The sequence below is a fragment of the Mauremys reevesii genome, linkage group 16 (assembly GCF_016161935.1).
Source record: "Mauremys reevesii isolate NIE-2019 linkage group 16, ASM1616193v1, whole genome shotgun sequence".
Classification (NCBI taxonomy): Eukaryota; Metazoa; Chordata; order Testudines; family Geoemydidae; genus Mauremys; species Mauremys reevesii.
In genome coordinates, this window is record NC_052638.1 from 3,808,891 (window position 1) to 4,911,934 (window position 1,103,044).

Consider the following 1,103,044-nt stretch of genomic DNA (forward strand, 5'->3'; position numbering starts at 1 on the left):
CATCATGCCCCCCATACCACTGTCCACCCCCCTCTGCCCCCCGAGAGCCACGGTCAGGAACTGGGGCCCAGAGTAGGGACGTGGCTCCTGGGGTCGGAGTGCGGACAGGATAAGGGGGCCAAGGCTGGAGCCAGAGCTGCGACTGGGCTGGGAGCTATGGGCCGAGTCCAGGGCCATGGCTGGAGGTGGGGCCGGAGCAGAGCTGGGGGCAGAGCAGGGTTGGGTGGAGCTCTCTGCACCTCCCCTGTGGGGGCTGGCCTGGACCTACCACACCCTTCTGAATGTTACTCTGCAAGTGCACCCCCCAGGGCGCCCCACACAGTTTGGGGCCACTGGTGTGGTCTCAGACGCTATGACTGGTCAGTTCTGACACTTACATCCCTTCCCCGGCAAGCATTCGACAGTAGGAAGGACACCACCGCCACGTCGGTTCTCTTGCCGTTCAGCCCAAGGTGCTTTTGCTTCGTTTGATCCCATCACTACAGCTGTATCCAGGGCTTTTGCACTCACGGTGCAGGGGAAGAACATCCACTTCTCTCCAGCTGAAGCTGCCCCCTTCCAAAGGAGACAGAATTCTGCTACACGGATGTTGCGCGGGGGATTATTGCTGGATTAGTCTTTGCCCTCTGAGAGCGAGATTTCAACACTGGGCTGCAGTTCCAAAGGGTTTTATACCAGTCCCTCTCCAGCCACAGCGTCGGATCCAAGACAAGCAAGTGCGTATTTGGAGGATTGGGAGGGGGAAGAGCTGTTACAGATGCTGCAGGCGAACGTTTACATCCACAGCACTCTGTCTTCATGGGCCTGGGGTCTCCTTGCACCCCAAACAATGTTCATGAAACCAGCTTAGGGTTAGTAACTGGAACGAACTTCCATTCATACAAAACCAAAAATAATTCTTAATTGCTCACCTCAGGGTGGACTGATTTAAATTAAAGCCTTTATAATCACCGCAGAGAAAACCTTGCTGTGAATTCTCGATCTGAATTGTGTTTGGCATTTGTACTTCAGCAGGGGCAGCTCTAGGCATGTTGCCGCCCCCAAGCACAGCAGACAGGCTGCCTCCGGCGGCTTGCCTGAGGGAGGTCCACCGAAGCTGCGGGACCAGCGGATCCTCTGCAGGCAGGCCACTGAAGGCAACCTGCCTGCCGCCCTCGTGGCGACCAGCAGAGCACCCCCGTGGCTTGCCGCCCCAGGCACGTGCTTGGCTTGCTGGTGCCTGGAGCCGCCCCTGTACTTCAGTCATTTCCATAAAGAAAGGTTAACTGTCCTTGGCTGGGAAACATCACAGCTGTGGGAAGCCAGCCCCCCAGCCCTGCCCCTTCCGCGCTCCCGGCCACCGGCCCAGCCCTGCCCCAGGCCAGCCCCCCAGCCCTCCCCCTCAGCACCCCCGGCCCCCGGCCCCGCCCTGCCCCAGGCCAGCCCCCAGCCCCACCCCTCAGCACCCCGGCCACCGGCCCGTCCTGCCCCAGGCCAGCCCCAGCCTTGCCCCTCAGCACCCCGGCCACCGGCCCGTCCTGCCCCAGGCCAGCCCCCAGCCCCACCCCTCAGCACCCCGGCCCCGTCCTGCCCCAGGCCAGCCCCCAGCCCTGCCCCTCAGCACCCCGGCCCCGTCCTGCTGCAGGCCAGCCCCAGCCCTGCCCCTCAGCACCCCGGCCCCGTCCTGCCCCAGGCCAGCCCCAGCCCTGCCCTATCAGCACCCCGGCCCCGGCCCCGTCCGGCCCCCGGCCAGCCCCCCAGCCCTGCCCCCTCAGCACCCCCGGCCACCGGCCCCGTCCTGCCCCAGGCCAGCCCCCAGCCCCACCCCCTCAGCACCCCGGCCCCGTCCTGCCCCAGGCCAGCCCCAGCCCCACCCCTCAGCACCCCGCCCCGTCCTGCCCCAGGCCAGCCCCCCCAGCCCTACACCCTCAGCACCCCGGCCACCGTCCTGCCCCAGGCCAGCCCCACAGCCCTGCCCCTTCGCCCCGGCCACCGGCCCGTCCTGCCCCAGGCCAGCCCCAGCCCCGCCCCTCAGCACCCCGGCCACCGGCCCGTCCTGCCCAGGCCAGCCCCCAGCCCCGCCCCTTCGCGCCCCGGTCCCATCGTGCCCCAGGCCAGCCCCAGCCCTGCACCCTCAGCACCCCGGCCACTGGCCCAGTCCTGCCCCAGGCCAGCCCCAGCCCAGCACCCCGGCCCCGGCCCCGTCCTGCCCCAGGCCAGCCCTGCCCCTTCTGCGCCCCGGCCACCGGCCCGTCCTGCCCCAGGCCAGCCCCAGCCCCGCCCCTCAGCACCCCTGGCCACCGGCCCGTCCTGCCCCAGGCCAGCCCCCCAAGCCCCGCCCCTTCTGTGCCCCCGGCCACCGGCCCAGTCCTGCCCCAGCCCCCGCCCCAGAGCGCCGGGAAGGGAAGGCAGGCAGCAGGCGAACCCGCCTCCCCAGCCCCAGCCGGAGCACTGGAGCCGCAGCCGCAGGGAGCGGTGGTAAGCAGGGGGCGGGGGCGGCACCTGGCTGTTTGGGGAGACACAACCTCCCCCAGCCTATGTGACCCACTGCACATGATCACAATGTTGATTTTCAACTAAATATAATCTGGACACGAAATGTGCTGCTTTGTTTGTTTGCTAACCAGGATACGTCCTTCCTCGGATACTAAATCCTTTCACCTGGCACCAGCCAGACAAGACAACAAGTAGCCAAACGTTTAACATCGAACAGCCAGCGACACCTCACCGACGGACACCCACGTGGCCGCTGTCTGCACGCACGTGTCACCCAGCAGGGAGCTCGTACTGGAACGGTCCCTCTTCAGCTGGGCATCTCAGGGGAACGGTGACAATTTTCTGCTTCTGCTCCGCAATTAGATTCATAAATAGGGTGACCAGATGTCCTGTTTCTACAGGGACAGGCCTGTATTCCAGCCCTCCTGCAGGTGGGCCGACTTTTTCTTAAAAAAGGGTAAAGTGTCTCCCCCTCATCAGCACTGGTGGGTTCTGCTGCTGGCCAGGTCCCTGCTCACCAGCTGCCCACCCACCAATAGTGAGTGGGGGGCGTCCAGTGCTCGACGATGGGGACGGATGCGCAAGGCTGGTGGCAGGGTGAGATGCAGCACGCAGTGCTGGCCACTCCCTTTGCTGGTTTGTCAAGCACAGCTCCTGCCAGGGCCGACGAGGAAAGGAAGCTGGTACAAATTACCAGGGTCTGGCGGTGTGGAAGGGGTCCCGGGGCCTGGCTTCGTCAGCCCTGTTTAGCCGGTCCGCCCTTGCGGGGGGGGGAGGGGGGCCTGAAAAATTGTTTTCACCAGGGCCCAAACCCGCTCTAGGTGGCCCTAGCTCCCGCTGGGTGCCAGCTCTTGGCAAGCAGGGCCCTGCCCCCCGTCCGATTTCCGGCCCGTGCTGGCTGTGTGCTGTGAGCTGCGGCAGCTGGTGAGTGTGGGCTGGTGGCAATCGATTACGTGTCACCTCTGCTGCCCACCCGTCGGCCTTTTACGTGCTCCCCCTCTTGCTGTCCCCTCACTGCTTTGCCCTTTGTCCCCTCCCCTCCAGCCTGCTGCTCTGCCATATCCCCCCCGGTGGGGCGTGTCCCGCTCCCCGCGCTGTGCGGAGAACCAGCCCCTGGTCGGGGTGCTCAGCTCACCAGCAGCCTGGCCGGCCGGCTCCTTCCTGCCCCCACTGCCTCTGGCTGGGCCGGTGCCCCGGGAAAACCCAAGTCCCTCCGGCGTGGGGCACTGGCCAGGAGGAGCCAGGCCCCGCATGTGCCAAAGCCCCGCACAGCGCTGGTCCGGGGCAGCCTCTCCGCCCCCAGCTCAGCTCTGGAGTAGGCGGGGGGGGGGGGTGCAGGTGAAAGCAATTTCTGGCCTGTTCATGCCCTGAACCTGCAGGCTCCATAGCAGCCCTCTGGGCAAGGGCTTAGCACCCTCTTCACCCCTCTCCCCCACCCGCCCTAGGTCCTGCCCCCCAGGGAGCACGGGGCTGCTCTGTCCCCTAGGCACCCTCCCCTGCTGAGCCACCTCTGGGCCAGGTTCACTGGAGCCCCTGCAGTCCGGTTCCCTGGGCCCTGGTGCACAATGCAGCCTGGGGGCTTAACCCCTTCCTGCCCGCGCTGTAGCCAGCGGCGGCTGGGTTATGTCGGTGGCCAGCAGCAGCCTGGAGGTGTTAGCTGCCTTTGCACACTGCAGGCAGGAAAGGACAAGCTCCTTCCAGCCACGCTGAGGGGAGAGAAGAGATGAGCTCTGTAAAGACACAGGCCAGGTCATCCCTCTCCTCTGCCCCCGCTCCCGTGGCTGGAAGCAGCTCCCGTCCCTTCCCTCCTGCACAGTGCTGAAAGGCTGCTGCTGGCCACATTCTGGTGTGAACCCTGGCAGAAATCTGGGGGGGGCGGGGGGCATGTGACCCTGCGTTATGCCCCACATGTTGCCTCAGGAAGATGCAGCACCAGGTACCAGGAGAGGCAGGTCCGTCCCAGGGGCCAAGCCAGGCATGGAGGGTGGAGAGCTCTGGGCAGGGAGGGTCCGGTAGGTTGGTCACCTCCCCTGAGTGAGAGAGGTGTATGGGAGTGTGTGTGTTGGGGGGAGGAGGGGTGGGGGGTGTGTTTGTGTGTCCCTGTGTGATCCCTAAAGCCTTAAAGATAAGAAGGTAAATAAAAAGAATCCAACTACGCAGTATTTCTTTTTAACAGAGGCTCAGTCAACTTGGTGGTAATTTGAATGTGTGTACTGCACAGTTCTGACTGGCTGCCAGTGAACTGGCTTGAATACGAGTAATTTTACCAGGTGTCCTGTATGCACCATAGGGAAATATGGTCACCCTAGCTTGGTCTCAGTTTAATAATGTCCGCCTGGTCCAGAAGTTAAGGTCATTCGGTACGTGCTCTAATTGCATCTGTCCGGGAACTGTGCCCGGAAGGTAAATCGCCCCAGTGGGACACTCTAATAGTAATAGCGTCCGACCGGTGATGGGAAGTTTAGTTGACTCAGTTCTCACTTTAATAGTATCCGGCAACTGTGACTGGACGCTACGTTGTCCCTGTACACGCTCGAATAGTGTCTGGAAAATTCCCACGGTGCTTGTTTGGTTCTACAGCAGAGAGGGGCTGGGGGAGCTGGTGGAGACTAGGGGAAGGGTGGTGGGGATGGGGGCATTGAGAATGGGGTGCCTGGCAGGGATTGGGGGGGGTCTGGACCTGGTGTTCCCTGCTCTGGCATGGCAAGCTGGAGCTGTGACAGGAGATGGAGGCAGCAGTGCGCATTGTGCTACATCTCCCACAATGCACTTCTCTCCCCCCCGCCCAGCTTTCCATTGCCCGAGCAGCCTCAAAACCGGGTTACTGACCATGCGGCCTGGCCAGGGATTTCCCCAGCCCCACCACAGGCTCTGCCGTGCTTGTAGTGGGGGGTTGGGCTGGAGGAGAAGATGGGGGAGACCCGGGGAATTGCCTGGAGGCGGGCGTGAGATGGGAGACAAAGGTGCCACTCCTGTGTTCCCAGAATACTGGACAGCCTGTTCCTGCTAGGAACAGTGTGGGCCCGACCCCACCAGCATGTAAGCAGCCCCCGTGCTGGGGTTGCCAACTTTCTAATCGCACAAAACTGAACACTCTTGCCCTGCCCTCTCCAAGCCCCACCGCTGCCCCTTCTCCAAGGCCACGCCCCGTCTCCAAGGCCACGCCCCTTCCACACACACCCCCCCCCGTCGCTGGCTCTCCCCCACCCTCACTCCCTTGCTCATTTTCACCAGGCTGGGGCAGGGGGTTGGGGTGCAGGAGGGGGGTGAGGGCTCCAGCTGGGGGTGCAGGCTCTGGGGTGGGACCAGAAATGAGGGGTTCAGGGTGTGTCAGGGCTGGTGGTTGGGGTGTGGGGGCTGTGGGGTCAAGTTTGGATGCGGGAGGGAGCTCAGGACTGGGACAGAGGGTTGGGGTGCAGGAGGAGGTGAGGGGTTCAGGCTCTGGGCAGCACTTACCTCAGGGGGCTCCCTGGAAGCTGTGACATGTCCCTCAGCTCCTAGGCAGAGGCACGGCCAAGTGGCTCTGTGCGCTGCCTCCACCTGCAGCTCCCACTGGTCGCACCTCTGCCTAGCAGCTGAGGGACCGGTTGCAGCTTCCAGGGCGCCACGCGGAGCCAGGAAGGGAGCCTGGCAGCCCTGCCAACTGGACATTTAATGGCCCGGTTAGTAGTGCTGACCAGAGCCACCAGGGTCCCTTTTCAAGTGGGCGTTTTGGTCCAAAACCAGACACCTGGTAACCCTACCCATGCCCCAACCTAGAGATGGCTGCAGCTCTTTGCCAATCATGGCATCTATAAACAGCCCCCACTATCCCACCTCAGAGGCAGCCGCATCTCAGCCTTGGGTGAGAGATCCCTCTATAAATACACCCAAGGCGGCTGCATCTCAATGCTGGGCAAGGGATAAACAGCACCTGTGCCTCACCCAGAGGCAGCTACAGCTCAGTGCCAGTTGAGGGATCCCCATTGTAGGGTGGGGAGAGAGAGAGCTGGGAGCTTGTGAATTAAAGTTAAGCTGTGGATTAAAATGGATGTTTACACGTTCACTGTCAATAGATCAGAGGGTCTCAAACTTATTTGATCGTGCCCCCTTCTTGGTCTGTAGTCCTTTAACGCCCCTCCCTTGGCTCTTGCCACACAAGTACCTCTACTGCGACGCAGCTCGGCTTCTCGCGCCCCCCCGAATACATTCTGTGCCTCCCCTGGGGGCACAGACCCAGTTTTGAGAACCTCTGCAATATATGACTGTGGCAAAGGTATTGCTAGCATTGCTAAACCGCACCCCGAAAAGCAACAGAAACTGGGTATGTGAGAACACAAGCCGAAAGATTAGCCCAGGGACATCCTGACCTAACACCAGGGAAGGGGATGTTTTGCCTGCGATACCTGGAGCACGACACAAGGGGACGTAACAAGCCGATGTCAGGAATTGTGTGAGATGGAGCGTAAGGCGTTTGTCTCAGTCTGTACATGTGGGTGTACCTCGCCTTCACCCTTTGGGTGGCCCAGGGGCCAGCAGAAATTCCTGCTGCTGAGTGGCACTTGTGCTAGTGTGCCCGTAACCCCGGAGCCAAGGCGCTAGTTCTGGGCCTCGAGGGCAATAAGCCTGGCCAAGTGCCTTTATCACCACACCGAGTCTGGGCTAGCGAGGTCGGCTGCTCACCTACCTGCGCAGGGCTGGGCCAGCCTACAGAGAGAACACACGCACCTAGCAACACTCAGAATCCCACAGGCTGGCAACGGCGTGAGCGGAGCACTGTGGTGAGGACTCGGCTGGGGGCGTTGCTGAATCACAGACTAACTGAAGCTTTCGCCATTATAAGATCCGCTCCCTTGGCCATTGTTTCAGGATATTTGGGTTTCTGGGTAATTGGCTCCTGCCTGGTCTGGAGGAAATCTCCACAGAGAACAGGGCTCATTCGTGGCTTTACCACAAGGCCTGACCGCGGGCAGCGTGTTATGCTGCTCTTAGAGAACCCCTGAAAGTCATTTGTTGTGAGTTCCCTCCAAGGCACAGTGGACTTCCCTCATTGTGCTGATGCAGCAGTTATGGCAGCCAGCTCACTAGGGGAATAGAGTCAAAGCTCTGCCCCCTCCCCAATCAATCGCACCCATGTGCATGGGGTGGGGCACTGGAACCCCCCCCTCAGGTAGCTCTCCTCCCCACACTAGTACCTGTCATGTGTGTAGCCTGTACAAAAGGACACCTTGTTAACAAGTTTTGTGTGTGAGGTGGATGAAGATGGGGTAGGTATGGTGCTGCCGTATGTGCCATAGATGGTGATATGAATGCCTCGTGGAGTGTTAGCAACAGCCACGTAAGGGTGACAGGGAATACTGGACACTTTCCTTTTACTATGCTTGGAGCATGTCATAAGGCAACTTTAACTGCTGATCAACTGAGTTTGTGTTCATATGCACACTCCACAGATAACATAAGAGTGGTGGGCAGGCAACATAGTGAGAGCAGAGTAGCCCCTATTCCCCTCATTCCCGATTGAGGAGTTGGATTGATCTCAGCTCATCTGTTTCTCAAGTTGAATCTAGAAGCGCTGCTTGGGCTGGGTGACAGTGGAAACCAACTAGGCCACTTTGTTCAGTAAGCCCAACTGGCCAGGGGGTGGGGTGGGAGAGGAGTGAACTTGCCCCATTCCAGAAGAGGCACATTGCAGGGGTGCCTAGTAATAAGTTGTGCCCTGCATGACCCAGCCAAGCCCCAAGATACCATACCCATGTTCAGTGCCTGTTCCCCACCTCCACCCACACTGCTGCTGCTAAGAGCAGTTTTCTGTGTAAAGATCCTTTTGTTTTTGGACCTTCTTGGCTGCTTTTTCAGACCTTTCATCAACAGTTTCCAAATTGGCCATGGACTTGGGGTGCCTCTTTGTCCCTCTCTCGAGGTACCATGGGGGCTGGGTTTTTCAGAAGTGCTGAGTGGCCTCCGACTCCAATTAATGTCAATGGAAGAGGTAGGTGCTCAGCACCTTTGAAGAGTCAGGCCCATGGTAGCTCAAGTTGGAGAATCACCCACTGGAGGCATTCAAAAACTCAGCTGCTCTAGCGCTGAACCATTTGGGTTTTTTTAAATCCAAAATCTCAATTTTTACTATTTGGATAAAGTGCTGTAGGTAGTTTTGTTTAGTGTTAACTTTATGACAATGCTTCCTAAGAACAACTTGACTTGTGAGCCTAGATGGACTGTTTGGAATTTCTGTTAGCAAATTACAATGAAGGTGTTACACTTATTCAGAGAAACATGGGTACACGCTATCTGTAGTTTTATTGTAACAGAGAGAACAGGCTGCATAAAGGCCTAAATGACTAGACAGTGGCAAACGGCTTGCCTAGCAAGGTGAAGAGCAGAGCTGGAAGCACACAGAAGCTTAGAACCACAGCACAAAAAAGTCATTCCCTAACCAGATGCACACTGAGAATCAGAGAGAAGCGAAGGCTTTGGGCAAGTGGCTTCAGTAACTCCCATGCAGGAGGATGTGTACATCACCACTGCCATTAAAGTGCAATTGACTTCTCTTTACTTGAGACAGACTAGAATCCTCCTTTACTCCTTTTCTTCTGGCTACAGCGGTGGCAGCTTAGGGGGATGGAACAATGGTAGGAAGGAACTACAGAAGTGACAGCTGCCTATCGATCAGCAAAAAGCCCTCTAGGGACTAAAATAGGAAAGATGCCCATGGACAGTTAGCAATGGGACCACTTAGTCTGGGAGTGAGTGGGAAGAAAAGAACACACATGGGGCTCAGAGGTGGCAGCAGTATCTTGCACGTGTCTACCTCACGTATGTTCATGTTCAGGCCTCTGCCTTCAGCAACGGAGAACTCCATGCTGCCAGACACCACAGAAACACTTCATTGGTGTGTTTGCTTTAAGGCCTGCAGATCTCTTACAACCAATTTCCATTCAAACTGTTCCAGTTAGTTTTTAAAATCAGTGAAGGGGGATGGAGGGGTGGGAGAAGAGAAGGAAGAGAATGATGGAAACCCAGCTCGTTGGTTAAAAGATGACATACGCTGTGGAAGAAGAAACAAAGTGGGGAGGGGCTCAGCCTTAAGAGTTGGCTTCAGCTGACAAACACTGGAAAGCTGGAACTGATCCATATGGGTTCAGTTGGGTGCAGGAGAGTCTATTTAGGATTAAATATCAAAGTACGGTGGAGTTGCATCATAGGTGCATAACTTACGCAATTTTAACTATATGCACTCGGCAAAACAAGAGAAAATAATTTAAATACTGTACTTGTAGTGCGGGCAACTACGCCTGCCATTCTACTCAATGAGCGTTTGACTATATGTGATTTTCACCTTATGTGCTGACTCCAGAACCTAACCCCCGCGTAAGATGCGACTCCCCTGTAGTCCACTTCCACTCTGAAGAGTGCCTGTGGAAGAAGAGACATCATGGGGTTCCATGTTTATTGATCAGTTGCCAAGAGACAACTCTGAGTTTACAAGGAGAGAGGTGGTCTTTTTTTGTGTTTTAGATGACTGGGATCTTTCCTTCCTGCATATGACCAGGAGTGCTGACAGTTCTGTTAAGTATACCCTCCTGACACAACCCCCTTGCTTTCAGGAGGTTACGCAGATATAACTAAGTTTCAAACCCATGGCCAATTAGGTCTGTTGATGCACAACAAGGAATTGAAGCCAGCTTTCTCTCTCAGCTCCGGACGGATAGCAGGAATGTAAGATACCTAACAGCTAAGGCTGGTTGTCACACTAGTAGCAGGGATAGGAGAGTACACACCACAATCAGGTCAGGCGAAAGAAGTGGCCATTTTTCAGAGCAGAATCTTAGCGTGGGAAGAATCACCCTACTTCTGTGCGAATGGCACTCGGGGAGGCATGAGAGGGAGAGAACGAAGCAAGCCATGTTTCCAAACACGATTAAAGCGAGAAATGACAACCCCAGAGAGGCACTGATCTCTCTCACACGCCCTAAAAGCACCACTAGTTTTTCTGAACAGAGATGGGATTCCTGATTAGAAACAATTGTACAGGCTTTGATATCAGGAGTTCTCTAAAGCTTTTCAGTTTTTCTTGTTCAGAAGCAAATTCAGATCCTCTGTGTCATTTCTACAATCGTTAAAGACAAAATCAACCCCAGAAGCGGCATTCAGAGGCTTAGATTGCAATTGTGTAATAAGTATCCCTCATGCATGTGCTCCCTGAAAAGTGCTCTCTCCTTTCATGCTTCTGCTGCTGTAAAGGTGAAACAAGCCATCAGCTGTAGCACTCTGACAGGCAAGGAAGAAGCAATCAAAATACATTGGTGATGCAAGTTTACACAGGCAGAGGATTGATTATTTGGGATCTCAAGCTGGTTTTCTAGGTCATTTGATCAAAAGCTGTTTTTCAACCAAGACCTGTATGGCATGTTCACTCTCCCTCCACCTACCAAGCTGGAGGAGCAGCATGGGCAGAGGGTATAATAGGCCAGGGGAGGCTCAACCTCTCCTAGTGCAGCTGCTGCCGTCAGACCCTGGTTGCAGGTGGTGTGGTGGAAATTTGTAATATTATGCACCGTGCAGGTTCCCGAGCAGCTGAGATGGTATGTGCTACTCAGCTTCCTGGGTTCCTTACTAATCTCCCTGGACTCCAAGAAGAGTCCTGATGAACCTGGGAAGCTGAATAACACATACCTCCTCAGTGGCCCCATAGCCTGCATGGTGCATATCAAAAGCTCAGGTTCTTCTTCCAGAAGAGAGAAGAGAAGGGCTTTTGAATGTTCCCACAGGGCGGCCTGGAGTCTGCGGAGGGGAGGCGCGGCTGCGGTGGCTCAGGTGTAGTGGCACAAACTGCACTACCTGCGCTAGCCCAGGGCTCCTCCAAGCAGGTTGGGTGGGAGGCTCAGGGCTCCGGCCAGGGATGGGGGAGCGGAAGGGGCGGAGCCAGGGCCTAGCCTCCCTGAACTGGGGCTCCACCTGCCACCCATGAGGAGCAGACCCCAAAACTCATTTACATACAGCGTTTTCAGTGGCCCTCCTCGAATGACGTGAGTAAAGCAAGTGGCCGTGCTGTACAGCTAGACAGTAGAGCTGTGCTGGTCCCACAGCTCCAGCTGTCGCTCTACCCCCACCAGTGTAGAAGGACAGGGTCCCCTGTTGACATGAATGCAGTGACGCGTTACTTGATCTCCTTTCAGAGTGGGAGGACGGGGTCTTGATCCTGTTCCAGCTCATTTAAAAACAGTAACTGAACTATGTTATGAAGCCTTCTCCCCTCCCAAGTAAGAGATGGGCACAGAGATGCCACTCAGCGCCCAGTCCTCTTGGTCAGAGTTCTATCATTCTACATGCACTAGTTGTGCCAAGATGTTTAAAGCCTGACGGGTGCCTGTGTAGGGGAGAGGGTGCATAATGCGAGAAGCTACTTCTGAAGAGAGGAGCAGGAAGCAGTGACATCCCTGTCGGAAAGGGCAGGTGGCTTTGGCTATGATGTGTTGATGCCGCTAGCTGCAGCCTTGTACACGAACTACATTAAATGACAGAATCAAGTGCTGTGGTTGAAAGTAAATATTCTGCTTGCCCCAACCCCCCCAAATGCACTTCCCCTTCCTCTTGATTCAGAAAGTCCAAAGACCGTTGAAGGGAAGGCCGTCTGCTCCACTGTGTTTACTTGCTGACTTGGTGTATTGCATGAGCTAGGTAACCCACGTTACCAGATGTGACCCCTGCCATGGAGATCCGACCATCTTTTGTCATGTATATGGAGAACTCTTTGGTTAGTCGCTCCACCTGAGGGGAAAACACAAAACAAAGTTCTTAGTTCCACAGGGTCCAAACATCACCGGACCGAAGGGCTGCTTTAGCAGCTTGCCAGGGCCTCAAGGCACAACCAGTTTGCCTAAAATGAGGTGTAGCCCAGGGGAGACTGAATCTCAGCATGCAGTGCTCCATCCTGATTCTAGCAGTAGATAGGTAGAGACTCAGCACTGCATGCTGGGAATTGTAGTTTATGAGATAAGGTGGCTTCCCCAGGTCACAGCACAGATCTCTGAGCTGCACTCGGCCTGCGGACTGCTCTTTGGTCAGCCCTGAAGCCCACTCACTAGCACGGTGGCACATAAAAGCACTAAAATCCTCAGCCAAGAGTCACATGACTTCAGCTGCACTTTAATGCCACCTTTTAAAGAGCAACACGATTGTTCCATTTTACAGCTGAGAGCAGGGCTTTGGAGCTGTGCTCCGGCTCCGCTCCAGCTCCAGGCAAAAACCTGCAGCTCCATTGCTCTGGAGCTGCTCCGCGCTCCAGCTCCGGGCTCTGCTCCAAAGCCCTGGTGAGAGCTAGTTTAGCTTTTAATCACTACCACTGAAGGGTGTCGTGCGAGCACGAAAACATTTTGACGAGAGAACAGAGACTTTGGGGAAGAAGGACAGTCCTCTTTTCATAAGGACCTCTCATGTCAGGAGTATGTTTTAGCCCATCCAAGGCTTCCAAAGAAAATGGCAAAGATTCTTAAAAACAAACATTGAAGATCAGGAGACAGAAAGGAGTTTGAGAGATGTTAATGGGCTAACAGTGCCTGAAAAGTTAGCGTCTCCTGACTGATCTGCCAGTCTAAGGGCACGTCTACCCTTAAAATGCTGCACTGGTGCAGCTGTAGCGCTTTAAAGAGGACACTCTATGCTGATGGGAGACGCTCTGCTGTCAGCGTAGTTAATCCACCTCCTCGAGAGACAGAGGGAGAAGGTGTCTGCACAGGGGGTTAGGCTGGTATAACTAGAGCCCTGAGCAGATACACAATTTGTACCTGCATCTGATCTGCAACCATGGTCTGCAGATACACCTAGAGCCCAGCAACTCTGGGTAACGACGTCACTCAGCAGCGTGGATTTTTCACACCCCGAGTGTGAGTTATACCAATATAGGTCTGTTAGTGCAGACCAGACCCAAGTCCAAGATACTCGCTCACACGTCCTTTGCCCCTCATCAGCAGGATTGAGAGCGTTTTCCAAATTTCTAACAGGAAGCTGAACCCAGGATCTGGCAGGCAGCTCAACAGAAAACCTTGTTTGTAAACTATTTAAGTTATCAATAGTCTAGCATCCCAGACCATGGGCATGCACAGATAGATGTGCTCGCCTACTCCGTGGGCACCTTTACATCTACATGTTTATATTCCAGCAGTGACTTAGTTTCACTTTCATTGTTAATCATTGTAGTTCAGCAGTTCTCAAACTTTTGTACTGGTGACCCCTTTCACATAGCAAGCCTCTGAGTGCAACCCCCCATAAATATTTTAAAAAAGGGTTTTTAATTTGTAATACCATTATAAATGCTGGATACAAAGTGGGGTTTGGGGTGGAGGCTGACAGCTCGTGACCCCCCCATGTAATAACCTCGCGACCCCCTAAGGGGTCCCAACCCCCAGTTTGGGGACCCCTGTTGTAGCTGGTTTTTAGATTGTTGCATTTGACAGAGCCCTGTTCTGAGAACATGGCAAGAGGGAGCTTACTGAGCTTAGGGATGGCCTCTGCTTACTAGGCCCTGCTGCAGCATAGAGTGCCACAGTGGGGTTGGACTGGATGACTGAGGTCATTTCCAACCAGACATTTTTAGGATTCTATGTTTTGCCTCAGACCTCTGCATCTCATGTGAAATCGCGTGTTACTGGAACAGGTGGCTATTCATGGTACCTTTACGATAGTAGGCTAGTCTGAAGGGATAGACGACAGTTGCAAAAGGGGGTATCCTAAGACTGATGTTGAGTGCATACAAGATTCTCTATGTCTGCACAGAGGAGGAGGAAGCTTACATAAGAACGGCCGTACTGGGTCAGACCAAAGGTCCATCTAGCCCAGTATCTGTCTACCGACAGTGGCCAATGCCAGGTGCCCCCAGAGGAGTGAAGATCTCTCTCCTGCCATCCATCTCCATCCCAGTCCCCTTTTAGTTTGGACACCATTCCTCCCATAGCTCTCACAGCCTCCTTTAAGGAGTTCCACCATGTGAGTTGACTGAAGAAAGACCTTTTATTTGTTTTTTTTTTGCCTGCCTAGCCTTTCTCATTTGACCCCTAAGGAGTTCTATTATTTGATAAGTAAATAACTTTTATTTATTCACTTTCTCAACATCACTCATGATTTTTATATTTCCCTATCATATCCCCCCCTTGAATCTCTTCTTTTTTCCAAGCTGAAGAGCCCTCTTTAATCTTCCTTTCATCGTATGGACTCTCTAACCCCCTAAATCATTTTCTTCTCTTTTATCTTTTTGGAGTGAGAGACACATCTGTACACAGTATTCGAGATGTGGGCGTACCATGGATTTATATAAGGGCAATAATATATTCTCAGTCTCTCAGTCTTATTCTCTATCCCCTTTTTAATGATTCCTAAGCTTTTTTGTAAGGAATGAAGTTCCTCAGCTCCACCAGTGTCTTAACTGGCTTCATATTCGTGACTTCCTATTTGGAAATACAACCATGAGTGACATGGGCTTAAACTGCAGCAAAGGTGGTTTTGGTTGGACATTAGGAAAAACTTCCTGTCAGGATAGTTAAGCACTGGAATAAATTGCCCAGGGAGGTTGTGGAATCTCCATCATTGGGGATTTTTAAGAACAGGTTGGACAAACACCTGTCAGGGATGGTCTAGATAAAACTCAGTCCTTCCTTGAGTGCAGTGGACTGGACTAGACGACCTCTCAAGGTCCCTTCCAATTCTATATTTTCCCTAGTGCAGCCAGTAGCAACCCAGAAGGGACCATCTTCTTTTTCAATGAGAGAACAAGCTGCTCCTTCAAGGCAATGCACTGAGCAGACCAGCATGGAGCCAGCAGGAGTCACACACACAAAGCAACCCAACAGGACTGGAATTTCTCCTGTGAACTGCCTTAGGAAAACCTGCTTAGGTCCCACTGGGATTCTCCCAAGGAGGCTACATGAAAGTCAGGTACATCTAATCAGTTAAATTTCACACTGACCTCAGGCATACTTAGAAAGAAAAAGCCAATGCTAAAGTGGGAAATTTTGTCATCAGCTCCCCACCTTCCCAAGAATAGCATGTGTTCCATGAGCCCAGCCTGCCATGGATATCCATGTGCTTCCAGTTTCCCCCAGTCCAGGGGAATGGTTTTTCCGGCAGATTGGGGAGAATCACACTCACCTGTTCAGGTTTCAGCCCCGTGTAACAGAACATGCCGATCTGGTCAGTGATGTGTTGCCAGTTGTGGGAGGAGCCTTCTTTCTTGAGGTTGGCCACCAGCTGGTTGCGCATGTCAATGATCCGGTCAGCCATCCCCTTCACCTCTTCCAGCCTGCAGGAGCAGCAACAGAAAGGAGATGCCTGGACATCAGATTCAGACAACGGTGAGGCAGGACAACAATAGAGACTAGCACGCAGTCGACTACCCAAAGGAAACACCTCTAAAGCTTCCCTCTTCACAATTCACACCGGGAACCCACCTGCAATGCCAAAGTGAAGTTAAGCACTGCTGCTTTCAACTGGTTGCACACACAGTCAGTGGAGAGTGCGACAGGCAAAAGGTCACGCTGGTGGCTTCAGTTAGAGGCAGAGCAAGCCTAGTGTTTTAGTTCAGTGTGGGAAGTTGAGTCCACACTGCTTTAGGAGCTGCCTCTCTCTCCTGTGATCAGAAGAGGGGGGCTCTTTACTAACCCAGTGGGTGCAATATGGACTCCAGTTCAGAGGGGACCAAGGTGAGATCACCATACTCACAGGATTCCCCATTGCAGAGGGTTGATTGTTAAGCACACTCAAGCCATGGACTTTAAATATCAAGGGGCTCATCAAGAACAGAAATATTTCTGATGCCATCCAGAACAACGTTCAATTCTATAGACCTTACTGCGTGTGCGTGTGTATTCCAGTTATCCAAATACCATTTATACGAGAATCCTAATTAGCCAAATCAACAGTGTCATCTCCATGCAGCCCTATGCCAATTAATCACCCGCTGATTAACAAACATTAAGGCTGCGGGCACCGCGATTTGGAAGGATTTCCAGATGAACAGAAGCGTGGGTATGGTCAATTACCTCCCCTGAGGTGGTCGTGCCAGGAAGCAGTGATGCTGGTCTCCAAGGGTGGAGGAGAGAAAGAGGGAAGGAAAGCAGAGAGGGAGGGGGCATAGCTACAGGGGTCTGGAACCTCCTTGGTGTGCTCTAGCGCTTCCTGGCTATGACAGCCTTAGGGCAGGTAGCCAGCTGTACCCCTCGCTATTTGTACTGCACTTGTGGAGCCTGGGGATGTTAGTGCTGGAGCAACACCAAGGAGGCTCCAGTCTCCTGCAGCTGCTCTCCCTCTCCTTCCTTCTTTCCTTCCCCTTCTCTCTCCTCTACCCCCAGGGACTGCCATCACTGCTCCCTGGTACTGACAGCCAAACCTCACAATTCCATTTATCCCAACATTCTGGGTCTCCCCCAGGCAATTCAGTTAAACACAATTCTACTGTATTCCGAGGGTGACACCCACTACTCCCCAAAAGCAACCCATCCAGGATATGGCTCTGCTGGGGCTCGGATCTGTGCATGTCTGTTCCAGGCATAAGCACCGTGCTAAAGATGTGTCTGCCAAAAGGAGGCAGCTATCAGAGTGCCCAGCGGGGTGAGGGCTAGAGGACACAGCCTTCCCCTTTTGTTCTGCCAAGTCAGCTGCCTGCAGGGACCCTGAACTCTAGCAACAGATCAATAGGACTAGGAAAGCAGTGCATGGGTACATCAGAACATGCGATCAGGTTACCGTCCTCAGCTGTACTCAGAGGGGAGCAGAGCTCAAAACAAAACACCATTTCATTTCCCCATGGAAGATGTATTAAAAAGTCCTGCAATGCATTAGTGAGACCCTTTAATGCCCCAGCATTGAGCTGCTAGGCACAGACTGCAGCCTTCAGGCTGGGAAACCCGAACAGTTCCATTTACAGCTGAATCTGTCCAGTTAAAATGACAGTGAGGAAAACTGCACATTCCAGTCTGAATTTCCACCAGATGATGCCATGCAGGCTGGTATGTGGTTACCCAAGAGGATCAGGCCACCTGTTCAAACAGCCCTGCTAGGTTCTACATTTGGAGCAGCAGGAAGTCAGCATAGTCAGAGGAAGGGGAGTATGCTGTATTTAAAGGGACTCCCCTCCTGGAAGAGCTGGACCTTACACTGACCTCTTTCCTGCAGCTCTAGGTAAAGAGGTGTAAGTAGCTTTTCTGTCTCTTGCTCGCTAGCAGCTTGGTGCCAGAGCTCCATGGCACTGTTACTGCAACAGAGGAGACCCACGCAGGGAAGCACCTTGACCAGAGTATTTGCCTAGGAGTCCTGAGGGGCAGTGTTCAGTCAGAGTTACATAAGAACATAAGAAAGGCCGTACCGGGTCAGACCAAAGGTCCATCTAGCCCAGTATCTGTCTGCCGACAGTGACTAATGCCAGGTGCCCCAGAGGGAGTGAATCTAACAGGCAATGATCAAGTGATCTCTCTCCTGCCATCCATCTCCACCCTCTGACGAACAGAGGCTAGGGACACCATTCTTACCCATTCTGGCTAATAGCTATTTATGGACTTAACCACCATGAATTTATCCAGTCCCCTTTTAAACATTGTTATAGTCCTAGCCTTCACAACCTCCTCAGGCAAGGAGTTCCACAAGTTGACTGTGCGCTGCGTGAAGAAGAACTTCCTTTTATTTGTTTTAAACCTGCTGCCCATTAATTTCATTTGGTGACCCCTAGTTCTTGTATTATGGGAATAAGTAAATAACTTTTCCTTACCCACTTTCTCAACATCACTCATGATTTTATATACCTCTATCATGTCCCCCCAAGTTACATTTCTCTTGGATGACAGTCACCGAACAGGCATGGTGGGGAGACTGTGCCCTGTTTAGAAGCTTCCCTCAAAGGTAAGCCTCTTGAATTTCCCCCTCCTTTGGCTGACGACGCCCCATTGGGGCTGACGGGATGGGTCACCCTGAGGTACCTGCCACTGGGCTTTCACTCCTTTGTGCTCTCTAGCTACAATGGAAAAGCTTGTTTAGCCTGACTTGTTCAGGCTTTTGTCCTGCATCATTCCTATGCAGCACCTTTGCTTCTAGTCTGCTCGTGATGGGAAACAGGCTTCTGAAGGCGAGTCGCCTTACCATTCCTTCCGCAGGTCAGGACTCATCAGGATGGTGGAGGCAATACGAGCTCCATTGATGGGTGGGTTTGAATACATGGGGCGGATCAGGATCTTCAGCTGGGATTCCACCCGCTTGGCCTCATCCACATCCTTGCAGATCACCGAGAAGGCACCCACACGCTCCCCTGAAACACAATCCAAGTCCGATCATACCCGTCCTACCACAAGAGACAATGTATGTTGTAGGCCTCCAGCATTTGGATTAGGCCTGCCCTGGGACACCACAGCAGTCCCCAGTTGCAGAGGAGACAGCACAGGTAGAGTAGCATGAGCTTCCCCAGTACCCAGATCTGACCAGATCTCCCTTCTGTGCCAAAGGGGAGTGCCTAGGAGGTGAAAGGACATGGATCTGGTGGGCATTCACCAGAAGGTAGGGATTTCTGGTCACTAATGGTGCAGGTGGCTTTCACATCGGCAACCTGGAAGTGAAGGTGCCATATCTCATCATTAACCCTCTGAGCATCTTCCTTTCCCACTGCTTACCGTAAAGGCCCATGTTCTTGGCATAGGACTGAGACAGAACAATATTAATGCCTTGCTCAATAAAATGACGCACAGCCCAGGAGTCTCGGGTTATGTCCCCACTGGCAAAGCCCTGGTACGCCATGTCAAAGAATGTGAAGAGATTCCTTTTCTGCAAGGAAAAACAAAGATTCAATCACTCACCCTTCTAATGGCTGAATGTCCAGGGTCACCTATGAGCCACAGGAATTAGGTCAGTAGCGTTACTAGAGATTTATGCAGGGCCTCCCCCATGTGTTACTGCACCAGCTGTGGGCCATTTCCACAACCACCAGGGCTCCTGGCTACTAAAGGGCAGCATGAAGTGGCACACAGTCACATATTATGTAGCACATACCAGTGCATTTCATTTGTATTCCAGGTGTGTACACACTAATCTTTGAACTAAATACTTTGAGAACTGTATGTCTGAAGGGAAGATTCATCATGCTAGTCAGGTTGGCTGGCATCCTCCTGTCCCCCATAACTTCCTCTGTCCAATGGCCAAGATCGCACAAACATTTAGCTGGGTTTAGTTTTTTTAGTCTTCTGTCCCCTTCCACGACAAACATATTAATGCCCATTGGAGAACCATTGCTCTAGCTGGACACTGACCAGCCCTCACTCCTACCAATTCTAGCTGCACTTTCCTTCCCACAGGGAATATAGTCAAAAATCTGCAGTATTCCCAGGCATTTCTTATTTCCATCCATCACTGGGTTGAGAAGGAAGGTAGTTTTAGCATAACAATGCTGGAGCTCCTACAATGTTCCAGGTTCAAGAAATCAAATGAGTTTCAGCAGAATAATTATCGGGGCCTTAGATAACAGAGATTTCCATAGAATGCCGAGTGTTTGACCTTTGAGTATGTGCTAGGAATTCTGCTTCTCCACCAGTCCAATACACTTGGGCTCCCCATTACTTTAGACAGGTAAGGTTGCCATCCAAACTGACAAGGGACAAATGGGCCAGTGCTCAACAGAGACCAAAGACTACACAGCAAGTCTAGGAACATGGCATCATTTCATCAGTAGTATCAACACAGATATGACATACACCATCCCATCCCTCACCTTCACCACAGCAGCCAGCTCCTTCCATTGCTCTGGTCGGGGGTCCACACCAGTGGGGTTGTGAGCACAGGCGTGGAAGAGAACGACACTCTGCTCGGGAATTTTCTAAAGAAGATGTTACAGAGAGTGACATGAGACAAGCGATGTTTAAAGCAATGTTTCTTCTTCAGTTGCCTATAACTAAGCCACAGGGCAAGCAATGAGTTAGAAGGCACAGCAATATCAGAAATGAGGAGTAAGAGGCGAGCAGCAGTAAATCAGTTTGTGCTCAAGAGTGTGATGAGTTTTGTAGCGTCTTTAGAGAAGTGGTTCTCAATCAGGGTATGCATACACCTGCGAGTACGCAGAGTCTTCCAGGGGGTACATCAACTCATCTAGATATTTATCTTGTGTTACAGCAGGCTACAGAAAAAGCACTAATTAAGTCAGCACAAACTAAAAATTTCATATTTTATACTAAAATTTCATACAATTTTTTTTCTGCTCTGTATACTATACACTGAAATGTAAGTACAATATTTATATTCCGATTTTATAATTATATGGCAAAAGTGAAAAAGTTGGCAATTTTTCACACTAAGTGTACTGTGACACTTGTATTTTTGTCTGATTGTGTAAGCAAGTAGTTTTTAACTGAAGTGAAACTTGGGGTACACAAGACAAAGCAGACTCCTGAAAGGAGTACAGCAGCCTGGAAAGGTTAAGAACTGCTGCTTTAGAGGTTCCAATGACTACTAGAAATTGCAACTACAGGATGAGGGAGCTGCTCAGTGGTCTGAAATTCAGGCTCAGCCTAGAAGCTAAGTAAGTAGGGTCATGAGACTACAAACACTACCTTCCCCCTCTGCTCCCATCCCAACAGTCAACTCACAGAAATGTCATCCAAGGCTCCAGCAAAGTCAAAGCCGCAGGTCTTGGGATCATAGTAGCGATAGGCATGCAGCTGCATGCCAGCATCCCTGAAAATGGGGGTGTGGTTGCCCCAGGATGGTTTGGGCAGGTACACGTCATGGCTGTACTTGAAGAATCGTTGCTATGGCAGACAGAGAGAGCAAGAGAAAGTCAGTCTCCCAGCAATAAGGAGTTTAATCAATGCATGAGCTTCAGCCACAGATGTCCCCTCTCCTCCCATCACCATTTACCAGGGACTTACCAAGAAATTGCCTCCAACTCTTAGAGACCCAGTCCCAGAAATCGTCTGCACGGTGACATACTATAAGGAAAAGGGATGCAAATGTGTAAGATGCCAACCTATCACACAAAATATGGACCATGTTAAAGTGCACGAACATCTTGTTAGTGTGCATGAGCCACACAGAAGAAACACTGATGTTACAGGTCTATTCTTAACTCATCAATACCTAAATCCAGTACAAGACAGCAAGCTAATTCCCCAGGCCTGAGACGTTAAAACAATGTCTCATGGATCTTTTACTCTATTTCAAATGGTAACTTACAATACAACCTGAGATTAAAAATTAGCTAAACAGCAAGACATGGCTCTACATTAGTTGAAATACTGTCTCATAATAGGACTGGGAGCCAGGAATTGCTGAGCTCCACCTCCAGTTCTAACACTGGCTTCTTTGTGCCCTTGGACAAGGTCGCCTCCCCTCTTAAGTGAGTTTTTCAGAAGTGCTCAGAGTTGCCTTCAATGGCAGCAGTTAGGCCAATGCCATGCTAGCCCGGAACACTGGGTTCTATTCCAGCTGGCTGACCATGGGCAAGTCACAAAGGCTTTGTTGTCTCAGTTCCCTCCTCTAAAACAAGGACAATGATATTGAGCTCCTTCGTAAAGCACTTTGAGACGTACTGAGGCAAAGCACTACAAGAGCCAGAGGTATTATCTGTTGCTCTTTAAACACTCTGGACGTGGTTATGGAATTCTTTTGCTGACAGGTACAAAGCTTACAGGGTAGAACAGCCCTACTTGTACAGTGTTTTAGTTCAGACTTCCGCCTAGCTCTTTACCCGGCCACTCTTGATAACCTCATTGGTGTCACCCAGTGCCAGCTCAGCTGATGCCTTATTGAACTCCGCCAGCCCTGCAATGGGTAAGTACTCCTTGTCCATCTTCTTAGCAGCTATCTGGGCCTCCGCCTAAGAAAGGAACACACATGTTCAGTTGCTGCAAACGTTCTACAGGCTCCCCAAGGCTCTGCCAGAGGTAATACATATTAATGTTTCCTTCGCTTAGCACTCATTATGATGGTAAGGTACCATCCAAGAAGATAAACTGTCCATCAACAAGTTTAGGCTTGAAATTAGGTCAAGGTTTCTAACCATTAGAGCAGTGAAGTTCTGGAACAGCCTTCCAAGAGGAGCAATGGGGCCAAAAACCTAACTGTCTTCAAGACTGAGCTCTGCAAGTTAATGGAGGGGATGGTGTGATGAGACTGCCTACAATGGCAGGTAGCCAATCTGTGACTGCTAGCAGCCAATATCGCCAATGGCCAGTGATGGGGCACTAGATGGGGAGAGCTCAGTGTTAGTATAGAGAATTCTTTCCCAGGTGTCTGCCTAGTGGGTCTTGCCCACATGCTCAGGGTCTAACTGATCGCCATATTTGGGGTCAGGAAGGAATTTTCCCTTGGGTCAGATTGGCAGATACCCTGGAGGTTTTCACCTTCCTCTGCAATGTGGGGCACACGTCACTTGCAGGTTTAAACTACTGCAAATGGCGGAGTCTCTGTAACTTGAAATCTTTAAACCATGATTTGAGGATGTCAGTAACTCAGCCAGAGATTAGGGGTCTATTTCAGGAGTGGGTGGGTGAGGTTTTGTGGCCTGCAATGTGCAGGAGGTCAGATTAGATGATCATGATGGTGCCTTCTGAGCTTAAAGTCTATGAACTCCAGCTCGGCAGAGTTATTTCCCAGAGAGGAGGGCTCCATTCAAAGTCAAAGCCATCTATGGCAACCTGTCAGCAGAAATATTTATTGATATTGCTTTAAAAGCAAAGTTTGCAGATAATGCTTCGTGTCAGCCTAAGTCTCTTAACCCAGCATTGCTGCTTGTGAGCAACTGGTGGCCCAGTGAGTACTACTGAGCCAGGTAGCCAGAAACTAGAGGAAATGGTCCCTTCCAGGCTCATTAGCAGTAAGAGCTGCACCAGAGACAATCCTCCGCTTAATCTGAAAACATTCTGCAGAAAGTGAGAGCTACCATTTATAGGCGAGAAATGTCTGGGCCTGGAAATATACCCCAAGCTAGATCAGGGCTGAGGGCCAAGCGATTTGTGCTGGCTCAGATACAGACCTTAGCTGCACTGGCAAAGTTACCGAAACGTTCAAGACACTTTTCAAACCAGCTGGAGCTGCAGCATAGACAAGGCTCTGACAAATGATGTTGTTCAACCTGCTTTTAAGTAGTTTAACCAAACAAGTTATAAAAATGGTTCTGGCTGCCTCAGCCTTGTCTGCACTGAGGCTCCAACAGGTTTTAAAATTGGTTTAGTTAACTTGGTTTAGATATGAGAGTGGTTCCCCAGCACAGGCAAGGCCTCAGGAGTTCAGTTACAAATCTGAATGTTCACATGCTACACAGGTCAGATAGTAGCAGCAAGAACAATGGATTTCAACCACATTCTCCTTAGCACATTCGTCCCACCTACTGCAACCAACAAAGACACCTGTATTGTGTCCAGAGCCTATTAACAGTAGGAATGGGGAGGAGCATTTGGGAGGGGAACATACCAGTAGACCCAGAACAGAGGGTCAGTCATTGCCAAGGCTCAGATGCCGGGAGAAAATTTCCCTCAGAGAGGCTGATTTCAATAAGTTTGACAATACAGACCTGTGTCCAATTTCCCTGTCCAGAATTTCAGACTGGATTAGAGAGAAGGCAGTAAGACTCAGCGGAATTTCTGAGACTGCCCCTTATTAGATTAGTGCCAGCTCTTTCTCACCGACACGGCGTGGTTTAGGGAAGTGCTCTTTGCATTAGTCTTGTTTATTTAAAAAAAATAATCTTAAAAGTTTAAGAGCTCCACGCAGCATGATCCCCAAGGGGGAGCACGGAGCCCAATCTGACATGGGAGTCGGAGGCAAGATTGGTTATTTACTTCAACGGGAGCAGGATTTGGTCCTAGAGAAATACTTTAGTTCTTCCTTCAGATGTCAGTCAACTTGATCCAACAGAGTCGTCTTCCAGACCACCCTAGTGCTGGCAATAGGAACTCACACTAACCCCATTCGCCATGTGTTTGATTAGAGGCACAGTCTTTCCTATGGATCAATCACCGAGACCCTCTTTACCCCATAGACTCCTAGCAATAGTACTTCATATCACACGATGCTTGGATTTTACCCCCAGAGCAGCTGGTGCTAGGCTTACTTTGCGGACACTGTTCAGGACATATGGCTTCCCGTTATCGTCCCGGTATGCCCCAACACCCAGGTTCATCTTCTTAGCGTTGGTGTCTCGTTTAAAGGCTTCAGTCACCCCCAAAATAGGATCAGGGGGTCCCATCTCCACATGAGACCACCAGGAGCTGCAAAAGGAATATAAGTGGGAGGATTAGGGTTATGAACAGAAGGAAATGGTCCATGGCCTAATCCTGTTTGTTATATCCTGGCCTATGGACTCAACGGTGGCAGGATCTCTTTGGAACTGGTATCCAATGGCTCAAACTGAAGTACTGTATCTACAGAACCAACAAGCCATAGCTTCCCTCTCTCTCTCCAGAGACTAACCCTATTCCCACTGCGGCATGTTTATAAGAGAGACTGAGCACGCTAGCTTCTCAGTTAAGCCAATATCAAATAACTGGGAGAGCCCTCATCACCAAACCTGCTCTGTGCCTTATCTTAAAAGGTTTTCTCCTCACTCAGTGGCAGAAGGGTGTTATTGTGACAGCACAGTGCCAGTCCCACTCCCATACTTGGAAGAAATCAAGGTGGGATTTTCAAAGGGGACTGCAGAAGCAGTCAAAAAAGTGAACATAATGTTGGGAATCATTAAGAGAGAGAGAGAGAGAGAGAGATAGATAGATAACAGGACAGAAAATATCATTGTTTCTATATAAATCCATGGTACGCCCACATCTTGAATACTGCATGCCGACATGGTCACTCCATCTCAAAAAACGATATATTGGAATTGGAAAAGTTCAACAAAAGGGCAACAAAAATGATTAGGGGTATGGAATGGCTTGATCCTTATGAGGAGAGGTTAATAAGACTGGGACTTTTCAGCTTGGAAAAGAGACAACTAAGGGAGGATAAGAACATAAGCACAGCTGTACCGGGTCAGACCAAAGGTCCATCTAGCCCAGTATCTGTCTGCCGACAGCGGCCAATACCAGGTGCCCCATAGGGAGTGAATCTAACAGGCAATGATCAAGTGATCTCTCTCCTGCCATCCATCTCCATCCTCTGACAAACAGAGATTAGGGACACCATTCCTTACCCATCCTGGCTAACAGCCATTAATGGACTTAACCTCCATGAATTTATCCAGTTCTCTTTTAAACGCTATTATAGTCCTAACCTTCACAGCCTCCTCAGGCAAGGAGTTCCACAAGTTGACTGTGCGCTGCGTGAAGAACTTACTTTTATTTGTTTTAAACCTGCTGCCATTAATTTCATTTTGTGACACCCTAGTTCTTGTATTATGGGAATAAGTAAATAACTTTTCCCTACCCACATTCTCCACATCACTCATGATTTTATATACCTCTATCATATCCCCCCTTATAGTCTCCTCTTTTCCAAGCTGAAGAGTCCTAGCTTCTTTAATCTCTCCTCATATGGGACCCGTTCCAAACCCCTAATCATTTTAGTTGCCCTTTTTTGAACCTTTTCTAGTGCCAGTATATCTTTTTTGAGGTGAGGAGACCACATCTGTACACAGTATTCGAGATGTGGGCGTACCATCGATTTATATAAGGGCAATAAGATATTCTCAGTCTCTCAGTCTTATTCTCTATCCCCTTTTTAATGATTCCTAACATGCTGTTTGCTTTTTTGACCGCCTCTGCACACTGCGTGGACATCTTCAGAGAACTATCCACGATGACTCCAAGGTCTTTTTCCTGACTTCTTGTAGCTAAATTAGCCCCCATCATATTGTATGTATAGTTGGGGTTATTTTTTCCAATATGCATTACTTTACATTTATCCACATTAAATTTCATTTGCCATTTTGTTGCCCAATCACTTAGTTTTGTGAGATCTTTTTGAAGTTCTTCACAGTCTGCTTTGGTCTTAACTATCTTGAGCAGTTTAGTATCATCTGCAAACTTTGCCATCTCACTGTTTACCCCTTTCTCCAGATCATTTATGAATAAGTTGAATAGGATTGGTCCGAGGACTGACCCTTGGGGAACACCACTAGTTACCCTCTCCATTCTGAGAATTTACCATTCATTCCTACCCTTTGTTCCCTGTCTTTTAACCAGTTCTCAATCCATGAAAGGACCTTCCCTTTTATAGCATGACAGCTAAGTACACTATGTCCACTGGATGCCCCTTGTCCACATGTTTGTTGACCTCTTCAAAAGAGCTCTAATAGATTAGTAAGACATGATTTCCCTTTACTGAACCCATGTTGACTATTGCTCAACAGTTTATGTTTTTCTATGTGTCTGACAATTTTATTCTTAACTATTGTTTCGACTAATTTGCCCAGTACTGATGTTAGACTTACTGGTCTGTAATTGCCAGGATCACCTCTAGAGCCCTTTTTAAATATTGGTGTTACATTAGCTAACTTCTAGTCGTTGGGTACAGAAGCTGATTTAAAGGACAGGTTACAAACCTTAGTTAATAGTTCCGCAACTTCACATTTGAGTTCTTTTAGAACTCTCGGGTGAATGCCATCTGGTCCCGGTGACTTGTTAATGTTGAGTTTATCAATTAATTCCAAAACCTCCTCTAGTGACACTTCAATCTGTGACAGTTCCTCAGATTTGTCACCTACAACAGCCGGCTCAGGTTTGGGAATCTCCTTAACATCCTCAGCCGTGAAGACTGAAGCAAAGAATCCATTTAGTTTCTTCGCAATGACTTTATCGTCTTTAAGCGCTCCTTTTGTATCTTGATCATCAAGGGGCCCCACTGGTTGTTTACTGATGTACTTAAAAAACATTTTATTACCACCATTGGAGTTTTTGGCTAGCCGTTCTTCAAACTCCTCTTTGGCTTTTCTTATTACATTCTTGCATTTAATTTGCCAATGTTTATGCTCCTTTCTATTTGCCTCATTAGGATTTGACTTCCACTTTTTAAAGGAAGTCTTTTTATCTCTCACTGCTTCTTTTACATGGTTGTTAAGCCACGGTGGCTCTTTTTTTAGTTCTTTTACTGTGTGTCTTAATTTGGGGTATACATTGAAGTTGGGCCTTTATTATGGTGTCTTTAAAAAGCGCCCATGCAGCTTGCAGGGATTTCACTTTAGTCACTGTACTTTTTAACTTCTGTCTAACTAACCCCCTCATTTTTGCATAGTTCCCCCTTTTGAAATTAAATGCCACAGTGTTGGGCTGTTGAGATGTTCTTCCCACCACAGGGATGTTGAATGCTATTGTATTATGGTCACTATTTCCAAGCGGTCCTGCTATAGTTACCTCTTGGACCAGCTCCTGCGCTCCACTCAGGATTAAATCTAGAGTTGCCTCTCCCCTTGTGGGTTCCTGTACAGCTGCTCCATGAAGCAGTCATTTAAAGTATCAAGAAATTTTATCTCTGCATTTTGTCCTGAAGTGAAATGTTCCCAGTCAATATGGGGATAATTGAAAACCCCCACTATTATTGAGTTCTTAATTTTGATAGCCTCTCGAATTTCCCTTAGCATTTCATCATCACTATTACTGTCTGGTCAGGTGGTCGATAATAGTTCCCTAATGTTATATTCTTATTAGAGCATGACATATCTATCCATAGAGATTCTATGGAACATGTGGATTCGCTTAAGATTTTTACTTCACTTGATTCTACATTTTCTTTCACATATAGTGCCACTCCCCCCCGCACAACCTGTTCTGTCCTTCTGATATATTTTGTACCCTGGAATGATTGTGTCCCATTGATTGCTCTCAGTCCACCAGGTTTCTGTGATGCCTGTTATATCAATATCCTCCTTTATCACAAGGCACTCTAGTTCACCCAGCTTATTATTTAGACTTCTGGCATTTGTATACAAGCACTTTAAAAACTTGTCCCTGTTTATTTGTCTGCCCTCTTCTGATGTATCAGATTCTTTTTTATGTGAATGTTTATCATCTGATCTGGCCCTTACATTATCCTCTTCCATCCTCTGCTCCTGACTATAACTTGGATATTCTCTATCATTAGACTCTCCCCTAAGAGAAGTCTCTGTCCGATCCACATGCTCCTCTGCAGTATCGGCTTCCCCCCCCCCCCCCAATCTCCTAGTTTAAAAACTGCTCTACAACCTTTTTAAATGTTTAGTGCCAGCAGTCTGGTTCCACTTCAGTTTAGGTGGAGCCCATCTCTCCTGTATAGGCTCCCCCCATCCCAAAAGTTTCCCGAGTTCCTAACAAATGTAACCCCCTCCTCTCTACACCATCGTCTCATCCACTCATTGAGACTCTGAAGCTCTGCCTGCCTACCCGGCCCTGCGCGTGGAACTGGGAGCATTTCTGAGAATGCCACCATAGAGGTCCTGGATTTCAGTCTCTTTCCTAGCAGCCTAAATTTGGCCTCCAGGACATCTCTCCTACCCTTCCCTATGTCATTGGTACCTACAGGTACCACAACCACCGCCTCCTCCCCAGCACTACACATAAGTCTGTCTAGATGCCTCGAGAGATCCGCAACCTTCGCACGAGGATATGATAAAGATCTATAAAATCATGACAAGTTTGGAGAAAGTAAATAAGGAAGTGTTATTTACTCCTTCTCATAACACAAGAGTTAGGAGTCACCAAATGAAATTAATAGACGGCAGGATTAAAACAAACAAAAGAAAGTATTTCTTCACACAGTGCACTGTCAACCTGTGGAACTCTTTGCCAGAGGATGTTGTGAAGGCCAAGACTATAAATGGATAAGTTTAACAATGGCTATTAGCCAGGATGGGCAGGGATGCAAAACCATGCTCCGAAATGTCCCTAGCCTCTGTTTGCCAGGAGCTGGGAATGGGCGCCAGGGGATGGATCACTTGATTACCTGCTCTGTCCATTCCCTCTGAAGCACCTGGCATTGGGCAATGTCAGAGGATAGGATACACTGGGCTAGATGGTTTGACCCAGTATGGCCATTCTTATGTAAGGGAGTTTGAAACTTTAGCAAGAGTTGGGTGCAAACTGTGACACCATCTCAAGGTAAGCTGCAATGACCCTCTGCTCAGGCACAGTGCAGGCAGATATGGCTTAAGCGCCGCTGCACTGATGTCAAGCGTCCTCTGAGGGAAAAGCCAGCCTCTCTGTTACAACTAAAAGGATTCTGTATGAATGCAGCATTGCACTTCACCAGGGCATTTCCAAGCCAGCTAGTTGGTGCAGGATTATTGCGTGACCTGGATGCCTCAACAAGTGACAATTTCAGTCTAGACTCTAAATTCAAGCTGTCTCTCTCTCGATTAAGCTACATGCACAAGTAAAGACGATCCTCAGCCTCTCCCCTCCAGACCAAGAACTTTTATGGTGGCAGAGGCTATAACAGACAAAAACCACAGTTGCATTGTTTACGCTGCCCTAGATACATCTTTAGCACTGTTCTGTGATGGCAGGGTCTTCAGGCAGGGACCATTCCTACTTCTTACACAGTGCCTAGCATACAAACTGGGAAAAGCCCTAATATGTCTTAGGAATATTTCAGAGTAGCAGCCATGTTAGTCTGTCTCCGCAAAAAGCACAAGAGTACTTGTGGCACCTTAGAGACTAACACATTTATTTCAGCATAAGCTTTCGTGGGCTAGAGCCCACTTCTTCGGCTGCATGGAATGGAACATATATTGAGGGGATCTAGATACACACACAGAGAGCATGAAAAGGTGGGAGTTGTCTTACCAACTCTGAGAGGCCAATTAAGTAAGGGGAAAAAAAAGAAAAAGCTTTTGAAGCGATACTCAAGATAGCTCAGTACAGTTTGATAAGACGTGTATATTAGGAATATTGTGTAAAGTAAAACAACGACAGAGATGAGTCACAGCTTCAAAGGCATTAAGACAGCCCTCAGCTAGTGGGAGAATTCATCTAGCTGGCTCCATCCCAGCTAAGCCTGGGATCAAGAGGAGACGTAACCCCTTAAAGGTCCTAGAAGTGAGGGGGGAGAGCTGGGGGCAAGGGTGTGAGTTGAGATAGGCTGGCCAGGATGCATCACTGAAAAGGCTGATAGTGTCAAAGACAGAGGGACCAGGCTGTTTCCCCCAACTCAGAGATGGGGACTAAGCCTAACCCACCTGGGCTATCAATAACAACACTAAGATTAGGGAAGGGAGTATGGGTGCAGGCCTGTTATTTTAAATGAACTTCTCTAAGCATTGTGTACCTTTTGGGGAAAAGAAAGGGTCATGCTTTATTTTGAAGACACTGTTCCTGTATCACTGCAAACATATGCTGTCACAGGCTCCCGAAGGGAAACCCTGGCAGGGTCCGAGCACCCCAGTTAGACCAACTGAATTAGTCATGGTTCATATATAGGGGCTGGAACCCAGGTCCTGATTTGAGAGAGGGCAAACTGGAGAAGGCCTGATCCCTGAGAAGGGACAGGGGTGCAGCGAGCACAGAGTCAAAATCCTGATCACAGCTGAACGAACAGTGAAGTGGGCTCTAGCCCACGAAGGCTTATGCTCAAATTTGTTAATCTCTAAGGTGCCACAAGGACCCCTCGTTCTTTTTGCTGATACAGACTAACACGGCTACCACTGAAACCTGATCACAGCTGCTGGACATTACTGTAATGTAAGGGTTTGGCTACACCTGCGAGTTACAGCACAAGAAAGGAGTCTTGGGCGCACTAGCTCACTCCTCGTCCACACTGGCAAGGCACGTAGGGCGCGCTGACTCTGCGGCTGCAGCGCTGCTGGTTCTCCACCTCAGCAAGAGGAATAACGTTTGCTGCGCCTTGGCTACAGCGCCCGGGTGTCACTGTGAATGAGGTGTTGCGTTACTGCGCTCTGATTGGCCTCCGGACACATCCCATAATCCTCTTAAGTCAAGTGGCCACTCTTGTCATTGTTTTGAACTCCTGTAGGAATGCGGAAATGCCCTTTCAAAGCTCCGTTTCTGACAGCCGGCATGGAAGCCGTTACTGTGGAATGCTGCGTGTGAAAGAAAGAAGTGGGCGGGCGGGGTTTGGTCTGCTGTCTGAAATTACAAGACAGCATGCTCTCAGCCCCCCCAAACCCCACTCTCCCCCCCCCACACGTACACACTCCCTGTCACACTCCACCCCCCCCCCCCATTTGAAAAGCACATTGCAGTCACTTGCATACTGGGATAGCTGCCCATAATGCACCACTCCCAATGCCGCTGCAAGTGCCGCAAATGTGGCCACACCAGTGCGCAAGCAGCTGTCAGTGTGGACAGACTGCAGCGTTTTCCCTGCTGCGCTCTCCGAAGATGGGTTTAACTCACAGCGCTGTACATCTGCAAGTGTAGCCATGCCCTAAGTGTTTGAATAAAGAGTTCAGACTCCCAGAATAAGCACAGACCATGTGAATTTAGAAACACCTCTGAACTCAGTACCATTACATTTAGCCCACAGAACTGCTTTGACTGGGTGTGGTATGCAAAAATTCACATTCCATTGTGGAGAACTGAAGCTTTTTACAGCATTGAATTTCAAATGTGTTACACCACCTTCACGGTCCTGAATGACATAAAAGGCACTGACACACACTCACTTATCTTGCACCTGACCAGGGAGAAGTAGTCAGTTTGCTGGCACAATCCCTTTTGTCCAGTGAATTATGATTTCAGGGTTTGATGGTCCAATCCTGCCCTCTACACCCAAGCACGAGTTCTGTTTTCTTTCAGTGGGAGCTTTGCTCCCCAAAGAGTGCAGAATGAGTGCCTCGGAGAGCCCCCAGGGCTATTTTTTCTAGTGACCTGCTTTTATCTGTCCTACTGTCACTCCAAGGAAGAGGGAAAGCCCTCTTAATGTCAAGGACACAGACAGACTATAAAAAGAAACCTTGTTATTTCTGTTGGGCCACAGCTAATGCACAGCTGCACTCAAAGTCTGCAGGCGGTAGAAGTGACACAGAGAATGAGGCCTGGAATTTTTAACCTGCACCCTCAATTTGATGAGCAGGTATAGTTTTAATGAGGGTCCCCATCATGAACAGCAGGACCATTAAGGAAAATACCTGATGCAGCTCTGAGCCATATGTATCTTCACCCCCTACCCTAGGATCAAGCGGTTTGGGAAGTTTCCGAAAGAATGTGACAAATGACAGGAAATTACCAATGAGAGGCAGTGAGGTCATGGATAGGGTGCTGCAGGGGACTCAAGAAGTCTGGGTTCTTTTCTTGCTCTGCCACTGACCTATGATACATCGGGACAGTCACGTCTCCTCTGTGCCTCCATTTCCTATCCCACCATTTGTCTTGTCTATTTAGATTGCAAGGTTTGGAGACAGGGACTTTTACTGTGTGTGTATATAGCACCTAACATGATGAAACCCCATCTCAGTTGGGCCCTCTGGCCATTACTATAATATAAATAGTTGCCTAGACAGTCTACTTTTACGTGGCACTCATCACCATCATAATTCCCGAAAAAAGTCCATTTCTCTATTGCTCCTGGGAGGAGCATCTTGAAAGGATGTAAAGATGTGTGTCAGCACAAGCCTTAGGGTCCGTAATTGGTTTTAAAATGAACAATATTTTTGTTTTGGAATTTATGGACAGTTGATTATAGAAGCCGTTTATATTTTAAGTGCAGTATCAGCTGAGGGAGGAGAAGGAATCAATCACATGTTTTGGATATTCATCCTCAGTTCATCTGCTTTGAAGGTGCGTATGAGCAGCCAGAGCTTTTAAAGCTACTTTAAGTTAAGTAGAATATTGTTGTGTGTTCCTTCAGAAGTCACTGTCTCTGCAAATAACTGGTAACTGCCCTGAACATGGTTTGTGGTGTTTCCATGTTACAAGAGAGCCATAAAAAGATCATCTGTACACTAGTGAACCTCCTGCAACACACACACCCTACCAATTTTTTAGGTACTTAGATTGAGCTGCAAAAGTGAAGGTTACAAAGGTCCTGCAAAAGTAATTACATTTGAGATGGTGAAAGTCCTTTGTATTTTTACAGCGTCTTTCATTCAAGCATCTTAAAGTGCTTTATGTATTAAGGTCCCATACTTGGAAACGCTGAAGCAGGTCAGCTACATGAGTAGTCCCATTTAGTTCACTAAGAACTGCTTAGTGCCTGATCCTGCAGACTAACCCTCAACACTCCTGTGAGTTAATTACTTTCATTCCAAGCCTGTTTTCACTAGCTCCAGGTTAGCTTTAGGGCTGATGATTTTCATGTCATCCTCAGCCAAGAAATGAGTTTTGGGGTGAAGGCTGATGAAAGTTTCTTCTACTGTTTATTGTTTATTGAATTTGGAAGGAGGGATATGATTCAGCTATTTAAAAAGAGAAATGAGTTATTTAAATGCAAAAGAAAAAGAAAAAAAAGAAAAGAATCCCCCCCAAAACAAACCCAACTAACTGGCAGTTTCCTTTGAGTTCAGATTTTGCTTTTATCAAGGAGAAATGTCTGCTTTGCTTTCATGGCTGAAAACAGAAGTGAAATATGTAATTTTCACTGTCAGTTTCAGTGCACATCATGTGCTGTTATCTAGCCAACTTTGGATAGCCCCACATTTAAAAACAAACCCACCTACAGGGAGTTTTTGAACTCATCCCCAAGAGGGGTCCAAGGCTCAAGATATCAGCAATCTCCTCTACTTTTGTGGTAACTCACATCTAATATGTCATCTATGCACTGCACCATGTCAAGTTTCCAAAAGTTAAGAAAAGACTATGTTAGACATGCATCAAGGTAGAAATTTAAAATTGCTCAACACCTCAACCTCCGTTCCAGCACTAGCTGCATTTCTATTAATCCTTAAGTGCCTTGGAATCCTTTAAGATGAAAGCAGATATCAGATGTTACAAGTTCTTAAGAAATTGTGAATACCACCAGAGATGCAAACTGAAAAGTGAAAAGAGTTGTCTTCAGTCACCAGACTGTCTCTAACATAAGCATCTTCTCCGAGCCACAGCAGCCTCAGGAGTGGAGTTTGCTGACAGAGTCAGCAAAGCCTGGGTTCAGAAAATACATTTCCATTTGGGTACTTAAAGATACAGAAACTCACAGAAGTCTCTCTTTAAGAGGGCCATTCCCCATATCTGAAGAGAGTCCTGTGAATATACAGCTACATCGAGCAATACAAACATCTAGACTACACTCAGTTGCATAATCCTTGTCAATAAGAACCCCAAACAGGGTAGGCGGAACAAAGGTCACCCTACTTCAGCAACCAACTGCGATTAAAACGTTCACCTGTTCAGCTGCCACTGGTCCCCAGTGGCTACAACAAGCCTTTCAGCCACTGAACCTGAAGAATTCATTCCTTCAATCAGCTGCAGCAAGCGCTTCTCCTGTCAGGGATATTTTAATAACTAGCTAAAGTCAAGATGTAATAAATAAATTGAATGTCTGATGCAGTTATTCTGCATGTTAAGTCAATTTTATATTTCAGGGCCATTTGTTTTGTACCTCTCAATCTATACACCAGTTTTAGAGATGCTATACCTCGCTAATAATAACTGTAACATAATCAAATGCCATTTGAAAGTAGTGAAAGGAGGGAAACCAAAGACTGCTAATCCCTACCTGACATCACTAATAGCTTTGATAAGGAGAGTTGCATAAAACAAACAACGTTTGCAGTACGAAACCTCAATGGCCTTCTGGTCATGGCAGCTTGTAACTAGTTAATAAATTAACAGGGAGAAAGGGGCATATCTGACATCTGTGGATCTTAATTTTTCAAATGGCATCTGGCACATCCAGCTCATTCCAAGAGGAAAAGACTTTTTAATAGCTAGCCACATGGATAACAAAGAGAATATTAAAAAGCAGAGCTCAGTATAACCACCCTCCCCATTATATTTCACCTCTCCATGTCCCTTCAGCTTAGTTTATAGTCTAGTTAATTAGAGGCCTGCTCTACTGCATGCAATACCTGCACACAAGAGCAGCATAAAATGCTAATTTCTCTCTTCAGGAAATGCTGTTTTTGACACTCTTCCTCAAGCCCTATCAGGGATGATACTATACAAATAGTAGTATGCAGTACAACACTAATGTTTCTTGTGCGTCCTTGAAGAGCCCAGTGAGGAAGTTTTGCTTTGCCACACTGACAAGAGCCCCAGAACACCAAGCAGTGACCAGAAAATGAAGATTCCTTGAGAGCAGTGATTCCCCTCCCAAGGTCTGAGTGTGCTGTCTCTTAACTGCTTTGAGTCCAAGCTTCTGGTGCTCCAGGATGATCAAGTGCCCAGCTCAGTGACCCCCCACTTGGCAGCACAAAATACCATCATTAGATCAAGTATCAGGGGGTAGCCATGTTAATCTGTATCCACAAAAACAAGGAGTCCGGTGGCACCTTAAAGTCTAGCAGATTTATTTGGGCAACCCACGAAAGCTTATGCCCAAATAAATCTGTTAGTCTTTAAGGTGCCACCGGACTCATCCTTGTTTTCATCATTAGATCAGCGTACACTTTTATTTTAAGTGACAATCTGAAGAATTTCAGACTCTTGAAAGAGATCTGGTTACATCTCATATCCTTACTACGTGTCTATTTCCTAAGAGGAGGTGTTGTCTAGTGAAATCACAGAACAGGGACCGCTCAGTTTCTTAGCCTGACTCACTGTCTATTGGGCAATTCATTTACCCTGTCTGCCTCAGTTTCCTTACCATTTACACATATAGTTAATGGGACAACCTTTTTTTAAAGTCACTTCTGTCTATGGTGACCAGACATCCCGTTTTTAAAGGGACAGTCCTGTATTTAAGCCCTCCTGCAGGTGTCCCAACTTTTTCTTAAAAAACAGGAAAATTCTGTCCCCTCGCCCCTCCCCCCCTCAGTACTGGTGGGTCCTGCTGCTGGGGGTGGGTGTGCAAGGCTGGTGGCAGGGCGAAGATGCAGCACACTGGGACAGACGCTCCCCCGGCAGGTCCTTCAGAACAGCTGTGTGCCGGCTCTTGGCCAGCAGGGCCCCCCCTCTGACCCATTTCTGGCCGACACTGGCTGTGCGCTGTGAACTGTGGTGGCTGGTGAGTGCTGGGAGGTGCCAGACGGTGGCTGGTTACGTGTTGCCTCTGCTGCCCATCCATTGGCCCTATATGGGCTCTCCCTCTTGCTGTCCTCTCCCTGCTTTGCCCCCTCTCCCCACATTCCCACTGCTTCTCCATATCTCCCCGCCCCTCCGCCCCATTATGTTTCACTCCCATTGCTGTGCGGAGAACCAGCCACTGGTTGGAGCTCTGAGCTCACCAACAGCCTGGCCAGCAGGTTCCTTCCTTCTCCCACTGCCTCTGGCTGGGCTGGGGCCCTGGGAAAGCCCCAACCGCTCCACCTGGGCACTGGCCAGGAGGAGCCAAGCCCTGCATGTGCCAAAGCCCGACACAGTGCTGGCACAGGGAAGCCTCTGACCCTCAGCTAAGTTCTGGAGTTGGTGGGCGGGGGAGAGAGGGGGAAGGAGGAAGAAGCAATTTCCAGCCTGTTCATGTCCTGACCCTGCAGGCTCCACAGCAGCCCTCCAGGAAGGAGCTTAGCACTCTCTTCACACACAACCCGCTCCTGGATCTTGCCCTCAAGGAGCATGGGGCTGCGCTGTTCCCTAGGCACCCTCCCCTGCTGAGCCACCTCTGGGCCAGGTTCACTGGAGCCCCTGCAGTCCGGTTCCCTGGGCCCTGGTGCACAATGCATCCTTAGGGCTTAACCGCTTCCTGCCTGCGCTGTAGCCAGAGGCGGCTGGGTTATGTTGGTAGCCAGCAGCAGCCTGGAGGTATTAGCTGCCTTTCTACACTGTGCGGGAAGGAAGGGACAAGCTGCTTCCAGCCACGCTGAGGGGAGAGAAGAGATGAGCTCTGTAAAGACACAGGCCAGGCTTCCACCCCGCCCCCCCCGCACAGCTGGAAACAGCTCCCATCCCATCCCTCCTGCATAGTGCTAAAAGGATGCTGCTGGCCACATTCTGTTGTGAACCTTGGCAGAAATCTGAGGAGGGGGGCATGTGACACCGTGTGACCCTCCACCCCACATTGCCTCAGGAAGACAAGGTGCCAGGTAGCAGGAGGGACAGATCCATCCCCAAGGCCCAGCCAGGCATGGAAAGCGGAGAGTGCCGGGTAAGTCGGTGACCCCCTCGGTGTGAGAGAGGTGTACAGGAATGTGTGTGTCACCTCTCCCCGTGTGTGCATGGCGGGTGGGGGGGGGTGTCCGTGTGAACCCTAAAGCCTTAAAGATAAGAAGGTAAATGAAAAGACAACTATGCATGATTTCTTTTTAACTGGGGCTCAGTCAACTTGGTGTTAATTTGAATGTGCACCGCACAGCTCTGACGGATTGCCATTGAACTCGCTTGAATATGAGTGATTTTACCAGTGCCCCGTATTCAGCACAGGGAAATCTGGTCACCCTGCTTCTGTCTGAACTTCCCTCTAGTCTTGTTCACGTAACACCTAAGAGTCACTGTAGCTGCGATGAGACACAGAAATGACCCCATTTGGCCCCCCCGCTGGCTGTGCTCTGTACAGCTGACACCGCTCCGCCCAGGTCGGTTTCACCATCCCCCCCCCAATGGAGCGGCTACTTTCACACGCGTCAGGCAGGGGCGAGCGCAGCTCCAGGCAGGCTCAGGGCCGGTTCTAACTCGCTGTAAGCGCCGCTGCCAGGGTGACCCGGTCGGCAGGGGAGGCGGCGATCAGAGCCCTGGACTCAGCGGCTCCGGCCCGTGTCCGGGCTCCCAGCGCTGCCCGCGGGGGTGTCTGTGCCGGGGGGGGGGGCAGGGTCACGGCCTGGCGGGGCCGCCCGGGCACCGGGCCCGGCAGTGGGGGGGGGGATGCGGCCCCTCCGCCCTCTAAAGCCGCCCCTCAAGGGCACGCGCGCAAGCACCGGCAGCTCGCGGCAGCCAATCACCGCGGCGGACGAGCACCACGCCCCCATCGCCTGAGCCAACCCGAGATACCGCTTCCGACTCGGTCATCACCGGCCCTGCCGGCTCCGTCCGATACGGGCAGCGCCGAGGGACACGCTCCCTCGTCACGCGAAACAATCATGGGGGAGGGGAACACTTCAGTGTGACCGGCCGGGCTGACCCCAGCACCCCGCCGAGAGCAGACACCCCCCAGCGCTCACCGCCCCCCAACCCGGCGCGCGGCCCTGCCCGCCGGGGGGGGGGGGGTTCGCGCTCACGAGCTGCAGGGTGTGAGGCGGGCCTGTTCCTTCCCGCGGCAGCGCTGAGCGACCCCGGCCCCGCTCGGCCCCCGGCCTGTCCGCCCCGGGCCCCCGTTACCTGGCTCTGGCCGCGGCGGGGGCCAGGCAGAGGTGGCGCTGGGCCGCGGCGGAGAGCAGGCGCCGGGCGGGCTGCAGCAGGGCCATGGCTGCGGCGGGAGCTGACGCGGACTGAGCGCTGCCGCCGGGGGAGCGGATTCCAGCGTCCTCCGCGGCAATGTGCTGCCTGGGCTGTACTGAGCATGCTCAGTCCATCTGCCGGCGCCGCCGCCCCACGCCGCCCTGAAGAGAGGCCTCGCGCGGCCCGCGGAGAGGTGCAGGGCGAGCCCCCGCGCACGCGAGCGCCCTCGGAGGGCCAGGCGGGCTGTCTGCAGGCTGTCCCCGCCCGGCTGCGGCTGGGTCCTAGCTCCCTCTTCTTCGGGCGGGCGGAGTGGCGGCTCCGGGCACGTCGGTGCCTCGCGCAGGGCAGGCGCTAGGTTTTTGCCGCCCTAAGCAAAAAACATTTTGGCTGCCCCCTATCCCAGCCCTGGGATCCTCGCTGCAAGCCCCTGCTACCCCAGGCCTGGGCTCCCCCCCTACCCACACCCCCTGCTGCCCCAGCCCTGGGCCCCCCCACACCTCCTGCTACCCCAGCCCCGGGCTCCCCCCTACTGCCCACCATTGCCCCCCCCACACCTCCTGCTACCCCAGGCCTGGGCTCCCCTACCCACCCTCCTGCTGCCCCAGCGCTGGGCTCCTCCCCACCACCATTGCCCCCACCTCCTGCTGCCCCAGCCCCGGGCTCCCCTACTGCCCACCATTGCCCCCACCCCTCCGGCTACCCCCGCCCCGGGCCCCCCCCTACTGCCCACCCTGGCCCCCCCCCCCCCTCCTGCTACCCCAGGCCTGGGCTCCCCCCCTACCCACACCCCCTGCTGCCCCAGCGCTGGGCTCCCCCTCCCCACCACCATTGCCCCCACACCTCCGGCTGCCCCAGCCCCAGGCTCCCCCCTACTGCCCACCATTGCCCCCCCACACCTCCTGCTGCCCCACCCCTGGGCTCCCCCCAACCCTCCTTCTGCCACAGCCCTGGGTCACTGGTAACTCGCTCCCAGGGCGGGTCATTCTGCAGGAATTTGGGATGTGCACAGAACACAGACAGGATTGGTTCCCATATGGTTACAGAGCTGCAGTAAAGTGGAACAATTTTCAGCTTGTGTGATTGGAGGATATCTGGATGCATATTATAAGACTGTCCTCCATAAATGAGGAAAAGTTGAGGTGCCTTTATTATTCTTTTGTTCCACTCTTTCTTTCTATGGGGAATTTGCCAATGCAATATCACTGTCTTCCTTTTAAACAAACAAAAAAGGCAATGGCTGTTGAAAATAGCAATTCCAGTCCTAATAACCACTGGGAAGCATTTCTTGCTCAATTTTATCCTACTTTTTCTACAGCAAGTTACAGTGGATCAGTATATTTGATTTGGGAGAAATGAAGTAAGAGTTGCCCAAACTGAGCTTGAGCACTCCTGAATTCTGAGGTGTTCAAATCTGGAAGGCAGGTACTGGGGGAGGGGGCCTGTGGCTCCACAGGGGAGCACAGCAGCATGTATGCAGTCTGAGTGGCACGGTAAGGGGGCTGGGGGGTTGGAGAAGGGGTAGAGGGTTCCGGGGGGGCAGTCAAGGGACAGGGAGCAGGGGGGGGGTTGGATGGGGCAGAGGTTCAGGGGGGCAGTCAGGGACAGGGAGCAGGGGGGGTTGGATGGGGCAGGGGTTCGGGGGCAGTCAGGGGCAGGGAGAAGGGGGTTAGAGGGGTACGGGGTTGGGGGAGGCCATCAGGGGACAGGCAGCGGTTGGATAGGCATCCCAGGGGGTTGTCAGGGGACAGGTAGTAGATAGGGTCCTAGGGGGGAAGTTGGGGACAAGGAGAAGGGAGAACTTAGATAGGGGGTGGGGTCCCAAGGAGAAGTTAGGGGCAGGGGTCCCAGGAAGGGGCAATCAGGGGACAAGGACAAGTGGCGCTTAGCTAGGGGGTGGGGTCCTGGGGGGCAGCTAGGGGCAGGGGTCCCAGGAGGAGGTGATCAGGGGGACAGGGAGCAGGGGGGGTTGGATGGGTTGGGGTTTCTGTGGGGGGCAATCGGAGGGAGTGGATGGTGGCAGGCTGGGGCTACCCTCCCTCCCCGTGGAGTGTCCTGTTTTTTGAATGTTAAAATATGGTATCCCCCTACCATTCACAGTGCAACTCTCCACTCACAGCACGCTGCGGCATGAGGTCCCCCCCTTCCTTTCTAGTTGGTGGTGGCCAAGGGAATGCTGGGAAATGTAGTTCTTTCCCTGCTCCAGGGCTGGGTCTATAGGCAGGGAGCTAACCAAGGAACTACAGCTCCCAGAGCCCCCTGTTGGTTCTCAGCTCCCATGCTGGATCCCTGCTGCCCCACAAATGGGCTGCCCCAAGCAGGTGCTTGCTTTGCTGGTGCCTTAGAGCAGGTTTATTGCTCTCAGGGGGCCACTACCCGGTTTAAATAATCCCTAGTGTGTTAGAAGCGCTGTGCAGACACCAGTTCGTTAATCCTCCCAGTGGGGCTGGAGGCGGGCCCGTATCACCTGCCCCCAGATGGGGCAGCATGACCTAGCGATAATGCACTGGGCTGAGGCTCAGGAGACCTGCGTTCCCCACCCAGCTCTGCCACTGGCTTCAGCCCACAGCCTCAGGGGCTTCAGGGCCAAAGAAAGATTTCAATGGAAATGGTGTCTGAATACTATTGAGGATCTGCCCCCCCCCACAGTGTGCCTCAGTTTCGTCATGTGTAAAATGAGGATAATAATATTTACCTCCCTCTGTAAAGCACTTTGCTGTCTGTTGATGAAATGTGCTACGCAAGACTAGGTATTATTACAACAGGTGAGTAAAGTGAAAACAAGCAAGAGAGTGATGTTTCCAAGGCCAGGCTGCCTAAGCATTCAGTAGCAACACAATTTCCTAACAAAGCCACTATAGATTATTAAAACCAATAGCATTTGCACTGATCCCCTTTACTGTCCACTGTTTGTGTAAACTGTTCACTTTTTGCACTTCGGTGGCCTTGAACAACAAAACGAGACTAGCCAGTTTCATGTTGTGCACAGCAAGCGTCTAATTACTTCACTGCCTGCTTCTCCCATGCTAGCAAAACGCATGCCTGGCATGTAAAACTCAGCCTGGTGACGTTTGGATCCATACACCCTTCTCTTGGCTTGTTGTCTCTTTGTGCATTGGAATGTGAGGTCTGTTGTCTGCAGTGCATGAAGCTATACCCTGTATCACAGAATCTCAGGGCTGGAAGGGACCTCAGGAGGTATCTATTCCAACCCCCTGCTCAAAGCAGGACCAATTCCTAGACAGATTTTTGCTCCAGATCCCTAAATGGCCCCCTCAAGGATTGAACTCACAACCCTGGGTTTAGCAGGCCAATCTCTTGTGTATTTGTCTTGTTTAGTGTAGGTTGTAGTCTGTTAGGCAGAGTAATGTGATTTACCTTTGGGCCTGTAAATCCTTACTTGTGAGAAATCTTTACTCATGCAAGTAATTCATGGAACTACTTGAATGCACAAGACCTTTCACATAAATATGGACCTTTGCTGTAGCTTGCAGTGCCTCGAGTGAGCTTTATGTAGTGGGGAATAAGAGGATCAATGGAGCAGCAATACCCCAGACCACACTCAGTCCCACTCCCATTCCAACTCCCTACATCTCCTGCATGCTTTAGCACAGACAGCTCACACAGAACAGTTACACAGTTGCTGTGTGGGGCCCCAGGAGCCAGTCTCCATTGCTCGTACAGCAGATCTGCATCCGTTCCATGGCCTGGGAGCCACCACACCCACAGAGGAGGGTGTGGATTTGTCACTTGGTTCATGCAGCTGGTAGGGTGACAGTCGTGGAACATATCTGTGTCTCCTGATGAATTTCTGTTTTGTATCATTAATAGACATTTTGCACTTCAATTGCTTTGAATAGGGTGACCATATTTCCCTATGCTGAATACGGGAGACCTGGTAAAATTATTCATATTCAAGCGAGTTCAATGACAACCTGTCAGAACTGTGCAGTACAAACATTCAAATTAACACCAAGTTGACTGAGCCGCTGTTAAAAAGAAATACTGCGTAGTTGGATTCTTTTTATTTACCTTCTTATCTTTAAGGCTTTAGGGATCACATGAGAAAACACCCCCCCACACACACACACACCCCTCTCTCACACAGGGGAGGTGACTGACCTACCCAACCCTCCTGATGCTCTCTGCCCTCCATGCCAGGCTAGGCCCCCAGGATGGACCCACCTCTCCTGGTACCACCTCTTCCTGAGGCAATACATGGCGGGTCATGCAGGGTCACATCCCCCCGGATTTCTGCCAGGGTTCACACCAGAATGTGGCCGGCAGCAGCCTTTCAGCACTGTGCAGGAGGGAAGGGACGGGAGCTGCTTCCAGCCGCTGGGGGAGGGGAGAGGGCCAGGTGACCTGGCCTGTGTTTTTGCAGAGCTCATCTCTTTCCTTCCCCCCTCAGCGTGGCTGGAAGCAGCTTGTCCTTTCCTGCCTGCAGTGTGCAAAGGCAGCTAACACCTCCAGGCTGCTGCTGGCCACTGACATAACCCAGCCACCGCTGGCTACAGCGCGGGCAGGAAGGGGTTAAGCCCCCAGGCTGCATTGTGCACCAGGGCCCAGGGAACCGGACTGCAGGGGCTCCAGTGAACCTGGCCCAGAGGTGGCTCAGCAGGGGAGGGTGCCTAGGGGACAGAGCAGCCCCGTGCTCCCTGGGGGGCAGGACCTAGGGCGGGTGGGGGAGAGGGGTGAAGAGGGTGCTAAGCCCTTGCCCAGAGGGCTGCTATGGAGCCTGCAGGTTCAGGGAATGAACAGGCCAGAAATTGCTTTCACCTGCACCCCCCCCCCCCGCCTACTCCAGAGCTGAGCTGGGGGCGGAGAGGCTGCCCTGTGCCCGCGCTGTGCGGGGCTTTGGCACATGCGGGGCCTGGCTCCTCCTGGCCAGTGCCCCACGCCGGAGGGACTTGGGTTTTCCCGGGGCACCGGCCCAGCCAGAGGCAGTGGGGGCAGGAAGGAGCCGGCCGGCCAGGCTGCTGGTGAGCTGAGCACCCCGACCAGGGGCTGGTTCTCCACACAGCGCGGGGAGCGGGACACGCCCCACCGGGGGGGATATGCAGGAGCAGCAGGCTGGAGGGGAGGGGACAAAGGGCAAAGCAGTGAGGGGACAGCAAGAGGGGGAGCACGTAAAAGGCCGATGAGTGGGCAGCAGAGACAACACACGATCAGCCACTGATTGGCACCTGCCAGCACTCACCAGCCACGCAGCTCACAGCGTGCAGCCAGCACAGGCAGGAAGGGGGGGGGGGCAGGGCCCTGCTGGCCAAGAGCTGGCATGCACCAGGGGTTGTGCTGACAGACCAGCAGGGGGAGCGGCCGGCCCCATGCACTGCATCTTTGCCCCGCCACCAGCCTTGCACACCCACCCCATCGTCAACCACTGGATGCCCCCAGCACCACTGGTGGGCGGGCTGCCGGCGAGCAGGGATACGGCCAGCAGCAGAACCTGACAGTGCTGATGACAGAAAATATGGAACAATTTGCCTGTGAAGAAAAAGGCGGGACACCTGCAGGAGGGCTTAAATACGGGACTGACCCCTTTAAAAACAGGATGTCTGGTCACGCTAGCTTTGAACAACAAAGTGAGACAGGCCAGTTTGGTTTTGTTTACAGCGAGCGTCTAATTACTTTCATTGCCTGTGTCTCCTGCGCTAGCAAAAGGCACATGTGGGTTGTCAAACTCTGCAGGGTGATGAATGGATTTAAACATCCTCCTTCTCTTGGATTGTTGTCCCTTTATGCACTGGAATGTGATGTCTGTTTTCTTCAGGGGAATTATAGACCAATCAGCCTAACTTCAATACCAGGAGGAAAGATACTGGAACAAATTATTAAACAATCAACTTGTAAGCACCCAGAGGATTCTAGAACTATAAGGAATAGCCGGCATGGATTTGTCAAAAACAAATCATGTCAAACCAACCTAATTTCTTTCATTGACAGGGATTAGTGGATAGGTGAGAAGCAGTAGATGTAATATAACAGTGGTTTGAGCATTGGCCTGCTACCCCCAGCTTGTGAGTTCAATCATTTAGGGGTATGAGGCAAAAAATCTGTCTGGGGATTGGTCCTGCCCTGAGCAGGGGGTTGGACTAGATGACCTACTGAGGTCCCTTCCAACTCTGATATTCTATGATTTTAATAAAGCTTTTGACACAATCCAACATGACAATCTGAATGTGGTCTAGATGAAATTACTCTAAGGTGGGTGCACAACTGGTTGAAAATCCATCCTCAAAGAGTAGTTATCAATTGTTTGCTGTCAAACTGGAGGGTGTATCTATGGGGGTCCTGCAGGGGTCAGTCCTGGGTCCGATACTAATCAATATTTCCATTAATGACATGGATATTGGGGTGGAGAGTGTACTTACAAAATCTGTGAATGACAACAAACTGGGAGGGGTTGCAAGCACTTTGGAGTAAAGGATTAGAATTCAAAACGACCGTGACAAATTAGAGAACTGGGCTGAAATCAACAAGATGAAAATTACTTAATGTAGTACTTTGCACTTGTCTTAAGGAAGAAAAGTCAAACTCACAACTACAAAATGGGGAATAACTAGCCATGTGGTAGTACTGCTGAAAAAGATCTGGGGTGTTATAGTGGAACACAAATTGAATAGGACAACAATGTGATGCAGTTGCAAAAAAAAGGCTAATATCATTCTGAGGGGGTATTAATGGGACTGTTGTACATAAGATGTGGGAAGTAATTGTCCCAATCTTCTCAGCACTGGTGTGGCCATAGCTGGAGTACTGTGTCCAGTTCTGGGTGCCACACTGTAGGAAAGATGTGGACAAATCGGAGGAAGTCCAGAGGAGAGCAAGAAAAATGATTAAAAGTTTGGAAAAAATGTGACCTATATGGAAGGGTTAAAAAAAACTGGGAGTGTTTAGTCTTGAGAAAAGAAGACAGGGAGGGGTGGGGGCCTGATAACGGTCTTCAGATATGGTAAGGGTTGTTATAAAGAGGCTGCTGATCAATGGTTCTCTGTGTCCACTGAAGGTAGGGCAAGAAGTGATTGGTTTAACCTACAGCAAGGGAGATTTAGGTTAGAGATTAGGGAAGAGTTTCTAACTCTAAGGGTAAAGTTCTGGAATAGGTTTCCAAAGGAGGTTGTGGAGCCCCATCATTAGAGGTTTTTAAGAACAGGCTGGACAAACACCTGTCAGGGACGGCCTAGGTTTACTTGGTCCTGCCTCAGCGCAGGGGGCTGGACTGGTTGACTTCTTGACATCCCTTCCAGCCCTACATTTCTGGGATTCTCTGATTTATGATTGTAACCTGCATTGTGGAGTGGAAACCCTGGTTCTCATCTGCTCATATTTTGTGCTGGGAGCCTGTCTGACCTGGTCTGCGCCTAGCCCGGTTGTGATATATGACGAGGCCCGAGAAGGAGGAGCTTCACCTTATGGAGAGAACACACAAGACGAGTGACCCCTGTGTCAGCCAAGGACTATTGGCTCACTAATGACTCTGATCTGCTAGTCCATCCCCTCTGAAACAAGGGGAGCTGTGCACATGAATCCAGCATGACTGGAGAATGGGAAGCAGAACAAGGTATTACAGACTGCTCTTAAAAGAGACAAGCTCTCTGGGCAAGCGAAGCCAGCCAGCACCAGAAAAAGAGACAGCTGGAGAAGGAGGAGGGCTGGGCCAGGAGGCAGAGAGACTCCACCTTCCCCAAGGACACCGACCAAAAGCCCAAGGACTCCCAGGAGTGGTGAGGACAGTGAGGAGGGGATTGCATTCAGTTGTTTGTTGTTTTGCCTAGATTTGTATCTCTCCCAAACTGCCTATGAGTAAGCTGTATGCATGTTTTAGAAGTTCCTCTGCAAAGCCCATGTTCCTTACTGAACTGTCCCATGTCCCTGAAGAGTTGAGCTATAAAGCAGAGAGCCCCCAAGGGTGGGCCTCAGGGGCAGGGAGGTTCAGCACAAATTTCAGGCCCTAGAGCGGCTGGATTGTGGCACCCCCATCCCAAAGAGGGCAGCCAGCCAGTCTGTATCTCTGGAGTCAACCTGAGAATCCAGAACAAGTGAAAAGGTCTAGATGCTGCCAGCAACTTCAGCCCCCTGTCCACCCTGTCCACCCACCTACCACTGACATTCGTGTTTTCCGATTCTGATTAGTTTTGAGTGGGAGTTTGGAGGGGGAGGTGGAAGGGGGAGGCACCGTGTCCCCTGTGCTCCCCAGGTAAGAACACCAAGCGAGGCCGAGACAGCAGCAGCCAGCAGCCATGAGCCAAGCAGCAGAGGACACACTGAGGATGAGAGCATGCAGCAGCTGTGGTATGTACTTGGTCCTAGCGGGGGACCCAGAACAGTACTATATATGCATGAGGTGTCGCCTAATAGAGCTGTTGGAGGAAAAGATCCAGGGCCTAGAGCTGCAGGTAGAAACCCTGATAGAGAATAGAAGGGGGTTTGAGAGGCTGATGGAGCAATGGCAAGCAGTAACTGAAGGGGAACGCCCAGGGGCACAGGGGGGAGCAGGGGCTGAGGCCAAGGAAGGGGGACCACCAGAGGAGGAAGATGGGCGGTGGAAGCATGTGACCGTGAGAAGCAGGCCAAGGAAAAGGAGAGCCAGTGAGGGGGAAATTGAGCTAAGGAACAGGTTTGAAGGTTTGGAGAATGAGGAAGGGTTCTGCAAGTGGTAGCTGACAGTGGGAGGCCTAAGAAAAAGAGGCGAGCGGCCAGTCCCATAGAAAAAGGGGAGGAGTCAATGGAAGTAGCACCAAGTTTGGGCCCAGGGAGGATACAGGATGGCTTAAGGGGAACCACAAGGGATGATAGGAATGGAAGGAGCTTGCAACCAGGGGGAATGGGGGATAGGTTAGAGGACCGTGCTGTCCCCAGGCGAAGGCAGGTCTACGTGATTGGGGATTCCATACTGCGAAGGTTGGACAGGCCTGTGACCAGGGCCGATCCGGAGAACAGAAGGGTGTGCTGTCTACCGGGTGCTAAAATACGGGATGTGGACCTGAGGTTGAAAAGGATCCTAAGAGGAGCGGGTAAGAACCCTTTGATCATCCTTCATGTAGGAACGAATGACACGGCTAGATTCTCGCTAGAGAGGATCAAGGGAGACTATGCCAGGTTGGGTAAGACGCTCAAGGAAATTGAGGCTCAGGTGATCTTCAGTGGGATTCTACCTGTCCCTAGGGAAGGGCGCCAAAGGGGTGAGAGGATCGTGACGATTAATAGTTGGCTGAGGGAGTGGTGTTACAAGGAGGGCTTTGGGATGTATGGGCACTGGGAGGCTTTTGGGGACAGACAACTGTTCTCAAGGGATGGGCTCCACCTAAGTAGGGAAGGAAGTAGACTTCTAGGAGGGAGGCTGGCTCATCTGATTAAAAGAGCTTTAAACTAGACACTGGGGGGAGACGGTCGGGAGAGGTCCTAGTGCTCTCCACGCCAAATTTTCACATTGGGAGTGAGGACAACAAGATAACAACAGATATAGCCAGAGGGGGGCGGTTACGTGTAAGGAAGAGGGAGGGGACAGATACTAGATCTACAAGTCATACTGGAAGTACTGTGTCCCTACGGAGTTGGGTGAAAAGAGTGAGAGGAGCCCAACAGGAAAAATTAGGATGTTTGTTCACCAATGCGAGAAGCTTAGGTAACAAAATGGAGGAACTGGAGCTCCTGGTCCGGGAATTGAAACCGGATATCGTAGGAATAACAGAAACATGGTGGAACGGTAGCCATGACTGGAGTACAGGTATGGAAGGTTATGTGCTGTTTAGGAAAGACCGATGCAAAGGTAAAGGTGGGGGAGCAGCACTGTATATCAATAATGAGGTGAAATGTAATGAGATAACTAGCACTGCAATGGACAACACAGAGTCTGTTTGGGCAATGGTCACATTGGGGAAGAAAACTACCAGAGCCTCACCCGGGATAGTGATTGGGGTGTGCTATAGACCGCCAGGATCTAGCTTAGAGATGGATAGAGAGCTCTTTAATGTTTTTAAGGAGGTAAACACTAATAGGAACTGCTTGATCATGGGGGACTTTAACTTCCCGGATATAGATTGGGAAACAAATGCTAGTAATAATAATAGGGCTCAGCTTTTCCTAGACGTGATAGCTAATGAATTCCTTCAAGTGGTTGCTGAACCGACGAGGGGGGATGCCATTTTAGATTTGATTTTGGTGAGTAACGAGGACCTTGTTGAGGACATTGTTGTAGGGGACAACCTTGGCTCGAGTGATCATGAGCTAATTCGTTTCCAAATAAATGGGAGGATAATCAATAGTGCATCTGAGACTAGGGTGTATGATTTCAAAAGGGCTAATTTTACTAAATTAAGGCGACTAGTTAGGGAAGTGGACTGGGCTAACATATTTAGGGATCTAAGGGCAGATGACGCCTGGGGTTACTTCAGGTTGAAGTTGCAGGAGTTGTCAGAGGCATGTATCCCGAGAAGGGGGAAACGGCTCGTAGGTAGCAGTTTTAGACCGAGCTGGATGAGCAAGCGTCTTAGAGGGGTCATTAAGAAAAAACAGAAAGCGTACCAGGAGTGGAAAATGGGAGGGATCAGCAAAGAAACCTACCTTATTGAGGTCAGAGGGTGCAGGGAAGCTGTGAGAAAGGCAAAGCGACGAGTGGAGATGGACCTAGCGAAGGGGATTAAAACCAATAGCAAACGGTTTTTTAGCCATATAAATAGGAAGAAAACCAAGAAAGAAGAAGTGGGACCGCTTAAAACTTTAAACGGAGTGGAGATTAGGGATAATCTTGGAATGGCACAATATCTGAACGAATACTTTGCCTCGGTCTTTAATGAGGCTAATGAAGGGCTAAGGAATAGTGATAGAGAGACCGATGGGAATGAAGATATGGGGGTAGACATTACGGTATCTGAGGTAGAAGCCAAACTTGAACAGCTTAACGGAAGTAAATCGGGGGGCCCGGATAATCTTCATCCTAGAATATTAAGGGAATTGGCGAGGGATATTGCTAGCCCGTTAGCGATAATCTTTAATAAATCCCTAAATTCGGGGATTGTACCGACTGACTGGAGATTAGCTAATGTAGTTCCTATATTCAAGAAGGGGAAAAAAAGTGACCCGGGGAATTATAGGCCTGTTAGTCTAACATCTGTAGTATGCAAAGTCATGGAAAAAATCTTAAAAGAGAGAGTGGTTCCGGAGCATGAGGCCGATGGCAACTGGGATAGATTACAGCATGGATTTACGAAAGGTAGATCGTGCCAAACCAACCTGATCTCCTTCTTTGAGAAAGTAACAGATTTTTTAGACAAGGGAAATGCGGTGGATCTAATATATCTGGATTTCAGTAAGGCGTTTGATACGGTACCGCATGAAGAATTACTGGTTAAATTGGAAAAGATGGGGATCGAAATGAAAATCCAGAGGTGGATAAGGAGCTGGTTAAAGGAGACTGCCGCGGGTAGTATTGAAGGGGGAACTGTCCGGTTGGAGGGGGGTTACCAGTGGAGTTCCTCAAGGCTCGGTTTTGGGTCCGATTTTATTCAATCTATTTATTGCTGACCTGGGAACCAAGAGTAGGAGTGGGCTGATAAAGTTTGCGGATGACACCAAGTTGGGGGGTATTGCCAATTCGGAAGAGGATCGGGATATTCTCCAGGGAGATTTAGATGACCTTGTAAACTGGAGTATTAGTAACAGGATGAAATTCAATAGTGAGAAGTGTAAGGTTATGCATTTAGGGATGTCTAACAAGAACTTTAGTTATAAGCTGGGGACGCACCAGTTGGAAGTAACGGAGGAGGAGAAGGACCTAGGAGTCCTGGTTGATCGCAGGATGACTATGAGTAGGCAATGTGATGTGGCCGTTAAAAAGCTAATGCGGTCTTGGGTTGCATTAGGCGAGGTATTTCTAGTAGGGATAAGGAGGTGCTAGTCCCGTTATATAAGGCGTTAGTGAGACCTCATTTGGAGTATTGTGTGCAGTTTTGGTCTCCCATGTTTAAGAAGGATGAATTCAAACTAGAACGGGTACAAAGAAGGGCCACTAGAATGATCCGAGGAATGGAAGGCCTTTCGTATGAAAGGAGACTTGAGGAGCTCGGTTTGTTTTCCTTAACCAAAAGAAGGATAAGAGGAGATATGATTACACTCTTTAAATATATCAGAGGGATAAATACCAGGAAGGAGAAGAATTATTTCAGCTCAGTGCTAATGTGGAAACGTGAACAAACGGATATAAACTTTCAGTCAGGAAATACAGGCTTGAAATTAGACGAAGGTTACTAACCATCAGGGAGTGCAATACTGGAACAGCCTACCGAGGGAAACAGTGGGGGCGAAGGACCTCCATGACTTTAAGATTAAGCTAGATAAGTTTATGGAGGGGATGGTATGATAGGATAACGGGCTTAGTCAATAGGTCAATTAAGTGCCACACTGGTAAATAGTACAATGGGTCAATGGTATGATATAACCTTTTCCAGAGGGTTTGGCTGGAGAGTCTTGCCCGCATGCTCGGGGTTCAGCTGACCGCCATATTTGGGGTCGGGAAGGAATTTTCCTCCAGGGAAGATTGGCAATGGCCCTGGAGGTTTTTCGCCTTCCTCCGAAGCATGGGGCAGGGGTCGCTTGCTAAGGAGTGGGTGGATCGGCTTATGTGGCCTGCATCTTGCAGGAGGTCAGACTAGATGATCATAATGGTCCCTTCTGATCTTGAATTCTATGATTCTATGATTCTATGATTCTATGAAATGAAATATAAATACAGCCTCCCCAGGAAGGCCTGAGACCTTCCGCCATGCACGGCCCTCCCAGCCCGAGCCACCCAGGCAAGGTGCAAGGAGGGGACTGTACTTTTCCCCATGGCGAGTGGTCCCCGGGTGTCTTCCATCCCTCCCGCAGCCCAGCGCAGCAGCCGCACTCTGGCTGTGCCCATGCAAGTGAATGGGTCGCCAGCCACGCCTCCTTTCTTTCCCTCCCCAGCCCAGGGTGGAGGCAGTGCTCACCCCAAGAATCTGTCCTTGCAAAGCAGCATGGTGGGAAGCTGGCACTGCCTCTGCCTGTGTTCTACCTGTTCCAGGCTTCACTCTGTGAGACTATAGTCGCTTTACTGCACTCTGCTCTCCCTAGTTATCTGAGCACACCTGACCCCTCTCTGCCCTGCCTCAGTACCCCATTCCTCTATCACTTTCTTTCACGTCATCTCTGTGCATGGAAAGCTCTCCCTGAGCAGCACCCAGGGGTGGCTCCAGGCACCAGTGCAGCAAGCACGTGCCTGGGGTGGCAAGCCTGGGTGGGGGGGCATTTCTGCGGGAGGTCCGCCAGTCCTACAACTTTGTATTTAGCTTGGGTATTTAGTAACCTCTCTGACCCCATCTGCAAAATAGAGATAATCAGTCCCACCTTTGTAAAATGCTTTGAGATCCTGTGATGGGATCCCTGGGTACAATCTAGAACTGTGGGACTGCTGTGCCCCCTTAATTCTCCTCCCTGGACTGTCTCTTACAACGCTGTGCTAGTGACAAACAGCAAAACCCTTCCAGGTGCTGTGATCACTCAGCCAGCAACAGGCAGGGACACACCCAGCAAAGTTGCATGAATGCTCTATAAGCCACTCATGAATTATACAGAGAAATACACCAGCAAGGTCCCCAGGCCCCAGCCTTGCACCCCAGAAATGTATTGTCTTACACTGCCCTAGGCCTTCTCTTGAACAGTGCAAGCTCATTAATTAGTTTAAAAGGAAAGTGGACATGCGCCATCCTTTGTAACCGGAGCAGATTCCCCATGCACTTCAGACAAACTCACTGGTAAGGATAAAATGTTAAAATAAGTTTATTAATGACAGAGAGAGATTTTGCCAAGAATGACCTTGAGCATATCACTGCAGACTACGTGGCTCTGGGAAGAAGGATAAAGGAGTTTGAGGCGCAAGTGGTGTTCTCGTCTATCCTCCCTGTGGCAGGAAAAGGCCAGGGTAGAGACCGTCGAATCGTGGAAATCAACGAATGGCTACGCAGATGGTGTCGGAGAGAAGGGTTTGGATTCTTTGACCATGGGATGGTCTTCCAAGAAGAAGGATTGCTAGGCAGAGACGGGCTCCACATCACGAAGAGAGGGAAGAGCATCTTTGCAAGCAGGCTGGCTAACCTAGTGAGGAGGGCTTTAAACTAGGTTCACCGGGGGAAGGAGACCAAAGCCCCGAGGTAAGTGGGGAAGTGGGATTCCGGGAGGAAGCACAAGCAGGAGATTACAAGAGGGGAGGACTCCTGTCTCAGACCGAGAAAGCGGGACAATCAGCGAGTTATCTTACATGCCTATACACAAATGCAAGAAGCCTGGGGAACAAGCAGGGAGAACTAGAAGTCCTGGCACAGTCAAGGAATTATGATGTAATTGGAATAACAGAGACTTGGTGGGATAACTCACATGATTGGAGTACTGCCATGGATGGATATAAACTGTTCAGGAAGGACAGGCAGGGCAGAAAAGGTGGGGGAGTTGCATTGTATGTAAGAGAGCAGTATGACTGCTCAGAGCTCCAGTATGAAACTGCAGAAAAACCTGAGAGTCTCTGGATTAAATTTAGAAGTATGAACAACAAGGGTAATGTCGTGGTGGGAGTCTGCTATAGACCACCAGACCAGGGGGATGAGGTGGACGAGGCTTTCTTCCAGCAACTAACAGAAGTTGCTAGATCACAGGCCCTGGTTCTTATGGGTGACTTTAATCACCCCGATATCTGCTGGGAGAGCAATACAGCAGTGCACAGACAATCCAGGAAGTTTCTGGAAAGTGTAAGGGACAATTTCCTGGTGCAAGTGCTGGAGGAACCAACTAGGGGAAAAGCTCTTCTTGACCTGCTGCTCACAAACAGGGAAGAAATAGTAGAGGAAGCAATAGTGGATGGGAACCTGGGAGGCAGTGACCATGAGATGGTCGAGTTCAGGATCCTGACACAAGGAAGAAAGGAGAGCAGTAGAACAGAGACCCTGGACTTCAGAAAAGCAGACTTCGACTCCCTCAGGGAACTGATGGGCAAGGTCCCCTGGGAGAATAACATGATGGGGAAAGGAGTCGAGGAAAACTGGCTGTATTTTAAAAAATCCTTATTGAGGTTGCAGGAACAAACCATCCCGATGTGTAGGAAGAAAAGTAAATATGGCAGGCGACCAGCTTGGCTTAACAGTGAAATCCTTGCTCGTCTTAAACACAAAAAAACAGCTTACAAGAAGTGGAAGATTGGACAAATAACCAGGGAGGAGTATGTAAAAGCAACAAAGAATCCTGTGGCACCTTATAGACTAACAGACGTTCTGCAGCATGAGCTTTCGTGGGTGAATACCCACTTCTTCAGATGCAAGACCCACTTGCATCTGAAGAAGTGGGTATTCACCCACGAAAGCTCATGCTGCAGAACGTCTGTTAGTCTATAAGGTGCCACAGGATTCTTTGTTGCTTTTACAGATCCAGACTAACACGGCTACCCCTCTGATACAGGGAGGAGTATAAAAGTATTGCTCAGGCATGCAGATGTGAAATTAGGAAGGCCAAATCACACTTGGAGTTGCAGCTAGCCGGAGATGTTAGGAGTAACAAGAAGGGTTTCTTCAGGTATATTAGCAACAAGAAGAAAGTCAAGGAAAGTGTGGGCCCCTTGCTGAATGAGGGAGGGAACCTAGTGACGGAGGATGTGGAGAAAGCTAGTGTACTCAATGCTTTTTTTGCCTCTGTCTTCACAGACAAGGTCAGCTCCCAGACAGCTGCACTCTGCAGCACGGTATGGGGAGGAGGTGACCAGCTCTCTGTGGAGAAAGAAGTAGTTCGGGACTATTTAGAAAAGCTGGACGAGCACAAGTCCATGGGGCTGGATGCACTGCATCCGAGCGTGCTAAAGGAGTTGGCCGATGAGATTGCAGAGCCATTGGCCATTATCTTTGAAAAATCATGGCGATCGGGGGAGGTCCCGGATGACTGGAAAAAAGCTAATGTAGTGCCCATCTTTAAAAAGGAAGAAGGAAGATCCAGGGAACTACAGGCCAGTCAGTCTCACCTCAGTCCCTGGAAAAATCATGGAACAGGTCCTCAAGGAATCAATTCTGAACCACTTAAAGGAGGGGAAAGTGATCAGGAACAGTCAGCATGGATTCACCAAGGGTAAGTCGTGCCTGACTAACCTAATTGCCTTCTATGATGAGATAACCAGCTCTGTGGATGAGGGGAAAGCAGTGGATGTGCTATTTCTGGACTTTAGCAAAGCTTTTGAAACAGTCTCCCACAGTATTCTTGCCAGCAAGTTAAAGAAGTATGGGCTGGATGAATGGATGGTGAGGTGGATAGAAAACTGGCTAGATGGTCGGGCTCAACGGGTAGTGATCAATGGTTCCATGTCTAGTTGGCAGCCGGTATCAAGTGGAGTGCCCCAAGGGTCGGTGCTGGGGCCGGTTTTGTTCAATATCTTCATTAACGATCTGGAGGATGATGTGGACTGCACCCTTAGCAAGTTTGCAGATGACACTAAACTGGGAGGAGTGGTTGATACGCTGGAGGGTAGGGATAGGATACAGAAGGACCTAGACAAATTAGAGGATTGGGCCAAAAGAAATCTGATGAGGTTCAACAAGGACAAGTGCAGAGGCCTGCACTTAGGACGGAAGAATCCCATGCACTGCTACAGACTAGGGACCGAATGGCTGGGCAGCAGTTCTGCAGAAAAGGACCTAGGGGTTACGGTGGACGAAAAGCTGAATATGAGTCAACAGTGTGCCCTTGTTGCCAAGAAGGCTAATGGCATTTTGGGTTGTTTAAGTAGGGGCATTTCCAGCAGATCGAGGGATGTGATCATTCCCCTCTATTCAGCACTGGGGAGGCCTCATTTGGAGTACTGTGTCCAGTTTTGGGCCCCACACTACAAGAAGGATGTGGATAAATTGGAGACAGTCCAGCGGAGGGCAACAAAAATGATTAGGGGGCTGGAGCACATGGCTTATGAGGAGAAGCTGAGGGAACTGGGATTGTTTAGTCTGCAGAAGAGAAGAATGAGGGGGGATTTGATAGCTGCTTTCAACTACCTGAAAGGGGGTTCCAAAGAGGATGGATCTAGACTGTTCTCAGTGGTAGAAGATGACAGAACAAGGAGTAATGGTCTCAAGTTGCAGAGGGGGAGGTTTAGCTTGGACATTAGGAAAAACTTTTTCACTAGTAGGGTGGTGAAGAACTGGAATGGGTTCCCTAGGGAGGTGGTGGAATCTCCTTCCTTAGAGGTTTTTAAGGTCAGGCTTGACAAAGCCCTGGCTGGGATGATTTAGTTGGGTTTGGTCCTGCTTTGAGCAGGGGGTTGGACTAGATACCTCCTGAGGTCCCTTCCAACCCTGAGATTCTATGATTCTATGAAATGATTAGAAGTGTTGGGCACAGAGGTCAAAGCTGGCTACATAAGAAATAAAAATAGAATCTCAGTCTAAATTCAAACTTGAACAGACTGAGCAAGATTTGAATCAAGCAGGTTTTCTCCCCCCACTGGATGTTCCAGGCAGTTGACAGTTCTTAATACACAGGCTGAATTCCCTTCTCAGCCTGGGCCAATCTCCCTAGTTCAAAGTCTTTGTCCTCCAAACCATCTTTCAGGTGCTGAGATGTGGGAGGGGAGAGGACAAGTGGTGAGGTCATTGACCCTCATTTATACTTTTCTCCAGGAGTTAGAAAGATCCTTGCTGTGACGTGGGAGTTAGGTAGCCCCGTTGTGTATGTGCCCACTCTGAAGAGTCTCTGGGAGAGCAGATTCTTCTTGATGGGCCATCAACACACGTCTGACAGGTCTGGATGTCAATCTGTCTTGTCAATGTTAGTTGCTCCTTTGGTGCCAGTGAAGGGCTAGTTGTGGGCGTTTCCCACTTACCACATATTTCAGTAACAAACCTATAGCAATACTCCTAACTTCGCATACACTAATAGTACCCACAATTCTACAGGGTAGCAATGTTCCACAGATCAAGACTTTTTACATGATACCTCACAAGGTACAATACGTACCATAATCATATGTAAGAGTGTGTGGCCATCCCTCCCTGTCAATCTCTGAGGGAGGCCACGCCGCCTCACTGGCATGCACCTGTGAGGGTGATGTAAAAGGGGGAATTAGCTGCTCCCAGTGTTCAGGCTGGGCACAGCAGTAGAGAAGTCAGTGATCCATGGCCCTCAGCCAGGGTTAGGTAGGGGTCTACCCCTCAGTATGGCTGAGGTCCTCTTTGGGCTCCAGCAGCAAATGGGATGACTCCAGCCCATCTGAGCTGCAGGGCCAGCCTTTTATACTTCCTCTTCCTGTCCGACCCCTCTGCTTCCAGGCCAATGGCTCTCAAACTTTTGTACTGGTGACCCCTTTCACACAGCAAGCCTCTGAGTGCGACCTCCCCCCTTATAAATTATAAACACTTTTTTATATATTTAACACCATTATAAATGCTGGAGGCAAAGCGGGATTTGGGGTGAAGGCTGACAGCTCACGACCCCCTGAGGGGTCCCGCCCCCCAATTTGAGAACCCCTGTTCCAGAGGGCAGAGCATGGCCTTCCTGGCTCCGCCCAACAGGCGTCGGGTTATGGCCCCTCTCTGTCAATCTCAGAGGGAGGCCACACCTCCTTGCTGCATCATATCCCCGTAGTGAATATGGGGGTACCAGGGTGCTACTTTGAGGTACAGAGTCTCACAGACCCTCACATGAAAGAAGCTATGGAAGTGATTTATTAGGATGATGGTTCAGCTGAATCAGAAGTTTCCATGCAGCAGCCCTGCTAGATTCTGGTGTTTTACTCTTGAACCACTAGGTGGGGCTACATTTCTACCAGTATTTCAACCACAGCAACCAGAACTCACAGGAGATGGGGAAGTAGAAATAATTATTCTGGAGAAGTCAGAGCAGGTCTGGGGTGTCTGAAATCACAAACAGCAATGAAGTCCCTGTGAGCGGAAAATTGAAAATCTTCCCCTACATAATTCACTATCTGAATTCATGAGGAGTGATGAAGAAAGCAACACTGAGAGGTTATGAGTAAGGTTATGATTTTATCAGGGAGGTCGTGGAATTCACGGAATCTGTGACTTCCAGCCACCTCTGTGACTTCAGCCTGCGGTGACCGGGAGCTGCAGGGTCCGCCGGGACGGCGGGGACCCCCGGAGCTGCTGGGATGGGGGAAACCCCGAGCTCCTGGCTGCCCCGGGCGGCAGGTAACCCTGCATATCCCGGCCGCCAGGGGTGGCAAGGGAACCTCTGAGCTCCTGGGAGCCCTGGGCAGCAGGGAGCCCTGCAGCCCCCAGCTGCAGGCAGCTCCTAGCTGCTGCACAGCTGCAGGCTTCAAGTGGGGTGGGAACCCACAGATCCCCATTTTGTCAGGGATATTTTTTAGTAAGAGTCACGGACAGGTCACGGCTTCCGTGAATTTTTCTTTTCTGCCCATGACCTGACAAAAATACCCCAGGCAAAATGTTACCCTTAGTTATGAGACAACCTCGTGGCTCCTGTCTGTCTTACCTGAGACATCAAGCAAAACAGTATAACAATGGGACATACACACCATCCCATATATATGGTACGTCACCTCTGAGCATGCTATATCCCAATGGACTCTGGATTCCTAGGGTCTATCTCCACTCCAATACAACCATCAAGCAGTACACCCATTACAACACAGCTATCATTTTGGAACACAATGATCCATGTTTGAAACACCGTTTAGGAGACTGGTCCTGTCCACAACTGTAGCATGGTTTGACTCCACAGGATGGAGCTATGATTTAAACTCTTGCACCATGGCCCCAACACGACTGGTTTCCAGTGCAGATAGGCCCTTTGCAAAAGGGAGGGTGGATTAGAAGATTGAAAACCTATAAACGTCTAGCCTCTGTCCACACTGCAAGTCTACCCACATGTCTATGACACTATCTGACCTGGTTATAGCAATCCTGGGGGAATTGTATCCACTCAGCAGCTTGTCTGAGCTGTGCTTGTGCACCCCCAAAGTACGGTTTGTATCAGTGCTTTCTGGGAGAATCCAGACAACTATCTCATAGCGCCTCAGTAGGGGATATAGCGTTCAGTAAACATGCACAGGAAGCAGCCCCAGCAGCACGAGGCAACATACTTGGGAGGGACGTCCTACTGCACAGAAAGCTGGGAGGACAGAAGCATGGCTATGAGGTTGCATCTGAACCAGGTACAGAGACACAGCTCTGGTTTGCCGGGCAAGTCAGATGCCTCCTGAAATGCAACAGATCACAGATTTGGGTAAATACACAGATTTTAAAGAGAAAACCCAGGAATTTGGTGGACACCTGAGAAAGTCATCATGGACCCCTTTGGGGCTGGCAACCCCGGTTTAAGAACCTCTACCATCCTGTGCAGACACATGACAGGACATAAGTTGGTGCCTCTTGCAATGGAACAAGTAGCTTGCTCCAGCTGTTTGGAACTGCTACCCTCAAAGCCTCCCCCGCCCAACTCAATGTTGGCTCTAGGCGTTTTCAAATGAATTAGACCAGGATAAGTGAGGGGCGTAGTGTTTCCTTTGAACTGGATAAAAGTGACCATGAATATAGCGGTGCCAAGCCATGGCCATAGCTATACAATGTGGCAGACCAGTGTTCCTGCCTTTTCTCAAGAAGACATGAGTACCGTCCTCCTAAAGATCAGATACGGCCTCATCCTGGATTGGGCCTGAGTTCTGGGGGAGCTCTCAGATTTTCAGCCTTTCTTACCTGCAGTGGCTATAGCGAGCGGGCAGGGTAATCACTGGAGGGGCTATACTGAGAATACTCCTCCAGGGCAAACTGCAAAGAACAGGGCAGACGATCCCCCAAACTGGTAGTTTAGTCTAATAATTAGACTCACCAAGCCAGTAATCAAACAGCTCCTGTAATACCACCATCCTTTGGCTCCCACCCTGACAGCCAAGTCTGATCTAGTGAGTGTTACTGAAAACCTTATTCACCATACATAAAGTTCTACCAAATCCCAAGAAATCAGAAACATTGCTCACCAGGTCAATGAATATTTCAGATCTTCATAGAATCTCAGGGTTGGAAGGGACCTCAGGAGGTATCTAGTCCAACCCCCTGCTCAAAGCAGGACCAATCCCCAGAGAGATTTTTGCCCTAGATCCCTAAATGGCCCCCTCAAGGATTGAGCTCACAACTCTGGGTCTAGCAGGCCAATGCTCAAACCACTGAGCTATCCCTCCCCCCTAGCTGAGAGCCTGACCAACTAGTTGAGTACCCAAATACACACTTACAGCCAATCCTTATTAACTACAGCTAAGATATAACAGTAGGGATCTATTATCGACCACCTGACCAGGACAGTAATAGTGATGATGAAATGCTAAGGGAAATTAGAGAGGCTATCAAAATTAAGAACCCAATAATAGTGGGGGATTTCAATTATCCCCATATTGACTGGGAACATTTCACTTCAGGACGAAATGCAGAGATAAAATTTCTCGATACTTTAAATGACTGCTTCATGGAGCAGCTGGTACGGGAACCCACAAGGGGAGAGGCGACTCTAGATTTAATCCTGAGTGGAGCGCAGGAGCTGGTCCAAGAGATAACTATAGCAGGACCGCTTGGAAATAGCGACCATAATACAATAGCATTCAACATCCCTGTGGTGGGAAGAACATCTCAACTGCCCAACACTGTGGCCTTTAATTTCAAAAGGGGGAACTATACAAAAATGAGGGGGTTAGTTAGACAAAAGTTAAAAGGTACAGTGACTAAAGTGAAATCCCTGCAAGTTGCTTGGGCCCTTTTTAAAGACACCATAATAGAGGCCCAACTTCAATGTATACCCCAAATTAAGAAAAACAATAAAAGAACTAAAAAAGAGCCACCGTGGCTTAACAACCATGTAAAAGAAGCAGTGAGGGATAAAAAGACTTCCTTTAAAAAGTGGAAGTCAAATCCCAGTGAGGCAAATAGAAAGGAGCACAAACACTGCCAACTTAAGTGCAAGAGTGTAATAAGAAAAACCAAAGAGGAGTTTGAAGAACGGCTAGCCAAAAACTCCAAAGGTAATAACAAAATGTTTTTTAAGTACATCAGAAGCAGGAAGCCTGCTAAACAACCAGTGGGGCCCCTTGACGATGAAAATACAAAAGGAGCGCTTAAAGATGATAAAGTCATTGCAGAGAAACTAAATGGATTCTTCGCTTCAGTCTTCACGGCTGAGGATGTTAGGGAGATTCCCAAACTGAGCCGGCTTTTGTAGGTGACAAATCAGAGGAACTGTCTCAGATTGAAGTGTCACTAGAGGAGGTTTTGGAATTAATTGATAAACTCAACATTAACAAGTCACCGGGACCAGATGGCATTCACCCGAGAGTTCTGAAAGAACTCAAATGTGAAGTTGCGGAACTATTAACTAAGGTTTGTAACCTGTCCTTTAAATCGGCTTCGGTACCCAATGACTGGAAGTTAGCTAATGTAACACCAATATTTAAAAAGGGCTCTAGGGGTGATCCTGGCAATTACAGACCGGTAAGTCTAACGTCGGTACCGGGCAAATTAGTTGAAACAATAGTAAAGAATAAAATTGTCAGACACATAGAAAAACATAAACTCTTGAGCAATAGTCAACATGGTTTCTGTAAAGGGAAATCGTGTCTTACTAATCTATTAGAGTTCTTTGAAGGGGTCAACAAACATGTGGACAGGGGAGATCCGGTGGATATAGTGTACTTAGATTTCCAGAAAGCCTTTGACAAGGTCCCTCACCAAAGGTTCTTACGTAAATTAAGCTGTCATGGGATAAAAGGAAAGGTCCTTTCATGGATTGAGAACTGGTTAAAGGACAGGGAACAAAGGGTAGGAATTAATGGTAAATTCTCAGAATGGAGAGGGGTAACTAGTGGTGTTCCCCAAGGGTCAGTCCTGGGACCAATCCTATTCAATTTATTCATAAATGATCTGGAGCAAGGGGTAAACAGTGAGGTGGCAAAGTTTGCAGATGATACTAAACTACTCAAGATAGTTAAGACCAAAGCAGATTGTGAAGAACTTCAAAAAGATCTCACAAAACTAAGTGATTGGGCAACAAAATGGCAAATGAAATTTAATGTGGATAAATGTAAAGTAATGCACATTGGAAAAAATAACCCCAACTATACATACAACATGATGGGGGCTAATTTAGCTACAACGAGTCAGGAAAATATCTTGGAGTTATCGTGATAGTTCTTTGAAGATGTCCACGCAGTGTGCAGAGGCGGTCAAAAAAGCAAACAGGATGTTAGGAATCATTAAAAAGGGGATAGAGAATAAGACTGAGAATATATTATTGCCCTTATATAAATCCATGGTACGCCCACATCTCGAATACTGTGTACAGATGTGGTCTCCTCACCTCAAAAAAGATATTCTAGCACTAGAAAAGGTTCAGAAAAGAGCAACTAAAATGATTAGGGGTTTAGAGAGGGTCCCATATGAGGAAAGATTAAAGAGGCTAGGACTCTTCAGTTTGGAAAAGAGAAGACTAAGGGGGGATAAGATAGAGGTATATAAAATCATGAGTGATGTTGAGAAAGTGGATAAGGAAAAGTTATTTACTTATTCCCATAATACAAGAACTAGGGGTCACCAAATGAAATTAATAGGCAGCAGGTTTAAAACAAATAAAAGGAAGTTCTTCTTCACGCAGCGCACAGTCAACTTGTGGAACTCCTTACCTGAGGAGGTTGTGAAGGCTAGGACTATAACAATGTTTAAAAGGGGACTGGATAAATTCATGGTGGCTAAGTCCATAAATGGCTATTAGCCAGGATGGGTAAGAATGGTGTCCCTAGCCTCTGTTCGTCAGAGGATGGAGATGGATGGCAGGAGAGAGATCACTTGATCATTGCCTGTTAGGTTCACTCCCTCAGGGGCACCTGGCATTGGCCACTGTCGGTAGACAGATACTGGGCTAGATGGACCTTTGGTCTGACCCGGTACGGCCTTTCTTATGTTCTTATGTTATGTTCTTATGTTCTTATTTATTAATACAAAAGAAAAGAAAGAGAGTTGCTGTGGTCAAAAATCATTGTACATACAGCTGTGAATAGAGTTCTTAGGGCAGTTTAATAGAGAAAATGGTGAGGTTGCTGATTTGTAAAAACCCTTCTAGAATTAATTTAAAAGGTTACAATGCATTAGGCAGTCCAAGTGAAGAGTTTGTTCAAACTCGCCCTGAAACTAGAAGGGACAATCCAGAGCAGATCTGGAGACCTCAGTCTTAGGGGTTTAGACTTTTCCTGTCAAAGTTTAAGCAGCTCTGGGGTAGCAAGAATCAGGGCCACAACTTTCTTTATAGCTGAAAGTTGTCAGCCTCTTGTCAGCAGATGAACACAGCAGGCGCTCTTTGGATGAGGAACAGGCAAAGCGCACTGTTGCTTTGAAGCTAATCTGTTTCCTAGGCATACACTGGTAACTAGTTGCATTTGTTACCATGAGGCAATGAACTCTTCAAACAGTTCACAGGTAGTCTACTACAAATTGCAAAGAGAAATGAAGTCAATAATATTATTACACCACAAATTCCATCTAAATGTTAATATCCCCCTTTGATCTCTGAACCAATAGAATAAAGTAGTGAAACATTGTAGACAGGAACAGAAGTTTAGCATCTACAAGCTAGTTGGATCACATTGTTAAACTTCTAACAAGATACAGGTAAACACAGACAAATACAATTAGTATCTGCTCCTTAATTCTCTAACAATATAGGCATGCGTTCCAAGGACTCTGCTCTATTTAACATGGCTTTGCTAATTGTCTATAAGGAATGGCCCTGTTTACCATTTCAACACTCTTCTAATATGTTCTTAAGGGTTGTTTTCAGGTCAGGCAGCCTGATGGTTGCATAACCCTCCCTGGCTCAGTGTCACAGCAGTGTGCTCTAAGTTTACATGTTAAGAACACTTCTTACCGGTGGCATTTTTCTGGTAACCCAGAGCTAAGTGCTGGACCACTGTTTGAGTGCCCCCAAACAGGTACACACTGGTGGCAAATGCAGCATCACTGCTCACCTGTATGGCAGGTAAGGCCCTGTCCCACTGTAGATTGGCCCTGCCAGGACCAGGAGTAATCTGCATAGTTGCCATGAATTTGTGGCCCATGTTCCTGAGCCCTAGGCCTTATCACAGAGCCTCCCTACACAGTTGCAGAAGGACTGAGGAATGGCCCCATTGTGAATCTGGGCATGGCCAGAGTCAGGGCAGAAAAGTTCTGCTCCCGCTCAGCCTGCAGCATTTCAAGAGTGCAGGTCTGTGCGGTGTCCAGGCTGAGCAGAGCCTGTGGATCTGAGCCATTTTCAAATGCCAGAGTCTTTCTGACCCCAGAAGTGCCCCCCACAGCTCCTGCCTCCCAGACCCAGGTTCATTTCTGTTTATTTTTTAAGGCTCGTGGATCTCCTCTGTGCTAGCCCCTGATGCTTTCGTTTGCTTGTAACCTTTAAGCTGAGCCCCCAAGAAAGCTGTTTTGGTGCTTACATTTTGTAATTGTTTCTTTTAAGATCAAGCAAAACCCCAAGTTCCAAATGTATTTTTTCCCTTTTTGCTTTTAATAGAATTTACCTTTTTTAAGAACAGGATTTGGATTTTTGTGTCCTAAGAGGTTTGTGTGTGTTGTTTGATTAGCTGCTAGCCATAGCTAATTTCCTTTGTTTTCTTTCTCAGCGCTTCCCCGGGGGGCTTGAGGGTACCCCACAGGGAGGAATTCCCAAATGCTCCTTCCTGGGTTCAAAGGATTTTTTTTGGCATTTGGGTGGTGGCAGCATTTACCAAACCAAGGTCAGAGAGAAGCTTTAACCTTGGGAGTGGCCAGTATTAATTCTGAAAATCCTTGAGGGCCCCCACCTTCTGCACTTGGCATGACAGTGGGGATTCAGCCTTGACAAGGTCTGACACCAGTACCTGTCTTCTGGGCAGGCAGGCAGGCTTCATTGTGCTTTCTGCCATTCGTTAACCCTTTTCTGCCCATATGCGGTTTGTATGCTCCATCACAATACAGTATCTCCTCCATGAATTCAGAGCTCTTATTCAATGAGTTAAACTTACTCTAATTCGCTCCTTAGGAAGTGTTCCAGAAAGTAAAATGTACCAGGAACTGTGAACAGTTTGAGAAGCTCTTTACAGCTCTCCCTGCTGCTACATACATTCCATTTCTTTCAAACAATTCAAGAGTCATCTGCACTGCGATCAGTCAGAACTTACAGGATATCAAACAATGTCTGACTTTGAAGATTCATTTGAAAACCTCTCAGAAGAATCTCAGACTGGGAATGAGAAAGCAAATGACTTGCCCTGGGGCTGAAGTTTTTTGGAAGAATCCTTTTGGAAACTATTCTATTTCAACAGGCTAGTGATTAATCATCAGTCTGTTCCATTCCTGCACATGTGAGTCCTGCTAAGAACAGAAAATTCCCAGCTATATCCAGAGTTCAGTGGCTCTATCACAGAGGCATTTGGGACAAAATTCTACCCTCATATAACTCTACTAAAGCCAAAAGATTTACATCAAGGATGAATCTGCCCTGTACTCTACTTTTTGGGATTTTGACACATTGTTGGTGCATTTGTTCCCACAGTTCCTAATGATTCAATTAGTCGCAGCATAGATTGCTAACATCCTACCATTAAGAGAAACTCACCAGATGTTCTCTGTCAGATTCAGTCCTAATCACTTGTCTCATATCTGACATCAGAGAACTCCTATGAGCAAAAGAATCTGCAACCGCAGCCGTACCTCCAGCTATCTGGGGAGCTTATATCAACCTATTCTGTGTTCTGTATTCAAAAGGCCTTGGTGAGATGAAAAAGGACAGCTGCTCTAACAAAAAATAATTAGATGTTATTACTTATAATTAGGAGGGAAAATAGGAAACTCTTTGCCTTAAAGCAGTATCATACCTCCAGTGCTTTAAAGGGTCAGCGTCAATGAATGTTACACCCAGAATGGAGGTTTGGGGGTTTGAAAAAAAAGGATGGTATAAAATCTATTATTAAGAGAAATATTTTTATGGTCAGATTTCAATGCAAACTGTTTTGTGGGGCTCTACGCTTTCCATGTGGAAAGAAAAATCACATCATGTCATTCAGAATGGCTTTTATTTTAGATTAAGGGAGGCTAGAATGAACACCAGTAAAATGTCATAGAATTGGGAGGGACCTCAGGAGATCATTTAGTCCAACCCCCTGCTCAAAGCAGGATCAAGCCCCAAATCCCTAAATGGCCCCCTCAAGGATTGAGCTCACAACCCTGGGTTTAGCAGGCCAATGCTCAAACCACTAAGCTATCCCTCACCCTATGTGCTTGATAGAGCCCAGTGTGTGTGTCTCCTCTGTGACAAGAAGCATCGACTCTGCCTCAGAATGGCAGCTGCCTCTGCAGAGAGTGGACTCCGAGAAATGGGAAGGGTGCAACATAACAGAAATACATCTTCAGCATGATGATGGGCTAGACTGCACCCTCAGCAAGTTCGTGGATGACACTAAACTTGGGGGGAGTGGTAGATACACTGGAGGGTAGGGATAGAGTCCAGAGTGACCTAGACAAATTAGAGGCATCTACAGGAGAATGGTTATAGTGCATGCAGCTGTTGTGATTCTCTTTCTCATAGACTCAGAGAAGATTAGGGTTGGAAGAGACTTCAGAAGGTCACCTAGTCCCTGCTCAAAACAGGACCAACACCAACTAAATCATCCCAGCCAGGGCTTGTCAAGCGGGCCTTAAAAACCTCTCAGGAAGGAGATTCCACCACCTCCCTAGGTAACCCATTCCAGTGCTTCACCACCCTCCTAGAGAAATAGTGTTTCCTAGTAGCCAACCTAGACCTCCCCCATTGCAACTTGAGACCATTGCTCCTTGTTCTGTCATCTGCCATCACTGAGAAGAGCCAAGCTCCATCCTCTTTGGAACCTCCTTTCAGGTAATTGAAAGCAGCTCTCAAATCCCCCCTCACTCTTCTCTTCTGCAGATTAAACAAGCCCAGTTCCCTCAGCCTGTCCTCATAAGTCATGTGCTCCAGCCCCCTGATCATTTTTGTTGCCCTCCGCTGGACTCTCTCAAATTTTTCCACATCCTTTCTGTAGTGAGGGGACCAAAACTGGACGCAGTACTCCAGGTGTGGCCTCACCAGTGCCGAATAGAGGGGAATGATCACATCCCTCAATCTGCTGGCAATGCTCCTACTAATGCAGCTCAATATGCCGTTAGCCTTCTTGGCAACAAGGGCACACTGCTGCCTGTAGTGTTCACGCCCAGTCACATTAAATTGGTGGATGAGACTCAGAAAGTGAAACTGACCAGCCTTGAGTGACAGTTCACTGTAAACAAAGATATGATGGTCTAGAACAGGGGTGGCCAACCTGTGGCTCCGGAGCCACACGCGGCTCTTCAGAAGTTAATATGCGGCTCCTTGTACAGGCACCGACTCCAGGGCTGGAGCTACAGGCACCAACTTTCCAATGTGCTGGGGGGTGCTCAGTGCTCAACCCCTGGCTCTGCCCCAGGCCCTGCCCCCACTGCACCCCTTCCCGCCCCCCCCCCCCGAGCCTGCCGTGCCCTCGCTCCTCCCCCCCCCAGCCTCCTGCACATCACGAAATAGCTGATTGGGAGGTGCTGATTGGCTGGGCTGCCGGTGGGTGGGAGGTGCTGGGATGAGGGGGAGCTGATGGAGGGCTGCTGATGTATTTGGCAATGTACATTGGTAAATTCTGGGTCCTTCTCAGGCTCAGGCTGGCCACCCCTGGTCTAGCAGTTAGAGTCCTGGCCCTGAGTCATGGCACTGCATTGCCCTGTGACCTTGAGCAAGTCACTTCACTTTTGTTTCCCTGCCCATCCTTTGGATGTTATGACTGTAAGCTCATTGGGATGGGGTCTGTGTCTTAATATCATCGTGATGGAGTGTATCACAGGCCACCAGGACCTGCCCACAAAACCCAACTACCAGAATGAGAGCAGAGTATTACAGCCCACAGTTCTGTGCCGTGGGCAGAGAACAGCATGAACCAATGTGCACCAATGGCCGAGGCCCCCCCAGCGGCAGGGAAGTGGTGAAGTGAGATATCCCCAGATAATCCTGGCAAGCTGGTACAGTACACAGTGGGGTCCTGATCCTGGTGCTACTGTATTACTAATGAATAATAATAAAGTAAACCACATTGTTAACATTCTTTCTGTGCTACAACCATTGTAGCTGTAGTTGTTCTACTCAAGACTAGAATAAACCTGCCTTTACTGGAACTCCTCCAGCTTTATACCAGTGTAGCTGAGAGCAGAATTCAGCCAATTGTACTGAACCGGGCAGTCTCCCTTTTTAAAGGTAGGGTACGATGCTTGGCTATAATTACATTGCAGGCTGTTGTGTTATCATGCCTGTGCATAGGTGCCGACTTCTGCTCCCGCCAGTGGGTGCTTAACCCCCCTCTGCCCCCGGCCCCGCCCACACTCCACCCCTTCGCCCAAGTCTGCACCCTGCCCTGCCTCTTCTCACCCCTGCTCCGCCTCCACCCCGCCCCCATTCCACCCTCTTCCCCACGTCCCACCCCCACCCCACCTCCTCCCTTGAGCGTGCTGTGTCCCTGCTCCTCCCTTTCCTTCCCGGAAAGTGCTGGCAGAAGTGCTGGGAGGGAGGGGGAAGAGCAGGAACACGGCAAGCTCAAGGGAGGAGGTGGGGGGAGCTTGGCTGCCAGTGGGTGCGGAGCACCTGCTAATTTTTCCCTGTGGGTGCTCCAGCCCTGGAGCACCCACGCAGTCAGCACCTATGTGCCTGTGTATGGACTGGCAAGAGCTATGCCCCACTCCTTGGCACCACATATGCGTCAGCAGGATTATATGTAACTGATCCTGCAACTAAAACAACTACCTAGTACTTTTGTCTGTATTGCTTTTATTGTAAATAGGGGAAAACTCAAACAAAAGGATTAAAAAGAGAGAGAGAAAATTAGCTTTATGAAGCATAAGAAAAGTCCCTGGAGTCCCCTCTGCCATGTGACAGAATTAGCAAACAGCAAAGCTTTACTTAGATTCACGGGTCACGGATTTAAGGCTACAAGGGACCACTGTGATCATTCTAGTCTGACCTCCTGCATGGCACGGGCTGTACAACCTCACCCAGTAATTCCTGGCGGAGCTATAGCAGATGCTTTAGAAGGGACACAGTCTTGATTTAAAGACTAAAGATGGAGAATCCATCACATCCCGTGGTGAGCTGTTCCAATTGTTCACCATTAACATGTGTTGCCTTAATACATACACATTTAAAAAATATTATTTTATGATAATCTCATTATTTTTTTGCCTGACTCTTATGGCTCAGTCCTACAATCCCTTATTCATATGAGTAGCCCTAACTCAGGCGAGTTTGTGTCATTGATTCCAGTGGAACTACTTGTGAGAGTGAGGGTTTGCCGTCCGGGGTAGTAGTATTTGTAGAGTGTTTCCTACAAATTGTAAGTCCAAAGGCTTTGTAGAGTAGAGTTACAGTGATAAATAATTGTAACAGGAGAGCGAAATGCGCCGGGGCAAGGGAGAGGAGATCTGAATTCTAATCTGCTCTGTCTACCTACATAACTCTGTGCCTCCCCATAACCAAGGTAGCGTCTAAGCACCTCTCAAGGCTATTTAAAAACGGAAATAGCAATTACAATCTCGCTCTCTTTCTTCCCAGCCTATAGGCAGGGGCATCATTTGCATGGAGCCAGGGGACAGTTCCTACTCCCGACCTTGGTTTGCCTCCCAGCTTTTCATAGGCCTACATGCTCCACGCCCCCATGAATTTGCCTGTTACAATAGAATCACACACAATGTTCTATCCAATGACATAATCCCCCCCACGCCCATCCCAGGAATTTTTCTGAAATGATGGCCTTAGCTGTAGGACAAATAGCTGGAGTGGGTTAGACTATGGGTATTTTGCCCCGGGTCCTGAACTGAATGGGCAGCCTGACGGGATGTTTGGGGATAGAGGTGTTACAATCTAAGCATTCAGTCAGACCCCCCCCCCCCAAAATAATTTGATTTTAGAAATTATTACATTTGGGTTCTTTTTATTTGCGTTCATAGGGGGTTACAATGTCAAGCTATTCTGTACAATGATGAGGGATAGAAATTTACTTTACAACTAAAAAATGAGTCTTGAGAAAAACCACCAAGTATTACAAGCATTGCCAGCACTGGTACTGTTATAGTCCAGGAGCAACAGCAGCCAAACAGGTGTAGGATTGATGTGACTGTCTGTAAACGCTACCAAGGCTTGTGGTGGACTCTCCACCATGGGACATTTTTAAATCAAGGTAGGATGTTTTTCTAATAGAGATACTTTAGTTCAATCAGGAATTAATTCAGGGAAGTCCTATGGCTTGGGTTATGCTGGAGGTCAGACAAGATGATTGTAACAGTCTGTTCTGGCTTTATAATTTATGAATCATCCAGTAGATGCTTGACTGACCACAGACCTGGTGTTGGAGAAATGACCCTCTATGGAAACAGAAACAGGTTTTTCCCTTTTAGATTTGCTCACAAGCCCAACAGCATTATTTTGTCAGTTGCTTTAATGGATACCCAAGGATTCCCCAGTGCAAAGGAATCCATAGGTGGCAGAGTTGAGATATCAAGTGCCACACACCTTTTTCCTGAGGAAGGGGGTGTATCATGGGAGGGGAGGGACTGTGGCTGAAGGACTGTTGGCACAACCACTTGGGGGCCCACTGCAGCTGGAAGCAAGTCAGAGAAAACCTAAAGCATAAAAGGTGAGGGATGAATTCTGAAGCCAACATGTTCAGCCCTGGCTGCTGTAATGGTAACTGGGCCTACAAATGTACCATCATTGTGAGTTCAACTGGGGGGAAGTGGAGACACGTTCATAAAATGTCACAATAACCTACAAAAATAATGTTAGTGGGAAAAGAGGCAAGAGGGGGCCCGACTGAATTAGTCCAAACAAAAAGGCCTCCTGATATAACTCAAGGCCTGTGTTATAATCGTGCCTTGTAAACAAGAGCAGTACGGGTCCAGAAACTGATGAACCAAAATTGGGGTGCTGGAAATCAGGCCTGTTGGTGGACAAAATAATGACAGGATGGGCTATTCCACCTACCACTTCCCTTTGGGATCCTTAAGAAAAGAGACTTTAGGAGGAAAATTGGCAAAGGCAGGTGCTGGCTGATTGAGGGAAAGAACAGTAAAAGAGGGAGTTTCACCATCCTGGCTGCCACTGTCTGCTAGTCCCCCGGATCCACCATGACACCACTGTGCTTTCATCATCCTGATCCTAAGAGATGTCCTGAGCAGACCGGGCCAGAGAGAGAGAGACCCAGAAAACATCACCATCTCCACCGGCTCTGGTTAAATCCCTAACAGCAGCTGGGATGTGAGACTATGCTGTCCACACACCCCTCCACCCCACCTGATATACCTCACCTCACGTGTACCCTATTGCTTCCTCACCTCATTTCTTTTATTTTTCCCCCATCCCTCTCCTTTTTGCAGAAAAGTTTAATAAGAGTCTGGCTTGGCTGGCCAAAACTGTATCTTTGGCAACACTACTATAAGCCTGTGACCAGAAGGCAGCTCAAAGAACTGCCCCAAATAGCCTGATACTGGTACGAATTTGCCAGGTCTCAGAGTGGCTAATCAGACCATGTGCTGGCTGGACCTGTTTTTTTCCAGCAGTGAAATTACAAGTGAGAGTCAGCACCTGAGATAGAAGCTGCATTTTCTCTCATTGCTGTTCTTTTCTCTTCCCTGTTGTGTGGGCTGTCCTGAATCTAAGGACAGTGCCCCTGACTCTGACTATTAGGCTATATTGCCCTGAGAGGAGGCGCAATCTGTTGGACTTGGCCTCAAGGCCACAACACCCCCCACCCCGGGGTGATGGAGTATGACAACTGATGGAGAATGTGGACAATGACTGGGACCTGCTAAAATGCCCAAAGGAGAGAAGACCGACAGCAGGACACCTCTTTTTCTTTCATTGGTCCGTCGAGCTGGGCTAGGATGGAGACAGACAAGGTTCTAAAGTGGCTCCTGGAGAGTCAGCAACAGCAAGTGATGCAAGAACACCAGCACCAGACCCAGCTGCCACAGCAGGTGACCTCACAGCAGCAGCAGGTGATGCGAGAGCTGGTCGCCCAACACCAGACACAGCAGGATTACTTGATCCAGCAGATGGTGCTACTACAGCGGCCGAGTGGATCACTCTTTCCCACTCCAGCGGGGTCAGAGGCCAGGAACACCTGGACTGGCCTCCCAGTGGGGCTTATGAAGATGGGGCCCATTGATGACATTCTTTGTGACATTCGAGTGGGTCGCCCGCCACCAGCGCCTGGTGGTTGTTGGAGCACTGGGCTACACTTCTGGTGGAGCTTATCCGGTCTTCTTACTGGAACCTAGACCCCCAGGAGGCCTTGGATTATGGGAAAGTGCAGACAGCCATCTTAGACCAGACTGGCATCAGTCCGGAGACATAGTGCTGATGCTTCTGCTGGGACTGATACCCACCCCGGTCCAGACCGAGGGCAGTAGCCCAGAGTGGGACTACTGCTGGTGATGGCTGGAACCGGAGAAGCAGACCAGAGTCCAAGTGGCTGAGATGGTGGCCCAAGAACATTTTATCCAGATCCTCCCCAGTGGAGGGAAGAAATAGATGCAGCGACACCAGCCAGTGACTCTTGCCAAGGCCGTCACGCTGATAGAGGATTAGTTGGCTGACAAAGGGTCGGAGCTGTGACCCTGTAAGCCAGAAGGCCCAGACAGCTAAGGCAGACAGGCCAAACGGGACCCCTGCCAAGCTGGGAGATCCGGAATGACCACGTCTACCACGTGATTAAAGACCCACAGACCTAGGAAGACTTCAGACAGTTGCTAGTCCCACAGAGGTTGTTGCGGGAACACTTGCATCTAGCCCACTTGAAGACCTTCAGCGGCTGGCGTGAAGGTTCTTTTGGCTGGGTATACACCACAAAGTTAAGGAGTACCGTGCCTCCTGCCCTGAGTGCCAATGAGCCGGCCCAAAGGGAATACCAAAGACACCCCTAATCCTGCTCCCCATGGTCAGAGTGCCCTTTGAATGCAATGGCACGGACCTCGTGGGACCATTGGAGAAAAGCAGGGCAGGACATCCTCATGGTTGTCAACTCTGTGACTCAGTATCCTGAGGTTGTCTCCTTACATCCAGCCACATCGCCTCATTGGTCATGAAGATCTTTGCCAGGGTTGGAATACCATGGGAAATAGTGATAGACTAGTGCACCAATGTGTCATGGCTAATGGCTGAGTTATGTTGCCTATTGAATATTCTGGCCCTCAGAACCTCGGTGTACCGTGCCCAGATGGATGGGCTGGTTGAGAGTTCAACAGGACCCTGAAGGGGAATGCTACGCAAATTCATGGGGGATGACCCGTGACACTAGGGCACACTGTTACCAGCCCTGTTGTTAGCAGTGTGGGAAGTCCCCCAAGCATCCACAGGCTTCTCCCCCTTCAAGTTCCTCAATGTGAGGCAGCCCGGGGCATCCTTGACCTCCTAAGGGAGAACTAGGAGAAACAAGAAACCCAGGTTATGGGGGTCAGACCACTTACATATTACAACTGCATGAACGGCTCCGAACGCATGAGACCGTCGCTCAGGAGAACCAACTTCAGATGCAATGTACACAAGAGTGTCAGTACAACAGAGGGGACGAGATATGTAACTTTGAGCATGAAGACCAGGTCTTACTCTGGTTACCCTCCAAGGAGTCTGAACTACTAGCTAAGTGGTAGGGTCCCTTTGAGGTGGCATGGCAGGCAGGGCCCGTGGATTATGCAATCTGGTTGCCCAGGCAGCGAAACATATCATGTGAACCTCCTAAAATCCTGGAAGGCCAATGAAGGCCTCCTGATTGCCCTTTGCCCTCTGAAACCAGCATTGGGGCCTCTAGTCAAGGGACATCTGGATATGAGGGTGATGTACATGGCCATGAGAGGGGCGTGCTGGCTGGTGAATCACTCTTCTACATACTGCTTAAAGCAGTGGAATGCAGGAGGTAGTTGCTACCTGCTGCAGGTGGCCATGTGTACACAACAGGGACCACGTTGCTCCCAGTCCATGGCATGGAATCGACATGTTTTGCCATTTGGTTTGTCAAGACCTCAGACATAGGGGAACATTTCAGCTTCTCACCGTGCCAGACAGCTGCTCTCTCTGCTCCCATTGCGGCAGTGTCACCTTCTGCAGCTTTACATCTTTACATCTCAGGCCATTCAGAGATTCCAGGTCCAGAAGGGACCACTGTGACCTCCTGATTAACACAGGCCAGAGACTGCCCCTGTATTGATTCTGGTTTGAACTAGAGCAGATCTTTTAGAAAACACCAATCTTGATTTAAACATTGCCAGTGATGGAGAATCCACCCCTGGTAAATTGTTCCAGTGCTTAAGTGCCCTCACTGTTAAAATTTACACCAGGGGTCTCAAACTCAATTTGCCTTGGGGCCAGTGCCAGTCCTCAACTCCTCCCAGTGGGCCCATAATGTCCCTGAAGATATTGTTCAGAAAAGAAAACGTTTATATTGTATTATTTCAAATTTCTTAGAAATAATAAAACTGTCATACAACTTTATATGGTTCTTCACCTGCCAGAGAGTTGTTAGTGTTTGCCAGACACCTGGCAATGCTTCCGTTCTGTCAGTTTGCTGATGTTTGGCCTCCGTGACTGAGCAGTTGAAACCTTCAGGATTGCAGCAAGGTGTGCACCGGATAATTGTGTTCGGTATTTTGACTTGTTTATAGTCGTTGTGGGAAATAAGTGATGCTGCCTCCATGGCTGACTCTGCCTGGCAACTAATGATGCTGCCTCCAACGCTGCCTCTGCTCAGCAACTAGTAATGGTATCTCTGTCCCTCTCCCCCAGCCAATGGGAGCTATGGGAGGCGGTGCCTGCAGCAGACATTGCCGGCAGCGTGTCTGCCTGAGTCTCTCCTCCCCGGGCCACAGTGGGGAGGTTCTCGGGGCCGCAGGTGGCCCTGGGCCAGGAGTTTGAGACCCCTATTTTCAGTCTGAATTTGTCCCATGCAGGTAAGTATGCCCAGTGGTCTGTGATGGGATGTTAGATGAGGTGGGATCTGAGTTACTATAGAGAATTCTTTCCTGGGTGCTGGCTGGTGAGTCTTGCCCACATGCTCAGGGTTTAGCTGATCGCCATATTTGGGGTCAGGAAGGAATTTTCCTCCAGGGCAGATTGGCAGAGGCCTTGGAGGTTTTTTGCCTTCCTCTGCAGCATGGGGCATGGGTCACTTGCTGGAGGATTCTCCAGGGCCGCCCAGAGGGGGGAGGCAAAGGGGGCAATTTGCCCCGGGCCCCGCAGGGGCCCCCAAGAGAACAGCGAGGGCTCCCGCCTCCGCCCCTCTCCTGGAGCCTCGGCGTATCAAACGCCGAGTCTCTGCCGGGGCCCCTGAGCCCCGCCCCGCTCAGAGCCGCGTCATCAGGGGGCGGGGCTGGGAGCTCCGGGCTGAGCTCGGCTCCCTCCGCTCGGCGTGGAGCTCCCAGCCCTGCCCCCTCCCCACGTGGCTCTGAGCGGACGGAGCTCAGGCCCCGCCGGCCGACGCTGCGGCTGTTCGCTGAGACTCCGGGTGAGGAGGAGCCGGGGGTAAGAGGTTGGGGGCGGGGCAGGAAGCGGGGCCGGCGCAGCGGTGGCGGGGCCTTCCGTTCGGGACCCGCCGTTGCGAAGACCCACGGCGGGACCCCACCGCCGAATTACCGCCGAGACCGGGCTGCACTTCAGCGGCGGGTCCCGCTTCGACGGTAATTCGGCGGCGGGGGGCTCCCACCGCGGGTCTTCGGGGCACTTCCGTGGCGGGTCCCGGAACGGAAGGGCCCCCCGCCGCCGAAGACCCCGGGCCCCCGGAATCCTCTGGGCGGCCCTGGGATTCTCTGCAGCTTGAGGTCTTCAAACCACAATTTGAGGACTTCAATAACTCAGACATAGCTTAGGGGTTTGTTACAGGGGTGGGTGGGTGAGATTCTGTGGCCTGCATTGTGCAGGAGGTCAGACTAGATGATCATAATGGTCCCTTCTGACCTTAGAGTCTATGAGTCTAACTTTCAGCAGTTGGAGCTTGCATTGCACCCTCCCCAGGGAATCTGAGGAGGTGACAGGCGTTCTCTCTCAGCCTACTGCAGGTAACTTCTTCCAGTGGCTAAATCTACATGGAAGAAATCCCAGTCACCAATCTTCAGTTCAAAGGACTCACCTAGCCAGGGGCATGCACAAAGGGGGGCACTGGGTGGTGGGGGCACAGCAGGTGCCCCTCCAAACACAGTGACACGTCAGCTCCTGCACGTGTCGCTGCACCTATCTGTCTGCAAAGAGGGGGCCTAAATTGCCCCCTCTCTCTTTGTGGTGCTCCATGTTTCCAGATTGCGGGCAAGTGCTCTTAGGGGATGCTATGTGTCTCGTTACTGAAGGGTCAGTTAAATCAGCCAGTGAAACCCAGGATTCTGAGCTTTATCGATCACTTTGGCACTGCAGGGGCAGCCACGTGGTGCTGACTAAGGCCCTAGTCCTGCAAATACTGAAGCATGAGCCTAAGCATCTGCAGCACTTGGGCCACGCAAAATTGGTTCAGTATAAAACCTGGACTCCATGTCTAGCTGGCAGCCGGTTTCAAGCGGAGTGTCCCAAGCGTCGGTCCTGGGGCCGGTTTTGTTCAATATCGTCATTAATGATCTGGAGGATGGTGTGGACTGCACCCTCAGCAAGTTTGCAGATGACACTAAACGGGGAGGAGTGGTAGATACGCTGGAGAATAGGGATAGATATAGAGGGACCTTGTAACAGGGCGGTACTCACCCCTGCCGCGCCTCCTGCTGGTTGGGCTCAGATTGTCCCTCAGTTCTGCCCTGGAGCGCCCTCGGCAGGCTGGTGACCCGCCCGTTCGCAGGCCCCGGCGTCCCTCCCTGGACCCAGTGCCCCCTTTCTATAATTGGGTCTCCCCCTCCCAGGGGAACCCCACGCTACTATCCCCACTTTGCCTCAGTAGTGGCCACTGACAGTCATGGTCTAGCCCCACACCCTGGGGCAGACTGCAGTATCAGCCCACTCATCGCAGGCAATAGGGAGTTTGGACCTGCTGCTTCGTCCTACCCCTGGGCTGCCCTCTGCAACCCCCAGTACCTTTGGCCCTTTGCTAGGCCACAGCCTGGGGCTTTCCAGGCTGGAGCTTCCCGAGCTCCTCAGCCTGGTCCCAGCCCTGCTTCACTCAGGTATCTATTCTCAAGCCCTAAGCAGCCAGGCCCATCTCTCTCTATGGCCAGAGAGAGACTCTCTGGGCTCTGGCTTCCCTGCTTCTTATAAGGCCCTGTTCCTCAGTTTGGGGCGTGGCCCCCAGCTGCAGCCACTTTCCCCATCAGCCCAGCCTCCAGCCGCAGCTCTCAAGTGCTGCCAGGCTGCTTTTTCAAAGCCCTCCGGGCAGGAGCAGGGTCCACCCTGCTACAGGGCGCGCTCTGTCTGCTGGGGCTGCCCTGCTGGCTGGAGTGCCCCCCCTTCTCTGGCTGCCTTGCTGGCTGGAGCCCCTTCTCCGTTCCTGGGCTGCTGCTGCTGGCTGGAGTGCTTCTTCCCAGGACTGCTACTGCTACAACTGCTGCTGAGCAAGTGAGTGAGGGGTGGGGGGGGGCCTTGCTGGCCAGCCCCCACTCCCCCACCTCTGGAGGGAGAAGCCAGGACCCCACCACCACCACCACTACAGCTACCACCTGTGGGGGGTCCTTCCTGCCTAGCCACCGGGGCTGCTGGAGGAGGAGAGGCTGCTGCTGCTGCTGGAGTTGTGTTTGTCCCGGGGAGCTGCTGGAGCCTGGAGGAGGACTGAGAAGACCACCGGCTGCTGGGAAGTGCACAGGAATCTGAAGACCACTGTGGAGGGGGCCTTAAAAACTGAGTAACTTTTTGACTGTGCTCTAGTGGTGGGGGTTTAGACTGTGTTTGTGGGGACACGGGGGTGTGGCGTGGAGCCTGCCCCCTGGTCCATCTGTGTCCCCCCCCAACCCCCACCACCACCGCTGCCCCCTCCACCACCCCTGCAGTCCCTTACCATCTGCCTCAGTTCCTGCCTCTGGGACTCAGCTGCTCGCCTGGCCTGCCACGCCCTATTGCCACCGTTTGGGCCTCCAGCGGCAGCCAGCTAGCCATTGACTGTGCACAAGTGCTTGTGGGTGCACGCACCCCCCCTTCCCCTGGACTGACCCCTTCCCCTCTGCAACAGGCCCCCTAGCCTTGCCCCTTGTTGCCTGCTCCGTTTGCCCCTTGTGGCCCCCCCTCCCCCGGCACCCAGCTTCAGTTTGTTTGCCTGTCCCGCCCATCTCCCTTTGCAGCTTTGTTTGTCCGGCCCCGGCCCTGAAGCCAGCCCCTTGGTCCCTCTGCCCCACCCCCAGCCTGGTTGCTCCTCCTCCGCGGCCCCGTGCCCTGATTAGCCCCTCCTCGTGCGCCCATAGTCCCATCAGTGCGCTTGTGCCTCTCCTGTTTAAGTTGCCCTCCTGCACTGCACCCCCATTGCTCTTGTTTCCCCGCCTCCCTTAGTGCAGCTAGAGGAGCCGGATTTTGCTCCTGTGTCGGTACCTGACCCCCAAGTCCTTGATAGTCCCGTATCTGCCCCCTCTATTATTGGCACCATCCTCCCTGCCCACAGTCTAGCAGGGAGGAGTAGGTGACCTGTCCCTTATCCCCACCCCCTTTCTCCGGTGTCTGCCCTCCCTCCCCATTCAGCATGGCGGGAGGTGCGGCGGGTGGGATTCCCGGGACGACGTCTGTCCCCCCTGCCTCGCCTGCTCCCCCCAAACGCCTCCCGGTCTCGACCTCAACCGCCGCTGCCGGACCTCCTGCCACCGCTACCGCTGAGGCGCCGGCAGCGGCGACCGATGGGGTGCCCTCTGCTGCTGCCACGTCCCTCGCCCCTTCCGCCTCTGGGGGAACCCCCCCAGCCGGCGGAAAGGGCCAGGGCAAAAAGAAGGGGAAGGGCCCCGCTAGAAAGACTAAGCCCTCCATGGCGGGGCCTGCCACCGCTGCTGCGGCCCCGCCACCGGCCGCGGCGTCCCTCCCCGCTGTTCCCTCCACCAGCTCTGCGGGTGCCCCTCCCTCGGCCCCCAGAGCGTACGCCCAGGTGGCGGCGGCCCCCCCGCCCGCCGCTACGTCATCTTCCCCGACCGCCGCCTCCGCTACCATCTACAGCGGCCGAGGCCCCTTCCCCACCTTGACCCGGAAGCACGGCATCCGTTGCCTCCTGGTGCCCGCCTCGCCCCACGTGGAGACCTACGTGCGGGCGTTGGCGAGGGTGGTGGGGCCCACGGCCATTGTGGCGGCCTCCAAAATGTACGGCAAGGTGGTCTTCTTCCTTGCCTCGGAGGCCGCCGCCCAGGAGGCGGTGGAGAAGGGCCTGGCGGTGGGGGGCGTGTTCGTCCCCCTGGAGCCGCTGGAGGACCTGGGGGTCCGTGTCGTCCTGACCTCCGTCCCTCCCTTCCTGCCCAATGCCGCCCTGTTACCCGCCCTCTCGACCCTGGGGAAGCCCATTTCCATTGTGAGCCCTCTCCCCTTGGGCTGCAAGGACCCCGCCCTCCGTCACGTCCTCTCGTTCCGCCGGCAGGTGCAGCTTCAGCTGCCGCCGGCGCACGTGCGGAGAGGCGCTCGAGGTCCTTCCTGGTCCCCTTTCAGGGGCCCAGTACCGGTGCACTACTCCACGGGGAGGCCCGGTGCTACCTCTGCCGGGCGACGGGCACGTCCGGAGGACTGCCCTTTGGCCCGGCTCGGAGGAGCTCGGGACCCCGAGCCCGGCACAGCACCGGCCCTGTCATCGCCGGGCGCCCTGGCTGCCCGGTACCCAGAGCCGCCTCCTCCTCCTCAGCCCATCACTGCTCCCGCCGGGCCTCAGGGGTACGCCTCCAGGGCGCCCTGATGAGCGGGAGAGCCCCGCCTCCGCTACCTGCACTCTGGCGGGGCCTGTGGAGGAGGGTGCGGCAGGGATACTGCCGGGCGTGGGAGAGGGCTCTCCCCAGGGGGACCCATCCCTCTCTCCTGTTGTTCCACCAGTGCCTCTCCCAGCCCCCAAACCATCTTCCTTGCCCCCTGACCCAATCCCTGTTGACCAGCCCGCAGGCGATGCCATGGAGGGCTGGACCCGGGTGGAAGGTAAGCGGGGTAAGCGGAAGGCTCGGGCTCAACTCGTGCCATCTGCCGTGGAAGCCCCCCGTAAGACCAGGAAGGGGGCTGCAGGCACCGAGCCTTCCGCCATGCCCACGGGGATACCCCATCTGCCGATGACGGCTAGGGAAGACGTGGCAGCACCGGAGGGTACCACCATCCCTCCTCCGCAGTCCCTCCCTGCGGAGGCCCCCGATGGAGCCCCTCCTGTTCCCTTGCCTCCTGTGCCCCCCGCAATACCCGAGGTGAGCGTCGCCTCGGGCGCAAGCGGGGAGGACTCTGGGATGGTGGGTGGTGAGCTCCCCTCCATCTTTGCAGAGATCGAGGCCCTGGGTCTGACCCCGGTCACCCCGGGGGAGGACGACCCTCTGCCGACGGGCCTTGATCTGGCTGACCTCACCCCAGCTTCCCCTTCCCGTGCTCCACCAACACTCCAGCTGCGTCTGCTCCGCCTCCGGGGTCCCCTGGACACCTCGACCTGCCCGGCTGCGGATGGCACCCGCTGCTGGCCGCCGAGCCTGTTGAGGTGACGGCCGGTGCCTCGTGGCAGGAGATGGGCTACTGGGGTGTCCTCGGTGGTGCGGAGCAATCGGGTTCCTTCCCGGTGGGGCCCCTGAGGGTTCCACATCTCCCGTGCCGGGCTGCTCTGCCTGCCGTTGAGCCTGAGCCCGGTGTCACTGGGGACCCCTCCCGACCCCACCAACTCCCGTAACTGGCCGCGAGGAGCCACTTACTGAAGGCACGGCACCTGATGCCCAGGGTCCCGTCTCCCTCTCCCCGCCCCTGCTCCTGACCCCAGCCCTGCCCCCTCCACCTCCCGTGATGTTATTGCCGCCCCTGGAGCTGTCTCCTTCCCTTTCCAGGAGGATGACTCCCAGGGAGCGGCCTTTGAGGTCCACAGTCCCGACCCACTAGGGGCTGCAATCTTCCCTCCGCCGCCCCCCACTGACCCGGGTCCGCCTGCTTGCCCGTCCCAGTAGGCCACGGGGCTGCGCCAGGGGCTCCATCCCCCCATACGCTGCGAGAGGAATTGCGGGACTTCTTGGAGGACGTCCGGGGCTCCCGCAACCAGGTCGTGCTTGCTCTCCAGCGCGGGGGGGACTTCCACCGGATCCTCCTGGCCTGGGCCCCTCAGGGGAGGGCAAGGGGACCGGGAAGCAGAATGTCGCGGCTTACCACCGGGCGCGCGGCTTCCGTGACTCCCTGCTCGCCTTCGGGGTGGGCCACGGTTTGCTGCGTGGCCCAACGGGGGCCGTGAGCGCCCCTGCTGCCGTGGATCCCCCCCAGCCCTCCTCATGGCAGTCATCACCTTTGCCACACTAAACGCCCGGAGCTGTAGGGTGGGTTTCGCAGGAGCCAGGTGCTCTCCTTCCTTCGGGAGGGTACTCCGTGGTTTTCCTGCAGGAGACCCACACGGATCCGCCGCCAGCTAACTGGCGGCTGGAGTGGGGACGGGGTCTACTTCAGCCATCTCACCACCCATCAGGCTGGAGTGGCTACCCTGTTCTCCCCCGACCTACGGCCAGAGGTGCTGGGGGTCGCCGAGGCTGTGCCGGGCCGCCTGCTGCACCTCCGGGTCCGCATGGCGGGGCTTGTGGTCAACCTCATCAACATCTATGCCCCGGCATTTGCCCCGGAGCGGCTGCAGTTCTATCGGCAGGCGTCCGCCTTCCTCGGCTCCCTGGATCCTCGCGAGTGCCTGGTCCTGGGCGGGGACTTTAACACCGTCCTCGAGGCGGGACCGCTCGGGGACCGAGCAGAGCCCGGCCGCCGCGGACGTCCTCAGGGAGATCGTCGCCCATCACTCCCTGGTGGACGTCTGGCGCGACCACCACCCGGACGACGCCTCCACGTACACCTATGTCCGGGTGGGAGCCCATCGGTCGTGCCACTCCCGGTTGGACCGTATCTATCTGTCCCGGTTCCATCTCTCACGGGCCCAGTCCTCCGGCATCCGGCCGGCCCCTTTTTCGGACCACCACCTCGTCACCGTGACGGCCTCTCTCTGCGCGGAGAGGCCGGGGCCGGCCTATTGGCACTTCAACAACAGCTTGCTGGAGGATGGGGGCTTCGTGGCGTCCTTCCGGGAGTTCTGGCTGGCCTGGCGAGGGCAGCGGCGCGCCTTTCCCTCGGCGCGGCGGTGGTGGGACGTGGGGAAGGTGCGCGCCCGGCTCTTCTGCCGTGACTACACCCGGGGCGCCAGCCGACGGAGGGATGCGGCGATAGGGCAGTTGGAGCGGGAGGTCTTAGAGCTGGAGAGGCGTCTGGCCGCCAGCCCCGAGGATCCATCCCTTTGCGGAGCGTGCCGGGAGAAGCGGGAGGAGCTCCGGGTCCTCGAAGACCATCGGGCCCGGGGCGCCTTTGTTCGATCCCGCATCCGCCTCCTTCGGGAGATGGATCGCGGCTCCCGCTTCTTCTACGCCCTGGAGAAACGGAGGGGGGCCAAGAAGCACGTCACCTGCCTCCTGGCGGAGGACGGCTCCCCCCTCACGGATCCGGCGGAGATGTGCGAGAGGGCCCGGACCTTCTACGCACGCCTTTTCTCCCCGGACCCGACCGATCCTGCCGCTTGCAAAGTGCTCTGGGACGGACTCCCGATGGTCAGCGCGGGCGACCGGGACCGGCTAGAGCTGCCTCTCACTCTGGCCGAGTTCTCGGAAGCCCTCCGTCGCATGCCCACCAATAAATCCCCGGGCATGGACGGGCTGACCGTGGAGTTCTACCGCGTGTTCTGGGACGTCCTCGGCCCAGACCTAGTCACCGTCTGGGCCGAGTCCTTGCGGAGCGGGGTCCTCCCTCTCTCGTGCAGGCGAGCCGTGCTCGCCTTATTGCCGAAGAGGGGGGACCTCCGCGATTTACGGAATTGGCGTCCCATCTCGCTCCTCAGTACGGACTATAAAATTGTTGCGAAGGCCATTTCGATTCGGCTAGGGTCCGTGCTGGAGGACGTGATCCACCCAGACCAGACCTACACCGTCCCGGGCCGTACCATCTTCGATAACCTGTATCTGGTCCGGGATCTCTTGGAGCTTGGGTGCAGGGATGGTCTGTCGTTCGCCCTCCTGTCCCTGGATCAGGAGAAGGCGTTCGACAGGGTGGACCACGGGTATCTCCTGGGCACTCTGCAGGCGTTAGGCTTCGGACCCCAGTTTGTGGGCTTTCTCCAGGTGCTGTACGCTCGCAGAGTGTCTGGTCAGGCTCAACTGGACCCTGACCGAGCCGGTCAGCCGGGCGGGAGTGCGGCAGGGGTGCCCCTCTCGGGCCAGCTGTACGCCCTGGCGATTGAGCCCTTCCTCTGTCTCCTCCGCAGGAGGTTGACGGGTTGGTGCTTCGGGAGCCGGAGCTGCGGCTGGTCCTGTCGGCGTACGCCGACGATGTGCTCCTCGTGGTCCAGGACCCGGGCGACTTGGCGCGGGTGGAGGCCTGCCAAGCCGTGTACTCGGCGGCCTCCTCCGCCCGGGTCAACTGGGTCAAGAGCTCTGGCCTGGTGGTCGGGGCCGGGTGGCTGGCGAGCTCCTCCCACCGCGCTTCAGGCCATCCGGTGGAGCGCGGGTCCGCTGCTCTATCTCGGCGTTTACCTTTCTGCCACGCATCCCTCTCCGCCGGAGAACTGGCAAGGTTTGCTGGGCAGGGTGGCGGAGCGGCTCCGGAAATGGACAGGACTCCTCCGGTGCCTTTCCTCCGAGGAGGGCACTGGTGCTCAATCAACTGGTCCTGTCCATGCTCTGGTACCGGCTCAACACCCTGGTCCCGGCCCCGGTGTTCCTGACCGACCGGAGGGTGGTGCTGGAGTTCTGTTGGCCAGGACTGCACTGGGTCCCTGCAGGGGTACTCCACCTGCCCCTGGAGGAGGGAGGGCAGGGCCTGAAGTGCCTCCGCACTCAGGTCCACGTCTTCCGCCTCCAGGCACTGCAGAGGCTCCTGTATGGTGCGGGTAGTCCGGCATGGAGAGCCCTGGCGCACGCCTTCCTGCGCCCGCTCGAGGGCTCCGATACGACCGGCAGCTCCTTTATCTCGACCCGAGAGGCCTTCCGCGAGACCTCTCCGGGCTGCCGGTCTTCTACCAGGACCTCCTCCGGACCTGGAAGCTGTTCTCTGCGACCAGGTCCGTGGCGGCCACCGAGGGGCAGACCTCCTCGCGGAGCCCCTGCTACACAACCTCAGCTCCGTGTGCAGGTGGCGGAGTCCCCGCGGTGCGCCAGAGGTTGGTCCTGGCAGAAGCCACCAGGGTCGGAGACCTCCTGGACTACGACCGGGAGACTGGCTGGATCCCTGACGCCGCTCGGCGGATGGGGCTCTCCAGACCTTGTACTCCCGGCGCGTACTACAGGAGGTGGAGGCCGCTTGCCGCCCGCTGCTCGGGCTTACCTCGACCGGGTCCTGCGTGAGGGCACGCCCGCCCACCCCACCCGAGCCCTCCGGACCTCTTCGCCGGGCCCCTGCCCGTGGACCCGACCGCCCCGCCTTCTCCGCCAGCCGGCTGCACGATCTGCAGCCGGTCCGCTTTCAAACCGCGCCAAGGAAACAACTCTACGCGCTCGTGCTCCATACCGTTCACTTCCTCACCTCGTGTCCCGCCCGACACCAAGTGGCGGGACCTCTGCCACCTGTGGAGGGTGAGGAGCCCCGTGGGCCAGCCTGTACTCCACCCTGGTCCCGAGGCCCGCCGGGATATCAGCTGGCGGCTCCTTCACGGGCCGTGAGCACGGGCGTGTACTTGGCGCGGTTCACCCCTGTCCCGGACACCTGCCCCTTCTGCGGCGTGAGGAGACCCTGGCGCATGTTTACCTAGAGTGCGCCAGGTTGCAGCCCCTATACCGGCTCCTCACTAATATCCTCTTGCGTTTCTGGTTGCACTTTTCCCACCTCCTTATCCATGCACTCCCTATCCGTGGCCCCACAAAGTCGCGGGACCTCCTGGTCAACCTCCTCCTCGCCCTGGCTAAAAAGGCCATCCACGCGACCAGGGAGAGGAGGTTGGCCGACGGAGACTCCTGCGACTGTGGGGCTTGTTTCCGGTCCCTTGTCCGCTCACGTCTCCGGGCGGAGTTCCTCTGGGCGGCGTCCGCTGGCTCCCTTGACGCCTTCGAGGAGCAGTGGGCGCTGTCCGGGGTTCTCTGCTCGGTGTCCCCATCAGGCTCCCTCCTTCTGGCCCTTTGACCTCACTCCTGCCCCTGTTCTTTTATTAGTTGTCCCCCGCACTTAGTGGGTTTCCGTGGCCCTGTGGATCCTCCCCTTAGGCTGGGGGGGGATCCGTTAGCATGGGGCGGGCTTCCGCCCGCCCCCTCTCCCGGATAACCCAATAGTACAGACCTAGACAAATTAGAGGATTGGGCCAACAGAACTCTGAATAGGTTCAGCAAGGACAAGTGCAGAGTCCTGCACTTAGGACGGAAGAATCCCATGCACTGTTACAGACTAGGGACCGAATGGCTAGGAAGCAGTTCTGCAGAAAAGGACCTAGGGCTTATAGTGGATGAGAATCTGGATATGAGTCAACAGTGTGCCCTTGTTGCCAAGAAGGCTAACGGCATTTTGGGCTGTATAAGTAGGGGCATTGCCAGCAGATTGAGGGACATGATCATTCCCCCCTGTTCGATATTGGTAAGGCCTCATCTGGAGTATTGTGTCCAGTTTTGGGCCCCACTCTACAAGAAGGATGTGGAAAAATTGGAAAGAGTCCAGCGGAGGGCAACAAAACTGATTAGGGGGCTGGAGCACATGACTTCTGAGCAGAGGCTGAGGGAACTGGGATTGTTTAGTCTGCAGAAGAGAAGAATGAGGGGGGATTTGATAGCTGCTTTCAACTACCTGAAAGGGGGTTCCAGAGAGGATGGATCTAGACTGTTCTCAGTGGTAGAAGATGACAGAACAAGGAGTAATGGTCTCAAGTTGCAGAGGGGGAGGTTTAGGTTGGACATTAGGAAAAACTTTTTCACTAGTAGGGTGGTGAAGCCCTGGAATGGGTTACCTAGGGAGGTGGTGGAATCTCCTTCCTTAGAGGTTTTTAAGGTCAGGCTTGACAAAGCCCTGGCTGGGATGATTTAGTTGGGTTTGGTCCTGCTTTGAGCAGGGGGTGGGACTAGATACCTCCTGAGGTCCCTTCCAACCCTGAGATTCTATGATTCTATGACTCAGTCCTTCAGGGAAGAGCTCTTCTTTTGTCAGCCCAAAGTTCAGGACAAGAAGCTAAGGAGTTATTCCCAGGATGTTACTGGGGACTAGTACAGAAACAGGGCCAGTTTGCATTGGATGTAGTCTCCGTGGGTACATGTACAGAGCAAAAAAATCCCACGTCAGCGAGTCTGAACTTGGGTCTACCGACTTGGACTTGCTTTACAGCCTTAAAAATAGCCGTGTAGTGGTTCCTGCTCAGGCTGGAGCTTGGGGTCCGAAGCGAGGGAGGGGGTAGTTTTCAGAGCTTGGGCTCCAGCACTGTAGCATGAGCCCTGCAAACCTGTCTGTAGACCTGGGCTCTGAGACTTGCTGCTGCAGTGTAGACGTACCCTATATGGGGAGAGATGGAACAGTAAAGCTAAGCTGCTGCCTCTGCAGTCCCAGCTGGGCAGGGTCTAATGCAGGAGGACAATTTCCATTTACTTCTGGCCCCTAGACTGAAAGCACTCTGCAGCCAGGGCTGCCCTCCCCGTGGCCTTCTGAAATGCCAAGCACACTGGGGGTACTTAACAAGCAACGTTGAGCCAATGAGTCACTCCAGTTGGCACCATTATGCAGGACGCTGGGCCATTCTGTCAGCACTGGGTGTTAAAAGATGGATCCTACGATCCACTCTAGTCACTCATGGGGCTGTAGGAGCCAGGGGCGGCTCTAGAAAGTAGGCTGCCCCAAGCAGCGCGGCGCGCTGCGCTGCCCTTCCCCGGTCCCGCGGCGGGTCCCCTCTTCCCGCGGCTCCGGTTGAGCTCCCGCCGGCATGCCTGCGGCAGGTCCACCGGACCCCGGAAAGAGCGGACCTGCCGCAGTCATGCCTGCGGGAGCTCAACCGGAGCCGCGGGAAGACGGGACCCGCCGCAGTCCTGCCTGCGGCAGGTCCGCTCGTTCCGGGCTCCGGTGGACCTGTCGCAGGCATGCCGGCGGGAGCTCAACCGGAGCCAAATGCCGCCCCCCCGGGAAACGGCCGCCCCAAGCGCCTGCTTGGCGCGCTGGGGTCTAGAGCCGCCCCTGGTAGGAGCAGCCAATGGGAGCAGGAGGAGAGTTCTCAAGCAGAATATTTCACAAAATCTCTAGCACAGAGGCAAGGTAGAAAGAGCTGTGAGATACAATGACCAGCCGTGTTAGCAGGTGGGATTCCAATCTAATGAAACCATCTAATGACGATCTCATTTCTAGAGCACCTTTGATCCAGGAGGGTCCCAACGTATTCGTGGCCACACTCTCCCTTGGTGTAAATGGGTAAAACTCCACTGATGTCAATGGAGCTATGTACTTACACCACAGAAAACTCATTTAAACGATAGACGCATTTTTCCCAACCGCTGAAATGCAGCCACCTCTCGGGTGGATTCGGGCAATATTTGAATAGCACAGGGCACCAGCTTTAGAATAATACATGATGTTTAAACTACTGGGGCAGTTAAGGTAGATGGCCCGTCACACACAGTGGGAATTCAGGCAGGAGCCTAGGGCTAACACATTAGAAATACAGGGATCCAATACGATAAAGTGAGTCTATCAAATACACATCACTGGACAGACAGAGTCGCTGTCTCACCATAAACATCCAATGTTTAAAGTAAATGACACCATCCCAATCTGCCATTCCAGAAGCAGGAAACTAGCTGCCGAGTTTAGGTTCCTGGTGCACCTCGCCTAAGAGCTCACAGAGCATTGGCTGTAACACACCTCGAGGAGGGGAAGTTTCTACCTACCCCTGGAATGGTGATTGCCGTATCCCCTGATGCATGCCGGGTTATGCCGGTTATTGATGTTTCTCCTTTTGTAAGATTTTGTATTTGAGGCCTGTGATGGGGTGTTTCCCTCACACAAGGCAGAGCAGGTTAAATTAACCTGAAAGGCTGCACCTGGGGGAAAGCAAGGGCTTGAGAGGCTGATTGATGAGGGAGCCCAGCTGAGAAGGAACAGGGAGGTCGGGGGGAGGGCTGACATCAAGTCAGGAAGTTCACAGCAGAAATGGGGTTGGGTTGGGAAGTGGTGGGCAGGGTCGGCTTTAGGCCTATTCCACCAATTCCCCTGAATCGGGGCCCATGCCCAGTGAAAATCCCTTCCCTGGCTAGAGGCGCCTTTTTAATTTTTTTCTCACCCGGCAGTGCTCCAGGTCTTTGGCAGCACTTCGGCGGCGGGTCCTTCGCTCGCTCCGGGTCTTCAGCTGCACTTTGGTGTCAGGTCCTTCAGTGCCGCTGAAGACCTGGAGCGAGTGAAGGACCCGTCGCTGAAGTGCTGCCAAAGACTCAGAGCGCCGCCCGGTGAGTACAAGCCCCATGTGGTTTTTTTATGTTTTTTTTTTTTTAGTCATCCCTGCTGGGGCCCCGTCGAAACTGTTCGAATTGGGCCCCGCACTTCCTAAAGCCGGCCTTGGTGGTGGGGGCCATAAGCTGTAGGAAGGGCCCAGGGAAAGCAGCTGGGTCTGGAAGGAGGCAGATCACAGTTGCTAGACAGGGTCTCTGGGCTGGAACCTAGAGTAGAGAGTGGGCCTAGGTTCCTCTACCAGCATCTAGGATGGGGTGGGCACATTTTTTGGGCAGAGGGCCACATCTGGGTGGGGAAATTGTATGCAGGGCTGGGGCAGGGGGTTGGGGTGTGGGAGGGAGTGTGGGGTGTGGTGTGCAGGAAGCGGCTCCGGGCACGGGTTGGGGGCAGTGTTGGGGTGTGGGGTGGGGCAGAGGGCTCTGGTATGGGGGTTGGGGTGCAGGAGGGGTGTGGCAGGGGCTCAGGGCAGGGGTGGGGTGTGGGATGTATGAGGGGGCTCAGGAATGGAGTTGGGTGCAGGAGGGGTGTAGGGGTGTGGCAGGGGGCTCAGGGCAGGGGGTTGGGGAACAGGAGGGAGCTCAAGGCAGGGGGAGGGGTGTGGGATGGATGAGGGGCTCAGGAAGGGGTTGTGGTGCAGGAGGGGTGTGGCAGGGGCTCAAGGCAGGGGTGGGGGTACAGGAGGGGTGTGGGGTGTGGTAGGGGGTTGGGGTGCAGGAGGGAGCTCAGGGCAGAGGGAGGGGTGTGGGATGTATGAGGGGGCTCAGGGCAGGGGATTGGGGTGCAGGAGGGGTGTGGCAGGGGCTCAGGGCAGGGGTGGGGTGTGGGATGTAGGGGGCTCAGGGAATGGAGTTGGGTGCAGGAGGGGTGTAGGGGTGTGGCAGGGGGCTCAGGGCAGGGGGTTGGGGTACAGGAGGGAGCTCAGGGCAGGGGGTGTGGTGTGGGAGGTATGAGGGGGCTCAGGGAAGGGGGTTGTGGTGCAGGAGGGTGTGGCAGGGGCTCAAGGCAGGGGTGGGGGTACAGGAGGGGTGTGGGGTGTGGTAGGGGGTTGGGGTGCAGGAGGGAGCTCAGGGCAGAGGGAGGGGTGTGGGATGTATGAGGGGGCTCAGGGCAGGGGTTGGGGTGCAGGAGGAGCTCAAGGCAGGGGTGGGGTGTGGGATGTATGGAGGGGGCTCAGGAAGGGGGTTGGGGTGCAGGAGGGGGCATGGTGCAGGCAGTGGGCTCAGGGAAGGGGGTTGGGGTGTGGCAGGGGCTGGGGTACAGGAGGGTGTGGCAGGGGCTGGGGTGCAGGAGGGGTGCGTGGTGCAGGCCGTGGGCTCAGGGAAGGGGTTGGGGTGTGGCAGGAGCTCAGGGCAGGGGTTGGGGTACAGGAGGGATGTGGGGGTGTGGCAGGAGGTTGGAGTGCAGGAGGGAGCTCAGGGCAGGGGGCTGGGGTGCAGGAGGGGTGTGGCAGGGGGTTGGGGTGCAGGAGGGGTGCGTGGTGCAGGCAGTGGGCTCAGGGAAGGGGGTTGGGGTGTGGCAGGGGGCTGGGGTGCAGGAGGGGTGTGGGTTGGGGTGCAGGAGGGGGGCATGGTGCAGGCAGTGGGCTTAGGACAGGGAGGTGGGGGTGGGGTGCAGGAAGAGTTTGGGCTCTGGGGTGGCAGCAGGGCCAGGGCAGGCTCCCTGCCTGCCTGCCCTGGCCCTGCGCTGCTCCAGGAAGCGCTGCAGCCCCTGGGGAAGGGGGGCGGGGGGCTCTGTGTGTGCCGCCCTTGCTGTCCTTCCAGGTACCTCCCCGGAAGCTCCCATTGGCCGCAGTTCCCGGTTCCTGGCCAATGGGAGCTGTGGGGGGTGGGGCCTGGAGGCAAGGGCAACACATGGAATCCTCTGGCCCCCTGCCCAGGGGCTGCTGCTGAGAGCAGCGCGGGGCCCACGGTGCCACGGGAGTGGCCATCCTGCAGGCTGGATCCAAAGCCCTGAGGGGCCGGATCTGGCCCACAGGCTGTGGTTTGCCCACTCCTGATCTAGGAGAAGTGGCACCGACTGGGGAGGGGAACAGAAGACTGCCTGGGACGATTGCCCAACAGGACTTGGTTACCCTGAAAGGGGAGGACTAGAGTAATTTGGTTAGAGGGCCAAGCCCAGGGGCGGCTCTAGACATTTCGCCGCCCCAAGCAGGGCGGCACACTGTGGTGGTGGTGGGGGGCTCTGCCAGTCGCCGGTCCCGCAGATCCGGTGGACCTCCCGCAGGTCCCGCGGCTCCACCGAAGCCGTGTGGGACCAGCGGACCCTCCGCAAGCACGCCTGCAGGAGGTCCACCGGAGCCGCCTGCTGCCCTCCCGGCAACTGGCAGAGCGCCCCTCGCGGCATGCCGCCCCAAGCACGCATTTGGCGTGCTGGGCTCTGGAGCCGCCCCTGGCCAAGCCATGAAGAGAGGGTGCCCTGAGCTGCAGAGAGAAAGAGGCAGCAGGGTGCACAAATAAATAGCAGAAAGTGGTGTTGCTCCTGGGAGGTGCTAATCCTCATAATAGCCAGGAGGAGGCACCATAGTGCACCCCATGACAAGGCCATATTTACAGGGGAGTCGCATCTTATGCAGAGGTTAGGTTCTGAAGTCAGCGCGTAAAGCAGGGGTTCTCAAACTTGGGGTTGGGGCCCCTCAGGGGGTCATGAGGTTATTATGTGGGGGATCGTGAGCTGTCAGCCTCCAGCATTTATAATGGTGTTATAAATTAAAAACACTTTTTTATATATTTAAGGGGGGGTGGGAAATCACACTTAGAGGCTTGCTATGTGAAAGAGGTCACCAGTACAAAAGTTCAAGACCCACTGCCGTAAGGCGAAAATCGTGTATAGTCAAACAGTCATTGAGTGGAATGGCGGGCGGAATCGCCTGCACTACAGGTACAATATGTAAATTGCTATTGTTCTCTTTTTTGTTTTGTTTTGCCAAGTGTGTATAGTTAAAATCGCATAAGTTAAATGCACTTATGATGCGACTCCACTGTAATTCATAACTTTTTTGACATCCACTGGAAAACAAAGTGGAGAGGAATACACATGTTTTTTAAGACAATTTCCCTTCCATTGTTCTGTTCCCTTGAACCTGGTACATACCTGGTGAAATGCATCCCCCGGCATAACTGCATCTGCACTAGGGCTTTTATTGGTGTAGAAATGTTATTAAAAACCCCATTACAATTCCAGCAAAGTTTCCAGTAGACCTTCCTGTAGTTTCTCGATGACATCGTGGCGAGTATGCTCGTCTTACAACTTAAAGGATGTTATTTCTAGGCTACAGCTACACTAGAGAATTTACAGTGGTGGAGCTGCACTGCTGTAAGCTAATGTAACCGCTCTAAGCTGATGGGAGAGAGCTCTCCCTTCAGCTTCAAGACTCCCGCCCTGTGAGCAGTGCTAGTTATGTCGCCAGGAGAAGCTCTCCCACCAGCATAGTGTTGTCTACCCTGGTGCTTAGGTTGGTGTAACTTATGTTGCGTTTTCACACCCCTGAGTGACTTAAGTTATACTGCAGTAAGGGCTAGTGTGGACACAGCCTTGCTGTCAGTTCACTAAGGGCAAAGAGAATCAAGGTGGGATCTTTCTCATGCATCATCACCAGTAAAAATGTTCCTAAGCCCAAATTAAACCCCCTAATACCTGTGCAACCCTGTTGTCTTCAGATCAGGTCCGCAGTTACATTCGTGTAATCACCCTGCCACCCCTGGGTTTGCACAGGTGTCCATGATTAGAACTTCGAACAGTTCAATTGATGGTGCACATGGGAGAATAGACGACGCAGCTCACGCCCTGCCATGTCAACACAGTGCCGAGCTAGCACCAGGAACAAGATGAGAGCTTATTTTTATCTGCTAACTCAAGCAGATATACTGGAGAGAAAACCACTCGGGCCCCAGTTTTGCCTTGCCTTGCCTTGCCCCTTGAGTTCTCTCCGATATCTTTGCTAAGTGAGTGTCAGATGCTACCAAATCACAGTTGTAGGGCTAAATTCTCTGCAGGCATATTACTACTGACCTCAGGGGAGTTAGCAGCAGATAATTTGCCCCCTGGTGTTATGCCCCCCTCAGACAGGTATAAGTGATGATAAACATGCAAGGAGCAAATCTGAGTAAGAAATGATTCTTGCATAGCTTCTTTTCAAACTAGAACCAGAGTTTTAAGACACTGGCAGTGGGACAAGCCAGCCCCATGGCTGCTGCAGGACCACAGAAACACTGACCAGCCTTCAACCCTGATCATGAATCTGAATTTTGGATGGCAAAAAGTAACAAAATATCCCCATATGGAGTGAGATTTTCAGAATTTCAAGGGCTCAGCATTACAGCCAGTGAGATTTTTTTTGCACTGAAGCTCTTTTGAGGGAAGATTAGGGTTTTAACTAAATTATTTTTTAATTAAAATTATCTGCTTTCCACAGGGAAATTCTAATTCTCACCCTCTCCGCCCTCCATTGAAAAACTGAATACCCAAATACTGAAATACTTTAATTCAGAATTGCTCCTGTGGTGCCTCGTGGGAGTTGTAGTTTCAGAGCCTCATGCTTCCATTCTCTTTTATGGGCTGGTCGCTCTGGTCAGACTACATTTCCCATGATGCAGCAAATCCAGCAATTGCCATGATGTACTACCTATCCTCACCAAGAGAGGAGATGGTGATGCATCATGGGAGAGGTAGTCTGACCAGGGAGCCCAGCCTATAAATGAGAATGGGATCACAAGGCATCTGAACTACAACTCCCGCTATGCACCACAACATCACTTTTTTTTGTGTGCAAACACTCCACCTCTTTCCCCTCCCGCTCCAAAACCCCCAACCACCACCACTTTCCAAACAGTTCTACTCAGTCCCCAGCACCTTCTATTCCTGTGACTCTTCAGGAGAGATTTTCAACTGAGTCCAGCACCCAGTGTGCTGAGCACTTAGGCACCAGCTGGATTTTTCCAAATTGGGAGCTGAGCTCTTTTGAAAACCTAGTGTTTATTTGCTTGCAGATGTGGCCTTCATCGTCCCAGAGAAAAGAGATCCAAGCACAGGCTGTCAGCCCCGGTAGCAGTTCTTAAGTTTATTTGTAAACTGTTCTTTGGTAAACAATAAGACAGAACTTGAAAAGAACAAAACAAAACAAAAAAAAAGAGACAGAAAAATTATTCACTCCAGATTCAGGAATGCACAGGAAACAAACTATGCCAACGCAAGAGACACAGGCTGTACCCAGGAAGAGAACTGGACTATCACCCTACTGAATACTTAGCCTAAATCACAGAGCCATTGGTGGATGGGGTCATGCATCACTGCCCCTCTCGCTACTGTTGGCAAAGATTCTGTGACCTGGGTCACAAGCAGATCAGCAGGCCTAGTGGGGGGAGGGGGGTTGGAGTTGTTTGGTCAGGGACCCACCCAGTTGCTCTCCCTCCTCACCTGCTCACACTTGCCCTCTCTAGTCATCTTTGTGGAAGGTGGCAGGGTGGGGGAGGTGTTGGAGGAGTGGGGGTGGTGCCTCTTTACATGGGGGGCTCGTTGCAGAGTATAATTTCCAGTTCCTTGCGGTATAGCTTCCCCCCGTCGGAGAGGTTCATGATGCTCTTTCTGTAGTTGGTGAGCTGCTGGATGTTCATTTCCTGGCAGATGGTAACAGAAAGGAATGTGAGATAGAATGGCTGCATACACAGGACTAGATTTCAATGGTGTGTCATGAGATGAGCTGGCCCTTTGAAGTGGGGTTCAAGGACCTCCCAGATAGGGTTGCTGACTTGGAATGTCTGATTCTTAAATATTACCACCAGCAATGCCAGAACCTCCCCTGCCCCACCCATCCCAAGGCCCTGCCCCTCCACCATCACTTGCTGCTTTTCCTCTCCCACCCCCTCCAGCCTGGGTCAGGAGAGACTCGCCCACAGAGCTGGGGGTGGGAGCTGCAGCTGCCCAACATAGGCAGGAGGCAGCCACAACCGAGTCGGGGGGGCTGGAGTGGGTGAAGACCCGGCACCTCCCCATCTGCAGCAACCACAGTTTGGGTGTCCGGTCAGTAGATCTGACTGGACACTGTCTGGTCCCCTTTTTGACTGGACTTTCCAGTTGAAAACCAGGCACTGTAGGCTGGTAGCAAAGCATGCTGGGAAGAGAGGCAGTATAAAGGTTGCTTGTGGCAGTTCCCCCTAGTGAGGGGAAAAAAAGAGGAGAGTTGGATCTCTCCATGGGAGGAAGCTTGGATGTGGGGAGACCTTGAGAAGGAGGGAGCAGAACCCCTCATAGGAGACCCTTGGGCGGAGGGCTAATGCGATTCGGCCAGCAAGGGGAAATGGACAGCAGCTGTGTCTGAAGGCAAGAGGTGAGCTGCTTTATTCCTGAGTGGGGCCAGGCCCAGAGACTCGAACTCGGCCGTGGTATGCGGCTGCAGCACCACTGAGAGCAGTGCAGTTTCTCCAGCGTAAATCAGGCCCAGTCTCTGCATTTGGCCTACAGACTTGCTTACTCTTTCCTTAAGTACCTCTTGGACTCTGCAAAACATCCGGAGCAGCTGGTCGTACTCTGGCTAGAATGACCCTCACCCCTGCACAGAGAGTCAGAAGCACCGAACTCTTAGAATGAAGCAGATGTGGGACTTCAGTGGAGCACAGGCCTCTGCATGGAGGCAAACTCTGTGCATTGAGCGGCTTGCAGGTAAACACCCATTTCCTGACTTGGCAATGGCCATATTCACCACTGCACAGTGCAATGGTTTCTTGGCTGGGTCATCTGCAGGGATTGGACCTGGAACCTGTGGATCTAGAACCATGAGCCTCTGCTATCTAAGCTTAATAATAATAAACCTGCTCACTGGCAGCAGCAGCTTCCTTTGTGCCACTCTGATTGAGCAGCACCTTGCACTGCTGCAAAGGGTCAAGCAAGTGCAGGGCAACAGTGATTCAAGCGCCTGGCCTCCTCTGTTCCTGCATTCCTCAGGGCAGACATTGCTAGCACTGCGCAGGCTTCTTCACAGCCACCTGATCGGGTGCTGAGCAAACCCCCGATGCCCAGCACTAGCACTCTGGCCCACCTTCTGCACCAGGGCCGGTGCAAGGATGTTTTGTGCCCTAGGCGAAACTTCCACCTTGTGCCCCTGCCCTGAGGCGCCCCCCCCACGGCAGCTCCCCACCCCCCACCCCCCGCCCTGAGGCACCCCCCCACCCCAGTTCACGCCTGCTCCGCCTCCTCCCCGAGCACGCCGTCGCTGCTTCACTTCTCCCACCTCCCAGGCTTGCGGCGCCTAAGCTGATTGGCGTTGCGAGCCTGGGAGGCGGGAGAAGTGAAGCAGCCATGGCGTGTTCGGGGAGGAGGCGGGGCAGAGGTGAGCTGGGGCGTGGAGTTCCCCTGCGTGCCGCCCCACTTACTTGCTGCAGGCGGCCCTCCCCGTGCTCCCCTGCCCCAGTTCCCTCCGCCTAAATGCCAGCGGCGACCGGGGCGGCCGAAGATCTGTCCGCTTCAGTCGCTGCCGAAGAAAATGGCGCCCCCCAAATGCCAGTGCCCTAGGCGACCGCCTAGGTTGCCTAAATGGTTGCACCGGCCCTGTTCTGCACCCTGCAGGATTGAACCCTAAATGACAATACCAGCTAGGACTCCAGCATGTTAACCTTTGGGCCAGATACTCCAGTGCAGCTTCTGTGCACCACGCGGGTCTGCAGCCAGCTGGCTCCAAGAGGAGTTCCCCATGCTTGCTGCAGGTATAAAGGATGACCCTGTGATGCACTGATCCATGCTACGGCACTGCCCTGCACTTCATCCACACAAGACACAGATTAGTCGCGGAGGATGCAACAGCTGCTATGGCAGACCTAGGGAGCAAAGCTGCTCCAGTGGATTTGCCCGTTGACTTTAACAGGAGCAGCCCTTAGGTTTGTCTCCATCTGTTTACCCACAAGAAACTCACCTTCTTGTTCTTCTCATAGAGGTCTTTCAAAAGGGCATCCAGCTCATTCTCATCAATGAAGCCACTCCCATCCTGGGTAGCAAGAGCAGGAGAATACACACACGTTAGTGGCCACTTCATCCAACCCAGGGGGCCCTGCAATCATCTCCCTGCCTCTGCTCCCTAGGACCACAGTGGCCCTGCTGTCAATCACCAGACCTGCCATTCCCCTGGATCACTCTCAGGTTTGGGGGCCTGTAAGCTACAGGAAACCCAACACAGCAGCACTCTCTTTAGCCCAGAGGGCAGCAGTGGGGAGCTGGTTTCACTTTTGACTGTGTTCATAATGTGATGATGCCACCATCGCAGACACTGCCACTCTCACTGGGGTAAGGCCCTGAGTTAAAGCCCATTGCAGGCACCAGAAAGGCTTTGAGTATATGGCCTGGACCAGAGCCCACTGGCACGACTCCATTGAAATCAAGGGTGTTACACTAGTATAAGTGACAGGGGAATCCTGCCCTATATACTGGCTGGTGCCAGCTCTACTCGCTATAAAGGCCTGCAGCAACAGTGGTCCAGAAAAGCAGGATTTCATTCTCCATTATTATTCTGTCTCTAAATCCACATATTCCCTGTGTTCAGATCCCTGCATTCACAGAGACTTTAAAATGTGCTCTTCTGTCCTCTGCGGGCACAACTCCCCTGCTCACATTGAAACAAGAGTCCTCCACACCCCTTCCATGAGCAGAGCGGTTGGCTACGTGCTGTGGGCCAGAGCCCCAGCTAGCATCAATTAGCATAATTATGCTGCAACTCAATGGAGCCCTGGGGATTTATACCAGCAGAGGCTCTGGCTAGAGGGTCTTTTATTCTGGGCTGGTTTTATGACAGTGAATGGGAGAAAATGCCAAAATGCCTTTCCCAGTCGCAGCAGCTAGAGAGACTAGGGGAAATAAAGTGCTAGGAAGAGTTCTTCCTGCACCAAGCTCATGGGATTTCAGATCCCCTTGTGCTTCCCCTTCTCCCCCACCCCATCCACGCAAGCCTCTTACCTTGTCATAAAATGCAAAGATAGCGTTGAATTCCTCGGTGGCTAGTTTCATTCCCTGGACAATGACAGGAAGAATAAAGAAGTGAGCCATGCACACAGGGAGGGATGAGGGGGAAACAATCAAATGGGGAAAAAGGGAGCCATCTTTCTTTACCTGAAATTTAAGTAGGAAGTTCTCCTGCACAGGTAAGAGTCTGCAGAGAGATTGTGAAAGGGTAAATAGGGAGCTGAGAGGAGACACTCACTCGGCACATGTGGCCACGGCACGGGGGGATCGGCCTCAGCTCTCTACACAGATGCTGCCCTGGAGAGATCAGCCTTGCCTGCTCGTCTGTGGATGTACTGCACTCAAGCTAGTTAGTGGAGCCCCGTGAAGATGGGCCTAGTCTCACCAACCGGCTTCTGAAGGGAGGCCTCCCTGTTTTGCCACTCCGCCCGCTCAGGAAGGGCATGGTCCTCCACTCAGGGAGCCCGGGGTTAAAAGCTGTTGAGATTGATCGGATGGTCACAGACCAGACTCCCGTGGATGTTTGTCTGCACCCTGAGTCAGGCCAGATGGGGAATAGCAGTGAGGTGCATTGGCAGAACTGGGCAGGAAGCAGTTTGTTTGTACTACAGGCTGCAGCTACTGGTGATTAATCTCCAGTCATGGCAGTGGGGGGGCAATGCTGTTCTTTTACAGAGGCCATAAGGCCAACGGCATCAGCCCGCCTGGAATGCTTTTCCCACAGTATCTCGTCCACCCCTGGTGCTGATTCCTCTGTGGCACTAGTGTGAGTGAGAAGTAACTCCAGGGAGCTCCATTGGTGCAATGGGAAGGGAGTCTGGCTCCTGGGCTACCCGCAGCAGGGCGTTTCGAATGGCTTTGAGGCAGGACTGGAGTGGCTTGCTGAACAAGTTCAGAGGATACCTGGCTGCATGCAGCTGGAGCTGTCAGTCAGCAAGGGGGAAGATGGATTTGATTGCGGGGAGGGTCCATAGTTTTCTTTGGCTCTTGCAGGGGAAGGGTAAGCAGCCCAAGTAGCAAGCAGTGCAAGAGGACCCTTACCGGGACATCTCCGACAGGCCCAGCTTCCCGTCCCCATTCATATCGAACATCCGCAGCTGATGGGACACAAGCCACAGTCTGTTAGTGACCGGCTCTTCCCTCCACCAACGTCCCCAGTTGGGATTGCATCTAAGCCTTTGGCAAAGCAGGGGGTCAGCTGACACCTTGCCAGCTTTCTACTGGGGGTAGGGAAAAGGGGCCTGTTAAATTCAGAGTCATGGAGGTAGGGTTTCCAGGTGTCTGGTTTTCGACTGGAAAGTTCAGTCAAAAAGGGAACCTGGCAGTGTCCGGTCACCTGCAGTAACTCGACTCCGCCAATGCAGGATGGGAAGTGCAGCAGCTGTGGCTGGAGCCTGGAGGAGTTGCTCTCTGCTCAGCTGCTCATGGAGAGGTGGCTGGCTGGCTCTCAGCCATCTCCAGCAGACAGATTGGTGTGTGGGGGGGAATCCTGCCAGTCCCTGCCTGCCCTGCTCTTCCCACCCTGGCCTCTTGCTCCAGGGACTGACCCCCACCCCCTCCATGCCCCACATGGGCAGGCAGGCACTGCGTCCGCTCCTCCCAGCCCAGCTCTGCAGGCGGTAGGTGAGTCCCAGGAGTGGGGGGGGGAGCAACGGGGGGAGGAGCAAGCGGGAAGCAGGGCCTAGGGGTGAGGCCTTGGGGGAAGGGGCAGGGGTGGGGCTGGGTGCCCGGTTTTCAGCAGTTAGAAAGTTGGCAACCCCAGGAGGAGGGCAGGTCTGGTCCAGGGTGTGTTATGGGGAAAGCTCTCGGCAGCCAGATAAGCTTGAGTTTATAGCTACGTGAACTGTAGGGAGAAAAGTTTGAGCCAAACTGTTCCCTAGTGTAACTGTAATGGGCAACCCCCAGGGATAGATTGGGCCTGTTACGTGTGTGTCTGCATTTTACACTTAGTAAAGCCTGGGACAGGTTTAACAATACCAAGCTCTTACATAGCACTTTTAATCAGTGGAGCTCAAAGCAATTTAAACAGGAGGCCACTATCATTATCCCCATTATACAGACAGCAAAACTGAGGCACAAGAGGGGAAGGGACTTGCCCAGGGTCACCTAGCAGATCAGTGTCAGAGCTGGGACAAGGCCCCAGGTCTCCACACTTCCAGTCTAGTGCACTCTTCATTAGGACAAACGGAGAGAGGTGAAACAACTGTACTTTCCACATCACAGGCCACTAGCCAGATTCTGTTGGGAATCTCAGCAGAGAGGCCAAGGAATTGCTGGAGGCCTAGACACCGAACTCCCCTTTCGTGCTAAGAGTGGACCTGTTGGGGCAGTGGGGGAAGCCTGCCCTGCTGCCAACCATTCTGTGGTTAGACACAGGCCTCCGTTCCCCAGGGCTAGCACCAGAGAACTTTGCACTGGCCCCAGCCTGCCCTTTCCTGTGACTGAAAGGCCCAGCCCAGGGGTGTGCTGCTCATGCTCCTACAACAGAATGGGCTCGAGTTTCTGAGCCAGATTTCTTACTGCCCCAGGGACTCAGGGCAGGGAGTGCTGCAGAACAACTGCACCCGTCCTCTGTGCACCATTGCTGTTAGACAGAGCAGCACTCCTGACCGGCTCGGGGAGTCCCATCACTCCTTTGGCTGGAAGATGGTAGCGGTGACCTTGGGGAGGCTCAGGGTCCTGAGACAGAAATAGAATTGCCCCAGCCCAAGCAGAAGATAAAATTCATCCCAGTGCTACTCTGCTACGGGCGCCACAAGCTCTTTGGGGCATGTGTGTGTCCGACGCATAGCACAACGGGGGCCTGAGCAGGCCTCTCAGTGCTACCACAACCCCTGTAATAGAGAACACCTAGCCAGGCCAGGAGTTGCACTGCAGCACATGGGCTCAGTCACATTCCCCACGTTGGCTAATGGAGCTGCTCTCACTGCACCAGCTGAAGAGGAGGAGGGGGTGGGGAGAGATGTTTACTCAGACCAGGCGGGGGATGCGGGAGTATCTCTGATTTTAGCAGTGGAGGGAGGAGCTTCATGCAGACTGACTCCTCGGCCCCACAACTTCTTTGAGCTGGTTGCTTCTCTGCTGCAGCTGCTTCCTCAGGAAGCAGAATGGGCTCTGAATGGAGGGAGCTGGGTCAGCTGCCGTAGGGGAGGCAGCAGCAGCAGTACACCCCCCACCCCTGAGATTGGTCTCACTTACTATGGTCTGTGTATATTCTTGCAGCTTTGTCTCATCGTAGGGCTTGTTCGCTTTCTTTAACAGGTCTGACAGGAACCCCTGCGACAGGAGAGGACCACGTAAGCTTCGTCATGGTTACAGACCCTGGCTTACCAAGACAGAACTCCACCTGCGTTGCTGTGGTAAAAACATGCCCCTTGTTTTTCTTCACTGGGGAAAAAGGCACATTCACTGCTGGGCAGTCTAGGAATGGTGCTGAGACGCGTCACTCCAGTCCTGTCCAGTCAAGGGCACAATGCAAGAGCACGTCTGAAAATGTTAGTGTGGGAGCTTCAAGGGGACGCAGTGGTCAGTGGCTAGTACCTTGGCACCCCCATCGCTGTGCCAGTCTCAAAGCAGCACAGTGCTTGGCACAAATTCCACTCGGACTAAACCTGGGGAATGAGGGCTTAGAGTGGAGTGCCTGCTCCTTACATGCTCCATAGGAAGTAGCGTCTCCTCTTGCCTCTTGGGGCCAGATTTAGCCCCAGTGTACAGCGACATCAGTGGGGCTGGACCCATTTCCACTGGGGTTGAATTTGTCTGTAGGTTTGTTAGTGTAATCCGCAGTGAGCATTTCTCTCACAGCATCACTCAGGAGATTAGGCATTTCTCACTCTGAATCACCCCCAACAGACCCTTCTTAAAAGAGCTCTAAATTCCTTCCAGAATGGGAATTGCTTGATCCCCGCTTCATTCTATGTGCCTTGAGAAATACCCCAACCCAAAGGTAAATTGCACCACAGCTCTGACCGACTCCAGTGCAGCCCTGCTGATGTGCACCAGCTGAGGAGCTGGCTCAAAACGTTCTGCTGGCTCTTCACCCTCTGAAAGGTACATGGCACCCAGCCAAGGGGACTGGCCCAATGATGGGCCCAGTCTCTCACAAGGTTTTTGAGATCAGGAGCACTTGAGCAACCCATCGAGTAAGGCAAAGCTAGGAGGAAGGGGCAGCTTCCAGCATTGTACACATCTAATATCCTAAGATGCACAGAGAGTGACCTGCCATTTCACCGGAACAGCTGGTGTTAGTAGGCTCGGTTCTGTATGGTGCAGAGAGCCCTCAACACTCCTGGACGCTGATGGCAACTGACGTTGCTCAGCACTTTACAGGAACAGCCCATAGTTACGAAGGGAATGAAGCTTTCTTGAAATGAGGCCACTGGCTCTGCAGAAGCCAGTAGGTCACAGTAAGTGGAATTTTAAGATCAATATGTTAACACAGGCAGTCTGCAAACAGTCTTATAATGTGGGGCAATATAGACAATACACAGTGAAACCTGCCTTCAGCCACCATCCACAGGGCAAAGCAGAAAGCAGTTGCCTACCTAGGAGCAATGGCTTTCTAAAGACTACACCAAACTGCCATGGAAACTTTGGGGTTCCTTTACAGAGGTGACTTAAGACAATGCAATGCCATCATGGAGTGAGTCCTTAGTGCAGATTCTACTGCTTGCATTTGTGCAACCCCATTGGCATTCAGTGGAATTGCAGTGAAGTAACTGGGCAGGATTTGACCCTGGGTGTGTTTGGTGAGCTTTATTTCTAGCTGTTTCTGGACAGTTGCAGACCTCTGGTCGTTATCAGCTCATCTCCCCAAGCTATTCTAATGTAGGACATTCAGTAAGAGCCTCCCATCTGCCTGAATGCTGCACAGCCCCTAGTGCTGGGTATCCAGAGCCCAGCTCTGCTTATGCCAGAGTCAATGACAGTTTTCCCATTTGACTTCAATGGCAGCAGGAGCAGGCGCTCTACTGTGAAGTACAATGCAGGCTGAAGTGATCAGGAGCTGCAAAGGGACCGTGTAAGCTATCAAGCCTAGCTTCTTACAGGCTGAGTGATCATAAGCTAGACACGAGCTGCAGCCATGCACACGCTGCTTTCCTTAGAGACTGACTCGAGAGAGAGGTATGGTAGAGAATGCCACCCTAGAATAGCCCCACCAACAGCACAGCCCTTTAAAGTCATATCTCCAAGACACTCTTCAGTCATCCCCCACCTTGAGTTCATTGGCTTCTATATACCCACTGCGGTCTGTGTCATATTTCCGCCAGGCCTGCAATGGAAATGCCACATGTTAGTACAAGTGATTCTCCTACTGAAAAAAGTAATAGATTTTGGATAGTGAGACAGTGATAGCTCTTTGATCTAGAAGACAAAGGTATGGATGCGATCTAATGGCTAGAAGCTGAAGCTAGACCAATTCAGGCTAGAAATCAGGAGAAAATTTAATCCTTAGGGTAATTAACCATTGGAACAACTTACATAGGGACATGATGGATTCTCCATCACTTGAAGGCTTTAAATCTAGAATGGATGTCTTTCTAAAAGATCTACTATAGGTCAAACAGAAGTTATGGGCTCGATGCAGAAATTACTTGGTGAGTTCTAGGGCCTGTGTTATACAGGTCAGACTAGATGGTCATAATGGTCCCTTCTGGCCGTAGCAGCTTCATGACATTCTCGTTGGGAATCCACTGATTTTACTGGGAACTGCATCCACTTAACACTGGGGCTGGATCTGGCCTGAGGTACATATGTACACAGCAGTAAATGGACTGGGACTACCCGTCAGCTTTTCCTTTTTAGGTAGCCCCTCTCGTGGCACTGGGAATGGGAATAACTAACGCTACCATGGCAACAGACCTACAACGCATGAGGTCCATTCTCCCAGTGATTTGTGTGTTGTCTCAGCATTGGCGCATCCATCTCAACTACAATCAGAACTACCCCACAACCACCTGCCCCAAATGCAAACGAAACCCAACCTGTTGAGGCGTTTGGCTCAGTGAGCATGAACCTGTTCTGTAGCTGTGGAGGAGACAGGCTGTTACCCATAAACAACGGAGGTGGCAAAGGGGGAGGGAAGGGCAGTAGAAATGTGCATTTTGCCCCACACTTGCTTAGCATTTATTGTAAGTTTCTCTCTGTCTCGGGTCTATCTCATCCTTTCCCATGACAGCTGAGTCCCCAGGCGAAGTCAGGCCCTATGGAGCAGGAGCCTGTTTACAGTCTCTCTCTGTCTCAGATATTCATGTGGACCTAACAAATCAAAAGACATTTATCTGTTCAGAGTTGGTTGATCAAAGTATTTTCTTTCTTCCTGTGAAGACTCTACATTGTCTCCCCCACACGGTGTGTCAGAAGAGGTCTTCCTAAGTGCTATTCTACTGCCTCCTGTAGCTTTCCATCACCATCTGGCACAGGGAGAGCACAGCTCCTCATTGGTCTCTGGAGTTTTCTGAAGCTTCATCTCTCAGGGGACGGGTTTGTGTCATGAGGGGAATTGGTTTAGCAGAGCTGGGTGCACTCAGGGAAAAACAGTGTCAAGAGTTCATGCTCATTATTATACTCGCTATTGGTGGAGTGGGCTGAATTTAATATTTAATGGCATGTGCTTATTAAGCAATAACTCCACTTGTCTATTAAATGGCAACAGGTAGGCTCCTGTTTCATCGAACAGCATCACATTTGCATATTGTTCTCATTTTCCAATAATTGTTTTAAACTCTTGCAGTGTTGCTGTGCATTGCTAAACAGCTGCTACACTTCACTAGCTGCTGAAACCTTTCATGTACATATAATATTTATGAAGAACTTTGGAATCTGTCAGACAGAGATGCCATATCACTTTATAATTTGAGAGGGTCTTTTATCCTATCCTCTTAAAGAGCGTTTAAATATTAACTACTTACGCCCCAAAAATGTCCCTCTGAAGTAGATAAGGGAGATAAAGGTCATTTTACCCTCCTCCAAAATGCTGCCACTTCTGTGTGGAACACGACTGCTGTTTGATGGCACAAAGTAACACTACATAGTTTAGGACTGAAAGTGAAGAAAAGACCATCCAAATAATACTGGGAGTGAAATTTAGGGAGGCAGAATATAAATATCTAACCTGCAATTTGGGCAAGACACAGGAGCTAACTTCCTTACTGTTCTGAGAAGTGCCACAGACAGCACCTCCAAGAGCACAGCACCCACTGACAGATATGCCTATAGACACTAATCACCTCCTGCAGCCCAGATCTATCTCCCGGCTAGTCCCTTCCTCTTCAAATTCTTGAAAGAGGCTAAATAACTGATGTAAAGCACCTGGAAATTTAGAACATTCTCTTGCAACGTGAATTTCGGCAGCACAACACAAGGGAAGTCCTCCTCCCCTTCCACAAGGGAACATCCCACTAATGAGCAGCACCAGGGTGTCAAGTCCAGATTCCTGGCTAGGCCTTGGGAGTGATCAAAGAAGAGAGCTCCTGCCCAAAAACTCCCTCCCAGGTTTTCCAGTGTGACCTGGGCCAGGCCTTTGGAGATTAGGGAGTGTTCATGGATGCCATTGTTGTGCAGGTGTGAAGATCCTGGCTTGAAGCTGAGCCTTAGTCACTGGGACTTGGGGGTTAGAAACCAGCCAACCTGTCACTCTGGGAAGAGGGAGCAGAGATGTTCCCACAGTCCACTTTGTGCTTGTCATAAACTAGCTGACTAGCTCAGGGACTTGCAGAGTACCTGTCCCCTTAACAAAGTGCATTATGACACCAGAATTATGGTGCAGGCTCTGTGGCAGACCCTGGCTGTCCGTACAGACCCTGGCTCAATATGGCCCCAATCCTGAACTGCTTAATACAAGCAACAAAAAGGACAAAACTACTGTGTGGATGTGTAGGGCTAAATGCTGCTCCCACTGAAGTCTGTGGCAAAACGTCCCTGGACTTTAATGGCATTACAGTTTGGCTTGTTGTGTCCATAGCTATAGCTTGCCTTCAGTGGGAGGATAGAATTGCAACTGGCATGTAGCTATTTCTTTTCCAGGTAAAAACATTCAGAGGAAGCCAGCATGGCTGCTGGACAGAGAAACCACTCACCTAGAGAGTGTGGCCAGGCTGTATTCATTAGGAATAGCTTGTTAGTCAATGAATTTCCCCTGGTAATAGTTCAAGTATATTCCCCCTGCCCTGCCTGCCTGCCTCATGCTCCCACCATCCCCAACCTCCTAACATGCAGGAGAAACATTCTACCTAACTGGTCAGAATTAAATTACAGGCCGAATTCCTTATTCAGCCCTTGATGTCAGTGGAAATTTAGCCTAAAAATGGCTTCTGGAACTGGTTTGGTTAGAATAATAATAATAATAAAAATCTCTGCTCACCTCCATGAATTCAGAGCTGGAGCCAACGTGCTGTCTGAAACACAACAGGAAGTTCTCCTCTGTGGGCAGGATCTGAGCCAGCTGGAGGGTGGGGGAGACAGCAAAGTGATCAGTGAGTAGAAGGCAAGTCACACAACACACAGAGAATCCTTGGCCCATCCAACTGGTGCGTGTAGACGGTGACACAATAGGATTGTGTTTCCTTTCTTACTGCATCTTTGTAATTTTTGCTGCTGTCACAGGCCACTGCCATTTTGCGAGGGAGAATCAATGCAGCATGTTGCAGAGGAGACACATACATTGTGCTCTCTCTCTCTCATTGCAAATTTACTTTTGCTCTTAATTGTTTTGCTTAACCTAAAATAAGTCATTGAGACTGAAATAATATGGTTGCTCTTTGCACATGGAAAGAACATAACAAGTCCCATCTCCATTGTTTGCAATAATTCCCTAGAAAAAGGAATTATGTTTCAGATCTTCTATCTGTTTTGTCCTCTTCCTGATGAAACACATTAGCAGAGTGCATGTTACATTCCTCTCTAATGGCTAGGCCACTAGGCAATAACAGCCTACTGCCGCTACCAGCTAACACAGTGAAACCACTAGCCCCAGTGACTGAGATCTGTGCTTTTGTGTGAAGATCCTGGCCTTGAATTCTGCTGATAGCTATGAATGAGGTTTGTTACACTGTAATTCAACAGACTTGCTCCATGTGTTAATAAGGGAGTTTGAAAGTATTGTGGCTCTTTTTTACTTCCTTGTTTGGTGCACCAGCATCCTTGCTGAGGCTGAGCCCAGCTCTCGGAGTCGGGCTAGGCGGTTAAGTGCTGCCGCAGAACTAACCGGGGGAGGCCAGTCACACTAAACACTTTGTTCTACCTAAAGCTTTTGTAAAAGTGGCTGTGTGACACTTTAATTTTTGATGATCAAGAAAAGGAGGATTTAAAAGTGGGGCAAAAAAAGTCCTTACGTGTACTATTGACACCACCTAGGACAATTGAATGCAAAAGAATCCTAAAGAAATTCAGTTTCATCGACCCTGTTTACACTTTGAGCTTTTTTCCATTTGGGTGGGAAAACAAGCTAGACAAGTTCACATGTGGCTCCTAGTCAGTTTCAGGCAGAAACTGGGTTTCAAGCACAGGACGGACAAAAAACTCTTTAGTGACATTTTTTAAAGGAAAACCCATGAAAACATTAGCAAGGGGGTTGGGAACTTTTTAATATTTGAAGATCAAGGCAGCTAGGACCAAAGAGAATTGTTCCAAAGAAGATTAACAATTTGAAAAGGCCATAGATAAAACAGACCTAAACTTTGTGAGGTCCCTCTGTTTTTCCAATCAGTCAGTTCTCCTTGTCTGCCTGCCTTTCAGTGCCCTTTTCACAGCTGTCTTTTTAACTTTGAGTCATTTCTCTCAAGATAGTGTCAGTGTCTTAATTAAAGGGCTGGACAACTTTTAATAAGGCCTGTGCAAGCGAGCAGCTGGACAGAAGATTCTTCGGAAGCTCAGGTTGGCAGGATCCTTCTTTTTATTAGGAAAATAATAAAGTGGAGCTTCCTGGTAAATTGAGAGAGCAGGCAGCAGACCGGCAGGAGACAGAGTGACTGGCTTCCTTGATTTTTTCATGCAGTGGTAACAGCTGAAAGGAACCATGTCCTAGCCACTGAGAACATCCTGGCTATATAGCTGGCTTTGTCATGACAGCAACTCACCAGAGCAATTTCATTCCCTCTGCAGGTGTGGCCAAATTTAGACCTGGTGTCACTCCAGTGACTTCAACAAGGTGGAGTTTGGCCTGACGAGTTCCCAGATACTATAAAGCTGGCAGGACGTAGACTGGGGAGCAAAAGATCGTATAGCCCCCGCTGCCCATTGTATATACAGTATCCCTGCTCCCCAGTCAGAGTCCTCCCCTCGGAAAGAGAAATGAAGTCCGGCTCTGCGAACCAACAGTGGATTCATGCACATCCCACCCATTATGGATGTGACTGGCTTCAGCTGAATTGCTGCCATCCTAAGCCCTGCTCAGCTTCTGCTGTGCCCATGACACACTGTGCGAAGCATGTTGGGATATGACGGAGTCAGGCCAATTACATATTACTGCTCCCTCTGCCTGTGCTGGCTGAAATGCAGGGCCCAGGCCGGGGGCCTGACTCATGCTGAGTAGCATTTTGGTCCATGAGTAGTTAATGGGACTAGTCAGTCTCAGTCAGGCTAGCAGGATCAGTCCTGACACAACAGTGCCTCCTTGCCAGTCACAGGGGGGAAGCGGGTGGCAGTTCAAAATGAGGGTGTACACACGCACAAGGGTGGGGAAAGGGATGAGGACGGGGAGTCAGAATCACTGATGGCAAAGGGGGGAAAGGGAATGGGAGGAGAGGCAGAGATCAGAGGGCAGAGACCGAAATACACGGTCTGGGAGCTAGTGCCTCATGACTCACAGGCAGGGAGGGCAGAGTACAGAAAAGCTAATCCACCTCTGGGGAAGGAGCCAGCCGGATCTGCTGCCCTTATCTTACAGGGACATCCCTTCCTTGGTACCTAGCCTCCTACGCACAGGGATTTGCCAGCATCGTCACAACGTGTGGACCACATCAGAACAGGGAGCGTCTCTCTACCACTATCCTCTCTCCCGTCCACCACTGTGTGCACCTAGCTTCCCTGCTGGCGACTGAACAGCTGCCCTGGGCCAACCACAGAAACTACTTATGTAGCCAAAGTACTTGGGGCAGTCGTGGGATTCGAATCCAGGACCTACCGAGCTGAAAGCAGAAAGTAAGTGGGGGGCTGGCCCTCCCACTATTAAAAGAAAGGGGAAGGGCCAAAGAGCAATCAGGATCGTGAGATTGTCAGTCCACAGGGCCAATGGGGAGAGGCCAACACTCCAAGTCAGCCCCATTGACAGGGCAGGCGAGCCAATGAGGGAGTGAGGAGCCTGGGGTCCTGTCCTCCCTGTGAGGTGCAGCTGCCTGGGTCACAGTAGGGCAGAGCTAAGGAGAGCAGCAGCATGGAGTCAGAGGTGGGCTGGAGCTGGTGCAGTGCAGACCAGCCGTGCCGACGGGAGCCAGGGCTGAGCTGGGATGGCAGGCATCCCTCATGCCACGAGTAACACCAGAGAAGAGAGTGGTGAGCAGCTGGGGAGAGCAAGGGGCTCTGGGGAGAGGGCCCAGCGCAGGCCCGGAGCCAGCTGTGTGGGGTGTCCCTGGGCCCATGGGCGGCGGGGTGTGTGTGTCCTTGTTCCTTTAACCTTTTCTATTTTCCCTCATTTTTCTTACAGTTGCTGTTTAGTAAATTGTATTTGGTTTAAGCTGTAAGTAATGATCAGTGGGCCAGGGACGGGGCTGGTGCAGAGAGAGCCCCCTATCCCTTGGCCTAAGCGACCACAACAAGACTGGGGTTAAACCTCCCAGGAATCCTGGGCCCAGCTCTATTGGGGTTAACAAGCACTCTGCCACATAGGAGCATGGAAGAAGTGTCCTCAAGGTGAGGCAGGAAGTGGGAGCGAGGACTCAGGTCCTTTCTGTGATTCCACTGGGGTAGTGCAGAAACCAGGAAAGTTCCCCACAATAGTGGGACCATTCCCCCGTTTGCAATGAGCTGCCACCACTGGAGCTAAAGAAGTAAGCATTAGCAGACTCGTACACCTCTTATGGGATGCAGTGTGGCCTAGCAGACAGAGCACTGAACTGGGAACCAGGAGACCTTGGTTATATTCCCAGCTCTGTCACTGGTCTGGTGGGTGCCATTGTGCAAGTCACTTTGCTGCCCTGTGCCTCAGTTTCCCCATCTGTCAAATGGGGATTATGATGATTAGTGTAAGAACCTGCTATTCTGTATATCAGCCATTAGAGGGCAACAGATTGAGATTCCTCACTACCCAGAGTGCAGATCACACTTACCTGGGCAGGCAATATTAGTGCTGAATGGAAACACGGAGAAGCCAAATCCTCGTGACCAGCCAGCTCCCCACTGGTCACCATGAAGTGCTCTGCAGACCGTAGTCTGGGACTACTGCCTCATTAAAACAATATGCCCCACAGTTCTCTCTCATATTGCAACAATCATGCAAAATAGATACAACTTTGATACCTCATCCCAGGTATGATTTTATACCACTGTCCCTGAAAAATCTGCTTCATCTTTGACCTGACAGTTGATGTAAGAGTTTATAGCCCTTCTCAAATCTTATTCTAGCTACGTCATTTTTATTGTTCCTATCAATGTCTAATCCTTTCCTACATCCCACTAAACTCTTGGATTTAATCATTTCCTGCAGCAGTGAGAACCAGGCCTCCTGGGTTCAGTTCTTGTCACTCCAACAAAGCAGAAATAGAAATGGTCCAGGAAAAGGCAGCAGAAATGATTAGAAGCCTGTAGAGACTATATGAAGATAAATTAAAAAGATTAAGATGCTTTCCTTTAGAGAGGAGATGAATGAGAGGGATATAAAATCATTATTGGGAGAGAGGAGGGTTCCCATTTGCTCAATCCCATAACATGGGCGCAAAGGGGCAGCCGATGACATGTAAATTAACAACTTCTACAGCTGATAAAGGGAAATTCTGTTTTATGCAGTGCATAGTTAGCCAGTGGAACTCACTGCCACAATATGTTAGTGGGATAGAAGGAGGAATTAAACATGTATATGAATAGTGAGAACATCAGCAGCAGTTACACTAGCTGGGATAACAATCCATAATGAGCATCAGCTCATGCTTCAGGACACGAGGCAACCACATTAGCTGCCAGGGGCTCAGAAGATGTTTCTCCCATGGCTATTGGATTGTACTGTTGTCCATGTGGTAGGGAACCAAGGATGCATTTTCAAAGGTGCCTAAAGGAACCAGGTGCTCAGATCCCATGGAAATCCAGTGGGATCTGGACACTGGACTCCCTGAGGCTGCTTTGACAATGCAGCCTAATGCAGCATGCGGCAGGATTCCCACTCCCCACTTCTGGAGTGCAAGAGGATCCATGTGTCCATGCTAGGATCTAATCCCCCAACATAGGTGGGCCATCCTGGTCCCAATGAAGCCAATGACAAGTCACCCACTGACGCCAGTGGGGCCAGGATTCCCCCTGAGCATAGTAGTATCGATGAGAGCAGCTTGTGGGAGCGATGCTGGCGCTAGCACCACTCACCTCTGCCATTTCAATTCTGCCATCTGCATTCTTGTCATACTTCTGCATGAACTCCTTCATCTTCTCTGCAAAGTTACCGTTCTTGGAGTCCTGTGAACAAAGCGAGAAGGTTTGTCCCTCTTGACCTCCAGCACGGCCTCTGTGCCCACCGGCTCCTCCCGTTCTGTGACTGTGCCTGGTCAGTGCACTGGCTTCGAGCCATGAAAGGATGAGAGAGAACAGCAAATGGGAAGGATGCTGCTTGGATGTCGAACAGGCCAGTACATCAGAGAGGAGCCCCTTTCCCTCTTAACCCAAGGCAGGAGAGCCAATGGAATATCCAACCTCAGCGCACTAGGGTTAAATTACACTAGTGTCACGTTGCACTAGGCTCTGTGCACACGCACAAAGAGACAGGCCCTGCCCGGAAGAGTTTACAGTCTAACTAGACAAGAAGAATTAGTCTCATTCCCAGCTAAGAAACTGAGGCACAGTGAGATTGAGGGAGACTCAGGGAGGCAAGGGCAGAGCTAGGAGGTGAATCAGATTTTCTGCATCTGAGGCCAGTGCCTTAACCCCAAGAGGACTCCCGTCTAGTCCAAGAGAGCAGACCGGCAGTTGGCAGGGGACACTCATCTAAATGAGTCTGAGGTGAGTAACAACCCGGCCTCACATCAAACCAGGAAAGGGAGTTGCCCATGTGTCCCTGGCCAGCTAACGCCGGCTTTACAGATTACTCTGCAAAGGCTGCAAACCTTAGTAGTGAGTGTAACACGCACTGTCCAGAGCAGTCCTGTTAATGCCATTGGGGCTCCTTTGGGTGGGGAGAGGTTGCAGGAGCAGGATCTAGTAATATAACTTGTGCTAAGGTGACTCTGTCTAAAGCTTCTATTGATGTGTTACACCTCAAGGCTCCAATGTTAACTCAGCGTTGCTAACTCTCGTGATTTATCATGAAGCTCACACTATTTGGTGTTTTCTCTTCAAGCCCCAGCTCCTGGAGTCATGTGATTATAGGAGACTTGCATCTTGCATTTTAAAAAAAGTAGGATTTGAGCACTTGGGTCTGTGGAGAAAAGCTGGAAAATGTGACCCCCCTAAAGGCTCCAACAACAAATATAAAGACCCCAGAGCTCTTATTTTTGTGATTGGGAGGGGTGGGGGGGTGGAGATTGGCCTGTGATTTTTGCAGGGAGGCATTTGGCAATGTTGTTAATGACTCAGAAATGGCAAAGCAGATTTTGCAGAAACTTTCCTAAACAAACATCACCTTGGGGCTGAGACCAAGCCTGGAGGGCCAGATACTGGAGACACTTATGACATGGACAAGCAGAATATTGTGTGTACCGGGGAAAAAGACAATCAAACTACCCACATCCAGCTCTACTCAGCTTGCAAGTCACAGCAGCTGGAAAACAATAACCAGCCTTTCCCCAAGCAGCAGATAGGAGTCTAATGGTCACCCTCTTTTCAGCACCCTCTTCCTTAGTTGGCTTGTCATTTACTCACTGAAAACAAGATCACGAGGTATGAGGCTTTGTTGCTAGAGTGTCTCAGCCATTAGAAGAGACCGAATTAGATACTAAACAACTGCTCAGCAGCAGTTAAGAAGTTGATGTGCAGAGGAAGTCCAGTCGAGTGGTTACGGGAGGGGGAACTAGGTGCTAGTGCTCCTGAATACTGTTCCTGATTCAGCCACGGACTTGCTTCATGGCCTTAAGCAAGTCTCTTCACCTTCCTTGTGCCTCAGTTTCCCTATTGTTAAAATGGGGCTAATAATATTCTCTCCTAGGATTGCTGTCTGGCTTAATTGATTTCCATACACACAGTGGCTGGAGATCCTCAAATGCCAGGTGCTATTAAATTTGTGTTGACTTTTGTTTGGGGCCAGTTCTTCCATCTGTGAATAATCTGATGGGTGGGTCCCTCTTTAAAGCAGCACGGGCTTGCCATGCCTTCTTACCTTCTGGCCTTTGCACAGCCGAAGCAGTAGAAAAGGCCACCTGGGCTAAACCTGGTTAGGTGAGGGGTTTTCACTGGCCAGCAGGGGGCAGTGTGGTGACTGGGGCTGAGCAGCATTTGGTCAGCCGGGGATGGGCAATGGATCTGCTAAGGAACAGGCTCATGCACACAGTATGTGTCTGGGCTCAGGGCCGCCCCGAGGATTCAGGGGGCCTGGGGCAAAGCAATTTCAGGGGCCCCTTCCATAAAAATAAGTTGCCCTGTCTGGGCTCACGCCACGTCAAATGGCTTGGCCGGAGTGAGCAAACCTTGGCTGATGGGGAGGGGCTGCCCTCTCCGCGCTCCCCTGTAAAGGGAGCACAGCCCCAGGAGGCAAGAACAATCCAACAGCAGCCCGGTTATGCCACAGCCCCTCCGAGGCAGTGAGGCCCTGCTCTGCAAGGCTGTTTGGAAGCAGAGGAGATCGTGTTTCCAGTGATTCCATCATTTATGCTGTCAGCTCCGTCTGCAGCCTTGCATATGCTCCAATGAATATTGCACAGACATCCGCCGGCAGGCTGCCAGGCTCCGTGCCACCTGTGCCAGCCTGATGATCACGGGGCGGCGGGCGAGCCTAGTTCAGTCTCACAGTGGTGTGAGAAGGGTGCTGAGCTGCAGGGAAAGCTCGTCTCTGGCTTGGCTTGGCCAGAGAGAGGGCTCCATGACCCAGAATATGAGGGTGATACTGGGGAGGAGGGGAGTAGAAAATCAGAAGAATAAATGAGGCTCTTTGGGGATCCAACCCCGCCTTCCCAAAACCCACCCCTGGATGTTAGGGCTAGAATAAAGGTTTCATAAGGAAGGAGATCAGAGCTGGCTTGACGGCAGGGCTCTGTGCTGTCATGCAGGACAAGTGGCTTCAGCGTCCAGTCGGGACTAGCAGGGACTGGGCTCGGGCTGCAGAGTTGGTAGCTAGGGTCTGAAAGTAGCAAATCACCTGAGTTGCTCAGCAGTGGCTCTCTCAGCTGACTGAGGCCTGAATGGCTTTCAGCCTGGTCCTTAGCCAGCGAGGACTGGCGACTGAACCCACCCCAGACGTTTCAAAATCACAAGTCGGCCCCCTCCAAAATCATGAGTTTTTGGGAAAAATAACCCATTAGGGGTGCTTTTTATTTGCCTACTGATATCGGAACCTTCAGGTTGTCCTCGGGTCACGTTCTCTAGCTGAGGGCTAGAAACGTATTTGTATTGACCATTTTAAAGCTGTTCTTTACTAACCAGAAGTAGCTGGGACCTGAATTCCCAACATCAACTGCAATACGGCATTGCCAGCTGCTGGGGCCTTAACATCAGTCGTGATGCAGAAGAGTGAGTGACCACCCTGCTCCTTGCAGCACAGCACCTGTAGCTCTATGCTGGGCTAGTGGGGTCAAAAGTGACCTAGAGGGGAGTACCCCACCTACTGAACCTTTCACACACACACCTTCCTGTAGCTGGGGCTTTGGGGCTGCAAAAGAGTCTCATGTAATCACTTGACTCCAGTAGCTGGGGCTTTAAGTAAAACATCAAATATGGCAACACAGACAGTGCAGCCTACAAATGCATATTTACAACAGATGTTTCCAGTGTTTACAGAGAGGCCATAGGCTTTTTAAACCCAACTGTGAGCCATGTAATAATGTGAACATGTGGGGGAAATATCCTAACTTCTCAGGACATGGAAATGGTAAGGCACAGACTGATTCCTAGCCAAATCCTGCTGACTCTGAAGAGTCAGGACCAATCATCATCAAGGCCTGGTCTACACTACGAGTTTATCTCAAATTTAGCAGCATTAAACCGAATTAACCCTGCACCTGTCCACACAACGAAGCCCTTTATTTCGATATAAAGGGCTCTTAATATCGATATCTGAGGGGAGCAGCGCTGAAATCGGTATTGCCATTTCGAATTAGGGTTAGTGTGGCAGCAATTCAATGGTATTGGCCTCCGGGAGCTATCCCACAGTGCACCATTGTGTCTGCTCTGGACAGCAATCTGAACTCGGATGCACTGGCCAGGTAGACAGGAAAAGCCCCACGAACTTTTGAATTTCATTTCCTGTTTGCCCAGCATGGAGGGCTGATCAGCACAGGTGACCATGCAGCCCCAGAATCAAAAAAGAGCTCCAGCATGGTCCGTACGGGCAATACTGAATCTGATCTCTGTATGGGGAGATGAATCTGTTCTATCAGAACTCCATTCCAATAGACGAAATGCCAAAACATTTGAAAAAATTTCCAAAGCTATGATGGACAGAACCCACAACAGGGACTCAACACAGTGCTGCGTGAAACTTAAGGAGCTGAGACAAGCCTACCAGAAAGCCAAAGAATCAAATGGATGCTCACGGAGGGGGGGGCGACTGACGACTGTAGCTATCCCACAGTTCCCGCACTCTCCGAAAACCATTTGAATTCTGGACTGAGCTCCCAAAGCCTGAAGGGTCAAAAACATTGTCACGGGTGGTTCAGGGTATATGTCATCACACACACACCACACCCCCTGTGAAAGCAAAGGGAAAAAAATCCTCTCTCGCCTTTTTTCAATGTCACCGTATGTCTACTGGATGCTGCTGGCAGATGCGGTGCTGCAGCGCTACACAGCAGCATCCCCTTCCCTTCCCTTGCCTTGCGGACGGCAGACGGTACAATAGGACTGGTATCCGTCATCGTCGTCCCGTGAGTGCTCCTGGCTGGCCTCGGTGAGGTCGGCCAGGGGCGCCTGGGCAAAAATGGGAATGACTCCAGGTCACTCTCTTCTTTAAGCTTTGTCTAATGGAGATTCACTCCTGCCTGGCATATCATAGCAGCTGGAGGCTGCCCTCCCCTCCCCCCTTTGATCTCTGCTTGCAGAGGCAATAAAGTCAGTGTTGTTTCTTATTCATGCATTCTTTATTACTTCATCCCACAAATGGGGGGATAACTGCCACGGTAGCCCAGGAGGGGTTGGGGAGGAGGGAAGCAATGGGTGGAGTTGTTGCAGGGGCACCCCCTAGAATGGCATGCAGCTCATCATTTCTGCAGGATGTTGGGCTCTGACCCAGAGTGGCTATTTGCCTCTCTGGTTCTTTAATAGGCTTGCCTGATATTCTAGGCAGGACTGACTCTCCATTAGACAAAACATAAAGAAGAGAATGACCTGGGGAGTCATTCCCATTTTTGTCCATGAGCCCCTGACCAACCTCACCGAGGCCAGCCAGGAGCACCCATGACAGCAGCAGATGGTACAGTGTGACTGGTAACCGTCATTGTCAACTTGCAAAGCAGCAGATGGTACAGTAGGGCTGGTAACCGTCTTTGCTAACTTGTAAAGGCAAGAGGATGCTGCTGTGTAGCGCTGCAGTACCGTGTCTGTTAGCAACATCCAGTAGACATACGGTGACAGTGAAAAAAGGCTAAACGGGCTCCATGGTTGCCATGCTATGGCGTCTGCCCGGGCTTTCACGGAGGGAGGATTGACTGACAACATTTACCCATAACCACCTGTGACAAATTTTTGGCCCCATCAGGCATTGGGATCTCAACCCAGAATTCCAATGGGCGGGGGAGACTGCGGGAACTATGGGATAGCTACCCACAGTGCAATGCTCCGGAAGTCGATGCTAGCCTCAGTACATGGACGCACACCGCCGAATGAATGTGCTTAGTGTGGCCGCGTGCACTCGACTTTATACAATCTGTTTCCAAAAACCGGTTTCTGTAAAATCGGAATAATCCCGTAGTGTAGACATACCCCAGGAGGTGTAGCTTGGCACCCACACTGGGATTTTAGGTACCCGAGAAGTGGGCCTGAGACAGAGCGTTCAGAACCAGACTGTTCCAATGTCCAGAGCTGTTTGGAGCCAGGACTGGGACACCACACCAATCTCGAGTCAGTCCTAAGCCCCTGAGTCCTTTTGAAGTTTGCTTTTCACTCCTGGGCATGGCCCCTAAAACTTGCGGGTGACGGGCACAGATTCCAGCTCCCTGAGAAGGGCTCTTCATTGCAACCCTCACAGGGAATGAGGCAACACTGGGCTGTGCGGGAGACTCAGGTCAGGAGAAGAACAGGGAAGGAGGGAAGAAAGAGGAGGAGGAAGAACAGCAGGAAGAGGAAAGGAAATGTGTTTTTCTTACCACTCCAGCCCCCTTTCTAGCACTTTCCAGCTCCTGGAAGAAGTTTTCCAGTTCCTTGCCTTCAATGTAGCCATTTCCTGCAAGGAAAACAAACATATGGTTAATAGTGGTGGAGCCAGGGAGGGGGTTAAGGCAGTGCCAGATTAAGGCCTGTGCGGAGAGGCCCAGCTCCTGGAGTCCTGTGATTACACCAGAATTTAAACATTCAGAAAAAAACCAAAATGAATTTCTAGCCTTTGTGGTTGGGAAAAAAAGCTTGAAAACATTGCCCAAGTGTAACCAATGCAGTGATGTCTGCCTGAGTCTGCAGAGAGCCTGCAACAATTGCTTGGAGAGGGAAACTGCCCCTTGTTTCTCAATAGGGGGCTAACTCCAAGACCTTCTGCTCCAGGGCGACCCACCAAACCCGGCCGGTCAGAGGACTGGGTGTAACAGGAGGAGTCGAGTGCAGCTGGCCTGGCCCATGTATCTAAGTGGTTTCACCTGGCTGCCGAAGTATGTCCTGAATTTCACCACAGCCTATGCTGCTGCTCATGGGGGAGACAACAGGGCAGGCTCCATACTGCTTCTCTTGCCTCTCTGGGAGTGGAGGCCCCCCCACCTCCACTCCCAGCTGGGGCTGGGCCAGGGCACAGGGTTCTGGGGATAGAGCCAAGAGGGGTCTATGGTCCCAGATTGCCTTATCCATCCCCAGTCCATCTAACAGGAGGAGCTCGTGTGTCTATGGAGTTCCCTTGCCACAGGCAGGAAGGAGGCTCTGTCCCCTACACTCAGCTCGGGAGCCAGTAACTCAGCCGGGGCAGGGAGTGGGCTCAGGAGAGAGCAGCACAGATTCAGGCAGTGTCTTCCCTGGATTTCCCTCTGGACTATTCACTCCTGCGAGGGCACAGACTGGCGCAGCTGGGGCTCGAACCTTCCAAACGAGGCCCAGAACTCGGGCCAAAGGGCCTGGGCTTGTATCAGGAGAGAACAGGCTATGGGCCCACGGCAGGTCGGAAGCGTGAGGCTGTTGCAGCCAGGCTCTTCCCCCATCATTGGAAGACAGGGAGAGCCCTGCTGGGTTGGGCCGAAATCAGACCAACAGACACAGCCTCTGCTAACTGAAAGCATCACATCTGGCGCAGCTCCAGGCCAGGGCCGGCGCTTCCATTAGGCGACCCTAGGCAGTCGCCTAGGGCGCCAGGATTCGGGGGTGGCATTTTGTGTGCTCCCCACGGGGCGCACGGGAGCTTCCAGTTCCGCTCCCGTTGCGCCGCTGAAGAAGGACCTTCTGCCGACGTGCTGCCGAAAACAGCGGCAGGCAGTTGAGCAGCTCAATGACCGCCGCTGTCGCCTGCGGCATTTCGGTGGAGGGTCCTTCTTTGGCGGCGCGATGGGAGTGGAACCGGAAGCTCCCGCGCGCCCCATGGGGAGCGCACAAAATGCCGCCCCCCGAATTCTGCCTAGGGCGCCAGAAACTCTGGTGCTGCTCCTGCTCCAGGCAACACTTTGTTCCCACGCATGCCTCTGTCTAACCCTCACCCTGCCTCATTCCATCCCCTCCTGCCCATCACCCCCACCCCCGCTGACAGCTAAAGCCCTGCCACAGCCCGGCCCCCTGCCCAGTGTCACAGCTTTGCATCTGACCGCAGGGTTAGAAGGGACCGCAAGGGTCCTCTCGTTCAGGGATTCTCAATCCGTGGGGAGCTGGGCTCCCTTCCCTGCCGCAGTCACTGCAACCTCTGGCTCCCAGCGCCACCCAGCCGTGGCCCAGCCACCATGAGCTAGGTCACAACTCCACTCACACAAATGTGGTCCAGTCAGGGGGCGGGGCCAAACCGGAGTGGTGCTGCACCCCTGAGGTTGCACCATCTGGAGCAGAGAGCCAAGCCCACAGCTGCTGTAGGAGCCACCACTGTGGGGTGAGGCCGGCAGGACCCAGTCCCCTGGGAGGCAGGATCTGACCAAAACCACCCCAAGGCCTCCACCCCCAGACTATTTACTGGGCCATGACAGGCCATAAACACTTGCAAAGGTTGAGACCCCTGGGCTAGTCTGACCCCCTGCCAAGATGCAGGATTTCTTGGGGGTCTAAACCACCCAAGACAGATGGCTCCAGCCTCCTTTGAAAATCGCCAGGGGAGGAGATTCCACAACCCCTCTAGGCATCTGTCCCATTGTCCTTCTGTTCTTACAGATACAAAGTTTTTCCTGAGATTTAATCTAAATCTGCTACGCTGTAGATTGAACCCATCCCCCCTTGTCCCGCTCTCTGGGGCAAGAGGGAACAACGTTTCTCCATCTTTGTTATAGCAGCCTTTCAAGTATTTGAAGACAGCTATCATGTCCTTCCTTAATCTCCCCTTTTCCAAACCAAACCTACCCTGTTCCTTCAGCCTTTGCTCATATGACTTGCATTCCAGCCCTTCGAGCATCTTTGTCGCTCACCTCTGGATCCTTTCCAGTTTCTCCACATCCTTTCTATGCATTGGTGACCAAAACTGGACACACTACTCCAGCTGAGGCCTAACCAGCACCAAGTAGAGCGGTACTGTCACGCCCATGCTATGCCTCTGTTCATGCAACCAAAATTGCAATTGCTTTTTTTGCCGCAGTATCACATTGCTGACTCATGTTGAGTCACCACAACTCCCAGATCCTTCTCAGCAGTGCTGCTGCCAAGCCAGTTATGCCCATTTCACAAAACCTGGTCGCCTTGCTGAGCTGCAAACCCACATCAAGGGAAGCAAAGATTAGTACGGCACCTTGTGAAATGCAGCACAGGTTCTTCTCCAGCGCTGCTTAGCCCCCGTCTTTCTGCCCCCATCTGTGGCATGTCTGCCCTTCACTAGGCCAGGAAGCAGGACTCCTGCACTAGCTTCCAAATAGGAGTATGTAGTGTCATAGCTGCCTTATGCAAGGCCCAGATCACTGACTTGGAATGACCAGGGCCTTCGATCCCACCCTGTCTGTTTGGGGTCTGGGTGAGTGGCTCAGGTGCCATCTCCATTTAACATTTACAGGAAGATCGGGAATAATGTGCCTGGTGGCTTGGAGTCTGTCTGATTTCTCAAGCAAGAGGGAGGAGCTGGCCGCAGCTAGCATGGTAGCCGGTAACTCGTGAATAACCCTTCCCGTTCCCGGGGGAGATAATCCCGAGGACTAAACCTCAGTACCTGGAATTTACAGTGACCTTGTGACTTGGAGGAAACCAAATCAAAGTCATTTGCCCACGTGAGACACTCTGCACCTGAAAGGAGCACCCTGGAACTCCCTATTCACCACTGTGATATGAATATGATGTGTTTGTACAAAGGATGCCTTGTGAAGTCTCATTTTGTAAGTCTTGATTTGTTGAACAATAATATCCTGTTGGATTATGTTGCTATCACTGTGTGCAAAGCTCTGAGGTATTGCTTTATGTGTTACTGAAATGTGCTGGGAGGTTGGGAACACCCACAGCCAGCCTTTCAGTCACAACAAAGGAGTAGCCATCAATAGCCAGACGGTCGTTAATGGCCCATCAGCGCACAGTCCACTAGCCCAGAGGCTTCTCAGAGAAGGCAGGTACACAATGGAGACCGCCTGATCCACAAGTCACAGCAAGGACCTTCCTGGCAGCTGGAAGAAGGTATAAAATGAGACACTGACATAATCACTTGGCCTCTTCCCTGCCCCCACCCAACTCAACACCTGGAAGAAGGTCTGGAGGACAAAGACTTCAGGAACTGTAACCTGCTTGTACCCTCTGTCAGGGTGAAAAAAGCTGTTTCATTCAATTCCTGCTTAGACTAAACATTTAGGATTTAGAATGTGTGTTACCTTTTAATTTTCTTAAGGTAACGATCTCTGACTTTATGCCTCCCACTAACAATCACTTCAAATCTCTCTCTCTGTCATTAACAAACTTATTTTAATGTTGCCCTTACCAGCGAGTCTGTCTGAAGTGCTTGGGGAAGCCGCTCATGTTACAAAGGCTGGCGCCGGCCCACTTTCCTTTGGTGAAGTGGCGAACTAGATAATGAACTTACACTGGCCAGGCTCCTGACCAGTGCAAATTGCTACAGTTCTGGGGTGCAAGACTGGGGAGCTGGGGGGGATTGGCTGGAGCCTCCCCATTGACGGGTCATGAGTGGCTGGGAGATCATTCATGCAACTCAGTTGGGTGTGTCCCTGCCAGTGGATGGCTGTGTGAGTGCAGGGCCTGTCAGTATCACAGTGTGAGAGACAGCCCAGGGTGGTGGCTTTGGAGGACTCAGCGAGTCCACAGTCCAGGATGCACCTCGGGGACCCCGCCACAGCATGTGATCTCACACAGAGATTCACTAGGTGCCATCCAGCAGAGCAAGACCTAGTCTGCCAGCCTCCCAGGTTAGCCTGTCTGGGCCAGCTACAGCAGCCAAAGCCTTTCCAGAAGCTCAGACCTATAGCCCTAAGCAGGCCTGTGGGCTGTTGTAACCTGCAGCAGTGGGCCAGTCTGTCTTTCTATGGTACTTATATGGCCCCCAATACCATAGTATCTGAGCACCTCACAGTCCATTACCATATTTATCCACATAACACCCTGGGAGGCAGGGAAATGCTATTATCCTATTTTACAAATGGAGCTAAGTGACTTGCACAAGGTCACATGGGAAGTCTGTGGCACAGCACTAGGTCTCCTATGTACTACGCTTCTGCTCTAAGCGCTGAACTATCCGTCCCCCGTACTGAGCGTAACAGGTGGCTGGTGTGTGATGTGATTAGTGTCAAGTTATGATGGAATCCAGTGGATTTGGAACCTCCTCCTCATGTTTGAAAGAATCCCTCCTCTCTCTCCTGGTCTCCAAGCGCTCTTACATTGGGTCGATCTGGGGCCTATGTAGCTTTGTTCCAACCCTGGCTCTGTAGTTAATAGTCTGGCAGCATTTCCATTATAAACTCTCATTTCAGGGGCGTACAGCTCAGCCCCAGCTGCTCGGTCTGGGCTGTGACTTGCTGCACAGGGTGTCAGCCCATCCCCCTACTTCTCTCTTCTTACCAAGACTATGTCTCCACTACCGCAGTAAGTCGACCTACGTCATGCCACCCCAGACACGTGAATAACACAGCGGGAGTCGACGTAGCTTAGGTCGACTTACTGCGGTGTCTACACTACGCTGAGTCGACGGGAGATGCTCTCCCATCGACTTACCTTGCTCCTCTCGTTTGGGGTGGAGTACCAGGGTCGACCGGAGAGCGATCTGCGGTTGATTTGGTGGGTCTTCACTAGACCCACTAAATCAACTCCCAGTGTGTCAGTCGCCAGCGTGTCGATCCGGCTGTAGTGTAGACATGGCCTAAGAGCGTTAACCACGGCCCTTTTTGAAATTGCAGGCGAGAGGGGGAAAAGAAAGATGGGTCCGATTCTGATCCTTCTTAGAAGTCAGGCTACAAAAATGGCTTTGTTAAAAAGAAGAAATGTGGTAAGTGAGTCTCCCACAACTTGATCAGATCATTGCTTATATTCTGAGATTAGACATCAGTCAATGCACGAATAGTAAAAGAAAATCAGCCACTGACTATGCAGCAACTTGTCTTAAAAACGCTTTCATTTGCCTTCTGGTTGTGCATAATGACACCTTATATTGCTCCTTCCTGATGCCTCGAAAGATTGCTGAACCAGAGGAATGATTTCAATCACCACTAAAATGCGGCCACTTCAGGTGTGGAATGTGGCAGTCTGTAGCCATTTTACAATCCATTAAATACAAACCCGAGATATGAAAACAAAGAACCCTCCAGCAACAAGCCCCTCTACAATGGAAACTGGCCCGGCAGAAGGAAACGTAACCAAAATCTCCACAACCCGACTCCCAAGAAGAGGCCAAACATCACTCAGGAAGATGGAGTTTGCAGCATGACCCAAAGGCCAGGCTAGGACTGCTTCAGACACAGGAGGGAGGGAATTCCTAAGTCAATACATGCTCATGGAAAATGCACTGTCAGAAGCACCCTCTTTTCAACTGCTTGGTCACGTCCAATGTTCACAACTGCTGCAGCAGCCTGGCAAAGTGCTAGAGGCCTCCCTCAACTGCTAATAATCCCTAGCTCTGATCTGGCACTGTCCTGCTGTAGCTCCCAAAGCACCTACAAAGGAGGTTAGAATCATTATCCCACGGGGGATGGGGAAACTGAAGCACAGAGAGGGGAAATGACTTGCCTAAGGTCACCCAGCAAGCCAGTGGCAGAGCTGGATAGACCGGAGGTCTCCTGAGTCCCAGTCCAGTGTTCCATCCATTAGATCACCCTGCCTTTGAGATCCCACACTTCGTGGGTCATCACCAACATCTTGCACTCCACTCAGAAACCAACAAGCAGCCACTGCTGATCATGGATGGGTGGGTCTTGCTCACACGCTCAGGGTCTAACTGATGGCCACATGTAGGGTCAGGAAGGAGTTTTCCCTGGGTCAGATTGGCAGTAACCGTGGGGGTTTTCACCTTCCTCTGCAGTGTGTGGGTGCAGGTCACTTGCCAGGATTATGTGGGTGTATCTCACGTAAGCAGTTCTCTGCCCTCCTAGGGGCCTTCTGTTCTCTGCCTGTGGCACATCATAGTCTAGTCTCCTGGGGGCCGTAACACCTTGGTCTCCTTTCGTTGTGTCAGTGGGCCAGTGGCCTGTGCTATACAGGGGTCAGACTGGATGATCTGGTGCTCCCTTCTGGTCTGGAACTCTATAACGGCAAGTACTCCACCTAGCAAGCTGACGGCTGCGTTCTGCATCAGCTTCCACGTGGCGTTAAGGTGGCCATGTAGAGCGTCCACCCTAGAGGCTATAAAGATGTGGATTAGTTTAGGGAGGCAGGATGCAAGTCCCCAAACTGGAATTTGTCCAGCACACTGAGACCCTCATCCCTGCCATGATGCTCGGTCCTTGCCCCTTGCCATCTCATCTGAATGCTGAATACTGACTCGGGTGTTATCAAGCCACAGGCTGGAATGGCCCCATACAACCGCCTGGGTAAATGGCCCTAAACACCATTTGGAATCTTTGCAACTGATGAAGAGAACATCTATGGATGGAAAAAGCTGCCTTAATCCATATTTATCCAACCTCCAGAAATGGCTCAGGAATCTTTCTCATGAAAGAGTCACAACAACCTCTCACCTGGGATATTGAATAGCCTGTATCCTGATGCTCTACATTACAATAATTCTTTGTTAGGAATGGAAGGGTGGGGAGGGAGATAAGATAGGATGCCAGGGTTGAAGCCTAGAGTTACAGGAAGCTTGGCTCAGGTTTGCCAAAAGATTCTTAAAACTGGGCCAAGATTCCAACAACCCTGGGCTGGTGTTAAGTTTTTGGGCGGCAACCATGTCCGATCCTCTGGATTCACTTGTTTTTAATCCCAACTGAGGCAAAACCTTGCTCATTATTCCTCCTCAAGAGGTACCAATGAGAGCTAATGCCTGGAAGTTGAAGCTAGACCAATTCAGACTGGAACAAAGTTGTACGATTTACCAGTGAAGTAACTAATCATGGGAGCAATGTACTGAGGGCCGTGGTGTCCTGTGGGACCTTGGGGAAGGCCCTTAGGCTCTCTGTGCAATGGGGATAATAATGCTTCCCTGCCTGACACAGGTGTTGTGACGATAAAGACATTAAAGATTGCATTGGGCAGCTCAAGGCATGTCACAAAGTGTTATACAGGGAATAGGCATTGTAGCGAGGCGGTGGGATACCCCACAACCCCGCTGAGGGACGAACCACCCCTAACACCAAGGTGGTTGGAGCCACTGGGTCCTGCGCCTGCCCCTCAGAGGTCACAGTGCCGACCTGGAAGTATAAAAGCTCACCGGCAGAGCTCAGTGGAGAACCAGCCGCCGGAGAGACCGGACGTCTGCGACCGAGCTCCCTCTTGGGACAGCAGCAGGCCCCGGCCGGCCGGAGGTTGCATCGGGCCAGCCGAGCCTACCCCTCGCTCGTTACCCCGAGGAGCCGAGCCTGCCCCATGCCAACTACCCCAAGGAGGAGCCGAGCCTGCCCCTTTCCAGCTACCCCGAGGAGGAGCCGAGCCTGCCCCATGCCAACTACCCCGAGGAGGAGCCGAGCCTGCCCCGTGCCAGCTACCCCGAGGAGCAGCTGAGTCTACCCGTTGCTACCTACCCGGAGGAGCTGATGCTGCTCGAGACCGCCGGCGACGCTAGCCCGACCCAGGTACCCTACGAGGGGGAGAGTGGAAGTAGCCCGGGGGCAGCTGACCCCAGTCTGGCTGCAGCACTGCCAGAGTCGATGTCAGTGTGTTGCGGCCAGGATCCCCGCTGACAGCAGCGCGTCTTTGCCGCTGCCAGGGCCCCGGGCTGGGACGCAGTGGAGAGGGAGGGCCTGCGTCCCCCCCGCCACCCACTCCTTGGGTGACAGGCTCCCCCTTGTCCTGGCCTGGAGAGGCTAGGGCTATTGGACTATTGACTCAGCCCCTGCTTAAGGGCCCGAGTCCCTGATTGTTTGCTTGCTGCCCCGCCCTGACCTAGGGCCTGGGCTGCTTTTGAACTATTGACTCAGCCCCTGGTTAAAGGTCTGAGCCCCTAACCGTGTGCTTGCCGCCCCACACTGCCGCAGAGCCCGGACTGGGGTTGAGAGCAAACAGAAGCCTGTGGCCAGCCAGAGAGAATCCAGTTCTGGGAGTTGCTGTCTGACAGAGAGGAGGGAGAGACTGGGGAGCAGTGTAGCCATTCCGCTCAGAGCTTGCTGTCTGCAGCACCTCCTGCTGGTCTCCTTGCACCCCAGACCTGCCTCTTCGCTAGCTCTCCCTCCTTCACAGCTGTCTCTGGGGCAGAATGCAGGGGGTGTCTGCAGAGACAAAAGTGCCCTCGACCTTGGAAGGCAGGGGAGGGGGAGATCAGACAGTGGCTGCAGCTAACTACAAGCTCTCACTGTTTGAATGTAAAGAACACCACACTCCCTGCATGATGTTCTCTTGCTGGATATGACCAAGCTGCAGCTCTCCCCCAGGCAAGTCAGCCCAGCTGCCCACCCAGTGCATGCTGCCCAGCTGCAGGTGAGACCTCCGAGGTGTGCTTGTCCTCCTCGCAGGGCCGGTGCAACCATTTAGTAGGGCGCTAGGATTTGGGGGGCGCCATTTTCTTTGGCAGTGACCGCGGTGACCGGATCTTCGGCCGCCCCGGTCGCCGCCGGCATTTAGGTGGAGGGAGCCGGGGCAGGGAGTGGGGAGGGCCTGCAGTAAGTAGGGGCGGCAGGGGAACTCCCCACCTCAGCTCACGCCTGCCCCGCCTCCTCCCCGAGCACGCCGTGGCTGCTTCACTTCTCCCGCCTCCCAGGTTTGCGGCGCCAATCAGTTTAGGTGCCGCAAGCCTGGGAGGTGGGAGAAGTGAAGCAGCGATGGCGTGCTCGGGGTGCTTGTGCTTATGCGTGGAGCAGGGGTGAGCTGGGGTAGGGGGGTGCCTCAGGGTGGGGGGGTGGGGAGCTGCCGCAAGGGGGGCACCTCAGGGCGGAGGGGGGGAGCTGCCGCGGGGGGCGGCGCCTCAGGGCAGGGGCACGGGGGGCTCAAGGTGGAATTTCGCCTAGGGCACGAAACATCCTTGCACCGGCCCTGCCTCCTCGGAATTATAGCCCAGGCTCCCAGAGTGAGCGGTGGAAGGAGCCAAATGCAGCGACTCATCCAGTCTATTCCCATTCCCTAGGCCACTGTAAGGTAGCAGAGGGCTACAGAAACCCAAAAAAACCCTTTGGCTGGCTGGGATGGTTGGGTCTTGCCTCCAGATGGTGTGATGTGGGGGGGGGGGGTCGGGTCTTGCCCCTGGGGAGTGGATTTGGCGACCAAGCCTGCCCTGTGCAAACCCTGCAGCAGCAGCTCCTGTCCCACAGGACTGGGCACAGCTTCCTGCACCGGCCCGTTGGCTCCCGCCAGTGTCACATGACACACGTGTCCACCCTTGCTGGCCCTAGCGCTGCCAGATCACCTGCCCCAAGCTGGGCTGTGGTGGGCCAAATAAAATGACCTGCCAGGCTGGATGCAGCCCCTGTGCCGCCAATTTCCCACCCCTGCCCTAGGGTGTCCAGCGTTAGCGTTTATAATGCGGTAGCACCCAACAGCCACAGCCTGTGCTAGGGCCTGTACAAATCTACCATAAATTACAGCCCAGGCCCTACAAGGCTTCCATTGCCTGGTCGCTATCTCCGTCCTCACATGGCAGCTCTTGGCTGAACACCTGGCATTGTCTGATCGGCGGGAAGGGGTTTGTGGGACTTACCTACTGCAAAGACTAGGGCCAAGGAGTGAGAAGGGATGTGACTGAGGGATTCAGTTACAAACGGCACAGTGAGAAGTGACCAGTTCCTTCTTTCTCCCATAATGAGAATGGTGGGGGTCGGCAGCTGGAAATGCTTCTCCCTATAGGGTGGAGTTCACGGCTGCGGAAGGCCATTGCGTCAGACGCTATGGCTGGAACTTACCAAGATGATTTTATAAAGAACATCTGCAGGTATTGCAAGCAAAGATAAACCAGTCTCATGGCTCAGGGGCTGGGCATACACTGATTGCTGCTATGGTCAGGAGGAATAATGTCCTCATCCCTCAATCTCCCACAAACTGTACAGGCATCCCTGTGCATCACTGGGAGTTCTTATCTCCCTCTGAGTTCTCTGGCACTGACTGCTTTTGGAAGAAGGTTATTGATGGGCCAGCGGGCTGGTGCCCCAGTGCTTTGTGACATGCTGCAGTAACAGAGACTCACTTGTTAAAATTCCCAAGGAGATCAATAGCTCCTCGTGATAATGGCTGAATTTCCTTAGTTATAGAAAAACAGCCCATACGTTCTTTAGCTAACAGCACAACGTGGTGTTTAGGCTGTGCCAATTTTCTGTAAATATAGACATTCAGTATCTAGCACTAGAACTCTTTGTTTACTTTCTTTTTTTTTATTTTTTTCGTAAAAAGTGAGAGACCGTTTTTACACAATGCATAATTAGCCTGTGGAACTCACTGCTACAAGATATCACTGAGCCAAGAGCTTACCAGGATTCAGAAAGGACTCGGACATTTATATGGCTAGTGAGAACATCTACACTTAGATTAACTAGGAATATACATGCACCAACTCCAGAATAGGGAAGGGCTAGAAGCCTGCGTTGCTTCTGGGGCTAAACCAACACCTCATGGAGGAGTTAATCAGAAACTTCCCTTGAGGGCTGGTCATTAACAAATGTCCACTGGTGGGTCCTGCTATGGCCTCTATTATCTGAGCACCTCACAATGTGAACCAGAGTTGTCCTGGCAGCTTCCCTGGGAGGTAGGGAAGTGCTATTGCCCTCATCTGCCAGATGGGGAAGTGAGGCACAGAGACAGACTAAGGCCCTTCTTCAGGGTCACAGAGGGACCCCCAGCAGAGCAAGGAATCGGACCTGGGTGTGTCCGAGTCGCAGGGATCATTGCTGTTGTGCATGGGGTGGCTGGCACTGCCGCGGCCCCTGCAGGAACTAGCTCGTGGGGCTAGAGGACATCCGTCTCCATGACTGTCATGCTGGCACCTTTCATCCACACAGTGTTCCACTGGACGGCACCCACTAACTCCTTCGGTATCCTCTTGGAGCAATGGATGTTGCCCTGGATTCTCTGCTTGCTGTCTCCTTGTAGATCCCTTGTTTTGCTCCCAGGACCTGCGTCCCCCTTCTCCTTTTGTTTTTCACTAGCTCCTGTGTTCTTGTGACCTCTTTGTTTCCAGGGGCAGAGCCCCACCACACACCGATCAGAAAGGCTGGTACCCTGCACCCGCACATACATCCAAGCAGTGTTCCACTAGCTCCCTTCTTCTCAGGAGAGCGGGCGCTGTCTGGGGGTCTCCGCTTGGTGCCTCGCATTGATGCTCTTCTGTTGTACCCTTGACCCATCTCTGCACTGGTCATTTGTCCCATTAGTTGATCTCTGGGTTTTTCCGGCTCTTCCCCACTCCGAAGTGGGTGGCCCTCCCTCTACTGGAAATCAAAGAGCCCGGAGCCTTTCGCTAGCACTGAAAAGTACTTTGAAAATGCCAGTCCCTTGCTGATCTCCGTTTGGCCACTTGGCTCTGGGCCCTCAATACACAGGGCTGCTCGAGTGGTTTCCTGGAAAGGGCCCCCTCTCTTTGCTGCCCTCCCAGGAAGGGTGCAGGCAAGCCATTGCCAGTCGAGCCTCACGCAGCTTGTGCAGCAGCCTTTCCCCAGTCGCTGGGCAGCCAGGTTGGAAGGGTCAGTGCACAGAGTATGGCTGATGCTTTGGCCCGGGAAGGAGCTGCCGTCTGGCCTGCAAACCATTTACTGGCCTTCTACGCTGCTTCACACTTAAAGCTGGGGTTCCTATGGTAACAGTGCCTTCTCGCTCCCTTAATGAATCCATGCCCAATTAGTTTCCGTTCGGTCTCCCTTCCTTCCTCTCTCTAACTCCAGTGCATCTCTCTGCCATCGCTTTCTAATTGCCAGCTGAAAGGCTCCTGTGCTCGGGCGTTCTCATGCGCAGCAGCGCAAGCGGGGTGAGGCTTCAGCAAAGATTTAATCAAGCGACCGTGGGGCTGCGGCGCTCAGCCAGGAATCCGGGGAGCAGCGATCACTATCGCCTGCCTGCAGCGCCTGCCCCCTTCCTATCCAAGTCGCTACATAAATAGCTGTGCTGCTGACACCCCCTCCGCGCCCCTCCCCCAGCCAGCAGCTGGGCGTGTGAGTGCACCGGGCCCCTAGGAACAGTGAGCAGTGGGATTGTGTCTGCGCTTTCCCAGCACGGTGACTAATGAGGCTTGTCCTGCAGCCATGCCCGGAATGACACACACGTACCAGGCTGGTTTGCGTTGCACAGGGCTGTGCTGGGGCTGGAAGGAGCGCGGACAGATCTGAGCGTCTCTACCCATGCCCTGCCGAGAAGAGGAAGCTGTGACCATATCTTCTCTCGGCTGCACCAAAGGGAAGCCCTGGAGAAGGAAACACCCAGAGGCAAGAGCTAGGGAGACACCTGCTTATCTCCTCCCAACCCCTCACCTTCTTCCTGAAGGTACCGGGCAAATTAGTTGAAACAATAGTAAAGAATAAAATTGTCAGACACATAGAAAAACATAAACTCTTGAGCAATAGTCAACATGGTTTCTGTAAAGGGAAATCGTGTCTTACTAATCTATTAGAGTTCTTTGAAGGGATCAACAAACATGTGGACAAGGGGGATCCGGTGGACATAGTGTACTTAGATTTCCAGAAAGCCTTTGATAAGGTCCCTCACCAAAGGCTCTTACGTAAATTAAGCTGTCATGGGATAAAAGGAAAGGTCCTTTCATGGATTGAGAATTGGTTAAAGGACAGGGAACAAAGGGTAGGAATTAATGGTAAATTCTCAGAATGGAGAGGGGTAACTAGTGGTGTTCCCCAAGGGTCAGTCCTGGGACCAATCCTATTCAATTTATTCATAAATGATCTGGAGAAAGGGGTAAATAGTGAGGTGGCAAAGTTTGCAGATGATACTAAACTACTCAAGATAGTTAAGACCAAAGCAGATTGTGAAGAACTTCAAAAAGATCTCACAAAACTAAGTGATTGGGCAACAAAATGGCAAATGAAATTTAATGTGGATAAATGTAAAGTAATGCACATGGGAAAAAATAACCCCAACTATACATACAACATGATGGGGGCTAATTTAGCTACAACGAGTCAGGAAAAAGATCTTGGAGTTATCGTGGATAGTTCTCTGAAGATGTCCACGCAGTGTGCAGAGGCGGTCAAAAAAGTAAACAGGATGTTAGGAATCATTAAAAAGGGGATAGAGAATAAGACTGAGAATATATTATTGCCCTTATATAAATCCATGGTACGCCCACATCTCGAATACTGTGTACAGATGTGGTCTCCTCACCTCAAAAAAGATATTCTAGCACTAGAAAAGGTTCAGAAAAGAGCAACTAAAATGATTAGGGGTTTAGAGAGGGTCCCCTACGAGGAAAGATTAAAGAGGCTAGGACTCTTCAGTTTGGAAAAGAGAAGACTAAGGGGGGACATGATAGAGGTATATAAAATCATGAGTGATGTTGAGAAAGTGGATAAGGAAAAGTTATTTACTTATTCCCATAATACAAGAACTAGGGGTCACCAAATGAAATTAATAGGCAGCAGGTTTAAAACAAATAAAAGGAAGTTCTTCTTCACGCAGCGCACAGTCAACTTGTGGAACTCCTTACCTGAGGAGGTTGTGAAGGCTAGGACTATAACAATGTTTAAAAGGGGACTGGATAAATTCATGGTGGCTAAGTCCATAAATGGCTATTAGCCAGGATGGGTAAGGAATGGTGTCCCTAGCCTCTGTTCGTCAGAGGATGGAGATGGATGGCAGGAGAGAGATCACTTGATCATTGCCTGTTAGATTCACTCCCTCTGGGGCACCTGGCACTGGCCACTGTCGGCAGACACATACTGGGCTAGATGGACCTTTGGTCTGACCCGGTACGGCCTTTCTTATGTTCTTATGTTATGTTCTTAATTGTTTGGGAATGATTGACTCCTTCGGGTATGTCCGGTTCTGGGCTCGGGCTGGGGCTGTTGGATTGTGATGTAGATGTTCAGGCTGGGACTGAACTCTGCAATGGCAATCGAACAGCCCCTGAGCCCGCGCCCCGCGAGCCCAAGCCTGCTGGCATGGGCCAGCCGTGGGTGTCTAGCTGCAGTGCAGACAGACCCTAAGACTATTAGGGCTTGTAGTCTGTGCCGTGTGTTACTGGAAAGGTCATCTTTCATGCATGCTAAAGTACCAGGTTAGAGTGCTTCCATTCCTGCCTCTCAGAGACCCCAGGGCACTGGGCTAGGCAATTGCTCACCCTGTCGGCTGGTTCCTGTATGTGGGTTTCCATTGTCACCCACCCTTGACCAACAAGAAGCTGGTGGATTTGTCATCATTATGTAAAATCTGTCTAGGTACTTCTATGGGCCACAGCATCTCTGTTTCTGGATTGAGCCTCACAACACCGCCCACCCCATGTTCCCATTTTACAGATGGGAAACTGAGCCACAGAGCGATGCCGTGACCTCCCAAAGATCACACGGGAAATTTGTGGCACCACTAGGACGATAACCTGAGCCCCAGGCCAGTGCTTTAACCAGGACACCATTCGTCATCCTCTTTAGCAATAAAAAATGCAGAGGAGCCCCAAGCACCTTTCAGTTCAGTTAAAGAGCAGCAATTCGTTCACCAACTTGAAAAGAAAAACAAGAAAAGCTCCAAGTCACTGGATTCTCTTTTGCCATGGCCACGTCAGAGCTCTCAGCAAAGCAGGTGGATCTTACTCTCCCACTACTGCACTGTAAATGACCCACAGCCCAGTGTCAGATCGCGTCAGATGTTTCACCCATAGGGTTATTTAGTTGTTCCCCATGGACAGACATGGTAGTTCAGATTCTGCTCTTCATGGACCTCAACTAAGTGGCACAGTCCAGAATTTTGGTCTCCTTGCTAGAGTACGTATTTGGCCCCCATTACAGCATCTGAGCCCCACAGTCCCTCATGTGAGGTAGGGCTCTGCTATTATCTGCATTTTACAGAGAGGAAACTGAGGCACAGAGACACTAGATGAATTTCCTACGGTCACACAAGGAGTCTGTGGCAGAGCAGACAATTGAACTCTGTTCTCTAGCTACTTCCATAACCCCTGGGCCAACCTCCATTTCCTGTGCATCCCTCCGTCTGTGTCACCACAGAGCCAAGAATTGCATGCAGTGCACTGCAAGCCTGGGGAGTCGATCTGGTTTTAGTGACTACATTTTGCACTGTGAGTTCTGTACCCAGCTAGTTCACATTCCTGCAGGATTCAGCTATCCACAGTGACTGTCAAAGGTGAGAGTGGCTGACAAGTGGACTCATGCTGGCGGCAGCCAGGCACAGAGCTTTACGGCCTGTTTATTTGGAGTGAGAAGAACCTTGCCCTGGTATCTATGCCCAGTGAGAAGAGAGGCGGGAGAGCTTGGTGGAGATAGCTGTGGCTATTTATTTCAGAGCCATCACTTTGAGTCCACCCAGTTCTGACATCAGATGAGTTTCATCTAACCTGACCGACTATAGATCACAGACCTCCAACACCCGCACACTAAACCCAGCCCTGGAAATGAGACCAAAGTAAATGAGATGTTCGAGCTTCAGCAGTTAGCTGCTGCACTGTCCCACTGCCCTGGCCTCTGCTTAGGAGCCCAGACAGAGGAGAGGTAGATGGTTATTGACACTGTCCCACAGTGTTCTGAGGTCTGAGTGGGCATAGCCAGAGGGGCAGCAGATTTATCCACAGTCACTGGCTCTCAGCTGGGTCCCAAGAAGCCCGGTGCTTCAGTGCGGCCGTTCTTTTCCATATCAGCTGAGACAGCCTTCAAGCCAGTGAGCACAAAATAGAAGTGAATGAATGAATAGACATAGGAGCGGCAGTGACATTCACAAGGATAGACACAGCCAGCATAATCAACCCTGCTGCACTTGGGAGCGCAATGGTCAGTGATTTATTGGTGAATGTCCTCAGCAGGCAATGGTCCAGACCAGGGCTACAGGCTGAGCGAAATGAATGTGCTGCAATGTATTTATAGGTGGTTGTCACACCAAGAGGAAGGGGGTGGAAGTTGGGGGAAAATACACCTCTATCCCCGATATCACGCCACCTGCTATAACACGGATTCGGATATAACGCGGTAAAGCATCCCTCGGGGGGAGGGGGGGCTGTGCACTCCGGCGGATCAAAGCAAGTTCGATATCACGTGGTTTCATCTATAACGCGGTAAGATTTTTGGCTCCCGAGGACAGCGTTGTATCGGGGTAGAGGTGTACATTTCCCAGCTAGGAAATTCCCTTCATGAAAAAAATCTGTACAGCTGAGCAGCAGCCATGGACAAAAACCATTGAGCACACCCTCTTGGAACCTCACGATCACGGCAGGCTAGAACTCTGATGCTCCTATCACCGACAGCACAGGCACCTGCTATTAGAGCCCAATGAAAATCCCCTCTAAGCATAAGTAATGTAGGGTTGATGGCACACAACTGAGCAGTTCTGATTGCTGCCAGTAGAAGGCAGTCATGCACATATAAACCAGTTCATTACAACAGCTTTATGGGAAATGTAGGATGGTCCAGTGATCATGGCGCCAGCCTGGGACTCCACAGAGCCTGGTCCAATGCCTTGCTCTGTCATAGACTTCTTGTGTGACCTTGGTCAAGTCACTTAGTCTCCTGTGCCTCAGCTTCCCATCCATAAAATAGGGTGACTAGTACTTCCCTGTGGGACTGGGGTGCTGTGAGGATAAATACACTGTGAGGTACTCAGATACTAGAGTAACAGGGCCATGTGAGTCCCTGAAATACCGGAAGCTTCTTTCTCTAAAGCTTCTGGTGCTGTGGACAGAACCCAATGGGCCAGTGGTCTTTTGGGTGATGGCAGTTTCTAAGTTGATCTGTTCCCTTGTTTCAATAGTTTGAGCGATGGCTGCTTGGGAGTCGAGGGGTGCACAGGACAATGGCTGTCAATGGCTTTCCCCTTGTGTCTGAGCCGCAGGGAGCCCAGCCAAGCCTGGCTCACATCTTTTTAAAATGCTGATTTTTATACAATTTTCCCCTTTGTTGGCAAGAAGCGAGCGTGGCTCTTTCCAGCTCTGGCTGGGCTCTTTGATGCGATAGTAATGGGCTGAACAGTCCTTGTTAAACAGCCTCTTTGCAAACATAAAGGATTTAGCTGCTGCTTTTCTGTGGGTCTCACTGCAGCTGTCTACACTAGGGACGTTTCCCCTTCCAGTCGCCCCACCATTGCAGTCACTGGGGAAGTCCAGCATGCTAGCGATGATGGGAGCCTTCGTACCACCGTGCTGGCTAATCCTGCCCAGAGCAAGTAGAGATGGCACGGTGGGTAAAATGCCAGAGGCCATCTACACTAGCTGCCCTTTGTTGCAACAGACTCACTGTTTGCAGAGTTAGCAGAGGCGGCTCCAGGCCCCAGCAAGCCAAGCGCGTGCCTGGGACGGCAAGCCGCAGGGGGCGCTCTGCCGGCGCCACGAGGGCGGCAGGTAGGCTGCCTTCAGCGGCTTGCCTGCGGAGGGTCCGCTTGTCCTGCTTGCCGTGCTTGGGGCGGCAAAATGCCTAGAGCCGCCCCTGAGAGTTAGCAAGGGTGGGAAATGCGAAGGCTCTAGTGTAGACATGGCCTGTACATGAATTAATGGCTGGATCAATTTATCCTCAGCTCAGCGGGCCAGGTGCAGCACCTCTGACTTCACTGGCCACCTTATGCTGTCCGTCTCCACAGCCGTGTTTCTGGCAGCAGCTTGTGCTGCTCCTCTGACCCACTTCTGGCCAGCATGACAGACCCGTATCTATGCTGCTGCTGTCCTGCCTCTCAGCTGGAGAAGAGCTGTGGTTGGGTGGCTGTACCTCATGCTCTGCCTAATCGTGTTTTGTACCCGTCAACAGCACTGAGTTGGGTGGACGGTGCCTGGCTTTTCATGTCCTGGGGACCTCCTGTCCTGGCTAATGTCCCAGATATATTGGCAGGCAGAGGAGTGTCCCCTAACCTCTCTGAGCAAAGCATGGCAGGCTCAGTGTTCTCTGCTCCCTGGCTCCTCAGCCCCAGGGAAACAAGGACCAGATTTTCACAAGAGCTCTGCACCCAATGGACACCCCGTGAAAATCCAGGTCAGGCCCACCAGGATGCTATTCCTTCCTTTGCTGGAGGGAAAGGGAAGGCAGGGGGCAGAGGGGCTGGGGCACTTATCTCTCTCTCCCTTTTCTTGCAAGCTCCTGTCGAATTTGAATCAATCCGGCAGACGGGGTTTAACCGAACACTCACCACAGGACGGCTGCGTCCAGCTACATGCCCATGGACACATCCCTTTTCCTGTACACACCACAGGGCTGCACACCCAGAAGGAAAACCAGCTCCCCCCAGTTCAGCGTAGGATTCATGTAGCGATAGCCCCAGTCTTCCAACATGGAGATGGCAGCTCCAGCTCTTACTGCTAGATGCTTTGAGGCAGCTACATTTTAAACAGAATTTTTGTCTGTCAACAAATAATCACTTGCTGGTTATCTTACGGGGCGGGGGGGGGGGCAGTAAAACCACACGGGACAGTGCCTCAGCAGTCAGGATACCGGAGCTTCCAAGTTATTGGGCATGATGCAGGACTCGCTGGGCAAGGTTCTCCGACCAGTGACGCTGCGCGTTAGGGTCCATTCTGGCCTTCACGTCCATGAAGGGACCCAGGCACCACTGCCTCTTAGTAACCCTCCGAACTGGCAAAGAAAGCAGAGGGTGGGGAGGCTGTAACTGATGGAGAAAGCCAGCAGGGGAAAAACACAGTCCCCATTAGCCAGGTCTTATCTCAAGGCTTAATTCTTCTAAACTAAACTTCCCCAGTGTCGGGTTCAGCCCGGCCCCGTGAGCCGTGAGCATGACCCTACCCTGGCACTGCTCAGACTCCTCCTCCAGCACCTGCCCACTGAGCTCAACTTAACCCTTTGCTCACCAGGAAGTGACCACATTTTGGCCAGTGCTGTCAGTGCCGTGCCTGGCTATCACGGAGAGGAAGCAGGGATGCTACATGGTGTGTCCTTTGCCCTTGGAGTCTGCAGTAGGACTCTAGGGCAGGCACACTGGGAATGGGTTGTAGCCCTCTGTAATGGAGCACCGCGCCCTCCCGCCCCATTTGGTGCACCCCGCAGCATATGGGACCAGCAGCAGGCAGCAGGGGGGGCAGCGGCCGGGCGCAGCGCGGGCGGGGGCTGGGGGGGGGGCTGGGGGGCTCGCGGCTTGGCCCCCGGCTGCCTGCGGCGCGCTGCCGGACCGGGGGCGGCCGGAGCGGCGCTGCGCGCGCGCGCGGCGCGCCCCGGCGGTCCGCGCTTCCAGCTCCCCCGCGGCGCTGCGCGGCCCGCGCGCGCAGGTCGCCCCCCGCCGGGCCCTGACCTGCCGCAGGCATGCCGGGGGAGCCAAGAGCCAAATGCCGCCTCCCCCCCAGCCGCGGAAGAGGGGAGGGGGGACGCGCCGGGGGGGGGAGGGGCGCGCGCGGCGCAGCGCTGCTTGGGGCAGCCTACTTTGTAGAGCCGCCCCTGGCAGCAGGGCAACTGGCCACACCTCCACGGTAAACTGCCTGGCATTGTGCCTCCGAGCACTTGAGTACTGGGGAGACTCCTGCCCGGCAATGGGGCCAAAACCCCTCCCTCTGCCCTCTCTTGACACTAGCACGTCCAGGCAGCCCCAGGCAAGGCTGGGGGTTTCCAGTTCGAGGGAACTTAATTTAGGTAAAAACACACACAAGCTGCTTTTCAAGGTAAGAGGAAATCATAGAATCATAGAATCTCAGGGTTGGAAGGGACCTCAGGAGGGATCTAGTCCAACCCCCTGCTCAAAGCAGGACCAAACCCAACTAAATCATCCCAGCCAGGGCTTTGTCAAGCCTGACCTTAAAAACCTCTAAGGAAGGAGATTCCACCACCTCCCTAGGTAACCCATTCCAGTGCTTCACCACCCTCCTAGTGAAAAAGTTTTTCCTAATGTCCAACCTAAACCTCCCCCACTGCAACTTGAGACCATTACTCCTTGTTCTGTCATCTGCTACCACTGAGAACAGTCTAGATCCATCCTCTTTGGAACCCCCTTTCAGGTAGTTGAAAGCAGCTATCAAATCCCCCCTCATTCTTCTCTTCTGCAGGCTAAACAATCCCAGTTCCCTCAGCCTCTCCTCATAAGTCATGTGCTCCAGCCCCCTAATCATTTTTGTTGCCCTCCGCTGGACTCTCTCCAATTTATCCACATCCTTCTTGTAGTGTGGGGCCCAAAACTGGACACAGTACTCCAAATGAGGCCTCCCCAGTGCTGAATAGAGGGGAATGATCACATCCCTCGATCTGCTGGAAATGCCCCTACTTATACAACCCAAAATGCCATTAGCCTTCTTGGCAACAAGGGCACACTGTTGACTCATATTCAGCTTTTCGTCCACCCTAACCCCTAGGTCCTTTTCTGCAGAACTGCTGCCCAGCCATTCGGTCCCTAGTCTGTAGCAGTGCATGGGATTCTTCCGTCCTAAGTGCAGGACTCTGCACTTGTCCTTGTTGAACCTCATCATATTTCTTTTGGCCCAATCCTCTAATTTGTCTAGGTCCCTCTGTATCCTATCCCTACCCTCCAGCGTATCAACCACTCCTCCCAGTTTAGTGTCATCTGCAAACTTGCTGAGGGTGCAGTCCACACCATCCTCCAGATCGTTAATGAAGATATTGAACAAAACCGGCCCCAGCACCGACCCTTGGGGCACCCCACTTGATACCGGCTGCCAACTAGACATGGAACCATTGATCACTACCCGTTGAGCCCGAAATGGGACAGTCTCCCAGGAGCAAGGAATCTGCCAGCTCCCAGAGGTGTCCTGGCCTTTCCATGCCAGTGTGCTGCCTGCCTAAGCCAGTATTTCAGAGGGGTGAGGACCCGGGAGGCTGCAGGGTTGCTCCTAACAGACTGGGCTCTTGTACCAGAGTTGGGCAGGCTACCAAGGCTCCTTCTCAGACTGCGACACCGGAGATGTGTCTCCCATAAGATCCTTTAACGCCCTGCCAGGAATCACACCTTGCTAGGCTCACAACTATGTTACACACGGCACCACCTAGTGTCTGAACAATACAACACCGTGTAGCATTCCATTGCATCCTGCGCAAGACAAGAGCTCCATGAATAAAGAGCTGCCAAGCAGGAACCATTTGCAGTGCTCACCATTTATTGGTCCAAGAAAACCTATGAGCAATGCTGGATACTGGCATATTACCATATTAACTACCGATGTACAGATAGCTCTTCTGCAGCAATCTTCCAGCCCTGGGAAAGGTGAATGGGAGCCTCATTCGGCCCCAGGGCCGCCCAGAGGATTCAGGGGGCCTGGGGCAAAGCAATTTTGGGAGCCCCTTCCATAAAAAAAAAGTTACAATACTCTAGAATACTATATTCTTGTGGGGGGCCCCGTGGGGCCCGGGGCAAATTGCCCCACTTCCCCCCCCCCACCCCGGGTGGCCCTGTTTGGCCCCAGGGCAGTGCAGGCCTGTTCTAAAGCCCACTGGACCCATTGGAAAGAATCCTGTTGGCTTCACGGGATTTGACTCAGTCCGTGCATGAGTAACTAACTGAAGTCAGGTTTCAGTGGCAGCCGTGTTAGTCTGTATCAGCAAAAACAACGAGGAGTCCGGTGGCACCTTAGAGACTAGCACGTCTATTTGGGCATAAGTTTTCGTGGGCTAAATCTTGTATCTTCCAAAGGAGAAATGGAGGCCTAGGAGCAGAGGAGTTTGTAGCTGATGTTGAGACCTGGGAAATCAGAAAGAGCGAGATGGGGACTGAGTAGAAGAGGCAAGAGACACAGGCAGAGGAAGAAAGCGTGGGAGAGAGAAAAGCCAACTAGAAATTGACACATCTGTAAGACATAAGGAGTGAATGAGGGGAAAGGATGAAATGACAGAGAGAGAGAAAACTCAAAGAAGACCAGCGAGCTGGATTTTGCTTGGCGCTAATGCGCCTCATGTTTTAATTGCATTTCCCTGGCCATTAGACTCAATCCCTTGGCTGCCTCTAGCCTGAAAATCTTCAACTCCGCTGGGGCTGAGAAATCATTTTAACTGGGTGCAGAAGTAAACAAGGTGCATCGACCTGCCAGACACCCGTGCTGCGTGCTGACCTGTCGGGTAACCTCTGCCATTCTCATTTGCAAGTACGGCCCCCTCCAAGGGCCCAACAGATGGGTTAATATTTTCATTTGTATGTGCTGCCACTGTCAAGGAGAGAAATGACCGAAATACAGCAGCTCTGCACTCCAGTGGTGCACTGAGCATGCTTCCCTTGGGGCCTACTGTGTGGCAGATGGCAGAGACAGCACATTTCCCAAATCCCTCGGTAGAACCCCCAGACCCTGCCATACAGGGTGAAATCTCTGGCCTGTGTGCTGCAGGAGGGCAGGCTGGACTGGCACAACAGTCCCCTCTGGTCTTTGGGTCTTTGAGACTTAGTGGGGAAAATCCTTACTAATGTAAATTAAGACAGTTTCAGTCCCAGCTGTACCCCTTGCAGGGCCGGCTTTAGGAAGTGCGGGGCCCAATTCAAACATTTTTGGCGGGGCCCCGGCAGGGATGACTTAAAAAAAAACACATGTAAAAAAGCCTTTCATTTCTTAGCAACCGGTTCCCTATAAAAAGTTCGGATTTAAGGGATGTGCCACAGTATGTATTTTTTGTAGCAATAGTGTTACCATACGGCCGTATTTTCCTCCCGGATGATGATTTAAGAACCAAAAAGCCTGAAATGTCCGGGAAAATACGGATGTATGTTAACCCGACCTAAAGTTCTTTTTTAAAAAGCTGGGCCTGAACTAGAACTGAGCTCCGCTTCACATGTGTGGGCCCCCCCCCACTCCCTGGGGGTGTGCTAGGGTGACCAGATGTCCCAATTTTATAGGGACAGTCCCGATTTTTGGGTCTTTTTCTTACCTAGGATCCTATTACCCCCCGCCCCCTGTCCCGGTTTTTCACACTTGCTGTCTGGTCACTCTAGGGTGTGCACAGGTGTGGGTCCCAGCTGCTCCCTGCCCCCCCCATTGAAGCAGGTGTGCAGGGTTACTGCCCTGGGAACTGCAGGGCACCAGTGGACATGGGGCTGGCTGGAGGCAGGGCAGGGGCTGACTGGAGGTAGGGTCTGGCTGCAGGCAGGGCAAGGGGTGTGGGGCTGGCTGGAGACAGGGGTGTGTGGGGTGGGCTGGCTGGCTTCAGGCAGGGCCGCAGGGGGGTGCGGCAGGGGTTGGCAGGGCTGGAGACAGAGAAGTGCGGGACTGGCTGGCTTCAGGCAGGGGGGTGCGGCAGGGGTTGGCTGGAGACAGGGCAGGGGGTATGGCAGGGGCTGGTGCGGGCAGGGCAGGGGGTGCGGCAGGGGCTGGCTGGAGATGGGCTGGCTGCGGGCAGGGGGTGCGGGGCTGGCTGGAGACAGGGGCTGGCTGTGGGCAGGGGGTGTGGGGCTGGCTGCGGGCAGGGGGTGCGGGTACAGGGGGTACAGCCCACCCTGTACAGTGAATGCCCCCTCCTTCCTCCCCCACCGTGGTAGTAGCAGCGGTCCGGGGCTCGGGGGCTATTTAAAGGGCCCGGGGCTCCCCTGCTTCCACCTAAATAGCCGAGGGAGCCCTGGGGAAGTGGTGCGGCTTCGGCGGCTATTTAAAGGACTGGGGTGGCAGAGGCAGCTGAAGCCCCGGCCCTTTAAATAGCCCCCGGAGCCCCCCGCTACCCCAGGGCTCCCTCGGCTATTTAAAGAGCCCGGGGCTCCCCTGCTTCTACTGCGCTGGCCCTTTAAATAGCTGAGGGAGCCCTGGGGAAGCAGTGGGGCTCCGGGGGGTATTTAAAGGGCTGGGGCGGTAGAAGCAACGGGAGCCCCAGACTTTTTAAATAGCCCCCAGAGCCCCGCAGCCCTACCCCAGGGCTCCAGCGTGGGGCTCTGGTGGCAATTTAAAGGGCCTGAGGCTCCAGTCCCTGCTGGGAGTCCCAGGCCCTTTAAATTGCCCCCTGGGGAAGCTGGGCCACCTCGGTACGGCTCCCTGGCTCTTGCCGGTACGGTGCACTGGGGCTTGGGCGCGGGGCCCCCTTGGGGCGGGGCCTGATTCAGGGGAATTGGTTGAATTGGCCTAAAGCCGGCCCTGACTCCTTGCTTCTGATGTTGAGGAGGAAAGTGGGTGAGGGGATGCTGCTGCGGTGGGAACTGGAGTTGTTAAAGCCCAGCCTCTTGCAGCATTCAGGGCGCTGGTTGGAAAAGTGATTGACCAGAAATGACTTTGTGACATTCCACATTGAATCTCTCAGCGAATGCTGATCACATCTGTTCAGTTTATAAATCAAAAGAAGGCAGAGGAGGGCAAATCCTGTTCTTGGTGGCAGTGGTGTAAATCCAAATCAAACCACTAGTTTCAGTGACGTTACTCCAAGTTTATACTGATGTAACTAGGAACAGAATTTGCCATGATTTTTCTCATACCCGGCGGCACGGAAACCTCCAGCTGGGTTCTCTCTGCCTCTTCCGTCACTGCTGATAATAAAGTTTCTGCAGCCAGAACTCAGCTCACGGTTTTGGACCAGAATCGAGTTGGTACTGTTAGATGTTAACGAGAACCCAGGGTCTCTCCCCTAGCTGCAGGGACTGCCAGTGCAAAGAGCTCCGCGGTTATTTTAGCTCAACCAGCAATGATTCTTTGAATTGCTTTGCACTCAACATCCAGCATATTTTTCCCGACTGTCTGATTTTAAAATAATCACAAGTGCTTTCAAACTGAGATAGAAACTAATGTGGGCAGATTTTGAAAGCAAATGAACCCAAGCCACTACCTTCTGTAAATGCTTCGCAAGCTCACTTTTGCTGTTTGTTTACCCAGGCTTGTTGGGTTGTGGAGTGAGAGGCTAGTGTTTCTTAAGCAGGTGGCTTTGTTTAATTGGTCTCTGCAATGCCCTGAAGGGAGAGATGATAATCAGGAGAGGTTTCCTTCACAGGTGTTGGTGAGATGAAGGGTGGAGAAGGGAGGGGGAAGAGAAGGGCCCCAAGGACAAGGCTGAAAACAAAAAATGATGATTAGGCTGAACAAAGCTTGAGCTACAGATGGAAAGAGATGGAGATAAAGGTGGCTGGGACACTCCCATGGAATCTTTGTTCTATCCTTGGCTCTTACTTAATTCCTATTTCACTGCTGCCACTGACTCCTCTCCCTTGTTCCTGGGCTTGCTGTTCACCTTGGTTCTTGCTACAGGATTTTAAACCTTCTTGTATTTTCCCTTCCCCAGTTTATGACCCCAAGTGCCTAGAGGCTCCCTGGACTCACAAGCAAAGACCCCTCCACGATCATTCCCTAGTGCCTCTTCCCCCCTAGACTCAGCTTCACCTTCTCACCCCAGCTTTACCAAGCTGCGGAGTTTCTGCTGGAGATGGGCTAAACTGGGATCATCTGGAGTCCCTCCAGATTCAGGGGTGTTTCAATTTGGAGCTTTGCTTCGGGCGCTTCTCGCCTTCTGCTCTAATTGCTGTCAAAGTGTGATGCAATGGCAAGGACATGGCTAATGCTAAGCTAGCATGACAATGATAATTGGCAGCCATGCCAAATAAGTGCCCCCCGGTCTCCTGGGAAGTCCTCTGCTCTCCTGCCCTATCCATATGTACTGATTCACTCAAAAATTGCAGTTTACACATCAACACCCTGTTTACTCAGACTGTGTGTGTTATTAGATGTTCCAGATGTATCAGGACTGATGTCTTAACCCCTCCACAAATACAAGGCTCCCCACCAGTCTGTTCCAATTAGCAAATACTTCTAGAGATGAAAGCTCTACAAGGAGATTTCTGAGGAGAGTTTAAGTAGCTGAGCACCAGGTCATTGCATCTTGGTGACCTGCACACCCATCACACTGATGCTGTGCATGGAACTCCCTGCCTTTTGCTAGTGTTCCAGCTTATTCCTGCGGGAATCCGAGTCTTTCTCCCGCTTCACGGCTGCTGTTTCCTTCTGATGGAAGCTACAGATCCATGTCCCAGGAAAGCCCTTCAGCACCTTTAGCCTGTGAGGTGGGGAGGCTTGAAACTAATAAGTTGTTTATTTATTGTAAACACTCAGGCAGCCTGTACATCAGTGCTCCCGCTCCCCTGTGAATGAATGTCCTGGAGTCCTGGAAACTTAAGATTCCTCCTGCTCTGTATGGGGAATTCCATTAAATAAATTATATAATGGAATTCCCACCAAGGACATTCCTTTTGTGCAGGATGGGTGGGATGTCAAGGTTTCAGGAGCAGGTAAATGGACAGATTACAAGGGTCTGCAAGTGGCTATGATTCAGCGCTGGCTTACCTGGCTAACTACCCCTTGATAGCAGTTGTCAGTGACAGAGAAGCTGGGCACTTTGAAATACCAGCTGTATAGAGACCCTTCTGCACAGCCAAGCTCACTCTCTGTTTCAAGAGGGACACGGAGAGGAAGTAAGGGGATCAGACATGCACAGGGGGTTTCCTTCTGCTCCACCAAAGCCGTGCTCACATTAGGACAGATTTAAAGCCAATTTTCATTTTCAGGTTGCATTGGTATCTCTGGGCTCAGATGGCTTCAAAACCAGATGGCAAGTGAAGTTTTTGCAGTTTTGACCCAACAGCTGACTGAAAGGACACAACAGACACCCCTAAACCTTCACCTAGGAGATGGTGCTGGCTGTCATGCCTGCAGACAGCTCACCCCATTCTAGCATACCCCTACCTGCTCAGCCATCCGCTCAGCGTAGCTTGCTACCAGAGTAACCATCCACATTCCATCCCCTCTGCTACCGCACAGAGGACAAAAGCTACAGAACTGACCAAAGATCTGGACTCTTCACATAGAGATTTAAGACTCGGCTCAAATTCAAGCCAGGTGCAAACAGGTACAACACCACTGACTTCAGCTAAATTATGCTGGGTTACCCCAGGTTTAATTTCAGTCTAAGTGTCACTTTTATTCCTCATCAGATCTGGACCCTGCTGAACATCAAACAGAACCAGCGGAAGGAGGATTACTGGGCTGCCTGACCTGGAATACAGAACAGCACCACAAGGGATTGGAGTTAAGATCGGGGGAGTCCAGCAAGCAAGAACTATTGGGGCAACAAAGCAAAATACTAGCCAGCTCCATATTTTAAAAGGCAGCTGCGTGGTTCCCACAAGGGCACAGTCTTGGCACAAGCAAATCCAGACCCAGCACGTTACAGTGATAGGAGTTCATCCTGTGCAGCTTAGGATGCTGGCGGCAGTGTCATGCCAAACAGAGCAGACGGGCCGGGAGACGACTAGGTGCAATGCCTAGTGCCCGGGTCTCCTAGCTGGAGCTGTGTCCATTGAAAAAGTTTCCTCCAATTAATAACAATAAAAAGCCCCTTAAAATGTGCAGTTAGGAAAAGTTTTTTTACAGATGTCCCACTAGAACAATATACATTTCCAAAGCCCAAATGCAACAGCTCTGACTCTAGCAACAGCACACAGGGATGGATTTTTATCAAATATTTAAGGGTTGTTTTAAAAATCCTCTTAAAAGTATCTGAGATTTAAAAGAAGTTTTGGGGGTGAGGTTCTTACTGACCATCAGAATCGTAATGTTTCCAGATGTCCAGGAACTGGGATGCTGTGAGCTCAGCCAGGTGCAGGTAAGGGGTCTGCTGCTTCACCGCCATGGTCAGCTGCCAGGGCAACCCTCAGTGCTGCTCTCTGCCTCCTCTTCAGCTCCAGTGATCTCGCCACCAATATCTCCAGCCTCTCTCTGCTCCGCCTTTATATAAACCCTCCGGAGCTTGCACAGGGCCCTGGCAGCCACGAGGGGGCGCACAGTCTCTGAGAACCTAAGCTCTAGCCAGAAAAAGGAAGGGAATGCAAGAGAGAAATGGGCAGCGATGGGGGGTGTGGAGCATAAGGGGGTGAGAAGCTGAAGGGAGGAGCTGAGTTTCCAGGATTTCGCTAACATCCGGGGGTTTCTGCATAGCAGGAGCCAACCGATCTAGTTAAAAGGGTCCAGTTGTCTCTCTGGGATAGCATGGTACCCTCCCTATTAAAGTGGATCTGGGTGCTCCAGAGTGAACTGGCCGGCAGCGCTTGCTGTGCTCTGGGATGAGACAGACCAGTTGGACCCATTGTAACCGAGTCCAGAGCAAACTGGGCTGAGCTCAAAGACTTTCAAGACTCCTCTGGGTTGAGGCACCCAAGCCCCGGGACAGGACCTGGGTAAGAGGATTCAGTGCTGCTCTGTCTTGGTCCAGCTGGGTAGTAAGGAGACATAGTTATCCGGAGGCTGATCGGTGGTCACTGTGAACTGGGCTGGGAGGTCTCCAGCCAGCTCCACCACCCCAAACTGGTCCTCGTTGGCCTCTGTATTGTCAGTCGCAGCAGAAAAACCAAGGCCTGGGAAGGCCAGGGAGACTGAAGTCCCCTCTAACCCTCGGAGGCTGGTGTGATCTGGAATGCTGCCCCCCCACACACACCCCCCAGCTCTCCAACCAGTCCTTCCCCAGGGTTTGTGGCTGTGCTACCCCGTATCTGCAACAGGCCTTCCTTACAAAGCAGCCCTTCTAGAGCGCGGGTCCAGCTCCTGGTGGGATCACTGGGGGATTGCTGCTGCCTCTTCCCCGATGGGCCTGGTCACTGGGGAGGGGATGCGGGGCTCTGAGGCTGTCAGTCCAGAACCTTACACAGGCACTGGCCATTGACAATTAAAAGAGAGACTCAAACTGGCCCAGCTGCTGTGCTGTGTAACAAATGACAGGATCAGAGAGTGGCGCTCAATAGCACTGAGACCGTGTGATCCACGCTGAGCAGGCCAGGCCAGGCCAGAGTGAGGGATGTAGCTTCATTCCTGGCCCATCCTCACAGAAGGATCTTGCTGTAACAAATCAGACTGAGCATGCCTTGGGAAATATCACTGTCCGCTGTTGTGAGGCCCGGACTCTCTGGTCTCTTGCTCTCCAACCCAGTGGGACCAGAAGGGCTGGGAGGTGGAAGCGTGATCAGCTTCCCAGTGGCCGGGTTACTGTCACGGCCTGCTAGAGAAATATCTGCCTGCTGATCATGAGCAACATTAACTGAGCTCTAAATAATAATACCACCAGCTCTTCTACAGAACTTTTCAGCCATGGATCTCAAAGCAAGGAAGGAGAGAAGCATCATTATCCTCATTTGACAGATGGGGAAACTGAGGCACAGAATGGTGAAATGACTTGTCCAAGGTCAACCAGCAGGCCACTGGTCTTATCTAATATAGAGGCCAATATGGTTATTGTTCCTATAAATGCCTGATCCTCTGTACTGCCTCATTATTTCCCTGTTCAAACAGGCGCTGATCCTGCAAACATTTAGGCATGTGTTTGACTGTAAGCACGTGAATACTTTCATTGACGTCAATGGGGGCTACTCACATGAGTAAAGTTAACCGTGCATGTAACTGTTTGCAGAAGCAGGGAGCTACTCCCTGCAGCTAGACCCCTGCACCCAAAAAAGAGCCCTGTTGAAGTCTCCACGCAGGCTCACAGGTCTGTCTGCATAGAGCAGCTTGCAGGGCCTATGGAGTAGTTCGGATGATGTAAGCCAGCAGGCTATAGGAGTACAGTGGAGTCTTTATTCAAGCAGCTCTCAGAAATATACGACTCTCTGCTATCTTGAAAATGTCCTCTCCTTGCTCTCCCTTCCAAAATTTCCCATGGGTGTCTTTGCATTTAGCAATGTTTGCTTTTTTTCAATTAGCATTAAATCCTAATAAAATCTTAGGGTCTGATTCTCCTCTCCCACCAGTGTAAATGAGAAATAGACTCTATGAAATCAGTGCAGCTAAATTGATATGAATGAGAGGAAGGAGCAGACCTCTAAAGACCAGAGCCAATGGGAGTTAGTTGCCTAAATACTTTTGAGGATCTGGGCCTAAATCTTTGAGATCTTCTTTGTAAGACATTTTCATGCAAGGAAAACAATACAAAGATTATATACAGAAGTTGGGGTCAGTAGCAAATTATGCATGAGATCTTCTTCCCCCCCACCAAGATCCAGTAACATCAAGTCAGCGACACCATGAGAGGACCCAACCACATCAGCCACACCATTAAGGGCTCATTCATCTGCACATCTACTAATGTGATATATGCCATCACGTGCCAGCAATGCCCCTCTGCCATGTACATTGGCCAAACCGGACAGTCCCTATGTAAAAGAATAAATGGACACAAATCGGACATCAGGAATTGTAACATACAAAAGCCAGTGGGAGAACACTTCAATCTCCCTGGACAGCCTATGACAGATTTTAAAGTCACTATTCTTGAACAAAAAAACTTCAGAAACAGACTTCAAAGAGAAACAGCAGAAGGAAAATTCATTTGCAAATTTAACACCATTAATTTGGGCTTGAATAGGGACTGGGAGTGGCTGGCTCATTACACAAGCAGCTTTGCCTCTCCTGGAATTGACACCTCCTAATCTATTATTGGGAGTGGACCACATCCACCCTGATCGAATTGGCCCTGTCAACAGTGGTTCTCCACTTGTGAGGTAACTCCCTTCTCCTCATGTGTCAGTACATAATGCCTGCAGCTGTAGCTTTCACTCCATGCATCTGAAGAAATGGGGTTTTTACCCAAGAAAGCTCATGCCCAAATAAATCTGTTAATCTTTAAAGTGCCACCGGACTCCTTGTTGATCAAGTCAGATTATTGGTGGATTTTTTTTCTGCTTCCTGTCAGTTTCAGAATTATAGGAAGATTTCCAGACCCAAACAAACAGCTGAAACCTGAGGTTTGTCACTTGCTCTGACAAAACGTGCCTCAGGGAAGAAATGTTGCCATGGATACAGGAACCCAGAACCAAAGAGGAGGTTTGTCCAAAGTAAGTGGTTAATTAAAAATTAAAGGACTATAGAAAAGTTCATACAGGCACAGAACAGAAAACTAATCACTGGCAAACAGATGCTAAGAAGTTATCTACATAGAATTTATTATCACAAGATGTCGAGGACTTCACGCTACATGCAATGGCGGTTTGGATTTTGGCAAGGATGGGGCTAGAACTCCTTTTCCTTCCTCCAAGGAGCACAAGCAGTGATTGGTTGCAGGGGCGGTATTTTGGCCGCCCCAAGCACGGCAGGCAGGCTGCCTTCGGCAGCTTGCCTGCGGGAGGTCCGCCGAAGCCGCGGGACCAGCGGACCCTCCGCAGGCAAGCCGCCGAAGGCAACCTGCCTGCCGCCCTTGCAGCGACCAGCAGAGCGCCCCCGCGGCTTGCCGCCCCAAGCATGCGCTTGGCTTGCTGGTGCCTGGAGCTGCACCTGATTGGTTGACCCAAAGGAGAACGTCTATTAGTGCTATCAGGGTTGTAAGCCACACCTGAGCTGTGCTACGTCTGTCCTTAGAAGACAGTGATGTGCACACCCAAACTGGCCCGTCTGCTACAATATTTGTATTTAAAGTTTAGGTTGGGGTTGGGGAGGAGAATAAAAGGCAAAGAAGTAGTGAGAGATTAATTCAGTTTAGGGAAAAACAAAATCAGGACCGTCCAGGTTGGATATTAGGAAACACTATTTCACTAGGCAGGTGGTGAAGCACTGGAATGGGTTCCCTAGGGAGGTGGTGGAATCTCCTTCCTTAGAGGTTTTTAAGGTCAGGCTTGACAAAGCCCTGGCTGGGATGATTTAGTTGAGGATTGGTCCTGCTTTGAGCAGGGGGTGGGACTAGATGACCTCCTGAGGTCCCTTCCAACCTGAGGCCTAGTACAGAGCAGCCTGGGTTGTCCTGGCCATTTGCCCAGTGGTTCTGTTTAGCCAAACAGCACCATGTGGCCCACGCACAGCAAGTAGGAGACAGTAAAATGCTGCCCTGCAACCAGCCTAGATGGGTGGTGGTCTTGTGTACAGGAGAGGACACATACTGCACGGGCCAGTGAGTTACACATGCCCTGACTCAAGATGGGATCTTTTCACCCTCTTATGCTGGTTTTACATCAATTTAAATTTCACAGGCATCTGCTTTCCCTCCTGTGATGATTACAGGGCAAGCTGTGCTCTAGACCCTTTTACAGTCTCTCCAAGTGCACCCCACAGATGCCAGGCGTCACCTTTGCCCAGGGCCGGCCTTACATGTGGGTGATATGAGCAACTGGTCAGGGGGGCACCATGGTCACTCCACTGCCCCCCCAAGCCAGCCCAAGACCCCTTTAATCCCCAAGCTCTGGGTCTGGAGTCAGGGAGATGCTCCTACTGTGTGCCAGGCTCCCGCTGCTAGTCCCGGCCAGGATGGGGAGGGACAGCACTTCCTCTTCCCCTGCACAGGCCTCCCACCTCCGGGAACTCCCCCTCCAGCTGCAGGAAGCTCTGCACCTCACCCCCGCTTCCTGCCCCCATTGCTCCCCAGTCGTGGGGGGAGGGGTCACTGTACGGGGAGCTGCCCCATCCCTGTTCGCCCAGGGCACCATTTTCCCTAAGGCCAGCCCTGCCTTCTTCCCTCTCTGGGTGGAGTCCCAGATCCCACCAGAGTCTCTGAGCTTCATGGCCCCTGTTTACTACCTGAGATAAAGGAAGGAAGTTGTCTCTGGGAGCCTGTGATCGGTGGCTGATTAAAGTAACTCAGAACAGCTCCTTAAAAGCCAAGTATTATTTATTCACCCATAGGTACGTAGCATTCAGAGAAGTGAGTTAACACAACAAAAGTCTGTATGCATCTGGTCTCACCCAGACTTTCTCCTTTACAGGTTTTGGCAAGCTCTGCTTAACCCAGATACCCCTAGTCCTGGGCTAGGAGAGACAGGCAGTTTTTGCAGAGTTCTCTGCCTCTTGCTGTGTCTCGCCTGAGCAGCTGCTGCCCACTCACCCTGTCCTTCCTCTCTAGCCAGGGGTTTTTGATCCTGGGCTCGGACCAATGAAGAATAAACCTGCAAGCCTGACTGCAGCCAGGAAGATGGGCATTTCCTAATTAACAGTGCCCTCATTGTTCCTTTAAGTCCTGTTGGTATTTTCCTTTTAGTTATCTCTCTCAGTCATTGTTTCAGTTCCTGCTTAGTTCTCCCTAACATCATCCTTTGATTTGATTCCATGTCGTCAGACAAAATAATCTTAAGCAGGTAAACTGAGGCACGCATGCTATTAATAAAAAATACATTCACTACAGCTACAAATGTACATTCCCAGCAGTGTGTGCTGTGTGAGCTCTGGTTCCCCCTGGTACTGCTGCCACAGTCATGCCTCAGTTCTGATAACAAATGAGACCTGCTCTGGGATAGTGCCAAGGTGGGTGGCACATGGTTTCCTAATACCATTTGGTAAGGTGTGTTCATAAGGCGGGGAGGGACGTGTGTACAAGATGAGTAGAGTGAACAGGTGGGCTAACTAACTTGTTTCTGTTAGGCTGTGTTCTGTGCTGCAGCACACGTTCCATAATGCTCAGTTCCCCATGGAGCGCCCATCCTTGCCACAGGAAGCAGCACAGATGTGATACGTTGTTTCTACCAGCTCTCATCACTGTGAGGTGCAATTATAACCCACACCCACCCAGCATGGTGCTGTGTCTATTCCACTGCGTTCTGTCCAGGTTCCTATACCGCACTCATCTCACTACACCACTGCGCCGCATATAGTGGTTGATGAGCTTACTACAGCCGTAGCAAGTAGAGCCGAGTCTCTTAGATCAGGCAGTAGTAGCTCATGTTTTAAGATTCAGAGGTCCCAGGTGTGATCCCTGCAGCTCCTGGGCACCTTTCCCTCCCCTGGGTGCAGCGTTACACAATGGAAGAGTCCTTAGTTTAATGAAGGCACAAGTGTTGGATTCTAATTCCCATCAGATTGGCTGCAGTTGAGGACTGGAGTGCTTTAGCACAATGCCTATCAGTGTGCACTACTGCCGGGCTCGGGTCTGTGACTTCCACCTTCCCCAAGAACCATGTGTGACAAAGTGGGGTTTTCCCTCTTGTTATGTTGTACGTGAGTTTTACTGGTTTGGATGAGTGCGGTGTGTGCCTCGGTTTCCCTGTGTGCTGCACCAAAGCCGTGGTGGTGGGAATATGGGCGTGTGAGAACCAGGAGGGAGATGACACTGCCAGGGAAGCCAAAGACCAGAGGAGGGGCAATGGGCATGTTGGAGGCCAGGCGGCTGGATCCTGTCTGGGACTTGGATGGGGGCTGTTCAGGGGCACTAGGCCCTGGGTCCCCCCAAGTGGACTTTGCTGAAAGTTCCTGATTTCTGTGCTAGCAAACTGTTCTATGCTATGTTCACGGCTGACTGCGAAGCTGGGGTGCAGGGCCCGCTGCGGGATGTGCACGGTGAGAACAGGGGTGCTGAACGCTCTGAGGTCAGACCCAGGAAGGTCACAGCCAAGGAGGCTTTTTGCCCTGGACAGCATGCCCTGATGGGAGTCACGCTACACCTGAGTCCTGGCTGGCTTCATACCGAGCAGTTCCAGAGCATTGGACCTGTCACTCTGTGACACCATGAAATAAAAAAAACCTGTCACCATAGCCAGGCCTGAGTCTCATTTATGCTAAGGACTCTCTCCCCTGCTCTGGCTGTGCCAAAGGGCCTTAAAGTGGGTGCACAATGGTATAAAGGGGTCTTAGAGTAACGGAGAATCAGACCAAATTAGATACCATTAACTCTGGCTTGAATAGAGACTGGGAATGGCTGAGTCATTACACTACTTGAATCTATTTCCTTATGATAATTATCCTTACACCTCTGTCAACTGTCTGTAATTGACCATCTTGATTATCACTACAAAAGGTTTTTTTCCTGCTGATAACAGGTCATCTTAATTAATGAGCCTCTTAGAGCTGGTATGGCATCTTCTCTGTATGTATATTATAGATACTCTTCTTATATGTTCCATTCTATCCATTCGATGAAGTGGGCTGTAGCCCACGAAAGCTTATGCTCAAATACATTTGTTAGTCTCTAAGGTGCCACAAGTACTCCTGTTCTTTTTACAGATACAGACTAACACGGCTGCTACCTGAGAATCAGACCCTTTATCTTCGGAGGGTATCTGCTTAGCACTGACTTGTGCCTGCCCCTGTGGAGTCCTGCGGCATGGAGGATCTCAAGTTGTGCCCATTTAAGTGTGTGGGGAAGGCTTCATTTCCCCGTCTCCGGGGTTTCTCTTTTCTTGTTCCCGCCGTCTGCCCTTTTCTGGGAACCTGAGCCTGCTTCTTTTCCCTGTGTGTCTTCATCTTCCAGGAGAGAATGCTTCCATAATCCAGGAGTGGAAACTCACAGCATTCTCTCTCGGAGTTGACCTCAGTAGCAGCCTCCCCAGCTCACATACATACAGCACAGTATTGGCCAATGAGAGGTCAGGGCTGTGAGAGTGAAGATTGATCCTCTAAGTACCAACCCCATCATGTGGCTGATTTGTGAAGCCGCTGGATGCCAGTCACCATCAGCCCTGGGGCCATTTCAGCTGCTGGGGGCCAGACCCTTCAGTAAAGCTTTGCCCCGGTTTTCGTGGCTCACTGCAAGGAGAGCACCTCTACACCCTCTGAACTGCTTTGAAAAGAGGTTATTGCTGCACATTAGTTGTCAGAGAGTTTCCAGAGCTTATCTCTAGCACAAGACAAGTGGGTCATTCGTGGGAACAGAGACCTCCTGAAGGGGAACTGAAACCAAGAGGGAGGAGGATATAGCTCCAGCTTGAGGGGTTGAGTCAGCACACACTGGGGGATCAATGATCTCAGTGCTGTCACTCTGCTGTAGGGAATCCTGCGGCTGGGATGAGGAGGATGGGGAGGTCAGCACTTGCAGGGGGAGGTGGAACTGGGCTGAAAAAATTAGATCAACCACTTATCATCTTTTCTAAAATCAGCCTTTGGGATCTTTTGCTTCTCTATTTACACGGGAAGCTCATTGGGGCAAGGACCCACTTCGTGTTCTGTGTCTGTACAAAGCCTAGCACAGTGGGGTCCTGGACCGGGACTAGGACTTATAGGCACTGACACGATACAAGTAAATAATAGTAATAATGTTTATGTGGCCCACTCAGCGTGGCGTTCTGTCCTCCTCTAGTGGTGGCTCCCCCATCTCAAATCACCTTCCATGGCCATCGCCTTTCTGTCTCTGTGCTTTGGGGTTGAGGCAATAGCCCAAGACTACAAGGCAGGAGATCCAGAGTCTAACACCGCTTGTACCACTGACTGTGTGACTTTGGACCTCAGTTTCCCCATTTGAAAACCAGGAATTATTCTACTCCTTTGTGAAGTGCTCTGAGCTCTTGCTGCTAGCAAAGAGCAAGGTTTACAGGCAGCCCATCTAGCTAAGTCAGAAATTACTGTGGAGTGGGAGGGACATAGTTTCTCACAGGCCCTGGGATCACATTGTCCTTTTATACAGGAGTGGCAGGGAAGGGAAGGGTCACCATTCTCTAGAACATCCAATGTCAGCCACTGCCTGAGGCCAAACAAAATGGCTCAAAGATCTGGGGCTAAACTTCCCACTCCTGCAAGTGGGTGCAGCTCCATTGGTTTCAATGGAGTTGTACTTGCATGAATTTAGTCTCTGATCAGGCCATGAGTACCCTGCTTCTGGGAACCAGTCACCTCGGTCCCTTCTCTGGTGCTTGGGATCCAGAGTACAGTGCCACAGCCATGGCTCCTAGGTCCCCAAGTCTCACTCCAACACATCAGCTGAGCAGCCATCATATCTGCCATCAGCTCTCAACTCAGACACGCCAGGGGCCCAGTGAGTGAACACGGAGTTGCTCTAAAACACCAAGGGCAGGTAGCAAATTTAGGGCCAAATCCTGAGATCCTTCTTCATTGTCTACTCCCTGCTTCCTTGGGCAAGATGCTTTTTGCGGGCAGGGAGAGTTTTGCCTGTATGCAAGCTGAATAAGGATCTGAAGGATTTGGCTCAAGGAATTTACTTGCACAATGCAATATTTTAAATTAAAAAATCGAACTACAAAATAGCAATCCTGGGCCAGAGTCTGTTCTCAGCGATACCTGAGTAATTGCTCAGAGTGGATTTAAGCACAGATGGTCAAAACTGCCAGTGTCTTAAACCTACTGCTGGATGGTGTAATTACTGCAGGTGCTCATCTCTGCACAGTCACCTCGCAGGGTTCCATGTCCACTAATTAGCCACAGTCAACATGGTTGATTCCGAAGACAAGACCACTGTCTGTTTTAATACCGGGCCTTTATTTCCCCTCCCTGACAGCAAAACACCAGTCACTTGCAAGATCGCATTTCCGGGGGGATGGAGGGAGACCTCTCAACTGAGCTGGAGGTTGGTAGAACAGGAGAGAGAAAGCTGCAGGCAATTGCTCCTGAATTCATCTGGGTTTACTAATTGGCAGGACTTCCATTCAGATACCTGGGGCTGGTCTTTTTGCTCAGCAGAAACTGAGCCTGATTCCTCCTACCCATCCTCCACCATCTCGTTTCTTCTTCTGGCTCTTTTTAAACTTGATTTTGACTTGTTAAAAAGGTCAGGCCTGACTAGGGTGACCAGATGTCCCTATTTTATAGGGACAGTCCCGATTTTTGGGTCTTTTTCTTATACAGTCTCCTATTACCCGCCACCCCGTCCCGATTTTTCACACTTGCTGTCTGGTCACCCTAGGCCTGACTGCTGTTTGTAGCAGCGAAGATGCTGGCCTTCTGCTTACAAGGCCTAGAATGCTGCAGCTCACTTCTGAGGGCTCAGGCTGGTTTCCATGGAAACAGATGCAGAGTTGCTGGGCACTGCCAGGTATCCAATGGATAGTGAGGAACCGAACTGCTCAACGATATAATGCGACATGACAGGGAGAGGAAAACCAGCTAGATCTAATCTTATTCCAGAACGGCATGTGCATGCCTTTGTGTGCAGGTACAGACATAGCTGTCGCCATATCTGAGGGAGAATGGTGCGGTGTAAGTGTATAGCATCATGCGTTTGGGATTGCTTGTAATAACGTGCTACTAATTTACTTCGTTGCAATGGTGCACTTGTTCTGTAAGGTTCAGGAAGGCAACCAGCATGTGTGAATTCCTCCTCATCCCAGGGTCAGTATCTGTGGGACAGTGGAGCTCGCCTCATGAAGGCAATTTGGGGTTTATGAAAAAACCTGTGCTGCTGATGCTGTTTTTAGGGCCCTCAGCCGTGAGGGACAAGACTGGCTCAGCAGAGTTGGCAGCCTATTCCTCCCTGAGAGCTATCCAGGAAAGCAGAGAGTACTGGGAAATGTAGTCCCCTGGGCAGCCATGACCATAGTTGTAGCCTGGGGCACAGCATGTTCGGACTTAAAGGGCCTCTATAAAGCACATTCCAGGAGCTCCAGGAGAGATGTAGGAGGAGTGGGTCATGCTGAGAGGCAGTTCTGGAAGTAAGCCTTTTTTGGTTTTGATTTCTGTTTTTTTTTTTTTTTTTAAATTTGGTTTTGTGTTTTATTGTGTGTAGGCTTTGAGGGAGGGTCTCCGCCAATTTAATCGAATGGGGAATACAGCCCCTGGCAGGGAAAGGAGAATATTGGTGCCTGTGTAAAAGATCTCCACACAGTAGCTAAGTCATGGGCGAGTCAGTCCTGAGTTACGCAAGAAGTCAGACTAGCTGATCTGATGAGCCTGTTTGGCCTTAAAAATCAAACAATGAAACCATGCTGTGTCTGGTGTATTCTCTGTGTGCTACTACCTTCAAATAACACTCCTCTAGAAATGTTTGAGATTTATTTTTTAAATAACTTTGTATCCCTCCGCCTGCAAAGTCAGTCTGCAAAAGGCCCCAGTTCAGCAAAGTACTTAAGCATGTGTCTAGCTTTAAGCGTGTGAGATCAAGCTATAGATCCCAAAGTGTATCTTCTATGTAGCTAAATTAAATTAACTTAGTTCAGCTCACCACTTTTACTTACTTCTCTTCGCTCTGAGCTCTGTTGTGTCACCTCTTTGTAGTTTCATGGATTCATCCTTGCAATGAAGTATTTAAATTCTTCATCTGTATTAAATCCTTCCCGCAAAGAATGAGAGAGCTTTAAAAATAAAATTCAAATGCAGATTTCTGGTATAGAGAAATTAGAGAAGGACGTCAATAATTTTGAAAGCAGCACGTGTGTCCTGTTACTGAGATGGGTGATTGAAATTCCATTTTAAAAAGGTTTTTCCGTTTATTTTTATGGTAAAAAAAAAAAGCCTCAATAGCTATTCTCGTGTAAGAGAGAGTGTCTGAGAAATGAAACCTTGCCAGATATAAGGGGCCAATCTCATCATCAGTTTGTTTGTTTTGTTTTATCTTTTTCCTGCTAACAATGGGGATGTCTAATGGTGTGATCTGGCCCATGTTGTTATCGGGGTCCTCTGTCATAATCACTTCCATTCAAGACAGTCATGATGGCATAGGGATAGGATTATCCATAATGTCAGTGGGGTAAAGGCAGCAGCAGTTGACCACCTAGGGGAGGAAAATCCAGCTTTCATGAAAGTTTTCTGTGTAATGATGAACAGGTAAAGTTAAATGGCAGGCATACATGATGGGCCAGGCTTGCTCCTGGGATGATGGACCCCCAGCAGTGGTAAGTCTGGGTCTAGACCTGACCTCAAAGTGGCAGGACTGCCCACTGGGAGGGGATGAGACCCAGCTGCTCAGGAGCTGTGCTGATTGAGTAGCCACCAGGCAGCATCTATCCTATTGCCATATTACCAAGCCCAAGCATTAAAAAATGACGAGTCAGGCTTCCAAATCAGGAGATTGGCTTAAAGACCATTAGATTAAAAAACAAACAAACAACAAACGTCAAGTTCTTTTTGTCTTCAGTTTTCTGGCTTTAGGGTGAACTCACTTCATGTTTTCAAGCTTTCCTTAGAAAGCATAAGGGCTGGAAACTTACTTTTATTTGAATGTAATCTATTGATTTCAGCAGCTGAGGCTTTGAAAAAACACCAAATACTGCGAGACTCACGATAAAATCTTAAGTTGGCAACACTGCATCCACCAGCAGGGCTCCAAGAGCCCCAGATTTGACTTCTTTAAAGCTGCCTTCACCCAACAGAATCTTGGGCATTTGTCTTTCATCTTCTGTTCAAACCCTCACTTGGTCCACACTTGCGCATAGGGTCCTGGTGTTGGGATATATATATAAACATATATACACACACACACATTGTGATTCATATATCCATGTAATATGTTATAGGTCATTGAGGCCTGGTATGAATGACACATGCTTGACATGAGTCCATGCGTTGCAAGTTGACAACCGAAGCAGAAACTTAAGGTCAAGGACTATTAGAACTATTTGTGCAAAAACAATCTCGTTATGTTCCGAGAAAAATACAGAAAATCCATCAGAAAAGTAACCACCACCAGCTGGACTGATGTAAAATGGTATAAGAATTGGAGGAAATGGCACACCTGTGATCATGGCGGCCCACCCAGGATTGTCTCTTTGGAACTGTGTGGATAGAAGGCCTAGTAAACAAAGGCAAAGAACGTGACAGAATGGACTATAAACAGTTGCCTATGATTGCTGCAAATTGGAGTCATTTATTGATCCAGAGTTCCGTGTGAATATAAATGTGGTTTTCACTGGCTCCCCGCATCTTATGATTGGAAGGAATCTTGACTGGCCATTGGGACCAATCTGACCTTTGGACTCTGGTATAGTATGTTTGGGGTGTGAGTGTGGAGTAAGTAAGGTTTGTTTAATTAATAAAGAGCATTGAAAGTATTATATACCAATACTGTGTCTGGTATTTGGTTGCTCCCCATCCTGTAGGGAAACTTCTACTGCAGGTCTAACATTGGCATGTGCAGGTCACAAAAATCCACCCACAGTGTGACCTGCTTCAAGTCATAATTCAACATTGCTAGCAGTCTCTGGTGATTCTGTCCCCAAAGTGCTTGGAAATGTTAAAATCTATTATCCACCCTTTTGGGGTGGGACATACCAGCTGTGTAACCAAAAGCAGCAATATGCACACCATTTTAGGACTGGAAGTGAAGAGTATATCCAATTACGTACAAATACAGAGGGTATTTAGCTAACCAGAATGTACTTACCAAATTGGAATTTGGCTAGGACATACACACTAACGTGCAAAAATTCGCAGGTGATCTGCAAAGAACATACAGGCTTAAGACCTCCTCTTACATCTTATCTGCAAGACCACGCCTCCAATGTCCCTTAGCATCATCCTCTCACTGACTCCAGCTGACAAATAGGGAACACTATCTTTTCAGTCACCAACACAATGATGGTTTGCTTGGATGTTTCCTCTCTCAGTACTGATCTGGCCTGACCCTGATTAATTTACAAAATCTGACAAGATCTCAGCCTTAGCTGCTATGGCTGCATGCTAGCTACATCTAACTGAACGTATGATCTCCAGTCTCAGTCAGATACTTGTATTTACATAATATTTATTTAATAAATATTAAGTACTATTACTTGGACATAGAGCACTTGTCTCCTATCTTGTGCCCTGAAACTGACAATTGTTAACATACTGTTCTACTCTGAATAGTGAGTAAGTAAAAATTACACGTTCTTTCTCAGCAGAACTTCTTTCAAGTCAGTCACATCTACTGACTTTAGTGACCAATTCTTTTTAACTGCTTTTCACTCCTGGTAGCCCTGCAGAACTGACACAGTTATGGGAAAGGGAGCAGGCATTGTCTGCTCTTTGGATGTCACTTGCAGAACTGGTTACTGAGACTCAATCAGCGACCCCTCTGCAATCCAATGTCATTGAGGGACCTAGTGTTAACGTTCATGGGATTGTACTGGAGTTGCTGAGATGGTAACTTGGCCTGCAGAACATTTATTATTGATTATGCATGAGAAGAAAAGAAGCTAGTTTGTCTCTCAGATCCTATGAGTCAAGCCAAAAAGAGAACAGTGAGAGTACACTCCTAAGAGATATTTGTCCAACTTGTTCTTAAAAACCTCCAGTGACAGGGATTCCACAACCTCCCTTGGAAGCCTGTTCCAGAGCTTAACCACCCCTAGAGTTAGAAAGATTTTCCTAGTATCTGCTGCAGATTAAGCTCATCACACCTTCTTTGGAGATGGAGAACAATTAGTCACCATCCTAACATATTTTAAGACTGTTATTGGGTCCCCCCCCGCCCCAGTCTTTTGCCAAGACTAAACAAGCCCAGTATTTTAACCTTTCCTCACAGGTCAGGTTTTCTAGACCTTTTATCGTTTTTGTTGCTCTCCTCTGAACTTTCTGCAGTTTGTCCACGTCTTTCCTAAACTATGGTGGCCAGAACTGGCCGCAGTACTACAGTTGGGGACTCAGCAGTGCAGAGTAGAATGGGACAATTGCCTCCTGTGTCTTACATACGATACGCCTGTTAATATGCCCCTTAATATTAGCCTTTTTCACCACTGCATCATATTGTTGACTTGTATTCTATTTGATCCACCATAACCCTGCCTCTTTTCCAGCAGTACTACAGCCTAGCCAGTTATTCCTCATTTTGTAGTTGTGCATTAGATTTTTTCCCCCTTCCACAACTGAAGTATTTTGCACTTGTCTCTGCTGAATTTCATCTTGCAGGTTTCAGAATAATTCTGTAATTTGTCAAGGTCATTTTGAAATCTAATCTAATGGGGATGATGATCATAGAATATTAGAGTTGGAAGAGACCTCAGGAGGTATCTAGTCCAATCCTCTGCTCAAAGCAGGACCAAACCCAACTAAATCATCCCAGCCAGGACCTTAAAAACCTCTAAAGATGGAGATTACACCAGCTTCTTGGCAACAAGGGCACACTGGCTCATATCCAGCATGATCCAATTTTGTAAACAGTCAAGATCTGTGGGTCAGAAGTGCTAAAGTATTATAAAAGAAGTCCCAAGCACCACATCTAATCTCAAAGAGCAAAGAGCATATGGAAATTAGCAATCGAATAAAGAGCTCCCATCTTGGACAGCCAGATGATGCAGACTAAGAGAGGAAATGCAAATCACATTTTGAATGCACGGAAAATCATTTTCAATATTGTTGTAAGATTAGCTTTAATCTGTATAATAAGCACTACTGTTTGCTCCAGACAGATCTCATTTTCAGTCTCATCTATTTGATGTATTTAGGGCCTGATCTCCAGCCCATGGGAGTCTCTCCGTTGACTTCCACTGGCTTTGGCTGAGGTCCTTATAGGGCATCAATCATTGCAATAGCTGGGGCACTAAGAGGAGCTAGCTGCGCTCTGGGGCTGAATTGAGTCCTCAGGCTTTAGCGTAGTGTAGAGGACTAAGGGGGCAGGGGGTTGACGGAGTCATCGCAGGAGTGTGCTTTCATGTATTGTTAATGGGGAGGCAGGTGCACGCATCAGTAGAGGACTCTGTGTGTGTCTGTGCCTGTTTGCTGAGCACAGAGCAGTGTAAACAAGGGGTGGAAACTCAATTATGTGCTGTAGTCTGTGTTACAGAGAGGCGCGTGGCTGGCTTCACAGTTCGGTCCCCTCCAGTTTCAGCTGGCCCTGCCTTCTGTCAGTGGAAGCTGTAAACCTGGATATGCATTTGCTGAGCAGGGCGCAGAGGGAGCTGGCTCTTGCCAAGGAGAAGATTATTCTAACAAACTTCAAAGCAATGTTTATGGTCCTGATCATCTAAAGCATAGGACCAGAGATCAAGTGAAATGTCTAAAAGCAAATGGTAGGAAGGGGACCCCACCAACTACCCTCCCCCAACATACCCTGATGCACATTAAACTTTGGAGTGCAGGAGATGTGAATGGCTCTGTACCCGCCACCTGACAATGGCAGAGATGGTGGCTTTGAGATGGGAGGTTTTGAAGCATCTGTGGTCTCCCCCATCGTCCCAACAAAGAATGTGCCCAGTTTAGCAGAGACTGTATTGGTATGCAGCATCTCCTTGGGGTTGGCTTTCTCCTGGCTGTCGTAGTTCATCACTGCTTTGTTGGTGGTCAGGGAAGCCATAGAGGTCGTCATGCCTGGCCATAATGATCTCTGGAACAATGCTCCTCACTGCAGCGGGAGAGGGAGGAAGCTGACTGAAAGATAGGGTCAAGGAGAGCATGAGTTGGGAGTGACTCCAAGAACAAAACTCTGATAGACTCTAAAGGCACAGGACACCCCAGTGTTTTGTATTCTAAGGTTGGTTCATCCTCTTCTTCTGACACCCTTGCAGCTTTCCTACCTGTGTGGGGGAATGGGCTAGCCAAGTAGCACTGTGGTTACCATGTTCAGTCTCACTGCCTGAGATGAAATGCTTCAAATCACTCTGCTTGTGGCTGTAGCAATGTCGAGACTCACCGGTGCGGTGCCTCCTGCTGGTTGTTCAGGAATTAGCTCTTTTCCAGCCTCACAGCACCCTCTGCTGGCCAGTGGCTCACCTGCCTCAGGCCCCCATGTCCCTCCCGGACCTCAATGTCCCTTTACCTCAGGGTTCTGCCCCAGCAGTACCCCACCACACTCTGGGTCTCCCCTCCCAGGGGAACCCCCAACCCTCTATCCCCACCTTGCCTCAGTGGCTACTGCCAGTCATCATCTATCCCCTGTTCACTGGGGCAGACTGCAGTGTAGTGGCCACTCATCATTGGCAAGGGGGGCTTGGACCTGCTGCCTTTCCCTGCAGCCCCGTACCGCTCTAGGCCTTCCTATCAGGCCACAGCCTGGGAGGTCACCAGGCTGGAGCTCCCCAGCACTGCTCTGTCCACGGTACCTTTTGCTCCTTCAGGTAGCTAGGTCCATCTTTCTCCAAAGCTAGAGAGAGACTGCCTTGCCTCTGGCCCTGCAGCCCTTTTATAGGGCCCAGCCTGGCCCTGATTGGCTGCCTCTCAGCCTTTTCTGATTGGCTCTCAGCCCCAGCCCTCTCCAAGGCTGGCTTTTAACCCTTGCTGCGCCAGAGTGGGGTACCTGCTCCACTGCTGTGGCCATGCTAGGAGAAGTATTGATGTGGTGTTTCATTCAGCCCTTGTCTTCCTTGGCTAAGGAATGTCACCGGGAGGCATGGCTTCATGGAGGAGTGACCGCACTTCCTGTGTGAGATCACAAAAGTGCCTCTTGGTCCTTGACACAAAATGCTTCACCTCAACCAGGTGTTTGGCTGTTGGACTCTGTGTGGGTCATTAGGACCCATCCTCCTCGCAAAAGCTTTGTGAGGGGTCAGTAATTGCTGCTTGTTAAGCACGAGATCTTCAGAGGGAAGCTCTTAAAAGGGGAAAGTATAAATCAAAACTCCCTCAATCTCTGACTTGTTAGGAAATGATTTACAACCTGTTCCTCCTGTTGCTCCAGTGGAGCCAGTCAGGGATGACTGTGGCCCTCTGGCAGGACCCTGGAACCCTGCGTAGAGGTACAGAGCCGTGCTGCTGACTAATCCTGGCAGCTGCACTAGTGGGGTTCTATTAGCACCAAATCAGAAATGTTTAGATCCTTGTTCCCTCTCAGAGATGGGTCCTGGAGGAGAAGTCCTAGGAACGGTCAGGTTTGGGCAGAGTTTATTATTGAAGTTAACAATAAAGACAAACCCTAGTGATAGGGTAAGTCTGGGGAATGCCCAGTGTGTGAATATCCAGTGTTAGGAGCAGGCTGGGAATGCTGCCCACTTATGGTCCCTCCGTACTCCTAACTTTGTCTGAATTACCCCACTAACAGCCTGTGCATCTCACCCACTGCATCTGCTCCCAGGGTCGGGAGCATGTGATGCTCTGCAGTGGTCTCATGAGAGGGACCTGACAATATGCAGGACACACCCTCTTGGATGAAGTCCAGGTAGCCCAGCTCCTGCGCACTTGCACTCTTTCTAGGCAGGCTGAGCAGATCTCTGTTGTGTACGCGTCTGACATGCAAGGAAATCTCACTCCAATCGTGCATGGGAGGGAAGAGCGCAGACAGGCAGTTCTGCCCGTGTGCTGCTGCTGATTCCTCCATAACATAAGGGTTCAGCAGTGTTCACCTTTCAGAGTGGAAGGCAGACCTCCAGGGTGGACTCCTTCAATCCAGAGCCGCACTAATCACAGCCTGCACAATTGACACATTCACTCCTGCCCTCGTCAATCCCCCAACCATCTGTCTGCCAGCGGGGCTACTGTGATGGCAAAGCTGGCATGTTGCTCCTACAGCAGCAGTGCTTCCGAGGGGCCTCCGCATATTTGGGGCCCCCACCCTCCAGGTCCCAGCCAGGGCCGGCTCTAGGTTTTTTGCTGCCCAAGCTCCGAGAGCGCAACTGCCCAAGCAAAAAAAAAAAGAATGGCCAGAATGCTTGAGCCGGTCCTGGTCGCAGCAGGAATCATTGCTGGTTTATTCACCTCCTCCTCAATTACATACTGTAACTGGTTAAAATCTTGTGTCACGTAGTTGTTATTCACTGCACCTCAGGTCGTGGACAGGGCTCCCTTGCTGGTCCCTATGGCCATCCCCAGGGAGGAGTGCTGTGAAGGGGCTGATGGAGGATGGGTAATTGTACCTTAGGGCAATCTCTGTATCATGCAACTACTAGGACTGCTTTGCTCCAGGGATGCCCCTACTTTACAACACACAGGGTTGCACGGGCAAACTTGCCAGCAGCCCGGGGGGGGGACGGGGGACTAATTTGCATCCACCCATCTTAAATAGAAGCACAGGCTTGGAGTATTTGCTAGCATTTGGATCATGTTTGATAGATGGAGAGAAACTGCTGGATAGTTGAGTTCACCTCTGCCGTGCATACTAGAAACTACTTTCAAATGCCTCAAGTAAGGGGCTTCCACTGCTTGCTTTGGGAGGCTGTTCTGCAGTGGGAAAACCTTGCCAAAGAAAGAGCATTTGGTTCTGGCTTGGGTTTCTGGCACCACCGGGTAGCTCACCAACGTAGGTTACTTTATTATCACCCAGCAGTTACATGGCAAGGGTGACTCTGGAGCACACCTTGGGACTCCAGGGGCTGTGCTTCAGGCAACCCTGATCTAGTCTGGGGGAGCTGACAGAACCGATGGCTGGGTCCCTCACTCATTTTCTGTGGGCAGTAAGACATGGTCAATGGCCACTGGGGAACGTCCAACACAAACCTCTAACCATCTTTAAATTTGGTTCAGCAGAAATTGTTCAGGCCCCCACAACCTCATCTAGCCTATGGCTCCAGCTGGCTTTAAAATCTTTCCAGCTGAATGTTTAGACAGGGCTGTAATGTTTTATATTTTACTGCACCCAGCAAAATGAGGTGATGATCCTGGTTAGGATACCTGCGTGCTAAAGTAATAGAAACAAAGAATTAACCCTTCATATCCAATCTTGTTGATCAACAAGCCAATACCCTCACCAGGCCGGCTAGCCCAGGCTTAAAGCACCCTCAAGCCACCTTAGAGATTCTTCTGTGTGGATGGAAGTGGGCTTAGGAGCAACACACATAGGGGAGTTTTGCCACTGACTTCAATGGATCCAGGATTTCAGCCTTGATCTCTTGTATTTGTAAAATATTTGTGTGAATGGAGTGACTGTGAGAAATAGAGGCCATCTTTCTATCCTGAAAGCTAGAACATCAGAGAGCATTGGCACAGGCTCCTCCAGCCTGTTTTGCTAACATGCCTCCACCTTGACTTGGAAGAACTACTTCTAGAGGTCAGAGAACAGCTCAGTCTTCGTGGTTCATTCAATTCCTGGCCCTCCTGCAGAGACAACCAATGATAATACTGATGAGAATGGACCATATATGAATGGTGGGGGGCGGTCCTTTTCTTGTACACATCTGTCTGCTAGGAAATGTACCAACAGACCACCAAATATGTAACGCAGAGGTCATTCAAAAGGCATCAGATGGTAACTAATTTCCTACTCCTTGCCTAGGCTGAAACACATGCGCTACTGACATTTACAGTATGAACAATGAGAATAGCCAGAGGAGCTGGATTAAGCTGATGATATGTGAGGTCTTCAGATGTGTTTGTCTAGCACTTCGGATCTCTTCGGTGTTGCTGCCATCAAATAATAACTCGGTGATTTGCATAATTACTCAACTAGGAAAGCCGAGAAGCAGAGTTCCCTCCGTTGCAGATTCCCTGCTCTGGCCTGTGTTATACAGGAGTTCGGATTAGATCACTTGCCTGTTCTGATCTACAAAGCTATTAATCCATTTCCATACCGCAGCACTGTGGCATTTTTTCAAGTCTCTAAAGATTGTTTTAGGGTTTTTTACACCAAAACATCATCCCAGGCCTGTGAGGTCATAGCCGGAAATCCACACTTATGATTATACCACAGCTTTGAAATAAACCTTTTTTCACCAGCTCACAGTGGGATTTTTGCTATTCCTATTAACGTACATTTAGAAATCGGTAATATTATAGTGAGACTGGATGGCTCAGGAGTTTGGCCTAGTGCAATCCAGGACTTTCACCTCTGGTTTTGCAGTTCAGACCTAGCTCACTCATATTGCTCATTGATTGGGAACATCTGGGGACTATTGGGTGCTTCTCTAGCATACAACTGATCTCTCTTACTGGAAGACAGGCTTAGCAGTGGATTGATAAACTACTGATTCATAACAAAAGATGGCTTCTCTTAGACCCCACTTCAATGAGGTAGAATCATAGAATCATAGAATATCAGGGTTGGAAGGGACCTCAGGACGTATCTAGTCCAACCCCCTGCTCAAAGCAGGACCAATCCCTGACTAAATCAAGGTACTTAAGCACACTACTAACTTTAAACATGTGAGTAGTTCCAGTGACTTCAGCCAGACTACTCACATATTTAAATACCTCGCTAGATCTAACCAGAGATGAGGCACATTGGCAGAGAACCATATGAGGGAAGCTTGTTCTGCTGATGCCTGTGTTGTATCTGTCTTGTGGAGAGAGTCCTTCAGTGTCCACAGCTGTCAAGTCAGTTCTTTGACAGTATCATCCTGCTTTCAATTAGCAAAATTGAGAGATTTCTGGAAGTCAGTGTTGCGGTTAATCAGAGACTCTTCAAAAGTAGGAGATTGTTCTGTTAATATTCCTTAATGACTATTCCTGTTGTTCCAAATGTCTGAAATACATTTAATAGCTATTGGCTGGATGGCTGTGCAGTAGAGTGTGTGGCCAATATAGGCTGAAATTCATTCCAGAACAAGGCACACAAGTCAGATGGAGACAATGCTAAACTGTACTGCTGTGTCTCTTAGCAAGATTTTTTAAAAAACATATCCGTGTAGGGAACAAACTTCATTCAGATTTGGATTCTGCTTTTTGCAGCTTTAAAGGACAACGTGAGGAGGCTTCCATAAAGAGCTGCTCCACACTCCAGCAAATTCTAAACCATTGGCAAATAGGGCTTTGAATGCTGATGTAGCATTGCATATCCTGTGGTAGGATGTTAACTCAATCACTACATTGTTTGGTTTTTTTCCTCTCCTATTGACAAGCAGTATTTGTCTATACAATAGATGCTTTTTCCTATATAATTGCTCAACTCCTGTTGCTTGATTCACTCACTGGTGGCCCAGTCCATCACAACTATGTCCATGGCAATGAATTGTGGATTATTGTGAATTGTGGAAATACTGGATTATTACATCAGCATATAACCTGAGCAAAGGTTTAAGGCATTTACAACAGGAAATTTATATTTATCTAGAAAGACTTTGCCAAGGAACAATAATGAAATGAAAAAGAGAGTACATATCCAGTAAGATGGATGGAGTTTTGATAATCCTATCTTGGAATTTTCCTAGGTATGCCGTGAACTCTCTAAACAGGCAAAGTGGCATCAGAGATCCCAGCCAAAGACCTCGAAGTGTTTTCCATATGTTAATGAATGAATCTCCACAGTTCCTCTGCTAGTTAAGCATGTTCCATATTTTACACATGAGTAGGGAAACTGAGTCACAACGAGCCTATGTACCCTGCAAAAGGGCACACAAGACAAACCTGAGAACAGAATCTATATTGCCAAATTCCCTGTCCTGTGCCCTAATCACTAGACTTTGCACTTTATCCTATCCAGATTTTGTGCATATATATATATATATATATATAAAGCACACATGCAGGCAAAAAGGCAGCAGACAGCTATGGATATTACTTCCCCATCCCCAGTATTTGCAGGAGCCTGGGCTGGGTCTGAAGTGAAGACCGTGTGGTCGACTAAGGAGGATAGTGTGTAGTTTCAGGGGGAAAGACTTTCCTTATAAGCAGGAGGCAGTAACTTTCATTCAGTATGTAATATCCGGAGTCAAACTCCTCTCTGACTTCAAGGGAGTCACAGCAAGGTTCATCCTTCACCCTCTCTCACTTTGTTGGAACTATCCTTGGTGCTGACTGGACTAATGCTCACGAACCAGTGAGAAGTTATTATTGGGGGTGCCCAGCTTGTGACACTTCGTGCCTGGCTCCCAGAAGGCCTGAGAATTCACAGCTTTGCGAGGGGACTGCAGTTACTGAGCACTTTGAAAGTCAGGACAGGAAGTCTCAAGCAGGGCCCTGAAAATTAGTGGCCAATCCTGGAAAACTTTGGCCTAAGGGTCACTGAATTCTACCCTTTGTTTGGAACTGAGGGACTCAGTGGTCTGTGCAAGTGTTAAGTAGCCGTGTTAGTCTGTATTTGTAAAAGCGACAGAGAGTCCTGTGGCACCTTATAGACTAACAGACGTATTGGAGCATGAGCTTTCGTGGGTGAATACCCACTTCCTCGGATGCATTCACCCACGAAAGCTCATGCTCCAATACGTCTGTTAGTCTATAAGGTGCCACAGGACTCTTTGTCGCTTTGTGCAAGTGTTGTGACAACATGGGTTAAAACAAGTAACCCAGTGCCCTATATACTGCTGGTCCCCAACAATGCCCACCTAATAATAGCATCACTTTAGATTAAACCATGGAGTCAGCTGAAATCCCAATCCCCTGTCACTAACTGGAGAAACACATCTGATACAAAACACAGGATTGTCAACGATGACAGATCTTTTGTGGTTTGAAAACACACATGCTCCTAGTCCAGCTGAAAGCAAATCTGTCTAAAATCCAATCCAATACAGATAAACTGTTCAGTTTCAGAAAGGACTGTACCAGCAAATGTCTTTTTCTCATTTGCAATGTATCTCTCGTTCTCTATATAATAATCCAAGGATTTTTGCCTTTCCAAGATCCCATATCTTCTGGCCTATAATGTGTGTGTATAACATTTCCCAAGGTCATCTGCACATTGCAGATGACCAGCTCCCTCTTTAATAATAAGGTGTTTACTTCTATGGATCCTGTGCCTGACATTTACTGAGTCCCTGGTGGGAAGAAAAAGAGAAAATAAGGGTTGTCTGTTACTGGAAACTGATGCAATCTTCCGAGGGTTGCCAACTTTCTACTCGCATAAAACCGAACACCCTTGCCCCACCCCTGCCCCACCCCTCCTCTGAGGCCCCTTCTTTGAGGCCCCATTCTGTTCACTCCATTCCCCCCTCCCTCTGTCGCTTACTCTCCCCACCCTCACGCTTATTTTCACCAGGGTGGCTCCAGGGGTTGGGGTGAGGGAGGGGGTGAGGGCTCTGGCTGGGGGTGTGGGCTCTGGGAGCAGGCAGAAATGAGGAGTTCAGGGTGTGGGAGGGGGCTCTGGGCTGAGATAGTGGGTTAAGATGCAGGAGGGGGTGAGGGCTCCAGCTGGGGGGGGGCGAGCTCCGGGGTGGGGCCAGGGATGATGGGTTTGGGGTGCAGGAGAGGACTCTGGTCTGGGGGATGGAGCTGAGGCATTCAGAGTATGGGGTGGGGCCAGAAATGAGGGGTTCAGGGTGCGGGAGAGGGTTATGGGCTAGGACTGATGGGGTTTGGAGGTGCAGGGTGGTGAGGACTTCAGCTGGGGGTGCGCAGACTCTGGGGTGGGGTTCAGGATGAGGGGTTTGGGGTGTGGGAGGGTGCTCTGGGCTGGGGCTGAGAAGTTTGTAGGGCAGGAGGGGGATCAGAGCAGGGGGCAGGGGGCATGGGAGGGGGTTGAGGGCTCCAGCTGCGGGTGCGGGCTCGGGCATGGGGCGGGGGCTGGAGATGAGGGGTTTGGGGTGCAGGAGGGTGCTCCGGTTGGGGCTGAGGGGTTTGGAGTCGGGGGGAGGGCTCCAGGCTGGGACAGGGAGTTGGGGGTCAGGGGTCAGGCTCCGGCTGGGGGTGCGGGCTCTGGGGTGGGGCTGGGGATGAGGGGTTTGGGGTACAGGAGGGTGCTCCAGGCTAGGGCTGGGGGGTTCGGAGGGTGGGAGGGGGATCAGGGTGGGGGCAGGGGGTTGGGGCATGGGGAGAGGGTGAGGGGTGCAGGCTGTGGACAGCGCTTACCTCAAGCAGCTCCCGGAAGCAGCAGCATGTCCCCCCTCCGGCGCCTGTGCATCCCCTGTTTCACAGAGCCCCTGACCTGTCATCGTCTGCACCGGTCAGCTCCTCTTTTAGGTTCACTGCAAACTTTGTGTGTATGTGGAAGGCCCAGCATCAGTGGGCCGCACAGCCTGCAGATGCCGTTGCTACCTCTGGCAGGAAGTCAAGGAAATGCATCTCTGCTTCTCTCTGCTCTTCCCAGCTGCAGCCCCAGAGCAGGAGGGGCAGGTCCGGGACACTGCCAGAGGCTCTAGAGCAGTGGGCTCCAAGTTGATGGAGGGGATGGGATGATGGGACAGCCTAATTCTGGCCATTAATTGGTCTTTGATTATCAGCAGGTAAGTATGCCCAGTGGCCTGTGATGGGATGTTAGATGGGTTGGGATCTGAGTTACTATAGAGAATTCTTTCATGGGTGTCTGGCTGGTGAGTCTTGCCCACATGCTCAGGGTTTAACTGATCGCCATATTTGGGGTCGGGAAGGAATTTTCCTCCAGGGCAGATTGGCAGAGGCCCTGGAGGTTTTTCGCCTTCCTCTGCAGCGTGGGGCACGGGTCACTTGCTGGAGGATTCTCTGCAGCTTGAGGTCTTCAAACCACAATTTGAGGACTTCAGTAACTCAGACATAGGTTAGAGGTTTGTTACAGGAGTGGGTGGGTGAGATTCTGTGGCCTGCGCTGTGCAGGGGGTCAGACTAGATGATCATAGTGGTCCCTTCTGACCTTAAGTCTATGAAAAAAACCCAAAAACCTTTCTATGCCCAAGATCACTTTTTGAATCTAGAGGCAACCCAGGATCTACCCCGCCCCTTCCCTGAGGCCCTGCCCCTTCCCCAAGTCCCCACCCCACTCACTCCATCCCCCCTCTTCCATTGCTTGCTCTCTCCCACCCTCTCTCACTTTCACCGGGGTGGGATGCGAGAGGGGGTATGGGCTCTGGGGTGGAGCCTGCACCCCAAACCCCCTCCTGCATGCCACCCCCTGCCCCATCCCAGAGCCCCCTCCTGCACCCAAAGTCCCGCCCAGAGCTTGCATCCCTCACCCCCTCCTGCACCACAGCCCACTAGATTCAGCCCGGAGCCCCCTCCCGGGGCTGGGGCAAGGGGTTGGGGTGTGGCAGAGGTGCAAAATGGGTGTGGGCTCCCACTGGGAGGCACTTACCTCAGGCGGCGGTGCCTCCATGCCTGCCCCATGCCGCTCCCAGAAGCTGCTGGCACATCCCTGTGGCCCCTGGGGCGGGGGCATGTTGCTCTGCGTGCTGCCCCTCCCCACAGGCACCGCCCCCTCAGCTCCCATTGGCTGCAGGCAGGAGCGGTGTTCACAGACCCCCCACAGGGACGTGCCGGCCGCTTCCGGGAGCGGCGCAGGGCCAGGGCAGGCAGGGAGCCTGCCTTAGCCCCGCTGTGCCACTGGACTTCTAGCGGCCAGAGACTGCGATCGACTGGCAGAGGATCGCGATCTACCAGTTGGTGACCACTGCTCTAGATCTTTGCAGAAAGTTTACACACAAACATACAGACATTGTAATGCAGATTGCATCTAGCAAGTTCATACACACACAAACGTAGGGCTGCCTGCCTGACAGAATAATAGCAGCCTGCAAATTTGCATAGATTTTCACATATTTACATAAACTCAGGCACCAGCCATCAGAAGCATTTGTCTTCCTGTTTAAAATGTGACTGTGGCAAAGCCCACAGTGAGCGTGGCATGTGTTCATTGGGAGCCTGCAGAGTCTGGGAGGTGCCTGGTGATCCACAAGTCCGGGGCGCTTGAACAGCTCTGGAACAGTCCCTGGGAGGACCCCTTTAGCGTGTCAGCACCTTCGGGTCACACTCTCTCTTTTGATACAGTCTCCCACAGTATTCTTGCCAGCAAGTTAAAGAAGTCTGGGCTGCATGAATGGACGGTAAGGTGGATAGAAAACTGGCTAGATGGTCGGGCTCAACGGGTAGTGATCAATGGTTCCATGTCTGGTTGGCAGCCGGTATCAAGTGGAGTGCCCCAAGGGTCGGTGCTGGGGCCGGTTTTATTCAATATCTTCATTAATGATCTGGAGCATGGTGTGGACTGCACCCTTAGCAAGTTTGCAGATGACACTAAACTGGGAGGAGTGGTTGATACGCTGGAGGGTAGGGATAGGATACAGAGGGACCTAGACAAATTAGAGGATTGGGCCAAAAGAAATATGATGAGGTTCAACAAGGACAAGTGCAGAGTCCTGCACTTAGGACGGAAGAATCCCATGCACTGCTACAGACTAGGGACCGAATGGCTGGGCAGCAGTTCTGCAGAAAAGGACCTAGGGGTTACGGTGGATGAAAAGCTGAATATGAGTCAACAATGTGCCCTTGTTGCCAAGAAGGCTAATGGCATTTTGGGTTGTATAAGTAGGGGCATTTCCAGCAGATTGAGGGATGTGATCATTCCCCTCTATTCAGCACTGGTGAGGCCTCATTTGGAGTACTGTGTCCAGTTTTGGGCCCCACACTACAAGAAGGATGTGGATAAATTGGAGAGAGTCCAGCGGAGGGCAACAAAAATGATTAGGGGGCTGGAGCACATGACTTATGAGGAGAGGCTGAGGGAACTGGGATTGTTTAGTCTGCAGAAGAGAAGAATGAGGGGGGATTTGATAGCTGCTTTCAACTACCTGAAAGAGGGTTCCAAAGAGGATGGATCTAGACTGTTCTCAGTGGTAGAAGATGACAGAACAAGGACTAATGGTCTCAAGTTGCAGAGGGGGAGGTTTAGGTTGGATATTAGGAAAAACTTTTTCACTAGTAGGGTGGTGAAGAACTGGAATGTGTTACCTAGGGAGGTGGTGGAATCTCCTTCCTTAGAGGTTTTTAAGATCAGGCTTGACAAAGCCCTGGCTGGGATGATTTAGTTGGGTTTGGTCCTGCTTTGAGCAGGGGGTTGGACTAGATACCTCCTGAGGTCCCTTCCAACCCTGAGATTCTATGATTCTCTCACTGGGCTGAGCCCCTTGGCTTCTTCCTGGGACTGAACTTCAGAGCCTTCCACTCCTGCTTCACTTTGTGAGCTTACCCCTGGGGAAGACCTGCACGCCCAAAGGGAGCAATGTACCCCAACTTCCGGACTCAGGAGTCACTCTCAGCCAGCAGAAGGGTCTATTAGCTGTCTGGAAAACAGCATAGAAAGTTCTTGATTATCACAGAGAACAGAAAGTTACAGCCTGGTCCATCTGGGTCAGTTCAGAGCCCAGAAATCTCTTTGACCCACCTTGCGTCCCAGTCCAGAAGAGTGTGTCATGCTTCCAGCAGCTCACATGTAACTACCCCCCACCGCATCCCCAGGGCCCCCTCAGTCCTTTGTGTTGTCAGTTGTTGGCTGCGTGTGTGTTCTCTCTGCATGCTGCACTGGCTGTAACCAGATAGCCTGTACAGCCGACTTCAGTTGTACTGCCCAAGAAGACCACAGACTCTGTTCAGTGGCAAAGGCACTCGACCAGGCTTACTACCAACAAAGCACAGTCCTAGTGCCCTATACGTGCTACAGGAACACTAATACAGGGATACTCTGACAATGGACCAGCTTGGGGAGTGGCGGGACTTTCTGCTCCCCCCTTGGCTAGACAGACACTCCTCCTGAGACCCCTCTTTTATACAAACAGGTTACACGGTGCCCTTCTGACATGGTTAGTGACCACCTTATAGCCTGTACCTATTGGTTTGATCGAAACATCTCCATCCATCTCTCTGCCATCCTGACCTTACCTCTCGGAGGGGTCAGTGTGTCCCTGTATCATCTTCAGGGAGCGGGTGTCCACCATACATTTGATTCGGGGTGTTCTGGCACGAGCCTTCTGGAATGTGTTTACATGAATACTTAGTGCCTAGGAGTGCTTGTGCTTTTACAACACCGGCCCTGGTCTTGCCAAGTTCATGTGTCGGACAGTGAACCTGCGAACAGGCACCTGCTTTGTAACAGGGCCTGACTTTCACTCCTAGCCTGACGCTTGCTGACGGTGCTTTATATCAGCAGGGCCTGACTTTTCCTCACGTTAGTTCAGGCCTTCGACCTTGTACCACCCGGAACGCAGGGGCTTTAGGGGCTGCAGGGCCCTGGGCTGGCCTGCAGCTCTAAAGCCCTCTCGGAAGCCCCCGTGAGGAGGAGAGCAGCCGGCAGCAGTGTGGGCGGAAGAAGCGCTTTCCCTTCAAAGCTGGGAAGGAAAGGGGCTTTAGAGCTGCAGGCCAGGGCCCCGGGGCCCCCTTAGCCCAGGGCCCTGCAGCCCCTAAAGCCCCTGCGTTCCGGGTGGCCCTGCCTAGGGGTGCGGAGGGGAGCGCCCAGAATTGCAGCCATGGGGGCAGTGCCGCGCTGCGCAGAGCCACCTGCACACCCCTGCACCAAACAGGAGCTGCCCCAGGTAAGTGCTCTGCACCTCCCGCCTGCCCCAGCCCTGAACCTCCTCCCACACCCCCACCCTGAGCCTCCTCCCGCACTCCCACCCTGAGCGGCCTCCCACACCCCAACTCCCTCCCAGACCCCGCACCCCCACCCTGAGCCCCCCCACACCCTAACTCCCACCCAGACCCCGCACCCCCACCCTGAGCCCCCGCACCCTAACTCCCACCCAGACCCCACACCCCACCCTGAGCCCCCGCACCCTAACTCCCACCCAGACCCCACACCCCACCCTGAGCCCCCCCGCTCCCTAACTCCCACCCAGACCCCACACCCCCACCCTGAGCCCCCCCGCACCCTAACTCCCACCCAGACCCCACACCCCCACCCTGAGCCCCCCCGCACCCTAACTCCCACCCAGACCCCACAGCCCCACCCTGAGCACCCTCCCGCACCCTAACTCCCTCCCAGACCCTGCACCCCACCCTGAGCCCCAGGGGTAAGCCAGGGGCACCTCCCCACCACAGTACAGTACAGTAGTATGTGATATATAATGCCTTTTGTCTGCCCCCCCAAAATTTCCCTGGAACCCAACCCCTCGCATTTACATTAAATCTTATGGGAAAATTGGATTTGTTTAACATCGTTTCACTTAAAGTTGCATTTTTCAGGAACAGAACTATAAGTTAAGTGAGGAGTTACTGTAATAATTCCATCTAGTGTAACTGACATTACTGAACTCCAGCCATGCCAAAAGGAAATGCGGAGGCAGGTCTTTCAAAACAGTTCTGCTCAGCAGAGTATAACGTCTTAAAGGGCATTCACTGGAAAGTTGGGGACCCCAGAAATTGCATCCCCATTTTTATTTCTGCATGTGTTTGCTCTCTGACCTGAGACTTTCTGGGTTCCCCCAAGAAGTTCTCATAGCAAATTTCAAACTCAGGTAGGATAAAATGTGAATGGTGAAAAGCAAGCAAAACAGAGCTCAGGATACTCCACAGTCATCCCCATCCCCTCTTGATTTCAGTGCAGGCCCATCTGCACAAAACAGCTTGCAGGATCTAGGCCTTCGGGAGCCAGTGGGTCAATAGAATCTGTTTGTTGAGGGGTACAACTGACACAGAAGTAGTCACAGCATGATACGGAAAGTATGAGTTTTCACTCCCCCCCCCCGCAAAGTGGATCTAAACAGAACCGTGGGTCCCCTTCCCACCCCATCTCCCCCCGTACACACACACACACACTCTCTCTCCCTCCCTCCTCCAAACACACACTCCCACCGCCACCTTTCATTCTGGCATCACCACCTCCATGGGCTCCTCTCTTTTATAGACAGCTGCCTGTGGAGTCCTTCCTCCACCTGGGAGGATGGGGAACGACACCCTCTGATGCTGCTGACTGGGATGTTTACCTCCACAGAGCCTAAAATGTCTCCTCCACAATGTCTCTGAGCTCTGTGAGCCCGGGAACCAAGAAGTCCTAGGTTGCTCCCTGTCTTAGGGCAGCCCCACACCAATGATTTAGTTTCCTATTTCCTCTAGTTTCGTTGCCTTTATATCCCCTCCTCACTTCCTATTTTCATTTTTCCCACCCTTTTTTCTGATATCTTCCCTTTTCTCTTCACCTCTCCTCACCCCTTGCCATTCTGCTTCTTCATCCCTCTCATCTGTGCACTCTCCTCTGCCTGCCTTCTCCCCAGGCACATTCTTCTCCCCTCTTGGTCATTCGTCTTTACAAAACGCATTAGGCGGGTAGCACAGAGCCTCCCTAGCAGCTCAAGCCTTTTGGCTCTCTGGAGATCCACTACTTCTGCTCCCAGTATTTGGGATTTCTTTTTAACACCAAATTTGTTCCTATTGCAGTAAATGGAGGCAGGCAACCCCAGTGAGCAAGACTAGGTCCTAAACGCTGATTTTCCTTACAGCTCTTTGGGGGACTCCTGAGCCCCTCACCCTCCTGATCTGTCCCCTTGTTTAGCATTAATTAGATTTTTTCCCCAAAGCAAACAAGATCAGAAAGCCCATGAGCTCGTTCCAATTTGTTCTTGTCTAAGACAATCTCCTCCTTCAGTCAGGATTTCCATGGCAAACAACATTATCAGGAAGGGACCTTTCTTATCTATCTCCAGTGGTCTGTGATTTAGCAGCAGCAAAAATGACTTCGTTTTAACCTGTAATGGCACTTTGGCTGGACAAACATCAGCCAAAAGCTCACCCCAGTAGACATAATTAATTCAAACATAGAGAATAATCATTCTAATAATACCATGGAGAGGAAGAGAAAAAACTAATTAAACTTCCATTCTGAATAGATAGATTAAGGCTTTAAAAAGATTACTGAGCATCTTGCATCCTGTAACCATTTCAGTTGTCTGTTAGTTTGTATGTCTCTGTGTGCAGCAAACTATAGCTACAATTCTGCTCTGAACGAGTGGAGTGCCATTAAAACCCCGTGTTTCTGTGGCTAGACACAATTTCAGTAACTGTAAGATCTAATGACATGAAGGGACTTTATAATTTGCATTTCACCTTATAGGCTCTCAAAGCATTTCACAAACACTTCACTAAACCATTAATGAAAAATTTGAGGTAAGTCTGTCCAGGGCCGCCCAGAGGATTCAGGGGGCCTGGGGTCTTCGGCGGCGGGGGGTCCCCGCTTCGGCGGTAATTCGGCGCTGGGGCGGGGGGTGGGGTCCTTCCACTCCGGGACATGCTGCCAAAGTGCCCTGAAAACCCACAGTGGGGGGGGCCCCCTGCTGCCGAATTACCGCTGAAGACCCAGCTCTTCGGCGGCGGGTCCCGCTTCGGTGGTAATTTGTTGGCGGGGGGTCCTTCCGCCCCGGAGCGGAAAGACCCCCCGCCGCCGAAGACCCGGAGCAGAAGAAGCTCCAGGGGCCCGGGCCCTGCGAGAGTTTTATGGGGCCCCTGGAGCAAGTGAAGGGGCCCCACAAAACTCTCATGGTGGCCCCTGTGGGGCCCAGTGCCTGGGGAAAATTGCCCCACTTGCCCCCCCCGGGCAACCCTGAGTCTGTCTGCCTAATGAAACTTGTGTGCCCCATGTTACCCTGGTATCAGAATCCCTCACAACCTTTTCAAGTGCACAAATCCCCTTTGAGGCAGGGAAGTACTAATATCCCCACTTTGTAGAAAGGGAATTGAACTACAAAGTGATTTGACCAAGGTCACACATGGAATCTATGGCAGAGCAGAGAATTGGACCTGGATCTCCCAAGTCCTAGGCTAGCTCTCTACCCACTGACCATCCTTACTTCATTTCACGGGTGGGGAGACTGAGGCACAGAAAGATGAAGTGATTTGCCCAAGAGCACACAGAGAGTCTGATTAGACATGGGAATAGTACTGAGATTTCCTGACACCCAGTCTCTGACTAGCTGATGCTTACTTGCAAATACGGTTGTAGTGTGTGAACTAATTAAGAGGAAATAGAGAGGAGAGGACTTTACTCTGCTGTCACAATCCCAATGGAGAGCAGAGGATGAAGAGTGAGGAGCATATCACCATCCCACTAACAAAGCAATCCACCCCATTTTGAAACTGCCCAGCTGGCGCTCTTCCTTTTTCAGTGTGGCCCATGCAAACACACTCACTGGTCACACTGGAGAGTTCTCCAGCCCCTGATGCTCCCTGCATTAGTATGTATCATTCTCAATTTGAAGTTTGTATCTTTCATATCTTCATGGGCAACTGAAGTGGGAAGAGTTCAAATGTAATGGCCCAATCCAGGGAGGCGGCGGCTGTGGGCTGCACAGCATTGGCTAGGATCCAGTCTAGGGTGACCAGATGTCCCGATTTTATAGGGGCAGTCATGATTTTTGAGTCTTTTTCTTATATAGGCTCCTATTACCCCCCACCCCCTGTCCTGATTTTTCACACTTGCTGTCTGGTCACCCTAACAGCCACTGTGCTTTTTTGCACCTTAAAGTAATGTTACTTAAAAGGTAGCCTGTTCTTCCTATCCAGAACAAGCAAGACAAATTTGTGGGGGTGGGGGGGATGACAAAAAAACAGAGGGTGGAGGAGAGCTTATAATGGAGGGATTCAGCAGCTCAGTCATTGGAGATGGGTGAGGGGAAGTGAACGGCAGAGAAGTCCTGGTCTCTGATGGATTGAAGGTCACAGAGAGCAGATGGAGATTTTGTGTTATGTCTGTTTGTGCAGCTATTTTCATGATAAATAAAAATAACATTTTAAATATATAAGCAAAAAATCAGGAGGACAAGGAAGAAACATTGTCTTACAGTCCTGTCCCAGAAAAATAGAAATTCTCATGTAGTTATGTGACATGACATCCAATGAAGTGGGTTTAGCCCACGAAAGCTTATGCCCAAATAAATGTGTTAGTCTCTAAGGTGCCACAAGGACTCCTAGTTCTTTTTGCTGATACAGACTAACACGGTTGCCTCTCTGAATAAAGTTACTGACACTCATTGAGTGTTCTCTGGTAGATAACTATCTTTCAATCTTCTCCCAAGAACAGATAAATAGTTTGTATTCTGGCAGCAGATACACATGTTGCATTTCCCTTGACTTCAGCTGGAGCTGCATATGCACCTCCAGACCAAGAATGACTACAATTCAGGGGCTTTCCCACCACAGTCCAAAATAGTCTACGAATGTCATATATGGTCAACGTTTGCTCCCTTCCTGTCACATGGTGTTAATCACAATAAACTGGTAACAATCCAACGCATACATTCCTGCCCAAGCATTCTCAGCAGGACTTTTTACTCCCAGACTTCCTCTCTGAGGACTGTTCAGCTGACCCCTCTCTTTAGAATACCATTCCCACCTCTCTTGTCCTCAGGAAGCAATTTAACAAACTCCATCTGCAGCCATGCACTCCACCATGCAATCATTAGGACTGACGTAGCATGTCCCAGCAGGATCAGTGCTCCCTAGCAGGGAACATTCACAGTGCAGCACTACCACACTGCTACAATGCTACAACTCACTCTTTTAAAAATGTCCAATAACACTTCATTGGGTTGCCTCAGTCATGGATCAGGGCCCCTCTGTGCCAGGGACTGAACAAACACAGAACAAAGAGATGGTCTCTTCCCCAAAGAGCTCACAATCTAAGAAAGATACTATGACACGTAGACACCTCGGCAAAGGGCCCTCTGGTCTTTGCAAACAGCTTTTGTCACAGACCTGACAAACTCACTACATCAAATACGTTGCTGACAGGGTATTTCTCCATAAAGGGTAACACGTAAGGTCTCTGTTGAAAGTTTGCAACTTATCAGTCTTCATAATCATGGTGTGAGGTGTGTACAAGTAATATTTAAGGAATAGTGTAACTATATGAATGTTTATGCCTTTATGGTTTTAAGATTAAAAGGCGTTACCAGGCAGTAATATTACTCAGTTTTGGCCTTTCATGCGGGAGGGAGTTGCCACCCCTCCCTGGTTAGCCAGTGATGTAATTCAAGGCTAAATTGTCTACCATTGCCCCATCCCAGAACAGTCAATGGAAACCCATCAAAAACAAATCAAAACCCCGTGGAGGTAAAAAAATGAACACTATAATAGTTGGGGGATACCCCCGTCTATGAAGAAAAACAAAAGACTGTTTCAGTGTAACACAGGGTGGGGAGAGGCATTCTGCATCCATTCACTGAGGAGACATTTTGTTGTGTGACGGTGTTTTTCACTGAAGTTTGGATCCTGGGAAGCCAGCCAGTGCTGCAACAGACTGAACTTTGGGAAGATGGGGAGCGGAACCTGCTTTGTCAGATAGGAAGAGTAACTATTAATAAATATAGGCCCTAGTTTGTGTTTTATGATTTTGTTTTATATTGTAACCATCTGTTTAAATCACTCTGTCTTGTTTCTAGTGTAATCTCTATGCTTTCTTAAATAAACCTTTCATTTCATTACAAGTGCTGGGTGTGATACAGGAGCACTGGTTTAAGATACAATTGGTAAGCTGGGGTACACTGCTCCTTTGGGGGCAGAGGATCTGGGATTTATGGACAACTAGTGTCAGGGACTGGATCCCACAGGGGAACACTTCAAAGGGACTGGGGTGCACCTCTAGTTAAGCTGCAAGGCAAAGACAGGGCTGTCATAAACCCAGAGGAGATTGCTTGAGTGGCTGAAAGGCTGGTGGTGTTGGGGAGCTAACCCCTAGTTATCACAAGCAAGTCTCCCTTATGCTGGGGGCAAGGGATTAACAAGTGAATCTCAGTCCTGGGTACCCTGAGAACCATTACAGATACTTTATACCACCATTCCCTTTATACATATTAGTCGTCAGAATACAATTTGGTGCTTTATAACCTACTTGGTAACATAAATCCATGCATGGAGCATACACACTGCTTTAATATACAGGTGCAAGGTATTGCATGATGGACAATGAAGTAGAATTATTTAAGCAGGGCTGGCAACACTGCTACAATTACGATTGCCCAACACGTCTCATTTTAAGATCCTCTTTTCAGTTGCTTATAAATTTGCCAAATTTAGGCTGTACTTTCCTATGTTTGGTGTCTGCCTCAGGCTACATTTTTGGGGAGGAAAGCTTTAGCCAAAATGGTTCAGCCATTTCTGAAAATGAGACTAGGGAAAATGACACAGTTTTACCCATTTTAAAAAATGGGACAGTAATTTGGCAGGAGAGCGGCCTCTGTGTCAAAGATGTGCCTTTTGCTGTCCCAGTGAATGTTCAGTACCCAATAGAATAAAAACCAGCAGGATCTTATTAAAAGGGATAAGGCAAAGATGCCACATTTATTGTAAATATAATAATAAAGCAAAACATAAAAGTAAACAACGTTGTTTGACTACTTATTCCTTACACACACACACACACACACACACACACACACACACACACACACACACACACACATATTCATTCACACAATCATTCATTCAAGTTCTGTATAGGTGTTATAGTTACCAGCCTAGAAGTTGCTCATGCCAAGTTACTGGCCAGCTATCTTGGTCATGAGGATGGAGCCGAGTCTGTGTCAGATGCACCTGATGCTCCTGGAGGCTGGCAGCAGAACCAGAGACTCAAAGTCCTCAGTCTTTTAGAGTCCATACTTATAGGAATTAATTCCTATGTTAGTCTATGGGAGCTGTTTCATCCTGCTGTTGCTGACTCAATCAGCAGATGGCACATTCCTGGTGGCTCCACACTGTTCAAAGTTTGTGTTTCTCATCCTTCAAGGTGTTGGGGTGGATCCCAGTTTACCCTCTGGGGGTTGTCTGGTGGTCCACTTGACACATTCTTTGGCCGATGGATACTCCCTTTCTAGGCTGGCACCTCCCTAACCATTCATGTACATCAAGCATTCATCAACATACATTCCATATCTTAACCATATTTTAATTTACTGTCTCCACCACTTTCGGGGTGTGTGTTAATTCATTTGAGACTCCCGGCCCTCTAATCACAGAGGGTGGAGGTCTGTACCTAGGAGCCCTTGCTGTTACAATGAAGTGAAAGTCACTTAACGGCTTATAGTGTTTGTTTACATTGTATCAATTACAGGTAACATAATGTTTACTTCAAGAACAAAGTCAATTAACTTGTTTGTAAGTTTTACATAGTAATAGAGTATCTTTCACAGGACAGATACGATCAATGATTTCTAGAGACAGGAGCTTACAAGTTTTAACAGAAGAACTAAAAGATTTTTGTACTTGGTGAAACTGGGGGGTCACTGTCACTTGGGGGAATCACTGTTAGTACCTTCTTTAATATCCCTACATGAAAATGTGTCCAAATTAGGACCAGTTATAAGCCTTTGAAAAACTGCAGTTCACACATACTCAGTAGAGACTTCTTTGGTTTTAGCAGCTAATCCATGAAGAGTCTGTCCCTACTCAGTATGGATCAGCCCAGGCTGAGCAGGACTTTCCCTGAAATTGTAGCTCTGTGTTGCTGCGGGCTGGGCACCTGAACCGAGAGCAGGGAACCTGTTGGCCCTGTGCTTTCAATGATTCCCCTGCTGGGTGGGCCCAGGCAGGAAGCTACCTGATTTGTATGCAGAGGGGACAAGAGCTAGACCTGTGCAGGGCCAAATTATTGTGTATCATAAAGCATATGCACAAGGGGCCTGAATCAAGGCTAATGAGCATGATAATTTATTTAATGGTATTTTATTTGTATATTAAGTATTCCCAGCAGAGTTAGATGACTTTGGTTAAAATTTTATTTTTAAAAAAGTGCAACTTTTTTGCCAATTTATTTTATGTGAATTCACATCCCCGTCCCTTCCAGAGGGGTGGGATATTGAAATGGGGTTTGGTCAGAAGCGGCGGAAGCTCCCTAAAAGTGTGGGGGCCACCGTTGCCCGAACTGTGGCCCTGCTCCTGTGCTGTCCCTTCCCCCGAGACCCTGTGACACCTCCCCCCCAAACTCCTGCCCTTGCACCACTTCTTCCCCCCAGGGCCCACCCCCTGATCACTCCTCTCTGCCTCCCCCTCCCTCAGGGGCGGCTCTAGGAATCCCGCCACCCCAAGCAGGATGGCACGCCGCGGGGCGCGCTCTGGCGGTGCTGGTCCTGCGGCTTCGGTGGACCTTCTGCAGGCATGACTGCGGGAGGTCCACCCGAGCCGCGGGACCAGCGAACCCTCCGCAGTCACGCCTGCGGGAGGTCCACCCGAGCCGCGGGACCAGCGAACCCTCCGCAGTCATGCCTGCAGGAGGTCCACTGGTCCCGCGGCTCCAGTGGACCTCCCGCAGGCGTGACTGCGGAAGGTCCGCCGCAACTGCCTGCCGCCCTGCCAGCAAAATGCCACCCCAAGCGCGCGCTTGGTGCGCTGGGGTCTGGAGCCAGCCCTGCCCTCCCTACATCGCTCGCCCTTATGGCTGGTAAAAAGTGGGAGGCCCATGGCCCCCTGGCCGCCCTGATTTTGGTGAATCATGAGAAAACTCTGCAGAGTCTTTTACAGGAAAATTCATATGTGGACTTTTGAGGAGCTGTCAGTGGGCTTTTGCAAGCCCTGAGGTCTAGAAGGAATGTGAACACAGCTCAGAGCCAGGGATATATAAAGAATTATATTCCCACATCTGTTGAAGACACTGTCCTTAATGTTGCAGGGATCAGCTACATGAGTTTAAAGATATCTGGGCTAAATGCTTAGAAACATTTGACTAAGGAACACCCAAGGGCCCAGTGGCCAGCCCAGCCCAGCCCTTTTTCCTCCTTCCCCTGGACTTTTCCCCCTGCTCTCACATTTCCCCTCCCTCCCTTGTCTGTGTTGTCCCCCTGTTAGTTGTAAAGTGTTGATTTATTTGATTTTATAGTTGAATATTAAGGATGCTAAAACTGGGTTTTACCTAAGTATGTTAACGTTATGTTGTAATTTAAGGCTGATCATTTTCATTTTGTTTTCTTTTTGTACAGGGATGTTTATATTAAACAGTTAAACTTAATAAAAAACCTTAAAAAGGCAATCCTTTCTGAAACTCTCATATTGATATAGCACTTTAGTTGTTATTTAGTGCAGCTTCACAACACCTCTCCACTGCAAGGAAATCTCACTATCAGTTCTACAGATGGGGAAACTGAAACACAAAGAAGTTAGCTGACCTGCCCAGGATTACATAAGAGCAACCAAAGGTCCATCCAGCCCAGTATCCTGTCTGCCAACAGTGGCCAATGCCAGGTGTCCCAGAGGGAATGAACAGAACAGGTAACCATCAAGTGATCCATCCCTGTTGGGAATCCCTATTGCCCATTCCCAGCTTCTGGCAAACAGAGGCTAGGGACACCATCCCTGCCCATCCTGGCTAATAGCCATTGATGGACTAATAGCCATGAATTTGTCTAGTTCTTTTTTGAACCCTGTTAGTGTCTTGGCCTTCACAACATCCTCTGGCAAGGAGTTCCACAGGTTGACTGTGCGTTATGTGAGGAAATACTTCCTTTTATTTGTTTTAATCCTGCTGCCTGTTAATTTCATTGGGTGCCTGTAGTGGGGTGGTCACCCGCTCCTGCCCTGAGGAGTTTAAAGGCAGCCCTGGGAGAGGGGCTGTGGCAGGGGAAAAGCTACTAGGCTGATTGGGGAAGCAGTTGCAGCTGGGCCACAGCCTAATCAGGCCGCAGCTGGCCCTATATAGGAGCCCATCCCCCTCTAGCTGTAGAGGGAGATGGGCCTGGCTGTTGGGGAGCTAGAGAAGGTACCTGGAGCGGAGCAAAGGCCAAGGGAGCTCTGGCCTGGAAACCCCCCAGGCTGTGGCCTAGTAGAAGGCCAAACAGGTAGTGGGGTTGCAGGGGACAGCCCAAGGCTAGACAGAGGCAGCAGGTCCAAACCCCCATTGCCTGTGATGAGTGGCTTATCCTGCAGTCTGCCCCAGGGAGCAGGGGCTAGTTGGTGACTGGCAGTAGCCTTATACTGAGGTGGGGGCAGCACCCCAGATAATGGGGCACTGGAGTCCAGGGAGGAAGGTGGGGGCCCAGTGGCAGTGGGATGCTGCCTGCAGAGGGTGCTCCAAGGCTGGAAAAAGAGCTAATTCCCAGGACACCAGCAGGAGGTGCCACAGGGGTGAGTCTCACATCACTACAGTGCCCAAGAAGAAAGACTGTAAAAGGGAAGGCAAGGGGGGAGTCCAGCCTGAGACAGGGGTACAGTCTGAAAAGGAATGTAGCTGGAACTAGAATTACTTGTAACCAATTTCTTTAGTGAAACTAGCTGAATTTGCATGTTTGATTTCATTTGCTTAGTAATCTGCTTTGTTCTGTTCATTACCCCTTTTACCACTTAAAATCTGCACCTTTTATAGTTAATAAAATTTGTTGATTAAACCCTTTTTCTGTAATTTCTAACTTGGGGGTGGGTAAGAAATGTACACACCTTTCTCCACGTTGAGGGAGGGGGTGAATTTCATAATATATCTTTGGGTCTGCACCTTCAAGGGTGGTGGACAGCTGAGTGCTGGAGCAAGTCCCTTAAGCTGAGTCTTCCCAGAGCTGATCTGCAGCTGGGTGTGGCCCTGCCTGTGTGTGTGTTAGAGGGGTTTTAAGAGCCTAGATCAGCAAGACAGGTTAAAGGGGGGGCCATGCTGGCAGAACAGATAGACTCAGTGGTATCTCAGCACATCAGGTGCCTTCCCAAGGGGTCTGACCTGTCACACTAACTCCCATTGAAATCAGTGGGAGTTAGGTGTCTTTGAGGATCTTGGCCCTGGTGCAGTTCCCCAAAGGACCTAAGCAGATTGAAACCACTGGGATTTAGGTGCTTAACTTGACTGTAAATCCTAACAGCTGCCTAAATATTAAGGTGCCTAAATACCTTTGAAAATCTGGCCCTAACCTCTCTGTGTCTATTTCCCCATCTATAAAAGAGGCAGTTACTTGCCTACCTACACAGAGCCGAATTCTGCTTCCCTTACTTACTTTGTCCTACTGAAGTCAGTGGGATTCTTGAATAAATGAGGTGAACAGGATTTGTCCCCTGTGTATGCCTGTGAACATCGTAAATCCTGCACATTTGCCAGTGTCATCTTTGGTCTGTCACCATTCCCACTTTACAGATGGTAAAACAGACTTGCACAACTAAATACGAATGGTAAAAACATGCAAGTGTTGACTCAAAAGAATATATATTTGTGCTGCTGATACTTATGAGTGAGGCTGAAAACTCCAGGCATCTCATGAAGTGGGTCTTTTACCCACAAAAGTTTATGCCCAAATAAATCTGTTAGTCTTTAAGGTGCCACTGGACTCCTCATTGGTGGTTTTTTTTTTTTTTTTGAAAACTGCTTACGCTGTAGAAATTAACTTTCTTCCCAGATTCAGCACAGAAGGCACAGCATTTCAGTAAATATTCCTGCAAATCTGATGTGATTTTTTTAAATAAGCATCAACATGGTTAGATTGCATTTGTATGTTTTTACCTATTTAAATATAAAATACTACATCATTCATCTTAATTTAGGAAGGCTTTCAGTCTTTATTTAAAGAGGTGATACTGTCCCTCCCTTTAAGAGTGCAGTGGATCTGTTCAGGACTTTGAAAACCATGACTGCATACATCACATGCCCTTTGACAGGAGAGGAGGATAGAAGAGTTGCTGTATTTGTTTGAATACTCAGGAACATATAGGAATGTACCTACTTCAGTGAGCTTGCACCAAGAGGCCCAATTCTAAATTTTTCATAGCCAGGCGGGTAGGGTCTAGACTGATACATAAATATCCAGTGGAATTTTTAAAATCTGAAGTAATTTTAAGAAATTAGGCCTTCTATTTGGCAGAAACTACAGCTCACAATGTGAATTAAACAGTTTAAACATGAGTTCAGAAAAAGGGAAATATTTTTCTCAGCTATAATAGTGCTGTGTACCACAATAATGCCTTTTGTCTGAGAATCTCAATGTGCTTTACAGTCATTAATTAATTAAAACTTTAAAGCACCTTGTGAGATGCCTTCATCAGACCCAGCCTTTAGATGAGTAGACTGAGGCACTGAGAAGTTATGACAGTGACGTGTAGAATCCAGGAGTCTTAATTATCATTCCCCTGCTCTAACCACTAGATAACAATCAATTTCTAGGTGCTATCCAAACACTGATGATCCAGGTGGCTTGTAACAAGCCACTCCAAACTTCAGAAAATATTGCACGTTGATTTGTACTAAGCAGTCCATCCCTTGGCCAAAGGATCTGATCATTAGGAATCTTGGCTCTCCTCGAAAAAGAGGAATAATTAAAAACCCATCTTTACTGCAGCTAGTGCCAATCTGCAAGCCAAAACAAGGGAAGCCTTTCCCCCAGGTCTCTATGGCAAATCTAATACAAGAAAAGAGAAACTCTTCCTTCAGATAAAAACATGTTCATTATATTCTGATTAACATTAATCCTCGTGTGTTAAGAATGAGAAGGTTTTGACACTGATATTGCTACTGCTTGTTCTGTACAATCTAATTCATAATATTCTAGGAGAAAAATGTTAAAGCAACCAGAGAGCCAATTATACCCTCAGCTACCTACCTGCCTGGTAGTATTTTAATTTGCTCAGGCTTCTTCCATTTACATTACATTGATTGGGTGATGATTTTGAAACAAATAGATCAAAGGAGACCATGCTTTAATATCTATATCTTATCTCCACATTAAAACTCTCTTTTATTGCATAATGATCCTTTCTAGAAGGAAAGCTTGTGAGTATCTTTTCATTACTAACACTATCACAGGGATAAATCTGCTTGTCTGGGAAAAATGTGTCTATTTTGGCTGTGATATGAACTGTTTCTACCTTCTGTCCAGGGATTTAGGGAATAAGAGCTTGATGGCTGCATGCTGATGTTCTTTCCAGACAGCACAGTTTCTTGTCCCATATTTTATGAAATTCCATGTAATCCAGGATGCTCTGTACATAGCAGGAGCCTTTCCATTTGGCTGTAGGTGAATGGCTTCAAAAGAGGTCTCTTTTTGTTCAGTTAACATGCAAGGCAAAGGGTTACAGTAAGAATACAAGATCCCCCAACCCACCCTGCTGACCTTTATTCTTGGAACATGAGGAAAGATTTGTTTTTAAATGATTAAATCAGCTATCCTTAATCGATATGGAAATGTCAGGCTTCTCTGGCTGCATCTGGGCTGGGGTTCTTGATGTTCTGCTACAGTATTTGGTTCACATTGATTCTCTCTTAGGTACCGATAATGCCCTCCCGTAGTGAAACCAAGGGAGGGCTAAAGCCAGGTAGGAAAATCCATTACTTTAAAACCGAGGAGTTTCTGCCAAATTAGACAAGGCAGGTGGCTGTTGGCTCCCATGGAGCTGGCACAGACCTTGTTTGCCTAACCTATGGTTTAATGCTGAGCTCTCCAGAGAAATCCCTGTGGCCCTAGGGGGCTTGGCAGAAGCTCAGACCTTCTAGTTCTCTCTCTGCCTACCGTGACAGCAGAACAACTGCCTAGCTATCTACTCCAACCACCCCCACTTGTGGGTCTGATAAGGCAGAGCAAGTGATTGTTTAGCTGGGAAGTCCCTGCAGGTTTCCAGAAATATGATGCCACAGAGAGTGTCTGTTCCACAGCTCTGCTCTTTGCTCTCCAAAACATGCAGGCCCAGATTCTCAAAGGTACTTAGGCTCCTAATTTCTATTGAAATCAATGGAAGTTAGGAGCCTAAACCCCTTTGCAACTCTGGGCCTTAAATGCCCTTGTGGATCCCATCCTTAATATCTAAGTGCCTAAGTCCCATTTTTAGGTGCCACTGCAACCCCTAAAACTCCCATTTGGCTGCTGACTATTCCATAGGCATCGAAACACCTCAGCACCCAAGTTTTTTGCAGTAAAAATTCCTTCAGCATCTGTGTTCCTGCCTCTGAGGATGTGAGCTGCAACCTCACTCTCTGGTGCTTAGGCACCTATTTCACCCCTAAGCTCCAGAGCGATCCATGGACTGAGGAAAAGATAAGCACTCCTTGGCCTAAATTATGTGTGGGACCCACCCCAGTAGGCTTGCTCAGAGGCTGCCTAGCTCCATACAAAACAGCCAGAATGCATTGGTGGAGAAGACTCCCTTTATAACAGGGGTTCTCAAACTAGGGGTCATGACCCATCAGGGGGTCACAAGGTTATTACATGGGGGGGTTGTGAACTATCAGCCTCCACCCCTAAAAGCCTGCTTTGCCTCCAGCATTTATAATAGTGTTAAATATAAAAAAATGTATTTTTAATCTATATGGGGGGGGGTGTCACACTCAGAGGCTTGCTGTGTGAAAGGGGTCACCAATGCAAACGTTTGAGAACCACTGGTTTATAACCTTTAACTTGGTGGTTAGAGTTCTCAGTGGGGACTTGGGATACCCCCTAGTCCTCCCCTCTGCCTGATGAGAAGAAATTTGAATGGATATCTGCCACCTTGCAGGTGAGAGCCTGAACCACTAAGCTATGGCACATACTGATGTAAAGTTCTCTCAATCTCTCATATTGAAGTTGTTCCAGTTTAATTAAATAATTGAATATTAATTGGACCAGAGAAAGAGGTAGAATGACTCAATAGCCCAGTAGTTAGGGCACTACTCACCTGAGAGATGGCAAAGCCCTGTTCCAATCCTTTTGGCTCATCAGTCACAGGGAGAACTTGAACCAGGGATTTCCCCACATGAGTACCCTCACCTCTGGGCTAAAAGTTAGAAGGGAGTCACCTTCTCCTACCCTTCTGCTTTTTTCTTCCCCTTAGTCTTTTGTATGGAGTTCGGCATCCTCTAAGCTCACCTACTGGATTGGGCCCAGGCTGGGATGTGTTAGTTGGGGTTGCTCCTACTTTGAGCAGGGGGTCGGACTAGATGACCACCTGAGGTCTCTTCCAACCCTAATCTTCTATGATTGTGTGTGTAATTTAGGCAGAGTGCCTTTCTTCCCCCAGTTCATGGACTGCTAGCAGAGATAGACACTTCCTTGCAGCCCAGAATTAGTTGCCAAACTCCCAGAGGGCTGGGGCTTAGCAATCAGTGCAAACTTTCCATTTAGCACCCCCTCAATGTGCCTGAGCCCACAACTGGAGGAATTGCTTCTATTTTGTGGCCTGCTCATTCCAAGGCTCACGTTATTTTAATGGTGCCAGCGGTTGTGGGGGATTTTCTGATATGCTCACCTTTCCAGTGGGAACTGGATTGAGTCCACCAAATTCATTTCCCATAGAACAATGAAAAAATTGCCTGTTTTTACCGCTTCTGAACTGAATAATTAGTGTCAAGGTAAGAGGTGCTATTGGCACCAAAGCTAATTGCATAAACAGCAAGTGTGTGTTTACCGCACGTGTGTGACAGACCTGCTGACACCTAACCTCCAGTGGGACATTTGAGGAGGAAATAGGACCATGCTATGTAATGCCAAGGAAATGCACTGGACTTGGGGAGCTTTCTAAGGAGACAAATAATGAAAGTTCTGCTGAAAAATCAGGGACAGTTCTCCCTAAATAGGGAGAGATGGTGTGGTGCTGGGGTCTGCCCTCCAATGCATTGGGGGCGGGGTGGTTTGGGCATTGGCCTGCTAAACCCAGGGTTGTGAGTTCAATCCTTGAGGGGGCCATTTAGGAATCTAGGGCAAAAATCTATCTGGGGATTGGTCCTGCTTTGAGCAGGAGGTTGGACTAGCTGACCTCCTGAGGTCCCTTCCACCCCTACTGTTCTATGACATAGATGTACCCTGGAGTGCAGGGCCTGATTGGAATACTCGGTGGCAGTCTGGGGCTTTGGCAGTGGGGGGGCCTGCTCTGGGTTTTCTGCAGAACCGAAGGACCACCCACCACTGAAATGCCACTGCAGGACCCCCTGCTGCTGAAATGCTGCCAAAGACCCCCAGAGCAGGGCCCCTTAGGCGGGGGGACAGGGCCCAATTCCAGTGAATTGGCTTAAAGCCGGCCCTGCTGGTGTGGGGTGGGGGGCTGTAGCAGGAATGAGCACACAATATGTGTGGTCACGGCAGGAGACCAGAATGGGGGTGGCAATGGGATGCGACACACATGGAAACTGGGAGAACGTGGTGGAGGCAGATGGCTTTGGGGGAGGAGGTGAATGGCAATGGGATGCAGCCTTGGTGAGTTGCTCAGAGGCATGTGAGGGGTACGGCCACAGCATCGGACATGGGGGGTGAGAGGCTAAATGCTTGTCTGTGGCAGACAGCTCTGGCAGGGGAGGAGAGGGGCTGGTTCTGGTGTGTGAGGTGAGGGGGCTGAGATGGGGGCTCAGGCAGGTGGGTCCGAGGCAGTGGGTAGGAGGCTGGGGAGGGTGGCTCTGGTGTGTGATGTGAAGTGAGGGGGCTGAGATGGGGGTCAGGCAGGGGTAGGAGGCTGGAGTGGGGCTGGGGCGAGGCTGGGGTGGGAGGAGGCTCTGGAGTGGGGGCTGAGGCGGGGTCAGGCTAGGAAGGAGGCTCTGGAGTCGGGGGCTGAGGCGGGGTCAGGCTAGGAAGGGAGGCTCTGGAGTCGGGGGCTGAGGCGGGGGGTCAGGCTGGGGAGGGAGGCTCTGGAGTGGGGGGCTGAGGCTGGGGAGGGAGGCTCTGGAGTGGGGGGCTGAGGCGAGGGGTGAGGCTGGGGAGGGAGGCTCTGGACTGGGGGGCTGAGGCGAGGGGTGAAGCTGGGGAGGGAGGCTCTGGACAGGGGGGCTGAGGCGGAGGCTCTGGACTGGAGGATGGTGTGGACTGCATCCTTAGCAAGTTTGCAGATGACACTAAACTGGGAGGAGTGGTTGATATGCTGGAGGGTAGAGAGAGGATACAGAGGGACCTAGACAAATTAGAGGATTGGGCCAAAAGAAATATGATGAGGTTCAACAAGGACAAGTGCAGAGTCCTGCACTTAGGACGGAAGAATCCCATGCACTGCTACAGACTAGGGACCGAATGGCTTGGCAGCAGTTCTGCAGAGAAGGACCTAGGGGTTACGGTGGACGAAAAGCTGAATGTGAGTCAACAGTGTGCCCTTGTTGCCAAGAAGGCTAATGGCATTTTGGGTTGTATAAGTAGGGGCATTTCCAGCAGATTGAGGGATGTGATCATTCCCCTCTACTCAGCACTGGTGAGGCCTCATTTGGAGTACTGTGTCCAGTTTTGGGCCCCACACTACAAGAAGGATGTGGATAAACTGGAGAGAGTCCAGCGGAGGGCAACAAAAATGATTAGGGGGCTGGAGCACATGACTTATGAGGAGAGGCTTAGGGAACTGGGATTGTTTAGCCTGCAGAAGAGAAGAATGAGGGGGGATTTGATAGCTGCTTTCAACTACCTGAAAGGGGGTTCCAAAGAGGATGGCTCTAGACTGTTCTCAGTGGTAGAAGATGACAGAACAAGGAGTAATGGTCTCAAGTTGCAGAGGGGGAGGTTTAGGTTGGACATTAGGAAAAACTTTTTCACTAGTAGGGTGGTGAAGCACTGGAATGGGTTACCTAGGGAGGTGGTGGAATCTCCTTCCTTAGAGGTTTTTAAGGTCAGGCTTGATGGAGCCCTGGCTGGGATGATTTAGTTGGGAATTGGTCCTGCTTTGAGCAGGGGGTTGGACTAGATACCTCCTGAGGACCCTTCCAACCCTGAGATTCTATGATTCTATGACTGGGAGGCTGAGGGGAGGGGTGAGGCTGGGGAGGGAGGCTCTGGAGTGGGGGTCTGAGGCAGGGGTGAGGCTGGGGAGGAGGCTCTGGACTGGGGGCTGAGGCGGGGTGAGGCTGGGGAGGGAGGCTCTGGAGTGGGGGCTGAGGCAGGGGTGAGGCTGGGGAGGAGGCTCTGGGGAGAGGCTCTGGGTGGGGTCTGAGGCGAGGGGTCAGGCTGGGGAGGGAGGCTCTGGGGTGGGGGCTGAGGCGAGGCGTGAGGCTGGGGAGAGAGGCTCTGGAGTGGGGGCTGAGGCGGGGTGAGGCTGGGGTAGGAGGCTGGGGAGAGAGTCTCTGGGGTGGGGGCTGAGGCGAGGGGTCAGGCTGGGGAGGAGGCTCTGGGGTGGGGGGCTGAGGCGAGGGGTGAGGCTGGGGAGGGATGCTCTGGAGTGGGGGGGCTGAGGCGAGGGGTGAGGCTGGGGAGGGATGCTCTGGAGTGGGGGGGCTGAGGCGAGGCGTGAGGCTGGGGAGAGAGGCTCTGGAGTGGGGGCTGAGGCGGGGTCAGGCTGGGGTAGGAGGCTGGGGCTCTGGGGTGGGGGCTGAGGCGAGGCGTGAGGCTGGGTCAGGCTGGGGAGGAGGCTCTGGGGTGGGGCTGAGGCGAGGGGTCAGGCTGGGGAGGAGGCTCTGGGGTGGGGCTGAGGCGAGGGGTCAGGCTGGGGAGGAGGCTCTGGGGTGGGGGGCTGAGGCGAGGCGTGAGGCTGGGGAGGGATGCTCTGGAGTGGGGGGGCTGAGGCGAGGGGTCAGGCTGGGGGTAGGAGGCTGGGGAGAGAGGGGCGGGAGTGGGGGTCTGAGGCGAGGGGGCAGGAGGGGGAGGGAGGCGCTGGAGGGGGGGGCGGAGGCGGGGGGTCAGGCTGGGGAGAGAGGCTCTGGAGTGGGGCTGAGGCGAGGGGTGAGGCTGGGAGGAGGCTCTGGGGTGGGGGCTGAGGCGAGGGTGAGGCTGGGGAGGAGGCTCTGGGGTGGGGGCTGAGGCGAGGGGTGAGGCTGGGGAGGAGGCTCTGGGGTGGGGGCTGAGGCGAGGGGTCAGGCTGGGGAGGATGCTCTGGAGTGGGGCTGAGGCGAGGGTCAGGCTGGGGTAGGAGGCTGGGAGAGAGGCTCTGGAGTGGGGTCTGAGGCGAGGGGTCAGGCTGGGGAGGAGGCTCTGGAGTGGGGGCTGAGGCGAGGGGTCAGGCTGGGAGGGAGGCTCTGGGGTGGGGGCTGAGGCGAGGGGTCAGGCTGGGGAGGAGGCTCTGGGTGGGGGCTGAGGCGAGGGGTGAGGCTGGGGTAGGAGGCTGGGGAGAGGCTGTGGGGTGGGGGCTGAGGCGAGGGGTGAGGCTGGGGTAGGAGGCTGGGAGGGAGGCTCTGGAGTGGGGGCTGAGGCGAGGGGTCCGGCTGGGGCGGGAGGCTCTGGTGTGGGGGTCTGAGGCGAGGTCAGGCTGGGGAGGAGGCTCTGGGGTGGGGGCTGAGGCGAGGCGTGAGGCTGGGGAGGAGGCTCTGGGGTGGGGGCTGAGGCGAGCGTGAGGCTGGGGAGGGAGGCTCTGGGGTGGGGGCTGAGGCGAGGTCAGGCTGGGGAGGAGGCTCTGGGGTGGGGCTGAGGCGAGGCGTGAGGCTGGGGAGAGGCTCTGGGGTGGGGGCTGAGGCGAGGGTCAGGCTGGGAGGGAGGCTCTGGACTGGGGCTGAGGCGGGGTCAGGATGGGGAGGAGGCTCTGGGGTGGGGCTGAGGCGGGGTGAGGCTGGGGAGGAGGCTCTGGGATGGGGGGCTGAGGCAGGGGTCGGAGGCTGGGAGGAGGCTCTGGAGTGGGGTCAGGCTGGGAGGAGGCTCTGGGGTGGGGGCTGAGGCGAGGACGCCCTGGAGAGCAGGGCCGGGTCTGTGGCCAGGAGGGGCGGCTGAGGGAGCCCTGGGGGGCGGGGCCGGGGCCGAGTCACGCGGCGGCCGAGGCGAGCGGCCCCGTCGCCCCCAGGCCCCGCCGCCCCGCCCCTGTTCCCGGCGGCCCCGCCTCTCGGCCTGGGGCGGGGCTCGCGTCTCTCCGAAGGCCGCAGCCGCCGGCCCGGGTAAGGAGCGCGCGGGCCGGGCCTCGCTCTCTCCGAGGGCCGCGTGGGGCTCGGGCGGCAGCGCCCTCTCCTAGCGAGCGGCGCCGGGGCCGTGCAGCCGAGCGCGGGGAGGAAGCGCTCGGGCCCGACTCCCCGCAGGGGCGCCAGCGGGGCGGGACCGACTGGGCCCAGCGCGGCTCCCCGGGCCTCTGCCCTGGGCCGAGCCCCTTTGGGGCACATGGGGAACCCGCCCCCCAACGCCGTGGGCAAATGCCGGGTGCAGATGAGCGGTTACCGCTCAGAGACGGGGGAGCCTCACGGATCCTGGTCTGGAACCGCCTGCGCCTAGCAGCCCAGACAAGCTGCTCCAGCCCATGTGAATGACAGGTGGGGTCAGTCCCTTCAGGCCTGTTCTCTCCCCTCCCCCTCCCGTGCTGGTCGCTGAAGGCAGGCGGCCTGAGTGACCGTGTTCTGAGTGTTAAAACTAATGGTGGGGTTAGTCACGTGCTTCAGTGTTGTCAGGATCAGACTGACAAACATCTACCCTGCCAGTAGTGATGTGTTTGATCATGGGGTCTCTGGGAGACGCTAGCTGTGTTGTTTGCCATGCTCTCCTGAGTTCTTTGACCCCATCGCTATAGTCTCGGAGCACTCCCGTAAGCTAGGAAAGTGTTATCCCCAAGGCATGGGGTGTGTCTGTATTGCGCCAGGGAGCAAAACTCCCAGCCTGGCTAGAAACACTTGTGCTAGTGGGGCTTCAGCTAGCACAGGAAGAATAGCAGTGTGGATGCTGTGGCTTTAGAAGCCACCCACGTGTGTACCTAGGGAGTCGGATGGGCTGGAAAGCCGCTATGTCCACACTGCTATTTTTAGCATACTTACTAGCGTGAATCTTTCTACCTGGACTGTGAGGCTCCCTCCCAGCTCTAGTGTAGCCATCCCTAAGTCTCTTTGGGTATGTCTGCACTGGAGCTGGAGTGTGTCCCTAGGGGTTTATACAGGATTGTATGTGAGTGACTAGCCTGTCCTGGTGCCTGTGCAGTTGTGGCTACGCTGTGACTTTTAGTGTGCTAACTTGATCAAAGTTAATGCCGGTATGTTGACCTGAACTGGAAATTACACCTCCACCTACCGTCACAGGAGGTCTGTGGTGGGCTATAAAATAAGTCCACGTTGAACCTTTTTTGTTCGATTTCCAGTAAACCCAGTGCCTTAGCTGCAAAACCATGCTACTTCTTTCTCAGGAAGAAGTATTTCTGTTTTTTGTTTTAAAGCTGCTCCCTATTAATTTCATTGGGTGACCCCTAATTTTTGTGTTGTGTGAAGGGATAAATAACACTTCCCTATTCACTTTCTCCACACCATTCTTGATTTTTTTTTTTATAAACCTCTCTCTTATCCCCTCTTAGTTGTCTCTTTTCTAAGATGAACAATACCTGTCTTTTTAATCTCTCTTCATATGGAAGCTGTTCCATACCCCCCTTCTCTATACTACTTCCAATTCTAATGCATCTCTTTTGAGATGGGGGCCACCAGAACTTACTGCCATTTTCGAAGTGCTGGCTTGGTATGAGTGTGGGTGGTGGTAGAAGAGGACACACTCAATTTGTGAAATCAAAGTTTGAAGTCTGGATAACAAGTGAACTTGTTAAGAAATTAAACAAGCTTGCATTTATGTCATGAGGATGAAGTCTCCAGCTTCCATCTTTTGTGTTAGCCCAGTTGTGTTGGCCAAAATTCTTGTTTGGGATAGTTACAATTTGCCCCTCTCTGTTCCTTTCAATTGCAATACAGTATTTTTCACTGCTTTTCCTAAACTGTTCTGCAGTGTTTCTGTTAAATTGCTGCATTTTTTGTGGTGGGTGAAATGATATGCAGAACTAGGGGGGATCTCTTGGCTCCCAAACTGCTGGTCATTTTTCTTAAATAATGCTGCTTGAGTTAAAATGTTGGCTCTGAACTGAGAACCCAGCTGTTGCCCTGCCAAGAGTCTGAATTGTCTCTTAAAGTTCTGTGACACATGCTGTAGCAGCTTGGTTCCTTCCTGCTGCTGTTCCAGCCTTGCCTCTGCTCTTTTTCCCCCCATGCCTCACACCAGTTCTCCCAGATCTCTCCCTAATGTTACCTTTCTATATTAGTTGGATAACTTTTACTAGTTAATTAGCACTTGGGGAATTTAAGGCATAATCTATTTTCTGTTTAAATGTGTATGCATTGGGTCAAAGTGGAGGTCTTACTCCAAAGCAGTACTAGTTGTGTAACTTTTTATTCCACTCTTAGAATGTCTCAGTAAAGTATTTTTCCCTTCTCATTCTGGAGCACAAACTCTAAAACCAGACAAGTTGGAATAGCTAACTTTTTCTTAAACTTTACAAATGCATTATCTGTTTAGGTTTTTTTTTAACTTGTTCTGTTTTTTCTTATGGTTGGGGAGGTGTCATTGGTTCGGTTCATGTTAACCCCCTTATCTTTTCTTTGTTTCCCCTCCCCAGATTGTGGGTTAGCCCAAGAATGAACAAATATACGAAGCCTTATGTTGAGCAGACCACAAATCTTAAAAAATTCAGCCCTGTGATTCTTGCTGAAATTGAGGAGCTCTTTGAGAAGAAGTTCTCATATACAAAACCACCAAATAGTGAATGGAAGCTGCCAGATTCCAGTGATGTGTTTACCTGCAATCACAAAGAATTCAATACACTCCTTGCTCTGAAGGACTCCATGAATGAAGTAAAAAACCAACTGAGTGATAAGAAATTGGATGCATGGCATCAGCACACTTCCTTCACCAACAAAGCTGGGATAATCATTCCTCATGTGAAGAAATCTGTGAATGCTGAGTTGTGTACCCAGGCTTGGTGCAAATTCCATGAGATTTTGTGCAGTTTTCCCCTTCTCCCGAAAGAAGCTCTTCAGAATGGAGAACTCAATTCTGTCCATCTCTGTGAAGCACCTGGGGCTTTTATAGCCAGTCTCAATCACTACATAAAATCCCATCACATTCCCTGCGATTGGAACTGGGTAGCCAATACCCTAAACCCATATCATGAAGCAAATGACACCCTTGTGATGATTATGGATGACCGACTTATTGCAAATACCTTGCCATGGTGGTATTTTGGCCCAGATAATACTGGGGACGTGATGACATTGAAACATCTAACTGGACTTCAGCAGTTCATAAGTAATATGACCACTGTTCACTTGGTAACTGCTGATGGGAGTTTTGATTGCCAAGGAAATCCAGGTGAACAAGAAGCGCTTGTCTCACCTCTACATTACTGTGAAGCAGTCACTGCTTTAATGATCCTTGGCAATGGTGGCTCCTTTGTTTTGAAGATGTTCACTTTATTTGAACATTGTTCTGCCAATCTGCTTTTTCTGCTAAATTGTTCCTTCGAGGAGGTTCATGTCTTTAAACCTGCCACTAGCAAAGCCGGGAACTCTGAGGTCTATGTAGTTTGTCTTCATTATATGGGCAGAGAGGCCATCCATCCTGTGCTGTCCAAGATGATGCAGAACTTTGGAACAGAAATGGTTAACAAAGCACTCTTTCCCCAATATGTGATTCCAGAATCTTTTCTTAAAATGCATGAAGAATGCTGTGCATTCTTTCACAAGTACCAAATAGAGACTATATCTGAGAACATCCGACTCTTTGAGTGCATTGGGGAAGCAGAACAAGTAAAGCTGAATAACTTAAGGGACTGTGCAGTGGAATTTTTCATGCAAAGATTCCACCTGAAACACATTACAAGAAATAACTGGCTAGTGAAGAAATCTCATGTAGGCTGCAGCATGAATGCAAAATGGTTTGGACAGAGGAACAAATATTTTAGTACATACAATGAAAGAAAGATGCTGGAATCCCTGACATGGGAAGATAAGGTGGCCAAAGGCTATCTTAATAATTGGGCTGAAGAGCACACTTTAAGTAATGTTGGGAAAAGCTGCATTTTGGAAGGGTCATCCTGTAACCTTGAATGTAATTTATGGTACATTCTGGAGGGAAAGAGGCTGCCAAGAGTAAAATGCTCTCCATTCTGTGATGGTGATGTCTTGAAGAATCTCAATGAAGCCATTAAAGAATCATTAGTAGGCAGACTAAAAACTAGTTCCCTTTCCAGACAAACACAGCAACCGTGTCATTCTTGCAATATTCTTACTGAGGCACGGATACTATCTGAGTTGTCTAGCCTTACCAAGTACCATCAGAAGGTACCAAATGAAGGATGCAGTGACCAAATCAAGTGTCTTGTGGTGGGCTTTCCGTCTCTTTGTGACATCAAAAGCCAGTCGAACATGGAAGTTAGGCTCCTGGAGTCAGCCACACTCTTGACTTTCAGCGGTTCTTTGCTTCATGATGGAGAGCCAAAATATCAGCAGCATCTTTTAGACTGCCTTCTGTGTGCGATTAATCAGCTTCAGCTGGGAGATGCTTTGATTCTGCCTGTTCTTTCTTGTTTTACACGCTTCACAGCTGGTCTGATTTTTGTACTGCACGGCTGTTTCAGCTACATCACATTTGCTTGCCCCATATCCTCTGAACCTCTCGGGACCAGTGCTGTTCTATTGTGTGTTGGCTATCGAGGTCTTCCAGATCCAGTTGTTGAGTACCTGCAGCACCTGAATAAACTAATGAGCTCTTTGCTCAGCTCAGACTCTCCACAGCAGGTTTTGCAGTTTGTCCCTATGGAGATGCTTTTGAAAGGCATGCTGCTTGAGTTTTTATGGGATTTGAATACTGCCATTGCAAAGAGGCAGCTCCATTTGATTGTACAAGTTGAGCAGCAGCAAATGTCGAGTAATCTTTAATTTTAGTGATTCTAGAATTGAATTGGTAGATGTTTCAAAGAAGATTCACTTCACTGGCTGTTTAAAGTTCTTAATTTTTTTATTTTTCTTTTGCTAGTGTGAATATCACTTCATTTTAAAACAGTGGGAATTATTTTAATGTTGGTATCCAATTTTGGACTGACAGTCCTACAGTACTGCCTTATATTATTAGGTGTTGCCATACAATCCTGTAATCATGGGGGTTATTCTACATTGTGGGGAAATTGTGAAGCAAAATGAAGGACTGAAATTCTGGAGAAAGGGGAGTTCTTCTCGGTAATACCTTTTTGCCTTTGTACAATCTTGTCTCTCCCCATCTAGGTCCTCTTCCCTCCATCTAGGCATAACCTCACAATGACTATATTTCTGTGAAGAGATCTGAATGGAGCTTAATTGATGCCACTGCTTATCAGCCAGTAGAGGCTGCTAGTTGTACCCCTTTCACACTGTCACACACTGATAATTCCAGAGTTTTGGGGACCCAAATGTGGTATTCAAACTTGGTAGCTGATAGCCTCTTTTTAATCAAAAGGGAAGATTAGCTAGCTTGGAAAGACTGTCTATGCTGTTGCCTGCAGAAAGAATTGGGAACCTTAAAAAATATCTCTAGAGTTTGCTGAATACACGACCATATTGAGACCAATATAAGATTTGCTTCAGAAATTCAATTTTATAAGCTGTTTCCTTAGCTGATCTGCAGCCATGCTGGCGAAGGCCTCAGTTTTTCAGAAGTGACCGACTAATGATTTGGATGTCTCAACTTTTGTTGCCCAACTTTAGGCACTAAAGAAGGTTGACTTTTCAGAGTTCAGATCTTCACTATTTTCTGAAAATTTAGCCCCCCTTTAATTTCAAGCTGGGCACCTGCCGGTAGCTGCCAAAATACTAACGGATGCCATTTATAACATACCACCATGTAGGCCCAAGCTCAGATGTAAAGCACAAGGGAGACTGGTTTTCTTATAAGAAATTTTGCAGAATTCCAAGTTACAAATCCTTGCTTTTTTAGCAGTGTATAGAAGGGAATCAAGACTTCTGAGTTCTATTCCCATCTATGAAATTGACTTGCTGTGTGGCCTTCAACAAGTCACTTCACCTTCCTATGGTTCCATTTCCCCATCAGTATAATGGCCATAATACCATTTGAGTTTCCAAAGTGTTTGAGGATTCATTCATAACGAGTTTGAGAACCTTGGGTGAAAGTGAGAACTGCCTATTGTTGTCTACTATGGTAGCTGTTAGCAGGTGACCCACGACTACTGATTTTTAATTAGAAACGTTATCAAGTGCAGTTTATAAACAGCAAATAGTATAGCCCACTGTGTGAAAGTTGGAAGCATGGAACTGAGAAAAATGAATGAAACTTGTTAGAAAAAAAGTATGTTACTTGATTTGATCCTTCTAGGAGTAAAATGAAAGAGAAAATGAGTAATTGACACCATTGTCCCTTTAAGGAAAATCAGGTTTTACTTTTTCATATTGCTCCTTTAAGATCTCATTTTGATATCTAATTCATTTTCATTAAAACTTAGTCTCCAGGATTCTAATTTACATAGAAGACCTGCCCAGAGAGAGAGAAATGGTATTTAAAGGGGAAACATGGATTTAATGTTGGTATAAAAATTGCATAAATGAGTGCATGTGAGAGAAAGGGGTTAGTAAAAGAAAAGACAGCCTCCTGATTAATTACCAGTCACCTGTGGAAGTACTTCTAATTACATAAGGTAGGAGCTTGAAGGATTTTTGATTACCAGTGGAGATTAAAAGCACTGTTGAAAAACTGTTTTGTCTGGTGGTGCTGTGCACTTAATAGTCTCTTGTCACTTTGGAAGGGATGGAGTGTAATTATCATTTTGTTTTGCTTTTTGTTTACTGTGTTTGAAAGGTTTGTGAGTTGGTAGCTGAAGTCTAACTCATTTTATAACATTCTATACAGACTTTGCTTTCTGAAACTACGCAGAAGAGGATCTGTTTGGCTCCGGCTTCCCCCGAACTTCTCAAATTGGTCACTGTTCATTTTAACTTAATTTAAATTAACTTCCTGTAGTTGCTCTGTGGAGATGAAGAGAGCCTTGCGTCCTGTCAATCACAGGCAAGCAAAACAGTTCAGCAGATCCTGGGGATCAAGAGACTAAAGGCAGCAAAAGCCTCTGCAGTAAGTGATTCTAAAAGCTTAGGAAACTTTTTAAGAGGACCTGAGGGGCCAAAAAGGAGGCAACATTTGAGGAACAAAAGAAAATGAAGGGGAAAGAAACAGAGACCTGTAATGTGAAAAAGAAAAGGGGGAAAGGATATATGAGGGTATAATGGATTTGAGAGGACAGCATGATGATAACTTCAGGAACAGTACCATAAATTCAGTCTTCACAAATAATCCTTCTGTTTCCCTATATTTGGGAGAATGAACAAAATAGAAGTATTGCCTTCCATCAAAAAGCAGTGTTCCCTCTCCCTGTCCCCTTTGTAATTGTGGGATTAGAGGGTTACCTTAACTTGTTTGTATCCTGCTGTAGCCAACCATCTAGGAAAGCACCTCTTCTGAAGCAGGAGCACATACCCATGTATCTGGAAGTATTGTAGATGTATGTTTACATTGTCACAATCTATATTTTGGAGTACTAAAAAGTCAAAAGGGGCCCCATATAGTTGGTCAACTCAAATCTAGACATCAATTCTTTCGGGGCTTAACAGGACATCTGTAATTTTAGAAATCTGACTTCTGTGTGTTTTTTTTTTTTTAAACCTACTGTTGATACAAGTAAATCCCAGAGATTTACTTAGAACAAATAGAAAAAACTTTTCTCTCTTTGTTGTCAATTGTCTGCTTTGTATCTTTGACAGCACTCTGTCAGTTTCACTGTTTTCCTTCCACCATCAGTCAGTATTCTCCATTTGTATGGGCCTTTTACATAGCAATGGTGGGAGATGGTTTTTTTAAGAAATGTGGTTGTAAAGCCACAAAAATTGACAGGAAGACCCTGAGACAGATGTACTTCATGAAAGTACCTCTGGAATTGATTAGACTTCACATTGACAAGGTCCCTTTAGGTGCCTTACTTCTTCCATACTTCTGGACACATGAAAGATGGCTTTCAGAAATTAAAAACAGGAGGCATAACTTGACTTGGGGCCAGATTTTTCAAGAGAGTTCAGCAGCCAATGTGCTTCCGAAGTGTGTCTCTTGAAAATCTGATTGCCACCTCTCAGAGGAGAGACATAAAGGGAGGATGTCTCAGAGATTGTTCTGTGGGGTGAAATCCTTCCCCATTGAAGTGAGTGGGAATTGTGTCATTGACTTCAGTGGGGCCAGGATTTCACCCATGGAGTCTCTGGGTGCTGGGTTTTGGCCCACACTCTCCTGGCAGAGTGAGCCACAAGACTCACTTTCAAATATGGAGGATTCCAAGGATGTTGGCACAAGGGCTTTGTGCCTCCACCCCTACTCATGGAGCCTGTGTGTGCTCCCACCCTCTCCTTGGCGCACAAATCCTCTGGTCACAGCTGCCCCTTGGATCCTTTCTTAATGGGGGATTCTCCATGGTGGAGGGGTCTCTGTGAGGGGCCTAGTCAGCATGTTTTGTTTTTAAAATAAAATCACTAAAAAGTCCTATCAAAATTAGGAGATTCAAAGTTAGGACTGTTGCTTTGTCTTTTTATTGTGAATGTTGTGGGCTGATTGTGTCTTAAACATCTTAAAGACCAAAGACTCCTTAAAAGAACAGTAACATTTAAGTGTTTCCATTGTGACTTTTGTGCGAGTCATAGGAAAGAGAGGGAAGAATGTATTAACCTTTTTGGAGAGAGGTGAATTGAGGAGTCTCTGCAGTCAAATTATTTTGCCAAGTCTTATGTTTGACATAGAATGAGGCCTGATTAAATATCTGTCTTAGTGCTCGCTCTCGCTCTCTCTCTCTCTCTCTCTCTCTCTTTTAAACACATGGCAAGTTTATTTTTTCTGCCTCCTACCATTTGAAGAGGAACTGGATGCTGGTCTCAGTGTTTTAGAAGTTACAAGTGAAAGGGAAGGGAGGGAGCAAGTAATTGATCAAGCGATATAATGTACAGAGATGATAAATACAAATGAGTTATGAGAATGTGAGATGGTTTTGGTTTATTTGGCAGCCTTACTGTTTCAGATTTTCAATGACGAGTTCATATCTAGGCCCTAGTGATTGTGAGATGAAAGGACAGGGCTGACTTTCTGGTTTAATTTGTAAAGACTTTGTACTTGATTTGGCTCTTGCCTAAGAGCCTATTTGACTATTGATTTAAAAAAGTGACACTGCTTTAGAATAAGAGTAGGTGAAATTTAAATCAAGTATCTACCCAATGAAAGGACTCTGTTTAGTTGAGTGCATTAAGGTTTGGAGACTTGCCACTTTTTATTTATATTGTAAATTATTGCATTTAACTTCGTGTGTGTGTGTGTCTCTATATGTATACACGCATGCATATACCTGTGCATATTCAAATGAAGTTATATAAAAAGCCTGCTGGTTTTCCAATTTGATTTCGATAAGGCATAATGAGATTTACTGTATGAAATCTTATCCTCTGCTAAAATTATAATAATTGCTGTCTATTCAACTTAATTTAAGTTAGATCAGTCAAATTACTAGTAGAATAAATACTGTGGTAGAATTACTGGACATTAGAAAAGCAATTTGGGACTTAAAGGAAAAGGACTTTGGTATAAGCTATCTGAATAGCTTATGCAGAAGGAACAGAAAAGTCTTATGTTCTGGTTGTTAAACTGAGATCTTGTGCTAGGGTGTGGAATATTCTTAAATACTGATTCATTGGGATGCACAGTGTGACCATAACACTCTAGCCTATGGGGCGGAAGTCTTTTTACCTTATTCTGTAACATTTCTTTTGAGATTTTAGTCCTTGAACTTGGGAATTACTTTCAGCACCTTATTTTGGAAAAATAAACTTAGCATAATGTTTGTTTCTCTTGCTATTTGTATTTGGATGCCACTAAAATATGTCAGTGTGGCTATTCATTTAGGCCGACAAATTGTAGGAGGCACTTGTTTTCTGGCCACGACAGCTTTGCAAATTTTCTACTTGCATATGGAAAGTAACTTTTTTTTCTTTACAATGGGCATATGAAGTATAATTAGTATTTTTGTTTGTTTTTCTCCTAATATCTTCAATCACTGGTGTAAAGGGTAGGTGAAAAGATTTTTGTGCCTGAATTGCTAAAGTATCATGACAATATTACAAGACTGAGATAAGGGAAAACATTTTCATGGTTGTCTCGCTGAAAACTTGGTTTTGTTTCTTCCTTTTAAACTTCAGCTCAGCTGGCAAAAAGTACTAACTGGACAGGATGAAATAAACATATAGGCCCAAATGGAGTTGCATCTATTTATATCAGAAGTGAATTCAGCCCATGATTGCTTATCAGTAACTGTTTATTATACAGTAATTTGGATTGCTGTGTAATTCTCTTCCAGTTACACAAATGGCAATTTGAAATTTATTCTGAGCTTTAAAAGTATACCAACTTTGTGTGGCAATTCTGGATGGTTACAGAGACAACTGGCTTGTAACAAAGCATAATTTGCTGTTACAGTCACTGTCTCGCCAAGCAGTCTTTCCGTCCATCTGTACAGGCTGATTAAACTTGCTCACTGGGCCACCGTCTAGTAGATTTGCCCAACCTTGCTTGATAAAGATTCCTTGAGAAGTGGGCTCCGTGGGATTTACTGCCTTGAGTGACCATTTTGTGTGCATGTGTTAATGCTGCTGAGATATTTGCAATCCTACATCCGATTGGAAGGGTTTGCTTTATAACTAAGTGGATGTGTTTGTTTTGTTTGGGGGTGGAGTATTTATGGGTATAAAGATTAAGGAATGCTGGCTGAAGCTGGCTACTGCATTTCTCTGTTGACGGCTGTAAATCTGTGCATGTAAAAAGATGCTGTTTTTTTTTTATTTTTAAAGGGGCAGGGTGACACTTGTGTGTTTGGAAATAAAATCTTATTTTTCTCTGACCATTCATTTCCGTGTTTAGATGCCTATCTCTGTATGGAACAGAGAAGTTAAACTGAGTAGCAGACTAGAGAGGCATAAACATGTTTACTTATTTATTTTCAGTTACTTGTTTTCCTTTCCCCAGCTAGGGTTGCCAACTTTGGTTGGATGAATTCCTGGAGATTTCATCACATGACATAATCTTATAATTCCTGGAGAGTCCAGGACAATCCTGGAGGGTTGGCAACCCTATCCCCAGCCTGCCAATCTCATCTGTCTCCAGGCATGTATTCTATGTTCATCACAATGGTGTCTGAGCATCCTGGTTAGTGGCAGCCATTCGGTACACTTCTGGTCTTTAACTTTCACTTTTCATTTTACCTTTGCAGTTCACCATTAAGAAACAAGTAACTTTCAGATGGAGACATGGGCAAAACTATGTGCCAGACGCCTGAATAGAACTCAGTTTCTTATGCCTCACTTAATATTGCTCGCACATTCCCATATACAGTAATTTCCTTTAAAAGCAAGCATTTTGTCCTGGGGATCTCCAGTCTCTCTTGGTCACAAAAAGCTTCTCAGCTGTGAGAAGCCTATTATGATATACTTCTGTCAGCAGAGTATTTTTATTAAACCCTAGCCTAATGTTTCTGGTTGTCTTAAGTGCTGGATAGCAATGACTGGTATTGTGCAGAGGTAGCTGCATGCCTTTTATTTCTCAAGGTCAGCTCTACCGTACTACCAAGTGTTCCAGCTGACTTCCTTTGTCTGCTTGGATGGCAAATCTTTCCCGGGTCTGCTTTCAAAACATGGAGAATGTTAAATTATATGAATATTTAACTAATTTTTCCCCTTACTGCTCTGTAAGTGAAGGAGGAAGGTCCAGACTTGGGGGAGGCAGTTCTTGTCTCTAGCTATATGTGAAATGACAGGAGAAATTTAAACTGTTTTGATGCTTCAGTTCTCTTTGCATAGGCAGACAATTATTGGGGAAATCTTTCAGCTGAAAGCAATGCATAGTAAAATACATGGAAAATGACTCCCTTGATTTGAAGGAATATGTAGACAATAAACATTGGGTATTATCTTCAGAATGTGCTTCAGGGGATTGCAAGGAATTTGGAAGCCAAAGGACTTGAAAATGGGGGAATTGGCTTGGAAGAATACATTAAGAAGACAGGTCAAATTTGGTCCAAAATGTTAAGTTCTGTAAACTCATCTCTTTACCAAGTTGCAGACAAATACAAATGTTGGCATGATTTTTTTTATTTAAAACATTAAATGTTCCTCTGCAGTAATTCCATTGCAAACACTGCAGTACAAAGTTGGTGCCCGAGAACCCTTTAAAATGGGTTAAATAGAAGAAAAATATTGATTATTAGTGAAATAATTCAAAAAAAACTAACTGAATGCACAATTTGTTGTTTAAGTTTTGCAACTCATATCTCTGACAACGAAAATATCAATGTAGTCCGTTATCCATATATTTGAAATATGATTGTGTATGATTTTAACCTGCCAGTGTCTCTTTCTTTACTATAGTGATGCTCTGTTAGTATGGAAGGCTAAGCCAAACAGACTTAAAAATATGCAATTGAACTGGCCATTGCCTGAAGTGAGTAATTCAGCAAATTGTTCTGCTCTGATGCCCATGTATCAGCCACTCTGGACTCTGCTGAACAGGCCGGAACAATAGAAGTTGTTTACTGTAATACAGTTCTTCATACTCATGTAATTAGTGTGCATCAATTAGTGGCCATTTTTATTTATTAGAAAAATATTCTTCCTGCATCGGAGACTCCAATGCATTTATGAAAATGCATCTTCAGACCATGTTATTAAATGAGGATTGACTCATTAACTAATTGGCCTAAATAGGGGGAAGAAATTGATCTGAATAATCTTTGGCTTCAGCTATGAATAAGTTTTGTTTTGTTTTTTAAATATCTGCCTTGCTAAGAAATAAAAATGGGTGAATGCTTTACTCAATAAATGAAAAGTCTCATTGGGGTTGCACCTAGGTTCCTAGCTGTAGCGTTCCCTGTTATCATACACAGCTACTGGCAATGAGTTGTTAATCTCAGACTAGCTAGTGGGGGTGCACTAAAGTGGTGAAGTTTTTAAGTCTGGAGAACACTGAAGATTTGACATTCTTTCTGCTTTGTACATGGGGTGACAGTCCCATGAGCTGACAAGCAGAACATTTTTAACTGTTAAGTTGAGATGTAATGAAAATCTGTCGTGGGTTATAACTAAAATGAGTTTGGTCTTGGCAGAGGTCCCAATGGACATTTGCCCAAGTTGCAAAGATCTTTCACAGAGATGGCAATCTGCTCAGTGCAAGTGTGGAGGAGCAGAAATATTGCAGATCAGGCGTGAGACTTAGAGCTCTGTGTGTGGAAGGGGAAAACTAGTCTTGTACCTGCTTTTACTGGAGGGAATCCTGTCTGCATGGCCCCATTTTTTGGGGGTGAATCCTGCCTCCAAAACTATGGCAGAATCTATTCCAGTGCAGTTCAGTTGTAGAGCTGAGGAAAGATTTGGGGAACATACAGGGTGTGCTGCTGTGCATGATGCATAGGGCCAGTGATGAGCTGCCAAAATATTAACAACCGGTTCCCTCCCCCCCGGGGGGGTGGGGGTTGTGCCCCATCCAACCCCTCATGTTCCTTGACACACACCCCCTGGGATCCCTGACCCATCCCCCCCTTCCCTGTCCCCTGACTGCCCCTTGCCACCCCACTCAACCCCTCCTCTCATTCTCAATGGCCCCCCAGGACCCCTACCCCATCCAACCACCCCTTCTCTCTGTCCCTGAGTGCCCCCACCACCTCATCCAACCCTGCTCTTTCCTGACTGTTCCCCGGGACCCTTGCCCCCGTTCATTCACCCTGTTCCCTGCTCTCTGACTGCCCTGACCCCTATCCAACCCCCCACAACCCACCCCCTCCCTGCCCCCTTACCACACGGCCTGGAGCCGGGACCGGGTCCACTCTGCCAGGACCACGGCCGGAACCGCGGGGCCCGACTCCCCGGGCCGGGCACCGGGGGCTGAGCCGCTCGGCCGGAACCGCGGGGCCCGACGCCCCGGGCCGGGCACCGGGGGCTGAGCCGCTCGGCTGGAACCGCGGGGCCCGACTCCCCGGGCCGGGCACCAGGGGCTGAGCCGCTCGGCTGGAACCGCTGGGCCCGACTCCCGGCCGGGCACGGGCTGAGCCGCTCGGCTGGAACCGCGGGGCCCGGCTGGACCCCGGGGCAGGAGCCGAGCCCCGCCGCGCCGCCCCTCCTCCTCCCCCCCCGCCGCACCAGCTTGCCTGCCTGCCTGCTTGTTCAGGCTTCCCGCGAACATCTGATTCAAGGGAAGCAGGGCAGGGGGAGAAGAAAGGGGGCGGAGCAGGAGAGGAGGGGGAAGTGAGCTTGGGCCCGAGCTTTTGTTAAATTTAGCAGCCCTTATAGAACTGGTTGTCCTGGAACAAGCGGTTCTAAAAGGGCTGCTAAATTTAACAACTGGATCGCGCGAACTGGCTCAAGCTCACCACTGCATAGGGCCCTACCAAATTCATGGTCCATTTTGGTCAATTTCACAGTCAGAGGATTTTTAAAATAGTAAATTTCATGATTTCAGCTATTTGAATCTGAAATTTCACAGTTTTGTAATTGTAGAGTTCCTGACCCAAAAAGGAGTTGGGGATGTGGGGGGGGCTCTCAAGGCAGCGGAGAGCGGTGGCTGCTAGCTGGGATCCCAGCTCTGAAGGCAGAACCGCCGCCAGCAGCAGCGCAGAAGTAAGAGTGGCATGGTATGGTATTGCCACCCTTACCTCTGTGCTGCTGCTGGTGGGGCACTGCCTTCCGAGCTAGGTGCCCGGCTACCAGCCATAGCTCTCTGGTTGCCCAGCTCTGAAGACAGCACAGAAATAAAGGTGGCAAGACCATGACCCTCCTCCCCCAAATAACCTTGCGACACCTCCACCCGCAACTCCCTTTTGGGACCCCCAATATGAGAAACGCTGGTCTCCCTGTGAAATCTGTATAGTGTAGGGTAAAAGCACACAAGACCAGATTTCACAGGTTTCAGAGTAGCAGCCGTGTTAGTCTGTATCCGCAAAAAGAACAGGAGTTACTTGTGGCACCTTAAAGACTAGATTAGACTTTTCCTGTTGTTATGCATACTTCCACCTTTTCATGTTCTCTGTATGTATAAATATCTCCTGTCTGTGTGTTCCATTCTATGCATCCGAAGAAGTGAGCTGTAGCTCACGAAAGCTCATGCTGAAATAAGTTTGTTAGTCTTTAAGGTGCCACAAGTACTCCTGTTCTTTTTGCAGATTTCACAGTCAGTCATGCATTTTTCATGGCTGTGAATTTGGTAGGGCCCTAATGATGCATCAATGACCTGGACTGGCTAGTGGATCCACTGCATGCATAGATCTCCTCCATCCCTGAAGAGAGCTGCAGCAACTATTTCACCCTCAGAGCTGCAATAGCAACCCATGGAGCCGTTCTGTTGCTTCTCTGCACACCCTGTAGGGAAGGATTCCTATGCAGCATGTCCCCACTACGCCCAGCAAGTTGGACTGGGCTTGGCCACACTATGGCCAGTTTATGCCTGTTGATCCACTTCAGAGATTTCTAAGGCCCTGTCTACACTAGAGTGCTTACAGTGGTACAGCTGTACCTATGCAGCTGCGCCACTGTAAAATCTCCTGTGTAGCTGCTCTGTGGCCACAGGAGAGAGCTCTCCCGTCAATATAATTAAACACACCCTGCGGCAGTAGCTGTGTTGGCGGGAGAGTGTCTCCCACTGACAACACTGTCCACACTGGTGCTTCTGTCAGTGTATCTTATGTTGCTCAGGGGGATGTTTTCTCACACCCTTGAGTGACATAAATTATACCAATGAAAGTGTGAGTAGAGACATAGCTTAAAAAGCTTACCACCATTGGATCCAAGCTCCGCAGCCTATATCACACTGTGTTGTCAATATGTAAAAAGTACTTACCCATAATTTTGTAATGTTTTGTTTTGTAAATAATTTTGGATGGATATTTAAGGTAAATGTGATCTTAACCCAGATAGCGTATTTCCAATATTTTGGGGGAAAATTGGATACGGTAAGGATTTGTTCATTATGGCTTAAGAATTTAATTCTGCTTTGAGAGCGAGAATACCCAAGGAGCCGACTTTCAACTGTTATGCCCAGTTACTGTGTATACTTCCTATGTAATATGTAAATCCAGCTGTCACAGTTGCAGAGTAGTTGCAGCTGTATTCCCTGTCTGTGCTCTCTCAAGCACCTACTTCAGTTTTCCAGTACATGTGGCTGCAGTATCTGTCACACCAAACACTGAGCAATGGACATTATAAAGGCTTAGGCTATGAATTACCAAGTAACTACACAAAGTTAACTGCCTGGTAGCCACTTTAGATTTGTATTGCACAATTCATTATTTGAACGCTCCAGTGCTGCGCTGTAATGCTGCCGCTAGGTCTGTGTAACACCATTATGGTGTTAGTAATACACACTAGGACCTGACCCTTCAAATCTTGACTCATCCACATGCATAGTCACATGAGTAGTCGTATGGAGATCAATGGAGCTGCTCACCTAAGTAAAGACGTGCAGATTTAGGCTTACAGGTCTCCATTCTGTGACTCTTCCATCCCAGGATCTCTAGGTATGTTCCAAGTGTTAATGAATTAAGCCCAACAGGCCCTCTGTGAAGTAAGTATCCTCCCCATCATCCAAATGGGGAACACTTGTCCTATTGAAGTCAGTGGCAAAACTTCCATTGGCATTAATGGGAACAGGGTTGGGTCCTAAAAGTGAAATTCATTCCACCTACGTATAGCCCAGTTACTCTCCTCTATATTGGTGGAGTGCAAAGGGTTTAGGGAAGCAAAATCCACCCCTGCATCCAACCTTGGAGCCAGTGAGCTGTACTGGTGCAGAGACCGAATAGTACCCAAAAGTTCCATTCAGTCGCCTTCGGGGTGGTTTGGGGCTGCTGGGGGTGAGGCCCTGACCAAGCCAGTTAGTTATGCACATGTGTGTGACGATGTGGTTCTGGCGGGACTCAACCGAGAGTGCCAATTCAGGACCAATTGCTCAAACAGGGCAGTCACAGCCCAAGGCTGGAGTTTTTCCACCGCTAAGGCAAACCAAACTAGCCAGACAAAAATGACTTCGGTTTCACCCCACTGGCTAACCACAAGTCACACAAGCAATTTCCTTAGACACTCCAATCTCCCAGTATCACCACCAGTGCCACTCGTCCTGGGGATGAATGGTTATGAAAACCAACACCCCAATAAAAGAAAACGGTTCTCTCGATCCCAAAGGACCAAGCCCCAGACCCAGGTCAATATATACATCAGATCTTACCCACAAATCACGCTGTTGCCAATCCTTTAGAATCTAAAATCTAAAGGTTTATTCATAAAGGGGAAAAGGTAGAGATGAGAGCTAAAATTGGTTAAATGGAATCAGTTACATACAGTAATGGCAAAGTTCTTAGTTCAGGCTTGTAGCAGTGATGGAATAAACTGCAGGTTCAAATCAAGTCTCTGGAGTACATCCCCAGCTGGGATGGGTCATCAGTCCCTTGTGTAGAGCTTCAGCTTGTAGCAAAGTCTCTCCAGAGGTAAGAAGCAGGATTGAAGACCAGATGGAGATGAGGCATCAGCCTTATATAGGCTCTTCCAGGTGTAAGAACCTCTTTGTTCTTACTGTGGAAAATTACAGCAAAAATGGAGTCTGGAGTCACATGGGCAAGTTCCTGCACACCCTGCTGAGTTACAAGGCGTATCTGCCTCCTCTCCATGGGTCAGTTGTGTAGCTGATGGTCCTTAATGGGCCATCAAGCAGGCTAGGCAGAGCTAACACCAACTTGGCTGGGATGTTTCCCAGAAACACAGCACACATTTGAAATACAGACAGTATACAGCTCATAACTTCAACTACAAAATGATACAGACATACAGACAGCATAATCATAACCTGCAACCCATAACCTGGTCTTAGACACCTTATATGACCCCCTTTACATCAGATTTGGTGCCACTACAGGACCTTGGTTGCAAACCATGTTCTATATGGTCCCAGTTTATATCAATAATGTCACAATGTGTAAATGCTTTTCTCAGTAGGGATTGACTTAAGTCTGCTCCTGGTCAGGGCCATTAGTTTTGTTTAGATGACTCTGACTTTAATCATTGCAACGTTCTCTTGCAATCAGGGGATGACCAAGCAGCTTTCCAAAGGAAACAGCAACAGGAGTGGCAGCCAGGAGCATGAGTGGAGATAATGAAGCAGTAAGAAGTGATTAATAAAGTGTGATGAAGTTTATTATATATTTAAAAAAAAATCACTGCATTGGCCTAGGGCTTTGGCTGGTGCTGAAATGTACAAATCTCTTGGAAATCTACAACTCTGGAGTGTAATTACCATCGATTTCTTTAGACACCATCCATCTTTAGAACAAATTTGTATCGCTCTTTCCCCACCCCCACCCCAAGGTCCGGAAGGTTTTTTTGTTTGTCTGTTTTTGGTTTTAATCCATTACAATGTTCTTTTCCAAAATGAAGGTGACCTAACAAGGCAGGATGACGAAATGGGCTATGATGGGACTTGCAGATACTGATGAGAGGAAAGCCAAAGATTGGGAGATTTGGTTCCTGTTAGAATAGCCCTCATAGCTTCAGCTGTTTCTTCAAGTCAGGAGACTTAGGAGTCTGTTCTGTAATCAGTCACAGTTCCTCCTACAATGCGTATTCCCATTGGCTTCAGTTAGACTAATCACATGATCAAGGGGATGCAGGATTGGCCCTCAGGCAAGACATCACAACTTAGGACTTCTTTTCTAGGCTTCTGGTACAGAAAGGGCAGTGTGATGTAATAGACTGAGCACAGGGCTAGGAGCCAGGAATGCATAAGTTCTAACCCTGACTCCGACACTGAGGTGTTGGTTTCCCTTTGGCAAGTCACTTATGTAGAGATTTTCAACAGAGCTAGATGTCCAACTCCCTTCGAGCTTCAATGAAATCTAGGTGCCTAAATAGTCAAAGCCTCTTTTGAAAATCCCAGCCATGACTTCTGTGTCTCCTGGTTTCCCTACCTTTAAAATAAGGATCACCATTCCTGACTTCACTGGGGGCAGGAGGGTTATAAAGCCCCTTAGCAGTATTTTTGCTAATAAATGCTGTAAGAAATACATATTATTTTGTACAGCATTTTGGTTTTCGGCCCAGCCAGAATCCCGTGCAAGATAGTTGGGGCAGGGCGGGGAAAGGGCGCCACAATGACTGGGTTTTAATTTAGGGCAAAGGTTTGGAATGGACTATCTTACATGCCCTGGTTCATCGATTACTGCTTACAGTTATTGTAAGAGTCTCCATGGGCAACTGGATTTTGCAGATCCTGGCTGCAGCGCGTTCGCTAAGCCCTCTCTTAGACAGTTTCGTGGAGCCCTACGGTGCAAAACCTTATATAGGTCCAATAGGCACTGCTTTTTGTAACAGAACAAGTTTGAAATGACTTCTCTGGCCTCGGAGGGATTGCTTTTTCTTAATTCTACTAGGAAATCCTGAGAGAGACACAGAGGTGTTAAGTTTGCACTTGAATGTCTGACTTGCTGCCTGCCATCAAGATGTGATGTCTGCCTGATGGCTATTGTTCAACAGCTGGATGTGGATAAAGTTACTCTGGTGAGTGGGGGAAAAAAACCCTCTTGTCCCAATTGTGTGTTAGTATATATATATATGTATATTGCCCCTCAAGGATTTCCACGTCCTGCTTCTTTGCTCTACCAGTCAAAATGTGTTTTATGCCTCGCTGAGCACTACAGGGTCAATCTTGCTCCGAGAAAAATCAGTCACGTTGCCTTTCCCCACTCACTTCCCTCAAAGATCATGGGAAAAACCCAAGCTCTTACAAATCACTAATGTCTGGGGCTGTAAAAGCTTCAGGAAGGTCAGATTGTGCTGGAGTGTCTCTCTCTTTCTCATCCACGGAAGATGTCCTAAGGGCCTGAACAGAGCACAGCATTTTTAAGAAGTAAATTGAGCAAATGGGACATGGGAATCTAGAGGGTGTGTGCAATTTTATAACGTCATGTTTTTTTCCGCCAAAGAGCTGCGTTTAGGATTCAGTTTGTCTTGTGCAAATCAGCTTTTATTAATAAGAGCAGATGTACCAACAATATGTCAGGAAATAAATGGATGGGGAGGAAAAGAAGAGGCAGCTGGTGGGGCTGGATGGAAATATTAGCTTTCTGGGCTGGGCTCTGCTGCAGAGACTTGCTTCAGAGACAGGCTCTGTGCTATGGAGGGACACAGCAGAATTACATAGAAGTGTTGGTGTTTAATTTTGAACTCATTGGTATATGTGAAGTTAAAAGCATAAAACCTTTTAGTGTTGGGCCAAAGCCCACAGTCTTTATTTCCACTTGGCTGGTGTAAATCAGCATTGATGTCATGGAGCTAGTTTTATACAAGCTGAAGATCTGACCCAGGGACTTGCTTGTCATTCTTAAAATGGTTTAAGGGCCTGATCCACAGCCCATGGAAGTTTTCTCAATGTAAGCTTAATTGTGGGGCTGCTGCTGCCACCTCCACAGCATCACTGTAGATGTGCACAGTGCTGTACAAGTCAAATATATGCTAAATGCAAACAGCAATGACAGATACAGTAATACTAATGGAGTGTGGCGTGTAGATTGCTCACCAGCAATGCATAATGGAAGAGGGAGATTTCCAGAAGAAACGTGAAGGCCCCCATTGAGAAGGCATGGCATGCCTGGAATCTCTTCCTAATGTAGGATAGAGGGCAGAAGTCTGGTTTAGCAGAGTGGAAAAGGGGGCAGGGGTGTGGACTGCAAAGTTTTAACGGTGCTGACTGTACACGAGTTGTGCCCTCTCCTAGTTTTTGAAGAATTTATGCTGCACAAAGGGGTGACAGTGTTTCCAACTCAAGACTTTTTTTTGTGAGGCTCTCAGTATTTGATGTGTTGTTTTTCTTAAGAGCCCCAGTCCTGGAGACCTGATTACATGAGAATCTCAGCTAACTTCTTTAAAATATGAGTTTCTAGCCCTTATCACTGCTTTGTAAAGCTTAAAAACATGTACCCCTAAAGGCTCAAAAACCTAGACAACAAAGAAAAGAACCCCAAATATTTTTGTTAATCTCATGATTTTGGGGGGGCCTTTATACGTGATTTTTGAACACTTGGGATTGGCAATGCAAGATGAAGGGGAAAATGGAAAGTGGAAAACAGGCCAATTGGTCTCCCACTTGGTGAATCAGGTCGTGGGGCAGAGAAGAATAGTAGGTTCCAAGTGTAAACAGTAGTAGCACAGGTATTGTTAGTGCTTGCCGGGGGCTGTGTGTTTAAAACCAAAATGATCCTTCCAGCTATGTAATTATTACTAAGAGCAGCATGGCCAGGTGCAGCATCTGTATACCCTGAAAGGTGCACTAGGAAGATGTATTGCAGGAGCAGCACTGTTTATAAAGGAAGTGAAATTTCCATTTCCACGGAATTAGTTATGTACCCTTTGGTTGCTGGTTGCTGCATCGTAAATGTGGAAAGACCCTGACTATATTTACAATTGGATTGTGCTGTTGGGAGAGCAGAGCAGGGTTTAGAAGTCCCAAGTGTTTCACCAATGTGTAAGCGGGGGAATGGTCCCGCTATGGTGGGGACCTTTCCTGGCTTACACACTATCCTGGTGAAATGGGCTGGTGAAAGGATCCGAGTCCTCGCTCCCACTCCCTTTACCCAGAGGCTGCCTGAACTCGAGGGCTCCCCTTCCACCCTCCTGTGTGGCAGAGTCCTCGTAACGCCAGCACAGCTGGGCCCAGGGCTCCTGGGGGGCTCGACCCCCAACCTTGTCGTGGTCACTTAGGGCGGGGGCTTGGGTGACCCCACTCCAGGGGGCTCTCTCTGCACTGGACACTTCCCTGACCCACTGATCACCGCATACAGTTCCAAGCAAATACAAATGATTAAACAGCAAGTAATTAAAAAATAAGGCGAAAATGGCAAAGGAAAGCCCGTCACCTCGCTCTGTGGCATGGGGACGTCACACCCAGCCTCTCTGGAACGTAAGGGAAGTTCAGTCTGTTCCTCACACGTCCCAGGCCCCTGCCCAGGCCCCGGCTGTGCTGCGGGATGCTGGGGGTCGGACACTTGCTCTGGCGGTGGCCACACGCCCTCAGGCTCTAGGTGGCAGGACCCTTCTTCCCAGTGTCAGCCCCCCATCGGAGTTGTGATTTCCCCCTCCAAGTCTGGCCTGCGAGGCCTCTTGGCTGGGATGTCTCCCTGCAGTGGGCCTGCTGCCCAGAGTCCCCCTCGCTTTCCCCAGCTGCTCCCCGCACCCAGCTCCAGACTGCCCCAGCTCCACTTTGACTCAGCACGGCTGCTGCTGCTCTGCCTCCAGCAGCCTGGGCTGCTTCTCTGGCCCTGGTTGCTGCAGCTCTGCTCCCAGCACTGACCTGCTCCCTGGGCTGCTTCTCTGGCCCCCCTGCCTCTGGTTGCTGCAGCTCTGCTCCCAGCTCAGCTTGGGCCCCTGATCTCTCCTGAATTCGGCCCCATTCTGGCCCAGGCAGTTCCAGCTCACACAGAGGATGGGACCCCCCTGGCATCCTGACTCCCTCATTGGCCTGGCTGCCTGGTCAATCAGGCTGACCTGGAGCATTGGCCTCTCCCTGTCTACCCCGTGGACTGTCAGTCTCAGGGTCCTGATTTCCCCTCGACCCTTCCCCTTCCTTTTGGTACTGGGAGCTAGCAACCAAAACACCCCCACTGAGTGTTAGTATTGGGACAACAGCCCCCTTACAAGTGCTTCACTGTACCTGGCTAGGGAGAAGCCTGTTGGTGGTGATGTATGTAATGCACATCTTCTTAAACAGGTTAAAACATTATGTGAAAGGAGCTAAAGAGCCTATCTCATAGGTCACAGACAAGAGGGATCACTGATAATAAAGCACATGGTAAGCAGCTGAATAATTCTGCACTGCTGTCAGGTCTCATGGAAGCTAACTGGAAAAAAGCATTAGGCTTCCCAATGTCTGTGTTCAGGACTCACTGGATCCAGCCTCCTTTTGGTCATTCCCATAAGGGTATTCCCCGATGTACCTGCCTCCTTTTAAGGGCAGATGCATTGAAACCCCAACTTTATGCACCCCCAGGACTCCAGGTCTAGGCAGAATGCCATATAGGAGATAATGAAGGTCCCTTCCTGCAGGATCTTAATAAACTAGATTAACAGTCTGGAGCAGAGGCCATCTCTTCACTACATGTTTGTTCATCTAGTGCAAGGCCTTGTCTACACGTGGGGGGGTCGATGTAAGATGCGCAACTTCAGCTACGGTAGCTGAAGTCAAAGTATCTTATTTCGACTTACCTCCCATCCTCAAGGCGCGGGATCGACGGCTGCAGCTTCCCCGTTGACTCCGCTACCGCCGCTCGCTCTGGTGGAGTTCCGGAGTCGACAGGAGCGCGTCCGGGGATCGATATATTGCGTCTAGATGAGATGCGATATATTGATCCCCGATAAATCGATCGCTACCCACCGATATGACGGGTAGTCTGGACGTACCCCAAGACGGTCCTACCCCTGATCAGGGTATCTGGGCACTGCCATAATACAAATGATTATTAGTAATATAACCCTTTGGGGAAGCCTGGGCCACTCCCCCATCCACATACCCAAGGTAAATTTGATTTTAGTTAGTTAGTTATTTTAAACCCACTAAGTAATCTTATAAGGAGCCAGTACCCAGCTTTGCTGAAATGCCCAACTAACAAAGGCAAAACCAGGATAAGGTGACAAAAGCAAGACAAACCATGATCTAGTTCAGTGTCTCCCAAACTTTAACAACCTGTGAACCCCTTTCAGTAAAATGTCAAGTCTCACGAACCCCCTCCTCAAAATGAATATTTCCAGGGATTTTCTCCTTTACCTGAGTATAAATTATAAAAGCAGTGATCTTGGAAATATAAAATTTGTTTTTATGATGTTTTTATGATAGTGTGTAATAACACTATTTATTATTAGTTATTTATCGTTACAGTATTTTTATTACATTATGAAAACGGCAACACTCTTCCAAGATCTCACTTTCGCAGTTTGTATCACTTTCATAGAATCATAGAATTCAAGATCAGAAGGGACCATTATGATCATCTAGTCTGACCTCCTGCAAGATGCAGGCCACATAAGCCGATCCACCCACTCCTGAACTAATTCTCTCCCTTGACTCTGCTGTTGAATACTCCAAATCATGATTTAAAGACTTCAAGTAGCAGATAATCCACCAGCAAGCGACCCCTGCCCCATGGTTCGGAGGAAGGCGAAAAACCTCCAGGGCCACTGCCAATCTACCCTGGAGGAAAATTCCTTCCCGACCCCAAATATGGCGATCAGCTGAACCCCGAGCATGTGGGCAAGACTCTCCAGCCAGACCCTCTGGAAAAGGCTAACAATATCCCAACATTGACCCTTTGTGCTAATTACCAGTGTGGCACGTTATTGACCTATTGACTAAACCCGTTATCCTATCATACCATCCCCTCCATAAACTTATCCAGCTTAATCTTAAAGTCATGGAGGTCCTTCGCCCCCACTGTTTCCCTCGGTAGGCTGTTCCAGAATTGCACTCCTCTGATGGTTAGAAACCTTCATCTAATTTCAAGCCTAAATTTCCTGACTGACAATTTATATCCGTTTGTCCTCGTGTCCACATTAGCACTGAGCTGAAATAATTCCTCTCCTTCCCTGGTATTTATCCCTCTGATATATTTAAAGAGTGCAATCATATCTCCTCTTATTCTTCTTTTGGTTAAGGAAAACAAACCGAGCTCCTCAAGTCTCCTTTCATACGACAGGCTTTCCATTCCTCGGATCATTCTAGTGGCCCTTCTTTGTACCCGTTCCAGTTTGAATTCATCCTTCTTAAACATGGGAGACCAAAACTGCACACAATACTCCAAATGAGGTCTCACCAACGCCTTATATAACGGGACTAGCACCTCCTTATCTCTACTAGAAATACCTCGCCTAATGCATCCCAAGGCCGCATTAGCTTTTTTAACGGCCACATCACATTGCCGACTCATAGTCATCCTACGATCAACCAGGACTCCTAGGTCCTTCTCCTCCTCCATTACTTCCAACTGCTTATAACTAAAATTCTTGTTAGTCATCCCTAAATGCATAACCTTACACTTCTCATTATTGAATTTCATCCTGTTACTAATACTCCGGTTTACAAGGTCATCCAAATCTCCCTGGAGGATATCCCGATCCTTTTCCGAATTGGCAATACCTCCCAACTTGGTGTCATCCGCAAACTTTATCAGCCCACTCCTACTTTTGGTTCCGAGGTCAGCGATAAATAGATTAAATAAAATCGGACCCAAAACCGAACCTTGAGGAACTCCACTGGTAACCCCCCTCCAACCCGACAGATCACCCTTCAATATGACCCTCTGCAGTCTCCCCTTTAACCAGCTCCTTATCCACCTCTGGATTTTCATTTCGATCCCCATCTTTTCCAATTTAACCAGTAATTCCTCATGCGGTACCGTATCAAACGCCTTACTGAAATCAAGATATATTAGATCCACCGCATTTCCCTTGTCTAAAAAATCTGTTACTTTCTCAAAGAAGGAGATCAGGTTGGTTTGGCACGATCTACCTTTAGTAAATCCATGCTGTAATTTGTCCCAGTTGCCATCGGCCTCAAGGTCCGTAACCACTCTCTCCTTTAAAATTTTTTCCATGACTTTGCATACTACAGATGTTAAACTAACAGGCCTGTAGTTACCTGGGTCACTTTTTTTCCCCTTCTTGAATATAGGAACTATATTAGCTAATCTCCAGTCAAACGGTACAACCCCCGAGTTTAGAGATTTATTAAAAATCATCGCTAACGGGCTTGCAATTTCACTCGCCAATTCCCTTAATATTCTAGGATGAAGATTATCCGGGCCCCCTGATTTACTTCCGTTAAGCTGTTCAAGTTTGGCTTCTACCTCAGATACCGTAATGTCTACCCCCATATCTTCATTCCCGTCAGTCCCTCTACCACTATTCCTTAGCCCTTCATTAGCCTCATTAAAGACCGAGGCAAAATATTCGTTTAGATATTGTGCCATGCCAAGATTATCCCTAATCTCCACTCCGTTTAAAGTTTTAAGCGGTCCCACTTCTTCCTTCTTGGTTTTCTTCCTATTTATATGGCTAAAAAACCTTTTGCTATTGGTTTTAATCCCCTTCGCTAGGTCCATCTCCACCCGGCTCTTTGCCTTTCTCACTGCTTCCCTACACCCTCTGACCTCAATAAGGTAGGTTTCTTTGCTGATCCCTCCCATTTTCCAGTCCTTGTACGCTTTCTGTTTTTTCTTAATCACCCCTCTGAGATGCTTGCTCATCCAGCTCGGTCTAAAACTGCTACCTACGAACTGTTTTCCCTTTCTCGGGATACAGGCCTCTGACAGCTCCTGCAACTTCAACCTGAAGTAACCCCAGGCGTCTTCCGCCTTTAGATCCCTAAATATGTTAGTCCAATCCACTTCCCTAACTAGTCGCCTTAATTTAGTAAAGTTAGCCCTTTTGAAATCGTAAACCTTAGTCTCAGATGCAATTTTGTTTATCCTTCCATTTATTTTGAAACGAATTAGCTCATGATCACTCGAGCCAAGGTTGTCCCCTACAACTATTTCCTCAACAAGGTCCTCGTTACCAATATCAGATCTAAAATGGCATCCCCCCTCGTCGGTTCAGCAACTACTTGATGAAGGAATTCATCAGCTATCACGTCTAGGAAAAGCTGAGCCCTATTATTATTACTAGCATTTGTTTCCCAATCTATATCTGGGAAGTTAAAGTCTCCCATGATCATACAGTTCCTATTAGTATTTACTTCCTTAAAAACATTAAAGAGCTCTCTATCCATATCCAGGCTAGATCCCGGTGGTCTATAGCACACCCCAATCACTATCGCAGGGGACGCTCTAGTAGTTTTCTTCCCCAATGTCACCATTGCCCAAACAGACTCCGTATTATCCATTGCATTGCTAGTTATTTCATTACATTTCACCTCATTATTGACATACAATGCTACTCCCCCACCTTTACCTTTGTTTCGTTCTTTCCTAAACAGCACATACCCTTCCATACCTGTACTCCAGTCATGACTACTGTTCCACCATGTTTCGGTTATTCCTACGATATCTGGTTTCAATTCTCGGACCAGGAGCTCCAGTTCCTCCATTTTGTTACCTAAGCTTCTCGCATTGGTGAACAAACATCCTAATTTTTGCTGTTTGGCTCCTCTCACCCTGCTGTTTGGCTCCTCTCACCCTGAATAACCCTGTTATAAGACGAGGCTCCTATGTTTTATCTAGGAGTATCAGATGTGAAAGCATGAATGTATTGAAGAAACCAACTCAGAGTTCCTCCTACACAAGCATTCGGGTTTTGAGCAGTCCGGGCAAACAACGCACATTACAACAAAGCTTAAACTTGTTCTTCATAATAATTTTAAAATCAATATAGCTGCCTATTTAATTTAAAAAACAGCAAAACATATCCACCTCCCTCTCTGTTTCTTATAAGGAGTCTTGAAGTTTAAATCTCCTCAGTGTGATAGACACACTTGTTTTGATCTACTTAGCTTTTGGAAGTCCAAGGGCTCCGGGTTGTGGCCCCGTGCTGCCCGGGGTCCATAGGGACAGCTCTGTCCACCATTAAGGAATTTTTTCCCCAAGAACCCCCTGTAACATTTTGCGAACCCCCAGGGGTTCACGAACCTCAGTTTGGGAACCACTGCTCTAGTTCCTCTCTGTTGCTGCTCTGGTGGCCTCGTCCTTCTCTTCAGCAGTTGTTGGGGAGTCCTCCCCAACGCAGCCTAAACTGTGACATGCGTTCAGTGTAGGCCACTGTGAGTGCAGCTGTGAGCAGGAGGGACAGCCACCTTATAATGGTCCCCATCCGCTGCAGGGCGACCAGACAGCAAGTGTGAAAAATCGGGATGGGGTGGGGGGTATTAGGAACCTATATAAGAAAAAGACCCAAAAATCAGGACATCTGGTCATCCTAATTCCCTGTGCCATGTGAGACACCTAGGATCTACTCACCATTAACACTTCCCCAGGAACAGTTCTCCGCTCCTATTGGTGGGCGGTTGGTTGTATTGTGGAGATACTTAAGGGCCCCAGCCATGGACCAGGACCCCGTTGTCCTAGGTGCTGTACAGATAGAACACAAAGCTGCCCCCTGCCCCAAAGAATTTACCACTCTGGCCTTCGATTCTAACCAGCCCACCTCCCACCAGCTGTGGTCTTGGGCTATTTCTGTTACACTGTGACATCTAACTGGGGACCTGACTATGTGAGGTGCTAGTGCTCTCAAGTCCCACCAAGCTGCATGAGAGAGAGAAGGGTGCTCAGTACTTCTCAGGTTCAGCCTTTTCAATAGCATGTCTCTATCCATATAGTGTCCGTGTCTCATTTGCCTGTAAAGCATCATGCAAGTCTGTGTTGCTATATATAAATGAGTAGATAACCTTGCTAACAGAATGGTGTGTAGGCATCGTTGGGACAACAGGAGTGCCATAAAGTCACAACAGGAAACAAATTGTCTGCTGCTGCCACTAAACAATGCAGGCCTTTGATGTGACAGATGGAATTGTTAGAAGGCTGGGCATGGGGCAAAAATATCTCTATCCCAGGTGCCCTGGAGAGGCAGACTGCCCTCATCTCATGGGCTTTGCTTGCCAACTTCCTGCATGGCTTTTGGGCATAGATCCTAAAGAAGATTCTATGTAGGAGGAGCTGTAATTCAGAGCAAATCTTCCAGAGAATACACCTGCAGGGGGGATCTGTAATTGCCATGGAGCCTGACCGTAATGATAGGGGGGATAGAATGGGGCAGCTGTGAGGAACAAATGAGACATTGTCTCTAATGAATCTAAGCTCTTATTTTTCCTGGATGTTTGCTCTGCTCCGGAAGCCAAGAGAATGGAGTGGAAGCCATGGTCTTATTATCCTTACCGGTGAATCCTTTTTTATTCTGGGACTACAGGTCAGCGGTCAGACATTGAGCATCTATTAACTGAGAGATTGGCCCCAGGTCTCCAGTCTTCCAAATCTGAATGCAGAGAATCTGCCTCCCCAGTGTTTGTGAGGACTGAGGGGATTTTTTTTTAGATAATAGTTTCCTTTCTCTCCGCTGCCTCCCACCCCCTCTACTCACGGAAAGATTTGCCCAAGGGGACAAAGACTAACGAACCCTAAATGGAGAGTGATACAGAATTACGTGCAACCCTACCATGAGGTGTGATTGCAGGTCATGTGGACATCCCTGAGCTAGCTAGATGGGTGCTCTAGGTGGGGTTATACACGAGAGACCAGCTCAGGCTGCTGTCCCCAAAACCATCGCGACGCTGCCGTTGTAGGTGGAGTACAGCCCCACCCTGGACCCTGCGTACACACTGTGTGGCTCTGGTTACGTGAGGTAGTGTCAATCAAAGCTAGCGCGGGTATGCCTGTACGGGCTGCATGCACACGCCTGCTTGCACTGCAGTACAGACCTCACCCATAGAGTCAGGATGCTCAAGAGCTCTGGGTTCAGCTTCTGTCTCTGCCATAGATTTCCTGCATGGGCTTGGGTAAGTCGCTTGGGGCCCAACCCAGCACCTATTGAAGTGAATTTGGAGTTTTCCAACTGACAACAGTGGGTGTTGGATTGGGCCCTTTATCTCCCTCCGCCTGTAAAATGGGAGCAGTGGCATTTCCCTTCTCTCTCTCTCTGGCCTCCTGCCAGCTCTTCTGCTAGGGCCTGACTGTTTATCTCCACAGAATCTGACGCCATGGAGCACTGGGCTCAGTCGGGACCTCAAGCCGCTCCTCTAATGCAAAGCAATGCATCAAATATTGTTTAGACTGAGTACTCTTCACCTTAACTTTATTGGATCTCATCTAAACCGTATTGTATGTAATTGCATCTCTTGTCACCATGGCACAGAAAAATCCGGGGAAAAGAGCATCCTGGATTTGTTTAGACAAGTGTCTCATTTAATCCTTGCAGCTGCCCCGATTCGCTCCCCCTATCATTATGGGTAGGCAGCATGGCAATTACAGAACCCCCCGGGGCGTGTATTCGCCAGTGGTTTTGAAGAGTTGCTCTGAAGCACTGTGCTCTGTGGCTGCTTATAAAGCTTGTGCGCGTGCGCTCTCTCTCTCTCGATGGATTCTAATGTTAAACCATCCCTGACATAGCAACATCTGAACAGATTCAAGGGCACATTTTGATGACGCCTTTCATGGAATCATTAGATACAGACCTTATAAAAGGTGTCTATTACCTGCTGTATTCCGGCCTACAAGGGAGGGATTCTGTGCTAACCAATTATCTCCCTGCTAAGATAACTTGGTGTTGAAGTGCCAGACCAGTATGGAAAAGCAAACACAAATGGTGTTATTTTTTTCTCTTCCTCTGGAGTCTGGGGCAGCTGAACATGAGCATGTTTGGGGCTGCACTTCCTGGAGGGAAGCTTCCTCTATGAGGTATGTCTGACGTTGAGCTCTAAATGCTGTCAGTCCTGGGTTCAATCAGAGCTCTGACAAACTGTTCCACAGTTGGGTTTCTTCGAGGGCTTGCTCATGTCAATTCTGTGACAGGTTCCCCCCAGGGTGCCACTTGGAACTGGGGTACCATTGAGCCTGCCTGACCCACCAGCCTGGGCTCCCTTTCACACTGTGATGCTGTGATAAGTTGCCAAGGTCTCCAAGTTTGCTTTTTCACTAGCATACACACAGATAGGGACATACCCAGCTGCAGCTTTACACGATGCTGCGATCAGCTCTGCATGGGAAAGCTCAGCTAAGGCACCTCCCAGTTGCTAAGACACTCACCCCCCCTCTGGAGTATAAACCCCAAATTCAGGGGCGGCTCCAGGCCCCAGCACGCCAAGCGCGTGCTTGGGGCGGCAAGCCGCGGGGGGCGCTCTGCCGGCGCCGCGAGGGCGGCAGGCAGGCTGCCTGCGGCGCTTTGCCTGCAGAGGGTCCGCTGGTCCCGCGGCTTCAGCGGACCTCCCGCAGGCATGCCTGTGGAGGGTCCGCTGGTCCCGCGGCTTCGGAGGACCTCCCGCAGGCAAGCCGCCGAAGGCAGCCTGCCTGCCGTGCTTGGAGCGTCAAAATGCCTAGAGCCGCCCCTGCCCAAATTATACCATCTTGCGCTGCACAGGGAACTGTACAGCATAAGCTCATAAAATTCACCCCCTCCCTCAATGTGGAGAGAGAGAAGCAACAGATTTCTGCCCCAAGTTATCATTTCTACACCCTGGTTTTAGACAAAACAAAAACAAGCTTATTAACTACAAAAGATGGATTATAAGTGATTATAGGTGATAGCAAACAGCTCAAAGCAGATTATTTTAGAAAATAAACAAAGCCACAAACTGAGTGTAACACACGAGAGAGGTAGGAGATGAATTAGCAAATTCTCCCCCTAGTGATACACAGGCTGGCAGGTTCCTAAGGCACAAGCTGCCTTGGTTTTGCAGCTTGGGTTTCCCAGGTTTTCATACACAGGTTAGAAATCCCTCAAGCCTGGGACCATCATTTCCTCCCTGTTCAGTCTTTGTTCCTAAGGTGTTTCCAAGTGTGTTGTAGGGAGAGTGAGATTCCCCTATCATGTCATTTTATCCCTTTTATGGCTTCTTCCCACTTGCTGGGGTGGTACTTGACTCCACTTGGGCCAGAGCTTTCCTCCCTGAGACTCTGTTCCAAGCCATGGTGGACTCGCTCGCACCACCCACCCAGGCCTGAGACTGTTAGGTCACGTGGTGGCAGGCACTTAGGTGGTCCGGCACGCGCGACACTGCCTCAGACCCCTACAGGCGTGGCTAGCTTTGGTCTATGTCCCCACATGGCGCAGCATGGACTGGGCGGTCAGGGTTCCAGGCAGTGTACTGTCTGTCAGCTGGTGGTAAGATCCCGCATCTGTGCTGGAAGGAGTTCCCTTTGAGGCCCCAGCCTCGTCGGTGACTCTTGTATCAGACACTTTGGATATAGGATGGGGAGCCCACCTGGACAATCTCCATATGCAAGGTCATTGGTCCAATCATGATTGGTCCCTGCACATAGGGAACTCGGGGCGGTTCAGTTAACCTGCCGGCCTTTCTGCCTTTATATACAAGGCATGGTGGTTCAGATCCTTACAGACAACACGGCTACAGTGTTCTATATCAACAGGCAAGGTGGAGCCAGGTTGTCTGCTCTCTGCCAAGAAGTGCTCTGGCTTGGAAATGTATGTCTGCAGCACAATATGCATCTCAGAGCCGCTCACCTCCCAGGGGCCAAGAACACTTGGGCAAACTGCCTCAGCAGGACATCCTCGTCTCTCCATGAGTGGTGCCTTCATCCAGAGGTGGTCAGTTCTGTCTTCCACAAGTGGGGAACTCCCTGGATGGACCTATTCACGTCCAGGCAGAACAGAAAATATCACATTTTCTGCTTGTTTCAGGACATGAACAGAGGATCCCTGTCAGACACCTTCCTGCTCCTGTGGTCGGGGGCTCTGATGTACGCCTTCCCCCTGGTGCCGTTGCTGCCCAGGGTCCTAATGAAGATCAAACAGAACAGGGTGAGGGTCATCGTCATAGCGCCGGTGTGGCCATGCCAGCTGTAGTTCAGCACTCTGCTGGACCTCTTAGTGGTGACCCTGTTCCAGCTACCGCTCAGGTCAGACCTGTTGTCCCAGAACCACGGCAGTCTCCTGCACCCGATCCTGGTGGCGCTACATCTGACGGCTTGGTTGCTGTGTGGCTAAACATGCAAGAACGGCAGTGCTTGGCTGAGGTCCAGTGAGTCCTGTTGGGAAGGAAAAAGCCCTCCACCAGAGTGACCTACCTGACCAAATGGAAGCAGTTCACCTGATGGGTAGCGGATAAAGGTGTCTGTCCTGAGCGAGCTTCGTTGCAACTCATTCTAGACTATCTCCTGCATCTCATGCTCCAGGGCTTGTCGCTCTCATCGATCAAAGTCCAGCTAGTTCATCTTTTGTTCTTCAAGATGTGTTGCTCGTGTCTGTTCCATTACCCGCCCTTCTGCCCCTCTGTTGGAGTCAGCGGGGCGTAGGGTCAGTGGTGCCTGATACACTGACACATGAGCGCAGCACTCCAGAGGGCGCCACAGTCGGCCCTTCCGATACCGCTAAGGCAAAAATCTCTGACAACTGCACACGTGGGCGTGCACACCCCTAGAATGGAATGGACGTGAGCAACACATCTCCAAGAACAACAGTTATGAAAAGGTAGGTGACTCTTTTTTCTTCCTTGGGGATCTCTCTGCACCCCCAGAGCCTGACAGCTTAAGCGTGGGTCTGCCATTTGCAATGTCCCAGGCAGGCATAGCTGTTGTGGCGTTGCAGTGGTCTCTGAGGTGGAGTGAGTGTTTCAGCAGTGCTCAGCAGCAGCCTAACTTTCTTCCCATTGACGTCAACAAGAGTTTTACCAATTAGATGTAGAACCTCAAAGGTATTTAGGCATGTAGCTCTCAGTGATTTCAATGGGATTGAGGATCCAGGCCATAGCATAGGTGCTTGAACTAGGGGTGCTGCCGCATCCACTGGCTTGAAGTGGTTTCCATCATATACACGAGGTTTACAGCTTGGCTCAATGGCTCTCAGCCCCCCCACTATACACATTGTTCCAGCCTGCAGCCATAATACTTCAGAAAATTGCATCCTGTGAGCTTTGAATTCCGTTCTGCAGCAAACGGAGAGCCAGTGGTGATTCTGCTCACCTCATACAAGCCACCTGAATGACTTCATTACAAGCACGTCTATGGGTCAGGCAAGCATGCTGAAGCTCTCATCAGACTGATAAATTTTTGTTTTTATTGCATACTTTACAGTAAATTAATTTTAAAAAATCCAGATGGCACCAAAAGGAAAGCCAACAAATTCATGAAGAAATGCTGAGCAACCTTGTGCATTCCAAGGTCAAGATTTTCAAAAGTGTTTAGTGATTTTTGGATGCCCAACTTGAAACACATTAAGGGGGTCTGATCTTTCTGTAGGATGGGTGCCAAGAACTTGCTGAAAATTGGACTCTTATGTCAAGCTGTACACCCCAAAACTGATCAACCCCAAATCAGCTTTGAAAATCTCGGTCCAAATAGCTTGGACCATCTGGTACTCATTTTGCTTCATTAACAACAAAGTCCAGGGCAAGGCTGAAGTTTAAAAACTAACCTGCTGAGTTAACTAAGTGCAAGAATAACCTTAGTGCTTCTTTAAAGAAACCTAATATTGTTTTGTTTTCCTTTCTCTTTTTAATATTTGCATACGACTCCAGTTGCTTTACTGATTTTCTTAAAACATTCCAAACCTGTTAATCTTTGGATTGAGCATGAGAAATTTCAACTCTGTTTAGTTATGTAATAAAAACAACTGTGAATAGATTGACCTACACGTGCGGGTTTGATGGTGTTCTGTGGCAGAGACATTCCTCATATTTTGTTCTTTACATGTGGTGCTCTTTACATCTCTCTTATTTTGTCTTTTGGCCTTTTATGTTTAATTTTTAGTAAAACAATTTCAAAACTTTCAGGGTCTCTTCTGAACAGCAAAGACTATACCCAGGGCCGGCACTTCCATTAGGCGACCCTAGGCAGTTGCCTAGGGCACCAGGATTCGGGGGGCGGCATTTTGTGCGCTCCCCACGGGGCACACGGGAGCTTCCGGTTCTGCTCCCATCACGCCGCCGAAGAAGGACCTTCTGCCGACGTGCCGCGGAAAACAGCGGCAGGCAATTGAGCAGCTCAATGACCGCCGCTGTCGCCTGTGCATTTTGGCGGAGGGTCCTTCTTCGGCGGCGCGATGGGAGCGGAACCGGAAGCTCCTGCGAGCCCTGTGAGGAGCGCACAAAATGCCACCCCCCAAATTCTGCCTAGGGCGCCAGAAGCTCTGGTGCCGTTCCTGACTATACCCAGCTCAGCCAAAATAACTTGCTATTTCAATGAGAGATAAAGGACTCAAGCAGAAGAGAGAGCACTAGATTGGGACTCAGAAGACTGGAGTTCTATTCGTGGGTCTGCTGGTGGTGACCTTGAGCAAGTGCCTCCAAAGCTCTGTGCCTCAGTTTCCCCATTTGTAGAATGGGGATAATGATACTGTCCTCTCTTTGATACTGCCCTTTGAGATCTACTGATGAATTGTGGAGTTTTGTGTGTACAAGGAACACAGTGACTGGGCTAAAAGAGTGTGTTCGAGGCACTAAATGAGTGACGGGGAGGGCCTGATTCCAGTCTCAGAGTTGTGTGAAAGAGGAGTAACTCAGTGTCTTCTGTGAAGTAACAGTACATGTAAATGAAAGGATGATGGGGTCCACAGAGTCTTAAAGGGCCACAGTGAGTTAGCTGAGTTCTCGCACAGTCCATGAAGGACCAATGCATTCACACTTGTTAGACATCTTGAAAGAGATCTTGTGACCACAACTTTGAAATGTGACTGCAGCCTCGTTTGATAGATGTAGACGTCCCTTCTCTGGATGGGGCTGGCCTCCATTTCAAGGGTGCCGTAGCTGAAGGGTTTCTCTTCCGTAAGAGCTGTTAATGAGCTGCTTTCTGTTGTGGAGGATGATTTCCCAGCAGCCTCTCTGCTCCAAGATGGGACTCTGAGCTACCTGCTGGAGGTTGCATTGCAGAGAGGTTTGTGATTATAATTATTTAAAATCACTACCCTCTCCTCTTCCAAGTCCCTCCTGAAAGCTGTCCTGCCATAATGCCTATAAACCACAGTCTTTCCTGTAAAGAAGCGTTAACGCATACGTGCATCATTTTGATTGTGTAAAGTCACTTGCTGAATGTCACCCCTGGCTCATTTTACTTTGTGGTGCTCTGTCCTGTGTCTCCATGTTCTCTTATTAGCTTTTCAGGCCTGTTCTGGCTGTACCACTGTGGGTATATCTACACTGCAGTTAAACACCTGTGGCTGGCCTGGCTCAGCAGACTTTAGCTCGTGGGGTTTGGGCTTCAGGGCTATAAAATTGCAGTATAGACATCCGGGCTCTGGCTTGATCCTGGGCTAAAGTCTTCATTGCAATCTTATAGCTCCACAGCCCAAGCCTGTGAGCCTGAGTCAGCTGCCCAGGGCCAGCCGCATGTGTTTTATTGCAGTGTGGACATACCCCAAGTGACTGTCAAAGGAGTGATCCTGGGTTACTGTCCTAATAGACTATTATACTGTTCAGCCACAAGGTGGTGCCATGTGAGACACACCTTACTTAGGCTCACACCAGCTGTTAGGGTGACCAGATGTCCCAATTGTATCAGGAGACTTCTGTTATTCAGGGCTTTGTCTTATATAGGTGCCTGTACCCCCCACTCCATCCCAATTTTTCACTCTTGCTATTTGGTGATGCTACCAGCCATCCCTGGCAGTGCATTAAGGGCTCTCCTAGAGAAGCCGTCTCTGGTGTCTCGCTGTGAGGAGGAGGCAGGGTAGCACGTGACAGCCATCTTCCTCTGCCTGAGCCACGAGCACAAACCACATAGCAGCAGGGGACCTGTTTCCTCGGCACTTCCCAGGCCAGCACTCTGCCCTCCTGGCAGTAAACTCAGAAGGGAAGAACCCCCTCCCCCCGCCACCAGTGGGATTGCATGGGAAGCCACTCTTGGCCTGATCTCCCTGCTCTGTCCCTTCTCCTCCTTCCCAGATTCCTACGTGTTTAGAGCCTCTTTATACACTGAGATCTGACAACAGCTGCTCCAGTCAGGCCTCCCTCTGAGCATGCTGCCATCTCGCCCTCTAGGGCATGTCCAGTGAGCTCTATAAACCAATACCCTGTGGGAGGTGAGCGGGACGAATTCCCCTGGATAGCAAGGCCTAGAGGCAAAAAATGATGAGCAGAGGGCTTTGGGTTCCACAAGTGCATGCGACTGATCCTACGCAGCAGGCTGAACGTTGGTCTCAATTAGTAAGGAAATGATACATTTGGGTATAGGTAAACGTTTCACCCTTTCCAGCCCAGTGTTGCTTTGACTCAGGGTGGTGTAGGCAGGATGAGGAAGGGGGAGGAGGCTCTCTGCCTCCTTGGAACTGGTCCCATTGAACTTCCCCAACAGCAGTTCATGCACAGCACTAGAATTACAAGCTCTAATGCAGTGGTTCTCAAACTTTTTTTCGCGGACCACTTGAAAATTGCTGAGGGGCTCGGTGGATCGCTTGATGATCTTTCCAAATGTTGTTTGTACCAGTAGCTAACTATTGTAAAGCGCTTTCGATAAAAGTGCTATATAAAAAAACCCGTAATAATAATAAACATTTTTTTGTTCTACAAATAAAAGCACACAACTCATATTTTAATATCAGCCGTCTTACCTTTCTAATGCGATGGACGTGCCCTCTGCTGGGAAGCATGGGGGATCTCCCCGCCACAGAACTGGGGCTGGGAAGGAGGCCGTCTCTCCCTGGCAGCCGCAGCCCTGGAGCTGAGGAAAGTCACCTCTTTCTCTGGCCCTCTCTAGCCCTGCAGGTCCCCAATTCCCCCCACCCCCTGTTCTCACCCCACTGCCCCCTCCCACCTACCCCCTATTCCCCCCAAGGCCACCACCTCACCTTACATGTGCATCTTCTCCAGGGTCAAGGCACCTAATTAGCGGAGCCAGGCCTGCATGACTCTGCTAATTAGGTGGGTGGGCCCTTCATTCTCTCGTGTGTGACCACTCAGACGCGCATCATAGAGGGAACTATCTGCAGACCACCTGAATGGAGCTCGCGGACCACAGTTTGAGACCCTCTGCTCTAATGAAAACTGAACTCTCTGTCACCACTAGGGGGCACAAGTTCTAGTCGCCGAAGTTATTCGGGCTAACATACATCTGATAATATGGATTTATACCTGGGGTTTATATAGAGGGCTATATATTAGGAAGAAAAATGTGCTAATCCACACACACATCCCTGCCACTCAGCAAAGACTTAATGCTGCTTGCAGTGGAGAGGCTTTATCTTCACAATAGATACTGCTGAACATTTCCTAACCCACTCTAGAGCCTATGAATGATTAGACCTAAACCTCAGCTGCATTAGCCGTGCTTTTTCATTGTGTGCAAATACTCACCAAGTCACAAAATCCAATGACTTGTAACCGGTGTCCTTCACATGAATGAGCTTCTTATCTGGGTGGGCTAAGTGAGCTTTACAAGCAAGCGGGACGGGTAATTAGAGGATTGGGCCAAAAGAAACCTGATGAGGTTCAACAAGGACAAGTACAGAGTCCTGCACTTAGAAAGGAAGAATCTCATGCACTGCTACAGGTTGCCCAGCAGAGGGCAACAAAAATGATTAGGGGGCTGGGGCACATGACTTATGAAGAGAGGCTGAGGGAACTGGGATTGTTTAGTCTGCAGAAGAGAAGAATGAGGGGGGATTTGATAGCTGCTTTCAACTACCTGAAAGGGGGTTCCAAAGAGGATGGATCTAGACTGTTCTCAGTGGTAGAAGATGACAGAACAAGGAGTAATGGTCTCAAATTGCAGTGGGGGAGGTTTAGGTTGGACATTAAGAAAAACTCTTTCACTAGGAGGGTGGTGAAGCACTGGAATGGGTTACCTAGGGAGGTGGTGGAATCTCCTTCCTTAGAGGTTTTTAAGGCCCAGCTTGACAAAGCCCTGGCTGGGATGATTTAGTTGGGGTTCGTCCTGCTTTGAGCAGGGAGTTGGACAAGATACCTCCTGAGGTCTTTTCCAACCCTGATAGTCTATGATTCTATGATTGCCTATGGTGGTAGGGGGCAGGGATCAGCAGTAATGGGGATCCTTCCAGTTCCTTTCTTATGTTCCTAAAATCTCATGCTTCAGGGCTTCCTGATAGTCCTCTTCAGGGGTCAGGAAGATAATCCCCACTCTTCCTCCCCCCCCCCCCAAATGTTTTCCGGGTTAGGTTTTTTTGTTTGTTTCCTTCCTCTGAAGCATCAGGAATGGCCAAAGCTGGAGGTGGGACATTGGATGGGGTGGGCCAGGGCTCTGTGGTGGCACTGAACATTCTCTCACAAGAGCTTGGCTGGCTGGTTCTTGCTCACTTTCTCACGTGGAATTTTCCCTCAGGTCATGGTGGTAGTACCCTGGGGGTGGGAGTCACCTTCTTATGCAGTGTGGGGGTAACTAGCTAAGATTATCTGGGTACATTCTCTGGTGATGGCACATAACATTTTAGTCTCTTGAGATTCACGGTGCCATCTTCTCCCCCATATCCCAGTGCCAGGCTAGCTGAGAGGAGTACTACTCATGCTGACCAGAAATCCGGTGGCTCTTGGGTTGAAGCTCAGGAGGGGGCAATTGAACAATTGTTGATGCTTCTGGAACCAGCTCTTTGCTTCTCTTGATGCACCAGTGTTCAGCTGCTGAAGCATTACCTGGAGAGGTCAGCACAACAAGAGGCACAATAATTATCAGACTATAGAGCTGGGCTGCCACGGGCCGGCATCTGAGCTTGGACCAGTGCCTGCTAGCCAGCCAGGTAGCAGTGGGTCCCAATCCCAGTACTGTACAGGCAGTGGTGTCACAATCCTATGTGGGCCTGCAACACACACAGTTGTGTGTATATATTGGTGCAGGTACTCACCTCAGCCCCACTGCCTGTACTGAGGAGGCAGAAGTAGGGAAACACCATATGCTGTGGGCTATTGGGCACCCCACCCACAGCAATGCAGTAGCAGCCTAGGCAACAGGCAGAGGCAAGCCCTCTATGGAGCCTACAGTCCATTTCCACCTGTCAGCATCGCAGTGGCAGCGGTTACCTTTCCACTAAAATAAATGCGTCTGGAAGGGAGAAGGGAGCTGCCAGCTGATCCCAGCAGAGGATGCAGCAGACAAGGAAATGTGTTACTTGTTTAGCTGCCTTGTGCCAGAGGTCAGGAAGAGGAGCAGGCACCATTCAGAGAAGCCACTGCACATTTTATCACAATGTCCTTCTTCTTCGGCCCTTACTGCAGTGCTCACTTAGAAAGTGATGTGTGTCTGCCCTGGGCTGTAGGCTGTTCTGATCCCACTGGTTCCAGGCCTTCCAGTGGGCTGGTGCAGATTTCAATTGTGCCCCAGATCTGGGCTGCTGTGGCTGTCACTCCCCTGTTCTGTAGTTTAGGTTTCAGTGTGCTCCTTGTGACTTTTCACTCCCTGAAAGGAAATCGATAAATGGCAACTGGAGAAGCGAGAAGCAGTGCTGTCTGAAATCTAAATGCTAGCAGCCTTCAAACAGGGAGAGATATTCCTAACAAGTGCCATACAGATGAGGAATTAGTAACATCTGCACAAGGATACCAGAGGCAAATGAAATAAGAACCACAGTACTGGAGAGACTCAAATATTCCAATGAAAATAAGGAGCACACAGCCCTGAACTAAGTAATTTCTCTGTTGTTCAATATTATTCTTGCACTCTCAGTATTCAACAGAAGAGGGTGGGTGCGTGGCTGGGGTATATATGTGCACCACAGACAAATTTCACATTGGTTATAAGTAGATGTAACTCCACCAAAGTCCCTGAAATTGTGTTCTCTTGCACCAGGCCTGAATTTGGCCAGATGTGCGTATCCCACCAATGTACATAAAATTCTAGTGGAGAGATCCCACAGGAAAGTCTTACAATGGGAGTGGCCCAGATGGAAGTGAAGGGACTGCTTTGGGATGGCCAAATGATATACTGAACTTATCTAAGGTGCTGACTTTAATGGGACATAGGCACCTGTTTAACATTAAATATGTGCTTAAGTGCTTTGTTGAAGGGTGAGGCCTAAAAAAGGGGAAAGAAAAAGTAGTCCACAGAGTTCTGCTTCAGCCAGAGGCAGCACAGCAGATGTCCTGTGGGCTCACACAGCTTTTAGGTGCGAAGTTCGAACAGTATATTGATCAGTGATGAACCATGGTCAAAAGCGTTTTGTGCTTCTACAACAGCTTAAATTCAAGGATCTCGAAGCACATCTTGATAACACCCCTCTAAGGCAAGTCACTATTATCCCCATTTTAGAGAGGAAGGAAGTGAGGCACAGAAAGACTAAAACCTCAAACCTCACAGCAAGCTGGTGACGGAGCCAGGGATGGAACCTGAGTTCCATGCTGTATCTGGTAGGCAAGGCTTCCTGCTAAACCATTGCCATTCTCCTGTTGGCTTGGCCTGACAGCTAAGGCGAGGAGGACGAATAGAGTTCGTTGTCTATAAGGGGGTGTGTATGTGTTAGTAAAAGGGAGAATCAAGCATAAGACCTGAGCTCTCTTGTTGCAGCTGTTGTTGAAGATGAATAAACAATCTTTGTTGTAGGCCAATAATAACAATGCGAAGCACTGCTCTAGTGCCGTCCCTGTTCAAAGCGCTGTCTAAACAGTCACTAATTAATCTGGTGCCCTGGGAACAGCTGCTTCTCGGAAAGGAGCACTCAGCTCTTAACTCTGCCCTCCCCAGCCAACCATTCCCCAGCCAGGGCTTGCTCGCTCATGTTCAAGCTGCCGGAGAGGGCAGGGAGAGCACAGCCGCAGTGAGCTGGGAAGTCAGGGCTTGGGGTGTAGAGAAGGACAGCCCAGGAGGCTAGGAAGGCACAGGGATCGGTCTAAATGCTCTGTGGTCCACTCAGAAAGCCCCAAGCTACACCCAGTGATGCAGAAAAGCCCCCTCAGCAGCAGAGGAGAGAGGCTGAGCCTGGGGCTGCCATGACAGACTGGAATACACGCTGCCAAATCTAATCTGCTGCATCCCCCCGGGGGAAAAACCTATCAACAGACAGAGGGAGGAGTTGTGCCCTGAGCAGCACCTGGAACAGCCTACAAAGGGCAGCTGCTGCCTTTGCTCTTGGTGAACAGGAATCAGCTCAGAGTGAAGCTTCCTGACCCTTAGCACTGCTGGGTTAATTACCCAGAGCTGCTCTGCAGGGAGAGCTCCAGAGGGCTGTGCCAGCCCTGTCTTGTTCCAAGGCGGTACGGTACCTGGCTGGGTTAACCCCAGACCTGGCTCTTACCTGCTGTATCGCATGGAAAGGCGCTCCTAAGGCTGCTTGTAACAGGTCCTGTGGGGATCTCATGAGAAATAACCCAGGATCTATTTCCTTTAAAAAAATCTCTTAGGGTCTGTCTACACTACGAAATTAGGTCGAATTTAGAGAAGTCGTTTTTTTAGAAATTGTTTCTATACAGTCGATTGTGTGTGTCCCCACATAAAATGCTCTAAGTGCATTAAGTCAGCGGACTGCGTCCACACTACAGAGGCTAGCATTGACTTCCGGAGCGTTGCACTGTGGGTAGCTGTGAGTAGCTATCCCACAGTTCCCGCAGTCTCCGCTGCCCATTGGGATTCTGGGTTGAGATCCCAATGCCTGATGGGGCAAAAACAGTCTCACGAGTGGTTCTGGGTACATGTCATCAGGTCCCCCTCTCCCTCCCTCCCTCCCTCCCTCCCTCCCTCCATGAAAGCAATGGCAGACAATCGTTTTGCGCCTTTTTTCCTGGGTTACCTGTGTAGACGCCATACCATGGCAAGCATGGAACCCACTCAGCTCACCGTCACCGTACGTCTCCTGCATGCTGGCAGACATGGGACTGCATTGCTACACAGCAGCAGCTCATTGCCTTTTGGCAGCATATGGTGCATTATGATTAACCATTGTTGTCGTATTCCTGGGTGCTCTTTCAGCTAACCTCGGTGAGGTCGGTCAGGGGCACCTGGGCAGACATGGGAGTGACTCAGCCAGGTCATTCCCATCTTCTGCCGAGCACCCAGGAGATGACGATGGCTAGCAGTCGTACTGCACCGTCTTCTGGTGAGCAGCCAGGAGATGACGATGGCTAGCAATCGTACTGCACCGTCTGATGCCAGCCTAAGATGTAAAAGATAGATGGAGTGGATCAAAACAAGAAATTGACCCGATTTGTTTTGTGAAATCAACGGCCTGCTAAACCCAGGGTTTTGAGTTCAGTCCTTGAGGGGGCCATTCTGTGTGACAGTTGTTGTTGTTTCTCCTTGATGCAAAGCCACCCCTTTTGTTGATTTTAATTCCCTGTAAGCCATGTCGTCAGTTGCCCCTCCCTCTGTCAGAACAACGGCAGACTATTATTTTGTGCCTTTTTTCAGTGCAGACGCCATAGCACTGGGAACATGGAGGCCACTCAGATCACCACGGCAGTTATGAGCACTGTAAACACCACGTGCATTATCCTGGAGTATGTGCAGAACCAGAAGCTGCAAAAGCAAAACCAGGTGAGGAGGCGACAGCAGCGCGGTGACGAGAGTGATGAGGACATAGACATGGACACAGACTTCTCACAAAGTACGGGCCGGGCAATGTGCCCCAGCAATGTGCACATCATGCTGATGAGCTCTGCATGGTCACCTGTGCTGATCAGCTCATCACGCTGGCCAAACAGGAAATTAAATTCAAAAGTTTGCGGGGCTTTTCCTGTCTACCTGGCCAGTGCATCTGAGATGATAGCGCTGTCCAGAGCAGTCACAATGGAGCACACTGGGGTAGCTCCCAGAGGCCAATACTGTCGAATTGCATCCACACTACCCCAAATTCGACCCGGCAAGGCTGATTTCAGTGCTAATCTCCTCATCTGAGGTGGAGTAAAGAAATCGATTTAAAGAGCCCTTTAAGTTGGAAAAAAGGGCTTTGTCGTGTGAATGGGTCCAGGCTTAAATCGAGGTAACGCTGCTAAATTTGACCTAAAATCGTAGTGTAGACCAGGCCTTAGGGAGTTAGTGCAGGACAGATGGCCTTGGGAACCAAAGTCCTCCAGCCAGAGAAAAGGTTACAGCACAGGCAGCAGTATGAGGGCAAACTTCCAGCACTCAATGCCATCCAGCAACATGCTTCAAAACTGGCTTGGAGCAATTAGCATCCATTAATAATTAAAGGAATGTGGGAGGAGGGTCAGTGGCTAACAAGTTGAATTCAAGCCGTGTCTGCCATGTGGATGAACTAAAGGAGGAGCCCACAGCTCCTTGTTTCTCATGTAAAGTTCATCTGATGCCTCCTGGAAAGCATTCTGCTTGGAAAGCGTGTCCAGGCCCTGGCCCTGGCCCTGCAGGCAGCTCTGCCCGTGGATAGTTTTATTCACCCGAGGAATCCCATGGAAGTGAACGGGGCAAAGGAAGTGGCAGACGTGAGTGTGCCCTTGCAGGACTGGGGTCCTGGTGGCAACTGTCAGCAAGAGCTCAAAGGGACATGGGATCACAGCCCAAAAAGGAGGTGGGACCTGTTTTATCTGCAGGTCGAGTAACCAGAGCAGGGCTCTCTTTCCTAACGGAATTAGGCACCTGCACTGCAAATCCCATTGAACTGAATGGGGTTTGAGTGCCAAACTCCCTTAGGCCCTGATGAAGATGGCTGCCGGTATGTTTGGGGTTTGCTCGTAGGTCTGTGTTAATTGTTTGCTGGTGCCCAGTGGCTGAGGGAGGCCAGAGGGGCTCAAGAGACCAGTGCTCTTTCAGCTGAGTCACAATAAAGCTATAGCACACTCCTTGCTCTTCGATAGCAAACCTGGTGAAGGGAGGGGAAATGCCCACGGTGCCCCCATTGCAACTGCTCTCCATCTCGCTCCCCTTTCATTCGTGTTACTGGTGAGTAGCTTTATAACATGGGCTCTTTTATTTACCACGACTTCACCTGCCCACCTGAAATCCTCCCCTTCCTCCATTTCTGGGCTCATCATTATTGCCATGCTCTCGCTCTAGCGGGGAGCGGGACAGAGTCCCAAGGGGTCACTTGCTGACAGCTGATGAGTCCTTTATGTTTCCATCTGTTCTCTCTTTTTTGTCTAATGAGATCAAGTGCTGAGTGCACTGGAAAGATTTTCAGTGTGGGAGGAAATCACAAACGGGCATGCGGGTCCTTGCTTTCATCCTTGGCACAGAGGATTCTCAAATCAAACCTGCACCCTCTTGATCTGCTCAAAGAACAGCCTTCACCAAGGGAAACCAAAGGTGCGTGCCACAGCAGAAGCAGAAATGGAGCAACACTGACACCCAGAAGCCAGGCAATTTCATTTCATCTATCTCCTAACTTACCCACACAGAGGGGAGCTCTGCCTTGATTGATCATTTCTAGGGACTAAGATAAGCTTGGCATTCCTGGGACCCTACTCAGTGGCTGTTTCTAACATTGTCATGGCAGCAGCCACCCAGTGTCCAAGCATGGTAGCTATTTTACATGATGTCAGTAGCTTGACGGCTTCATTATTTCATACCTTTCTGATGTACAGATGATTCAGCCCTGATGATTTATTGTTCTTTAATTTTATGCCCTACTCCAGCCCCTCTTTGTGTTTGAGACTTTTCCTGGCTGATGAGGCCTCACCTTTATTACGCAGCCAGTCTCTTGGTTCCTGAATAACGGTAATGCATGAGTGACCATTTCTCCCAAGGAGAGGCTGCAGCGCAAGTTTGGAGGAGCTGGTTACATCACGGGTGTCTTGATTTTGTGACTGTTCTTGCTGCGTGTAGCGGAGGGGGAGGGATTTTGGATCCAATTTGAAGGAAAACTAGGGATTTTTTTTAAAAAGAGGGTCGATTCGACAAGTTTTGTGGGCAGGAAAGAGAACCCATCAGTCCCCTATGCAGTGTGGCACTCTGTCTCCCCCTAGTGGTGGCTGGGTTACAGAAAGGTTGATGACCTTGCTACTGCCTGGGCCAAAAGAGCAGAGCCTTTTAGCTCAGGCAGTACAGGCTCATCCTTTAAGATCTGGAAATCCCTGCCACCAACAACGCACCGGGGTCACATACCAGAAGCTCCCATTGACTTCAGTGGGGGATATGCAGGATCTGGCCCATAGATGTTACTATTTAATCCATATGGGCCAGACCTGAAGCCCTTTTCTTGGATAAATTGCTGTTGATTTGGGGTTTTGCCTGAGCAAAAGCTTAGGCCCTCATTCTGCAGTTGGATCTGCTAGCCTGGGTTCCTGCTCCACTTTGACTCCCTATTCATTTCAGTGGGGAGGCCACATGCATGCAGGGGTCTGCACCAATGTTCCCTCTATTTTTTTCCATCCATGTGCAGAATGAATTTTGTTACGTGCACCATATCGAGGTAATGTGCAGATGTGCACTACCAGTAGAAACAAAAAACCTAGATATAATATATATTTTTAAAAGTTACCATAGGGATAATTACTCCAGCCAGGACAGGTTAGGCATTTTAGAACCCACTACTCAAAGAATTAAATCAAAGCGTATGAGAGAAATAAAAATTATGAAATGCCTAACCCAGTCAAAACACTAAAATAGCACACTTTGAAAGAATAAGATTATAGAGAATATATGTGCATTGCAGGAAGTATCAAGAAGTAAATAACAATAATGTGTGTGTGTGTGTGTGTGTGTGTGTGTGTGTGTGTGTGTGTGACCCATTGCCCCTTTAAGTACGCTACCCTTTTAAGTAGATCGGCACTCACCAGTCTGAAGTCTGCTTGTTCAGACACAGCAGCAGCTGCCAGCAAGCTCCCTCCATCCCACTCCTGAGCCCTGTCGTGTCAACCCCCCTTGCTCTGTGTAGATGGGGTACAGGGGCAGAGGGCATGGGGGAAGGGGGACACCCTGACATCAGCACCTCCCCTCCCTTCCACTCTGCACAGCAAGCAGGAGGTTCCTAGGAGCAGCTGACCAGGGCTCCAAGGCAGAGGGCAGGAGCAGCGCAGCAGTGCGGGGAAGGGCACCTGACGTGCGCGACACTTGATAGACTGCTGGGTGGCTGCGCTGCTGAGGGGGAACGTAAGTCTGCAGTAGTGGATTCGAGGGAAGGGTCAAGGGCCCCATACTGGAGACACTGCTCATTTAAGCAGCCCTGTTATTTTCACAGGACCATCAGGTCTGAGATATGAGAAATTCTCGCCTGAGAAAATGCCAGCTCAAGCTCCTTAATGTACATCCCTCTCTGGATCAGTGTTTCCCAAACTTGGGATGCCGCTTGTGTAGGGAAAGCCCCTGTGCGGGCTGAGGGACTTACTGGCCGCTGCTTCCAGCAGCTCCCATTGGCCTGGAACAGCGAACCGCGGGCAGTGGGAGCAGCGATCAGCCAGACCTGCGGACGCTGCAGGTAAACAAACTGGCCCGGCCTGCCAGGGGCTTTCCCTACACAAGCGGCAACCCACGTTTGGGAAACACTGCTCTAGATGTATAGTTATATCATTTGTCAATTTCATACTTAATGGCATGAGCCAAAGTCCACTGAAGTCAGTGGGAGTTTTTCCATTTACTTGCCTGGACATTGGATCAGGCCCTAAAAGGACACTAAGGCCCAAATCCTCAAAGCTATTTAGGGGCCTAACTGCCCTGGCTAACCTTAGACCTTAGTCCATCCCTTGCTGTTGCCTCTGGGGAGCTAATATCTGGCCAATTCCCCAATTTACAGCATGTTTTACTGACAACCGTACAACACAATCTCATAACTTCATGTGCACTAATGGTATACATACTAAGATAGAATAGTGACTTTCAGCAGATCATAACCTTTCCCCCGATACCTTGCATGGCATGCTTTATATGCAAGATCACAATTATATATAAATAAGGAATATGAGGTTACAGGATGCTCCCCCGAGGTATAGAGTGTCACATATATAATTTTAAACAAATTGGGGCACGTAGTTATCAGATGAGTTAGAAACGGTTACTGATGCCTGGCCTCCCACCACAGTTTTTAAGGGATAGCACTCACCCGGTGACAGCTTGGAAACTGATTTAGAAGGAGAAAGCAAGTGTATGGATTATCCATATAACCTGCTGTGTCTGTTTGCCATGGAGCCCTGCACCCGGCTGCAGTGCAAGGGTAGAAAAACAAGCCGTTTCTCTTTGAGTGCTTTACAAGTGATAAATAAAACAGGCTGCTTTTTTCACAGCAACAATTATAACGTACTCCAAGTGCTCGGCGTCCGCTGTAAGCACTGTTTAATCATGCAGCGCTCTCATGCAGGCTCAGCTTGAAAGGTGTGTGCTCATGTTTTGTTTTTTCCTCCGTTATTATTGCTATTCTCCTTTCCATCCCTTTTCATCTTTCTTTCCTAACATTTCCATGCTCCAGCCCCACAGAGCAGGCCAACAGTGCTGCGCAGAGCTCTAACTGGGGCTACGTTCATGCAGACAACCTGGGCTGTCGATGAGGGAATGAACCAGATAAGTTCAGTCCCCGGGGCCCATTGGAGTCTTTCTGTTGACTTCAGTGGGCTTTGGATCAGGCCTGGAAAACACAAGCAATGTTACCCGAGCTAACTGGAGTTGTCAGTAAGTAGCAGGCAGTAATACAGCCTGATCTGGCACCCACTTCTGTCAATGAACGGCTTTTCTTTGGCATACTGGCTTTAGATTGGGCCTGTAGTCTTTGGGGACAGTCACTATAAGGAGATGTGCTGACATGCATTTGGCCCCAGTTCAGCAAGGTAGTAACCACTGACCTCAAGCCCTCCCCCACCCACTTTCTGGGGAAGAGCTGAGAAAAAAAACAACAAAGAAAATCAGCTGTTGCCACCAGCTAATTAAAAAAACAAACGTGCACAAAGCTCCTAAGACACAGAACTTCAATCCTGTTCTTAAAAAAGGTAAATTTTATTTAAAAAAAGAGAGAAAGAAAATACGTCTGAAAACTCAGGCTATTGCTAGATTTTAAAAAGAGCAAATACAAGAATTAAGCATTAAAATAGCTCTCTTGAGGTCCAGCTTAAAGGTTACAAGCAAAACAAAAGCACCAGAGGAATCCACAAGCCATACAAAAATAAAAGGGATAAACCGAATTGTGTCTTCCTAGACAGTTCCTCATCTATTTACATATCTGGGGTTTTAGATGAGTGGTTTCTAGGTATGAGCTGATGATTTTTCATACCTGGCCCAAAGCTTTTTATAGTATCACTGCTCCCTGTCTGCTTCTCCCTGAGAACAGCAACGGACAGACAAAAGGGGGGTCTTGCTTTAATTTTTAAAAGTTCTAGACCGCCCCTTGGCTCTTTTGGCCGGATGCATCACAGTGAGACTTTTAACCCTTTACAGGTAAAGCAAGTAGAGAACAGCTACTAAGAGGGATTATAGCTAACTGGCTGGCTAGGGGTCCAGAAAAGGGAGCTCCACCCCCCCTCATTTATCACAGATCTCCATGGCACTGCCCCCATGCTTAAAGTAAGGCACTGGCCTTAGCACCTTGCTGGATGGGATCGAAGCCAGGCCCATTAGGGTGACCAGACAGCAAGTGTGAAAAATCGGGACAGGGGTTGGGGGGTAATAGGAGCCAATAAAAGAAAAAGACCCAAAAATTGAGACTGTCCCTATAAACTCGGGACATCTGGTCACCCTAGTGCTCATGTGGGTCCCTTTCCCATCCTGTTCGGCAGGCACCTGTGGCAGAGGCTTCAGCCAGGGGCTGCTCTCGCTGCTTTACACAGTGGCTGGCAGGTTAGGATGGCTCTTGAACTGCTTTTTGCCTCTTGAGGTTTGTACCTTTTCCATTTCTTTAAATCATCAAAGTTTATTTGATTTTTTGGTGGGGTGTCTCTGTATTACGAGAGAAAGGGAAACCTAGGACGCTAGCACCCAGCTTCATGGAGAAACAGAGGCTGAAAACCCTCGCTGGGCTGTAACTTTCTGTGTCTGAACAGAAATACAAACTGGCAGCTGGGTGCAGGGACCTCCTCTCCATTTGGGCAGTAGAGTGAAAACAGGATGACACCCCCCTGTTCAGTCACACGCCTGCCAGGGCCGGCTCCAGTCACCAGCACAGGAAGCAGGTGCTTGGGGCGGCCAATGGAAAGGGGCGGCACGTCCGGTCTTCGGCTGCAATTCGGCGGCGGGTCCCTCAGTCCGCCTCGGAGGGAAGGACCAGCTGCCGAATTGCCGCCAAAGAATGAAGTGGCGCGGTAGAGCTGCCGCCGAAATGCTGCCCGTCGCGGCTTTATCTTTTTTTTTCCCCATTTTTTTCTTCGCCGCTTGGGGCAGCAAAAACGCTGGAGCTGGCCCTGATGCCTACGCAGGCCATGTCAAAGCCTTCTAAGGAGCGATGTTTTCTAACAGTGCTGACCAAAAAAGGGCCAATATAATTGTATTGATGTGAACAAGAGTAAGAGCCAAATGAATTGTAAAGTAAACACAAGGTGAAGAAACCAAATTGACTCCCAGCATAGACTGTAGGGAGACAACTCAGCCGCATTGTTGTACAGTAATTGTGCCAGGCAAAAATCAGTGTTCTCTCCTGTATTGCATTGCACACAGGGAAGCATCTGACAGGAAAAACCTTTTTACAAAGGGGCTAAGATTTTTTTTTAAATAAATAAAACAAAGATGATGGCAATTCTGGGGATGGGGGGAAGGACCATTACTTTTGTGCTTTGGTATTCACTGGGGATTTAATGGCTAATTGGTCCAACTCTGTTTTTCACTTCCGCAGTTTCCGGTGATGTTTACAATTATTTCATGCCAGGCTCATTTCCTGTACATGGGACTCACCGCCGCAGAACGCTGTGGATCACGACAAAGGAGGATGCCAGTGATTAGTTTTGCACACACTTGCACAGTGTGAGCCTGCTGTGTAACTGCAATGCACCAAAGACATAGCTTTGTGCCACCACCAAACTTTGCCCCAGTGGCACTGAGGGGACGGATGTGATCTCCCGTGGTGTAACATATCCCAGTCAAACCCACTGCAATGGAGGGGAAGAAGCCATAGTGTGAAGAGCTTGTGAATCTGGCTGTGGGTCGCTCTGAATGTCAACAGGGGTGTGGTTGGGAGTGTACACGGAGGCACTTTAATTGCTACTGGAGACTCAGGCCTACGCCCGACTGAAGTCTCCAGCAGGATCAGGCTGCAGGAAGCTTATTGCCTTGTATCATAGAATCATAGAATCTCAGGGTTGGAAGGGACCTCAGGAGGTCATCTAGTCCAACCCCCTGCTCAGAGCAGGACCAAACCCAACTAAATCATCCCAGCCAGGGCTTTGTCAAGCCTGACCTTAAAAACCTCTAAGGAAGGAGATTCCACCACCTCCCTAGGTAACCCATTCCAGTGCTTCACCTCCTAGGATAAGCATCCTTGGGTGGCTATGACGTATTTTCCAAATCTAACTAATTTTGGCTCCAGCTCTTCCTGGTTTAGCTGCTGCATTCAGTCCAAACTGGCCTCCCCAAATCCTGGGTATCAGTTTGGCCCATCTCCACCACCCCGTGCTGGTCTCCAAGCCCAATGTGCCTCCAGGGGTGGACACCCCAGTAAGATGATCACAACTGTGATGCCACCACCTGGGCCAGCAGTGACGAGAGCCCAGTATCTGTATCACTATGTAATGTCGTATACAAACCCTGTACTGGCCAGGCAAGGGTTAATAAGCTGCTGTGGCCTTTGTCAGCCCTGCCCCACGTCACCTGCCCTAGGTGTCAGGCTTGGAGGGAGGGTCTAAAAGGAGAGTGCCTAGGGCAGTTGGGGCCCAGCTGGGAGGGACACCCAGCCTTAGCTGCCACCCTGTATGCGAATCCTGGCGGGCTCCCTGCTGTGGCACAGTAAGCCTGATGGGTGGGGCTCTTGCTTTCATTTGCAGCCAGTGACTTGCCTGCTGTTCTGGCTGCAGGTGGTGCCAAACAAACCCCTTTTGTCTTGTGCTCCTGACCGGGGACCCAGCAGGGGTCGGCTGCATGCCCAGGAGTGATGGTGGCACATATGGTCGTGTGTAACGTTGCAGGAGAGGTGTGCTCACTTCTCAGGGAGGCAAGCCTGTGCCCGCTTTACTCTAGCTGGTGTAGCTGAAATAGCAGGGACCATAGCGTGGGCTAGCACTGTATGTACGCAGGGGCTTGTGTGGGCCTGTACGTGAGGCCTGTGCTGCGATCTCGTCCCTGCTAAAGCTAGCACAGGCATGCCCACCCCGGCTGCTACCGCACCTCTGACTGCAGTGTAGACATGCCCTCTGTGTGCCCCACCCTCCCAGGGGTATTTCTTGCCCTCGAAATGAACAGTGAGTCAGGTCCAAACCAGAGTATGTGCTGAGCTGTCATGGACTCACAGGACTCGTGCTCCGTACGGTCCCTGGGAGGAACCCCCTTCAGTGCGATAGTCCTTCTTGGGGGTCCACTGTCTCTCAGGGGTTAAGCCATAGCCCCCCCGCCTCCTGGAACTGCACCTCTCTGAGCCTTCAGCAGCCTGTCTCTCCCCGTGGGCCCCCTCAGGGAGTCCACTCACTCTGGACCCCTGGGGTCTCCACACCCAGAGGGAATAATGCAACCTCCATCTCTAGACTGGAGTGACTCTCAGCCAGCGTAAAACAGGAGGGTTTATTGAGCATCTGAACCCAGCACAGGAAACTCTCTGGGCCTTCAGGCCTGGCCTCCTTCACCACAGTACATCTAAGTCTATCCCGCATCCAGGGGGGCTCTGGTTGCTCTCTCTCCCTAGTCCAGCAGCCCTTTCCTTCCAGACGATCATCCGATATCATCTCCCCCAACAGCTCCTCCCCTGTCCTTTGTCTTCCGTCCCAAGAAAACAGGTCACTGGGGCTCTCTCTCCTCCATCCTTTGTTCCCCCTCTGGCTGGAACTGGTTGGTCAGGTCACCGGGGTCCTCTCTCCTCAGCCCTTTGTTCTCCCACTGGCCAGAACCAGCTGCCTTCCAAGCTGGGCTGAGCCTCTTGGTCACCAGGTCACCAGTCACTAGGGTACCCCCATCTCCACGCCGTTGTCCGGGGGTCCCGGCTGCCAGGCGAGGTCACACCTGGTCCTCTGCAACAACAAACCCTCTCCCTCCACCTTGTTAAACATGCAGCACATAGGGAAACTGAGGCGCACGCACACTATTAATTGTAAAACACTACAAAAATCCACAACTTTGTTACAGCTGTTTGCAACTCTGACATGTTCTGGTCAAATTCTGCTCTGAGAAGGAGTTACTGAAATCCCATTTTTCACAGAGCCGGCCTTGAGCTAGTGCAAATCCCCCCCCTCCTCCATTCCTGACTTGTAACACTCCCTGCTATCGCTTGGATCTTGACAGGCAGGCTCAATTACAGGACTAATTTGACACAGGCCAAACACCTTTTAGGGATTAACCAGGTTGTGGTTCACTTGCTGTGACTGAACTGGGAATGTTCTTATTGTTTTCTCTGAATACTGTGTTGGTGTCTCAGTGGGCTTGGCTACACTTACAAATTTGCAGCGCTGCAGCAGGGTGTGAAAACACACCCTCTGCAGCGCTGCAAATTGCGGCGCTACAAAGCGCCAGTGTAGTCAAAGCCCCAGCGCTGGGAGCCGCGCTCCCAGCGCTGTCCGTTATTCCCCACAGGGAAGTGGAGTACGGACAGCGCTGGGAGAGTTTTCTCCCAGCGCTGGCGCTTTGACTACACTTAGCGCTTCAAAGCGCTGCCGCGGCAGCGCTTTGAAATGCAAGTGTAGCCAAAGCCTGAGTCCCCTATGCAGTTCTTAAGTATCTAGGTGGTGGAATAAGTGTGTGTGATTGCTACAGAGCAAAGGGCCAGTGCACCTAAATGCCTGGCACTCTGTCTCCTAGCAACTGATGGCCTGGGCCCCTTCTTCTCTGCGAAGGTGCCAAATGAAGGTGTTGGAGACAAAGAGATCGGTGATCTCCTGGCCCAGGAAAGGAACTGAGCAGAGAAGGAGGGGCTGGAGGGGGTTAGAAGTCTGGAGTTGGCTGCCCAGTTCATCACACTTGCAATGCATGGTCCTGAGGGCTGTGGGCTGCCTATTCCTGGGGAGGAGTCTCTGCATGTAGATCTCATGCCCCCAGGAAGCCATCACTGCTCAAGGTTGCTAATTCTCTGAGTATGAGGTAAAGCCCATCTTCTCCACAGAGGTGTTGCTGAGTGGGCAGGCTAAGATATCCTTCGCTTTCTCTCCAGCATTGGGAAGATTAAGCTGGGAAGCACTGATATAGCTGCCCATTGCCAACAACTTACACACATCTTTGTTTCTGCATGTGATGCAGAATGATGAGGGTTGTGTCAGTGGGATCTCCCTGGGGTTTGGGAGACTGCTTACCCCAGCTGTAGAGTAACAATCAAGCCTGTAGTAGTGGCTACTACCTCTGCTTTCCACCTAAAATGGAAGGGAGAGCTTGGCCAGCACATCAGCATGGTTTGGTGCCCCTGGCCATGGATGTGCACTGATTTCTCCCCCTCGCTTCTCTCTGTGCTTCTGTAGAGGGAGCCAACAGTCATTAACATTACAGATGGGCCCCAGCTGTGAAATTCAGACCTGTGGCTCCACGCCTCTCCACGAGATGAGTGTGCTTGAGACTTTGGTTCCAAGTATTGAGGCTTAAGAGCTCAGAAGAGAAATGTGGAAACAATGAGTCAGGAGACCTGAGTTCTAGGCCCAGCTCTCCATGTGATCTGTGGCATGACCGTGGCCCAGGGACCTCCCTTCTATCTGCCCCTCTTTCCCCTCCCACCTTTTGCCAGCCATGTCTCTTTGGATAGTGGGTTCTTTATGGAAGGCATTCTCACTCTGTATTTGTACAGCACTGAGAACAGTGGGGCCTCTCATACTCATTGGTGATCCTTTGATTCAAGGATGATCTCCACCACAGATTTACATATGGGGCCTGAGATGACTCAGGAGTCTGATCCTGGCACCACAGATCCACCCGCAGTAGGTACAGACATTTCCTGATGGACCAGCTGCCTGCTGGGAGAAAATTCTTTCTTTTTCCTTCCTTCTCTCTCTCTTTTTGGCTTTGAGGGCAAGGTGCTTCTCCTTGAAGTGGGCCACTGCCTGATGGAGGATGTGGCACCATTGAGCTTGGTTGGTAGCTTGCTCCTCTTAGCTTGTGCTGTCCACATCATTTTTCTTGAGATATGCTTTCAGTGTCTGTGTAGCGTTTCCTCTGACCACCACTGGATTTCTGAGCTGAGAGTAGAGGACTTGTTTTGGGAGGTTAGAATCTGGCATCTGCATACAATGTCCAACCCAGCAGAGCTGGTGCATGAGGATCATTGCTGGTCAATGCTGGTGACATTGGTTTCAGTGAGGATGCTGGTGTTAGTGCAGCAATCTTCCCACTTGATGTGAAGGATCTTTGGGAGGCATTGTTGGTGGTATGTCTACAGACTCTTGAGGTGCTGTCAATACGTCACCCAGGTTTCACATCCATAAGCAGTGTAGAAATAACAATTGTTTTATAGACTTGGATCTTTGTGTCCTGCCATAGGTCACAGTCCGTGAAAACAGGTTGGAGCAATTTCCCAAAGGAAGCACTTGTGCACTGGATCTCACTGTCGATTTTTGGGTTTTGAGAAAGTTGGCTACCAAGGTAGCAGAAGTGCTCAACTGTCTCCAAAGATGGTGATTTGAGGTGGGTCATGTGCAAGGCCTGAAGGAAGCCGATGAAGCACTTTAATCTTCTCAATATTGAGTGCGAGTCCTAGGCTTCAGTAAGCTTGTGCAAAAAAATCCAGTGTGGACTGAAGGTCATTCTCAGTGTCTGTGAGGATGGCACAGTCATCAGCATACTGAAGATCAGTAATGGACACCCTGAGGCCTTAAACTTTGGGCAGAGATAGCAAAGATTAAAAAGCTGCCCATCCATTCTGTATTGAATGTTGATTCCATTGCGGAAGAACTCTTTGACAAGGACAAAAATGACTGCTAAATAGATGGAGAACAGGGTTGGTCGCAATACCAGATCCTTGCTTAACCCCAGTTTTGATGATGAAAGTGTCTATCTCCATTACAGAGAACAGTGGCAATCATCTGATCATAAAGAAGCCTTAGGACCTTAATAAATTTTGGAGGGCAGCCAAATCTGGCCAACACTTTCCATGGGGCTTCCCGATTGACGGAGTCGAAGGCCTTTGTCAAATCAAGGAAGGCCATGTACAGGTCTTGACTTTGCTTCCGAGACTTTTCCTGGATTTGGCGGGCAACAAAGATCGTGTTGGTTGTCCTGCAGGATGGTCTAAAATTGTACTGAGATTCCAGCAATATTTCCTCAGCAAGGGAAGTAATCGGTTTAAGAGGATACCGGCAAGAATTTTCCCTGCTGTAGATAGCAAGGCAATGACTCGATAATTTCCACACTCCAACTCATCTCCTTTCTTAAAGATTGTAACAATGTTGGCATTTCTCAAGTCTTCCGGAATCTTCTCATTATACCAGATATGAAGAAAAAGTTTGTGGAGCTTCCTTACAGTTCTTCACCTCCAAACTTGTAACTTCAGCTGGTATGCCATCTGGCCCGGCTGCCTTGTTGTTCTTGGTTTGCGTAATGGCGTGTGTTACTTTTTTGAGGGGAGGGGGGTCAGCAAGAGAGTCTCTCTCATGTCATTGAGGTATAGATTCGATAGTGGCATCAGAGACAGTTGACTCACGGTTCAGGAGTAACTCAAAATGCTCCTTCCATTTGGCTCCAATAGCTTCACTGTCCTTAAAATATGTCTTGGGCTTGGAGTGGTATGGGAGCATGGACCATAAATGGCCTTTATTGCCTGAAAAAACTCCTCATGTTATGTTTATCAGTGTAAAGCTCAATCTCCATGGCCTTTTCTTGCTACCACTTATTTTTGATGTTGTGGATCTTCCTTTGGGTTTCAGCCTTGAGTTGCTTGTATGACTCTTTCTTCTGCTGGTCTAATATGTCATTTTGCATATGCAATGAGCTTTTCTTTTCTGGTCGAGCAGTATCTGAATCTCAGCATCATTCTCATCAAACCAGTCTTGGTAATGGCGGGTGACATAGCCAATGGACTTAGCACATGGTGAGAGAATGTATAATACCACCTGGAGAAACCCTCGCTCCAGGCATTAGCACCTTCTTGACTATGTTACTGTCAGAGCTCGAGATTGGAAGAATGTCCACATCACAAGGGCCATGCATGGACTGTTGGACAGACCATCGCCTTGTTAGATCTATCATGAATTTCCAGCTCGCCTCAAGATATCATAAGCAGGCAAAATCAGTATGAAAGAAATTCAACATCAAGTCCCTTCAAGATATAGTGACTTGGGGGAAACTTCAGCAGTGTCTCCAAGAGAGGTTTGCTGCTATGCCTACAGTTGATGATGATGATGAAAATTTCTGGAAGGGATTAAAGGCTGCCACTCCCTCGGCAATGGGGCCTCTAGGAGCTACTGTGATAGATACTAATAAGGATCACATTCTCAAACGGTATAGTGTTTAGATCTGGACTTTTTTTTTTTTAAATGTCAGGCCTACATCTGCCTTGAAATAGGTTATGCAGAGCTTACAAATTTACCATTCCCTGTCCAGTGAGAACTGCAGAACAAGAATAAAATAGGTACAGAATGTGCTGGGTACAGCTGGTGCATCATTCAATACCAACTACCAGGACAGAGGGGGAGTAATGTTGACAGCCAGGCACCTGCACAAGTGTGACCCAACCAATATACTAGCTCTCCTTTTAGAGGCACAATATACTCCTTCCCCCAAAGCGCTTGTCAGCTGCAAAGATAATCTACTCTGAAATGATTTTTTCCAGAAATTAAACATTGCTGGCAGAATATACAAAACACCTAGGCAAGGCCAAGGGCTTTATGTGCAAATACTGACTGAATCCTGCAAAACAGCATTGTGCAATAAAAGTCTTCTGTAGGGAAAGAGCAAATAACCACCCTATCTTCTATTTAATCTTAAGGGGTCCTATGCAGCCTTCTTAGAATCATAGAATATCAGGGTTGGAAGGGACCTCAGGAGGTATCTAATCCAACCCCCTGCTCAAAGCAGGACCAATCCCCAGACAGATTTTTACCCCAGTTCCCTAAGTGACCCCCTCAAGGATTGAGCTCACAATCCTGGGTTTAGCAAGCCAATGCTCAAATCACTGAGCTATCCCCCCACATCCTTTCTTGACCTGGGGTACTTCACTTCTCTGATTTCTATGACCTTTGCCTGAGTGGAATAAGGCTCTAGACTGGAGCTTGGCCCTGCTTCCCAATCTGAACTAATAAAAGCATCAGGGTAGGCTTAGAAGTATAACTCATGCCAAAATCGGGTGGCTGTTTGTCTCCCTCTAGTGGCAAAAACAAGTCTGAAGCTTTGGGAATCTGCTACTGCCTTTAACCCCGTGGCTTTCAAATTTTTTAGCACTGCGGCTCCTCTCAGCCAAATACTGTGTTTTTTTAACCAATTTAAGACATTAGATTAAAAAATTCAGGTCACCAGATTCAAGAGGAACATTAGAGTTTGGATGGTTTTGCAACTTTGTTCAGCTATAGATGGTTTGTTTACATAATATGATCTACTCTGAGTTTTTAAGACTATAATTTAAAAATGTGGATTTTTTGGAATGCTCAGACTCAGCCTAAGATTTTAGTGAGACGAATGGGCTTGTTTAAATAAAAGTTCTTTGGCTATTGTACCTGCTTAGACAACTCTCCTGATGCAGAAGCTGAGCCATGTGGGCTGTGTGAGGGGATGAGTCATGCCTGAACTGGATCCTGCCTGAGCCACATGCAGGGATGGGTCATTCCTGTGTTAGGTTCCAGCCAATCCACAAGCCAGCAGCTGGTCTGGTGACTCTCTGTACAGGCATATAAACCTCGCAGGAGGCATATCAGTTCAGTCTGCTCAATGTCATGTTATGTCATGGCTTGGAACTCTTCTCTTCTGGATAGCAGTATCAGACTCCCTAGCCCCTAACCTGCTCCAGCCCTGCTCTTTTCCTAGTCCAGCCTTGTCCCTAGTCCTGCTCTTGCTCCAACCTGGCTCCCCACCTCTTGACCTCTGCCAATTGCCACCACTCTGACAACTAAATCTAACCAGCACTGCTCCAACCACTAGGCATAACCATACTCCCCTATCACCGTAGATTAATCAAGCTGCAGTGCAAAATATTGACTCTTCTTAACTTGTTCTATCCACTAGTTCTGGACATGAGCCACATGAGCACCATTGTATTGTCTGCTTTTCTTCTTTTTCCATCCAACTTGATTACAATCTTCTTCAGCTGAGCGTATGCTGCATTGTAGGCTTAGCACTTGTTAAAAACCATTCCATTACAAAGATGCACCTGTCTCTCTTTCACTCCCCTTCCTGGATCTGCTGGTGCTGCAGCTGGCATGGGCGGGAGCCTCTCTTTGCCCTTTGCTCCAGCAGGGGGTTTGCTGCAGAGAGGTTTCCTGCTGAATACTTCCCCCAGCAGGGAAGCTCTTTGCTGGAGACCCAGGGTGCAGAGAGGCTCTCAGCACCAGCAGCTGCAGTAGGAGTGTAAGATACAGACCGTATAGAGAAGATGCAGGTGATTTTTAAGCCTAGTTTAATAGTCCCTTAATTGAAAAAACACAAGCAGGCAGATGGATTAAGATTTTTTCACTCATGGCTCCCTCATGCACATGTGGTGAGCCACACAGAGCGTGATGGCTCAGTTCTGAAAGTACTGCTCTAAGCAAATGGTTTAGCCCTTTAGCTCGAGCAATCTAGGCTCATGTTGTTAGGGATTGGTCCCTGTGGGCTGGTTGGGGTTGGGGTTGGGGTTGGGGTAGGATGTGCAGAAGGATTTAATTTTTTTGATGAATTTCCAAGCTTCATGTAGTATCACACCGGTCAGTTTACATCTGTGCAGCAACCCTTCAGTAGATGGAACTGGAATTGCTAAACACTGTGCCAGAGGCCTGGTACTGCTAACAGTAAATGGAGATTCTGCTTTAGCTCGTGTTGGAAATTTTGTTTCTAGAGCACCCTTACTCAAAATGATAGGTTAGCCCTGTGAGCTTTCTTGATCCTGTCTGCACTGCATGCATATCTGCCTGGCAGTAATCAAGCTCCCAAAGTCCTGTTACAGCACATACTAATGATTGATTAGCCGGAGAGTAGTCTCGTGGGTTGTTCCAAAGGCCTGATCAGAAATCTGGAGATGTTGTGCTCAGGACGTTAAAACTGTGATTGCTGTGGGAGGAGGATTCATGGAGGGAAATGGCAGCCTCCACAGGGAATGAAAGGTGAGTTATTCACAGATAGGCATTTGTTTCATGTCTCCTGAGGAGAAAATGCTCAGTATGTTCTTGCCTATGTGGAAGGCACAGTGTGAGCTTCATGTCTCCTCTTGGATTTCCTTTAAACTGTTAGACTGGATCCTGACAGCATTTTACTTTTAAAATCCATCAGTTTGTCTAAAAACCCACAAATCTCTCTTCATGCAACACCTACAAAAGCTAACCTGAGGAACGGCAAAGAGCTTCCGTAGATGGTAAAACACGACTATTTGTTTAATTACCTAACAGATTCCAATAAGGGAATATCTTATGTTTTGGGCAGGATAGCTATTGGCTCCTGAATCTTACACAATGTTGGATCCTGGACTTGCAGAATCCCTTCAGGCCAGGAACAGCCCTGTTGTGTGGCCCCATGATTTTGTTTATTTTGTCAATGTCACGCCTGGATGTGGTGTTGCAATCTCTGAACACCCAGGACAAGCTGGGAGAAGGTGAGTCCTGGTGTGTGTGTGTCTTGGCTTGGGGTCTTATAGTCACCCTCCTCCAACTGCCATGTATCACCAGTAGGACCAAGCTAAAGCACTGGAAGCATCCATCACCATCTGATACGTGAAAGGAAATAAAATTCTCTTCGCTCAGGCACTGGGCTGGGTTTCAGCAGCTCTGGGTGTACGCCCCAGCTCTGGGTGTACGCCCCAGCTCTGGCACAGGCTCCCTTTCTGACCTGGGGCAAGTCACTGGTTCTCCCGTTAGAGAGGTGATAGCAGCCAGGGGCTGCCTCTTACTTGGTGTGTGCACAGTGCACTGTCATCCAAATAAGCATAGGGCTGGCCGGGACCCCAGGAGGTCACTTAGTCCAGCTCCCTGTGCAGAGTCTCTCTCCCCTACCTACAACCTCCATTCATGACAATGAAATACAATGGGGGGGGGGGGGGCTTAAGAAGCTGGTCTCTCCTGCCTCTCCCACAGGGCCCCAAGCACCCGCCTCCGCCTCCTCCCTTGGGCCACCGCCCTTGCAGGCGTCTCTACGGTTGCCATGGAGCCCAGGGCCTGCGGCTACAGCTCCCTGTGAAGGGCTGGCAGGCCCTGGTTGCTACGGGAACGAGGGTAACAGCCAGGGCTGGCAGCCAGAGAGGGGGAGGCTGTGGTGCTGCTGGGGCTGTTAAACGGGCTGCAGCAGCAGAGACTGAGCACGTAAGTGTCCAACCGCCTCACCTGGGGGAGCCGGGCCCCGCTCTGCAGGGTAGGCCGGGGGGGCTCAGCACAGAGATGGGGGGCAGAGCTCCGGGGACCCGGGCCCCGCTCTGCAGGGTAGGCCGGGGGGGCTCAGCACAGAGACGGGGGCAGAGCTCCGGGGAGCCGGGCCCCGCTCTGCAGGGGATGCCAGGGGGGCTCAGCCAAGAGATGGGGGGCAGAGCTCCGGGGAGCCGGGCCCCGCTCTACAGGGTAGGCCGGGGGGGCCTCAGCCCAGAGATGGGGGGCAGAGCTCCCGGGCCCCGCTCTGCAGGGTAGGCCGGGGGGGCTCAGCACAGAGACGGGGGGCAGAGCTCCGGGGAGCCGGGCCCCGCTCTGCAGGGGATGCCAGGGAGGGCTCAGCACAGAGACGGGGGGCAGAGCTCCGGGGAGCCGGGCCCCGCTCTGCAGGGGATGCCAGGGAGGGCTCAGCACAGAGACGGGGGGCAGAGCTCCGGGGAGCCGGGCCCCGCTCTGCAGGGGATGCCAGGGAGGGCTCAGCACAGAGACGGGGGGCAGAGCTCCGGGGAGCTGGGCCCCGCTCTGCAGGGGATGCCAGGGAGGGCTCAGCACAGAGACGGGGGGCAGAGCTCCGGGGAGCCGGGCCCCACTCTGCAGGGGATGCCAGGGAGGGCTCAGCACAGAGACGGGGGGCAGAGCTCCGGGGAGCTGGGCCCCACTCTGCAGGGGATGGCAGGGAGGGCTCAGCACACAGTTCCAGGAAGGGTCTGGATGTTGGTGGATATATCCCCTCCTCAAGTCGCGCAGGAGTCCCTAACCCTGCTCTTGGCATGAAGTGGATGGACAGGCTGCCCCGCTGCCCTTTGGTCATGGCATGGCGGGGGTTAATGGTCTGTCATGCTGGCTGGCCAAGGGAGGGGTTGTTGGTAACATGTTAGAAGACCCAAGGGTGCCTGATCATTATAGCTGTGTCTGGCTAGGACCCTCAGCATGGAAAGCTGCAAGGGAAAGCAGTGGCCTCTCCCCGGGATGGCTCAGCTCAGTCACAGAGATCCTAGGGTAGGAAGGGCATGAGGCAAGTACATTGGGGCTCACATGTATTCTTCCCTCCCCACCACCCCGGGCATTCTGCATGCATGTTGATAGGGTGTACTACTGTATTAACACTCCTGGGGTGTCCTTTCCCCTCCAGGGAACCCACTTTAAAGGGGGCGCTGAGAGTTGCTGCAGGAGGAGGGAGCCCAGGTAAGCTGCAAGCAGGGGCGGCTCCAGGCCCCACCATGCCAAGTGCATGCTTGGGGTGGCATGCCGCGGGGGGTGCTCTGCTGGTCGCCGGGAGGGCAGCAGGCGGCTCCGGTGGACCTCCCGCAGGTGTGCCTGCGGAGGGTCTGCTGGTCCCGCGGCTTCGGTAGAGTATCCGCAGGCGTGCCTGTGGGAGGTCCACTGGAGCCGCGGGACCAGCGGACCCTCCGCAGGCACGTCTGCAGGAGGTCCACCGGAGCCGCGGGACCGGCGACCAGCAGAGCGCCCCCCGCGGCGTGCCGCTGTGCTCGGGGCGGCGAAATTGCTAGAGCCGCCCCTGGCTGCAAGGGCCCCTGAAGTTGGATTAGGTGCACAGGGCCATCATGCAGTAGATCCCCAATATTCCAGTTAATCTCCAGGGGATTGTGGACTAGAACCAACACTGCCTCTGTAGGATCAGGTTGGGGGCAAACCCCATGCCCTGGAAGAAGAATATGGAGGAAACCCTACAAGGGAAACATCATAGGGCTCCCTCTCCTGGGGGGGCATGCTCTTACCCTAGTTCAGGGCATGGGGCTAGTCGTGAGGAGAAGGGATTCTGCTCCCAGCTCTGCCACTTATGTGCTGGGTGGCTTGGGGTGAGGTGCTTAGGCTAAAATATTCCAGAGTGACCTGTGGCTTTGGTGTTCAGGTTCAGAGGCCTCGGGCCTGTTTTCAGAAAGTCTGTGCACCTACAGCCCCTGTTGACTTTAGGAGGAGTGCTGGGTGCTGAGTGGATCCAGGCCTTAGGTGGCTCAAGTTGGGTGTCCAAAAGCAGAGGTCACTTTGGAACATTTTAGCCTTAAGTTTTCTGTGCCTCATTTCCCAATCTGTAACCCATAGGATTATAAAAAGATCAGACTTTTATATGGATAAGAAGAACATCCTCAGTTAATTAGAGAGGCTAATATATTTTAAGGGTTGTAAACTTTCATGCCTCAGGGCATAAACCAATTGCTAGGGGATCAGGAAGAAATTTTCCTTATGGGGAGGTTATTCAGTAACTGTCCACTACAGGTTTCTGTCACGAAGCAATTGGTACGGGCCACCATGAGAAACAGGACTCTGAATTGGGTGGCTCAGTGCTCTGATCCAGTGTGGTATTTCCATTGCTCAACCACTTCTTTTTCCTTATATTCATGAAGATGAAGTGAATCTGCATCTTACCTGTTGCTTTTCTGAGTACCTTATGAGGGTAATGTGACCCCTCCCAATGACACTGGTACAAATATTCCATTAGAGCTCCATATACTGGTTCAAAGCAGCTGGTGCAAGGCACTGTACCTATGTATTCTTGCCCTAATAAAAATACACCAGAGTCCTCTGCCTCTGTAGGCAAATCTCTTTTTGCCTATGCAGAATGGGTGTAGATCCACCTCTGTTGCTCAGTCCTCCACCTCTTAACGCCCTGTGGATGCCTCTCCATGCTGTATGGGGGCAGAGCAAAGGAGCAGTTGCCTTCCAATGGAAATCTGCTAGATTTCCAGGTGGAAATCCATCCAGAACTTAATACATCTTGGATAAGTATGATGTCCCACTGGGTTCTCTCTGGGCAAGGGATCCCAGGCAGTAGCAGCACTACTAAATGCATATGAGGATCTTCGCCTGGGAGTCTCTCTGTAGATTTCAATGGGCTTTGGATTAGGCCCTGATAGAATTCACCCTGCAGAGTTTTGCTGCTTCCTTGGCCCAATCTACTGACATTTGCGCCCAATCCTAAAGCACCTTCTTACCTGTTTAGTTCCCTCCTCTCCTTCCCAAAGAGGTTAGCCTCATGAGAGGTTGGAAACATTCAAAACCTAACAAACATATTCCAAGGTTCAGCTGGTTTTATTCATGCCAGAAATAAATGGCTTTAAATAAAGGAGGACTTGAGGCATGTTAGAAAAACTGAAGAGCAGAGATCTGTAAAAGGGAAAGGATTATTGTAAATACTTAGAAATCGGCTTAGATATTAACTGCACTACAGCCAAAATGCTTCTGAAATAAATGTAGTCCAACTTTACTAATTCTGGGTCACTGAGAACGAAAATGATGCTTAAAATTGTTGATTGGCTCTAGTTTTCAAGATATGCTATTGGGTCAGTATATATGACCCTTGACTTGGGAATAGCGGAGGATAAGTGAGTTATAAAGGGAAGGGATCTCAATTTAAACCAGAAATGACTACATCTTTGACTGGATCTATGAATAAATCTATGACTGGGTTTGGACAGTACTTGCTTTTCAGGCAAAACAATGAATGATGCAATCTGAAGCTGGTATTGCGTCATACATGATATGAATTGCATCATGTTACTCCTAGAAGTCATGGATGATGCAATCATAATGAAGCTTACATCACTCTGCTGAACAAATTGCCCTATATCAGCTCTAGAAATCATACAGTGTCGAGCTCTTATTTGTCAGTGTTTGATTTTGCAAAGGGACACATTTCTGTTTAGCCAAAGTCAGCAGAGATGCCTCGTACTTGTGTGAACAGTGCAGATAACTTCTGCTATGTTTGTGGTAAAGTGACTTTTGCATCACAAAAGCGCAGTATAACCACTATGGTTAAGAAAGCCTATCACCTTTATTTTGGCTGCAAAATTGGAAATCAAGACAAGAGGTGGGCCCCACACATATGCTGCAACACTTGTGCAACAAATCTTCGCCAGTGGTTGAACAGGAAAAGGAAATCTATGCCTTTTGCAGTGCCAATGATTTGGAGAGAGCCAACAGATCATACCAGCAATTGTTACTTCTGCATGGTGCCTCCAGTTGGGAAAGGTGTGTCAAAGAGGAAAAAGTGGACTGTGCATTATCCAAACATTCCATCAGCTATACACCCAGTACCCCACGGAGAAGGACTGCCGGTTCCTGATGCACCAGAATCATTCTCACTTGAGTCAGACGAGGAAGAGGAAGAGGATGAAACTTCTGGTCCTGAACCATCAATGTCACAGGACCCACATTTTCTCCCATCCTCCTCCTCTGAACCACACCTCATAACACAAGATGAACTGAATGACCTTGTCAGGGATTTGGAACTACCCAAGAGTAAGGCAGAGCTGTTGGGCTCCAGACTACAGCAGTGGAATCTCCTGGCAGGTGATGTTAGGGTTTCCATGTTCCGTGACCGTCAAAAGGATCTTGTCCCATTCTTCTTCATGGAAGGTGATCTTGTAGCCTGCAACAACATCGATGGTGTGATGGCAGCCCTCAACATTGTTCACGATCCAGATGAGTGGAGACTGTTCATTGATTCATCGAAGACGAGTCTTAAAGCTGTTTTACTGCATAATGGCAATGTTTTGTCATCAATTCCAGTTGGTCATGCAGTCCATATGAAGGAAACCTATGACAACATGAAACAACTTTTGAGGTGCATAAACTATGACCAACATCAGTGGCAGCTTTGTGGCTATTTGAAGGTTGTTGCTCTCTTGCTTGGTCTGCAGACCGGATACACAAAGTACTGCTGTTTTCTCTGCGAATGGGATAGTCGTGCAAGAGATTCCCACTACATCAAGAAAGATTGGCCACTCCGACAGTCATTGGAGCCTGGGAGGAAAAGTGTTCAGCATCCATCACTTGTTGAATCAAGGAAGATTTTGTTACCACCCTTACACATCAAGCTGGGTCTGATGAAGATCTTTGTCAAGTCCATTGACAAAACACAAGCAGCTTTCAAGTACCTCCGTGGAAAATTTCCAAGGTTAAGTGAAGCTAAGATAAAGGAAGGTGTCTTTGTTAGTCCTCAGATTCGTGAACTTCTTCGAGATGATGCATTTGACCATGCACTGCATTGCAAGGAAAAGATGGCATGGAAAGCCTTTCAGTTAGTGGCAATAAATTTTCTCAGAAACAACAAGGCAGACAACTACAGGTTGTTGGTGGAAAACCTCCTACAAAAGCCTTGGTTGCAACATGTCACTAAAGATACATTTTTTGCACTCTCATCTAGATTTTTTTCCACCGAACTGCGGAGCAGTGAGCGACGAGCACGGCGAGCGATTTCACCAGGACATTGCAACAATGGAGAAACGTTATCAGGGCAAATGGAGCCCATCAATGCTTGCAGACTATTGCTGGACAGTGACAAGAGATGCTCCATTTAATGAATACAAGAGACAAGCCAAGAAGCGCCGAGTAGACACTGAATAGGACTAAACTATGTACATAATAGTTTTTTGCCTTTTCTTCATAATAAATTTTATTTATATAACCCTTTTGCTGATTTTTAATGTGTTACATAAACAGGACAGGTGAAATATTGTCATGTAAAGCAACCATAAACACATGAAAAGACCTAGGTTTACAATTTATGATTAAAACTCTACTATCTACACAATATACATAGACATAAAATGTAAAAACTTAAATATCTTAGAAACAGTAGCCAATCAGTTGTTTTAATTGTCATATTTGAATTCAGCACATCAAAATACATAATAAATAGCCCATTTTATCTCTGAAGCAGACGACTTCTCAAAAATTGTAGACCAGTGTTATAGGTGTTCCATGAAGTCATGAAATTTCAGCTTTGTAGTGGAACTTGGGTGGGAAATGCTGTTGGCATTGTATTTCTGATACTTTCTTATCCATGTCACTGTCAGATGAGAATGGAAGTTTAATAAAAAGGAATAATAGGACGATGTAATCTGAGAGCCCTAATTAGTAATCTCAGCTATGGCAGAGTTTGTTTCTGTAGTAAATTGCAGGTTGACAGTAATAAATTGTAAAATATTGGAGGGATTACAGGTGGCGAGTCATGCATCCCAGATTGCAGGGTTTGATTTAAACAACAGTCGGCCATATAACTGTTAGTGAAGGGGGAAAAGAGAAGAGTCATGGAATTTCTGTGGCTGCTTTGTTAATATTTGTAGCTGCTTTTACAATGCCTCTTGTATGATAATTATAACTAAGCAGGTGATTTCTAGGAAGGAACTGTGATATTGCTATTTAAACCTGAACACGAGGTTGTCTAGCTGAATGAAATTGTTTGATAGCATCTCGGTTAAAATTTTTAACAAATCTGCTAATGCACTCTCCAGCAAAATAAAACAGCAAAGGCATATTAACCAATCACTCCAGAGGAATGGTTTATTCCAGGGTAAGTGGGAGGAAAGCATGCAAATTTATTGTGTGTTTATGGGCAAGATCACACCCATGACCTGTTTTGTACTGAGAGAAAGAGCTGGATATTCTACACTATGGGCCAAAGTCCATGCTGATTTACACCCATTAATTTCAATGCAATGTAAATTAATTAGAACTTGGGCCCTTACCTTTACTGGCTGGATTCAGAACTGCTTATCTGTGTATGTCAGAGGCCAATACTCCTTTAGCTGAAGTGGCAGGAGCCTCTTCTTTTAGAACCAGAGGATCCGAGTTCTGTCTTTACTGGTACAGGAAATTCTGAATGACCATGGGGTGTGGCACAGGAGCAGCCACAAAGGCCTAGGGCCCAGATCATCAAAGGTATTTAGGTGCCTAATTCCCACTGAATTCAGATCCCCAAAATCCTCAGAAGTAAATACCGAAATACCTTTGAGGATCCAGACCTGAGAGACAAAGTAACTTGCTTAAAATCAGGAGGCCTGTTACAGAACAGGGAATTTAATCCAGGTCTCTGGTGTCCCAGGCCAGTGCTGTAACTACTCAACTATTCCTTTACTAACTGGGGCTGGGCGTTTTCTACCTCTCAACTGTCCTTCATTTAAAATCTACCTTTACCCTCTGTACCAGACTGGCAGTTTCAAGAACCCCGCAGGCTCCTTTGTAAAGTCAGCCTAAATTTAGGAGCCTTGTCTGTAGATGCAGCATAGCGTTTGCTGACCCATGTTAACAGGTGGCTCAGATTAGCTTCAGCCAGGCTGTAAGAAGGGTTAGAGCTCCTCCCTTTCTGGGATAGAGGGTATTAGGATAAGGAAGCTTAAGGAACAGCAAAACTTGGGAGGAATGTAGGCTGCAGTATGTATTACTGGTATCAGCTAAAGAGCAACAACAAAGTCAGGCCCATGAATGGGGTATATTTAGACCTTGAGTGTGTATATGCTGTTAAGAACTGAGGAGAACGATACCTTTCTTGGAGCTGCTGGGATTAGGGTGACCAGATAGCAAGTGTGAAAAATTGGGACAGAGGGTGGGGGGTAATAGGAGCCTATATAAGAAAAAGACCCCAAAATCAAGACTGTCCCTATACAATCGGGACATCTGGTCGCCCTAGCTGGGCTCCAGTTCTATTGAGTTAATAAGAGCAGAAATGCTGAGTCATTGAATTTAGGCTAATGAATGGATGCTTAACTTGCATCATTATTGCTTTGTCCATCTTGTTTTGAGTCTGTGTCCCACATATAGAGCTGTCAAAATCTACCCAGTGTCTGCAGAAAGAAGTGGAGAAAGAGTGAGAGCTTTTCTCCCTTCTGCCTGTTTTCTTCCTGACTCTGCTGGACTGCTCTTCTCAGGGGCGGCTCTACAAAGTAGGCTGCCCCAAGCAGCGCGGAGCGCTGCGCCGCCCTTCCCCAGTCCCGCGGCGGGTCCCCTCTTCCCGCGGCTCCGGCATCCTGGGGAGGGCGTCATTTGGCTCCGGTGGAGCTCCCGCCGGCATGCCTGCGGCAGGTCCACCGGAGCCCGGGACGAGCGGACCTGCCGCAGTCATGCCTGCGGGAGCTCAACCGGAGCTGCGGGAAGACGGGACCCGCCGCAGGCATGACTGCGGCAGGTCCGCTCGTCCCGGGCTCCGGTGGACCTGCCGCAGGCATGCCGGCGGGAGCTCCACCGGAGCCAAATGACGCCCTCCCCAGGATGCCGCCCCAAGCGGGCGCTTGGCCCGCTGGTGCCTAGAGCCGCCCCTGGCTCTTCTCATACAGTCACTGACTAGCTGCTCTCCCCGCTCTGATGGAATAGAGAGGTAAAGTCTAACCCAGCACTAATCAGAGGAGTGCTAAGCAGTGTGGAGCTCCTCTTAGATGGGTAATGGGCCGCGCTCTCTGGCCATGCCGTTGAGACACAGCTAAGTGAGGGAAGGGGAACTGTAGCTTGGAAACATATGGTGCTCTTGCCCCTGGGGCAGGCTTCCTCCCCTTTCCCATTCTGCTGTTCTCCCCTGTTGGAGCTTGCTTTGAGTTTATGGCCTCTCGGGTGTCTTCACACAAAGAGCAACCACCTTTGAATGCACATCTCTGTGGCCCTGCACTCACAGCAAAGAGAAATGGACCTACTGTATGCCATTGTTTCAACTCTCTCTCTGCAGAAGCAGATCCAACAGAATGGGAGCTCGGCTGCAGCAGGCAGGAGCTCCAGATGAGCTACTTTTAGAATGAGTCAGAGTGCCCATTCACCTTTGGCAGCCCAGTCATATCTCCACACAGCCCTGCTGGAATTTCGGGCATCTAGCAGGATTCCCAGTAGTTTCTCCTCTTGGCCACCAGAGGCTAGCGCCTACACTGGCAATGGAATTGTAGGTAGCCAAGCTGCTGCTTCCTGTGCTCCGCTCTTGCTGCTCCCCTTGCTAGTTCCCTGTCAGCGCGGAGCAGCTGTGTCTGAGGTGGGGGACAGCATGCAGAGAAGGGGCTGAGATGGGATAGATGCAGAATGAACAAGGCTGCTCTAGGATCTCCCAATCAACCCTGGTTCAATCCACCAACCTTCTCTTCCTTCCTTCTTAGGGGCCCACATGCCCACCACCTGCTGAGTTTGCCCCAGGTTTCATTCAGCTTTTCGGCCCCTCAGCCTGCCCCTTTGTCACTCAGTTGCCCCTGGTTCCTACACCTGCCTCTGAGGAGTAGTCTCCTGCCTCTCCCTACCTGTTCCATGGAGCTGTTCAAAACATGGCAGCTCTGCATCCGTGGAAGGGAAGATACTTTCACTGACTGTTTATCTCCACAGGCTGACAAAGGCTCAGAACCTTTAAGGTGTTGGGTACCCACAATTCCCATGGATTTGTGGGAGATGTGGTGCTCAGCACACCGTAATCAGTTCATTGCAGCAATTAGGGACACAGAGCGTTATTGACTGCTTATATGCATGAGCCTGCCATTGCCCATGCTGCTGTGTGGCTGGGTGCCATGCGAGAGACATATTTTGGAATGGATCCCTACAGTCTGGCCAGTTTCTTGCTGAATCAACTGGCTGGGTCTATAGCCAATTTTTATTTTTAAGTCTTGAGCCCTTCTTGGTTAGATTGTAAACCTCTGAATAATGAATGTTAGTTTTCAAACCAGGTTTCCTCACTAACAGATTAAATGAGTTGGTTCCCAGTTGCTGTTTGTTTATAACTTATGCTGTGCTGCAAATTCCTTGGCATCCAAGAGGAGTTTGTGAAGTTGGGTGCCCTTGTCTGTTTTTTGTGAGCCTGCTATTAATGGAAGCAAACTCACCAACTGGGCATGGACCATATAGAAACAAGAGGACAACCCCAAGGAACGGTCAGAGCATACTATGCTGTAGGAAAAAGATTATGACCCTGCTCTGCGTTTTGCCTTGATATTATCAACGTCCTTGCTGGTTGCATAAAACAGAATTTGGATCCTAGTTTGTGAGTCAATGTGGAAACGTCTTTTCTTAAACAAAGAAATAACTAGCTTGTTCGCAGTGATGAAATTAACTTATCTGATATTCTTGGAACGTTAACAAATGCCGTTATAAGGTGTTATTTGAAATGCTGCTGCAATCATTCATAGCAGAGTGATGCATTCATTAGAATAGATGGGCTACTGTGATTTACAAGGAAATAATTCTGTCAAGGGATCTTGGTGACATAAAGCATAGCAGCAGAGGCCAAGGCACCGGCTCACCCAAGGAAGAATTAATTCCACATAACTCTGTGTGTCCTGTTTGTTCAATGATAGATGGATCTAACAGGGACATTACATTTAAAAAAAACCCTAAGACATTAATTAGTGCAACAACTCACTTAAAGACTGTAACAGCTACTATGAAAGTTAAAGACCCAACACTTGCCCTAGCCTCAAATTCTTTTTCTTAGCATATGCGCAGCGTGCCTCAGGGGGCATGTGACCAGGACTCAAAACAGAATTTGGTCCACTGGTTGGATCATTAGCTCCCTGGCTAGGGCCGGGCACTGACGGGGAGTGCGATGTGAACACTGACCCATGCCCCCCATCCTCGAATTAAAAAACTCCCAAAGCATATAGCTACTTGAAAACAAGTCAGTGTTCTTACATGAAGATGGTAAATATAAGAAAATCCCTGTTCCTTGGCTGGGTGACCCACCACAGTAAAAGTAAAGCCAGGTGGGTGGGCTTGTTTGCAGTTGTCGTGTGTATATCTTTGCCATTTGCTCTGTTCTTGGGTTCCATCAGGGGTCCTGAAACATACAAGCCGCTCACAAGAAGAGAGTAGGTGGGCAGAGTGGAGGGATTGTGTAATGGGAACACTTGTCTTTTACAGGAGTCTCGGCAAACCAAAAGCAAGGGAGTAGGTCAAACATGCAGATTTACACCCCGTGCAGTTCAGCTGTCTATTTTAGGTGCTTGTCTGGCCCCCAGCTGTGCAGTATCTGAGCACCTCTCATAACACCCCTATGAAGCTGGCTATGAGTCAGCAGTGTGCCCTTGTTGCCAAGAAGGCTAACAGCATATTGGGCTGCATTAGTAGGAGCATTGCCAGCAGATCAAGGGAAGTGATTATTCCCCTCCATTCGGCACAGAGAGAGCCTGGTCCAGAAAAGTACGTCTGAGGGTCATTCAGAGAGGTTGTAGTAGATATCAGGGGAGGTGACCAGAAACAGTCCTTAAGGACATCAATAGACAAGGAACAAGGGAAGCTGGAGATGTCTTTTTTCAAAGTTAATCTGCTGTTATGGGTATCTCTGGAGCCCTGCGTTGCAGTGGATCTGCGACCATAATGCTGCATCCTGGCTGAGTCAGCAGCAGCAGGACTGAAACTGACCTGTGGGTCTTAAAGCATCAGCCTCTACTGACTGAACTAAAAGACTCAGCTGTTAGCTAAGACTGTAGCAGGCTCATCAACCTCTATATGTAGCCTAGCCACCACTAGACAGAGATGGAGCAGCACACGAGGTGCGTGTCAGTTACACACAAGGAGAAGTTCCCTGCAGAGGGAAGAGAAGGTGCCCTGCAGCAGTTGGGGCTGTCAGTGCCTCTTTTAAAATTCCACCTGCTGTGTTCCATGTTCTGAGGCAGGCCTCTGATGGTCATTGGAGGGTAACGGCTTTCAGTCACAACTGACCAGAGGTGGAGTAGAGCCAGCCATACAGGTGAAAGGCACCTAGCTCCCTGGGCCATCTAGCAGGCAGTAGTTCAGAAATCTGAGTTCACTCAGGCAGCAGTGCCTCCCAAAAAGTAAATCCAGCCTTTACGAAGTGGCAGGAGGAGGAGGTTGAGTTGCTCTTCCCAAGGTATTGAGTGACGAAGCAAAAGGAGAATAAGGCGCCGTCTGCTCTCCAGCCATAATTGAGCCAGGCAATTCGGTTACCACATGGTGAACAGTTGTGTCACAGGCAGGACTGAACTGTGGGTCAGTATTATGGGTAAAGTCTTGGACACCCCAGGGTTTTTACCAGCTATGGAATTGGACTGTAGCTTTGAACTGTTGTAGCTGGATCTTGTGACTTGGTGGTAGCTGTTGGAGTAGATGGGGCCTTTAAGAGCAGGCTGTAGACCAGCCCTACCTGGTGACCTGTGTGAAATGCCTTCTTCCTCCCCAAGCAGAGGGGGATGACATACAACAGGCCACAAGAGGGAGGAGCTCCAGGCCATGGGAAGTTGGGTGTCCCCATTCTAGGGCAGGAGAAGTGTGTGGAGCTGGGGGTTGGCAAAGTACAAGCAATATAAACTTGGGAATTACAGGAAAAAGTGGAGCAAGTTACAGTTAAAGATTGGAACAAATAATCCAGTTATCATTGAAATACCATTATAAACTGTCACCATAGAGACGTCAGGGGTGATTCTTTTATGTTTGTGTTTTCAGCTTGTGCCATTAGATCTCCTTCTAGAATGACTATGAGCCTGTAAGGCATAGTGTTACGGTTTATAAATCCTTGAGCTGCTGTACCCAAGTATCCTCATACAGTCAATGTGTGGGGATGCCCTAAAAATGTCGTCATCCATTTTTTGACTGTTAGATTGGCCTTTCTGTCTATCAGAGTTCTTATACTGTGCTTGACACTGCAGGAGCTGAATTGAACAGTGGAATAGGCCTGTTTCTTTATTCTTGATTAAAATATGCACGCAGCCCAGCAAGGTGCTGCCTGTGCACTGTATTTGCAGATCCCACTGAAATCAAAACATGCTCAATATTTCACTGGGTTGGACCGTGTATTCTTAACTAAGACTAAATGGTGGCTTTGCGCTTGTTGTGTTGCCCATGGAGCAGACCAGAAGGAAGACTGTGATTCCCAGAGTCCTGGGTTCTCCCTTTCTCCAAGGGGGAAGTAACCTATGCCAGACCCCATGGAGCACTGCTGCAGGTACACAGGCTAGGGGTTGGAACCATGTCTCCTCTCTTGTTCCCCTCCCTACCTCACCCCACCCCACCTCACCAATGTGTGTAGAGGATGAATGTACCAGCTCTGCACAGGCTATGTCCCTCCACGTGCTGCTACCTCCTGTATGGGGTGTCAGAGGATGCCTTGCACCCCCTTACTTCTCTGTGCAGTGCCATAGTTTGACCATTTATTAGCAAGTGGTCTTACATCTCAAGGGCCTGATCCTGGGAGCCTTCTGAAAGCAGCTCTCACCTTCACGTCAACAAACAGTGACTGGTGGGGGGACAGGGTTCAGACATGCAAAGTGAGAACCTGATCCAGTGAAAAGCTGGGAACTGAGCGCAATCGGCATCTCGCCGGATTGGGGCCGTGGGACTTTATCCAGCCTCTTTACAGTCCTTGCTTTAGACCAGTGATACTCAGACCTCAGTGGTTCAGGAGCCAAATTAGCGATCAACATTACCCAAAAGAACCACCGTTGTGTGAATTCATTGTTTTATTGACTGTTTTTATTATATATATAATTGCCACAGCAAAAAGACTGACCAAGTATTCTGCAATTGGTTAATAACATAGTAAAACATCCTGACTGGCTAATAACTTAGACTGGTTAATAATCAAATCACAGTGTTTTAATATCGTGCGGCAAAGAGCTGCAGGAGACACATTAAAGAGCCGCTTGCCGCTCCCAAGTCTCAGTCTGGAAGTCGCCCTGCTTTAGACTGGTATGTAATGTTTATTCTCTCCCCTCCCAGCTTAAAAAGGTGAGTAGGGGGGTGCTAGGGAGGAAGGTAATGTATCCCCTCCCTAAGTGCTTATGCAGTTTACTAACATATGGCATGAAGGAGCAGAATAACCAGACAATCACACTAGCTCCTAAAACCGCACTCCTAAGGCTTACTCTTAGGTGCATCTAACATTACAACTTTTAAGTAGACAAATTTCTTTCAACTTCAGTGTTATTTTGCTTGATAATCAGCTATCCGGCCACACTGCTGATCTGAGCGCCTGCTACATGACCATCACACTCAGCACGTTTCATCCCTAGGTCACGTAAGTGGCTAGCTCATCATTATTGTTGTTCTGCAGATGGGGAACTGAGGCACAGAAAGGGTAGATGACTTGCCCAATTTACTGTTGCAAATCAGTGGCAGAGCTGAGACTAGGAGTTAATGAATGGGATTATATGACAGGATTGCCTGCAATAGCAGGGGACCGGATCAATGGGCCAGGCCTATGTTCCTAATTCAGACCTTCTGACTGGCAGTCCTAGTCCCTGACTGCTGGACTCTGCTGTAAATCACAGTGTGTTGAATAATAGAGCTGAAAATCTTTTTATTTGATATTCTGCTCCTGTGTGTTTAATGACAATTGCTACAGATCAGTGAAGTTTAGATGGGCTAAGTGGGAAAGGGGTCTAGTTCTTGACTAGAATGAACTTGAATGACGCCCCTTGAAGTAGATCTGGAGAGGCGCATGTCATTGTTCACAGGACTGGGATACAGCATCTCCTTGTGGATTTTCCCTTGAGGATTGCTGTGAGTGGTACTTTGCCATCAGGAATGATGTGACTGTATTTTTTTAATCTCTTCAATTAAAATAATCTTTACATAGCCTGTTCTTTTACCTTTTCTAAACATCTCAGATTTCCTCTGACACCATGCAGCTTATACATTTATGGTGTTGTAACGTGGCGTATTCTGGTACATTCCCAAGGAGGGCAGAGCTCCTCCTCATTAAGGCTTTGTGTAGACTTAACATGCTCCAGAGGCACAGCTGCCCCTGCGCTGCTGTAGCGCTTCTGTGTAGACCAGTGGTTCTCAAACTTTTGTACTGGTGACCCCTTTCACATAGCCTCTGAGTGCAACCCCCCTTATAAATTAAAAACACTTTTTTATATATTTAACACCATTATAAATGCTGGAGGCAAAACGGGATTTGGGGTGGAGGGTGACAGCTCGTGACCCCCCATGTAATAAGCTCGTGACTCCCTGAGGAGTCCCCAGTTTGAGAATCCCTGGTGTAGACAGTTACTACAGTGTGGGGATAGGATCTCCCGTTGGTGTAGGTGATCTACTTCCCCAAGAGGTGGTAGCTAAATTGACAGAAGAATTCTTCCATTGACCTAGCACTGTCTACACCTGGGGTTAGGTTGGCTTACCTACGTGTCTGAGAAATGTAGCTATGCTGATGTCCGTTGTCAGTGCAGACCAGTTCGCATTGCTGTATTCTTTGGCAGAGAGGGGTAATTGTTATTCCATAGGTTGCTGTTGGAATGATGCTATTCTTTTTAAAGCCAACTGTATATGGGACAGATCCTGCTAGATGCTGAGTGCCTTTAAGTCCAGCTGTGGTCAAGGGAAGTTGATGGTCCTCAATACCTTATAGGATCCAGCCCCTGAGGCTGTTTAAAATTGTATTGTCCTCTTTGCAGTTCTCTTTTCTAGCATGTCTTCTGTGTAATATATTTGCAACTCACACCAATTGAGCCCTGTGTGACTTCAGAGCTAGGATTGCCAACTTTCTAATTGCAGAAAACCAAACACCTTTGCCTCGCCCCTGCCTCGAGGCCCTGCCTCTGTCCCGCCCCTTCTCTGAGGTCCTGCCCCCACTCACTTCATTCCCCCCTCCCTCCCTTGCTTGCTCTCCCCCCAGCTCACTTGCTCAGTTTCACTGGGCTGGGGCCAGAGATGAGGCATTTGGGGTGCAGGAGGGGGTTGAGGTGCGGGCAGGGGGGAGGGCTCTGTAGTGGAGTTGGGGATGAGGGGTTTGGGGTGCAGGAGGGGGCTGAGGGCTTTGGAGTGGGAGAGTGAGAGTGGGAGAGGGTTCTGGCTGTGCATTTGAGCTCTGGTGTGGGGCCAGGGATGAGGGATTTGGGGTGCAGGAGGGGGTTGAGGTGCGGGCTGGGGGGAGGTCTCTGTAGTGGTGTTGGGGATGAGGGATTTGGGGTGCAGGAGATTGGGGCTGAGGGGTTCGGAGTGCAGGAGGGGGCTCAGGGCTGGGGCAGGGGGTTAGGGTGTGGGAGAGGGTGCAGGCTGCAGGCTCTGGGAGGGAGTTTGGGTGCAGGAGGGGGTTCTGAGATGGAGCAGGGGGTTGGGGCACTGGAAGGGGGTCAGGGTGCAGACTCCAGCCGGTGTTGACCTCAGGCAGCCCTGGAGAGAGGAAGTCCATATGGCTCCTGGGAAGCGGCAGCATATCCCTCCAGCTCCTAGGCGGAGGGGCGTCGAGGGGGCTCTGCGCGCTGCCTCCCCCCCGTAGCTCCCATTGGCTGAAGTTCCTGGGAGCTGCACAGAGCCGGTCACAGAGCCTGCCTGCCTGTCCCACTGCGGCCAACCAGACTTTTAGCGGCAATGCTAACTGGAGCTGCCGGGGTCCCTTTTCAACTGGGCGTTCCGGTTGAAAACCGGACACCTGTCATCCCTAGCCAGAGCCTGAGTCAACTGACTTGGGCTCATGCTGGAGTCCAGGCTCTGAAACCCCTCAAGGGGGAGGGTCTTAGAGCCCAGGCTCCAGCTCCAGCCTGAGCATCTACACTTCTGTTTTCAGCCCTGCAGCCTGAGCCCCGTGAGTCTGAGTCAATTGAGCTGGGCTCTGAGACTTGGTGCCACAGGTTGTTCTTTGTAGTTTAGACAGACAGACCCCAAGTGACGTTTTACCCTTCCCCCAAACAATGTATGTGTTAATGTTACCTTGGCTGAACAGACATGTCCCTGGGAAACTTCCAGATATTGAATGGGAATCCCCATGTAAATGCAATGCTGTGGCTGAGATTTTACATGCCCATTAGCCAGGCAATTCACAGCTGGATTTTCCCCACTAGAAGCAGTGAGTGCAGTATAGGGCAGTGCACTTAGAACCACAGGGTTAGACGGGACCCAAGGGTATTCTAGTCTAAACCCCTGCCAAGATGCAGGATTTGTTGTGTCTAAACCCTCCAAGACAGATGGCTCCAGCCTCCTTTGAAAACCTTCAGTGAAGGAGCTCCCGCAACCTCCCTAGGTGTCTATTCCATTGGCCGACTGCTCTTACAGATACCAAGTTCTTCCTGAGATTTAATCTAAAACTGCTGTGCTGTAGATTGAACGCATCACCTTTTGTCCTGCTCTCTGTGGCAAGAGAGAACAACTTTTCTCCATCTTTCTTATGGCAGCCTTTCAAGTATTTGAAGACCACTGTCATGTCCCCCCCCGCCCATCTCCTCTTTTCCAAACTAAACCTACCCTGTTCCTTCAGCCTTTGCTCACATGACTTGCATTCCAGCCCTTCGAGCATCTTTGTCGCTCACCTCTGGATCCTTTCCAGTTTCTCCACATCCTTTCTATGCATTGGTGACCAAAACTGGACACACTACTCCAGCTGAGGCCTAACCAGCACCAAGTAGAGCAGTACTGTCACTCCCATGCTATGCCTCTGTTAATGCAACCAAAATTGCAATTGCTTTTTTTGCCACAGCATCACATTGCTGATTCATGTTGAGGTTGTGATCCACCACAACTCCCAGATCTTTCTCAGCAGTGCTGCTGCCAAGCCAGTTATCCCCCATTCTGTATTCGTGCATTTGGTTTTTCTTCCCTCAGTGTAGTACCTTACATTTGTCTTTGTTGAATTTCATTTTGTTGTCTTTAGCCCAGTTCTCCAATATATCAAGATCCCTCTGAATTTTAGCTTTATCCTCCAAAGTGTTGGCAGCACTTTGTGTCATCTGCGCATTTGATCAGTATGCTCTTTATTCCTACATCCTGGTCATTAATACAGATGTTAAACAACACCAGACCTTAGATAACCCATTCCAGTGCTTCACCACCTTCCTAGTGAAATAGTGTTTTCTAATATCCAACCTAGACCTCTCCCACTGCAATTTGAGACCATTGCTTCTTGTTCTGTCATCTGCCACCACTGAGAACAGCTGAGCTCCATCCTCTTTGGACCCTCCTTCTGGTAGTTGAAGGCTGATATCAAATCCCCCCTCATTCTTCTCTTCTGCAGACTCAGTAAGTCCAGTTTCCTCAGCCTCTCCTCATAAGTCATGTGCCCCAGCCCCCTAATCATTTTCATTGCCCTCTGCTGGACTCTCTCCAACTTGTCCAAATCCCTTCTGTAGTTGGGGGACCAAAACTGGACGCAGTACTCCAGGTGTGGCCTCACCAGTGCTGAATAGAGGGGAATGATCACTTCCCTCGATCTGCTGGCAATGCTCCTACTAATACAGCCCAATATGCCATTGGCCTTTTTGGCAACAAGGGCACACTGCTGACTCATAATCAGCTTCTCATCCACTGTAATCCCAAGATCCTTTTCTGCAGAATTGCTGCCTAGCCAGTCGGTCCCTAGTCTGTAGCAGTGCATGGGATTCTTCCTTCCTAAGTGCAGAACTCTGCACTTGTCCTTGTTGAACCTCATCAGATTTCTTTTGGCCCAATCCTCTAATTTGTTTAGGTCACGCTCCAGCCTATCTACCTCTCTCCCCTTAGTATCATCTGCAAATTTCCTGAGGGTGCAATTAATCCCATCGTCCAGATTATTTATAAAGATGTTGAACAAAACCGGCCCTAGGACCGACCCTTGGGCACTCTGCTTGATACCAGCTGCCAACTAGAGATCAAGCTGTTGATCCCTACCCATTGAGCCTGACAATCTAGCCAGCTTTCTACCCACCTTATAGTCCATTCATCTAATCCATACTTCTTTAACTTGCTGGCAAGAATACTGTGTGACACTGTATCAAAAGCTTTGCTAAAGTCAAGGTAGATCATAGGTTATCAGGGTTGGAAGGGACCTCAGGAGGTCATCTAGTCAACACCCTGCTCAAAGCAGAACCAATCCCCAGACAGATTTTTGCCCCAGCTCCCTAAATGGCCCTCTCAAGGATTGAATTCATAACTCCGTGTTTAGCAGGCTAATGCTCAAACCACTGAGCTATCCCTCCCCCCCACCAATAGCATATCCATCGTTTTCCCCATAGCCACAGAGCCAGTTATCACATCATAGAAAGCAATCAGGTTGGTCAGGCATGACTTGCCCTTGGTGAATCCATGTCAACTGTTCCTGATCACCTTCCTCTCCTCCAAGTGCTTCAGAATGGATTCCTTGAGTACCTGCTCCATGATTTTGCCAGGGACTGAAGTGAGACTGAGTGGTCTGTAGTTCCCCGGGTTCTCTTTCTTCCCTTTTTAAAATATGTTTTTTTAAATATGCTAACCCTTCACCCTCCTCTCGATTAAAAACATTAACAACTTCCTGAAATGGTAAAAAACAGAGTATTTGTTATAGGCCCCACCTCCTCAGCAGCCAGGTGAGAGCGACATGAGTGTTTAACAGCATTAATGTGTCAAGGAAATGACGTGAGGGTTTCCTTCCAGACATGGCAGAGCTGGGTGCATGCCAGCTCCCACTGTATTTTTTTTAAATGTATTATTTAGGTGAACTCAAATAGCTTTTCCTTAGTCTCCCCTCCTCCTGAGGATCTCACTGATACCATTGGGCAGTTTGGCTCTGAGCGTATTTCCTCTGGTTTCACTGCTCTCCGTCCATGCTTTGTAAAGTGGGTGATTATTCAGGAGAGAAATATCCATCCAGAAGAGCTGCTGCCATCGTACCCCATCAGCCCTGGATTGCTAGAGCCAAAATCCCCTGTCCCTGCTTTTCATGTTGGACCCAAAGAGCAAAACCGCTGGGCCTGTGTGGTGCAAGGTTTGGCAGTAGTGTCATTGTGTTTGTGTCTCTCGCATGCTCTGCTCCACAGAGGCTGGATCTGAGATAGTATTGAAGGGGTTTCCTGGGACAGGATGAGGGTTTGGTCAATGAATCCTTGGCTCTCTAGATCCGCTGGCTGCCAAGAATGAGGTTCACAGTGGAGGCTGCTGTCACCCTTTAGTGTCTTAACTGGTGCTCACGGCTTGGGATTACACTCAGTCCCACCCCAGCGCTGCAGTCCTTACTCGATCAAAACTCCCAAAGAAAATACACCAGTGACTATGGAAATACTCCGCTCCCACAAGCCCCTCATTCTGATTCCCCTAAAGATGCACAAACACTAACCCATGTTAGTGACGGGGCAGACGGCATTTATGGTAGAGAAGGGAGTGAGATCAGGGAGGCTGTGTGCATGGCTCACCTCTGACCAGGGGCGGCTCTACAAATCACGCTGCCCCAAGCAGCGCGGAGCGCTGCGCCGCCCTTCCCCAGTCCCGCGGCGGGTCCCCTCTTCCCGCGGCTCCGGCATCCTGGGGAGGGCGGTATTTGGCTCCGGTGGAGCTCCCGCAGGCATGCCGGCGGGAGCTCCACCGGAGCCCGGGACGAGCGGACCTGCCGCGGTCATGCCTGCGGAGCTCAACCGAGCCGCGGAAGACGGGACCCGCCGCAGGCATGACTGCGGCAGGTCCGCTCGTCCCGGGCTCCGGTGGACCTGCCGCAGGCATGCCGGCGGGAGCTCCACCGGAGCCAAATGACGCCCTCCCCAGGATGCCGCCCCAAACGGGTGCTTGGCCCGCTGGTGCCTAGAGCCGCCCCTGCCTCTGACATATGTTTTATGCTGGTGTAACTCCATTGACTTGAGGGAGTAAAACAAGCCTTCTGGCTTGCTCCAGTGTGAGAGGAGAATCTAGTAGTAGAAGTTTAAAAATTAAAGCCCTGTAAAGTAGAACTCTCCCATGGGTCTCTCAGGGTATCTCAGGTTTCAGTTTCTGCAGCCTTGCACCTTGTATCATCATTTGCTCTTGAGCAAAGTGACTGTCAAATGCCCACTCTGAGTCAGTGGAGTCTACACTCTGTCCCATGGAGGAGGTGAAAATTGGGCCCAATACCTGTTGTTGCTGAGGACTTTTAATTCCAAGGATTTTTTTGGCTTTTAAAAATCACACTCTTGCTTATTCCAGATGAGCTAAGAAATGATGTGAGGATGCCGTCCGGCAAGGTTCTTCACTCCTTGGGGCCCTCCAAGATGCCTGAAGGATTCCAGAGCAAAGTTGTGGCCCCTCGTAATCCAAAGCTTGTCAGAGAGGAAGAAAAGGCTGTTACTGTAAGTACCTAACACATGGTTAGAATATCTGCTCAACATCAGCGGTGGGGAGGGACCCCATAGTGCCAGTTCCCACCCCCCACCTTTCCCACAAAGAGGCGGAGAAGGTAACCCCCCCCTTTTGTTTTGTCTTCTGACTTCAGGAAGCCCCTTCTATGGGATCCAGGATCAATGGATGAGGAAGGGGTGGGTAAGAGGAAAGGAGTGGGAGGAGTCTCATCATCCCTCACCACAGACCTTGCAGTAAAGGAGAACCCCAGCAAAACAGCCATCTCCTCAGAGTTTAAACCGGAAGCAGGTCCTTAACTAGTAGAGTGATTGGTGTAGTAGGAACTTGCTGTGCAAGCCATAGCTTATGAGACTATTCCTGTTAGGCTCAACTCATCCCACCCTGCTGTAAGATCCAGCAGCCCTGGGGAATTTGCCTGGTGTAGGGGCTTCTCCAGCTGGCACCAAGACACCATAATTGCCTATACCTATACCTGCACTAGCCCTTGGGGAATGTCAAGGATGATCTGGGAGAGAAGGGAGCCTGGCCCGAGTGCCACTGCACTCCAGCTATTCCTGGCTGATGCAGTAGCCCCTAAGTGCCTTTGGCAGCTGGGTATAAGTTTGAGTAGTTTTCAGGCTGCTGTAATCTGTGCCTGGGGTTGAACCAAGTCCAGAATAGAGGAACACAGAAATGACATCATGCCAGCTTGCCCTCTCATGAACCCTGTGCCAACCTCAGTTCCAGTGCAGGGATCCACTGGGCCACTGACTTCATGTCACATGAAGTGAGGACTAATCATGTTATAAAGGGCTTGTAGGGTCAGGGGTCCAACCCTGCCCCTTTTACCCACATGTTTAGTGAATGGGGTTTGCTGTTTGAGACAAGGTAAGCAGGATTCAGCCCAATGCTAGCTCATACCATGGAAACAGCTCTTCAGAGCTCCATCAGGAAGGCAATAAGGACAAAGCCAGATCAGACAACTGCTGATTAAAATGAGATGATCTAAACTTGGGCCATTCCTCTTTCCTTGAACCTTGTCGCTCCATTTCTTTGATGCTTTGCCTTGACAATTCCCTCAGAGAAGTTGTCCCTACGTGGGTCTTTGTGTGAGCATGTGTAAAATTGTAGCCATGGGATTTTACGGACTTTTTTCCTTTCAAGTCACGTGCTTGATCCAGGAAAGTTAAAGGAACACTCCCCAACCCCCAGCAAATCAAATTCCTCAGCCAGATGTCATTTCAAATCATGGCTGACAGAGAGACAAATAGGACGGAATCTCTCGGGTAGTGCATGTATATTCCGCTCGGTATAATTAATTTACCAGTTTTAAATATTTCAGCAGGGAACTTAGTGGAGTTCCAGGACTGCCCTAACGGCTGAGAACACAAATTATTTATCAGCGGCACTGTAACAAGAAAAGCCATTTATATAGTTCTGTCTCCTGTTGTTTTGAATTGCAGCTGACTCCATCTGCCTTCCTAAAGGAGATGTCTCTTACTACGGAGCAGAAGCTGGCTAGTACTCATGAGATGCGGCCACCTCAGATTATTGAGCTTTTAGACATGAGTGAAACCTCCCATCAAAAGGTAGCACTTTCCTGCCCTTCCTTCTAGCTCCCTTTTTCTTTCTATTTTATGTGATATGTTTACAGTGATGCAGTACATGGGATTCAACTTGTTTAAATCCTGCACACACTGGGCCTGACTGTCCTCTAAACCACTGATTTCAATGGATCTACTCCTAGTTTATATTGGTGTAAGTCAGAGGGGTCTCAGGCTCCATGTCTTTTGCAGTCAAAGGGCCAGATTCTGATCTTGTTTCCACTAGTATGAATGCAGAGAATCTCAGTTGAAATGAATGGAGTTTGTCTGGATTTTCATTTCTTCTTCTTTGAGTGATGGTCTCTATATGTATTCCAATCATGGGTGCACATGTGTGCCATGCACCAGAGCTGGCAGTGACTGTTGACCTGCATGTGCATCATGCGTTTCCTCATGCTGTCTACCATTAAACCGGCGGTGCAGTGTCCATCACCGGTGGCGAGTGCGCCTCCCAGCACTTCCCATGCTTCGGACCTGGCAGTTCTGGACAGGCCAAGGCATGAGAGCAGAAAACGCTCTCATCGGCATAGACGCAAGTCCCCATCAAGGGCAGCGTTTGCTCCCTGAGCCGTGCCAGGTCAGGTGACATGTTGCGCGCTGACACTGCTGCACTTACACCCAGGCTTTCCCATCTCGAGAGTGAGAGTAAGAAGAAAAAGGATCCAGCGGCCCTGTCGATGGCCCTGGTACCCGCAGGCCCTGTGCCTTCTCCTGCATTTGCACAGCCTATCCCACTGCTATTTCCGAGACCTTCAGTGCAGCTGACTCCATGGACCCCACCACGGTCTTCAGTAGCCTCCAGAGACACTCCTCGGACCCCTGGCAGTCTGGAACCCTTTCTCTCCTTGGAGGAACTGGAGCTTCCAATACCCACCTTCGCCACTGCTTTCCAGCCCACCACTGTGGAGACAAGCTGGTCCTGCTCCAGCTGGAGAGGGCCATGTCCACACTACACCATGGTCCGTCCGCGCTGCTGGCTTTGGACTCCGAGGGCTTTTCTGAACCAGAGCTGACGTTTTCTCCGATATCCAGGCACAGCTCTGACTCTTGCTCCCAACTGCCTCCACTACTCGTCCGCGGTGTTATAGTTTCATATTGCCAACTATCAGGCTCTGCTGGCGAAATACGATTTTAACCCCTGCGCTTGCAGAGTTCAAGGACAATCTACCCCAAGACCAGCAGCAGCAATTGCAGGCGCTGGTGGATGAAGGGCACCTTTGTAGATGAAGTCACCCTCCAAACGGTGGTCAATGCAGCTGACACATCCTCATGCTCACTTGCCAAAGGCATCCTCATGCACCACGAGTCCTGGGTACAGGCCTTTGGTTTCTCTTGAGAGGTACAAATGACTACAGAGGACCTCCCCTTTTACGAGGACAAGTTGTTCTATGGTAAGACTGATGAGCACCATCACTCGTTAAAGGACTCGGGGGCTACGTTGTGGTCCCTGGGGATCTATACTACAGCCCTGCAGCACAAACTGCAGCTCCAAGAATTCCACCCCCATCCATATGCACCCTACCCACTGTACTAGCAACGGCAGCAGGAACCCCCACGCCAGCACCACCAGTCCCAGTGTCAGCGACCCATGACCTCAGCCACAGTCATTTCCTCGATCCTCACTCACCGGCAACCCAAGGCACGCTTCTGATGTGTCAGTTGAGAGCTGTGAACCCTCCCCCTTGCCATCCGTGGCCCCACACTTCTTCTTTGGGGGCCGTCTTGCCCTTTTCGCCCACAATTGCGACAAGATCACCATGGACCGTGGGGTCCTGGAAATAATCCATCATGGACACTCCATAAAATTTCTATAATTTCCCTCACTCCCCCCACCCAGACACCTCCAGAGGACGCTACCCATCAGTGCCTTCTCCAACAAGAGGCCGGAGCTCTTCTTGCAACGGGCGCCATAGAGACCGAAGGCTTCTACTCCCCTTACTTCTTCATCCCCAAGAAGGATGGAGGTGCTGCCCCATTCTAGACCTGTGCATACTAAATAGCTTTATCCGAAAGTCCAAATTATGTATGGTGATGCTGGCTTCTATTATCCCCTTCCTCTCCCCTCCACTGGGGCCTGGTTCTCAGCCCTTGACATGAAGGATTGTGTTCAGGTTATGGGGAACCAGATGAACTAATTTGGATGGGGCCAGACACTATTTGTGTCACCAGGCGTCAGGCCAAGGTGAGGATACTGGGAATTAGGCAGGTCACAGCACATAGGGCTGGGCGAGCATTCCCGGCAGCAGCCAAGTAGAACCCAGTTGTGCAGAGAACTTCCTGTGCCTCCCTTTGGGTTTCAATAGGAAGCTCTGACCAATCAGATGTCCCGTTGTTTCTCCAGTCAGGGCCTAGGGGAGGCCTTCCTGATATAGATTCAGGTTTCATGCTCTCTCTGTAGGTTGTTTAGTACCAAGCTGCTGGGTAAAACAGGGAGGTGAACCCAGGTTGGAGACATTCAGGGTCATGATACCATGGAGGTTGCATAGGGGAATGCCCCTCTGACAGCTTGGATGCATGCTCAGCAGGATAAACATTTAAACTTGGTTTCTTGCTCACTATGTAATACCTATTCTAAGAGGATACATTACTGAAGTGTTCTACTGAGCAGAAAATCCCCAGCCGAAACCTGTAACAAATTGGTTGAGAACTATCCTAAATAGCACAGGAAACTTGGAACAAATCCAAACTCCAGGGACCAGAAACAGTTGACAGCACACACTGACAATTCTCCCCCACCTGTGGATGAAAATCTGGCCCCACTACAGTTAATGGCAAAACTCCCATTGACTTCAGTGGGGCCAGGATTTCATCACGCAAGCCTTCTCTGTCTAGACTAGTGGTTTTCAACCTGTAGTCTTTGGGTCCACAGACCATGTCTAAGATTTCCACAGGGGTCTGCACCTCCATTTGACATTTTTTAGGAGTCCACAAATGAAAAAAGGTTGAAAACTACTGGTCTAGACTCAGATGTCCCTCAAGGGTCTTGGTGCAGGATGCCTCCTTATTAGAATGTGGAGATGGTACCTGCCTATCAGTGCAAGAACAGCACAGTCAGATTAAAATATTTAGGGCTAATCTAAGAATCTCCTCCTAATATGTCCTGCTTTGCCCCCCAACCCTCTGCTCTGTGTGTCCGTGCACGTTCCTGGGCATGCTCAAAGAACAGCGTGAAATAACACAGGCTTGAAAGGACAAAGTTGAGTACTCCTCGCTCCGGTTTAAAACTCACCAGAAAAGATTATGTAACCAAAGTTCTGTCCTCATTCAAATCCTCCAGTGACACCAAGGTAATGTGAAATCATTTAGCCTTGTCCTCTGTCATCTTTTGTTGTACTCTGAACAGCTGCTGTATTGCTTCTCTCGGTCGCCTTCCTTACTGACAGTAAAACTCTTTGCCCTCTAGTCTCCTGGGCCAGATCCTCAAAGGCATTAAGTACCTTACTCCCATAGGATCCTCCCAGATCCTCAAAGGCATTAAGTACCTTACTCCCATAGGATCCTCCCAGTTTCCCAAAGGCATTTAAGTGCCTAATTCCCATGCCTTACTCCTATGCAAGTTAGGCATTTAAATATCTGAGGATCTGGACCATGATGTCTTTATATCAGGGTGAATGCATGCTATTAAGTCAATGGACAACAATCATCTCTAGAGTATCTTCATTGGGGTCCTCATGTAAATGCATTGATCTCAGTTGCTCCACAGCTCTTTTGGGGAGTGTTCACCACAAACCGTATATAATTGCTTATAGAGATGGTCTAGCTTGCATCCTGCTAAAGAGCAATGCAGAATTTGCATTCATGACCCCATTCCTCCCAGCATTTCTGAGTCTACTTACTGAGTGTCTCTTTACATCTTTAGTTCTCTTCAGTTGACCTGGAGCAGAGCTTGTTTCAGCCCTTCCCATCAGAGGTGGTATTTCAGAACTATGCCCCTTGTGAGATCTATGAAGTCCAGCTGATTTTGAGGAACAATGACAAGGTAAGAGCCATCACTTGGATCTTTACCAGTCTATGGTGTTGTCTAATTTCTGTAGGTTGTGTGCTGCACTGATCTCCATGTTATCAGCTCAGTGTTGGAGCACGGCATACAATAAGATGCTTCTGATAGTTATAGTTACAAAGTGACCGTAACCTACCAGCTAAATTTGTGCACCTAAGTGCCTGATGCTTCAGTGTGCAGCACACATATTTTTCTGCATCTTAAAACTCTGATTTGTTGATGCAAATGGATCTTGCTCCCCTATCCTGGGTACTTAGATATTTAACTACTGCACTGGAAGGCATAAATGCCAGTTGACCTTGAAAGGCTTCATGTAAAGGTATGAGCCTGAAAATCAAACTTTCAGACTGACTAGGTCTAATCTTTCTCATCTGCTTTGTGACTGTGTTGCCTAAGGGGGGTAGTATTTGGATTAGGATCCAAATTAGGTTTACTCTGGGTTAAGGGACCAAGGCTGAGTTAGGGCAAGGTTTGCATTTGATGGTGCCAAAATTTCATGAATTGTTCTGAACCGGGGTCCAAATGTCGCTCTGGTGGAAGGAGGTGCGAGCTCACTGTCTCCACTGGGGGCTGTTCCTCTGACACCAGGGCTGGAACAGGCCCCGGGACTGGGAGCGGAGTGTCTTTCTGGTATTTGGATCTAGAACCCAAGCCAAAGGAGCAGGTTCAGTGTGGGGATAGGCTCTGAACCGCCTTTCCTCCTGAAATCCAAAGGGAGCCCGTTCTTAGGGTTTGGTTTTGGCCTGTCCTTGCTGTAGCTGCCCCGCACAGTGAGACAATGCCATTTATAGAGTGGTGGTAAGAAGCTCCCTGCTTCCTTGATGTAGGCCCTTGTCCTTTGATGTGCCAAGTGCCCATTTTTATTCTTTTTAAAGCTCACCTCTTCCTTTTCAAGGCTAATTTTGTCCTCCTTTTTGGTCCCCTTTGTTGACATGGGCCTTGACAGGAAGTGCAGGACATCTTAGGTTTGCCGTGTGATGAACTGAAAGAAGAGTTTCCTGCTTGCTGATAACACTCACCCATACACCTTTCATTCCATGGACTCTGCTTAGTCTCTGCTTGAACCACGCAGAGGGGCCTTGTCTCAACCCAGGGAAGATGGAAGTCTTGGGAGGGGTTCTTGGCTCACTCCTCCTTTGTGTCCCCGCTCATGGAGGGGTCTGTTCCAAAGTAGTTAGGCCGATTAAGGACCATTTTTGGTGATTTCCTTCCTTTGGAGAGCTGTGTTTCTAAGGTTGTGCAGAGCTGGGCTTCAGCCTTGCACATGCTGTGGCCTTCTCTGTCCTGCCATGGCCAGGGAACAACAGCACAAGCCCATGTGGCCAGAAGGCTCAATTTCTGTCAGTAATTTCCTCTTTGCAGCGTTCCCAGCAGGGCTTCTCTGCTACTCGCAGCTAGTGTGCAGCATGCCTGACTGATCAGCCATACTCTGACTACACCTACCACATGTTCCCTGCCTTCCTACTAAGTGATGGATTGGCATGAACCAAGAGCATCCTGACTCTGGTCAAGACCCTTTTTAACCTTGTTCTTTAGATGCCAACATTCTTTTTGGGGTCCCACCAGACCCCCTGGGGTCAGCAGGTTACCATGCTGCTGTGTGGTGACTCCTAGGGTGTCTCAGCTCATCTTCCCCTGGTTGACAATGCTCTGTGTTGACAGGTGTCTTCTATTTCACTCAAGAATGGCCACAGTGGGGCCCCAGCCCTGGTGTCCTCATTCCTGCTTGTTAATGTCAGGATTGTTCACTTGGATTGTGTCTTAAAATAGGGTGATTTCCTTCACGCTTATTCCCTCTCTGTAATTAATATGATCTCTTCACATTGATGTAATCCGTTTACCAGCCTCTGTCTCTGCATCACTACTCAACTGGGGATGGATGAGTCAGCCTCAGCTCACATAGGCTCTCCCTCCTCTTTGAAGTGTTCTCGATTTGTACGAGGCCAAATCACTGCGCCAGCGATGCACCTCACTGAATGACTCTGAAGTCAGCTGACCCTACTGGGTGATGTGGAGCTGCTGGGGGTGGGGAATTAGGCAGAGGAGTTCCCTTCCCCTGCCCATAGCAGCTCTGTCTCAATCCTGACTCTGTCTGTCAGTCCGTGATGTGGCAGAAGTCTGTGCCACCCTAGGGCTGCCTCTCCTGCATGGGGAAGGGAGAGTTCCAGGTGTTGTGTTAACAGAAGAGGCTGGGTTGGTGGGAGTTGCTGGAGGAGATTCTCCCATACCCTGTGATTTCCTTCAGGGAGATCTTCCTCCCAATGGCCTCGTCTACTCTCCCCACTGACAATCCTATTTCAGAGCTGTGAGCCATCTTGAGCCATGTGGCCTGTTCACACCCCCTGGCTGTCACTCACCTGGGGAGGAACCTGTCTGCTTCTGAGTGCCATGTCTTTTCTGAGGGGAGTGGCTCTGTTTTACCTTCAGAGCGCTCACGATGGCCAGCACCTCGTTTCTTTCCACAGTGTCTGCCTTTGCTTGAAGTAACTTTGTGATCATTTTGAGATTTCCCTCAGGAGTGGGAGGGGGGCTGAAAATCAGGACTGAAAAGGGAGAAAACGAGGACTTGAAATTTCAGCAGAGAATAAGCTTGCTTGAAGGAGGTGTATGCTGGAAAGGATCCCATGGGAAAAGATAGTGAGAAGGAGGGAGAAAGTGAGCTGAATTAGAAAGTGTTCCAGGAGAGACTATTGCACGCCCCAGGGTTTTGTTTGACATCTGAACAAGAACAAGAAAGCGTGAAAAGTAATCAGAGATTTGGTCCTGTAAGGAAAAGGCATGTGATAAAGCTTCAGGTACAAGGAGAATGGAAAAGTGTATAGGAGAGAGTGGAAAGGAACAAATCCTTCTCCAGCTCTAATTGTAAACTATGACAAATCAGAGAATGAAATGAAGCCTGCCTGAGAGTAATGGCTAACGAGAAGCTCTGCTGTTACGGAGGCAGTAGGAGGTCGTGGAAGGAGTGCTAGGGCCTCCTGGGGCAATTTGATGACAGGAATACTAGATGCTGTGGGAAATGCTGTGTTGACAAGGGAGGCTAAAGGGAACTAGTGCTAGAGAGTGTCCCAGGAGAGAAGAAAGATGCTGTGAGGAGCTTAGGGCTACATTTATTTTGGTAGTGGAAGAGTATTGGAAATATGGCTGAGCCGTGACACGTGGATTCCCAAAACAAAAGGGAAGGAGCTTCCTCGTGCGATTGTGTATGATCTACAGTATTATCCCAATTTTTACTTGGGTTGACCCTGCCTGTATACAGTTCTCCAACAAACCTGCCTCAGTTCCCCTCTTTGACCACTTCTCTGCTGCATTCCCCTACAGTTGTCCTTTGGAGGACAGGCATACCATTGCAACAGCACTGCTTCAGAGTGATGTAGATGTGGCAGCAAATGATGTTCATCTTTGCCAAATACCAGCCGGCAGACAAAGAGTTAACTCTTCTTTTTATGTGGAAAAGAATGGCTGCATAAATATTTCTGCAGCTCCCAGCAAAATGAATAAACTTGTACAGTTGCAGCTGGGGAGGTGTATGTTATGGGAGGGAGGGAGAGCCTGTGTGTGAATGAGACAGTGCGGAATTGTTGCTGTTCCAAAATGAATCTGTTTTGAAAGCTAGTCAGACCTTAGTCATTGGATAGTGCTGGTGTAATAGGGACCCTGACACATACTGTAGCATTAACAGTCTTGAAGATTCCACACACATCTTTGCTGTATTTTAATACCACAAGGATGTTGTTAATAAACCCCCAAAAGATGCCCTTACATTTTAATTTGACTATTTTTGTAAATAGTTTTCATTGTATAAAAGTAACAAGACACTCCAGCGGTTAGTTTAGAACAGGGGTCTCAAACTCAAATGACCCCGAGGGCCGCATGAGGACTAGTGCATTGGCCCGAGGGCCGCATCACTGACACGCCCCCTTGCTGCCCCTGGCCCCACCCCTGCCCTGTCTCTGTCTCAGGACTAGGGCAGAAGGGCAGGGGAAGGGCAGCCTGCCCTGGCCCTAGTGAAGGGGGGCTCTAGAACCCTGCGGCAGCAGGTGATGCCGGAAGCTGGCATAGCAGAGGAGTGGAGTCAGCGTGAGCTCCCGGGCAGGCTCCCGGGCGGTGAGGGGGCAGCAAGTGGGGGCCGGGACCCGCGGGGGGGAGGGGCGGGGGGGGGGCAGGTGGGGCCAGGGGAGAGACCCGGCCCCAAACATTGGGGAGCAGCGCGCGGGGAGCTTAGTAACAGAAAATAACTCGGGAGGGGCGGGGTGAGGGAGTTTGGCGGTGACAGGAAGTAACTGGGAAGCTCCAGGGCCGCCCAGAGGATTCCGGGGCCCGGGGTCTTCGGCGGCGGGGCCCCTTCCGTTCGGGACCCGCCACCAAAGTGCCCCAAGACCTGCGGCGGGGGTCCCCGCGCGGGTCTTTGGGGCACTTAGGCGGCGGGTCCCGAACGGAAGGCCCCCCGCCGACCGACTGCGCTCGGGCGCGGCGGGTCCCTCTTTTCCCCACCCGGCGGTCCCGCTTCCCACCCGGGCCGGGCCGGGGTGGGGAGAAGTGAGACCCGCCGGGGCCGGGGTGGGAAGCGGCCCCGGCGGGTCTCACTTCCCTCCCCCACCCCGGCCCGGCCCGGCCCGGCGGGTCTCGCTTCCCTTCCCGGCCCGGCCCCGGCGGGTCCCGCTTCCTCCCCACCCCGGCCCGGCCCGGCGGGTCTCTTCCCTTCCCCACGGCCCGGCCCGGCGGGTCCCGCTTCCACCCAGGCCCGGCCCGGCCGGCGGCTCCGCTTCCCCCTTACCCCGCGGCTCGGTGAGGCCTGAGCTTCGTCCCGCTCAGAGCCGCGTGGTGAGGGGGCGGGGCGGTGAGCTCCACGCCGAGCGGAGGCAGCTGCCCCGCCCCCTCCCCACACGACTCTGAGCGGGGCGGGGCTCAGGCCCCGTTGGAGCTCCCAGCCCCGCCCCCTTACCACGCGACTCTGAGCGGGGCGGGGCTCAGGCCTCGTTGGAGCTCCCAGCCCCGCCCCCTCCCCACGCGGCTCTGAGCGGAGCGGGGCTCAGAGGCCCCGGCGGAGACTCGGCGCTTGATGCGCTGAGGCTCCAGGAGAGGGGCGGAGGCGGGAGCCTCCGCTTTTCTCTTGGGGGCCCCTGCGGAGCCCGGGGCCCGGGGCAAATTGCCCCTTTTGCCCCCCCCCTCTGGGCGGCCCTGGGGAGCTCCGCGGGCCGCATGTTTGAGACCCCTGGTTTAGAATGTTTTATCTCTACTTTTCAGATCTCTGAATTGACAGCTGCACACAATGCACTTGTGATTATAACTCTCCTCTGCTTTGTGAAAATCAAGTTAAAGGCATTGAATATTCCGAATGTGGCCTTTCTAATATTTTAAATACAGAGGTGGAATGATTTAGTCCGGGGTAGGCAACTGTCAAAGTTAGAATCAAGACTCACAATTTGTCAGACCACTCTGTTTTTATTAGCGCAGCGCTCCGCCAATAACATTCAGATAATGTGAGTGGCCATGCAAGACCCAAACAGTCTTATTTATACAGATAAAAGAGCGGGAATCAAACAAAGGGACAAAGGAGAAAAACAGCAAAATTCACCTGGGGCATAGCATGCATCTCCTACTTCCTTACTAACTCCTATCGATCTAAGGCTAATGCTTCACCAATTGCCCTTAAACGGTGCAATTGTTCTATGTTAATGTCTGTATTCCTGACACCTGGACTCCAGCATTCCAGCGATTTTCCTTAAAGGTACAGACAGCATTTCTTTAATCCTATCTATTTTTGTAATATAATTCATTCTACTTTCACAATCCCTCCTTTTGGTCACGCTTCGCCATGACCAACGTTGGACTGGGTTCCACATATTAACCGTTCTTTATCTTTTTGTTCATCAGCGATATTTAAAATCATCATATTAGCACTCTGTTTTGGGGCAGTCACCTGGGTGGCATATTTTACACAATTTTGGATACAACAGGAGATTAACTGAAAACATACAAAAATCACTAAGATTCCAAACAGGATAGTCAGGGCTCCCTGAAACAACCAGTTTCCTAGGCCAGAGAAATTGAACAGGTTGCTTAGCCACTTCCATAAAGAACTCGGCTCTTCATGGGGAAGATATGCGATTTGTTCTAAGTGGCTAGCGCGATCTATTACCTCATTGGTATTGTCAGGTATATACACACAACATTCTTTTCCAATGAGTGCACAGGTCCCTCCTTTGGCCGCCAGCACTATGTCCAATGCCTGACGGTTTTGAAGGGCCACCTGTCGGATCGCCTCTGTTTCTTTGGCCAGAGTTTTTAAACTCTCTCCGGTTTCATTTGCCATTATTTCAACTACTGCTTGTAACCTCAGGAGCCTTTTTGCATGGTGTATTACTCCCCCAAGTGGGATAAGGGAACCGCCAATGGCATCTTCCCAGGTTAAGGGGCTTATGTTATTTATATACCATTGGGCATCTGGTAAGTCCCTTCTTTTTCGCCTGAAATTACGGAGGCGTTCTCGTGGGAAGGAACCTAGCACTCGGAATTGTGGGAAGAGTTGGGCGGGATAACAGATACCTGACCAGTTAGCTGGTAATGCAGTATAAGCTTTGGTTCCACAAACCCAATGATGGCCTATTAAGGCCGGGAAGGGTTGATTGCATCCATTTATTACATAGGTGTCTACAAATGAGGAGTAATATCCTCCAAAGGGGACAGGGTAATTCTCCTTACGAGGAGTGGTAGTGTTTATATGGCATTGAAAGATTGTATTATTTTTACTAAGATTACTGTAAGGGGAACATGAGATTGATTTTTCTGTTTGATCCCAGGTTGAGAAAAAATTCATATCCCCATACCCAGCCCGCCACTCTTTAGTTTTGTTTGAATAATCCCATACACCATTGGCCACGATATGCTGAAGGCAACGGCTTTTTCCCAGATCCAGCCCTGTCCCATTACACACCCAACACCAGTGACCCTTTCCCTCCACCACACTTATCCAGTTAGATACATTTATTCCCACTGCTTCCCAAGTGTCATTGCTGTTCCATGTTTTGTTAAACGGACGAGGTCCTCCAGTGAGATCTGGGGAATTGAGTGGGATAGCCAGGACAGGAATACCAGCTTGAGAATGGGCTGGGATGTGGCTGCAGACCCAGCATTTAGAAATATTAAGGGTCTGAGCTATCCACACTTGCTGCTGGATAAAATAATTGTCATTGTGGGCTCCCCAGACCTTAAGACACCAGCAGCCGAGGAACAGGTGCCACCAGAGGTGCATGTTGGAGGCAAGGCCCTTCTGGTTCTGACAACCTCAACTGAGGGAACCGCAGTCACGGTTTTACATCCACCAGGCAGCAGGCGCTAGGCTCACTACTGCTTCTTTTGGTGGGCCTTGCTTTAGGTTGTCGTCTGCTTCTGGCAACCCTTACGAGAGCATAGATTGTAAGGTATTGCAGGCTGTTCCTCTGCGTCTTCTTCTGGAGTCAAAATTGACTCTGCACAGTCCTGAGGTGATGATTGGTTCGCCGGGGAGGGTGTCTTCTTACACTGCGAAGCATGTATCCACGCTGCGATGCCAGATAGTTTAACAGCCGTCTGGGTAGTAAGCAGTACCTGATGAGGACCCTTCCACCGGGGTTCCAAGGCGTGTTTTCGATGATGGTGCCGTCGTGGGCCAGTCACCTGGCTCGCGCTTGTGGCAAGCGTCGGAGGTGGGTTCCGTCGGCCAGGCGGCTCGAACCTGTGAATGGAAGTGACTTACAGCTCGCATTAATCCCTTGCAGTATTGAAGGAGCGTACTGTGAGTCAAGTTCAAGTCTGGGACTGGAGTAATGGTAGCCACAGCTCGCATAGGGCGTCCAATAACAATTTCAAAGGGACTCAGTTTATGCCTTTGGGATGGAGTGGATCGCATTTCCATAAGGGCTAGTGGTAAAGCTGCTGGCCAGCTTAACCCTGTGGAGTCACAAATCTTAGCAAGCTTATTCTTAAGTACACCATTTCGCCTTTCCACAGCACCTGCACTTTGTGGGTGGTAGGGACAGTGCAGCAGGTGTGTGATATGTAATATACGATCCAAGTGTTGAACAATTTGTCCAGTAAAATGTGTACCCCGGTCACTGGACAGAGTGGCAGGAATTCCCTTGGCAGGCATAATATGATTTAACAAACATTTAGCAACAGACAGTGAATCAGCCTTGTGACAAGGAAAGGCTTCAATCCAACCAGAAAATAAACATACCATAACCAAAATGAATTCATATCGTTGGCACTTGGGCATTTGTACAAAATCAAGTTGCCAATGCAAGAAGGGTGCTTGGGGCAGGCCCCGGAATCCCTGAGCCACTTTTACAGGTTTACCAATATTGTGGCTTTGACAAGTGGTACAGGCGGCACAGTGGCGGGCTGCAAAAGAGCTGAAATGGGGGGCCCACCATCCCACCTTAGTTACAGCAGAGACCATCCCCTCCTTTCCGACATGCGAAACACCGTGAAGCAGGGCGGCCAGAGACGGGTAGAGTGAAAAGGGAGCCACAAAGGCACCAGTAGGCGAACGCCAAAGGGACTCAGGATGCAGAGAGCAACCTGGGCAACCCAGGAGTCTTTTCGGCTTCTGGGGCAGAATCCTGGAGTAGGGTGAGGTCAGTGAGGGGCGGTGCTATAGAAACAGAAAGGGAACCTAGAAATGCATCTGGGGAAGGTTCTATGGCAGCAGCATGTTTAGCAGAGGCATCAGCAAATGCGTTACCCTTAGCAACATCAGTATCTGCCGTTGAGTGGCCAGGGCACTTAACAATAGCTAGGGCAGAGGGAAGTAGGGGCCGTTTTTAATGGGGGTACCGGCGGAGGTAAGGAAACCCCGAGCTTGCCACAGGGTGCCAAAGTCATGTACAACCCCAAAAGCATACCGGGAGTCAGTGTAAATGGTGGCGGAGCATCCCTCCGCCAAAAAGCAGGCACGGGTGAGGGCGACTAATTCAGCAACTTGTGCTGAGGTTACAGAAGGTAAAGGCGCAGCTTCGAGGGTTTCAGAGAGTGACACAACAGCGTATCCTGCAAGGAGACGACCTTGGCTGTCTCGAAAACAGGAACCATCAGTAAACAAAACAAGGTCAGAGTTAGGGAGAGGGACATCGGAAAGGTCAGGGCGCGGGACAGTGACAGCAGACACAGTTGCAAGACAGTCATGGGGATCACCATCATTAGACAAGGGAAGGAGAGTGGCAGGATTTAACTGAGAACAACGCTTTATGGTGATATACGAAGCCGACAGCAGTAGAAGTTCGTACCTGGTAAGGCGAGTGGAGGAGAGGTGGCTTGTGTTACGCTGTAACAGCAGAGTTTCCACAGAGTGAGGGACCATGAGAGTAAGGGGAGAGCGAAGGACAAGGGATTCAGACATTTCGACTAGGCGCTGTGGCAGCCACAGCACGCAGGCAGGGGGGTAGGCCTTGGGCCACAGGGTCCAAAGTGGCAGAGAAATAAGCTACTGGGCGGTTCTTTTCTCCGTGCACCTGAGTAAGAACTCCAAGTGCACATCCAGATTGTTCATGGCAGAAAAGGGTAAAAGGCTTAGAATAGTCTGGCAGCCCTAAAGCGGGGGCAGAAGCTAAACCTTGTTTGAGGGAAACAAAGGCAGAGTCTGCTTCAGGGGGCCATGGCATGGGATTAGGCACAGAGAGTCGAGTGAGTTCCTGGAGAGGTTTTGCAAGGGAGGCATATTGGGGAATCCATTGCCTGCAAAATCCAGCCATGCCCAAAAATTTTCGGACCTGGCATGGGGAGCAGGGTCGGGGAAAGCTAAGGATAGCCTGGACACGGGTGGGAGAGAGCATACGGGAACCCTGGGAGAGAAGAAAACCAAGGTATGTGACAGAGGCTTGACAGAGCTGTAGTTTAGAGCGAGAAGACTTGTGACCTTTGTTTGCTAAGGCAGTGAGGAGCACTAAAGAATCAGTTTTTGAGGCAGATAACGAGGGGGAACAGAGGAGTAGATCATCCACATATTGGACTAGAGTGGACCCGGATGGGAAAACAAGGTCAGCTAGGTCTCGGGCTAATGCCTGGGAAAAGTAAGATGGGCTTTCCGTATACCCCTGGGGAAGCGTGGTCCATGTATATTGCTGTCCCTTGTAAGAAAAGGCAAAGAGGTACTGGGAGTCAGGGTGAACTGGAACAGAAAAGAAAGCAGAGCACAAATCAACAACAGTAAAATGAGTTGCAGCTGGTGGGATAGAAGCCAGAATCGTTGCTGGGTTTGGGACAACAGGAAAGGCGGGTATGACAATACGATTAATGGCTCGGAGGTCCTGAACAAATCGCCATGATTTGCCATCAGCTTTTCGAACTGGGAGGATAGGGGTGTTACAGGGACTGGAGCAGGGAACAATAATGCCTTGCTCCCGCAGGGCAGTTATGACTGGAGCAATGCCAGCCTCTGCCTCAGGGTTTAAAGGGTATTGAGAAAGGCGAGGCAGGGGTTTGGAGGAGTCCACAGTAATGCAGACGGGGTCAGTGTTTAAGCGGCCCACCTCAGAGGGATGGGTTGGCCACAGAGAGGATGGGACCTGCAAAATTAGGTGTTCAAGGGATGGGACCAGTGGGCAACAAGGGACTGGAGTGGAAAGGGAAGTTTCAGACAACAGGGAGGCTACAGAATCACTCAGAGAGGACTGGGGAATTTGTAAATAGACCCCATCCGGGGAACAGTATATGGTGCAGCCAAGCTTACATAACAGATCCCGACCCAAAAGGTTTACCGGAGTGGAATCAGAGAGAAGGAAGGCATGATCCGCAGAAAGGGGACCAACCTGGACTGGTAGAGGTTTTGAAAGGGGATAAGAGGTTGGGACTCCCGTAATGCCCACAGCGGACACAGTTTTTCCAGAGCAGGGAACCGCAGGCAGATCAGTAGTACGAACTGCAGAGAGTGAAGCTCCCGTATCAACAAGGAAAGGGAGAGAAAGATCATTGATAGTTAACACACACTCACCCGTAGGAGTGAGTGGTAGTAAAGGAGTTAAAATTTCCTGAGGTTCCCCGGCATCCCATCATTGCTGTGAGACAAAGTAAGGCTGGGGACTGACTGGCTGTGCTGGCAGGGGGTCTAGCTGGTTATTTACAGAATTACCAGGCCGGCTGGGACATTCGTTCTTCCAATGTCCGGGCTGTTTACAGTAATTACAAACATCCCCATAACCCGAAAAACCAGTTCCTTTGCCCCTCCCTCGACCACGTCCCAGTCCCTGGTATTTTCCCCTTCCCCGGAACTGTTTGCCCTGCCCAGAATAATGCTGTATTTGCAGGGCCATTAACTGTTGAGCTGATTGTTCCTCCTTTCCCTTTAAAGTATGTTGGCAATGCTCTGCCACTGTTTGCAATTTGTCCATGGTTTCAGTCTCCCACCCAACACTTATTCGTTTTAGCATATTGCCAATAGCAGGCAGGAGGCCATTAACAAACGCACTAGCCAGGGCGCCCTGTCCATTTCTATCTGGCTGTTGTATACCAGAATGTTGCAGAAAAATGTCAGTTAGCCGAGTGCGATAGTCGCCCGGGTTCTCTCCCTGTCGTTGCTTACAGCCATTTATGACCATCCAGTTGGTTTTAGGAGTCCATACCTGAGGGATGGCTTCAAATAGATTTTTAGCTCGCTCTTTACACTTTTTTCGGTATTGAGCATTAGGACCAGTGTCTGGTAAAGTAGAGTGGCGGTCAGCAGTGAGCCAATTTGCTGCTGTGAGCCATTTTTCATGCTCACTTGGGGCTGCTACAAGTAGCTTGCACAGCTGCAGGAGGTCTGCCTCAGAGGGCTCATAGGTGTCACATACTAACAAAAATTCCTCTGCAAATTTGGTAGGATTTTCCCGGGGCTTTGGAAAGCCTTTTACAATTGAAAGGAGCTCTGTGCGAGTCCAGGGTTTATAGCTCCAAGTGGGACCCCCTTCTCGGCCCCCAGTATGCAGGATTCGGAGGGGAGCCTGGACATTTTTAAGGCCCAAGCGCGAGCTTTTATGGGGCAGAGTGGGTTCAGAGGAATGGGCCTCGGCCGTACAGGATGATCCAGACAGGTCTGAACTGGAGATCTCTGGGAATTGTTCATGAGCTGAGAAATCTGGTGACAGTTGTTCCTGAGCTGGGGCCGTGGGTGGCTGTCTATTGATCCGACGCAAGGCTGCCAGGCCAATTAATGCGTCTTCCTCATCATCGTCCCCGGAATCTAGCAAGGGGTTTTCTTCGTCTTTTCCCACCCGGAGACAGGAGTATGAAGGGGGATCTGTTTGGAGAACTGGATAAAGGGGAGCGCTCGGTCTAGTGGTGGGAGAGGAGGTTTCCAATAAAGCTTTTAACTTATCATTCGAATCTTTGAGAGAGGTGAGTTTCGATTCTGTCCATCTACGATTTGCCTCTTCCCACCATTGCATGAAACAGTCAACCTCTCCTTTTGCCAATTTAGTTTTAGATTGGCCGAGTTTGTCTTTTAAGACGTCTACTCGGTCCTTGTCCCAAGATCCTAACAGTGGCCACTGAGTTTTGGGATCTCCCTGAGTTAGCCTAGACCATTTTTCCAGAAATTTACAGGAGTCCGGACCCTTCCTAAAATGCATAAAATGAGCCGGGGTTCCTTTAGGGAACTGTCCCGACTTAGACGTCTGGTTACCCATACAGGAGGACTTTACACACCAATCACACAAGAAGGAAATTCGGGTTCGTCAGAGCGATGCCCAGTGCCACACACAAAAGGAGCCCACAGGCTACTGCCTCAATCGCCCTTGCTTTCACACCAGGGGCTTTACCCAAGGTGCGGTGCGGCTGCGATTGTGCAGATTTCACTCACTCAGACCGCGGGGACAGGAACCCCTTGGTCGGCCAATCCCCGGACGGAGACGGCACCCAGACTCAAACACTCCACAGAGAGGACGGATAGACATAGAGACAGGACAGTCCTCAGTCCGGACAAAACACAGATATAATTACCTGACCAGATTCCTGATGCCAGATCCTGGGATCCCTACCAGAACAGAGTGGGAACCAACAGGTTCGATGGCGTAGACTTCACTGTGGTCGTGCACCCTTCCGTTCAGAAGGAGGACCGCTTGGGCCAAATGCCCAGGTGCCGGCTGCCACGGTCGTCCCACAAAATGGTCAGGGATCACACAGCCCCAGTGAAGACGGTTGCCATCTCGGTGGAACCTCCAAATTGTCAAAGTTAGAATCATGACTCACAATTTGTCAGACCACTCTGTTTTTATTAGCGCAGTGCTCCGCCAGTAACACTCAGATAATGTGAGTGGCCATGCAAGACCCAAACAGTCTTATTTATACAGATAAAAGAGCGGGAATCAAACAAAGGGACAAAGGAGAAAAACAGCAAAATTCACCTGGGGCATAGCATGCATCTCCTACTTCCTTACTAACTCCTATTGATCTAAGGCTAATGCTTCACCAATTGCCCTTAAACGGTGCAATTGTTCTATGTTAATGTCTGTATTCCTGACACCTGGACTCCAGCATTCCAGCGATTTTCCTTAAAGGTACAGACAGCATTTCTTTAATCCTATCTATTTTTGTAATATAATTCATTCTACTTTCACACAACCTATGGCACAGGTGCCGAAGGCGGCACGCGAGCTGATTTTCAGTGGCACTCACGCTGCCTGGGTTCTGGCCACCAGTCAGGGGGGCTCTGCATTTTAATTTAATTTTAAATGATGCTTCTTAAACATTTAAAAAACCTTATTTACTTTACATACAACAATAGTTTAGTTATATATTATAGACTTATAGAAAGAGATCTTCTAAAAATGTTAAAATGTATTACTGGCACACGAAACCTTAAATGAGAGTGAATAAATGAAGACTTGGCACAGCACTTCTGAAAGGTTGCCAACCCTTGATTTAGTTCATCTTTATTGCTGCTATTTATACATTGTAAAATTGCTTTTTTTTTCTCTGGCTCTTTCTGAGCAGTGCTTAGAGAGGCTTTCATTGTTTGCTCTGCAGAAAATGCTTCTGTACATTCACTTTATTAGATAATAGATTATACAGGACTTTTGGACACAATTTACAGTTAGCCTTTGGAACTCACTTCCTCAAGGTATAATTTGAAGGATTCAGGATCATCTGCATTTACAGTGATGGTGACCATCAGTGACTGGTTACTGGTCTGATCACATGTGGAAATCCCTATGTTCCTAAATATGAATTGGATTTTGTGGCATATTTGTGAAGCTCTTCCAGCTTGTCAGTTAACATTTTTCATTTGAGTTTCTCTCAGTGGTAGATTTCATGCTTTAGGCTTGCTGTGCCAGTACCAGTAAACCCCTGTTTGTTTTCTATTTGCTTCCAGTATCATGAAGGGCAGCTCTCATTGCAAAATGCCATGCAAGGATTCCTGTGGGTTAACAAGATACTCGGGAATCTGGCTGCACTGAGCTTTAACTGCCGTCTGGTTATGAGCTTACCAACCAGCAGAATCTTCGGAAAGAAGTCATGCCAGTTTTTAATAATGAAACTGGAATACAAGTCAAGGACAGTAACATAGCCTGAGGCAGGAAACACACTAAAATAGCATTCCCCCTAAAGGACAGAATTAACAGATCACAGAACCATAGAATATCAGGGTTGGAAGGGACCTCAGGAGGTCATCTAGTCCAACCCCCTGCTCAAAGCAGGATCAATCCCCAACTAAATCATCCCAGCCAGGGCTTTGTCAAGCCTGACCTTAAAAACCTCTAAGGAAGGAGATTCCACCACCTCCCTAGGTAACCCATTCCAGGGCTTCACCACCCTCCCAGTGAAATGGTGTTTCCTAATATCCAACCTAAACCTCCCCCACTGCAACGTGAGACCGTTACTCCTTGTTCTGTCATCTGGTACCACTGAGAACAGTCTAGATCCATCCTCTTTGGAACCCCCTTTCAGGTAGTTGAAAGCAGCTATCAATCCCCCCTCATTTTCCTCTTCTGCAGACTAAATAAGCCCAGTTCCCTCAGCCTCTCCTCATAAGTCATGTGCTCCAGCCCCCTAATCATTTTTGTTGCCCTCCGCTGGACTCTTTCCAATTTTTCCACATCCTTCTTGTAGTGTGGGGCCCAAAACTGGACACAGTACTCCAGATGAGGTCTCACCAAAGCCAGATAGAGGGGAATGATCACGTCCCTGGATCTGCTGGCAATGCCCCTACTTATACAGCCCAAAATGCTGTTAGCCTTCTTGGCGTGCCCAAGGAGAAACCAAGTAACCTCAACCTTTCTTTGGACAGTTATTAACTCTCTGCTTCAGGCTTCCCACTCTCTGGGCTTTTGTGACTCTTCTCCTCTGATTCTCTTCAGCTGTTCCTTTGTCACCTCTTGGGTGGTTCTTCCTCCGTCAGTCAGTGCCTTCCCAAGGCTGTTTTGCTCCCTTCCTTCTCCCTCTGCTCCTCACCCCTAGATGAACTCCTTTGTTCTCACAGCTCCAGTTACTTATGTGTATGCTGAGGATTCCTTGATTGTCTACTTCCTTTTGCTTGCCCAGTTGCATCTTTGTGGCATCTTTATTTGGAACAGAAAAACCTTACCACAGTAAAAGATTCCACTGCCCACACTTCCCCCCCTCGGGGAGAGGATGAGAGAACAAACAACATGTGACAATGTTAATCATGTTGCTTAGTGCACTACTGAAAGGTGTCCCCCTCTGACTCCCTGCTTTTGACCCTCTGACCCTCACTCTCGTCCCTGTCTTATCATTTGTTGCCCCCCCTCTCCCCCCCCCAGAATTGTTTGAGATCTGGGTCTGGTAGTGCCTCTCCTTAGGTTGCGGGAGGAGCCCTTAGATGTGGGCAGGTTCACGCAAACCTAGCCCCAGATGCTCAGTAGGTACTGGAAGGTGCTTAGGTACTGTGGTGATGAGTGCAGTGCAAGAGCCGACATAGAATAGAATAGATGGCCCACTGCCAACTCAACTCAGCACATCACAAAGTTTAATGTCTCTCCATTTCCCCTATAATAAACTAATTGCACTTACCCTTTAGGGAGCACTTTCCATCTTTAGATCACAAAGTGCTTTACAAAGGTGGCTAAGGATCAATATCCCCATTTGATGACTAGGATGATTTCTTTCTCTTTGCCCTTCCGTGCGGATTGCATAATCTTATATTTTACATGTCTCCTGCAGATTCCCCGGTTGGTGAAAGTCATCCTGGAGAGCTCTCCTTACTTCAGAGTTATCAGTCCCAACGATGCGGGTCACAAAGTAGCACCAGGCATGGCGTCTACCTTCCGCATCCTCTTCACTCCTGAGGAAAACAAGGTAACATCGCCGCCCTTAAAAGGATCGTGCCCTTTAAACATAGAGTATGCACACAAGGGGCTAGATTTTGGCCAACAAAACAGGTGTAAATCCAGAGTAACCTTTCTGATTTCAGTGGCGTTACTCTGGACCCGGCCTCCTGCAGTAGCAGTAGAGCACCCACTGCTCCTTGGTGACGGGTATCCTTTAACAGACTGCACATTCCCTTTGCCTGTTGTTCTGTAATCTGTCAACCTATTTTGGGGGCTCTTTTCATCCTTCAACCCCTAAGGGATTTAAGGTGTAACTCAGGGGTTCTCAAACTGGGGGTCATGACCCCTCAGGGGGCACGAGGTTATTACATGGTGGGTCAGCCCCCGCTTTGCCTCTAGCATTTATAATGGTGTTAAATATTTTAAAAGTGTTTTTAATTTATAAGGGGGAGGGGGGGTCACACTCAGTGGCTTGTTGTGTGAAAGGGGTCACCAGTACAAAAGTTTGAGAACCGCTGGACTGTAACTCCTGATAGATTATGCACCATACAGTCAAACGTACGGCTTTCTACATGACTGTACATATTCTGACGTACTGAGCCAATTATAAAGACCAGCGCCTAAACTTTCAAAAGTGATCAGTGATTTTGGGGGCCCAACATAGGACCTTTGAAAGAGGCCTGATTTCCAGTGGAGGGATGCTCAGCACTTTCTGAAAATCTGGCCACTTCAAGGTGTCTCAGGTTGGACACCGAAAAATGGAGACACTCAAGTTCGATAGTTCTTTAGGCCTAAAGTCTTTTTTAACCAATCTGTGTATGTCTTGATTGCAGTCCATGTGCCACAGTTTGAGAACCACTGTTTTAGACTAACTGGCTGGGGGCAGCGTGGAATTGTGGTATTTGATTGGCCACAGTTGGGATTACATTGCTGCTGTTCATTTCTCCTTTTTATATGGGATCTGTATGTATGAGTGGGAAGACACATACACAGCTGTTCAGTTATACCTGTAGGAATGCAGTAGATTAGGGAAACCTATTCTTAATCTCTCCCTCTCCTCATTTTGGCCTGGGGAAAAGGAGACGATTTTAAAAACTCTGGTTTTAGGCCTTACAGATATGCTGCCCCTGCAGACATTTGCCTGCTTACATTCCAGTTGTCAATCAGGGAGAGGAAGTGCTACGTGTGTGGCAGAGAGCCGGCTTGGCACAGGCAAACTGAGCTCTGGATTTTCTTCATTAAGAAGGGGCTCAGTGTGCTGCAAAGGGCTGAATGGTATTTCCTATCTGAAAGATTCTGTGCAGAAATAAATGGGCATATACATTCTCCCACTGCCATGTTATCTCTCTCATATGCAGTGTCCCAAACCCAGCGTTTCTCGCATCGTAGGAGGTTATAAAGAAGAGATTTTTAATATTGGTTTGGCTGCCTCCTTTAGTCCTGTACCATAATGATACCTAACAGCATCTGTGTCTACCTACTGGCATCTCACCATAGTATCTAGGCTACTACGCCATTAAATAAAAAAAAAATAATTGGGGATATACCAATCTCCTAGAACTGGAAGGAACCTTGAAAGGTCATCAAGTCCAGCCCCCTGCCTCCACTAGCAGGACCAATTTTTGCCCCAGATCCCTAAGTGGCCCCCTCAAGGATTGAGCTCATAACCCTGGGTTTAGCAGGCCAATGCTCAAACCACTGAGCTAGCCCTCCCCCCTATTGCTTTGCGGAGAGTGTACAAATAACATTGCTGTGCTAGTAGTGATCCTTCGTTACTGTGATCATGCGGCTTGTTGGGGCAGAAGAAGATGTCGCAGCTGGGAAGGGTCAGATGCATGGCAGGTTGATGCTTAAAGAAATGCAGAGCACATTTTTTACAGCATCCTAGTGCTAGTGCCGGCCTTCATTTAATCTGTCTTGAAATGGCAAGGTTAGGAATAGCTTTGTACTAGCCAGTGTTGGTGCACTAAGAGAGCTGAGGAGTTTGGTCCTCTCTTTGGACACAGTTGATTTCTTTTCTTTCGTTTGTTGGTAGGTTTTGGTTTCATTGTGTTCCTTTTTTGTAATGTTTGGAAATGGAATGGTGTAATAAATGAAAATCCCCATGATCTGGATCGTATTCCCCAGCAACATGAGTCTGTGAAATAATCAATTTTCCTCTGACAGGACTGAGAAGTTATTGAAAGTCATTAATGTTTGCAGTAAAACTATGTTGGTATGGGGGGAAATTTTCAAGCGTGCCCAAGTGACTTAGGCTCCCAAGGTGGTCTCTCAAGTAGAAAGGACCCATGTTATTTAGGGCTTTATAAATCAAACCCAGAACCTTAAATCCCTACAGGGTTCAGCCCGATTCACCAGGTCCTAATGTTACAAATATGAAAAATGGTCCTTAGAGTGATATTTTGAAAGCCATCTGCATTGTGCTTGCAGTTGTTTGTATGCAAAGTAACACTGATGCATGCATCTTAGGCTTTGTACTTTGTACGTACTAATGTATGGCCCACCTGTGCTCCCATGGTTGATCTTGTGGGAGCAGGATCATGCCACTAGAATCCTTTTTTAAATAGGGGAACCTTCTTGATGCTGAAATACTTCAGTAAATTAGTATGTAAATTATGCCAACATAAGAACGGCCGTACTGGGTCAGATCAATAATCCATCTAGCCCAGTATCCTGTCTACTGACAGTGGCCAATGCCAGGTGTCCCAGAGGGCGTGAACCTAACAGGTAATGATCAAGTGATCTCTCTCCTGTCGTCCATCTCCATCCTCTGACAAACAGAGGCTAGGGACACCATTCCTTACTCATCCTGGCGAATAGCCATTAGTGGACTTAACCTCAGTGAATTTATCCAGTTCTCTTTTAAACGCTGTTATAGTCCTAGCCTTCACAATCTCCTCAGGCAAGGAGTTCCACAAGTTGACTGTGCGCTGTGTGAAGAAGAACTTCCTTTTATTTGTTTTAAACCTGCTGCCCATTAATTTCATGTGGTGACCCCTAGTTCTTGTATTATGGGAATAAGTAAATAACTTTTCCTTATCTACTTTCTCCACATCACTCATGATTTTATACACCTCTATCATATCCCCCCTTAGTCTCCTCTTTTCTAAGCTGAAAAGTCCTAGCCTCTTTAATCTCTCCTCATATGGGACCCGTTCCAAACCCCTAATCATTTTAGTTGCCCTTCTCTGAACCTTTTCTAGTGCCAGTAGATCTTTTTTGAGATGAGGAGACCACATCTGCACACAGTATTCAAGTTGTGGGCGTACCATGGATTTATATAAGGGCAATAATATATTCTCAGTCTTATTCTCTATCCCCTTTTTAATGATTCCTAACATCCTGTTTGCTTTTTTGACCGCCTCTGCGCACTGCGTGGACATCTTCAGAGAACTGTCCACGATGACTCCAAGATCTTTTCCCCGATTTGTTGTAGCTAAATTAGCCCCCCTCATATTGCATGTATAGTTGGGGTTATTTTTTCCAGTGTATATTACTTTGCATTTATCCACATTAAATTTCATTTGCCATTTTGTTGCCCAATCACTTAGTTTTGTGAGGTACCTACATTTTGCCACTAGGACAAAATGTAGGTACCTGTTTGTTTGTGTGTGTGTATGTATTTATGTGTGTAATATATATATGTATATGTGTATATACAGTATATATTCAGTGCTTGTCCCTGTAATCCCTCTTGAGGCATATCACTTGTTTCAGCACATGCGCGCGCACCCGCGCACGCGCGCACACACACACACACACACACACACACACACACACACACACACACACACACGTTTAAGTGATATGCCTGAAGAGGGATTACAGGGACAAGCACTGAATTATCCCACTTTATGATAATAAAAGTTCAGTTTCCATACATTGGGCATATGCATCTGTGACTCTTGGTTAAGCGTGGTACTCCTGATTTACAGAGGTATAGCACAGTGCAGGATCAGGGCCTGTGTGTTCTAAAGAAAAGGAATTTGGGTGCTGTCAGTGGCTGGAATGCCATGCGCCATGCAGCTTCTTCCTGAGAAATGAGCATTTTCATATTATCTCTTAGCCCTCTGGGTCTGCCACACAACTGGGCAGTCAGTACATAAATAAATAGCTGATATGTATCTTTGTTTATTGGCATTTGCTTTGTAAATATGAAATGCAAATCTTTCCACTTGGTAACAATTCCAGTTCATTCCTCTAACTGCTTCTAATTGATACTGTTGTGTTTTATGGCTTGGTTTGTTTAATGTGGGTGTTCTTGTTCTGTAAAGTGTTCCAGGGAGCTCTTGTATTTCTGTCTGACATTGGAAACCTTTGCCGAGCTGATGTGCAAATAAACAACGGACAGGAATCTTCACGTTTTCTATGTGTCTTTCCGGATTATTAATAGATTATGCTAAAGTCCAATGAAAGGGAAAGCAAGAGGCACATAAAACCATTTTACAGCACAGTTTATTCAATCTTCCACTCCTACTCTTTGCACCATAACAATGCCACATTTTTCAGGCAATACCAGCTTAGACGGGAGAGTTTGCAAATTTCATTACTGCCGCCAGTGATGACTGAAGTGATGCTTGTTGATTAATATGAACTATGACAGGACAATGAGTTATTGAATTAGCAGAATTAAGTCCTTTTAAAATTCAGTCCAGCCTGTTAGAGATGTTTTGTAGCATATTGAAGCCATTTGTAGCATGTCTTCAGGGGCAGGGTTCCTGAGGGAAGCACTCAGGTTCACTTCGAGGAATGTCTTTCTGTAAAATTGAGTTGAGACCAAATTATCCCCTTATCAAGGACAAGAAAAACATAGTCCCTAATTGCAGAGTTCTCTGTGAATTGAGAGTTCTCAGCAGAACTGTCATGGGGTATTTATGAGATCTCCAGAGTCTCTGCACTATTTTCCAGTATTGCACAGTCCTGCCTCCGGGGCCCAGTGGTTCCTCTGCATTCTTGCTTGACTTTTAATTACATTGAAGTGGACCTGGTGATGTTCTTTGCAGCTGTCAAGGTTGATTCCCCACTCTGGCACTTCGAGTGCAGAAGGTGGGGGCCTGCAAGGATTTTAAAAATTATTACTGGCCACTCCAGGCTTGTATTAAACTCCCAAGGTTACAGCTTCTCTCTGACCTTGGATGGATAGATACTACCACCATCCAAGTGCAAAAACCACCTTTGAAACCAGAAAGGTGCACTTGGGAATTCCTTCCTATGGGGTACCGTCAAGCCCTTTCACACCCCCTCCCCCCCGGGGGGGAAGAGCTGAGAAAGAAAACAAAGGAAATCAGCTGTTGCCACCAGCTAATTAAACAACACGTGCACAAACCTCTTAGGACACAAAAATCCAATCCTGTTCTTAAAAGAGGTAAATTTTATTAAAAACAAAAAGAAAGAAAATACATCTGGAACTTAGGCTTTTGCTAGATTTAAAAAACCCACTAACAATAATTAAATATCAAGAATAACCTTCTTGAGGTCCAGCTTAAAGGTTACAAGCAAAACAGAAGCATTTGGGGTTAGCACAGAGGAGTCCACAAGCCAATAAGAAATAAACAGAAATAAACCTAATCATGTCTTTCTAGACATTCCCTAATTTACTTACACATCTGGGGTTTCAGATAAGCAATCTCTAGGTATGATCTGATGGTTTTTCATGCCTGGCTTTCAGCTTCTTACAGCATCACTGCTCCCCGTTCCCCTCTTTCCCAGAGAACCACAACACACACACAAAGGGAAGTTTTTTCCCAATTTTAAAAAGTTCAAGCCTTCCCATTGGCTCTTTTGGTTAGGTGCCTACTCCTTTCATTTTACCTGTGGGCTTGTTAACCCTTTACAGGTAAAGCGAGTAGAGAACAACCACCAAGAGGGATTCCACAGCTAACTGGCTGGCTAGGGGTCCACAAAAGGGAGCTACTCCTCCCCGCCCCATATATCACAGAAGCTATAATCAGGAAATAACTCATGCAGTATTTGTACTCAATCATATAGTTAAACTGACAGACGAGAGCCAGCTGGGTAGTGATCAGACATGCCATTATGAAATGAAAACATGCAAATCAAACCGGTGCAGTAATGAAGCCTTAGATTGCAGAGCTCCTGAAACAATTGTTCTTCAAGTGATGGTCCCTATGTGGATTCCAAATGCAGGTGCTCATGCGTGCCATGCGCCGGAGCTGGAACTGTTCATTGTAGTGTCTGTTGACCTGCACGTGTGTTGTGTGTCCACCATGTGACATGTCCAAGGCTTTAAGAGGCTGTGCGGGTTGATGCCGCTCCAGTTCCCTCTTACTGCCGCCTGGCCAGTGTCAGAACCCCATTCCTTGTTGCTTGTAGCTCGCTAAGAGAACTGCTCTTTGTTTTTGCTGTATATATTGGAACGTAGTTCTGCCATAACAGACTCATCTCCCCAACATGCGATGAGATCCAGTACCTCCCGTTCAGACCATGCTGGAGCTTGTCTGCGAATCTGGGACTGCGTGATCTCTTGTGATGATGGACTCTGCATGGTCGCCTGTGATGATGGACTGTGCTGATGGTCACCTGTGCTGATGGTGACCAAACAGGAAATGAAATTCAAAAGTTCCCTGGGCTTTTCCTGCCCACCTGGCTGGTGCATTGGAGTTGAGAGTGTTGTCCAGAGCAGTCACAAGGGAGCATTCTGGGATAGCTCCCGGAGGCCAATAACGCCGAATTGCGTCCACAATCCTTTAACCCGGGATTGTGATCTCGATTTAAGTGCTACTCCACTTGCTGAGGTGGAGTACAGAAATCGGATTAAAGAGCCCTTTAAATCTTAAAAACCGGTTTGGTTGTGTGGACGGAATCTTTTTGTTTTTAATTAACTCGTTTAATTTCGAAATAACAGACTAGTGTAGACCAGGCCTAAGGCATTCACCTTCCAATTGGGTTTACAACGCCCTGGTTATATCAGCATGTCCAAAATGATAATACGATGTACATTTTTCTGTCATGTGCTAATACAGCTTCCTGAGGATATAAATAGTCAGGAATACCAAGTACCCAGCTAACAGGTGCAGTGAATTCACACTGGCTACCCTTAGCATTTCATTTTATTAGAAGGTTTCTTTTTATTAGACGGTAAGACTGCAGATTAAGTGCAAAATTATTCAGGGAGGATTGGTGCAGGTGAATGTGCAGAACTGCATCACAGCTAATGTTCTGTTTCTTTATCTTTCCATGTATGGAGAGAGTAAATCCCCCTGAAATTTGCAGCTTGAATACTTGAAATTTGTTTCTAAAAAACAATTTTCTGATGCTGAATGTAACAGTGTCTTTTGTTGTAACCTGAGAATCCCATCTGAGCTGGCAGTCCATGTGACACGAGAGCCACGAAAATGCACAAACTATTAGCTGCTGCAGCTCTGGTAATAAAATATTTCTAAACCTGTTCATGTGTCTGTGTGCCTGGGTTTATCTTACACTAGACAGCACCTGGAAAAAACAGCACCACTAAGAAGAAATATGTCATTCAGGTGATAGTAACAAGAAGTAAATTCCATATGCTGGGTAATATAGTGTTAGGAAAGATTGTTGCTGCATTAGAAACGTGTCTAAGTTAAAACCCTGGGGCCATTTATTTAACAGAAGTAGTAGCAAGGAGACAGTTTTCACTGATTTCTAAGTACCCATGAAAGAGCACCACGATGATAAATGAGTAGGTAGTGTGGCCTAGTGGATAAAGCACAACACTAACTTCAATTTGAGATGTGGGTTCTTGTCTTAGCTCTGCCATTGGCCTGCTGAGTAATCTTGGGCAAGTCACTTCCCCTCTCTGTTCCTCAGTTTCCCCATCTGTAAAGTTAGTATAATGATACTGATCTCCTTTTTAAAGTCCTTTGAGATCTCCTGATGAAAAGTGCTATAGAAATGCTAGGTAATGGCGGAATTATTAAGAAGATGCAGGCTTGTCTATCAATTTAGACTATTGTTTCTTAGAGCAACCTTGGTTTTCATTCCTCATATTACAGAGTTCTTCAGGTTAAGAACAGAAGATAGTTGGGAGGTAGGGCCAATTGCCAATTGTGCCATTGGTTTTAGTGGGACCAAGATTTTACCTCAGTACACAAAGTCTTTAGCTCTGGAGGCTAAGCTAAAATCTGTTCAGTGTATAGTAGAATGATTTTGCTGGTTTGATTCTGGTCCCAGCTGTGTTTTTCCAGGTCTCCAAACCACCACTCAGCTGGGCGGGATTGTCCAGCTCTGTTCTGAAAAAGCCAAGGCCTTAGAGTCCCACAGTTCGGTTTGCTGTGATTGGCATGTGTTGACAGAGCAGTCTGGGAGAAGACTGAGCATCTCTGATTTGCAGCAGGGTTGGCTCTCACTGTTCGATCATTGGCTTGTCCAATTCATCCCACTTTTGAACTAATAAAACCTCAAATCGTTGTCTTCCCCCGCCCCCCAACTCAACACCAGAATTATTGTGCTCACCTTGTTTGGTGTTTCTTTGGAGACTGGCTGATCTTTACAGGATGATGAAATATACACATGGCTACATTATCAGGAACATGCATTTGTCTATACAAAGAAAGTGATAGCTGCCAACCTTGCTAAAGACCTGATCCAACCAAATTGGAATGACTGGGATACCCCTGTCACTGGGATTACCATCTCAGCACAACTACTTCTTTATACTGGCTTTGCTAGTCAGCTGCTGTAATGAACAGAACAGGCTCTGGTAATTTCTGGCAAACTCTGAGGTTTCACTTGTGATCCCTATAATCCAGTGCATGGAATTATTCCTTTTCACAGTGTATCGAAATAGGAGTATCAGATATTTTTATCACAATTGCTTAGTCGTTGAGTCTTCCTGAATGTTTGGGTACAGTGAAATAAAGTGTATTATTTGGAATGTTTGGCTCATTTGCAAACTGACAAATAAGTCATACCACTGGAATTGAAAGCCATTAGAATAGCCTGTCATATTATATTACATAATGTAATGTAAATATTTTAAATGCATAATGTCAGACCATTTTGTTTTTAAACTGTTAATTGGAGGCTTCCATAATGGTGTGATTGTAGATAGGTGCATGGGTTAGAGAAAATGGGACTCAGATGAAACCTGAACTCTTTTCCTCTAACAAACTGATAATCTTCCTTAGCACTGCTGCTCTTTAGTATTCCATTTCCCTTCTCCTTCTTCCCTTCAAAGACAATCACCTGATCTCCCCAACACTAGCCTGGACTTTCAGCCATTATCTGTTTCTCCTCAAAACCCAATTATCTTCTGGGTCTCAAACCCTCAACAAGGAACCTTAACGTTGCTGGCATCTCTGGATGTCTGAGTCTCAGCAGACCTGTCGCGGTGTATGCACACCCATCCCCCTTTGGGGCAGGGCAGGACAGTGATATAACCACGGTTACTTTCCCTGGTGGCCCTTGGAGAGACCACAGTACGGCCCAGAGGCCGGGGTTACAGCCTAATGGCGAGAGTCAATATGGCGGCTCTCAGACACAGGGCAGCATGGCCTAATGGCCAGAGTCAATATGGTGGCCTTTGGACACAGGGCAGAGTCAATATGGTGGGGAAAGGTGGGGGCCACCCCCAGGGGGGTAACGGCCTGGGTAGGGGGGCCCAGGCCTGCCCGACTCCACCGGGCCCAGACCCAGGGCCCTAACAGTGACGGTGTAGTCCATCACTGGGTCAGCTGGGAATCCCACCGAAACACGCTGACCTCATTCAGCTGGGAGATACCACTTGCTCACTCTCCCTGCTTGTAACTGTGGATTCTGTTGTCCATGAAGCCAGTTGGATCCCTTCTGTTGCTCACTTTCTTGTGGGAATGATGCCTGAGTTTACCAGACCGATGTGTGTGTTATTTCCCTGTAGGATTACATCCACCAGGTAACCTGCATCACAGAAAGAGAAAAGTTTATTGTGCCTATCCGAGCTATAGGGGCTCGGGCAATACTGGACTTCCCTGACCAGCTGAACTTCTCCACCTGCCCCGTCAAGTACAGTACTCAGAAAACTCTGCTGGTTCGCAACATTGGCAATAGAGAGGCCCGCTACAGAACCAGCCTTCAGAGGTAAAGGGGGCTTTGGTTGGTCTTCGTGTGCTTCACCTTACTTGCCGAAGGCTGTGTTAATGTAGGATAGCAAAGAGGAACAGAACAATCAGATAACTTGCACATTGCAGCATGTCCTGCAGACTGGGGGGATTTTTAGAGCACACCAGCTTTTTACTGTCACTTGCTGTGTGATGGGAAAAGTGTCTGTCTGAGCCGCCAACCCTTGTCCATGGTAGGTTGCAGAGTTTTAGGGCATGCTGTTGTGTGTGCTCCATGGCAATACCATGCACCAAGCCTGTCAGATTTGAAGGGAAAAAAAATCTTGTTGCAGCCCAGTAGTTAAAGATACAGGTAGGAGAATGGTAGCTAAGTCCTTCTCCCACGATGGAAGGTATGGGTAGGAGCTGTTGTCAGTTGTTGGCTGCGTACGTGTTCTCTCTGTGTGCTGCACCGGCTCTGGCCTGGCAGCCAGTACAGCAGACTCCAGTCGAACTGCCCAAGAAGACCACAGACTCGGTTCAGTAGCGAAGGCACTTGGGCAGGTTTATTGTCAACGAGCACAGTCCTAGTACCCTGGCTCAGTGGGTCTAGGTACACTAACACATGGACCCCAAGCGCAGCCCCAAACCCCGGTGGCAGCCAACCCCTGGCCATGCGCTCCTACCCCCAGCCCTGGCTGCTGACCCTGGGCACTGCTCCTGGATGTCGACTCTGGGTTCTGGCGGGTGCTGGCCAGAGGCACCGATTCCCAGCCCCAGGCGCCAGCCCCGGTGCAGATGCCCAGCTCTGGGCATGCAGCAGCAGACACCAACCCCAGGCGCTGGCAGGTGCTGGCCCTGGACGTTGACCTCCAGTCCCGGTTGCACAGCAGCAGGCTTCGGTGGGTGCTGGCCCAGGACACTTACTCCTAACCCCTGCTGTGCAGCAGTGGGCATGAACCCCAAGGGCCAACCCTGGGTGCTGACCCCTGGCCCTGGTCACACAGCAGCAGGTGCTGGCTCCAGGTGCCGACCTCTGGCTGCGCGGCCACCCAGCAGTCTATCAAGTGCCACACACTTCAGGTGTCCCTCCCCCCTCTGCTGCGCTGCTCCTGCCCTCTGCCTTGGAGCCCCTGGCCAGCGGCTCCCGGGAGCCTCCTGCTTGCTGTGCAGAGTCGGGGGGAGGAGAGACACTGATGTCAGGGAGTCCCCCTTCCCCCACCCATGTACCCCATCTCTGCAGAGCAGGGCGGGGAATACGACAGGGCTCAGGAATGGGACATGGGAAAGAGTTTGCTGGCAGCTGCTGCTGTGTCTCAGGCCTCAGACTGGTGAGTGGTGATCTACCTCAAGGGGCAGTGTGTCTCTCTCACCCTCACACACACACACACTGTGTCTCTCTCACCCTCACACACACACACACTGTGTCTCTCTCTCACACACACACACACACACACACACACACACACACACACACACACTGTGCGCGTCTCTCTCTCTCTCACACACACACACACAGTGTGCGTCTCTCTCTCTTTCTCTCTCTCTCTCACACACACACACTGTGTGTGTGTGTGTCTCTCTCTCTCTCACTCACACACACACACACACTCTGTCTTTCACACTCGCCTCCCAACACATACTTGTGTTGTTGTTGTTACTTCTTGATACTTCCTGCAATGCACATATATTCTCTGTAATCTTATTCTTTCAAAGTGTGTTATTTTAGTGTTTTGACTGGGCTATGCATTTCATAATTTTTATTTCCCTCTTTTGCTTAAATTTAATTCTTTGAATAGCGAGTTCTAAAATGCCTAACCTGTCCTGTCTGGAGTAATTATCCCTATGGTAACTTTTTAAAAATATATATTATATCTAGGTGTTTTGTTTCTGTTGGTGGCGCACAGCCACACATTACCTCGATATGGTGCACATAACAAAATGCATTCCGCACATATATGGAAAAAATTAGAGAGACCATTGGCAGGAAGCCTGTGTAAGTCTACAGTCTGCCAAGCTAGGCTGCTAGACTGTGTTGGTACTTACCTCTCCCTGAGCCCCTAGACTGTGTTGGTGCTCACCCCTGCCTGAATCCCTAGACTGTTAGAGCGCTCACCCCTGCCAGAGCCTAGACTGTGTGTTTGCTGGCGGCCTTAGCCTACAAGCTGAGACTAAAGCCTGCTCCCTGCTCTGCTGAACTCGTAACTGCTTTCTGTCCCAGCCAAGAGGCTGCGAGCTAAATACTGCTCACTGCTTCACCTTGCCTGGGTGGGCGAGAGCACCAGACTGTCCTGCTGATTTACCTCTGCTAGGTCGCTACAGAACCCAGACTGCATACGGCTCGGCCACAGCAGTGAGGCCCGAGCCTCAGGATTGTTGCCTAAAATAGCAAGGCGTAGTGGCCTTCATCCCCACTTGAGAGTGATGGACCACTACACTTCCCTTCCTCATCCAGCCATCTACGTAGGCAACTTTAACAGCCATCATGAAGACTGGGGATACTGCTCAAATGACGCAACCGGGGAACAGATCACAGAATGGGTCTCCCTCAAAGTCCTCCACCTGCTCGATGATCCAAAGCAATCCAGATCTTTTCGGTCTGGATCACAGCCCTGACCTGTGTTTTGTGACCTGGCCACAGCAAGAACCATTTTGAGTCACTTCCCGCATAACCAACATCGCTCAATTATCCTCCAACGTAAGTTGAAGACAGGGATCACCCTTGTTGATCTGTGTTAGAAGGTTTTCCCTTCGCTCCCTCCCCTGGTTCTTGTCATGCAGACGGAAAGCAGACCCGAAGTCCGAAGTGCAAGCAATGCAAAGTTTATTGGGGTTAATTTCCAGCAGGCATATGTATACCATAACTCGATGCCGCAGAGCCCTGTTTCCCAGTTCCCCCTCCTCCGAAGGCATAATTATACCTGAAATGCATCCCCACAGTCCCACCTCTTACAGCTTATGGTCATGTTCCGTTCTGGGGGTCGTGCGGCTAGGGTCTTCCTCCCCACCCCTGTTGTACCCCAAGGGAGGGGTAAGGAGTGAGGTTGTGCTCCAGTCCGGGGCAGGCATTTCTCTGGTCTTTTAGTGTTTTACTCCCCCCCCCACCCCCTTTGCCCCTCCCAACTGGTTGCTTGACCTTGCCTTGAGATAAGGAGTTATCAGGGTGCAGGCAGGGGGAAGCCGGGGCTGTGTGCGGGCAGGGGGGTAGCTCAGAGTGCAGGGAGGGGGTAGCTGGGGCTGTGTGCGGGCGGGGGGCTAGCTCAGAGTGCAGGGAGGGGGTAGCTGGGGCTGTGTGCAGGCAGGGGGTAGCTCAGGGTGCGGGGAGGGGGTAGCTGGGGCTGTGTGAAGGCACGGGGTAGCTCAGGTTCAGGGGAGGTAGTTAGGGCTGTGTGCAGGCAGGGGGTAGCTCAGGGTGCAGGCAGGGGGTAGCTGGGGCTGTGTGCAGGCAGGGGGTAGCTCAGGTGCAGGGAGGGGGTAGTTAGGGCTGTGTGCAGGCAGGGGGGTAGCTCAGGGTGGAGGCAGGGGGTAGCTCAGGTTCAGGGGGGAGGTAGTTAGGGCTGTGTGCAGGCAGGGGGGTAGCTCAGGGTGCAGGCAGGGGGTAGCTGGGGCTGTGTGTAGGCAGGGGGTAGCTCAGGTGCAGCCAGGGGGTAGCTAGGGGCTGTGTGTGTGCAGGGGGTAGCTCAGGTGCAGGAGGAGGTAGCTCAGGGCTGTGTGCAGGCAGGGGGGTAGCTCAGGGTGCAGGCAGGAGGTAGCTAGGTGCTGTGTGCAGGCAGGGGGGAGCTCAGGGTGCATGGAGGGGGTAGCTGGGCTGTTTGCAGGCAGGGGTAGCTCAGGGTGCAGGGAGGAGGTAGCTCAGGGCTGTGTGCGGGCAGGGGGGTAGCTCAGGGTGCAGGCAGGGGATAGCTGGGGCTGTGTGCAGGCAGGGGGTACCTCACAGTGCAGGCAGGGAGTAGCTGGGGCTGTGTGCAGGCAGGGGGTAGCTCAGAGTGCAGGCACGGGGTAGCTGGGCTGTGTGCAGGCAGGGGGTAGTTCAGGGTGCAGGCAGGAGGTAGTTAGGGCTGTGTGCGGGCAGGGGGTAGCTGGGGCTGTGTGCAGGCAGGGGTTAGCGCAGGGTGGAGGCAGGGGTAGCTCAGGTTCAGGGGAGGTAGTTAGGGCTGTGTGCAGGCAGGGGGTAGCTCAGGGTGCAGGCAGGGGGTAGCTGGGGCTGTGTGCAGGCAGGGGTAGCTCAGGTGCAGGGAGGAGGTAGCTCAGGGCTGTGTGCAGGCAGGGGGTTAGCGCAGGGTGGAGGCAGGAGGTAGCTAGGGGCTGTGTGCAGGCAGGGGGGTAGCTCAGGTTCAGGGGGGAGGTAGTTAGGGCTGTGTGTGGGCAGGGGGGTAGCTCAGGGTGCAGGCAGGGGGTAGCTGGGGCTGTATGCGGGCAGGGGGGTAGCTCAGGGTGTAGGAAGGGGGTAGCTAGGGGCTGTGTGTGGGCAAAGGGGTAGCTGAGGGTGCAGGAAGGGGGGTAGCTGGGGCTGTGTATGGGTGAGGGGGGGGTCTCCCAATGCGGCTCTCAGCTTAAGGGGGGTGCTGGGGCTCCTGGCTTGCGGGGGAGGTTATCAGCTGCAGCCCCGCGCTGCTCCCAGCTGGGGTGGGGGTGGGCCACCAGCTTCAGCCCTGCGCCGCTTCCAGCTTCAACGCTGGGGGTTGGCCACGAGGCTCCGCTGCCCCCCTGAAAGAGCTCTTGGACCCCCAGGGGGCCACAGATCCCTGCTTGAGAGCCTAATCATCGGAGTTCAGCTCCCTCCATCACATGAAAGCAGTTATGGGGGAACCCGAGACAGCTTTCACCAGTCACAGGGGTCCACGGGGTCCAGCCATGGCCATTGGAACGCAGCTCATACTGCACTTGGCGATCCAAGTGTGTCAACATTGGGGCTCGTAATGGCCAGTGCTGCTTTCCCAATAGCAAACAGCCCAAGATTCCTCACTCACCCTCTTGGGATAGATCTACAGTACGAGCCTCCCAGCCCGGGTAGCCAGAGTTGCGCTAACAGGCTTAAGTTAGTGTGCTGTAAATAGCAATATGGATTTTGTGGCTCCGGTGCAGGCTTGGGCTGTCCTGAGCTGAGGCCCGAGGGCTTGAGAGTGTGAGTTGTTACCTGATCTGCAACATCCATGCTGCTATTTTTAGGTCCACTAGCTCAAGCCCTGCTAGTGGGAGTCTGTCTATCTGGGCTATGAGGCTCACTCTCAGCTGCAGTGCAGACATAACTGCCAGCTCAGTCCTTCTCCCATTGAAGTCAGTGGCAAAGCTCTCACCGACTAATGGCCCTGAATTGGAGTTACTTATACTTAATGAGCAAAAACTCCAGCAATGTCATCACCTGTCCCTGGGTTCCTATCAATAACACTCAGTGTGTGCCATGCTTCAGTTGTTCATCTTGTGTTTATATATGAATTGCATTTCAAAACCACAGTGAGACACTCCAGATTGTGCTGTTCAGGGTGATAACTTAACTACCAGCAAAATATTAAAAACAAATAGACCATGGTCCTTTCAATGGATGCCATAAGCCACAAACCAGGCAGTCCTTGCCGAGAAATGCATTTCATCTGACTTATGCAGCAAATGATTCCAAGACATTAAGATGCTGAGACTTCCCTTTGATCAACCAGGAGTCCCTTCTTATGTTGTCTCAAATCAGCATGTTTTTATGTCAATATTAAGGCACAGCAGATTCATTTAATGACTTCTAACACATTGGAAAGAGCTTAAGCAGTCCAAGTACTTCTAGTAAGCATGGCCAATGTTCTTTACAAACTCATTTAGCAAGTTTCAGAGTGGTAGCCATGTCTGTATCAGCAAAAACAGTGAGGAGTCCTTGTGGCACCTTAGAGACTAGCAAATTTATTTGGGCATAAGCTTTCGTGGGCTAAAACCTGCTTCATCAGATGCATGGAGTGAAAAATACAGTAAGCAGTATCTATATTACAGCACATAAAAAGATGGGAGTTGCTTTATCAAGTGGGGGATCAGTGCTAACGAGGCCAATTCAATTAAGGTGGAAGTGGCCTATTCTCAACAGTTGACAAGAAGGGGTGAATATCAACAAAGAGAAAAATTACCTTTTTAGTGCTAACGAGGCGAATGCAATTAAGGTGGACATTGCCCATTTCCAACAATTGACAGGAAGGTGTGAGTATCAACAGAGGGAAAATGACTTTTTGTAGTGACCCAGCCACTCCCAGTCTTTATTCAGGCCTAATTTGATTGTGTCCAGTTTGCAAATTAATTCCAGTTCTGCTGTTTCTCATTGAAGTCTGTTTTTGAAGTTTTTTTGTTGAAGAATGGCCACTTTTAAGTCTGTTATTGAGTGTCCAGGGAGATTGAAGTGCTCTCCAACTGGTTTTTGAATGTTGCAATTCTTGATGTCTGATTTGTGTCCATTTATTATTTTGCGTAGAGACTGTCTGGTGTGGCCAATGTACATGGCAGAGGGGCATTGCTGGAACATGATGGAATATATCACATTGGTAGATGTGCAGGTGAACAAGCCCTTGATGGTGTGGCTGATGTTGTTAGGTCCTATGATGGTGTCCCTTGAACTCTTGATTCCTGCCATCCAAAATTACAACTTGCAACACCTGTGCTTAAATAGAGAATCTCCCATTAAATTCACTCACAATGAAATCCTCCTGTTAATGACACTTAGAGACTCAGTTGCTGAGGTTGTAATTGAAGTATTCTCTTCTCTTGTTTGACTTATTTACACGCCGAGGTACCACTCTAGCTACAGTTTTTATCTGCATTGATTCAAGTCCTTTACTTCTTAGAATTAACTGTCACTGAAGTACCAATAGGTTCTGATCCTTCTTAAATATAAACAGGATATTTTTAAAATTGAAAAAATGAAAACTATAGATTAAAACCCCCATTAATCATTCCCTCCTCTGGTCTCCTAGCAGTCTTTTGTGTCAGCCTTCTAGGGTGTGGACTTTCTGGGAGAGGGACTGTCTTCGATATTTATGCCTTGTGCAATGCAAGGTTCCTTGCTAGTACTCAGCAAATAATTAATAATTAGTCTAAAAGATCAGCTGGAAAAACCTCAGATAAAAAAACAGCCTTTAAGCCAGAGTCTAGTCTCTGATGTGAGTTAATTGCTGTTAGGATTATTGTGTTCTTCAAAAAAAAGTTGTGTAATTGTGCTTGTATAACACCGACAGACCCCAGTCGTTAGCAGGTGGGATTGAACCAGAGACCTCGGGAGCTTAGTGCATGAGCCAAAAGCCAACTGCCTGTTAGCTAAGGCTATAGAGCAGACTCAAGCGCTTTCTCGCTCACTCTCTAAGTCAGGGGTTCTCAAACTGGGGGTTGGGACCCCTTGGGGTTGCAAGGTTATTACATAGCAGGTCGCAAGCTGTCAGCCTCCACCCCAAACCCTGCTTTGCCTCTAGCATTTATAATGGCGTTAAATATATTAAAAGTGTTTTCATTTATAAGGGGGGGGGGTCACACTCAGAGGCTTGCTGTGTGAAAGTGGTCACCAATACAAAAGTTTGAGAACCACTGCTCTAAGCTGTCTCATTGCCACTACATGGGACAGAACATCACACCCAGAAGGTGTGTAGGTTACATAGTTCCCCTAGCTGAGGAAGCATATCCTAAGCTTCAGAGACTTCTCAGGGGAAATCCTGGATGAGCCCCCAGTTGTTATGCTGATAAACCCCAGTCGTCAGTGAGTGGGATTGAACCTGGGATCTCTGAAGTGAAATGTATGAGTTTCTACCACATGAGATAAAAGCTAACTAGCTATTAGCTAAGGCTGCAGAGCAGACTTAATATATATATATATATATATATATATATATATATATATATATCTCTATATCTCTCTCTCTCTCTCTCTCTCTCTCTCTCTCTCTCTCTCTCTCTCTCTCTCTCTGGTCTTGGTGCCACTAGATGGGACAGAACACCACACCCAGAAGGTGTGTGGGTTACACTTGCTGACTCGTTTTTTTTTAGTAGCTGCTAGAATGGGACTCAGTGGGTCTAATTCTAGAACTCTACCATCACAGAATCATCCCATACAAATGGAAATTTACAAGGGGCTGGGGGTGGGGAATTAATTTGATTACAGACCAATTACATCAGAGTAGTAATTTGAGGTGTGAGATCTCTGCAGAAAGTTGGGGTCACTGAGCCAGATTCTGATCTTATAAACCCTGATTTAAGTGCCTCCTAATGTACACAGGTGTAACAAAGGAGAACCAGGCCTAATAATCAGTTTGCATGTCTGCTAGCCACCAAAGGGTGTATCCCAGTTTAGGCCTGATGTGTCATTTTCATTGTGTTGCAGCCCTTTCTCTGTAGAGCCCTGCATTGGGACACTGGGTGTAGGGGAGACCATGCAGCTAACGGTAGAGTTCCAGCCGCTGGAGATAGGTGATCACTCCAAGGACCTGATTGTTCATTATGACACCGGTGAGTTCTGTGCTGTGTAAGTACTCCATATATTTGCAATCAAAAACCTGCGGTTAAAAAAGAGTTAAGGCTGGTAGCGTGTTTCAGTGGAGACCAGACAATGCCCCAAAATAATATTAAAATAGCTTTACACAAACTGCCCCTTTTCAGACCTTGAAACGTTCAAGTGCCTGGAAATGAACAGTCAAAGGATTCAGACTGTACATATTTGTCTGTGCTGAGCACAATGCGATCTTGGTCCATGCCTGGGGTTCTGTCGTGCTACGTAGTGATATAATCCTTCGTCACTCGCTATTGCCCCCACCCATCCAAATGTAACTTTACCAGCTTGATTGTATCCAAATAGAAGTCAAGGTCAAAATAGTTGGTGACTAGGGGATTAATGAAAATGGATCCCTTTAATAGGACATAGGATTCTGGAGTCTTCTAGTAACTTATTCTTTGGGGGCTAGTTGGTGTGGGAAAGAAAAGGGGGCTTTTATCTACATTGAAATCTTTAAGTTCTTCATTTAAAACCAAAAAAGTGATGTTTAAACACTTGCTACCTGTTCCTCTCCTTATCCTCTCATCTTCTGCATATTCTTTATTGTGCCCCTTCCCATTCCCTTGACTCCTTCCATGCCACCTTCCATGGACCCCTTCCTCATGTTTTCCCCCAGATGCCCCTCATAACAAGACCAGTTTTGAAGTATTTAGGAGCTGAGGTCCCTCAGCATGTTGAAGAAAGTGCTAATCCCCTCAAAAGATCAGGCCCAAAGTTTGGTGTGATAGGGAAGAAGCCACGAAGGACAGGAATAGAAGCTTGTCAGTTGTGTAAATCAGCCCAACATTGAGCTGGAGAATATATTGCAGAAGAAGTGTTACAAGTTACTTTGACTTGTGTGATGAGGCAAGTTAACATCCTTCTGGTCATCATGTTCCAGAAGGAATGCGGATTTGTGCTGGCTGACCAAATAAATCTCAGTATCAATAAAGACTCATTGGTGCATTTACCTTTGTCTGAAGGAGAGGTCATCTTCTGTCCCTTATTCCTAATTCTTGGTCCTGAGAAGCTTGATCTCCATTAATGCGGTTAACACCATGAAATGTAAGAAACTGTTCTATTTGTCCCAAATGTATGTGGATTGGTAAGAAGCTTTGATGTGTTCAGACTAACCTTTCTAATGCTATCGGCCTTAATGCCTTTATTTAATATTTGGCATTTTCTGGTACCCTGACTGAGAATTGTTCAGTCTTATACTTCCTTCTTTTGATCACACTGTCCTTTAAAAGAAAGGCATTAAAGTTCAAGATGGAAAGCAACTAAAGTGCCTCATTTGTATGTGTGCACCATTTTCACTGCTTCCTTAATGAAGCTAGAGGATAAAAAACAAAGGACCAGATCCTTCACGGTGTAAATTAGAACTAGCTGAGTTGGAGATCTGGGTTGTGGGGAAAGAGGGGGGAGTTGTGTCCTTACGTATCAAAGATGCTAATGATAAAACTACCTGGATATTCTGAGAAATAGTGAAAGTGCCCAGAGGCCTAACCAGACACCATTTCTACATTGGTGTAACCCCTTTGATTTCAATAGGGGTAATACCTGACTTATAAATGAGATCAGAATCAGGCCCAGGACTGAGGTTTTCAATCTGATTCTTAATGCACAGAAACCCCCTTCATCTAATCTGATCCCCCACAACAGCTGGCATAGGTGCTGGAACTAGGGGTGCTGCTGCACCCCCTGGCTTGAAGTGGTTTCCATTATATGTAAGGTTTACAGTTTGTGTCAATGGCTCTCAGCACCCCCATTATAACATTGTTCCAGCCCCCCTAACAGCTGGTCCCCTTGCTGGCACAAAGGAGATAAGAGTGGATGGGCCACAGAGATAGATAGAACTAGTGTCTCACTCCCCCAGGAGGTGGTCCTTCCTCATGGGGGTTGAAATACATTTGAGGAGTGATGTGAGGGAAGCCTGCACTGCACGTTCTGTAAATAAATACAGGACTTCATTCCCCATCACTGTGACACCTTTGAATAGCACTAAATTCATTAAAGCAAAACAACAGAGAGATAAAGAACAAGCAGAAAATTAAGGGATCATTTCTGTTGCTTTGTAGCATAAAAAGGAATAGATGACTGCAGAGATTGATTAAATGCTTCAATTTCATTTCAGCTATTAATCAGTCTCAAAAGCTGCTTATTGCAAGTGTATTACAGAGCAGCCAATATTCCATTACACAACCTAACACAGCAGACCCATGCTAATTTATACTGTGCTGAGTCATTCACCCGTAACACGCAACCCAAAAGCAGGCACGTCTCTCTTACAAAACTGCACAACAAATCATTTTCTAGTGAAATACAAACTATAAAGACTAAATGGCACTTCAGTACATTGTGATATATTTTCCTTGCTTTATTGTTTTTCTTCAATTCCTCACTAACTTATATTCTCATTGGGTCTTCCAGTTGTTAGTGTGATTTAGAGAAGGGCTACCATTTGTTATATTATTGTTACATTATTTAATATCTGCCAGTGTTGAGCCAAATCTGTCCTTAGTGTCACTCAAGCAAGTGTGGAGCTTCTCATGTGGGAGGAAGTCAAGATTTGGCCTGGACTTATTAATTAGATTGTGAGCTCTTTGAGATCTCCTTGAGTAGTTGGAAGGCACTTAGAACATAATGGATGCTACTCTAAATAACCATAATAATGCTAAAAGTTCTATTAACCGGGTCTTGCTACATGGTGAATTAGTGCATGGTAAGCCAGGGTGTGAATCTACAGCGCACCAGAGCCTGCCGTGCACTGACTGCCGTACATCAGTGTGCACTACAGAACTTTTACTGCACAGTAGCAGGGTCCATGTGGCCAGTTAGTGTGCCAGAAGCTAGCACACTAGATCCGCAGCCTGGCTTGCCCCACGCTAACTCGCCACCTAGGCAAGCCCACAGACAAATACAAAGACAAGGTCCTTGCTCCAAAGAGCTTACAACATACAACTGAAAGTTGTGGCATGAAATGCAACTAATCGTTAGTCTTTTAAACGTTCCAGGCAGTGGGGCTGCCTCTTCTGTTGACTTTCAGTGGGACTTATGCTCCTTAAACACTTTGAAAAATCCACTCCAGTATTTGAAGTGAAAGCAGTTTAACCCCCCTTAAAAGCCACTGAAAATCCCAGTACATCACCCTGTAAGGTAAGCAGCAGACTGTTATAGCAGAGAGAATTCTCTGGGTTCATTAGTACCGGTTTGGAAAGGGTTTTGCATATTCACTTTTTCTTAGCGTATGCACAACATGCCTGAAGTGGCACGTGACCAGGATTCATCACTGAATTGGGTCTGCTGGTTGGACAGCTACAAAAGTATCCTTCCTGGCTTGGATATTTATGGACAAATGTCAGGCTTCTGCATATTGCTCTGGACAAATAATGTCGACAGGGTTAAATTACCCCGTGCAGACACCTAGCATGAGGCCCATATACTACTTTAGCTCTCAAAAATGGGGCTTAAGCAGGATGTAAGTGTCGCATAGGCCTTGTGCAGAGAGGTAAATTTCAATCACAGAGCTGGTGCTAATAGGTGCTGCTACACTCCAGAGATTCATTGTGCGGCACTGGAATTTCTCACAGTACTGACAGCACCAGAACTGTTTACTATTAGTCCCAGTATCTCTTGGGCTTCCAGTGCCAATATATTAATCTTTGTGGCTAATTAGAAACATCCCGACCATATGGTTCACTCAGCTCATTCACAGCCTGACAGATACCATATACTTAGATGAGTTTATTGTCAACGAAAAGAGTAATTGCTTAGAGGATTTTCTTATGACAGCATTGCAGCACTGTGAAACCGTAGCAAATTCCAGCTCACTTCCATGGGAGCAGAATCAGAGGTGATGGTGAAAAGTAGGAGAGAACAAAGCTGAAAGGGGAGCTGGCTCTGAGGATGAAAGGCATCATCAAAAGCCTTTATTTTAAATAAAGATCTGTTGCAGTGCTGTTCTGCCTCCTGTTGAATGGAGATCTTCAGAAAGTGGCTTTCCCAAGTACATGAGTGATGCACAGTGTGACAGGTTGGACCCCCCTTCCTGGGTGCCGCCTGATGTACTGGGGTTCACTGAGCTTGCCTGCTCCACCAGCCTGGGCTCCCTTACACTGTTTTCCTGAGCCAGGCTCTCCAGCCTCCTCCAGCACACACAGGTAGGGACCCGCCCAGCTGCAGAGAGAGACAGACACTGAGATCAGCTCTGCATGGGAAGACTCAGCTCGGGGATTGCCCAGCACTCATGTGCACCCCCCGTCTGTAGCGCAAACCCAGAATTGAGTCTTCTTGTGCGGCACCGAGGCCTTACGGCACAAGCTCAGGAAATCCTCCCCTTCCCTCAGTGTGGGGGAAGAGATGCACAGGTTTTTACCCTCCCCCCACAAACTGGGCTTAAGAAAACAAAACAAGTTTATTAACTACAAAGAATAAATGTTAAGTGATAATAATGGATAGCAAACAGATCAAAGCAAATTACTGCGCAAATAAAACAAAACACGCAAACTAAGCTTAATACCCTAAATTAACTGGTTAATAGTAGCAAATTCTCACTTTAAATGTTGTTTCAAGCAGGTTGCAGAGTTTCTTGAAGGTAAACTGCACTGCTAGCAGCTTAACTCTCCAGGGATTGATTTCACAGGCTAGACCTTTGTCACCTGGGCTCAGCCCCTGCCCTGCCCTGCCCCCCCTCCCTGCAGCTTAGTTCCTTTGTTTCTTCAGATGTTTTCAGCAATCTTCCTTCTTGGGCAGGGAGGCAGTGGAGAAGAACCTTGATTACTTCACTTCCCTGCCTTAAATAGGATTTACATATGGCAGGAATGCTTTCTCTCTCTCAGTGTGATCCCCCCCCACCTCAGTGGAAAAACACTAGAAGTCCAAGATGGTGTCCAGGACCAGGTGACATGATCACATGACCCTGCAGTGTCAAAGCAGCATCCCAGGAAACTTCTCAGGAAGGTGGGAGATTAACATCTTCAAAGTCCTATTGTCCTTCCTATTGGCCCATCTAGGCTGATTACATACTGTCTGGTGGGTGTTCCCCAAGTGTAAACATAGTTGTAATTGTTACGTAGTCAATATTCCTAACTTCAGATCCAGACCTGATACGTGCCTACAAATAGGATAATCATATCCAGTAAATCATGGCCTTTCCAATGATACCTCACATGATCCATCTTGCATAAAACACATCTTAGTTATGCCATATTCATATCATAACAATATCTCTATGAAGAATATGGGGAGTAGCGTCACACAGCTCACTCAGGTTTGCAATGTTAGGCCTTGGCTACACTTGCGAGTTACAGCGTAATAAAGCAGCCCGGGCGCCCTAGCTCACTCCCCGTCCACACTGGCAAGCCACGTAGCGCGCTCTGACTCCGCAGCTACAGCGCTGCTGGTTCTCCACCTCGGCCAGTGGAATAACATTTGCTGCGCCCCCACTGGAGCGAGTGTGAACGAGATGTTGTGTTACTGTGCTGTGATCAGCCTCCGGAAACGTCCCATAATCCCCTTAAGTCAAGTGGCCACTCTTGTCATTGTTGTGAAATCGGCTGCAGGAATGTGGAAATGCTCTTTCAAAGCTCCGTTTCGGAGAAGCCAGCTGCTTATCAGCTCCGAGGAAAAAGCAAACATTTACTGTTTGCTTTGAATGAGTGAGAGAGAGGTGGGGGGGGGGGGGAGTCTGAACTTGCAAGACAGCATGCTGACACACTCTCAGCACCCCAAAAACCCCACTCTCTCTCCCCCCACATACACACAACACACTCCCTGTCACACTTCACCCCACCCCCACCCCCATTTGAAAAGCATGTTGCAGTCACTTGCATGCTGGGATAGCTGCCCATAATGCACCGCTCCCAATGCCGCTGCAAGTGCCGCAATTGTGGCCATGCCCATGCGCTTGCAGCTGTCAGTGTGGACTGACTGCAGCGCTTTCCCTACTGTGCTCTCTGAAGGCGGGTTTAACTCACAGCGCTGTACATCTGCATGTGTAGCCATGCCCTTAGTCTAGCTGGAATTGCTCCCGAGTAGAGCTAGCCGCCGTCTGGGTATTTGGCAGATTAACACCCTACTTGTCTTGCGGAGCTTCTAGAAACCTGACAGTCCCTTAGTTAATGCTCCATTAAGGCAAATTTAGCCTGGTTCACTGTTGTTAGCAGACCTGGGCTGTTGGCAGCTACTTCATGGATCCACGTGCACAGAATAAGAAAAGGGCTACTCTGCATCAGTTATTTGATTAATTACGCCAAGGGCTGCTAAAAGAGCAGAGTCTCAGAGAACGCCCAGTGTAACTGGCAGCATTCGAGGCTTATAGCAGCCTTTGCCAGGCTGGATGAATCCTGCTGTACCCTGTGTTACTGCAGCCATGGAGTGTCCTCCTGGAAAGGAAATACCGCAATGGCCCTCCCATCGTGAGGTCTTGCAATCAAATGTTCGGCCTCCAACAGATTCAGATTGATTTCTGTCCTCTGTTTGGACCCAAACTAAGGAAACTTCAAAGAGTATCATCTTGTGTGCACAAGCTCAAGGGCTTAGAGGTGCCTTGAAGATGTAACCTGGAAGTTCTTCTTTGAGTGCTTGCTCACGTCCATTCCATTGTAGGTGTGTGTGCTCACCACATGCACCGGTGCCGGAAGTTTTCCCCTCAGTGGCATCCATAGGGGACCAGCTCTAGTACCCTCTGGAGTGGTGTGCGTATACCTCAGTATAAGGGGCGCTCGGTTCTTTCTTACTGCCAGTGACGGTGCTGGAATGTCTCCTTGCTTTGGCAAGCACTTAGTTACCCCGTGGTTTTCTCTTAGTGTTGTAAATAGTTAGATAAGTAGTTCTGATACAAAATTACTAAAGATAGTTAAGACCCAGGCAGACTGTGAAGAGCTACAAAAGGATCTCTCAAAACTGGGTGACTGAGCAACAAAATGGCAGATGAAATTTAATGTTGATAAATGCAAAGTGATGCACATTGGAAAACATAATCCCAATGATACATATAAAATGATGGGGTCTAAAGTAGCTGTTACCACTCAAGAAAAAGATCTTGAAGTCATTGTGGATAGTTCTCTGAAAACAGCCACTCAATGTGCAGCGGCAGTCAAAGAAGCAAACAGAATAATGGGAATAATTAAGAAAGGAGTAGATAATAGGACAGAAAATATCATGTTACCTCTGTATAAATCCATGGTATGCCCACACCTTGAATACTGTTTGCAGAGATTAATAAGACTGGGACTTTTCAGCTTGGAAAAGAGATGGCTAAGGGGAGATATGATTGAGGTCTATAAAATTATGACTGGTGTAGAGAAAGTAGATAAGGAAGTGTTGTTTACTGCTTCTCATAACACAAGAACTAGAGGTCACCAAATGAAATTAATAGGAAGCAAGTTTAAAACAAATAAAAGGAAGTATTTCTTCACACAGTGCACAGTCAACCTGTGGAACTCCTTGCCGGAGGATGTTGTGAAGGACAAGACCATAACAGGGTTAAAAAAAGAACTAGATAAATTCATGGAGGATAGGTCCATCAATGGCTATTAGCCAGAATGGGCAGGGATGGTGTCCCTAGCCTCTGTTTGCCAGAAACTAGGAATGAGCGACAGGGGATGGATCACTTGATGATTCCCTGTTCTGTTCATTCCCTCTGGGGCACCTGGCACTGGCCACTGTCAGAAGACAGGATACTGGGCTGGATGGGCCTTTGGTCTGACCCGGTAGGGCCATTCTTATGTTCTTTGTCTTCTTAATAGTTAGTTAGTGCTAGTGTTGTGAGATAGCTTAGATAGTCCCCTCCAGGACTTAGCCCAGGGACAGGGCATGTCCCGCTCCCTGAGCTTTAAGCCTTGTGATCACTGTCAGAAGCCTATGCCAATTAGTGACCCTCATCAAAGTAGCTCGAAGTGTTTGGGAGAAGCCCGTATCAGTGATAAGTGTTGCATTTGTAGGAGCTTCAAGCCCAGGACAAAAGAGGAGTGGGACCTAAGACTGAGAGTGCTCCTCCTGGAGTTGGCCCTTGTGCCGGTCTACGAGCTGCAAAAATCGGACTTGGCACAAAGTACAGCAGCATCAACGTGAACTGCACCCCTGGCACTGGCCTCCCGGTCCCGGTCCCAGTCCCCGGTGCTGGCGAAGAAGCAAAAGAAGCACCCGGGGAGAGGGTGTTCCCCAACCTCCTGTGTGTCAAAGGGAAAGTCTGGGGAGGAGCATAGACCCTTGCGGGGTAGTAAATCTCCTAAGCCCAGCCAGGCATTGTCACTGCTGAGTAGGCCAACCAGCCCTCCTAGGGACCTGCGAGGCCTCAACAAATATCTCAAGAAGTTGAAGTTTCGTGTGCACTCCCTGGCCTCCATCATTCCTTCCCTGGTCCGGGAGACTGGTACGCCGCCCTTGATTTGAAGGACACCTACTTTCGCATATCAATATTTCACAGACACAGGTGGTTTTTGCATTTCACGGTGGGGACCGCCCACTACCAGTTTGCAGTGCTTCCGTTCGGCCTAGCAACAGCGTCAAGGGTGTTCATCAAGTGCATGTTGGTGGTGGCGGCTTATCTCAGATGTCAGGGTATCCAGATTTACCTGTACCTCAACGACTGGCTCATCCAGGGCTGCTCCAGGACCCAGGTCCAGCGCAGCGTCACCGTGCTACAAGCCATGTGTCATGCTCTGGGCCTGTTGATAAATGAACAAAAATCAACGTTAATCCTGGTCCAAAGAATAGAGTTTATTGGAGCGGTACTCGACTCTGCCCGAGCCAGAGCTTTTCTGCCACAGGACAGAGTCAGGACGATGTCAGATCTCATTGCCAGCATCTCCGTACACCCGCTCACCACTGCCCGGGTCTGCTTCAGGCTACTGGGTCACTGGCAGCTACACACTCTGGATGTCCGGCGCGCCCTGGCGTTCTACCTGGAGCGCACCAAGCCCTTCTGCAGGTCGACCCAGCTCTTTATCGCGACAGCGGACAGGATGAAGGGTCTCCCGGTGTCCTCGCAGAGGATCTCGAATTGGATCACCACCCGAATCCAGACCCGTTATGAGCTGGCTTGGGTGAACCGCCACCTATAGTGAAGGCTCACTTGACTAGGGCTCAGGCATCCTCGGCTGCCTTCCTGGTGCATGTCCCTACCCAGGACATCTGCAGGGCCGCGACATGGTCCTCGGTGCACACGTTCACGGCGCACTGCGCCATCACCCAGCAAGCCAGAGATGACGCTGGATTGGCAGAGCTGTGTTGCAGTCGACACGTCCATGAACTCCTACCAGCCTCCGCTGGTGCTGCTTGGGAGTCACCTACAATGGAATGGACATGAGCAAGCACTCGAAGAAGAAAAGACAGTTACCTTTTTCCGTAACCGGAGTGCTTCGGGATGTGTTGTTCCGTAACAGGAGTGCTTCGGGATGTGTTGTTCTGTAACTGGAGTGCTTCGGGATGTGTTGCTCATGTCCATTCCATGACCTGCCCCCCTTCCCAGCTCCCAGAGTTTCTGGCAAGAATGAACTGAGGGTGAGGGCAATGGTCAGCTTGTGGCACCGGTGCATGTGGCGAGTGTACACACCTACAATGGAATGGACATGAGCACCACCTCTCAAAGAACACCAGTTATGGAAAAAGGTAACTGTCTTATGCACTTCCCCAGCTGTACCTCAATCAGGGAAGCACAGCTGCTGTGCTACTTCACCCTGAGCCAGACTTGCACTGTTAACAGGTTCAAGGGTTGCTAGGGACATGGTCCTGCTTCCTCCCAACCACTCCCTGCTCCGTTCAGGGTAGCTACTGCATTACCCTTGTGTAATCTTTGCGCTTAGGGGAGCACCACTGCCCTTTACTGCACTGGACTACAAGGGGTGGGGAAAAGCTCCTTGCAAGAGTAAAGCACAATGTGGCACTACATCACTGCTACGTCTGGGGCACCCCTTTCATCCCCTTCTGCATCCTTTGAAACTAAAGCCCTAATTGTCTCCAGTTTGTGGGAGAGCTTATATGAATCTGATGCTTCTTTAGAAGGGCTGATAGGAATGTCCACTCGATCCCCTACTTACAGGAAGGTTTGACATTCGCACTGCTAAAATCAGATGACACTCATTCATGGTTTCCTGTTTGTTTATTTGGATTTAAAATAATAAAAGATACCTATCCAAGGCTCTAGGCACCCTAATATCATCAATAGCTCAGTAATGTCCCAGCAGTATTAAAGTAATCATTGCAACGGGCAGACACCTACAGAAACTCCTTTCTGCCCCTTCATTAGTGAGGAAAGCGCACCATCAGCCCTCTCCAAAATCCCACTCAAACAGATCTGTTGCAGCATGGGCTCCTTTGGAACAAGTCAGAGTGAGTTCTAGAGTCCTGGGGCCTGCCAGTTGCCCCGTCTTTTATAATGAGTGGGGTCCATCTTGATTGTCCCAGCTGACTGTCATCCTATGGCAATATGGTACAGAGAAAGAAGCACTCCCTCGGGGGGCCAGTCCCAGGCCCTTAGTACATCACATCAATTCCAACATTAAGCTGCCGAGGGTTAAACATGAGCATGGTCAGGTCAGACCTCTGCCTTTGTGACTTGAGCACAAGAAGCTGGTGCCAGACTCCATTATGTTATTTGTATCACCATCTGGGGCGAGCGGGGTAGTCCCATGATACTTCACCACCTGGACCCTTGTTTGGGTCCTTCCTTTGAGCCCATGTGAATGTTGTGGAATGGACACTGCTTTGCTTGAGGCCATGTAATAGAAAAAATGTGTAACAAGGCACATTTCATTGATAGCTGTCCAAGAGCTGTATAGAGAATCTTCACATCCACTGTTGCAATGACTCTCGGTTACCTCACCCAGTGAATAGCATCAGAGCAAAGATTAGAACTGGCCAGTACTCTGTCCTCCGAGACAAAATGCCTTATCACTTACCTCTGCTACAATTAGAATTCAGTTCTTTATTGCCATCTTCTATCCCATTGCATTGCAGCAAAAGCAGCACGTGGAGTCATATGTGACAACTGCCAACTTGAAAAATCTCTTCTGACATTTGGTCACAAATGGCGAAACCAGGAATTAACTATGAGATCATAGGAAAAATTAAGGCTTATTTCCACAGGCACTAATTAGGAGGCTGCCATGGAGTTCTTCAGTCTGCAGCAGAATGATAGCAAGTTTGATGTGACATTAGAGTCATTCAGATTTGGTGGGAATGGTGGGTAACTACAGTATATAATATGCATGACTGGCAAGGATGAAAGCAGAACAAGACTGTTGCTTTAACAATAGACGAAAGGGAATCTTATCAACATTAAAATTAGTGCCATTTTACATACGGGGGGGCGTGAGGTTCCGTGGCTAATAATACAAAAATTCTGAGGTACTCAGCTTCTTCTATGCTCAAAATAATTGGTTGTGCATGAATAATGCTTTTCATACGCTTCCCAAAGCAACGAGAGAGATTCCAGCAGTAGAGTGACCATCTGGGCAAACCTGCTGTACTCTGCAATGTCTTGCCCTCCTCCTAATCATTAACAATTCCATTGCTGGGAGAAAATATGCTGTCTGGGGTGCTGGAATTCTTCTTTGTCTTTGAAATATTCCATGGGAGCATTAACTTGTGCCTGGATAGCCACAGAGATACAACAGAAGTCCCCCCTGTTTAATCTAATGTGCAGCACTTCAGGCTAATCCAATCTACAGCGTGTCTACAAATGCAGCAGTCCCACAGTAATAAGCTCTTGTGTCACCACTGAGTTAGAGCCCTCGTCCCCTGCCTTTCTTGGCAATAGGGGAGAGTACTATCAGCAGAGCAAAACTGAAACAGGTTAGCTGCACAATAGTGCTGGGCTCAAGGGTCTGCGGGACCCGGTAGGAGGTTTTAGCCGATATAGTTGTAAAAATCCCAGACAGATGTTATCCTGCTGTGCTAGTCACCTCACCTGTTGAGTCAACAACTTCCCAGAACTCAAACAGCTTCTTAAATAAAAAAAGTCATGTGAAGAATCTGCCTTCCACCAAAGGCTTCCTCATCTGTCTCATGGAGCTGGTGTTGCAATCGATGGCTTCCAGGAACTTGTTTTTAAAGAATATAAAAATCTCTTTGATCTTGAAACATTTTTCTTTCTGTTTCCTTTGGCGTTTGCCCTTCCCTATCACAGTATGTGCCTGCACAGTGCTCCTTCTTGAGTCTACTAGTGGACACAAATGTGGAGTATGGGCGTGTTGACACAGGCCTTCGCTTTGTTGCATTTTGTGTCCCTGAATACCTGAATTCACTAGAGCTCAGTTGACTGAGGTGCTGAGTGCTCGCAAGTTGTATTGACTTCAGAGAGCTCAGCACTTTACGGCACCAATTCCCCATCTCTAGAGGTCTTAAAATGAGGACTGGCCGTGTTTCTAAGTCACACACTCTAATTTGACCAGGAGTTGTTGGGCTAGGTTCAGGAATCACTGGCCTGTGTGATGCAGAAGGTCAGACTAGATGATCAGAATGGCCACTCTCTGTCCCTGAGATGTATGGCTCTCTGACTGGGCTTGCCACAGGTTAGCAGGGCCATTAAGGATAGTTGGGCTCAGCCACACTTGTGCTAGATTGGCCCCCCCGCTCCAAGCTGGGTCATTTCTTTAAAACAGTGGTCACCAACTGGTCAATTGTGATCAACTAGTCCTATCTCATAGAGCTGGAAGGGACCTTGAAAGGTTATCCAGTCCAGTCCAATCCCCTGCCTTCACAGCAGGACCAAGCACTGCCCCTGACAGATTTTTGCCCACGCTCCCTAAATGGCCCCCTCAAGGATTAAACTCACAATCCTGGGTTTAGCAGGCCAATGCTCAAACCACTGAGCTATCCGTCCCCTCTGATTGTAATCTCTGGTGGTGCAGTGTGGCTGCCTCTATAGCAGACTCCCTGCCCATCCCAGCCCCACGTCACTCCCGGAGGCGGCCAGCACGGCCCTGGGGGTAGAGGGGCAGGGGTCTCCCTCCGCATGCTGCTCCTGCCTGCAAGCACCGCCCCCGCATCTCCCATTGGCTGAGAGAGATGTGGGGGCAGTGCTTGTAGAGAGGGGCAGCATGTAGAGCCACGTGCCCCGCCCCCGTCCTCCCAGGGGCGCTTTTGTTTTAGGGCTAGAAGGAGATAGATGTGCTACAGACTCAAGCCTGTCAGCACTGCTTCTGAACTGGCTGGGTAGGCTGCTGTGCAATACAATGCAATGCACCTCCCTCATCTCAGCCGCATAGTGTGTTGAGTCTGTAGCACATCTATCTCCTTCTAGCCCTAAAACAAGGTTGAGGACAAATTGAGACTTCAGTGCATTCAGTGCAGTAGATGGTCAGCCTGGCCCTTGCATGGGTTTTCAAAACTCCCTTTACTTTACCTTGGTTGATCCATTTAGGGCCACATTGTTTAACCCATGTCTAGCGATGTCGGTGTCCATTGTAGAAAGCGGAGGTTACACGGTCAGTGTGAGAGCGTTGCATTGCCCGTCATTTCTGTACCAATAGGCTGGCCTTTCTTTCTGTGCCAGTGGTGCATTAAGGAATGGCAAGAACAAGTGGCTTGTGTCCACAGCATAGATCATGGTGGTGAATCACAGAAGGCTTTAGTAGCGAAAATCTGGAGGTTACTGGGACCTTGTGCTTTAGCTTTCTTTATAATGTGTGGGGTTTACTGCTGATAAAGCTCTGCTACTGGTTAGGGCTCATTTCAGTGTACTGTGGGATTCATTACAAACTTAGCACCCACACCCCGAATACCTGTTGGAACTGGACCATTTTCCTATATGCAGAAGAGATGTCATTGCGATACTAAATTCACTGAGGCAAACCTTGAGCTTCTGCTGACCACATCTGTATATGCTGATGGATATACAAGTCCCTATTCTTTGAGTGATTGCTCATGTGTATTCCACAATAGGTGTGTGTGCTGGTCACTGGTTCAGGTAACTACTGTAAATCTATCTGATATCAAAGGAATCAAGAATTGCATTATACTGAACAAAAGGACAGTTACCTTTTCCGTAAGTGGTGTTCTTTGAGATATGTTGCTCATGTCTATTCCACAATAGGTGTGCGTGCTCGCCACGTGCACCGGTGCTGGAAGATTTTTCCCCTAGCAGTACCCATAGGGGAGCGCCCCAGTGACCCCTGGAGTGGTGCCTCCATGGCGCAGTATAAGGGGCGCTGCACACTCCCCCCACCCTCAGTTCCATCTTGCTGCCACTGAAGGTGCTTTGGAACTGCTCTGCTCCAGCTTTCCTGTGGCTCATCCCCAAAATTGCTTGTTCGTTCAGTGTATGTGGTACCTGTAGTTAGTTAGTTTAGTTTAGTTTAGTTTAGCTAGAGTGCCCAGGCTGGGGCATGCCCCGTCAGGGCCGCCCAGAGGGGGGGGCAAGAGGGGCAATTTGCCCCAGGCCCCGAGCCCCACAGGGGCCCCCACGAGAGTTTTTCGGGGCCCCTGGAGCGGGGTCCCTCACTCGCTCCGGGGGGCCCGGAAAACTCTTGCGGGGCCGGGCGCAGGAGCTTCTTCGCTCCCGGTCTTCACCGGTGGGGGGGTCCTTCCGCTCCGGGGCGGAACGATCCCACGCTGGCGAATTACCGCCGAAGACGGAGCGGGACCCACCGCCGAAGTTCAGCTCGGTCTTCGGTGGTAATTCGGCGGCGGGGGGCCCTTCCGTTCCGGGACCCGCCGCCGAAGTGCCCTGAAGACCCGCGGCGGGGTCCCCTGTTGCCGAATTACCGCCGAAGACCGGGCTGCACTTTGGCGGCGGGTCCCGCTTCGGCGGTAATTCAGCGGCGGGGAGGCCCCCGCCGCGGGTCTTCGGGGCACTTCGGCGGCGGGTCCTGGAACGGAAGGGCCCCCCGCCGCCGAAGACCCCGGGTCCCCGGAATTCTCTGGGCGGCCCTGTGCCCCGTGCCCTGGGTTTTAAGTCATGCAACACTTGTTGGCGATCTATGCCAGTGAGTGATCTGCACGCGGACTGTCTGCGCTGTTTGGGGGAAACCCATCTCAGTGTTCGCTGCAAGATTTGCAAGTTGTTTAAGCCTCAGACCAAGAGAGAAAGGGACATTAGGCTCTGGGCTATTCTGATGGAGTTGGCACTGACCCTGGCTCCGGTGCGCCGCTCCAAGTTGGCACTGGGCACGGCGGTGTCAGTGCATGGCGACCCTTAGGCACCATCGACTAGTCAGCACTGCTCCCCATCCAAGAAGGCTAGAAAGAGGCCTTCTTCGCTGCGGCACCAGAGTAAACCCGGGACAGAGGCTACACCCATGTTGGGCAGTCCTCGATCCCCACTGGCCTCTAGGCCTCCGACTCAAGTTGAGCGGAGTAGCCTGGCCCATTCGGAGCAGGCCTCCCTGGATGTCCGGAAGCCCTCCACGCCGTAGGCCCTGCAGGTGGCCCAGGATGTTATGTCCATGCCGGTACCAGGAGCACTTCCGATGTCAGCTCCGCGCTCCAGACGCAAGTCACCGCTGGGATCTCCGCAGTCGCCCCCAGCTCGATACTGGTCTCGGTCGATGGAACGTTCCCGATGCCATTCGCCGCCCAGTGACTATTCAGGGCAAAGTCCATGTGGATCGCCCTTGACGCCCACCAGGCTGTCTGGTTGAGTTCCATCCGACCGAGACTCTCAGCAATACTCCACCTCAAAGAGCGAACACTGATGGGACCGAGGCAGATGTTGCCAAAGGTCCTCGTCTCAGAGTGGTTATCGCAGCTGGTCACGGCACGGACATCAATGTCGTTCCCATTCGGCGTCCCACTCCAGGACCCCACCACGGCACTGCCTCTGCAATCCCGGGCATTGATCGCTGGCGTCTCGCCATTGTGGGTCTGCCCGCCTGAGCCAATCACAGAGCAGCTGTTACTGATGGTATCAGTCCTCCACATCAGGATCGCAGTCCCGTGGTCAGTGTCACTCCCAGCGGCACCGCTCCTCCCAGTCTGGGGACAGCGGCAGGTCGTATGTCAGCCTGGCCTCCCTTCGTAATCGTCCATCGATGGGCCAGGCCGAACAGCCAACTATGCCAGTGGCTGGTCCAATGGTACCAGTGGGCACTGGGGCTGGAGCCTCAGAAGGACCATCGGCCTCCCTCTCCAGACCTCCGCGGAAGGAGTCAGTGGGATGTACATACTCGGCACCATGCCTGGAGACCGACCAGGTGGTGAACCCTCCAGTGCTGGTGGACACACAAAGTACCGTGCCAGCATCCTCACCCTCCCTGGATGAGGCGATTATGGTCCCGCCTCCCTCCATCCCACAGGAGGACTTTAGGGCCCACCAAGAACTCTTAAAAAGGGTGGCATCAAGCCTCCATCTCCAAGCAGAGGAGACGGAGGAGCCCTCGGACTTCCTGTTTAATGTGTTGTCCTCCTCCGCACCAGGCAGGGTGTCCTTGCCTCTCCATGAAGGGGTGGCAGAAATTTCAAATGCCCTGTGGCAAACCCCGGCCTCACTGGCCACCATCTCTAAGAGAGTGGAACGGAAGTATTTTGCACCCGCCAAGGGGCATGAATACTTATACACCCACCCTGCTCCTAACTCCCTGGTGATTGAGTCGGTCTACCACAGGGAGCAGCAGGGCCAGCCAGCCCCTACCCGAAAAATAAAGATTCATGGAGGCTGGATTCTTTTGGAAGAAAAATTTATTACCACCAGGCTCTCCTGAGTTCAATCTGTGGGGCTCCCTGCCCAAGTTTGAGGACTCCCTCCAGGAGCACGACAGGAAGGAGTTCAAAGCTCTGGCGGAGGAGGGTACAGCGGCTGCCAAGGCAACCCTGCAGGCAGCTTTGGATGCAGCGGACATGCCACGTGGTCCATGGCCTCCTCAGTGTCCATGAGAAGGGCGTCATGACTCCTGCTCTCTGGGCTGTCCAGCGAGGTGCAGACCTCCCTGCAGGACCTCCCATTTGACAGTAAAGCTGTGTTTGCTGAACAAACGGATACAAAGCTGCATGGCCTGAAAGACTCCTGCACGACTGTCCAGACTCTGGGTCTCTATGTTCCAGCTCCAGCTAAACCTAAGTTCAAGCTGCAGCAGACTCCTGCTCAGGCCACCCACCCAAAATACTAGACTGTTTATAAGAAGTCATGGGACTATAAGAGGCACCCACAGAGGCAGTCTCAGCCTGCCCCCCATTCTGGGTCCTTCAAAGGAAAGCAAGTGGGGAAAAGGTGGTTTTGACGGGACGCCCGGGGGCGTCCTGCCAGTTCTCATCAGGGATACACCCTCAATAAAGCTTCCCTTCTCCAATCGGTTGTGTGCTTTCCTCCCGAAGTGGTCGCAGCTGACCTCGGACCGATGGGTCCTCAACACCATCTCCCAGGGCTACACCCTCCAGTGTACTTCCTCCCCGCCCAACCACCCCCCACCCCTGTCCCTTCTGGGGGACCCCTCACATGAGGCTCTGCTCGAGCAGGAGGTGGGGCGGCTCCTGGGCCTAGGAGTGGTGGAAGTGGTATCGGGGGAGTTCAAAGGCAAGGGGTACTACTCCCGCTATTTCCTTATCCTGAAGGGGGGGCTCAGGCCCATCTTGGACCTGCGAGGCCTGAACCGGTACATGGTGAAGTTCAAGTTCTGCATGGTCTCCCTGGCCTCTATCATCCTCTCCCTGGATCCCGGGGACTGGTACGCTGCCCTCGATCTACAGGACATGAACTTCCACATCCATATATTTGAGGGGCACAGACACTTCCTCCATTTCACGGAGGGGCAGGAACACTACCAATTTACAGTCCTCCCGTTTGGCCTCTCCACTGCCCTTAGGGTATTCACGAAATGTATGTCGGTGGTGGAGGCTTACCTCAGGCGCCGGGGGTCCAGATCTTCCCCTGTCTGGATGACTGGTTGGTCAAGGACAGCTCCCGGTTGCAGGTGCGGGATCACTTGGCACTCCTTCTGTCCACGTGCACCACTTTGGGCCTGTTGGTAAACAACACCAAATCCATGTTAGTCCCGTTTCAACGCATAGAGTTTATCGGGGTGGTCCTGGATGCCTCGTCGGCCAAAGCCTCCCTCCCACCAGACAGGTTCGAGACCCTGAAGGTGCTCATTGACACAGTCACAAGGTTTCCGGTGACAACAGCCAGAGCGTGCCTCCAGCTCTTGGATCATATGTCGGCATGCACTTATGTGGTCCGTCACGCCAGACTCAGGATGAGGCCCCTCCAGCTTTGGCTGGCCTCAGAGTTCTCCAGGCCAGGAACGGGATGGACAAAGTCCTCACGGTCCTACCCGAGCCAGTGATCACCTCCCTATGGTGGTGGTCCTCCCCGAGAAACGTGCTCCAGTGAGTCCCATTCAGAGGCAGGGCCCCATTGCTGGACTGGTGTCTGACATGTCGGACCTGGGATGGGGGGGTCCATATGGGGAACGTTTAGACCCAAGGTCTGTAGTCAGCTTGGGATCTGACCCTCCACATAAAGGTCAAGGAGCTCAGGGCGGTATGGCTAGTGTGCATGGCCTTCCACTCACACCTGGAGGGCCGGGTGGTCAGGGTCCTCACGAACAACATGGCCTTGATGTTCTACATTAACAGGCAAGGTGGGGATTGATTCTCTGCCCTCTGCTGCAAAGCCCTCAGGCTGTGGGACTTTTGTATAGCCCACGACATCTGCCTACAGGCCTTCCATCTGCCTGGTGCCCAGAACGCATGGGCGGATCGCTTGAGCAGGGACTTCTCCTCTCAGCATGAGTGGTCTCTCCACCCACCAGTGGTGCACAGACTTTTCCAAGTGTGGGAAACTCCCCAGGTGGACCTGTTCACTACTCAGCAAAACCATTGTTGTCCCCAGTTCTGCTCCAGGGGAGGGCTGGGATGGGGGACTATCGCTGATGCCTTCCTCCTGTCCTGGTCAGGCCAGTTTCTCTATGCCTTTCCCCCGTTCCTGCTGATTGGCAAGGTCCTGGAAAAGATAAAGATGGACAAGGCCAGGGTCTTTCTGATTGCCCTGGCATGGCCCATGCAGCATTGATACGGGACCCTGACAGGCCTGGCGGTCGCCCCGCCATGGCCATTGCCGTCCCGCCCGGACCGGCTCTCCTAGGACCAGGGCCTCCTCCTCCACCCCAACCTAGTGATACTCCACCTCACGACATCGCTGCTCAGTGGTTAGGTAGGGAGGAAAGGACGTGCTTGGAAGGGGTTCAGCACATCCTCCTAGAAGGCAGGCAGCCCTCCACGCACCGAGCCTACTTGGCAAAGTGGTCTCGGTTTTCCAGATGGGTGGACGAGCGGGGCATTTCCCCGGTGGCCGCCCCGATCCTGCTTATTCTGGACTACCTCCTTCACCTTAGAACCCAGGGCCTGGCGCCCTCGTGAGTCAAGGTGCACCTGGCGGCCACACAGTATTCTCCCATGCTATGACTGGCCAATTCCTTAAGGGGTTGGATCATCTCTTCCCGTATGTTAGGCCCCCAGTCCCGCAGTGGGACCTAAACCTGGTGTTGGCCCTTCGCACAGGGCCCCCGTTTGAGTCACTAGCCACATGCTCCTGGTCACACCTCTCGTGGAAGGTGGCCTTCCTGGTTGCGATCACATTGGCTAGGTGGGTCTCGGAGCTCAGGGCCCTGACCTCCGAACCCCCATACACGATGTTTCATAAAGATAAGGTCCAGCTCTGCCCACACCCTTCATTCCTCCCAAAGGTGGTCTCCACCTATCACATGGGTCAGGACATTTTTCTGCTGGTCCTCCGCCCCAAGCCCCATGCGTCCAGTGAGGAGCGCCATCTCCACACGCTGGATGTGAGACGGGCTCTGGCTTTCTACCTGAAGTGGACTAAGCCTTTCAGAAAGTCCTTGCAACTGTTCATTGCCTCGGCCGAGTACATGAAAGGTCAGCCGATCTCCACTCAGCGGCTCTCCAGCTGGATCACCTTGTGCATCCGTTCCTGTTATGACCTGGCGGGAATCCCTCTGCCACCAATTGTGAGGGCACACTCGACTCAGGCGCAGGCCTCATCGGCTACCTTTTTGACCCACATCCCTATTCAGGACATTTGTAGGGCTGCCATGTGGTCTTCAGTTTACATGTTCATCTCGCACTATGCGATTGTCTCCAAGACCAGGGATGATGCCGGGTTCAGCAGGGCTGTGCTCTGTGCCGAGAGTTTGTGAACTCCTACCCACCTCCAGCAGATATAGCTCGGAATCACCTACTGTGGAATGCACATGAGCAATCACTTGAAGAAGAAAAGACAGTTACCTTTTCTGTAACTGGTGTTCTTCGAGATGTGTTGCTCATGTCTATTCCACATCCCGCCCTCCTTCCCCTCTGTTGGAGATGTCTGGCAAGAAGGAACTGAGTGTGGGGGAGCGCACAGCACCCCTTATACTGCACCATGGAGGCACCACTCCAGGGATTGCTGGGGCGCTCCCCTACGGGTACTGCTAGGGGAAAAATCTTCCAGCACCGGTGCATGTGGCGAGCACACACACCTATTGTGGAATAGACATGAGCAACATATCTCGAAGAACACCAGTTACGGAAAAGGTAACTGTCTTTTTGTTCATTGTAATGCAATTCTTGATTTGATATCAGATAGATTTACAGTAGTTACCTGAACCAGTGACAGGGGCTAGGATAGTCTAATTTCTGAGCAGTGACCTCTTTTGAATCACTAGTTAATTTCTTTAATGTTTCTGTCCATACAGTTTTAATTTGTAGAGCTAGTTACAGTAGTGATTTTTCTGCTGTTTTAGATGGGGCTGTTCCACTTGTTACAGAGTTGGCTGAGAACCTCTGTCTCTCTCCATGGCCCTGTGTAATGAGACAGGGCCAGTGTATTGTCACTGTAAGGGTATATGGAAGAGAATTATGTCTTAGTCCGATTTTAGATATCTGTGGGCACAACATTCTAGCTCAGAAAACCTGTTACTGCAACACTAGGATTAGGTTTCAGAGTAGCAGCCGTGTTAGTCTATATCCGCAAAAAGAACAGGAGTACTTGTGGCACCTTAGAGACTAACAAATTTATTTCAGCATGAGCTTTTGTGAGCTACAGCTCACTTAGGGCTTTCATTTCCTAAAGTCTGGAGATGCCAAACCCGGGTAGGTTTGCACTCACCTGTATTTGCACATCTCTGCATAATAGCGAAGAGCACAATAATTATGTGCCAAATGTGTTACTGGTGCAATAAGCAAATCTCCGTTGATTTCAGTGGAAGAGTATTAGCAATGAAACCGGGCCTCTGTATGCAAGAACTGAGTTATGTTTGCTATGGGACCATTGTTCATTTAAAATCTGAGCCTTGGCACTACATTTAATTTTTTTTTTTTTTTGGAGTAACCACTAAGGGAGAGATTTGCATGTGAGTCCAGATCTCATGTCACATGCAAGTGATCTTGGAAGAGTGTGCTTTCATTTTCCATTACAGGTCATCACTGACTGCAGCCTGTTGAACCTTTCATTAGTGGAAGTCGCCAGTGGATTCTTAGATGTTATTAATTTAAGCCTTGGCTGCATGTGCAAGTTAGAGTGCATTAAATCAGCCCCAGGCACCCTAACTCCTGAGGTGTCCACACTGGCAAGGCACTTAGAGCGCCTGGACTCTGCAGCTGGAGTGGCCCTGGTAATCCACCTCCATGAGAAGCATAGAGTTTGCTGCGCCCTGGCTGAAATGCCAGGGTGTCAGTATGGACGAGGTATTGCATTACTGTGCTGTGATTGGCCTCCAAAATGTCCCACAATCCCTTTAAGTCAAGTGGCCACTCTTGTCATTGTTTTGAACTCGGCTGCAGACATTCAGATATCCCCTTTCAAAGCTCCGTTTCTGACAGCCGTCTGCTTATCTGCTCCAGGACACAAAGCAAACCATTACTGTGGAATGCTCCTGCTGCAGAGGTAGGTGTCTGTGCATGTGTGTGTATGTGTGTGTGTGAGAGAGAGAGAAAGGCAGGAGGGTAGGGGCTGAGGTCGGGGTTTCTCCCCTTCCGCTTGCCACTGTCTGAATTTACAAGACAGCATGCTGACACACTCTGCCCCCCAAAACACACTGTCTCTCCCCCCACATACACACAACTCCCTGTCACACTCCACCCCCCACATTTGAAAAGCATGCTGCAGCCACTTGCACACGGGGATAGCTACCACAATGCACAGGTCTCTGTGGTTTTGCAAGAGCTGCTAATACCATTGCGCTTGCAGCTGACTGTGAACACACAGCAGTGCTTTCCCTGCTGCTGTCTCCGAGGGCTGGTTTAACTCCCGGCGCTCTACATCTGCAAGTGTAGCCACAGCCTTAGTCATTGCTGCCTTGAACAGCATCTGAATTGTTTGACACATTTTCCTTCTGATCAAACAGCACCTGCTTGGAAAGGCGAGAGCTGCTTGAAGGATGGATTGATTTGTTAAGTGGTGTATTGTGCATCTGTTTACCAGGCTATTGGGATGAAAGTCCTTGCACTTGTTTCCACGTCTGCCAAAATTGATATTTCAGCCAGGCGGGTACCATAGCTCATCATTATCACAGCATCAATAATGGTTAAAAATAGGCACCATCATCCTGTATATACTGCAGCCACCACTTTCAGAGCTTCCTCATTCGCTGATAGTTCTGGGCTCTTCCTCAAATATATTCTGAGAGATTCCTCCACTCTGCTTGGTAGTGAAGCCTGTTCCATGACTCCCAGTAATTCCAGTGACACAATGTGTGGTTGACTTGCAGGAGACATCTCTGCTTCCCAAGGGTGGTGCAGAGCAACTGATGGGCCCCTTTTGTCTACCCAATTAAAGAAAGGGCTAGGATCGGGGGTACTGCTTTGCCTGTCCCAAAAATCGGTTGGAGCATAGTGTTTAGATCAGAGCACTGCCCGAGGACAACACAGCTTAACCTGTTGACCAGTATTATTTCATTGCTTCCTTGTACTCCCCCATCTGATGTCTCCAACTGGTGACTCTTGTCTTCTACTTAGCTTGTGAGCTTTTGTGGGCAGGGACCATTTGTTTATTTTGTGTCTCCACAGGGGTCCTGGTCCACAGTGAGTGCCTTGATACTACCATAATACAAGTAATAAATCAACGAATTTCCTGAGCTTTCATTCTAGCCTGGAAAACAATTCTTTAAAACTGTAGATTTTATCAGTGGCAATTATTAAAGGATGACTTTTATAAATGAGCAGTTGCTGAAGGCCAGCGTAAATAATGCAGTGATTTAACAACGTCCAAAAGAAGCTCCTGGATATGGGCTGGTAGGAACAATATTGAAATTACCTGCCTGTAGAAGTCTCTCACTTCAAGAATTGTAACTGGTGTACTACCATGAAGGAAATTTGAGTATGGGAGCTTATATATGGTCTCTCCTCAGCCAATGCAGATCAAGTAGATCTCTGAGGCAATGCTGTTAGCCTCCCTGGAAGTGAGAAGGACCAAGTGCCTCATTCTCGAGCATCACCTGCTGGTGACTCCAGGGATGGTCCAGTGAATAGGGCGGAGGTTTGGGAGAGCTGGGTTCTCTTCTCTTCTCCTTTCTGCCACAGATTCCCTGTGTAATCATGGGTAAGTCACTTAGTTCCCCGTCTGTACAGCAGGAGTATAGAGGATAAAAATACATTAATGCTTGTGAGGTGCTCACGTACTGTGGTAATTGTGGCCATATAAGTACCAAACCAGACAGATATGGAGCCATATTAAGGCCCATCTGAGTGACAGGCTATAATTTTTATTTTCATTTCCAGTAATAAATTGTGAGGACTTTCTCATACCTGTAAATCTTCAGCTGCATTTATTGCTTAAAGAGGTGATAGCAAAGCCTGATTAAACCTTTGAAAGCCAGTACAAAAAGAGTTAAATCTGAATTTCCATATTTCCCAGGCATTTGAAACCTCAGACATCTGCTCATGTTAGCTTCTTAAGAGATTATCATCACAAATCACAGCAAAAAGAAGGTGCTAAGGAATAAAGGAGCAGTACATATCAGTGAAGATGAGAAAAACATGCAGCATATTATTCAATATGTCTGTCTAATGACTCTGGTTATCCTCCCCTAACATCTGGAGCAGTTAATGATGAAATATTTGCTGCAAATTTTAATAAAAATCCCAAATTAATTTTGGAAGTTTGTCCGATGGTTTTCTCATCCATTCATCCAAATAGGCATTCAGATAAACAAGGTTCTCTGACTGTGTTGTAAGATTGGTATGAAGAGAGATGTTCTGAAAGTTCTTACGTCTGGTAGTTCTGGGGTGGCAGGCCCAGTATTACTAGAGGAGTTCTCTGGGATTCTGTATCACCTTGTTTATTTTACGCAGTCAGTTGTTTCCTATGGCATAGGAAAGATAATTAGGTGGTTCGATCTGTTATTTAAGAAGGAAAGAAGGTACCATGATGTGCCAAATTGCATGTGTCTGTAGGCTTGCAGATAAATGCAAACTGCAAACATACCTTGGTGCCTGCTGTGTCAAACTAGCTTTCAAAAGCCCCACGCTCCAATTACTGTGGTTTGCTAATGTATTAAAAGTCCCTTTTGATTTAGATTTCCAGCATAGTTTCCTAACTGGCTGTTGAGTGAGTTTGTCTTTTATTTGTCCTGACTCTATGTAAATAATTTATTTAACAGTATCTAAGGGCAAGATGATTGACAGTCTCTGTAATAAGGATGTATTCTGTAAATAAGGACAGGGCTGACATACTCAGTTTCAGTAAACATGTGGCTTCATGGCTTCAGAAACATCCCAAACTACTAAACTGCAGAAATCTACCCTGTCAACTGAAATTTTCAACTGCTGTTACAGTCAAGAGATTTATTTTCCTTAAATATTAAGATACAAAGAGTCCTAAATGAAATGTCACATCTAATTTGGTGCCCAAGACATGAAGCCTGCAACTGCCCCCAGCTAACCCTGACAGCTCCATGCTTGGTGTCAATTCATCTGCCTCACAGTGAAATCCACAGCATATTGCTGACTCACTGGGATCTGAGCTTTCTATTGTATATTAAGCTATTAATGGATCCATATATTGAGTATGCTTTCAAATGCAGCAAGAGTTACTCCCATCCGCCCTGGAGCTTTCAGTGGAATCCCTACACTTTTTACCCAGGCCGACACTTTGAAAAGAGAAGATTGTGGCACAGAGCCTCGGCTAGTATAATTGGATGTGGGGCCGTTGACTTCTGTGGAGCTACACTGATGATTTATACCAGTGGAGTATCTGGTCCCCCATGAGCTTTGACATGTGCCCAGGTTCTGTACACAAAGCCTGGTGCACATGTCACCTGTACCTTGGTGTGCTCCATCCCCCAACTTGTGAACACACATCAGGGGCCTAGTGTGTGCTAATTGGGTATGCTCACTTTAAAAAATGTCAGCCACTTAGACTCTTCTAAACAGAAATCCACTTGTTTTCTGTGATATATTGTCTGTTATGCAAGCCAGATCCTACACTCAGTGACGAAATAATCCTCTCTCCTGTCAGTCTGAACCACCATGTGTCCCAGGTCCTGTCAGTGTAAGGTGATCAGGAAGGGGGGCATCACAGTGATCAGCTCAGATCCATGAAGTACACCGGATGCCCTGAGCAAGAGGTGTCCAAGGTGGGACTTTTCAAAAGCACCCAAATGATTTAGGAGCACAGATCCCATAGACTTTCAGTGGAACGTGTGCGCCTAAATCACTATTGCACCTTTGAAAATCTCACCCTAAACTATTAGCAACCTGGGGAGTGGACATCTCCACAAAGCTCCAGAACTGGGGTCCCACTCATTGCAGTCTCAGTGTACCATCACCTTGTACTCTTCCTTGGAGAGAAAACATGAGTACATCCAGTAGTGAGAGCTGAATCCACGTTGCTCTTGGCCATGTCTGCCATGAGGATATGTTAAATATATCAATTTATTTCATTACATATCCATCCATATTTAGGTATTGCTCTAAACAAAAAAAATTCACTTAGCAAAGGCCATTGAGTTTCTGTCCTTTGCTCTGTCCTAGGTGAGGATATCCACATAAGTTTGTATGGAGCGGCCACAGACGTCAATGTCAGACTGGACAAGAACTCCTTGACGATTGAGAAGACATTCATTACTTTAGCAAACCAAAGATCAGTGCTTATACACAACCGAAGCGACATCATAGCACACTTCCAGTGGAAGGTCTTTATTACTCAAGAAGAGGAGGAACGACAGAAGCTAAGGTTAATTTGAAAGATAGATTGAGATAACTGGCTCTGTGGATGCGGGGAAAGCAGGGAACATGTTATTCCTTGACTTTAGCAAAGCTTTTGATACAGTCTCCCACAGTATTCTTGCTGGCAAATTAAAGAAGTATGGACTGGATGAATTGCCTATAAGGTGGATAGAAAGCTGGTTAGATTGTCGGGCTCAATGGGTAGTGATCAATGGCTCCATGTCTAGTTGGCAGCCAGTATCAAGTGGAGTGCCCCAAGGGTCGGCCAGTTTTGTTCAATATCTTCATTAATGATCTGGAGGATGGCGTGGACTGCACCCTCAGCAAGTTTGCAGATGACACTAAGCTGGGAGGAGTGGTAGATATGCGGGAGAGTGGGGATAGGATAAAGAGGGACCTAGACAAATTAGAGGATTGGGCCAAAATAAATCTGATGAGGTTCAACAAGGACAAGTGCAGAGTCCTGCACTTAGGACAGAAGAATCCCATGCACTGCTACAGACTAGGGACCGAGTGGCTAGGCAGCAGTTCTGTAGAAAAGGACGGGTTACAGTGGACGAGAAGCTGGATATGAGTCAACAGTGTGCCCTTGTTGCCAAGAAGGTCAATGGCATTTTGGGCTGTATAAGTAGGGGCACTGCCAGCAGATCGAGGGATGTGATCATTCCCCTCTATTCAGCACTGGTGAGGCCTCATTTGGAGTACTGTGTCCAGTTTTGGGCCCCACACTACAAGAAGGATGTGGATAAATTGGAGAGAGTCCAGCGGAGAGCAACAAAAATGATTAGGGGGCTGGAGCACATGACTTATGAGGAGAGGCTGAGGGAACTGGGATTGTTTAGTCTGCAGAAGAGAAGAATGAGGGGGGATTTGATAGCTGCTTTCAACTACCTGAAAGGGGGTTCCAAAGAGGATGGATCTAGACTGTTCTCAGTGATACCAGATGACAGAACAAGGAGTAATGGTCTCAAGTTGCAGTGTGGGAGATTTAGGTTGTATATTAGGAAAAACTTTTTCACTAGTAGGGTGGTGAAGCACTGGAATGGGTTACCTAGGGAGGTGGTGGAATTTCCTTCCGTAGAGGTTATTAAGGTCAGGCTTGATAAAGCCCTGGCTGGGATGATTTACTTGGGGATTGGTCCTGTTTTGAGCAGGGGGTTGGACTAGATACCTCCTGAGATCCCTTCCAACCCTGATAGTCTATGATTCTATGATTGTTTTCAATATGACACTCAGTCTTGAGTAAAGCCCATGTTCAGTCTTTCCTGTTCTTGAATGGATTATGGCAAATTAAATTTCGCTCTAACCATCCAAGGCTGGGAATGTGCCATTGGCCTCTAGGGCAGTGGTTCTCAGCATTTTCCATACCGGCCCCACCTCTCATACAGCTTTTCTGTTTATCACCCAATAAATGCCATGGATGGATTGTTTCCATATTGAAATGGCTGCACATTTCTATCATAAAACGTTAGCAATGACAAAGCCAACATCTAACAAATGTATCTACCAATGAGGCATCTCTTTCCTAACCGTAGCCATTCTTCTTCCCTGGGCCCCTCTTGCCTTTCAGGCTGCTCGCACTCCATAAGAAGGCTAATTTAAGGGCTTGGCACTTTTTTGGAACACTCGTCTCCTGTCAGTGAGAATTTATAGCTGGAGAACACCCAGACTTAACATGTGGGGAAAAAGGTGGTTCAGCCTGCAGCAGTGACCTGGGGATGTTATTGCTGTTGCCATCCCCTGCTTAAGGCATCAGAGACTCATTCTTCAAAATGTCATTGCAAAGAAATGGACAAAGGGACGTTTCAAGGTCTTGACGAAGCCTGTATTTTGGCATCCCTAGAACTGGGCACTTTTGGGAGCTCTAAGTTTTCCACTTGCCAACAGCACTTGTTTGCACATATCAAATAGCTTAGGGCCACCTGCACCCCTCTGTTGATGGGAGGGGAGGGGAGAGGAGCAAAGGTTGGCTGGTGGCCACAGAAGGATACTTGGGAGTTGCGTGAGTTTTGTTTCTGTGGGCTCCATCTGGGGTTCCCTCCCACCCTCCCTGACAGAACAGCGGGAGAGCCTTTCCTGGTCTTTTGTGAGTTTTTTGTATGATATCTAGGTCCTCAATCATTTCACAAACTTTAAAAGAAGGCCAAAGAGAGGCGGGAGTGGAGTGTGTGTGGGTTTCTCTCTCACAACTCAGGAGTTAGGGATGTCCTCCCTGCACACATACTCAGCCCCTGAGATTTCCCTTCCCTTTGCAGGTATGAGGTCATGGCAGAAAGGTATAAGTGTGTATGAGAAGTGTGCTGGGAGAGTAACTAGTGTTCTGCTGCTCTCGTAGGCTTGCTCCCTGTGTTTGCATGGCATTCCATTCTAGTAGCAGGGAGAGTTGCTAGCACAGAACAACAGTGCAGCAAGAGACAGAGAAAAATTGCAAGGACATATGGCCAGCAAAAACATCCCTAGGTCACAGGGCCAGTATGAGGGGAAAGTCCTGCGTAGGTGAGCATGGGACAAAGATCTCATCTGGGATAAAATAGAGCGGGAGGGGGACTTTCTTCACTATGGGACAGCTATTGTCATTTCAAGTGCACACTAATGGTTGCAGTTAGCTTCAGAGGTGAATTTGGGAATTGCACTGAAAAGCCTAGGTGATTTGGGGATCTCGTCTGTAGCTTTTCATACTTGGATGGAAGTAAGTGTCAAAAAGCTACACTTCAGCCCATTGATGATCTGGGAAGTGCCTTAGACCGGAGCCAAGTTTTTAAAGGCCTCTGAGCAAATAAAGATCAACATAATTAGGTCAGCTATGCCTTGAAGGGCATAACTAGTTTTCCACTGTTCTCTGTGTTTAATTACACAGTATATGACTTCTGTGCAAACTCAGTGTTCCAAAGAAAAATCGAATGACCTTCTGTTTGTATTTCCCTCCTTGATTTCTTCTGCACCCCTTGATGTTCCTCCATCCCTGGCAGGCCCCTAAATGGCCCCCTCTAGGAATGGCAAGGTTTCCCTATAGCCAAACCCAACCAGGATTTTGTACTGGATTTTCTGATAACTTCCAGTTCAAGAGTCCATTCTGGATTATTTGCTTTCTACTAGTGGTGAGCCCAGTGAGATGGCCTCCTAGCACACCCCTACAGTACAACACTCCCCTGTTTGCAGTGATTCTCCCACAGGGGCATTCACAGGAATTTAAATTTGACCCCTTTAGGGGGGGGACACAGAAGCTTGCTCTCCCTCCCCCTGTCTCGGACCCGGGACGAGCTCAATCTTCCCTCCCTCCACCCTGCCCCTCTCCTGGTCCTGGCAAGAACTCGATCTTCCCTGCCTCCGTGGCCCCACAGCCAGAGAAGTTCTGTGCCCCAAGGATTACTGGGAGGCCCATGCCCCTGCTTGCCACCCCTGCACATGCTCCTGTTTCCCCATCTTGGAGGCTCCCAAAGATAAGAGCCCTAACCTATACCTTACCAGCTGCTGGCAACCTGCCCTACAGACCCCTCACCAAGTGCCCTGAACTGCTGCCCAACCGCCAGCTTAGTTCAGGCTCAAAAAACATGCTATATGGGATATTGTGCTGAGCTTCCCTGAGCACACACTGAGATCAGCCAGCTGTATGGAACCCAAATATCAGGAGTTAACAGACTTGGTTCCAAGGCTAGTTCAAGCCAATTGGGAGCCCTCGTGAAGCCATTTTATTCAGCTCATCTGTCTGCATGGCTAAAGGTTGAGCATGCATCTTCCATACTCTGCCTGGTCCGAATTCTCTCCCGTGCCAGCTGCAGGTTCAGTGGAGCACCCAGAATGGAGAGAGGAGAGTTTCTGGAGTGGGGTTGCCAGGTGTCCGGTTTTCGACTGGAACGCCTGGTCGAAAAGGGACCCTGGTGGCTCTGGTCAGCACCACCAACTGGGCTGGTAAAAGTCTTGTCGGCGGTGCTGGGGGGCTAAGGCAGGCTAGTTCCTACCTGTCCTGGCACTGTGCTGCCCCCTGGAAGCAGCCAGCAGGTCTGGCTCCTAGGCAGTGGGGCCATGGGGCTCTGCACGCTGCCCCTGCCCCGAGCACAGGCTCCGCACTCCCATTGGCCAAGAACTGTGGCCAATAGGAGCTAGGGGTGCGGTGCCTGTGGGCGAGAGCAGTGTGCAGATCCTCCTGGCCGCCCCCCGCCTAGGAGCTGGTCCTGCTGCTGGCCATGTCCGATTCACAGCACGGAGCCAGGACAGGAAAGGAACCTGCCTTAGCCCCCGTGCTGCACTGCTCTCAAAGCCCCCCTTGGTACGCCTGCCCCCACCCCGAGCCCCACCCCCCCGCCCCAGCCCTGAGCCCCCCGACCCGGATCCCCCTCCTGCACCCCACACCCCTCATCCCTGGCCCCACCCCAGAGTCCTTACCACCTCCTGCATCCCAACCCCCTGCCTCAACCCACCGCCCCCGCCTGCACGCCGCATCCCTCAGTCCCAACCCCCCGCGTGGAGCCCCCGCCTGCCCCCCAAATCCCTCATCCCCACCAGAGCCCACACTCCTGGCCCAGAACCCTCACCCCCTCCCACACCCCAACCCCTTGCCTCAACCTGCAGCCTCCTCCTGCACTCCAAATCCCTCGGTCCCAACCCCCAGCCTGGAGCCCTCACCCTCCTACACCCAAAACCCCTCATCCCCTGCCCCACCACAGAGCCTGCACCCCCAGTTAGAGCCCTCCCACACCTCAACCCCCGCCCCCAGCCCAGTGAAAGTGAGTGAGGGTGAAGGAGAGCGAGCCACCAAGGGAGGGGGAATGTAGTGGGGGGGCCTCAGGGAAGGGGTGGGGAATGGGGCAAGGCCTCGGGGAAGGGGTGGGGCTAGAGTGTTTGGGTTTGTGCAATTAGAAAGTTGGTGATGCTATTGTGGAGGAAGCTGGGGGTTGGTGCATGGAGGTTTCCTATTGAACAGATGCAATAAAAAGCAGGGGGCACCCAAGGGCCCACATTATTGTCCCCACCAGGCTCTCCCGAACACAGCAGCTTTTACTCCACACCATCCTGACACTGCAGGATGAGCATAATCCTCACCCGAGCATCCAGACCCGAGAGGGCAGCATTGTCTAGACCAGCCCTGCTTGGCATCACAACATGATGTGTTTGTTGCCTGGCTGGAGGAGCCTGAAGGCACAAACCCATCACTGAGGGTCGGGGCGGCAGGAGAGAGCTGACCGCATGGCAGAGCCCTGACCGAGAGCATGAACAGAAAGAAAGAGTCAAGGCTAGTCGCCATGCCCAGGAAACCTGGCACCCAAGGACTGGCCACTTCTCCGTTCAGCCAGCTCTCTACTGCTACCTATGTCCTGGGACTGTCCTGGGAGGGAGTCTTGGGACTATCACACAGTGATATAGGCTGGGTTCAGGGGCCCTGAATTTTGTGGCAGGAAGCTATCCTGATACACGGTGGCATTGTAGATCAGCTGTAGAGAGAATTTTCCTATTGAACTAAATGCAGAGCTAGTCCAAGGGATATTTTCAGCACTGGTGTTGGTGACAGGGTCTGCCTGAGGCTCTGTCTGTGTGAAGTTAGCACTAACCATGAGCGAACTGTCTTTCTAATTGTATTTGACTTTTGAAGTGCAATAATCACTGTCCTTCTGCTTTCATTTCCCTGCCCATTTTGTTACATATGGTGCCTTGCACTCTCCCCACAGAACTGTCACCCTGTGGCTGCTTCTAGCTAGGAAAGTGGGGCATGCAGCACCTCTTTGATTGGATACAGCAATATTTCAAGCAGGAAGAGACTTGCCCTGGAGAGATGGAGTGTTAAGCTTTCCCCTGCCCAGCCCAGAGAGCTGTACTCCATGAAACAAATGTTTGCTGACCAGCTGTGAAAGCAGGGTCACCATCTATGGCAAAGGGGAGGGAGCCACCTCTTCTTTTTCTCCACCCTTCCCCGGCTTTAGCCGAAAATATATTTAATTTTTTCCCTATGTTCCTACAGTTAGGCAAGGCTAGTTAAACAACCAGGCATTTGTGAGCAAATACATATGGCAGGAAGGCAGGTCTAATAGTTTAAGAATATCAATAGCCTAGAATAGCAAATCTGGCAGATGACCAGCTTGGCTTAATAGAAAAATCTTCGGTGAGCTTAAACACAAAAAGGAAGCTGACAAGAAGTAGAAACTTGGACAGATGACTAGGGAGGAGTATAAAAATATTGCTCGAACATGCAGGGGTGTAACCACGAAGGCCAAAGTACAATTGGAGTTGCAGGTAGCAAGGGATGTGAAGGGTAACAAGAAGGGTTTGTACAGGTATGTTATCAACAAGAAGGTGGTCAGGGAAGGTGTGGGACCCTTACTGAATGGGGGAGGCAACCCAGTGACAGATGATGTGGAAAAAGCTGAAGCACTCGATGCTTTTTTTGCCTCAGTCTTCACAGACAAAGTCAGTTCCCAGATTTCTGCACTGGGCAGCACAGTATAGGGAGGAGGTGAGCAGCCCTCAGTGGTGAAAGAACAGGTTAAGGACTATTTAGAAAAGCTGGACGTGCACAATTCCGTTGAGCTGGATCTAATGCATCTGAGGGTGCTGAGGGAGTTGGCTGATGTGATTGCAGAGCCATCGGCCATTATCTTTGAAAACTCATGGCAATTGGGGGAGGTCTCGGATGACTGGAAAAAGGCTAATGTAGCCTTCATCTTTAAAAAAAGGAAGAAGGAGAATCCGGGGAACTACAGGCCAGTCAGCCTCACCTCAGTCCCTGGAAAAATCATGGAGCAGGTCCTCAAGGAATCAATTCTGAAGCACTTAGAGGAGAGGAAGGAGATCAGGAACAATCAACATGGATTCACCAAGGGCAAGTCATGCCTGACCAACATGATTGCCTTCTATGATGAGATCACTGGCTCTGTGGATATGGGGAAAGCAGTGGATGTGATATATCTTGACTTTAGCAAAGCTTTTGGTACTGTCTCCCACAGTATTCTTGCCAGCAAGTTAAAGAAGTATGGATTAGATGAATGGACTGTAAGGTGGGTAGAAAGCTGGCTAGATTGTCAGGCTCACTGGGTAGTGATCAACAGCTTGATGTCCAGTTGGCAGCCGGTATCAAGCAAAGTGTCCCAGGGGTCTGTCCTGGGGCTGGTTTTGTTCAACATCTTCATTAATGATCTGGATGATGGGATGGACTGCACCCTCAGCAAGGTTGCAGATTACACGAAACTGGTGGGAGAGGTAGATACACTGAAGGGTAGGGTTAGGGGCCAGAGTGACCTAGACAAATTGGAGAATTGGGCCAAAATAAATCTGATGAGGTTCAACAAGGACAAGTGCAGATTCCTGCACTTAGGATGGAAGAATCCCATGCACTGCTACAGGCTGGGGACCGACTGGCTAAGTGGCAGTTCTGCGGAAAAGGACCTAGGGGTTACAGTGGATGAAAAGCTGGATAGAAGTCAGCAGTGTGCCTTTGTTTTCAAGAAAGCTAATGGCATACTGGGCTGCATTAGAAGGAGCATTGGCAGCAGATCGAGGGAAGTGATTATTCCCCTCTATTTGACACTGGTGAGGCCATACCTGGAGTATTGCATGCAGTTTTCTGTCCCCCACTACAGAAAGAATGTAGACAAGTTGGAGAGAATTAAGCAGAAGGCAAAGAAAATGATGAGGGGGCTGGAGCACATGACTTACAACGAGAGGCTGAGGGAACTGGGATTGTTTAGTCTGCAGAAGAGAAGAGTGAGGGGGGATTTGATAGCAGCCTTCAAATACCTGAAGGGGGATTCCAAAGAGGAGGGAGCTCGGCTGTTCTCAGTGGTGGATATTAGGAAAAACTATTTTCTTAGGAGGGTGGTGAAGCACTGGAATGGGTTACCTAGGGAGGTGGTGGAATCTCCTTCCTTAGAGGTTTTTAAGGCTGGGATGATTTAGTTGAGGTTGGTCCTGCTTTGAGCAGGGTGTTGAACTAGGTGACCTTCTGAGGTCTCTTCCAACTCTCATATTCTATGATTTTATGATTCTAAGTATAGAACAGGGGAGCTGGATTCCTAGGTGCTACTCCTAACTCCACAGACTAATTATGGAATCTTGGGCAAGTCGCTTAAGCTCTCTACCTCGGTTTTTTAATCTGTTTAATGGAGAGACCTACCTCACAGGCTTAATTCCTTACTGTTCACAAAATACTTGGAGCTCCTGGGGTGGAAGGTGCTATAGACATGGGTAGTATTATTTCATTGGGCAAGCCAAATATTGTCTGTTTATCCTGAGAAAATCAGGAGCCGAAACAGGGATAGAAAAATCAATGGGACTTGTGCCTCTAACTTGCTTTTGAAAATCCACCCAGTCCTTATCCAAATATTATCCTTTCTGATGATCACTGCTGCTGTTGCTCCTGCCAGTGATAATGGCCTTTTTTGCTGTGCTGAGCTAATTTATCCTACCTGACTGCCACATGCAGCGCTTCCTGTAGCTGAGTGTACATGACATTCTGTTTGAAGGAGTAGGTGGACTCCACATGTTACCATCAGCTGGTAGAAGCTGTGGAGCAATAGGAATGTAGACACACAAGTCCCGTTGACTTTCCAACTGTTATTCAGAGGTCCTGACTTTCAAAAATCCTGTTCTTCAGCAGTGTCAAATGGGGAGGTGCAGCGGGGTGGTCACCCGCTCCTGCCCTGAGGTCAGGGCCAGCTCCAGCGTTTTTGCTGCCCCAAGCGGCAGAAAAAAAAAAAAAGCTGCGATCGGCGCCACTTCAGCAGCAGCTCCACCGCGTCGCTTCATTCTTCGGCGGCAATTCGGTGGCAGGTCTTTCCCTCCGAGAGGGACTGAGGGACCTGCTGCCAAATTGCCTCCAAAGAGACGTACGTTGGCCGACCCAAGCACCTGCTTGCTGCGCTGGTGCCTGGAGCTAGCCCTGCCTGAGGGGTATAAAGACAGCCCTGGGAGAGGGCTGTTGCAGGGGGGAGCAGCTACTAGGCTGATTGGGGAAGTAGCCACAGCTGGGCCACGCCCCAATCAGGCCTCAGCTGGCCCTATATAAGAGGCTGGGAGCCAGGAGTTCATCAGTCTCTCTCTAGCTGTAGAGGGAGATGGACCTGAGCAGAATACCTGAGTGGAGCAGGGCTGGGGAAAGGCAGAGGAGCTGGGGAGCTCCAGCCTGGAAAGCCCCAGGCTGTGGCCTAGCAGAAGGCCAATGGGTACTGGGGGTTGCAGAGGGCAGCCCAGGGGGAGGCAATGGCAGCAGGTCCAAACCCAACCTTGCCGGTGATGAGTAGGCTGATACTGCAGTCTGCCCCAGGGCATGGGGCTAGATGATGACTGGCAGTAGTCGTATACTGAGGTGAGGTGGGGGTAGTGGGTGGGGGTTCCCCGGAGTGGGGAGACCTGGAGAAACAGTGGGGTTACTGCCAGGGGGCAGCACCCATTAAAAGGGTCACCTGGGGTCTGGGAGGGACACGGGGAACACTGGCTGGCGGGGCGCTCTGGAGGCTGGAAGCTAATTCCCTGAGATGACCAGCAGGAGGCACCACAGGGGTGAGTCCTGCCCAGTTACAGGAGGCTACTGGCAACTGAACTTGAAGAATAATTCCCCATCATGCCAGTGTGGAAACCAGTTGATTCAGTTACTTCCTCTGTAGTGCCGTGGGATGCTTCCTCATGCACCACACAGCAAGGGCCATCACCCATGTATTCAAGTGACAGCCTTTAGCAATACGTTGTTTATTAAATTATCTGCTTTGTTTGTTTCTCTCCCTTTGGTTTCAGGCCCTGTTACCAACTGCAGACCCAGGAAGAGGATGGGACCGATCCATTTCTGGAGGAATGCAATGCAGACCCTGTGTTCCAAAAGCGCCTTTCCATTCTTTCCCGCACCTTCCAGAACCACAGGGCAATGATGCAAGGAGACTCCATGTTCGTCTCTGATAATATCTTCACTATTGAGCCAGTGGTAAGTGATAGCAGACTGAGAACACTCCCCAGAATGGATCAGACCATAAACAAATAAAGACACTGATTAGTTGATGTACTGAGGATGTCAGCTTTGCAGGTTTTGCAGCTAGATTTGAAGGGCAAATTGTAACGTCATTTCTGAACTGGGGGCTTCCAGTGGATAATGACACACTGTTGCATTAGATCTACAAGTTGGTTTCTAGCAGGCAGTGTGGTCCAGTGGTTAGGGAGTCTGTTGAATTGGGTTCTATTCTCTTCTCCATGACTGAGTTGGATAAGTTACTTTAGTGCTCTTTGCCTAAATTTCCCCATCTGTAAAATGAGGATAATGATACTGACCTTCTTGTAAAGAAAAGCTTATACTTAGGAGCTAAGTATTATTATTCGGACATTTAGATCTACATTTATTTAGCTTTCTTTCCATAGCAGGTGTTGTTGGAAATGTGGCTATTTATTCTCTGCACCTACATAACATACACTTGCAATTTTCATGGTTCAGAGAGGTGCTGATTTGGGCACATCTGGCGTATGTGGTGTTTCAAGATTAATAAATCATACGTTGGCCAATGCAGGTCACACATTGGCCCTGTATCCCTAAAAGGCCTCTTGGTTTAGAGTCAAATTCAGGCCAGACAGAAGCATGGAGGGTTAACTCAATGCAATTCCGTCCATACAACTTTGACTCACCCCATGTCTGAATTTGCCCTAAAGTGTCATTCATGAACCCTCCCATAAAATGGCACGTTGGACTAGGCTTTTGATTGTAAAGATCTGTACTTTTCGAAACAATCCTTGCCGTTTTGTTTATATCTAGTGTAGCTATGTGAAAAACAGGCACTTCAGTTAATTGGAGCCCTAATTCTCTGAACGTTTTCACTGTCTGATGCCAGCAATATGTGTGTGTTCTTTTTGCTGAGCAATGACACAGCATTCTCTTTTGAGTAAACCCTGGAATAAATCCAACAGCTCCTTTCTAATAAAATATAGGAAACTAAATGAGTCAAATTCTATTCTCAGTTACTCCATTGTTTGTCTGGAATAATGCCATTTATGACCACAGAGCAGTGGTCCCCAACCTTTTTACACCCAAGATCACTTTTTGAATTAAGGGCAACCCAGGATCTACCCTGCCCCTTCCCTGAGGCCCTGCCCCACTCACTCCATTCCCCCCCCCCGTCATTCACTCTCCCCCACCCTCACGCGCTTTCACCAGGCTGGGGGAGGGGTTTGGGAGGGAGTGTGGGCTCTGGGCTGGGGCCGAGGGGTTTGTAGTGGGGGGGGGGGGCACTGGGCTGAGCCGGGGGCAGGGGGTTGGGGTGCAGGAGGAGGTGAGGGAGGGAGACAGTTTGGGTACAGGAGGGGGCTCCAGGCTGAGGCAGTGGGTTGGGGTGCAGGAGGGGGCACGGGGTGCTGGCTCTGGGAGGGTGGTCAGGGCTGAGGTGCAGCCTCCTGCTGGGCAGAAAGTTACCTCCGGCAGCTCCCAGTCGGTGGCACAGCGTGGCTGCTGCTAAGGTAGGCTCCCTGCCTATCCTGGCCCTACACCGCTCCCGGAAGGGGTCAACGTGCCCCTGTGGCCCCTGGGGGGGAGGGGGGAGGCAGCACATGGCCCCGTGTGCTTCCCCTCTCTGCAAGCACCGCCCCCACAGTTCCCACTGGCCAATGGGAGCCGCGGGGGCAGTGCTTGTAGGCAGGAGCAGTGCACCAAGGGAGACCCCTGCCCCCCCGCCCCTGGGGCTGCGGGGCAGCACTGGCCACTTCTGGGAGCAGTGTGGGGCTGGGGCAGGCAGGGAGCCTGTCTTAGTGGCAGCCCCGTTGTGCCACTGGAGATCGCGATCAACTGGGAGAACCTCTAGGATCGACCGGTCACTGCCATAGAGCCACTCCAGAGTGACACTGCTGTCATTGAGAGCAGATGCTGTGCAGTCATTGTATCAGTGGCGTATGCGTGGGGCCGTTTAGCTTTACCAAGGTCACACAGCAGGCCAGTGGCAGAGTCTAGAAGAGGATGGCTCTAACCACTAAAAGGAAATATCCTAAGAACCTGAGTCCCATTTTCAAAAGCCATCTAGCCCCAGATCCTCAAAGGTGTGTAGGCTCCTGACTTTCAGGGATTTCAGTGGAAGTTAGGAACCTAAATATCCTGGTGCATCTGGGACTTAATTCTCATTGGAAGTCAGTGAGATTTGGCTTCCAGGTGCTTAAGTCACTTCTGAAAATGGCACTTATGTGCTTTTGACAATGTTACCCTTGGTCACTGTGCAGGAATGTTTAGGGCAGCATGTAGCGTACAGACAATGCACTATATAAATAGCAGTGTAGGCAGTGAGGCGTGGCTTGGATGAGTAGAGAAGAATAGTGCTCTGCATTCCTGAACCCTCAGGATATAGACCCTTCCTGGGCTGCCCAAGCGGTGTCTCCCATGTCTGCTGCTATTGTTAGCAGTGTAATGGCTCAGTGCCTCCCCACTGCTGGAGCTTTCCCCTGCTGAAGTGAAAGCCTCTGGCCTGGGAAGGCTCTGGCAGCTCTCACTCCTGCCTTTCCCTGCAGCGCGTGGCTGCACATGTAGTGCCTGTGCTCTACACATCGCCATTAGGTGCAGACAGAGCTTAACTGTAACATCCTATTCACTAAGTCACATGTCCATTGATTAGACTAGAGCTACTTGATTTGCAGCCGCTCTATTGTACAAACAGGTACTGCCATTTTTAATTCCCTTCTGACTCTGTACCTTCTCGTTTCCTCTCGTTCGTTCTTGTTACCTTTTCAAAAGATCACAATTTTGCTCATCTAGTCTTCAACTCTCTTGCACTCTCATCCTCTGTCTCTTTGTTTTTCTGACTCTTTGTCATTTAAAATCTCTCCTCGTTGGTTCTAGTGCTATTGGGTTAGGCTTTGCACTAGGAAAGCATCCAGATCTTGACTAAATGTAGCCTCTTCCTAAAGGGAGATATGGCTTTGGTTGTAGAAGCATCTGCTGAAGCTGTGTGTGGCTCATTGGATCAAGTCAGCACCTCTGCCCTTATTTGCAGGTGGTGGTGTGTTTAGAGAAATGACCATAGAAATGTTGATTGATACAGAGTTAACTTGACTGACAATAAAAAGGAAAAAAGATCAATAATGTCTTAATTATCATGTGAATAAAACATTTTGAGCAGCCTTCCAAGCCTGTGGAAAACAAAATGTTATGCAACTCTGACTTTCCAACTGCATCTCGCATTTGGTTTAATTTATTTTTTCAAATAGACGTGATATGTCTGCAGCAATAGCTGCAATAGAAGCCCAGGTGACTACCAAAGACACTGATCTCACTGTTTGCTGCAGATTTTTTTTTTTTTTTGCAGCATACTGTGCCATTAGCTGTGAGTCACATTGGGAGCACGAGGGAGCTGACTCCTTGGAAATGGAAACCAAGGAGGACAGGGATTTGCTACCATTGCACTGTCCTTGACAAGTCACCACTGTCTTGTCATTGCCTTCCTGATTAATGCTGATCCTCTGGAAATCTTCCTTTCCAGGTTGTGATAGTGCTGCCATTTTTGCAGTAGGCAAGGAGAGGCAAGTGTGTATAGGAATTGTTAGTATTCCAGAGGCTCTCCAAATCAGCTGGAGACCTGAGTGGTTTGTTTAGTGGCACTCATTAGAACAAGAGGCCTTTTCTGATCAAGTCTTTGCCAGGAGGAGTCACCACTATTGCGAGTGATAGCATCCGTCCAACAACCCCATTGTGTTTTCAATGAGGCTTCACTTGTGGGGAAAAACACAGGACAAATGTTGGCTTTTGCACTCCTTTTTATATGATGGGTCTGAAGGGATGTGTTTGCAGTCAGTAGCTCCTCCTTGAGCTCCATTCCCAGCTCTATTGCTGATTTTCTGTATGGCTTTGGGCAGATGACTTCACCTCTTTGCATCCGTTTCACCCTTCTATAAAATGGTATTAGCCATGCTCTACCTCCCTCCCATGTGGGCTGTGTGAAGATAAATCAGTGAGGACCAACTTTACACAATGGCCTTTCATTATAGATGCTTCGGTTTTGGGGTGCTTAACTTCAGATAGCCTAGGTTCTGATTTTCAGAGCTGATGGGAGCCACTGGCTTTTTTGAGAGTTCTGGGTGCTCGGCATCTCTGAAAATCAGGCCCTAGATGTTCAAGGATAGGCACTCAAATGTAGCACCACTTTATAGATGTTACAGGCCATATATCCAAGAGTGCTTTGGACTTGTAGAGTGCTATATGTGCTAAACATTGCTTAGAATGCCTGTATTGCACTGCTTTACACCATATGTAACACAGCAAGGTAACAACGCTTGTGTAACACTGACAGACCTTGGTCGTCGGCGGGCAGGATCGAACGTGAGACCTCTGGAGCTAAAAACATGAGTCTCTATGGCATGAGCTAAAAGCCACATAATTAATAGCTAAGGCTGTAGAGCAGCCTCATTAACGCTCTCTAAGTGGTCTCAGTGGCTCTAGAGGGGACAGAACACCACATCCAGAAGGTGTGTGGGTTGCACTTGTACCTCCTTTTGTGCCGTATCATGATACAACTGCCACATGGTATACAACACAAAGGGGTGTTGTATCTTGTCTCTGACTGCCATTGAGCCATATACACTAAACTATCATGCTTGCAGTTTTGTATCTGTTATTTCTTTAGGAGCAGGTGTCCCCTGTAGCTTTCCACATGTCGATTCAAGAGGACTTAGCTGCCCAAGCTAACCTATCCTCATCTAAAAACGTTTAGAAGCACACATACCTGTAACAGCTAGTCTCAAAGGGCATGTAGTGAAGCATAGTCTTTTAACCAGCAGCTCCTGTTCTTCTATGGCTTTACAGAAATGTACAGAGACTCTTGTACAGCTTATTTTAATTTCCCAGGAGAAATAACTCTCAGTATTTCTCTAGTTTACAGTCTGGCATATGCTAACACTGAAAGAAAAAAAAATACTCCACCAGAGAGGTCCTTTGGGGCCATCTGCCTGTCCCAAGTCAGGGTAAAGGAGGAGGGTTGGGCGTGGGGCTAGCAACTCCACCCCGTAAAAAAAAATCAACTTGCTACAGAAACGCCAACAATAGAGATAACAGAGACTTTTAGCCTAGAAAAAGAAGGGTCTTCAACTCGAAGATGCATGACGCTGGGTGGTGAAAGCCGCGAGGAAGCCACTAAGCCGATTACCCTTCTTGCAACCAGGAGGATTACCATCGGCACATGGAACGTGAGGACCATGTATGAGTCAGGAAAGACGGCATAGTGAGACAAGATGGACGCAAGCTGGACAGAGATGACTATTGACAGGAGAGCTGTTGCTGTATTCAGGACATGAAGAGAGCGACGCACCCCACACACAGGGAGTAGGCTTCATGTTGTCCAAGCAGGCACAGAGAGCACTGATTGGTTGGGAGGCACATGGTCCCAGGATCATCACAGCATCCTTCAGAACTAAAATGAAGAGGATTAAGACAACCAAAACAACCATCAGGAAGATCCAGACCTTCATTAATAGCTGCCTCAGAAGGATTCTCCAGATCCGCTGGCCAGACACCATCAGTAACATCCACCTCTTGGAGAGGACCCGTCAACTCCCAGCAGAGGAAGAAATCAGAAGGAGAAGGTGGGGCTGGATAGGACATACACTACGCAAGCAGCCAACTAACATCACTAGACAGGCACTGTGGTGGAACCCCCAAGGCAAGCGGAAAAGAGGCCGTCCAAGAAACACCTGGCGACGCGACCTTCAGGCTGATAGCAAAAAAATGGGCTATACCTGGAACCAGCTAGAGCGAATGGCCCAGGATAGAGGACTCCGGAGATCTGTGGTTGGCGGCCCATACCCCGATTGGGGTGACGGGCATGAGTGAGTGAGTGAGTGAAAGAAAAAATGGTGAAAATTACTGAGAATTTTTTCCTTTTGAAAAAGTGTGTTTGGGTGTGCATGTGTGGCTCAGGGAGATTATCCATCCAGCTAGCATTGGAGCCACGCTGACTGTCTGATTGACAAGCCCACTGACAATTGCAATGAAGGGGGCTTTTTTTTTTGTCCCCCCCCCCCCCAAATTCTGCTGAAATTTTCACTGCAAACACACAGAATTCTACAGGTCACTGATTTTATAGCAGAGGCTTTGAGCTATCAGGCCTCGTAGTTAGTATGGGCAGGTTTGCTTTTGACTGAAGGTGTGTGTGAAACATTCCAGCAATAATGCTACATTAAAACGATCCCTAGGAGCGCTGTCTAGTCTATTTGAGGGTAGGGTTCCTCTGGGCTCTTAGAAAAATTGGATCTGATTGTGCCTTAGGTTCTCCCAGCACCTCCTCTGTCAGTAATTTGAAGTGTCACTGTGTGGCTTTCTGAAGCATACCAAATAAACACACCTAAAGGAGGCATATGTGTACCCCAAACACCTTCTGGGTGTGGTGTTCTGTCCCAACTAGTGGTACTGAGACCACTTAGTGAGAGTTAATGCGTCTGCTCTACAGTCAGTTGGTTTTTAGCTCATGCTGTAGAGGCTCATGCACTAAACTCCAGAAGTCCCAGGTTCAATCCCAGCTGCTGACAACCAGGGTCTGTCGGTGTTACAAGTGGGGCTTGTCCACAATTTCAACTGGGAAGTCTTTGAAGCTCGGGATGCACTTCAATAACAACTGGGGTCTGTCGGCATTACATGTGCATGATGCGCCTACATTTTATATAGTTTTTTATGAATGCATTTATATTTAAAATGATAAAAAGGAGCCTATCCAAGGATGTAGGCACCCTAACACATTGATTACATGACAGTGAGATCCTAGTAGCACTGAAATAATCAGTCTGTCAGGATTCCAGACAGGCTGCTACAGACATTCATTTCCACCCCTTTGCCATTCTGGGAAGCCCTCCCTCAACCCTCTCCCCAAACCCTCTCAGACAGGTAGCAGCATTCCCAGAAGGTCACCAAATGCAGGCTATTTTGGACCAAGGCGGGGGCAAGTGCTGGATACCAGAGCCCACACAGAGAATGCCCTGCCAACCGCCCTCTCTAGTGAGGGGGATCCAGCTCCGCTGCCCTTGATGACTGCATACGGCAGTATGATCTCGATGAGAGAGTGGTCCTCCAGGCAGGCTGGTTGCAAGCCATTTAGAGTATGTTCACACTCCAGCTGGGAGCTGGATAGACAGACACATGCAAGCTCTGCTTAAGGTAGTATGCTAAAAATAGCAGTGCGGAGGTTGTGGCTTGGGCTAGGCACCCGAGCTCAGACCCAGAAGGTTGGCCAGGCGGCTCATGATGCCATTTATGCTGCAATGTTCCTGCTGCTGTTTTTAGTGTGCTAGCGCAAGTGGAGCTGGAATGAGTTTGTCCATGTGGGCTGTGAGGCATGGGCCCAGCTGCAGTGTAGACATGCCCTCGAGGCTTTATAGGTTATAACCAGCACCTTAAACTCCACCTGGAGACTAACAGGCAGCCAGAGCAGATAATGCTTTGCCAGCCAAGCATGTTTATGCATTTCTACAGCAGCGTCAGTCTCCAAATAGCTTTCTGGTGCAGCCCCAGGTACAGCACATTCCAATGGTCTAATCCTGAAATAACAAAAGCATGGATAACAGTGGCAAGGCCTGCATCCACAAGGAAATGTAATAACTTCCTAGCCAGACACATGGCGGGTGCATCTCCTTTTTTGGAGCATGCACTCTGAAAGCTTCCTGGAAATGTTACCTTGAGCTAGCTGGACTGAATGAGAAGCCATGTAACGTTCTTTACTATCCAGTACACTGGACTCACATTCCCTGCCTAAAACCGTCCTTGGTGCTCCACCATGAATCAGAATATTCCCTCCAATTGTCTGGCTTGGGACGACCTAGTGCTGTTTTTGCCCAGCTGTATGGAGTTCAGTACAGACTCTTACACAATGCTCTGGGTCTATTGGAGATTGGTACAGATGCCATAATGGAGGAAGCGGGAGGACAAAGGAAATAAAAGAGGAGCTAAGTGCATAGGGCCAGGTCCATCCCTGGTGCAACTCCCAGTTCAGTCCATGCGGCCTGTGCTCTGCAAGTCTAGTCACAGCAGAAGAAAACTGGAGAACAGAATTAGGGCAGATGGCATTGGAAATCCAGAGGAGCTACCCCATCACTGCACCGAGACACAGATGGATTCCAGAGTCACCACAAGCAGATGGGATTCCCCCAAGGGAATTATAGGAGGGAAGGGGTGGAACTTTCAGAATCAAGCTCTCAGATATTGAAGTTGTCATAGAGCGAAGGCAGGGAACAAAGCATTTAGGGAGGCTGATGTAAAGCTCGCTTTAAAAAAAGAGCAGCAGGTTTGATGCTGGTAACTGCAGATCAGTTGATTCGACCTCTGTTCCAAGTAATATAGTTAAATCTGTCATTAGGGATAACATGGTAAGGTGGTTTAGCTGGAAATGAGTTGCCAGGCAGACATCAGCGTTGGTTTGTAGAAGGCTAAATCTTGTCAGCTAAATCTGATTGACTTTTGTGAAAAGCCGATGAAATAGATAAAGGAAAAGCAGTCCTCATTTGTCTGGATTTCTGTAAAGAGTTTGATAAAATGTCACACAGAAATCTTGTAGATAAAGCTAAGAAGAGAGGCATTGATCACCTGGATTACAAATTGGCCATTGGGAAGGCCGCAGAGGGCAGTTGCATATGGAAGGAAAGGAGTGGGGTCTTGCGTTGCTGGGGGTTGGGACCGATTCCAATTTGTACATAAGGCATTTGGAAGGCAGGACAAGCTGTAGATGGTACAAACTACCAAGGACGTCAGGGATTGTCAAGGGGATGTGAACCGAGCAGGGAAATAGGACGAAGCCAGGCATACTGGAGAGCAGCAGCCTGGAAGTTACATTTTGGTGGGGTGATAGTGAGTGACACATGACATGGCACTGGGGAGCCAGCTGGTTGTCTCCAGGCATTTGAAAGTTTGGGTTTTTACTAGGTGTGGCATTTCTGTAAAGGAAGCACTGGACTGTTTGAGAGTGTTAGCCGGACTCCCTTCAATACACTTTCAGCCTTCACTCTTAAGCAAATATTTTCTTGGGGAGAGTCAAGTGATATGTTCACTTTCTCCCATGTCCATCCCCTCCCTTTCCTACATATTTCTCTCCTGTATCTGCTTTTCCATCATTGCAGGCCAAAAGAAGAATCACAGCAGGAAATGAATGCAATACCGGGAGATTCCCAGCAAACTGGGCCATGTGGCTCCACCATCCTCCTTCACCTTTCCTCCTAGCCAGGTCCAGTCTGTGTTCAGAAAACCCAGCAGGCTGTCTGTCCACTCAGCCTCTGGAACTCACCCTATCTCCCCACCATTCAGATAGTTGGTGTTGTTACCCAGGGTTTTCAGAACCCAAAGCAGTGGGTTTTTCTCCAGGCGAAGTGAGGAATAAATCAATCATCCATCTAATAAATGATTGGCACAAGCAAAGTCAATGGGCAACAAAAATGATTAGGGGGCTGGAGCACATGACTTATGAGGAAAGGCTGAGGGAACTGGGATTGTTTAGTCTGCAGAAGAGAAGAATGAGGGGGGATTTGATAGCTGCTTTCAACTACCGATGGATCTAGACTGTTCTCAGTGGTAGAAGATGACAGAACAAGGAGTAATGGTCTCAAGTTGCAGAGGGGGAGGTTTAGGTTGGACATTAGGAAAACCTTTTTCACTAGTAGGGTGGTGAAGAACTGGAATGGGTTACCTAGGGAGGTGGTGTAATCTTCTTCCTTAGAGGTTTTTGGCTGGGATGATTTAGTTGGGTTTGGTCCTGCTTTGAGCAGGGGGCGGGACTAGATGACCTCCTGAGGTCCCTTCCAACCCTGAGATTCTATGATTCTATGAAAGTCTGAAATGGTTCTGAGGAATCAGTGGCCAGGCTTTGGATGGGGGGTGGGGACTCCTTCCGTCTGACTGCTAGGGAACATAGGTGTCAAATCCTTGCCCAGAGGAAAGCTTCCTTGGACTACTTCAAAGCACTCTTTCTAACTAAACATTTTATAATTTTTCTCCAAACAAAGCACATGACTCATAATAGCCTCTAATAGGCTAACAATTTCCCTAGCAACTGCCAATAACAATTCATTAGTCTCCTTATCAGCAAAGCATTTGTAATCATAACAACAATAAAACTTACATATTAGAGGCACCTAAAACCAAGGTCATTGTCCAAGCAATCCTTCTACAGTATTTTCATGGAACTTTCACTTCTTGTCCCAACCTCCCATTCTGATAACAAAACTGCAAACATGCAGTTATTTGGCCTTGTCTCTTAGGCCTAAGATTTTCTTAGCTACGTGATGTGTGGTTTTCAGCTGGCAGTGGCTTAACATACGAAATTGCTGACTGCATTACTGTCAAATGCTAGAGTACGCTAAGGAATGGCAAATTCTGGAGTAACAGTTTGCCATCTGTTTCTAGAGCGAGGAGGGAATCTGGTTTAATAGGGCTACAAGCCAGGACCCCTGGGTTCCACTGACTCCCTGTGTGACCCTGGGGAAGTCACCCTAGGGAAGTCATAATCCTATTTTAAAGGAATTGTCCTTTTTTCGATCCAATTGCTAGTCAAAGTTTGGGGCCCTGGGAATATTCCAGCTGGGAGCATAAATTGATGGAGTCTGGTATGCTATTTGGTGTAATGTTATGTCTCTGAACTCAGAAGCCACTGAATAAAAGGAGCAGTTTGTTAGCTTACAGCCCTCAAGTCTCTTTAGCAAATATGAGACCCAAAAGTTCTCTCTCTTGATTCCTCCAGGGTCACACTGTGCTCACATTTGCTTTCTTGCCTCTCTCTCTCCTTGTCCTCAGTTTTTGTGTAATCTCTCTTCCCTCACACACACACACACACTCCTACCCAAAACAATGCTCAGTCAAAAGCTTCTGGGTGAGTTCATACAGCTCTGTTGTCTTTGGGGGTGGCTTATGCTTACAGTTAGGTGTGAATTCACCCTTCAATTAACATATCAACCTCAATGGGGTTTTAACTCAACCCATAACAAGGTTTAGCCCAGCTCATAACAACATTTAGGTGTCTAACTTCCTGAATGGGATGTAGATGCCTAAGTATCTTTACAAATCTGGTCCTTAGTTTTTCTGTGCCTCAAGAACCCCAGCAAAGGGGGGTTGTGAGGATAAATCCAGGAAAGACTGTGAGGTGCTCAGATACTTTGGTGATGGGGCCAGAGAAGTACCATAGGATAGACAGAGAGATTCCCAGCTCTGACACTGACATGCCGTTTGGTCTTGGGCAAGACCCGCTCTGTGTCTCAATTTCCCTATAGTGGAAAACAGGAAGAAACCCATGTTTCCCACACAGCACGATTGTGAAGCAACATTTGTTAAGAGTTTGTGAAGTGCTCTGAAAACCTCTGATGGAAGCAGCTGTTTTTTAATGTAGCCCTTTTTCCTAGTTCCTGCTTTCAACAAAATGCAGTGTCTTTATTCAGAGCCAGCAGTGTTAGCATCCAAGTTGTGCTAAGGATTGAAGCGCCCAGAGTATGAAGCCTGGTCTACACTAGGCGTTTCGTCCACACTAGGAGGCACCATATATCGATTTTAATGGCTCTTTATTAACATATCGGATTAGGGTACAGTGCAGCAGTGACCGCTCTGGACGCAATCTGAACTCGGATGCAGTGGTCAGGTAGACAGGAAAAGCCCCGCGAACTTTTGAATATTTCCTGTTTGCCCAGCGTGGAGCTCCGATCAGCACGGGTGGCGATGCAGTCCGAAATCAAAATAAAGAAAGAGCTCCAGCACGGACCATGCGGATGTGATCGCTGTAAGGGCAGGCAAATCTGTTCTATCAGCGCTCCGTTACAGAAGATGAAATTCAGAATCCTTTTTTAAAAATCTCCAGACAGACGCCATAGCAGGGACTCAGCGCACTGCAGCTGACAAGCGTAACGGAAAGCCAAAGAATCAAATGGACGCTCATGGACTGGAGGACTGAAGCTATCCCACAGTTCCTGCAGCCTCCGAAAAGTATTTGCATTCTTGGCTGAGCTCCAAATTCTTCTAGGGTCAAACACAGTGTCCGTGGTGGGTCAGGGCATAGCTTGGCAATCTACTCACCCCCCCCACCCACCCCCAGAAGCGAAAGGGAAAACAATCCTCTGACTCTTTTACATGTCACCCTATCTTTACTGAATGCTGCAGATAGACACGATGCTGCAGCCAACATCCTCACTCCCCCCCTGCCATGGGTGGCTGATGGTACAAAAGGACTGGTAACCATCCTCGTCATCAGCCTATTGGCACATGGGGCAGTAACCATGCTGACTAGCATCCGTCAGGTCGATCAAGGGCGCCTGGCCTAATTTTCTGGTGGATGGTGGATGGTGAAGTATGGCTGGTAACCATCGTCATCATAGCAACAGGGGCTGAGCTCCATCAGCCCCGAACAGATTCAGTTGCCCTGGACTAGCAGAGGATGCTGGGCTCCTCTCCTACACACTGCTTAATGTCCTGTCTGGACTATCATAGCAGCTGGAGGCTGCCTTCCACTCATTTCTCACTAACAAGTCACCATGTCTTTTTATTCCTGCATTCTTTATTACTTCATCACACAAGTGGGGACAAGCCCAGAAAGGCTGGGGAAGAATGGAATGAACAGGTGGGGTTGTTACAGGAGCACCCCCTGTGAATAGCATACAGATCATAGTTTCTGCAGGATCTGACACAGAGCAGCTGTGCTCTCTGGTTCTATGATACAGTGGTTATCTAGTACACTTGCCTATATTCTAGGCAGGACTGATTCTATTTTTAGATACCAAAAAGGAGGGATTGACTCAGGAGTCATTCCCAAATGGTACAAAAGGACTGGTAGCCATGATCATCTTAGTTCCAATTTATGGAAGGGTTTGGATGGTGAAGTATAGCTGGTAACCATCTCTGCTGTCATGCAAAAGCAAAGCATGCTTCTGTGTAGCGCTGCTGAATCGCCTCTGTGAGCGGCATCTAGTACACATACGGTGAGAGTCACAAAAGGCAAAACAAGCTCCATGATTGCCATGCTATGGCATCTTCAGGGCAATCCAGGGAAAAGGCGAAATGCTTGTCTGCCGTTGCTTTCCCAGAGGAAGGAGTGACTGACGACATTTACCCAGAACCACCCGCGACAATGATTTTTGCCCCATCAGGCACTGGGATCTCAACCCGGAAGTTCCAAGGGGCGGGGGAGGCTGTGGGAACTATGGGATAGCTAGGGAATAGCTACCCACAGTGCACCGCTCAGAAGCCGATGCTAGCCTCACACCACCGAATTAATGGGTTTAGTGTGGCCGCGCGCAATCGATTTTATACAATCTGTTTTACAAAACCGGTTTATGCAAATTCGGAATAGTCCTGTAGTGTAGACGTACCCTGAATCTCACATGGCACCATAGCTTACTTCTCCTTACCTTGATCGCGTTAATATAGGCGGTAAATAAGAGTTCACAATCCACAGGCCAGTCACCTGAAATCCAGACCTGTTCACAACGGGAAAAGACTGCAATTTGTTTTGGGGGGCACTAATAACGAGACTAAATTGGCATGGCCTGGGAGCGTCTGCTGACTCTGGCCTGTTTACCATATCTATCCCTGGCTCTAGACCCGGCCTCCCGAACCTGTGTGTCCTGTCGAGTCTGTCTCCCTGTCAGTCCCGTTACTGAGCTCGGAAACGGCAGGGTAAGAGTGCAGTGTCAGTCATAACTGTGTCACAGATGCGCTGGCCTTGGATTTCATCAAATCCCAAAGTCAGCCAAACCCACTCAGCTAGAAAACCACACTGTTGTTAGCAAGGGCACCTGTACTTTTTAATTCTCTTTCCTGTATACGTTTGTTTTTGCTTATGAGTTTCATTGCCCTTGCTTCCATTTCACCTGTCAGCCTTTGAGTAATGGGGAAGCCAGCTTGGGGAGAGTGGGTTTTAGGGCCAAGATGTTTGAACTGACCATCGAACTCGACTGGCTCGCAATCCACACTAAATCGACAGTAAACAGGCACTTTGTTGTGCAGTCAGTCCAAGAGCCTGAGCCTGCACCATTATAGTTACAGGGAGATTTTCCATTGCTTTGAATGGAAGCAGGATCGAGCCCTAAAGGTCCCAAGCCTGATTTGGATTTCACCTAAGTGTAAATAACCCCATTGAAATCAATGTAAGAGTGATCATAGCTGGACAATGTGTTTTGTATTTATGATGATGGACTGATCAGGGTTTTGATGCGCTCTAGGAAGTGTTCCATTGGAATTTTTGCATTTACTACTCTGTAGGTCTAAGGAACTGAGTTTCCTTGACACAGCTCCTTTTCTGATGTTTTTAAACCCCGCTGTGTTGGGGTGAATGTATCCCCACCTTCACTCCCCTGAAGGGGAGGGGAAATACTTGCCCTGAAGCAACTTGCCATGGCTAAAAGGTGAGGCTGAGAGCAGGGACTCACAAAGGAGTAGTGTTTGGGCTATGGCAGAGGCCCTGGGTTCAGGGCGGAAAGCACACTTCCTGGACCCTGGCCTGAGAGGACTTTTGCACCTGGGCTGAACAGCACAGATGTTAAGAGACACCGAATTTAGCTTGCTTTGGACTCACTGGGCTGACGTTATGGTGCTGACTCCCAGTGAGCTGGAGGTATTTGCTGCAAGTTAACCCTTCCAGCCATCTAAAGGAAACCTTGTTTGACATCTGCAACTGTATCGTGCCTGGCTATGTGAAGCCCAAAGTCTGCTGAACCCTGACAACCCCACTGAGAAGGCCCTAGGCCCTGACATAACTGTCCATAAACCTTGGCACACACAGACCCACACTGACAGTACCCTAACGCACCATCACCAGTTTGCTGTCTTGTATGGTAGGCCCCACAAACGCTAACGAAGAAAATACCATGGACTCCCCAGGCTGACAGCTTTGAAATAGGACCACTCTCACTTCTCAGTTGGCATTTGCTTTCCTCTTTCCAGTGGCAACATCCGTGTTCCCATTGCAAGCCTGCGGGCATCCTGTTTTCCTCTGCTTTCTACCCCCATCCTTTTCTAATACCTCCATCATGATCATCGTCCTTCTGGCCAGGGGTTAAGGTGATTTTCTCATTCAAGTACATCAGTGATTTTGCTTTTATTCAGCTGATGGGTTGGTATTAGGGCTCATTTACATGAACATTTGGTCCGCAGCAAGCTGGTGTGTAAATCTACTCTGTACTGCTTGTTGTGCACTGAGTGTCTGTGTGAGCTGCTGTGCAGGAACAGTTCCCTAGTGCGCAATGATCTACCCCTGTTTTGAAACAGCGTAGATCAAAGCACATGAGGGAACTGTTTGGGCACATCAGCAGGATGCACCCAGACACTTAGTGCGCAACAGGCTGGGCTGAGGGAGCTTTACACTCCAGCTTGCCATGAACTAAGCGTTCATGTAGACAAGCACCCTTTGCTTTTGAGGGACTGAATCGGTGGGCTCTGCAGCTTTCTGTTTGGAGGATCACGACAACCAGGATGGAAAATCAGATCTTACTGCTTAGCCACTGAGTCAGCCCTGACCTAGTCCTTTTAAAGAGAAATGTACAAAGTCAGAGAGCTGTTCAGATGTACATTAAGCCTCAGACAGTAGATAGTGTGGCAAACAAAATTTGCTGCATACTGCATGTGTCCATACGCCTGCTCTGGGAATAGACTGCCAGGATGTGAAGTGATAGAATTAGTTATATTTAACTGGGGGAATAGTAGAACAAAGAGCATTGAATAATTATTACGGCTTTGTATTAACTAAGCCAGGGAAAACTATCATTTGTGTCTCAGTTTACCTCTCCTTCTGCTAGATTAAAGCCTCAGACAACTTGGGCTGGGTTTTGTTTTGTTTGGAGCGACTGGAACAGATTTTACATTTCGTTAAACTTGTGTAAATCCATAGTAACTCCTTGGAAGTTGTTGAATCAGGGTGAGAGCAAAATTGGGCCCAATGGCTCTATAATGAAACGAGATGCTGTCTATGGTTTAGAAGTAGTATGCAGTATTGTGGTACCCGTGTCAGTCCCAGGATATTAGAGACAAGGTGAGAGAGAAAATAGCTTTTATTGGACAAAGTTCTGTTGGTGAGAGAGACAAGCTTGCGAGCTTACTCAGAGCTCTTTTATTCATAACTTTGCTAGACACTAAAAATCATGGACTGAATAGAGACACTGGTTTTACGTCTATTACAACAATCTATAACCCACTATCAACCCCCACCAACTGCTCCCCTCCCACTTCCTTTCCTCCTTATGATGGGAGGGGTGTTAACAGGCCACTTCACCTTGGATGGTTCCTTGAAACATCTATTAACTACTTATGCTAAACAATCTGTTCCACCTTGTCTTTAGCGGTGACCCTCTGATTAAGTTTCCCAGACCTGAAGATGAACTTTGTCTAAGCTCGAAAGCTTGTCTCTCACCAATAGAAGTTGGTCCAATAAAAGATATCACCTCACCCACTTTGCCTGTCTATGATTTACAAGGTCAGTCTCTTAAATTTCTCTAGTATGGTTAACCAGGCAGTAGTATCTGGATAGAATATTCATGCTATCCTCATTATTTCATGGTAGAAACCCATGCCATGAAGTGCTGTTAATAAAGCAATTATATTTACAGTGTGTTTAATAGTAAATCCAAATGGCATCATACCTTCAGTTTTTCCTTTTTTTTGTTTTTTTTTTTAAAAAGTGTGTATCTGTAGTTGAAACTGCTCTATCCTTTTTTGTTTTAGGAGGGAGATGTTTGGCCAAATTCTACAGCTGAAATTAATGTGATCTTTAAGCCCCGAGAAGCCAAAGTCTATCACAGAACCATCTACTGTGACATCTCAGGTACAGCATTCCCAATGGCACAATAAGCATAACATACTAGTGTGTTTGGTCTTCATGTCGTGGGGTTGCCAACACTAGCCCTGGTGTGAGGCTTTCCTGGTGGTGCTAAGCTACCCCAGAGGCAAGGCTTCAGGATGCAATGTCTGGAAGTCACTAAATACATGGAGATCATCTGTGTCAAAATAAGGTCCGTCAATGTGTTATATGGACCACATAATATAGTAGCTTTCACTCAGATTTTCAGAAAGTTACAAACGTGGCCTGTGGCTCCCAATCATTGCCTTGACTATGGCTCATATGGCATGACTGCATACACGGCAGGGCCCCATCCTAAAGTCTGTTGCCACGCAGCCCAGCAGCAGCCCCTCTCCCTAGGCCGTCTTGCAGAGCCTTACGGAATGGATTGGCATGTGTGTCAGTACTAGCAGGACCAAGTCCTGTAATCCTAATGCATGTGGGTGGAGAGGAGGAAAAGTGAGTCTAGATCAGGGTGGACAAACTACGGCCCGCGGGCCGCATCCGGCCCATCAGGGCTTTGGATCCGGCCTGCAGGATTGCCACCCCTATGGTGCCACAGGCCCCACACTGCTCCAGGAAGCGGCCGGCACCAGGTCCCTGCGGCCCCTGACACCGCCCTCTGCAGCTTCCATTGGCCAGGAACGGGGAACCATGGCCAATGGGAGCTTTGGGGGAGGTACTCGCAGGCAAGGACAGCGCACGGAGCCTTCTGGCCCCCCTCCTCCAGGGGCCACAGGGATGTGGTGTCGGACGCTTCCTGGAATGGTGTGGCATGGGGCCAGGGCAGTCAGGGAGCCTGTCTTAGCCCCACTGTGCACTGCTGCCACCCCGGAGCCGCTCCAGGTGAGCAGCACTGGGCCAGAGCCTGTACCCCGAACCCCTTCTGCACCCTGCACCCCAACCCCTGAGCCCACTCCTGCACCCCAACCCCCTTCTGCACCCTGCACCCCAACTCCTTGTCCTGAGCCCCCTCCCGCACCCCAACCGCCTTCCCTGAGCCCCCTGCCACTCAACTCCCTGCCCTGAGCCCCCCTGCACCCTGAACCCCTCCTGTACCCCAACTCCTTTCCCTGAGCTCCCCACTGCACTCCACATCTTCCCACACCCCAATCCCCTGCCCTGAGCCTCCTTGTAGACCCTGCACCCCTCATGCACCCCAATCCCTTGCCCTGATTGACCCCCTTCCTGCACACCACACCCCCTCCTACACCCCCTGCCCCAGCCCTACATTCATGGCCCTGCATGCAATTTTCCCACCAGCAATTTCCCTCGGGCCAAAAAGTTTGCCCACCCCTGGTCTAGATGCATGCAGCCCCCTAGGGACTAAGTGCAATGCTTTTCAGGCCCAGTGCAGTGGAGGCTCCCCAGCATTTGCAGCTGAGAGCCGCCTGTGTCCTGCTCCCTTTATGACTTTATGCACATCTCAGCTGACACTGGCATGGAAGCATCTTCTGATAGGTAATAATAATAGGAGATATACCAATCTCCTAGAACTGGAAGGGACCTTGAAAGGTCATCTAGTCCAGCCCCCTGCCTTCACTAGCAGGACCAATTTTTGTCCCAGAGCCCTAAGTGGCCCCCTCAAGGATTGAGCTCACAACCCTGGGTTTAGCAGGCCAATGCTCAAACCACTGAGCTATCCCTCCCCTAGATAGATGTGACTGATTCACTGTCCCTGCCTGTTACCCCTTGTGGAGACAGCCAGTAAACTCTGCTGTCTGAAACCAACATGAAACCAGTAGGCAATGTGATGTGGCCGTTAAAAAAGCTAATGCAGTCTTGGGATGCATTAGGCGAGGTATTTCTAGTAGGGATAAGGAGATGCTAGTCCCGTTATATAAGGCGTTGGTGAGACCTCATTTGGAGTATTGTGTGCAGTTTTGGTCTCCCATGTTTAAGAAGGATGAATTCAAACTGGAACGGGTACAAAGAAGGGCCACTAGAATGATCCGAGGAATGGAAGGCCTGTCGTATGAAAGGAGACTTGAGGAGCTCGGTTTGTTTTCCTTAACCAAAAGAAGGATAAGAGGAGATATGATTGCACTCTTTAAATATATCAGAGGGATAAATACCAGGGAAGGAGAGGAATTATTTCAGCTCAGTGCTAATGTGGACACGAGGACAAATGGATATAAATTGTCAGTCAGGAAATTTAGGCTTGAAATTAGACGAAGGTTTCTAACCATCAGGGGAGTGCAATACTGGAACAGCCTTCCGAGGGAAACAGTGGGGGCGAAGGACCTCCATGACTTTAAGATTAAGCTAGATAAGTTTATGGAGGAGATGGTATGATAGGATAACGGGCTTAGTCAATAGGTCAATTAAGTGCCACACTGGTAAATAGTACAATGGGTCAATGATATGATATTCTTAACCTTTTTCCAGAGGGTATGGCTGGAGAGTCTTGCCCGCATGCTCGGGGTTCAGCTGACCGCCATATTTGGGGTCGGGAAGGAATTTTCCTCCAGGGAAGATTGGCAGTGGCCCTGGAGGTTTTTCGCCTTCCTCCGAAGCATGGGGCAGGGGTCGCTTGCTAAAGGAGTGGGTGGATCGGCTTATGTGGCCTGCATCTTGCAGGAGGTCAGACTAGATGATCATAATGGTCCCTTCTGATCTTGAATTCTATGATTCTATGAAACATTCCTGGAGCTGGGCAGTACCTCTTGGGCTCATTGTTGGTCCTGCTCAGCTTGCTGTAAGGCACTCCTCTTGAGCTGGAGGCTGTGGAGGTATCAGTGGAACATTGTGGGTTTCCTAGTGGAGTATTTCCCTGCCTGTGGGTTTCTGAGATGGAAGGAACATCAGGCCCTTGATCTGTTGGCAGCCAAACTCCTGTTGAGCTGCTGGATAGTATAATCTGTGGTCTGTGCACAGTCATTTGTTGACTTCCATAAAGGATACAAATGTCATGCAAGTACTTTTTACTTACATAGTAATTGCATAGGGTTTACTTGGCAAACAGCACCTCCAATAATTAAAGAGGGCTTCTGTTACCAAATTGTCTTCCCACCCACCAGCTGCAAGGGTTGGTCTTCATTTCTCAGCCCTACTGAAGGAAAGATTTGTTTGAAAAGCCCTTGCCAAGGAATCCCACGTTCGACATTCTGCTCCTTATCCTAGGCATCTAGGTCTCCCACCAGTGGAGTGTTACTCAGCTTTCTACCGGAGTCCCCGGTATGCTGCAAAGGGAACAGGCTTTTTCCTTGCTGACATCTGGAACAAAATACAGCAGTCAGGGAAGAGCCTTAATAAGTGAGCAGATTGCAGAGGGAAAGGAGAAAGTAGGAAAGCCGCTGCATGATGCAAGCTATTTACAGGCGGGGGAAATCCACCCAGTTAGACTGACAGTAATAGCAGAACTAGAACTCAGCAAATAATTGCAGTGATTAAGAGGAGGGATGGTCTTGTGGTTAAGGCCCTGGATTGGGACTTGGGAGATCTTTGTTCTTCCACAGCTTCCCTGTGTGAGCTCAGGCAAGTCACTTAATCATTCTGTGCCCCAGCAGTCCATCTGAAAAATGGCAATAACGAACCTTCCTTTGTCTTAACTATGGAGATTTTATAATCTTCAGGGCAGGGACTGTCACAATGGGGTTCCGATCTTGGCTGAGGTCTCCAGGCGTAACTATAATGCAAATAATCTTTAATCCATTATTCATTGAATTTTACATCTTCTAGTTCACCAATTTCTCATGTGTAGCGAGTACCATTCAGGAATTTCCTCAGTGACTAATGCACAGAGTGCTTGCAAGCAGCTCATTATGAATGTTTACAGTTCTTACTTTATTAGGCCCTGATCTTGCAGAAGAATTATGCAGGCAAATCCCTGCACCTACACGAGTGGGGCTCTGCATAGGTCCACTTGCACAGAGGCTGTGGCTCATTACTCTGTGTCTTTCTGTCTCTGGATCAGGTGATTGCGTAACTAGCCAATACAGCATAGCTTGCAAATTTGACAGTTAAGGAGACAGGCCATTTGAAATTTGCTTTTGGCAAATATTTGAGCTCAGAATAAGCTTTTCTAGATATACATGCTAGTAAAACTTAAGCTCTGAGTGTTTGTAGAAAACAAACATGGAAGAGCTGAGAACAGTCCAGTTAAAATTCACTTTCAGATTTGACTGAGTATGTACAGAGATTTCTTCTATTTTTCCATTAGCTCAGTGCAGCACATACCCTGTGAAGTAAGTCAGGAGGTATTAAGGAAAGGAAGTAGCCTTTTCATAGGTAAGATTGCATCCAGTGTCCATTGTAAAGCTCTATTTTAGCACCCCTTGTAGGACTGAGCCCTAGATTAGATCATATTAGCTCAGTATGGAAAAGCTCCATTGGATTCCTGAGTCTAGTGCCAGTCACACCTTTAATTTGATAATCTGGTGCTATGTCCATCCCATTTATTTGCACTGTAAAGAATAGCTAAAATGAAAGTTATAAAGAAACCACAAAATACTGTTTTTCCATAAACAATATTTTTTTATTTAAAAACCAGGTTAAATTTGTTAAATGACCACAGTCTCCTTGCTTATCATGTCATTTATAAAACCCAAGGACTTAAAGGCAAGGAAGTGACCATTTAAGGTCACTATAAATCTTATGCCCACACCGACCTGGATTAACCAATGTGTCCTCTATGCACTTGCACAGAGCTTCCATCTCAGGGGACCCCCCCCAACAACCAGCAAAATCCCCAAAACTGAACAGCGCTGTGGCCCCTTGCATCAGAGCACAACACCACTCACTCAGATTTGGCCCAGCCTCCTCCTCACCCTGCCCCCGTCATGACGGAGTGGTGCAAGAGCACGTGAGTGCAGCGCGGGCAGCAGGAGTGAACGGAGCTGGCTGGCCAGGATTGGGAGGATCCGCTCTAGCTCTGCTCCCATCCCAGGCATGGAGCTGGGGGCAGAGGGTGCTGGTTAGTGCTTAGGAAGGTCCCAGAGATGGTGGGTGTGGGGATAAGGGTGAGCTATAGGTGGGCTATGGTGTGAGGGGTTGGGAATGAGTGGGGGATGGTGGGGGAAGTTGTGGGGAATGTAAGTGGGGGCCAGGGTGTTGAGGGAGAGTAGGGGATGTTGGAGGCTGTGGCCAGTGGTATTAAGGTGTTGGGAGCTGTGGTGAGCAGGATGTATGTCAGCACTGCTGGGGTGTGTGTGAGGGCAGTCAGGATAGGTGGGGCTGGTAGAGGGTTGATGGTGTATATGTGGAGTGGGAGGGGCATTCAGGGGAAGTAGGGGCAGAAGGGGCATTCAGGGGCTGAGGGGAATGGTAGGACCATTCAGGGGAAGTAGAAGGAGGGAGGGGCATTCAGGGGCTGTGCGTGGAGCAAGAGGGGCATTCAGGGGAACTGGGGCGGGAGGAGCATTTGGGGAAGTGGGGGCAGGAGGGGCATTCGGAGGGCTGTGCGTGGAGCAAGAGGGGCATTCAGGGGGAATTGGGGGCAGGAGGGGCATTTGGGGGAAGTGGGGGGCAGGAGGGGCATTCAGGGGGCTGTGCGTGGAGCAAGAGGGGCATTCAGGGGGAACTGGGGGCGGGAGGGGCATTTGGGGGAAGTGGGGGGCAGGAGGGGCATTTGGAGGGCTGTGCGTGGAGCAAGAGAGGCATTCAGGGGTGTGTGAAGGGCTTTCAGGAGCTCTTTGTGGGTTGAAAAAAGGGGCATTCTGGGGCCTGTATGGGACTGCGGTGCTTGGCTGTTTAGTTTAGGGAAGATGGGGGACCTAATTTCCATAGTGCACAGGCCCCCACAATTCTGTAACGGGGCCTGTGCCCACATATTATTCCCATCAAATTCAAATAGCTATAGGGCAATTCACTAGCATGCATGGAATCCAAGTAGGATTCTGACAATGCTGGCAGCCAATTCTATAGTAAACTAACTAAAGGTTTATTAGCTAAGAAAAAAGAATTACAGTTATTGAGAGATTAAAGCAGGTAAAATATAACAACAGGTAAATGACAGTTTGTAACTCCAAGTGGTGGCAATGATGTAATAAACTGCCAGTTTCCCAAAAGTCTTTCAGGGCTACTTAGAATAATTCTGGGAGTCTTTGTTTTCTCATTCAATTATTCTGTCCTGTTTGGATCTAAACAGTCCAGAGACACAGGATCTTTCTTTGGATGGTATGTATAGTCTCTTCACACAGAAAGCAAGCTGAGCGTGTTTCTGTTAACACGGCCTTTTCTTTTGATGGTGAGTGAGGAAAGCACTTAGACCTTTGACCTCTGACTATTGTGACAAAGTTCCTCCTCTACCTTGGTGGGTCCTGCGCTTATTGGCGGATTTGCTCACCTCGGTGATCTTCCCCACAGTCTGGGTCAACTCCTCCTGTGTCTGATCAGGAGTTGGGAGGTTTGGGGGGAACCCGGGCCCACCCTCTACTCCGGGTTCCAGCCCAGGGCCCTGTGGACTGCAGCTGTCTATAGTGCCTCCTGTAACAGCTCCATGACAGCTACACCTCCCTGGGCTACTTCCCCATGGCCTCCTCCAAACACCTTCTTATCCTCACCACAGGACCTTCCTCCTGGTGTCTGACAACGCTTGTACTCCTCAGTCCTCCAGCAGCACAGCCTCTCCCTCTCCCTCTCCCTCTCAGCTCCTTGCGCCTCTTGCTCCCAGCTCCTCACACACACTTCCTCTCCTCTGGCTCCCTCTGGCCTGACTGGAGTGAGCTCCTTTTAAACCCAGGTGCCCTGATTAGCCTGCCTTGATTGGCTGCAGGGGATCTAATCAGCCTGTCTGCCTTAATTGGTTCTAGCAGGTTCCTGATTACTCTAGTGCAGCCCCTGCTCTGGTCACTCAGGGAACAGAAAACTACTCAGCCAGTGACCAGTATATTTGCCCTCTACCAGACTCCTGTACCCCACTGGTTTGGGTCTGTCACACTATATATATAATGACCACTTGCTGTGAAATCTGCATTTCTGTTAAAGTCCTTAAGTCCTTCATTAGCTTTTCATAAGATTTCTTTGATGGGTATCTTAGTTACAAGGGTGTTTACCATGTAAATGTTTGCCATTACATTATGACAGGAACAGATAAGCAAAAACAATACCAGTAGCATTCCACTAGTTTTCATGAAGTTTAAACATCTGAATACACACGTATACATCTAACCATTACTTTGATCTACACAAGTGAATTAACCTAACTACACTCTAGCATGCCCTAGTCAGCCAGGGTCACACTGGGCTTAGATGGGACTGACCCAGGGTGGCAATTCCTATATTTTGTTTACTGAAAATTGGATATTCTTCACAGGCCGTGAGACCCGGCTCCCCCTGCGCATCAAAGGGGAAGGGATGGGCCCCAAGCTGCTCTTCAGCTTCGACCAGCTAGATATTGGAAAGGTCTTTGTTGGGTCAACACACAGTTATGAGGTAAGCAGATAGGGCAGTGCTGATAGGCCCATGGATTCAGTCAGTAAGAGTCTGACTGCTTACTGTACAGCCAAAGGTGAGCTAATCCTACAGAGTGTGGAGACTCCTGAACCCCAGAGCTTTTGGTAACTGGGTCACTTTGATTTGAGAGTGGCTGGGTGTCCTGAGTGCAAGCTCAGAATGAGCAGACCCCAGGCTTCATCTACCTTTGAATGGTGTGTATGTTCCCATACGAAGTGACCACTGCATACTTCTAGGTGCGCATGTCTCCTTGCAGTATCCTTAGTGCAGGATTTCTATGTCTGATGTGTTTTGTGGCTTGAGAAGCACTTTATACATTAAAATAGCATAAGGACATAGCTACTCCTCTGCAAAAAGACTCCGGTGACTTCAGTAGACTTTGGTTCAGGTCTTAAATGCAATGTACCTTTGTGCTATGACTGTTAAGAAGACACAGTGTCCGGGTCTACACTGCAAAGTTTTGTTGGCCTAGCCATGTTGGTCAGGGTGTAAAAATGCATGCCTGTAGCTGACGTAGTTCTGCCGGCAAACCCCCCAGTGTAGATGCAACTGTGCTGATAGAAGAGTTCTTCTGTCAGTATTGCTGATGTTGTTAGGGGAGGTGGTGGTACTATGTAGGCAGAAGAACTCCTCCTGTCAGTGTACATGGTGTCAATGCTAGAGGGCTATGCTAACATAGCTTCTTCTTCGAGTGCTTGCTCATATCGATTCCAATTAGGTGTGCACACGCTGCGTGCACGATCGTTGGAAGATTTTTACCCTAGCAACACTCGGTGGGTCGGCTGAGGCGCCCCCTGGAGTGGCTCCGTTACAGCACCGGATATATACCCCGACCCAGCGCCCTCTCAGTTCCTTCTTACTGCCCATGACGGTCGTTGGAACTGTGGATTGTGGCTTAGCTGAACTCCACTTCCCTAGCTCATAGTGTAGCACTCATTTATAGTTGTAAGTAGTTTTAAAAGTAGTTGTTAGTTCTTTAGTAGTAGTTAATAGTTATTGTTTTTTAGTGTAAATAGTTGTTGGGAGTAAGGGGCTCCTCCCCTTCCCTTCCTCCCAGTACCTGGGCTGATGCCTAGGTCTCCAGGTTTCAAACTGTGCTCAGCCTGCCTTAAGCCGATGCCTATGGATGACCCGCATGACTCCTGTTTGAAGTGCCTGGGGGAATCCCATCAGTCTAGTAAGTGCCGCATTTGCAAGGCATTCAAGCTACGGACTAAAAAGGAGTGGGACTTTTGCTTGAAGCAGCTCCGATGTCCTCATCGGTTCGAAGCGCGGCTGCAGCACCGGAAGGGTCAGCACCACGTCCAGACATTGGCAAAGACTCCTGGCACCGGACGTCTCCAGCACCTCTACCAGTGCAGCGCTGCTCACTGTCTCCAGGACCAAAGAAGCAGCATAAACAACCTCCTGCCCCTTGCAGTTGCCGGCACCACCTGTGCCTCCCTCGGAGCCGCATCCCATGTTGGACCATCCCGCAAAGACACCAACCCCGTACTGTTGACTCCAGCACCACAAGGGCTGTCGAGTCCGGAACAGTTAACCTCCCCGATGCATACTGTGGTCAAGCTTGGGCTGCCATCCACTCCGGAGACTTTCTCCACGGCATGCGACCTGATGGCGCTCACCGAGCCGAGACCGTCGCAACCTTCGGTGCTGCTGGTACAGGCTATTCCCTCGAAAGGAAAGCCCTCCATGATGTGTCCTCCGTCGCAGAATGACACAGGACGACACTGATCCCAGTCCCAATCCCGGTCACAGTCCCGATCCAGATGCTGGTCGCATTCACAGCACCGCTCGCAGTCCCGGCACAAGTCGCACTTGCAACGCCACTCCACCTCATGAAGATCTTCTTCCCAGTACGGTCGGTACCGGTCCAGCTCCCGGCACCAATCTCGACGCCAGTCTGGGCGCCAATCTACTCGGAGTCGATCCCGGCACCATTCCACCCATAGATCTTTGCTGAGGTCCAGATCTGCCTCCCGGCTCTGATATGGCTGTCGGTCCCGATCAGGATCGCGGTACCGCTCGAGACCACGGCACCAATCCCCATCTCCACGGCGCGGAGCGGTACCACACGACAAGGCGACCCAGCATACACGCTCGGCTCCATCTTGGCTGTCCCGTCCCACCTCGAGGTCTTCCCAGGCAGAAAGTGGCTATCGTGTCCAGGACCAAGATGCAGACGGTGCTGACCAATGGCACGACAAGGATCAGGACCCTGGTCAGGGACCTCCGCAATGGTCCTTTTGGACCCCTTGGGCATACCATCAGGCCCAAAGTGTCCCCTCGGGGGCTTCTCGCTCTGCCCACTCGGAGCCCCTAGTGCCGGAGGCTACTGTGAGTCACCCTCCCCTGGGTGGTTCGGAGGCGACAGCTCTGCCCTCAGCTCAGGCCCATGCCACTAGCGTGGTGGACCTAGGGCAGCCGGACCCTCCCCAGCAAGACCTTCCCCAGGACCTGTTAGTCCCAGGTGTTTCCTTCTCCTCTTCGCCCGACGAGGCGGTGGCGGGTACGTCCTACTCTGGCCCCCCACCTATAGGTCTCCATGCATACCAGGAGTTGCTCCGCAGGGTGGCACAAAACATGAGCCTCCAGGTGGAGGGGGTGGTGGAGGTCAAGGATCCTGTAGCGGACATTCTCTCGGCCCACACCCCGACCAGAATAGCCTTGTCCTTTATCCGGACTATTCAGGCTAATGCCACTACGATCTGGCAATCTCCGGCCTCTATTCCGCCCACTGCCAAAGGGTTGGAGAGGAAGTATTTGGTCCCCTCCAAGGGCCATGAATACTTGTATATTCACCCCCAGCTGTGCTCCCTCATTGTACAGTCAGTTAACGAGAGGGAAAGACACGGGCAACAAGCTCCCACTCCTAAATCTAAGACGCCTGGATTTATTTGGGTGCAAAATTTATTCTACTGGCGGTTTGCAGCTCAGGGTTGCTAACCAGCAGGCCCTCTTGAACCGCTACAATTATAATACCTGGAACTCAGTGCAAAAGTTCAAAAAACTTATTCCTCAGGAGTCCAGGGAAGAGTTCAGGGCCCTACTAGAGGAGGGCAAGGAGGTAGCCAGAACATCCTTGCAAGGGGTTTTACTCATGTTATTTTCTAGTTCCCAAGGTAAAGGGCTGGCTACGGCCCATCCTGGACCTGCGTGGACTCAACAAATTCATGGTAAGGTTGCAGTTCCACATGGTTTCCCTGGAGACCATTATTCCTTCCCTGGATCCTGGAGACTGGTACTCTGCCCTTGACATGAAGGATGGGTACTTCCACATAGCGATTTACCCGCCGCACAGGTGTTTCCTTTGCTTTGTGGTCAACCAACAGCACTTCCAATTTACCGACCTTCCCTTCGGCCTATCCACGGCACCAAGGGTCTTTACAAAGTGTATGGCTGTCATAGCTGCCTCACTCCATCAACATCGGATCCAAGTGTTTCCGTACCTCGACGACTGGCTCATTTGGGATCACTCCAAGGACCAGGTGCAGTCTCATGTTCAGTTCACCATGAGCTTGTTCAGACAGCTGGGCCTGCTGTTCAATGTCGAAAAGTCCACTTTGGAACCTACCCAAAGATTAGACTTCATCGGAGCAGTCCTGGATTCAAAACTTGCCCGTGCATGCCTACCACACGCTCGCTTCCAGTCCATGGCGAGCATTATCCATGGCCTCCAAAGCTTCCTGACCTCGACAGCACGGACATGCCTTGGTCTCCTGGGACACGTGGCATCTTGCACCTTCGTGACCAGACATGCCAGACTGCACCTCCATCCACTTCAGGCCTGGCTCTCAACTGTATACTGCCCAGGCCGGGACAACATGGGCACAGTGGTCACGGTACCGCCAGAAGTCTTAACCTCCCTGGTCTGGTGGCTGAACCCCAACTCAATATGCAAAGGGGTACCATTCCATGCCCCGCAGCCCTCCCTGGTCCTAACCATGGACGCATCATCTTTGGGTTGGGGCGCCCACTTTGCGGACCTTCACACGCAGGGCCTTTGGTCTACACAAGAGAGGTCCCTACACATCAATGTACGGGAGCTGAGACCGGTGCGCCTGGCATGCCAAATGTTATGCAAGAACCTTCAGGGCCGTTGTGTTGCAGTTTTTACAGACAACACAACAACCATGTTTTATATCAACAAACAAGGGGGAGCGCTATCGCCCCCCTCTGTCAGGAAGCCCTTCACCTGTGGGAGTTCTGCATAGCTCACTCGATCGACCTAGTGGCGTCGTTTCTCCCAGAAGTCCAGAAAACCTTGGTGGACCACCTCAGCAGGTCCTTCTAGGCTCACGAGTGGTCAAGTCTCCCGGACATCATCCACTCTGTTTTCCGGAAATAGGGGTTTTCCCCAGATAGACCTTTTCGCCTCTCGCGAGAATTGGAAGTGCCAGGTGTTCTGCTGTCTCCAGGGATGCTCCCCAGGTTCCCTGTTGGAGGCCTCCCTGATACCGTGGAAAGACCCACCTGTTCTATGCTTTTCCTCCATTCCCGTTAGTCCACAGGGTCCTTCTCAAGTTGCGCAGAGACAGGGCCCGCTTAATTCTGATCGCCCCGGTGTGGCCCAGGCAGCACTGGTATACCACTCTCCTCGATCTCTCGGTGACCACCCCAGTCCCACTTCCGTTGTGGCCAGACCTGATCATTCAGGAACACGGACGACTCTGTCATCCAGACCTACAATCCCTCCACCTCAGTGTGGATGCTGCATGGCTAACTCAAGCTGAGCTGCGTTGCTCCTGCTCAGTGCAGCAGGAACTTTTGGGTAGCAGAAAGCCCTCTACTAGGTCCATGTATTTGGCCAAGTTGAAGTGTTTCTCCTGCTGGTGTGCTCTGAGCAATACTTTCCCCCTGGAGGCGCCAGTACCTACCATCTTAGACTATCTCTTGTCCTTGAAACAGCAGGGCCTGGCAGTTTCATCAATCAGAGTACACCTAGCAGCGATTTTGGCCTTCCACCCGGGCAAAAATGGGTGCTCGGTCTTCTCCAATCCCATGGTCAGCAGGTTCCTCAAGGGCCTAGAACATCTGTATCTGCAAATTCGGAATCCGACCCCTATGTGGGACCTCAACCTGGTCCTATCCAGGCTCATGGGTTCGAGCCGATGGCCACCTGCTCGTTCCTGTACCTTTCCTGGAAGACAGCCTTCCTCGTAGCTATCACCTTGGCGAGACATGTGTCGGGGCTTAGAGCCCTCACGTTGGACCCACTGTATAGGGTGTTCCATAAGGACAAGGTACAGCTGCAACCACACCCTGCCTTCCTAAGGTGGTGTCTGCCTTCCATGTCAACCAAGACACATTCCTTCTGGTCTTCTATCCAAAGCCGCACGCTTCTCGATGAGAACAACAGCTGCACTCCCTGGATATTCGCAGGGCCCTCACCTTTTACATCGAACGAACTAAACCTTTTAGGAGGACATCCCAGCTATTCATAGGCCTGGTCTACACTAAGGGCGGGGGTCGAACTAGGGTATGCAAGTTCAGGTACGCTATTCGCGTAGCTGAACTCGAAGTACCCTAGTTCGAACTACTTACCCGTCCAGACGCCGGGGGATCAAAGTCCGCGGCTCCAAGGTCGACTCCGCCACCGCCGTTTGCAGTGGTGGAGTTCCGGAGTCGACCAGAGCGTGCGGGGAGTTCGAACTATCGCGTCTAGATTAGACGCGATAGTTCGAACTCCGAGAAGTCGAACTCACTGCGTCGACCCGCGCGACAAGTGTAGCCAAGGCCATAGTGGATGAAGGGCCTCCTGGTCTCCACCCAGTGCATCTCGTCCTGGATCACATCATGCATCCGTGTGTGCTATGACTTGGCTGGTGTCTCAACTATGCACCTTACCGCCCACTCCACTCAGGCTCAAGCTTCGTCCTCTGCCTTCCTGGCTCATGTACCCATATAGGAGATCTGTAAGGCAGCAACTTGGTCATTGGTACATACCTTTGCTTCCCACTATGCTATCATCCAGCAGTCAAGGGGTGACGCGGCATTTGGTTCAGGGGTTCTGCACTTCGCGACGTCTCACTCCGACCCCACTGCCTAGGTAAGGCTTGGGAGTCACCTAATTGGAATCGATATGAGCAAGCACTCGAAGAAGAAAAGACGGTTACTCACCTTTGTAACTGTTGTTCTTCAAAATGTGTTGCTCATATCCATTCCAAACCCGCCCTCCTTCCCCTCTGTCGGAGTAGCTGGCAAGAAGGAACTGAGAGGGTGCTGGGTCGGCTGGGGTATATATCTGGTGCCGTAAAAGCGCGACTCTAGGGGGCTCCACAGTCGACCCACCAAGTGTTGCTAGGGTAAAAATCTTCCGACAATTGTGCATGCGGCGCGCGCACACCTAGTTGGAATGGACATGAGCAACACATCTTGAAGAACAACAGTAGTAGCTGGAACAAGCTTGCTGCATGTGAACTCAATTTTGTGGAAGCCCATTCAAACAACCCTCAATTCAGTACATCCTAACGCTTCCTGAGGTTAAGGGAAATGCCACCTCGTCTATTGACTGCAAATTACCACTTGCAAATGACTCTGAATGCTGTTCACTGCACATCAATCTCTTCCCACCCCTTGCTCTTTTTGCAACAAGGACTTTAGGAATCAATCTGAAAGAGTTAAGAGTTTCTGCAAGTGAAGCAAATATTAGCAATGGCATCAAATATGAGCAAAAATGAAAAACACAGCAACCTAAAGAGGTATTAAATGAGGCAATGCATCATGTTGGACATTTTTGAAGCCCTGCTGTGGCGGGGAAGGACATGCTTAAGGTGTTTCTTCACAAAAATATTTTGTACTCTGTGCATTTTTAATGCTGATGCCTTATTGCATCTCTCGCTATCAATTTATTATTTTCCTTACTTGAGACAAATTTAAACAACTAGATGTTGTCCTTAGTCAGTGTTCTTGGCAGCTACACAGTGAGTAAACTTTAACTTAGGGGCAGCTGATATTAGGACCTTGTGTAACTAAGCAGTAAAATACATGAGTGTGTATATCATTATTTCTATTCTTTCCTCAGTGAGGAAGAGGAGGGTGTGCAACTATTCTTTGCAGCAGTACCAGAATTTAAAAAAACAAGTCACATTTTCATGCTTCTCCCTCAGTTTCTTTGCTAGATTCTACAAGGACAAAAGGGAGCGAGAGATTGTAAAACAGATGAAATGTGTCTGTGCAAATGGCAGGAAGTCACCCTGCAGCACTGAAGAAATTTATAATTTTGCCTAAGGCAAAATTATCAGTGAAACAATGTGTTTGTTGACAGTAGTGGGGACTTTTTGACCAGTATAAAGTGTATGATCTGGAGAGAAGCTGAGGCCTACATCTCTTATTCAAGACAATGGGATTTGTGGGTGCCCAGCAATTTACAAAATCAGCCCCAAACTTACCGTGTGTCACAAACAATTGCGAAAGTCTTAGATTGTGCTTGTGAATATTTATGAGATTAAAATTGTTTGGAACAGGTCATGCTGGTATTTGCCCTCCTTGTTCGCTGGCCTATATAGTTTAGCTAAGACAGAGCTGATCCAACAAGATAGAGGAAAATAAAAAAGGTCTGTATTGAACCAGTACACCTCTACCCCGCTATAACGCGACCCAATATAACACAGGTTCACATATAGCGCAGTAGCAGCGGGGCTCCGGCGGCGCTTTAAAGGGTCTGGGGCTCCGGCTGCTGCAGGGAGCCCCAGGCCCTTTAAGTCACCGCCAGAGCCCTGCTGTCGCTACCCCAGGGCTGTGGCAGCGGGGCTGGGCTAGCGATTTAAAGGGCCCGGGCTCCCCGCAGCAGCCGGAGCCCGGAGCTCTTTAAATCACCGCTGGAGTCCTGCCGCTGCTACCTCGGGGCTGCGGCAGTGGGGCTCAGCTGGGGATTTAAAGGGCCCAGGCTCCCCACAGTGGCTGGAGCCCGGAGCTCTTTAAATCACCGCCAGAGTCCTGCCGCTGCTACCCTGGGGCTGCGGCAGTGGGGCTCAGCCGGGGATTTAAAGGGCCCGGGCTCCCCGCAGCAGCCGGAGCCTGGAGCTTTTTAAATCACTAGTGGAGCCCTGCCACTTCTACCTTGGGGCTGCGGCAGCGGGGCCCGCCGGCTATTTAAAGGGCTATGGGCTGCTGCCGGGAGTCCCAGGCCCTTTAAATCACCACTGGAGCCCTGCCGCTTCTACCCCGGGGCTGTGGCAGCAGGGCTCCACCAGTGATTTAAAGGACCTGGGGCTCCCCACGGCCGGAGCCCTGGGTTCTTTAAATCACTGCTGCAGCCCTGCCACCACTACCCCGATATAACGGCGTTTCACTTATAACGCGGTAGGGATTTTTGGCTCCCCACGACCGCATTATAGCGGGGTAGCAGTGTACTTTTGGATACTTCTGAAATTAGCAATACCCGGGTTTCTGAGTACTACTTGGCTTTATACAATAAACAGCAGATGCCCTCCTCACATAAAAAGAAAAGTGTCCAGCAAAATAAGCTAAGTAGGTTAATAAAAATGAACTCATAATATTTTGCATTTTTATACTATAGAAGCTTTCACCCGAGGACCCCAAAGTGCTTTTCAAAGGAGGGATAAGCAACCATTTTATAAATACAAGACTAGTCCCCAGGAAAGGATGTCTGACAAATGTGTCTGTCTGTCTAATCATGGCAAGGTCATATGTTTTCTATTTGCAGTCTGGTTTATGCTCCCAGTTCTAAACAAGAACAGTGGGCATTAGCAGTGTCATAACCCAGTGCACCCAAGTCTGCAAGGTGCCAAGTGCCCTCAGCTTACTGGCTCCAGGAGGAGTGGAATGCATTCAGCATGTTGCAGGATTGGCCCCCGGGAGCAATATGATTGTATGATGTTTCATCAGAAACAATGTGACTGTTCTTTGCTGCTCTTGGGGACTTTTCTGAATGCCCAGATATGTGTTCGGTGTCTATCTTGTACTTCACATCCAGGTACAGTGGAGGATATTCTGCTCTCAGTTGCACTGGTGTATATTCAGAGCAACTCTCTTGATTTATTTGGAATTATTGCAGATATAATTGAGTGCAGAATTTAGCCCATTGTATTTCCCTTGGCTTCCGACAGGCAACGTCTTGTCACTTCTCCCTTTTCAGATGTTAATCATTTAATTAGAAAACAAATCAGTTCAGTCTGTGAGAAGTAAAGGTTCCTTGTATGTTTCCATTCCTTCCCTTTTACTGCTGCAGGCAATCCTGTGTAACAAAGGAGCCATTGATGCCCTCTTTAGCTTGATTCCTCCAGCTACTGCCCTGGGCGCCTGTTTTACCCTTGATCCCAAAGAGGGCATCATTCTGCCAGGTGGACTTCAAGCCATCCAGATTTCCTTCAGTTCCACCATCCTGGGGGAGTTCACGGAGGAGTTTAAATTCAGTGTGAACGGAGCCCCCGAGCCTGTGAACTTGACTATTAGGTAAGCGGGGCTATAATAAGTATTCATTAATAATTGGCATTTCTGTAACATCTTTCATCTTAGGACAGTTTTGATCCTCAGCACCCCTGTGAGGTAGAGTATTAATCCTCATTTTACAGCTGGAGATACTGAGGGTATGTCTACACTACGAAATTAGGTCGAATTTATAGAAGTTGATTTTTTTAAAAATCGATTTTATACAGTCGATTGTGTGTGTCCCCACTTAAGACCATTAAGACCATTAACTCGGCGGAGTGCATCAACAGTTCCGAGGCTAGCGTCGCATTGCACTGTGGGTAGCTATCCCACAGTTCCTACAGTCTCCGCTGCCCATTGGAATTCTGGGTTGAGATCCCAGTGCCTGACGGGGCAAGAACATTGTCGCTGGTGGTTCTGGGTAAATGTCATCAGCCCTCCTCTCCCCCCTCTCCCCCCGTGAAAGCAACAGTAATAAATCGTTTCTCGCCTTTTTTCCTGGATTACCTGAGCAGACGTCATACCACAGCAAGCATGGAGCCCGCTCAGCTCACTGTCACCATATGTCTCCTGGGTGCTGGCAGACGTGGGACTGCATTGCTACACAGCAGCAGCTCATTGCCTTTTGGCAGCAGATGGTGTATTACAATTGGTTGCCATTGTCGTCATCTCCTAGGTGCTCTTTTAGCCGACCTCGTGTGCTTCTGGCTGGCCTTGGTAAGGTTGGCTGGGGGCGCCTGGACATAAATGGGCGATGATGATGGCCAGCAGTCATACTGCATCGTCTTCTGGCGAGCAGCCAGGAGACGACGATGGCTAGCCAAGATGTATAAGAGAGATGGAGTGGATCAAAACAATAAAGAGACCAGATTTGTTTTGTATTCATTTGCTCCCCCCTCCATGAATAGTAGGGGGTGGGCTAGCTCAGTGGTTTGAGTTCAATCCTTGAGGGGGCCATTCTGTATGACAACCCTGTAAGCCAATCCTGTAAGCCATGTCGTCAATTGCACCTCCCTCCATCAGAGCAACAGCAGACAATCGTTTTGCACCTTTTTTCAGCGTAGACGCCATAGCACGGCAAGCATGGAGCCTGCTCAGATCACCGCCGCAATTATGAGCACTGTAAACACCACGCGCATTATCCTGCAATATATGCAGAACCAGAACCTGCAAAAGCAGGCGAGTAGGCGACAGCAGCGCGGTGACAAAAGTGATGAGTACATGGACACAGACTTCTCTCAAAGTACGGGCCCCGGCAATGTGGACATCATGGTGTTAATGGGGCAGGTTCATGCCGTGGAACGCTGATTCTGGGCCTGGGAAACAAGCCCAGACTGGTGGGACTGCATAGTGTTGCAGGTCTGGGATGATTCCCAGTGGCTGCGAAACTTTCGCATGCGTAAGGCATTTTCATGGAACTTTGTGACTTGCTTTCTCCTGCCCTGAAGTGCAAGAATACCAAGATGAAAGCAGCCCTCACAGTTCACAAGCAAGTGGCGATAGCCCTCTGGAACCTTGCAATGCCAGACAGCTACCGGTCAGTCGGGCATCAATTTGGAGTGGGCAAATCTACAGTGGGGGCTGCTGTGATCCAAGTAGCCAATGCAATCACTCAGCTGCTGTTATCAAGGGTAGTGACTCTGGGAAATGTGCAGGTCATAGTGGATGGCTTTGCTGCAATAGGATTCCCTAACTGTGGTGGGGCGATTGACGGAACCCATATCCCTATCTTGGCACCGGAGCACCAAGCCAGCGAGGACATAAACCAAAAGGGGTACTTTTCAATGCTGCTGCAAGTGCTGGTGGATCACAAGGGATGTTTCACCAACATCAACATGGGATGGCCAGGAAAGGTACATGACACTCGCATCTTCAGGAACTCTGATCTGTTTCAAAAGCTGCAGCAAGGAACTTTCTTCCCAGACCAGAAAATAACCATTGGGGATGTTGAAATGCCTATAGTTATCCTTGGGGACCCAGCCTACCCCTTAATGCCATGGCTCATGAAGCCATACACAGGCAGCCTGGACAGTAGTCAGATGCTATTCAACTATAGGCTGAGCAAGTGCAGAATGGTGGTAGAATGTCCATTTGGACGTTTAAAAGCGCGCTGGCGCAGTTTACTGACTCATTTAGACCTCAGCAAAACCAGTATTCCCATCGTTATTACTGCTTGCTGTGTGTTCCACAATATCTGTGAGAGTAAGGGGGAGACGTTTATGGCGGGGTGGGAGGCCTGGCTACACGCAACCAGACACCAGGGCGGTTAGAAGAGTACAGAAGGGCATGGTGTACATCAGAGAAGCTTTGAAAACCAGTTTCATGACTGGCCAGGCTACGGTGTGAAAGTTCTGTTTGTTTCTCCTTGATGACACCCACCCACCCCCGGTTCACTCTACTTCCCTGTAAGATAACCACTCTCCCCTCCCCTGTTCAATCACCGCTTGCAGAGGCAATAAAGTCATTGTTGCTTCACATTCATGCATTCTTTATTAATTCATCACACAAATAGGGGGATAACTACCAAGGTAGCCCAGGAGGGGTGGGGGAGGAGGGAAGGACAAGGCCACACTGCACTTTAAAACTTATTGAATGCCAGCTTTCTGTTGCTTGGGCAGTCCTCTGGGGTGGAGTGGTTGGGTGCCTGGAAGCCCCCCCCCGCATTCTTGGGCATCTGCGTGAGGAGGCTTTGGAACTTGGGGAGGAGGGCAGTTGGTTACACAGGGGCTGTAGCAGCTGTCTGTGCTCAAGCTGCCTTTCCTGAACCTCAGCCATACACCGGAGCATAACAGTTTGTTCCTCCAGTAGCCTCAGCATTGCCTCTTGCCTTCTGTCACCAAGCTGACACCACCTATCATCTTCAGCCCACCACCTGTCCTCGTGTTCATATTGTGCTTTCCTGGACTCTGACAATGTCTGCCTCCACGCATTCTGCTGGGCTCTTTCAGTGTGGGAGGACTGCATGAGCTCAGAGAACATTTCATCAGGAGTGCGTTTTTTTTCTGCCTTCTAATCTTCGCTAGCCTCTGGGAAGGAGAAAATAGTGTGAGCGTTGAAACATTTGCAGCTGGTGGTGGGAAAAAAAAAGGAGAGGGGTAGTTAAAAAGACACATTTTAGAGAACAATGGGTAGACTCTTTCATGGTAAACCTTGCTGTTAACATTACATAGCACACATGCTTTCGGTACAAGGTCGCATTTTGCCTCTTATTGAGGGTATGCCGGTTTGGTGTGAGAGATCTTTCACGCAGCACCAGGCAACAGAATTTGGGTTTCAGGCAGACATGGTAAGCAACAGTCTTTTGGCTTCTTTAACCTTCATAACACGTGGGAATGGTTTCAAACAGCAGCACCCTCCTTTCCCATACCAAGCAGCCATTGGGTTGGCCATTTAAAAGAAGGAGGGGCTGCGGTTTTCGGGTTAACGTGCAACACAAACCCAACTAACCCCCCCCCCAATTCTCTGGGATGATCGCTTCACCCCTCCCCTCACTGCGTGGCTAACAGCGGGGAACATTTCTGTTCAGCCACAGGCAAACAGCCCAGCAGGAACGGGCACCTCTGAATGTCCCCTTAATAAAATCACCCTATTTCAACCAGGTGACCAGGAATGATATCACTGACAGATAAAGAAAGGATGTTGCTTGAATGCCAGCAAACCCCGGGACCATAGGCTGCCAGGCTTTTTAATGCAATGATTCCAGACTACGTGCTACTGGCCTGGTGTGGTAAAATGTCCTACCATGGAGGACGGAATAAGGCTGCCCTCCCCAGAAACCTTTTGCAAAGGCTTTGGGAGTACATCCACGAGAGCTTTATGGAGATGTCCCTGGAGGATTTCTGCTCCATCCCCAGACACCTTAACAGACTTTTCCAGTAGATGTACTGGCCGTGAGTGCCAGGGCAAATTAATCATTAAACACGCTTGCTTTTAAACCATCTATAATATTTACAAAGGTACACTCACCAGAGGTCCCTTCTCTGCCTGGCGGGTCCGGGAGGCAGCCTTGGGTGGGTTTGGAAGGTACTGACTCCAGGTCCAGGGTGAGAAACAGTTCCTGGCTGTTGGGGAAAACGGTTTCTCTGCTTCCTTGCTGTGAGCTATCTTTAACCCCCTCCTTCTCATCTTCCTTGTCTCCAAAACCCGTATCCCTGTTGCGTGCTACTCCATTGTCAAAGCACAGGGGTGGGGTAGTTGTAGGGGCACCCCCTAGAATGGCATGCAGCTCATCATAGAAGTGGCATGTCTGGGGCTCTGACCTGGAGCGGCCGTTTGCCTCTCTGGTTTTTTGATAGGTTCGCCTCAGCTCCTTAAGTACTGAAATCTATTTTAAGAGCCCTTTAAGTAAAAAATAATGGCTTCGTCATGTGGCTGGGTGCAGGGTTAAATTGATCTAATGCTGATAAATTCGACCTAAACTCGTAGTGTAGACCAGGGCTGAGAAGAGCAGAGATTTGTCCATGGTCACATCATAAGGAACCAGTGTCAGAGCCAAGACTAGAACCCATGCTAACATAGTTCCTATTTTTAAGAAAGGGAAAAAAAGTGATCCGAGTAACTATAGGCCTGTTAGTTTGACATCTGTAGTATGCAAGATCTTGGAAAAATTTTTGAAGGAGAAAATAGTTAAGGACATTGAGGTCAGTGGTAATTGGGACAAAATACAACATGGTTTTACAAAAGGTAGATTGTGCCAAACCAACCTGATCTCCTCCTTTGAGAAGGTAACAGATTTTTTAGACAAAGGAAACACAGTGGATCTAATTTACCTCGATTTCAGTAAGGCATTTGATATGGTTCCACATGGGGAATTATTAGTTAAATTGGAAAAGATGGGGATCAATATGAAAATAGAAAGGTGGATAAGGAACTGGTTAAAGGGGAGACTACAATGGGTCGTACTGAAAGGTGAACTGTCAGGCTGGAAGGAGGTTACTAGTGGAGTTCCTCAGGGATCAGTTTTGGGACCAATCTTATTTAATCTTTTTATTACTGACCTTGGCACAAAAAATGGGAATGTGCTAATAAAGTTTGCGGATGACACAAAGCTGGGAGGTATAGCTAACACAGAGAAGGACTGGGATATCCTACAGGAAGATCTGGATGACCTTGTAAACTGGAGTAATAGTAATAGGATGAAATTTAATAGTGAAAAGTGCAAGGTCATGCATTTAGGGATTAATAACAAGAACTTTAGTTATAAATTGGGGACGCATCAGTTGGAAGTAACAGAGGAGGAGAAGGAGCTCGGAGTATTAGTTGATCACAGGATGACTATGAGCTGCCAATGTGATATGGCCATTTAAAAAGCTAATGCGGTTTTAGGATGCATCAAGCGAGGTATTTCCAGCAAAGATACGGCGGTGTTAGTACCGTTATACAAGGCACTGGTGAGACCTCATCTGGAATACTGTGTGCAGTTCTGGTCTCCCATGTTTAAGAAGGATGAATTCAAACTGGAACAGGTACAGAGAAGGGCTACTAGGATGATCCGAGGAATGGAAAACCTGTCTTATGAAAGGAGACTGAAAGAGCTTGGCTTGTTTAGCCTAACCAAAAGAAGGTTGAGGGGGGATATGATCGCTCTTTCTAAATATATCAGAGGGATAAATATTAGGGAGGGAGAGGAATTGTTTAAGCTTAGTACCAATGTGGACACAAGAACAAATGGATATAAACTGGACACTAGGAAGTTTAGACTTGAAATTAGATGAAGGGTTCTAACCATTAGAGGAATGAAGTTCTGGAACAGCCTTCCAAGGGGATTAGTGGGGGCAAAAGACATATCTGGCTTTAAGACTAAGCTTGATAAGTTTATGGAGGGGATGGTATGATGGGATAGCCTAATTTTGGCAATTAATTTGGCAATTGATCTTTGATTATCAGCAGGTAAGTATGCCCAGTGGTCTGTGATGGGATGTTAGATGGGGTGGGATCTGAGTTACTACAAAGAATTCTTTCCTGGGGGCTGGCTGGTGAGTCTTGCCCACATGCTCAGGGTTTAACTGATCGCCATATTTGGGGTTGAGAAGGAATTTTCCTTCAGGGCAGGAACTTTCCTACATTTTCTGCTCATAACTAAACCAGGACATTACTAGTCCTCAATAAACCAGCAACAACTGGGGCTTCCTTTAAAGATCAGGCCAATCAGTATTTTTGATTTCAGAATAATCTGTTTGCATAAACTTCTTCAATGTGATAACTCCCTTCTGAGACAATTACCTGGCCTCATGCAGAGAGCTGCAAAAAGGGTACTAGTGCTTTTAGTATAATTGCTCATTCTGGAGAACTGCTTCAGGGAGGATTGTTCAGGAAATAGTCTGGTCAGGGAGAACTGGGGTAGCTCATAAACTCTTAGATTTCTAATAGTTGTAAGGCCTGTACCCTTGGAAGTGCACAATGCCCCAGCTGTAGTTCTGCGGGGGGTTAGGAGGTGGAGGAACTTAAATCCTTAGTCTTTAGGGTAATAACACAGGCTACTGCTCAGACCTTATCAAACGGAATCATTGTGTCATCTCAAGACTGCTTGGGTGTCAGGCAAGTTTCCAATTCCAGAGCAACCTAAACTTTGGTGGACTTAATTCACCGGGGAAAGTAACAGATAGTCCAGGGGTAGGCAACCTATGGCACACATGCCGAAGGCGGCACACGAGCTGATTTTCAGTGGCACTCACACTGCTCGGGTCCTGGCAACTGGTCTGGGGGGCTCTGCATTTTAATTTAATTTTAAATAAAGCTTCTTAAACATTTTAAAAACTTTATTTATTTTACATACAACAATAGTTTAGTTATATATTATAGACTTATAGAAAGAGACCTTCTAAAAATGTTAAAATGTATCACTGGCATGCAAAACCTTACATTAGCGTGAATAAAGGAAGACTCGACACACCACTTCTGAAAGGTTGCCAGCCCCTGAGATAGTCTGATCCTTCAATGTGCTGAGTGCTTCGGCCCCCATTGAAATAGATGAGGATCATTTGAAGGACTGGACCTGCAGCAAGGTAAACCAGATAACTATACATAGTGAGGTCATAGGCGCCGACTCTGGGTGCTCCAGGGCTGGAGCACTCACAGAGAAAAATTGGTGGGTGCTCTGCACCCACCAGCAGCTCCCTGCTCCACCTCCGCTCTGCTTCCGCCTCCTCACCTGAGCACGCCGCCGAGTCCTGCTTCTCCCTCCTCCCTCCCAGCGCTTGCGCCATGAAATAGCTGTTTCGCGCAGCAAGCGGTGGGAGGGAGGGGGAGGAGGAGGAGGAATGTGGCTCTCTCGGGGAAGAGGCGGGGCCGGGGCAGAGATTTGAGGAGGGGTCCAATAGGGACAGGGAGGGGGCAGAGTTGGGGTAGGGCCAGGGGCAGTGCGGGGGGCAGGCAAGCACCAACCGGCACCAAGGAAAGTTGGCATCTCCCCAAACCCACAGCCGAGGGGAAAGGGGGAGCTTCCCCAGGGCTGCCAATAAGCTGCCCCCAGCCCAGAATCTCCAGAGTGCCCAGCTTGCAGCTGCTGTGCCTCCTGCTGGGGCACCAAGGAAAGTTGGCACCTGTGACTAAGGTTCTGGCAGCTGCCAGTGCTGCAGAGTGGGCTCTAGCATGGGCTGTTCCTGGGACCAGAAGTCTGTTAATATGTTATTAATGATTCATACAAAAGCACAGCAACATCTACTGTGCTCTAGTATTGGAAATGATTGTGGTATTTCCTATTCTTAGCATAGCAAGGGCTGGGGTAATCCATAAACCTCAGCCAAAGAAACATTGATTTATAAGATCATTAATTTTGCAGATTGCACAAATATAGGGGGAGAGGTGCAGTTTCAGAGAAGAATAATCTTCACAGTCTGAATGGATGAGCTCAGTGGTGGAGTATGAAATTTAAGGGCCAATTCTGCTACCCTCTCCAGCCCCTGTTGGCCGCTCTGGTTGTGTATAGGGTCCTTACATGAGCTACAGGAAGCTGGGGGTGAATCCCTTCAGGATCAACATAGGATCAGCACCGGACATCCTATACCGCCCCTCCCTGCAAACCTTGGTGAAGGGTCATTGAGGCAGGAGGCACAGCAGCTGCAAGCTGGGCACTCTGGAGATTCTGGGCTGGGGGCAGCTTATTGGCACCCCTGGGCAAGCTCCCCCTTTCCCCTCGGCTGTGGGTTTGGGGAGATGCAGCGTAATATCAGACCCGCTAGATCTAAGAGTCAAGTAATGCTAAGCACACTTTAAATGACATTGAATTAGCTAATATGGAAGAGGAAGAGGTTCTCCACTATGTTTATTGATAAACATTTACATTCTTGGTCCAGCGTGCAACAACAGGAAAGAAGGCTGATGAGTTGTTGGCTTTTATCAGAGGGGCATATTATGTCATCCAAGGTTATTGTGCTTTCACCCTATAAACACTTATTAGAGCACATCTGGTGCCCTGTCTGAACCATCTTATTTGAGAAGAGATGTAGTTAACATGGAGCAAGTTCAGCATACAGCAAACCAGATGATAAATGGGACGCAATAGGCCATGTATGGAGAGATTATGTAGCCTTGAGAGATGAGCCAAAGGTGAGATGGCTGAAGCAGTTACATTAGCAGAGCTCAGGGCCAGCTCCAGGCATCAGCGTAGGAAGCAGGTGCTTGGGGCGGCCAATTCAAAGGGGCGGCACGTCCGGGTCTTCGGCGGGAATTTGGCAGCGGGTCCCTCATTCCCACTCTTCCTCTTTGAGCTGCCGCCGAACTGCTGCTGAAGAGGAAGAGAGGGAGGACCCACAGCCGAACTGCCGCCGAAGAGGAAGAGAGGGAGGACCCACAGCCGAACTGCCGCCGAAGAGGAAGAGAGGGAGGACCCACAGCCGAACTGCCGCCGAAGAGGAAGAGAGGGAGGACCCACAGCCGAACTGCCGCCGAAGAGGAAGAGAGGGAGGACCCACAGCCGAACTGCCGCCGAAGAGGAAGAGAGGGAGGACCCACAGCCGAACTGCCGCCGAAGAGGAAGAGAGGGAGGACCCACAGCCGAACTGCCGCCGAAGAGGAAGAGAGGGAGGACCCACAGCCGAACTGCCGCCGAAGAGGAAGAGAGGGAGGACCCACAGCCGAACTGCTGCTGAAGAGGAAGAGAGGGAGGACCCACAGCCGAACTGCCGCCGAAAAGGAAGAGAGGGAGGACCCACAGCCGAACTGCTGCAGAAGAGGAAGAGAGGGAGGACCCACAGCCGAACTACTGCAGAAGAAGCGGCGCAGTTGAGCTGCCGCCGAAGTGCCGCCGCTCTTTTTTTTTTTTTTTTTGTCGCTTGGGATGGCAGAAAAGCTGGAGCCGGGGAGCAGCTGACTGACTTTGCAATGATCTGGTCACCCCACTCTGATGCTCTGCACTCACACTGAGCCCAAAGTATTGGTGAGCCCCTGCACCCACCAAATGAAATCAGAGAGCACCAGGCTGCCCAAGTTAATGGCTGGGTCTTTGCCCTTCTCCTCTCTTCTCCTCTCCTCTGGTGAGAACATAAGAGCGACCACACTGGGACAGACCAAAGGTCCATCTAGCCCAATATCCTGACTTCCGACATTCGCCAGTGCCAGGTGCCCCAGAGGGAATGAACAGAACAGGGAATCATCCAGTGATCCATCCCCTGTCACCCATTCCCAGCTTCTGGCAAATAGAGGCTAGGGACACCATCCCTGCCCATCCTGGCTAATAGCCATTGATGGACCTATCCTCCATGAACTTATCCCGTTCTTTTTTTAACCTTGTTATAGTCTTGGCTTTCACAATATCCTCTGGCAAAGAGTTCCACGGAAAACAAATACTTCCTTTTGTTTGTTTTAAACCTGCTGCCTGTTAATTTCATTTGGTGACCCCTAGCTCTTGTGTTATGAGAAGGAGTAAATAACACTTCCTTATTTACTTTCTCCACACCAGTCATGATTTTATAGACCTCTAGCATATCCCCCCCTTAGTCGTCTCTTTTCCACCTGAGAAGTCCCAGTCTTATTAATCTCTCTTCATATGGAAGCCATTCCGTACCTCTAACCATTTTTGTTGCCCTTTTCTGTACTTTTCCCAATTCTAATATCTTTTTTTGAGATGAAGCGACCACATCTGCACGCAGTATTCAAGGTGTGGGCATCCCATGGATTTATAGGGAGGCAATATGATATTTTCTGTCTTCTTATCGATCCCTTTCCTAATGATTCCCAACATTCTGTTTGCTTTTTTGACTGCTGATACACATTGAGTAGATGTTTTCAGAGAACTATCCACAGTGACTCCAAGATCTATTTCTTGAGTGGTAACAGCTAATTTAGACCCAATCATTTTATATGTATAATATAGGACTATGTTTTCCAGTGTGCATTACCAAGCATCAACTGCTCTTGCTCTGTGATTCTTTAAGAGATCACTGTTTCAAAACCTGCTGTCCTTTCTCTTGTTATGTGTGAGCTGCCCTGTTATCAGCTGTTGGCACAGAGCTCTGAGATGGCACCATGCCCAGAACTTCTGGGTAGGCAAGCAGGGTTTAACTCATTCAAGCAGAGATGCAAATGGCTGAGCCCAAAGAAAAGTAATTTCCCCCCCTTGCATGACAAGCTTGGTCCTTGGTAACTTCTTGGTAGAATCCACAACCAGAGGCATTTTAGAGGTAGCTTTCCTCTGTGTTGTTATGGCAGGTGTCACCAGGTAATGCTGTTATATACAGTCTTCCCAGTTCTTTTTCTTGGCCCGTGAGCAAATGTTCGACATTGGGAGCATAGCAGTGGTTTCTGTTTTTGTTATGCAAGATTCTGTGTAGAGGCAGTGCTCCTTGCAAAGGGAGCTGTGCAAGCAGTAGGAGAGTTTGCTGTCTGCCATGGTCTCTGATTAGAGTCCATTTTTAAGGCAGAACTGCTTCCTGTGAACATTGTTTCTGGGCTGAGATTCCTGAAAGAGGGGATTGACTGCTTGTGTTCCAGGACTGAACAAATTGCAATCAGAATGTACCCAATCCCCAAATCACTAATTTCTCCTCTACTGGGAAGCCAACCTGCAAGTTCCTGGACATCTGCTCCAGCTCAATAGAAGGGTGAAGCTGGTATCAGAAGGGACACTGGTGTCGAAAAAAAGGGGAATAAAGTGCACTGCACACACAATTAAAATAAATTCCCTCCAACGGGACACTGGAAACCACCCTATCACCCTCTTACAATGGCAGCAAACACATCATGGCTGCAGTCACAATCCTGAGAACAAACTTTGAAGGCACAGTGCAAGGACTATGGTCCCTTTATTCAGTCCAGAAAGACAGAGATCTCAGTTCTTTGCACCAGGAAGGTAGCACACATGAAATACCTATTTAGCATTGTGCAGCTCCAGTCACTAGTTTCAGTGGAGTCTGCAAATGTCCTGGCTGTGGGGATGAGGGATGAAAGAAGGGGATGAGTGAGAGGGAGGGGAGAAGTAAGAAAGTGAGCTGGCATCAGAGCAGTTCAGATTGCTGGCAGCTTAATTCAGATATGCACTGGTCATTGTTTTAATTGTCAACCAGTATGTATGTGGCCAATTGACATATTTCTCCATTAGCCACAACTCCAGTACAGCAACCATGTTCTTTAGTGCTATCTCACTTGCATTTGGGATGCTGACAGGTGTCTTGAGCTCCCTGGATCCATTCCTCAGAATCCTGCAAGTTCATTGGTTGCTTGGGCCAATATTCATCAAGTGAAAGACAAACCTTGTCCATCGGAAGAACACCTATTACAGCTCAGAAACATTGCTGGTATTTTGAAGAACATCAAGCCAGTGAACCCTGATCTGGAACCCTGGCTATAGTAGCATCACTGGATTGAGTTTTAGAGTGTCTGGCACTTGCAGTACATTGAGAAAAGGGCATATACAAGTGAAACTGTTATACTCCAGGTCCTTGCCAAGGGTGGGAAGGAAACCTGACTTTCCAAATCATTTCACTTGATTCCAACTTCCCTCTCTCACAGAAAGAGTTTGACTTGACCAGTCAGATTGATAAATAGGACTAAATAGAGTCAGCCTTCCTCAGTTTCCATTTATTCATCACTTCACCTAGGCTGCCTAGCTTCCACACTGATGCCTTGCTACGCACAAGTGGGAGGTGTATTGATTTGACACTGGTGAATTTAAGACCAACATTCCCCTAGTTGCACTGCTAACTGTAGCAGCAGCTAAAAGCTATGGACTCTTTCTTGCTAACCACTTCCTCCTTCTGTGTCTTTTTCCTCCCAGGGGCTGTGTCATCGGACCGACGTTTCATTTCAACGTACCATCCCTAAATTTTGGCAATGTCTCCTTTGGTGAGTATATCGTTCTTAGTTGCCAGTTGTAGGTGAGCTCTACTGCAATATTAAAATGAAACATTTTCATGCAAGAGCATCCACTGCATGAGATCCTTTGTGTAAGGCTTTGGGGTACTGAAACAATCTTTGTTTTGTAGAGTCAGCTGATTTGTAAGATTAATACATAATAGAAGTATTCCACATTGCAAAACAAGCATGGAGAACGCTTTGCTGATGGATCAAGGTACCTGGGAGACAATCCCGATAATTGCATATGGAAGGACCCAAATTTCCCACCCTGCAAGTGTGCAGCTCTTAGTCACAAACACATGCACATTAATGAGACAAAGTTCTTGAAAAGAAACTAGAATGTATTGGACTTTGTCAGGAATGATGGGAAACATTCAGCACCATCTGAATGGAGCAGGAGTTTAACACCTCTTAAAGTTTTTGAATGGTGAGAGAAAACTAGGAGTACTCAGGTTACATCACATTATATTATGTGCCATAGAATGTCCAAAGTCAGAGTTTGATGGTAAGTAGTGATATGAGCTCTTTGTATTTCATTTCTCATGTCGAGATGTCAAATAGGAGGAAGCAACCAGTGTAGCTAGTGTCAATATTATACAGTATCCACCAGTGTTGTTGTTTTTTTAACACAGACCTTGACAGTAACATGGCTAGAAATGGTCTGGTCTAAGAAGGAGAAAGGGTTGGGAAAGCGGAGTTAATTGTTCTCTGTACATCTCAGAGAGAGGAGAGTTAGTCATATCACTAATCTGTACCTGTCCTGGGCAATTATTTGAAATCCAAGGCAAAGAAATTACTTATTCCACTGTCCTTTAGTGTGAGAAGTTAATTCATCCTGTGTGGACATCTCGCTATTGCTTGCCAGCTAATATGCCCACTCAATAGCTCTGTGGTAGGCATTGATGTCCTAGATTCTGGTTTCTCCTCCATTGAAAGCACGGCATTGCTGACATACTCTTGTGTCCATGCATTCAGAACATCTCCATTGAAATGCAGATTCTGACTCTCCATCTCAGCCTTACAAAAGTCTTTTCACAGAGATGATCTAAAGTTTAAATGTGAAATCAATTGTGGATTGATTGAAGGCACATTATCATTCTTGCGTAGTGCATCTGTGTTTTCATGCTGTCCATGGATTCTTTAAGAAAACTAATTACTGTTTCTGAGCACTTTCTTCCTTTCCATGCGTCACCATACTGTCTTTTACCCTTGTTTCCTTTTGAATAAAAAAATAAAATTACTCCAGACAGCTCATACTGAAAAAAAAAAAGCAATAGGTGCAAAAACAATTAGGTAATGTGAATTTCATTTCCTTTAATCTGATTTCATTAATGAGGCTCTGTGAGCAGTAAGAGAGAGACTTTCTTATCTTTGCTCCTTTAAAATATACTATTAACTATAGCCATTGTCTGGCGACTTCAGACAGTTTTGGGATTCTAGATACTGTACATGTGTCCTCCAAACTGATCTCCAACCTCCTTGCTAAATAACTTCCACAGAAGATTTCCATAGTGCTGGTCTGAGACAGGAATTCATCACTGTAGGAATTGGGTAAATGACATCTGCATCTCCAAGTGGTTTCTTTTCATAGCCCTGGTCTACACTACGAGTTTAGGTCGAATTTAGCAGCATTAGATCGATTTAACCCTGCACCCATCCACACGACAAAGCCATTTTTGTCAACTTAAAGGGCTCTTAAAATCGATTTCTGTACTCCTCCCCAATGAGGGGATTAGCACTGAAATCGACATCGCTGGTTCAAATTTGGGGTAGTATGGATGCAATTCGACGGTATTGGCCTCTGGGAGCTATCGCAGATGCTCCGTTGTGACCGCTCTGGACAGCACTTTCAACTCAGATGCACTAGCCAGGTACACAGCAAAAGCCCAGGAAACTTTTGAATTTAATTTCCTATTTAGCCAGCATGGCGAGCTCATCAGCACAGGTGACCATGCAGTCCCAGAATGGCAAAAGAGCTCCAGCATGGACCGAACAGGAGGTACTAGATCTGATCTCTGTTTGGGGAGACGAATCTGTACTATCAGAACTCCATTCCAAAAGAAGAAATGCCAAAATATTTGAAAAAATCTCCAAGGGCATGATGGACAGAGGCTACAACAGGGACCCGCAGCAGTGCCGTGTGAAAATTAAGGAGCTCAGGCAAGCCTACCAAAAAGCCAAAGAGGCAAACGGTCGCTCCGGTCAGAGCCCCAGACATGCTGCTTCTATGATGAGCTGTATGCAGTTCTGGGGGGGACCCTACCACTACCCCACCCCGTCCATGGACACCTGCAAGGGGGGAGTCTCATGCAACAGGGATGAGGATTTGGGGGACAAGGAAGATGAGGAGATGGAGGAGGATGAGGATAGTGCACAGCATGCAAGCGGAGAAACCATTCTCCCCGACAGCCAGGAACCGTTTATCACCCTGGAGCCAATACCTTCCTAACCCTCCCAAGGCGGGCTCACGGACCATGAAGCCAGAGAAGGCACCTCTGGTGAGTGTACCTTTGTAAATATAATACATGGCTTAAAAGCAAGTGTGTTTAATGATTCATTTGCCCTGAAGAATCAGGATGCATTTGCGGCCAGTACAGCCCCTCCTTTTAAATGGCCAACCAAAGGGGTGCCCGGTATGGGAAAGGAGGGCACTGCTGTTTGAAACCATTCCCACATGTTATGAAAGTTGAAGAAGCCAAAAGACTGTGGCTTACCATGGCTGCCTGCAAGCCGAATTCTGTTGTCTGGCCCTGCATGTGTGATCTCTCACACCAAACCGGCAGGTCCTCAATATAAGAGGCAAAATGCGACCTTGTACCGAAAGCACATGTGCTATGTAATGTTAACAGCGTGGTTCACCGTGAAAGAGTTTACCCATTGTTCTCTAAAATGAGTCTTTTTAAATACTACTCTCCCTTTTTTTCCTCCTGCATCTGCAAATGCTTCAATGCTCCCTGTATCATCTCCATCCCAGAGGCTAGCGCAGATAAGAAGGTGAAAAAAATGCACTCACGATGAAATGTTCTCTGAGCTCATGCAGTTCTCCCACACTGAAAGAGCCCAGCAAAATGCATGGAGGAAGACAATGTCAGAGTCCAGGAAAGCAGAAAATGAACGCAAGGATAGGACGGACGCGCGAGAGGAGAGGAGAGAAGAGGACAGGAGAGGAGAGGAGAGGAGAGCTGGCAGGAGCAAGATGATAGGTTGTGGCAGTGTGATGAGAGGAGGCAGGATGCAATGCTGAGGCTACTGGAGGATCAAACTGATATGCTCGGTCATATGGTTGAGCTTCAGGAAAGGCAGCAGGAGCACATACTGCTGCTACAGCCCCTGTGTAACCAACCGCCCTCCTCCCCAAGTTTCATAGCCTCCTCACCCAGACACCCAAGAACGCGGGGAGGGGGTCCATCCGGACACCCAACCACTCCACCTCAGAGGACTGCCCAAGCAACAGAAGGCTGGCATTCAATAAGATTTGAAGTGCATTGTGGCCTTGTCCTTCCCTCCTCCCATCCTCCCCTCCTCCCTCACCCCACCTGGTGCTTCCCTCCTCCCCCGCCCCTCCCAGGCTACCTTGGCAGTTATCCCCTTATTGTGTGACGAATTAATAAAGAATGCATGAATTTGAAACAACAATGACTTTATTGCCTCTGCAAGCGGTGATCGAAGGGGGGAGGTCTCGGTTGGCTTACAGGGAAGTAGAGTGAACCAAGGGGGCAGGTTTTCATCAAGGAGAAACAAACAACTATCACACCGTAGCCTGGCCAGTTATGAAACTGGTTTTCAAAGCTTCTCTGATGCGCAGCGCCCCTAGCTGTGCTTTTCTAATCGCCCTGGTGTCTGGCTCCACGTAATCATCAGCCAGGCGATTTGCCTCAACCTCCCACCCTGCCATAAACGTCTCCCCCTTACTCTCACAGATATTGTGGAGCGCACAACAAGCAGTAATAACGATGGGAATATTGGTTTCACTGAGGTCTAAGTGAGTCAGTAAACTGCACCAGCGCGCTTTTAAATGTCCAAAGGCACATTCTACCCCCGTTCTGCACTTACTCAGCCTATAGTTGAACAGCTCCTGACTACTGTCCAGGCTGCCTGTGTATGGCTTTATGAGCCATGGCATTAAGGGGAAGGCTGGGTCCTACAGGCATTTCAACATCCCCAACGGTTATTTTCTGGTCTGGAAAGTAAGTTCCTTGCTGCAGCTCTTCAGACAGACCAGAGTTCCTGAAGATGCGAGTGTTATGTAACTTTTCTGGCCATCCCACACTGATGTTGGTGAAACATCCCTTGTGATCCACCAGCGCTTGCAGCAGCATTGAAAAGTACCCCTTTTGGTTTATGTACTCGCTGGCTTGGTGCTCCGGTGCCAAGATAGAGATATGGGTTCCATCTATCGCCCCACCACAGTTAGGGAATCCCATTGCAGCAAAGCCATCCACTATGACCTGCACATTTCCCAGAGTCACTACCCTTGATAGCAGCAGCTTAGTGATTGCTTTGGCTGCTTGGATCACAGCAGCCCCCACTGTAGATTTGCCCACTCCAAATTGATTCCTGACTGACCGGTAGCTGTCTGGCGTTGCAAGCTTCCAGAGGGCTATCGCCACTCGCTTGTGAACTGTGAGGGCTGCTCTCATCTTGGTATTCTTGCACTTCAGGACAGGGAAAAGCAAGTCACAACGTTTCATGAAAGTGCCCTTAAGCATTCAAAAGTTTCGCAGCCACTGGGAATCATCCCAGACCTGCAACACTATGCGGTCCCACCGTCTGTGCTCGTTTCCCAGGCCCAGAATCGGCATTTCACGGCATGAGCCTGCCCCATTGCCCCCAGGATGTCCAAATTGCCGGGGCCCATGCTTGGAGAGAAGTCTGTGTCCATGTACTCATCACTTTCGTCACTACGCTGTCATTGCCTCCTCGCCTGCTTTTGCAGGTTCTGGTTTTGCACATACTGCAGGATAATGCACAAGATGTTTACAATGCTCATAAGTGCCGTGGTGATCTGAGCGGGCTCTATGCTTGCCGTGGTATGGCATCTGCAGGAGAGCAGAGTGGCAGTGGAAGCGGTGGTTGGAAGACCATCTGCTGCCAGGACACAACAGCGGTGGTGTCCATTTGCTGAGCTGAGCAGGCTGCATGCTTGCTGTGGTATGGCGGGACAAGAGCGGGAGAGCAGAGTTGCAGCAGAAGCGGCGGATGACAACAGTCATATAGAGGATCTGCGAGACCACCTGGAGAGCAGGAGAGCAGAGTGGCAGCGGAAGTGGTGGTTGGAAGACCAGCTTTTCCGACCTATTGCACCGTCTGCGGCCAGAGCAGGAGAGCAGAGTGGCAGCAGAAGCGGTAGTTCGCTGATGACGGTTAGAAGTCCTACTGCACAGTCTGCTGAAAGCAGTATAGCTCCTGCACGGAAAAAAGGCATGAAACGATTGTCTGCCGTGGCTTTCATGGAGGGAGGGGCGACTGATGACATGTACCCAAAACCACCCCATCAGGCATTGGGAGCTCAACCCAGAATTCCAATGGGCGGCGGAGACTGTGGGAACTGTGGGATAGCTACTGTGGTGGAGCTCTGACTTTGCTCCCATGGGTCCTGCGCTTCTAGGCGGTTTATGCCAGCCTCAGTGGCTCACTGTGACCCTCCACGTAGCCCTTCTCTCTCTAGGGCCAGGGTTACAGTCTACTGAGCCCTTTTCATCATAGGCTGCAAGGAGATTGGTGAGAGAACTCCCACAGTCTCTGTTCAGCCTTCTGTCCTGACAGGGACCTGACTTCCCCTCCCAGGAGATGTTCCTGTAGTGGTGGGTTGGGGGGAACCCTGGCCCGCCCTCTACTCCGGGTTCTGGCCCAGGGACCCTAATGGTAGCAGTTGTTGGCAGCCGACCTTTCACTGCCAGAGTTGCTACATTTCCCTGGGTCACTTCCCCACAGATCTCCTGCCTCTCCCTTCTTCACCCTTACCTTAGGGCTCCCTTAACGATGGTTTGAGGGTGTCTTCAGTAACCAGCCCTTCAGCCACATTTCCTCTCCTCTGGCTCCCTGGCTCTCCTCTGCCTGACTGGAGTGAGCCCTTTTTATAGTATCAGCAGGGCCTTAATTAGAGTCAGGTGGTCACATTAACTTAAATGGCCTCACCTGACTCTTTGCAGGTTAATTAGAGTCAGGTGTTCTCATTAGCCTGGAGCAGCCCCTGCTCTGGTCAGTCAGGGAACAGAAAACTGTTAATCCAGTGGCCAGTATATCTGCCTTCTGCTATTCTGCTGTACCCAACTGGCCTGGGACTATCACACTACCCACAGTGCAACACTCCGGAAGTCAACACTAGCCTCGGTACTGTGGACGCACTCCACCGACTTAATGCGCTTAGTGGGGACACACACAATCGACTATATAAACTTGTTTCCTAAAAAATCAACTTCTATAAATTCGACCTAATTTCGTAGTGTAGACATACCCTTACTTGAATGCATCTAACGCTTTGGAGAGTGGGTGATATGCCATTTCTCCCACAGGTTTAGCTGACTGAGCAAATAGATCAGTTCTGTCTGCTCTCATGAGTTAACCCCCTTATTTGCTGCCTTATGCATGCCCTGTAAACTACAGAAGTGATAGAACATTCTTGCCAAGTACAATTGTCATATTGGGGTGTAAAGAAGAGCCAGTATGTGAGTTTGCTGGAGATTAAACCATTTAGAGGGCTGTTGGTAGATGCCATTACCCTGAATTTCACCTGGAACTGAATTTGACAGCCAGTACACCGTATAGGTGTTGTACGTATTCACAGGGGCGGCTCCAGGCCCCAGCATGCCAAGCGCGTGCTTGGGGCGGCATGCCGCGGGGGGCGCTCTGCCGGTCGCCGGGAGGGCAGGCGTCACTAGAGCCGCCCCTGCGTATTCACCAGCCTGCCCTGCCTTGCCTAGCAAGTGAGTTGGTTTTTTTTTTACCCTGCTTCCAAGTGGACTTCAGGGTTGTCCTAGTAATGTGTGCTACAGCAGGAAGTCACATGGGGACTGTAGTGAGATCTATAGCAGAGAAGAAGGGGAGCAATTTCTTGACCAAATGAAGATATAAAAGAGTGTTTCTGGTGTTTCCAGTTTCAATCTGGAAATCCATGAGCAGAAGTAAGTTCAATAGATTCTTCTCAGATTTCAAACCATTTGGCAATAGATGGGCCGACATCCATGTTTGAGGGAGCAATCAGATTTTGTGCCACTTCTTGAGAATGTTTCCTCTGCCAACTGACATCACCTCCCCTTTTTCCAGACTGATTTTAATCCAGTCAAATAATACAACTTCAATTGAATTAATCGGACAAGCAAAGGTTTGAAGACCAGGCTGATATGCCTTGGTAGCAGGAGCATTTTTAGTAGGTAGCAGGAGTGTAGCAGTTTTGCTTATATTCGTCACTAGTGATCCAGTCCTGCTGTTAGTGAAGTTGACTGAAGTTTCACCATTTCTTCCACTGAGAACAGGACCGTGTCTTAGGCCTGGTCTACATTAAGGGGGAGAGGGGTGTTGAACTAGGGTACGCAAGTTCAGCTACGCAAATAGCGTAGCTGAACTCGAAGTACCCTAGTTCAACTTACTTACCCATCCAGACGCGGCGGGGTCGAACTCCACGGCTCCAAGGTCGACTCCGCCACCGCCGTTCGCGGTGGTGGAGTTCCGGAGTCGACCGGAGTGCACGGGGAGTTCGAACTATTGCGTCTTGATTAGACGCGATAGTTCGAACTCGGAGAAGTCGAACTCACCGCGTCGACCCGCGCGGTGAGTATGGACCTGCCCTTAGATAACAGCAAACTTGCAGTGGAAGGATCTTTCCATGGTGCTGTAGTTCCCAAATGATTCATCATTCTGATTCTTTTGCCATCCTTTCTCACAATGAGTAGTACTGTGTGCTGTGTTTTATGTATTGAAAATCATAGGGTAAAATGCTGTTCAGCATGAGCAAGGGTGGCAGAATCTGGGTCTTATTCCAATGTGCCCATCACGCTTTCTCTAGAAGTAGAATAACAATCAGTGCTAGTTAGAGAGGACGTCTCCTAACTAAAGCTGTAATGACAATCTTCCTACATTTGGTGATCAAGAATGGTACGTGAGTATTCCCATGGAGTCAAGCTGTGTGATCGGTTTACAAGGAAACCAAGTGAAGATTAATTACTTGCCTAGCGTCTCAATTAACTATGATTCAGTTTGAAAAGAGCTAAATTCCAAGCACAGCTTTTATCATTCTGAAATATGCACTCTAGAAATGAAGGGATAATTCATGCATAAACTCACATTCAGTGACATTCTTTTATAGGGTTTCCTCGGTCCTTATCATGTTGCCTCAGTAACACGTCTTTGATCCCCATGACATTCAACCTTCGCGTCCCTGGGGATGGCCCTGGGGATCCAAGTGTTACCAGTTCTGTTCAGACCTTGGACATCACAAGAACATCCTGGAGAAAGGGAGCCCAGGGAAGTATCAAGCCAAAAGAATTTACCATAACACCCAGTAGAGGTACCATCCGCTCTCATGAGCTCCTGGATATCCAGGTACAGTATATGTCAAGCTACAGTTGAACAGAAGAGTCTGATGGTTTGCAAAGCTAAAACAAGGCTTTTGTTACTATTGGGTTTATTGTAATGTGAGTTATCCAAGAGCTTTTCGTAACCCTGGTTTCGGAGGCACTCAAGGAGGTACAGTTCGGTTTCCAAAACTGCAAGTCCAGATTATGAATTTCAACCACAATAGTCACATATTAATGAGTTTCCTGATGTGGGTTTAGAGAACTTCTCAGAGAAGCTGGTCTTTGATTTAAAGGAGGAAGAAATAGGATGGAAAGTAGTAGTTAAAAAGTAATGCTTTACAGTATATAACCAAAAATAGTTCACTCTCTTTCTCATTCTCACATTCACCCTCCCAGATACAATGATCTCCAGGGTGGACAGTGAAAGCTAGGGTATCCATTAATGATCCCCAGCTGCTCTTGGGCCAGATTTTGCTTTCAGTTATCATTGTAAATTTGGAATAATTCTGTTCAAGTCAGTAGACTGCCTCCGGATTTATACTGGTGTAACTGAGAGCAAAATCTGGCCCCTTGATTTTAAAGCCACAATGAATTTATTTAATTTATTTGTGTTCAGGAGACTGGGTTAAAAGGAGTTTTTTAAGTCTCACTACCAGCCTGAAGGAGCTAATATCATCATGGAAGTAACTCTTTTTTCCATTTTTGTCACTGAGATTTTGTCATGTAACACACAACTCAAAGCCATTATCTCATTCTAGTGACAATGTGTAGTGTTTGGTTTGCATTTCAACTCGTAGCCAAAATATGGTACATTCCACTTTCGTATTCAGCTACAGTTGAAGGTGATTTATTGAATGGATTTCCACCATATCTGTAACATTAGCTTGAAAGTCAAGGTCTTTTTATGAGAAGGAGGTTTTAGGCAAAACTGAACTCTGGCGTAGAGATCTGCACCTGTGTAAGGATCCTGGTGTGGGTTACGGAGCGGAATCCTCTGTCTCCTTATGCTTTAATGTGGAAGTTTGGAGGCGATAAACCTGTGGGGTCTCTCGGTTCTTAACTTGGTTTTGCAAACATCCCAGAGCGACCGAAGAATTCACTTATGGAGCAAATTCAGCCTGGGTAAGTGGACACATTGAAGTCAATGGAGTTGCACCTGGTCACATTAAGCTAGTATTTGGCCTTGTATCTCAATTCAGAGATTGTCCAAATGTAACTTTACTCCAAGGGGCCATCTGTTGTAAGCAAACCTACAGATGAAGATTTAGGTCAAAATCCTTGCGTTAATCATCAGACCCACACAAAGGAGAAGAGGAGAAAAGGCAAGTGTGACAACCTGACACCCCAATATTCACCACTGTCATGTAATTGTACAAAGTACGTCTTGAGAGGTATCATTCTAAAAGTCTTAATCTGCTAAACATTAATATCTCGTCGGATTGTATGTGCTATCATCGTATGTGAAGTTATGAAGTTTGGCTGTGTGTGTGTCACTGAAACACCCACAAGCAGCCTTTCAGGTACGACAGTAAAAAGGCCAAACAACGATAACGGCTTATTGAGGAAATCCACAGAAGCACAAGGATTACCCCAGGAACTGTGTATAACAGAAACCTCTCAGAGGTAGCACTACACAATGGGAACTGTGTGACCCAGGTCACAGCAAAAGAGCTTTCCAGCAAGTGGGAAGAAGATATAAAAGGGGGACACTGAGATCATGAGGGTACCTCACTCTCCCTGCAACGACACACCTGGAAACACCTGAGGGGCAAGGACTGAACTGTGGGAGGTGATGGTCCCAGGCTAGAGGGATCTTTAGCCTGTGTTTGAAAACTGGGAAAGCCAAGGCAACTTGTGCCTTAAGACTCTGCCAGCCTGTTTATCACGCAGGGTGATAATTTGTTAATTTATATCCTACCTATCTAGTGTATTAAGCTCAGTTTACGGTTATTGTTTATTTACTTAGGTAATCTGCTTTGATCTGTTTGCTATCACTTATAATCACTTAAAATCTATCATTTGTAGTTAAATAACTTGTTTTTGTTTTTAACCCAGTTTGTGTAATTCATAACTGGGGGGCGGGGAGCTGTGCTCTCTACATTGAGGGAGAGGGTGAATTTCAATGAGCTCACACTAAAGTTCTCTGTGCAGCACAAGACAATACAATTCTGGGTTTACTCTCAAGAAGGGGAGTGCACTTGAGTACTGGGCAATTCCTTAGCTGAAGCCTTCCCATGCAGCACTGATTTCAGGGTCTGTGTCTTTCTGCAGCTGGGTGTGTCTTTACCTGTGTGTGTGCTAGAGGAGGCTTGAGGGCCTGGCTCAGCAGGACAGGATGAGGGAGGCCAGGCTGGTGGAACAGGCAGGCTCAGTGGTACCCCAGTATATGAGGTGGCACCTCCGAAGGGGGGGCAACCTATCACAGCAAGCTTGATTGTGCCATAGGTCCTGAGCTGTGCATCCTCGCCGAGCATTAATTCCTCCCCAGGAGCACAGCACGGGACATGTATGCTGCAGCACACCATATGGTAACATCCCTTGCAGCACCTTTGCTCAGGAGTCCATTGGGCTGGTCACATCCCTGAGCCAGCAGACCATGGCCCATTGTGACATGGGGCATATGCAGATGTCATTAGCCATTCCACAGCTGTAGGCTAGAATGGCTGCTGTGTGGGAGCAGACATTCTTCCTCCACTAACCCACCTGCATAGGACAGGACAGGTTTTGTCTTTGGCATTTTGGCTTTGTTATTCTGCTGTCTAAAGTAAGAAATTTTAACAAATATAGCTGTTTTCACAGTGGAACTTTCTGTTTTGCACTGTGTCTGATCTCTCTGGGAATTTTAACTTATTATTCAACTGTGAACTCATCTCCAGACAGATCGAAGGAGAGAGACACATTTCTTTTTACAGAGTCGTGGCTAAAATAAATCAGAGAGAACAGGCAACAATAAGTGTTATCCTTGATGTGCACACAGTATGGGAGGATTCTAGATGATGATGTGTTTGCTAAAACACAAGGATGACTAGGGTGACTCCTGGCTCCTTTTCATTCTTAATGACAGCAAACTTAGGAAGACCATCCCTTCAGACCCCTGTTATGTAAAGTGATCCTCCTTGGGAAAAAGTTCATGTGCTGGAGGAAACAACTAGGGGCCATGCTCCTCTTCACCTGCTGCTCACAAAGAGGGAAGAATTGGCAGGGGAAGTAGAAGTGGGTGGCAACCTGGGCAGCAGTGACCATGAGATGATCGAGTTCAGGATCCTGACAAAAGGAAGAAAGGAGAGCAGCCAAATAAGGAGAGCAGCCAAATACAGACTTCAGAAAAGCAGACTTTGACTCCCTCGTGGAACTGAAGGGCAGGATCCCCTGGGAAAATAACATGAGGGGGAAAGGAGTCCAGGAGAGCTGGCTGTATTTTAAAGAAGCCTTATTGAGGATGCAGGAACAAACCATTCCAATGTGCAGAAATAATAGCAAATATGGCAGGTGACCAGCTTGGCTTAACAGAGAAATCTTCAGTGAGCTTAAACATAAAAAGGAAGATGACAAGAAGTGGAAACTTGGACAGATGACTAGGGAGAAGTATAAAAATATTGCTCGAGCATGCAGGAGTGTAATCAGGAAGGCCAAAGCACAATTGGAGTTGCAGGTAGCAAGGGATGTGAAGAGTAACAAGAAGGGTTTATTCAGGTATGTTAGCAACAAGAAGAAGGTCAGGAAAAGTGTGGGACCCTTACTGAATGGGGGAGGCAACCTAGTGACTGATGATGTGGAAAAAGCTGAAGCACTCAGTGCTTTTTTTGCCTCGGTCTTCACAGGCAGGGTCAGCTCTGACTGCTGCACTGGGCAGCACAATATGGAGAGGAGGTGAGCAGCCCTCAGTGGCGAAAGAACAAGTAAAGGACTATTTAGAAAAGCTGGACATGCACAAGTCCATGGGGCCAGTGCAATGCATCTGAGGATGCTGAGCGAGTTGGCTGATGTGATTGCAGAGCCACTGGCCATTGTCTTTGAAAACTTGTGGCAATTGGGGGAGGTCCTGCACAATTGGAAAAAGGCAAATACAGTGCCCACCTTTAAAAAAGGAAAGAAGGAGAACCTGGGGAACTACAGACCGGTCAGCCTCACCTCAGTCCCCAGCGAAATCATGGAGCAGCTCCTCAAGGAATCAATTCTGAAGCACTTAGAGGAGAGGAAAGTGATCAGGAACAGTCAGCATGGATTCACCAAGGGCAAGTCATGTCTGATTAACCTAATTGCCTTCTATGAAGAGAAAACTGCGTCTGTGGATGAGGGGAAAGTGGTGGATGTGATATATCTTGACTTTAGCAAAGTTTTTGATATGGTCTCCCGCAGTATTCTTGCCAGCAAGTTAATGAAGTATGGGCTGGATGAATGGACTATAAGGTGGATAGAAAGCTGGCTAGATCGTCGGGCTCAACAGGTAGTGATCAACAGCTCCATGTCTAATTGGCAGCCGGTATCAAGCTGAGTGCCCCAGGGTCAGTCCTGGGGCCAGTTTTGTTCAACATCTTCATTAATGATCTGGATGATGGGATTAATTGCACCCTCAGCAAGTTCGTGGATGACACTAAGCTGGGGGAAGAGGTAGATACGCTGGAGGGTAAGGATAGGGTCCAGAGTGACCTAGACAAATTAGACAATTGGGCTAAAAGAAATCTGAGGCAAGTGATTATTCCCCTCTATCTGGCAATTGTGAGGCCACATCTGGGTTATTGCATCCAGTTTTGTGCCCCTCACTGCAGAAGGGATGTGGACAAATTGGAGATAGGCCAGCAGAGGGCAACAAAAATAATTAGGAAGCTGGGGCACATTACTTATGACAAGAGGCTGAGGGAACTGGGCTTATTTAGTCTGCAGAAAAGAAGAGTGAAGTGGGATTTGATAGCAGCCTTCAACTACCTGAAGGTGGGTTCCAAAGAAGAGGGAGCTCGGCTCTTCTCAGTGGTGGCAGATGACAGAACAAGGAGCAATGGTCTCAAGTTGCAGTGGGAGAGGTCTAGGTTGGATATTAGGGAAAACTATTTAATTAGGAGGGTAGGTTACCTAGGGAGATGGTGGAATCTCCTTCCTTGGAGGTTTTTAAGGCCCGGCTTGACAAAGCCCTGGCTGGGATGATTTAGTTGGGGTTGGTCCTGCTTTGACCAGAGGTTGGACTAGATGACCTCCTGAGGTCTCTTCCAATGCTAATCTGTGAGCCTATGAAAAGAAAAATCAATTGCTTTGCTAAAGCCACATTTCCCCATTTTTCCATTCTCTGGATCACTTTATATTAAAAAAAAAATCTTGGAGCCCATCTTTGGTCCTAGACTTTCCAATTCCTTACAATTTTGGTCTCAAAATGCTTCCTTAATGGTCCACCAGATAAGGCTTCCTGGACTTGTGATGGTCCAAAGATCCTCAACTGAGAACCATTGATACAGCCAGTGCAACCTTACTCAGTAGAGTCCTTCTCCAGCAAATGATCTCCAAGTTCCAAAAGCCCAACAAAGGGGATACTAGAGGTTGTTGAATGAGCACCCCATCTGAGGGATTGCGTTAGAAAATAAAGTATTTGTTCCCCTTTTCCTGCATTAGGTGACCTTATGTTCCAACACTGTGAAGAAATATGAAATGGCATTGGTGGTGGATGTGGATGGTATCGGAGAGGAAGTGCTGGCACTCCTAATCACAGCGAGGTATTGACACTCCCTTTACATCCATTCCCCCTTTGTCTCTGTGTCACCTACACTACGCCACCATATACACAATATGCTGGATTTATCCCTCCCTTCCGAAATGAGAACCACTGTTTAATATGATTATTGTGCGTAGCTGGGCACTAGAACTAAATCTGATATGGGAGTGACAAAGTACTGTAAACAACACATGCTGAAAAGCACCTGTACTAAAGATAATAGAAGGGCCCTGAGCCTTTTTCAACATGGGAAGAGTAAGAGTATTTATTATTGTCCGTGACTTTCAGTGTTTGCAACAGATTTCATGTGTGAAGAGCCCAACAGCCATCCCTTTTCATCCTAGGGTGACCGGATGTCCTGATTCTATAGGGACAGGCCTGATTTTTGGGTCTTTTTCTCATACAGGCTCCTATTACCCCCCACCCCCGTCCCGATTTTTCACACTTGCTGTCTGGTCACCTTATTTCATCCTGAGTATTGTACTTAACTCAGGTTGTAACAAAAGGGGTGTATGCGCTTCCTGCAGTGGAAAATCTATTTGGCATGGAGACATCTGAGGCATGGATGGCAATGCAATGATGGGGTTAGTTTCAGACAATTAGCATGTGGATTAATACTGAAGAGTTTAAGACAAAATTCTGAATTTTAGCTAGGAGAAATAAACAAAAGATAGTGATGAGGGAAGAGTATTATTATTATTATTTGCTTTATAGAATGAGCTCAGCTTCATCTTCTTTCCTCTAGTTTTAGTTATTTGCCATCACAGATTTGAGCCGGGGTCATTTTTCCTGGGTCAGATACTGTAGGACTGTTGTAACTCGGTTGACTTCAGTGCAGTTACAAAAGGGATGCATTTGGCCCTGTATGTATTATTGTGTATATATAGATGGGGAGAGGGCAGTTTTAAAAGACCTTGGTACTGGCTTAGCACTGCTCCCTTTAAAGTCAATGGGAACTTTGTCATTGACTTCAGTGGGAACAGGGTTAGGCCAACACTGAGTCTGGAATCAATTCTGTAGGCTAATTAGGAGATCATTATACAGGAACACTAATGGACATGACTTTCATCAGCCTGGTGGTCCCCCTGACTCCTCTCTGATACATCCTGCAGAAGGCAGCAGTTGCCCCAGTTTGTAAATTAAGATGTTTTCCTTCTATCAGCTAAATGGCTTCTCAAATCCAGATAAAGGAGGAAGATTTGTGTTCTGGGTTAATGGGTAGGTGTTGCAGAATGACAAGAGACAGAAAGCTCCCTGGAGGCTCAGATACAAACCCCAAATCACCCTTTCCAAGTAGGGTTTTAAGGCAGGGGTGTCAAGTTAATTCACATGAACACAGATTTGGCAGAAGTCTCTAGCTGCATATTCCATCCATGCAGAAAACAAAAAATACGAACCAACCAGTACATATTGTCCAGGCTAAGAAAGCTCAGCATGTTAGCAGAGTTCCAGTCTGAGAGATTGCACCCTGCGTGAATGCTTGCTGGTGTTAACAGAACACTGTTGAGTAGAGACCCATGGCAGTTTCCCCATATGTCCTTTAACAGAGATTGTTGATTAAAAAGGGAATAAAAAGAATTTTGAGATGATTAATGACTGTATGGGTGTAAAGCCTCTATGTGACAATGACAAATACGTTACGCTCCATTTCACCATATTCTGGGAGTAAACAAACACTATATTCTCTTGGTATCTAATGCTGTTTTTTGGCGGCTAGATGTGTTGTTCCTCCACTGCGTGTGGTTAACCCTGTGGTGAAGTTTGGACGGTGTTTCCTGAAATTCCCTTACGAGCAGATGGTGATGCTTGTGAACGACGCTGAGCTTCCAGGGTGCTACGGGGTTCTCCCTCAGGTTTGTCATCTCACCCTCCCTTTCTGCTGCTTCTCTTCCATTTCCATGGGGCTCTCTGAGAATGGAAGGGGTATTTCCCGACTAGCACATAACAAATAGTATTAAACGCTGTGTTGTTCTTGTCTCTAGCCTCACCAGCATTTGATGTGAGAATGTTTCAGTTCTCTTCTTTGGAACTCTCTTGCAAGTGAGAACTTAAAAGTTCTTAAAGGGGAGGGTCCCACAGCATTGAAAGCAGGAGTGATTCTTTGAAAGATACAAGACTTTATAACCACAAGGGTTTCTTTCTGAGAGGCTGTAGTTCACAAGAGGAAAGGGAAGAAAGCCACTGGCTGAGTCCGTAGCTGGTGGTCTGTGTGGCATTTCCTAATATTTCATGGTGTAGCCCATTCTACAACAGGGAAGGGGAACAATTCAAAGCCTTCTGTGAGCTCTGTTTATGAGTCAGTAGTAGGCTGGGCTGAATAGGTGTAGCTGCTGTGGGAGCCACTGGGCCAGATTCAATGGTGGTATAGTTACACATTAGGCATTAGTTGGTTAGAAAGCAGTTGTCAATGTCGACTTGCACCAATCTACAAGATTTTCAAAGCAAGCAAGCCAGGGGCCCATTTCACTTTACTTGTAAAAACCAGGCTGCAGTCTCTGGCACCAGAGAGGTCACTGGCATGTGGGCATGGGGGGCCTCACAATTCCGTGTCCCCCATGAGGACTGGAGCCAGCCAGAGTGCCTGGAAGGTACACTGACTCAGCATATATTCCTGGGAGTCTCCACTGGTGAGCCCCATACAGCCCCAGAAGGAACCTAAAGCTGCCTTCGTCCTAGGGTGAATCCCTCTTGGAGACATCTCTCCTGAGAGCAATGGAACTCCTGTGCCTACATGGATGAGTCAAACCCTGAAGGAGCTGAAGGGGAGAGTTGCTTTCCTTGCTACCTCACAGGAGAGTGTAAGATAAAGCAGCTAGGCCACTGCTTCTCCAATTCTCTGAGACCAGATTTAGCCCTGGTATAATGGAAATGGCACCTGTTTACCCAGAGCTAAATTTGGACCCCACAGAATACCACACTGGTGCAAGTTTTGCTACTTACACTTCTTTATACTAGTTTCTGGCTAACTTTACTCCCTTTTTTACATGCTGTTAAATGTAGTCCATTGTATTTTATTTTTACTTACTCTCTGTTGCTTGTAATATCCTCATAGGTGATTGAAAATAATGTCCTTCCCCTCATATTTTTCCTATTTCCATCTGGCAGACATGGACACTGTTCCATATTTTCTGGGGCACCAGCCAACATAGCCACTGTGTTCTCTTTCATTGTTTTGAGTAACTCTTTCCTAATGAAACCTGGAGATGCTTGGAACAGGTGCCCCCGGTATTCAATCTGTTCGATTGGCTGGATCGCCTTTAGGTGATGCCTCGGACAAGTAAATGTCTGTACTAGTTCCTGGAAAGATTTAGAAATCTGAAGGCCAGAAGGGGCTATTGTAACGCAGGCCAGAAAATTTCACCCAGTAATTCCTGCCTCATGCCTATAACTTCTACTGAGCAATAGCAGGTCCCTTAGAAAGAGACCCAGTCTTGATTTAAAGACTGCAAGTGATGGAGAACCTACCACATCCTGTGGTGAGCTGTTCCAATGGTTAATTACCCTCCATGTTAGAACTGTGTGCCTTCAGCTGTGCTGTTTTGCATATTTTATAATCTCTCTCTGGGTGAAATTCCCCCCTGTGCAGAAGGCAGGCGCTTGTCTTTGCATCACTTCAGTCCCACATAAGTCCTCAAAATAGGGGTCAGCATAGGTTTTGTGCTAGTCCTCTGCACCACGGTCAATATCCCCCTCTGAACCAGTTTTCTCCATTATCAGAGGGGTAGCCGTGTTAGTCTGGATCTGTAAAAGCAGCAAAGAGTCCTGTGGCACCTTATAGACTAACAGAAGTTTTGGAGCATGAGCTTTCGTGGGTGAATAGCCACTTCGTCGGATGCATGCCAGTTTTCTCCATGTGATTCTTTTAACTGTGCAATAATTGTAATTTTTTTAAATGTCAAGGAATGGAAAGTTTCCAAAGAAGTCATGGTGAAGATAATGTTCTGGTTATGTCTCTGCACAGGAGTATGAGGAGAAGCCCTCTGTGTTGTACTCCAGCCCCAGGCCTTGTGGCATTATTCAACCTCATAGCACTGTGGAGATCCCCTTAGCACTGGAAACCCAAGTGACTGGACAGCAGGACACTGTGGCTTCCATAGCCATGTTTGGGAGTGAAGAACCCCCCCTGGTGAGACCCTGATGATGAAATATGCCTTGTGTCTGAATCAGTGTTCCCTCTGGAGTGTGGAGACCTGTACTGAGGGTGGTCTTTGCTCCTTTGACAGCGCACGCAGCACAGTCTAGTTCTTTACAATTCCAAGGATTTTTCTGGTGAATTCAAAAGCTGCAGTAGTAAACTCATGTCATTAGAGAGTGAATATCACTGTGATATCACCTCACTGATGATAGAAGTCAGATGTTTTGAGGTTAATTGCACTGCTCAGACAACACTGGGCCACTGTAGCCTCTGTACTAAAATCCACAAGGAAGGCCATATCAGCCATGAAATTGCTAGGCTGCAACTGGAGTGAAAGTAGACTTTTTCTACCAAATGTGAACAAGTATGGGCAAGTGGTTTCTGAATTATGACACCCTAAAAATAGAGTTATTTGTCAGAATTCCAAGAGGCTTCCTGGGGTTTTTTTACCACCTTCTATCCAAAAAAACAAAACCGGGGTGGGGGGGTAGAAAGGTGAGTGATAACATTTAGTTTATTGCATTCATCTAGCTAAGAGCGAAAGCAAGTTTAGTTAATTCAATTTTAATTTAAAATGGCATTAACTTTTGAAATAGCGATGACAGAATGGCGTGTCATCACTGATGAGCATGAACCAGGGTGTCAAAGGACTGCTGAAAGCCTAAGCAGCCATTAACCAAAAGTAAGGCTGACATTTTCAAAGCAGTCCAAAGGATGTGGGCTTTCTTTAAAATGAATGGAAGGTGTGCAGCTATCTCCCCTGGACTGCACTGGAAATCTTAACCTAGGTCTCCAACCCTTTTCTTTGCATTAGAATGTAGACCAATGGCTAGGGGCTTTGTCAATGGAGGAAGGTGAATTTTGCCATCTAGGCTGAAGTTAGCCAAATAAGTGGTCTGTAAAGTTAAGACACATTACAAAAAGAAGTGGGGTGGTGGTGGTGGTGGAGGGTGGGCACGTCTCACAGTTAGAATTTTCTGACCTTTTAGTGGTTGGTTTGTTTTTCAAACTATGGTGATCTGGTAAAGATTTTACCTTTGGATTAATGATGTGTACTTTCAGCCTTAGCCTCGCTTTAACGATGTGAATTAACATGTCAGACCTTACCCCAGTGGAAGCCCTGTGAATTGTGGGATCTTAACAAGCTCATAAGTGCGCCCATTAAGTTGGAGTTTAATGCACAGCATTTGGCTTTCACTCAGTTACTCCAAACATCTGAGCTGTGCTAATAGAAAGCTCGCCATGCATAAGCACAGCACACACTTGCATGTCTCGTTGTTCAAGCTGCCACAGATTTGAATTTTGTCCAAGCTCTGCCCTGCAGCTTTAATACACTTGTAGTAGGTCCCATTCCAGACTTTTCCCCACTAGTGGGACATTGTGAGCAGTATGGCCAAGAGCCTGCTAAGCACTCTATTGATGGTTGGTTTCAGCTGAGTGGGCCTGATTCTGCTCTCTCTTGCACGGATGTAACTCTGAGTTCAGTGGAGTCACTCTCATTTTAGGCCAGAGAAACAGAAAGAAGAGCATGGTCCTATGATCTTATGTTATGCCAGAAGCTGGGAATGAGTGACAGGGAATGGATCACTTAATTACCTGTTCTGTTCATTCCCTCTGGGGCACCTGGCATTGGCCACTGTCGGCAGACAGGACACTGGGCTAGATGGACCTTTGGTCTGACCCAGTACGGCTGTTTTATGTTCTTATGTTATGTTTAATAATGCCCAACAGCTTGAGTCTGCTATAGCCCTTCTCAGAGTGCAGCCTTTCACAAACCCTTCTCTCTAGGCTGGCCCTTCATGGCTGTTGCCTTGTGTTTTACTTGCAAGTGACGGGATGTCAGTTTCAATTTGCTGCAAATAATCCTGTGTGTTAGGGAGCTGGTACAATACAGCCCGGGGTTTACCTGTGGCGTATTAGCCTGCAGCCTGCCACAGGCAGCAATTTTACAGCTGGCTGCTATCAAAACAGGTGGTCATTCAATACTACAGCTGACTGCCAGAGGACAGACTATTCATTCCCAGATGATTGAAACTGACACTATGTCCTCATCAACAGAGCCAGCAAGACCTTTGAGCCCATGGAAGTATTACCGATAGCAATGTCTTCCTCCTCGTCCTCCTTTTCCTTTTATATAATTTTGCTTGTGAGCAATGGCCTGTTAAATGTTGCTGCTAAAAGCACTTTTGCGAATGTTTTAAGTGAAGCATTTTTAAAAATATTAACCACTTCCCTGCTGAATGACATACCATGGACATGTCCAGTGCAATTTGACACAGCTAGGAATTCTAGGTGGCCTGTCTTCCTTACTGGATGTTCTGTAGAAAATGAATGACAGAACACTAAAGGTTAACGTCCTGGAAGGACACATGCTACATTTGATTGCTCTGCTGGGGAAGAGCACACTAAAAACTTAGATATACTCTCAGGAGAGGGGTTTATCAATGCACACTCTCCAGGGACTCTTTCCTATGTGTTTTTTGTTCTCTTCAGTCTTCTCGATTAAAAGGGTATCCTCTCCAAACATTAAAGTGCAAGTTCAGTAGCAGAGCAGTGCTTTCCAACTGTATGCAGAACCTGAAAGACAAACACAAGTTTTCCTAACAATTGCACAAACTATTGTTCCATTCATAATGAGGCCTACTATGAAAAAGATCTGTATGAAAGATCCTGATGTCTTTAGAAAGGGATTTCACTAGCTCCCCCAACAGTACTGCCGTTTCCAGAAGGGAAAGCCAGGCTGACAGCCCCGTCCTCTTCCTCCACACTGCCCCAAAATCCTGCTCTCCAGGAAGTGCTGGAAATGAGTGAACCTGATGTCTCCAGGGCTAGGAAATGAGTTATCAATGGCTTCCTTCTTGTGCTCCTGCTCTTGGGGGAAACAGCCACTGCAGGTCTGCAGTGCAGGCGAGTGAGCCACCAACAAGTGCTGGATGTTACTCCTAGGCAGTCTGATGGGGCTGGTATAGGAACCCATGCAGAGTACACTAGGCTTTGGTGGCCGTCTTTCCGGCGGAGTGGGACTAGATGTGGGTCACTTTGGGAGCAGCTAATGCCATTTCTTGAGCCAGATGTCATTCAGGGTGCCCTACAGGACAGACTGGAACTTTGTGTCGAAATAATATGCTTTGCCCTTTCATGAGTCACATAGCATCTTGTCACTCGGAGGGATTATTACTTATTTGATTTCAGTTTAGAAGAAGGTATGAGGGAATCACAGGTCTTGAACCCAGGTCTATGGCTCCCTAGACAAGCCTCAGATCACAGCCATCATCTGACACCTTCACCAGCAGGGAGTGTGGACTCGTGGACCTCAGCTCACCATAGGCACTGCCCACAAAGATCTCAATTGGAGGTGATGTCTGGTCTCTCCAATTGGCTCAGACTCATTATTTAAGCTGGAAGGAGGCACAGGACTTTGTCTGAGCAACTAGGTGAATCCCTGGGTGGCTGCTACATTGGACCCTGCCTTCTCGCCTGACTCCTGAGCCCTGCCTTAATCCGGATTCTTGCATTCCTGTCCTGTCTTGTCCCGTCCCTCCTGCCTCATTCCAGATTCCTGCTCTGAGCCCCACCCCTGGCTACTGATGCTGGCTCTGACCCTTGGCTTAACTCCTGCCCCTGACCTCTGGTTCCTGACTTCTGCTCTGACCACTAGGCCTGATCACCACTGCTTTGACCACTGGGTCTGACTGCCTATGACCTGGTCCATGACAGTAAGATTGTTTGGTCCTGTGCAGTCTGTATCCTACAGCAAAAAGACTGGTGTAAACATTTAAACCATTAGCTGCTTTTAATGCTCTGGGAAAGTGACTTGGATAATGGATCACCATTGCAACCCACTCCTCCGTTACTTATACAGCGCCATAATGTGCATGGCACTTCAGAGAAAAGTAAGACATGAACCCTGCTCCAAAGAGCTTAAAACCTAAGTGTCTGATTCACACTCACACACCGGTGTAAGTCTGATGGAGGTATTCCTCATTTACACCAGTGGTGAGTGTGTGACAGCAGAAGACATTAGAGGGAAGGATGGGAAAATGTTGAGAAGGGGTAAGATGGGGTGGCAATGGTCAAAGGAAGAGAAGGGAGAGGTGAAGTGGAGAGCTGCAGGACAAATGCAGTTGGTTTGGTGGAACAAGGCAAACAGGGAGGTGGATTTCTCTATCACCAGATAACCATTCTGAATGAATGACCTTCTTCACATGAAGATCACTCAACATTCCAGGTCTACTCCAGTCATTCACTAGCATTCTGTGTCCAATGATTGAAAACAGTCTAGGAGAACAATGAGAGCTAGCTGGCCCCTTTCAACTTTCCCTGTTTTTGTTTCCCCCTGTTTCCTGGAGCAGAAGATTCATTTAGTGAGCGTTGGTGAAGGCCCAGTTGTCTACGTGGATCCTGCTCAGATCAATTTCGGCAATATCCAGGTTCTAAAAGATGCTTCCTGTACACTCCACCTCTCCAATCAGACCATTATTCCTGCACCATTTTGGGCACAGATGGTAAGTGAACTGTGGGGCTGTTTTATAATGAACATGTTGCTTGGAATGTATGGTCTCTAACAGTCTGTGACTTGACTTTATATGCAGCTTTCTCCTAAAATTATCTCAGAGAGAATGAAATGGGCGTGACATAATTCCCCAAAGTGGCTGGCTGAGTCTGCTCTGAAGTGCACCTGAGTCACCCCATTAGTGTCAGTGGGATCTCATAGATGCAACTAAAAGCAGAATTTGGCACTTGATCTTCTTTATAACCTTTCTCTTGATAGGGAGTTTAGCTATGCTAATCATGTTTATGTAGCTATATGAGAGCCATCTTATCTCTTTGTTCCTGAAAGGTAAACACTTCCGCATAGATCCCCTCAACTGGGCCGACACATTGACTTCTGGCTTGTGCTTCAAAACTGGCTCGCAAAGCTTTCAGCTGTATAGGAAGCAGCATGCCAGGGATCATCCACAAATTACTATGGGGAGGTGAGCTGGATGTTTAGTGGTGTTACTCCCACTGGGAGTTTTGGCAGCTCAGTTGCTGCATAGAAGCGACTTTGTTTGTAAAGGGAGCTGTGTAGTTAAGTTACATAAATGCTGAGAATGCACTGCAGTATCTTTGTATTTTGTGGCACTGCAGACTATTTCTGGGTCTTTGGGGAATGTTATAGGGAAAAGACAGTTCAGTTCAGTGAGACTTTTTCAACCTGACAGGCTACACAGGTGTTCTAAAGTGGTAAGTCAGGCCTCTCCAGAGTTTGTCGGGGTGGGGATCCTTAGCCAGGAAGGGGGTCACACTCTGTGTTTGGAGTTTGCACCCCTCTGTCTGTTGGTCTCTCCCCAGTTGGTGGCAGGTTGCTTCACAGTGATGCCATCTCTGCCGTGTCTCTCCTATCTCCCCATGTCAGCACAGTTTTTTCTTATTACTTTTTGGTGAGATGCCCTTTATGATTCTTGATCATCTGAAGAAATATTTTTCTTGCACTTCCTCATATTTCAGTTTCCACAGTACCTAGAGGTGTCTACAGGTCCATCTCCACTGCAGCCATGGTGTGATTTGCAGCTGGTGTAGATGTACCAGCACTAGCTGGACTCTAGCTAGCATGCTAAAAATAGCAGTGAGGACATAGCAGGGTGAGCATCACTGTGGGCTGCACAAGCCCACCTGACTGCCCTGGGTACATACTGACTTGTGCAGCCCATCCCCTGCCATCATGTCCTCACCTCTGTTTTTACCAGGCTAGCTAGAGTACAGCTAGCAAAGGTACGTCTACACCAGCTGCAAATCACACCTGCGGCTGCAATATAGATGTACCCTGTGATGGGGTGCAGGGGCTTGACCTGGTTCTGAGTGAACAGGGGAGTAACTTCAGCTCAGCTACCTCCTGAGCAAGTGCTGAAGGGAAGGTTTGTAAGAGTGGCTGATTGGGCTGCTGAAAGCAAGGTGGTCAAGGAGTCTTGTGCCCACTTGTGCCAGCCTGGGTTTGGCCGGAGGAGTTTCCTTGAGCTTAACCAGAATGGCATGCTCCCCGCTAGTGAAATGGATTGTGGAAATCCCTCTCTGTGGCCCTTATAGTTGGTGATCAGAACACTTTGTGATCCTCAGCTTTGATAACAGTGATGGCAGGAAGATTTGCACTGGACAACTGGAACACTTCCCTTATGGCTGGTGGACAGCTCGCCATGTGGATGGTGCACTGTGTCTGTATTGTAGGGAAAGGGAAGATGAAAGATCTCACTTTTGCCCAATGGGCTAAAATCTGATCTCAGATGTACTTTACACATGCAACTGAGAGCAGGATTTGCACCACACCATCAGTTTAGCTGGTAGATCACCCATCATTTATTCACCTGTTCTGGTGTGATGAGAGACAGATATGGAAATTTAAAAAAAAATAGGCAGCAACCCATAGTAGCTGCCTTTCCTTTCAGGATGACTGTCTGAACTTCTGAAGAAACCCAGTGCTTCCTTTATTGGCTTAGAGGGTGCCCATAGCTGCCATTTGGTTTCACTGCTTAGATATTTCTGCAGGACAGACCATTGTGATACCCTTCTCCCCTTTAGTAGCAAATCAAGAAACCCTGGATCTTTGAAGTCAGGCCTATTGATTGCAGCTCACACTTGTGAAGAAATGGTTATTGACTGAAGTTTATGGAGCACTGAAGGGTCATCCACCTTGTTGGGCTCAGATGGGCAGCTCTGCTGATCAAAGGAGATTGGATTTAGCAGCAAACAGCAGCAGAAGATAAAGGCAGGTGGTAGCGTTCAAAATGTAAAGAGAAAAGGCCTCCATGGGTATGTCCATCTTCATCCTACTTGCTTTGGTCTTAATTAGTGTATGCAAGTTGCTGTTCCTGTCCGGTCAGCCAGCTTTCCAGTAGCTTGTTTGCTTTATGGGGAAGGAGGTCTTTATGAAAACACACTGAAAAGGTCTGATGATTGGAGATCATGCAGGTGTAGAATACACAACTATCCATAATGTACAGATCTACACAGTCCTGCTTAGGGCCTCTAAATTTCACCGGACCTGTCACGGGGTGAACTGCTTTCAGCAGCAATGACCTGTTTGCTGCAGAGTGTACTGCCCTGTTCCATCAAGATGAAAGGTGTGGTTGAAATCTCACACTGCTGGGTCACTATGGGTGGGCAAGGACTCAGGGATTCGCTCAGCCAAGCATTTCTCCCCACAAACATTGTCACTAATGTTAAAACTTACATGGACTGATGTCCCCAGTGGAATTGCTCAGAGGTCCCGTGGATGCCTCCAAACAGCCTACGTGATGTCCTGTTTCCAGCTTTGAGGTTAGCCAGAGACAGAGAGAGTTCAGGCTAAAATGGCCTCAGAAGTTGTGCATTCAGAGCAGGTGGTTGGAGGTAACAGTTTGTGTGTACCGTTGTCATGCATATGTACAAATTTGGGTCTTCAGGCACAAATTTAGAGGCCAGGTTCAGATCCCTTGAATATTGTGCCCTAAATGTTAGTAGCAACTCAACTAAACTAAATAACTAGGTGAATAATTATCAGGATCCCCTTTCTATAGAAGCCCTTACTCTACTCCAGCATGGACATGTAGATTTGACTGGTGTGCGTAGGATGCCGAGTCACTTCCATTAGCAGATCAGTAAAGATGCAAAGCCTGTTTGTACCAAAACCACCAATGTAAAAGCAAAAATAGTGTACCTTTTTGTCAGTTGGTGTGTGAATTTATACATATTGCATCTGTACGTGAAGTAGGATCTGCTCTACACTCACCATCGGGGTGCACATCACCCCAGATAGGGTAAGTGGGGGGTTCTGTGGCCTGGCAGCCAGGAAGGAGCAGGCTGCCTATGCGTGGGAAGCTCAAGACTCCCATTGTGGCAAGGCAGCTCCACGCCACCTGACTGTGTTTGCGTGCGGTTATGAGAGGAGATTTCCTATGCTGCTGATGTAATTGCAAGCGCCGCCCTTCCTTGTAAACGCTTCACACGCTCCTTCCTCCACCCATTGCCCTCCGAAGAGCCTGGAGTTTGAGTCCCTCTGCGGGGATCCTGTATGCTGCGTTCAGTCTCCTCCTGACGATTGTCCTGGGACCCAGCAGGAGGCTCAATATTCTGTACCACTGCTCTGGTAGGGCTCTGTTCAACGTAGTCAGGAGGAATGACTCAGCAGAAAGAACATTCTCACCAACAGAAGATATTACCTCACCCATCTTGTCTCTCTAATTTCCTGCGACCGACGCAGCCACTCCAATACTGCCTACTGTGTGCTGACAGATAACTCTGTGAACCCTTCGGTACTGCGCCTTCTTACAAGTATTGCCACAGGAGATGAATAAAACAAGGAAACCTGGATAAAACAGCACCGGATCAATGAGAGGGATTTCATGAGACAGGGAGGGGGAACTCTTTTGGGTGAAACAAAAGTAAACTTGGGCTCTGTTTTCCTCCTTCAAGTGAAGTTTCAAAAAGAGATGTCAAGCCAGAGATTGGCTAGCGCACTGGCAGGGCATGGGAGGCTGCACAAAACCAGTAAACCAACCTTCCTTCCCTGCAGCAAAATCCGAAACAGCTGCATAGTGAGAGACCAGCACTGAGACTCGACACTGAGCTCTGCTACCTCAGCTACCAGAGCTCTGGGAGTGCCAGAGAAATTTAGCACAAATAATTCTTTGGATAAAAATTCCAAAGCTTTTACTCAGTTTTTACTCTTGTAAAATCCCCCTTGATTTCAAAGTCCCTGGTGACTTCCAGGAGAGTTTTGACTGAGGCTACGTCTATACTACCCGCCGGATTGGCGGGTAGCGTTCGATGTATTGGGGATCGATTTGTCATGTCTCATCTGGACGTGATAAATCGATCTGCAAATCGACGCCCGTACTCCACCTCAGCAGGAGGAGTAAGCGGAGTCGATGGGGGAGCCGCGGCAGATGACTCGCCGCCGTGAGGACGGCCAGGTAAGTCGAACTAAGATACTTCGCGTAGCTAAAGTTTCGTATCTTAGTTTGAACCCCCCCGCTAGTGTAGCCCAGGCCTCTGGGCTTGCATACATGGCGAGTTACTGGCAGCAAGCCAAGGTGTGAATCAACAGCACACCAGCTTGCTGTGCAGTATCACCCCATATGGGCACTGCTAAGGTGCACTTTCAGGAAGTACTAAGCCAGGTTGCACAGCAGGACTTTCACTATACTGTTGCAGTGTTCACATGGGATGTTACTGCATGGCAACCTAGTGTGCTGGAGATTCACCCCCAGGCTTGCCACAGAGTAACTTCCCGTGCAGACAAGCCCCGAGTAAAGACTTCAGGATTTGTCCCCAAAACAACAGTCTTCCAAGCAAAGAGATGCTCTAGTTGCCCTTTTAAGAACAATTCTGCATAGTGGGTGGGGGGCTGGACTAGATGAACTAATACATTCCCCATCTCTAATTTCTGTGGATGGCCACAACCAGTTGATGTAGCGCCAGGGCGAATGAAAACTGCATGTTAGGGCCCAGGATGGGTGTGCAGTCAGTAAACTCAGCGGCATCCTGCTGCTGGCCATAAATAAAGATGAATTTGGGGGTTTCTTCTCTTGTGTTTTGATGCATATGAATTTGAATATAGGGAGAGCATATCTAGATGAGTGCAGTATTCCATTCATCCATCCCCTCCCTCATCAGCAGGCCTGTGAGACAAGTGCTGTGGAGCTGAGCCTCCTGGCTTTCTGTATAATCCAAGTCGTTTGGGTCCAGCAGCATGACCTGTACAACTCCATGCATCCACACCGCTCATGTAAGATAAATGCCATACAGCACCTAACATTTCTCACCCTTTGCAGCCTCTCTTTCCCTAGCTATAGATAATATAGCTCTTTACAGATAAAGGCAGCAAAGGTCCTTTGAATTCAGTGGGAAGTTTCACTGCTTGGATAAAAAGGCTGAGAAATAGGTGAGGCTTAGCAGGGAAGGAGATGTATTCGGTGATTATTTCTCTTCCTTTTTGTTGTAGTCATTTTCTTTTCCTTTTTCTTTAAATGTTTGATGATGTTGCCGTATTAATCAATACAAACATTTTGCATTTGCCAATGAATGTGTTTTCTCCCACACTCCAGAAAGGGAAAGATTTATTAGCAAATGAGTCGTTCTTTGATCATTTCACACTCGTTCTTTGTCTGTTGCTCTGTCTCCTTGGGGCTCTTTTATGTGCTTATTACTACTGACATCTCTCAGTGTTATGTAAGGTGCCTTTATATCAGGCCTATGAGATCAGCAAGGAAAGGACATAGAATCATAGAATATCAGGGTTGGAAGAGACCTCAGGAGGTATCTAGTCCAACCCCCTGCTCAAAGCAGGACCAACCCCAAGTAAATCATCCCAGCCAGGGCTTTGTCAAGCCGGGCCTTAAAAACCTCTAAGGAAGGAAATTCCACCACCTCCCTAGGTAACCCATTCCAGTGCTTCACCACCTGCCTAGTGAAAGGGTGTTTCCTAGTATCCAACCTAAACCTCCCCCACTGCAACTTGAGACCATTACTCCTTATTCTGTCACCTGCTACCACTGAGAACAGCCAAGCTCCATCCTCTTTGGAACCCCTCTTCAGGTAGCTGAAGGCTGCTATCAAATCCCGCCTCACTCTTCTCGTCTGCAGACTAAATAACCCAAGTTTCATCAGCCTCTCCTCGTAAGCCCCAACCCCCTAATCATTTTCGTTGCCCTCTGCTGGACTCGCTCTAATTTGTCCACATCCCTTCTGTAGCCGGGGAACCAAAACTGGACACAGTACTCTAGTTGTGGCCTCACCAGTGCCGAATAGAGGGAAATAATCACTTCCCTCAATCTGATAGCAATGCTCCTGCTAATATAGCCCAATATGCTGTTGGCTTTCTTGGCAACGAGGGCACACTGCTGACTCATATCCAGCTTCTCATCTACTGTAATCCCCAGGTCCTTTTCTGCAGAACTGCTGCTTAGCCAGTCGGTCCCCAGCCTGTAGCGGTGCATGGGATCCTTCCTTCCTAAGTGCAGAATTCTACACTTGTGCTGGTTAAACCTCATCTGATTTCTTTTGGCCCAATCCTCCAATTTGTCTAGGTCACTCTGGACCCTATCCCTACCCTCCAGCCTACCTACCTCTCCCCCTAGCTTAATGTCATCTGCAAACTTCCTGAGGGTGCAATTAATCTCATCATCCAGATCATTAATAAAGATGTTGAACAAAACCGGCCTCAGGACCGACCCTTGGGGCACTACGCTTGATACTGTCAAAGTTAGACTCAGGACTCACAGTTTGTCAGACCACTCTGTTTTATTAGCACAGCGCTCTGCTAATAACACCCAGATAATGTGAGCACCATGCAAGACACAAACTATCTTATTTATACAGATAAAAAGGGCAAGAACTTAACAAGATAACAAAGGAAACAGAATCTGATAAGTTTACCTGGGCTAGGCATGCATATCTTATTTCCTTACTAACTATTACACATCTTCTGTTAATGTTTCGCCATTAGCACCATTGTTTATGCCTAATGCTTCTTTTCCTGGCACCTGTATTTCAACATTTCTTATTTCTGCTTAAAGGTACATACAACATTTCTTTAATCTATTCTTATTTTTACAATATAATTCATTCTACTTTCACAATACCGGCTGCCAACTAGACATCGAGCCCTTGGTGAATCCTTGTTGACTGTTCCTGATCACCTTCCTCTCCTCCAAATGCTTCAAAATGGATTCCTTGAGGACCTGCTCCATGATTTTGCCAGGGATTGAAGTGAGGCTGACTGGTCTGTAGTTCCCCAGGTTTTCTTTCTTTCCTTTTTTTAAAGATGGGCACTATATTTGCCTTTTTCCAATTATCCAGGACCTCCCCCAGTCGCCACAAACTTTCAAAGATAATGGCCAATGGCTCTGCAATCACTTCAGCCAATTCCCTCAGCATCCTTGGATGCATTAGATGTATTAGATCTGGACCCATGGAGTTGTGCATGTCCAGCTTTTCTAAATAGTCCTTAACCTGTTCTTTCACCACTGAGGGCTGCTTACCTCCTCCCCATACTGTGTTGCCCAGTGCCTCAGTCCGGGAGCTGACGTTGTCTGTGAAGACCAAGGCAAAAAAAGCAGTGAGAACTTCAGCTTTTTCCACACCATCTGTCACTATGTTGCCTCCCCCATTCAGTAAGGGTCCCACACTTTCCCTGACCTTCTTCTTGTTGCTAACATACCTGTAGAAACCCTTCTTCTTACCTTTCACATCCCTTGCTAGCTGCAACTCCAGTTGTGTTTTGGCCTTCCTGCTGTTGAGGAGGAAGAAGTTGGGACCCTCCTTCCAGATGGTGCTGGATTATTAGAAATGTAGATAGCTGGGTCTGTGATGACCGGGAGAACCGTATGGTGACTTGCCTGCCTGGGAGGCATCTAGATAGACTTATGTTGGTCGTGGTACATGTAGGTACCAATGACATAGGGAAGGGTTGGAGAGATGTCCGGGAAGCCAAATTTAGGCTGCTAGGGAAGAGACTGAAATCCAGGACCTCTATGGTGGCATTTTCAGCAATGCTCCCAGTTCCACGCGCAGGGCCAGGTAGGCAGGCAGAGCTTCAGAGTCTCAATGCGTGGATGAGACGATGGTGTAGAGAGTTCACATTCATTAGGAACTGGGGAAACTTCTGGGATGGGAGGAGCCTATACAGGAGAGATGGAAACCAAAGTGGAACCAGACTGCTGGCACTAAACATTAAAAGGTTGTAGAGCAGTTTTTAAACTAGGAGATGGGGAAAGCCGACTGCTGCAGAGGAGCGTGTGGATCGGACACAGACTTCTCTTAGGGAGAGTCTGATGATAGAGAATCTCCAGGTTATAGTCAGGAGCAGAGGAATGAGAAGTATAATGTGGATCAGATGATAAACAGTCACATAAAAAGAATCTGGCACATCAGAAAAGGCAGGCTAATAAACCGGGACAAGTTTTTAAAGTGCTTGTACACACATGCCAGAAGTCTAAATAATAAGATGGGTGAACTAGAGTGCCTTGTGATAAAGGAGGATATAGATATAATAGGCATCACAGAAACCTGGTGGACTGAGACCAATCAATGGGACACAATCATTCTACAAAATATATCGGAAGGACAGAACAGGCCGTGCAGGGGAGGAGTGGCACTATATGTTAAAGAAAGTGTAGATTCAAATGAAGTAAAAATCTGAATCCACAGGTTCCATAGAGTCTCTCTGGACAGAAATTTCATTCTATAGTAAAAATATAACGGTAGGGATCTATTATCGACCACCTGACCAGGACAGTAATAGTTATTATGAAATGCTAAGGGAAATTAGAGAGGCTATCAAAATTAAGAACCCAATAATAGTGGGGATTTCAATTATCCCCATATTGACTGGGAACATTTCACTTCAGGACGAAATGCAGAGATAAAATTTCAAATGACTGCTTCATGGAGCAGCTGGTGGAACCCACAAGGCGACTCTAGATTTAATCCTGAGTGAGCGCAGGAGCTGGTCCAAGAGGTAACTATAGCAGGACCGCTTGGAAATAGTGACCATAATACAATAGCATTCAACATCCCTGTGGTGGGAAGAACATCTCAACTGCCCAACACTGTGGCCTTTAATTTCAAAAGGGAGAACTATACAAAAATGAGGGGTTAGTTAGACAAAAGTTAAAAGGTACAGTGACTAAAGTGAAATCCGGCCCTTTTAAAGACACCATAATAGAGGCCCAACTTCAATGTATACCCCAAATTAAGAAAAACAGTAAAAGAACTAAAAAGAGCCACCGTGGCTTAACAACCATGTAAAAGAAGCAGTGAGAGATAAAAGACTTCCTTTAAAAGTGGAAGTCAAATCCCAGTGAGGCAAATAGAAAGGAGCACAAACACTGCCAACTTAAGTGCAAGAGTGTAATAAGAAAAGCCAAAGAGCAGTTTGAAGAACGGCTAGCCATAAACTCCAAAGGTAATAACAAAATGTTTTTTAAGTACATCAGAAGCAGGAAGCCTGCTAAACAACCAGGATGAAAATACAAAAGGAGCGCTTAAAGATGATAAAGTCATTGGAGAAACTAAATGGATTCTTTGCTTCAGTCTTCACGGCTGAGGATGTTAGGGAGATTCCCAGACCTGAGCTGGCTTTTGTAGGTGACAAATCTGAGGAACTGTCACAGATTGAAGTGTCACTAGAGGAGGTTTTGGAATTAATTGATAAACTCAACATTAACAAGTCACGGGACCAGATGGCATTCACCCAAGAGTTCTGAAAGAACTCAAATGTAACTATTAACCAAGGTTTGTAACCTGTCCTTTAAATCGTACCCAATGACTGGAAGTTAGCTAATGTAACGCCAATATTTAAAAAGGGCTCTAGGGGTGATCCTGGCAATTACAGACCGTAAGTCTACAAATTAGTTGAAACAATAGTAAAGAATAAAATTGTCAGACACATAGAAAAACATAAACTCTTGAGCAATAGTCAACATGGTTTCTGTAAAGGGAAATCATGTCTTACTAATCTATTAGAGTTCTTTGAAGGGGTCAACAAACATGTGGACAAGGGGGATCCGGTGGACATAGTGTACTTAGATTTCCAGAAAGCCTTTGACAAGGTCCCTCACCAAAGGCTCTTACGTAAATTAAGCTGTCATGGGATAAAAGGAAAGGTCCTTTCATCTATTGAGAACTGGTTAAAGGACAGGGAACAAAGGGTAGGAATGAATGGTAAATTCTCAGAATGGAGAGGGGTAACTAGTGGTGTTCCCCAAGGGTCAGTCCTAGGACCAATCCTATTCAATTTATTCATAAATGATCTGGAGAAAGGGGTAAACAGTGAGGTGGCAAAGTTTGCAGATGACACCAAACTACTCAAGATAGTTAAGACCAAAGCAGATTGTGAAGAACTTCAAAAAGATCTCACAAAACTAAGTGATTGGGCAACAAAATGGCAAATGAAATTTAATGTGGATAAATGTAAAGTAATGCACATTGGAAAAAATAACCCCAACTATACATACAACATGATGGGGGCTAATTTAGCTACAACGAGTCAGGAAAAGATCTTGGCGTTATCGTGGATAGTTCTCTGAAGATGTCCACGCAGTGTGCAGAGGCGGTCAAAAGCAAACAGGATGTTAGGAATCATTAAAAGGGGATAGAGAATAAGACTGAGAATATATTATTGCCCTTATATAAATCCATGGTACGCCCACATCTCGAATACTGTGTACAGATGTGGTCTCCTCACCTCAAAAAGATATTCTAGCACTAGAAAGGTTCAGAAAGAGCAACTAAAATGATTAGGGGTTTAGAGAGGGTCCCATATGAGGAAAGATTAAAGAGGCTAGGACTCTTCAGTTTGGAAAAGAGGAGACTAAGGGGGGACATGATAGAGGTATATAAAATCATGAGTGATGTTGAGAAAGTGGATAAGGAGAAGTTATTTACTTATTCCCATAATACAAGAACTAGGGGTCACCAAATGAAATTAATAGGCAGCAGGTTTAAAACAAATAAAAGGAAGTTCGTCTACAGTCAACTTGTGGAACTCCTTACCTGAGGAGGTTGTGAAGGCTAGGACTATAACAATGTTTAAAAGGGACTGGATAAATTCATGGTGGCTAAGTCCATAAATGGCTATTAGCCAGGATGGGTAAGAATGGTGTCCCCATCCTCTGTTCGTCAGAGGATGGAGATGGATGGCAGGAGAGAGATCACTTGATCATTGCCTGTTAGGTTCACTCCCTCAGGGGCACCTGGCATTGGCCACTGTCGGTAGACAGATACTGGGCTAGATGGACCTTTGGTCTGACCCGGTACGGCCTTTCTTATGTCTTATGTTATGTTATTACACCCCTGCATGGTTGAGCAATATTTTTATACTCCTCCCTAGACATGCTCTACTAAGTCATTTTTTTAATTATCAGAAACTTTCGTCTCCTCATTGCGATCACAATAAAAACATAAGAATGGCCGTACTGCATCAGACCAAAGGTCCATCTAGCCCAATATCCTGTCTTCCAATAGTGGCCAATGTCAGGTGCCTCAGAGGGAATAAACAGAACAGGGAATCACCAAGTGATCCATCCCCTGTCACCCATTCCCAGTTTCCGGCAAAGTGAGGCTAAGGACATCATACTTGCCCATCCTGGCTTATAGCCATTGATGGACCTAGCCTCCATGAACTTATCTAGTTATTTTTTGAACCCAGTTATAGTCTTGACCTTCACAACATCCTCTGGCAAGGAGTTCCACATGTTGACTGTGCGTTGTGTGGAAAAATACTTCCTTTTGTTTCCTTTAAAACTGCTGCCTATTAATTTCATTGGGTGACCCCTCGTTCTTGAGTTATGAGAAGGAGTAAAAAACACTTCCTTATTTACTTTCTCCACACCAGTCATGATTTTTTAGACCTCTATCATATACCCCCTTGTCATCTCTTTTCCAAGCCGAAAAGTCCCAGTCTTATTAATCTCCTCTCATATGGAAGCCGCTCCATATCCCTAATAATCTTTTTGTTGCCCTTTTCTGAACCTTTTCAAATTCCAATATATCTTTTTTTGAGATGGGGCGACCATATCTGCACACACTATTCAAGATGTGGGAGTACCATGGATTTATTATGGAGGCAAAATGATATTTTCTGTCTTCTTTTCTATCCCTTTCTTAATGATTCCCAACATTCTGTTCACTTTTTTGACTGTCGCTGCACATTGAGTGGATGTTTTCAGAGAACTATCCACAATGACTCCAAGATCTCTTTCTTGAGTGGTAACAGCTAATGTAGACCCCATCATTTTATATGTGTAGTTGGGATTATGTTTTCCAATGTGCATTACTTTGCATTTATCAATACTGAATTTAATCTGCCATTGTGTTGCCCGGTCACCCAGGTTTGAGAGATCCTTTTATAGCTCTTCGCAGTCTGCCTGGGACTTAACTATCTTGAGTAGTTTTGTAACATCTGCAAATTTTGTCACCTCGCTGTTTACCCCTTTTTCCAGATCATTTAAGAATATGTTGAATAGGACTGGTCCCAGTACAGACCCCCAGGGGACACCATTATCCCATGACAGCTTACTTTCCTTAAGAGCCTTTGGTGAGGGACTTCATCAAAGGCTTTTTGAAAATCTACGTACAGTATATCCACTGGATCCCCCTTGTCCACATGCTTGTTGACCCCCTCAAAGAATTCTAATAGATTGGCGAAGCATGATTTCCATTTACAAAAACCATGTTGACTTTTTCCCAACAAATTATGTTCATATCTGTGTCTGACAATTTTATTCCTTACTATAGTTTCAATCAGTTTGCTTGGTACTGAAGATGGGTTTACCGGCCTGTAATTACCAGGATCACCTCTGGAGCCCTTTTAAAAAATTGGCATCATATTAGCTATCCTCCAGTCATCTGGTACAGAAGCTGATTTAAATGATAGGTTACAAATTACAGTTAGTAGTTCTGCAGTTTCACAATTGAGTTCCTTCAGAACTCTTAGGTGATACCATCTGGACCTGGTGACTTATTACTGTTTAGTTTATCAATTCATTCCAAAACCTCCTCTAGTGACACCTCAATCTGGGACAGTTCTTCAGATTTGTCATATAAAAAGAATGGCTCAGGTTTGGGAATCTCCCTCACATCCTCAGCCGTGAAGACCGATGCAAAGAATTCATTTAGTTTCTCCACAATAGCCTTATCGTCCTTGAGTGCTCCTTTAGCGTCTCGATCGTCCAGTGGCTCCACTGGTTGTTTAGCAGGCTTCTTGCTTCTGACGTACTTAAAAATGTTTTTGCTATTACTTTGAGTCTTTGGCTAGCTATTCTTTACATTCTTTTTGGCCTCCTAATTATATTATACTTTCATTCACCAGAGTTTATGCTCCTTTCTGTTTTCCTCACTAGAATTTAACTTCCACTTTTTAAAGGATGCCTTTTTTTCTCTCACTGCTTCTTTTACTTTGTTGTTTAGCCACAGTGGCACTTTTTTGGTTCTCTTACTGTATTTTTTAATTTGGGATGTACATTTAAGTTGAGCCTCTATTATGGTGTCTTTAAAAAGCTTCCATGCAGTTTGCAGGGATTTTACTTTGGCAATGTACCCTTTAATTTCTGTTTAACTAACTTCCTCATTTTTGTGTAGTTCCCCTCTCTGAAATTAAAAGATACCATGTTGGGCTGCTGTGGTGTTTTCCCCACCACAGGGATGTTAAATTTAATTATATTATGGTCACTATTACCAAGCGGTCCAACTATAATCATTTCTTGAACCAGATCCTGTGCTCTACTTAGGACTAAATCAAGAATTGATTCTCCTCTAGTGGGTTCCAGGACTAGCTGGTTCAAGAAACTTTATCTCTGTATCCCGTCCTGAGGTGACATGTACCCAGTCAATATGGGGATAGTTGAAATTCCCCGTTATTATTGAATTTTTTATTTTTATAGCCTCTCTAATCTCCCTGAGCATTTCACAGTCACTATCACCATCACCATCCTGGTCAGGTGGTCAGTAATATATCCCTACTGCTATATTCACATTATTAGAGCATGGAATTACTATCCATAGAGATTCTGTGGTACAGTTTGGTTCATTTAAAATTTTTACTTCTTTTGATTCTATGCTTTCTTTGACATCTAGTGCCACTCCCTCACCAGCACAACCTGTTCTGTCCTTCCGATATATTTTGTACCCTGGTATTACTGTGTCCCATTGATTATCTTCATTCCACCAGGTTCTGTGATGCCTATTATATCAATATCCTCATTTAATACGAGGCACTCTAGTTCACCCATCTTATTATTTAGACTTCTAGCATTTGTATATAAGCACTTTAACAACTTGTCACTTTTTAGCTGTCTGCCATTACATGATATAATTGAATGGGCAACTTTTTCGTTTGACTGTTTCTCATCAGATCCTACCCCTATTTTATCATCTTCAATCCTCTCCTCCTTACTAGGACATAAAGAATCTCCATCAGTAGATCCTCCCCTACGGGATGTCTCTGACCGAACCACGTGCTCCTCCACAGCTGTCGGCTTCCGCCCCCCGCCCTTAAAATTAAAAAGGTCATAGAGCAGTTTTTAAACTAAGTGCCAGCAATCTGGTTTTGGTTTTGGTTTTGGTGGAACCCATCCTTCCTATATAGGCTACCCCTTTCCCAAAAGTTTTCCCAGTTCCTAATAAATCTAAACCCCTCCTCCCTACACCATTGTCTCATCCATGCATTGAGATCCTGCAGTTCTGCCTATCTAACTGTGCAGGGCCGGCTCCAGGCACCAGTGAAGGAAGCAGGTGCTCAGGGTGGCCAATGGAAAGGGGTGGCACGTCCAGGTCTGCGGTGGCAATTCAGTGGTGGGTCCCTCAGTCCCTCTCTTCCTCTTTGAGCTGCCGTCGAAGAGGAAGAGAGCAAGCAAAGGACTTGTTGCCGAATTGCCGCCGAAGAATGAAGTGGCGCGATTGAGCTGCCGCCGATCAGCTTTATCTTTTTTTTTTTTTTTGGCTTTGCCACTTGGGACGGCAAAAAAGCTGGAGCCGGTCCTGTGCATGTGGATCTGGAAGCATTTCCTGGACTTCAATCTCTTACCTTGCAGCCTAAATGTGGCCTCCAGGAGCTCTCTCCTATCCTTCCCTAGGTCACTGGTACCTACATGTACTATGACCACCAGCTCCTCCCCAGCACTACACATAAGTCTATCTAAATGTCTCCAGAGCTCTGCAACCTTCGCACTAGGCAGGCAAGTCACCATGCAGGTCTTCCGGTCATCGCAACCAGCTATTTATGTTTCTAATGATCTAATCCCCCATAACTATTACCTGTCTCTTCCTAATAACTGGAGTTTCCACCCCCACCCTTCACTCCAGGAGAGGTATCCTCAGTGCAAGAGGATACCACATCATCATCTGGAGAGAGGGTCCCAACTGTGGGTTCATTCCCTCTGCTTCAGTTTGATGTTCTCCTTTCCTGAGACTTTCATCCTCCTCAGCAACACAGACGTTGCCAGGCTGGGGGTTGGATTGCTCCATTGTGTCCCAGAAAGTCTCATCTGTGTACCTCTGTCTCCCTCAGCTCCTCCAGTTCAGCCACTCTGGTCTCCAAAGCCCATACACAGTCTCTCAGGGCCAGAAGCCCCTTGCACTGAATGCACACATACGCCAAATGCCCATACATGCTGCATTGAGTGCAATAAATTGCATAGCTCCCACTCTGTTGCTGGACTTCTGCCTGTATTCTCTTTTTAGTCCTGCAGCTTGTTCCTTTGTTGATGTTTTGTTTTTATCGGGGTGTTTTTGGCTTTAAGTTTAAGGAATGTTAAGTGCATCTAGCTCCCCCGCCCCCAACTCCCCTGTTAGCCACTCCTGTTCACTAGCTCCCTGGTCTTCCTGAGTAACCGCCCCCCCCACCCCGGGTTAAGGTCGATAGGTACTAAAGGGCTGAGGGATCACAGCCTCATTAAGAAGCTCTCAGCCTTGCCTAGCAGGCCGCTAGGTTCAGCACACGGTCCCCCAAACAAACAGACCACATGGTATATTTCAGTCAACCAGCAAGCGCACCACAAACACAAACAGATACTACAGACAACACTACAGATTCCCCCCACCTCCCAGGGTCACGTAATTGCTCCTCCTTCACAGGAGAAGTTCCTCACAAAACTCCTGTGTTAGCTGCTCCTGTTCGCTAGCTCCACTGGTTGCTTAGGAGCGGGCTTTTTAAAGCCTTGGTCTTCCTGCGTAGCCCCACATCCTGGTTAAGGGTTGATGGGTGCTAAAGGTCTTAGGGATCAAAGCCTCATTAAGAAGCTCTCAGCCTCTGATGGTGATTATGGGAGTGGTGCAGTACGGCAAACCTTGTGTTCCTATTTGCTCTTAGTGAGAGAAGAGAAAATATAGAAGTAATTGTGAAAACCATCATAGTGAAAACCGTCATGATCTATGGTTATGTCTTCTTTTGTGGGCATAATCCGATGGCCCACTCCCACAGGTCTAATCCAGGAGAGTGGCCTCATGGTACCACTCACTCCCTGTAGTCTAGGACCCTATCTCCAGGTTTCAAGGGGTGAGTCTCCTAGCTTGGGAGCACAGGCTGGTGGTTGATTTTCCCCCTCACTTTGCTGCAGCAGAAAGTTCTTCCAATGGGTTGCTGACTGTCTGCTTTAACCTGTCAAGACACTCTGTGACTCACCCCTAACTTACACCCTATTTTACATTTTAAAACCACCTGATGAGGAGTTTAAGAATCAGGGGCACTTATTTCTGCTGCATCAGAGGGACAGGGGAGCAGGCTGCTGAGTCATCCTTGGAGATCTGGCTGGATTGAAGGGGGAGGAAGTGAGGATTCCAGTAGATCAGTGGTCCCCAACCTTTTTCGTCTGGCGGACGCCAGACAAGGAGCCACGGAGGACCATTGCGGCAGACGAGCATCTGCCGAAATGCCGCCAAGCAGCAACGTCAATAGGTGTCGTCGCTGAAATACTGCCGACAAGCAGCGTCGTCCAGAGGTGTCGCCACCGAAATACCACTGAAAATTGGCAGCATTTTGGCGGCGACGCCTCTGGATGACGCAGCTTGTCAGCGGCATTTCGGTGGATGCTCATCCACCAGCCAGTGCGTGGGCGCACTTAGACGCCCCAGCAGGTGCCATGATGCCCGCGGGCACCGAGTTGGAGACCCCTGCAGTAAATAGTGCTCAGTTTGCTTGGGAGCTGGCTACAAAGCCACCTCTGAAGACACTTGGCACCGGGGGAGTGGGAGGAGATTGGACCACCTTAATCCCAAAGCAGACTGGCCACTGGAGGTAGGTTCAAATTCAGTTGGAGGAAGAGACAGGGTTTAGCTCATACAAAAGTGTAGCTAATATCCATGCAATTGATGGGTTTCATTGGCACAGATGTTTGCTGAATTGTAGAGCAGCTTGTAAAGACTCCCAGTCAGTATCACAGAGCACGCAGGTAAATAGAAGTTTGTTATGCATCCTTTTCCCTTACGTACATCTCTCCTCATTAGTGCAGAATTTGTTTCCTTTTCCATGTCACACCCTGTTGTTTCAAGCTTTTCCCATGATTGGCTTTAATAAAGAGATGGCGATATATGGATAGAAGCAACGACTTTTAGTGAAACTTAAAAATGCCACAGATAAATGGATCCTGCCTCAGTGGTTCCCTTACTTGTTCTGGTTGACTGAAGATTTCGTTACCAGCTGACAGAATTGGATGGGTGTGGGGGAGGGAAGGCTCTTTCCCTTTACAAAAACCATGTTGACTTTTCCCCAACAAATTATGTTCATGTCTGTGTCTGCTCCGAATGAAGTCTGAGCAGCCTTCAGTTGGCAGATTAGTTGTTTTTAAGTGTACTGTAAACTATGATTGTTCTCAAGCAGCTTGTAGGGAGCCGGTGTGGTCTCCCTCTGAACCAGAGAGTGAGGAGCCACTCTCCCAGCCTGAGTGGGCGAGGCCAGACCAAGCTTACTCCACCCCCCGGAAGGGGAGGGGTGGAACAGGAAGTACAAAAGGTGGACCCTTAGCCCAGTCAGGGCAGCACCAGGGAGGGAGACAGACACTGGCTGCTGGCTGCTCCCTGTGGACGCCCTGGACCAGGAGAAACCTGATCCAGAGGAAGGACTCAGGCTACCGGGACTGCCAGCTGCAGAGTACCCCGAGGAACTGGAGGGGCCGGGCAGCGACCCGAGCCCGAGTGAACCTGACACTGAGGAAGAGCTGGAGCTACCGAGGCTACTGGTGGCTGAATACCCCGACGAGTTGGAAGAACCAGAGGGACCCACTCGAGAGACTGGGTAGGGAGTAGCCCAGGGGCGGAAATGGACAGTGCGGTGAGTTGGTGTTTGGTCAGCGTGTTGCAGATAGATCCCTTCTGACCCAGTGGCGGGACCTTCCTCCCCCCACCGCCACTGTCAGGGCCCTGGGCTGGAACGCAGTGGAGGGACGCGTCACAGACTCTGACCGGTGCCCCCCCGCCCCGCCTGAGGGACGCATCACAGACTCTGACTGGTGGCCCCCGCCCGCCTGAGGGGCGCGTCACAGACTCTGACCGGTGCCCCCCCCGCCTGAGGGGCGTGTCACAGACTCTGACCAGTGCCCCCCCCCGCCTGAGGGGCGCGTCACAGACTCTGACCGGTGGCCCCCCCCGCCTGAGGGGCGCATCACAGACTCTGACCGGTGGCCCCCCCCGCGCCTGAGGGGCGCGTCACAGACTCTGACCGGTGCCCCTCCCCCGCCTGAGGGGCGCGTCACAGACTCTGACCGGTGCCCCCCCCCGCCTGAGGGGTGCGTCACAGACTCTGACCGGTGGCCCCCCCGCCTGAGGGGCGCGTCATGGACTCTCATCGGCACTCCCCTGCCAGAGGGGCACATCACCGACTCTTGCCGATACTCCCGTGTTGCACCAACTGCGACGGCACACCTCCCTCTGCTAAGTCCCCGTCGACAGAGAGGTGTGACCAGGGCTTTTTGGTGAGGCAGTAGCTCCCCGCCGCCGCCCAGTGGCTTGCGGGACCAGCTGAGACCTTGCTACACAGCTGAACAATTAGTCTGCAGTGTTTGCGTGCTCCTTTCTATTAGCAGGATGCAGGCCAACAATGGCATGCTCTACTGCAGCAATCAAGTATATTTACAATATTCTAGAGCAGGGGTCGGCAATCTTTCAGAAGTGGTGTACCGAGTCTTCACTTAGTCACTCTAATTTAAGGTTTCGCGTGCCAGTAATACATTTTAAAGTTTTTAGAAGGTCTCTTTCTGTAAGTCTATAGTATATAACTAAACTATTGTTGTATGTAAAGTAAATAAGGTTTTTTTAAATGTTTAAGAAGCTTCATTTAAAATTAAATTAAAATGCAGAGCCCCCCCGGACCAGTGGCCAGGACCTGGCCAGTGTGAGTGCCACTGAAAATCAGCTCACGTGCCGCCTTCGGCACCCATGCCATAGGTTGTCTACCCCGGTCTATAGAAATGAGAGTGTTAAATTAGCTTTCCAAGGTGCTGTGAACACCGGCCAGGAAAATGGGATGGTGTGGCCTTTTGCAAGGTGAGCAAAGATTTGTAGGATGAGACCTGTAGTTTGCACTATGATTACTGAATATTTCCATTGCTGTAGAACCTCGAGTCTCTGATCAAGCTTATAGCCCCAGTGTTGTGCTGGGCAAACACACATGAAGACCTAGTTCTTGCCCTAAAGACTTCAAGGGCCAAATCCTCATCTTTGGCACAACTCCATCGATGTAAATGAAGATTTACTGATTTACACCTAGCAGGGGATTGTGTAACAAACCATGATGCAAACATACAGACAGGGGCGGCTCTAGGTATTTTGCCGCCCCAAGCACGGCAAGCAGGACAAGCGGACCCACCGCAGGCAAGCCGCTGAAGGCAGCCTACCTGCCGCCCTCACGGCAACCAGCAGAGCGCCCCCTGTGGCTTGCCGCCCCAGGCACGCGCTTGGCGTGCTGGTGCCTGGAGCCGCCCCTGCATACAGACCCTGCAGCCATCAGCGAGATCAACTCCAGGGCCTCCCAACTTCCTACAGGGAAAATTACGTGGCAAAATGCTCGTAGCAGCATAGGGTTGCCAGCCCAGCTCAGGCCTGGGGGTCCTTCTAACCCAGCAACCTAGCAGTAGCCTGTACCAAATGATACAGAGGAAAGTGCAGGAAAATTATGGAATAATCTGCCCACCGGAAAGATTCTTCTACCCCCTCATCAATTAGTAGCTGTCTTATGCTCTGAAGCATGAGCCTTCATATCCATTATAAATGTTCATTCTAAAGTAACTAGGGATTGAGCACTGGACTGGGACTCAGAAGACTTGGGTTCTCCTCCTGGCTCTGCCACTGGCCTGCTGGGTGACCTTGGGCAAATTACTTCACCTTTCTGTGCCTCAGTTTCCCAATCTGTTCCACTGACCTTCCTGTGGAAAGCACTTTGAGATCTACTGATTAAAAGAGCTGAGTATATTATTCATAATAATAATAATTCTCATTTATTTTAATCCTATTAAGCTCTTGGCCTCACTGATACTTTGTAGCAGTGAGTTCCACAGGTTAATTGTGTAAAACAGTATTTCCTTTTACCAGTTTTAAATGTGCTGCCTTTCAGTTTCATAGCATATCCTCTTGTTCATGCATTAGGAGGGAAGGTAAATAGCAGGGCTCAGTCTGCCTTCTCTTTTTGTGTGTATTTCAAAGAAGAAAACATCCAAGTAAAAACAAGGACAGCACCTCCTCCCATGTGGCTACAGATCAGGCACAGCTCAGTCTCAGGGGATTCTCTCTGGCCATTAAGTCATTAGCAAAAACACTTCTGTAAAGAAGAAGTTGCAGAGATATGTGAAGAAAGATAATTGTTTATTGAAGCACTTGATTAGCTACATGCACTGATTTGCACACTCAGTTTAGTCATTTATGCACGTATACGTGCAATTGTGCACCTCTAACTTTTCCACCATCGATTTATTGTGCCTGCAAAATTAGAGAGTATCTGAAAATGTGACCTAAAGGCTTAAATGCTGCAGACTCCAAAAGTCTGGATTTTGGGTCAACGATAGTGTGAGTTTGTGGCATGTTAGATGCATATAGCATGAGAGAGAAATGGTCTAAGTCAGTGGTTCTCAACATGTATCCCTGGGGTTATGCAGAGGTCTTCCAGGGGTACATCACTCATCTAGATATTTGCTTAGTTTTACGACAGGCTACATAAAAACACTAGCAAAGTCAGTACAAACTACAGTTTCATACAGACAAAATGAGAAAGTCAGCAATTGTTCAGTACTAGTGCATTGTGACACTTCTGTATTTTTATGTCTGATTTTGTAAGTAAGGAGTTTTTAAGTGTGGTGTAACTTGGGGGTACGTAAGACCAATCAGACTCCTGAAAGGGGTACAGTAGTCTGCAAAGATTGAGACCCAATGGTCTAAGTCCTGGACTGGAAGCCAGGAATTTGAGATCTAATCCTCTCTCTAGGGCAGGAATAAGCCACTTCAGCTCTCTTCCTTAGTTTCCCATCTATAAAATGAGCATAATACTGAACTCATTCCTGGGGACAATATGGGGGTTAGTTGATGAATATGTGTAGAGTGCTTTAACAGTGGAAGGTGCTATACTATATATGATGCTTTAATGGTCCCTCCTGCCCTTAAGCTCTATGAATCTATGAAATGCTAAGTATTACTATCTCTGCAAAGATGAATGCATGTCAGCTTCAGCCATAGGAATCCTGATGGAATTAGAGCATGATGACAATAGCAAGTTGACCCAGCTGGACCTTTCCTTTGTGAGCTGACTTCTCTGTGAGCAGTTAGGAGAGACTATCAGTAAGAAAGACCTGCACCGACCTCATCTCAGTAGATAATTCTACTTTGCTGTGCAAATTGCCTGCTATGGAGCAAGCTAATGAGGTTCCTGCAACCAATGGATATGCTCAAATTGCCTGATGCCAAGATCAGCTTCTATCCTCAATACACTCCAGAATGCTGAAACAGGGGGGAACATTTTGCACCGTTTGAGCAAAGGCTAAAAACACCGGGACAGTTCATTGGGAGAGTGTGGGTGCATCAGAGGATGGTACTTGGCCCAGTGGGACATGCTGTTCTTTATCCTAACAAATTCCAAAATGTTGTGGACAGTCATCTTCGGTTTGGGGTACATGATGGAATGCCTGTCTCTATAGTGAGTAAGGAAATGACCTTCTAAAACTTGCCAGAGGACAGAACTTTGCAGGGTGTGAATCCTCAAGCTAGTCAACTTGATCAGTTGATTGCTGTGCCATTTGTATACCACATCTCCGGACCTGACCCAACACTCAGTGAAGGCAATAGGAGTCTTTATTGATCTGAGTGGGTGATGAAACTTAAATATTTCCTGGGTTTGGTTTTATTGGTAACTCTGATAAAAATAAAAATAAATCTTAACTGCTCCCCAGAGCTGCTGCTGCTGCTGCTGCCATTTATTTGTATTCCAGTAGTGCCTAGACAGCCAAACGGAGATCAAGGCACCATTGTGGTAGGCTCTGTACAAACACATCATAAGAGATCGTCTCTATCCCAAAGAGCTTGCAGTTTAACTAGACAAGAAATAAAGGAAGATTGTAGATACAGAACTGAGGCAAAGAGATAATAAGTGTCTTGTACATGGTCACACAGGGAGCCTGTAGCAGGGATAGGAATTGAACCCAGATCCCTGTTGAGTACTGTAACCACAAGACCATCCTTCCTCTCAGGCTGCTCCTAGGATTTCCTTGCAGGAACATCTCTGTCTCAATGCCTAATTTCTCTTTGTCTCAGAGAGACTCTCCAATTTATCTTATCTTGGGTGGAGCTAACATGATCCACCTATCAGCTTGAGTCAGCAGTAACTGCTCTGCATCTTTATTTAGGATTCTAGTGCTGGAGCTTAGGGTAGCTCCACCCCATTCTGATTCAGGGTCCTAGAAGCCACCAGCCTGTTACAATGGTGTTTCTGGAGTTCCTAAGAGGAAGCTCCTATCTCTAATTTTTGCAGTTAAAGGAGCTGTTTCTCTTTTCTGCACCAAGTTTCTCCGTTTTTAGAAGTGCAGTCAATATTTCTGGATTTAAGCCTAGGGCTTTGTGTGTTGGCAAGATGAGGGCCTCATTGGTTACGATGTTTTGTTGCCTAGTGATATGTTGAATTGCACGTGGTCTGCTCTCTGGGGAAGGTTTTGTCCTCTCCCCTGGTAGGAGAAGGTGGGTGTTGTGGAGCAGCCACTCTGAAGGTTGGGGCCATTATGCAACTGAAAGTTGGACTGTATCTCCCTGCCAGGCTAATGTCCCATTAGAGTGATGGTGCTAGCCCATTGGAGGCCCTAAGCAGGACACATACTAATAACTAAAGGTGGGGGGGCTCCTTGAGCTGCTCGGGGCCCTAAGCAATTGCTTAGTCTGCTTATGCCTAGCACTGGCTCTGCATTAGACTCTGCTGTCACTCTTGTGCTCTTCTCCATTGTTCTTTTTGACTCTTCTTTAAGAACTGCTGCTAGCAGTGATGGTCCTTCAGGATCAGACTGTACCTGGTAATCTGGGCATTGTGTTTGTAATTGTCTAGACGTTACTTTGATTCATGTTCAGACTCTGAACTGGCCACTGTTCATTCACCGTCATAGCCCTCACTGATGTGTGTGTGTGTGTGTGAGAGAGAGAGAGAGAGAGAGAGAGAAGGTTGCTTCATGCAAGAAAGCCATATTGGAGGTGGACTGGGGCCTATTGCCAACTCATTTAAAAATCCCACCTGAGAGAATGTAGTCACTCTGGGTAGATGGACTGGTAAGAATAACTAAACACTGCTGGATTTGAAGGGCCAAAATTCTGTTTCACTGGTGCAAGGCCCTGATCAGAGTGGCCAAATCCTTCTAATTAGCTGGCTATAACTGAACTGAGTGTCATGGCTCCCTTATCAATGTTCTGCACTTCATAACTTCCAATGTATAATAATTGTATACAGTTTGTACTTTTCCATTGAGTCCATATTGCTTTTTTATTTCTAATTGCTGCCTTCACTTGGTCACTGAACCAGGATGGGCTTTTAGTCAAAGTGTGTGTGTGGCTAAGACAACTACTAATAATACGGCTTGAATTTAGGGGAAGGTTTCTAACCATCAGAGGAGTGAAGTTCTGGAATAGCCTTCCCAGGGGAGTATTGGGGACCAAAAACTGAATTGGCTTCCAGACTGAGCTTGATAATTTTATGGAGGGGATGGTATGATGAAACTTCCTACAATGGCATGTAGTCGATCTGTGACTTCTAGCAGCAAATATCCCCAATGGCCAGTGATGGGACACTAGATGGGGAGGGTTCTGAGTTACTACAGAGAATTCTTTCCCGGGTGTCTGGCTAGTGGGTCTTGCCCACATGCTCAGGGTCTAACTGATCATCATATTTGGGCTCGGGAAGGAATTTCCTCCCAGGTCTGCTTAGCAGAGATGTGGGGGTGGGGGGAATCTCCTTCCTTTTCAGCATGGGGCATGGGTCACTTGCAGGTTTAAACTAGTGTAAATGGCGGAGTCTCTGTAAGCAACTCTGTAACTTTAAACCTTGATTTGAGGACTTCAGTAACTCAACTAGAGGTTATGGGTCTGTTACAGGAATGGATGGGTGAGGTTCTGTGGCCTGCAATGTGCAAGGAGGTCAGACTAGATCAGGGGTCGGCAGCCTTTCAGAAGTGGTGTGCCGAGTCTTCATTTAGTCACTCTACCTTAAGGTTTCGTGTGCCGATAATACATTTTAACCTTTTTAGAAGGTCTCTTTCTATAAGTCTATAATATATAACTAAACTATTGTTGTATGTAAAGTAAACAAGGTTTTCAAATTGTTTAAGAAGCTTCATTTAAAATTAAATTAAAATGCTGATCTTACGCCACCAGCCTGGGGTTCTGTTCACCTAGGCTGGCAGCGGGCTGAGCAGGGCCTGCGACCGGGATGCCGGCTGGTAAGGGGCTGGCAGCCGGGACCCCAGAACTGGGGGGGGGGGGTCAGGGGTCAGGGCAGAAGGCTGGAAATGGGCTCAGGCAGAAGGCTGGGTGTGTGGGCATGGGCGCCAACTTATATGGGCTCTTGGGGCTAAAGCCCCAGGAATATTCATAATCAGGGGCTCTGCTCCACCAATATTTGGAGCTAGGTTCCCCCCCCTCCCCCAAAGCTTCCCTGCCTGAATGTAAAAAGAGTGTCTCCTTGCTTTGCAGCTGCAGCATTAGCATAAGAACAATGCTAACTAACTGCTGCTGTGGGGAGAGGTGGAGGGCCTCTTCTCCCCTTCCCTGCCCCTACCTGGAGGAGACGCGAACGGGACTTCCGGCCAGGAGAGGGACATCACTCACCTTAGCAGCTGCTGGGGCTTCCGTGAGTGTTTGACCCTATGATTTTTTTTATTATGTTTGAGTGTTTGACCCTATGATTCCCCCCCAGCCCCAGCTCCAGCCCCCGCTCCTACCCCCAGTGAGGCGCAGCAGGCTGCACAGGGGAGGCAGGAAGCCACATGTGAAGGCAATGCCCCCTCCCCCAGCACCCACCAACCCACCCGCCACAGGAGGGTGGGAGAGGGAGGCTTCCTAGACCTGAGTAGCTGGGGCTTGGATGAATTTTATGACACCCTGCTCCCCCACCCCATAACCAGCCACCACCCTGCCTACCCCACTTCTGCCCCATGCTGGGCAAGGGGCAGCCCCATCACCCATCCACAGTGAAGTTATGGTGAGGGGCAGCATGGAAGGCCACCTGTGATGGCAACCCCCCCCCCCCCAGTACCCATCATAGGGAAGGGGAGTGAGCTTTCTGGACCTGAGGGGCCCTAGGAGCATGTGCAGTGACTGTGGTGCAGAGTGAGTGTGCTGTGGGGGGAGGGGGGCAGAGGAGGGGTCCCTCCCCTGGAGCTTGCTGCTGCCAGTGGTGGTGATGGGGAGTCCTCTCTGGCCCTAGCCCTGGGGCAGCCTGTCTGCATCCCAAGTTCCTTATCCCCAGCCCTGTGCCCCCAGCACCCCAACCCTGAGCACCCTCCTGCACTGTGAACCCCTCATCCCCAGTCCCACCCCAGAACCCTCACCTGAGGGGAAAAACATGCAACTTAAATTTGGTGGTCAGTTTGGAGTATCATTGTATTTAGCACAATATTTGATTATTTTACACCCTTCAAAGTATGTAACTGGTCATATACAGGTGTTTCCTCTGAATACTGTCTGTGTGCCTCAGTTTCCCCAATGCATTTCTTAAGGCTCTAGATGGTGGGATAAGGGGGTGTGATTGTTGTAAAGGCCTAGAGGGCCAGTGTGATGCCGTCTGCACAGAGAATGGCTGCAACCCTGCCTCCAGGCAACTGATGGCCTGGGCCACCCCCCTGCAAGGTGCCAACTGAAGGTGTTGGAGAACAAAGAGATCAGGTGGCCTCCTAATGCCTGGAAAAGAGACAAAGGCCAGAGGAGGGAGTGTCAGTGCCTGTGCAGACTTCCGGGAAGCGCATGGTGTGGAAGGGGATGCTGGGATGCTTTGGAACAACTCCATACAAAGCCAGTCAGGACTCTGGGGGAGCCTCCTCTCTGAGCATACTGTCTCCAGGGCAAGAAGCTTACACCTTCCCGGGTCTGACCTCGGAGCATTCAGCCCTTCCACACCATGCACTTTCTGCAGCGAGTGTGCCCAGGCAGGTCCTGGGGCAACCAGAGGTCCCTGCACCCCAACTCCACAGTCAGATGTGACTCTCAGCCAGACAGTAAAACAGAAGGTTTATTAGATGACAGGGATACAGTCTAAAACAGAGCTTGTAGGTACAGAAAACAGGACCCCTCAGTCAGGTCCATCTTGGGGGGTGGGGAGCCCAGACCCAAGTTCTGGGCCTCTCCCAATTTCCCCAGCCAGCTCCAAACTGACACTCCCTCATCTGGCCTTTGTGTCTCTTCCGGACAAGGAGGCCACCTGATCTCTTTGTCCCCAACACCGTCAGTTGGCACTTTGCAGGGGAAACTGAGGCACCCACACAGTATTCAGAGAAAACATTAAGAACAGTCCCACTTTGTCACAACAGGTGCAACACAATTTAATACCGTATATTGAAGCAGGCAAGTGCTGCTTCTGACTTTCCACTTTTAATTGACCCTTGTAATCTTGTGGTGCTGACGCATTGTAGCTTCATTTTATATCAGCTTACAGGGTGAGAGCGGGGGGGACCACCATTTTGGGCCCCACCAAAAATTATACGAACCTGCCGCCTATGTGGGGTTCAGGGTCAGGCAGAGGGGTGGGGGTGCAGAGCAGAAGGCTGGGTGTGTGGGGGGGTTCAGGGATCAGGGCAGAGGGCTGGGGGGTGTGGGGGGTGGAGGGCAGTAGGCTGGGTGTGGGGGGGGTTCACGGGTCAGCGCAGAGGGCTGGGGTGTTGGGGGGTGCAGGGCAAAAGGCTGGGTGTGTGTGGGGGGGTTCAGGGGTCAGGGCATCGGGCTGGGAGGTGTGGGGGGTGCAGGGCAGAAGTCTGGGTGTGTGGGGAGGTTCAGGGGTCAGAGCAGAGGGCTGCGGGGGGTGCAGGGCAGAAGGCTGGGTGTGGGGGGGTTCAGGGGTCAGGGCAGAGAGTTGGGGGCTGTGGGGGTGCAGGGCAGAAGGCTGGGTGTGGGGTGGTTCAGGGTTCAGGGCAGAGGGCATTGGGGATGTGGGGGTTCAGGGTCAGGAAGAGGGCAGTGGGGTGTAGGGCAGAAGGCTGGGTGTGGGGTTCAGGAGTCAGGCAGAGGACTGGGAGGTGTAGGGGTGCAGGGCAGAAGGCTGGGTGTGTGTGGGGTTCAGGGATCAGGGCAGAGGACTGGGAGGTGTAGGGGTGCTGGGCAGAAGGCTGGGTGTGTGGGGAGGTTCAGGGATCAGGGTAGAGGGATGGGGGCTGTGGGGGTGCAGGGCAGAAGGCTGGGTGTGTGGGGGGGGTTCAGGGGTCAGGGCAGAGGACTGGGAGGTGTAGGGGGTGCAGGGTAGAAGGCTGGGTGTGGGGGGTGGTTCAAGGGTCAGGGCAGCAGCTCAGGGCAGGGGGCTGGAAAGGATGTGCCCTGTTCCACCCCCTTCCCCAAGGCCCCGTCCCTACCTCTTCTCTGCCTCCTCTACGGAGCAGCGAGCACGCTGCCACTCTTCCCCCTCCCCCTCGCTAATGCCATCAGCTGATCGGTGCAGGGAAGGAGAGGGGGCGGGAGAGGAAAGCACCACGCTGGGGGAAGAAGCAGGGGAGGGGGGAAGCTTGGCTGCCGCAGGACCAAGCTTCTGCCTCCTGCCCCCGCAGGGGAGAGTGGGGGGGCTGAGTGGGGCTGGGGGCCGGAACTGCGGCAGGCAGCAGCGCGCCGCTCAAAATCGGCTTGCGCGCCGTGTTTGGTATGTGTGCCGTAGGTTGCCGACCCCTGGACTAGATGATCATAATGGTCCCTTCTGACCTTAAAGTCTGTGAGTCTATAGGTGGCTCTGTTCAGCTCCAAATCAATGAGATGCATATGCTGATTTCTGCCCCAAACTGCTGCACAATATTCCACTGCAGTAAATTACAGTGCCAGGACCGAGATTTGTAGAACATTTGCCTCTCCTTAGCTTGTGGACCAGGGCAGTGCGGGAGGTGAACTTTTTCTTTTAACGCACTAAATGGAACTGGTGCCTTAGACTGTGGTCCAATTTGGCTCTGAAGTAAGTGACAACTGGCTGGAAAGAGAGTGGGTGATCCTAACCACAAACTGTAAGGGGCTGATTGGCCACTTGTCATGGACTCACAGGACTCGTGCTCTCTCATGGCTCCGTACCGTCCCTGGGAGGAACTCCCTTCAGTGTGACAGTCTTTCTCAGGGGTCCACTCTCTGTTGAGGGTTAAGCCATAGGCCCCTCTGCCTGCTGGAACTTCACCTCTGTGAGCCTTCAGCAGCCTGTCTCTCGCCGTGGGCCCCCTCAGGGAGTCCACTCGCTCTGGACTCCCAAGGCCTCCACTCCCAGAGAGAATAATGCAACCCTGATATCTAGACCAGAGTGACTCTCAGGCAGCGTAAAACAGGAGGGTTTATTGAATATCTGAACACAGCATAAGAAACTCTCCGGGCCCTCGCAACCCTCAGCACAGTACATCTAGGTCTCTCCTGCATCCAGGTGGGCTCCGGCTGATCTCTCTCCTCAGTCCAGAAACCCCCTCCTTCCAGCTGGGCATCCATATCACCTTCCCCAAGCCCCACCTCTGTCCTTTGTCTTCTGTCCCAGATAAACAGGTTGAATGGACTTACTCTCCTCTCAGCCTCTCCTCTCATCCATCCTTCATTTCCCCAGTAGCTGGAACTGGCTGGTCAGGTCACTGGGGTCCTCTCCCCTCAGTCCTTTGTCCTCCCACTGGCCAGAACCGGCTGTGACTCCAAGCTGGGCCTCCCAGTCACCAGGTCACCAGTTGCTGGGGTATTCATTCTCCAGTCATTGTCCAGGGTCCCAAGTGCCAGTGCTGGCTCTCTGTAACAACAAACTCCCTCTCCCACCATCTTGTTAAACCAGTAACAAACAGGGAAAGTGAGTCCCACACCCTCTGCAAGCAAACTATTGAAAAAACAAGAAAACCTCCCGCTTTGTCACAGTAGACAATTGCTCAAATGGAAGGTTGTGGCCACTGTCTTAGACTCACTTAGTATAAATCTCCACTGAGGAAGGTAGGTGGCCAGAACATTCATGTCCTGGCTAAGTGACCCTTTGTTATTGTGTAGATTGTTACCCACATCAGAGAGACAGATGTCATCCACATATATGTACTTATTTGCCTTAGTTGTTGATAGGTCATAAGTATATATGTTGAAAAGGAGAGTAACTAGAATGGATCCTTGTAGGAGTCAATTATGGAGCAGCCTAAGTTGGCTAACTTAGATAATAATTGGAGATATTCCAATCTCCTAGAACTGGGGAAGACCCCTGGAGTCAGTCAAGTCCCCCCCCCCTTCACTAGCACAGGAATTTTTTGCCCTAGATCCTTAGTGGTGGCCTCAAAAATTTGAACTCACAACCCTGGGTTTAGCAGGCCAATGCTCAAACCACTGAGCTATTCCTCTGTCTCTACCTTGCAAGCTGAAGCTCTGATTCATTATCATTTCCATAATGAACCACGCCCTGAGCTTATCGCTAATAGTCTGCAACAACTTGGTGTTCAGCCTCACATGTCAGACAGTGTCATATGTGGCTGACAAGTCCACCAGAACGGCACCCACATTCCCAAAGGAATCTTTGATGTTTTGTGTTAAGTGAATTACTTTATCTTGGGTACAATGTCCTCAGATGAAGCCAGTCTGAACAATGTCCTCAAATGAAGGCTGTTGTGGTTCGATAACCTGGTTGATGCACATCAGAATCAAGCTATCCATCAGCTTCTGCGTAACATAAAGGAAGAGATGGGTTGATAGCTCTTAGGATCTTCCAGCAGTTTTCCTGGATTCTGAAAAGCTATGACCTTTGCCATGCACTAGACTTTTGGGATGCAGTTGCCCTGGAAATATCAATTAAAGAAACAGAGCAGCCAACTTTTGGGGCTAGATGAAGAAGGTCCAGATGAAGGTTATTCTGACATGGAGCCTTTCCTGTTCCCATAAGCTTTATGGCCTGGTATAGCCCTTTGCCTGAAAAAGGAGCCGTCAGGTTTGAATCCACACTAGGAACTTGCCACCTCTCTGTAACCTCAATTTTGACCACAGGGCTGAAAGACTTGTCCAAGTTCTGTGTAAAACTATTAGCCACTAGCTGGGATGCGATAATGTTTGCGGTGACTGGAAACTCCTTTTTGCCAAGGCTGGTTTTTGGTGGTCTGCCAGGCTTTCCAACTAGAATGAATCTTTGTCACTGGGGGAGGGATAGCTCAGTGGTTTGCACATGGGCCTGCTAAACCCAGGGTTATGAATTCAGCCCTTGAGGGGCCACTTAGGGATCTGGGGCAAAAATCAGTACTTGGTCCTGCTAGTGAAGGCTGGACTCAATGACCTTTCAGGGTCCCTTCCAGTTCTAGGAGATAGGTATATCTCCAATTTTTTTTTTTTTTGTCTCTCTCCATCAGTCGCACCTGGTTTGATCCTGCAATTGACCGAGTTCCTTGTTTTTATGAATGGCCTCTTGGGCATTACCAGCAGATATGAATTTCTGGTAAAGCTTAGTTGTCTCTGGTGACCACCCAAGTATATATTGTCAGGAATTAACTTCTTAGCAGCTGCCTTAACTAAGGGCATGTCTACACTTACTTCCGGAGCAATCGATCCAGCAGGGATCGATTTATTGCGTCTAGTGAAGATGCGATAAATCGACTGCCGAGCGCTCTCCCATCGACTCCGGTATGCCACCGGAGTGAGAGGTGCAGACGGAGTCAACTTACTGCAGTGAACACACTGCGGTAAGTAGATCTAAGTACGTCGACTTCAGCTATGTTATTCTCGTAGCTGAAGTTGTGTAACTTAGATCAATTCCCCCTCCCCAAGTGTAGACCAGGCCTTATTCATGGAAAGTTTGGTAGGAGTAATTTATGTTGGCTGGACATAAAAAAGACAAGTCGGGTCAGTTCATTAACAGACATCTTTAGTTCTGCGTGAAAGACCTCCTGTCGAGCTTTCTGAAAAGTCCACCAGACCTGCAGCAGGCTGTTGTTGATATCTGCAGGCAGAGGCGGATTTACAGTAAAACACAGGGTGCCCTGGCACGGGGCCCTGCAATGACAGGGGGCCCCAGGGCTGGGCAGCTGCGGGGGCAGAAGCTTGGTCCTGCTGGCTCCTGGGGCTCCTGCTGCAGGCTCCGCCCACACCAGCAGCCAAGCTCCCCCCTCCTCCGCCTATTCCCCGCCTCCTCCCCTGAGCGCGCTGTGTTCCTGCCCCTCTGCCTCTGCGCACTGCCCCCCCACCCAACAGCTGTTTGCCAGTGTCATAACTATAAAGGGAAGGGAACAGCCCTCCTGTGTACAATACTGTAAAATCCCTCCTGGCCAGAGACACCAAAATCCTTTTACCTGTAAAGCGTTAAGAAGCTCAGGTAACCTGGCTGACACCTGACCCAAAGGACCAATAAGGGGACAAGATACTTTCAAATCTTGGGGGGGGAGGGGAGGCTTTTGTTTGTGCTCTTTGTTTTGGGGTTGTTCGCTCTTGGGACTAAGAGGAACCAGACACCAATCCAGGCTCTCCAAATCTTTCTGAACCAGTCTCTCATATTTCAAACTTGTAAGTAACAGCCAGGCAAGGCGTGTTAGGTTTAACTTTGTTTTCTCAACTTGTAAATGTTCCTTTTTGCTGAGAGAATTTACCTCTGTTTGCTGTAACTTTGAACCTAAGGCTAGAGGGGGTTCCTCTGTGAATCTGATTACTCTGTGAATGTATTTTCCATCCTGATTTTACTGAGATGATTTTTACCTTTCTTTCTTTAATTAAAAGCCTTCTTTTTAAGAACCTGATTGATTTTTCCTTGTTTTAAGATCCAAGGGGACTGGATCTGGACTCACCAGGAATTGGTGGGGGAAAGGAGGGGGGATGGTTAAATTCTCCTTGTGTTAAGATCCACAGGGTTGGATCAGTGTTCACCAGTGACTCGGTGAAAAAGTCTCTCAAGACTATCCAGAAAAAGGAGCTAGTACTTGAGAGTGGTGGCAGCAAGACCAGATCTAAGCTGGTAGTTAAGCTTAGAGGTGTTTATGCAGGTCCCCACATCTGTACCCTAAAGTTCAGAGCGGGGGAGGAACCTTGACAGCCAGCGTCCAGGGCACTCCAGGAAGGAGGGGGAGGAGCGGGGCCGCAGCGTGCTCTGGGGTGGAATTGGGGCAGGGCGGAGCAAAGGTGGGGCCCCCGCACTCCCCCTACTCATACCACTCCCTGCCGTGAGCCACTCAGGGCAGGGGGCTGGGGTGGGGCAGGGAGCACCCACACCCCCAGTTCCCTGCCCTGACTCCTGCACCCCCACACACACACCCAGCCCCTGTCCTCCCTGACTCCTGCACCCCCCCACATACTCATTCCCACCAAAAGGGAGCTCCTGCACCACCACCCCCACATTCCCTCTGCACCCCTCACACCAAATGGGAGCTGCCCCAGGTAAGCGCTCCACACCCCAACCTCCTGCCCCAACCCTGAGCTCCCTCCCACACCCTAAGTCCTGGCCAGACCCTGCACCCCAACATTTTTTTACAATTTTTTTTATAAAACACTTTTATCCAAAGCACTTTACAATAGTTAACTAACGGTACAAACAATGTTTGGAAAGATCATTAAGTGGGCCACCGAGACCCTCAGCAATTTTCAAGTGGTCTGTAGAAAAATAAGTTAGATTACAAAAACAATCAAGGTACCTCACTTTATTTTCATTTACTTCCTATTACTTATAGGAGGAGGAGAATGGGAAAAGAATGAAAACGGGGGCGGGGAGGAGACAAGAGAGAATGTTCTTTTTCTTGGCCGGGTCCCAAGGAAGGGCCCCCAAAATTAAGCTGAGCATAGGGCCCCACTAACTCGAAATCCGTCACTGTCTGCAGGACCATCGTGATCAAAGATGCACATTGACCCATATGCATTCAAGATCCTGCACTTCTGAGTTATTGATCACTCTGAAACAGATAATGGTGTCTTTAATGTAAAGTACCACCTCTTCTGCTCCCTCTATCCTTCCTAACTGAGTTATAACCAATGATTTTAATATTCCAGTCATGTGACTCATCCCACCAGGTTTCAGTAAATGCTAAGTACATCAAGTTTCTTCTCATCAATGAGAATTTCCAATTCCTCTTGCTTGTTACCCAGACTCTTAGAATTGGTATGTCAGCAATTGAAATGATGCTTCTCTTCACATTCTTTGTCACATCAACTCAAGTTGTTTACAACATGCTGAATTTCAGTTGGTCCTGCATTTGCCTTCTTAGCAAAGAAGACTTCCAGCTAGTCTTCAGCTAAGGAGTTTAGCCACCTACCTGTGAGATGCAGGCTTTCCTCTCTGTACAGCACTCTCTCCCACTGGAGTATGGACGAATGTGACACAAATCCCAAATCTTCAGCTTCACAGGCCAGTCGTGCAGCCAGTGGTGGTCTCATCCAGTATTTTTGCCTTCTCTCATGCATGGGACCAGTAGGAATTCTGTGAATACCACCCAGACTTTTCTCTTCCTCAGCTCCCTTCCAAGGTCCCTGAAGTCTTCTATAATTGTAATTCCACACAATGCGAAGTCATTGGTTCCAAGTATATCATCACCAGTGGAGACTTGCCAGATGACTTCATAATCCTGTCCAGTCTTGCTGGCTACATCTCATATTTTCACTGCAGCGAGACAACACACCGTCCTGCTGTCCTTGTGCTCCTTGCTGAATTCTCTGTCCATTCTTTTTAGTATGGAGTCACCGATGACAGTTGCTTGTCTTCTTAGGATGGTTAAAGAGTCTCTCTTGGTAACTGCTAGGTTCATATTGCAAGGACACTCATCAAGTATATCCCCTGTAGCTTACTGTTCCATTCTTCCAGAGACAGATTTCTTGGTAGTTGACTTGCTGAGTATCTAATAATGACTGGATACTTCTAGCTGGATTGAGTCCTTCCAGGTTCTCTTTCCCCTCTTGGTCATAAATCATCAGCCCACTCCTCTGGTTCCTACTCTCTCTAGTTCTTTTATTGTCAACCCTTCCCCTTGTGGCAGTGATTTCCAAATGTGGTTGTCCAAGCGTGGTTCAGGGTGGTGTAAATTATTTCTGACTGTGCAAGTTTGGACTGAGAGAGGGCAGGTGCCATTGCTTCTGCCAGCCTTGCTTGGGAGCACTTTAAGTTACAGCTGGAGCGCCATAGGAACCTCATTGGTTGAGGATGTTAATTGCTGCAGTTGTGCTAGTCATGACCTCTTCCTGGCTATTAATATCCATTTTGGGGGGTTGGGGCTGCACTGGAATTCTACAGGCACTGTGTGGGGTGGGGAAGCTGTGACCTCTCCTTCCTGTAGCAGATTTAATGTCTCTGGGGCCACGCCTTGGATTTATGTTGGCAGAAGCCAACACAGATACTGGAGTGAATCTGGCCCTATATGTCTTTGTCATCTTTTTCCTGTCATTGCAGTGTCTTGTTCACTAACACTAGGTCCTTCCTTTGGACCTGCACCAAACTAATTAGTATGTTATGCAAATCCTTTTTATCCAGAGTTAATGTCCCCTCTCTGAAGCGGTCAGCCATAGGGATGCTGCAGCACTGTGGGTCTGCGCTGTGTTACGGTGGGAAATGCACACAGCTGCCTTCATCTAACCATTCCATCACTGTTCCTCAGTGTTAGTTTTTGTGGTACAATGTGCTGCCTGACTTTGTGCCAAGCACTGATAAATAAGCTACATCTGATAGCAGACTCGCAGATTCACTTCTACAGCAAAGCTATCCTTTTCAGGCCAGCTACCTTGTGTCAGAAAATAGATTGAACATTACTATCAATCTAAGCCTAATGTCTTCCAGCTTGAAATAGAAAATGCTAATAGAATAGTCTCTGCTTTGCTGCACCCTACTGGATTTCCCTAGTGCTAGTGACCAGATGTGTAATGGTAGCAGGAGAGGTGGACAGGGATGGCAGCACCATGTGTGTATTGAACAAGCTAGGCTTCTCCTGGCCTCTATGGTGCGTTGTCTTCAAGTCATCAATTTTAAATGATCAAGAGCTTAAAAGAAGTGAATGCATTTGGTCAGTACTGCTTTGGAGAAGGTTCAGAAGGCTTTATGCAGCATCAGAGGTCTGGCTGGGAGAGTGAGCAATGGTTACCGCTTTATTCACAGATTTCTTTAGTACCCATGCATTTCAATGACAGTGCTAGAGTGGTGGTGTTCACATGGAATCATAGAATTGTAGGACTAGAAGGGACCTCGATAAGTCATCTAGTCCAGTCCCCTGTACTCATGGCAGGACTGAGCATTATCTAGACCATCCCTGACAGGTGTTTGTCTAACCTGCTCTTAAAAATCTCCAATGATGGAGATGCCACCACCTCCCTAGGCAGTTTATTCCAGCGCTTAACCACCCTGATAATATTATCTAGACCAGGGGTGGGCAACTTTCAGAAGTGCTGTGCCGAGTCTTCATTTATTCACTCTCATTTAAGGTTTTGCGTGCCGGTAATACATTTTAACATTTTTAGACGGTCTCTTTCTATAAGTCTATAATACATAATTAAACTATTATTATATATAAAGTAAATAAGGTTTTTAAAATGTTAAGAAGCTTCATTTAAAATTAAATTAAGATGCAGCATCCCCCGGACCAGTGGCCAGGACCCGGGCACTGTGAGTGTCACTGAAAATCAGCTCGAGTGCTGCCTTCGGCACGCATGCCATAGGTTGCCTACCCCTGATCTAGACCATCCCTGACAGGTGTCAGGGATGGTCTAGATAATACTCAGTCCTGCCATGAGTGCAGGGGACTGGACTAGACGACCTCGCAAGCTTCCTTCGAGTCCTATGATTCTATGATCATGTCCCCTCTCAGTCTTTTCTCCAAACTAAATAAACCCATTTTTTCAATCTTTCCTCATAGGTCATGTTTTCTAGACCTTCAATCATTTTTGTTGCTCTTCTCTGGACTTTCTCCAGTTTGTCCACATCTTTCTTGAAATGTGGCACCCAGAACAGGACATAATGCTCCAGTTGAGGCTTAATCAGCATAGAGTAGAGAGGAAGAATTACGTGTCGTATCTTACTTACAACACTCCTGCTAATACATCCCAGAATGATTTTGGCTTTTTTTACATCCAAACACAAGGTCCTGGAATCTGAAACAAGAAGCAGATAACACCCTGGTAGCTGTCCAAATAGCAGAGTTATGGAACACAAGATCCAAAAGCCAAAGAATAAAGAGTAGAGTGCAGCAGGTGCACTCTAAGAGAGAGTGCAGCAGGTGCAGGAGCAAAGTGGGTCCGGTAATTAGATCTGCATCCATCCTTATCTAGACAGTGAAGCATGGCACTGGAGCTAGACATAACAGACCACCCTCTGCTATGCTGTCTCCTCTTCCTTTGCAGTTCTATTTTAAGGATTCCTCTCCCTGAGGCTGTGGGGAGCTACAAATCAACTGGATCTGACTGAGTTTATTAATTTTGCCACTGTAATGTATTTAATGTAATTTTAAAAGCCCTGGGTCTGCAGTGGCTTCCACTGCATCAAACCTGGGGAGAGGCCCTCATGCTCTGTCAGAAACCAGCACAGCCCCCCAAAAACTTGTTCCATGGGATCATTTTCACTTTTCAGTTAAAATCTGGCTCTGCTCACTTCCTCAGACACCCTCTCCTCAGTAACCTAAAACTGTTTGGGGAGGTTATTTGGAATCCTTTTAAATGCTCCTGCACTTTGATGTGCTGTTTTGTTTTCTGATGTGTTTCTTCATTTAGTTGTCTGTCATAATGTTAGAGCTCCACGGCTGATGGACGGAAACTCAGTAGAGCTGATCTCACTTGAAGCAAACAGCATTTCAGTCCATTTCAAGCAGTGAGCAAATCCCTGCTTATCATAAAAATGCTGTTCTCAAATATTTCCCATGTTGTTTCAGGTGGTTGTGAATGTGGCTGGTAAAATAAGAGTCCTCATGCCTTCTTCTGGTGTTTCACCCTTGTGCTTTATTTTACAGTGCCACCGTGCAGCCCCCTTTATCCCCTTTCCAACCCGTTCCAGGGACTCCTGGCCCTTGAGGCGCCTGCCTGTGGTGAGGAGACAGCACCGTAGCCTCCTGTCCCGTCCCAGGCCAGCCTCCAGACTGACTCTGGTTCAGGGCTTTTATAGCCCTCCCAGCCTTCAGCCCAGCTGTCACTGCTTAGCTCAGTCTATTGCAGTGAGCCAGCCCTCCTTAGGGCCTGCAGCTGGGCTCCCTGCCGGCTGCTTTGCACCTCTGCCCCTGGCCTCTCCACCTGAAAGCAGGGCTTAGCCAGCGTTTTAGCAGGGCAGTCAAGGGGTTTTACCCCTGCCCTGCCACAGAGTCCTTCTGGATCTCCTAGAGTGACCATGTTTAATGGCCTTTCCCTCTTTCTGCATTATTCAGAGCAGTAAAACACAAATGTACAATTAAAAGATGCCGGAGATTGTGTCTTCTACTCCAGATGTCGAGACAGCTCACTGAGGGATTCTGTTGAGGACAGTTAGTCTCTCTTAAAACAGGAGCCTAAGGATGATGCTGGTGGAAACGACCTGTATGGGTCCTTCTGAATAAATCTAAGAGTTCACAAATGGCCCACAGACCCGCTCTGGTACAGCTATGGTCTTTAGGGTTTACTCTGCATTCCATCTTGAGCTTATCCTAGCACTGGCCAAGAGCCAATTAAAATGTTTCTATCGCAGGGCAACTCTGACAGGGTCCATGTCACTACCCGGCCTCCTATGAAAAACTCAGCTCGGTTTCTACCACCCTCATTGCACAAGACTTCAAGGGCAGGTCTCTGAGAAGGGCTACTTAGGAGACAGCAGGAGGAGAGTACGTGGGAAAGTCAGATCACAGGGCTCAGTTTTGGTTTCCTTTCTAATCGTTAACTAACATACTGTTTTGTCATAAACCTTGACAGCTTGGATTCTCCAAAGCCTAAGGGAATTAGAGAATTAGTCCAATTGAAATTCACAGGAAATTGGATGCCAAAGTCCATTAGATGCCTTTGAAAAACACAGCCTAACTCTTGAGAGTTGCATCTGGATTTTGATTAGTTGGTTTTGCAGTCATTCCTTTAGTTTACAGCTTTATTGTCAAACTAAGTAACCTCTGCATCAGCAGGGGGTTCCGATTCCATGGCTCATTTAGGCTGTGGCCTCTCTGCCTACCCTGCCAGCAAGGATGCTAGCTAGTGTCAGTGGTGGAGGTTGTTTTTTTGTTTTGTTTTTTTTTAATCTGGTTATCTCCCCTAGGAACTGGAACAGGACCATCAAACTAATTTCACAGAGGTCACGTAGGCCATAAGCCATCAGAGGTAATCGCTTGTGGTCACTACTGACATGAACTGGATTTGAAATAGTGACTTGCAGGTGAAAGATTCTGTCCCCTGGCTCCTGTTGTATTAATTTAGTTGGACTATATGGGCCCAAAGAGCCAAAAGTGTTAACATGAGCCTGAAACTGTCCAACACAAAAGAGTTTAAAACAAGGTTTGGGGTTTGGTATATAGAGACCGTGGCCTGCTTCGTACCATGGCAAGCACACCAGAAAATTCATGCCAGAAGTTAGATATTTATTGACTTAAATACATAAAAGGAAAGGAATCAAATAAGGCAAAAGGGATTGAAACTGAAATTGAGTGGCTGTGTAAAACAAAAATCAAAACCTATCAACATCTCTTTTTAGAAAGGGTGAATATTGGTTAGTGTGTCTCATGCTGTCAAACAGACCTCCTTAGTGGAGAGGAAAGGATTAGTTCAGTTCAATTTTGAGTTGGGAACAATATTAACTTTCCTGCTTTTTGACAAAACAGATGCAAAAGGGAGAGAAGAGATAGGGTAGTAACGGAGGGGGAAATACGGCTTTTGTTTATGTTTTCAGGCTACAGGGCAGCAGGTCAGTCCTGGATGGTGCTTTGGATTGGCATTTTGGGCATAACAGCTGTTGCTCTGGACCCCAGCTCCTCTGCCTGGTCAGGGACATCATCTGGTTGGTCTGTTCAGGTTCCTCTCTTCACTGGTACTTCTCAAGCTGAGTAGAACTAGATCATAGAATCATAGAATATCAGGGTTGGAAGGGACCTCAGGAGGTATCTAGTCCAACCCCCTGCTCAAAGCAGGACCAATTCCCAACTAAATCATCCCAGCCAGGGCTTTGTCAAGCCTGACCTTAAAAACCTCTAAGGAAGGAGATTCCACCACCTCCCTAAGTAACCCATTCCAGTGCTTCACCACCCTACTAGTGAAATAGTGTTTCCTAATATCCAACCTAAACCTCCCCCACTGCAACTTGAGACCATTACTCCTTGTTCTGTCATCAGGTACCACTGAGAACAGTCTAGCTCCATCCTCTTTGGAACCCCCTTTCAGATAGTTGAATGCAGTTATCAAATCCCCCCTCATTCTTCTCTTCTGCAGACTAAACAATCCCAGTTCCCTCAGCCTCTCCTAATAAGTCATGTGCTCCAGCCCCCTAATCATTTTTGTTGCCCTCCGCTGGACTCTTTCCAATTTTTCCACATCCTTCTTGTAGTGTGGGGCCCAAAACTGGACACAGTACTCCAGATGAGGCCTCACCAATGTCGAATAGAGGAGAATGATCACATCCCTCGATCTGCTGGCAATGCCCCTACTTATACAGCCCAAAATGCCATTAGCCTTCTTGGCAACAAGGGCACACTGTTGACTCATATCCAGCTTCTCGTCCACTGTAACGCCTAGGTCCTTTTCTGCAGAACTGCTTCCTAGCCATTCAGTCCCCAGTCTGTAACAGTGAATGGGATTCTTCTGTCCTAAGTGCAGGACTCTGCACTTGTCCTTGTTGAACCTCATCAGGTTTCTTTTGGCCCAGTCCTCTAATTTGTCTAGGTCCCTCTGTATCCTATCCCTACCCTCCAGCATATCTACCACTCCTCCAAGTTTAGTGTCATCTGCAAACTTGCTGAGAGTGCAGTCCACACCATCCTCCAGATCGTTAATGAAGATATTGAACAAAACCGGCCCCAGAACCGACCCTTGGGGCACTCCGCTTGAAACCGGCTGCCAACTAGACATGGAGCCGTTGATCCCTACCCATTGAGCCCGACGATCTAGCCAGCTTTCTAACCACCTTATAGTCCATTCATCCAGCCCAAACTTCTTTAACTTGCTGGCAAGAATACTGTGGGAGACCGTATCAAAAGCTTTGCTAAAGTCAAGTAATAACACATCCACTGCTTTCCCCTCATCCACAGAGCCTGTTATCTCCTCATAGAAGGCAATTAGGTTAGTCAGGCATGACTTGCCCTTGGTGAATCCATGCTGACTGTTCCTGATCATTTTCCTCTCCTTTAAGTGCTTCAGAATTGATTCCTTGAGGACCTGCTCCATGATTTTTCCAGGGACTGAGGTGAGGCTGACTGGCCCGTAGTTCCCCGGATCCTCCTTCTTCCCTTTTTTAAAGATGGGCACTACAGTAGCCTTTTGCCAGTCATCCGGGACCTCCTCCATTCGCCATGAGTTTCAAAGATAATGGTCAATGGCTCTGCAATCCCATCCGCCAACTCCTTTAGTACCCTTGGATGCAGCGCATCCGGCCCCATGGACTTGTGCTCATCCAGCTTTTCTAAATAGTCCCGAACCACTTCTTTCTCAACAGAGGACTGGTCACCTCCTTCCCATGCTGTGCTGCCCAGTGCAGCAGTCTGGAAGCTGACCTTGTTTGTGAAGACAGAGGCAAAAAAAGCATTGAATACATTAGCTTTTTCCACATCCTCTGTCACTAGGTTGCCTCCCTCATTCAGTAAGGGGCCCACACTTTCCTTGACTTTCTTCTTGTTGCTAACATACCTGAAGAAACCCTTCTTGTTACTCTTAACAGCTCTTGCTACCTGCAACTCCAAGTGTGATTTGGCCTTCCTGATGTCACTCCTGCATGTCTGAGCAATATTTTTATACTCCTGCCTGGTCATTTGTCCAATCTTCCACTTCTTGTAAGCTTCTTTTTTGCGTTTAAGATCAGCAAGGATTTCACTGTTAAGCCAAACTGGTCGCCTGCCATATTTACTATTCTTTCTACACATCGGGATGGTTTTTTCCTGCAACTTCAATAAGGATTCTTTAAAATACAGCCAGCTCTCCTGGACTCCTTTCTCCCTCATGTTATTTTCCCAGGGGATCCTGCCCATCAGTTTCCTGAGGGAGTCAAAGTCTGCTTTTCTGAAGTCCAGGGTCTGTATTCTGTTGCTCTCTTTCTTCCTTGTGTCAGGATCCTGAACTCGACCATCTCATGGTCACTGCCTCCCAGGTTCCCATCCACTTTTGCTTCCCCTACTAATTCTTCTCTGTTTGTGATCTGGTGAAAAGCCATGGGTGGGGGTAGGACAGGGGACAGAAAGGGACACATGAAGAAGGGGAAGACAGAGCAGGATCTCACATGCATCAGGCTGGAATCATCTCTGGTGGTGTGATGAGTTTCAGGGTCTGGTGTCTTTGAAAAAATCTTTCCGTTGCAGCCATGGTGATGGTTTCACTCCCATTTCCCTTTCTACGGGCCTCAAAAAGTGCAGAATAGCCCATCCTCTCATTATTGTATCTACCAATTAGGCCCAATTTCTGAAGCACCAATTTTGGTCCACTGATTTCCAGTCTCACATTTTTCTTATCTACCAGGCATGATCTTAACACAGTCCTTGAGTGGCATCAGTAAACCATCTCTGTTTAAATTAATTCAGTCTTTCTGTCTCCTTCCCAAATCTTTCTTAAACAATTTGTATATAACAGGTCATTGTAATAATTCATGAACCTTTACCTACTTTCCAACAGTTTGGCTCACAATTCACATAGGCCTGCTAGACCTCGATTATTACAACAGTCCTCATGTGGTTTCAGGCTTCATTATTAGATGTGATGAATTAGAACATTAAAACCTAGAGTTCCTTAAGAAATCATTTCAGCCTGGGATGCTGCTTTTTCCCTGCCCATCATTGCTTTCTCCTCCTTTTAACCATATCCTGTAGTGCCTCACAGGTACGTTGAGGCCAATGGCTCTATTCTGATCTTAGCTTTGGATCTTGTTGCAGGCTCGCAGTCACTCATTGTGGAGGATTGAGCCCAGTGAGGGTGTAGTTCCCCCGGAGGCTGAGGTATCGCTGACCCTGATTGCTAACTTGGATGACACGGTGAAATTCCAGGACAAGGTGAACTTGTTCATACAAAACAGCAATACCTATGTGATCCCAGTCCAGGCTGTTGGCATTGGTACCACGATTGTCACGGACAAACCCTTTGCTCCAGCACTCAACTTGGGACCCCATTTCAGGTAGGTCATCTCTGGCGCTCACCTTTTCCTATGCTCCTTCATGTCCATGGACCAAATAAAGAGCCCCAGCAAGGACGTTTTTTATTATAGTCCCTTAGGACTGTAGCTACAAGGACATGGCTCCCATTGACGTAAATAGGCGCTGCATAAGTGCATTTGAAGCTATATTGTAGCCCTTTCAAAGTCACTTGTCACTTTAGAATGCTAACAAGAGGGACATAGTTGACAAAATGTCACTAAGTGGAAATTGCAGAAGGTCAGTCCTGAAGATTGACAAACGATACATAAAAAAACCTCTTATTTTTTTGATCATTCAAACATTTTGCTCCTTTTTTCACCTGATGGGTGGGTCACGCCCCCCACTGCCCTGCAGCAGCAGTAAACCTTGATGTTGCTTTTTAGCAGCCCCTCTTCTAAATGAACAGCACTGCTTTCTTTCTACCGGCAGCAGGCTCCACACCTCAGTGCCTCGGGGGAGCAGCAACAGGTGTCTTTGTCCTTTAATCTTCCCTAGCTCACTTTTATTTCATGGGTCCCCAGCTGGAATTCTGTCTATTAGTGTCAGGGCTGGGACCTAGGCAGTCAGGCCTAGTGGTTATCTTGTGGGGTGGGCGCAGGTCCCCATTGCCAGCTGGAGTTCAGAACTAGAAGGTCAGGAACTATAAGTTAGATAGCAGGAATCAGGCTGAGTCAGGAAACCAGGTGGTTGAGATCAGGAGACAGGAGCAGGATGTGCGGTCCAGGGCAGGATGGAACCCAGTTATACTTAGTCCTGCCATGAGTGCAGGGGACTGGACTAGATGACCTCTCGAGGGCCCTTCCGGTCCTATGGTTCTATCATTCTATGACTTTGTATTCCTCCTTCTGGCTTAAACAGGGGAAGTAGGCCAGTCAGGAGCCCCAGTCTTCCAACAGTCGGGACCCAGAGGCGAGTTCTAAGTGAGCTGGGTTTCAAGGAGTCCTGGTTCTAGCATACGCCAGTAAGTCATCAGTGGGGGGGTTGGAGCATGAGGCTGCCAAGGAAACCTGCAGATCCAGGTTAGGGACCTGCGAGTCATGACAGTTAACCTCTCTTCTCATCTTTCTTCCTGTCTCCCCTCCTCTTGCTCCTCATCTGTTTCCACCAGCCTCTCTCGGCTTTAGGGCAGAAGCTGGAAGAAAAGCTTTATCTCTTGACTGGAAAAGGGAGAAAGACTGCAAGGTCCTGTTCTGAAAATAGTTGGGGGAAAGCAAAAGTCCATTGACCCTGGATGGTGAATGGAAAAGAGGCGTCTCAAATGGAGACATTGAGCTCTAAGGGTTTGAGATACAATAGTTTTCAGTCACCTACACTAGTTTTGAGCTTTAGTTCCATTTGAGTGTAGATGTCGGGGGCGTTCTGTGATCCTTGGTTAACTATAAGTAAGGCTCTGGTTTAGTCACGGGTATTTCTAGTAAAAGTCATGGACAGGTCACGGGCAGTAAACAAAAATTAACGGCCCGTGACCTGTCCATGACTTCTACTATATACCCCTGAATAAATTTTGGAGCGGGGCAGCCCTGGGGTGCCCAGGATGCTAGGGGGAGCGGTCCAGGGATGCCGTGGGTGCTCGGGGGCCCCCGGGGGTGCTGTGGGTGCACAGGGGGGACAGCCCAGGGGCACCACGGGTGCTGGAAGGGAGGTGGGCAGTGGTGTGCAGCCCGGGGCCCCCGCTGGTGCTGGAAGGGAGGTGGGCAGTGGTGCGCAGCCCGGGGCCCCCGCTGGTGCTGGGGGGGAGGTGGGCAGTGGTGTGCAGCCCGGGACCCCCGCTGGTGCTGGAAGGGAGGTGGGCAGTGGTGTGCAGCCCGGGACCCCCGCTGGTGCTGGAAGGGAGGTGGGCAGTGGTGCGCAGCCCGGGGCCCCCGCTGGTGCTGGAAGGGAGGTGGGCAGTGGTGCACAGCACGGGGCCCACACTGGTGCTGGAAGGGAGGTGGGCAGTGGTGTGCAGCCCGGGGCCCCCGCTGGTGCTGGAAGGGAGGTGGGCAGTGGTGTGCAGCCTGGGGCCCCTGCTGGTGCTGGAAGGGAGGTGGGCAGTGGTGTGCAGCCCGGGACCCCGCTGGTGGGGGGGAGGAGGGGCAGGTGTGTGCAGCGGGACCCCCACTGGTGCTGGAAGGGAGGTGGGCAGTGGTGCGCAGCCCGGGGCCCCCGCTGGTGCTGGGGGGGGAGGTCGGGCAGTGGTGCGCAGCCCGGGACCCCCGCTGGTGCTGGAAGGGAGGTGGGCAGTGGTGTGCAGCCCGGGACCCCCGCTGGTGCTGGAAGGGAGGTGGGCAGTGGTGTGCAGCCCGGGGCCCCTGCTGGTGCTGGGGGGCGCAGGCAGCAGTGCACAGCCTAGAACTACCAACTTTCTAATTGCACAAAACCGAATTCCCTTGCCCAGCCCCCACTTCCCTGAGACCCCATCCCTGCCCTGCCTCTTCTCTGAGGCCCTGCCCCCACTCACTCCAGCCCCCCCTCCCTCTGTCACTTGCTCTGCCCCACCCTCATTCACTTTCACTGGGGGTGAGGGCTCCAGCTTTGGGTGAGAGCTCCAGGTGGGGCCAGAAATGGGGGCTTCAGGGTGCAGAAGGGGGCTCTGGGCTGGGGCGAGGGCTGGGGTATGGGAGGGGAGGGTTTGGATGAGGGGGCCGGCTGGGGTGGGCTGGGGTGGGGGTGGGGGGGGGGGGAGGTTTGGGTTGGGGGGGGAGGGGGGGCTGCCTGGGGCAGGGGTGGGGTGGAGGGGTTCTGCCCTGGGGCAGGGGTTCAGGGTGGGGAGGGGGTTCTGCCCTGTGGCAGGGGGTGGGGTGCGGGGTCTGGGAGGGAGTTTGGGTGCGGGAGGGGGTTCTGCCCTGGGGCAGGGGGTGGGGTGCGGGCTCTGGGAGGGGGTTCCGCCCTGGGGCAGGGGGTGGGGTGCAGGGTCTGGGAGGGAGTTTGGGTGCGGGAGGGGGTTCCGACCTGGGGCAGGGGGTGGGGTGCGGTGTCTGGGAGGGAGTTTGGGTGCGGGGGTTCCGACCTGGGGCAGGGGTGGGGTGCTGTGTCTGGGAGGGAGTTTGGGTGCGGGAGGGGGTTCAGCCCTGGGGCAGGGGTGGGGTGCGGTGTCTGGGAGGGAGTTTGGAGTGCGGGAGGGGTTCTGCCCTGGGGCAGGGGTGGGGTGCGGGCTCTGGGAGGGAGTTTGGGTGCGGGAGGGGTTCCGACCTAGGGCAGGGGTGGGGTGCAGACTCTGGGAGGGAGTTAGGGTGTGGGAGGGCGTTCTGCCCTGGGGCAGGGGGTGGGGTGCAGGCTCTGGGAGGGAGTTTGGGTGCGGGAGGGGGTTCCGACCTGGGGCAGGGGGTGGGGTGCAGGATCTGGGAGGGAGTTTGGGTGCGGGAGGGCTTTCGGCCCTGGGGAAGGGGGTGGGGTGCTGGCTCTGGGAGGGAGTTAGGGTGCGGGAGGGCATTCTGCCCTGGGGAAGGGGGTGGGGTGCAGGCTCTGGGAGGGAGTTTGGGTGTGGGAGGGGGTTCCGCCCTGGGGCAGGGGGTGGGGTGCAGGGTCTGGGAGGGAGTTTGGGTGCGGGAGGGGGTTCTGCCCTGGGGCAGGGAGTGGGGGGCGGTGTCTGGGAGGGAGTTTGGGTGCGGGAGGGGGTTCTGCCCTGGGGCAGGGGGTGGGGTGCGGGCTCTGGGAGGGAGTTTGGGTGCAGAAGGGGGTTCTGACCTGGGGCAGGGGTGGGGTGCGGGCTCTGGGAGGGAGTTTGGAGTGCGGGAGGGGTTCTGACCTGGGGCAGGGGTGGGGTGCGGGCTCTGGGAGGGAGTTAGGGTGCGGGAGGGGTTCTGCCCTGGGGCAGGGGTGGGAGTGCGGGCTCGGGGAGGGAGTTTGGGTGCTGACGGGGGTTCTGACCTGGGGCAGGGGGTGGGGTGCAGGCTCGGGGAGGGAGTTTGGGTGCGGGAGGGGGTTCCGCCCTGGGGCAGGGGGTGGGGTGCGGGCTCTGGGAGGGAGTTAGGGTGCTGGAGGGGGTTCTGCCCTGGGGCAGGTGGTGGGGTGCGGGCTCTGGGAGGGAGTTTGGGTGCGGGAGTAGGTTCCGACCTGGGGCAGGTGGTTTGGGGTGTGGACTCCAGACGGGCAGCGCTTACCTCAGGGGGTTCCCGGTCGGCGGCGCAGTAGGGCTGAGGCAGGGTCCCTGCCTGCCCTGGCTCCGCGCTGCTCTCGGAAGTGGCTGGCATGTTCGGCCCTACGTGGAGGCACAGCCAGGAGGCTCTTTGTGGTGCATGCTGCCTGCGCCTGCAGGCGCCACCCCCAAGCTCCCATTGGCCGCTGGTGCCGGGGGCGGAGCCAGCATGCGGATCTTCCCTGGTCGTCCCTGAATCTAGGGGCCGGACATGCCGGCCGCTTCTGGAAGCTGCACAGAACCAGGGCAGGCAGGGAGCCTGCCTTAGCCCCGCTGTGCCACCGACCGGATATTTAATGGCCCGGTCAGTGGTGCTGACCAGAGCCGCCAGGGTCCCTTTTCGATCAAGCGTTCTGGTTGAAAACCAGATGCCTGGCAACCCTAGTGCAGCCCGGGACCCCCATTGATGCTGGCGGGACTGGCAGGCTCCCTATCCGGCTCCGCGTCTCGCCGGAAGCAGCGACATCCCCCTTGCTTAGCTCTTAGGCAGAGGCATGGCCAGGCAGCTCTGTGTGCTGCCTCTGGCCAGACCGCCGGCTCCACAGCTCCCATTAGCCAGGAACCAATGGGAGCTGCCAATGGGAGCTGTGGGGGTGGTGCCTGCAGGCGGAGGCAGCATGTAGAGTTACCTGGCCATGCCTCTGCCTAGTAGCTGAGCAAGGGGTATATTGCTGCTTCTGGGGAGCCCCCTGAGGTAAGCACTGCCCAGAGCCTGCCTCACCCTGCCCATTGCCCCAACCCCCTGCCCCCTCCCACACCCAAACTCCTGCTGCTTCTGGGGGAAGGGGCCATAGTGCTCCGAGACTTCCCCCGCAGCGGCTGGTGCGACTGGCCCAGAGGCTGCCTGTGCTGCCCCAGGGCCAGGTGTAGCGGTGGCTGCAGAAATCATGGAGGTCTTGGAAAGTCATGGAGTCCGTGACTTCTGTGACCTCTGGGACAAACTTGCGGCCTTAACTATAAGCTCCATAAATGCTTTGGTTTGTCCAGCACTGTTTCCATGGCTATTCCTGATGGTTGATCAGCCATGTCCTGATGGCCAGATTGAATGCATAGCGATAAGATGTTGGCAGCATTACTCAGTTCATGTTCTTCTGACAGTCTTTCTCCTCCTATCCCGCAGCATCATCCTGGGGTTAAGCCACCATTGCAACTAGCTGCAAAACTGCAACTGAATAAAGTGAAATGGGGCATAGGTAGTAAGATGAATTTGGCTTTTACTGAACCAGAAATTAGGCATCTGTACAGAACTTGATTTAAAGTTCAGGTCTGTCATTGCACATTGCACGAGATGGCATATTTCACATAGCCATTGTATGCTTCAAATGCATTTTTAACATTTTCTTTCACAGACTAACTTGGAATATGGTGTAAATTCTGTTTTTGTATTTAGCCAGGTATGTTATACCCACTTTTCATTGGCTGCATATTCTTTGCCTCCAAAACAAGACAGTAACTGTGCCACGAACAATTCCTCTGCCAGTCATGCTTATATTAGTATACAGTGAAATAATGACTACCTTACACTTGATGTTTGTGTGCATAATGGAATCAATGTCTCATTGACTATTCATTTCATGTTAGCTCTGGTCACTGCAGTCTGACAGCAGACAGGGCCCGGCCCTGTGCTCACTACAGTTAATGGGAAAAATATTGACTCTGTCTAGTTCTTGTAGCACACTTACCCCCCTCTCCTCAGTGGGAACAGCCCCAGAGCCCAGTCCTGCTAGGTGGTGAGCACCTCCTGGTGGGATAGAAGTTAGAGGCACTCAGCTCCTATCTGGAGCAGGCCGTTAATCTGTAGCAGCTGAAGAGAAGGGTGACAGTCTACCCAGATGGTCAAATACCGATGCACATGGTGTTTTCTCATTGCAATGAAAGAGGATCTCTTTAGCAGCAAAAAAAGCTTTAACTTCTCTAGGGAATGGAGTTGTGGGATGCAGGCCACCCAGTGCCCTTTCTTTCCTTTAGTCTGAAATCCCTGGAGGTCGTGCATGAATCCAGTTATCTCAGCCAGTTCCCGTAGGCTTGGGGGTTTGTCAAGCTCCATTGGCTTGGCAGTGCAGAGATCTTAATGAGAGGAATCACAGACAGGATTCGGTCTTTTCGGGGCCATGTTGGGACAGTGTCAGTATTTCCCCTCCAGTCCTCCAAGGTTTATTTTGTAAAATGTAGATGGATATTTATGTAGCTACACTGCAGCTGGGAGGTGTCTACAATCTGATTGATCTAGTGCACTAAAAACAGCAGTCTGGCCACAGTGGCTCGAGCTAGCTGCTCATACCGGGGGGCAGGCAGGACTGTACTCATGTGCCTAGCCCGAGCCACCACCTGTGCCCAGCGGCTCCACTAAAGGGAAGTTGTAACAGACAGCAGGGCTGGGGACTTGCTTGCCCCTCTTGCCATGGCCAGTATAACCCAGCTCACTTTGTGGGACTCTGGGGACTAGCTTTGCGCAGATACATAGAGGATATTATAGAGATAAAGGTAAGGAGAAGCATAATTACAGCAAATGCTGAGATTTGGTCCTTTCTGTTTCATTCTTTACAGGGCCGGCTCCAGCTTTTTTGCCGCCCCAAGCGGCAAAGAAAAAAAAAAAGATAAAGCTGCGATTGGCAGCGCTTCGGTGGCAGCTCTACCGGGCTGCTTCATTCTTCGGCAGCAATTCGGCAGCCGGCCCTTCCCTCTGAGAGGGACCGAGGAACCCGCCACTGAATTGCTGCCGAAGACCCGGACGTGCTGCCCCTTTCCATTGGCCGCCCCAAGTACCTGCTTCCTGCGCTGGTGCCTGAAGCCAGCCATGATTCTTTATTGCAGTTTGTTAGGTAGCCAGCTGCAGGAGGAGCTCCATAAACTGGGGGCCATTTAGCAGAGAGTGGCTCTTTAAAAAGTATTTTGTGTTAGCCATCGCTTCAAGCCACACAAATCTCTTTGTATCAGAGGGGTAGCCGTGTTAGTCTGAATCTGTAAAAGCAGCAAAGAGTCCTGTGGCACCTTATAGACTAACAGATATAGTGGAGCATGAGCTTTTGTGGGTGAATACCCACTTCGTCGGATGCATCTGACGAAGTGGGTATTCACCCACGAAAGCTCATGCTCCAATACGTCTGTTAGTCTATAAGGTGCCACAGTCTTTGCTGCTTTTACAAATTTCTTTGGATGTCACAACATGGCATTCTGTTAAGAGTTAGCGTTAATGCTGTGGGTGCAGTGCGTTCCAGCAATCATAGAATCACGGGGTTAGAAGGGACCGCAAGGGTCAGCTAGTCTAACGCCTTGCCAAGATGCAAGATTTGTTGAGTCTAAACCAACCTTTTGAAAACCTCCAGTGAAGAAGCTCCCACAACCTCTCTAGGCAGTCTGTTCCATTGGCTGACTGCTCTTACAGATAGGAAGCTTTTCCTGAGAGTTAATCTAAATCTGCTGTGCTGTAGTTTGAATCCATTGACTCTTGTCCTGCTCTCTGGGGCAAGAGAGAACAATGTTTCTCCATCTTTGTTATAGCAGCCTTTCAGTATTTGAAGACAGCTATCATGTCCTTCCTTAATCTCCCCTTTTCCAAACCAAACCTACCCTGTTCCTTCAGCCTTTGCTCATATGACTTGCATTCCAGCCCTTCGAGCATCTTTGTCGCTCACCTCTGGATCCTTTCCAGTTTCTCCACATCCTTTCTATGCATTGGTGACCAAAACTGGACACACTACTCCAGCTGAGGCCTAACCAATGCTGAGTAGAGCAGTACTATCACTCCCATGCTATGCCTCTGTTCATGCAACCAAAATTGCAATTGCTTTTTTTGCCACAGCATCACATTGCTGACTCATGTTGAGGTTGTGATCCACCACAACTCCCAGATCCTTCTCAGCAGTGCTGCTGCCAAGCCAGTTATCCCCATTCTGTATTTGTGCATTTGGTTTTTCTTCCCTAAGTTTAGCATGTTACATTTGCCTTTGTTGAATTTCATTTTTTTGTCTTTAGCCCAGTTCTCCAATATATCAAGATCCCTCTAAATTTTAGCTTTATCCTCCAAAGTGTTGGCAGCACTTTGTGTCATCTGCGCATTTGATCAGTCTGCTCTCTATTCCTACATCCTGGTCATTAATACAGATGTTAAACAACACTGGACCCAGAACAGATCCCTGTGGAACCCCACTTGAGACCTCCCTCCAACCTGAAATCATTCCATTAATAGTTACTCTTTGTTTGTGGTTGTTTAATCAATTATGTATCCACTTAATGGGAGTTCCACCAAACCCGCATTTCTCCAGCTAACTTATCAGAATGTCATGTGGGACTGTGTCAAAAGCCTTGCTGAAGTCTGGGTATATTATGTCCACCGCATTCCTCCTATCCACCAAACCAGTTACCCTGTCAAAGAAGGAAATCCAGCTGGTTTGGCATGCTTTGTTCTTGGTAAATCTGTGCTGGCTGCTAGTGATCACCCCTACACGCACACACACACACACACACACACACACGGTATTGGCAAATTTCATGTTTTATACATTTCTCTAGTAGCTTCCCAGTTAAATACATGACCTTTTGCTCTCTCTTGGTAGAGACACGCCACCATCAGTAACCTTTTCAATCTGCCTCCATTCTGCTGTTCTTCTAGTTTGGATCCCTGCTGCTATTGCTTCAGGATAACCAACCGTGGACGACGAACCCATCAGCTTTACTGGATGACAGAAGGTTTCCCTCCATTTCGCCAGCGTAACCATTTCCCTGCTATCGGTAATGCCAAGGGCAAGAACTGCCCCCAGAGACCAGAGACCCCCTCTCCGGTGTTTAAGCTTTATCCATTAAGGATGGAGCTGATTCCAGGCAAGAGCATGGATATGATGCTGGAAGGCTCCTCTGACACCCCTAAGGTAAAGGACTGCAAGAGCTGCAGCGTTTCGATTAGATTGTTGCCACTGGTATTTCTTAGGCTGGTCCCTTGACATTTATCTTAGAAAATGATCAATTTCTTTCAAGAATTGCTGTAATGCCACAAGTTACCATGGTAGCACCAGTTGCTTTTCTTGCTTGGGCATTATTAGTCGCTAAGGCTTTTCTTGTTACTATAGCTACCATAAACCCAACATTCAAATGCCAAAATACCAGCTGACTTCTGGGGCAAGCAACAAGTTACAGGGAGTCATGTGCTGAGGCACAAGGGGAGTCTGAAGAAATAATATTGCAGTGTCTGGAGAGACTAGGATCACGGGCAGAAAGTAATTAGAAAAATGCAAGGTAATATAACGGGAGCGGGGAATAATCCAAAACACAGCTATGTAACGGGGGGAGTAACCTCGAACACAGGCATTACTTATATTTATAAAGAAATTTTTAAAATGTCCATTTAACATGCTGTGTCCTGTCGGGAAACGTTAGACCTAATGCATTGTTTTTAAAGAACGCAGAGTGATCTCTTCCACTCTAAGAGGCTGTTCCCACAGATCATTATATTTGACAGCTTGTTTCTCATCAATATTTTCCATCCCAGTATGCCCTGCCCTTCTGTCCCAGGGACAGCATGGGACATCAAGTATAGCAGTGCAGCATGCTGTGAAAGGCACCAAACCCAGGTTCCAACAGGCTAACGGGGGGAAACCGGGAATGCTGAAAGAGACCTAGGTGTGATAATGGACAGCAAAGTTCAGGGCTGTGGGTATGCACATTACAGCACAGGGACCTAATCATCCCTTTCCACTGACCCCACACTCCCCTTTCCTTCCTTGCACCATTGGTGTGAGGCTTGGGGAGGACTCAGAAGTGGAAGTGAAGCTTGCGCCTCTCCTCTCCTTAGCCCGATGGAAGTCCTTCCGCAGGGTTCTGGTTTAACAGGCAGGGAGGGAGAAGAGGGGGGTTGCCAGTCTAGCTGTTCTGGATTCTCCTGCCTCAGAACTACAGGCCATAGCTGTGCAGAGAAATGCAGAGGGAATGTTTCTTAGCTTGTGTTGTCCCTGATGTCAGTGCTTTGGAATGCTCCTGGAGGAGAGGGGTTTCTGGAGTACTCACCAGCTAGCTGACACTCTCCGTCGAAGTTTTCTGTTCCCTCCTGGGCTATGGCATGTCAGGGGAATAGACAGCATAGCAGAGACAGAGGGATGTCAATGTGGTTGCCCTTCCCTCTGGCAGATCCCCAATGGTCTATGAGCTTAGTGGGGTGGAAATCTTATGCTATGTCATAGGGATGAGACACTGTCCAGAGTCTGTCCCAATTGGTGGCTTTTTGCATTTATCAACAGAGAATTTCATCTGCCATTTTGTTGCCCAGTCACCCAGTTTTGTGAGATCCTTTTGTAGCAGTTCACAGTCTGCCTGGGACTTAACTATCTTGAGTAGTTTTGTATCATCTGCAAATCTTCTTCTTCTTCTTCATTCATCTCTCTCCTAAGCTATCCCATCTAGTGCTATAACAACACATTTTCCTCCGTCCCTGGAGTTTGGCACCCTCCCGGTACTTGCTAAAGTTGTCACATAACCAAGCTATGTACGCCACCCAATTGGTGGCTTTTCTGCATGGCTTTTTCCAGGTAGCAGAGATTCTGGTCACTGTATGGTTCTGTTAGGACTGCTACTGAGGTATCCTATTCAGTTATGGGCACCTCGTTACCTGATAGATGTCGACAAATTGGATTGGGCCTAAAGAAGAGAATCAAACGATCAGGAGGCTAGAGGGACTGACTTGCTGTCAGGATCCTGACAAGGGCAGTTGGAACCAAGGGTCAGAGCCAGGTGAAACCTGGGGCTGAGAGTAGCAGAGGAGTTCATGGTCAAATTCCAGGCTGGGGTCAATACCAGGGACCAGTGTCCAGGTCAGGAGGCGAGATCCAAATCAAGCCAAGGTCAAAGACGGGAATTCAAGAACAGGAATGATCATGGCAGCTGCAGGAGATCCACACTGTTGCCTAGACACTTTGTGGACCATCCCTTGGGTTTACCTAGGGTGGGGAGCCAATCAGAAGTCATGAGGCTGCTGCCTCTCAGACCCCTCGAGGCAGGACTTTCCATGGTCTGTGCCTGCAGCAAGCATGGGTAGTGGAGCATGAGCTGGTTATAGATGCTGCTGGGTGGCAGCATGTAGGTGTTCACTGCCCGGCAGCTCTGCAGGCTTGTCTCAAGACTGAGAAGAGCTCTGCGTACATAGCTTGGTTATGTGACAACTTTAGCAAGTACCGGGAGGGTGCCAAACTCCAGGGAAGGAGGAAAATGTGTTGTTATAGCACTAGATGGGATAGCTTAGGAGTAATGGGATGAAATTGAAGAAGATTTGCAGATGATACAAAACTACTCAAGATAGTTAAGTCCCAGGCAGACTGTGAACTGCTACAAAAGGATCTCACAAAACTGGGTGACTGGGCAACAAAATGGCAGATGAAATTCTCTGTTGATAAATGCAAAGTGATGCACATTGGAAAACATAATCCCAACTATACATATAAAATGCTGGGGTCTAAATTAGCTTTTACCATTCAAGAAAGATCTTGGAGTCATTGTGGATAGTTCTGTGAAAACATTCATTCAAAAAAGTGAACAGAATGTTGGGAATCATTAAGAAAGGGATAGATAATAAGACAGAAAATATCATGTTGCCTCTATATAAATCCATGGTACTTCCACATCTTGAATACTACATGCAGATGTGGTCCCCCCATCTCAAAAAAGATATATTGGAATTGGAAAAGATTCAGAAAAGGGCAACAAAAATGATTAGGGGTATGGAACGGCTTCCATATGAGGAGAGATTAATAAGACTGGGACTTTTCAGCTTGGGAAAGAGATGATTAAGGGGGGAAACGCTAGAGATCTATAAAATCATGAATGGCATAGAAAAATTGAATAAGGAAGTGTTATTTACTCCTTCTCATAACACAAGAACTAGGGGTCACCAAATGAAATTAACAGGCAGCAGGTTTAAAACAAACAAAAGAAAGTATTTTTTCACACAAAGCACAGTCAGTCTGTGGAACTCTTTGCCAGAGGATGTTGTGAAGGCCAAGACTATAACAGGGTTCAAAAAAGAACTAGATTAGTTCATGGACAAATGACTATCAACCAGAATGGACAGGGATGGTGTCCCTAGCCTCTGTTTGCCAGAAGCTGGGAATGGGCGACAGGAGATGGATCACTTGATGATACCAGTTCTGTTCATTCCCTCTGGGGTACCTGGCATTGGCCACTTTTGGAAGACAGGATACTAAGCTAGATGGACCTTTGGTCTGACCCACTATGACTGTTCTTATGTTCTTGTGTAAGGTGACTCAGGTGTAAAATCTCCTGACGTGAGAGTTGTTGTGTTGGTCAGTTGACTCCCAAGCAATGTGTTGCAAGCCCCAATGCAGAGGACTTTTAAAACTGGATCAGACAAACACAAACATAGAGGAGGAAGGAATCTTGCATTGACAAGGAAAAGAGCTGACTGGATTATAGGGTCCTTTCTGCCTATAATTTCTATGATGGTTTTGAGGGCAGGTTTGCTGGCATCAGGATTCCTTTTTTATCTATTTTCCTTAATATAGCACCTATTTTTTAAAAAAATGATTCCCTCCAGTTTTATAAAAGTGTTGTGCTTGGCAAAGGGATAGATCATAAAAATATTAATATTAATATCATAAAAATATTAATTTGATGCTTTAATTAACACAGAAGTGTGTTCATCAGGAGTTGTAGAATACATGGTATTATGGAAATGTTAGTATTGAAAAAACAGAGTGCAGTATAAAGAAACACAGGAAATTTATACATCTTTATGACTATAGGCTATGGTGCCCAGTGAGTGCCAAGAATAGGTAACAGGCTGCTGTTTGTGCACGTGGAACCCATTGGCTTTGTACCAGCAGCCAATATGTATCTCAGTACTGCTGCTAGTGTTGCACTGACAATGTGCTGTGACTGTTTCCTGCACAGGTAGTGAAGGAACGATTGATTTGCCATGCCATTATAGGGAAGCAGTCTGGGAAGGAACGGATAATGCAAGTGGACGTCACATGTGAATTCATCGCACCCATTCTGCACCTCTCCTCCAAAGAGATCACTTTCCGAGTGGAGAAGGTAAAGCATTGACTGCTGGCATTTAATAGATAGTCAGCCAAATGACTGTTTGAAAGGATATGGGGTGTGTGCGCGTGTGTGTGCGTATATACACAAACGTGTGCAAAGACTGTGTGTGAAATCCTGGCCCCTTTGAAGTCAATGGGAGTTTTGCAATTGACTTCAGTGGGGTTAGGATTTCGCCTTCAATAGTGTTTTACATGGTCAACCTCCTTTAGAAGCATTAATTAATTATTTCTTACTGTCCTGCTGTAGCTGTGGGTAGATAAGGATCGTTATGTCCTTATCATTATGTCCATTCTACACCAAGCGTGTCTACACCAAGCGACACTCAGGGCATGTCTGTGCTGGAGCTGTAAGGTGTCATTCCCAGCTGCAGTAGACATATCTGCACTAGCTGTGATTGAGCTACCATGCTAAACATGTGCAGCTGCGGCGGTGCAAGCAGTGGGAGGGGTTAGCTGCCCTGAGTACCTACTTTTTGTCTTGGCCAGGATCCTACTTAGGGCGGCCAGCCATGGTGGCGACACTTCTATTTTTACCATACTAGCTAAGCCGGGGGTGTCTCCTTGAGCTGGAAATTACACCTCCCAGCTGGAGTGTAGATAAACCGCAAGAGCAGTTAAGTGTGGGATGGTGCCATAGCTGGCAATGCTGAGGCCACGAGCTGGGTTCCAGATGATCACACATGAATGCCAGTAAAACCACTGCCCCACTCCATTATGTGAGCTCTCTATGCATCTGATTTAGGAAAGATTCAAAGACTTTTTTAAAATGTTGTGGAGATTATTTTTTGTTCCCTTACACCAGTATAGCTAGGTGCCTTGGTTACCATGAGTCCATCAGTACTGGGGGAGTCACGACAACCTCTCAAAAGTATCAGTTCTATACCTAACGTTGTCATGACACGGCAGTCTGTTATACCAGGTCCTTTCAGGACTAGACTAGACTCCTAGTCCTTCACTGGAGCAATGACAGCTTATACCAGTTGAGGTTCTGCCCCACTATACTTTAAATTAGGTTGACAAGAGAAACTGTAGTTTCCTACTTTCCCTTCAGGTCCAACTCTGCTCTCCCCACTATGGATATATGAACTGTTGTGTTAACGCATCTCCATTCTTGCCTGTTGCATTTCCCTCTGTATTCATAAGGATTTGGAGACATTCTTAAGCAACTGCTGTGTTAGGAAATGTAACTCTCATACACAGAGCAGTTCAGTCCCACTCATCTCTGCAGCCAGATTCCTGCATCTTCATCCCCTATCCTGCAAGATATCTGATGATGGGAAGCAATTTTCCCACCCCACTCCTACTTGTTCATCCCTATTCTCTATTCCCCACAGCCAGCAATGTTGCAGAACCGCAGACTTCCGAGACTTCATTGTGCCTCGACCCCCTTCTGACAACAAAAATTACTACAGGACCCCAGGAGGGGGGACAGAAGCCTGAGGCCATCTAAGTCCTGCCACCCTGGGGGTGGGGAGTGCAAAGACAAAGCCCCACTGCTCCAGGCCGGGGGGCCAAAGCCCACGCCCTCGGGCCCTGCAAGTCTAAGCCAGCCCTGGCAACCCCATTAAAATGGGGTCACGACCCACTTTGGGGTCCCAACCTATAGTTTGAGAACCACTGATGTAGCCCATGCGAATGAGCTGTTAGAACTCAACATTCAGGTTTAATTTGGTGCTATCCAGTTGTCCCAGCTGTCTCTCTGCATTCGGTTTGGTGCCTGTCATAAATAAACAGATCAGGGTTAAGGTCTCTTTTACCTGGAAAGGGTTAACAAGCTCAGTAACCTGAGAAACACCTGACCAGAGGACCAATCAAGGGACAGGATAATTTCAAATCTCTGTGGAGGGAAGCCTTTGTCTGTGTTCCTTGTTGGCTCTGTGTTCTCTCTTTGGATCTAAGAGAGGCCAGACATGTCTCCAAGTTCTCCTGGAGTAGTTCCTACTATCCAATAGTGAGTATTAATTAGAAAGGCGGATTAGTCTTATAATTTGATTTCTACATTTGCAATTGTGTGTTTGCTGGAGAAATTCTTTATTCCTGTTTGCTGTTACTTTGATTATGCTGAGGAGGAGGGAGGAGAAGTCTCTCCAGTTTTTATAAGTTAGACCCTGTATTTTTGCATCCTGGTATGACAGAGATAGTGTACTTTCTTTTTTTGTTCTTTTAATAAATTCTTTTCTTTTCTTTGGACTTGGTTAATTTCTTCTCTTGTGGAGATTCAAGGGAAGGGGAGGGGGGAAGAGTGAGTTCCTCCTGAGGGTGATTCACAGAGTTGAATCGGTGTGTATCTCTCCAGAGTGGCTAGGAGAGAGGGAGGGGGGAAGTGGGCTGCTTCCCTGTGCATAGAGATTCAAGGAGTTTGAATCAAGGTATCTCTCTCCAGGACTAGGGAAGGGGAGGGGGAGATGAGTCCCTCTTTGTGTTGAGTCAAGGATTTGACTCGGTGTGTAATCTCTCTGGAGCAGGCTGGAGGGGAACTGGCTGTTTCTCTCTCTCTGATGAGATTCAAGGGGCTTGAATCTGGGTTCCCCAGGGGAAGCTTGGGGAATAGGTAATGTGTTACTCACTTAAAACGTAACTGGTGGCAGCGAGAACCAGATCTAAACTAGGATTTTAGTTTAGAGTCCATGCAGGTCCCCATCTTGTGAACCCAACAGCTCCAAGTGGGGGAGAAACCTATGACAGTGCCACACACTCTGATTTATTGGCTGGAATGACACTATCGCTGCTTGAGATAAATACATTTAGTTTCCCAAACACCATCTACGTTGTAGAAACTGATCATAACCTTAGAGAAATGCCAGGTTTAAACAGGAACAAACAGGCTAGATTGGGAACCTGTCGACTGTTTTTATAGCAGAGAGGACAGAAAACACTTTGCACCTGAGCTATGCAGGATCCTAGCCTAGTGCATATGCAGGAAACATTTTCTTTCTTGCTTGTTTTTCTCATGCAAGTAGCCCCATTGACTTTAATGGGATGCCTCAGATCAGTAAGGCTGGCAGGATTTACTCTGTAACTAATAGCCCTTTGTGCCAGTTAGGTTGAGAAAGATTCACTGTCTATTAAAGTATAGGACTTGGAGTCAGGAGACCTGTGTTCTGTTCCCTACTCTGCCACTGCACTTTCCTGTGTGATCTTGGTCAAGTCATTTCACTTCTTTGTGCCTCTACTTCCCCATCTGTAAAATGGGGATAGTAATACCCCCCGGCTTCACATGTTATGGTTTGTAAAGTAAATGCATTTGAGGGAGAAAATGGCTAGAAAGTTTTAATAGTGATAGAGCTGGTTGAAATTTTTCAAACTTTGCCAATTTTGGGCGTGTGAGAAAATTTTGAAATTAAAAAAAAAAGGAAAAAGAAAAGGAGGGGAGAGGAAAGGGGAGAAATTGACAAAATTGTCATTGAAAAGTTTCCCCAATTTTGGACCAGTTATACAGCTGGTCATAATAGTTTCTGAATTTTGATGACATTTCAAATTGGAACATTTTGAAAATTGGGGAAAGGAACCCAGGAAGAAATCAGAAAAAGAATAACAGATACCAAGGCCAGAAAGGGACCACTGTGATCATGTAGTCTGACCTCCTGTATACCACAGGCCAGAGAACGTTCCCAAAATAATTCCTAGTGCAGATCTTGTAGAAAAACATCCAGTCTTGATTTTAAAATCAAATCACCATGACCCTTGGTAAATTGTTCCAATGGCTAATTACTCACTTAAAATTTTATGCCTTATTTCCTTATCCTTATTTTTTCTTGTGACATTGTAGAAACACAAAGCTACACTCTGCTTCATACAGAAAATGCTTTATCATCATCCTAAGAAAGATTTGATGAGGCATGTTGGACTTTGCTCATGCCACAAAAGCTGTAGAAATGAGCTGCTGTGCTGTGGCAGAGGATTGAAATCTCCCTTTCAGTCCCAGCTGCCTGCCTACAGCACAGTAGTCATAGTGGGCATGTGCTTGTCTCGGGGTTTCTCTTCCTTTCTCACATAGCTTTGCATCTACACAGCACCCCAGTGATGTCCTGACTTCGCAGTATGAACCTCTGATCTTAAAGAACATCTCCCCACTGCCACTCAGCATTCTCCTGTCCCTACAAGCACCCTTCTTCCTCTGTGATACAGACCAGCAAATGCTGCCTGCAGAGGCTCAGGTAAGCAGACTGTAGGTTTCATGCAAGGCTCCTTGGTGTGTTTGGTCTGAGGAGGCTTCCAAAGGGTAGCACTGAGATTAATTCTCTATGATCATCAGCGTGTTGGGCTGAGTTAAATCTGAAAGCAAAGCAAACTATTGGATCATCTGAGACACACATTTCTGGGTTTGTGAAATACACTTGGTCTAAGGTAGCTGTTCTGAAGGCTAGGAGGGTTGAGGAGCAGCAGAGTAATGCCTTCTTTTGGTGCTTGTGTAACACCGACAGACGCTGGTCATCGGCAGGCAGGATCGAACCTGGAGCATCTGGAGCTTAGTGCATGAGCCTCTACTGCATGAGCTAAAAGCCATGTGGCCCTTAGCCAGGGCTGTAGAGCAGACTCATTTATCTCTGTCCCAGTGGTCTTGGTGCCACTAGCTGGGACAGAGAACCACACCCAGGAGGTGTGTGGGTTACACTTGGAGGAAGGGGGAGGGACGTACTTGGGGGAGAGGGCAGAAAGGGGCAGGGAAGAGGCAGGGCAGGGGCGAGAAGAGGGAGGCTGGGGGCAGAAAGAGGTGGGGTGGGTGCTTGGGGGAAGGGGTGGAGTTGAGGCAGGGCTGGGGGCCGAGCCAGGGTGGGAAGAGGTGGGTGGGCGGCTGGGGGAAGGGGTGGAGTTGAGGCAGGGCTGGGGGCAGAGCCAGGGTGGGAAGGGGCGGGGGGGAGGTTGGGGAAGGGGTGGAGTTGAGGCAGGGCTGGGGGCAGAATGAGGGTGGGAAGAGGCGGGGTTGGGAGGTTGGGGAAGGGGTGGAGTTGAGGCAGGGCTGGGGGTGGAGTGAGGGGGGGAAGAGGCGGGTGGGAGGTGGGGGGAAGGGGTGGAGTTGAGGCCGGGCTGGGGGCGGAGCCAGGGTGGGAAGAGGCGGGGGGGAGGTTGGGGAAGGGGTGGAGTTGAGGCAGGGCTGGGGGCGGAGTGAGGGTGGAAAGCGGGGGGGTGGGGTCTTGGGGGACGGGGTGGAGTTGAGGCAGGGGTGGGGGCGGAGCGAGGGTGGGACGAGGCGGGTGGGAGGTTGGGGGAGGGGTGGAGTTGAGGCAGGGCTGGGGCGGAGTGAGGGTGGGAAGAGGCGGGTGGGAGGTTGGGGAAGGGGTGGAGTTGAGGCAGGGCTGGGGGCAGAGTGAGGGTGGAAAGCGGTGGGGTGGGGTCTTGGGGGAAGGGGTGGAGTTGAGGCAGGGCTGGGGGCGGAGCCAGGGTGGGAAGAGGCAGGTGGGAGGTTGGGGGAAGGGGTGGAGTTGAGGCAGGGCTGGGGGCGGAGCCAGGGTGGGAAGAGGCAGGTGGGAGGTTGGGGGAAGGGGTGGAGTTGAGGCAGGGCTGGGGGCGGAGTGAGGGTGGGAAGAGGCCGGGTGGGGTCTTGGGGGAAGGGGTGGAGTGGGGGCATGGGGCATGCGGGGGGGTTGAGCACCCCCCTGGGTAGAGAGGAAGTTAGCCCCTATGATCCCAAGGCTGGTGTTTAGGCTGCTCAAGGGAGGCCGTTGCTCCAGTTTGCTCAGTGTGACTGCCTGGCCAGGAGCACTCCCCTTGCCTAGCAGTTCTGGTGACTGCCGTTGCTCCGGCTCCTGCCCTAGTCCATGCCTGTTTCACGCTAGCCAGCCCCTGCTCCAGCCTCAGCCAGCCGCCTCGTGTTCTGACACGCCTGTGCAAATGGTGAGCTATGGAGTTACACGGGAGTAAAACCAGTGCAGGTGAGATCAGAATCAGGCCTGCTGACTCATCACACTTGCCATAGTATTGCATGAAATTGCCACATTGTTTCCTGGCAGATGTTCTCCTCAGTTTGGGTTGGGCAAAGCCATTGGAGCTTGAGGTTTTGCAAACCTCAGACTAATTTTGGGGTTGGCAGAATTAGTTTGAGTTCCTGACCCTTTTTCTTGACTCATGTTTCCTCCCCCCACCCAAATGGGTATTCACTTACAAAACCAGGAACATAGGGAATCCTGTGTTGTGTATTAGTGATAGGGGAACGACCTCTCGTATCTAGGACTTCGTTGTTACCAATTTGCTGCAAACAGTAGCCACTTAATAGTGACAACAGGGCTAACCCTCAGATCCTCCGGCTCAAAAAGCACCATCCCCCTAGATCTTCAGTTGCAGGAGATGCTCTATAACTATTAACAGTACAGGGCTTATGACACATAGAGGAGCAGTTCTTATTTTATACAGGAGCAATAGTGACACACAAATCACAGCCAGTTCACAATATGCTGTCTTTATTTCTTCCATTGGCTTTTTTCTCTCTGTTCTGTTTGCTTTTTTTTTAGTCTCAACATGAACCCAGCAATGTACTGGTTAGTCAAAACTTTGAGGGGTTCATTTGAGGGGTTCAAAATTCAGCAAAACTCCCTTCTGCTGGATTGATACAATGCAGAGGAATGTGTGTGAATCTGAGAAGGTCTGAAACACGACTCATTGTGGGCTGATCTGCCAGACACTTAGACATGCTATAATGAGGCTCAGAGATGGATGGGCTGAGATGCCCGCGTTTTTTTCACGGATTGTCAATGCGTGTTTGTGCATTTCACACCATTGGACTGGTAAAGTTCAGTCCAACAGTGATTAATCCCTGTCTGTCTCAATGCAGCCCAGGACACTAGAGACCGGAGAGGAGCAGCATTTCTCCATCAGGTTTGACCCTTCCTACAGAAAGGATTTGAACACCCGGGTTGCAGAGGAGGTCCTGACTATCCGGTATCTGGAACATCCTCATGAGGACCAGGTCACCCTTTGGGGTGAAGTGCACTTCCCAAACCTCCACTTCCAGACTATGGATTTGGATTTCGGCTGCATCTTGAACGACACCGAGGTTGTACGTTACATCAAGATGACCAACTGCAGCCCGCTTCTCGTCAAGTACCACTGGTCCTTCCTGATGGACAACTATGGGAACCAGATAAGGTAGATGCGGCATTGCCTCATCTGTTATCCTTGGAGCTTTCCTCTTTCTTGGGTTAGTGTTTTGTTCCTTCGGGAAACCCAAGACTCTTTGCTTGGAATTGGACTGATTGCTTTAAACTTCCTCCATTTGGAAATAGTTCCCACTGTCTCTGCTCTGACAACCTGCCAGTGTGACTGGGGGAGGCTAGCTGCGTGAAAGCCAGATGAGGTGTTGGGAGGTTGTGCTGGGCAGGTAATATCCATCCTGCTAAACCAAGGCCACGATAGGAGTTGGCAGAGGAGTTTGCAGCTGCTTGTCTAATCAATGGACTCAATCGCAACTGAAGCCCTTTCATATCATTTGTGGGAGGTGGTGTGGAGGGCTTTATCAGGGCTCCTGGCCCAGTGGGGGATTCTGCCCCAGTAGGGCTTCTTTCTAACCTATTAAAGTGCTTATCACATGCACTGAACTGTTGTTAAAAACAACCTGCAAAGGAATAGTGAGTTCTGTAGCTCAGCCATAAATGTTCTCTGGTCAGCTGTCAGTGTTGTCTGCCTGAACGTCCTTAGGGAATCACAACTGCTCAGCTTTGTTGTGAGGGTCCCCAAGCCAAGGAAAATGGGTTGATCCGATCTTGCACTATAACCATCAGAGCACTTCTGTAAATACCTGCCCAGCAGCTCTCCCCAGCTCAGCACAATACAAAAGTAGAGTTTGGGCAGTTATTTTAATTACAGTAGCAAATGTTTTTTTCAGAATGCCCCCGGAAACCTAACAAACTTACCCGCTGGGTATTGCTGTGCTGCCATTCTGAATAACATAGACCATCAGTAAACAATTTCACTTAGGAAACTGGGGTCTGGTCCACAGGAGGGAAGTAGAGGAGATCAGATATTGATACTTGCAGAGTTTGGGGAGTAAACTCAGCCATTGAAGTTGATGCTTCTTGCAGAATCAGGCTAGCAAGGATCCCAGGATAGAGAAGCGTGAGAAAAGGCTGGGAAAGCAGGTGGAATACGGTGGGCTGGGGGAAAGGCATGGGCTGTTATATCAGTGCTTGGTGGCTCCAGTCATCTCCAGGCAAATTAGATTAATGTTTAATTACAAGCTAAAGAGGGGCTCTAATGTTGGTTATTGAACAGTGGTTATACATTTTAGAATAAGGTAAGTGAGGTAAACACATTACTGTGAAGCTGGCATGGAATTAACTGAATCTGTGACCATTCGCTGGCTGAGTGCCTAGGTAGCTGTTGTTGTGTTTTAAATATCATTGCATTTTTTGAAACACAACACCCAAATCCGCTTCCAGGTTTTAATGACCCGTGTCCATTTAAATCTGTTCCATTGAATCTGAGCCTGTGATGTGCAGAGCGCCTCCTGCTGGGTGTGGAGTGCATTCAGCTCCTACTGACTCCACAGGCAGTTGAGGGATCTGGGCACCTGGCAGGATGGGGCCCTATGCTCCAATGGGCTCTGGCTTTTTCCTGCTTGTTAATGCGATGGTATTTAGGAGAGCGGCTCGTTCTCTGTTCTGCTCTGCGTGTTAATTAAGCAGCAATGTACTCTCCATGCGTCCCTCAGCAGACACTACATGACTCTCCATGGCAGAATTGGGACCCCAAGTCCATCTCTGAGCTAACACCTTAAATTCCTCATTAAGTGGCCAGTCTCAGAGCATCGTCTCAGATATTTCTATTCTGCATTAAACACTATTGGTACTGTACAGTCTAAATAATCATGTGGTGCTAACTCGGCCTGACATTGTGGTAGTTAAACACCAGGTTCCATGAATTGAAATCAGTATAGTTTAGCCATCTGTCTACCCGTCCACCCATTGCCAACCACCAGTGTTTTTGAGTCTTATTGAGATTAACATGTCCCTTGTGGCTGGGAGAGAAGATTGTGTCTTTACTTTTATTTCCTTTGGCTGGACAGGATCCTGAAATCAGATTTTTCTTCTTTTAATTCATTTGTGCCTTTTATTTTTCTTCTCCTTCCCTCTTGCTTCTCTGTTACCACTCTGAAAAGAACAGCAGATAAGCAGCACCTGCCAAATCATTCCTGCACTATTACCCATGGTTCCAAAGCTCAGTCGCCTTCTCTGTCTTTGCTCGGCCAGCTGCCTCTGAGTTATTGAGCCTGGCATTTGTTGTTCTGTACCTGTGTAGTTATAGATGGACCTGAAGCAAAATCCCAGATCCAAACATCCCTGACCATTGTGGTAGATCAGATCTGAATCCAGGTTTTGCAGAAGACCCCTAATAAAATACTGCATTGAAACAAAACTCCAGAACCATACTTAGAACCTTGAACTTTATGTTAGGATGGGGCTGGATCCAGATCCAAATGTTGTGTCGTATTTCTTGTCAAGTTTCTCATGAATTCCCCTGGACTGTGGACAGAAGGCTGATTGTATTCAGAAGGAGATGTCAAACTCCACACACACACTCCCCCACCCCCATTGTTTGGAATCCTCTATGGACTGAAGAAGCAAAACTCAAAGGATGTACATAACGTTCTTTTTAAATAACTGGCTATATCCCTTTAAGCAGGTAGTGCTCCCTCCCTGCTTCTAACAGAGCACACACCCTGGATAGTCTCCAGACTTACCTGGTTCCTAAGGTTTCCCTTCTTTGTTAACTTAAATAACAAGCCTCAACTTCCTCCAGAGCACGGCTGTTCCTGAGGTTTATTCCTGCATGACTCCTCTGCCCCAGTGTCTAATTCCCTCTTGCCTGAGAGATACAACTTTTTAACCACCTGATTTAGAGCTAAAAGGAACCACCAGATCTAGTTGCCAGGTGAGTCAGCAGAAAATGGTTCTGCATCTCTGTGTGTGGTCTTACCAGTGTCTGAATGCCATCTTCCCTTTGCTGAACTGACTCATAGACTTTAAGGTCAGAAGGGACCATTATGATCATCTAGTCCGACCTCCTGCACAACGCAGGCCACAGAATCTCACCCACCCACTCCTGTAACAAACCCCTGACCTATGTCTGAGCTATTGAAGTCCTCAAATCATGGTGCAGAGAATCCTCCAGCAAGTGACCCGTGCCCCACGCTGCAGAGGAAGGCGAAAAACCCCCAGGGCCTCTGCCAATCTGCCCTGGAGGAGAGAGGGAGACGGATTATTTTCTCACACAGCCACAGGATTGGACATCTGTAGAGAGCATGAACCCCTTGGCTAGAGGTCATTCTTAATAGAAAGTACCTAAGGGCCTGATCCAGTTCTTACTTCAGTTCAAAGTTTGCTGTGTTAAATATATAGGATCAAACTATGTCAGCCTTCCCTCTCCGGCTAGGATTTTCCCAGCCAATTCCTTTTAACAGAATAGGATCTTTTCCCCCTCCCTGATGGAGCTTCCTGTGGTGTTAACACCTTCCAGTAATCCTCCTTGCTCTCCCCCCATAACCTGGTGTGGCACATTACAAGGCCCTGCAATCCACATTTCAGCCTCGATGCTGGCATGAATCCTTTGTTCCTTTTTAATTTTCTTACGGAAAAGAAAGAGAAAAAATATATGCAATGAAAAACAAGACAAGGCAAAAATGCAACAGTAATGGACTGACAGCCAATGAATAGAAAAAAATATTAAGACAAGCAGCCGTGATATACATTGGAATCCACAGAAAGACTTCACGGGGAAAGGGCTCTGCTACGGGAGAGCCTGAGATAAATGACAAGGGCATTCAATCCTTCTCACCCCTTTCCCCCATCACTGCTGTTATTTGTTACTACTTGCTCTGTTATGTCTTACTTGGACTGTAAGCTACCCCGTGGACCCCTGCAATACTGTATAAATAATACTAGTAATGAGTGGGATACGGGCAAGTGAATGCAGGTAGAAATCCTGGAATAAATCTGACAACAGAATACACTCTTTAGCTGTGTTTGTTTCTCCTGTCAATGGAGGAACAGTTTGACAGATTGGTATGATAGAAAAATGGTCTTTCATTTCATATAGCTGGAGCTTCATGTAACTAAGGCTCTGGGCTTCAATCAACCTTTTCTTCTGATGTGCCAGTCTGAATATCATGAATGTCAAGAGAAAAGAACAAGTGTCTCTGTACTTGTGAGTGGCTTATGAGTGTCTCTGTACTTGTGGACAGATATTAGGGAACTTGAGCAGATGTCATCAAACAGAACATATGGGCAGAGAGCAAGTCTATTGCAGCTTTGATACCAGGCTCCCCAAAGAAGATTAAAAATAAATAAAATATGAGTGCTCAAAAAGGAACCAGAGCTAGGAGCAAGTAAATCTGTGTCACTGCTGAGCTTATCTTAAGACATAAACGCAGAGAGCTTGATATTGGGAGGAGAAGCAGGAGGAGAGGGGAGGGTTATTTGCTGTTTCTTGGTGTCTTTGCAAGCCTCCCTCTCTGTTTGGGTTCATCTTCTTAACGTGGATCAGTTTGCAGTATTCCACCCCTCCTTCCTCTCCAGTGCTTTGCTGCTCTCTGAATAACTGGGATTTATGGCATGCATGTGCCATGTAGACATCACTGCTCCCCTTCTGTTTGAGTGTCCAGCAATATAACTGAAGTTTGCAGTCCGCTCACTCTCTAGGTACTGAGGGCAGATTCCGATCTCAGCTACACTTGTGCAAACCTGGGGTAATTCCACCGGATTCAGCACAACTGTGCAAAAGAGATCAAAAACTTCAGAATGACTCTATGGGAGATGTGATGGGCTCAGTCACAGAGATCCCCTTGGGACTGTCACCCGATGTGCTGAAATTACCCCTGAGCCCGTTTTCACTTCCAGCTTGGGACTTCCAGAACCCTGTCTTGTTGAGCCAGACACACTAGCCTGCTGCAACACAGACCCAGGGTCAGGTCCACACTCCCAAAGCTGCAGCCTTAACTGAAAACAGCTTAACAGGTTACCTATCTCCAGCACCCAGACACCCAGTTCCCAGTGGGATCCAAACCCCAAATAAATCCGTTTTACTCTATATAAAGCTTATACAGGGTAAATTAGTAAATTGTCTGCCCTCTATAACACTGATAGAGAGAGATGCACAGCTGTTTGCTCCACCAGGTATTAATCACTTACTCTGGGTTTATTAATAAACAAAAGTGATTGTATTAAGTATAAAACGTAGGATTTAAGTGGTTTCAAGTATTAACAGACAGAACAAAGTAAGTCACAAAGCAAAATTAAAACAAAATATGCAAGTCTAAGCCTAATACATTATGAAACTGAATACAGGTAATATCTCACCCTCAAAGACATTCCAATAAGCGTCTTTCACAGACTAGACTCCTTCCTAGTCTGGGCCCAATCCTTTCCCCGGTACAGTCTTTCTTAGATCCAGCAGACATCTCAGGTGCTAAGCAGGGGTTTTCTCATGACTGGCAGCCCCCTTGGTCCTGCTCCACACCCTTGTATAGCTTTGGCACAAGGCAGGAATCTTTTGTCTGTGCTTGCCCCCATCCCTGCCTCATCAATGGAAAAGTACAAAGATTAAGATGGATTCCAGTATCATGTGACATGATCACATGTCACTGTAAGACTCCTAGTCTCCATTCTTCCTGGAAGGTGTGCAGGTAAATAAACCATTTACAACCAATTGGCCTAGTCAGTGGGAGCCATCAAGATTCTAAACCACCACTAATGGCTCACACTTTTCATAATTACAGTAGGATCTCAGTTATACTTCATATTTCTAGCTTCAGATACAAGAATGATACATGCATACAAATAGGAGGAATATATTCAGTAGATTATAACCTTTGTTATGATACCTTACAAGAGACCTTTTGCATAAAGCATATTCCACTTACATCATATTCACACTCATAAGCATATTTCCATAAAACACATGGAGTGCAACGTCACAGGAGGGTGTAATTTGGGGGCGACTTTGAATGTGTTACTTGTTTTTTCAGGGCTGAGAGCTTGGCACTGATGGGCACCGCATTTCTCCCGCCTAGATGAGTGTGGCTCATGTCATGCTTTCACATGGTTGAGTAGTAAGCAGACCATTGAATGGGGATTTGGGGGTTGTAGAAAACACCCAGCTTGGATTAAAAGCGCTGCAAGTCCCATACAGGATAGAATCAGACAATTGATGGCATCTCTTGTACATCATCCTATACCAGCAGTCGTAATGGGAGTCTCCAGTACAGAACATTGCAAGGTACCCACATCCCCCGTGGTCCGCAGTTAGCTGCTGGTGGCAGTGACTGTGCTGCTGTTCTCTCCTTCTCCTATTTTTAGATATTTAGAATGCGACAACTCTGACGCCACTTAGATGTATGGTGACTTTTCTCTCTTGTGCCAGTGACTACTGCAGACACTGCAAGTGACAGGAGAACCAGTTGAGCCAGAGAGAATTAGACTTTTTTCTTTGCTCTCTGAATGAATTTCTTAATGGTTATTTTATATTTGAAACTTCAGTACAATTCCACTGCAGACTGAAATTTCCCACATGTAAATGTCGCTATCCCTGTAGTGAGTAGACGGCTGTTGCTCTCATTCTCTCTTTATATAAGACTGAAACTCAGAGGCTGTGCTCTGCATGGTTCTGACAGGGGTAACACTATTGGCTATTTATGAAACAAGGTTGATTTCAGCTGTTGGGAGCAGTGTGCTGTGGTATCTGTCAGGGCTGAGCTCAGGCACTGGCATTGATTTAGGAATCATTGCTGTCTCTTTCCCTTCGTTTTTCTGTCTGCGCACTAACTACATGTGCTGTCGATGAAATCTCTATGGCAGGATATGGTATTTGCTTCTGTTTGCTCATTGACTGTCTGCTGTTGTGTGAAGCAATGACACTGGGGGTGTCACAATCTTCCAGACCTGCTCTATCTTATTTTCCAAGTGGTTTCTTTCCCTCTCCCTACTTCGTCTTGGTATCTCCTGCAGCATGTGGCCCAGTACTATAGAGCATGCTGAGTATTTGGTGCTGGAGAGCTACTCAGATCCTCCGGCATCATTCTGTCCAGGAATGCTGTTCCTTTCATTATTGATATTCTTTCATCTTATTCTGGTCTACTGTATTCTATATCACACCTATCACTGTAGTGTCTGAGTGCTATTAAAGGCTTGGAGATGGGGCCAAGCCATGGAATTTGGATCCAGATTTCTATAACCCTCAGTTTGGGAGTGCTTTTGAACCTGAGATTTTGGTTCTGATTTATGTCTAATCAAAAGTAAATACACTTTAAAAAGAAATAAGCAGTTCTGAGCGGGCAGGGTGCACCCTACAGCACCTACCATCAATGATTTGCCATCTAAGGACTGCCTCAGCACAGCCCAGGTAGCCTGTGAGCTCAGACCGTACCATCATAGCACAAGGTGGTATGGCTGCAGATCCCTATGGATAATTGTGACTTCGAACCAATCCTCAAAGGTATTTTAGGCACCTAATTCCCATTGATTTCTATGTGAATTGGGTGCCTGAAATACTTTTGAGGATATGGGGCTTAGTTCTGTTGAGATGGGCTCAGGAATCGTATACACTAGACCATTGAAAAATAATGTTCCTGTTGCCATCCAGTGTTCTCTTTCTTGGCTCATCCAAAGAAAGCGACACAGATGCTCTTGTGACTTACTTCTGTTAACACTGTGGCTTTTCACCCCAGAGGTGGTGGCCTTTGGTGGGTGAAGTGCTCCCTGTATAGTGTGCATCTCAGTTTGTTTGTAAAGTACCTCAGGATCCTATTAGATGCTTTTAGCGCAGGTGAGAAGACTATCACAGTCAGAGAATATTCACCATGAAATTCAGTCATGTGGTTCCCATTCAGAAGGGATCTACCAGTTACGCGCTGGAGCTCTGTCATCCACATATGTTAATGAGGAAGCAGGAGGTGGGCCCAGCTCAGAGCAGAAATAATACCCAAATTTAGTCCAACAGGCATGCAGCATAAGGCAGAGATAGTGATGGGGCTGACCAATGAAGGAATCAGCAGCACAAGGGAACACAAGCTACAAGATAATTGCTAGATAACCTTTGTGACAGAGAGTAAGGGAGGAGTTAGGGCTTGTTGGCTGCTGCTTTGAGTGAGTCACCCAAAGTGACTGGTACTACGGACCAATAGCACCGGAGCAGAGAGAGCTCAATACAGTACAGTCAGCTTATACAAGCGCTTTTGGAAATTATAAATGCCATCCCCCCAATTGCCACAATTTAACAATTCATTTCTCCCACCATGTGCCATTTCCCACATACTAGCATTTGTGCAGCCCGTCATTACTCCTGAGGGCATTCTGCACCAAACAATGAAAAATTCTGCACACAATATTTGAAAATTCAGCAAATTTTATTTGTCAATAAATAAATGTGGAGGCTTCAGCCTGGCAATGGGAGCACAGGCACAGAGGTGGGAGATCACCCTGCAGCCCACCTCCCCTGACACAGTGCATGGGCCAGACCTGCCCGAGAAACACCCCAGGGCCCTGCCCCTCCATGCCAAGCACACTAGATGTAGGCAGGCAGGCTCAGCCCAGCAGTGTGGAGGGGGCTCAATGTGAGGCGATCCAGATGTTGGGTGATAGGGTTCTGTGTGGAGCAGTCTGGGTCCAGGCAGCTTGGGAGGGGCCTGGGTGCGGAGGATCGGGATAAACGGGTTTGTTGGGGGGGTACTGGGACTCTGCAGGGAGTCCAGGTGAAGATGGTTGGGGCTCGTTGTGGGGGGGTCCTGGGTGTGGAGGGCTCAGTGCGGGGAGTGAGTGCTGGCTTCATGGGGTGCGGGTCTGGGTGCTGGCTTGCTGTGGCTCGGTGGGGTGGGAGTCTGGGTACGGGGAGCTTGTCGGAGTGCTCCATGTGCAGGTGGGGTGGGGGGGTAGGTTGTAGTGGGCGGTCTGGGTGCAGGGGTGGGGTCCGGAGGTGGGGCTCAGTGGGGGGTCAGAGTGCAGAGGGTGAGGCTTGTCGGGGTGTGGGTTTAAGATGCAAGGGGCTCAGTGTGGGAGGTTCTGGGTGCAAGGGGTGAGGTTTGGTGGGGCGATCTGGGTATGAGGTGGTTCCAGATGCACAGGGGTTGGGCAGATGAGGGAGCAGCTCCTTGTGCAGTGCCCCCTCCCCATCCCTGCTCCACCTCTAGCCCCCAGCTCCTCCCCCATCCCCAGTTCTGCTTCCAGCTCCTCTGTCAACCTAAGCTCCTCGCTGAGCCGACTGTGCAGTAATGCGCGGGGGGTGGGGGAAGAATGCAGACAGATTCCATTACTGGTAACGGGGGGCGCAACAGGAAAAGTTTGGGCACTACTGCTCTAGCTGCATTGCAGAAGCATTGATTTCCATGCTGCTGTTTGAAGCAGGTATATTGTCCTTGCCAAAGGAGAAAACGGAGCAGTCGTTAGGATGCATAAACATTGGGAAAGCCTATTAAAACATCCCAGCTGAGAACTTCAGGGCTTAGGGGATACACTGCCGTTAGTTTACAGATTTTGTCTTGGTGGGGTAGGCAGCTGGATGCAAAGAGAGAAGACCCTTCAGCTCTTTAAAGCAAAGTGGCACAGAGAGTGTAGCCAAGGGAGAGGGTGACATTTGTACCTGTAAAAAGGCAAGTCTCAGACACTTGTCTCCTGGCTGCAGTCCTGTAGTAGTGAGCACTGTTGTGCACACAGTCCCTGAGGCTCATCGCACTGTTCCTTCTGCTTTTATCAGACAGCAGAGTCCTGTAGAAGAGGGCACCAGCTGGGGAAAAGGAAACAACAGCAATGAGGTCTCACATTATCCTTAAAGGTCTCTCAGCTCCTCCTCAATCCTCTGTGTGTAGAGCACAGAGAAGTGAAAATACCTTCCCCCACCTCAGAGGAATCTGCTCAGCCAGGGTGGGGGGCTAGTCAGAGAAAGGGCTGTCAGGCAGCAAGCATTCCCTGAGGATGACGCTTTGTGCAGACCAAATTCAGCCTTGGTTTAAATGCTGCATCTCCATTGACTATAGTTGGGTTCTGCCTGTCATGCTATTTATTATTGTTATTAAACGTCTTATGTGCATTGGGGTAGATCCTGAAGGCCCCATTGTGGGGTTCAAGGCCCCATTGTGCTCAGCGCAGTATGTCCTCTTAAGAAGATGCAATCCCTGCCCCAAAGAGCCTATGATGTGAGTTTGACACTAGGTAGCTACTAGTCTATAGACTAGTTAGTACCTTCACAATGAACATGTAGAACTGTGAGGGACCAGGGGCAGGGGCATTCCCCACATTGCAGATATTAACAGAGAACTGATTGCTCTCTCTTATTAACTGCCATCTCCTACAGCAGAACGGCTGCTGTCTGCTGAGCAGAAAACGAAGGCACAACTGTTGTGCAGTTTCATTCGCCAATCTGGTGTTCACAGAGGAGGTTTGCCAGCAGCCCAGGTGGAAGAGCTAACGTGCTTTGTCAGTTCAAGACCCCTCCAGTGATATTTTTGACTATGTCAGCATGGTTCTTCTCTGAGTGCTGGCTCATGTCCATTCCATGTTAGGTGTGTGCATGCCATGTGCACCGTTGCTGGAGATTTTTCCCTTAGTGGTATCCATCGAGCCAGCTCTAGTGCCCTCTGGTGCTGCGCACTAATGCACCAGTATAGGGGCACAGCCAGCCACGCACGCTCTCAGTTCCTTCTTACTGCCTGTGATGGTTGCTGGAATGACGCGTCTTGCTTTAGCAAGGCTTCTTCCCGGTTCTTTTTGGACTATAACTTTTAGTTTCTTAGTTTATCATAGTTTAGTGTATATAGTTGTTGTAATTAGTGTTAGTGTACATAGTTAGTCCCTATCGTCGAGGGATGTCTTCGCCCCAGGGGCCAGGCATGCCCTGATCCCCAGGCTTCAAACCTTTTGCTTCCTGTGGCAAACCTATACCTGTGAGCGACCTGCACTCCAGCTGCTTGAAATGCTTGGGGGAAACTCAAGTGAGGGACAAGTGCAAGATCTGTCGGGACTTCAGACCTCTTACTAAAAAAAGACGGAGACATCAGGTTGAAGGCTATCCTGATGGAAGCTGCCCTCAGATCCGCCTCAGAGCCAAGCTTCTCCGATTCGGCACCAAACACTTTGGTGTCAGTGCGAAGCCCTTCCCCAAGCACCAAGCTCTTCCCGGCACCGTTCACCATCTCCACTGCTGAGGAACAAGCACAAAAAGCAGTGCCCTGACAGGGAGCGCTCGCTGGTGCAAAAAACGAACAAGTTGGGGGAAGGAAGCACAATGAGACTTGTCAGGCCACCCTTCCACTCCTGACCTCATGATGGCACTATTGACTCCGTCCAGAGCGTTGAGTCTGGTGCGGGACCCTCCGCCGACATTCGGAAGCCACTGTGGCACCAGCAATCTGACTTTCCCATCAACCCTGGAGGCTTTTCAAGAGGCCAGGGATTTACTGCCTCTCCCGGTTCCCCAAATTCCAATGGGACACCTGCCAGCTCTGATGATCAGAAGCAAGAAGGAGCAAGGAGCACTGAGTTCCTTCCTGGCATTGGGCCTCCTGGCACCCTCCAGAGCAGGGGTGCACAAACTTCCACATCTGGGAATAGAAATTGTATGGTAGGCCATGAACGCTCACAAAATTGGGGTTGGGGTGCAGGAGCAGATCAGGGCTCTGGTTGGGGGTGAGGGCTCCGGGGTGCATGGCTGGTTGCTTCACCCAAACCTTGCTTCCCTGCACCTAAATGCATGGATGCTACATGGCTGAACCCAGAAGAACAGGGCTGTTTGAAACAGGTTTGGCAGGTCTTGCTAAGTAGTTGGAAGCCATCCACCAGGGCTACCTACCTGGCCAAGTGGAAGCACTTCTCAATATGGGCATCTCAATCTCTCCAACTCGATCTTCCCTTCAGTCTGTCTTGTGAATGGCAGGTCAGTGTTCTCCCACGAGACGATGGTATGGTTTCTCAAGGGACTGGAGAGGCTCTGTCCTCAGGTCTGCGAGTGGATCTCCCCATTGGACTTAAACCCGGTTTTGTTGAGACTCACGGGTCCTTCCTTTGAACCATTAGCATTATGCCCCCTGCTGCTTCTCTCTTGGAAGCTTGCGTTCTTGGTGGCAATGACCTGGGCCAAAAGGGTCTCTGAAATCAAAGCCCTTATGTCAGAACCGCCTTATGCAGTGTTCTTCAAGGAAAAGGTCCATCTGCGCCCTCACCTGGCTTTCCTGCCAAAGGAGGTGTCACAATTCCATAGCAATTGGCCATTTTCCTGCCAGTCTTCTTCCCAGTGCCTCACAAGAACTCTGAGGATCAGCATCTTCACTGATTGAATATTAGGCGTGACCTCGCCTTCTATACTGAGAGGACTAAACCCTTCTGCAAATCCATGCAACTCTTCATAGCAATAGCAGAAAGGATGAGAGGGCTTCCTGTATCAGCCCAGAGGGTCTCATCCTGGATAATCACCTGTATTCAGGTTTGCAAGTGGCAGGTGAATGTCCTGCCTCTGGCCATCTTAAATGCTCTCTCCACAAGAGCCCAGGCTTTCTCAGCAGTGTTTCAAGTAAAGGTCCCAATCCAGGACACCTTCAGGCCTGCAACCTGGTCATGGGTACATACCTTCACATCCCACTACGCCATCGCCCAACAGGCCCGGGACAACGCCAGATTCAGGAGCGTGGTATTGCAGTCAACTTGTCCATGAACTCTGAGCCCACCTCCTGGGGTACTGCTTGGGAGTCACCGATCATGGAATGGACATGCGCAACTTGTCCTTTGAGATCCGTTCTTCGTGTTCATTCCACCCCCACAACCACCTGCCCCTCTCTCAGAGTTAGCTGGCAAGAAGGAACTGAGAGGGTGCAGGGCCGGTGGCAGCCCTTATAATGGCACATAAATGCACAACACCAGAGGGTGCTAGAGCTGGCCCGATGGATGCAGCTTAGGGAATAATCTCTGGTAACGGCGCACGCGGCGCGCACGTGCCTAACGAGGAATGGACATGAACAACACAGCGCGAAGAACAGTTACACAGGTTAGTGACCATTCTTTGAAGTGTTTGCTTTCCTTTCAGTCTGCAGAGTAGAGGCAACCCTAGGCTAGAGCACTCTGAGGCATGTGGTGTCATGGAGGCCGTTTGCTCTGCCTAGTGTAGCAGTAATAATGGACAGTGCCTCATTAACGTCATCTGCAGCCGCTCTGTTCTCACAAGAGCAACTGTAACTTCCTCCCCCATGAAAAATCTCCCTAAACGTGAACTCGTGGAAGGATCAGGTAAATAAACCAGACTCGGGTTGAGTACCACCAGGTAGTTTCTGGGGTGAGACTCTTGTAAGTTTGCCACAGTCTGAATGTTAACTAAATCTATGGCCTGATTTTTAGAGGTGGTGAGCACCTGCAGCTGACTGCAATCAATGGCAACTGTGTGTGCTCAGCATCCGGGAGAATCAGGCTGTAGCCCCTGGAGTGTTGCTTCTTTACTCATTTGCCTCCTGCTCTGTCTTTGCTCTGTTTCCTTCCTGCTCCCAATCTTGCTCCCTGTCTTCTCCCCCATCCTTCTACCTTAGGTTATACCTACGGTGCAGTCAGGGCCGTCCAGAGGATTCAGGGGGCCTAGGGCAAAGCGGGGGAGCTGCGGTGCTTGTACTCACCCGGCAGCAGTCCGGGTCTTCGGCGGCAGGGGGCCCCTCAGTCACTCCGGGTCTTCGGCGGCATTGCAGCAGCAGGGGGCCCCTCAGTCGCTCCGGGTCTTCAGCGGCATTTCGGCGGCGGGGGGCCCCTCAGTCGCTCCGGGTCTTTGGCGGCATTTCGGTGGCAGGGGGTCCCTCAGTTGCTCTGCATCTTCAGCAGCACTGAAGGGGCTCCCACCGCCAAAATGCCACCAAAGACCCAGACCGCCTCCGGCAAATTGCCCCTCTTGCCCCCCCCCCACCCGGGTGGCCCTCGGTGCAATCAGAGGTGGCCCTGCAGCATGAGCATGGATCTAGATAGCTCCAGCAACAACAGAAGCAAAGCCAGGGCAGCATGGCCTGTACAAGCCCACCCAGGCTCATGGGTGGGCTTGTACAGGCCAAGTACTTGAGTGCTAGCCCATGCTACAGCCAGTGCTGCTGCAGCTGCGCCGCTATTGTTATCCAAGCCAGCTGGACCAGAGCTAGCTTGGGTATGTTACAGTGCAATAGTCACCCCTCTGACTGCAGTGTAAACATAGCTAAGTGTTTCGTTCCTTGCCCCAGGCCTGCTTTGTGCCGTCTCTCATGCTACCCTTAGGCTTGGAACAGTTATCCTGCTCTTGATCACCAAGCCTCTTTACTCCGCCTCCTGGAAAACCACCTTTCCATACAAAACCTCCTCCTCTCTCTTGATTATTAACCTATCCACCCACCCATCATCTTTTCTGAACTGTCCTCCTATGTCTTGGTTTCACCTAGTGTGGATCAGGGCAAGTCCAGCATACTCACCTGAGTCCCCTGAATTCAATGGGATTGTTTCTGTGAATAAGGGTTTGTAGGATCAGACCCACAGACCACAAACCCTTATGTTGCAGGATGTTTTACTTAGTCGTGCTAAAGTGGGAAGTAAATGAATTGTGCTGAATACCTGACCTTTAGCCATAAGTAAACTTAAGGTTAAATTAATAATGTACATGGGGCTTCAGGGGGTATATAAATCACAGTAAGAACTGAATTTGGCCCTAAATCTGTCTGTTATACCTGCTGCTGAGTAGAACTCGACTTATTCTGAACAAGGTATCAGCTCTGGATATCAGAATGTGCACTGGGACTATGTTGTAGGACCTGCTTAGTTCACTTCAGAGCCTGACCCTAAAGAGTATATTGCATTTAATGCTCCTGGTTTTTTCTTCATGGTTTTTTTTTTAATTATTATTTTCCTGCCTTCTCTGTCAATTATAAACATTAAACAATCCTGTCAAAATGAGTGTCCTGCTCGGAAGATGTTGCTAGCCAAGTCTGACAAGTGATGTCACAACTCCACCAGCTGGGTAGCCTACGCCAGACAGTGTGGCTGTGGAGACCCCTTCTGGGGCTTTAGCAGAACTGGCTGATATAAACATAGAGGATAAAAGATGGTGTAACATTCCCTGGCTTCGAGACATGGGGTATGGCTGCTGCAATCGAGGTGTGATTGCAGCTCGTGTAGAGCTAGCTTTAAACTTGCTGGCTCGGCTCCTGGAGCAGCAACGCTGCAGCAGCACAGGCTTCAATGCAGGGGAGCTGCCTGAATAATTACCCAGGGTTCCAGGTGGGCTTGTACAGCCTGCACTGAAGCCTGTGCTGCCACACTTCGCTGCTCTGGCGCCAGAGCTAGCTAGCTTGGGTACGTCTATTCCAGCTGCAGACACAGCTCGTGATTGCAGTGCAGATGTAGACCTAGTGGTTCTTATTTCAGCTCCCCCCCTCTCTTGCTGCACTGTTCCCAAGATGCACCACCGCAGAGGGGGAGGATCAGTAACCCAGCCCCAAATAGCATAGCAGTATCCCAAGCCCCTTATAGAGGTGTTTTTTTAAGAATAGTTGTCCTGCAATCTCAGTCCAATTGCAATGTGGCTCAGTTGTTAGACACGCTGCTACGTCTGTACTCTTGAGCCTGGTTCTGTGAGATGCAGAGGGTCCTTCACCTCTCATTGACGTCATGGGGACCTAAGGATACCCACCACTTCACAGAATGGGGCTTACAGCCAAGCAGTTTAGCATGTGCTTAGGTCCATCTTATTTAGCAAAGCACTTGCATCTGTGCTTAGCTTTAAGCACATGTATAAGTCACATTCATAAGTCAACTGAAGTTAAGCACATGCTTAGGTGATCTGCTGAAGAGGGCTGGTTCATTGAATTGGTGCCTGAGAGAATTAGGCCCCACTGAAGTCAGCAGGTGCTTTGCCACTGATTTCAAGAGAATAGGAGCCACCCCTACTCATTCTCTGATGACCTGTTCCTGTGCTTGAATGCAGTGATCTAGCCTATTATCCAGGGCCCAATGCTGAGAGACACAACACTCGCAGTGGAAATTGAGGTGGCTCAACACCTGTCAGGATTGGGCCTGTTGTGAATTATACTAAAGACCTGGCATGAGAAATGTATGCAGTTAAATAGCCGATGTCCAGATCTCTGATGTGAACTGTGCTATTCAGACACATCACTCACTCTGTTATCATTTATAGAAATTAATACCACCAGATATCTGTAGGAGTGATTTGAAGTAATTGATACTATTGTAATTGGTGCTGATTACTTTAAATAACATCCTCCCAGTTATGGATTGCTTTATTTCTAACAAAAGACATTACATTGTATTTATTGTATTTATTATTGGAGTCATGATCATTTGTTTGGATGAAGACTGATTTAGAAGCACCTCTTTTCCCAGGAGCTGGGCGGGAATTACTTCTCACGGCATTACCATTAGTCTGTAATTTCATTGGGTCAGGTAACTGATATGTGAAGCACAAGGAAGGAAGATAACTGAATGGGTCAGATTCTCCTATTGATTACCCCGGTGTAAATCCAGAGTAACTCCATTAAAGTCCATGGAAATTTGTAGAGATGATGCGAAACTCCTGGGCACAATGTAAAGTTTCTGAGGGGCAGGTGACTGCCTCATGCCTTGCCTCTGGAGGAACAGGAGTAGAGTCAGGAGTGCCAGGGCAGCAGCTAGCGAGCGCCTCGGGGTGTGTCTCATGGCAGCCGGCTCCATGGGCAGGGGCTGGCTGGAGTGGCGGTATCACCGGCCAGTGCTGTGCTCCTTCAGGGGAGAGGCAAAAGCATGTCAAAGGCGCAGATTGGAGCTGCGCTGCCCGGCCTGCCTGGGGAGCGCCTGGCTGTGCAGAGGGGCCCAGCTCGGGAAGCAGGGCAGGAAGGGCTGCTTGGCAGCCAGCCACTGCCCCAGCTCCCACAGCATGGAGAGCCAGGGGCCCAAGCAGGCTGTGCACCCCGCCCTTTGAAAACCTCTGCTAAATGGAGCGCAGAAATCTGGGGGGGGTACATTACCCCACATGCCTCCCCACATGTCATCACTGTTCCCACAATACCTGTGGTTTGACCAAATGGCAGCCCAAAGGGAAGCATCTAAAGGATTTAAACACCATTGGGGCTGAGGAATTGTAGAGTGATCTAAAGGGGGTTTAATGAGGAGAAATGGGATGGAACTGAGTGAAGGGTTATTTGGCATTTGCGAGCAGTGAGATTTCTTAGACTTTGGAAAAGCTTCTTAACAGAAATGGTGGTGGCTCAATTTCTTGAATCATGTGAAACTGCACCAGATAAAGCATTTGAAAACGTAGTCTAAGGACCCTTGAGGAATGAACTGAATGACCTAACTGACCTTCCTCTGATTGCTGTCATTGGAAATGGAGGTACAGATGAAGCCTGGTTTTCAGAAGAGCTGACCACCTGTGTCTCCTGGACTTCAGCCAGAGTTGTGGATGCTCAAGGCGGCTGAAAACCAAACCCATAATACATAACCCTGCTTAAATGTAGTCAGGAATTTTTCTTGTAAATGTGGAACCAAAGGTGTTCCATTTCTTTTCAACAGCAACATTCTGAGTCCCTGCTCCTATCCCAATCTTTCTGCATTTCCAGAAAAGAACGAAACCAAAATACTCCCCCAAGGTGACATTTTGACTAAAATAAGTCTCTCTCAACACTGCTTTCTAACCGCTAGTTAACTGATACTCAGTCACAATGAAATATCCACGGGACTGCTCATTGCATTCACATTAACACCAAATCTGCCAATTAATTCCAGCAAATAGAAAACTGATGAAGGAAACCTAAAATCTCACTGCAGTGCTGCTGCTGCTCTTTTCTTCCTCTCCACGGTCTGGTTTGAATTTCAATGCATGGTTCAGTAAACACACAAATCTTATCTTAACAAAGGAATTAAATATTCTTTATGGTCGGAAACTTGGCACAGTACTTTCCCCCCTGTGAATGGGGGAGGGAGAAGTAAAAGTTTCTTAATGTTTATATTTGCAACCCAGCAGATTCTTATTGATTGTTTTTATGTAAACAGGAGCTGAAAATATTATAAGGAAGTGGAGACTGTTGAGCCAAAACTACTGCTGCTTAGATAGTATCTAATTCTGTTTCAGTGCTGGCTCCCCCTTGACAAATAACAAATGGGTGATCTTTTGTGTCTTGCTGATCTAACCTTTCGGAGTTCTATACAGAATTGTTCTTGAACCCCATAATAAAATGTGTGTGTTGGTTTCATTAAAGTTACAGTGCAGCCTGGAAAAGCCTGTTTCAGTCCTAAAGTTTGTAGGTGTTGATGTAACGTTATCCTCTCCAGTGCCCTGCTTGCCTGTGAAATCGCACACCAGGCAGCCTAGAATGTAGGAAGTCTAGAGGTCTGTCTTAAAGTCCTGTCAACCTAAAAATCACCCCTCTCTCCCAGCGAATCAAATCACAGGCAGGGATTCTGTGCTTTACAGAACCAATCGATATGATCCCTGTGAGTGCTAGGAAATTACTCCTGCTGGTCAGCTATCTTATGCATTGTTGCATGACAGATTGGTGATGGTGGAAGGTAGCACTGGAGAGAATCAACTTTTAGTGTGCCACCTGGCATAGAACATCATATGGAGCTGTTATACCAAGGGATGTCATTGTAAGACCATCATTTGCACTAGAAATAACTTGATAAGGGATAAAGTCTCTTGCATTCATTTGGTTTCTGTGTTTTCAGTGATTGCATAATCGATGTGCAATCCATGACTGTATAAACCCGCTGCTTCCCAGGCTGGTCGTTGTGTGCTCCATGCTTGTGCAAACAAGCCTTGTGCATCTTAGTGCTTGTGCAAACTCTCCCTATTGTGCCTGCCAGTGTGTGCTCTGGGCTTGCCTCAGTCCTGCCTGCCATACATCGTGTATTCCCATTATCTTTATATTTTTATTGATCCTGCATTGTAAGTTCTGATTTACAGAGAAAGAAATTACTGTAAAAATCAAGTATTTTCCAGGCACTCCTCTTCTTCCCTTCAGTGCTGGTGAAGGCAACAAACAGAATCACCTGAAATACTGGGCCAGCTCTACAGTGGAGCACATTCCCACCCAGGGCATGTCTACGCTGCAAGCCAGAGGTGTGACATACCCGAGCCAGCTTTGATCCAGCTGGTGCTGCGCTGCCACTAGATCAAAGCTAGCTCAAGGGTGTCTACACGTGCTGCAGTTACACTCCTGATGGCAGTGTAGATGGACCCACAGTGAGTCCATAACACAGCTTCCTCCCTTGCTCCAGTGATGGCAGCAAATTCTTAAGTGACACACAGGCTGCAGGCATCCCCTTGCCATCTTGCAAACTCTTGGAATTTTATCACAAGTCTTTCAGTACTTGGTGTTGGTCGTAAGGGCCAAGCTGCTGGAGCCACATCATTACAAAAGAAATCTCAGCTTTTATTTAAAAAAACAAAGTGTGACTTGTGCTTGAAAATGTGAAGCAAATACGACCTAAAGGCCAGAAACCGGAAGACAGAGAAAGGACCTCCCATTTATTATTTTTAAAAGTCCCATAATTTTAAAACCAAGCATGTGATTTTTGAAAGCTTGGGGTTGGCAATACCAAACTGAATTATAGTAGATGAGAAGCTGGATATGAGTTAGCAGTGTGCCCTTGTTGCCAAGAAGGCTAACGGCATATTGGGCTGTATTAGTAGGAGCATTGCCAGCAGATGGAGGGAAGTGATTATTCCCCTCTATTTGGCACTGGTGAGGCCACATCTGGAGTATTGCGTCCAGTTTTGGGCCCTCCAATACAGAAAGAATGCTGACAAATTGGAGAGAATGCAGCAGAGGACAACAAAAATGATCAGGGGGCTGGGGCACATGACTTGAGGAGAGGCTGAGAGAACTGGACTTGCTTAGTCTGCAGAAGAGAAGAGTGAGGGGGGATTTGATAGCAGCCTTCAACTACCTGAAGGGAGGTGCCAAAGAGGATGGAGCTCGGCTGTTCTCAGTGGTAGCAGATGACAGAACGAAGGAGCAATGGTCTCAAGTTGCAATGGGGGAGGTCTAGGTTGCATATTAGAAAACACTATTTCACTAGGAGGGTGGTGAAGAACTGGAATGGGTTACCTAGGGAGGTGGTAGAATCTCCTTCCTTAGAGGTTTTTAAGGTCAGGCTTGACAAAGCCCTGGCTGGGATGATTTAGTTGGGGATTGGTCCTGCTTTGAGCAGGGGGTTGGACTAGATACCTCCTGAGGTCCCTTCCAACCCTGATATTCTATGATTCTATGATATGGATGCATGATGATTGGGGGGAGAGATAGCTCAGTGGTTTGAGCATTGTTTCCCCCTCACCCAACCCAGGGTTATGAGTTCAGTCCTTGAGGGGGCCATTTGGGGATTGGCCCTGCTTTGAGCTTGGGGGGATTAGATGATCTCTTGAGGTCCCTTCCAACCCTAATAATCTATGATATTTTCTGTTTATTATCTATCACTTTCTTAATGATTCCCAACATTCTGTTCTCTTTTTTGACTGCTGCTGCACATTGAGTAGATGTTTTCAGTGAACTATCCACAATGACTCCAAGATCATAGAATCAATCATAGAATATCAGGGTTGGACGGGACCTCAGGAGGTATCTAGTCCAACCCCCTGCTCAAAGCAGGGCCAATCCCCAACTAAATCATCCCAGCCAGGGCTTTGTCAAGCCTGACCTTAAAAACCTCTAAGGAAGGAGAGTCCACCACCTCCCTAGGTAACCCATTCCAGTGCTTCACCACCCTCCTAGTGAAAAAGTTTTTCCTAATATCCAACCTAAACCTCCCCCACTGCAACTAGAGACCATTACTCTTTGTTCTGTCATCTGGTATCACTGAGAACAGTGCAAGATCGCTTTCTTGAGTGGTAACAGCTAATTTCCCCATCATTTTATATGTATAGTTGGGATTATGTTTTTCCATGTGCATTACTTTGCATTTATCAACATAGAATTTCATCTGCCATTTTGTTGCCCAGTCACCCAATTTTGTGAGATCCTTTTGTAGCTCTTCACAGTCTCCCTGGGATGTAACAATCTTGGGTAGTTTTGTAGAATCTGCAAATTTTGCCACCTCACTGTTTACCCCTTTTTCCAGATCATTTATGAATATGTTAACTAGGACTGGGGAGGGATAGCTCCAGGGTTTAAGCATTAGTCTGCTAAACCCAGGCTTGTGAGTTCAAGGCTTGAGGGGGCCATTTAGGGATCTGGGGTAAAAATCTGTCAGGGATGGTACTTGGTCCCTTTCAAGGTCCCTTCCATTTCTGTGAGATAGGTATATCTCCATATTATTATAGTACAGACTCCTGAGGGGAAACCACTATTTACCTCTCTCCATTTTGAAAACTGACCATTTATTACTACCCTTTGTTTCCTATCTTTTAACCAGTTACCAATCCATGAGAGGACCTTCCCTCATACCATGACAGCTTACTTTCCTTAAGAGCCTTTGGTGAGGGACCTCGTTAAAGGCTTTCTGAAAATCTAAGTACACTATATCCACTGGATCCCTCTTGTCCACATGCTTGTTGACCCTCTCAAAGAATTCTAATAGATTGGAGAGGCATGATTTCCTTTTACAAAAACCATGTTGACTTTTCCCCAACAAATTATGTTCATCTATGTGTCTGACAATTTTGTTCTTTACTGTAGTTTCAACCAGTTTGCCTGGTACTGAAGTCAGGCTTACTGGCCTGTAATTGCTGGGATCACCTCTGGAGCCCTTTTTAAAAATTGGCATCACATTAGCTATCCTCCAGTCATCTGGTACCGAAGCTGATTTAAATGATAGGTTACAGACTAGAGTTAGTAGTTCTGCAATTTCACATTTGAGTTCTTTCAAAACTCTTGGATGATACCATCTGGTCCTGGTGACTTATTACTGTTTAGGTTATCAATTTGTTCCAAAATCTCCTAATGACACCTCAATCTGGGAGTGCCTCAGATTTGTCACCTAAAAAGAATGGCTCAGGTTTGGGAATCTCTCTCACATCCTCAGCCATGAAGAGTGACGCAAAGAATTCATTTAGTTTCTTCACAATAGCCTTATCGTCCTTGAGTGCTCCTTTAGCATCTCGATCGTTCATTGGCTCCACTGGTTGCTTAGCAGGCTTCCTGCTTCTGATATACTTAAAAATGGTTTTGCTATTACTTTGAGTCTTTGACTAGCAGTACTTCAAATTCTTTTTTGGCCTTTCTAATTATATTTTTACACTTCATTTGCCAGTGTTTATGCTCCTTTCTATTTTCCTCACTAGGATTTAACTTCCACTTTTTAAAGGATGCCTTTTTGCCTCTAATTGCTTCTTTTACTTTGTTGTTTAGCCATAGTGGCACTTTTTTGATTCTCTAACTATGTTTTTTAATTTGGGATGTACATTTAAGTTGAGCCTCTATTATGGTGTCTTTAAAAAGTTTCCATGCAGCTTTCAGGGATTTCACTTTTGGTGCTGTACCTTTTAATTTCTGTTTAACTTCCTCACTTTTGTGTAGTTCCACTCTCTGAAATTAAATGCTACAGTGTTGGGCTGCTGTGGTGTTTCCCCAGCCACAGGGTTGTTAAATTTAATTATATTATGGTCACTATTACCAAGCAGTCCAGCTATAAAGACTTCTTGGACCAGATCCTGTGCTCCGCTTAGGACTAAATCTAGAATTGCCTCTCCTCTTGTGGGTTCCAGGACTAGCTGCTCCAAGAAGCAATCATTTAAAGGTATCCAGAAACTTTATCTCTGCATCCTGTCCTGAGGTGACATGTACCCAGTCAATATGGGGATAGTTGAAATCCCCAATTATTATTATTGAGTTTTTTTATTTTTATAGCCTCTCTAATCTCCCTGAGCATTTCACAGTCACTATCACCATCACCATCCTGGTCAGGTGGTCGGTAATATATCCGTACTGCTATATTCTACTTATTAGAGCATGGAATTACTATCCATAGAGATTCTGTGGTACAGTTTGGTTCATTTAAAATTTTTTACTTCTTTTGATTCTATGCTTTCTTTGACATCTAGTGCCACTCCCACCCCAGCATGACCTGTTCTGTCCTTCCGATATATTTTGTACCCTAGTATTACTGTGTCCCATTGATTATCCTCATTCCACCAAGTTTCTGTGATGCCTATTATCTCAATATCCTCATTTAATATGAGACACTCTAGTTTCACTCATCCTATTATTTACACTTCTAGCATTTGTATATAAGCACTTTAACAACTTGTCACTTTTTAGCTGTCTGCCATTACATGATGTAATTGCATGGGCCTCTCTTTCATTTGACATACTTGTGTGCTACCATTGCTTCATTGCTGTTGGTACTCCAGCTAATGCAGGTGTATCTACACATGCTTCAGTCACTCCGCCTGGGTGCAGTGTACCCTAATCTATTTGCCCAAGGTCTCTGGCAGAGTAGGGACTTGACCCTGGGTGGCTGGAATCCCAGGCTAGCACATTAGCCTCTGGACTAGCCTTCCTTTCCTCTGCTCTTCTCCAGCCCTGCTCCAGAAGGACGATTTATCACTGTGACGCTGGACAATTGAAGGTGTGAGGCACAAAGGGAAATAAGGGGAACGATCAGATGAGGAGCTTAGGGGGTGCCTCCGTGAAGCCAACTCTGATGGAGTTTGGAGGAGATGAGCCACTGTTAAGTCCATTCCCTACTTCCTCCCCTCTTTTTTGGGCCATCTCCTGCAGTTCCTACGTAGGCAAAACTCCCATTAATTTCAGTGGGAGAGTTGCCTATGGAGTGATTGAGGAGTCTGGAATTTCATGTTGGTTTTTCTCCACCTTGTGTCCCCTCCCAGCCCTTTTACGTTTCTAAAACAGCAATTGCCTTTTGTTTCAACCCTATGGAGTTTATTGTCTTACCTGTGAGTAATAAGGTTTCCTATGGCCGCTGTCAGTTCCGTGAGGATGATCTCACTCCCATATTTTAAGTGTTTCACTTCTTGTTGTTCATTTTTTTTCCTCTGGTAAAAGTCTCTTAGTGGTTTTGTGCTTCTCCTTAGCAGAAGCTCCCAGTCATAGCTTCCAGCGTGGCATCCCACAGGACTTCCACTTTAGGATGAAAGATATTGTTATTATCTAGGCCCTGTGGTCCAATGAAGTTCTTTAAGCTGTTCTATAAACCTGGGCGTAATTTAATAAGTGACTATAGATTTTCCATCTCGGGGGCTTTACTCTTCTCATGAGTTGCTATTAACTGCAGTGTTTATCACAAGAGGCTACTCGATAGAAGGCAGTATATCTAGCACTGTGCGTATAACCAAAAGAGATGGCCAAAATGTTCTGGCCTAGGTGGCTGATGTGGGGCCCCTGGGCCCAGATCCTCAAAGACATTTAGGCTCCTCACCTCCATGGAAATCAAAGAATGAAATCAGTGGAACCAAGAGGAGATGAGACGCTAGCTGAGCACATGGGGAGGGGAAGGATTCACAGTCATTTCTGGGCCCTCTGGACTGCAGTTCAGAAATGTTCACACTTTTTGTTCTCTCTCATGAGAGTTCATATGAGCGAAGTTTTAAGATGAGAAATGTTCAGCAGCAGCACATTTCAGACAGGGGCATCATTTGCTATGGATTAAGGGGTGCAGTTCCCCCCCACCCCAACCTAGGTTTGCCCCACTGTCCCCAATTTTTGTCTATATGCTCCACTTCTCCCTCGACCCAAATTTTTGTGGGATATCATTTAATCACATGTAATGTTCTATATGCTGACACAACTTTGCTCCCTGCCAGAATTTTTCTGAAATAACAACCCTGATTTCAAGCCTGAAGCCAAGATTCGGTCAGTTAAGGGAATAAAAGATCATTTTATGGCTAAATGAAACTTGTTTCAGGTGGAAATGTAAATGACTGGCAAAGGACATGTCAGCCAATGAGGAAATGGAAACAGCACCATGCAACTTTGGGAACGAGGCACAAAGCTCAACTAGCAAATGCCAAGTATTGACTAGCTGATGAAAGGTCAAAGTTTCAAAAGTACCTAAGTGATTTAGGAGATGAAATCCCATTTTCAAAAGTGACTTAGGCACTTAGGAGCCTAAATTTCATTGAGAGTCTATGGGACCTAGGCTCCCGGGGCCAGATTTTCAAAGTTATTTGGGCACCTAAGGAATAAATCCCTCTGGGTGTCTGTCTGCATCTTTTTTAAATTTAGCCCTAAATTCCGTTTTCAAGAGTGACACAGGCACCTAAGATTACAAATACAGTCAAATACAGACAGTCCCCGACTTATGCAAGCATTCCGTTCTGGAGCGCCTTGCGTAACTCAAATTTTGTGTAAGTTGGAAACTATACCCGACCATTACACAAAAAAATCAAACGAAATAAACCCACCTCATATTTCTAGCTTTCGGAACTTTTTCCCTAAATGCGGATTTGCATAAGTCGGCTTTGCGTAACCCAGGGGGCGTCTGTAAGGAATTTGTGGATATTAACCTAGAAGGACCAAAGCTTACTCTCAAAGCCAGTTCGTATTGCTGCTGCTATGTTTGCTCCTCACTTACGCTAGTCAGCAGCATATGTAGTTGTAAAGCTGTCACTGGAAGCTCTGAGCCTTTTCTAACATTAGATTCCCCCCCCAGGGAATTTCCCATCATCACTACAGCAGATATAGCACAGTGGTGGTTTGCTGTAGTGTAAACAAGGCTCTGGGGGATGCTGCTCTTTTTCAGCTGTCTACACGTGCTCTGAGCAGAGCTAGGTGATGTGGTTGGAAGGCCATTGGTGCCCGCAGTATGTCTACACTAGAGTTCAGATCATTGCTACTACCGGGGGACCGGTACCTGTGGCAGCTATGATGGGCGTTTCAGGGATAAAAGGCTAGTGTAGATGCAGCCAGAAAGACCTGTCAGAAAGAAATTCTCACCCTTTCAAAGGCCACTGGCCTCCAGATAGAAGAAAGTTACAGCAAGTGGGTGTGACTAATTGGAGCTATTTATACATAGACTGCGGTGCAATGCCACTGAGATCCTTAGACGTGCTTAGCCTTGCCACATAGAGATTTAGCTGTGATGCACATGTGTGATTTGGGTGAGTGACTGGCTGTAGCGTTCTTTGGGATGCAATGCTCTAGCTGGAAGGTGACTCCTCTGTGATGACACACACACCTCTTTCCTCCACAGGTATAGTTTCATTGCACAGAAACTGCACTGTCTCTCATTTTTCAGCATAGCCCTTTTTTTGGGTGAGGCAAGAGAATCTCTTTAACGTGCCCTCCTCCCCTCTTTTCCCATCACATCACTGCCCCGCGATACATCAGGATCTTTCCCCCTTAGTTCTTTGCTCCAATGAAATGCAAAGACACCAACATCAGCCTGTAACGGGGTGCAGACTCACCACAGCGGCGCCTCCTGCTGGCTGGTTTGGGAATTAGCTCTTTCAGCGGTACGCCTTCGCTAGTGGTGTCTTGCTCACTGTTACTCTCGTGGGCTCCACTGTCCTCACAGTCAGACCCACGTCACTCCCAGCCTGCGGCGTCTGCTTCTGGACACTGCCCTCCGGCTGCGCCCACTCTCTCATTCCGGGGACCAGCAGCTTCTGGATCTGTCACTCACCTCAGTGGCTCACTGCAGTCCTCAGTCTAGCCCCCTCCTCCAAGGGTAAAGTGCAGTCTGGCTTAGCCACTCTCATCACTGGCAAGTCGGGGGAAAGAGGGGAGGCCAGGCCCACCACTCCAGGCCCCAAGCCAGGGACCCTCTAGCTGCAGGCACTTACTGCCCTCCTCCAACTCTCCTCCACTACCTACTTCCCCGGGCCACTTCCCCGTCACCCCAGCACCTTCTCTGCCCCTTTGTGTCAGGGTCCCAGTCTGGCAGTCATCAACCCAGAGCTCTCCCATCCTCTGCTGGCCCGGCCCTGCCCTGCCCAGCTCAGCTCTGCTCTATCTTAGGTGCTTCTCTAAGAGCCAGTTCTTCTCCACTTGGCCCTGCAGCCTTTTTATAGGGCCCAGCCTGGCCATGATTGGCTGCTTTCAAGCCACCACTTGATTGGCTCCCAATAGGCCCTTCCAGGACACGGCCACACTGTATCTGCATGGAAAGTGGTCTCTCTGTGAGATGCAGCATGACCTGCCCTCCTCTTTACAGCCTAAAATACTCAGATGTTGTCCATTAGCTACTCATACTCGGTTCCCGCAGCAGCTGGGAGCAGTGACAGTTGAGCAGTTTCATGCATAGGGTGTGTCTGCACTGCAATCCGAACAGTATTCATAGGTACACCTGAGTGAGCATTGATCAAAGGAGCTCCGTGAAAATAGTAATGTTGTCATGGTAGCATGGGCTAGCTGTCCAAGTATGGACCCGGGTCCTGGGTGGGATTGTACTCGAGTAGCTAGCCCAGGCTGCCACAGCTACACTGTGTTTAGCCAGCAGGCTCAGTCCAGGCTAGCTGTGATATGCCTGCGTATGCAGCAATCATGCCTCCTGATTGCCAGGTAGATGTACCCATAGAGACATCAGCACCCGACCTGGGACCTCACCCTGCCAAGTTCTGGAGTGGTTGCATGGAGAGGATGGACGGGCTAGCTTTGGGAATTTCAAATCAATATTTTCCCCCTCGGGTGCAGGCATTTTCACAGTATGCTCATGTTTAAACCTAATTTCATTTTCAAGGTTCAGCCCCGGAGGACATAAGTCCATCATTGATCGCGAACCAACAAATGAGCAGAAAACTCAGCAGGAGTCCCAGGCAGCCTCAGAACAAACTGACAGCAACATTTCTGTGAGGTTTGTACAGAAATCGTCAGACCTCAAGAGTCTGATTCTGTAGGGGACCCATTCCACCACAGCCATCCCGTCTGTGAGCTGTCAGCTGCATTTCAATGAGTGTGACCAGGGCCATCCTAGAGGATCTGGCTGTCACAGATGGCCTTTCCCAGCAACTCAGTGGGACTTGTGCTCTTCCCAGTTAGATTTCTCACTAGTGTGGACTGCAGGAGATAAACATCTATTGGATACGTGGCAAAATTGCAAAGCTCTGGTGACTTATTCCTTTTCTCTCCGAATGTTTCACCAGAAACTCCAGAGAGATGGATGTGGAGAAACATGCTAATGGGATGAGTGAAGAGGAGACCCAATGCAAAGAGCCGCTGGACAGAAATGATTCCTCAGAAATAAAGGTAGCAATTCCTCTAGCCCTATTGCCTGGATCCCATGAAGTCCGAGTCATTCACCTGCTTGACCTGCTCACTCCAGCAGAATCATACTAGTCCCCTTCCCTACCTTTAAACCTTCCAAATTGCTGGCAGTTGTGTAACTTGGTAGGTCATACATCTCGGGTGGGATTTGCAAACACACACTGCATCGCTCTAACTCTGCTGTTCACGGAGGTCTCTGGCAGTAAAACTCCCATTAACTTTAACGGGAGCTAAATTAGGCTGACACTAAGCACTTTGAAAAATCACACCCGTCTTCTCCACTGAGCTAATTCTCACCCAGCACTAGGCTCGGCCTGCATTTACATGCTAACTTCAAAAGCAGTTACTGACTCTCTCCCTAATTTACACAAGTAGCTTCTAACTTCCTAGTCTTTTCTAATGCAATCTGCACTGAGGACTGACCTACAAACACCCCACACCTGCTCAAACCCAGCTAGAACTGCCTGCTGATGGAGTTGCTACCTTCTTCCTGTATCTCTTAATCCATGGGGGACGGTGACAAGGAAAGTCAACAGGTACTTGTGTGAAATGATGCTTTGGAGAGAGAGTCACAAAGTCTGTCATTTGCTAAATTCTTATGCATGACTTTGAAAATTCTCTTCAGTTCTCTGACCTTTAGCCTTGGTTCTTTAGACATTGACGTTAATGTTTATCAGAATTGCCTCCTAGTTCTGTATCCCACTGAAAAGATGTTAATGGAACATTAACATGAAAGGAAGGCAGTATTTCCTAGTGGGTAGATCACAGGACTCAGGAGACCTGGGTTCTATTCCCAGCTGTGCCAGTGGCCTGCTGGGTGACTTTGAGCAAGTCATTTCCCCTCTTGTGCGTTGGTTTCCCCACCTGTAAAATGGGGGTAGTGCTACTGACTTCCTTTGTTTTGAGGTAGAATGATGAAAAATAGTGGCAAAGAGCTGGGTATTATCATTATGACGTTGTGAAGCACACAGAATTCAAGAGGTGGCAAAGTTAAGTTTGCAGTATGTTCTAGTTAAGGGTTGCCAGGTGGTCACTGATAAGAATTTAACTATCATAACGGAGTATTCACTCTGGAAATTTTCTCTTGACTGGGAAAAATGGTGCTCAGTGACCATAAATACATTGTGAGCCGCGTTTTCAAATACAGGCCTGTAGTGTATTCAGCATTGTCTGCTTCGTTGCATAACGCTGACAGACCCCTGTCAGCGGCAGGCAGGATTGAACTTGGGACCTCTGGAGCTTGGTACACGAGCTGAAAGCCAGCGGGCTGTTAGCTAAGGCTGTAGCTAACTCATTTAATTCTCTCTCGCTAAGTGGTCTCGGTGCCACTAGATGGGACAGAACACCACAGCCAGGAGGTGTGTGGGTTACAGTTGCACAGGTGAACCAGGTAAATGCATATATTAGTAGCTAAGTATGGACCTAACTACGCCTCTTGCTTCAAGTAGCCGGGCTGGACTCACCCCTGCGGCGCCTCCTGCTGGTGACTCCGGGAATTAGCTCTGTCCAGCGCTGGAGCGCCCTCTGCAGGCCGGTGATCCGCCTGTCTTCTGGTCCCCCATGTCCCTTCCTGGACCTGGTGCCCTTTCACATGGGGTGCTGCCCCCTGGCAGTAACCCCTTTCTCTTAGGGTCTCCCCTCCTTAGGGAACCCCCACCCTCTATCCCCACCTTGCCTCAGTATATGGCTACTGTCAGTCATTGTCTAGCCCCACATCCTGGGGCAGACTGCAGTATCAGCCTACTCATCACTGGCAAGGAGGGTTTGGACCTGCTGCCTTGGCCTACCCCTGGGCTGCTCTCTGCAACCCCCAGTACCTGTTAGCCCAATACTAGGCCGCAGCCTGGGGCTTTCCAGGCTGGAGCTCCCCAGCTCCTCAGCCTCTCCCCAGCCCTGCTCCACTCAGGTATCCAGTCTCTAGCTCCCTGCAGCCAGGCCCATCTCCCTCTGAAGGCAGAGAGAGACTGTCTGGGCTACTGTCTTCCCTGGCCTTCTTATAAGGCCCTGTTCAGTTTGGGGTGTGGCCCCAGCTGCAGCCACTTCCCCAATCAGCCCAGCCTAAAGGCTGCTTTCTCCCACCACAGCCCCTTCCCAGGGCTGTTTTTAACCCCTTCAGGGCCAGAGCAGGGGTCCACCCTGCTACACACCCCCCACCTCAAGAACCCCTCCACCGGGGGGGGGGGGGGTGCTCTACCGGCCCAGCTTTCTCCTCAGCTGGGCCCGCAGATAATCCCTTTCTGCTCACAGGCTCTCCAGCGCTTGGAGCAGCCTGCCTCCTTCCTCCATTGTCTGGGTCCCCACCGTAGACCTCCCTAGTCCTGCGTGGGTCCCCACTTCCGTTTGGGTCCCCACATCAGCCCTCCCGGCCCTTGTGTGGGTTCCCTGATTAAGGTGGGGCCTCTCTGCCCCAGCCCCTTTCTCTCTAGGGGCCTCAGTCTGGACTACCCCTTCCTGGCAGCTAGTCCCAGACTGAGCCTTAGTTTCAGGCACTCCCCCTCTCTGCCTCAGGGGGCAATGCCTCTTTATGTGGCCCTTGGTATGGCAGTGGAAGCACCCTTGGCGCCTTCCCCCTGCCACGGCCCCAGTCCTGGTTGTGTGGGCCCTAGTCCTTTCTTCTGGGCTGGCCCGGGCCTTGGGAGCTCCATGAGGGCACACTCTCTTCAGGTGTCCCTGCTCCCCACAAGCCCACCAAGTTGGGGGCCCCCCTGTTACTCTCACAGGGGGAGCCTTGTCTGGGTGAGGCCTCTCTGCACCAACCCAGTAGGGGCACTCCCTTCTCCAGTGTCCCCGTTGCCCGCAGGCAAAACAGTCTTTAGGCCCTGGCCCTGGCCTCCAGCCCAAGGTGCCTGGCCCCCGTTGAGGTTCATGTGCCCGCCCCCACAGCAGCTGAAGCAGCCCTGCCTGCTGCTCGGCGAGCCGGGCCACACAGGCTCTCCAATAATAGTCTCTCGTCTTCTCCACCATTTTATCTCTCAGTCCTTCAATGTGGCACAAACTGCCTAGTCTCTCAAGTCTCTGCTCCAGGCAATAGTCCTCAGTCCTTGCCCTGACCCCTTGTATCGGGGCGGACTGCTATGCCCGCATTCTCCACCACGTGTAGATGGGTCGGACTCACCCCTGCGGCGCCTCCTGCTGGTGACTCCGGGAATTAGCTCTGTTCCAGCACTGGAGCGCCCTCTGCAGGCCGGTGATCTGCCTGTCCTCTGGCCCCCTGTGTCCCTCCCTGGACCCGGTGCCCTTTTACATGGGGGTGCTGCCCCCTGGCAGTAACCCCTTTTCTCTCAGGGCTTCCCCTTCTCAGGGAACCCCCACCCTCTATCCCTACCTTGCCTCAGTATATGGCTACTGTCAGTCATTGTCTAGCCCCACATCCTGGGGCAGACTGCAGTATCAGCCTACTCATCACTGGCAAGGAGGGTTTGGACCTGCTGCCTTGGCCTACCCCTGGGCTGCCCTCTGCAACCCCCAGTACCTGTTAGCCCAATACTAGGCTGCAGCCTGGGGCTTTCCAGGCTGGAGCTCCCCAGCTCCTCAGCCTCTCCCCAGCCCTGCTTCACTCAGGTATTCAGTCTCTAGCTCCTTGCAGCCAGGCCCTTCTCTCTCTGAAGGCAGAGTGAGACTGTCTGGGCTTCTGGCTTCCCTGGCCTTCTTATAAGGCCCTGTTCAGTTTGGGGCATGGCCCCAGCTGCAGCCACTTCCCCAATCAGCCCAGCCTAAAGGCTGCTTTCTCCCGCCACAGCCCCTTCCCAGGGCTGTTTTTAACCCCTTCAGGGCCGTAGCAGGGGTCCACCCTGCTACACTTCATTTGCACATCTGTTGTGTGCAGACACTTTTCTGAACCTGGGTCTGGGCCTTTGCCTTTTGATGAGATGTCCCTATGTATGTGCAATACAATAATGTATGCAGCAGGCGTGCTATGTTCAGAGACAGACCCAGCCAGGAGCAAAAGGCTGCAGTGTTCATTGTGAAAAGGAAGGGATGGGCTCAAGATTGGGAGTGGCAGTTTGATTTCCCTAGCTCAGTGGCTCTCAACCTTTCCAGACAACTGTACCCCAAGTTTCACCTCACTTAAAAATGACTTGCTCACAAAATCAGGCATAAAAATACAAACGCGTAACAGCACACTATTACTGACAAGTTGCTGACTTTCTCATTTTGACCATCGGGGCCGGCTCCAGCGTTTTTGCTGCCCCAAGCGGCGCAAAAAAAAAGCCACAATCGGCAGCAGCTCTACCACCATCGCTTCATTCTTTGGCGGCAGGTCCTTCCCTCTGAGAGGGACTGAGGGACCTGCCACTGAATTTCCACCGAAGAGCCGGACGTACCGCCCCTCTCTGTTGGCTGCCCCAAGCACTTGCTTGCTGCACTGGTGCCTGGAGCCGGCCCTGTTGACCATTGTGATACAGCATGGCCAGAGGGCAGCAGGAGAGGGTTAGAAGGGAGCCTTATTCCCTGTAAGGGGAAGAAAGTTTGCTATAGATTAACTAGAGCACCTGACGCCAATTAGAGTACCTGACGCCAATTAGAGCACCTGCAGTCAGTCACATGATAAAAAAAACCCTGCTTCAATCAGACAGTGTGGGAGTTGGAGCAGAAAGGATTGGTGTTGGAGCAGAAAACAGCTGGGAGGAGTTGGAGCAGAAAGGATTGGTGTTGGAGCAGAGAACAGTTGGGAGGAGTTGGAGCAGAAAGGATTGGTGTTGGAGCAGAGAACAGCTGGGAGGAGTTGGAGCAGAAAGGATTGGTGTTGGAGCAGAGAACAGTTTGGAGGAGTTGGAGCAGAAAGGATTGGTGTTGGAGCAGAGAACAGCTGGGAAGAGTTGGAGCAGAAAGGATTGGTGTTGGAGCAGAGAACAGTTTGGAGGAGTTGGAGCAGAAAGGATTGGTGTTGGAGCAGAGAACAGCTGGGAGGAGTTGGAGCAGAAAGGATTGGTGTTGGAGCAGAGAACAGCTGGGAAGAGTTGGAGCAGAAAGGATTGGTGTTGGAGCAGAGAACAGCTGGGAAGAGTTGGAGCAGAAAGGATTGGTGTTGGAGCAGAGAACAGTTTGGAGGAGTTGGAGCAGAAAGGATTGGTGTTGGAGCAGAGAACAGCTGGGAGGAGTTGGAGCAGAAAGGATTGGTGTTGGAGCAGAGAACAGCTGGGAGGAGTTGGAGCAGAAAGGATTGGTGTTGGAGCAGAGAACAGTTGGGAGGAGTTGGAGCAGAAAGGATTGGTGTTGGAGCAGAGAACAGTTGGGAGGAGTTGGAGCAGAAAGGATTGGTGTTGGAGCAGAGAACAGTTGGGAGGAGTTGGAGCAGAAAGGATTGGTGTTGGAGCAGAGAACAGCTGGGAGGAGTTGGAGCAGAAAGGATTGGTGTTGGAGCAGAGAACAGTTTGGAGGAGTTGGAGCAGAAAGGATTGGTGTTGGAGCAGAGAACAGTTGGGAGGAGTTGGAGCAGAAAGGATTGGTGTTGGAGCAGAGAACTGCTGGGAGGAGTTGGAGCAGAAAGGATTGGTGTTGGAGCACAGAACAGCTGGGAGGAGTTAGAGCAGAAAGGATTGGTGTTGGAGCAGAGAACAGTTGGGAGGAGTTGGAGCAGAGAACAGCTGGGAAGAGTTGGAGCAGAAAGGATTGGTGTTGGAGCAGAGAACAGTTGGGAGGAGTTGGAGCAGAGAACAGTTGGGAGGAGTTGGAGCAGAAAGGATTGGTGTTGGAGCACAGAACAGCTGGGAGGAGTTAGAGCAGAAAGGATTGGTGTTGGAGCAGAGAACAGTTGGGAGGAGTTGGAGCAGAGAACAGCTGGGAGGAGTTGGAGCAGAAAGGATTGGTGTTGGAGCAGAGAACAGCTGGGAGGAGTTGGAGCAGAAAGGATTGGTGTTGGAGCAGAGAACAGCTGGGAGGAGTTGGAGCAGAAAGGATTGGTGTTGGAGCAGAGAACAGCTGGGAGGAGTTGGAGCAGAAAGGATTGGTGTTGGAGCACAGAACAGTTGGGAGGAGTTGGAGCAGAGACGATTGGTGTTGGAGCAGAGAACAGTTTGAAGGGAAGCAGAGGAAAGTTTGGAGAAGTGCTGCGGTGGGCTAAGAAGTCCAAGACCCTAGGTAAGGGGCACCTGGCTTGTGCAGAGGGAGGGCAGGAAGCCCCCCACAAGCTGAAGGGCAGGAGAGGGAAGTAGCCCAGGGGAAGGAACCGTCAGTTCAAGTGGTTCACCACTATCCTCAGGGCCCCTGGGCTGGGACCTGGAGTAGAGGGCAGGCCCAGGTCCCTCCCTCTCCACTCCCCTCCTCTAGGACACTAGTGGGGCAATTAATATTCCAATTCAGGGGCAAGAAATGGCGCCCTGAGCCCCACCTCCCCAAGAAGAGAAAGTGCGAGACCCATCATAATAGTGCCAGCAATTTGCCACACCATATAATTATAAAATATAAAATAAATCAGTTGCTGTGGTTGCACAGGTGACCCATACAGTTCAGTGTATAGTATATAGTGTATAGTATATACAAGTCATTGTATGACATTTTAGTTTGTACTGACTTCACTAGTGCTTTTTATGTAGCCTGTTGTAAATCTAGACAAATCTCTAGATGAGTTGATGTACCCCCTGGAAGAGCTCTGGGTACACGTACACCTGGTTGAGAACCACTATCCTAGCTTGTGCTGCTTGTTTCCTAGATGCTAATGGTGGGTGCTGATGAAGTGGAAGGCATTTCTCGGACTCAGAGCCCAGCGGAGCTCAAGGAATCACTGTGGTTTGTGGAGTCAGAAGACCTTCTTGCAACAGGGGTGGAAGAAGTAAGCAGGAGATTCACTGGATATAAGACTGTTCTATCACTCCCTTGTCTTTTGCCTCACTTCTAAGGATTCTTCCCAGGGACACTCCTGTAGCAGCCCCACAAAATGCCCTATACCACACACTGTACGATGCTGCCATCATTGCAACATGTGTTAACTGGTTCTAAGTCTCATGGACCTTAAAGTCTATGTATCTTTTAGAACCTTTCTTCTGAAGAGCAGTAACACCTTTCTGAGGGAAAACTCCCATTGACTTCACTTTCACTGATTTCAGTAAAAGCTTTGCCTGTATAGAGTGTAAAGACTTCAATACTCATCCCTTCACTAATTAATTGGTTAATAATAACAATTCCTTAGCTCTGGAATGGAGAATAGCGTGTTAGGAGTAAGCCAAACTGAGTCACTGTGTCTTGCATTGGGCTCTGCTGACTCTTACTTTGTCTGAAGGCCCTTCAAGGGCTGGGAATTCCAATGAAGAGGAACATCACCTGAGGGGTCCTCCTGCCACCCATAGGTCTCCAAGGCCGCACTAATGCTGCCTTATGACCATGGAGACTACGTATCCCCTATGCCCCTTCAGTTTAGATCAGGGAGGTTGTAAGCCGGAGGTTAGAAACATTCCATTTGTGCCTGCCCCATTGGAGGAGCCAGTATCGTCTGTGCCGTGCTTCAAACAGCTGCTGTCAGAGTAGAATGCCAGGGCATTTGACAGGATGAAGGATGAAGCTCTTCTGAAGTTGCTATCCATTGATTTCTGCACTTTGAAATGTTTAACTGTGTCGTGTCTGCCTTGCTCCGCCCTCTCCCCCTACCCCCCGCCACCAGGTGTTTGACATCTTGCCCCTATATGGAATGCTGCAGCCCAACGAGAGTCAGCAGGTCTCGTTCACCTTTTATGGCCATGCCGACATCACTGCCCGGGCCAAGGCGCTGTGCAAAGTCGAGGGAGGCCCTACCTATGAGATCATGCTGAGCGGAGAGGCTTCACTCATCAGTTACGCCTTTGACATAAAGGAGATTGACTATGGGCTGCAGGTAAAACACAGGAGAGGCCTGAGTTTCAGAGCCACCAACTTCCATTCAACTGGCTGGATGTGCCATCATCCCGTGCTGTCATATGTCCCCTTCTGACAGGGTGCCCCTATCTCTGGATACCGTTCTACGGCCCTCACAGCCCCTCTCTCGCTGTCAGCAGAACCTCCTCTGCATAATATACACCTGTATCCCAACAATCTCTTTCTTGAGGGCAGCATAACCTCTTCAGTCTTTGTCCATCATGAAGCCCTGCATCTTTTGGTGTCTACTGTTCTTGGGCTTAGTAGAAGGGAAGCAGTAGAAGTAAGATTGCTGTTGCTTGTAGGAAAAATGATTCTATCGATTAACTCCAGCCGCACTAGTAAAGGTCAATCCGTTTCATGCCATGATCAGTCCTGTGCATGGTATTCCTTTGCTGGTACAGTAGGAAACAGCACGAATGTACTATGTTGTAGGGGGATTTTAATGAACCTGCACATTAATGAAGGAAAAATAAACCCTTGAAGGATCTGTGTTAGTTTTCAGATTCATCCTGCTAATGGAGGGAGCTGTTCATTAGAAAACGTGGCAGCCCCAGTGACAGCGAGATATGAGAAATCTGAGGTTTTCCGTTACTTAGAGACCAGCCTCCTTGACCATGTAGAGAAAGACAGAGGAGGGGGAGTTTGGAGACACATGACATGCCTTCAGAGGCTGTAGGAGAACACTTAGTAATTAGTAACATTTGGTTTGATCTTTGCCTCTACTTCTGCAAATGCCTGAAAACAAATTAAAGGCAATGGGGCAGTTTCATCCATGTATTAAAGCACCACAGATGAACTGAGCTCCTTTTCTTTAACCAGTCATTCAGTTTTCTGTGATGCCTTTTCACCATTAATAGTGTATTTAACTAGAACCCAGTAATTGTAGACCAAATGGTGTGAGACTGAGATATCAGAATCAAAACTCAAAGAACCACTGTTTCACTTAAACCAACTAAAAAAGACCAAAGAGATTATTATAGAAATCTCTTTAGATGTTAATGTGCCTATTGTATTCCTTTTCCTACCACTGCTTGGGCATAGGAGCATTTTCCTGTATACATCCTCCAGGCTCATCCAAGCAGTGTTGGACAGAATCCAGTATTTTAAAAAATGCTTTCCTGAGGATGAATGATACGTTCATTCATTATTAAAATAATAATGTCAACTAACATCACATACGTTGGATTATGCTATCACTGGAATGGGACAAATCTGCCCCGATCTATCTCCTTTGACTTCAGGGGAGTTACCCCAGGGATCGGTTTGACCCAGGGAGTCCGAAATACAGGACTGTCTTCCAAAATAAATGGCTTGAAGTGTTGTAGCCATGTTGGTCTCCAGTTATGAGAGAGACAAAGGTGGGTGAATCAATCTTTTATTGGATTAACTGCTGTTGGTGGAAGGGATAAGCTTTCGACAGAAGTTGGTCCAATAACAGATATCATCTCACCTATCTTATCTTTCCCATAAGAGGCACATTTGGAAAATGGCAGCAAGGAATAGGAAATGTTCATGCTTTCTGGAGCTGAGGGGGATCTCCCAGGTATTTCTGTGCTCGTTCACAGCTTCTCCTGCTTACCAGATAGAAATTGCCAGGCTGGATTACACCCCAGGGCCACCCAGTCCAGTGTCCTGTCTCTGATGTTGGCTCAGAGGCCTCAGAGGAAGGTGCAGGACCCTGAAGCAGGTAGTTATGGGACAAACTTCCCCCAGGAAATACCCCCATCAATTAGAGGCTAATTTACACCCTGAAGCCAGGAGGAGTTACTTCCCGTCCAAAACTCCTCTTTGCTTCCTGATTCTATTTAAATCCTTTCTCTCGTAAGTCTGCATGTTCTTACAGAATATCCAGTCCGTTCTGGATTCCTGCTGAGCTAGTGACCACAGCGACATGTTGTGGTAAAGAGTTCCACAGCCTAGCTGTGCACTGGCTGGAAGACTGTTTCCTTTGGGCCAGTCTCTCGCTTTCAATGAATATCCCCTTATCTGCGTGTTACAAGTATGTGGGAAGCAAATCTGAAAAAAGCCTCGGTATTGACACTCCTGTTCCTCTTGTTTCCCCTCAGCTATTTGACCAAGTCATTGAAGCTGAAATCACGCTATGCAATAGCGGGAAGGTTGGATTTGGGTACATGGTACTGAACACGAGCCAGGCCTCCGCCGACAACCCTCCGCCAGGAGTGCCACTGATCCTGCCTGCCACTGTGAGTTCTGTGACAGATGGATGGAGCCCTGAGGGGCTAGAGTTAAAATCCTGGCACTGCCCGCCAGAGGCCCCACAAGTGCTGGCGACTGGGCTGATCACCATTCCTAAGGGAAGCCCCCTCCTTGGCACGGCAAGGGCGATTGTCTAGCTGTGTTGCCAGAGGATGAGGATGTAAATCCAGCAGGGGAGATGATGGAAGGTTTTAGCTGCTGGGAGCTAGTGAAGGTCAAATGGACGTGCTCCTTAATAGACTCCCTTAATATATTCCGAGTGGCAGGAGGCTCCCCCATCAAACGACCAGCTGCAGGCAGCTCAAGTGCTTTGGCCACGCTTTGAGCCCTGGCTGCTGGGAGCTTTGGGTTTGTGCTGACGATGGAACTGGATTGCACAGATTCTTTTTTCTTCCCAGCAGAACCTGGGTCACATTGCCCAGCCCAGCCCAGCCAATCTCAGATCCTGGTCTGTAACTCAGCAAGATATACTCCTTCCCCACCTGCCCAATCACAGCCACCAGCTTATCCACCCACTCCTTCAGCACGAGCGGGCCAGCGTGTCTCTTTCAAGTGCTCAGGAGTATACTTGTACTGGCACATTTCGTTTAGGAACAGTCCTTGCTGTTTTTATGGGCTCAGAGAAGATCTCAGGAGTGAGGAAAGCCCAGTGTGTCTCTGTTGCTCAGTTTCTCTTTCTCTCACACTCCTGCGTTCTCAGCAGCAGGGTCGGTGCTACCATTAAGGCGAACTAGGCGGTTGCCTAGGGCGCCAAGATTTGGGGGTGCCAAAAAGCGGTGCCCACAATTTTTTTTTACAGCAGTTCCTCCCCGAGCGCGTGGTCGCTGCTCCACTTCTCCCGCCTCCCAGGCTTGCAGCGCCAATTAGCTGTTTGGCGCCGCAAGCCTGGGAGGGGAGGAGAATTAGAGCGGGGGCGGCGTGCTCGGGGAGGAGGCGGAGCAGAGGTGAGCTGGGGTGGGGAGGTATTGCATTTCTCCCTGGGCCGGGGGGGTGGGGAGCTACTGCGGGGGGGGGCTCAGGAATGGAGGGGAGCTGCCATGGGGGGGGGGCACCTCAGGGCTGTGGGGGAGGCGCAAGGTGGAAGTTTTGCCTAGGGCGCGAAACTTCCTTGCACCGGCCCTGCTCAGCAGACCTCTGAGTCACCTCCACTAGACACAGACCTGCGTGCCTCTGCACTTGCTTGTGTTCTCTGCTTTGATGGGCTTTGCCTGCAGCTTGTGTTATTCTCCTTAGCGCAAAGTACTGCCTGAGGTCCTGCTGGTCCTTGTGCTGCTGGATGGGCTGGTCTGGGGGCTGGAAGGGCTTCCCCTGCTCCCATGACTCTGCAACAGGCCCCCAGCAGAGCAGCAGGATGGTAGGGGGTGTAGCCCATAGAGCTTAGCCTTTTCTTTTCCTTAGCAGTAGCTAGACTAGACTAGACCCGGGTTCCTCCAGCTCATTACATTAGTATCCCTTGGCAACCAATTCAATTGTTAACCATTAAAGAATAAGGCAAGAGGGGGCCAGGAGGAGTTGGAGCCAGTCTCTCTCTCCTGTTCACCTGCCCACAAGGCGGGACCCATGCAGGGCGGGAACCAGTCGATGCCATTAAGCAGATTGCTCGGCCCCAAACACAAGCAGAAGCCCTGGTAAAGTGCTTGCCTCTTAGGCCCCATCTCACTGCCTCTGGGAAAGCCACAGCCTGCCCCTCATGTTGCAGTGATGTCCCCTCTCTGTCCCCCTCGGCAGTGTGACTAATGTACTTGCTATATCCTTGGGAGCGGCAGTTTCAGGAAGAAATCACTGGAGACATGGAGCTGTAAACCTTACCCCAGCCATGTACTGCCACCCACTGAACTAACACCATGGTACCTCTCAGGTTTATTGCTCCTTTCAAGTCTCCTCTTTCCCAAGGAGAGGAAGCCAAATGCTCTAATATTTCCCCTTCATGAAGCCTGGTATCCTCACATAGATGAGTCTCTGATGCCCTCTGCTGCAGCCTCTCTGAGACTCTGATCTCCTGCCTGAGGAACAGCAAGCAGGACTGGATGGGGGCTAAGTGCTTTGGAACGGCTGTTGCCCCTCTGCTAACACAGCCGAGGAGCTACGTACTGAGCTTGTGTTCCCCCGGGATTTCCGCTGCGCTGGCTGATTGCTCTGCTCAACAAAGATTCTGCCCCCCAACACTGCACTGTGGGGAGCAAAGCTGAGGAAATCCCATTGGAATGGGGCAGAGGGGTGACACAGGAGGGGAAAGCAGCACCTTCCCTATTGCACAGGTGCCAGTACCTTTGTCTGACAGACCCTGCCTGAGGGGCTACCAGAGCCAGGGAATAGCCACTCTGCATGGAAGGCTGACAATCAACCCTGCAGAGTGTCAGCCAAGAGAACCTGCAGACGTTTCCTGCTGCTCAGAGCAGCATTGCCACCTGCTATATACACTCCCTGCCCCTCGACTAGCACACGGGGAGCCAAGGAAAGCTGGCAGCTGGTGCTGGGGGCCAGGCAGGGAGGAGCACATTGGGGAGATCCCCTGGTTTTCTCATAGATGTTGGCCGTACGTGAGTTCTAAAGGCTACAGCACTTACCAGCCCTGTGGCTGGACAGCTCTCCTCAGAGCTACCTCTGGAAGCCAGCACCTTCTCTTACCTGCTGTTCTGCAGGACTCTCCGTGGTGCTGCCTTGTCAGCGCTAACCACACGATGTCCAATGGCTACTGCCAATCTGTTGTGACCGTGACACGTCCGAGCGAGTTAATGAAGGGCCCGGTGCCCATGCTGGAGTGCCCACTGGCTCTCCTCAATCACACTGCGCTGCTGGGTGACCCCCACACATCCCCAACAGAGGGACTGGAATTCGTGAGAGAAGAGCCATGGATTTGCCTGTGTTTTGCTGTCCTGGCTCACAGAGTCCAGCTTCGTGACCCTGCAGCGCAGGGGCCTCTGCATGTAGAATTACATACATGCCTAGGGTGTTTGCATCCAATATGGCCCCCGGTTGTGTGTGCTCCAGGGATGGGATCTGTACAAAACACAGTTAGCTTTTCATTTCCATTTGCTCCTCCCTTTTCCCCACTGACTCCTGTATTTTGCTGGTAAGAAAATTCCCTTGGTCTCTGAAGTGGACTCTCTTGTATTCCTCCCTTCGCCATCCTTTAGTTTAAGTAAATGTCCAGGTAACCTCTATACACCAGCTGCTGATCTGTCCTTTGGGTTCCGATTTTTAAAGGTACTCCGGGGTTGCTGCGCTCAGCGTTGCAGCGCCTCACCGATGTAGTAGCCTTAGTCTCATTTTCAAAAGCAATTTAGCCCTGTAGGCGTTAAATCCCATCAACTGTCAATGGGGTTTTGGCTCCTAAGTGCCTAAATTCCTTTTGAAAATGAAATGTAGGCTCCTAATTGAGTTAGCTGTTGCAACACTGACGGCAGCAACACCTGTGTACCTTCACAAATCTAAGCCTTAGCCTATTTCTCCAATAATGCTACCTCCTGGCCTCAAACTACCCTTAGCTGTCTTAAAAAGTATGCACCTCTCGGGGATGCAGTGTGTGATAGGGATGGGGCACTGGCTGGGGACTCAGGAGATCTGGGTTCTGCTCTTGGCTCTGCCACTGACCTGCTGTGTGACCTTGGCTAGTCACGTCCCCTCTCTGTGCCTCAGTTTCCCCTTCCACACGTTGTCTGCCTTGTCTATTTGGACTATAAGCTCTCTGGGGAAGGGACTGTCTCTCATTCTGTGTGTACAGCACCTGCCCCATGGGGCTATGATCTCAGGTGCCTGTATTGCTGTTGGCCCTACTGTAATACAAATAATAACAAAGCACACCATGCAGCCCACTGGAGAGACACCAGCGTCCCTTCAGGCACTTAACACTTTCCTAAGCACGTCAGCCTCCCTCTCAGCATAGTCCAGCACGTTTCTCTAGAGTTGCCCCGTTTTTGCTCCCTGAGTCCATTGAATGTCCTGCCCCAGAGCTGATGTGTCCTTTCTCATTTCTCTCCTGGTGCTTCCCCCTCGGTGCTGTTGGGAGGAGTGGATCATGTGATGTCTGCTGCTATGGGGTGGTGAAGATCAGTTACCTTAATTCTGCCCTTTGCCATTACAGAAACCAAGGACATCACTCTGCGCTATGGGTGTCAGAGTTATTTTCCCCTTCTGGGACAACTCAAGCAAAACCTCCTCCCACATTCAGGCCCTTGTGTTCCTAAAGTGATGGCCAGAGTCTTTGCCAGCCATCCCTTATCTAGTCAAGAGCCCAGGCATCATCCCTGCTTTACTCACGCACGGGCTGTAAGTGTGCAGGCAGCGGTGGTTGTGCAAATGGGCCTCTAGTTAGTGACAATCAGGCCCTGGATGTTAACTGGTGCAGCGGGGGATGCAGGAGGTACAATAAAAGATCCATGTTAGGGAACGGGGTTTGGCAGGGACAGTACATTCTAGGTGACGCCACGCTTTGTCACATGTACTTACATAGCAATAGTATCTGAGCGTCATGTCGTTATTCTCACAGCACCCTGGTGAGGCAGGGAACTGCAGCACAGAGAGACTAAGGGAACATCTCCATAGCAGCTGGGAAGTGTAATCCCCAGTTTGGGCAGACATTCAGGTACTAGCATCTAAAAATAACAGCATGGCTGCAGCAGCCTGGGCTCACCACCCACGTACAACTCTCCCGGCTCCATACGTGGGTGGGTAGCCTGTGCCACCAGGGCCACGCTGCTATTTTTAAGGATGCTCATGTAGGTACATCTACCTGAAGTGGGAATTATATCTCCCAGCTGCTGTGAAGACAGTCAGACCTTCACTGATTGGCACAAGGTCACACAGGAAGTTAGTAAGGGAGAAAGGAATTGAACCTGGGTTCCCCCAGTCCAGGCTAGCAACTTAGCCACTCGGCCCCCCTTCCTCTCGCTGCCCTGGGTGAGCGTCTCCAGTCAGTTGAAATGTGCCCCCTGCACAATTCTGGCCCAGCAACCTACTGGATGTGCCCAGCTCCTGCAGTGGTTTGCCACACCCAGGATTCCATGCAGGCGAATGAAAACACTTCCCCTTTGCCAGCAGGAATGACGTATTTTCCTAGAAAAGACTTTCCCAAGCCTAGGACCTAGCTGTGGGCCTGCTTGGATGACCAAGTGTGAAGGGCACAGGCAGCCTCTCTTCCCCCACTCACAGCCCTGTGCAATGTGGATGAGGGTGGAGGCACAGGGCCTGATCCCTGTTGGCTGTTACCCTCTTGGGTGCAAGTTGCCTGAAAGGGAGTGGGGTAAAAGTGGGGCTGTGGAGCTGGTTGGGCATAGTCTGTCCCCTCTCTGAGCCACAACTGGGGCCGAATCAGCCAGCAGGGCACATCCAGTCCTGCATTAGTACTGGTCTGACGGGGTAGGCCGCATGGTGTATTCTGACACAGAGGCTTGAGCTTATGAGTGCTTTTGGGTGTATGGAAGCTGCAACACGTCGCCTGAATCCAGTGAGAGCAACTTCACTCGTTCAGTTTGCTTCAGCTCGATGCCCTCCCTTCCTCACCTCTTGCCCCCACCCCAGCTCTTGGCAGCATCCCCATGTGTTCAGTGAACTCTCTGCCCGGTACCATGTCCTGGCTGTCTCCCTCCTGCTGCAGGGTTACATTGAATCAAAAAAAGAACAAGTGCTGAAGGTCTATTACCTGCCTGGCGTGCCTGAGGTCTTCCAACAGACCTTCCAGATACAGGTGGCCCACCTGGAGCCAGAGAGCATCACCCTGAAAGGAGAGGGAATCTTCCCCAGGATCTGCCTGGATCTGCCCAGAAACATCAAAGGTAGGGACACCCTGCCCACCACTCCCGCTGCTGCTCAGCTCCAGACACTCGCTGAAGGCTCTCTCCAGTACTGCTTTGCCTCACATTCACAGGGCACCGTCCCACAAACTTCCAAAGAACATGTAGGTTCTGGGCAGAGACCTCCTGGGTCATGGAGTCCACTCCCTGCTATGGCAGGCAACTCCATCGGAGAAACTTATCAAGCTCAATCCTAGCACTGGTCAGGTGGTTTGGCCCCACTCTGTCTATTGGCTCAGGGGTTTGTTAACGAAATCTTCAACTTTTCAACTGCTGCTATTGGCATGTGGTATTTACTGAGCACTGACGTGGCAGCAAATGCAGGAGAGGATGTGGTCTCTGCCCCAGAGACCGTACCGTTGAGAGAGCCTGGTGATACAGAGGCCAGAAAGGGTCCAGCTGGGCAAGAAGTTGTGGGGTAGGAGGGAATGGGGGCAGGGAGGGGAACAGCCCAGTGAGAGTGAGACACTTGTATTGAGGAGGAAGATGAATGGGACCAGTGGAGGGATTCAGAGAGGAAGGCACATGCTCTGCATGGAGTGTGAGGAGAGGTCTTTTTCACAGCAGCATTTGGGATGTGCTGGAGGGGAGGGAAGTGGGAGGCCAGAGAGGAGGAGACGGGGGTTAGTCAAGCCAGGAGAAGACCCCAAGCAATGGAGAAGAGATTTAGCCACAGGGCTGCATAGGGAAGGCCGGGTTTGATCGATGCTGGAGAGGAAAAGCCGAAAGGATTTAGGAATAACCTGAATGGGGTTTGTGGGGGGAAGAGCGGACTCAGATCAGACATTGAGGTAGTTTGCTTCAGTGACAGGGAGGACAATGGAGGAAGGGAGCGAGCCTGTGAGGAAAGATGAGGGGCTCACTCTGGGTCATGCTTAGCCTGAGCTGGAGGCAGGACAGCGAGACTGAGAGGCAGTGACTGTTGTGCAAACACATGGAGTCGGAGAGGTAGATCTGGGGGGAATCAGTACGGGGAGAAGCCCTGTCAGGTGAGCCAGGGACATGAAGAGTCAGACGTGGGGAAGATGGAGAAGGGGAAGGGGATGGAGAAGACAGGGGAGGAGCCCCTGCCAGTTCTATCTATTTTGATTATGAAGGAACCAGCAAGTTCCTAGGTGCGAAAGGAGGAGGACAGAAGCAGGGGAGGAGTTTTAAGAAGAAAGTCACAGACTGAGCAGAGATCAGAAGCGCTGGACCTAATTGGGAGAGAAGAGAACTGATGGCAGAGCTGCAGGAGGAGAGAGCTAATCTGTAGGGAAGGAAGTATGGACTGTCCCTGCATTTTCCTCAGTGGGTCTGAGAGGTGCGGGGCCATGGTAGGGTTCAGCGAGGTTTCCTGGGTGTAACTGGAGTAGAATCTGGCTATAACCTGTGCTTATTTCCTGACCACCCATTGGTTCTCCTACAGGAAACGAAAGGTATGAGAATATCCTCAAGGAGGCAAAACAAAGAGTGGAAGGAGAGACTCAGAGAGATGAGGCACTTGGCCACCCAGATGCAATGGCTGCAGAGCCATCCACAGACCATCCTGGCACCATGGTAAGAGAGGCTGCTGTTTCCTTTAACTGCGTCCTGCTGCCCTGGCCACACCTCTCTGCAGCCCCCCTTATTTTGCCCTGTACTGACTCTGAATGCCCCCACCTCCACGGGGCGACTGACGCTGTATCCAGTTTGTGTCACTGCAGCTGCATCCCTGGTAGGTTATCCACCACCACAGTCACCTGCCATGGTGAACGTGCCCACAGTTTGTAACTACTGTAGTTGCACTGGATAACGCTCTTCAGAAAACGTAACAATCTCAATAATACATGCCTGACCCTGCAGCCCATACTGGCCTGAGCAGTCCCCTAGGACTAACTGGGCAAGTAAACACTGCAGGGCTGAGCCCAAAGACGTGCACAGCCAAGAGAGGGATGAGACAAAGGCATAAACATTGTGCCTGGTTCTCTAAGTGCCTGATGCAGCACAGCACTCAGCCTGCTGCTGGTGTGTAGCATGTGGAAGTTTATGCAAGGAAGTACTGTATGACAGGTGATCTATGGTAGCTTGGGTGTATTGTGTTCAGTGAGCTCAGGCAGTGGCTCTTCCAGGCTGGGAGCAGGCCTTCGTTCCGCTGGGTAAAGCGCTGATAAACCTTTGGTGCGGTATCAATGTTTTGCAATGGTGATTTAGCTGGTTGCTGATGTGGGGAGGGCTGTGTCCTACTCAGACCCAGTATTTCTAGATTTACCTGATCGTAGAGAACTGAACTATTTGAGTCTCCAGTCAAATCTATTCCAGAGTCTTGTTTACGTATGTTCCTATAACCATGCTCATCATGGTAGTATCAGACATGCATGAAGTGACATGACTCACATCTGTCATGTGTGGTTTGTTCTCTTTCTCATCCTCACCCTGACGGTTTATGTGAAGTTACAAACAACTCTGGGTGGGATTTTCCACTATAACAAATACCCACTCGTCAGTAGTTCGATTCCCTCAGGTCTCTGTAATGAATTCAGTTGAATTCTTGATTGTATGCTAGTTCCTGGATCTTTCTGTTTTCAATGCATTGCAGTCCATATTCTGTATAGACTCATGGCGATGGCAAAGAGCATTTAAAATAGTTCCCTGGGTGGGAAAAAACCTACATAAAATTGGGTTACATTGTATCATATCACACCTTAAATCTGTACTCCCACACTTAGCTGTGTTAGACAGACAGGTGTTCACCCTTCTGCCAGCAGATTTACTACAGTGCAGCCTGTATCAGTGATTGGGGTGGTCCTCCCTTGTAGGGGCCTGTTGCATTTGTCTTTAATGGTGACCATTTAGTGCATTCCAGTCCTCCACCGGGGACAGACTTGGAATATTGAAAGTTTCCTGGCTTGTCTGGTAATTGGCCTGTATATTTGCCTGGCTACTCAGTTTTTAATTGTGACTAGCCAGACAGAAAACCAGGTCATTTACCAGACTGATGTCTTATGCTATCTCCAGGCAAGGTGGCTTGCTGCTAGACTACAGCCAGATCAACATTTACAAATTAGATCAGCCTCACTACATCACTCGGGGGTGTGAAAAAAATCACCCCCCCAAACACCGTAGTTAAGCTGACCTAACCGCTGCTGTAGACATGGCTACCTTGATGGTAGAGTTCTTCTGTCAACATACGGAAGGAAGATTCTTAGGACGGAAGAATCCCATTCACTGTTACAGACTAGGGACCAAATGGCTAGGAAGCAATTCTGCAGAAAAGGACCTAGGGGTTACAGTGGATGAGAAGCTGGATAAGAGTCAACAGTGTGTCCTTGTTGCCAAGAAGACTAACGGCATTTTGGGCTGTATAAGTAGGGGCATTTCCAGCAGATCGAGGGACGTGATCATTCCCTTCTATTCGACATTGGTGAGGCCTCATCTGGAGTCCTCTGTCCAGTTTTGGGTCCCACACTAAAAGAAGGATGTGGACAAATTGGAAAGAGTCCAGTGGAGGGCAACAAAAATGATTAGGGGGCTGGAGCACATGGCTTATGAGGAGAGGCTGAGGGAACTGGGATTGTTTAGTCTGCAGAAGAGAAGAATGAGGGGGGATTTGATAGCTGCTTTCAACTACCAGAAAGGGGGTTCCAAAGAGGATGGATCTAGACTGTTCTCAGTGATGGCAGATGACAGAACAAGGAGTAATGGTCTCAAGTTGCAGTGGGGGAGGTTTAGGTTGGATATTAGGAAAAACTTTTTCACTAGGAGGGTGGTGAAGCACTGGAATGGGTTACCTAGGGAGGTGGTGGAATCTCCTTCCTTAGAGGTTTTTAAGGTCAGGCTTGACAAAGCCCTGGCTGGGATGATTTAATTGGGAATTGGTCCTGCTTTGAGCAGGGGGTTGGACTAGATGACTTCCTGAGGTCCCTTCCAACCCTGATATTCTATGATATCTGCTGCTGCTCAAGGAGGGGGATTACCTACATCGGCAGAAAAACCCTTCCATTGATGTACGAAGTTTCTACGCTACTGCACGGCAGCGCTGTTGCACTTGTAGGGAAAATGGTGGGTAGCTACATCCAGACTCAGCAGTGCGACAGGTGTTTGCCTTGTGGAAGGGATGACACCACCAACCCCATCAGAGATTGCACACAATGAGAATGGGGGTCTGCCTTCCGGGAAGAGCTCGTGCTTTCTAGAGGGCTTCTGCTGAACAGCTACTCTTTGCTTTCCCCAGTTTGACACTTGGCTGCAGATGGAAGTGGAGCGGCTGCTCATACAAGAACATGCCCTGGAGCAGCAGAAAGCTATTCTCTCTGATCCCACGGAGGACTCCACCCTCAGCCAGCGTGCTCGCCGAAAACTTGTCAAGTTAGTGATGGCCTGTTTGCCAATTGGCCTGTGCAGGGAGCCTGCATCCACAGAACCACGTGGCAATAGCTTTGCACGTCAGCAGGGGCCTGTTCCTATGGGATGCTGCACACTCCTGCGAGCTGCTGAGTGTCCTCAGTTCCCACTGACATTGCTGGGACCTGCGGGTGCTCAGCACCTCACAGTGCCAGAGTTTGGAACTCAGGACTGGTTCCGATTCCAACTCCTGGGGGTCCCTCTGCCGCTCGCTGGTTGGAGTGTGTAGCATTCCTTGCAAAAGATTCAACAATTCCATTGTTGACTACAAACATCTTCCTGGTGTTGCTGGGCAGGTTTTGTCTCCAGGTCTCAGCCCAGCAGAGTCAGTTAAATTTGTTAAAGTCAAATTGCCTTTTGCCAGGTTAATGCATCATTACTAGCAACAGCCAGAGACCATCAAACCAGTTCAGACTGGGTAATAGCCATTGCTGCTGATGGGCCATGGAGCAGAAGGCTTCACATGACAAGCTGACCAGACTGGGTATAACAGCAGGAAAATGTTCCACTGCTGAGTTTAGGAACTGGGAATTACACAGATATCAACTGGACAAGACTTAGCCCAAGGAGTTTGGTTATTGGTGGAATCACAGGGGTGCACAGACCAACAAGTCTTCTCATTACCCCTCCTGGAATGAGACAAAGACATGTCCCCTGGTCAGCTACGCCTTGATTCAGAAACATGCCTGTGCTTTTGACTTCACCTGCCCCTAAGCATGTGCGGAGGGTTATTGGTGTGCTTCAGTGCGCTCCGGAATAGTGATGCCTTCCTGAATTGCGGCCCAAGCACCAACGAGGGATGGGCCTGCTTTGGAAGAGCCTCACCTCCTATCTAGAGGGGCTGAGTGCTGCATTCTGAGGGCGTTGGCATGAGTGAAACGTGGTTACGGTGCAGAGAAACTTCACTGAAATGTACTGAAGCAATTTTGGCTGACCCAGCATTACATTCATATGCACTAGGGAACTTTTAGTTCACGCCAGCAGGCTCCACACGGGCCTGTTAGCATGCAACACATTGGTGTACTTTAGAAATCGTGTACTGTTGCCCATGTAGACAAGCCGTTAATGACACAGCATTGGGAATTTAGACCTGGGGTTAGGCACTTAGGGCTGAATTTTCAAAGCAGTGAATGGTGCTATAACCACGGGACTTGTTCCTCTCTGAAAATGCAGCCCAGCTGAGCAGGAGGCTGTGATTGAAACTGAGCTCTCGTTAACTCTTTCAGAGCTCAGCTGCCTGAATACATCTTGGACTTTGGCTACATCATTCTTGGTGACATCCGAACTCACATTGTCAAAATCACCAACACCAGCCAGTTCCCTGTATCCTTCCATGCAGACAGACGGGCCCTGCATGATACAGGTAATGGGGATGAGATGCTTATGTGGGCTTTAACTAAATGGCAGCAGGAATCAAAGTTGGAATGAACCATCTCAGTCTGATGCAATAGTTCAAAATCTGTTGAATGTGCAGATGTATTATGGGAAATCCCACCTCTTCCCATTAGGGCTTGCTGTTTCTTACGCTCTCCTCCGTCCAGTAACGCTCACCCCATCCACCACTCTACCAGCTGCCTTTTGGCCAACTGTTCCTTCAGTTGGAGGGACGGAGAGCAGGTTCCCCTCTCCTCCACCCCTAGTGCAGGGCAGCTCTCAGCTGATGGAAAACAGCATACCAGCGCCTAGCCAATGCCCCGCCCACACACCCTGTTGGTGGGGAGAAGTTGGAGTGGATTCTCAGCTGGCCGATGGTCCCATAGGGATCATAGCCAACTGGCATAAATTAGAGCAGCCCCTAAGCCCCCCCGCTTCCCCAGGGCTGAGAGTCTCTGAGTGCAGGAGAGAATCTAGACCAGACTATATCAAGTCTGTTCCTGCTCCCTAAGTGATCAATGGAAGCTTTACTGTTGACTTTAATGGGAGCAGGATTGGGCCCAGAGTCCTCCTTTATGATCAGTGTCAGTGTTTCTCCAGGGATCAGTCATTAGGGAATTAGATGCTGCTGCAGTCAGCTCCTTCTTTCCTCCCCTTGCTGCAGCTTGGCCTCTGGCCTGCTCTCCCTCCGTGTGATAGCTGGAATGCAGGCTTGCAGCATGGGAGCACACAGACACACCTCGTTCATGGCAGACTTGAGCACAGCACTTATTTTGTTATTAAACCTGCATTTTAGACTCGCATGCAAGGCTCTGATCACTTTGTTCTGTGTATGTACAGTGCCTAGCACAGTGAGGTTCTGATCTGTCACTAGGGGCTCTCACTGCTCCAGTGCTACCAACAGTAAATAATCATCCCCTTTTACAACACTAATGAAAACTTGTTTTCAACGTCTTGCTTTAAAATTACAGGGTCAACCAGTTCTTAGCCCAGTCCCGTTAGAAAGCGGAGACTGTGCTGGGAGAAAGGTCCTTAAAGCCACCTCTGGGGTGTCTGGTCGGGAGCTGCTGATTTGGAATCTCTGCAGAAGAGAGTCAGGTTTCAGCAGCTGCAGTAACTTGTACCAAACACTTGGGATGCTGAAGAGCAAATGAGGGGGCCTGGCCAGGTCTAGGCAGAGCAGATGGGTCTCTCCTGTGCTTCATTACTGTGGGCTGGGGTTTCTGGTGCTTTACTGGCTGAATAGTGACTTGCATTTTCACGCTCTGATGTGCAGTGCTTTGTATGTAAAGTTGCTCTTTGCGTTAACAGGGATCATTCATAACTCAGGAGACTGGCCAGGATGTGTACAAGTGTTCACACTGGCTCAGCTTTGCTATGTTATAATGAACGTGTGTGTGTGTGTTTCTGCTAAGTACAGAGGTGGAAGTAAGCCGGTACGGGCGGGTACAGAGAACCGGTAAGAAAAGGTGCAGTAGCTACCGGCAAGAAAATGGAGCACTCTCTCCCTCTCTGACTCCGCCTCCTGGCTCCAGCAAAATTGAGGGTCCGGGAACCCAGCTCCACGAATGTTCAGGGCCGGGTCTCCCCCTTGGCCCCACCTGCTGCCCCCCCGCGCCCTTCCTGAGTGTGCCCTGGCCCCCCTTTGCTGCCCCCATGCACCTCCCTGTGTCCCGGTGCAGAGCGTTTGTCTCTCCCTGTCCCCGGCAGCTCCATGCTGCCTGCCTGCATTAACTGCCGCCACAAGGTCCTAGTGCCCCCCTCCACAACTGCCAGGGTAGGCTGCCCTTCCCTCTCGGACCCTTTCATTTTCCAGTGGGACCCTCCACCTGTACAGCCGCCCCCCTGTCCGCAGTCACTGCGCTTGCCCCACTCTGGGCAAGGTGCAGCCCCAGTGAGGCTACAGTGAGGGGCAGCAGCGGGGAGGAGGCACACATGTGATGGCAGCCACCCCCCCCCCCGGCATGGCACCCACCACAGGGGAGGCAAGGGGGATTCCTGGACCTGAGAGGGTCCCTAGGAGCATGTGCAGTGATGGGGGGGGGTGAGTGTGCTGCGAGAGGGGGAGAAGGGGGTCCCTACCCCAGCGCTCGCTGCTGCCAGCAGGGAGAGGGCTGGGGGGAGTCCTCCTCTCTGGCTCCAGTCCCAGGGCAGCCTGCCTGCACCCCAAACTCATCCCCAGCCCTGCCCCACCCCAGAGCCCAAACCCCCAGCCAGAGCCCTCATCCCCCCCGCACTCCAACCCTCTGTCCTAGCCCTGAGCCCATCCAATACCCCAAACCCCTCATCTCCAGCCCCAGCCAGAGCCCTCATCCCCCTGCACCCTAACCCTCTGCTTCAGCCCTGAGTGACCTCCCACACCCCAAACCCCTCATCCCCAGCCACATCCCAAATCCATCCCAGCCTCACCCCACAGCCCTCACCCCTGAACCACCTCCCTCTGCACCCCCTCTTATCCCCGAACCAGAACCTGCACCCCCTCCCTCCACACTCCCTCCCATTCCCAAACTCCCTCCCAGAGCCTGCACCCTGCACCCCTCCTGCACCCCAGTCCCCTGCCCAGCCCAGGGCCTGCAACCCAGACCTCCTCCCCCACCCAAACTCCTTCCCAGAGTCTTGGGCAGGTGGGGGGTGGAGTTTAGGGGGGCAGAGTTTGGGCAGGGGCAGGTTCTGGGCACCACCAAAAGTTCTACAAACCTGCCACCCCTGCCGGCAAGAGCTGGTGCACCATACCGGGGTGGACTGGCTTCCTGAGGCAGCAATTTAAAAGGCTGGAGCCCAGGGCCCTTTACATTGCTGCCAGAGCCCCGCTGCCAGAGCCATGAGGTAGCGGCTATGGGGCTTGGGTGGCGATTTAAAGGGCCCAGGGCTCCTGCCGCCACTATCGCCCCGGGCCCTTTAAATCGCCGCTGGAGCCCCACTGCCACTACCCCAGGGCTCCGAGGACAATTTAAAGGGCCCGGGCCCTATAAATAGCCCCCGGAGCCTGCTGGAGCCCTGGGGTAGCGGCGGCAGGGCTCTGGTGGCTACTGAAAGGGTTTGGGGCTCCTGCTGCTTCTACCACCCTGGGCCCTTTAAATAGCCCCCGGAGCCTGCTGGAGCCCTGGGGTAGCGGCGGCAGGGCTCTGGTGGCTACTGAAAGGGTTTGGGGCTCCTGCTGCTTCTACCACCCTGGGCCCTTTAAATAGCCCCCAGAGCCTGCTGGAGCCCTGGGGTAGTGGCGGCAGGGCTCTGGTGGCTACTGAAAGGGTTTGGGGCTCCCGCTGCCCCTACCACCCTGGGCCCTTTAAATAGCCCCCGAAGCCCTGCCGCCGCTACCCCAGGGCTCCAGCGGCAGGGCTCCGGAGACGATTTAAAGGGCCCTGGAGGGTCATGGCAGCAGGAGCCTCAGGGCTCCGTCAGCAATTTAAAGGGCCCGGGGCTCTGCTGTGGTAGCAGCAGCTAGAGCCCCGGGCCCTTTAAATTGCCCCATTTAAATTGCCCCCGAACCCCAGGGCTCCCAGCCACCTCTGCAGCTGGGAGCTCAGGGGGTGATTTAAAGAGCTTGGAGCTCCCAGCTGCTGCTACCACAGCCCTAGCCCCGGGCCCTTTAAATCCTGATTTAAAGGGCCTGGGGATTTAAAGGCTCCGCCTCTTCCGGTGGAGGCCACGCCCCTCCTCCGGATTCCGGAGTACCGGCAAGTCCTTTAAGTTATTTTCACCCCTGGCTAAGTAGAATCAGAACTGCTGTGCTGTGTCATAGGCCCTAGTGCTTTCAGCCAGTGGAGATTCTCCTTTCCCTCTGGTCCCTATGCTTTTGGAGCAGAGGGATTGGCTTTCCGTCACCAGTAAGGTCTGGAGAGCTGTATTATGACAGCTACTACGACTCACGTGCATCCTGCTTTCTGCAGACCTTAGGTTCTAAGTGGCTTGTTATCTGTGGTTCAAGGTTTCAGCGTAGAACTGGACCGCGTGAAGAACCTGCCCTACTGTGAGACAGAAACGTTTGAAGTACGGTTTGATCCCCGCAGTGCCAACTTGCCCTTGGGAGATGTGGAAGTGCTCCTGCCCATCAAGGTAAGAGGTGTTCTCCAGTCCGTAGCCTTCACTCTGCATCCCCTGCTGGTAAAGGTTTGAGTCACTCTCAGCCCCGCTTCCCCAGCCTGTCGCGGTTGAAGTCTGCAGCTGGTTCTCGTCCAGACTTCTCACCGGGGGCTATGTTACGTACTCAGGTTGTGGCTGGCCCGACATTTCTCATCCGCCTTCGTGCCAAGGTGACCATGCCTTCGCTCTGCATCTCCAGCAACAAGCTGGAGTTCTCCTCCGTCCAGTGTGGGCAGTGCCAGGTGGAAACCATCCAGCTCCACAATCAGCTGCAGGTCGCTTGCGAATGGTTCATCACCAGCAATGAGCGCATCAAAAAGGTAAAGCAAAGACAGCCAGTGACGTCCCTGCCTCCTTCCTTTACCGCCACTCCCCTTTGTGCCTTCAGGCCTCAGTTCCACAACCCTTACTGCAGAGAGTAGCACTTACCTCAGTAGTGACGCAGTGAGTGAGGATTGCAGTTCCAGGACCTACAGCAGAGTACCAGCCTGCTCCAGCCATAGAGTCAGCTTACTAGGCCTTGGGTGCATTTTAAGACCCAACAGGCAAACAGCTGATGACATTTGCTGCTAATGTCAAAGCTGTGAGCCAAGTGGGAATTCCCCTTTTAAGAACATCATGGGACAGCCTAGTGCCCTTTCATGCTCTGTTCTGCAAACAGGAACATGCTTGATTCCTGAGCCCCATGCGTCACTCCTCAGACCAGGAGACGCAGGGAGCACAAGGCTGCCCAGGGGATTGTGGGAAGAGGGAATGATACTCTGCAGCACCTCTGGTAGTGAAGCAAGGGCCAGCATTGATGAGCTCTGAAGAAAGTCTCATGCAGCCCTCCTCAGCCACGGCTGGTCCCTGCACTAAGGGACTTTGAGAGAGGAGGGAAGAGGAGCAATTGCTCAGCTGGAGATGGTGGAGGAGGTGGGAGAAGGCCTGTTCTCGGCATCCCCTCATCTGTTCTGAAGTTCCCACCCATACTGTTTATTTCTTATAACTATCAGCAAGAGTAAAGTGGTTTTAGAACCTGGGTAATTGTCTGGAACTTGTCATCTGTTAGCACCTTGTCTCTCTACTAATTCCCTGGCCATCTCCTTCCGTCATTCTTCATCCCCAGCCTGAACTGTAACATGCTTCTGTGTTTCTCATTGGCTAATTGAAACAGCTCTGTTTCTGACTGGCTACTTGGCTGGTCCGTGTTCTAGGAAGGCTGGGGCTGTAGCAGCATTTCAGGGTCTGAGCTAATCATTTGGGTTTGGGTGATCAGGTGGATAAACACTTGCCAGCCAGCCTGCGGCGGAAGCTGCGTCAGGAATTGAAATCAAAGCCCCCTATCTTTGAGATGATCCCCTCATCTGGAATGCTGGCTCCAGGGGAGCGACTCAATGTGCAGGTCAAGTTTGCGCCAGTGGAAGAGGTGAGATTGTCTAGTAATTACCAAAGAAGGGGGAGGCAGTGTGGTGTGGTGGGCTGGTGCCTCTGTTTCCCCCTTTGTGCTCCCTTCAGTAAAGAGCTTTGAGATCTACGGGTGAACAGTACTACCCGAGTGCAAAGACCTGCTATCTTACCACTTCTCTAGGACCCCCAGAGCCGTCTACTGGGTATGGCAAATCGGGGTGACTGCTCCGGGCCCTGTGCTTTGTGGGCCCCCCTGCTTCAGTGTGCATGTGTCGTGTGGGGTGCCCTAGGCCAGCCCGATGGGGTGGAGTTAGGGGTGCCTGGGGGGCCAGGCTGGCCCGGGGGTGGGGTTAGGGGTCAGTGATGGGCCTGGCGCCAGCAGCAGGGGTCGGGCCTGCACTCACCGGCGGGAAGTGCACGTTGTGTTTCTTTTTTGTGCTCGGCATCACGAGGCTTGAGCTCAGCCTCCAGCAGCAGCAGCAGCAGCGACCCCAGCTCGCCCCGCTCCGCCCTGCCCCGCTGGCTCCCAGTGTCGCTCGCCACCACACCAACCGCCAGCGTCCTAGTGCCGCCAGAACACGCCAGTGCCCTCCTGCCCCAGACCCTTCCCTTTTCCGGGACCTCCCAGCACAGGGGGCCCCCTCACCCCGAGCACAGGTGCAATCCTGTGACTCTCCATCATCCCTCGCCCCCCAGCATTGCTGTCCCCTGCACACACCAGATTTCACCTGTATAAAAACGTTAAGGGGGAGGCTGATTTGTCCCGGGCCCCACACCCTGCTCGGAACGGCCCTGATGATCCCCTTCCTGTGGCTTTTATAACTGGGAGAGTTGCCCCATCACTCTGGGAGCAGCCTTTCCACCTTTAACAGCACAGCTATCCTAGACTCCCCATCGGGGCTGCCTCCTAAGATAAGGGAAACCCCAAGGGCTGTCGAGCCTGGTAGCCTGGCTCTGACAGTGGTCAGTGCCAGACGCTTCAGAGGAAGGTGTAAGAGCCCCTCAATGGGCAGATGCAGGCTGATCCCCCCCACGTAGGTCTCACCCTGCTCTGAGGCAGTGCTGCCGGGCATTATGCTCAGGTAGCGTGATCCAGCGAGTGCTGCTTCGGGAAGAGGTGAGTCACTCTCCGCACTGGGTGTCATTTGAGCCTTTCTGTTAAGGATACAGCTCGTTTCCCCACTAGTTTTGTGTGGTACATTCACCAAGGACAAGGATGAAATCACCCAAAACATCATCTTGGCTTTGTTATCCAAGTACCCACATATAGTGCTGGGTCCTGGAACCACCCGGGGCCTGAATGCAAGTACACTGAGATACGGGCCAAATTCACCGGTGATGTAAGTAAATGGGGGCCGCTTCATTGGCCCCTGGGGCCGTGATCTCGCATAGGCCAGTGGTGCACTTAGGCCCTGTGTGTTCCTGTGGAGCAAGGGGCATGAAGGAATCCCACAGGTTTCTCTCTCTCTTCCCAGAGGTTCTACAGCAACCACCTAACAGTGACCATCTCCCAGAGCAGTGACCGGCTGCTGCTGCTCGTCTCCGGATACGGTCTGGAGCCACGGCTGGAGTTCACGCCCTCAGTGCTGGAGCTGGGGCCACTGCTGCCGTATGGTGTGGGGGACGAGGCAGAGGTGGTAGTGAAGAACCCATGCAAGTTCCCCATTGAGTTCTACTCCTTGGAGTTTGACCAGCAGTATCTGACTGAGGAGAGGGTGAGAGGAGAGGGAGTCCTGGCACCCCACTTGTCTGAATGCTTCAGAGTTCCTGAAGTTCCAGCTCTTTATTAAGCGGGACCAAGCACTAGCGGGAGAGCGCAAAGGGCCAGCAGTTGGGATGCTGGCATCGAGGAGTAGCTGCATTTCATTGCTTGCTTCCCAACTCCCACGGATTATCCCTGTTGGAGTCACTCCCTAGTCCCACAAACCCCTCCCTCCATGTGCTATTCCAAAGAAATGCCCCCTTCCCTCCTCCACTGCCCTGTGGCACCAGTGCCTCCTGGCAGAGCAATTTGGAGCTGGTGGGAGACCTTTCACACTGAATCGTAGGGCCAGGGGCAGGCTTCAGGTGAATGGTGTCACAGCGAGTCTCAGGCTGACTTTGATCTACCTCTGGGGGCAGGAGGCTGCGTCCAACCCTAGCAAGCCAGCACCTCATGTTACTCTGTAGCCCCGTCCGGCAGATGCAGGCAGCTGTGCTGATGGGCGGCAGAGGGGTTTGTGGCCAGCCTAGCCCAGCTCAGTTAGAGGGGAGGTCTCTACCACGCATGGCCTTTGTGGGAGAGAGGAGAAGGAAGAGAGGATATGAGAGGCCCCTGGGCTCTCTCTGAGGCACCCTGGGGGAGGAGGGAATGGATTCCTGGAAGCCTGTCCTATGTCTGTGGCTTCTCTTCTTTTTGGCCACAGATTTTGCGGACGCTGAAGGGCTACGATTCCCATAACACTCTGCTGCTGCCCCCTCGCATCCCAGGTGAGAAGCTGCCCCCGGAGGTGCTGGAGTATTACAAAGACCAGAAGAGGATTCCAGATGAGCAAGCTAAGGCCAAAATGATGGAGGCAATAGGCCAAGAGAATGGTGAGGACCCTGAACAAAGGGCAGCTTGTTCTAGACTTTCAAGGAACAGAACTGTCTGGCATTGACCTTAGCTGTGTCTAGGATTTTCCCCAAGGCTAAATGTGAGTGCAGACGCTGGTAGAGGAAATCCAGGTATCCGCATGTGTAGTGGGGTGGACCCCCGCTCCTGCCCTGAAGGGTTAAAAACAGCCCTGGGGGAAGGCTGTGGCTGGGGCAAGAAGCCTGGGCTGATTGAGGGAAAGCAGGCTCAGCTGTGGCCAGGTCCCAATCAGGCCCAGCTGGCCCCTATAAGAGGCAGTGAGCCAGCAGCCCACTCAGTCTCCCTCTGCCTGTAGAGGGAGATGGACCTGGCTGCATGGAGCTAGAGACAGGGTACCTGAGTGAAGCAGGACTGGGGAAAGGTAGAGGAGCTGGGGAGCTCCAGCCTGGAAAGCCCCAGGCTGCGGCCTAGCAGAAGGCCAAGGGGTACTGGGGGTTGCAGAGGGCAGCCCAGAGGTAGGCCAAGGCAGCAGGTCCAGACCCCTTTGCCTGTGATGAGTAGCTGATACTGCAGTCTGCCCTAGTGAACAGGGGCTAGATGGAGACTCAGCAGTAGCCAAAACTGAGGCAAAGTGGGGATAGTGGGGTGGGGGTTCCCCAGGGAGCGGAGACCCAGATTGGTGGGGTACTGCTGGGGGCAGCACCCCAGCTAAAGGGGCAGCACCCCAGCTAAAGGGGCACCGGGGTCCAGGGAGGAACACGGGGCCAGAGGACAGGCGGATCACAGGCCTGCAGAGGGCGCTCCTGGCTGGCAGTGAGCTAGTTCCCGAGGACAACCAGCAGGAGGTGCCGCAGGGGTGAGTCCCCACGTCTACAGCATGGAAACACTGTACTAGCTGGCCTTCTGCAGCAGCCAGCCGTTCCCCCACAGAGCACTGTACGTACTGGTCCCAGTTGTGCTCTGACCTACACTGGTGGGTCTCCGTGGACTCTGATTTACATGCTATGAGAGGAGCTGTAGGCCCCATGCTCAGTGTACATCAGGAGTGTCTCCACTGATGTCACTCCCCCTTTGTACTGCAGTGTGACAGACTGAGAGCAGAATCCAGCCCTTTAGACTCCTGTGTAGTGCTGGACCCAGAGCACTATGATGGGATTTCATGGGTTTTTTTCATGCCCACCCAGATCTACCTCTTCCCACCCATTGCTACCTTAAATAATAGATTTGTCCATTCAAAGGCCAGGAGGGGCCATTGTGATTATTTAGTCTGACCGCCTGTACAAGAGACTCCTCCATGGCATGCCTAGGTTGCGGAGGGTCACGGGAGTGATGGCCAGTGGATCGGTGAGGCAATGATTTCACTGGCCCACTCTGCCCTGCCACTCCAAGCTCCACTGTGCACAGAAACAGGAGGATCTGCTGAGTGAGCTCCCAAAATCCTGCCTTCACCTCACTCTGCAGAACCACATCCATCCTACTGCACCCATCCATGCCCCTCCCTGGCTGTGGAGGAAGAGCCCTGCCCCGCAATAGTTCCGAGAACATGACAGGACACAACACGTCTCTCAACAGAGACTTACCTGAACCATGTGCAGTTACAGGTAATGAGTCACTACCACACTGCAAGTGCATGAGAGGTACAGGCCAGCAGGCTTTAGCAGTCTAGCGCATGTATTTCCCCACTGTGTTCACAGCGTGAAGGGCACTGCTTTTCAGTTCAGCTGGTGGCTCTGCTCGGTCTGCACCAAATTCCTCTTGTCTGTTAAACAGGAATTAGTTATAAAAATAGAAGAGGCTGATAAGCACGTCTGAGATCAGATTTCTGAGCCTGCTCACTCCACACCTGGCTGCTATTTTACTTGCTGATTTGCTCTATGTGATTGGACAGTGACGCTTTCTAGGCAATAAATCAAACTCTAACGTATACAAAAACCAGAGCTATGTCGTTTTGAAAGTTTGGTGTGGATATGTTTGCAAATGATCTAATTCACTGTTATTCCTGGGATTGTATTATTTATTACTTGTGAATACTTGGACAACTGATGGGTCTGAATGGAAATGTCCCCAGACCTATGGCTTGGTCTACATAACAGCATTAGGTCGACCTAAAGCAGCTTCTGTCAACTTGACTATGTCAGTGTACACACTACAGCCTTGCTCCTTCCCATGTAAGTGCCCTGCTACTCCGACATCATAACTCCACCTCCACCAGAGGTGTGGGGCATATGTCAGAGTAGTTAGGGCAACGCAATGTCCCTGTGGACGCTGCAGGTTACTTACATCACCTTTTGGCTGTCATTGTCAACTTCACAGCTCCATGCTACAGCCATGAAATAAACAGGAAAGCTTGTGGGGGGGCTCCAGCTACAGTCCCGCTTCCCCCAGGCTCCCTGCCAGGCTGCACCCACCATGCTCCAAGCTGAGCTGCCCCCCGGGGTCCTGGCTTCCCGCTCCCCGCGAGGAGTCTGGCTGCACTGAGGCTCCCCATTCCCTGCCAGGAGCCCAGGGGCTGCCCCACCCCACTCTCTACTCCACGCCCCTTGCAGGGAGTGCGGCAGTGGGAAGTGGAGAGCTGGGAGCCTCAGGGCAGCACCTGGGCTCCCGAGCAGGGATCTGAGAGCCCTGGGAGCAGCCCAGCTTCCAGGGGGAGCCGTGCAAGAGAGCCCAGGCTCTCAGCCCCCCACACTGCCCCTCTTAAGTGGCTGGAAGCGCTTCTGGTAAGGACACGCACCACCGACAAGGGCAGTGTGGCCATGAACCACCCCAGTAATTACTGCAGTAGCTCCAGTAATTACTGCAGTAGCTGCAGACATGCCCAATGAACATTTGACCAAAAATTCCTGCTGCAAGGGCTGTTATTTGCTTTCATCATTTTGTACGAGCTGCTCTCCAGCTGTGAAAGTTTCAGTCACCTGATACTGAGGCAGAGATCATATTATGTGATTGACCCCAGAGAGTCCCTAGTCAAAAAAAGTCGTTTGAGGAAAAGCCGTGAGGTGAAATTCCCCCAGGGACAGTGGGCTGCATGTGGCTTAGGCATCGCCTGAACCTAGCTTGTACAGCAAGGCAATAATGAATGTCAAATGGTGAATAGCCAAGTAGCACCTTGTCTTCCTGCACTCAATCTCTCCTCCCTTCCCTCCTTTTCCTCCCCCCCCCTGCCCCCGCCCCAGTAGATGACGAAGAGAACCCATCTCCCTCCGAGCGCAGAATGAAGCAAAACCCTTCTGGGACCACGCGCACTGCCTCCACCGGTATCACCATCTTTCCCTCCATCTCCGTTTTTGAGGAAAGCCGTTCTCACAAGGTGGAGTCTAAATTCGAGCAGGAGGAAGAGGAGGAGGAGGAGGAAGGTGCTGAAAAAGGACAGGGGCTAGGTAACCACTCCCAGCTCTCCAGCAGTTCACCATCCATCACAGTGGGAATGGCCCAGAGAGGATTCATGTATTTCCTCAATCATTTCACTGCAGACTTGGCCTCCTAAGCTGCTCACATCTGTCACCTTCTGAAAGTCATCAGGCCTCAAATCCTCTCCTCCACGTCATGCCTATGTTGCCGGACTGGAGGGTCACTGGGGTGATGGCCAGTGGATCGGTGGGGTAATGGTTTTACTGGCCTCAGCCTGGCCCACTCTGCCCTGCCACTCCAAGCTCCACTGTGCACAAAACCAGGAGGATCTCCTGAGTGAGCTCCCAAAATCCTGCTTTCCCCTCACTCCACAGAACCACGTCCATCCTACTGCACCCAGGCTCCTCCCTGGCTGTGGAGGCAGAGAGGGATTTTTTTCTCTGATTGTGCAAAATTCACTCCTGTAGCATAACATAGTCTGTAATATAGTCTGGGATCCTTTCCTTTCCCCGGACAAGGTCCCCAGACTCTCAGCTGGACCCCTCATGATCCTTCCATGTTAACTCCCCTTCTCCTTAGTGTACATTGCCACTGACTCTGGAGGGCTGTCTGAAACTCCTGTGTCACTCCCTCATATCACCACTTCTTTGTTGACCAGAAAGGTCACTACTGAGGCACGGGAGGTGCTTTTCCCCTGCCAATGCCCGGCTTCGCCGTCATTCTCAGCTCTGGACATTTGGAGACTGAGACCACCCCCAAGATTTGAGTGTGGGTCTCCTGCATGGCAGTACAGAGCATTCCAGCAAGGGCAGCTCTGTCACTGTCGTGTGTGGCAGCTGCTCACAGAGTCAGGAGCCGAGGTGTGCGGCACTCAGTGGGCTGGTAAGGGGAGAAGCTGGGAGCTGTAAAGAAGCAAATGATTGTTTGCAAACACTGCAGTCGATTCATAGAAGGGCCATGAAAATAATCTTCACAGTCAAATCTCCCTGTGTTGTGTTTTCTTAACCATTTGACTGAGCAGAAGAGGAAAACAGCTCTCGGCTGGAGATCATTAAACTGCAGAGGATTCCTGCAGGGCCTCAGCAGTCTGACTCCCCTAGCAAATTATTTGCTTGGTCCACACATTCAATCCCCAGAGCTATGACTGCATTAAATGTCTGTTGCTATGTGCCTGGTAATTATACTTCATACCCCCTGGGATCAAACCCACAGGTGCTGCCAGGCAGTCCGTGTGATGTCATTTCCTGGGGGGCTGTTGGAGAGTGGGGGGGTGTATTGGGGTGTGACAGAGCAGGCAGACCATTTGCGTGTTTATGGCTGACAGACTGGCTGTTCGTTCCCCGCTCTGTCACCCTGTTCACTTACCTTCCAGCAGCTGGAACACTTACAGCCATGAGACAATGTTCTGAGAGGACACCAGGGAGCGCCCAGGAATGTCTGAGCACCCTTAGCTGAAGGCAGGATTGAGGCCTTGTTGCCCCCACTTGGCGTGTGTCCTTTTCCTGAGAACTTTCCCAAAGCGCTGAGTGCACTGTCAGGGAATGGGGAAGGATTCTCTGAGACTCTGGCATCTGGAAGAGTCATCTGACCCTTTGTTTCTCTGTGGTAGAGTGTCAGCGAAGCATTGATGGCAGCTGCAAAGAGGCTGTTGGAGAACTAGACAACAACCCCGTCTCCAGAGCCGTCGCGCGCCACCTTGGCATCGATATCTCTCCAGAAGGTCGTGCAGCCAAGAACCGCAGAGGCATTGTCATCATAGTCCATGGCGCTCCCCTTACAGGTGCAAAGACTGGCCAGGAGGATGGTGCGGGAGGAAGGAAAAGGCAGGAAAAATGATCTCAGTTGCTCCAGCAATGACAAATTCTTTGGGATTGTCTTCACCACGTGGCCTGGAGCTGGGTAGGAGACTAAGATCCAAACTGGTGGTAGCTGGGCCTGAGATGGAGAAAATATAAGTCCCACTCTGAGCTGGGGAGTTGGGCCTGAGTCTCCCCTCAGTTACCCCATCTGACATTAGCATAACACCATTCGCATCAATGGAGTTAGTTGGATTACACCAGTCTATGTGGGAGGAGAATTTGTTTGGCAGACACTAGGCTGCAGTGGAGCAGACATGGCAGCTCCAAACCCTGGAAGTGGAGGGCCCCATCTTTGGGGAAGGGAGCTGGGGAGGATTATGCCTGAGTGCACTTTGAATTTTCCTTTCAAAAAACAAACAAACAAACACCCTTTGCCCCAATTTGTATCAGGACCAGCTTGGTGAGAACAAACTACACCCCATCTAGTGAGGAAAGACATCTCAGTGCAGCCGGTCTGAAGGGAGGTGTAAATGGTGACGCACGGATTTGGCATTCCATGGGTGTGCAAAACAGGGGTCACTGACATGGGGGAAGAAGCTAGGCGTGTACAAGAAAAGCAGCTAGTGGAAGGCTAGAGATAAAGCCTCCCCTGGTGTTTTGTGTAATGCTCTAAGGGACATCATTTTCCCAGACCCTCCCATCTTCCATAGCCTTGTGTGTAAGTTACACTAGTTCTTCGAGTGCTTGCACGGTGCGCGCCCGAGCATAGCTGCCGGGAATATTTTCCCCAGTGGTATCTGTCGGGTTGGCTCTGGTGCCCCCTGGTGCTGCATGCTCATAGTGCCGGTATAAGGGGCCGGCTGAGCCCATGCTCCTCAGTTCCTTCTTATTGCCCGTGATGGCTGTTGAAAGTCCCCTCTCCCTTGGCAAAACATTATAGTGGTTTTCTCTTCATCTAGTTGTAAATAGTTGTTATGAGTTAGATTAATTTTAGTAAGTTTTAGTGTGTTATAGTAAGACACCTTTCCATGTTTGGAAAGGAGGTCCCGCCCTCCCCCAGCCCTGGTATCGGGGCATGCCTCAGTCACTGTGGTTCAAGGCGTGCTCTGCCTGTGATCCACACTTGAGCTGACTCGAGTACTTGGAGAGGGCCATAGGACAGACTGCTGCCAAATCTCTCAGGAGTTTAAACCCCACATGCAAAAGGACCAGGCAGCGAGACTCAAATGGAGGCGGTGCTAAGACTGACCTCAGGGCTAAGATCCTACTTGGCATGGAGCACATCTGCTCTGGTGCATAGTGCACCTCTGGCTGATATAGTAGAGGCATCATAGACACCATTCGCCGGCACCAGAGGGAAGCAAGAAAGGAGACCAAGATAGAGCAAACCCTGGGGCCGGCCACTCTCCCTCTCTGGCACGGCAACAACCACTGCTCCCAACAGCGACACTGGTACTGCAAACCCCGCAAAGGGAGCAACACCACCCACAGCACCATGCCGACCACTTTGCAGTCCCTTCCACGCTGGCGGAGAGATACTCGTTGACTTTGCCAATACCAGGATCACCTGGAAGCCAAGATGCAGCACCTCCGACACCACCCGGTGGCATGGAGGTCTCCACTAGTTCCAGACCGGTGCTGAGACCACTTTCCAGGGGCAAGCCTATCCCAATCGCTTCATCTGCGACATCGCTGCGGCACTGTTCCCCAGCACCAGGAGGATCGGCACCACCGTGGTCTCCCTGCTCCTCGTCGTTCCTGGTCCTCTTCAAGGTCGGACTCGGGACCCTGTTCCATGCACTGACGGGACTGTCGGCACTACAGACACCACTCCCCGTGCCCATCGGTGACCCTGGGAGCTCCAGGTGCAATGTTGTCACAGAGCGCCTGGCCCCTGGATCCATGGGGATCGATTCCCATGCAATGGCCTTTCTGGAACCCTGGGGGTTCCCCCTGAGTCAAAGTTCTAGCTCGTGGTGCTCCTACTCAGTCATCTAAGAGAGTAGGGCACCGCTGGTGCTGCACCGAGGGACCCCGGAAGCATCAGCTGGTACACATGCAGAGGGCCGGCCCCGGTACCAAGCTGGTCAATGGCCTCAGCACACAATCCAATACTGAACCTGGAGCACAATCCGGTACCAAAGTCAGTGCCAATCAGCAGGCACAGGTTCCCCAGGCAGAGGAAGAGCTGGAGGTGGGGACAGCTTTTCATGCCCTTTCCTCCTCTTCCTCACCAGAGGAAGAAGTGGTGTCAAAGGGGTTGTCTCCTTCTCAGGACGATTTAAGGGCCCACCAGGACTTACTGAAGTGGGTGGCCTCCAATCTGGGCTTACAGGCAAAGGCCATCAAGTAACCATCCCAAGGCTTCTTGGACTTCCTGGCAGCAACAACACCTGCAAGAGTCACCCTTCCACTGCATGAGGCAATTATGAAACCCATCAAGGTCCTCTGGCAGACCCCAGCCTCTCTTCCACCCACTGCCAAGAGAACTGAGCAGAAATACTTTGTGCCTGCCCAGGGCTCTGAATTTATTTTCTCCCCCTCCCCCTGGGTCACTCATGGTGGCAGCCACCAATGAGAGGGACCATCAGAGCCAGACGGGACATACATCAAGGGCAAAAGACCCCCAAAAGTTGGACCTGCTTGGGAGGAAAGCATATTCAATGGGAGGTCTTCAACTTCGCATAACAAACCAGCAGGCTCTTCTGGGTCACTATGATTTTAATATATGGGAGACTATGAACAGATTTAAAGACAAACTCCCCCAGGACAATCAGCAGGAGTTCTTGTGGATGAGGGCAAGTCTGTTGTCGGAGCCTCCCTGCAAGCAGCCTGGATGTGGCTGATTCTGCGGCTCAGGAGCTCATGCTTACAGACATCCTGGCTCCTGCAGGAGGTTCAGCAGACTTTGCAGGACTTGCCCTTTGAAAGCCCTTCACTCTTTTCAGAGCAAACTGATGCGAGGCTTCACAGCTTTAAATACTGGAGGCTTCACTACAGCTCATCTTGGACTACCTCCTATCTCTGAAGGAGCAGGGCCTCGCCCTCTCCTCAGTCAAGGTCCACCTGGCAGCCATCTCGGCATTCCACCCAAAAATAGCCAATAGGTGAGTCTCAGGGCCGCCCGGGGGGGGCAAGTGGGGCAATTTGCCCCGGGTCCCTCAGGGGCCCCCACAAGAGTTTTTCGGGGGCCCTGGAGCGGGGTCCTTCACTTGCTCCAGGGGCCCCGGAAAACTCTTGCGGGGCCCAGGCCTCCGGAGCTTCTTCCGCTCCTGGTCTTCAGCAGCAGTTCGGCAGTGGGGGGTCCTTCCACTCCGGGTCTTCAGCTGCAATTTGGCAGCAGGGGGTCCTTCCGCTCCGGGGTGGAAGGACCCCCCGCTGCCGAATTACCGCCGAAGCGGGACCCGCTGCCAAAGTGCTGGGTCTTCGGCGGCAATTTGGTGGCGGGGGGGCCCCCACCATGGGTCTTCAGGGCACTTCGGCAATGGGTCCCGGAGCGGAAGGACCCCCCCGCTGCCGAATTACCACTGAAGCAGGGGCCCCCCACCGCCAAATTACCGCCGAAGTGGGGGCCCCCCGCTGCCAAAGACCCCAGGGCCCTGAATCCTCTGGGCGGCCCTGGTGAGTCTTCTCACATGAGGTGGTAATTCGCTTCCTTAAAGGCATAGAGAGGATATTCCCACAGATAAGGGATCCATTCCACTCCTGGGATCTGAATCTTGTCCTTTTGAAATTGAGGGGGCCGCCATTTGAGCCACTAGCAACATGTTCACTGCTGCACTTGTCTTGGAAGGTGGCATTTCTAGTGGCAATCACCTCAGCCAGGAGAGTGTCGGAGATCATAGAATCATAGAATCTCAGGGTTGGAAGGGACCTCAGGAGGTATCTAGTCCAACCCCCTGCTCAAAGCAGGACCAACACCAACTAAATCATCCCAGCCAGGGCTTTGTCAAGCCTGACCTTAAAAACCTCTAAGGAAGGAGATTCCACCATCTCCCTAGGTAACCCATTCCAGTGCTTCACCACTCGCTGAGTGAAAAAGTTTTTCCTAATATCCAACCTAAACCTCCCGCATGGCAACTTGAGACCATTGCTCCTTGTTCTGTCATCTTCTACCACTGAGAACAGTCTAGATCCATCCTCTTTGGAGCCCCCTTTCAGGTAGCTGAAAGCAGCTATCAAATCCCCCCTCATTCTTCTCTTCTGCAGGCTAAACAATCCCAGTTCCCTCAGCCTCTCCTCATAAGTCATGTGTTCCAGCCCCCTAATCATTTTTGTTGCCCTCCGCTGGACTCTCTCCAATTTATCCACATCCTTCTTGTAGTGTGGGGCCCAAAACTGGACACAGTACTCCAGATGAGGCCTCACCAGTGCTGAATAGAGGGGAATGATCACTTCCCTCAATCTGCTGGAAATGCCCCTACTTATACAACCCAAAATGCCATTAGCCTTCTTGGCAACAAGGGCACACTGTTGACTCATATTCAGCTTTTCGTCCACTGTAACCCCTAGGTCCTTTTCTGCAGAACTGCTGCCCAGCCATTCGGTCCCTAGTCTATAGCAGTGCATGGGATTCTTCCGTCCTAAGTGCAGGACTCTGCACTTGTCCTTGTTGAACCTCATCATATTTCTTTTGGCCCAATCCTCTAATTTCTCTAGGTCCCTCTGTATCCTATCCCTACCCTCCAGCGTATCAACCACTCCTCCCAGTTTAGTGTCATCTGCAAACTTGCTAAGGGTGCAGTCCACACCATCCTCCAGATCGTTAATGAAGATATTGAATAAAACCGGCCCCAGCACCGACCCTTGGGTCTGCCACTTGATACTGGCTGCCACTTGATACTGGCTGCCAGCTAGACATGGAACCATTGATCACTATCCGTTGAGCCCAACCATCTAGCCAGTTTTCTATCCACCTTACCGTCCAAGCCCTCACAGCAGAGCCTCTTTGTACAATCTTCTTTGAGGACAAGGTGCAGTTACTCCCACACCCAAGTTTCCTTCCCAAGGTGGTGTCCCAGTTTCACTGCAACCAACCCATTTTTCTAACAATTTTTTACACTAAACTGCATGCAAATGGGGAGGAACAACACTTGCACTCCTTGGACGTTAGACGAGCCCTGGCGTTTTATATTGAAAGGATCAAACCATTGTGTAAGTCTCCGCAACTCTTCATAGCGATAGTCGAAAGGATGAAGGGGCTCCCCAGCTTGGCTCAAAGAATCTCGTTGTGGATAACGTCCTGTATCAAAGCGTGTTTACGACCTTGCAGGCGTTCCCTGTCCCCCAAACCTGACTGCTCATTCTACGGGGTCCCAAGCCTCAGCGGTGGCTTTCCTGGCCCAAGTCCTTATTCAAGATATCTGTAGGGCAGCAACCTGGTCCTCGGCACATACCTTTTCTACACACTGTGTCATTACTCAACAGGCCAGAGACGATGCGCAGCTTGGCCAAGCGATGCTACAGTCGGCTTGCCCTTGAACTCCGAGCCCAATTTGAATGGACATGTGCAAGCACCTGAAGAAGAAAAAATGGTTACTAGCCTTTCTGTAACTGTTGTTCTTCGAGATGTGTTGTATGTGTCCATTCCAAGACTGACCTTACCAGCCACACCGAGAATGGGGCCAGTGGAAGAAACTGAGGTGTATGGGCCACCAGGGGGCACCAGAGCCAACCTGACGGATACCAGTAGGGGAAAAAAATTCCGATACCTGTGCTCCGGACACGCACACCCCCAAATCGGAATGGACACGTGCAACACATCTCAGAGAACATCAGTTATGGAAAGCTTAGTAACAGTTTTATTTGCACACTGTTCAGTGCCAAAGCGGTGCTAGCTATATCACTTAACCACTAACACTGCTTTTCTTACCAGCCTGGCTCCGATGTGTGACTGATGCTGCTGTTTACATGGAGGAATCAGTGGGATTTGTGTTGTCTTTAACTACCTGTTAGTTTGGTGCCCTGAGCCAAATTCATCCCTGATGTAACTCCATTGAAGTTAGTGGGCCAAATTCATCCCCTTTCATAACCAGTGTGAGATAGATTAGATTTATGCCCATACCCATAATATCCATCTCGTCATTGGCATCACTGGCCATTCTTTTTAAAGTGACTATCACTCTACTATTCACAGGGGTTACAAATCCCACACCAGGCCATTTCAAAGCACTTGCTCATACAATGTCTAGATAAAGATGCACCACACATGAATTTCATCAGAGACTTCCCTTTCTGTAAAGGAAAGACAACTGCAGCTGTCACCTTGGCCAAACACTACAGTGCTGCCTGCCTATCCATCGACGCTGTGGTGCTGGAAGCCCTCTCCGACAGGAGCAGTTCCGCGGGGCTTCGCGCACGGGAGCTGTGCATCAGGGCTGCCATTGAGCAGGCACATCGGGAGTCAGAGGAAGCTGGTAAGGGCTCAGACCTTCAGCAGCACAAAGGCTGGACAGCCGTGCTGCACAGAAATGCTGGGCATGACCCCAGCACCATTTCGATCATAGGGCCTTGCCATCCCCTCCCTTCATTTTCTCCCTCTAGTGCATTGTCATGAAGACTTTTCAGCAACCCACAGGGGCTTTTGGTAACCTCGGGGATGGGTGGAGAGAGCTTTGATGCATCTGGGTATGAAATCCCATGGGGAGCTCCAAAGACAGTAGAAGCTGGATCATAAAGTGATCTTCTCAGTTTGCAGTTAGATTACCACCTCTAGTTGAATAGCAGTAATGCTGGACAATAATGGATTTCTAGCCTTGAAATCAAGAAGAATATGAGGGTTTCAGAGGTGCAGAATCCCCAGTAATGCAAAGTCCAACTTGCAGTCTATAATGGCTCTTGCCTGTTAAAAATCTCTCTGTCTCTGATGTTAGCACCTAGGCATGTCATTCCATTGTGATGCTCTGGATGTATTCCTTTTCATACTAGAGGTAAAACACTCTGGTGCTTTTCTAAGGGATTGCCCTAATTCATGGGTGGTTACAGCCAGTCTGCCCAGGCTTCCTGCTATGATCATCCAGAAATGCTTTTCATGATATCTTGTTGCTGAAGTTGAAGTCTCCTGCAGTGCCCATTAAGATCCAAAATGATTGGCTTGAAAAGATAGTGATTTAATGAGCATGGGGTGTGTGAAACATAATCCCCAGGTCAGTTATTCAGCGAGTTACAAAAAAATATAAATGGATTCATTCACATATTTGAAGGTTTTGTGCAAAGAAGTTGCTCCTGCAAATTCTCTCAGTTAGACTCCTGCTTTTAGGTCCTGTGCCCTTGCCCCCGGGACCTGGTGAGCTGTGCACACTAGCAAGCTTGGAGCTGGCAGCCTGAGGGTTTTGCTCACCCTCACGGGGTCCTACTTTGAGGACTAAAATCCCAAGCAGAGGGACAAGGAGACCCCCAGGCTAGAGAGGGTTAATAGGAACGATTTTCCTGACAGTTTTTGTGCCCAAACATGGTGCAGGCAAGAGGTGCTGCATTGACAGCCCTGGAGAACAAAGCCTCATGATTCCCCTTGGAACAGATACAGCACGAGCAGCGCCAGCAGCTGTGAAAGGCCTTTATGTGTGGTAACCCGTTCGAGGAACGCTAACTGCTGTAGCCAGTCTTCTGCGGATTGGATGTGATTTGCCCTAACTCCTCTTTCATCCTAGCAGGTCAGTCTTCTGAGGGCTCTGCAGGGCAGACAGCTCTGAGCACAAGACTGAGCGTTGAGGCTTTGGCCAAGCATACCACGGAGGTTAGCCAGCCAAGCTCCGAGACCAAAACCGGGCCACAGTCCATCACCTCCAAGGGCTACAGGGGCAGCGCAGCAACAGGCAGGGGGAAGTCAGAAGGCCATGCCTCACAGGCTCAGAAGCAGCAGCACCAGTCGGATCAAACCGGATCACAGGTGAAAGCGAATTCACATCAGTAAACAGATGGGATTATTCCACCACTCTTCCAACAGTGTGTGAGAAACTGTGACTCCTGCACTGGGGCTACACTGGGCTTTCATCTCTGCTGACTTAGGGTTTTGACCTGTGTGCTCACAAGTAAAAATAAGCCTGGTGGTCTTGTTCTAGTCCAGGGGTCGGCAGCCTTTCAACAGTGCTGTGCCGAGTCTTCATTTAGTCGCTCTCATTTCAGGTTTCGTGTGCCAGTCATACATTTTAACCTTTTTAGAAGGTCTCTTTCTATAAGTCTGTAATACATAACTAAACTATTGTTGTATGTAAAGTAAATAAGGTTTTTAAAATGTTTAAGAAGCTTCATTTAAAATTAAATTAAAATGCAGAGCCCCCCGGACCGGAGGCCAGGACCCGGGCAGTGTGAGCGCCACTGAAAATCCGCTCACGTGCCGCAGGTTGCCTACCCCTGGTCTAGTCTCTGGTGGGCTTAGTCCATGTGATAAAAGCATTATTGAATTAGGCAAAGTTAGCTACTCAAGAGACCTGGGGCTGGGCGGACTCTTGTGCTGGGAGTGAGGGCTGAGGTGCATCTCCAAGGGTTTGATGGGGGTTAGTTGTTTGTTAAGCACCAGCAATGTGCACACACGTCCTGAAGAGTTTGGTGCGGATCTGGCTCAGTGTGTTCTGTGTGTTAGTGTAGTGAGGTGTCAGCGTTGTCCTGCTCAGCTTTTATAGCCGGAGTAACTGAGGCTCAGAGAAGTTTGAAAGTCCAAATTTTCAAGTGTGGCCTCTAATTTTCGTTGCCACCATTTTTGAGTGCTCAGCTCTGGACACCTGGGGCCTGAGCACCCACCATGCCAGCTGAAGTCAGTGGGTGCAGTGCGTGCTGAGTAGCTCTAAACTTCAGGTCTGAGGGACATGGAGCCCCGGCAGCCTCAGTCTGTAGACCTGGGTTCTGAGAGTCGCAGACATTTTCCCCATTACTCAGCGAGTTAAGTGCACCCAGGCTAACCAAAGGTGCATCAGTCATTCCCCCTTGTGGAGCTGGGTGCCTGACCCCTTTGGAGGGCCAGCCACTCTCTGACAGTTGGGTACCCATAAACCAAAGCACCCAAAATGAGAGGGCCCTATTGAAAATTTGTCTCTACGTATCTTGCCCAAGGTGACACAGCAAATCAGTGGGAGAATGAGGACTAGGCCCAGGTCTCCAGTGTCCCAGTCCAGTACCCTGGGTACAGACACCCTACACAGGCGGTAGCACCTGCCTTTTTGTTAATAAATATGTAGGTTGAGACATTAAAAAAATGCCTGATCTGGCTCCTGAGAGAGCTTACGGAAAAGGGCCTAGCCTACACTAGCAAGGGGATGCTGTACTGATATGGCTACGTGGCAAATCCCCCTCGTGGGGACTCAGCTTAGCGGCTAAGCCAGTGTAGCTTATACTAGTTCTCTGAACAAAATAAGCTACACAAGCAAAAGCACATTTTAGCCAGTATAACTTCCTTCCAGGTTGAAAATGTCCTAAAGAATCATACCCCTAACTGACCTTATTGGCTCCTTGAGGGGGCCATTTCGGGATCTGGGGCAAAAATCTGTCAGGGGATTGATCCTGCTTTGAGCAGGGGGTTGGACTAGATACCTCCAGAGGTTCCTTCCAACCCTGAGATTCTATGATTCTATTAAACTGGCTCACGTTTCTAGTGTAGACACAGCAATAGAGGGTCTCAGGTATCCACAACCAGTGCAGCCAGGAGGCCATCTGAGTCCCACTGTGTTGGGGTCAGTATTAAGGAACTTCACCACCCTGCTCCCTTCACACAGCTCCCAGACCCAATGGAATGGGCGTGCCGCCCCCTTCTGTGGAACAGGGCAGCCTCCTCCCGCTCCGTGCCCTGCCAAAGTGCGCGGGGGGGGAGCAGTTCCACCTCCCCTTTGCTGTCCCAGCGGGTGTGTGCTGCCCCCAGTGAGGAAGCAGTCCCTACACTCCCCCAGACTGCGGCACTGCGATTGTCCCTTGCCCTTGCCTACTCATGGGAGGAAAATTCCTCCCTTCCTGAGCTCCCTTCCCATGGCCATGGACTGAGCAGCAGCCTCACAACTCGAGAATTCACAACACTAAGCCTGGAGGGAAGTGGGTGCTCAGCTGGTTGGAAGGCTGTACTCCAAGTATAGTTACCAACGATTCGCTGTCAGACTCAGAGGGCGTGCAATCCCCAGCATTTTTGTTTTTAAGAACAGGCTGGACAAACATCTGCCAGGACTGGTCTAAGTTTTCCTTGGTCCTGCCTCAGCACAGAGGGCTGAGCTTGATGACCTCCTGTGGAGCCTTCCAGTCCTATGACTTCTGGGCTAAGCTGCACCATTAGCATGTGACAGCAGTCTTAGCTGGTAGGGTGAAGGGGCTGATGTGGTGGGCAGAAGAAACGAGCTTGGTCTCCAGAGGAATTGTATGGGTTTTTCTGAAGCATTTTTTTCCTTGGGGTGGTGAATGCTGCAGGTTCCTCCCAGCCCTATTCCCAGTGCTCCTGTCCAGCGACGGCTCAGCGTCAGTGCCAGCATGGCAGGAGAATCGGGCCTGATGAGCTGCATGCTTCCCGAGGAGCTACTGGTGGAGATCCTTTCAGAGAGGATGCAGGTATGGCAGGTGCTCACCTGGGTAGAAGGAAATGCTGGTCATGAAGCTTGGTGTGTTGGGTGAGGATGTTTGTGTGAAGGGATGGGGAATGTGGTGTTGTCAAGGTTTGATTTAAATGATAGGTTAAGGCAATGGAGAGACAGGCCAGGGCAGTAAGGGGCATAGAGAGAGAGAAATATGCAGAGAAAATCAAAACAGGTGGAGATGTGCTGTTGATCTGCTCTAGCTCAACCAGAAATTTTGAACTTGATGGCGGAGTCAGTGGGTGAGCTTCTCTGGCCTGTGCTGTGCAGGAGGTCAGAGGAGGTGATCAGAGTGGTCCTTTCAGGCCTTGGAATCTGTGACTATTTCAGATAATTGGGGATAGTGCTTGCTAATATGTTTTTATGTCACAGCAGTTTTATTTGCTGATGAGAATACTGTGTACTCATTAGGATGAATTTATGCACTTTGTGTTCCACTTTCACAGCTGAGTGACTGCTATCGGGGAGTGGTGTTTGATGGACTAGAGACACTCTTTGCCCGCAATATGCCTTCTGCTCTCCTTTGCCTGCTCAAAGCAATCAACAACCGGCGTTACATCTACATGGTGAACCTGTTCCAGGATTATGCTGCCATGAAGGCTAGGGAGAAGGCCAAGAAAGAGCAGGAAGGTGAGAAGGATTCTTCTCTGAACTCCCTGACACTCACACCTCTACATGTCTGTGTGTCTGTCTAGGCATTTCTAATACCAGCTGTCAGAAAACTGGGGGGATTTTTCCACCTCAGAAAATTTTCACCAAAACAAAAAAAACAATTTCATCTGCATTTTCAACAGAAAATTTTGATTTTTTTGTGGGGTGAAAATTCAGATACCAAAATATTTCAATTTGGAATTGTTACTGTGGAGCCTCATTGGAGTTGTAGCTCAGGTGTCTTGTTCTCATTTATAGGCCAGGGTCCCTGTCAGACTTCATCTCCCATGATGCATCACAATCTCTCCTTTTGGAGATGGGAGGCAGGGCATCGCGGGTATCCCTGAATGTGGTGCGTAATGGGAGATGCAGTCCAGTTCAGGATCCTGTCCCTTAAAGGCAAACGGGGACACAAGGTAACCAAGCTACAACTCCCATGAAGCACTGTGGCAGAATATACAAACTGAAATATTCCCATGTTTGGGCATTTGGGTTTTTGACAAAAATTTAAATTTCCTGCAGAAAGCAGACACTTTTCTCAGAATGTTTTGGTTAGTCCTAAACCCAGTTTTCCATTGAAGAACAGTTTCAACAGAAATTTTTTGACCAGTCCTAATTTCTAGAGGGCCTATCACCATATCTAGGCAGCAATACAAGCTAACCACCAGGATCCCTCTTTTTGATCATTTCACAGGAGTTACTGCAGCTTTTCACACCTGTAGTCACATGTTTTTAAATAGCACTTGAAAGGGTGTTTATCCTTGGGCAGAGACACAGAAGGGATACAGCTTTGTTTGAAAGAAAAGATCTAGCTTCACCGGTGGAAGGCTGTCCTGGCAGCTGGTGGCAGATGCTGGGCAGTCACTGCCAGGCAGCCAGTGGGCGGAGCAGCGCAGGCCTGGCAGAGAGACTGGCAGGGAAACAGGGTGTAGGTGGACTGGCTTCCAGGAGTCAAAGGGCTGCTAAGCCTAACAGGGGAGCTGTTTTTAGGGGCGTATACTCAGAGCCCCCTAGTGTGCTGAGGACACTGGCAGCTGGAATGGGGAAGAGAAATTCTCATGGAAGAGATCGGCACAGTCCAGGTGCCTGGGACGAATCTGAGCTCTGGCTCTGTTTTGGGGGTAGCTATGCAGCTTGCATCAGGATCATCAAGTAGGTCTGACTCTCCTGTGGATTCTTTAGGTTCCTGCTGAGGCTGGGTCTCATGGGACATCCCATTCACATAGTTACCTGGGTAGAACCTGCTGCCCTCTCTCCCGTAGCACCTGTAGTTTTAGAGCCAAAGCTGCCCTGGGATCCAGCTTCACAATGCACAAAATACAGTGGGGCCGGCATTGTAGGACTCGCAGGATCTGTCTACACTGCAATGCAAGCCCAGGGCTGGCAGAATTCAAGTCAGCAGACCCAGGGTGTGTTAACCTAGAGCTTGAGCAGCTACACCCATGTGTAACCCCAGGCTAGGAACTGTTGAACCCTGGGCCCCTACACTGCATTATGCGGGCTCCAGTCCAGCCCCCATCTCCCAGACTTCCTAGCGCTCTCCCAAAACGTGGTCACTCGAGCCCTTTGCTCGTGGTGCTGTGTGGGAAACTTGACAGTCCAGAGGTCACAGAGAGTTGGCCCATGGGATTGTGGGATACTATTGGCAGATTCCCAAAGCACAAGCCCAGTGGGGCTGCATCTGTGCTGCAAAGCAAGAGGGCTTGAACCCTGGGTCCCAGCTTGACTCAGGCTTGGACCCTCAACCCCCATGGGGTCCTGGGAGTCTGGGTCTGAGCCCTAGTTTAGCGTGATTTGTGTGTGGACGGACGGGGGGGTAAAGCCTGAGTTCGAGCTCTGGGCTTACACTTCAGTGTAGATGTATGAGGCCCCCTGCCTTCCCCCCCAGCACCTAACTCAGTGCCTGCTAATCGGAGTAGGGAGACACACCTTTGTGTGACCCTGGGGCGCTGCACAAGCTGGCACCAGGGGAAGGCCTGTCCTGAGCACTGAGCTATGATTTCAGCCGGTGCATTTCTCTGTTTGGCTGCATGACAGAACAGGAACAGAAAGACGCCATTGCGAGGGAAAAGGCTCGTCTCCAGGAGATGGATGAGGAAGAGTATGACGCTCTCACCGAGGAGCAGAAAATTCAGTTTGATAATGAACTGCTCCAAGCGCTACGGGAGCGGAAAAAGAGGTGTGTGAACTGTCCTGGATAGCTGCCTGGGAGTGCTGCTCCACCCTCCACATGGGACACTTCTGGGCTTGTCTGTTGTTTCTTTTCCTGCACCAGGCACTGGCACTACCCACTTTTCAGTGGGTTTGTCTGGGTTTATCAAGCAGGAGTCATGGTTCTGAGCGTGGGTGAGTGGGATGGTGGGAAGAATAGCTCAGAAGCAGCAGCAGGAAGTTCTGTTTCTCCTCAGCGGTTCAGGAAGTGGGAGACGTAGCTCACAGGAGGTGATGGAGCCTCTCTTCTCACACAGTAGGAAACTTGGAAGGACCAAATGACTCTCCTGCTTTTACCCATCATGTAGGTTGGTGGCCAGAGGATAGTGTGCTGGGCTGGGACTTGGGAGACCTGAGTTCTAGTCTTGGCTCTGCTGCTGGGTGACCTTGGCAAGTGACTTCCCCTCTTTGTGCCTTGGTTTCCCCATCTGTAAAATGGGGGTAATGATACTGCCCTTCCTGTGTAAAACACTTTGAGAAGTGTTCGCTAAAACTGCATATTATTGTGCTTTAACAACCCTAAATTAAGGACAACACTGAAAATTCAACTGTAACTCTTCTAGAGACACAGAAAGCTCCTCCTATTCCTTGAAAATCACATATGAACTATACTGGCTCAGTTTTGCTGTTATTTTCATGGTAGATAAGTTCTTACACTGCTATTTTCATAGTACCCCTCTCATTGACTTAATATGCATAGTGGCACTGGCCATAAATATTAACGTAGCCAAAGGGGTGTGTGAGAGAGAATTAGGTTCTGATTCAGGTAATCATCCTTATTCAGTAGGAGCGCTTATGCATATGCTTAACTTTAAGCATGTATTTAAGTCCCATTTAAGTCAGTGGGACTTACGGTCATGGTTAAAGTTAGGTACATACTTGAGTGCTTTCCTCAGTGAGGCCAAATTTTGTTTCCCCAAAAAGAAGAAGAAAAATCAATGTGTTTGTTTTTAAATTGACGTGAGCTCAGTTATATATTGTGTGGGCTTCCAAGTGAATGGCTGCATTATTGCCCTGGAAGCTCTGCAGACTACAGGAGGTGAGACTAGATGATCTGATGGTCCCTTTTGGCTTGAGAACTATGGAGCAAGGCCTCAAGCTCAGACTGATGTTCTAAGAGCATAGATTTCCCAGGGCTGCAGCAGAGCTGAGAGTTTATGCCGAGTGAGTTTTCTGTCTGCTTTGCTGAAGGGAGCTGGAGAAGTTGGCTCGAGAGCTTGAGGAAAAGAGGCACCAGCAGGAACTGGAGCGCTTGCGAGAGGAAGAAGAGATGAGGAAGAAGACCAAACGGTGGAAGAGGGAGTCTGGAAAAGACAAAGATGAGGCCTTGGGAAAGAAAAGCCAGCTGGGAGGCAAACAGGTATGTGGTTCTGCTAATAAAGGTGGTTACGACCGCCTCTGCACTGACCCTGTCATGGGACACAAGCCAGCACCGCAGCAGCTTGTAGCACATGGAATTTGCTAGGCCAGGGAATCAGTCGCTAGTGATGAATATATTACAAGGGTCTGTTCTTGAAGGCTGTTGGGAACCTTCAGCTCATGCGCAGCACTGTGCTCGCTCAGCATAGGACACCTGGTCTCTATAGACCACACTGACCTCTAGTGCATTTCCAGGGGCAATTGCACTGCTTGGTTTTGACCTAGAAAGTGCATGTGCGAAGCACTGGACAGCCCTCAGCTTCCCACCATAGTCTGAGAGGGCCAGAATCACTTTACATTCAGGGTATGCTGCCAGGTCTGTACATTCACTAGGGCCCGATTGTCAGAGGTGCAGGGCACACACTCGTCCCATTGACTTCATTGAAGTCTCCTGCAGGAGAGAGTAATTTTGTCTGAAACCTGGGCTTGTCCAAACCACTACCCGCATTGCTGGCATCTCGAACTCAGACCCAGGAGAACACAGTAGCCTTCCTGTTAAGAGACCTTGAGGACATAATTGTGCAGGGATGCGATAGCCCTTGCACACTTGTTGTGGGAAGGTTCTGTATCAAATAAGCTAGATTGGAATCTCTTCGGGACAGGGCCCATCTCTGCTCTGTGTCTGTGCAGTGCCCAGCACAGTGAAGTCCTGGTCCATGCCCATGGCTCCTAGGCGCTACGGTAATACAAATATCTTGTAAGCTATGAGTTAGTACTGAAAAATGTTCCCTTCCTTTTCCATAATCCTGACCGTATAGGGTGCCAGTATCTCCACTGTCAACAGGTCAGACCTCAAGCTGAACGAAGGGGTGGAGAGGAAAGTGTCTGTGAGAGAGCGTCCAGATTCTGTGGCGTGTGACAAGGAGGACAAGAAAAAGCGGAGCAAACTCATTCTGCCAGACGTCCTGCCACTAGGGCCGATGCCACCCCCGATCCCGGAGCAGGAGGAAACGGAAAAGGAGGTGGTAAGCGACAGTGAGAAGAACTTGACACAGAGGTTTAAAGTCTATGAGGCCGCACAGAGGGAAATTGTCCAGATTTTGTCCCTCTGGGACCGGGTGCAGGGTGTCCAACTGCTGCCCACAGGCCTTGAGGAGACCCCGCATGAAGCAGAAGATCAGCGTCAGGCTCCGTCTGGCCGCAAGGGCCGGAAGGACAGGGAAAGGGAGCGCCAGGAAAGACTGGAGAAGGAGAGAGCTGAGAGAGAGCGGCTGGAAAAGGAGAGAGCCGAGAAGGAGCGCCTGGAAAAGCTAAAGGCCCTGGAGGACTCTAAGGTGTCTGGGCTGGAGGGAGAAGGGGCAGAAGCAGCAGACAAAGACCAGGATGGAAAGAAAGAGGTGGGGGTGCCATGCTTGGATTTCCATGTACTGAACTCAGAGGACACCGGTGGGAAGAGGATCTTGGAGAGTGGCAAGCTGCCAGAAGTAGAGCAGGTAAAAGCACTGTCCATGGTGAGCAAGAGCAGGTGTTCCTGGGCTCCGGAGCGCGCTCAGCCCAGGGTTGCCGTGGCGAAGGAAGCTCTAAGGCAGGCTGTTTGTTACATGTGTTCGCTCCAGGCTCTGCAGCTGGGGGCTCTGTTCTGAGCACCTGCTGAGAGGTGGTGGGAGTTGAGGGAGCTCAGCACCTCGCAGGATTGGGCAAATCACATAGCCTCTTTCTGCCTTGGTTTCCCCCGCTGTAAACTGGGGGTGATGATTCCCACTGTTAATAAAGGTTCAGCGCTGCATGTCTGAGAAGCACCTCAGGCTGAATAAGTGCTGAGTGGTGTAATCCAGTATTGTCTCCGTCTTTCTTCTTCCACTTTCATTTTCTTTTCCTCCTCTTCCTAGTCCTCCTTTTTCATTCTCCTGCCATCCTCTTTCCTTTGTGTGTGTCTCTTCTCTCCTCTCCTCTTCTCTGCTCCTGCCATCCTGGCTCCTCCTTTCTAATGGAATTATCAGCACCACAGAGTTAGCTGCAAATGGCACAAGAGCCAGGCGGATCATGGGGCCACAGTGCTGACATCTGTAACTTCCCAGGCCACTGACTATGCGGAAGATTTCTTCCTGGAGTCGTGCAGGAAGGATTTCCACAGGCTGGCCATGCTCTGGGGCTTTTCCACTACACTTATGCAGCGACCCACTATCACACCTGACTCCTGGGTGGCAGTTTATCACTCCATTCCTCTCTGCAGAGGAAAGATTTGGAGGTTAATGATTAAGGCTATGATTTAGTCACGGGTATTTTTAATAAAAGTCATAGACAATAAACACAAAGTCCTGGCCCCTGATCTGTCCATGACTTGTACTATATTAATACTCCTGACTAAACCTTAGGTGCTCTGGAAGGGGCTCCCGTGGCTGCTGCTCTGAGAGGCGGGGGGTCCTGTGGCATTCCACTGCTGCTGCTCAGGGCGGGGGCTGGCCTGGGGCCCCGTCGCTAGTGCCCCGGGGTGCGGGGCAGCTCGGGGCCCCGTCGCTACTCCTTTGGGCTGGGGGTGGTTCGGGGCCCCGCCTCTGCTGCTGCTGGACCGCTGCTCCAGGGCAGCACCCGGGACCAGCTGCCTGGGGCCACCTGAGCAGCTGAGGCGACCCTGGGATCAGCTGCATGGGCCAGTGCAGAAATCACAGAGGTCCCAGAAAGTCACAGAATCCATGACTTGCAGCCTTATTAATGATGAATGAGGCATTAATGAAAGGCTTTCTCTCATGGCTTAGATCCTGGACGGCTTGGGGCTCGGTCCCTCAGGGCCACCCATCCCTCCGACTGCCTTTTTCTCCGTGATTCCCTACCCAGAGAAGCGGATGGCTCATGTGGCAGGAGAAGCCCTCAAGCACTTCACCTTCGTTGTGCCTGAAGATACAAATATGGATGAGGAAAAGAAGGATGCAGAGGGCAGTGCAGATGCTTCTGTTGCTGTCCCTGTGGTGAAGGTACTGGGCTAAGTGGAAATGTTGCTTTGCAGAAGGTCCCATGGTGATGAGAATGATCTGGCTGGTGAGCTGCAAGGCCTGACCATAAAGTGAAATTAGCAGCAGAGACATGACATGTCCCTGTGTCTAGGAAGATTTGGACTGACATCAGCCTCTAACCATACTCCGTGTTTGTATAGTGCACTGCACAATGGGGTCCTGCTCCCTGACTGGAGTCCTGTGTGTTGTGGTAATAAATAATAGTAAACCTTAGGGCCTACATTTTCTGAAAGGTGTGAGTGCTTGTGCACCTGATTTGCGCACACAGTTACCATGACTTCAGACCCAGCTGAGCTGTGGCACTTCCAGCTGGTCAGCTACACAGGCAATTTTCCTGGTCCCATGCAGAGTCATGGTAATTGTGCGTGCAGATTAGAATCCCAGTTGGATGTGCATGTTTGTGAAGATGTTAGCCATGCTGTTTCCTACCCACTGACCCTGACATTGCTAAGAACCACAGCTCCCTTGTTTGCTTTGAGGGTTAGTGCTGGCTCGAGAACCTGAACTTGGGCCTTTGCTGATTTAAAAAAAACACCCTCTTTCCAATTTTCCTTTAAATAAAGACCCATTTTCATTGCAGCTCAATTCAAAGCACAGGGGGGAAATCAATGTCAATCAGCAAAGAAGGGGAAGAGGTGGAAGGGGAAGAAAAACCTTTGAAAGCCTATTGTAAATCATGAAAAGCAACAAACTAACCAACCTCACTGTTGTGGTTAGAATTGTACAGGCATTTCACAAGGAGAGGTTTCCTTGATGAAATAAACAACAACAACAAAGGATCTAAACCCTACACAGAAAGAAGCCATTAATCCGGTGGAGGGTGGATGCTCATTACTTGTTATCTGTCCTGTTGAACACGCTGGAGGCCTTATCTCAGGGACGTAGGGCTAAGCAGACAGTGACCCTAACCATGGACTCCTGCTGCTTAAACATGAGTGGGCACAAAGAAGACATTTGCCTCCGTTCCTGGCTTTTCTTTCCTCTCAGTGCCGTTGCTCTTGGCTAGGCACTAATGCACCTTGGTAGAGTACTTTGCTGCCCCTCCTCTGGGGTCTCCTGAGCTATTTCTGACTCTTTTCCTGCCCTCGCACTGGGTTGCAGGAAGAACAGATCACCCCAACCAGAGGCAGACTGAAGAAGGACAAAGCGGAGCCCAGCCGTGAGGCTCAGAAGGATAAGCGCAGCACAGGCCGCAAGAAGGGTCTTCAGGGGCCAGGCCCTGGAGCACTGGCACCACTGTCAGAGCTGGATCAAAGCAACTTGATTGGGGAACAGTCCCAAGAAAAGATCCTCAGGTGAGCTACCAAGCAGCTTAGCCTGATGCTTTCTAGCACGGAGCCTGATTAGTACGAGCCATAGAGACTGGAGGCTGGTGATGTTCCTTCTGCCTTGGGGATTTTTAGGGGTCCCACCAGATCAGACTCTGCTCACTCAGGACATGTCTCCCAGGCACACTGAACAGCAGTGGGTGCTGCTCAATGGAGACAGTGGATGATTCCATGTAGCAGGGAGGTGCTTAGGGCTCTTTGTTAGGGTAGCCAAGTGTCTGGGTTTTGACCGGAACGCCTGGCAGCTACGGTCAGCATTAAAAGTCCGGTTGGCGGCACAGTGGGGCTAAAGCAGGCTCCCTGCCTGCCCTGGCTCCACACAGCTCCTGGAAGCAGTGGCATGTCCCCCTCTGGCTCCTATGCGTTGGTGCAGCCAGGGGGCTCCACATGCTGCCCCTGCCCAAACGCCGCCCCCGCAGCATACAAGGGCTGGGAACCTGCGGATGGGGCAGCAAACAGAGCCGCCTGATCGCACCTCCGTGTAGGAGCTGGAGCAGAGACATGCCGCTGCTTCCAGGAGCTGCTTGAGGTAAGCGCTGCCTGAAGCCTGCCCCCCTGCCCCCCTCCCATGCCCCTGCCCCAGCCCTGATCCCCCCCCCCCGCCCTCTGAACCCCTTGGTCTAAGCCCGTATCCCCTGCCTGCACCCTGAACCCCTCATCCCCAGCCCCACTCCAGAGCCTGCACCCCCAGCCAGAGCCCTCACACACCCCTGCACCCCAACCCCCCGTCCCAGCCAGGAGCCCCCACCTGCACCCGGAACCCCTCAGTTCTGGCCCCACCCCAGAATCAGCACCCCCAGCTGGAGCTTTCACCCCCTCCTGTACCCCAACCCCCTGAGGGTGGGCAGAGGGAGGGGCGGATGGAGCAAGCGGGGGCAGGGAGAGGCTGTTAAGTTTTGTGAGAGTCGGAAGTTGGCAGCCCTACTCTGTGTATGTCTCATTCTCATGCTGGATCAGTCTGTTGCTCCCGCCTTAGCTGTGACAGGTGCAGAAAGAGTAAAATCTCTTCACTCCCATGCCGGTGACGAGGCTGGCCCATATGTGCAGGCAAGCAGGCTCACTCCCTATACTCAGCACAGACAGTGCCTCCTCCCAGCTCCTCATCGGAGCAGATCACCCACAGCGGCACTGCTGTTCAGATGGAATCTCCCGTTCACTGGGAATTCCCCTTCCTGGGGACAAAGGGCCAGCACCAGACTCGGCTCCAGTGCAGGTGCATTCTTCCTGCATGTGTTGGGAGGGTTTATCAGAAGTCCTGGGGTTAATACAGTCTTCTCCCTTGGCTCTTCTGAAATAAACCAAGATACTGAAAACAACTATTCTTCACCTGCTGCCAACCTGCCCAGCTCCCGCCCGTCAGGGCAGTGCCTCAGAGAAGATGGACCTTGTGGCACACCCTGTAGATCAGCCAATGCAGACTGTCAGACTGGCTGTGAGAGCAAATTGCTAAGGTCCCAAGGGCCCTCTGCTGAGAATGCCAGGCCTCCAGTGGGTCATGGCAAGAGGTGGCCTCTCATCCAAGCCTCACAGGGATCAGTATTGAAAGTGAACCCCTTGAATTTCTCTCGGAAGCAAAGAGGAAGCCATTGTCAGAGACCCACTGGTATAATGGACTCCCTTGAGCTACTGGCACTGAGCAGGGTTGCAGCCACGCTCTGCACTAGCAGCGTGCTCTGGCTAGGCTTAAGGGGCTGTGCATGTAGGACTCCAGTACCGCAGTCACACATACGGTGCCATCTTCTGCTCTTACAGGCGAGACGCCGGAGTGTCCACCTTCTTGTTGCGTGCCAGGTCCTGACCCAGAAGCCATCTGGCAGGGTTCCTGGGATGTTGTGTTCTACAAGTCACCCCAGCTTTCTCAGTCTCGTCCTGTTGGGTGTCTGACGCACATAAAGTGTTCTCTCTCACCGCCAGGCTGAGCGGCTTCCGCTGGACGGTGCCTGCTAATGGAGAGGTTGTCATGAAGATACACTTCTCCTCCACTGTGGCAGGGCAGTTTGATCAGACCCTGAACTTCGAGATCCTTGGCACGCGCCGGCAGTACCAGCTTTACTGCAGAGGCACCTGCACTTACCCTACCATCAGCCAGGACCCCAGGTCAGTACCTGCATGCCTGGTAAAGCTGTTGGGCTGCTCTTCTGAGGGCTAGAGGGAGCCTGAGCTGCTGAATCTGACGCCACCTTCCAGCCTCCCCCCTCTAGACTCTGGCAGTGGGGAAGCTGTGGCAGCTCACCCAGGGCCCTGGGTGATCACTCAGGTGACCACTGCCCCAGTACCTGAGCTGGTTAGCTCGCGTATGTCACACCCCCTGCAGCGGAGACGTCCTCTTCGTTGTTGGAACTCACATGTCAAGGGGCCAGAAGGCAGGAGAGCAGGAAGTAAAGCACAAAACTGGAGGGGAAGAGACTAGGCAAGTTCAAGTGGGACACCCCAGCTTTAACTGACACCACATTCCAGCTGCCTGGCCTGTCGGTAAGCAGTGTGAGTCATGGAGTCTGAGAGTAACTGGGTCGGGGGTAGGTGAGACCCAAACACATCCACATTACAGGGCTGAAGCCTTGAGCTGTCTGGGCTTTAAATATGGTTCGGGGAAAACAAGTAGCTACTTATGTGACCCTCCCAGTATCTGGGCACCTCACATTCTCTGATGGATCTATCCTCACAACATGCATGTGAAGTAGGGCATTGCTCTTTCCCTATTTTACATTGGGAAGTCAACGGCAGAGTCTAGAGTTGAACCCACATCTCTGAGGCCCTAGTCAGTTTAACCACTGTCCTAACCAGCCTTCTTCTCTAGTTGCTTCCTACACTCCCCTTTTAAGCATGTTCTCCCAGCTTCAGGGCACACCCATATTGTAACTGGTCTCCTGCTTAGATGAAGTTCAAAGGAATCCAACCTGCGCCACTCTTTCCACATCACTTCTGATGAATCCCAATCACCAGCTGAGTACTTAGGGCACAGAGGCAGGGAACAGAAACACAAAGATGGGAGAGTTTTACTGTATAGGAATGGATGAACCTCGCATGGGGCAAGTGGTGGATTGTGGTCACGTTTGCACGGGAAAGAGTCTGCTTTCTGGCCTTGAGTATGAGCCTCCAGGCAGTGTCAGTTTGTAACAATACTTGTTGCGTGGGAAGAGTGCGATGTCTCTTCTCAGCGAGATAGAACTGGAGCAGGAAAGAGGCTTGGCCTTATGCTGGTAGGGCAGGGAGGGAGGATAGAAGGTTTAATATCATCCGCTGTGCCGGAGCACAGGATGCTGCACTTGATTCTGCTCTTCCTGAGGGCGCTAAGGGGTACAGGAGACCTGGGAAGTCTGTTCTGTGGAGGATTTTTGCTAGCTTGAAGTTTGATTTTATTCTGATTTGAACTGAAAACCAAATTCTTGGTGACAAAGAATGAAGACTCAGCTCTGGGGCAGGCCATGTGGAAGCCAGGGCTGCTGAGGAGTTGGGTGGGTAAGTTGGCAGGAAACCACACGACGTTTTGATTTCATTGCATCAGCAAATTATGACGAGAATGTTTCACCGAAATTTATCCAGCTACCTCTAGCTACAGGCTTGTTAGCTCCTGCAGCTCCTCACACTACTCTGCTTCTCTGCGATAGGGTGGTGTTTCCCCACCGGAGGAAGAGTGCGAAGCCTGACGACATCATCTTCAAACAGTACGTGATGAGCTCGGGAGTGTTCCACTTTGGCCCCTTGCTCTGTGGAAAGTCGAGAGACAGGTACCAACAAAAGGAGCAAGAGTCTAGAATCCTAGCGCTGCTGCATGTTATGAATGAAGCCTTGTTATTCTGAATGGCCCAAAGAGTGCTAGGCAATGCATGGTGCCTAGAGGAGATGCTGCCCCTGCCCCTGCCCCCCAGGGCTTGCAGTCTAAATCCAGGTGGGCACTGGCAAGAGTCCGAGACGGACACAAAGAGAGGAGGAGGGATATTCATGAGCTCCCTTGGTTACTCAGCAAGGCGTGCACATGTTTTATAACGAGAGATTCCTGTCTGTGCCAAATCCTAACTCAGGCAAAGCAGCTCCAGGCTCCAGCGAGCGCACAGGGAGGTAGTGTGACCTAGTAGACAGCACACAGGGCTGGCACTTAGGAGACCAGGGCTCTTTTCCCAGCTCTGACACTGCTTTGCTGAGTGACTGTGGGCAAATCACGTCTCCTCTCTGGGCCTGGGGTTCTACATCAGTGTAAGGGGGATACACTGACTCCCTTTGTAAAGCACTTTGAGATCTACTGATAGGAAGTGCTGTGCAAGAGCTGGGGGTGTTGTAACAGACGCACGTTACTGGGCATCAACAATGTGATTAGTCAGCATGTCACATTTGGCCCACAGTGTTGGAGGCTTTTTTTTTTTTTAACAAGCACCTTTCTTTTTCGAAAGGGGACCTGCAGAGGAATGAACATTGGCTTCCCGCCCCGGGGTGGTGGTAGTGGTTTGTTTTGGAGGTTATAGCTACGCTAGAAAGTTTTACTTTTGCTGCCGACATTGTTACGTCAGTAGAGCACATGCCCACTTGGCTGTTCTGCCACTGCTGTGCATCCTCAGCCCGAGAGGCTGTCAGCAACACGACAGTCCAGAAAGAAGGGCTATGAGGTTTTAGCTGTTGCTGTTACTGGGCGGGGAGGGTGATGAATGCTGTGTTGTTGTTGGTTTTAACATTAAAAAGTCCGTTCTGTTCTGCTTGGGAACTCTAGGGATGACTGGAGAACTAGTGGTATTCTGTTGTCCCTTGCCACTGATAGCTAAGCAAGCAAGAGCCAGAGGGGACTTGTAGTGCGATTATGTTAACATGCTGTGCTTCTTTTGTTTCTTTAACCATTTAACGCCAAAGCCTATTGCATGCTTTGGGGAAAAGGATCCCTTTCTATAGGATTCAGCATTTCCTCTTCCACCCTTTCAGTTAAGGTGTGACCTTCAGGGAGGGATAGCTCAGTGGTTTGAGCATTGGCTTGCTCAACCCAGGGTTGTGAGTTCAATCCTTGAGGGGCCACTTAGGGATCTGGGGCAAAAAAAATTGGTCCTGCTAGTGAAGGCAGGGGCTGTACTTGATGACCTTTTGAGGTCCCTTCCAGTTCTAGGAGATTGGTATATCTCCAATTATTACCTTACATACCTGAGACATCCAGCAAAACAGCGAACACAAGGAAATCTCCTGGTATTTCTCAGGTGAAAACCAAGCAGAAAAAGTGAACTAGTTTTAAAAGCCTGTCAGACCTTATTTATTCCTCATAAAGAAGCAAAACAAACAAACAAAAAAAGCCACAATCCAGATCGATTTTTGGCACTTCTCCTGCGAGTGGCCTCTGCAGAGTCAATTGATCCCACTAGCGTGACGCTAGCGGTCACTCGCAGCACTCAGTTACAAGGAAGTGTAACCCTCAGTTCTATAATGTTCCTTATACCAATGATGATTACGATGGGGCTATTTTATAAGACTGTTTTTAAAGCAGGGTATGGTGCATGTACAGGTGCATGAAAGGAGGTGCTGGATCTGTGGCATAAGAAAGGGCGAAGGTGCAGCACTTTCTTGGGCCCGCTGTCTCTTCTACAGTGCGTTTCATTTGCAGATACAAGGCCCTCCGATACCCCAACAACTCCGAGAAGATAACCATCCTCAACGCATCCCCTTTGGAAGCGGAAGTGTTTTTCTGCTTCCAGCATGACATCAAGGCACATACATACCTCTTGGATCCTCCCACCATGACACTGAAACCCAATGAGAAGCAGGTAGGAGACAAACAGGTATCGCAGTCTCACAAGATTTGGGAGCTGTTTTCCGCTCTGAATGAATGCCCTGTTCTCTCTCTCCTTCTCTCTGGGGTGCCGTGCCAGGAGCTGAGCATATGGGCGTACCCCACCGCACCGGGCATATTTGATGACAGCATCGTCTGCTGCATTAAAGAGAATCCAGAGCCAGTGGTCTTCAGAATCTGCTGCCACGGGGTGCGTCCCGAACTGGAGCTCGACCGCAAGCAGTTGCATTTTGAGAAGCTGCTGCTGCACAGGTTGGGATTCCGAAGGGCGGTCAGAACATAGTCTGGAGCCTGCTCTTCAGGCCAGGCCTTGTTTGCTTTTTCCAAGTGGCTTATTTTGACTCAAGGGCTTTTGCCTTTTATCTCCAGTTTCTTTCCTCATTCGCTCCGGGTATGTGTGCACTGCAGCTGGGAGGCGGAATTCCCAGCACTGGTGGACACCCGTGCTCTAGCTCTCCTCCAGCTAGCATGCTGAATCCAGCAGTGTGGCTGGGGCAGCAGGAACTGGTCACCCAGGGGGTTGGAGTCAGGAGGTTAGTTTGTGCTCTTTGTAGGCAGTAGCTAGAGCAGAGCTAGCATGTGTCTGGGAACCACACCTCCCCACTGCACTGTAGCTGTGTGCTCACGGCAAGGGCTCTTCACGGCACCCTGCCTGCCATTACTGCCTAATTTGACTGCTGTACTGGGGGGCCAAAGCGCGGGCGCGCATGCTGAAGCCTGTTCCCTGGCTCACTGGTTCTCTCCCCGCTCCTGGAGCGCTACCTGGGCTGCACGTTCCAGGACGGGGGGACAGGCCAGGCCAGCTTAATGGGGGGGCCCCAGCTGCTGCTGTCTGTTGTGGTGACCTGAGCATGGGAGCTGCGGCCACTCTGGCACCAGCCGCTGCAGCTGCTCTGGTGACTCCCAGCTGGGGCTGCTGCTGCAGCTGAGGGGATGCCACATGCCGGGCTCCCCCCTCCCCCCCCCACCATTCCCATATCTCCTTCTCTTCCCCTCCAATCTCCCTTCCCCTCCCCACCTCATCCCCTTCCCCCTACTCCTACATCTCCTTCTCGTTCTCCTGCCCTATCCCCCCCTTCCCCACTGCCTCTTCTCTTCATCCCCCTCCTCCCAGTCTGTCGTCCCCACCATGGTTATACAGGAAACAGGTGAACAATAGGACCCAGGAGGCATCAAGGTAGCAACCTGGAGAATCTGCTTCATCCTGCTCCCCACTCTGGCCAGGCTGCCCAGCTTGCTCTGCCTGGCCTGCGGGACGGGGAGCAGCTCGATGCTCGCAGAAATGGGGGGGAGTGGCACGTGACCCCATGTGCCCCACTGCACCCCCCAAACTACACCCATGTTTAGGCCCCAAATTATTACCCTGTTCTTTGGGCTGGACTCTTTAAGCAGTCGGTGATATTGGGGCTTTTCACAAATCTGTGCATTGGCTGCACCAATATGCTCCATGCTGCAGCTCCCAAGGGATTACTCCTGTGTTTTAGCCCCTTATTTTCCAGTGAGACTGCAGTGCTCCTGCCGGTTTCCTGTCCTTTAGCACCCTTCCTCCAGTGAGGCTCATGTCACAGGGAACAGAAGGGACCCATCTTTGCTTGTCTGGGTTTCTGTAGTTCAATGCTCAGCTCCTCCACCTTCTCACAGCCCACCTCTAGGCTTGCAGCATCTAACAGGGCTGGTCTACATTGGTGGGGTGAGGGTGGTGATCGATCTAAGATACGCAACTTCAGCTACGTGAATAGCGTAGCTGAAGTTGAAGTATCTTAGATCGATTTACCTCTCGTCCTTGTGGCGCGGGATCGACGTCCGTGGCTCCCCCTGTCGACTTCACTACCGCTGTTCGTGCTGGTGGAGTTCCGGAGTCGACAGGAGCGTGTTCGGGGATCGATATATCGCGTCTAGATGAGACACGATATTTCGGTCCCCGAGAAATTGATCGCTACCCGCCGATACGGCAGGTTGTCTAGACGTACCCACAGACCAGAAAGCGAGCAGTTGGGCTCCGTTCTGTCTTCTCCTTTACACCCATTGCAGGTCACCCTGGAGGCAGGGCTGTTTTCCTGCTCACCAGCCAGGACTGGAGCATGTTGACTCATTGAACGCAACTTGTCATCCCACGTCTCCTCAGCTAATCCGCCCCTCCACCTTCCTACGATTGAACAAGCTTATTTTAAGCTTCTAGCTCTAAATTCCACAAGTTCAAGTGATTAAATGTCACAGTAAAACAGACAGCGAAATCATAGAAATATAGGGGTGGAAGGGACCTCGAGAGGTCATTTAATCCATCCTCCCATGCTGAGGCAGGATTACGTATATGTAGACTACTGTCTACAATGTAGAACGCAAATGGTGACATCCCGTTCACATGCCTAGGATCCAAATGCTTGCATCAATCCCTTCTCATTCACTGTCCTCCCATGAATATCGATGAATACTTCCCGGTGCACCTGTTCCTAGCTGGGGTTCTGGATGTGACCCACTCATGCTGGTTCATCAGAATGACCCCAAGTGCCCCCACTCCCATGTGTAGGAATGGAGCTAGTTAAAGTGATCCAAGCCTGTCAGATGTTGATCTGCCACTTAAGTTCTTATTTTGCTTGTGTTCATTGTAAAACTCTGTGATTCTCCCCAAAACTTGAATTTAAGATTCTGGGACATGCAAAGTAAGAAAGAACTGAATATAGTTAAACCCTGTGGGTCCAGCTGGATCTCTGTGACTTAAGAGGCCATGTGAGATTGGATTGGCCTGGGCCCCATTCAAATGCAACACTAAAATGGCTGCTTTGGCAGCAACAGCTGAGTGTCTTCCTCTCCTTTTAGAAAGGACACCAAGATGCTTTTCCTGAGAAACACCTCCCCGATGCCTGTAGCCTGGCGGCTCAGTGGCCTGGAGAACTTGGGAGATGATTTCTCTGTCTCACAAGACCAGGGCATCATCGGTCCCCGCTCAGAGTACTGCCTGCAGCTGCATTTTAAGGCTACAAAACCTCTCAACATTAAGAAGGTCATCCGACTGGAGGTGAGGCAGACCCTTCCCTCGCCAGCACCTATGAACCCAGTAGCCCTCCCTTCCGACTCCTTGGAGGGCATTGGTGAGGCTTGGCACTAAGGTTTGTACTTGGCAGTTCCCACCAATGGCAGGTGAGATGGGTGGGGTGGTGGTGAGCAGGTGTTGTGAGTGACACAGCCATCTACCTGCAAGGAGCACTTCTCTAGCTCCCCTCCCCACCGCAGCTCTGGCCTGTGGCCTTTCTCCAGGGGACCAGCTTGTAGAAGGTCAGGATGCTGGAGGTGAAGTAAGCAGTGAGGCAGCCATCTTGTATCTGAGGCCCTGCTGGGCAAGCGAGGTGTTCTGGGCTGGGGAGGCAGCACCTGCAGGCAGCTGGACAGGTGGCTGTTTTTGTCCATGTTTCTGTCACTTTTCTTTATTTGAATCAAAATATTCCAGTGTATCCTGGAACATCTGAGTCTCACAGTGGGCTAGCCCAGCTGGGCCGGAGTCTGGTCTTTCTCTCCCTGTGCAACTCTGCCCCTCAGTCTGGGGCAGCCCCAGTTCCCACCAGTCATCTGGGGCTAAGGCCTAGATGATAGAGCCGTCCAATGACAAATCCAACCCCCCTCCTCCCCTCAAGGCAGCTTGGTTCAGGTCAAGGGAGCAGTGACTGGGCTGATTCAGGGTTGCTGACATGGTGCTCTCCGTTTGGCATTGGCTAGTGCCACTGGACACATCAGGAGTCACTCTAGGGTTCCTGCACAGCCTCTGCCACTTCCCTGCCAGAGAATCCCAGTGCAGGGCCCTGCTGGAAACAAGCTTGGTTTTGAAATTTAAATAGCATCAAATCACAGGAAAAGGCACAATGCAGGCGTCTCTTTCCTACATTGCGGCTGGGCTGATGTTCAGAAAGGCTTGGTGAGCTTGGCTGGGGGTTGTTAGGAACATCTCTTATTGCAAACTATGCTGGTAACCATAAACAGCATCATTAGTAGTGAGTGTCTCATGCTGGAAGGGTGGAAAACTAGGCTGATGTTTCACACAGCAGCAGAATCCTTTTGGGACAGCCCAGGAGGTTAGCAGGGTAGGAAATGCCTTGCAGCTGGATTGCTGCTCATGCTGGAATCTGATGGCAAAGAAGGAGGTGGGTGCCGTTGGCAGTATGAAGAACTCATGTTATGTTCGTCAGCAGAGGTCAGAGATGTGCTGAGTGACGGCTGTTTCTTGTTGCCTAAGGTTTCAGACATGGAAAACATCCTGGGGATTGTTCAGTACGAAAACATCCAAATCCTTGCCGAGTCCTATGACGTTGCTCTGGACATCAGCTTCCCCAAAGGTCAGTCTTTGTCCCCCACACTCAGGATGGCCTGGCTGGACCAGTAAGAAGAACTACGGTTGCCCTCATTAGGCACAGGGTCCAGATGTATAACTGAACGAGGCAAGCATCCAGTAGAACAAATAGTCAGTGACCATGTCATTATAGACTGTAGCATGATATATACACACCAGGGGGATGCATTAAGGTCACCTTAATACTGGCATTTCCTAACTTTTGAGTGCTTGGGTTCACCTTAACCTTCTATTAAAGTAGCTTTTGTATGCAATCTATTTCATGTATTGAGTTGGAAACCATAGCAATAAGCCCGTACAAAGACATTTCCAGCTTTCTAAGCAAGCAAGTGGCAAGGCTGCACCGCTCGCAGACTGGAGAGGACATATACTTTTAGTCAGGTAGCACTGCAAGGAAATGAACGCAATGTTTAGCACTAAGCCAGGCAGTTCTTCTCTACATAACAAAAAGGGCAGTGAAACATCCCAGGGCGAATTTTGAGAAGACTTTCTTTGGAGGACTTTGACTTTCCGGAGATTGAAATCCTGTGATTTGCGGGGGTGTTTCATGCAAGACCTGAGTATTCATCACCATCTCTCCTCCCACGTGTGGCTTTCTCTTCAGGTACAGATGGTGGTTTGGATTTCGGGGTCATTAGAGTATTGGATGAAGCTCGGCAAATGGTGTCGCTGAAGAACAAAGGAAAATATGAGATTGGATACAGGTAAACTACTAACTATTTCAGCTGTGTGATGTCTAAGCATTCGATGTCCCCGTCAGTCCAGTCTTCGTTCCGTTATTCCCCTTGCTATAACCTCTTCCTGGAATGGCTAGATCACAATCAGGGTAAGTAGCAAAGCTCAGAGGTCACCACTTTCAGATATTCAACACACCAACAACTGTATGTTACACAGTGTGACAACTGAGGAAGAAACACAACAAAATGTAAATTATTCCCCAGTGGGCATGGCTGTGATTTATTTGCAGATTTCAGTGGTGAGTGAATGTGCCTGCACTCTTTCTCTTGGGCCTTCTGGCTGCAGCTCTCCCGCTGGGCACTACAGTTCAGTTCCCCCTCCAGGGTGCCTCAGTGTCCAGGCCACTTCCCCCAGTGGCTAATGGGGGGTGGAGGGGACTTGGGCCCACCCACTACTCCGGGTCCCAGCCCAGGGACCCTATAGATCGCAGCCATCTGCTGTGTCCCTTTAACTATGTCACACCACTGCTCTAATTCCCTGGGCCTTTTCCCCACGGTGCCTTCACCCTTACCTCAAGGCCTTGTCCTAATGGAGTCCCAGCAACCAGTTCAGGGCTCCTCCTTGCTCGCTCCAGATTCTGGCAGCGTTCCCCTGTCTGGGGTTCTGCAGCTCCGTCAGCCGGCCACACCCCATCCATGCTTCTACAGCTCCAGCAAGGAACTGAACTCCCTCTGGCCTGCAGCTCTTCTTATACTAGGCGGCTGGGCCCCACACAGCCACTCTTAGGGTATGGCTACACTTGCGAGTTGCAGCGCTGGTGGAGGCTTTCCAGCGCTGCAATTAGTAAGTGTCCACACCTGCAGGGCACATCCAGCGCTGCAACTCCCTGGCTGCAGCACTGGCCGTACACCTGGCTCAGCATGGGGAATAAGGATTCCAGCGCTGGTGCTGCAGCGCTGGTCATCAAGTGTGGCCACACACCAGCGCTGTGATTGGCCTCCAGGGTATTAGCAGATATCCCAGAATGCTTTTATAAATTGCTCTCTTTGTTTTGTTATGCAGCCTCTCTTTGTTTTGTTGTGAACTCGGAGCTCCGTAGCTCCGTTGATCCATTGATCCCAGAGCTGCTTATCTACAAACACAGCTCCTGTTTGCTGTGATCAATCTGTGAACAATCAAATGAGATAATGAGGCAGGCAGGGAGTGAGTGTTTGCTTGACAGAAACGGGGCAGAGGGGAGAGAGGGAGTCCGTTGGCTGCAGGCTGTTTGCAGTTAAGAGTTAAGGGTAAGGGATCGGGAACATGTTCTGATTTTTCAAGGCAGGAAGGTAACACACAGTGTTGGCTCCAAAAATCCACTCTCTCTCTCTCCCCCGCTCCCTGTCACACTACGCCCCACCCCACCCCCCTCTTTTGAAAAGCACATTACTGCCACTTGAACGCTGGGATAGCTGCCCATAATGCATCACTCCCAACAGCTCTGCAAATGCTGCAAATGTGGCCACACACCAGCGCTGGTAGCTGTGAGTGTGGCCACACACCAGCGCTGGCCCTGCACAGCTGGACGACCAGCGCTGCAACTACCAGCGCTGCAGATCTGTAAGTGTAGCCATACCCTTAGCGTGACTAGATAGCAAGGGTGAGAAATCGGGATGAGGTGGGGGGTAATTGGCACCTATATAACATAAAGCCCCAAATATCGGGACTGTCCCTATAAAATCGGGAACCTGGTCACCCTAGTCCAGGGTTCAGCAACCTTTCAGACGTGTTTCAGAGTAGCAGCCTTGTTAGTCTGTATCTGCAAAAAGAACAGGAGCCCTTGTGGCACCTTAGAGACTAACAAATTTATTTGAGCATAAGCTTTCGTGGGCTACAGCCCACTTCATCCGCTGCATAGACTGGAACATACAGCAAGAAGATATTTATACATACAGAGAACATGAAAAGGTGGAAGTAGCCATGCCAACTGTAAGAGGCCAATCAATTGAGATGAGCTGTCATCAGCAGGAGAAAAAAAACTTTTGAAGTGATAATCAAGATGGCCCATTGAAGGTGTGAGGATACTTAACATGGGCATTAAGTATGGGTCATTACACTAATTGAATCTATTTCCCCATGTGACTGGCTCTGTGTCCTTAACTGAACAGGAGTCTTTGTTTTGTCTCCATTCTTCAGCTTCACTCTAGAATGTCCTGACGCCAACATGCCAAATTTGAACTCTGTCTTCAGCATCCAGCCCCAGAAGGGGACTTTAGCCGCTGTTGACCGCCCCGCTCAGATCCAGATCACCTTTCGCTCCAAGAAGGAAATGAAAATTGAAGATAAGCCTATCCTGTACTGCCAGGTGAGATGTCTGTAAAGACATTGGCACAGGCCAAGCTGTGATGGCTCTGACAGCTGATGGCACCCTGTGTACTGTGTATATTCCTAGTCACTCACAAGTGGGGATGCACTGGTTAACTGAGGGATCCAGTGCTACCATCCATGTATTTGTCAAAGCCTTTCATGATGTTCCCGAACCAGGGATGAGCATCCACCTCTAGCTTTGGAATAGGTATTTAAAGAGCCAGCAGTCCTGGCCTCTCCAGGCTTAGCTTCTCCTAGGATTAAGGAGGATTAATTAAGGAGCCTGACCTTGAAAGAGCTCAAGGCCGCTCCAGGTTTAGCCTTTCCTAGCCAAGGAGTCCCTATAAGAAGAATAATGCAGGAGCGTAGAAGATTTCACTCTAAGCCCCTTTCAGCAGGAGTCACTGCAAGGAATAGGACTGACCAGGTCACTGGAGTAGAGAGGCATTCGCAGCTGCTCCATCATGGGTTTCTGTAAGAAGGATGGTTCAGGGTGGCTGACTGTAAGAAAGTTCACACCCAGGGACTCCACGTCACGCGTTCTCCAGTGGGAAATAGTGCAAGAGTGTTGGCGGTGGGGAAACTAGAAGGATATAAAGTGAACCCAGCATACAATCAGGGGATCCAAACTGGCTAGGTTATAGCTCTCAAAATGTAACTGCAAATGGAGAATCATCATCAAGTGGATGTGCTTGCAGTGGGTCCCTGCAGTGATCAGTTCTTGGCTCTGTGCTATTTAACATTTTATCAGTGACCTGGAAGAGAACATAAAATCATCACTGATGAAGTTTGCAGATGACACAAAAATTGGGTAAGTGGAAAGTGGGAAGAGGTCAGGTCACTGATTCAGAAGTGATCTAGATTGCTTGGTAGGCTGGGTGTAAGGAAAAATAGAATTTTAATACAGCTAAATGTATTCATTTAGGAACAAAGAATGTAGGTCATATTTATAGGATGGGGGATTCTACCCTGGAAAGCCGTGACCCTGAAAAAGATTTGGGGATGGTGGTGTATAATCAGCTGAACGTGAGCTCCCAATGTAACAGTCTGCCCGAAAGAGCTAATGCAATCCTCGGATGCATGAACAGAGGAATCTCAAATTGGATTAGAGAGGTTATTTTACCTCTGTATTTGGCATTGGTGCGACCACTGCTGGAATCCTGTGTCCAGTTCTGGTGCCCACAACTCAAGAAGGATGTTGGTAAATTAGAGAGGATTCAGAGAAGAGCCATGAGAATGCTTAAAGCATTAGAAAACCTGCCTTATAGCGAGAGACTAAAAGAGCTCAATCGATTAAGTTTAACAAAGAAAAGGTTGAGAGTGACGTGATCACAGATCATAAGTATCTACCCAAGGAACAAATATTTGATAATGGGCTCTGCAGACAAAAGCGATCCAGTGGCTGGAAGTTGAAGCTAAACAAATTCGGACTGGAAATAAGTTGTACATTTTTAATAGGGAGGGTAATTAACCATTGGAACAATTTACCAAGGGTCGTGGTGGATTCTCTATCAGTGATGATCATTAAATCCAGACAGGCTGTTCTTCTCAAAGCTCTGCTCTAGGGATTATTGGGGGTAAGTTCTCTGGCCTGTGCTACACAGGAGGTCAGGCAACGTGACCCCAGTGGTCCCTTCTGGCCTTGGAATCTGTGAATCTCTGAAAGCTCCTAGGGACTTCTGCCAAGGCTTTGCACGGGTAATCTTAGGAATGACAAAGGCCTTCAAGTCACCAGGGAACTGACACAAGCCAGGGGGTGAGGGGGATTGCTTGGCTAAGTGTGCCATGGCTCCTGGGCTGTAGGCAGCAACTCTGTGGGTTTATGAGACAGACCAGCAGAGGCCTCTAAACTCCACTTGCCAATCCACCCTCCTCTGCCCAGGTGATTGAGCCCAATGTCTGTGAAGGAGGCGAGACCATTGCCAGCATTCCAGTGAAAGTGTCAGTGAATTCTTTGTTCACCAAGTACAGCATTTCCCCTGCCTCGCTCGTCAACTTTGGCTCCATGATGAACAGCACCCGTAAGACCTGCACCTTCACTCTGGAGAACAAAGGTGCTCTTGATTTCAAGTACTTCATCGGGAAGCTAATACGAGATCTGCCCATCCCACCAAAAAAGGGGTAAGAGAAAGCACCAGCTAATGCTGACGACTCTGTGCCTCAATTTCCCTATCTATAAAATGGGGGTGATGACACTGACCTCCATTGTAAAGCACTTTGAGCTCTGCTGATGACAAGTGCTGTAGAAGAGATAGGGCTTATGAGTGCCCTTCTTTGTAAAGTGCTGGGATTTATGGATGAGAGATTGCATACGTGATCAGTGTTATTAATGGCCTTCAGCCAGGCATGCTCGTGTGTGTATTAAATTTGGCACTTGCTCAGAATGGGTGTGCCCCTTCCTAGGGCAGTCCCAGCTCTGGGACAGTCAAACCCAGGGGGGGATTGGAGACAGTGGAGACACCAGCATGATGTATTTCTGCTGATTCTTCCAGACCATCTCACATCAAGCACTCCCGTTCCCGTGACAGCGAGACCTTAAGCAAAATCCCTCCCGTTGGCAAACAAAGCAAGCGCACGGAATCTCTTCAGAAGGACATCAACCTTGTTGCACAGGTGGGTGCATGTTCCACGCCGCTCCTCACATCCGCTGCAGTGTCTGCTAGGGCCCTTCTCCAGTCTGAGTTCTTCCGCTCCCCGAGGGGTGACCCTGCCTGGGCAGCTAGATCAGAGAATGTGCTGTTGTCATTTACGGTATGTCTGCTCCAAAGCTGATATTCTTTCTCTGGGTGATTTTCTTTCACACATACTTTCCCTTTGCTTTTCCTCAACCTTTCTACTCTTATTCCTCCCTCCACTTTTCCAGGATGATATTTCTCCTTTTTGTTTTGCTCCCCACCAGAAATCAGGATCCTTGCTCTTTTCCCCTCCCTTTACTTCCCAATCCCCCTTCCTTTGACTAGGGAGGATCAGATGCTGCTTCTTCTACAGTTTGTCAACATCACTCTTAGGCTGACCAGGAGGTTTCTGGTGCTTCCCCTGCCGTCTAGGGCAGGGGGACTGAGGTAGGTTCCTGAACTTGGCTACATGCACATGACATGACCATTAAACTGAGAGCCCAATGCTTTGTGCATCATCTTTAGGAGGCTGTTGGAGTACTGAGAGTTCGTTCCACGTCCTAGCAGCCCCAGGGAATGTGCAGTGGCAATGACTGGCTGTAGGGAAGCAGGGAGAAATGAAGGGAGTGGAATGCTCCTCTCCTGGGACTCAGAGTAGCAGCCGTGTTAGTCTGTATCCTCAAAAATAACTGTCAGGATATCTGAGGCAGGCTTTCCCTGGATTCTTTTGCAGGCTCGCTTCACTCTAGGCATGTTCACAGTGTATCCTGGATTTGGATCCATCCCTGCAGGAGGTCAGCAGATCATCACAGTTGATTGTTTAGCAGAGCCAGTGGGAAAGTGTGAGGAATACCTGGCCATTGACATCACCGACAGGGACCCTGACGATAATCCGGGAGGCATCCCATACACCTTGATTGCTGAGTCATGCCTACCAGGTATAGACATGTTCCATGCAGCCATTGGCTGAATCACTGCGTCCACTCCCTCTTCCCCAAGGAGCATGTGGAGCAGGGTTGCATTATCCCTCACACTCCCCTTGAGAGAGAAGATGGTTCATCTTGAAAATCGCCACTGCCTGCCTCCATCCTTGCTGGAGTTGGCAGCACATTATGGGATAGTAGGTAACCAACTCTCATGCTTCAGAGTGTAAACTGATCACTGCAGGCAGACTCAGGAAGGCATTCCCCTCGTTGGTGTCCAACCTAGGTGTGTTGTATGGAGCAGGGAGGACCGTTTTCTTTTGAGGCATCAGCTGGCAACTGCTGGAGGTAGGAGGCAGAAGTTGACGAACCCGTGATCTGATCCACCAGGGCAGTAAGGAGAAGGGACAGTGACCCCTGACAGCCTGTACAGTTATTTAGCTGTCACAGTGGTATCAGGTATTTCCTAATGTTTCACTGTGTTTTCCCCTGCTTGCTTCTGGCTCAGTCCTGGGTGACTAGAGAGAACGAACATTCTCCGTTCCCCATTGGTCTCGTCCACAGCTGTTGAGGCACCTCTTGGCCTCCCTTTCTCTACTCTACTCTCCCAAACTCCACAGGTCAAATCTTTCAGCCTCCTCCTCTGCAGTGCCCCCAGCTTGGGTCACCCTTTCAAAGCCTGGTGTCACAACAGTCACCAATGCAGAGCTCCAGCAGGAGCTGAGTAGATAGCGTTTCTCAGTACGGGCTTGCACAGCTCCTTCTGGGCCTGATCCAAGCCCAACTGAAGTCAGTGGAAAGTCTCTCACTGACTTCCGTGGGCTTTGGATTGGGCCTTCTGTCCCCTTCCTTCCCAAGAGAGAGGCTGGCGTCTGGAAGGGCTGGATAGGCTGACGGAGAGGCCTGCAGCAGATCTGCTCTGCCATTCCCCAGTTGCTGCTGCTTTTTTGTCATGAGGGATCATGCGAAAAGAGTTGGCCTGAGGAATAGATTCTGGGCCCAACCCAGCTGTGCTCCATCCTCCCTTGAGCAGAATGTATCCGAGTCCAAGGAACGGATGAGGGCGTCAGGGTACGACCCACTGTAAACAGGGCAAGGGCGTTAGGGAGCAGTTCTACCCTGGGGTGGTGGGAGAATGCATCATGCTAACCTCAAGAACCAGAGCAGGCCCGTTTATGGGGCAGTGCAGTGCCAGGCTGCCCAGAGAGCCATGACAGCAGGGAAAGCACAGAGATGTACCTGTGATGTCAGTTACTGTTTCTGTGTACAACGAATGTTCTCTCTTCCTCATAGTCTTGTCCCATGTGAAGGCCCTTCCGTACAGGAATACAGCCTGGAAAGCTGGTCTTTGTTAACTTTGCCACTGGTGTAACACCACCCCCCTGGGGGCGTTATTGGCAGTGGGAATTGAACCTGGGCTCTCTGGTTCTGAAAGCCTGAGCTGCTATTGCTGGAAATAAATGTTGGCTCAGGCTGTAGTGGCCTCATCGACCCCTCTCAGAGTGGCCCAGCCACCACTGATGTGAGACAGAGTGCTACACTGAGTGGATGCACGGTAGACAAATGCAGGTGATAGAGGCACATGCCTTAAGATCCAGAGGTCTGAGGTTCAATACAAATTGCTGACAACTCACTCAGGGGTGGGGCATTACCCTGACTGTGCAAAAAGGATTCTGGAGTCAAGTTCATCCTGCATTAATGCCACTGAAGTCAGTAAAGTTGCTCTCAAGACAAACTAGGCCTATGTTTCTCAGCCAGAAGAGAACACACTGTCTCAGCTGTCATGTCTCTCTTCCCTCAGCCTTTGTGGTTGATGACATCGGGTCCATTTTTGAGGAACATCGGATCTGCAGCAACATCAACCTTTACCAGATCCTGCAGACAGTGGAAGGCGGGGGGGTGTTTGTATCAGATGAGAACAAATTCATCTTCAGTAACGTCCTGGTTGGGCACCAGGCAACAGCTCGGTTCAAGATCGCCAACGTGGGCAGAATTCCTTGTGACGTGGTCCTCGCGGTCAAGCCTGTCTCCAGCAAGGTCAGAATAAGAGCTGAAGGGACGGGTGTGGGGCCATCCACTGGAGGCCCCACAAGCAAGTTGGAGCTTCATGCAGGGTTTCTGAGATGTGTGTCTCGGCCTTGCCTGGTCTGGAGCAGTGCAGGGTCATAGCATGTCACTCCCACCCCTGCCCAGCAGTGTGAGACTGCTGCCCATGCTGATCCTTGCTGCCAGATCCACAGTGAAGCCTCCGTTCAGCTCAGTGCTGGCTGTGCCTGGAATGAGATATGGAAGCTCAGCACTGATCACATGGGATCTGATAAGATTTGGATCTGATTAGTAACCACCTCCTGGGAGGAAGAAGAAAGCAGTCCCTAAGGAGTCCTAGAGAGAAATGTCCCCTCTCTCCCATGGGGTGACATAGAGACCCCATTCCTCACAGCAGCCAGTCAGAAGAACCCAGCAAACGGTTTTGTGATAAGAAACCCTAATTATGCCCCCTTCCACTGCCAGACTTGCCAGTGCCCCACACTGTGACAAGCCCCTTCCTTAAGTCGATCCTGACCCTTGACAAAATCATACCCAGAGGAATGGCCCTGATGTGTTGGTCTGCCCTGGCGTAAAGTCAGTCTGGGTTGGTTTCAGCGCCTTTTGATCTCTTTTCCTCCTCTTGAGCTGGACGGCTTTCCCTCCTTTAGTCTGGTGGCTAGTGAGATTCACCATAGACACAAAGGGTCTGATGAGCAATACATAATCTGGGCACTGAAGTGTGGAGTTAACTGAGGGCTGGTCTACACTATGGGGGGAAATCAATCTAAGATACGCAACTTCAGCTACGTGAATAACGTAGCTGAAGTCGAAGTATCTTAGATCGAATTACCTACCGTCCTCACGGCGCAGGATCGATGTCCGTGGCTCCCCATGTCGACTCCGCTACCGCCGTTGGGGTTGGTGGAGTTCCGGAGTCGACAGGAGCTCATTCGGGGATCGATATATCGCGTCTAGATGAGACGCGATATATCGATCCCCGAGAAATCGATTGCTACCCGCCGATACGGCGGGTAGTGAAGACGTAGCCTGAGTGACTAATGCAGCCATACAAACAGCTGACTGCTGTGCTGCAGCGGTGGGCCCTGGCCTTCAGTTATCGCACACTGTTGTCTCAAATACCCCACTATTCCCACCACTTGGAACAGGACAGCACATTTGTTAAGTCAAGAAACCTGCTGTTTGACATCCCTTCCTGTGACAGGAGCGAACAACCTCCTGACAGCTGAGGGAAGAGTCTTGCCCCTGTGGCTCTTACATTGTGTGTGTTTTGTGTGTGTGAATTCCACTTGCTATGGCTATGGGAGGGGTATTTCACAGCCACCCCTGCTGTCTGGGTTTCCCTAAGGCTGCTGCCCGCATTAACGACATCTTCGAGGTGGATCCCGTTCGGATGTGCGTCCCCAGCCGCTCCCATGCCTTTGCTACAGTGACTTTCACCCCACAGACGATGCAGAGCTACCAGTGCGTTTTTGAGGCTTTCATTGATGGACTGCCGAGGTAATTTAACCCACTGCTTCCTGGGGGTGGGCTTTCCTGTCCTCTGTGTACATAGCAGGCATGTGCCTGGAACAATGATTTTCTCCTACTCCCTGCAGCTTGGTCGCTAAATCACGAAATTTAACATTTGATATCACCGGGGATGGGAACTTCCCCCGAGTGACCATCTTGCGCCCTGTCCTCCGCAACAAAAGAGGGAACCCACTGCTCCTCTTCAAGAGGCTCTTGCTAGAGCGATCGGAGAAACTCCCTTTTGTCCTTAAGAACAGTGGCATGATACCCGTCCAGGTAATAACTTGCTAGGCAAAAGCTTAAAAGAGGGAACTGAAGCAAATTCTCCTCCTGTTAGGAACAAGCCTTATAGAACTTAATACAAATGAAGCCAGTAGAGATGTCTAGAAAGCACATTAAACTCCATGGCATCGAATAGAGAATGAGATCCTTTCTGCGTGTGTTTTGAACCATCCTATAGAATTCCATAGTAAGGCTATAATTCTCTATTAAACTCCATAGGATGCTTCTGGAGACCAACAGAAAAGCTCCCATTTTCTATCAGATTCTATAGGACAATTCCAAAGGGGAAAGCTTTCGATTGTTCATCTTTGTCTCCTTTCCAATAACTTCTTCACTGTCTTCTCCAGTCTGATATTATGGCCCTCTGTACCAGCTCTCCTTTCTGTGCCTTAAGAAACTGCTACGGACTTGCATTTTATAGCGGTCTAACTTGCTGACTCGGATGTGAAAAATCACCTGCTTGAGCGCAGCGAGTCTGAGCACTTTAAAGCGCTAGTGTAGACAGGCTCCAAGCCCAGTGCTCGGAGTTAATCCCCTCGTGGAGGTGGATTGCCAGGAGCGCTGGGAGAGCTCTCTCCCAGTTCTCTCCCAGCACTCATGCGCAGCCACACTTGCACGTCAAAGCGCTGCCACGGGAGTGTTCCCACGGCAGCGCTTCGAAGTTTCCAGTGTAGACATACCCTGAAATGGGTGTCAGTCAGCCAAGAGAGCAAATGACTGACTTCCACTTACTTGCCCTTGGAGGCGTGTGATTTTCTGACCAATTTGTCATTCTTAACAATATCAGAAGAAAACTCTTGTTTTCCTCTTCACCGTTTGGTTCTAATTCTGAGAATGCATCTGTTACATTCTAATTCCATTCTGCTCTACATGATTACATTTTAATACTGTCTAATTACATTCTATTCTATTTGATTACCTTCTAATTCCCTTCTATTATGTTCTAATTTCAGTCTACTCAGTTACATTCTATTCTATTTAATTACATGCTATTACACTATAATTACATGCTATTCTCCTTGATTGTAATTAGAAAGTATTAAAATGAATTCTATTTTAATTCTATTCTATAGTTACCTTTTAATACTTTCTAATTACAATCTGTTCTATTTGATTACCTTCTAAGTGCATTCTATTGTATTCAGTTGAATTCTAACGATAGTCTGTTCCGTTTCGGAGGAGTATAGTCTGTTCTGTTTGATTACATTCTAACACATTCTAACAGTGAAAGCAATGAGTGTTCGGTTCTCTGGAACATCGGTAACGTTCGATGACTCCACTTGCTGCCCCGTATCCTAGCCCGTGTTGCCATGCTTGGTGTTTTTCTTTCTCCAGGTGATGGTTGACCTGCTGGATGATTATGGAGTTTTCTCACTGAAATCCAGGCCTACTACTCACTGCCTCTATGTGGCTCAGAGTGAGGGGGATGAATCGGGCAGAGAAGGTAAATGCAGTGAGCCTGGCAGGAGTGAAGAATTCCAGCAGCTCTCGTAGGGGAGGTCTTCAGGGTCTGAGCCCCAAGACTAGACTAGCCCAGGAGTGAGCAGCCAGGCCAGAAAGTGCTGCCTGAGTTCCTGGGTCCTCATTGGTGCTGCAGACACCGGGACGTCTGGGGCACTTCCCATGGATCTTTGTGCCGCAGTGCGTTGAGCTGCTCTGTGATTCTTTCCCAGTGAATTGTGGGAGAATTTGTCCTGGGCACACGGGGCAATTGTGGGAAGGCATTTGAGGATTACCAGCACTCAAATGGTTTAGCCTGAGTACTTGCTGCAGAGTGGGTGGGTTACCAGCCTGAGAGAAAGCAGTGCCTCACTTGTAGCCAATAACCATGGACAGACCAGCTAGCCATGTTTGAAAGCACCATCACACTGGATGGAGTGAGGAGGGTTTTGTGTGTGGATAGGAGTCAGGTTGGAACCAGCATCTGAGTAAGAGCCCAAGTTAACTCTGCAGCAAAGACATACTCACAGAGCCTGCAGTATGGAGCGAGTCTGTCATGAGACCTCCTCCCTGTGGAACTCAGACATCCTCCAGGAGAACAAGGGTTTGGAGACAGCCATGCTTTAGCTGGTTTTCCTGTTCACACCTCTTAGGAATGTTTCCTTCTGTATGTCTACAACTCTCAGTTCTGATTTCCAGCCCAAACACTCCTTTCCTTTGCAGGAAGGAAACCCCACACAGCTTCCCTAATCCTGCAGAATGGTGAGTCGGCTGAGTTTGATGTGCTTTTCAAACCCAGCCTGGCCCAGCGGGTGGAAGGGAAGATCCATCTGTCAGTGGTGGACAATCAGTATGAGGAAACCTGCATTCAGATGGTGGGAGAGGGCTACCAAGACGATATCACGCTGGATAACATCCATGGGCTGGTCGCCGAGAGCAACGAGGTGAATGCAGAGGGGCAGCTGGAGGAGGACAGAGTGGAGGGTAAGAGGCGTCGTTGAGCATAATTTGGCCCCTTTGAGGATTTTAGAAGGTAAATCAGGATTTTGGATTGAGCCTGCTGCTGTTGAAGTAAACATCTGAAATTGTGAAATTGACCAATTTTAAAACCCTCTGCCATGAAATTGATCAAAATGGACAGTGAATTTGGTAGGGCCCTACTTATTGTGCCCTCTCTACAGCTGGGTTTGTGTCTCTGTTACACAGGACACCTGAGCGTATGTCTGCCAAGTGGAAAGGTGTGTTTCAGGCTGTAATGTATTGTGGAGGCCTTTTGATTTCAGTGAGTGGAGAGCTGGATGCACTGCTTGAGGAGGGGCTGCTCCAAGACCCCTCTCTGGTGCCAATGGATGGGAAGGGAGTCGCATGTATGAGAGGAAGGGTGCTGTGCGAGTCGTCACTGCTCTACAAGTGCTATAGCCAAATCAGTGAGCAGCCCCGTTTTCGTTCTTCCTAGCGGCCAGAGAAGATCACATCCAGTTTGGGGACTGTCACATCGGGAAGCCCTACCAGGCGACCTTCACGATAACCAATCGCAGCAAAGCAGATGTGATGAGGTTTGAATGGCCTGCTGCAGCTTCACTTGTCTTCTCTCCCCAGGTATACAGGGACCACTTTGTTTTATCCCATGCACAAGAGGTTGCTCAGCAAGTTATGTGTAGCTAGCAGAGCACTGACCCAGCGCTAGGTGGCAGTGCTCCTCGCTACCATGCATGCACTCTGGTTTCTGTCTTGGGTCAGTTCTCTGAATCCTTGGGCTTGCAAAGGTGGGAGGCAGAACTGTCAGCCCTTGTGGGAGAGTCATGGGATCCTACCCTGCTGGGAAACTGCTCTTGCTCCCTGAGGGCTCTCGGTTGCAGGATTTCACTTGGTTCAGAATGGCCATTCCCTTTTTAAAGTAAGGTGTGATAGGGCTGCATCTTCCTGGAGCTCCCTCCTGCAGCAGAACAGGCACGCCTGCCTCAGTTTCCCTCCACCAGAGTCCCCAGAAATAGCCCAAACAGTCTTTCTCACTAGAAGTAGCCCTATGGGGTTAATTTATTACAAACATTCCCTGCACATAAACCATAACAGTACCTCGAGGAGAGCCCTGCCGCCCTCACTCTGCCCCTGTTCACCAGTCTGACTCTGGCGCCCCTCACCACACTTCATTCCCAGCCTTCAGCCCCCTCTGGCCTGCTGCCTTCAGCTCTCTAGCTTAGAGAGCTAGCAAGTGCCTCCCTCCGCTGCTCTCAGCCTTCAGCCCTCTCTGGCTGTCTCTGGCTCAGGAAGAGCTGCCAGCTAGCCCCTCTGCCAGCTCCCAAGCCCTCAGCCCTTTTCAACCTCCTGGCACTGGCTTTGGCTCTTGAAAGTCAGCAGGCTTCCTGGGGATACCTCCTGCAGGAGGCTTTCCACAGCTGGCCCCAGAGACCTCTCTGGCCTCCTGACTCAATGGCTGTCCCTAGTCCTTTGTAACCCCCCAGGTGCCACTCCACCCTCTTCATTGGCCAAACTGAGAAGGGCTGTTCTGGCATAGGTGAGCTGAACCTCCTTCATTTATGGGGCCAGAAACCCTGTGACATGAGGCCACTGAGCGAGACTGAATTGCTATAGGTTCCGGTGTCATCTGTATGCTGATATCCAGCTTTGCATCTTCTTTCCATTAGACCCAGGTGGAGCAGCTTCCTAGAGGTGGTCCCTTGAGTGTGTTGTTGCTGGTGTCCACGTGGGGAAGCATGCACCACCATTGCCTAGGCTAGCAATAAACAGAGGTGAATCTGGCACCAAATTCACTGCATGGAAAAATTCTAGCCCTTCCATTTCTTCTCCATGTAGCTCACAATAACACTCCATCCTTTGCTGGATGAACTAATGGCATTGGCTCTCTGATCCTCTCCAGGTTGGCCACCTCCATGCTGAATGTGCTAAGGATATCACAGTGACTTTGAAATCTAATGTTCCTGTCACCTTCAAAATGCATGCGGTTAAGTGTAAGGTGTCCAGAATCACCTTCCAGCAGCCTGCAGACCAGGTCCCTGACTGGGATGGCCGCCTGCATACTGTCAAGTGGGTGGATGCTCTGAGGAGCCTGACGACCACGCGCCCGACAAAGAGGAAGGTAAGAATGAGATTATAAGAGCAAGTGAAACAAACACAATAGCATATGGAGCTATCCGTGTAAAGCCTAAAGACAAAGGGTCACATTCACTGCTGACCAAGCAGCTCCAGCTGCTCTGCACAGATGTTTAACAGCCATCGGAAGAAGCTACCAAGGGAAGAGGCGGATTCTCCGCTTCTGGATGTCCTCCAATCCAGACTGGAGGCCTTTCTGTAAATAGGTATTAGCCTAGTGGTGCAGTGGGCTAGTGAGCACAGTGCATGGGCAGCTGGGTGGAATGCTGTGGCCTCCGTTATAATGGAGGTCAGACTAGATGATCTAATGGTCCATTTTGTCCTTAAAATGTCTTAGTCTGATTTCAGTCAGGAGGGAATTAGACCCAGCAGGTTCTAGTTACAGGTTCCTTGTAGAAGAATGACCCTACTTCCCAGCTGTGTGTTTCTGTTACCCTAACTGTACTTTGAAGTGAGCACTTTCCACATTTTAACTGCTGAGATTTCCCTTGTGAAATCATTACTGTGTGCAGGGTCGTATTATACAACAAGTGTTAGTAGGTAGCTTCATTAGCTATGTAGTGGGGAGGAATAGCTCAGTGGTTTGAGCATTGGCCTGCACATCCAGGATTGTAAGTTCAATCCTTGAGGGGGCCACTTAGGGATCTGGGGCAAAATCAGTACTTGGTCCTGCTAGTGAAGGCAGGGGGCTGGACTCAATGACCTTTGAAGGTCCCTTTCAGTTCTATGAGATAGGTATATCTCCATATATTTTTATTTTTTTAGCGGGTCAGCTCAGGTATCCATAGAAGTATTTTCTTCAAGAACTCTCTCTTTACAGCTTTTATCAGGTCAAACCAAAAAACAGTTGGTGATGAATGTTTCAAAGTTTTGGAAGGTTGAATGGCCTAGAAGCCAAATCTTTTCTTTATCCATAAGAAGTAGCAGTGCCTCCAGACCTTACCAATCAATTCCCCTCCACCCTGATCCAGACACACTTGTCCTCACCTGGGGTGGAAAGGAAATTCAGTCTCATTTACTCCCAGCCATGATCTGGAGTAGAACACCCACTGCTAAGGAAAAAGGGGAAGTCAGTCTCTGTGTTCATTCAGCCATGGGCTTCTTTACCCATGTGTCTGCAGTGGTGGGACCGCTGTATTAACAAGGGGTGGGAGCAATGTGATATCGGTCATTCAGGCCTGGGCTCCTTTCTGCTTCTTCACCAGCTCTGATCTGCAGACACCATTTCCTCAGCCCCTCTGCTGAGATACAGGGTTGAGGCTCAGCCACCTCATAGTGCTCCCACGACAGTTCTCCCTGTGATCCGGGTGCTATCTGTTTGCTCCAGAACCAGGGGGGCTGGAACAATTTATATAGTGGGGGTGCTGAGAGCCATTGAACCCAGCTGTAAACCCTGGATATAATGGAAACCACTTCAAGTCAGGGGTGCTGCAGCACCCCCCACGCCCCTAGTTCCAGCACCTATGTCCAGATAATCAGTGGCAAAGGAATGAGTATCAGAAGGAAAGTTCAGGATGGTTGTGTCTGAATGGCCCTCGCTGTTTCGATGGTGGTACAAAGTCTGGCTCTGGAGGCTTGAGGGGCTCAAGTGCTTAGTCAGGTTACTGTTGTTTTTCTCGTTTCTGTCTGAAGGTGATAGAGACAGACCCCGAACCCGCCCACACTGTTCTGGAAGACAGCAGCCGAGAGCTAGAACTTCGAATCAGTGCCATTGTTGATTACACCCAGTTCAAGCTAGAAGCTAACTTGGTGCAGTTCAAGGAGACCTTGCTCTTCCAGACCAGGGTGTTCAAGTGAGTAACTGAGATTTCACAGGGACAACTCAGAAAAACTGGTTCTTCTTCAAGCGATGTCCCTGTGGGTGCTCCACTTCAGGTATTGCTGCGTCCCGGCGCTGTTTAAAGAGATTTTCGGTAGCAGTGTCTGTCTGGGTACCGCGTGCACAGTAGTCATCCTGCAGCACCATTAGCGCCTCATCTAGTGCGTGCGCCATCCGACCCCCTCAGTTCCTTCTCAGCAGTCCTTGGCCTGAGACGGAGCTCTGTGGCAGTGTCCCAACATCTTTTGCTCAACCTTAACAAATTAAATTAGATTGTTTAGTAGAGTTTAGTAGTTAAGTAGTTCAGTTAGTATTGGAGTACCTCCTTAGCATTTGAGTAAAAAAAAACAAAAAAAACACTTTTCTTTTTTATGTTAGCTTCTTCCGAAGCGGGAAACCTATCCCCACTACAAAAGGCCTGGTTCCCCAGGATTTAGAGATGCGACTCATGCTGCGAAGCAATGTCCATCTCTGATGGGCACTCCTTCTGTGTCTGTTGCCTCGGGGAGTTGCACATCCCTCAGAAGTGCGCTCACTGTAGCAACCTAAAAGCGAGAACCAGGCGTGACAGAAACCTATGCCTAAAGCTGATCCTCATGGAAAAAATCACTTCAGCCAGCCTCTGACACAGGAGAGAAAACCTCTCCTTCTGGTGGCTCCCCAGGCACAGCCTCAACAAAGGAGAGCACCCAGTCCTCCAAAAATACGAAGAAAGAGCCGCAACCTCCCCACATAGAGAGAGACAGAAAAAGAAGGGGTCTCTAACCAGGTCGCTGTCCTTGGTGCTGACCTCCATACGGGTGAGCACCGTTGAGGCATCAGGCACTTCCGGCACCATCCACACCAGGATCTCTGCCGAGCCCCACTGCAAGGAGAAGGAGTTGAGGCATAAACATGTCTCCCCCATCAACGACATCAACCACTCCAGTGAGAGACATGGTGCCAAGGTCCTCACCAGTGGCCATGCCCCCATCCCTGGCACCGACAAGTACATTGGCACCAAGCTACAGACCCAAGACAGCACATAAGCCACCGTCACAGACAACCAGTACCATCTAAATCAACAGCATCGACACTGACGGTACTGAAACTGATGGCACTGCAGCAATTCTGACAACATAAAGACATTGCAGTCTCAGTGTTGCAGTCACCCCCGTTCAGCCCTGGTGATTCTCCTGAGCATACTAATATACAGCAAATGATATCGCCTGTCACCCCATCTAGACTGAGCAATGAAGATAATGATCAAGACGAAAGTCTCTTTTCATCTCAACACTTTTCACCCACTGAATGGAGGAAACCTTGGGAACCCATGAGACTCGAAATCCAGTACAGACAAGACGTACAACCTTGGTATGGGCAGCCATGGATGTGCCTACCTATGCTATGGATCCCTAGGGATCCTTGAGCAGCATAGAGAGTTCATCATACCAGACCAGCGACTCCAACCAGGGGCAAAATCTGGTCACCCTTGATCCTGCCAGCAGGTAGGGGATCTTGGGGGACAACTACTGCACCGGTGGGGTGCAAAATAAACTTTATTAAGAAAATGCATAAACAGGGAAAATTCAATAGTGAGGGGTATGGGGTTTGTTAAGGTAGACAGTTGGGGAGGGGTTTCTTTTAGTAAATAGTATAGGGGGTTTCAGTAGTGGGGTACAATAAAGTAGGGTACAATACAGTTGGTAACCAATTAACACTGAAGTATAAATGTAACAGGTAGCTAACAATTTCTATGTAAAGGGTGTGTCACAGCAGCATATAACCAACTAACAGTTATGGGTAAAATGTGTTAAATAACCAACAACTCTAGGTAAAACTGTGTTGCAGTGGTGTAAATGTAAAATGTGAGGTGTGTCAGAGAGAAAAACGGGTAACCAATGGGGTTTTATGCTAGATTTCAGCAATACAATTGAGGTTTGGCAGCAGTAGGAGCGGGGTGAACACGTGGGGGAAGGGATTAAAGGAGAGAGAGAGAGAGAGAGAAAGGCAGTGGTAGAGGAATGAGGTTGGGGGATGGGGGAAGAGGAGCACGTGGTGGAGCAGAGAGCAAAGGCAGAGGCGCTGCGGAGGGAGATTTGAACTCAGGGAGACACAGAGAGCAGACAGGCTGCAAGTTTAAACAGCAGAGAGACTGCAAGGAGTGACTGGGGAGCTCGTGGGGGACACGGGCAAGCTCGGGGGGAGGTTAGGGCAGCGGGAAGACAGACTTAACCGCAGTTATACAGAACACAGCAAAATCTTATCTATGATCTAACTTAACCAAGACTACACAAATTAGCAAGCAACAGAACACAATGCAACAATTTTTTAAACTTAATTTACAGAGCACAATACAAACAATACTCTAAACCTAACTTAACCACAGCTATGCAAAATGAAATTACAACTTATCTAGACTAAGAACCTGATTGCCAGCAGCCCAGGATACAGTCCAGGAAGGCACAGCTTAGCAGCGGCACAGGCTTATTTTTAGCAGCAAAGGCGCTGCGGAGCAAGAAACAGATTACAGATACAGACCAAGGAGTTAGCTTGGGTCTGTCTGCTGGGGAAACAAGGCCAGCAGCTAGGACAGGGGGAGTTTGCAAGAGGGAGTTCTTACCAATCCCCAGGACAGCAGCAAGCACAGAGACAGGAACAGCAGTAGCATCGGAGGATGGAGAGAGGACTCGATTCGCTTACAATGATCAGGAGATCTCCAGGCACAAATTGGTTGTTCGTGGGAGGGAAGTTTAAAAACGGGGGTATGCTCAAAAACAAACGAAAGTGGGGAGAGGGCCCCCCAAAGACTTAGGCAGTTTCCCACCAGTACTTTTGATTGGCTCCTCTTGATACAGGGGAGGAGAGAAGGCAGGGAAAGGCTGCAGGTAAGCATAGGCATGCCTGGGCATGTTCTGAGCCACAGGTATGACTCATATGCTTAATTAGTTGGCCACTTCAGGTCTTGCATTTCTGGGCAGCGCCCCCCACACCGAGCCCGGGTCTGAACAAAGGAGCCAAACAAAGAAGCAAGAAGCCCCCTCCCTAGGCAGAGCAATGGCTCCAGTTAGTCTGTACAGGCCATTCCTATGAATAGGGCTGTGACTTTAGTTAGCACAATGGCCGGGAGGGGCAGCCACACAGGACAAACAGAAAGGAGAGGGGAAAAAGGAATGCAGCAGGGGACAGCTGTAACAGACAACCTTCACCATCCCCTAGCTAGGAGACTTCAGAGGTACTGGAGGACACAGAAGAAGAGAGAGAAGAAGGCCCGGACCAGAGGTCACATCACCTGCACACAGTTCATCATTGTCCCCAGATAAAGCCGTAATGTCACAACCCTCTACCACGGCTGACAACTTCAAACAATTTCAATAACTGTTTAAAAAGTAGCCATCAGTCAAGATATCCCACTGGAGATGGTTCAGGATAACCAACATAAATTGTTACAAATCCTCCACACATCTTCATCCTCCAAGATAGCTCTCCTGATAAATGATGACATCATGGAATGGGCAGAGATGATCTGGCAAACGCTGGTGATGGTACCACCAATGTGCAAAAGGGTGGACAGAAAATATTATATCCCCACCAAGGGGATGGATTGTCTGTTCTCCCACCCACAACCCAACTCTCTAGTGGTCAAAGCTGCAAATCAACGTGGCAAAGAGCCTCAATCCAGGTCCACCACTCAGGTCAAGGACCACAAAAGGCTCGACCTTTTCAGCTGAAAAAAGTGTACTCCTCAGTGACACTACGTAAAGTTGCCAACTTTCACGCTGTAAATAAGCAACCTGGATTTCAAAATAAGCCAAAAAACAAGCTAATCCCTTGTCAAAACAAGACCAAAACAAGCCCTAAAAGAACCCCAACACTCTATGTGACGGGATCCCCGGGGTACAGTCTGGGACTGTGGGATCACTGTGCCCCCCTGAACTCTCTCCAGCCTGGGCTGTCTCTCACAATGCCTTGCTAGGGAGCAGCAGCAAACCCCTCCAGGCGCTGTGATCGCTCAGCACAACCGCATGTGGAGCCCCACACCCAGATAGATTGCAGGAATGCTCCCAGAGCCACCAGAGCCAAATCCCGCCCCCAGCTCCCGGCACTGTACCCCATGAATATACCATCTTGCACTGTTCAAGATGAGCAATGCAGATTTATTAATTGGTTCACCACTTCATCAATGGAAAGTGGACATACACCAGCCTTTGCAAAACATGAGCAGATTTGCCACACACTTCATGCAAACTCACTGGTAAAGATAAACAGTAAAACAAATTTATTGACTACAAAAGGTAGATTTTAAGTGATATTAAGTGATAGGCAAAAAGTCAGAGTTAGTTACCAAAAGAAAACAAAATCTAAGCACTCAGTCTAAACTCTCAACCCTATTAGACTGGGCAACATCTAGATTAAGCAGCTTTCCTCACCCCACTGGATATTGCAGTTCCTAGTACACAGATTTCACTCTTGAAATCTGGGCCAGTCCCCTCAGTTGGAGACTTTAGAGTGTCCTTGTTGCTTGCAGTGGAGGTGGGTGAAGGAGAAAGGCCAAGCATGGCCCCCCTGTGTTCAGTTTTATACTCTCAGTCCATGTGCTTGGGGAGCACAAATCCAGACATGTCTGGGGGCATTGCTGAGTCTCCAGGCAAGGTTGAGCAATTCCCCTGGTGTGGCCTCATGCAGGCGAGTCATTGAATTGTAGCTCCCTTGCTGGACAATGGTTGTTGATGGGTTGTTTGACACCCCCCGGGTGTTGGTTACTTTCCTTGCTGTTGCCTCTGGGGAGCTAATATCTGGCCTAGCCAGGCAAGAACCAGGAACTTCAAATTGTTTAAAGCACAATCCACGTGCACGTCATGTCGTCCCATGTGCAGGTCACCACGCACAGGCATGCAGGCGACGCAGCAGCTGGAGCCAAATGCCAATCACCATTCAAGCTTTTTGATTGGCTGGGCCTGGGGGCGGGGTGGGGCCGGGAGCCAATTAAAAAAAAGAAGCAACAAGTAACAAGCTACTTTAAAAGCCCTAGCAAGCCCCCAAACTAGCCAACACTAGGCAACTCAGCCTAAAACAAGCCCAATTTCTGTTTATTTTCCGTGGGTTTGGACACAAAAACATTGCCCACAACAAAGACAATACAAACTACAAAGAAACAGACAGCAACTACAGAGCTGGAGAATACCTCAAAGTCAGCCCTTAGCATCGCAACTGGCTTCCTCCAAACAACAGTTTTGAATATTTGGTCTAGGGTCTGCACGACCTCCCCCACTATACAGCGCCAATACCATGTTTCTTTGACTATCGACTATGCCCATTTTACCAAGTCTAGGCATCAATAACAATGGATCAATGGGTTGTGGAGATTGTAAGATTGGGCTATGCCATCTCCTTTCTCTCCCACCCCTCTACCTCAGCCCCTTCCCTGTCACTCTTCAGGGACTCTTCTCATGAGCACCTTTTAAGACAGGAAGTAAACCATCTTCTACAGTTAGGTGCCATGGAGCAAGTTCTCCCACAACAAAGAGGGAAGGGTTTTTACTCCCACTATTTCTTGACCCAGAAGAAAAATGGTGGCTGGAGACCCATTCTGGATCTCAGAAAGCTCAACAAATTTGTACAAACCCAAAGATTCAAGATGGTCACACTGGCCACAGTAATACCAGCGCTAGACAGCGGGGACTGGTTTTCAGCCCTCGACCTACAAGATGCATATTTTCACATTATCATACACACCCCTCACAGATGGTTTCTACAGTTAACAGTGCGGGGTGATCACTGTCTATACAGAGTACTACCTTTTGGCCTCTCCACCTCACCAAGAGTCTTTCCCCAAACCCTTGCAGTAGAGGCAGCACACATACGGAACAAGGGATAATGATTTTCCCCATAGGTAGATGATTGTCTACTGAAAGGCCTGACTCGAGAAGAAGTGATAAACATTGTGTAGAAGACTATCACACGCTTCCAGAATCTAGGGTTACAAATAAATTAACAAAATCAACCCTACTTCCAGTACAACAACTGCACTTCATCGGGGCACACCTCGACTCCACACAGGTCAGAGTATCAGTACCTGAACCAATTCGTAACATTGACCGGCCTCATCTAAGTAGTCAACAACAGCCCTCAAACATCAGCATGAACCTGCTTACAACTATTAGGTCACATGGCAGCCATAATATTTGTGGTAAGACATGCAAGACTTCATACGTGCTTCCCACAAGCCTGGCTGAGCTTAGTATATATCCCCAGCAAACACAGCCTGAACAAGAGATGAACTGCACCACCAAAAGTCTTGGTCTCCTTACAGTGGTGGACAAAACCAGAGAATGTGTGCATGGGGATCCCCTTTCAGCAGGATCCACCATCAATAAACCAACTCACTGTTCAAGGCAGGTAGTTAACAGTGGAAACCTGACTACACATCAATCTGCTAGCGCTACATGCAGTATGCAATGCCAGCAGGCACTTCCTACCAGGGATAAAGAATCCATCAGTGGATAATGACCGGCAATATAACATGCATGTTCTATATCAGTCACCAAGGAGGAGCTCACTCCTTCTCATTATGCACCGAGGCCATGAAACTGTGGAACTGGTGCATACACCACAAAGTAAACATCTTGCCCTCCTATCTCCGCAGATGCCAGAACATGGTGCCAGACACACTAAGCAGACAGTTTTCCCAGGAACATGAATGGGAAATAACTGAATCCTACAGTCAATATTTCAATGATGGGGCTTCCCCCCGTCAACCTGTTTGCATCGTCACTAAACCACAAATGCCCACTCTTTTGCTCAAGATCAGGACTGGGACCCCCGTCACTGGGGGATGCCTTCCTCATCACATGGGACACATCACTCATGTATGCATTCCCACCGATCCCACTGATCTCACGAGTGATACAGAAGATACGTGCTGACAAGACCCACATCGTACTCACAGTCCCAATGTGGCCCAGGCAGACCTGGTACCCTGTCCTGATGCACATGGCAGTATGCACCCCATGAACTCTTCCACTGTGGGCCGATCTCCTCTCAGAGAACAAAGGCAGGACTCTCCACCCAAATCCAGAGAAACTTCACCTGAAAGTCTGGCTTCAACATGGTTCCAACACGACGAATTAGCCGGTTCAGAACAAGTTAAACACATTACTAAATAGCAGGAGATCGACCACTCGCAATACTTACCTGCAAAAATAGAAAAGATTCACAGTATGGTGTTGACAAAAACAGTTAACCGCAGTTACAGTGCCACTCCCATTAGTGCTGGACTACATACTAGAACTGAAGAAATCGGGTCTCTCAACAAGCTCAGTTAAACTACACCTCGCAGCTATTGTAGCCTTCCACCATAAGATCAAGGGAATCTCGATATTTGCATGCCCAGTCACCAACTGTTTCCTCACTGCCATACAGAACATTTACCCAGAAGTCCAACAACCTACGCCGGCATGGGATTTAAACCTAGTGCTTAAACGCCTCACTAGACCCCCATCTGAGCCCTTAGCTACCTGCTCCCTGCTTCATCCATCGATGAAGACCACCTCCATTCAACAAGTAAGTGAGATGGGGTGCTCATGGCTGACCCCCCTTATACCATATTCTTTAAAGACAAGGTCACATTGAGACCACACCCGAAATTCTTACCTAAAATATCAACATCCTTCCATATAAACCAACCCATACACCTCCCTATGTTTTATCCCAAACCACATGGGAGCTCACAAGAGACTATCTTACATACACTAGATGTCAGATGAGCAATAGCATTTTATTTAGATAAAACCAAGCCTTTCTGGAAGTCCTTTTTTTTTCCACAACAGAGTGCTCCAAGGGAAGCACAATATCCACGCAACCTCTACCTGCATCCAACTCTGTTATCATACGAATAACACAGAATCCCCAGAGGGGATCAGATTCCACTCTACATGCTCAATAGCAATGTCCATAGAGTTCTTGAACAATGTACCGATAATAGACATATGCAGAATGACTACCTGGGCCTCTGTGCACACGTTCACAAACCATTATGCAATCACTCAAAGCTCAAGGTCAGACGCCATAATAGGCCTCACCATGCTCTCTTCAATGGCCCAAGCGAATCTTAAGTCCCTTACATCCACTGCTCTACAATCACCTGAAGTGGAGCACCCACAGGGACATCACTCAAAGAAGAGGAGGTTACTCACCCTGTGCAGTAACTGAGATTTTTCGAGATGAGTGCCCCTGTGGGGGCTCCACTACCCACCCTCCTCCCCTCTACTTCGGAGTTTGCAGTAAGGTCTCTACAGTAGAGAAGGAACAGAGAGGGTTGGGTCACGCGTGCGCTAGAAGAGGCGCCAATGATGCCACAAGACGACTACTGTGCCTGTGCGACTCAGACGGACACTGCTACCAAAAATCTCCGATCCATGGCACTGGGACGCACCAACACCTGAAGTGGAGCACCCACAGGGACAGCACTCGAAGAACCTCAGTTACTGCACAGGGTGAGTAACCGTCTCTGCTACCAGTGAAGGAAGTGGTATTGTAGAGCCAGGGCCAACTCACTCCAAAGTACTACTAAGCTACAGGTGTTAGTGCTCATCTCCCCAACCCCCTGGGACAGTTGGAGGCTCAGTGCTCTGACATTAGCCTGCCATGTCCCTAGACGGGAGCTTCTGGGAAGTACCCTAGATACTCATTCATAAGTCCAGTTTTTTAGTAAAAAAGGGAAGCACCGGAGAAGGAGGTCGGCTTAAGAATGGGTATAGAGAGGGAGAGGTGGGACGCAGCCCCTCCCCCCAACAGAGGGAGCAAGGAGAGGCAGCACAGCCAGCAGAGCCAGAAGGGAAGAGGTGGGGCCAGAGTCTCTCCCCTTCTGGCCACGCTGCTCTGCCCCCAGCCTTCGAAGCTGCCCTCTGGCTGGCAGGCTGCAGCCATGCCGCTCGGCCCCGCCCCCCAGAGCAGGCTGCGGCCATGCACTGTCCAGCCCCCTGGAGCGTGCTGTGGCCATGCTGCCCGGCCCAGCCCACGGGACATGCTGCGGCCACGCTGCCCAGCCTGCCGGAGCAGCTCCAGCCAGGTCAGAGACATCCTCCCTGGCCCTCCCCAGATAAGGTGGGAAAGGATGGGATGGGGAGAGTGTGGGAGTCCCGGGCTAGGGGTGGGGTCATGTGGGGGATGGTCACAGGGGTTACTCCCCTGACCCCCAGCTTCTCCCCCCAAAGAATTTCCCCACCAGTTGCTGTCCTGGCCCGTCAGGGTAAGCAGCTGGCGCGCTGGGACACTTCGTTTACTTAGGTTTACCTCCGTGCCTGCAGACACTTGAGGTAAACAAACCATCTCAGCCCATCAGCAGCTTATCCTGATGGCCCGGGAGCCAAAGTTATAAAATTTTTCCATTGTTACTTATCCATCTTGGGGGAGTCGGCTTATAAACGAACCGGCTTATGATGGCGTATATACGGTAGTTCAGTTTGTTTGCTGTTGTTTCCGACAGCTGATAAGCACCAGGAGGCAGAAGAGTTGCTACTGCTTGTGCCAGGGCTCTGGGTGCCTGTCAGAAGGCTTGCCATGGCACTGTCTTCTGGGGCCCAGACATTATCCCACATCCTGGCATTTACATTCTGCCTCCCAGCTCCCTCCTTTGCACTGGAGGAATCGTCCTTGATCCCATTCTGCTTCACAGGGCCTGGTGTCACTGAAATAAATAAGTCCCATAAACAAAGCAAGGTGCTGTGCGGTATGGCTGACACCAGATAGTTGCCACACTCATCCCTAGAGCCGACTACATTTATTTTGGTCCAGAGAGTGACTACTGTACCAGTCAGGGCCCAAGCCTACAAGGCATTTATGTTCCGAACTCCCGTTAGAGTGATTCTTACCCTGATTACATACTGCCAGCATTCAGCCCAAATTACTACACAGTCCTAAAAACAGGCCTTATTTCACTGATGGCGAATGCCAAAGTTACCAGACGTGTAACAGGTTTGTCAGTTGCAAGACGCAGAAGTAGAAATCGTTCTGCTGTCACGAGCCGCCGGTGCCAGCCCCTCCAGTATAATGTGGGGTGGTGCTAGGATTGCCCCGAGCCCTCGCTCCAGGCAGGCAGGATACACTGTTGAACCATCTGCTGAAATGCGTGGGCCACATTCTGCTCCCCTTCCGCAAGCTGAACGGCACTTGTGGACCCCTTCCAATTGATGCCACGGCTTGCAGAGCAAAGCGCTACTCAGCATGAGTAAGGGTGTCAGAATCTGACCCGAGATGATTTTTCAGTGCTTCTGTTAGATAAGTTATTTCTTCTCCCTTTTCCCCGGCTGCCTTTGCAGGTTCCAGCTGTCCAATAAGGGGAATGTGGCGCTGGAGTACTCCTGGAAGGTGGTCATGGAGGACAGCAGAAGGGCAGTCAACTTTACCAAAGAACCGTTGCCATGCAGTCCTGAAGGTACAGCAATCAGCCCCCTCTCCCCCCGACCTGGCGCTCCCCACAGCAGCTTCCTCCTGTAACCCATAGGGGCTTTGCAGCATTCAGGGAACCTGAGAGCTCAGGGAGCAGGCTGGGCCTCTTTGCCTGAGGCACCAGCACAGCAGAGTTCTGAAGGTGACATCATAACTCTGCTCCTCCCCCATCATCCTGAGGCAAGTGGCTTCTTTCAGGTTTGGATAAAGAATTTTCCTTTTTCCCCTCTTATTGCTTTCTTTCCCGCTCCCCCACCTTCAGAGTGCCCAGGACTGGTATGGCAGAGCTGCTGGGCACTGTGGAAAGGTCAGCAAAGGTCAGAGAGGTCAGCCACATGTTGGGGGTGGGGGGTCAGGAGCTGAAAAGGGAGCATGGGGGGAGTCCTGTTGGAGGGTCTCAGGGTAATGGCATCAAGGTCACTGCTAGGGTCCGGTCAGCACTGCCAACTGGGCTGTTCAAAGTCTGGTCGGCAGTGCTTCAGGACTAAGGCAGGCTAGTCCCTACCTGCCCTGGCTGGCACTGCGCTGCACCCCAGAAGCAGCCGGCAGGTCCAGCTCCGAGGTGGAGGGGCCACAGGGCTCCACGTGCTGCCCCCGCCCCGAGCACCGGCTGCACACTGGGGGCGGGAGTCGGTGCCTGTGGATGTGAGCGGCGCACGGAGCCTCCTGGCCCCCATCCTAGGACCTAGACCTGCTGGCTGCTTTCGGGGCACACGCAGCATGGTGCCAGGACAGACAGGGAGCCTACCTTAGCCCCCCGCTCTTCCCACTGTGCCACTGACTGGGACCCACCCGAGGTAACTCCATGCCCGAACCCTGAGCCCCAACCCCCTGTCCCAGCCCTGAGCCCCCCCAAATCCAGAGCCCTCTCCTGCACCCCAAACCCCTCATCTCCGGCCCCACCCCAGAGCCTGCATCCCCTCCCTAGAGCCCTGACCCCCCTGCACCCCAACCCCCTGTCCCAGCCCAGAGACCCCACACACCCCAAACCCCTCATCCCTGGCCCCACCCCAGAACCATCACCCACTCCTGAACCACAACTCCCTGCCTCAACCTGCAGCCCCCTCCCACACTCCAAATCCTTCAGCCCTACCCCCCCGCCGGGGGGCCCCGCCGGCCCCCCCCCCCCCTCACCCTCTGCTGCACCCCAAACCCCTCATCCCCTGCTGCACCCCAACTGCCTGCCCCAGCCAAGAGCCCCCTCCCACATCCTGGATTCTGAGTCATCACTCAGCATTTCACGGCAGAGATATGGAATCGTAGAATCATAGGACTGGAAGGGATCTCGAAAGGTCTTCTAGTCCAGTCCCCTGCACATTATCTTTCTGGGGACTGAAGTTTAGCTGACTGGTCTGTAATTCCCCAGGGTGTCCTTAGTCCCCTTTTTATAGCTTGGTGCTATATTTGCCCTTTTCCAGCCCTCTGGAATCTCTCCCGTCTTCCGTGACTTTTCAAAGATAATCGCTAATGGCTCAGACATCTCCTTAGTCAGCCCCTTGAGTATCCTAGGATGTATTTCATCATGCTCTGATGACTTGAAAATATCTAACTTGTCTAAGTAATTTTTAACTTAGTCTTTCCCTACTTTAGCCTCTGATCCTAACTCATTTTCACTGGCATTCACTATGTTAGACGTCCAATCACTGCTAACCTTTTTAGTGAAAATGGAAACAAAAAAGTCATTTAGCACTTCTGCCATTTCCACATTTTCTGGTATTGTTCCTCCCCCCCACACACACTGATGAATTATTGTTTTCACTCCTCTTAGGCCCTGATTCAACAAGGCCCCTAAGCATGTGCATAACTTCAAACACAGACATGCTTATTATGCACACGCTTAATAGCCTTGTTGAACTGGTGCCACAATATAGACATACTTTTCCTCCTGCTTGCAAAATATTTGTAATTAAAGCTGCATTTTTGTTTTTAAGATAGTCCCATACGTGTAGCAGCAGGGACAGTTCAATTATGTGATGCTCTCTTCCAACATGGCCTAGCCTGCTCTCTCTGAGGCATGAGGGAGCTTTGCTAAATGCTTCTGTGCATCTTTAACATGTCTTCAGCTGCTGTGCAGCATATTATGCAGCCAGCTACCAAAAGGGTGAGAAGGACAAGGACTAGATTTTTTATGAGTAAAACTAACACCAGCAGTTAAATTCGCTAGGATGGAAATAAGCACTCTCAATCCTCATGCCTCAAGGCATAAACTCATCGCCAGATGCGTCAGGAAGGAAATTCTCCCACAGTGTAATGTATAAATCGGTGTACTGAAGGAATTTAACATCTGGCAATGGCCATGCCCTGAGTAAGGGTGCACTGGACCATTGGGCTGTTCCATTATGCCCCTGCTTTGTGGTTTGATGGCAATGGCGATGGCGATGGCTGGCTGTGGAAGCTTGATAAACAGCGGAAGAGAAGACCAGACACTGCAATATACACCTGTGCTGTCCCTTGATCACTTAATGTCTGCTACCTTTTCAGCTGAAAGCACATACACACAATGAGCCACATTCTGCCCTCAGATTCATCTGTGCAACCCTGCTAACCAGGCATGGATGATAACGGCCCATATAGGTACTTACATAGCCTTGGTCACAGTGGTCTCTGGGCACCGCGTTCAGACCACCGTGATGGGGTGTCTTTCAGCATTTTGATTTCATGCCCTTATAAGGAACTTTTCTAGGTCTTTTTCAGCATAGGAGGAGTTAGGAAGAGGCAGTGCAGAAGTGATGACATGAAGCTACATTACACCTTTCACTAACCCTGGTTGGAATCATCCTTGGAAAGGGCTTGCGAAGGGGGATAGCCTTTGTGTGGTCTTTAAACCAAATCCCCTCGGCCTTCTGTCCATCATACTGAATCGGAGGGTCTGGGCTCAGAACAAGAGGTTTCATCCTCAAAGACAAATCCAGTGAAACTGACCTAACCACCCATTCCTCAACACAGGAGAGTTCCCATCTGCCACATCTGCTGCCTCCACCAAAATACCATGCAGTCGACCCGCCAGCCAGCTAGGCAGTGTTCTGGAGAGTGTCTCATCCTTCCTGTGTGCTGTTGCTGCTCTCCCTCCATTCTCTGTGGAACCCAGCAGTGGAATCATCCCAGCCGGGAAGAAGCAGCAGTTCCTGTTGAAATTCTCCCCACTGGAAGTGGGAGAGTTTGAGGGCCACCTACTCTGCAGGTAGGAAGCACTCTGGGTGGGTTGCATCTTGACACGTGCTAGTAACAGGGAATTATTGTCCAAAGTACTTTGGTGTGAATGGGATTCGGTGCTCCCTGGAATGGATGGGCCGACAATGCAGTCGAGGAAAGGTGGGGCATCAAAAACCTACTGCTTTGTTTAGTCCCAGCTTGGAAGCCATCAGCCCTGGGACCAAACCTGTGCCACCCCTTTGGATCCCTTAGGCTGTTTAGTTCTGGAGAGGAGGTGATCAGGGATGATATAGAATCATAGAATATCAGGGTTGGAAGAGACCTCAGGAGGTCATCTAGCCCCACCCCCTGCTCAAAGCAGGACCAAACCCAACTAAGTCATCGCAGTCGGGCCTTAAAAACCTCTAAGGAAGGAGATTCCACCACCTCCCTAGGTAACCCATTCCAGTGCTTCACCACCCTCCTAGTGAAATAGTGTTTCCTAATAGCCAACCTAGACCTCCCTCACTGCAACTTGAGACCATTGCTCCTTGTTTTGTCATCTGCTATCACTGAGAACAGCCTAGATCCATCCTCTTTGGAACCCCCTTTCAGGTAGTTGAAAGCAGCTATCAAATCCCCCCTCATTCTTCTCTTCTGCAGACAAAATAATCCCAGTTCCCTCAGCCTCTCTTCATAAGTCATGTGCTCCAGCCCCCTAATCATTTTCATTGCCCTCTGCTGGACTCTCTCCAATTTGTCCACATCCTTTCTGTAGTGGGGGGTCCAAAACTGGACACAATACTCCAGATGTGGTCTCACCAGTGCCGAATAGAGAGGAATGATCACATCCCTCGATCTGCTGGAAATGCCCCTACTAATACCGCCCAATATGCCATTACCCTTCTTAGCAACAAGGGCACACTGCTGACTCATATCCAGCTTCTCATCCACTGTAACCCCCAGGTCCTTTTCTGCAGAACTGCTACTTAGCCAGTCAGTCCCTAGTCTGTAACAGTGAATGGGATTCTTCCTTCCTAAGTGCAGGATTCTGCACTTGTCCTTGTTGAACCTCATCAGATTTCTTTTAGCCCAATCTGCCAATTTGTCTAGGTCACTCTGGACCCTATCCTTACCCTCCAGCATATCTACCTCTCTCCCACAGCTTAGTGTCATCCGCGAACTTGCTGAGGGTGCAATCCATCCCATCATCCAGATCATTAATGAAGATGTTGAACAAAACCAGCCCCAGGACAGACCCCTGGGGGCACTCGGCTTGATACTGGCTGCCAACTAGACATGGAGCCGTTGATCACTACCCGTTGAACCCTACGATCTAGCCAGCTTTGTATCCACCTTATAGTCCATTCGTCCAATCCATACTTCTTAACTTGATGGCAAGAATACTGTGGGAGACTGTGTCAAAAGCTTTGCTAAAGTCAAGGTATATCACGTCCACTGCTTTCTCTATATTCACAGAGACAGTTATCTAATCATAGAAGGCAGTCAGGTTGGTCAGACATGACTGGGTTTGTGACAACCGGGAGAACCATATGGTGTCTTGCCTGCCTGGTGCAAAGGTTGCAGATCTCTCGAGGCATCTGGATAGACTTATGTGTAGTGCTGGGGAGGAGCCGGTGATCATGGTACATGTAGGTACCAATGACCTAGGGAAGGGTAGGAGAGATGTCCTGGGGCCAAATTTAGGCTGCTAGGAAAGAGACGGGGGAAAGCCGACTGCTGCAGAGGAACACGGGATCAGACAGAGACTTCTCTTAGGGGAGAGTCTATTGATCGAGATTCTCTAGGTTTTAGTCAGGAGGAGAGGATGGAAGAGGAAAATGTAAGGGCCAGATCAGATGAGAAGCATTCACATAAAAAAGAATCTGACACATCAGAAAAGGGCAGACAAATAAACAGGGACAGGTTTTTAAAGTGCTTGTACACAAATGCTAGAAGTCTAAATAATAAGATGGGTGAACTAGATTCCCGCATGATAAAGGAGGATATTGATATAATAGGCATCACAGAAACCTGGTGGACTGAGGACAATCAATGGGACAAAATATATCGGAAGGACAGAACAGGTCGTGTGGGGAGAGGGGGAGGGGAGTGTCACTATATGTGAAAGAAAATGTTGAATCAAATGAAGTAAAAATCTTAAATGAATCCACATGTTCCATAGAGACTCTATGGATAGTAATTCCATGCTCTAATAAGAATATAACAGTAGGGATCTATTATCGACCACCTGACCAGGACAGTGATAGTGACAATGAAATGCTAAGGGAGATTAGAGAGGCTATCAAAATTAAGAACTCAATAATAGTGGGGGTTTCAATTATCCCCATATTGACTGGGTACGTCACCTCAGGACGAAATGCAGAGACAAAATTTCTCGATACTTTAAATTACTGCTTCTTGGAGCAGCTGGTACAGGAACCCACAAGAGGAGAGGCAACTCTCGATTTAGTCCTGAGTGGAGCGCAGGATCTGGTCCAAGAGGTAACTATAACAGGACCGCTTGGAAATAGTGACCATAATATAATGACTTTAACATTCCTGTGGTGGGAAGAACATCTCAGCAGCCCAACACTGTGGCATTTAATTTCAGAAAGGGGAACTACGCAAAAATGAGGAAGTTAGTTAAACAGAAATTAAAAGGTACAGTGACTAGAGTGAAATCCCTGCAAGCTACCTGGACACTTTTCAAAGACACCATAATAGAGGCCCAACTTAAATGTATACCCCCAAATTAAAAAACACAATAAAAGAACTAAAAAAGAGCCACCGTGGCTTAACAACCATGTAAAAGAAGCAGTGAGAGATAAAAAGGCATCTTTTTAAAAAGTGGAAGTCATCTCCTAGTGAGGTAAATAGAAAAGAGCATAAACACTGCCAAATTAAGTGCAAGAATGTAATAAGAAAAACCAAAAAGGAATTTGAAGAACGGCTAGCCAAAAACTCCAACGGTAATAACAAAATGTTTTTTAAGTACATCAGAAGCAGGAAGCCTGCTAAACAACCAGTGGGGCCCCTGGATGATCGAGATACAAAAGGAGCGCTTAAAGACGATAAAGTCATTGCAGAGAAACTAAATGGATTCTTTGCTTCAGTCTTCACAGCTGATGATGCTAGGGAGATTCCCAAACCTGAGCCGTCCTTTGTAAGTGACAAATCTGAGGAATTGTCACATATGGAAGTGTCATTAGAGGAGGTTTTGGAATTAATTGATAAACTTAACAGTAACAAGTCACCAGGACCAGATGGCATTCACCCAAGAGTTCTGAAAGAACTCAAATGTGAAATTGCAGAACTATTAACTAGGGTTTGTAACCTGTCCTTTAAATCAGCTTCTGTACCAAACGACTGGAAGATAGCTAATGTAACACCAATATTTAAAAAGGGCTCTAGAGGTGATCCCGGCAATTACAGACTGGTAAGTCTAATGTCAGTACCGGGCAAATTAGTTCAAACAATAGTAAAGAATAAAATTGTCAGACACATAGAAGAACATAAATTGTTGGGCAAAAGTCAACATGGTTTCTGTAAAGGGAAATCATGTCCTACTAATCTATTAGAGTTCTTTGAAGGGGTCAACAAACATATGGACAAGGGGGGTCCAGTGGACATAGTGTACTTAGATTTCCAGAAAGCCTTTGACAAGGTCCCTCACCAAAGGCTCTTACGTAAATAAAGTTGCCCTGGGATAAGAAGGAAGGTCCTTTCATAAATTGAGAACTGGTTAAAAGACAGGGAACAAAGGGTAGAAATGAATGGTAAATTTTCAGAATGGAAAGGGGTAACTAGTGGTGTTCCCCAAGGGTCAGTCCTAGGACCAATCCTATTCAACTTATTCATAAATGATCTGGAGAACGGGGTAAACCGTGTGGTGGCAAAGTTTGCAGGTGATACTAAACTGTTCAAGATAGTTAAGACCAAAGCAGACTGTGAAGAACTTCAAAAAGATCTCACAAAACTAAGTGATTGGGCAACAAAATGGCAAATTAAATTTAATGTGGATAAATGTAAAGTAATGCACATGGGAAAAAATAACCCCAACTATACATACAATATGAGGGGGGCTAATTTAGCTACAACTAATCAGGAAAGAGATCTCATCATGGATAGTTCTCTGAAGACGTCCACAGTGTGCAGCGGCAGTCAAAAAAGCAAACAGGATGTTAGGAATCATTAAAAGGATAGAGAATAAGACAGAGAATATCTTATTGCCCTTATATAAATCCATGGTATGCCCACATCTTGAATACTATGTACAGATGTGGTCTCCTCATCTCAAAGAAGATATACTGGCATTAGAAAAAGTTCAGAGAAGGGCAACTAAAATGATTAGGGGTTTGGAACAAGTCCCATATGAGGAGAGATTAAAGAGGCTGGGACTTTTCAGCTTGGAAAAGAGGAGACTAAGGGGGGATATGATAGAGGTGTATAAAATCATGAGTGATGTGGAGAAAGTGAATAAGGAAAAGTTATTTACTTGTTCCCATAATATAAGAATTAGGGGCCACCAAATGAAATTAATAGGCAGCAGGTTTAAAACAAATAAAAGGAAGTTCTTCTTCACGCAGCGCACAGTCAGCCTGTGGAACTCCTTGCCTGAGGAGATTGTGAAGGCTAGGACTATAACAGCATTTAAAAGAGAACTGGATAAATTCATGGTGGTTAAGTCCATTAATGGCTATTAGCCAGGATGGATAAGGAATGGGGTCCCTACCCTCTGTTTGCCAGAGGGAGAAGATGGATGACAGGAGAAAGATCACTTGATCATTACCTGTTATATTCACTCCTTCTGGGGCACCTGGCATTGACCACAGTCAGCAGACAGGATACTGGGCTGGATGGACCTTTGGTCTGACCCAGTATGGCCGTTCTTATGTTCTTACGACTTGCCCTTGGTGAATCCATGCTGACTGTTCCTGATCACCTTCCTCTCCTCCAAGTGCTTCAAATTGATTCCTTGAGGACCTGCTCAGTGATTTTTTCCAGGGACTGAGGTGAGGCTGACTGGCCTGTAGATCCCCGGATTCTCCTCCTTCCCTTTTTTAAAGATGGGCACTACATTAGCCTTTTTCCAGTCATCCGGGACCTCCCCCGTTCGCCATGAGTTTTCAAAGATAATGGCCAATGGCTCTGCAATCACATCCGCCAACTCCCTCAGCACCCTCAGATGCAGCGCATCCGGCCCCATGGACCTGTGTATGTCCAGCTTTTCTAAATAGTCCTTAACCTCTTCTTTTGCCACTGAGGGCTGGTCACCTCCTCCCCATATTGTGCTGCCCAGTGCAGCAGTCTGGGAGCTGACCTTGTCTGTAAAGACCCAGGCAAAAAAAGCATTGAGTACTTCAGCTTTTTCCACATCATCGGTCACTAGGTTGCCTCCCCCATTCAGTAAGGGTCCCACACTTTCCCTGATCATCTTCTTGTTGCTAACATACCTGTAGAACCTTCTTGTTACCCTTAGTATCCCTTGCTAGCTGCAACTCCGATTGTGCTTTGGCCTTCGTGGTTACACCCCTGCATGCTCGAGCAATATTTTTATACTCCTCCCTAGTCATCTGTCCAAGTTTCCACTTTTGGTAAGCTTCCTTTTTCAGTTTAAGCTCACTGAAGATTTCTCTGTTAAGCCGAGCTGGTCACCTGCCATATTTGCTATTCTTTCTGCACATCGTTCCTGCGCCCTCAATAAGGCTTCTTTAAAATACAGCCGGCTCTCCTGGACTCCTTTCCCCCTCATGTTATTTTCCCAGGGGATCCTGCCCATCAGTTCCCTGAGGGAGTCAAAGTCTGCTTTTCTGAAGTCCAGGGTCCATATTCTGCTGCTCTCCTTTCTTCCTTTGTCAGGATCCTGAACTCAACCATCTCATGCTCATTACTGCCCAGGTTGCCACCCACTTCTACTTCCCCTACCAGTTCTTTCCTGTTTGTGAGCAGCTGGTCAAGAGGAGGATGGCCCCTAGTTGGTTCCTCGAGCACTTTCACCAGGAAGTTGTCCCCAACACTCTCCAAAAACTTCCTGGATTGTCTGTTCACTGCTGTGTAGGTCTCCCAGCAGATATCAGGGTCTGTGATCTGGAAACTTCTGTTAGTTGTCCAAAGAAAGCATCATCTACCTCATCCTCCTGGTCTGGTGGTCTATAGCAGATGCTCACCATGACATCACCCTTGTTGCTCTCACCTCTAAACTTAACCCAGAGACTCTCAACAGGCTTTTCTCCCGTTTCATACTGGATCTCTGAGCAATCATACTGCTCCCTTACACACAGTGCAACTCCTCCACCTTTTCTCCGCCACCTGTCCTTCCTGAACAGTTTATACCCATCCTGACAGTGCTCCAGTCATGTGAGTTACCCCACCAAGTCTGTTATTCCAATCACATCATGGTTCCGTGACTGTGCCAGGACTTCCAGTTCTCACTGCTTGTTTCCCAGGCTTCTTGCATTTGTGTACATGCACCTAAGATCATAGAATATCAGAGTTGGAAGGGACCTCAGGAGGTCATCTAGTCCAACCCCCTGCTCAAAGCAGGACCAAAGATAACTAGCCGATTGCCCTACTTTCTCAGTATGAATTAGGAGGCCTCCCCTGTTGCATCCTCCTCCTTGTGTTTCCTCCCAGTATCCCACTCCCCCACTTACTTCTGGGCTTAGGTCTCCATCCCCCGGCAAACCTAGTTTAAAGCCCTCCTCACTAGGTTAGCAGCCTGCCTGCAAAGATGCTCTTCCCTCTCTTCGTTAGGTGGATTCCATCTCTTCCTAGCAGTCCTTCTTCCTGGGAACCTGAGAAAACTCATTTTAAAAAAATGTTAAAAATGGGGGTTGGGTACAAGTAGGATTCCGCCTTTCAGATGGAGGGTAAGTAATTCACAGTCCTCCCGCAGCCCCTTTGCCTGGCTTGTACCGTTCTGGTGGAGTCTTAATGACTCATACAAATTTACCTTGGGTATAGGAAATCACCTAAGCCCCAGGAGGTTCGATCACTAGTACTGGCTTTTGGATGAGTATGGAAACTTAGTGAGGGCTTAGCCGTATTGAGTCACCAGCACGCCCTCTAGTGTGCTTATCAGTAAAGGTGCCACTTTTCTCCCACTGAGGAGTTACTATACATGTGTCTCCTTTTGCTGCCTCATCACCACAGAGTGAGCTTCCCTTTGATTCACTGCTCAGTACATCTACTGAGAGAGAGGACGTGAAAGCTGTGTACAGCAAAGCCTTAAAGCTGCCCCGCTGCCTTTGATAACACTGACTGGTCCATTTCTTCTCAGTATCCCCAACCTGAAGCCCAATCACCAAGACCCCGTAGTGGCTGTGAAGGGGAGAAGCCTCCTGCCATACTGCCATTTCGAGCTGGAGGACTCTGACTACCTCACCGCAAACAGGCGCAACCCAGAGCTGCGAGGGCCCGGGGGGGCTGCGCTGGATCTCAACACCAGGGTGATTGAGTTTGCATCCGTCGGAGTGCACACTCGGAACAGCAGGTGGGCGTGGAGAAGGCTTGACTTGCTGACTACTGGCCAGTCACAACAACTCAGCCGGAGACCGGTCACCTCAGTCTTCTAAACTCCTTATGGAACAGCTGCACAGTTCCTGTGGTCCGACTCCCAGTTGATCACTTGGGGCAACATAGACTAGCCTTTGCTTCCACCATCCGGTCCTGCGACAAACAGCTGGTCCTTGGCCCATAGGTGTCGTCCAGTGTAACGCTCCTTTCTCTCCACGGGATTGGCCTCTTTTGACTCTTTGAATACTTGATTGGGTCAGCAAAGGAAATAACCCCTCTAGAGTGCTCCACTTAGTAAAGAGCCCTGTTGTGTTGGATTTTATCCTCACCACTCTGGTGCTAGGGTTTGCATCGGGCTGACCTTAGTATCTGTTTACAGGTGATAAAGGTAGCCAGCCAGCCCAGAGGGCTGGGGGACTCCAGAACCAGTAATGGGATGGAGCTGTCATGCCCATAGCAGTGGAGGTAGATGGGGTGTGCCAAGGAATCCTCCCTTGGAGGAGCTGGCAGTGCCCGGTGTCTGCAGAGCAGCCAAGCCACTAGCTCCTAGAGCTGTTCACTGTTCCCTTTCTAATGGCAATTTCTGTTTGTTGTGGCCAGGACCTTCATGCTTGTGAACCCCACCAATTCCACCTACTCCTTCCAGTGGGCTTGTGAACAGCCAGAAGACTCGCGAGAACAGTCAGCCTTCAGCTGTCTGACAGAAATGGGCCAGATCCGGCCTGAGAAGAAGGCTGAGGTAGGAGGGAGGCTGACGCAGGTGTCTCGCTGTGTACAATACTGCTCTAACTGTAACGCATAGCTCTTACACAGCACTTTGTTTTCAAGCACTTTAAAGAGCTGAGCTTATTTCAATCCTGCAGGCGCAGGTGGTGCCAACTTGCATCCCCACCACCTGAGGAGAGGGCATGGGGAGGGACTGGCAGAGGAAGGGCAGCTGTAAATGTGATCTGGGTTGCCACTGGTGCGTCACGGATGGAGAGTGCCCCAGAGATTAATGGAATCAGCACGTCTCCTGGTTGCCATGGTCCTGCCCACTCACTGGCCAGCCCTGCCCACTTTGTAGGCGGTGCCAGCCTGCTCTAGCAGTCTTGGCTAAGCAGGGACTACAGGCAGCTTGTTCCCCTCGAACACCTCAGTGCAGGCAGCCTGTTGAACTCACCCCAGGCTACGTGGGCAGGCGGGGGGGCCTCTCACAAGCTGCCTCTGGCGTAGGTGAGTAAGAAAATGAAATGGCCAGGTGGGTGAGGGTAAGGAAGGAGGTTTCTCCAGGAGCAGAAATGAATAGGGACCCAGAGACAAAGCGCGGAGCCCAGGGATTGGATGACCCAGCTGAGCAATGTTGAGATACTGAGTATTTCCGCTATAGCCCCCGGTTGAATCTCTCAAAAGCCGTTAGGGGCTGCCTGTTGCCTGTGTGACAGCAAGCCCTCGTGGCCAGCGTGAAGCACATTGTCTCACTTCAGAGCCTTGTGATTAGCCAGATCACACATCTGCCATAGCAAACTAGCACAGTGCCATCCCAGTCCCGCCCAGGAGGTGGTGTGTGAAGCAGGCATGGACGCTGCCCTCTGACCCGTTCCGGTAGCTGCCATGGTCAGAAGTGAGAACGTTTTGGAGGGGAAGTTGGCTCTCACCTATTTTGTGGCTAACTAGAGAGCTCCAGTCTGCATGACAGCCGACTATTGGAGACAGGATGCTGCAGCTACAGTCGGGAGTGTGGGTATCTCTCCTCATGGGCAATAGCCACGTCCGAGGGTGAGGGAAGACAGAATGAGGGAAGGGAACCATAGTGGTGGGAGGACAGAGAAGTGCCTGGGTAAAATACAGGGAGTCCCTAAAGAACTTTCTGTTCTAGAAATAGCAAAGAGTCCTGTGGCACCTTATAGACTAACAGACGTTTTGCAGCATGAGCTTTCGTGGGTGAATACCCACTTCTTCGGATGATTGCATCCGAAGAAGTGGGTATTCACCCACGAAAGCTCATGCTGCAAAACATCTGTTAGTCTATAAGGTGCCACAGGACTCTTTGCTGCTTCTACAGAACCAGACTAACACGGCTACCCCTCTGATACTTGTTCTAGAAATGAAGACTTCCTGCTTGTAGCAGTGCGGGACTCACTGGCACAGCGCCTCCTGCTGGTTATCCTGGGAATTAGCTCAAGTTCAGCCTGGAGTGCCCTCTGCTGGCCGGTGGCTCACCTGCCTCAGGCCCCGTGTCCTGCCCGGACCCCAGTGCCCTTTACCTCAGGGTTCTGCCCCTGCAGTACCCCCGCTCTGGGTCTCCCCTCCCAGGGGAAGCCCCAACCCTCTCACCCACCTTGCCTCAGTGGCTACTGCCAGTCGTCATCTAGCCCCCGCTCACTGGGGCAAACTGCAGGCCATAAAGGCCACTCATCATCAGCAAGGAGGTTGGACTCTGCCTATTTCTGGGCTGCAACTCTGCAATCCCAGTACCTGCTTTGGCCTTTAGCAAGGCCTGCAGCCGGGGGATTTACCAGGCTGGAACTCCCCAGCTCCTCTGGCCTTTCCCCAGCCCTGCTCTACTCCCAGTACACCTAAGCTCCCAGGCAGCCAGGTCCTCCCCTCTCAAGAGCAAAAGCAAGTCTCCTCCAGCGCCTGTGGTCAGCAACTCCCTCAGCTGCTCTCGCTGCTTTCAATCCCTGTTCTGCGGGAGTGGGGCAGCCGCCCCACTAAACTGCTCCACGTCTTTCATTGGCTCAACCTGCACAGGCTGGAAGTCAGCACAGAATCCGGCCCATTGTCTTAGTGTTCTCTGCTAAAACCATCTTTGGGCATCTCCTTTTGCACAATCCTGCACCAGGAAATTCTTGAATGGAAGGGAAGAGTTTTGTCTACATAGGGACACTCAAGAAAGTTAATCTGCGTTAACTAAAGATATGAATTTAAAGTGGATTAATTAAATCACATTAAACTCCTGTGTGGACACTCCTATTCAGAATTAGTGGCCTTAATTGGATTACTATTATATCACTTCAGTGAATTAAAATAAATTGAACTAAGTCCACTTTAATTCTGAATAAGAATGTCCACACAGGTTTAATGCAGTTTAACTAATCCACTTAAAAAAATTATTTGGATTAAGTTTCCTGAGTGCGCCTATGTAGAGAAGCCCTAAGTGTGTCTTACTCAGTGTGGGGATTGGCTGGCCACCTGCTTCTTCACTCCAGAGCAGGTGTTCTGTTCTCTTGACCTTGGAGTTATGGTACTCTGCTTTTTTTTAATTTTTTTTGGCACACCTAAGCCTGAGCATCTGAGAAAGTCAAAGCAAAATCAATATGACCCAATCCTGCAGCTCCGTTTACTTATTAGAGATGTCTGCCTTGGTTAGGTGTGCTGCTGGCTATTTTGTGCAACTGCCTGAGCTCACAAGCAGCTTGCAGTTCAAGGAAAGCTAGCAGACATTCATTCCTCACTGAGGCAATGGTTTGCACAAGATCCCAAAGGAATGAGAAACCCTTTGTAGTGTGCCCGTAGAGCAAGAAAATGGGGCTGTCACGCCATAAGAAGATGGCCTTTCTGATCAACCCCAATGTATGTGTAACCCGGCCTATGCAGTCTGACTGTGTATTCCTCTGGTGGCTAGTCCATGTGTGTGAGTCTGCTACAGCCTTTGAGCTGTGGAAGCAGGGTTCTTCAGCATAGGCTGCAGAGGCTCTTCAACTCAGTTATTCTCTGTGATCTAGCTACTAGGTGGAGACAGAGAGCCACATCCGGTATTACACCTGTCCCTTTCCTGATCCAAGTCTGGTGTAGCACCCATTTCACCACCACTCCATGGATAGGCACCTGATTTAATTTGCCTCTTCTTCCTCAGGTCACGTTTGAATTCATCCCACAGCACCTGGGTACCACAGAATCGTTTTGGACCTTTACAATCCCTGAACAGAACATCTCAGTCCCATTCCTGTTGGTGGGCAACACCACCGACCCCTCAGTATCGCTGGACAGATCCCACCTGAACTATTTCTCTCTGTTAGTCGGTAAGGACAGACTCTGTGTCCCGCACGATGGGAGCCTGTGATTGCTGCTACCTTCCACTTTTCTCTCCATTCAAAAATGTAATGTTCTATAGCTACTGTTGATCCTAATTCTGTTATTTAACATTAAAAAAATAGAGGCTAAAAAGAGCACTTCAAAGGAGAAAGACAATTTCTGTCCATCTCTCTTGGGGCTTATATTGCTGCCCATCACCTTAGTATCTGAGCACCTTCCATGTAAAACAATAGCAATGTTCAGCAGCAGTCAAAGAAGCTAATGTCAGGAACCCTTAGGAACGGGATAGATAATAAGACAGAAAATGTCATGATGCCACTGTATAAATCCATGATACTCCCACAACTTGAATGCTGCGTGCAGTTCTGGTTGCCCAGTTTCAAAAAAGATATATTAGAATTGGAAAAGGTCCAGAGAAAGGCAACAAAAATGATGAGGGGTACGGAACAGCTTCCATACGAGGAGAAATTTAAAAGACTGGGACTTTTCAGCTTAGAAAATAGACAACTAAAAGGGAGGGATCTGGTAGAGTTCTATAAAATCATGACTGGTGTGGAGAAAGTGAAGCGGGGAATGTTGTTCACCCCTTCACACAACACAAGCACCCAGGGTCATCCAATGAAATTAACATGCAGCAAGTTTAAAACAAGCAAAAGGAAGTACTTCACACAGTGCAGTCAACCTGTGGAACTCATTGCCAGGGGATGCTGAAAGGCCACAAGTGTAACTGGGTTCAGCAGAGAATTAGATAAGTTCATAGAGGATAGGTCCATCCGTGCCAGGGATGCCACTCCATGCTCAGGGTGTCCCTAAACCTCTGACTACGAGAAGCTGGGACTGGACGAGAGGGGATGGATCACTCGATAATTGCCCTGTTCTCTTCATTCCCTCTGAAGCATCTGGTACCGACTACTGTCACAAGACAGAATCCTGGGCTAGATAAACCATTGGTCTGACCCAGTGTGGCTGCTCTTATGTTCTTAATAGCAAAGATCCTAGTTGATTTCATGCGGTGTCTGGCATTTCTCCCTTTTCAGGCTCAGAACTCTGCATGGGGCAGTGTTGGTTTTTTGTTTGTTTTTTTGAAGCTTTTATTAATTTATTTATTTTTGGTTGGTTGGTAGGGATTTAAGGGTAGAAGGGGTGTCAGATTTCAAATTTCTCAAGCAAAGCTGCTTATTAGTGGTGAGTGAGATATAGCAACTGTGGAAGAGGGAGGGTGGAGTAAAGAATGGGTTAAAGAAGAGCTTTCCAATTTGTTCCATAGAGTTTCTGTTGTCAGCTGAATCCCAGTCCATCCATTCATCCATCAGTACAGTATGTGAGTGTGTGTCAAGGGGTCGGTCCCATGTAAAGGTTTCATTGGTCCATGCCTGGTGTGGGGACATTCGTGAGTGATTTTCATTGGTAACCCCAGCTGAGTGCTTGCAAGACCCATGTCATGCCACATGCACTATCTGGCATTAGTGCATTTTAGAGAAAAGCTGCTTTTGCAAAAGGTTTAGAGTTTTGTACGTTTTTGTCAGGGCTATTTTATCCATCCCATTAAATGTAATCAAGTTCATTAAATGTAATCAAGCTCTGCTGTCAAACTGTGATGGGATGTCTACCCTGCAGCTGGGAGGGAGCCTCACAGCCCAGGGGACAGATACGTGTGAGCTCCACTTGAGCTAGAGTGCTAGAAATAGCAGTGTGGATGCTGCGGCTCTGGTGGAGACTGGGGCTGGCCCCCCACGCTCAGACGAGGGGGTGAGCGAGCTGGAGGGCCTGAGCTGCTTCCCAAGCTGCAACATCCACACTGCTATCGTTAGCATGCTAGCTTGTGCTCTCTCAGGTCCAGCATAGACATACCCTTAGTCCCTGGCTATGCACAGCAGGGGCTGGTTCATGACTGGGGCTCCTAGGTGCTACCACAATACAAAATACCAATAATACTACTGATGAGGGTATCAAATTCTGGGTTAGCTCAGATGCTGGATTTCTCGTGCGCAGCTCAATGATAGACAGCCATATTGTTCACTAGCATCTCCAGTGATTCCCTCCGCCTGGGTAGAAGTTTAATTTATTTTACATTCTGCATTAACTATGCTCCGGTAGGGGGAGCTTTTTAGTCTTGTCCTTTCCGCCTGCAGCACATCTGGCCTAGTAGAAAAGACTTGGACAAGCCATGCACTTTGCTGTGAGATAGACGAGTGGTGGCTGATTCCATGCCAACCTGCCAGGAGAACTAAAGGTTCCCTCTCTCCTTCCTGTGTTTCTCCCGAAGGACATGAGGCCCACAAGACGGTTCACATGATTAACAACGAGAATGAGGCCTTCAGCTTTGCTTTCAGAGACTGCTCGCGCTATTCAGCGGGACACGTTAACTACCTAACGGTGCAGCCCACGGAGGGCTGCATTCCACCTCTTTCCAGGTAAAGGGGGACAGAGATGTCTAGGGCTCGCAGGGCTAGATTGTGGCTCCCAAGCACAGTGCTGTGTTAGATTCCTTCCACGTTGTACAGTGGTTTCACCTCAGGCATCAGCTCTTAACCAGCCAGCAGGCAGCTCTTGGTGGGACACACTGCTTCCTCTTCTTACACAGTCAGGCTCCCTGTTTGCATTCAGGGTCAGATCTGCTGCCTTTAGTGATGCCTTTAGAGACTGCTGCTGTTTTTCACTCCTGTTAGCCCTAAAGCCAGCACAGCTCTGGGGGGATCCTCACTGGAGCTAGAGGTGTAATTCCAGCTCCATTAGACGTACTCACCTAGCTCTGATCAAGCTAACACACTAAAAATAGCAGTGTAGCTGCCCTGCCTGGGTGGCTGGATGGGACAGCCACCCAAGCCCCTGAAAGCCTAGGTACATATGTGGCAACTAGCCCGTCATGCTGCCCATGCGGTGGAGACACTGCTACTTTTAGCAGGCTAGCTCAGTCAGAGCTAGCACAGGTATGTCTGCTCAAGCCGGGAGTTACATCTCCAGTTCCAGGGCTGTGACACGCGGCTGGGGATACCCAGAGCTGTGAGCCACTGTTACCCCCCTGCCTCTGCAAGAGTGAGCTTTGCTGGAGAGCAGACTGTCAGCTCCCTGCCACAGCAGCCTGTGCCCATCACCAGCAAACTCCTCAAGGCTCTCCCAGCCCAGACAGATATCAGAGGGGTAGCCATGTTAGTCTGTATCCACAAAAATGATGAGGAGTCCGGTGGCACCTTAAAGACTAACAGATTTATTTGGGTATGAGCTTTCGTGGGTAAAAACCCCACTTCTTCAGATGCAGCCAGGCCAGACCAGACCTCGCCCAGCAGGTAACAGTCAGTGAACACCAGCCCTTGAGCCCATCAGAGATGGTTCCCTGCGATGCACAGCCCCTGCCACTGTACATGCACAGAAGCTACTAAGTTTGCGGCTCTATTAAAGAGTCATCACATTACAGCTTATTTACAGGGGTAAATGCACCTTTACCTTGTAAACGGCCTTGTAGCGGGAAGGGAGGCAAGGAAGAGAATCCAGCTTGCTCTTTCATAGGGTATGTCTATACTTGTGACCCAGCCTGACAAATTACCACAGGGTGACCCCAGCACACCCCCAGTCCTAGATTTTCCCCAGAAATGTTTGTCCTGTACTGCTCAGCACCCCACTCCCCCCCAGACAGTGCAATTATACTGAGTCTGTTATTCCCTTAAGGGAATAATATCCACACAACTTGTTACCCCAATGGAGTTTCCCAGGCACTTCAATTTAACACACTGGATTAGATAAAATAATAAATCAAGTTTATTAATTAGAAAGCGAGCGATTTTAAGTGAGTCCAAGCAATGAGGCATAAAAGTCAGAAATGGTTACAAAAATAAAGCTAAAACACTTGTTAATGCCTAACCTAACCACCTATATTGGATTCGAGCAGAGTTCCTCACCACATGCTCCAGCAGATGAGTGACCAAACTCTGAGTCAGGACTCCTCCCCCAGAATCCAACACTTGCTTCCTTTGTCTCTTCGGATGCCGTGAATGCAATAGACAGGGAGAGAGCGACGGTGCCTTGCGGCGTTTGTCTCCTGTTTATAATGCCAGTCCCCCTTTTGAAAACATTTCCAGCTGAGACCAGGAGCCAGAGAGTCTGTTCCCTGCTGCTTTTTTCACCTGTTTGAACTTCCTTTGTCATCCCTTCCTGCTTGATGATTCTGTTTACTGCTCAAGTGCAAATTCAGACAAGCCCACATTCCTGTTTAGGACCGACCTGTTTGCCAACATCTGCGTGGGCAGGGCTGTGGGGTTTGGAAGGTGTGTTAATAACCCGGCACAGGTGAATCTTATAACGTCACATACAATGTTTCTGCACATTATTTACCAGGACAATCGTGACCAGCAGATTATGAGTTTGCCAGTGACAGCTCACAAGGCATACCTTGTACAAAGATTACTACACTAGTGTAGAGGCTGTGAATATAGGGGAATATTCTCCCACACCTGTCTTAGGTATCTCTCTGGCCCCATTACCGTCATACATGAGCACCTCAAAACCCTTCACACACCCTAGTGCGGCAAGGCAGGGCTCTTATCTCTGTTTTACAGATGGGGAGCTGAAGCAGAGAGAGACTAAATGACTTGCCCCAGGTCACCCCGGGACAGAGCATGGAATTAAACTCAGTTTTCCTGAGTCCCACCCTAGCACCCCAACCTCGGGACAATCCTTCCTCGCTTGCTCACAACCTCTAGTGCCATAGAGTTCCAAGAGCCAGCAAATAAAGCCGCAGTGTTCGTCTCCCCAGGCTTCCTGTTACCATCCTCTTCACCCCAACGTTGGAGGGGGAGGTGAACTTTAACCTCATCTGCGATGTCAAGAGAAAGACCCAGCCACTCTCCTTAAACGTCAAAGCCATTGGCCACAGCATGAGTGTGTGCGTCAGGTGTGAAGAAAATGACGGCTTGTTCACTGAGCTGAGTCTGCAGGAGAGCAGCATCATCAACTTCGAGGAGGTAAGAGAGTGAAGATGGGGAGCGGGGGGAGGAGAGGGTGAAAAGCACCCAGACAGCTGCTGCCCTCATTATGCTATGGCGCTTTGTGAGATCGTCTCAGGAGAATGCAGCTGGCCCGCCAGGCAGAGCGCCCACCCTGCCCGTCGCAGAGCAGATGTAGTCACGTGCGGCTGGGGGTGGTGGAAGTGTCCTTGCCATGCCTTGATGACACAGCTGTCAGTGAGTTTGCTCTTGGTGTGCAGACCTTCCCAGCTAACCCCACACCCAATGGTCACTTCCAGCCAACTTGCTTTGTCTTGCCTTAGACTCATTGATTTAAAGCCAGATGGGACCATTAGTGTCATCTAGTCAGACCTCAATCTACCATTTTGACTGTCAGCTCCTAGAGGCAAAGGCCTACTGTCCATGTGTTCTCTGCACGCTTTGTGGTGCTGTATCTTGCTCCCATGCTTGTGAAATACTGCATGGTCCCTGCTTCGCTGTGAAACTGGCAACTACAGTGCTCCCTACCAAGCACCCTTAGCATGAAAAGTGATCCTGCTGCAGCGAGAAAGGACTCAATAAAAGGGATGGACCGATCTGCAGTGTGGGAGGGGGAGGGAAGGTTAGGGCCACTGTGGTGACTACTGCTGCATTGGAGTCCAAGGGGGATGCTTCAGAAGTGTCTAAGGGATTTAGGAGCACACGTCCCAGTGTATTGGGCACTTCTGAAAATCTCCCACAGGCTTCAGTGAAATAGCAACAAACTCAGGGCCTCATCCTGTCAACCTTTTCTCACATGAGTAGCCATTACCCCAAGGAATCAGATCAGGCCCTAAGTAAGGCATTTCACAAGCCCTTCTGTGCCTAGCACCTCAGCTGTACGTGACCCAGCACAGTTGCAGAAGAGCCCAGGATAATGCAAATGGTGCTAGATCCTTGCTGGATCCCATGCTACCAACAGGGCGAGAAGGTGTCTTCCCAGAAAGAGAAGTGATGAAGATAGAGGAATATTGCAGGTCCTGATGGAGGTGCACAGAGTTGTGTGGGTGAGACATGCCCTGCATATATTTTCATTGGTGCTGTTGGTACAATGATTTTGTGAGGATCAGATTTCACTTTAAACCAAGTACGTGTGCTATTAGACAGCAACAAGTTGTTAGAGACTCTGGGACTAGCTGCCCGATGGCTCTTCGGCATAGTAGGCCAGTGCATTACCAGGCCACGTGCACTGCACAGCTGCGGAGCTCCCTGGACAAGCTTGTCCTGAGCAGCTGTGGTCCATCCAAGCTGTCACTCTGTAGAGAACTGTGTTCACAGACATGTCCAGGTATCCTGGCCCTGCGCGCCTAGATCCAGTCCCTGCTGATGTGTGTGCTGTTTGGTGGTGCATTGTGTAGGCAGTAAGAGCCCAAGCCCTCTCTCTGGCTCAGGGCTGCCTCTGGCAGGAGGTGACTTGGTTTTCTGTCCATTCATGTTGTGTTTGCCAGCCCTTCAGGTATTAACCCCGTGTGTGCTCTCCTCCTGCATACAGGTGGAAATAAACGAATCTGCTCACCGCAACTTCTGTGTCCTGAACACTGGCAAGTTCAATTTCAGCTTCTCGTGGGAGTTTTCCGGCCCCAGAGCACTGCAGCACTACCTCTCCATCACCCCCGAGAACGGCACTGTGGAGGCAGGAGAGCGAGTACAGGCCCAGCTGACCTTCCACCCACTGAAGACGTGCATCTTAAAGGACATGGAGCTTAAGCTAAAGGTCAGGGCAGGGGTGTCATGCTCTCCTCCCTGCAGGGCACAAAACCCTTTTGGCAGGGGAGAGCTTGCTAGAGCAAAGCCTGAATTAGATCTGACATTGAAAAATGGGGCGCCCCACCTGGATCCACACTGGGCATCGGAGCTGAATGCCACGACAAGCTGCAGGCTTGGGACCATCCAAGGTAGCGGATGGCACCCACCAAAAGCAGAGTTTCTGATTCCACCATAGTCCTAGGGGCACTGACACGGTGTCTACTGGGACCTTCCTGTTAGACACCTGCTGGGGAGCAAGACTCTGCTCTGAGACTGAGCAGTGCGGCCATGGCTTGTTGTGCTGCAGACTGACAGCGACCAAAATCTGTATAAAGACGGTGATGAAATTCCCCTTAAATGTTAACTCATTAAGCCAAGGGATCTCTCTTCACACTCCATGTTCAGTTCCCGCTGCATAAGCTTTTCTGGGCTGTCACCGCTGCAGGTTCCCATGGGTGCTGGTCTCCCACCGCAGGGCAGCAGCCTCTGTGTGACCCCCTGTATCACTGGGTCACTCTTCCTGGCAGATGCTTTAGCAAGGCACCTTGTGGCCTCTTCTCTCCCCAGATCAGCAATGGGCCCACGTTTAGCTGCATCCTCCTGGCTTCTGTGGTGATGCCCACCATCCACTTCTCCTTTACCAAGCTTGACTTCGGAACCTGCTTCATCTACTATGCCGGGATGCCCCCTGCCAGACACATCCTTACCATCACAAACAAGGAGGCCAAGGAGATTAGGTAGGGCAGCAGTGGGACACTAGCTACCCATGTTAGTACCTTCCCTGGTCCAAGTCGGAGAGTGCAGAGTTCGAGCATGGATCTCCCACATCCCAGAGGAGCGCCCTAATCACGGGGCTATTGGCTATTCTGGGGTGAGAGTCTCTGTCTCTGGATTTGGCCAGAAATTCCATCTTGGCCTTGATAAACCTTCCCAATGAAAATTTCATGGAAACCAACCCTTTCCCATGACAGATCAGAATTTTCCCACAGAAAACCATTTTATCAAAGAAATCCTGACCATTACTACGCATATGCCCCATGAACCAGGGCAGTGCTGTTATTCCCATTGTACAGATGGGGGAACTGTGGCACACAGCGGCTCAGTGACATGGTCACACAGGAAGTCTATGGCAGAGAAGGGAAGCAAACCCATGTCTCCCCAGTCCCTATCTAGCACCCTCGCCACTGAGCCATTTTCCTAGGGCGAGAGGGCAGATGCTTCTGTAGTCAGCTTCCAAATTGCCTAATAAGCACATAAATCGCACAGAAAAGGACACATTTTCCTAGGTGAGAGACCCTCTTTTCTGTTTTCATGTGAGATAAGAGGGTGCCTTCAATCACTGACCTGTATAAAAGAAGTGCATTCAGCCGGGGGAGTCCTGCCAGGCGTTTTCCCCCAGGATGACCGGAAGATGCCCGTATTTACTTCCCTTTGGGGTTATGTTCATCAGAACAGACCCACTTCAACCCTGCTGGCATTAAGCAGACCCAGCTTCCATTGCCATCAGACTGGATTTGTCTCCGTTTGCATAGCTAGCAGAGCTGGGTGGACCACTGGCAACTCCTCTGGATAAAAATGAATGGATACGGTCAAAGCGGGAGAGGGGACAGCTCTCAGGTACTGAACGGTCACCAGCCAAACATTCAGAAAGGGTTTTCTTCTGGCCTTCCACAGCTTAGACTGCTTGTACACCAACACTGCCCACCTTGAGGTGAGCTTCCAGGCTGAAGTGCTGAGTCCTGGAGGGAAGATGGAGGTGCCAATCACTTTCTATCCCCGAGAGGCCGTTTCCTACCACGATATCATCCCCTTTGAAATCAATGGGCTCTCCCAACAGACCATTGAGGTCCTGGGGAAGGGCACGGAGATGAAGGTGAGATCAGACCATTGTTCTCTAGCTCCATATGTCACACAGTCAGAGTGAATCTCTTTCTCCTTTCCTCAGTCATCCACCCTTTGCTATTCTCCTTCCCCTTTCCCCTGTACCCCCATTACCGATGCTCGCGTCTTCCCCATCCTGTTGTTGTTCTCCTGCCCACAGATTGACATCTTGGAACCGCCCAGCAAAGTGGTGAGATTGGGCGTGCTGTCTGTTGGACAAACTATGAAGAAGACGGTCACAATAGTGAACAATAGCGTTGCCCTTCTCACTTTTAACCTAACTTTCATGTTCACTGTTCCAGAGCTGCTGGAATCTAAGGTAAGGCCTGTTCTTCAACTGGAGTGCTCTTTATCTTGCCACTTATAGTATTTGTTATTTGTGCTGCCAGCGTAGCGAGGAGCCCAGTCATGGCTAGGTGCTGTAGATTGTCTGACCTAGTGGGTAGCTATTATTAGAGTTTACAGGCAAGCTGACATGGTCTGGCAGAGCTCAGCTGCCGAGAGACTGGCCACAGCAGTACAGGTAGTTGAGGAGTGAGTCCCCCGCTGTATGCGGCAGAGACGCTCCCCTTAGGAAGACCTGCAGAATTCGCAATTGTTTTATTGCAATATCACAAACACTACAATGTAGCAAAGTAGACAGAGAATATAACCCCCAGAACGTGCTTTCTCACACCAGTCTTTGCACACAGCCCTTGAGTAGGTAGGATGACCCATGAGAGGTCCTTGCCCTGGCAGACTGCAGGAGTGCCTGGACAGAGTGCCACCTCGAATCATAGATGATGCTAATGCCTAACTCATATTCAGTAGGGTTCAGTGATTTCCCTACACCCCCCTTGAATTTCCCCAACACCTTCCCCGCTCAGTTTTTTGAACTAGTTACATGCCTGGTGGCTGAACTTTACGACTTTGTCCTCCCCCACAACTATTTCACATTTGGGGACAATATGTACCTTCAAGTCAGTGGCACTGCAATGGGTGCCCGCACGGCCCCACAGTATGCCAACAGATTTAAAGGTGGCAATTTTGCAACAGAAAAGCTTCAAAAACAGACTCCAACTAGAAACTGCTGAACTTGAATCAATATGCAAACTAGATACAATCAACTTAGGCTTAAATAGAGACTGGGAATGGTTGAGCCATTACACACATTGAATCTATTTCCCCATGTTAAGTATCCTCACGCGTCTTGTCAAACTGTCTGAAATGGGACATCTTGATTATCACTACAAACGTTTTTTTTCCTCCTGCTGAGAATAGCTCATTTTAATTAATTAGCCTCTTACAGTTGGTTGGGCAACTCCCACCTTTTCATGTTCTCTGTATGTATATATATCTCCTCACTATAAGTTCCATTCTATGCATCTGATGAAGTGGGCTCTAGCCCACGAAAGCTTATGCTCAAATACATTTGTTAGTCTCTAGGGTGCCACAAGTGCTCCTGTTCTTTTTGCAGATACAGACTAACACGGCTGCTACTCTGAAACATGCCAATTTAGTGACTGTTTGGAAATTTGAATTGAAATTGAAACATTAATACACACTTTAAAAGCATATACAGTGTATGATAAAATACGTGTATCTGAAAGTATAATAGATTTAAAAAGACTGAACATAGACTAGCTTCCTTATACAGCTGTTGTTTTTTATGACAGTGTCAGTGCATTCATTTCGGTGACGTTGACCAACCTAATAATTTCAAATGATGATTTGTAAGCAAAGTCTAAATGAGCTCTCCCTGACAGCTAGTGATGAGCTGGAGGGAAAGGCTTCAGGACCAGATTGTATTTACATTCACACCTAATCTACCTAGGTATCCAGCTCACAGAGCTGTGTTGCCCGAATGATAGATTTTGGCTGGGGTTGGGTTACAAACCACTTGAATGAGGGGGGTGGGGGTGGGGGAATGAAATGTTGTTCATATTGTATGAGTAAAGGGCAGTTGAACTGTACAGAGCCTGTGATGATTGAGGGCATCAAGAGAGAGGGTGGGGACCTGTCCTTCTCCACTGTTTAAAGACAGAGCTGATTAGGCTCCATAGAGAGTCTTTTGTTCTGTTGAGTGACCTCTGCAGCTGAAATCACTGATAATCAGGTCTAAGTGCTTAGTCCTGCTGTGGGGACAGTGTTCCTGTGGGGACAGTGTTTCTGTGGGGACAGTGTTTCTGGGGAAGAGACGGCCCATCCCGCGCTAGCAGCGAGGTTCCCCCACTGAGAGCTCAGCTGAAATCACTGAGAGCTGGTGGAACCTCAAGAGACCAACTCGCAGAGGTCACAGTGGCAGGTGGCAGCAGAAGGTGACTGCGCAGGGCCATTGGCAACAAAGTGGTGGAGTGACCGGTGACACAACGATCAGCCGGAGCCAGAGCGAACAGTGAGTAGCTGGAGGAACGAGCAAGGTGCCTTCTTGCCGCACCCCCCACCTGGGAGGTGAACTCACATGAAAGCACCTCTGAACTCTGAGTCTCCACTGACCAAAGACAACACTAGTGAGTGGGGTGCAGTGAAGGGAAAAGTGAGGGGCATGTTAAAGAAACATTTGTTTGTTGGACTATATTTTAGTGACTTTGTGCCAGAATGCTAGATTTGTGACTGGGAATGGAAATTTACATAAATATGTTTCCCAGTAGGCCAAGATTTTTAAAATGCAGTATTTGCCAAGGTTGTTATCTCACATTGTTGCTACCTTGAGAGGTCATTATGTTGGGGAGTTTCTGTACTAAACATTTTTATTATAATTAATTTTTACATAAGTATGGTCATACTGGGTCAGACCAATGGTGCATATAGCCCAGTCTCCTGTCTTCCAACAGTGGTCAAGGCCAGGTGCTTCAGAGGGAATGAACAGAACAGGGAATCATCACGTGATCCATCCCCTGTTGCCCATTCCCAGCTTCTGGCAAACAGGCTGGGGACACTCAGAGCATGGTGTTGCATCCCTCCCCATCCTGGCTAATAGCCACTGATGGGCCTATTCTCCAGGAATTTATCTAGTTCTTTTTTTAATCCTGTTAGAGTTTTGGTCTTCACAGCATCCCTGGCAAAGAGTTCCACAGGTTGACTTTATGTTGTGTGAAGAAGTACTTCTTTTTTTTTAAAAAAAACCAAACCTGCTGCCTATTAATTTCATTGGGTGACTGCTAGTTCTTGTGTTATGTGAAGGAGTAAATAACATTTTCTTATTCACTTTCTTCACATCAGTCAAGATTTTATAGACCTCTATCATATCCCCCCTTAGTCGTTTCTTTTCTAAGCTGAAAATTCCCTGTCATTTTAATTTCTTCTCCTGTTTCATACCCCTAATCATTTTAGTTGCCCATCTCTGTACCTTTTCCATTTCCAATATATCTTTTTTGGGATGGGGTGACCACATCTGCACACAGTATTCAAGGTGTACACGTACCATGGATTTATATAGAGGCAATATGATATTTTCTGTCTTATTATCTATCCCTTTCTTAAAAAAGCAAAGGTTTCAGTCTGTATCCACAAAAAGAACAGGAGTCCTTGTAGCACCTTAGAAACTAATAAATTTATTTGAGCATAAGCTTTCGTAGGCTACGTCCGATGAAGTGGACTGTAGCCCGCGAAAGCTTATGCTTAAATAAATTTGTTAGTCTCTAAGGTGCCACAAGTACTCCTGTTCTTTTTAAAAAAGCAAACAGAATGTTGGGAATCATTGACTGCCGCTGCACATTGAGTGGATGTTTTCAGAGAACTATCCACAATGACTCTAAGATCTCTTTCTTGAGTGTTAACAGCTAATTCAGACTCCTTCATTTTGTATGTATAGTTGAGATTGTTTTCCAATGTGCATTACTCTGCATTTATCAACATTGAATTTCATCTGCCATTTTTGTTGCCCAGTCACCCAGTTTTGTGAGATCCCTTTGTAGCTCCTCGCAGTCTGCTTGGGACTTAACTATCTTGAATAGTATTGTATCATCTGCACATTTTGCCACCTCACTGTTTACCCCCTTTTCCAGATCATTTATGAGTATGTTGAACAGTAATGGTCCCAGTACCGACACCTCAGGGATACCACTATTTATCGCTCTCCATTCTGAAAACTGATAATTTATTCCTACCCTTTGTTTCCCATCTTTTAACCAGCTACTGATCCATGAGAGGACCTGCCCTCTTATCTCATGATGGCTAACTTTTCAAAAGTCAATTTAAATTAAATACTTTTTTTTATTTATATTTTTTTAGAAATCTAGACCTGTTATGTGTTTTGGTGTAACTTGCATTATTCTTACGTTAAATTTTCATCATCCTAACAAAACATTTACTTTATTCATATCTCTTTTATATATCTCATCGGTCCTGACACCCACCCTGTAAATTTGAACACCCCCCCCTAATTTCAATTCCTGGGGAAACCACTGGTAGGGTTCTCAGCCCCTTTTCCTTATCCGTTTCCTCACCCTACTGATGTTTGGGTACCCTTCTTCCATAGGTTACTAGGCCTTTTACTTCAAGCTTATTAGCAAAAACATCCCTCAGTTACCATGGCATTCTCATGACTGGACATCTGCTGGATATTCCTAACTTAAAATATCTAAAGCTGGTATAAACGCACCTTGTCATTACCTGTCAGCAGTTCAGCAACACTTGCTTATAACAGCACTCTGTCTTGTGACCACCTGCAATATAGGGTCACTTACTAGTTAGTTGCTTACATAGACGATTCATGTCTCCCCATACCGGAGGGGGGAAATCTAAAGGGGAGGACACGTGACTGCCCCACATGTCTCCTCTGCCCAGAGACCTCCCCCGTGCCCAGCACAGGGCCACTGTGCTCTCCTCACCCCACTTTACCTGCCCGAGGGGGGCTCTGTCCTTCTTCTGCTGCACTTGCCCCCAGCATATTCAGCTGCTCTCCCAGACAGCTGGGCCGGGCAGGGAGCAGGAGGGAGCTGCTTCTTACACAGCTGAAGCTGGCTGCTCTCGATCGCTGCGCTGTGCAGCGCAGCAGCTGCCTGCTCCCTGCCTGGGCTCAGCTGCTAGTGATGGGCCAAGCATGCTGGGGAAGGGGGTTCTGGCTTGCTCAGCCCATCCCCAGCAGCTTGGCCTGGGTGGGGGGCAGCCCCCCGTTGCCACCTCTCCAGCCAGGCTCTCTCAGGCAGCTGCTGCGCTGCACAGAGCAGGGACCCAGCAGCTGGCGTGAGAAATGCCCGGGCCTGCAGGGACAGGAGCCGAATGTGCCGGGGGGCAGGTGCAGCGTGAGAAGGACAGTGCCCCTCTCCCTCCCCGCACCCAACAGACCAATCTGGGGGGCACATTGCTCTGCACCCACCCCCATGCATCACCTCTGGTGGCTTATGTTGAGTCTTTAGGCCTTGGTTACTTTGGCTAAGCTATTATATTACAGGCTTGCGGCCTGTAGGCTTTTGCACGACTGCTTTGAGCCATACCTAGATCTTATTTATCACGTACCCATGTAGCTATAGCAGCATAGCTGGCTACATGTACAACACTAAAAGGCTGGTCCCTGCCCACAAGAACTTGGATTCCTTTGTGCTGGTTAATTGAACATATAGACTCCAAGGTTCGGTTACAGGCTTCCTGGACATGCAAGACAATGACTTTGAGATCTACAGTAGTAACTAGCCCATGTGCTGTGAGGGTAACGAGGCTCCCATCCTGAGAGCTCCCTCTGTGCTAGCTTAGCGTAGGAATTCATACAGTAATGAACTCAAAGCCTTTTGACCTAAGGACTTTGGATTTTCCATCACTCTGAGAGCGATGAATCACAGATGCTAAAGGGTTAAAGCAGAATATGTTCAAACAGTCCATGAAGAGTGTGACCCAGCCTTAGCTTCTTCAGGGTTTCCACTTCCCTGTTCTGAATTATATGTTTCAGTGATGTTTGCCAGCAGGAAAGGGAGAGAAGGCCCTGGGGATTCATAGGGTCTGGCGCCTTGCACCTCTACAGTGCACGTTCAAATCCAGCTCTGGCTAGAACTGACCAGAAATCTCTGCTGACCGGAGGCTATTTTGTGACATGTGAAATGACTCAGTCCAGTTTCCTGTGAACAAGTGTTAGTAGCATAAGAGAACACACCCCTGCAATTGGCTCAAATTGTTGCCTTTATTGCCAGTCTTAGCAACTCAGCTAAGGTATGAATTGGCCCTGGAAACTGAACTACCCTGTGACCCCTGAAGTTGATTTCTCCAGGTCAAGAATGAGGCACATTAATACATCCCAGCTACCGATCCCAATCTGGACAAACACCTCATAATCCACCTCCCGGCTACTAATTCCCTCCCCAGCCACTAACCATCTCCAACCTGCAGATTGGCCTCCTTCCTCCTCTTTTCCAGACTAGAGCTCCAAACCATTTCCCAGCTGTCAGAATCCGTCCTGAAAACTCCCCACTAGAATTGCTGCCGCCTGCCAGCCCCTGAGCACCCCAATTCCAGGTGTGAGTCTCCTGGAAAAGGCACAGCATTTTAAGGATCAATAAAAAAATGACTATTCAATATGATACAGTCGCCACGCCAGACCCTCCTGAAAGCTGTGACCAGAACTCCAGGATGGGGAGAGCAGTGGGACTTGAATATACAAAAAGAATGGACCAAAACATATTGAAGAGGACTGATAACAGCTTCTCTAAAGCATTAAGGGTTAGAGTGGTTCTGCTTAGGGTAGAGATGGGCTTGGGCAAAGGCTCCATATACAAACTCCCACCACTGAACCTGGAGGAGATGCAGATCTGGATTTCAGTTTTGAGTTTCAGTCCATCTATGGGTTAGGTTTGTTTATGGAGTTAGGTAACAACAACATGGGACATGAACAGTGCAACACTGACGAATAGAAGAGGAAGTTTCCTCCAATGGTCCAGTTCTGCCATTGACTCATTGCTGAATCTCGGGTGACTTTGGACAAGTCGCTTAAAGTCTCTTTGTGACTCAGTATCTCCTTCTGTAAACTAAAGCTAACTCACCTCCCAGGGGTCCATGAAGCATTTCAAGATCCTTGGATGGGAAGATGCTATGGAAGAGCAAGTATTTTCCCTCCTTCCCACCCATCCACCACACAGGTCCATTCTTGGCATAGATGTAACAGCAGCTGAGGAGAGGCACTGTAGGGACATACTACTCCAGGGAGCGATTGGGATTGGGCTAATGATGATGGGAGCAGCACAGGAATGACACTAAGTAGCTCTGGGAAAGCTCTCCTGTTACTCTCAATAGCTCTTGAGGGCTCTGTGTTCCCCGTTGTCAAACATCACCTTTGGTCATCTGTCTGGGCAGGTCCTCAGCTTGTCTCCATCCAGCGATATAACTCTGAAGCCCAAAGGGGGCACCTGCAGCGTAGAGGTGACTTTCTCCCCAAAGTGCCGCATCCCGCAGTTCACGGAGGAGGTGATGCTCGAGTGCATGGGGCTGCTGCGCTCCTTCTTTGTGGTGCGGGGCTGCTGCCAGGGCATTGAAGTGAGCTTGGACCAGGATCATATCCCCTTTGGAGCAGTGGTGCAGCGGAGCCAGGCTTCCCGGCGCGTCCTCATGCAGAACACGGGAGACATCGGAGTCAGGTGATGTAGCGTCCTCGTACAAGGCCTATTCCACTGAGGGTTTGTGGTGAGCCTGAGCCCCAGGAGCTCTTTACTTGAGCCGTGCTGTCCCCAGAACCCAGAGATAGCAGAACAGTGTGTAGCCTGCCTTCAGGGCGGTGGAACATGGCCTCCCTACAGGCCCGGTTCTGTCGCCCCCAGTGTTGTTGAGATACTCACGCAAGCCTAATCATCCCATTTAACTCAGTGCCAGTGCACGCTGCCGCGTGTCTAAGGGCTGCAGACTCGGACCTACGTGTCCGTGAAGGCCCATAGCCCCTTTCATGCTATTGCAGCTGTGCCCAAGGGCTGTATCTATAGCTGACTGACAGCACAGAACGTCATAGAGCCGCTTAGAGAACCCTGCTCCCATCTTTCCCAGCCCAGCCTGGGATGCACTGTGAGCCCAGCTTTAAATCTCTCCTTTTCTTCTTTGTGCTTTTCTTGGAAAGATTTAAATGGGACATCAAGAGTTTTGAGCCAGATTTCTCCATCAGCCCGGTGGAGGGTTACATCTCCCCAGGCATGGAAGTCCCCTTCGAAGTGACCTTTCATCCCTGTGAGCTGAACCCGGATATCCACTATGACAACCTGCAGTGCTGCATCCAGGGCAGCGAAGCGCTCAAGCTCACTCTGACTGGATGCTGCATGGTGGTGCCTATGACAAAAGAGGTAACTTAGCAGAGAGAGACTCGCTGTGCCATTCCCCAGACCAGCCTAGAAGCTGGCTTGGTTCCCAACCCAGCAGTGTAGCTGTGGACGCACAGCATATTCCCCCACTGTCCAAATGGGAACAGCAAGAGCACAGGTGGAAACTGCTGCAGGACAGAGCTTTAATTCTAGGACTAGGTCCAAGTGAGGATCTTAAACTTCTGTAATGACATGGACACTCCTGCCCAGCTTTGTAGCTCCAGTGTGGGCCTGGCAGCACCTTGTGAAGAGCGAGGCCATGAATGGGAACTCTGGCACTGATGGACATTTCCTGAGTGCCAGACCCCCCAGGCCTCCTGAATTCCAAAAGCAGAACTCAGACCAAACCAAGCAGCCAGTCCACAAAGAGGACTGTAATTGATGCCTGCCCATTCTGCAGCACTTACAGTGAGTAGCCCCACTGCCTTCAGCAGGCCTGCTTGTGTTAATAAGAACTACAGAATTGGGCCCTCCATGAAAATCTGCAAAATGCTCTTATAAGGGAGAGCTCCGTTTCTGTGTTTATACAAGCCTGCCTCCCTGTCTGTCCTCCACACCTCTCCCTTTCGTGTCTTTGCATATGGGTGAGGAGTACCTGCACCACCCCACACCACAATGCCATAGGTGAATGGAATGGATTCCCTATGGGGGATGAGGTCTCTCTGTGTTCCTCTGTTGCAGGTGATGAATTTCACATGTCAGGTGCGTGGAAAACACAGCCAGACTATCATGCTGTCCAACCGGAGCAACCAGTCATGGAACCTGCAGCCCATCATTGAGGGGGAACAATGGAAAGGGCCTGAATTCATCAGGGTAGAGGCCCATCAGCAAAACAAGCCCTATGAGATCACTTACAGACCCCTCACCATGAACGTGGAGAACAAGAAGCATCAGGTATGTGAGCTGTGGAGGTGTGAGAGCACTGGCAGCCATTTCTTTTGTTGCACCAGACCTTTGTAACCACTGCTAGAGACCTGATAGCACAGAGCACTAATTCTGGGAGAGTAACCGGTGTATCAGATTAGCAACTACAAGCTTTCAAACAAAGATTTTCAGAGGATTTGAGTGTTGAAATGAGCCCCATCCTTCCAGGTGATGTCATAAGAACATAAGAATGGCCACACTGGGTCAGACCAATGGTCCCTCTACCCCAGTAGTCATATCTGACAGTGGCCGATGCCAGATGCTTCAGAGGGAATGAACAGACCAGGCAGTCATGGAGTGATCCATCCCCATCACCCATTCCCAGCTTCTGGCAAACAGAGGCTAGGGACACTTCAGAGCATGGTTTTGCATCCCGGCCCATCCTGGCTAATAGCCATTGATGGGCCTATCCTCCATGAACTTACCTAGTTCTTTTCTGAACCCTGTTATAGTCTTGGCCTTCACAACATCATGTCATGGTATCCCTTGCACTGAGGAGACCCCTCTGGGAGAAGGGACACCAGTTATTAGGGAGAGACGGGTAATAGTAATGAAGAAATCAATTATTATAAATATCGATAGCTGGGTTTGTGATGGCTGGGAGAACTGCATGCTGAATTGCCTGCCGGGCGCAAAGGTTGCGGACCTCTCAATACATCTGGATACACTTATTTGCAGTGCTGGGGTGGATTCAGTGATCATGGTACATGTAGGTACCAATGACATAGGGAAAAGTAGGAGAGAGGACCTGGAGGCAAAATTTAGATTGAAGTCCAGGACCTCCACAATAGCGTTCTCTGAAATGCACACAGAGCTGAGAAGACAGGCAGAACTACAGGGTCTCAATGTGTGGATTAGACAATGGTGTTTGGAGGAGGGATTTAAATTTATTAGGAACTGGGGATCCTTTGGGGAAAGGGGGAGCTTATACAGGAAGTCTGGGCTCCACCTAAACTAAAACAGAGCCGAATTGCTGGCATGTAAAATTAAAATTACTCATGGTCATAGAGCAATTTTTCAGCTAAGGGCTGGGGAAAAGCCGACAGGTGCAGAGCAGCACATGGTTCTGACATCCATAGGGGAGGATTTATTAATGGGGATTCTCCTAGTAAAGAGGAGAAGATAGAAGTTGATAAAGTACAGGTAGGAACTGAAGAGAAACAGTCAACCAAAAAAGTTCAGTTACATCCCAGGAAGGCAGACAACTAAATACAGGATTGACAAATGTTATACCTGCTTGTGTGCAAATGCTAGAGTCTAAATACCAAAATGGGTGAACTTGAGTGCCTGGTACTAAATGAGCATATTGATATACTAGGCATCACAGAAACTTGGTGGAATTATGTTAATCAATGGGACACAGTTATACCAGGGTACAAAATATATCGGAAGGACAGAGCAGGTTGTGCAGGTAGGGGATGAAAGTGAGCATAGGGTCAAATATAGTAAAAATCTGAATCAGTACCATCAAATCTCTATGGATAGAAATTCCATGCTTTAATAAGAATTTAGCAGTAGGAATGTATTGTTTTGTATGTTTATTTGCATGGTCTCTGTCTGGTTCTGTGATTGTTTCTGGCTGCTGTATAATTCATTTTGTTGGGTGTAAACCAATGAAGGTGGTGGGGTATAATTGGTTAAATAACCATGTTACAATATGTTAGGGTTGGTTAGTTAAATTTCAGTAAAATGATTGGGTAAGGAATAGCTAAGCAAAACGCAGGTTCAATCAGGAAGGGGGGGAATGGGCACAGGGACTGGGGGTGGGGGAATTGGGATCATGTTTTGCTAAAGGGGGAATGGGATCGGGATGGGAACAGGAACAGGGCCACAGGCAAGGCTCTGCGGTGTCAGAGCTGGGAAGGAAACACTAAGGAAGAAACTGGAATTATGCTTGCTGGAAGGATGGATCTAGACTGTTCTCAGTGGTAGAAGATGACAGAACAAGGAGTAATGGTCTCAAGTTGCAGAGGGGGAGGTTTAGGTTGGACATTAGGAAAAACTTTTTCACTAGTAGGGTGGTGAGGAACTGGAATGGGTTACCTAGGGAGGTGGTGGAATCTCCTTCCTTAGAGGTTTTTAAGGTCAGGCTTGACAAAGCCCTGGCTGGGATGATTTAGTTGAGTTTGGTCCTGCTTTGAGCAGGGGGTTGGACTAGACACCTCCTGAGGTCCCTTCCAACCCTGAGATTCTATGATTCTATGATACTACCAACCACGGACCACCTGACCAGGATAGTGATGGTGACTGTGAAATGCTCAGGGAGTTTAGAGAGACTACAAAACCAGAAAACCAAATAATAATGGGGGATTTCAACTATCCCCCTATTGACTGGGAACATGACACAGCAGGATGGGATGCAGAGATAAAATTTCGAGACACAATTAATAACTGCTTCTTGGAGTGGCTAGTCCTGGAACACACCAGGGGAGAGGCAATTCTTTATTTAGTCATAAGTGGAGAACAGGATTTGGTTCAGTGAATATAGCTGAACCGCTCATTAATAGTGACCATAATGTAATTAAATTTAACATCCTTTTAGGAGGAAAAATACCAAAGAAACACCCACAGTAGCATTTAACTTCAGAAAGGGGAACTACAGAAGCAGGAAGTCTGCCAAACAATTAGTGGGGCCACGGGATGATTGAGGTGCTAATGGTGCACTCAGGGAAGGCAAGGCCACTGCGGAGAAGCTAAATGAATTCTTTGCATTGGTGTTCAATACTGAGGATATGGGGGAGATCCCCACACCTGAGCGATTCTTTTTAGGTGACAAATCTAAGGAGCAGTCCAAGGTTGAGGTGTCAACAGAGGAGGTTTTGGAACAAATTGATAAATTAAACAGTAATAAGTCACTGGGCCCAGTTCTGAAGGAACTCAAATATGAAACTCCTAACTGTGGTATGTAACCTATTACTTAAATCAGCCTCTGTACCAGATGACTGGAATGTAAAGCCAATTTTTTAAAAAGGCTCCAGAGGCGATCCTGGCAATTGCTGGTAAGCCTCATTTCAGTACCAGATAAATTGGTTGAAACTATAGTAAAGAAGAGAAATATCAGAGACAGAGATGAACACAGTTGTGACCAGGGACCCAGAGGGGCCACACTGAGGATATTCAATTAGGGCAAACTGCAAAGAATGGGCAGACAATTCCCAAAGCTGGTGGTTATTCCAATACTTAGATCCACCAAGTTAGCCACAAAACAGTTTCTATAATATCAGAAGTCAAAACACAATTCCCTTAAAAGCAACCCAGCCTTTGGGTTCCCTCCCAGTCAGTTCTACCAATCCCAAAAGATCAGACACATTACCTCCCAGGTTAATGACTATTTCAGATCCTACCCAAATACACGCTTATAGCCAAATACACACTTGTTAACTAAACTAAAATTTATTGAAAAAGAAAAGAGAGTGAGTATTGGTTAAAATATCAGTATCCATACAGACATGAGTACTCTTCTGAGATCAGTATCCATACAGACATGAGTACCATTCTGAGATCAGTATCCATACAGACATGAGTACTCTTCTGAGATCAGTATCCATACAGACATGAGTACCGTTCTGAGATTAGTTTCATAGCAGAGAGCTTTGGAGTTGCATATAGTTCTTAGAATTAGTCCATAGGTTCAGGCCAATGTTCCATACACAGGGTGATCCAGATGGGACTGGAGATCTCAGTCTTATGACTCAACCTTCCCCCGCATGAAGCATCAAGCGGATCTGAGATAAAAGGATCAGGTCCCAAGAGTTTTTATACCGTTTTCTGGAAGGCTGTGATAGCCTCTTTACAGCAGGGGTTCCTTGGGTGAAGAATAGCAGCTCTGAAGTAGAACTAACTATCTTCTATGCATACTCGAGTAATTAGTTGCATTCATCAGCTTAAGGTAATTATCCATTAAGCACTTTATAGACAATTTACCACAAACTTTAAAGTGAAATATAGACAATGGTGTTATCACGCCCACATTTCATCTAAATGTTAATATTCCCCTTTGATCTCTGAATCAATAGAATACACCTCTACCCTGATATAATGTGGCAAAGCAGCGTTCTGGGGGGGCGGGGCTGTATGCTCTGGTGGATCAAAGCAAGTTCAATATAATGTGATAAGATTGTTTGGCTCCTGAGGACAGTGTTATATTGGGGTAGAGGTGTATCAGGGTTGGAAGGGACCTCAGGAAGTCATCTAGTCCAACCTCCTACTCAAAGCAGGACCAATCCCCAGACAGCTTTTTACCCCAGTTCCCTAAATGGCCCCCGTCATAGGTTTATTCCCCACTTTGAACTTTAGCGTTCACAAGATGGGGACCTGCATGGACTCCTCTAAACTAAAATCCTAGTTTAGATCTGGTTCTCGCTGCCACCAGTCAAGTTTTAAGTGTCTGACACACTCCCTGTTCCCCCAAAAACTTTTCCTGGGGAACACAGATCCAAACACCTTGAATCTCAGCACAAAGGGAAATAATCCATTTCCCCCACCTTCTTCCCCCTCCCCTTGTCCTTGGGAGAGATACCTTGATTCAAACTCCTTGAATCAAACAAAGAGGGATTCACTTTTCCCCCTCCCCTTCCCCTGAAAATCCAAACAAGGGAAGAAATCAATCAAGTTCTAAAAGGAAAAGATTTTATTAAAGAAAGAAAGTACACTATCTCTGTAATACCAGGATGGAAAATATCACAGGGTCTAACTTATAAACCTGGAGAGACTTCCCCCTCCCTTCTCCTCAGAATAATCAAAGTAACAGCAAACAGGAATAAAGAATTTATCCAGCAAACACACAATTGCAAATACAGAAAGCAACTCAAAAGACTAATCCGCCTTTTTAACTAATACTCACTATATTGAATAGAAGAGGCTATTTCAGGAAACTTGGAGAACTTGAAGGCTATGACTGGCCTCTCTTAAATCCAAAAAGAGACTGACTCCAAACAAAGAACACAGACAAAGGCTTCCCTCCACAGAGATTTGAAATTATCCTGTCCCTTGATTGGTCCTCTGGGCAGGTGTTCATCAGGTTACTGAGCTTGTTAACCCTTTCCAGGTAAAAGAGACTTTATGGGGGTAGAGGTGTATCAGGGTTGGAAGGGACCTCAGGAGGTCATCTAGTCCAACCTCCTACTCAAAGTGAGACCAATCCCCAGACAGCTTTTTACCCCAGTTCCCTAAATGGCCCCCTTAAGGATTGAACTCACACCCCTGGATTTAGCAGGCCAATGCTCAAACCACTGAGCTATCCCTCTCCCCAAACTATACTGACAGCAGGAAACTGTCTGTTTACATGGCTAACCTCTAGCAAGCTCTAAGTAAACACATACAATTAGTATTACCTCTAATTTTCTAACAATACAGGTTTGCATTTCAAAGCGCTAGTCTATTTAGCATGGCTATAGTAACTAGTTCTATGTAATAGCCCTAATTAACATTTACATACTTTTCTAACATGTCTATAAAGGTTGGATTTGGGTCATTTACCCTGCTGGTTGCTTAACCCTTTCAGGCCCAGCCTCACAACAGTATATTAGGAAGAGTCAACCTGGCTTTTGTGAAGGGAAATCATGCCTCACCAATCCATTAGAATTCTTTGAGGGTGTCAACCAGCATGTGGACAATGGTGATCCACTGGATAGAGTGTACTTGGGCTTTCAGAAAGCCTTTGGCAAGGTCCTCACCAAAGGCTTGTAAGCAACGTAGGCTGTCATGGGATAAGATGGAAGATCCTCTCATGGATCGGTAACTGGCTCAAAGATAGGAAACAAAAGGTAGGAATACATGGTCAGTTTTCACAGTGGAGACAGGTAAATAGCAGGGTACCCCTGGGGTTTTAAAATAGCAGTATCCGTAGTAGGACCAGTGCTGGTCAACTTATGAATAGGGGTAAACAGTGAAGTCTCAAAGTTTGCAGACAATACAAAATTACTCAAGATGGACTGGAAAAGTCCAAAGCTGACTGTGAAGAGTTACAAAGGGATGTTGCACAACTGGGTAAGAAAATGGCAGATGAAATTCAGTGTTGATCAATGCAAAGTGATGCACATTGGAAAACATAATCCCAACTATACATATAAAATGATGGGGTCTAAAGTATCTGTTGTCGAGAAAGAGATCTTGGAGTCTTCATTGATAGTTCTCTGAAAACATTTGCTCAATAGGCAGTGGCAGTCAAAGCAGCTAACAGAATATTAGGAACCATTAAGAAAGGGATAGATAATCAGAACATATCATAATGCCACTACTGCATGCGGTTCTGGTGGCCTCATCTCAAAAAAGATTTACTAGAATTGGACAAAGTACAGAGAAGGTGTAGCGGGGTGGACCCCCGCTCCTGCCCTGAAGGGTTAAAAACAGCCCTGGGGGAAGGCTGGGGCTGGGGCAAGAAGCCTGGGCTGATCGGGGAAAGCAGACTCAGCTGTTTCCCAGTCCCAGTCAGGCCCAGCTGGCCCCTAGAAGAGGCTGTGAGGCAGGAGCCCAAACAGTCTCTCTCTGTTTGTAGAGGGAGAAGGGCCTGGCTGCAGGGAGCTAGAGACAGAGTACCTGAGTGGAGCAGGGCTGGGGACAGGCTGGGGAGCTCTAGCCTGGAAAGCCCCAGGCTGCGGCCTAGCATTGGGCTAACAGGTACTGGGGGTTGCAGAGGGCAGCCCAGGGGTAGGCTAAGGCAGCAGGTCCAGACCCCTTTGCCTATGATGAGTGGCTGATACTTCAGTCTGCCCCAGGGCGTGGGGGCTAGACAATGACTGGCAGTAGCTTGATCCTGAGGTGAGGTGGGAATAGTGGGTGGGGGTTCCCCAGGGAGGGGAGACCCTAAGACTGAGGGGATTACTGCTAGGGAGCAGCACCCCAGGTAAAAGGGCACCGGGTCCAGGGAGGGACACGGTGGCCAGAGGACAGGCGGATCACTGGCCTGCAGAGGGCGCTCCTGGCTGGAAACAGAGCTAATTCCCTAAGAGACCAGCAGGAGGTGCCGCAGGGGTGAGTCCGCATGTCTTCAGAAGTGCAACAAAAATGATTAGGGGTATGGATCAGCTTCCATGTGAGGAGAGATGGAAAAAGCCTGGGACTGTTCAGCTTGGAAAAGAGAAGGCTGAGAAGGGATATGACTGAGGTCTATAAAATCATGACTGGACTTGGCTGCTAGTCCATGCTGCCAAGACATCACTGCTATTGTTCTCAGAGCTCACTTGGGTATGGCTGCACAGTGTAGACAGACTTTGAGCTACTGAACCAGGACTGCACCACGTGTGGCAGCTTTCACAGAGAGCTGCTGTTGCTGCCTGAATTAAGCACTGTGCCCCACTAAAAGGCCTCTCCAAGATGTCCCCCATACTTGGAGGTCACAGCCGCTGCCCCAAGGAGGTTTGCTGGGGAATCTTTCTGCTGGTCCGAGGATGCCAGTCTGCAGCCTACTAGCAGCTCCCTGGGAGTGCTGAAGAGGGAAGGGAAGGGCGGGTGTGCAGGGGAGGCAGGCTATAAATCAGGAGTGAGGATGGAGGGAGGCTGCACACTCTCACCTGGGGAATCTGCAGGAGAGAGGCTTGTCTGGGAGCTGGAGCATCATGGCAGGGATAATGAGGGCCGTGGGAGAAAGCTCACCATCCCCCAGCTTTATTAGCAATGGTGACTGCCAAGACTGCTTCTAAGGCAACTGCTGGAGACTTTGGGGGGCAGAACCCGGGATGCAGATCTGCACAGAGTACAGCTCACTTGCACTCCGCTGCTGCTTCTGTGTCTCTGAGCACGGCCAGTCCCTTTGCCAGCTGCGCACAGCCGCAAAGTGACTGTACCACAGCTGAGAATCAGCATGGTGCAATGACAGCCTGACTCCGCCTGCTTTTCTCCAGCCAGGGCCGGCTCCAGACCCCAGCGCGCCAAGCACGTGCTTGGGGCGGCATGCCGCGGGGGCGCTCTGCTGGTCGCCGGGAGGGCGGCAGGCGGCTCCGGTGGACCTCCCGCAGGCGTGCCTGTGGATGCTTCACCAGAGCCGGCGGGACCAGCGGACCCTCCGCAGGCATGTCTGCAGGAGGTCCACTGGAGCCGCGGGACCGGCGACCGGCAGAGCGCCCCCCGCAGCGTGCCGCCGTGCTTGGGGCAGCGAAATTCCTAGAGCCGCCCCTGGCTCCAGCCATGCCACCTCGCCTCTGCCACACCAGCAGGAGGGATGAGCGGTACAGTAGGAGCCCCTTTTATTGATTCTTCACCGCTGCAGGATCAGCCTTGCATTGGGGTGCGTCCTTCTGGGCTGGTGGAAATGGCTGGCTTACCCTGGCAGTGCAGCACAGAGCAGTTGTCCTCATACCAGCAGCTCTGGCCCATGTATGTATGTGCTCAGGAGAGAAGCTGAACAGGGACCCTGAAGGCAGGGGAACCTACCAACCTTTTGCATTGTCTCTAGGGCTCCATCTTCTTTCCGCTCCCCGATGGGACAGGTTTGCTGTACCTCCTGCAGGGGACTGCAGAGCCCCCTAAGTCTTCAGGGACCATTGTCCGAGAGGTGCCGTGCAAAACTACCTACACCGAATTGCTCCCCATCGCGAACTGGCTGAACAAGCCACAAAGGTAAACTGGGCCGGGCCTAGCTGGTCACAGCCAGCAGCACCGAGGGGGGCTTTCCAGGCTGGTGTTACCCTGACACCTCCCAGCCACCAGCCAGTGTGTGCTGTGACTCGGGTTCCCAGAAAGCCTCTGGGAGAATGTCTAGGCCACAAGTTTGCAGGCACTAAGACCGGCCCTTATTCCTGTCTCAGGAAGCATGGACCTGGCTGACAGTCAGCTCTGCTTTGGGGGGGGGTTATGCCAATAAACTCCATCTCCCTCCCCGTAGTAGCTGGGGGGAAATTTGCCCAACAGTTTGGCAGGGCAAGAGCTTTCTAGAAACTATACGTGATTAGGCCTTCAGCAAGCTTGTCACAGGGACATCACCCATCCCCGCCATCTGTAATAACACCCAGCCTTAGGCCTAGTCACTACCTCTGATCCATCACATACCACACCAAGGGCTGAGCGGACTGCGGCCTAGGAGCGCTGTGCTCCAGGGACTGGAGCTGGCGTCCATTGCCCTAGCTCATAGCCCCTCCTCTGGCCCGTGGGTGCTCGACCCCCACCCACTCCTGGCCCCACCCTCGCCCCACCCAACTCCACCCCTTTCCCCAAGTCCCGCCCCGTTCCGCCTCTTTACTGCCTCCCCCCCGGAGTGCACCGTGTCCCCACTCCTCCCCCTCCCTTCCGGAAAGTCCTAAGCACTGCCAAACAGCTGTTAGGCGGTGGAGCAGGGATGCAGCGTGCTCGGGGGAGGAGGAGGCAATTGGGGGGGGGGGGGGTAGGGAGAGCTTGACTGCCGGTAGGTTTAGAGCACCCGCTCATTTTTCCGCGTGGGTGCTCCAGCCGCGCAGCACCCACAGTGTCGGCGCTTATGCACTTCCCCCTGGGGTTCAGGAGATCCCACAGACCCTCGCCTGTTAAATAACAATGGACTCTACAGATGAGGATGACAAGGCCCCATCTGTGTTTCTAATAGATCAGTGAAATGAACCGACAGGATCTGGTCCGTCCTCATTAGAATTCAGACGGGTCACATGCAGGGCCGGCCTTTGGGGTGGGCCGTATGGGCCCCTGCCCAGGGCAGCTCGCCCAAGGGGGTGCCGTGCGCGGGGATTGGATTCCCACCTGACCTGCTGCCGAGAGCCAGCTGGGCTAGCGGGGGTGGCAGGCGGGAGAGCAGCAGCGGGGGGCAGGGGTAGTTGGAGGAACAGCCTAGGAGCTGGGTGACTCCTCCAGAGCAGAGGTGCCCTCCCCTCCCCCACTGCACATGTTCAGCTGCTGCTGTTCCTGTCCCCCCCCCACCACCACCTTCGTCCCTGGCCACTCCACACTGGGAGTGTCTCCTGTCTGCTCTGCGGGGGGCGAAGGGGGGCTGATGGCGGGGTGTCCCCCTCCCCCCACCCATGTACCCGATTTCCCCTAAGCTGGGGTGACAGGACGGGGGGGATCTGTGTGTGCTGCTGCCTCTCTGGGGCCCAGGTGGCTGCTTGTGTGTGAACAAGCCGAGTTCAGGCTCCTGATCCTGAGTGATTTCTTAAAGAGACAGCGCAGTCACTCACTCAGGCACACACACACTCCCCTCAACACAACACACCACAACACACCACACACACACTCCTTCACACACTGCCTCCTCAACACACACACACACACAGTCACACACTCCCCTCAGCACACACACCAGGGCTCCCTGCATCCAGGTCTCTTCCCCACCTGGGCTGTGCTGCTGAGGCATCAGGAGCTGCTGCTCTCCTGCCCTCCCCTTGCGCAGCCCGCAGGGAAAGTGCCCTGGATGCAGGGAGCCCTGACAGCTCCTTGTCCCCGCCTCCCAGCCCCCTAGGGCTGCAAGGGGCGGAGGAGCAGCAGGCCAGTGGGGGAGCGAGCTGCAGTGCCAGCTGCTTTGTGCATCCAGGTCAGTTTCCCCACGTGGGTGCAAGAGGGGGATGCGGGGGTTAGGGGCACAGGATGGAGAGGCAGGGTTGGGGTGAGGGGTGCATGGATTGGGGCACAGGAGTGGAGTGCAGGAGGGCAGGGTTAGGGGCTCAGGAGTGGAGTGCAGCAGTTAGGAGTGAAGGGGGCAGAGTGCAGGGGTGAGGGGTGCAGGAGGGGGCAGAGGTTGGGCATGAAGGGGGTGTAGGGATTAGGGGTACAGGAGGGGGAACAGGCATTAGGGGCAAAGTGGGCACAGTACAGGGGTTGGGGGGAAGGGAGGGTGGGGAGCCCACGGGAGCCAGCAGCAATGGGGGGTGCCATGCGCACAGGAGCCAGGGGCACCAAAATGCAAGTTCGCCCAGGGTGCCATTTTCCCTAAAACCGGCCCTGGTCACATGGTTTGGAACCACAAAGCACATGTTGGATCAACTACTGAGGAGCAGAAGGGCCAGACCGTGCAGGGCCCAGGAATTGTGGGATAGCTTTGGTGGACTATCCGAACACAAGCCTGGCTACAAGAGCCTCAGGGAAGTGGGCAGGTGTGACACTACAGCGGACCGTGGGCTCAGACCTCTACCCTGGGACGAGCCAGTCAGCCCGTGTTGTGAGGGTTGCATGTGCATGTCACAGGGCTTTGTGGGTGTTAGAGCAGGGCGTAGACATGTGTCAGCGCCCGTGTCCCTACTGCAGTGTAGACATACTCTAGCTGCACCAGTCAGACAGCCTGCGTAAACGTTTGCCACCTGGCGGGTGTCTGGCTGTTTGCAGTGGACATGAGGCCTTTTGACCTTTCTCGTTTGTCTCTCCCCAGATTCCACGTGATAGTGGATGTGATCAAACCAGAAAAGCTGGACATCACCACCATGCTGAAGGGGCTGGATTACACGGAAGTGCCTGCCTCCTCCAAGAAGGACTATAAACTCACCTTCTTCTCCTACAAGGAAGGACTATTCAGTGCCAAGGTAGACCCACTCCCAGGCCCTGCGGTGCTGCAAAGGAAGGGTTGCCTGCTGATCGTGTGTGGGGATGAGGGTGGGTGTCTCTAGGAGTCTAAACCAAAACATTGAAACTTTTGGGTGCCCAGAATGAAGAGACTGCTCTGGTAGTTAGGCATCTACAGTAAAGCTCCCCTGGAAGCTGATCAGGGCACCTGTTCTCTGCCAGGTGTGCATGGGAGGCAGGTGGGAAGAGTCCAAGATGAGTTCATTTCTCCTGTGACCAGAACCAGCCCCCGGCCCAGAAGGAGCTCCCAGCTCCCCTAGATCTGACTGTTACCTCTTTTGTACTTGATTTCAGGTGACCTTTCGCAATGAGGCGACACAGGAGTACTTGTTCTACCTGGTCACGTTCAAGGCCATCCCTTCCGGTCCGGTCAGCACCATCGAGATGGTTACCCCTGTTCGGCAGAGCATGTCCTCATCCGTCAAGGTGGAAAACCCCCTCGTCTTCCCAGTAACGTTCACTACAGACTGCAAAGTGCCCGATGTCAACCTCCCGCCGCAGTTCATTGTGCCCGCCCAGTCCGAGGTAGGACAGAGCCTTGCACAGCAAACCTGCTTCCCCTGCTGTCCTCCCTCTGCAGTAGCGCAATTGCTGTGACCTTCAAGAATGTCAAGGCCAGCTACTGAGTCATTCGCCCCCATGTCAGCCCTCTCCAGGGCAGTGCTGTCACAGGTAGCAATCACTGTGCTCACCGCTGCACTGGTTCCGTTGCGTCTCCAAGTGCAATCCCATGAGGCTTCCGCCTGCCCTTCTGAGCACCATCTCTGTCCCCGGCCCAGGCCTTGGCTGCACTAAACACCCCAGCTCCCCGCACCCTTCTTCTGGGTAGGCCGAGAGCAGCGGAAGTGGGGTTGAGCTGCTCTCTGCTCTACCAATCTCCTTCACCGCCCCAGCTCCCCACGCCCAAAGAGCAAACGGACACAAGCTGATGAAGAATACAGCTTTATTTTGGAAAATGTTGCCGCTTTTTCTGCGGGCCAGTGGGGAGTTGTTCATTTTCCCTGGGGCAGATTCTGCACAAAGCAGGAAGGACACAATGAATAGCAAAGAGTCCTGTGTCACCTTATAGACTAACAGACGTTTTGGAGCATGAGCTTTCGTATTCACCCATGAAAGCTCATGCTCCAAAACGTCTGTTAGTTTATAAGATGCCACAGGACTCTTAGTCTGGATCTGTAAAAGCAGCAAACACGGCTACCCCTCTGATAAATGAATAGTTAATTCACAAACATACAGACGTAGACAGGCACAGGCATCCCCCTCCCTGCTGCTTTACAGGGTTTGCCACAGTTCTCCACGCACTTCGTCAATGCATCCCCCACCCCCAAGAGCTGGGTATGAGAAATCAGAAATGTCCTTCTTTATATCGCCGTTCCAGTAATTCCTAGAGACACGCACCCTTGTGGCTCAGCCTGTACAGACTTATCAAAGATAATCCCCATCCCAAAATGCTGAGGAGCCAGGCTCAGGGTGGATGTGGGGAAGAGATGTAACACGCAAGCAGAGTGATCAGAACAATGAAACAACTTTTGTTAGCTCCACAATTTATTTGCTTTCTGTCCCCCTGTCTGGGGTGCATGTGTATCATTTCGTCTTACGAATTGATAAATAATGATCATCGATTAATGAATTCACACCCCGTCTGCCCCATGCCCACCATGTGAACCCATGGTGCTGTAGATGTTAAATGCGCTGAGCAAGTGTAACCCACACACCTCCTGGGTGTGGTGTTCTGTCTCAGCTAATGGCACCAAGACCACTGGGAGAGATTAATGCATCTGCTCTACAGCCTTAGTTAAGGGCCAGATGGCTTTTATGCAGTAGAGGCCCATTTATTAAGCTCGAGAGGTCCCAGGTTTGATTCCACCTGCCAACAACCAGCATCTGTTGGTGTTACACAAGTGAGCACTGATTGGGTTGCAGGGGCGCTGGGTGTTACAAGAGCTGTTGACTGTCCATGATGCAGCACACCAAATGCTAATTTCCATCCCTGGCCTGGGCACTAACATTTCTGCTCTCACGCAGATGGACTAGGTTGGGGTGGGCAAATTTTTTGGCCCGAGGGCCACATCTGTGTGTGGAAATTGTATGGTGGGCCATGCATGCTCACAGAATTGGGGTTGGGATTGGGGTACAAGGGCTGATCAGGGATATGGACTTTTGCAGTCTATGACAATTATCCCATTCCCATGCTGCTGGGAGAAGAGTTAGCCTCACATGGTTGGCTAACAAAAAGGGTGGGGATGGTCACCCACAGCCAGGGAGGGGGTGAGGGCTCTGGCTGGGGGTGTGGGCTCTGGGGTGGGGCCACAAATGAGGAGTTCAGGGTGCGGGAGGGGGCTCTGGACTGGGTCAGGGAGTTGGGGTGCTGGGGGGTGAGGGCTCTGGGGTGGGACTGAGAGGTTTGGAGGGCAGGAGGGGGATCAGGGCTGGGGCAGGGGTTGGGGCATGGCGGGAGTCAGGGATGTAGGCTCCGTGCAGTGCTTACCTCAAGTAGCTCCTAGAAGCAGCAGCCTCTCCTCACTCCAGCTCCTACACAGAGGCATGGCCAGGCGGCTCTGCGCGCTGCCCTGTCTGCAAGCGCTGTCCCACAGCTCCCATTGGCCGCAATTCCTGGCCAATGGGAGTAGCGTGGGCAGCACTTGGGGCAGGGGCAGTGTGAGGAGCCCCCTGGCTGCCCCTACACGCAGGAGCCAGAGGGGGGGGACATGCTTCTGCTTCCGGGAGCTGCGTGGAGTGGGCAAGCCCCTGACCCCGCTCCCCGGCAAGAACTCGAGGGCCAGATTAAAATGACTGGAGGGCCAGATGCAGCCCCCGGGCTGTAGTTTTCCCACCCCTGAACTAGGTTGTTCTCTCTTCCCCCCAGGGGGTGCTCGTGTTCGAATTCCAGCCCCTAAAAGTCGGGGAGGTCAGTGGGCGCTTGGCGCTACAGAGCAGCGACTTGGGCTCCTTCCAGTACGACCTGAACCTGAAAGCCATTGCAGCCAGGCCGGAGAAGCCGCTGTACTTCCGTGCCATGCTGGGCAGCAGCCAGAGCATCACCACCAGGTTCATTAACTACACCCGTCAGAGAACGGAGTACACCTGCAAGGTGAGCAGGCCCCCGCCGCTCTGGGGCTGAGTAAGGGGGTGGAGGCACAAACGTTCAGCAGGCAGCTCGGTCTACCTGCCCCTTCAGCAGTACCTGCCCCTTCAGCACGGCTCTGCCCCCCCCCCCCCCCCGCTGGGACCTTTCCTAGCTTGGCCAGCGCAGGGGAATGGTGAGGTTGTGGTGAATGTAGCCAGCCTTCCCACTGACTTCCCCGCCAAAGCTGAGCCTTCTGCAGGGACCATCTTCCCCGGTGGGGTCACTCAGAGCTGCCATCGCAGTGCAGTGGTGCTTAGGGCGTCAGTGTGGCCTAGCGGACAGAGCGCTGAACTGGAGGCTTGAGCTGTAGTCTCGGTTCAGTCACTGGCTTGCTGGATGACTGCGGACAAGTCACTTCCCTGCGTTGTGCCTCAGTTTCCCCATCTGTAAAAAAGGGTTGAATGTCCTATTTGTAAAATGCTTTGAGATCTACTGATGTGCTAGCTAGTGCTACTATTAGTCTACAGGGAAGACGTCCCCTTTTGTGGGCAACGTTAGTCATGGTGTTACTGCCCAAGGCAATAGAAGGCGCCTAAACCACAATCTTTAAGCCAGCCCCAGAGCCAAACTTTCCCAGAGTTTCAGTTGGGAGGGGGAGGTTTGAGCAGTCCCTGTGTGCATTGAAAGGCCCCGCGTGAAGGAGGCTGGAATGTGAATTTCATGTAGTAAATGGTAAAGATCCCCCCATACATTTTGTATCAGAATCCTGTGATACTAAATTACCCTACTGCTGTTTCTGAGCTCTGGGGTATGTCAGACCTTGGGCCACAGAGGCTAAAATGCCTTCTCTAAATCTAAGTGACGCCTTCTCTCCCCTTGCAGATCGACTGTTCAGATTTCCACACGGATAAAATCATCAATGCAGCCGCAGGCTCTCAGGGGGGCACAGAGGTCAGTGTGGACGTAACTTATGAACCCTGCCAGCTGGGTGAATCAAGAGGAACTCTCATCCTGTCTTCACCCATCGGAGGAGAATACAGCATCCCGCTCTTTGGCGTGTCAGTGCCCCCCAAGCCGCAGGGCCCCTTTCAGATCAAGGCTGGCTCCAGCACGGCCATTCCCTTCAAGAACGTGTTCCTGCAGCACACAGCCTTCACCTACAACGTGGAGAACCCAGCCTTTACCATCAAGGCTGCTGAGACCATACGCTCCAAGAAGAACATCTTCATCACCGTCTGCTTTGAGGGGAACCCCACTGGCAGCAAGATGCCCGTCACCAGCAAGCTGGTCGTCTCCTGCGCCCGGGCATCAGGCATGGGGGCAGGCATTTCCTGGGTTTATTACCTGAAGGGCATAACCCCTGAGAAGTGACCTAGTGGCACGCATGCAGAGCAGCAGTGTCCCAGTCCCTAAACGGGCATTTCCCCCGCTTGGCTGAGCCACTCGCAACTCCAAGCGCAGTCATGCATCTCCTAGGATCTGAATTTGACCGGTCTTTATTTCCCTCCCCATCTCAGTACAGAATGGACTCGCTCTACAACACAGATGTGCCTTGGCAGTGAAAAGCAGCACCAGAGCCTCTTCACCATGGTTTTTGCCAGTACAGAAAATGTTTATAGGATCTGCACGCCTACTGAAAGCACTGGGTGACTGCAGGATTGCATATGGGGCATGCACAGAACACACTCACCTGTATATAACAGGGGCTGTTGTTGACAATTCCCAAAGAGCAGGCTAACAGATCTCATTACTACTGAAGTGACCTGGCAATCGTGTCACTTGTCCTTGGCCTGATAGCGTCACTGATCTGTTAGTCAAATTATATGAAAGTTACGATATAGAGATCAGTGGGGAAGATCCCAGCTATCTGTGTATATGGTCTGACTGCATGCGTCAAGACAGTCCATTTATCCTCCCTCAGTTGATAACCACCAATAGAATTGCCTTCATATTGCCTTCAAAGTACAAACCTTCCTGCCTGAAGGAGGATTCACTTACTGTGGATTTATTAAAAATATGTCTTGTGTACAAGCCACCAAAGGTGCTGCAGCTTTTCCCAACAGAGCAGAGTTCATGAAAACATTCACGTTGTACCCCAGAAATACGAGGATTCCATCATGCCTCCCAGCTGATCACACCCTCTGGGATCAGAGGCTAGGATGACTGTTGGCAGCGTGGTTTCTTTGTTTGTTGTATGAAAATGTATTTTGGAATAAAGATTGTTAAGCAAACACAGAGATTCTGGTCGATATGTTGGCGTGGATCTGGTTAATATGATAGTACCATAGTTAGCACACAGACACCCTGTGCCTCAAGACAAGGGAAAATTGGGATGGAAAAAGAATCCAGAGAAGTTGGGGGTTTCATGACTATCTAGAAAGGAGTCAAAGCAGGGGCGCCATTTAAGGGGGCCGGGGAGGGCTCTAGCGCTCCCCACCCCCGAGTTTCGTAGGGGAGGTCTACGCACCCTTGCCCCAGACAGCGCTCTTAACTGCAACAGCTTGAGTGTGATATGTGATGAGTTCAGAAGCTGGGAGCAGCCCAGCCTTTGCAGCAAGGAGTCTGTTTATAAACAGAGGCGGGTGATTAATGACAAGCCTTTTGTTATCTGAAAGTAAATTAAGGCTGGTTAGATGAGCCCGAAAGCATTGCAGGCATGTCAATTATAAGACAGGAAACAAAGGGTAGGAATAAAAGATGAGAATGGAGAGAGGTAAATAGTGGTGTCCCCCAGGGGTCTGTACTGGGCCCAGTCCTATTCAGGGGCGGCTCTACGAATTCCGCCGCCCCAAGCAGAGCGGCGTGCCTCCGCGGGACCTCCCGCAGACGTGCTGCTGGTCCCGCGCCTACGGTGGAGCTTCCACAAGCATGCCTGCGGGAGGTCCACACGAGCCGCAGGACCAGCGCACCTGCCGCAGTCATGCCTGCGGGAGGTCCGGTTGTCCCGCGGCTCCGTTGGACCTCCCGCAGGCATGACTGCGGAAGGTCCGCTGGACCCGCCTGCCGCCCTCCAGTTAAAATGCCGCCCCACGCGCGCGCTTGGCGCGCTGGGGTCTGGAGCCGGCCCTGGTCCTATTCAACATATTCATAAATGCTCTGGAGAAACAGGGGCGGCTCTAGACCCCAGCGCACCAAGCAGGCGCTTGGGGCGGCCGTTTCCCGGGGGGGCGGCATTTGGCTCCGGTGGAGCTCCCGCCGGCATGCCTGCGGCAGGTCCACCGGAGCCCGGAACGAGCGGACCTGCCGCAGGCATGACTGCGGCGGGTCCCGTCTTCCCGCGGCTCGGTTGAGCTCCGCAGGCATGACTGCGGCAGGTCCGCTAGTCCCGGGCTCCGGTGGACCTGCCGCAGGCACGTCGGCAGGAGCTCAACCGGAGCCGCGGGAAGAGGGGACCCGCCGCGGGACCGGGGAAGGGCGGCGCAGCGCACCGCGCTGCTTGGGGCAGCGTGATTTCTAGAGCCGCCCCTGTGGAGAAAGGGGTAAACAGTGAGGTCATAAAATTTGCAGATACAAAATTAGTCAAGATAGTTAAATCCAAAGCAGACTGCGAAGAGTTACAAAGGGATCTCACAAAACTGGGTGACTGGGCAACACATGGCAGAGGAAATTCATGCTGATAAATGCAAAGTAACACACCTGGCAAAATATAATCCCAACTATACGTATAAAATGATGGGGATCTAAATTAGCTGTTACCACTCAAGAAAGAGATTGGAGTCATTGTGGATAGTTCTCTGAAAACATCCACTCAACGTGCAGTGGCAGTTAAAAAAGTGAACAACGTTGGGAATCATTAGGAAAGGGATAGATAAAAAGAGAAAAATATCATGTTGCCTCTATATAAATCCATGGCACACCCACATATTGAATAGTGCGTGCAGATTTGGTCACCCCATCTCAAAAAAGATATATTGGATTTGGAAATGGTTCAGAGAAGGGCAACAGATTATTAGTTGTATAGAACACTTTCTGTATGAGGAGAGATTAAAAAGACTGGGTCTTTTCAGCTTGGAAAAGAGATGATTAAGGGGGGAAACGCTAGAGATCTATAAAATCATGAATGGCATGGAAAAATTGAATAAGGAAGTGTTATTTACTCCTTCACATAACACAAGAACTAGGAGTCACCAAATGGAATTAACAGGCATCGGATTTAAAACAAACAAAAACAAGTATTTCTTCACAGTCAACCCGTGGAACTCTTTGCCAGGGGATGCTGTGAAGGCCAAAATTATAACAGGATTTCAATAAGAGCTAGATACATTCATGGAGGATAGGTCCAGCAATGGCTATTAGCCAGGGTGGGCAGGAATCCAATACCATGTTCTGCATATCCCTGGCCCGCTTGCCAGCAGCTGGTAGTAGGGGGAGGGCTAGCTCAGTGGTTTGAGCTTTGGTCTGCTAAACCCAGGGTTGTGAGCTCAATACTTGAGGGAGCCATTTAGGGATCTGGGGCAAAAAATCTATCTGGGGATTGGTTCTGCTTTGAGCAGGGGGTTGAACTGGATGACCTCCCAAGGTCCCTTCCAACCCTGATATTCTATGAAGGCCAAGAGCACCAGCTGACTACAGCTCATCACCCAGGAGTCCCACCAAGAGCCCTCAGGCCCAGATGTCTTGCAAATACCCCCAGAGCAAAGGGGAAACTGTGACTGTGGGCAGGAGGAAGATTAGTGCATGGAGAGACATTGGAGCACAGGTGTCAACTATCCACCAATCCGTGGTGGACCCCAAATTCAGAGGCCCAGGTGCAACCCTTTAAGGCCAACTCTTAACTTGCCTGCAGCTGAGCTGCCTGTCCAGTACAAGGGCTGATCAGGGATATGGACTTTGTCAGTCTATGACAATTATCCCATTCCCATGCTGCTGGGAGAAGACTTAGCCAACCATGTGAGGCTAACAAAAAGGGTGGGGATGGTCACCCACAGCCAGGCTAAACAGGCCTCCACAACTAACTCCATTCCTGAGCCTCCTACAGGAACCCAGCCAGAGGTGGTGGAACCAGACCCCAGATCAGAGTCTATGACAGCAGTTGTAGATGCAGTTTCTGGGACCCAGCCAGAACCAGCCCAAGGATCGGAACTGGCAGAGCAGTCAGCAGCAGAGCCCATGCTTACAACCCTACCGGAGTCCAGTGAGCCAGCACCAAAGGGCGCCACAGAGCCTGCACCTGCAGCAGCAGCTACACTGGCACAAGAGGCTCAACCGGAACCTGAAATACCACCTAGTGCACCAGCGGAGAGCGGTTCACAGTCGGCAGAGAATGGGATTCAGACATCGGCAGCAGCCAAGCTGCTTATTAATAACTGCTTTTGGAAGAAAGGCCCTGGCCACAGGAAGATTTGTGGGGCTGCAGCCAGGGAAGGAAACACTGGGACTGCATGGTACCTCTCCCTGCCCCCTCTGGGCTGCAGCCTTCCCTGGCACCAGGGCCAATAGGCAAAAGGCAGGTTTGTTGGGCTGCAGGCAGGAAAGGAAGCTCTGGGATGTGGCTTCCCTGCCTGCAGCCCCTCGAATCTACCTGTGGCCAGAGACCACTGCCACTGGGAAGTAATGAGCCGAAGCACCTGTATCCCTGTCCAGCGACAGAGCCTCTGCCGCGGTCCTGGCACTGCATGCTGAGAGGGGAAGCTGAGGGCAGGGCAGTAGCAGAGGTGGGGGAAGCTGCAGCCCAGGTGTCGGGGCTTTCCATGGGGAGCGAGGATGCTGGGGGAACCACAGACCTGCAAGGGCTCCTCTCTCTGGCTGCACATAAGAATGTAACAAGAACATAAGAGCAGCCAGACGGGTCAGACCAATGGTCCAGCCAGCCCAGTATCCGGTCTTCCAACAGTGGCCAGTGCCAGGTTCCCCAGAGGGAATGAACAGAGCAGGGAATCACCAAGTGATCCATCCCCTGTCGCCCATTTCCAGCTTCTAGCATCCCTGCCCATCCTGGCTGAAAGCCATTGATGGACCCGTCCTGCATGAATTATCTAGTTCTTTTTTGAACAAATCAAACCCCTTAAGAAGTTTAAGTTCCCTATAGCAACACCATTACCTTTATCAACCAATTACCTTTTTCTCTTCCCACAGGTTCTTTCAGTCTCCTCTCCCCACAATCGAAAATCCAGGAAGTGTCTTAACTGGAAAACGCTGCTATTTGAAAACTGGAAAAAAGGGGACACCACAAGAGTCAACAGAATACAAAATGTGTAGTTGATTCCTTGTTAACACTGGCTTGGCCTGATTATAGCTACCAATGGACGATGAGAGACAATGCAATTCAGTTCCAGCTGACCTTTTTTTTAAGCAACTAAGTTTGGATAAAGAAAGCATTTGTTGAAAGGTTGGACACCTCTGTCTCCTTCAATTAAGGTGTTAGCGTTCACAGACAACCCTGAGACCCTGACCCTGCAGAGGTCCTCCAGTGGAACCTGGGAAGATTAGACACCATTATAGTAGGTAACCTTAAAAACCCTTTTTCAAAAAACAATCTACTATACAGGTAATGAGCACAGTTGCCAACTTTCACGTGGTAAATAAGCCCCCCGACTTTCACAATACATCAGAAATCAAGCTAATCCCATTTCAAAACAAGGCCAAAACAAGCCAATCCCTAAGAACCCAACACTGTGACTAGATCCCCGCCCCCCGGCCTGCAGTCTGGGACTGTGGTGGGCCAGCTGTGCACCCCTGACTCTCCCCTCCCCCCCTTGACCCTGCTTGCTGGGAGCAGAGCAAAAGAAGAAGCAACAAGCTGCAAGCCAAACGTTAATTTTCTAGTGCATACAGGGCCTGCAGGCGGCACACCCACAGCTGGCAACACCATTCTCCTAGTAGCCAAGATAGCAGAATCCATGAAAGACACGGGAGTGTAATCGCTCTTGTCTGGGATTTAGGAGTTGGGAGTGCAGTTGGTATATGCCAGTGGTGGCCAAACAGTGGCTCGCGAGCTGCCTGTGGCTCTTTCACAGTTAAAATGTGTGCGTGTCACGGAGGCTGCACCAGCACTGGGGGCCCAGGCTTGGCATGTCCTGAGAGGTTGCAGGGCTGCAGCCGGGGAAAGCATCTCCCAGCACTTTCTCCTCTGGCCGCAGCCCTGCCAACTTCCCAGAACCCAGGAGCCTCCTGCTCACACCTATGGCTCCATGCCAGCCTGTGCCTAGTTGGCAGTGCCACACTCCCCACTGGTGGAGCTGGGTATGAGTCACAATGCCCAGCTCCTCTCCTGTCCTAGCCCCTGTGAGTAAATAACCCTCAGGGCGCCTGAGCACTCCTTGGCGTCCAGGGCATCCATTCAGACAGACCAATGGCAGGGGCGGCTCTAGAAATCGGGCTGCCCCAAGCAGCGCGGAGCGCTGCGCCGCCCTTCCCCGGTCCCGCGGCGGGTCCCCTCTTCCCGCGGCTCCGGTTGAGCTCCTGCCGGCATGCCTGCGGCAGGTCCACCGGAGCCCGGGACGAGCGGACCTGCCGCAGTCATGCCGGCGGGAGCTCCACCGGAGCCAAATGCCGCCCCCCCCCGGGAAACGGCCGCCCCAAGCGCCTGCTTGGCGCGCTGGTGTCTAGAGCCGCCCCTGACCAATGGAGGCAGTTTTAATTTCTGCAGCAACAGTTCCGCGCACAGGGTGCTTTCCTATCCCCCAAGAACCTCTGCTATTGGCACACGGAGCTTGTGTCACCATCGTGTGTGTGTGTGTGTGTCTGTCTGTCATGTGGCTCCTGCATGGTCTCAGGTGTTACTCGTGGCCCAGTCAGACTTGCTGTCAGTTGATTGCAGGCTACGATCCTTTCCCCTCGCTTCCCCAGGGGAGTGCAGAGATCCCGGCTTGCGGAGACCTTCGCTCTACTGTTAGTTCAGCCAAACGTGTCGTTGGCTGAGCTGAGCACTTTTGCAAATGGCCTGTTGGGAAGTGAAATCAAGGCCCTAAAATGAAGAGCAAGACAGTGAAATGACGAGCCTGGGGGTGCTCTTGTTTCCACGATCTATGGTGAAAGAGTTAAAATGTCTAAGGCCAGAATTACATGGTCCCAGAGCAGGACTGTAACCAGATACTTCCTGTCACCGTATGTGCAGCGTGAACAAAACAGCTGGAGAAGGAGTTTTAACCAGCTGCAGCATTGGTGGTTCAGTGGTAGAATTCTCGCCTGCCACGCGGGAGGCCCGGGTTCGATTCCCGGCCAATGCAAGAGCAGGGTGTTTTTTTCTTAATTAAAATAATTGCCCTGCACCAACCTAACCCTCTGTCCTAGTCCGTCCTTTCCAGGGGACTGATTAAACAATTAGGAAACCTGTTACATCAGATTTCTAGCACCAGGGCAGAGGAGCAGTCACATGAAATACTATAACCTCTGTGAATCACACTTCTAGTGTTGCAATGGTGCTGTTCTCACTAGATCACACCTTACCCCAAGGGAAACCTCTGGCACAGGGCTCTTTAATGGCCCCAGCTCTTCTCTGATCAGTTGCTGATGTAGCAGCTTCAGTGTATATGACTTGCAGTTCCTGGCCCGGGGGGATCCCTGGCACTCTGGGCCTGTCTGCACTATGGGGGCTATGGAAGCACATCTGTAGCTGTGCCACCCAAGCACCAGAGATGCTCTTGACATCGATGGTCGGGGTTTTCCATCAGTGTCAATAATTCACCTCCCTGAGTGGCCCTAGCGAAGTCGCTGGAAGAATTCCTTCGCTCACCTAACTGCATCTACAGCAGGGTCGGGTCGGCTTACGTACGGCGCTTGGGGTGTAAATGTTTTACACCCCCCGAGTGCCATAGCTGGGTCGATCTAAATGCTATGTAGACCAGGGCTCAGTCCTTAAACGACTGGTGCAGCCTTTTCCTGCAGCTGGGATGTTGGTGGCTCAGTGCAGAATTCTCGCTTGCCCCGGGGGCGGCCAGCGTTTGATTCCTGGCCAGTGCAGGAGCAGCCTTTTGAAATGTATGCCAGTCTATGTGGAGGGGCATGGGACTGCAGTGGGAAATGCACAGCCCCAGACGGCTCTTCCTCAGCTGAGGTTTTCAACCAGCTTTGCTGTGTCAGTTGCTGGTTGACAGGCTGCCAGCCATTGGTAACCATGGGAGAGCAGGTGCTGCTCTCTCCCTCCATCAGGGTGCTGGTTTGGGCACTGCAGAATCTGCTCTCCAGGGACTCTGAGCTGATCAGGAGCAGCATGAACAGCGTTCAGATCACCAGCTCCTTGTACAGAGTCACATCTGGCCAGGGTGGGGAAGGCTCTAACTTGGAGCTGGATTTCATGATGTACCAGTATCTCACAGCCTAAGGAAGTGTATTACCAGGGTACAGAGTCCAGGCTCAGCTAGGTGGGTTTAGAAGTGGGGGGGAGGGTAGGATGCTGGAACATAGATTGGAAGGGGTGTAGGGAGGAAAATGTTTCCCCTTCACTGCCTATTATTTAATGGCTTAAAAACCAATGTGATATGTGCTGCGTTAAGAGCCCTGCAGCCAAAGGCCTTGTTCACCCCCAGACTGGCTACAGTATGAACTTTCCCATCATGCCTGTTTCCTGACAGAAAAGGGACCAATTCTGGGGCTGAGGCAGTCAGCCTGCGTGGCATTCAGGCCTTCCCTTGCCTGTCCGTGGAGGAACTGGTCAGTGGTGGACAGGGTGGTGTGGTTTGGGACAGGACGCTCTGCCCTGCCCCATTACTAATTGGACTAAGACCCAACATGTCCGTTCTCAGGTGTACCACTCAGTCACTCGATGGGGAAATGCCCAGATCATCTAGTTCAGTTCCATGAACTTAATTTTGGGGCAAGGTTGGGGCATTTCTTCCTCTGAAGTTAGGAAACCAGTTTGCAAGCCTTGATAGTGGTGGCTGGGTTGCGTTTCTGTAAGGGCTGAAAGGGGATGGAGGCTGGGCTGAGGTGGGTGAGTAACACCTAAATGCTAGGTGGACTTGGAGAGCTATAGCTCAAGCTTGTGCTAGTGAAAATATCCTCTTGGTCCCCTTCCTTCAGCAGAGGGCACCGGGACCAAGGGAGAGCTCCTGTCTAACATGGGCCCATACACTGTGTAAAGTGCCTGCTGCAGTGTGGTGATGGACCTGGGGCTGAGCGCTTCCAATAGCTAGTGTAGACAGGGCTTGAATACCTGAGTTTGGGTAAAGAGCAGCTACTGGGCAATGGGTTTTTGTTGGTTGCTTGAATGACCACATTGTACAAATCTAATGCAGTGAACGGGGCGGGTGGACAAACTGTGCCTGGCGTGTGTTGTATCAGGCCGGGCTTTAAGTGAGTCTCTTTCTCTGTGTTGCTCTAGTCGCACACCCTAGAGCGCATCACCGAGGACGAGCATGAACTTCAAACACCTGCTCCATCATTTTATGCCTAATGCACCTGTGTGTGAGAGAGGCAGCGCTGTATGCGTAGAGCAGGAGAGCCAGGACTCTGAGTTCTCTTCCTGACTGATGTGCTGCCTGGTTCAGGACTGAGCGGCTCTGCGCTTCAGTTTCCCCATCTGTAAAACGGGGACAAGGGTGCCCGCCTGCAACGTGAATTTGTTCATGTTTGCCAGGTGCTTTGGGCTCCCCAAGCAGAGCGGCTGGGGCTGGGCAGAGCGCTGGCAGTGGGATTGCCCGGTGACGAGGGCAGCGGGGGCTGGCAGGGCAGTGCCCTGCTGCTGATCAGATGTTTGCAGCATCCCCGGTCTCCTGCCTCTCTCCCGAGAGGGACTAATAGACCTGCCACCAAATTGCCACTGAAGAGCCGATGTGCTGCCCCTCTCCATTGGCCGCCCCAAGCAGCTGCTTGCTGGGCTGGTGCCTGGAGCTGGCCCTGCCTGCGGGCCGGGCACCCCCCCCGCTCGGCCGGAGCCGGGTTCGAGTCACCCCGCGGGCCCCGCCGCTCGGCCGGAGCCGGGTTCGAGTCACCCCGCGGGCCCCGCCGCTCGGCCGGAGCCGGGTTCGAGTCACCCCGCGGCTGGGCGCGGCGGGTCCCAGCGGCGCGGGCGCGGGCGCGGGGCGGGGCCGCTATGGAACGAACGGGCGGCTGGAACGTGCCACTACGGAACGCGGGGGCGGGTCTCAGCGAGGGGAGCCGGAGCGAACCAGCCCAATAGCCGCGGCCACGTGGGCGGGGCCAAGCTCCGCGGCGAGCAGGGGGCGGGACGGGGGCGGGGTCTCGCTGTCATGTGCCCGAGCTAACATGGCTGCCGCCCTGTAGTGCCGCGCCCGCGAGCCGCAGCCTGCCCCGAGGAACGCGCGAGACCCGCGCGGGGCCCTGTGCCGCCGCCGCCTCCCCCCCCGCCCCCGGCGCGGGGCTGTGGCCGGGCCGGGCCGGGCCCGGCGGGACCATGAACCCGGAGAAGGATTTCTCGCCCCTGGCGCCCAGCGTGGTGCGGGCCCTGAACGACAAACTCTACGAGAAGCGGAAGGTGGCGGCGCTGGAGATCGAGAAGTGAGCGCCGGGGGGCCGGGGCCGGAGCTCGGGGTCCAGCCTGGGGCAGAGCAGCGCTAGGCACGGGGGGGGGCTGTATCCTTCGGGGCGGCCCAGCGGGGGCGAGGGGTTCACACCAGGAGTGAGGGGTTCACACGAGCTGGCGCTCCAGGGGCCGGTGTCCCCGAAGTCCGGGGCAGTTTGCCAGGCAGCGGTCTCAGACTTCATTGCACCTCAGCCCCCTTTCGGCAACACACGTTATTCCGTGTCCCCAGGAGCCAGGGGGCGAGACGAACCCCCAGTGCTTGGGATGGAGGGGCCAAGCCCGAGGGCCTCAGTCCTGGGGTGTGTGTAACCCGAGCCCTGCCACCCTGGGCTGAAGGTGAAGCCCCAGGCCCTAGCAAGTCTAGCACCCGCCCTGGCAAACCCATTAAAACTGTGTTGTGATCCACTTTGGGGTCGTGACCCACAGTTTGAGTTAAAGGACAGAGCTGTGTAAAACCCGATCCAGAATTTCCTTTCTCTTTCATAACAGCACAGTATGTTCAGTATCCCTCTGAAATTGTGGTTCTAAACACAAAAGCATTTCCAGTGTGGGAGCTTGACACAAAGCAAACAGTGATACTCAAGTTTCACTGTCAGAACATGGGTGGAGTGCTCAAAGCAGAGTATTAGCTGTGAAAAATCAGTTACATTATTACATAATTGGAGATTCAAAACAATAAAATCTCATGTGATGCAATAAAGAAATTATTGCTCTGTTTGTTGTTAAATTGTTCATCAGTGTAAGGTGCTGTGCAGCGGAAACCAGAGGACATTTTTGCTTCTTGCCTGGAGATGGAAACTTGTCTAGCTCTCTAAGTATTGATGTGTTCCTTTTCCATGGAGCACATTTGACAGGGATTTAAACTTTAGGGTATTGGGGTGTGTGTTACAGACATTTCTTACTGGTTTTTGGCTGAGATCTTATAGGATGGTAAAATGTTACGTGCAGATGGTTACTTTGGTTCTAATTTTGTCCGGTCTTCTTTCCTTCTCTGCCCACTCTACTTACTCCAGCATAAGCTTTCTTAGTGCTCTCACATTTGCCTTCACTCCCCACCCCAAAGGCAGCATCATACCCTTTTCACTCACTTTCTCAATCCTTCCAAGCAGTCGCAATGTGTGTGGGATTTGATATCCCAGGCCTAGGTAATAATCTTCCAAAGACTTCTTTACAGTCGCATGCTTTGTAAGATATGGTCAGTGGTGAACTGCGGCTCTGAAGCCTGCGTACTACAGAGGCAGCCAATGCGGGCTGTGCTGAGCGTTGGTCCATAGCAAGTGTCTAGCAGCAACACTGAAGAGAGCTCAGAAACCACTTTAAGGGTGTTGTCAGAACCTAGCATGTTTAAGGACAGAAGGAAGCTCAAAGCTGTGTTTTACTCCTGGGGGGATGCTGCACCACTGTCCTCCTGGGAGGGAGTGAGGGCTCTGGTTGGGGGTGTGGGCCCTGGGGTGGGGCCAGAAACGAGGCATTCAGGGTGTGGGAGGGGGCAGTGGGGTGTGTGTAGGAGGGCTCCAGCTTAGGCTGCAGGCTCTGAGGTGGGGCTGGGGATGAGGGGCTTGGGATACAGGAGGGTCCTCTGGGTTGGTACCAAGGATGTCGGTTGGTGGGAGGGGGATCAGGGCTGGGGCGAGGGGGGGAGAGATGAGGGCTCTGGCTGGGGGTGCAGGCTCTGGGGTGGGGCTGGGAATGAGGGTTTTGGGGTGCAGGAGGGTGCTCCAGGCTGGGATCATGGGGGGCAGGAGGGGAATCAGGGCTGGGGCAGGGGGTTGGGGTGTGGACAGGGGCTCAGGGATGCAGGCTCCAGGCAGCGCTTACCTCAAGCGGCTCTCTGAAACTGTGGCATGTCCCTTTTCCCGCTTCTACACGGGGGCGTGGCCAGGTGGCTCTGCACCCTGCCCTGTCTGCAGACACCGCCCCTGTGGCACCCTTTGCGGTTCCTGGCCAATGGGAGCTGTGGGGGCGGTGCTTGGGGTGGGGGCAGTGTGCAGAGCGGAGCCCCCTATCTGCCTCTACACACAGAAGATAGAGAGGGGCCCTGCTGCTGCTGCTTCTGGGAACCGTGTGGAGTGGTCCCCAACCCCGCTCTCCAGCAGGAGCTCGAGGGCCGGATTAAAATGGCTGGTGGGCCGGATTCAGCCCACAGCCCATACTTTGCCCACCCCTGCACCAGTAGAGCCCAGCTCACAATAGAAGACGAGATGAGGGGGAGGGAACAGGAGGGTTCCAAGCAGCTGCAGTTCCCAGTAGGCCCTGAAGGAAGGAAACTCTATGTACGCCTCCCATCAGGCTGTTTCTCCCTCTGGATCCCTGGGGGTTAGAGGGTGTAAGTGGCTGGGCTGTGGCAGTGGGGGTGGGGTGAGTTTCTGTGCTGGCGGGAATGTTACTGTCTAGTCTGGGGTGGGCAGCTGGTCTCGGGGCGGGGGGAGGGGATGTGAGTGTCTGGGCTTGAGGGGGCTGTGGGGGTAGGGAGGGGATGTGTGTGTTGGGGCTGGGGTGGGAGGGGAGGGGATAGGAGTGTCTGGGCTCGGGGCCCGCCATGGCTGAGCTGGGGGGGGTGGGGAGGAATGTGTGTCTGCGGTTTGGGGAGGGTCCCATGGCTGGGCTCTGGGAGTGTGTCTGGCCCACCGGTTGGGCTGGAGGGGGTGGGAAGGGCAGAGAAACAGGAACTGGGTTGTCACGGGGATTTCTCTCAATTCCTCTCAGCAATTAGGGAATTAAACTGGTGGTGTGATTATATACTGTTATATTGACAATAACTTTCTCAGAATTTTCCAGGATTTTTAATTTTTTGGTGCAGAATTGCCCTGGAGTAAAATCTAGATCAGTCCTCCCTGTGATAGCATTTGTACTTCACAGCATGTTTTTAATGTACAAAATCATATCTGACTCATCTCTTTAACCCCTTTGATAAGTAGCTGCGATTAGCACTGCTCTGAGTATCTTCAGTCTGCATTGATAATCTCTGACACATGTTGAATTTGAGTTGTCCTGAACTGGAGCTGAGGCAATGTCTACACTACCACTTATGTCGCTCAGGGGTGTGAAGAAGCCACACCCCTTCCTCCCAGCGACTGAGCTAAGTGTCGGCGTGGACAGCGCTATGTCAGTGGGAGAGCTCCTGCTGACAGAGCTACTGTTGCATTAATTAAGTCGACGGGAGAGCTCTCTCCCATCAGCTTACAGGAGCTAGACTAGAGTGAACAGTGCACAGTTGCATCCATGCAAGCTCTAAGCTCTCTAGTGTAGCCATACTTAAGTGTAAGGTGTTTTTTCTTTTCTTTCTTGTGCTACTTTATTCTGAATAAAGAAGGCCCTGCAAGGTTTGCAATCCTCCTCTCCACCACCCCCAAAAATATTTTGCTTGATTTTTTTCATAAGAAATTCATGTCTTTACTGCCACAAGGCACTGTCCTGAAAAGTAGTGAAACTGGCATCGCAAGTGTCGAGTAAAAGGTGAACTGAGAGGATGGGATTCCTAGACAGATTGCTTACGTCAAACTGTTTTGTCAGGAATACTTATTTAACTGACAGGAAACCTTTGGGACTCTGCTAAAGATTGAACAGCTCTGCCCCTTCAAATAAAAGCTCTCAATAAATCAGAGGGGGGGGGACCCCAAAGAAATTCCACCAGCACAGCAGGGACAGCCCAGCTAATGGCTATTAACAGGCTTGGCAGAAATCAATTTTTTTATAATTTTGAGAGAGCTGTTTATTTTTAGGCATCTTTTTCCATTTAAATTTATTTAAATTTTCATAGTTGTGGGAAATTTTGGGGGATCAGAAAGTGGGGAGGGCAGACAATAATTATTTAATGAGAGGAGACATTGAGATTCCAAAAGTTCAAGTTTTATAACCAATAAATCACAAACTTTCATAGATTCTCAGGCCAGAAGGGACCACTGTGATCACCTAGTCTGACCTTCTGTATAGCACAGGCCAGTAAATTTCTCCAAAACACACCCTAGGCATCATCTTTTAGAGAAACATCCAATCTAGGTTTAAAATGGTCAGTGATGGAGAGTCCACCATGACCCCTGCTACATTGTTCCAATGGTTAATTACTCTCAGGATTAAACGTTTACGCCTTGTTTCCAGCCTGAATTTGTCTAGCTTCAACTTCCAGCCATTGGATCGTGTTAGCTCTTTCCCTGCTAGACTGCAGAGCCCATCATTGAATATCTGTTCCTCATTTAGGTACTTTTAGGCTGTAATCAAGTCACCCAGGAGCCTTCTGTTTGCTAAGATAAATAGATCAAACTCCTTGAATCTTATCACTATAAGATTTGTTTTCTAATCCTTTAATCCTTGTGGCTCTTCACTGAACCCTCTCCAATTTAACATCCTTCTTGAGTTGTGGGCACCAGAACTGGACACCGTATTCTAGCAGCGGGCGCACCAGAGATTAAAATAACCTCTCTACTTCTAGTTGAAATTTCCCTGTTTATGTATCATAAGACTGACCATACTGGGTTAGACCAGTGATCCATCTAGCCCACTACCCTGTCGTCTGGTATTGGCCACTGTCAGAAACTTCAGAGGGAATGATGAGAGGAGGGTAATTTCGTGTGATCCATCCCCTGTCCTGCAGTCCCAGCTTCTGGATGTTTAGGGACACTGAGTGTGTGGACTTGCATCCCTGAGCGTTAAAACACAGTTTGGCCAGGGCAGTCAGGGATTCTGAGACTTCACTGGGCCCCCTTCGGCTTCAGCTCTTAGCAGCTGGGAGTGGAGCTGTACCCTCTCCCGCCTCGGCAGCGGGGCTCAGGCTGTCAGTCCTCCTGCCCCCCGGGGGGGGGAGGGGGGGCTCCGGTTGTCATTCCTCAACCACAGACAGTCCATGGGCTCCTGTGAGTTTTTGTTTATTGCCTGCAACCTGTCCGTGACTATTAATAAAAATTACCGTGACAAAAACTTAAGCTTACTGATCATGTTGGCTAATAGCCATTGATGGACCCATGTTCCATGAACTCCAAGAAGTTCTCAAGCAATATTTTTCTTAGTTTGCCTATCGGTAAACTTTTGTTGTTGTTGTTGGAATATTTTTTTTGTCGGTTTGTGCATGTACCATGAGATCAATTTCAGAGTAGCAGCCGTGTTAGTCTGTATCCGCAAAAAAAACAGGAGTACTTGTGGCACCTTAAAGACTAACAAATTTATTTAAGCATGAGCTTTCGTGAGCTACAGCATCGATGTTTATCAAAATTTATCAATAAAAATCAAATCCTTCCAAGCCTGGCTACGAACAAGCTGTGGGATCAAGGGTCTAATGCACTGAGAGAAGCATGAAAAAGTGGGTGTCAGGAATGTAGGCCATGGAAAATGATGCTCGGTAATGCTACCACGCCCCCTGCTTGTTACATCAACATGACACTGATCCTTCTAAGCAGCTGACTTGGTTAGTGAAAGCAACTCCCCTAGTGTCTCAAATAGGAAATGCAGACTTCATGCTGGGCGTAGGCTACAAACATGAAGCTTGTGTCTGAAAGCAGTCTTTTCCCCAAGGCCATGTCTGTTGAGTGGCTGAGAAATCTTTATGGTCCTCTTTTGAGAGGATGGATTGCACATTTTGTTTAGGCTCAGTGAAAATCTTCATTGCTTATGGTAGCTCTCTGACTGCAGCCAAACTCCAGACCCTGTCCTATAGTTCTGCTTTTCCGCTGTCTACTGAATATCCCCTAAGAGAATTGCTTATTGAAGGTAATCTATGACAAGATACTGGGAGCTAATGCTGCCAGCTTCTTGTTTACAATGTCACCTGAAAGCGAGAACAGGTGTTCGCATGGCACTGTTGTAGCCAGCATCGCAAGATATTTATGTGCCAGATGCGTTAAATATTCATGCCGGATGCATTAAAGTTTCATATGTCCCTTCATGCTTCAACCACGATTCCAAAGGACATGCATACATGCTAATGAGGGGTTCTACTCGATAATGATCCAAAGCAGTGGGGACCGACGCATGTTTACTTTCATCATCTGAGTCAGATGCCACCAGCAGAAGGCTGATTTTCTGTTTTGGTGGTTCTGGTTCTGTGGTTCCACATTGGTGTGTTGCTCTTTAAGACTTCTGACAGCATGCTCCACACCTCATCCCTCTCAGATTTTGGACAACACTTCAGATTCTTAAACCTGGGGACGAGTGGTGTAGGTATCTTTAGAAATCTCACATTGGTACCTTCTTTGCGTTTTGTCAGATCTGCAGTGAAAGTGTTCTTAAAATGACCAACATATGCTGGGTCATCATCTGAGACTGCTATAACATGAAATATATGGCAGAATGCGGGTAAAACAGAGCAGGAGACATACTATTCTCCTCCCAAGGAGTACAGTCACAAATTTAATTAACACGTTATTTTTTTTAATGAACATCATCAGCATGGAAGCATGTCCTCTGGAATGGTGGCCGAAGCATAAAGGGGCATATGAATGTTTAGTATATCTGGCACGTAATGCTTGCAATGCTGGCTACAAAAGTGCCGTGCGAATGCCAGTTCTCATGTTCAGGTGACATTGTAAATAAGAAGCTGGCAGCATTATCTCCCAGAAATGTAAACAAACTTACTTGTCTGTGATTGGCTGAACCAGAAGTTGGACTGAGTGGACTTTTAGGCTCTAAAGTTTTACATTGTTTTGTTTTTGAGAGCAGTTACGTAACAGAGTGAAACTTAGAAATGTAGATTTTTTTTCACAATAAAGAGATTGCATTATGGTACTTGTATGAGATTAATTGAAAAATACTCTTTTGTTTTATCATTTTTACAGTGCAAATATTTGTAATAAAAAAATATAAAGTGAGCACTGTCCACTTTATATTCTGTGTTGTATTTGAAATCAATATATTTGAAAAGTAGAAAAACACCCAAAATATTTAAATAAATGGTATTCTGTTATTAACAGTGCGATTAATTGTGAAGCTTTAAATTCATCCAAAATACACTAGCCAGAAGCTGGTCCCTAATCTGGAACCCTCAGGCATGGTTGGGAGACACCTGTCTGGTGGGTATTCCAGCAAGGCAGAGGTTGTTGTGTTGATATCACACTTGTGTTGCTGCTGATGGGTTGCTTGTCCACCTCTTTCATCTCGCTCTCTGGCTAGTAGATTTAGTGCGGTGGTCAGTACAGTAGAACCTCAGTTACGAACACCTCAGAAATGGAGATGGTTCGTGACTCTGAAATTTTCATTACTCTGAAGAAAACATTACGGTTGTTCTTTCAAAAGTTTACAACCGAACATTGACTTACACAGCTTTGAAACTTTACTGTGTTGAAGAAAAATGCCTCTTTCCCCATTTTTAGTAGTTTACATTTAACACAGTGCTGTACTGTAGATTTGTGTTTTTTGTTGTTGTCTCTGCTGCTGCCTGCTTGGCTACTTCCAGTTCCAAATGAGGTGTGTGGTTGACTGGTCAGTTTGTAACTCTGGTGTTCATAACTCTGAGGTTCTCTTGTAGTTGTCAAACTCGTCTAGCTCTGGATAAGGGAAAACACACTTTGGGCTTGTCTACGTGGGGAAACCCAGGAAAGTTAAGGGAAATTAAGTAGAATTGTGAAGTTAGTGTGTATGAAGCCCTTGTGTGGATGCTCTCATTCAGGAGTAAAGTGACTTTCTTTCAAAGGGGGTTAAGGCCTGATCTACACCTAAAATGTTGAGGTTCTACTAGCTGTGTCACTCAGAGGTGTGAAAAATTCACAGCTCTCAGAGGTGTAGTTAAGCCCTGATGTAGATACCAGTAGGTCAAAGGGAGAATTCTTCTTTTGGCCTAGAGGGGATGGATTGACTACAGCAGCAGAGAAACCCCTTCTGTTGCGGTAGTGGGTGTCTACATTACAGCACGAGAGTGGCATAGCTGCAGTGCAAACATACCTAACTTAAAACTGAGGGAGAACATCCACACAGAGTCTTAGTGCACTTAATTTATCTTAACTGTCCCAAGAGTCCCCATATAGAAAAGCTTTTAGATCTGCCCCCTGCCCCCATAAATTCTTTCTGGTTATTAAATCCAAATGGAAAAACACTTACTCTGGCTTGGTGGTCTCGTACTGCTTGAGCCACAAACAGCCCTCTCCCTCGTTAGAGATGTAGTTACTGCATTGCCCTACAGAATGGGAAGCTTTTGATTTAAAAAGGCAATTTCTAAGCGGAATTCCTTGCTTAGACCCTGTGGGAAGCTCTGCTCTTCTTTTCGTGTGAGTGTCCAGGGTGTCCCTGAATGGAAAGAGGGCAGCTGCTTTCATTGAAACCAATGCACGAGACCAGAGCTAATGTTAATCCTGCTCAAAACAAACCAAATGCATGATCCTATTAGGTGACTCTGCTCCTGGGTTCACAGAATGTTCAGCAGCATCTTACCAGGGCTTTGTGCATTCACAGAGCAGCTGCATACGGTAGCGTGTCGCTTTTGGGCTAGGGAAACAAGCACTGCTTGGTGGGATCGCATAGACCAGTGGGTACAGAACTTGCGGATGCGTAAAGCAACCTTCATGAAGCTGTGTGCTGAGCTGGCCCCCGATCTGCGGTGCAAGGACACCAGATTGAGAGTGGCCCTTCCGGTAGGGAAGCGTGCTGCAATCATTGTGTGGAAGCTGGTGAATCCAGACTGCTACCGGTCAGTCGCAAATCAACTTGGAGTAGGAAAGTCCACTGTTGGGGCGTTATTACTCCAAGCGTGCAGGGCAATAAATCGCATCCTGCTGTGGAGGACCATGGCTCTGGGAAATGTGCATAAAATAGTTGATGGCTTTGCAGAGATTGCACACACATTCCAATTTTAGCGCCAGACCACCTTGCCTCTGAATACATCAATAGGAAGGGATACTTCTCCATGGTGTTGCAGGCGCTTGTGGATCACCGGGGGCGTTTCACGGACATCAGTGCAGGCTGGTCTGGAAAGGTGCATGACTCATGCATCTTCAGGAACAGTGGCCTGTACAGAAAGCTGCCGGCAGGGACTTTCTTTCCAGACCGGGGGATGTGGAAATGCCCATAGTAATCGTGGGAGACCTGGCTTACCCCTTACAGCCCTGGCTCATGAAACTTTACACAGGGCACCTGGACAGCAGCAAGGAGCGTTTTAACTACAGACTGAGCAGGTGCCGCATGGTAGTCGAATGTGCCTTTGGCCATTTGAAAGCTCGCTGGAGGGTCTCAATGGCAGGCTAGACCTTACCGAGGATAATATTCCCGTGGTCGTAGCCGTGTGCTGCACTTTGCGTAATCTGTGTGACTCTAAGGGTGAAATGTTTGCTCAGGGGTGGAGCACTGAGGCTGAGCGCTTGGCTGCACAGTTTGAACAGCCAGAAGCTAGGGCTGTCAGAGGAGCCCAGAGGGCTGCTATTAACATCAGCGAGGCTTTGAGGAACCACTTGGACAAGGAGGGCAGTTACGCATGTCTGCTTTGGAGTTGCTTCCATGTTGCATCCATGTACAATTTTGGGGTCTAAGATCCATGCAACACAAGGCTTTAGGAACCTGTTCCCGAGAGTGAATTGATTGCTGTATGCTTTTGTAGAACACAGAATAAAAACGCTGTACTATTAAATACCTTAACCTTTATTTATTGTTAAAAAGGGTAAAACCTCAAGTGTGTGTAGCTCCAGCTATCGTTGTGCAAGCTGTGGGAGGGGGTGGAGTGCTGCGAAGTGAAAAGGACTGTGTGGGCATGGAGGGGGGTGGGGTAGGTAAAGAATTGTGCTTCTGCTGCAGAGGCACTTGAACTCAGATCTGCTCAGTCTGCAGCTGTCTCAGAGACTTGAGCATCTCTGTCTGATCCTCCATAACTTTTATCATCCGCTCTGTCGCTTGCCTAGCAAAAGCAGCCTTCTCTTTTCTGTCCTGCCTTTCAGCTTCCCAGCACTCTTTCCATTCCCTGATCTGTCTCTCATCGCGTTGTATAACCTTGCGGAACATGTCGTCTTTGCTGCACTAGGGGTTTTTCTTATCTGCTGCAACTGGTCCATGGGGGTGCGTGGTGTGTTCTTCAAAGTCTGTGCTGAACAGAAGAGGGCTTGTTACATTCCGGCAAACGATTGAAACGTTTTAGTAAAAAGGGCATTTTGCTAGTAGAAATCACTTTCTCTCTGAGACTCTAGGCGGGCACACAGCTCTGTGAGCACCCCAGTCATGGTGAGTTTTGGGAGTAGGGGGAAGGTGGTTGTGCGTACGGACAAAAAGGTCTTGGCTTGCAGGGCACCTTAGCAGGCATCTCATTCTAAAATTATCCCACACTTTTTCACAGGCCAACCTGCTGGCTGACATCTCGCTACTGAGGGTGACCAGAGAAACCAGGGCTCAGCTGCTAAATGCTTGCAGCTTTCAACCCGGTCTATATGCAGCTCAGCTATGTGCCGCTTTGGTCCCAGCTGCAGTGGTTGCTAAACGGCATGGGACAGTTTCCTACAATGGGGGAACTAACAAGGCTGCAATCCCTTGGAATCTGCAGCAGAGGATTAACAAGTACCTCTTGGAAACTTTCGAGAGCCTCTCTCTGGAGGATTCCCTGCAGGTCTCGATGTCCATTGACGCCCTGCTTGCCCGTGCAGATTAGCTACACAGGACAATGTCCAGCTCACAGAAAACACTACCTGCCTCCCACTTTTCGATTCCCTACACAAGTCTCAGCTCCCAGTGTCACATCTGCTTCCTGCTCCCAATTGAGCAATTTTGGAGTGGAGAAAAGTTCCTGGCTGCCTGCCCCACCGGGCGACCCTGCTGGGAGCTCCACATCCTCTTCTAGCTCCACTTCTTCATCCACAATTTCAGCCTCCAGGTTAACCCCTCTTTCTGCTGTATGCAAAGTATCCACGGGGCAATCGGCGATGGAGGTGGGGTCACCACCGAGGATAGCATTCAGCTCCTTATAGAAGCGGCAGGTCTTAGGTGCACCGCCGGAGCAATGGTTTGCCTCTCGCGCCTTGTGGTATGCCTGCCTCAGCCCCTTTATCTTCGCTCTGCACTGCTGTGTGTCCCAATCTTAGCCCTTTTCTCAGAAGCCCTGAGAAATTTGCCCATGTGTCCCGATTCCTACGGGTCACTCGCAGCTGCTACTGAACAGACTCCTCTCCCCATATACTGATCAGATCCAACAGCTCAGCGGTGGTCCAAGCGGGAGCGCGTTCAGTGCAATACCCAGCCATGCTCCCCTGGGAAGCTCCTCTGGGAAGCCAGCAAGCAGGAATGAGATTTAAAAATCCCGGGGCTTGCAAGGAGGAGGGTTGGGTTGGCTGCAGGGCAGCCGAGTTCAAACCGCTGACCAGAGCGGCAGCATGGGAATTGTGGGATACTTTCTGGAAGCCAATAAAATCGGAAAAAATCCTGTGGTGTCTACACTGGCTGTTTGTCGACAGTAAAGGGAGGGGAAAAGACAAGTCTCGCAGGGGTGGATGTTTTTTGTCGCCAAATCTAGGCGGCTTTTTAAAAAAAAGTGACCTTGCAGTGTGTACTTCTTTTTGTACACTGCCAAAAGGCAGTTTTTGGCGACAAAACTTGCCAGTGTCGACAAGCCCTATTATTTCTCTCTGTCCCTGCACTCATTACTGCTCCGTCGGGCTGGCAGTGAGAGTAGCATGTGGTGTCATCCCTGTAGCCTGCACCGATGGTACTGGAGCAGGAGAGAATTCTACCACTGCATCACCAATGGTCCAACTGCTTGAACCTCTCCGTGCAGGTGCCTGAATCCTTGGCCTGGAGCCCTCTCCCAAGTCTACAGCATTATATCTATCTAGTTGCAGTGATGCAGCCCCATCAGCAGCAGTGGAGGGGGGATGAGTATGAGACCGGTTTAATGAGAGGAAGAGGTTTCCCTTCCATTGGTCTGGTGTCTATAGAATGCTGCTGCAGCCCTTTATGCAGATGTGGCATTGAGGATTTGGATGACTGTTCAGTCACGTTCCATTGGGTTTTGGGTGTCGGAACATGTTGATCTAAATCCATTGTAGTCTAGTACAGTAACTGCATAAGCACAGCTTGGTAGTGGGTTCTGAAAAGGAGGGGATGTTTTACATGAAAACTTTATTCAACTTGCTCTGAAGAGTTGAGGTTCTACTCATGGCTGTCCAGAGTGCAAGTCCTATGATCGCTTTGGTTTCAAGTGTTGTTTTCATGGCAGGAAATTGAATAATTTGCAAATAGTGCCTTAAAAAAAGGGGGGAGGCATGAGGTGTTTTTATTTGTAAAGTTTATCCATGGTACACCTTGAATACTGTGAAATTCTGGTAGCCCCATCTCAAAAAAGTTATATTAGAAACAGACAAGGTACTGAGAAGGGCAACAAAAATGATTAGGATGTGAAACAACTTCTGTATGCGGAGGGATTGAATAGTCCCAGTCTTTTTAATCTGGAAAAGAGATGAATAAGGAGGACTATGATAGTGGTCTGTAAAATCATGGCTGGTGTGGAGAAAGTGAATCATAGAATCTCAGGGTTGGAAGGGACCTCAGGAGGTCATCTAGTCCAACCCCCCTGCTCAAAGCAGGACCAAACCCAACTAAATCATCCCAGCCAGGGCTTTGTCAAGCCTGACCTTAAAAACCTCTAAGGAAGGAGACTCCACTACCTCCCTAGGTAACCCATTCCAGTTCTTCATCACCCTACTAGTGAAAAAGTTTTTCCTAATGTCCAACCTAAACCTCCCCTTCTGCAACTTGAGACATTACTCCTTGTTCTGTCATCTTCTACCACTGAGAACAGTCTAGATCCATCCTCTCTGGAACCCCCTTTCAGGTAGTTGAAAGCAGCTATCAAATCCCCCCTCATTCTTCTCTTCTGCAGACTAAACAATCCCAGTTCCCTCAGCCTCTCCTCATAAGTCATGTGCTCCAGCCCCCTAATCATTTTTGTTGCCCTCTGCTGGACTCTCTCCAATTTATCCACATCCTTCTTGTAGTGTGGGGCCCAAAACTGGACACAGTACTCCAAATGAGGCCTCACCAGTGCTGAGTAGAGGGGAATGATCACATCCCTCGATCTGCTGGAAATGCCCCTACTTATACAACCCAAAATGCCATTAGCCTTCTTGGCAACAAGGGCACACTGTTGACTCATATTCAGCTTTTCGTCCACCGTAACCCCTAGGTCCTTTTCTGCAGAACTGCTGCCCAGCCATTCAGTTCCCTAGTCTGTAGCAGTGCATGGGATTCTTCCGTCCTAAGTGCAGGACTCTGCACTTGTCCTTGTTGAACCTCATCATATTTCTTTTGGCCCAATCCTCTAATTTGTCTAGGTCCCTCTGTATCCTATCCCTACCCTCCAGTGTATCAACCACTCCTCCCAGTTTAGTGTCATCTGCAAACTTGCTAAGGGTGCAGTCCACACCATCCTCCAGATCGTTAATGAAGATATTGAATAAAACCGGCCCCAGCACCGACCCTTGGGGCACTCCACTTGATACCGGTTGCCAACTAGACATGGAACCATTGATCACTACCCGTTGAGCCCGTCCGTCTAGCCAGTTTTCTATCCACCTTACTGTCCATTCATCCAGCCCATACTTCTTTAACTTGCTGGCAAGAATACTGTGGGAGACTATATCAAAGCTTTGCTAAAGTCCAGAAATTAGCACATCCACTGCTTTCCCCTCATCCACAGAGCCAGTTATCTCATCATAGAAGGCAATTAGGTTAGTCAGGAATGACTTGCCCTTGGTGAATCCATGCTGACTGTTCCTGATCACTTTCCCCTCCTTTAAGTGGTTCAGGATTGATTCCTTGAGCACCTGTTCCATGATTTTTCCAGGGACTGAGGTGAGACTGACTGGCCTGTAGTTTCCTGGATCGATCTTCCTTCCCTTTTTTAAAGATGGGCACTACATTAGCCTTTTTCCAGTCATCCGGGACCTCCCCCGATCGCCATGATTTTTCAAAGATAATGGCCAATGGCTCTGCAATCTCATCGGCCAACTCCTTTAGCACCCTCGGATGCAGCGCATCCGGCCCCATGGACTTGTGCTCGTCCAGCTTTCCTAAATAGCCCCGAACTACTTCTTTCTCCACAGAGAGCTGGTCACCTCCTCCCCATACCGTGCTGCAGAGTGCAGCTGTCTGGGAGCTGACCTTGTCTGTGAAGACAGAGGCAAAAAAAGCATTGAGTACATTAGCTTTATCCACATCCTCCGTCACTAGGTTCCCTCCCTCATTCAGCAAGGGGCCCACACTTTCCTTGACTTTCTTAAGGAAGTGTTATTTACCCCCTTCATATAACAGAAGAACCAGCTGTCACCCAATGGTGGAGGCGCATCAGCAGCTCTACACGGCTCTCGCCCGCAGGCACCGCCCCCCCAGCTCTCATTGTCCAGGAACCGGCCAATCGGTGTGCGGGGCCGGTGCTCGGGCAGCGTGCTGAGCCCTGTGGCTCCCCGCCTAGGAGCTGGACCTGCTGCTGGCCGCTTCCAGGGCACAGTGCGGTGTTGGAACAGGTAGGGACTAGCCTGCCTCAGCCGGGCAGCACTGCTGCTGGGACTTTTAACGGCCCTGTCAGTGGTGCTGACCAGAGCCGGTGCGATCCAGTGCCTGATATTCCACAACCCCAGACTAGGTCGCGACCTGCAGTTTGAAAACCACTGGGCTAGTCAGGCCATTGGTCTGACTCGAGATGGCTGTTCTTATGTATGCACTGACTGAGACTTGAACCCTGGCCTCCTGCATGCCAGGGAAGAATTCTCCCAGTGAGCCACGTGTATTCTGAACCGTTCTTCCATAAACCCTGCCATGTCCTCTTTCCTATGGCAAAGACAATGTGTGCAGTAATGTGAGTGACAAACGCTTATTTTTCTTTCCATGAGCTCCATTGCATCACAGTTACTGCCACGCCAGCAGTACTTTTGGTACAATAGGAATTGTAAGTGAAGCTGACTGAATCTACATTTGACTCTTAAAGGACTGGGGAGGTGTTGTGCTCTAAAATGGGACTGAACCCTTCAGTTTGACCAAAACTAAATTGCTTAAAATCCCACATGAGATCTTCGCCCAGTTTAGAATCCCCCTTGAAAGTTTAATGCAAAACCGTTAAGGAGTTTGGGAGCTAGGAGGACGCTCACAGTGAGGACTTACCACACTGCAGCGCTGGCAAGGTGGTGAAAACACACTCTGCACGCTCTGCAAATGCGGGCGCTGAGCGCCAGTGTAGTCAAGCCCCGCAGCTGAGGCGCGCAGCCAGGCTGTCCGTTATTCCCCCGAGGAGGGTGGAGGGACAGCGCTGGGGGGGGCTTTCTTCCCAGCGCTGGCGCTTTGACTACACTTAGCGCTTCAAAGCGCTGCCGCGGCAGCGCTTTGAAATGCAAGTGTAGCCAAAGCCTGAGATGCATTTGAATGCTCTTCCTAATCTCTTTCTGGGTCATAACTCCCACTCTCTGTGGTTTGTAAGTGCCACACTTGTTCCTCACTTGGTTGGGAGGAGGAGGGGTCCTTTTGCTCTTGGGAAGGCTTGGGAGGTGGACGTTAACTGTAGAAAGCAGTTAATGCTTGTGTTGAGTCTTGTAGGTTTAAGGCTGCGTAGACATTGGGCATCTTTAGGGAGCCTGCCCCAGCCCAGTGCACAGGGGATTTTTGGGGTAGTTGAAGGACCAGAAGAGGGGATGAGCCACTTGTCTTTAGGGGGGGTCCCCCTGAGGAAGTGAGTTCACGCTGCTGTTTCAGGAGTCTGCCGTGGCAGAACACTTGTCTGTCTCATGAAATGATTGGACCGGTTCAAGGCAGGGTGGAGGTAAATGAGGGGGTAGGAGTGAGGAGCAGCCAGTTACTTGTTCATCTGTCCTGTTTTTACTTGCTGGCTTTCCCCGAGGGGAGTGAGTTGAGGCATTGTGGAAGCCAGGCCAAGATATTCTGTCATAAGAAGCTAAAGCTTCCTGCCCTCCCCTCTGTTCTCTGCTAGGTTGGTGCGAGAATTCGTGGCTCAGAACAACGCAGCACAGATCAAGCATGTCATCCAGATCCTGTCACAAGAGTTTGCGCTCTCGCAGCACCCTCACAGCAGGAAAGGGGGGCTCATCGGTCTGGCAGCCTGCTCCATTGCTCTCGGGAAGGTAGGGGTTCCAGTTCTTCGATTTCGCCTGCCACTGTCACATGTGAGCATCTGCTCCCTATGGTCTACAGGCTGCTGGAAAGTGCTCCCCCCGCAGTCTCCTTGATGTCAACGCCCTGCTCCGTGAGGTAGTGTTCACCCAGAGAGGGTGTGCATCCGAGCCCTGCGTTCTGCCCCGGCTGCTTGATGGAAACATTTAATTGTAATTGGCAAACTCCAGCTGCTGGGGAGAAAATGAAAAATGAACACTGGTGCTGGGCTGGGGAAGGAGGTGAACAGGCACGTGACAAGCCATGTCTAAGGAGACTGAGTTCTGTCCACCTCAGAAGAGGCAGCAGAAGTTACTCTGCTCGTTATGAGATGCTCAAGGCGAAAGCCATGAACTCCACCAAATGCTGGAGATGTGGGATCAGGTCTGGGAGCTTAGTAGACCTTTCAGCATTGCCTGGGCTTTGGAAGACACTGAAGGGAAACAATCTTTTGTGTGAATTATATGTCAATGCCACGTGCTTATGATAAAACATAGCCCTGCACCACTCACTCCCACAACGTGGTAGCTTATTGCAGCATCCGCAGGCCCTGAACATAGCTAGAACAGAGGCCAGCCCCAGTCAGAGGCTTAATCAAACCATGGTGGGCTGCACAGACATGGGTAAACCATTGCATCAATTTACACTGCATCTTTCCATTGGACTTCAGAGTAAGACTTTAGGCTACTTTTAGTAGTCACTGAAATCCTAGTGCTGTGCTATTGCACTGCCACCTTATTGTAACGGGTGCGTGCAAGGGAAAACGTAACTGGCTTCTGTTCAGATTAAGGATCTGTTCCCCTTTCCTTAGGTCCTTTACGCCGTTCTCCTCAGTGAGAGCACTGAGTAATGGCTGCAGGATCCAGCTTTGAGCTCAGTAAAACAGGGAGGTTTGTGCACGAACAACCTGATCCACAGGCTGAAGTCACAATGGGCTTTGCATCTGAGACGCACTTAGTTATGAAAAATGTCTTGACGAGGGAGGAAGGAAAAAGTAAGGCAGTCGGTTTATAGCATTTCGTTCTGCATTTCAGCGCAGAGCACCACTCTAGAGACAAGCTATCCCTGGATGAAATCACACATGGTAGCCTGCTGCAAAAGAGGCCTAGGATGTGGGCCATACCCCCAAAGCTGCAGACTTTAACTAAAAACAGCTCAGCAGGTTACCTGTCTCCAGCACCCAATGGGATCCAACCCCCAAATAAATTCATTTTACTCTGTATAAAGCTTTTACAGGGTAAATTCATAAATTGCCCGTCCTCTATAACACTGATAGAGAGAGATGCACAGCTGTTTGCTCCCCCAGGTATTAATCACTTACTCTGGGTTTATTAATAAACAAAAGTGATTTTATTAAGTTTAAAAAGTAGGATTTAAGTGGTTTCAAGTAATAACAGACAGAACAAAGTCAGTCACCAAGCAAATTAAAACAAAACACGCAAGTCTAAGCCTAATACATTAAGAAACTGAATACAGGTAATGCCTCACCCTCAGAGATGTTCCAATAAGCTTCTTTTATAGATTAGACTCCTTCCTAGTCTGGGCCCAATCCTTTCCTCTGGTACAGTCTTTGTTAGATCCAGCAGACATCTCAGGTGGTAGGCAGGGGTTTTCTTGTCACTGGCAGCCCCCTTTGTCCTGCTCCACCCCCTTTTTATAACTTTGGCACAAGGTGGGAATCGTTTGTCTCTCTGGGTCCCACCTCCTCCTCCTAAATGGAAAAGTACCAGATTTAAGATGGATTCCAGTATCAGGTGACATGGTTACATGTCACTGTGATACCCCTAGTCTCCATTCCCCACGGGCTGGCCCACAAGTACACAGGGAGGCTTTCAAGTAATTAAGGCCATTTACAACTGATTGTTTCTGGAGCACCGTTAATGGCCTACACTTAATGTTTACATCAGTGATACAAGTTTATATCCTGTTCTCCTAACTCCCGATATAGAAATAAGACATGCAAACAAATAGGATGAACACACTTCGTAGATTACAAGTTTTCTAATGACACCATACAGGGGGTATTTGACATAAAGCATATTCCAGTTATGTCATATTCATAAGCATATTTCCATAAAACATATGGAGGGCAACTTCACAAATGGGCCATCAAGCAGGCTAGACAGTGCTGATGCCAATAGGGATGTTGTCACCCAGAAGCATAGCACAGGTTTGAAATACAGGCATACATACATGTCTGTAACCCATAATACACAGGTGATACAAACACAAACAAGATTCATATCTAGCAAATTGACATTTTTGCAGATATCTTACATGGCATATCTGGCTGTGACTGGTGTCCCAGTGTGGGATAACTATGGTCATTCAATTAGGGTGAACTGCAAAGAACGGGGCAGACAATCCCCATAGAGCTGGTGGATATTCCAATACTTATAACTTCACATACAAAAATGATACATGCATACAGATAGCATAATCATAACCAGCAAAACATAACCTTTCCATAGACACCACATTCGACAACCTTTGTACAATATTTGCTGCAAATATATAACCGTGGTTGCACCAAGGATTCATATGGTCATATTCTAATCAGATAACGTCACCCCATAGCTAATGCAGGAGGGTCCGAGAGCTGGGGGTAGTAACCCATGTGGACATATTTCCCTCTGAGGCCTAGTTTTGGTTACAAGCCTGGGCTAAGTGTAGTCCCAAACACTGTCGCTATCAGGTTTCAGCCACTCCTGTGATGGGACGAATGTGTTCTGAAGTCTCTGGTTTCAGGAATGGGATTATCACTGTTCCAAAGAAGTCTTAATGACCTGTTGTCTCTCCATGGATACATCATAATGATGATCATGGTGTTATCAGGGAGCCAGAATGCAGTGATCTCCGTTCCTGTGCTGGCACTTGCAGCACAAGGCCTGCAATCCTCCAGGGGCATTCACAATACTAATCTGATAGCTCCCTGTGAATCTGGAGCCATGGCGAGATGGTACAGGCTCGCTTGGTATGATCTGATGTATGAGCCAATGCACACGAAGGAGGCAATGCCTCATGGCACTGCCACCTGTGGTCATGTCCTGGTGCTCTGTTGTATGGCGTGCACTGCTGGAGGTCAGACTGTTCCGACCCCAAGTGGGGACTGGCCCTAACCCCCAGCCTTGTCCTGCCATCAGGATTCTGGACTGTACCTGAAGGAGCTGATTGAGCCGGTGCTGACGTGCTTTAACGATGCTGACAGCCGACTGCGGTACTATGCCTGCGAGGCCCTATATAACATCGTCAAGGTGGCCAGGGGCTCTGTCCTCCCACACTTCAACGTGCTGTTTGATGGTCTGAGTAAGGTAAGTAGCTTTTCCCCTGTGTCCGCGTACCCTCCCCCACGAAGGTGCAGAGTAGGAGCCCTCACCTGTCACCCTGCTAAAGGGGCCACCGGTGCAGATCCCTCCTGCTGAATGGCAGGGTGCAGGCACACTTGGCTTTGGGGCCACTCGGCCCTGCTGTTGTAGGAATGTCTGCAGAAGGCTTAGGCTGCTACCCTCGCCGTGTCTGTCCCTTGTTCACAGTGGTTGCAAGAAGAGAGCTGAGCTGAAGATGCAGCCAGGAAGCGGTGGTCAGGCATTTCAGATCAGGCTTAGTGTCTGTCCACCTTCTCTTGCCTGGGGCACACCTTCCACTCAAGGTGATGTGAGCCCAGCTCTGCCCCATGCAACCATCTCCCCAGTCCCTTCCTGGAAACTCAATTTGTAGTCTGAAAGGAAACTGCTGGCAAGCAATGAAGTTGATTTAACCTGTGCAAGTGTCAGGGATGTCTTCTCATGGCTAACAACTTTGGGCATTGCTAGGAACCCAGCACAAATACAGGAACTCCTCACTTAAAGTCGTCACGGTTAACGTTGTTTTGATAAGTTGCTGATCAATTAGGGAACATGCTCGTTTAAAGTTGTGAAATGCTCCCTTCTAACATCTTTGGCAGCCGCCTGTTTTGTCCACTGCTTGCAGGAAGAGCAGCCCGTTGCAGCTAGCTGGTGAGGGCTTGGAACCAGGGTGAACCAGCAGCCCCCCTATCAGCTCCCCACTCCCCTAAGTTCTCTGTGCAGCAGCTGTCCCTCCCCCCACTGCCATGTGCTGCTCCTGCCCTCTGCCTTGGAGCTGCTCCCAGAGACTCCTGCTTGCTGTACGGGGGGAGGGGGAAAAGGGGGACTAATGTCAGGGTGTCTCCCCCCTGCTCCTGCACCCCACTTACCCCATCTTCCATAGAGCAGGAGGGGACACGACGGAGGGAGGGAGCTTCTAGGTAGTAGCCACTGTCTCAGGTCTCGGCAAGCTGATTTAATTAGCAAGGCAGTGTAAGCCTGGGGTCAGCTACTTAAAGGGGAAATGTGCATTTTTTCTCTCTCACAGGGTGTGTGTCTCTGTCTGCCCTCCCTCCTTTCCTGCTGCCTTGTACAGTGTTGTGAGAGTTAACCCTTGAGGGCTCAGTCAATTGCTAGTTCATTTAGCAGTGAGGCATTCCCTGGGAAATATCCCACCCTCTGACTCCTCCACCTCAACCAAGCTTCACAGTCATCACTGCGTACCAGTATTAAATTGTTTGTTTAAAACTTATACTGTCTGTGTGTGTGTGTGTGTGTGTGTGTATGTATGTGTGTATATATATATAAAATAATAGAGAGAGAGATGAGTCTGAGAAAAAATTCCCTGGAACCTAACCCCGCCCCAATTACATTAATTCTTATGGGGAAATTGGATTCACTTAATATCGTTTTGCTTAGTCACATTTTTCAGGAACAGAACTACAACGTTAAGTGAGGAGTTCCTGTACACTGGTCAGTCGGTCGGTCTGTCTGTCTCTCTTTCGAACCCTGGAACCTGTGATGGCATTTGTTTTTGTAACTTGCAGCTTGCCGCTGATCCAGACCCAAATGTGAAAAGCGGCTCTGAACTACTGGACCGACTTCTCAAGGTAATTCCCATTTCCCTTCTTTTAGCTGACTCTCCTAGGGACCCATGTCAGAAGGCCCCGGGGCGGGGGCGGGACAGAGTTATACATTTGTTACGTTTCAAGGGGCTGTACCAGCCAATACCATCACAACTTCATCCTGTGGCTGTGGCTATTTCTCTTTCCTATTGGCTGCTGCTCTGGTGGAATGAGATGTTGCTTTGCTGGCCATCTCAATGCTAAGGCTACATACACTTGACGTGTGACTGAGGGCGGGGAGAAGTTGCCTTGACCACAGCAATGGGTGAACGTTAATGAAAAGCTTATTGGAGTACCTGTCCCCACCATGCTGCCCCAGGGGAAGGCTCCAGTGTGATCGGTAGGTTGCATCTCCCTCACCAGGTACAGAGTGGGGTCTCTACCTTTTTTTTGTCTCTTGTCTGGGTTCCTTGTTCAGGCAGGTGAGCTGAACTGCTCTGTCTGAAGAGCAGAAGTTGTCTCTCGTAGGAGCCATTAATTCCATTTCCTGATCTATACACAGTGTGGTTCTTACCTGCTCAAACCTCCAAATGCTTCCTGCTCCTATTTCCTCCTCCTCACTCATCGGACTAACGGGCCCTTGCCTGCTCCCTTCCCTGCTCCCAAATGCCAGCCCAGCGCTTGGCGTGGTGCAGAGATCCCTGCTGGGGAGGTAGCAGAGGGTCACTGTGGGAGAGTCCAGCCCTGCTCCCACTCTCCTGTCCACTGTCCCATAAGACTGGAGCAGAGGGATTCACTGTTGCAGGAGATTAGTCATACAGTGTAGGTGAGCCCTAAAAAGGACTAGGGACGCTTCTCGTTACATATCAGGGTGGTTCAGTCACATGCTGTGGGGCATGAGCTGGTCAGTGCGTGAATCAAGGAAATTGTCCCCCTGCTTCCATGTTCAGGGTTGTGCATTGTGTGGAGTGAGTCTTCATCTGTTTCTGAAACCTCAGTACTGGCCACTGCCAGAGGGAGGATGCCTGATTCTCTGACCAGTTAGGACACGCCCTGTGGTCCTTTGGGTCAGGGACCAATAGCTGTGAGTCATTGCCTGGGCCTAGAATTGGCTGGTTTGAGCCCCATCCACTGTGGGTGACTTTTTTCACTTTCTAAAATATGTTCAGCCCCCAACTCGCTAAAAATAGGAAGTGGCCAGCTGGTGCATGGGGTCTGAGCGCTGGGGTGTGTGTGTGAGTCCCACCGCTGCCCTAACGTCTGCCAATGATGTTTGTTTCATAGGACATTGTGACTGAGAGTAACAAGTTTGACCTCGTGGGTTTCATCCCGCTGCTGCGGGAGAGGATTTATTCCAACAACCAGTATGCCCGGCAGTTCATCATATCCTGGGTAAGTGTGTATGGCACAGCACTTGTGCCATCTGCTCCACTGCTGAGGCTCTAGCGAGGGGCGACGCAGTTGTAGCCCAGGGCTGTCGAGCTCTTGTCCTGATTAAAGCTATCCAACAGCGGTGGCTGCGCTGCAGCTGGGGTTCAGTGTGCCCATCATCATGGCGTCTAGGCACATGTCCTGCACTAACTTAGCAGGTGCAGATGCACGAGGTTCACTTTGTTTTGTCCTCAAACTCACTTGCTCCTTAAAAGATTGAGTCACTCCTGGCTTATTTCCTGCAGTTGGCAAAAGCTGTTGGCTGATTAGCTCTCCACATTCCTGTTGCCATGGACTTGTAGAGTCCTAGAAGATAATGAAAACACATAGCACGTGCCTAACTTGCATAGCTCTTTGTACGTTCAAAGTAAGAGAGCAAACAACCCTTCCAGTGCCTGGAGGGAGGATCAGTATCCTCTGTTTTACAGCTGGGGCAAGTGTCATGGATTGACTAGTGCACAGGACATGGTGACAGCACTGGGATGAGAACTGCAACCTTCCCTGGTACTTAGTCCATTGGCCAGCACTGCCCCTTGCGATGGAGAGTCCATTAGGTCTGGAGTGGTTTGTTTATTTAACTTCTAGTCTTCTCTGAAACTCACTAGGACTCTTGTCTTCCTTGTTCCTTCCCTGAGTTAGATCCTGGTGCTAGAGTCAGTGCCTGACATTAATCTCTTGGATTACCTGCCGGAGATCCTGGATGGGCTCTTCCAGATCCTGGGAGACAACAGCAAAGAGATCCGGAAGATGTGAGTGGGTGGAGCACTGGGTAAACACTTGTTGGGGGACTGGTGGGAGATGCGCAGATTTCCCTGCCGTGGGGCTGGGGTGAAATGCTGCTTTCTGCTCCACAGTCAGAGACTCTTCCACTGTCCACAAGCCAGAGCTATGTAACAAAGGCACAAAGGAGCGTGCATTGCAAGGTAGAGCAAACTGGTTGTCTTAATAAATGGACTGAGGTCTCTAGGCCAGCACATGCTGCTGCTCCCAGCTCACTCTGGCCAGAGTTGACTGTAGAGCAGCAGTTCCCCCAACTTTTTGCTGGCATGACCCCATTTTAATGAACAATTTCCTTCCAGGATGCCAGACAGGATGGAGGGTGGGATTTGGAAGAGCAAAATGGTGCCCTCAGTACACCATGACCGTGCAAGCGCCATACGTGCGAAGTCATGCTGTGCAGAGCAAAATGATTCTCAAACTTTTGCACTGGTGACCCCTTTCACCCAACCAGCCTCTGAGTGTGATCCCCCCTTATAAATTTAAAATGCTTCTTTTTTAATATTTAACACTATTACAAAATGCGGGCGGTGAAGCAGGGTTGGGGGAGGCTGATAGCTCATGACTCCCCCCACATAATAACCGCGTGACCCCCTGAGGGGTCACAACCCCAGTTTGAGAACCCCCGATGTAGAGCATGGTTCTCCTGCTGCTCTGATCCAGGCAGAGATGGTGTCTGAGAGGCAAGGTGCTGACTACTGGGTCAGTGAGGCAGCAGCTCTCCATGGGTTTGTTTTCACTGCAGAGTTAGCTTGTGGTGTAACTGGAGTAACCAGCTCCTGTCCCCTGCACACACATCTCTACCTCGAGCTCAGGGGTGCTGTAAACTCAAGCTAGCTGGCCTGGCACGGGACGTGGGCTGAAGGTTAAATGCTGCTGATGCTCAAGCTCAGTAATGCGGTGGGGACGCAGCTGTTCTGTGCAGCTAACAGTTAGTCGGCGCAGTCAGTGTTTTGTAGTGTGGCTGGGCTAACTCGAGGGGAGTTCAGTTGAGTGTGGATAACTCACAGGCATGTGCCCGATGTTGGAAACGCACAAGCCCCCTGTTAGGGCGAGTGCTGACCAGCCCAGCTGGTGGCAGAAGATAGCTGCAGTGAGTCTGTGCATGTAACTGGTGATGACCTCGCTCTTGGTGTCAGTTCATATGTACCCAGGAAGGTTGGTGTGTCTCCCTGTGCTCTGTAGGCTAAGAATGAATCTGTTAACTGGCTTTCCTTCCGCCCTGCAGGTGTGAGGTGGCCCTCGGGGAGTTCCTTAAAGAGATCAAGAAGAATCCTTCCAGCGTCAAGTTTGCAGAAATGGCCAATATTCTAGTGATTCACTGTCAGGCTTCTGGTGAGTGCAAAGCCCAGCATGCTGGATGGCAGCCACAGTCCCTGTGACTCTGACCACAGCCTTTGATTCAGGGCTGAAGTCTGTTAATGGTGTAGATGGCACAGTTCTCCTCGGCAGCTCCCCACCCCGCAGGGAAAACAGGCTATAGTTCCAGCACCAACACAGCACTTGTTTTGGATCATGGTTCGCTCACGGCTGAACCAGCGCCAGGCCTTGGACGGGTTGTTTTTTGAAAGGGAGGATGAGCTGCTTTGCGTGGGGCTCTGAAAATCCTGTCCTGGGGAATCTTCCCACCATGCAATATACTTGGAAAGCTCTTTGATTAGAGCTGGCGGAGAATTGCACTCCTGGCCGAAGCATGGACTCCGAGTGTTAGGGTTCAGTAAGCCAGGCTCCATACGCAGTTAGTGTCCATTCACCTACCAGCACGGTCTGGAATTAGAAATGTTAGGGGGCGGGATTCACAAGTGCTCACCACTGCCCCTACTCCCCTCCCATGGAACCAGTGCCTTCAGGGGCAGTGTGAAGCCGTCAGGGAGTGCCTTGGCAGGTCACTGTTCAGGTTGATTCACCACTGTAGCCTACCAGCTGTAAGTTCCTCCGCCAGTAAAATGGAGCAGGGTGCTGTGTTTCTATAGCCCCTTCTGCCTGAGTGTCGAGTGTTGTATAGTGACAGTAGCAGAGGCTTTGCCACGACACCGGGATCCCTCAGTAATGATGTCACTGCTCAGCAGGACGGCTTGGACCAGTGACATTAGAGTGACCGGAGACCTTGCGGCAAATCCAGGCCCTGGTTTGTCCCATGCTGGGAAATGCTTTTTCGCGCACTCAGCAGAGTCCTGTGCTTGGCAAGATGCCTTGGCTCAAACAGGTTCCTCCTGACTTAATTAGATGAAAAGACCTTGGAGCTGCCCATGTGAAACCCTGCTGGAAGGCGGGCTCAGGCAGTGGCCAGAGGGCTAGAAGCATTGCAAGCATGGCCAGCAAGTCTGGGTCTCTGGGCATGCTGCTGTGCCCCATGGCCTTTAATGCTGTCACCCCGTGAAGTACTGCTTGCATTACATCGCTGATCCATTACACTGGAAGCATGGCCCTCCAACCAGCACTGCCTAAAGTGCCCCAATCGAGACAGCCCTTAATGGGATCTGCAGGCACTGAGCACCGAGGACACTTATTTAGAGATTTAGGCAGTAGCGTGTCGTCTGTGTGTGCACCACCTGCATTGCATGCTCCAGAATTCAGTGCCACAAGAACACGAAAGCCCTGAATATGACTGTGGCCATGGGACACTTCTGTCAGACCCCAAACATGCATGGAGTTATCACTTTGTAAAACAAAATGGTGTCCTCCACACAGCGTGACCTCACACGCCATTGAAGAATTGCGTGCCTTGCTAAAAGTGCCATGGCACACCACTGGATTTCATAGAATCATAGAATCTCAGGGTTGGAAGGGACCTCAGGAGGTATCTAGTCCAACCCCCTGCTCAAAGCAGGACCAAACCCAACTAAATCATCCCAGCCAGGGCTTTGTCAAGCTGGGCCTTAAAAACCTCTAAGGAAGGAGATTCCACCACCTCCCTAGGTAACCCATTCCAGTGCTTCACCACCCTACTAGTGAAAGTTTTTCCTAATGTCCAACCTAAACCTCCCCCTCTGCAACTTGAGACCATTACTCCTTGTTCTGTCATCTTCTACCACTGAGAACAGTCTAGATCCATCCTCTTTGGAACCCCCTTTCAGGTAGTTGAAAGCAGCTATCAAATCCCCCCTCATTCTTCTCTTCTGCAGACTAAACAATCCCAGTTCCCTCAGCCTCTCCTCATAAGTCATGTGCTCCAGCCCCCTAATCATTTTTGTTGCCCTCCGCTGGACTCTCTCCAATGTATCCACATCCTTCTTGTAGTATGGGGCCCAAAACTGGACACAGTACTCCAAATGAGGCCTCACCAGTGCTGAATAGAGGGGAATGATCACATCCCTCGATCTGCTGGAAATGCCCCTACTTATACAACCCAAAATGCCATTAGCCTTCTTGGCAACAAGGGCACACTGTTGACTCATATTCAGCTTTTCGTCCACCGTAACCCCTAGGTCCTTTTCTGCAGAAGGACCTAGGTGTCCCAAGGGCCAAGTGCCTCAGGGTTTCTGTGGCGTAGATAATTAATATGTTTAGGGTTTCTCGTTTTAGGTTTTACCTGATAAACACAGATAAAACACCCCATACAAAACCCACCAAAAACAGTTACTCAATTCGTGTTGGCTTCATCCCTTTCCCAATGCAGATTGTTCAGATAGGTGATGTCCCTGCTTCGTGGCTTGTATCCAAGGGCTTGTCTACACAGGGGAGTGATGTGGACTACGGGCTGTGATTTCTAAAGCGTACTAAGGTGTTGTGCATTAATTGGTGCATGTAGACCCTGCTGGTGCTCACTAAAGGTTCCCTAGTGCGGTTTAGAGGAGTGCTGTTGGAAACAGTGCTACTTGTACGTACAGAGAGCCCTGAAAACCCTGATTTTTTGGATGTCTACATAGAAATAAAAATAAACCCTGAAATATACTGCACACTTTTCTCCGGCAAAGTGCCATCCAGTGGACCCTGCAGGTACGAGACATGGATGCAGACAGACAGCTTTGGTACTCTGAGGAAGGGCTTGTCTGCACAAAGGTGGCATCTCTTTACAACCAATCTAATTACATGGTGCAAACCGTGGGCGCACACGTATTTTGAATTGAAAGCAATTGTATCTGTTTAAAATCTCTGAATTTGCATATGCCAGCTAAGCCTGTAAACTAGATCTGCCTCAGTTTTAGAATGCCAAGTTTCATCTCTGTCTAAATTGGTATTGATTATAAAATAACACCTCTAGTAAAACCGGTGTAACTTTGTGGGACCCAGGCTTGAGCAACTGAATCTGGTTTCATTAGATTATTGATGGAACAGTTTAAAAGGGTTCTGTTTGATTCCATGCATCCTGCTATGTGCGTGGCCTCTTTGCTGGGGATTTACCCAACTGCAGCCATCGGCAGCTCCCCCTGCCTTAGCTGCACTAATGCTGCAAGCCTTGGGTGGAGACAGGGTAAACTGCTCTAAGCCGTGATCTGCACAGGTGCAGTTTACTCAGGTCTCAAGCAGGGGTTTGCACAATCCTGGTGGTCACATTGCTGGTGAGTGGGTGGCTGGATCAGTGTGGAGGAGGCTGGAGGCCAAGGGGGAGGAAGGGGGCCATCTGGGTGGGTGGCCAGCACTCACCCTTCTGCTGGCTCCATTAGTTTTTTCAGAATTTTCTTTAAAGCAACCTTCCCAGCCCTTGTGGTTCTGAAAGAGGCCCCTGAGTGGGAGCCAGTGCAATGCTATCTGCCTGTGTTTGCAGACAGGCCTCTCCAGCTGCTACTCTGCGGCAGAACATGGAGAGTTAAGCAATAAATCCCCACGTGGCCTCAGGGGAAGGAGGGAGGCATGTAGCACATACATGGGCTGACGTGCTGTGGTGGTGACTTAGCTGTACAATTACTGTGGTGAGGAGCGTTATAAATGCTTAACATCAAGGCATGTGCTGTTCTCATGAATGTCAATGGGGGTTAACACTGAAGCCTAATGATTACCAGCACATGTCTGCATTTAGCGTTTTCACTAAGCATTTTTAACATCCAGCTACTCTGGGCGTTTGGGGGCTGGATCTTCGGGAGAACACCCCTCACTATGACCCCTGCTGATGAAACCAAAACCAAAAGTCAATTGTTATCCCATTGTGCGTGTTGCGTAATTTGTTGAGTTTGATCCATCTGGGTGCCACCTGCCTCTTCCTCAGCTCTCCTTGGTCTCTGTCTTCCAGATGATCTGATTCAGCTGACAGCCATGTGCTGGATGAGGGAATTCATCCAACTGGCTGGCCGGGTGATGCTGCCCTACTCCTCAGGGATCCTGACCGCCGTTCTGCCGTGCCTATCCTACGATGACCGGAAGAAGAGTATCCTTGTTACCCAGATCAGGGGAAGAGGCACTGCTGCCGAGCCCCAGGGTCTCTGCTTCCTCTTGGTCATACCGTCGTCACCAAGCATACGTAGCTATGTACGGGTACTCGGGGGGCTTGGCAAAACTCCTCAGGGAGCTAATTCCAGCTCTCCTGGCCAAAGAGGGTTTGGTGGAAGGCGGGAAAGAAACAAAAATTGTTATAATCTTACCCCTCCTTAGGCCCCTTGGTGGTTTTAAATGACATGACCAGGCCTGTGGAGGAGGGGAATTCAACTAGGTAAGATCTCTGTTGGGGAGGAGGGAAATCACATGCTGCATGTGTAATGGGGCCACTGCTGGCCCTTGGTGTCAGTCATTGGTTAGCCTGGGAAAATCACCTTCTCTGGGGCATGAGCGTGTGAACTCAGGAATGGCCCCTTCCTAGAGTGATACTTGAGTCCCCTTGAAGCACTGCCTCCAAGTGGGATGAGCTGCCCCATCTCTGGAGTGTGAGCGCTGACATCTGATCCCTTCACAGGACATATCTGGTCACCTGAGCAGATGCTTCCAGCTGTGCACTCTGGTGTGATGGGGGAGAAGAGGAGAGCTACTGGGTTCGGGGTTGCCGAGGTGGGACACAAGGAATTAGCCAACCCTCCTGCCACAAATATATCGTTCCCTCCCCCTTTCCCCCAAAAGGGGTGGGGCCAGCTGTCAGGGTGTATAGCTTACAGGGATGCTGCAGTGACTGGACGGGGGTGGGAACTATGTGCGGTAGGGGAGGAGGAATGGTTCTGATGTGTTCGTCTGGGTCCCTGCTGTGTGGCTTGTCTAAGGGGCTGCGTAAAGCCTCTTGGATTGGAGAGTTCCTTACATCCTCTCTGCTCAGGCATCAAGGAGGTGGCGAATGTGTGTAACCAGAGCCTGATGAAGCTGGTCATCCCAGAAGATGACGAAACAGATGAGGGCAGGCAATCCCTCAGCCTCCAGATGGAGCCCAAGGACGAGTCCCTCTCCCAGCAGGAGGTGACCTCCAGTGGTGAGTCCCTGTTCGTCTTGGCTTTGTCAGGACGGCACCCAAATAGCAGCATTCTGCTCCCAGGGCTGCCTGTTCAGACATATTCCGGTCAAGGCCTTGGAGAGCAGATGGGCAGAGCACTTGTGAGGTGCAACATGGGACCCATTTATTAGATTGGTCCATCATAGAATATCAGGGTTGGAAGAGATCTCAGGAGGTATCTAGTCCAACACCCTGCTCAAAGCAGGACCAAACCCAACTAAATCATCCCAGCCAGGGCTTTGTCAAGCCTGACCTTAAAAACCTCTAAGGAAGGAGATTCCACCACCTCCCTAGGGAACCCATTCCAGTGCTTCACCACGCTCCTAGTGAGTTTTTTTCCCTAATATCCAACCTAAACCTCCTCCACTGCAACTTGAGACCATTACTCCTTGTTCTGTCATCTGGTACCACTGAGAACAGTCTAGATCCATCCTCTTTGGAACCCCCTTTCAGATAGTTGAAAGCAGCTATCAAATCCCCCCTCATTCTTCTCTTCTGCAGACTAAACAATCCCAGTTCCCTCAGCCTCTCCTCATAAGTCATGTGCTCCAGCCCCCTAATCATTTTCGTTGCCCTCCGCTGGACTCTCTCCAATTTTCTTGTAGTGTGGGGCCCAAAAGTGGACACAGGACTCCAGATGAGGCCTCACCAATGCTGAATAGAGGGGAATGATCACGTTCCTCGATCTGCTGGAAATGCCCCTACTTACACAGCCTAAAATGCCGTTAGCCTTCTTGGCAACAAGGGCACACTGTCAACTCATATCCAGCTTCTTGTCCACTGTAACCCCTAGGTCCTTTTCTACAGAACTGCTGCCTAGCCACTTGGTCCCTAGTCTGTAACAGTGCATGGGATTCTTCCGTCCTAAGTGCAGGACTCTGCACTTGTCCTTACTCATAGAATATCAGGGTTGGAAGGGACCTCAGGAGGTATCTAGTCCAATCCCCTGCTCAAAGCAGGACCAATCCCCAGACAGATTTTTGCCCCAAAATGGCCCCCTCACAACTCTGGGTTTAGCAGGCCAATGCTCAAGCCATTGGGTTATCCCTCCCCTTTTGAACCTCATCAGGTTTCTTTTGGCCCAATCCTCTAATTTGTCTAGGTCCCTCTGTATCCTATCCCTACCCTCCAGCGTATCAACCACTCCTCCCAGTTTAGTGTCATCTGCAAACTTGCTGAGGGTGCAGTCCACACCATCCACCAGATCATTAATGAAGATATTGAACAAAACCGGCCCCAGGACCGACCCTTGGGGCACTCTGCTTGAAACCGGCTGCCAACTAGACATGGAGCCATTGATCACTACCCGTTGAGCCCGACCATCTAGCCAGTTTTCTATCCACCTTATAGTCCATTCATCCAGCCCATACTTCTTTAACTTGCTGGCAAGAATACTGTGGGAGACTGTATCAAAAGCTTTGCTAAAGTCAAGGAATAATCAGAATCAACTAAGTCGACACTTTCCCCACAGGCTTCTGTTCTTTTGCTGCAGTCCAGTCGGCTAAATGTGGTATAAAACGTTGGGTTCCTTGGCACTTCAAATCCTATTTCACAGCTGTGGCCTCAGTCGAGAGAGACATTCTGATCTCTTGTTCGTACAGTGCGCGGTACAGAGGATCTGCTCATCCTGACTGGAGCCTGAGGCTGCGTCTACACCGCAGGGACTGTACCTGTATAGCTACAGCACCATAGCTATGTCGGCATAATCACACAGTGTAGACACAGCCTGTGCCAGCAGAAGAGGTTTTCCATCTGGTGTAGGAACACCGCCTCAACACTGGGGGTTAGGTCGGCATAGCTACAGCACTCAGCAGTGTGGATTTTTCACACTCCTCAGCGATGCTGCTATGTCAAACTCAATTGTAAGTGTAGACCAGGCCTGAATGCTTCCATAAAATTAAATCCCAGACAGCATTGAGCGTTGTAACTTGGCATGGCCCTTTACAATGAGCAATGTATCCTCAACATAGCCCTTGCTCAATCTGAAGTCAAATGCTGCAATGCAGTGATTGTCCGTGGCAGCTGTAGTTTGAGCATTTACATCGTGGCAGTGAAATGATTTTTCCTTCCTGGTTGTGAGTTACGTCAGTACATAATTAACATGGAGTCTAGGGACACGGCTCTTGCCTTCTGCATAGGCCCCTGTAAGCATCGTTATTTGGGATTGATGAGAATTGTAATTACCTCACTCAAGTGCCAGCACAACCCAAGTAGTGTGCGCGTGTGTCCCTAAACCTTGTCACTTGCCAGCTACCGGGGTATTTAAAGGGACTCTGTCACCTGAAAAATCACATTTCTGTCCGAATTATTTTGCCTTCTACTATAGCGTAAAACCCAAGGCCACTGTAATCGACAGACTTTTCTCCAGTTTCCTTTATGCACTTGCCAGCACCATGTGTATTTGTGGTTGACAATGCGCAGGAGCACCTGTCAGAGGCCAGGACTGCATTGTGCTAGGTGCTGTACAAACAGAACAAAAAGACAGTCTCTTCCCCAGAGCGCTTGTAGGCTAGTCAGTTTCGTGGCTCCCCTGTACGGTTTGTGAGAGTTTCTCTTACAGGGCAGCCGTGGAAAATAAAGCATCTTTGAAGATAAGAAAACAAGGCCAAAACAAGCCAATCCCTAAGAACCCAACACTCTGTGACTAGATCCGCCCAGCGTGCACTCTGGGACTGCGATGGGCCCGCTGTGCACCCCTGACACTGTCCCCTGCCCCTGCTTGCTGGGAGCCAATCAAAAAAAACAAGCAACAAGCTACAAGCCAAAAACTAGCCGCCAAGCAACTCACAAGCCAATTAAGCCAAAAAAAAAGCCCAATTTCTGCATTTTTTTTCCCACGAGTTTGGCATGTCTGGTGACAACTAGGATAAGTGAGGAAAGGTTAGAGAATAACCCTCCCTCCCCTCTTTCATTTTGTTGTCTTTGCACACTTGACAGCAGTATCATAGTCTGTCACTGTTTCTGCTGCATAGTCCGTTTCTCCTGTTTGTGTTTAAAAACAGAGGAAAGAAACATTCAAAAATACAAAATATGACTGTAAAACCATAAACTACCTGGAGAAATCACAGCACAGGTGAAATACATTAAAACTACTTCTAAATAATTGTTGAAACCAATTACAATCAACTTGATGGTGCCTATTAATCAGGATCTATTAAACCTGCTAGGCTCTTTCACAGTTGAAATGTGTGCGTGTCACGGAGGCTGCACCCGGCACTGGGGGCCCAGGCTTGGCATGTCCTGAGAGGTTGCAGGGCTGCAGCCAGGGAAGGCATCTCCCAGCACTTTCCCCTCTGGCCGCAGCCCTGCCAACTTCCCAGAACCCAGGAGCCTCCTGCTCACACCTATGGCTCCATGCCAGCCTGTGCCTAGTTGGCAGTGCCACACTCGCCACTGGTGGAGCTGGGTATGAGTCTCAATGCCCAGCTCCTCTCCTGTCCTAGCCCCTGTGAGTAAATAACCCTCAGGGCGCCTGAGCACTCCTTGGCGTCCAGGGCATCCATTCAGACAGACCAATGGAGGCAGTTTTAATTTCTGCAGCAACAGTTCCGCGCACAGGGTGCTTTCCTATCCCCCAAGAACCTCTGCTATTGGCACACGGAGCTTGTGTCACCATCGTGTGTGTGTCTGTCTGTCATGTGGCTCCTGCATGTTCTCAGGTGTTACTCGTGGCCCAGTCAGACTTGCTGTCAGTTGATTGCAGGCTACGATCCTTTCCCCTCGCTTCCCCAGGGGAGTGCAGAGATCCCGGCTTGCGGAGACCTTCGCTCTACTGTTAGTTCAGCCAAACGTGTCGTTGGCTGAGCTGAGCACTTTTGCAAATGGCCTGTTGGGAAGTGAAATCAAGGGCCTAAAATGAAGAGCAAGACAGTGAAATGACGAGCCTGGGGGTTCTCTTGCTTCCACGATCTATGGTGAAAGGGTTAAGACGTCTAAGGCCAGAATTACATGGTCCCAGAGCAGGACTGTAACCAGATACTTCCTGTCACCGTATGTGCAGCGTGAACAAAACAGCTGGAGAAGGAGTTTTAACCAGCTGCAGCATTGGTGGTTCAGTGGTAGAATTCTCGCCTGCCACGCGGGAGGCCCGGGTTCGATTCCCGGCCAATGCAAGAGCAGGGTGTTTTTTTCTTAATTAAAATAATTGCCCTGCACCAACCTAACCCTCTGTCCTAGTCCGTCCTTTCCAGGGGACTGATTAAACAATTAGGAAACGTGTTACATCAGATTTCTAGCATCAGGGCAGAGGAGCAGTCACATGAAATACTATAACCTCTGTGAATCACACTTCTAGTGTTGCAATGGTGCTGTTCTCACTAGATCACACCTTACCCCAAGGGAAACCTCTGACACAGGGCTCTTTAATGGCCCCAGCCCTTCTCTGTTCAGTTGCTGATGCGGCAGCTTCAGTGTATGTGACTTGCAGTTCCTGGCCCGGGGGGATCCCTGGCACTCTGGGCCTGTCTGCACTATGGGGGCTATGGAAGCACATCTGTAGCTGTGCCACCCGAGCACCAGAGATGCTCACGACATCGATGGTCAGGGTTTTTCCATCAGTGTCACTAATCCACCTCCCCGAAGTCGCTGGAAGAATTCCTTCGCTCACCTAACTGCATCTACAGCGGGGTCGGGTCGGCTTACGTACAGCGCTTGGGGTGTAAATGTTTTACACCCCCGAGTGCCATAGCTGGGTCAATTTTAAATGGTGTTTAGACCAGGGCTCAGTCCTTAAACGACTGGTGCAGCCTTTTCCTGCAGCTGGGATGTTGGTGGCTCAGTGCAGAATTCTCGCTTGCCCCGGGGGCGGCCAGCGTTTGATTCCTGGCCAGTGCAGGAGCAGCCTTTTGAAATGTATGCCAGTCTATGTGGAGGGGCGTGGGACTGCAGTGGGAAATGCACAGCCCCAGGCGGCTCTTCCTCAGCTGAGGTTTTCAACCAGCATTGCTGTGTCAGTTGCTGGTTGACAGGCTGCCAGCCATTGGTAACCATGGGAGAGCAGGTGCTGCTCTCTCCCTCCGTCAGGGTGCTGGTTTGGGCACTGCAGAATCTGCTCTCCAGGGACTCTGAGCTGATCAGGAGCAGCATGAACAGCGTTCAGATCACCAGCTCCTTGTACAGAGTCACATCTGGCCAGGGTGGGGAAGGCTCTGGCTTGGAGCTGGATTTCCCCTTCATCACCTATTATTGAATGGCTTAAAAACCAATGCAATTCCTAGTGATATGTGCTGTGTTAAGAGCCCTGCATGTCTGTTCTCAGATGTATCAGTCACTGGATGGGGAAATGCCCAGATCATCTAGTTCAGTTCCATGAACTTAATTTTGGGGCAAGGTTGGGGCATTTCTTCCTCTGAAGTTAGGAAACCAGTTTGCAAGCCTTGATAGTGCTGGCTGGGTTCCGTTTCTGTAAGGGCTGAAAGGGGAGGGAGGCTGGGCTGAGGTGGGTGAGTAACACCTAAATGCTAGGTGGACTTGGAGAGCTATAGCTCAAGCTTGTGCTAGTGAAAATATCCTCTTGGTCGCCTTCCTTCAGCAGAGGGCACCGGGACCAAGGGAGAGCTCCTGTCTAACATGGGCCCATACACTGTGTAAAGTGCCTGCTGCAGTGTGGTGATGGACCTGGGGCTGAGCGCTTCCAAAGGCCTGAATGACCGTCCTCATTGCACAGATCTACAGGGTACTGTGCTGTTCTCCAGCCAGGGGGATGTCTCAATCTGCCCCATCGAAGGGTCTAACTAGTGTCCCTTTGATCCTCCTTTAGGTTGCCTGGAGGCCTCCAGCGATTCCAACCTCAGCAGCGCCAGCGTCTTCAATGTAAGCAGGTAAAGTAATGGTCATTGCTTGAGAATGGCGTGCATGGGATACAGGTCAGTGAGACCCCCTTTCCCTTTTGTTGAGGTGGGGAGAGACTTTGCAGGGACAAGGGTGCAGGTGAGGCTGGAGGGATATTGTCAGGGCTGCAGGACCAATAGAGGTGGACTGTCAGCGGGAGGCCTGGCCATGCAGGTTCTGGCTCTAACCAGTGCCTGCTCCTTTGCTCTGACAGACTCCAAACTCCTCCTTTGGGGGCCACTAAAACAAGGCACTTGGCCTTCTGGGAGCCTGGCATGCTCGAGGGCTGGGCGTTTGTGAGGCAGGAGCTCTCTGTAGGGGGTGAAGGAATCAGCACTTCACACACTCCAGGGGCAGAACTGCGACCCCACCTGTCCCAGCCTTCCCTGCTCACCCCCTTCACTTCACCCAGCGTGAGACCCTGACTACTGAAAAGGGGCTCGAGGCCCAATTCACAGAGACCTCCTAGAGGAGGGGAGAGGGCAAAGCAAGTTCAGCCATAGCCCTGCCTGCCTGGCTGGGAGTAGGGAAGCCAAGGAGATCACTGGCCTATTGCAAGTGTAGGCAATGGGTGCTGCTCTAGAAACCTAGAGAGAGTGGGAATAGCTGCTGTACATTTGTGCTCTGCACAGCTGGGGTGAAGTTACAGAAACTCTCCATGGGGTGCCCAATTGGGTGTATGAACAGTCAGCTCCATACCGTCCCACCTTGGTTACGCATGCACAGCTTAATGGAAGGCTTCGTTCCACGCTTGGGTAAAACCTGACCAATAGACTGCAATACCAGCAGCTCACCACAGAGTGTCACTGTAACTCAGGTGTTAATATGCCCTTGCACTAGTTTAAAGGCGCAGTCCGATCTCATGGGGTACTGTACCTGCCAGAGTCCCCTTGTTTGTGTTTGTGCCTTTACGGTCCTAGGCCCTGAATCCGTAGACACTTACACCTGTGCTTAACAGTAAGTGCAGCAACAGTCGCCATCGAAGTCAGTGGCGACTTGTCACCTGCTTTAAGTGAAGTACATGTCAGTGTGGGCAGCTCTGGGCCATATCTTCTCCCCTGTGTGTAACACAGCCTGGAGACTGACTAGCCAATGGGCTGTCAAATGCACCAGGTTAATGATAAAAACCTTACGCTGCCGAGTGTTAACTACTCACCGGTGGGCCAGTCCTGGGGTGTCCCATCCCCCGGTGCACCCCTGCCTTCCTTGGGAGCGTCAGGTCTCTCTCCTGGGGAAGGGAATACCATCCCAGATCTGATGTGCTGATCTGCAGTGGGGTGACGGGAGACCCAAAGACCCTGCCCGATATCAGAACCCTTTTGTGCTAGGTGCTGTACAAACGTAAGAGAGAGTCCCCGCTCTAAAGCGTTTACAACCAAAGGCGACAAAGAAGGTGGGCAGGAGGGGGAAAAGAAGCCTAGCGAGGTTAAGTGACTTGTTCCAAGGTCACCCTACGTGAATAACGTAGCTGAAGTCGACGTACTTAGATCGACTTACCATGGTGTCTTCACTGCGGTGAGTCGACTGCGGCTGCTCCCCCGTCACCTTTCGCGTCGGTGGAGTACAGGAATCGACGGGAGAGCGCTCAAGGATCAATTTATTGCGTCTATGCTAGATGCGATAAATCATCCCCCACTGGATCGATAGCTGCCCGCCGATCCGGCGGGTAGTGTAGACATACCCTGGGTTTCCAGCATGATCTCAAGCCACTAGACCAGGGGTGAGCAAACTACAGTCCGCAGGCCACATCCGGCCCGCCAGCTGATTTAATCTGGTTCTCGAGCTCCTGCTGGGGAGCGGGTTTGGGGGCCGCTCTGTGCGTGCATGCCGCAGTTCCCGGAAGCAATGGCATGTCCCCCCTCTGGCTCCTACGGTTAGGGGCAGCCAGAGGACTCCGCATGCTGTCCCCGCCCCAAGAGCCGCCCCCGCAGCTCCCATTGGCCAAGAACTGTGGCCAATGAGAGCTGCAGGGGCGGCGCCTGCAGATGGACAGTGTGCAGAGCCGCCTGGTTGTGCCTCCACATAGGAGCCAGAGAGGGGACATGCCACTGCTTCCAGGAGCTGCTTGAGGTAAGCACCGCCCAGAGCCTGAACCCCTGACCCCTTCCCATGCCCCAACGTCCTGCCTCAGCCCTGATCCTCCTCCTGCCTTCTGAACCCCTTGGTCCCAGCCTTGAGCACCCTTCTACACCCCAAATACCTCGGCCTGAGCTCCACCCCACAGCCTGTACCCCCAGCAGGAGCCCAGACCTCCCCCCCACCGCCCGCATCCCAACCCCCTGACTCAACCCGGAGCCCCCTCCTGCACCCTGAACTCCTCATTTCTGACCCCACCCCTGAGCCACCAACCAGAGCCCTCACCGCCCCCCCCCCCATGCCCCAACCCCAATTTCTTGAGCATTCATGGCCTGCCATACAATTTCTATACCCAGATGTTGCCCTTGGGCCAAAAAGTTTGCCCACTCCTGCACTAGGCCACCAAACTGCGTCCCTTTAATAGTGCAGTGAATTTTTTATACCTAAGCTGCTGTTGTTGATGCAAGTTTCATCCTTGGACTTTACACTTCAGATGTTAAATAGAATTCATTTAGTGGCCTGTCACTTCAAAGCCCACTCAAGCAGAGCATCCACTACTGATACTGCCAGTCTGGAAAGCTGATCTCTCGGGAGCTTTTTTTTTAAATAGCTAGTGCAGGTGGTGTGTTGTGACACTGGAAATGAGCCCCTCTGTCCACAGGGCAAGTTTCCCCCACACCCTGCCATTGCCCCCAGTCCACGTTCTGAGAGGCGGAGGCGAGCGTTGGTCCGTTTCTGTACCAAAGGCCTTTGTCAACTAGGAAACGGACTGAGTCAGCTGCTGGAGGTGAACTGCTGTTGGTCGCTCTCCATCTGGGTTGGAGACAAGCTGATGCCCGAGAGAGGAAAAGCTCCTTCAGTACCGTGACCCATCCAGTCACACGCGTTCAAGTGACGCATTGATGCTGATGGATCTGGAGCCTTAGCCCCCTACTCTGAAGTGCCTTGCAAAGGGCTGCAGATCAGCTCAGGCAGATGGACGGGGTGATCTCACAGGCCTCCCCCATTCCTGGCTTCTAGAACAGTGTAGCTGGGTGTCTTTTTAAAATGCTGCCTCGGTTCTTGTCCTGCCTTCAACCTCCTCGTATCTGAGCGCCATCCAGTCGTGTACTAAGTGACGTGACTGTCACATGGGGCTTGCCCTTGCTCTCGGCCTCTCCCCGGGGAGATGAGTGCGCCGTGGCGTGTTTGGTTTGTTTGTTTTCAGATGTCCATGCTGCTCTTTGTTTGTCGAGAAGGCAGGTTGCATTGAAGTGCAAGGTAGGGAGGTTTCTGATGGTACTTAATTCCTGGGGAAGTCTGGGATTGGCCCCCTAGAACGTGCACTCTCCTGCGCAGACGAGTTCGACCCACGTGCTAGGAAGTTCTGTTGTAGCAGGGGAGTGGAGATATTGACCATTCTTTATCCTGGAGCTTTGAGCACCCTGGGCCCGGGGTACTGAGCACCTTGAAGGTGACTCAACACTGGCTTCCCATAGAGCGGAGGACAGGTGTGATGTGCTCGCAGGAGCCAGTGTTGCTGAGGCGAGATCCTGCAGTGTTTCCAAAGGGTGGATGGCTTCAGGCCCAGGTGTGGTGCAAGTACTGGGCAGCTTTGACACAAGCTAATTTACACTGCCGAGTGTTAACTACTCACCAGTGGGCCAGTCCTGGAGTGTCCCATCCCCCAGTGCACCACTGCCTTCCTTGGGAGCGGCAGGTCTCTCTCCTGGAGCGGGAAATGCCATCCCAGATTTGATGGGCTGATCTGCAATAGCAATTCCTGTGTAAAATCCCACTTCTTGAGGTTAAAAGGTGACCCAAGATTGCAGAGGGGCAGAGCTACTTGGATTTTCCCCTGCTAGATGTTTTCAAGGACCTGAAGCTGGGGTGCACTGGGTGCTATAGATGCACAACAAATCAAGGAAGGACGTGTTAGCAGTGGTGAGGAGGCCACTTCCCGGCACTGAATGACTAGCTGGGGAAATCGAGGCCCTGAGGCAAAGCCAGCTCAGAGGTAATCATTGTACACTGGCTTCCCCAGGCATTTCCTTCTCTTGCATGCTGAGCTCTGCTGCCGCTCTCTGGTTGCTGTGCTAGTCAGGCTGGATGGGTTTTTTAGCCATTACTGGCATGGGAGAAGCAGAACTCCCTTGTTGGTGACATTAGCCTGTCCACACGAAGCAGCATTGAACTCATTCTCTTCTGCCCCTCCCCCTCCCCGGGGGGTGTCTAGCTCCTTGTGCCAGGGACCATCCGCTATTGTGTGTGCACAGAACCTCGCACGGTGGGGCCCTGGTGCATGACTCCGGCTACTAGGCTCCGCGGTACCACAAAGAATAATTAACCTTCGTCCCAAGCAGCTGACCTCCGCCGCTGGGGCTGGGGCTACGCGGAGAGCGGGCGTAACGGGTGGTGGATGTGTCTCAGCTGTGTGGCGGTTAGAGAGCAGGATTTGCAGGGAGCCTTGTTTCGGAGCTATGCTAACCCTTTTGAAACAAGAGACGCCGGGCAGGAATTAGCAATGGGTTTGCTGGTCATTAGACCAGCTTCCCAATCCCGTAGGAATAACAAGGGATTCGCTTAGCTTCCCGGGATGCCAGTTCCAGGTGGCTGCGGGTGTTTGTACAGACGTAACTCAGCCATGTGCTCTTACAGGAGGGTCACAGAGCACCAATCACTACAGTGGCCAGATCTCCTCTCTTCAGCCAACACTGCCCCTTGCTCCTAGTGCTTTGCCATCCAGCTGCTGTGCAGCTCCGGATCTTGAGCTGGGCCGTGCACCTCCTCTGCAGCCACTTTGCCGGGAGTCACAACTTGAATGTCGAGATTGTGGAAGGGAGTGATTTGCAGCACAGCACCCAGGTGTATGCTGACTGGGCTGTCAGGCAGCCTGGCTCTTGCTTGGTCCCTAGCTCGGACTGTGAGACAGGACCTCTGCTAGGAAGCACTGAGCTGGACTCCGCTCACTCCTCATGCCAGCTCTGCTTGCGAGCAGTGACGTTAGCTCAGCAGAGTGCAAGGCAGCGTTGTAGCTATCTGCCTTCGAGGCAGTGCCCCCGCTCGCTCTGCCAGAGGCCCAGCGACACTGGAACTGGTGCTGGGCTGAAATCAGCCTCGAATCCTTGTCACCGCACTTCAGGCTCTCCCTTCCCCTCCCATCTGATAGGAAGGGGAAGGAATCCAGAAACCCAGAGACAGACAGCGAGAGAAGTCCTCAATACACCCCACTTCTTGGGGCAGATATCCTCTGGCCCCAGTATTCACTGTCCATGGCCTCCATGGAAGGAGGATGTAAGAAAAAAATTCTCATCCCTAAACAGAGACTGGGGTGAACTCCGTCCAGGGGTGGATGGGGTTTTGTCTAATGTTGCTACAGAGCTATGGAGGTGGGGTTAGAAACAGAAGGGGAGAGAGTGGGGCTGGGAGTTGTGTGACGTGTACAGAGAAGGGAGAGTGAAAAACATGAAGGTCTCAGCTCAAGGCAAGAAAGGAAGGGGAAAAGGTGATGGAAGAGAAGGGGAGAGGCTAAGCAAAGGAAACCCAGCGAGCTGCTGCGTACACAGTGCGCGTTCCTGTCTATCACCCAGAGTGACCCGTTGCAGTAGAATGTTGTGAGATTCAGTATTTCCCTGTCCTGGCTAATCCAGCCTGCACCCACCAGAGCACGAACACTTTGAGGTGCTTATTGGGAGCACCATGAGCTGTAATGGCTGAGGCTCTTCAAGCCATCTGTGAGGAGCAGATAGTGGCGAGGCTGCTCTTAGAAAAGCTGCTTTCAAAATGGCTTGAGATGGAATGAATCCGTGAAAGCTGTTTCCTTAAGCCCTACTTGGTTTGCGTCTTTTCGGCTTTAGTGGAAGGGCCTTTCAACTGTGCTCTGGTGAGGAGTGTGTTTGGGTGGGGGCTGAATTATGCAGGCTTTCCTACTCCTGAAGTCAGTAGCTGCTTGGCTTTATACAGGGAAGTGAAGCTTAGCTGAAAGTAATGAGGCTCAGTTCTTACTGCCTGCTGTTGGGTATAGGTGCCCCTCCCAAAAAACCAAGTGGGAGGAAGAAAACAGACTCCTGACTCAATACCGGTGTTGCAGGCAGTGCCGTACTTTACCGTCTGACCTTGGCTTCCACGTTTCTCTCCCCCCCCTCCCCCCCGCTGCAGATGCTGAAAGTCCATAACTTTTTAGAAGTGGGCAAGGATGGGGGGAGCAGATTCCTTCTCCCCCTTTGTGGGTGTCGGTATCAGGATGGCAAATCAGCTGATGAGCTCCAAATTGGGTGTATCTACCGAAGGGCCACATGAGCGAGTGAGAGAGAGAGAATTGCTCTTCAGAACAACTGAAGAGAACAACTTTAGAACAAGGTGTTCAGGAAGTTTCAGCTGCCTTTTTCTGATATCACTCTTAGCATAGCACAGAATGAGCAATCAAGCGCTTTGCTCTGTATACTTCTCTAGACACTTAACTTGCAGGTCTCCTACTAGGGGCTGCAAATGGAGAGGCAAAACCAAAGTAGCAACTGAAAAACCAGTGTTGGCATCAATGGAAGATGGTGAGCAGAAGATGAGACGTGGCCCTCAGTGGCTACAAGCCTTCAGGCAGGGGGAAGGCGTTCCTACTTCCACCGCCAGTTCCGGGTCTGAGAAGCTGCACAGTATTGTGTCCAAGTTGCTGAAGATGCCATCCAAGAACGTAGAGAAAAGGAGGGCTGCACGTTTGACCTATGGGTGGGTGTGTTGCCTTGTTGGAACAGAAAGTGATGCCACCCTAAAGCACACAGTGAATGTTCAGAAACTCTTCCACAACAATCACCAGTCTCACGGGTGACTGAAAAAAGATCATGGGCCTTGGTAGAATCTCAGGAGGACCATCGCTATGTTCAGCTACATAAGCATGTAGAAGTCTGCACTGAGTGCCAGGAGCACTCTAATGGAAACAAAACATGTCTTCCACAACCTTAGAATCTGCTAAGCCACATCGTCTGTAGGCAGGTCGAAGGACATTTGTGAGGGATTTTGTAGAGTCATTACCAGATTGGGATCCTACCTTCAGTCTTGGTGGAAATCTGGCTTGATCGAACAGAACTAGTCATGTTTGAGAGACACTGTGGAATCTGCCATAACTTAACAACAGAATTGATTCCAAAGATCATAACCTGAGCTCAGACCATGAAGGGGAGGTTGAAATCTGGCTGCTGGAACGTAATTCTGTCAATTCCATCTGTCAGTCTTAGGTGCTAAGAGACGACCTGGTTGTCTATCCCGCCTCCCAAAATGGCTGGACATCAGTACCGGTAAAATAGCGTAAAACAGGATAGCTGAATTCAAGATTTGACCATTCTTTGAGCCCTGGCCTCCTGTCCAGCTCGCTTGGCCTCAGTCAGTCATGGTTTTAGCCCATTCCAGTTGGCTTAGTCCAGACTTCATAATGGACCAGGTGGCTGTTCCTTTGTTGGCGAGGACGTGTATTGCACACCCCAGTTCATCTGACAGTAGTGAGGGCTATTGGGAACAGTGGTGTGGTGCTGCTTCCCACCCCTCCCTGCAGCACAAGCTCCTTACCCTTCCTCTGCAGGAGAGCAAGCTCCCAATCCCAGCTCTGCAGACGACTACAATGCACGGACGTTGTCTAGGTTTCATGGGCTATAAATGACCCCCCAATGCTCAGTCTCTTACAACTCCTCCGCCTGGAGGAGAGCACAGAGGAGCGTTGCCACGTGGCAGCCAAAACGTCACTTCCCCCCTTTAGACATGAAGGCGCGCGCTGTTTGTTAGGGCAGCTCTGGGAAGACCCCCGTCTAAAATACCTCTTCTGCTTGTCCAGCGGTGTAAGTGCACAGGAGCTGGCAGCAAATCATAGAATCATAGAACTTAAGATCAGAAGGGACCCTTATGATCATCTAGTCTGACCTCCCGCAAGATGCAGGCCACAAAAGCTGACCCACCCACTCCTGAAATAATTCTCTCCCTTGACTCAGCTGTTGAAGTCCTCAAATCCTGATTTAAAGACTTCAAGTAGCAGATAATCCTCCAGCAAGCGACCCCTGCCCCATGCTGCGGAGGAAGGCGAAAAACCTCCAGGGCCACTGCCAATCTACCCTGGAGGAAAATTCCTTCCCGACCCTAAATATGGCGATCAGTTAAACCCTGAGCATGTGGGCAAGACTCTCCAGCCAGACACTCAGGAAAAAGGCTTTCAATATCCCAACATTGACCCTTGGTACTAATTACCAGTGGTCGCACGTTATTGACCTATTGACTAAATCACGTTATCCTATCAAACCATTCCCTCCATAAACTTATCAAGCTTAATCTTAAAGCCAGAGAGGTCCTTCGCCCCCACTGTTTCCCTCGGTAGGCTGTTCCAGAATTTCACTCCCCTAATGGTTAGAAACCTTTGTCTAATTTCAAGCCTAAACTTCCCGACTGCCAATTTATATCCATTTGTTCTCGTGTCCACATTAGTACTGAGCTGAAATAATTCCTCTCCCTCCCTGGTATTTATCCCTCTGATATATTTAAAGAGAGCATTCATATCTCCTCTCAACCTTCTTTTGGTTAAGGAAAACAAACCGAGCTCCTCAAGTCTCCTTTCATACGACAGGCCTTCCATTCCTCGGATCATTCTAGTGGCCCTTCTTTGTACCCGTTCCAGTTTGAATTCATCCTTCTTAAACATGGGAGACCAAAACTGCACACAGTACTCCAAATGAGGTCTCACCAACGCCTTGTATAACGGGACTAGCATCTCCTTATCTCTACTAGAAATACCTCGCCTAATGCATCCCAAGACCGCATTAGCTTTTTTAACGGCCACATCACATTGCCGACTCATAGTCATCCTGCGATCAACCAGGACTCCGAGGTCCTTCTCCTCTTCCGTTACTTCCAACTGGTGCGTCCCCAGCTTATAACTAAAATTCCTGTTAGTCATCCCTAAATGCATAACCTTACACTTCTCACTATTGAATTTCATCCTATTACTAATACTCCAGTTTACAAGGTCATCCAAATCTCCCTGGAGGATATCCCGATCCTTCTCCGAATTGGCAATACCTCCCAACTTCATGTCATCCGCAAACTTTATCAGCCCACTCCTACTTTTGGTTCCGAGGTCAGTGATAAATAGATTGAATAAGATCGGACCCAAAACCGAACCTTGAGGAACTCCACTGGTAACCTCCCTCCAACCCGACAGATCACCTTTCAATACGACCCGCTGCAGTCTCCCCTTTAACCAGTTCTTTTTCCACCTCTGGATTTTCATTTCGATCCCCATCTTTTCCAATTTAACCAGTAATTCTTCATGCGGTACCGTATCAAAATGGTGGAGTTCATGCACCAAAGAGCTTCCCATCTAAAAGCAAGAGGATGGGCCCAGTACCACGCTTGGGGGCATGGTGGAGTTGGAATGCTTTGTGAGGCAGGTGCTTTTGGAATAAGGGGCTGAGAGGACAAGCACAACTTGCTTGGAACTGCCTTCATGGGGCAGGGGGGAATGAATGTAGAAGCTGGTGAAAAAGACAAAGGAAACCCTTGAAAGGGCCTTTGGCGGAGTGTGCGGTGGGGACAGGCTGTAGGAGAAGTTATCTGAGGATAGGAGGAGCAGGCTTTATGGAGCAGAGGAGAGTGCTGAGGGAACATAGTTGCAGCCTGCCCACTAGGTTTTCCTAATGCACCTGTCACGATATCTAGGAATCCTCGTTCTAGGGTTTAGCTAGCTGGGCCTCTAGGTCATGGCAACTGGAGTATTTCCATGTCCTCTTCAGATGGTGATGGAAGTTAGAGCCTGCCAGGGAAGTGAAGAGCACTTTGCAGCACATCCACTCCCTAGTGTGAAATCCCTCGTTAGTAGGGCTTTAGTAGGGTTATGGTGCTGTGGCTTTAAAAAAAAAAATGGGAGGAGGAAAAGCTTTGGGTTTCTGCAGACATGTTCCTCCAAAATTCTCCTCTGTCATCAAGGCCTTATGTACCTAGGTTAATGGGCCACACTGACTGGTCAGAGAACAGCAGCGTTCTGGTTTTCGAATAGAGGGCATGCCCACTCCACACCAAGGGGTCCATGCATACACTCTCCTGCTTTGATGCTGCATGGTATAGGGATTGGCCTGAACGTCTGGAGATCTGGGTTCTGTACCTGACTGTGTGATCCTTGGGCTCTGTGCTTTGGCACTTCCCCATCTTTGCCTTGTCTAGGTGGACTGTAAGCTCTTTGGGCAGGGTGTCTCACGGTGACAGTATGGTGCCCAGAACAGAGAGGCCCCTGTGATGGGTTCCCCCCAGGGTGCCACCTGGAACTGGGGTACCACTGAGCCCACCTGACCCACTAGCCTGGGTTCCCTTTACACTGTACTGCTGTGTGACCAGCCTGCCAAGCCCTCTCCCACGCTCCAGTCTGTACCTTCACCAGCACACACACAGGTAGAGACACACCCAGCTGCAGAAACATACAGATGCTGTGATCAGCTCTGCAAGGGAAGGCTTCAGCTAAGGAGCTTCCCAGCTACTTAGGCACGCACCCCTCTCTAGAGGGTAAACCCCAAATTATACCAACTTGTGCTGCACAGGGAACTGTACAGTGTAAGCTCATGAAATTTGCCCCCTCCCTCAAATATGGAGAAGAAATGTACAACTGCTTTTTGCCCCAAGTTATAACTTCCTCAAACTGGTTTGTGATAAAGCAAAACAAATTTATTAACTACAAAGGAGATTTTAAGTGATAGGCGATAGCAAACAGATCAAAGCGGATTACGTAGCAAATAAACAAAAATGCAAATCTAAGTTTAATATACTAGAGATTGGATAGGAGTAGCAACTTCTCGCCCGAAATGGTGATTTGAGCTGGTTGCAGGGATTCTTAAGCTGTCCTTGCTGCAGTTTAAAACCCCCAGGTATTCCTTTCACAGGCTAGAAATCCCTCTAGCCTGGGTCCAGCCCTTCTCCCCCAGTTCAGTCCTTGTTCCTCAGGTGTTTCTAGGAGTCTCTTTGGGCGGGGAGTCAGTGAAGAACCATGATGATGTCATTCCCCTGCCTTAAATAGCTTTTGCATATGGCGGGAACTCTGTCTCCAAGCCTGGCTCCCACCTCCAATCAGTGGAAAAACATTGGTATTCCAAGATGGAGTCCAGTACCAGGTGACTTGGTCACATGTCCCTGTAGAGTCATAGCAGCAGTGACTCCAGGCTGTTTGTAGTGTCCTTAAAGAGGCTCCCTAGGAAGGCTCCTGGGTGGGAGATTAGCTTCTTCTAAGACCTATTGTTCTCCCTAATGGCCTTTCCCAGCCAGCCATCTAGACTGAGAATCTTTTGCCTAATGGGTATTCCCCAGGTGTAAACACATTTGTAATAGATACACAGACCATATTACTAACTTCAGATACCAAAATGATACATGCATACAAGTAGGATAATCATATTCAGTAAATCATAACCTTCTCAATAGCTCACACGGCTTATCTTGCACAAAAGACATCAGAATCATGCCATACTCATCATAATATTACTATGAAGAATATGGGGCGTAATGTCACAGCCCGATCCTGATGCAGTTAGTTATGACTGTAATACTAAAGTACGGTTTTCTGGTTAGACCAGGGAGTGTGGTCAGCTATTCAGGCGTTGGAAATTGCAACAAACTAAAATAGCCAGGGAAGCACTGGGGGATGGGCGGGCTAATGGAGAGAGACAGGACCACTCACCTATTAGTCACTGGCTCAAAGTCAGCCCAGATCAGCGGAGCGTGAAAGCTGCTTGCTCCCGTCTTAAACACACTGCCTACGTTTGAAGGGTTGGCCTGGCCTTTGCGCTGAGCCCCTCCTCCAAAGGGTTGGAAACCGAATGGAGAGACGGGAATGGAGACTGGGGGGGGGAGGAGGGAAAAGCAATAGCTGAAGATAAGAACGGATGGTGAGTGGAAGGGCCCAAACAGAAATACCTTGAAGAAAGCAAAGGGTTGGGAAACACTGTTACAAGGAAACCAGGCTGAAGAAGATACACTAATGTACAAGTGGGACCAGGGAGAGTGAAGGGAGAATAACTTTAGTGGTTTGTGTTTTTAAATCTGTTTTAATTGTGGCTTGGATGTTCTTACGCCAAAACAAATGGGAACCCCCCTCCCCGCTTTCCCCAGGGAGGGAGCGCTGGCTTCTGTGTGCATCAGTCGCCATTAGGCAGCTTGAGAACCCATTCATTTCCCTTTCACAAGTTACGTATGCGCTGCAACTGGCACTAATAGGCAGCCCCGCTGGCTGTGGAGGGGGGCGAAGGAGTGAATGGCTTTGAAGCTGAACTTCCCACTGCTACATGGTGCCCTGCGAGGTCAGGGCAGGGGCACGCTGGCAGGGCCATGCGAGGGCAAGCTTGCCCTGAGGCTGCCCACACCACTCCTGGGGATGAAGAGAGCTCACAAAGGAAAATGTACTTGCCTTAATACAGTCCCCAGAGCGAACATGCCAGCACCTGCTCAGGGCTGCGGAGCAGCAGCTCGAACTCAAGGGTGATGAGCACCTGCCCTGGCTGAGATCTCAGTGCTGAGAGCCTGTGTCACGGCCGAGGAGGGACTGATTAAAGCGATGCCGTTGCTACTGTGATGAAGCGCCAGTGTCAGGCTTGCTGTGGATTAAGGAAGAGCGGAGAAATGCCTGGGCACGCTGCAGAGCACGGTGCTGCAATGTGTTACTAAATCCAGTGATGTGGGATTGTCCACCCAAAGCCTGCGCCAGCCCTGCTCTGCCCCGGGGATGCCGACAGCAGGACGAGAGCAATGAACACGGGATATAGATGGCGACCAGTGAACCTGGCTGACCCTCAGCAGAAGTTCAGTCTTGCGAGGCTGCACATGGAGGCTGCTGCCCATACTCACTGGCGATTTGGCACCTGATTTCGGAGCCCCGTAAGAGCTTTGCCTTTGGGAATGGCAGGCCTTCCCTGAGCTGAGAACTGGTCTGTGCTTTGTACCGGCCTTGCCAAAGGGGCTGAGCTCATTAATAAGCTCGCTATCTCAGAGTAATGGAGACAGACTTCTAAAAATTTCCCATGAAGAGCTTTTGCCTCACTGTGATCCATTACCCAACTCTGTTCTAGCAATTTACCATGCTGGCATGTGCTGTAGTCAAAGTTTTGGAACTTGGATTTGTAAAGTTAGATTCCAAACCTAATTTGCATGCTTAAATACAGTAGCTTGATATCCAAAAGTGCTGCGACCCCATTCGGACTCTAATCCAAAGCCTCTTGGGGCCTACCTCGCTTATGCTCCCCTGACTTCTCCCCGGTGAGGGCTTGAAATGCTAGATCAGCTTGCCATGGCTGCTGCCTCTGCCATCCTCACTAACCTCGATCAGAAACCTGAACAAACATCTGACATGATGTAGATCAAAGAATTCAGATAGCTACTAGAGGGCAAGGATCTCCCTGTCTCACCCTTAGACTGCCTGTCCAGGGGGAAATCAAACCCTATGAAACAGCAGTTTCTACAGAGAAATTTGCCTTTTAGGAATTCCCATAAAATAAGCTGCAGAAAAACTCCAAGCGAATGAGAGAGCCACCATGAGTTCAGCACACACTTGAATAATTCAGTCTCTTAGAAATCCCCTGTATGTCCTGGAAGGCAAGAGCGCATCGCCCCTTCTGGATCTTCAGAGCATCTTCTCTTGGGCATCTGTTTCAGCCATCTGGCCTTGAGTGTAAGATTGGGCCCCACCCCTGAGATCCAGCCAGCCCCAACAGGAATGGCTAGAGACAACATTCCTCATGTGGAACTCTTTGAGAGAATGCTTTGAAAGCTTTACTGCTGGGGAGAGGAGAATACAGATGCTGGGAACTCCTAGGGCTCCAGGTAGACTTTCAGATCCTAGTTGGAAACTGGAGAGTCATTATATCCAAAGGCGGGCAAAGTTTATCTGGCAAATGCCGTTACTGGGAGTCTTGCAATGCAAGTTCTTTGGACTTGTGATCTCCCCGCTGTTCAGTTAGCCCCTTTGGGGGCAGAGGTTGTCATGCTGGGGTGGAAACTGAGGGTTTTCTGGTCTGTCAGTGGTGATCGTTTGGTAAACTTGAGTTGTTGTGAATTCAGCCCAGATTGATGGTACCCGAAAGCCATTGCCTCTCTGACCAATTGCCAGGGGCCTTTGGGAAAAGCTGGCGCTCTCAGTCCATGGTCTAGTTGGGTAGGTGTCCCCATCACAGAAACAACTGCCACGCGTGGCACCAGTTGGGCCCCTTGTTAGGAGTTGTGGTGGGAAGGTTAATGGAGACCAAGTGCCCTGGCTCATTGACGTGGCCCCTTCAAGGCAGCTCTGAGCCACCTGGCAGGGTCAGCGTGTGGGAATGCCCACGGTGGTCCTGCTTGGACTGTCAGTGCGTCTAGCACCCCTTACTTTTAGTTATTTGGAGCCCGGATTTGATGGCCTTTGGCTGTGTTGTAGCATATTCTAGTTTCTCAACCTAGTAACTGCCGTGGCAGATCCCTCAAGTGCAGTGTCCTGTCAGATGCTTTAGAGGAACATGCTTCCCAGCCAGTGCTTAACCCATCAGGCTGCAGTGCTGCCAACCCAGGCTATTCTAGTGATGAGTGAGGGGCTGGGGGCCAGGCTGTCGGCCACACCTGATCCCTGGGCTCACAGTAAGTAGGAGGGGTAGCCTGTTGCGGCAGGGCTTGGCACGTCTGTGCCCCACTGGCCTATGGAGTCGCACTGTTCAGTCTTTCACTTCATGCCCAGAGTAGAAATACATGTAATGAGAGAGGAGCTGCAAACCTTGACACAACAGCCCTAGGGAGGAGAGGACTTTGAGGAGCAGAATGATAAACCCAATACTAAAGGTATTCTGGCCAGCCGATTTGAGTGGTACAATCCATGTTTTACACAGGCTCTGCTTGTTCCATCCGCCCGCCCCCCCTGCCCCTCCCCCCAATGCAGTGGGTTCCTGGTTAGCCAGTCCATTAACTCAGCAGCTCTTGTCAGTTGTGGACTGTGTGAAATTGCTCCTTCGCTCTTACGTGTAGCTCTGAAAGGCAGCAAGCGTAGGCAGCTGGGGTCACCTGCCAGTTGATGTGTGGAAGAGGGGGTGCTGGGGCCACACTTCTGGGCTGGAGCAGCATGGGGACACGTGCACACGCAAACTACTGTCTTTGTGCCCCTGGTTTTCTGTGCAGCACTGAGCGGGTCCCGGTGACCCTTAACCTCGATGGGATAGTGCAGGTGTTGGACTGCCACCTTCACGACACAGCCACCGGGATGATGACCAGAATCGCAGTCCTGAAATGGCTCTATCACTTGTACATCAAGACTCCGCGGAAGGTAAGTCTGGCTTGTGAAACCATTGGGGCAATATCCTGCTGCCTTTGCGGAGCTGGGTTGGAGCTGCTTGGTCTCAGCCTCGTTATCGCTGACCACTTGTGTCTGTTGCAAAGCCAGTCCTGGCTCAGAGCCTCAGCAATGTTCTGTGACCAGCAGGGGGCACTGCAGGTAGGGAGGAGGTGCACTGGCAGAGTTGTATGGTGGAGCCCTTGGCTGCAATAGCAAGGAACTGCTGCAGAGCTAGAATAACGGGAGTGCTTCAGTTTAGCATTGAGGTGCATTGGCAGACGTGGGGATGAGCCAGTGGGGTTGTAACTCCGGCAGAGTGCTGCATACTTGGCTCTAGCTACCGTCTTTGTTCTCAACAGAGTCCTACCATCAGTTGGGGGCCTTCCTGCACTTTCTAAAAGTGCCACTAGCCTAGCTGGGCTGCAGTGTGTTGAAGGCGGCTCTAGCTGCAGAAAATGGTCCGTACAAACATGAGCAATACCCCGGCTTTCATCAAAACGAGCCCTTCTGACATTAGGGACCCTAGTAGCACGGGTAGGCAAACCGCTGCTCCTGGGTGAGGGATAAAAACCCAGCTGAGCTTCTGCCCTGTTTCTGAACCAAACACCGAGCTTTGGGTTCACTCGGAAGTTATCTGTTCTGCTGCCAGTTGTCACACCCTCCCAGCCCTTCAGACTCGTGTCCCTTGCCACCACCTTCCCTGGGAGGAGAAGGCTGCCACAGACCTCCCATATGTACCTCTGTAGATCCATTGGGGGGACTGGACTGCTAGCGAGAGGCCTCTGCAAACTCTGCTCTGCCCAGCATCTCTGGGGTAGACCTGGGCTGGCTTCTCCCTTAAAGCCGCATGTGGTTTCCGGGGCTCTTCCTTCAGGGCTGAAACTTCTGACTGCCTTTGCAGGTCGTTGGTTCCCATTGGACGCTGTGTAGGTCTCTGTGGGCAGGCCAGCCTAACAGGCATCGTGCTTAGCACAGGGGTTCTTCCCGTTAGACAGGCTGTGGGGTGGGGAGCGAAATGTCAGTAGGTTTGGAGAAGCGCCTGGGAAGCCCTTCTATCGAGATGAGCCTCTATCAGGGGACTCATTGCAAGGAGAGCGAGTGCTTGGGAGGTGGTGCTAGAGATGAATTTAGGCTTCTGTGATGGTAGGTGTCCAAATCAAGAGACGCAGTCCGTATCCTGAGCAGCTTGGCTGGCAGTTACAGCACATCTGCGGTATGATCCATGCGTGGGTATTAGTGCACATCGGGGCTTGGCAGGGGTTTCCAAGACTCCTCTGCAGGAGGAGAAGGGAAGGGGCTTGGCCTTTATAGATTGCGAGGCTCTTCCAAGAGAAGGTAGAGGGGAAGACACTCCCTCCTTCCTTCCCCTGGGGTGCTGCCTACCATAGATCAATCCTGGTAGGACATGTCATAAGTTGTCTAGCGGGAGCAGCTGCCATCATTCACACTGCCGGCTGCACATCAGGTCTTGTTGGCCATGTGTCTAATCAGGCAGGAGGTGGAATCTGAATCGATGCCATGGTGGCTGCAGCGCCTCATGAAGAGAAGCCCAAAAATTCACCCCCAAACTACCCATGGTTTAAATAAGAAACCCTTCACTTGTAAGTCTCTTCTGACCTTTCCTCTCTTGGGAAGGGTAGGAAAGTGACAGTGTCCCACACTAGAAACTTGCCTTCTCATTACGTAGGTATGGAATCAGCTCAGCAAACAAGCAACCGTGTGTCCTTCTGGGATTGTACTTGTTGGCCTAATAAGTTTGCTACTGATACTTGCAGCAGAGCTACTGTTTCGATCCCTACTTCAAAGAGCTTGTCAGCTAGCTGGGAGGGGAATTTCCCAAGTATAATTGAAAAATGCCTGCAAAGCTGCACTAGCCTGCACTGACGAGGACGGCTCCTGGTGTGTGTGGGGGGGATATTCCAGACTGCGTGTGACTCTGAGGCCATGTGTCTCTCTGGTTTCAGATGTTCCGGCATACAGACAGCCTCTTTCCCATTTTGCTACGGACGTTGTCGGATGAGTCAGACGAGGTGAGTATTACACCTCGTGTACAAACCCCCTCGGCTGTGCTTGCCAGCTGTCATGCTCTTACCTTAGCTTCGGGCTAGCCCAGACCAGTGCACCAGTTCGCTGGATCAGCTCTTCTCTGGCTCTGCCCTTGTGGCTGCAGAGAGTTCCCTGCACGTGACCCAATCCAGTGTGTCTCACTGAGTCTACTGACAAACCCGTCTCTGGCTGTAATTTCACCGACTCCCACAGTCAAGCCTGGGGTGACCCCCGTGACTCGAGTGTGAACTTCCCTACTACCCTCAGTGGGCTGCTGAGCCTAAATCCTGGTGGTGATCTGTTACTGACTGGCCAGGGGGATGGGGGGTGAGTGCCCCTGCTGTCTCCCGCACTGACCGGGGGGGGGGGCGGAACCAACTCACCCAGCACAAAGCCAGCCTGGGGGGAGGGGCCTCTACCTGGTTCGTAGTTGGTTACTTGCTTGACTCTGTGGTTTCCACACTGCCCAGCAAAGGGTTACAGGAGCTAGCCCACCGCTATAGCCTAGCGGAGACCAGGCCCCTGCAGCTTTTACCACAAGGTAGCCAGGCGAGGTCAAACCTCCACTCACTTGCCCATGGCTGGCCTGGCCTGGCTGCCTTGCAGTCCCTTCTCCCCACCAGGGCGTTGCAGCTGGATGGCTGATGTGTGATGTGCTGTGGTTAACACGCCTTTCATGGCAGTGCGGGTGTAGGCTACTGTGGCAGCCAGTATTTTATCAATCAGACTCAGTGTTACATTGAGCTGCTTTCAATGTCCTTTCGCTCAGAAATCAGACATTTGTGCCTGAGGGGGATCATGAGAGTGGGGTGATTGGGCCTGGCTCGTGTGCTGCGGCAGTGTGAGGTGGGCTTAGCAGCCGGCGTTGGGGTTGTTGGCCTGGGGTGCTGAGACTTTGACTAGCAACATGAGGCAGGAGCCAAGCTGAGGAGGGTCTTGCCCTCCCTGGTCGTGTGAATGGCAGGTGTCTTGACTTACCGTGGTGTTGCTTAATGAATGAGGCTCTAGGTTTGAAGCCATGTAACACAGACACCTAAGCCAATATACTAGGGTAACCTGCTACTGCCAAGGGAATAGAGCAGCTGGCAGTACTGCCTGCAGTGGTAAGAACTGGGGCCTAGGTGTTGGACTCCTGGGTTCTATTTCTGACTCTGAAGCTGACCCCCTGGGACATTGGGGAAGATGCTTCACTTCACTGACCTCTTGCCTGTGAAATTGGAGTATTTACCTCAAGGCAGGGGAGGGCTTGGATTTTAACCTGGGTGAGTGATGCACTTTTGACCTCTTTAGATGAATGTTTTGTTCTTGTCTGCCAGTGATTCTTCTTGAGCTGCTCCTGCTGCAGAGTTGATGACTCTGCCCCTTGTAACGGGAGTGTGTGAGGTCTCTTCTGCCTGGCATTTGCTGGGTCTCTCTCTGATTGTGGGGGACAGACAGGGTCAGCCTCTCCCCTCTCTGCCATGAGCAAAGCAGGTGTCAGTCGTCCAAAAGGAACACGCATGCTCCAGTCTTTGCTCCCTGCCTGGGGCCCAGCAATTGGGCCCTGCCCATCAAGACCTTCCATCCTTAGAGGTTTTTAAGGTCAGGCTTGACGGAGCCCTGGCTGGGATGATTTAGTTGGGGTTGGTCCTGCTTTGAGCAGGGGGTTGGACTAGACACCTCCTGAGGTCCCTTCCAACCCTGATAGTCTATGATTCTATGGTCACTTCCTGGTGCTTGGCTTGGCATTCTGGAGGCACTTTGCTTCCTGTCTGACAGGATGCTCCCATTCCTGAGAGCTCCTTGGTTTTTCCTTGTCTAGTCTCCATTTCCTCTTCCTTCTCTTTTCTCTGCCTCACCCTTCCCTGGTCCATTCTCACAGCCCCTAACATTCACCTCTTTCCCCTTCACTACTTCATCAAGCACTTCCTGCATTAGACACTAGCGGATCTGGCGGTTCCATCAGAGGCCGATAGCATTTCTAACTTCTGATGCTAATGTTAGCTGTGTTAGAAGCCAGAAGTGCAACCAGTGTTAAATGCCTAATGCACATGGCCCTGCTATTGGTCTTTGGTAGACTCATAGTCCAGACTTTATCAGAGGACTAAAAATCATGAAATACCAGCTTTGGACTGCGTGACTAGGAAGGCAAAGTTGCCCAGCCTGGAATAAATCCTTGGTTAAGGGGATTGTTGAGAGATGGGGAAAATAAGTAATATCAAGGGAATGATTTGTACACCTCTACCTCAATATAATGCGTCCCGATATAACACGGTAAAGCAGTGCTACAGGGGGGCAGGGCTGCGCACTCTGGTGGATCAAAGCAAGTTCGATATAACGCGGTTTCACCTATAACGCGGTAAGATTTTTTTGGCTCCCAAGGACAGCGTTATATCGAGGTAGAGGTGTACTTGCAAATCCAAGCGACTGCATGGCTGCATTTCATACCGGGCTGCTTATGAGGCAAGCATTTCCAAAGCATCCCATCTGCATGTGCAAGGCTCTAGATAGCCCACAACTTGCAGATAGATTCTGGCTTGGCAGGAAATTGCAATGAGTCATGTTTCTGCATTGCTTATTTTTAAATATTAAAAAGAAACATAATTGTAAGGACCCCGGTGATGCATTTCCTCCATGTGACATAACTGGGAACGGCTCAAAAGTAATTTGAATTTCATTTATTTAATCCAGCCTATTTATGTAAATAGATTTTTACTTAGGAAATCCGTAGAAGATTCAGTCCATTAAATAACACTGCTCAGCTGGCTCCTAACCTGCTTTGTTCGCTTCCTGCTGCAGTGGAAACGGGAATGCCCGAAATAGCCTTTTTGAAGGGGTGGGAAGAGGGAGGAGATTGCTAACGTGACACTGCAGTGAGGACTGGAGGGAAGGGAGTAGGATTCAGTTTCTGACACTGCCACAGGTAGCGCTATAGAGCCTCAGGGTAGCTTTTTCTTTAGGTCAGGGGGTTCTCAAACTTCATTGCACCACAACCCCCTTCTGACAACAAAAATGACTGCATGACCCCAGGAGGGGGGACTGAAGCCTGAGCCCGCCCAAGCTCCCCTGCCCCAGGCCATAAGGCCAAGGGCATGAGCCCCAGGCAGGGCACCTGTAACCTTAGCCCCACTGCCCAGGTCTGAAGCCCTTGGGCTTTGGCTTTGGCCAAGGGCCCCAGCAAGTCTAAGCCAGCCCTGGCGACCCCATGAAAATGGGGTCATGACCCACAGTTTGAGAACTGCTGCTTTAGATTTACTCCCTGCTCTAGACTGTTTCACAGCAGCCATTTGTGAGCTATGACTTGTCTGTAGGGTCTGCGTGAATCTGGGGCAGACGCACAGAGCCTTGCCAGGGTATTGCTTGGGGTTTCTAAGTACGCTCGCATCGCGACATTCGCTTTCACCTCTCCAGTGTGTTCTAAGGCTACGAGGGCAGGAATCTGGCACCTTTTCTTTAGAAGGCTGCATGCGCCGTGTGGTGCAACATCAAATGCACGGTCCAGCCTTGTACTGGCTAGAAGCTTGAGCATTCTTCCTATTGCCCCACACTTCCCTGGGGAGGTGGCCCGTTGGCCTGCAGTGTGACACACTGGAGTGCAGTGTTCCCTCCCCAGGGTACTTGTCCCCTCAGAGAGGAAGCAGCAGTGCTAGCCACTGATCCTCCGGGTGGTTAGAAATTGTCCTGCTAGCACACCCTCCAGCTGATTTGGAGTGATCGTCCTACGCTGAAGGGATGTCTGGCTTCTGAGATCAGCACGTTCATGCTGGTGTGTCAATGCCAGCCTGAAACACTATCTATAGTATAGCAAGGTGTCCACACAGTATTTAATGCCTTGCTGCTGCAGCCCAGTCCTCCTGAGCTGCTCCTAAATCACTCCCTGCATGGTTCCCAGGTGAGCTGTCCTAGAGGAAGGGAAGAAATGCACTTGAGACAGTGAGGTAGGAGTTGATCATGTTACATGTTGTTCACCCCCCACAAGTTTGGCTTGTGAACCGGATTTACCAGACCAGGTGTTCCCCACAGGACAGCGCCCAGTACCTGAGGATACCCCTTAGCTTGCTGTGGATCATCTTTGTGTCTCATCTCTTCGTGCCCTCTCCCCACCCTGACCCAGCTCTCAGAATCCTGCTGAAAACAGTCAGTACAGCAGAGCCAGCCAGGTGATATTTAGAGACAGTGCAGCCCAGAGTTAGTCGCACTAACACAGAAGAACAACTTGGAATGAATTTGGAGCAGGGGATTCCCTTTCTGGAACTCCAGAGCAGCAGATACAGTGGCAAGCTGGGGAAACCACTGAGCTAAAACCTTGCACAGTTTTATCGTTGTAGGTGTCACTAGTTCAGCACAAACACTCAATGTTTTTCCTTCCATTTCTGCTCCTGTTCAGGCTGAGGGATTTATTTAACATGGATCAAATTTGATCCAATGTTGTTTCTAAATGATCTAAAATCTTGTGTAGTAAAACCCAGCTTTTATGGAACTCAAGACTAGTGGCTGTATTTCCATAAGACTTCTTTAACTTCCACTGGAAATCTATTTTTAAACATGCCCATTTCCTTGCAGCATTACAGTGCAAACATTGCAGCGTTATGCTAGGGCATGAAAACCTGACAGTGAAACGCTGTGAGTAGTGAAACAGGCGAGTTCCATTGTCAAGCTGAGGAATGCCACAAAAAGCAAATGGCTTAAAGCAAAGGAAAATGTACGTTTGATCTTTATAATGCTTCAGTTTAAATATACTATTGACTTCCTTAATTGTGTCTTGGAAACCTGTTCTTCAAAAATGATTAAAGCTTTTAAACTCTCATTGTAACACCATCTCCTAATTCACCCAAACAAGTAGCTTCATGCCTGACGCTGCATATGCTATATCTTTTCTCTTAAAAATTTTGCAAAGACAACGAGGACTCCGGTGGCACTTTAAAGACTAACCGATTTATTTGGGCATAAGCTTTCGTGGGTAAAAAAAACAACCCACTTCAGATGGAAAAACCTCACAGGGGTTAAAGTTACATTCTTCTTCGAGTGCTTGCTCATGTTCATTCCATGTTAAGTGTGTGTGCGCCCATGTGCACTGTCGTTGGAAATATTTACCCTAGTGGTATCTGTGGGGCTGGCTCTGGAATCCCATGCTCATGGGATGGGAGGGATAGCTCAGTGGTTTGAGCATTGGCCTGCTAAACCCAGGGTTGTGAGTTCAATCCTTGAGGGGGCCATTTGGGCACTAGGGTAAAAATCCTGTCTGGAGATTGGTGCTGCTTTGAGCAGGGGGTGGGACTAGATGATCTCCTGAGGTCCCTTCCAACCCTGATATTCTAAATAAATAAATAGGTATATCTCCATTAATATTTCCTACTTAAGAACATAAGAACATAAGAAAGGCCGTACCGGGTCAGACCAAAGGTCCATCTAGCCCAGTATCTGTCTACCGACAGTGGCCAATGCCAGGTGCCCCTGAGGGAGTGAACCTAACAGGCAATGATCAAATGATCTCTCTCCTGCCATCCATCTCCATCCTCTGACGAACAGAGGCTAGTATTCTCTGTTGGAAGGGTGAGCATCTGAGACTGGGTGGGAATCAAAATTCTTGTTCTATCACATTCCTTCTGTGGCCTTGGGTAAGTCAGTGTGACATCTGATTCTATCCAGACTCGCATCTCAAACATACTAACTCATCCAAGTTCCAGATTTCAGAGCCTTCGTTGCTAGTGATCATGCACTAGGCAGAAAGAACATATCCCAGCCAGGCTCCCACCCCACAGTGATGGTGCAATGCTTTTAGTTATGAGGGAAGAAAAAAATAGATATTTACTTGTAAAGTGAGCAAATTTGATCTGGAGTCATTGAAGGAAACAAACTCAGCAATGCCATTTTCACAGATTTGTTTTTCAGACTATCCCTGAACTTTAAGTTTGCCACATTCACCTGAACAGATCATTTAAGATTTTTCTTGGGGGGTCTGGGGAGGAAAGGGGAGAGTATTTAGACTCTTGAGCCAGGAAAAAATGGTTACCTACCTCACGCAGCTGTTCTTTGAGATGTGCTGCTCATGTCCATTCCATGTCAGGTGTGTGCGTGCTGCGTGCACAGTCAGACATCTTCCCCCTAGTGGTATCCGTAGTTCTTGTATTATGGGAATAAGTAAATAACTTTTCCTTATCCACTTTCTCAACATCACTCATGATTTTATATACCTCTATCATGTCCCCCCTTAGTCTTCTCTTTTCCAAACTGAAGAGTCCTAGCCTCTTTAATCTTTCCTCATATGGGACCTTCTCTAAACCCCTAATCATTTTAGTTGCTCTTTTCTGAACCTTTTCTAGTGCTAGAATATCTTTTTTGAGGTGAGGAGACCACATCTGTACACAGTATTCGAGATGTGGGCGTACCATGGATTTATATAAGGGCAATAATATATTCTCAGTCTTATTCTCTATCCCCTTTTTAATGATTCCTAACATCCTGTTTGCTTTTTGACCGCCTGCACACTGCGTGGACATCTTCAGAGAACTATCACGATAACTCCAAGATCTTTTCCTGACTCGTTGTAGCTAAATTAGCCCCCATCATGTTGTATGTATAGTTGGGGTTATTTTTTCCAATGTGCATTACTTTACATTTATCCACATTAAATTTCATTTGCCATTTTGTTGCCCAATCACTTAGTTTTGTGAGATCTTTTTGAAGTTCTTCACAATCTGCTTTGGTCTTAACTATCTTGAGCAGTTTAGTATCATCTGCAAACTTTGCCACCTCACTGTTTACCCCTTTCTCCAGATCATTTATGAATAAATTGAATAGGATTGGTCCTAGGACTGACCCTTGGGGAACACCACTAGTTACCCCTCTCCATTCTTCTACTTCGTTTTACTGCTATTAGAAGCAGAGAGACTTCAAAAGGTGTAGCCTGATTTAGGGTGTAGTGGTGATATTAATTTGGATAATATGGGGATTTAATATATTTGTATTTGATTTTAATAATAATAATTATTATTAATTAGTATGGGTCTTAGGCTCGCCAGTCTGTTTGATCAGAAGATAAAAGCTCTTGTCCTGAATCAGTCTCCACAGAATTTACGAAGGACCCCCGGGGGTATGACAGGAAGCTGACTCTGAGACAGATCTGGCCTTACAGACTTTTTATTAAAATTAATAAAAGTAAGTCAATGGTAAAATACAACGTTACAGTTGCATTACTGCTGTTCAAAAGATACACATGATAATATAGTATTATATGCAACAAAGCTTTGGTTAACATACTCGCACCCTTCCTCGATAACCTGGTGGTAAGAGAGACAGGACCAGCCTTGCAGTTCAGGTTTCTCAATTCTTGAGTGAGGGATGCAGTGCTTAGAAAATGCTAAGAGCTATCGGAGCTGACTAGGGTTTACTTGACTAACTTAAATCACAACGTAATAAACTAAGAATAAAGCTTAGGGAAACCAAGCTTAGTCTAGTTCCTTTGAAACGTAAAGTTTAAGAAGAACAAGTACAGCCTACTAATAGTAGCAGTCATCGTAGATAGAGTGGAGGAAGTAAGTGAGAATGGAGATGGAGTAAAGTGAGAAATGGAGATACTCTATTCAGGTGGGTCACCTCTTTTATAGGGCAAATGCCGGAAATCCTTCCTCTTATGCCCAAATTTCATTCCTCACCCACAGAAATGTTAGGGTACACTTACCCCATAGGCTAGTATGTGTGTGAGTATTGATGACAGGTATGTACACACATCGGTCTCTGGTGGTGTACTTGTTAAGTCTGTGGGTACAGCATTGAAAACCCCCTTATGCCATTCTCCATTGTCTATTGGTCTAGATAAAAGGTCATGGACACAGGCGTGGGTACTCCTCTATTTAGGCAACAAGATATATGTCAACTTTGCTTTCTGAGTAAAAGGTCTTAATCTAGATATGCTAACTTTGGGCTTGGCTACACTTGAGAGTTGCAGCGCTGGGAGTTACAGCGCTGGTCATACAGCTGTGTAGGGAAAGCGCTGGTGTGTGGCCACACTCACAGCTACCAGCGCTGCAGTGTGGCCACATTTGCAGCATTTGCAGCGCTGTTGGGAGTGATGCATTATGGGCAGCTATCCCAGCGTTCAAGTGGCAGCAACGTGCTTTTCAAAAGAGTGGGGTGGGGTGGAGTGTGACAGGGAGCGGGGGAGAGAGAGAGAGAGTGGATTTTTGGAGCCGACACTGTGTATCAGCTCCCTGCCTTGCAAAATCAGAAAATTTTCCCAACCCCTTATGCTTAACTGCAAACAGCCTGCAGACAAGATAAGCAGCTGCTCCAAGGGACTCCCTTTCTCTGCCCCGCCCCCGCTGTTTCTCTCATCAAGCAAACACTCACTTATCCTCCTGCCTGCCTCATTCACAGCAAGGTAGTGGGTTTATCTCATTTGATTGTTCACTGAGTTACAGATTGATCACGGCAAACAGGAGCTGTGTTTTTTAGATAAGCAGCTCCTGGAGCACCACGTTCACAACAAAACAAAGAGAGGCTGCATAACAAAACAAAGAGAGTAATTAGTTAAAAGCATTCTGGGATATCTCCTAATACCCTGGAGGCCAATAACAGCGCTGGTGTGTGGCCACACCTGACTAGCAGCGCTGCATCACCAGCGCTGCACTCGTTACACCCCAAGCAGACCAGGTGTTCAGCCAGCGCTGCAGCCAGGGAGTTGCAGCGCTGGATGTGCCTTGCAGGTGTGGACAGTTACTAAGTTGCAGCGCTGGAAAGCCTCCACCAGTGCTGCAACTCTCAAGTGTAGCCAAGCCCTTTGCCTTAGCTTAACATACAGGGTATGGCCTGTAGGTCTCTTGCATTACAGCCAAACTTACTTTAATATAAATCTATAAACCTATTACAATAAACTAATATATATATATCTGCAAGCAAGCAGGTTAGTCCTATTGCCTACAAAGGAAGCTGTGTAACGTGTGGTTAAAATGACTTTGTAAAGACCCCGCACTTCTTGTTCAGATCCTCTCCCTGTGTATTCAGAGCTATAGCCAATCCTTGTGTGAACAAAGACACACTTTTACACCAATCGCTACAGATTCCCCAGCCATAAAATAGGGATGGTGCCCACCTCCTCCCTCAGCTGCTTTGAGGGCTAGTGCTTAGATCACTTGGAACATGAGAATTACTTTGTGCTAAATGGTTCTTTTAAAATTCATCAGCCTAATACAAGCCAATTGAGTGAGCATCAGAACTGAGGAGAGATCACAAAGTGAATGATCCCAGTGTGGCATGAGGACGAACTGGCTCCAGTTCTCTTCCAGTGAGGAGCAAGGAGAAGATACAGGTAGCTCAGGCAGTACCTACCTTTTGGGTCAATGACGCCTGCTGTTAACTGAAGTGCCAAGTCAGTAGATGGATTGTTACAGTCATTCTGAATGGCTCCTTCAGAAATCCCCGCCAGTGTGGGCATGAGTTTCCAAAGAAGATCCAGCCTTTCTCATGAAGCAACCAACCGTTCAAAAGGAGAGAGGGCATTGGAGGCTCCAGGGGGAGAACACAGTTACTTTTGACAAGCCAGTTGGTAGTCCGTTATTTGCATGGGTGGTGTGGTTGATTTAACATTGCCCCAGATTTCCAATATTCACATCTGGGGAGGAAAAAAAAAACCTGAGGACTTGCCATATAACTTTCAGCCAGCTGTGAAAAGGGTGGTGGCTTTGTATTAAATATGTTGTGCCACTCGTGCTGTTAATGTTAAACCTGAGGGAAGGGGAATCCCTGATGAGCGATGGAGAATTTTGCATTTTGCTAAAGTTTGTCACATCATTTCCCCTGACCACTCACCCTGACCCTGCTCCCCTGTGCTGCTAAGCTCCCCACCACCAGCCACCCTCCCTGCATGCGTCTCTGCAGCGGTACAAACCTTGGTGCACTGCCTGGCCTCTGGGATGGGTTTGGGCAGTGAAGCCCCGAGAACTTCTCCCAGTGCGGCACGGATTGCAAGCACAATGACGCTAAACAAAAACTTTCGCCAAAGTGAATGGCTCTTTGTTCAGGTTGCTTTTTAGTTTTGCTCTGTTGGTTTTAGGCCCATTGTGCTGCAGCTCTAAGCTTTCAACTTGCCATGGCCAAAATATGGGACCCCATGTGAAGCAAAAAGCATAAAATAAAGGGCGCACCAACAGGAGAGTACAGGGAACTTAACATGACCTGAGATTCACTTCCTTACTCCTTTGTTCTAGCCTCAGGCCTTGGATTCAGCTTTATTGCTTACAGAGCACCCGAAGTGCACTAGGTGCTTCACAAGCACGTCTGCCAAACAGAATGCCTGCCCCAAGGCACTTAATCTGGGGGTGGGTTGGTGGGGAGGTCCATGGGCCCCAGAAGCAAGTGACTGATCAGTGAAGCTAGCATGTGAGGCTTGTTAATTTCTCATTTGTATAGACAGCCTGTATGTAAATGCCTGGCTTTTTAAGTGTGATAACGCCTTGTCTGCGCGAGAGGGAAATCGAGGTAAGTTCTGCGGGAGCGAGATGGCACAGCTGTTACAGGTCTCATCTGCTCTTGGCTCCGGTCAGCTCTGTACAGTATCTTTCTCCAGGCCTGGGGCTGAATGCTGATAGCTTGGCATTCTAAACTGAACGGTGTGGTGTTTACCAGCAAGGCGAGGAAGAGACACGTGTGTGTGACTTTTGTTGTAATTGTATTTGGTGACACAACTTCCCTGGGAGTATTGAGCTCATTAGGGACTGAATTTGGGGGGATATTTGCTTTCAAGGAGGCAGGGAGGCCAGCTTTGCTGTTTTTAAGGGCGGCTGGGGGGGGGGGGTGGTAAATGCAAAGAAATTCATTCAATCAAATGTAAGTTGGATCCTGGAAGATGTTTGCAATCCAATTTGACACGCCTGCAAGCAGCACTTCCGTATGGGATTCCTGATGGAGGCAGTTGTGGTGAAGCCCTTTCCCAAGACCCCACACTCGCTGAGACTGAAGGGCAAAGCAAGGGCACTGCCAGGAAAACTGCATGAGCCTCTAGCAATACAGAGGAGTGGCCCAGGTGGAAGACGTGACCAGGAAGCTGCCAGCTGTGCCAGTAGGGCTGCAGTTATTTGAACAAGGCAGCCAGGCACCCTTCCCCCACCCCGCCCAGAAGCCGGGTATATGCTCTCCGTTTAAACTTCTGGGGATGTTACTTTGGCCTGTGACATGGGAGATTTCAGCAGGTGCTGTTCATAGCATGTCTTAAAATGAGCTGCTGCAGCCTGAGGGGGTTGCAAATGGTGCCCTTTGGTGTCACTTACCTAGTCATGGTGTCCTTGTGTTTTGGAGACCAGGCAGGGTCTGCTGGTTAAAGCATGGCATTAGGACTCCGGCACCCCTCGTTCTGTTCCTTTGCCACTGGCTTTGTGCTTTGAGGCACAGAAAGGTGAGGCAGTTTCTCCACATGTACGTGGAGGATGTGAATTCACTGGCTTGTCTGAGCAGCCCTGAGATCCTAGGCTGGGCGGAGCAGATGGGTCAAGTACTGTCAGTAGCTGGTGCTCCAGCCTTCCAGCTTCTTGCTGTCCCACCCCAGACCTATCTTTGTGCTGCTGGTTTTTATAGTGCCTGCTGCCTAGCCCAGCACACGATTTCACTGGCCGGCCTAAGGTGGAAGCAGCCTTTGCTCAGTCCCAGTTGTCCTGTGCTCTGGGGCAGGCTCCCTCTTGTGACTGGTCACATGCTGCCCCTGTGTCAGGAGGAGGGGTCTGGGAGAAAGGCAGGTGTTTGCAGATGGGGAGCCAAAGTGGCTTTTAGCAGATCTTGTTCTCTCGTCCCTCTGCTCCCAAGAGGTTACTCATGCTGATTGACATGTTGCTTATTCATGTGACACTGCAGGCATCCTGCTGTCTCCTGCACAGCAGTGCAGGGCGGGCAAGGTCTGACTTCTCCAGGCCACCCTACAGTTCAGATCTCTGTACTGGTGTAGAATCCAGACATCAATGGGCCCCTAGTGCTGGTGGTTGCAGTGCATTCGTACCCAGCCTCTGTGGTGCTCTGTGCACCATCTGGCATCACATGGGGTGTGAAACTTTCCGTGCACTAATTACACGTGTTTCTAAAAATCTGCCTCAGACGATCTGGGCACCCGTCCTGAGAGATGACAGGTCTGTCAGTGTTACAAAATGGCTTCAGTCTGGATCCGTCTGCCCTCGGCCAGCTACCATCATCACTCTCCTGCAGGGCTAGAGGCTATTGCTGCTTGATGCTGAGAGAATGTCTTGCCCAGATATGGCCTCACTGCTTTATGCATTTCAGCCCTAATGCCCTTCCTTGCACATTCGCTGTCCCACTGCATAGCAGGCTTCAGTTTCAGAGAGTTTTTGACGGGAGCAAACTCGTGTGCATTTCTGCATCAGACTTTGCACATACAGCTACCACAGTTGTGTAGTCAGGTATCTGTGCACACAGGATCAGCTAGGGAATCCATGCCACGCTTGTGTGCAGCTCTTTGGGTGGGGGGGCTTAAGTGTACCAATTCTTTCGGGGATGGGGAGAAACTTCCCACTCCTATGCTCCCCCTCATTCTCCCCTCCTGCATCCTCTTCATTATAAAATAAATTTGGATCAGGGTTGAACTGAAGCAGAAATTTGGTAGCTGTGAAATTGTCTCAGTTGGAGGGCAAAGGTCGCCGTCCCCTTTCTTCCCTGGTGGTGGGGGTCTGAAAAGAGGTACAGTGAAATTGTCGTGGGAAGATTGATGGGGGTTTCTCTCTTAACACTGATGAGGAAGGAATGCGAGTTTACTTTTCACACTGCCTTGGTTTGGGGGCTTGCCAGCAATGGGGCTCTCATTCTTGGCTCTTGTGCTGCCTTCCCTTGGTTTCTTCTCACCTCCCGCCCCTCCGGCCTGCATTTAGAAGAAAAATAAATTAAAAATCCCCCAAACCTCGGAATATGTCAGGAAGAAACCTCGTTGCCCACTGTTACAGAACGAGGCTGCATTCAAGTCACAGCGCAGCCAGCCTTCGTGTGGGATGAATAGCCACTGCCCTCAACACCGTGGTATGTGCCCTGATTCCTAACCACCCTGTGCCGAGTGCAGTGGAGCTCTGACCGGCATCTCACCACTAGGGGTCCTTGGAGGGCTTTGTTCTGTGCAGTGGGGCTCTGGCAGCCTTTCATTCACGGCAGGCTGAAAAGAGAACAGGATGGGTCTGGCCTGAGGTGGCAAAGGGGAACAGAGTCTCTGAACCATCTCTTAACATGCTGCAGTTGCCTCTCTCAGCACAGGGCTTGCCCTGGGGACTGAGGCCTGCTTCCCAGGGGCTGCTGGGGAAATTGGAGCCCAGTAGATGGTTACAGGCTGCAGCATGGTGCTTAGGTCTGCCAAGGCACTGTTGTCCACCTAGCTGTGTGGGGCAGGAGCGTGAAGAGGGCGATCGTGGAGTGACACAGCTGTGCTGGCAAAAGCCCCGAGTGGCGAGGGAATTACACCAGCAAAGCTGCAGCTGTTCGGATGGGATGGGATGTGTGCGCTGGAATACCCGGTTTTGCCAGTATAAGCTGCACCCAGTGTAGCTGTGCTACAGTGCAAAGTGCTGCTAGGCCTCCTGAGGGCTGTCTCAGCGCTGCGCTGCAGGCTCTCTCTTCCTGGCGCCTGGGGAAAACAGCTGCATTTTGAGGGCATCTTTTCTGAGTGGCTTTGCAGTGTTTTAATCCATCAGGGAGAAGCCTGGTTACTTGTTGCATTTGCTCTCTCTGGTAGTCGTGGGCCTTCTTACCGTAGTATCTGAGTACTTCACAGCCTTCAATGTATTTATGGTCCCAACCCCCATGTGAGCCAAGGCAGTGCTATTATATCCCCATTTTAGAGATGGGGAAACTGAGGCACCTGGGCTAAGTGACCCACCCAAGGACACACATGGAGTCTGTGGCAGAGCAGGGAATTGAACCCAGGTCTCCAGAGTTCTAGATTAGCATCCTAACTACTGGACCCTCCTTGCCTTTATTTTTTCATTTGCTCTCTTATCTCCTCTCAGGATGCTGTCCAATTGACATGTCCTCCTTATTGCCTGGCAAGAGCAGATGCAAGATTCGTGCCTTCCCGATGCCCTCTGCTTGGCTTCAGGCTTCACCACGTTGTCCTTATCCTCCTTAGTTACTCCATTTACTCCCTGGTGATCTAGTGGGTCTAAAGATTCTTTCACAGCCTTCCTACTTCCGATGGCCTTTACATGGCTGGCTAATTGTTCTTCAGATTCCCTCTTCACCCTCCTGACTCTCTTACCTGTGGAGTTCGGATCCCTTCCGTTTTCCGGAGGATACTTGTGGAGCTTGAATAACCTCCTCAACCGTGCAGTTGACTCTGTTAGCCCTCAGGAAATGCGCCTGCAGGCACACTTAGGGGTCCTTAAGTAGCCTCCATGCTGAGGGCAGGATTTTCATCTCCTCTTCTGGCTTTAGGGCCTTTCATAGTTAACTGTGCAAGGACAGAGCATCTTTGGGCATCTCTTTTTCCAACTCTTGTGCCCACCAGGTGGCTGCCACTGCAGCTTGTGAAACGCTTTGGCATCCTTGTGCTAGTTTTAACAAAATGCAGTACTGTGCAGCAGCAATTTCACATGGGTAGCACCCAGCGGCGGAGTCCACTTCCCAGCAATCTGCAGCATTACAGGGACCCTGACCCCTTTCCTTTAGCAGAGCAGGGCTTAAACCAGGGATTGCTCATCACTGAGTAGCCTTGCGTAATCTTTAAACAGCCTAGTCAGTGGCTTGTGGGCCCTCTTTGAGCAATGTTGACCCGAGCTGGCTCTGGGGCATCTGTTGCTCCCCCCTGCCCCATTAAGAATGAGAGAGCAGAGCTCTGTTTGCTCTGGGATATACCCTACACACTGGAACAATACCAGGGGCCTGGAGCACTTGTGCTGGTGTTTGAAACCTGAAATAACTATGGAGTGTTCCATTCCTCCAGTTCGTCCTAAAACATTAATCTTCCCACGTGTCCAGACCCAGGTATAGTGGAAAGGGGGTTCCCTGGGCGTGTTGTCAAGGATTATTCAGGTGAGGGAATGTCTCTTATTGGACCAACTTCTGTTGGTGGAAGGCACCAGTTTTTGACTGCACACAGCGCTTCTTCAGGTTAGCCATTCCTGGTGCCACTCAGTGTGCGCTCTGCTCAGTCCCCAGCTCCGGGCAGGGCTCCCACTGGGCAGGATGGGGTTTGAGTGGCATCTGGCGTGGGGAGCCCCGATCTGAGTGGGGGTTTGCCACAGTGCAGGGCCTGCCACAATGGGGTCCTGACTCAGTGGGGGGCTGTTGAATTTCCTGAGCACATGCTGAGAGGTACCAGGAATGGATAACCTGAGGAGGAGCTCTGGTAGCTCAAAAGCTTGTTCCTTCCCCCAACAGAAGTTGCTGCAGTGAAAGCTGTTACCTCACCCACATTGTGTGTCTCCGATCCTGGGGCCAGCACGGCGAACGAAGGATTGTTCACTCGGGTGAATGCAGAGTTCACTCCCTAGCAGCTGTCCAAGTGTTTGAATGACAATTGCACTGTTCTGCCGAACTACATTCAAGGGGTGACTGGTGAGGTGACTTCTGATGTCCCAGACCATCAGCCAGTAGTGACAGTTCTTCATAGCTGACGTTTTTAAAAAAAAAAATCTTAAATGTGCAGGAGGAATGAGGGGCATCTCATCAGATAAAATGTGCTTTTATTACAGATTTTCAAAGGCATAAAACACAGGGTAATTCTGACAGTCACCATTAGTCCTGATGACATCACAAACCACTGGAGCTTTGCTCTTGTGGTTGCCAGGTTGTTGGAATCCTTGGTGGGGATGCATGTGAGTGAACTTAGCTCAGTTGCCTATGTAGCATCCTATGCACAGTAAATGCTGTGGTACATAATGCATCAAAAGTACTTCTCATCCCTGGATCTCAAAGCACTCTACAAAGATGGGCCTTAGCCCTGTTTCACAGCCAAAGAAACTGAGACCAAGGCTAAAGGTCACACTGAGGGCTTGTCTACACAGCGAGCTGCAGATGTGAATGTAAACTGCTCTAGTTAAACCACTGCAAACTCCTGCATGGATGGTATTTGGTTTAAGAGCAGCTTATTTCAGTTTCTTAAACCTTTTCCTAATCAACTTAAACAGAAATAAGAGTGGTGACTCCTGGGTTTGTATTGATTTAGTTAAATCGGTTTAACTAAACTGGTGTAACTTTGTGTAGACAAAGGCCTGATCTACACTGGGGGGGGGTCGATCTAAGATACGCAACTTCAGCTACGCTATTCTCGTAGCTGAAGTTGTGTATCTTAGATTGACTGACTTCCCGTCCTCACGGTGCGGGATCGACAGCCGCCGTTCCCCTGTCAACTCCACTTCTGCCTCTCGCCCTGGTGGAGTTCCGGAGTTGATGGGGAGCACGTTCGGGGATCGATGTATTGCGTCTAGACGAGATGCGATACATTGATCCCTGATAGATCAATCACTACCCGCCGATCCGAGCCAGCGGGTAGTGTAGACGTACCCAAAGTGAGAGTTGGGGGCAGGGCCAAGAGTAAAACTTGGCTGTCTGGAGCCCTATCCACTAGCCCTGTTGTCTTACCTGCAGTGCAGGGTGGCTGTGCCATGCATGTGTCATACATGTAGTGAAGCTTTGTTCCTCGGCTGTCTGAACGTCCTGCAGATGTTGAGGAAGCTGGCTGGCTGGCTGAGGGAATTTCAGTGAGGAAGCGAGGCCTCATGATTAGGGCATTGGACTGGGACTCCAGCTCCTGCCTCTGGCATAGATTTCTTATCCTCAGTGGCCTGCCCACTGCCATGTATGTCTGCACTGGAATAAAACAACCCGCAACATGGCTGCCACGGCCCAGGTCTGCTGATTCAGGCTCTCAGGGCTTAAAAATTGCTGTGTGGAAGTGGGTCCCTCCCCGCTTGCATCTACTCAGCAATTTTACAGTCCCATGAGCCCGAGTTAGCTGACCTGGGCCAACCGTGGTTGTTTAATCACTGTGCAGATATACCCTTACTCTCTCTACCTCAGTTTCCCATCTGTAAAATGGGTATGACGATCTTTCCTTTCTTCCAGCTTTGGTTTCTTGTCTGTTTAGACTGTAAGGCTTCTCTGGGCAGGAGTGGTACCACCTAGCTGTATCGTTAGAGCCGCACAGGCCCTAGTCTGGACGCATTATCCCAGTATAAAGGTGCCTTATTCCTGTATGAGGAGGGGAATAAAGGACCTCAGTCTGAAGATGCCTTACTGGTCTAGCGTTTCCCCCTCTTGTACAGCAATGAGCTCTACCAGCATAGGGCACTCTAAGGCTGTGTGGAACTGTGCCCACTCTGGGGTGGTACCGGTGTAACTATGCTGGTAAATACATATCACTGCGAACAGACACAGTTATACTGGTACAAAAACTGTCACCTAGGCCTCTGTTCCTTGGGGCAGGGACTCTCGCTGTATGTGCACATTGGGGCCCTCATCTCTTCTAGTGTCTAGGTGCCACTGGAATGCAAGTTCATCTGGTCGTATCTCACCAGATCCGTTCCCTGCCATCGCAGGGGCATTGGTGCACCCTGGTGCCTCCTATTCTCTGCCTGTGACACACTGTAGCTTAGTCTCCAGACAGCTATAATAATTTGGTCTAATCCAAGTTATTGGGCTCAGTGGCAGGGGTAACTGGCTGGGGTTCAGTGGCCTCTGACGTGCAGGAGGTGGACCCTGTGACTCTATGCTAATGTGTGGGGCTGTAATGCTGTTTGGATAATGGGGAGGTCTGGCTAATCCAGGCCATTCCAGGACTTACATTGTGTGGCGCAGGCTACATCTGTGTGTGTTACTTAGGCGGATACAAAACGTGCTGGCAAAACGATCTTGATCCCTCCTCTCTTACGCTTTCTGACTTCTTTATACTGTGCATTTAATAACACTCATGCTTCTGATCTCAGTGTAGTCAGTCACCGGAGCAAATGCTAGAATGAGCTTGTTGCTGTGTGAGTGGGAGGAGAGCAGAGCTGTAGATGGCAATGGGATCTCTCTTCAGAATCCCTTTAATGAGGGACGTGGGGCTCGTCTCGCTCCAAGGTGATGAAAGCACTTCCAGGTTGATGGAAGAGACGCGCTCCTCTGATGTTCACATGCTGCCTATGGAAGGAGACGAGCTCTTTGCCACCAGGGCAAAGGCTGCAGAACTCCTTAATGAGAAGCTGCTCTCCCCAAAGGGACCTGCCTGCTACAGGCTTCTGGGGAACCTGCTCAGCGCTTTTACTGTGGGAAGGCTCCTGGGTCACAAGAATTGAGGCTTTTTGTCCTCCCCCCGCCATCCCCTCAGCAGCTGGGGACCTTCCCTCCAGGTGCCAAAGGGAGACGTGCTCAACCAGCAGTGGGGCAGCACCCATCAAGTGTCTCAGCTTTCAGCCCCTGTGGTCCTGCTGACTCTCCTCTCCTCCCGTTCTCCTTCCCGAATCAGTGTGTGAGCAGCAGGGCTGCCCCCCAGAGTGTGCGCTCCCCCCGTGAGCAGGGTTACTGGGTGGCAGCAGGATGCGCTGCTGAGTTGCTAGGGAATGGCTCACGTGTCATGGCACATTACTTCTAAGCGACGGGTGATGCCTTTGCAGAGGAAGATGAAGGGTGGGGGCTGATTTCTCCGCACACTGCCTGAAAGCCTCCTCAGAAACCAGTGATGCTAGTATCAGATCAGTTCAACCAGAACAAGAGACAAATTAACTTGACCTAGATCTGGATAACAGAAGAGACCTACAAATCCCTGGTTTCTGTGCCTTTAAAACCATTGCTTGGGAGCAATGTAGAGAGAAAGGAAACCAGCTAGTTGTTTGTTACAATCTTCCTGTCTGTCCCCACCCCCTCAGGCCCATCCGCAGCCATGCGGAGGGGTCATTTTCCTCTCCAGCCCCCCCATTGCTGGCTCTGGCTAATTGGGGATACCAGTAACTCTCAGTGAAAAGGTGCCCGCCAAACGTTTTGACCTGGTTACTATTCGTATTTCCTAAGAGGCATGTTCTCCTTTTTGAGAATAAGCTCCACTTGTCCCTACTGCAGAGAGCACCCTCCAGATAGCCTCGCCTCCTGGAATCTAGGAAACCCAGCCGAGGAAAACTCTTGGCTGGGGAGGTTTGTAAGTGGCAACGGTTGCCCCTTGGTTCAGCTGTATGGAGAATAGGCTAGCGCACAAGATGGGAGGGACAGAGGAAGGATGGTCTTGGGTTAAGGGCAGTGTACTGACAGTCGGCAGATTGGGTTTCTGTTCCTCTACAGGTCATTGAACACTTCCCATCCTCTATGAAACAGCTGTCCCTGCCTCCTGCAGGGGGACGGGCTAGAGTACATTAAAGCTTGTGAGCTGCTCAGATTCTGTAGTGGTGAGGAGTGGGAGAAACGCACATGGTGGAGGGGAGGCAAAGGAAATCTCTGCTTCAGCAGCCATGGCAGATGCGTGTGGTGGGGGAGAGGGGCACTTCATGCTGAATGGAGGTGAAATGCCATCTCTTCGCCGGGGTGCTTCACATCTCCATGTTCTCAAGTGTTTCAGCCCTTCTGCTAGTAGGGGGCTCTAGGTCTGAGTGAGTGGCCATTGGAGCCAGTGGTGCCAGCGGCTGTAGCCAAAGAGCTGTGCAGCGGCAGAATTTCTTTGCAGGGATTGTAGGACACAGATTTTTGCTATGTTTGTTGCTTTTCTTGTTACCAGAATGAGCTCGGTAATTGACTGGGAGGTACAGCTGGCCTCTGCTAGTTTTGAGCCTGGGTTATAACACTATCTTAAATATGGCTAAGCATTCATCATCCAATTTACAGATGGGGAAACTGAGGCAAAATGACTTGCCCAAAGTCACCCAACAGTCAGTGCAGACCTAGGAACATCTGGCCTTGTAGACTAAAGCTGCTAATCCCTGTTCATTCCCCAAGCCACACTGGAGGGAGCTTGCATCGCAGCTGCCAGTGCTCTCTGGGCTCTGTTGCTAAAGGCGGGGGCAAGGTTATCCCAGCTGTGCTTCTCCATCCATCAGGAGTGGATCCCCGAGTGATTAATCCTCCATCTGAAATGCCATTGGATCTCTCTCTCTCACCCCCCACATGTAAGAGCCCAGAGTCTTCACCCCCCACCGGGGAGACTGACGGCTCCAGTCCTGTTCATTGCAAGTGCTGGAGGTTTTAATGGCAGCCGAGCTCCGGAATGATGGGACCCAGCTGATGTGCCTCTCTGGCACCCAGCCTGTTGCCATGGCAATGGCAGGCATTTGTGCTCCTGCAGGATATTGCTTTCCTATAACCTCCCTGCTTCATTCTCTTGCTCACACAAAGAAAGCAAGTGCTTTGGCTGCGCTTTGCGGAAAGATGTGTGCTGCATACAAAACACCCCTCAGCCTGCCCTCCCCAGATGGACTCCTCTCAGGGTGAGCGACAGTGGAGAACATCAGTACTGTACAGAAAGTGCATGCTGAGCCCATGCAGGAAAAGCAGGCTCAGAGGGCAAATGCAGGCGTCGTCATTGAGATGCAGGAACGCTGCATCGCTGCGGCTCCTTTTCAGGAGCTGAGACATAAGGCTATGATTTAGTCGCAGAGGTCGCGGAATCTGTGACATCCAGCAACCTCCATGACTTCAGTCTGCGGTGGTTGGGAGCTGCAGCATTCCCTGCCGCCCCCACAAAAGGGAGCTGTGTACCCCACAGCTCCCGGCAGCCACAGGAAGCGGGGAATCCCGCAGCTCCCAACCGCCACGGGTCATTGGAACCTTTTTTGTTTAACTCCCCATGGAAGGTGGTGGTCTTTCTGGGCATGCACTGTGGGCTTTGGGACCAGGCCCTCAAGTCAATGGGAGACTTTGTTGGCTTCCAACAGACCTGGGATGACTTTGGACCACCGTTCTTAAACTCTGGTAACTTCCATTTTCAGATACCGTGTCTTCACTAGCTAGAGGGCAGCTCTTGCTCTCACGGTCCTCATTCCGGATGCACCCGTGCTGAGTCACTTCCCTATTTTTAAACAAAGCCGTAGCCGAGGGCTGGTCTACGCTAGGAGCACTGCAGTGGCACAGCTGTAGCACGTCTGGTGAAGACGCCCTATGCCAACAGGAGAGCGCTCTCCCGTCAGCCTAATAAAACCCCCTCCGCAAGAGGCTCTTAGGTCGGTGTAGCTTACATTGCTTGGGGGGCGGCTTAGTCACATCCCTGAGTGACATAAGTTATACCGACATAGGTTATAGTGTAGACAAGCCTGGAGTGATCTGAGCCCCCAAAAGAGTGAGAAACTAGGTGAAAATGTGCAGAGGATCTTCCTCTGTGTGGATGACTCCAAGAGGACTGATTAGCTTTGAGACCTGCCTTCTGTCCTGCAGCCGCCTCCAAATAAATTGTTCTGGAGTTGGCCCAACACATGAGAAATCTCAGCCCCAAAAGGACATTGTTTTAAAATGGGGCTTGAAAGGGCTGTGCCGTGCTATCCCAGCCGTGGCTCTATCATTGCCACGGGTTTGTCCTATATTCAAAGTAGTAGTGACCACACAGCTGTGTCGGGCCTTGCTTTTTCTCTCCTTCCGTGCCCAGTTGTTGCTCTCTAGTGCTAAGATTGTTGTTGTCCTTTATTTTCCCCTGGAGAGAGTTGCATGGAGTTACTTAACCATGTTTGTGTGCTCAGGGGCCTCCCGTGTGTATTAGAGCCTTTTGTTTTTCCCAGTTTCCCAAGCTCCGGTCTCTGTAGGTTAATACGCTCTCTGTAGCTTCACAGCAGCAAAGGCTAAACCAAATGTGGGTGTTTCTCCCTTCCCTCAGAGCCACTTGAACAGCCTTCCCGCTGAGCTGGAAATCCACATGGCCCAGCAGGGATGGGAGTTGGTTAGAGGGGCTGCATCCGTCAGTGAGATCTGAGCCCAGAGGGTGCTCTGTTTTCTGGCCCCTACTCCTGCCCAGCCCCTGGCCAGCACTAAGAGGGAATGGTTTCAGCCAGGGTTTGTTTTGTAGACTGCTGCCTACTTCAGTGCGCAAGAGTGCTGGTGAGCAGAGCTGCTTCTGGTAGCGTTCGCCAATTACAAGGGCTGTGCCTGTTCAGCTGCCTATTTTCCTTAGGCTTTTGTGAAGGAGACAGAAGCTGTAATCAGGAGAGAGCTGCTATTTGCATTCCCCAAATCAGCTTGTTTTGTCTCCTGCATCTGCTCAGAGCGGCTCTGGCTGAGACTCTGAGGGCTTGTCTGCATGGGACATCACTGTGCAGCAAGCTGATGAGCTGGAGTCACCCCCTGGCTTTCCGCACACTAGCTTTACTGTGTAGACCAGCCCTGAGAACCTGTCTGAGAAATGCTGTGTTGTGCAGGAGATTGGCCTGGAGGCTAAGGGAGATGGATGGCCTAGAAGAGCTGGATTCTTGTCCTGACTCTTCATACAAGTCGCTGAGGTTGCCTACAATGGCATATGGCCCATCCATGACTTCTGTTAGCAGATCTCTCCAACAGCTGGAGATGGGGCACTAGATGGGAAGGGCTCTGAGTTACTACAGAGAATTCTTTCCCAGCTGTCCAGCTGGTGGGTCTTGCCCACATGCTCAGGGTCTGTCTAACTGCCAGATTTGGGGTTGGGAAGGAATTTCTCCCTGGGTCAGATTGGCACAGAACTTGGGGGGGGGGGGGGGAGGGGAGTGTTTCACCTTTCCTGTAGCATGGGGCTTGTCTCAGTTGCTGGTTTGAACTAGAGTGAATGGCAGATTCTCTGTAACTTGAAGCCTTTAAATCATGATTTGAGGACATCGAAAACTCAGCCAGTTTATGGGTCTGTTACAGGAGAGGGTGGGTGAGGTTTTGTGGCCTGCAATGTGCAGGAGGTCAGACTAGATGATCACGATGGTCCCTTCTGGCCTTAAAGCCTGAGTCTTGGCACCGAACTTTCCCCATCTGTGAAATGGGGGTGATGCGCACTGCCTGAGTGCCCTGCGAGTTTGTCTAAGCACTCTGAGACACAGGAGTGCCACCCCCAAGACTTCAAAAATCACAAGTCACTTAAAATTCATGATTTAAAAAAAATACATTTGGGGTCTTCATTTGCCTTCTGGCTTTGGAGCTTTTTTGGGTCACTTTCAAGCTCTTCTCTGCAGCCATAAGGATTATACTACTACTAATAATAATAAAAGCTGAAATTCCCAAATAATCACATGACTCCAGGAGCTGTAAATGTACAAGTAAAATGCCAAATACTCTGAGACTTGCAATAAAATAGCAAGAGATAGCAACACTCTGGGTGGTGTATGTGGGATCCACGCTGGTCGGTGCCGCAGGGCTCCCCAAAGGCAACAGCCTGTGTGTCTAGTGTTTCCATGCTTCACAAATCTCAGGTAAGGAGGAGGCTGGTGAGAGAGAGGGAGGTGACCAATAAAACAACCAAGGGTGGAGAAAGATCCATCATTACTGGTTGGGGCATCAGGACAATTGTAGAAAACCATAATTTTCCTCCTCATCTTGTAAATTACCACTGTGGTGGGGTAGAGAGGAGAGCGGGTGATGGGAAGAGAATGACCAGTGTTGGATAAAGCTGTTACGTTCATTGTTAAAGCGTTCAGCCTCAATCCAACATAAACTCCTTTGCAGATAAGTGAGGTGGCCAATGCTAGATAAGCCCATTAGCTAGAAGTTTCTTTTGAGTTGATCAGCACTGGATTAATGTTGCCATTTTAAACAGTCTTCGGAGTCGATCCATTGAGATTAATTGGCACAATTCATAGCTCTCTAAACTGTCATTCTGCTCAGTGAGGTGGCACTGCATTGGCTGGTGCCTGAAAGACTTTCCATGCAAACCAAATGGCTGCTAGCTCCTGTTTAGATGAAAACTACATTCAAGAATAGCAGAACTCTGTCGCTGGCTGCAGAGTGCCTGGAAATCCCCAGCACAGATTTCCCTCCAGATGCCTCCCTCCAGTAACTTTGCTGGCTGTCCAGGCTGGTTTGCAGCATTCATTGCATGATGGGAAAATGTCTCATGCAATTACCTCCTTTACCTGAACTTTTCCCTTCTCTTGTGAAGTGAAGCTGAGAAGTAAAACCACTGGCTTTTACCAGATACACTCCGGGTGGAGGGCAGCAAGTCCTGGTCTAGTTCGTGCTGACTGTAGAAGTTTGGCCTAAGTTAAATGGTCACCTGCCCTTTTGCAGTTACACAATAGATCTTCCATTTCTCTGCCCCGTCCTTCTCCTTGGCAGGTGTATGCCAGGAACTTCACTGTAGGGAGGAGTCCTGGCCTCCCCACTTCTACCTGGTCCATATCAGTAGGGTCAGAGTTGGCCTTTTGGATCCCAGCTGCTTTCAATCACTTCAAAAAGAAAGGGCTCGAAGTCTCTAGTCTCCTGCCACCTCTGCAGACTTGCCATGCTGCATTGTCATTGCTCACCTCTCTGTTGTCTGTGCCTCTTACTAGGTTATCCTGAAGGACCTAGAAGTTTTGGCTGAGATCGCCTCCTCTCCTGCAGGTCAAACGGAAGATCAGGGGCCATGTGATGGCTCTGATACGCGATCTGGCCAATCGGAGTTACACATTCCCGTCATCAAAGCCAGCCAGCTGAGCTCCTCTGGTAAGTGCCCTCCATCCGCACCTTCCTGACAGTACTCTAAATGGCTAGGCATCCTCTCACTTCCTAGTTGCTTCATTTCCCTTGAGGCAAAGTGGCACCTGTCAGATTTGGTTTGGTGGAGAGGGACTCTCTTGGAGTAGTGAATCAATATATCAGTTCCAGCCCCTACATCACTTGGGTATTTTGGGATGCAGAAGACTATGTTCTCCAGCTTCTTCATGGCAATCTACTTCAGATCCTATCTACTCATCTGTGGAGTCAGCCGTGACAGCAATCCACGAGTCCTGCAATATTTGTATATCTGATAGACTGATCATTTAGTGCCACACTTGAATGGGACTGACTCTGTTCAGAACAATTAATAGAAAGGAGACCCGGGGAAGGAGGAGCAGTGAGCTGAGCCATTCATCGGTCAGATACCATAGAAATATGGAGGCCACAAACTTTAAAAAGTACCTGGGCTTTTGGGTGCCCAGTTTAAGCCACCTTGATTTTTTTTTCACAGTTTCTGAGCCTCACAGAAAATGCACTAAATGGGCGAGGTCCAGGATGTTAAGCTGGGGGCTTCCAAAAACGGAGGCACCCAAAATGTAAAGGCCCCACTTGAAAATGTTTTGGCCTGTGTCCATCGTGTTACACAGAGATGAAGCCAAAGACACTTGGACTGTATCTGTAAAATGAAGTTGTACGTTGTCGCGAGAGCCAGGACAGGTGAAATGTTAAAACTGGAGGAGGGGGGGAATCTTTGTATTTTGAGGTTTTATAGAAAATGTCATTTACAATTGTTCAGGTACCTCTGGAATCCACCCGCTTCCCCAAACAGCAGTTCAGCCATTGCAGCTGGCAGTCCAGCTCCTCTAGACCTTTACATCTCACTCCCCTCTTGTGCTGCAGTTCTCTGGAGCTGCCTCAGTGCTACAGGCGCGGGGTGATATTCCCTGCTCCTGGACTCTCACTTGCACTCGCTCTCATTGGGCTGAGTCATGCTGGGTACAAGTCCGCCTGGAACTGGGGAGGAGATGCTCAGCCATGTCTCCGCTGCCACTCTCCATGCTACTGTGGCTACACTATTTATATCTGAGCTAGCGTGAGTTTGTGTGAGTAGTGGAATCACACCCCTAGCTCCTAGTGTAGACATAGCCTGCATGAGCACATTCCTCCACCCCCAGAGCCAGGCATATCCTGCTTGAATCCATTTCCTGCTGGAGTTAGACTGGCAGCGTCTCAGGGTAGGGGCTGTCTGCTCTCTCTGTAAATAGCCATGCACATCCGTGGGACTTTGCACGAATGCTAATAAATTGTGGTGCAGGCACCTACTTGCCCTCCTGCCTCCCTGCCTTCTCTTCCTCGATGCCCACAGACTGCCTCATTGCCAAGAGCGTACGGGCCCAAAAGCCTACGCAGACCCCTCTAGAATTGTTGCACTAGTTCAGCTAACACAACCCTCCCTGCTTCCCGTGTGCAGGCCTGTAGTCTTAGAAGCACTGACGTGCCTAATGAGCTAGTCTGGTGAGAGCCAACACTGCCTCCTCGTCAGAGGTTTTTGTGACTTTTGAAGCCTAATGCAGCGCTTTGCGAGTGTTATTGATCCTCTCTCTATGGCCGAGATTGACACTGTGTGGGTGGAGTCGCTTATGCAGAACTGGCCAAACAGCTGCAAAGCTGCATTTTAGATCATGCTGATGATGGCTGTCTGAGGTTTCCTTCCTTGTGGATTATCTAAAAATAGCCCGCAGTATGGCATGTATCCTAAAGACTGCGTGGCCCCTTTAACTGGAACAGAAACTAGGCTTCAATTATTCAAGCATAGTACAAAAAAAATCAAGGGTTTGGAAGAATCTGGCTACATCCGTGTCTAGCTGTTTTCTGTATTTAGAGTGCAAGTCGCTACAGTGTCGTGTGTGTAGGGTATGCAGGATGCATGTATAATGGTGGGTGCTATGGTTCGGGTTGGTCTCCTTTTGTAAACCTGTTGTCACTTGTTTATAACTTTCTGGCAAATTACTCTTTTTGGGCTGAAATTCTCATGATTTGGCTTTTGCCCAAAAGTAAACTTTTTTGAAAGTGAGGGTTTGAGCCAATTGTGTTTTGGTTTTCCTGGAGTTCTCTAAGGGAGGCAGTACCACCCTCTCCTTATTGTGACTGCCTGCATGTTTCTCACACAGCTCCAGTGATTGTGACTGCTCGGATTTAGCACAGGATTAGCCCTTAGCGAGGTGAGGGGTTGCTGCTAGGCTAGGTCGCTCCGGGGTTTGAATTTGTAACATTATGGCCTTTTGGAGCGTGATTAATAGAAAATCTTTGGTCTATGGTGATATGCTCCTTAGTGGCTGCATGGGTCCCATCTCACTGCTGGGGTTGTTGCTTCTGCTCAGATTTCCCTAGCACTCCGCTGGGATAGAGCACAGCGACACAGCCTCTGTCTGCAGGGTGTGCTAGTTCCCGGCTCCTTGCCCGCACAGGCTGGTCAGGACAGATGCAAACATGATGTCCTGATTGTTGGAAAATCAAACCTCTCTCTCCCCCCCCCCCCCCCACCAAACCAAAGAGATGAGAGTACCACTTCCCCTAGGCACGAAGCAGATGCATGTGCTGCAGCCATCTGCTCAGACTACTGAAACTTTACCGGTAGGACACTGCTGCAGCTTCAGTATTGGTGGTGGGGGCCAGCAGAGCTCTAGCTGTTCTTCCTGTGTGATGTGTTATGCTAGGAGAAGGGTGGGCTGAAAAGCCCTCAGGGAGTTGTGGGGATAGGAGGAGAGGAGCTGCCTGCCCAGGGTAAGGAAGCTGAGGACTCCAGTGCCCCTGAGCGCTAGGGTACCTGTTTGTGGCTGGAGGTCACGAAGTCAGGCACTCTTGCAAGTCCAGAAAGTCGTAGCACATTTCCATTGTTCATGCAATGTGGCTATTTTGGATCCAAGCTTGTCACCCATTCCTAAGAGAGTGGTGAGGGGCGTGGGGGAAGGGAAGGGGCCTGGGCTGTTCCACGTTCATGCTCTTGCTTCCTTTCTCATGTTTTCCCCGGGATGTGTTTATGCAGTCGTTTCCCTGCCATTGAGATTGGCTTCCTCCAACCATTCACTGGTTGCAATCAGGAAAACAGCGTCCCTTTTCCTGAGTTCATTCCCAGATTGGCTTTTATTTAGATGCTTTGTTCTCCCATGACATAAGGCTAGCTGTGCTCTTACAGCGTCTCAACATTTAATGAACTTGCAGCTGCCTTTTAAGGACCTGCGCTGCGTGGGGCACATGACGTCCCATTTGTCACTTGCGTTGTGTGTGGGAAGACCAGCTCCCATTGGCATAGCAAAGATGAGAGGGGAATAAATTGTCTGCTGCTAGCCAGGTGGAAGGACCTTGCTATGGAGCACACACCCCTCAGCACATGGCCAGACTCCTGCAGCCGGGGAAGAGTGGTGATAGCTAGCCTTGTGCATAGCGGATGGCCTGGTGTTTGGCAAACTGTCTAAGCGCAGCCAGAGCGAAATGCGTAACTGGGAGGGGGTTGTAGGGAAGTAGCTTGAGCTAGGCAGAGTGCAAAGTGGTGGTGTGCAACCGATCGGTTGTGCACATCGTCTGCAGCGATACACTTCAGTGCAGACTGGCCCCTGTTACCTCAGCCCTCCGGGCCTTTCTTGGCCAGACTGGCCATAGTATGTGCCGGCTTTGTGATGTGAGCGAATAGAGGACTAGTGAGGTGCACCAAATTCATTTGATTGGTGCCCTAAGCCACAAAAAAAGGGGAGGCTAAAGCCACAGTCCCACTGCCCCCCACACAACCCCTACGTCCATTCATGCTACATGTGGGTCTGGATCTCTGTGGGGGCAGAACTCACTCTCCCTAATCTTCCAGTCTTGGACTTAGATGATCTCCTGGATACAGGAATTCGTTGGCACAGCTGTGCATCTCTTAGCTCTCAGAAATCCTGGCTCCAGGGACAGCTTCCTCTGGGGGCATACGATGGTCGGTCCTTGATGATTGGGCGGGGGGATTTCCTCCCAAGGCACACAGAAGGGGAGTAAGTGACATTACTGAAATATGCTGTGCAAAATACAAAAAGCCGTCCCACCGTTCATGCCAAATACTCTTCATCTCCGCTTGGAAGGAGTGCTGCAGCTTCCTGGGCAGCGGCGGTAAAGCCAGCCGTGGATGGGAGTGCATTGACTGTGACGGGTTGCTGTGGGAGGAAGCTGGCGTGGAATAAGGGTATATTGCAGGGAGGGGCTGAGAGCGGGGAATGGGGAGTATATTGCAGGCAGGGGCTTAGTGCGGGGAATATGACCAGGTTTCTCTCCAGGGGTGGAAGGGATCAGTAGAGATTGGAGCAGGCCCAATGTGATCGGGGTGTTAGCTGGGAGGTGGGGGAGCCAGGAGGTGGGGGAGAGGGGATTGAAAGCTAGTCTGATCCCCATTGCAGAGAGGGATGCCAGAGCATGGGAGACAGGGTTCAGTCCCAGGGAAGGATAGTGCCAGAGGTGACCATGCTAGGCAAGGTGCCTGAAGTGGGCCCAGGGAGAACGGATGGGAAGTGTTGGGGGTGGGGGGCAGCAGAGGGAGCGGTGCCGGTGGCTGGGTTTGCTCTCCAGAGAGTAGCAGAGCCTGGCTTCATAAACCCCCTCACTTGTGTCCCTTATTTACGATGTGCGCTGTGCTTTCCGGTCCCTGCCCCAGAGAGTACCCCAAGGGAGACGCACGCAGACCAAGCGGTCTGGGTGGCGTTAAGGTTATTTCAGCACTGCTCGGCTCTGCCCCGCCTGATGACTGCCAGTCCTTTGCACAAGCCCTTCCGTTCCCAGGGAAGCAGAGCACTGGCAACCTGGGTGGTTTTTTTGTTTTGTTTTTTCTTTTAAACATGATCATGTTTGGCAGGCTCAGAACATATTCCGGCTTCTGATCACCCATCCCAAGCCTCTGTTGTACATCAGCTACAGCCACTTTGCTGAACACAAGTGCTCTGAAAATCTTCACCAGCAGCTGTATGAGGTGAACATGCAAGTGACCTGCTGTAGGCCAGGGCGAAGCTTGGTCTGTGTCATAGCCCAAGATTCGGTCTCTTATTTTCTGGCTTTAGTCATTGGACTCCTGTCCCTGGTTAAACAGGGTGAACAGTAGCGACCCTTCCAGGAACACACTGAGAATCTGGGTTGTAGCCTTTAGCCACCATGTCTATTGAGAGCCGTACTAGAGAGCTGGGTTGTGATTGGTGGCCTACTCATCTGATCTTCTCAGCAATGAGTTTTTAACAATCTGTGTGTTGGCTCAGGTGTTCCATCAAAGTCTGCACCGTACATACAGGGCTGGATTTCCAAGTAGGTGTGATAGGCATGTGCCTAGAGTGCCGGTGTTCTAGGGGCACCTAAAAATCCAAAGTTTGCTGCTCCCGGGTCCCGGCCCGGGGCAGGGCCGGCTGAGGGCGAGACGGTCCCATGCGGCCCTGTGGCAGGGGAAGAGCTCAGCAGTCCAGTGCAGGGGGCCTGCTGGGCAAGTGGGTTCGATGGGAGCCTGGCCTGGGCAGGGCCCGCTCCTGTGCCAGCCTAGCTGATCACGCTGCTCCTGAGGGGCCAGGGTGATCCCTGGCCATGCTGCCAGCTCAGCCTGGCAAACAGTTACCTGCCAGCAGGCCAGTGAGTGCAGCCAGGGGCACGGGAGAGTGGGTCTCTGGGTGCTTGTGGTGGGGCGCTGGGCAGTGGGGGGCTTGTGAGGGGGTGCTGAGCAGTTGTGGTGGTGGGTTTGTGTGGTGGGGCACCTAAAAGTTAAGTGCTCCCCCCCCCCACACACACACACAACAGCTCCCAGCCACCGCAGATGGCAGGGGACCCTGGAGCTCCGAGCCCTGTGGGTGGTGATGGGGAGCTTGGAGCCGGGGCCACCGGGGATGCCTAGGGGCCCGCAAGATGTAAATCCAGCCCTGCGTGTATAGACCCTCTGCTGTGTCCCATACGTGTATAGAGGGCCTCCAACAAAAGTGTGCAGGTACCGTACTTAGTACTGGGCATGGAGAAGCTGTTTGTGTGGGTCTGTTTTCCAGCACTGAACAAGGAACTTTATTAGAATAAGAAATGGTATGATCCCTAAAGCCCCCTTCTCTCTAGACCCTTCCCCAGCCTCTCCTGCCTTCCACCCTCCCCGGGGAGATGTCCTTATGGGATGTTCACTGCTAGCCTGGCTTTGCAGGTTGATATGCGAGTATGCTCTAGATATCTTCCTGTCTGCATGGAAGACTCTTCTCCTGAAAGGGCTCTTCTCCTCAGCCCTTTTATTCTCATGAGCCATTCTGCCCCTCTGGATTGTCTGGTATCCCATGTCTGGCTTTGCAGAACACCAGCGTCTTCAGAAGATACAGTATATGGTGCATTCCCAACAAACCAGCTGTCACCCTGTTAATCTAGAAGAGGAGCAGAAAATGTTCTGTAGGGCCTGAAAATACCAATTGTGGGCAGGGGAGGCGTATCTGAATATTTCCATGCAACGCAGGGTCTCGCTGCTTATAGATCCTGCCTTAGAGCAAAATGAAAACGCTCTCTCGGGCTTCATTCCAACTCTTCTAATCTTTCAATTTCTGGCATCACTTGGTTAATGTAGTATGGAAAATGCTTGAATGGTCTAGATCTGATTAAATCAGGGCCTGTTTTTCTGAATTCTAGTGAAGTGGCACATAATCATACCAAATATACTACATCCTATTACTTCAAACCCATTCCAGGTGCCAGCCTAATCAGGGGATAATGAAAAGACTGATGCATGCAATGTCAACTACCAGGGCTCCTACCCCTCCCACTTCATTTTCAGTTGCACAAAAAAACCATAGTCATCTTCACGCAGGAAAGGTCAGGGAGGCAGCAGATGTCACAAAGCCAGCCACTTGCCCTAAATAAGCCAGGCATGGCAGGACAGAGCAACCAGGGAGTTTATCAGGCTGCCAGTAACAGGTTTGCTGAACCAAAAGCAGAGAGTTCCTAAAGTCCTGTAGCTTGCAAGATTCCAGCCCCAGGTTAGTGCAGCCATGCAGGTGTGTCTGCAATGGGTCTGTCCTTAAACCAAATAGTCTCTCGCAGAGAGGTGTGGCAGTGGATCAGAGGAAGGCTGGTCCAGTGATAGGAGTGCTAGCCTGGGACCTGGGAGACCCAGGTCCAATTCCCTGCCATGCTGCTGCCTTCTTACATGACCACGGGCACTTAAGCATTGTTTACACTACCAGGTTTTGTCGACGTTGGCACTCAGAAATCGGCATAATGAAAATCAGATTGTCATGTTCACACTCGCTCCCTCTGTCGGCAAAGCGCGTCCAGTGTAGGGGCACTATCATCGACAGTGTGAGCTATGCACTGTGGGTACCTATCCCACAGTCCAGCTCGACACCTTCTGTCGCTGTGTTGTGTGAAGGTGGAGCGGATCACGGAGCATCTAGGGACCGGGTTCAGTGTCCCATGATGCATTGCTTTCTGTCCCAGCACTCCATGGGCTTTCGGCTTTCTTTTGTGGCATTTTTCAACTGCCCTTCTTTGATGTGCACCCCGGCATCTTTGTGAGGAGGGATGAATCCCGCACTGCTCTCTTATGTTCTGTTACCTGTCGTGAAGACATCGTGGATGGCAGTGCAGTTAATCATGAAGTTCCTAACTGAAGAAGACTCCCAATCATAGAATACTAGGGTTGGAAGAGACCTCAGGAGGTCATCTAGTCCAACCCCCTGCTCAAAGCTGGACCAACCCCAACTAAATCATCCCAGCCAGGGCTTTGTCAAGCTGGGCCTTAAAAACCTCTAAGGATGGAAATTCCACCACCTCCCCTAGGTAACCCATTCCAGTGCTTCACCACCCTCCTAGTGAAAAAGTGTTTTCTAATATCCAACCTAGACCTCCCCCACTGCAACTTGAGACCTTTGCTCCTTGTTCTGTCATCTGCCACCACTGAGAACAGCTGAGCTCCATCCTCTTTGGAACCCCCCTTCAGGTAGTTGAAGGCTGCTATCAAATCACCCCTCACTCTTCTCTTCTGCAGACTAAATAAGCCCAGTTCCCTCAGCCTCTCCTCGTAAGTCATGTGCTCCAGCCCCCTAATCATTTTCATTGCCCTCTGCTGGACTCTCTCCAATTTGTCCACATCCTTTCTGTAGTGGGGGGCCCAAAACTGGATGCAATGCTCCAGATGTGCCCTCGCCAATGCAGAATAGAGAGGAATAATCACTTCCCTTGATCTGCTGGCAATGCTTCTACTACTGCAGCCCAATTAGACATTAGCCTTCTTGGCAACAAGGGCACATTGCTGATTCATATCCAGCTTCTCATCCACTGTAACCCCCAGGTCCTTTTCTGCAGAACTACCGCTTACCCTGTCAGTCCCCAGCATGGAGAGGTGCATGGGATTCTTCCTTCCTAAGTGCAGGACTCCGCACTTGTCCTTGTTGAACCTCATCAGATTTCTTTTGGACCAATCCTCCAATTTGTCTAGGTCACTCTGGACCCTATCCTCCAGCATATCTACCTCTCCCCCCTGCTCAGTGTCATCCGTGAACTTGCTGAGGGTGCAAACCATGCAATCATCCAGATAATTAAGACATTGCACAAAACTGGCCGCAGGACCGACTCCTGGACCACTCTGCTTGATACCAGTTGCCAACTAGAAATCAAGCCGTTGATCACTACCCATTGAGCCTGACGATCTAGCCAGCTCTGTCCACCTTATAGTCCATTAATCCAATCCATACTTTTTTAACTGACATTCTGCATGATAGGGATAGGCCGAAGTTTAGATTACTTTTGGCATTCACAGAACAGCCGCATATGGTAGACCGTCACTTTTGGGCTTGGGAAACAAGCACTGAATGGTGGGATTGTATCATCATGCAGGTATGGGATGACGAGCAGTGGCTACAGAACTTTCAGATGTGGAAAGCCACCTTCCTGGAACTGTGTGAGTAGGTGCAGGATGACAGTTGAATGTGACTTTGGCAGATTAAAAGCACGCTGGTGATGCCTTTATGGCAGGTTAGACCTTAATGAGGATAATATTCTCACGGTCATAGCCATGCGCTGTACATTGCATAATCTCTGTGACGCTAAGGGTGAAAGGTTTGCTCAGGGGTGGAGTGCTAAGGCAGACCGCTTGGCTGCTGATTTTGAGCTGCCAGATACCAGGGCTATCAGAGGGGCCCAGAGGGGTGCAGTTCAAATCAGGGAGGCTTTGAGGCAACGCTTTGAAAATGAGAACCAGTAATGTATATCTCAGTGATTGGTGCTTCAATATTACGTTACATGTAGTTTTCTAGGAAGTAATGGTGACATTTGGGGCCTTACATTCCAACAAGCACATGAATAAACTGCCAGTGTAGGTATTGGTAGTGCCTGCTATCTCAATGTGTAGAAAACAAAGATGAGGTAGCATTCAAAAACTTTGCTTTTATTGCACAAGAAACAGCACACACACAGACACACAAAGATGCTTGGTGGGAAAGGAGGAGCCAGGCAAGGGAAGACTTTCACAGCTGTGTGTAGGTCCAGCTATCATTGTGAAAGCTGTCTGAGGGGGTGGAGTGAAGGGGAAACTGAAGTCCTGGAAAGTGGAAAGGACTGTGCAGGAGGAATTTGGGGAGGCATGGAAAAGAGTTCTGAATGTGCTGCCAGGGAGGGCAAGCATGGATCTGCTCACTTTGAAGCATTAAGGACTTCAGCATCTGTGTTTGCTCCTCCATTACTTTAATCATCCACTCAGTAGTGTCCTTAAACTCCTGATTCTCTTTTCTGTCCTGCCGTTCAGCTTCCCAGCACTCCTTGCATTCCCTTTTCTCTGCACTGCAATACCTCCCAGAACATGTCCTCTTTGTTGCGTCTGGGGCACTTATCTGGCGGAGACGCTCGGCTGGGGTGCGTGGGGTGTTCCTGAAGGCCACATCTGCCAAAGGACAAGGGACAATGCACAGAAGCAGGATTGTTGAATTCACGCACAGCATTGAAACGTTTCAGTTAAATACACCTTTTGCAACATAACAATCACTTTTTCACTGACCTTCGGTAAGCACACATCTCTGTGAACTCCCATAGCATGGTGAGTGCTGGCCGGGGTGCTCCACATGAGGAAAAGAGCATACACTCTGCAAGGGTCGTGGTGCAGCCACTAGGGAAAAAATTCTAAAATTCTCCTGCACTCTTCCACAGGCGGGGGTCATTGTAGCAGATATCTCACTGCTAAGGGTAAGCAGAGAAACGAGTGTGTGTCTACTCCATGCTTGTGGCTTCTGCCCTGCTCCCTATGCAGCTCAGCTGTCTGCCACTTTGGTCCCGGCACAAGCGATTGCTGAATGGCGCAGGAAAGTTTCCTACAATGGGGGAAGGAACAAAACTGCTCTGCCAAGGAGCCTTCAGCAGAGGATTACCGAGAACCTCCAGGAAACTTTCCAGGAGATCTTTCTGGACGATTCCTGTAAGATCTCAGTGTGCATCAACACCCTGTTCCACCATACTGATTAGCTACATAGGGAAATGTGCAGCTCACAGAAACAGCCAGCCTCCCACATTTTTATACCCTGAACCCACCTCTGCACTATACAAGCCACAGCCACTTACCAGGTGTCTCCTCTCCTGCTTCTTGCTTGCCAGAGAGCAACTGCTGAGACTGGCTAGACTCCTCTGGAGTGGAGAACAGTTCCTGACTGCCTGCCCCTCTGGGCGACCCTGCCGCGAGCTCCACATCGTCGTCTAACTCCACCTCTTCATCAGTGACTTTGTCCTCTGGGTCACTGATGGGGGTTAGGTCCCCTTTCCACCTCCTCCAGGCCTGCCGAAGTATCCAAGGAGGCCCAGCTGTGGCTCCGCTCCCATTCCCAGCCTTGGCCCCAGGCTGTGGCTCTGCTCCTGCCCCTGGCCGGGGCCCCACTCCCAAACCCATCCCCAGCTGCGCCCCAGCCTTGGCTCCCTTACTCCTGTCCACGTATGTCCTGTCGCCCCGCAACCTCCCGGGTGGGGAGCCACGGACAGGGTAAGGGGCGGGTGACCCTCAGAAGTTTGGGGACTGTTGGGTGTAAGTGCTACACCATATTTATTTCTTGACTGTTTCCTTTCCTTCAATAGAACTGTGTTTTGATGCAATGTAGATATAGATCTGACATGTCCTGATAATGTCTCATTTGTCTGTTTTCGTTCCTTCTGTGGGTTCATTATATATCCTCTGAATTACCCTTCTATACAACACTGCATCCCTCTGCTTCTCTGAAACCCCTTCCCATTCATTCCTAAAAGCATAGTGGGGAGGCAGTATTAGCCACTGCCCTGCTCCAAGCTCTTTATCAAATTTGGCTGCTGGCCCTCCCACAGCTGTGCCAGATGTTTTCTTCTCATGCAAATTATCTGCTACGTATTCCTGCTGTGTTCCTATTGTTGCTTATTGATTTATTTTCCAAAACAGAGAATCTGTGGTGGATTCACACGGCTTTCCCAGATTAGACATGGGCCTCCTTTCTGCAGGACATGGATACAGCCCTCTACCTACTTTTAATCAGAGTCTTGGGCAATTATTCCCTGCCCCGACCCTCACTGGGTGGCTTGGCTTTGAAAGGGCCACTGCTGCATTTTAACACTGATCTGTAACACTGAATTAAAATGCTACTAAACCCTCTAGATGAGCCTGTGGAAAATGCCCTCCCTGCTCTTTGCCAAGATGTGTCCAAGCAACAAAAACCTCCCGTGCACTCTGCTTCATCCTGCCCGACTCATCTTGTGATGCTGCAGCAGCCCCATCGGGTCCGTGGCTGGGCTCTGTAACGTCCTGAGCTCGGCCTGATGGTATTGCGGGGAGGCTGCAGAGTCACCAGGTTGACACGTTAAAGTCTTGGTGAGCAGAGCATTTGGGGAAGGAAATGCAGAGGAGAAAGCTGAGGGATACTGGTTATGGCAGGGATTCGGGAGCTGCCTTGCCAGTGCTTGTTTGCAAAAGTGTAGCAGTGCATATAAAGCCCAGTGCTCAAGGGGACAGCCACCCAGTGTTGGTTTTCTTAAATATGCATTTGGTTCTGGATGGATGGCTCTGGAGCCTGAGGCCTGGTCTGTGCTAAAAAGCTGGATCTGCATAGCTGTGTCATTCAGGGGAGGGGCCCTGAAAAACCACACCCCGACCAACATAGCTGCGCCAACCTGGATGTGTCTACACTGGGCTTCCATCAACATAGCTAATGTCGTTCGGGGAGCTGGTGTTCCTGTGTCAATGGATAAACTCCTGCCAGCAGTGTAGGTCGGATCTACACTGTTGGGCTATGCCGGCAGCAGCTTTGTAGTGTAGACATACCCTTAAATGGCTGTTCCCCTGGAACAGGTAGAAAATGGACAGCAGCAGGGACAGCACCCCCCGCCAGCATGCCTCAACCCTGGTCGGGGAGGTACCTTGTCTGGGTGAGGAGGTAAGTTAGTTAGTACCCGTGCTCCTTCGGTCCTTGGTGTGTCTTGTGGCTGCCGAGAGAGGCGGTGGCTTTGTGATGGGAGGACCCAGGCTGAGACCACCCATAGGCTACCAGGTCGTGCTGTGAGAATTTACAGTCACCAGTGATCTAGGCTGGATTTGAACTCTAGACACGAGAGGTACTCTAGCCTGTTGCCAGTCCCCGGAGCCATTTTGTCCCTGAGAACCCAGTGGCGTAACCTGAGTACAAGGAATCACAAGTGAAATTAGTTTGGTCTTGACATAGTTTCATTAGGCTCTCGAGCACACCGCAGAAACCACTCTTCAGTTCTTGAGGCCAATTAGTACGCTGGGGATACTTGATCGCGTTAGAGGGGCAGAGCAGGGGGATAGGTTTCCCCATGACTCCTTTCTATATGGGAAGCTCATACAGTGTGTGCGCTTTTGTGACCACGAAAGGGTACAGGTATAGTTCAGATGTTTGCATGGGTGTTAGCTTCTCTCACAAATATCCTGTCCCCTGCAGAGGGGAGAGGAGCCGCCTGGCACAACCGAGTGGCTGACATCTTAGCATCTGTTTTGCTGAACTGCAAATTGCGTTTGTTTTTGAATGGATCTATTTTTATCCTGCCACACCAGGCTCCTCCATGTCGTATTTACAAAGCTAAAACCCAAAACATCCCAGAGAAGTTCGCTGGGCAGATTCTCGTGCCAGCACATCAGGTTTCATTTAACAACATCTGCTGATGCTGGCTCCCGTGCCTTCGACAGCGCGTGAACTGGGCCTGGTGCATGTGAAGTGCTCCTGACGAGGTTTCTGTCTGCTTGAGCTGTTGCACTAGTTGTCCAGGTGTGACCCAAAGGAGATTCACGTTTTCAGCTTGACCGAGATCAGACAAACCAAGGAGAGTGCTCAGGTATTCAGTTCCCTGTTCTGCCACAGGCTTCCTCTGTGACCTTGGGCCAGCCCCGGTCCGTGCCTCAGTTTCCCCATCAGTAAAATGGGGGTAATAGTAGCTCCTGAGCTATTGGGAGGATATATGCATTAAAGATTAGGAGGGGCTCAGATACGCAGTCATAGGAACCAGATGAGTACCTGAGAGATCTTGACTGGTACAAAGGTAATGGGCACCAGAAGCACCTAAATACCTGACCCACGTGTGTGTGTTCTGTGCCCATCAGCATTGCATCCCTTTTCCTCTGTCAGTCATAAATAAGCAGATTTGTATGTTCCCAGCTCTTCCTTTTTTCCAGTAACAGGAAGAGTTCTCAGGAGCTCCCTGATCTTATCCTGCTCGTCTCCTCTTCTCCATCGGAGAGCAGGCTCTCAGTTTTGGCATTATAAAGCATCCCAATCTCTGCACGCCTACTCCACTTTTAACAAACTGGGGGGTGTTGTCAACTTCAAATCTCGCCAATTTTAAAGAGTTAACATAATTTCAGAAACTGCCCCCACACACCAGTGGCTGCCATGGTTTTAGAATCACCTTGATTTGTAAATGTCTCCCTCACCTTCTGTCTGGTGTGAACGGCCCACACGAAGTGGGAAACGGGGCTGACTGCTCAAGGGGAGGAGTGTGACAGACTAGACAAATGCAGAAAGTAAATTGGAAAGAACAGAATTATTCCATGGTCTGTCAGGCCTGGTGCATGCATGCCACTGCGCCAGTTCAACTAAGGCGTGTTTACATCATTTTTGTTAAACTCCACTGCAAATGCCTGTGTAGACATTCTTAAACTGATTTTAAACCTGGCTTATATTGATTTAAATATTTATTGATATTCAGTAAGGAATCAACTGAAGCTAAATTGATATAACCCCAGTTTAAAGCAATTTTAAAGGGTCCACACGAGTTTAACTGAACTGGTTTTAAATTGATTTTGGTTAAACTAGTGCAACTTAATGTGTAGACTCAGCTTCCAGGGGGTGTTTGAGACAATGGCAGGCTTTCAGAAAAATAAACTCTCCTTTCAAAGTCCATATCCCTTTAACTTTTTGAAAAGTCTCTCAAGTAATTGAAGGAAATTTCCTTCCCAGCCAGAGCTATGGAGATTGCTCAGTCCATCAAGTGATCTGATTGGCTGCACATTCAGGGTTGCTATAGAATATATATTTATAAGGACTTTAATGTAGATTTCTAATTGCCTGTCTCTTGAGCATATCAGTGCCATGAACCGCAGATGAATGTTTGGAATTGCCCAGGCAGCAGGAGGTATTTTATAATTCCAGAAAGAGGCAAGTAGCTGACACGCGCTGAAACACAAGGTGTGCTGTGCTGTGACTGAATACGGCAGGAGAAGCTTGCTCTGGTTGCAGAGGATTCGGAAGATCTCGGTTATGTTCCTGGCTCTACCTTCGACTCAGTGTGGACTTAAAAACCCATCTGTAAAATGGAGATACCAGGCTTGGTTCATTATTTCGAAACTGCTTTTGGATCCTCGGATGGAAGGTGCTGGAAAAGTGCCATGTGCCACTGCATGGTAAGAAAGAGGCGTTCTTTGAGTGCTTGCTCATGTCAATTCCAAGTAGGTGTGTGTGTGTGCCCATGCGCTCAGTGGTGGGAAGGTTTTTCCCTAGCGCTACCCATCGGCTATGGAGCCCCCTGAAGTCGTGCCTTCGTGGCGGTGTACACAGGTCCCTGCCTACCCGCCGCCTCTCCAGTTCCTTCCTACCGCCCATGATGGTCATTGGAGCTGCTTCTTCTCTTCCTTGTTATGGCAAGTGATCCCCTAGAGGACTTTTCCTATTTGTACCCGTAAATAGTTTTTACTTAGTGTTTCAGTATTTTATAGTTAGATAAGTTTCTGTTGGGGTTTTCCCCCCTCACGTTCTCCCCTCCCAGGTACTGGGGCATGCCTCGTGGATTGTTTAGTCTGCAGAAGAGAAGAATGAGGGGGGATTTGATAGCTGCTTTCAACTGCCTGAAAGGGGGTTCCAAAGGGGGTGGATCTAGACTGTTCTCAGTGGTAGAAGATGACAGAACAAGGAGTAATGGTGTCAAGTTGCAGAGGGGGAGATTTAGGTTGGACATTAGGAAAAACTTTTTCACTAGTAGGGTGGTGAAGCACTGGAATCCCTCACCTAGGGAGGTGATGGAATCTTCTTCCTTAGAGGTTTTTAAGGTCCGGCTTGACAAAGCCCTGGCTGGGATGATTTAGTTGGTGTTGGTCCTGCTTTGAGCAGGGGGTTGGACTAGATACCTCCTGAGGTCCCTTCCAACCCTGATATTCTATGATTCTATGCCTCGGTCTCAAGGCTTCAAACTGTGCGGGTCCTGCCAGAAACCTAGGCCCAGGAGAGACCCTCAAACGCCTGCTTAAAGTGCTTGGGAGAAGCCCACCTGACTGACAAGTAAGACCTGCAGAGGCAGAAATTCCTCCCAAGAACCAATGATGAGAGGGACGTTAGGTTAAAACTTCTCCTCATGGAGTCAGGTTTGTCCCTAGCCGGCACCGCCTGGGTCGGGCCTGAAGCCCAGCACTTCAGTGCTGAGTGAGGGAGGTGTGGCGCTGCCAAAGGACTTGTGATCTAGAGACCACAGCACCACCACTCTCTGGCACCGAAGATGAGCTCTGTGGCTACCTGGCACCGCTCGCACTTGCTGGTGCCACACAAAAAGCAGAAGAGAGCCGAGAGGGTGTTTGCCCACAGTTAGAGCAGTGGAGCGCGAAAGCACTTGCAGAGTGCGTCCTGGGCTGGAACACTCTGCCCCTGCTCCGGCGAAACCAGCACTGTTGGCTCTGGCCTCGCAGGGACGTCTGTCGAGTCTGGTTCCATTGAACTCCCCGCACGGGAGAGCCCGATGGAGGAGCTGGATCTTCCATCCACCCTGGACAAGTTGAGGCGGCCAGAGACCTCATAGCGATGACAGCTCCACAGTCCCCGGCACCAGCAGCACCGGAACCACACAGGGAAGCCGTGTTTCCAAGGGTAAAGTGGCCTTGATGCGACACCGGTTGCCCTCCCCTCGGCACCACTCTCCGGCACTGTCCCATTTGGCACCGCCATGGTCATCAGTTGGATTCTTCTTTGGGGTCAGAGACAGAGTCTTACCTCTTGAGGCACTGCTCTCATCACCGTTCGAGACGAGGAGGGGCAGCAAATCCCTGTGGTGCCATGGTCACCACAATGGCAGGTGCTGACACTGCCACTTTTGCTCCCCATGGGCATACCACCAAGCCCAGGAGCTGAGCTTCAGATCGCTGTCAATTGCCTTGGAAAGGCAGGCTCCCCATCATTCTCCATGGTGCAGGAACCTCCACAAGTCTGAGACCAGCGTCCAAGCCAGCACCGAGTCCGATGCTGGCACGGAGACTGGGCCTGGTGCCGTCCCCGGCACCCTGCAAAAAGTATCAGCACGGGAGGATCCCTGTGAGTTAAAGGGTCATGAGGATCCGGTGCTGCCAAGGGCATCATCCTCCCCAAACGAGGCAGTAGTGGGCTCGTCTGCCACATTGCCAGCTATGGACAACAGAGCCCACCAGGAGCTGCTTAGAAGAGTGGCACAAAATTTGGGCCTCCAAGTAGAGAAGGTGTCAGAAGAAACTGATCCTATGGTGGACGTTCTAACTCCCGAAGGCCTTTCATGGGTGGCCTGACCCCTGATTAAGACCGATTAAGACCATCCAAAATACCACCAAGACTCTCTTTATGGCAAACTCCTGCCTCTCTTCTTCCCATGGCCAAAGGAGTGGAAAGAAAGTACTTTGTACCCTGGAAGGGATATGAATACCTATTCACCCACCCTCAGCCGGGCACACTGGTTGTTGCAGTGGCAAATGAAAAGGAGAGGCAAGGGCAGCAGGGACTGATGCCCAAATCTAAGGAGGCAAAGAAGCTGGACCTCTTTGGCCATAAGGTCTATTCCACTGGGAGCTTTAGCTTCCGGTTGCCAATCAACAAGTGGTTCTCAGCCGCTATAATTTTAACTCTTGGGACACTTTTTGTCCAAGTTCTAGGAGTTGCTCCTAGCTGATTCTTGGTCCGACTTTGGAGCCATTCTTAGAGGGCAAGATTCTTGCAAGGACCTTCTTGCAAGCTACACTGGACTCAGCGACCTGCATGATGTCCACCGCTATAGCCATGTGAAGAAACTCTTGGCTGCAGATTTCGGGCTTCCCGCACAAGGTCCAACAAACAATTCAAGACTTGCCCTTCGACACCTTGGGTCTGTTCTCGGAACAAACAGACGCTAAGCTCCATAGTCTCAAGGACTTGCGAGCGACATTAAAATCCCTGGGGCTCCCTACACCAGCCCCAGAAAGGAAGCATTTCAAGCCTCAGCCTCCACCACACTTCTACCCTGCTCAGGCCTGACAAGATTACAACAGACACCAGGGCCGGAGCTCGGCAAGGGAGTCCTCAGCCCCCAAGCAAAACTTTCGAAGGTGCACCCGGTGGCAACACTCCAGGCAGAATCCCGGATCCTTCTCCCTGTTTCGTGAATTATTTTTCCCATTTCTACCATGCCTGGGCCCATATTACCTCAGATCAGTGGGTCTTACGCACAGTATAACTGGAATATTCTTTCCAGTTCTGTTCACTTCCTCCCTCCCATCCCCCTTCCGGTCCCTCTTCAGGGACCCTTTTCATGAGCAGCTTCTCAAACAGGCTGTGCAAGCGCTCCTGGAAGCTGGAGCTGGAGAAGAGGATTTATTCCTGATCTTTCCTAATGCCGAAAGCCAAAGGTGGATTAAGGCCAATTTTGGACCTGTGGAACCTGAACAGAGTCATGAAAAAGCTGAAGTTCTGCATGGTCTCCCTGGCTTTTATTAGTTCTTCCCTGGATCTGGGGGATTGGTTTGCCACTCTCAGCTTGAAAGGTGCATACTTCCACATGTCAATAATACTGTCTCACAGGCAGTTCCTCCGCTTTGTGGTCAACAACGCCCTTTATCAGTTCATGGTTCTCCTTTTCGGGCACTCGGTGGCCTCCTGGGTGTTCACCAAGTGCATGTTGGTTGTAGTCGCCTTTTGGAGGAGGCAGTAGGTACAAGTATTCCCGTACCTAGACGACTGGCTTATCAGGGGCCATACCAAAGCCCAGATGGAACCAGCACGTGATAAGATTGACTTTCAAACAGCTTAGACTAATACTGAATGTGCCAAAATCAACTGTAACCCCTGCCCAGAGGGTAGAGTTCACTGGAGCTCTCCTAGATTCAGATCAAAGCATTCCTTCCGGAATCCCGTTTGCTGACTATGGGCGCCATCAGAGAGCACCAGAGGCGATACCCCATTACTACGGTGCAAAGTTGCCTGAAGCTGCTCGGTCACATGGCTGCTTGTACGTATGTTGTGCAGCAGGTGAGACTTCGGCTCCAGCCTCCTCAGGCCTGGCTGGCCTCAGTGTACAGGCCAACCTGGCACCACCTAGACAAGTTAGTTACACTCCCTCCTCCGGTTATCAAGTCCCTCCTGTGGAGGCTCAACCTGCAAGTGGTGTGCGTGGGAGTGCCCTTCTCCAGGCCCCAACCCTCGATGTCGCTAGTCATGGATGCATCGGTGATGGGATGGGGGCACGCTTAGGAAGACTTAGGACTCAGGGCCTCTTGTCCCAGGCAGAACTTTCACTTCACATCAACGTCAGGGAGCTAAGAGCAGTTCACCTTGTTTGCCAGACGTTCCAGGCCCACCTGGAGGGCAGATGTGTATCGGTATTGACCGACAACACGACAGCGATGTTCTGTATAAACAGACAGGGTGGTGCTTGCTCTTCTTCCCTATGCCAGGAAGCCCTCAAGCTGTAGGACTTCTGCATTGCCCATTTGATACATCTAGAGGCATCACACCTTCCAAATTCCCAGAACAAACTGGCTGATCATCTCAGCCGATCATTTCACAACCACGCACGGATGTTGTGATCAACATCTTCCAACGATGGGGGTTTCCCCAAATAGATTTGTTTGCAACAAAGTACAGTGGGAAGTGTCACCAGCTTTGCTCCTTCCTGAATCACAGCTCAGGCTCACTCGCAGACGCCTTTCTCCTCCCCTGAAAGGACCATCTGCTGTATTGCATTCCTGCCCTTCCTACCTGTACACAAGGTCCTGCTGAAAGTGAGAGGGGAGTAAGCATCAATGATCTTAATAGCAGCGTGGCCCGCCAGCATTGGTTCACCACACTTCTAGATCTGTTGGTGGACACACCGATAACTCTGCCCCTGGTCCCGGACTTGATCACCCAGGACCACGGCCGCCTCCAGTATCCCAATCTGTAGTCTCTCCATCTTACGGCATGGAAACTCCATGGCTAACCCCTCAGGGCTCACATGCTCAGAATCTGTTAGAAAGGTCCTCCTTAGCAGCAAGAAGCCATCCATTAGGGCCACCTATCTGGCCAAGTGGAAAAGATTCTCCATTTGGGCATTACAAAAAGACACTCCACCCTTACAGTCATCAATTCCCTTTATCCTGGACTATTTGCTGCATCTGAAACAGCAAGGTCTGTCGGTATAGTCAGTAAAGGTGCACCTGGCCGCTGTCTCAGCTTTCCACCCTGTTTCGGCTGGTCGCTCTGTTTTCGCGAACCCCATGGTGTGCCGCTTCCTCAAAGGATTAGATAGCTGTACCCTGAAGTAAGACAGCCAATTCTCCCCTGGGATCTCAACCTGGTGCTTTCTAGGCTAACGGGACCTCCTTTCAAGCCCTTAGCAACATGCTCTCTTCTCTTCCTTTCCTGGAAAGTAATGTTCTTGGTGGCTATAACTTCAGCCAGGAGGGTGTCTGAGCTTAAGGCCTCAACCTTGGAGCCCCCAGACATGGCCTTCTATAAGAACAAGGTGCAGTTGTGACCACAGCCAGCCTTTCTCCCAAAGGTAGTTTCTCAATTCCACATGAACCAGGACATTTGGTCTTCCTGTGGTCGTTCTCCTCCTCTTCCCCTCCCCGCCATAAGCTGCACGCTAGCAACAGGGAACGAATGCTCCACTCCCTGGATATCAGACAAGCATTAACCTTCTACATTGAAAGAATGAAGCCATTTTGGAAATCAATGCAACTCTTAATTGCAATTGTGGAGTGGATGAAGGGGCTTTCAGTTTCGTCTCAAAGGATCTCTTCTTGGATCCCATCCCATATCCAGGCATGCTATGACTTAGCAAAGATACCTGCCCCAGCACTGACAGCACATGGCACAAGGGTGCAGGCATCCTCAGCAGCATTACTGGCACAAGTCCCCATTCAGGACCTCTGTGGGGTAGCGATGTGGTCGTCGATCCACACCTTTATATCACAATACGCCGTTACACAGCAGGCCAGAGACGACCTTCTGATGACTGTGCACGCGGCATGCACACACCTAAAATGGAATGGACATGAGCAGCACATCTCGAAGAACAACAGTTACAAGAAGGTAGGGAACGGTGTTTCTTGTTCCTTGAGATGTTGCTCATGTTGATTCCGTTCTAGGTGTGTGCACACCCCCGTGCACTGTTGTCAGAAGGTTTTGCCTTGGCGATATCTGTACGGCCGGCTCTGATGTCCTTTGGACCCCCCCACTCATGCGTCGGTACATGAGGTGCCACTGGCCCTACGCTCTGTTCCTTCTTACCGTGTGACCGTTGGTCGGGGCACCTTCCTCTTGCTTTGCAAGTGTGATTGCGGTTTCTGTTGGCCTACTGACTGTTCTTTTTGTATAAAGTTGACAATAGTTAGTAATTAGTTGTTAGGTAGTCCCAGCGGGGACTTTGCCCTGGGCAGGGCATGCCCCGGTCCCTGGGCTTCAAACCGTGCTCAGCTTGCAGGAAGTGTGCAGGTTAGTGACCCCACAGCAGTTTCCTAAAGTGTTTGGGGGAGTTGCACGTGAAAAATAAGTGCAGAATCTGCAAAAACTTTAGGCCGAGGACCCAAAAAGGGTGTGACATTTGTCCTAAAGCCCTCCTCATAGAGACTGCACTTTGCCTGGTGTGGGAGCCGTCCCATTGCAATTCAACGCCTAGTTTGCATTGGTATAGAGCACCCTGCCAGCCCAGAGTTCCTCCCAGTGCTGCTCCCCCTTGCTGGCCCAAGAAGTACTAGAGAGAGCAGCATGGCTTCCCAGCACAGAGTAAAGGACCTTGTTTGGACCTCTCGCCCACCCCAGAGCTCCAAGGAGGTATTTCTCCAGCTGGACCCCTCAGCCCACCCAGAGATCGACCTCTGACTCCTGGGAACAGTAGGGGACCCTGGCACTTGTTAGTACCTTCAACGCCCGAGGCGGCTAGGGACCTTATAGCCCTTCTGGCACCTCCTATGCCGCATCCAGTGGTAGATAGAGCTAGGGCTCCCCAGTCCAAGGGCAAGCCAGCCATCAGTCCTCAAAGGGCAGTGGAGAGTCGTCGGTCTCTGGAGCAGAGGCATCGATCCCCAGCCAAACGTTCCAGGTTACAGATACAGCACTCATGGTCCCTGCTGATGTGGCGCAAATCACCTGCAAAAAGGCACCGGTCTCCACACTCCCGGTACCCGCCCTCCTCCTGTCAACCAATGCCCGAGTGAAGGTCTCCATCCCCCGACGGCCTTTGGTGCATCAGTCACCACTGATGCAGGATCATTCTTCACTACCATGGCACCAGTCACCACCTGTTAGGCACTGGCCCCCCATTCCTAGAGTCAGTAGCCAAACACAAGCTTCCACGTCCCCACCCCCTTAGCCTCCGGGGACCAGCACGGCACCTGCAATGGACTCTTGGCAGCAGGAGTCTGCCACTGATGCTGATGCCGTGTTAGCATCACTCTTCCCTTGCCGTGAGAAGCGACTGCCTGCACCGCCGGTACCAGGTTTGGAACATGGCACGGATTCTGATGCGGGGACCGTAGGACAAGTGCCGACGCCAAAGGAGCCCTTCCAAATGAGGGAAAGTGCGCCAGGCCCTCCCCCCATAGTGTTGTCATCGTCCTCGTCACCGGACGTGGCAGTAGCGGGGTCCTGGCACTCCACCTGTCTGGATGACTTCAGGGTGCACCAAGCCCTATGTAAGAGGGTGGCTTCCAACCTGGGTTCAGAGGCTGAAGAGCTGGTGGAACCGCTGGACACTTTTTGACATCTTAGCGGCGGCAGCCCTGAGATGGGTTGCACTGCCAGCCCATGAAGTGGTTTTAAGGATTGCTATGGCACTTTGGCAAACCCTTCATCTATTCCACCCACATCCAAGTGGGCCGAAAAGAAATACTATGTCCCTGCCAAAGGGTTTGAAAACCTGTGCACCATCCGCCTCCTGGGCCGCTAGTGGTATCGGTGGCTAATGAGAGGGATAGGCAGGGGCAGGCAAGTGCCATGCCTTAAAAATAAGGATGCTGAGAGGCTGGACCTTTTTGGAAGAAAAACTTATTCAACAGCCAGTCTCCAGTTCTGGGTGTCAAACCATCAGGCCTTGTGGGGGAGATACAGTTTTAACTTATGGGACTCCCTCAGCAAGTTCAAGGACTCCCTGCCTCAAGACCTTGGCCAGGAGTTTGCACCCATTCTGCAGGAGGGTAAGATGGTCACGAGGGGCTCCCTCCAGATGACCTGAGACGCGTACGATGTAGCAGCCAGAGTTGTTGCCTCGGCCATGGTGATGAGGCACAGTTCCTGGCTGCAGTCCTTGGGTCTATCCCAGGAAATGCAGTCCTCCATCCAGGACCTTCTGTTTGAAGGGAATGCTCTCTTCTCGGAGCAGACTCATGCGAGGTGGCATGGCCTGAAGGATTCTCAAGCCACTTTGCACTCGCTTGGCCTCCACACGCTGCGAGGAAGCAGTTCTGGCTGCCTCCGCCACCCAGGTCCTGGGGGCCTCCTCGGCAAGGTCTCTTGAAGAGAAGAGAGACGGGGTTTAAACTCAGTCACCCCGCTTCCTCCCATTTGCCTGCCCAGTGTGGTCCTGCAAGACATCCAAGGGGCTCGAGACAGGCGTTTTGGTGGTGTGCACGAGGACAATGCCCCAGTCAGACTCCAGGATCCACCCTCCATGGTCAGCATGGTCTCAAATAACCTCAGACCACTGGGTGCTCAGCATAGTATCCCTGGGCTACACCCTGCAGTTCTTGACCACTCCTCCCTCCCACCGCCCTTCCCTGTCCCTCTTCAGGGACCCTTCTCACGAACAACGCCTCGTTCAGGAGGTGGAAACCCTCCTACGGCTGGGGGAAGTAGGAGTTCCCTTGAGACATGAAGGGGGGAAAGGGTTCTACTCCTAATATTTCATAATCCCGAAAGCAAAAGGAGGCCTAAGACCCATTCTGAACCTGTACCGCCTCAACAAATATCTCAAGAAGTTGAAGTTTCGCATGGTCTCCTGGCCTCCATCATTGAGACTGGTACTCCGCCCTCGACTTGAAGGACCCATATTTCCATTTTCTAGGGGCACAGACGGTTCCTCCGTTTCGTGGTGGGCCAACGCCATTTCCAATTCACGGCGCTATCCTTCGGCCTCTTGTCCGCCCTGAGTGTGTTCACAAAGGGTATGACACTAGTGGCCCCTTACCTGAGGTGTCGAGGTGTTCAGGTTTGTCCGTATCTCGATGACTGGCTCATCACAGGAAGGTCTCAGGCCCAGGTGCATAGGAGCCTCGATCTGGTGCACTCCAGCTGTCACCATTTGGGTCTGTTGATAAATGAAAAGAAATCACCTCTGACCCCTGTGCAGCGTATAGAGTTCATAGGAGCCATACTCGACTCTACACAAGCCAGAGCCTTCTTCCCGGAGGCCTGTTTCCAGGCTAGGTCCGACCTAATTTCTCACGTGAGGGCCCTCCCCACTCACTACTCCCTGCATGTGCCTGAAGCTGTCAGGCCACATGGAAGCTTGTACTTACGTGGCAGCGCGCGCACGGCTTTAGCTGAGACCCCAGCAAGCATGGCTGGCATTGGTCTGTGTCCCCAACAGACACAATCTGGACTAGGTAGTCAGGGTACCAGATCACAGCAGGTCATCCCTGAAGTGATGGTCGGCCCCGGGCTCAGTGTCGGAGGGAGTTCTATTTGTGGTTCCGGCCCCGTAGGTGACCCTGGTTGCTGATGCTTCGGACCTGGGGTGGGGAAGCTCACCTCTGTGATCTCAGCATGCAGTCATTGGTCGCAAGATGATCGCACTCTCCACATAAACATCAGAGAGCTCAGGGCAGTGTGCTTGGCATGCCAGGCATTCCTGCCTCACCCGAGGGGCAGGGTGGTCCAAATCCTGACGGATAATACTGCCACAATGTTTATTATCAACAAGCAAGGCGGAGCCCACTTGTCAGCCCCTTGCTGAGAAGCTCTCTGGTTGTGGGACTTTTGTGTACAGCATGCCATCCATCTCATGGCCTCGCACCTCCTGGGGGCAGGAACGTGTTAGCAAATTGCCTCAGCAGGACCTTCTCATCTCGCCACGAGTGTTCAATCCATCCAGAAGTGCTCAGTATGATCCACAGAGGTGTGGGACTTATTCGTGTCCAGGCAAAATAGGAAGTGTCACATCTTCTGCTCCATTTGTGGGATCTACAGAGGCTCCCTGTCAGACGCCTTCTTACTCCTGTGGTCAAGGGATCTGCTATACGCTTTTCCACTAGTGCTTCTAATCCACAGAGTCCTCATGAAGATCAAGCAGGGCAAGACAAAGATAATCCTGATAGCTCCGGCTTGGCCTCGCCAGCACTGGTTCGGCACCCTGTTGGACCTCTTGGTGTCTGCTCTGCTGCAGCTGCCTCTCTGGTTGGACCTGCTGTCCCAGAATCACAGCCGACTACTGCACCCGAATCTAGCAGTTCTGCACCTGATGGCTTGGTTGCTGCATGGTTAAATGTGGAAAAGCAGGCATGCTGGGCCAGTGTTTAACAGATCCTGATGGGTAGCAGCCCTCCACCAGGGCGACCAACCTGGCCAAGTGGAAACTGTTCACATGTTGGGCTTCGGACCAAAATCTTCATCCCGAACAGGCCTCACTCCAGTCAATCCTGGACTATCTTTTGCATCTCAAGCTCCAGGGCCTGTCTCTTTTGTTGGTTAAGGTCCACTTGGCTGCTATTTCAGCCTTCCACCCTCCGGTACAGGGCCGCTCAGTCTTTGCTCATGACATGATGATCCAGTTTCTGAAAGGTCTGGAGTGGCTCTACCCTCAAGTCCATGACCCTGTCCCATCTTGGGACCTGAACCTTGTGCTGTCAAGGCTCCCCAGTCTTCCCTTTGAGCAACGGGCTTCTGTTCCCTTCTGCTGCTCTCATCGAAGGTCTCCTTTCTGGTGGCGATATCATCAGCCTGTAGGGTCTCTGAAATTGGAGCACTCATCTTGGAACCGCTGTATACAGTGTTCTCTAAGGAGAACGTTCAACTGCGGCCGCACCCAGCCTTTCTGTCCAAGCTTCATACTAACCAGGACATGTATTTACCAGTCTTCTTTCCGAAACCTCATAAGTCGGACAAGGGGCATAGACTGCACTCTCTTGACATCAGGAGATCACTAGCCTTTTATATTGAAAGGACTAAGCTGTTTCGTAAGTCGATGCAGCTCTTCGTCACGGTAGCAGACAGAATGAAGAGCCTTTCTGTTCTGCTCAGAATTTTCATCGTGGATAACCGGCTGCATCAGGTTTTGCTATGAACAGGCAAACGTGCCATTGTTGGCGATCGTAACCGATCCTTCGACCAGAGCACAAGCCACGTCAGCAGCCTTTTTGGCCCAGGCGGCGATTCAAGATATCTGCAGGGCCTCTACCTGGACATCCATCCATATGTTCGTGTCCCATTACACGATCACCCAGCAGGCCTGGGATGATGCTGGCTTTGGTAGAGCAGCATTGCAAGCTGCACAACTGTGAACTCTGAGCCCGCCTCCAGGGATACTGCTTGTGAGTCGCCTAGAATGGAATCGACATGAACAAGCACTTGAAGAAAAACGGTTACCTACCTTTCGTAACTGATGTTGTTTGAGATGTGCTGCCCATGTCCATTCCATGACCCGCCCTCCTTTCCCACTGACAAGTTGCCGGCAAGAAGGAACCAAGAGGACGCAGGCCTGGCGGCACACAAGCGCGGGGCTCAAGAGGGCGCCAGAGCCAGCCCTACGAATACCTTAAGGCAAAAAAATTCTGACAGCGGTGCCCGTGGGCGTGCACACAGCTAGAATGGAATGGACATAAGCAACACGTCTCGAAGAACAACAGTTATGAAAGGTAGGTGACCGTTTTTTCTTCCAAACAGCTGACCATTGCAAATACCATGTGTCTTTTCTAAGTGCCTTTTCTTTGATTTGCATGCGCAAATCAGCAGGGGGAAGAAGTGCTTTAAAGCTGGTGTGGCCATTGTTGCAGGGATTTTGCAGCTTTACAGTTCAAATGAGCTGTTTGACATTATGTACCGAGAATCTGGAAAGTGAGCTCAGAGCCTCATCTGGGCTGGGTTTCTCCAGATACTTTCTGGAGAGCTGAGAATGTGCACTCTGCCTGCAGTTCTAATTCTGTGTTCTTCAGGTCTTGCAGGGTCACTCCTTTCAAGGGGAAGATGTGCTTCCCACACCTCTTCGTTTTGTTCCTTCTACAATGAAGGAGCTGTATGCCCCATCACTCCTACTTTCCTTCCAGCCATCAGCATTTATCCAAAGTGGTTATAAGGATCATGTCTGGTTATGAACTCTTCAGAGCTGCAACTTCCTTTTCCAACCTACACTACTCATCCTGTGTCGAGGGTGCAGATGCTTCAGCTCTCTGGTGAAAGGTCTGGGATTTTTCTTGAATCCCATTTAGGAACTATGTCAAGAGAAGATTTAGGATTTTACTGTGTCCCAGGGAGACTTCTCAGCCAAGCTTTGGGAGAGAGGAGGAGAAGAGTACAGGGTCTGCACCCATGTTAAATGCCTACACTCTTCATTTTGGTCCACAAGAACATTGGATGTTCCCGTTTGCTCTAATTAATGCCACTGAAGCCAAGCTCTAGGGCTGGTGTTTGCAGCGCGTATGAGCAGAGACGGTTCTTCACACAGCTACCCACACTCCCGCCAAAGAGCAGCGAAGCACTTGTGTTCTTCGTTGTCTGCATCATGATCAGTAAGTTAGCAGCCGATCTGGCAGGTTACAAATCTGCAAAGTCTAGGCTTAAAAAAAAAAAAGAAATAGTGTAAACTTCAATTAATTAATCCACAGTTTTCTTAACACCTCTTCCCGCCTGTGTCTCACGCATCTTCATATAAATACTGGAGTGCTGATCCTAGGATTTTATTGCTCTAGAATGTGCAAGCACCTTGCGGTGACAGAAGGTGAGTGGGAAGGCCATGGAGTTAGAATAGCACTGAAACCATAGTATGAATGAGACCTTGGGTGGTAGGTGGGTAGTTCTGTGGGGATATGGCTTTGCCTTCTCAGCTCACATCTTGTTTCCATGTAGCAATCTTGTAGGTCCATGAAGCTCTCCATATACAAAGCTTGTGAACTCTGTCATGGTGGGGACACACCTTTTTTGGGAACCATTCAGGAGAAGTGCCACCTTTCTCCAAACACACCTTTGTGAAAACACTATCCAATCTGCTTCAGTTGCAGTGCTTCTAAATTGATATGTAATTTTTTGATCTTTGGTTTGCGGGATGAAGGAACGTACCTGAAAGTAAACGAAATCTCATGGCGCGTAGGTTGTTTTCAGCTCTATGGTATGTCTTCTCTGGCTGTGGAGCTATGGCCATCTTGTAGTCCACTTAGATTGTAAGACCCTTGGGGCAGGGACTGTTGTTTGTGCAGCGCCTTGCACAATGGGTCCTGATCTGTGACTAGGGCTCCTAGGTGCTCTGGAAATACAAATAATAAACAGGAATAGGCTGCTGCATGTTTTGGGTTCGCTGTAGAGCTAAGCACAGCAAGGTGGCCTGGGGAGGGGACTAAAAATTAGAGGCAGGGCAGCTAATGAAATAAGTAGCTGGCAATAAGAACTCCAGTGGTTTAACTTTATGGCAGTATTTAAAGACATCTGAGAGAGGCACATGGCTGATTGCTGGCTGGGAATGCTTAGGATGCAATGAAGCTCCACCGCAGAGGAGTTGGAAGAGCCAACTGAACCTGTAAGTCTCTGAAAACTAATTGTGAAAATAACCTTCATGTACAGAGCTTATAGAATGCCTGTCAGAAAACCCTACAGCTTTCCAAATGAAGCCCCCCAGAGAGGGCTACCAAGAATTAAAGGGAGCGTGGGAGGAAGGTGTTGATCCAACAGTGCTCTGCCCGAGTAAGCTCAGGATATTCTCTAATGGGAACGTGCTGTTGTTCAGTACCCATCTGTTCCACCAGTGTGTAAAGTGAGAGTGCCCTTCCCTTTCTGGTTCAGTCACAGTGCTCCTAGACCCAAGGGGTCTCTTGCTATTTATTGACAAACAGACCTTTTTCATTGAAAAGTTCCAAGAGAAGAATGCGAGGTCTTTCCAGCTCTTTGGCCGTGTACAGCTGTACTACTACATTTTTCAAAGTTTGCCTTTGCTCCCAACCTGGCATCTTCATATTTCTCCCCCTGCAAGAAAGAAGGTGAAGCTGGGGTAGCTCTTTTTTGTCCAAAATTATGGTTGAGATATTCTATAGCTATTGACATTTTTTTGCATAGGTTTAGGTTGCTGAGAAAAATCCAGTGCAGTTTTGGATAAACACATAATTAAGCACTGAAAGACCTTGATACCTCTGCTTCCCCACCCCCGAAATGGGAGATGACTTCCCCTTTTTCTCCATGTTGTCATGGACTTCCTACAGCAGCAGATTGCTCTTGAAAGTGATAGGTTTAGCCTAACTGCACATAGGTGCTTCTTCCCTTCTCCCTCCTGATCAGCATTTCGGATGCTCTTCCCCTGGAGGCACTGGTACACCCTACCTTACTTGGTTTCCTAGGGGAAAACTGGACCAGTATTTGGATCTCAGTGGCTCTGCAGAACGCAGATAAAGGGCAAATGCTTGATGGTGATGCTTGCATGCATAAGGCTGAGCCGACTGTCGATGTACCATGGGAGAACCATTCCTTTTTTATCTCAAATTTTGCTGCAACATGGGGAGGGAGTTTCTCAGTCACTAGCAACCAAGTCCTGCAATCCCACAACAGAACCCTCTCACCAAATAAAACATTACAATGCTTCTGTGCTCACATCTCTCCTCTACGGCTGAGCGACCTGGCCTCCATACAAATGGCATATCAGACAGCTAGAGGCCTTCCATATGCGGTCTCTGCGCCATTATGGGGAGCCACTGGGAAGACAAAATTACCCACCTGAAGGTTCTCCAAACGTCAAATGCCACAAGCATCAAGACCTTGCTGGTAAAAGCCCAGCTATGCTGGGTTGGACATGCCATTCGGATGCCTGAATATCGACTGCCCAGAAAAATTTTCTGTGGAGAATTAGCACAAGGACACGGGAATCAAGGCTGCCCCAGAAAGCACTACCAGGACAGCATGAAGAACAGCACACACGGTGGTGCAATAAAACGGGATAATCTCAAGAAGGCTGCATTACATAGATCAGCCTAGCGACACTTAACACTAAGACATAGATGGGCCTTGCATTGAGAGTCAAAGATCAGACCATAGTTTGTTCCTTTCTTGTGGAAGGGAGCCCTGTATCTGGAGGCCTGCTGCTGAGAGAGACCGCTTCCCAGGAAAGGCTCGTTGTGTCCTTGACACTGTCCGTTCCGGGAGTGCTGGAGGAACTCAGCAGACATGGTCATGAGGAGAGAGAGGCCCCCTCTAAGAAGGGTCTGACCTTTAGGTCCAAATTTCTGCCTGAGCAGGTGAAGAGATGAGGGCCTGATGGGGATGGAGTATGGTTGGGGAAAATCCTGCCTCAGTGGGTGGAGCTGGCATGATCAAGGGCATCCACTTTCAAGCTTCCAGAACCCCAACTGTCAACCTCTCTGGTGCTGAAACACGTGTCTGTCTCCATCCTGACTGGGTTTTTTCCAGGCTGCACAGCTCCCTGCCTCCTCGCTGGTTCTCCAGCAAGTGAGACTGTCTCAGCAGGCCTGCTTTGCCTTCGGAGGCTATAAACAGCATAATTTCCCATAGGTACCGCACATTTTCTAAGCAAGCACATTTATTCTTAAGGTGAAAGCATTAGACAAAAGATATTACAACAATAAAAGAATTTACATACATGTTAATTAGCTTACCAGAGATCACCCTAACTCCAGCAAGGGCTCTGGCAGGTGATCAGTCCTTCAAACCCCACCAAGGCATTTTCTGTGGCCACAAGTTCATGTCCGCTCTTAATTCAGAACAAGCACCCCCATGAATAGGTCAAGTCCTTCCAAACCCTCCCAGGAATGATTGGGGGCCCCTTTAGACAGAAGATCCAGTCCGTTTGCTGGATCTGAAAGCTGGCCCTGAGTCAGTTAAAACTCAAGCTATTTATCCAAAAGTCCTTTCTTTGTTGGTCTCTGAGAATCCACTCTGAACCAATATAAGTAGCCTCTCCAGAGGAGTTACACCCTGCGTGAATTTGCTCAATCACCCCAACCCCACTGTCCTTAGCTCCTGGAGGACTGCAGTCCCCCTGCCCCATGGAATTACATACAATCCCTGGCCCACAATGATACGCAAACATCATTCAATAAGGCTTGTCCAAGATATTGCAGGGACTTGTGCCTGTCACAGGGTGCTCTACCCGTTTAAAGCTTTGGCGACTGCTGCTAGGACTCTAATTTGGATCCGGTAATGAACAGCTACTCAGTGCGGTCTGCAGAGCACTGGGGTGACACACTGTGTTTAAAGATGGGCTGCTGTATATGTTTCTATTTTGTATCTCCTGTGAACAAGGAGGAACAGCTGTACTGGCTATATGGAGGGTATGGATATATTTCTGCTCTGGTTAATGTAGTCACTTGAACACACACACCTTTGTACTGGAATATTTTGTTTTGGCAATCTAGCTTTTTTTTTTAATCTGAATCATTTTACCTGCAGCTGAGAGGGAATACACTGCTGTGGTTAGCACTTGCTTTCTGGGAGCTGGCCATTCAAGGTTATTTGAGAGTATGGGCTGGGATTTCAAAGCCCCCTAAGGGAATGGCTGAAATTCAATGGGAATAGATGCCTGATTCCCCTAGTTTCCTCTGCACATCCCAGCCATGTTGGTGTCTCATTTCATTTCCCCCTGGGATTTGTATGTGTTTAGCTTTTGCCAGCTGGGAGGCTGAACGTTACCCACTTGTGCCAAAATCTGGATCACTGGCATGGAGACCATGCTGGCCCAACAAGAAACCATTCAGTAAATTTTCAGTCTTACTTTTCACTATGCTTTTAATTGGGAACACCATGACCTGATGACCAACTCCCAGCTCAGTACAAATGGATTAAAAAAATCAAACTCTACGTTATCATTCGATCTGTTGAGAAACACTGAAGACTTTGCTCCTGGCTCTGGATGGGCTCTTTAGTGGTGCCCAGCTGTATCATTATGGCTCTCTCCCTCTCTCACAGCAATTCTTAATTACTTCTACTAGTAATTAAATAAATTAAATAGATACCTTAGTTCCATCACTTGAAAGCAGGCGGTATTGGACAACTTCTCTGAGGTTGAAGTTTCTGTTTCTGGGGTGAAATTGTCTTAAACACTGTCTGTCTGGGTATCCTGAACTCGGAAGTGCATTTGTCACGCCTCTCCAGCTAACTGGCACGCCAACACCCTTACACAGTTCAGTTAACATGCAAATAGTATCTTATCAAGTTATCACTTGTCTCTCAGTGAGATTAGGCTATGTGAATTGAGGCTTCTAATTCTCTTACAAGTGTGTAAAACTGCTGAAGAATAGGGTTGTAAAGTAATGGTGCCCATGGTAATAACTTGATAATGCTAATAAATTATTATAGTAACACCTGAAGCCCCAAATAGAGATTGGGGCCCAGTGTGTTGAGAGCTGTACAGACACTCAGTAAAAGACAGGACTTGCCCCGGAGAGCCTGTCTCAGCGGGTTAAGGGCAGAGCCCAGGGGTGCCGGAGTCCTGGGGAGGGGCCTCAACCAGAAGAGGCGGGGCCTCAAGATTTAAAGGCCCTGGGGCACCAGCTGTGGCTGGGAACTCCCAGGGGGCTCCCAGCTGCAGAGGTGGCTGGTAGCCCCTGGGGCGAACTAAAGGGCCTGAGGCTCAAGCCTCGCAGCCCTTTAAATGCTGGCCTAGCTTTGGCAGGCAGGATTTAAAGGGCTCCTCCGGGCTTCCCGCCGCAGTGGGGAGCTTGGAGGAGCCCTTTAAATCCCGGCCCCAGCCCGGCCGCTGGAGCTGCGGGCCGGGGCCAGGATTTAAAGGGCTCCTCTGAGTTCCCCGCCGCCCGACCGCCGTGGCCAGGATTTAAAGGGCTCCTCTGAGTTCCCCGCCGCCCGACCGCCGTGGCAGGCCGGGGACGGCATTTAAAGGGCTCCTGCGGGCTTCCGGCTGCAGCGGGAAGCTCGGAGGAGCGCTTTAAATTCCAGCCCCAGCCTGGCCGCTGGAGCTGCGGACTGGGATTTAAAGGGCTTGGGTCTCCCTGACCCAAGCCCTTTAAATCTCTGCCGCAGAAGCCGATGCGGTTCGGCACGGCATACTGGCTCTTGCTGGTACGCTGTACCGGCTTACTTTCACCTCTGGCAGAGCCCGACGTGAAGTGCGCTATCCACTGGGCTGCACTGCCTCTATGCTCACTACTAACCTCTTTGCTTTGATCACCAAATGAAAGTATCTTTCTGATGCACATTTCCCCACACACCTACCTTGTCTCCCAACAAATTCCCTGTAAAGAGGAAAAGGAAAAGTCCTTAATAAAGGCACTTGTAAGTCAGTGTTCAATTCGGGCTTGCCAGTTAGTAGTTCTTAGGATTACACTTTGTGATCACCAAATGCTGCAACTTGAGCTGTGTTCACTAGTGCCAGACCTTGGCGTGAAACTTCCTGAAGGAGAACGTAAAGAAATGAAATCAGCAGCACAAGGAATATCTTCATTAATTCAGTTCCTGCGCTAAGCCCTGGCTCAGCTACTTGAATGAATTATCTATTCACAGTGGCAGTGCGTGTGCGTGTGTGGGGCGGAGGGGTATGTGTACTGGTGTGTAGAGTCACAGTAAAAATAAAGCTTAGACTACATGGAGAGCTGATAGTTTTTGCATCGATTTAACTATATCTGTTTAGAAACTGACCCACATAAATCTGTGTAACCTCCTGTGTGGATGCGGTTATCTTGGTATAAAGGTACCAGAGATTTATGGGAATAAGCTACATAGATATAAATACCTCACGGAAAGACCATTGGATCTTGCCTTAAATCCTCCTACCTGACTCACTGCCGCTCTCCTTCCCCCACCCTGACAGGTTCATGCCAGAAGAGTCAATGCATGTCACATGGACAGAATTCCAATTCAAAGCCAGCTGCACTTGTGACTGTGTTCAGTAACTTGCTCTCCTTCCCCCTCCAGGTATGAAAGGCATGGAGTGCTCCCCCTCCACCCCCACCATGAACTCCTACTTCTACAAATTCATGATCAACCTCCTCAAGAGATTCAGCAGTGAGCGGAAGCTGCTGGAGACCAGAGGAGCATTCATCATCAGGTCAGAACACCATCTTTCTCAGACCACAGCTTATGTTAAGAACATCTTCCTTCTAGGTGGTATGTGCCATTTTAGCCTAACACTTGCCTGGTTCTTTGTGGTCAAAGACCTCTCTGCAAGCCATCTTTGTTTGCCAGTCATTGCAGTTGATATTTTTAAAGCAAGTGAATTAATTTTTCACATGTTGAGACACCATATTTTTCACTCCTATCCCCTGAGGTTAAATATTTCCTAATTAAGCTCTTGTTTCAGATCCTATCTTACTGAGAAACTAACAAAACAGTGGAAGTATGAAAAAGGCTATTCTGTGGGTGTGTGGACCCTCTTTTTTCAGCTGGTGCAGGGTACAGTGTGGTGTAGTATTTGTGTGCGTTGATAATCCGTTCAGAGCGTTGTCAGTGAGATGTGTACACTCAACAATTGGCACCGCCTGGTAAAATTGGTCACTTTAAGAGAGAGCTTTTAACTGGGAAGGCGAACGGAACTGTGGAATTGGTGTCTTGGTCTCCTGTGTGGTTTGATTTCTGTTTCCAAGGAGCTGTGATTAAGTGGTGGATACTGGAAAAACATGCTTTGTGACAGACTGCTGGCAGTATGTAATCCTTAACACAACGGATCTGGGGCGGGGGCAGCAAATTCTGCTGTGCTTGCTCAGAAATAATCAATGTGAAGGTCACAGAGGAAGCAAAGGGGAAATCAGTGGGGGTAGAGCCCAGTTGTGTAGCATCATTGAGGTATGCTTGAACTGAGCACCGAATGAGCATGGATATTGAATTCCATGGAACTCGCTCTTCCAGGGCAAGAGGAGGTCAGAGGCGGACTGGATGGATGGAATAATTACGAAAGGTCTAGGGTTAAGTATTAACCGTATCGCTTACAAGGAGTGTAGTGATCAGAGGCTGCAGTACTAGTTAGCATGCTGCACATGCACACCTAACCCTTATGTTTGCAAAGAAAGCCTTCAAGTTGTGTCTAACGGCAGCGATGTCTGCCTGAGTCTGCAGACAGCCTGAAACAGAGGAGAGGAAAGAGTTCCCCCATTCATTTCAAGGAGGAGTTAGGGTTTGAAGTTGCCATTAGATCTCAGTGTTAAATATTCCTGCTAAAACAATTAGCAGTGAAACGTCCATGTACACCGAGATTGTGGGTGGGGCATGAGTGCCACCACTCTTTCCCCAGCAGGGGGAAGGTCTGTAAGATTTTTTTCACCTCTCCCAGTATATCCCCCACTCCACGCTTATATTACACCTCAGTTCCACTAAGTGTCTGATCTCAAGAGTCACAGGAGAAACTCATTTCCCAAAGCCTAGGTTGGCATGTGCTAATGGCCTTCTCCTGTAGACATTTATACTATGAGGGATTTTTGTAACAGCAAGTGCTTTCTCTCTTCCCTGCCTTCTGCAAAGGGGAACCCAAGGCCATGGTCTGTGTGCACTGTGCTTGAGAGGGAGCGGCAGAATGGTCCGGTTTCTGATCAGAGGGCCAGGGCCTGCATGGCACAGTAGAGAACTATGCCTGGGTCTCCATTCTGGTTTGGGGGCTGTAAAATTTCCTGCCAGACATTCCTCTGAACTGCGGTCAGCTGGGCTACTTTGCGTGGGGCAAATGGCCTGGGGACCAAAGGTTCCTGCAGCTGGGCTTGCTGGGCCGTTTCCCAACAGAGATGAAATTGGGCCAAGCCATGGCAGTTTAACATGCCAGTGCTTTTCATGCTGGCTTGTGGCTCCAGAATCCAACCTTCCAATTAACAGAGAAATGAAGTCTCCAGCCCTAATGGCTATGAAGAATATGTTCACAATGTGACTCTCGTAACCGATACAGTGAGGACTCCCTGAGTCTGCACGCAGCATGATGCAATAGCTTGGAGAGGTATGAACTGCCTCATTGATCTCAGGAGGTGTTAATTCTTGAGCTTAATATGGGCAGTTTCAATGCCAGTATTAACTTTCACTGGTTTAAAGCAAGTGAGAAAGGAGGAGGAGGAGGGAGATGTGACGTTGCACTCTATATGATTTTATAAAAATATGCTAATGAATGAATATAATGTAACTGAAATATGCTTCATGCAAAAGGTCTCTTGTAAGGTATCATTACAAAGCTTATAATCTACTGGGTGGGGTCATCCTCTTTCTTTAAATGTCTGTCTCTTGTATCTAAAACTAGAAATATGAACTATAACTCTGAGGGCCTATTGTAATTATGCAAAGTGTGGGCCATTAATGGTGGTTTGGAATCTTGATGGCTCCCATCAATCAGGACAACTGACTGTGGATGGCTCTGTTTGCAGCCAGGCCTTCCTGTGAGTCAGGCTGGGAGGAATAAGGCTTGGGGTCTTACAGTGACTTGTGATCATGTCACCTGAACTGGAATCCATCTTTAACCTGGTGCTTTTCCATTGAGAAGGAGGGGTGGGAACCCAGGGAGGGACAAAGGATTCCCGCCTTATGCAAAAGATATATAAAGGGGTGGAACAGAACGAAGAGGGGCAGCCATCATGAGGAATCCCCTAGCTACCACCTGAGCTGGAACAAGAGCTGTACCGGGGAAAGGACTGTGCCCAGACTAGGAAGGAGTCTAGTCTGAGAAAAGAAACTTACTGAAACATCTCTAAGGGGGAGATTTGACCTGCATTCAGTTGTATTACCGTATTAGGTTTAGGTTGGTGTGTTTTATTTTATTTTACTTGGTAATTCACTTTGTTCTGTCTGTTACTACCTGGAACCACTTAAATCCTACTTTCTGTATTTAATAAGATCACTTTTTACTTATTAATTAACCCAGAGTCTGTATTCATACTTGGGGGTGGGGGGGAAACAGCTGTGCATATCTTTCTATCGGTGTTTTAGAGGGTGAACAATCTGAGTTTACCTTGTATAAGCTTTACACAGGGTAAAAGGTATTTATTTGAGTTTAGACCCCACTGGGATTTGGGCATCTGAGTGTTAGACAAGAACACTTCTGTAAGCTGCTTTCAGTTAAGTCTGCAGCTTTGAGGCACGTGGTTCAGACCCTGGGTCTGTGCTGGAGCAGACGGTCGCGTCTGGCTCACAGGACAGGGTGCTGGAGTCCCAAACTGGCAGGGAGAGCAGGGGCAGAAGTAATCTTGGCACATCAGGTGGCAGCTCCCAAGGGGGGTTCTGTGATCTAACCCATCACAGAAGAGTTTGCTGGACTGTCAGTATTTGATCTGTTGTCACCAAGACCCATAGATCATAGGAACCACTGGTGCTATCTTCAGTGCAGTCTTTTCAGATTGTCTTCAGTGTATTTGTTCCAACTATTTTCTTAAGTAGAGCCAGTTGCTTGACTATAATTGTGGTTTGATATTAAAAATGTTCAAGAAACCAAATAACCAACCCTTAGCCCAGTGGTTTTTCAATCTTTTTTCATTTGCAGACCCCTACAAAATGGAGGCGAGGACCCTTTGGAAATCTTTGATGTAGTCTGCAGACCCACAGGGGTCCGTGGACCACAGGTGGAAAACCACTGCCTTGGCCAATTTTATTGTCTAACGACAAGTCTTTACAATACAGAAAGCAACAAGTTAACACTTTTCCAATCCTCGTGGGAAGCTGTTCTCTTGCAGTTTCAGTTCATCCTGCACAGAAGTTGTGCTCCAAAGTAAGCATTCAGACTAGCACTATTTGTAGTGGAGAGCTCTCTATTCGTCCAATAGATTCATAGATTCTAGGACTGGAAGGGACCTTGAGAGTCTTCGAGTCCAGTCCCCTGCCCTCATGGCAGGACCAAATACTGTCTAGACCATCCCTGATAGACATTTATCTAACCTACTCTTAAATATCTCCAGAGATGGAGATTCCACAACCTCCCTAGGCAATTTATTCCAGTGTTTAACCACCCTGACAGTTAGGAACTTTTTCCTAATGTCCAACCTAAACCTCCCTTGCTGCAGTTTAAGCCCATTGCTTCTTGTTCTATCCTTAGAGGCTAAGGTGAACAAGTTTTCTTCCTCCTCCTGATGACACCCTTTTAGATACCTGAAAACTGCTCTCATGTCCCCTCTCAGTCTTCTTTTTTCCAAACTAAACAAACCCAAAACTTGTTTTGATAAAGTTACTTTTTTTTTTCTTATGCATCCACCATAGTTACGGCAGTTTTATTTAGCTAATAACTTTTTTCAAAATGCTGCTTTAGTGTCTTTTTAGCTGAATTCCAATTTCCATCCAAATGCAGTTAGACACAAATCACAAGTAAGATTAATCATCATCTAGTAAACAAGGAGTGTGTCGTTCACATTTTCTAACAAAATAAAAATGTAAGAATTAAGAATCTGAATAAATGTATTTTAAGCTATATGACTGCTAACATAAATGAGCACATACAGTGCCTCCTCCTTGTTAGCAAAAAGCAGTACCAAATTTCATGTAATGACTCTATTTAGCTGCAAATCAACATGTTTTAATGGTCACCAGCCTATGAAAATCAACTTTTCTTTAGAAAAGCAATTAAAAAGCTCAAATGCAAAGCACGATTAAAATCTATGATTTAAGGTTGATTAAAATCAAAGCTCTACATTTCTTTGATTTGAATCAACCCGCCCTGGACTGAGAAGGCTGTCTGACCACTGGATCTACTGCTGGTCAAAAGCTCCCAAAGGAAGACCCACAGGCACCAGAACCCAGGCAGACCTCTTGATAGTGAGCATAGTTGATCCACAGGGCACGGTAGCCCCTGCCCTGAGAAAGGGGAAGGTATAGGGATGCACTCAAAGACACAGGAGAAAGGTGTGCCACTCGCTCCAGAACCAAGACATCACGGCGCTAGGAAGGGCTAGTGCAAACTTATACACGAGGCCTGAGAGAATGTACGAAAGCAGTCAGGAACTTGTGCTCCACCTCACGATAAGCAGGTTCTCCTGTGTTAGAACGTGAGAAGGATTTCCTGCCCCAGCTCTCAAGCCCAATTTCTCTCCCCTTCTGATCTATATTATTATTTGGGTTCCAGCAGCCCCCAGCAGAGCTCCGTTGTGCCTGGCAAGGGACTAGGCAAAGGAAGGTAGATTATCCTCATTTCACAGATGGGAAAACAAAGGGCCAGAGACTGAAATCCACCAATCAGCCCTTTACCTTGTTTTCCTTTATCCACCTATTCCTTCCTCATCTTTTTTGTTTTGGGTTTCACGTTCCAAGTACTAGTTGTGCTGTGGAGGCACATCCCAACCTGTACTGGGACACAGAATGAACGGATCTTGTCTTGACAGGTTTTATATTTGCTAGTGCTAAAGCTGAGTTCAGTTTTGCAAAGTGTTGTGGGATACTTAGCGTGGGTGAACAGAATTGTGGGAAGAGCACAATAATTCTGTTAGCCTAACGTCCCAACGCTATACATACCAAGATTAATATCGGCTGCACAATGCATGGTAAGCTGGTGTGTGTCATATATATTAATGTGCTGTGCAATACATGTGTGTTGGCTAACACCGCAGTCCAGTTCTGCACTCACTGAGCAAGCCTGCCTGTTACTGCATGACGTGCTGGCGTCCTGCAGATGCCAGGCTGATTCTGGGGTGAAGGCAGGGTGGTAAGATGGTACCAGAGCACGTGATGTGCAGGTGCTGGACAATCACTGACGTCCTAACATTTCTCTCTCTTGCTAGTGGGCACTGGGTTATAAGGAGAAACAAAGTAGTTCCCACAAGTGAATCCGTAATAGAAGATCCCAGAATGGTTTCCCCATTACTGTCCTGTTGACCTCTAACCCATGGCCTGAGCTCAGGTGATCAGCGAAATAATCCTATCTTAGAAGGCGTTAAGATGCTTTCTAAACCAGCGTAAATGAAAACGCTCTGATGCAAGTAGGAATAAGCAAAGAAACGTAACGATTATGTTAAAGTGGGCTTGGCAGTGAGCCTGAAGCGTAGTGTTCAGCTCGAGGCCCAGTGGTAGCAGTGGTTAGCAGTAAGTTAGCACATAACCTTGGGTCAGAAGATTTAACAATGTCTCTTTTGCGATAAACTGTAAGACTGTAAAGTCTTTTAGCCTGAGTTCCCTAACCGCGTTGTGTAGAGAACCTTCTGTCTGCGCAGATGCTTACGGCAATTGTCGGAACCCCAACCATGGGTAGCAGAAATGGCAAGTATGAACAAGGGGCCATAGGGTCTCAGAAATAGGTCTCTCTAAGAGAAGAGGTGCATAAATGGGGAATCAATCCCAACCCGTGGCAGGATCTCAGGATAGCAGGATGGTGGCAACCTTAATGTTTAATCTCACCTTAAGCCAGGGGTGGGCAAACTTTTTGGCCCAAGGGCCACATCTGTGAATAGAAATTGTACGGCAGGCCATGAATACTCACAAAATTGGGGTGGGGGTGAGGACTCTGTTTGGAGGTGCAGGATCTGGGCTGGGGCCGGAAATGAGGAGTCCAGGGTGCGGGAGGGGGCTCTGGGCTAGGACGGAGGGGTTTGGAGAGCAGGAGGGGGATTACGGCTGGGTCGGGGGTTGGGGCGTGGGGGGAGGCTCAGAGGTGCAGGCTCTGGGTGGTGCATACCTCAAGCAGCTCCTCGAAGCAGTGGCATGTCCCTTCTCTGCCTCCGATGCGGAGGCGTGGCCAGGTGGCTCTGCACGCTGCCCCGTCCACAGACACCGCCCCTGCAACTCCTGGGTGCCCCTACGTGTAGGAGCCGGAGGCAGGCCATGCCACTGCTTCTGGGAGCCATGTGGAGCAGCCCTGACCCTGCTCCCCAACGGGAGCTCGAGGGCCAGATCCAGCCCGCAGGCCGTAGTTTGCCCAGCCCTGCCTTAAGGGTAACCCTGAGCCCATGGATTGGTGAGTAGACATGCAGATTCTGCTGCTGTTCTTACCTTGTTTTTCTAGTTCTACGGTTTTATTTATATTGATCGTGGTATTAATAAAACTTTGTGCGTCTCAACAATCATCTTTTTAATGAATCTCCAAGTAGCCACCAAAGAACAAACCCCATTATTAGTGACGAGTGCGTGTTGCACCCCAAATTAACCATAAGGCTCCAGCCTTTTTCCTTTCTTTTTATTCCTTATCCCCCAGACGGGGCACAGATTCTGTCTGTTTCGATTGCCTGCAGCCCCAGGTACAGCTAAAGGTGCATTTCAGCGAGTTGCTGTACACTCTTGGAACCTGGCTTGGGAGCGGAGAATGCGAACAAAAGGGTTACGCTTAGAAGAATATTTCCGGCTGAAGGAATAACATGAGGTGACAAGGAATTGTGGGATAGAAAGCTTCAGAAAACGAAGCAGAGACTCTCCCTCTAGTGTGGCCAGTGTTGTCTGAGCTTGGCAAAGGAGGAGGTCCAAAGGGTCAGATGGAGGCTGCCAGGCAATGTCTGGAATGATCATGGTTTATTTCCTAACCCCTCTCTGGGCTCAGCAATGGCCCCTTGTAGCTGATGATTATGGAAGGTTTTCACCTCTTTTCTGCTAAGTCTTCATTTGCCCCCGGAGGCTGAAGCTATGTTGTGTGTATGAAGTTCAGGGAATGTGACTCGGGTGGGTAGTTCTTCAGTGATCCTAGAGGCAAATGAATTTCTGGCAAGTCACAAGTGCAAAGCATCTTCTGCAGGACAGTCTCTGGAGTGATGTTGGCATCCACTTCTGACGGAGGGTCTTTCCTTCTTTCTGGCCAGAGGACGGGTATCATGCCTGGGTCCTGGACCTAGCAGCAAACCAGGGTGGGTACTGCTCAGTCACATTATGCCCTGGCTTCCCGTGACCTCGGGAGACTGAGGAAATCAGCCCTGGAGAACTGAGCAGTCACCACGGACACAGATTAGTAACATTGCTACCTTTCCACTTCTGCAGTGCGTGGCTCCACTCCCCCATCCTTCTGCTAATGGCTTCCCCTCTATGGGTAACTTACAGGCCCATCGCTAACCCCCTTCCTGAGAGAAGGGGGCATTGCTGCGGGAATACACAGAACCCAGTCTCCACTCCCCCTCCGTGCAGCTCTCCTTAGGGGCCTCCTTTCTTCAGAAGGTGCCTGGGGAAAGAAAGTGCAGTAAGAGGAGCTTCTTCATCTGCTCCGGGGCCCCTGTGTGCCTGAAAGGCGTGAGATCAGATCAGCAGGCTGCAGTTTAGTAAAGCCTCTTGCCTTACAACCAGGAGGCTCTCTAACTTCTGGCAGGAGCCACAGAAATACCCTCCATGTTGACCACTTCCCACTACACCAAGTGCTGGTGGGCTCAGACATCCCCTCTGCTGCCACCTGAGCATGCCCTGCTTTGCTCTGTGCCACCTCAAGTCCAAGGCTGGCTGGCTGCCCCCAAGGCCTTCAAGGAAGCCCGAGCCTTCCACTGCTGCTCCAGAGACCAATCCCCCCAATTAAACACTGCCAGAGCGAGGCGGGGCTTGCGCTAGCCAGCATGACAGATGTGCCTGGCCCCAGGGGCCAGAGACGACCTGGAGGCGGAGCTGGCTGAAAATCAGAGCTGGCTCACAGGACACTTCAGAACAGTTTGTTCCAAAATTGTCTGTACTTTGGGTTTTAGTTTAAAAAAAAAAAAAAAAAATTCCCCATTGCCTCTCCCTCCCTCCAGCGACCAAAGGGGAAAGTGGCAGGGGGAGGGCCAGTTTTCATCCAGATGTTGCTGAATGAGAACTCAGGGCTGGCTCCACCAGGGAGGAAATCCCGAGCACAGTCACCTTGGTAGATGTGTGGTTAAAAGGTCGGCTGTTACGCGGCGCCCTGTCTGCACTAGCCATACCTGTCATTACCAGCGCTGGGGCTGGCCCAGTGACAGCAAAGGAGAGAACTCTTCGTGGGAAGAAGTCTGGTGTCGGTCCCGCCTGCACTGACTGTAGAGCGAGTGAATTTGACTCCAGCAGAGAAGGGAATGAAAGCCGAGCATTTGGGGGGCGGTGCAAGGGAGCTGTAATCGGCCTTCCCTCCTACTTGTCTCCAAGGTCTAAAGAACACTTAGGAGAGAGGCCATTTTATTAAAGACTCAGCACCCCCACTGCTTCCCTCAAGGACTGGCTGCTCCCAGTCACCACTCATCTTCCTCCCGGGAACACCTGACCTGAAATTCCTGATCTTTCTTTATACAGCCCCATCCTTGGGGAAGATGAGCCCTTTCAGGCAGCCTTTATAACCCTACAGAAGCAAAGGGCACACAGCAAACTTCAGAGTCCTTGGTGGGTCACCTTTTCACCTGGACAAGCATCTGTCTCAGCAGGTGGATGGCTTCCCTGTGGGCTCTCGTCCCTCATCCAGATGTTTTCTGCTGGCATTTGAGCACCCTGTGGGATTACTGCACCTCAAGACACTGCCTCTCTCCCTCTGAACCCACAGACACTCTGCTCCTAGACGTTCTTTCATTTCAAGGGGCTGCTTTTGTTGGCCCGGACAGAAGGGTAGGAGTCACAGCAGCCTTTTGCTCACTGCTTCTCATTGCCATCCAGTGTGTGAAAGTGGCCCTGAGAAATACCAGCCTTCAGGCTAACCAGGAGAGATCGACCCTGCCTCTCTCTGCCCTAGCCTGACACGTGGCAAGGAAAGAGTCTTGCGCTCACTAGCTGGGGGCTGTGCCATTGAGCAAGAACAAAATATTCCTATTCAACTACTGGCTTGCTGAGATGGTTTGTAGCAGCACAAAAATGCAAAGCAGCTTCCAAAGCATCGCATTCCCCCCCGGATCCATCCAGCTATCCTTGAAGCATAAAAACAAGATGAAATCCCTTGCCACTAAAGCTCATCAGACAAGGAGTCAGGTGGGCTTCTGGGCAGCAAAAAGCTCCTGGAAGTTGATCCATGCTTTCACTAAAGCATCGTGGGTAGGACGTCGCTCTAATGGGCACGCCTTAAGGCACCATGTTCTCAGGGCTGCCGTGCAGTCATCTGCTCCAGTAAAAACCTCAGGGGCACGTCTTACCCCATGTACACAGCGGTTCTCTTGCTGCGAGCCCGTGTGGGGAAGTGACCCTTTCTCTACATTGCAGTGGGTTGGGGAGTGCTTGCCCTGTTCTGTTTGGCAGACTTGATGTTAACCAGGTTTGTTAGTGTGTTAAATCTAGACTCTCTAGTGGGTCCTATGTACTTGATCAGCAGTGACCCGCTAGGCCAAGAGATGGCTCCTGATTCGGCAGTTTGCCTGCCTGTGGGGAAAGGGCCCATTCACCCGCATTGTTGGAGCTCTTCACAGATGCCAGTTTTGCAGGTTCGGTAAAATTCCCCTCTGCAAAGTGCCTCTGCTCCCAAAGGAGCCCAAAGCCCTTGCCAAGCTGCAGCTCGATATTCTCCTCGGGGCTGACTGCTTTCCTCCCCCATGTGCTGCAGCAGCTGAGGGCAAGAAGTGAAGATACCAATAGGAATTCAGATCCCAGCCATCGCCCCTTGGGTGGAGACGTACATCTCTCTCTCTCTCTCCTGATGGAGGTTTTTCTAGGCTGCAAAGCTCCTTGCCTATACTGCAAGTTCCCCAGCAAGTCAGACTGCCTACCCAGGCTTCGCTCAGAGGCTATAAATGGTGTCATTGCCTGCAGGTATAAGGGAGCACACAGCTTTTCCTAAGCAAGCACACTTAGTCGTAAGGTGAAAGCAGTACAGAGAAAACAAATTACAACAATAAAATAACCTGTACCGGGGGTTGGCAACCTGCGGCACATGTGCCAAAGGCGGCACGGGAGCTGATTTTTAGTGGCACTCTGCTGCCAGCTGGGGCCATAGAATCATAGAATCTCAGGGTTGGAAGGGACCTCAGGAGGTATCTAGTCCAACCCCCTGCTCAAAGCAGGACCAATCCCCAACTAAATCATCCCAGCCAGGGCTTTGTCAAGCCTGACCTTAAAAACCTCTAAGGATGGAGATACCACCACCACCTCCCCAGGTAACCCATTCCAGTGCTTCCTAATATCCAACCTAAACCTCCCCCTCTGCAACTTGAGACCATTACTCCTTGTTCTGTCATCTTCTACCACTGAGAACAGTCTAGATCCATCCTCTTTGGAACCCCCTTTCAGGTAGTTGAAAGCAGCTATCAAATCCCCCCTCATTCTTCTCTTCTGCAGACTAAATAATCCCAGTTCCCTCAGCCTCTCCTCACAAGTCATGTGCTCCAATCCCCCAATCATTTTTGTTGCCCTCCGCTGGACTCTTTCCAATTTTTCCACATCCTTCTTGTAGTGTGGGGCCCAAAACTGGACACAGTACTCCAGATGAGGCCTCACCAATGCCGAACAGAGGGGAATGATCACGTCCCTCGATCTGCTGGCAATGCCCCTACTTATGGCAGTTTGGGCTGTATTAGCCTTCTTGGCAACAAGGGCACACTGTTGACTCATATCCAGCTTCTCGTCCACCGTAACCCCTAGGTCCTTTTCTGCAGAACTGCTGCCCAGCCATTCGGTCCCTAGTCTGTAGCAGTGCATGGGATTCTTCTGTCCTAAGTGCAGGACTCTGCACTTGTCCTTGTTGAACCTCATCCAATTTCTTTTGGCCCAGTCCTCTAATTTGTCTAGTTCCCTCTGTATCCTATCCCTACCCTCCCTTGTATCTACCACTCCTCCCAGTTTAGTGTCATTTGCAAACTTGCTGAAGGTGCAGTCCACACCATCCTCTAGATCGGGGTAGGCAACCTATGGCATGCATGCCGAAGGCAGCACGCAAGATGATTTTTAGTGGCACTTGCACTGCCCGGGTCCTGGCCACCGGTCCAGGGGGCTCTGCATTTTAATTTAATTTTAAATGAAGCTTCTTAAACATTTTAAAAACCTTGTTTACTTTACATACAACAATAGTTTAGTTATATATTATAGACTTATAGAAAGAGACCTTCTACAAACGTTAAAATGTATTACTGGCACACGAAACCTTAAATTAGAGTGAATAACTGAAGACTCGGCACAGCACTTCTGAAAGGCTGCCGACCCCTGCTCTAGATCAGTGTTTCTCAAACTGGGGTTGCCACTTGCGTAGGGAAAGCCCCGGACGGGACGGGACGGTTTGTTTACCTGCCCTGTCCGCAGGTCCGGCCGATCGCGGCTCCCAGTGGCCGCAGTTCGCTGCTCCAGGCCAACGGGAGCTGCTGGAAGCAGCGCGGGCCGAGGGACTTACTGGCCACTGCTTCCAGCAGCCCCCATTGGCCTGCAGCAGCGAACCATGGCCAGTGGGAGCTGCGATCGGCCCAACCTGCAGGCGGGGTAGGTAAACAAACTGGCCCAGCCCGCCCGGGGCTTTCCCTACACAAGCAGCGACCCCAGTTTGAGAAACACCACTCTAGATCATTAATGAAGATATTGAACAAAACCGGCCCCAGGACCAACCCTTGGGACACTCTGCTTGAAACCAGCTGCCAACTAGACATGGAGCCATTGATCACTACCCGTTGAGCCCGACCATCTAGCCAGCTTTCTATCCACCTTATAGTCCATTCTTCCAGCCCATACTTCTTTAACTTGCCAGCAAGAATACTGAGGTTTTTTCTGTGGCCGGAATTTTGTCCTTAACAGCTGTAAGTCACTCTCTTACCCAGTTTGGGCCTCTGGGAACACAGAATCAGCAGACAAAGGTCCCCTCCTCAGGGCACAGTGTCAGAAGACTGCGTTCTTGCATAACTGGTGCAGGGGGAGGGGGTTCAGTTTCTTGCTCTGCCACAGTTGCTTTGTAACCTTGGGCAAGTCACTCAGGGCTAGATGCACGAAGGGGGTTACGCCACCGCAGTGCTGGGTTTTGGGGATCAAAATTTTGGATGTAGATACCTAAAGTCCTTACGTTTCTGCTGGTAGAGCCCCCTTAGCGCCAAAACGTGTTGCTGGGCATGGACACCTGGGCCCTTGGCTCACACCTGAACACCAGCAGGATCCTCAAAGTAGGCGTTGCCCTGCCCGGCTCTCCCGGGGGTGTGAGCCAGTAGGTGTGCTCGGAAGCTGTCCCTTGACTGAGCCCCACACACGCCAGAGGAAGAGGTGTGGTGGGCACTTGCCTGCGCTGTGGGACACCCAGCTTCCGTGTAGACCAGGCCTTAGATTGACACGTTGACCAAACCTGTTAACCAAGATGTTGTGTTTAGAAAATGGGGTGGGGGTGGGGCAGAGGTGTTCAGAAGCAACTGGCGTCTATGGTAGAAAACCATGTGATGCTTGCTGGGCAGCGGCAGGCTGGAGCAGGGGGGCTTTTCCCTCTAATTCATTCATTCATGCCCGTCACCCCAACCGGGGTATGGGCCGCCAACAACAGATCTCCATAGTCTTCTATCCTGGGCCATTCGCTCTAGAATCCTCCTGGCTGCAAGAAGGGTGATCTAAGCCGCAGGTTAAATTGCTGCAGAGCTTTCCCATGCTCTGTGCTCTGGTGACCATGGCCAGGGAGAGCCATGGTGCTGCAACGTGGACAAGGGCCCCTGAAAACCCGGGGGCAAAGGGAGGAGTTTTTGTTTGAGTTAGAGCAGGGGTCGGCAACCCTCCAGCAGTGCTGTGCCCAGTCTTCATTTAGTCACTCTCATTTCAGGTTTCGTGTGCCAGTCACACATTTTAACCTTTTTAGAAGGTCTCTTTCTATTAGTCTATATTATATAACTAAACTAGTGTTGTATGTAAAGTAAATAAGGTTTTTAAAATGTTTAAGAAGCTTCATTTAAAATTAAATTAAAATGCAGAGCCCCCCGGACCGGTGGCCAGGCCCCGGGCAGTCTGAGTGCCACTGAAAATCCGCTCACGTGCTGCCTTCGGCACCTGTGCCATAGGTTGCCTACCCCTGAGTTAGAGGCTTTTGCTGACTCTTCAGGCTAGATAAAGGGAGAATTCCCCTGGGATTTTCTTGTGCCAATTGTAACAGGCTGCATCCCCTTGTTTTTAAGGCGCTTGGGCGGTCATTACCCCCAAAGCTCAGGGAGGGGCGGGCAGATGTCACACAGAGTAACTCGGTATGTAGCAAGCTCAGAATCTTAGTGTGCCCCATGCATAGAGAGGGTGCCCGGATCGAAACGCCTCAGATTCTGGGGACGCATCTGCATTTGACTCCTGTGGTGTGGGCCCGTCTATGATACTGGAAAGAATGCAGAATCCTTGTGCATTGGAATGAACTGGGGTCTAGGGATGAATATTACCAGTATTGCTTCCTTGTGGGAAGCTCTGCCAGTGCCCTTCAGTCCTGCAGCCCCACCTGCTCCTCCAGCCCTAGGTCGTTCTCCTCCCGCCCCAGGCTGCCAGTATCCTTCAGTTCTGCAGCCCCACCTGCGCTTCCAGTCCTCTCTCCCTCATGCAGCTCTCTCAGGTCAGCAGTAGCCATGGCCGTGCTCAGCTCTCCGCAGACCCATCTGTTCTGTCCCGCTGCTGCTGCCTGCGCTGCGGAATGCTCTGCTATTTGGTGATTTGTTTGGCCATTTGGGGATGCACTTCAAATCCCACTGGGATTTTAGGTTGAGAACATCAAACTCATGACACGCGATAGATTTCCAGAGATTTGACCTGCTGTAACCTAGTCTTCTGAGTTAGGCTATGTCAGCCCTTCCAGCCCTGTGCACAGCGACTCATTTTCCAGAGACCCCAGGAACCCTTTCACTGAAAATCCATCCAATGAAGCTGGTGTTTCTTCATCCTCTTTCCCACCCTCCATGGTAATGCATGCAGAACAAAACCCGGGTTTGTTTTCATGTGAACTGTTCCACTTGTACTGGGCAAAGCGAAAAAAAAATAAAAAACCCTAGCCTCTTTGATAAACTGTGATATGAACTCAGGCATAATCCAAACAGCTGTGATCTTTACAAGGGATGCTTCTGTGCTGGGAAGCAGGAAAGTCTGTGAAAATGCTCTGCGCTGCCTGCCAAGATGCTCTCTGGCCGACTGCCCTTTTTGCTTTAATGAACTGTGCATTCTCCCCCACCGCCCCTGTTGCCTTGCAGAAAGGAGTAACCGGAGAGCTTTATTTTTATCTTTTTTCCTTTAAAAAAAAATCCTCAACCCCAGTGTAATTTAGTTCAGTGAACTGTGGGGCTCCGAATGGTGCAATGTGCAGCCAGAAATGTACTTTGAGCTCTGACTTCCCTGCAGCACAGGGCAGGGGGCGGCAGGATGGACAAAGTCTGAGCTAGGAATGTGCGATCTGAATTCAGGGCAGATGAAAGCGGTGAGTGCCTTGGGGCAGAGGCAGGGAGTCACCTTAAAGGGCAAGCCACCAAGTTCAGACGCGAATGTTCCCATAGGTCCTGGGGTGTTGGGATGCAGAGTCTTGGGCCAGGCCCACCGCTAGTTTAGACCTGCCTGGTGGTCAGTTCAGTTGCCAAGTCAGTCGTCTTTCCTCTGCATTCTTCACCCCCTTTGATGGTCAGCATGACACTCATTTTCATAAGTGCACTTTATGTAAGAGTCCTTAGTGCACTCGGTGGCCCGCTCGGTTTCCGTTGACTTGGCAGGGGAATTGGTGGTAATCCGTGCGTTGCACTGATGTAGTTGAAAGTTGGATTCATTTTTAATTGCTCTGCAAGATGATGTGAAAAAAATCCTGCCTTTCAAGCAGTAATTGAGGGACTGCAGCTTTGCTGAACTGGTCAGTTCTGGCAATGAATGGATGTTCCTGTTAATCATCATGTCCAATTTATTATGGTAGCTGGTCAGGAGTCAGTCGGCTGATATCGTTCCATCCCCCTCTCCCCCTGCCCCCACAAATTATCCTGCCATACGTCTCTCCTCCAGCGGCCCCCATCCCAGCTCTTCCCTCTGCATCCACTGAACTCTAGCCCCGGTAGCTGAAGACGAAGAGCAGTGTTCATTAAGTGGGATAGCTCAGTGGTTTGAACATTGGCCTGCTAAACCCAGGGTTGTGAGTTCAATCCTTGAGGAGGCCACTTAGGGATCTGGGGCAAAAAATTGGTCCTGCTAGTGAAGGCAGGGGGCTGGACTCAATGACCTTTCAAGGTCCCTTCCAGTTCTAGGAGATTGGTATATCTCCAATTATTACCTTTTATTACCACTGTCAGGGCTGGGCTCTTGCTGCTGGTGCACGTGCTGTTCTGAGTCTGCAGGGAGGTGTCTTTGATGGAGCCTCTCAGAGTTGGATGGGTTAGGTTAATTTGTGACTGGAATTAATTTTTATAAGAATGATCCCACTTCCCATGATGCAATGGGCTCAGCAACTGATGGTACAGGTGATCTGGTGTCTCGGCAGTTTTATGTATCAAATCCTTTGCGTGTAGGGGCTGCAGTGCTTACTATTGGGGGTTTAATATGTGGCATGGATGCTGCCAGATTATTTCTGGAGAGCCACGAGAAGGCTTTGGCTTGTGTCGGCCATGAGGTCAGTTTGGCTTCTTTCCTCCTGCCGGGTCACTCGGAACCCCAAAGTGCCGTTGTGTTCTCATCTCTGCAATATCCTACATGGAACCCTGGGTGCATTGTAGGGCTGGACTCTGTTACGACTGCACTGCAGCTGAGTACGGTTGCTTACACACAGCAAAGGCTTCATGAGCACAGGGGGGCAGGTCAGTAGCATAAGAAATTTACTGTGTAAATGAAGCCAACCAGACCTGCAAGCCGAGGGTGCGGAGAGAGATTTCTACAGGGGTTAGAGCTTGCACCAGGGGCCTGTATTTAGGAAGCTGGAAACAAGCAGTGACTCTCTCTAACCTTCCTGCCCCAGGAGCCCAGCATCACTGCATAGTAGACCCTTCATTGTAGGGCTCCCCCGGTCCATAGCAATGACTGAAACTGGGAGACCTCCATGCCCAACCTCTGGAGCTTTGGGACAGGTGCCACCACTGGCAGACTCTGAGAGGAGTGTAAGCAGGGGAACGAAAGCGGAGCCTCCAACGCCCCCTCTCAATAGTGCCCAGGGAATTGTGACTGTGTCCGTTTAAAAATACCTCCAGAGTGCGGTTGAAATTAGCTAACTGTCCTACATGCTCAAGTTGCTCTGTGACCCAGATTATTCCAAGCTGTCTGTAAGAACTGGATGTCTTTCCTTGAGAAAAATGGAAAACATATGTGATCAACATCACTGGAATGGGCTGGGATTAATTAAATTCGGTGAGTGTGTGGCGGAGAGGAAGAGGAAGTGCTGGCTAGAAAAAAGAACCCTTGCGAAATGTGCAAGAAGTTCTGTAAAGGGCAGCATTCCTATTTGCATGTTCTTGGTAAGGAGATTGCGGGGGGGGGGCAGTTCTTCCCAGTAGTTTTCCTAGCCCCCAGCGCATGCTGCGTGGACTGCAGAAGTGGGTTGGGGAATTGGGATTCTTAGCCTGGAGACCTGAGAGGGAAGATAGAAAGAATTTGACTTGTCCTGAGGGACTGTGGCTAGAATACAGTTTCTGAACAACTGTTCTGACATGGTTCTTTGGCCCCATGCATCCTGTCTGGGTAAACTGTGTTTGATTCTCCTCTCATTTTCACCAGTGTAACTCCACTGAGTTCAGTGGAGTCACTGCGGTTTATACCAGCGCAGGGAGAGAAAAAGAGTAGGATTGCTGGCCGCAGTGTCTACTCATAGCTCCCAAATGTGATTTAAAGCTACCCTACAAAATTCTGCTCTCCCAGGGCAAGTTAAATGATTGACCAAGGAAAGGCTTCTTTGATCCTCCCTTGTGTTAAGTGTGGGGGACCCAGCTGGCTCTGCCCACCTTGGAAAATGTGCATGGGGGGTGGGGGTTGCAGCAGTGCTGAAAGGTCAGGATAGGTGGGGCCGAAGAAGTGAAGCATTAACTGTGAAAGTACCAGAGACGAGTCTAACCTGCCTCAGTCCTGACTATGCCAGTCATGTGTCGTCCTCTGAGCTGCTGCAAATCTCAGGCACTTCCTGGCTTTGTATTACCACCAGTGGAATGTCTAGTTCCTGGGCAGCAAGGGGAAATCAGTCTGGGAACGAGTTTGTCTCGTCTTGCTCTTGCACGGGGCTCCAGACTCACTGGCCACGCTTTGTTCCAGGCCTCTAGGGCGAGGCGCTGCGTCCTGGGACCTCTGGAACCCTCGCTGACCATGTGCCCCCAAGGCGTCAGTGTAGCCTCTGTTTTCTCACTCTGTGCTTCTTCAGCTCAGGATGCTGCCAGCGCTCGCTCGCTCTTGGCATTGCGTGGAGGAGCCAGCAGCACACAGGACAGAGGCGGCTGTTGTTAAGAGTGCAGCAGCATCCCCATTAGTCATATTTTCTGCGGGTTAAGGCTCGACTCTGGAGCTTCGCTTTGGGCCAAAACACAGCACAGGAAAGTCTCGCTGCAACCGCAAACTTCAAACCTTAGTGCAAAGTATTCTGCCCCGACACACTCATCTTGTTTTGCTCCTCGTCCAGCAGGGGCCTCCTTTCTGTCCCTCTTCGCAGTAGGTTGGCTTGTTGGTACAAGAGCCGTCCCTTCTCCCCTGCTGCTGCCGTCTCGTTCAGCCTGCATGGCTGTGCCGCGCTGACTCTCTTCCAGCTGAAACAGCGCCTCTCCCCCAGTGCCGTTTCCTATAGAACTCTGCTGTGGTCGTGTGGTTGTCTGAGAGCCTGGGCAGAATTCCCTGGGGCAAGTCAAACTGACCCTTCAGGCCGTTGAAGCAGGGTTTGTGGGTAGAGCAGCCATGCTTGTGTCTGCATTGACTGCACAGTCTGAGGGGTCCGTGTTGCCCTGAACAGGCTTGCAGGGAGGGCAGAAGGGCTCAGATCAATGAGCACGAGGATCTCTAGTGGTGCTGGGAGAGGGCTGGGTTGGCTGAGGGAGGATGGCTGGGCCGCAGGCTGGTCCTAGGCTGGACTGGTGGATTTCACACACTTCAGCTGTATAAAGTGATCATCAGGCTTCATGCATAAGCTGCACTATGTGATAAGCTACAGTTGAGTTCCGCAGTATTGTGCTTGCAGTAATGTTTGATGCTTCTAAAACTCAATAGTTTTCTTCAGCTGAACCTGTGGCTGGAGTTTGAAATGTGGTCTGGGGTCTCCTAGAAAAATCTCTTAAGTCTTGTTTTCTGATCTTTTCGAGAAGCTGTTCTAATCCTTGGCTCCATTTTTGTCTCCCCACCCCAGCCCTGCACAGATTTATAACATGTAAGGTATGTGCGCATGCATAGCAGTCTCTCCGAAATCATAATCCGCTAGTTAAGCGGTCTCTGAGTAGTCATTGATGTGATTAGATCTTAACCAGGCTGTCTGGTTGGAAAACTCCTTGTAGATTTACAGGGCAGCTCATAACCACTCACAAAGCAGCTGGTGTGGTCTACGGGGAAAATGTGTGCAGGGCCAAATACCTATTTCCAGCAAAGAGGGTAGTGGCTGCACTGGAGGTGTTAGCTTGGGTAAATAAACATCTTTAAAAAATGGTAACACACTCTCACTTCCGTGAGTGTGGGAGCAATTCTGATCATTCAACTAACATTATAGAATATGAGAAATTCATATTTGCAAGGCTTGTAACAAGGATCTGTCATGCAGGGAAACTCAAACTGCCCACCCTGTCATTCTAAGTGACACGTGGGTCCTCAAGCTGGGGAGGCAAGAACCCAAACTCCCTAGTGTCATGAGGAACAAGCCCCGGTTCTTCTTAAAGTGCTTGCTCATGTCAATTCCATTCTAGGGGTGTGTGCACCCATGTGCACAGTAATCAGATTACTGCATCCTCTTCAGCGCCTCAGCTGAACTGTCTGCAACTTTCCGTCCCACTATGCACTGACTCAGCAGGCCCGGGCCAATGCTGGCTTCGGTAGGGCAGTACTGCAGCCGCTAAGCTGGGAACTCTGTGGATACTGGTTGTGAGTCACCTAAAATAGAATTGACATGAGCAATCGCTCGAAGAAGGAAGAACGGTTACTCACCTTTCGTAACTGTTGTTCTTTGAGATGTGGTGTTCATGTCCATTCCATGTCCCGCCCTCCTGCCCTATGTCGGAGTTGCCGGCAAGAAGGAACTGAGAGGGCACAGGGCCGGCAGCAGCTGCAATACCGCCGCATGAGCGCAGCACTCCAGAGGGCGCCACAGCCGGGCCTATGGGTACCACTAAGGCAGAAATCTGACAGCTGTGCACATGGCACGCACGTACCTAACATGGAATGGACGTGAGCAACACATCTCGAAGGACAACAGTTACAAGAAGGTAGGGAACCAGTTTCTTCCTTGAAGAGAAGTCTCAGCATATGGCCAGCCACAGCATATGGAGCAAAAGCAGGGACAGTTTCCAAGAGCCCATAAGCTAAATTCTTGGCTAGAGGCACTTGGTAAGATGCCTCTTTGGTATCAGGTGGAGCAGCAAGAGAACGAACGCTGGAAAGGGAGTACTGAAGTTCCTACGGTGGTAGCAGTCTGGCAGCCTCAGAGTGATTCTCTCCTGTTTAGCATACTTAAGACAGGAGACTGGTTTATGGCAGTGGCTCTCAACCTTTCCAGACGACTGGACCCCTTTCAGGAGTCTGATTTGTCTTGTGTACCCCCAAGTTTCACCTCACTTGAAAACTACTTGCTCACAAAATCAGACATAAAAATACAGACGTGTCATAGCACAGTAGTACTGGAGATTGCTGACTTTCTCATTTTGAGCATATAATTATAAAATAAATCAATTGGAATATAAATATTGTACTTATGTACTATACACTGAAACATAAAGCAGTATAAACAGTCATTGTCTGTATGAAATTTTAGCTTGTACTGACTTCACTAGTGCTTTTTATGTCGCCTTTTGTAAAACTAGGCAAATCTCTAGATGAGTTGCTGTATCCCAGAAGAGCTCTGCGTATCCCCAGGGGTACACGTACCCCTGGTGGAGAACCACCAGTTTATGGTATTGCATGTGGAGTGCTGTTCCCTTGGGTTGTTCATCGGCGGTGGGAGTGGAATCTGGCACCGCTGGATCTTCATGCATGAGCTTCTACTGCCTGGGCTAAAAGGCCCTGTTGTTAGCCAAGGCTGTAGCTGGGTCATCAACTTGTGCTTCTGGCCCAGATGTGCCCAGTGAGCACCTCTGATACAGACGATGGAGTCGGCAGAGCCTTGTGTTTGGTGCCTGGTCTGGGACCCGCTGCAGTTGGTTCTGGCGATGGTGGTGACAGGAGTGTTCTCAGTGCGACTGGAAGTGTCGAGCTCCTGGCCGGGGACTCAAGCAGAGCTATTTCAGCCTGACTAGCAGTGAATTGCAAAATGCTGATCAGATTGTCAAACCAAACCCACTGTGTGTGGGGGTGGGGTGGGGGGGCATCCTGGGGGGAAGTGGGTGTGGGGGTGGGTGTGAGGGTGAAAGGGCCAGGGGTTATGGCACTAGCCTGGACCCAAGGACCCAGGCGTCAATTCCCTGCTCTGCCACAGACTTCCTGTGTGACCTTGGGCACATCACTTGGGGTCTCTGGGCCTCGGCTCCCCATCTGCACAATGGGGAGAGTAGCACTGCCCTGCTCGCAGGCAGTGTGAGGGGCTCAGGGCAGAGGAGTACCTACAAGCTACATTGGCAGGGATGGGAAGGCTGAGGCTGGTCCTTTCGTCACCCAAGCAGCATCCCTCCTGTGTTCACTCTCTGAACTGAGGAACTGACGGAGGGGGAGCGTGTGACTGAGATGCCCTGTACACAGCCAGACTGCTCTCCATCTTGCTGGCTCAGGTGCCCAGTCTCCATGCAACACTGATGTTTGTCTGATTCTCCTGGGCCCTGGTCTTGGGAACAATGTGATGCCTTCCAGGACGTGGTCACCCCACAAGTAAAGCCCCAAGTGCAGTGAAACTCTGGATAACCTCTCCAGCCCTGTCCCTTATGGCTTGACTGTACTCCAGCTTCCCTAGTTCATTGGCAGGTTAGCAAGGCCAGAAGCCTGGTAATAGCTGGTGCGCCTGGAGAGGATTGTGCAGAAACAGCGCTTGTTTCCAGCAGCAGGGCAGGGTTGTTTCCTAGGCAGGTCAGCAGTAGAGGTGAGAGGAAGCCAAATGCCATCTTGCTTTGACGCAAGGAAAGCTGATTTCTGAAGGGATGCTACGTTCCTCAGAATCCTGATTGGTGCTCGAGGGCCGGGAGGCTCAGGACATGCCTGGCACACAGATGAGAGTGATCTAAGTAGTAGGCCAGGTGCAAAATGTACCCCAGTTCAGTCTGAGCTGGGGAAAGGGCAGCGGAGGCCAGTGTGGTTAAGTACAGGCACGTGAGAAGCCAGCATTGAAGCAGAAGGGTTTTAACGCATTGAAACCTTAAGGCTTTTGAGCGGCAGGATGGAAGCTGAGTAAACTCCACTCCCTTCCCTGGTCCTGTTCCACCTCCTCCGTAAACACCCGTTGCCCTGGCTGACCGCTTGGGTTCTGCGGGGAGCCAGCCTGATCAGCGGGCCAGTTGGCTCTGGATGGGACATGCTGTAGCTAGTGCATCCCCTTTTGGAGCCGGTCAGCCAGCGTGCTCATCACTGCACTTCTGCCTTGGGAAACCCAGAGCCCGGCTGGGCTCTAGGGCTGGGAGGCCAGAAAGCAGCCTGCCCCCAGTGCCAGCTCTTCTTCAAGAAGTTGGGCTGCAGCAAGCTGTAGTGCTGGGAGTTTCTGAGCCTTCTCCCCTGGCTGGTATCCAGGGCGCAGCTTTGTCTGTCAGTTCAGTCCGGTCTCCACTGTCAGCTGGTTCTGACTCAGCTTGGTCCATCCCTTTAGCAAGCTGTGCCCTCTGGCTTTGTATCCTGGGACGTTTTCCTGGTCCATCCATGCGTTGTCCAGTAATGTGTCTCTTAGCCCTCGAAAGCATGTAATGCCCTTCTCCTCCACCAGCTGCCTTCCATACATCGCTGGCATTTGCCTGGGAGAGTTTCCTTGGCTGTGCCGTTTCCTGATCCCCTCATTCTCTCCTTCAGTGGGCCATTACCTTTAGAAGGGAGCAAGCCTAGTTTTTACCTGCCGTTCTTTCCTCAGACTTGAAAATCTGACCAGGCTAATTGTCCACCTTAGCAGCCGAGCTCTGAGAGAGGGGAAAGATGGTCCAGTGGTTAGTGCTAGCCTGGGTCTTCAATTCCCTGCTCTGTCACAGATTTCCTGGGTGACCTTGGGCAAGTGACTTAGTCTCACTGAGCCTCAGTTCCCCACCTGTACAATGGGGTATTTCCCTACAGAGAAAGTAAATAAGGAAGTGTTGTTTACTCCTTCTCATAACACAAGAACAAGGGGTCACCAAAGGAAATTGATAGGTAGCAGGTTTAAAACAAACAAAAGGAAGTATTTCTTCACACCGCGCACAGTCAACCTGTGGAACTCTTTGCTAGAGGATGTTGTGAAGGCCAAGACACTGAGAGGGTTCAAAAAAGAACTAGATAAATTCATAGATGATACGTCCATCGATGGCTATTAGCCAGGATGGGCAGGGATGGTGTCCCTAGCCTCTGTTTGCCAGAAGCTGGGAATGGGTGGCAGGGGATGGATCACTCTGTTCTGTTCATTCCCTCTGGGGCACCTGGCATTGGCCAGAATCCTGGGCTAGATGGACCTTTGGTCCGATGCAGTATGGCCGTTCTTCTGTATTTCAAGAGGTGCTACGGGGATAAATATTGACGGATGGTGACGTGCTCACATATTATGGTAATGAGGCCCAAACGAGCTTGTGATACTAGCTTTTAACTCCCCAATGGGTGAGTTGGAGAATCTCTCCCGTGACGCTAAGGCCTTGTGTGCACTAGTGGGGGTGTGCAGGGTCCGTACCCCTTGCAGTGAAAAGTAGGCTGGGCTCCCATTGCGGTGTGTAGCTACACACAGCAGCGACAGGCTCTGGCGGGGGGAGGCCGTGGGCAAAGACTTGGGCAGTAGGGAGCTGTGCTGAGCCGTTCCCGGCACTGGAGGAGGCAGTGGCACACGACACTGCTGGAGATAGCAGTGTAGCTGTGAGAGGCACTGCTGGGCGTGTAGAGCCACATAGACCCTGCCACGTTGTCACTCGTCTGAGCAGTGCCTCGCCGGCTACCCTGCCATTTCCACCTGTGCTGGGGGCATGCAGGGCATGTGCTCTAGACACCACTGTAAATGCAGACAGAGCCTCCCTCTACTCCAGAAATCCTGGTTGCTCAATAAAAATCCCCAAATTTTTGGCCAGTGCCAACTGTTTCCTTACATCCCACTAGGGTCCTGCTGACTTCTGCCACTGATCGGTAAGGAACTAAAATGTACCAACTTTACGCCTCCTTTGTTTTCTTTCACGTACAGCCTCGTACCTTATCCCAGTCTGCACAGTGGCTGATGTCCCATCTCCTGACTAACCCTCCCCAGATGTCCTTGGAAGGCCAATTACTGCTGCTAGCCATCACGGGGGGGTTGGGCAGACTTGGTCTATAGCTGAGTATAGCCAAAGTGCACCTCTAAGCAGTATGCTCTCCTCTCATCAAAGTATTTCACCCTCCTTTGCCTGGACTCCCCTTGTTTACCAGCTCATCTTCCAGGATTGCACAGTAGCTGGAATCTCCTGGAAACTGCCTCTCATTCATCAGCTCTTTGCACTGCCTCCCCTTGGTTGCTGCCCTCTGTCATGCTGTTCTCCTGAGCGCTGTATCCGACACGCTCCCAGCAGCTCACGCAGATGGTGAGTCCCGCTCTCGCAGTCAGAACAGCATTGGCAGTGGACTGTGCAGCCACTGATTTTGGAGGGCTTATCCGTTTCCCCCTCAATACTGCTGTAAGGTCTCTGCAACCTGCACTCAGGCTTCTCCCTGGCTAACGCCGGCCCCAGCCATCAGATGCACTGCGCTGTTCCCATTGCCAAAGTCCCTGGCCTCGGCTAGAACCAATAACTGATCCTCTTGACAGTTTGCTTCACTTTCCAATTCCCCGAATACTTTGTGCCAGATTTCGTCCTGCCAGTCTGAATCTCTCTCCCCTCCCATAATACATTCGCTGGCTTCCTCTTTCCTCCTCAACCTTAAATTTGCCTCCTCCCTTTAAGCTGGCAGAAGAGATGGACCTGAGCCCGAATGTAGGGGAAGTTTGGAGCCAGATCAGAGCTGTGCATCTCAGGCCTGACGCTGCTCTGTCCTAGCCCTGCTTCCAAATCTGCTTTCACTCATCTCCTGTGCTGCAAGGCCGTAGCTCCGTCCAGCCCCGTCATAGTAATAGAATCATAGAATCTCAGGGTTGGAAGGGACCTCAGGAGGTCATCTAGTCCAACCCCCAGCTCAAAGCAGGACCAAATCCAACTAAATCAACCCAGCCAGGGCTTCGTCAAGCCTGACCTTAAAAACCTCTAAGGAAGGAGATTCCACCACCTCCCTAGGTAACCCATTCCAGTTTTCACCACCCTACTAGTGAAAAAGTTTTTCCTAATATCCAACCTAAACCTCCCCCTCTGCAACTTGAGACCATTACTCCTTGTTCTGTCATCTTCTACCACTGAGAACAGTCTAGATCCATCCTCTTTGGAACCCCCTTTCAGGTAGTTGAAAGCAGCTATCAAATCCCCCCTCATTCTTCTCTTCTGCAGGCTAAACAATCCCAGTTCCCTCAGCCTCTCCTCATAAGTCATGTGCTCCAGCCCCCTAATCATTTTTGTTGCCCTCTGCTGGACTCTCTCCAATTTATCCACGTCCTTCTTGTAGTGTGGGGCCCAAAACTGGACACAGTACTCCAGATGAGGCCTCACCAGTGCTGAATAGAGGGGAATGATCACATCCCTCGATCTGCTGGAAATGCCCCTACTTATACAACCCAAAATGCCATTAGCTTTCTTGGCAACAAGGGCACACTGTTGACTCATATCCAGCTTTTCGTCCACCGTAACCCCTAGGTCCTTTTCTGCAGAACTGCTGCCCAGCCATTCGGTCCCTAGTCTGTAGCAGTGCATGGGATTCTTCCGTCCTAAGTGCAGGACTCTGCACTTGTCCTTGTTGAACCTCATCATATTTCTTTTGGCCCAATCCTCTAATTTGTCTAGGTCCCTCTGTATCCTATCCCTACCCTCCAGCGTATCAACCACTCCTCCCAGTTTAGTGTCATCTGCAAACTTGCTAAGGGTGCAGTCCACACCATCCTCCAGATCGTTAATGAAGATATTGAACAAAACCGGCCCCAGCACCGACCCTTGGGGCACCACACTTGATACCGGCTGCCAACTAGACATGGAACCATTGATCACTACCCGTTGAGCCCGACCATCTAGCCAGTTTTCTATCCACCTTACTGTCCATTCATCCAGCCCATACTTCTTTAACTTGCTGGCAAGAATACTGTGGGAGACTGTATCAAAAGCTTTGCTAAAGTCCAGAAATAGCACATCCACTGCTTTCCCCTCATGCACAGAGCCGGTTATCTCGTCATAGAAGGCAATTAGGTTAGTCAGGCATGACTTGCCCTTGGTGAATCCATGCTGACTGTTCCTGATCACTTTCCCCTCCTTTAAGTGGTTCAGGATTGATTCCTTGAGGACCTGTTCCATGATTTTTCCAGGGACTGAGGTGAGACTGACTGGCCTGTAGTGCCCTGGATCTTCCTTCTTCCCTTTTTTAATAGTGTTTCCTTTGTTTCCTGCCCACTTCTTCATGTCATTCATGCCTTTCTCTTTGCCTTCGGAGATCGGCTAGAGTACGTCTGCACAGCCTGCGGCAGCTGCCTCTGGGCCCAGGTAGCTAAAAATAGCTGGGCAGGCAGCACGTCTGTGGTCAAGGCTCTGAAGCCCACCCCCTCCCGAGGCTGAGCCCCAGGCCTAGCCACAGCATCTGCCCAGCTAGCTTGTGTTGGGCTCAAGGCTCACTGCCGGGGCGGGATAGCCGTACCCGGGGGGTGCCAGGTGGGCCCCTCTCCTCAAATCCTGCCTTAAAAGTCACTCCCCTGGCTTCACCTTCCACCGCATCTCCCCTGCTTCCAGTCTGACCTCCTCCAGCGCTGGGCTCCCATGCTGGCCTCAAGTCCCTTTTCCAGCGAGTAGCTGGCATGGCGCCACCATGCGCCTCTCCTGAGCTTTAATGTCAAGGGCATTTCAATTCCTTCACGCTGATCAGTGCCTCTTGCCGCTTGAACTTTAATACTGCTGGGCTAAGCAGAACATGTGCAATTCTCCCTGAACTGGAGTTCACTGGCTTAGAAGCCAGCCCGAACACGAGGTTACTGCGGGAGTGTGACTGAAAATGGAGGAGATAGTCTTCATGTTAGCCCCTTTGCAGATGTGGGGGAGCCCCGCTCTTTCCCTGCTGGGCTCAAGATGAGAAAATGGAACTCTTTCCCGGCTGTGTGACTACACTGATTCTTTGCCCACGCTGCCTAAGGACAGCAGTCTGCTCCTCACTCCGCAACGGCAGTGGGGAGTTCTCTTAAAAACCAGGACAGCCCCAAGGCTGTGCTGAGTGCATTGACAGCGAGACCGTGGCCCCTTCCCTCTGTGAAATTCTTAAGTCATTGGCCCTTCTCATGCTGCATCCAGCAACCCCCTTTCAGACACACCCCTACAATTGGATAAACATCTGAGTATGAGCTGTCGTTACCCTGGCTTGCAGCCAGCTCCTAACCTATTTTATTTGTAATGAAAGAAATTGTATGGGTGGAAATAAGGAGCTTGTCAGTTTCCTTGAAAATTAGGCCACAGCTGTCAGCCTGAAAGGAGAGCATCCATCTCCAAGGAGAAATCTACCACGAGCTGCTGCTGCTTAACCCTCTGAAATATCAATAACGACCTGGTGCCTTGGAGCGGAAAAAGGAACGTGGAGCGAGGGAGGAGCTTGCACGGTGACTGCAGCACTAACTTGAGTTAAAAGGTGTACGGAGGATGATGCTTCATTGAAGCCATCCCAGTTTTCAGGGATGGTCCAAGGCGTTTGAGCATTCGGAGCTGAATTGCACGTGAGTCAGGGGCCTTTGGGCATATTGTTCTGTGCCTAGGATTCAGCCTCAAAGGCACGTGCTGTAATGTTGTGCATCTGTTCTTCCCTCTTGAGGCTGAAAAGCACAGGGTGGCATGTCCTGCTCTGTGGAACCTGCAGCCCCTCTGAATTACAACACAAGCTGAAAAGTGCCTCTCCCTTTTCAGTGGTAAGATTGGCACGGCTTGGCTTTCCCTAGCTGTGTGTTGAGGCCATGACACTTGCAGGCCTTTCACCTTTTTCCCTTCACAGTGACCTTGTAAGAATGCCGAGGGGTTCTCAGTAACATAAAGTCTGAAATCCTGTTCCCTGGGGCAGGGACAGATATTGCTGAGTTAAGATCCCTGGCTTGCTGTGTGAAGACGTCTGGTTAAAAAGCAGGGTGAGTGACTCAAGCTTCCAACAGGGCTTGGAGGTAACAATTGTTTAGTAGTTGTTCTCTTTCAGATGAGTCTCCTGTAGAAACGTTGCCATTCCTACTGCTGCTTGCATGATCCCTGATTGCTGGTCATGATGCACTTCTGCCTTGGGTAACTTTGGTCAGGTACCATTTCTAGTTTGTTTTTGGATGGTGTGGGGAGATTTCGGGCACAGCACTCCCGGGGGGCAGGAGGCAGGCTTTCAATGCCTTTTCAATGTACTGAAATCTCAAGGCATCTCCATGCCTGTGACTGTGCAAGGCTGCTGTAGCAGCTCATCAGTGCATTGGGCCTGATTGGCCCCTCGTTGTATTTTAGCTCTTCTTGGTTTCCCTCCACTAATCCCCGAGAGCATCAGTGGCAGAGTTTCTTCTCCGTTCCCTCTCCTTAATACAATGTGCTCGCTTCCTTTTCTGGGGCGTACTTAGCTGTGGTTATTTTGCTGGTCTCGTAATTATCTAGAGGTGTTGACTATCCAAAACCTTGTTTCATGGTGGTTTCTTGGGGGAGAGCTGCTGTGTGTTAGAGATGAACAAAGCGCCTTTTTGGGCACCCGTAAGGAATGGCGAACACTCGAACACAGGAAGGACTTCCCAAGGCCTTGGGATGATGGCTCAGCAGGCTAGCCAGCTTCCAGAGAACTTTCAAGCCAACATTTGCTAGCAGCCTGCTGCAGCATCTTCTCTGATCCCTGGCTCTCTTAGCCAAGGAGAACACAGCCACTTGCCTGACCTCCACTTAGCCAGTGTACATACGCTGCCGGGAATTCTCCCGGAGGTATTGGACTGACACTGCAAGGCACATGTTCAGCTAGATCTTCCATGAAGGAATGCCTAATCCTGCTTTCTCAAATACTTACTCAAACAAGCTGCTGCCTCCTTCAAGCTTTGACTCTCATTGGAGCCTGGCCCCGGGCGATCAGTTTGCAAAGGCAGAAAAGCAGTGCTTTGAGCCCCAGCTCTGCCACGGGGTTCATTCCGATGCATGCAGTGGGGAGGTTCTCGGGGCACAGATGGCCCGCGGGCCGGGACTTTGAGACCCCAGGTCTAGATGCAGAGTCATGGGGCTGTCAGAGGGGTCAGAAATGGCTACAATCCCCTCCAGCCCCAAAACATTAAAATGGGCTCCTCAGCTGGCTCCCTGAGTGCACGTGGTCAGAGTGAAGAGTGCCCTGTAACTAGGAGCCACGTGCTGATGCAGGCAGCAGTCGAAGTGAGCACTGGGATGCAGTAAAAGCTGTCTGGGTAGGAGGTGCCGTGTTACGAAGTGTATGCAGCGGGGTTCCCTCTCATTTTCCCCACCCATGTGCAGAATGAATTCTGTCCTGTGCACCAATATAGAGATGGTGTGTGACACATCACCATCATAACAAAATTCATGTGGTGGAGCTGAGGGGTTTGAAGTGTGGGAGGGGGCTCAGGGCTGGGGCAGAAGGAGTGTGAGGGCTCCAGCTGGGGGTGCGGGCTCTGGGGTGGAGCCGGGGATGAGGGGTTTGGGGTGCAAGAGGAAGATCTGGGACTACAGCGGGGAGAAAACTCCCCACAGCAGCACCTGGACTGGGGGGGAGAGGCGCCTCTCCCAGCTGCGGCAGGTCCAGGCCGGGGCTGCATTCCAGCCGCCCCTTCCCCAGTCGAATAGCACTTGGGAGGTCTCTGGTGGGATCTGCCGTGCTTTGTGGTATCCTTCATTCTGCAGCCAGCAAATGTGTCCTGGAGCATTGAACTCCCTGCCTCCGCAGCGCTCCCATCTCCTAGCACTCAGTGAGCAAGGTCCCTGGACTCCAGCTCCCTTCAGCGCTGCCACGAGGTGGCTAGCCTAGGTTAGCTAGTAGCACACGGTCCAAGCCATCTAGCCATGCGGTGTGCTTCGTTTTTTGCATTGACACTGCAAGTGGTGAGCTGGGAGCAGCGCACTTTTAAGCAGACTCAGCAAGGATAAATTGCGAAATAACAAACATTCAGCCAAAGCGATTTTGCAATTGCAGTCCTACTCCCCCTTACCCCTCCCCAGCATGCAGAGCGTGTGTGCGCCTTTCACTCCAGCTAAACGCTGCAGCTATATATAGGCTTGGAAGGATTAGATTTTTATTGGTGAACATCCGTAAATGTCAGTTTCATTGTACACAAGCAAACCGATGAAAAAATATTTCCAGGGACAATGATCAAAATTTACAGATAGGCAAAGTAAGTTCTTAAGCTGCATTTTTCTTATTCCAGTTTAAGGATATTTACTTTGTGTATTTTGACGTGATGTTGACAATTTGTTTTAATAGTTATAACGCTTTAATTTTTTGAATCTCAAAATTGGCTGTCATTAAATAATAGTCTGACCCCCACCCCCTTGTAATTTCACGCAATTGTGAAAATTTAAATTGATCTAAAAAGCTGAAAAATAAACATTGATATCAGTCAAAATTCAAGAAAAATAAACAGAGTTCTGCCAAGCCCCTCTCTCGCTCTCTCCTGCAGATAGCTGTTCTCTACGAATCCCTGGCTCTGGTGTATATTTTTATCAATAGATCTCAAAGCACTTAAAAAAGGAGGTCAATATCATTATCCCCATTTTACAGTTGGGGAAACTGAGGCCTGGGGAGCAGAGAAGGGTTGTCCAAGGTAACTCAGCAGGCTAGTGGTGGAGTCGGGAATAGAACCCATGTTTCTTGAGTCCAGGCCAGTGCTCTGTCCACTAGGCCCATACTGCCTCCTTTACGAGCTATCAAACTCAAGCGGGTGTTAGCAAGATTCCTTTAAAGTGTGTGTATTGCATTTCTGTAGCTCCTAAAGTGTTTTACGGGTAATGTACAGCACCACTGAATTGCAGCCATATCTAGGCTGGGCAGGGGTAGAAACTCTGGGGTAAACATACTCCTATGAAGTGCCATCCAGTATCGGCATCTAGTAGCTAAGACCTCGGCTTTTAAAGAAGATGCCCAAAAGACCGTAGATGGAATTCAGTTTCCGACATGGAAGAATTAAGAGCTAATTGGATCTATCAGGATTTGAACCTTTAGTTCTTTGATCCAGGTATTTCAAATGTTACATAGTACTAGGATCTCTAATCTGTCCCCCTCTGGTCTTAAACTTTAATCACTGCAAGCAAACGTGTATGTCGTGAAATCATTAACATTTTCCTAGAGTCACTTCTCTTGAAGCAGTTGCCAAAGGGTTGTTCTGGCCAGGAAGAGGAGATGATCCTGAGGAGGGAGCACCCCAGCCCTGTCCCTATGTAAACTCAGCTCCCCAAGTCACTAGAGTCTCTGTGAACTTGCTCTGAGGGGAGAGCAGCAGCCTCCTTGGTGACGATTCTCTCCTCCTCATTGTTCTCTTTTGGTCCTGGAATCCCAGATTGTACCGAATAGACTAGCGCGGCTTGTTCAGCAGCTCGTACGTTAATTGTTCCTCACAAGCAGACGCTACGTAGGAGGGTTCTCTCTTGTGCAGCAAACCCCCCCTCTGCATGATCAGTTGAGCTACCTCTTCCCCGAGCCGTTGGGGCGCTGACTCCCGGGGGTGTGAGTAGGGCTCTTCAGTGCGCACAGGGTCTCCACCCCGCATCAGGGAGTCCTGCTCCTCTCCACATCAGCCTGGCCTGGGCCCCCAGTGGAAAGAGTCCCACAGATTTAGCTGGGGATTGCTTCCAGGCCCATCCCTCCCGCTTCCATTTGACACTGATGGCATCAATCTCTCAGAACTGAACAGGGCCCCTGGAGAGGCAAAGCTCCTTACATGCAAGCGAGGGCTGATGTATGGGCCTGCCATTAAGGGGCAGCTGGCTGGACGAAGTCCCCTCTCTAAGGATCTAAACCACCTCAGCAGCAGACAGGCAGTAGTTGCAGTTGCCGGTCTTCAGAAGCTTTGCAAAGCACCAGCCCTAAGATCCCCACCCAAGGGATGGGGAGGACAAGCCACAGCTTGCTTCTCGCTCTCCCCCAGCCTGGTCAGGAGCCAGGACAGATGCCCACAACATCCCCCTGCCTCCAGAGGGATGCCAGGCTGGGGGAATCCTTTGTGGCCATGTGAGACTCTGAGCTGGGAGTGGCTAGCCCAGCATGGAGTCTCACTGGCCGGCTGAGCTGCCATGCAGAGCCTCTCTGCTCCCTGCTAGCCCCTTCCCCCAAATCAGGGAGAGACGAGGGGGTCAGAGCCCTGACCACTGGCCTGGATGGGGGGTGTCTGGAGAGACTCAGCCAGTTTCCTTTCCTTTCTGCTCTGTATTAGGAAATCCAGCTTCCTCTAAACCATCAGCTTGTCACTGCTCCAGCTGTGAATATTGCCCCGGGCGCACCTCTGACCAGCGTGGTTTGTTCTCTTTCAGGCAGGGGGTGGGTGGGGGAGGAAGTGTGTTTCTGCTGTCGGTGGCAGCTGGCTCAGATCTGGCCCAGCAGCAGCAGTCCCGTTGGAAGTCATCCCGAGCAGGGCGCTGGTGAGGCTCATGCAACGGCCCTGTGATAAATGGCCATTTCTGCCTGGACACTGGCCACACGCTGGGGCATGTCAGGGTTCCTGGGCCTCAGGGAAAGGAGGTGCTGTGGGTGCTGCAAGGGCAGGAGCTTCACTGCAGGCTCCAGTTCTCTGGTGGCGAGTGGGTTATGGATAGTGAGAGCGTGGCAATATTCTGGAGAGGAAAGTTAATCTTCTCTTCCTGAGCTCAACTACCCACCTCTAAACTAGGGCTCCAGAGGAGACACTCACCGTTTCCCTTGATCATCTGCCTTTGATCGAACGCTTTTATTCTAAGTTAACCTGACACTGCAAAGCGTGAGGCGTAAGCTGTTAGAAGCCCAAGGGCTTAAATATCAAGGCATCAAAATGCTGTCCAAGAGCTGCATTAAAGAACAGAGGCACTGCCACGGGCCTGGATTTGATCACTGTCTGGCATCTAGTTTGATTTCTGTCCATTCTGGGAGGTCCACAATTACTTCCTGCTCCTGGGGCCCACCGGTGCCTCCTTAGCAAGGGCCCATTCACCCTGAGCGCATTGCTCCTTTTGGGTGGGTCACACTGTTAACCTTCCCATGCCCCAACGGGGGTAGCACCCCTCTTCTGGACACTGTGCGGTGGGAGCTGGTGGTTCTTGTCCTGCCCTCTCGCTGGGTCCTTCCTGGGGCAGGTCCTGTCCTTGCCTCTCTTCCTGCTGCCCAATCTTGCTCACTGTCTAATTCTTCTGTTTATCTGCCGGTATGTAAGGGGTAACAGTGCAGCGACATCAGTGGATCTGGCCCTCTGGAACCGGAGCATGCTCTGCTCCGCCTGTGGCACCCAGCTTGGACTAGGCATCTCTGCTTATTTGGGGAAGTGTCTATGGGAGGCTCTCTTTAAAATGCAGATCGGTGCATGTTCCCCAAGAGGGGGTGGGGAATAGAGAGCTCTCCCCCGCCCCCCCACCCCAACGAGACCCCATTCTCTCTTCCTGGAACTTTAAACGTGCACCTAGAAATCTACTGTATTGAGCACTATGAATTTTTAAAGCGAGAGCTGACAGGGTTGCCATGGTTTCCTTTGCCCTAAGGGGTGCGCTTCTGAGGATTGATGGAAATAAATAAAATAAAATGGAGAATTACAATTTTCCTACTTTAGTGGGGTGGGAAAAATCCTCTCTCCAGCTTCAGAGCTCTCTTGACTTCTGACTTCCTCTTTCTCCTCCCCTCGGTGTCCTAATTTTATCCTTGCTCACAGAGCTGCTTCCTTTTCAAATTCCTAAAGGACCACAGCTGGTGATCAAGGCATGGATGCAGTGCGTCCTGGAGGCTGGCTGCAGAGACGGGGTCGCTCATCCATATGTCACGTGGTGGGTTGTGCTGCTTGGGTGCGAAGCAACAGGTGTCCACCTTGGCGAGGCTAATGCAGTGTGGGCTTCATACCATTAGAACAGCCACAACCCATCTTGCATGGACCAGTTAGGAGGAAATGGTGCAGGGGTCTGCTCTTTTCTCTGCTGCTGGGCAGAGCTGGTGGGAAGGGTGATGAAAGGCTGCTGGAGGCAAGGTGGGGAGGCCACAGGAAGGAATTTGCAAAGCGAGGTCCAGCCAAATGGAATTAGTGCAGGAAGCACAGGGTGGGGAGGAAGTGGGGAGGGGAGCAGCCCTCCTTGAGGTGTGGCATGAAGAACCCAGCTATGGAGACTGCTGCAGATATGCCATGGGATAAGAGAGCGAGGGTCTGCTCTGAGAACAGGCCGACTGTGCTCGGGTCACGGCTGCCAGCTGTTACAGAAGGTGGGGAGAGTGGTTATTGAGAACAGAAAAGTGGAGCAAGAATGGCAGCAACAAACACTGGGTTCTTACTGTGCTGGGGTGCATGGGCCATAGTGCTGTGTGTAAACGGGGAGCTGTGCAGTTCAGCAGCTCCAAGCCGGTTCTGTGTCCTGGGCTTAGCTCTGCTATTTGTAACCTTGGACAAGATGCTGCTGCTTCGAGTGCTTGCTCGTGTCCATTCCATTGTAGGGGTATGTGCTCGCCACATGCACCGGAAGTTTTTCCCTCAGTGGTATCCGTAGGGGACCGGCTCTGGCGCCCTCTAGAGTGGCACATGGATGCCGTGGTATAAGGGGTGCTGCCAGCTCCCTCCCTCCCTCAGTTCCTTCTTACCGTCCGTGTTGGTGCTGGAATGTCTCCTTGCTTTGGCAAGCTTGCTCCTCTCAACTGCGCCTCGTTGTGAACTTTCTGTATATAGTTGTTAAAAACTTTGATAGTTCCCTTAGTGTAAACGTTAGTGATAGTTTGTTAGTCCCGAACAGGACTTAGCATCGGGACAGGGCATGCCCCAGTCCCCAGCGTCAAACCTTGTGACAGTTGCAAGAAAACCATGACAGTCAGTGATCCCCAGAGAAGCTGTCTGAAGTGCTCAGGGGAACCCCACATTAGCGCATCTGCAAGAGCTTCACACCAAAAAGGAGCAGGACATTCGTCTCCGAGCGCCCTTACGGAGTCGGCCCTCACACCGGCCTCAGACGCGCCAGTCCCCATCCCCAGTACTGGCGGAAAAGCAAAGAAAGGCCAGAAGGTTATATACACACAATTCCTGTGGTGGGACCCAGGGGTTCGGAGTGCAGGAGAGGGCTCAGGGCGGAGGTGTGGGCTCTGGGGTGGGGCCAGGGATGAGGGGATTGGGGTGTGGGAGGGAGCTCAGGGCTGGGGCAGAGGGTTGCATGCAGGGGTGTGAGGGCTCTGGGGGGGGGCCAGAGAGGGGGTGTGTGGGAGGGGGCTTAGGGCTGGGGAGAAGGCTGGGTGCAGGGGTGAGGGCTCTGGGGTGGGGCCGGGGTTTGGGGTGTGGGAGGGAGCTCAGGGCTGGGGCAGGGGGGTGAGGGCTCTGGCTGGGGGTGAAGGCTCTGGGGTAGGGCCAGAGAGGGGGTGTGTGGGAGGGGGCTTAGGGCTGGGGGAGAAGGCTGGGTGCAGGGGGTGAGGGCTCTGGCTGGGGGTGAGGGCTCTGGGGTGGGGCCAGGGAGGTGGGGTTTGGGGTGCGGGAGGGAGCTCAGGACTGGGAGAGAAGGTTGGGTGCAGGGGGTGAGGGCTCTGGAGTGGGGCTGGGAATGAGGGGTTTGTGCTTCAGGTTGCCTCAGGGCTGCTACGGGGAGAGGGGACACCCCCCAGTTCTCTCTCTCGCTGCAGCAGCTTGGGGCTGGGCGAGAGGCACCTCTCCCCAGCTGTGGCAGCTCCAGTGGGCCTGGGCCAGGCCGCGGGAGGGGCTCCTCTCCTCGCCTGCCTGCGTGGCTGCACAGCTTACAGGGAATGTAGCCATCACCGTTGTACAGGTCCTCAGCAGAGATCTGCAGCCAGAGCTAACGGGATTGGGGTAGACAGGTGACCTTGGCACCATCCTGGTCCCCCAGACAAGTCTCCCACTCCTCAGGCTCTGACAGCGAGGAGGAGACCCTGCCTGCAGGCCAGGGCCACCCATCGAGGACATTGGCATTCCCCACTGGGGCACCAGTAGCAGCATGACCCCAACGGCAGTGGCCAGCCCCCTGGCAACTCTGGACCCCCTGGGGATTTCCCCATCCATCGCAGTTGTATAGGTCAGCCTCAGTGGCATCCAACAGACGATCAGTGACAGTCTCCCACCCGCCCCCTGACTTGGATGCAGAGTCAGAGCAGGTTCCCCAGGGCCATCCAGCCTCAGCTCCCATAGCAGAAGTGGCAGAGTTGGCAGACCCACCTGTACCTGCCTCCTCCTCCTCTTCGCCTGATGAGGTGATAGTGGGGCCCTCTCACTTGATTCCCCAGGGCCCACTAGGAGCTCTTGAAGAGGGTTGCCTCAAAACTAGAGCTGGAAGCTGAGGAACTGGCAGAGCACTCGGACTCTCTGATGTACTGAGTGCGGCAGCCCCCTCCAAGGTGGCATTGCTGGTGCACGAGGGAGTGGTGAAAATCACTAAGGCCCTGTGGCAGACACCCTTCTCCCTGCCCCCCATCTCCAAGTGAGCAGAAAGAAAATGGTACCTCCCCGCCAAGGAGTATGAGCATCTTTATACCCACCCTGCGCCAAGCTCACTGGTTGTGTCGGCAGCCAATGAACCCGATAGACAGGACCAGCCGGGATCGATGCCCAAGAACAAAGAGGCTTGATCTCTTTTGGTAGAAAAAATTATTCTGCGTCCAGCCTCCAGCTGAGATTGGCCAACCATCAGGTGTTGCTTGGCCGTTACGATTTTAATACATGGCAGTCCATGGCCAAGTTCTCAGATTTGCTGCCAGAGGAACCCAGGAAGGAATTCCTGGCTAGCTAGACTCCAAGCAGCCTCAGATGTGGCAGACTCCGTGGCCTGGACCATGGCTTCGGCCGTTTCGATGAGGTGGGTATACTGGTTGCAGTCATCAGGCCTTTCCACGGAGGTTCAACAATCCATCCAGGACCTCCCGTTCGATGGCCTGGTGCTGTTTTCTGAGCAGACAGACAGTAAATTGCATGGTCTGAAAGACTCGGGCAACTTTGCGCTCCCTGGGCCTGTACACGCCGGGGCCGGCAAGGAAGCGGTTTAAGCTGCTGCAGACCCACAGGTTCGGGAGCCAACCTCAGTTGAAGCCCTTCTGCAAGGAGGTCAAGGGGTATAAGCGCCGGCAAGGCCATCAGCCGGCATCCTCTGCTCACTCGAGCTCCACCCGTAACCAACCGGGTAGTAAACAGGCATTTGAAGGGTGCGCCCAAGGGTGACCTTCCAGCCTGTGTCCTGGATCCTGCTCCCCTGTTGTTTTCCAACCGCCTGCCCCCCTTCCTCCCTGCCTGGGCCACTACAACATCGGACCAGGGGGTCCTCAGTACAGTAGTAAGGGAGTATATCCTCCAGTTTTTTTCTATCCCCACCTCTGTCCCTCTTCAGGGATCCTTCTCACGAGTATCTGCTTGCTCAGGAGGTACAAAGCCTTCTGCGGATGGGAGGAAGTTCCACTGCATTTAAGAGGGAAAGGGTTTTACTCCCGCTGTTTGTTTGTTTGTTTTTTTAATCCCAAAGGCCAAGGGGGCCTACGCCCCATCCTTGACCTGTGGAACCTCAGTAAGTATCTCAAGAAGTTATGTTCTGCATGGTCCCCCTGGCCTCCATCATTCCTTCCTTGGATCCAGGAGACTGGTACGCTGGCCTCCATCTGAAAGAGACTCACTTTCACATATCAATATTCCATGTTCACAGATGGTTCCTACGTTTCATAGCTGGGACCACCCACTACCAATTTGTGGTGCTCCCCTTTGGCCTAGCAACAGCTCCAAGAGTGTTTATAAAATGCATGTCGGTGGTGGCAGCCTGCGTCAGGGTATCCGGATTTACCTGTACCTCGACAACTGGCTCATCAAGGGCCGCTCCAGGTCCAGTGCAGCATCGAGATGCTGCAAGCCACTTGTCGAGCTGTTGGTCTGCTGATAAACAGATAAAAATCAACATTAATCCTGGTCCAAGGGATAGAGTTTATCGGAGCAGTACTCGACTCTGCCTGAGCCAGAGCATTTCTGCCAGAGGCCAGGTTCAGGGCAATGTCAGATCTCATTGCCAGCTTTACCACTCACCCTGGCCCAGGTCTGTCTTGGATTTTTGGGTCACATGGCAGCATGTACGCATGTTGTCTGCCAGGCAAGACTCAGGCTGTGCCCCCTCCAAACGTGGCTGGAATCGGTCTACTCCCCAGCCAGACATCACCTAGACAAGGTCATCATGGTCCCTCTGAGGGTACTTACCTCTCTGCAATGGTGGACCCAACCCGATGTTGGTGTTGGAAGGAGTGGCATTCACGAGTCCACAAACCACGATCTCCCTGATTTCCGATGCATCTGACCTCGGTTGGGGAGCACATCTTGGTACACTGTGGACTCCAGGGTCATGGTCTTAAGAGGAGCTCGCATTGCATATAAACGTCAGGTGTCTAGCCTGGGATGTCTTCCTTCCACAGCTGTCTGGTCGGATGGTGCAAGTGTTGACTGACAACACAGCCTCCATGTTCTACGTCAACAGGCTAGGGGGAGCACGTTCATCGGCTCTGTGCCAGGAGGCCCTCTGCCTGTGGGACTTCTGCATTCAGCACGTGATCCACCTGGAAGCCTCCCCAGCGTCTGGAACACGCTGATGGATCGCCTCAGCAGGTCCTTCTCTCACCACGAGTGGTCACTCCACTGGGAAGTCATCCGAATGCTCTTCCAGAAGTCAGAGCTCCCCGCGTGGACCTGTTCACCACCAGACAGAACAGAAAGTGTCATCAGTTCTGTCCTCTCCAAGGCCTCGGCAGAGACTCTCTTTCTGATACCTTTCTCCTGTCATGATCAGGGGACCTGATGCACACCTTCCTGCCAATTCTGCTTATCAGCAAAGTCCTCTCGAAAATCAAGAGGGACAAGGCGTGAGTCATTATGATCACCCCGGCATGGCCTCACCAGCATTGGTTCAGCACGCTCACGGACCTGGCCGTGGCAGCCCTGTGGCCACTTCCCAGGCCCCCAGACATACTCTCGCAGGATCACGGTCGGCTTCTGTACCCGAACCTCGCCTCTCTCCACCTCACAGCTTGAGTGCTGTGTGGCTGAACCCGGAAGAATAGGCCTGCTCTAGGCATGCACAGCAGGTTCTCCTGGAGAGCAGAAAACCCTCCACCACAGCGACCTACCTGGCAAAGTGTAAGCGCTTCTCCTGCTGGGCATCGGAGTGCAACATCTCCCTGACCCAGTGGTCTCTGCAGTCCATCCTGGATTACCTGCTTCACTTCAAGCACCAGGGCCTCGCCATCTCTTCAGTCAAGGTGCACCTGGCAGCCATATCAACCTTCCATCCTCGCATGCAGGGTAAATTGATATTCTCGCATGAGATGTTGATCAAGTTCCTGAAGGGCCTTTCCTCCAATCCGGGACCTGGTCCCTCAATGGGACCTCACCCTAGTCCTCTCCTAGCTCACGGGCCCCCCCTTTGAGCCCATGGCTTCTTGCTTCCTTTCCTATCTGTTGTGGACGGTTGCATTCTTCGTAGCGATTACCTCAGTGAGGCGTGTCTCCAAAATTAAAGCTGTCTCTTTGGAGCCTCCATGCACAGCATTCTACAAAGACAAGGTCCAGCTGCGGCCCCGTCTGGCTTTCCTGCCTAAGGTGGTGTTGCACTTCCATGCCAGCCAGGACATCTTCCTCCTGGTGCTCTGCCCAAGCCTCACTCTACCAATGAGGAGAGGTGGCTGCACACTCTGGATGTCCGGTGTGCCCTGGCGTTCTACCTGGAGCGCACCAAGCCCTTCCGCAGGTCGACCCAGCTCTTTATCGCGACAGCGGACAAGATGAAGGGCCTTCCGGTGTCCTCTCAGAGGATTTTGAATGGGATCATCACCTCCATCCGTACTTGTTGTGAGTTGGTGCAGGCTGCGCCCCCACCGACAACGAAGGCTCACTGAAAGAGGGCCCAAGTGCCTTCTGCTGCCTTCCTAGTGCACATTCCTACCCAGGACACCTGCAGGGCCACGACATGGTCCTCGGTGCACACGTTCATGGCGCACTGCGCCATCACCCAGCAAGCCAGAGATGTCGCTGGATTGGCAGAGCTGTGTTGCAGTCGACACGTCCATGAACTCCTACCAGCCTCCGCTGGTGCTGCTTGGGAGTCACCTACAATGGAATGGACATGAGCAAGCACTCGAAGAAGAAAAGACAGTTACCTTTTTCCGTAACGCCTGTGCTTCGGGATGTGTTGTTCCGTAACCGGGGTGCTTCGGGATGTGTTGCTCCGTAACCGGGGTGCTTCGGGATGTGTTGCTCATGTCCATTCCATGACTCACCCTCCTTCCCCACTGTCGTAGTGTCCAGCAAGAATGAACTGAGAGAGGGAGGGAGCTGGCGGCGCCCCTTATTCCGTGGCATACGTGCGCCACTCCAGAGAGCGCTGGAGCCAGTCCCCTACGGATACCACTGAGGGAAAAACTTCTGCACCGGTGCATGTGGCGAGGGCACACACCTACAATGGAATGGACGTGAGCACCACCTCTCGAAGAACACCGGTTACAGAAAGGTAACTGTCTTTTCACCTTTGTGCCTTATTTAGCCCATCTAGAACATGTTCAGGAGGGTGAGCGTCACCCACAAAGTGTGTTTCATTGGTAGGTCTTGGGGAATTATTACATCCTGATCCTACTGTTCTCTGTTTCAGTTGTTTAAAGAAGGAGCAGAAATAATGGTGTCTGCACCATTAAGTGTGTATCCCGCACAATAGACCAAATTCCTGGAGAGCTAACTGGTACTTAGTAAAGAGTCACTTGATTTATTTAGCAGGTGGCTACGGCAGGGGAAGATGCTTAAGTGGAATTTGCTGCCAGTGTGATGATATTTTATTGTTGTTGCTGTCTATTAGTCATGGTGCATTAGCAATAAAATGCAGGAGCGGCTCTTACTTAAAAGTGAAAATTGCCTTTATTAAACTTTGCAAAGGAATGTTACTAGGTGTGATGGGTGTGGGGGCAGCCATTCCTATCCACGGTACTTGGAGAGGTCAGCAGATTCCACTCCATCACCAGGAGGAGGCATTTCTGCCTCCAGCTGAAATGGATTTGGTGTCTCTCTAAATCCCAGTTCCCATCCAACAGCTGTGCGCTGATAACAGGGCTTGCCATGTGTCTCAGAAAGCTCACCACCGTGCACATGCTGGATCTGCCAGGGAGAGCTGATTTTCGAGTGAAAGAGAGGCAGAAATTCCCCCTGGGCCAGGGAAAGGGGCAGATTTTAATGTTAAAATGGTGTGAATTTGGATTACTGAGACCAAATCCAGCGCAGACTTGCCATGCAGGAAGAGAAGGGTAGTGGGGAGGCAGCAGTTTTTAGGGATTGTTTTGGATCCCATTTGCCATTGGCCATGTGTTCTGTTCTCTTCCTGTCTTGCAAATGTACAAAGGTTTTCTAAGCCATCTCCTTCTGTGGGAACTGGTCCTGTGACTTGGGAGCCCTCCATTCTTCCCAAGGCCTCGCCAGAGTTACCGATCAGCCACTGTGGCTGCTGCTTTCAGAAGCTAGTTTTGCACTGTTAATCACATCCCCTCAGCCATGGTCCTTCGACCAGCCATTGCGGAGGCCTGGGGACGGAGCAGTGAAAGGGGGAGGCGGAGGCAAAGGGAGCCCTGACCACTCACAGTAGCAATATTTAGATTAACCCCATTTCCAAGAGAGACCTTCTCACAGCTGCAGCAGCCAAGGTAGCTGGGAGGAAACACAGGTTCTGGCCTTACTTGGAGGTGTCTCTGTCTGTCTGTCTTGGTGGAGAGCTGGGAGAGATCCCAACAAGCTACTCGGGAATCCCTGCATGAAACCCACCGCCCTTTGAAGGGGCCAGGCCGGCCTGAAGGAGCTGGAGCTGTATGTCGGCCTGGCTTGTGGTGTGGGGGAGGGGGATTCTTGGTTGTGCAGCTGCTCAGCCGTGGAATAAAGCACAATGCATAAAGGTGCAGGGAGTCTTCCCTGTACACAGTCCCCCATGGCCCCCAGGCTTAATGGCTAGGCATTGCCCCGGGCTAAGCCTGCTCGCCAGGGCTGGCCGTGCGTGTGCAATCCCATTCCTTCCAGTGTTAAGGAACTCACCAGCTGGGTGCTGTATTTCATGGCAGCACGGTGTCGAACCATCTCTCTACTCACTCCATCTCCAAGTGCAGCTTCCTGGCCCTGAGCCTCTTGTCTTCTCGTCCCTTTTCCTTTCCGATAGAGCTTTTCCTGAACTGTCGTCAGCCTGTGTTCTGTCCCCCGCCTCCACCACACTGTTCTCCTTCCCCTGCGCTGAATTCTCTGCTCTGCCCCAGCATTTCTAACCTCTGTTCTGTGTCTGCCTCCCACCTGCCCATGCCTCAGACTTCACGAGACCCTACTGGGCCATATAAACCCCAGCTCACCTGGGCAGTGGTGGAGAATGTTTTACTGGGCTTCACTGGCAGGCAGTTGGGGGGAACTCAGAGCTGTGGGGTTTGCTGTCTTGGCCAAAATGTTTGGGATTTTTAAAAGGAGAAGCCTAACGTTAGGCTCCTCAATCCATACTAGTGCAGCTCCCCCCGCTGCCATGGAGAGCAGTGAGAGATGGGGTGCTGTGAAATTCTGGCCTGACTCTGGATTGAGAAGCCTTAGGGTACGTCTGCACTACCCACCAGATCGGCAGGTAGCGATCAATCTATCGGGGATTGATTTATCCTGTGTAGTGTAGATGTGATAAATTGATCCCTGATCGCTCTCCCGTCAACTGCTGAACTCCAGCTTGGCGAGAGGCAGAAGCAGAGTCGACGGGGGAGTGGCAGCCATCGATCCCGCGCCATGAGGACGCGAAGTAAGTGATTCTAAGTCGATCTAAGATACGTCGACTTCAGCTACGCTATTCTCGTAGCTGAAGTTGCGTCTCTTAGATCGATATTTCTCCTCCCCCATCCCACCCAGTTTTGACCAGGCCTTAGATTAAGGGAAATGAAGCTGTTCCTGGTTCTGAATCACTGTCCTGTGGTCATTGTATATCTAGGTGTTACACTGGAGCAGAGACATCAGTCAGGCTGCACTCCCGTAAACCTCTGAGATAAGTTGTTTGTGCTGCACCGTTAACCCGGGTTAGCCTCGCTCATGTGCAACCAGCTGTTACTGTGCCCAGCACAGCCAGATGTTTTGTAAGGAGGGAGCCCAAGAGGCATGTGGTGTGATGGGGTCCCCCAGGGTTGCCAATTTTGGTTGGACGTATTCCTGGAGTTTTCATCACATGATGTCTTTTATTAAAGATTAATCTTTAATTCCTGGAGACTCCAGGGCAATCCTGGATGGTTGGCAACCCTAGTCCCCTCCCCCCCCATCCACACATGTTGCTGTGACCTCTCTCCCTCCCATTGGAGAAACTGGGACTGGCTTGGACCTATTTCCCCACCCCTCCCACCTCTTTTCCCTCGCCCTTCCCACAGGAAATGAGTCTGGCGAGGACCTCTCCCTGTTCCCTCTCCCCCCGCCCCGTCTTTGGCCAAGGGGAGCCTGGGCCCATAGTTCCCTTGCTGTGCCCTCGCTGTGTCTGGGGCCATATCCCAGGGCTGAGGCACTCCTGTTTCTTTCCCAGTCCATGTGGGGAGAACCCGTCAGGCCCTGGGGGGGGTTGTGGGAAGGTGCCTTAGAGCCTATCAGCTCTCGAGTGATTTAGCCTGCGTCCTCACTGCAAAGTGGATGGGTTCCAGCCCACGTTGAAGTGGAGCCTGGGTTTAACCACCCCCCAGGCAGGTCAGCTAGCCCAGGCTTTGAAGAGACTCCAAGTCTGTGTCGACCTAGGGGGGTTAGGCTAAAGCCCAGCTAAGAGCCTGGGATAACTGCCGTGGAGACGTGCCCGGAGATGCACCACTCTGCTGTGAGTTCCCCAGGAGGGTCTGTGCGCAAACCCCAGCCCAGGTAGTGCTCCTCCCCCATGCCGGGAACGCCCAGACTAATGGCCATGGCTTGCCGATGTAGCGGGGAGTCCCAAGGAAGGACGTTGAATGTGAGTTTCAGATTTGACTCATAGGTGCATCCGTCAGAGGAGGGTCAGGTAGAGCACCCAAGAGAAGAGAATGTTCTGTGCGGCCGGTCCCGCAGGGGCAGCACATCACCCCAGCAGAGCAGCTGTTGCAGCCAGATAGTTTAATTAGCCCCAAACGGACGTGTCCCCTAACCTCTCCCTGCTCTGCTCCCTCTGTCTGCCCCGACTCCCCTGCACAGCTCACTTTCAGGCCAGCTCCCAATGGAGGAGATGGCTTCTGTGCTGGCAGCGTCAGCTGAACCTTGGCTCTGTCTGGCTTGGTGGTGTGGGCATGCACCTCGCTGCTAGCAGGGGCTACGCCGTGACGGGAGGAGGGGGTGGCATGGACTTGGGAGGTGCATGTCCGGGAATGCGAGACAGGAGCCTTACAATGAGGGAAGGAGGGTGCATTGCACACAGCAGCCGCGGCGCTGGCCCTTCTGATTGGTTCCGCCTGATAGCCAGCTGCTGCGTTGTTATCCGCCTTGGCCGGCTGCCAGCATGTTTGCCCTGTAAAAACGTAACCACTGCAGCTGCGTTTCTCCCTGCTGCGCAGCGGTTCCAGCATCCTCGCAGGGCTGGGCCGGGGGAGGGGAGAAGAAACCATTTGCCCTCTCGAGCGCCGGGTCCAGAACAGCAGCGAGGAGCTAGACGATGTCAGTCAGCACAAACAACTCACCTGCTGGGCTCCAAACTTCCTGGCCACTGCTCTGTGCTCTCCCGGGGCCCCTTACTCCTGCCAGCGCGGCGCCTGGCTCTTCGGCTGCTCCCCTGGACTCAGGGCTGCTGGGCCGCTGCCTGCAGCAGGGGGCTTCAGGCTAGCCTGGAGATGGGCTCCCTTGGAGCAGTGTCCCTACACTTGCTTCCTGGTCAGGCTGTGAGGCCTAGAGTCAACCCTATGTGCTGTTCTTTCAACCAGTCCTGCCCCCCTGCTGGAGGGGTTTCCTGCATCCTATTGAATTCCACCTGCCACCTCCAGCACAGACAATCCCCCATCCCCTAACTACTGGGCAGGGTTGGGGTGGCATTTCCAGGTGGGTTCCGCTTGCAAAGCGAAGGAGAACAACCCTCTGGTGAGCGACTCTCAGCCCCTCCCACCGCCCTGGGAATTGATTCATGGTAATCAGCCAACAGCTGGCTGGGAGGACACCCACCCTTTCCCTGCGCCCTGGGCTCTGCAGGCGGCCGCAGAATCCTCTGTTCTGGAGGGAGCTCCCATCTGGGTTCCAGGGCGGCTTTGTGAGAGGGGAGAAGTAGGTGTCCTACTGTGAGCTGCCCTGCCCCTGGAGGGCTGGCTGCCCTGTTCAGCCCTGGCCTGCCGTGCGAGCTGCACCTCAGCATGTGTCCTCAGGCACATCCAGGCAAAAGGTGCTGAGCTCACAGCAGGCAGGTGCTTTCATCATTACTTAGCCAGAAGTGCTGGTGCCACCCCGCTTCCTCGCTCTGCATAACAGGAGGAGTAACCCTTTTAATTGAAGGCGTTAATTGGTAATGACCTGGCCTGCCTTTCGCTGCTGCTGTTGCGTGCCTGTGAGCTCTGCATAGCTGCTGGCTGCTAGCACATGCAGCTGCTCCGTAACAGGGGGATGCAGCATGAGGAGCCTTTTACAGGCTGGCTGCACACTGGAAATGGAGCAGTTTTCCTCTTCCCCTCTCTCCCAAGAATCCAGTGTGAGGCTGGCTGGCCCTTCTGTGTGAGGAGAGACCTGCGCCATCGCAATCTTCAGTGGGAGTTCTCGAGCTCCAAGCGTGTCCCCTGTATGCTGCAATGTCCCCTTCCCCTCCATGCAGGCCGTTTCCTTGAGATCTACCTGCTGCTTGTCTGGCGTTCTCCTCGCTACCATCATCAATTGGTACAACGGTTCCAAGCGAGCACTCCCTTTCCCAGTGTTCCCGCGACCAACCCCTCTACAGCTCAGCAGGAGCTGCAGTGTGTCGCTGATGCATCCTCTCAGCCAAGGATTGGCATGATGGGGTGGCGAGCATTGTGTCACCGCATTCAGGGAGCTGAGTCGTGAGGCACGGAGCGTGTATCTGGAATGTCCAGTTTCCTGGGCTCAAATGCAGTGTTTGTCAGCAGTGGATTGTAGCTCTGCAGTTGAAGTACAGAGGCCTGTTTGTATTGCTGTGGGAAGGGTTCTGGTTGGCTTTGACAGTAGTGATCTCCCAGTGCCGGAGAAGTAGGGTGAGGCTTGCGCTGACCCCAAGGGCAAGAATACATCGGGGGGCTGTCTGTTGTGATTCACGGAGAGTGTTGTCACTCCAGAAAGGGATAAGAGGCTGCAGGGAAATGAGACAGATCTTCAATCCTCTCATCAAAGGGCCTGCAGTTTCTCATTTCAACGCAGGTGAATCAATCAGTGCGGAACAAAGGGGGTTGATCTGCAGCCAGAGAATTTTAATAAAGGATTGAAATAAAACCTGTGCAGGCCCATTTTGCTTCTGCCAGCACTTGTGGTTTTTCTTGTGACGTTGGTAGAACGCACACGCAGACTGAATCTTCCCTGGGAATTGGCATGATGGAGACTAGCACATATGCCAGGAATCTCTGAGAGCGGCCCTGCTGGGTTGCTTGTTGATCTGGTGTATGGTAAGCGCTGCAGCGTTGATGTTCGGCTGACTAAAGCTTAGCGTAGAATCCAGGCCCACTGACAGATATTCTGGGGGCCGGGGCCGTCCCTGGGGGGCTAGGGCCTGGGGCGGAAGAGACAAACCTGTCACTTCCGGGACTGCCCGCACTGGCCAATCACGCCAGCCTGCGGGGCATGCCTAGGAGCCCTGCAGCCCGCCCGGCCGATTTAAAAGAGCCCAGACCCCTGGGCAGTTGCCCTCTTTACCCTCCCCCCGGCGGACCTGGTAACATCTACCAGCTTGGCCAGAGAGAGGAGACACTCCGCTGATGTCGCTAATTTGGGTTCTGTAGACAGTGGGCACAGCTGTATAAGTCACATATACCTGGAGAACTGGGATTAGAACCTTGGACCTTTGAGTCCAGGCCTCAACTACTTCAGCTAAAGGAGAGCTGTGCTAGCTCGTGCCTGGCTGCAGAAATCATGTCGGTTGTGCCTCGTGATGGTCTGAAGCCACACTAGGACTCTGGCAGTACTTCCTCTGCGAGAGGGAGCAGGCGATTCAGTGAGATTCTAGCAAGAATCTTCCCAGTGATGGAGAGGAGGACAATGCCTCGATAGTTGCCACAGTCAGCCCTGTCTCCCTTTTTGAAAACGGTAATGGTATTAGCGTTACGTAAGTCAGCGGGGATTTCTTCGGTGCGCCAGATTTTGAGGCACAGCAAGTGAAGCTTCAGAGGGGTAGCTGTGTTAGTCTGGATCTGTAAAAGCTGCAAAGAGTCCTGTGGCACCTTATAGACTAACAGACGTATTGGAGCATGAGCTTTCGTGGGTGAATACCCACTTGAAGGTTCATGCTCCAATACGTCTGTTAGTCTATAAGGTGCCACAGGACACTCTGCTGCAAGTGAAGCTTATTAATCAGTTTTTCTTCCCACACTTTCAGTACTTCAGCTGCTTTGCCATCAGGACCTGGTGCTTTATTGTTCATTTGTTTAATTGCTTTGCAGACAGCCTCAAGTGTTGGTGGGTTGGTGGGAGTTTCCCAGATTGGGTGCTGAGGGATGGAGTCAATGGTGTCATCAGTCACAATTGATTCTTGATTTAGAAGCTTTTGGTAGTGTTCCTTCCAGTGTTCTTTGATGGATTCGTTACCTTTAAGAAGGGCATTACCATCTTTGGAGCTCAGAGGTGTGAGGCCACATGAGCTTGGTCTGTACAAGACCTTTGACTCACCAAAAAAGCTCCACATTCATGTCTGTCAGCAAATAATGGATTTCTTTTGCTTTGTCCTCTCACCATTTGTTTTTGATTTCTCGGATCCTCCTTTGAACTTCAGCTTTGATGGAACTTGATGGAAAGAGCTCTGCTTCTGACTGGATAGTGGTTGGTTTTTGCCAGTCGTAGAAAGCTTTTCTCTTCTGGTCCAAAAGGGCTGTAATCTCAATGTTGTGGTTGTCTAATGAGTCCTGATGTCGGCAGGTAGCAAGGCCAGTGAATTCCTCACAGGCCTCATGGCTGGTCTGTTTTAGGGCTTCCCAGTCTTCTTCGACACTTGTGTTGTCATTTCCTGGTGTTCATATGGCCAGTTTTTCACTGAGGAGTGTTTGGAAGTTCTCTTGGTGCACTGAGGATTGAAGTTTTTGGATGTTGTATTGCTCTCTGTGTGATTTGGATGCTTTCCTGTTTTGGTGCACTCCTGATGGACATGACTGACCTCACTGGGCAGAAGTCAGTCCAGCAATGGTCAGCTCCTCTCATGACATGAGTGATTTGGACATCTTGGATCCTGTGTTCTTACAATGGCATAGTCTAGCAGGTGCCACTGTTTTGAGTTTCTTCTGAAACTCAACTAAGCAAGGAAGCAATGGACACCCCAGCCAAAAAGCAACACAAAAATAAAGTGAAATTGGCAGCAAACTTTTCACTTGCACCTGTAACCAAGCTTTAAATTTTCTTCTAGTGGGAAAGACAGATACTGTTGGACTCTGCACAAAAATATAGCTATTTGGTAGCCCTTATGTATTTTAATGAGAAGGTCTAGAAGTCACTTAATTTGTATTTAGATGTATTCTGTGAAGATTTTGTACTTGTTGTTTTGTCTGTAGATTGTGTTTGTGATCACAAGGTCTTGCTCTGCACATTTGCTGAATAGAAGGATGACACTGGAATTGGTCTCGCGTACTCCTTCCTTCCCAACGGTGCTACTTCATACGTTAGAATCTCGGCCAGCTCCTGCGTTAAAGTCCCGTAAGAGGATTATCTTACCTGCTTTTGGAGTGGATGACAACATTTTATCAAGGTCCATGTAGAAGGATTCTTTCTGTTCTTCAGCATCAAGAGTTGGTGCATATACACCCATGATAGTGGCAAATGACTTATTGACCAGTTGGATGCGGAGGGTCATAAGGCGCTCGTTGATGCCGACAGGGAGCTCAGTCAGGCGGCTGACTAGAAGGTTTTGATTGCAAAACCAACACCGTGTATTCGCCTGTCGCTTGCTGGTTTTCCTTTCCAGAAGAAAATGTAACCGCCGCCCTCTTCCCGCAAGTGGCCTTCATCTGCCCGTCTTGTTTCGCAGAGAGCAGCGATGTCAATGTTGTACCTCGAGAGTTCTCGGGCGACAATTGCTGGTCTGCGTTTGGGTCTTTCACTTTTTAATTCGTCTAGTAGGGTACAGACATTCCAAGTTGCAAGAAACATTTTTGGTTTTCGACCGCATTGGGCGTGATCCCTCTGGACGGGGTTCTCCAGTCAGGTATGGTGGGGCAGCCTATGCTTGTGACACATTTTCTAGCTCCTTCCCCATATGGGGTGAGCAGAGGGGTTCATGACCGCTGCAGCCGAAAATGTCCCCCTCCTGTTCCAGGGGCACATGAGGACCATCTGTGGTCACCGCCTGTGTGTGGGTCTGTGATTAAGGACTCCTGGTGATCACGTCACCTATCCTCGTCGCCACTCGCCCATTGCCGCAGGACTTCTATGGGTAGGGGTGGGGGAGAAGTTCTTCCTGTGAAAGAAGCCTGTGTGTGAGTAGTTTAATGTAGGGGGAGCTAATGCTCACCAGCAGCCACACACACCTTGGCAGACGAGGCACCTGTGTCTGGTGGCAAGGAGGTCCAAGACAACCGGGGGTTTCTTCTCCGTTGCAGCCGTTGAGAGGTGATCCTGCTTCATCCACCTGTTCTGCCGTTGAGGTCTTGTACTGGGTTGTGTTGTGCTGGGCTGCACTTTGTCTGGTACCTCGCCTTCAACCTTACCGCCATGGGTGACCCTACCAGGAGCACAGGACTCCAGCCGGCATCGCTCTTAAGATCTTAAGTATATGCAAGCTGCTCTACCATGTGACGGTGGCAGCCCAAGGACAAGGAGACCCAGTGCTAGCTCTACCAGTGACACAGGGTACGTGCACTGGCAATGGGGCCCTGTGCACAGGGATGCCCCTCACTTACCTTGGTTCACATTACAATTTATTTTAATGCTTGTATTGGGCGGTCCTGCCTCTTGCCAGCTACGAGGCACCGCCTCCGTGCACTCTGCTGCATCCCGTCCCTGGCCAGCCTCTGGCTGTCACGGCATGCCCCAGCCGGCAATTTCACATCATCTCACCTTGTGCTGCTTCTCTCGAGCATCACAGCCCTTCTCTGCCCCTTCCTCGGAACAAGAACAGGTTTGCTGAACAGGCTTTCAAGGCAATGAGTTCCCTCCTCCAGGAGCAGCCTCTGCCCTACAAAGCTGCAAGATGATAAGCAGCTGTAGCTGTACAGCCGAACCTGCTAAATAGATTTACTTTCTGAAACCTTGTCGTAAGGGCTCCTGGGCTTGAAATCTAGTCACTTCCGCACCCGAAACAGTTCAGCCGCTCCACCTGCTCCTCAGTGGCTGACACGTTTTCCTGTATTTTTTTTATGGCTTTTCTCTCCGCCATTGCTGGATGAAAGACCCAGGCAGACGGAAGGAGTAACTGACACTGGGTCGATGCAGAGCACTGTACAATCCACAAGCAACTAAACCTCTTATAACAAAGGAGAGAGAACAGACCTGCTGGATCTTGGTGCTGCTTGTCACAACAGTACATTTGAAATCCCCTCTGGGTTTGGTTTTTTGAAGTTGATGCTCCTGTTGAAAAAGACTGGCTCCCTCTCCAAAAAGACCTTCTAAGGCGTGAGGCAGAAGCTAGCGAGTTCCTGGCTTATCATTGGTTATTTAGTGCCTAGTACGGTTCTAAAATGTGCCAGTCCCTGAGGAGCCGGTCAGCAAGGGTCAGTCCCAACCCGAAGAGCTGCAGCCTTAGGTGTGAATGGCAGTTCCTGGAAACGGGCCTGCGCGAGCTGCAGTCTAGCTAGCTTGCTAAGGTTAGGAGTGAGGCTGCAGTACAAGCCCACCTGCTCCCCTTGTGCAGCCTGCTCCAAAGCCAGCGCTGCTGCAGCCTCTCTCTGTTTTTAGCAAGCTAAGCAGAATACAGCTCCACGAGCTGCCCCTCGCAGCCCCAGCTGCAGTGTCGACGCACCCGAAGGGTCTTGCAAACACTACCAAATGGGGCACTACCAAGCCTTTGTAGTCAGTGCATCTAGTCATGGTGGTGGGATCAACACCTGGGAATCAATGTTAGCAGAATCTGGGCCCTGACTGCAGGGAGGGGAGGGATTAGGGTGTCTGCTGGAATCTACTCCTAGACCTTCACCATGCCAACAAGTGCAGCTGCTTCTGCTAGTGCTATGGATCCTGTATGGCATGATCCTGCAGTGTCCTGCTTCCGCTCTCTGTCCCTCAGCACTTTGGGATCTGCATGACACTGAGACTTCCATCCATCTTCCTGCGTGACGTGCCACCCCCAGGGAGATGCACCCAGCTCCCGTTTCTGTGGCACTGCTCCTGCTCCCAGGCAGTTTGGGGGCAAGGGGAGGTGGCTGGAAGACCCCCACCTCTCTCACTCCGGGTGTGTCACTGGTCTGAGAATTTGAGAGTTCAATGGCAAAGTCCCTGAATGGATTCCAATGTTAATGGAAAGCAAGAAGCAGAGAGTATCAGCTAGAACCAGATGTAGTGCAGACAGAATCAGCACAATCTCCCCCCACCCCCAGCTCTGCCGCCTGGATCAAAATCCTTCTCTGTAACCTTCCTACTTGACTTGGGCATCTACACTCCCAAGGTAGCTCACTGCACTGCTCTCCAGGTAGGGAGAGACTGACCAGATTACAGCCTCCAACTCATTTTCCCCTCGAAGACTGAAGTGCGGGAACTTAACCCAGTCTGCAGAGATGCAGAGCCTGGTGTGCCACCTCACCCCTAGCTATGCAGATGCCCCCTGGATGATTGCATCAAGCCTGCTTCATTGTGAGCTGCAGTAGTGGCAAATCCGAAAAGCTGTGCGCTGGCCTGCGGTGCCAAGGTGAAGGGCAGGAATGGCAGAGCAGAGAAGAGAATACGCATGGCAGGATGGCCAAGCTCTCGCTTTTCCTGCCCTCCTGCCAAGAGTCTTGTTTCTCTAGACCCCCTCCCAGGAATCTCCAGTATTGCTTGGTTAGTTAAAGCCACCTGTTTTCCCATGCGCCTTCCCCTCCCACTTCCCCATCTACCATGTTACAGACTCCTGTTCTCCGCTGTCCTTCACTCAGTGGAAACCCTTCCCCAGAGGAGATCTGCTCTGCGTTTCCCATGGCCCTGGCATGTGATCTGGGAGTCACTGTGCTGATGGCTTCAGCTGTTGGCTGTTGTTATGGGGCTGGCAGCTGCACTTGGTTGCTTGATGCTCTTTGGCCAGTTGTTCTCTCCTCTTCCCTGCCCCTCCCCCAGTATTGTCTTCAGAAGCTTTCAGGCCCTGCTGCAGGGCAGACAGGGCCGTGCCTGAAGCATGGGCTGCGATCCTGGCAATCGAAAAGGGAGGGCGGAACACAGCTGCTGCTCCTCCGCTGCTCCTCCGCTGTCGGCGCTCTCTGAAGTTCTCTATGGAGTTGTGCAGCAGGCCGTGTCTCCCCACCGCAAATGCACCAGGGTCTGCAGAGATTAGACATGGGCGTTTAAGGTGAAGGGGGCCCAGGCTTTGTCTGTAAACAGTATGTTAGTGCCTGTAAATGGCCTCGAATGCAAAGCAACCCCTCCACCAACTGAGGTGGAAAATTCCTCCAGTGACTGTCTAAGCTGAAGGGCTTAGCCCCAAGTGTGTGTGGTAACAAAGAGCTGCTGCAGCTGTGGAGGTGCTGGCCCTTGCCGGAGGTGCCCCTGCAAAGTGTCTGCCTGCTGCTGACTTCGGCTCTGCCTCACGGTGGAGCATGTGGAGCTTTTAGCTTACGGCGAGGCTGCCTGCTGCTCTCCTGGCAGGCGGGGAGCTGAGCCCCCAGCCGTGGCTGCAGGGGGCAGATTCCCTTCACCTGCCAGGGGTTGGACACCTCAGGTGGGACCGACGTCCCCAGTGGCAGCTTGGGAGGGACTGACTCCTGTATTGTAGGCTGGGCAGGCTGGCTTGTACCTGAGTGCCAGTGCATGGGGACAGGCCGTGAAAGCTCTTCGATGTGCTTACAGAGGGTAAATGGTTCCCTCTGTAGAGGCTGCTCCCTGCCACAACCCCCCGATCATGCATTGGGACAACCTCTCTGTAGCACCTTCCACCCCACAAGTTCAGGGGTCCCTGCAAACAGGAGGGCACTTCAGTACATCCCAGTGGGGCAGGCTTATCCCCACTTCCCTGGGGGAAAACTGGGATCCCCAGGGGCTGGGAGTGGAGTTGCCTGGCTGCCTGGAATATAACCCAGGAGCCCTGACTCCCAGCAGGCTGCCTACACCTAAATAGGGGGTGGGTTTGCCAAACTCTGGGGAGCCCTCAACATTCCTTCCAGTGCACCCAGGTTGGACCAGAGCTTTTGATTCCCAGACACGAGGGAGATCAGTCACATCACCAAAGTGCTGGCCGGGAGCAAGTGTTCCTGCCCACATGCTGCTCTTTGTTATTGCTCCATGTGGAGCTGGGTCCTGGGTTCCCACGGATCCTCGCTGTAACCACTAGGGACCAGCTTGTTCCCACTGTCTCTCTGGGGGGTGGGGGTGGGAGCACTGTTTGTTTCTGTTCCCACCCAACAGACTGAGACTCAGACCCGGAGATGGAGTTAGGAAAGATGCAGAGGCAAAGCAGTGGCGCACCCGTCTGCCTCACGCAGAGGGGTGATGTGTGCGCTGTTCCTTTAATGCAAAATGTTTCCAGATTTCCCAATGCTGGTGCACACACAAACAACAACACAATCCCATCCTGGCTAATCAAAACCAGGCCTGCAAGCAGCCAGCAGTTTGCTTCAGACTCTGCTCGAGGGAACAAGGCGTTGGCCAGCAAAATGTCAGAGTTTCTATTTATGGAAAATGAGCCCTTGGTTTTGATCGAGGGTGGGGGCAGGGAGGGAGGACCAGAATTATATTGGCCTTAAAATGCCGGCTCCAGCGCGTAGGCGTGTGAGGGGAGTGTCAGAGGTCACCCGGCTCGTCACAGCTGCCTTCCTGGCTCCCTACACAGGGGTTCCCAGGAAGCTTTCCAGGGCAGTTCTTGCTTCTGCAGCCCTGGCTGCTTGATGTGCATCCTAGCCTGCAGCCATAGAAACTGGCTCCTCGCTGCCCTGTGGCCTGCAGAGAGCCCTGCTCAGCTGCCCCAGCCTTGCCGAGGAGGCCAAGGCAGTGCTGAGCGGCACCGCGGAGGGCTCGGGCAGAGCAGACCGTCAGCGTGGAGGGCAATGAAGGGCTCTTCTCCTTTCCCCCCAGGACTGACTGGATCATGGGATTTTGGCCCTGACTGGCTGTAATTGCCCCCAGAGGTGCTCAAGCCAGGGTGTTACCGCCCCGGGGCTGATGTGGGGATCTGTGACCAGAGACAATTCCACGGTGGGTGGGGTTGGGCCTGGAAAGAGTGATAGGCATGGGGTCACTTGCCCTGTGCGACTGTGTGTGGAGGAGCCGCTTCCATACTGCGTTAGCTGTGGATGGGAAGCCGGGAGATCTTGTCGGCGTGCCCGCTGGGCGTTCAGAGGGAGCTGGGGAATCCCTTCGGCGTGCCCCCTGGGCGTTCAGAGGGAGCCGGGGAATCCCTTCGGCGTGCCCCCTGGGCGTTCAGAGGGAGCTGGGGAATCCCTTTGGCGTGCCTGCTGGGCATTCGGGGATGGGGAGACGGGGAATCCCTTCGGCGTGCCCGCTAGGCGTTCAGGGGGAGCTGGGGAATCCCTTCGGCGTGCCCGCTGGGCATTCGGGGGTGGGGAGCCGGGGAATCCCTTCGGCGTGCCCGCTGGGCATTCAGAGGGAGCCGGGGAATCCCTTCGGCGTGTCCGCTAGGCATTCAGGGGGAGCCTGGGAATCCCTTCGGCGTGCCCGCTGGGCGTTCGGGGCCGGGAATCCTTGGCGTGCCTGCTGGCGTCGGGGCGGGAGCTGGGAATCCTTGGCGTGCCTGCTGGGCGTTGAGGGGGAGCGGGAATCCTTCAGCGTGCCTGCTGGGCGTTCGGGAGCCGGGAATCCTTTGGCATGCCGCTGGGCGTTCGGGTGGGGAGCCGGGAATCCTTTGGCGTGCCTGCTGGGCGTTCAGGGGGAGCTGGGGAATCCCTTTGGCGTGCCTGCTGGGCATTCGGGGGAGCTGGGAATCCTTTGGCGTGCCTGCTGGGCGTGGGAGCCGGGAATCCCTTTGGCGTGCCTGCTGGGTGTTCGGGGAGCCGGGAATCCTTTGGCGTGCCTGCTGGGCGTTCGGGGGGGGGGGGAGCCGGGGAATCCCTTTGGCGTGCCCGCTGGGCGTTCGGGGTGGGGGGGGCGCCGGGGAATCCCTTTGGCGTGCCTGCTGGGCGTTCAGGGGGTGGGGAGCTGGGGAATCCCTTTGGCGTGTCCGCTGGGCGTTCCTGCAATGTTCTGGACAAACCCAAGGGAATTAAGTATCTTAGTAGCTCATCATATTAAAAATGCAAATGTTTGTGTTACTGTGGGATCGTCTGTAGCGGGTCTAGGACAGTGTAAACCTTGGAAAGTGTTATGAGCTTCAAGGCACCAACAGGTGTATAGGACAAGAGAGAACGTGAAGTTGAGTGGGTTTCGTGGGAAATGCAAATTCCCATTGCCAGACCCTTCCTTTTGAAACTGCCTTGAGAGAAACCCGTGGCCTGCTGATCACCTGCTCCCAGGGTCCCAAGATCAACCCCCCAAACTGTGTAAAGGGGTGACTCTCAGATGGGGGGTGGTGCTTGTTCTGAGCCAAAGGCTTTACGAACACGTGCCCACAGGAAAACCTCTGTGTGGGGTCTGAAGGACTGACTCCTACCAGATCTCTGGGAAGCTTATTAGCGGGCGTGTAGGTTCTCGGATTGGTTAATATGTTTTCTCTGTAATGCTTTCACCTTGAGGATAAATGTGCTTTGTACGAAAAGCTCTGCGCTACCTTTATAACTCTGAGGAGCGGGAAAAGCAGACTTGTTTGGGCAAGCTTGTTGGGGAATTCGCAGTGCAGGCAGGGAACTGTGCAGCCTGGGAAAATCCTGGTCAGGAGGGGGAGTGCCGAAGAGAGGTGATGCCTGAGGAGCAGAGAGCCTAAAAGTGGGGGGCCCTTGCTGGACTATAAAGGGGGAATTACAGGGCCAGTTGCCCTGAACTGTGACAGTACCATATTCCACCATCATCAGAGGGGATAAATGCTACCGGCTCACCGCCGGAAATGGCACTCAGTCCCTGTGGCAGACGAGTTAATGTGGCTCTTTTTTTAACCTGAATAACTTCCTTCCCCTTTGATTCGGTGGCTTACAAGAGAATGGTGCTTCGTGCCATTTTCAGTATTGGCCTAACTCTGCTCCTAATGAAGAGGGTGATAAAATTCCATTCAGTGGGAGCAGAGCTGGGCAGCCCCGCGTGCTTCTGAAAATCTCGTCCTTAGTACTGGCGTAATACGTCTCCGCTGCACAGCAACTTACTGGCATCCCGTGTAGCTGGGATCTGTCCCCCTGCACGGGTGGGGAGAGATGGGCACAGAACTGCCGGAGGAGCTGGGGTTAGAACTTGTGTTCCGTGCTCAGAGCTCTGTGGTAGTAGCATTCCCTGTCAAAAGCACAGGAGCACTTGTGGCACCTTAGAGACTAACACATTTATTTCAGCATCAGAGGGGTAGCCGTGTTAGTCTGGATCTGTAAAAGCAACAAAGAATCCTGTGGCACCTAAGATATAACAAGAGCTGCAGCCAGCCTGAGGCAGAATACGTGGGTCTTTACCACTGCCAAGAGAAGAGAAGAGTCACCCACCAAAGCTCTTCAGGCAAAACGCCTGCGTCTTCTATAAGGTGCCACAGGATTCTTTGTTATTTATTTCAGCATGAGCTTTCGTGAGCTACAGCTCACGTCTTCGGATGCATAGACTGGAACACACAGACAGGAGATATTGATACATACTTCCACCTTTTCATGTTCTCTGTACGCATACCAACAGGAAGAGTCTAATCAATTGAGATGAGCTGTCATCAGCAGGAGAAAAAAAACCTTTTGAAGTGATAATTAAGATGCCCCATAGAAGGTGTGAGGAGAACTTAACATAGGGAAATAGATTCAATTAGTGTAATGACCCAACCATTCCCAGTCTCTGTTTAAGCCTGAGTTAATTGTATCTAATTTGCATATTAATTCGAGTTCAGCAGTCTCTCTTTGGAGTCTGTTTTTGAAGGTTTTTTTGTTGCAAAATTGCCACCTTCAGGTCTGTCACTGAGTGGTTAGAGAGGTTGAAGTGTCTCCTACTGGTTTTTGAATGTTCTGATTCCTGATGTCAGATTTGTGTCCATTTATTCTTTTGCGTAGAGACTGTCCGCTTTGGCCAATGTACATGGCAGAGGGGCAATGCTGGCACATGATGGCATATATCACATTGGTAGATGTGCAGGTGAACGAGCCCCTGATGGCGTGGCTGATGTGATTAGGTCCTATGATGGTGTCACTTGAATAGATATGTGGACAGAGCTGGCATCGGGCTTTGTTGCAAGGATAGGTTCCTGGGTTAGTGTTTATGTTGTATGATGTGCGGTTGCTGGTGAGTATTTGCTTCAGCTTGGGGGGCTGTCTGTAAGCAAGGACTGGCCTGTCTCCCAGGATCTGTGAGAGTGATAACTATTGCCCAAGGCGATTGCATACAGGAAGAGCCAGAGGAAAGGGGTGTAGGGTCAGGGGTAACAGCCGGAGGAGGAGACGATCTGAAGAAATTAGGTTTTTTTTACCCACGAAAGCTTATGCCCAAATAAATCTGTTAGTCTCGAAGGTGCCACCAGACTCCTGGTTGTTTTTGTGGATACAGACTGACACGGCTGCCCCCTGAGAGCAGGAGGAAGGATATTTTTGCCCTTGACTCTAGAGTCCTGTGCCCTGCTTGAATGTTCATCATCTCTTAGCCAGGACAGCTGGGTTCGGTTAACAGTCCCAGCCCCCTCCCCAAGGTTGCTGGGGTGATTCCGGCTCCCTGCAGTGCCGTGTTTCCTCCCTGGCAGTTTGCTGTGGCACTAAGATTTGTTTCCCGCTGTACTGCAGCAGGCTTGACTTGAAATAAGCAAGCAACTCATCCCCAGGGCGGTCTCCCTTCCTGCCCAGCAACCTCCGCTAGCTCCTGTTCAAGGCTGCCGCTCGCCATGGTGTACCATTAGGGGCAGGATCCTGAGCCAGGCGCCCTCCTGGCCTGTTTGTGGCGGTGCTGGCCTCTGCCTCCGGGCGGGGGGAAGTGTTTAATCCCAAAAGCACATGTCTGCAGCCAGTTATGCAAGAATCATTGATATCAATGGGCTTATTTATTGCTGCCTGTTCCGTTTGAACACAGTCCATGAAGAATGTTAGATTAGTTTACGGAAAGCTCTACACAGAGGATCTAATTGTCAGCCAGGACTGCGTCACTAATTGTACCAGCAGCTCCTTGAGCTGCTCCTGCTGCCTCGGAGTCCCAGCCACCCTGCTCCTAGCATAGGAAAGCCCCGTGGATAGAGGGACGCTGTGCACGCTGAGCTTAGCAGGACCCAGGGTAGAAAGTTGCCATGAAAGCACCACTTTCCTTCTCCTGTTTAGGAGGGTGCGGAGGATGCTGTGGCACTGGTTTTCCAAAATACTGCCAGGAATTGTGTGCTGGTGAAAGCTGCCGGGCTGACAGCCCTGCAGATGGAATGTGGCAGGGCTGACTTCTCCGCTTCGCCCCCACTGGTGTTTCTCCACTGCTCCCTGCAGAGAGCTTCAGCCCTTCGAATCCTGCCAGGAGGTGGGCGCTTGTAAGGGTGCTTAGTGATGTGGGAGCCCATCCCCCACCAACTGGGCTGAGCCGTCTCTTCCTCCCTCTGAAGTACACTTCAGTCTCCCGTCTTCCACCCGCCCTGAGCTCTCCCAAAGCTGCTGTAAATAGCTCTGTCATCACTGCCCACTTGCTCCTCTAGGCCCGTAATCCATTAAATGCTGCTCCCTGGGGTATCCTGCTATGAGCCTCCCCGGACTCTGAGTAGCAGCTGTTTTGTTCTGAGCCACCTTGGGACACTTCCGCTTCAGCCCTTGGCTCTTTATTGGCTGTAATAGTCTCTGGTGAGGGATCTTGTCAAAAGCGTTTTAAAAATCCAAGCAAATGATGTTCAACAGGGTCTCCGTCATCCAAAGCTTTCCTGACTCAGCGCCTCCTGAGCAGATGAGAAAGGCAGGGTTTACCCTCCCAGAAGCCGGGCTGCGTTGACTTCATTGTGTACTCATCCCAAGGCTTGCCTTACTATGTCCTCGTCTGACTCGTGGACAGTTTCCTTCTGCTTAAAGAATTTGTTTAAAAAACACACTAGCAAAATCTGCTCTTCACCTGCCAAGAGGTGTAACTTTCTACAATGAACCATCTTCATAGATTTTAAGGCCAAAAGGGACTGATCAAATCTAATATGGATTGTCCTAAAATAAGCAGTATCACAAGGAAGGACCAAAGCATATCCTAGTTCTATCCTGTAGCTAGGAGTACAGTAGCACCATGAAGCTGTTTTTTATTCAGGGAACTTCTAACAAAAGCCAGGATTGTAGCTGAAACAGTCACGTTAGTGTAGCAACACATAAGCGTGCCCTAGATCACGTAACTTGTCTCAGCATAGGTGTACTGGAGGTTTAGTGAAGGAGGGGACGGTTAGCCCAACCGAGCAGCGATAGCAATCCTGCATCTCTGGGTTGCCTCTTAGCCAGGAGAGACCCTGAAGCACTTTTTGCCTGGCGTCACAAACTGAAATCCCTTTGCCTAGTACAGAATCATAGAATCATAGAATCATAGAATTCAAGATCAGAAGGGACCATTATGATCATCTAGTCTGACCTCCTGCAAGATGCAGGCCACTGACTGACAGTTTTCTGATATATTTAAGAGTGTAATCATATCTCCTCTCCTCCTTTTTGGTTCTTTAAAAAAAAACAAGCTCCTCCTCAAGTCTCTCCTTCATACGAAAGGCCTTCCATTTCGGATCATTCTAGTGGCCTTCTTTGTACCCCTTCTAGTTTGAATTCATCCTTCTTAAACATGGGAGACCAAATCACATACTCATAGTCATCTTCTATCATCGCACAGTCCTCTCCTAGGTCCTTCTCCTCCTCCGTACAACCAACTGAGCCGCCCTCAGCTTAACTACTAAAGTTCTTCTAGACATCCCAAATGCATAAACCTACACTTCTTCACTATTGATTTTCATCTGTTACTAATACTCCCAGTTTACAAGGTCATCCAAATCAACTGGTGTCATCCAAAAACTTTATCAGCCCCACTCTACTCTTGGTTCCCAGGTCAGCAATAAATAGATTGAATAAAATCACCTCTGGATTTTTTCGATCTCCATCTTTTCCAATTTAACCAGTAATTCTTCAAATCCCCAGATATTTCCCATCCACGCATTAAATGTCTTAAAATCTCAAAGAAAGAAGGAGAAAGTTGGTTTTTGGCTTGATCTACCTTAAAATCATGCTGTAAATTAATCTATCCCTATGCGCGGCCTCTCATCTGAACCCCATTCTCTCTTTTAGATTTTCCATGACTTTGCATACTACAGATGTTAGACTAACAGGCCTATAATCCTTTGAATATAGAACTACTACAGCTAATCTCCCAGTCAGTCGTACAAATCCGAATTTTAGGATTTATTAAAGATTATTGTTCAGTTTGGCTTCTACCTCGCTACCGTAATGTCTACCCCATATCTTTCATTCCCATCGGTCCTCTATCACTATTCCTTAGCCCTTCGATATTGTGCCATTCCAAAGATTATAAATCTCACTCCATTTAGTTTTTAAGCGGTCCACTTCTTCTTTCTCTTTTTTTTCCTATTTATATGGCTAAAAACTTTCTCCTGCACCCTCCTGACCTCATAAGGGGGGTTTCTCTTGATCCCTCCCCCATTTCCACCCTCGCGCTTTTCTGCTTTTCTTAATGACCTCTCTAAGGCGCTTGCTCATCCAGCTCGGTCTAAAACTGCTAACGAGCCGTTTCCCCCCTCTTCGGGATACATGCCTCTGACAACTCCTGCAACTTCCATCTGCCCTTAGATCCCTAAATATGTTAGCCCAGTCCAGTAAAATTAGCTTTTGAAATCATACACCCTAGTCTCAGATTCACTGCCCAGGTTGTCCCCCTACACAAACAATGTCAAGGTCAGGTCTCGTTACTCAAAAAAAAAATCTAAAAATGCATCCCCCTCGGTTCAGCAACCACCACTTGATGAAGGAATTCAGCTCATCACATCTAGGAAAAGCTGAGCCTATTATTATTACTAGCATTTGTTTCCATGATCAAGCAGTTCCTATTAGTGTTTACCTCCTTAAAAAATCACTATCCTGGATGAGGCTCTGGTAGTTTTGTCCATTGCAGCTTATCTCATTACATTTTTACCTCATTATTGATATGATATACTACCTCCCACCTTTACCTTTTTTTTCGGTCTTTCCTAAAAACACACATACCCTTCCATACCTGTACTCAGTGAACAAACATCCTAATTTTTCCTGTTGGGCTCCTCTCACTCTTTAGATCTAGAATCTGTCCCCACTCTTTCTGGCTATATCTGTTATCTTGCTGTCAGTGTCTAGTTTAAAGCTCTTTTAATCAGATGAGCCAGCCTCGAGAACAGTTGTCTGTCCCCAAAAGCCTCCCAGTGCCCATACATCCCAAAGCCCTCCTTGTAACACCACTCCCTCAGCCATCCCTAGAGTGAGATGGGACAGCTCTCCAGAAGGGGATGAACGACTGCACAACCTTAGGACAAGAAGTGAAGGACAGTGTCTAACCGAAACTACAGGAAGGGAGTCTAGGCAGAGCGTGTTTGGCCAAGACACTAGTACTGTCCGCCTTCACTCATGCAAAAAGTGCCATAAGATGGTTTAAAATCTCATTCAAAAGATGAGTGCTCCAGCAGCACAGCCCCCCACCCCAGCAAAGCGGGGCACTGGTTCTCCAGGGACGTTGGAGAGAAGAATGCCACCTATTGAGTCCCCACTTCCTACTGCCCTTGAGTTTTCCCATGAAATCACCGCCCTAGTTTGACCCTGTTTAGCTTATGGGATGTGACGAGATCACAGCTTGAAGCCATATGCAACGGAGAATGCTTATTGTTCTCTAAGCCAGAGGCCTCAGCCTTCAGCCACGGATCCAGCACGTGCTATCAGAAGTCACCATATGCTGCTGCTGCTGCCTTGGAGAGCATGGGCATGGCCCTGGCAAGGAGAACTAGCTCAGAGCTCCTGCAGCAGCACCCGTCTGGCACGTTTAATCCCGCGGTGCCTGCTGGGAGTGTTCCATGGGCATACTGACAGCCCCGACCCCCCAGCCAGTCAAAGCAAAGACTCACCAGGCAGTTTGCTAACACCCCCCCTTCAGGAACGCACATGCTGCTGCTTTTGCCTTCATAAATGTCCATCGGATGCCTCCAGGTGATATTTCCAGTTGCTGGTTTGGTTTACCTGATGGAGTGTCACTTCCTGGGTACTGGAATGCAAACCCGGAGACGGCCGGCGCGCTGAATGCTGTTATACAATCAGCTGGACAATGTGTTAATCTTTCGCCATCCGATTAAATCTTCAATGAGGAATTTGCTCCCTACTTTAATGGGGAAGGAAAGGGGTTTTATGAATGCAACTGAGACAACCCTACAGCACCTGTATCACGGAGCAGCCCACTGTTAAGTGCTCAGTGCCCGGTTATGGCATGAGTGCTTGGAAGAGTCCCAGTGGTGCACTAGGGGATGTTGTTTATAGGTAGCTTTGGAAGCCACTCTCAGACTGTCCTTCCCTTCCCCCTCCATGTCCTTGGGTCCTGTCAGCCGAAGGATAAGAGAAGAGACACATTTCCAGCACTCAGCACTACCCCGGAGCATGCTATAGAAACAGGCGATAAGTAGTATCCTTGGTGCCCAATCCCAGCCAGAGCTTATCTGAACAGGATTCTGGTGAGAGCCAATATTTAAAAAGGGCTCTAGAGGTGATCCCGGCAATTACAGACCGGTAAGTCTAAGGTCGGTACCGGGCAAATTAGTTGAAACAATAGTAAAGAATAAAATTGTCAGACATAGAAAAACATAAACTCTTGAGCAATAGTCAACATGGTTTCTGTAAAGGGAAATTGTGTCTTACTAATCTATTAGAGTTCTTTGAAGGGGTCAACAAACATGTGGACAAGGGGGATCCGGTGGACATAGTGTACTTAGATTTCCAGAAAGCCTTTGACAAGGTCCCTCACCAAAGGCTGTTACGTAAATTAAGCTGTCATGGGATAAAAGGAAAGGTCCTTTCATGGACTGAGAACTGGTTAAAGGACAGGGAACAAAGGGTAGGAATTAAGGGTAAATTCTCAGAATGGAGAGGGGTAACTAGTGTTGTTCCCCAAGGGTCAGTCCTCGGACCAATCCTATTCAATTTATTCATAAATGATCTGGAGAAAGGGGTAAACAGTGAGGTGGCAAAGTTTGCAGATGATACTAAACTACTCAAGATAGTTAAGACCAAAGTAGATTGTGAAGAACTTCAAAAAGATCTCACAAAACTAAGTGATTGGGCAACAAAATGGCAAATGAAATTTAATGTGGATAAATGTAAAGTAATGCACATTGGAAAAAATAACCCCAACTATACATACAACATGATGGGGGCTAATTTAGCTACAACGAGTCAGGAAAAAGATCTTGGAGTTATCGTGGATAGTTCTCTGAAGATGTCCACGCAGTGTGCAGAGGCGGTCAAAAAAGCAAACAGGATGTTAGGAATCATTAAAAAGGGGATAGAGAATAAGACTGAGAATATATTATTGCCCTTATATAAATCCATGGTACGCCCACATCTCGAATACTGTGTACAGATGTGGTCTCCTCACCTCAAAAAGATATTCTAGCACTAGAAAAGGTTCAGAAAAGAGCAACTAAAATGATTAGGGGTCTAGAGAGGGTCCCATATGAGGAAAGATTAAAGAGGCTAGGACTCTTCAGTTTGGAAAAGAGAAGACTAAGGGGGGACATGATAGAGGTATATAAAATCATGAGTGATGTTGAGAAAGTGGATAAGGAAAAGTTAGTTACTTATTCCCATAATACAAGAACTAGGGGTCACCAAATGAAATTAATAGGCAGCAGGTTTAAAACAAATAAAAGGAAGTTCTTCTTCACGCAGCGCACAGTCAACTTGTGGAACTCCTTACCTGAGGAGGTTGTGAAGGCTAGGACTATAACAATGTTTAAAAGGGGACTGGATAAATTCATGGTGGCTAAGTCCATAAATGGCTATTAGCCAGGATGGGTAAGAATGGTGTCCCTAGCCTCTGTTCGTCAGAGGATGGAGATGGATGGCAGGAGAGAGATCACTTGATCATTGCCTGTTAGGTTCACTCCCTCTGGGGCACCTGGCATTGGCCACTGTCGGTAGACAGATACTGGGCTAGATGGACCTTTGGTCTGACCCGGTACGGCCTTTCTTATGTTCTTATATTCTTATGGTGAAGTAAGTCAAGTCAGAGAACCCAGCACCAGGCAGGATTCAGCCCAGCAGGTTGCTAGTGGCTGTGTCTACTGTAGGGCATTTTCTGTAATGGTCAAGTTGAGCCCATGATCCAGTGAGAAATGTTGGTGGAAAATCCTCGTGTAGACAAGGGGGATTTTGCTGGCTCAACTAGCTGACCTCTGCTAGTGTGGTCCTCAGACATTGGGGACTTTCGGCACTGAAATGCCTCCCTGTAATTTTAATGAACTCGGACAAGAAATTCTTAATGAATGTCATGCACGTTGGGGGAAGCCTCTTCTCTCTCCCCCTCTCCCCCCCCCCCCCCCGCCAAGTCTCTGCGTGTCACTGAGTGGGCTCCAGGAGAAGGCGTGTTGTATGGATTATTCTACATTGGAAATAAAATGAGATTTGAAGGATTTAAGCCTGTTTTTTGCCCAGTGACGACAAGGGAACGGATCACGTCCTTCTCCAGGTTCTCAAGGTACTGAAGGCTGTTGGATCGGGGCTTCTGCTAGCACAGGATAGCAGAGCCAGTGTTGGGCAGCACTTCAGGTGTCCTTGAACAAACCATCCAGAACCGCAAGAGCTAGGGAGACATGGAGGCATCGCAGACCAAACAGAAAATCCTAAAATCCAAACAAACGCTGAGGAAAATCTGGGGTTTGGTTTCTAATGAAAAATGTTAAAAACCTGGCAAATGCTGCAGTTTGCTAAGCAGAACATTCCGGCTGTGACCAGCTGAGCCCCCGTGATACAGCTTATGAAGCACCCTGTATCAGCAGAACTGTGCGGAGCTGGGCTGTTATAAAGGAAACAATAGTGGCAGAAAGTGTATTTGTAGGAGCACGTCTGTCGTAACCCCCAGACCACCGTGTTCAAGTGGACTGGGAGTCAGGAGACCTGGATCTGACTCTTGACTGCCACATATTTGTTGGGTGTCCTTGCGGAACTCTCATAACCGGTTTGTGCCTCGGTTTCCCTACCTGTAACATGGAGACAGTTCTTACCTGCCCCTGTGAAGTGTTCTGGGAGCTGGGTGGGAGGCACTGCCCCATGGGAGTCAAGGTAGCGGAACTAGTCCTGGGCTGGAGCACTAACCCCTAGGTCTGCACGCAGGCACCTTGAACAGCTCTCAGGAGATGCACACAATCCAGGTCACACAATGCCAGAAGTGATCTAGAGGGAGCAGTGGAAAGCCCCTGTGATATTTGAGTTGCATGAGGGGGAGGGCAGAGAACGCTGTTCCGTGCACCTAGAACACCTTGTTCCGTTCTGAGCATCTCGGCTCCAAGGGGCATGGCCAAAACAGAGAGTCAGGAAAAGGCAACAAAAATGAGTGCGCTAGAGAGGCTGACTTACCGCCTGGGGAGGGGTGAAGTGCTTGATACGAGTAATGTGGGCAAACAGCCCCTAAGGATTGTGGGCATGACTGTCTCTGCGAGTAGCTGAGGGTCCCAGCACCTTTCTGCATGGTGAGGTCTGTCCACAGGACTGTGGACTCTTCTCCCAAGGGAGTGGTGGAAACGCCATTGGCTGGAACACTGGGCTGGTTCTGAACACAGCACTGGAGAACAGGCTGCAGGGGACACTGCTGTCATGGCCCCGTGGGAAGCACTTGGATGTGACCAGATAGGTCTTTTCCATCCCCGATGGCCCTACACCACACAGGGCACCTTCCCAGAGGGATGAGGTGTATGGATCTGCTCTGGTGATCACAGACTGGAGTAAATAACCCTCTTTCTCCCCTTTTCTCTCTCTTTGACATACAGGCAGCTTTGTTTGCTTCTCAATGCCGAAAACATCTTCCACTCCATGGCAGACATCCTGTTGCGAGAAGAGGACCTCAAGTTTGCCTCGACTATGGTCCACACTCTCAACACAATACTGCTGACTTCCTCTGAGCTCTTCCAGCTGCGAAACCAGCTCAAGGACCTGAAGACCCCGGTATGTTGAACAGGAACACTTCCTCATTGAACAGGCTCTCCCCACCCCTTACCTCTCCGTGTGTGCACGTACCCAGGGCCCCTAGCGACCCTAGGGCAGAGTTGTCCCCTAGGACATAGGCTGACATCTGACAGGTTTCTCTTGGAATGAATTAAGGAACAAGACTAACTTTGGCTGAGGGGAAGGAGATGCATAGCCTTTTTCTCTGGCCAGTACATAACCTCCGAGCCCCTTTCTTCTCCTGTCTGTTTCACTTACTTGCCTCTTGGTGCCCTGAACAGAAGCCCCATCTTAAGACTTGATGGTAAGGAGCTGCTCAGTATTTTGCCTGGTGTCTGCCTCACACTCGTGTTCCCCACAGGGTACGGTCCAGGGGCTAGTGTTCGAGGAGGAAGAGAGCATCATGCAAGGGTTAGGATTTGGGTCCGATTCTTTGCTGTACCATTGACAGTGTGGCCTTGGGAGTCCTCTAACCTGCTCCTGACTCAGTTGATTTACTCTTGGCTTGAGCTTTCCCTGGTAGATGTTGAGGCTTAATGGTTGTATGGTGCTTTGAGGTCATAAGAAGCGATAGTGGGTCATACCAAAGGTCCATCTAGCCCAGTGTCCTGTCTTCCAACAGTGGCCAGTGCCAGGTGCCCCAGAGGGAATGAACAGAGCAGGGAATCAAGTCATCCAGCCCCTGTCATCCACTCCCAGCTTCTGGCAGTCGGAGGCTTAGGAACACCCAGAGCATGGGGTTGCATCCATGACCATTTTAGCTAATAGCCACTGATGGACCAATTCTCCATGAACTTATCTAGTTCTTTTATTAAGTCATTCATGCTTTGGGCCTTCACAGCCTCTCTTGGTAATAAGTTCCACAGGTTGACTGTGTGTTGTATGAAGAAGTGCTTCCTTATGTTTGTATTAAACCTTCTGCCTATTAATTTCATTGGGTGACCTTTGGTTCTTGTGTTATTTACCCCTTTACATAACTCTTATTCACTTTCTCCACACCATTCATGATGTGTTAGACCTCTATCGTATCCGCGCTTAGTCGTCTGTTTTCTGAGGTGAACGGTCCCAGTCTTCTTAATCTCTCCTCACGTGGAAGCTGTTCCATACCCCTAATCATTTCTGCTGCTCTTTTCTGAACCTTTTCCAATTGTAACGTATCTTTTTCTAGATGGGGTTACCAGAACTCGAGCAGTGTTCGAAGTGTGGGTGTACTGCAGATTTATATAGTGGGATTATGATGTTTTCTGTCTTATTATCTATCCCTTTCCTAATGGTTCCTAATAGGCTGTTTGCTTTTCTGTCCTTGGTTGGAAGGGGCTATCTATGTGCAAAATGTAACCACTGTTCTTTATTATTGCTGGAAGGAAGGATGGGTCCAAGAGCAGTGTGTGACTAGACCTGATTTATGTAGGGTCCGTATACACCAGGGATAGGCAACCTATGGCATGCGTGCCGAGCTGATTTTCAGTGGCACTCACATTGCCCAGGTCCTGGTCACTGGTCCGGGGGACTCTGCATTTTAATTTAATTTTAAATGAAGCTTCTTAAACATTTTAAAAATCTTATTTACTTTACATACAACACTAGTTTAGTTCTAGATTATAGACTTATAGAAAGAGACCTTCTAAAAACGTCAAAATGTATGACTGGCACGCGAAACCTTAAATGAGAGTGACTAAATGAAGACTCGGCACACGGCTTCTGAAAGGCTGCCGACCCCTGGTATACCCATTTCCTCTCCTATTGGAAGCCATAATCCTCAGTAATGTTACTAACTGTTGCCAAGAAAGATGCTGATATCTCAGGAAAAACAGTCACTTCAGTTTGGGACTGAGCAGTTCGGGGTAGTGTGTACCTGTCTTTGTACACTGCATCATGACGCCAGATGAGAAAAGCAGGTTACTGTGTCAAGGAAGCCGTGAATCCAGATTGAACATTGCAAGTTCCAGTGAAATCCAGTTTTGGACCTTCCCCAGTCTCCTGTGATTGGAATCTCTGGGTCAGTCTCTCCCCAGAGGAGTGGTCCTTGCACACAACCTGTTCTGTATTCAGGTACTTCCTAGAGGCCTGAAGCAAGATCAGGGCCCCATTGTGCTGGTGCTTTGCAGACACAGACGGTACCTGCCCCAAAGCACTTAGGATCTAAATAGATGACAACGGTGGGGAGAAATGGAGGTGAACCGAGACCAGCTGAGGTCCCATAGGAAGAATGGCAGAGCTCAATCGAATCCAGATCTCCCAAGCTCCAGACCCCCTCCCTCCCTAGGCTGGGTATTAAAGTTCCCCTGAGTGCACACGAATGCCCCAGTGGGAACTGGTGCCAGGGCCCTCTCTGCCAGGCAGGAGTGCGAATGTTTGTAATCACTGGAGGCACTCACCAATGGTGGTGCCGGAGGCAGTTCCAAGGGGGTTTCTGGTGCACACTGCTGAGCAGAGAGCAGCCTTTGTTGTGTAAGCTGATCCCATGACACACAAGCCTTTCTGTCATGGGTCCTCCACAGCGGCGGGCGCTCCCTAGCAGCTGACATCTGCCCCCCAGCTCCCAAAACAGGCACATGCTAGGAGGGGACAGGTGATGGGGGTAGCATCACCCCATCACATTCCTCTCAAAGCCCCTGTGCTTCAGCTGTTCACCCCTGAGAAGTTTGCGATGCTCCCTGGGTCCCAAAGCAGCGCTGCTGCCTGGGGAAATGAAGGCCCTGGGAGGCAGGGTGCAGGGGTGATCTCTCCGGAAGGCAGTTCTGGGGGCTGAAAGATGGAGAGCCTCCCCTGTGCCAGCTGGAGACTCGACCCTGCACTGTCCCTGTGTCCAAGACAGCTCCCTAGCCTCAGCTGTGGCTCCAGAGGCAGTGGGAGTGGGTGCTGCTGGGCGGTGGGGTCTGAGCATTAGCAAGGCCTGCCTGGGAGCGCGCTGAGCCTCTGCCCTTCGTGGAGGAAGTGTTAACGCAGCTGTAATGTTGCTCTCAAAGGAGACAGTCGCCCTGTAGCTGCCTGGGAGCTGGCTGCCTGGGACGCTGACATCAGCTGAATTCTTTTCTAGACATAATCTGTTTTCCCAAGACTGCCCTGATTTCTTCAGCACTCCTGTTTCCTTGGCGTCTAAAGGGGCTGGCTGGCTCTGGCCTGGGAGCTCTCCATTCAGAGCCCTCCCCCGGCCTTCTTGTTGGCCATCAGTCAGGTGAACGCACCCCCGAGAGCTAGGTAAATAACCAGCATCTCCTGCAGGGGGCATCAGTTCTGGGGCCCTCGGTGTCACCCGTCCCCACTCCGAGGGCATCCTGCATACAGCTCCGCTCCAGAGCTAGGTCTGAGGCTGGCATCCCCCTTTCCATCCCGCTGCCAGTCTGGGGTGAGGTCTGTGTCCTGTCTCCCTGGCACTCGGTTCAGAGCTCTCCTCAGTAATCAGGCCTGTGTTGGTAGACAGCCTTCAGACCCAGTCCTTCGGTGCGTCTTGCAGCTCGCCGCCCACACACAGGAGTGCAGCAGGCTCTGTCAGCAGCCACTGTGCTCCTGTCTTTCATGTCCGTCAAGCTGTGTCAAGATGGTGCAGACCCCTGCCGTGCGCTCTGCTGCTCCGAGGGGTTCAGACGACTCCTCCGTGGGCCAGGGCAGAGAAGGAGCCGACATGCCTCAGCTTGTCGGCCGCAATAGGCAGCCTTCCCAAACCACTAACGACTATTGGCTATTTCTGCAGAGGGAAACACCCAAACAGATGTCGGCCCCTCCTTTGGACCCCTTGCTGTGCCCGTGGTCCCCCGCCTCAGAGTTCCCCGGTTCCGCACACAATAGCGTCCACGGGATGATACCAGAGTTAAGGGTCTGTTGGTTTCCTTCACGACCTTTTATTAGTCAGCTGAACCAATTCCCCCTAGCTTGAAACTTGGCCCGGAAGATCCCAGCCCAAGGGAGATTTCTTCCACTCCATCCCAATTTGGGATAATAGTGGATAACTTGTGCATGATATTTTATAATCATAGAGCTCCCCTTACCCTGAAGAGCTTTCTATAACACGATCGAAATGCAGCCAGTGCTGGTGTGGAGGGCAGCAACCTAGTGCCACGATGCACAACAGTCTGCCAGCCCCCCAGAGCAAACCCTGTGTTCTTATAACAGCTTTGTGAGACCCCATTTCCAGCCTGCTCCACAAATGCTTGTATGAAAATGTATGAACAGCTGTGCATGAGTTTCTCCGGCATTGACCACAGCTGTGCACGGTTATGGTAATTGCACATGCAAATAGCCAGGGAGCTGGAGATGGTCATTTGCATTTATAAATACCACAGCTTCATGCACCATCGCACAACTTAGGAGTGTATTGGTATGTTCAGAAGTCCAGAAATCTAACCCTTACTATTGTTCCAGGAGACCCACAGAATCCAGATTTGGATGGACCCGGGTTGAGTTGGTCCTGCTGAGCAGTGACCTTCTGGCTGCAGGCACCCTGTGTTTTGAACCTGAGGCCCTGCACACTACACCACCCCTCCATCCGTGGGTCTAACTCCCGCTTGCTTTCTCTTCCCCCAGGAGAGTCGTAACCTGTTCTGCTGTCTCTACCGCTCCTGGTGCCACAACCCTGTGACGACCGTGTCCCTCTGCTTCCTCACCCAGAACTACAAACATGCTTACGACCTCATCCAGAAGTTGTATCCTTTCTGGTGCTGCTGGGGGTCTCTGGGGGAGTGGGGCGGGGAAGAGCGGGAGGCAGCAGTGGTGACACTGTGTAGCCCAAACAGGGCAGCGGACGTGCCAAGCTGGCTCACAAGGGCAGAGCTGAGGAGCCAGCCTTGCCTTTGTTTTCATAACAAACAGTGGTGGAGTTAAACAGCTGATTAAGGATGGTCCCTAACAAGGCCATTTGCCATCCCCTGGGCCAGGAAGGAGCCTTGGTCTATTGTTTGCTACTTTGTGTAAGGGAACTGCAGCAAGGACCTGAGTTCACTGCCTACACCCACTCTTGCAAGAAGCCTAAATAATTCTGAAAAAGTCTGAAACTCTCTCCTCTGGTGTGGTACCAGCCCATGGGGCTTTTCAGACAAACAAAGCTGAAATACAGGGGCATCTGCAAGTTGAGAGAGCAGCCTGTGGGATGAATTGGGTCAAAATTGCTCTGTGCTCATGACTGGAACAGCAGGTCACTTTCTCCATAGTCTTTCTGCTGGGCCCTGCTTGCGAAACCAGTTCTCTGTCCAGCAGAGCACAGAGAAAGCCGTGAACCAACACTCCAGCCCCTCCTCTGGCTGAGGGACCAGCCTGGGACTTTGGAGTTCTGAGTTCAAGTTCTTGCTCCACCACAAACTTCTTCTGATCCCTGGTGCGAGTGTTTTCATGCTGTGTTCGTTAGGCCTGAAGACGTCTGGGGAGGCTGAGGAGCAGGGGAGCACTGAGGCGTTCATTTGGACAGTTTCTTTCCTCGATCATGCTGCTTCTGTGGGGACGGGGAGGGAGAACGTGGAGGGCCTGGAGCGTCCTATTCTGCCCATCCTTAATGGGGGACCCACTCAGATCTGCGTGTCAAGGCTGGGGCTTGTTGGTGGGAGGCGGCATGGAGCAAGCTTGCCCTGTTGCCGGGCCATTGGCTGCAGAGGCCTCCAGAACCACTGGATCAGCATCTTTCAGAATCTCTTTGAGATGGCCGGTTTCATACAAGTCGTCTCCTGGGCATGATGCGCACACATCACAACTACAGCCACTCTCTCCTTCATCCATCAGGCTGCCGCTGCAGCAGCCTTTGCATGGCTTCCCCAGGAAACAGGGTGTGTCCAGAGCAGCCTCTAAGAAGGTGGCAGTCAGGGTTGGGTCAGCAGCACGTCAGCTATTTGTCTAGACACTGCCAGTCAGGGGGCTCATCTCTTTGCCAGGACAGGTTGCTGCGAAGGACACGGCTCGCAGGAGTTGTTCACACGTACATACACTTCAGCATCTCCTTCGAATTCATCCACCTTTCACCTCTTCTGGCTGCCATTATGTCCCCTCCCCTCAGATGAGCTGGGAGCTCTGACGAGCAGCATTCTTGCCCTGTTCCATAATGGTTTTAAGCGAGGAGCTGTATGATGTGGTTAGAAACTGCATTTTCCTTCCTGCTCCACAGTGGAGTGAATGACCTGACTGGCGACAGACTGCAGCAAAGCCGTTGCTTCTGGGCCAGTGGCTATGACGCTCCCGTAACCTCAGCCGTGAACAAGAAGCCAGCCTTCCACAGTTCCCAGTGACCCGTGTCTTTCTGGCTCACATGGGACAGCGAGCGGAGTTGTGGGTCTAGGATCATCCAGAGGCGCGAGCGCCCGCTCTGAGGGGATGGCAGCGCACACTGCTTCACCTGCTGCTCTAAGTGCAGCAGAAAGCCCAAGCTCCTTCGGCCGCAGGAGCTGGGAGAGCAATGGTGAGCGCTCAGACCCTGCAGAGGGAGGGAACGTAGGGCTGCCAACTTCCTAATTGCACAAAACCGAACACCCCTGCCCTGCCCATTCTCTGAGGCCCCGCCCCCCCACTTCCTCCAGCCCCCTCCCTCCGGGCTTGCTCTCCCCCCCCCTTCACTCCCTTTCACTGGGCTGGGGTGCAGGGTCTGGCAGGGAGTTAGGGTGCGGGAGGGGGCTCAGGGCTGGAGGTTGGGGTGCGGGTAGGGGTGTGGGGCCTGGCAGGGAGTTTGGGTGCGGGAGGGGGCTCAGGGCTGGAGGTTGGGGTGCGGGTAGGGGTGCGGGGTCTGGGAGGGAGTTAGGGTGCGGGAGGGGGCTCAGGGCTGGGGCAGGGGGTTCGGGGTGCGGGCTCCAGACGGGCGGCGCTTACCTCAGGCGGTTCCTGTTGGCGGCGCAGCAGGGCTGAGGCAGGCTCCCTGCCCTGGCTCGGCGCTGCTCCGGGAAGCAGCCTGTCTGTCCGGCCCCTGGGCGGAGGTGCAGTCAGGCGGCTCTGCGCAGTGTGCACTGCCCGCAGGCCCCATTGGCCACAGTTCCCAGCCTATGGGAGCTGCGAAGTCGGCGCTGGGGGCGGGGACAGCACGCAGAGCTTCCTTCATCGCCCCTGCAGCCACTTCTGGGGAGCTGTGCAGAGCCAGGGCAGAGAGCCTGCCTTAGCCTCACGGCCGCCTGGGCAGGGTGAAGGCAAAGGCAGGAGTCTCCAGTCTCAGGCCCTTCACTCGGAGGAGCCCCACACAGTGAGCAGCTGATGGCATTGTGCCAGCTGGCTGATGTCACTGACCTTCCTCTCCCCTGCTCCCGATCCCAGATGCACCCTGGGATCCATGTGCCCCCTCAGCTGCTGCTCTGACAGCTGGCTGGTGGCTCATGCGCTGCGTTCCTAGTGCTGATGCTTGCAGTGCTAGTCATACGCTATTAATGTTACAGTAGCACCTATTGCTGGGTGTTGTAGAACTGCCCCAAAGAGTGTTCACACCAAGCAGTGGAGCCCCTGACACATGCCCCAGGGCAGCGTACCCGTGCTACAGAAACACCCTGTGGCAGCTTGGGGGTTGGTCCATTCGTGTTATAACATGGGGGAGGGGTTGTCTCCCTCCCGGTTGGATCTGAACCAGGGTTAATCATGGCCATTCCTGCAGCAGAGATGAGACCTGCTCTGTCTGCTGCTTTATTTTAGTTTTCAGCACAAGCGTGATCCAGCTGTCGCCCTTCCTGTGAGATTCTCGGCTCGCCTTGGCCTCTGCTGCTAGTTATGCTGAGTGTTTCTGCACTTGGTTTATTTGGCCGGCTCATCCAGAGCCTCAAAAATGCTTCCTTGTTTAGAAAGCCCTGGGCAGAGGCAGCAGCTGAGGGCTCTGCTGGCGGGACCCAGGCCGGTTTTCTGTGGTTCTCCAGTAGTTCCGTTGACATCACTGTTTATGTTGAGCATAATGATTATTTCCATGTGCCAGCAAAACATGAACCTCCCGAAGTACATTTCCCCAAGCACAGGCTTGATAGTGATCTGAGCGATCCCCTCTGCTGTGCACGAGAGTTCATCTTAGGAGATGGGAACGCTTTGGGTTGGTGCCGCGAGAGCCCTGTGCTGGCTGCAAGGGGAGGCTGTCGCAGTACTAGTGGGAACGCTTACTTTCCTTACGGAGAAGGATCTCTGTGGCCCACATTTCATAAACCCACTGCTGGCTTGAAGGGCAGCCCGACTTTCTCTGCTCTTGGAGAGACTCTTGGTTTAAAGAGCTGATTCCAAGCCTTCTAGGCCACCTCCTTGCAGCCTCCTTCAACCTCCTACTTTGAGCCACTGCCCAATCATGCACCCGCCCCTCACCCAGGACAAATTTCTCATTTGTTGTGCAGCTTCCCGTAGGAGCCGGCTGTTTGCAGCTTGCTGGTATGTGCGGATAGGTGGTGAACGGAGCAGTTACATTGAAGTACACCTCTACCCCGATACAACGCTGGCCTCGGGAGCCAAAAACCCTCACCGCGTTATAGGTGAAACTGTTATATCGAACTTGCTTTGATCCACCGGAGTGCACAGCCCTGCCCCCCCGGAGCGCTGCTTTACCGCGTTCTATCCGAATTCGTGTTATATCGGGTTGCGTTATATTGGGGTATAGGTGTAGGAGCTTGGGGGGCGGGGGTTGTTAGAGCAGAAACCCAAATAAGCCAGAGTGTGTGTGTGTGAGAGACACACACACACAACTCAGTAATATTTGACTGTCCATATTTAGAAAAGACTCGGCCACATTTCCAGGTCAGCACTTGCACGCACCCAGCCAGGTAATTCTATGCACACACTGGTTGCTGGGCAGTGAGTTCCCATCTGCAGATGCAGGTGTGATAGGTACAGCTGGAAGCCTGACTCTGATGTGCAGTGCAACCCCAGCAGATACGCAGTAATTGGTCGCATGGGAGAGAAGCAGGGGGTAATCTGCACTGCATCTTATTCCTATTGCTACAAGTAAGTATCTGCCTCTTTGCTGGCTACTTAAACTGTGGTCAGTGGTGACTAAGGCTGCTCCTCTTTTATGGTGGAATTTCCTTAACAGACATGTCCAGCGGGGACCTGGAGGTCACAGTGGATTTCCTCACTGAGGTAGACAAGCTGGTGCAGCTCATTGAGTGTCCAATTTTCACGTGTAAGGATCATATGGAGCTTTCTAGTCGCGGCGCGTGTGTACATGTGTGGGGGAAGGAGCGCCCGGTGCATGTACTGTGTCCGCATGCTCAGGCTCCCTGGGCATGTCCCTTCCCTGCTCCTTCATCACAAGTGGCAGCGCTGCACAAATAAATAGAGCAGAAGTTATGAGACTTTTTGCTGTGAGCGGTGTGAGACCTCCAGTGGAACTGTCCATCAGGGACACGCTGGATCGCTGCAGCGCGGAGGGCGGGCGCTCCGAATGTAGGTTAACAGTACTAAGAGCGTAGGCACCGAACAAAGAGATGGAAAGAACAGAGGGAACCCCCATTCATGTGTGTGCCTTCTGCACGTAGTCTGTATATATGTGATGCTGCTCAGGGCAGTGGCCTGGGAAAGCTGATCCCCATCTCTGTGTGAAGATATATACATGGAGAGATGGCGAACATTACAGTGCAAAAACAATAAGGAGTCCGGTGGCACCTTAAGGACTAACAGATTTATTTGGGCATAAGCTTTCGTGGGTAAAAAACTGCTGCTTCAGATACATTATAGTGCGGTGGCAGCTCTGCTAGTGTGTTTGTCTATTCTAAGTGCTCTAAAATCCACTTGCTGATGCAGGTAGTCTCAAAATTTGCTGTGCCTCATGGGAATGTAGGGTAAGGTTAATGGTCCAAATTTGGGGTCATCTAAGCATGGGGTTCCTGAGATACACACACACCCCCAAAAAATCATCACGTTACAAAAATCACCTGTGTTTTGTGCACACCTGGGGTTCAGATTATCCCCAAACTTATCTCAGCCACACAGGATTGAGTTTGGCTAGTGTACGGCCCCCACTGCTCCTTGCGGGAGGAGGGCAGATTTATATTCAAGCTATTCAGGGTTAAGTTAATGGACTCCAGGTTGGCATGTTAGCTTGAGCCAAAGACAATGAAATGTTCATGCACAGCAAGTCTAGGACTCGGTTAAGAGCCAAAGGATTTCCAGGTAGTAGGTTGTCATGGGAACTATGTGGCTCAAGAAGACGTGCTGTGGTCATTGACCCTCAACTGGACCCATGTACTGTGGGTTTGAGCCCGACCTTTGGCAGCTTCCACAGAATGTAAGTTGTGTGTGTTCCTTGCTGTCTGCCTGCTCCTTTGGGAAGTTTTGCTCAGAGACCAAAATTTCTGGTTTAAGAGCGATATTTTTAAGGGCTCTAAAATCCACATGCAGACTCTGATTGAGAAGTCTTGTCGAGGAAATGAGCATTACTAGAATAAAGGAAAGAGATGACTCTAGGAATTGTGTAGTCATCCTGATCAATGGGACTGAGTGTGATCAGAGGAAAGCAAATAGCTGCTGTTCTTTGAGAGGTGTTGCTCGTGTCCATTCCATGTTAGGTGTGTGCACTCGCCACATGCACCGGTACCAGAAGTTTTTCCCTCCGTGGTATCCGTAGTGGACCAGCTCTGGTGCCCTCTGTATGCCACGGAATAAGGGGCGCTGCCAGCTCCCTGCAACCCTCAGTTCATTCTTGCCGGAATCTCGGACACTGGGGAAGGAGGGCGGGTCATGGAATGGACACGAAGCACTCTGGTTACGGGAAAAAGGTAACTGTCTTTTCCAGTCAGATGGACTGGCTCAGCCAGCAGATTTCTTTTGTCCCTCCTGTCTAAGAGACCCAGAGAGCAGAAGGCTGCTGAGTTACCCCAACTGCTTTCCGCAGCTCTTGGACCAACCTGACGCTGCTTAACTTCCGAGTTGTGTTGCAATCTCAGCACAAGGGCATGTGGCTGCAAGACACAACATGTAACAGCCTCACTGGAATGGGAAACCCCTGAAGTGATGGTAACAAAGGGATACGGTTACTCACTGCAGAAAACAGCTGTCACAGTGGCTGCAGAGTGAGGGGTCAGCTTCGCAGAGCACCTGTGCTGAAATTCAAGGCTGGACCAAGGCACAGTATTACACGTCCCTGCTTGGGGCCTCAGCTGCTGGAGTCATGTGCTTACACTGGAATCTCAGCTTTCATTTGAAAACCAAGGAACTTTATAGCCCTTGTGAATGGGAAGAAAAGCTTGAAAATGTGACCTGAGTTTAACCAGTGCAGCAATGTCTGCCTGCGTCTGAGAGTCTGAAAGAATTGCTCAGAGGAGGAGGAACTGTCCCATGCTTCTCAGTGGGTGCCAGCTCCAAGGCCTTGTCCCCCCCATCAGAGACACTTGGCTGCTGAGGTGAGTGGGTTGGGGGGTGCTAATGGGAAGGGTACCCAGCTGCTGCTGCTCCAGTAGTTGGTAAGGAGACCCCACGTGGCTGCTGCCAAGTGAGGGGTGGGGCTGTAGCGGTGGCATGACGGGCTTTCGGCCAGCCCTGCTCCAGAGATGATGATGTCCCAGAGCCTGTGCACACATGGTATCGCCAACCCCCAGTGTACACAGATAGGGAGTCAGGCCCCCAAAGATCATGAGATTGGCCTAAAATCATGCCATGTAAAAGCAGGTAGTTTGGGCTTGGTCCTTCCCCTTCTGGGCCGAGCTGGTCGGGTACACACGAGGCTCGTGGTCCAGCTTTTCTCTACAACCATGAGACTAAAACTTTTCTTTTAACTGAAAACTGAGTTTTGCATAATCACGACTCCAGGATCTGGAACTCTGAGTGGAACCTCAGATGCCACCTGAGTTGGCAACACAGCAATGCTGGAGCTGTGACCACGTTCCTGACACACCCAACGGCAGCTGCTCAGGAAGGGTGGCAGCAGTGTAAAGGGACCAGAGAGCCTGTGTGGCAAACTTCAGTGAGTGACAGTGAATTGGGTGATGGGCAAGGGGGGCCTGTGCCAAGCTGCAGTTACTGATGCCCTGGGGAGCACAGCAGTCGAGCTGCGGGTGCCCTCTCCATGTCCTGGTGCTTGTGTGCCTGAAGTAGAGTGGCTGTAGGTTTGGAGGATTCCCTGTCCCGATTCTGGGTGTTGGTGTCACATGATCCCAGTGCCATGTAGGAGACAGGCCCTTGACCATGTTAAATCTTATGACACACTTCACACAGCAACTGCAGATGGCAACTTGACCGAGGCATGTTCATCCATCCGGGGTGAGTGGGAGCCCCCAGCCACAGCCTTCCCTGCTTTGGGTGCACTGGCTTGGAATGCTCACCCCGGCTGATTCATACCCGGCTGCTCTGCTCCATCGCTCAAGCTGTGCAGCAGCATTAGCAGCCCTTTGATTTCAGCTGCCTGTGCCATTGGCCCAGTTCCGCCTAGATCAGTGGGACAGGTCAGCAGGATCTGCAGAGCGAGGAACATGTGATCTGTGACAGACGCTTTCCTTAAGCGCTCAGAGCCGAGAGCTAGGACTGCTTGATGCTAGCTACCCTTGCATTGCAACATGGGAGAGAAGGAAACCTGTCCCAAAGGGCCTCACTTGCACCCAGGCCCTCGCCCCTAGCGTCTCAGGCTGCACCTTACACGGGTTGGTAGCGCTCAAGCAGTGTGTGCAGATTGCACTGAGCTGTCATGCACCAGGAGAGTGCCTTAAAATGAGCTGGGCTGCGGTCCCTCCCGCCACCTCATCACGGCTGGCACCGGGCCGGGTGCCCTGTTCTGTGGGTAGTGGTTGCTTTGTGCTGCTTCTCCTGCCCACTTCTCCCCTTGAGCAGCGAATGGAGTCGAACTTTAAGCTCCGTTTCACGGCCCTAGTGTGACTAGTGGCTCCCGGTGCTGCCTGATGAGAGGGTGCAAACGTGGCGAAGTTGCTGGCTCTCCACAGCAACGTTTGGTGTTCTTGGGACATGGCTGCTCTTTACCGGCTCCATTGAACAGCCCGGGTCGGGCGTCAGGACTGAATACGCCTCCCTTCAGGCCCCTGGGAGTTCAGCAGGCCACTCACGCACCATTGCTCCACCCAAGCCATGGGCCCAGAACGTGAAATACAGATTTCTGTGCAGCTTCGCCTCCCCGTCCACACTAAAACCCTAAAGTACCTAGCGCTTCCTAATCTGTCCCAGTCTCGGGTCGCCTTCAAGATGATCTCCTGCCGGGGCCCCTGGGTCCATCTCCTCCTCTATCCCCTTCTCTCGCTGGCTTTGTTCTGAAATCTTGCTGCATCCCAGCCTGTTGCCATGGAAATTCCTGTAATGCTACAAGCCCAGGACTGCGGGGCTGGCATCGAGTGAGGAGATGGTCTTGGCTGGTTAATAGAGATGGGAAGGGGTTAAATTAAAGGTGGACAGGACGTGCACTTCTGTAAGCCCTCCCCCTACAGTGAGGCTTGCTGAGCTCTTCAGATCCAACTCTCGTCCTGCCTGTAGCTAGATCTGTAGGTCAGAGAAAGGTTAGTGACCGGAAAACCAGTCCGCATTGGACATGGGTGGTGCTCATTGTGATGCTGGCAGGGCAGGTGCCGGCTCATGCCCAGGTCTCAGTTGAACAATGACAAATACAGAGCTGCAACCAGTCTGGCTCGCTCGTGTATTAGTGTTGTTAAAATAGGTGCTACAATTCAAAGGGTGTGTTAGTGTGAATGGAATGATTGTAAATTGCTGCCTGCATTGATCTCACTTCTAGCGTCCGTCTCCCACATTGCAAGGGAGTATGTGGGCGTTCGCATTGTCAGCCCCTGTGACTGGGTAGCTCCCCACTAAGTAGTATGAGGTGCTGGTCTCCAGTGCAAGGTGTTAGCTCCTGCCAGCGACACCCAAGGGGCTAGTGCGGAACCTTAGAGGGCAAAAGACTTTGTTGTTTTCTTTCCCGGCCCCCTGAAGATGGGAGGAATTCGCTTGCATGACTCATCAGTTGAGTTTGCAGCTCTGAGCAGAAACGGGGAAGGGAATAAAAACTCCTAACAAGGAGGAACTTGTTGCTGCTTGGAGTCTGGGGGTCAGGGATTACCAGGCATAAGCAAAAGATCCCCAGTGCTTAGCCTGGGTCAGCCCTGAAGGACGGGTAGCACTTCCTTAGTATAGAAGCATCTGTTTCCTTTTGAAACTTAAGATTGGAAGTGGTTTGTGTGTGTGTTAGCCTGCTGTAACCTTGTCAGTCCCTTCTTGTTTCTATTTCCTAGTTAATGCACCTTTAGGTCGTTTGTTATCGTACTGGCTACAAGTGTTGTCTTTGTGGGGGATCTAAGGGGCAATTAAGCTGGGGTAAGTGGCGGGTCCTTTGGACCTGGGAGTAACCTGAACATTGCTGTGATCCTGGCGTAAGGGGCCGTCTGTGCCAAAGGCAGGCTTGCCTGGGGGGCTCCCTGCTGAGACTGTTCTAGTGCCCGAGGAGTATGAACGTGACAATTGGTGAAATCGAAGGCTAGAACTCCCCTCCAGCGTGGGGTGCGGCGCTGCCCAGGAGTCTGCCCGGAGGTTGGTGCTCTGGCTCTTGAGCCATTGCAGCACCGCGCGGCACTCAGAATTGCTGCTCACATTCTCTTTATTGTTGAAGAATTGAAGTGCTGGTTTCTTCTTCACTCTGCTGCTGCTCTGTCTGTGTCTTGTAGCTTGTGCTGTGCAGTAGCTAGGAAGGGCTGTGCCATGTTCACAGCTGGCGAGGCTTTGGGGTAGGCCTGGAGGTGTTTCTTCCATTCCTAAAGAGTCTCTGTTGATGGCACAAGCCACCTAGCCCTCTGCAGATTTCTGCACTCCCAACAATTTTTTCTAATGCAGGTGGTGGCGGTTGTAATCCCTGCAGGGGTTGCTTGATTTCTACATGTGTATGTCTGTTCCTCTTCAGCACCCACTCTGGGAGATTCAGTGTCATGCTATTCAGAAAAGCACTACTGCAAATGGCACCGTGCAATTCCATGTCTGTGGTGTTTCACTGCCTCCAGATCAAATCAGACATGCTCGGTGTATGAGAGAGATGGCTTTTCCTAATTGCTGGAGCTGCAATCTTGCCTGGAATCTGAGAGTGAAGCTAAGTGCTTGGAGCTTGTCTACACATACAGTTCTTCTGGAGCAGCTACTGCACCTTTAAATTCACAGCACATATTAATCCAAATTAACTCTGAAGCATAGACAAGCCCTTAGTCCAGTGCCTCATCCATGGTTGCAAGCTTCCCTTCCTGTCACCTGTGCAACTGGAGGTGGGATTTGATCCTGTGGTTGGAATTAACTAAATTCTATTTTGACGCTCAACAAGGAATTGAATCCAGCTTCCTTCTCCTAGCTGTGTTGGCTCTGCAGGGCTAGAAGGTAGAAACCACTGTGTTAACTCTGTTGTGAGATGACTAAACCATTCTAAACACGGAAGAATCCCATGCACTGCTACAGGCTAGGGACCGAGTGGCTAAGCGGCAGTTCTGCAGAAAAGGACCTGGGGATTAAGTGGACGAGAAGCTAGATAAGAGTCAGCAGTGTGCCCTCGTTGCCAAGAAGGCTAACAACATATTGGGCTGCATTAGTAGGAGCATTGCCAGCAGATCCAGGGAAGTGATTATTCCCCTCTATTCAGCACTGGTGAGGCCACACCTGGAGTAGTGTGTCCAAATGGGATGTGGACAAATTGGAGAGAGTCCAGCGGAGGGCAACAAAAATGATTAGGGGGCTGGAGCACATGACTTATGAAGAGAAGCTGAGGGAACTGGTTTTACTTAGTCCACAGAAGAGAAGAGTGAGGGGGGATTTGATAGCAGCCTTCAACTACCTGAAGGGGGTTCCAAAGAGGATGGATCTAGGCTGTTCTCGGTGGTGGCAGATGAGAGAACAAGGAGCAATGGTCTCAAGTTGCAGTGGGGGAGGTTTAGGTTGGATATTAGGAAACACTGTTTCACTAGGAGGGTGGTGAAGCACTGGAATGGGTTACCTAGGGAGGTGGTGGAATCTCCTTCCTTAGAGGTTTTTAAGGTCAGGCTTGACAAAGCCCTGGCTGGGATGATTTAGTTGGGGTTGTTCCTGCTTTGAGCAGGGGGTTGGACAAGATGACCTCCTGAGGTCTCTTCCAACCCTAGGTTTCAGAGTAGCAGCCGTGTTAGTCTGTATCTGCAAAAAGAACAGGAGAACTTGTGGCACCTTAGAGACTAACAAATTTATTTGAGCACAAGGTTTTGTGGGCTAGAGCCCACTTCATCGGATGCAACCCTAGTCCAACCCTAATCATCTATGAGTGCAGCAAGGAGTAGATCTGTGGAATAGAAAAGAGCTGCTTTGCAATGTAGAACTGCATCTTAAACTGGTTAATTTGTGAGCAAGGTGGTGAAGGGATGTGCAGCAAGGGGTGGCCTAGAAAGGAAATGGCAAAGGGAAACCATCCAATCAACTGACACTGGTAGATTTTGCTTCCCAGATCAAAAAGGAGAGGGGCCTGTGAACTGCAGCCCCCCTCCTTGGCCTGGATTCATTGGCGGGTCTCGTTCTGCAGGGGTTCCGTAGCAATCTCATTCTGGGGTGCTTTGTAAATGCAGCATTTTGCCCTGTTTTGAGCCTGCCTTGGTTGGTGCAGGAATCCAGATTCAGGCCGTGCCTGAGAAATGCCATCACATCCGTGCAGAGACGCTGCAGCAGGAGCTGGGGAAGGTGGCAGGCCTGCAGGTCGGGGACAAAAGCAGTGGCTTAGAGAGGTGCCATTGTGCCAGCCCAGTGGCCTAGCAGGGAGCATCTCTTCCTGACTCAGACTGGGTGCGCAGCTGCGGGAAGCCCAGATGCTTAGTGGTGGGGGAGGGTGGGTAGCACCAATGTTGCCGTAGCATTAGAGGGTGCTGGAAGGGGACTCCTGCCCATCACCCCTGGGTGTTGGACGCAATGGTACATGAAAGCAGTCTTTGGGGTAGAGAATAACAGGACCTCGGGGGTGGTGCTTGCCAGGCTCTCTGAAAGCAGATGAGTGCATGGCACCCAGGAGGTGCTTTCCTGGGCCAACCGGGAGAAGTTTGGGGTAGTTTGTAAAGAACGATCCAGCTCTCTCTCTGCACCCACAGGGAGGGCTTGGTGGGGGGTCTGGCTGCCGGATGGAATGATTGTTTTCACCTCCGTTGATTGCCTGTCTGTTCTGGCCACAGATCTGCGCCTGCAGCTGCTGGACGTGAAGAATAACCCCTACCTGATCAAGGCTCTCTACGGACTGCTGATGCTTCTGCCTCAGAGCAGTGCCTTCCAGCTCCTCTCCCACCGACTGCAGTGCGTACCCAACCCCGAGCTCCTGCAGACCACGTGAGTGACACCCGCCGGGGGAGTAACTCCTCCCCCTTTCAGTATGGCCCCCAGTGTTTCGTCCTCTTGCATTCCTGCCAGCAGTGTCTGTGGTGTCCTCAGGGCACAGCCCACGTTGGTCCTAAACCTAGAGCTCTCGGTACACTCTGCGCCTGGCTTGGCAACATCCAGTCCTGCAGGAGCTGAGCTGCCTCCACTCCTTCAGTGATGCAGCATGGGCTGGGCCCTCGCAGCCCGGTGTGGGGCGGTCGGAGGGCAATGCTGATGAGGAAGAATAGTGACATCGGGGGCGGGGGGACCTGAACTGTGCTCAGTTGTGGGGCAGTGACCAGGGACACGGCTAATTGGATTTAGCGTGGCAGCCCTTATCCTTAATACAAAGCCATGGCCGGTAGGGGCCGAAGGGCCTGAGACTTGGCTGCTTGCATCAAGGTGGAGCAATGCATGCTGGGACCTCATGGGCTCAAGCTGCCCCCTCTGCAGTGGGTGCTTGGCGAGAGGCACGGGCAGAGCGGTGGCTGCGACTCTCGCCCTCCGGTAACATCACTGCCGCAGGCGAGGGCGGCAGAGCAGCGTGTGGGGCTCTGGAGCATTCAGGCGTATGAGCCGTTTGGCAGCCCAGGCCTGACCCCTTCTCTGTGCGAGCAGCAGCAGGGCCTTGCTCTGAGGCACCTGCCCGCAGCGCTGGGTGTCAGGCCTGAGGCTTCCTCCTGCGCGCACGGCCGCCTGCCAGGGCTCTGGGCGCGCTCCTTGCCCTGCACTGTGCAGCGTCGCTCAGCTTTTGTCTATATTTGGTAACCCTTGGAGGGCTGTGCCTCATCCACAGGCATTTGGCATCCGGGATGGAAAATTTCACTTGCAGGGTCGCCATGGAAACGAGCAGAGCCCTGGAGCAGATTTACACTGAATGGAGACCAGCGCAGCTCCCCTCAGCTGCCCCAGCTTGTTAGGAACAGCCCCCGGGAGCCTACCCAGGGGCTGCCTGCACCAGGCGTCCTACCCTGGGAGCTGCTTCAGCCCCTTTCACCCTAGCCGGCCACTAGCGCACATGCCAGTGCTAGCAGCCCTGCGAGTCTGGTGGGCTGCTGGGCCCGCGCTACTCTGGCCTTTGAGAACCATCGATCGCCTTTGCCTGCTCTGCCGTCTCGCCAGCAGTCGCCTGCCTGGGGTGCATCTGCTGCTCTTGGCCCCTACGCTGCTGGGCAGCAGCACAGCCCCTCAGTGCACCTGATTCTGGCTACGCCGGTGATCATAATGGCCCCTTCTGGCTTTAACTCTACAGACTGGCTGGGACACTGCTTAGGGGGCAGGGACCTAGACATCAGCTGTGCAGACTGGGCCCAGCCCGGCATGCCCATCTACTGTATACCCAGCCAGCTCTGCATCCTGCTGCAGGCAGCGAGCTCTCCAGCTGGGCACACAGCGCAGCACGGGAGCTGACCCAGTGACCTAGTGGCTGGAGCCCTGCAGCTTGGAGCCAGAGATCAGGGCTTGTCTTGGTGCTTCGCTCTTCAGGCTGGCCCAGGGCAGCCAGGTTCTGGTCCTTGCTGGACGTCTGTCCACCATGCTATGAAATCTCTGGAGCAGAATGCAGCTAGGGCTGAGGGTCGCCAACCAGGCAAGACCTCCTGGGAGAGGGAAGCTGTGGCATGCCAGGGTCTCCAGCCTGTGCTGTTAATTCTTCGCTATCATAAAACCGGTGCCAGGCATAAAATGTCCCAGTGTACGTGGCTCTCCTCTTCTCTTGGCAGTGAGGAGGCGTCTCTTGGCTGTGGTGGGGAGGGCTCCTAGGGACATCTTCGCCCTGGCCAGGTGAGCCCACCCCGTCTCTGTTCGGCTGGGCTGGGGAAGTAGCTCTTTCAAAGTCCAGGCTAATGAGCTGGGAGGGCTGCTCCTCAGCGGTGGCACATCCCTTCTGGAGACATTAAAGACTTATCCCTCCTCTGCAAAGCCCTGGGGACAGCGTTCCAAGATGTGCAGCAGGCAGATCCTTGCCTTTTAACTAGTCCCTCGGCAGGCTGTTATCCAGGGCCTCACGCTCCCTGGCCTGTGTGCTCAGGAGCATTGGCCTCTGTTCTCAGCCAGAGTATTTTTTTTTGAGTGTGAGCAGTGTGTGTGTGTGTGTGTGTGTGTGTGTTTTCAGGGGGGAGGGTTTTCCTCTTTTCGCCCCCGATTACTGGGCTTTTGGAGCAATCAGAGCTGTCAGACAGACTGAGCATCTGATTAACTGTGACCTACATTCTATTAAACATCGGAGCCCACTCTCATAACAGACCAAGCTGCCCCCCTTGGGAGAGCCAGCTGGGGCAGGGGGAAGCCGTGGGCGAAAGGTGTCGACCCACTGCCTGGACAGAGATGCCTGGCGGGTTTCCCATCTCCATCAAGGTGTCCCATCTCCTTTCTCTGCACTCCTTGTATGGACTAGCTCTCTTTTTAAATGTCTCTCTGCAGAGAAGACTGTCGCATTTATCCCTGGATCTGAATTTCCCTGGGTTCCCCAGTCTGACCATCACTGAGCCTTGGGTTAATCTCTTAATCCAAGAGTGGGGGTCGGCACAGGAGAGTTGCACGTCCGTTCTAGCCTGTTACCCAAATGCATCCATTGCGCTAGACACAAAGTGAGAGGCCATCCCTGCCCCCACAGCTTTACCGTCTGAATAGACAAGACCAGGGGGTGGGGACCCCAGGCACCGAGGTGTGCCTCTCTCTAGGTCACCCAGCAGATCAGTGGCACATCTGGAATTAGAACCCAGGACTGCCAATCCACTGTCCTACCTATTAGCCGTGGTTCCTGAGGTTTCAACTACCACGCGGCAGTCATCTTCAGAGGAACACCCAACTCCAGAGAGAGCACGCCAGAACCTTGCCTAACACCGCATTTAGCGTGCTGGCCATCCTGCTGTGGGGGTCCGGGTTCGCAAGCGCCACAGTCCGTGGGAAAGGGAGCTGGGTGCTGTCACTTCTTGTAGGCTTTTCATCTCCAAACTGCAGCACAACTGGCCATCCCGAACAAATGTACCATGGCCTCCAGCGTGTCCTTCCTCCCGTGAAGGGTCTCACTGCTGGGGGGGATTCTGTGCCCCATTCCTCATGTCAGCCTGTCTGCTGAGGGGCCAGCAGTGATGGAAGCAGCCACCTGTCCCCTATGAACAAGACTAAGGGCATCAGTTCTTCTTACATGAGCCTCCAAGGAGCTGGTAATGCACTTTGGTCACTAGCAATCAGAGGCCAAACCTCGTGTCAAAAGGCTCATTGCAGGTGCCGAGTTCTCCAGTCCCCTTGGCCATCCCTTCGCAGGACTGGAGCAGCAGTGGTGGTGCTGCAGGGGTGCGGCGTTCCCATTGGCATCTGCCTGCAGTACTCGCTGCCTGCCCAGATGACCCTTGTCTCAGGCTAGTGCTCTTGGCGCTTCGGCTTCACGGACGCTTGCCCACAAGTAAATGCCAGCAGCAGCCCAGTGCAGTGTACTGGAGGTGACCAGCTCTCAGCCGGCACTGAGGGGCTGCACTCTGCTGAGCTCTCTGCGGTGCTCCTCTGTCTCCACTTCTCCCTTTGCCTTGTGCTCTTCCGCTCAGCCTCTGAGCAGTGCAGCTGGAAAGCCAGGGGCAAGGAATTCCCCCAACCTCAAAGCATTTGTTTTACGGCCCTGCCCCATGGCAGTAACCCAAGGTGTGCACCATACTTGGCCAGTGGGGATGCTGTACCTACCAAGGGAGTAGCAGGGGCCTGCTGCCCCACACTTCCCTAGCGAGATGAGTGGAGCAAAGGGCTTGGCAGAACCTCATTCCCTGAGTTCGGTGGAGCAGTGCGGGGTTGGGGGATCAGGAAGTGATAATTCTCAATGCATGGCCTGCTCTGTTACGGCTCGTCCACACCAGAGTGGGAGCAGAGCCAGCCAAACCAGGTAGATCTATGGCTTTCGAGAAAATAAATAGTATGTTGTGGTCATGGTAGGGACCCAGGTAATCACATGTCAGCCCCTGAGCCCTGCCAGCTCTGCAGGGCCGCCCAGAGGATTCCGGGGGCCCAGGGTCGTCGGCAGCGGGGGGCCCTTCCGTTCCGGGACCCGCCGCCAAAGTGCCCCGAAGACCCGCGGCGGGGCCCCCCCCCGCCACCGAATTACTGCCGGAGCGGGACCCGCCGCCAAAGTGCAGCCCGGTCTTCGGCGGTAATTCGGCGGAGGGGGGTCCCCGCTGCGGGTCTTTGGGGCACTTCACCGGTGGGTCCCGGAACAAAAGGGCCCCCCGCCGCTGAATTACCGCCGAAGACCGGGCTGAACTCGGCGGCGGGTCCCGCTCCGTCTTCGGCGGTAATTCGCCGGCGGGGGGTCGTTCCGCCCCGGAGTGGAAGGACCCCCCGCCGGCGAAGACCGGGAGCGAAGAAGCTCCTGCACCCGGCCCTGCAAGAGTTTTCCGGGCCCCCCGGAGCGAGTGAAGGACCCCGCTCCAGGGGCCCCGAAAAACTCTGGTGGGGGCCCCTGTGGGGCTCGGGGCCTGGGGCAAATTGCCCCTCTTGCCCCCCCCTCTAGGCGGCCCTGCTGCTCTGACAGCACAAGCACTAGGAGCTGGATCTTGGCCACATGTTTCCCACCACTGTCCCGGCCCAGTGTAGACAGGACCTTGGGCAGCCACGCTCGCCTTCAGCTGGCCAGGAGGGAGAATCAGCAGGGGCCCTAGGGACCCTGTGAGACAAGAGCCGGGGCAGGAGTTTCTCCAAGCGCTGCATGGCACTTCCAGGCATAACATGGCCCAGGCCACTGGCTTGGCTCAGATGCCTGGCTCTGAAGGGAGCGTTAGCCACTTGCTAAGCAGAATAGCAGTGTCTGATCCCACCCCCTCCCGGGGGCCCCCAATCAGTGCTGACCTCCCAGCAAACTGGCACCTTGCTCCTTGCCAGGGCTGCTGCTTGCCACCCCCTCGCCCAGCGGTTCTGTCTTCCCAGCCACTGAGCAGGCCCCGAAAACAGCGGAGATACCCCAGCTGTTGGCTGGAAACAGGAACTCAAGTGGCATCTGATTCAGCAGGAGAAACTGGGCCATTCAGCGCTGTCTGTCTAAGCATTTCGGAGATGTTCTCTGCTGCTCTGCAGCATGTAGTGGGTGTCTGAAGGGTTAAGCCTTCAGTGGGGGGTGGTTTTTCTTCTCCTTCTAAGCTCCTCCAAGCTAAACAAACAGGCCCTGTCGATTTTTGCCCCTCCTCTGTTAATCACCTTGTGTGTAGGTTGGGGTTGTTGATTTCCCAAATGTCAAGCTCTGTGGATTGGCCTCCCTCCCCCAAATATCCAGGCCAGGGGGAACCTCTCCTCCTGGCAGTGTCTCAGCACTACCTCAGACACACATACCGGTCTCAGGTTTGCTCCTAATTCCAGTGACTCTCGAGGAGACAAACACTCTTTATGATCTGGCCAAGTACAGCTTCCTAAGCAGTGCAGCCAGAGGCAGAGCCAGCCAGCAGGAGCCGGGAGGCGGGATTCCCGTACTGCTGTGGGAAAGGATTAAACACTGGCGTTTTAGTGCCTTGCGCTTTTCCCCTCCTGGAATAGCAGGGCTGGTGCACAGCATGGGGAGCCTTGGTGGAGCTGTGAGAGGAGCCGTGGGCTGGAATAGCCTGTGCATTATCCTCCTCTTCTGTGCTCTTACCCTGGGACTGCAGGTTCTTCAGGGCAGCACCCAGCACAGTGGGGCCTTTCCAGAGCATAAGTATGGAGGGGCTTTGGCAGGGCTGGGGGACTAGGAGTGGCATAGTAGGGGGTGCCTGTCTGGGTGGAGGGCCTCAGGAGAGCTCGGGGGGGACTAAGTGGCATAGCAGGGGCCAGGTCTGGATTTAGGGTATTGGCAGAGCTGTTGGGGGGCTCTCGGGCTGGAATTACTCAGGGGGCTGCAGATCTGGATTGAGGGGCAGCGGTAGACTCGTAGGACTGGAAGGGACCTCGAGAGGTTGTCTAGTCCAGTCCCCTGCACTCCTGGCAGGACTGAGTATTATCTAGACCATCCCTGACAGGTGTTTGTCCAACCTGCTCTTAAAAATCTCCAATGATGGAGATTCCACAACCTCCCTTGGCAATTTATTCCCGTGCTTAACCACCCTGACAGGAAGTTTTTCCCAATGTCCAACCTAAACCTCCCTTGCTGCAATTTAAGTCCATTGCTTCTTGTCCTATCTCAGAACACTTCTTCTCCCTCCTCCTTGTAACAACCTTTCATGTACTTGAAAACTGTTCCCAGGTCCCCTCTCAGTCTTCTCTTCTCCAGACTAAACAAACCCAGTTTTTTCAATCTTCCCTCATAGCTCATGTTTCCTAGACCTTTAATCATTTTTGTTGCTCTTCTCTGGACTCTCTCCAGTTTGTCCACATCTTTCCAGACATGTGTCCCCAGGACTGGACACAATACTCCAGCTGAGGCCTAATCAGAGCGGAAGAATGACTTCTCGTGTCTTGCACTGAGGCAGGACACTCAGCGCCTGTTTGTGCTGTTAGGTCCCTCCCTTTCCCAAGCACCACACTTGCCACCCCCGTAAATCAGTTAGTTAAGCCTGAGGCCTTGAGGCATAATGCCATGGCGCCAGTGGGTGATCCCTCACCCTCCTTGTGCCAGCAGTACAGACAGCCCGGGAGCTGGCACTCGGGGCTGGTCCCCTGCAGCGTTGCCCTGGTTTCACTTCCGGTGTGAGTCTAAACAGACTTTAGGGCTGGTCTACACTACAAACGTCCATCAGTAGGACTGTCGCTCAGGGGTGGGAAAAAGCCACCAGTTACCCTAGTCTAACCCGCAGGGTAGGCAGCGCTGTCCCGGCAGCAGCGCTTCCCTACTGCCATAGCTACGCCCGAGGCGGGAGACGTTCTCCTGCTGGTGTCGTAGCTTCTTCACTGGAGCGCGACGGGGGCAGCCGCGCCACGGCCGCGTTGTAAGTGGAGACCTGCCCTGAGTCAAACCAGTCCAACCCTGTGCGTGGGGGGAGGCTTTTGTCTCCATGTGGCATAAGTTGCTTAGAACTGGGTTGAAACTAAACCTCAATAAACCCGAACAAGCATGTGCCCAGGGCCTTTTGCACTGGTTCCACTAACCCGGGGCAATTTGGGTGTAGCCAGGGCCTCAGAATTGCAAAGCAGATGCCGCTAAGTTGGCGTCTTTGTGATCCAGCAGTAACTGAGTGGAGCCCATGCAGCTGATTGGCAGTTGAAATGCACAGGGCTTGGTCTCCCACTGGCATGTCCTGGGATTTGTACCGGAGACCTGGGGTCTCCCACCCAGGATCATCCTGCTGCAGTCGCTGCTTTGCTGCCCTCGAAGGAAGGCAGCTTGGCCTGTGGTTAGAGCTGCTGGCTCACAGTCAAGGCTCCAGGCTCTGTTTCCAGTGCCGCCGCTGCCCCCGCGTGACTCCGGCGGGCCGCTGAACCGCCCAGCCGGCCTCTGTCTTTAGCAGCACACGTGGCTTTTGTGGGCGCTGGCGGCAGGAGTCCAAGCGCTTTGACCCTCTTTGTCCGGAGCCCCCTTGAGCCATCCCGCACTAGCCTGGGCCTGTGCCCCTTCGGTCAGCCCAGGGGAGAGCTCCCGCCCGGCACTCGGCCAGGCTCTCTCCTCTGCCAGGGGAGGGTGGAGGCAGCTCAGATCAGCCCATGGCTGCTCAGACCGCTTCCCCCTGCAGCAGCTCGTTCTCTCCTGCACAGGCCCAGGCCCAGGGTCCATCAGCACTCCCGGCCCTGGGCAGACTGTCCCACCCGCCTGGCTCTGTCCCAGACGGACTCGCTGCTCGTGTGCTCTTCCCACCTCTCCTGCTCTGCGGCACTGGCTGCATCTGGGGTCCATCTGAGCCCTGGGCCAGCGCCCCAGCCTGCCCAGATCCCCCTTCCCAGGCAGCGTGTCTGGCTCCGAGCCACGGGTTCCTGCATGTACGTTTGTCTCCTCTTCTTGCAGCCTCACCCAGCCCCGTGGGGAGTAGCGAGGGGCTGTGCCTGAGCGTCCCCCAGGAACCCCAACACGACCGGCCCCATGGTTGTGATGTCAGCTGGAGCTGGGCTTGGGGGATAACATTGGGCTGGACCGTTTCCCCCCCACCCTCGGGGCTGAGACGGGAGCAAGAGGTGGGACAAGAGCCTGTCCCATTGTGTTGATTGGCAGGGGGGGCGTGCAGGCGCGGGCAGCCTGTTCTGGGGCGGGACGGGGACATGTGGCAGCAGCGACTCCTGAGGCAGAGGGGGGCTGGTGCATGCGCTATAACAGCATTTAAAAGAGAACTGGATACATTCATGGAGGTTAAGTCCATTAATGGCTATTAGCCAGGCTGGGTAAGGAATGGTGTCCCTAGCCTCTGTTCGTCAGAGGATGGAGATGGATGGCAGGAGAGAGATCACTTGATCATTGCCTGTTAGGTTCACTCCCTCTGGGGCACCTGGCATTGGCCACTGTCGGCAGACAGGATACTGGGCTGGATGGACCTTTGGTCTGACCCGGTACGGCCGTTCTTATGTTATCCGAGGCAGGATTTGGCCGGCCCTGCTGGAGGTGCAGTCGGACAGGAGCGAAGAGCCAGATGGGCATGGGGGGGCAGCCCAGCAGAGTTGCAGGGCAGTGGCCTTGGTGGGTGTGTGGGGCTGGCTTTGAAAGGACACGAGGCCACAGCCCGGCTGGGTGCTCTGGTCCTTGGTCCTATAGGGTCAGTAACTTCCCCGGCGCTGCGCAGCAATGGAGCCTGCAGGCTTCCTCTGCACTGGCTGCAGCACCTTACCCTGGCGTGCCCTTCCCGCTCAGGCAGGCCGCCCTGCGCTGTCGCCCCGGGGCGCTGACCTGCCGCGCTGTCTGCTCGGCCGGGGGAGAGCCTCGCAGCTGGGGCTCCGCAGAACCCTGGTGCCCCAGCTCGCTGGGCCCCCCAGCCTGGGAGGGTGCGTCACACGCCGCGAATGGCACCCGCAGGGCAGCCGCTCTGTCTAACGCTGCTGGTGTCAGCCCCACCTTAGATTTGTGGGGGTGACTCTTGAGAGACCAGTGCTAGGGCCAGACCAGGCCTCTGCAGCTGCCTCCCGTGCTCCAGCTGGGCTCTGCCAGACTCCTCCTGCCTGGCCTAGGGAGCATCCCTGGTTCCAGGCTGGGATCCCTCTGGCACAGACCCAGCTGGGCCCCGCTGTTTGGATCCCGTGGGGGCTCCTGTTGCCAGGTGACCCCAGCTCTCAGGCAGTGAGGTGCCAGGGCACTGAACTCCCCACCAGGCTTGTCACGAGGGGTGGCTCCTCCTGGCAGGCATCGAGCAGAGGACAAGCCTGGAGCACACTGTCCCCAGGAAACGCCAGCGGGTGCCGGTACTGAGCGTTACTCCGCAGGGCGCTCCAGTCCCTGGATAGTGAGCAGTGCAGTCTCTGGCGTCCCCCGCCAGCTCCTGGGGCCTAGCTCTGCTCAGAGCGGGAGAGGCTCGTAGCACGGGGTGCCGTCAGGAGTGGGGGCAGTGCTCTCCAGCCTTCAGCCCAGGGCCCATTTCAGGAGAGACTCGGCACCCTCTACTCCAAGCCTCTTGCTGCTTGGCCGGTTAGCTCAGCCCAGCGTCAGGCTGGGCGCTCTGATCCGTAGTGGAAAGCACAAGTGTCTGGCCCCTGGCGTGTCTGCGTGGGGGTGGTAACGGACCGGGTGCTTGGCACACGCCCTCTCATCTCTCTCTGCTTCCTCTCCCCAGGGACAGCACTAAAACCACCCTGGGCTTCAAGAAAGCAACCGCCACCAACATCGACTACCTGGAGCTGCTGCAGCACTTTGAGCGAGTCCAGAACAAGCACCTGGAAGTGAGACACCAGCGGGCTGGCCGGGGAGAGCCCCTAGACCGAAGGGTCGTCCTCTGAGCACCAGCTGCTGCTGGTGTGCATGGAGACAGTGACCTGGGGAGGGGAGCCGAGGGGCTTGGCTGCTGCCGTGGGTTCCAGGGTGTCTGATCCAGCGGGGAGCTTGTCCCGGGGGAGAGGCAGTGGAGGTGGTCACGATGCTCAGCTGGGGAAGGATCTCCAGAGACCATGCCGGAGCCCAGCACCGCAGCCGCACAAAATTCCACAGCATCACAAGCAAGTGTGTGGGGAAGCAGCAGGAGGGGACTAGACGGACCAATGAAGCTACACGCCCGCCCCCCACCCCTGCACTCCGCCTTACTAATCCCTCCCTGATGGCACAGCCGGGCCAGTAAGGCCAAAGGGAAGACACGTAAAAGCATTTTCTGCTACCTCCAGCCTCAAACAAGCGAGTGTCTGTGGGCGTGTGACTGGACTGGCCTCACCTCCCCCCCCATCGCTCCCCCAAGGCAGGTGGTCATGTGCTGCAGTCCCGAAAGGAAAGCCGGCCCCTCGGCCCTCAGATGTGCACTGCCCTGACCTCCCCGTGGCAACAGCACCATCTAATCCTCCAGTGCGCTTGGCCCTGTGGACTCGCATTCCTGTGTGTGCGTCACTCAGCCGCCTCGTTACCCCCCCGGACCCACCTCCTGTTGTACGTATGGCCCCCCGGAAAGCATCATGTATGTGTATATAGAGGGGTTCAGTCCGAGTCCGAGTTCTAGCCTGAAAATAGATTTGTACCAATGTAAAAGCTCCCCACGTTGAAATAAAAGAATTATGGCAAAGTCCCTGCCTGGCGTCTGCTGCTCCTTGGGGGAAGGCCCCCGGGATGGCCATCGCCTGGGCTGAGGCTGCCCTCCACACCCACTGAGCCCTTCGGGGGGGACTCTCCCCTGGCTGGGTCAGCGTCTCCCAAACTTCCTGCGGGGGTTGGAGATTTGGCCCATGTCTGCCATTTGTTCCGCGGGGCGAAGGGGGTCGCTGAGTGCCCCTTGCGCAGGGCGGGTCTGGCGTGCCGATGCTGAAATCCTAGGGGGTCGCTGCAGCTCCAGTAGACGTGCTCGGGTCCCACAGCCGGGCAGGCCTGGGTTCATTACCATGGCGCTAGCCCGTGCTCTGAGGCCAGAGCCAGCCAGACGAAGGCCACGTCTGCACGCTTGGCGCTGCAGTGGCACCGCTCAGCACCTTAGCTGTGCTGCTGGAGCACCTGTCGTGTAGCTGCCGGCTGCAGGGCCAGAAGGGGGTTTTCCATCGTTCCAGGAACTCCGCCTCCCCAAGCACCGGGAGCTGGGTCAATGGAAGCTGCTTCTACAGGGCGGGTGAGGTTGGCAGAGTTACGGTGCCCAGGGGTTGGACTTTTCACACTCTAGCTGTGTCAGCCCAAACATTCAGTGTCGAGCAGGCCGAAGGAGCTGCAGCCACATCCTGGGATTGCAGGACAGACGTACCCTGAGCGGTGAGCTGCTGCAAACGCCCACGGAGACGCCCTGCTGGAGTTGCTCGGAGGAAGCTGTGAAGTGGGAGCAAACTGTTGCAGGGTTGGGTGTGTTTATTCCTCAGGCAGGCCAAGAGCCCAGGGGTCTGTCTGCGCCGGTAGTGGCCAGTGTCTGAGGAAGGGGAAGGAGCCCCTGGGGGCAGGCTGTTCCGTTACAGGGAAGTGCCTTTCCACCTCCTCTCTGCCAGTGCTTGACCTGGGCTGTGAAGCAGGGGAACGTATAACCGGATGGTCTCACTATCCATAGAAACATTTAATCCTCATGCTGCCCACTCCTCCTCCACCCCACACCCACCCGCTCTCCCCCCTCTTGTGTGGTTGGGTAGGTCACAAGTGCAGCAGAAATGCCCCTTTCCCCTGGGCAGCCTGCTGCTCTGCTGGGCTTCACTTCCTGCCAGTTGCTGGCTGGGTGGCATTCCCAGCTCCTCAGCACCTGGATCCAGGCTGTGGTCTGATCTCCCGAATTCCAGGCCTCCTCCTCGTGTGACAAGCTGGCGGGAGCAGCAGGGCCCCTGGGGGTTGTGCCTTGGATTCCCCTTGCTACGCCCTCCAGCGCTGGCGAGGATTCTGGGCAGCCCCAGTCAGAAGCTGGAACAGGGGGCAGACAATGTTCTGGGTTCCCAGTATCGGTTTGTAGTGGGGCCTGTCAGTGCCTCCCATCGCAGTATGACCTTGTAGCTCAAAGCGAGGGGGGGCCTTGCTCTGCAGCAGGAGTTGACTACAGACAGCCCTTCCCAGAGCAGGGCCGGGAGGCGATGCACAGAGATGGAACAAGGCCGGGTGTGCTTAGGGGACTCTGGTAAGGGGGCGGCTCCTCTAGAAATGACCCTCCTCTGGATGACTTGGAGTTGTCCTGGGGTAGGAATATCTTCTCCCTCCGCTTTTATGGCTGCTGCTTTGTTTAGAGTGGGGCTGGCTCATCCTAATAGCCCTGTGCTGAGGGCATAAAATAAATCCATTCCTCTGTCCTGAGGCGAGATCTTCAAAACCCTGTCCCGGTGGGGTAGTGCCAAGAGTCTCACCTCCAGGAGCTGCGGTAACTCCAGAGCACTAGTGTCTGCTGACTGGGGAAGGGCAGAGGGCCAAATCCAGCCAGTGCCAAGCTCCTCTAACCCCCACTGCAACCAGTGGGAGCCGAACTCACTCAGCACCGTGCAGAGTCAGGCCAGCCGCCCGCTCCAGAGCCCACTGAAGGGAGTGGGAAAGATCCTGTGGCCTTCAGATCAGACTGTAAGCTTCAGAGGGCTCTGCAGATGCCCAGGGCCCCTGGGTCGGAGCGGGCCGCTGGAGAGCCGGGGGTCAGAGCGGGCCGCTGGAGAGCCGGGGGTCAGAGCGGGCCGCTGGAGAGCCAGGGGTCGGAGCGGGCCGCTGGAGAGCCGCAGCCGGGGCCTGGGGGTCGGAGCGGGCCGCTGGAGAGCTGCAGCCGGGGCCCAGGGTCTGAGTCACTCAGCCGGTGTCTGTGCCGTCCCAGGAGCAGGCAGTGGAGTGCTGACCCATGCTCGGCACAGACTCATTGGCCGTTTGGGGGATGGGAAGTCACCTCTGAGGATGTTTGTTTGGGTTTCTCTCGTTTTTCCACCTCTCTCTCCAGGCCTCGCCCTGGCCTTTGTCGCCCCAGTGTCCGAGCCGGCCCCATGCTGCTGGCCCTACCCTCAGCACTCCTGGGAAGCAGGGCGGTGACGTCATCCCTGTTCCATTGCTGAGGTGCTGGGCGGGGGCCGATCTTCGATGGCCCCCGTGGGCGTGAGGCTCCCCTTTGCAACTCACCCGCCCACAGCCACACAGCTCCCATGTGCTGTTAGTGCCTGACCCATGAGCGCATCCCTTCCCCATCAGCCGCTACTGAACCTGCCTCCCCATGCGGCATGTGCCCAAAGCCGGCTCTGCCAGTGCCAAGGGAAAGCAGAGGGAGTTAATCTGAGTGTCCCTCTAACTGCTTATACATGGAGTCTGGGGGGCAGGGGGTGTCCCATGCAGCCACCTCCTCCAGCCAGTCTGTACAATATCCCCCTACCCTTGGAGGAGCCTGGCTCCTATAGGGAGAGGGTCAGGATCTCTCCACCAGGAGGAAAGTGGGGCTCAATTTTGCACACCAGCCCTTAGAACCACCTGTTCCCGCACCCTGAAGAAAGCTCAGTGAGCCCCCACCCCCGCGTGGTACAGGCTCTCAACCTGCCTGCAAAACCCAGATGGGCATCAGCCAAGTTCAGAGCCAGCCCCGAGCTGCCCATCGCTGGAAGGGGTCACACCCGACATGGGAACAACCCAGAGCTTTGCACAGGCTCAAAGGGCCAGGTCCCAGCTCCAGGGTCCTTAGCACTGAGCAGCACCAGACCCCTAGCACCTCCCCGCCCCCCAAGCTCCAGGAATGTCCCACTCCAGCGCTGACCATGGCCTGTTGGGCCAACCACTGCAGAAAGCCCAATCCAAAAGCCGGGCTGAGGCTACAGTGGCGGAGGGAGCTGGGCGGGCAGGGGGCCTTCACGCTGTGTGTCACATTGATGAGACAGGGCCAGGCCCCTGCCACAGCCTCTAACGAGGGGCTGCCCACTGGTGGGCGGTACTAGCGGCCATGGTGCAGTCGTGTCCCTTCTTGGTGGGGACAGCAGATGTCAGGCCTGGTTTGCCAGCTGCAGTTTTGATGAGCATGATTGTGACAGGCCCGGCTGGGGGAGTGGGGACAGGGGCCTAGGCTGGCTGGCTCCCGTCCCACCCAGCCCGTTTGCAATAGGTCTGTGACCCAGGGAGTGTCTCTGAACAGGAGTGGGCGCGCGTGACGCCGCGGGTTCTCTGTGCCGTTTGGCCTGTCGGTGGTGCTGTGAGGCGGGCTGGGGATTATGGGGCGGGAGCCTGTCCCAGGGCATGGAGCCAGGTTCCTGTGTGTTCTAAGATGGAGCGTTGGGGGCCATTGCTGTGGCCACCTGTCCTGGGCTTTAGACCTCGTGAGAGCTGCATTTCAAGTGACTTCCCAAAAGCCTTTGGCTAGAGCAGCAGCTGGTCCCGCGTGTCACAGTTCAGGGCAGCTGCCCCCATATTCCCCCGCTCTAGACCCCCGGCTCCCAGCCAGCACCTCCTGCTCTTCCCCTCCTGCCCAGGGAGTTGCAGGCTGCACAGCTCCGTTTACACTGTTACCCCAGCAGGCCGGGCTGCCTGAGCAGGCCACGGGTTGTGCGTTGCTTTCTCCTCAGAGGCTGTAACAGCATAACTGCCCGTGCGTGGAAGGTACCACGCAGCTCTCTAAGCAAGCACCTGCTTCTGCTTCGAGTGGTGGTTCACGTCCATTCCAGTAGGTGTGCGCGCCACATGCACGATCATCGGAAAGTTTTCCCCCCAGCAGCACCTGTTGGGTCGGCCGTGGAGCCCCCTGGAGTGGTGCCTCCATTACGCTCTGTAGATGCCCCAGCCGACCCGGCGCCGCCGTCTTACCGCCCGTGATGGTCGTTGGAACTGTGGCGTCTTGCTCAGCAAGCTCCCCACGTCTCCCGAGCTTCTCTTTCGGCCTGTTCGTATTCCCTAGTTGGCTAGTTCATAGTTATTGTAGTTCTAGTTGGCAGTTAGCTGTTGGGCTGGGGGGGTTACCCCCCCGCTGCGACCGCATTCTCCGTGGGGGACTTACATGCCTAAGTCCCAGGAGTTCAAGTCCTGCAACAAGCCAGGCCAATGGGTGACCCCCCACAACGCTTGTTTAAAGTGTTTGGGGGCAGTTCCTCAGGCCAAGAAGTGCAGGATTTGTAAGGGCTTTAGCCCCTGAACCAAGAGGGAGCAGGACTTTAGACGGAAGCAGCTCCTTATGGAGGCAGCACTTAGACCACAACCCGCATCGGCGTGGCAGGACCCAGCGCCAATTTCCTCGGTGTGCAGTGCCCCGGCGGCAGTGGTGGTGATGGCACCACAGAAGGACTCTGGTCGAGACCCACGGCACTGCTGCTCCCCGGCACCGAAGCCGTCAGGAACGACCCAGCACCGATACCATTCGCCGGCGCAGAAGCGGCACCAGAAACGGGAGGAATGGTTCCCGCACTTCGGGACCCAGCCCCTCAGAGCCGGCCAATGGGGCGTGTCCCAGGGAGGAGCCCCCAGTGCCGAAAACTTTGGAGTCTGCACCATCGACTTCGGCCCCATGAGGGGGACCGTCGAGTCCGGTGCAGCTGGACTCCTCGTGTCAGGTGGTGGAGGACGGAGAACTGCCTTCCACCCCAGACACCTTTGAGGCTGCGAGATAACTCCTTGCAATTACGGCCTCCGATACCACAACAGGCGGCACCGTCTCGAGAGAAGCCAGCGATGTTCTGCCCCTCAACTCAGACTGCATAAGCGAGGCACCGCTCGGCGTCTCGGCACCGTTCACACTCGCAGCGCTGGTCTGACTCGTGGCACCGCTCCAGGTCCCAGCACTGTTCCCGCTCACGGCACCGATCACCTTCGCGCAGTAGGTCCCAATCTCTGCACCATTCGTAAAGTCACAGATCTGGCTCTCTGCACAGACCCTGCTGGCGGTGCCAATCCAGCAGTGGCCATTTTGGACCCTGTGGGCAGACCACCAGGCCCAGGGCACACAGTCCCAAGCTTCACGCTTGGTGGCATCCGAACCTAGACGACGAGGCAGCGGCCGGTCACCCCACTCCTAGGGGTGCAGAGGAGTCGGCGGTTGTACCATGTCCTCTGGAACCCACCCTTGTTCCTGAGCCAGACCTGGAGTGGCTGGCATGGAACTAGAGGCAGGGCAGGAGGTCGCTGGGGACCAAGAGGGTCAGGAGAACCCAGTTCCCTCACTAGTCTCCTCGTCGTCCTCCCCGGACAAGGCAGTGGCGGGCACCTCTGCCTCGGGGCCGCCCCCTAGGGATAGCCGTGTCCACCAGGAACTCCTGCACAGGGTGGCACGGAGTATGAACCTGCAGGCTGAGGAGGTGATAGAGTCAGAGGACCCTATGGTGGACATCCTGGCACCAGAAGGACCATTCAGGGTTGCTCTACCCCTCATCAGAACTATACAAGCCAATGCAAGGACCATTTGGCAGACCCCAGCCTCCATCGCTCCCACCGCTAAGGGTACTTGGTACCCTCCAAAGGGCACGAGTACCTGTTCACACACCTGCAGCCTTGCTCGTTAATAGTGGCTGTGGTGAATGAAAAGGAAAGGCAGGGACAGCAAGCCCTGCGCCTGAGTCCAAGGACGCCAAGTGCCTGGGTTTATTCGACGCAAAGTATACTCCATGGGGGGCTTGCAGCTCAGGATTGCCGACCAGCAGGCAGTCCTGAGCAGGTTCCTTTAACTCCTGGAACTCAGTGCTGAAGCTTAGGGAGCTGGTACCAGCGGAGTCCAGGGAGGAGTTGGGGCAATTGTCGAGGAGGGCAAGGCGGTGGCACGGACCTTACAGGCCTCACTGGACGCTGCGGACTCGGCAGCGCACACCTTGTCCTCAGGGATAGCTGTGCGGCGTAGCGCATGGCTGCAGGCCTATGCAGGACCTACTCTGACAGGGTGGGCCTGTTTGCTAACACACTGACTCCAGGCTGCATAGCCTCAAAGACTCTAGGGCGACAATGAAATCTTTGGCCATGCACATACGCCGGCAACCCAGTGAAAGCCCTTTAAGCCCCAACCGCCGCAACAGCACCCGTATTCGCCTCGGTCAAGGCAGGAATTTTACAGGCGCGGGGTAGGAATGGCAGGCGTAAGCCTTCCCATCCCCCATCTGGACGGGGCCAGGGCCCGACTACGCCTTCGTTGGGCTCAAAACAGACATTTTGAAGGTGCGCCCAAGGCCGGAGCAGCTGTCTCAACGCCGGATCCTTCCCCGTGTTTTTTGAACCATCTATCCCACTTCTACCGTGCTTGGTCCCAAGTAGCATCGGACCACTGGGTTCTTCACACAGTGAAAATGGGATATTCTCGCCAAGTCTGCTCCTGCCCTCCCACCCCTGCCTCTTCCCCGTCCCTCTACAGGGACCCTTCTCACAAGCAACTCCTCATCCAGGAGGTGCGGCGCTCCTCGCCATGGGAGCAGTGGAGGAGGTTCCTCGGGGCAGGGGAGTCTATTCCCGCTATTTCCTAATCCCCTTGGCAAAGGGGGGTCCTCAGACCCATTCTAGATCTGTGGGGACTCAACAAGTTCATGGTGAAGCTGGAGTTCCGCATGGTCTCCCTCAGTACAATTATCCCTTCCCTGGAGCCGGGGGACTGGTTCGCCGCCCTTGACATGAAAGACACGTACTTTCACATAGCCATTCGCCCTGCACGCAGATGCTTTTTAAGGTTCGTGATCAATCAAAACCATTATCAGTTCACGGTCCTTCCCTTCAGCCTGTTGACAGCCCCACGAGTGTTCACCAAGTGCATGTCGGTGGTAGCAGCCTTCCTCCGAAGGAGGCAGGTGCAGATAGACCCCTACCTCGACGAGTGGCTGCTCAGGGGGCACTCCAGAGAGCAGGTGGAGTCACAGGTCCGTCTGGTGAGATCCACATTCGAGAGACTGGGTCTCCTCCTCACTGTGAACAAGGCAACCTTTTCTCCGACCCAGAGGATAGAGTTTATCGGAGCAGTGTTGGACCCAGTCCAGGCGAGAGCAAGTCTGCCGGAGTCCCAATTCCAAGCCACAACAAGCGTCATTCGAGGCCTGAGGAAGTACACGACCACTACAGTGAGGCGTTGTCTGAGTCTCCTTGGTCACATGGCGGCCTGCACGTACGTGGTCAGGCGTGCCAGGCTGAGGCTCAGGCCTCTGCAGACGTGCTTTGCCTCGACATACCGCCCAGGGCGTGACAGCCTGGGAGTAGTGCTCATGGTGCCACAGCAGGTGCTAGTGTCACTCCAGCGGTGGCTCGATGCTCGAATAGTCTGTGAGGGAGCCCCCTTCAACAGCCCTCAGCCGTCCTAGTCTCTAGCTACGGATGCGTCAGCTCTCGGTTGGGGTGCACGTCTGGGAGCTTTCCGAACGCAGGGCCTCTGGGCACAGGACGAGCTCTCTCACCAGATCAGCATCAAGGAGCTGAGAGCTGTGCGACTCGTCTGCAAGGCCAGAACGTGGCAGTCACCACTGCAATGTTTTACATCAACAAGCAGGGTGGAACCCAGTCCTCGCCCCTCTGTCGGGATGCTCCCAGGCTCTGGGAATTCTGTATAGCCCACTCCATTCACCTGGAAGTAACCTACCTGACAGGAGTCCAGAACGTACTGGCGGACCACCTCAGCAGGTCCTTCCACCGCCATGAGTGGTCCATCTGGCTGGATGTCATTCACTCCCATCTTCCAGAGCTGGGTTTCCCCAGGTTGACCTGTTCAGCACCTGCAGCAACAGGAAGTGCCCAGTGTTTCGCTCCTTCCAGAAAAGCAGCCCGGGCTCAATCGCGGATCCATTCCTGCTACCCTGGGGAGGCCGTCTGCTCTACGCCTTTCCCCCGATCCCTCTCATGCACAAGGTCCTACTCAAGGTCCACAGGGATGGGGTGGAGATAATTCTGGTGGCACCAGCGTGGCCTCGACAACACTGGTACACCCCACTTCTGGATCATGTTACCGCTCCTCCCCGACCTTATCACTCAGGACCACAGTTGTCTTCATCACTCAGACCTCCAGTCCCTCCACCTCACAGCCTGGAAGCTTCATGGCTTGAACTCCATGCTGTGCTCGGAGCAGGTGAGGGAGGGCTTACTCTGCAGCAGAAAGCCCTCCACGAGGACCACATATCTGGCAAAGTGGAAGATGTTCGCCTGCTGGTGTGACCAGCATCATATGCCCCCACTTCAGGCTACGTTACCTCTTATTCTGGAGTACCTTCTGCATCTGAAACAGTGCCTGGCAGTGTCGTCCATAAAGGTACATCTAGCAGCTATCTCAGCTTTCCACCCTGGAGTCTTGAAACGCTCCATTTTTGCCAATCCCATGGTTGGCCAGTTTCTCAAGGGCCTGGATCAACTACGTCCCCAGATCAGACAGTCTGTTCCTGCCTGGGATCTTAACTTGATCCTCTCCAAATTAGTGGGGCCCCCATGCAAGCCACTGGCGACTTGCTCCCTCCTCTACCAGTTGTGGAAGGCAGCCTTCCTAGTGCCCATTGCATCAGCAAGGTGTCTGAGTTAAAGGCCCTTACCTCAGGCCCACCTTATACAGTTTTCCACAAAGACAAGGTGCAGCTGAGACTTCACCCGGCTTTTCTGCGCAAGGTGGTCTCTCATTTCCATACCAGCCAAGACACATTCCTGCCTGTTTTTTATCCAAAGCCTCATGCCAGGAGGCTGCTTTCCGTGGATGTTCAGCGAGCACTAGCCTTCTATATCGACACACCAAGCCATTCAGGAAATCGAACCAGCTGCTCATTGTGGTAGCAGACTGGATGAAACGTCTCCTGGTCTCATCTCAAAGAATATTTTCCAGGACAAGCTGGCCAAGATACCAGCCCTGGCACTTACAGCACACTCCACACGGGCCCAGGCCCCAATCCAAGAAATCTGCAGGGCAGTGACTTGGTCCTCAGTGCGTATGTTCACCTTTCATTGTGCCATCATCCAGCACGCCAGAGATGATGCAGCCTTCAGCAGAGTGGTGCTCCAGTCAGTGATTCCATAACTCCGACCCCACCGCCTAGGTAAGGCTTGGGAATCACCTAACTGGAATCGATATGAGCAAGCACTCGAAGAGGAAAAGACGGTTACTCACCTTCTCGTAGCTGTTGTTCCTCGAGATGTGGTGTTCAGGTCCATTCCAAACCCACCCGCCTTCCCTCTGTTGGAGTAACCAACAAGGAGGAACTGAGGAGGCACCAGGTTGGCGGGGGCATATATTGAGTGCCATGGAGGCACCACTCCAGGGGGCTCCAGGACCGACCTGCCCGGGTGCTGCTGGTGGGGAAAACTTTCTGGAGACTGTGCACACGGCACGCGCACACCTACTGGAATGGACGTGAGCAACACATCTCCAAGAACAATCGCTACAAGAAGGTGAGTAACCATTTTTTCTTAGGGTGAAAGCAGTACAGAAAACCTATAAAAGAACCAACACTCATAATAATATAATATAGGGTGATATACCTATCTCGTAGAGCTGGAAGGGACGCTGAAAGGTCATTGAGTCCAGCCCCCTGCCTTCACTAGCAGGACCAGGTACTGATTTTTTCCCAGATCCCTAAGTGGCCCCCTCAGGTTGAACTCTCACCCCTGGGTTTAGCAGGCCAATGCTCAAACCACTGGGCTATCTTTCCCCCATTGCTAAGAAGTTTCCCAGAGGTCACTTCAGACTTTGGCTGGTGTCAGTCCTTCCAGGATTGGGCTCCCCCTTGGACAGACATTCCTGTCCATTTGCTAGATCCGAAAGCAAACTCTGAGTCAGTTCAAACTCAGCTATTTATCCAAAAGGCCTTTCTTTGAACCCATGTATGCAGCATCTCTGGAGAGGTTACACCCTGAGTGAATTTGCCCAATCACCTCCACCCCCACTGTGCTGATCTCCTGGAGGATTGCAGTCCCCTTGCCCAATGGAATGACATGGCTGACAATGATATGCAAATCTCATTCAATAAGGCTTGTCCAGGATAGTACAGGAAATTACCGTATCTGAACATAAGAACGGACATACTGGGTCAGACCAATGGTCCATCTAGCCCAGTATCCTGTCTGCCGACAGTGGCCAATACCAGGTGCCCCAGAGGGAGTGAACAGAACAGGGAATCATCAAGTGACCATCCCCTGTTGCCCATTCCCAGCTTCTGGCAAACAGGCTTAAGGACACCCAGAGCATGGGGCTGCATCTCTGCCCATCCTGGCTAATAGCCATTGATGGACCTGTCCTCCATGAATGTATCTAGTTCTTTTTTTAACCCACTTATAGTTTTGGCCTTCCCAACATCCCCTGGCAAGGAGTTCCACCGGTTGACTGTGCGTTGTGTGAAGAAATACTTCCTCATGTTTCTTTTAAACCTGCTGCCTGTTAATTGCATTGAGTGACCCCTGGTTCTTGTGTTCTGTGAAGGGGTAAATAATGCTTCCCTATTCACTTTCTCCACACCTGTCATGATTTTATCAGAACTCTGTCATATCCCCGTTTAGTCGTCTGTTTTCTAAGCTGAGCATTTCCAGGCTGCTTAATCTCTCCTCATATTGAAGCTGTGCCATACCCCATATCATTTTTGTTGCCCTTCTCGATATCTTTTCCAATTCGAATATCTCTTGTTTGAGATGGGGTGCCCAGGACTGGATGCAGTATTTGAGATGTGGGCGTACCATGGATTTATATAGTGGCATTAGGATATTTTCTGGTTATCTATCCCTTTCCTAATGACTCCAACATTCTGTTTGCTTTTTTGACAGCCGCTGCACATGGAGTGGATGTTTTCAGAGAACTATCCACAATGACTCCAAGATCTTTCTTGAGTGGGAACAGCTAATTTAGACCCCGTCACTTTGTATGGATAGGTGGGGATTATGTTTTCCAATGTGCATCACTTTACATTGCCTTTGAGTGCTTGCTCATGTCGATTCCAAGTAGGTGTACGTGCCGCGTGCACGGTCATTGGAAGGTTTTTACCCTAGCGGTACCTGTTGTGTCAGCTGTGGAGCCCCCTGGAGTCACGCCTTCATGGCAGTGTATGTAGGTCCCTGCAGACCCGCCGGCTCTTAGGTTCCTTCCTACCACCAGTGACAGTCGTTGGAGCTGCATGTCCCTTCTTGCCTCAGCAAGCATTTCCCCTAGTGATCCGACTTTTGATTATCCTGTAAATGGTTCATTAGTTAGTGTTTGTCTTAGTAGTTAGTTAATTAGATAGAAGTGGGGGGCTTCCCCTCTTGGGGTTCAGGGCATGCCTCAATCCCACAGGTTTAAGCTGTGCAGGACCTACCACAAGCCCGTGCCAACATGTGACTCCCATGACTCAATAATTTGAGATATACCTATCTCATAGAGCTGGAAGGGACCTTGAAAGGTCATTGAGTCCAGCCCCCTGCCTTCACTAGCAGGACTAAATACTGATTTTGCCCTGATCCCTAAATAGCCCCTCAAGGATTGAACTCACAACCCTGGGTTTAGCAGGCCAATGCTCAAACCACTGAGCTATCCCTCCCCCACCTGGGGCAAGTCTCCTGCCTTAAGTGTCTGGGGGAGGCACATCAGACCAGATCGCTGCAAGATCTGCCAAGGAAAGGGGACTTCAGGCTCAAACAACTCCGTATGGAGGCAGCCCTGCCCCGGGCCAGGACTCAGCACCGAGAACCTCCATGCAGAGCACTCCGGCCTCCATTAGAGAAACGGCACCAAGGAAGGACTCTGGGCATAGAGACCCTTGGCACCATCACGCCCCCGCGCCGAAGGCTGTGGAGGCCGCATGGCACTGCTCACACTCACTGGTGCCACAGAAGCCGCACAAGAAGACAGACAGAGGGCGCTCGCCCACGGTGGGAGCAGCTGGGTCTAACAGTGCCAGCAGTACGCGTCCCACGCAGGGGCACCTGGTCTCACAGGAGCCAGCACCGTCAACTTTGGCCCCAAAAGGGGTCCGCCGAGTCCAGCGCCATTGGATTCTCCTGCTCAAGAGTGCCAGGTGGAGGAGCTGGCGCTCCCGTCCACCCCGGACGCATTCGAGGTGGCCAGGGACTTGATTTCCAGCCTGGAGAGACCTCCAGCATCTGTCCAGAGGCAAGCCCGCGATGATGAGGCACTGCTCGCCTTCTCCGTGGCACCGTTCTCTGGCACTGTCCCGCTCAGCACAGCCATGGTCTCCGCGCTCAGAGCCCCGGTCATCAGACCCATTCCAGGCACAGTCGGCACCGATCGGAGTGGCGCTGACACAGGCAGGAGGTGGGGATGGTGCCGTGATGGGCGCAGTGGCATGGGCCCATGCAATGGCCATTCTGCACCCTGTGGACATACCACCAAGCCCAGGGCACTTACTCCAGGGACTCCCAGTCCGTAATTTCAGAAGGATGCACCCCTTTACCACCTCGAGCCAGTCCCCCACCTCGAAGCACCGAGACGGCTGCAGTCCACTGCCCAGAGCCCCGTCTGGGTCCCGGCTCCACCACTGGCACCAGCACCAAGCAGCAGGGCACAGAGCAGGACGCGTCCAGGGAGCTAGAGGGACAGGAGAGCTTCATCCTTCGTCCTTTGGGCCGCCTGACCACTGATAATAGAGTGCACCAGGAGCTGTTGCGCAGGGTGGCCCATAACATGGGGCTACCGGCCAGGGAGATGGTCGAGTCTGAGGACCCCATGGTGGACATATTAACCCCTGAAGGGCCATCCAGGGTGGCATTGCCTCTCATTAAAACGATTCAGGCCACTACAAAAACCTGCCTCCATTCCCCCTACTGCTAAGGGGGTGGAGAGGAAGTACACCTCTACCCCGATATAACACTGTCCTCGGAAGCCAAAAAATCTTTCCGCGTTATAGGTGAAACCGCGTTAATATTGAACTTGCTTTGATCCACCGGAGCGCGCAGCCCCCTCCCCCCCCCGAGCACTGCTTTACCGTGTTATATCCGAATTCGTGTTATATCGGGTGGCGTTATAACGGGGTAGAGGTGTATTTCGTCCCCTCTAAGAGGTATGAAAACTTATTTACTCATCCGCTGCTGGGTTTGCTGGTCGTAGCAGTGGCGAATGAGAGAGAGACGGGCAGCAGGGCTCAAGTCCAAAATCCAAAAACTCGAAGATGCTGGACCTCTTCAGTAGGAAGGTGTATTCCACGGGGGGCTCCAGCTTCGGATTGCTAACCAGCAAGCAATCCTCAGTAGCTACAATTTCAATGTATGGGACTCTGGAATAGACGCACCAGTCTGTTCACCGGATCCTTCTCCCTCTTTTCTGAACTGTCTGTCCCACTTCTATAGTGCTTGGTCCCAGATAATCTCAGAACGTTGGGGTCCTGCACATGGTAGACATGGGATATTCTCCCCAGTTCTGCTCCTCCCCTCCCTGCCACCCCCCTTCCGCATCCCTTTTCAGGGACCCTTCTCATGAGCATCTCCTCATGCAGGAGGTTCAAAGGCTTCATGCTGCAGGTACAGTGGAGGAGGTTCCTCAGGAGCAGGGCCGGCTCTAGGTTTTTTGCCACCCCAAGCAAAAAAAAAATTGGCTGCCCCCACCCCAGCCCTGGGCTCTCTCCCCCCGACCCGCACCCCCCTACCATCCCAGCCCTGGGCTCTTCCCCTGCCCCACCCCCTGCCATCCCAGCCCTGGGCCTCCCCACCTGCACCCCTGCTGCCCGGCCCTGGGCTCTCCCCTCACCCCTGCCACCCCAGCCTGGGGCCTCCCCACCTGCACCCCCTGCTGCCCCAGCCCTGGGCTCTCCCCGTGTGACCTGCACCCCTGCCATCCCAGCCCTGGGCTCTCCCCCGACCCCTGCCACCCCAGCCCTGGGCCTCCCCACCTGCACCCCCTGCCACCCCAGCCCTGGGCCTCCGGCCTGGGCTCTCCCCGACCCCTGCCACCCCAGCCCTGGGCCTCCCCACCTGCACCCCCTGCTGCCCCGGCCCTGGGTTCTCCCTCCCACACACACCCCTGCTGCCCCAGCTCTGGACTCTCCCCTACCTGCACTCCCTGCCGCCCCAGTCCTGGGCCTCCCCGACCCACACCCCTGCCATCCCAGCCCTGGGCTCTCCCCACCTGCACCCCTGCCACCCCAGCCCTGGGCCTCCCCACCTGCTGGGCCTCCCACCTGCACCCCCTGCTGCCTGCCACCCCAGCCCTGGGCCTCCCCACCTGCACCCCTGCTGCCCGGCCCTGGTCTCCCCCCGTGACCTGCACCCCCTGCCGCCCCAGCCCTGGGTTCTCCTCCCCACACACCCCTGCTGCCCCAGCTCTGGACTCTCCCCTACCTGCACTCCCTGCCGCCCCAGTCCTGGGCCTCCCGACCCACACCCCTGCCATCCCAGCCCTGGGCTCTCCCCTGACCCGCACCCCCTGCCGCCCCAGCCCTGGGCTCTCCTCCCCACACACCCCTGCTGCCTCAACTCTGGGCCTCCCCACCCGCACCCCCGCCACCTCAGCCCTGGGCTCTCCTCCACCCGCACCCCCACCACCCCAGCCCTGGGTCTCTCTCACACACACACACACACACACACACACACACACACACACACACACACACACACACACACACACCATGCTGCCCCAGCTCTGGGTCTCTCCCTTCCCCCAGTGCCCCCACACACACCCTGCCACCCCAGCCCTGGGCTCTGCCCCCCACCTGCACCCTCCTTCCGCCCCAGCCCTGGGTCACTGGTAACTTGCTCCCAGGGCAGGTCATTCAGCAGGAATTTTGGATGTGCACAAAACACAGACAGGATTGGTTCCCATATGGTTACAGAGCTGCAGTAAAGTGGAACAATTTTCAGCTTGTGTGATTGGAGGATATCTGGATGCATATTATAAGCCTGTCCTCCATAAATGAGGAAACGTTGAGGTGCCTTTATTATTTTGTTCCACTCTTTGTTTCTATGGGGAATTTGCCAATGCAATATCACTGTCTTCCTTTTAAACAAATAAAACTAAAAAAAAAAAGGCAATGGCTGTTGAAAATAGCAATTCCAGTCCTAAAAACCACTGGGAAGCATTTCTTGCTCAATTCTATCCTACGTTTTCTAGAGCAAATTACAGTGGATCAGTATATTTGATTTGGGAGAAATGAAGTAAGAGTTGCCCAAACTGAGCTTGAGACCTCCTGAATGTTGAGGTGTTCAAATCTGGAAGGCAGGTGCTAGATTCCCTTTCTGAATATTAGCTAAATCTGGAAAGGAAAAGTCAATTTCTGCTTCCATGGCTCAGAAGTGGAAATCCTCCTATGTGCCTGGTACTGTATCTAGAGCTGCCCAGGTCCAGTAGAGCCCCCCCTCCCTTACTTATCATTTTAAATTCTAGTGGGATCCACATATCCCCCTTGCTAGGCTTCAGATAGAGAGGGGCACTGTCCATTTAGTCCACCCAATTCCTTCTGTGGGGGCTGCAAGGTGAGGTCACACCAGTATCCCTAAGCCAGTCTGGGGATATCTTCTGAAGGGGATATCTGGGCCAAAGCTGTCTACTCCTTGGGCACACTTGTTCCCCATTCACAGTGCCACCCCGCTCTACCAGTGAGCTCTCCATTCACAGCAAGCTGCACCATGAGGTTTCAGCTACCGTACTCTCTCCCCCTCCCTTTCCTGTTGATAGCGGCCAAGGGAATGCTGGGAAATGTAGTTCCTTCACTGCTCCAGGGCTGGCTCTATAGGCAGGGAGCTAACCAAGGAACTACAACTCCCAGGGCCCCCTGTTGGTTCTCAGCTCCCAGGCTGGATCCCTGCCAGCTGCCGCCCCTGCAAATGTGCTGCCCCAAGCAGCTGCTTGCTTTGCTGGTGCCTAGAGCTGCCCCTGCTTAGGAGCCATGGGACAAGAGATTCTACTCCCAATATTTCCTAATCCCCAAAGACAACGGGGGTCTCAGACTCATCCTCAACCTGCGAGGCCTCAACAGGCTCATGAAAACGTTGACATTCTGCATGGTCTCTCTAAATGCAATTATCCCATCTCTGGATCCGGGAGACTGGTACGGGAGACAAGGGCGATGTGACTTCGCCCTCAAGGACACGTACTTCCACATATCGATGATTCCAGCCCACAGATGCTTTCTCAGGTTCATAGTGAACCACAACCATTACCAGTTTATAGTCCTCCCCTTTGGTCTGTCAGCAGCTCTGTGAGTTTTTACCAAGTGCATGACAGTCATAGCTGCCTTCCCGAGAAGAAGGCAGGTCCAGGTCTTCCCGTACCTCGACGACTGGCTGGTCGGGGCCGCTCCAGGATGCAAGTGGAGCAACACGTCAGCTTGATGAGATCCACCTTCGACAGGCTGGGTCTCCTTCTGAATGTACACAAATCAACTCTATCCCCCACTCAGAGACTGGAGTTCACTGGGGCAGTGTTGGACTCTGGTCAGGCCAGATTCTTTCTGCCAGAGTCTCATTTTTTAACAATGCAAGATATCAGACAAGGCTTCAGGCAAAACCCCACCACCACAGCGAGGAATTGCTTGAAGTCCTCAGCAGTATGGCAGCTTGTACGTATGTGGTACAAGATGCGACGCTGAGACTCAGATCTCTCCAAGCCTCGGCCAGGGCACGACAGCCTGGACAAGGTGGTTACACTCCCACCTCCAGTTCCCAGGTCTCGCCAGTGGTGGCTCAACTCACAGGCGGTATGTGCGGGGTTTCCCTTCACAAAACTGCAGTCCTCGCTGTCCCTGGTCACAGACGCGTCAGCGTTGGGGTGGGGAGCTCATCTGGGAGAATTCAAAACCCAGGGCCTCTGGTCCCAAGACAGCAGCCGAATTATCCGTCCCCTTAGATACAGCTCTGAGCGGCTTGTGGAAACTGCCCTTGCCCTAAAACCCTGTGCTTTCCTCCTCGGCTTGCTTCGTGCTGTCCTGCAGCCTCCGCCTGCTGGGTTATAACCTCTTCCATTTCTACAGCACCTGGAGCTATGCTACTGGGAATTGCTTTGCTTCTCCCACTCAAATGCAGTCACTCCTGCTGCGGAAGGTGATGGCCGTTTAACTACAAAATGGCAACAGGTTAAGCCGGGGCAGTTCAGGAGAGAAAGTCACGAGCCAGGAGGGAATTTGCAAGAGCAGGAGTGCCAGGGCTAAGAGTGCTGTGGGAGTGGGAATGGCCAGTGCCTGGACCCATTTCTTACAGCTCCTGGAGCACCAGTTTCCCCAGCCCCATGCTGGTGCGTTGGCCCAGTGCTGAGTCAGGGGGAAGAGCATCACCTACTGAACACCCCTGGAGGTGTCCCAGCCAGGCAGCCAGCAGGCGCCGGGGATTACTTAAGGGAAGCGGATGCAGGTGAGACCATCAGTCCAGCCCCTCCCCCCATGGACGGGTGATCTCCTCCTCGTTTAAAAAGCAACATCTGGCTCGTGTGGTGCACGTGCCCCCCATTTCCGCACTATCTTAGCTGCTGCCCCCCTTTAACGCACTGTCACAGCCCCCCCGGGCAGGGCTGTTGTGCCCATTGTACAGAGGCGGGACTGAAGCGCTGAGGCCCAGCCCCTCAAAGGTATTTAGATGCCTAACTCCCCTTGAACTCGGGGTGTTCAGTGTCAAAGGCCTTTGAGGAGCTGAGTCCGGGTGAGCGACTGCCTAATGATCAGTCTAGGGCAGAGCAGGGACTTGAACCCACATCCCAGACTCGCTCCCTAACCACCAGGCCAGCCATCCCCGTCTGGGCCCAGGGAGCTGGTTCAGTGGCTTCCCCCCTCGGCCAGGAGTCCGGCTGTCCCAGCCCTATGCTTGGGGGCCGGGCTGCATAGGGGGATGGTGTGTCTCTCCAGGGCGTTGACACAAGCGAAATCCCCAGGGCCCCCGAGAGTTTGGCCAAGCCGCTGCTTTGTGAAGCTCTTGGCTGGAGACGGCCTTTTGTGAGCCCATCCAGCTCAACAAGGTGCCCTTTGCCTTCCCTGGCACCGGCTCCCGGCTCCAGCTCCGTGTTTGCATTGTAGGACCAGACCTGGGTGCATTTCAAGTTGCTATGGCGATTGAATGGACAGATGATCCGGGCAGATTTAAGAGAGGGGAATTCAAACTTGCCCTCCTCTGGCTCCAGCCTGTGGTTTGGAGCAGGGGGAATCCAGCGGCTGGAGCTCAAGCCTCCTAGTCAGCTATGCCCCTAAGGAGAGCGAGAGCTGCCCAGGCACAGTGGGACTGACTCGCTGTCAGCCCCAGCCCTGGAGGGAGAGTGTGTTCCTCGATCGCACCTCCCCAGGGCAGGATTTAACCATTAGGCTAACAAGGCGATAGGGGGCGCGGCTGGGATGGGGTGGGGCGAGGGAGGAGCGATCTTCCCTACGCAGCCCAGTGGGAGCGCTCCTGCCAGCAGGGATGGCTTGCCAGGAGCTCAGCCAGCACCTGCATCTCCCCATGCTGCCAGAACATGCTGCCAGCGACCCGGTTAACACTGGTGACCGGGCACTAACAATCTGGTTACCATGGGAACCCGTGCCAGCCATGGGTGTGGTTTGAGCAGGCATTGGGAACCATTTGGGAACCCCAAATCCCCACCCCAGACCCGCCTCCTCCCCTGAGCGCGCGGCTCCCCCCTCCCTCCTGAAGCTCGCTACAGCTGTTTGGCGGCGAGCGCTGGGAGGTAGGCAGAGGAGTCGGGATGTGGCGTGCTCAGGGGAGGAGGCAGAGAAGGAGATGGGGGACAGGGGCCAGCCCCGGAGCACCCCCAGAGTCGGCACCTATGGCCCCTCCCATGTGTAAGGAACAAATTCCCACGCGTTTGTAGGAAAAACAAACCAAACCATCCCCTTCTGGATACCAGGCCTTTCACTTCCCATCGAGGGGCTTCAGATGTATGATGCACTGTGCTCAACACTGTATTGAACTGTACGAAAAATCAAAGACATCCAATGTGTTTCTCTGATGTGTTTTTCTGTACTGGGATGCACAGGCCACCAAGTTCTCTCCTCATGCTCAGCCTAGTTCCACAGGCCAACCCAGCTTTGCACTTTTATGGGGTTGCAAAAGTACTGGAGGAAACTCAACACACAATGGTGTAGGTTTCGCCCTCAAGGATTTTAACTCCGCTTCTCAGCAGGCTGTGATACAAAGACTGGCTGAATAGGCTAAAGGCAGGTCCTGTCCATCTGCTGGTTCTCTAGCTGTTGAGTCCATCATCAAAGTACCTCATATTTGATTTCTTTTGAGTTTCATTCCAAAAACGTAAAGCTCAATAAACCTGAAGTTAGTCCTCACTGTTCTGCCCCACCTCAAACTAACGTCTTTCCCAAGGGGAAAATGTCGGGTGAGCCTGGAATGTGATTCGAGAAGGGAATGAAAAGACAGGCCAATTCCTGCTGACAGATACACCTGTGTAGCCCTATTGACTTCAGGGAGAACAGATTTTTGCACAAGAATAGATTTTGGTCCCTTCTGCTTTTTCACACCTGGTATAAGCAGAATCTCATTCACTTTCCTCTCCTAAACTCTGAGCACTTTAACAGGAAAAAAAATAAGCAAGCTCTGCTTGATTTACACATGCAAAGGAAACAGGAAGCTCTCCCTTCATTCCATGCAAGGGCGGCTCTCTGCATTTTGCCGCCCCAAGCACGGCAGACAGGCTGCCTTTCGCGGCTTGACTGCAGGAAGTCCCCGGTCCCGCGAATTCGGCGGCCGCCTGCGGGAGGTCCGCTGAAGCCGCGGGACCAGCAGACCCTCTGCAGGCATGCTGCCGTAGGCAACCTGCCTGCTGCCCTCGTGGCAACCGGCAGAGCGCCCCCCCGTGGCTTGCCGCCCCAAGCACGTGCTTGGCGTGCTGGTGCCTGGAGCCGCCCCTGATTCCACGCCAGCCTTAAACACCAGCCCTGATGTAACAAACGACTACAGAAGCCTTGGTTGGACTGTTTTTTTGGAAGATGCTGATTTTCAGTTAAGTCTTTTTGTTGAGTGGGGCAGAGAACACACCAGGGACTAGCTCTGTTTTGTCAGCTCCTGGTCATTCAAAAGCTGGAAGGCTTTAGATTGTTTGTTTAATGTTGGTACAGTGATTTTTGAAGAGCTAACATAGTACAGAAGGGCTAAAGATTATGACTGGGCAACTATCTGAAGATCTGTGTCCCTTCTAGCTGTTACCTTTTTCTTACAGGAAGCTTAAAACATACAAATGCCAACCATAGGGAATAAATACCTAGTCCTGCCATGAGTGCAGGGGATCAGACCAGACGACCTCTCAAGGTGCCTTCCAGTTCTATGATTCTAGTCTATGATTCTCATTGTGGCAGAGCTTGGTGACAGAATGGCCTGATGTGGTGAATCGCTGGAGATTAATTACACAAACTGGGTTTCATCCCACAAATAATATTTGGGTTCAGTGTGAAACCAGTAATTCATTGTCCTCAGCCAGCGCAACACTGGGAGGCAGCGTTTGGAGCAAGACAGCCTAAAATACAATGCCACCCAATGTCATTTTCCCACTGCTACTTCCTCTACTTCAGTGGATTTTACACCTGGGTGGTTTTCTTTTACATCATCAAAGCTGGCTGCCTCCCAGAGTGAGACAGGGTGTGTGGTGTAAAGTCCATAGCTTGGGGAAACACTGCAAAGCCGAGCGCTGCAGCTGTGCCATGGGGAGAGCTGAGGGTAGAAGCACAAGGTGGATAGAGGTGAGCAGGAGGGGAACTGTTGCAGGTTCATCCTCAGATAGACGAGCACTCCACGACCTAGGAGGAAGGAGGCCGAGGAGGAGGACAGCGTAGCATCCCTCATGCTTCCTCTTACTCAGAAGTATCTGTTTGGGGAATTGAGTGTCGAGAATAAACTTGTTAATTTTACATGAATAAATAACATGTAAATGTGTATGTGGTTTGACTTCATCATTTTTTTTGCAACATGTAATTCATACGTAGGCCCTTTCCTCCCATTAGCCTTAGGCCCGTCGTAACCTCATCCGGTCCTGGCACCTTCCATCGTTCCCTACGATGCCAGGTAGTTTTGCCTGCTGGACCCAGACGATGAGGAACTTTCCCATCTTTCCCTAGAATAGCAGCTGCCTTTTATTTCCTGAACCAACGGACGGCAGTGCTGCTCTTGGGTTTTAAATCATTGGCGTTTACAAAACAGCTCAGCCCTTCCTCTGCGTTCAGAGGAGAGGTCCTGACCACAGCTGCCCCCAGGTCTCTTTTTGGAGGAGTGAGAAGGCTAAGCCAGGTGTCCTGGCCTAATTCCTGTTCTGGAATCTCACCAAGAGGGGAGAAAAAAGATTGACAAGGCCACATGTAGCAAGAGAGAAAATGCCAAGGAGGTGCATTCTTAGGGCTTGGAAATCTACCTCCCCCAAGCCTAGAATGAAGACAGCATCTCTCTTAGTGGATGGACCAGCTGATTGCCTCCCAGCTTTGCATTTCATTGGAATTAGAGTTGCAGCCAATAGACCCTGAGCCAAATTTCCCCAAAGTTTGAAGAAGAGACAATGATCTGCTCTGGTGTTGGAGACAAAGCAGCCCGGTGTGATGTTGGGCTTTGAATTTCCCTGAGGCTTGGGAGTGGGTCTATTCTGGTCTGTTGGGTCAGACTGTGGTAGACCTGGGAGCCAGGTGGGGAGCTGACCCCTAAACTTAGATCTGGGCCCATGGCAAGTGATGAGAACACAGAGATGCTGCTGCTCAGCCCTGAATTTGCTCTTTCTCTGTAGATTCCAGTGGGTGGCCGGAATCTCTGGTGTAGCAGGTGGTCAGTGCTTCTGGGTTGATAGGGAACATCAATGGGAACTCTTTCCCCTCTTTGGTGGATTTGAGGCCTGAGCTACCAAGTTCTCAGGCATTTGTATTAGCAGAGGATCTTCACACCTACAAAACTCCCCAGTGATTGGTACAAGATGTCACACAATCAGGGGCCTGATTCCTCTTGATGAGTCAGCAGTGTGCCCTTGTTGCTAAGAAGGCCAACGGCATATTGGGCTGTATTAGTAGGAGCATTGCCAGCAGATCGAGGGACGTGATTATTCCCCTCTATTTGGCACTAGTGAGGCCACATCTGGAGCATTGGGTCTAGTTTTGGGCCCCCACTACAGAAAGAATGTGGACAAATTGGAGAGTCCAGCGAAGGTCAACGAAAATGATTAGTGGGCTGAGGGAACTGGGGTTATTTAGTCTGCAAAAGAGTGGAGTGCAGGGGGATTTGATAGCAGCTTTCAGCTACCTGAAGGGGGGTTCCAAAGAGGATGGATCTAGTCTGTTCTCAGTGGTAGAAGATGACAGAACAAGGAGTAATGGTCTCAAGTTGCAGTGGGGGAGGTTTAGGTTGGATATTAGGAAACACTATTTCACTAGTAGGGTGGTGAAGCACTGGAATGGGTTACCTAGGGAGGTGGTGGAATCTCCTTCCTTAGAGGTTTTTAAGGTCAGGCTTGACAAAGCCCTGGCTGGGATGATTTTGTTGGTGTTGGTCCTGCTTTGAGCAGGGGATTGGACTAGACACCTCCTGAGGCCTCTTCCAATCGTAATCCTAGAATCATTGATGATCAGGGTTGGAAGAGGCCTCAGGAGGAGACCACAGCTAATTTTCTATGATAAGCAGCACACGCTGCCTGACTCGGTGCAGGAGTAGGCCTGAGGCAGGCAGTGGGCCACAGCCAGCCATGAGGTGCTTCTGAATGGACCCATCAATCTTCTTTACTGGTTGGTTTTTATTATTTTCTCTGGACTCTGGACCTTGCTTAAAACTTGACCAAGAATTTGGGTCCGTGACCTAGTGGTTGCGGCTGCCCCCGTGGCCGTGGCTTCCCGCTCCCACGTGGCTAAGTGAGAGAAAGTCCCAGGCTTGGCAGATTCCCTGCTCCTGGACAGGAGCCGGGGGCCCAGTGAAACCAGCCCCTTCCTGGGGGCAGGGGCCACTTCTCAGTCAGCCCTAGGTGCTGCAGCCTCTCCTGGCCTGCAGCGCGGGCTGCAGCTTGACACGGGTGCGCGTCCCTCAGCCCCACAATAACCAGCTGCGCCCCTCCCCCCGCACCTTGGAGGTAAGAGGCAGGAGCTGCAGCGGCCTTGTAACAAACCCCGCCCACGTGCGCTGGGGGGTGGGTGTGTGTGACACTCCCAGGGCCCCGGCCCCATCCCCGGAGCAAACCCCCCCGGGCCCGGTCCCTCCCCGCCCATGTGACCGCGGCGCCTCTCGGGTTACAGCGCGTCCGCTGCCCGCTCCGAGCCCACACGGCGCCCGGCGCAGCGCACGGAGCAGCGGATCCATTTTGCGTCGCTCCAGCCGGCTCCGGGCAGCCCTGGGCTGGGGGCGGGGGCCGTGCATGGGCATCGCAGCCGCTCCCCGGCTCCCGGACCCCGCCATGGCTGCGGCAGGGGGGCTCGCTTCGGCCCTGGGGCGCGGAGCCGCTGCCCGGCGGTGAAGGTGCCCGACAAAAGGACGGGGCGTGAGCTCGCTTCGCTCCGCTCCGAGCCGCGGCTCGCCTGGAAGCGCCGCGGTCTGGCTGCGGCGCGGGGGGGCGTTAGTCCCAAACTGGAGCCCGAGGAGAGGAGCTGGAAGCCGAAACGCTCCTGAAGGCGGCTCCGGTCTCTGGCTGTTTCCCGGTGGGTTTTCCCCGCCCCAGGATTGCACTGTCGCCCCCGATTCCCCCGGGCTGGGCGCGCTGGGATTTGCTGATGATGGAGACGGTGGAAAAGGAGTGCGGGGCCCTGGGGGGCCTTTTCCAAGCCATCGTCAATGACATGAAGGTAAGAACCCCCCCCCCCCGGTCAGACACCTCCAGCCTGCGGGACACTCGTCTGCCCCCGATCCCCGCCAGGGAAAGGGGGGCGGGTGGCTCTGCGGCGTGGAAACCCGGTAAACAATATTGAATGAAAAACAAAATCCGCAGCCAGGCTGCGGTAGCGCCGAGCAGCTCGTCGGCCCCTTTGGGCTTCACTCCGGATTAGTCCCTCGCGGAAGGGCCCCGAAGCAGCGCGCCGAACCGCTCCCTTTCCGCGCACGGCCGGGGGGGGGGGCACCCAAACGGCCCGTTCCTCGCAGCCTCGAGTCGCCGGGAACTCACCCGCGGACTCGCTTTGGGCCCTGGGGGGACACTTGACATCGGGCTGTAGCGCTGGCTTGGGGGGAAGAGAGAGAACGGGCTGAATTTTCTCCAGGCGCAACATTTCTGGGTTCCCTTGGTCCTGCCTCAGCCGGGGGCTGGCCTGGGGGGCTCCTTCCAGCCCGGCCTGGCTCTGATTTCCTTGCCAAGGGGCTGCCGCTTGTGGCTCTGGGATCAGCCACTTGGGGTGTGCGGAGGAGCCCCGAGCCCGGCCGGCGCTGGCACTGCCAAGGCCGGGGAAATGGGTTAACTTCCCTGGGGGTGCTGAAGGGACTGCCCTGGGGCAGGGGGAGTAGCGCAGATCCCAGGGCTCTGGCCCCTGCCTGGGAGAGCCCCACTCCGGCTGCAGTGCTGAGGGCCGCGAGTCCCACGCCTGTGCCCAGGTCAGGGTCGCCTGGCGGGGCCGTTAACCAATTGGGGGTTAATTCCCACGCTGAGAACAGGGGGCTGGGAGAAGCCAGACAGGCACGTCGGCCTATAACATTCTCAAGCACTGAGGGACTGGCTGGGTCTCACCCATTCGCATGCCCAGCCGCTGCCCCCAGGGCAGGTCAGAATGGCCAGCCAGGCTCAGAGCGCAGTCCAGCTAGTGCCTCAATGGCCCCAGCTAGCTGACTGGGGAGAGGGCACCGCACTGCATTGCTCTTCCCCGGCTCGCTTTGCTGTGGGGCTCCTGTGCGCAGTGGGGTGGATGGGCTGAGCAAGTGGCTTGTGTTTTCCCACTGCATTTGTGGGATGGAGGTTGGACCGTGTGCTCCTCCCCCCCCCACCCCCGCACTGTCCGGGCTCCTCTGTCCCGCTAGCCTGGCGAGCAGTACGACTGGCCGGCTGCCACCTCGGCCGCCTGCCCCATGTGCCTGTCTGTCTGTCTGTCCCCTGCTGTGCGGAGCTCTGGGCCGCCTGGACAGATGCAGCCCTTGGTTCAGAGGCACCTTGTTACCAAGCGCTCCTGGAGCTGGAGAGACCTGACAGGTCATCCTTGGTGTCTCCCCAGGGCTGCCTGTAGCTGCTGGAGGGATTCTGGGGTCTTCAGAGAGAGAGAGAGGTGCCAGCTGGGAAGCTAGAGCCAAACCTCCACAGCTGCAGGAGCCTGCTGGTTCCTGTGCACCCTCCCTGCCAGCTTTCGAGATGCTCCCTGGCCTTGAGAGTCCATCTCTCTTTCCCCCGGCAACCCCTAGCCCTGGGTGTATTTTCTCCGCTCCAGGCCCCCCTGCCCACCACCCTGCTGGGCTCCTTGCTCTCCAGCAGGGCGTGGGTGAATTGCAATGCCGCAGGCGGGCTCAGCTGCCTGGCAGGGCTCAGGAATTGGCTGCACCCCTCGGTCAGTTCACTGTGGAAGAGCTCCGGGTTTAGACCCATAAGGCCGGTCCCCAGCCTGCTTCTCCCTCCCACTGCACTGTGCCCTTTCCCCACGCTGGCCATGGGGCTGGGCGTTGGAGCAGCCCATGCTCCACAGGAAACTTGAGCTCAGTTGGGGAGTGGGTGTGAGGGCACCAGGCTTGTCCCAATGCTGCAGGTGCAGCTTTGCCCTGAAGACAGGCCGTGTAGCACTGGCTGGCTCGGCACAGGGCCCCGTGCAGTGGGGATCGCTCTGCTGGGTGTGACTCCAGCCAGCCCCATGGGAGCTGACTTGGGGCTGGGGGGGGCAGTGAGCTGGGTTCCAGGCCGGACTGCAGGAGCACCAGAGCTGTGTGCTGGGTGCTGCTCCGTTATACCTGGGTACCCATCTGCACAGCCCTGAGCTGGCCTGAGGGGGTAACAGGCCTGCAGGTGCTACTGGGTGAGCAGGAAAACTCGCAGGGTGAGCTGCAGGGCTGGCCATGGGGCGAGCCGGCTTCTTCCGTATCATCCGAGCTGCAGGCAGTGAGAGGCCACGAACGTGGGGCCCTGGGAGCCGTTTACACCACGTCGTCTTGCAGAGCAGAGCAGACTAGCCAGGCAGGCCGGCCAGCGTGGCACCTGCACCCCGGAGCTATATGCTCTGGGGGAGCCGAGGGAAGGCTTTCCAAAGCTGAGTGCAGGGAAGTGAGGTGGGACCCCTGGAACCAGCCACGCCAGCTCTCCTCCATCGCCAGGGCCCTTGGGTGTTTCTAGTTAGAATGGCTCATGTCGGCCTGTGAGGGGAGATGCCCCGGCACTCTCTCCCAGGCTAGTGGCAGAAAGGTGGCTCGTGGTGAATAGCTGGAAGGAGCCAAGTTCCCAAGGGGATTTGAGGCAGTGGAGCAGGGAATGCGTCATTCCTGCACAGAGGGACTCGCCCGTCTCTCTCTCCCGCCTGTCCTGGGCTCTGAGAAAGGCAGCTCGCCTGCTTTGGAGACACTGTGCCGAAGCTGGCGCCCCTCCATTACGCTCTGTGGCCTGCTTGCAGCGTGGCAGAATCTGGCCCCTCGAGAGCCAGCGTCTTCTGTGGGGAAATGACCCGACTTCCCAGTGAACTGTTGGGGCCTGGCTGAGCCAGGGAGAGCCCGGCAGGAGAGGCCCCAGCCTCCAGTGGAGCCCTGGCTGTGCTGGGACTCCAGACGGGCAGAGGGGGGCCAGGGAGAGAGGCCCAGGGGAGGTCTGAAGCAGGGTAAGGTGTGGGGAGAGCACTGTGGGGCATCCTGCAGCCTGGATCCCTGCAGCCCAGCCGCTGGGCTCTGCTGGGCCTCCCGCTGTGTCGCAGCGACTGCCGCCTGCTCCTCCAGCGCTGGCCTGGCCTCCTCACCCCGTCCCGCCAGCTGGGAGAGCATGGCCCAGCCTGCCCACGTCTGGGAGAAGCAGCCACCTTCCAGCAGGGTCTGGCCACCCCTTCCCCTGGGCACCCGGGGGCGGGACGGTGCCAGCCAAAGAGCAGGGATCACATGGGGCTGCTGGTAGCTGCCTGCATTGCCCGGGGCCAGGCGGAGGAAAGGTCCTGGGGGGAGCGGTAGAGAGAGAGGGATCTCTGTGGGGGGTGGGGAGGGGTGTCAGAGGGGATAGAGGGAGGAAGAGACCACAAGGCTCTGCATTTCCTATGCCCTCTGGCACCCTGGCACAGCACTGCAGGTGCCCCCTCCCCCCCGGGCACCGATGGGTGGTCACTCACAGCTCAGCAGGAGCCCCTGCCACGGGGAGGAATTCGGCTGCTCTTCTGGCTCTCTCTGTCCGGGATCCACGTGGCCTCCAGGGCCCTGCCTTGCATCACGGCCTCACTTTGTACGAGTGCCAGGCAGAACGCTCAGTGTTCCCAGAACAGCAGCCTCCCGTAGGCCCTGCCCCCATCCTGCCCTCCCGTGGGCACCTGCTCCCCCTCCGGGCACTGACCCAGCGCCAGTGGTGGGGCACATGGGGGCTGCCCCCTGGGGGGAGGCATGCCAAGTCGTTTGGCTGCAGGGCTCAGGGGTGGCCAGGGTCCAGCTGTGGTGAATCCCCTCCCTGGGGGTAATGCTCCCGACTCAAGGGCTGTTGCCCCCTGCTTATTTGGGGTGGCACGGGGGTGTGCCTGCCAGGGCGGGGCTGGCATCACGCTCTCAGAGGCTTGAAATAACATTTCCTGGGCAGGGCTTTTTGTGACACGTGGTGGGTTTGGCAGAGCTCGAACAGAAACTCTGCCTCTGCTGTGGGCTGGCCCAGCCCTGGCCGTCAGTTGCCGGGGGGCGCTCCTAGGTGGGGACTAACTGGAAGGCGCTCGGAGCACCCCAGAGCTGGGGGAGGTGATTAGAAGAACTACCCAAGTGTATCTGGACTAAAGGCGCATCCAGGCGGCTACCTGGCTGCTCTTCTCCCCAAGGAGCAGGAGGACCTGGCTGGGCTGGGCCAAGGGACGTCGCTCAGGACCCTGGGAGGAGACGGAGCACAGGGAAACCAGCTGAAGGGCTGGAACAACGTTTGCCCAACAAAGCCCCTACTGTCTAGCGGAGCATGCGGCTGTCTGTCAGGGGAGTGGTGGAAGACTCCTTGCTTGAGTCACTTCAAGCCAGACCGGGCAGAGCGTTGGATGTAGGGACAGTGCTGCATTGGCTCAAAGGGAACAGACGCCCTGATTTAATGGCTGTTTCCCAGCTCTGATTCCTGTGGTTCTGCAAGTCAGCTGCTCTCTGGCGTCTGGCTGACAAAGTCTGTGAGTGGCCAGTTGCTTTAGTGAGGCGGGTTCTTACGGCTTGTGAACAGACCGTGCCAGGCTTTTCCCCACACCTGGGAGGCAAACTGAGTGCAAAGACTGCCCAGTGGGTGTTCGGGTGCTTTGTGTGTGCAATAGCACTAGCACAAGCACAGACTCACCCCTCAGGCGCAGTATGGATGCGCTGTGTACGTACACACCCCATGGAGACCACATGGTAGCATCCCTGCCACACTCAGCGGCGGTATCAGCTCCACGCAGAGAAAGCCAGACTGTGGCGTCTCTGGCTTAGCCTTCCCTTGACCTTTTTATGTGAGCGGCCTGAGGGGCTGTGGAGATGCCATTGGAGGATAAAGGCTGCGTTACCCTATGCCGGCTGGCTACCGCTGCTGTTGTTTATAACTTGCCGGAGGGGTAAGTCGGCTTTCCAGCTGCACGTACACACCCCAAACACCCTCTGGCCCCAGCTATGGGACACGCAGGCTGCATGTGAGACGATGGGAAATCCTCTCCCCGTCTGCGTATCCCAAAGCCAGTGCAGCTCTGCTACCGTTCCTCAGCCCCACCGCTCCTGCAGGTGAGTTCCCAGCCAGCCTGCCGCTTTGCAGCAACCACACACACTAGCGCAGATGGTGAGAGTTGGGACCTCCTCTGGGCCTTCCCACTCTAACCCCTGGGGGAAGCACATGGGTTTCATACACAGCTAAGAGAGGCCCAGGCTCCTGTTAGTGTTGCTATTATAATAGCCACTAAAGGCTCCAGCTGAGATCAGGGCCGTGTTGTGCAAACGCACTGTAGGCTCTTTGGGGCAGGGTCTTTCTCATATTCGCTAAATAGACAGTCAGAGGCCAGGGAGGGAAACTGAGGTACCGAGCGGTGAATAGAACCCAGGTCTTCACAGGCCACTCCAGTATCCTCTCCACTGGATCATGCCCCTCAACCCTATGCTGAGCAATTCAATATCTTCATTAACGATCTGGAGGATGGTGTGGACTGCACCCTTAGCAAGTTTGCAGATGACACTAAACTGGGAGGAGTGGTTGATACGCTGGAGGGTAGGGATAGGATACAGAGGGACCTAGACAAATTAGAGGATTGGGCCAAAAGAAATATGATGAGGTTCAACAAGGACAAGTGCAGAGTCCTGCACTTAGGACAGAAGAATCTCATGCACTGCTACAGACTAGGCACCGAATGGCTGGGCAGCAGTTCTGCAGAAAAGGACCTAGGGGTTACGGTGGACGAAAAGCTGAATATGAGTCAACATTGTGCCCTTGTTGCCAAGAAGGCTAATGGCATTTTGGGTTGTATAAGTAGGGGCATTTCCAGCAGATCGAGGGAAGTGATCATTCCCCTCTATTCAGCACTGGTGAGGCCTCATCTGGAGTACTGTGTCCAGTTTTGGGCCCCACACTACAAGAAGGATGTGGATAAATTGGAGAGAGTCCAGCGGAGGGCAACAAAAATGATTAGGGGGCTGGAACACATGACTTATGAGGAGAGGCTGAGGGAACTGGGATTGTTTAGCCTGCAGAAGAGAAGAATGAGGGGGGATTTGATAGCTGCTTTCAACTACCTGAAAGGGGGTTCCAAAGAGGATGGATCTAGACTGTTCTCAGTGGTAGAAGATGACAGAACAAGGAGTAATGGTCTCAAGTTGCAGAGGGGGAGGTTTAGGTTGGATATTAGGAAAAACTTTTTCACTAGTAGGGTGGTGAAGAACTGGAATGGGTTACCTAGGGAGGTGGTGGAATCTCCTCCTTTAGAGGTTTTTAAGGTCAGGCTTGACAAAGCGCTGGCTGGGATGATTTAGTTGGGTTTGGTCCTGCTTTGAGCAGGGGGTTGGACTAGATACCTCCTGAGGTCCCTTCCAACCCTGAGATTCTATGATTCTATGTCAACATCTCCCGTAGGTCTGCTATGCAAAATGGATGCCATGTCCCTGGCTTTTGCCTGGAGGCTGCAGGTATTAGTGCTCCATGCGGGGGGAGAGTTTTATAACATGCTGCCCCCTTCTGAGCACCGCCCTTCCTCCCAGTCCTCATGACAGGAGGGCAGGTCTGAAGCCAGAGAGCTGTACCAAGCGAGTGACGAGTACAAGGCACTTCCTGTTTACAAGATAACTGGACTGGGGCTACATGGATGCCTGTAAGCAGGACGTGCCCAGGGGACACTGCTCAGGTTGTTGCTATCACAAAAGGTCTCTGGGATTACATTTTCTGGAGACCCATTTCAGATGAGATGTTCTCTCCGCTGTCAGCTGGATGGGATGGGGCATTACGGTGGTCATGTTTGTTGTGGGCATATGGGTGAAGGCAAGAGCGCCAGGATGTGCATACTGCACAGATCCTGCAATTAGTGCACTTAATAGCAAGCGCACTGGGATTTGCATATTGTACAATTGCTAACTGCATTCCAATTAACGACCATCTGAGATGCAAATCTCAGCACTCTGATTAGCTAGCTGCACACTGCCAACAATCACAGCGCAAGAGTTTGCATCTCGTAGTCACCAAGAATTGATTCAAGCTGCGACAGCTGGATGAAAGTCAGTGCATGTCCAACTTCCCCTGGCTCTGATTCGCCGAGCCAGGCCATTTCTGCTTAGTATGTGGCTATTGACTTCTGTGGAGTTGACCATTAAGGTTCATTGGCCCTGGGAGGCAAATATTGACCCATGCAAAACTGAGGGCAGTGACTGCTTCCATGGAAACTCAATGTTGATCAAACATGAAGCCAGCGTCTGCATTAGGATGGCTACAGACATTCGGATGGTGTCAGCTGGAAGTCGCTCCAGTATGGTCCATGACTGTCTCAGGAGGAAGAATCTTTGTTTTAAATTAATATTCAGAGCAGGCGATGAAGCCAATGGGGCTGCAAAACACTATTATTCACCTCTGATGGGCCAATCAGGAAGCTGAGATTTGCATGTGTGACCTGATTGGTCACCAGTGGTGAATGATCCTCGTGATTGCTCTCAGCTGCTGCCATTCAGGAGGTAGCCCTCTCCGTGCGCAGTTGGATTGGATCCCCGCGGGGTGGTTCCAACGCCTGCTTTCAGCCAGCCGGGAGCCAGGCTCATGTGAAGCAATGTGTGAGACTCTGCTCTGATTGCTGCACCTGCCGGGGGTCCTCAGTCCCCCGCGAGCCACAGCCCTTCTCCTCTGCACGGTTCCCGGATCTTCCTCCTTGTGCTCTTAGCTTTGGAGGGCGAGGGAGGGTCCCGCAGAGCAGCCCAGCGTTTGGCTTTACCTTTCCTGCCGTGTAAACCTGGGCTCAGCCTCAGGTTTGAGCGCAAGCCTCCCACAAGTCTGTCGGACTCGGGTCAGCCCGCACCCAGGTCCTAGATCCCATCCAAGGGTGGATCTGACGCCCCCGCGACCTGGGGCCAAGCCGTGTCTGGCGCAGTTCACGCCGCAGAGCCCAGTCAGGTCTGCACAGTGTCGTACGGACGTGTTGGCAGGGCTGGGAGATCCGGGTCCAGTAACTGTAACCCCTGTTTGCAATGCAGTGTGGATGGGAAACCCTGAATGTGCAAGAGCGGGTCCCACAGACGGGGTTTGCAATGCAGTGTAGACACCCCCCAGGGACAGGCTATCGCTGCCCTAGGCACGTGACTCCTAGTCAAGGCAGACTTTGAAGACCACTGAGCTAAGGGGGCCTGCGCAGTGCTGGCACCAAGCCAGCGAGGGGGAGTGGAGCCCTGTGAGCGGGAGAGTCTGAGGTCAAGGGCACCCCAGCCTGTGGCCACTGCCCTGGCTCCAGCTGCACCCACCCTGGTCCGGGAGAGAGTCACTTCCGTGTCTGTGGCCGTGTCCAGCTCTGTTCCCCCTCCCATCCCCTGCTTCTCTTTGTGGCTGGGAGCCCCACGGGACCCAGCTTGTGTTTGGAGCGGTCACCTTCCCTCCAGGTTGCTCTGTTTTCTAGTGGGAGCAAACCTCTCCCCTCGGCTCTCTCCTTCAGCCCTCGGCAGGGCCGCAGCCACGCGTGCGCTTTCCTTCCTGCCGCCGGGCAGCGGGCAGCGGTTTGCAAGGTCCCAGCCACGACCCTACTTTCCTCCCCAGGCTTCACCTCGCTTGCGTTTTCCCCGCATTAAATTGCATCGCTCAGGACATACCCAGGTTTCTCCAGGCCCCTCTGTCTCCATTCTTCCTTCTCTCTAATAACACGTGACCCTTCCCGTGCCAGCCCCTCCATTCCCACTGATGTGGGTGTTCTTGACAAATGCCGTTACTGCATCACCCCGGCAGGGTCCCGTCTCTGACCTGGGCCTCCTGTACTTTGCTCTCAGTGACTGTTTGTCTGACACTAGCTCTAGAGTCTCCAGCCTGAATCAGGACCCCTCTGTGCAAACACGTAGTGAGAGATAGGCCCTGCCTCAGAGAGCGTAGGCCTGACTGGTATCTAGGCACCGAACGCCCACCATGCCCAGTGGTTGATTTCAGTGGGCGTTAGATGCCTGACTAGCTCTGTGGATCTGGGCCTTGCAGTCTAACTTGGTGAGATTGACACAGGGCAGGAGGGGAAGCAGAGATGCAAGGGACTTGCCCATGGTCACAAGCCAAACCAGGAACAGTGCCCATCTCTCCTGACTCCCAATCCAGTGCCCGGCCCACCAGCCCACACGGCCTCCATAGACCTTGTTTCGGCTGCCAATCGCACAGCGTTTTGTGTTGGTTGGTAAATGGCATTATCCCTCTACTGTAGATGGGGAAACTGAGTCATGGCACCACACTGTGCCATGACTTGCCCAGAGTAAGTCAGTGGCAGCCCTGCGAATTATCCCAGGCACCCCGACTCCGCTCCCTAGTCCCCGATTCCCTGGGCCAGGCTGGCGGGGAAGCAGTGGGTGAGGCTCAGGAGGTCTGTGAAAGAACCCCCCCAACTAGGCTGCTTCTCGGAATGTCTTTGCGCTCCCCAGGGCTAGCACTCAGGTCCTTGCTGCGTCTAGCCAGGTCAGCCATGCCCCAGGAACAGCCTGTCTGGCGGTGGGGTGGGCCTATCCTAGAATATCAGGGTTGGAAGGGACCTCAGGAGGTGTCTAGTCCACAGGGCTGCCCAGCGGGGGCGGGAAGTGGGACAATTGGCCCCGGGCCCCACGGGGCCCCCACAAGAATATAGTATTCTATAGTATTGCAACTTTGTTTTTGGAAGGGGCCCCCAAAATTGCTTTGCCCCAGGCCACCTAAATCCTCTGGGCAGCTCTGCTAGTCCAACCCCCTGCTCAAAGCAGGACCAACCCCCACTAACTCATCCCAGCCAGGGCTTTGTCAAGCCGGGCCTTAAACACCGATCAGAGGGGTTGAGGGATTCAGAGAAGGCAATGTGCCGGCTCAGCTGAGCATGGGCTAAGCAGGGGACCTGCTCACCTGGCGGCCCCATGGGGGGAGACGGGGATGTGACGGGAGCTCCATTGTTTGGGGGGTGCAGCCCTGGCCTGGCCAAGGCTTTGTACAGCCTCCTGTTCCCCCAGCCCTCTCTGAAATGCCCCACACGGTGTCGCTTGGAGACCTGGCTGAGTGGGCTGGATCCCTGGTGGGGCCTTTGGGGCCAGACCCACACACAGGCCGTCATAGCTGTACCTCTGCAATTGTCCTTGGGTTAATCTTGTCCCACTGCTCCTCACTTCCCTCCCTCCTCCTTGTACAAGCAGCAGGTCAAGCCGGGAATCACTGGGGGGAGGGGGGGTGGAGAGCTGAGGAAATAAGCCAGCTGAGGACCTGCAGAGAGTTCGGGCCGAGCTTTGGGAGCGGGCCCGGCGGGAGCTCGGCTGGGAGCTCCGCTGCCCGCTGGAGCTTTGTGCTGGTTAAAGATGTCAATGTTGTATTTGAAACGTACTGGCTTAGGGCCAGAGGAGGCAAAGCCCAGCCACACAGTGTGGGGTTACGGCCACTCTGCCAGTAAACCCTGGGCGACCAAGTGGCCATTCCCTCCTCAGCTCCACAGAGGGAGCTGGAATGGCCCCAAACCCCACTACTGTAGTAAGCCAAAGTCTTGCTTAATTTCATGCATGTTTATTGACACCGTCCCCGCCCGTGGCGCACTCCCCTCCCGGGATTCCTCTCGCGCACGGCGCCGTGAAATTCGTCCTCTTGTGCTTGTCTGTCCGGCAGCCTCACGCACCCACCCATGGAGCCTCAAGTGCTGGGCTGTTCCGTGGGGCCTTGCCTGGGCTCGGCATTGCTGACAGGCCATTGGTCGCGGCGGTGGCTCTAAGCTGCCTTTGTGTCTCCTCCAAAGCTGGGGCTGGCTATGGGGCCAAACTGTGCCACCCCCTCACTCCGCTGCAGGCAAGTCAGAGCCGCCTGTGGGCTGCTCTAACTTCCGCTGGTGAGGTGCACTGGAGTGCTGTGCACTCTGGCCCTGCCACCAACATGCCTCCTTCACGGGGTGGGGTTTGCCCAGGAGGGGCTGGTCAGCTATGCCAGCCGCGAGTCTCCGCATACCAGGGAATCCTCACCTGCTCTGGAGGGCAGCGGTAAGGTCACTTTGCACCACCCCACAAGTGTGGCAGGGTCTGGCCCACAGTGGCTGGAGTTCCCTCTAGTGGAAGATTGAATTATACTTCTTGGTGGAGAAAGTAGCTTTGGGGGCTAGCAGGAAGGGGAATGGGAAAACACAGCAGAGTGGCTTGTCTGTAGCAAACCTTGAGGCCTAGGCCCTTAGTAACAAGAAGATCCCAGATCCCCTGCACATGCAATGTCCCACGCTCCTGGCTTGTATTCAGGAGCAATGTCTTTTGCAGGCATTCATCATTTGTCTGGCATTCATCATCAGTCTCTGCATCATTCGCATCTTTGCTGCAGCCCTGGCCAGGCAAGCGGAAGGGGCGGCTTTGCTGTACATTCTCCCGTTTTGCGGGGGGTTGTGCTCTGTAGGGTGAACGCTGGCACGTAGTTTGGGCTCAGCGTCTGACCTGCCTTGAAGCTGTTAGGAATCCGGGGCAGAGCGATCGTCGTCCTGATTCGAAAAGCCCCAGAACCTCAGGAAACTTGCTGGGAAATTCCAAGCCTCTGAAGTGAAGCGTTCTGCCCAGAGCCGTGCTGGTGCTGTTGGGAGGGTGATGCACACAGGAGGAAGCGAAGGAACAGATCCGTGTTCTCCTCAAAGGCCCGTACGGGCACAACCCTGGCTTTGTGCTCAGGCTGCTCGCAGGCAGGGCATTGTGAACCGTGGAGAGTCCTGGGGCTGGGTGACCATAGGGACGGGCGAAGCCTGAACCACCTGATCAAGGGCAGCAGTGACTGACCTTGGCTGGGCTGGGGGCGAGTCGGGGAAGCTCCAGTAACCTTCCTAGACAGCCGCTGAGGATCTGGCCTCGTCTCCATTGTCGGCTCCTTGGGAGCGGGGGGGGGCTTGCTTGCTGAGTCTCAGCCCAGCTCGTAGCAGGGTCCCCATCGCCTGTCCTGGTTAGCAGCCCCGTCGGAGGGTTTGTCAGAGGGGCTGAATCCCCTCTCACCTGTCCTGGTTAACCCTTGCCATGCCGTTCCCAGGGCCACGCGCAGTCTTGGCGGGATGTTTTGGAAGTGCCTGTGTGCAGTCAGTGCTCATGGGAGGTGCCAGCTCGGTCTCTCCCGGCGTAGCACGGGCAGGGCTGCAGCTTGCGCCCGACTTGCGTGCCTCGCAGCCCGTCACCATCCCTGCACCCCGGCTGGCTCCTCGTGCACCCCACTGGGAAGTGGGCAGGGTCTGCGGTGGCTTCTCCTGCTGGTGGGGGCGGCGTGTGGCCTGCATGTCTCCTCTCTGTGCTGACCTTGCCAGAGCTGAGCAGGCTGGCAGGGCAGGTGGGGGGGCTGCCCCCCCCGACCCCAGCTCTGCAGAGAGGCCACTAGGCCCCCCAGCACTCACTCCCCAGACAGCAGCCACCCATTTACCTTGCTGCACCAGCACCCACCCACGGTAGCACCCAACCATAGCAACACCCATCTACCCGACAATACCCATCTGCCTCCCAGCAACCCTCCTGACAGCCCCCATCTGCCCAAGCACCCCAGCAGATTCCCCAACAACCCCTAGACATACCAGCACCCCCAGCCACCCAACTACCTCTGCATCCTTCAGACACCCTCGCAATGCATCCCCAACCCAAGCACCCTCGACACTGCTGTACCTCTCAGCTTGCCCAGCACCCAGCCACCTTAGATATGCTCCTGGCCTACCCAGCTGCTGCTGCCAAGATTTGGGGAGCTCCGTGTCCCACCACTGCTCGGGGCAGGGTGCAGTGCCCCGTATGGGTAAACGAGCTCGTTACTGAGTGAGCACAAAATGCCTGGCATGGAGCTGTGCACAGGCAATGGAAGGGCGAGCGCCTCACCCTGGCACCGAGGGAGCCCCCGCCAGGAGGGTTGCAGAACTTCAGTCTTCATGGCCCACGTGGTGCCTGCAAAGAGATGGGGACACTTGTCCAGCTAGAAACCAGACCGGCCTCCATTGTGCAAGTCACTGACCGGCTGTCGGGGGGCAGCTGCCTTCAGTCCCTCGCGTGCTGACCCCCGCTTTGGGCCCCAGAACACACAGGCCAGGCAGGGTCCCAGGGTCCGACCCTCGACCAGCCCCAGGGCAAGGGCTTAGCTGCACAGCTGAGCGCTTCCCATTTTCACACTTACGGGATTGGCGGAGAAGGGGAAAGCAAACTGAGCGGGACCTGCGGCGGGGGCCCGATCCTCCACACTCCTGAGCGTGCTCGGCGCCCGGGGTTCGTTGGCAGTCAGAGCAGGCTAAGGAGTCTCAGCAAACCAGGCCCACGGCCTCTAATCCCTGGGCAGACGGAAGAGTCCAACCCCCATTCCTGGCCCATTTCCCACCCTGCTGGGGGCTCTGACCTCCAGTCCTGCCCCTCCTCTCACCCCGCATGGGCCGGGTCTCGTCCTGCTGCCCCACTGGCCTTTCCCGGGGCTGTGGCAGCTGCTGCGGCCTGTGGGGAGGGCCGGGCTCTGCATGACTCTCCGCTCCCATGGGGAGATGTTCACACGTTCCATGGAGCTGGCTCTGGATGCAAGACCCGCCAGGGAGCTGCGGATGAAAGAGTCGCTGTTTGCCCCTGGCAGCGAGGAAGGGACTGTGCAGAGAGATGTCTCTGTGCCCTGCACAACCGCCTCATTCAGGGGGAGGCAGCTCGGTGTGCCCGCGGGCCCAGTGCAGGCTGCCTGAATGAGCCTTTGGAAAACCACAGCCACTTGGAGCTGGGAAGGAGAGCGAACAAACCCCACTCCAGTGTATTGCCGGTCGAGGGGAGGGTGCCCCGGAGCCTGGGAATGCGCAGAGAAAAGGGGAGAGCCCGCAGCCCTGCTCTGCCCTCCCCCCGTCTGCTGAAGGGAGGGTTACGAGCTAGCCAGGGAGGTCTCTTGGCATGGGGGCCTAGCTGTTAGACAGCACCCTCCCCTCGAGGGGCATCCTCCTGTGTGAGCCCTCCCCGTGCCCTGCGATCTCTACCTCTGGGCCTAGCTGGGGTGCTGAGGGCCCGCCAGCCCATTGCTCCAGCTGGATTGCAGTGGATATTTTTTTCTTCTGGTTTTTTCCTCGTTTTGTTTTTTAAACAAGTCCTTTGGCACCTAGTGGTGGGAGCTGCCGTGCGAGTGGCAACATAGATCAGGCTGTGACTCAGGACACCTGCGTTCCTTTTCCAGCTCTCCCACTGGCTTCCTGTGCAACCTGGAACAAATCACGTCCCTGCTCTCTGCCTCGATTTTCCCCTGGGTAAAATGGGAATGTGACTCTGTGAGAGGATCTGAGTTGCAGAGACAAAGAGATCTAGTAGTGCTGTAATTAACAGCTGTTGTCAGACTCCGGCTAGCTTCCCGAGCCCTTAGAACCGATAGAATCGCTTCCACGCGTCTTAGCGCTTGAGGGGTTTGAACATGCTATTAGATGTTTTTTACAAAATCCAGCGTTTTTTCCTGGCTGGCACAAGCTCCCTTTTTCCAAATATTGCACAGACGACCGCCAGACTTCAGAGCTGGCCTCTGGTGCCTTCGCGTTCTGGCATGCGGCAGAGCTGCCCATGATTCCATTTTCCAAGGCGAGCCGGCTTTGCTGAAGAGTACATTCCCCGGCGCCGCTGCATTGCCAGCCTTGTGGCTGTCACTAGGAGAGAGAGTTGTTTGTTTTTTGCTTTTACCTTAATTAGGTTGATTTAAAAAAAAACCCTAATAATCAGTGAATTTGGTGGAATATTCCATGAGGCGCATAAAGAGCTGCTGACTCTCCATGGAAAGGCTCGGAAAATATTTCCATTGGCGGCACTGCGGGCGAGAGAGAAATTCTCTATATTCTTGCTTATTTTCCTTCTCTTGATTTTTTTTAAATTAGACTGAGCCAAATCTTGTATTCAAGAAAATAATCCTATTGCCGTCCCTTCAGCTGCTCTGGAAGTACCCAGATACCCAGCTGGATGGATTGGCTAGCTTGGTCTGGGCGTGGAAGACAAGCTGGACTCTGCTCCCCATATGTCTGTCTCCACGGAAGGGCCATGGTAGGACAATGCACTGGTGTGCTTGCTGTGGGTGACTGTGTTTGTGTGGGCCCCGGGCGAGATAAAGGATTCACTACCGCTGCCACCGGGGGGAGTTCTCCTTTAGCTCATGTGGAGAAGTGGAGGAGCTAGGACCCGGATCCTCAGAGGCATTGCGGTGCCAAACTCCCATTGAAAGCCGGGCCAGTTCAGCACCTATGTCCACACTGCATGCTCAGCTTGGGCCCTGACTCAGGGTTGAGCCCAAGCCTCCCCTTCTGTCCACGCACAAATCAGTCTGACTCGGATCAGCAGTTATTCAGGACTCGGGTCCTAGAAGCCTGTCTGGGAGTGGGTCCTGCTGTGAGCCGGGTCCAGCTTTCCGAGCCCTGTCATTCTGCAGTGTGGACGCAGCTCGGGCGGCAGCCCCACGTCAGGGCTGCGCTGTGCAGTGTGGACGCAGCTCGGGCGGCGGCCCCACGTCAGGGCTGCGCTGTGCAGTGTGGACGCAGCTCGGGCGGCGGCCCCACGTCAGGGCTGCGCAGTGCAGTGTGGACGCAGCTCGGGCGGCGGCCCCACGTCAGGGCTGCGCAGTGCAGTGTGGACGCAGCTCGGGCGGCTGACCCACGTCGGGGCTGCGCTGTGCAGTGTGGACGCAGCTCGGGCGGCGGCCCCACGTCGGGGCTGCGCAGTGCAGTGTGGACGCAGCTCGGGCGGCGCCCCACGCCAGGGCTGCGCAGTGCAGTGTGGACGCAGCTCGGGCGGCTGACCCACGTCGGGCTGCGCGGGCTGCGCAGTGCAGTGTGGACGCAGCTCGGGCGGCGGCCCCACGTCAGGGCTGCGCAGTGCAGTGTGGACGCAGCTCGGGCGGCGGCCCCACGTCGGGGCTGCGCAGTGCAGTGTGGACGCAGCTCGGGCGGCGGCCCCACGTCGGGGCTGCGCAGTGCAGTGTGGACGCAGCTCAGGCGGCGGCCCCACGTCAGGGCTGCGCAGTGCAGTGTGGATGTGTCAGCCCGGTGATGAGTTCCCAGCCTAGCAGTTGTAAACCCAGTGCAGGCTGAAATGCCCTTGAGCATCGGGGCCTAAGGCTCCAGTGTGAGCTGTTATCGAGATTGGACGCTCTTCAGGGCATGGACGGTCTTTGTTCTGTGTCTGTACAGCCCCTGGCGCCGTGGGGCCCTGGGTACTTACTGCAATACTGTACTGCAAATAATACTGATGGTTCTGCCCAGTGCTGCCAGCTTTTGCCTGATGGTTGCTGTGCTCTTAAATCCCCAGCTCCTGGGTTCATGAGACCCACAGCTTTCATTTTGTAGCCCTGCTGGCTGCCGGGGCAGGCTGGGAAATGAGCCCCAAGGGTAACCTAGGCTCAGCTCGGGAAGGCAAACACAAAGAACCAACATTTATTATTGTTTAAAATGCATTTAAAACAAACACCCCATGCTTTTCAGCTGGTCTCATGATTTCTGGGGGGCCTGACTCATGATTCTTGAACGCCTGGGGTGACTGTGTGAGAGATTCATCTAATAATTGTCTGTTGCCTGCAGCCCATGGAGTTATTACAAAGCAGCTTTGACTGATTCTCATGCGCTTGCTGTATGTGTGCAGCCAACCTGGCGTCCCGAGCTTAGCGCTCGTATCGCAGCGGCTGCTCAGCGTCCCGCTGCCCCTGTGTTTGACCCGTGCTCGGGGCGCTGCGTCAGCACTTTGGGGCAGGGGCAGTCGGTTCACACAACGGAGCCCACCAAGGCTTTGAGGCCTCCCACAGTGGAATTGTAACAGGCAGTTGGTGCCCTGCCGCTCGTGGTGTCGGGTGAGCTGCAGGATTTCCCTTCTCAGGGACCGTGGCCCTCCCAGCGGAGCAGACCGCTAGTTGTGAGCAGGGGAGGCGGGTTCTAGCCCTGGGCGGGGTGAACGCGTCCTGGGGTCGCTTCCCCTTGTCAGCTAGTCCAGTCCGTTTGAATCCTTGGCAATATAGTGAAGTGAGCGAGAGCCAGACCAGCTGTATTAGCGATGGGCTCGAGCCAACGCCCTGGGTCCAGGCTTCCCTGGTATTTGGGGCTGTCCAGACTGGGAGCGCCAATCACAGCCCCACAGAGTGTAGTTCTTGGAGTTAATTAGGCCTAATTAATTACCTTTGTGGCTTTTTACATGAGCCATGAGTTTAGCTAAGTCACTGGCTTCTCCAGACCTGGTTTCCACTGAGCGATCATCTCCGCTGCCCTACGATGTCTGTACAGGGGATCCCGTGCAATACGCTGCTGTGTGCTATGGACAGCTTTGAAACCGCTCTATCCTTCCAGCTCCAAACTTCTCCATCGCATCCGGGGCTGCGGCTGAGCCTCTGACCTCCTGTGGTATCGCTCGTCTCTGCTCAAGCGTCTTCCTTATGGTAGAGGTGAGCGGTTATTGGGGAAGCTGCTGGCTCCCCAGCGGGAGGCTGGAGTGCAGCTAGGGCCTTTCTGAGCTGCTCCGGGAGTTTGTCTTGGGCTGCAGCACTGCTCAAGGCCACGTCTCTTTGTGCTGGAAACGCACAAGTGTTAAATGGAAACGGCTGCTCCGCTAGCCACGGCTCTCGTCAGGTGAATGACGGAACGTCCCTCTCGGCTGCTTGGGACGTCCAGGGCTCGCGCTTGCATGGTCTACGCGGCGCGCTGGGTTTTCAGCGAGGTGGGCTGCCTGGACTGCCGACCCGGAAAAATCAGGGAGCTGGTAGCTGTGACACCGGCCCCCTTCGCAGTTATGCAGGCAGTGACAGATGGTTCTTGTTTTCTCTAGATGAATAATCCAGGGAGGTGGGGGGGAATTTAGAACCAGCTCCACAGACCTGGAGCCGGAGTCCTCTATCCCCAAATCAGGTACAATGCAGAGGCCGTGACAGTGCAGGCTTCTGCACGCTGCATCGGTGCTGGGCTTCAGTCCTGCCCCGGAGGGAGGGAATGGTTCTGTCTCCAGGGCCCATTCAACCCTTGGGCTCTCCAGAGAGACTGGCAACAAGGGTCCCAATTGGTGCCCGTTGCGGCAGTGCTATTTATGATGTACCCTTGCCCATGCGGATCTGAATCGAGACTCCCATGTGTGTTTCACAGAGGCCTTCCTGTGCTCACTCACTGCTAATCTAGGCTGGATTAGACCCAGGAGGGGGGTGGTGGTGAGGGGGAAGGCTCCATGGCCTGTCAGCAATCCCCCTCCCCATGTGAAATGATTCTTAAAGGCTCTTTTGAAAATCCTTTCTTAGCTGTTATGTTTGGGGCCAGATCTTCAGCTGGTGGGAATGGTGGAAGCTCCCTTGAAGTCAGTGACACTTACATCCGCGTAGTGGGGGGGTGGGGGCGGCACCATGAGCAGAGTTGTCTGAGTTCTAATCCCAGCTCTGACAGTGACCACCAGTGTTCCATGGGGCTAGTGGCTTAACACCTCTCTCTGCCTCAGTTTGCCCAGCTGTAAAATGGGGCTAATGCCTGCCCCACAAGGGAACCGTGGGACATCAAGTGCTTGTGAAGGTGACGAGCCAAGGAGCTTTCCCTGATGCATGTGCCATCCCTCTCACCATTGCCAAGTCAGTGTGTGTCTTCGCTGCAGTTCAGTAACTTGCAGGCTTCTTCACAAGGGCCGGCCAGTGCCTGCTGTGCCTCTTAGCTCTGCCCGCTTAACCGGGGCGTCACTAGGGTTGCCACCCTTCTAATTCCAGAAAACCAAACACCCTTGTCCTGCCCAGTGCCTGAGGCCCCGCCCCTGCCTGAGGCCCCGCCCCTGCTCACTCCATCCCCCCTCCCTCCGTCACTTGCTCTCCCCCACCCTCTCACGTGCTCATTTTCACTGCAAGGCCCAAACAGGCATATTATTGTGTTTTGCTAAATTCAGGTTTTCTTTGTTACAGGACGCTAGAGCTAGAGCTAGAGCTGTCCTGTAACAAATAGTCAAAAAGGGTAATTAAAAAAAATGAAATTTCACAAAGGTTTTCATGATTCTTTCCCTCCCCTCCTCCCATTTTTCATAACCAGCTCCATGGTGGGGTTTGGTGTTTTGTTTTTTTTAATTAAGTTGTTATAATTTTGTGTGTGGAATTAGGACCGTACATTATCACAGCTGCCGTGGGTCCATTAAAGGCCAGTTCCTGAAGCCCAAATTCAAATCCATAGAGCACAACCACAGAAATGCACCTGTCCAGAGACCAGTATAAATAAATCTGTAGAAACTGACTCCCAGCCCTCCTTGCAGAGCCACACGTGTATTCGTGTGTACACACCTCGCGTGCACTAACACAGCCGGCCACACTATTTAATAGTGCAGTTGTTGTTTAGTGCTACACCTAAAAAGAGAGAGTCTGCAACAAAGAGTTTATAAAGTAGCTAGACCAGGAGCGGGCAAACCTTTTGGCCTGAGGGCTGCATCGGGTTTCATACATTTTTATGGAGGGCCCGTTAGGGGAGGGGGTCGTGGCCTGGCCCCCCCCCTCCTATCTGCCCCTCCGGGACTCCTGCCCCATCCACACACCCCCACTCCCTATCCCCTGACCGCCCCATCCAACCCCTCCTCTCATTCCTGACGGCCCCCCCTGGGACCCCTGCCCCATCCAGCCACCCCTTCTCCCTGTCCCCTGGTTGCCCCTGGAACCCCTGCCCCTGACTGCCTCTTGCTGCCCCATCCAACCCCCCTCCTTCCTGACTGCCCCCCCGGGACCCCCACCCCCATTCAACCTCCTGTTCCCTGACCCGACCCCTATCCACACTCCCACCCACTGACCACCACCCCGAACTCCTCTGCCCTCTATCCAATCCCCCCTGCTGCCTGCCCCATCCCCCCCGACTGCCCCCCTGGGACCCCCCCCCCCCATTCAACCTCCTGTTCCCCTCCCCGACCCCTATCCACACTCCCACCCACTGACCACCACCCCGAACTCCTCTGCCCTCTATCCAATCCCCCCTGCTGCGGGGGAGGGGGGTTGGATGCAGAGGGATGCAGTGAGGGGGATGGTGTGCGGGGGGTTGGGATGCCGAGGGATGCAGTGAGGAGGATCGGGGTGCGGGGTAGGGATGCAGTGAGGAGGATGGGGGTGTGTGGGGGGGTTGGATGCAGAGGGATGCAGTGAGGAGGATCGGGGTGCGGGGTAGGGTTGCAGTGAGGAGGATCGGGGTGGGGAGGTTGGATGCAGAGGGATGCAGTGAGGAGGATCGGGGTGCGGTGTAGGGTTGCAGTGAGGAGGATCGGGGTGGGGGGTTTGGATGCAGAGGGATGCAGTGAGGAGGATCGGGGTGCGGCATAGGGTTGCAGTGAGGAGGATCGGGGTGCGGCATAGGGTTGCAGTGAGGAGGATGGGGGTGCGGGGGTGGGGGTTGGATGCAGAGGGATGCAGTGAATGGGAGGATGGGAGTGCAGCTGCATTCCCAGCACTCGGAGACAGAGATACACGTACCTCCAACTCCTGGGTGCTGGCGATGGGGCGACGGACCGTGGTGCGCAGCAGGGCACGTGCCGCAGCTCGAGCCCAGCCACATGAGGAGCGCAAGGAGAAGAGGCCGGGCAGTGGCGGGAGAAGTGTGCACTACGCGACCACTCAACATCCGCCTGCTGAGCGCTCGCGAGTGGTGCTAGTTCCTCCCCTGCCCCGACCCAGCCACTGGGAGCTGCGCCGACCCCCCCGGCAGCCCCTAAGGCTGGGAGCCGGACGTTCCAGCTGCTTCCGGACCTGGGAGCTGCACGGGCCATGGCGTGGCAGTAGCAGGCAGCCTGCCAGCCCTGCTGTGGCACCCCAATCCGGACGTTCAACAGCCCAGGCAGCGGTGCTGACTGGAGCCGTCAGGATTCCTTTTCCAGTGGGCGTTCCAGTGCAAAGCCGGACACCTGGTCCCCCTCACGCAGACCCAAAAACACCTCTGTCCCAGGCTGACCCGCCAGCTGTGCACGGCTTGTTGCTGTCAGGCTGGAACTGCTGAGCGGCTGAGTTGAAGGCAAGGAAACAAGCCTCCCGCCATCCCAGTCTCCCTTGGGCTTTTCGTTGTGTCCATCCGTGGCTGTAACTCCTACCTGGGTCGTGTGCCTGGGGCCAAGGAAACAGTCTCTCCTTGCGCCCTGGCCTGTTCCCAGGAGCTGCCCCTGCCGGCGTGGTGCCAGGTCTGCTCCTTGCTTAGGTTCTCCGGCCACGCTCTGATGCACCGGCTCATGCTGAGACATTCTGCTGCAGGAGGAGCCCCATGGGGCACCAGGATCAGGCCTTCTGGGAACGCACCCACCCCTCATTCCTGACTGCAGAAGCTGGAGCTTGGCCGGGACTGGGCCAGCTAGAATGGTTTGCATTACAGATCCCGAGCAGGGAATCGGTACATCCCAACAGACAGGCTTCAGGCACAGAGGTGATAGGCCAGGAGAGAGCTGGCCCATTGGAATTGAGGTGGGCCAAATTGGACTTGGTGACCTAGAGACAAAAGACTCCATAGCCCATTGCAGCACTCAAGCCATTCGCTGTCCCAGCCCTGCCTCTCCCTGCGGTGTCTGGTCTGGCCTGGCTCTCAGAGGAACTGAGCCCCCACAGTGTCCGATGATTGCGATGGGAGCTGTGTGTGCTCAGCACGGGAGAGGCAGTACGGTCCCATGGATTGTGAGCCTGGGAAATTGTTCAGCAAAAATGCCTTTTCATTGGGAACACCTGTTTGTAAACTGTGACACTCTGTGTCTCGGGGGAACGCCCAGGGCCCCCATGTTCATCCTTGTAAAATGATTGTGTGGCATCCAATGCAAAGTTTGTCATGTCGGGTGGCTTCGGAAGGCTCGTGATGAACTGAGCATTGTTGTTACAGTGATGTCAGAGTGAGGTTCTAGGTTATAATTTCATGTATGTAGTTATGAGGCTGAAAATGTGTCCTCTTGGCTTAAAGCAAGCTCAGGCAAAATCTCTCCAGAAGCAGGGGAAGTTCACACCTCATCAGGGCATGTATGGGACAAACCCAGCCCAGCCTCATAGGAACAAAGGACACTGGCCTAGGCAGCAACAAAGGATCTGTTGGACTCTCGAGTGAGTCACCCCCTTCCCTTGGTCAGTTTGGGACTACAGTGAGGTGATGTTCACCTGACCGGGGAGGGGGGCAAAGCCAATAGGCAAGAAAGAACATGATAAAAGGGACAGATGTTTGCCAGGCTCTTCCACCTCCATCTACAGACACCACCACCAAGCAACTGAAGCGCTGATCAAAGGGGAGAGCCTGGCTGAAGAGCAGCCAACCAGCCTGTGGTGAGAAGCGCTAAGTTTGTAAGGGCACTGAAAGGGTTAAGATCAGCTTAGAATGCGTTTTGCTTTTATTTCATTTAAGCAAATCTGACTTGTTTTGCTTTGACTTATAATCAGTTAAAATCTATCTTTATAGTTAATAAATCTGTTTGTTCTACCTGAAGCAGTGCGTTTGCTTTGAGGTTTGTCAGAGACTCCCCTGGTACATATCAATTTCTTTGTTAAATTGATGAGCTCCTATAAGCTTGCAGCATCCCGCGGGCATAACCGGACACTGCAAGATGGAGGTTCCTAGGGTTGTGTCTGGGACCGGAGATATTAGCTAGTGTCATTCGGTTGCACAATCCAAGGAGCAGCTGACATACCAGAGGCTGTGTGTGAACAGCCCAGGAGTGGGGGTTCTCACAGCAGAGCAGGGTCAGGCTGGCTCCCAGTGTCAAGGATTGGGGTGACCTAGCAGATCACCAGTCCAGACAACACCAGGGGAACATCACATAGACAGGTCAGTGAACCGTTTTGCGGGAAAGGGTCGGTTTGGCCAAAGCTCTCAACTCAGAACCAAGGTTTGAAATGGTCGTTGTTTCCTTTGGACCCGTTCACAACTGGGTTCCAGTTCACAATGATTTTTCATGTCAAAACATAAGTGAATGGGAGTAAAAATCGCTTTTTAAAATAGTCATAACTGAAGCAAAATGTTTGTTGACCCGAATTAAAAAACTCTTTTGTGGGGGGTCAGGGGGTTTGGGGAGGGGGAAGTGGTGGTGGTGGGATTTTCAGTTTCCAAAAATGTTTGCGATTTCATCTTTTCCTGCTGATTCATGGTGGGAAAAACGTTCAAACACTCGAAAATGTTAGTGGGCCAGGGAGATGTCTCCCCCCAGCTCTCCCTGTGCTTAGTGCGCTGGAATCCGACTGCAGCGTTAATCAGCCAGCCGCAGGTTTGTTCTGCACTAAGTGCCTCTGCTTGGGTGAGTTGTTTTGTTTTAAACCACCCAGCCCCTCTTGGCTCCCTGCACTCTAAGACCCCCCCCCCCACACACACACACAGGCCAGCTGCAGCCAGAGGAGGGGCTTTGCTCTTATGAGGTCCGGGGAACCCTTTGCTGGGATTCCCCACTTGTAAATCACTGCTCCCGCTGTCCGCTTTCACCCCATGCACCACCACGTTGGCGGTGCGAACCTGCGGCTGGCCAGGCTGCTGAGCTGGGTTAGGCTGGGCTTGCTGGGGCGGGGGAGAGGCTGATTGAATTTCTGCTGTGTGTGTGACAAAGCAAACCCTGAGATGGAGGGAGAGACCCTTCCTGAATGGCAATTCATGGATCATTCCAGTCTCAGGCCCTGTCTCTCCTGCACCCCTGCCCTTGGTTGCCGTAAAGCAGCCCCTGCTGTGGTGTAGCCCTGAGCTCTCCTGTAGGGTCTCTTGGGTTCTCTGGCCTTAGGGGCCTGTGCAGAAATCCTGAGCCTGTATTCGCTCCGCAGCACCCAGGAGTCGGGGCTCTTTGTGAGATCAAATTCTGGGGTAAATGTCCTCCCTGGGGTAACTCTGTGGAGTGCAGGGGGATGGTTCTGGGGTGACAGGACCACCAGGGATATGGGGGTTACACTGCACAGAGGAGACCCTGGGATTCTGAATGGGGGTGGGGAAGGGAAACAGCCCCAGACTGGACGTCTCTGCCACAAATCTAGCTTGCTGTCCGGCTAACGAGAGGGCAGCCTGGGGGGCCCCTTGGGAACGAATGCTGTGAGCCACATACCTGATGGGAGCTCAGCTCTCTGCCCGGAGGGGGGGTGCTGGTGGTCAGGACAAGAGCCTTGGCCTTGGGAGGCCTGACTTCAGTTCCTCGCGCTGCCACAGATTTCCCGTGTGACCAGGGGCAAGTCGCTCGGTCTCTCTGTGGTTCATGGGGGAACAGCCCTGCCCTGCTCCCGGGGTGGGTGAGCAGCTCTGCTCCTGAGGGGCTGGGGGCCAGACGAGCGTCTCTCTCGAATCACTCTGCATGGCCAGGCTGGTGCGTGCGCGAGGAGCAGGCCGTGCCGGGGCCAGGCTGGTGTGTGAGCGAGGAGCAGGCCGCGCCGGGGCCGGGCCAGTGCGTGCGCGAGGAGCAGGCCGGTGCGTGCGCGAGGAGCAGGCCGTGCCGGGGCCAGGCTGGTGTGTGAGCGAGGAGCAGGCAGCGCGGGCCGGGCTGGTGTGTGGCGCGAGGAGCAGGCGCGCCGGGCCGGGCCGGTGCGTGAGCGAGGAGCAGGCCAGGCTGGTGTGTGGCGAGGAGCAGGCCGCGCCGGGCCGGTGCGTGCGCGAGGAGCAGGCCGCGCCGGGGCCAGGCCGGTGGGTGAGCGAGGAGCAGGCCGGTGTGTGAGCGCGGAGCAGGCCGGTGCGTGCGCGAGGAGCAGGCCGCGCTGGGGCCGGGCTGGTGCGTCGCGAGGAGCAGGCCGCGGGCCGGGCTGCGTGCGCGAGGAGCAGGCCAGTGCGTGCGCGAGGAGCAGGCCGCGCCGGGGCCAGGCTGGTGTGTGAGCGAGGAGCAGGCCGCGCCGGGGCCGGGCCGGTGCGTGCGCGAGGAGCAGGCCAGTGCGTGCGCGAGGAGCAGGCCGCGCCGGGCCGGGCCAGTGCGTGGCGCAGGCGAGCAGGCCGCGCGGGCCGGGCCAGTGCGAGCAGTGCGCGCAAGGAGCAGGCCGCGCTGGGCCGGGCCAGTGCGTGCGCGAGGAGCAGGCTGCGCCGGGCCGGGCAGGTGCGTCGCGAGAGCAGGCCGCGCCGGGGCCGGGCCGGTGCGTGAGCGAGGAGCAGGCCGCACCGGGGCCGGGCTGGTGTGTGAGCGAGGAGCAGGCCGCGCCGGGGCCGGGCTGGGCTGGGGCAGGCGCCCTCCCTTCCCAGGAGGTAGCTGTGCATTTAAAAGTGCCGGGGGTTGTATGGGACGTCCCTGAGGAACAGTGTGAGGCGCTGGACGCATCCCGGGACCTGAGAACTCTCTGGGGGTTCATCGCTCTCTGCTTTCTCTTGTTTCAGAGCTCCTACCCCATCTGGGAAGATTTCAACTCCAAGGCAACTAAGCTGCACTCCCAGCTCAGGTGAGTCGTCCCAGGATCTGCACCAGGGCGGTTTGAATGCAGCTGGGAAGGACCGTGCTGTCCCACAGAGCCGACTGAGGGAGGCAGTGCAGAGCAGCGCCGCTCTCCAGCCAGGCCAGGGCCAGCTGCTAGGGAATTCGGGTGACGCACGTGAGAGGAGAGCTGGCAAAGCCTCCCCGGGCATTGCAGAGTCGAGCTCCAGCCCCGGCGCAGGGGCTGGCCGTGGCTCTGCAGCCCAACACACCAGGCAGCAGGAGGGTCCAGGCACTTGCCATTCCAACCCCCCATGTGCTGGGCGTGCAACACAGAGACTGAACTAGAGACTTTCAAAGGCGAGAGCTCCAAGAGCTTCACAAGCGCTCCCAGTCTCAATAGCCTCCCGGGACAGATGGCGAAACAGAGGCGCAGAGAAGATAAGGGAGCTGACCCAGGATACAGAGCAAGGCAGTGGCAGCCGCAGGCTTAGAAGCCAGGGATTTCCCCCCCTAGGCCCCTGAGCTGTACTGTGGCCGTACAGCCCCTGGCTGACTGCCGGCCCAGCGCCATGTGCTGTTCCTAGAGGCAGCCGGATGCAGGGCCCAATGGAAGCCCTGGGGCAGAGAGTGGCTGGGGCGGGGCCATGGCCTACACTGCTCCGGCGACTCGGCTGCTCCGGGTTGCCCAGGCAGGGCTGCTGGGAGTCAGAGCGGCTCCGTGCCCTGTCTGGCTTACAGCGCCATTTCCCTGCTGCCCTGGGCTGTGCCCTCCTGCGCTGCCCTCCTGGCCAGCTCTCCCAGTGCCCAGTTACCCAGAACCGTTACCCAGAGCTGCCCAGTCCTTTGGGTGCTCTCTGAACACCTGCTTGCCTTGGTTTCAGGGGCCTGGCTCCTCCGATCTCCCTCGAGCCCCAACCCCCTGCCCTGGGCGCATACAAAGGGCGCATTTAGCTCATCGTCTCTAATTCCCAGTCTTGTCTCCCTCAGCGCCCCATTAATAGCCCCAGGCTATTAGCCCCATGGCCGTGGTTCCCGGCCCCCCTTCCACGTAAAGGGGCGTTCGATATTCCTGGCCGTTTGGGCTTTGCCTGGCCTCCTCCTCCGTCTGCTTTGTGCACCTGCCTGCTCTGCTCAGGACGCTCTGACCCATCCTCTGCGCTCTGCGGTGCCTCTCAGTGCTCGGCCCCAGAGCGTGGCTCACTCCCACGGGTTTTCGAGTGGCTGATGGTGGGGGGCCGCTAGCCCCGGGGCTGAGTCTCCAGACCTGGCCGATCCCCACCCCGGCATGCTGAGGTGAGGCTCTCAGGCACTGGTGCGGGGGAAGCAGTGCAGGCAGACAGGGGCCCTTTGCTCTGTGCGTTCGGCTCCTCTCGGGCCGTGGCGCCAGCTGTGAGGGTGCCGTGATGCCCGCGTGTGGGGCCCAGGAGCACGTGCTTGGGGCAGGGGTGTGTGTTGTGTTTCACGCTGAGGTGGGCGGTTTCCTGTTAGGCCTTGGATCTGCCAGTCTTGCTGCTCCAGGACACACCTCTGGGGCCAGGCCTGGTTGGCTCCTGCGGGTCCTGCCACAGTCACACAGCGCACCCCAGTTTGCAGACACGGGCAGCAGCGCGGCTTGCTGGACTGGGCCTCAGGAGCCCTTGGGCAAATCCCTAAGACCAGCTCCTCCAAGGGTTCCTTGAATCCCCAGGGGATTGGGTGCTAAATACCTTTGAGGCTCGGGGCCGTAGGGACTGATTTTCAGATGTGCTGATCTCCCCAATGTCAGCTGAAGTCAGTAGTAGCTGTGGGTGCTCAGCCCATCTGAAACTGAGGCCACAGGCCGCTCAGTGCCTCAGTTTCCCCATCTGGGACTTGGGGGTAGTAATGCTGCTTACCCAACTTTGTGACGTGCTTTGAGATCTGCCAATGGACAGGGCCATGGAAGGCCTTATTTATTACCTCCGGGCCCTGTCACCTTGTTTTCCACGTGGCTTCCGACGTCTGATAGAAAAATGCCCTCCCCTGTCCGCCCTCAGGAAGCGCTACTCTTCGGGCTTGGCTACACTTACAAATTTGCAGCGCTGCAGCAGGGTGTGAAAACACACCCTCTCCAGCGCTGCAAATTGCGGCGCTGCAAAGCGCCAGTGTGGTCAAAGCCTTCAAAATGGAGTTAGAGGAGCAGTCACAGCCTGGACGGTTTGTTACAAACGCAGGAAATTCGGGCCTCAGGCAATGTAAGAGCCAGACCAGCTTCAGGTCTCTGCCCTCCTCTCTAGCAGAGAAGATCTCCCCCCCATCCCCACCCCCAACCTCTCCAGGCAGATGGAGCCCTTTTCTCCCGATCACTTACTGGCCTGAAAGTTGATTTCTTTGGAGCTCTATCCTGAAACCCTGTATCCGCGACGCCAACCGCAGGCCTACCCAGTGTCGGTGCCAACTCCCTCCCTCACAGCTACTTGCCTGTGTCTCTGATCAGCTGTAACCCGGCTGGGTGTTGCCTGTGAGGTAGCATCTAGCCCCCCGTCCTGTCAGCTTGAGCTGCTCAGCAGCGTTCTGGGTGCGAGGCCAGGAGGGGCTTTGCCATGGGGCTGGCTGTGTGGGGACTGGAGCAGCCAGCGCAGGCTGCTGACATTGTAGGGTTCCAGCCTCGGTGGGATGTCGGTGATGAGGCAGCAGAGGGCTCCAACCAGCGGCGATCTGGGTGATCTGTGAGGCTGTAGCATCAGCAGGGGAGTCAGACGTCGCTGGCGTGCTATGGGCACCACCAGCGCCGACACAGGCAGCATGGGCAGCGGTCGGGAGCTCCCCCTTTTCTGGTTAGCTGCACCGATGTAGCAACTCTAGTGTAGACTAGCCCTTTGTCTTACAAATCAGGAAGGCTGCTGGGGATTCAGCCTCCTGTGTCTCCCTGGGGTGCTGGAGCCATGTTAATTCCCTGTCGCTGGAGGTCAGGAACAGGATAACCCTCGCTGGTTTAGCTTGAGGGCTCTGTTTACTGCAAAGAGGTAAATTGAGGTAAACCCCCATTCCTGTGTCTAGGACTGACCGGTTTATCACCTTTACCGAGCCTAGGCTGGCTGATCTTAAACATGTTCTAATCACATCATACAGAGGGAATCCATAACTTCACGGATAACATTAACACATGCATTTTACAGTTATATTAGTAACCAATGTGTTATTAGCTTTCATAGGATATCTCACAAGGCGTATTTTGTTCAGCTGTTACTGCAGTTGTGCGTAGGATGTGAATACGGGGTGCCTAGGGTCACAGCCATTCTCTTGACAAGCAACCTGTGGAACTCACTGCTGCATCAGAACATTGAGCCAAAGGTTGGGGCTGCATAACGGCATGGCTGTTGGTAAAGGTAGCTACTGTGCTGGCTAGGGCAGGGATGAGCTAATCTCATACTTCAGAGAAAAGGATGATCGCAGCAAGGGTCGGGAAGGCATTTCCCCTATGTACAATACTGGACAACTTGTTAAGGGATGTTATTTATGCTTCCTTTGAAGCATCAGACAATAGCCACTGCTGGAGACAGGATATGGTGGGGTGGCCTGTTGTGATTTGAGTGTGTGTAGGGATCAGTAGAAGGTGCACTGCATTAGTCCTTCGGACTCCCAGCTCTGACTTGCGTATCCATCTCTTTCTGCCTCAGGACTACAGTGCTGGCAGCAGTCGCCTTCCTGGATGCCTTCCAGAAAGTGGCAGACATGGCCACCAACACACGAGGTAGGACTATGGCTCAGAACCCCCCTGCAGACAGCACACTCAAACCCAGCAGGACTGACACGCCCATAGCAGACTCCCTGCCCAGAGATTTGCTTTCACGGGGTTTTTCGGTGTGCGTGGGGGGCGGTGGGAGGAATATTGTCCATGGAAGACTGGTCGTGAAGCTGGTCTGTCACCCAGCGTGAAGCGTGGACCTCAGGGGACGGAGCTCTGAGGCTACTGGGGAGTGAAAGGGAGCCGAGACAGAGCGACTTTGTCCCTCAGTAGGGAGGGAAGGAGAGAGGAGATCAGATGGGACGGCTGGGCGAAGCGCAGAGGGGCAGTGGATGGACAGATGAGGGGAGAATGGGGACATGGGAGGATTGCAATAAACAGGAGGATGGGAGAGGAAGGAGAGACCAAGGCAGGGCTGAGAAGAATTGCAGTCAGAGGTAGGTGCTGGGTCTGAGGTTCCGCGGGGCTCCTCCGCCCAAGGCACTGAACCTCGCCCGTGTGGCACCTAGCCATTGTGAGCTCTGTCGGTGCTGGCGCACCGCATGGGCATGCACGCAGCACTGTCTGTGCTCCCAAACACTGACATGCCCGGGGCGTCCTGTGAACCCAGCCTGGATTCTCTCTGGTAGCACCTCTTGCTCAGGAAGCTGGCGGGGCTGTCCCTGGACGTTACTGTGGGATGCTACAGACCCCGCGGGCTCTATGCAGCGGCGCTCCTTTCAGAGAGCTGGAGAGAAAACTTGGGACATTTTCCCCACAGGAATGTAGAGGCTGATTTTCAGGTGTGCTGAACACCCACATCTACAGCCGAAGCCCACGGGAGCTGCGGCTGCTCAGCATCTCTGAAGCTCAGGCCCTTGACTGCATAGACCAAGTCTCAGTCACACGTTCTGTGATGGTGCTGGGAGGGTTTTGTTCCATCCAAATGAGCAATTTCAGTGTTTGCAGCACTGGTTTGGGGGACCAGTTGCTGACATCTGCCTTCAGCGGGGAGTCAATTTCCTAGTGTAGACAAGGCTTGAATTCCTCAGTTTGGGTAAAGACCAGCTACTGGGCAATGGGTTGTTGGTTGCTTGAATGATCACTTAGAACAAATCTAATGCAGTGAACGGGGCGGGTGGACAAACTGTGTCTGGCGTGTGTTGTATCAGGCCGGGCTTTAAGTGAGTCTCTTTCTCTGTGTTGCTCTAGTCGCACACCCTAGAGCGCATCACCGAGGACGAGCATGAACTTCAAACACCTGCTCCATCATTTTATGCCTAATGGCTATCGAAGGGAGCGGTGGGAGGAGCAACCGCATTAGGCCATGCACAGGATTCCCCACCTGTGTGTGAGAGAGGCAGTGCTGTATGCGTAGAGCAGGAGAGCCAGGACTCTGAGTTCTCTTCCTGACTGATGTGCTGCCTGGTTCAGGACTGAGCGGCTCTGCGCTTCAGTTTCCCCATCTGTAAAACGGGGACAATGGTGCCCGCCTGCAACGTGAACTTGTTCATGTTTGCCAGGTGCTTTGGGCTCCCCAGGCAGAGCGGCTGGGGCTGGGCAGAGCGATGGCCGTGGGATTGCCCGGTGACGAGGGCAGTGGGGGCTGGCAGGGCAGTGCCCTGCTGCTGATCAGATGTTTGCAGCATCCCCGGTCTCCTGCCTCTCTCACCTGAGCAGCCATTTCAACATTAAGAAGCAGAGTGGAAGCCGGTGTCAGGATCTCGCTGGGCAGGGGGTTCGCCAGCCCCCTGGGAGTTACTGACCCCTCCCAGGAGCCCGGCTGGAAGCTGGGCTCAGCTTGCCTTGACCCCCACTGGCCCCACTCTTGAAGGCTCCTTCACATTTAGAGGCCCTGTACCAGGCCTGGCCTCTCTGCAGGGCTAACGAGAGTTGGGCTGCACCACGCTGCAGACGTGTTTGTGTGTCTTGTCCCCCCGCGCCTCCTTCCCCCTCCCCGCCTGCAGCCAAGGGGAAGGGGCAGGAAGCGAAGCCGTGCACAGGTGTCAGTGTGATTACTGGAGATTGGGGCACAGGAACAGTAGTTTCCCCAGGAATTGAAATTGGGGGTGTGTGTGTTCGAATTTACAGGGGGTGGGGTGTCAGGGCTGATGAGATATATAAAAGAGATATGAATAAAGTAAATGTTTTGTTAGGATAATGCAAATTTAACATAAGGATAATGCAAGTTACACATAACAGGTCTAGATTTCTAAAAAATATATATATATATTTTTAAATGTATTTAATTTAAATTGACTTTTGAAAAGTAAGCCATCATGGGATAAGAGGGAAGTCCTCTCATGGATCAGTAACTGGTTAAAATATGGGAAACAAAGGGTAGGAATAAATTATCCATTTTCAGAATGGAGAGAGATAAATAGTGGTATCCCAGAGGGGTCGGTACTGGGACCAGTCCTATTCAACATACTCATAAAATGATCTGAAAAAATGGGTAAACAGTGAAGTGACAAAATTTTCAGATGATACAAAACTGCTCAAGATAGTTAAGTCCCAGGCAGACTGCGAAGAGCTACAAAGGGATCTCACAAAACTGGGTAACTGGGCAACAAAATGGCAGATGAAATTCAATGTTGATAAATGCAAGTAATGCACATTGGAAAACAATCTCAACTATACATACAAAATGAAGGAGTCTGAATCAGCTGTTATCTCTCAAGAAAGAGATCTTGGAGTCATTGTGGATAGTTCTCTGAAAACATCCACGCAATGTGCAGCGGCAGCCAAAAAAGCAAACAGAATGTTGGGAATCATTAAGAAAAAGATAGAGAATAAGAGAGAAAATATCATTTTGCCTCTATATAAATGCATGGTACGCGTACACCTTGAATACTGTGTGCAGATCTGGTCACTCCATCCCAAAAGAGAGACATTGGAAATGGAAAAGGTACAGAGATGAGCAACTAAAATGATTAGGGATATGAAACAGAAGGAGAAATTAAAATGACTGGGAATTTTCAGCTTAGAAAAGAGACGATTAAAACGATAGAGGTCAATCAGCACAGGCTAAGTACAGTTCTACTGACCTTTACTCATACAATAAGAACAACATTTCATTTCCCCCCCCCCCGCATTCAAGTGATTTGTAACCCAACCCCAGCCAAAATCTGTCATTCGGGCAACACAGCTCTGTTTGCTGGCTACCTAGGTAGATTAGGTGTGAATGTAAATACAATCTGGTCCTGAAGCCTTTCCCTCCAGCCCCCAGCTCATCACTAGCTGTCAGGGAGAGCTCATTTAGACTTTGCTTACAAATCATCATTTGAAATTATTAGGTTGGCCAACATCACCGAAATGAATGCACTGACATTGTCATAAAAACCAGCTGTATAAGGAAGCTAGTCTATGTTCATATTTTTTAAATCTATTATACTTTTACAGTTCTATGTATTTTATCATACACTGTATATGCTTTTAAAGTGTGTATTAATGTTTCAATTTCAATTCAAATTTCCAAACAGTCACTAAATTGGCATGTTTCAGAGTAGCAGCCGTGTTAGTCTGTATCTGCAAAAAGAACAGGAGCACTTGTGGCATCTTAAAGACTAACACATTTATTTGAGCATAAGCTTTTGTGGGCTACAGCCCACTTCATCGGCTGCATAGACTGGAACATACAGTGAGGAGATGTATACACATACAGAGAACATGAAAAGGTGGGAGTTGCCCAACCAACTCTAAGAGGCTAATTAATTAAGATGCGCTATTGTCAGCAGGAGAAAAAAAAACGTTTGTAGTGATAATCAAGATGACCCATTTAAGATAGTTTGACAAGAGGTGTGAGGATACTTAACATGGGGAAATAGATTCAATGGGTGTAATGGCTCAGCCATTCCCAGTCTCTATTTAAGCCTAAATTGATTGTATCTAGTTTGCATATTAATTCAAGTTCAGCAGTTTCTCTTTGGAGTCTGTTTTTGAAGCTTTTCTGTTGCAAAATTGCCACCTTTAAATCTGTTACTGAATGGCCAGAGAGGATGAAGTGTTCTCCTACTGGTGTTTGAATGTTATAATTCTTGACGTCTGATTTGCATCCCATTTATTCTTTTGCATAGAGACTGTCCGGTTTGGCCAATGTACATGGCAGAGGGGCAATGCTGGCACATGATGGCATATATCACATTGGTAGATGTGCAGGTGAACAAGCACCTGATGGCGTGGCTGATGTGATTAGGTCCTATGATGGAGTCTCTTGAATAGATATGTGGACAGAGTTGGCATCGGGCTTTGTTGCAAGGATAGGTTCCTGGATTAGTGTTTTTGTTCTGTGGTGTGTGGTTGCTGGTGAGTATTTGCTTCAGGTTGGGGGGCTGTCTGTAAGCGAGGACTGGCCTGTCTCCCAAGATCTGGGAGAGTGAGGTGTCATCTTTCAGGATAGGTTGTAGATCTTTGATGATGCGCTGAAGAGGTTTTAGTTGGGGGCTGAAGATAATGGCTAGTGGCGTTCCATCATTTTCTATGTTGGGCCTGTCTTGTAGTAAGTGACTTCTGGGTGCTCTTCTGGCTCTGTCAATCAGCTTTTTCACTTCAGCAGGTGGGTATTGTAGTTTTAAGAATGCTTGATAGAGATCTTGTAGGTGTCTGTCTCTGTCTGAGGGATTGGAGCAAATGCGGTAGTATCTTAGAGCTTGGCTGTAGACAATGGATCGCGTGGTGTGTCCTGGATGGAAGCTGGACGCATGTAGGTAAGTATAGCGGTCAGTAGGTTTACAGTACAGGGTGGTGTTTATGTGACCATCACTTATCAGCACAGAAGTGTCAAGGAAATGGATCGCTTGTGTGGATTGGTCTAGGCTGAGGTTGATGGTGGGATGGAAATTGTTGAAATCATGGTGGAATTCCTCAAGGGCTTCTTTTCCATGGGTCCAGATGAAAGAAGATGTCATCAGTGTAGAGTAGGGGCATTAGGGGACGAGAGCTGAGGAAGCGTTGTTCTAAGTCAGCCATAAAAATGTTGGCATACTGTGGGGCCGTGCGGGTACCCATAGCTGTGCTGCTGACTTGAAGATGTATATTGTCCCCAAATGTGAAATAGTTGTGGGTGAGGACAAAGTCGCAAAGTTCAGGCACCAGGTTTGGCATGTAACTAGTTCACAAAACTGGGGAGGGGGGGTGTTGGGGAAATTCAGGGGGGGTGTAGGGAAATCATTGCACAGGAAACAGAAAAGCCAGCAAAGCAAGGCTGGGATTTAGAAAGGAGGCCAGATGCCACTGAGGACTGGGGGGAGGGCTCAGGCCAAGGCTGCTGGCTCCAGCAGCTCCTAGCTGGGCCCTGAGGTTTGGGTGGGGTCACAGCGATGGGGACAACCCAAAACACAGAGACTTGTTTTCTTCACAGAGCTTGTGTTGTTCTGAGTTATCCCAGGGTTGCTCTCCCGGATAGCCTGGGTGCATGAGCTGATTGGCGCCTGATCCATGGACTGATTTGGTTTTCGACCAGGAGGGGAGAGGCCAGTGGCATGAGGACATCACTAATCTCCTGTGACATCCCAGTGTGTTTACCTCCTACGCATCCTCACACCCCACTGGCCTCCTGCTCACTGTCTCTGCCCAGTGATACCATTGAGGGGTAGTCAATGGAAACCGTGAGGGAGCAGCTGTGGGGAGGGGACCCTTAGAGTGACATGCACTTCCTGACCCACCTATCTGTGTGTGCCAGGGGTGGGCCTGGCAGAATGCATTATGGGGGATCATTTGCATAGGCAAATGAGATCTATACTTTCTTCCCCCAGTGGGGAAACTAGGTGGCTACAGCACTGGCCTCTCCAGATCTGATTGGATTTGATCTGCGTCCGACGGCGCCTGGCCCTGTGACAGCGGCTACCCTCAGTGTAGCCAGCAAACCCAGATTGAAGAGAGATAATATAATTGGGGCTTAACCTACAATGCGCCCAGCACTCTGACCCGCTCAGGCGCTGCAGTTTGGGGTGGGCTGAGGAGAACCGGACAGGACACGGTGTGCCGAGGGCTGGGATTGTCAGACCAGTTAAAAACCCTCGTTGGTAGCCAGTCTGCGACCCCAAGCTGTCTCGCCTCCTTGGGGCCAGGGCCTGGTCTCTCAAGCAGGGCTGGGTCCGTGGCTGAGGCGTAGTTCTGGACTGGGTCACCAGGGCTACAGTGCAGTTCCATGCGGTGGGGCTCTCTCCCTGGCCCAGCCGAAGGGAAGCAGTGTGGACCGTGACTGCGTGGGGCAGCTTCTCCTCCCAGAGCGCTAGACTCGGCTGGGCAGGGCTGACGGGCGGCATGGCCAGGCTGTGCTGGCAGCTGGGGCCAATAGTGTGTTTTTCCCTGTAGTTTGTTAGCTTTGCTCCCGAACACGGCGGGACCCTCGGGTGGGCTCTCGGAGCACAGACGCTTCCCTGTGGGGCATGGAAGAGCTGCAATGGCAGACGGGGCCACAGGGGACAGGGCAGATTGCTTTCTGGGGACAGCGTGGTTCTGACACATTCGGGACGCACAGGACACTGCTAATGCCAGCTGCGGGGCGCTGCGCCTTGGTTGGATTCAGGCTACACCAGGGCTGAATCTGACCCCTGTCTTCTCAACTAAGGCACAGAGGTGGCACTCGGAGCTGGGGTTTGGTCTGCCATGGAGCTCCGCAGTTGCAGCAGGGCTGGGCTTGGCCCATTGTGTTGTCTGGCTGTCACTGATCAGTATGACATCTGGCTCCCTGGGGTCTCTTCTAAGAGGACAAGAAAATCCAGGCCAGGTTCTCTTGTGAGAATCAGCTGTGAAAGCAGTTCACGAGTCAGTTCATGCGTGTGTCACTGTGTCATTGGAAAAAGAGTTGGAAGTGGGTTCGGACCTCCACCTGGAATGAAGTCTGGGTATTGCCATGAAGAGGAGAACCTGAATGTTGGTGCTCGGCTGGAATGGGTTGTGGGGCAGCCTTTGGGCGGCGAAGACCATGAACTGGATCACTGGGCCGACATGTAATGGACTCTGCCTTTGCCCGATCCTCTGCAGTGACAGAGGGCGTGAGCAGAAAAGCAAAAGTCTCTCTGAGGCCAGAAGCTGGGAGTCACCAGCCCAGGGAGCAAAGTCTCTCAGCACCAGTGTGTGAGTTAGGGATGAAGGAGACACGTTCCCTGCCCTATAACCAGTTATCGCACACGCCACATGCCAGGGCTGCCCACCGCCCCTTCCGTCCTCTAAAGAGAGCAGCGTTTCTTCTGTTGGGCCCCCGTCTCCTCTCAGTGCACAGCTAGTGAAACGGGCCAGCACGGGAACCTGCACTAGCCCGTGACGGAGTGAGCTCCCCACGCCGGCTCTGCAAGAGCTGAATTGGGCCAGTTGGCTGCAATCTGGGCAAATCAGGCCTGGAGGAAAGCCCCGATTAGGGGAGCTCACCCGTGGGGAGCAGGCAGGGCTTGTATAAAGACAGGATCAGGGGGCTGGGGCACATGACTTAGGAGGAGAGACTGAGGGAACTGGGCTTGTTTAGTCTGTAGAAGAGAAGGGTCGGGGGGATTTGATAGCTGCTTTCAGCTACCTGAAGAGGGGTTCCAAAGAGGATGGAGCTCGGCTCTTCTCAGTGGTGGCAGATGACAGAACAAGGAGCAATGGTCTCAAGTTGCAATGGGGAAGGTCTAGGTTGGATATTAGGAAACACTATTTCACTAGGAGGGTGGTGAAGCACTGGAATGGGTTACCTAGGGAGGTGGTGGAATCTCCTTCCTTAGAGGTTTTTATGGCCCGGCTTGACCAAGCCCTGGCTGGGATGATTTAGTTGGGGATTGTTCCTGCTTTGAGCAGGGGGTTGGACTAGATACCTCCTGAGGCCTCTTCCAACCCTAATATTCTATCTTCTTCTAGGAGAGTGGAAGCAGAGGGGGCTCCAGTCACTCCTGGGGGAAGGGAGGTGAGTCGGGGGCTATAGAAACGAGCCCACGGTTACTCTGGGGAGAAGGGAGGTGAGGGCCAGAAGGTGAGGAAACGGATCATGGAAAGGCGGCAGGGTTAAGGCACCCTGGCAGCTCCGATCAGGCCGCTAAAAGTCCGGTTCGCGGCGCAGGCAGGCTTCCTACCTACCTCCGCATGGCTCCCAGGAAGCTGCCCGCATCTCCCTCTGGCTCCTAGATGGAGGGACAGCCACCGGGGCTGTGTGCGCTGCCCCTGCCCCCAGCGCCAGCTCAGCTGCTCTCATTGGCTGGGAACCGTGGCCAAAGGGAGCTGAGGGGGCGGTGCCTGCAGGCACGGGCAGTACGGAGAGCCATGTGGTCACGCCTCTGCTTAGGAGCCGGAGAAAGATATCGACAGCTTCCCGGGAGCCGCCTGAGGTAAGCACTACCTGGAGCCCGTACCCCACACCCCGTCCTGCACCCCAAACACTGGCCCCACTTCAGAACCTATGCCCCCAGCTGGAGCCCTCACTTGCCCCCCCCTCGGATTCCAATCCCCTGCCCCAGCCTGGAGCCCCCTCCTGCACCCCAAACCCTGGCCCCACCCCAGAGCCCGCACCCCAAGCCGGAGCCCTCACCCCTGCCCCACCCCGGATCCCTCTCCTACACCCTGAACCCCTTGTTTCTGGCCCCACCCTGGAGCCCGCACCCCCCAGCCCAGAGCCTGTACCCCCTCCCTCACCCCAACCTCCTGCCTCAGCTCGGAGCCCCCTCCTGCAGCCCAAGCCCCTCATCCCCAGACCCACCCCAGAGCCCTTACCCACAGCCAGAGCCCTCACCTCCCCCTGCACCCCAAGCCCCTGCCGCAGTGGTGAAAGTGAGTGAGGGTGGGGGCGAGCAAGCGATGGAGGGAGAGGGGATGGAGCGAGCAGGGACGGGGCCTCGGAGAAGGGGTAGGGCGGGGTGTCGGGGAAGGGATGGGGCGAGGCATCGGGGAAGGGGCAGGGCGTGGGGCAGGGATGTTCAGTTTTGTGCCATTAGAAAGTTCACAACCCTAGGCAGGGTGCAGACCCACACCTTGGCTGCTGTTTGGAGGGTGCCTGAGCTGGAACCCGGAGTAGAGGATGGGCCCAGCCAGCTGCTGAGAGAGCGGCACCTCGGGCAGCACGTGGGACAGGAGGGCTGCCGGCCTTTGTTACACAGTGACCTGGCCGGAGGGCCGAGTCACGCAGAGGTGCTGCGGTTCCTGGAGCGAGAGCGGGGCCGCAGAGGGAGGAAGAGATGGCGCACAACTGCTGGAAGGGGTGTCGGCCGTGCAGAGCTAACCCCCAGAAGGGCCAGGAGGAGGCGCTGTCCTGCAGTGAGTAGAGCACCGGGTCACATACCACAGGACAGGCGCAGCATGCGCTGTCGTGGAAAGACGCCCCTGCCGAAGCCCTGCCCTGGAGGACGCAGGCTGCATGGCCCATTCAGGCCGCTCTGCTGAGGCTGCTGCTTGGTGTGGGACAGGCTCCCAGCTTGTTTCACGCCGGCCACCAACCATCAAGATGGTGACAATGGGTGGCCAGGCCTGGCCTGGATCTGAGCCAGCACTGAGGGGAAAGGTCACACTGCCTCATTTCTGGCTCCCTAGCCCACAGAAAGCGCCGTCTGAAGTGTGACCCTCCAAAGAGACCCGGGACAAGATGAGCCAGACCCGGGTCTGTGGCCCCTCGCAGGGCTCCCACCTCCGACCACAGAGGGTTGGTGTAGCAGAGGCAGCGTCCTCCCGTCTGGCCCCAGCCACGTGGAGCCGTAGAGCTCTGCCTCCCTCCCACCCCGCGGATGCTTCAGGAGCCGAGTTAGTGGCATGTGGCACAGTCCAGGAGATGCTGCTGAAATGCCCCACGTTGCCAAACAGCTTCTCTCTACGCCCTGCGTCTCCTTGCACGGCTTCCTGTCACCTGAAGTGATCTGCCCACAAGCGGCAGCAGCCGCTTCCCCGACTCCCTTATTTCCCAGCCCTGCTGGAGCTACTGTCTTTCGCTCTCTTCCTCCCTCTCTCGTGCGGCTGTTCAGACCCATGGGTGGCAGCGAGGCTCTGGGCTTCCCAGGCCTGGAGGCCTGATGCTGTGAGTACGGGCGTGGCGCTGGCACTGCGGACGCTCTGCACCAGGCAGGATTAGGCCCTGGATCAGTACCATAGGATAGGGCGGTGGTTCTCCACCTCTAGCAACCTAGAACCCAAACCATCTGTGCTGGCTTGCCGAGGCCCAGCCGAATCCAGCAGTGCTTTGGGGACGGAAAGGATCATGGGATTGGGGGTTTGGGAGAACTGATGTTTGCCTTTGGAGGGCTGAGTGCTGGCTTGGGGCTGCTGTGTAGGTGCCAGACGGGAGGTGCTGGCCTCGTGGACTAGGTGCTGCTACTGCTGAATGAACACTCTCTCCTGCCTTTGGGGTGGGCAGGGCATGCCCCTTTTCTCCAGGGCCGCCCAGAGGATTCAGGGGGCTTGGGGCTATACTATAGAATACTATATTCTCGTGGGGGCCCCTGTGGGGACCGAGGCAAATTGCCCCACTTGCGCCCCCCCCGGCAGCCCTGGGAAAAATGAACATTTAAAAACCTTCCGCATCTCGGCACAAACCCAGTTTTGAGAGAACTTCTTTTCAAGTCACCTTTACAAGGTATCACTGGTTCTCAGCATCAGCTAGTGCTAAAAGGCATTAAAGCTCATTAAAAGGGTTGGACAAATATTTTCTGTCACAACTTTTTTTTGGATTGAAAACTAGGGGTTTTTAAAAAGCAGAAAAAAATCACGGACAATGTCTGCTTTCCTTCAAAACTTGTTGTGTTTTTTTTTAATTGAAAAGCTGAAATTAGTCTGCCAAAACCTGAACATGGTTTGGGGTTTCAGAAGTGTGTGGCCAAATATTTGCTGCTTGCTGTGTTTGTTTAAAGAAACAATAAAAAAAATTCTGCTTAAAAAAAATCCAAAACTTTTGAACCACCTCAGTTTGTGACCAAATGCCTGAGCCCATCCAGTCAGAGATTTTTCCAGGTTTCTGATACTCTGCAGGCTTCCTTGACTCATATCTGTCTCCATAACTTTGGGTTCATTTAGCTTAGAATATAAGAACAGCCGTACTGGGTCAGACCAAAGGTTCATCCAGCCCAATATCCTGTCTTCCAACAGTGGCCAATGCCAGGTGCCCCAGAGCGAGTGAACCTAACAGGTAATGGTCAAGTGATCTCTCTCCTGTCATCTGTCTCCACCTTCTGACAAACAGAGGCTAGGGACACCATTCCTTACCCATCCTGGCTAATAGCCATTAATGGACTTAATCTCCATGAATGTATCTGTTTCCTAGAGACTGGCTCCATGGGGTCCATCACAAACTGGAGACGGGTACTGTGGGTTTGTCTTTAATATAGCTTATGGACATACTCCACGAACTGAGCATTTTGAGCTTGTTCCAGAATCTGGAATGAGCCTATGTTGTGAAAACTGAAATGCTTAAAATAGCACATGCATGTGAATGGACACAGGGTGCTAAAATTAAATTAACCCAGGGGGTCTCAAACTGAGGGTTGGGACCCCTCAGGGGGTCACGAGGTTATTACTGGGGGTTGTGAGCTGTCAGCCTCCACCTCAAACCTCGCTTTGCCTCCAGAATGTATAATCGTGTTAAATATGTAAAAAAGTGTTTTTAATGTATAAGCGGGGGGGCACACGCAGAGGTTTGCTATGTGAAAGGGTCACCAGTACAGAAGTTTGAGAACCACTGAATTAACCCCTCTGGAGCCTCAGGGAATGCAGGGGAGGGGGGTCTCCCTTGGTAGGGTTGGGAAGGAGATAGGTGGTGTAGGATATTGCTCTTCTCGTGATCCCTCCCCCATGGAAAAGATAACAGCTTGTCTCTTTGTGTTAAATACCTGTCTGCAAGCCTCAAACTGCTGAATGAGCTTTAGGGTAGGGAAGGCTGTGCCTCCAAACAGCCTGGCCCTGCCGCCTATCCGACCCCCACCCACTTCCTGCCCCCCTCAGAATCCCCGACCCATCCTCCTCCTTGTCCGCTCACCGCCCCCCCCGAGACCCCCTTCCCAACCACCATCCTGGGACCCCACCCCCACCAACCCCCCTATTCCCTGTCCCCTGACTGCCCCGACCCCTATCCACCCCCCCGCCAAGTCCTGACAGACCCCTGGAATGCCCACGATCCAACCCCCTATTCCCTGTCCCCTGACTGCCCCCAGAGCCTCTGCCCCTGACTGTCCCTGGGACACTCTGCCCCTTATCCAACCCCCGGCTCCCTGCCATGCTGCTTACCCCCGCCTCCCCCCTCTCCCGGAGCCTCAGCACACCGTGTCCAGGAGCAGCCCTGGACAGCGCTGCAGCGGCGTGGCTCCAGCGGGGCCTGAGCTCCCGCCAGTCGGCCTGGAGCTCGCAGCCTCGCCCCCTTACCACATGGCTCCGAGCGAGGAGGAGCTCAGGCCGCACTGGAGCAACACTGCTTTAGCTCTGTGCAGGGCCGCTCTCCCCCGCCTCTCCCCTCTCTCGGAGCCTCAGGAGCGCCGCGTCCAGGAGCTGCCCTGGCCCCGGACAGCGCTGCAGCGGCATGGCTCAGGGGGGACCGGAGCTCGCAGCCCTGCCCCCTTACCATGCAGCTCTGAGCGGGAGGAGCTCAGGCCCTGCTGGAGCCACGCTGCTTTAGCTCTGTCCAGGGCCGCTCCTGGACGCGGCGCGCTGAGGCGCTGGGGGATGGGGGATGGGGGAAGGCAGAGGCGGGGCCGGAGCCGGAGCATTCTCGTGGGGGCTGGGGCCTGGGGCAAATTGCCCCACTTGCCCCACCCCCCCCGGGCGGCCCTGCTTTTCTCCAGCAGGGCTGGGCATGGAGATCCGGGAGGGGAGAGGAGGGGAGGGGGGCTTGTAGTTTGGAGCAGAACCACCAAGGTTCTAGGTTTGGCTTCCCAGGTGTGTTGTCTGTGGTGTGCAGGAGCTCAGACTGGATGATCATCATGGTCCTATAATAATCTGTGACTGGTCTCTGTAGGTCAGTAGCTGGTTGTCCTTATGAGCTTTGTGCCTCCTGTGGGATCCAGCCTCCTTAGGGGACCTCCTCTGCCCAGACACTGAAATGCTGTGAGGAGACCAGCTTTGACCTCAGTTCCCCCCTCCCCCCAGAAATGTCTGCCTAAGACAGTGACCCCCTGTGAAAAGCATAAACCTCAGTGCTCCAAACTCCCCACTCCTCTGCTGTCAGCTACCCAGCTGGCAATGTGGGGGATGGGCATTTCTGGGGCGCCCGGCTCCCGCTTTTGGCAGCTCAGAGCCCCGCTTTCCACTGCTCGGCTTGTTCACAGCAGATGGTCCCAGCCTGTTTTCCAGAACTCGGTATCCAGGCCATCTGGAGCGGTGCAGGCAGGAGGCAGCTTTAGCTGGAATCAGATTTGTCTACAGACACACTAGCCTACTGCACTGCTAGGGATTAGATCGGTTAAACACTTAACTCCTCTCGGCGGCATGAGCCTGCCGTATCTCGGGATGCCCTGCAGGATGCCAGCTGCTCCCCACAGCCTGGCTGCCAGGGCACAGGCGGAAACCCAGGGCAGGCAGCATGGGAACACAGGCAGAGTCTAGGCATGGACCCAGCACCAGGTCCGAGCGAGTGACCCAGGTGGGAGCAGAGAGACGGAAAGAGGAGTGTCGGGACAAGGGCGAGAAGAGCGAGGAGGGTGGCGGGCCAGGGGATGGAGAAGAGACACCAGATGGACATAAGGACCAACGGGGCAGAGTCAGGGAGCAGTGGGACGGGACGGCCCCAGCTCAGACCTGCCACTCAGTGGGAGTGGGGAGCGCTGCCTGACAGCCCATCAGTCATTCCCCACCACCTCGCCACCAGGCAGTGGGCTGCCCTTAACCAGCACCTGCCCTGGAGCCCCCGGCACAGCCCCGGGGAGAGGCCGGGGGGGCGGGGGCTGAGCTGCTCTGCAGAGGGAGCAGAGGGGAGAGTGCAGCCAGAGAACGGGGCGTGGGGCTGGGTGGGGAGGTCCCAGCGACAGGGATGAAGGGCACAGACGGGGGAGGGGGAAGGGGGCCTGTGCCCAGCAGAGCTGGCCCTGGAGGGGGTGGGGTAGTGATACCCTAGTGTGAAAATGGCAACTGGCTGGGCCTGGGGGCAGATGAGGACGAGCGTGTCAGGCCTACAAGGGGCAGCCGTGGGGGGAAGGGTTCACACAGTGCCGCCACAGCCCCCTGAGGGGGAGGGGTTGCGATGGCAGGGGCCGGAGAGGCTCGGTTGTGACAGCCGTTGCTGCATTCCTGCAGCCTGAGGAAGAAGCTAGTGCTGGCGTTAGATGTGCCCCAACCGTTTGTAAATGCACAGTACCGGCTCAGTGCAGATCCAGCCCCACTCCAACCCGGATCTTAATTCCCAGCGCTCCGGGAAAGGGGGACCGGGAGCTGTAGTTCTGACTCCCGGCTGGCATGGTGGGGGTGATGGGGCCTCGCTGGGGGTGGCCACGTTACCCAGGGTGACTGAGCTGGATGTTGCCTGGGTTCCAAGCCCTGAAGGGAAAAGGGGCGGGGGGGGGGGGCTGCCACTTGTACTTACTCCCCAAAGGAGCTGTCGTGGCGAGTTCTCAGCCCAGCCAGCAGGCAGGTGGGAAGGGCAGTCTCTGCGCGTCAGCAACCCCAGCTGAAATCAGGCTTTATTCCTTGCCTCAGTTTGTGCATGCTGCCGCTGTGCCTGCGCCCCCCTCCACGTGCAGCCGGCCCTGCCCACCATTACAGCAGCTGTGGCTCAGCTGCTTCTGTGCTGGGCCCAGCAGCAGGCCGGGCTGGGGGAGAGACGTGGCTGTGGTCACGGTTTGGAGCAGAGGCTGAGCACCTACATCTCCCATCGGTCAACGTGGCATCTACAGTGCAGCTGCGAAGCTCAAATGGATCCTGTACAAACAGGCCCATCCCCCCCGGCTGCTGAACGCTGGGGATTGTCAGGGTTCCCACAGCCCTGGGTCACCATGCAAAGCGGTGGGCACAGACCCACCTTATACAGCTGCGTAGAGGTGCTGTCTAGAGGATTTGCACACATGCAGAGGCCCCCCACCCCTCCCCAAATGACTTGCAGATGGAGCTCCACCAAAGTTTGGGACATTTGCCCCGGTGCCGTTATTGGAACATGGAGTCTGAGCATTGAGTCTGTAATTCCCAGTGCCCATCACCCTGGTGTCGCACCACAAACGGCAGGTCAGAGCACCCTGTGCTTTCAGCAAGGTGCTTGAAGGCCAGTGTCTGTTCCGTCCCTTCCATTAACTCACTGGCACAGCCCTGGTCCTGCCCAGTAGGGAGCAGCGGTCCAAATACTTGCTGGCTTGTTACCCTGTACACATGGGATTAGGAGGTTTCTCACTGTCAGAGGAGTGAGGTGCTGGAGCGGCGTCTCTAACAGAGTAGTGGGGCAAAGAATCCAGCTAGTATGAAGATGGAGCTTGATAAACGTATGAAGGGGATGAACTGATGAGTTGCCTGTGATAGCAGGAGCCTGGACTTCATGACCCGGAGCTCCCTGCCAGAAAGCACCTCTCGCTCTTGGGCTATGATCCTTTATGCTAAATGCACCTGTTGTATCTACACTTGTTACTCAGGTTTTGCTGCAATGGGTTAAATAACACTGGACCATGTGTGGGAAACCTTACTGGGGCTGGAAGAATGGGAGGAAAACATACCAAGAAATAATCATCATGAAAAATAATTGTACCACGTTCATTCTTGATTTGTGATCTGTATTGGACTCCAACAAAAGGGAAACCGAAATGTGTACTAGAGATGAGCAAAGGTTGGGTTATCCCAGTGTTGGCAAGGTAGGAGCAGGGCCTGTGCTTGGAAAAGTGAAGTCCAGCTCACTGGAGCAGGAATCTCCGATATGCCTTGGATGCCCATTTCAGTAAAGAAATATAGTTCAAAAATCGGGGGGGGAGGGGGGAGGGGCATGTTTCCCCAGCCCCGCAGTGCCTGTGCCTAGATGTCTGGGAGTTTGTAACAGTGTTTGCATTTTTCACTGTCTCTTTTTAATGCCAAATGGATGTAGCTGGATTAATGTGAGATCTGGGCTCCTCGGGGTATTTCGGTTCCTGGGGGGTGGAAAATATGATAAGCCCTTCCCCCCCCCTCCCTGGTTCATGTTCTCCTCTCCCCTGCAGTCCAAGTGCTCCTTCCTGAACCCCGGTCTGCCTGCGACCCCCACCCCTCAATCCTCCAGCCGTTCCATCAGACAGAAAGCCAGCCAGGGAGCTGGGCTGTGCTCAGTTATGGAAATGATCCCCTATGTAGTCCTGCTGCTGCATGGCACAATGAATCCCAGTGCCCCATTCTAGGGTCACTGGGAGAGCGGCACAGGACTCTACCGATGGCATCTGCAGAGTCTGGGATGGGTCAGAAATAAGGAGCACAAGCGAAAAGACTCGCAGAGGGGGAGGGGAGATGCAGAAACAACGCTGTCTCCATACATGGGTTTATTTCTTGGCTTTGCATGTGTCTGAAATATGTAACTTAAACCAGTGCAGATCCAGCCAGTGTGCTTGATATTTGTGACACATGCTCTGAGGCTTTGCAGGGCATTTTATATGTGCTTTATCACACCATAGGTGGGGACTTAAAAATGGAGTTCATGTTTGCGTGGTGTGTATATCAGAGATCCTGCAGCACTGTCTGTAAAGGAGGGACTTGCCCAAGCATGCTTGACCAATACCCTTATTCCCCCACAGCTGTGCATTGTTCTGCCTGGGTGGCTGCTGTCCTCCTCCCCAGAGGTGACTGCATTTCAGTGGTGCTGTATGTACATTAAAAAACACTTTGCGCTGAAAGATGCTATGGAAATTACGGGCCTGATCTAATTTCCATGGAAGTCAAAGGGGGATGCCTCAGCCCCAACAATTGATGCAGGAGTTTTACTTTCGTGCCTACGAGGCTCAGGTGTGCTCGTTATTGCTGTGTCCGCCGGGGCCGTCTGCACTCTGCTACAACCAGACCTCAGCGATGCAGCCGAGTCTTTGAGCTCTGTGCCATCAGGACACTGTGCTTAGCAGCACACCGGACCCCCCGCAGCATCTGGGGCTGCATTCCAAATCGCAGGCTTTTGTCATCCTCTGGGGGGAATTGAGCCATGCAATCCTCACCATCCTGCCCTTGTGGTGGCCCTGTGAATACAAGATTCAGTGCAAGTTCCTGGTGTGCTGCAGGGTATTGGATGGACAGCGCACAGCTGTGCTGGGGAAGTTGTCGGGAAAGCTGGATTTGTTGGTAGCTGGAGCATTTGGTATCTGGAAGGGGTCAGCAGTCAGTTTGAGGTTTTGGGAGCTTTTGGTCTGGGGGGGGAGGGGAATGTGATGGATCTCTGTCCTTCCCAAGAAGGCTCAGAGCCTGAAATTCCTAGCCCACTGCCTCCGCAATCCTGGACAACAACCAGCCCCCCACCCAGTGCACTAGCTGGACGTGTTTGCTAACTGATGGGAGTGAAAGAATGAACTATATTAACATGCTGTGATCATCATTAGGTTTCAGAGACAACATCCATTAAGCTAATGGGAGCAGTTCATCTCTCTCTCTCGATGAGCTCTTGTTTCAGGCTGTATGTAGACTCAGGAAGACAACTCTGCATTGGTTACATTTGATTCAGCCTGTCAGGGTTTGCTCAGCAACCCTTAGGGCTGCAACCTCTTTTTAGAGAGAGTGGGGATTCTAGCAGGTGGATGTGTGCAGCACAGCTTCCGTAGCACTTAGCATTAGCTCTGCATGGTGCTGCAAAGAGAGGGGACCTGACTTGGGCCCTGAGCCTGCAAACAGCCACACGTGTGCTCAGTTTCACACATGTGACTAGGTCCCACTGAAATCACTGAGACTGCTTCCATGAGGCAGGGTGCACGTGTGTTTGCTTCATATCCCCATTTAAGTCAATGACTCAGCTCTCTTCACTTTAGCATGCTACCAGCTGGGTTATCGCTCATCCATAGCGCCTTCAGGGCATCTGCTCTCTGCCCTAGCCTCACCTTTTCTATCCATTGCAGTACGGTGTGTCACGGAGTCCCCGGGCGATGCTCTGGAACTGCTCCCTACAAAGCTAGGCAGGACTCTGGAGGAGCCTCCTCTCTCTGAGCAGATTGTCACCAGGGCAAGACGCTCACACAGCTTCACCTTCCTGGGTCTGGCCTCGGAGCATTCCGGCAGTAGCCTGCCAGCCCAGTGAAAGCCTGGACCTGCTTCTTTGGCCCGCTCCCCAGACTGTCTCTGCTCACCTCCACCTTGGCTAGCTCTGGCTTTAGGCAGCCACTTCACCTTGTGGCCCAGGTATGACACCTCTGACATCCCCACTTTGCACTTCCCAGCTTTTATAGTCAGACCTGCATCCTGGAGACGGCCCAGAACTTGTTTAACCAGGGACACATGGTCCTCCCAGGTCTGGATAAAAACACAGATACCATCAATATACGCCAGGGCAAAATTCTCCATCCCCTTGAGTAACTGGTTCACCAGGCGCTGGAAGGTGGCAGGTGCCCCCTTTAGGCCAAAAGGTAGGGCCAGGAACTTGTATAAGCTCAGAGGGGTGATGAAAGCAGATTTCACCCGGGCATCCAGATCCAAAGGTACTTGCCAGTAGCCCTTGGTGAAATCCATAGTAGTGAGATAACGAGCTCGTCAGGCCTAGGCATGGGGTAGGCATTGGACTTGGTGATGGCATTGAGCCTCTGGTAATCCACACAAAACTGGACTGACCCGTCCTTCTTGGGAACCAACACCCCAGGAGAGGCCCAAGGGCTGGAAGATGGCGGGATCACCCCTAAAGCCAGCATGTCACTGACCTCTCTCTCCAGGTCTGGGTTGTTTTCCCAGTGACCCGGAACAGGGAGCATCGTACAGGAGGGTGGGCTCCTATCTCCACCTGGCGGACAGCCAGGTTAGTGAGCCCAGGCCGGTTGGAGAACAGCTGCTGGTAGGAACCCAGCACCTCTCGGATCTCTGCCTGCTGGGCGGGGGTTAGCTGCTCAGAGAGGGGAATTGATTCCAGCCAAGGGCCAGCCCCGTCTCAGGGAATAGATCCACTAAGGGATTATCTCCCTGCTCCTCCCACTGGCCGCACACGGCCAGTACCAAATCCTCCCTGTCCCAGTACGGCTTCGTCATGTTGACATGGTACACCCGGTGGCTGTTCCACCACATAGTTCACCTCATTCAGCTGCTCGATGACCTTAAAGGGCCTGTCCCAGGCAGCCTGTAGTTTGTTCTTTCTCACAGGGATGAGAACCATCCCCTGGTCCCCGGTGGCACAGGAGCAGGCACGCAGTGAGCGTGGTACCAGACCTTCTGCTTCCCTTGGGCCCTGGCTAGCTTCTCCCCAGCCAAGCCCATGAGCTCAGGGAGCTTTTCCCGGAAAGTCAGGACATGCTCCACCACTGATTCTCCATCGCGGGAGGCCTTCCCCTCCCATTCGTCCCTCATCAAGCCCAGGGGTCCCCTCACTCTCCTCCCATATAGCAACTCGAAAGGAGAGTTGATTCCTGGGGCACTTCCCAGTACTCGAACAGCAGGTGGGGTAAATACTTGTCCCAGTCCTGCAGGTGCTGGTTCATAAAGGTTTTCAGCAGCATCTTTTGGGTCCCATTGAACCTCTCCACCAGCCCGTTGGAGTGAGGGTGATACGCTGAGGCCCAGGTGTGTCGGACCCCACACTTCTCCCACAAGCACCGGAGCAGAGTTGACATGAAATTGGAGCCCTGGTCTGTAAGGACCTCCTTGGGGAACCCCACTCTGCTGAAAATGGTCAGCAGTGCGTCTGCCCCAGATAGAAGACAGAGCCACTGCCTCGGGATAGTGAGTAGCGAAATCTACCGCCACCGGAATGTATTTTTCCCTGTCCGAGTTGCCTTGCTGGGGGGTCCCACTAAGTCCATGGCCACCTTCTAGAAAGGCTCCTCTATGATGGGCAGGGGCCTCAAAGCTGCTTTCCCCTTGTCCAGGGCCTTCCCCACCCTCTGGCAGGGGTCGCAGGACCTGCAGTATTGCTGGATGGCATCAGCGACCCTGGGCCAGTAAAAGTTCCATAGCAGCCTCTGCCTGGTGCACTGGATCCCCCGGTGTCCCGAGAGAGGGACATTGTGGGCCAGGTACAGTAGCTTGCGGCAGTACTTCTGGGGCACCACTAGCTGTCTCCTGATCCCCCACGGTTCCACTTTCCCTTGGGGAGCCCATTCCCGGTACAGGAATCCCTTCTCCCGCAGGACTCTCTCCCGGCAGCCTTCCCCCAGGGGTTCTGCCATGCTGCGGCCAGCAAGTTCCCTCAGCTTTTCTAAGGACGGATCCTTCCGCAGCTCGGCCTGGAATTCAGCGGCGGGGGAAGGGGTGGGGACCTGCTCCTTCTCAGTGACTGGGTCCCAGGCTACAGCCCCACCAAGACCTGTCCCCGGTGGCTCATACGTCACTGATCATTCTAAAAATAGAACAGATAAACTTTCGAACAGCCTGAGACCGATTCTTAGCGAAAATGCCATGAACAATGGCTTGTAACAACGAATTTATGCACATAACATTAACTGAAATTATTTGTAACTATTTTAAAATGTGTTTACTTACTTACTCTTTGTCTTTCTGATGATACCGCCGTCTTGAATGGAAGTAATCTAAAGGTAAATGTGGGTTTTGTCATTTGAGGGAGGTGCATTACCGAGTGTTTATATTTTATTAAAACCCCTCAGAAATGACTTTGGTGTAAAAAAAAAAAAAAAAAAAAGAACACTCACGGAAGAAAATAGAGTTTTCCAAGACAAATGGGAGAATTTATATTTTTTCACAGAGGTAAAAGATAAAATTCAATGCCTAATTTGTCAGCAAACGATTGCTGTTCCCAAGGAGTATAACATGCGTCGGCACTACAACACAATGCACTGTGAAAAATATGATGCATTCACTGGAAAAATCTGAGAGGAAGAAGTTCAGCAACTTAAAGCAGCATTTGCCAAGCAAAGACATTTCTTTTCGGAGATTAACAAGTCTAGCGAAGATGCAGGAAGAGCAAGTTTTGCGATAAGCGAAATGACAGCTAAATCATCGCGACCTTTTACAGAAGGCCTATTCGTAAAATAACGTCTTGTGAAGGCCAGCAAAATGTTATGTCCTGATAGGAAGAAAGTTTTTGAAGGCGTAAGCTTGTCTGCCAATACAGTTGCCTTCAGGATAACGGATTTAACAGATAATGTGCAAAAACAATTGATTCAAATGGCAAAAGACTTCAAAGCATTTTCAATTGCTCTTGATGAGAGTACAGATGCATCAGACATGGGCGCCAACTTATATGGGCTCCTGGGGCTTTAGCCCCAGGAATATTCACTATCTTGGGCTCTGCTCTAGCAATATTTGGAGCTAGGTTTCTCCCCTGCTCTGGGCTGCCGGCAGCCACGGGGAGCCCAGAGCCTTTTAAATCCCAGCCGCAGCTGAGATTTCAAGGGCTCTGGGCTCCCCGCCGCAGCGGGCAGCGCAGAGCCCTCTGACTCCCAGCTGCGGCTGGGATTTAAAAGGCTCTGGGCTCCCCACGGCTGCCGGCAGCCCAGAGCCCTCTGACTCCCGGCCGCGGCTGAGCTTTCAAAGTGTCTGGGCTCCCCGCGGCTGCCGGCAGCCCAGAGCCCTCTGACTCCCGGCCGCAGCTGGGATTTAAAAGGCTCTGGGCTCCCCGCCGCAACGGGCAGCCCAGAGCCCTCTGATTCCCGGCCGCGGCTGGGATTTAAAAGGCTCTGGGCTCCCCGCGGCTGCCGGCAGCCCAGAGCCCTTTGAATCCCAGCCCCTGGCCGCTGATTGCCCCCGCCCCAGATCCCTGCCCCAACTGCCCCCCAGGACCCCTACCCCCTATCTAAGCACCACTGGTCCTTGTCCCCCGATTACCCCTCCCGAGACCCCTGCCCCTAACTGCCCCTTGGGACCTCAGCCCCTATCTAAGCCTCCCTTCTCCTTGTCCCCAACTGCCCCCTCCTGAGATCCCACCCCACTTCCCCCCAGGACCCTCCTACCTGTCCCCTGATAAACCTGCTGGACTCCCATGCCTCTCCAATTGCTGCCTGTCCCCTGACTGCCCCTCCGAACCTCTGCCCCATCCAACCCCCCCTGCTCCTTGTCCCTTGACTGCCCCCCGGAACCCCCTACCCCGTCTCCAACCCCCAAACCGCTTACTGCGCCACTCAGACCAGCGTGCCTGGCTCTGTGCAGCTCCAGACAGTTGCTGCCATGCTCCCCCATGGAGCCCACAGCCCTCTCCCACTCCCAGCACCTGCCTTCCAGATTTGAACCTCAAAATTCAGGAGTGCTCAAGCTCGGTTTGGGCAGCTTTTACTTCATTTCTCCCAAATCAGTTTCCCCTGCAAGGTGCCAACTGAAGGTGTTGGAGAACAGAGAGATCGGGTGGCCTCCTAATGCCTGGAAAAGAGACAAAGGCTGGAGGAGGGAGTGTCAGTGCCTGTGTGGACTTCCGGGAAGCGCATGGTGTGGAAGGGGATGCTGTGATGCTTTGGAACAACTCCATACAAAGCCAGTCAGGACTCTGGGGGAGCCTCCTCTCTCTGAGCAGACTGTCTCCAGGACAAGAAGCTTACACCTTCCTGGGTCTGACCTCGGAGCATTCAGCCCTTCCACACCATGCACTTTCCACAGCGAGTCTGCCCAGGCTGGTCCTGGGGCAACCAGAGGTCCCTGCACCCCAACTCCAGTCAGATGTGACTCTCAGCCAGACAGTAAAACAGAAGGTTTATTAGATGACAGGAACACAGTTTAAAGAGAGCTTGTAGGTACAGAAAACAGAACCCCTCTGTCAGGTCCATTTTGGGGGGTGGGGAGCCCAGAACCAAGTTCTGGGTCTCTCCCCATTTCCCCAGCCAGCTCCAAATTGACACTCCCTCATCTGGCCTCTGTGTCTCTTCCGGACAAGGAGGCCACCTGATCTCTTTGTCCCCAACACCTTCAGTTGGCATCTTGCAGGGGAAACTGAGGCACCCACACAGTATTCAGAGAAAACATTAAGAACATTCCCACTTCATCACAACAGGTGCAACAAAATATAATACTGTATATTGAAGTAGGCAAGTGCTGCTTCTGACTTTCCACTTTTAATTGACCCTTGTAATCTTGTGGCACTGACACGTTGTAGCTTCATTTTATATCGGCTTACAGGGCGGGAGCGGTGGGGGGCACCACCATTTTGGGCCCCACCAAAAATTATACAAACCTGCCGCCTATGGCATCAGATACTGCACAGTGTGCAGTGTTCATTAGAGGTGTGGATTGTAATTTGAATATAACTGAAGAATTGCTAGATTTAATGCTACTGAAGGGTACCACAACGGGACAGGACATATTTCAGGGACTGGAAGAGTGCATTCCGCGCTGCCATGGAACAAATTTGTATCTTTGGCTACAGACGGTTCGCCATCAATGTGCTCTGAAAACGTGGTGTGGTTGGATTATTGAAGACCAAACTGAACAGCCTCAATATACCAGGAATTAGCTTCACCAGTATACACTGCATTTTGCACCAAGAAGCCCTGTGTAGTAAAAGTCTACAAATGAAGGAAGTTATGGGTGTAGCTGTTAAACCCGTTAACTTTATACGTGCACAAGGGCTGAATCACAGACCATTCACTTCTTTTCTAGCAAGTATGGACAGCGAATATGCGGAACTTCTGTATCACACTCAAGTTAGATGGCTGAGTCCTGGAGATGTTTTGAAGCATTTTTTTGCACTTAGAGAGGAGATGGATTCCTTCACGAAAATGAAAAACAAGGAGGTTCCACAGCTTGCTGATTCCACTTTTATCTGCAGCCTTGCTTTTCTAACAGATGTAACTGATCACCTGAATGCACTGAACTTGAAGCTTCAGGGTAGAAACCAGGTGATAACACAGATGTATGGCAGTGTTAAGTCATTCAGAGTCAAGCTTACTTTGTGGGGGAAACAGCTGACTGCTGGCAATTTGGTCCATTTCTCAACCTGAATTCCTGCTGTCTACAAACTGGCCAGCCAGCAGCCCTGCGCGGCGCACGTCCTTTGGCCTCTTGTCCACCAGCCACATCCTCAGCTCAGGGGGACAGAGTTCATATAGTCGCTCCAGCCCCACCAGCTCAATCACATCCTCCTTGGTCTGGGCCCCGCCCCCATTCGCCCACTTGTGGGTGTATTTCCCCCATCAGCATGACCAGTTCCATTTACGTCATCCCCTGGGTCTTCTGCACACTCTGGAACCTTTTCCTGTACGCCTCAGGGGTCAGCTCAAACCTGCACAGCAGGGATTGATCATCCCCTTCCTTAAAGCACTTCGATATCGGAGTTCTCTGCGGGCTTAGCCACCCTGGGCTCATCCCCACTCACCACGGTAGGGGTCTCTCTGCTTCTCAGCGCCGCCATCACCAGCTCATGCTGCCTCTGTCTTTCACGATCCTCCAGCTCCTTCTGTTTCAGTTCCATTTCCAACTCCAACCATCTCAGCTCCACCAACGGGGAACTCGGCCATGAAGATCCACTGCTGGTCGGGTAGGTGGATCCTGGAGCTGCCTGGCTGCTTTCAGCCCCTCCCCTGTCCCTGGTTGGGTCGGTGGCTGGGGTGACCCCTGGGGCTTCCTGGCTACTCCCAGCCTCTCTTGCGGCCCCAGCTGGGTCAGGAGCCAGCTCCTTACAGCGATCATTCTCTTCCACCCGAGCAATCAGCTGTGCCTTGGTGAATCTTCTAATGTGCAGCCCTCTCTCTCTCTGCACAGCTCTACAATGTCCTTCTTAAGGAGATGGTTATAGGCCGTCTCCATGCTGTTTGCCAGTGGTCACAGACTCACAGGCCTGTGCTCTCTCAGCTCCCCATGATCCCTAGGAGGAACCACTTCAGTGCGACTCCCCTTCTCGGGGGTCCACTCTCTCTCAGGGTTAAGCTGTAGGTTCCTCTGCCTCCTGGAACCGCACCTCTCTGAGCCTTCAGCACGCCAGCTAATCCCCATTCATTCTACTGCTCCCCAGTCACTTACTGCAGGATGCTCTGTCCACTGGGTGCAGCTGATCCCACCTTTACCACCAGATGTCACGGAGTCACCGGGGCAATGCTCTGGAACTGCTCCATAAGAAGCCAGTCAGGACTCTGGGGGAGCCTCCTCTCTCTGAGCAGACTGTCTCCAGGGCAAGAAGCTTACACAGCTTCACCTTCCTGAATCTGATCTCGGAGCATTCAGCATCCCCTTCCACACTGTGCACTTCCCGCAGCGATTCCGCCTGGATGTGGCTCCTTGGGAAGCCAGAGGGCCCTGCACCCCAATTCTGCAGTCGGATGCGAATCTCAGCCAGATGGTAAAACAGAAGGTTTCTTAGTCGACAGGAACACAGTGTAGAACAGAGCTTGCTATTCCAGACAACAGGGACTTTCAGCCAAGTCCATCTTGGGAGTCCTGGACCAGACATCCTAGACTCTCCCTCTTCCAGTCCCCCCCGTCCCCCGCAGACTGCCTGCTTGGTCACATGGTGAAATCCCCAACTATGCGGGGGAGAGAGAGGCTGCACAGAGGAGATCATGTAGAACCAATTGCAAAAGGAGCTGGTGTCCTGGCTGAAACCCAGGGAACCAAGATGCACCAGATCTCCACCCCAGGAAGGGCACCGTGCTTCAGGACATCATCACTGCCTGTCTGTGGTGGCTCTGGGACTAGGGTCTGGTGACCTCTCCAACATCCATAGAGAAGCCAACTCTGTGGGGATCTGATCTGTTGATGGGCATTTCTGGGGCATCTGTCACTGTTGAATCAAAAGAGAGACCATGGCTTAAGATGGCAACTTGCCTGGAAACAGAGCACTGAGGCCGGTCAGCCCGGCCGGGGCTGGGTGCGCGGCTGCAGGGGGATGTGGGAAGCAGGAGGCAGTGTTGCAAATCCCGCCATGTTTTCAGTGCACGGGTAGGCGAGCCTGTTAGGCGATCTGTCCGGTGCTGGCAGGACACTTCCCAGGCACCTTTCAGCACAGGATCTCAAAGCCCTTTCTGGACATTCGTTAACCAACGGGAGCCTGCATATGGGTTTGTGCAAATGAGCTTGTGCCCTTTTGCTTCCTCCTTTACAATGAAGACGGAAACGGGCTTGGTAGGAAAATAAAATCAATCCTGCTTGTTTTTCTACCGTCAGAATCTCAGGAATTCCAGTCTGGCTTCGCTCGAACCCCCTGAATGTCCCACAGCCTGGGCTTCCTCGAAGAGCTGTGATTTAGCAAAAACGCCCTTCCTCCCAAGTGTGCACTAGGCATTGGAGTTAATTGTGTGTTAACAAAAACAAACTGAAAGCAAAGGCCCTGAGTCTCCTCTCACTGACACCAGTTTTACCCGGTGTACCTCCACTGAATTCAATGCAGTTACTCCTGATTTACGCCAGTGTGAGTCAGAGGAGAACCAGGTCTGGAGAGTTTGAAACAGTCTGATGGAAAATCGTTTCTCCATTCACTTGCTCACCTTCTCTCTTGGCTCTTCACGAGTTCTCCTGTCACTGGGGAATCTCGCAGCCTAAACAGACCCTGAATTTCCAAGGGTTTCTGTGGGACAAAGCCCTGTCTTCGGGCCTGTCTCCGTCAGGAGGAGGCAAGCCTGGTTGTTTTCTCCTTTAAGGCTCGGTCTCCCCAAGGTCGGTATTTGCGGTTACACAGGTAGGGAAGCTGACCCCGGAGCTATGGTTATGCAGCGAGCCGGGAGTCGGCCAGGATTGGACACAGGAGTTCCTACCTCCCCTAGGCCGTGCTGTGATTAATTCTCCCTTTGTAGTGTATGCGCTGTGTAGAGCGGCATCCGTCTGGGACAAAGATCCATTTGTGCCTGGTTGCCTCCTGAAGTTACAGCCCAGACTGTCCTTTCCACCCAGCCCTCGCATATCTTGCACCAAGGCCGGCCAGCTGGCGTTTCCCTCAGCTTCGGGGGACCTGAGCAGGCGTATTTCCACAGTCCTCACTCCTCTCCCTGTCGCAGCAGCTAGGGCCAGTGGAGGAGGGAATCCCATCGCTGGCATTTATGGATGGATCTGAGAACCAGATGTCCCTTATTTCAAGGCCTGTCTGTGGCCTGGGTCGCTGGGTATTGTACAGAAAAGAGGGTTTTACCCTGGCTGGCTGCAAGGCCCAGCAGCCTGGCCCCCGCGCAGGGGCCTCTGGTAGCTTAGCTGGTGCTACTGCTAGTAGGCTGCACCAGAAGAAACCCCCCAGATCAACCACCCAGAGATGCTGCCAGCCAGCCCTGTGGGTGCCCTGCCAGGGAGCGAACTCCTCCCTCCCGTCAGCCCTGCCCTGCCCTGCGCGTCAGGGAGGCCGGCCTGTGAGCTGGGCTCTGCGATTCCCAGCGTATGCAGCGGGAGCTGTGCTAGCGGCGTGGCTGTGGCAGCAGCTCTGGCTAGTGCCCCGGTGTGTACCTGGGCTCTGGGCAGGCCTGGACTCGGGGGCTAGCGGGAGCGCTGCTTGGGCTAGCTCAGCTACACTGCCGTTTTTAGCATGCCAGCTTGAGCAGGGCGCGGGGACATCTAAGTGAGCTGGGAATCGGCCCTCCCCACTCCAGTGGAGACGGCCCCATAGCACCAGCTCCATGGGGAGGCTGCAGGTGCCGAGCCTATGGCTACCCACGTGCAAGTGGCTACTGAGCAGGCCTGGAAGCCAGTGGTCTCCTTTCTTCTCTCCTCCCCTGCTCCCACTGGATTGCGGCGGGGTGTTGGGTGAGAACCAGGAGGAAGCCAAGGGCTGCGAGGGAATGCAGCCCCGAGTGGCTTTCCGCTTGCAGAGAGTTCCAGCAGAGGCAGGTTCGGCGCCGAAGAGTGGGAGAGGATGGCAGGAAGGGAGGAGGAGAGATGAGAAAGGGCGGCAAAGAAAAGGGAAAACAGAGGAGAAAGGAATGAGCAGCTTTCTCTCCTCTCCTCCCCAGTGCTGACAAACCCTGGGTTCACCTCCATCCTCTACTCCAACCACCCCCAGCCGCCCTCCTCCCATGGGAGAAATGTCTCCGTATAAACAAACCCTGCTTAGTTTTAAACCGGAAAACTCTCCGACTCTGGACAAGATTTGCAGCAGCACAGCGCGTCCCAGGGACCCTTCTGCCGGGGCTTTGTGCGCGTGCAGTCACCGCGCAGACAGCCCTGTGCTGTGGACAGCATTGCAAGTCCCGAGTCTCTCTCGACTCGTGGACGACCTCAAGCGAGCCTTGGTCAGGCTAACCTGCAGAAAGCTGCGTTCTGCAGGGGCCGCAGGGACAGGGACAGCGCAGCCGCCTGCTGCATTCGCTGCCTCGCAGCCCCATGGAGGGTCTCTCGCAGTGGGGAGGTGTTGTCTGCATAGTGCCGCTCCGGGTCGGCAGAGCACAATGAGATCGTTTTGGCCGTTGGTATTCCTTGAGGGCTCCGCACCAGAGCCAGCTGTGGCAGTTTTGTGTGCCTTACAGAGCGGTTTTGTTCACTTCCCACAGCAGTGCTGCCAACTGTGTCCATTTTATCGGGAGTCCTGTAAGATTTGGTGTTTTTCTGAAAGCCCCATGTGAGCTGGGGAGAATCTCAGGGCTGGCTTACACTGAAAAGAGACTAGCCTCCCTACATCTCCCCTCGCCGCGAAGCAGTGGTGCCACTCTTGTGTTTTATGTGTAGCCATCACCTCAGCTTTCACTGAGCAGAAAAAGGAAAGTTTTTCCAGCCCCTGTGGTTGCAGAGAAAAGCTTGAAAACCTACTTGGGGTTGAGAAGGAATTTTTCCCCAAGTCAGATTATCTGGGACCTTCGGGTGTTTTGCTCTCCCCTGCAGCGTGAAGTGTGGGTTGTTTGCTGGGATCATCGGGGTCCTGGTGTATTTCAGCTGAGCTATATCCAGGCATTGCAGGGGCCGCGGGCACTGGTGCACCTCGCTCCCTCCTGTTCTCTGCCTGTGCTAGGCAGCAGGTTAGTCCCTGAGAGCGGTGAGACTTGGTTTACTTTCTGTTGCTGGGTCAGTGCGTGGTGCGGGGTGAGATACAGGAGGTCAGACTGATGACCTGGTGGGCCCATCTAGCCTTAAAGTCTGTGACGGGTTCCCTTAAAGTCCCCAACAGCAGAAAGCTGATAGAGAGCCCAACGTTGATTGTATTTTGAAATCTCATGATTTCAAGCCCAATCTTGTGATTTTGGGGGCCAGATCCATGATTTTTGAGTCCTTGAGATAGGCACCGACTTCCCCTCTAACCGGTGAGTGCTTGACCCCCGCCCCGCCCCCATTCCACCCTTTCCCCAAAATCATAGATTATCAGGGTTGGAAGGGACCTCAGGAGGTATCTAGTCCAGCCCCCTGCTCAAAGCAGGACCAATCCCCAAATGGTCCCCTCAAGGATTGAACTCACAACCCTGGGTTTAGCAGGCCAATGCTCAAACCACTGAGCCCTCCCGCCTCTTTCAGCTGTTAGGCGGCGGGAAGCACTGGAAGGGAGGGGGAGGAGTGGGGACGCAGCGCACTCGGGGAGGAGGGTTGGGGGAGCTTGGCTGCCAGTGGGTGCAGAGCACCTGCTAATTTTTCCCTGTGGGTGCTCCAGCCCCAGTCTGGGTGATGCTGCCCTGTACTGGACACTGGTCAGCTGTGTGCCATAGGCCCGATACTGCTCCTCCCTGCCGGTGCTTTTCCAGGCCTGTTTTGGAGCACGAGTATCTGAGTCTGGTCTGCTGGAAAGGCCTGGGTGGATGTGGGGTGAAGCCCAGCAGCGGGGGCTAGGAGTTGATGCCAGAATCCTAGAAATGTCAGGCTGGAAGGGACCGGGGAGGCCAGCTAGTCCAGTCCCCTGTGCTGAGGCAGGACAGTTAAACCCGGCTCGAAGGAGCGAAGGCCACCGGGAGGCAGAGTCTGGCTGGGGACAGGTGGGCACTGGCCCAAAGAGAGTTCAAGGGGGAGATGCTGATTCCCTGGTGGGCGGAGGCCTAGGTGGGTCGGTGTGTGTGTGTTGGGTGGGGAGGGGTCTCCAGCTGCGGGAAGGGAGATGGGCCTTTCCCCTGTACAGCTGGATTCAGAGCAGCTGAGGAGGGACTGGGCTGCTGGCGCGAGTCATGGGCTAGGCCTGTGAGGGTCTCTAAAGCCTGTGTCAGACCCCAGCAGGGCCCTGGGTGTGAATGGGATTGGCCCCTCCCCTCCCCCCGGGCTGGGCCAGAGAGACTTGGGGATGGGGAATCAAGCAGGGGTTTAACCCCCGATTGCTGGGGCACTGTAGCTCTCCCAGCTGGGTGCACGAGAAGTGGGAGCCCCCGGTGCCTGCCCCGTCCCTGAGGCTGAGCGGGGGAGGCCCTGCCTGCACACCCTGGTTGCAGCGGTGGGATCGGAGAGCAGTCTGAGATGCCCCTTCCCAGGCAGCGAGCCCCAGAACAGCCTCCCGCTCCCCAGCAGTCTCTGGCTCCCCTCGCCTGTTCTCACGGGCTCTGCCTGGATGCTGGGCGCCGGCTGCCAGCCATCTCCAGGCCTGGGCTGCCCCCTGGCGGCCAGGAACGGGGCTCTCGCGTGAGGAAGGCTGCGATAAAGCAGGTGCTTCTGTCTTGGCCCGTGAGATAGACTCCCTGGGCCAAATCTATCCCTGGAGTAAAGCCATCCATCCCCATGACACCAGTGCCCCTGATGGGCTCAGCCCTCAGCTCCCCACGGGTTTCGAGGCTCTGGAGACCTCCTACCCCAGTCAGGGGGTTGGTTCCTGCCATGGCTACGTGAGAGGATTTGCACTGACTGGCTTAGAGTGGGGAGCAGGTGAGACTGCCCGTCTGTCCTGCTGCTCTGCCCCAGCCCCTGAGTGCCAGGCTCTTTGCAGCAGATTTCAGGGCCATTGCCAGTGAAGGCTCCCGTGAGAATGGGATGGGTCTGGGCTCATGTGTCAGGGTGCGCCCAGCCCAGCCCAGCCCATGGCCTTAGTCACGGTAAACCCCTCAAAGCCAGAGCCTCCCTGCTGCTCTTTTATGATGTGCATCCTGGGCGCTGATTCAGCAAAGCGGGGCGTCACCCAGAGAGCCCAGTGCGGGGGGAGTCCCTGCGCCGAGTCTCTTCCCGCTGGAAAGGAAAATCCAGCTCCAGTACTCACATCCCCCCCCCCCCGATTCCCATCTGACTCTAGTGCGCTCTGCCTTGGTCTGCAGAGAGAACAGGAGTACTTGTGGCACCTTAGAGACGACGCAAAAGAATAAATGGACACAAATCTGACATCAGGAATCATAACATTCAAAACCCAGTAGGAGACACTTCATCCTCTCTGGCCACTCAGTAACAGACTTAAAGGTGGCAATTTTGCAACAGAAAAGCTTCAAAAACGGACTCCAACGAGAAACTGCTGAACTTGAATTAATATGCAAACTAGATACCATCAATTTGGGCTTGAATAGAGACTGGGAATGGTTGAGCCATTACACACATTGAATCTATTTCCCCATGTTAAGTATCCTCACACCTCTTGTCAAACTGTCTGAAATGGGCCATCTTGATTATCACTACAAACGTTTTTTTCTCTCCTGCTGACAATAGCGCATCTTAATTAATTAGCCTCTTAGAGCTGGTTGGGCAACTCCCACCTTTCCATGTTCTCTGTATGTGTATCTATCTCCTCACTGTATGTTCCAGTCTATGCAGCCGATGAAGTGGGCTGTAGCCCACGAAAGCTTATGCCCAAATACATTTGTTAGTCTCTAAGATACCACAAGGGCTCCTGTTCTTTTTGCAGATACAGACTAACACGGCTGCTACTCTGAAATCTGCCTTGGTCGCGCCTCACTTGGGACAGCCCCGTGGAAATCCTGCCCTGGACTCTGATGTCCCAACAGGAACGGACGGTGGCGCCTGGTTCGGGTCCATGTGCTGCCCCACGGCTTGCAGCCACAGTGCCAGGCTGGCGCCCAGGTTCAAGGGGCTGCGCTGTGGTTCAGTGAAGATGCTCCGCTGACAAAGCTTCTCTCTCCCTGCAGGAGCCACGAGAGACATCGGCTCGGCGCTGACCCGGATGTGCATGCGGCACCGCAGCATCGAGGCCAAGCTGAGGCAGTTCACCAAGTAAGTCTGATGGGCACCAGTGAGACGAGTTTGCCAGCCTCAGCCTCCCCGCCCTACGGCTGAAGGAAGTGGCAGTAAGTCTCGTCACACTGCGACAGGCACCCAGACAGCTTTGTCACGCCCAGGGCCTGATCCAGGGAGCCCCCAGCACAGTCCTTGGGTGCAGCTGGGAACGCCGCGTTTCTGAGGTGACTTAGGCCCCCATCGATAAAGGTATTTTAGGGGTTCCCCTGCTCAGCACTGCAAGGCCAGCGCCTGGGTCTGCAAGGTATTTTAGCCACCTCCTTCCCACCGGCCTCGTTACCCGGGCTCACTCCGGTGTCTCCTTGGTGCAGCGCCCTGATGGAGAGTCTCGTCAACCCCCTGCAGGACAGGATTGAGGACTGGAAGAAAACGGCCAACCAACTGGACAAGGACCATGCGAAAGGTAAAGCCCAGGTGACAGGCAGGGGGGATTTGCTATTCTCCAGGGGATAACGGGGGGGCGCGCCCTATCCACCACAGGGGATGCACTGTGCCCGGGGGGAGGGAGCACGCCCTATCCACGGGGGGATGCACTGTGCCCGGGAGGGGGGGAGCACGCCCTATCCACGGGGGTGATGCACTGTGCCCGGGGGGAGGGAGCACGCCCTATCCACGGGGAGATGCACTGTGCCCGGGGGGAGGGAGCACGCCCTATCCACGGGGGGATGCACTGTACCCGGGGGGAGGGAGCGCGCCCTATCCACAGGGGGATGCACTGTGCCCGGGGGGAGGGAGCGTGCCCTATCCACAGGGGGATGCACTGTTCCAGGGGGGAGGGAGCGCGCCCTATCCACAGGGGGATGCACTGTGCCCGGGGGGAGGGAGCGCGCCCTATCCACAGGGGGATGCACTGTGCCCGGGGGGAGGGAGCGCGCCCTATCCACAGGGGGAATGCACTGTGCCCGGGGGGAGGGAGCACGCCCTATCCACGGGGGTGATGCACTGTGCCCGGGGGGAGGGAGCACGCCCTATCCACGGGGGTGATGCACTGTGCCCGGGGGGAGGGAGCACACCCTATCCACAGGGGTGATGCACTGTACCCGGTGGGAGGGGGCGCGCCCTATCCATAGGGGTGATGCACTGTGCCCGGGGGGAAGGAGCACGCCCTATCCACAGGGGTGATGCACTGTGCCCGGGGGGAGGGAGCACACCCTATCCACGAGGGGATGCACTGTGCCCGGGGAGGGAGCGCCCTATCCACCACAGGGGATGCACTGTGCCCAGGGGGAGGGAGCACGCCCTATCCACCACAGGGGATGCACTGTGCCCGGGGGGAGGGGGAGCTCGCCCTATGCACGGGGGGCTGCACTGTGCCCGGGGGAGGAGCACACCCTATGCACGGGGATGCACTGTGCCCGGGGAGGAGCACGCCCTATCCACGGGGATGCACTGTGCCCGGGGAGAGGGGAGCACGCCCTATGCACGGGGATGCACTGTGCCCGGGAGGGGCACGCCCTATCCACGGGGATGCACTGTGCCCGGGGGAGGAGCGCCCTATCCACGGGGGTGATGCATTGTGCCCGGGGGGAGGGAGCACGCCCTATCCACAGGGGGATGCACTGTGCCCGGGGGGAGGGAGCGCGCCCTATCCACGGGGGGATGCACTGTGAACGGGGGGAGGGAGCACGCCCTACCCCCCACCGGGGATGCACTGGACCCGGCGGGAGGGGGCGCGCCCGATCCCCGGGGGTGATGCACTGTGCCCGGGGGGAGGGAGCACACCCTATCCACCATAGGGGATGCACTGTATCCGGTGGGAGGGGGCACGCCCTATCCACAGGGGTGATGCACTGTGCCCGGGGAGGCGCGCCCTATCCACGGGGATGCACTGTACCCTATCCACGGGGATGCACTGTACCCGGGGAAGGAGCACGCCCTATCCACGGGGGGATGCACTGTGCCCGGGGGGAGGGAGCACGCCCTATCCACGGGGGGATGCACTGTGCCCGGGGGGAGGGAGCGCGCCCTATCCATGGGGGTGATGCACTGTGCCCGGGGGGAGGGAGCGCGCCCTATCCACAACAGGGGATGCACTGTGCCCGGGGGGAGGGAGCGCGCCCTATCCACCACAGGGGATGCACTGGGCCCGAGGGGAGGGGGCGCGCCCTATCCACCACAGGGGATGCACTGTACCCGGGGGCAGGGGGCATGCCATATCCACCGGGGGGGTGTGCACTGTACACCGTGCCGGGGGCACCACGCCGTGCCGGGAGGAGGGGATGGGGACCACGCCGTGCCGGGAGGGTGGGGAGGAGGCACGCCGCCGTGTTGGGGTGGGGAGAGGGACCACGCAATGCCTGGAATGAGCGGGGGCACCATGCCGTACCTGGGTGGGGAGAGGAGAGGGGACGGGGACCACGCCATGCCGGGAGGAGGGGGCACCACGCCATGCCGGGAGGAGGGGAGGGGGGCACGACGCTGTGCCAGGGAGGGGACGGGGGCACCATGCCGTACCTGGGAGGGGAGAGGAGAGGGGACCACACTGTGCCTGGGAGGGGAGGGGGGCACCACGCCGTGCCAGGGAGGAGGGGGCACAATGCCGTGCCGGGGAGGGGAGGGGGACCACGCCGTGCCGGGAGGGGAGGGGGCACCACGCCGTGCCAGGGAGGGGAGGGGGGCACAATGCCGTGCCAGGGAGGGGACGGGGGCACCACGCCGTGCCGGGGAGGGGACGGGGGCACGACGCTGTGCCAGGAGGGACGGGGGCACCATGCCGCACCTGGGAGGGGAGAGGAGAGGGACCACACTGTGCCTGGGAGGAGGGGGCACCACGCCGTGCCAGGGAGGGGTGGGGGCACAATGCCGTGCCGGGAGGAGAGGGGACCACGCCGTGCCGGGAGGAGGGGGCACCACGCCGTGCCAGGGTGGGGAGGGGGGCACAATGCCGTGCCTGGGAGGGGAGGGGACCACGCCGTGCCGGGGAGGGGAAGGGGGCACGACGCTGTGCCAGGGAGGGGACGGGGGCACCATGCCGTACCTGGGAGGGGAGAGGAGAGGGGACCACACTGTGCCTGGGAGGGGAGGGGGGCACCACGCCGTGCCAGGGAGGGGAGGGGGGGCACCACGCCGTGCCAGGGAGGGGAGGGGAGGGGGGCAGAACGCCGTGCCAGGGAGGGGACGGGGGGACCACGCCGTGCCAGGAGAGGTGGGTTAGGGGAGTGTCTTGGGTCGGGGCAGGAGGAATCGTGCGCCGGCTTGGTGGAGGGGGCTGGTGCCCCCGCCTGGCGGCCAGGACACATCTCAGGGTCTGTTGTGTGTCCTCAGAGTACAAGCGAGCCCGCCATGAGATAAAGAAGAAATCCTCTGACACGCTGAAGCTGCAGAAGAAGGCCCGCAAAGGTAAGAGCCCTGCCTGCCCCCTTCTCCCCCCCCGCCGAGTGCCCACGCCGGGAGGGCAGCCTGCCCCTCCATGAGCTATGGGCCTGCCCCTTTGTGGGGGTCTCATCTGCTTTCACACCCAAGCAAGGCTGGGCTGGGCTGGGTCAGGCAGGGCTGCCCAGAGGATTCAGGGGGCCTGGGGCCTTCGGCGGCGGGTCCCGGAGCGGAAGGCCCCCCCGCCGCCGAATTGCAGCCGAAGACCCGGAGCGGAAGAAGCTCTGGGGGCCCGGGCCCCGCGAGAGTTTTCCAGGGGCCCCCGGAGCAAGTGAAGGACCCCGCTCCAGGGGCCCTGAAAAACTCTCGTGGGGGCCCCTGTGGGGCCCGGGGCAAATTGCCCCACTTGCCCCCCCCTCTGGGCAGCCCTGGGGTCAGGTATGGCTGGAGAGGCCCTGGTGCCCCATGGCTCTAGGGGGTCCCTGTGCTGCCTTCGACTTGAGACCTTCCCTGAGGCCGGGGGCTCTGATGGGGAGGGAGTAGTCAGGACCCCAGTTCATGGTCTCCCCTCCAAGGCAGCACAGAGACCCCAGTGCCACCTGGGCATCCTGGCTCGGGGTTGAGCGTACATGCGAGCTCCTCGTCCTGCTAGCTACGTTCCAGCTCAGACCATGACACCTGCCTCCCTCCGCAGCTTGAGCTGGGACCAGGATTCTTCTTCCCGCTCCTCCCCCAGGGTTGCGGTACGTGTGCTGTGAAGCAGCCAGTCTGCTCCGCCCCAGAGTTGGCTGCATTCTGTTGTAGCTCACAGGGCAGTGGGGAGGTTTAATTAACAAGTGCTGCCGCCATTAGTGCTCCTGGGGCAGAGGGTGGCAGACCAGCCTAGTTCTAAGGTGTTGGAAAGGTGGCTTTGATGCTGACAATGGGGATCCATCTTGGGGGTTTGTGGGGCTCAGTGACAAGGTTCAGTGGGTGAACAAGCCTGCTGCATTCACCACGCCCTGTGGCCGTGCCCCCAGCACAGTCTCTGCCCCTGGGTCCCATCAGAGGAATCCTGCGGTGCAGATGGCCATGGGGAGCAGTCGCAAATGAAGTAGGACGCGCTGGGAGGGTTCCAGGTGGGCTGGGAAGGGCAGGGAGTGGGGATCCGGCTGGCACCGATGAGCAGGGCCGGCTTTATGACCCGCGGGGCCTGATTAGAATACTCGGCGGCGGGGCACCCGCTCCAGGTTTTCCCCGCCACCGAAATACCACCGAAAGCCCCCGGAGCAGGGCCCCATTAGGGGCGGGGCCCGATTCTGGGGAATCAGGTGACTCAGCGTAAAGCCGGCCCTGCCGCTGAGCACTGCGTGTGAGGAAGTTCAGGCTGGGCAGTCCCAGCCGGGCGCTCGCAGGGCACTGCGTGAGGACGTTGTCAGAAGGATTTTGCTGGGCATGACAGAGCATTGCTCAGCACAGGGTTCAGTGGCAGATCAGTGCTACGCAGGCTCGTTGGAGCCGGGGACCCCGTGGGCGCCGACCCCCAGCTGGGGCCTGTGGCGTTACCGCAATGATAAGACCCAACAGCGCCCCTAAATACCCTCTCCAAAGGCTCCCCGCAGGGAAAGGTGGCCCAATTCCCTCCCTGCAGGCACCCAGGGGTGGGGGCGGATCACACAGTCCAGCCACTCCCCCCAGCTCCCTTCAATTCCTCACGCTCCAACCCAACACACAAGGAGTTAACACCCCCGCCCGCCCCTCACACACACACGCAGGATGGGGGCATGCCAGGGGCCCACAGGTGTCTGAGCCATGTCTGGGAAGGGGGGACTGACCTGCCGGCCCTGGGGGTGGGGGGCAGCGTGTCCGGAGGTCAGCCTGGCTTTCACACATTCTCTCTGTCTCTCTCTCTCCTCTTTCCTCCCTTCCACATCCTTCCTGTAGAGCTACTTGGTAAGTCAATCGGTGCGAGCCAGCTCCCCCCCGCCCTCCCCTGTGACCTGCGCTTCCTTTAGCTAATCAGGCCAGGTCTCCCCTCTGCCTGAGCTCGAAATGAAACGAACCCCAGTCAGACCGCACTGGCCTGGGCCGCTGCCAGACCCAGGCCTTCCCTGCCTGCCTCTCGGGCTGGGCGTGGAGCCTCGATCTCTGGGGGGCTGCGGCAAGGCACTGGCTCCAGAGCCTGGTCCAGGGGCTGGCGGGATCCCCACTCCAGCTCTTCACTCCGGCCATTGAGCCCCCGTTCCCGGCGGCTTGGCTCTGGGCTTTGGGGCTGGCCAGACGGGATCCAGGTCCAGATTCCAAGCTGCCACAGACGTGGCCAGGGGGCTGATTCGGACCCGTCTCTCCTGCGCCCCGGCAGGCCCTCTCTGGCGCTCTGCCTCCTGCCTGGTGCCCCCGGTCTCAGCACTCACCCACCGCACGTTTGCATCTCGCCACCTCCTGGCCTGATTAGCCTCTTGACTGTTTCATCCTGGGAACTCCTTGTGTCACCATCTTTCTCCTCCGTTGCCCTGGTCTTTCCGCCGGCCAAGCCTCCCGGTCGTCCGGCTTTACCCTCTCTTCATGGGAATCGCAGGGGGCGGTGGCTTGGTGGAACTCCATGGGGTTCATGTCCCCAACGCCGCCCTGGGCCCCCTCATATCCATGATTGGGGGAACCCATGCGCAAGAGAGAGCCCCGCACCCAGTGCGCAGCCTGGTCTGCTTGGATCAAGCCTTTGAGCTGGGATTGGTCATCTCCACAGGCTGCCCCTACAGAGTGAGGCTGGGGTAGATGCCATCTGCTCTGTTTCATGCAGGTGGCACCGTGGCCCCTAAGCAGGGAAGCTGGGGGCCCCGCCCACCTAAAGCGCTCACTCCGCGGCTCCTCTTCGCTTGGCTTGCTCTGTCTGTGCATGTGTGTTTCATCTTCCCACCCTGGACTAACGCCCGGGCACTCCTGCGCCCACTGCATGGGTCACATCCTGCCCCCATTGGACGAACTGATTCACCCAAACCTCGCAGCTCTCCACATTCCACTGGCTTGTGCCTTCCTCCAGCCACAAGATGAGCAAATTCCTCCCCGGCGCAACTCCAGGGCTTTGGTGGGGCTGCCCCAGGGATGAATTTAGACCCATGTTGTTAAATGTGATGTTGGGAGGGATCGGGGGGGGGATCCAGCAAGGGAAACTCCTGCAAGGTGAGTGTGAAACTGACATGGACTGGGGAGGGCTGGGGTGGGGGCTGGGAGGAGGAGGATACTGATCTGTTTGCAGAGCCAGCGTGCCAGGTTATGACACTGGTCCGGTTGCTATGTCCAGCTGGACAAAGCAGGGCTCTGCATCTGCCATCCTGAAGCAAAACCCCAGGGTTGGTTGGGTAGGGCTGGAGCCTGACATGGAGGCCAGACCTTGCAGGTGAGGATGGGGCTTTCTGCTGCATGACCCAGCCTCTGGGTCAGCTCGACCGCCTCCTGCTGGGGCCCACACAGAGAGAGGTTCAGAGCGCTGAGCTGGCGAGGGCAGCGGGGATACTGGTCAGCTGCTGCCTCTGCTGTGGAATCCACAAGAGAAAGAAGCCAGTGGAGGGGCCCATGGAGCCTGGAGATCTCTGAACCCAGCAGATGGAGAAAGCACCTTTCCCTGTCCTACGGTTCTTTTCTAGCACTGTAGCTAGGAACAAGCTGAGCGACGTCCTTCCCTGGGGCAGCTCCACTGACCGGCCAGATGGCACATGGCCTGTTGTGTCTGTCATGGTGGATGATTAGCCCAGGAGCTCACCCGCAGCCTCCTTGTTTGGGCAGAGGGGCTCCTCCGTAGGCCTCGGGAAGGACTCCAGAGCTGTATTGCCCCATGGGGATCCTGAGCAAAGCCAGCCACTGGCTTTTTTCTGTGCTGATTCCCCCTTGCGTAGCCAGACGTGGCATCCCTCAGTGAGCCCAGAGCAGCCCAGCAGAGGGGGGTTCTCACAGCAGGCTGTGTCTCAGGAGAGCCCTTGACATGCTGGCAGGAGGCTTGTTGGAGTTACTCTACTTTCCGGTCCTTGAGGGGCTTCCCCACAAGTGACCTGGCGCTGGGTGTTCAGCGGGCCTGGGGTTGCATGGCGGGCTGCCTGCAGCGGGGGAGCTCGTTCCGCAGTTTGTAAGCTGTAATCATCAGCAATCTGGTAGCAGTCGCCCTAAACGCTCTGCGAGATGCTGTACTGGCGGCTGCTCGGGTGAAATTCTGCAGTGTTTCGCCCAAGGGCTGACGTCTCCCACTGCCTGCCTCAGTTTCACAGCAGCAGAGCATGGAAGAGGGACAATCTCTGGGAGGCAGCAGGTTCGGGACCGGTGAGTGGAGAGGGGATGATGTCTCCGTGTCCTTGTCTCCTTGCAGGGAAGGGGGACCTACAGCCCCAGCTGGACAGTGCTCTCCAAGACGTCAATGACATGTACCTCCTGATGGAGGAGACCGAGAAGCAGGCTGTCCGCAAGGCCCTCATTGAGGAGCGGGGCCGCTTCTGCACCTTCATCACCTTTTTGCAGCCAGTGGTGGTAAGTGCCGCTGCCCCAGGCCTTCTGGGGAGGGGTGTGTTAGAGCCCAGCGGGCTGGCTTTCAAATCAACCAGCCAAGCAAGCCAGAAGCCAACCAGCTCCTGCTCTGGGTCCCCCAACAGCCACTTCCCCACTGCCCCCAACTGTCTCCCCAACACCAAACCCTCTCACAAGCGTGGAGGAACCCGCAGTCTCATCCTAGAGACGCGAGGAGGCAGGCTTCTGTGTCTCTGCGGCATCCCTCCCAACAGGACGTTTGGCCCGTCCTGCCCTCTGTAGAGGGAGACGGAGAGGCAGCCAAGCCAGGCCCTCTGCGCTGCTCAGTATAGGGGGGGACCCTCAAATGGGGGTCTCAGGGAAAACTGCCCTTCACCCAGGACAGGGTCTTTGGGGATCAGTGTGCGAGTCCCGTGAAAGCTGGGACCGTTGGGAGGTGTGAGCTAAGGTTAGGGTGACCAGCTAGCATGTGTGAAAAATTGGGAGGGAGGGAGGGAGGGCATTCAAGATGCTAGGAGACGTTTGACAAGAGTAGGGAAGTTAGCCCGTGTCCTGGCCCCTTCCAGCGGGGCAGTTACAACCTGCCCTCTACAACCTGATTCCCCAGGGCCTTTAGCATGAACCGGACGTGTTCTTCTTTTCCCTTCTTGTTCCTATGCTGCTGCGCGGTGCTGCCGGCCCCGTTACGGCAGCTGCTGGCATTGTTCTCCCCCCGAGCTGGCGGCACTTCCATGGGCGGGGGGGGGAGGGGGGAGAGACGTGCCCTCCCAGTACGTATCTAGGTGCTGGCCTTTCTCAGCTTGCCAGGAACCACGCATGGCAGTGGCTGATACCCATCAGTTTTATTGTCCCATGTAATGGATTGGAACTGGCTGTGTTGGGTGTATGGTGACTGATGGATCGAGCTCCGTCCCCGGCTGCAGAGCTCCGAGGCGAAATGCCAAGGAGGCGAATGCTGGAGGGGTTGACGTTAGCCCCTCCCTGGTTGCGGATCTCCTGGAGCTGTGCTGCCAGGAGGGTTCTGGTGGCGGGGGAAAGGACAGTTGCTCCATGGAGTGGCTGGGAATTTGCCAGGCACAGCCCTCAATGCTCCTGCTTCTCCCCAGGAGGCCAGACGGTCCCACTTCACTCGGGGGCTGGTGCAATGGCAGGTTCCAGTTACACTTCCAGAGCCAAATCCTCCACTGATGTAAACCAACGCCCCTCCCTTGGCTTTGCGAGTGGGGCTGGGATCCGGATTCTCTTTACTTCGCTGGGGTTTTGCCAAGTAGGGGCTGATGAGCTACTCTGGCTGCCCCACCTCTCTGATGCTGGGTCTTGCAGACGTTCTGCTTGGGGGGCTGGCAGAACAGTCAGGGCCAGCCGGCTGGCAGGCAGAGCGGGTTTCACTGCTGACTTGGAGGAAGCCAAGCAGGGCAGGAAGGGAAGGGGAGCGCCCTGGTTCCCATGGCACCGACTGCTGATGCTGCCTCCTCCTGCCACTCAGACTGGAGAGATCACCATGCTGGGAGAGATCACTCACCTGCAGGGCATCATGGAGGACCTGGTGGTGCTGACTGCAGAGCCGCACAAGCTGCCCCCTGCCAGCGAGCAGGTGAGGGGCGCAGGGACAGGTTGTGTGGGGTGGGGAGGGAGTGCATGGGTGGGGGATGGGAATGTTCGCGGGGGGGATATTTCCGGAAGGAGAGACAGCAGCATGTCCACTGGCAGCAGAGAGCAGCTGGCCCCGACAGCGCTAACCCAGATGTCCATCGGGGGTCTTGCTGGAGGGAGGGGAGAGGAACAGAAGCACTTGGTTATAAATCAGCAGTTTCATCGATTCATAGATGCCAAGGCCAGAAAGGACCATTGCAATCACCTAGCCCAGTAGTTCCCAAACTTTAACAACCCGTGAACCCCTTTCACGAAAATATCAAATCTCACAAACTCCCTCCTAAAAATGAATATCTCCAGGGATTTTCTCCCTTATCTGAGTATAAATGATAGAAGCAGTGATCTTGGAAATAATTTGTTTTTTTATTACACGCTTATTACACACTATTTATTATAACATTATTATTTATCATTTCAGTATTAATTTTATTACATTATGAAAATGACAACACTCTTCCAAGATTTCACTTTTGTAGCTCGTATCACTGATTAAGCCTCCTACATGTTTCATCAAGGAGTACCCGACGTGAAACAGCAGGAAGGTATTTAAGGCTCCAACGCAATTAGAGTTCCTCCCACAAGCATTCGGGTCTTGAGCAGTCCAGGAAAACAACGCAGGACTACAAAAAAGCTTAAACCTGTTCTGCCAGGAAGTCATGTCATGGGGCTCGGGATGCCACCCCCCACACCCGGGGTTCCTAGGGAAGGCTCTGTCCACCATTACAGAATTTTTTCTGAGAACCCCCTGATACATTTCGCGAACCCCAGTTTGGGAACCACTGACCTAGCCTAACTGTGATGTTCCTCTCGTGTTATCCGGACTGGTGATCTGCTAGGTCACTCCAATCCTTGACACTGGGAGGCAGCCTGACCCTGCTCTGCTGTCAGAACCCCCACTCCTGGGCTGGTCACACACAGCCTCTGGCATGTCAGCTGCTCCTTGGATTGTGCAACCAAATGACACTAGCTAATATCTCCGGTCCCAGACACAACCCTAGGAACCTCCATCTTGCAGTGTCCAATTATGCCTGCTGGACACTACAGGCTTAAATGAGTTCATCAATTTAACAAAGAAATTGATATGTACAGTAACTCCTCACTTAACATTGTAGTTCTGTTCCTGAAAAATGTGAATTTAAGCGAAACAATGTTAAACGAATCCAATTTCCCCATAAGAATTAATGTAAATGAGTGGGTTCCGGGGAAATTTTTTTCACCAGACAAAAGACTATATTATATACACACACACAGAGTATAAGTTTTAAACAAACAATTTAATACTGGTACGCAGTGATGATGATTGTGAAGCTTGGTTGAGGTGGAGGAGTCAGAGGGTGGGATATTTCCCAGGGAATGCTTTACTGCTAAATGAACTAGCAATTGACTGAGCCCTCAAGGGTTAACTCTCTCTCTACACAAGGCAGCAGGAATGGAGGGAGATATGCGCATTTCCCTTAAGTACACTGCCTTGTTAATTAGCTCAGCTTGCTGATAAACAGCTGCTGCAAGCTCCCTCCGTCCTGAGTCCTGGTCTGTCCCCCCTGCTCTAGGGAAGATGTGGTAAGCGGGGGGCAGGGGGCAGGGGATACCCTGACATTAGCCCCCTCTTCCTTCCCTCCCCCCCACACAGCAAGCAGGAGTCTCGGGGAGCAGCTCCAAGGCAGAGGGCAGGAGCAGCACATGGCAGTGGGGGGAGGGACACAGCTGAACTGCAGGCAGCTGCTGCACAGAGAACTTAGGGGAGTAGGGAGCTGATGGGGGGCTGCTGGTCCACCCCGGTTCCAAGCCCCCACCAGCTAGCTGCAACGGGCTGCTCTTCCTGCAAGCAGTGGACAAAGCAGGCAGCTGCCAAAGGATGTTAGAAGGGAGCATTGCACAACTTTAAATGAGCATGGTCCCTAATTGATCAGCAATGAAACAACTTTAACCGGGACGACTTTAAGTGAGGAGTTCCTGTAACCAGTCACTGGCTTTTGTTTCCCTCCAGTGCTCCCCTCTGTGTGGGCTCTTAATTTAATCATGTTTCTGGAATTTTAGTGCCTCAGGATCTGGCAAGATAGGGGTCCAGGGGGATCCTGCACATTGGCTGGCCCCCTGGGGAGTGGTCTCCCAACCCCAGGACTGACATATACAGAACATCCAGCTCCCTTTTGGGGGTTACCCAGTGTTCCCCCTCCCAGCACTGAGTCCTTCCCTGCCCCCTAGAGGGCTCTGATCTGTGCTCTCTGGGCCAGGTGTGTTTACCCTTTGATCAGATGCACCTTTTCCCAGCAGCTTTCCCATAATTGCTCTCTGTGTCTCACCAGCCTGGGGGAGGACACCCCCTTCTCTGTCAGCTGGGACATTTGTTTTCTCACAAACTACCACCTGGCAACTTCCTGGTCTCAACTCCTCTGCTGTCACAGGCGTTGGAGCTGCATCTTCATTTAAAGAGACACGGTTACTTCCCAAAAACGTCTCAGAAATAGCATCCTGAAAAACTGGGACCTGGACTGGGGTACCCTCTGCCCCCCTTTCTCTGTCCCTGAGAAGTCAGCTGTGTGACTGCCCCGCTGGAGGTCAGGTACACAGATCCTTCTCAAAACCTGGGTCACAGGCAGAGTGCCTGGGTGCACAGATGCTGACTCAGCCATTCTGTCCTGGGCTCCCTGCCCCAAGTGACTAGTGAGGAGACATTCTGCACCCCCACAATTCCTTCCCCAGCTTCCTCCTCTGGGTCTCCTCCTAAGACACATTTCTCTGGGCTCCCTAGGAAGGGCTCTATCCCTGGTTCATTGGCAAAACTCTGCCAGCTAACAACTGGGACAATTTCCTTCATCATGGACAACCCCTGTCCTGCCCCCACGCCTGAGGGCATGTTGCCTTCTGCAGGAAAGTAGCTAGTCTCAGCCCCTCCCATACTTGGAAGCACCCTGCTTCCCTTTGTGACAGAGTCACAGGAATCCTCACCCACCTCAGTGGTTTCTGAGATCCCATCACCCTTCTCTGGGCTCCCCTCTGGGACACATTTCTCTCTGCTCCCTAGTGCCGGGTTTGTTTCTGGTTCAGCTGCGACCTGCTGGCAGCTAACAACCACGACAGGCATCATACCCCCATCCCTTCCTGATGTGGTGTTGCCTCCAGCTGCAGTGCAGGAGTTGATCTCAACCACCCTCCCACCTGGAAGCATGTGGCTTCCCCCTGCTGCAGAAGAATCAAGGAGACTCTCGCCCCTTCTCTCAGCAGTTCCTGAGACCTTATCCTTTCCCTCAGGGGTCCCAGCATAAAACTCCCTCCTGCTGCAGGTAAATACTTTAACCTGAGCTATGCGGAAAAAATCATTACCAAGAAGCAGGTCAGCTAGGAGGTGTTCCATTACCCCCCCAGTCAAAACACTTTCCAACCTTCCCACACCACATGGATCTTAGCCAGTGGTACGAGGAACCTGCTTTCGCCCACCCCAACAATCTCTGCCATTTGGCCAGGTAACATACTGGCCTTTGGGACCATACGCTGCTTAACCAGAGAGATCTGGGCCCCTGTATCCCTCTGCCCCAAGCATTCCCTGCCATTAATTTTGACAACCTTAACATGGTCCATATCTGGGTCTGCAGAGTCTAATCTCACAAAACTAATATGCCAGGTTTCGATTGCTTGGGGGGTTCTGTGTGAGGACAGCAGAACTGACATGAGCTATTGGTTGCCTGCTTCCGCCTAGTACAGGGCATTTATTCCTCAGGTGATCAGTGGAATTACACCAATAGCACCTTTGGGGCTCTTCTGCTTTCACAGGAGGTTTGGGATGAGGGTTAGAGGAATGGTTTTGGGGAGGTAAGTACCCAGCCTCCCAGCCACCCTCCCTCTTGCTAGGGATAAAACGGGATCTTCTTGTCCCACCAGTTTTAAACCCCTCTTTCTGGGGCCTGCCCTCAGTAGATGCCTGAATCTGTTCAAAGGCATCAGCTACAAGAGCCATCTCATTCCCAGTCTTTACATTTTTATCCCATAGACACTGCTTTACTGAGGCTGGGCTGGGTTTGTCCCATCCATGCCCTGATGAGGTGTGAACTGCCCCTCTGATCCTGGAGAGTTTTGCCTGGGCTTGTTTTAAGCCAGGAGGACACATTTTCAGCCTCATAACTATATACATGAAATTACAACCTATAACCTCACTATGACAACAACAATGGCCAGTGCATCATGAGCCTTCCGAAGACACTCGACATGACCAACTTTGCATTGGACACCGCACAGTCCTATTATAAGGATGGACATGGGGAGCAGGGTATTCCCCCGAATGCAGAGTGTCACACTGACCTCCTGCATGGAAGGGGCCAGAGGCCGGCCCCACAATCATTCCCAGAGTGGAGCTTTGAGAGAAACAGCCCATCGGGACTGACAAGTGGCCAGTGATGGAGACTCCCCGTGACCCTTGGGAAGTTGTTCCCGTGCCTAATTACCCTCCCTGTTAGACCTGTAATGCCATGTTTCCAGGCTCAGTTTGTCTAGTTTCAACTTCCAGCCATTGGATCATGTGCGGCCTTTCCCTGCTAGACGAAGAGCCCAGTATTCCATCTTTAGTCCCCATGGAGCTACTTACAGACAGCGAGCGAGTCGCCTGCTCTTTGATAAGCTACAATGCTAATGTGGCCTGGCTCCTTCCTCCTGCAGGTGATCAAAGACCTGAAAGGCTCTGACTACAGCTGGTCCTACCAGACTCCTCCATCCTCCCCCAGCAGCTCTGGCTCCCGCAAGTCCAGCATGTGCAGGTATGTACAGACTGTACAGGGGACCTCACAAACACGCCTGGGATTGGGGAGAAGGAGTTTCTGCTTTAATACTCACAACCTCATTGTATAAGTGCTTGAGTGCTCAGCTGGTAACGCGGATATTTGGCCTGAGCTCAGCTCGTCAGGCACATGGCGAAGTGTCCCCAAGACTCCCTGTGGATCAGATGCTAATTGATCATTAAAGCATTGCACTGAGGGGTAGCATAGATCCGTATCTGTGGCATGGGGCTTAATCCTCCATCAGACGAGCTGCTTTTCACAATCAGTGCTTTCCGTGCCCAGACCGTGCTTGTGTAACCCCAGAGGAGTTGCTTACGTGAGACTCTTAATACTTAATAGGAAGAGCCCCCGGTGGAGGGAGGATTTGTGGAACACATGGGGTCGAAGAATGGTTACAAAGTTAATTGAACTGTCCATCTCTTCTCTCCCTCCTGGAGTATGTGACTGGACCCGACTCACTCACACACCTGCAGGGTCCCCAGGCTTGGAGCCTTTATCAGAAGTACCAGGGTCAGGCCCCATGTACACCATCCTGTGGGCTAGGAATTGCCCTGCAATTCCCTCTTTGCCACCTAATTGGGATCCAGAATCTCAGCTTGCTTAAAAGTGACTGTTTCCTGCCCTGGTGCTTGCAAAGAAAAGCTTGAAAACATGACCTGAGTGTCACCCACTCAGAGATGTTTGCCGACAACCTGAAGCAATCGCTCTGCAGGCGTGAACCGGCCCCGTCAGCTGGCCCTGGAACCTAAAGATGGACACCTTGTGCCACGGGGAAAACTGCAAATATGGGGCAGCCTACGATAAATGGAACTGAATTCCCGGTCAGCCTCCCCGGGGCTCCCGGACACCCAGCGTCTTACTCATCTTAATACTTAACTCAGTGAAAACCTGCATTTTAAAAACGTGTCTGAAACAGCTGCAGGATTTCCCCTGTGGCACGGCAGAATGTAGAGAGGCGAGTGTGAGAGGCCTGCCAGCGGTGATCCCCGATCCTGCAGCTTTTCAGTACTCAAATCTTTAGAATCATATACTGGAATGGAGCCAGGCTGGGTACATCACAGGAGCACCAGCTCTTCCAGGCACCAGCACACACTAAGGGAGTGCTCACGGGTTGCTGAGGAGGAGATGACGTCTCCTGGGCCCATAGCACCCCTGCCAGGTTGCACAGATACTTTGCTTGTGCTTTAAGACAGTCTTTGGCCATGGGTGTGTCCCTCTGCCTCAGTTTCCCCATCTGTAAACATGGGGGTAACGACACCTACCCACCTTTTCATTCATAGATTCTAAGGCCAGAAGTGACCCTTGTGCTCACCTGTTCTGGCCTCCTTTAGAGCACAGTGCACAGAACTTCCCCGAAATAATTCCTAGATAAGATCTAGGCTCCCCTGGGGAGGTGCTGTGAGATCTAGGGACGAACAGCTCCCCAGCTGTTGTGGGTGCACATCTGAACTGAACCGCTGGCCTTCCATAGCACCTCCATTGCTGGCTCTTCCCCTTCACCCCAGAATGTGCTTTGGTGCAGCCAGGGCTAGAGAGGGGCCGGGGACCCGCAGAATGAGTGTGTGCTGGAGAGTGCATGCTGCATGGGGGCAGAAACTGGGCCTGCCCCAGAGACAGAAATGCAGGAGTGCACCCCTGTTCCTGCCCCTCACCCTCCCTCCCGCCCCTGCCACCCCCTGGTCTGTAACTCTAGTCCTGTCGTGTATAAATCTGTGTGGCGGACCTTTGTCTGAAACTGTCTTTTCCTTCCTTTGCCCTCCTCGTAACCCCTCTCACCCTGATAACACGCATCTCTCTCCTGATTGCCACCCCTCCTCCCTCTCATCCCTCCTCCCCGCCGCCCCCCAGCAGTGTTAACAGTACAAAGGGTGGTACCGCTTGGTCCGGCGGGTCCCAAACATACTCACCAGGTTCCACCTATCGCTACCGCAGCCTGGCGCAGCCGGTTAACGCCAACACCCGCCTGTCCAGCGTCTCCTCCCATGACTCAGGCTTCATCTCCCAGGATGCCACATACTCCAAGCCGCCTTCGCCGATGCCATCTGACATCACCAGCCAGGTAAGGGGGCCATGGCGGGTGAATGCCCTCTGGATTCCACACACCCCTTTCGAAAGAGAGGGAAAGTCGCTGCTTCAGAGCTCCATGTCAGATCACATGTGCTCAAGCCTCCTGAGCGAAGCAGCGGGGTGTAGTGGATAGAGCACGGGGACCCCAAGACTCCTGGCTTCTAATCCCGCCTCGGCCACCGATTTGCCATGTAATCCAGGGCAAGCTGCGCCCGCTGGTCAGTGCCTGCGGTTCCCCATCTGCCAGAGAGGTGAACATTCACCGACTGCCTCAGGCACAGCAAGGGTTAATGCAGATGAGGCGGGGACATGGCTTTAATTCCCACTAGGGAGGGGTTGTCCAGCACCAGGAGGTGGATGCTCACAGCATGGCAGTGAATCCGTGCGGGATAACGGGCAGGTTTCTCTGCGGCCTCTTGACCCCGGTGCCTCTCGTGCCAGCTGGCTGAACAAGCTGTTTTGAAGCCCCAGCAGTAAGGAGATTTAGGGAAGAACCCACTGCCATCCAATCTCAGGGAAATAGACAGAATCACACTTGCATTATGGTCAGAAAACGTGGCCCCTTCTTATTCCCTGTGTGCCCCGGGCCGACCTGCTCACCTTACTGACAGACACGAGCCCTTGGCACTGGGCCTGAGAGAGCAGCTGGGTTTCTGCACCGTCCCCAGAATGCCCCCCAGCCACGGGCAGCTTGTATTGCTGGGGACACGGCCGAGCCGAGTCCCAGCCCAGGGTGACTCGGCAGGGCAGGGCAGTAGGGCAGTTGTACCGTGTTGGCCTCAGGTATAATTTGAAACTGACGTAGGTGCCAAGGGCTGTGTGGACGCCCTTGTTTTGGTTGGAACCAGGCTTATTTCTAGTTAGCAGAAGTCACCTAGAAACAAGTTTAAGACTAACCTAAATAAACCACCATTAAACCGGAATAAGAGTGTACAGGCGGGTTTGCACTGATTTAACTACCCCAGTGCAAATTTGGATGTAGCCAAGAAACATCTTTTTACTGTTAAGCTGAGCACGTTCTGTCTGCATCAGGGAGAGACGGGAAGCCTGGAGCCCTGGAATGACATTTTCTGGAGAGTATCCACACTTCACCGTGACATGCCCTGAAATATTCAGAGTGACCCATGCCACAGGCATCCTGCCTTTAGCATGGAACTGCAAAGGACTCAGAAAAGCCGGCAGCAGGGAGGGATGAGATGGCTTAGGCAACTGCCCCTGCTGTGCCTTCAGGCTCCGGGCTCTGGGCATGGAATGCCGGTGGATTCCGATACAGCATAGCTCCTGCTCTCTTCCCCGCCCATCAGCAGCTTCACATGGGGCTGCTGGCGTCAGGAGCAGCCCCTGGGAAACTGGGCTTGCTCTCCACTCAGTTTATTTGCCAGTAGTTACCCTCCCTCTGATTTTTCAAGTCTGAAGTGTGAAAGCCAGAAGCCCTCGGTCTGTAGCACCAAACAGGCGGCCCTGGCGCTTGGATTGCTTGGGCATGGTAGGTGTGCAAAGCGTGCTAAGGACAGTCAGCAGCACGAGGCCCATGTTGCAGAGCTGGCCCTGCATCCCGGGTAGGGCAGCCAGGGTTGGCACATGGTGGTTGGCTCGCTCTCTGCCTGCCCTGGCTTGGCAGTGACGTGGCTCCCGCAGGATGATCGGGGACACCTTGGGCAAAGGGCAAGGCGCCCGCAGGCTGCACCCACATCTCAGACGGCTGCTCGTGGCCCGGCTCTGGCTCTAACCCAGCTGGGTGTGTCTGAGCTCAGAACCGGGCGGTACCGTGCAATGTGGATGCGCTAAGCCAGTCTCACTAACACCCTGCAGCTTTCCTGCTGGTCCGGCTGGCGGTTGGACGCCGCCTGCGTGAACAAGACAGGAGCAGGTTCCACCCCCGCTACTGTAGGGGTAGGGGACCTGCCCATCATCCTTTCCGCGAGTCTGCTCTCAGCCAGGGCAGGGCCAGTGCGGCAGGCAGCACCGGGGCTGTCCCTCGGGAATCCTAGGCAAGCCCAGAGGGAAGGCAGCTGAAGCTGGGGAGAGCGTAGCGCACAGCACCCCACACTCGATTTCTGTCCCCTGGAGAAGGCTGGAGGCCAGCCAGAGCAGGGTGCACTCCCCACTGTGGGCTCCCGGGGTGGAGTCTGGAGCGGCAGCTCTGTCCCTCCCTCCCTCCCGTGAGAGGGCAGCAGGAGAGGCTCCTCGGAAAGAGACTGCGGCCCCTGCACCACACACACCCCTCAGCCAATGCTGTGACAGTGTCATTGTGCCTAGGTCTGGATGTGACGCAGCAACCGGGTACAGGGCGGTGCGTATGGTGTGTTGTCTGGGTGTGTCAGGGATGGGGAGTGTGTGTGTGTGAGTGTGATGTGTGCATGGCTTGTGTGTATCTGCTGTGGTACTCGATGGGTAAATGGGAGGAGATGAGGTTGTACTATATGATTGTGTGGGGATGGCATGGGTGTGTCTGGATGGTACATGGAGGGTGTACCTGTCTGAGAAGTGTATATGGAGTGCGGTTGGGTACATGTGCAGGAGTGTATTGATGGTGTTTATATCTGTGTGTGTTGGGTGTATGACATGTGGGGGGGGGGTGCATAAGCAGTGAGTGTGTACATGTGTATATACACAAGGTGTGTGTGTGCATGTGTGTGCGTACACAGGGAAGGAAAGAGTGTGTCGGTATACATACGTACAGGGATGGAGGGGGTGTGTGTGTGTGTACGTACAGGGATGGAGGGGGTGTGTGTGTGTGTACGTACAGGGAAGGAAAGAGTGTGTCGGTATACGTACGTACAGGGATGGAGGGGGTGTGTGTGTGTACGTACAGGGAAGGAGGAGTGCGTTTGTGTACGTACGTACAGGGAAGGAGGGTTTGTGTTTGTGTGTGTACACAGGGAAGGAGGGTGTGTGTACGTACGTACAGGAAAGGAGTGTTTGTGTGTGTGTGTACACAGGGAAGGAGGGAGTTTGTGTGTATATGTACATACAGAGAAGGAGTGTGTGTGTGTGTGTGTGTGTGTGTATGTACGTACGTACAGGAAAGTGTGGGCCCCTTACTGAATGGGGGAGGCAACCTAGTGACAGAGGATGTGGAAAAAGCTAATGTACTCAATGCTTTTTTTGCCTCTGTCTTACAAACAAGGTCAGCTCCCAGACTGCTGCACTGGGCAGCACAGCATGGGGAGGAGGTGACCAGCTCTCTGTGGAGAAAGAAGGGGTTCAGGACTATTTAGAAAAGCTGGTTGAGCACAAGTCCATGGGGCCGGATGCGCTGCATCTGAGGGTGCTAAAGGACTTGGCGGATGTGATTGCGGAGCCATTGGCCATTATCTTTGAAAACTCATGGCGATCGGGGGAGGTCCCGGAGGACTGGAAAAAGGCTAATGTAGTGCCCATCTTTAAAAAAGGGAAGGAGGAGGATCTGGAGAACTACAGGCCAGTCAGTCTCACCTCAGTCCCTGGAAAAATCATGGAGCAGGTCCTCAAGGAATCAATTCTGAAGCACTTAGAGGAGAGGAAAGTGATCAGGAACAGTCAGCATGGATTCACCAAGGGCAAGTCATGCCAGATTAACCTATTTGGCTTCTGTGACAAAATAACTGGGTCTGTGGATGAGGGGAAAGCAGTGGATGTGTTATTCCTTGACTTTAGCAAAGCTTTTGATATGGTCTCCTACAGTATTCTTGCCAGCAAGCTAAAGAAGTATGGGCTGGATGAATGGACTATAAAGTGGATAGAAAGCTGGCTAGATCGTTGGGCTGCACCCTCAGCAAGTTTGCAGATGACACTAAACTTGGAGGAGTGGTAGATACGCTGGAGAGTAGGGATAGATACAGAGGGACCTAGACAAATTAGAGGATTGGGCCAAAAGAAACCTGATGAAATTCAACAAGGACAAGTGCAGAGTCCTGCACTTAGGACGGAAGAATCCCATGCACTGCTACAGACTAGGGACCGAATGGCTGGGCAGCAGTTCTGCAGAGAAGGACCTAGGGGTTACAGTGGACGAGAAGCTGGATATGAGTCAGCAGTGTGCCCTTGTTGCCAAGAAGGCTAATGGCATTTTGGGCTGTATAAGTAGGGGCACTGCCAGCAGATTGAGGGACATGATCATTCCCCTCTGTTCGGCATTGGTGAGGCCTCATCTGGAGTCCTGTGTCCAGTTTTGGGCCCCACACTACAAGAAGGATGTGGACAAATTGGAGAGAGTCCAGCGGAGGGCAACAAAAATGATTAGGGGTCTGGAGCACATGATTTATGAGGAAAGGCTGAGGGAACTGGGATTATTTAGCCTGCAGAAGAGAAGAGTGAGGGGGGGATTTGATAGCTGCTTTCAACTACCTGAAAGGGGGTTCCAAAGAGGATGGAGCTCGGCTGTTCTCAGTGGTAGAAGATGACAGAACAAGGAGCAATGGTCTCAAGTTGCAGAGGGGGAGGTTTAGGTTGGATATTAGGAAACACTATTTCACTAGGAGGGTGGTGAAGCACTGGAATGGGTTCCCTAGGGAGGTGGTGGAATCTCCTTCCTTAGAGGTTTTTAAGGTCAGGCTTGACAAAGCCCTGGCTGGGATGATTTAGTTGGGGTTGGTCCTGCTTTGAGCAGGGGGTTGGACTAGATACCTCCTGAGGACCCTTCCAACCCTGAGATTCTATGATGTGTGTGTGTGTGTGTGTGTGTGTGTGTGTGTGTGTGTGTGTGTGTGTGTGTTCACGTACAGAGGGAAGGAGAGTGTTTGTGTGTGTGCACATACACAGGGAAGGAAGGTATTTGTGTATATATGTACATACAAGGAAGGAGGATGTGTGTGTATGTGTACGTATGTACAGGGAAGGAGGTGTGTGTGCGTACACGTGGAAGGAGAGTGTGTTTGTATGTACGTACAGGGAAGGAGGATTTGTGTGTGTGCATGTACAGAGGGAAGGAGGGTGTGTGTGTGTATGTACAAGGAAGGAGGGTCTGTGTGTGTGTGTGTGTGTGTGTGTGTGTGTGTGTGTGTGTGTAAGTACAGGGAAGGAGGGTGTGTGTGTGTATGTACGTACAGGGAAGAGGTGTGTGTGTGTGTATGTACATACAGGGAAGGAGGGTGTGTGTGTGTGTATGTACGTACAGGGAAGGAGGGTGTGTGTGTGTGTATGTACGTACAGGGAAGAGGTGTGTGTGTGTGTGTAAGTACAGGGAAGGGGGATATGTGTGTGTGCATGTACAGAGGGAAGGAGGGGTGTGTGTGTGTGTATGTACAGGGAAGGAGGGTATGTGTGTGTGTGCCTGTACAGAGGGAAGGAGTGTGTGTGTGTGTGTGTAAGTACAGGGAAGGAGGGTGTGTGTGTGTATGTACGTACAGGGAAGAGGTGTGTGTGTGTGTATGTACATACAGGGAAGGAGGGTGTGTGTGTGTGTATGTACGTACAGGGAAGAGGTGTGTGTGTGTGTGTAAGTACAGGGAAGGGGGATATGTGTGTGTGCATGTACAGAGGGAAGGAGGGGTGTGTGTGTACGTATGTACAGGGAAGGAGGGTCTGTGTGTGCGTGTGCGTACAGGGAAGGGGGATATGTGTGCGTGTACATACAGGGAAGGAGGGTCTGTGTGTGCGTACAGGGAAGGGGTGTGTGTGTGCGTGTGTGCGTACTGGGAAGGGGGTGCGTGTGCGTACTGGGAAGGGGGTGCGTGTGCGTACAGGGAAGGGGGGTATGTGTGCGTGTGCGTGTGCGTACAGGGAAAGGTGCGTGTGCGTACAGGGAAGGGGGTGTGTGTGCGTGTGCGTACAGGGAAGGGGTGTGTGTGTGCATGTGCATGTACAGGGAAGGAGGGTGTGTGTGTGTATGTACAGGGAAGGAGGGTCTGTGTGTGCGTGTGCATGTACAGGGAAGGAGGGTGTGTGTGTGTGTGTGTGTGCGTACAGGGAAGGGGGTGCGTGTGTGTGTACGTACAGGGAAGGGGTGTGTGTGTGCGTGTGCGTGTGTACGTACAGGGAAGGGGGTGCGTGTGCGTGTGTACGTACAGGGAAGGGGGTGCGTGTGTACGTACAGGGAAGGGGGTGCGTGTGCGCGTGTACGTACTGGGTAGGGTGTGCGTGTACGTACAGGGAAGGGGGTGCGTATGTGTGTGTAGGTACAGGGAAGGGTGTGCGTGTGTACGTACAGGGAAGGGGGTATGTGTGTGTGTACGTACAGGGAAGGGGTGTGTGTGTGTGTGTGTGTACGTACAGGGAAGGGGGTGCGTGTGTGTGTACATACAGGGAAGGGGGTGTGTGTGTGTGTACGTACAGGGAAGGGGGTGCGTGTGCGTGTGTCCGTACAGGGAAGGGGGTGCGTGTACGTACAGGGAAGGGGGTGCGTGTGCGTGTGTGTGTACAGGAAGGGGTGTGTGTGTGTGTGTAGGGGAAGGGGAAGGGTGTGTGTGTGTACATACAGGGACGGGGTGGGGGTGTGCGTGTGTGTGTGTCTGTACCGGGAAGGGGGTGCGTGTGCGCGTGTACGTACAGGGAAGGGGGTGCGTGTGTGTGTGTACGTACAGGGAAGGGGGTATGTGTGCGTGTGTACGTACAGGGAAGGGGGTATGTGTGCGTGTGTACATACAGGGAAGGGGTGGGTGTGTGCGTGTGTGTGTGTATGTACAGGGAAGGGGGTGCGTGTGCGCGTGTGCGTACAGGGAAGGGGGTGCGTGTGCATGTGTACGTACAGGGAAGGGGGTGCGTGTGTGCAGCGTGTGCGTACAGGAAGAAGTGCGTGTGCATGTATGCGTACAGGAAGAAGTGCGTGTGCGTGTGTCCGTACAGGGAAGGGGGTGTGTGTACGTACAGGGAAGGGGGTGCGTGTGCGTGTGTAGGAACAGGGAAGGGTGTGCGTGTGTACGTACAGGGAAGGGGGTGCGTGTGCGTGTGTAGGTACAGGGAAGGGGGGGGTGCCTGTAGGCCGTCTGTCTGTACCTAACACTTGGCAGGGCCCTCCAGCTGTGTCTGCGCTGCTTGCTGTGGGGCTGGTCCAGAGGCCCCCGGGCTCGGGGTGGCGTTTTTCTCCTCTCCTGCCGCATGCCTTTGGCTTTGTAACCAGTTTATTGTCTTCCTTCTCTGTGTGTTTGTTTGCCGCTCCCGCTGCCGGACTCTGGGCATGGCAGAAGTCCTCCAGCTCCGCATCCTCCGAGGCCTCGGAAACCTGCCAGTCAGTTAGTGAATGCAGCTCCCCCACCTCGGTTAGTTCTAGCTCCACCGCAGGGGCGTGCTCAGGCGGTGACAAGGTGAAGCCTTCATCAGCAACGTCCCCCTCTCTCTGTCCCTCTGCCTCGCTCTGTCTCACTTCACGGGGGCTACGTTTCCCATGCAGATCCCCAGGGCACCTGTGGGGCTCTTGGGAGACGCACCCCTCCCATCCCATTAATCTCCCCCTCCATCTCCACCCCTGGGCTGCCCTGGCTCTCGGCTGGCTTTGTGCTTTGTCACGGGCTCTGAAGCCCTGGCGTGCGTCTGGCTTCCCTCCCCCTGCCGCCATGCTGCTCAGCTCCCAGGCTGGGGGGGACATGGCACGGAGGTGAGCGCAGGGTTTTCTTCACCACCGGTTTCTTGCTGTGTTTCAGCTGAAACCTATGAATGTAGCTCATGTGGCCAGGACTGACGGAAGCTCCCGAAGAAGCCTGAGCCTGGTGTGTATTTCCCAGCGTGTCTGTGGGCAGGGCCCTGTCGGAGGTCTGGAGATCCCCGGCGGGAGACTCTGCTGTGCTTTGCGTCTGGAGGGCTGGCTCTTGGCCCCTGGGCCGGGCTGTGCTGCCCGCGCTGACCAGCCGGGCGAGGCTGGCAGGCCAGGGGGTGGAGCAGCGGGACATGTACTTGCCATACCTGAGTGTCAGGGCAGCCTGGCCGATGGGGCTAGGCTGTGTGCTGGGTATTGCCGACGCTGCGCTGGTGGGGCAGTGAGGCAGCAGGGACGGATGAGCAGAGCCACATTAGGTGTTGATTATTGTCTCTCTCTCCCGCTCCCTGAGCTACCCCAGCACTCGCCGAGCAGCCTGGAGCTTCAGGCCTGCAAACCCGCTGCTTGGCCCACTGGCCTGGGGGCTTCACCCTCTGTGCTCCTTGGCTGTGACAGCAGACTTGGCCTCCCCACGGCTTCCCGTATGACGGGGAGCGGGGCCGCATTCCCCTCGCCTGCCCCGTGGGTCGCCTCTCAGCTCTTACCCTGGGGTCTCCAGCCCAGGCCCTGTCACTCGGCTGCCGGGGGGGTCAGGCCATCCTCTCTGCACGTCTTCTCCGGCTCCTGCGGGGCTGGGGGTCAGGCTGCACCCGGAGCTCCAGGACACATTGGCCTTCCAGGAGCAACGGCAGCGAGTCTTGGAGCCCGGCTCTGCCGCCCGGCTCGCACTACGGCCCAGCAAATAGCTGTACAGGCATTCGGGCCGGGGCTCGCAAAGCCACCCCTTCCCCAGGCTCCAGCCCGGCCAAACACCCACACAGCTAGTGTCAGCGCTGGGGCCTGAGCCCCGGTCTGAGACTTGCTGCCATGGGGGGTGGGAGGGTCCCTCCTTCCAGCCACGCCCCCCTCAGCCCCTTCCTCCGTTCTCTAGCCACCACATGCCTCCTTTCTTCCCCCCGCCCCGGCTGAGCTTGGCCTCGGCAGGATGTCACAGGCCGTTCCATAGGCCAACCTCAGAGGGAAGCTGAGACCCGGGGGGCACCTGGGACTGCCCCGAAATGGGCCCAGCCCTGGCCCGCATGCGATCCCGAGACGAGCGAGGTCGGGGGGAGCCACTGAGTGCCGGGAGGCTGGAACAGGGGCTCTGTGGCGCCAAGGAGTGGGGCTCACACAAGGGGCTGAGCAGGCCTGTGGGGACAGATGGGACATGGGGTGAGGAACGCAAAGGACGGATAGAAATGTGGCCGGGAGGGAGATAGAGGGGGGTCAGTGGGAAAGGCCAGGGAGGGGGATGGGTGGGAATTTGCAGAGAGGGCAATGGGCAAGGATGGATGGGGAGGGGGATGGACGGGGAGGGGGATGGGCAAGGATGGATGGGGAGGGGGATGGACGGGGAGGGGGATGGGCAAGGATGGGTGGGGAGGGGGATGGGCAGGAAGGGGGATTAGCAAGGATGGGCGGGGAGGGGGATGGGCAAGGATGGGTGGGGAAGGGGGTGGAAGGAATGGGAGGGGTTGGTATCTTGCCCAGATGATGGTGTGATTGTGGCTGGAGGTTACTAGGCATTGGGCTGAATGGTCCAGGCTAGATCCCCCTCGGGACTCCCTATACACGCCCACACGCGTGCACATGCACAGCCTTTGAACGCTCCATGTGGCCGCGGAGAGGCTTTGGTACACAAGGAAGCGAGGCCTTGGCATAGCAGCCCGTCCATCCAGGGTGGCGGCAGGACGGTTGACACAGCCGCTGCCTCTGCTAACGTGGTTTCCCTCGTTTTGCAGTGGTCACTCCAAAGCAGCCAGCCAGTCATTTCTCAGTTACCACCAGGACCCCTCCCTCCCCACCCCCATACTCTCCTCTCTTTCTTTCCATGCTCACTAATCTGTCGCTACGTTTTTGTCCCCCTGTGGCCGAGCCCCCTGCCTTACCAGGCCTGCCTTGCTTTGCAGGATTGGTCCAAGGCCAGTCCTTACGACCAGCCGGTGGTCAGCACCCTGCAGCGGAGGAAGGACCGCGTGGAGCATCTGCGGGAGGCCGAGCTGGGCTCCGCCAGCATGGGGTATCCGGGAATTAACTTGGAAGACGTGCCCAGGCCCAGGATGTCCCCAGCTACCATCGCTGCCAAGGTACAGCTGTTAGGAGCGAGGGGAGGGCAGCATGGGACCAAGGCGACTGTTTACAGCACTGAGTGCCGGGTTCGAGCCCTGCTCCTGCGCGGTTCCCTGGGAGGGCCTGGATGGCCAGACCCTGCCCTCCCCGTCGCTGGGGACGGCCGTGTGCACAGACCCGCTGGCGGGGAATCGGCCCTGCCCGACTTGCACTATTCATGTCAGTTGCTGACTCCTGACTCCCAGTCGTGCCCAGAGACCAGGGTGAGAGGAGCAAACTTCTCTGACTGGGAGCTAAGGCAGATTGTGACGGGTCTCCCTGGTTCTCCAACAGCATGGCGAGGAGGTGTCCCCCGCTGCCAGCGACCTGGCCATGGTGCTCACCCGTGGCCTGAGCCTCGAACACCAGAAGAGCAGCCGGGATTCCCTGCAGTACTCCAGTGGCTACAGCACCCAGACCACTACTCCGTCCTGCTCAGAAGACACCATCCCGTCTCAAGGTAGCTGGGCCGGCAAGGGGGCTGGGCTTTCCAGGCCTTGGAGCTAAGTGCTCAGCCAGGGCTGATGCCCAGGACTCACTGAGATCCACTGCTCGCGTGGCCAGGTCACTGCTGCAGGGATCTCAGGATGGAGCCACTGGGTTCCTTCTGCTGAAGGGATCAAAGAGGGGAGAATGAATCAGAAGCTGCTGCAGGCTGGGGGCGAGCTGGGGGCCGGATCTGGGAGGGAGCCGGGAGCTCCCATCATGCCGCAGGGCATTCTCTACATCCAGTTTGGCAAACGTATTCTAGATTCATAGAACTGGGGGCTGGAGGGGACCTCGAGAGTGCAGCCCCCTGCGCGGAGGCAGGGACCAGCGGGTGCGCTGAGACCAGCCCGCACAGGGGTTTGGCCTACCTGCCCTTAAAACCTCCAGAGGTGGGGTTTGCTTGGTGACCTTGGTACTGAACAAATCCTTGTCACAATCTCTTCAGCTTTTTCAACATTTGTTGCAAAACGTGGTTTTCCGTTTGCCCACCAGCTTGTGTTTGCATGGTGGTTTGTGGTGTGGTGGGTGGGCTTTGGTCATATTTGCACCCATGACACTGGGGTGGGGTGTTGTGGCTGTGTTGTAAGTGGTGTGTGTGTGTGTGTGTTTTGTATGATTTTTGTGTTGTGCTTTATTTGCTTATTTCTGCATTGTGTTATGTTTGTGTTGCGTGTAATGTGGTTGTTGGTGTGTGATGTGATGTTTTGATTGTGTGGCATGTAGTCTGGTTGTTAAGTTTGTATTGTGTTTTTTGTCAGAAGTTGTGGTTGTGTAATGTGTGATGATGTGTATTTTGGATCATGCTGATTATAGGTGCTGGCATTTTGGCTCTGTGGTGTCGTTGAGTTGCTGGTGCTCATTGTGTCTGGAATGGTTTTGTTGCTGGCGGTTCTGTGTATGTAATGCGGTTGTGGTTCTCTTGCTGGTTCATGTTTTGTGGTTGTGTTGTGCATGCTGTGGCTGGTGGTTTTGTAGCTGGAGGTTGTGGTTTGTGTGTCATGCTGATGTTGGTGATTGTGGTGCATGTATTGTGGCTCTGGTTGTGTTGTTGCTGGTGTTGTGGTTGTGGCATTTGTGGCATGCTGATGCTATGTATTGATTGTGTTGTGGCTCTGGTTGTGTTCCTGCTCATGGTGGTGTGGTGGTTGTGGTGTGTCTGTGTGTGTCATGCCGATGCTATGTGTTGATTGTGTTGCACATGTGGTTGTGTTGCTGCTGGTGGTGTGGTTGTGGTGTGTGTGTGTGCCATGCTGATGATATGTGGTGTCATTTGTGTTGCTGGTGGTAGTGTTGCACATGTTGTGGCTGTGGTTGTGTTACTGCTGGCGGTTTTGTGATGTGTTTGTGCCATGCTAATGCTAGATGGTGTTGATTGTGTTGCATGGGTTAGTTGTGGTGGTTGTGCCTGTGTCGTGCTGACACTGTATATTGTTGGTGATTGCGTTGCATGTGTTAGTTGTGGTGGTGTGTTGTGCTGATACTGCCTATTGGTGGTGATTGTGTTGCATGTGTTGGTTGTAGTGGTTATTACTGTGTCGGGCTGACGCTGCCTGTTGTTGGTGATTACGTTGCATGTGTTGGTTGTGATGGTTGTGCCTGTGTCGCGCTGACGCTGTGTGTTGGTGATTTGTGTTGCATGTGTTGGTTGTGGTGTTGTGTCGCGCTGACCCTGCGTGGTGTTGGTGATTTGTGTTGCATGTGTTGGTTGTGGTGTTGTGTCGCGCTGACCCTGCGTGGTGTTGGTGATTGTGTTGCATATGTTGGTTGTGGTGGTGTGTTGAGCTGACGCTGCGTGTTGTTGGTGATCGTGTTGCATATGTTGGGTGTGCCTGTGTCGCATTGACACTGTGTTGTTGGTGATTGTGTTGTATGTGTTGGTTGTGGTGGTGTGTCGGGCTGACGCAGCATATTGTTGGCGATTGTGTTGCATGTGTTGGTTGTGCTTGTCGCGCTGACGCTGCGTGTTGGTGGTGATTGTGTTGCATGTTTTGGGTGTGCCTGTGTCGCACTGACACTGCATGTTGTTGGTGATTGTATTGCTTGTGTTGGTTGTGTGTATCGCGCTGACGCTGTGTGTTGTTGGTGATTGTGTTGCATGTGTTGGTTGTGGTGGTGTGTCGCGCTGATGCTGCGTGTTGTTGGTGATTGTGTTGTATGTGTTGGTTGTGGTGGTGTGTCGCGCTGACGCTGCGTGTGGTGGCAATTGTGTTGCATGTGTTGGGTGTGCCTGTGTCGCACTGACACTGCATGTTGTTGGTGATTGTATTGCTTGTGTTGGTTGTGTGTATCGCGCTGACGCTGTGTGTTGTTGGTGATTGTGTTGCATGTGTTGGTTGTGGTGGTGTGTCGCGCTGACGCTGTGTGTTGTTGGTGATTGTGTTGTATATGTTGGTTGTGGTGGTGTGTCGCGCTCACGCTGCGTGTTGTTGGTGATTGTGTTGCATGTGTTGGTTGTGCCTCTGTTGCGCTGACGCTGCGTGTTGCCCCCAGGCTCGGATTACGACTGCTACTCGGTGAACGGCGACGTGGAGTGTGACAGCCAGAGCGAGTTTGACAAATCCTCCACCATCCCGCGCAACAGCAACATCGCCCAGAACTACCGCCGCATGATCCAGACCAAGCGCCCCGCCTCCACCGCCGGGCTGCCCACCGGGAGCCCCCTGCCGGCCAGCGCCCCCCCCGGCGTGGCCACCATCCGCCGCACGCCCTCCACCAAGCCCTCGGTACGCCGCACCCTCTCCAACGCCGGGCCCATCCCCATCCGGCCCCCTATTGTCCCAGTGAAGACCCCCACGGTGCCCGACTCCCCTGGCTACACTGGGCCCACCCGGGTGGGCAGTGAAGAGTGTGTGTTTTACGCCGACGACGCCTCCCCAAACGCCATGGACTTCGCCAAAGCCTCGCCCAAGAGGCTCAGCCTCCCCAACACGGCCTGGGGCAGCAACGCCATGGAGATCTCGGTGTACCCGGGGCCAGGGCAGCACCTCTCTGCCGAGGAAGAGGAGGACCAGCAGCTGGCCGCCAACCGGCACAGCCTGGTGGAGAAGATTGGCGAGCTGGTGGCCAGTGCCCATGCCCTGGGCGAGGGCCAGTTCCCCTTCCCCACCGCTCTCTCTGTCCCCGGCCCTGGAGAGGAGACGCCCACTCTGCCCCCAGCTGCATCCAGCGAGCCCCCCGCTGAAGACATGCTGGTAGCCATCCGGCGTGGCGTGCGCCTGCGCAGGACCGTCACCAACGACAGATCCGCCCCCCGGATCTTGTGATGACCCCGCCGCTGCCGCCCCTCCCTCCCTCCCAGCGCACCCCACGGGAAGAGAGCCGGGCTGAGCGTAGAAGAGAAATCAAGCCAGTAAAGAATCACAGAGGCAAAGCCACTTTATGGAGCTAGAGACCAATCTAGATTTAAACGGAAATTCAAAGTCTTTGCTAACAGACTCACAAGGCGCCGCCTAGGAGGCACTGAACTGGTTTTGGAGCCTATTTTATATTTCATTTCTCACGCCCTCCTCGTTCCCCGTCCCCTGCCCACACCTTGCTCCTGGCTGTTAAAGACTCCTCGCTGCCAGCAGGAGGCAGCGCTACAAGAGGGGGCCACCCCCACTGTGTGTTGGGGGGGGACGAACCTGGACTCGAATAAGCAGCTACATAATAAGTATAAAGAACACACACAGATAGACACACACACAACGCCAAGGACCGCTGGCTGCTGTCCCCCACAAGCCACCTCCCTCCTCTTCCTCTGGACGGAAGATGCACGGAGTCCTGTGCTCAGCATCTGACCACCCCCCTCCTCTCTCTTCCCTCCCTCCCTCCCTCGTGGCTGCAGTGAAAAGGGTCACCAGAGCACCAGAGGAGTGGAGAGCGTTCCTGGCACACCCTGAGGTGCTTTGGTGTCACAGGCCTTTGCTGGGGGAGCAGCTGCCCCCACGCGTGTGCGCCCTGGGAGCGGGTTTTGGGGCTAGCACCTCACAGTCTCCTGTTGAAAACTTGGCACTGTGCGAAAGGCCAGGCTGTTCTCCCCTCCCGATTAGCTGAGCTGCGGAAGGACTTCCCCGCCTCTGTCCAGCGTGTCCAGCTGTCAGGCCAGGGGCCATGGGGTACGGGTGTTTCTCAGGAGGTTAGACTGCTTGTGTGGGTCTCTAGCCATAAAGCGACAAGGCGGGGGCCGGGGTGCCCAGCCACAGCTCTGCGCCAGGCGCTCAGATACAGCAGCGTTGGTAGTTTAAAGGAACCGGCCTGCTCAAGAGTTACCTTTTCCCTGCATCCAGCTTCACAGCCGGCCTTAGCCTGGGACTGGTAACCCAAGTACAGGGTAAAGGGGCTGCCAGATAGCTGTGAATCCAGCAGGCTGCTGCTAGGTGTGCCCCCGAGTGTCCCGGGGGATCTGGGGTTGGGTGTCCTGGGGCTGTTCGTGCAGCATAGTCCCCATCTGGGTGTTTGCACGGGTGTGTGTCAGGCTGGGGGGGTGCACGTGTGCCCGGCTGGGGGTGTATGCAGGGTTTTGCAGCGTGGCGAGGGGTGCATCTGCCCACACTCACTCCTGCTCACCACAACAGTCGTAGCCACCAGATCAGCACAACCACAGCACGCTGACATCAGTGGTTCAGCTGCACAGGGCCGGGACAGCCAGCACCGGGCCCCGGTGGATGTGTCATGGTGAAGGGCCCTGGAGCTGAGAGGCCCGTCGCTGGCATTACGCTACACAGGGCTGTGCCGCGGGGACTTGGTGCCCTGAGCTGTCCCTTTCCCAGTAAGATGCCATCCCAGGAGGAATGGGAATCTCAGGTCTTGCTCGGGGCCATTCTCCCCCCGACCCTCCCAGACTCACGGCCAGTCGCACCTACTCCACACACAGTCCCATTGAAAAGCATGGGGACTCCTCACACAGGAAGGTGTTACTCAGTGGGAGTAAAGGTGGCAGAATCAGACCCATTAGCCTCAGTGGTTACAAGGTGAGCAGAGCCGGCCGCCAGAGCCCACGAGCCCCGCTGGAGTTCTGGCTCAGTGAGGACAGGGTTCTCACTGGGACGCATGGGGGCCCTAGATCACAGCTCCTTGTCATTGAGCTCTGATGGTAAATGTAACGCTGCTTCGCCCAAGGCCACCTGGGGCTAATGGTCATGAGCGCCCCAATAATCATGGCCTCTTGGCATCTCCCAGCACTAGGTTCCTGGGTACCTGCTTTCCCACTCCTGCCACCCTAATGGGGTGCTGCATCCTTCCTCAGAAGTCAATGGCAAAACTATAGACCGTGGCATGATCACTGTCCCCCTATTAGGATTTCGAGTTAGAGGCAATAGAGCCACAGAAGCATTAATTTGGGGGGGGGGGACAGATTTAGGGATGACTGTCTGTGTTCTGTTCATAACCTGGTCTGATAGACACACCTCCCTCACTTACAAGCAGGGCTTTGCCGTGTTGGTTGGATAAATACAGTGGGAGAACAGGAATGAGAAGCCGCTCCAGGCCAGTGCACTCCCATAAAGACCTTGCAGCAGCTGTGCGAAAGGAAGGGTTCACTGATTCCGCGTGATCTGGATCACTTCATAAACTGGGTGCAAGCAAACAATGTGCATTTTAATAAGGATAAATGTCCATGTCCACATCTGGTAACAAAGAACATAGGCCATGCTTGCGGCCTGGGGACTCTCTCCTGGTACGCAGGGAGTCTGAAAGAAATGTGGGGTGGGGGTGGATAATCAGCTGAACGTGAGCTCCCAGTGCAATGCTGTGGCCAAAAGAGCGAACGCCACCTTGGGATGCATCAACGGAATGTCGAGTAGAAGTAGAGAGGTTCTTTTGTCCCTGTATTTGGCACTGGTGTGACCACAGCTGGAATCCTGTGTCCAGGTCTGGTGCTCACCATTCCAGAGGGATGTGGGTAAATTGGAGAAGGGTCAGAGAAGAGTCACGAGACTGATTAAAGGATTAGAAACCCTGCCTTGGAGTGACGTACGCAAGGAGCTCAGTCTATTTAGCTAACAAAGAAAAGGTTAAGGGGTGACTTGATCATGGTCTGTTAGTATCTACATGGGAAACAACCATTGAATAATGGGTGCGTCCGTCTGGCAGACGAAGGTCTAACACGGGCCAGTGGCTGGAAGTTGAAGCTAGACACATGCAGACTGGAGAGGAGGTATGTATGTTTCCCGGGGAGAGTAATTAGCCATTGGAGCGATTTAGCAAGGGTGGAGGTAGATTCTCCATCAGTGGTAATGTTAAGATCAGGACTGGCTGCTTCTCAAAAAGCTCTGCTCTAGGGATTACTGTGGGGAAGTCCTATGGCTGGTGCCATGCTGGGGGGCGGTCAAACCAGGTGATCCCAGTGGGCCCTTGTGGCCTTGGAATCTGAAGCTATGCCTGGCCTCCTCCATGCCCCTGCCATGCATGTCGAGCTGGTAGAGTGTGCGGGTGCTCAAGCTGTCTGCCTCTTGCCCTTCCCCCCCCCCCCAACATCTGTGCTGGCTAACGGAAGGTGCCGTCGGGAGGGCGGAGGGATTTGTGAGGAGTGGGTGCGTGACTGGAGGGGAGGAAGCTGGGGCAGGGTGTCCTGGCTGAACAGCAGTGGCCATGTGGTCAGTAGGGTTTGGGTTTGGAAAGGGGAGAGCTGGTCTTTCCCTGCATCTGATTGGATAGGAATGAATAGTACTCAACCAGCTTGCTAGAGAAATGCTGAGTTATGATTGGCTGAGAGCTGGTGTAGTCCACCCCCCGCTCTTCCTCACCCCTTTACCTTAGGCAGCCAGAAGCCCTGGCCTTACACCCTCCGAAGGACCGACAGCTCAGCGGTACCATCGGCACCAGGTGGCCGACCACAGTGGGATGGGGACAGAGAACCACGAAGGGAGCCACACGAGGGCTACCCTTGGCCTGGTGTATTTTGTACTGAACAGTAGCTGGGCAGAGGGGATCCTACGGCGACGGGAGCCGTGTCAGACCCTGGATACGCAGACTGAGCTACTATGGATATAACGGCCCAATGATTGGGGATCTCCATTGATTTAGGTGAGTTGCACCGGGGATGAGCAGGGCCCCTTGATTTCAGTGAGTCGCACCGGGGATGAGCAGGACCCATTGATTTTGGTGGAGTTGCACTGGAGATGAGCAGGGCCCATTGATTTTGGTGGAGTTGCACCAGAGATGAGTAGATCCCTTTGATTTTGGTGGAGTTGTACTGGAGATGAGCAGGGCCCATTGATTTTGGTGGAGTTGCACTGGAGATGAGCAGGGCCCATTGATTTCAGTGAGTCGCACCAGGGATGAGCAGGGCCCCTTGATTTCAGTGAGTCGCACCGGAAATGAGCAGGGCCCATTGATTTCAGTGAGTTGCACCAGGGATGAGCAGAGCCCCTTGATTTCAGTGAGTCGCACCGGGGATGAGCAGGGCCCATTGATTTCAGTGAGTCGCACCAGGGATGAGCAGGGCTCATTGATTTCAGTGAGTCGCACCAGGGATGAGCAGGGCCCATTGATTTCAGTGAGTCGCACCAGGGATGAGCAGGGCCCATTGATTTCAGTGAGTCGCACCAGGGATGAGCAGGGCCCATTGATTTCAGTGAGTCGCACCAGGGATGAGCAGGGCCCATTGATTTCAGTGAGTCGCACCAGGGATGAGCAGGGCTCATTGATTTCAGTGAGTCGCACCGGAAATGAGCAGGGCCCCTTGATTTCAGTGAGTTGCACCGGAAATGAGCAGGGCCCATTGATTTCAGTGAGTCGCACCGGGGATGAGTAGATCCCTTTGATTTTGGTGGAGTTGCACTGTCATTGACTCCCATGGTTTTGATCTTACTGTTCATCTCTCCTGTAGCCTGCCAGGCTTTCAGCAGCGTGCTGGGGGTTGGCTCTCCTGGTCTTTGAGAAACACTTCAGCCAAGCAGAGCAGCCCTGTGCCTCTCTGAAGCAGATGTTTGATGGGTGGGGCTGGAGAGGGGGGATTGCATTAAGAGTAAAGGCCAAGCTATTATCATGTACAGTCCAACTCTGATGTGAAAAGCAAAGGTCTCTGAACTGCAGCCAAGGAGCCGCGTCCCTGGGCGCCAAAGGCCCTAGTCAGTCTTTGAAAATGGTTATTTTTAGGGATCTGTAAAAGGCCTTTAAGAAAGCACAACCTCTCCTTCCTCCCTGGCCTTTTCTTTCTCCTCTCTCCCACTCCTCGTGCAAAGCACAGCAGATCACCACGATGTACATAGCTCGAAATGGGAGATCCCAGCCTGCCCCACCAGCCCAGATGTGTGTGTGTGTGTGTGTGTGTGTGTGTCGCATCTCAACCCTGTTACTCTGACACTGTGTAATAAAGATTAGTTATAACCTCTCTCCATCCCATCTCTCCCACCCCTCTTATTGTGACCAGAGCTGATGACGACACGTGACAATTGTTTGTTTTTTGGTTTTATTTTTCATTTTGTACAGAGAAAACAAATTTCCTTTAAAAAAATGTCTTTTGACTGAAGTAACTTTTCTGGTGCTGTTGTTAACTTGTTCCTTTTTTTAATTTATTTCCCCCTGTGCTCCTGTCTCTCCTCCTCCGCTACCCTTTCCTCACCCTCTTTTTCTTTTCTTTTTCGGACAATTATCCTGTTCCCCACCCTGCCCTTGATTTAAATAGTCACTGCTACAAGTAACGAATGCACTGTGAAGATTCCAGTATTAATAAAAGTTGTACTGTAATTAATACCAGGGACTCACATGTGTGTTTTTGTGTCTCACCTATTCTTTCGCCAGTCCTGCTTTCTCGCTTCCTGGTGAGGTGCCTGATTCTTGTCAGCGAACAGGAGACAATGTGTCACTTGATCTGGACATGCTTCATTGGGGTGATTGTTCTTTTTGAAGGCTTGCCAGCAAATTGGTTCTAGCCTATGGTAGTGCCTGAACCTTAGTTGGGATGGTATTACCAAACAAGTCTCTCATTTTGCTAGTGCTGAGTGGATAAGTGATGGGAAACCAGGGGTTAAGAAATTCTAAAATTTAATTATGGTCTATTCATGCAAGACTTGCCTTTCAAAGCTTAAAAGACACTAAATGATGTAATTAGCATTATTTTTATTTTTGTATTTTTAACTGCTGCAAAAAAAACTTTTGAGGCCTTTTTGTTTTTTGATGGCTTCTCTGACCTGAGACACCAAAAATATTGTGGGACATAAATTGGTTTGGACGTGTAACTAGTGGCAGACTTGCTCATATGCACAGGGTATCAGGAGCTGCCACTCTCCTGTCTGAATTGGCATGATCATTAAGGCATAGTCCACACAATCCATAACAACTTATTCCTGGGCCTGCCCCTCTTCTAGTTCCATTATGGCACCTCTTCTTTCTCCTCATTTCTCACCCGGGGCCACTGGCTCTCGCCTTCTCCTTGGCCTCACTTTTTAATGTGATCATCTCGATGCCGAGGGGTGCTCAGCATCAAAACGGAGGTGAAATGCACCATGCTCATGCCATGGATATGGTCAAAACAGAGACAAACCTATTTGCTGAACTGAAGGCTCTTCACAAAGAAGTGTGGCGTGGCGGATGACAGGCTAGATGAGGGCCTAATGCCCATTGGCCCTAGCTGGGGTGGATGTTGCAGGTTGGGGCTAACACGCTGGCCAGGCGATGTAGTGGGGGGCGGGGTCCCAGCACTGGAATGATGCTGTGGATCAGGCTGGAGGAGAAGCTTTAGCAGGTCAGGGATGGGGAATGCTGACAGAACTAGGGTGAGATGCATGGAGAAAGCTGAGACCGGCGTGCCCCTGCACCCACTGCCACCTCTCAGAAGAGAAGCGCAGTTCACAGAGGGAGTGTAAAGAACCCAGGCCGCTTGCTCTGGAGAGTCACCACCTCCCCGCCCGGCGCTCCCGCGGAGCCGGGTCTCTCTGCACAGGTCAATAGATATGCAGCATGTTGCAGCTTGTGACGGTTTCAGCTCAGCCATTTGGTGAATTTCAGGCCTGAAATGGGAGACTCTGGTCTCTTCCCAGGTAAAATCCCCCTTCACCTCTCCAGCTACGTGTGCCAGGGCCTTATAGATTCACAGACTTTAAGGTCAGAAGGGACCATTATGATCATCTAGTCTGACCTCCTGCACAACGCAGGCCACAGAATCTCACCCACCCACTCCTGTAACAAACCCCTAACCTATGTCTGAGTTATTGAAGTCCTCAAATCATGGTTTAAAGACCTCAAGCTGCAGCGAATCCTCCAGCAAGTGACTCGTGCCCCACACTGCAGAGGAAGGCGAGAAACCTCCAGGGCCTCTGCCAATCTGCCCTGGAGGAAAATTCCTTCCCGACCCCAAATCTGGCGATCAGCTAAACCCTGAGCATGTGGGCAAGACTCACCAGCCAGACACCCAGAATTCTCTGTAGTAACATAGCTCCCACCCCATCTAACATCCCATCACAGACCACTGAGCATATTTACCTGCTAATAATCAAAGATCAATTAATTGCCAAAATTAGGCTACCCCATCATACCATCCCCTCCATAAACTTATCAAGCTTAGTCTTGAAGCCAGATATGTCTTTTGCTCCCACTACTCCCCTTGGAAGGCTGTTCCAGAACTTCACTCCTCTGATGGTTAGAAACCTTCGTCTAATTTTCCTTGCTATGATTCCTCATGGAGAGGCGGCAGCAGCAGCTTTGACAGCATCCTCACCGGGGGAGCAGGCCCTCCCTGGGGAGAACATGGGACCCCGCTTCCTTGGGGAGGCCTCCAAACACAACGGACCAAACAGCCCAGACCCAGGTGCTCAGTGAAAGGGGGGGGGTCATGCAAACAGCTGGGTGCCCCCATCTTCTAGGAGGTTGGTAGATGTCTCTTGCTATGGCTGCAGGCTAAGCCAGGACGAGGGCAGAAGCAGGATTCTCCCCACACTTGCCCTGAAGAGGTAAATGTAGATTGAGAAAGGGGCTAATTAACCCAGCAGGGCACAGCTGGGGAAGCAGGTGGCTCAGCAAGGCCCCGTGGGAGGGCGGGAGCCCAGGAGCTTGGCAGCTGAGGGGGTTGCTGGGAAGGCTGCAGTCCCTCCCCGGGGGAAGGATTTGGAGGCTGCAGAGGCAGCCTGGGAGGAGGGCGTTAGGAGCCTGGCAAGCCCCGAGTGCCAGGCATTCAGGAAAGGGCTCAGGGAAAGGCAGTGAGAGCCCAGAGGGAACAGACCTTGGCTGCTGCCTGAAGGGTCCCTGAGTCAGAGCCAGAGCAGAGGGTGGGCCCGGGTTCCCTGCCCGTTGCTGAGGGGGTGGCACCTGGGGCAGTGAATGGGTGACCTGCCTAGGGCTGCAGAAACAAGCCTTTGGTGTCACAGAAGGGGCAGACCCAGAGGGAGGGCTGGAGAGCCTGCCTGCAACTGCGGGAAGGGGCGTGGACCTCGCGAAGCGAATCTCCAGAGCCGCCAGGAGGAGACGCCAGCCTAGCGGTGAGTCAAGCCCCAGTGGGCACCTACATCTCCAGGCAGGCCTCTGAACCCGCCCATGGACCACGACAAACTTCCCGTCAGACTGCTGCCCTGTGCTCAGGCAGGCTGGGCAGGTCACTGGCGGTCACTGACTGCACCCTCAGCTGCTCCGGGAAAAGGCCAGTACCCCTTTGGGGGTGGGAGGGTGCAAGGACCTAGGCACTGAGCCCTCCAGTAACAAACCGGGCGAGGCAGAGCCGGCGTTCGTGAGCAGCCCCACAAGAACAGGCTGTGTCGCCCCGCACTCACAACAAGCCTATCGCTAAGCCGCAGCCCCGTTCTCGAGCAGAACCGTACCGTAATAAGCCAATGGGTGTGCATGCGGCGGGGCGGGGGAATAGAGAGCAGTAAAGAACCCGCTCTCAGTTCCTGGTGGACATTACAAACCATAGAGAGCAAAACACTGAATTGTAAAATAGAGAAATGACCCACCCTAGTTCCTCTCTCTCGCACGCACCTTAATTCTCCATCCTGCTTTCGCTTCTTCCTTGCCCTTCGCTGCTGCCCATGTGTGGCTGCAGCCCAGCAGGCTGCGTGCGCCATCTTCCAGGCCAGGCTCCCCCAGGGGCGCAGCGTCGGCGTGAGAGGTGAGGCGGCTTGGTCACACGTTCACAGTGGCTCTCAGCTCGCCATTGAAGTCAATGGCACTATGACGAGTCACGCCAGCTTTGCCAGAGCCCTCTGACCTCCTGCAGAACACAGACCAGAACCTCGCTCAGTGCCTAGTCCTGCCGCTAGCCCCTGGCTTCCAGCTGAGCTAGAGCCAACCCTTCAGCATCACAGCAACGTGGGGCTGGATGGGCCCGCGGGAGGGCTAATAGGCCAGCCCCCTGCGCTGAGGCAGGCCCATTAAACCTAGACCCGCCCTGACAGGGGTTTGTCCAACCTGGTCGTCAAACCCTCCAGCGACGGGGATTCCACACCCAACCTTGGACACCTGTTCCAGAGCTTAGCTACCCTTAGCGTTAGAAAGTGTTTCTACTATCTGTGCCGCAGTAGGGAGCAGGGTGGATTAACCTGGGAATGTCATTTAGTTTTACTGGGGCTGTCTGCATGGGGGGTGGGAGAGCAGGGGATGAGGGACAGGACCTGAGCCTGTAACCTGAGCCAGGAAGGGGGGGTGGGGCGAGTTAAAGGTAATAAAAAATGGAGATATGAAATCTCCAGAACTGAAGGGGAAGGGAAAGATCATTGAGTCCAGCCCCTGCCCCTTCAGCCCAGACTACTTTTTTTGCCCCAGATCCCTAAGTGGCCTCCTCAAGGATTGAACTCACAACCCTGGGTTTAGCAGGCCAATGCTCAAACCACTGAGCTATCCCTCCCCCCTAACACCTTTGCCTGGGAAACTGGACATAGGGAGAGGGGGCAGAGCCTGCTGGAGAGGTTTTTTTGGTTTCAGTTTGGGGCTGGCTGGGAAGAGGCAGGGAACCCAAGTCTGGGATCTAAGATCCTTGCCCCCCAGAGGGACCTGGCTGAGGGGTCCTGGTTGTACCTACAAGCCCTGCTTGAGACTGTGTTCCTGTCGTCTAATAAACCTGTGTTACTGGCTGGCTGAGAGTCACGGTGAATCGCAGGAACTGGGGAGTGCAGGGCCCTGACTCCCCCACACTCCGTGACATAAGAACATAAGAACGGCCGTACCGGGTCAGACCAAAGGTCCATCTAGCCCAGTATCTGTCTACCGACAGTGGCCAATGCCAGGTGCCCCAGAGGGAGTGAACCTAACAGGCAATGATCAAGTGATCTCACTCCTGCCATCCATCTCCATCCTCTGACGAACAGAGGCTAGGGACACCATTCTTACCCATTCTAGCTAATAGCCATTTATGGACTTAGCCACCATGAATTTATCCAGTCCCCTTTTAAACAATGTTATAGTCCTAGCCTTCACAACCTCCTCAGGCAAGGAGTTCCACAAGTTGACTGTGTGCTGCGTGAAGAAGAACTTCCTTTTATTTGTTTTAAACCTGCTGCCTATTAATTTCATTTGGTGACCCCTAGTTCTTGTATTATGGGCATAAGTAACTAACTTTTCCTTATCCACTTTCTCCACATCACTCATGATTTTATATACCTCTATCATATCCCCCCTTAGTCTTCTCTTTTCCAAGCTGAAGAGTCCTAGCCTCTTTAATCTTTCCTCGTATGGGACCCTCTCTAACCCCCTAATCATTTTAGTTGCCCTTTTCTGAACCTTTTCTAGTGCTAGAATATCTTTTTTGAGGTGAGGAGACCACATCTGTACACAGTATTCGAGATGTGGGCGTACCATGGATTTATATAAGGGCAATAATATATTCTCAGTCTTATTCTCTATCCCCTTTTTAATGATTCCTAACATCCTGTTTGCTTTTTTGACCGCCTCTGCACATTGCGTGGACATCTTCAGAGAACTATCCACGATGACGCCAAGATCTTTTTCCTGACTCGTTGTAGCTAAATTAGCCCCCATCATGTTGTATGTATAGTTGGGGTTATTTTTTCCAATGTGCATTACTTTACATTTATCCACATTAAATTTCATTTGCCATTTTGTTGCCCAATCACTTAGTTTTGTGAGATCTTTTTGAAGTTCTTCACAATCTGCTTTGGTCTTAACTATCTTGAGCAGTTTAGTATCATCTGCAAACTTTGCCACCTCACTGTTTACCCCTTTCTCCAGATCATTTATGAATAGGATTGGTCCTAGGACTGACCCTTGGGGAACACCACTAGTTACCCCTCTCCATTCTGAGAATTTACCATTAATTCCTACCCTTTGTTCCCTGTCCTTTAACCAGTTCTCAATCCATGAAAGGACCTTCCCTTTTATCCCATGACAGCTTAATTTATGTAAGAGCCTTTGGTGAGGGACCTTGTCAAAAGCTTTCTGGAAATCTAAGTACACTATGTCCACCGGATCCCCCTTGTCCACATGTTTGTTGACCCCTTCAAAGAACTCTAATAGATTAGTAAGACAAGATTTCCCTTTACAGAAACCATGTTGACTATTGCTCAACAGTTCATGTCTTTCTATGTGTCTGACAATTTTATTCTTAACTATTGTTTCGACTAATTTGCCCAGTACCGACGTTAGACTTACCGGTCTGTAATTGCCGGGATCACCTCTAGAGCCCTTTTTAAATATTGGCGTTATATTAGCTAACTTCCAGTCAATGGGTACCGAAGCCGATTTAAAGGACAGGTTACAAACCTTAGTTAATAGTTCCACAACTTCACATTTGAGTTCTTTCAGAACTCTTGGGTGAATGCCATCTGGTCCCGGTGACTTGTTAATGTTGAGTTTATCAATTAATTCCAAAACCTCCTCTAGTGACACTTCAATCTGTGACAGTTCCTCAGATTTGTCACCTGCAAAAGCCAGCTCAGGTTTGGGAATCTCCCTAACATCCTCAGCCGTGAAGACTGAAGCAAAGAATCCATTTAGTTTCTCCGCAATGACTTTATCATCTTTAAGCGCTCCTTTTGTATTTTGATTGTCAAGGGGCCCCACTGGTTGTTTAGCAGGCTTCCTGCTTCTGATGTACTTAAAAAACATTTTGTTATTACCGTTGGAGTTTTTGGCTAGCCGTTCTTCAAACTTCTCTTTGGCTTTTCTTATTACACTCTTGCACTTAAGTTGGCAGTGTTTGTGCTCCTTTCTATTTGCCTCACTAGGATTTGACTTCCACTTTTTAAAGGAAGTCTTTTTATCCCTCACTGCTTCTTTTACATGGTTGGTAATCCACGGTGGCTCTTTTTTAGTTCTTTTACTGTTTTTCTTAATTTGGGGTATACATTGAAGTTGGGCCTCTATTATGCTGTCTTTAAAAAGCGCCCATGCAACTTGCAGGGATTTCACTTTAGTCACTGTGCCGTTTAACTTTTGTCTAACTAACCCCCTCATTTTTGTATAGTTCCCCCTTTTGAAATTAAATGCCACAGTGTTGGGCAGTTGAGATGTTCTTCCCACCACAGGGATGTTGAATGCTATTGTATTATGGTCACTATTTCCAAGCGGTCCTGCTATAGTTACCTCTTGGACCAGCTCCTGCGCTCCACTCAGGATTAAATCTAGAGTCGCCTCTCCCCTTGTGGGTTCCCGTACCAGCTGCTCCATGAAGCAGTCATTTAAAGTATCGAGAAATTTTATCTCTGCATTTCGTCCTGAAGTGAAATGTTCCCAGTCAATATGGGGATAATTGAAATCTCCCACTATTATTGGATTCTTAATTTTGATAGCCTCTCTAATTCCCCAATATTGAACCTCCATTTCCCTTGCTGCAGATTAAGCTCATTACTTCGTGTCCTATCTGCTGTAGACCTGGAAAACAATGGCTCACCGGCCTCTTTGTAAAAGCCCTTACCAGAGTGTTATCCGGGCCCCCCTCAGTTGTCTTTTCTCAACACTAAACATGCCTGGGTCCTGTCCCCTTTCCTCGCAGGTCAGATTTTCTAAACCTTGGATCAGTTTTGTGGCTTTCCTCTGAACACGCTCTAGTCTGGCCACAGCTTTCTTAAAATGTGCATCGGTGCTGCAGCCCCTCCAGCCTTCCTTGCTGGCCTTGTCTAGCAAAGTTGAGGGTGTCACTCTCCACCAGCACAGCAATACCCCCGCCAGACCCTGCGGCACAGAGAGCGCTGCGGCGGTTTTGTCACGGGGTCGCTACAGCTGCTCTGGGTAAGCTACACAGGGTGGAGGGATAAGTACCCAGGCCCCATCTGTGCTAGCCCTGGTGGAGAATTACAGCAATTGATACAGCCTGTGGGTAGGTAACATGGTGACTCAGGCCTCAGGGCCTGCAGCAGAACCATCTCTGGGCACAGCCAGCCCATTGGAGGTTGCCTGATTGGCTAGGCCATGTGATTGGCTGGAGGAGGCAGCAGACTGACTCTTAAGCAGGCAGTTCAGCAGCTGGTCAAAGCATTTGGCTCGGCTAGGACCATGCCTGTGCCTGCTTGTGCCCACCTCCCCTGCCGTGCCTCACTCCAGGTAACCGGCTCTGACTCTGACTCTGTCCCTGGGCTTCTCTTCCTGGCCACTGACTCCTGCTCCAGTCTCTAGCCCTGACTCCTGCTCCAACCACCCGTGTCCCAGTCACGTGACAGGGAGTTACTGCTGTTTTTCGCATGCGGCTGTGGGAAGTAAAGCTGGGATTGGCCATCAGCCCACAACCTGACATTGGAGGACTCTGTCCAGACTTGTTCAGTTGCTAGGAGCTGCCATGGGCTGCTTGTTCAAATGCTGGCTGGTGGGAGAGGCCCGGGGAGGAGAGGTAGTTGAGGCTGGGCATCTAGAAGTGGGTTTTTCCAGGACCTGGCTGAAGATCCTGGGCCAGGGGCGGCTCTAGACACCAGCGCCAAGGTTGAGCTCGGCAGCCCGATTTCTAGAGCCGCCCCTGTCCTGGGCTGGATGCTCAGGACACCAGAGGACTTGTCCATCCGGGAAGGCGACACCAGGGCTGGGAGCATAGGACCCAGAAGCTTCTGAGGAGGACGTCTGACCTGGGCTCTGTCATAAGACTTTCCAGGGCTTGAGAAGGTGAAGAGGGCACCTCTAGATGAATACTACAGGAGTTCACTTGTGGGGTGTGTTAGGATATAGATGTTTAGGCCTGTCTGTAAAGGCCTGTACTTTAAGAATTTAGGTGTATTCTTAGCACTTAGCTAGTTATAGAGGTATAAAAGAAAGAATCAAAGTATAAAAGTATTGCTCAGGCATGCAGGTGTGAAATTAGGAAGGCCAAATCATACTTGGAGTTGCAGCTAGCTGGAGATGTTAGGAGTAACAAGAAGGGTTTCTTTAGGTATGTTAGCAACAGGAGGAAAGTCAAGGAAAATGTGGGCCCCTTGCTGAATGAGGGAGGGAACCTAGTGACAGAGGATGTGGAGAATGCTAGTGTACTCAATGCTTTTTTTGCCTCTGTCTTCACAGACAAGGTCAGCTCCCAGACAGCTGCACTCTGCAGCACAGTATGGCGAGGAGGTGACCAGCTCTCTGTGGAGAAAGAAGTAGTTCGGGACTATTTAGGAAAGCTGGACGAGCACAAGTCCATGGGGCCGGATGCGCTGCATCCGAGGGTGCTAAAGGAGTTGTCCGATGAGATTGCAGAGCCATTGGCCATTATCTTTGAAAAATCATGGCAATCGGGGGAGGTCCCGGATGACTGGAAAAAAGCTAATGTAGTGCCCATCTTTAAAAAAAGGGAAGAAGGAAGATCCAGGGAACTACAGGCCAGTCAGTCTCACCTCAGTCCCTGGAAAAATCATGGAACAGGTCCTCAAGAAATCAATCCTGAACCACTTAAAGGAGGGGAAAGTGATCAGGAACAGTCAGCATGGATTCACCAAGGGCAAGTCATGCCTGACTAACCTAATTGCCTTCTATGATGAGATAACCGGCTCTGTGGATGAGGGGAAAGCAGTGGATGTGCTATTTCTGGACTTTAGCAAAGCTTTTGATACAGTCTCCCACAGTATTCTTGCCAGCAAGTTAAAGAAGTATGGGCTGGATGAATGGACGGTAAGGTGGATAGAAAACTGGCTAGACGGTCGGGCTCAACGGGTAGTGATCAATGGTTCCATGTCTAGTTGGCAGCCGGTATCAAGCGGAGTGCCCCAAGGGTCGGTGCTGGGGCCGGTTTTGTTCAATATCTTCATTAACAATCTGGAGGATGGTGTGGACTGCACCCTTAGCAAGTTTGCAGATGACACTAAACTGGGAGGAGTGGTTGATATGCTGGAGAGTAGGGATAGGATACAGAGGGACCTAGACAAATTAGAGGATTGGGCCAAAAGAAATATGATGAGGTTCAACAAGGACAAGTGCAGAGTCCTGCACTTAGGACGGAAGAATCCCATGCACTGTTACAGACTAGGGACCGAATGGCTGGGCAGCAGTTCTGCAGAAAAGGACCTAGGGGTTATGGTGGACGAAAAGCTGAATATGAGTCAACAGTGTGCCCTTGTTGCCAAGAAGGCTAATGGCATTTTGGGTGGTATAAGTAGGGGCATTTCCAGCAGATCGAGGATGTGATCATTCCCTCTACTCAGCACTGGTGAGGCCTCATTTGGAGTACTGTGTCCAGTTTTGGGCCCCACACTACAAGAAGGATGTGGACAAATTGGAGAGAGTCCAGCGGAGGGCAACAAAAATGATTAGGGGGCTGGAGCACATGACTTACGAGGAGAGGCTGAGGGAACTGGGATTGTTTAGTCTGCAGAAGAGAAGAATGAGGGGGGATTTGATAGCTGCTTTCAACTACCTGAAAGGGGGTTCCAAAGAGGATGGATCTAGACTGTTCTCAGTGGTAGAAGATGACAGAACAAGGAGTAATGGTCTCAAGTTGCAGAGGGGGAGGTTTAGGTTGGATATTAGGAAAAACTATTTCACTAGTAGCGTGGTGAAGCATTGGAATGGGTTACCTAGGGAGGTGGTGGAATCTCCTTCCTTAGAGGTTTTTAAGGTCAGGCTTGACAAAGCCCTGGCTGGGATGATTTGGTTGGGGTTTGGTCCTGCTTTGAGCAGGGGGTGGGACTAGATGACCTCCTGAGGTCCCTTCCAACCCTGAGATTCTATGATTCTATGAAAATCACTGTCTGTCTGTGTAATGGCCTTCTCTTATTGTGACAGTCTGAGGCCTGGTTTTTCGGCTAAGCAGCAGAGGCAGCCATAAGCTGGGAAGTGTCTGGTCACATCCTCACATTCCACACTAGTCACATGGAAATAAGGCGCTATTGGGCTGTTAGGAATACAGTCCTGTCCTGATATTCCTGTCACCTCCAGAGAAAGGGAAAAGCCTAGAAGATGTAAAAGGAAACTTAGTTTGATAGCAGCCTGTCTGGCAAGAACTCACTTATCAATAGCTGGGATGTGAAATCCTCATTTCTGTATTGTTCTATCACTGTAGTCTCCACTTCCCTGTTGTTTGTCTGTATAATCTGTCTGGTTCTGTGATTGTTTCTGGCTGCTGTATAATTCATTTTGCTGGGTGTAAACCAGTTAAGGTGGTGGGATATAATTGGTTAAATAACCATGTTATAGTATGTTAGGATTGGTCAGTTCAATCATTTTACTGAAATTGGTTAAAGTCTAGCTAAGCAGAACTCAAGTTTTACTACACAGTCTGCAGTCAATCAGGAAGGGGGGGATGGGAACAGGGACTGGGGATGGGGGTGGAGGAATTGGGATCATGTTTTCCTAAAGTGGGGAATGGGAACAGGGGATGGGAACAGAAACAGGGACACAGACAAGGCTCTGTGGTGTCACAGCTGGGAAGGGGGGGACACTGAGGAAGGAAACTGGAATCATGCTTGCTGGAAGTTCACCCCAATAAACATCGAATTGTTTGCGCCTTCGGACTTCGGGTATTGTTGCTCTCTGTTCATGCGAGAAGGACCAGGGAAGTGAGAGGGTGAAGGAATAAGCCCCCTAACAGGGTTAGTTGTAACTGATACAGCCCGTGCATTAGCCAAGCCTGGTGGGGATGTGGTGACCGGGTTTTCATGGAGCGGCCTTCGAGGAGCACGTTCCATATTCATCAGCAATCACTCGACTCCAGGGCCAGGGTACTTGCAAACGGGAGCAGAGTGAGTGGGGGTGACATGAGCAGGTTGCAGAGTTGGGGGCAGTAGCAGTTTTCCCCCAGTCCTGGGTACAGGAAACCTGGGGTTGTGACACAGACCAAGCAGAAAACGTTCCTTGGTGCTGATAAACCCAGCCACACAAGAGCTGCCTTGACTATCTTTGTCTGTGTGAGCCCTGAAGGAACGCCCTGAGGAGCACACAGCAGCCAGAGTAACTCAGTTCAGAGGCTGCTAATGTGCAACCTCCAAGATCCCTGGTTCGGTGCTCGGCGGCGGCAGCCCTGTGAACCTCCCTTAGCCAAAGGAAGGCTCTTGTTGTGACAGCAGCTGCACCCTTTCCTGGGGGAGCCGCGGAGAGTGACTGCTTCTGAGTGGGTGTCACGCTTCTGGGGGCACGATCCAGGCCAGCAAACCTGGGTGCCTAGCGATGCTCTGCTGCTGTAGCTCCTAGCCCAGCCTGCCGGGTGTCTGTGTGCTAGACAGCCCTGGGTCAGCAGCCTGGCTACAACCCCGCGCTGGCTACCACCAGCAGGGTGTCCCCAGCACACTCCCAGGCCTGAATTTCCCCCAAACCGTGTGCAGTGTCTAGCCCTCACCTGGGCACTCGGGGAAATAATGGGGTTGGTTGCTCCTTAAAAGCACATCACAGCTTGTTAATGTAACTGGGGTAAATACCCCCTTCCTGTCAAACCCAGCACTGAGCTGGTTTGGTACAGATGTTGTACCAAAATATACTGAGGATAACGTGAGTTCCAGTATCAGGAATGAAGCCAGAAAGAGTTAGACGTAAAACAAACCAAAATACACTTTCTACTGATTAAGACTTAACAAGCTACAGTCTTGTTCAAGGCAGCTTTCTTATCAATCCTCCTTCTTCCCAGCCATGGCTGACTCTCCCTCATCAGGACCTTCCACAGAGGAACAAGGGGCTGGCTCCCCTTGGCTTGCTAGGTGAAGGATCTTGGCCTAGGCAGGTTTCTCACCTAGAGTCAATATTCAGGGATTTCAGCCCTCCCCCTTAGTTGAAAGGCCCCGTCTTTCACAGCTTGCAGGAGCTCTGATCCCTTGTGTCTGGCTAGTGAGGGTGCCAAAGATGGCTTTGGTCTTTGCTTAGGTCTGTCCAAGTTCAATGACCTGGTTTCAATGGATGGCCATTGCTGTGATTCCACCAGATGGGTGAATAGCTGTGACATTCCCTCCTCTTTGGGAGACACTGGCTCACCCTTCGTTTGTAAAGCTTAATATCAATGTGTAGCCATGAGGCCGGATCAACCACCAAGAGCGACATTTGATGTTAATATTAATCCCCAGTGTGTCATAGGCTGGCAGAACACACCTCCCTCGCCATGCTTTTATAATACAGTAACGTTGTGTACAATCCGCTGAGTCAACTGCTCGTCACTTGAGGTTCAGCACCCCTCACCCCGTCTTTATAGAGCAGTAAACCTTTGCAATGTAAAAACCCAGCCCAAACTTCTCGCTCTCGCTGGAGTGTAGCTGCCATGCTGACCCCTCTCCCATGTGATAGCTTTGTTTACCTAATATGTAAATGGTTCTTCGTTGTCTCTGCCTGATGACCGCACTGGTCAGGGAAGCAAATACACATGCTTTTGTCTAGGGCACAGCTGTTTAGCCACTTCCCCTGGCGTGTCTGGTTTAAACACACTTTAGTCATAATTCCAGCATACAGCCCCAACTCCTAATACCCCTGTGTACATACAGCATGCAAGAACAGTAAGGATCGGGGAGGCATTACATGACACCTATTAGCTACAGAGTGTGACATCAGTGAATTGGGGCAGGCTGAACTGGTCAAGCCAGCTGAATCTCACCACCTGATGTCAGTGAGCTCCTGGCCCTATGGCACCTCGGTGCTGTTAGGCTCATGGTGGGGAAGAAGCCAGCTGGATGAAAGGCAGGAAGCAGCTGCTAGATAGTCCTACAGAAAGTGTGAGCACTTTTGCTTCCCAGAGCACTGCCCTTGTTGGTCTCATGCACCTACAGCCCCAGCCTGACTGTTCTCTTTCCTTGCAAGATGGCTGTGGCTGGGGAAGGCTACAAAAACCGTGCATGCCTGTGAATTTAACATTGTTTAAGTTAGACCTCAGTTGTATTTTATCTTTATTTTTCTTGTAACCATGTCTGCCTCGTATGCCTCATTACTTTGACTACTTAAAATCTCCCTCTTTCTAGTTAATAAACTCGTTTTATCTAATCCAGCGTGTTTGAATTGAAGTGGCTGGGAAACGCCATTTGGGTAACAACATGTGTGCATGGCATTTCTATTAATCAAACACCAGACTTTGTACAGGCTTGTACTATCCAGGGGAGGGCTGGTCAGTACAGGACACACATGTTGGGGGGCCCTCTAGGACTGGAGGGTGCTGGGGTCACCCTGAAGCATAACCCAGGCTGGTAGGAGCCAAGGGGTGGCAGGCTGGCTGCAGCACACACAGACATAGCTGGGAATGACTTACATGCTGGAGGCTGTTTGTGAGCAGTCCAGGCTGGAGGCCACAGGTTAGAGGACAGGGGTGACACAGCTAGTCATTGATCTGGATCATCTCTGGTATGTCACACCGCACCACAGGGCTCCTCTGTTGCTGGACGCTGCACTGAGAAAAGGGCTGGCGAGATCTCAGAGGTGGGGGAGGTGAGGACTGGGGCAATAGAGCTGCCCACCATGGCCGTAGAGTAGCAGTTATCATGTCTGCCTCCTGGGTAAAAGGTCCTGCCCAAGCACTGAAGCTGGCCCTCATCACCGCTGACCCTTTCAGCTCATGGAGCATCTGTCACTGGCTGATGTAAGGCAAGCCGGGTCAGGACAGACGCCAGCTAGGCCCCATCCTTGTGCTTTATCAGTTAGGACACTGAGCCAGAAGCATTGGGGGCATCAGTCACTCAAGTGATGCCATTTTTGAGAGAGACTGCGCCTTCCCCTCCCCTTTTGCTCATTCAGGCCTCCTGACTAGGTTACAGCTGCTGCTTTGTGGGGTGGGGGGTAAAGGAAACGAACCACACTCCGAAAGGCTGGTTTGTACAAATATTCCCCCCTTCCGGTTTGCAATGCAAACACTGCAGCTAGTGCTAGTGCCTAAAATCTGACGAGTCTGTTTTCTCTGGGGAGGCCAAGAGAAATTGTACAAGGGAATTAACAGCCTGACTAGTGGAAAATGACTCTGATTGTTAAATGTCTCATGCTAATAATGGGTGATGTCAACAGTGGAGGTGGGGGAACTTGCATTAGTTGCATATATTAGGTTTTAGGTGCTATAATTCCATTGGCTGCGCCTGAGCCAATCCTGACTCATCCCCATGCGGTGGGGAGCAGGATTGGCCTGGTCCTTTTAAACCTGCGCTGGGCTCTCTAACAGCAGGTGTTTCTAGCCAGTGTTACATTTTGGACTTATTCCAACAGCTTCTCCTGCCCAGCAGATGGCACCGTGGCACTGCAGATGCCCATGGAAACATGGCGGCTGGCAGAGCCCAGCCTAGCCAGGGATGTGCTAGGCGCAAAGCAGCCACACACGAGCAGGGCGCGTGGCTCCTGGACTTTGCCTTGTCCAGCCCCAGAGCCCTTCCTTGCACAGCTGAAATGGGGCCTCCAGCGTCACAGTACATGCCTGGCTTCCCACAGCAAACCGGCTGCAGGAACGAGCTCAGTGTGGAGGCTGCCGGGAGGCCAGGGCTAAGTACTGAGGCTCTAACGCCTGGCTCCAGCTTGCCCTCGCGTCACACCAAGCTAGGTCCCCTCTGAAACCGGATTGACCTTCTTCCTCCAGCTCTCCCAGCCTCCGGCAGTGGCCAGGCACAGGCCTGGGAGCTCTGAGCACACCGCTGTACTCCTGGCTCTGCCGTGGCCTCGCTGTGGCTCCCATCTGTGAAACAGGGATGATGCTACTAACCCAGCTGCCGGGGGGCTAAGCAGGTCCAGTCATTTATACCAGTAAAGTGCTTTGCAACCCTCTTATGGGAGGATCTAGAGGTGGGCGTATTATTGTCCCTGGCGTGGGACCCTGCGTCTGTTGCTTGCAGCCTGGAGCCCCAGCTCTAAGAGGGCTGGTGATACAGCACATTGCAGCACCCGCTTCCAGTGCTGTGCATATGAAAGGGGGCTGTTGGCCCCTTGCTAACACTCAGTGGGGGTGTTTTGGTTGCTAGCTCCCAGTACCAAAAGGAAGGGGAAGGGTCGAGGGGAGCAGGGTCGTACCAGCCAGAGAGAACCAGAGAAGCAGCCCAGGAAGCAGGACACTGCTGGGAGCAGAGCCTCAGACTTAGCCCGGAGAGCTGACCTGTGCTGGGAGCAGAGCTGCAGCAACCAGGGCCAGAGAAGCAGCCCAGGGAGCTGGAGGCAGAGCAGCAGCAGCAGCGCTGAGCCAGGATGGAGCTGGAGCTGGGGCAGTCCAGAGCCGGGTGCGGTGAGCAGCTGGGGAGAGTGAGGGGGACCCTGGACAGCAGGCCCAGCACAGGCCAGGCTTGGAGGGGGAGTGTAACCCCAACAGAGCAGGGGCGATGCTGGGAAGAAGGGTCCTGCCACCTAGAGCCTGAGGGCGTGTGGCCACCTCCAGAGCAAGTGTCCGACCCCCAGCATCCCGCAGCACAGCCAGGGCCTGGGCAGGGGCCTGGGACGTGTGAGGAACAGCCTGAACGTCCCTTACGTTCCCGAGAGGCTGGGTGTGACGTCCCTGTGCCACAGAGCGGGGTGACGGGCTTTCCTTTGCCATTTTCGCCTTATTTTTTAATTACTTGCTGTTTAATCATTTGTATTTGCTTTGAACTGTATGTGGTGATCAGTGGGTCAGGGAAGTGTCCAGTGCAGAGAGAGCCCCCGGAGTGGGGACACCCAAGGCCCCGCCCTAAGTGACCACGACAAGGTTGGGGGTCGAGCCCCCCCAGGAGCCCTGGGCCCAGCCGTGCTGGGGTTACGAGGACTCTGCCGGACAGGAGGGCGGAAGGGGAGCCCTTGCGGTCAGGCAGCCTCTGGGTAAAGGGAGTGGGAGCGAGGACTCGGCTCCTTTCGCTAGCCCATTTCACCGGGGTCGTGTCTAAGCCAGGGAAGTTCCCCACCATAGCAGGCCCATCCCCCACTCACACATACAAGCGCTGGCTCAAGCAGCCAGCGCCCCAGTGGGCAGCTGCACACACTGGCTGGGGCTTGTGCTGCTGCAGGGGCCTGTATTGCCCCCAAGAGAGGAACCTGGAGCAAAGCGACTGGACCCCCACGCTGGCCTGAGCTGGCTGCCTGCAGCGGGGGTTAGCGCAGGGCTGGGGCTCTTCCACCCAGCGCTCAAGTGCCAGGTTATGAAGGCTGGCGAGCGGGGTCTAGGCCTGAGCATGCCCAAGCCGCTCTCACGCCAGGCACAGTATTGCACACTCGTGTGAGCTGAGTGCGAGGCTCACACTAGTGAGCGTCTTTAAACCCCTCAGCCCCTGGAGTCCCGTGATTAACGGAGAAGCTCTGCTGTCATTAGCAGCAAGGCACCAGGTGTGGGGGAAAAGCCAGAAAACATCAACCTTACAGGTTCAAAACTCAGAAGGCAAATCAAAAGCACCTAAAATGTATTATTATTTTTCAAACTCTCCTGGTTTTAAGCCAATCCTGTGATTTCGGAGGGCTGGTGACAATACTGCAGCGGTTCTCAAGCTGGGTCAGGAACCCAAAGTGGGTTTAATGGGGTGACCAGGGCTGGCGTTAGTCTTGCTGGGACCTGGGGCTGAAGCCCGAGGGCTGTAGCCCTGGATGGTGGGGCTCAGGTTACAGGCCTCCTGACCGGGGATGAAGCCCTTGGGCCCCCCTACCCAGGGCCTGGGGCTCAGGCTTCAGTCCCCCAACCTGGGGCCATGTAGTAATTGTTGTTGTCGGGGGGGTCACAGTGCAGTGAAGGTTGAGAATCCCCCTTGTTATTAAAATTCATGCATCAATTGCCGCCATCTCTCTCGTTAGGAGTGGGGCATTTAATTCAATCCTGGGGCAGGCCGTGGCACTGACTAGAAATGGGCCAGGCCAGTCTTGTGCCGGGGGGCTGAAGGAAAGGCGCCGGTAGCTGCATAACGGTCTGTGTGTCTCTCAGAGGTGCATCTCTTCCTGGCGCCAGGCCACTCCCTGTCAGTAAATAAACTTTGCTACGCGCTGGAGGAGATGCCCTGTCCTTGGCAGGCACGCTGGCCGAGCCTGCCCACCGTGGGCACCTGGCTGGCCTGGAGCAAAGTGCTCTGTGTTATATAAGGAGACCTCTGTGGGCGGGTTTCTGTGCTCTCTGCACACAGGAGCAGCTTTGTGTGAGGGCTGCGGGAACATGCTGGGTCAGGCTGGTTTGAGCAAGGCTGCTAACTGGGCTGTTGGGGGGAGGGGACCAAGCCCTAGGGGGCTGCACAGGCAGAGAATGGGTGGCATGTGTGCAGGCAGAGGGGGATGCATGGGGTGGAGTGTCACAGTGATTTTGGATTCTCCCTCCCTCCCTCTGTCCGCAGAGCCCTTTCTCACCCTCTCATCCTGGCGCTAAGGTAAGAACGGCCATCCAGCCCAGTATCCTGTCTACTGACAGTGGCCAATGCCAGGTGCCCCAGAGGGAGTGAACCTAACAGGCAATGACAAAGTGAGCTCTCTCCTGCCATCCATCTCCATCCTCTGACACACAGAGGCTAGGGACACCATTCTTACCCATCCTGGCTAATAGCCATTAATGGACTTAACCACCATGATTTTATCCAGTTCTCTTTTAAATGCTGTTATAGTCCTAGCCTTCACAATCTTCTCAGGCAAGGAGTTCCACAAGTTGACTGTGCGCTGCGTGAAGAAGAACTTCCTTTTATTTGTTTTAAACCTGCTGCCTATTAATTTCATTTGGTGACCCCTAGTTCTTGTATTATGAGAACAAGTAAATAACTTTTCCTTATCCACTTTCTCCACATCACTCATGATTTTATATACCTCCATCATATCCTCCCTTAGTCTCCTCTTTTCCAAGCTGAAAAGTCCCAGCCTCTTTAATCTCTCCTCATATGGGACCCGTTCCAAACCCCTAATCATTTTAGTTGCCCTTCTCTGAACCATTTCTAGTGCCAATATATCTTTTTTGAGGTGAGGAGACCACATCTGTACACAGTATTCGAGATGTGAGTGTACCATGGATTTATATAAGGGCAATAATATAGTCTCAGTCTTATTCTCTATCCTCTTTTTAATGATTCCTAACATCCTGTTTGCTTTTTTGACTGCTGCTGCACACTGTGTGGACGTCTTCCGAGAACTATCCACGATGACTCCAAGATCTCTTTCCTGATTAGTTGTAGCTAAATTAGTCCCCATCATATTGTATGTATAGTTGGGGTTATTTTTTCCAATGTGCATTACTTTACATTTAGCCACATTAAATTTCATTTGCCATTTTGTTGCCCAATCACTTAGTTTTGTGAGATCTCTTTGAAGTTCTTCACAGTCTGCTTTGGTCTTAACTATCTTGAGCAGTTTAGTATCATCTGCAAACTTTGCCACCTCACTGCATACCCCTTTCTCCAGATCATTTATGAATATGTTGAATAGGACTGGGCCCAGTACAGACCCCTGGGGGACACCACTATTTACCTCTTGCCATTCTCACCTTTTATTCCTACCCTTTGTTTCCTGTCTTTTAACTGAAGTGCCTGCAATGCTTTCGGGCTCATCTAACCAGCCTTAATTTACTTTAATGACAAGCCTGCACTGCTCCTGGAAGCAGCCAGCATCTCCCTGTGACCCCTAGGCAGAGGAGCAGCTTGGGGGGGGCTCTGCGGCCTGGCCAATGGGAGCTGTGGAGCTGGTGCTGGGGGTAGGCGCAGCGCATGGAGCTTCCCTGATTGGTCCTGTGCCTAGGGGACATGCTGGCCGCTTCCAGGAGCTGCGCAGAGCCAGGGAGGCAGGGAGCCTGCCTTAGCCCCGCTGCGCCACTGACCGGACTTTTAACGCCCCGTGTGCCATTGTGCTGAGCTGCACCTGGGTGTGTCTGTGGTGCAAGTGCTTGGGCCGGGCGGGGCCCTTGGTGAGGAGGCTGCACTGGGAAAGCCTCCAGCAGGGTGCAGGCACAGCAGGAAAGGAGGGAACTCTAGGCTGGGTTTGCAGGACAGTTACCCCAGGGGCTGGGCGCTGGAGCAGGCTCCTTATGCGTGGTCCCTGGGCTCTCTGGAACTATCAGGGCCTGGCTACCGGGGTGGGAATGGGTTGAAAGAGGCTGTGTGAGGAGATGTGGAACTGGGAAGGGCTGACAGCAGCCTGCTCCCTCCTGCTCCCGAGCCAGGCTCACAGCCCCACGCCCTGCCCCACGTCTCTCCAGCCCAGCTCTGTGGGGTGAATCAGGGGATGTAGCAGGACCCCAACCCTCTGTGGGTGGTTTCTGCTCAGATAGTAACTACAAGGGGTCCCCCCAGGGCCGCGTGCTGGTGCAGAGGCTGCCAGGGACATGTCGGGCCAGGGAACACACATGCACACGCACCCAGCCCCTCAGGGCAGCACATGTACCCACCGCCCTCCGTGGCAGCTCACCCCCCAGTCCCTCCTGCCCTGACTCTGCAGAGGCCATGGCCCAGGCAGTCAGCGCAGGGCCTGTCAGGCAGGGTGGGTGCAGCCATGGAGGGCAGCATGGGCCCCTGGCACCGTGGGCTAGTGGCCCGCTTGCCAGGCCCTTAGGTGCCAGCATGGGCCCCAGTTTGCAGGTGGGTAGCTGAGGCCCGGTCGGCCTGGCCTGGCAGCACCCGGCCGGCTCTCGCTGAGGGAGCAGGCGTGAGGAGAGCTCAGGTGCTGGACAGCAGAGGGATGCCGCGGTGAGGCTTGGGGCACTACCCTGTCGATGGGCAGCGGTGCTGGGGCCCGGCGCTGGAGTCAGCCGGCCGTAGGGGAGGAGGGCAGAGTCTGCTGCTGGCTCGCTCCGAGGCCTGGGTCCTGTGCCGGCGCTGGGGAGCAATGAGCGGAGAGGGGTCCTGCTAGAGACGTTGCTGGTTTATTTTATGTTACTATGTATGAGAAGCCAAATCCCCCGTTGGCAGGTCCTGCTCTTCTGCTCGCAGTGCTGCTGCTGCCCTAGCCAGCTGCGGCGTCTAAGCCCGGGGCGCCTACGAGAGCAGGGGAAGGGAAGCTGGAGGGGCGGCAGGGAAGTGCAGCTGGCGGCCGACATGGGACACCCCACGGGCTCATGGCCAGGCTGGGGAGCAGCTCAGCTACCCCAGGAGCCACCCTCGACCCTGCGCTCCTGGGCACTGGCCATGGTGATTTCTCTGCCATCCACAGCCCGCCCCGGTGAGACCGTGACATGCTATAGTAGGGGGGATCACTAGGGGCAGGACACTAGGGGCGAGGTCTTTGCCAGGTGAAGAATGGGGGTCTCCCAGGAGGCAGCTCCCCAGACATTGACTAGAAGCCAGCATAGCTGGATGCCCTGGAAGCCCCGTCTCGGCTCTGAGGCGGGTGTCTCTGCTGGACTGCATCGGGCTGGTGGCGGCGTGGGGGGCTCAGAACTCATACTGGGAGATGAAGGTCGTGACCCTGAAGATGTGCTTCCCAAGAAGAACCTTCTGGGCGAGTTTGCTCATTTCCAGCTCCACCTCCAAAGTGGTCGGCCCCGCCACCGGGCTGGTGAGGATCAGCTCGCCAGTGTGCCGGTCGGAGCGCCGCACGGCGAAGACGCCTTGGCCCCTGCCACCCGTGATGGCGAAGCGAAGGCTCTCACCCATCAGGTGGGTGGTGGACATCTTGAAGAGCACCCTGGGCACGGTGCGGTTGGACTGGAGCGGCAGGTAGTGGAAGGAGATGGAGTTGGCGGCCAGGCGGCAGGCTCTGCTGTTCACAGGGCATGGGTTGCGCTCACACTGACTGGGGGGAGATAGAATCATAGACTCATAGGACTGGAAGGGACCTCGCGAGATCTCTAATCCAGTCCCCTGCACTCCTGGCAGGACTGAGTATGATCTTTCTAGACCATCCCTGACAGGAGTATGTCTAACCTACTCTAAAAATCTCCACAACCTCCCTAGGCAGTTTATTCCAGTGCTGAACTACCCTGACAGTTAGGAAGTGTTTCCTAATGTCCAACCTAAACCTCCCTTGCTGCAATTTAAGCCTATTGCTTCTTGTCCTGTCCTCAGAGGTTAAGAACAAATTTTCTCCCTCCGTGTAACAACCTTTTATGTACTTGAAAACTAAACAAACCCAGTTTTTGCAATCTTCCCTCATAGCTCATGTTTTCTAGACCTTTAATCATTTTTGTTGCTCTTCTCTGGACTTTCTTCAGTTTGTCCACATCTTTCCTGAAATGTGGTGCCCAGAACTGGGCACAATACTCCAGTTGATGCCTAATCAGTGCGGAGTAGAGTGGAAGAATTACTGTTGATTCATATTTAGCTTGTGATCCACTATGATCCCCTTTCCGCAGTGCTCCTTCCTGTGCCACTGATTGTTCCTTCCTAAGTGAAGTACTTTGCATTTGTCCTTATTGAATTTCATCCTATTTACATCAGACCATTTCTCTAGTTTGTCCAGATCATTTTGAATTTTAATCCTATCCTCCAAAGCACTTGCAACCCCTCCCAGCTTGGTATCGTCCACAAACTTGATAAGTGTGCTCTGTATGCCATTATCTAAATCATTGATGAAGATATTTAACAGAACCAGACCCAGAACCAATCCCTGTGGGACCCCACTCGTTATGCCCTTCCAGCATGAATCATAGAATCACAGACTTTAAGGTCAGAAGGGACCATTATGATCATCTAGTCTGACCTCCTGCACAATGCAGGCCACAGAATCTCACCCACCCACTCCTGTAACAAACCCCTAACCTATGTCTGAGCTATTTGAAGTCCTCAAATCGTAGTGTAAAGACCTCAAGGTGCAGAGAATCCTCCAGCCAGTGACCCGTGCCCCATGCTGCAGAGGAAGGCGAAAAACCCCCAGGGCCTCTGCCAATCTGCCCTGGAGGAAAATTCCTTCCTGACCCCAAATATGGCGATCAGCTGAACCTGAGCATGTGGGCAAGACTCACCAGCCAGCACCCAGGAAAGAATTCTCTGTAGTAACTCAGATCCCACCCCAACATCCCATCGCAGACCACTGGGCGTACTTACCGCAAGTAGTCAAAGATCAATTAATTACCAAAATTAGGCTATCCCATCATACCATCCCCTCCATAAACTTATCAAGCTGAGTCTTGAAGCCAGATATGTCTTTTGCCCTCACTGCTCCCCTTGGAAGCTTGTTCCAGAACTTCACTCCTCTGATGGGTTATCTTAGGAGTAACAAGAAGGGTTTCTTTAGGTATGTTAGCAACAAGAAGAAAGTCAAGGAAAGTGTGGGCCTCTTGCTGAATGAGGGAGGGAACCTAGTGACAGAGGATGTGGAGAAAGCTAGTGTACTCAATGCTTTTTTTGCCTCTGTCTTCACAGACTCCCAGACAGCTGCACTCTGCATGACCAGCTCTCTGTGGGGAAAGAAGTAGTTCAGGACTATTTAGAAAAGCTGACGAGCACAAGCTGCATCCGAGAGAGCCATTGGCCATTATCTTTGAATCATGGCGATCGGGAGGTCCCGGATGACTGGAAAATCTTTAAAAAGGGAAGAAGGAAGATCCGGGAACTACAGGCCAGTCAGTCTCACCTCAGTCCCTGGAAAAATCATGGAACAGGTCCTCAAGGAATCAATCCTGAACCACTTAAAGGAGGAAAGTGATCAGGAACAGTCAGCATGGATTCACTCATGCCTGACTAACCTAATTGCCTTCTATGATGAGATAACCGGCTGTGTGGATGAGGAAAGCAGTGGATGTGCTATTTCTGGACTTTAGCAAAGCTTTTGATACAGTTTCGTATGGGCTGGATGAATGGGTGGATAGAAAACTGGGTAGTGATCAATGGTTCCATGTCTAGTTGGCAGTTTTATTCAATAACTTCATTAACGATCTGGAGGATGGTGTGGACTGCACCCTTAGCAAGTTTGCAGATGACACTAAACTGGGAGGAGTGGTTGATACGCTGGAGGGTAGGGATAGGATACAGAGGGACCTAGACAAATTAGAGGATTGGGCCAAAAGAAATCTGATGAGGTTCAACAAGGACAAGTGCAGAGTCCTGCACTCGAAGAATCCCATTCACTGCTACAGACTAGGGACCGAATGGCTGGGCAGCAGTTCTGCAGAAAGGGACCTAGGGGTTACAGTGGACGAAAAGCTGGATATGAGTCAGCAGTGTGCCCTTGTTGCCAAGAAGGCTACTGGCATTTTGGGTTGTATAAGTCATTTCCAGCAGATCGGGATGTCATTCCCTCTACTCAGCACTGGTGAGGCCTCATTTGGAGTACTGTGTCCAGTTTTGGGCTCCACACTACAAGAAGGATGTGGATAAATTTGATTAGGGGCTGGAGCACATGACTTATGAGGAGAGGCTGAGGGAACTGGGATTGTTTAGTCTGCACAAGAGAAGAATGAGGGGGGATTTGATAGCTGCTTTCAACTACCTGAAAGGGGGTTCCAAAGAGGATGGATCTAGACCGTTCTCAGTGGTAGAAGATGACAGAACAAGGAGTAATGGTCTCAAGTTGCAGAGGGGGAGGTTTAGGTTGGATATTAGGAAAAACTTTTTCACTAGTAGGGTGGTGAAGAACTGGAATGGGTTACCTAGGGAGGTGGTGGAATCTCCTTCCTTAGAGGTTTTTAAGGTCAGGCTTGACAAAGCCCTGGCTGGGATGATTTAGTTGGGTTTGGTCCTGCTTTGAGCAGGGGGTTGGACTAGATGACCTCCTGAGGTCCCTTCCAACCCTGAGATTCTATGATTCTATGATCTAATTTCAAGTCTAAACTTCCTGATGGCCAGTTTATATCCATTTGTTCTTGTGTCCACATTGGTAACTGTGAACCACTGATAACTATTCTCTGGGAATGATTTTCCAACCAGTTATGCACCCACCTTATAGTAGCTCAATCTAGGTTGTATTTCCCTACTTTCTTTACAAGAAGGGCCTGCGAGACAGTATCCAAAGCTTTACTAAAGTTAAGATATACCACGTCTTCTGCTTTCCCCCTACCCAGAAGGCTTGTTACCCTGTCAAAGAAAACTATGAGGTTTGTTTGACATGATTTGTTCTTGACAAATCAATGCTGACTGTTACTTATCACTTTATTATCTTCTAGGTGTTTGCAAATTGATTGCTTAATTATTTGCTCCATTATCTTTCCAGGTACAGAAGTTGAGCTGACTGGTCTGTAATTCCCCGGGTTGTCCTTAATTTACCTTTTTTATAGATGGGCACTAGATTTGCCCTTTTCCAGGCTTCTGGACTCTCTCCCATCTTCCATGACTTTTCAAAGATAATCATTAATGGCTCAGACATCTCCTCAGTCAGCCCCTTGAGAATTCAAGGATGCATTTCATCAGGCCCTGGTGACTTGAAGACATCTAACTTGTCTAAGTAATTTTTATCTTGTTTTTTCCTTATTTTAGCCTCTGATCCTACCACATTTTCACTGGCATTCACTGTTAGACATCCCATCACCACCAACCTTCTTGGTGAAAACCGAAACAAAGACGTCATTAAGCACCTCATCCTCTGTTATTGTTCCCCTCACCCCGTCATGGAGTAACGGGCCTACCCTGTCCTTGGTCTTCCTCTTGCTTCTAATGTATTTGTACAATGGTTTCTTGTTACCCTTTATGTCTCTAGCTAGTCTGAGCTCGTTTTGTGCCTTGGCCTTTCTAATTTTGTCCCTACGTCCTTGTGTTATTGGTTTATATTCATCCTTTGTAATTTGACCGAGTTTCCACTTTTTGTAGGACTCTGTTTTTATTTTTAGATCATTGAAGATCTCCTGGGTAAGCCAGGGTGGTCTCTTGCCACACTTCCTGTCTTTCCTACGCAGTGGGATAGTTTGCTCTTGTGCTCCTCATGTCTCCTTGAAAAACTGCCACCTGTCAGTTGTTTTTCCCCTTAGACTTGCTGCCCATGGGCTCTTACCTAGCAAACTCAGGGAGTTGGTAAGTCTGCCTTGAAATCCATTGTGCTGTTCTCCCTCCTACCATTCCTTAGAATCACAAACGCGACCATTTCATGATCACTTTCACCCAGGCTGCCTTCCACTTTCAAATTCTCAGCCAGCTCCTCCCTATCTGTCAAACTCAAATCTAGAACAACCTCCCCCCTAGTAGGTTTCTCCACCTTCTGAAATAAAAAATTGTCTTCAGCACATTCCAAGAACTTGTTGGAGAATCTGTGCCCTGCTGTGTTATTTTCCCAACAGATATCTGGGTAGCTGAAGTCCCCCATCACCACCAAGTCCTGTGCTTTGGACTTTAAAAAAAAGCCTCATCCACCTCCTCTTCCGGGTTAGGTGGGCTGTAGTAGACCCCTACCATGACATCACCCTTGTTTTTACCCCTTTTATCCTTACCCAGAGACTTTCAACAAGTCTCTCTCCTATTTCCATCTCAACCTCAGGCCAAGTGTACACGGTTGTAATATACAAGGCAGGGAAAAGGCCATGAGATGGGGATGGTGGCAGGGCAGGTGGAGGGGGATGCCCTGGGCTGGGCCAGGGGACCTAGAATAATATTTTAAATGTGCCATTAGTTAGCACGTGACCCCCTAAAAGGGTTACCACTGTACACCAGGGAGCACATGGGCCGCGGCTGTAGAATCCTGCCCCATCCAGCTCCACCAATGCCCCTCAGTCTTGCCCCACAGCCCCCCAATGGGCTTCCCCCCACCCCACACATCTACACCTAGCTCTGCAGAAATGTTTCCAGCCTCAGCTGCAGGGCCCGCTCCTGTGCCAGTTGTTAATGAGCCATGTCCGCCTGGGCCCCACATGGAGGGAAGTTCAGCAATGGCAGTGCCTGCTGAGGGTTAGCAAACTCATGGCACGTGTGACCTAAGCCGCATTTAAAGCCAGGCCTTGCAGTGGAATGCCTGGGCCTGAGGCCGGCCAGCCTGGCAAGCTGAGCTCTGTCTAGCGTCAGGGCAAGCCAGGGAACCCCAGCGCAGGCCCTAGACCCAGCCTCTGACAAGGCAGCTGTGCCAGCGGGGTGGCATCCTTAGCAGCCTCCCAGCTAGCCCGCACGCACGCCGAGGAACCACGGACACGATGGCCGACCGTTGGACTCAGCGTGGGCCCACACACTTGGCCAGTCTGCAACCCGGGTCCTGTGAGGCTAGGACAGCTCCAGTGCTCAGGGTCAGAGCACTCCCCCCCCCCGCCCCGTCCCTCCGAGCTGAGCTCTTGGGACGGTCTGGCCCCAGGTCTCCCGTGCAGCAAGGGCCGAAAGGGCCTCGTTCTGCAGTCAGCCATGCCCCGGGAACGCCACACAGCCGCGGCGCGACTTGCTTTACACTGGTGCAGCTGAGGGCAGAGTTTGCTCTTTGCTGAAAAGCAGAGGGAGCTGGGGGGGCAGGGGGCAGGTTGACTGAGGCGCTGATGAGAACCAGGGTGTCCCGGTCCCACCCTGCACACAACATTCATCGAGCCGCCCCCCACCGACAGCCAGAGGCGCCTGCTTGGTGTCCAGGGTGACCCCTTGAGGCTGCCAGCTGGGGGGGCTCCGCAGAGCCCGGCGCGGGTGTTAGTCTCTGATGGAAGAACCTCCCTGCGTGGAGACGGTGCCTTCGCAGGGTCCCAGGGAGCGACTTTGGGTCTAAACAAGCCGAGCCTGTGGAGCCGGGGGAGCAGAGCTGGTCTGCCCCTGTGAGCCGCCAACCCTCTGCTCAAAGCCAGCCACGGGCGCAGGCTCCTGGGCGGGCCTGGCTGTAGGTTGAATTCCCGCCACGGGAGCTGCATGAACAGGACGTTTGGAAATGCAGGCGAAGCGCCAGCCCCAGCCCTAGTGACGCTGGACTGCGGCTCAGGCAGTTGGTGCCAGGCCGCCCGTCCAGGAGAGGGCTTGGGTGGGACGCCAGTGCCGGCGGCACGCAGCGGAGCCGCAGCCTGCCCCAAGGCAGGCCTGACAGCAGGATACACATGTGCCTCTGCAGGCCCTGGCTGTGTGAGCCCCCCGTGGAGGCCAGCCCAGGACGCAGGCTTTGCAGGAAGGCAGGCGTGTGGCCAAGAGGTGCTGACCCTTGTGCGCCCCTAGTGCCTGGGCCAAGCCGCGCCAATGGTGGGGAAGTCCTGGGAAAGCAGCCAAAGCCTGGGCCAGCCTCAGAAGGGAAGAAGGCCAGGAGAAGGGGCTGTGGTGAAGCTGGTGCTCAGACCAAGCTAGCTCTTCAGCCACAGCACGCAAAGCTGGTCAGATGGGGAAACTGAGGCATGGAGACCTCACTAAGGTCACCCAGCAGGCCCATGGCAGTGCCAGGAAAAGAACCCAGAGCTCCCGAGTCCCAGGCCAGTGCTCTACTCACTAGGCCACACTGCTCCCCGGAGAATTCCCCTTTGCTCCTCGGGTGCCTTTGCTTTAACAGAGCCCACGGGGGTGGAGGGTATTTTGACTTGCGGACAGCCCCTGAACGTCAGAGATGTGACACCAGTTTCCTGCCAGGTGGTTCTCTCATTTTGAAGCAAGTCAGACTATGCCACCTTAAAGCAGTGCGTCTCCAGCTGAGCGTTCCCCCTTCATTGGGTCTGTAGTAGTCTCTCTCTCTCTCTCTCACACACACACACACACACACACACACACACACACACACACACACACACACACACACACACACACACACACACACACACACACACACACACACACACACACACACACACACACACACACACACACCCATTGCAGTAGATAGCACAGAGCTCTCCGGTCACCCAGCTCTGAGGAGACGCTGCTGCAGCAGCAGTGGGGCAGAAGTGGGGGGGGGGGGCAATGCACCAGGCCAGGCCACCCTTACTTCTGCGCTGTGGCTGCTGGGCACCCGGCCACCATCTGCCGCCTTGTGCCCCTCCCCCAGAATACATTCTGCGGCCCCCTCCCCGGGAGGGCATCCCCGCCAGTTTGCCTTACACGGATACTTGTGTCTGGCAACCGGCCGGTGTCCCCGCCAGGCACAGCATAGGGCACGGGCAGCCTCTGCCAGCAGGGGGCACTGTGCCTCCCATGCCAGCACCTACCTTGCAGGGACTCAGGAGCTGCCGCCTGCGTGCACAGAAACACTTACTAGACTGAGGTCTTGACATAGCTGGTGTTAAGCCTGGGCGTGGGGCACTCGGGGCGCACACACCGGTAGCCCCCGAAGACATTGACGCAGAGCTCGCCACGGCTGCAGTTGTGCTGATTGTCGGCGCATTCGTCCACATCTGGCAGAGCAAACAGAATCCCCCAGCTCCTGGTGTGAAGCCAGGGCCTCGCCCTTCCCGACCCACCCAGCGGTGGCCACGCACCCGGCCAGTGTCGTTCCTGCCCGGGCTCTTTAGCCCCCGTGTGCTGAGCCACCGTGCATGGCAGGCCCAGCGCCTGCTCCGGGGCGAAGATGGGGGCCAGTGGGCATTTGCCTCTTCAGGATCAGGCTGGTGCCAAGGCAAGGGGAGCCCAGGTAACACTAGGCCTGGGGAGCCCAGGGGGCTTTGGCAGCAGCCTGGCACTCAGGCAGAGGGGCAGCGCTGATCCCAGGGTGGGATGGTGCCAGGCCCAGGCCCGTGGGCACCCAAAGGGGCTTGGGGCTCGCCACGCTGCTGAGCTGAGGGCTCCGGGCTGGGTCCCCCTCGCAAGCCGTGGTGCAGTGACCCCGCAGGGAGTGAGGGCTCTCTCCCCTCCCCCGACACAGGTGCTGCTCACCGGTGCACATGTCCTGGTCTGAGGGGCGCAGGTAGCCCCGGGGGCAGACACAGCGGTAGGAGCCGGGCAGGTTGACACAGTCGTGCGCGCAGAGGCGGGGCTGCCAGCTGGCCTGGGAGCGCTGGCACTCGTCAACATCTGGCCACGGAATAGACAGGGGAGATTCCGGGGAGCGGGGTCAGGAAGGGTGTGACACCCACACCACCCCTCGCAGCCTGGCCGGTGCTGGAAGCCCCCCACCCTCCACCCCACCCTGGGTGCTCTGGGGTACCCCAGTGCCGTGCAAGAGCCTCCCCTTGGGTTCCCTGGCTGGGGCTGGCCACGTCCCTGAGCCCCGGGGTGCTGCTGCTGCTGCTGGGTGGGTCCCTCGTTGGGAGGGGCCAGGGCCTCGGTCGGGGTGGGGCTGGGCCTGCAGGGGGTTAGACACGCCCCAGCCCCATTGGCAGAGCCTGGAGAGGGAGCCGTGGTACCTTGGCACACGCCGCCGGCCCGCAGCTGGAAGCCGGCGTCACAGGCGCAGTGGCGCGAGCCCAGGCGGGTGTCTGCGCAGCGGGGCTGGCGGCTGAAGGACGAGTTGCTCAGCGTCACCCAGTCTGCAGCGGCAGGGAGAGGCGGCTGTTAGCTCCCCTGGTCGGCGTCAGGCAGAGCCCGGCCCGGGGCATGGCACGAGCCCGCTCACACTCCGGGCATCCCACAGCCCTGGGCACTGTGTGGGGGCCACTCCCACCTGCCAGGGGTTGGGCAAGCCCGTCGGCCCTGAGCCGCGGCACGCACTGCTCATGGCACAGCGCCCCGTGAGCCCCGTGTCCGGAATACGGGCAGCGCCAGAGCCGGGGGCAGATGGACTGGGACAGCCATGGCTGTTGGGGGCAGGGCTGGAAGGGCCCTCTATAACCCCACGGTGATTGACTCCTGCCCTCCCTAGATGGCACCATGGTCACCCAACATCACAACCAGATCCAACACCACTCCAACACGCACCCTGCTCTTCCCTGCACCGTGCGCAAACACGCACACATTGCCTGCTCTGTGCACCCACACACACACCCCCACACACACCCCTTGCCTGCACTGTGCCCACGCGCACACACACACACACCCTTCCCTGCACCGTGCACACACACACACACACACACCCCTTGCACCCACCCACCCACCCCTTCCCTGCACCGTGTGCGCGCGCACACACACACACACACACACCTTTCCCTGCACCATGCACACACACACAGACACACCCCTTGCACCCACCCACCCACCCACCCCTTCCCTGCACCGTGCGCGCGCGCACACACACACACACTCCTTGCTTGCACTGTGCCCACGCACACACACACACCCCCTTCCCTGCACCAGGCGTGCACACGCACACATTGCCTGCTCTGTGCACCCATGCACACACACACACACACACACACACACCCTGCTCTTCCTGCACCGTGCACACACACACACATTCCTTGCACAGTGCGTGCATGCACACGCACACACACACACCCATTCCCTGCACTGTGCGCGCACACACCTCTTGCCTGCACCGTGCACGTGCATGCTCTCCCCCCTTGCCTGCACCGTGCGCACACACGCGCACACACACCTTCCCTCAACTGTGCACGCACACACAGCCTCTTCCCTGCACCGTGCACATACCCCCCCTTCCCTGCACCATGCGTGCGCACACACACACACACACCCCCTTCCCTGCACCATGCGCGCGCACACACACACACACCCTTCCCTGCACCATGCGCGCGCACACACACACACACACACACCCTTCCCTGCACTCTGCGCCCCCACACACACCTTCCCTCAACCATGCACACACACCCCTCTTCCCAGCACAGTGCACACATGCGCGCGCGCACACACACACACCTCTTCCCTGTACCATGTGCCCACACGCACCCCTCTTCCCTGCACTGTGCTGCAACAAAGTGCGATTTAGCCATTATGTTATATGTGAGCCTATGTGAGTCTTACTGTTTTGCTTGAATGCTGTGTGTGCCTCAGTTTCCCTGTGTATTGCACCAATGTCTAGGTGGTGGGAATAAGGGGGTGTGACTTTTGCGGAGCCTGCTCCAGCTGCCTGCATGGATGCTATGGCTGCCCCTTCGTAACCTGAGACCCAGGAGAGGGATGCGACCAGGTGATTCTTGGCCTGGGAAGCGAGACAAAGGCCAGAGCAGGAGCAACGGGCAGGGCAGAGGCCAGGCAGCTGGAAGCGGGTCAGTCCCAGCTGGCTTGTGACACAGGATCAGAGCCCTGGCTCTGGGCTCCCCTCTCCCCGCCACCCCAAGATGGACTTGGCTGAAAGTCACTGATTTCTGTGCTAACAAGTTCTGTCCTACGCTATGTTCCTGTTGACTAATAAACCTTCTGTTTTACTGACTGGCTGAGAGTCACATCTGGCTGCAGAGTTGGGGTGCAGGGCCCTCTGGCTTCCCCAGGAGCCCTGCCTGGGTGGACTCGCTGCGGGAAGCGCATGGTGTGGCATGGATGCTGAATGCTCCATGGTCAGACCCAGGAAGGCTGAAGCTGTGTAAGCTTCTTGCCCTGGAGACAGTCTGCTCAGAGAGAGGAGGCTCCCCCAGAGTCCTGACTGCTCTTCCCTGCACCATGCAAACACACACACACACACACACACACACTCTTCTTCCCTGCACTGTGCACACATAGCCCCCGCTTCCCGGTACATTGCGCGCGCACACCCCTAACACCCCTCTTCCCTGCACCATACGCACACACACACAATCTTTCCCTGCATTGTACTGTGACCATGCACCCCATAATGCTTTATAGAAATATAGTTATGAGTGTAAATATGACATAACTGGAATATGTTTTATGCTACATATGCCATTAACGTAGCTTTGCAAAGGTTATGTTCTACTGAATATATTCATCCTATTTGTAGGCATGTATCATTTTTATATCTGAAGTTGTGAGCATTGGTTCTAAACCTGTATTTAAAGTGTTTGCTGTAGGAAGCACATAAGGCAGATTTGGTCAACATAGTGTGAAGAGGTTATTCAAGTAATTGGGAGCACTTAGCTAACAATGGACTTTGGGAGATGCCAATCCACATCTGAGTTTTCCTGGGAACGTTCAAACACTGGCATTAGCCTGCGAAAAGCTGAATCATCCATAGACACGTGACTTGCCTAGGTGGCTACAGACTCCATCTTGTTGTTGTGATTTTGCACAAGAGAACAAAGGGGTTTCCACCCACAAGAGAGGATATAAAAGGCCTTGGAAACCCCTCCAGTTTGTCTTCAGTTGGCTCAAGAGAGAGCCTCTCCACCCCAAGGAGATGTCTGAAAGAAACTGGAACAAAGGCCAGTAACTACGGGGTCTGAGTGATTGCTGGATCCAGACTAGGAAGGAGTCCAGTCTGTGAAAGAAGCTTATTGGACCATCTCTGAGGGGGAGATTTACCTGCATTTAGTTTCCTACTGTATTAGGCTTAGACTTGCGTGTTTGTGTTTTATTTTGCTTGGTAATTTACTTTGTTCTGTCCGTTATTACTTGGAACCACTTAAATCCTACTTTTTATACTTAGTAAAATCACTTTTTACTTATTAATTAACCCAGAGCAAGTGATAAATACCTGGGGGAGCAAACAGCTGTGCATCTCTCTCTATCAGTGTTATGGAGGGCGAACAACTTGTGAGTTTACCCCGTATAAGCTTTATACAGAGTAAAATGGATTTATTTGGGGTTTGGACCCCACTGGGAGCTGGGCATCTGGGTGCTAGAGACAGGAGCACTTCTTAAGCTGTTTTCAGTTAAAGTCTGCAGCTTTGGGGATGTGGTTCAGACCTAGGTCTGTGTTGCAGCAGGCTAGCGTGTCTGGCACAACAAGGCAGGGCACTGAAGTCCCAAGCTGGCAGGGAAATTGGGCTCAGAGGTAGTCCCAGCACATCAGGTGGCAGCTCCCAAGGGGGTCTCTGTGACCCAACCCATCACACGTACATATACACACACAGCCCTCTTCCCTGTACCGCAGACGTGCGTGCACACACACACACACACACACACACACCCTGATCCACTCTGCTGCTGCCCCTCCCGGAGTTGAAAGGTGCGAGAGGCCGGGGCCTGGTCTGTACCTACAGGAATAGACAGGGGTCTGGCAGTTCCTGCCTGACCAGCTGCTGGGGCACAAGCAGGTGAACCGCTGCCCGTCCTCCACGCAGGTCCCGCCGTTGGCACAAGGGTTGCTGGCACAGTGGCTGATACCTGTGGGGTGGGGAGAGATGCTGGTTATCGAGAACCTAGAATGTGGTGACAAAGCTCAAATAAATAAACTCAGGCACAAATACTGGGATCACTCGGTGTCGTCTGACTCCTACCCACCATGCTACTCAGCTGTCCCACCTGGCGTCCTGCCTCCCCCCATCCCCGCCCCTCTGGCCATCCTACCTCCCTCCATCTCCCCGCCTCTAGCCGTCCTGCCTCCACATCAGCTGCTCCCCGCTGGACATCCCACATGGCCATCCTATTTATCCATCCTACCCACCCATCTGTCCATCCAGCCAGCGGAGATCGGAGTGGGCGTGGAGGTGGAGATAGGGGCGGATGGGGTGTTGGGTGGGGATAGGGGTGTGGAGGTGGAGATCGGGGTGGAGCGGAGCATGGAGCGAGGATGGGGGGGGCGCGTGGAGGTGGAGATCGGGGTGGAGCGGGGCATGGAGTGGGGATCGGGACAGGTGTGGGGGTGGAGATCGGGGTGGAGCGGGGATCGGGGCGGGAGTGGAGCCGGGCATGGAGTGGGGATCGGGACGGGCATGGCTTCTGGAACGAAGGCACTGGCAGCTCTGCCCAGGATGGCTGCCGCAGTCCCTAGCTGTGGCTCGGTCCCGTTCCCAGTCTCTGGAGGCCCCTCAGCCCCTCTCCCGGCGTGGGGCTCTGCCCGCCCGTGGTGCCCCCCCAGCCAACACTCACTCCGGCAGACGGGCTGCTGCCCGCTCCACGTCCGGTCCTGCAGGCAGGTGCGCGACTCAGAGCCCACCAGCCGGAAGCCGGCCTGGCACAGGAAATGCACCTCGTGCCCCACCGTGGCCTTCTTGCCCAGCTTCCTGCCATTGAGGGGCGCAGTCAGGGGCGGGCAGCTGCCTGGGGGGAAAGGGGAACGGGGTTAGGAGGGAGCGAGCCCTGCCCCCCCCCGGCTCAATCCCCATCAGCTCCCTTCAGCCGGGATCAGACACCCCAGCAGCGGGACTGACTGCAGGGCCACAGGCTGACTCCTGCCCCTTCCCCAATATATCCCACCTTCCCCGGGTCAGCAGAGTCTGGCAGAGCCCCAGCCCACACTGCTGGCTGCACCGGGCAGATCTGGGCCCATGGAGAGGTGGGCAGGATCCAACCCAGTGATGGCGGCGGCTCACACGGCACCTTTGGCCTCAGCCACCCCTGGTCTGGAGAATTCTTTGTCGACCTACCTACATCCCGCGGGGCAGGACGTGCTCACAGCCTCGAGCCATCTAGCCACTCCAGGCGCTGCCCAGGCCTCAAAGCAGTAGGTAGGGACGGAGCTGGCAGTGCAGTGGAGAGCCAGGGACACCCATGCCCCAGGTGCCATCCAGGAGTGCGCTGGAGGCAACCTGCCCGGGGCAGCCCCACAAAGCCAATGCCTGCAGTACAGCGCCGGGGCACTGGGTTGCCAACTTTCTAATCGCACAAAATCCAACACCCTAGGCCCGCCCCTTCCCCAAGGTCCTGCCCCCCACTCACTACATTCCCCCTCCCTTGGTGGCTCGCTGGTCCCCACCCTCACTCACTTTCACCGGGCTGGGGAAGAGGGCTGGGGTGCAGGAGGGGGTGCGGGCTCAAAATGGGGGTGTGGGCTCCGGCGGGGGGTGCAGACTCCGGGGTGGGGCTGGGGATGAGGGGTTGAGGTGCAGGAGGGGGTGTGGGCTCAAAATGGGGGTGTGGGCTCCGGCGGGGGCTGCAGACTCCGGGGTGGGGCTGGGGATGAGGGGTTTGGGGTGCAGGAAGAGGCTCCAGGCTAGGGGGTGGGGCCAAGGGATTCGGAGTGTGGGAGGAGGCTGCGGGTTGAGGCAGAGGGTTGGGGTGCAGGAGGGGGTATGGGTTCTGGGCTGGGGGTGCCAGCTCTGGGGTGGTGCCAGGGATGAGGGGTTTGGGGGGGGCTCAGGGCTGAAGCAGAGGATTGGGGCTCAGGCTTACCTCGGGCGGCTCCTGGTTAGTGACACAGCGGGGCTAAGGCAGGCTCCCTGCCTGTCCTGGCACCGCGCTGCACCCCGGAAGTGGCCAGCAGGTCCGGCTCCTAGGCGGGGCGAGGGAAGGACAAGAGGCTCCGCATGCTGCTCTCACCTGCGGGCACCACCCTCCAGCACCCATTGGCTGTGGTTCCTGGCCAATGGGAGTGTGGAGTCAGTGTTCGGGGTGGGGATAGTGCCAGGATTTGCGGGGGGTGGCATTTTGCCGGGAGGGTGGCAGGTGGCTCCGGTGGAGCCCCGGGACCAGCGGACCCTCCGCAGGGACGCCTGTGGGAAGTCCACCGGAGCCGCGGGACCGGCGGTGAAATGGGTAGAGCCGGCCCTGCGCGTAGGGCGCCAAAAACCCTGGTGCCGCTCCTGCCCGTGGCTCCCCCCCAGCCTAGGAGCTGGACCTGCTGGCCGCTTCCCCTTAGCCCTGCAGCACTGCCAACCTGACTTTTAAACGGCCCAGTTAGCGGTGCTGACCGGAGCGGCCAGGGTCCCTTTTCCCCAGGCATTCCAGTGGAAATCTGGACACCTGGCAACCCTAGCACCTAGTGCCGCCCAGCCAGAGGCGTTTGCACAGCTCCGCCAGGGGAGCGTCGGGCAGCACCCGGTGCACCATAGTTTGCACTACCGTTGTGCCCGGTGGCCTGCTTGTGGACGTTGCTTTGCAGGACCGTGAGCTGCTTCTTGAGGCTGCGCATCCCCTGCAGCTGGGCGGCCTCCTGCGTGGACAGCAGCTTCTGCATCTGCTGAATGGTGCTGAGCACCTGGCGCTTGCTCAGGCAGTCCTGGGGGCAAACACACGTGTCACCCGGGGTCTGGCTGCACTGCAAGGCCAGAGTAGCAGAACTTGAGTCAGCAGGCCCTGGCGATGCTAACCTAGGGCATGAACAGCTACTCTCATTTGTAGGGCTCGTGGACCCCGGGTCCCAACCTGGGGCTCTGCCTTACCTGGGCCCATGTCCAGCCTCCGTCTCCCAGACTTCCTAGCACCCACTCAAAAAGTGGCCTCTCGGGCCCTTTGCTCGTGGTGCCGTGTCAGGAAACATGGCAGCCCACAGGTCACCGAGTCGGCCCAGGGGATTGTGGGATACGTTTGGTGGACATGAGTCCAGGGGGCTGCATCTATACTGCAAAGCAAGAGGGTGTGAACCCTGGGTCCTGGCTTGACTCAGATTTGGATCCTTCATCCTCGTGGGGTCCTGGGAGCCTGGGTCTGAGCCCTGGTTTAGCATGATTGTGTGTGGACGGAAGAGGGTAAAGCCTGAGTTCAAGCTCCAGGCTTACAGTGCAGTGTAGACGTACCCTTAAGGGCCAGTCCTGAGCGGAGTGCACAGAAATCTCCCCGAAGGCTGTAGCTAAATGCTGCTGAGTCCTGGGAGACGCCCCCTGGCAGCTGGGGCCCAGGCCCATTACCTCACACCCTGGAAAACCCCATTTATTAGAGCAGGTTTCCTAGAGGCTAAACAGAACAAGAGTGGAAGGGAAGTGGGGGCAGGATCCAGGGCCGTGTCTGAGGCTTTCAGCAGGGCTGTCAGACAGCCCCAGCCCCAGCAGGCAGCCAGGAGATTCAGCCTCTGCCCTGGCACCACAGGGACGTGGGGCACTGCAGAGGCCTCAGGGAATTTCCTGCCCTGATTCCAGCAGGCTGCAGTTCAGCATCTCTTGACGCAGCAGCACTGAGTGCTGGGGCACCCTGGTGGGCTGAGAGGCAGGGCAGCGAGAGTGGGCCCTCGGGCCAGGTTATACCTTACAGTCCACGGTGCAGCGACACGGCTGTAGCTAACGTGGAGCTGGAGTCTGCAGGCTGGGCTTTCTGAAGGGCGACTCCAGGGATCAGATACTTCAGCCAGTTAACTGTTGCCCAGAGCCCACGCGTGCGCTCCACGGCGCCCTGCGTTCGAAGGCTGGGCTCGGCTGTCTGTTCCAAGGGCTGCCAGGGCTCGCTGCGGGGAGCCCCTTGGGGACGCCGCTGGTTGGTGCTCCTCATCACTAGCCCAAAGCCCCACAGGGCTGCCTCCGTCTGAGTGTTCCCTCTTCCGCATCGGATTCAAGACACTTTACAACTGCGCTTCAGGCCACGTGCTCCAGGGATCCCCGGCTCTCCAGACCCACTGCCTGCGGCACACTCTGGGGACTGCTGCAGCCAGCCCAGCTCCACGAGGTCCCTCCTCGGCGGGCGTTCTGCAGCCAGCTCCCCTTTCCGCATGCTGCAGCTACAGCTGCTGCCCAGCCGCTCCGGCAGCCCATTCCCCAGGTGGGGGAGGTGTTTGCCGACTGTAGTGCAGGGGACAGGGTGTGTCCTAGGATTGCATTAGCCTTTTTCATGGGTGCAACATGTTGGCGACTCATACTCACCCTGTGTAAACCAATACAGCCAGGTCTTTCTCCTCCTCTGTCGCTTCCAACTGATCCATCCCCAGCTTAAAGCAAAACTGCTTGTTTGTTGTGAGTCGCCGAGTGCACGACCTTGCATTTTGCACTATTAAATTTCATCCCATTTCTATTACTCCAGTTTGCAGGTTCTCCAGGTCTTCTTGTATGACACTCTGGTTCTCCTCTGCTTTGGCAATACCTCCCGGCTTTGTGTCAGCCGCAATTTTTATTAGCACACTCCTGCTTTTTGTGCCAAGGTTGTTAATAAAAATGGTAAATAAGACTGGTCCCAAGACAGATCCCTGAGGAACTCCACTGGTAACCTCCCTCCAGCCTGACAGTTCCCCCACCGTAGTCTGCCCTTTAACCAGTTCCCTTCCCACCTTTCAATTCTCAGATTAATCCGAGTTTAACTACATTTCCCAAGTGGAGCTATACCCAACGCGGCACTGAAATCCAGACAGACTAGATCTAGTGCATTTCCTTAGTCTAAAAACATCCGTCTCGGCTCAAAGCAGAGCAGGTTGGTCTGGCACCATCTACCTGTTGCAGACCCGTGTTGTATTTTATTCCAATTACCTTTCGCCTCTATGTCCTTAACTCCTTGCACTTTCGAAATTGGTTCCAAGACCCTGCATACAATTGAGGTCAAACTAACAGGCCTGGAGTTTCCTGGATCACTTTCCCCCTTTCTTTAAAAGTGGGGCTTTGTTAGCAATTCTCTGGTCGGTCTTCTTACCTGGGTGCTGCTGAGCGGCAGGTGCAGGACGCACAGGGCCACCAGGGCCTGCACCGCGAGGAGCCGCATCAGGCGGGAGCTGGTCTGGGGCGAAGCTCCTGTGACACCCGGGGAGAGCTGAGGGCTGGCTCCTTCCTGGCAATGGCTCAGCCCGCTACACAGATGGGAACAAGGGAACACATGGAGTAACGGGAATAGCAGCTGGCATCAACCCCTGGGCTTTCCCCACCAGATTTCCCTGTGGTCTGCATTGTCACCTGCTGCCCAACGCCCAATCCATCATCCCCCTCCCGCTGCAGTCACTGCCCCCTCCATGGGGCTTCCCCACCAGAGGTGCTTCAGAAATAACCCGCTGGAGGCAGAAAAATCACAAGAATCCCCCAAATATGGCTCAGAATTCACCAACCAGCCAGCCCCTAATTGCATCCCCCCAACAACCCCCCACATATGGCATCCCCCTGGCAACTTCCCCAGCCCCCACCTATGATGGCATCCCCAGCAACTCCTTGCAATGGCTCCCCTGAAGCCCCCACAAGCCCCCTGCCCATGGTGGCATCCTCCCATGCAATGGCATCTCTCCGGCATCTCCCCCCGATGGCATCCCCCTGACAATGCCCTCGACAACCCTCCCAGTGATGGCATACCCCCGGCAATCCCCCCTGTGGTGGTATCCCCCAAGCAACCTCCCATTGCAATGGCATCCCCCAGAAACAACCCCCATGATCGCACCTCCCTGACAACTCCCCTGCGATGGCATCCTCCCAGCAACCCCTCGTGTGATGGCATCCCCCTAGCATTCCCCCCAAATCCCCCTGACAACCCCTCCCTGCGATGGCATCACCTGCCAATCCCCCCCAGCGATGGCAACCCACCAGGAACCCGTCCTTGCAATGGTATCCCCCCCATGATAGCATCCCCTGGCAACCTCCCCACACCGGCAATGGCATCCCGCAGCAATTCTCCTTTCAATGGCATCCCCAGCATCCTCCATGATGGCATTGCCCTGTCATTCCCCCTGTGATGGCATCCCCCCAGCATCCTCCCCTTGCGATGGCATCCCCCAGCAATAGCATCCCCCTTAGCAATCGCCCCCACCGGCGATGGCATCCCCCGGCAACCGCTTCCCGGCGATGGCATCCCCCGGCATTCCCCCATCATGGCATCCCCCGGCGATGGCATCCCTCCAGCAACCCTCCCAGCAACTGCCCCCCGGCATTCCTCCCCTGCAATGGCATCGTCCTGGTGAACCAGGAGCGTGGCTGAAAGGAGCCTTTGAAGATGCCCTTTCGCTCCATGCCTCCACCCACCCCTGCTGCTGCCCCAGCCACCAGCGCCTGTGTGAGCCCTCAGGGCAGTTCTCGAGGACCGGGGCAGGCTGGCTTATGGCAGAGGTGCCAGCACCCCCAGGCGTGGGAACAGCCCTGCTCCCTGAGAAGGAGCCAGCATGGGGAAGATCCCAGCCTCCCTCCCCCGCCAGCAGGCATGCTCACTGCATTGCTCCCCGGGCTCCAGCCAGGCTAGGAGCTGCCCCCCACCTGGCCAGTGCCCCTGCAGGCCCAGGCGGCGCCTGCACAAGGGGGCCTGTCCTCTCTCTCTCTCCGAGCCCTGCAGGAAGATGCTGCACTCTGCTCCCCTCCCTTGTGTCTGGGGCCCCTGCAGACCCCTGCTTTAGCCTCAGTGACAGGCAGACCGACCGAGCAAGCTGTGGCTGAGTCTCCGGGAAGGTGGAAGGTCCGGCTCAGAGCCTCCTGCAGCCCCTGGGAAGAGAGAGCGCCTGCTGCAGCAGCGGGGCCTCTCCCGGGCACAGGGGAAGGCCAGCCAGCGGGCTCAGAAGCAGAGGTTGTTTGTAAGATGCAGGCTCCTGGCTTGCAACCCCTTACTCCCGCTCCTGCCCTCCTGCCGGCTGCAATTTATCCTCCCAGCCACGTGTTTGTTGGTTTTTCCCCTGGCTCCAGCGGCGGGAGGGCAGCGGGTGGTAGGAAACGTTTCCCTTGGCACCAGCCCTTCTCTCTCTCCTCCAGATCAGGACATTTCGGGCCTTTCATCTGCAGAGTCTGTTGCTAATGCTGGTCACGCAGTGGGCAGATGCCGGCTTTCCCCGAGGCACTCAGAGCTCTAGGATCCCTGGGCGAGGTCCTGTTCACACCAGCACTTGCAGCTAGAAAACAGCGCCCAGGAAGGGCTGTTCCCCAGGCTGCCTCTGCCCACCCCTTGCTTTCAGTGGCAATTCCCATGTCTTCCCAGCCCAACAGCTCCCCCCAGCTCCCCCTGTACAGCCACCTCCTGGGATCACACCCTGAGCTCGCAGACACCAGCTGGTATTTGTGTACAGCGCCATGCACACGGTGCTGTATAAATGGTGAAGAACTGAAACCAGGGCACCTCGCACTAGGGGTGAGCCCCCAGGGACCCACCAGAGCTGCACAAACGCAGAGCAAGTGAATGCACAAATGGGGCTTTTACACATATACCCAGTGGGAGACGCAGTCAAAGGAGATCGGGTCCTGAATGAATGATGAAGGGGGTGAAGTTAGTGACTCCGAGGTGGTGGAGGCACCCGGCTCTGATTTAAACTCTGTCCAGCAAGGCAGAAAAAGTGGGGGAGTGTCGAGAACCCACAGTCCAGGGCAGATTCGGAAAGAGCTTGGCTCCTCGGTAGGGATCTCAATACGGGCAGGTTATCAGAAGGGCTCTGCAGCCCTCACTGGGCCCGACTGGCAGGAGAGTCTAGCGCTCAGCATACCGAGTTCTGACAATCGTGCTCTTGCAGCACGAGGAAGATCTGATGAACGCAGCCTCGATAAAGAGGAAACCTGGGGAAACTTGGAAAATAGGAATACGAATGTGCCAGGCAGTCTGGGTTCCTGAGTAAGAGAATTAACAAAGGAACTCAATATACAACTGGAAATTATTTCTGAAAAGCTCTAGGGAGGAGCTAGGAGACTGAATACAAGCAAAGGTGGTACCGAGCTTCAGAAAGGTAGGAAGAGAGACGCTGGCAATTACTGTGCCATAAATCTAACCTCCATCCCCAAAAAAACAATGGAGAACTATTAAGAGGATAAAAATCACTGACCATCTAGGGGATAACGTAGCCATGAGAATTCAGCAGCCTTGATTTAAAAAGCAATTACATTTGTCTGGCCAGACCATGCTCTGAATGCTCATGGATTGCTTTTGTAAACCACAGCGTTAGTGGAGGAGTGTGGAGCAGTAGATGTCAGGCATGTGAGCAAATGTCTCACAAGACTGATGGCCCATAACCAAACTGGTAGGAAGCGGGCCAAGGGCCGGTTTGCAGGGAAGTCTCTATGGAGCTAGTGCAGGAACCCGTTTCAGGTACAGTCCTCGATGATCCAGAAGAGGCTGAATAAAATTCCCAGAGGACACTAAACTGGGAGGAGTGGCAAACCGCAGCGAGGACACAGCAATGACACAAGGGTCCTCATGAAAGAAGTACAGGCAGTGGGTACTCGGATAATAATATTCCCCAGCTCTTACATGGCACTTTTCATCAGTAGAACTCAAAGCACTACACAGTCCTCAATGTATTTATCCCCACATGCCCCTGAGACGCAGGGCAAATTGGAAACTGAGGCACAGAGAGACTAAGGCCCAGGTCTACAAAGGTATTTAGGCTCCTAACTTCTAATGGATGGTGCACAAGCCACCCTGATTCAGCTTAGAAAAATACACGTCAGTACATCCGGGGAGGGGGAAATCCTCCAGGCCTCACACCCCAGAGGAGGGAGAGTCCTGGGAAGCAGCAAGGCTGAAAGCAACACAAGGGCGAGCACGTTTGCAGCGAGATGTGGTAGCAAAAAGGCTGAGTCTAATTTTGGATTGGCCACATGGAGCCTCGGGTGCAGGTCTGGGACCCACAGAAGTAGGGGCTGGATGAATGGAGTATAAGGTGGATAGAAAGCTGGCTAGATCGTCGGGCTCAGTGGGTAGTGATCAATGGCTCCATGTCTAGTTGGCAGCCGGATTCAAGCGGAGTTCCCCAAGGGTCGGTGCTGGGGCCGGTTTTGTTCAATATCTTCATTAATGATCTGGAAGATGGCGTGGACTGCACTCTCAGCAAGTTTGCAGATGACACTAAACTTGGAGGAGTGGTTGATACGCTGGAGGGTAGGGATAGGATACAGAGGGACCTAGACAAATTAGAGGATTGTGCCAAAAGAAATCGGATGAGGTTCAACAAGGACAAGTGCAGAGTCCTGCACTTAGGATGGAAGAATCCCATTCACTGTTACAGACTAGGGACCGAGTGGCTAAGCAGCACTTCTGCGGAAAAGGACCTAGGGGTTACGGTGGACAAGAAGCTGGATATGAGTCAACAGTTTGCCCTTGTTACCAAGAAGGCTAACGGCATTTTGGGCTGTATAAGTAGAGGCATTTCCAGCAGATCAAGGGATGTGATCATTCCCCTCTGTTTGGCATTGGTGAGGCCTCACCTGGAGTTCTGTGTCCAGTTTTGGGTCCCACACTACAAGAAGGATGTGGAAAAATTGGAAAGAGTCCAGCCCCCTAAAAATGATTAGGGGGCTGGAGCACATGACTTCTGAGGAGTTGCTGAGGGAACTGTGATTGTTTAGTCTGCAGAAGAGAAGAATGAGGGGGGATTTGATAGCTGCTTTCAACTAGCTGAAGGAAGGTTCCAAAGAGGATGGATCTAGACTGTTCTCAGTGGTGGCAGATGACAGAACAAGGAGTAATGGTCTCAAGTTGCAGTGTGGGAGGTCTAGGTTGGCTATTAGGAAACACTATTTCACTAGTCGGGTGGTGAAGCACTGGAATGGGTTACCTAGGGAGGTGGTGGAATCTCCTTCCTTAGAGGTTTTTAAGGTCAGGCTTAACAAAGCCCTGGCTGGGATGATTTAGTTGGGGTTGGTCCTGCTTTGAGCAGGGGGTTGGACTAGATACCTCCTGAGGTCCCTTCCAACCCTGAGATTCTATGATTCTATGATGACCAGCAGTATATCGAGATGTTAGAGAGAGGTCAGGGAAGAGCAGCTGGTTAGGGAGCTGGAAGATTACAGGAGCTACAGTTTGCTAAGAGCAGGGCCGGCTCTAGACCCCAGCACGCCAAGCATGCGCTTGGGGCGGCCTGCTGCCGGGAGGGCGGCAGGCGGCTCCGGTGGACCTCCCGCAGGCGTGCCTGTGGATGATCCACCCGAGCCGCAGGACCAGCGACCGGCAGAGCGCCCCCCGCAGCGTGCCACCCTGCTTGGGGCGGCGCAATGGCTAGAGCCGCCCCTGGCTAAGAGGTGGCTGTTGGAGCCAGGATGTTGCAGGGGAATTACTTAGCTAAAAGGGACAGAACTAGGGTTAGGAGCAGGGACATTTTCCTGCCAGTCAGACCTGCCAGGCTGGGGAACAGTCTGCACGGGCAGCGGTAAAAGCCACAGCGCTTAGGGGTGTAGAATGCCGGACACGGTCAATGCTAGACTGGGCAAACACCAGTAAATGTACAATGGGAATGTCCCTGTCGGGGGAGGGAGCGGGGCTGCATGTGACCTCACAGATCTTCCCCAGCAATAGAGGCTTTGACTGGGTTGTTTCTTTGGGGCCCCCCTGGGAACCCTTGTGTTGTGTGTCCCACCTCTCCCCCCCAGGAACAGCTGCTCACATGGGTAGGGAGGCACAGCGGTGCTGGCCAGTGGGAGGAAGGGCCTGACACAGGCCCAGCAACTCAATGTCCTGAACTGGCTTTGAAATACCATTGTGCCAATATCTCATTTCAGCATCCAATGAGCGAGCAGAAGCCCAGGGATTGGGACGCTCCAAAGCGCCTGTGGCCCTGAGGGTCAGTCAAGCTGGTATCTCTGCTCCTGAGCGGGCCGCATAGCCCAGCACTATCTGCTTGAGATCCCACCGCGGCCCACAGAGGAACATGGCAGCATCCTGGCTACTAAAAGTGATGAATGAGAAAAGCAGTGATGGGCCGAGTCAATGCTCTAGTGAGGCTGTGACCATGGGGCATGCTGGGATCTCTGGATCAGGACCCCACGGGTGGGGGCTGTGAGAGTACCCAACAGGGGTGTGATGGTAGCAGTGTGGTGAATGCCCCCTCAGCCTGGCCACGAGAGCATGCCCCACTGTGACGAAGTGGGACTGTTCTTAATGTTTCCTTTGAATACTGTGTGAGTGCCTCAGTTTCCCCTATGCATTTCTTAAGTCTCCAGTGTGCATAAATGGCCGACACTCTGTCTCCTGGCAACAAATGGCCGGGGCCCTTCCCCCCTGCAAGGGGGTGGCTAAGGGTGAAAAAAGAGATCAGGTGACCTCCTGGGCCGGGAAAGAGACAAAGGCCAGAAAGTAGGGGCTGGAGGGGGTTTCAGTTTGGAGCTGGCTGGGCATGGGAAGTGAGTGCACATGGGGTTGTCTGGCTCACTGGGCCCCAGAATGGACCCGGCTGAGGGGTCCCGTTCTCTGTACCTACAAGCTCTGTTTTAGATCATGTCCTGTCATCGAATAAACCTCTGTGTTACTGGCTGGCTGAGAGTCACGTCTGACTGCGCAGTGGGGGTGCAGGACCCTGTGGCTTCCCCAGGACCTCGCCAGGGCGGACTCGCTGTGGGAAGCGCACGAAGGGGCAGAGGATGCTGAATGCTCCAAGGAGAGACCCAGGAGGTGAAGCCGTGTGAGCTGCCTGCCCTGCAGACAGTCTGCTCCGAGGGAGAGGAGGCTCCCCAGAGTCCTGCCTGGCTTTGCGGGGAGCAGTTCCAGAGCATCGCCCGGGGACTCCATGACACCCACACACTGGTAATGTTCCCGGCACTGCCAATGACCTTCAGGAGTCTCTCCATACAGCTGCTATGTCAGAAGGGGCAGGAACATCTCTGTGAAGCCTTCCTAGGTGCCCGTGTGTCTAACACCAGCATGTGCCCCATGGAGATGGCAGCCTGGGGTGCGCGCAAATGCAAGTCACTCTGCCCTCCTTCGTGCCCAGCAGGCATGTACCTGAGCTGGTCGTTGCCCGCTGGCTGAGCTGCTCTGTGCCATGCCAAGCCACCCTCCGCCATGTCTGCTGGGACACGGGGCAGGTGCCGAGCTGGGCTCATTGGAAAGCTTTGCTGGGCATAACTCACCTGAGCTGCTCAGCTGGGAAGAAAGAACCAAATTGCTGCTAGTCTGAGAGCACCAGCCAGTGGCATAAATGCCCTCTCGTGGCCCCCCGCCGTAGTGTGAGGGCTGCCCAGGCACTGCCCGTACGGGGGAGCAGAGACCAGCGGCGTAAATGCCCTCTCGTGGCCCTCTGCCGTGGTGTGAGGGCTGCCCAGGCACTACCTGTACAGGGGAGTAGAGACCAGCAGCGTAAATGCCCTCTCGTGGCCCCCGCCATGGTGTGAGGGCTGCCCAGGCACTGCCCGTACGGGGGAGTAGAGACCAGTGGCGTAAATGCCCTCTCGTGGCCCCCTGCCGTGGTGTGAGGGCTGCCCAGGCACTGCCCGTACGGGGGAGCAGAGACCAGCGGCGTAAATGCCCTCTCGTGGCCCCCTGCCGTGGTGTGAGGGCTGCCCAGGCACTGCCCGTACGGGGGAGCAGAGACCAGCGGCATAAATGCCCTCTCATGGCCCCCTGCCGTTGTGTGAGGGCTGCCCAGGCACTGCCCGTACGGGGGAGTAGAGACCAGCGGCGTAAATGCCCTCTCGTGGGCCCCCTGCTGTGGTGTGAGGGCTGCCCAGGCACTGCCCGTATGGGGGAGCAGAGACCAGCAGCGTAAATGCCCTCTCGTGGCCCCCTGCCGTGGTGTGAGGGCTGCCCAGGCACTGCCCGTACGGGGGAGTAGAGACCAGCGGCGTAAATGCCCTCTCGTGGGCCCCTGCCGTGGTGTGAGGGCTGCCCAGGCACTGCCCGTACGGGGGAGTAGAGACCAGCGGCGTAAATGCCCTCTCGTGGCCCCCGCCATGGTGTGAGGGCTGCCCAGGCACTGCCCGTACGGGGGAGTAGAGACCAGCGGCGTAAATGCCCTCTCGTGGCCCCCCGCCGTGGTGTGAGGGCTGCCCAGGCACTGCCCGTACAGGGGAGTAGAGACCAGCGGCGTAAATGCCCTCTCGTGGCCCCCCGCCGTGGTGTGAGGGCTGCCCAGGCGCTGCCCGTACGGGGGAGTAGAGACCAGCTGCGTTAATGCCCTCTCGTGGCCCCCCGCCGTGGTGTGAGGGCTGCCCAGGCACTGCCCGTACGGGGGAGCAGAGACCAGCTGCGTAAATGCCCTCTCGTGGGCCCCTGCCGTGGTGTGAGGGCTGCCCAGGCACTGCCCGTACGGGGGAGTAGAGACCAGTGGCGTAAATGCCCTCTCGTGGGGCCCCTGCCGTGGTGTGAGGGCTGCCCAGGCACTGCCCGTACGGGGGAGTAGAGACCAGCTGCGTAAATGCCCTCTCGTGGGCCCCCTGCCGTGGTGTGAGGGTTGCCCAGACACTGCCCGTACGGGGGAGCGGAGACCAGTGGCGTAAATGCCCTCTCGTGGCCCCCCGCCATGGTGTGAGGGCTGCCCAGGCACTGCCCGTACGGGGCAGCAGAGACCAGGTCTCCCCACTCACTTGCCAGGGCAGGCCAGGCAAGCAGGTGGCGCAGAACACCAGTCACAGGAGCTGCTGCCTCTCCCCTGAAGCAGGTCTGTGCTCAGCAGGTGATTCCCCCTCCTCTGAGTGCCCCCTTGTGCCCGGGCACCCTAAGGCCGGGGGTACATCCCTCCTTCCCTCTCGGGCACCTAGGGCCTCCCCCACCTCAGTAACACCCCTCCTTGGGGCCGGTTCATTACACAAACCCAGAGTAAATAATCCAGGGCAGAGACCACGTCTCACCCTTGGCCCAAAGAGCCCGGATATTCCCCCAACACCACACCTGGGCTCTTGGCTGCCGGAGAGCCACGCCTGCCCCGGCACCGGAGTGCCACGCCACTCGTTCCCGCAGGAACGGACCCCGGGGGCAGGCACCCCTCACCCCCCGCTCCATTAACCTCTCATCTCAGGTGCTCTCAGCTCCAACTCCGGAGTTAGCAGGTAACTCCCTCTGCTGCCTTCAGCCCCCTCCCCCAGGAACTGCCTACAGCTTCCTTTGGGGGCCTCTCTCTCTGACTCTCCCCGACCCTTCAGAGCCCCAGGTGCTGCCCCCTGCTTACCTGGCCAAACTGGGAGCAGCTGCATGGCAGGGGGTGCTGGGCCGGCTTCATTTAAAGGGGCCAGACATGCTGTGATGCTGCCCCCTTGGGCTCATGGGAACCTGGACCCATTGCACTGGGCCATCCCCTGACTTCTCAATCATTTCTCCCCCTGACTGGCATGGATACCCTGCCCACACTCCAATGGGGGGGCTCTATTTTGGGTAGCAAAGTCGGTATTTGCCAGTTCAGCCCCCTGGGTGGTGAATGGCTCTCAGGGGCGAGGATGGGGGAGGGAGTGGCTTTAAATGAGGACAGGCACGGTTCAAAGGGGCAAACGCCTGCGTGGGTAGCATCGGGGTTGGCACCACCACTGGCATTTGGACTCATGGCGCGTGGAACAGGGAGACAAGGGTGGGGTCTCCAAGTACAGTCACGCTGCCAGCTGCAGGATATCACCAATTGCAGCCCCATGGCTGCTGGTACCCTCTGGTACCAGGCACCACTAACGAACCGCCCTGCAGCGGGTCTCCATGGAGACGGCGGCCTGAAGTCCGGAGGGACATTGGATGCAGGGGGTTGCTCCAGCCCTTTATCAAGGTAGGGGCCAAGCCCAGCCAGAGCATCCCAGCTTTCATGCATGCCCTGACTGGCCCAGCAGCAGAGCGAAGGAGGGACAGGCCAGGTGGGAAGCCATATGGGCTGCATGGGAGCCCCGGTTTAGCCACTACTTAAGCCTCTGCAACAAGCAGGCACAGTGGGCCCCAAAGAGCCGTTTGGCACAACTGACACCCCTCCTCCAGCAGACACCACCCTGCCTCTTCAACAGCCGCAGTGGGGCAGCACCCCGGCTCTCCAGCACGTCAGCCTGATCCACCAGGAGCACAGTGGGGTTTCCAGACCCACAGCACCCCCTGCTGGCCAAGTATGGCTCCACCTCAGTTTCCCCTCACCTGGTTCACAGCAGTTTTCTATCCTGTAACTCCCCTGGGGGGTTATTGGCAAAATAATCTTCCAGGCACAATCCCCAGAGAACCACTCCCAGCCCTTTCTAGCTGGAGTCCTCCCACAGGCCTCTGCCGGCCTTGTCTACCTCCAGCTCCAAGAGGCCAGCAGGCAAATGCCTTCTGCTGCTCTCCTGGCCTCTCAGGGTCTGACTCCCTAGTGACCTTTCCCATCTCAGCCGCTCTGGGCTGCCTTTGTGGCTTCCAGCCTCTGGGACAGGGCAGCTTCTTCCAGGCCTGCCGCAGAACCCCCTGGGCTCCCCCTCCGAACTGGGTTCTCTGCCCAGGGGTTTATCAGGCCACCACCTGAGCCCAGTTAGTCCTGCCCACCTCCTAGCTAAGAGTCTGTTAATTAGCACAGGTGGGGCTGATTGATGGCTAGTGGAGCCAAGTGCTGTTCAGATAAAGCACTGCTCCAGGCCCTGAATACAGGGACATGAATAGGGACGTATCTGCCTCTTGTGGGACCTGACACCTCTCAAGCCAGGCTGGGGGATCCCTGCATGATCAGAGTCCAGGCAATCGTTACACAGTTGGCTTCTGACACCGCCCCCCCACCCCCACCCAAAGCCCAGACTGAAAACATTCCGGCTTCATCTCAGCGCCAACGGGCACGGGACAGGCACACAGGATGGGGAGGATTCAGCTGGGGTGTCGCTTTGCCCAATGCCTTCTGGGTGCTGCACGGTCTGTTCAATTGGAAATAACCAGCCCACCCACAGGCCGCTCAGGTTGCGTCCGGGCAGCTGCCTGTGGGATAGGAGAGAGAATAGTGCCCCCTGCAGGCACCAGAGCGCCTAACACAAACTGGACACATGCTTCCGGAAGCCCGTGCTGGTGTTCACGTTCCTAAGAGCAAGGCCCCCCACATGCTGTGCAGCGAGAGTGACCCTCATTCTGCACCACCAATGAGAAAAATGTCAATGAGATTCCATCTGAGAGTTCATGCTACAGTCAGCAGGGTCTCCCTTCTGTTGTTTAATCTGCCATCCGAGTCGACTGGTTTCACGCTGCCCCGTGAGGTTGAATTGCCAGGGGCTGCAGAATTGTGCATTAAAACACACCACGGCCTTCCGGAAGCTGACGGGTAAGCTGGCCTTTGAGACTGTGAGATAAGCACATTGGCTGGCTCGTTTGCTAAAATGATCAACAGTGAAACAGCCAACAGAGTTGGCATCAACCACAAGGGCTAGAAAATGTAGGGCCTGACACTCCACTGGGCTATGGCAGCCTAGCACTGGCGCCAATGGAGACGTGCCAATCACAGCAGCTGAGGAGCTGCCTAGCATTTCTTTCAGAGGAGACATTGGCTTCTGGGGCACAATTCTGCAGCAAGGGATGGATTCTTTGGCAAATGCTGCAGCTTCGGTGACCTGCCCGCCTCACTCACGGGGAGGCCGTAAGGCCGGAGGGGAGCACGACAGCTGTGTGACTGAGGGGCGAGTGCAAGGAGCCGACTAGCCGGCCCAAGGGAGCCCAGGGTTCAGGTGCAGCTGCTCCGATGTTCCCAGGTGCCAGGGTGTTGAAAGCCCAGTGGTAGTGGGTGAGGGGGTGCCCCAGGGGCTCAGCGTCTCTCCTAGTCCCCCACCCCGATAATCACAGCACCTTGTGATTGAGGCCCAGGCTGGGAGTCAGGAGACCCAGCTCTGCATGGCCGGCCCGCGAGACGCTGGGCAGATCACTGGGACCAGCGTCTTCAGTGGGGGCGCCAGTTCACTGAGGGCAGCCTTGGTGGCTGGAGCACAGCACGCTGGGGAGTCAGGCCCTCAGCTTCTCCTCCTGCAGCCAGTGGAAATCTCAGGGGTATTGTAGCCCCATTGGGCCACTTCTCTCTTTGTGCCTCCATTTCCCGTCAGATTCCCCCTCCCATGGCGGTGGGGCAGCTTCGTTCTCCAACGTTCGGGTGGGCTGCCGAGACCGCTGGAGGCAAAGGCTTCCAAAGAGCCGGTGCTGTGAGCCAGTGGCCTGGGCTAGGGCTCAGGAGATCTGCATGCTATGCCAGCTCAGCTGACCTGCTAGGCGATCTTGGGCGTGCCCCTTGCCTGCCCCATGCCTCAGTTTCCCCTCCCAGCCTTTGTCTTATTTATTTTGCTTGTAAGTGTAACTCCAGTGGGCGGTGTGTGTTACAGCACCCCGGCTGCGCTGAGCCACACAGAATGTGACTCCCAAGCACGGGCTGAATTCCCCGCTGCGTGTAGAGTGCAAACCAATTGCTGGTTGGCAGCCACCTGCCACCCTGCAACGTGTCCCTGGGGCGTCTGCACAATGGGCATGTTATTTTAACAGATTCTTCCCTCGTCCCAGCAGAGCCGCCCCTGGCCTGCAACCGGTCTTTTCCCTAGTAACCCCGCTGCGTCTCCACGGCTCCTGGCCATGGGCTGCTTTCCCTGCGGTGTGTATTACAGCTCCAGCAGGTTTCACTGATGGTGCAAAACAGGGGCGGGGTGAGGCTCTCAGGAAACAACCCAGCCCATCTCCAGCATGGACAGGCCCTCAGCCCCTAGCAGGACCATGCTAAGCCCCATCCCCTGGAGTCGCCCAACTAGTCCCTGCCTAGAGCACGGGAGGGCGAGGGAGGGGGGAGGCTCGTACACCCTGGGGGGCGGGTTGGTGGTAAGCGAAGCTGCGTGAGCTGAGAACAGCGCAGCACAAAGCCAGCTGAGATTCCCATTCATTAATCCGCCCCTTTGGAATGTTCCCCAGCCCAGTCAGCCTGCCCCCGCGCGGATCGACACGGAGAATAACGCACCAGTGAGCACCGGGGCCTGCGCAGCGCCAGGCTCGGGCCGGGGGGGGCTGTGCGGGAGGATTGCACAGGAGCTGTCTCTCCTTTCATGCCAGTGAGCGGTTGGTGGAAGAGTCTGGACAGAGCCATTACTCACCAGTCTCCCTTTTGTTTAACCGCCCAGCAGTGCTTGTCTGGAGTTTTGAATAGGAGCAAAACTTGGAAGCAGCCAGAGAGAGACGCATCCCCGACCCCCGGCTGCAGGAGCCCAGGATAACTGCGTGGCACCACACTCCTGCTTCATGGGGAGCCGCCCCTTAACCTGGGAGAAGAGAGCACAGAGCCATCTGAATGAAGGATAAAGGGATGCCCGCGTGCCAGCTCTTGGCACTGGCTTGCAGCTTGCTGGGCTCTGCTTTGGGGGAGTTCCCGGTACACCGGCACCCGGAGAAGCTGCCCCCCCTGGTGCCGCTGCAGCAAGGTAACTGACCAATTCCACTGAAATAACTGACTAAGGGGCCGGTCAAGATTTTCCAGCACCAGCTAAGCTGGTTGTAGGGGGCACATATCTGATCTCGGACCTGGGGCTGGGGGAGCCCACCAATATATATCCTTGCAGCCAGGGCTGACCCCGTGCTCGCTACGCCTCCTGGGGCACCCTCCGCCTCTACGGAAGCCAAGGGGAGCTGAGGGCACTCAGCGCTCTCCAGCATCAGACCCTCACCCTGCTGGGCCAGGTGCTGTGAATCGGCGCAGCTCCGGTGGCCCCTGTTTACCCCAGCGACGGGTCTGCACACCGAGGTTAACGGATGGTTTGTTGGTGGGAGGGAGGGAAGGTCTCGGAGCTGCTGAATGAGGGAAGCAGCACATTGTAACATCTGTAGCTGACAAGAGTCCAAACCTCAGGCCGGCAGAGAGGCGGGGGAAATCCACTCCCTCGCGGGGGGAGTCGGGGCACGGCCAGGGTTTATCCAGGCTGGACGAGAGTCCCCAGCCTGTCTCTCCCCAAACAGATCCTGGGTTTCAATCATTAGCATCAAATACTATTTTCATTTTTCAATCTCTTTGCTCCCGGGGTCTGACTGCCACATTGCAGGGCAGTTAGCCACATGGCCAGGCCCGGTCGAGGGGGCCACAGCTGGGGCCAGATTTTCTACCCAGCAGGTGCCCAGAAAAGGGGAATGATTTTCTGAAGGGTGCTGCTAATCAGTTGGAGCCGTCCTGCCAGGACTCTGCTTTGTGCCCGAGATACAGCAGGGATACAGGGCTCCCCTGCCTTTCCCGTCAGCCCCCCATGTACTTGTGGGTGATCCCAGAAACGCCCCAGCAAACATGCTCCAGGAGCGCCCAAGGACACCACTACTCCTCCCTTTTCTCTAGCTATTCTGCCCCGCCCCCGCCCCTTTCCTTGGGGGCTCTCAGGGGGCCAGAGCCCTATTCGTACCCGAGCAGCGAGACGCCCGGGCTGGCTCTGGAGCTGGTGTGTGTCAGTGGCTCGCAGAAAAGCCAGGCTTTCTTCTCTCCCCGTCACCATGGAGACCGTACCCTTCCTTGGCTGTTTGCAGGATTACTGTCCAGCCGGGGCTGGCTTGGATTCCTGAGCTGCTGCTGGAGGTGGCCGGGGCAGGGAGGCTGCAACTCTCGGAGTTGACTTCAGGACCCCAGCTCAGCCATGCTCTGCTTGGGGCCGGGGGTTGGGATCGGGGCCTTCGCTCATCTCCAACTCGTGTTCTTGAACTCGTGTTCCCTGACTCCCTGCTTTGCTCCCCTTGCCCAGCTCCAGGCTTGAAGGAACGTTTCCTGCTGCTTTCACTGCACAACAAACTGCGGAGCAAAGTCCAGCCGCCCGCTGCCAACATGCAGAGGATGGTGAGTCCCCCTCTGCCTGCCTGCTCAGACGCAGCAGGGGCCCAGCCGGGTCTGGGGACGGGCTGCTGGTGATGGAGACGCACTGCGGTTGAACAGGGGATCTCCTCAAGGGAGGGGAGGGTGCGACTGCACTTTGGGGGATCCTCTGGAGAATGCAGGGGCCAGATCAGCCCCTGGCACTGGGCGACAGCTGAGCCCTTCTGGCTAGTGCTGACGCCCAGAGTCCCAGGGCGGGACTGTCCATGCCCAACTGCGCTCTCCCCATTCCCTGTCGGGCTCTGCTCCCCCCAGGCCACCGGCAGCGCGGAGCACAAGACAGAACTGCACAGTGGACCTGGGACTCCCATGGGGCCCAGGGACCTGCCAGTCTGGGGCCTGGGTGGGGGCGGGCAGGGCATGGCTGAGCCCTGGTGTGGGGCACAGACAGGAATCAGAACCACTCCCCCTCGGCCACTATGCGCCAGCCTGCACAGGACTCCACGGAGACATGGCTGAGCTGCACCAGGTCCAGGGCTTACCCAGCCTGTTCACCTCCCTCCTCCCCCATTGAACCCACAGCTCCGGGCCAGGCAGGGCAGCAGAGAGCCAGGGCCAAGAGCTGAAAGAGGGAGGGTCTCTGTGATGCAAGGTGTCCCCCCCACTCCCACAGACACCCCCCCTCCAGAGGGTTTAGCCCCTTGGCCGGGATGGGGGACCTTCCCTAGGGGGCCCCACACAGCCTTGCCCTCTGCAGCCCCTTGCCAGCACCAGCTCTGAACTGATTCCCTGCCCACGGTCACCTCCAGCTCATGCCGCCGGCCCACAAGGCTCCTGGCAGCGCAGTCGGAAATAAGGCTGCACATTTCAGACCAGCCTGTTGATCAGTCAGATACCACAGGTGCATTCACGCGCAGCCTGGAGGGGTGACCCTGCTCAAAGTGGTGCCAGGACACACGCACGGAGAGACACACACTCACAGACACAGAGAGTCAGACAGACCTACAGAGAGACACAGACCGACAGACACACAGAGAGACACACACAGACACACACAGAACAACAGAAACAGACACACACACATACAGACACAGAGAGACATCCACAGACCGACCGACAAACACAGAGACACACAGAGCCCGACAGACACACACACACAGATGCACTCGCACACACATAGAGACACACACAGACACACACAGAACAACAGAAACAGACACACACACACACACACACACACAGACAGACACCCACAGACTGACAAACACAGAGCCCGACAGACAGACACACACAGACGCACTCGCACACACATAGACAGAGACGCACACAGACACACACACACACAGTGTCTAACAGTGACTCCAGCGCAAACAAGCTCAGGTAGCAGCTAGCGAGGTCGTTTTCTCCACCTGCAGGCCAGCAGACTCAAGCCAGGCTGAATACGTTGAATGTCGCAGACAGACCATGGACCATGGACTCAGCTCCCTCCCGTGGCTGGCCCGGCCCCAAACCCGTCTCAGTCACTCAGTTGGGGGCTTTCACTCTGGGTCCCGGGGAGCAGGTCACTGCATCAGAAGGGGGCAGGTCTGCAGGCACCGGACAGACTAGAACCACGCAGATGTAGCCGGCATTTCTCAGGGGCAAGATGTCAGGTGTCGGGCCCTCTCCTGCTGCTCTCCCCATGGCTGGGGGCTGAGGCTGCTCTCCCTGCTTCTGGGGGGGCTCATTGCACAGCGGAGAGGCTGGAGCTGGGGTGACGGGTACGCTTATTGCCCTGGTCCAGGCAGCAGCACCAAACTGTGTGCAGCATTGTGTGTCTTCCCCTCCCACCTCCCCGACAGCACAGGAGCTTACCGATGCTGTCACTGCTTGAGCAGCTCCAATGAATGAAGCAGGGTGCCAGGGCAGGGCTGCAGCTAGCCATGGTCTCCCAGGGAGCCATGCGGGGAGCCATCCACTTTGGGGGTGGCTTTTCTATGGGGGGCACCCTCCCTCCAGCCAGCGGGGACAAAGCCCTGCCCGGAAGCAGAGAGAGCCCTGGCTGGGGACAGTCTGGCCTCCTGGCCGCAGAGAAGTTCGGGCACTGGCCTGCGTCTAGTCCCCAGGATGGTCCCTGGCTACCAGTTCGTCTGGGGTCAGAACGCTGGGCCTGGGGCAGTGGAGTGTCTAACATCCGCCTCCACGGGACCCTGCAGACGGGAACCGTCCCGGTCCATCTCGCTCTTCCCTTCTCCTTCCTCTGCAGTGCCAGGCCCATCCCCGCTCTGGGTGGGACATGGGACATGGGGCCTCTCAGGCTGGTCCCATGGGGCAGGAGGCGGGCCCAGGTGGACCCCTGTGCTGACTCAGTGGGAGGTAAGGCCCTGCCAGAAGGAGGGAAACGACCCCTGGTACATCAGCCGCTTCCCCTGCCGGCTCAGCTGCTAGCACAGGCTGGGTATGTCATGGAGCAGGGAGCTGGGTGCCTGGGGCACTGGCTGGCGAGAGTGAGGTAGCACCCACCTGGCAGCTGATCTGTCCATACTGAAAAGCAAATATTCCACCCCCCTGCGCCAGGGCGTTGCAGGCCCTCGCCGGCATCCCAGCACTGCCCTTTGCCCGGAGGCACTGAGCCACTTCCGAGAGCAGAGGAGCCCGAGCCCAGCACCTGTGGTTTTATCTGGAGGGAGCTCAGAGACCCGGCAGGGCTGCATCTGAATGGTGCCACTGGTCACTAAGGGAGAGATTTTCACGAGCCCAGCACGCTGGGTGCTGAGTGCTTGTGAATCCGGCCTAGGTCTATGATGAGCCAAATCAATCCCCGGCTCTGAACACCCAACCTCTGGGGAGGCTGAAATCTGGCTCCAGACCCCTATTCCTGGCCTCTCCCTGCTCCTCAGCCAGGGTGCTGCTTGGGGCAGCCAGGGGTGAGTGGGCAATGGGCAGGGAGTGCGTGGGGGCTGCAGGCACTGGGGCTGGCACAGCTGGGCAGGCCAGGGCAGCGCTCTGGAACAAAAGGCCATTAATCTCCTTGTCCTCCCAGCCTGGCACCTCGTTAGCAATAATTAATGGAGTTGGTTTAACTCAGGCAACGGGAGGGGACGTTTGAGTGGCGAGTGGGTGTGGGTGCTTTACGGCTGGTTTCTTCAAGCATAATAAACTCCCCCAGCTCTCCACATAGGTCTGGGGAGGAAACGGCCTTGTCATCCTGAATGGCTCAGGATAAATTCACAGGGCACCTGTGGGCAACCACGGGCTGTTTCAAATGTTGCACAGGCCACTCTGCTCAGTCTGTGCACGTGGGTCACGGGTGGGTCCAGCTTCCATGTAGAAACAGGACGGCAAGGGGCCCCAGGCAGGAGTGGTGCTGTCCCTTTAAGGATGCACGGTGGCATCTCATGGCCCGGTGACAAGCTAGCAGGAGCCAGGCAGGTTTAATAGGTGGCTTTGTTCAGCCTGATCCTATTTGCATGGCAATCGCTGGGAGTTTTGCCATTACTCTCAATGCTGCCAGGAGCAAGCCAGTGAATAGCTTGGCTGGTTGCTAATGGTCATTTAACCGAGCTGTTGCTAAGAAACGAAAATTGCCTCCATTTTGGTGGGGCCTATCAATACAAGCATCTGGGCTGCTTCCCCTTCTGGCTGTGCCCAGCGGGATGCTGAGCCCAAACCTGCCATCATCTCAGATGCACGAAGCAGGAAGCTAACGCACAGCTGGGTGATTCTTAGCATTGCCAGCCCCTAGGGATGAGCAAGGGTGTCAGCGAGCCGTGCCTTCCCAGCGCTGAGGAGAGGGGCAAGGAACGTGGCAGTTCCCCAGGATTTAGTCCACGGCTGGCCCTTTAAAACCCCTGTGGCTCTGCATGGCAACCTCCCCTGACTAGCACTGTGCCCGTGGAGGGTTCAAAGGGCCAGAGCTGTACTGAGCAGGCGCCATTACCTCCTGGTGCTGCCCTCCGGCCCTGAAGAACTCCCCTGCCCTTGTCCTCGAGGGTGTTCCACCAAGCCCCCCGCCCATGCCCATCTCTGGGGCTGAGGAGGGGGAAAACCTCCCAGCAGGGCCTTTTACCCCACTCCTGGGGGTCAGGTGGAAGGACCCCATGGGCTCCCCATGTGCCAGTCCCCATCCCGAGCCTGGCATCTCTGCTGGCAGCGGTGAGGGAGGGTGACTCAGCGCAGTTCCCACGTGTGGCGCTTGGCTCCTGGCCTGGGAGAGGCTCTGTCATTTCCTCCTCCCTTCGGCTGCCCTGAGAGCCGTGGAAATTGCAATTTTAACTGTCTGGAACAAGATGTTTTTCTGCCTGGGAACAAACAACTGCCTGGTCTTCCTCCCACCCCTGCGTGCCATCCTCCTCCTCCCACGCAGGCAGGGGCCGCTGGGTCCAGCTGCTTTGAGGGGTTGGACACTGAACTCCCGACGCCAGGGCTAGACGCCGTCCCTGCCCCAGGAAAGCTGCCACATGCAATGCATGTCCTGGCCCTGCTGTGTCCCCCTGCCCATCGAGTGGGCACAGAGGGTCAGATCCTCAGCAGGCCTCAGTTGGAGCTCAGCTGCTTGGCACCTGCTGAGCTCTGGCCCCGAGCTCCTGCCGGCCCCCGGTGCTCAGAGCCATCAGCAATCGCAGGGGCACAGCGGTGCTGGTGAGCACGAGGCCTGGGGAGAACCTGCTGCTCTGTGGCTACCGTGGGCGAGGGCCCGGCCTTGGTGTCAAAGAGCCACGCCGCTCTGTGCTTCCTGCTGCAGCCCCTCGTGGCATGGACTGAGGCAAGTGGTTTGGAAAGGGACGTGGCCTGAGCCACTGAGGGCCTGGTCTGCAGAGGGGCTATGAACCTGCAGCTCCCTCTTGCAGCCAGCCAGGGGGCGCTCCCCCTTTGCAGCCAGCCGGGGGGCGCTCCCCCTTTGCAGCCAGCCAGGGGGCGCTTCCCCTTTGCAGCCAGCCGGGGGGCACTCCCCCTTTGCAGCCAGCAAGGGGCTCCCCCTTTGCAGCCAGCCAAGGGAGCTCCCCCTTGCAGCCAGCCGGGGACTCCCCCTCGCAGCCAGCTGGGGGGTACTCCCCCTTTGCAGCCAGCCAGGGGCTCCCCCTTGCAGCCAGCCGGGGACTCCCCCTTTGCAGCCAGCCAGGGGCTCCCCCTTGCAGCCAGCCGGGGACTCCCCCTCGCAGCCAGCGGGAGCTGCAGGTGTTTCAAGCTGGGCCCCACATACCAGTGCCCACTTCCGTAAACGTGGCCGCACTGATCTGGGTTTGCCTTCCCCCGGGTCTGAGCAGGGAGGGCCTGGGCTCTCCTGCCAGCTGTGGGGAGCAGCTCGTGGCTGGAACAGAACTGATGCCCGGCCTCAGCGCAGCAGAGCCGAGGCCCAGGTGGTGGCGGGAGGTGGGCAGAGATCTGGGCCGTCTGCTTTCACCAGCTGCCCGGGGGTTGTCCCCAAGGGGATGGGGAAGGGCTACAGCCCACTGCCCCTTTCGTTATGACAATGGACCCAGCGCCCGAGGCCCCTGCGGAGGCCGTGCTGGCCAGGCGTCCCGGAGGCTCTGCATGCTAATGCTCACTTTCTGCGCTGACAGGACTGGAGTGAGAAGCTGGCCCAGCTGGCCCAGGAGCGAGCAGCCAGCTGCCTGGCAGGGGCCCTGCCCCGCCCTCCGCACCACACCCAGCATGTGGGCTGGAATGCCCAGCTGCTCCCCACCGGGGCGGCCAGCTTTGCCACCGTGGTGGAGCTGTGGTTCAGCGAGGGACGGAGCTACGACTATCACGCAGCACAGTGCCTGGAGAACGCCACCTGCAGCCACTACACCCAGGTAAGCCAGCGAGGGACCCAGCGCTGTCTCCTCCCCGGGGGCGCCAGGCACCAGCACACGCCCCGCAGGAGAGCAGAGCTTGGTACAGAGAGAACGGTTCCCTTTGTATCACAGACCCTCCACCACGTGACTGGGTGCCACGGGGCCGCTCCAGGTAGCCCAGGGCTGGAAGAGCAGGTGGCCTGCAGGTCAGGATGGAGGCACACTGGCAGAGCTGTGTGTGCGAGCCACTGCAGGCCCCAGGGGTTCATCCCTGCCAGAATCCGGCCCGGGGCTGTCCGGGCCATAAAAATGCACCTAAGCCTGTTCGTCATTGCCTAGTAACCATCGCCGCCTGCTGTCATCCGTCCCAGGGAAAGCCAGCAGCGCCTGAAGGGCCTGGCTGCTCAGGTGGCCAGGGACAGGGCGTAGTGCTGGCAATGCTGGCAGGGCCGGCTCCAGGCACCAGCATAGCAAGCAGGTGCCTGGGGCGGCCAATGAAGAGAGGGGCGGCACGTGTGGCCGCTCGGCAGCAATTCAGCGGCGGGACCATCACTGCCTCTCGGCGCGAAGGACCTGCTGCCAAACTGCCGCTGTAGAAGAAGCGGCGGTAGAGCTGCTGCCGATCGCAAACACAGCTTTTTTTTTTTTTTCTGGCTTGGGGCGACAAAAATGCTAGAGCCGGCCCTGAATGCTGGGCCTGACAAAGGGCTCCAGCCCTGCCCGTGCGGGCGAGGCCCGGTGGGAGGCCTGGACCCCGCGTATGCCCACATCATCCCTGAGGGCGGAGTGGGGAACGACCATCTGGCAAGCAGCTGGGGCTGGGACTGCTCGTGTGGGATGGCTGGGCCCAGAGCTGAGCCAGCCCCCGTATACCCTGCCATACCCATACCCATGCCCCACCCTTCCTCAGCCAGGGCACGGGCAGGGCTTTGCCAGGCCAGGGGAGGAAAGGGAGGAAGGGTTGCCAACTTTGGCTGGACAAATTCCTGGAGATTTTGTCACATGACAATCTTTAATTTAAGATTAATCTTTAATTCCTGGAGACTCCAGAACAATCCCAGAGGGTTGGCAACCCTAAAGGGAGGGGAGCTCAGTGCTCTGTGGAACGCGCTGTGGCAGGGGTGGATCCAACCGGGCCATGGGATGCAGGTAGTGTGACCAGAGGGCCCGATATTCAGGGCTTCGTCTTATACAGGCACCAATTATCCCCCACCCCAATCCCAAGGCGATTGTTCACACTGGCTATCTGGGCTCCCTGCAGAGCGTTGGGCTGAGACTCTTTGGCCTGCCAGTTTAATAGTGTGGTGGGGGGGCCTTTCCCAGCCCTTCGCTGTGTGACCTGGTCAGCAGCAATCGCCAGCCCTCCAGCCACCCTGCAACAGCTGGCGCCCCCCACAGCTGGCACTGTGCCTGCAGCCGTGGCAAGGGGCTACCCCCATTGTGGCGGGCATAGGCTGGGCAGGTGCGCTGAGGCCTGCACCGTGTCTCTCTTGCAGCTGGTCTGGGCCACCTCCAGCAGGCTGGGCTGCGGGAAGCATGCCTGCATCGAGGGCCAGGAGAGGAGAGAGGCTTTCGTCTGCGCCTACTCCCCAGGGTAAGGCCTCTCGGCGTGCGCATGGGGCCTACCGCCCTTCCCGCCTGGCTGCAACCTAGGCCATGTGCTCACCCCCCTCATCTCCCTCGTCAGCCCCAGTGAGCCCACACCACAACCCCGCGTCGTCCACCCCAGCCCGGGCTGCAGGCATGGGTGAACGGGTCTGTCAATGCCAGAGAAACTTGGTGGGTGGGGCTTATAATGGAACATAAGAACAGCCATACTGGGTCAGACCAAAGGACCATCCAGCCCAGTATCCTGTCTACCAACAGCGGCCAATGCCAGGTGCCCCAGAGGGAGTGAACAGAACAGGGAATCATCAAGTGATCCATCCCATCGCCCATTTCCAGCTTCTGGCAAACACAGGCTAGGGACACCATCCCTTTCCATCCTGCCTAATAGCCATTGATGGATCCATCCTCCATGAATTTATCTAGGTTTTTTTTAAACCCTGTTATAGTCTTGGCCTTCACAACATCCTCTGGCAAAGAGTTCCACAGACTGACTGTGCACTGGGTGAAAAAATACTTCCTTTTGTTTGTTTTATATCTGCTGCCTATTAATTTCATTCGATGACCTCTAGTTCTTGTGTTATGAGAAGGAATAAATAACAATTCCTTAAAAACAACGAGGAGTCCTTGTGGCACTTTAGAGACTAACAAATGTATTTGGAAATAAGCTTTCATGGGCTATGCCCAAATAAATTTATTAGTCTCTAAGGTGCCATCGGACTCCTCGTTGTTTTTGCTGACACAGACTAACACGGCTGCCACTCTGAAAGCTAACACTTCCTTAATTACTTTCTCCACACCAGTCATGATTTTACAGCCCTCTATCATATCCCCCCTTAGTCGTCTCTTTTCCAAGCTGAAAAATCCCAGCCTTATTAATCTCTCCTCATACAGAAGCCGTTCCATACCCCTAATCATTTTTGTTGCCCTTTTCTGCACCTTTTCCAATTCCAATGTATCTTTTTTGAGGTGGGGTGACCACATATGCACGCAGTATTCAAGATGTGGGCGTACCATGGATTTATGTAGCCGCAAAATGATATTTTCTACCTTATTATCTATCCTTTTCCTAATGATTCCCAACATTCTGTTCGCTTTTCTGACTGCCGCTGCACATTGAGTGGATGTTTTCAGAGAACTGTCCACAATGACTCAAGATCTTTCTTGACTAGTAACAGCTAATTTAGACCCCGTCATTTTATATGTATAGTTGGGATTATGTTCTCCAGTGTGCATCACTTTGCATGTATCAACATTGAATTTCATCTGCCATTTTGTTGCCCAGTCACCCAGTTTCGTGAGATCCTTTTGTAGCTCTTTGCAGTCTGTCTGGGACTTAAAGATTGTGAGTAGTTTTGTATCATCTGCAGATTTTGCCACCTCACTGTTTACCCTTTTTCCCAAATCATTTATGAATATTGTGATATAGCAGGGCCATGTCAGGTGGTCAGTAGTATATCCCTGCTGCTATATTCTCATTATTAGAGCATGGAATTACTATCCATAGAGATTCTATGGTACAGTTTGGTTCATTTAAGATTTTTACTTCATTTGAGTCTGTGCTTTCTTTCACATCTAGTGCCACTCCCCCACCAGCACGACCTGTTCTGTCCTTCTGATATATTTTGTACCCTGATATTACTGTGTCTCATTGATTATCCTCATTCCACCAGGTTCTGTGATGCCTATTATATCCATATCCTCATTTAATACGAGGCACTCTATTTTCACCCATCTTATTATTTAGGCTCCTAGCGTTGGAATATAAGCACTTGCAAAACGTGTCCCTTTTTAGCTGTCTGCCATTACATGATGTAGTTGAATGGGAATTTTTTTCATTTGACTTTCTCATCAGATCCTACCCCTATTTTATCATCTTCCATCCTCTCCTCCTTACTAGGACATAGAGAATCTCCATTAGTAGATCCTCCCCTACGGGATGTCTCTGACCGAACCACATGCTCCTCCACAGCTGTCGGCTTTCCCCCCACCCTTAAAATTAAAAAGGTTGTAGAGCAGTTTTTAAACTAAGTGCCAGCAATCTGGTTCCATTTTGGATTAAGTGGAGCCTATCCATTTCAGAGAATGCTACCATGGAGATCCTGGACTTTAATCTCTTACCTAGCAGCCTAAATTTGGCCTCCAGGACCTCTCTCCTGTCCTTCCCTATGTCACTGGTACCTACATGTACTATGACCACCAGCTCCTCCCCAACACTACACATAAGTCTATCTAGATGTCTTGAGAGATCTGCAACCTTCGCACCAGGAAGTGGGAGGACCTTGGCCCCAGGGATGGGATTTACACTGAAAGAGGTGGGTGGATCTGTCAATGGAAGCAGAGAGTGGGTGGAGCTTATGATAGTAGGCGGAGCTTGGCCCTACAGAAGTAGAAGGTGGGCGGAAGGGTCTGTCAATGGAAGTAGAAAATGGGTGGGGCTTAAGATAATAGTAGGTGGGGCTTGGCCCACAGGAAGTAAAAGGTGGGTGGGGCTTACAATGAAAGAAGGTAAGACTTGGCCCCAGGGAAGAGGATGGTGGGTGTGACTTATTATTAAAGTAGGTGGGGCTTGGAAGCAGAAAGTGGGTGGGGCTAATCAGCTGGCCGGCCTTGCCTGGGCAGAAGATGCTGCACTCCCTTCCATTAAGCATTAGGGGCCGACTGCAGCCTGTGCAGCTCACACGCTGGTTGCCCAGCTCCAGTGGTGAAGGAGAGGAGGTGGGGAGCTGTGGCCGAGCCTCTGACTGCAATAGGGCCAGCTGCCTGGGGACAACCCACATGGCCCCTGGGCTGGAAAGGGGCCCCTGGCCCTGCGGCTCCATGTCTGTCTGTTCCACCCTCAGGGGGAACTGGGAGATGAACGGGAAGACGATCATCCCTTACAAGAAAGGAGCCTGGTGTTCACTCTGCACCTCAGGATGCTCCGGATGCTTCAAGTCGTGGGATCACAGTGGGGGGCTGTGTGGTGAGTGCTGGCTCCCCCACCCCCTGCTCCCCCCAGCCCGGTACCTTCACTTGAATTTAGATTATGCTAGTCCCCCTGCCCTGCCATCTTACAGCCGCCTTGTGCTTTTTGTTTGATCAGAGGTCCCCAGGAACCCCTGTCGGATGAGCTGCAGGAACGACGGGCGGTTGAACATGAGCACCTGCCACTGCGACTGCCTGCCAGGGTACACGGGCCGGTACTGCCAAGGTGAGAGAGCCGGCTGGCATGGGTGTGTGCAGGGTGCACAGGGATGCCTCTTGCCATCGGTGCCACGGGTGAGACGCCTGCATTGCATGGTTGTTGTGTTGCATTACAGTCTTGTGTGTGGAGTGCTGTGGGGCTGGCGCCCGGGGGCTGCGCAGCAGAAGCATTTTCAGGATGAAGTGGCAGGGATGGGGTGAGCAGCACTGGAGATCGGAGGCTGGAGTCTCTCCAGGGGCAGTTACAGGCATTTGCCTGCCCTGTCTGTGCATTTTGCTCCTTCCCACTGTTTTTGTTTCTTCTCAGTTTACGATCCCCTGAGGGTTGCCTGGGGGTAGCTAACATTGGCTTTGCTTTGAGAACTGCAACAACATCCTTGTAGGGCTTATTTCTGTGTTGCAGGGAGAGTGGGGCAGGGAACCCCTGCATGGGGCCAGTGCAGCAGCCTGATGTGGTGAAGGGAGACACTCCTGCCGCACTCACCTGCGCCCAAAAGCCTAATTAGCCTCCTCACCATTTGCTAGCCCAAGAACCCACTGTAGTCTCGCCTCAGTTTCCCCTTCATCCAGCCATGCAAAGAAATATTGTGTCTCAGCAGCAAACTGAGCCCCTTTAATTCACACACAGAGCCAGTCCACAGATCCCTCGTGGTACAGACAGGCCCTCCCCAACCCCAGCACCGCCACGGTTACCGTGCAGCAGCCTTCACTCCCGTTCAGGGGTCGCTGTCCAAGGTCACTAACCCCCTGCCCCAGTTCCTTGGCTCCCGTTCCAGGGCCCCACCCAAGAGCTCCAAGCCCCACATCTCCCTGCAGCCCCATGCCAGTGTCCCTGGGAGAGGCTCCCTGCAGCGTGCCACTCCTCCTCCAGGCCTCCCTGCCTGTCAGTCCTACCCCTGCCCAGGGAACCTCCCTCCAGGACCAGCCCTGTGCTCCTGAGTGCCTCCTGCAGCCCCCACTCGCTCTTCTGCCAGAGGGCTCCCCGCAGCGTCCTACTGCCCAGGCCTCCCTGCCGGTGAGCCCTGCCCCTGCTCCTGGGCACTTCTCTGCAGAGGCAGCCCCTGGCTTGTGGGCCCGGCTTACTTGTTCATAGGGGCCACTGCACAAGCTTTCCTGCACCTGGGCCAGACCTCACCAGCCTTCCCAGCACTCACCGCCAGCAGCTCCCAGTTACTGCTCTCCTGCAGCTTCCTCCCTCCGCCATCTCTCCGCTGCTTCCGCGGTCAGGCAGCTCCCCCCTGCCCTTCCCGGCCAACCAGCTGCCTCAGTTTCTCCTTGCTATGGCCCAGGTACCCTCTCTCTAGCTCAGCTGGGAGGCAGCTGACCAGTCACAGGTTTACCAGCTCCCTCGTAAAGGGGCCGGTCAGCCTGGGACATCCCCCAGGTTCTCTCATCCTGAGGATTTCTGCAGGGACCCTTGAGAACAGCAGAAATCAGTCCTGAGGTGTCCCAGGAATCATGGAACTGGCTTATCTAGCCCAGTCCCTTCCTGCTCCCTGGGTACGTCTCTGCCACAGTACAAAACCCACGGCAGCAAGTCTGAGCCCAGGTCAGTGTAGCCGTTCCCACTCGGGCTGGAGCCTGGGCTCCGAGACACCCCACCCACCCCCCCATGAATCCGGGCTCCAGCCCAGACAGGCACGTCCTGTCATGGACTCACAGGACTCGTGCTCTCTCTCAGCTCCGTACGGTCCCTGGGGGGAGCCCCCTTCACTGCGACAGCCCTTCGCGGGGGTCCACACTCTCTCAGGGGTTAAGCCCCTCAGCCTCCTGGAACCGCACCGCTCTGAGCCTTCAGCAGCCTGTCTCTCGCCGGGGGCCCCTCAGGGACTGGAGTCCACTCGCTCTGAACCCCTGGGGCCTCCTCACTCAGAGGGCACCAGAGTGACTCTCAGCCAGCGTAAAACAGGAGGGTTTATTGAGCATCTGAACCCAGCACAGGAAACTCTCTGGGCCTTCAGGCCTGGCCTCCTTCACCACAGTACATCTAAGTCTATCCCGCATCCAGGGGGGCTCTGGTTGCTCTCTCTCCCTAGTCCAGCAGCCCCCTCCTTCCAGCCGATCATCCAATATCATATCCCCCAACAGCTCCTCCTCTGTCCTTTGTCTTCTGTCCCAGGTAAACAGGTCACTGGGGCTCTCTCTCCTCAGCCCTTTGTCCTCCCACTGGCCAGAACCAGCTGCCTTCCAAGCTGGGCTGAGCCTATCGGTCACCAGGTCACTGGTCACTGGGGTACCCCCATCTCCACGCCATTGTCCGGGGGTCCCGGCTGCCAGGTGAGGTCACACCTGGTCCTCTGCAACAACAAACCCTCTCCCTCTCCACCTTGTTAAACATGCAGCACACAGGGAAACTGAGGCACGCACACACTATTCATGTAAAACACTACAAAAATCCCACGGGGGAGGCCCAGGGCTGGATGAGGCTGGATCACCCCTAACAACAGCTTGTCACTGATCTCTCTTTCTGGATCCCGGGCTTTTCCCCTGGTGACTGTGAACGGGAGACACCTCCTCTCCCTCCATGGACAGCTAGATTAGTGAGCCCAGGCCCGGCTGCGGGTACGAACGCAGCCCCTCTGATCTCTGCTGGCAGGCAGGGGTTAGCTGGTCAGAGAGGGGAAGTTATTCCAGCAGAGCATTGGCTCCTGGCTTAGGAGAGAGATTCCCTTTCCCCTTCTCCTCCCTCTGCCCCCACACACGCCCAAAGCACAGCTCCAGTATGCCAGGGTGGTACAGTCGCCCAGCTGGGCAGCTCCAGCACATGACTCACCTCCTTCAGCTGGTTGCTGATTTCCAGGGCTCTCCCCAGGCTCGTCGCACTGAGCTGAGACCCCTCTTCCAGTCCCCGATCAGGCACGTTGTCGTACCAGCCCTTTTGCAGTTCCTGGGCCCCGGCTAGGTTCTTCCTGGCCAAATCCATGAGCTCAGGGAGCTTTCCCCAGAACGATAGTTCAGAATCCACCACCGATTCCCCATTTGTTTCTCATCAACTCCAGGGGTCCCCTCCCTCTCCTTCCATGCACCAACTCAAAAGGGTGGACCCCTGGGAATTTCCGGGGCAGTAAATGTTCTGCAGCAGCTCTCACCGGGGGCGCTGAACTCCCTGATATTTAGAAGAAGGGATGACCCCCCCAGTGGTATTTCTGGGGGACCACCAGCCTTCTGATCCCCCAAGGGTCAGTTCTCCCTTGGAGAGCCCTTTCCTGGTACCAGGTCCCTTCTCCCACCTGGATCCTTCCCTGTGATCCTTCCCCAAGATTTTACAACACCTGCGTCTTCCAGGCGGGATCCTTCTGCGGCTAGGTCTGGAATTCAGCTGCTGTGCCTTAGTTTCCCCCTTGGTCTCAGCACTGTTAAGCCCTGTCCCTGGCAACTCCCTTCCCCGCAGTGGAGGTTCCACACGCCCCTGCTGGGTGGATTGCTGGTGCCAGGCCAAGTGCCCCTCCCTGACCTCAGCCACAGGCAAGGACCAGGGCACCATCTGGCCAGTTCTTCAGTGCATCCCCCTCAGCACCTCTGCAGGGAGCTGACCCTGCACCCCAACCTCTTTGGGGCCCCCATTCAGATGTATCCTCACTACAAGATCTTAACTGGGGGTCCGACCACCCCCAGCACCCGTGTCCCAGTGAGGGCAGGGAGTGAGCCCACTGCTTTGGCTGCCACGTCAGCGCCAGATTGATCCACCTCTCCTCAGTGCAGGGCCGATGTCCCACTCAGCTCCAGGGGCCTGGCTGCAGACTCGAGCCTCGGAGATCTTCCCTTGTGCTACTAGCCGGGGGGACTTCCCCTCGTCCCCGCCGGGGCCATTCACATTCTCACTGGCTCCTTCCCATCTCTGGGTTCGGATCTTTGGCTGTTACTGGCAAGGGGTCTGGATCCTGTCTTAAAGAGACACAGTCGCTTCCCAAGAGTACATCAAAGCTGATGTGCTGAAGGACCCTGGCTACCAGCCCCCCCATCCTTCCTGTGTCTCTGTCTGCACAGGAGGTGAATGGCTGCCATTGGGAAGCTTTCCCCAAGTTACACGGCCCCTCAGCAGCTGGTGAGGTTGCACCACACCCACAAGAGTCTCTGTCCCAGAATCTCCTCACTCCGTGAATGTCTCCCCATTGACCCCCACCTGCCACTCCCCCTGGGGATCACAGGGGCCTGAGCCCAGGGGGTACAAGCAGACATATCTGCTGGGCTTGGAGGGGAAGCCCGTCTGCCACTCCTCCCTGGCCAGCTCTGCCCCAGGAGCTGGCTGGGTGACCGCTTCCTCTGAAGGGACAGACACACAGCTCCCTCTCCGAGCCTGCATTAACGGCTGTCTCCCCTTCACCTATTAACCCTTCAAGGGGTCTGTTGGGCAAAAATTTCCTGTGTCTTTGGGCATGACACCACCTTGCCTCCTTTTGCCTGCAATAATGACATCTCAGGTCCCACAGGTCCCAGGGAAGGGGTCTGCCTGCTCCGGCATTTCTGGGCTTCCTGGAGACTCACCTCTGAGAGGTCTCTGGGTGACTCCCCCTCCAAGTCCCCGACCTGGGTCTCTCTCCCACACCCCATCTGCTGTCCATAACCTCAAGTCTGCCAGCGAACCTGCACTTTGCAGGGCTTTGGGCTTCTGAGGGCAGATGTCCTACAGCTGCCCCAATCCAACCAGATTCTACACGTTCTCTGCAGAAGTGGCCCCGCACCCTTTCCCCCCTTGCTGAGAGATTTTCCCAGCAGGGTGGTGACTTCCTTGTGCGTGATGCCCAGGGTTTCTCATACATCCTGGAATCTTTTCCTGTCTGTCTCAGGGGTCCATTCAAATGAAAGCGGCAAAGCCTGTTTGAACCTTCATAGTCCCCAGTCTCTGCACTGTCCATTTGGCTGAACAGCCCTGTGGCCTTGGGACCAAGCAGGGGGGTGAGATAGCTGTGCCTGTCCGCAGGGCCAGTCTGGTTCAAATCACCAGCCTTCTCCCAGGCCGGGGGTCGGCCCCGATAGCCCTCCCCCGTTACACCGGGCACACTTTGGAATCTGGGCTTCCCGCCGAACAGGCAGCTTGGGGTCCTTCTCCACTTACCCCACCGCAAGTCCTCCTGACCTGCCTCTCCTCCAACTCCAATTCATGGTTTTGCTGCTCTGAGCAAGTTGCTGCCTCCGCTCCTCCAGCTCCAGTTCCTTCACTCTCAGCTCCGGTTTCCATCTCTTCACCTCCACTGGGGGGAACCCAGGCTGGGGAACCGTACCCGCCTGCTACTCCCAGGCTCTCCGGGCATCCCGGAAGCCCCGCTGGGATCTGGAACTTGTTCCGTGGACTGGTCACTCTCTACCAGCCGGGCAATCAGCTGCTCCCAGGTGAGCCTCACAACGCTCTGCCCTCTTTCCCTGCACAGATGTGGGGAGGGTTGTAGGCCATTTCTGCGCTGGTTCCTTCAATTCCCTTGTTTTATCGCTGGCAGCCACTCACTGCAAAGTGCCTGTGCTCGCAGCCAACTGTCTACAGGGTGCATCCGCCAACCATCCTCTGCTACCACGTTGTCACGGACTCACAGGGCTCGCACTCACGGCTCTGTATGGTCCCTGGGAGGAATCCCCTTCAGTGTGACAGTCCTTCTCGGGGGGTTGAGCCTTCAGGCCTGCACAGCTGTTTCTCACCGTGGGCCCCTTCAGGGCTTCCACTCGCTCTGGACCCTCAGGGCCTCTACTCCCGGAGGGAATAATCCAACCCCGATATCTAGACCAGAGCCACTCTCAGGCAGCGTAAAACAGGAGGGTTTATTGAATGTCTGAGCACAGCATAGGGAACTCTCCAGGCCCTCGGGCCTAGCAACCCTCAGCACAGTACATCTAGGTCTCTCCTGCATCCAGGTGGGCTCCGGCTGATCTCTCTTTCCTGTCCAGCCGCCAGTCATCCTATATCATCCCCCAACAGCTCCTTTGTCCTCTGTCTTCTGTCCCAGGTAAACAGGTCACTGGGGCCCTCTCTTCTCCGTCCTCTGTAACATCCCCTCTCCCACCACCTTCTTAAACATGCAGCACACAGGGAAACTGAGGCACGCGCACACACTATCCATGTCTACACTGCTATAAGCCCTGCAGCCTGAGCCCCGCGAACCTGAGTCAGTTGACCCCCGGCTCTGGGACTCGCTGCTGTGGGTCTTGCCTTGCAGAGTAGATGTACCCTCTGTGGCTCCCAGCATGTGGGTGACAATTCCTAAATAGCCCTCCCCTGGAATGGCTCAGGATGTGATACTGCCCCATGCTGGTGGCTGCACCTGAGTGTGAGGGCTGGGTCCCAGGGACCCATCACCACTGGCCACATGAGGGCCAATGTAGCATCCGACACTGAGGAAAAGAATGCGGCTTGTGAGGCACATGGGAATGCAGAGCAAATACACGCCTAGATCCCAGCAGCTCCCAAATTCCCTGGGCCCTGTTCGAAGCTTCCCAATCTGCAGACCCAACGGCTCAGCTCCCATCCACGGTGGGCGCAAAGGATGGAAATATGGCTTGGGATGGAAATCCAGGCTCAGCCTTGACTATGGAGTGGCTACCACTGCCTCCATCATGCTGAGTGCATGCGTGTCATCATAGAATCATCATAGAATCTCAGGGTTGGAAGGGACCTCAGGAGGTATCTAGTCCAACCCCCTGCTCAAAGCAGGACCAAACCCAACTAAATCATCCCAGCCAGGGCTTTGTCAAGCCTGACCTTAAAAACCTCCAAGGAAGGAGATTCCACCACCTCCCTAGGTAACCCATTCCAGTGCTTCACCACCCTACTAGTGAAAAAGTTTTTCCTAATGTCCTAAACCTCCCCCTCTGCAACTTGAGACCATTACTCCTTGTTCTGTCATCTTCTACCACTGAGAACAGTCTAGATCCATCCTCTTTGGAACCCCCTTTCAGGTAGTTGAAAGCAGCTATCAAATCCCCCCTCATTCTTCTCTTCTGCAGGCTAAACAATCCCAGTTCCCTCAGCCTCTCCTCATAAGTCATGTGCTCCAGCCCCCTAATCATTTTTGTTGCCCTCCGCTGGACTCTCTCCAATTTATCCACATCCTTCTTGTAGTGTGGGGCCCAAAACTGGACACAGTACTCCAGATGAGGCCTCACCAGTGCTGAATAGAGGGGAATGATCACATCCCTCAATCTGCTGGAAATGCCCCTACTTATACAACCCAAAATGCCATTAGCCTTCTTGGCAACAAGGGCACACTGTTGACTCATATTCAGCTTTTCGTCCACCGTAACCCTTAGGTCCTTTTCTGCAGAACTGCTGCCCAGCCATTCGGTCCCTAGTCTGTAGCAGTGCATGGGATTCTTCCGTCCTAAGTGCAGGACTCTGCACTTGTCCTTGTTGAACCTCATCATATTTCTTTTGGCCCAATCCTCTAATTTGTCTAGGTCCCTCTGTATCCTATCCCTACCCTCCAGCGTATCAACCACTCCTCCCAGTTGAGTGTCATCTGCAAACTTGCTAAGGGTGCAGTCCACACCATCCTCCAGATCGTTAATGAAGATATTGAATAAAACCAGCCCCAGCACCGACCCTTGGGGCACTCCACTGGATACCAGCTGCCAACTAGACATGGAACCATTGATCACTACTCGTTGAGCCCAACCATCTAGCCAGTTTTCTATCCACCTTACCGTCCATTCATCCAGCCCATACTTCTTTAACTTGCTGGCAAGAATACTGTGGGAGACTGTATCAAAAGCTTTGCTAAAGTCCAGAAATAGCACATCCACTGCTTTCCCCTCATCCACAGAGCCAGTTATCTCATCATAGAAGGCAATTAGATTAGTCAGGCATGACTTGCCCTTGGTGAATCCATGCTGACTGTTCCTGATCACTTTCCCCTCCTTTAAGTGGTTCAGAATTGATTCCTTGAGGACCTGTTCCATGATTTTTCCAGGGACTGAGGTGAGACTGACTGGCCTGTAGTTCCCCGGATCTTCCTTCTTCCCTTTTTTAAAGATGGGCACTACATTAGCTTTTTTCCAGTCATCCGGGACCTCCCCCGATCGCCATGAGTTTTCAAAGATAATGGCCAATGGCTCTGCAATCTCATCAGCCAACTCCTTTAGCACCCTCGGATGCAGCGCATCCGGTCCCATGGACTTGTGCTCGTCCAGCTTTTCTAAATAGTCCCGAACTACTTCTTTCCCCACAGAGAGCTGGTCACCTCCTCCCCATACCGTGCTGCAGAGTGCAGCTGTCTGGGAGCTGACCTTGTCTGTGAAGACAGAGGCAAAAAAAGCATTGAGTACAGTAGCTTTCTCCACATCCTCTGTCACTAGGTTCCCTCCCTCATTCAGCAAGGGGCCCACACTTTCCTTGACTTTCTTCTTGTTGCTAACATACCTGAAGAAACCCTTCTTGTTATTCCTAACATCTCTCGCTAGCTGCAACTCCAAGTGTGATTTGGCCTTCCTAATTTCACTCCTGCATGCCTGAGCAATACTTTTATACTCCTCCCTGGTTATTTGTCCAATCTTCCACTTCTTGTAAGCTGTTTTTTTGTGTTTAAGACGAGCAAGGATTTCACTGTTGAGCCAAGCTGGTCGCCTGCCATATTTACTTTTCTTCCTACACATCGGGATGGTTGTTCCTGCAACCTCAATAAGGATTCTATAAAATACAGCCAGCTTCCTCGACTCCTTTCCCCGTCATGTTATTCTCCCAGGGGACCTTGCCCATCAGTTCCCTGAGGGAGTCGAAGTCTGCTTTTCTGAAGTCCAGGGTCTCTGTTCTACTGCTCTCCTTTCTTCCTTGTGTCAGGATCCTGAACTCGACCATCTCATGGTCACTGCCTCCCAGGTTCCCATCCACTATTGCTTCCTCTACTATTTCTTCCCTGTTTGTGAGCAGCAGGTCAAGAAGAGCTTTTCCCCTAGTTGGTTCCTCCAGCACTTGCACCAGGAAATTGTCCCCTACACTTTCCAGAAACTTCCTGGATTGTCTGTGCACCGCTGTATTGCTCTCCCAGCAGATATCGGGGTGATTAAAGTCACCCATGAGAACCAGGGCCTGTGATCTAGCAACTTCTGTTAGTTGCTGGAAGAAAGCCTCGTCCACCTCATCCCCCTGGTCCGGTCTGTAGCAGACTCCCACCACGACATCACCCTTGTTGTTCATACTTCTAAATTTAATCCAGAGACTCTCAGGTTTTTCTGCAGTTTCATACCAGAGCTCTGAGCAGTCATACTGCTCTCTTACATACAACGCAACTCCCCCACCTTTTCTGCCCTGCCTGTCCTTCCTGAACTGTTTATATCCATCCATGACAGTACTCCAATCATGTGAGTTATCCCACCAAGTCTCTGTTATTCCAATTACATCATAATTCCCTGACTGTGCCAGGACTTCTAGTTCTCCCTGCTTGTTCCCCAGGCTTCTTGCATTTGTGTATAGGCACTTAAGATAACTCGCTGATTGTCCCGCTTTCTCGGTCTGAGACAGGAGTCCTCCCCTCTTGCAGTCTCCTGCTTGTGCTTCCTCCCGATATCCCACTTCCCCACTTACCTCGGGGCTTTGGTCTCCTTCCCCCGGTGAACCTAGTTTAAAGCCCTCCTCACTAGGGTAGCCAGCCTGCTTGCAAAGATGCTCTTCCCTCTCTTCGTGAGGTGGAGCCCGTCTCTGCCTAGCAATCCTTCTTCTTGGAAGACCATCCCATGGTCAAAGAATCCAAACCCTTCTCTCCGACACCATCTGCGTAGCCATTCGTTGATTTCCACGATTCGACGGTCTCTACCCTGGCCTTTTCCTGCCACAGGGAGGATAGACGAGAACACCACTTGCGCCTCAAACTCCTTTATCCTTCTTCCCAGAGCCACGTAGTCTGCAGTGATACGCTCAAGGTCATTCTTGGCAGTATCATTGGTGCCCACGTGGAGAAGCAGGAAGGGGTAGCGATCCGAGGGCTTGATGAGTCTCGGCAGTCTCTCCGTCACATCGTGAATCCTAGCCCCTGGCAAGCAGCACACCTCTCGGTTTTCCCGGTCAGGCGGCAGATAGATGACTCAGTCCCCTGCGGAGAGAGTCCCGACCACCACCCTCCTCCTCCTCCTCTTGGGAGTGGTGGTCGTGGAACCCCCATCCCTAGGACGGTGCATCTCATGCCTTCCAATCAGTGGAGTCTCCTTCTGCTCTGTTCCATCAGGTGTATCATCCACTCCACTCTCTGCACTAGCACCTGCGGAGAGAACATGAAAACGGTTGCTCACTTGCATCTGTGTTTCTGGTACATGGATGTTTCTGGTACTCTTTCCCCTTCTGGAAGTCACATGCTGCCACTTATCCTCGCTGGCCTTCTGTCCCCGCTGCGTAGCCTGCTCTGAATCTTCAGAACATTGTGCCCGCTGAAGCTGATCCTGACGTCTATCCAGGAAATCCTCATTTTCTTTTATGGAACGCAGGGTTGTTATTCGTTTCTCCAGACCTTGAATCTTCTCTTCCAAGATGGAGATCAGCTTGCACTTTGTACAGACAAAGTCGCTTCTATCCTGTGGAAGGAAGACAAACATGGCACATCCTGTGCAGGTCACAACAGCAGATTGCTCAGCATCCATGGTCTCTTCCTTCTAAGAGCTTCCTTACTTGTGGCAGAAGCTACTCAGAGAAACCTGCGAGAGGGGGCCTCAGTAGGCTCTCTCCAGGCGAACTCCCAGGCAAACTCCTTCTGTTTGCCTCGCAGCTGACTGCCTTTTTATAACAGTCAGGCCCAGCTGGAACAAAGCACTCCCAGGTCACACTGGTCAAACAAGCAATCAAACAATCAAGCACACAGTCAAACTGCCAAACTGCCCCCCCAACAGACACTCAGATACTCACCAGCGCAGTCCCCCTACTGCAGCACTTAGCGTACCTCTGCTCAGAGGGATCCCAGGCAAACTCCTTCTGTTTGCCTCTCTGCTGTTCGCTGCCTTTGCGGGTGTGTGTGTGTGTGTGCGGGTGTGCGCATGCCCATGTGGGGTATGTGTCCCATGCTGTGTGCATGCGTGTCCTTTGCAGGATTTGTGTGTGTATGTGTGCGCGCACCCATGCAGTGTGTGTGTGTGTGTCCCCCATGCGGTGTGGGTGTGTGTCCCATGCGGGATGTGTGTGTGTGTGTGTGTGTGTGTGTGTGTGTGTGTCCAAGGCGAGGGGGGGGGTGTATATCCTATGCAGCGGTGGGTGGGTGTCCTATGCGGTGGGTGCACGTGCATGGCCCATGCAGTGTGTGTGTGTGTATGTAGGCATGAGAGTGCACATGGCTCATACAGTGTGTATGTCCCATGAAATATGTGTGTGCGCACATGACCCATGCAGGATGTGTGTTCCCTCCCCCACAGGCAGTGCATGTTTGTGTGTCCCATACAGTGTATGTGTGCAGACGTGCGTGACCCATGCAGGGTGTGTCCCCCATGCGGTGTCACTGTCATGCACTGCAGAGCCTGCAGTTGTGTCTGTGGTGCTCGCCGAGGTGTTTAAGAGCTTGTGCTGGCTCCACTGGGACGCTGCCGGGGGGGAGCCAGCGCCAGGCCAGGCTGCAGACTAACGGCCCATTTTTCTTCCAGTGAAGTGCAGCATCCAGTGTCTCCACGGGAGGTTCAGGGAGGAGGAATGTTCCTGCCTCTGTGACATCGGCTACGGTGGAGCGGAGTGCGGCAGTGAGTCCGGCTCAGTCACGTGTGCCCCAGCTGCTGCAGGGGTGGGCAGTTCCCCTGCGTCCTCAGCTGCAGTCCCAGCCCGGTGCAGCCCCCACACTCCCTGCCAAGGGGCACAAGGAGCCAGCTCGGCTCCTCCCCTCCCCTCCCCGGCTGCGCCCAGAGGCCATTCCAGGCTGGGCACCGGCAGCGCACGGCGCCGCCAAGCTGGCTGCTGACCCTGTTTCACAAGCTGGTCGCTAAGGGAGGCTGCAGTTCAGCCCAGCCTCTGCTTTCAGCCCTCGGCCCCTTTGCTGGGGGTCCCGAGCTCCCGCGGGGCCCAGGACTCCAGACAGCTAGGTCGTGGCATCAGCTGTGCCCCTTTGTGGTTCTTTAGATTTCTTCAATCCCAGGCTGAGCAAATGACGTCCATTGCACCCTGTGTCGGGCAGAGTCCGGGACTGGTGGGGCCTGCCCATATTCAGCATTGGGTACACACAGCTGTAGCCACGGCTTTGCCCCCGAGTTCAAACCCATTTTCAGCGGCTGTTTATAATCAGCCCCCACCCCAAGAGCGGCCAGGGCCAGATGTGGATCCTGGCAGACGTCCCCCTGGCCCAGGCAGAGGGGTTCCAGTGGGTTCCCTACGTGGCTAGGGTTACGAGGGTAGCAGATCCTAGAATGGGGCAGGCCTGGTTGGAGCCCGCTGGTGCTGGCAGGGGGAATAGCCCAGGATGTGCCGTGTGCTCTCCAGTGCGTGGCCAGGTGAGCACAGAATTACTCCAGGGATGGGGTCCCTGCTGCATGCTGCTCTTGTCTTGTTGGCGTCAATGCACTGCCAGGCTTGGCCCCTCCCTGGGCCCGTGTCGCAGTTTGCCTGGCTGCATGGGTGAGTGTTAAATGCCCCCAGTTTGCAAAGGTGTAAATGACTCCAGGGGCGGGGGCGCCCCCTGCTGTGCAGCCAGGGGGCTGGTTGGTTGTCATTTGTTGCTCTTCTGCCCGTCCCTCCCAGTTCTGGAGACGGCTGCTCAGTCTCGCCTCCTGTCCCCCAGCTGCTGGCTAGCAGTGAGACCAAGGTGCAGATGTGATGCTCCTCAGCTAGGGCTGGACCTGCTCGGGCTAGCTGGCCCATCGCTGGCCGGGTCAGAGGCGGAAGATCTTGATGCCATTCAGTGCATGTTTGGAACCCGTGAGACTGGGGCAGTGCCCTATGGGAACCCCAGGTCTCTGTGCAGGTGGCGTTGGGGGTGAGGGCAGAGCTGCTGTTAAATTAACCCCCCTGGCTGCCAAGGGCAGGGGCTGAATGGTGCCACACTTATGGGGAGTCTGAACAAACGTCCCCCAAACGTCTGACTACCAGTGCGGGCTCCTTTAAGAGGTGCCGACCTGCCTGATGCAAAGGCTGCTGGGCCGGAGTAATGCCTGGCGTAAGAGTGACGCCCTGTGGGGAGACCTGAGCAGTGCATGATCCTAATCCTTCGGTTCCACTTCCTGCACCCCTGACGTGCTGGGCTGAGGAGAGTTACAGGGGGGGTTACATGTTCCTGTAGGTTTCATCACATGACATAATCTTTCATTAAAGATTAATCTGTAATTCCTGGAGGCTGCAGGCCAGTCCTGGAGGGTTGGCAACCCTAGTTACAGGTGAGAGCCTGCCTGCTGAGTGACCGGACTGGCACGTGTAGAGGGCTCTGCTTTCTCTCTTGCAGGCAGAGTCCCTGGGGGTTAAAGCAGGGACTGATCCTTCCCTCTCTCTCCTCTCACAGCGAAGGTTCAGTTCCCTTTCCACACCTGCGACCTGAGGATAGACGGGGACTGCTTCATGGTTTCCTCTGAGGCAGACACGTACTACGGAGCCAAAATAAAATGCCAGGTAACCCATGTGCTGCAGGCAAGACCCAGTTCCTAGAGAGAGCCAGACCCTGCTCCTTCCAGTCCCAAAACACAGGCCACAGCTGCTTGAACTAAAGGAGAGCTCCTGAGCTGCTAGGAATAGTAGGTCTCTTACCTTTTCTGTGGGGCATCCAGTAGAGGGCAGCCTCACTCACTCATGCACACAGAGCTAGTGCGTTGCTTAGGAAGCCGCATTCGGTAATATTTCAGTCTGGGGACAGGGGAATGAAATCCAGGCTGGGATTCACCTGCACAGCACTGGAGCTTGTGCTAACACACTCTGGGGAGGGGGCTTCCCTCTTTCCCACCAGCCCTGCGGTCTCTTCAGTCCCCAAGGCCCCACGTTTTATAAGGAACGCAGGGATCTGGATTCACGCGGGACCCCAGGCAGTCTCCAGCGGCTCCTCGGAACCACTGCATGGCACAGGCCGAGCACGTGGTGGGCACCATACGAACTGTGGTGGTTTCTGAATGGCCAGATTGTGAGCAAATGTTACCCAATGCCCCTGGGCAGATGAAAGAGACCACGGTGCAGGCAGCATGGCCTGCTGGTCACGGCTGGGCTGTGTCCACACGCTAAGGGCAGCCACGAGGCACGGGGATGGGAGCAATCGCCGAGGGCAGTAAGAGCGAAGCTGGCTGGGAGGCTGGAGAACAAGCAGCAGGATGGGGTCTGGAGTCACAGCGGGCCAGACAGCCTGCTGGCCACCCTCCCGGGTCACATAGGGAGCATGGGCCAATCAGGGCGGTACTTCCCGCTCTCGGCAGTGCTCCGGGGCTGGGGCTCTGGCTGGCCTAGCGGGGGTGTGGGAGTGGCAGCCGGCCCACGTTCTGTAGCCCCCGGCGCTAGTCCCATCGGTCCTGGCAGAAAGGCTTGAACCTGGGGCCTCTGGCTCGAACAGCCTCTGCAGTGTAGCTAAAAGAGCCCCCCCTCGAGCCGGCTTGTTAATGGCTTTCTGTGGGGGGACAGCACGCCCCGGAGCGGGGCTGGGTGTCACGAGCCACCGTGGCCTGCGGCGGCATTTCCGAGCTGATCATTGACCCTGGCGAGCTGCGGGGACGGGCCGCAGGATTGGAGATCTGCAAGGGCGGCCGGGTGCAGCACACAGCGGGATGCATCCAGTGATGAGCTGCCAAAATCTTAACAACCAGTTCCCTATAAAAAGTTCTGATTTAAGGGGGGGGAAGGAAGAGGAGGGGGAAACGGGGGAGGGGCCGGGGCTGGGGGAGACATACTTGTGGGGCCTGGAGCAAATTGCCCCACTTGCCCCCCCCCGGCAGGCCTGGAGCTCGCAGCCCACCCCCCACCCCTTACCTTGCCAGCAGCTCAAAGCAGCAGGATGACGGTAGTAAATCAGGCGGCCCGGATAATCTTCATCCTAGAATATTAAAGGAATTAATGAATCTCTGAATTGACTGGAGATTAGCTAATATAGTTCCTATTTTCAAGAAGGGAAAAAAGAACTACAGGCCTGTTAGTTTAACATCTGTAGTATGTAAAGTCATGGAAAAATATTAAAGGAGAGAGTAGTTACGGACCTTGAGGTCAATGGCAATTGGGACAAATTACAACATGGTTTTTCGAAGGTAGATAAACCAACCTGATCTCCTTCTTTGAGAAAGTAACAGATTTTTAGACAAGATCTAATATATCTTGATTTCAGTAAGGCGTTTGATATGGTACCGCATGAAGAATTACTGGTTAAATTGGAAAAGATGGGGATTGAAATGAAAATCCAGAGGTGGATAAGGAACTGGTTAAAGGAGACTGCAGCGGTCATATTGAAAGGTGATCTGTCGGGTTGGAGGAGGTTACCAGTGGAGTTCATTCAATCTATTTATCACTGACCTCGGAACCAAAAGTAGGAGTGGGCTGATAAAGTTTGCGGATGACACGGTTGGGAGGAGAAGGATCGATATCCTCCAGGGAGATTTGGATGACCTTGTAAACTGGAGTATTAGTAATCGGATGAAATTCAATAGTGAGAAGTGTAAGGTTATGCATTTAGGGATGACTAACAGGAATTTTAGTTATAAGCTGGGGACGCACCAGTTGGAAGTAACGGAAGAGGAGAAGGACCTAGGAGTCCTGGTTGATCGTAGGATGACTATGAGTCGGCAATGTGATGGCTAATGCGGTCTTGGGATGCATTAGTATTTCTAGTAGAGATAAGGAGGTGCTAGTCCGAGACCTCATTTGGAGTACTGTGGGCAGTTTTGGTCTCCCATGTTTAAGAAGGATGAATTCAAACTGGAACGGGTACAAAGAAGGGCCACTAGAATGATCCGAGGAATGGAAAGCCTGTCGTATGAAAAGAGACTTGAGGAGCTCGGTTTGTTTTCCTTAACCAAAAGAAGGTTGAGAGGAGATATGATTGCTCTCTTTAAATATATCAGAGGGATAAATACCAGGGAGGGAGAGGAATTATTTCAGCTAAGTACTAATGTGGACACGAGAACAAATGGATATAAATTGGCAGTCGGGAAGTTTAGGCTTGAAATTAGACGAAGGTTTCTAACCATGAAGGGAGTGAAATTCTGGAACAGCCTACCGAGGGAAACAGTGGGGGCGAAGGACCTCTCTGGCTTTAAGATTAAGCTTGATAAGTTTATGGAGGGAATGGTTTGATAGGATAACGTGATTTAGTCAATAGGTCAATAACGTGCCACCACTGGTAATTAGTACTGAGAGTCAATGTTGGGATATTGAAAGTCTTTTTCCTGAGTGTCTGGCTGGAGAGTCTTGCCTGCATGCTCGGGGTTCAGCTGATCGCCATATTTGGGGTCGGGAAGGAATTTTCCTCCAGGGTAGATTGGCAGTGGCCCTGGAGGTTTTTCGCCTTCCTCTGCAGCATGGGGCAGGGGTCGCTTGCTGGAAGATTACCTGCTACTTGAAGTCTTTAAACCAGGATTTGGGGACTTCAATAGCTGAGTCAAGGGAGAGAATTATTTCAAGAGTGGGTGGGTCAGCTTTTGTGGCCTGCATTTTGCGGGAGGTCAGACTAGATGATCATAATGGTCCCTTCTGATCTTAAGTTCTATGATTCTATGATTCTATGACTCAGGAGCTCAGCTGAGAAAGAGTAGGGGAGAGAGTAGGGGGGAGAGTAGGGGCCAGGGGGAAACATCCTCGTGGGGCTGGGGGCCCGGGGCAAATTGCCCCACTCCCCCCCCCCCGCGGCCCTGGAGCTTGCAGCCCCCCCCCTTACCTTGTCAGCAGCCCAGAGCTCAGCTGAGCTGCCCAGCTGCTGGCCATGCTGTGGCTCTGCAGGGTGGGGGAAGCGGGGGAGGGCTCGGGGGAGAGATCCTCGTGGGGCCGGGGGCCACTGCAGGGCCCGGGCCAATTGACCCACTTGTCCCCTCCCCTCCGGCCAGCCCTGGAGCTTGCAGCAGCTCCCCTCCCCACCTTGCCGGGCCACTCAAAAAGTGGCAGCAGGATGACTCCCGAGCTCAGCTGAGCTGCCCAGCTGGTGCTGGTGGCTGGCCACGCTGCAGCTGGGGGGAAGCCGGGGACGGGCCGGGGGAGCCCTCAGCCTCCCCAGCTGGGAATCCTGGGAGCAACAGAATGGTCCGGCCCACGGACCGGAGTTCTTTGCCCACCCCCTGGCCCTTTAACAACCGGTTCTCCACGGAGGTCTAATTTTAGCAACCGGTTCTTGGGAACCTGTGGGAACTGGCTCCAGCTCACCACTGGATGCATCATGCCAGCCCTTCCCCCACCCCCAGGCTCTCGCCCCTGCAGGCCATTCCATTGATTTCACTCCTGAGTGGCCCCAGGGGGAGCGTCCAGTCCGGTTTGGCTGCCGTGTGTCGCAGCCTGAGCCCTCTTCCATGGCAGGGGTTTGGGAGCGAACAGCCCAGGCCAGCTTCTGCCACAGCGCTGGAAGCCGAAAGCCACCTCGTAGGTGGCTGGAAATTTCCTCTCCATTTGCAGGCAGGATCTTGGCTTTGATCTCTGAGGCCAGTGTCCCGAGCGCTTCGTGCGCACCTGGCGCAGGTGATAGACAGAGAGCACCGGCTCGGAGCCCTGGGGAGTTAATCTGCCCACAGGGGTGCCGATCAGCTGGGAGAGCAAGTGTCGCTCTCTCGAGTGGCCGTTCCATGAGAACAAAGCAAGCCAGCTTCTGGGCTCCCGTGGGCCGTGTTCACGCCGGCGCAGCAGACTCAGTGCTGGTGGGAGCTTGCTAGGGTGACCAGATGTCCCGATTTTATAGGGACAGTCCTGATTTTTGGGTCTTTTTCTTATATAGGCTCCTATTACCCCCCACCCCCTGTCCTGATTTTTCACATTTGCTGTCTGGTCACCCTAGAGCTTTCAGTCCCTTGTTCCCTGTGGAAGAGAAGACGCTGGGGAACTGGACTCCTCTGCCTGCCTGGAATGGATTTGGGTCACATGGGAGAAGTGCACAGATGGGAGACTGGCCCGTCTGGGTGGCAGGGTCTACACTGTGGCTGAAGGGCAGGGTTAGCCTGTGGTGCCGGCTGGCTGGTTTCTTGATTTGGCTGTCTGGGTCTGATCCCCTGCAGGAGAAAGGAGCCGTGCTGGCCCAGATCACAAATCAGAAAGTGCAGGATATTCTGGCCTTTTACCTGGGGCGTTTGGAACCCACCAATGAGGTGACAGAGCCGGATTTTGAGACCCGGAACTTCTGGATCGGTGAGTGACTGCAGTGTTTGCTGCCGAAGGACAGCGGGAGCCCCAGGGCTGGGACAGGACTTTCCAGAGGCAAGGAGGAGGTGAGCGCGGCCCTAGAGACCTCGCAGGCTGTGTCCCGGCCCGGAGGGATGCTGTTGCAGTCTGTCCTAGCGCTGCCAGCAGAGAGTGCAAGGTGACCCTGGCGGGATCTCGAGGCAGGCGCAGAGCTCTGTGCTGTGTCCAAAGGCTGGAGTCCCGTCTTTCCAGCTTTGAAAAGTCCTCGCTCCGATTGTAGGGCAGCACGTAGGGTACAGTAAGATCCAGCCCCGCTTTCCGGATCACAGGCCCTAAGTGATCACAGTCCTGGCATTTCCATAGAGCGTGTCATCGTCAAAGTGCTCTGCCGACGGGAGCTAATTAACGAACTCGATTGCTGTTGTTTCCCAGGGGCAGGGTTGCTCATGGGGATGTTCTCCCTCAGGCTGCGGATGGAAGTGCTGCTTCCGCAGAGCATTAACCCTCCCCAGCCCCCCAGGAGGGAGGCATCTGTGTTTCACAACTGGGGAAACCAAGGCATTGCAGGGCTCCGACTTGCCAGGGTTCACCCCAGGAGTTGGGATTAGAACTTAGGACATCTTGCCACCTCAGCCTGTAGGCACCTGGCCTCGCTGTTGGGACTGGGTCGCAGTTACTCGCTGACAGTCTGTGGGTGGTGGCTCAGCGGGAGAGGGGGGTGGAGCGGAAAGGGTGTGCGAGCAGCAGGGACAGCTGCAGGAGTCTGGCTCGGGTGGGAGGCCAGGAACCCACACCCAGGTACAGCTGCCACACTGTGCCCTCCGTGGGGGCTGGCCTGTGGGGCATTCCCAATGCAATGCCCTCTGAGGGTGAGGGAGCTCGAGATGGGGAAGGGATGGGGGAAGGAGGATGAGCCCCATCGCTCTAGGGGCCAGACACAGGGCACTGGTACCTAGCCCAGAGGCTGCCACGCAGCTCACCAAGAGGCATTGACCGTGCAGCCCCGGCTGTTTGAGTCAGCAGAGCCCACGGGCGGCTTTGCAGTGCAGGCAAGTTCAGAACTGGGAGTGTGATACAATCTTAACTTCCTGATGGCAGCAGGGGCAGAACTGATCCCACTGCTCCAAAGTCACCTGAGCTAATGGAGAATCGCTGCTAGCAGCGTGGGGCTCATGACACACAGCTCAGCAGCAGGGGCATGGCCCTGCGGTTGCTGTGCTGCTGGGGCTGCTGACTCACATGGACAGGCAGCCCTGCTCCTCGGCAGAGATGCAGCCAGTGGGGACCTGTGTGATGAGACTCAGACCCAGCGCTGTGGTGGTGCGCGCCTGCCCCAGGACATCCCCCGTGCTCTCTCGTTTAGGTCTGACCTATAAAACGTCCAAGGATTTGTTCCGCTGGGACACCGGCGCCCAGTACTCCTTCACCAGCTTCGCGTTCGGCCAGCCAGACAGCCAGCGGTAAGTGACCCTGGCCGTGCTTCTGCTGCTCCCGCTGGGTCCCGAGGCCCAGGGACACGGAGCCCGCCAGCGGCACCTGTCAATATTTATTCGTTGTAGTGCAGGAGAACCTAGAAACATCAGTCATGACCCAAGACCCCAGTGTGTCAAGCACTGTACGAACACAGAACAAATAGCTTGTCCCTGCCCCCAGATTTACCATCCTTGTATAGGGTCTCCTGCTCCCCATGCTCTCCTCCCGGGCATGGGACCGCTGTCCTCTCTGCTCTGGGTCTCCTGCACTCCGTGCTCTCCTCCCGGGCATGGGACCGCTGTCCTCTCTTCTCTGGGACTCCTGCACCCCGTGCTCTCCTCCCGGGCATGGGACCACTGTCCCCTCTTCTCTGGGTCTCCTGCACCCCGTGCTCTCCTCCCGGGCATGGGACCGCTGTCCTCTCTGCTCTGGGTCTCCTGCACTCCGTGCTCTCCTCCCGGGCATGGGACCGCTGTCCTCTCTTCTCTGGGACTCCTGCACCCCGTGCTCTCCTCCCGGGCATGGGACCGCTGTCCCCTCTTCTCTGGGACTCCTGCACCCCGTGCTCTCCTCCCGGGCATGGGACCGCTGTCCTCTCTTCTCTGGGTTTCCTGCACCCCGTGCTCTCCTCCTGGGCGTGGGACCACTGTCCTCTCTTCTCTGGGTCTCCTGCACCCTGTGCTCTCCTCCTGGGCGTGGGACCTCTGTCCTCTCTTCTCTGGGACTTCTGCACCCCGTGGTCTCCTCCCGGGCGTGGGACCGCTGTCCTCTCTGCTCTGGGTCTCCTGCACCCCGTGTTCTCCTCCCGGGTGTGGGACCGCTGTCCTCTCTTCTCTGGGACTCCTGCACCCCGTGCTCTCCTCCCGGGCGTGGGACCGCTGTCCTCTCTTCTCTGGGACTCCTGCACCCCATGCTCTCCTCCCGGGCGTGGGACCGCTGTCCTCTCTTCTCTGGGTCTCCTGCACCCCATGCTCTCCTCCTGGGCGTGGGACCACTGTCCTCTCTTCTCTCGGTCTCCTGCACCCTGTGCTCTCCTCCTGGGCGTGGGACCGCTGTCCTCTCTTCTCTGGGTCTCCTGCACCCCATGCTCTCCTCCCGGGCGTGGGACCTGTGTCCTCTCTTCTTTGGGACTCCTGCACCCCGTGCTCTCCTCCCGGGCGTGGGACCGCTGTCCTCTCTGCTCTGGGTCTCCTGCACCCTGTGCTCTCCTCCTGGGCGTGGGACCGCTGTCCTCTCTTCTCTGGGACTCCTGCACCCCGTGCTCTCCTCCTGGGTGTGGGACCCCTGTCCTCTCTTCTCTGGGACTCCTGCACCTCGTGCTCTCCTCCTGGGCATGGGACCGCTGTCCTCTCTGCTCTGGGTCTCCTGCACCCCGTGCTCCCGTTCTGGGCCAGGAACCGCTCTCTTCTGCTCTGGGATTCCTGCACCATGTGCTCCCATAGTCCCCTCCCAGGCCTGGGACTGCTCTCCTCTGCTCTGGGACTCTTGCATGCCCTGCTCCCATGCTCCCCTCCCAGGCCTGGGACCACTTTCCCCTGCTCTGTGTCTCAGGTTTGGGAACTGTGTTGAGCTCCAGGCATCAGCCGCCTTCAACTGGAACGACCAGCGCTGCAAGACCCGAAACCGCTACATCTGCCAGTTTGGTGAGTGGCCCAGCTTCCCTCCTCTCTGCTCGCCCGTAACCCACTCTGCGTGGGGAAGGGCATGCAGGGACTGAGCCAGCCGCTGGCTAGTGCTTGGGCAGGCCCTGTGCGCCGTGCTAGCGCACCTTAGCCCTGACCTGCAGCATCCCAGACAGCGACGCCGATGCCCCTCGGTCCCCACATTCAGCCCCTGCTGGGCTCCCTACAGAGACGGCTCTGCCGAGGCCTTTCCGCCAGCCGTGGTCTCCCTGCACACAGCCCCGCCAGTGCCCCCCATCCCAACATTCAGCCCCTGTCCTGGGCTCCCTACACAGACGGCTCTGCCGAGGCCTTTCCGCCAGCCGTGGGCTCCCCACACACAGCCCCGCTAGTGCCCCCTATCCTAACATGCAGCCTCTGTCCTGGGCTCCCTACACAGACAGCTCTGCCGAGGCCCTTCCGCCAGCCGTGGGCTCCCCACACACAGCCCCGCCGGTGCCCCCCATCCCAACGTGCAGCCCCTGTCCTGGGCTCCCTACAGAGACGGCTCTGCCGAGGCCCTTCCGCCAGCCGTGGGCTCCCCGCACACAGCCCCGCCAGTACCCCCCATCCCAACATGCAGCCCCTGTCCTGGGCTCCCAGCCGCACAGATCTGTCCCTCATCCCTGACCTGCAGCCCCCAGCTATTCCAGGCCTGGGTAACCCTAGTTAGTGGTCTGGGCAGAGAATGAGCCACCCCATACCCGTGGAGCTGGTCCCTGCAAGAGGCCCAGTGGCCGGGCAGCATGGAAGTAGTTTGCCCAGCTGCTGCCCTTCCTGTGCCCAGTCTGGTTAACAGGCCCTGACCTTAGCCACCAACAATTCATGTCCAAGTTTTAAACCAGCCCTTCTCTGGGTCCGAACGGTGCCATGGGAACTGATCCATGTTGCCCAGGTCGGGACTGGTTGGCAGGAGGGTGAGCACGGCCGGGTGCCGGCTGGCACACACCTGTCCCCACTCCCCGGTCTGTGTGCTAGCTAAGCTAGCCACATGGTGCCCAATTACCATCTTATCTAGGGCAGCGGTTCTCAAACTGGGGGTCATGACCCCATTTTCATGGGGTACCAGGGCTGGCTTAGGCTTGCTGGGGCTGGGGCCGAAGCCTGAGCCCCACCACCCGGGACCGAAGCCTGAGGGCCCCCGCCCTGGGCAGTGGGGCTCAGGTTATAGGCCCCCCGCCTGGGGCTGGAGCCCTTGAGCTTTGGCTTTGCCCCCACCTCACGGGGCGACGCGGCGGGGCGCAGGCAGGCTCAGGCTTCGGTCCCCCCTCCTGGGGTCATGCAGTCATTTTTGTTGTCAGAAGGGGGTCGTGGTGCAATGAAGTTTGAGAACCCCCTGACCTAGGGGTAATGTGTGCATTGCGCCTCCTCTAGGGGCTAGTGCACATAAAGGATAACAGCCTACTATTGCTGCTAGCTCATGGGGTTAGCCCTCTGGCTCCCCTAGTAAGGATCTGTGTTTTGGTGCTGCTGACATGTTGGGGTGGATGTGGGGATTTTCTCTCTATGGGGCCTGGCTGGCTGGCAGTGGGCTGCGGCGCCCGACCTGGCAGGGTAGCGCTAATGCCGGCTGGGATCCTTTGCAGCTCAGGAGCACATCTTCCTGTGGCAGCCCGAGCCCTGAGCCCGCACCGCTTCCGGCTGCTGAGCGGTGGGCGCGACGTCGCCTCCAGCCCGCACGCGGCTTGAGAGAAAGCACCCGCTGCTGCTGTTCTGCCAGGTCCTCTACCGCCCCCCTGGGCGCTCGGCCCATCCCAGCCGCGCTGACACCCCCCTGAGGGCCGGGGCTGGCGCCAGGACCTGCCGAATGCTCCGGGAGACAGCGCTTCCCGGGCTGCCCTTCCAGACCGGAGCGGGGCCGTGGGGGGGCCAGATCAACCTGCACAGCTGCTCCGGGGGCCCTGACTCCACCAGAGCCATCGCAGTCGAGCCAGGTGGGGGTCTCTGGGGGGCATCCCAGCCCCTTGCCCACGGAACAGCCCCGAGCTGCTCTAAAACAGCCCCTCCCTCACACATGGCCGCTGGGGCAGAGGCAGCTGCTTCGTGTCCCCACCCCCTTCCTCTGGGGTGTGACGGCACGTCTGCGCGGGGAGCCCCTCGCTTCTCCCAGCTGTGCCAGAGGGAGCAGGGCGCCCCCTGGTGGTTCCCCCAGTCCATCGCTCTGCGGCCCTGAGACGGAATAGGGCCGGCTTAGCGGACTCTGCGGGAGTCGCTGGTGGGAGCGGGCTGGGGTGCTGAGTGGCGCAGAGTCTGTCCTGCCTAGAGCTGGCAGTGCTGTGCCAGGGCTGTGGGCCCCCCCGAATCACAGCTGAGACGCGCCCTGCGGAGAAGGCAGATGTGGCTGCTGGTCTAGGACTCGGTGTCCAGTCGCTAGCCAGGGCCATCCCGCCTCCCGCTGTAGCCCAGCTGCAGGAGGCAGCCTTCCCCGGGCAGGCAGGTGCAGCGTGGCCACGCTCTCGGCCCCACGCCCCTTCGCTGTGCCAGTCGGCCCCGCCATGGCTCAGTGCTAACGAAGCCGGGTAGCTCCAGTACCAACCCGCTAACCTAGCAGAGCCGGCTCTCAGCTCCCGGAGAGGCCTAGAGGCCTCTTCTTTCGTGCTGTGCAGCAGCTCTCCGGCCGGGGCACTGCCTAGGCGACAGGAACTCGAGACCTGGGGCTGTTCTAATAAAGCTGGTCCCTGTCTCCAGCTGCGGGGCTGGCCCGGGGGAGCGGCTGGGAGCCACCCGCCTTGGCGTGGGGCAAAAGGAGGAGAAAAATGGGGAGTGGTGAAAGCAAAAGCCAGGGGCCCTCCTCAGCCTGTCACCTGCTCCCTGCTGCAATCAGCTCTCCTGCCACTTCCCACTGGCATCCTACACTGGGCTAGGGCTCCCCGGCCTGCCTGCCATCCCAGGGCTCGGCTCGCCGTCCCCCTAAGCTGCTGTCCTGCACCGTGCCTGGCCTAGACGGGCAAGGCGGGAGGGCTCAGGGGTTTGAGTATTAGCCTGCTAAACCCAGGGTTGTGAGCTCAGTCCTTGAGGGGGCCATTTTAGGGATCTGGGGCAAAAATCAGTCTGGGGATTGGTCCTGCTTTGGGCAGCGGGTTGGACTAGATGCCTCCTGAGAGCCTATGAAGGAGCTTCTCTGCTAAGAGCTGTGTGTGGCCAGGCCCCCCGGAATGGGAGGGGTCCAGAGCACACCAGACCTCAGCTCGACAGCCCACGGGGGAGATTGTGAAGTGCCCTGCAAAGAAAAAGCAAGGGGGCTTGGGCCATTTTCTGTTGGGGGGAGGGGCTGTGCTCGGGTTTTATACTGGAAATTCCGAGCCTGTCTGGCCAGGCAGACTTGCAGGCAACTAGGGAGCTAGTGTAAACGAGGGAGGGAAAGACGAGGCTTAGTTATTAGCACTGGGTGGGGGTGTCTAAGATCAGGCCATGGTGCAAGGTGCTGTACATGCACACAATAGAGACAGCCTCAGCCCCCAGGCGCTCACGGCCGAAGGATTTAAAACCACTGGGGTTTGCCACCAGCTGCTGTACTCACTGCCTCGGGAACGTTTTGGAGAAGCTGTTTTGGGAGAGATTCCATACACACACTGCATATCCCTAGGGACAGCCAGCAGCTCCTCCGGCCAAGCTAACCCCATCACCCGGCTATTTCGAAGCAGGAAAGGGCCGAAACCCAAACTAAACCCGCTGGCCCATTCGCTAGCCTAACAAAGCACCGACAGGCCACCAGGCCTGGGTTAGAACGTCTGCTACAGGCCCCGTGAAAGGAGCTAACCATGACATTGGCATTAGTCCAGCCCAGCGCCTGGCTCACTGCCCAGGGGAGGGATCTTGGGGTGGGGGGGGATCCTGTGGGGGGCGGGGTATATGATGATGTTGTGAATAGTCAGGGGAAATTTTTTTCATCTGAAACTTTTTTCCCCTCTGAAAAATGCAGCTTCAGGTCAACTGAACCGTTTGGCGAATTCACGGTGAACTTGCCGAATCAGTCAGGGGAAAAGCCCCGAACCCTCGGCAAAAATTGCCAAAAACGTCACAACATTTCCCCCATGTCAACATGATTTTTAGATGAAATTTCCTTCAATGTTATTACAAAAAAATTAAAAATCTTTTAAAAGGTTCAGAAAATAAATGAAACATTTTGTTTGGTCTGAAACAACCCCCCAACCTTTCCATTTTAGGTCACCCTCCATCCAGCCCCCCCACAGCCGGGCTGCCCCCTGCATCTCTGCAAGGACTCAGCACGAACACCAGCGCGTCACCGTTTAGAACGCGCCGCACAAACATTAACCAAATCATTCTCTGTCATTTCCATGGGGAGGTGGTGGTCCAGAGGAGAGTGCAAAGGTGCCAGTGGGGGAACCCCACATGGGAGCAGGGGAGCGCCTCCAAAGGAGCAGGGATCCTGTTGTCTATCAATAAAAACGCAGAAAAATACACGTGACCGGATCCCCCTGGGGTGCAGCCTGGGACGGTGGGACAGTTATGCCCCCTTAACTCTCCCCAGCCTGGGCTGTCTCTCACAATGCCTTGCTAGGGAGCAGCAGCAAACCCCTCCAGGCGCTGTGATCACTCAGCACAACCGCATGTGGAACCCCAGAGCCAGCTACATTGCATGAATGCGCCCAGAGCCACTCATGACTCACACAAAAAAAGGCATCAGAGCCAAATCCCTGCACCAGCTCCCAGCACTGTACCCCAGGTATATACCATCTTGAACTGCTCAGGACAAGCAGTGCAAATTTATTAATTGGTTCACCACTTCATCAATGGAAAGTGGGCATACACCAGCCTTTGTACCCTGAGCAGATTTGCCCCACACTTCATACAAACTCGCTGGTAAAGATAAACAATTAAACAAATTTATTGACTATAAAAGGTAGATTTTAATTGATACTAAGTGACAGGCAAAAGTCAGAGTGGTTACCAAAATAAAATAAAATATAAGCACTCAGTCTAAACTCTCAGCCCTATTCAGTAACATCTAGATGAAGCACAATTGTCATAACTTCACAGGCATTAGTGATACACATCTATGGCTAGAGAAATGCCTTTTGGCAGATCGTAACCTTTCCCCGATACCGTACAAGCCATGCTTTATATGTAAGATCACGATTTCATACAGATGAGGAATATGGGCGTTCCAGGCCGCTCCCCCCAGGTATAGAATGTCACAACACACGCAGGAAGATGTCAGTGAATTGTTTCTCCTAGACCATTGTTCACCCTGCCCCACTAGCCTCCCACCTCTGTCCAGTGCAAACCCGGCTTCAGAGTGAGGAATCCAGCACTGCCGCCAGCCTTTAAAACACCCCGGTTAAAGGGACACGTTCTCCCAAGGCAGCGGAACAGTCCAGTGCTCACAGGGATGGGGGAGTAGGACCCGGCGCAGGGGGCATCAGGATTTTTAATACCACCCTCTTGTGAAGCGTGATACTGCAGGGAAATGACCCGTGTATGGACTGCAAGTCGGAGCTGCTGACCCTACTGGCTGCAAATCCAGATTGGAGGTCCTGATCCGACTCCCCATTCAGAGAACGGGAGTTTTCCCACTGGGCCCTGGAGCCACCAGAATGGTTTCCGACATGCTGGTCAGTGCATCTGAGAGCGCAGCGTGTGTGTGCGTCTCCTCTTTAACAGGCCGCAGCAGGGCTGAGAACAGATGGCTGCTGGCTCAGGTCTCAGCAGCAGCCAGGTGCAGGACACAGAAAGCAAAGGCACGGCAGGGCCCTGGCTGCATATCCCGCAGGAGCCACACGTTAGACAGGGTGATGATAACAACACCCAGCCCATGGCTAGCACTTTTCGTCAGCAGATCTCAAAGTACTTCACAAAGGGGCCGGGGGGGGGAGGGGGCAATAGCCTTATAACAGGGGTCGGCAACATTTCAGAAGTGCTGTGCTGAGTCTTCATTTAGTCACTCTCATTTAAGGTTTCACGTGCCGGTCACACATTTTAACCTTTTTAGAAGGTCTCTTTCTATAAGTCTATAATATATAACTAAACTAGTGTTGTATGTAAAGTAAATAAGGTGTTTAAAATGTTTAAGAAGCTTCAATTTAAAATTAAATTAAAATGCAGAGCCCCCTGGACTGGTGGCCAGGACCCAGGCAGTGTGAGTGCCGCCTTTGGCATGCGTGCCATAGGTTGCCTACCCCACCTTATCATTTTACACATGGGGAAACTGAGGCACCAGCAGAGCCAGGAACCAAAGCCAGCTCTCCCAAATCCCAGCGCAGAGCTCTAGCCACTCAGCCATACTGCACCTTTGACTCCAGTTTCTCCTATAGCTACCTGCAAAGTGCAGGGTTTGGTGTAGATGCCCTGATGGGGTGCAGAGTTGGGAGGGTTTTAACTCCTGCAAGGAATACATGGGCTCCTGCACTCGGGTCTTGCTGTTCCCGCTGACATGGCCATCAAGGGGCAGTTCAGGCCAAGTGCACTGAGATCACCCGCTGCCCACAGAAGGGGACATCTGTTGGTCATTAACTCCTTGGCCAGGATTAGAACTGGTGCACCAGAAGGGAAGTGCGCGCTGTGGCACATGGCACTAGCCACCCCGAGGGCCTGCTGCTCCCTGCTGAGAGTGCTTCCTAGTAGGAACCCCAGCGCCCCCAACAATGGGCCTGTGAAACCAGCCTCCACCCCAGCAAGCCCATGAGAGCCAGGCAGCAATTAGCAAAGGGCCGGTGAGGGGAGCAGGTGCAAGTGGGGGGGCCAGGCCGGGATTGGCTTGCTAGGGCAGAACGTCCCTGGGAAGGGCCCAGTTCTGCTCTCACTCAGGGGAACGCCACTGAAATCAGCCTCTGTTCCACCCCAGGTGCATGGCAACCGCCCCAGCCCCGGTGTCTGTCGCAGCCTCAGGCAGGACTGGGGTGGCACTGGTTTGGGGCACGACGAAGCTGCATCATCTGGGCACGGAGGTAGGCAGTGCTGGGCCCAGCCACTGGATCTCTGGGGAATGGCTGGCATGGCCCCCCCTTGCTGTCTGTTCCCCTGGCCCCCATGGGGACCTGTAGTGATTCTCCAGGCAGGGACACGGCCCTGCCCAGCTGGGGTGAGGGACTGACCTGGAGGGGCAGGCAGTGATGAGCTGCCAAAATCTTGACAACCAGGTCCCTACTGGGTCTTCGGCGGCACTTCAGTGGTGGGTCCTTCAGTGCTGCCGAAGACCCGAGTGAAGGACCTGCCGCCGAAGTGCCGCTGAAGACTTTGAGCACCCCCCGGTGAGTACAAGCCCCACAGGTTTTTTTATGTGTTTTTTTTTAGTCATCCCTGCTGGGGCCCCGTCGAAATCGGGCCCCACACTTCCTAAAGCCGGCCCTGCACATCGGGGTTGCAAAATTGTATGGGGGCTGGGTAGGGAAGGCTGTGCCTCCCAAAACAGCCTGTCCCCCCATCCGACCCCCACCCACATCCTGCCCCTGACTGTCCCCCTCAGAACCCACAACCCATCAACCCCCACCGCTCCTTGTCCCCTGACCACCCCCTCCTGACACCCCCCACCCTAACTGCCCCCCAGGACCCCACCCCCTACCCAACTCACCCCGCTCCCTGTCCCCTGACTGCCCCGACCCCATCCACCACCACCCTGACAGCCCCCCGGAACTCCCATGCTTACCCAACCCCGATCCCCATCCCCTGACTGCCCCCCAGAACCTCCGCCCCCTCCAACTGCTCCCTGCCCCTTATCCAACCCCTCCTCCCAGCCTCGGCCCGGCCTGGCCCCCTTACCATGCCACTCAGGGCAGCGTGTATGGTCACCACGCGGCCGCTGGAGCTCGCAGCCCCCCCTTAGGTGGAACGGTAGTCATGACTGGAGTACAGGTATGGAAGGGTATGTGCTGTTTAGGAAAGACCGAAACAAAGGTAAAGGTGGGGGAGTAGCATTGTATGTCAATAATGAGGTGAAATGTAACGAAATAACTAGCAATGCAATGGATAATACGGAGTCTGTTTGGGCAATGGTCACATTAGGGAAGAAAACTACTAGAGCCTCCCCTGGGATAGTGATTGGGGTGTGCTATAGACCGCCGGGATCTAGCCTGGATATGGATAGAGAACTCTTTAATGTTTTTAAGGAGGTAAATACTAATAGGAACTGTATGATCATGGGAGACTTTAACTTCCCGGATACAGACTGGGGAACAAATGCTAGTAATAATAATAGGGCTCAGCTTTTCCTAGACGTGATAGCTGATGAATTCCTTCATCAAGTAGTAGCTGAACCGACGAGGGGGGATGCCATTTTAGATTTGGTTTTGGTGAGTAGTGAGGACCTTGTTGAGGAAATGGTCATAGGGGACAACCTTGGCTCGAGTGATCATGAGCTAATTCGGTTCAACATAAATGGAAGGATAAACAAAATTGCATCTGAGACTAAGGTTTACGATTTCAAAAGGGCTAACTTTACTAAATTAAGGCGACTAGTTAGGGAAGTGGATTGGACTAACATATTTAGGGATCTAAAGGCGGAAGACGCCTGGGATTATTTCAGGTTGAAGTTGCAGGAGCTGTCAGAGGCCTGTATCCCAAGAAAGGGAAAACGGTCCTTAGGTAGCAGTTTTAGACCGAGCTGGATGAGCAAGCATCTCAGAGGGGTGATTAAGAAAAAACAGAAAGCGTACAAGGACTGGAAGATGGGAGGGATCAGCAAAGAAACCTACCTTATTGAGGTCAGAGGGTGTAGGGATGCAGTGAAAAAGGCCAAAAGCCGGGTAGAGATGGACCTTGCGAAGGGAATTAAAACCAATAGTAAAAGGTTTTTTAGCCATATAAATAGGAAGAAAACCAAGAAAGAAGAAGTGGGACCACTTAAAACTGTAAACGGAGTGGAGATTAGGGATAATCTTGGCATGGCACAATATCTAAACGAATATTTTGCCTCGGTCTTTAATGAGGCTAATGAAGGGTTTAGGAATAGTGGCAGAGCGACTGATGGGAATGAAGGTGCGGGGTTGGAAATTACAGTATCCGACGTAGAAGCCAAACTTGAACAGCTTAACGGTAGTAAATCAGGCGGCCCGGATAATCTTCATCCTAGAATATTAAAGGAATTGGCGAGTGAAATTGCAAGCCCGTTAGCGATAATTTTTAACGAATCTCTAAACTCGGGGGTTGTACCGTTTGACTGGAGATTAGCTAATATAGTTCCTATTTTCAAGAAGGGGAAAAAGTGACCGGGTAACTACAGGCCTGTTAGTTTAACATCTGTAGTATGTAAAGTCATGGAAAAAATATTAAAGGAGAGAGTAGTTACGGACCTTGAGGTCAATGGCAATTGGGACAAATTACAACATGGTTTTACGAAAGGTAGATAGTGCCAAACCAACCTGATCTCCTTCTTTGAGAAAGTAACAGATTTTTTAGACAAGGGAAATGCGGTGGATCTAATATATCTTGATTTCAGTAAGGCGTTTGATACAGTACCGCATGAAGAATTAAATTGGAAAAGATGGTTAAATTGGAAAAGATGGGGATCGAAATGAAAATCCAGAGGTGGATAAGGAGCTGGTTAAAGGGGAGACTGCAGAGGGTCGTATTGAAAGGTGATCTGTCGGGTTGGAGGGAGGTTACCAGTGGAGTTCCTCAAGGTTCGGTTTTGGGTCCGATCTTATTCAATCTATTTATCACTGACCTCGGAACCAAAAGTAGGAGTGGGCTGATAAAGTTTGCGGATGACACGAAGTTGGGAGGTATTGCCAATTCGGAGAAGGATCGGGATATCCTCCAGGGAGATTTGGATGACCTTGTAAACTGGAGTATTAGTAATCGGATGAAATTCAATAGTGAGAAGTGTAAGGTTATGCATTTAGGGATGACTAACAGGAATTTTAGTTATAAGCTGGGGACGCACCAGTTGGAAGTAACGGAAGAGGAGAAGGACTTCGGAGTCCTGGTTGATCGCAGGATGACTATGAGTCGGCAATGTGATGTGGCCGTTAAAAAAGCTAATGTGGTCTTGGGATGCATTAGGCGAGGTATTTCTAGTAGAGATAAGGAGGTACTAGTCCCGTTATACAAGGCGTTGGTGAGACCTCATTTGGAGTACTGTGTGCAGTTTTGGTCTCCCATGTTTAAGAAGGATGAATTCAAACTGGAACAGGTACAAAGAAGGGCCACTAGAATGATCCGAGGAATGGAAAGCCTGTCGTATGAAAGGAGACTTGAGGAGCTCGGTTTGTTTTCCTTAACCAAAAGAAGGTTGAGAGGAGATATGATTGCTCTCTTTAAATATATCAGAGGGATAAATACTAGGGAGGGAGAGGAATTATTTCAGCTCAGTACTAATGAGGACACGAGAACAAATGGATATAAATTGGCAGTCGGGAAGTTTAGGCTTGAAATTAGACGAAGGTTTCTAACCATGAAGGGAGTGAAATTCTGGAACAGCCTACCGAGGGAAACAGTGGGGGCGAAGGACCTCTCCGGCTTTAAGATTAAGCTTGATAAGTTTATGGAGGGAATGGTTTGATAGGATAACGTGATTTAGTCAATAGGCCAATAACGTGCGACCACTGGTAATTAGTACCGAGGGTCAATGTTGGGATATTGAAAGTCTTTTTCCTGAGTGTCTGGCTGGAGAGTCTTGCCCGCATCTGATCGCCATATTTGGGGTCGGGAAGGAATTTTCCTCCAGGGTAGATTGGCAGTGGCCCTGGAGGTTTTTCGCCTTCCTCCGCAGCATGGGGCAGGGGTCGCTTGCTGGAGGATTATCTGCTACTTGAAGTCTTTAAATCAGGATTTGGGGACTTCAACAGCTGAGTCAAGGGAGAGAATTATTTCAGGAGTGGGTGGGTCAGCTTTTGTGGCCTGCATCTTGCGGGAGGTCAGACTAGATGATCATAATGGTCCCTTCTGATCTTAAATTCTATAATTCTATGATTCTTACCATGCCGCTCAGGGCAGCGTGTATGGTCACTGCGCGGCCGCTGGAGCTCGCAGCCCCCCTTACCATGCCGCTCAGGGCAGCGTGTATGGTCACTGCGCGGCCGCTGGAGCTCGCAGCCCCCCTTACCATGCCGCTCAGGACAGCGTGTATGGTCACTGTGCGGCCGCTGGAGCTCGCAGCCCCCCCTTACCATGCCGCTCAGGACAGCGTGTATGGTCACTGCGCGGCGGCTGGAGCTCGCAGCCCCCCATAACATGCCGCTCCGGGCAGCGTGTATGGTCACTGCGCGGCCGCTGGAGCTCGCAGCCCCCCTTACCATGCCGCTCAGGACAGCGTGTATGGTCACTGTGCGGCCGCTGGAGCTCGCAGCCCCCCCTTACCATGCCGCTCAGGGCACCGTGTATGGTCACCGCGCGGCTGCTGGAGCTCGCAGCCCCCCCCCTTACCATGCCACTCAAAGCGGCAGGAGCTGCAGAGCTGCCCAGAGCGCTGGCACCAGCGGCGCGTCACACTGCGGCTCTGTGAGGGGGGAGGGGCGGGGGGAGCTCAGGCGGGCCGGAGACAGGACGGTCCTGCGAGCCAGATGTGGCCCACGGACCGGAGCTGTTTGCCCAGCCACCCGCCCCTTTAACAGCCGGTTCTACACCAGCTTCTAAATGTAATGACCGGCTCCAGCTCACCACTGGGGGCAGAGAGCAGCTGACCGGTGTGAGCGCTACACACAGATGGCCTGGGGGCCATGCCCAGGGCCCCCCAAGGAGGGGTGCCCAGCTGCTGCTCTGACAAGCTGTGGGTGTTTGGGGTAGGAGCTCGGCTGCTGCCTGAAGGAGAAGCTGGGCCGCCGGGTCACAGGAACAGCCCAGCTTGCTCGTGCTCCTTCTACACTGAGCGTCACCGGCTGCCCCCTCCCAGCGGCACCGCCTGGGCTCTCCAAACGCCACAGGCTGCCGAGGGGGCGCGGCTGGGGCAGGGTCACCCATGGCCTGAGACACGGCCTCTCTGCCTCCTTTCTCGCTCCCCGCCCCGGCCAATCACACCCCGGTGCTATGGAGGGACCACGCGGTCGCGGCCCAGTGCAGCCAGCTAGGCTGTCCGCAGTGCCAGAGACAAGCCCCCCTCGGGGTATAATCTATTCACAGGAGCCAGTGCAGGAACCCCCCCAAACCCGGGCAGTAAAACCATTCTCGACAATCCCCCCCGGAACCGTATAAAGTGCAACAGTTCTTCCCGTTCCCCGCTTCAGGGCCGGCACCTCCGGCTCCCCAGCGCTGCGTTCCCAGTGCCTTGGGCCCCATCCAGGACCAGGCCCCCCTCTCCAGGCCTCCCTGCCGGACAGTGGCCAGGCTCCTGACTCCACCCTGGCCCCCAGGGCAGGTATCCCCCAAGAGAGCTCCCTGCCTGGGAGTGCCAGCCCTGGCCAGGGCACGCCCATCCCCTGGCACCCAGCTGGGCTTCCCCCGACCAACCTGGATCCTCCCTTTTGCTGAGGGGCAACTGCCCAGGGCGTCCACTTAGCAGGGCCCCAGCTTGGGGCAGTTCTCCCCAGCCCGTCTGAACCCAGCTCTCCCAAGCAGCCCTGGCAGCTCTCTGCAGCTGCTTCCCTCTTGTTGCGCCTCTCAGGCCAGTCTCTGTCTCGGCTGGACGGTCTCCTGGGCTGACTCCTTTCAGGGCCCCAGGCTGACCCAGTCTCCTCCCGTCTGGGCCCAGGGGCCCTCTCCTTGGGCTGGGGCCCTGGCTACACACAATCAAACCCTACACCACCCGTGGCACCTCTGAGATAACAGGCGGCAGTGCCGTGGTGCAGCGGGCGGCCCTGAGGATGGAGTGCGTTCCCTGATCTGACACTCATAGACTCTGCCACCCCATGTTCCTGCGGGCCGGGGGCTGATGGCAGAGCCCAGATGTTCATGTCAGCCACCTGGGCACTGGCCACAAGGCCAGTACATTTCAGGAGTCCTCTGCCCTTTGATGGGAAGGATGGGATGCTTTCCTCCCTCCAAATCCCCAGAAGTCGATGGGGTCCCTGGGATTCCTGGGGCCCTGCCCACCCCGGCTACCCTGGGTAATTAAGCCAGACTCTGATGGGAAGAGGCAACATCTCAGCTGTCTCACTTGGAGGCAAGCGGGGGAGGAAGGTGAGATGAGGGGGAGGGGTGCAGTCTACTGAGGCACAAAGCCAATGGCGTTAGGGCCGGCCCGTCTCCAAGGAGACTGGAGCACGTTGCACAGCATGTGTGCGAGCCCGGGGGCTGCTCCCCAGGAGTGGAGAGTCTGTTTCATTGAGTCTGTAGGTTATTTTTATAGGCCGGAGCAGGTAGCTAATGAATCTCAGGTCATTTTATTGGTGGGACATTGTCTCAGTCAATACGTAGTAAGTATGGGCTGAATGGCTTTGTTCTGCCTTTTGCAGCAGCAGCTGAATTAAAGGTGTTGGTGGCCGGATTGGTCACCTGAGAAATTTTCAGCTCTCTACTTCTTTTAGAGTCTTGTCAATCCGAGACAGGGGTAGGCAACCTATGGCACGGGTGCCGACGGCGGCACGCGAGCTGATTTTCAGTGGCACTCACACTGCCTGGGTCCTGGCCACTGGTCCGGGGGGCTCTGCATTTTAATTTAATTTTAAATGAAGCTTCTTAAACATTTTAAAAACCTTATTTACTTTACATACAACAATAGTTTAGTTATATAATATAGACTTATAGAAAGACCTTCTAAAATGTTCAAATGTATTACTGGCACGCGAAACTCGGCACAGCACTTCTGAAAGAAGAACAGGAGTACGTGTGGCACCTTAGAGACTAACAAATTTATTTGAGCATAAGCTTTCGTGGGCTACAGCCCACTTCATCAGATGCATAGACTGGAACAAATTTATTTGAGCATAGGTTGCTGACCCCTGGGCTAAGAATACAGCCACTGCGGTGTGAGCCTCCTCGGTCTACTTTTCTAGTGGCCATTGGGCCGTGAGCAGTAGCATGAGGATGAGCCAGAGCACCAAACCTTCCTTTTAGGAGCAGGCACGTTTATTAGCCAGGCACAAGGACACAGCTCAGCGCTGGAGGGTCAGGCTGGCAGCGGGAGAAAGAAGTTGTGCACAGGAAGCCCCAGAGGGGGAGTAACTGGAGCTGGAGGTGGGTGGAGAAGATAGAAGGGAAGCAGAGTCACTGGAGGTGACTGAGGTAGGGGTGGGAGTGAAGAGCGGGCAACTGCAGTGACAGGCCCTGGTGCGCATTAATGGCAGCGCATGTAACTGGCCTGATTTTGTTTTCAGTGCATTGATCTGTTATGGGTCGTAGGTCCATGGAGTGAGGCAGAGTTAATGCAGCATGGTAGAGGAGATGAACACACTGTGCTCTCTATCTCAGTGAGACTTTCCTCAGTGAAAACTGTCATTCAGACTGAAAGCACATGGCTGCTCTTCGGGTCTGGAGAAAACACCTCTGCTGGGGCCCTGCAGGAGCAGGCCTGATTCTCCACCTCCAGATTTACCGTCTACATTTCCTCTTCTGGCTCCTCCTTGCATCACGCTCTGTGCAGGTCACTATTTTCCAGTCCTTTGTTCTGCCGTGTTGTGAAGTGTTCCCTCCTGTGCTGTCTCTCTTCCCTCCTGAGGCTGTTCATAGGCACAGCTTCAGGCTCTGGAACAAGATGTCCAGATCCTGCTGTGGAAGTCAGAGGGATCTTCCAAGCCTCATGGGCCTAGGCTCCTCCAGATCTGAGGACAGAAGATAAGGAAATAAGATTCTCTTTGCATATGAGATTGTGTGTGTCTCCAGAATGGTGAGGGGCAACATCTGATCCCTCTGCAGGGCGTGGCCTTAGAAACCTTTTGTAGTTCCCAACTTTCAATTTGGGAGAAGATTCCATCTCATGCGTGCACCTGACTTATGGTAGCAAGGCATAAATGGGGCCCAGAAGCATTTCTTTCCGGGCATTCATTGCCAGCACTCCTGCAAAGTACATAAGATTCAGTGATTTGCCAGGGTCACCGGGGAGCTTGTGGCAGAAGTCAAGTCTCCCAAGTCTCTGCCTGACCCTCAGAACACACTTCCTCCTCCAGGAGAATTCTGTTTGGATCACCCGGCTTTCAGGCCATGGGTTTTGGAGATTTATTCATTTGAGTTCAAAAGTGGCTTGAGCAATAATCTATTCAACACAGGCAAAAATAATTTAAAACACTTGTGCAACGAACAACCCCCACCTTTGTTATTCTCTTGACAGGTGAATTAGCCTCCCAAATAATTGCACAATAATCCCACTGCCCAACCCTTCCTCCCCACCCCCCCAGCCTTGCTGCACTATTATCCGCTCCTGCTGTTCCCATTTTCACAGAGACGATAAAATCTTCAGGGCAGGGGATGTGTCTGACTCTCTGTCATAAGGATCCCTGAGCAGCCATGGTGCTCTGTAATCAGAAATAAATAGCCGGCAGGGCACGAGACGACCTGCCATTGGTAGGACACATGGGAGCTCTGGTGATGGGCGATCCTGCTGCCACCCCAATGAATTCAGCCCGGAGCTGGTTAGACAGGTGATTGCTGCTGCCCCGTCAGCCATGGGGCGGCTCAGTTATCCTGTGGCGGTAGCAGAAGGAACATGCAGTAGAAACAAGCAGCGGGTGTCTGACAGCTCAGACACTGGCCGCCTGGGCTTGGAGACAGACCACAGCAAAGATAAACCCCTTTCTCGTTATGTGTCCTTGCAACTCCTGTGCATGAGCAGGGCAGGATTTGCTGCGCTGGTCATGCCTGGCCTCTGCTTTCACCCGCTGGGGCCTTGCATGGCCCCACAATATGCCAATATTTTTATGGCCGACCTGGAACAACGCTTCCTCAGTTCCCGTCCACTCACGCCCCTTCTCTACCTACGCTACATTGATGACATCTTCATCATCTGGACCCATGGGAAGGAGACTCTGGAAAAATTCCACCACGATTTCAACAGCTTCCACCCCTCCATCAACCTCAGCCTGGACCAATCTACACAGGAGGTCCACTTCCTAGACACCACGGTGCTAATAAGTGATGGTCACATTAACACCCTATACCGAAAACCTACCGACCGCTATGCCTACCTTCATGCCTCCAGCTTCCATCCCGGGCACACCACAAGATCCATTGTCTACAGCCAAGCACTGAGGTACAACCGTCTCTGCTCTAACCCCGCAGACAGAGACCAACACCTAGAAAATCTCCACCAAGCATTCTCAAAACTACAATACCCGCACGAGGAAATAAGGAAACAGATCAACAGAGCCAGACGTGTACCCAGAAGCCTCCTACTGCAAGACAAACCCAAGAAAGAAACCAACAGGACTCCACTGGCCATCACATACAGTCCCCAGCTAAAGCCCCTCTAACGCATCGTCAGGGATCTACAACCAGTGGTGAGCTTGAGCCGATTCGCACCGGTTCGCGCGATCTGGTTGTTAAATTTAGCAGCCATTTTAGAACCGGTTGTTCCAGGACAACCAGTTCTATAAGGGCTGCTAAATTTAACAAAAGCTCCGGCCCAAGCTCTCCTGCTCCGCCCCCTTTCTCCTCCCCCTGCCCTGCTTCCCGCGAATCAGATGTTCGCGGGAAGCCTGAACAAGCAGCAGGCAGGCAGGTAAGCTGGGGAGGGGAAGTGCGGCTCCGCGGCGCGGCCTGGCTCAGCTCCTGCCCCGGGCAGCGCGGCGCGGCGGGGGCTCCTGCCGCCGGTCCGGGGTCCGGGCAGCGCGGCACGGCGGGGGCTCCTGCTGCCGGTCCGGGGTCCAGGCGGCGCGGCACGGCGGGGGCTCCTGCCGCCGTCCGGGTCTGGGCGGCACGGCGCGGCGGGGGCTCCTGCCGCTGGTCCGGGGTCTGGGCGGCACGGCGCGGCGGGGGCTCCTGCCGCCGGTCCGGGGTCCGGGCGGCGCAGCACGGCGGGGGCTCCTGCCGCCGGTCCGGGCGCGGGCGCTGGCTCCTGCCACCGTCCGGGTCCGGGCGACGGGCAGGGCAGGGCCTCCTGCTGGTCCGGGCGGGGCGTCGGGGCCTCCTGCCAGTCCGGGGTCCGGGCGGGGCGCAGCAGGGGCTCGGCTCCTGCCCCGGCGTCTGGGCCCCAGCCCCAGCCCAGCTGGGACCCCATCTCCAGGCAGCAAGGTAAGGGGAGCAGGGAGGGCGTGTTGGATAGAGCCTGGATGGGGTAGGGGTCCTGGGGGGGCCATCGAGAATGAGAGGAGGGGTTGGGTGGGGCGGCAAGGGGCAGTCAGGGGACAGGGAAGGGGGGGATGGGTCAGGGGTCCCGGGGTGTGTGTGTCAAGGAACATGAGGGGTTGGATGGGGCACGACCCCCCCCCCCGGGGGGGGAGGAGGGAACCGGTTGTTAATATTTTGGCAGCTCATCACTGTCTACAACCCATCCTGGACAATGATCCCACGCTTTCACAGGCCTTGGGTGGCAGGCCAGTCCTCGCCCACACACAACCTGCCAACCTGAAGCATATTCTCACCAGTAACTGCACACCGCACCATAAAAAGAACAGGAGTACTTGTGGCACCTTAAAGACTAACAAATTTATTTCAGCATGAGTTTTCGTGAGCTACAGCTCACTTCTTCGGATGCATAGAATGGAACACACAGACAGGAGATATGTATACATACAGAGAACATGAAAAGGTGGAAGTATGCATAACAACAGGAAAAGTCTAATCAATTGAGATGAGCTATCATCAGCAGGAGGAAAAAAAAAACAAAAAAAACATAGTAACTCTAGCTCAGGAACCATGCCAACTCTGCCCACATATCTACACCAGCAACACCATCACAGGACCTAACCAGATCAGCCACACCATCACCGGTTCATTCACCTGCACATCCACCAATGTAATATATGCCATCATATGCCAGCAATGCCCTTCTGCTATGTACATCGGCCAAACTGGACAGTCTCTAAGGAAAAGGATAAATGGACACAAATCAGATATTAGGAATGGCAATATACAAAAACCTGTAGGAGAACACTTCAACCTCCCTGGCCACACAATAGCAGATCTTAAGGTGGCCATCCTGCAGCAAAAAAACTTTAGGACCAGACTTCTAAGAGAAACTGCTGAGCTTCACTTCATTTGCAAATTTGACACCATCAGTTTAGGATTAAACAAAGACTGTGAATGGCTTGCCAACTACAGAACCAGTTTCTCCTCCCTTGGTTTTCACTCAACTGCTAGAACAGGGCCTCATCCTCCCTGATTGAACTAACCTCGTTATCTCTAGCTTGCTTCTTGCTTGCTTATATTTACCTGCCCCTGGAAATTTCCACTCTTGCATCCGAAGAAGTGGGCATTCACCCACGAAAGCTCATGCTGCAAAACGTCTGTTAGTCTATAAGGTGCCACAGGATTCTTTGCTGCTTTTACAGAACCAGACTAACACGGCTACCTCTCTGATACTTGACACCTCTCTAGTGATTTCCATGCCCGGTCAGGGCCAGTGTGAGCAGGCGTCTGCCCTAACCAGAGAATCATAGAATCTCAGGGTTGGAAGGGACCTCAGGAGGTATCTAGTCCAACCCCCTGCTCAAAGCAGGACCAACCCCAACTAAATCATCCCAGCCAGGGCTTTGTCAAAAGCCGGGCTGTAGAACTGATGAATGAAATTGTTTTTAATTGTTCACTTTATCAATATAACTTCTGTTCACTGTTTGCCATCCACTACACTTGTCTATATTGTAACTTCTGGTCACTGTTTGCCATATTGTAATTCAACCCTCATTTTAAAATACTCACTCCATTTTGTAAAAGCTTCCTCCAACCTTCATTTTTGCAAACCCTGCTGTAATCTTATTAGTTTAGGTTAGATGTGTGACTGAGGTATGTATGGATGATGGAATCAACCTCCAGCCCCAGCCTGTCCTGATGAAATAGAGTTCAAACACTACCGGCTGAAGATGCAGACAAGAGCCCTAACAAAGTGAGAAGAGTCCACCCTAAAAAGAAAAGGTACAATAGAAGGAAGATCAAAGCCAGGTCCCAGGCTAAAAGTCACACCTGCAATTGACGGGTGATCAATCACCAAACCCAGAGGCAGCAAGACCTATAGACTCTGGATTCAAACTAAAGCCTACAAAAAGGATGGGTGAGATGGGAGACTTTGGAGGGTAACATTCTGCTACCAACATGGAAAGGCATTGGTGCATGCCCAACAAAGACCCAGCTCGTCCTTGTAGCCAGCTTTCCTGGCCAGTTAGCTGCCACAAGCTACGAACCCAAGCTGCAAAATCAAGCCATGAACTCAAGCTATCTTCAGGACTGGTAACTATGCAGCAGCTGCAGAACATCTGATGGATATGTGTGTGTGTGTGTGTGTGTGTATGTGTGTGTGTGTGTGTGTGTGTGTATAGGTATTAGGTATAATGTGTGTGTATAAGGATTAAGATATTAGTTATTGGTCATAAATCAAATTGCTATCATAATAAATGTGGCATCTTTGTCTTGCCCCCTGAAAAGATCCTGTGTAGATTTGTCTGTACAACAGGGCCTTAAAAACCTCTAAGGAAGGAGATTCCACCACCTCCCTAGGTAACCCATTCCAGTGCTTCACCACCCTCCTACTGAAATAGTATTTCCTAATATCCAACCTAGACCTCCCCCACTGCAACTTGAGACCATTACTCCTTGTTCTGTCATCTGCTACCACTGAGAACAGTCTAGATCCATCCTCTTTGGAACCCCCTTTCAGGTAGTTGAAAGCAGCTATCAAATCCCCCCTCATTCTTCTCTTCTGCAGACTAAACAATCCCAGTTCCCTCAGCCTCTCCTCATAAATCATGTGCTCCAGTCCCCTAATCATTTTTGTTGCCTTCCGCTGGACTCTTTCCAATTTTTCCACATCCTTCTTGTAGTGTGGGGCCCAAAACTGGACACAATACTCCAGATGAGGCCTCACCAATGTTGAATAGAGGGGAATAATCACGTCCCTCGATCTGCTGGCAATACCCCTACTTATACAGCCTAAAATGCCGTTAACATTCTTGGCAACAAGGGCACGCTGTTGACTCATATCCAGCTTCTCGTCCACTGTAACCCCTAGGTCCTTTTCTGCAGAACTGCTTCCTAGCCATTCGGTCCCTAGTCTGTAACAGTGAATGGGATTCTTCCATCCTAAGTGCAGAACTCTGCACTTGTCCTTATTGAACCTCATCAGGTTTCTTTTGGCCCAGTCCTCTAATTTGTCTAGGTCCCTCTGTATCCTATCCCTACCCTCACGCGTATCTACCACTCCTCCCAGTTTAGTGTCATCTGCAAACTTGCTGAGGGTGCAGTCCACGCCATCCTCCAGATCATTAATGAAGATATTGAACAAAACCGGCCCCAGGACCAACCCTTGGGGCACTCCACTTGAAACCAGCTGCCAACTAGACATGGAGCCACTGATCACTACTCGTTGAGCCCGATGATCTAGCCAGCTTTCTATCCACCTTATAGTCCATTCATCCAGCCCATACTTCTTTAACTTGCCGGCAAGAATACTGTGGGAGACCGTATCAAAAGCTTTGCTAAAGTCAAGGAATAACACATCCACTGCTTTCCCCTCATCCACAGAGCCAGTTATCTCCTCATAGAAGGCAATTGGGTTAGTCGGGCATGACTTGCCCTTGGTGAATCCATGCTGACTGTTCCTGATCACTTTCCTCTCCTCTAAGTGCTTCAGAATTGATTCCTTGAGGACCTGCTCCATGATTTTTCCAGGGACTGAGGTGAGGCTGACTGGTCTGTAGTTCCCTGGATCCTCCTCCTTCTCTTTTTTAAAGATGGGCACTACATTAGCCTTTTTCCAGTCATCCAGTCAACCACCCACCCACCAGTCATCCCCCGATCGCCATGAGTTTTCAAAGATAATGGCCAATGGCTCTGCAATCACATCCGCCAACTCCTTTAGCACCCTCGGATGCAGCGCATCCGGCCCCATGGACTTGTGCTCGTCCAGTTTTTCTAAATAGTCCTGAAGCCCTTCTTTCTCCACAGAGGGCTGGTCACCTCCTCCCCATGCTGTGCTGCCCAGTGCAGCAGTCTGGAAGCTGACCTTGTCTGTGAAGACAGAGGCAAAAAAAGCATCGAGTACATTAGCTTTTTCCACATCCTCTGTCACTAGGTTGCCTCCCTCATCCAGTAAGGGGCCCACACTTTCCTTGACTTTCTTCTTGTTGCTAACATACCTGAAGAAACCCTTCTTGTTACTCCTAACATCTCCAGCTAGCTGCAACTCCAAGTGTGATTTGGCCTTCCTGATGTCATTCCTGCATGCCTGAGCAATATTTTTATACTCCTGCCTGGTCATTTGTCCAATCTCCCACTTCTTGTAAGCTGCTTTTTTGCCTTTAAGATCAGCAAGGATTTCACTGTTAAGCCAGGCTGGTCGCCTGCCATATTTATTTCAGTGGGAACAGGATTTGGCCCCAAGAGATCAGAGAATGTGATTTTGATCAATTGCTCATCTGCCCAGACACAGTTCTCAGGCACATTCTGCCAGGCTGGTTTCGATGGCCCCTCCTGTGTGTCATGCTGAGAAAAGTAATAAAACAATGTTGGCTGTAGTTCTAGCGAGACATACGTGGCACACACAGCTCTATGCCTCTTATCCATCAAACCCGGCTGGCACCGCATCTTGGCTTCCCTGGTGCCTGGTGGAGAGCGATCCTTAGATAGAGGCAAGCTAGCAGAAGTTTAGTTTGGACATAGGGAGGCACTGGGAGTGTGTTAAGGGACAGTGGGATGATTGTCCAGCATATCCTTCTTTCATTTAAGAAGTTTTCAATGTGGGGGGCTTCTGGATCCTCAGTGACACCTGGAGGATCGTACCTTAGTTCGAACCCCCCCCCCCAGTGTAGACCAGGCCTTTCAAAGGCTCAGTTAAAGGAACTCCCCCAGCTGAAGACAGCATCCCTGGTTCCCTGAGAAAGCACAGCCCAGGACTACCAGGGAGCGTGCTGACCTGGCAGGATAAAGCTTGGTCCCACGGCAGGAGGGTGCTATAAGATAGGCCCAATCTAGTATCCAATGAGAGACTACAACGGGGTTGGGAGGAGTCCTGAGCGGGGCCGCTGGCCTGGTAAGCAGGCGGAGTGCTGACCACAGAATGCACACGGCGAGGCAACTCCTCCACTGCCCTGTACCACGTTCAACCGCGCAAACCAGCGCAGGGTGAGTAGCATTTTCCCCTTCTTTTGCACCAGTGTGAATGGTTACACATGGTGCAGGGAACAGAAACTCAGGCCTAATGGGTGTAGTCCAAATTTACCCCATGCTTGAGACTTGGCTTTACTGGTAGCTTGAATAATAGAATCATAGACGATTAAGGTTGGAAGAGACCTCAGGAGGTATCTAGTCCCACCCCCTGCGCAAAGCAGGACCAACCCCAACTAAATCATCCCAGCCAGGGCTTTGTCAAGCCTGACCTTAAACACCTCTAAGGAAGGAGATTCCACCACCTCCCTAGGGAACCCATTCCAGTGCTTCACCACCCTCCTAGTGAAATAGTGTTTCCTAATATCCAACTGTGGTGGGGCGTGTTACCTAGGTTCCCCTAAAAACCAACCCGGGGTCACACTTGTATTAGTTTTATTACAATGCCGCTGCTAGGTCAGATAGAAAAGAGATGGAGCTTATTCATACACGCACACATTCACTGCATTCATACCCTCATGCACCCACACACGTACACAGGCAGAGAGTTACCGGAGACAGCATGGAGGCCGAGAAGCCGAAGCATGGTAGATCTGGTGGGTCTGTCTGTGGTCACGAATCCAGGCTGCTGAGAGGGTCAGGAAGCAGGGGCTTGTGTGCATGCCTTCTTCCTCTTATTTTGGAACTAGGCGGCTCCTGTCACGTACACTGAGTTTCCTTTCTGTGTCCGTCACCGAGAAGCATTCCCAGAGCAGTTCCTTTCATGCATACCAAGTTCTTCTTTTCTTTTACAGCACTTCATGACTGCCTTCTCAGGGCAGATTATATCAGACGCTCCTGTCTCCGGGCTCCTCTCTCCTTGCAGTTCCTCTCTGCCCAGTCCCACATACACTCCCTCGTTCACACTCTCTCTGAGGGCTGAGATGTTACAAAGCTTGGAACTTCATACAAGTGGCAACCTGAAAAGGCCACAGAGCTTGCAAAGGTTACAAAACTTAAAAGGCTATGCTAACAATAACTGAAGTTACAAAGTCTGCAAAAAGGTTGCAGAACTTAATGATACAAGCTACAGATCTTACAATTGCATTTGAGTGGAGGCTTTACATAACGGAGTGGTGCCCCAGCCCCTGAGAAAAAGGCTGGAACAGAGGCCTGTTAGGAGCCAATCAGGGCAGGGCAGAGGAAGCCAATCAGGGCCAGGTTAGGCCCTATATAAAGGCTGCCTAGCAGGAGAAGAGGCAGCTCTCCCTGACTGCCAAGGGAGGAGGACTGGCTCCTGGGCTGAAAGGTAGCACCTTGGACAGAGCAGTGCTGGGGAGCTCCAGCCAAGGAAAACCCTAGGCTGCAGGCCTGGCTACAAAGGGCCGAGTGGGTGCACAGGGCTGAAGGTGAAGTGGCCCAGGGACAGTCTGACAATGGCAGAGGAGGGCAGGGAGGCTGCCGCTAGAGGGTCCCCCACTTCCCCATTGTACTGCACCTGGCTATGGCTGGCTCCTGGGACAAAGGGGCTAGACTTTGAGGCTGCAGCCAGCCACTAGAACAGGTGCAGATGGGGCACTGCTGATAACACCAGACCCCTGGCAGGGGGTGAGACCAGAGCAGTGGGCACTGCTGGAGGGCAGTGTCCTGAGGAGGGCGCCACTGAGTGGGGAGCAACGCAGGTCCAGACACCAACAGGGGAGCAGATGATGGACGAGACACCACCGGCAGAGGGCGCCCTGCAGAGGACAGAGCTAATTCCCAGACGTGCCAGTAGGAGGTGCTGCGGTGGGGAGTCCCAACCCCGTCACGCCAACCTAGACCTCCCTCACTGCAAGACCATTGCTCCTTGTTCTGTCATCTGCCACCACTGAGAACAGCCAAGCTCCATCCTCTTTGGGACCCTTCTTCAGGTAGTTGAAGGCTGCTATCAAATCCTCCCCTCACTCTTCTCTTCTGCAGACTAAATAATCCCAGTTCCCTCAGCCTCTCTTCATAAGTCATGTGCTCCAGCCCCCTAATCATTTTTGTTGCCCTCCGCTGGACTCTCCAATTTGTCCACATCCCCTCTATAGTGGGGGCCCCAAAACTGGACACAATACTCCAGATGTGACCTCACCAGTGCTGAATAGAGGGGAATAATCACTTCCCTCGATCTACTGGCAATGCTCCCACTAATGCAGCCCAATATACTGTTGACCTTCTTGGCAACAAGGGCACACTGCTGACTCATATCCAGCTTCTTGTCCGCTGTAACCCCTAGGTACTTTTCTGCAGAACTGCTTCCTAGCCATTCGGTCCCTAGTCTTGTAACAGTGAATGGGATTCTTCCGTCCTAAGTGCAGGACTCTGCACTTGTCCTTGTTGAACCTCAGATTTCTTTTGGCCCAATCTTCCAATTTGTCTAGGTCACTCTGGACCCTGTTCCTACCCTCCAGCATATCTACCTCTCCCCCTAGCTTAGTGTCATCCACAAACTTGCTGAGGATGCAGTCCATGCCATCCTCCAGATCATTAATGAAGATATTGAACAAAACCGGCCCCAGGACCGACCCTTGGGGCACTTGCTTCATACTACCTGCCAACAAGATATCAGGCCTTTGATCACTACCCGTTGAGCCCGATGATCTAGCCAGCTTTCTATCAACCTTATAGTCCATTTATCCAATCCATACTTCTTTAACTTGCTGGCAAGAATACTGTGGGAGATCGTACCAAAAGCTTTACTAAAGTCAAGGTATATCACGTCCACTGCTTTCCCCATATCCACAGAGTCTCTGTAATCATAACATAATATCATATGAAATTCCCCAAAACTTGGCTGATCATACAGTTTTCCTACAGGACCTCTCTGTCCAAGACCCTCATTCCCTCTGCCCCTTTTATCTTGGATGGAGCTTGCTAGCAGTATACTCATTGCTCCATCTCAGCAATGAGTATACTGCACCCGCATGCCACCTGAGCACCTGATAACAGGATGAATCACCAGAGGAGCCCTGAGCCTGCAGGCAGGTTCCCAGAGTCTGCTTCCCTACACATCCCCTATAGCAGTGCACAAGGCAAAAAGAGCCTGCAAAATTACTGCTGGAGAGGGAAGTGTAAAGTGAGTCTATCTTCCCAGCCGGTCTCTGTGCGTGGGTAACATCAGTAGCGACCAGGCCGGGCAGTTTCAGTGAGAGGGGAGAGTCTGTGGGAGGGAGAGGCAGTGTTTATCGAATGCCTGTGCCCACAGCAGTTCCCTGAGGCGAGGAATTGCTTTTAGAGGATCTACGCTATCAGCAGCAGCAGGTAGGCAGAGTAAGAGATTGGACGTTGTGTGGATCTTGTTTGGAAGCACAATTGCAGCAAATCGGAGGTGAACCAGAAGCCAGGCTCCCCTGACTCTGGGGTGAAGGTGGCAGACATCACTGTAACATGGCCAGGAGAACTCCAGAGGAAGTTACCAGCATTCTTGTCTAGAGCAGTGATCACCAACCGGTAGATCGCGATTGACTGGTGGATCATGGAGCCTCTGACAGTCGGTCTCAGTCTCAGTCACTGAGACTGACTGTCAGAGGCTGCTCGATCGACCAGTCCATTGCGATCTAGGATTACCAACCCTCCTGCAGCCGGCCGCTAACTGTCCGCAGTGGTGCAGCGGGGCTAAGGCAGGCTTCCTGCCTGCCATAGCCCTGTGCTGCTCCTGGAAGCGGTGGGCATATCCAGCAGCGGCTCCTGGGGGGAACAGGGGGTCTCCCCGGGCTGCCCTTGCCTACAGGGACATGCCAGCTGCTTCCGGGAGTGGGGCGGGGCCAGGGCGGGCAGGGAGCCTGCCTTAGCCCCACTATGCTGCCACCCGGGAGCCACCTGAGATAAGTGGCACCTGGCTGGAGCCCACACCCCAAACACCTCTTAAACCCCAACTCCCTGCCCCCTGCACCCAAACTCCCTCCCAGAGCCCGCACCTCCTCCTGCACCCCAACCCCCACCCCAGTCCTGAGCCCCCTCCTGCACCCTGCAGCCCCACCCACACCCTAAACCCCAACCCGTTGTCAGAGCCCTGAGCCCCCTCCTGGAGCCAGCATCCCGCGCCCCCTCCTGCACCCAAATTCTCTCTCAGAGCCCTCACCTGAACCCCCTCCTGCACCCCAACCCCCTGTCCCAGGCTCAGCCCAGAGCCCCTCCCACACTCCAAATCCCTCGGCCCCAGCCCAGAGCCTGCACTCCCACCCCCGTCCCAGCCCAGTGAAAGTGAGGGAGGGTGGGGGAAAGCAAGTGACAGAGGGAGGGGGATGGAGTGAGTGGGGCGGGGCAGGGTGGGGCCTCAGGGCAGGGGTGGGGCAATTGTTATTTCTATATTTTCTCTGAGGTAGATTCTGGGTTGCATTTAAATTCAAGAAGTGATCTTGGGCTTAAAAAGCTTTGAGACCACTGGTCTAGAGCATCTACATTAGGGGTTTACAGCTGGGTAACTCCACTGATGTGGGAAACTGCCCTGGTCTAGACAACCCCCTGGCTACAGGCTCGCCCTGTAGCACACCTGCCCCTCTGTGAGAGAAGCTCGCTGCGTTGGGATCCACTTAGTGCGAGCACCTTAATTCCAAGCAGTGAGACTCTGGAGCAGGGCACCGAGCTGTGGGCTTTCAGCATCTCTGCACGGCCTGGATATCCATACACAGCACTGTCTGGAGCCCCAGAGTCCTGCCCAAGCAGGTACCGGGCTCCCTGTAAAACCAGGGATGGATTCCTTGGCCGTCAGTCCCTCCTCCATATGGAGGGGGCGTCCCCAGGCAGGGAATGAGGGTTTTGCCTGAGCAAAGACCATATGATTTGGCCCTGTGGCTTTTACCGTCACATCTTTGGATGCCCTGTCAACATTAGAAAAGTTTCATGAACTCAGGAAGGTTTAAGGACCCCAAGTAGGGCTGGAGTGAAGGTGAGACCTGTCCCGCCCCTCAGTCTAAGATCACCATGGCCTGGCAACAAGGACTCCCAGTTCCATTCCTGGCTGCCTTGAGCAAGTCATTTCACCTCCAGGACTCAGTTTCCTCCTTCTGTAAAATGGTGAGAATGATCCTTACCAACCTCACTGGAATGGTTGATAGGGCTAAGGAGTCAGTGGTTGTGCAGTGCTTTGGAAATCTAGCAGACCCATACCCATTGTAGATCAGCCATGGGCAGTCGAGGGGTAGTACACACTGGACAGCCGGTGACACTCTATACGGGTGTTATTTATCAGGGGAATAGAGACAAGTTTCTCTCTCTCTCGCACACACACACACACACACACACCATGGTGCCTGTGACAGTGACTTGGGCGAAGGAGCATCCCACTGCCTAGGACAACGGATTTTTTTGTAAAACGGTGATGCAAGTCACAGCTTCCATTCCGCTCTGCTTCTGTTTTCTCTCTGGCCTCAGAGGTGACTGAGCAACTTTCCCTGAGTGGAATAACAAATTGCTGAGCTCGGAGAGAGGCTGCAGCTTGTTTCTAGAGTTGACTGTCTCCTCGGAAGCTTCACATGCCAGCAGAAGAGACATCTGCAGACGAGGTGCTTCCACCTGCTGCAATCAGAGCTGGCACACCTCAGTGACTTCCCTGGCAGAGGCACTGAATACAGAGACAGGGAGAAACACACACTCAGAACCCAGGCCGCACAACCCCCTCTTGGCTGTAATGAAGAAGTCACAGATCATCAAGCAATTTGATTTCTAACCATCTCGGAGTGAGTCTAAAGGGGAGGAAGAGTGAAAGTTTCTATCCCAGGACAGCAGCAACATGAGTGTCTCGGGTACCCTGTCTCAGAGTGGCAGCCGTGTTAGTCTGTATCAGCAAAAAGAACAGGAGTCCTTGTGGTATCTTAGAGACTAACACATTTATTTGGGGTTAAGCTTTCGTGGGCTACAGCCCACTTCATCAGATGCATGCAGTGGAAAATACAGTAGGAAGATATATCTATATATGCTAATTTTTCCCCTACTGTTACTCACAACAATTACTGCACGACCCCAGGAGAGGGGATCTCAACCCAAGCTTGCCTGAGCCCCACGCCCCAGGTGTGGGGGGGAGGTCAAAGCCACAGCCCAAAGGTTTCAGCCACAGGCAGGGGGATAGCCCAGTGGTTTGAGCATTGGCCTGCTAAACCCAGGGCTGTGAGTTCAATCCTTGAGGGGGCCACTTAGGGACCTGGGGCAAAATCAGGACTTGGTCCTGCTAGTAAAGGCAGGGGGCTGGACTCAGTGACCTTTCAGGGTCCCTTCCGCTTCTAGGAGATTTGGTGTGTATATCTCTCTACAACAAACAAAGAGGGAGCCTGTAACCTAAGCCTTTGGCCCCAGCATGTCTAAGCCAGCCCTGGCAACCCCATTAAAACAGGGTCCCAGCCATTGGCACGGGTGGGTGCTCACACACCCCCATCCCTACCCTGGCCCCACCTCTTCCCCAAGCACGCTGCATTACTCCTCCTTCCTAGGCTTGCTGCGCAAAACGGCTGTTTCGTGGTGCAAGCACTGGGAAGCGGGGGAGAAGCAGGACACAGCAGCCGCTCAGGGCAGGAGGTGGAGGTGAGCTGAGGCCGGGTGGGGAGCTGCCAATTGTTCCCTGTGGGCGCTCCATCCCTGGAGCACCCACGGAGTCGGCGCCTATGGTCCCGACCCCCAGTTTGAGAACTGCTGATCTGAAGTATATATATTGACCTAGGGGAGTGGCTGGTCCTTTGGGATTAGAAGGGCCTTGTGTATGATGAATCTGGCTTTCAGCAACCTCTCATCATAAGGACCAGCTGTGTGGGTGGTGCTAGGGGCTGGAATGCCTCAGAGGACCGTGGTTTAGCGTCTCGTTAGCCAGCGTGGTGCCACAGGGGCTCACTGCTGTTACTGACGCAGTGAACACTAACGTTAGAATCACCCCCAGTTTGGGGGCTCTGCCCGGTTTTATATCAGGCTGTCCTGCATTTGGCTTTCTCAGCTGTGACCCACACAGGGCACGGTCCCAATCCTGTCCTGCAGTCTCACTTGGCCACACGGCGCTGAGGCCAGCAACTTCTTGTCACTAAGCAGTGATCACATGACCAGTAGTTTCCAGGGAGGTTGGCGTGGGCTGACTTGGAACAGGGAGTTTCCATCGCCTGACACAGTCTCCTACCCAGGCTGCATTTCACACGCTCATGCACCATGACAGGCTGCTTGTCTCATGGCTGTGGAGCTCCAGGGGCTACAGCCACCCTTTTTCTGATCACAAAACCAGGCCAGCTTCATGGCAGCCTGTCCCTGCCCGCAGCCTCCCTGATCTCTCTGCTCCCCCCTCTTCTCGTGGTTCTCTAATCTTGATACTCTTTTAATTTGGAAATCTGGGGGGAGGGATCCTGAGAGTTCCCCAGCTGAGCAAGAGTTCTCTGGCTGCGTTTAGTATTCTGTTCCTTCCCTGCCCCAGCCGCCCAGCCAGGAATGCTGCTGCCGAAAGCTAGCCCTGAAAAGCCAGCTGACAGCTCTCTGCATTATTAAGCCAGGCTGCGCCTGATGAAGATGGATGCATGGGCCCCCAGCCGCCGCCCCTCCTCCTCGCAAAGCCCCAGTAGCTTTTCATTTAGTCTTTTTCCTTTTCAATTTTCTTTTTTGTGTCTTGCTCAGTTGAGCCTTCTATACACAGTGTGTGAAGTCCCTCCCCCACCCCAGCACGGTTTCATTTGTTGCCTTCCAATCCCCTGGCTCTACACAACTGACTTGGAGGCAGTTATCTGTGTAAGGGTCACCAGGTTCCCTGGGAATCAGCAAGCCAAGGTCAGGGCAGACAGCTGGGGATCAACGTGCTCCTTGTACAAGGAGCATTTATTACTGAGGCAGGAAAACAAGAGTAGGAGGGGTTCCCCACCCCGGGTCTATGGCTCATAGCCCCACGGCTCCTGTTGCTTGTAAGAATTGGTGTCATACCAACAGGATGGGAGAGGCTATGCAAATGAGATGATGCAGTACTGGCCGGAATGCCGCTGTGCTAACACCATGCTAAGCCTTGAGCGAGCCCAGTGAGAGGGAGAGGAGTCAGGAGCTAAACCGAGCATAGCAGCCATCCAATAAATGAACTATCGAGCTATGATGTTGCCTCTCTGCTGAGCGCTGGTAGATTTCAGGGCCTTACTGGTCAGCTTCCCACTGGAGGTGAAATCAGGGACATGAAGTCTGGATATATTCGTACATTATAGACACCAGTTCTGGAACAGAGGGCATCCCAAAAGGCATGCAGGCAAGCTCCTTTGAACGGGATTTCAAGCCAAAGACCTGTGCTTAGTCAGCAGGGAGCAACACGGTCTCAAGAATTGGCTCTAGTCAACTTAAGGCAGAGAGCAAGTTGCCCTGCTGCTTGCCACAGCTCCCCCATCACAAAGCTACCAATAGCACAGCAGTTCTTCCAAGCCTGAAACTTGCTCACCTCTCACAGGTAAAGAAAAGAACTGTAAGACAGCACCACCTGGTGGCCACTATCATAACAATATGTATCAGGTAAACTTCCCTCTGGGGAGAGGCTGGGAGACAAGAGAGAACTCTATATGGCAGGTGTTGGTCACATTGCTTCATGCACGCCTGGAAGGTGCCCACTTACCATGATGCCCAGAATAAGAACTTGAACAGAATCATTTGGGGCCCAAGCCAGGGACAGCCTGACACAGGAAGCTGATTGAAACCGTTACCCGTGCCAGAGCCAGAGCCAGTGCAATTGGTGAGCTGAAGATTTGGGCCCCAAGTGACCAGGGACAGAGCGAGCAACCAGACCATGTGGTACCATTTAAAAGACAGAACACTAGAAATGAGGGGAAACAAAAGAGAGGCAAAGACTCCTGGGCCCCTGATGTACTTGAGGACACAAGCTGAGGAATTGCCCAGCATTGTGTCAATATGCCATACACACAATAGAAAAGATCGAGTGCAGAAGGTGCATTGCCCAGTTACAGCCAAGAATGGCTGTGACGTTATGTACCTTGGGGGAGTGTACTGTAATCCCCATATTCCTCATTTTCATATGGTCGTGATCTTACATATAAAGCAGGCCTTGTAAGGTATAGGTCATGATCTATTGAAAGAGTTGCTGCCAAGAGAGTTCCTACCCTGATGCAAAACTGACTGGTAAAGCTCTCAATGTATTCAATGAAATGCCCATTGAGGATGCTTTAGACTATTATAAATTCAAAAACACTGTTTTACAAAGGTTTCAGATTACCCCTGAAACATATAGAATTACATTTAGGAATCTTAAAAGGGATATTGCTATGAGTAATGGGAAATATGTGAACAAAATGAAAGATTTGATGGCAAAATGGATGAGGGCAGAGGTGTTACAAGCTTTGAGGGATCTTGTTGGTAAAGAGCATTTCCTAGACATGTGTAAGGCTGACGTAAAGCAGTGTCTATGGGATAAAGGTGTAAAGTCTGGGGATGAGCTGGCGTCTCTAACTGATACCTTTGAACAGACCCAGGCATCTACTGAAAGCAAACCACCAAAACAGTGGTTTACGGCTGGTGGGACGGGAAGATCCCATTTTATCCCTCGCAGGAAGGAGGGTGGCTGGGAGGCCAAGTACTCTCCTCTCCAAAACCATTCCTCTAACCCTCATCCCAAACCTCCTGTAAAAACAGAAAAGCCCCAAAGGTGCTATTGGTGTAATTCCA

General features: G+C 51.5%; 10 protein-coding genes, 2 long non-coding RNA genes and 2 other non-coding genes across 29 annotated transcripts; 10 read left to right on the forward strand and 4 right to left on the reverse strand.

Moving 5' to 3' along the window:
* Positions 1-8,735: 8,735 nt before the first annotated feature.
* Positions 8,736-38,864, reverse strand: GOT2 (glutamic-oxaloacetic transaminase 2). Of its 2 annotated transcripts, none has more exons than XM_039503610.1 (10): positions 38,682-38,864; positions 24,527-24,683; positions 22,163-22,291; positions 21,345-21,404; positions 21,063-21,224; positions 20,192-20,296; positions 19,101-19,251; positions 18,577-18,742; positions 15,598-15,748; positions 8,736-12,225 (listed from the first exon to the last, which is right to left on the reverse strand). In XM_039503610.1, the coding sequence occupies exons 1-10, from the start codon at positions 38,765-38,767 to the stop codon at positions 12,103-12,105; spliced, it is 1,290 nt and encodes a 429-aa protein (XP_039359544.1). In that variant the 5' UTR covers positions 38,768-38,864; the 3' UTR covers positions 8,736-12,102. The 2 variants fall into 2 exon arrangements, with proteins under 2 accessions (XP_039359544.1, XP_039359543.1); XM_039503609.1 differs by lacking the exon at positions 38,682-38,864 and adding an exon at positions 38,306-38,460.
* Positions 38,865-93,369: 54,505 nt separating this feature from the next.
* On the reverse strand, positions 93,370-145,103 carry CALB2 (calbindin 2). Its single transcript, XM_039502561.1, has 11 exons — positions 144,940-145,103; positions 116,864-116,940; positions 110,787-110,876; positions 105,643-105,723; positions 102,496-102,552; positions 100,479-100,556; positions 98,322-98,377; positions 97,428-97,467; positions 97,275-97,328; positions 96,241-96,312; positions 93,370-93,952 (listed from the first exon to the last, which is right to left on the reverse strand). The coding sequence occupies exons 1-11, from the start codon at positions 145,028-145,030 to the stop codon at positions 93,836-93,838; spliced, it is 813 nt and encodes a 270-aa protein (XP_039358495.1). The 5' UTR covers positions 145,031-145,103; the 3' UTR covers positions 93,370-93,835.
* Positions 94,221-104,188, forward strand: LOC120384196. Its single transcript, XR_005588665.1, has 4 exons — positions 94,221-94,662; positions 94,819-94,994; positions 100,542-100,639; positions 103,086-104,188. It is a non-coding gene; the product is annotated as an uncharacterized LOC120384196 (long non-coding RNA).
* Positions 124,889-144,687, forward strand: LOC120384197. The gene is made up of 3 exons (XR_005588666.1): positions 124,889-125,020; positions 143,907-144,247; positions 144,333-144,687. It is a non-coding gene; the product is annotated as an uncharacterized LOC120384197 (long non-coding RNA).
* A 39,319-nt stretch (positions 145,104-184,422) lies between the features above and the next one.
* CMTR2 (cap methyltransferase 2) lies at positions 184,423-204,832 on the forward strand. Of its 4 annotated transcripts, none has more exons than XM_039503454.1 (2): positions 184,423-184,446; positions 196,489-204,832. In XM_039503454.1, the coding sequence occupies exon 2, from the start codon at positions 196,508-196,510 to the stop codon at positions 198,806-198,808; it is 2,301 nt and encodes a 766-aa protein (XP_039359388.1). In that variant the 5' UTR covers positions 184,423-184,446; positions 196,489-196,507; the 3' UTR covers positions 198,809-204,832. The 4 variants fall into 4 exon arrangements, with proteins under 4 accessions (XP_039359388.1, XP_039359387.1, XP_039359386.1 ...); XM_039503453.1 differs by lacking the exon at positions 184,423-184,446 and adding an exon at positions 189,475-189,607; XM_039503452.1 differs by lacking the exon at positions 184,423-184,446 and adding an exon at positions 193,908-194,017.
* Positions 204,833-252,957: 48,125 nt separating this feature from the next.
* HYDIN (HYDIN axonemal central pair apparatus protein) lies at positions 252,958-652,169 on the forward strand. The gene is made up of 87 exons (XM_039503100.1): positions 252,958-253,033; positions 254,050-254,218; positions 275,532-275,674; positions 277,127-277,252; positions 281,127-281,246; positions 297,399-297,533; positions 307,356-307,555; positions 315,851-315,975; positions 341,903-342,104; positions 351,815-351,998; positions 368,694-368,793; positions 376,064-376,182; positions 385,397-385,620; positions 397,808-397,875; positions 406,193-406,428; positions 412,005-412,105; positions 413,822-413,957; positions 416,066-416,230; positions 420,592-420,744; positions 463,327-463,565; positions 472,314-472,569; positions 476,594-476,737; positions 480,759-480,902; positions 483,515-483,828; positions 511,278-511,391; positions 511,681-511,783; positions 518,454-518,573; positions 519,399-519,608; positions 521,698-521,835; positions 527,445-527,622; positions 529,049-529,179; positions 531,833-531,966; positions 533,229-533,365; positions 537,305-537,432; positions 537,588-537,779; positions 538,718-538,867; positions 540,324-540,563; positions 541,254-541,422; positions 544,576-544,779; positions 546,360-546,530; positions 552,792-552,965; positions 554,199-554,437; positions 556,933-557,070; positions 557,540-557,723; positions 559,782-559,923; positions 561,147-561,315; positions 562,133-562,807; positions 564,071-564,286; positions 565,427-565,620; positions 567,568-567,750; positions 569,262-569,381; positions 571,229-571,388; positions 571,494-571,666; positions 574,232-574,430; positions 575,640-575,739; positions 576,358-576,457; positions 578,607-578,775; positions 580,660-580,898; positions 581,270-581,390; positions 582,126-582,330; positions 584,117-584,352; positions 585,710-585,861; positions 585,960-586,149; positions 587,491-587,599; positions 588,319-588,579; positions 589,052-589,194; positions 590,474-590,692; positions 592,339-592,499; positions 602,824-602,939; positions 605,900-606,134; positions 613,368-613,580; positions 614,204-614,342; positions 617,442-617,607; positions 619,887-620,034; positions 622,371-622,578; positions 624,092-624,313; positions 624,913-625,082; positions 626,020-626,218; positions 626,387-626,545; positions 633,487-633,767; positions 634,238-634,457; positions 635,157-635,369; positions 643,792-643,955; positions 646,681-646,831; positions 647,166-647,396; positions 649,738-649,962; positions 650,821-652,169. Exons 1-87 carry the CDS (start codon positions 253,028-253,030, stop codon positions 651,307-651,309), a joined length of 15,648 nt encoding a protein of 5,215 aa, XP_039359034.1. The 5' UTR covers positions 252,958-253,027; the 3' UTR covers positions 651,310-652,169.
* A 5,866-nt stretch (positions 652,170-658,035) lies between these two features.
* On the forward strand, positions 658,036-658,106 carry TRNAG-GCC. Its single transcript has one exon. It is a non-coding gene; the product is annotated as a tRNA-Gly (tRNA).
* A 3,009-nt stretch (positions 658,107-661,115) lies between these two features.
* Positions 661,116-866,660, forward strand: VAC14 (VAC14 component of PIKFYVE complex). Its single transcript, XM_039502852.1, has 19 exons — positions 661,116-661,335; positions 677,226-677,376; positions 680,548-680,715; positions 682,275-682,337; positions 683,577-683,684; positions 684,363-684,472; positions 685,729-685,835; positions 689,671-689,805; positions 690,679-690,828; positions 696,608-696,668; positions 711,877-712,021; positions 713,995-714,060; positions 738,421-738,574; positions 772,294-772,426; positions 838,728-838,902; positions 843,427-843,545; positions 847,869-847,948; positions 855,915-856,065; positions 865,728-866,660. Exons 1-19 carry the CDS (start codon positions 661,232-661,234, stop codon positions 865,888-865,890), a joined length of 2,343 nt encoding a protein of 780 aa, XP_039358786.1. The 5' UTR covers positions 661,116-661,231; the 3' UTR covers positions 865,891-866,660.
* TRNAG-GCC lies at positions 694,891-694,961 on the forward strand. The gene has a single exon. It is a non-coding gene; the product is annotated as a tRNA-Gly (tRNA).
* A 23,360-nt stretch (positions 866,661-890,020) lies between the features above and the next one.
* On the forward strand, positions 890,021-986,508 carry MTSS2 (MTSS I-BAR domain containing 2). Of its 10 annotated transcripts, none has more exons than XM_039502759.1 (16): positions 890,021-890,550; positions 915,658-915,719; positions 919,333-919,406; positions 951,185-951,269; positions 951,605-951,696; positions 954,558-954,632; positions 956,529-956,537; positions 958,942-959,099; positions 960,583-960,690; positions 965,400-965,497; positions 967,367-967,577; positions 974,689-974,763; positions 975,145-975,210; positions 977,147-977,323; positions 977,640-977,805; positions 980,325-986,508. In XM_039502759.1, the coding sequence occupies exons 1-16, from the start codon at positions 890,479-890,481 to the stop codon at positions 981,095-981,097; spliced, it is 2,301 nt and encodes a 766-aa protein (XP_039358693.1). In that variant the 5' UTR covers positions 890,021-890,478; the 3' UTR covers positions 981,098-986,508. The 10 variants fall into 10 exon arrangements, with proteins under 10 accessions (XP_039358693.1, XP_039358697.1, XP_039358694.1 ...); XM_039502763.1 differs by having other exon boundaries at positions 974,689-974,736; XM_039502760.1 differs by having other exon boundaries at positions 967,370-967,577.
* On the reverse strand, positions 903,035-912,377 carry LOC120384297. The gene is made up of 3 exons (XM_039502769.1): positions 911,462-912,377; positions 903,831-903,996; positions 903,035-903,364 (listed from the first exon to the last, which is right to left on the reverse strand). Exons 1-3 carry the CDS (start codon positions 911,867-911,869, stop codon positions 903,123-903,125), a joined length of 816 nt encoding a protein of 271 aa, XP_039358703.1. The 5' UTR covers positions 911,870-912,377; the 3' UTR covers positions 903,035-903,122.
* Positions 986,509-1,006,903: 20,395 nt separating the features above from the next.
* LOC120384664 (fibulin-7-like) lies at positions 1,006,904-1,038,011 on the reverse strand. The gene is made up of 9 exons (XM_039503646.1): positions 1,037,887-1,038,011; positions 1,024,895-1,025,048; positions 1,022,411-1,022,567; positions 1,020,500-1,020,670; positions 1,019,669-1,019,794; positions 1,016,023-1,016,145; positions 1,015,553-1,015,690; positions 1,014,936-1,015,074; positions 1,006,904-1,007,675 (listed from the first exon to the last, which is right to left on the reverse strand). Exons 2-9 carry the CDS (start codon positions 1,024,961-1,024,963, stop codon positions 1,007,315-1,007,317), a joined length of 1,284 nt encoding a protein of 427 aa, XP_039359580.1. The 5' UTR covers positions 1,024,964-1,025,048; positions 1,037,887-1,038,011; the 3' UTR covers positions 1,006,904-1,007,314.
* A 35-nt stretch (positions 1,038,012-1,038,046) lies between these two features.
* CLEC18C (C-type lectin domain family 18 member C) lies at positions 1,038,047-1,075,467 on the forward strand. 3 transcript variants are annotated; one of them, XR_005589021.1, is made up of 13 exons: positions 1,038,047-1,038,210; positions 1,039,507-1,039,598; positions 1,045,118-1,045,351; positions 1,046,830-1,046,927; positions 1,049,782-1,049,903; positions 1,050,024-1,050,131; positions 1,061,663-1,061,755; positions 1,063,498-1,063,604; positions 1,068,152-1,068,281; positions 1,069,639-1,069,735; positions 1,071,300-1,071,391; positions 1,072,996-1,073,343; positions 1,075,332-1,075,462. XR_005589021.1 is itself a non-coding variant. In XM_039503645.1 (12 exons), exons 1-12 carry the CDS (start codon positions 1,038,081-1,038,083, stop codon positions 1,075,367-1,075,369), a joined length of 1,341 nt encoding a protein of 446 aa, XP_039359579.1. In that variant the 5' UTR covers positions 1,038,047-1,038,080; the 3' UTR covers positions 1,075,370-1,075,467. The 3 variants fall into 3 exon arrangements, 2 of the variants coding, with proteins under 2 accessions (XP_039359579.1, XP_039359578.1); XM_039503645.1 differs by lacking the exon at positions 1,072,996-1,073,343 and having other exon boundaries at positions 1,075,332-1,075,467; XM_039503644.1 differs by lacking the exon at positions 1,075,332-1,075,462 and having other exon boundaries at positions 1,072,996-1,075,229.
* On the forward strand, positions 1,069,896-1,071,291 carry LOC120384665. Its single transcript, XM_039503648.1, has 2 exons — positions 1,069,896-1,070,006; positions 1,070,181-1,071,291. The coding sequence occupies exon 2, from the start codon at positions 1,070,270-1,070,272 to the stop codon at positions 1,071,188-1,071,190; it is 921 nt and encodes a 306-aa protein (XP_039359582.1). The 5' UTR covers positions 1,069,896-1,070,006; positions 1,070,181-1,070,269; the 3' UTR covers positions 1,071,191-1,071,291.
* Positions 1,075,468-1,103,044: the final 27,577 nt, after the last annotated feature.

Coding starts and splice junctions, on each gene's coding strand:
- GOT2 (XM_039503609.1), bottom strand. CDS start 38,445: ATGATTGTTTCGCGTGACGAGGGAGCGTGTCCCTCGGCGCTGCCCGTA. Junction 21,405..22,162: donor AGGTTATCAAGAGTGGCCGG/GTAAAGAGCTAG, acceptor TTTTCCTTATAG/TATGTCACCGTGCAGACGAT. Junction 20,297..21,062: donor GAGCCTTGGATGACATTTCT/GTGAGTTGACTG, acceptor CATCTTCTTTAG/AAAATTCCCGAGCAGAGTGT.
- CALB2 (XM_039502561.1), bottom strand. CDS start 145,030: ATGGCGGTGAAGCAGCAGACCCCTTACCTGCACCTGGCTGAGCTCACA. Junction 98,378..100,478: donor AAGAATATACACAGACCATA/GTAAGTGAGACC, acceptor GTGTCCCATCAG/CTGCGGATGTTCGATATGAA. Junction 97,468..98,321: donor GGCCTGTCGGAGATGTCCCG/GTAAGGGTCCTC, acceptor ATCTCTCTGCAG/ACTCTTACCTGTGCAGGAGA.
- CMTR2 (XM_039503454.1), top strand. CDS start 196,508: ATGAACAAATATACGAAGCCTTATGTTGAGCAGACCACAAATCTTAAA.
- HYDIN (XM_039503100.1), top strand. Junction 385,621..397,807: donor CCTGTGAACTTGACTATTAG/GTAAGCGGGGCT, acceptor TTTTCCTCCCAG/GGGCTGTGTCATCGGACCGA. Junction 647,397..649,737: donor TTGTGCCCGCCCAGTCCGAG/GTAGGACAGAGC, acceptor TCTTCCCCCCAG/GGGGTGCTCGTGTTCGAATT.
- VAC14 (XM_039502852.1), top strand. CDS start 661,232: ATGAACCCGGAGAAGGATTTCTCGCCCCTGGCGCCCAGCGTGGTGCGG. Junction 677,377..680,547: donor GCTCCATTGCTCTCGGGAAG/GTAGGGGTTCCA, acceptor TCCTGCCATCAG/GATTCTGGACTGTACCTGAA. Junction 680,716..682,274: donor TGTTTGATGGTCTGAGTAAG/GTAAGTAGCTTT, acceptor TGTAACTTGCAG/CTTGCCGCTGATCCAGACCC.
- MTSS2 (XM_039502759.1), top strand. CDS start 890,479: ATGATGGAGACGGTGGAAAAGGAGTGCGGGGCCCTGGGGGGCCTTTTC. Junction 960,691..965,399: donor TGCCCCCTGCCAGCGAGCAG/GTGAGGGGCGCA, acceptor TTCCTCCTGCAG/GTGATCAAAGACCTGAAAGG. Junction 974,764..975,144: donor AATGCAGCTCCCCCACCTCG/GTTAGTTCTAGC, acceptor GCTGTGTTTCAG/CTGAAACCTATGAATGTAGC.
- LOC120384297 (XM_039502769.1), bottom strand. CDS start 911,869: ATGGAGTCTTTTGTCTCTAGGTCACCAAGTCCAATTTGGCCCACCTCA. Junction 903,997..911,461: donor GCCCCAGGCACACGACCCAG/GTAGGAGTTACA, acceptor TTTCATCCGCAG/CTCCCTGGCGGGTCTTGCAT. Junction 903,365..903,830: donor CGAGACCCGGCCCATGCGGG/GTGAGAGGAGGG, acceptor ATCTCTTTGCAG/GCACCACGTGGGCCATGAAG.
- LOC120384664 (XM_039503646.1), bottom strand. CDS start 1,024,963: ATGCGGCTCCTCGCGGTGCAGGCCCTGGTGGCCCTGTGCGTCCTGCAC. Junction 1,022,568..1,024,894: donor TGCCGCTCAGCAGCACCCAG/GTAAGAAGACCG, acceptor GTTTGCCCCCAG/GACTGCCTGAGCAAGCGCCA. Junction 1,015,075..1,015,552: donor AGACCAGGACATGTGCACCG/GTGAGCAGCACC, acceptor TTGCTCTGCCAG/ATGTGGACGAATGCGCCGAC.
- CLEC18C (XM_039503645.1), top strand. CDS start 1,038,081: ATGAAGGATAAAGGGATGCCCGCGTGCCAGCTCTTGGCACTGGCTTGC. Junction 1,049,904..1,050,023: donor TCACAGTGGGGGGCTGTGTG/GTGAGTGCTGGC, acceptor TTGTTTGATCAG/AGGTCCCCAGGAACCCCTGT. Junction 1,063,605..1,068,151: donor GAGCCAAAATAAAATGCCAG/GTAACCCATGTG, acceptor GATCCCCTGCAG/GAGAAAGGAGCCGTGCTGGC.
- LOC120384665 (XM_039503648.1), top strand. CDS start 1,070,270: ATGGGACCGCTGTCCCCTCTTCTCTGGGACTCCTGCACCCCGTGCTCT.